General features: G+C 37.8%; 1 protein-coding gene and 1 non-coding gene across 7 annotated transcripts; both read left to right on the top strand.

The window, feature by feature from the left end:
• Positions 1 to 32,544: 32,544 nt before the first annotated feature.
• On the top strand, positions 32,545 to 876,027 carry Ask1 (apoptotic signal-regulating kinase 1). 6 transcript variants are annotated; one of them, XM_090379009.1, is made up of 37 exons: positions 32,545 to 32,563; positions 52,981 to 53,072; positions 73,809 to 73,980; positions 106,810 to 106,986; positions 135,888 to 135,998; positions 142,907 to 143,076; positions 156,360 to 156,435; positions 200,326 to 200,418; positions 221,625 to 221,731; positions 236,197 to 236,367; positions 254,611 to 254,883; positions 280,260 to 280,347; positions 284,936 to 285,007; positions 301,894 to 302,063; positions 323,804 to 323,987; positions 324,095 to 324,228; positions 361,581 to 361,708; positions 365,334 to 365,437; positions 391,054 to 391,192; positions 442,343 to 442,404; positions 481,635 to 481,700; positions 501,061 to 501,161; positions 526,340 to 526,408; positions 534,180 to 534,241; positions 543,126 to 543,198; positions 571,163 to 571,228; positions 619,876 to 620,047; positions 651,390 to 651,449; positions 663,223 to 663,301; positions 687,002 to 687,081; positions 729,386 to 729,491; positions 752,588 to 752,759; positions 788,689 to 788,787; positions 796,036 to 796,106; positions 818,861 to 818,946; positions 824,678 to 824,754; positions 875,788 to 876,027. In XM_090379009.1, exons 3-37 carry the CDS (start codon positions 73,897 to 73,899, stop codon positions 875,858 to 875,860), a joined length of 3,855 nt encoding a protein of 1,284 aa, XP_090235135.1. In that variant the 5' UTR covers positions 32,545 to 32,563; positions 52,981 to 53,072; positions 73,809 to 73,896; the 3' UTR covers positions 875,861 to 876,027. The 6 variants fall into 6 exon arrangements, with proteins under 6 accessions (XP_090235135.1, XP_090235137.1, XP_090235134.1 ...); XM_090379011.1 differs by lacking the exon at positions 32,545 to 32,563 and adding an exon at positions 32,907 to 33,112 and having other exon boundaries at positions 543,132 to 543,198; XM_090379008.1 differs by lacking the exon at positions 32,545 to 32,563 and adding an exon at positions 32,907 to 33,112.
• Positions 381,972 to 382,090, top strand: LOC150081959 (5S ribosomal RNA). Its single transcript, XR_016547342.1, has one exon. It is a non-coding gene; the product is annotated as a 5S ribosomal RNA (ribosomal RNA).
• Positions 876,028 to 891,675: the final 15,648 nt, after the last annotated feature.

Below are 891,675 nucleotides of genomic sequence, written 5' to 3'. Positions count from 1 at the left end.
TCTAGAGTTTACATAAGTAAAGAACTCTTTGCTGTATTTCTTTGCATCCTTCGCCAAAGATTTCTTGTAATCTGCCTTCGCCCGCCTAACCTCCTTTGTAACTTGGTTACAGATCAACTTATCTCTATCATAGACTTCTGTGTCACATGTTAATTATGTATCCCATGCATTTTTCTTCTCTGCCATATGTCTCATTAGTTCATCTGACATCCATTTAGGCCTGAACCTTGAACAATATTTCTTAGTTGGTATGTAAAGCCTAGTAGCTTCCAAGATAAGTTCTTTGAATGCTTTCCATTTTGAATTTGCTTTTGGTAACATCATCAGTTGGTCCCACTGTAAAGAATTTAAATACTGTCTCAGACCATCGTAGTCACCTTTATGAAAATAATAACCCTTCCCTTTACTCCTGATGGTAGTTACCTCTTTGAGTAAATCCCACTTCAGCACACTGTGATCACTGCCACCTAGTGGTTCCTCTATCTGCAGATTCTTAATGCATGAAGAATCACTACTGATAATCAAATCAAGAGTATTACTCCCTCTTGTTGCTTCCCAAACATGCTGATGTAGAAAACAATCATCCAGTAACTCCACAAAAACCTTGCTAGTGTGTGAGTGACCAACCCACAAATTCCAGTCAATATCTGGGAAATTAAAATCCCCCATTATAAGACTCTCTGATTTACTGGCCCACTCTATTGCCCTGTACAGTTTCTTATTATACTCATCAGAGTCATTAGGCCTATAGCACACTCCTACTCTCAATTTTGATTTCCCAATTCTTATGTCACACCAAATTGACTCGACACTGCACTGTCCAGCGATGTCGACTGGCTTCACTTACTTGGATTTTATGTGTTTCTTAACTAATAGCATAACCCCTCCTCCCTTCCTATCCTGTCTATCCTTTCTGTACAGTAGACATTGTAGTTCCCAAATTCCAGTTCTGCATTACTTATATCTGTGTGACACCATGTCTCTGATATCCCAACAATTTCCGCCTTTGATGCTTTGAGCAATACCTCAAATTCATCAAATTTATTTACCAAACTCCTAGCATTGGTATACATGCACCTGTTCTTTTTCTTAGCTACCCTAACACAACCCATGTGTTTACTGTACCCCAATGACTACCAGCAGTCTCTGAAATATCCTGCATCCTATTTTCCAAGCTGCTGCTCATTCCAATAGAAGCAGTGCAAGAATCACTTTCACCTTTGCCAGTGGCTACTGTTAGTCTATTAGTCTTTGTATCCTCAGTCTTTGCATCCTTTGCCATAGATTTCTCGTAATCTGCTTTTTTTATGCCTTACCTCCTTTGTGACTTGATTGCACACCAGCTTATATCTGCCATAGGCTTCTATGTCACCTGATAATTTATATGCATCCATGCATTTTTCTTCTCTGCCACAAGTCTCATTAGTTCATCTGGTATCCATTTAGGCCTAAACCTTGAACAGTATTTCTTAATGAGACAAAAAGCCTAGTAGCTTCCAAGATTACTTCCTTGAATGCTTCCCATTTAGAATTTATTGTTGGTAATATCATTAGTTGGTCACACTGTATACAATTTAAAAACTGTCTCAGACCACCACAGTCACCTTTACGAAAGCAAAAGCCCTTACCTTTATCCCTGATGGTAGTTACTTCTTTGATATAAATCCCACTTCAGCACACTGTGTTCACTGCCACCTAGTGGTTCCTTTATCAGCAGATTCTTAATGCATGAAGAATCACTACCGATAATCAGATCAAAAGTATTATCCATCTAGTTGCCTCCCGAACATACTGCTGCAGAAGACAATCATCCAATAAATCCACAAAAGCCTTGCTAGTGTATGAGTGACCAACCCACAAATTCCAGTCAATATCTGGGAACTTAAAATCCCTCATTATAAGACACTCTGATTTACTGGCCCATTCTATTTATCTTCACAATTGTTTGTTGTACTCATCAGAGCCATTAGGCCTAAAACACACATCTCCTCTCATTTTCCCTTTCCCAGTGTTTATTCACACTCAATTGACTCAGCATTGCACTGTGCACCCATATCAACTGAATGCACTTCCTTAAATTTTATGTGTTTCTTAACTAACAGCATAACTCCTCCTCCCTTCCTACCCTGTCTATCCTTTCGGAGCAATATGGCCTTAGTTGCTAATGCTCCTAAAAACCAAATAATAACAACAACAACAACTATACACATTGGACTCCTGAAATTCCAATTCTGCATTCCTCATATCTGTGTGATACCACATCTGATACCCCAACAATATCTGCCTTTGATGTTTTGACCAGCACCACAAATTCATCAAATTCATTTACTAAACTACTAGCATTGGTGTACACTAAAGTGAGCAGACATCCCTGATTATGCGGGACAGTCCCAGATTTAAGTTGTTGAAATTATTAAGAAAATTTCATTCTACTGAAAAATATATTTAATTTCTGTTGTTTTTATTGTTAAAAGAAGTATATATTTTTATTATTTCACAGTGAAATAAAACAAATATATGTGAAAAAAAAAAAAAATGTAAAATCGATGTCCCGCATTGGAAGACTAAGGATCTGGTCACATTAGTGTACACGCAAGTAGTCATGCACCTGTTCTAGCTACCCTAACACAGCCCATGGATTTACTTGTTCCGTGATGCCTCCCAGCAGTCTCTGAAATCCCCATTCCTCATTGAATAGTAATTGTTTGAATATATCTATAACCTTGTTATTTTATAATTTAATTATTTGACTATAAATTATTTCAGGTAAGATCTTGTGAATTACTTGAAAATACATTCACTGTCATGCATCAAAAGTGTAAAAATTACCCCAACTAACTCTGCCATGTGTGCAGTTCATACTCAGAAACTTTATCTGTTATACTTTAGCTGTCCTATATGTGACCAGAATAAAGCATAGGCACAAAAATGTTATTTGTACCACTTGTTCAAATGTATTCAACATGACTGGTTGAACAAAAGGTAAAAGTCAGTAATATGGAGGAGAATAACATTATTTATTGAACCTGAATTCAGTGATGAGACCAGTGTCTCATGATAAAAGTGTGATTATCAGAGACTTATCAATTTAAGTTGATCTCAGTACACACCCAACAAAGAAACATTGGGACTAGAGCTGTTTACCCAAGATAAGTTGAATGATCTCATTACAGATCTAGACCACTCTAAAGATAAAGTGGAACTTCTGCCTTGAGACTAAAGTATAAACATTTTATTAACAAGAACACGTCCAAGTGCCTCACTGCTTAAAAAGAAACGAAGTTTTGGCAATGTTCTTTAGAGTAAACAGTTTGCTGTGCTACTGCCATGATATCAATGAAGTTTCTATGGAATTGTCACACACACACACACACACACATACAGTATTCAAATGGTGGCTCTTCATCATCTCATAGCAAAGTTTGAAAGCTATTCTCCTGCATAATGGGAACTTAAAGACATTCATCCCCATTGACTATTCTGTTCATCAAAAGTAGTGTCAGCATACTATAACATGATGACACTACTCAAAGCAATCAAATGCAGCACTCGTGAATAGAATTTCTGCAGTGACCTCAGAGTCATTGATATGTTAGTGGGTATGCAAGATTTCACAAAACGTTTCCTATGCCAAACAGATCTACCACAGCTTATTATATCAGATATGTCTGGCCTCAAAGAAACACACCTGGAACAAGTAGCATACAGTATGTCTCATTACTGGATCCAATGAAGATTTTCCTTCCACCTCTCCACATTAAACTTGGCTCAATTAAGAGTTTTGTGAGAGCAATGGGTAAGATAAATTGAAGAAGGTTTCATTTCAGCCTAGTCTGTACTTGTTAACAGAAGGGACTGCTTCTACAGGGATGGGATACACTTAAATAGAAAGGGTGCAAGAATATTTGCTGATGCTATCGAGGCAGTGTTAGGAGGGTCGGAAAACTGCTAGCTTGGGGAGATACAAGGACTAATAGATTAACAGTAGCCACTGGCAGAGGTGAAAGTGATTCTTGCACTGCTTCTATTCGAATGAGCAGACGCCTAGAAAACAAGATGCAGGATATTTCAGAGACTGCTGGGAGTCATTGCGGTTCAAGTAAACACATGGGTTGTGTTAGGGTAGCTAAGAAAAAGAACAGGTGCATGTATACTTGCGTGTACACCAATGCCAGGAGTTTGGTAAATAAATTTGATGAATTTGAGGTATTGCTCAAAGCATCAAAGGTGGATATTGTTGGGATATCAGAGACATGGTGTCACACAGATATAAGGAATGCAGAACCGGAATTTGGGGAGTACAATGTCTACAGAAAGGATAAACAAGATAGGAAGTTAGGAGGGGTTATGCTCGACACTGCACTGTCCAGCAATGCCAGTCGAAATTGCTGGACAGTGCAGTGTCGAGTCGATTTGGTGTGACATAAGCATTGGGAGATCAAAATTGAGAGTAGGAGTGTGCTATAGGCCTAATGAGTATAATAAGAAACTGTACAGGGAAATAGAGTGGGCAGTAAATCAGACAGTCTTATAATGGGGGATTTTAAATTCCCAGATATTGACTGGAATTTGCGGTTTGGTCACTCACACTCTAGCAAGGTTTTTGTGGATTTATTGTATGATTGTTTTCTACATCAGCATGTTTGGGAAGCAACAATAGGGATTAATACTCTTGATTTGATTTTCAGTAGTGATTCTTCATGCATTAAGAATCTGCAGATAGAGAAACCACTAGGTGCCAGTGATCACAGTGTGCTGAAGTGGGATTTACTCAAAGAGGTAACTACCATCAGGAGTAAAGGGAAGGGTTATTATTTTCATAAAGGCTACTACGATGATCTGAGACAGTATTTAAATTCTATACAGTGGGACCAACTGATGATGTTACCAAAAGCAAATTCAAAATGGAAAGCATTCAAAGAACTTATCTTGGAAGCTACTAGGCTTTACATACCAACTAAGAAATATTGTTCAAGGTTCAGGCTTAAATGGATGTCAGATGAACTAATGAGACATATGGCAGAGAAGAAAAATGCATGGGATACATAATTAACACGTGACACAGAAGCCTATGATAGAGATAAGTTGATCTGTAACCAAGTTACAAAGGAGGTTAGGCGGCAAAGGCAGATTATGAGAAATCTTTGGCAGAGGATGCAAAGAAAAACAGCAAAGAGTTCTTTACTTATGTAAACTCTAGAAGGAAGAGGATGAATCAGATTGGTCCACTTGATATCGATGGTTCAACTGTTGATGATCCTGCTCAGGTAGCTAACAAACTAAATGAATATTTTGCATCGACATTCACACATGAGGAGTTATTCAGCGAGGAGAATGCCAGAGGTGTATTCAACTCTGGCAGTAAGCTAGATAATCTTGTAATAACTGAGAGTAAAGTGGAGGAGAAATTGTTGAAATAAACACAAGAAAGCCACCTGGGGTGGATGGGATCTATCCAGTTATATTAAAGGAGGCAGCAAAGGAAGTAAGCAAACCCTTAGCCATAATTATGAGAGCTTCCTTGGACTCAGGGGAGGTACCCATAGACTGGAGATGTGCATATGTGACCCCAATTCACAAAGGAGGATCAAAGGCTGACACAAGTAATTATAGACCTGTGAGTTTAACTTCAGTTCCAGGAAAATTAATGCAGGCACTGGTTACAGAAGCACTGCAGGATTATCTAGACAAGACTTGAGTTATAGCTCGGACACAGCATGGTTTTGTTAAGGGGAAGTCTAGCCTGACCAACTTGATTGGATACTATGATGCAGTCACAAAAGAACTGGATGCAGGGAATAACTTTGATATTATATACTTGGATCTTAGAAAGGCTCTTGATACTTTTGCACATGGAAGACTGCTGCACAAATTAGAGCAGTATGGCATTGGAGGCAAATTGGTGCTATGGATAAAGGGGTGGTTGAGGGGGAGAAGGCAGAGAGTGGTAATCAATGCACACTGCTCATCGTGGACTAATGTTATTAGTGGAGTCCCTCAGGGTTCAGTGTTGGGTCCATTATTGTTTTCTTTGTTTATAAATAATATTGATGATGGTATATCAAACTTAATGTCCAAGGTTGCAGACGATACAAAGATTGGCAGGGTTGTTAAGGACACTACTGACGCTACGCTGCTGCAACAGGATCTGGAAAGGTTGAGTAGATGGGCTGAGAGGTGGCAAATGAAGTTTAACATTGACAAATGTAAAGTACTACATATGGGAAACAGCAACCCGAGAGCAGCGTACCAACTCTGTGGTACTACACTGACAGTGGTAGAGAATGAAAAGGACCTGGGGGTAATTGTGCAGGCAGATACGAAGTTCTCGGAGCAGTGCAGATGGGCTGCAAAAGTAGCTCATGGTGTCTTGTCAATGATATACAGGAATTTTTCTAGCAGGGATAAGGAGGTGATTATTCCCTTGTATAAGGCAATGGTCAGTCCACACCTTGAGTACTGTATACAGGTCTGGAGGCCTCATTTCAAGAAGGTTATAGAGCTGCTGGAACGAGTACAGAGAAGGGCAACAAGATTAGTGAATGGAACGAAGGGTTGCCCTTACGAAGAAAGGCTTAAGTTTTGCAAATTACAGTGTATGGAGACTAGGCACCGGCGAGGTGATGTAATAGAGGTGTATAAAGCCTTGAATGGCTTGAGCATGCTCAATGCTTATGGGATTCTGCCTCTTGCTCAGAATAATGACCTGAGAGGGCATAAATTCAAATTGAGGAAATACAGATGTAGGATAGATGTGCGAAAATTTGCCTTTAGCCACCATGTAGTTGATTAGTGGAACAAGCTTCCATCTTTTGTTGTGGAAACTAATAGCCTAAATAAACTTAAGGCTGAGCTGGACTTGCATTTGGAACAAATGGGGAGTTTTTTTTTTGGCTGATGCTGCATAAGCTTGCTTTCTTGCATCGTATGCCTCTATTAATGGTAATGTAGAATATTGTTTCCTTTCCATCTTCATTTGGCATTCCAACCTGCAGTAGGGGGCCTGTAGTGTGATTTTTCTATTATTTAGAGAGCTCCAACCAAACAAATTATGATATTAGGATCCCTTATAAATAATTACATATATCCATATATTTATTTGTCTGTAAATTGCGTGTGTTCCATGGTCGATTTGTCTGTTTCGCTGGAAGAAAAAACCCAGTTTCTGGGGGAAAACCTTGCTATCTACACCTGAGACCAGCTAACTCAGCCACGCAATTAAAGAAGCCAATAAAAGTTCTTCGCATCATCAACGGGATTCGAACCAGAGCCTTTTCCACCCAGTATGGGGAGAATGGTGAGAATACCACCGTTCTAACTGCGCAGACTGCTATGTGTACCACGTGCTTTCACCTCACCACACCATAAACATCATGGTAGTGCTTCAACTTTTCCCTCATCAGTTTTCTCATGAAATCAACCTTGCCAACGTCTTCAGCACATCTGGAAACCTCAGGAAGTAGCCCTACCCCTCTAGGGCTATTTCTACTCTTGGCTGCACAGACTTGTTTAGTGTAGGTCAGCCCAAAACTTCAACAGGCTATAACTTGGTTTTAAATTCACCCACGAACTTATGATCAGTGTCTTTTACCATTTACCGATGTCTTCTACTCGCCCAGCAGCTACCATCCCGCTCGTCCGAATTTTCCCATTTATTCGGATCTGTGAAAACGGAAGACATCCTGGCTTGTACCGGGACGGAACGTGACCCAAATAGCAAGATGGAGAACCCTGGAGACCAGCAACCAGGACATACCACTAATAGGAAAAATAAGAAAGAAGAAGTCCCAAAATCAGACAGAGAAACCTGCAGCACCAGCCAGACTAAGGTAACAGATAGGCAATTCCGAACGATGGTAGATCCAAAATAAGTGGAAAAAGACACCTGTTCTTGATACCACCATCCGAGAGGGCACAGTGCCAGAACAATGCATGACTATTAGAGCAAAATTGGAGACCATACTGAGAGATAACAGCAGTACGATCTCATCAATGCCTCACGCAGAAATTATTCTCCAGTGGACAAAGCTAGAGACTATACTAGTGGATACACATGTACAACACCAGAGGGTCGTTGCGATCTTGGAAGCCATCCAGGCAGATGGCGGCAATCAAATGCCACAGCACACCCCATCTTATTCACAAGCGCTGAGGAATACTAATAACACCACAAAGGCCCCAATCACTGTTGCACCAAGGAAAACACTTTTATCAAAACCAAATATAGTGGTGCTGAAGCTAACAACCCTGAAGCACACAAATCAGGTAAAGAGGTACAGTCATAGACTCCCTTACTATATATATGTATATGTCTATTAAGGCACCTGGTCCATCTCCACAAGTGTCCTCTGTATGCAAGTAGAACATCTATGAATGAGCCTGCAGTGTAAGTGCAAGAGTTTGTGTAGTATGAATGTAAAAAAAACAAAAAAAAGGCCTTTTTGCCATCAGGAATCTGCTTCCTGGTGCCCTTCCCTGGCACGACAATCCAGGCCAGGGTCTACTTTACTTCAGTGCATTGAGCACAAAGCACTACATCCACCAGATGTAGAGCAATACCAGTGGATGCCAATTCTGCCTACTCCCAAGCTGCCCACACCTGGGAAACAAAAAAAAAATTAATAATAAAATAAATAAAATTTTTAAAAATAATAATAAATAAATAAATAAAAATAAAAAAATAATACAAAATAAATTTAAAAAATAATAATAAATAAATAAATAAAAATAAAAAATAATACAAAATAAATTTAAAAAATAATAATAAATAAATAAATAAAAATAAAAAAATAATACAAAATAAATTTAAAAAATAATAATAAATAAATAAATAAAAATAAAAAGAAAAGATCCAGTATACAACATATAAGTCCAAGGGCAAGCATCCAGACAACCTGGAGAGCATTATTATTATTATTGCTCTTATATTATTTCTCCCAGATTGGGGGTTCCACCTTATGACGGTTATTGCTACCAAGTACACAGAGTGGTGGTTGTTATTTCTGGTGTTACGGTTGGTCAAGAAACTCTGACTATCTTACAGGTGTTCAGGATTGTGACTTTCTGGAGTTCCTTGTGGTGTTTTTTTAGAGACCTATTGCTGCTATGTTGTTATGTAGGGTCTTTAGCACCATACCTTTGTTTGACATGATGATCGGGAGGGTCGTAATTGTTGCTTCTGCCACATTTCTTTGATCTCATGTCTTAGGTTTGTGTACTTCCTGATTTTATCCCCATGGGTTTTCTGTAGGTTGCCAGTGTTGATACCGCCAGGTAAATCAGATTGGTAGCCTTTTCCTTCTTGTCCACAAGCGTTATGTCCAGTCTGTTGTGTGGGATTGTCCTATCTGTTATTATGGCACACTCCCAGTAGAGCTTGTGAGTTGGGGTCTCTAGTACTGCCTGGGGTTCATACTTGTAGTACGGTACACTTTCTTCGATTAACTGGTATTTCCTACCTAGCTTCTGATGTATATCTGGTGTTGTCTATGAGTGTACTCAGTCTGGGTGATCACCTTGCTCCCCTCGGTGATGCGTTGGATCATTTCTGAGGACAGGTGGCATCGTCGACATGTGTCATCTGAAATTCCATGCTCCTTTGCAATGTATTTTCTATAGCTTCTGGTGTTAATAACCTGGTCGTGAATGGCCAGCATGAATCCTTCAGTCTTGGAGAAGAGCGTACTGCTTGTGAGCCATGCATTGGAAGCAATGTTATCGATGTGAACTTGATGGAGGTCATTGTATTGCCTGCCATGGAGTGTCTTCTTTGCCCATCTTTCTAACTTTGTTTCTTGTATCATCTAGGCAGGAGGGGGTTCCTCGCTTAGGTTCAGTGGGGTATGCCACTTATCTATCTTCCTTATGGCCTGGTGGAGTGGTGCAGTGTTGTTCTCGAAATAATCCTTCAGGTTAACTATCGCTGTTTTCTGTTGCTCTATCAGGTCTATCACTCTACTTCCTCCCTCTTTCCGAGCAATTGTTAGTCTCTCAACTGCTGACTTCGGGTGGTGTTGGTGGCCCTTGGTCTTCACTATCCTTGTCTTTCTCGTGATATACTCCAGCTCGGTGTTAGTCTAATCTATGATCCCGAAGGAGTATGTTAGCAGTGGTACTGCATAGGTGTTTATGGCTTTACCTGTGTTCCCTCCATTCAGCTTTACTTTCATCTGACTTCTGAGTCTATGATTATGTTTTTCGGTCAGGCACTTCCTGATTTCCTTGTGATCGAACTGCTGAGCCTGCATCCTTCCCAAGTATTTGTAGGTCTCCCCTTCTGTCATAGCTTCGATCTCTTTACCAGTCAGCAGCTGGTAGTTTTGGCCAACTAATTTTCCCTAGTGCAGTGCATGATTCTTGCATCTGTCTAGACCAAATTCCATCCTGATGTCCTTGCTGAATTCTTCGGTGATCCGGAGTAGTTGCTGGAGTTGCTTCTCGGTTGCCGCGAAACAGAGACGTAGCTAGGTTTCTGGCGCCCTTCACAAATTCGTGGCTATGCGCCTTTTTACGATAATTAGTAAAACTACAGTAAAAAGGCGCGTAAAAAAAATATAATAAATAATAATAAGTACAGTGTGACCTTTGTTTAACGAACTTCTTTATACGAGATTTTTCTGTTGAGTGATTTTTTTTGAATTCCTCTTCGCAATTACATTTAAAATAGTGTTTGTAGAACAAAGAAAATTTTCTATATGACATTACGTGGTTAGCATTAGTAGAGGCATATGAAAACAAGCTTATGCAGCATCAGACTGCATAAGCATCACAAAACAAGCTTATGCAGCATCAAACAAAAAAAAAAAAAAAAACCACTCCCATTTCACCCCTCCGTTCGTTCGAAATACCTGTCCAACTGAGTCTTAAATTTATTTAGGCTATCAACTTCCACAACAAGGGATGGAAGTCTGTCCCACCAACCAACTACACGCTGACTAAAGGCAAGTTTCCGCACATCTATCCTACATCTGTCTTTCCTCAATTTGAATTTATGCCCTCTCAGGTGATTATTCTGAGCAAGAGGAAGAATCCCATCGGCATTGAACTATAACAGCTATAAATGAACTCTTGTCTATTGAGCATACTCAAACCATTCAAGGCTTTATACACCTCTATCAGATCACCTCGCCGGTGCCTAGTCTCCAGACACTGTAATTTGCGAAATTTAAGACTTTCTTCATAAGAGCAACTCTTTGTTCCATTCAGTAATCTTGATGCCCTTCTCTGTACTCATTCCAACAGCTCTACATCCTTCGTGAAATGAGGCCTCCAGACCTCTTTACAGTACTCTAGGTCTGGCCTGACCATTTCCTTATGCAAGGGAATAATCACCTCCTTATCCCTGCTAGAAAAATTCCTGTATATCATTGACAATACACCATGAGCTACTCTTGAAGCCCATCTGCACTGTCAGAAAACTTCATATCTGCCTGCACAATTATCCCCAGGTGATTTTCATTCTTTACCACTGTCAGTGTAGTACCACAGATTTGATGCGTTGCTCTGGAGTTACTGTTTCCCATATGTAGTATATACATTTGTCAATATTAAACTTCATTTGCCATCTCTCAGCTCATCTGCTCAACCTTTACAGATCCTGTTGCAGCTCCATAGCATCAGTAGTGTCCTTAACAACCCTGTCAACCTTTGTATCGTCTGGAAACTTGGAGATTAAGCTTGATATACCATCATCAATATCATTTATAAATATAGAAAACAACAATGGACTCAACACTGAACCCTGAGGGACTCCACTAATAAAATTAGTCCACAATGAGCAGTGTCCATTGATTACCACTCTACGTCTTCTCCCCCTCAACCATCCCTTTATACATAGCAGCTATTTGCGTTCATTGCCACACTGCTCCAATTTGTGCAGTAGTTTTCTTTGTGCAACAGTATCAAAAGCCTTTCTAAGATCCAAATATAATATATCAAAGTTATTCCCTGCATCCAGTTCTTTTCTGACTGCATCATAGTATCCAATCAAATTGGTCAGGCAAGACTTTCCCTTAACAAAACCATGCTGTATCCGAGCTTTAATGAAGTCTTGTCCAGATGATCCTGGATTGCTTCTTTAACCAGTGCCTCCATTAATTTTCCTGGAACAGAAGTTAAACTCACAGATCTATAATTACTTGTGTCAGCCTTTGATCCTCCTTTGTGAATTAACTCACATTTGCATATCTCCAGACTATGGGTAACTCCCCCGAGTCCAAAGAAGCACTCATAATTATGGCTAAGTGTTTTCTTACTTCCTTTGCAGCCTCCTTTAATATTACTGGATAGATCCCATCCACCCCTGGTGCCTTTTTTATGTTTATCCTCAACAATTTCTCCTGCACTTTCCTCTCAGCTATTAAAAAATCATCTAGCTCACTGCCAGAGTATACTTCACCTCTGACATTCCCCTTCCTGAATAACTCCTCGTGTGAATGTTAATGCAAAAAGCTCGTTTAGTTTGTAAGCCACCTGAGCAGGATCCTTAACTGTTGAACCATCAATATCGAGTGGACCAATCTGATTCATCCCTTTCCTTCTAGAGTTTACATAGGTTAAGAACTCTTTTTTATATTTTTATTAGAATTCTTTGCCAAGAATTTCTCATAACCTGCGTTTGCCTGCCTAATCTCCTTTGTGACTTGGCTACAGACCAGCTTATATCTATCATAGGCTTCCATGTCACCCATTAATTTATATGTATCCCATGCATTTTTCTTCTGCCACATGTCTCATTAGTTCATCTGACATCCATTTAGGACTAAACCTTGAACAATATTTCTTAGTTGGTAAGTAAAGCCTAGTAGCTTCCCAGATAAGTTCTTTGAATGCTTTCCATTTTGAGTTTGCTGTTGGTAACATCATCAGTTGGTCCCACGGTATAGAATTTAAATACTGGGTCAGACCATCATAGTCGCCTCTACGAAAGCAAAAACTCTTCTCTTTACCCCTCATGGTAGTTACCTCTCTGAGTAAATTCCACTTCCTGCCACATAGTGGTTCCTTTATCTGCAGAATCAGTACTGATAATCAGATCAAGAGTATTACTCCCTCTAGTTGCCTCTCGAACATGCTGATGTAGAAAACAATCATCCAATAAATCCACAAAAGCCTTGCTAGTGTGTGAATGGTCAACCCATAAATTCCAATCATCAGAGAGTCATTATAAGACTCTCTGATTTACTGGCCCACTCTATTTCCCTGTACAGTTTCTTATTATACTCATCAGAGTCATTAGGCATAAAGCACACTGCTACTCTCAATTTAGATCTCCCAATGTTTATGTCACACCAAACTGACTCGACACTGCACTTGTCCAGCGATGTCGACTGGCTTCACTTCCTTGGATTTTATGTGTTTCTTAACTAATACCATAACCCCCTCCTCCCTTCCTAGCCAGTCTATCCTTTCTGTACACATTGTACTCCCCAAATTCCAGTTCTGCATTCCTTATATCTGTGTGACACCACGTCTCTGATCTCCCAACAATATCTGCTTTTGATGTTTTGAGCGATACCTCAAATTCATGAAATTTATTAACAATCTCCTAACATTGGTGTACACACAAGTATACATGCACCTGTTCCTATTCTTAGCTACCCTAACAAAGCCCATGTGTTTACTTGTACCGCAATGACTCCCAGCAGTCTCGAAATACCCTGCATCTTGTTTCCCCGGCTGGTGCTCATTTCAATAGAAGCAGTGCAAGAATCACTTTCACCTCTGCCAGTGGCTACTGTTATTCTATTAGTCCTTGTATCCCCCCCCCCAAGCTAACAGTTTTCCGACCCACCTAACACTGCCTCGATAGCCCCAGCAAATATTCTTGCACCCTTTCTAGTTAAGTGAATCCCATCCCTGTAGAAGCAGTCTCTCCTGTTAACAATTCTCTCCAGTCTCTCCTCTCTTGGTTAACGGATCACGAGAGACTTAACTGGGTACGCATTGTTCGCCCCTCTCGTCTTCAAGAAATTTAGGCAACAGTGCTGTTGCTAAGCACATTGGTAATTTCTTTGGCTTAAAAGATTCCCATCGGCAACTTAGTAGTACCCGTAAAACCTTGCAACTTCCTGGCTTACATTTGACTGGATACTATGATTTGGTCACAAAAGAGCTGGAGGCAAAAATAATTTTGATGTTATACACTTGTATCTCAAGAAAGATTTTGATACTGTTACATATGAACAAATTGGATCAGTATGGTATTAGCATTAGCATTAGCATTAGTAGAGGCATATGATGCAAGAAAGCAATCTTATTCAGCATCAGCCAAAAAAAAAAAAAAAAAAAAAACACACCACTCCCATTTCACCCCTCCGTTCGTTCGAAATACGTGTCCAGTTGAGCCTTAAATTTGTTTAGGCTATCAACTTCAACAACAAGTGATGGAAGTCGGTTCCACCAACCAACCACCCGCTGGCCAAAGGCAAATTTCCGCACATCTATCCGACATCCGTCCTTCCTCAATTTGAATTTATGCCCTCTGAGCTGATTATTCTGAGCAAGATGAAGAATCCCATTGGCATTGAGCATGCTCAAACCATTCCAAGCCTTATACACCTCTATCAAATCACCTCGCCGGTGCCTAGTCTCCAGAGTCTGTAATTTTCAAAACTTAAGCGTTTCTTCGTAAGAGCAACCCTTTGTTCCATTCACTAATCTTGTTGCCCTTCTCTGTACCCGTTCCAGCAGCTCTACATCCTTCTTGAAATGAGGCCTCCAGACCTGTATACAGTACTCAAGATGTGGCCTAACCATTGCCTTATACAAGGGAATAATCACCTCCTTGTCCCTGCTAGAAAAATTCCTGTATATCATTGACAAGACACCATGAGCTACTCTTGAGGCTCGTCTGCACTGCTCAGAGAACTTCATATCTGCCTGCACAATTACCCCCAGGTCCTTTTCATTCTCCACCACTGTCAGTGTGGTACGGCAGAGTTGATACGTTGCTCTGGGGTTACTGTTTCCCATATGTAGTACTTTACATTTGTCAAAGTTAAACTTCATTTCCCACCTCTCAGCCCATCTGTTCAACCTTTCCAGATCCTGTTGCAGCAGCATAGCGTCAGTAGTGTCCTTAACAACCCTGCCAACCTTTGTATCATCTGCAAACTTGGACATTAAACTTGATATCCCATCATCAATATCATTCATAAACACCGAAAACAACAACGGACCCAACACTGAACCCTGAGGAACACTACTAATAACATTAGTCCACGTTGAGCAGTGTCCATTGATTACCACTCTCTGTCTTCTGCCACTCAACCATCCCCTAATCCATAGCAGCAATTGGCCTCCATTGCCACACTGCTCCAATTTGTGCAGCAGTCTTCCATGTGCAACAATATCAAAAGCCTTTCTAAGATCCAAATATATAATATCAAAGTTATTCCCCGCATCCATTTCTTTTATGACTACATCATAGTATCCAATCAAATTGGTCAGGCAAGACCTGCCCTTAACAAAACCATGCTGCGTCTGAGCTATAACTGAATTCTTGTCTAGATGATCCTGCAGTGCTTCTTTAACTAGTGCTTCCATTTATTTACCTGGAACAGAAAAACTAACAGGTCTATAATTATTTGTGCAGCCTTTGATCCTCCTTTGTGAATTGGGGTTACATTTGCACATCTCCAGTCTATGGGTACCTGCCCTGAGTCCAAAGAAGCTCGTAATTATGGCTAGGGTTTTGCTTACTTCCTTTGCTGCCTCCTTTAATATAACTGGATAGATCCCATCCACCCCAGGTGCCTTTTGTATGTTTATCCTCAACAATCTCTCCTCCACTTTCCTCTCAGTTATTACAAAATCATCTAGCTCACTGCCAGTGTTTACTTTACCTACATCATTCTCCTTCCTGAATAACTCCTCATGCGTGAATGTAGATGCAAAATACTCGTTTAGATTGTTAGCCACCTGAGCAGGATCCTCAACTGTTGAACCATCAATATCCAGTGGACCAATCTGATTCATCCCTTTCCTTCTTGAGTTTAAATAGGTAAAGAACTCTTTTCTGTTTTTCTTTGCATCCTTTGCCAAGGATTTTTCGTAGACTGCCTTTGCCTGCCTAATCTCCTTTGTGACTTGGTTACAGACCAACTTATATCTATCATAGGTTTCCATGTCACCCATTAATTTGTATGTATCCCATGCATTTTTCTTCTCTGCCACATGTCTCATTAGTTCATCTGACAACCATTTAGGCCTAAACCTTGAACAATATTTCTTAGTTGGTATGTAAAGCCTGGTAGCCTCCAAGATTAGTTCCTTGAAATCTTCCCATTTTGAGTTTGCTGTTGGTAACATCATCAGTTGGTCCCACTGTATAGAATTTAAATACTGTCTCAGACCATCATAGTCGCCTTTACGAAAACAAAAACCCTTCCCTTTACCTCTGATGGTAGTTACCTCCTTGAGTAAGTCCCACTTCAACACACTGTGATCACTGCCACCTAGTGGTTCATTTATCTGCAGATTTTTAATGCATGAAGAAGGCATTGTAACAACATGCATGAATGCATGTTGTTACAATGGATAGAAGGGTGGTTGAGTAGGAGACGATAGAGAGTGGTAACCAATGGTGGTTGCTCTTTATGGAATAATATTATTAGTGGAATCCCCCAGGGTGCGGTATTTGGCGCAAAAGTGAAGGTATATCAAGCTTAAAGTGCAAGTATGCAGATAATTCAACGGATAGCAGAGTTGTTAATGACAGTAATAGCAGTGTGCTACTGCAACAGGATCTAGAAAATTTGGGCAAATGGGTTGAGATGTGGAAACTGAAGTTTAACATTGACAAATGCAAAGTATTGCATATGGGTAGAAAAGGAAACCCATACAACTGTGTGGTATGATACTTAGGCTGGTAGAAAACGAAAAAGACCTAGGAGTAAATGTGCAGTCAATTATAAAGTTTTCTGGACAGTGCAGACAGGCTGCCAGAGCAGGTCATGGGATCTTGTCAATGATATACAAGAATTTTGCGAGCAGGGATAAGGAGGTGATTATCCCCTTGTATAAGACTATGGTCAGGCCACACCTTGAGTACTGCGTACAGTCTGGAGAATCCAATTTAGGAAGGATGTACCGCTTTTTGGCAAGCGAGAGAGAAAGGCAACACGATTGGTGAGGGGAAAGAAGGGGTTCCCTCTCTTACCAAGAAAGGCTCAAGTTCTGCAAATTGCAATACTTGAGCCTTAGGCCCTGGAACAGAAGTTAAGTTCTGCAAATTGCAGCTTCTGGAGAGTAGGCACTTGCGAGTGGGTGATCTGATTGAGATGTATAAGTCCTTAAATGGGATGATCTGGCTTAATTCTGATGGGATTAAGATCTTCCTATTGTTCAGATTACGAGCCTCAGTGAGCATAAATTCAAATTTAAAAAGTTATGGAATAAATGTGCAGAATTTTGCCTTAACCAGCGGGTAGTTGATTGCTGGAACAGACTTCCATCTGTTGTTATAGAAATTGATAGTTTAAATAAATTCAAGGAGGAACTCGACAAACGTTTGGAGAGAATGGACGAGTGAAATTGTTTTTTTTTTTTTTTTTGGCTGATGCTGCATAAGCTTGCTTTCTTGTATCACATACCTCTATTACTACTACTACTTACCGAGAAGTCGAGCTGGTCAACTACTTTCTGTGTATCCATAGCCAGTGAGCAGATCAAGAGTATTCTACATTTGGACAGTAGGCTCTGGTCAATCTTCTACTGTAAGCACCCTGTTAGAGTTTTATGAGAGAGTGGTTTTCCTGTACCCCAACAAAGGGTGATCTGTTGTTTCGCTGAAATGAATATCTGAATCGTCTGCAAACTTAGACATTAAGACTGATATTCCTTCATCAACATCATTAATAAATACAGAAAACAACAAGGGAACCAACACTGAACCCTGGGGGACTCCACTAATAACATTAGTTCACAAAAAGCATTGTCCATTGATTGCCACTCTACCTTCTCCCACTCAACCATCGCTTTATCCATTCTAGCAACTTGCCTTTAATGCCACAATGCTCCAATTTGTACAGTAGTCTTCCCTGTGTAACAGAATCAAAAGTTTTCCTAAGATCCAAGTATATGATATCAAAATAATTTTTTGCATCCAATCGAATTGGTCAGACAAGACTTCCCCTTAACAAACTCGTGCTGTGACTGAATTTTAATTGAAGTCTTGTCTAGATGACCCTGCAGTGCTTCTTTAACCAGTGCCTGCATTAATTTCCCTGGAGCAGAAGTTAAACCAACTGGTCTGTAATTACTTGAGTCACCCTTTGGTCCTCCTTTGTGAACTGGGATCACTTTGCACATCCGCAGTCCATGGGTACCTCCCCTGAGTCCAAGGAACCTGCCATAATTATGGCTGAGGGTTTGCTTACTTCCTTTGCTGCCTCCTTCAATTCAACATAAATCTGATCCACCCTAAGTGCCTTACTTATGTTTATCTTCAACAATTTCTGCTCCATTTGGCTCTCATAATTAAATTTTCATTTATTAAGAAATCATTTAGCTCATTTCCAGGGTTTAATAAACCTCTAGCATTCCCCTCCCAGAATAACGCCTGACGTAGCCCAGTGGTCAGGAGCGAGAGTGCATAGCACGCGTTCCTTGAGTGGACGGGGGTTCAAGCCCGTGACTACTAAATACGATAAATATTTGTATTGACGATTTATTGTAAACTCTACGGACTTGGTTGTCGTGCCGGAGTATAAACAGAAAATTTATTTATTTGTACATGTAGCTGCAAAATATTGATTCAGTTTGTTAATTACCTAAGCAGGATCATCAACAATTTAATCCTCGACATGAAATGTACCAATCTTATTCATCCCCTTCCTTCTTAAGTTACTCTTTGCATCTTTTGCCAAAGATTTCTCGTGATATGCCTTTGCCTGCCTAACCTCCCTTTTGACTTGATTACAAACCAGCATATATCTACCATACGCTTCTGTATCACCTAAATTAAAAATCACAATATTCACGATCATCTGTTTATATAGCATAACAACAACTGTATATACACATTATTTATAACTTCAAACTTGTTCACTATCTCAGAACGTACACAGTTCTTGAATGGCGAAGTGCTGTGCATTAGAGCATGTACCGATGAAGCGGTCGCCTGATTGGTCACTTAAAAGTTGCGTTCTGGACGGCAAATAGATGTATGCTGCTATGCAGTATGTACTCAGATTTAAGGATCCATGCAGGCTTGAAACGTAGGCTCTGAAAACACGACATTTGGCGAATATTAATTTTCACCCCGCCCTCTGCTCTCATCCTGATGCGACATCTAGGGCCGCCATTTCGTCAGCTAACCTCGGTGACCAAATAGCTTTGTACGGAACTGATATGGTCTGTCAGTGGCGCCCCTCTGATACCAGCGCCCTTGGCATCTACCCAATGCCAAGGATTTCCTACGCCACTGCCGCGAAGAGCTTGATGTCATCCATGCACATCAGGTGGGTGAGTGTGTGCAAGTTCTTTCTTCCTTCTTTTAGGTTATATCCACACTTATTGCCGATATCCATGGTGGATAGCAGGTTGAGTGCTACACAGAACTATAGTGGGCCAGAACATCTCCCTGAAATATTCCTCTTCTAATGGAGATTGGCCTGGTTGTGATATTCTCGACCTTAATGTTGGTACTCCATTTCGCCATTGTTGCTCCTAGGAAGTTTGTCACTATCAGATTGACCTTGTAGATCTTCAGGGTCTCTATTAGCCAGCTGTGAGGTACGGAGTCGAAGGCCTTGCGGTAATCTATGTATGCCGTGTATAAGTTGCAGTGCTTCTTGTAGGCTTGCTCCATATCTGCGGCATCTATGATTAATTGCTCATTGCATCCTTTACTCTTCCGCTTGCATCCTTTCTGCTGTTCTGCCATTATGCTCTGACTCTTTAATTGGCCTGATATTTTCTTGGTTGTGAAGCTGGTCAGGATCTTGTACATCGTTGGGAGGCTGATGATTGGCCTGTATTTCGCCGGGTTTCTTTTCTCTTCGTCTTTAGGTTTCAGATTAGGTTTCAGATATGCGACTCCTTCGGTGAGAAACTTCATGATTGTCTCCGGGTGCCTTATCGTTCGAGTGAACTGCTCTGCTCAGTGCTTGTGTGTCCAAGTGAGCTTCTTGTACCAGTAGTTGTGGATGATATCAATTCCTTGGGTTCGCCAATTGTGGGTTTTCCTGATCGACTGTTTTACTTCTTCTTCTCGAATCTCCCCCTCTCTCATCTCTTGTATGTTCTTGGTTTTCTTCCGTTCTACTTCTATCCAGAGGGCTCTGCTGTTAGGTCTTACTTCCCTGCTCCATATATTTCCCCAGAACTCCTCAATCGTCTTCTCGTATCGTCCGTTCCCTTCTTTCCCGTTTCTCCGAGATTCCTGTAGAAGCCTCTTTGATCCTCATCGAAGATTCGGTAGTTTATATTCCTCTGGGAACTATCTTTGTATCGGTGTAGTCTCTTGCTCAGGGCAAGGAGGTTCTGCTCCAGTGGTTCCAAATACTCTTCCAAGCTGGCGGTTCCTTCTGTTTTCGGTTCTTCTGCTGCTGGTCTCTCGTTTCTTTTCCAGTAATCTTGGTGGCTGCTATGGAAGCACAGTATACCGCTGTGTGGTAGCCTCCAGCGTTGCACCATTGTTGTCAAGCTAATGTGGCATTCTTTGCCTATTGTGGTGGTCTGTTACTCCCCACAGGATTTTATTTGGCCTCTGATTAGGTATCACGTGGGTTCTTGTGGGTTACATTCCTTCGAATTCTGTTAGGGCCTTCTTCCACTTGTCTTCCATTCTGGATAGCATGACGTCGTCTCTTTCCACTTCAGCTACTCTGGATTGTATTTCTTCTTGCTGTTCCTCCTCTGGTTCCATATTGACCATATTCTTGGTGCTTTGTAGCAGATCGCTGACATTCTGCTTGATTTTTTCCAAGATGGCAGGAGCTATTAGGTTCTTCGTGACGATGGTTCTTCCTTGGTCTGCTAATCGCTGTTCGCTGACCTGAATATCCGGGTATCCTTCCAACCACTTGGTATGTAGTCGCGATCTGTACATTGTCATATCGGTCTCTATCCTGATTATTTCATAGTATGCTCGCATGATGTATATATTCATTTCAATGCTCCACTTTATGCGTTGGCGTTTTTTTTACTCATTTTTGTTTTAGTTTGTTTTTTTTTTAAGGAGCATTAGCAACTAAGGCCATATTGCTCCGGGATATACGGTGGTCATTCCCTGACCTTTCCGCATCCTCCGTATTTGGTGGTGACGGGCTCAAACCTAGATAACACATCAGACCACCATAGTACATTGTTTGCCCTATCTCTTATCTTTATTGCAGCAAAGCTCAAGGTATTATGCATAACTGATTCAAAAAAAAAATAAGCTAACTCAAGTGCAATTAATTTCAATTAACCTCAATTAATTTCCGCTCACCCATGTGGCAAAGCAAAACCTTAGAACACAGAGGCTCCACATTTGTCCAGGGCATGGACAGGTTTCTCACAAACAGCGGCATTGTAGTGTAAAGTATGTTCAAGTCACGCGGCAACAGGGGTTTCCCTCATTAGCATTAGCAAAGGCACATGATGCAAGAAAGCAAGCTTATATAGGCATCAGCCAAAAAAAAAAAAAAAAAAAAACCCTTATTTCACCCATCCACTCGCTCCAAATGTTTGTCAAGTTCTGCCTTGAATCTATTTAAGCTATCAAATTCTACAACGACAGATGAAAGTTTATTCCAGCAATCAACCACCCGCTGGCTAAAGGCAAACTTCGGCACGTCTATCCGACAACCGTCTTTCCTCAATTTGAATTTATGCTCTCTCAGGCGATTATTCTAAGCGAGAGGAAGAATCTCATCCGCATTGAGCATGCTCAAACCATTCAACGCTTTATACACCTCAATCAGATCACCTCGCAGGGGCCTAGTCTCCAGAGACTGTAATTTGCAAAACTTAAGCCTTTCTTCGTAAGAGCAACCCTTTATGCCATTCCCTAATCTTGTTGCCCTTCTCTGTACTCGTTCCAGCAGCTCTACATTCTTCTTGAAATGAGGCCTCCAGACCTGTATACAGTACTCAAGGTGTGGCCTGACCATTGCCTTATACAAGGGAATAATCACCTCCTTAATGCTGATAGAAAAATTCCTGTATATATCATTGCCAAGACACCATGAGCTACTCTTGCAGCCCGTCTGCACTGCTCAGAGAACTTCATATCTGCCTCCACAATTACCCCTAGGTCCGTTTCATTCTCTACCATTGCCAATGTGATACCACAGAGTTTATACGTTACTCTGGAATTACTGCTTCCAATATGTAGCAATTTACATTTGTCAATGTTAAACTTCATTTGCCACCTCTCAGCCCATCTGCTCAACTTTTATGGATCCTGTTACAGTGTACTGTCATTAGTGTCATTAACAACCCTGCCTGCCTTCATGTCGTCTGCGAACTTGGACATTAAGCCTGATATACCATCATCAATATCATTTATAAATACAGAAAAGAACAATTGACCCAACACTGAATCCTGAGGGACTCTACTGATAACATTAGTCCACGAAGAGCAGTGTCCATTAATTACCACTCTCTGTCTTCTCCCACTGAACAATCCCTTTATCCATAGCAGGAATTTGCCTCCAATGCCACACTGCTCCAAGATATCAAAGTTATTCTTTGCATCCAGTTCCTTTGTGACTACATCATAATATCCAAACAAATTAGTGATACAAGGCTTCCCCTTAACAAACACCTGCTGTGTCCGAGCCATAACTGAAGTCTATTCTAGATGATCCTGTAATGCTTCTTTAACCAGTGCCTCCATTAATTTCCCTGGAAGAGAAGATAAACTAACAGGTCTGTAATTACCTTTATCTCCCTTTGATCCTCCTTTGTGGATTGCCAATCCACAAAGGAGGATCAAAGGGAGTGATGTGCAAATGTTACCCCAGGATTGGGGTCACATTTGCACATCTCCAGTCCATGGGTACCTCCCCTGAATCCAGGGAAGCTCTCATAATTATGTCTAATGGTTTACTTACTTCCTTTGCCGCCTCCTTTATTATAACTGGATAGATTCCATCCACCCCAGGTGCCTTTCTTGTGTTTATCTTCAACAATTTCTCCACCACTTTATCTAAGTTATTACAAGGTTATTTAGCTTACTGCCAGAGGTGAATACACCCCCGGCATTTCCCTCCCTGAATAACTCGTCATGTATGAATGTCGATGCAAAATATTCATTTAATTTGTTAGCTACCTGAGCAGGATCATCAATAGTTGAACCATCGATATCTAGTGGATCAATCTGATTCATCGCTTTCCTTCTAGAATTTACGTAAGTAAAGACCTCTTTGCTGTTTTTCTTTGCATCCTTTGCCAAAGATTTCTCGTAATCTGTCTTCGCCTGCCTAACCTCCTTTGTAACTTGGTTACAGACCAGCTTATATCTATCATAGGCTTCTGTGTCACATGTTATATGTATCGGATACAATACATATAATATAAATTATGTGTATCGGATATATTTTATAATAAAATCATGTGTATACTTTGATGTACAGAGTTGTAAATATATGTAAATATATAAAATCCCGTATGTATATACTTTGATGTACAGAGCTGTAAACATATGAAAATATATAAAATCATGTATGTATATACTTTGATGTACATAATCTTGAAACTGTATATTTCGTGTAATTAATAAATGAAATGAAACGAATGTTCCCAATTCAAGGAGTCGCTGATTGCAGTGCTTGTGTTAGTTTACGCTAAGTTAGTTCCTGGATAATAATTGTAATTTTGTGTGTTTCCAGGCCATCACCTAAGTGATAAATATGTGAGTCAAGACGATGAACATTATGTGAATCTGCAGACAACTTCTTTGTAGTCAACAGTTGAGGGCTTGTTGAAATTAGAGCTTGAAGGACAGGGTGGATGCCCTCGAAGGATTAAAAGTGTGGGGCCCATCAAGCTCTCAGCTGGCCACACCAATCCCAGAGCTTGCATTTGGTCATCGCGCAACACAGCGGCAGCCCCCAAGGCAGAATGCGCTGGTCCCAAAGGGACTAGTAGTTGTTGGTGACTCTATTGTCAGGGAAACGGGAAACATGCTTTGTGAAAAGGATAGGTGGAACAGGACCAGGGTATGTCTGCCAGGGGCAAAGATTGATGACGTTGCAGAGCGGATATCATCTTTTAAGGGCACCTGGGCCTGGGCGAAGTCTACTCCCAGGCCTTCGCGGATGACTTAATCTTGACGGTCGCTGCAGACAGCAGGGCCCAACTGGAGTACAAGGCAACCAGGCCCTGAGGATACTTCAGGAGTGGACACAGACTCATCTACTGAAGATATCACCGACCAAAACTTCCTCGATTTTGCTCAAAGGAACATTAGACATACGCAGGCCACCACAAATCAAAGTGGAAAATAAGACTATCAAACTAGTGGACCAACTAAAACACCTCGGCCTTATACTTGACTCTAAACTGTCATTCCAGCACCATCTGACATACATCAGAGCAAAGATTAAGAAATACTCTGCACTTGTGGCCAGAATCACAAGACGAGATTGGGGGCTCAACAAACGCACCCTGTCTCTATATTATAAGACAACCTTCCTACCAGCAATAACCTACGCCTCTCCAGCCTGGTTTCAAAAAGCCGTAAATCGACGGACACTGGACGCCACTCAACGGACAGTACTGCTAACAATCACCCGTGCCTCTTGTACCACCAGCACTCCCGCCCTACAGGTATTAACGGGGGCCCTTCCTCTGGACTTAGAGGCTATTCGCTGCGGCATCACTCACAGCATTGCAAAAGGACAACCGTGCACCTTCCTTGGCTTTACAGTAAACACAGCTGCGAATCAGAAAGAAGAAAAAATCAGACAACAAAGGTACTTACAGCAGGTATGGCAGGATCGATGGACTGCCACAACCAAAGGCGAAATTACAAAGAAATTTCTGCCCACCATAGACAGGGTGTACCCCAAGCCCCCACCCTGGTTTCAACCCGGTCTCTTCTCAACCTATTTGCTGACAGGCCACGGAGCGTTCAACCCGAAATTAGCATCTTTCAGAATCCTAGAGGACCCACGTTGCTGTTGTGGGGAGCCAGAAACCTGGACACACATAATGTATGAATGTACCAACTACGAAGACCTACGCTGCAGACTTATGACAGCAACCACATACTTCCCAAGACATCTCGAGTCGCACCTACTAGATTCATGCGAAGAGTACAAGGCACTAGCCAAATTCGCGCAGGAGTTGTTCACCCGGCGCAAAAAACGAATTACTGTTCACAGGGAACCACAATAATAAGGAAAAACTTGTGCAGGAGCTGCTTACCCCTCCAGCGCAAAACACAACTTCTGAATATAAGAAACTTCAATAAGGAGGGACCTCGCGGACTCTTAGCACAACAACCTATCTGATAGAGACGCCGAAATATGAATGACGAGTGTGAGGATACCCGCTCATGCATGGCCTGCACAAAAATGGATATACAGTACAACTACTAGACAGGTCGGGACTGTCCCAGGAATGACAAACTTTCACGGCTTGGACACTTCAACTACTGGGACTACACGCAGCTTTGCTGCCGACGCCACAAGGCGATCCTACATCTGTGCTCACTTGCACAGGGCTTTTACTCCAATTCCTGGGCGGGGGAGAGAGAGGACGGCTCTGCTGTTCTTCTCTCTCCCTCGCCCACCCCTCTTTTCCTCCTGGTGGAGCATGGGCATGCCCCACTGATATTCTCTGTGGCCGTCTTCCCTATTGACCCCATATTTCTGACTTTTCCCCCAGCCTTCAGTCTCTCCCCACTCTGACTAAATATCATAGCGTATGCCCCACACTACCAAAATTTAATTGTTCAAATCAAGTCACGCATGCCCTTTTGGCCTCTAATAATCTCTTAGCGTCTTACCCTGAAAATCGCCGGGTGTTGCATTACAATTTTTTTTTTTTTTTTTTTGCATAGGCCCTAGCCACTGAAATCTCAAGAAACTAGGTGGCAGGGCCTGCCAGAGTAAACCTCCATACTACTGTGTACTTGGTCTGCCTCCACGGGGCCAAGTGTGGGCAACGTTGGGCCTCAGTAGGGGTCCAGCGGCTAAATGGCCAGATGAACAACGATACATAACATTACACTTATACAAAATCCATTCACATTTAAATCTCTGGCCTTCCCAGTGAACTGGTACACCTACAATGAAAGCAACGCGGAGATGGGGGAAACCCCTGGTGCCGTTAGACATCAATACACTTTACACTTTACTTTACACAGGATAGGAGGGAGTACATGATGAGAGCCCTGTCGATCAATTCGGCCCTGGAAGGATTGTGCAAAGGCTCAAGGGGTAGAATTTTTTTCAGCCTGGTCTGTACTTGTTAACAGGAGAGACTGCTTCTACAGGGATGGGATACACTTAAATAGAAAGGGTGCAAGAATGTTTGCTGATGCTATAAAGGCAGTGCTAGGTGGGTCGGAAAACTGCTAGATTGGGGGGGGGATACAAGGACTAATAGATTAACAGTAGCAACTGGCAGAGGTGAAAGTGATTCTTGCACTGCTTCTATTGGAATGAGCCGCAGCCTTGAAAATAAGATGCATGATATTTCAGAGACTGCTGAGAATCATTGGGGTACAAATAAAACAAATAAACACATAGGTTGTGTTAGGGTAGCTAAAAAAATGAACAGGTGCATGTATACTTGCGTGTACACCAATGCTAGGAGTTTAGTAAATAAATTTGATGAATTTGAGGTATTGCTCAAAACATCAAAGGCAGATATTGTTGGGATATCAGAGATGTGGTGTCACACCGATATAAGGAATGCAGAATAGGAATTTGGGGAGTACAATGTCTACAGAAAGGATAGACAGGATAGGAAGGGAGGAGGGGTTATGCTATTAGTTAAGAAATACATAAAATCCAAGGAAGTGAAGCCAGTCGACATTGCTGGACAGTGCAGTGTCGAGTCAGTTTGGTGTGACATGAGAATTGGGAAATCAAAATTGAGAGTAGGAGTGTGCTATAGGCCTAATGACTCTGATGAGTGTTATAAAAAACTGTACAGGGAAATAGAGTGGGCCAGTAAACCAGAGAGTCTTATAATGGGGGATTATAATTTCCCAGATATTGACTGGAATTTAGGGGCTGGTCACTCACACACTAGCAAGGCTTTTGTGGATTTATTGGATGATTGTTTTCAACCTCAGCATGTTCAGGAGGCAACTAGAGGTAGTAATACTCTTGATTTCATTATCAGTAGTGATTCTTCATGCATTACGAATCAGCAGGTAAATGAACCACTAGGTGGCAGTGATCACAATGTGCTGAAGTGGGATTTACTCAAAGAGGTAACTACCATTAGGGGTAAAGGGAAGGGTTATTGCTTTCGTAAAGTTGACTATGATGGTCTGAGATAGTATTTAAATTCTATACAGTGGGACCAACTGATGATGTTACCAACAGCAAATTCAAAATGGGAACCATTCAAAGAACTTATCTTGGAAGCTACTAAGCTTTACATACCAACTAAGAAATATTGTTCAAGGTTTAGGCCAAAGTGGATGTCAGATGAACTAATGAGACATATGGCAGAGAAGAAAAATGCATGGGACACATACAAATTAACAGATGACACAAAAGCCTATGATAGATACAAGTTGATCTGTAACCATGTTACAAAGGAGGTTAGGCAGGCGGAGGCAGATTACGAGAAATCTTTGGCAAGGGATGCAAAGAAAAACAGCAAAGAGATCTTTACTTATGTAAACTCTAGAAGGAAGGGGATGAATCAGATTGGTCCACTTGATATTCATAGGTCAACTGTTGATGATCCTGCTCAGGTAGCTAACAAACTGAATGAATATTTTGCATCTACATTCACACATGAGGAGTTATTCAGCGAGGGGAATGCCAGAGGTGTATTCAACTCTGGCAGTAAGCTGGAGAATCTTGTAATAACTGAGAGTAAAGTGGAGGTGAAATTGTTGAAGATAAATACAAGAAAGGCACCTGGAGTGGATGGGATCTGTCCAGTTATATTAAAGGAGGCAGCAAAGGAATTAAGCAAACCCTTAGCCATAATTATGAGAGCTTCCTTGGACTGAGGGGAAGTACCCATGGACTGGAGATGTCCAAATGTGACCTCAATTCACAAAGGAGGATCAAAGGGCGACACAAGTAATTATAGACCTGTTAGTTTAACTTCTGTTCCTGGAAAATTAATGGAGGCAATGGTTAAAGAAGCACTGCTGGATCATCTAGACAAGACTTCAGTTATAGCTCAGACACAGCATGGTTTTGTTAAGGGGATGTCTTGCCTGACCAATTTGATTGGATACTATGATGCAGTCACAAAAGAACTGGATGCAGGGAATAACTTTGATATTATATTCTTGGATCTTAGAAAGGCTTTTGATACTGTTGCACATGCAAGACTGCTGCACAAATTGGAGCAGTGTGGCATTGGAGGCAAATTGCTGCAATGGATAAAGGGGTGGTTGAGGGGGAGAAGACCGAGAGTGGTAATCAATGGACACTGCTCATTGTGGACTATGGTTATTAGTGGAGTCCCTCAGGGTTCAGTATTGGGTCCATTATTGTTTTCTGTATTTATAAATAATATTGATAATGGTATATCAATCTTAATGTCCAAGTTTGCAGACGATACGAAGGTTGGCAGGCTTGTCAAGAACACTACTGACACTACGCTACCAGCAGGATCTGGAAAGGTTGAGCAGATGGGCTGAGAGGTGGCAAATGAAGTTTAACATTGACAAATGTAAAGTACTACATATGGGAAACAGCAACCCCAGAGCAACATATCAACTCTGTGGTACTACACTGACAGTGGTAGGGAATGAAAGGGTCCTGGGGGTGGTTGTGCAGGCAGATATGAAGTTCTCTGAGCAGTGCAGACGGGTTGCAAGTGTAGCTCATTGTGTATTGTCAATGACATATAGGGACTTTTCCAGCAGGGATAAGGAGGTAATTATTCTCTTGTATAAGGCAATAGTCAGGCCACACCTAGAGTACTGCATACAGGTCTCTGGAGGCCTCATTTCAAGAAGGATGTAGAGATGCTGGAATGAGTACAGAGAAGGGCAACAAGATTGGTGAATGGAACAAAGGGGTGCGCTTACGAAGAAAGGCTTATGTTTTGCAAATTACAGTCTGGGGACTAGGCACCAGCGAGGTGATCTGATAGAGGTGTATAAAGCCCTGAATACTTTGAGCATGCTCAATGCTAATGGGATTCTTACTCTTGCTCAGAGTAATCACCTTAGAGGGCATAAAAATTGAAATTGAGGAAAGACAGATGTAGGATAAACGTGAGGAAATTTGCCTTTAGCCAGCGGGTGGTTGGTTGGTGGAACAGACTTCCATCCCTAGTCGTGGAGTTGATAGCCTAAATAAGTTTAAGGCTGAGCTGGACAGGTATTTCGAACGAACAGAGGGGTGAAGTGGAAGTCGTTATTTTTATTTATTTATTTATTTGTTTTTTTTTTTTTTCGCTGATGCTGTATAAGCTTGTTTTCTTGCATCAAATACCTCTACTAATGCTAATGCTAATGGTAAAGTATGGGACTGCACCTAAAGAAAGACATCGATCTTCTTGAAAGGGTGCAAAGGCTTGTAACTCGCCTGGTGAGATCGGCAAAAGGGCGTCGTTGTGAAGAAAGACTTCGAATTTGTGTGTTGAAGAGTTTGGAATCAAGACACCTGAGAAGAGATTTGATTGAGGTGTTTAAGACTCTGAGAGGTATCCGTAAAATGAATAAGTACGAAATTTTCAAGATTATAAATGATGCTGAAACTACGGGTCGTAAATTGATGTTACGGGGTGGAGATGTTTAGACTGGACTCTAGGAAGGTTTATTTTAGCCGGCGAGTTATAAATTACTGGAATAAGTTGCCTACATGGGTGAAAGAGGCTGACAGTTTGGGAAAATTCAAAGGTCGCATCTGAATATACCTTCGGGTGAGGGAAACGCATAGGATGATAGGTCTAATTTCCTTTTCTTTTATTAAAAGTTAGATTTTTTTTATCATAGTTTTATTCGGTTTTTTTTTTTGGCTGGTGCAGCATAATCCATAGGTTTCTTGCACAGTGCAGCCATTACTAATACTAATACAACCGCAAGTAATGGTTTAAGAAGCTCATCTGCACACACACAAACACTTAGTAGAATAGTATCCCGACGTTTTTCACCGAACGAGTCACATATCTGAAGCCTAAAGACGAAGATCCAAGGAACTCGGCGAAATACAGGCCAATCACCTGTCTCTCAACAGCAGAAATGATGCATGCAGAGAAGTAAAGGTTGCAAGGAGCAATTAACCATATATGCCGCAGTTATGGATCAAGTCTACAAGAAGAACCGCAACCTATACACGGCCTGAATCGATTACCGCAAGGCCTTCGAGCAACTTCCTAGGAGCAACAATGGCGAAATGGAGTACCACCCTTAAGGTCGAGAACATCACAACGAGGCCGATCTCCATTATAAGAGGAATCTTTCAGGGAGATGCTCTGAGCCCACTGTGGTTTTGTCTAGCCCTAAACTCACTATCCACCATACTTAACGGCAGCAAGTATGGATATAACCTCAAAGAAGGAAGAAAGAACCTGTACACCCTCACCTACGTGATGTTCATGGATGACATAAAGCTCTATGCGGCAACCGAGAAGCAATTCCAGCAACTACTCCGGATCACTGAAAAATTCCGCAAGGACCTCAGGATTGAATTTGGTCTAGACAAATGCAAGACCCACCCTGCACAAGGGAAAATTATTCGGCCAAAACAACCAGCTGCTCATTGGTAAAGAGATCGAAGCTATGACAGGAGAGACCTACAAATACTTGGGGATTATGCAGGCTCAGTAGTTCGAGCATAAGGAAATCAAGAAGTGCCTGACCGAAAAATATAATCAGAGAGTCAGTAGCCTGCTGAAAGCAAAAGAACACCGTTAAAGCCATATACATCTATGCAGCTCCAGTACTAACATACACCTTCGGGGTCATAGATTGGACTAACACCGAGCTAGAAGATATCATGCGAAAGACGAGGACATTGATGATCAAGTGCCGCCAACACCACCCAAAGTCAGCAGTGGAGAGACTAAAAATAGGTCGGAAAGAGGGAGGAAGGTGCCTGATAGACCTTATAAAGCAATAATAATCAGCGATAGTTAACCTAAAGGATTACTTCGAGAACAACGCAGTACCACTCCACCAGGCCATAAGGAAGATAGATAAGTGGTTTACCCCACTCAACGTAATCGAGGAACCCCCTCTCGTCCAGACGGCACAAGAAACGAAGTTAGAAAGATGGGCAAAGAAGACACACCATGGCACACACTACAATCACCTCCACCAAGATCACATCGATAATGTTCCTTCAATGCATGGCTCACAAGTGGGACGCTCTTCCGCGAGGCTGAAGGATTCATACTGGCCATCCAAGAGCAGCAAATCAACACCAGAAACTATAGAAAATAAATCCCAAAGGAGCGCGGATTGTCAGATGACACATGTCGACGATGGCACCTGGCCCCAGAAACGATCCAACACATCACTGGGTGTTAGGTGATCACCCAGACTGAGTACACTCATAGACTCGACCAGTTAGCTATGATAATGCATCAGAAGCTAGCGAGGAAATACCAGCTAAACAAAGAAAGTGTACCATACTACAAGTACGAACCCCATACAATACTAGAGACGTGATCCCACAAGCTGTACTGGGAACGAGACATAATAACGGATAATTCCATCCCGCACAACAGACCAGACATAACCCTTGTGAACAAGATGGAAAAGGCTGCCTACCTGATTGACATAGCGGTGCCTAAACTAGCAATGTCCAGAAAACCCATGAGGAAAAAATTAGGAAGTACACGAACTTAAGACATGAGTTCAAGAAGATGTGACCTACGCAAGAAGTATCGACCATCGTGATCATCGTGTCAACCATCGGTATGGTACCAAAGACTCTACTTAGCAGCCTAGCAGCACTACAAGGAACTTCAGAAAGTCGCAATCCTGCACACCTGTAGGATAGTCAGACAGTTCCTCCACCAACAGTAATACCAGACATTACAACTACTCTGTGTACTTGGTAGCTGTACCCGTCATAGAGTGGAATCCCACAATCAGGTAGAAAAAATATAAGAGGAACAACAACAACAATAATAATAATAATAATAATAATAATAATAATAATAATAATAATTTGTTTTTTGCTTATCTAACTGGTTTTTATCTTGATTATAAACTAGTTGTAATCAAGATACTGATTGATACGTACATTATGGTAGTATTTGTACATACGTACATTATGGTAGCATTAAGCATTTGTTTTTTGCTTATCTAACTGGTTTTTATCTTGATTATAGACTAGTTGTAATCAAGATACTGATTGATACGTACATTATGGTAGGAGCACTTTTGTATCAGATGAAAAAACCCAATGAATTTTCTTGTCTGCTTCAAATCTCATCCGGTCATTAGCTACCACGGTGGAAATTTGTGAGTTTGTAAATTGATATAAATCAGTTTATGAATGGGTCATGCACACTGCACTCATGGTGTGTTATTGCTATTTTGTGTTGTGTTTGATTTGTATCTAATGTAAGAACGGCTGTATCCTTTCATATTTGAATTAAAACAACATTCTTATATACGATGAATGTAAACTATGTTTAATTATTTTTAATTCTAAAAGTATATATATATTTTTTTACTTTTTGCAACCTTCCATGTTTTGCTTCTTTTTTTTTTTTTTTTTTTTTTTATCGTTATTTTGCAGTTTGTGAATCTGTTCAATTTATTCAATTTGATTGGAGGGAATAGTTACAATTCAACAGGGAATTGTGTCGTATTCTATCGACATTGGTATTTGTTTAAAAACAAATCTAGTGTTGTTTCATAAGATGTGGGCAGTTGTTATTTTCTCTTCGTTTAAAGTATAAATTTTGTACCTTTTGGGAACTACCTAGCCGTGTAGGGTGTTTTATTTCAGTGATATTCTGATGGTCGTCATCATGTTGGAAGTGTATTCTTTTTTTTTGTAATGAGGTGCGTTTTACATGTGCATTATATTTTAGTATATGTCAAATTCTAGGTAGTCGTAATATGCTTTTTGTGTGCTTCAGTACATTCTGATTATCCGAAATTATTATTGCAGACTAACCCCAGGGGCTCACATCTGGTGAGTATGTGCTTGGCACACACAGGGTCCCGACCTAGATATAATCATTCCATCTTTTTTTTTTTTTTTTTTTTTTTTTTGGTGATTCCCTCCTACCTCTCTCTCCCTCCCTCCCTCCCTCAGGGTACTCAAATTTAATTTGGCTGGTGCAGCTTAAGCCTCAGGCTTCCTTGCACCATATGGCTAATAATAATAATAATATCCTCAAATTTCTCTTTAGAGATATATTATAAATACTATTTGAGCAGAGGAATGTGTAACCTAGAATATGAGAGTAACAATGAAATATTAAATTTGTTTTTATGTTGTTTGAAGTTCAAGGCGCAATCGTCTCGGCGGGTACAATTTTAATAACACGAAATTTGACATTTCTTAGTTTAATATACAGTATATTGACATTTAGTAAGGTTGCAACCTGGCTGAGACCAGAGAAGAGTATTCCTCAGAGTAAATACTTTTTTGATAAAGCTATATTATTTGAATCGAATAACTCTACTGGATAATTACGTTCTTTTCCTTCTTTTTTTTTTTTTTCTAAAGCTTTACATTACATTACACGATTTTCCAGCTTTGGAAAATCGTGTAATGTATACTTGCATGTACAGTAATACTAGGATCATTGTAAATTTTCGTGAATTTAAAGTACTGATTAGCATTGGTAGCGGCATATCATGCAAGAAAGCAAGCTTATACAGCATGAGCAAAAAAAAAAAAAAAAAAACATTTTAATTTCTCTACCTTGAATTTATTTAAGCCATCAACATCTGCAACAACAGATGGAAGTTTGTTCCAGCAATCACCCACTTGCTGGCTAAAGGCAAATTTCCGCACATCTATTCTGCAACTGTCTTTGATAATTTTGAATTTGTGCCCTCTCAAGTGTGAAAAACTGAGGAAGAATCCCGTCAGCATTGAGCTTGCTCAAACCAATCAAAGCTTTTTCACCTCAATTAGATAATCTTGCAGGTGCTTAGTCTCCAGACACTACAATTTGCAGAATTTAGGCCTTTCTTGGCAAGAACGCCCCTTTGTTCCCCTCACCAATCTTGTTGCCCTTCTCTGTATTCATTCCTGCAGCTCTACATCCTTCCTAAAATTAGGTCTCCAGACCTTTATGCAGTATTCAAGGTGTGGCCTGAACATTGCCTTATACAAAGGAAAAATTATAACCTTGTTAACCCTGCTAGCAAAGTTCCTCAAATAGAGACATTGTAGAAATAGCAGAAACATAGTGTGACTGAGACATAAGTGATGCTGAATTTGAATATAGGGAGTACAATGTACGCAGGAAGGACAGCAGAGGTGGAGGGGTTATGCTCTTAGTTAATAAGCATATTAAATCTAAGGCAGTGCATCCAGTTGACATGGGTGAGGAGTGCAATGTTGAGTCAGTTTGGTGTGATATAAGCACTTGGAAAACAAAATTGAGATTAGGAGTGTGTTAGCATTAGTAGAGGCGTATGATGCAAGAAAGCAAGCTTATGCAACATCAGCCAAAAAAAAAAAAACCGCTATCATTTTACCCTTTCATTCGTTCCAAATACCTGTCCAGCTCAGCCTTAAATTTATTTAGGCTATCAACTTCCACAACAAAGGATGGAATCGTCTGTTCCACCAAAGAACTACCCGCTGGCTAAAGGCAAACTTCCGCACATCTATCCTACATCTGGTTTTATCAATTTGAATTTATGCCCTTTCAGGTGATTATTCTGTGCAAGAGGAAAAATCCCATCAGCATTGAGGATGCTCAAACCATTCAAGGCTTCATACACCTCAATCAGATCACCTCACAGGTGCCTAGTCTCCAGACACTGTAATTTGCAAAATTTAAGACTTTCTTCATAAGAGCAACCCTTTGTTCCATTCAATAATCTTGTTGCCCTTCTCTCTACTCGTTCCAAAAGCTCTACATTCTTATTAAAATGAGTCCTCCAGACCTGTATACAGTACTCAAGATGTGGTCTAATCATTGCCTTATACAAGGGAATAATCACCTCCTTATCCCTGCTAGAAAAATTCCTGTATATCATTGACAAGACACTATGAGCTACTCTTGCAGACCGTCTGCACTGCTCAGAAAACTTCATATCTGCCTGCACAATTACCCCTAGGACCTTTTCGTTCTCTACCTACTGTCAGAGTAGTACCACAGAGTTGATACGTCACTCTGGGGTTACTGCTTCCCATATGTAGTACTTTATATTTGTCAATGTTAAATTTCATTTGCCACCTCTCATCCCATCTTCTCAACTTTTCTAATCCTGTTACAGAGGCATACTGTCATTAGTTTCCTTAACAACCCTGCCAGCTTTCGTATTGTCTGCAACCTTGGACATTAAGCTTGATATACCATCATCAGTATCATTTTATAAAGACAGAAAACAACAATGGACCCAACACCGAACCCTGAGGTACTCCACTAATAACATTATTCCATGATTAGCAGTGTCCATTAATTACCACTCTCTGTCTTCTGCCACTCAACCATCCCTTTATCCATAGCAACAATTTGCCACCAATGCCACACTGCTCCAATTTGTGCAGCAGTCTTATAAGTGCAACAGTATCAAAAGCCTTTCTAAGATCCAAATATATAATATCAAAGTTATTCCCTGCATCCAATTATCCAATCAAATTGATCAGGCAAGACTTCCCCTTAACAAAACCATGCTGTTTCCGAGCTATAACTGAAGTCTTGTCTAGATGATCCTGCAGTGCTTCTTTAACCAGTGTCTCCATTAATTATCCTGGAACAGAAGTTCAACTCACAGTTCTATAATTGTGTGAGCCTTTGATCCTCCTTTGTGAATTGGGGTCACATTTGCACATCTCCACTCTATGGGTACCTCCCATTTGTCCCAGGAAGCTCTCATAATTATGGCTAAGGGTTTGCTTACTTCCTTTGCTGCCTCCTTTAATATAACTGGATAGATCCCATCCACCCCAGGTGCCTTTCTTGTGTTTATCTTCAACAACTCCTCCACTTGACTCTCAGTTATTACAATATTATATAGCTTACTCCCAGAGTTGAATACACCTCTGCCATTCCGCTCACTGAATAACTTCTAATGTGTGAATGTCTATTCAAAATATTCATTTAATTTGTTAGCTACCTGAGCAGGATCATCAACAGTTGAACCATCGATATCAAGTGGACCAATCTGATTCATCCCATTCCTTCTAGAGTTTACATAAGTAAAGAACTCTTTTTTTTTTTTTTTTTTTTGCATCCCTTGCCAAAAATTTCTCGTAATCTGCCATCACTTGCATAACCTCCTTTATTACTTGGTTACAGATCAACTTATATCTATCATAGGCTTATGTGTCACGTGTTAATTTATATGTATCCCATGCATTTTCTTCTCTGCCATATGTCTCATTAGTTCATCTGACATCCATTTAGGCCTGAACCTTGAACAATATTTCTTAGTTGGTATGTAAAGCCTAGTAGCTTCCAAGATAAGTTCTTTGAATGCTTCACATTTTGAATTTGATGTTGGTAACATCATCAGTTGGTCCCACTGTATAGAATTTAAATACTATCTCAGACCATCGTAGTCACCTTTACGAAAGCAATAACCCTTCCCTTTACCCCTGATGGTAGTTACTTCCTTGAGTAAATCCCACATCAACACACTGTGATCACTGCCACCTAGTGGTTCCTGTATCTGCAGATTCTTAAAGCATGAAGAATCACTACTGATAATCAAATCAAGAGTATTACTCCCTCTAGTTGCCTCCCGAACATGCTGATGTAGAAAACGATCATCAGCATGTTGATGTAGAAAACGATCATCCAAGAAATCCACAAAAGCCTTGCTAGTGTGTGAGTGACCAACCCACTAACTCCAGTCAATATCTGGGAAATTAAAATTCCCCATTATAGGACTCTCTGATTTACTGGCCCACTCTATTTCCCTGTACAGTTTCTTATTATACCCATCAGAGTCATTGGGCCTATAAAGGTAAAGTGCAGCCATTATCAACCCACTGCAGGATGGAAGCCTCCTCATCAATTCATGCTGAGGGAAATGGACCATAATCTGCCACTCTGGTCCAATGCGGGTTGGCAGATCGACCGTATTCAGCAGTCAGGGGCTTGAACCCCGGTCTACTCAATGAGCATGTGCTACTGCACTCCCGCTCCTGACCACTCGGCTACATTGCCTATAGCACACTGCTACTCTCAATTTTGATCTCACAATGCTTATGTCACACCAAACTGAGTCGCCACTGCACTGTCCAGCGATGTCGACTGGCTTCACTTCCTTGGATTTTATGTGTTTCTTAACTAATAGCATAACCCTTCCTCCCTTCCTATCCTGTCTATCCTTTCTGTAGACATACTCCCCAAATTCCAGTTCTGCATTCCTTATATACATGTGACACGACGTCTCTGATATCCCAACAATATCCACCTTTGATGCTTCGAGCAATACCTCAAATACATCAAATTTATTTACTAAACTCCTAGCATTGGTGTACACCCAAGTATACATGCACCTGTTCTTTTTCTTAGCTACCCTAACACAACCATGTGTTTACTTGTACCGCAATGACTCCCAGCAGTCTCTGAAATATCCTGCATCTTGTTTTTCAGGCTTCTGCTCATTCCAATAGAAGCAGTGCAATAATCACTTTCACCTCTGCTAGTGGCTACTGTTAATCTATTAGTCCTTTTATTCCCCGAAGCTAGCAGTTTTCCGACCCACCTAACAGTGCCTCGATAGCATCAGCAAATATTCTTGCACCCTTTCTATTTAAGTGTATCCCATCCCTGTAGAAGCAGTCCCTTTTGTTAACAAGTAGAGACCAGGCTGAAAAAAATTCTACCCCTTGAGCCTTGCACAATCTTTCCAGGGCCGAATTGATCGACAAGGCTCTCATCATATTCTCCCTCCTATCATGTCTGGGCAGAATTGCAGACACTTTTAAATTCAACCCTAATTCAAGGCTTTTTTTCAACAGTGACCTGTACTTCTTAAGTAAATCTGCCGGTCTCCTACTCTTAATATCATTAGTGTCAACATGTACAACTATATCAGCTTTTGTGCCCTTAAAAGATGATATCCTTTCTGCATCATCATCAATCTTTGCCCCTGGCAAACATACCCTGGGGGGTGCCTCCGTAGCCAGGTGGGTAGGAGCAGCAGTGCATAGCACATGCTTCTTGATTAGACTGTCATTTGAGCGCGTGACCACCAAATACGGAGGATGCGCAAAGGTCAGAGAATGACCACCCCATATCCCCAGAGCAATATGGCCTTAGTTGCTAATGCTCCTAAAAACCAAATAACAACAACAACAACAACATACCCTGGTCCTGTTCCACGTATCCTTTTTACAAAGCATGTTCCCCGTTTCCCTGACAAATATTCACCAACAACTATTAGTTCCTGTGGGACCAGCGCATTCTGCCTTGGGGGTTGCCGCTGTGTTGCGTGATGACTAAGTGCAAGCTCTGGTGTTGATTTGGGCAGCTGAGAGCTCGATGGGCCCCTTAATAAATAAATATAGTCTAACTTTTACTGCAGTGATTTCTGAAATTATATTTTTTTCATTTTTCATGCAGAAATTGTACGAGAACACCTTTACAACTACTTTGGTTTTTTCTTCAAGAGTGGCGTGAAACTATACGAACAAAAGGACAACACTTTTTAGTTTCGGATTACTTATTTTCCTTCTCCCACTAGTTCAATAAATACATCTTCTATTAGCCTCTGGGGTTGGGAATATTCATAATAATAACCCAACACACCAACCGATGTTACAGACAGTGTTATGCTCATCAAAACAATGCTGTAAATAAAATAAAATAAAATTCCAATAAAAACTGACTGTACAATATAATATGAATTCAAACTGCAAAGAACTATTTACAACAAAACAATGTATATGAAACACAGGATGACAAAAGCACTAAAACACCGCAGCCCTCAGAGGCACCCCCTCTCCAACAGTGAGGCTCACACACCGCACATCCCCAAATATCAGCAGGCTCACGGTCAGCATGTGGTTCCACAGGAGTATGCGCTGCCCATGCTCTTGTGGAACCATGCTCTGAGAACCGTGGGCCCGCTGACATTCAAGGATGTGCCGCCTGATAAGCCCCACTTCCGAAAAATGAGGCGGACGCCTCCGAAAGCCATGGCACTTCAGTGCCCCCATTATCCCGTGTCTCATCCACATTGCTCTACTGTAAACAACTCTTTGCAGTTCACATTCATATTGTATCGTACAGTCAGTCTTTATCAGTTTTTATTGGAATTTTATTTTATTTTATTTACAACACCATTCCAATAAACAACACCATCCAAAACATTGCCCGGTGCATTGTGCAATTATTATGAATATCAATATATACAATAAATATCTACCATCATACCTCAGTTTTCTTTGAAATATAGTTTTTATATAGTAAAAATGATAACACAAAACACCATATTCTCTCAAGATGATTGCTTCACTGTGGAAAGCGAGATATTATATGTAGTTTCACAAACTGCAAAGCATGCACCAAATTTGAAGAAAATTTGATAAAGTAACAATATTGAATATTTTATGAAAATCTAAACACAAAAACGGTATTAGACAGAAGATACCTGTTGAATTTCTGTAGATTAATTTTCAGAAAATTACATGTAGAGGAAGCTTTTTCCAGAAAGCTGCAGTTGAAGAATAAATGGGGAAGAAGAAAAGTTGCTGTGCGAGTTTGAAATTGGGAAGTAAATGGACGTTGACTGATTACGGCATAAGTTTGGAAAAGAGAGAGAAGGGGGGTTAAGAGGTATTACAGAAGCCAATTCAGAAGAACAGTGCTCGTGGAAGTATCTATAGCATGTTCGTGAGACAGACAGTGCAGCAACTTTGTAAGACGTGATATTAACTAAACTGAGTACCCTCTTTTGAATGGAGTTTAGAAGCCTGAAAGTTTAAGGCCTACCAGAGATCTGGGAACAATATTCCATGGTAGGGCAGATTAGAGATTTGTACAGAGTGAGTTGTTTCGAAAAATACTGCAGAGAATAAAAAAGAAAACTCATTTTATAAATGCAGACAAAACAATATTTATGACGTGCTTAAACCGAGGAAGATTGAAGTGAGGGTAATCCCTAATAGAGATGTGATCTTGTCTAAAAATCTGTGTCATCGGAGATAAGCATATATTAGTAGAATCATTTTGCATGATATGAAATAGAATTTAGTTTTAGAAGGATTGAAATTAACTAATTTATCTTTGCCCCACTGAAGAATTGCATAGATTGGCATTTAAAGAATTGTTGAATACTGTTTGTGCAGGGAAAGGTTTCTCAAATTGGAAGGTGGAATGCTGTGCACTACATCAGCAAAACTAGAATTTCTAGTAAGTGGAAAAGTTTTTAATATTCAAGAGGAAAACAGTGGGAAAAAGAATTGAACATTAGCATTAGTAGAATTGAACATTAGCATTAGCAAATGATACCAGAAAGAAAGCTTATACAGCATCAGCAAAAAAAAAAAAACCCACACACTTTCCATTGCACCTCTCCACTTGCTCCAAAAGTCTGTTCAGTTCTTCCTTGATAAGCTATCAACTTCCACAACGATAGAGGGAAGTTGGTTCCAACAATCAACCAACCACTGGTAAAGACAAACTTCCACACATCTATTCTGCAACAGTCTTTCCTCAATTTAAATTTATGCCCCCTCAAGTGTGTAATCTAAGCAAGAGAAAGAATCCCATGATCACTGAGCACTGAGCTTGCTCAACCCATTCAAATCCTTATACGCATCAATCAGATCACCCAGAAAGTGCCTAGTCTCTAGATGCTGCAATTTGCAGAACTAAAGCCTTTCTTGATAAGTGAAATCTTTTGTTCCTTCACCAATCTTGTTGCCCTTCTCTGTACTCATTCCAGCAGCTCTACATACTTCCTAAAATGAGGCCTCCTGACCTGTATGCAGTACTCAAGGTGTGGCCTGACTATCACCTTATACCAGCGATTTCCAAACTGGGAGGCGTGGACTAGTGCAAAAGGAGGTGCGAAAAGTTTAACAGAAATGTAATTTTCATAGCATAACATATATAAATAAAAAAATATATACATATAAACTTTCATAACATAACATTAAATTTTATAACCTATTTTTTAAAGCATTTACCGCCACCTATGATGAGAGTATATGATGAGAGCCTTGTCGATCAATTCGGCCCTGGAGGGATTGTGCAAGGCTCAAGGGGTAGAATTTTTTTCAGCCTGGACTGTACTTGTTAACAGGAGAGATTGCTTCTACAGGGATGGGATACACTTAAATAGAAAGGGTGCAAGAATTTTTGCTGATGCTGTCGAGGCAGTGTTAGGTGGGTCGGAAAACTGCTAGTTGGGGGGGATACAAGGACTAATAGATTAACAGTAGCCACTGGCAGAGGTGGAAGTGATTCTTGCACTGCTTCTATTGAAATGAGCAGAAGTCTGAAAAACAAGATGCAGGATATTTCAGAGACTGCTGGTAGTCATTGCGTTACAAGTAAACACATGGGTTGTGTTAGGGTAGCTAAGAATAGAAACAGGTGCATGTATACCTGCGTGTACACCAATGCTAGGAGTTTGGTAAATAAATTTGAGGAATTTGAGGTATTGCTCAAAACATCAAAAGCAGATATTGTTGGGATATCAGAGACGTGGTGTCACACAGATATAAGTAATGCGGAACTGGAATTTGGGGAATACAATGTGTATAGAAAGGATAGACAGGACAGGAGGGGAGGAGGGGTTATGCTATTAATTAAGAAACACATAAAGTCCAAGGAAGTGAAGCCAGTCGACATCGATGGACAGGGCAGTGCCGAATCAGTTTGGTGTGACATAAGCATAGGGAAATCAAAATTGAGAGTAGGAGTGTGCTATAGGCCTAATGACTCTGATGAGTATAATAAGATATTGTACAGGGAAATAGAGTGGGGCAGTAAATCAGAGAGTCTTATAATGGGAGATTTTAATTTCCCAGATATTGACTGGAATTTGTGGGTTGGTCACTCGCACACTAGCAAGGCTTTTGTGGATTTATTGGATGATTGTTTTCTACACCAGCATGTTCGTGAGGCAACAAGAGGGAGCAATACTCTTGATCTGATTATCAGTAGTGACTCTTCATGCATTAAGAACCTGCAGATAAATGAACCACTAGGTGGCAGTGATCACAGTGTGTTGAAGTGGGATTTACTCAAGGAGGTAACTACCATCAGAGGTAAAGGGAAGGGTTTTTGTTTTCGTAAAGGCGACTATGATGGTCTGAGACAGTATTTAAATTCTATACAGTGGGACCAACTGATGATGTTACCAACAGCAAACTCAAAATGGGAAGCATTCAAGGAACTAATCTTGGAGGCTACCAGGCTTTACATACCAACTAAGAAATATTGTTCAAGGTTTAGGCCTAAATGGTTGTCAGATGAACTAATGAGACATGTGGCAGAGAAGAAAAATGCATGGGATACATATAAATTAATGGGTGACATGGAAGCCTATGATAGATATAAGTTGGTCTGTAACCAAGTCACAAAGGAGATTAGGCAGGCAAAGGCAGACTACGAAAAATCCTTGGCAAAGGATGCAAAGAAAAACAGAAAAGAGTTCTTTACATACTTGAACTCGAGAAGGAAAGGGATGAATCAGATTGGTCTACTGGATATTGATGGTTCAACAGTTGAGGATCCTGCTCAGGTGGCTAACAATCTAAACGAGTATTTTGCATCTACATTCACGCATGAGGAGTTATTCAGGAAGGAGAATGATGTAGGTAAAGTAAACATTGGCAGTGAGCTGGATGATTTTGTAATAACTGAGAGGAAAGTGGAAGAGAGATTGTTGAGGATAAACATAAAAAAGGCACCTGGGGTGGATGGGATCTATCCAGTTATATTAAAGGAGGCAGCAAAGGAAGTATGCAAACCCCTAGCCATAATTATGAGAGCTTCTTTGGACTCAGGGGAGGTACCCATAGACTGGAGATGTGCAAATGTAACCCCAATTCACAAAGGAGGATCAAAGGCTGACACAAGTAATTATAGACCTGTTAGTTTAACTTCTGTTCCAGGTAAATTAATGGAGGCACTGGTTAAAGAAGCACTGCAGGATCATCTAGACAAGAATTCAGTTATAGCTCAGACGCAGCATGGTTTTGTTAAGGGCAGGTCTTGCCTGACCAATTTGATTGGATACTATGATGTAGTCACAAAAGAACTGGATGCAGGGAATAACTTTGATATTATATATTTGGATCTTAGAAAGGCTTTTGATACTGTTGCACATGGAAGACTGCTGCACAAATTGGAGCAGTGTGGCATTGGAGGCAAATTGCTGCTATGGATAAGGGGATGGTTGAGTGGCAGAAGACAGAGAGTGGTAATCAATGGACACTGCTCAACGTGGACTAATGTTATTAGTGGAGTTCCTCAAGGTTCAGTGTTGGGTCCGTTGTTGTTTTCGGTGTTTATGAATGATATTGATGATGGGATATCAAGTTTAATGTCCAAGTTTGCAGATGATACAAAGGTTGGCAGGGTCGTCAAGGACACTACTGACGCTATGCTGCTGCAACAGGATCTGGAAAGGTTGAACAGATGGGCTGAGAGGTGGCAAATGAAGTTTAACATTGACAAATGTAAAGTACTGCATATGGGAAACAGTAACCCCAGAGCAACGTATCAACTCTGCGGTACCACACTGACAGTGGTGGAGAATGAAAAGGACCTGGGGGTAATTGTGCAGGGAGATATGAAGTTCTCTGAGCAGTGCAGACGAGCTGCAAGAGTAGCTCATGGTGTCTTGTCAATGATATACAGGAATTTTTCTAGCAGGGATAAGGAGGTGATTATTCCCTTGTATAAGGCAATGGTTAGGCCACATCTTGAGTACTGTATACAGGTCTGGAGGCCTCATTTCAAGAAGGATGTAGAGCTGCTGGAACGGGTACAGAGAAGGGCAACAAGATTAGTAAATGGAACAAAGGGTTGCTCTTACGAAGAAAGGCTTAAGTTTTGCAAATTACAGAGTCTGGAGACTAGGCACCGGCGAGGTGATCTGATAGAGGTGTATAAGGCCTTGAATGGTTTGAGCATGCTCAATGCCAATGGGATTCTTCATCTTTCTCAGAATAATCACCTCAGAGGGCATAAATTCAAATTGAGGAAGGACGGATGTCAGATAGATGTGCGGAAATTTGCCTTTGGCCAGCGGGTGGTTGGTTGGTGGAACCGACTTCCATCACTTGTTGTTGAAGTTGATAGCCTAAACAAATTTAAAGCTCAACTGGACAGGTATTTCGAACGAACGGAGGGGTGAAATGGGAGAGGGTTTTTTTTTTTTTTTTTGGGCTGATGCTGAATAAGCTTGCTTTCTTGCATCGTATGCCTCTACTAATGCTAATGCTAATGCTAACCTATCTCACTCTAACTTCGATATAAACATGAGAAACATTTATTTGGAAAAAAAATATTATATTTGCTGAAATGGATTGATATGATGTAATGTAATATAATTTAGTGCATACTATGTATGACATATATAGGTAGATTGTTGGGCTTTATTAATATATTTTCTCTCAGACCTCATTATTGTACAGCAGCATTGTTCATATTGTTAGCTTATCATATAAAACTGCCACAGTAAGTTGGAGGATTATGCTATTGTAAAAAAAAAATTAAATTAACAAAAAAAAAAAAAAAAATAAAGATCGTACGTAACTGAGACTCCTGTAAAGTTAGTAGCGGTATATAAATGTTACCATTATAGTTTTTCATTGAGGAAACTAACATTGTAAAAGAAAATGAACTGAATCCATGTGGCTTGTTGAATGAGAATTAACCTTTGTTCACTAGTTCTCAATTTAAGAAAGGTGGACACATGGTATCTGTGTGATATCATTTTTTGCTTTAATTATTAAAAATAAATTTAACATTTTTACTGAATTGAAAACCAGTCTTTTAGTATGATTTTTCTAAACCCAATTAAAAAATATGAAACAAAAATAAATGAGAGAAACCAATAATAAATAAAGTTATCATATTTTTTAGAATTTAAGGTAACTGATCTTCCAGATTGAAATCTATGTGCTTTCGTGACATTTGGCTGATGCAACATGAATGTCTATTTTTACCAGTTATTTGCATTTAGTTGGTAAAATCAGAGACCACCAAGATTAGGCACGTTTTGCTGGTGTCTTCCAGATGCCATGTGGGATTGGGAATTGCCTAGAAGGAAGGTGATGATTCTTTTGGTTGTCTTGTATCTGTTTAGATTGCCACACAAGAATGTAATGTCTAATAATTCATAGTATATTGAAATGAAAACAGAAAATACTGGATAACCAGTTAGAGAATAATGGTGGAAAAAAGCACATGAGAAGATTTAATGATTTATAATAGAGAAATTTAAAAAACTGGTATCTGTTCGATGCCTTTCTAGCAGTGGATGGTGAAATTACAAGGCAGAATGTTCTGAAAGAAAACAATTCATTTATAAACTCAATTTAATGTGCAGCAAATGCTGATACTCCCACAAATTTTTCTGTATAAGAATGCCCTAAATTTATCACAATGCTAAATATTTTACGTGCTTATGGTGAAAACAATTTTCTGACATAGAAAAAGAAGAGGCGGTTTGGGAGAAGGACATGAAGAGATAACTGTATTTGAAGACTGTATAATTAGTCTTCAAAACAGATTTGAGGGAGATCATGAACTCACGTAGAAAAGCAACAAATGCAGCACTTTATAAATGAATACCTGATATCAGTTGCTTATATAAAGGGCCACCTTAAAACCACATATGAACCCCTGCTTAAAACCACCTAGTATTTCTAAATGTTTCACCCATTGCTCAAAGACAGTGTTGTGTTCAGGTAAGCTGTTTGGTTGGTGGTACCCTCAGAATTGTGAACTGAGCAAGTGCATGACTGACACTGCAGCCCACATAACGTGGTGGGTTATTATATGAGAATATAGAATACCCTTTGAGAATATTCTATATTCTCAAAGAATTAAATGTTCTAGAAATAAATACTGAATTTTTGCATTTTACATTCAGTGTTGGAGCTTCATATTATTATCATTCCTGAACATCTGCATCATTTAATTTGGCATTAGCATTGTTGAATGATGCAAGAAAACAAACTAATATACATCAACAAAAAAAAACAAAGGACCCCCCTCTCATTTCACCTATTCATTCCCTCCAATAGTTGGTCTAGTTCTTTCTTGAATTTATTTAATCTATCAATTTCCACAACAACAGATGGAAGTGCGTTCCATGAATCAACCACCTGCTGGCTAAAGGCAAACTTCCACACATCTATTCTGCAATCATCCGTCCTGAATTTTAATTTGTGCCCACTCGTGTATGGTCTCAGCAAGAGGAAGAATCCCATCAGCATTGAGCTTGCTCAATCCATTCAAAGGCCTAAGTACCTCACTCAGATCACCTTACTGGTGCCTAGTCTCCAGATGCTGCAATTAGCAGGACTGAAGCCTTTCTTGGTAATAGTAGTGGCATACTTGCATTTTATGGGGTTTATCAATGCACCTGATGCCAGTCTTTCCAATCTAGATTTAGTGTATTGTGTGACATACATACTCCCTGAAGGTATCTCCACTTTGTCGTAGTGGTGGGGCTTGTGTGGCAAACGATCCTGTGAGCTAAAATGGCAGTAGTCTTACTACCAGCAGGGTCTCCCATGCCGGACAGGTTAAAGTTTGACAGACTACCCTGTCCTTCAGATTGGGGGTTGGGCATGGTGCTAACAATCCCACTCCAGAAAACAAACAACGTTACGAAACCTCGAAGAAATAGCCGGACTGTCTCAGATGGAATTCGACCCAAGCATGCCAAAAGAATTAAAGAGATTTTTGTAGTTACGTGGAATGTCCAAAGTTTGTACCAACCAGGAACAAACAGGAAATTGGAGAAAGAATTGAAGAGATATAACATAAGTGTAGTAGCATTATAAGAGATAAGGTGGAGAAACAGAAATTATAGACCTATGAGACTACAGCCTAATAAATAGTGGAAGCAGAGACAAACATTCTGGGCCGACCGGGCTAGCTGGGTAGGTAAAGTGCCTGCCTGGCAACCCAAAGGTCGCTGGTTCGAATCCCGCCTCGGGCTTGGATCAGAGTAAATGCAAAAACCTTTGGGAGGTGCATTATTGGCCACAGAAGCTGATGCGCCAACAACTAACAAAAATTAAAAAAATTAATTACAACATTCTGGGGACAGGCTTTATGATTAAGAAGGACACTAAAGCACGAATGATGAGTTTACAGTGTAATCAATGAAAGAATATGTACGCTAAGGCTTGGGGGGGGGGGTGGTCTTTTTTAACACATTCATGATCAGTGTATGTGCTCCGACAGAAGATGCAGAGCATGAAGCAAAGGATGCCTTTTACAAAGCACTAGAGAGAACATTAGATGAGGCCCCAAGACACGATATTAAACTTATCCTTGGAAATTTCAATGCCAAAGTAGTGAGAGAGGAAGTGCACATACCAACTATAGGAAGAAATAGCTTATATGAAACAAGTAATGAAAATGGGGTAAGGCTAATAGACTTTGTAAGAGGGAAAGGCTTGAGTATTAGTAGCACAAATTTTCCATATAAGAATATCCACAAAGAAACTTGGATATCACCTGATGGTGTCACATTTTTTTTTTATGAAAACCCCAAACACGAAAGGTATCAAAACCTATAGTACTTTGTACCGTGCATGGGTTGAAGGAGAAGTATGGGGGGAGGGGGATGCCAGAAACTTTGCTCTAGAGACTAAACATGGGTTTCACCACTTCAAGCCTCCAATAAGCAAAGTAGTGGTATTTCACCGGTTGATGAAAGTCATCTACCACCTGAAGAACCATATGTAATCAAATCATCTACCACATGTAATCAAATAGATCACATCCTTATTAATACCCGTCATGTTACTGATGTGAGAAGTTACGGGGGGGGTGCCCCTCTGTAACTCCTCACATCAGTGGCATCAGTATTCGGACCATTTTATGGTATGGTGCTGTCTGCGAAATAGGCTCTCAAAGGTATATAGAGGGAAAGGAGAGACAACAAAAAAGATATCAACCAGATAAGCTTAAAGAAGATGAAGATACTAAAGAAAGATTTAGAATTAAAGTCGAGGAACAACTGGAGAAACACCAACACCAGGATGGTGAGCCCATCAATAAAAAAATGGGAAGATATTAAGGAAGCACTGAGTGTTGCAGCAGAAGAGGCACTTGGAGTGGAACAAAAAAGAGTGAGAAATGACTGGTTCGATCAGGACTGTGAGAAGATCCTGGAAGAACGAAACCAAACTAGGCAGAATGTTACAGAGAGGAACTAGAAAGAATACTGAGGATTACAGGGTCAAAAGAGCTGAAGCAAAGTCAGTATGTAGACAAAAGAAAAGAGAATGGGAAAAGAAAAGATTAGAAAAAATGCAAGAAGAATACGACAGAGGGCAGATGAGGAAATTCTATAAAGAAGTAGGAAACGTAACAAAAGGTTTCCAACCCTGTCTTAACCTGTGTAAGAATAAGAAAGGAGAAATAGTGGGGGGTAGTGGAGATCACAGAAGTTTGGAAGGAGCATTTTAATTCCTTAATAAAGAACAAGCACGCCCAGAAGAAATTGTATAAGAGAAAGAAAAAACAGATAATGTTGAAAGGTATCTTGGGCCCATACTCACATCTGATGAGTATGGGCTTGGCACACCCAGGGTCGTGAGCTGGATATCATCATTCTTCTCTTTCTTAAGAGGAAATCTTGTCTGACCAATATGGCTGGATAACTGCAATGTGGTCACACTAAGGAACTGGATGCAAAAAATAATTGTGATGTATACCTGGATTTCAGGAAAGATTTTGACACTGTTACACATAAGACTGCTGTACAAATTGGAGCAGTGTGGCTCACATCTGGTGAGTATGGGCTTGGCACACATTCTTTCAGGTCCTGAGCTGGATATCATCATTCTTCTCTTTTTTGGTGATTCCCTTCTACTTCTGATTTTCTCTCTATTTCTGTCAGGGTAATTCAGAAATAAGCCTCAGGCTTCCTTGCACCATATGATATAATAATATGCCTTTATCAATATTATTTATAAATAAAGAAAACAACAATGGGCTTAAAACCAAACCCTGGGGGACTCCACTAATAGCAGTAGTTGCCAAAGAGCAATGTTCCTTGAGTACTACTTTCTTCTCCCACTGAACCATCCCTTTATCCATAGCAGAAATTTGCCCTTAATGCCACACTGCTCCAATTTGTACAGCAGTCTTATGTGTAACAGTGTCAAAATCTTTCCTGAAATCCAGGTATATATCACAATTATTTTTTGCATCCAGTTCCTTAGTGTGACCACATCGTAGTATCCAGCCATATTGGTCAGACAAGATTTCCTCTTAAACCATGCTGTGTCTGAATTATTACTGCAGTCTTGTCTAGCTGATCCTGCAATGTTTCTTTAACCAGTGACTTTATTTTCCCTGGAACAGAAGTGAAACTAACTGGTCTGTAATTACTCGTGTCACCCTTTGTGACATTGGGGATACATTCGCACATCTCCAGTCCGTGTGGACCTCCCCTGAATCCAAGGATGCTCATGATTATGCTCCCTTCACTGCCTTCCTTAACATATTGGATAATTCCATCCATCCTAGGTGTGTTTGTTATGTTTAACTTCAACAATTTCTTTCTCCACAGTTTTTTTATTTTTTAAATTTGTTTTTAACAATTTCTTAATGATTGTTTATTTTTCAACAATTTCTCAGCAATTGTTATTTGATTAGATACTTTAGGTGGACTCATTGATAAACAAAGTCGTTCCATTGACGGCTACTGCATTCCCAGACAGCCACAACAGCAAAACATAATGTAGAGCAGTGTTATTTTCTAAAACTATTTCAATCAGCTGCAGTGAAAAAATATCCTGCTTCTTTATTAAATTGTCAGATGTCTTTTGCACCCTATTCAGAAGTTTTATATCTTTTGTTAGATAAAGCCGCAAACCTGATCATACCAGTGTAGTTGCACCAATATCTAACATAGAGGGATAATAACCTCTTTACCTCTTCTTTCAAAATTTCGATAAATCCATAGCAGCAATTTGCCTGTAATGCCACACTGCTTCAATTTGTACAGCAGTCTTTTATGTGTAACAGTGTCAAAATCTTTCCTGAAATCCAAGTATATATATCACAATTATTTTTTGCATCTGGTTCCTTAGTGTGATCACATTGTAGTATCCAGTAAAATTGGTAAGACAAGATTTCCTCTTGTGTGCCCTTCTTGTTGCCTGCTTACACTGCATATTGAACATCACATTTTTCAGTATTATAATCCAAGTCCTTTTCATCCTGAACATTCTTTGTTCAAAAAATACTTTGAAACTGCATTCATTCTTTTATTTCAATTAAGTGCTGGCTAAATGTAAATGAAGTTTTCCTTTCCTAAAGGATAATACACATTCATGAATATATTAGTAAATTAATAAGAGGAGTTTACCTCAATATAGTACGTGGAACACTTCCGTATGATACCCTCCAGAAATTAAAACGGAAAAAACGAAAAAATCGACAACTTACCGGTACATTAAAGTAAAATATAAATAATTAAAGTAAATTATAAATAATTAAATAATCAATTTAACACAATTCAAAATCAATTCAAAACAATTAAAATTCAAATTAACGCAATTAAAAGAATCTAACGAAAATATTCAAAACGATTTTCCTTCCTGAAGCTGACAATGCTTTTCGACCGACTGTCGTGATCACAGGAATGAAAATTATCGAATCAGGCTAAACCTGCAACTTAAATAGTGATTATGTGTCTTCGCGCATGCGCGTAAAGGTCCACGCATCGGAGATCAAATATGGCCGCCGAACATTAACAGAATTCTCGTGTAATTTAATTTCAACGGTTTCTGCAATTAATAGTCGCGTATAATTACGTTGAACGTTAAGTATTTTGGCCTCGTTAAATAAAAAAGTATGTTTTTCGTTAATGGCATGAAAGGCTAATTCTGACGCTGCTGAACGAGAAGCACGAACAGAGGCTTCGTGTTGATTTACACGGATATTAAGAGAAAACCGCGTGGAACCCTGATAAGACGAGTCGCAATCACCGCAAGAAATGTTGTATACTAGATCATTAATTTGTGTTGCGAACGCCGAAAGAACCGAGCGATTGTTCAGTATACTGTGTAACTTCCGTATAGGCCTAGCTATAATTTTAAATTCGGTATCTTTAAAGAATCTGTTAAGCTGTTTGTGCCACTGTTCAACATATGGGACAGAAATAAAGTATTTTTTGATATTACTATTGTTGATTGGTGCAGTATTTTGTATCCTATCCTTAGCTTGTACCCTAATTCGATTTATAGTGTTAATGGGATAACCCCTGTTCAAGAATCTGCTAGTTAATATTTGTATTTCTGAGTCTAAAGCAGAATCCGTCGTTGAATATTTATAGGCATTTAGAAATTGATTAAAGATAATCGATCTTTTGTAGGTGAACGGGTGGTAGCTATTATAATGTAGAAGCATACCGGTGTTTGTGGGTTTTCGATAGATGCTAAATTGTATTTTGTTCGAGTCCCGGGTAAGCGTGAAATTTAGAAAGTTTAATGACTTAGTATCCGTATCTTCCCTTTCCAATGTAAATTTGAGTCTAGAATGAATATTGTTAAACGAATGTAAAATATCTTGGATAGTACTACTATCGGTAATAACTAGAACATCGTCTAAATACCTCCCATAGTATGTGATACGGGGACGAAAAGGTGTCAAATGTATCTGCTCAATCGTTGAGAGATAGATCTCTGACATTAAGCCACTCAGGCTCAAACCCATTGGTAATCCAAAAATTTGTTTGTACACCTTGTCTCGAAAGGTGATGTAGTTAGCCTCAACTAATAGTTTAATTAAGTGAAAAATCTCCTTTATAGGCAGCTTCGTATAATTAATCGGTGTCGAGTTTTTATTTAACATATCCCAAATAATATCTAATGTGTATTCAACGTTTACATTCGTATATAATGATGTAACATCTAATGAGAATAAATTGTCATTGTCGCCGAGTCTACAGTCTTTAAGATTATTAAATAATGTATCGTAATTCTTAATCCCAAATTGTATAACCTGTCTAAAAGGTTTTATAATGTTATATACATGTGTGGCTAAGGCTGAAAATGCCGAGTTCCTGTAGGAAACAATAGGTCGAATCGGAAATCCAGGCTTGTGTAATTTTACCTGACCAAAAAGTGCAGGAATATTGTATGTTCTGGACTTCAATTCCTTCAACTGAACCATAGTAATGTAGTCGTTTTTACGATATGTGGTTAACGTTTTATTGTATTGATTTACCAAATTGGTAAACAGTGTCGGGTCCACTTCACAATAAGTGGAGCTATCAGATACAACTGAATCTAACTTATTAATATAATCATGAAATGTATAAATTAATATAATCTTATTAATTTACTAATATCATTATCAACGTAGAACATATTGAGTATTACAGCTCTGATTCATACTATCTAATTCATGAATATAGTAAAAACTTTACAAATTAAATCAAGATGAAACTAACGTGAGGGATGGTTGCAGTGTTATTTTACTTAAAATTATTGTACTTTTAAACAATAATTGCAACTTATGTATGCTGAAGTGTTTTTTTTTATTTTTTTATTTATGATTTGTTAGGAACCAGACCTTAACATAAGGACTTTGAAATTATTGAAAGAATTAGAAGACAGTGTGGAATACTGCCATGGATGATAGAACTGCAGGACAAGGTCAGGCCCATGGACTGTTAACTGGCCAATTCATTCTTATACTTTTTTAAAACTTTAAAAAGAACCATGGAGAGTACGAACATGGCTTTCTTTCTATTCTTGTTGTATTCTCCTTTGTTAAAGTTATGAATACTTCACTGTTAACTGATTTTCCCCATAGAAAAAAAAAAAATTAAGGAAGGATGAAACCAGAATTTTGAGCATCCACTTTCTAATATTACGTACAGACAGAAATTGTAAATGCAAACTACAATACAGTATTTAAAAAAAATAAACACTGGTCTTAACGAGGAAACACAACTGGTTATAGGTCTCTGATTTTAACTTCGGTATTTGAAAGAAGTATTTGATTTTTTGAATTGTTCTTCTCCAACACAAACATTTAGCCAATATTTATGAGAAATACTTTGAAATTAACAAGTTTCAATGAGAAAATAAATTGCTATTAATTCTATATATATATCTAAATATTCTATATATTTTTTTTCATTGAATAGCCTTCTTTGCATATTACCATCTGCATGTGTATTATTACTAAGAAACATCACTTGTAAATTGATGCTTGCTAAATTCATTTTGGAAGAAAAAAATCACTATGGACCAGTGTCTGTATAGTATTCTAGCTGATATCATATGTAGCATACACACAACTTGTACAAGTATCAACTCCCCTTCACAGAATTGTAAAATGTAAAATACAAGAGAATGAAAAAGCAATCTCTGGATTTTTTTCCTACCTTCTTTTGAAGCATCAGTTTTATCACCATGATGCACACCAGATGTCAGAATAACATTCTGGTCTTTTTGTAGTTTGTATGATACTGCTGTGAGACTTTACTGGAATTCAAATGTACTAGGGCTACATTTGCTGATTTACTGTTTTATGAGCTGACTCTAGGAGAATTTCTGGGTATTTTCCTTGATAATACATGTTAAAGGGCAAAAAACACGAATGGCTGTACAAATATTTTTTTCTTTAAATTATATAGTATTAATAGCTGTCACGAGTTCATAGCTGTCATGAATGATGTGCAGTGTAGAGTGGCAGAACAACTTGGACAAGACTAGATGAAAGTCATGCTCTTTGCAGATGATCTCTGTATATGGGAAGAGAGTAGGGAAGAAGTGCATTGGCAAGGTGATATGTGGACTAGTATAGCCAATGAATTTGGATTGGTTTTTCAGGAGAAGAGTGAAGTAGTAGTTCTGTTCTAAAGGGGAGTGGCAAGCCTGATGAATACATTACAATGGTAGGGAAAGAGCTAAAAATGGTAAACAAATTCCAAGTATCTAGGAAGCACCATCACAAAGATGAGTGATAGATGAAGAAATAAGTAGAATGATACAAGTGGGTGGGAATTTCTATAGACAGTTGAGATCTGATTTGGAACAGGAACATTACACTGAAGTGTGAGAAGGCTATATATCAGACCTATTACGTACCAGTTGTGGCGTATGCATCTAAAACTTGGACTAGGAGGAAAGCAGAATGCAGGAAGCAGAAATGAGATTTGAGGAGTATAGCTGGAAAGATAGGATGCTACAAAATCAGGAATGATGTGATTAGGGAGAGAATTCAGGTTGAAAAACAAGAATAGGGTTGAACATGTCAAGAGGATGAATGAGAGGCGTTTACCAAGAAGGTTTGATTTACATTAAGGAGATAAAAGACCAAGGGGAGACTAAGAATGAGGTGGCTGAACATGATAAAGATCGATTTCATTAAGAGAGGAGGAAACTGAAGTGAAATCAATGGAGAGATTAGTCACCACAATTAGATACAAGCATTCCAAAACTGGCAAATGTGCTACTGGCATCACAAGTCTCATTTTTTTTTTTTTTTTTTTTCTTTTTTTCCCACAGCAACCATAGTGAACACTATCAATAAACATTAGGTTAAAAATGAAAATTTTTTTACATTTGTCAGTCAGCTATTTCAGCTAGTATTGCTTTCAAAGGTGAAAGGTATAAATGGACTAATTGTTAACAGGAGAGATTGCTTCTTCAGGGACGGGATACACTTAATAGAAAAGGTGCAAGAATATTTGCTGATGCTATCGAGGAAATTTTAGGTGGCTTGGAAACTGCTAGCTTGGGTTGATTTAACACTAGCCACAGGCAGAGGTGGAAATGATTCTTGCACTGCTTCTGTTGGAATGAGCAGCAGCCTGGAAAGCAAGTTGCTGTGGATTTCAGAAAATAGTTAACTAAGAATAACTTAGAATAACTAAGATAAGAACAGGTGCATACATACTTGCACATACACCAATGCTAGGAGTATAGTAAACAAATTTAATGAATTTGAAGTGCTGCTTAAGACAGCCAAGGTGGATATTGTTGGGATATCAAAGACTTGGTGTCATTCAGATATAAGGTATGTAGAATTGGAATTTGAGAGAGTACATTGTGTACAGAAAGGATAGGAAGGGAGGAGGGTTTATGCTATTAGTTAAACAAAATCCAAAGAAGTGCATCCAGTTGACATAGATGGATATTGCAATGTTGAGTCAGTTTGGTGTTACATAGGCACTGGGAAAGCAAAAATGAGGGTAGGAGTTTGTTATAGGCCTAATGACTCTGATGTGTACAATGAGCAATTATACAGAGAAATAGTGGGCCAGTAAATCAGAGTGTCTTGTAATGGGAGATTTTAACTTCCCAGATATAGACTGGAAATTGTGGGTTGGTCACTCACATGCTAAGAAGGCTTTAGTGGATTTATTGGATGATTGTTTCTACAGCAGCATGTTTAGAGAGGCAACCACAGGGAGTAACACTCCTGATCTGATTAGCAGCAATTATACATGCATTAAGAATTTACAGATAAAGGAACCACTAGGTGGCAGTGATCAGTTTACTGATGTGGGATTTAATTAAAGATGTAACTACCATCAGGGGTAAAGGAAAGGATTTTTACTTTCGTAAAGGTGACTATAGTGGTCTCAGATTTTAAGTTGTATACAATGGGACCAACTGATGATGTTACCAACAGCAAATTCTAAATGGGAAGCATTCAAGGAAGTAATCTTGGAAGCTACTAGGCTTTTTGTTCCAACTAGGAAATACTGCTCTGGGTTCAGACCCCGATGGATGTCAGGTGAACTAATGAGACTCGTGGCAGAGGAGAAAAATGCATGGAATGCACATAAATTGTCAAGTGGTACAGACGCCTATGGTAGATATAAGCTAGACTGTAATCAAGTCACAAAGGAGGTTAGGCAAGTGAAGGCAGATTACGAAAAATCTTTGGCAAAGGATGCAAAGAAAAACAGCAAAGACTTCTTTACTTATATAATCTCTAAAAGGAAGGGGATGAATCAGATTGGTCCACTTGATATTAATTGTTTGACTGTAGATGATCATTCTCAGATAGCTGATGAACTAAACGAGTATTTTGCATCTACATTCGCACATGAGGAGTTATTCAGGGAGATGGACAGATGTTTATAAAACTGTAACAGGGAGTTAAATGATTTTGTAATAACTGCAAGCAAAGTGGAGGAGAAATTGTTGAAGTTAAACATAAGAAAGGCACCTGGGGTGGATGGGATCTATCCTCAATCATATCTGCAAAGCAATATGATTGAGGTATATAAGGTCTTGAATGGATTGAGCAGATTTAATGCTGATGTGATACTTCCTCTTGCTCAGGTTACAAACCTGAGAGGATATAAACTGAATTTGAGGAAAGACCGTTGTCAAATAGATGTGCAGAAATTTTCCTTTAGGCAGCAGGTAGTTGATTGCTGGAACAAACTTCCATCTGTTGTTGTGAAAGTTGATAGTTCAAATAAATTCAAGGCAGAACTAGACAAACATTTTGTAATGATTGCATGAGTGAAATAGAAATTTTTTTTTTTTTTGGCTGATGCTATGTATGCTTGCTTTCTTGCATCAAGTGCCTTTGCTAATGCTTAGTAAAAAAAACAGAAAAGGTAAAGTGCAGCCATTATCAACTCACTGCAGGATGGAAGCCTCCTCAACAATTCATGCTGAGGGAAATGCACCATAATCTGCCACGTCGGTCCAGTGCGGGTTGGTAGATCAACCGTATTCAGCAGTCGGGCTTGAACCCCGGTCTACTCAAAGAGCGTGTGCTACTGCACTTCTGCTCTTGACTACTCGGCTACGGAGGCGTATGGAGGCAATGCTGAGTACTAAATATTAAAAATGGTCAAACTGTCAGAAAATTGCTCCAATCTTCACATGATGGAATTTTATCCTTTGTCTAACTCCACAGCCATACAGATTTAATGCAGAAGCACTTTAACAGTATATAATAGACCCCAAGACTTTTTTCGCTTACCATAACTTGCTTTTTTTCTTTTTTAATGAAAATCCCAAACATGGGAGTTATCAAAACCAGTAGTAGTAGAGGAATGTGATGGAAGAAAGCAAGCTTATGTTGCATCAGAAAGAAAAAAAAAAAAAAAAAACACTTATTTCACACCTCTATACCCTCTAAACATTTGTCCAGTTCCTCCTTGAATTTATTTAAGCTATCAACTTCCACAAAGAAAGATGGAAATTTGTTCCAGCAATCAACTGCCTGCTGGCTAAAGGCAAATTTTCACACATCTGTTGTATATCTCTCTTTCCTCAGTTTGAATTTATGACCCATAAGGTTCGTAATCTGAGCAAATTGGTTGGTGGCACCAATCTTGTTGCCTTTCTGTGTACTTGCTCAAACAACTCTACATACTTCCTAAAATGAGGCCTCCAGACCTGTAAGCATTACTCAAGGCATTGCCTGACCTTTGTTGTATGCAAAGGGATAACCACCTCCTTTTCCTTACTAGCAAAATTCATGTATATCATTGACAATACCTTATTACTTGCTTTAGCAGCCTGTGTGCTCTGCTCAGAAAATTTAATATCTGACTACACATTTACTCCCAGGTCTTTCATTTTCTACCATCTTAAAGTAGTACCACACAGTTGGTACATTTCTCTGGGGTTACTTCTACCCATATGCAATACTTTGCATTTGTCAATGTTAAACTTTAGTTGCCAATTCTTACCCCATCTCTCCAACTTTTCTAGATTCTGTGGCAGTAACACTCTGCCATTACTGTCATTAACAACCCTGCCAACCTTTGTATCGTCTGCAAACTTGTATATTAAGCCTTATATACCTTCATCAATATCATTGATAAATATACAAAACAACAGTGGGCCCAATACCGAAACCTGGGGACTCCACTAATAACACTAGTCCACAAAGAGCAGCGTTCATTGATTACCACTCTGTCTTCTCCACTCACCCACACTTTTATCGATTGTAGCACCTTATCCTTAATATCATACTTGTCCAATTTGAACAGTAGTCTTCCATGCACAAGTGTCCTGAAATCCAAGTATGTGACATCAAAATTATTTTTTGTATCCATTTCATTTATTACCATATAGTATCTAATCCTATTTGTGAGACAAGACTTTTGCTTAACAAACCCATGCTGTGTCTGAATTATTACTGCAGTCTTGTCTAGATCCTGCAATACATCTTTAACCGGTGACTCCATTATTTTCGCTGGAATAGAAGTTAAACTAGCTGGTCTGTAATGTCGCCCTTAGATACCTAGGTGGTAGATAACTCTCATCAACAAGTGCAATACCACCACTTTGCCGGGCCTCTGTAGCCAGGTGGGCAAGAGCAGCAGTGCGTAGCACACGCTTCTTGATTAGACCGGGGTTCGAGCCCGTGACCACCAAATATGGAGAATGCGGAAAGGTCAGGGAATGACCACCGCATATCCCCGGAGCAATATGGTCTTAGTTGCTAATGCTCCTAAAAACCAAATAACAACAACACCACTTTGCTTATCGGAGGATTGAAGTGGTGGAACCCATTTTTAGTCTCCAGAGCTAAGTTCCTGTCAACCCTCCACCATCTCTTCCACCTTGGACTATGAGTGATGTCTTTTGAGATTATGATGAACACCATGGCGAGATCCAAACTTCCTTACATTTCGAGGGTGCAGCTCTAAAATAGCATTCGCAGGCTGGCTGCTAGTTAGTACAGTGGACTGAACCTATTGGTAACTCCCTAGGAGGCTTCCGGATCAGTGTATGCCTTTACTCTGCCGGATAGTGACTGGAGGGAGTCCGAGTAGTGTGTATGTGGTGGCTACATTGTCGAGGCCGCATTATGTCAAGGATCTCGGTATACTCTTACTACGTATATGCCATATCCAAAAATTCCATTACTTCATATAGCATGTCCCTCCACCCACATTTTCCTACTATTGAAAACACCATGAATAGTCAAACTAATAGAGCAAACTTATCTGCGAATAGATCTAAACCTCCCAAACACTTTCTAGTTCATTTCACAAGTATGAGGTCTCGGTTCTAACCTCAGTGATGTCCATTTCCATTTAACATTTGCAAAACACCATGTACTTTTTCTGACAGAATCTTAGTTATTGGTTGATTCAACCGCTGCTCATCTCAGTTTTCCCAAATTATTCACTGTATGATTCCTTTCACCTCAAAGATGGTTCTTGTGCATATGTTCATTTTGATATTCCCTGTCAGAGAATTGGTAATTTGGAATCTCCTCTTTTCGATCTTCTCTGGCTTAAAATCTCTCTACCCCATTCTGTCAAATTCATCTGTTGTCTCTACCGTTCTCCCAATTTCACTAATCACTTGAAACTCTTATTTTCTCACTTTGCAACTTGACTTTCTTAACAGTGAGGTAATTTTCCTTGGTGATTTTAATGTTCACACCTCCAGCTGGCTTCCATTTTCTAGTCACATAGATCCACCTGGTTGAGATGCTGAGGCTTTTGCAATTACTAATGACCTCGCACAGATTGTTGATTTACTTATCAGAATATAAGACAGTCCTAACCATACAGCCAACACGCTTGATCTTTTTCTCACAAACAACCCTTCCAAGTACATGGTCGAAATGCGTGGTCCTTTAGGCACCTCAGATCACAGCTTGGTGATTCTCTTCTCCAATGCAGTATTTATATCGTGACTATTCCCAACCACTTGTTGTTTGGCATTACAAGAATGCAAAATGGGATGATATGAGAGATTTCTTTTCTTCTTTTCCTTGGTCAGATTACTGTTTCAAAACTTCTGATGTCAAAATTTGCTCAGAAATTTTCAGTGAAATTATTCGTGTAGGAATGGAATCCTTTATTCTACATTCCACCTTAAAATCTTGTCCTTTATCTAAACCTTGTTTTTTCCAATAAATGTGCTAAGGCTGTTCAAGTGAAGATTGTTGCTTATTGCAATTGGCTTTTTTTCCAATTCTTCAGTTTCATTTTCTGCCTACACAAGAAAATTATAACAAAGTTATTTATCAGTAAAAAAAAATAGATTTTGAACAGACTAAGGGTAGAAAACTTGCTTCTTGCCCTAACGTTAGCCGAGCATTCTGGTCTCTTGCCAAAGTTATTGGCCACAACTTTTGCCCATCTCTGCTCCTACCTTTGTCCAAACCAGATGGTTCTGTTGTCACTTCAGCCAAGGATAAAGCTGACCTGCTAGCATCCCATTTTTCTTCCAACTCATGTATTAATGATCTTGGTAAAACACCTCCCAGCATGCCCCTTTCAATTCCTCCTGTGGTCTTCCATCAAAAGGATGTCAGAAGGATTTGATGAATCTCGATGCTAAGAAAGCTCCAGGTCCGGATGGCATTTTTCCACCTGTTCTGAAAACTTGTGCTCCTGAACTTACTCCTGTTCTTTGCCACCTTTTTTCACTTTCTTATTCCAATGGTGTTTTTTCTTCTGCTTGGAAATTTGCTCATATCCATCGAGTTCCTAAAAAGGGTGACAAATCCCTCCCATCCAATTATCGTCCCATTGCAATTAATTCTACTCTTTCTAAGTTAATGGAGAAATCAATTAACTGCCAAATCTTAAACTTTCTAGAAACCTTCCGTTTGATCAAAAGATCACAAGTATGGATTCTGTCAGTGTGGATCCACTGGTGATATTCTGGCTTATGTTATACATTTAGGGACAAATTCATTAGCATTAGTAGAGGCATTTGATGCAAGAAAGCAAGCTTATGCAGCATCAGCCAAAAAAAAAAAAAAAAACCCACTTCCACTTCACCCCTCTGTTCGTTCAAAATACCTGTCCAGCTGAGCCTTAAACTTATTTAGGCTATCAACCTCCACCACAAGGGATGGAAGTCTGTTCCACCAACCAACCACCCGCTGGCTAAAGGCAAATTTCCGCACGTCTATCCTACATCTGTCTTTCCTCAATTTGAATTTATGCCCTCTCAGGTGATTTTTCTGAGCTAGAGGAAGAATCTCATCAGCATTGAGCATGCTTAAACCATTCAAGGCTTTATACACCTCTATCAGATCACCTCGCTGGTGCCTAGTCTCCAGACACTAATTTGCAAAACTTAAGCCTTTCTTCGTAAGAGCACCCCTTTGTTCCATTCACTAATCTTGTTGCCCTTCTCTGTACTCGTTCCAGCAGCTCTACATCCTTCTTGAAATGAGGCCTCCAGACCTGTATACGGTACTCTAGGTGTGGCCTGACCATCGCCTTATACATTGGAATAATCACCTCCTTATCCCTGCTGGAAAAATTCCTGTATATCATTGACAATACTCCATGAGCTACTCTTGCAGCCCTTCTGCACTGCTCAGAGAACTTCATATCTGCCTGCACAACCACCCCCAAGTCCCTTTCATTCTCTACCACTGTCAGTGTAGTACCACAGAGTTGATACGTTGCTCTGGGGTTGCTGTTTCCCATGTGTAGTACTTTACATTTATCAATGTTAAACTTCATTTGCCACCTCTCAGCCCATCTGCTCAACCTTTCCAGATCCTGTTGCAGCTGCATAGTGTCAGTAGTGTCCTTGACAACCCTGCCAACCTTTGTATCGTCTGCAAACTTGGACATTAAGCCCGATATACCATCATCAATATCATTTATAAATACAGAAAACAATAATGGACCCAACACTGAGCCCTGAGGGACTCCACTAATAACATCAGTCCACGATGAGCAGTCTCCATTGATTACCACTCTCTGTCTTCTCCCCCTCAACCACCCCTTTATCCATAGCAGCAATTTGCCTCCAATGTCACACTGCTCCAATTTGTGTAGCAGTCTTCCATGTGCAACAGTATCAAAAGCCTTTCTAAGATCCAAGTATATAATATCAAAGTTATTCCCTGCATCCAGTTCTTTTGTGACTGCATCATAGTATCCAATCAAGTTGGTCAGGCAAGACTTCCCCTTAACAAAACCATGCTGTGTCTGAGCTATAACTGAAGTCTTGTCTAAATGATCCTGCAGTGCTTCTTTAACCAGTGCCTCCATTAATTTTCCTGGAACAGAAGTTAAGCTCACAGGTCTATAATTACTTGTGTCAGCCTTTGATCCTCCTTTGTGAATTGGGGTCACATTTGCACATTTCCAGTCTATGGGTACCTCCCCTGAGTCCAAGGAAGCTCTCATAATTATGGCTAAGGGTTTGCTTACTTCCTTTGCTGCCTCCTTTAATATAACTGGATAGATCCCATCCACCCCGGGTGCCTTTCTTGTGTTTATCTTCAACAGTTTCTCCTCCACTTTACTCCCAGTTATTTCAAGATTCTGTAGCTTACTGCTAGAGTTGAATACACCTCTGGCATTCCCCTTGCTGAATAACTCCTCATGTGTGAATGTCGATGCAAAATATTCATTTAGTTTGTTAGCTACCTGAGCAGGATCATCAACACTTGACCCATCAATATCAAGTGGACCAATCTGATTCACCCCCTTCCTTCTAGAGTTTACATAAGGAAAGAACTCTTTGCTGTTTTTCTTTGCATCCCTTGCCAAGGATTTCTCGTAATCTGCCTTCGCCTGCCTAACCTCCTTTGTAACTTGGTTGCATATCAACTTGTATCTATCATAGGCTTCTGTGTCATGTGTTAATTTGTATGTATCCCATGCATTTTTCTTCTCTGCCATATGCCTCATTAGTTCATCCGACATCCATTTTGGCCTAAACCTTGAACATATTTCTTAGTTGGTATGTAAAGCCTAGTAGCTTCCAAGATAAGTTCTTTGAATGCTTCCCATTTTGAATTTGCTGTTGGTAACATCATCAGTTGGTCCCACTGTATAGAATTTAAATACTGTCTCAGTCCATCGTAGTCGCCTTTACGGAAGCAATAACCCTTCCCTTTACCCCTAATGGTAGTTACCTCTTTGAGTAAATCCCACTTCAGCACACTGTGATCACTGCCACCTAGTGGTTCATTTATCTGCAGATTCTTAATGCATGAAGAATCACTGCTGATAATCAAATCAAGAGTATTACTCCCTCTAGTTGCCTCCCGAACATGCTGATGTAGAAAACAATCATCCAATAAATCCACAAAAGTCCTGCTAGTGTGTGAGTAACCAGCCCCCAAATTCCAGTCAATATCTGGGAAATTAAAATCTCCCATTATAAGACACTCTGATTTACTGGCCCACTCTATTTCCCTGTACAGTTCCTTATTATACTCATCAGAGTCATTAGGCCTATAGCACACTCCTACTCTCAATTTTGATCTCCCAATGTTTATGTCACACCAAACTGACTCCACACTGCACTGTCCAGCGATGTCGACTGGCTTCACTTCCTTGGTTTTTATGTGTTTCTTAACTAATAACATAACCCCTCCTCCCTTCCTATCCTGTCTATCCTTTCTGTAGACGTTGTACTCCCCAAATTGCAGTTCTGCATCCCTTATATCTGTGTGACACCACGTCTCTGATATCCCAACAATATCTGCCTTCGATGTTTTGAGCAATACCTCAAATTGGAAAAGTTCATTGGAAAAGTTTGGTGAAACCAAAGCATTTGCTCTTGACATCTCAAAGCCTTTCGATTGTGTTTGGCTTAAAGGTTTTCTAAACAAGCTTCCATCTTATGGTTTGCCAACTGTTTTTTGTAATTGGTTATCTAGTTTTCTCTCTGATTGCTCACTGAGGGTGATTGTAGATGCCTCTCTGTCTTCTAACTTTTCAACTAATGCTGGTGTCCCCCAAGGTTCAGTTCTTTCCTCCACTCTTTTCCTCTTGTATATTAATGACCTTCTTTCATTGACTGGAAATTCTATCCATAGTTTTGCCGATGAAAGTACATTGCATTCCAATTTTCATTTTGAGAAACCTTGTCCTGCTCAGTTAGCTTTAACTTCTTGAATATCTGCTACCAATTCCTTAAATGCCGATCTCCAGGTAATTCTCCAGTGAGGCATAGACAACTTGGTTGATTTCAATCCTTCTAAAACTCAGTCTTGTCTTATATCTCGCAAAAAGGATTCTTCTGCTGCTATGCTTATCTTTGGTGACACTCCGATTTCTAGGCCATTACAAATTTTGCTTCCTCCTCTGCATCTAAAAAACTTGGTTTTCTCTTTCGCTCTTGGCATTACTTTTATTTCAAACAGTTGTTCACTCTGTACGAATTGCAAATCTGCCCTACCATGGAATATTGTTCCCACATCTAGGGTGGTGCCCCCAAAATTTCTCTCAGGCTTCTAGATTCCATTGAGAAGAGGGTAGTTAGGTTAATTAATGACTCATTCCTAATAGATGTACTGTTTCTGCTGCTTCCATTTTCTACAGATATTTCCCTGGGCACTGTTCTCCTGAATTGGCTTCTATAATTCCTGCTCTCTCTTTCAAAACAGTCTGAACACATGCCGCCACCAGCCAACACCCATTTACTGACTAACTTCAAACTCACTGAACCAGTTTTTCATCTTCCTCATTTATTCATTGAACTGCCATTTTCTGGAACAACCTTCCTTCATACGTATTTCCTGAATATTACAGTCTGCAGAAGTTCCACTGTAATGTCAACAAATATCTTCTTTCATCTTCTGAACCTCCAACCCATGCAGGGTACTAAGTACTATAGGTTCTAATACCTCTCTTGTTTCCGGTTTTCATAAATAAAAAAAAAAAACAAAACCTCTGTTAAATGTGGATACATTTGCACAACTCCAGTTTGTGGGGACTTCCCCTGAGTCCAAGGATGCTCATGATTATGGCTATGCGTTTACTTACTTCCTTTGCCGCCTCCTTTAATAGAACTGGCTGGCCGTCCACGCTAAGTACCTTTCTTATGCTTAACGTCAACAATTTCTCCCTCACTTTGTTCTCAGTTATTACAAAATCATTAAGCATCCTCTTAAGGTACACAAGTTCCAGTCAATATCTGGGAAATTAAAATCCCCCATTATTAGACAATCTGATTTACTAGCCCACTCTGTTTTTCTGTACAGTTGTGCCTTGTACTCATCAGTTTCATTAGGCCTGTAACACACTCCAACTCTCATTTTTGCTTTCCCCGTACTTGCATCACACCAAACTGATGCAACATTGCACTGTGACCACCAATGTTAACTGGATACACTTCCTTAGATTTTGTTTCTTAACGAACAGCATAACCTCTCCTCCCTTCCTATCTTTTCTGTACACATTTTACTCCTCAAATTCCAATTCTGCACTGCTTATATCAGTGTGACACCATGTGTGTGATATCCATCATATCTACACTTGATGTCTTGACCAGCACTTCAAATTCATCAAATTTATTTATTACACTCCTGGCATTGGTATACATGCACCTGTTCTTATTCTTAGTTACCCCAACACAGCCCATGTATTTATTTGTTCTGTGATGACTCCCATCAGTCCCTGAAAACGCCAACACCCTGCCCTGTAGTGTAATAGAAGTATGTGGTACCATGTATGGGTTGAAGGAGAAGGGAGGTTGGGGGGGGGGGGGTGATGCAAACTTTGCTCTAGAAACTAAACATAGAGTTCACCACTTTAAGGCTCTATTAAGCAAAGTGGTGATATTGCACCCGTTGACGAGTATTTACAATTTAGTATTATATTATATTCTTACCAAGAACAAGTTTTATTATTAGTATTAGTAGCAGCAAAGATGCAAGAAAGGAAGCTTATACAGCATGAACCAAAAATAAAACTATTTCAGCTCATCTTTTCATCCTCTCTAATGATTAATCTAATTCTTCCTTAAATTTTCCTGGATTTACTGAAATTTACCCTAAGTTTTCTTGGTAAGCATATACTCCTTCTCTGTGTCACTGGTTATATATATTTGCAGTGTTCTATTCCAGTTAGTCATTTGATAAAAATTTGGTGTTTATTAAGAATAGTGTACAGTAAGAATTTGCTTAATACAGTGGAACCTTGATTATCTGGGGTGATGACAGAGCAGGATGGTAGTTAATTAAGAAACAGAGCTAATCACTGGGGATGTTCGTGAACCATTAATTGTGGTAAGCAAAGGGGGGTCCCAAAATCCATGATGCACTCATTATTATTATTTTTTCAGCTAAAGACAACGGTCTTTAGCTGAAATAATAATTTCAGTAATCTACAGGCCAGGTGATTGTGAAGATTATTATGGGAGCCTCTACATGCAAATGGAATGGGGTACCCTCTTGTTGCCAATTTATTGCATGATAGTATAGAAACTGTATGGTGTGAGATAGTTGGAAGCAAAGATATAATGAGAGTAATCTACAGGCCAGATGATTGTGAAGATTATGATAAGGGCCTCTACATGCAAATGAGATGGGCAAGTAAGCATCAGTGTCTTGTTATGGTTGATTTTAATTTGCCTCTAATTGATTGGAGCAAGTGGGAAGGAAACTCCACACGGGGGACAAAATTTTTAAATCAACTAGATTGTTATTTGTATCAACATGTCAAGGTAAAGTGCTATGGAAAAGAATATTCTAGACCTCATCACCCATGAATCAGATGACATAATAGAGCTGCAGTACAAGAACCAGTAGCAGGAAGTGATCACAGAGTTCTATGGTGGACGATGAAGAGAGAGGTAGCAGTAGTTAAAGGCAAAGGAAAGGGTTATAATTTCAGGAAAGGAAATTATGATACCTTAAGGATGTCTTCTATTTACTGGTTAGATATTGCACAGAGAGCGAATACAATTGAATTATGGTGTACGTATAAAACATCAATTACAGAAAACTTGAATGCTTATATACCCTTAAAAAAATACTCCACAAGAAATATTCCAAGTTGGATGAATAAGGAAGTTACCAAATTAGTTGAACAGAAAAAGACAGCATGGAAACGTTATAGAGCAATAAAAAGTACTGAAGCCTATAACAGCTACAAGTTGATCTGTATTAGTGCCACAGAAAAGGTTAGGCCGGCAAAGGCAGATTATGAGATTGCTGGCAGAGAGCAAATAGTGGGGATAAGGAATTCTTCACACACACACACACACACACACACACACACACACACACACACACACACACACACACACACGTATATATGCATGCAAAGAAGAGGACAAACCAGATCAGACCCTAATGTAATGGACGTGGGATAGTATTAGATACTCCAGCCTAAGTTGCAGATGATCTGTGCAGTTACTTTGCATCGATATTTACAGAAGAAAAACCCTTTGTGTCAGCGCCTCCGTAGCCAGGTGGGAAGGAGCAGCAGTGCGTAGCACACGCTTCTTGATTAGACCGGGGTTCGAGCCCGTCACCACCAAATACGGAGGATGTGGAAAGGTCATTCAGGGAATGACCACCGCATATCCCGGAGTAATATGGCCTTAGTTGCTAATGCTCCTAAAAAAAAAAAAAAAAAAAAACAAACCAAACCCTTTGTATCAATGAGAAATTATGGGAATGAAGTTGAAAAAAAATGTAATTAATGATGTTGAAATTTCACATGTTTATTTAATGAAAAAACTTTATAGTCTACAGGCCAGTTAAGGCTCCTGGGGTTGATGGCATATACCCTTAATTTTAAGGGAGGCAGCAAGTGAGTGCATTGAACCATTGAGGCTAATTATGAGAGCATCACTGGACTAGGGCGTAATTCCATTGGATTGGAAAAGTGCCAGCGTATCTCCCATACATAGGGCAGTTTTAAGAGTGAAGTGGGAAATTACGTGCTGGTCCATCTAACTTCAGTAGAAGGGAAAATCATGGAGACAATAATCAAGGGTTGAATTTAGGATCATTTAGATAGAAATGCAAGTCCGAAGGATACACATCATCCCTTTCCAAAGGGAAAATTATATGTAACAAATCTGGTTAGCTATTTTTACAGGGTCACTAATGAGCTACATATAGGGAATAATTTCAACATTGTTTATTTAGATTTCAGCAAAGCATTTGACTCGGTCCCACATGGGCGGTTACTTTATAAGCTGGAACAGGTTGTTATCACAGGGAAAATATTCCGATTTTCCCTGTGATGGTTTCAGAGCAGGAGGCAGATAAATGGTTATTCCTCAGATTGGGTTGATGTAAGAAGTGGGGTTCCCCAAGGGTCAGTATTAGGACCACTGTTTTTGATTTTCATAAATGACATTATTATTATTAGCCGTATGGTGCAAGGAAGTCTGAAGCTTATGCTGCACCAGCCAAAAAAATTCCCAAGTTACCCTGAGAGAGAGAGAGAGAGAGAGAGAGAGAGAGAGAGAGAGAGAGGAAGGAATCATCAAGAAAGAGTAGAATGATGATATTCAGTTCAGGACACTGGGTGTGCCAAGCCCATACTCACCAGATGTGAGCCCCTAGGGGATAGAGGGCGTGATGTCTAAATTTGCAGATGATGTAAAGATTGGCAGCATAGTTAATAATCACTGCCAAATAGAGCTTAATCTGAGTGACCTAGATATCCTTCAAGGATGGTCAGAAAAATAGCAGCTATGCTTTAATCCAGCAGGTATTACACCTGCGGACAGTAACCCCAAAATAACTTATACACTTGGTAGTGTTAAACTAAAGCCAGTAGTGGAGGAAAGTAGTGTTACGATACGGTCATACATTAATTTCACTGAGCATTGTAGACAGATTGCAAGGAAGGTCCATGGTGTCCTATCGATTTATCGAACAATTGCCATTAGAGATAAGGACATCATAATCCCATTTTATAAGGCTATTGTTAGACCACACTTGGTATACTGTTCAAGCTTGGAGACCACACCTAAAGAAAGACATTGTGCTTCTTGAAAGGGTCCAAAAATGGGTAACTTGCCTGATGAGTTACCTGTCAACATGTCAAGGTAAAGTGCTATGGAAAAGAATATTCTAGACCTCATCACCCATGAATCAGATGACATAATAGAGCTGCAGTACTCGCCTGGTGAGATCTGCAAAAGGGTGTCCATGTGAGGAAACACTTCAAATATTTGGGTTGCAGAGAAACTAGGCATCTTAGAGCAGACTTGATTGAAGTGTGTAAGGCCTTGAGAGGCATAAGTAAAATGAATGGGGAATCATTTATAACTGTGAAATTTTCACTGTTATAAATGATTATAGAAACTAGGGCCATAATTTGAAGTTACGGGGGGAGATGTTTAGACTTAATTGCATGAAGTTTCATTTTAGCCAGCGAGTTAATTATTGGATTTAATTACCTACATGGGTGGTAGAGGCTGATAGTTTGGGGAAATTCAAAGGTCAGCTGGATAATTATCTATGGGAGGAGGGAAATGCATAGGTTGTCTATTTCCTTTTCTCTTATTATTCCTTTTTTAAAATTTTTTTCTTTTTTAAAATGTTCGTATTTTATTATTTTTTTTGGCTGCTGCAGCATAAGTTATAGGCTTCCTTGCACCATGTGGCCATTGCTAATACTAAAAGTCTGATTACCTTTTCTGTGCATATAATTGCATTCCATCAGTGATCCTTGCAGGTAGCACGCATTTTGGAAAAGACCACATGTTCAGGTTTCATCGAGATGGGATCAATTTTCATTGTTTTTTCATATTGTGGCTATTTTGTTTGTTCTTGTTTGAGGATTGCACAGTCTCACCTTTTCTCTTATTAATTATTCCTTTTTTAAAATTTTTTTCTTTTTTAAAATGTTCGTATTTTATTATTTTTTTTTGGCTGCTGCAGCATAAGCTATAGGCTTCCTTGCACCATGTGGCCATTGCTAATACTAAAAGTCTGATTACCTTTTCTGTGCATATAATTGCATTCCATCAGTGATCCTTGCAGGTAGCACGCATTTTGGAAAAGACCACTTGTTCAGATTTCATCGAGATGGGATCAATTTTTATTGTTTTTTCATATTGTGGCTATTTTGTTTGTTCTTGTTTGAGGATTGCACAGTCTCACCTGCTACAGTTTCTTCTATCAAAATAAATGGAAATTTAATTTTTTCAAATATGTTTGCTGTTCAATGTTTGCCTTATTATTTGCTGTCAACCTTTTTTGAATGCTATTTAAAAGGAATAAAAAAAATTTTAAATGATTTAAATTTCTAATTTTTTAAAAATTAAAATCATTTTAAATTGTTTTCATTCCTTTTTAAAAAAAATTTAAATGATTTTATTAATCTAAGTAAACATATTTATTATAAACATAATAAATGTAGTATTAAAATTCTAATAATGCTCTCATTAATAAAATTTATTGATGCCACATTGAACAACAAATATACACTGAAGATGCTAATTACCACTGTGCTAGTAGCAGTGAGGAAGTGGATGATTAATTCCTTGAATGCATTTAGAATTTGTTGTTGGTAACATGGTCAGTTGGTCCCACTCTATAGAATTTAAGAAATGTCTCAGACCAGTGTAGTCTGCTTTACAAAAGCAAAAACCCTTCCTTTTACCCCTGATGGTAGTTACGTCTTAAAGGAAATCCCACTGTGATTACTGCTACTTAGTGGTTTTTTTTTTATCTGCAGATTCTTAATGGGAGAATCTGCTATAGTCACTGGATAATCACTGTGGATAATCACTGCTGTTAATCTGATCAAGAGTATCTCCCTCTAGTTGTCTCTCAAACATGCCGTAGAAAAAAGTCATCCAGTAAATCCACTAAAGTCTTGCTAGTGTGTGAATGAATCCACAAGTTCCTGTCAATATCTGGAGAGTTAATCTCCCATTATAACTCATTCTGATTTACTGGTCCACTCTATTTCTCGGTGCAGTTGTTTGTTATGTAGTAACACTGAAAGTGTAAACTCTCTCACTTGGCCATTTTGAAAATAAAGAAAAATTTATTTTGTTTACTCCATTCTCATGCTATATTGGACATATATACTTTTCTTTTGTCAGTGTTAAACCTCAAATGCTATTTTTAAACCCAACTGCTTAATTTTTCTAGATCTTGTTGCAGTAGCATATCATCATAACTGTCATTAACCACCCTGCCAACCTTCATATCATCTTCAAACTTAGATATTAAGCCCGATATACCTTCACCAATATCATTAATAAATACAGAAAACACCAATAGGCCCGGCACCAGGGCACTCCACCAATAACATGCCATAACAAATAGCCCATGAAGGGCAGTGTTCATTGATAACAACTGCCTTCTCCCACTCAACGCTTCTTTTATCCGTAGCAATGGTTTGCCTTTAATGCACACTGATCCAATTTGTACTGCAATCTATTATGTGCAACAGTATCAAAAGTTTTCCTGCATTCCAAGAGTATGATATCAAAATTAATTTTTGCATCCAGTTTCTTTGTGACTGCGTCATAGTATCCAATCAAATTGGTCAGTCAAGATTAACCCTTGAGTAACTCATGCTGTGACTTAAGTATAACTGCACTTCTGTCTGGATGGTCCTGCATTCTTCTTTAGCCAGGGTCTCTATTAATTTCCCTGGAAAGAAGTTAAGCTGACAGGTCTGTAATTACTCATGCCATTCTTTGATCTTCCTTTGCAAATTACAGATATATTTGCATATCTCCAGGCCATAAGGACTTTCCCTGAATCCCAAGATGCTCTCACAATTAAGGCTATGGGTCTGCTTACCTCCTTTGCTGCCTCCCTTAATATAACTGTATAGATCCCATCCACTCCAGGTCCCTTTCTTAAAGTTCACCTCAACAATTTCTCTTCCACTTTCCTCTCAGTTATTAAAAAATTTTTTTTATCTCACTGGTAGAGTTTGATGAACTTCTGGCATCCACTTCCCTAAAGAATTCCTTATGTGTGAATGTAGATGCAAAGTACATCTTCAGCTTATCAGCATCTAGAGCATGATCATCAATAGTTAAACCATCCACATCATCCTATGTTATTTGTTTCATGAGGTTTAGCTCCAAGTGTTGTAAACTTGCACAGCATAACTAAACATGTGTAAATAATGATAAAAATTTAAATAAATTTCAAAACTTATATTAGTGGTTTACAATCAGTGTATCCTAGCACTTTGCTTGCCATGACCCTTTTCAACTGTGCTTCAAGATTAGGAAAAGTCTATTGTGTTCAGCGGAACTCACTATTTAGATGTGTCCTGACCATCATCTTTTAATATCGAGTGTGGCTTGAGTGACTAAAAATTGGGAACCACCGACTTATATGACCCTTTGTGTGGCTTGCTAACTCCCAAGAACTGTTTGTGTAGCCAGCTGACACTTCTGAGTTTGATGCCCCTCTCTTACTTTGTCATATGAAAAGTGGTCACTTTTTTTTTCATATTTTTTTTTTATGGGGAAAAAAAAAAAAAAAAAAAAAATTTTCAATGCTGATATAATAATTTTGTTAGGAACTGACCAGAAGTGGTCACATTAGATGACTATCATACAATTTAATCTCTGAAATCTGATAGACTTGACTTGAACCCTTTTCAGATTTTTGGAATTTGCTGGATTTTGTTTTATAATATTAACAAAACCAAATAAACTGCATTTTTATGCTGCAGTTTATTGTGCATAGTACTGAATAACAAGCAAATAGTAGTAGTATACAGTATTCTTTTATGCTCCTTTCTTTGTGTTACTGTGCAAAGCTTTTAACACGTTCACTGCTTTCTGAAAACATATTCAGCTTATTTCAGTCCAATTGGAAGGAAAACTTTGTCTTTTTTCTTCTAATTTTACAGAAGAAAAACTGGATATTTTTTATAAGCAACCTTGACTGGAGGCTGATTAATTCAGTCATAGAGAGGAATGCTCAAAAATGTATCTGACATTTCCCATCCAAATTGACTCAATCCTGTGGATTTCATTCCCAGGTCAAAAAGGTTGTTGGAAAAGCCAGCAGCAAAAGCATTAAGCAAGTTTTACTTGCTCTTTTTCACATTGACAAACGACTACTAAAAGTTTCTCACAGTTGCCTCGCTAAAGTCTCATCAAAACTCTTTAGCAAAGCAACCATTTCCATAATAGATAATGAAATGTGTTTTCATTTTGGACCATCACAATCCTCTGGGCCACTTGTTTTTCTTTTAGGCAGCAGATTTAAGAAGAACTGCAGGATAAATATACTGGTAAAATGGATATAAACAAGGAATACGCTGATGTAAATAAAATGGAGATGCTGCTAGCCAGTTGGGAGTATTAGACAGAAGCCTCGATACTGGGTGAGTGGCCAGCTTGCTAACTAATTTGCTGATTCTTGAGTGTTTGCAGGATCATTCTCCAAGTAATAACCAGATGGATTTTCAGACTTAGGAATTTCAACTAGCACAGGTGATCACTTTGTGTACAGTTGGTTTTACTTTATATTTTTGCATTAATTTGAAATGTAGCAGACTACCTTTATTCCTAAATGCAGCATGTCCCTTCTTTTTTTTTTTTTTGTTATCTTGCTTTAGGATTAATGGAATTAATTCACTATTTGCAATTATTGATATCTCTAGTTATCATGAAGCTTACCATTCGAGGATCCATTTATCTTTAAAATATTTCCTGTGCTTTAATCTTTATGTAGTGTTATTTATTAATTACTTTTTCTTATTTTTTTTAAATAAGGCAGCTGAATTGGAGATGTTCTCTATCGTTATCTTAATGATAGAAGTTATTAATTAAAGAACTAAAAAAAAAAAAAAAACAAGCAGCTATGAGTGAAGTCGATGCACATTCTGTCTCCAGTGGGCATCTACCACCACGGTCCAAAATGCAGTTAGTTTGCATTATTGACCTTGTAAGTATATTTTCAAAAATGTCTTTAAGGAGTTTTAAAAGCAGTTTTATAATGAGTGTATAGAGGTTGCTTTGTTTTTTCATAAAAACACAATGGTAATATTAACTCAGGTATATAGTTATTTTATTGTTTTGTAATCTGTTTGAAGATTTTATTAGTCTGTTATGATACCATATGAACATGATGAAATTGATTATATCGCTTTCATGCCTATTTAGTGATCCTACATGAATATCTATCTATACCTTAAAGTTTTCCTCCTAGTGATATTTATTCGAGCCAATGGGAGAAGGCGAGGCAATTACGTCACTACAAATGCAATTATTGACAACTGCCTACATAATGTTCCCCAACTTCGCACGCATGATTCACTGTCTAACATTTGATGTTCCATTGTAACGTTTTTTTGTATATTAATGAATATTCTATACTGTAGTTTAGAATTTTGTAAATATTTTAAATATTTGTATAGTTTGTAATTATTTCAGATAAATATTTTAGTCCTGCTCTTTTGGATGCAACAATATTCCTCATGCATTATGGAACCCAAAGTAAAAGGCCTTTTCCTGAGTGACCTATGTAAATGCAGGTAAATAATTACACAGTGATATTTGCTGAAGTCCAGAATAGTATACATCATCAAGTACTTATATCAAAGTGAGAAAGACTGAAATAATCTGATTGTTTTGTGTCGTCGAGGAGGGGCTTAGCTTAGGTATTGTTTATCCCTCCATCCCGCTGTTTTAAAACGGGAAAAAGAGTTCCTGAGTTAAAAACAGCGGCAAATGTGGGGAAAAACACCCTAGGCATATCAACCTAGGACAGTGGGTGGGGAAAGCAATGGCATCTGCCAATCACTGCTTTGTTCCTGTCCGTTTGTCGAAATATGGGAATCACAACTTGTCAATCACTGCTTTCCCACTGTTTTGCTTGCTGTCATGTTGTAGGGTGTACTCTGTTCTGGAGCTTTACCATGATATTTATTCAACCTTGAGAATGCCACACACTACAAATGCACAGGTAAATAATTACATAGGTCATTTCCTGATTAGATATCAACCATAGCATTTCAACAGGTCTTTTACGTAGAAAAGATTTGACTTACTCTGTATACCTCTACATTTTACGTAGAAAAGCATGGGCGAGCAAAGCGCCCTAGTAATTATTATTTGTTTTTGTTATTTATACATTCATATTTATGTAATTTTTTTGAATATGTAATGACTATATCATAATTTAATTACTTGATTGCAAATTGTTTTGGATAAGATCTGATGAATAATTGAAAGACATTCATCTTCATGCCTCAAAAGTGTAAAAATCACTCCAACAAATTCTGCTGTGTGTGTGTGTGTATATGGCTCTTTCATAACTAAATCATGACACTTAACAATCACAGAATAATTTCTGGTTATATTTTCTGTTATCTGAGTGATCAAAATAAGGCATGGGCAGCATGTATTATTTTTACCTCTTGTTTGATTGGATTATGTGACTATTTGAAGTAAAAGAAAGACTTTATTTTTCACCATAGCTATGATATGGAGAGGGCCAAAAAGACCATGATGGTGATTGTTACTTTTGCAATGTGAATGTAACTTGATTCTAAGCGAGAAATAAGTATAACATTGTTTATTTGAACCTGGATGCAGCAATGAGACCAATCCCTTGTGATGACATCATGCCAATTCCAGTACCCACACAGCATTGACTAGATTCTTTAGATGATAGAATGGAATGCAATGAAGGTGAGACCTGAGAACTTCAGTTGATCCGGAGTACATACTCGGTGAAGAGACATTGGGACTTCAGCTGTTTATCCAAGATGAGTTTAATGATTTCATTAGAGATCTAATCCTGAGGCAGTTCAGCTTTATCTTCAGAAAGATCTAGAACTGCCTCAGGATTAATGCAGAAACATTTTGTTGAGAAGGATGTCAAAGTGCCTCACTATAGACAAAGAAACCAAGTTTTGGCACATTCTTTAGAGTAAATAGTTTGCCCTGCTGCCGCCTCCATGATAATTGATGGAGGTGGCACTACTAAATGGAACTTAGTGCCATTCATCCCCTTTGCCTACTCTGTTCATATAAAGGAGATGTACTATAACATGGAGACACTGTTTAAAACAATTCAGTACAGCACTCATGATGGCCTTGCCGCATTGTAGCCTTAGTTGCTAATGCGCCAAAAAATCCAAACAAACAAACAAACAGCACTCATGAAGAGAATATCTGTGGTAATCTCAAAGTAATTGGTATGGTCATATAAGAAGGGTTCACAAAATGTTGTTTGTTATTCCTCTGTGAGAGTTGTTCTACTGCAGACTATACTGTGATATTGAAGTTTTTCTTGTTAAGAATTCCCCTTTTTGTGCATCTGACTAATCTTGTTACTCTTCTTTGCAATTGTTCCAACAGATCCACATGTATTTTAAAATTAGCTTCCAGGCTTGTATGCAGGCTTTAGAGATGCAGCCTAACCATTGTCTTACACAATGGGATAATTATCTGTTTGTTTTTGCTGGCAGAATTCCTGTATATCATTGACAGAACTTGTGAGCTGCCCTACCAACATGTCTGCACTGCTCAGAAAACTTCATGTTGGACTGTACAATTATCCTTTGTTTATTTTTGTTCTCCACCACCTTGAGTGTGGTGCTACCCAATTGATATTTCATTCGGGGAATATTGCTACCAATATGCAGTATCTAGCATTTATCAATGTTAAACCTCAATTACCACTTTGTAGCCCATCTAATTTAAGGTCTTGCTGCAGTCATTGCCAAATGTGCAGTCAGGATTGAGACATTTAACAAGCAGGAGGCTGGCAACAGTCTAGGATTGGTTCCAACAAGGTTTCTGAAATATTACCTGATTGTATAGTGATTTAGTTAATAGCCAAATAAACTATCTTAATATTCATTTGTTATAAGAGTGGTCATTATAGAAGTCTACCTCAGACTCCCTTCATTAATATCCTGACTCCTGTTGTTCATCATCCTGCTAACCTTTATATCATATGCAAATTAGACATTAAGCATGATATGCTTTCATTGATATTGTTAATAAATAATAAACAGTAAGGCACCCTGCTGAACCTTGAAGGGCTTCACTAATTACATTAGTCCACAAAGAGTAGTGGCTACATTTATTTAGTTTTAAACCTCAAGCTGATATAGAAAACATGGTAGTTGCTATGATTACTTCCCTGAACACTTCCCATTTAGAGTTGTAGTTGTAAATATTATTTGGTTCTACTGAAAAGAATTTAAAAATTGTCCAAGACTGTATTAGTCGCCTTCACAATAGCAAAATCCCTTCCATTTACACACATTAGTTAAATTTTTTAAGTAAATTTCCACATCAGTACACTGATTGCTGCCATATAGTGGTTCCATTATTTGTAGATCCTTAATGTGTGACAAGTCACTGCTGATAATCATATTAAGTGTACTGCTTTCCCTTATTGCTTCTCCAACATGCTGGTGTAGAATGCAGTCATTCAGTAAATATAGACATTCTGCTAGAAATGTGTCCCCCACCCACAAGTTGCAGTCACTATTTGGGAAGTTAATTTTCTATTATAAAATATTCAGATTGATTGGCCTGCTTGTCTGTACAGTTGTTCCTCATACTCAGTCATTTGTTCTATAACATATAAACCATATAACATATAAACCATATGAACCAAACTGACTCAGTATTATATTGGAAACCTGTATCACTCGAATGCTTCTGCCTTAGATTCATTGTGCCTCTTAGCCAAGAGAATTACTCCCCCTCCTTCTGTCTGGCCCTTCTGTACTCTGTGACCTCACCATATTCAGATTCTTTATCCCATTTGTCTGAATGTCACATTCTGATTTCCCTGTAATGTCTATATTTGATATCTTAACCAGTATATCAGATTTGTTTTACTATACCTCTTCTAGCATTAATGTAGAAGCAAGTATGTGTGCACCTGGTTTTTTTTTTTTTTTTTTTTTTTTCCAGGAACCATAGAGTGGAAGAACAACTTCCACTCTATGGTTCCTATGTGAGAATTTTTTTATATATTTATATTTAAATTTTTTCTATATTTATATGTAAGAATTGTGACACCATTTGAACTATCCAGCATATTTTATTAGAATGTCTGATTTTTACTTGTGAACACAGTTTATCTTTTACTTCTTTTAGGCACCTGAATGAGCCCCTCTACACTTAGTCAGATTTTCTGACAGTGATCATGTGTCAGCAGTTTTTAACTATTTAAAATCCTTACACTTGTTTCACTTGTTTAAAATATATTTTTTATGCTTGTTTTACTGGTATTTTATCCTTATACCTTTTAACATAGTTGACACCTAATTTGCAGCCTTTCATATTTTTATCCTTTATATGAACTGGTTTTGGTGCATTATAGCCATTGTTGCTTAATGTGCCACTAAAACCTAACCAACTAACCTGTTTTTTTCTCTCCTAACATCCCTGATACATCTCAAGTAATTGCTTATCCCATAATTCTACTAGCAGCTCTTGTAATTTCCCACACCTTTTTTTCTTGGCTGCTGTGTATCAATCGAAGCAGTGTAAGAATATTTTTTTTTTTTTTTACTTTTAGCTGCTATTATCTATTTAATCTATTATTTCTCTCCCCGCACCTTTCCTGAGCCTAACAGTTTGCTGACCAGTCTAACATAACTTGGTAGCTTCGCAATATGCCTGCACCCCCTTCTATTTAAGTCTATTCCACCCCTGTAAAAAGTCTCTCTGGTTAACAAGCAGAGTCCATGCTGTTAAAAATTCCTATAAGCCTCACGAGGGCTGAATTAACTGACTAGGCTGTTATGTACTCCTATTGTGTCTGAGCAAAATCCTAGCAATTTTCAAATTTAATCCTAACTTGTGACTTTTTTCCCCCCTTAACATTGTATTATACCTGCTTAGTAAATCTCGAGATCATCTATTCGTAATATCTCGATCAACACATGAAACCCAAATATGTAGGATAAATTCTGAACCTGCTATCTGATTTCATCATAAATCTCATGCTGTGAATTTGCATCACTTGCAATCAGCAGAAACGTTGTTGGTCACTTTGGTAATTGATAATGATTACAGAACTGAAGTCTGTACGGTGCCATTCTTGCCATGCATGCTTAGCAAAAGCCAAACTTGGTTTCGATGTGTGTTTGTGTGGTTCCTCAAGTTGTACTTGTTACCTTTTTAGGCTTGTTGACAAAGCTTGCATCACATTGGTGTGCATACAAGTCAGGTAGAAATATAAATTCCCAAAATGAAGTTTAAAGTACGAATTCTGATTTGCCTTTCTGTTTAATTTATTAAAAATTGTGACACAGACCATTTAGTGATTGCTGATCTTCTTTCCCTAAACAAAACACAAACATAGAAGAGAGCAGTAATTTTTTGCAGAGAATAGTTGTAATAACGCAGTTTCTTGTAAATGACTGTGCCCTTAAATCTAATAATAAGATTCAATTTTTTTTTTTTTTTTTTTTTTTTTAAACTTTAAACATAAATGGCAGCTGCTGTAACTTGACTGGGCTGTGCTACCTACCAACACATGGCTGAAATTTTTAAGTTTCATCAAACACTTCCTAGTTCATTTCACAAATATACGTGGTCTCAATTCTAATCTCAACGGTGTCTATTTCCACTTGCAGTCTGACAAACCCAGTGTATTTTTTCTGACAGAATCTCAGTTATCTGTTGATTCAGCTACTGCTCATCTTAGTTGCCCAAATTATTTGCTGTACGATTCCTTTCGCCTCAAAGGTGGTAGTTGTGCATACATGTGTTCCAATATTCCCTGTCAGAGACTTGGTAATTTGGAATCTCCTCTTTTCGATCTTCTCTGGCTAAAAATCTCCTACCTCATTGTGTAAAATTCATCTGTTGTCTCTACCGTTCTCCAAACTCCACTAATCACTTAAAGCTTTTTGACTTTCGCCAGTCCAACTTTCCTAACAGTAAGGTAATTTTCCTTGGTGATTTTAACGTTCCCAACTCCAGCTGGCTTCTGTTTTCTAGTCACACCGAACCGACCCAGCTGGTTGAGATGCTGAGGCTTTTGCAATTACTAATGACCTGCACAGATTGTTCATTTACTACAAGAATACTGGACAGTCATAACCATACAGCCAACACGCTTGATCCTTTTCTCACAAACAACCCATCTAAGTACACATTCAAAGTGAGTGGTCCTTTAGGCACCTCAGATCACGACTTGGTGATTGTCTCTTCTCCAATGGAGCTTTTATCTCATGGCTATTCCCAATCTTGTATTGATTTGCATTACAAGAATGCAAAATGGGATGACCTGAGAGATTTCTTTTCTTTGGTTGGATTACTGTTTCAAAACTTCTGATGTCAAGGTTTGCTCAGATCGTGTCAGTGAAATTATTCTTGTAAGAATGGAATCCTTTATTCCACACTCCACTTTAAAATCTCGTCCTTTATCTAAACCTTGGTTTTCCAATAATAAATGTTAAGGCTGTTCAAGAGAAGATCGTGGCATATCGTAATTGGCTTATTTCTAATTCTCCAGTTTCATTTTCTGCCTACACCAAAGCTCGCAACAATTGTAAAGCAGTTATTAATCAGTCCAAACTAGATTTTGAGCAGGCTAAGAGTAAAAAACTTGCTTCTTGCCCTAATGGTAGCCGAGCATTCTGGTCTCTTGCCAAAGCTATTGGCTGCAACTTTTGCCCATCTCTGCTCTCACCTCTGTTAAAACCAGATGGTTCTGTTATCACTTTAGCCAAGGATAAAGCTGACCTGCTAGCATCCCATTTTTCTTCCAACTCGTGTATTAATGACCTTGATAAAACACCTCCCACCATTCCCAAAACACTCCATTTAATGCCTCTTGTGGTCTTCCGTCAAAAGGATGTCAGAAGGATTTTGACGAATCTTGATGCTAAGAAAGCTCCAGGTTCTGATGGTATTTCTTCACTTGTTCTCAAAACCTGTGCTTCTGAACTTACTCCTCCAAAGGTGTTTTTCCTTCTGCTTGGAAATTTGCTCATATCCAGTGAGTTCCTAAAAAGGGTGAAAAATCTCTCCCATCCAATTATTCTGTTCTTTCTAAAGTAATGGAGAAATCAATTAACCGCCAACTCTTAAACTACCTAGAAACCTTCCGTCTGATCAGCGATCGCCAGTATGGTTTCAGTCAGTGTCAATCCACTGGTGATACGTTACCCATTTATGGAAAAATTGAATGGAAAAGTTCGGTGAAACACAAGCAGTTGCCCTTGACATCTCGAAGGCTTTCGATCGTGTTTGGCATAAAGGTCTTCTAAACAAGCTTCCATCTTATGGTTTGCCAACTGTTTTTTGTAATTGGTTATCCAGTTATCTCTCTGATTGCTCACTGAGGGTGATGAGAGATGGCTCTTTGTCTACTAACTTCTCCACTAATGCTGGTGTTCCTCAAGGTTCAGTTCTTTCCCTCACTCTTTTCCTATTGTATATTAATGACCTTCTTCCATTGACTGGAAATTCTATCCATAGTTTTGCCGATGATAGCACATTGCATTCCACTTTCCATTTTGAGAAACCTTGCCCTGCTCAGTCAGCTTCAACTTCTTGAATATCTGCTACAATTCCTTAAATGTTGATCTCCAGGTAATTCTCCAGTGGGGCATAGACAACTTAGTTGATTTCAATCCTACTAAAACTCAGTCTTGTCTTACATCTCACAAAAAGGATTCTTCTGCTCCTATGCTTATCTTTGGTGACACTCTGATTTGTAGGCAAAACGATATGTCTTTTGGGGATTACCCTGACTTCTAGTCTCTCTTGGCACAAGCACATTACAAATATTGCTTCCTCTGCATCTAAAAAAACTTGTTTTTCTCTTTTGCTCCCGGCGTTAAGTTTCTTCCAAACAGCTGTTTAGCCTGTACAAATCGCAAATCTGCCTTACCATGGAATATTGTTCCCACAGAGTGGGTACAATATTCCATGGTACAGAGTAAACAGCTGTTTTAGTAGGATTGAAATCAACTAAGTTGTCTATGCCCCACTGGAGAATTACCTGGAGATCAACATTTAAGGAATTGGTAGCAGATATTCAAGAAGTTGAAGCTGACTGAGCAGGGCAAGGTTTCTCAAAATGGAAAGTGGAATGCAATGTGCTATCATCCTGGGCCGTGCCCACAAAACCTCTCTCAGGCTTCTAGATTCCATTCTGCCCTCTAACAGAGTCTCTCCGCTCGCTGTCTCATAGATGTACTGTTTCTGCTGCATGCCTTTTCTGCAGATACTTCCATGGGCACTGTTGTTCTGAATTGGCTTCTATAATTCCCACTCTCTCTTTCAAAACAGTCTGAACTCGTGCTGCCACCAGTCAACATCCACTAACTGTCCAACTTCAAACTCGCAGAACCAACTTTTCATCTTCCTTGTTTATTCATTGAACTGCCATTTTCTGGAACAACCTTCCTTCATACGTATTTACTGAAAATTACAATCCACAGAAGTTCAAGTCTAATGTCAACAAATATCTTCTTTCATCTTCACAAGCACCGTACTAAGTACTATAGTTTATAATACCTCTCGTGTTTGGGGCTTTCATAAAAAAAAAAAAAAAAAAGTGTTTTTGTGGTATTTAAAATATATTGAAGTAAGATGCATATTTGAATTATCTAAGATTCTTTAGTAACCATCACCAAAATAAATTTATAGTTGTCATTTAATTTGCACATTTAGAAAAATGAATTTGAGCCCTTTACTGTAATATTTAACATTTTAAAAACTTAATGATGGCCACTGTTATACTTCTAAGTTTTAAAGTGAACATTAACAGCAAAAACAAATAACATAATGTTTTAGTGATACACAAATTAATCTTTTATTTCATGTTTCATTAAAATGTGAACACTGCAGAGGATAAAAATTTGCCTTTTAATTCTCTAAACTTCAAAATGAATGTTCCTCACCTGTATAAAATGTTTAACTATCAGTTTGTTTTCTTTAATAATCCTAATGATTATATCACTTTTAACTTTTTGAATGCTGCACTCTTTTTGAAGTTCTTTGTCTTTCTATTCATTTTCTGGAACAACCTTCCTTCATACGTATTTACTGAAAATTACAATCCACAGAAGTTCATTTTAAAATTCCATTGTAAAAGAGCACCTGTAGCTTTATGTGCATTCAAAGTATTGTTACAATTAAAGGAATTTAAGCATTTGGATAATACTCAGGTTTATTTCCTTAATATATAGTTTAAGTTTAATGGTGAGAGCCATGAATTTTCTTCATAGTGTTCTATCCATTGAAATTTTTAGTTCCTGTCTTATTATTTGTATCAAAAAGGTATGAGATCAAATTTAAGCAAATTCTGTGAGAGGTAGGATCATAATAAGGCTTTGGAACTGTTATAGGATAATAACTGTCAGACAAAATTAATGAGTACAAAAACCAGTGATTACTTAGCTTAGATGGTTTTGAGAGGGCAAAATTGAGAACGCACAAAGTTGTATTGGAACTTGCATGCTACTGAGTATCAGAGAGGATCAGAGTGGAAGCAGAGGGTGCTAAGAATCTCTGGGTACGACCAGGCTGCCATGCACGGAAACTGAACTTGGCCTGTTATAACGTACGATCACTCATCGGTGAAGACAGGATATTAGAGCTGGAAAAGGAATTAGAAAATGTGAATTGGAATATCATCGGTTTGGCTGAAACAAGAAGAAGAAATGAATCACTTATAAGTTTATCAAGTGGAAATATGCTGAATACCAATGGAAACAGTGAAAGGAGCGAAGGTGGAGTTGGCTTTCTAGTCCATAAAGATATAAAAAACAACATTTTGGAATTTGGATGCCACTTTTTTCAAGAAAAGGGTGAACAGAAAGTGGACACGGAAGAGCCCAAATGGATACAAATGATAACAACAAATGAAATCGACTTCATCTTCACTAACAGAAGATATTTCGTGAATGATGTTAGTGTCCTGAACAAGGTAAATGTTGGAAGTGATCACAGAATGGTAAGTTGCACACTTGATATAGATGTAAGAAACGAAAGGAAAAAACTGACTCGAATAAATAATACAAAGGTTTTTAAGATAACAGAAGATGAGAAAAAGCAGTATGTACTGAAACTTAAGAACAAGTTTGAGCTTCTGCAGACGGTTCAGGACCAAGATATTGATAAGGAATATTACAACTTTCTGAAAGTGATAAAGCCCAAGAAACCTATAGGTAAAAAGAAATCCTAATAATACTTGTAATCTTTTTACCTAATAATAGGTAAAAAGAAAACTAATAATACTTGTAATCCCAACAAAAAAGGGCTAAATTTCTTTTATGGTATCACTTTCAGTAAATTTCGTAACTAACATGAATTGCTTTTGCTACTTGAGCCAATGATCAGCTTGATGTCACTTTAGAACATCTGAGAGTGGGGAAACAGAAAATGCCCAGTGCCTGAGTACAGGTGACCCTTAGCGGTGCAGCTTCACCGTGTGCCAATTTGCTTTTACGCAGTAGAAGTCTGTGCGACATGGATCTTGCCGAACATGGCCCAAGGTTTGCAGTAGTGTGTTGTATCTGACTCAGCCGTGTTACCTTATTACATAGTGTGTACTGTAGTTGCTTTAATGGGATGGAATTTCTAGATTTCATTCTAAGTGACTGTTATCAGAGACAGCTATTTTGTGGCACTTCGCAGTTTTGTGATCATTCAAAATTAGCCTCTGTACATTGTACCTACTTTTTTATTACAATACATTTTTCATTATGTATCTTTCAACTCAGCAGTTCTCAGAGCTTGACATACTTGAATGACCCCTTAGTCGTCTTGAGTCTTTGCTAGTGACAATGTCAGTGTGAGTTTCCGAGTTGAGTGAAAAGTGATTTCAGTGTGTGTGTATGTGTGTGTGTGTGTGTGTTGTCATTGAGCCAATTTATGTTTTAGTTCAATAGTAACCCTAACATTAATGGCTTCAAAGGGTGTCTCTACATCCGAAAGTGATTCCGGGAAGAAAAAATCCAGAAAAATTCTGTCACTGCATGAGAAAATTAATATTTTTGGGGAAAATAGAGCAAGGAAGAATGTATGCATCTTTAGCTAAAGAATATGAGTGCAATGAATCATCGATATAAACAAGTAAAAAATGTGAGGACAAAATGAAAGCAAACATTAGGTTGGCAACAAACTCTGCAAGTTAAAAATTCCCTTTTGTTAGTTGACGTGATATGCTTATTGAAAAAATGGAACAGTTATTGAATGTTTGGATCGAAGACCAAAGGAATAGAAATGTGCCTCAGTTCTAATATGATCAGGTGCAAGAGACTGTATTTATCATAAAGTCTCTTGCTGCTAGTGCAAATGGTGAATCAAGTTTCAGTGCATCCAAGGGATGGTGCGATAGATTTAAAAAAAAGAGCAGATCTGCACAATATTAAAGTTGTTGAGATTGCTTCTGCCAATGAGGTGGCAGCGGAAAATTTTTTACTGGAATTGAAAAATGTTAATTTTTCAATTCCAGTAAAATGCCTGACAGGACATTTAGAAGAATGAGTTGCACCTGGATTCAAAGTGTCAAAGGACAGAATCACTCTCCTATTTTGTAGTAATGCTTCTGGTGATTATAAATGCAAGCCTTTATCAGTGTATTGTTCAGAAAACCCAAGGGCTTTGAAAGGCAAAAATAAATCCTCTCCTCCTGTTTACTGGCAGTCATATAGAAAAGCATGGATGACTGGCTCACTATTTAGTGACTGGTAGAGCATTGTTTCATACCTGAAGTTGAAGGATATCTGAAAAATACGAATTTATCATTCAAGGTGCTTCTTATCTTAGACAGTGCTCCAAGTCACCCAGTGTCACTTCTCGATTGCAATCCAAATGTAAAATTTGTGTTTCTTCCTCCGAACACAACATCAGTTTTACAGCCCCTGGACCAAGGGATAATTTCGACTTTTAAATGTTATCTAAGGAGAAGCTGGGAAATCTTGATAAATTTTAAAATTTCTGGATAAAAATGTGTGCCAATGTTGGACTGATTTCACAATACTAACAGGTATTGAATGAAATAATCAAACAGTCATGGACTGAAACGAAGAAGTCAACTTTGAAGAACTGTTGGAAGAAGCTACTCCTTGAAACAGGAAGTGAATCACAGAACCTCAATATTATTCAGACAGAAGTTGAGAAAATTATTAAACTTGTAAACATTATTGGAGGTGAGGGATTTAGTGATATAGGGCAGGAAGAAATTTTAGAACATATTCATTCCCATCAGGAGGAAAATAAAAAGTGAGGAGCCAGAACTACTGGACTCCAATAAAGATGTTTGTGAAGAAGAAGAAAATGAACAGTAGAAGAAACCTAAACTAACAAACAGGGGTATGTATATCAGAGATTCTAAAAGCAGCCGAGTTCCTGAAGAAGAAGATTATGCAGGAAGATCTTGACTTTAATAGGAGTACAAAAATTAAGAGAAGCATTGATGATATTATGGTTTCTTATGTTGGCATGAGAAAGATCATGACAAAACAGTGACAGATAAAAATTACAGATTTTGTAAGTAAGTCAACTTCTAAAGCATGTTCACCTTCTGCTAGTTTCATCAATTGAACATTTCTTCATGTGTTGGTAAGTCATAGTCGATCAAAAGTTTTATTTCATTGTTCTGCTTATTTCAGCATACAGTTTTATTTTAAATTTAGGTAGGAATTCATTTCAATTCCATAATGGAAGCATATACCCGATTAAGTTTTTGTTGTTTTCATAATTTAGTTTTGATTTTTTTTCGGGTTTAGTTTTCTTTCATTGTGTTTTCTTTTAACATAATTGGCCTTTTACATTTATGTTAGGGACACTAACTCGCTGTCACTCAATTGGATTAATGGAATGAGAGGTAATTATGGAGGAAGTCAGGCTCGCTATTCATTTTTGAAGCCCCCTGTCAGTACATTTTAAATTATAAAGTGAAATTTTTAATTTCTTTTAAAAATAAATTGTACCATTTGTAACACAGATTGCAGTTTTAATTTCCTACATAAAAAGTTTCAGAAGCTGACTCCTGTTTTTCCATAACAGCAGTATCACACAGAACACGTAATTGCTGTGTGAGGATGTTGGCTGGAACGTAACCACTGTGCTCGGCGGGGTCACCTGTATATATAATCGAATACAGTTTTGTAATTCATTGTGTTATTAAATTTTTTTTTTTTTTTGCCCCCTTTTTTGTATGTGTAAATAAGTTTCTTTTTATGGAAAAGAATATGGAGGTTTTTATATCTTTCATCTTTTAAGGTTGAAAATGAAAAGTTTTTTTTTATATTTCAAATTTGTATTAAAAATGAGAGAGAGAGAGAGAGAGAGAGAGAGAGAGAGAGAGAGAGAGAGAGAGAGAGAGAGAGAGAGAGAGAGAAAAGCTACTGGAGCAGCTGTGTGATCAATTTCTTCTGTAAATATCCACTTAATTTATGTAATAAAAAAAATAAATTTAATTCTACACAACCAAGGTGGTTAGAAGAGAGACAAAGGCAGTTAAGAACCTGAGGGATTATGTCTAGGAAAACAATCTACCCAGCCACAAGGAAGATAGACAAATGGCATGCATTGCTCAACCTCATGGAGACTCCCCCCCCACTTACCCACTTACTCAGATGGAAGAAACAAAGTCAAGTCTCCACAGAATCCTTCGGTCTCTTCCCTGAGATTGAAGGATTCATGCTCACCATCTAAGACCAATTAATCAACACCAGGAACTACAGGAAATACATTGAGTGGACAGAAATCATGGTAATGGTTAGGCCCACCATTTGCCCAGATAAGGACAGTCACATGGCAAAACATTGAGTCCACTTTTTCACGAAAGTGCTCCATGAGTATTTCCATCCATGCTTGCTGCACTGCTGTTCATAATTCCATTGCATTCCTGGGTGGGTGGAGGATCCGAAGCTCGAATGGACCTTTCCACAGCATTCCAAAAATGCTCTACAGGGTTCATGTCTGGTGAATGGGGAGGCCATTCCATAGTGGTAAAATCAGTGGAATGGTCTTCGAATCATGTTCTAGTCACCATCGCTCTGTGGGGAGGTGCATTGTCCTGCTGGAAGAGTCCATTGCTATGTGGGTGCACGATGACCATGAAGGGTGTGGATGGTTTGCAAGGATGGACATGTAACTGTTCAGAGATGCATCTAAACTTACGAGAAGTCCCAATGTCTGCCATTTGAACACTCCACAGACCATTACTGACTCTCCACTTTCCTGAACAGTTTCTTGTTGACATGATGGGTGCTTGCTTCATGCGGTTTCTGCCAGATATGCACCTTCCTGTCTGTTCAGAATAACTGGAAATGGGACTCGTCAGACCAGGAGACCCATCTCCAATCATCAAAGGTCCAGTGCTGATGTTCTTTTGCCCAGTTGCGGCATAGTCCTGTGTCGTGGTGTTAGCAATGGGACTCTTGTGGATGGCGGCTCCAACCATGGCTAATGATGGCCTTAGTGGAGTTTCTGGCACTTACCTTGTTGAAGTCGGCAGCAATTTGTGCCTCTATCGCTCTCTGGTTGGCTGAAACAATGTGAAACAGACGTCGATGGCCACGTATATCCACCACCTTTCTCGCCCACGATGAGATATTGTTCCAGAAATGGTGTATTCCCGATATGCTCATGATACTGTCGAACGGGGATAGGGCAATTTCTGTACCACCTCCACGATAGTGACCCATGTTTCGGGCATCCACAATCATCCCTCTTTCAAAATCGGTTAACTCACGACTTTTATCCATACTGACATTGAATTACCATCTATGTGAATGCAGTGATGCAATATATCTGTATAACTGCCAAGCGGCGGGTTGTCCACTAGTGAGAGAGGTGACAGTGTCGCATTGCCCAGGAAGCAGGTATCCCACGAATTCTGTCCTTTTAGTGTACATTGCCAAGTATCCCCGAGTGACAGATGACATGTGTTGACAATGCCATCTTTTCCAAGAAACGATTGAGCACATCGCTGTGGGTTGCAGGGAGGCCACACAGAGTGCATCCTCAAACATTACTAGGTTGCCAGAATAATATATCAGAACTTAGTAAATAAATCCCAGTTGATCAAAGAAAATATACTGTATTACAATATGAACCTCAGGCTGTACTAGAAACCCCCACCCACAAGCTGGAATAGGACTGTGCCATAAGAACAGAAAAGATAATCCTGCACAACAGACTGGACATAACCCTCATTGGCAAGAAGGAAAATACTACTTACCTGATTAATATAGTGGTGCCCAACACCAGCAACCTCCAGAAAACCTGTATTGAAAAGATAAGGAAGTACACATCCCAGATAGAAAGTCAGAGATTTGGCATATGGAATGTGTAATGACCATCCCAATCACCGGCAAAGTGCCGAAGAGCCTCCATAAAAACCTAGCAGCAATAGGCCTCCCAGAGAACTTGTAAGGAACTCCAGAAAGTTGTGATCCTGAACACCTGTAGGACTCAGACTGTTCCTTGACCAATAATAATAGCCAAACATAACCCCATGCACCTGGTAGCATTACCAGGTTCATGGGCGTGGTACAGAAAAGCCCATATGAAGAAAGAATAAAATTAGAATAATAATAATAATAATAAAATAAACATTGGGAAAGTTCCTCAATGGGACCTACCTTCCTCCAAGGTAGATCGTGATGCCATCTGGTGTCACTGCCAAGAACTAGCACTACCACTGGACTTAAACCGAAGCTAAAGGTCCACCTCCATATCTGGATGATGTATGAAAAGATAATAATCATACTGCATTGAGTGTGGTGCAGGATAAAGTAACTTGTGTTCAGGGCTTAGGCAGAGGCGGTTGGTTCGAAAAGTCAGACTGTCTCCCGAGTGAGACAGTGGAGCAAGTGGCACTGTCCCCCATATGGCTACTGCAAGAGATGGTCAAGACCATTCAGCCCCACCAGCTGGAAGTGCTTCCTGCGCAGCTATGCTAGTGACCATCCAAGAATGAAGAAAACCCTAATGCCTGAAGCGGAGAATTGAAATGAATATGTATATCATGTGTGCATACTACGAAATAACCAAGCTGGAGACAAATATGACAATGTACAGGTCGAGACTATATACCAAGTGGTTGGAACAATTCCCTGATAATCAGGCCACTGAATAGCAAATAGCTATCAGGTTCTTCGTGACCATTGTCACAAAGAACCTGATAGCCCCTGAAATCTTGGAAAAAATCAAGCAGGATGTGAGAAATCAACTGCAAAAAACAATGAATATGGCCAACATGGAATCAGAGGAGGAAAAAGCAAGAAGAAATTCAACCCAGATCAGCTGAAGTAGAAAGAGATAAAGTCATGATATCCAGAATAGAAGATGAGTGGAAGAAGGTCTTAACAGAATTGTAAGGAATGGAATGGACCCAGAAAGACCCATGTGATACTGAAGCAGAGGCCCAATAGAATCCTGGAGAGTCAGACCACCTCAATTGGCAAATAATACATTACCTCGACAACAATTGTGCAACACTGGAGTCCGTCCACACAGCCATATACTGTGCTGTAATAGCAGCAATTAGGATCATTGGAAGAGAAAAAGCGACCAGCAGCAGCAGAACTGAAAAAAAAAAAAAAAATAATAAAAATAAGGAACTTCCAGCATGTGAAAGAAGGCTTCAGCAGAAGATAGAAGAATTAAGTCACAATAGGCCAATTGACCCAGTACCAACAGGGTAGGGTAATAGGAGTAAGAAATTGATTGGAAAAGTGAAGAGCATCCTCAAGAGAGACTGCATCCACAGCAAACGTGAGACCAAATTCAGAGAATAGGGTAATAAAGCAATACCCCGCATTGCACTGATAAGTGGTACCGAAACTGTTATGTGAAACCATGCTGATTGAGTCATAATTATATTAGGTATGTTCGGGGTCTGATGGCACCTGGGATTTCTCCCATCGCCGCGTATGTTCTCTGTATCGGACAAGCCAGAGATTTAAAAGTGTGTGGGATATGTACTGTGTAGTTTGTTGTGCCCATTGTTCATCCGGCCTGTTAGCCGCCGGGCCCCTAGTGAGACCCGACGTTACCAATACCCGCCACAGGGAGGCCGGCCGGGTGTTACCAATATTTGTACTCTGGCTGGTCTTGCCACTTACTTTCCTGGGATTTCAGTGGCTAGGACCAAAAAAAAAAAAAAATAAAATAAAAAATAAATAATAATAAATAAATAAATCGAGGTTGATATTAGTTATACTTAACAAGTTAGTATTAATAGTATGCGACGTGGGACTGTGCGGTGAAAGTGAGTTTTAAAAACCAAATAGGTTCGGGCAAGAATTTTGATGTTCTCTTTTAATTTTGAAATGTAGGGCTAAACGCTGTGCAAGACAAAAGTTTGAGGGAAGGATGAAGACTGGGGGGAAGAAATTGGAAATAAGGGGCAGACAGTAGATGGCACCTGCAGGTAGTGAGGCATGCCCATGCCCCACCAGAGTGAGAAAATTGGGGAGGCAAGGAGAGGCAAGCCTCTCCTCCCCAGGAATTTGGAAAGAAAGATCCGCTCAAGAGAGTGCGGATTTGGGTCGCCAATAGGCTGTTCCGGCGGGAGAGTGCCACCATATGTCGTCTCCATCAGTTTGCAGGCCCTAAAAAGCTGGCCGTTGAGTCTCATCTTGGTGGGACACTAATAGGGGATTAAATCTGGGATGTCATCCTTCCAGACTGCATGTGGTCTGGGTCCTATTTTCTGGTCATTATCTTGGGGTCATAATCAAGTCTACTGGCTGTCATTATGGGGTTTTATCCCTTCCGTGATGTTTGCTAGTCCTCACACTACCTTTTGTCATTATGTAGTGGGTCTATGCTGCAAGGTCTTCGGGCAGTGTCCCTTTGTTCTGATGTCACAACTATTTAAAGGTGTTTTTTTCGCTTCCATTGGCGGTAAACATGACTCTTGTGGTTAGACAATATATTGTCACTTGTCTTTTCCCAGTGCATTTTGTACTCAGTCCAAGGTCTGTATAGTCGGCTCCTCTGTGTCATCTCGCTGCTATTTGCAGGTTTGTTTTGTCTCATTCCTTTAAGGTCTTCTGTATATGGCGGTTAGTGTTTGGCGCCTGGTAAATAATCCTTTGGCAAAATCAGTTAAGGCTAAATATTCCTCTTGTGTATCTAGTAGATGTGACTCAAGATCCCTTGGTAGATAGTGAACTCTAATTATTAGTCTGCATCTAAGGTCTTCGTATTGGGCACACTCAAACATAATGTGCACCCAGCTTTCTTGTTCCCCGCAAGTACAACGCGGATCCTCCACTATTCCCAATGCTGTAAGCTTTGCATTGAAAGCCCCATGACCCGTAAGGAGGTAGGTCGTGTAAAGTCCGGGTTGCAGCCAGGTTGGAAGAATGGGGTATACTCTGTCTACGTCAGGGAAGAACTTTTGGTGATATTCCCTTTTGTTGTGTTTGTCCAGCGGTATTGCCAGGTTTCTTTTAGGTATTTCTGCAGCCTGTTCTTTTCAGCTTTGTGGGTTGCACTGTTATCCACTGTGTGTAGTCTAGGTGGGTGCAAGGCATTCCTTTGTTTATATAATAGGCTATTCCAGTACGTATGATGGTATTAGGTATGTTCGGGGTCTGACGGCACCTGGGATTTCTCCCATCTCCGCGTATGTTCTCTGTATCGGACAAGCCAGAGATTTAAAAGTGTGTGGGATATGTACTGTGTAGTTTGTTGTGCCCATTGTTCATCCGGCCTGTTAGCCGCCGGGCCCCTAGTGAGACCCGACGTTACCAATACCTGCCACAGGGAGGCCGACCGGGTGTTACCAATATTTGTACTCTGGCTGGTCTTGCCACGTATGATTATAATGGGTTTTAATTGAATGCATACCAGAGAAAGTCTATAAATAAATTATAATAAATCTATTTATATAATAAATTTGCACTTGATAGCCAATTAAAAGGATTTGAAATAAAAAATATTTCAAAAATATTTTAATGAAAAGGTAACATCATGAGAGATGAGAAAAAAAACTATTTTTTATTCAGGTATTTCAATAATGAAATCTGGTGAGGTCATCTCTTCTGTTTCTTGGTGTCAAATGTAGTCTTTGTAGTATCGAATCCCATCTTGTAAAATTTGTTGTATCTTGCTACATTCAACATTCAGATCTCCATTCATAATCGCCACAGGCCTTGTCAACCCCCCAAAAAACTTTCTCCAATTCTTCTGTTAAATTCTTTTGGTGCCACTTCAGTGTTATCCACTTCAGGATTGTTTTCCTCTTCCTCATATGCAGTTTGATCATCAATTTCAAGGTGATTTGCATGTGATTCAATGCAGTCATGTACATTGGCAGTGTCCAAAGTTTTGAAGCCCAAGTCTCTGCAATCTTCACAATGTCATTGGCAATTGTTTGAGCTTGCAATTCAAAACCAGTGAAATAAATTGCAAAATGGGGCAAAATATACTGCCAAGATGCAAATATATTTTAAATCGTATTTAAAGGGGTAAAAAATAAATTGTGAAATGAAAAGTTTGAAAAGCTATTACATCGTCTCTCAGGGTGGAATTAAGAATACTGAACACTGTTGCACGTTGCTGTCGAGTGCCTGAGGGGAGCTATTAGCACATGTGCACGGGAGACAATAGAGTTAGTGCTGCAGCATATATGTACGCGTAACTAGGGTATGACAATGCAGCATATATGTAGAATATGTGTCTAGGCTATTGAATGAGTTTTAATATGTACAGTAAATTTGACTTAATTAAAAACCATGTCATGTTATTGTGGAACCCAGGCTGTTTGAAGCCATGCTGAGTGAGGTATTGCTGAACTTAAAGGTGAGTACAGTGGTCTCCGATAGTTTTTAAATTCTGTACAGTGGGATAAACTGACAATGTTACCAACAGTAAATTCTAAGTGGGAAGCATTCAAGGAATTAATCGTGGAAGCTACTAAAAGTTTCATACCTATTAAGAAATATTGTTCAAGGTTTAGGCCTAAATGGTTATCTAATGAACTAATGAGACTCGTAATAGAGAAGAAAAATGCATGGGATGCATATAAATTATCAAGTGACTCAGAAGCCTATGGCAGATATAAGTTAATATAAGTGACAAAGGAGGTTAGGCAGGCGAAGGCAGATTACGAGAAATCCTTGGCAAAAGATGCTAAGAAAAATAGCAAGGATTTCTTTACTTATATAAACTCTAAAAGGAAGGGGGATGAATCTGATTGGTCCACTTGACATCGATGGTTCGACTGTTGATGATCCTGCTCAGATAGCAAACAAACTGAATGAGTATTTTGCATCTACATTCACACATGAGGAATTATTAAGGTTTAAAAATGGCAGAAGGTTATCAAATTGTAGCAGACTGCTTAATAATTTTGTAATAACTGAGAAATTGTGGAGAAATAACTGAGGAGAAATTGTTGAAGTTAAACATAAAAAAAGCACCTGGGGTGGATGGGATCTATCCAGTTATATTAAAGGAGGCGGCAAAGCAACTAAGCAAACCCTTAGCCATAATTATGAGAGCGTCCTTGGACTCAGGGGAGGTTCCCATGGACTAGAGATGTGCAACTGTATCCCCGATTCACAAAGGGCGATCAAACGGTGACACGAGTAATTACAGACCAGTTAGTTTAACTTCTGTCTGGGTAAAATAATGGAGTCACTGGTTAAAGATGCATTGCAGGATCATCTAGACAAGACTGCAGCAATAATTCAGACACAGCATGAGTTTGTTAAGGGAAAGTCTTGTCTGACAAATTTGATAGGATATTATGATGTGGTTACAAAGGAACTGGATGCAAAAAATAATTTTGATATCATATATTTGGATTTCAGGAAAGCTTTTGACACTGTTGCGCATGGAAGAAGACTATTGTACAAATTGGAGCAGAATGGTATTAAGGGTAAGTTGCTACAATGGATAAAAGGATGGTTAAGTGGGAGAAGACAGAGGGTGGTAATCAATGGGTGCTGTTCTTCTTGGACTAATGTTATTAGTGGAGTCCCACAGGGTTCGGTGTTAGGTCCACTGTTGTTTTGTATATTTATCAATGATATTGATGAAGGTCATCATCATCAGCCATTTTCAATCCACTGCAGGATGAAGGCCTCTCCAGCAACTTTCCAGTTCCTTCTGTTTTGAGCACTGGCCATCCATTTACTACTCAAAAACTCATGAATTTCATCTATCCATCTCCGCCTTTGTCTTCCAGGTTTTCTTCTAGCTCCTCTTGGGTACCATTCTGTTATTTTCTTAGTCCATCTGTCATCATGTCTTCGAGCTATGTGTCCTGCCCAAGACCATTTTAGTTCTTTAGTTTTGATAAGAATGTCCTTTACTTGAGTTTGCTGCCTAATCCATGTGTTTCTCTTCTTATCTAACAGTCTGATTCCCAATATAATTTGTTCCATTCTTCGCTGTGTATTTCTTAGCTTCTCTTCCATTCTTTTGGTGAGTGCCCAAGTTTCACTTCCATAAGTCATGGTGGGGAGTATACATTGATTCATTATTTTACGTTTCAGACAAACTGGGATATTGCTCTTCAGTATGTGACTATATTTCCTGAATGCTATCCATCCAAAATTTATTCTTCTCTTGACTTCCAGCCATTTATCATTATTACAGCCGAATCATTATTAATGTCAAAGTTTGCAGATGATACAAAGGTTGGCAGGGTTGTTAATGACAGTAATGGCAGTGTGCTACTGCAACAGGATCTAGATAATTTGGGCAGATGGGCTAAGAAGTGGCAACTGAAGTTTTAACCTTGACAAATGCAAAGTACTGCATATGGGTAGAAGTAACCCCAGAGAAACGTACCAACTGTGTGGTACTACACTTAAGGTGGTAGAAAATGAAAAAGACCTGGGAGTAATTGTGCAGTCAGATATGAAGTTTTCTGAGCAATGCAGACAGGCTGCCAGGGCAGGTCATGGGGTTTTGTCAATGATATATAGAAATTTTGCTAGCAGGGAAAAGGAGGTGATTATCCCTCTGTATAAGGCAATGGTCAAGCCACGCCTTGAGTACTGCGTACAGGTCTGGAGGCCGTATTTTAGGAAGGATGTAGATTTACATGAGCGTGTACAGAGAAGGGCAACAAGATTGGTGAGGGCAATGAAGGGATCCTCTTACCAAGAGAGGCTTAGGTTCTGCAAATTGCAGTGGCTGGAGACTAGGCACCTGCGCGGTGATCTGATTGAGGTATATAAGGCCTTGAATGGGTTGAGCACGCTGAATTCTGATGGGATCCTTCCACTTGTTCAGATTACGAACCTAAGGGGGCATAAATTCAAATTAAGAAAAGACAGATGTAGATTAGATGTACGGAAATTTGCCTTTAACCAGCGGGTGGTTAATTGCTGGAACAAACTTCCATCTGTCGTTGGGGAAGTTGATAGGTTGAATAAATTTAAGGAGGAACTGGACAGTCATTTGGAGGGAATGGTGTGATATATTTTTTTTTTTTTTTTTTGGCTGATGCTGCATAAGCTCATACACTTGCTTTCTTGCATCAAATGCCACTGCTACTATTACTACTACTTGGACACAACAAAGCAGAACCCCCTTGCACTCAGCAAGAGACTATGCCGATACAAAGAGAGCTCCCAGAGAGCTTCTCGCTCAAGGAAAATAAACAACTGAATCTTTGATGAGGATCAAAGGGCCTTCTACAGGAGTCTCGGAGAAGATGGGGGAGACTGAAATGTACCACTCTAGGAGAAGACGATCAAGGAGTTGTGGGGGCGCAACATATGGAGTAGTGAAGTAAGACAACAGCCGAGACCCCTGGATAGAACTAGAATGGAAGAAAACCAAAGGTGTACAAGTGATTTGGGAGGAAGAAGTAAAACCGTCGATCTGAACTCCCACAACTGGCAACCCCCGGAATAGATAATGTCCACACTTACTGGTACAAGAAGCTCACTTGCACACACATTCACCTAACAGAGCAGTTCACCTGCATGATAAGACACTCAGAGATAATCCCAAAGTTGCTTACTCAAGGAATCACTTTTCTGAAGCCTAAAGACCGAGATACAAGAAACCTAGTGAAATACAGGCCAATCAGCTGTCTCCCAGCGTTCAAGATTCTGACGAGCTGCATAACCAAAAAGATATCAGACCACTTGGAGAGCCAGAACATAATGGCCCATCAGCAAAAAAGGATGCAAAGGATTCAAGGAGCAATTAACCATTCAACCTGTACATGACAGGCGCCTCCGTAGCCATGTGGGCAAGAGCAGCAGTGCGTAGCACACGCTTCTTGATTAGACTGGGGGTTCCAGCCCGTAACAACCAAATACGGAGGATGCGGATAGGTTAGAGAATGACCACTGCACATCCCCAGAGCAATATGGCCTTAGTTGCTAATGCTCCTAAAAACCCAAGAACAACAACAACTGTACATGACCTACAGCCGACTGAGCTAGCTGGGTGGGTGAAGTGCCTGCCTGGCAACCCAACAGTTGCGGGATCGAATCACGCCTCGGGCTTGGATCAGAGTAGTGCAAAATCCTTGAGAGGTGCATTATGGCCACAGAAGCCGATGTGCCAACAACTAACAAAAAAAAAAAAAAAACATGATCTCTATCGATTACTGCAAGGCCTTCAACTCCGGGCCTTATAGCTGGCTAATAGAGATGCTGAAGATCTACAAAATCAACCTGACAGTGACAAACTTCCTAGAAGCAACAATGGCAAAATGGAGTACCACCATTAAGGTTGAGAACATCACAACCAGACAAATCCCCCATCAGGAGAGGAATCTTTCAAGGAGATGCCTCTAGCCCATCATTGTTCTATCTAGCACTCAACCTGCTATCCACAGCAGCAAGTATGGATATAACCTGAGAGAAGGAAGGAAAAACTTGTACACCCCTGCTCACCTGATGTACATGGATGTCATCAAGCTCTATGCAGCAACCAAGGAGCAACTACTCCGGATCACCAAAGAATTCAGCTATGATATCAGGATGGAATTTGGTGTAGGCCAGGGTTGGCCAACTTAATTTGTAATGCGATCTACTTTTTTAGTTCAAAATGTGCTATGAACTACCATCTTAAGAATTTAATTGCACATGGTTAAAAAAGTTAATGAATACATATTGAAAAATGTTGCTTATAAATTTTAAAATTAAATACAATTCAGCATTCTTATTTTAAATTCATACATAATTTGCGAAGTTTGTGTATGTAATCTGCCGAGCTTTCAAAATCAGGGATATACTGTGATAAGGCCAACCATAAAGAATCTTCTGTATGCAAGTCTGTAAGAATATAGCGATTCTTTGTTTGTTTCAAATACGAAACGGCCGATTCACGTAGATATGTGGAACCAAAAAACTTCTCCCATGATGCTTAGTGCATGTTTTCCACTTCAAATTTGCATTGCTGATAGTCTAGAAATAAGAGCCAAAACAGTGCCCTCCCATCAGTAAAGGCTTCCTTCCTTCCTTCCTTGTCAGTCGTAATTACAAAAGACTAATAGAGATAAGTACGGTCAGTACTCATATACATGTGTTTATACTACACGAATTCGATCATACACGATTTATAAATAGTGCAACGATATCGTATATAACACTAACCGAATTCGCTTATGCACAATTCGCCTGTGTTTACAACAAATGGCAGTCGAACACGGAATCACCCCAACTGAATGCAACACGATAGCAATGAAAAGAAGATTCTGAAAATTGCATTTGTGTTTTTTATATCAGTGAAGGGGAAACACATTCCACTATAATAATGTAAAAACCCACACAATTCCAGATATCGGTATTATCGCAAATACAGGCAATTCTCGCTTTACGAGCTTTTTCCCCCAAAGTATAAAGTATCAACAAAATTGAAAATGAGCATTAATTGCACAAAATGAATGTTAAACGTTCATAAATACCGCATTCCAAACCACGTGCATAGCTATACAATACTGTGTACTCCGCTTTATGATATTAATCAGTTCCAGAGACACCATTGTATCGTTAAAATATCGTAACGTGAACACATAGTTTTTTGGTAATTCGTTTCAAGATCTCGGAAGTTGAAATTTTTGCTGTATAACTAAGCTATTTATCTCTCTAAAATGTCATTTTTAAGATCACGAGCGTGATCTTAAGGCCATATAAAAGGTCTTGAGGGTGGTTTGTAAATTGTGTATTAGTTACCAATTCAAATCATTAAAATGCACTACACTTTCATCGTTATCATATGCTCCATTATAGGAACCAATTTTGAATGGCTTTGTGATATTTTTCTAAAGCACATTTCTGGAGGTCATGACCATAAAACAATAAAAACAATTTGTACTTTCCGGTTTATTGGGCTTTTCTGTTAGTGCAAGCAATTATAAATGGGTAGTAAATTTGATCTTCTTGTATTTGCGAAAATACCAATAGCTGGAATTGTGTGGTTTTTACGTTATTTTGATGAAATGTGTTTCCCCTTTACTGAAATCTTCAATCGTATAAAAAAACAAATCAATTTTCAGAACCTTCTCTTCATTCCCTTTTTTTAAACTTCGTAAACTTGTTACTCCACGCAAATCATGTTAGTTGCAATTTGTGTGTGCCGTTTAAAAAATGCTTATGCCTGCAATCATAAAAGAGATTATCTTGGAAACAAACGCCTTTTGAAATATTTCTGAAGAAGACGGACTCGTTGTACAACAAACCAAGTGCCGAGCCAATAATGAGTGATCAACGTGTGTGTATTTAGTTGATGATGAAGAATTAACATTTGTAAGTCGTTGAATAAAAAGTAAGTATTTTCCAAGTACAGTCAGTTCAGCCATAACACAAATATGCTCCAACGCAGCTGATAGATTACGGAACAATGTGAGTATAACATGATTTTCACATTGGCTCATGCGCAATTTCGTCTGCGAGTAATACTAGGTAAACACAAAACCCAGCACCAATCTGAATGTAGCTACCTGCACAGCAATACATACCAGTTTATGAAGCTTAAAAAATGTCAAATGTGAGAGAGCTAAATTTCCCATTTACTGTAGTTGTATTAGTCAGAGACACTTGTCATTCGCTGTATTCACAAGATAAGTGATATTTTAGGCCGACTCATGTTTTCAGGAGCTCACATTTTTCTGTTCGAACAGAAATTTCGTGAGGCATGAGCAGAGGAGCACATTTCCAGAGGTCACTACCATAAAACAATAAAAACAATTTGAGTTCCTGGTTTATTGGGCATTTTCAGTTAATGCAATCTAATTATAAACGGCTAGTAAACTTGATCTTACTGCATTTGCAATAATACTGATAGCTGGAATTCTGTGGACTTTTATGTTATTACAAAATGTGTTTCCTTTCCATGAAATCTTCACCATGAAATCTTGAATCATATATAAAACATAAATAAATTTTCAGCATCTTCTCTTCATTCCCATTTTTTAAGCTGCATCAGCTTGTCTCATTTGTGCAATTTGTGCATCCTGTGTTCATTGTTATTGATTGCTTATCTTTTTTACTGTTTTAAATTTTACAATAAAAAAAAAAAAAGAAAGTGTTAGTGAACAGAAATATCAGTCAAGCAAACTTCACATCTTGTCAAGGTAAAGTGCTGTATGTGCTGTATTTACTGTAATATTTTATTTATTAGAAATTTAAGATGTTTAAACCTGTGTTAGCAGTTTTATTGGGTTTCTAACTCTTTTAGTGTTTTACTTACCAGACTAAACTTTTTTTTTTTTTTTTTTTGAGTGCTCTGCCCCATCCCTATTATTCCCATAAGCCCCTCTTGTTTTCAATGTGCAAAATACCATAACGTGGAGATTTTTAGAAACATGTGTACCCCGTTATAGCAGAACTGACTGTAGTAAATATTAGCAGTATGTATTATCAGCAATAAGTATTTTCCTATGTATAAATATAGTGCAAATGCATCAGGAATACATAGCTATATCTGAATAAATCAGATTATTAATAAAACGGCATCGTTTTAAGTTATATCTCATATTGTGAATACCTTCACAACGAGTTGCCATGATATTGCACTACTTCGAATAAGTAACGCTTCACCTAAGGAGAAGACTAATGTTACTTATTCTCAGATGGATACCACCACCCAGACGGCACCGTTTCAGGCTATTTGGCCCTTCTTCGTGGTGGGTAGGTCCCGAGTGATGCAATGATAGCCAAAACGGAGATTTTAGAAACATGTACCCCGTATATGCAGAAGCTGACTGGTAGTAAAATATTAGACTCAGGTATGTATAAGCTCAGCAATGAAGGAGTTTTGCCTATGTATAAATATAGTGCAAATGCATCAGGAATACATAGCTATATCTGAATAAATCAGATTATTAATAAAACGGCATCGTTTTAAGTTATATCTCATATTGTGAATACCTTCACAACGAGTTGCCATGATATTGCACTACTTCGAATAAGTAACGCTTCACCTAAGGAGAAGACTAATGTTACTTATTCTCAGATGGATACCACCACCCAGACGGCACCGTTTCAGGGCTATTTGGCCCTTCTTCGGTGGGTGGGTAGGTACCCGAGTGATGCAATGATGGCAAAACAGTTATGAAGTATAACTCCACAATATGAGAGATGCCTGATGGTGTATCATGTATTTAGACTCAAGCGTTTAGGGCATAAGCCTCAAGCTATGAAGGAGTCTAGACTATGTATAAATATAGTGCAAATGCATCAGGAATACATAGCTATATCTGAATAAATCAGATTATTAATAAAACGGCATCGTTTTAAGTTATATCTCATATTGTGAATACCTTCACAACGAGTTGCCATGATATTGCACTACTTCGAATAAGTAACGCTTCACCTAAGGAGAAGACTAATGTTACTTATTCTCAGATGGATACCACCACCCAGACGGCACCGTTTCAGGGCTATTTGGCCCTTCTTCGGTGGGTGGGTAGGTACCCGAGTGATGCAATGATGGCAAAACAGTTATGAAGTATAACTCCACAATATGAGAGATGCCTGATGGTGTATCATGTATTTAGACTCAAGCGTTTAGGGCATAAGCCTCAAGCTATGAAGGAGTCTAGACTATGTATAAATATAGTGCAAATGCATCAGGAATACATAGCTATATCTGAATAAATCAGATTATTAATAAAACGGCATCGTTTTAAGTTATATCTCATATTGTGAATACCTTCACAACGAGTTGCCATGATATTGCACTACTTCGAATAAGTAACGCTTCACCTAAGGAGAAGACTAATGTTACTTATTCTCAGATGGATACCACCACCCAGACGGCACCGTTTCAGGGCTATTTGGCCCTTCTTCGGTGGGTGGGTAGGTACCCGAGTGATGCAATGATGGCAAAACAGTTATGAAGTATAACTCCACAATATGAGAGATGCCTGATGGTGTATCATGTATTTAGACTCAAGCGTTTAGGGCATAAGCCTCAAGCTATGAAGGAGTCTAGACTATGTATAAATATAGTGCAAATGCATCAGGAATACATAGCTATATCTGAATAAATCAGATTATTAATAAAACGGCATCGTTTTAAGTTATATCTCATATTGTGAATACCTTCACAACGAGTTGCCATGATATTGCACTACTTCGAATAAGTAACGCTTCACCTAAGGAGAAGACTAATGTTACTTATTCTCAGATGGATACCACCACCCAGACGGCACCGTTTCAGGGCTATTTGGCCCTTCTTCGGTGGGTGGGTAGGTACCCGAGTGATGCAATGATGGCAAAACAGTTATGAAGTATAACTCCACAATATGAGAGATGCCTGATGGTGTATCATGTATTTAGACTCAAGCGTTTAGGGCATAAGCCTCAAGCTATGAAGGAGTCTAGACTATGTATAAATATAGTGCAAATGCATCAGGAATACATAGCTATATCTGAATAAATCAGATTATTAATAAAACGGCATCGTTTTAAGTTATATCTCATATTGTGAATACCTTCACAACGAGTTGCCATGATATTGCACTACTTCGAATAAGTAACGCTTCACCTAAGGAGAAGACTAATGTTACTTATTCTCAGATGGATACCACCACCCAGACGGCACCGTTTCAGGGCTATTTGGCCCTTCTTCGGTGGGTGGGTAGGTACCCGAGTGATGCAATGATGGCAAAACAGTTATGAAGTATAACTCCACAATATGAGAGATGCCTGATGGTGTATCATGTATTTAGACTCAAGCGTTTAGGGCATAAGCCTCAAGCTATGAAGGAGTCTAGACTATGTATAAATATAGTGCAAATGCATCAGGAATACATAGCTATATCTGAATAAATCAGATTATTAATAAAACGGCATCGTTTTAAGTTATATCTCATATTGTGAATACCTTCACAACGAGTTGCCATGATATTGCACTACTTCGAATAAGTAACGCTTCACCTAAGGAGAAGACTAATGTTACTTATTCTCAGATGGATACCACCACCCAGACGGCACCGTTTCAGGGCTATTTGGCCCTTCTTCGGTGGGTGGGTAGGTACCCGAGTGATGCAATGATGGCAAAACAGTTATGAAGTATAACTCCACAATATGAGAGATGCCTGATGGTGTATCATGTATTTAGACTCAAGCGTTTAGGGCATAAGCCTCAAGCTATGAAGGAGTCTAGACTATGTATAAATATAGTGCAAATGCATCAGGAATACATAGCTATATCTGAATAAATCAGATTATTAATAAAACGGCATCGTTTTAAGTTATATCTCATATTGTGAATACCTTCACAACGAGTTGCCATGATATTGCACTACTTCGAATAAGTAACGCTTCACCTAAGGAGAAGACTAATGTTACTTATTCTCAGATGGATACCACCACCCAGACGGCACCGTTTCAGGGCTATTTGGCCCTTCTTCGGTGGGTGGGTAGGTACCCGAGTGATGCAATGATGGCAAAACAGTTATGAAGTATAACTCCACAATATGAGAGATGCCTGATGGTGTATCATGTATTTAGACTCAAGCGTTTAGGGCATAAGCCTCAAGCTATGAAGGAGTCTAGACTATGTATAAATATAGTGCAAATGCATCAGGAATACATAGCTATATCTGAATAAATCAGATTATTAATAAAACGGCATCGTTTTAAGTTATATCTCATATTGTGAATACCTTCACAACGAGTTGCCATGATATTGCACTACTTCGAATAAGTAACGCTTCACCTAAGGAGAAGACTAATGTTACTTATTCTCAGATGGATACCACCACCCAGACGGCACCGTTTCAGGGCTATTTGGCCCTTCTTCGGTGGGTGGGTAGGTACCCGAGTGATGCAATGATGGCAAAACAGTTATGAAGTATAACTCCACAATATGAGAGATGCCTGATGGTGTATCATGTATTTAGACTCAAGCGTTTAGGGCATAAGCCTCAAGCTATGAAGGAGTCTAGACTATGTATAAATATAGTGCAAATGCATCAGGAATACATAGCTATATCTGAATAAATCAGATTATTAATAAAACGGCATCGTTTTAAGTTATATCTCATATTGTGAATACCTTCACAACGAGTTGCCATGATATTGCACTACTTCGAATAAGTAACGCTTCACCTAAGGAGAAGACTAATGTTACTTATTCTCAGATGGATACCACCACCCAGACGGCACCGTTTCAGGGCTATTTGGCCCTTCTTCGGTGGGTGGGTAGGTACCCGAGTGATGCAATGATGGCAAAACAGTTATGAAGTATAACTCCACAATATGAGAGATGCCTGATGGTGTATCATGTATTTAGACTCAAGCGTTTAGGGCATAAGCCTCAAGCTATGAAGGAGTCTAGACTATGTATAAATATAGTGCAAATGCATCAGGAATACATAGCTATATCTGAATAAATCAGATTATTAATAAAACGGCATCGTTTTAAGTTATATCTCATATTGTGAATACCTTCACAACGAGTTGCCATGATATTGCACTACTTCGAATAAGTAACGCTTCACCTAAGGAGAAGACTAATGTTACTTATTCTCAGATGGATACCACCACCCAGACGGCACCGTTTCAGGGCTATTTGGCCCTTCTTCGGTGGGTGGGTAGGTACCCGAGTGATGCAATGATGGCAAAACAGTTATGAAGTATAACTCCACAATATGAGAGATGCCTGATGGTGTATCATGTATTTAGACTCAAGCGTTTAGGGCATAAGCCTCAAGCTATGAAGGAGTCTAGACTATGTATAAATATAGTGCAAATGCATCAGGAATACATAGCTATATCTGAATAAATCAGATTATTAATAAAACGGCATCGTTTTAAGTTATATCTCATATTGTGAATACCTTCACAACGAGTTGCCATGATATTGCACTACTTCGAATAAGTAACGCTTCACCTAAGGAGAAGACTAATGTTACTTATTCTCAGATGGATACCACCACCCAGACGGCACCGTTTCAGGGCTATTTGGCCCTTCTTCGGTGGGTGGGTAGGTACCCGAGTGATGCAATGATGGCAAAACAGTTATGAAGTATAACTCCACAATATGAGAGATGCCTGATGGTGTATCATGTATTTAGACTCAAGCGTTTAGGGCATAAGCCTCAAGCTATGAAGGAGTCTAGACTATGTATAAATATAGTGCAAATGCATCAGGAATACATAGCTATATCTGAATAAATCAGATTATTAATAAAACGGCATCGTTTTAAGTTATATCTCATATTGTGAATAATTGCATCACTCGGGTACCTACCCACCCACCGAAGAAGGGCCAAATAGCCCTGAAACGGTGCCGTCTGGGTGGTGGTATCCATCTGAGAATAAGTAACATTAGTCTTCTCCTTAGGTGAAGCGTTACTTATTCGAAGTAGTGCAATATCATGGCAACTCGTTGTGAAGGTATTCACAATATGAGATATAACTTAAAACGATGCCGTTTTATTAATAATCTGATTTATTCAGATATAGCTATGTATTCCTGATGCATTTGCACTATATTTATACATAGTCTAGACTCCTTCATAGCTTGAGGCTTATGCCCTAAACGCTTGAGTCTAAATACATGATACACCATCAGGCATCTCTCATATTGTGGAGTTATACTTCATAACTGTTTTGCCATCATTGCATCACTCGGGTACCTACCCACCCACCGAAGAAGGGCCAAATAGCCCTGAAACGGTGCCGTCTGGGTGGTGGTATCCATCTGAGAATAAGTAACATTAGTCTTCTCCTTAGGTGAAGCGTTACTTATTCGAAGTAGTGCAATATCATGGCAACTCGTTGTGAAGGTATTCACAATATGAGATATAACTTAAAACGATGCCGTTTTATTAATAATCTGATTTATTCAGATATAGCTATGTATTCCTGATGCATTTGCACTATATTTATACATAGTCTAGACTCCTTCATAGCTTGAGGCTTATGCCCTAAACGCTTGAGTCTAAATACATGATACACCATCAGGCATCTCTCATATTGTGGAGTTATACTTCATAACTGTTTTGCCATCATTGCATCACTCGGGTACCTACCCACCCACCGAAGAAGGGCCAAATAGCCCTGAAACGGTGCCGTCTGGGTGGTGGTATCCATCTGAGAATAAGTAACATTAGTCTTCTCCTTAGGTGAAGCGTTACTTATTCGAAGTAGTGCAATATCATGGCAACTCGTTGTGAAGGTATTCACAATATGAGATATAACTTAAAACGATGCCGTTTTATTAATAATCTGATTTATTCAGATATAGCTATGTATTCCTGATGCATTTGCACTATATTTATACATAGTCTAGACTCCTTCATAGCTTGAGGCTTATGCCCTAAACGCTTGAGTATTTTCCTATGTAATTAAACTTTTTTCTTCCCTCTCTTTTGCAGGAAAGGTCAGAGGCTTATGGCCAAAGGCAGAAAGCTTTTGAAGAAATACAGAAAGCCTGTTCTGCTGTTGGAGCAGTAATCCAACATATACAGTTTAAGAAACTTGATTTTGGAGAAGCCAATGTACTGCAAATATTTTATAATGCAGACGTTGCCATTGTGGACCTCTCTGTGTTGGTATGTACTTTTGTTAATTTTAAGTTTTTTTTTAAACAGTGATATTAAGTTAGGTAAAAATAGTCCAATCTTAGTTCTGTTTAGTATTTAACTTGATTATTTTTTTAATAATGATTACACTGAAAGCTGGAAAGGAAACCATGCTAGCTCATTAATTCTTCCAATAAGGAAGAGTGTCTGATAAGGAACTTGACCTCTAACTGAACATCAATGTAAGGAAAGAGTTTAGTCCTTTGTAAAGTATGTATTGACAGGACATACATTTGTGAAATGAACATGGTGAGTGATATATTTCTAGAAAAATGAAGCATTTGGCTTCTGTACATATCAGTTTATTTCTTCAGAAAATGTCAAATTGATAAAGTAAGATTTTTTTTTTTTTTTCACATTACAAATTCTGTTTTTTTATGAAAACCCCAAACACAAGTGGTATTAGAACCTATAGTACTTAGTACCATGCTTGGGTTGCAGGTTGAGAAGACGATAGAATATATTTGCTGACATTAGACTTGAACTTCTGTAGACTGTAATTTTCAGGAAATTTCATCTTCCTCGTTTCAATAAACGAGGAAGATGAAAAGTTGGTTCTGTGAATTTTAAGTTGCACAGTAAACGGATGTTGGCTGGTGGCGGCACGTGTTCTGACTGTTTTGAAAGAGAGAGTGGGAATTATAGAAGCCAATTCAGAAGAACATTGCCCATGGAAGTATCTGTAGAAAAGGCATGTAGCAGAAACAGTATGTCTGTGAGACAGTGAGTGCAGAGACTCGGTTAGAGACGAGTCATAAATTAACCTAACTGCTCTCTTCTGAATGGAATCTAGAAGCCTGAGAGAGGTTTTGGGGGCACTGCCCCAGATGTGGGAACAATATTACATGGTAAGGCAGATTTGCGATTTTTACAGAGTGAACAACTGCTTTGAAGAAAAGTAACGCTGAGAGCGAAAGAGAAAACCAAGTTATTTAGATGTAGAGGAAGCAATATTTGTAATGTGCTTGTGTCAAGAGAGAGATTAGAAGTCAGGGTAATCCCCAAAAGAGATGTATCATGTTGCCTAGAAATCAGTGTCACCAAAGATAAGTATAGGAGCAGAAGAATCCTTTTTGTGAGATATAAGACAAGACTGAGTTTTAGAAAGATTGAAATCAATTAAGTTATCTTTGTCCCACTGGAGAATTACCTGGATATCGGCATTTAAGGATTTGGTAGCGGATATTAGAGAAGTTGAAGCTGATCGAGCAGGGCAAGGTTTCTCAAAATGAAAAGTGGAGTGCAGTACGCTATCATTGGCAAAACTATAGATAGGATTACTAGTCAATGGAAGAAAGTCATTGATATACAAGAGGAAAAGAGTGGTGGAAAGAACTGATCCTTGGGGGTCACCAGCATTAGTGGAGAAATTAGAAAACAGAGTCATCTACCATCACCCTCAGTGAGCGATCAGAGAGAAAACTGGACAACCAATTACAAAAAACAGTTGGCAAACCATAAGATGGAAGCTTGTTTAGAAGACTGTTATGCCAAACAAGATCGAAGGCCTTTGAGATGCCAAGAGAAACTGCTTGTGTTTCACCGAACTTTTCCATTGAATTAGTCCATAAATGGGTAACATAAGCCAGAATATTACCAGTGGTTCGACACTGACAGAATCCATACTGGCGATCGTTGATCAGACAGAAGGTTTCTATATAGTTTAAGAGTTGGTGGTTAATTGATTTCTCCATTACTTTATAAAGAGTAGAAGTAATTGCAATGGAACGATAATTGGATGGGAGGGATTTGTCACCCCTTTTCCAATTCCAAGCAGAAGGAAAAACACCTTTGGAATAAGAAAGAGAAAAAAGGCTGCAAAGAACAGGAGTAGTTCAGGAGCACAGGCTTTGAGAATGAGTGGAGAAATACCATCAGGACCTGGAGCTTTCTTAGCATCAAGATTTGTCAAAATCCTTTTGATGGAAGACGACAGAAGGCATTGAATGGCACGTGTTGGGAATGGTGGGAGGTGTTTTACCAAGATCATTAATACATGAATTGGAAGAAAAATGGGATGCTAGCAGGTCTGCTTTATCCTTGGCTGAAGTGACAACAGAACTATCTGCTTTTGACAGAGGTGGGAGGAGAGATGGGCAAAAGTTGCAGCCAATAGCTTTTGGCAAGAGACCAGAATGCTCTGCTACCATTAGGGCATGAAGCAAGTTTTCTACTCTTAGCCTGTTCAAAATTTAGTTTGGACTGATTAATAACTGCTTTTCAATTGTTGCAAAGTTTGGTGTAGGCAGAAAATGAAACTGAAGAATTGGAAACAAGCCAATTACGATATGCAATGTTCTTCTCATGATCAGCCTTAGCACATTTATTGGAAAACCAAAGTTTAGATAAAGGGCGAGATTTTAAAGTGGAGTGTGGAATGAAGAATTCCATTCTTACAAGAATAATTTCACTGACACGATCTGAGCAAACGTTGAAATCAGAAGTTTTGAAACAGTAATTCGACCAAGGAAAAGAACAAAAGAAATCTTGCCGGTCATCCCATTTTGTATTCTTGTAATGCCAAACAATACGAGGTTTGGAAGAGCCATGAGATAAAGGCTCCATTGGAGAAGAGACTATCACGAAGTTGTGATCTGAGGTGCCTAACGGACCACTCACTTTGACTGTGTGCTTAGAAGGGTTGTTTGTGAGAAAAAGATCAAGTGTGTTCTCTGTATGGTTAGGATTGTCCGGTATTCTTGTAGGTAAATGAACAATCTGTGCAAGATCATTAGTAATTGCAAAAGCCTCAGCATCTCGACCAGCTGGGTCGATGTGACTAGAAAATAGAAGCCAGCTGGAGTTGTGAACATTAAAAACACCAAGAGAAATAACCTCACTATTAGGAAAGTTGGATTGGAGAAAGTCAGGTTGCAAAGAGAGGAAGTCAAAGAGCTCCAAGTGATCGGTAGAGACAACAGATGAATTTGACACAATTGAGGTAAAGAGATTTTAAGCCAGAGAAGATCGAAAAGAGGAGATTTCAAATTACCAAGTCCCTGACAGGGAATATCGGAACGGATAAATGCACAATTACCACCTTTTAGGTGAAAGGAATCAAATAGCGAATAATTTGGCCATCTGAGATGAGCAGTAGTTGAATCAACTGATAACTGCGATTCTATCAGAAACACAGACCGAGTTCTGAAACAAATCCTATTTTGACTTTCAATTAAATAACTATATAAGTTATGCAAAAAACTAATTAAATCGAATTATTTTATGTGCACCTGTTTAATCAATTTTTTAAAATATGTGCAAATGATCTTTACTGTTGAATATCAATATGGATTAGGGCAAAATCAGGAGCAATGCCTTTTGATAGTTGTTTCAGTATCATTAAGAGGGAATTGTAGAGTCACTTTGCTACAGTCTGTGTTGTAAATCCTACTAACTTGCTGAATAATTCCCGAACTGGATGTTTACTTTCAATTTATAGTAAGCAAGTTGATTATAGGTAATAGTTTTTGAAGGAAAAAAAATCACATCTTATATCCTGTAAAATATGATACTCGTACAAAGCTGTTGCTATGTTCAGTTATATGAATCGATTTTGAACACCATGATAATAAAAACAATTTGCACTTTCCGGTTTATTGGGCATTTTCTGTTAATGCAATGTAATTATAAACGGGTAGTAAACTTGATCTTATTGCATTTTCAATGATACCGGTAGTTGGAATTCTGTGGAATTTTGTTATAATGGTGAAATGTGGTTCACCTTCACTGAAATCTTCAATCCTGTAAAAAACAAATTTTCAGAATCTTCTCTTCATTCCTATTTTTTGAACTTCGTAAAGTTGTTACCGTGTATCGTGTTAGTTGCGATTTGTGCGTGCTGTGTTCTTTATTATTGATTGCTTATATTCTTACTGTTTTAAATTTTATCACCAGAAAAAAAAAAAAAAAAAAAAAAATGTCAGTGAACAGAAATATCGATTATTTAAACTATTAATTAAGCTAGTACTTAAGCATAAATGTATTGTTATTTTGCTAACCTGTGGGAAATGTTCTTCCGATTTTCACACATCATTTAATTTTGTTAATTGGAGGAAGTAAAGTGTAAATTTGTTTTATTTCTTTAATTTTATAGCCTATGGATAATATTTTTCCTATTTTCACTTATTAGAATAGCCATTAATAGAATTAAAATTCAGTTCGCAAATGTGATCACAATGACCAGCATTTACTACATATTGTATGGCGAATGGTATTTTATTTTGGAGAGTCCATCGTAAAGTGATTTGATCGTATATTAAATTAAATTATGTATCATTTTTTTTTTTTTAAATTAGTTTTGAATAAATGCTGTACTATATATACATTATTATTCATTGTATGTTTTTCAGCCTCATTTAATTCGGTTACAAATTGTAAAATGCTGTACATGAAGTTTGTCAGGGGTTTTAATCTCAGTGCGTTGTACTGTACTGTATATGTATTTTGTATCTACAAAACCGAAGTTGGACACGTACAAAACGGACTTACATACATGAAAAAAAACTGATTACATATGAAAGTCGAGGAGTGCCTGTACGTATGCTTTGTGACAGGATTTAAAGTTTATATTATCTGTGAGGGAGAAACCAATTCACAAAGTTTATAAACTTTTCAATGCATTAAGGACAACCTTTTTGAACATGTTTGTATGACACATACATTTTAAATAATTGAGACAGTATAAATATGAATTATAACAAAAAAAGTGGATTTTGTTGTTCTTTTTTCACTGTAACTTTGATAACTATCCAGTTAAAGGAGGCAGCAAAGGAAGTAAGCAAACCCTTAGCCATAATTATGAGAGCTTCCTTGGACTCAGGGGAGGTGCCCATGGACTGGAGATGTGCAAATGTGACCCCAATTCACAAAGGAGGATCAAAGGGTGATACAAGTAATTACAAGTAATTAGACCTGTTAGTTTAATTTCTGTTCCAGGGAAATTAATGGAGGCACTGGTTAAAGAAAGGATCATCTAACAAGACTTCAGCTATAGCTCAGACACAGCATGGGTTTGTTAAGGGGAAGTCTTGTCTGACCAGTTTGATTGGATACTATGATGTGGTCACAAATGAACTGGATGCAAAGAATAATTTTGATATCATATATTTGGATCTTAGAAAGGCTTTTGATACTGTTGCACATGAAAGACTGCTGCACAAATTGGAGCAGTGTGGCATTGGAGGCAAATTGCTGCTATGGATAAAAGGATGGTTGAGTGCGAGAAGACAGAGTGGTAATCAATGGACACTGCTCTTTGTGGACTCATGTTATTAGTGGAGTCCCCAAGGGTTCAGTGTTGGGTCCATTGTTGTTTTCTATATTTATTAATGATATTGATGATGATATATTAGGCTTAATGTCCAAGTTTGCAGATGATACGAAGATCAGCAGGGTTGTTAATGACACTAATGCCAGTATGCTGCTGCAACAGAATCTGGAAAGGCTGAGCAGAAGGGCTGAGAGGTGGCAACTGATGTTTAACGTTGACAAATGTAAAGTACTGCATATGGGAAGCAGTAACCCCAGAGTAATGTATCAATTGTATGTTACTACATTGACAGTGGTATAGAATGAAAAGGACCTGGGATAATTCTGCAGGCAGATATGAAGTTTTCTGAGCAGTGCAGATGGTCTGCAAGATTAGCTCATGGTGTCTTGTCAATGATATACAGGAATTTTTCTAGCAGGGAGAAGGAGGTGATTATCCCCTTGCATAAGGTAATGGTCTGGCCACACTTTGAGTACTGTATACAGATCTGGAAGCCTCATTTTAAGAAGGATGTAGAGCTGCTGGAATGAGTACAGAGAAGGGCAACAAGATTAGTGAATGGAACAAAGGGTTGCTCTTAAGAAGAAAGGCTTAAGTTTTGCAAATTACAGTGTCTGGAGACTAGGTATCTGTGAGGTGATCCAATTGAGGTGTATAAAGTCTTTGAGCTTGCTCGGTGCTGATGGAATTCTTCCTCTTGCTCAGAATAATCACCTGAGAGGGCATAAATTCAAATAGATGTGCAGAAGTTTGCCTTTAGCCAGCAGGTAGTTGATTGCTGGAACAAACTTCCATCTGTTGTAGAAGTTGATAGCTTATGTAGATTCAAGAAAGAACTAGACAAAAAATTTGGTGCGAGTGGATGGGTGACATGAGAAGGGGTTTTTTTTTTTTTTTTTTTGCTGATGTTATATAAGCTCTCTTTCTTGCATGATGTGCCTCTGCTAATGCTAACACTGGACAACACGTAAAATGTTGCAAAAACAAAAATACTCAATCTTGACTAATTTCATGCTGCTGAACATGAAAATCACATTGAAATTTTTCGTTTGGCGCTTGTTTTTGAATTACACTTGGTCTTATATTAGTGACTCTACATTATCAACTTCGCCTCTCGGCAAAAAATGCATGGCAACACCACAGTTTGACTACCACTACTCTCTTATGTGATCGGCAACTGTCACCTCGCTCTGCATCATGTGATAAGTTGTCGCCTCAAATGCATCTTCAAATCTGTTGCAGTAATCTTCGAATACAGCTAGGTACTGTGTGATTTGTTCTCAGTTATGGTTGTTCTTTGTGAGATTCCTATTTTTATGCAGTATTTGTGTCATGTAAGATTAATATCCCCCTTAATTGTGTGAATAGTCTGGACGGCTTCTGTTATATATGTGGAGAAGTCATGTTAGCTTCAAGAAAGCGTCCTTAACTCGAGCCACAAAAAAGGCTTAGTTCTTTTATTTTCGGTGTAAAGTATGCGACCAGGACACAAACTGGGCTCCATGCATGTGATGCACTACCTGTTCATCAAAACTCAACACGTGAGTGAATTGAAAGGGATGTTTTTTGCCTTTCACAGTGCCCATGATATGGAGGGAGCCAACAAATCACGTTGCAGACTGTTACTTTTGTGTGGTGCCTCCTATTAGAAAAAGGGGAGATAGTGAAGAAAAAGTGGACAGTGATGTACCCAAATATACTACCTGCAATTCATCCTCTCTCTCACGGTGAAGCAATACCTCTTCCTGAAACACCTGTCTGTTTTTCTGTACACTGACGAAGATGAAAACACTGAAGAACATCAACTTGATACTCATGAAGAAGTACAGCAGCAGCAGTCTATGTCAAAGGATCCACCTTTTTGTCTGAACCATATAAGATCAGAAAAAGTGAGCTTAATGACCTCATCAGGAATCTCGAACTCTGAAGAATTACGCAGAGATTTTGGCATTGAGGCTACAACAGAGGAATCTTCTAGATTATTCTGTGAAAGTGAAACTTTCACAGAAATTAATTCTGAATCTGTGAAATAAATTCTAATTTCACAGACCGTGAACTTTCATGGTCTGTAAGGATGTTGGTCTAATGGCAGCAATGAACATGAGGCACGTTCCTGAAGAATGGTGACTATTTATAATTTTATAGATGCTTCTAAGGTTAGCCTTAAGGCTGCGTTATTACATAATGGAAACATGTTGCATTCAATACCTGTTGTGTAAGCCATCCACAAAAAAGAAACATATGCAAACATGGAGAACATCCTCTTAGTTGTACATTTTCAGAAGTATGAGTAGGCAGATATGTGGTAATTTAAAGGTAATCACCATTTTATTAGGACTACATAAGGGTTGCACTAAGTATTGTTGCTTTCTCTGCGAGTGGGATAGTCTTGCTAAGGATATGGACTACGAGAAGAGGAGTTGGCCTCAAAAATTATTAACACCTGGAATGAAGAACGAAGCATTTGAACCTTGGTGGTAGATCGAAATGAAGTTTTGCTTGCACCACTCCACATCATACAGGGGGTTCATTTTCATTGGTCCACAAATAAGCAACTTTTCAAAGACGATTAGTTCGAATGTGTCCTTAGTGATAGCGAGAAATCAGCGTGGAAAGCCTTTCGAAATGTTTAGCTGGGCTTTTCATGGAAATGTTAAAGCCGGAAACTACAGGCATCTTGTGGAAGAACTCATTACTTCTTACGAAGGGTGGGATTTCGACTGTGCGGTCACATTTCTATGTGCTCTGGTTAAAAGTTATTATAGTGCTGATTAATCACGGATATACCGTTCACCAGCGATTTGAACTTGAAGAACTAAAGATACTGGATCACCAGGTGGCTTTACGTGAAATTCTGTGCAGATTTAGTGAATTTATGTGACGTTTTTTAATTCATATATATGTGATAGCATTGTGCTTGTATGTAGCGCATATGCTCAATGCCAACATGGCCGCCTTCACGTTCTGGCGCTTCCGTAGCCAGGTGGGCAGGAGCAGCAGTATGTAGCACACGCTTCTTGATTAGACTGGGGTTCGAGCCTGTGAACACCAAACACGGAGGATGCGGAAAGATTAGGGAATGACCACTGCATATCCCCGGAGCAAACACCAGACAGGTGTGGCACTAATAATGGTCAAAGCCTAGAAGATTTCCTTTCCAACAGCAGCCTCACTATCCTCAATAGACCAAATAATCTACCAACCTACTCGAGCACTCTGTGGGAGGTGACGATTGATGTGAACCTCCCAAGCCGCTCGATTGCAGGACACCTTTTTTTCCTGGACAACATCTGATCACAGGGGGCTCACCTTTCAATTGCATCGCTCTCTCAGTGTCCAACCAACAGCAAGACAGACTCTTCACAGATTCGCAGTTGACAAGGCTGATTGGAACCTCTTCCGGGAAATCCTGAGTAAGACCATCCAGAACTTGAATCCCTCAGACTTCAGTCCTGACCAACACCAACGTGCGATTGTTAAAATAATTACGGATTCTGCAAATGCTGCTATCAAGAGGAGAAAACTGACTCCTGAAGTAGTCCCTTGGTGGTCCCCACAGCTCCAACACTAAGGCATAAAGTCAACAACTGCCAAAAACTCTATCAGTGAGCTCGTGGCAAGAGGTAGAGATAGAGGACCTGAGGCAACTCAACAGGGAAAAAAGAAACGAATACACAGCTCAAATCAAATCCAGAAAGAAACTTTCCTGGGAACACTTGGTCTCAGCAGCCGGAAACACCGACCCCTGGGGGGGTGGTCTACAAAATAGCCACCAACAAACTTCCTAGGGGCGAGGTCATCCCTGCCACCAAACTCCTGCAAGGCAATTACACAAGAACATGGTGGGAGTCAATAAACAACATCCCGGATGCCACATTCCTACCACCTGTTATTCCAAGCGACGCTGACCAGATATGACTATGCGAAGAGAATACTGATTACAACCCCCTCACACGTTGAAGGAGCCTTCACTCGAGTAGATCTTAAAATTGCAGCAAACAAAATTCGAAACAGGAAATCACCTGGCGAAAACTTACTGGAACCTGAAATTGTCAAAAGGATGGTTGAATATATCCCAGACACAATCCTGAACTTATTTAACTACTGCCTCAAAGAGGGCTATTTCCCCACTGTTTGGAGGTCAGCAAGAGTGAGACTCATAATGAAGAACCCAAAAAGCAACAAGACCTTCCGGGTTCCTATAGGCCGATTGCACTGCTCTCGGTGCTCAGCAAGACTTTCGAACAACTGCTCTATCAAAAGATTGAAACCCATTACATTGGTGTTGGGCTCTCCTCTCCGAATCAATACAGTTTGGGGAGAGGGCGCTCTGCTCCTGATGCTCTGGCAAACATAATATAAAAAGCACATACCTGCACTAGCAAGTATTTCCTAATAATCTCAATAGATTTTGCCCGGGGCATTTGACTCACTATGGTGGCCAAGCATCCTCGGCAGGCTCCAGAAGGCAAACATTCCATCAACTTATACCAATGCATTGAGACCTACTTAGCAAAGAGAAAAGGCAACGTCAGTGCTCCATACTGCCAAGTATCATGACCAGTCTTCAGGGTTGCCCGCAGGGCTGTCCTGGGACTCCTTCTGTTGAATCTGGTCCTTGAGTTCTTAAATTTTGACCTGAACACAGTAAAAATGCAAGCCTACGTTGATGTGCCCTCCAAATACGAAGGATGCTGAAAGCTCAGGGAATGACCACCGCATATCCCTGGAGCAATATGGCCTTAGTTGCTAATGCTCCTAAAACCAAATAACAAACAAACCTACGTTGATGATTTGATAATGATGCTTGAGGCACACAGCAGAGCCCAAATGGAAGCAACGGCAAATCGAGCCGTCTCGACACTGCTGCACTGGACCCAAGAGAACCAGCTCAGAATTTTGCCGGGAAAAACGAGTTCAATCCTCTTGAGGGGTTCTCTGGATATTAGGAGGCCCTCACAGATAAAAATCCATGGAACAACCATAAAGCTAAAAACGGAACTAAAATATCTCGGGCTAGTCCTGAATAAGAACGTGATTCACTCCACATCTAAATTACCTACGTACCAAAATTAGCAATTACTCAGCTATGATTTCCAGTTACCAGAAGGGATTGGGGATTGAAGAAAAGGATGCTTTCCCTTTTCTACAAGGCTATTTTCATCCCGGCTCTGTCATATGCCGCAGGTATGTGGTACAACAAAGCAATCACTGCAGTAAATGGGAGAAAACTAGACACCATACAGGGCTCTATCCTCCTGACTATCTCCAGAGCGTGTTGTATGGTTAGCACCCACAAGCTCCAGGTCCTTGTTGGATCTCTTCCCCTGGACCTGGAAATTGTGGGCTGCTTTACCAACTGTCCAAAGGGAGAATGGCCACCTGCATTGGCTTCACCTCCGATCCAACAAACAACACAAGTGCTGAAAAGAGGCATCTAGGTGCCTCCATAGCCAGGTGGGAAGGAGCAGCAGTGCATAGCACACGCTTCTTGATTAGACTGGGGTTCGAGCCCATCACCACAAAATACGGAGGATGCGGAAAGGTCAGGGAATGACCACCGCATATTCCCGGAGCAATATGGCCTTAGTTGCTAATGCTCCTAAAAACCAAATAACAACAACAACAAGAGGCATCTAATGACACCCTTGTTGCAGACCTGGCAGGCCCGATGGTCTGACAACACATTCCAGTAGTACCTGAGACAAAATTCTTGAGTCTCACATTCGATAAGAAGTTGACATTTTTACCACATATCCGTCAACTGCGAACAAAGTGCACGAGGGGATTGAATCTCCTTTGTGCCATCTCAAATGAATGGGGGGACAGACCAATGCACTTTACTCCGCCTTTATTGTACGCTTGTTCATTCAAAATTAGACCATGGGTCCCAAGTGTACGCATCGGCTAGAAATAGCATACTACGGTGGCTAGACCCACTCCACCACCAATCCATCCGTACTGCTGCTGGAGCATTCAGAACATCTCCTGTCCAGAGTTTATATGTCGAAGCAGGTGAACGACCTGCTTCGACACTATTGCTCCACCACTATTGCTCCGATGAAAGCAATTGTTGCTAAAATATACCTTTAAACTAAAATCCCTGCTAGACAACCCAACATGGACTTACGTTTTTGAGCCACAATGGGAAACGCTTTATAAAACCCGTCAGACTGCTAACCAATCCTTTGGCATCCGTGTCCAAGAGCTGCTCAGAGAGTTCAATATCACGGTAGACAATGTTGGCCAGTCACCAAGGCATCTTCTTTCACCCTAGAGAAGAAGCATCTTCTTCTCATAAAGCTACCAACCAACCAACCAACCAACCAACTTGCTTACCATCATGTGACTTCTCCATTAAAAGTTGAGGTAAGGCCATAACTCCATCCTCTGTACCAACAACTCTATGCTGCCCACCAATCTGATTACTCTGATTTTTTGCACGTGTTCACTGATGGCTCGAAGTCAGAGTTGTCTGTAGGATCTGCTGCTGTCTTTCCAGATAGTACTATATCTGGGAAGATTCTCCATGAATGCAGCATATATACAGCTAGCCTTGGACCACATTAAAACCCGTAAGCACCAAAGATGTATGGTATACACTAACTCTTCAAGTACACTGCAGGCTTTATCGGGGATGAGGTATAATTCTCATCCGTTTGCGATCCGGATTCAGTAGACGTTACATTCCCTGTTTGAGTGCTCATTCGACATCCGTTTCTGCTGGATCCCAAGCCACATTGGGATCGGGGGAAATTAACTGGCAGATGCTGCGGCCAGATCACCAGAACTCCACAACACATATTGCCTGTTAGTTCCCTATACAGACTACAGGCAGCTAATACACACTAAATTACTGTCAACAATCTCGGTATGAGCAAGTCACAAACAAGCTCTATCAGATAAAGCCTGTAATCCGACATTAGCATTAGCAGAGGCATTTGATGCAAGAAAGCAAGCTTATGCAGCATCAGCCAAAAAAAAAAAAAAAAAAAACCCCACTTCCACTTCACCCCTCTGTTCGTTCAAAATACCTGTCCAGCTGAGCCTTAAACTTATTTAGGCTATCAACCTCCACTACAAGGGATGGAAGTCTGTTCCACCAACCAACCACCCGCTGGCTAAAGGCAAATTTCCACACGTCTATCCTACATCTGTCTTTCCTCAATTTGAATTTATGCCCTCTCAGGTGATTTTTCTGAGCTAGAGGAAGAATCCCATCAGCATTGAGCATGCTCAAACCCTTCAAGGCTTTGTACTCCTCTATCAGATCACCTCGCTGGTGCCTAGTCTCCAGACACTGTAATTTGCAAAACTTAAGCCTTTCTTCGTAAGAGCACCCCTTTGTTCCATTCACTAATCTTGTTGCCCTTCTCTGTACTCGTTCCAGCAGCTCTACATCCTTCTTGAAATGAGGCCTCCAGACCTGTATACAGTACTCTAGGTGTGGCCTGACCATTGCCTTATACAATGGAATAATCACCTCCTTATCCCTGCTGGAAAAATTCCTGTATATCATTGACAATACTCCATGAGCTACTCTTGCAGCCCATCTGCACTGCTCAGAGAACTTCATATCTGCCTGCAAAACCACCCCCAAGTCCCTTTCATTCTCTACCACTGTCAGTGTAGTACCACAGAGTTGATACGTTGCTCTGGGGTTGCTGTTTCCCATGTGTAGTACTTTACATTTGTCAATGTTAAACTTCATTTGCCACCTCTCAGCCCATCTGCTCAACCTTTCCAGATCCTGTTGCAGCAGCATAGTGTCAGTAGTGTCCTTTACAACCCTGCCAACCTTTGTATCATCTGCAAACTTGGACATTAAGCTTGATATACCATCATCAATATCATTTATAAATACAGAAAACAATAATGGACCCAACACTGAGCCCTGAGGGACTCCAATAATAACATTAGTCCACGATGAGCAGTATCCATTGATTACCACTCTCTGTCTTCTCCCCCTCAACCACCCCTTTATCCATAGCAGCACTTTGCCTCCAATGTCACACTGCTCCAATTTGTGTAGCAGTCTTCCATGTGCAACAGTATCAAAAGCCTTTCTAAGATCCAAGTATATAATATCAAAGTTATTCCCTGCATCCAGTTCTTTTGTGACTGCATCATAGTATCCAATCAAGTTGGTCAGGCAAGACTTCCCCTTAACAAAACCATGCTGTGTCTGAGCTATAACTGAAGTCTTGTCTAAATGATCCTGCAGTGCTTCTTTAACCAGTGCCTCCATTAATTTTCCTGGAACAGAAGTTAAGCTCACAGGTCTATAATTACTTGTGTCAGCCTTTGATCCTCCTTTGTGAATTGGGGTCACATTTGCACATTTCCAGTCTATGGGTACCTCCCCTGAGTAAAAGGAAGCTCTCATAATTATGGCTAAGGGTTTGCTTACTTCCTTTGCTGCCTCCTTTAATATAACTGGATAGATCCCATCCACCCCGGGTGCCTTTCTTATGTTTATCTTCAACAGTTTCTCCTCCACTTTACTCCCAGTTATTTCAAGATTCTGTAGCTTACTGCTAGAGTTGAATACACCTCTGGCATTCCCCTTGCTGAATAACTCCTCATGTGTGAATGTCGATGCAAAATATTCATTTAGTTTGTTAGCTACCTGAGCAGGATCATCAACAGTTGACCCATCAATATCAAGTGGACCAATCTGATTCATCCCCTTCCTTCTAGAGTTTACATAAGTAAAGAACTCTTTGCTGTTTTTCTTTGCATCCCTTGCCAAGGATTTCTCGTAATCTGCCTTCGCCTGCCTAACCTCCTTTGTAACTTGGTTGCATATCAACTTGTATCTATCATAGGCGTCTGTGTCATGTGTTAATTTGTAAGTATCCGATGCATTTTTCTTCTCTGCCGTATGCCTCATTAGTTCATCTGACATCCATTTTGGCCTAAACCTTGAACAATATTTCTTAGTTGATATGTAAAGCCTAGTAGCTTCCAAGATAAGTTCTTTGAATGCTTCCCATTTTGAATTTGCTGTTGGTAACATCATCAGTTGGTCCCAATGTATAGAATTTAAATACTGTCTCAGTCCATCGTAGTCGCCTTTACGGAAGCAATAACCCTTCCCTTTACCCCTAATGGTAGTTACCTCTTTGAGTAAATCCCACTTCAGCACACTGTGATCACTGCCACCTAGTGGTTCATTTATCTGCAGATTCTTAATGCATGAAGAATCACTGCTGATAATCAAATCAAGAGTATTACTACCTCTAGTTGCCTCCCGAACATGCTGATGTAGAAAACAATCATCCAATAAATCCACAAAAGCCCTGCTAGTGTGTGAGTAGCCAGCCCCCAAATTCCAGTCAGTATCTGGGAAATTAAAATCTCCCATTATAAGACTCTCTGATTAATGGTCCACTCTATTTCCCTGTACAGTTCCTTATTATACTCATCAGAGTCATTAGGCCTATAGCACACTCCTACTCTCAATTTTGATCTCCCAATGCTTATGTCACACCAAACTGACTCAACACTGCACTGTCCAGAGATGTCGACTGGCTTCACTTCCTTGGTTTCTATGTGTTTCTTAACTAATAGCATAACCCCTCCCCCCTTCCTATCCTGTCTATCCTTTCTGTAGACGTTGTACTCCCCAAATTGCAGTTCTGCATCCCTTATATCTGTGTGACATCACGTCTCTGATATCCCAACAATATCTGCCTTTGATGTTTTGAGCAATACCTCAAATTCATAAAATTTATTTACTAAACTCCTAGCATTGGTGTACACGCAAGTATACCTGCACCTGTTTCTATTCTTAGCTACCCTAACACAACCCATGTGTTTACTTGTACCGCAATGGCTCCCAGCAGTCTCTGAAATACAAATACCATGCATTTTGTTTTTCAGGCTTCTGCTCATTCTAATAGAAGCAGTGCAAGAATCTCTTTCACTTCTGCCAGTGGCTACTGTCAATCTATTGGTCTTTGTCTCCCCCCAAGCTAGCAGTTTTCCGACCCACCTAACACTGCCTCGATAGCATCAGCTAATATTCTTGCACCCTTTCTATTTAAGTGTGTCCCATCCCTGTAGAAGCAATCTCTCCTGTTAACAAGTACAGTCCAGGCTGAAAAAAATTCTACCCCTCGAGCCGTGCACAATCTTTCCAGGGCCGAATTGATCGACAAGGCTTTCATCATATACTCCCTCCTATCGTGTCTGGGCAGAATTGCAGACACTTTCAAATTCAACCCTAATTCTCGGCTTTTGTTCAACAGTGACCTGTACTTGTTAAGTAATTCTACCGGTCTCCTATTCTTAATATTATTAGTGCCAACGTGTACAACTATATTACCTTTTGTGCCCTTAAAAGCCCGACAATGACATTGGCAGTCTAGTCTGCGCAGGAACCACAAAGAGGAAGTTGTTCTAGCTCGTCTCAGCCATCTTACACATGCTTTTCTGCTGAGGGCAGATGACTGTCCTATGTGCGAGAACTGCAGCACCATTTTAACTATTCATCACATTTTAATGGTGTGTCCACGTTTTAGACACTGACGTGATTTATATTTTACCATTTTTAGTCATCTGTCTGAGCCTTATACACTCAGTCAGATTTTATCCGACAATGACCATGTGTCTGCTGTTTTTAGCTTTTTAAAATCAATAAACGTTTTTGCTCGTATATAAAATCTACATTTTATTGTGATTTTTTATTGATTTATCTTTTATACATGTGTTATTATATATTTTGACATGGTGACCTAACTGATTACGTCACTGAAAGTTTAAAATTTTTTATATATGACCTGGTCTTGGCACATTATAGCTTTATTTGCTAATGCGCCAATAAAACCACCAAATAAAACCATCAACCAACCAACCCGATTGTCCGACTCCCCCAAAGGAGCCATAACACGGAAATTCTTCCCAGATGTACATCGGATATACCCAAGCGAGCCTGCATGGTTCACTCCAGGCCTCCATACCACCTTTGTTCTCATGGGACATGGGTCCTTCAGGAAGAAACTCTATGACTTTGTTTTCTCAGATTCCTGGGACCACCTCGTACACGAATGTCCTACCTACGAAGACCTACGCTGCATTGGTGCCTCTGTAGCCAGGTGGGAAGGAGCAGCAGTGCGTAGCACATGCTTCTTGATTAGACCGGGGTTCGAGCCCGTCACCACCAAATATGGAGTATGGAGGATACGGAAAGGTCAGGAAATGACCACCGCATATCCCCGAGCAATATGGCCTTAGTTGCTAATGCTCCTAAAAACAAAACAACAACCTGCATGGTTTCTCAGCAAGTCTACAAGCCCACAGCGATCAGTCCAAATCCTCCAAATCCAGCGACTCTTAAGAGACAATACAATGTAAGAACCAGAGGAGAGAATAAGAAAAGAAATGGAAAATAAAGGAAAAGGGAAAGAATTAAAGTAGAAGGAAAGAAAGAAAAACATATTGACTGCGACAACCAAACCTGGACGGGATTTTGTCCAATGCCTTATCGTCTTGCCAGAGCTTAATTTGAGTGCAGAAATACCCCCCCCCCCTGCACTAGCTATCTGCGATTCCACAGCATCTTGCTTCCAACACGCCACCTGCCAATTACTGGTGTACCTGGTCTGCCTCCACGGGACAAAAGTGGGGCAACATTGGGCCAGCCGGGGTCCAGCGGCTAAATGGTACCCAACACGACACATGTACAATATCCATACACTTTTAAATCTCTGGCACTTCCAGCAAACTGGCACACCCATCACAAAGCAAGCAACACAGAGATGGGGGAAACTCCTGGTGCTGCTTGACACCAAACACACATTACACTTTACTTCTGCTATGACTCAGTACATTTCTTGCAGAGCAACCCTGTCGAAATTCCTGGATTTTGTTCCATTCTTTCTAACACCCTTTCCTCAACATCAGGTGTTATACTTCTGGGCCTACCTGCTCGTGCCCCATGTTCTCTAAGGCGTTGATTTACCCTGATGAATGTGCACCTGTTGGGCTGCCTTTGGCAGGGAAATGCTTCGTGGTACAAACATGCAGCCTCGAGTGCACTGCCACTGGCTTTACCATACATGAAGTGCATGTCTGCATACTCTTCGTTACTGTAATCTCTTTCCATGTTGACTATCTTTGACAAGTATTGGTATGCATGCTACGTCTCAGAGTATTGAGAGAGAGGAAAGGGAGAGAATGAGCATAACCTAACCTAAACAAACAAGTCAAGGATTCATCTTGTCAGTGGTGGATCCCAACTAGAAATGTGCAATATCTCGAAAACGAATCGCTTAAGGGCCCATGTTTACTAGGCTTTTTTTTGCATATTGTAGTCTGTACAGTTCACCTTTAAATTATTGACCATCACTTTTGAAACACCGTGTGTGTGCGTGTGCGCGCGCGGACGTGTGCTTGCTTGCATGTGTGTGTTGATAATGGTAACTACAATACAAATTGTAAAGAACCCATAGTAAAGTTTATCCTGCTATAATGCACGATCTTACAATATGTACTTCAAGTTATGTGCATCTTTATTTGAATAGCTTGTCTCTGCCATTACTTGCATGAAAATTCAAAGTTGTGTACACGAAACCGTAGTGTTGCTATATTACACTTTCTCACTATCATCATTTCAGTTTGTGGATAGCTTTGAGTGTGCCTTGAATAGTTTGTGTAAAACCCACCTAATCTGTCCATCCCCTGTAATAATATGTCTAATTCTTCCATTAATTTATTCAAACTACTTACTTCCACAACAGCATATGGTAGTTTGTTTCTACAGTGAATTGCTCTGTGGCTGAAAGCAGATTTTGCCACATCTGTCCTTTTTAAATTGAAGTTTGTGCACTTATGTGAGTTGCATGAGAAAGAGTACAAATACCATCATTAAGTTTACTTGAATCCATTTAAATACTTCAATACTTGAATCCATTTAAATACTTCAATACTTGAATCCTAAAATACTTCAATCAAGAATCCTTGCAAAAGCTGAGTTTGTGCTGCACTTGGGAGCAGTGTGTCATTTAGGGCAAGTTGCTGCTATGGATAAAGGTATGGTTAAGTGGGAAAAGACAGAGTTGTAACCAATGGACATTGCTCTTCGTGGAATAATGTTATTGCTAGAGTCCGCTAGGGTTCAGTATTGGGCCCATTGTTATTTTCTGTATTTATCAATGATATTGATGAAGGCATATAAGGCTTAACATCCAAGTTTGCATATGATATAAAGATTGGCAGTGTGGTTAATGACAGTAATGAAAGTATGTTACTCCAAAAGGAACTCCAGAAAAGTTAGACATATGAGCTGAGAAGTGGCAATTGAAGTTAAACATTTATTAATGAAAAATACAATGGGTTCCGCTATAACACGGTACATGTGTTCCTAAAAATCTGTGTTATGGTATTTCGCACATTAAAAACAACAGGCTTATGGGAAAATAGGGATGGGGCAAAGCACTCAAAAAAATGTTCAGTCTGGTTAGTAAAACACTAAAAGAAGTTTGAAACCCAATGAAATTGCTCACAGTGTCTTAACCTCTTAAATTTCTAATAAATAAATATTACAGTAAATATAGCACTTTGTCAAGGTACCTTGTATTGGTCGGAGACTATGTACGCTTATGTACATAGCTTAAGATTTGTGAAAAACAGAGCTACTAGGCTCAATAACTTCTATGTTGAAACAGTATATTTAAGAGTAAGAGATTACCTCAATCTTTTGCTTAGAATACTTCCAGTCATTGCTCTCCTCTTACTCTTTAAAAGAGTAAGAGATTACCTCAATATTTTGCGTAGAATGCTTCCAGTCAATGCTCTCCAAATTTAAGACGAATAAAATAAATGGATAAAATGATTTTAATGGATTCTTTCACTCAGAGATACAGCATCCGACGCACAACAGAATCGAAAGCTGAGATCCCCAACCCAACCCTGAAACACATCAAACCAACTCAGGAAAAACCTTGAGTGCGAGAAGATATTTTGTCAGAATAATTAAAATAGTTATCGGTCCTTGAGACTGTAGCAGACATTCTCTTAGATATGCCAGACAAGCTGTGTTTGCTACCTAGGAGTCTAAAATGCTAATGGAAACTGATATTCGGGTGACACTCAAGTCAAGTGACCCAATTTCGGCAAAGTCCAGACGGTCTGCCAAATTCTTTGCTTGCACTTTCAAGATGGTGGGACTGTTAGTAATCCTGGGTATAACCCCCATGTGCAAGCACACAGTGGGTGACCACCCAGGTGTGAACCAACATCGAGGTGTGGCACCCACACCACATGAAGGAATGCCACCCCTCTGTGTTACCAGGCAATACTAGGTGGTAGATGTCTCATCAACCAGTGCAATACCACCACTTTGCTTATTAGAGGCTTGAAGTGGTGGAACCCATGATGCAGTATGATTGATATCTTTTGTTTTTATTATCAACACCATGGCGAGAACCAAGCTTCCTTACATTTCGAGGATACAGCTCTAAAACGGTGTTTGCAGGCCATTTGCTAGATAGTACACCGGACTGAACCTATTGGTAACTCTCTAGGAGGCTTCCGGATCAGCTAGTGTATAAACTTGCTACCTCTATTCTGCCAGATAGTGATCAGAGAGTCCAAGTAGTGTGTATGTGGGGGGGGGGCATTGTCGAGGCCATATTATGTCAAGGATCTGGTTACGTTCTTACCATGTGTAAGCCATATCCAAATTATGTCAGTGAAATTATTCTTGTAGAAATGGAGTCCTTTATTCCACCTTAAAATCTTGTCTTCATAATATGGAATAAAATAGGAAAAATGAATGGGGGTATAAAAACCAACCATCACTAATATTACATTGGAATAGAGATAGCTAATATATTAGGAGAAACGTTTGCTAAAGTATCGTCAAAACAATCCTACACTACTGAATTTTTGACCTATAAGGAGAAAATAGAAAAAAACAGAATTAATTTTAATACTAAAAGGATTGAACCCTACAACCAACCAATTACAATACATGAATTATGTCAAGCAGTATCACAAACAAAACATGTGCAGTTGGACCAGACAATATACACTGATATGCTTAAACACCTAAAGCAGAAAGAGGTAGAAAACCTCCTTCAACTGTACAACTGCATATTTCTAGAAAACCAATATCCTGAAGCGTGGCATCATGCAATAGTATTAGCTTTCCAAAAACCCAATAAAGATCAGAAGGACCCAGATGACTATCATCCGATAGCCCTCACAAGCTGCTTAAGCAAAGTGCTAGAGAAGATAATCAACAAAAGATTAGTCTGGTTTTTTGAGACAACTAACTGGTTCACCAATATGCAGTGTGGGTTTAGACACAATCGATCCACATTAGATCACCTTGTACGAATAGAAGCAGATATAAGATGCATTTATAACTTCAAAGTATAATGGTTACTGTATTTTTTGATATAGAAAAGGCCTATGACACAGCATGGAGACATGGTATATTACAAGACAGCCACGATGCAGGACTCAGAGGACATTTACCACTATTCATTCAAAATTTCCTGAAAAATAGAACATTTCAAGTTAGAGTACAAAACACAATGTCAAAATCATATAAACAAGAAGGAGTTCCCCAAGGGTCTGTCCTGAGTGCCATACTATTCTCCATAAAAATAAATAGCATCACAAAAGAACTACCACCCACAGTGTCATATGCAATATATGTAGATGACTTCAGTATTTCATATCAAGCACAGAACATGGGAACAATAGAAAGACAAATACAGTGTGCAATTAACAACGTCAGTTATTGGGCCCAGAAAAACGGGTTTAGAATATCAAAACAAAAAAGTCTGTGTACATTTTGGTAGAAAACGAAATTTACACTCTGAACCTGAACTAATATTGCAAGGTAACACAATACCAGTTAAACAAAGTGTAAAATTTCTTGGACTTATTCTAGACAACAAGTTGACCTTTGTAGAACATATAAAAGAACTACGAATAAAATGTATGAAACAACTTAATATTCTTAAAGGCTTAACAACAACATCTTGGGGGGGCAGACCGTTATAACCTGCTCAACTTGTATAAAGCACTAGTAAGGTCAAAAATAGATTATGGAGCACCGGTTTATGCTTCAGCAAGAAAGAATGCCCTCAAATGGCTAGATCCGATTCACCATAGTGCAATACGAATAGCAACAGGAGCTTTCTGCACATCCCCTATATACAGTCTCTATACAGAGGCTAATGAATCACCACTGTTCCTGAGGAGACAACAGTTGTCACTGCTGTATGCTTATGGGATAAGACCCATAAGAGAACATCTGACTTGGACAACTTTATTCTCTCCAAAATGGGAAAACATATATAGGAACCTCAAAAGAGCAAATCAGCCTCTAGGCATCAGACTACAGGAGCTATTGATAACACATGATCTCAAAATAGATAACGTTGCAAACCAAGAAGGACATATAGATCCACCATGGATAAACCATACCACAGCTTATGAACTCTTCACACAAAACTGGAATAAAAATACTTTATCAGACAGCAACTTTCAACAACTGCACGCAGCACATAGAATGCAATATCCCAATCACATACCAATATATACAGACGGATCAAAATCAGAGGGCGGCTCTGTAGCCAGGTGGGAAGGAGCAGCAGTGCGTAGCACACGCTTTCTTGATTAGACTGGGGTTTGAGCCTGTCACCACCAAATACGGAGGTTGCGGAAAGGTCAGGGAATGACCACCGCATATTCCCGGAGCAATATGGCCTTAGTTGCTAATGCTCCTATAAACCAAATAACAACATAACAACAAAATCAGAGAACCATGTAGGAGCATCAGCAGTATTCCCAGATGTTACATTGTCACGCCAACTCCCAAAAGAATGTAGTGTCTACACTACAGAATTAGTAACAGTTCAGATAGCTCTGGAGCATTTCAGAACCACCTACCACTTGAGAACAGTAATATACTGTGATTCATTAAGTGTAATCCAAGCCATACAAACAGATACTAACAGGCTTCACAAATAAAAAACAAGAGATACTTTTCTGCTGGATACCAGGACACAAAGGGATAAAAGGAAATGAAGAAGCAGATTGAATTGCAAAATCAAGCACTAACCTTCAAGAACAATATTTTGCAGTTCCACATAAGGACTACAAACCAATTATTAAAAATCGCTGTCTAACCCAATGGCAAGAACTCTGGCAAAAACAAACATGGAATAAATTATATGAAATAAAACCAAAACGAGCATAAGGAAATCAAGGAGAGAAGAAGTTGTTCTGACTAGATTGTGGATAGGCCATACGCATTTCCCAAATGGTTATCTACTACGTGCAGAAGAACCCCCAAGATGCCAAGTATGCAATACTATCCAAACAGTTAAACATATACTTATAAAATGCCCAACATATGAAAATGATCGACACCGAATTTTTTCATCATTATATAAAGGAAACCAAAACATCACCCTTAAAGATCTTTTAGGTGACAAGGAACACGTGTCAGATATTTTTAGATTCTTACAAACAATCAACATATACCAGCTGCTGTAAATAATAATATAATATTTACAGAATAATTTAAATAATAAATAATATTTAAATAATAATATAATATTTAATTACTTAATGAACCACAGAAACAGTTAACCTTTTACATTCGAACAAGATTTATATAAAGAGAACATTGTATAACAAATGAACTGGTGCACTATGATCTCAATTGTCAATGCGCCAATAAACACAAAAACAACAACAACATCTGGAACAACCATCCTTCATACATATTTCTTGAAAATTACAGTGTACAGAAGTTCAAGTCTAATGTCAAGAAATATCTTCTTTAATCTTCTCAACCTCCAACCCATGCACAGTACTAAGTACTATAGGTTCTAATACCTCTCATATTTGGGGTTTTCATAAAAAAAGTTAAAATCTGGAAACCTTATGCTAGAATAAATAATTAAAATTGATTATAAAATATGTTTATAAAATTTGCCTAAACTATTATAAAATTTGGATAAACACACTTACATACAAATTAAACACTTGCAAGTATTGCTGCAATGTGTTACTGAGTTTTGATTTTTTTTGTTATTTTCAATTTTTTCAGGTAATATTTTGAAACAGTTGTTAATATGAAAAGTCCTAAAATGGACCATTGTAAAACGGGACCTACCTGTATATACCAAAATTCATGGTGAAAAGTTTTCATTTGCCAATGCAGAGGCTCATAATTTGAGAGAGAGAGAGAGAGAGAGAAAGAGATGAATAAGCATATCACAGTTAAAAAAAAATTCTTGATTTGTGAGAATCTTGTTACACGGACCGATATTTTATTTGGGGATAAGTAATTTAAAATTCAATGAAATACAAGAACTTTAAAAAATGGTCAGTCAGGAGGAAGAAAAAGAAGTCAACAACATGGTATTAAAACTAAGAGAAATTTCAAATCCCTCAATGTGAGGGACAAAATCTCTAGAAGAAATCATACAAGATGACAGAAATTATGTGGGCCATCATGTTCATGGGCTTCCATATGCCTGGACACGATTATTAGGGTTGCGGAAGGAAGTTCTTCAGATGTGTTGTTTAAAAAAAAAAATGTGATTTAGCTGTGAAAGAAATTGTCTTCCCTTTAAACAGCTAAAAATTTTTTAATGTAACTAAACATTTTTATCAGCAAATGTAATATTAAGAACAGACAGTGCTTTTTTTTTTTTGGGACGGTACGCAACGGTACGGTGTACCGGCAACTTTATTGACAGTGACATGTGACATTTGGATGCAGTGCACTCCGAAATTTGTAATATTTCGTAAATTTTTTTCACATGTTTACCTATTATTCAAATAAGCTTAAAATTATTTAACTAAATTTGTATTTTTCGCTAAAAAGATATTTTCTATATGAAACTGTATAACCCTTTTTATAATTCTAAATTACTCAGTTGGACCTCTGTTTAATGAAGTCCTTTTATAGCAAATCATTTTGAATTCCCCTTGGAAGTTATATTTCAAATACTTTCCGTTGAGCGAAGAAAATTTTCATATATCGAACGATTAGGAGAGAATTAACTCGGTACGCACTATTCGCATTTCTGGCCTTCAGGCAATTTAGGCAATTAATGCTGTTTAAGAGAGTGAATTCAGAGAGCTAAAGGGTTAGTGATACCTGGTAAAACCTATCTAACCACCTGTCCCACATATGGAAAAGTTGTGCAGGTCAGCAGTGAGCAGATTAAGGGGTATTCCCAATGGGCTCTGGTCCACCTTCTACTGCAGTGGTGTCCTAATTTTTCCTATACAGAATAATTTAAATTTAAATGTCTTTTGAATTTAAATGTCTTTTTTCCCCATACAGGGGCTATGCCCCTGTATGGGGAAAAAAGACAGTTTCAAAAAAAAAAAAAAAAAAAAAATTAAAATTTAAGCACTAGTAACAATATTGGTGATGAGAGAAGGAAAAAGAGGACATCATCATCATCATCATCAGCCATTTTCAATCCACTGCAGGATGAAGGCCTCTCCAGCAACTTTCCAGTTCCTTCTGTTTTGAGCACTGGTCATCCATTTACTACTCAAAAACTCATGAATTTCATCTATCCATCTCCGCCTTTGTCTTCCAGGTTTTCTTCTAGCTCCTCTTGGGTACCATTCTGTTATTTTCTTTGTCCATCTGTCATCATGTCTTCGAGCTATGTGTCCTGCCCAAGACCATTTTAGTTCTTTAGTTTTGATAAGAATGTCCTTTACTTGAGTTTGCTGCCTAATCCATGTGTTTCTCTTCTTATCTAACAGTCTGATTCCCAATATAATTCGTTCCATTCTTCGCTGTGTAGTTCTTAGCTTCTCTTCCATTCTTTTGGTGAGTGCCCAAGTTTCACTTCCATAAGTCATGGTGGGGAGTATACATTGATTCATTATTTTACGTTTCAGACAAACTGGGATATTGCTCTTCAGTATGTGACTATATTTCCTGAATGCTATCCATCCAAAATTTATTCTTCTCTTGACTTCCAGCCATTTATCATTATTACAGCTAATAACTTGTCCCAGATAAGTATATGACTCCACCTTTTCAATTACTGCTCCTTCAATCATTATTTCCCTTTCCGCGGCATACTTGTTCATCATTACTTTTGTTTTAGCCATATTCATCTTTAGTCCAAAATCCTTACTAACTGTGCATAACTGATTAAGATTTTCCTCTAATTCTTTGGGATCATGGCTTATGACCACAATGTCATCTGCAAATCGTAAATGGTTTAGGTACTCTCCGTTCACATTGACTCCTTTCTGCGACCAGTCTAATCTTCTGAAAGCTTCCTCAAGGGCAGCAGTAAACAGCTTCGGAGATATTGTGTCTCCTTGTCGAACTCCTTTCTCGATTTTAAATTTGCTACTGTCTTTGTCTAGTCTAATAAAGGATGTAGCACTCTCATATATTTTCTTCAAAATCATAATATATGGAGTATCTATGCCTTGTCTTTCCAGTGCCTGAAACATAGCCGACCGGGCTAGCCGAGTGGGTAAAGTACCTGCCCGGCAACCCAAAGGTCGCGGGTTCGATTCCCGCCTCGGGCTTGGATCAAAGTACTGCAAAAAAAACCTTGGGAGGTGCAATATGGCCACAGAAGCCGATGCGCCAACAACTACCAAATCAAATCAAATCAAAGCCTGAAACATTGCCTTATGCTGTATGGAGTCAAATGCCTTTTCATAATCCACAAATGCCAGGCATAATGGTGTTTTATATTCATTTGCTTTCTCCATTAGCTGTGATATTACGTGAAGGTGATCCATAGTTGAGAATCCTGTCCTAAAGCCAGCTTGCTCTTTCGGTTGATTCTCATCAAGTATTCTTTCTAATCTGTTAGTAATGACCCTTGTGAACAACTTGTAGATATGGGATAAGAAGCTAATTGGTCTATAATTTCCAATTTCTGATTTATCTCCTTTCTTATGCAGCAAAACTATGATTGCATTATTCCACTGCTTAGGCATCGCACCTTTTCTAATGCACTTTGTGAAGAGCCTTGCCAGTATTTGTGTTATGTCTCTTCCTCCCAATTTTAAAGAAGGCAAAAAGAGGACAACAAGGACAACAAAGAGGACAACAAAAAGAAGGCAAAAAGAGGACAACAAGGTATTAAATCTTCTAAACATGAATTGTTGGCATTTGGTTAAAATTAAGTTAGAAAATTATCAGTTAGGTTTCAGTTAAATGAAAGATACAATTCATGGATTTTGGGAATACCTAATTGAAAAGATGGTTTTTGAAGAATGGAAGCATTTGATGGACACTGAGTATGATACCAATTTCATCGAGTGAATGTGAACGAGGATTTTCACAAATGAATCTGATCGCCAGCCCAACCAGAGCTTCGTTAATGACAAAAATAGTTTCTTCCCTACTGTTTCTTAAAATTGTAGGCCCACCACTGACCCGCTTCGATCCAGCAAAATATGTCGATTCATGGCTGCTCCGGAAACATCATTGAGCAACACACAAAGAGGAAGAAAAGAAGTCGGAATCGGGTGTCGGATGAGAACTTAATAAAAATTTGGAATATTCTACAAAAATTTTATTACGAAATAATTTTTACTTATTATTTTTAGGGTCCATAGTCTAACGAAGGATCCTCTAGACAGCCGTCGTAGCAGAGTTAGCATTAGCATTAGCAGAGGCATATGATGCAAGAAAGCAAGCTTATTCAGCATCAGCCAAAAAAAACAAAAAAAAAAAAAAAAAACCCACTCCCATTTCACCCCTCCGTTCGTTCGAAATACCTGTCCAGTTGAGCTTTAAATTTGTTTAGGCTATCAACTTCAACAACCAGTGATGGAAGTCGGTTCCAACAACCAACCACCCGCTGGCCAAAGGCAAATTTCCGCACATCTATCCGACATCCGTCCTTCCTCAATTTGAATTTATGCCCTCTGAGGTGATTATTCTGAGAAAGATGAAGAATCCCATTGGCATTGAGCATGCTCAAACCATTCAAAGCCTTATACACCTCTATCAGATCACCTCGCCGGTGCCTAGTCTCCAGACTCTGTAATTTGCAAAACTTAAGCCTTTCTTCGTAAGAGCAACCCTTTGTTCCATTTACTAATCTTGTTGCCCTTCTCTGTCAATTGTGCAAGTGCATAAGTACACGTGCCTTGAGTGACCGGGGTTCAGGCCCGTGACCATTAAATATGGTGCTGTTTCTTGTATTCTGTCTGTCATGTGAACTCCTCTGACCATTTGGTCATCCTGGAGTATAAACAGAAAATTTATTTATTTATAATGTCACTTGGTTGTCTGTCTGTCACAACATTGTATCTCTGGAATCACTCAACCTACTGACTTGAAATTTTGCACGGGTTTGTACATCATGTGGGACAACATGACGCCATATTGATTGTTGTTGACAAAAATTTGTTTGAGAAATGGGGGGGGGGGCGGGGTAAATGTGTGTGAGGGGGCAAAACGTTTTCGACAACCTATAGCTTATTATACACCATTGGAAAGAGCTCAACGAGTAGGCTTAAAATATTTTTTAAATTAAAAATGGTGGCATCAGACAGGAAAATGTGAGTAATTTTCATGTCCCCCACCTATATTTCCATCGCTAATGGAGCTAAAAATTTAAAAATCACATTTGCAATGTTGTTATTCAATACTTTTCAAGAGAAAACTATTCCAGTTGAAATCTATCATTTTCTTTTTGTGTTAAATTAAAAAAAAAATTTTATTGGACTTCGATAGCATGCTTCTTTGTACTAAGTAACTCTCCTTTTGGTGACAAAAAGGAATTCTATAAAGGTCATTTATAAATTTTGCGACGAGAAGTATTTTTTAACAGTTTTCAAAGCTGGAGTTGTCCTGGCAAGGCGGTAGTCAGAAAGCCAGTGTTGAGGCGGCGATGGTGGGGAAGTGCCTGCACAGAGTCTTGCATGGCTCTCACCGGCCAGTCGCTTCTCCCCAAGACTTTAATCGCTTCTAATGGAAGAAGTCGGAGTCGCTTTTCCGACTTCTTCCATTCACAACAACTGGAAAGACTCAAATAGACATTTTTGTTAGTTCCACAGTTTTAGGCCAAGCCGGGATACTAGAAACTTTTTTTTTCAGTTACCATAAAAGCTCTCTATTTGAAATACTTCACTAATGATCATTCGTGACTACAGACCCTTCATCCTGAGTGCCCGGCACTCAGGATCAGTCAGTAGTTGACTGATTTATTTACTTACTTTACTCACATTTTACTTATTTACTTATTATTTATACTTGAATAATAAATTTATGCTTAATAAACTGTGTCAATATACTAAATTTGTTGTTCTTATTCCAAAAACATTACTATTAAAGTAACAACATCAGAAAAAATAAAATTTTAGAGTACTTTTCATATCCTTTTAATTTTCAATTTTTCCTGATAGCAAAGAATGAGTACTTCACATATTTTTTTTTTTACAAAAAAAAGCACCGAATACGATATATGCATTTTTCTGATTTAATAAAGTGTAGTTTATGCATTTTGATATTGTTTGATTAACTGAATCACCTTGGTTAATTTGGTGATGAACATATTATTGTAAGACCTTGTTGCTTTCATATGTGAAGTACTACATTATGAATATTTTCGTTTAGGATCAACAAAGTGCTCTCTTCTATCATCTTGGTGTAAGGGAAAGCTTTGGTATGAAGCAAAATATTTTATTGTACAACGATTTCAATTCAAGCTCAACTGTACCCTTAAAGGTAATTGAACATCCAATTTTCTAAGTATACCTTAGTATCTATTAATATGCTCTGAAGGTTGTAAGAACTTATTTTTGCAAAAAAATTTATAAATATATGCATGCTGTACATGGTTGTCATTCCTTCAGCAATAGTTTTATCACTATTAATCAGTTTTCCATTTTTTTTTTAATTTAAGGATTTAAATTATCATTGCATAATCCATTATCATGACATACATATTGTGATACCATGATTTTTGAATATTTTCTAAACTTTAGTTATGAATGAAAATTTGTTTCAAATTGGTTAGCTGTCAGTACTTTAGTTTTTCTATAATGACAACTTTTATACCACATGAATATTAAGATTTACTATTTAGCTACTAATTGAATCCCTATGCACTAAGATAATGATTCAAGAACCTTGCCAGAACCCATCCTCATATGTAGGCAGGTTTTTCTAAGGACAGAAAGAAAAAAAAAATAAACCAAATTACTATGATGTTAATATAAATATAACATACAAAACTTCTAGTTGATAATTACAATTTATACTTTGTTTAATATGTATTATATTATTACTTTTACCTGTTCTATATAATTTGAGTAATATAAGCAAGGATAAATAAAACCAAATAGATTAAATTGAAATTAAAGTTAACCAGAATTTCTTACATGTCAGCAGCCTCTTGCTTGCTGAATATCTCAATTCTGACTGCGTTCTAGCAAAAGGTTCTGTCAATCAACTGCTTATTTATAAAATGAGGTTTCTCATCAATAATCTAATAGCAGGATGCCAAGGAGTATATCCTGGATCTAGTGATGATGATTATTATTTTTTTTGAAGAATTGTAGCCTCGAGATGGATGGATTCGTACCTTGTCCTCAGATCCTCTGGGTTGTTGTGCTGGCTAGTTCGGGGGGGTGAGATTAAGCTGTTCTTCTGGTTTTTGAAGTCTTCTTTCTTGTTCTTCAGGTCTTCCCTTATTTTCGTTTTTAAAATGTTTAAGTATTGTTGTTTAAATTCAGTCTCTGTTTACAGAAGTGGCCTTAAACATTTTTATAAAGGATGCTTCAAAATGTTTTTAAAGAATTTAACCAACAATACTTTAACACATTTGTATCACAGCAAATTTAGACATAAGAGTTGAAATACCTGCATCAGTATTATTAATAAATATTAAAAGCAGTAAAGGGGGGTAACACCATCCCCTGTGAAACCCCACTCATCATATTAGCCCAAAAGAGCAGTGGCCATTTATAACCACTCTGTCTCCTACCACTTAACCATCCCTTTATCCATAGTAATAATTTTCCTCTAATGCCATATCATTCACGTACAGTACCTGAAAAATATACTGTAAGTATATATAATGTTGAAGTTTATTCTTTACATCCTTTTTTGCAGCTTTTAATTGGATAGATTCCATCAGCCCCAGATGTTTTTAGCTCTAGCAAGTTTCTCTTATACCTTCCTTTCTGTTTTGTTTTAAAATTGTTAAACTCCCAAGATGTATTATATAGAAGTCTGCTAATCTCTTCTCTAAAAACTGCTTCAAATATGGGGTGGATGTAAAATATTCATTCATTCAGTTTATCAGCAGTGTGTAGAGGATCATCAATAGCTATGCTATTCATATCCGATGGGCCAGTGTGATTGATCTATTTTTTTCTAGTGTTAATGTAAGAAAAAAATTCCTTTGCTTAGCCAAAGACTTATAATCTGCTTAACCATTTGATTTCCTTGACTGCATGCTAATTTGTAGGACTCTGTATCCCCTGCAATTTAGAATCATTCCATGCAATTTTCTTCTGTGCTACTAAGCTCATCAGTTCCTCTGACATCCATTTTAGTCTAAACCTTTGAACAATATCTCTTAGTGGGTATAAAATGCTTTTTATTCTCTCTGATTACTGTCAAATTTGGCATTTACACTTTTTAAAACATTAGTTGATTCCTCTGAAAAGTGTTTAAATAGTGTCAGGCCATTATAAACACCTTTGCAAAAACAAAGGCCCTTACATTTATTATTGAGAGTAGTTATTGCTTTGAATAAATCTCATGCTAGTAAACCATGAACACTGCCACCTAACAGTTCTTTAACTTGGAGATTGTTATTACATGATGAATCACTGCCAATAACTAGATCATGAATATTCTAGATCATGAATATTCTCTTGCCTTTCTCTCCGACTTGTGTTCTTTTCTTCTAACATGTTTGTGAAGAAGACAGTACCCAGCAGATTGAAAAATATTCTGTCACAGAGTGAGTTGCTGTGAAGTTACCCTACAGGGTAAAATATATGGGCATCTTTCGACCAGCTTAGAAGCTTGTGGAATTTTTTTAGACGACTGTCTAGTACTTAGTGCTGATAATGCCTTTGTTATGGTAGGCTTAAATACTGAAGTAGCAAGGGTATTGAAAGAGAAGATTGAACCCTTGGTAGTATTAGGTTCCTGTTATTAATTTGTATGCTTGAGAGTGGACTATGTGCCTTTCTCTGAAAGTGGATGAATGCTTGGCCTGATGTTTACTGCTATCTAGAAAGTGGTGCAAAAAGGAAAGGTAATGTGTGTACATGTTCGACTGTCTGAGTAAAAGTTTAGACTGGTAAAACAGTGGCAAATCTATCCTCCTCTGACAAGTCTATTTGAAAAAAAGGTTACAAGTAGTGGGAAAAGTCATGTAGGTATGCTACAAGAATACCTACAAGAAATCAATAGTGATTTCTTGTAGTGATTTCAAAATGCTACAAGAAATCAATAGTGAGCAGGGCTTGGAAGGGATGCCAGAATACAGGAGTGCTGTTCTGATTTATTAAAAGCATTGATAATACCATGTACATGCATTAGCTGTCCTTTGAATGTATAATCCTGATGAGCTTCCTGATTCATAAAATTTTTCATTTTGAGCCCTGCTAGTTGTGGGACTGATTCATGCCCAAATTTGGTTAATAATTCAAAAGGACGTTTGGAAAAAAGACAAGTAAATTAACTCCCATACAAGTTAGTGCAATTGCATCATTTCTGTATGTAGCAACCAATTTATAACTACTAAAGTAGTTATAAATAAAGTAGAATGGTATTAAGGGTAAGTCGCTACAATGGATAAAAGGATGGTTAAGTGGGAGAAGACAGAGGGTGATAATCAATGGGTGCTGCTCTTTGTGGACTAATGTTATTATTGGAGTCCCACAGGGTTCGGTGTTGGGTCCACTGTTGTTTTGTATATTTATCAATGATATTGATGAAGGTATATATCAGGCTTAATGTCGAAGTTTGCAGATGAGACAAAGGTTGGCAGGGTTGTTAATGACAGTAATGGCAATGTGCTACTGCAACAGGTTCTAGATAATTTGGGCAGATGGGCTGAGAAGTGGCAACTGAAGTTTAACCTTGACAAATGCAAAGTACTGCATATGGGTAGAAATAACCCCAGAGAAAAGTACCAACTGTGTGGTACTTAAGGTGGTAGAAAATGAAAAAGACCTGGGAGTAATTGTGCAGTCAGATATCCAGTTTTCTGAGCAATGCAGACAGGCTGCCAGGGCAGGTCATGGGGTTTTGTCAATGATATATAGGAATTTTGCTAGTAGGGAAAAGGAGGTGATTGTCCCTCTGTATAAGGCAATGGTCAGGCCATGCCTTGAGTACTGGTCTGGAGGCCTAATTTTAGGAAAGATGTAGATTTGCTTGAGCGTGTACAGAGAAGGGCAACAAGATTGGTGAGGGGAATGAAGGGATCCTCTTTCCAAGAGAGGCTTAAGTTCTACAAATTGCAGTGGCTGGAGACTAGGCACCTGCGCATGATCTGATTGAGGTGTATAATGGGTTGAGTGGGTTGAGCATGCTTAATACTGATGGGATCCTTCCACTTGTTCAGATTACGAACCTAAGGGGGAAAAAAATTCAAATTAAGAAAAGGCAGATGTAGAATAGATGTGCGGAAATTTGCCTTTGGCCAGTAGGTGGTTAATTTCTGGAACAAACTTCCATCTGTCGTTGTGGAAGTTGATAGGTTGAATAAATTTAAAGAGGAACTGGACAGGCATTTGGAGGGAATGGTGTGATATATATATATATATATATATATATATTTTTTTTTTTTTTTTTTGGCTGATGCTGCATAAGCTCATACACTTACTTTCTTGCATCACATGCCGCTACTACTACTATTTCTGCTATGAATTCTTTCATTGCTTATATACTGGTGATATAATGGCTTGCATTATTCATTTCTAGACAAGTTCCATGAAAAAGTCTGAGAAACGTTTAGCAGTTAGTCTGATGTTTGTGTTTGGTGTTTTCTAAACAAGTGTCTGTATTTTGACCTTCCCCCCCCCCCCCTATTTGGCAACCAGTTTCTTCTCTTACTCTTGACTTTGTCTTTTCTAACTTTTCACCCAATGTTGAAGTTTTCTGAAGTTCCAGTCTGTTATGAACTCTTTTTCCTTCTGTATATTAATGATCTCCCATTGGCTGGAAATCCTGTCTAATTTTGCTGATGATGATATGCTACATTACTCTCCAGTTTGACAATCTCATCTCCATGTAATCCTCCACTAGGAGAAACAAAACTTAAATCATTTTAAAGTTGAGTCCTGTCTTCTACCACCATACTTTTATTTAATTACTTGAATTTTGAGGCAGGAATAGCTATCTTTACTGGGGATAACCAAGACTGCTAACCTTTTGCAGTATAATCATAAAAAAACTTGCTTTGTCTTTTAGGTTTCAGCATTGCTTTTCTGCTAACTCTGCCAATTCTAGACTGTTGTTCTTATGCATGGTATGCCTCTAGAACCTCCAAACCTCCTCTTTGATTATATTCATAAGAGACTATCAGATTAATTGATAATGTTCTCTTACATGCTCTCTCCATTGCCTAATACAGAGACATCTGCTGTCTGCTGCTTATCTTTTCTACAGAAAAGGGCTCTGTTCTAAATTACCTGTAATCCTGTTTTCTTTCATTCCAGTCAGCATCCATTTACAATTTAGCTCACTCAGTTAATTTCCATCTTTATCCATTCTGCTTCTGTATTTTGAGAAACCCTTCTTCATATGGATTTCTTGAAATTCTTATAGGTCTGGTAACCTATTATGTATGGGGATTTCCATTTAAAAAAAAAATACAATTTTTTCCATCCTCCATCATTTGGAATGACTATTTTTTCCATTCTCCTTTGAGCTACTCTGTCTTTCTTCCATGTTTCTTAATTTGCCTTATTTCACTTCTGGTGTCATGATAGACTGAGTATGATTCATTACTATATATTTCAAGAATAGTGGTAGGTTATGTTTTGAAGACTATCCAATCTTAGCTAATTTCTTTTCATATTCTGCTTTTCATTATTATAGCCTGTTATTTGTCCAAGATAATTATACTTCAACTCTTCAGTGCACTTTCCTTTTGAATTTCTATCCTTTTTATAACTGAGTACTTGTAGTAAATAATATTGGCCATAATCATGTTCATGCTGACTACATTCAAATTCTGTATATGTTTCTGCTTCATTTGTGTATTGCTTATAGCAGTGGTCTCAAACTGGCGGCCCGCGAATACATTTCAATTATGTCTTTGTTGTAAATACAGTGCTTATATTCACTCTCATTTTGTTAAAAAAAAATTCCGGCCTGTCAGCTGCTTTCAGATCGCGCATTTGGCCCGCATGAAATTTGAGGTTGAGACCACTGGCTTATAGTACTGGCATTTGTAATTTTAGATGATTTAGCATTTCATTATCATTATAACAACTTTTCTTGAATCTTTGTTGAATATTTCTTGACAAAGAATCTTGTTAAACACTGCTTTCTATTTGGAACTTTTTACTATTTCTGTTTGGCCAGATGAAGAATGAAGATTGATGTAAATGCAACGTGGAACTCTAATGTAATCTTGATTACATGACTGAGTGGTCATTTGCCTGCAGAATTGTGCATACCATATGTATGAATCCATGTGATACCACAAAATATGCTAATTTTTTTGTAGTCCTTTGCTACCATTCATTGACTTTTTCAATTATTTTATTTGTGACATTGAAGATAGAACTGCAATATCATAAATCAGATTGCTGACAAAAGCAGTAAATGTTGTACAGGGGCCATTCCTGAATCCAGCTTGTTTTCCTGGTTGCTGTCTCCAATGATAGTACTATTCCTACTTGATGGAATATGTTGCATTACATATTTTTAATTATGTGGAATAATGGTATACATTTTTCTGCATTGATAAGATTTAAAATAAGACACTTATTTAAAGATTTAAAATAAGACCCTGTGAAGTATTTTGTTTCACTTAAGCCTTAAGCAGTCCCATCAACAAAATAAAATTGACTGCAATTCAGCTTTCAGTATTAAAATTCATTTTCAGGCCTAGGTTTTTTTGGTTTGGGAGGCATTCTAAAGCTTGACCATGGGTAATCAAACTGTATTACACTGAGGTACACTAGTGGTGGTATTTCTCAGTGTGACATAGTGTAATATAGAGAATTGTTCTCTATATACACTTACACAGCATCATACAGTACCTTAGTGTGATCTCTTCAGTGGTTCCCTTACAGTTAGTCTGGTTTCCTTAATCAAGTTTTAGCACTCTTCCCAAACTCAAACTCTTAAGCCTGAAGACTGATTTCAGTATTTTTCTCTGAAATATAGCCAATTTTATTTAGTTGTTGGGATCATTTGGGGTCTAATTGTATGAATTGTCCTTTCCATACTAATAAAATACTAATAATATAAGAAGTGTCTTATTTTAAATCTTACTTAGAAGTAAGATTTAAAAGAAAGATGAGCACACCACATAGAGGTGCTCTGTGTGATGTTCTTCTTGAGTTTAATTTTCTGCATTATGTTGAAATGTATATTTGTCACTTTAAACTGTGCAGAACATTATCTTACTTTATTGCTTCTGTTTGTTATAGCTATCTTGTCCAAGTTATACACTTGTAACTTACAAAGTAAACGACTCTGGAATCTGTGTGATTACAGAACCTGGGCTTAGGTTGGTTGGTGAAGATAGTGACATTCAGTCTAAAACTCTATTAAGTTGCCGCTTAAAAAAATTGTTACAAGAAGTAGAAATACAAGCCAAGTAAGTAACAAGTTTTGAAAACTATGGAAATTAAATATTTTTTAGTGTTATTGCAATCCATTGTGTTGTTGTGTTATGAAGTGAAACATTTTGATTCATAGAGGTTTTTTGTTTTAGGAGTAATATTTCTTTATTTTTCTTAATAGTAATCTTATTTCTAAAAGGGGAATTTACAGTACAAGGGAATAACTAAACTGTGGTTAGCAAGTTGCATGCAACTCTTAGAGAAATATGGGCTGGAACGGTTCATGCCTTAAAATATTGTTTTGTCACAGCTGTCAACTGTCTGGATTTGACTGATAATCTGGCTTTTTCTTTTTTCTTTTTTACACAGTTTTACCCATCTATGTCATAATCCATTGTAATATAGCTGATTACAAACAGTTTTCTCTGTCTTTTCTTTTTGAAAAAAAAAATAGTATAGATAAATTAAAATTGTAATTTTTTAAAAAAATATTCTTCAAAATTCTGCTTATTTTTGTGAACAGATTGGCCATCAGGTGTGCTAGAATACATTGCAAAAAGAAATGGGGATAATACTTGGAATGACTTTTTCTCTGTAATGGGTGACCATTTCATCATGCTTGTGTGGTGAAAAGCTAATTGACAATGTCTTTCAGTAAGATGCCAAAGAAAAACAATGGATCATTTCAGAAGACATATATAAGCTAGGTTTCCCCCTATTGTATGTTATATGTATATGTGATTTTTTTTTTTTTTTTTTTTTTAATTTTCAAGCAACAGCAATATAATCAATACACAAATCAGCAGCAATAAACGAATAGGCATAAGAACAGCATGTAGTAGTGCTTAGAAAAGAAATCCAAAAATAGATGTAGCATTTTGTAGTGACAGTGATGTCATACATGCCAAATGCTTATTGCATCTTCTGTCATAGAGTATAATAAATGTGTTCTAATAGCAAAAAAAAAAAAAGAAAAGAAAAAGTTGTTCAATTGAATTTATATTACAACTTAAAAACAATTAGTTTGCACTGTATCCTGTACAGCCAAACTGTAGTATTTTCTAGACCATAACATGCAGTCACATTTTGGAAGAATATCTTATTGTATATGTCTGAAACACAAATTCACAAGTGCTTACTAGATGAAATGCCAGGGTAGAATGAATTTACTCATGCCAGAATCCCAAAAATTCACTATATTCACACTCATCACTAGTGATGTCATGTTCTGAATTTCAATTTTTTCAAAGTTTACTTCTTCAGTGCCATCAGTAGTACTGCTCATTAAACATTTCTTGAAAGACTTGAAGTTTCTAGGAGGAACTAGTTTTATTGATAATTTTTCTTGGGAATAAAGGAAGAGTTCTAATGAGTTGTGTATGAATCTACTTGGATATGATAGGTAATGTGTGTGTTTTATCACTGCATGTATCTGCAGAAGATTGTTTCAGCAAGTGATGCCTATGCCTTTGTAGTTGGAGAGTCACTTCCAATGGTGTAGACTTGGATGCATGGAAGATTGTTGCAATAAGTGATGCCCATGCTTTTGTAGTTGGGAGAGTATTTTTGATAGTACAGGTAACCCTCGCTATTCGCGGGGGTTACGTTCATGAGAAATGCCACGAATACCGAAAACGCGAATACTGAGTTATGGCTCCCATAGTAATAAAGGGGTTCCGTTCCAAAGTATGAAATATATAAGAAAAACTAGTCTAAAATTTTGTCTATGTATGTATTATATGTACCTTCATAATATGACTATATACATAGACAGTACATAGTGAAATGCAAGCATATGGCATCGAAATGAAAATAAGAAACAATTTAATATTAAATGTAATATTTATTAGAAATTTCAAACAAATCTTTCAAACCAGCGTCTTTGCTAGCTAAAAAACCTATACCGCCAGTGCTATCACCAGTTTCGCTAAAGCGTTGATAAGGAGTTTTGCGTTTTCACGAATGATGAGTGAATTTAACGGAATTTTATTTTGAGTTCGTTCTTCTATCCACAGATTTAAAGCTTTTTCCATTTTTTCTAATTTAACATCACGAGTTACAGAGCAAATTTTTGAAGCAATTACCGCGTTTTCACGGACACTACGGCGGATTTTTTCTTCCGATTTCTTGATTGATCGTACCGTTGACTCGTTGATTTTATAATGTTTTGCCACTGAGGAATTAGAAATTTTATCTAATAACTCAATTTTATTCGCTAATGTCATCACCTTCTTTGATATTTTCACATTTCTCTTGTTATTCATAGTGATATTTTTGTAGGGGTTAGAAAGAACTTGTCCACAACAAAGTTACTTCTTCCGTTAACACACTCGGAAAAAGTCTGTTTTTCACCGCAAAACGGTAGATTTATCACTTTTGTAAGCATATCAATTTATAAATTGATAAATTTATTCAATTTATAAGCATATAAATTAAAAGCAAACGACGAAACCTTCCATAACAAGCGCATAACACATATTGAACAAGGATTAGCGAGAAACTTTCACCCTCGCGATTTTGTCACCCCTCTCCCCCCACCCACTGAGCGCTGTTTTGACCGGGAAAGATAATTTTAGCCACGCCCATGTTTTTTTATGGCGGAAAATATTCACGGCGCTTTAAAATTCACATTTTTTAGGTTTCATTTTATATTAAATCGGCGATCGCGAAACCGCGAATACAGATACCGCGAATAGCGGGGGTTTACTGTATTTGTGTAGTTTTTTTGCAAAAAAGATAATACCACTCCTCATTTGTGGGCACACTAGTTTGAAGTGAGTTCAGTTGCTTGTCATTGATTAGCCATATAAGACAGATAAATGTGAATTCAAGTAGCAAGAAATTCTGTAGCTGTTGTTGTTTGGTTTTTAGGAGAATTAGCAACTAAGGCCATATTGCTGCGGGGATATGCGGTGGTCATTCCCTGACCTTTCCGCATCCTCCGTATTTGGTGGTCACTCGCTCGGACCCTAGTCTAATCAAGAAGCATGCTACGCACTGCTGCTCCTGCCCACCTGGCTATGGAGGCACCAAATTCTGTAGCATGTACAATTTATTACCAGTGCTTTGGACATTTTGTGTGAAGTTGGTAGTGGCTCAGCAGATCTCAACACTTTACTTGCTGTGATCTGCTTCACTTGGCCTTATGATTCAAATTTTATTGAACATTACTTGCAGAGATCCTGACTTTTGCTGCGAGAAGCCAGATGCTTGGGCAGAGGAGGCTGTTGAGGTCCTGGTGATTACCTGTTATTAGGAAAGATGCATAGGTGCTGTATTTGGTTCTCATTTAATCAATGCCAACAATATTTCCAGTTTTATTCTTGATTAGGGTCTGTGGGGAGGATCACTTGGGGTGTTTAGTCTGGATAACAAAGTGTCCCGTTTCTTGGTGCTGCTTTTATACAAGATCCTGCATCACTTCCAATGTTATCACTTTATCAGTTCAAAACTGTTATTACTTTATTTCGCTCTGTTGATTTGTTTTCCTGGATAATGAATATTTTTTGGCAGGGAATTTCTGCCCTCAGTAGGTTGAAGGAGCTTGTTGCTCTTGTTGCATTAAGTACTTGGGATGCCTAATGGGGAATACGTCTTGCTCATCAGTAGTATTATCATACCATAGATGATATTTTTGTCTATTTCTCACAAGAGCAGTACAGGCAATCCTCATATAACATGATACTTCTACAACACTGTTTTGCTCTAACACGATTGATAAATTGTGTTAAGGGCTTTGATCCTGTAAACAAGCTTCCTAAATTAAAAGCACATTGTGTTGCCCTCTCAAAGCAGGTTGGCTTTGAGGAATTGGAGGAAGAAGGTTTAGAAGAGTTGCTTCAGTCTCATGAAGAAGAACTTTCAACTGAAGAACTGCAACAACTTGTTGCTGGAGGGCAAGTGGAAGGTGAGGAAGACAGCGAAGATGAATTCCTGAAAACCACCATAAAACAGCTTTCTACTTCATTCTATTTTCATTTGAGAAAAGTATGCAATGGCTAGAAGGTAATGATTACAATGCAGAAAGAAGCAGAAGAGCACTTCATACAATTCGATCTGCTATGGAGACATATAAGCAGCTGCTTTGTGAAAGAAGGAAGGTAGCAAAACAACAGAAACTATCTTTTTATGAAAACACCCAAGAAAGACAGAAAATGAGCCACGGTCTTGTAGTTGTGGTGTTGACCACATTTTGTTCAGAGCCCTCATCTGCATCTCCTCCACCTCCCAGTTCCGATAATGATGACAATCTGCTGCCACTTTCCACATAATTCCACTGCTTCAACCTTTTCTCTCATGCCCTTTCCCTCAAGCTGTCTTCATTTATTTATAAGGTAGGAATCTAAATTTAAATGACTAAATTATTAATTTTGCATTTTTCAATTGTGTAAGTGTTTTATTACAATTATTTATTGTTTGGACACACATTTGTACCAAAACATTACCAATCTTGGATGGTCGGCACCTAACCCTATTTTTCCCAAAAAGCCATGTTATTTATATTGCATGAGGGTTTCTAGGAACATAACTATTGTGTTATACAAGGGCTGGGTGTATATTTGCTCAGTTATTAAACATTTATTTCACTGACTGGAGCACTATAAGCACCTAAATTTTGTGTAAAAATTGACTAACAAAGGTGCAAAATTCCAACGTACTCTATGCCAAATATCAATATCTTGATATATTTTAAGAATGTTAAAAATGTATTTCCTGAATATACTGATCGTTGATATCCTTAGTCGCGTCTTGCTATGTTCGTGAGTGTTGTGCAATAACAATAGGATAACGTTTTTTGTATATTTTCTAAGGATCAGTTTTTTCTAAAGTCTGGTGTTCGGTCACAGAGCACAGTTTGGGAAATGCTGGCTATTTTTATGTAAATAAGAAAATGGTTTAGCAATTAAGAAACAGTACATAACAGTGCATATCAATAACATAATAAAAATATATATTGATATATATCAATATACAGGAACTCCATGACAGAGGCATTTTCTTATTAAGGGTTGCATTCCTCGGAATTTCCCCCATGTGTGTGCAGCACTCGCAACTGGACTCGCTGAATTGATTGAATCAAAAAAAATGTTTGACGAACATGTAAATAGAATTATTTATTGTATTTATTCCATTTATCTCATGCGCGGAAAAAATTAAAGTGTGCAATTTAAAAAAATTATAAAATTACAAAAAAGAGAGGAGACAGACATAACATCAGTAAGTTTTTCCTCTCGAGCATTGTTGCCAGAGTCGACGTCTTCAGCTGATAAGTACACCGCTGTGGAGGTTGAGGGCTGTGGAGATTTAGATGGGGTCGGCCGCTCAACCTTACGAAAGAACATATTAATGGATGACTGGACAATGGCTTTTTTCTTTTCATCATAGATTTCTTTGTAGCAAGCAAGCATATCATACCCCTCTGCTAACTTTTAAGAATCATTCGCTGTCAGGATCCATTTTCCCAAACCTCGCCATTGCCATCTCTTCAGTGGTGAAGTGTCCGGCTCTTCATTTGGTTCATCTTGAGCTTCGTCAACATTTTCTTCTTTCACTATTGCTGCCTGCAAGGTGTCTCCGTAGCCAGGTGGGAAGGAGCAGCAGTGCGTAGCACACGCTTCTTGATTAGACCAGGGTTCGAGCCAGTCACCACCAAATTCGGAGGATGTGGAAAGGTCAAGGGAATGACCACCGCATATTCCCGGAGCAATATGGCCTTAGTTGCTAATGCTCCTAAAAACCAAACAACAAACAAACAAACAGCTGCCTGCAAGTCTAAGTTCTTCGTTAGATAATTCCTTTTCTTCTAACTCCTCCACATCTTTGGCATTAACCTTCAACTGAAGTGGCTCTGCATCCTTTACAATCTTATTTGTAACCTCTTCATATGATTCATCTTTTTCAAAGATGAATCATATGAAAAGGTTACAGATTACCTTAGAGGTTACCTTCGACGCCTTTTATGTGCCGTGGCATATTTTCTTCCATGTGCCATTTAAACAACTTTTAATAATTTTCGCCTAGGCCTTATTAATGTTTAAGATGCCGTGGTAAATATTGTAAGATTTCCAAGTCTCTTAACGAAAAATTTTTCGTATGCTTTTAAATTCGAAATAACACCCTGATCCATAAGTTGGATGAGTGAAGTCGTGTTTGGCGGTAGAGATATGACTCTCACATTCGAATTGAAATCATCTAGATGTGTAGGATGTCCAGGAGCATTATCTAATAGAAGCAAAATTTTGAAAGGAACGTCATTGTCTTTACAATAATTTTCAACCTCGGGAATGAAGCATCATTTCAACCAATCTTCAAAGAGATTTTGTTATCTATGCGCTCTGGTTTGATCAGAAATGCACAGGTAGGATGGCTTTATTGATGCCCTTAAATGCACAAGGATTTCCAGAATGGTATACAAGCATTGGTTTTAATCTGTAATTCCCGCTGCATTAGCCCCAAGCAAGCTCGTGACCCTATCTTTTGATGCCTTAAAACCAGGCATTATATTTTTCCCTTTGGCAATGTATGTTCAATCCGGCATTTTTTTCAATACAGAGCTGTCAACGTTAAAAATTTTCTGTGCTGAATAGCTGCCTTCATCAATTTTTTCCAACATGTCACAAAATTTCTCTGCAGCTGCAGAATCGGCACTGGCGACTTCACTGCATACTTTAACATTGTGGAAACCAGCGCAATACTTGAACCTATTAAACCACCCGTTGCTTGCCACGAACGTGGGTTGGGATTCACCGTACTTATCCTTAATATCTTTATAAATACTTGTTGCTTTTGCTTGAATGGTCATTAGACTTAGGGTACACTCGCTTCTGAATCCGATTTTCCATCCATATTATTAACAGCTGTTCCATCTTCGATATAGCACCTGAATGTTGTTTTGTGATTACTGTTGATCTTAAATGTGTTGATCCTTTAACCTGTTCTTTTGTACGTGCACGGTCCTTTAAAATAGTATTCACTGTTGAAGCAGCGAGACCTAATTACCTTCTGCAATAGATGACAAACTTTGTCCTACTTCGTACTTCTTAATCATTTTCATCTTCATTTCTAAATCAATTTTGTTTCATTTCCTGGCACTGCCAGCACTTGCACTTTCCATTGGTTCCTTTCCCTTCATCATTGTAATATGTAAATAGGAATGAAGAGAAATTTCTGAAAATTTGTTTTTTATATGATTGAAGATTTCAGTGAAGGGAATACATTTCACCTTAATAGTGTAAAAACCCACACAATTGCAGTTATCGGTATTATTGTAAATGCAATAAGATAGTTTACTACCCGTTTATAATTATATGCACTAATAGAAAAGTGCAATAAACTGGAAAGTGCAAATTGTTTTTGTTTTTTGGTCGTGACCTCCAGAAATGTGCTTTAGAAAAATACTACAAAATGTTTAAAATTGATTCTTGTAAATACAGTGAAATTTTCAACTTCCAAGGACTTGGAACAAATTACAAAAAAAAAAAAAAAAAAAAGTGTTATTATGGTATTTTCACAATATCTCCATTTCTTCCTACGGGATACAAATTAAATTTCCACGATTTTTTTTAAGTTTGTGCTGACCAGCAAAAACTTACGTAAAGTCGAATTTTCGTAAGTTGAGTATTACGTAAGTCGGGGAGCTCTGTATATTAATTACACTTGTTTTACTTACTGTCAGTTAGTATTTAGAAGTATTAAATAGTAGTTAAAAAAAAAAAAAAGAAAAGAGATTACAGTACTCCCATTATATTGCTCTCAAAGGGATCAATCCCATTTCACAGGATTGAACATGGGACAGAAATTAAAAAAAAAGTGTTAAAAGTGGGATAGCACTATAAATAGGAGTATTGTAATGGGAGCTTACTATATATATTTTATAAAATGTATGAATGGACATGATTGATGTAGGAGAGTGTTAAAATGTATGTATTTTAACACTGATTTTGGGCTGCCTCTGGAGAAAAGGCACCTTTGCTTAGTGAGACTGCTTTTTCTTCTCTGTAGCTGATATTTGAAGGGTAGAAAATTTGTAAAATAAAACTAAGTGAAAGACCTAGAAGATTGCTATATTGACTCACTGAAAATCTCTCTCTCTCTCTCTCTCACACACACACACACACACACACACACACAGACACGGTGATTCAGAAATTTTTTTTTTGGCTGGTGCAGCAAAAGCCTCAGACTTCCTTGCACTGTTTGGCTAATAATAATAATAATATTAAAAATAAATCAAGAAACCATCTGAACAACGAGTCTTTCAGCATGTTTAAAGATGAAAATAAATTACAGCATACTCGCCTGATGTTGAGACTCGTTCAAGAAGTTCAGCAGCAAATGTCACATTAATTAATACCTAATTGGATGTTTGTTATGTTTTTTTTCAGTATTAATCAATAATATTTCAAAAAATATATTTTTTTAATAAAACAACTTCCCACTCTATTATTCCATTTCTTAAAAGACTCTCCCCTTTCCCTCAGCTTGGGGTATGGCTCTTTGGATTTTTTTTTTTTTTATTAGATCAAAAATGGCTCTTCACTCAAAAAAGGTTGCTGACCCCTGCCTTAGATGTTATAGGCATTGTGACATTTGCAGTGGTCGGTATTTGAATCCTTTTGGAAATTGGAGGAATTCTTAAAAATTTGTTCAGTTGGAACTGTAGTTGATGATCTCAGGTGGAAAAAATAAGGATTTCCCTGTGATTATTCCAGGTTTTACAGCCTGTATGTCATGAAAATTGATCCTCGAACATGTATGCTGGCAATGCACACAGTGCAGTATGGCCTTAGGTGTGCACTATGAATATCATAGTAATAATAACCTTAATGCTCTTGATGAGGTGTCTTTATATAATTATTATAATTTTTGAGAACTTTGGTTTGGCTGACATTTGATTTTGTTGCATTTAATTTCAGCTTTTGCATTGGTCAGGCTTAGAAAAGTGGCAAGACAGATGATGAATAAAAATTTGCTCACAGGTGCAAAACACATGAGCTGGTTCCACGCGGCTTTCGGGTGAGAATGCCTTTCAATGATGACCATCTGGGGAGAGTTACTAAACTCTATCAAAGAAAAGTTCTAAGTATTTGGATTTCTAAATTATATAATGATCTGAGAGGTATTAGAAGTCGTATTGAACTGATGTGGGAAAACATTAATACCAATTTAACCCCAGTGCATGGTGCGTTGGTCTTGAGAGTAGTGGCAGATAAAGCAACTAGGGTTGCTGAGGTTTACAAGCGCAGGCAAATCAACAAATTCAATAGAATTGTTAGAGGAAACAATTTACTAGAGAACAGGAGGAAGTATTGAGCCTGGGTCCAAAGTTTCTTTAGCTCCTGCCAGACCTCCCATTGCAGAGATAGCTATGGGAGTGGAAAAAGCCATCAACAAGCTACCTGTTACCCAAGCTGATGAGATACGGGTTAGGGTTGCGGCTATTCTGAGTCAGACCAGGACAGCACATTCTAATCTCAGTCATAAACATGAAAGAGCATTAAGACAACTTAGAAAAGATGAAGATATCATAATGTTACCTGCCGACAAAGGCAGATCCACAGTGGTACTGAATAAGGATGATTATTGTGCTAAAGCTCTGGATCTTTTACAGGATAGCAACATATATAAAGTTACCCATCGAAATCCGTTAGCTGGTTTGGAGAGACAAGTCAACATCATCATACAGGGATGGCATAAGGCTGGTAAAATAACCAAAGAAGTTTATTGGTCTCTTCATGCCTCAGGTTGTCGATTACCCCGGTTTTATGGCCTCCCAAAGACGCACAAGGTCGGCATTCTGTTGAGACCTATAGTATCATTTGTGGGTAGTCCCACTTATGCTTTATCTGGATTTTTAGCTGGAGTCATCTCTCCTATAGTGGGACGCTTTAGTTTAGTAATCAGGAACAGCAAGGAATTTGTGAACTTTATAAGAAGCCAATCTATAGGTGAAGACGAACTCATGATTTCGTTTGACGTGGTATCCTTGGTCACATGTATCCCCATTGAACATGGGGTGCATTGTGTAAGATCGGCCTTGGAACGGGATGATTGCTTTAGTGCTAGATCTTCACTAAGCATTGATGATATTTGTAAAGGTGTTGAATTTTGCCTCGCAAGCACTACCATGGTTTTTCAAAAAGTTATGTATAAGCAGGTCCATGGGTTCCCCCATCAGTGCCATTGTGGCCAATTTGGCAATGGAGGAACTGGAAACTAGGGTTTTTCATCAGTTGGATTTCCCCATGCGCGAGTGGAGATATGTGGACGATATATTCACTATTTTAAAAAAGGGAAAGGAAGATGAGGTGCTCAATTTACTCAACAGCTTTTCCACATTTATACAATTTACCTCAGACGTGGAAGAAGCTGGGTCCCTCCTGTTTCTGGATGTCTTGGTAAGCAGAGATGGATCTAGATTAAAAACAACGATCTATAGAAAGCCTATGTGCCGTGGCCAATTTGTTCATTATAGCTCAGCACAGGCTTATCATCATAAGAACAGTGTAGCCAGGGCATTGTTGAATAGGGTGGGGACCCACTGTGGTACCCCTGAAGAAAAGGAAATGGAAATTTGCAGAGTCACGGCAGACCTCAGGAAATGTGGATACCTTCAGAGGGTCTTGGACAAATATATTCATAGGGCTGAGTCCAATCGTAGGGAGTCGCCTGCCCCTGTAGCTACTGCATACATTCCTTACTATCCGGGCCTTTCAGAACGCATTGTACGGGCATTGCGGGAGTGCCAGACTCGCTGTGTGCAATTTCGGTGTCGGAGGTTGCGCACAGTGATATCCCAAGTTAAAGATCCCATAGCCCAGGACAATACTAGCAATGTGGTCTATGAGATTAAGTGCCCGGATTGTGAGGAGTGTTATGTGGAGGGAAACGGGGAGATGTTTAAAGGACCGTCTGGGGAACACACGACCGCTATCAAGACTGCTAACTATGCGAGGTCTGCTGTGGCAGAGCATTTCTGGGAAAAGCAGCATCGGATCTCCCCTGAAGACGCGGTCATTACTGACCGCGCCCATGGATTTTGGGAACGCAAGTGGCTCGAGAGCTTGCGAATCAGTTCATCCAGTCACAATACTATTAATAGGGACAGGGGGATCCGTTTACACCCCCTGTTTGAGGCAGTTGTCCTCAGAAGGGATGACCGTTTCTGTTTGACACGCTCCCGAGCCACTTCAGTTTCCGATACGCGCATGGAGAATGTAGATCATGTGTCTGATGACCACGTGCATGAGTGCCATGGACTTGCTACTTAAGGATGTGTCTTAGCACTAGTAGTATGCTGTTGAAGAAGGAGACGGCAGTCTCCGAAAGCTCCAGGTTTCATTGTTTTATCGCTTTTAACCCAGTTTATTTTAGATAATTTTATTGCTTTTAACTATATTTTAACCTATGTATAAATGTAGTGCAAATGCATCAGAAATACATAGCTATATCTGAATAAATCAGAATATTGGTAAAACGGCATCGTTTTAAGTTATATCTCATATTGTGAATACTTTCACAACGAGTTGCCATGATATTGCACTACTTTGAATAAGTAACGCTTCACCTATGGAGAAGACTAATGTTACTTATTCTCAGATGGATACTACCACCCAGACGGCACCGTTTCAGGGCTATTTGGCCCTTCTTCGGTGGGTGGGTAGGTACCCGAGTGATGCAATGATGGCAAAACAGTTATGAAGTAACTCCACAATATGAGAGATGCCTGATGGTGTATCATGTATTTAGACTCAAGCATTTAGGGCATAAGCCTCAAGCTATGAAGGAGTCTAGACTATGTATAAATATAGTGCAAATGCATCAGAAATACATAGCTATATCTGAATAATTCAGATATAGCTATGTATTTGGTAAAACGGCATCGTTTTAAGTTATATCTCATATTGTGATATACCTTCACGAGTTGCCATGATATTGCACTACTTTGAATAAGTAACGCTTCACCTATGGAGAAGACTAATGTTACTTATTCTCAGATGGATACCACCACCCAGACGGCACCGTTTCAGGGCTATTTGGCCCTTCTTCGGTGGGTGGGTAGGTACCCGAGTGATGCAATGATGGCAAAACAGTTATGAAGTAACTCCACAATATGAGATATAACTTAAAACGATGCCGTTTTACCAATATTCTGATTTATTCAGATATAGCTATGTATTTCTGATGCATTTGCATATATTTATACATAGTCTAGACTCCTTCATAGCTTGAGGCTTATGCCCTAAACGCTTGAGTCTAAATACATGATACACCATCAGGCATCTCTCATATTGTGGAGTTACTTCATAACTGTTTTGCCATCATTGCATCACTCGGGTACCTACCCACCCACCGAAGAAGGGCCAAATAGCCCTGAAACGGTGCCGTCTGGGTGGTAGTATCCATCTGAGAATAAGTAACATTAGTCTTCTCCATAGGTGAAGCGTTACTTATTCAAAGTAGTGCAATATCATGGCAACTCGTTGTGAAAGTATTCACAATATGAGATATAACTTAAAACGATGCCGTTTTACCAATATTCTGATTTATTCAGATATAGCTATGTATTTCTGATGCATTTGCACTATATTTATACATAGTCTAGACTCCTTCATAGCTTGAGGCTTATGCCCTAAACGCTTGAGTCTATATTTTAACCATATTGTAACTATAATTTAATCATTGTATTTTATTTTCATCACATTTCACTGTATGTTATTTTATTTATTTTATAGTAAATTTTCAGTTTAATTTTTTGGCTGGTGTTTATCATTAATTATTATAGTATAGATGATGAATGACTTTGGTGGATTGGTGGAACCTTCTGTTGGTGTTTTATTTTATTTTACTAATTTTTTAACCATTTGAACATTGTAGCCATAGTGGTGACAAGGTAGTTTTAGCAAGCATTATTGTTTTTTTTTCAGTGCTTTTCAAAATAGTGGTGTTAAAGTTGTGCTATTAAGTATTGTTAAGAAAAATAAGAATAAAAATACAGTTCCTGCTAGAGTTGACATGAGTGTAATCTATAAACTGAGCATGTAATTGGGTAGAAATCTACCTGATTAATGACTACAGTTAAAACCTTAACAAAAATTCTTAAACACACACTTAAAGCAGTAATGATTCTTTAATGTATTATTCCCATATATTAAATTAAGTAAACTTAAATGTCCATGTTAAATTAGGAATATTAAAAAAAAATGCTTTCCTTTGTTATAAAAGTAATAAACTTTTATTAAGAAGTGTTATCCTATATGATTCTGATAATTTGAAGGATAAGTCTGACTGTTTCTTTCTTTCTTTTTTTTTTTTCCAGAGCTCATATGAAGGAGAAATTTTTAGCAGATTTAAGGAAAGCTAGGGAAACCAGCACAGGAGAAGATTTAACTCAAGTATGATATGTTTTTATGTGATCTATTTTTGAACAACCCTTTAAAAGTTGTTCGAAAGAGGCATATGATAGAAGAAAGCAAGCTTATGCAGCATTAGCCAAAATAAAAAAAAAAAAAAAAAAAGCCTCCCATTTCACCCCTCCATTCGTTCTAAATGCCTGTCCAGCTCAGCCTTAAATTTATTTATTTGTCGCCTCTGTAGCCAGGTGGGCAGGAGCAGCAGTACGTAGCACACGCTTCTTGATGAGACCGGGGTTCAAGCCCTTGCCCACCAAATATGGAGGATGCAGAAAGGTCAGGGAATGACCGCCGTATATCCCCGGAGCAATATGGCCTTAGTTGCTAATGCTCCTAAAAATCAAATAACAACAAACAACTTAAATTTATTTAGGCTATCAACTTCCACAACAGAAGATGGAAGTCTGTTCCACCAATCATCTACCTGCTGCCTAAAGGCAAATTTCCGCACATCTATTCTACAACTGTCTTTCTCAGTTTGCATCTGTGCTCCCTCAGGTTCTTAATCTGAGCAAGAGGAAGAATCCCATCAGCAATTCAGCTTGCTCAACCCATTCAATGCCTTATACGCCTCAATCAGATCACCTCGCAGGTGCCTACTCTCCAGGTACTGCAATTTGCAGAACTTAAGCCATTCTTGGTAAGAACACCCCTTTGTTCTCCTCACCAATCTTGTTGCCCTCCTTTGTACTCATTCTAGCAACTCTACATCCTTCCTAAAAATGAGGCCTCTCATTAGACCACATCTTACATTAGGCCACATCTTATATACATAAGATGTGATCATAAAATAATAATACTTTAAATTACTTTAAAATTATAAAATTACTTTAAAACATTAACAAATGACTTTAAAATATAGTTTATTCCATATTATATATTACATATGATTTTCCTATCCTGCTATGAGATAATTGTTGCAAATTGGACAGTTCGTCTCTTCTTCTCTATTGATTGTTCCATCCCACAGGTGTTCATTTGAGCTGAGCTCTGATGACTGTGGAGGCCATTGCAGTAGGCTGAATTTACTGATGTTCCTGGAACCAGGAACTAATAATAGTGGATTATCTTATAAAATAATAGTGGATTGTCTTGTTGGAAGAACCCATTTGTAGATAGGTGCACTGTGCCTGTCTACATTGTGCCTGGTTAAAAACGATTTCCAGATAATCTGTGGCAACCAAATATTGCTCCACTGGTACAAAGGAGTTCAATATGCACCATAAAAAAAATTCCCAGCACACCATTACACCACCACCAGTCTGCATTGTTGGCACTTAGCAAAATGGGCTCTTGCACTGATGCTATTTTTGCCTTTTTTTTTTTATGAGAGGAGTGGTACCCAGTTTTCGTCACTGATTGTAAAGTGTGACAAGTTTGAAATGATGAGCGTTCTGAAATGCCTCTGTACTTACCACTGTTGTACTGGGTTGTTATTTTACTGATTACAAGTCTTGTCATTTTCTGTTGGTCTCGCATCATTGAGGTGTTTCCAACTACGGGACTGCTGATGGCTGGATGTTCTTTGGTTATTGGGCCAATCTTGATACACTCAAGACAGTCATACGTGAAAACCTGTCCTGGATTTTCACATATGGCTGGTTACTATGCTGGTATCTTGTGGACTGCTATGTCATAGCCAAAGTCACTCATCTCTTTTTGTCTTGTCCACTAATGCACTGAATTGTGCACACACAAAATATCCCTACATTTTATATTGGGCATTTCAAACATGTAATTCTGTTATTGAAAGAGTGTTCCATTTTCGTGAAATAGGTAAGTGTATATAATAAAATGAATATCAGATGTATTACCACTTTTTAACTTCTTTACACAATCAAAACTTACACCTTTGTTTGGTAGCCATAGCAAACTGCTATTAAAAAACAAAAAAAATTGAATACTACATGTTCTTATATATCAAAAAATTGGTGCACACTTATGAAATACATATAAAGCAATGATCCAAAACATTATGACCAGCGAGTTGTTATGCAAATCGAAGAACTGCAGGTGAACTACGGTGCTTGCACTGGTCGGGACACAGTATAAAAAAACATCTGTTACTGAGCTCTGTTAATCAGTGTTACTCTTGTTCTTCACATGGGGAAAGGCAGTGGACTTAAACGAGTTTGACAAAAGCCAAATTGTAATAGCCAGACAACTGGGTCAGAGCATATCTGAAATGGCATGGCTGGTGGGATGCTCGTGGTCAGCCGCGGTTAGTACCTAACGAAAGTGGTCCGAGGAGGGGGGAACCCACGAATCGCGGTGAGGTGTTGGACGACCATGGCTCGAGGTGAGTGAAGGCTCTCCTGGATGATATGAAGGGCAGCTGTGGCGCAACTTGCCGGTAATTGGGATGCTGGTGATGGGAGTAATGTGTCACAACACACAGTACATTGAATTCTGTGTGAAAATGGGACTGCGTAGCCGCAGGCTGCTCAGAGTATCCATGCTAACCACAGTTCACTGGTGACAGTGCCTACAATGGGCATGCGAGCATCGAAACTAGACTTGGAGTGATTGGAAGAAGGTCGTCTGGTCTGATAAATCATGTATCCTGTTGCATCATGTGGAAGACCGGGTATGTGTGCGTCGTTTACCTGAGGAAGTGATGGTGCCTGGATGCACCGTGGGATGAAAACAAGCCGGTGGCAGCAGTGTCATGCTTTGGGTGATGTTCTGCTGGGATACCTTGGGTCCAGTCATTCACGTGCCCAGCACTCTGATGTCTACCACCTGCTTAAACATCATTGCTGACCAGGTACACCCCTTCATGGCAATGGTCTTCCCCTCTGGCGGTGCTGTCTCTCAGCAGGATAATGCACCATATCACACTGCCCGGATTGTTCAAAACTGGTTCGCAGAACATGAGGAAGACTTCCAGGTATTGCCCTAACTTCCAAATTCCCCAGAAAGGTAGGCTATAATGTTTTGGCTAATTGGTGTAAATCTGTATATAAAAGAATATTTTGGAAAATAGTTTTCTCACGTGCACACTTTTTGCTTTCAGCAAGGCGAGGCTAATTGCTATTGCGTCATGCTAGAACAAAGTGATTGACAGGTCTGTCTCAAAGACCACGCCTAGGCACGTCACTCTTAAATTAAGCTGCATATACCACAGAAATGATTCATTACCTGATAGCATTCATTTGCATTATGACATCACACAATGTTGACAGTTCAGCCAATTGTGAGGTTTAATTTTAGAATTCTACATGTCTCAAGGCAACGATTCAATTTTTTCAAAAGTTTCTTCAGCTATTAGCAATGTTGTTAATAATGGCAGTAACAGAAAAGAGAAAGGTAGTATCAGAAATGCTGAGAAGAAAAGGAAAGATCTTGAAAAGATCTTTTCCTATGAAGCAGCACTTAAAAATCCTCATATTGAAGAAAACAAAGAAATTTTATTAAGTTAAAGGCTTCACATTTAAGAAAGGAAAGATATGAAAAGAGCAAAAAAAATGAATCGCAAATTGTTGATAGCTCTACTGAAACTCCAATTGTTAATAAAAAAAAAAAAAAAAAAAAAGAAAAAATTGTAAAAAATTACAAAGTGGTAAAAGACAAATGATCAAATAGATTCCTGAAAGTATTCACAGTTCAGGAATTTTAATACATAATATTTTTGGAAGTATTGAAACTCGTTTGGAAGAAAAGTTTCAGTTTAGCCACGACAAATAATATTGTTCTCTGAATGAAAAAATTTTTATCCAAAATTAAGATTCTAGGACAGTTAACACCTGAAACACTTTATTCTCTGAAAGGTAAACACAGTTGTTATGGTTTTAAAAAACTTAGATATAAAAAATGGAATTTGTAGTGGTACAAGACTATAGTGAAAATAAGGAAGAAATATTTGGTTTGTGAACATGTTACAGGTGACTGAGCTGGATCGAAAGCATATTCCACAGATTCATATATATTCAGAAGAAGGGAAATATAATTTCATTTTTCAACAAACAGTTTCCTGTGAAATTGGCTTTTTAGCATTAGCATTAGTAGAGGCATTTGATGCAAGAAAGCAAGCTTATGCAGCATCAGCCAAAAAAAAAAAAAAAAAAAAAACCACTTCCACTTCACCCCTCTGTTCGTTCAAAATACCTGTCCAGCTGAGCCTTAAACTTATTTAGGCTATCAACCTCCACCACAAGGGATGGAAGTCTGTTCCACCAACCAACCACCCGCTGGCTAAAGGCAAATTTCCGCACGTCTATCCTACATCTGTCTTTCCTCAATTTGAATTTATGCCCTCTCAGGTGATTTTTCTGAGCTAGAGGAAGAATCCCATCAGCATTGAGCATGCTTAAACCATTCAAGGCTTTATACACCTCTATCAGATCACCTCGCTGGTGCCTAGTCTCCAGACACTGTAATTTGCAAAACTTAAGCCTTTCTTCGTAAGAGCACCCCTTTGTTCCATTCACTAATCTTGTTGCCCTTCTCTGTACTCGTTCCAGCAGCTCTACATCCTTCTTGAAATGAGGCCTCCAGACCTGTATACAGTACTCTAGGTGTGGCCTGACCATCGCCTTATACAATGGAATAATCACCTCCTTATCCCTGCTGGAAAAATTCCTGTATATCATTGACAATACTCCATGAGCTACTCTTGCAGCCCGTCTGCACTGCTCAGAGAACTTCATATCTGCCTGCACAACCACCCCCAAGTCCCTTTCATTCTCTACCACTGTCAGTGTTGTACCACAGAGTTGATATGTTGCTCTGGGGTTGCTGTTTCCCATGTGTAGTACTTTACATTTGTCAATGTTAAACTTCATTTGCCACCTCTCAGCCCATCTGCTCAACCTTTCCAGATCCTGTTGCAGCAGCATAGTGTCAGTAGTGTCCTTGACAACCCTGCCAACCTTTGTATTGTCTGCAAACTTGGACATTTTAGTATGACAATAAACAGAAGTCGAGGTCAAACATTATCTAAGGTTGGTGTTAACTTAACATCACCATGTTTTTCGCATGGACAATTGTACATTGCATTTAGTAGAGTGAAGGCAGCTAAAAATCTTTATATTAACAGAAAACAAATCAAAAAACAATAAAAAAACAAAAAAATTGGACAAGGAATGTTGTTTATAATCAGATATATAAATGATGGTTTTGTTATTAATTTGATTTGATAATAAAATATAATATAATTTTTGTACATCTTTTGATAAAAGGGGATGTCGTGGGTCCCCCCACTAAAAAATTTAAAATATAAAAATGTATAATTCAGGTTCGTGTGACACACGTCAGAGGGGAACGAAGCGACCTTCTGACTTGTATTACAAAAAAAATAAAATCTTTAATTTCCAACAAATATTGACACTAGAGAAAAACCACTGTTGGATTTGGCACACAAAAATACATATAAGAAAGAGCTAATTATAAACTGACTTTTTTTTTTTTCCTTTGTAATGTACGTGTTCTGGCACTCTTCTGGTAAGTTTTGGCAGAAGGTGGATCTGTATTACAATTTGGCAGGTATAAAACTCTTAAGGCTGAACAAATTGGATATAGTGTGAAAAAAAAAAAATAATGAGAATGGAAGGTCTTATAGGAAGAACTGTGTGTGTGTGTGAGTGAGTGAGTGAACAATGGGTTTTCTGAAAAGAAAAAATTTTAAAGTCTTATGTTTAAAACAACAGCTCAACTTTATTCTTATTTTTACATAAATATATAATAATAACTTTATTTGTCCTCTATGATCAGTTTCTGAGTTTCCGTAAAACAGACCCTCTGGAACTGGTCGAAGGACCCCCAAGGGGTGCACAGATCTCAGTTTGGGAAACAACACTGGGTTACAACATTTCTCATGGCGCCTCCGTAGCCAGGTGGGCAGGAGCAGCAGTGTGTAGCACATGCTTCTTGATTAGACCGGGTTCGAGCCTCTGACCACCATATACGGAGGATGCAGAAAGATCACGGAATGACCACCGCCATATCCCCGGAGCAATATGGCCTTAGTTGCTGATGCTCCTAAAAAACCAAATAACAAATAACAAACTTTTCTCATTACCCATTAAGTCAATACCTGCAGTAATGTGATACCTTTTAGGGCACTAGTAAACCCTGGGATTGAGACTATAAAAGATAATCCCTTAGACTCTTGTCCATCGGATCACCTGGTAACAAGATTAAGTGAACTGCAATATATATATATATATATATGTTTCACCCATAAAAAAAAATCAAGTTCTAACTGAAGTGATCTTTTGATGGTGATTTGCAAAAACAGCTGGCAAGTGTTTACATATTTGTTATTATTATTTACTATATAAAATTAATCTTAAAACAAAACTTTTTGAATTAGATCTAAGTTTGATTTACTAAAACTTTTAATTCCACTAAAAAATTAAGAATACCGTAATAATAACACTTAGTTATTGTCTTTGCAGTTATGGAAGAAGTTGTAAAAAAATACCATGAATCATTTGATTCCATTATGTGCATATTTCCAATTCAGAAATAAACATAATATCAACATAGGTTTTGAATGCTTTATTATCTTTAAACAATAAGTTTACCTATTTAACTATGCATCATGTGTTCAAGGAATACTTTAGTCTCAAGAATATTTGTTGATGCTGTTGAAGCAGATTAAGTTTTTTTAACTGTTAGCTTGAAAGGCTGTGTTAATGGCAGTTAAAAGCTTAGATTGCATTCTTGCCCTAATTTGAACAGCCTTGTTGGGGTATATACTGACTTGGAAATTAGGAAGGAAATTACAGGATTTGTGTGTGTTTTTGTAGGTGTTATAACTAATGTAGGAGAATTGAGACTGAGAAGGAAAGAAAATTACTGAACATTCTTCTTGACTGCTGAAATTAACCTATCTAACTGAAAAATTTCTGAAGAAAGTACTTCTAAAGCAGCTGCATGGGAAGTATTAGTTACAATGAGCATAAAAAGATCATTCTCAAATGGTTGATATTAATGCTAGAAGTATAAGTAATAAATTTGCTGAATATGTAGTACTGATTAAATCAACAAATAGGCACAAGAGGAATATTGGAAATAGTGTCTTACTGATATAATGCTGATATACTGTGCGCAGAATTTGAATATGGTAATTATAACATCCACAGAACGAATAGAAATGAAAGAACGGGAGGAGGTATTATGCTAGTAGTAGTAGTGGTGGTGGCATGTGATGCAAGAAAGCACGTGTATGAGCTTATGCAGCATCAGCCAAAAAAAAAAAAAAAAAAAAAAAACACACCATTCCCTCCAAATGCCTGTCCAATTCCTCCTTAAATTTATTCAACCTATCAACTTCCACAACGACAGATGGAAGTTTGTTCTAGCAATTAACCGCCTGCTGGCTAAAGGCAAATTTCCGCCCATCTATTCTACCTCTGTCTTTTCTTAATTTGAATTTATGCCCCCTTAGGTTCGTAATCTGAACAAGTGGAAGGATCCGATCAGAATTCAGCGTGCTCAACCCATTCAAGGCCTTATATACCTCAATCAGATCACCACGCAGGTGCCTAGTCTCCAGCCACTGCAATTTGCAGAACTTAAGCCTCTCTTGGTAAGAGGATCCCTTTATTCCCCTCACCAATCTTGTTGCCCTTCTCTGTACACGCTCAAGTAAATCTACATCCTTCCTAAAATAAGGCCTCAAGACCTGTATGCAGTACTCAAGGCGTGGCCTGACCACTACCTTATACAGAGGGATAATCACCTCCTTTTCCCTGCTAGCAAAATTCATATATATCATTGACAAAACCCCATGACCTGCCCTGGCAGCCTGTCTGCATTGCTCAGAAAACTTCATATCTGCCTGCACAATTACTCCCAGATCTTTTTCATTTTCTACCACCTTAAGTGTAGTACCACATAGTTGGTCCGTTTCTCTGGGGTTACTTCTACCCATATGCAGTACTTTGCATTTGTCAAGATTAAACTTCAGTTGCCACTTCTTAGCCCATCTGCCCAAATTATCTAGATCCTGTTGCAGTAGCACACTGCCTTTACTGTCATTAACAACCCTGCCAACCTTTGTATCATCTGCAAACTTCGACATTAAGCCTGATATACCTTCATCAGTATCATTGATAAATATACAAAACAACAGTGGACCCAACACCGAACCCTGTGGGACTCCACTAATAACGTTAGTCCACGAAGACCCATTGATTACTACCCTCTGTCTTCTCCCACTCAACCATCCTTTTATCCATTGTAGCAACTTACCCTTAATACCATTCTCCAATTTGTACAATAGTCTTTCATGCTCAACAGTGTCAAAAGCTTTTCTGAAATCCAAATAGATGATATCAAAATTATTTTTTGCATCCGGTTTCTTTGTAACCACATCATAATATCCTATCAAATTTGTCAGACAAGACTTTCCCTTAACAAACTCATGCTGTGTCTGAATTATTGCTGCAGTCTTGTCTAGATGATCCTGCAATGCATCTTTAACCAGTGACTCCATTATTTTACCCGGAACAGAAGTTAAACTAACTGCTCTGTAATTACTCGTGTCACCCTTTGATCTCCCTTTGTGAATTGGTGATACATTTGCACATCTCCAGCCCGTGGGAACCTCCCCTGAGTCCAAGGATGCTCTCATAATTATGGCCAAGCGTTTGCTTAGTTGCTTTGCCACTTCCTTTAATATAACTGGATAGATCCCATCCACCCCAGGTGCTTTTCTTATGTTTAACTTCAACAATTTCTCCTTCACTTTGCTCTCAGTTATTACAAAATCATTAAGTATCCTGCTACAATTTGATAACCTTCTGCCATTTCTAAACCTTAATAACTCCTCGTGTGTGAATGTAGATGCAAAATACTCATTCAGTTTGTTTGCTATCTTGGCAGGATCATCAACAATCGATCCATCAATATCAAGTGGACCAATCAGATTCATCCCCTTCCTTTTATAGTTTATATAAGTAAAGAAATCCTTGCTGTTTTTCTTAACATCTTTTGCCAAGGATTTCTTGTAATCTGCCTTCGCCTGCCTAACCTCCTTTGTAACCTGATTACAGACTAGCTTATATCTGCCATAGGCTTCTGAGTCGCTTGATAATTTATATGCGTCCCATGCATTTTTCTTCTCTGTTACGAGTCTCATTAGTTCATTTGATACCATTTAGGCCTAAACCTTGAACAATATTTCTTAATAGGTATGAAACGTTTAGTAGTTTCCACGATTAATTCCTTGAATGCTTCCCACTTAAAATTTTCTGTTGGTAACATCATCAGTTTATCCCACTGTACAGAATTTAAAACTTTCTGAGACCGCTGTACTCACCTTTTACGGAAGCAAAAACCCTTTACTTTACCCCTGATGGTAATTATATCTTTAAGTAAATCCCACATCAGTACACTGTGATCACTGCCACCTAGTGGTTCCTTTATCTGCAAATTCTTAATATACGAGCGATCACTGCTGATATCCAGATCAAGAGTATTACTCTCTCTGGTTGCCTCTCGAACATGCTGCTGCAGAAAACAATCATCCAATAAATCCACAAAAGTCTGACTAGTGTGTGAGTGAACAACCCACAAGTTCCAGTCAATATCTGGGAAGTTAAAATTCCCCATTATAAGACATTCTGATTTACTGGCCCACTCTATTTCTTTGTGTAATTGTTCATTGTACTCATTTGAGTCATTTTTAAATCGAGGCATCTGGATTCAACACAAGGATACATGTAACTGTCAAGTCAATCTGGTGAGACATAAGTGTTAAAACAAAAATGGCAGTATGAGTGTTATAGACCAGATGGTGAGTAAAATGCATATCCTTACAGACAACTAGAGTAGACCAGCAAATCAGAATTATTTTAAGGGAAGGTGGCTTGAATTTTGTAGAGATTGTTTGAACTTCTGAGATTCTGAACCGTTTCTGTGGTTAAGCTGAATAAATATTTTGCATCTGCATTCGAGGAAGTTTCTAAATTTAGGATACTAGTGGCTTAATCAATAATAGTTGGGAATTACATAGCTTCCAGCCTGCTGGGTTATTTATCTTTTTGCAAAAACTTTTTCTCTGTCTCTTTCATTTTTTTTTTTTTTTTTTGAAAAATAAAACTGCAATAAAATCCAAATTAAAAAAATTCTGTGAATTTTTTTTCTTAATTTCTTTAATGAATACAGTTGTGATTGAACACACAAATAGTTTGTCATAAATGTTCAGTTAGCTATAAAAACAAAGAGCAAACTTTATTCTGTAGGTTTTAATTTTCAGTGCATTGCATACGATACAGTTCAGTGATGATATTCTCCCTCGATTTAAAAAGCAATAAAGATTAATAAAAACTTAGTTTATTAAAAAACTAATATAATTAAAGATTTATTTTCTTTGAAAGTAAATTACTCATTTTCAGTTTCTGACTTGCCTTGCTTATAGTCTAGAAATAAGAGGCAAAAGACTACCCCTTCCATCAATAATTTAAAGCCATTTTCCTTATCAATTTGCAGTTACAAAAGACCAATGAGTTATAAGTGTAGTGACAATATGTGCCGATAATCAAAACTGATTGATGCAATAAAACTTTAACTTTAATATAATAATGTTTCAAGAACCAATTTGTCATATGATAGTATTATTTGGAGAATATACTTTTTGATCCAAATTGAAATGGCTCAATTCGAAATAAATGCAGGGGAACCCACAATTTCTGTAATTTGCAATATCATTGAAGATAAATGATATTTTCCCAGATCAGTAATGTCAATGTTTTTTTTTTTTTTTTTTTTATGTGAAACTGGGCACTCGTATGAAAGAAGAATGAAGTTTACAAGTGCATGAAATATAACAAGCTATCCTAAGTAATTCTTGGTATTTTAATAATCCTTTAAAGCAGCTGCATACCAGAGAATATTCAACCAGGTGAAGAAAAACTGAATTCATATCTTCCTGGTGCAGTTTTGGAAATGATCCTGGCAACCAAATCTGAACAGAAATGTCATTGTTATTAACAAAACTTTGACTCATAATTTCTGAAGAAGTGCGAAGTCAACTGTAGTATCTTTCTTGAAGCAGTTGTCTAAAAGGACAACCCAAACTTAAAGCCACAAAAAGAAAAATTTTAGCAAAGCTAGTGTTTAAATGCTATTTTAATATAATTTAATATTTAATATAAATTTGTTTTTTAATATAAAATGTATATTTTTTCAGTGAAATTTAATTTGCTTTTTCCAAAAAAATTCCTGTTTTCCTTCCTGCTTTTTGGGAAGACCTCCTGCAATTTGGTCGAAGAAGCTGAAGGGATAAATGAGAAAAAAAAAAAAATTGTTCTGTGAGTTAAAAGGTTGAACAGTAAGTGGATGCTGACTGGTTGTGGCACTTATTTGGACTGGTTTGAAAGAAGAGGGGTAGAATTATAGATGTAAATTCAGAATAACCATCCCATGGAAGTATCTGTAGAAAAGGCATGCAGCAGAAACAAAACGTCTATGAGATAGAGAGTGGAGAGACTTTATTAGAGGTGGGTCACTAATTAACCTAACTGTCTGTTTTGGAATGGAATCTAAAAGTCTGAGAGGGAGGTTTCGAGGACACTACCCCATATGTGGAAATAATATTCCATGGCAGGATGGAGTTGAGATTTGTACAGAGTGAGTAGCTGTTTGAAAGAAAAGTAACACCAAGAGCCAAAGAGAAAACCCAGTTCTTGAGATGCAGCAGAAGCAATATTTGTGATGTGCTTATGCCAGGAGAGCGATTAGAAGTTAAGGCAATCCCTAATAGAAATGTATATGACACAGATAGAAATCTGAGTGTCATTCAATGATATTTTAGAAGGATTGAAATCATCTAAGTCAGTGGTTCCCAAACTGCTCCACTGATCCCAATGGATCCGTGAACAATTCCCAGGGAATCTGTGGATAATTTTTGTAATGGCTACTTTGAATTTTTTTTTTAAACAAAATCTAAATATCATTACAGACTGGATGTCAAACCTGACATCCTCTGTACTGGATACCTATTGTCAGTTTGTGAGTCGAAAAAGCAACACCATTCTTCACACACTAGTAGCTTATGAGGTACGATTGATTGTATACTGAAATAGGGACAGTTTATTATTTAGTTAATTTTTGTGTCAGTCTGAAAAAGGTAGATTGTAAGCATAATAAATCAGTTCTGGGGTATAAATTTTTAATTTTGGATACCTATTGTCTGGACACCCCATATTTTAGTGAGCTAGGATGTGTGATTATTTTTTGAAGCCAAATGAGCAAAAAAGTTTGGGAACCACTGATCTAGGTTATATTTGCTCCCAATGGAGAATTACCTGGAGATCAGCATTTAGGGAATTGGTAGTGGATATTTGAGAAGTTGAAACTGTTTGTGCAGGGCAGGATTCCAGTTAGAAAGTCAATAATATGTATATAAGAGGAAAAGAGTGGGAGAAGTAGTGATGTTAGAAAAACTGCTAGTGTTTCACCAGACTTTCCCATTGAATTTGTCCCAAGATTAATAACATAAGCTTAATATTATACTGAACAACAAAATGAAACACTTTTTTCCAATCAAAGATGTAAGGTTTACCAGTTTCGTGCACAGATTTCAACAATTTTTTTTTTCCCCCTAGTTTTTCCTAGCATGTGTAATTTCATAATATGATTACTGATAATATTAGAACAAATTAAGATGATTTCATTACATAATACATGAGACCAGATAAAATTACATACTAATTACTTTTACAATTTAAACCCAATACAATTCATCACATAGTTAAAATAATACGGTACTATTGTAAAAAAAAGATATGTCCAATTTAAAAATGTTGTGAGGATAATTTTGTTTGGTATGTTGTGGTACAACAAATAGCCATTTGCCAACAACCATTTGCTCCAGAAGCCCTGATAGCAATTTTCCAAGTAATTAACATTTTGATGAATTTAAAAAACTGGTTAAGTAATCAGGTGTGGGCATTGTAGGGTTATTGGAGACATGTCTCAGACATAGTGGTTACAGAATTTGAATGTGGGAGTACAGTGTACAGTCGAACTCATAACAAGCATGGTTATAATGAAAGTTCAGCAATTGTGAGAAAACAGAGAAGGGTTGATTCGAAATGATTATGAGCAGCATTTCACAGTTAAAGCAATCACAGTAGTTAAGAGCTCTATGGGTATAACAAGCAAATCATTTAAACCTTTACAATGAGCAGTGGTGAAACAGCAGTGTGATGAGGGACTAAGATATATTATTGCTTTGAGTGTTTAGGGAATTGTTTGAATTAGTTTAGGGATTGTCCCTCTGTATAAGGTAATGGTCAGGCCATGCCTTGAGTACTGCGTACAGGTCTGGAGGCGTCATTTTAGGAAGGATGTAGATTTGCTTGAGCATGTACAGAGAAGGGCAACAAGATTGGTGGGGGAATGAAGGGATCCTCTTACCAAGAGAGGCTTAAGTTCTGCAAATTGCAGTGGCTGGAGACTAGGCACCTGCGAGGTGATATGATTGAGGTGTATAAGGCCTTGAATGGGTTGAGCACGCTGAATTCTGATGGGATTCTTCCACTTGTTCAGATTACGAACCTAAGGGAGCATAAATTCAAATTGAGGAAAGACTGCTGTAGAATAGATGTGCAGAAATTTGCCTTTAGCCAGCGGATGGTTAATTGCTGGAACAAACTTCCATCTGTCGTTGTGGAAGTTGATAGGTTAAATAAATTTAAGGAAGAACTGGACAAACATTTGGAGGGAATGGTTGTGTGAATTTTTTTTTTTTGGTTGATGCTACATAAGCTCATACGCTTGCTTTCTTGCATCACTTGCCATGATTACTATTTTACTATATATCTGCTGATAGCAATTTACATAAACCCTTTTAATGATTCTCAGAATATTTTTAGTGCAATACACTACCACAAAGAGCATAGTCCTTGTTCCAGTGGTAGTGGAAATCCTTGAACACCCTGTGTGATGAAGGCCTATGGGGATTCTAAGGGTTACCCATCATGGAGGGATGGATAATTCCACTACACATTATCTTGTTTGAATAGAGCTGTGGGTGCATGTCAGCACTTCGCTTTTTGTTTTCTTTCCCCAATCTCTTAATCCTCTTTTGTACTGTCTCCTTTTTGTTGTTATGTATTCTCAGAAAACCTAGGGAGAGAGAAACTACCCAGAAAATTAACCAATGAAATTTTTCTGTATTGGTATCAAACATTCAGATTCAGTTGAAATTAAGATTACAGTGCAATTTCAAATCTTTGTGTGTGAATGTGTCTTTTTAAAACTTGGGAGAAACACTTGGAATTTTTAAAAACAATTTTACTTCTATAGTTCAGGTTTTGTTGCTGCATTAATTTTTTTTTTTTTTTTTTTTTTATCCTGGAAATGGCAGGGAAGAAAGAAAAATTCACAATCAGCAAGAAAGTGAAAATTATTTGTGATTTAGAGAATGGAAGAAACAACGCATCCATTTTCCTAAAGTTAAGACTGAACTTGTCAACCATTTGGAAAAATCGGGGAAGAATTACTAATGCTTTTGAAAAAAAAAACATCATTATGAAAAAGTTGTGTGTGATAAAAGTGATCTAGATAAGGCTCTTTTTGGTTGGTTTACATTGAAAAGAAAAGTGGCCTTTTTTGAAACTACAAGCTGAAAAATTGGCTCATCAACTTGGATATGCAGATTTTGTTTGCAATAATGGGAGTGTTGACGGATTCAATAAAAGAAATATTGTTTATGGTAAGATAAGTGGCAAAACTGGTGGTGTTGAACTAAGAAGTTAGTAATGACTGGATTGAAAATGTATGGCCAGCTATAAGAAAAGGTTTCTGTGAAAGTGGCATTTTAATGCTGATAAAGCCAGTGTGTTTTATATATTATCCCCCCCCCCCACATGACCCACAAGTTTATAGGTGAAAAGTGCGCAGGAATAAAATTATCCAGAGAGTAACTGATTGATTTGATTTGTTCAAAGATGAGTGGAACTGAAAAAAGAAAACTCTTAGTAATAGGCAAATCCAAAATGTTTTAAAAACATTAAAAATCATCTAGTAATATACTGAGCTAACAAGGTCTGGATGACATAATTCATTTTTGAAAAAGTGTAACTGAAACAGAGCTTAGAAAATAAGATAGGAAACTTTTGCTGGTATTATACAATTGCCCATGTCCCATATTTCTCAATCTAACCAACATAAAACTTGTATTTTTTTCCACTGAATACAATTTCTGTTCTCCAAGATTAGAAGCTTAAATCCCATTTTAGAAAACTTAATATCGGAAACTATGGAATCCATTGAAAGAAAGGAAAAATTTCAGTTCTTGATGCCATCTAATTCTTCAGCGAGGTGTGGGATAAGGTTACATCACAGACCATCAAAAACTTTTAATTTTTAATAAGGCAGGATTAAAGTCTATGGAAGTTGAAGACACTGAATAAAATGATGGCAATGCTCCATTAACAATGTGGTTGAATAAACATGGATACTGAATTGGCATGTGTAGATAATTATGAGATAATGAACAACCTCATGACTGCCGAGATGCCAGATGAGGACATTCTCAACACTGTTAGAGAAAAAGAGGCTTTCGCAGATAACAGCGAGGAAGAATACTGTTGTGAGTGTCCAGTTATAGTGTCAAGCACAGTAGCACAGACTTCTTTAAAAACTTTCTTTTTTTTATGAAACCAACGACATCGATCCCGAATTTAGATTTTATCTCAGTAAAATGAGACACATTCTCATAAATTTTGCCTTAAAAGAAATGGAAATAAATGACATTGGAAGACTTCTTTAAAAAATAAAAACAGTGTATTATATCAATATTATATTAATAAAGAAATTTTTCTTGTGAATTATTTATATAGTGCATAAATATATTGAATAAATTGTTAATCATGAACAATGGTTATTCGTTGTTGTTTTTATCCCATTTTTTTATAAGTCCTGTTTGAATATTGAATATATATATATATATATATATATATATATATATATATATGTGTCTGTTGTTTGTTATTTGGTTTTTAGGAGCATTAGCAACTAAGGCCATATTGCTCCGGGATATGCAGTGGTCATTCCCTGACCTTTCCACATCCTCCGTATTTGGTGATATGGGTCTGTCTGTGTGTATATTAGTAGTAGAGGCAAATGAGCAAGAAAGCAAGCTTATATAGCCTCAACCAAAAAAAAAAAAAAAAACACTACACACTTTGCCCATCCATATACTCCAAGAATTTTTCCAGTTCTTCCGTGAATTTATTCAAACCATCCACTTCGACAACAGATTGAAGCCTGTTCCAACATTCAACAATTAACCACTTGCTGAAGGCAAACTTCCACACATATCTATCCTACAACCATTCATTTCTCAACTTAAATTTGTATCCTCTTATGTATGTAGTCGCAGAAAGAGGAAGAATGCCATTCACATTTAGATACTCAATCCATTTAAGGCTTAAACACCTCAATCAGATTACCCCTGCAGGTGTCTAGTCTCCAGAAGCTGCAATTTGCAGAATTGAAGTCTTTCTCGGTAAGAGCACCCTTTTGTTCCCTTCATTAATCAGGTTACCCTTCTCTGCACCATTCCAGCAGATCAACATCGTTCCTAAAGTGAGGCCTCCAGACCTGTATACAATACTCAAGATGCAACCTAACCATGGTCTTGTACAAAGGGATAACCACCTCCTCATCCTTGCTAGCAAAGTTTTTGTATATCATTGACAAAACCTCATGAGCTGTTCTGGCAGCCTGTCTGCACTGCTCAGAGAATTTCATATGTGACTGCACATTACACCCAGATACTTTTCATTTCCAACTACCCTGCATTTAGTACCACACAGTTGATAAGTTACTCTGGGATTACTGCTAACCACATGCGGTACCTTGACTTTGTCAATGTTAAACTACAATTGCCATTTCTTAGCCTATTGACTGAAATTTTTTAGATCTTATTGCAGTAACTCACTCTAATTACTGTCGTTAATCACCCTTCCAAACTTTGTATTGTCTGCAAACTTTGACATTAAGCCTGATATATATCTTCATCAGTATCATTAATAAATATTGAAAACAACAATGGGCCCAGCACTGAACCCTTTAGAACTCCACAGATAATATTCGTCCATGAAGAGCAGTGCCCATTGATAACCACTCTTTCTCTTTCCACTTAACCATCCCATTATCAATAGCAGTAACTTGACCTTAGTTCCACATTGCTCAAGTTTATACAGTGTTTTAAGTACAACAATATCAAAAACATTTCAGAAATCCAAGTATATGATATCAAATTATTTTTTGCATCTAGTACCTTGGTCACTGCATCATAGTAATTTATCAGTTTGGTTAAGTAAGACCACCCCTTAACAAATCCATGCTGTGATTGCAGTATAATTCCGTTTCTGTCCAGATGGTACTGCATTACTTCTTTAACCAGGGACTGATTTTTTTTTTTTTTTCTTTCTTTACCATGGAACAGATGTTAAGTAATAGGCCAGTAATTACCCATGTCACCTTATGAATTAGGAATACATTTGCACATCTTCGGTCCATATGGACTTCCCCTACATCCAAGGATGCCCTCATAATTATGGCTAAAGGCTTGCTTACTCCTTTGCTGCCTTTTTTAATATGATTGGATAGTTCCCATCCACTCCAGGTGATTTTTATATGTTCAGCATTAGCAATTCCTCTTCCACTTTCCTTTCAGTTATCAAAAAGTAATTCAGCTCCCCATTGGAGTTTGAACTTCTGACACCCCTTTCTAAAGTATTCCTTATGTGTGAATCTAGATGAATAATACCTATTCACTTTCTCAACAACCTGAGCAGGGTCATCAACAGCTGTCCCACTGACATCAAGTGGCCCTATGTGATTCAGTCCCTATTTTCTACTATTAATATAAGCGTAGAAGTCTTTTTTGCTTTCCCCCCCCCCTCCTTTACCGGAGAATTATCATAATCTGCATTAGCTTCATTTATGATAATTAAAGACTGATTTATAACTACCATAGGTTTCTGAATCACCTGATAAATTATATGCATCCCTTGCAGTTTTCTTTTCTGTCATTTGTCTCATTAGTTCATCTGACATCCATTTAGGTGTAAGCTTTGAACAGTATTTCTTCATTGGTATGAAAAGCGTAGCAGCTTTTATGATTACTTCTTTGACCATTTCCTATTTAGAATTTGCAGTAGGACCAACTGATGTAACATCATCAGTTGGTCCTATTGCATAGAATTGAAAAGCTGTCTGAAATCACTGTAGTCACCCTTACGTAAGCAAAAGCTTTTTCCTTTACCCTTTACAGTAGTTTTCTTCAATTAAATCCCACATTAGTACACTGTGATATCTGCCACCTAGTGGGTCTTTTATCTGCAGATCCTTAATGCACGTAGAATCATTGCTGATAACCAGATCAAGAGTATTGCTTTCTTTTGTTGCTTCTCTAAGGTGCTGCTGTAGAAAAGTCATCTGAGAAATCTTGCTAGTGTGCGAGTGACCAAGCCACAAATTCCATTCAACATCTGGAAAGTTAAAATTCCCCATTATAGGACATTGAGTTTACAGGTCCATTCCATTTCTCTGTATAGCTGTTTGGTATACTCACCACAGTCATTAGGCCTATGCACACTCCTGCTCTCAATTTTGTTTTCCCAGTGCTTATATCACACCAAACTGACTCAGCATCACACTGGTCACCCATATCAACTGGATGCACTGCCTTAATTTATTACACTTTTTAACTAAAAGTGTAACCCCTCTGCCCTTCCTCTCCTGTCTGTCTTTCCTGTATATATCACACTCTCCATATTCAAATTCAGCATCTGAGTGACACCACATCTCTGCTATGCCAATAATTTCTGCATTTGATGTGACTTAATCAGTACTTCAATTTCATGAAGTTTATTTAAAATGCTCCTGGCTTTGATGTATATGCAATAATACACATGCACCTGTTCTTACTCTAAGTTATTCTTACACAGACGTTTATGTATTCACTTGTTCTATGATGACCCACAGCAGGGACTGAAATTGCTGATGCCTTTCTTTCCACGCTTCTGCATTTTCCCGTAATCCAGATATTTTCCAGATATCTGGTGTATCCTTCTAACCTGTGCACCTAATAGATTTCTGACCCATTTATCACTGCCATATAGTATCAGCAAATATTCTTGTACCCCTTCTATTTAAGTGTATCCCATCCTTATAACAATAGTCTTCTGTTAACAAGTACAGACCATGCCGAGAAAAATTCTACCCATGAACCTTGCACATTCTCACTCCTAAGCAGAATTGATTGACAAGCTCTTAACATGTACTCAATCCTATTGTGTCTGCACAGAATTGCAGACTCCTTGAAATTCAGTTAAAGCTTGTAACTTTTTCCCAAACTTTGCTCTGTACTTTTTAAGTGTGTGCGTGATAAATTTAGTGACTAACAGCAAAAGTAACTTATAGCTACAATAATGGATATAATGAGTAACGGTAATAATGAATAACGGTAAAGAGAAAAAGGAGCTTGGGAGACAGATGAGGAGGAAGAGAGGAACAGGTGAAGATAAAGAAGTTGAATGATTGGAAAACTTTCCACTTGGCAATAGGAAGTTAAAGGGATAGACGGGCACCCCCTGTGGAAAAAGCCCATCCTCCACAGGTGGGGGGACTATTCAGAACAAGAAAAGATTTGTGGTGGTAAAGTTCATGGGGGAAAAGACTGGGATGGGAGATGGGGGAAGGGAGATGGGTATTGTAGGGGTTAAAGTCATAGGGCCAGGGTGCCCTATGTGGGTACCTGGCCCTATGGACACTGTGGACATGCTACTAATCCCACATTGTCCAGGCCAGCTGAAGCCAGTGTCAGCAAATCCCTCTTCATACGTCAGAAGAGGGACATGTCAGCAGGGCAGGAGGGTTCTTTGTAGGTTGCAGGAGATCCCCCCCCCCAGGAGTCTAATTTGGAGGAGCATGTTAGAACAACACACACTTTATATACACTCAGCCCAGTTGTACACTTGTCATCCTTAAATTTACACAGTTATCTCCCGAGGCACGAGGTCATCCCCTCTATGGAAACATCAGAGAATAGAATGACCACCACATGGCAAGAATCCATAGACAATATCCTGGATACCACCTTCAAACAAGCAGTCCAACCCACTACCCCGGAGCAAATGCAGCTCTGCAGGGAGAATGACAATTACAGTCCTGATCACACTTCTCATCCCTTCACAGAAGTTATTCTCCTCCTTTGTATACACACATATATATGTATATATATATATATTATAATTAATAATGATAAGTTGTAGGGAAAAATCAGCGTCTAATAAAGAATGAAAAATTAATAATATATTGTGGTCTTTTATGGATCCGGAACACGCAGAAGTACCCAGCAACCATAATGAAATATAGACAAATATATTAGATAAGTTAATGAGTAGGGTTGCTGATCTGTCATGTGTAATTGCAATGGAAAAAATTATTAGAAAGTGCCTGAAAAATAAAAGCAGATTACATAAAATTAAATAAAATTAATGAAAATATACAAATAATACTTAATGCTATAGATCATAAGAGTTTAACTGTCATCAAAGGCTGGCAGCCAAAACCAAAGGAAATACAGCAAAAGGAAATGATATATATGCAGCAGACAAAAAGTGAGCAGCTGGCTTTTTATCATAGCCAACCCGGCAGAGACCAAAAAGAAAAGGAATAAAAAACCAAACAAATATAATTCTAAAGTAAATAAAAGTAAAATGCAAAATTAAGCTAAAATTAATACCAATTAATTCAGTTTAAAGAAAAATTGAATGAATAGCAAACAGCCCTACTTTAATTTTAACAACGAAAGTGTAATATAAAGACAAAAGGATATACCCAGAATATGACAACTTACTGAAACTTGGCTGATAGAAGCGAACACATTAAGGCTGTATTGGAGACCAAAGAAGTTAGCCGATAGTTCCCAGCAAACTTATAAACATTAAAGTAACTCCGTGTATGGGGAAGAAGGTGTAAGTGGGTTAAAGTAAACCTTACCCATGTGACAGGGAAGTCGGCAATTAAACAAATGAGGCAAAGGGGTGAAATCTATAACTAACAAAGTAGCGTTGAAAAGACAACTTTATTGTAGGAAAAAAAAACAGGAGCAATAGCAGAAAAATACTATCTCGAATATTGCTTTCAGCCAGCCTAATCATGCATGAGATATAAGATGTAGTGTTAAAGATGTAGTGGATATAGCAAATAGTAATTGGAAGAAAGTGAATATAGCAGTGCTCAAGCAGCCCGGGGTTGCATAACCCATACCAATAGTAGGTCCCTGGACATATGCCTCATGTGTTTAAGTCAGTAATGGTATTGTTTTTACAAATATGAGACTAAACAATGTCAGAAAAGAAAATAAAGGCGAAAAAACAGCTAACAAGACATAATGAACAAGATATAATACACCCATGGTTTGTTAGTTATGTCTTGTTAGCTGTTTTTTTAGTCTTTATTTTCTTTTTGGACATTTTCAAGAAGCTCTCTTTTTTTAGATGCGGTTTCCACACTTGAACCAAGTGTGGTCTAACAATAGCCTTATATATTGAGATTATGATGTCCTTATCTCTACTAGCAAATGTTCGATAAATCATCTATAGGACACTATGGGTCTTCCATGCAACATGTCTGCAATGCCAGGAGAACTTCATATCTGACCTTATTGTAACTCCCAAGTTCCTTTCCTTCAATACTGGCTTTAGTTCAACTCCACCAAGTGTATAATTTATTTTGGGATTACTGTTCCCCCAGGTGTAATACCTTACACTTTGCTGGATTAAAGCATAGCTGCCATTTTTCTCACCATTCCTGAAGTCCATCTAGGTTACTATGAAGAAGTTCTACTTGGCAGTAATCATTAACTATGCTACCAATCTTTATATCTGAAAATTTAGACATCATGCCCTCTATCCCTTCATCAGTGTCATTTAAGAAAATCAAAAACTGGTCCCAATACTAAAACTTGGGGAAACCCCACTTCTTACATTAACCCAATCTGAGGAATAATCATTTATCACAATCCTCTGCTTCTTGCCCTGAAGCCATCCTGTTATCCCTCTAAAAAGTTTCACTGTGATTCCAACCTGTTCCAGCTTATTAAGTAACCGCCCATGTGGGACCGAGTCAAATGCTTTGCTGAAATCTAAATAAACAGTGTTGAAATTATTCCCTTTATGTAGGCTCATGAGTAACCCTGTCAAAATAGTTAATCAGATTTGTTACACATGATTTTCCGGTGCCTCTGTAGCCAGGTGGGAAGGAGCAGCAGTGCGTAGCACACGCTTCTTGATTAGACCGGGGTTCGAGCCCGTCACCACCAAATACGGAGGATGCGGAAAGGTCAAGGAATGACCACCGCATATCCCGGAGCAATATGGCCTTAGTTGCTAATGCTCCTAAAAACCAAATAACAAACATGATTTTCCCTTTACAAAGCTATGCTGTGTATCCTTTAGACAGACTTCTATTTCTATCTAAAGGATCCTGAATTCCACCCTTGATCATTGGCTCAATGATTTTTCCTACTACTGCAGTTAGACTGACCGGCCTGTAATTTCCCACTTCTCTTAGAATGGTCCTTATGTATTGGAGATACATTGGCACTTTTCCAATCCAATGGAATCACTCCAGAGTCCAGTAATGCTCTCATAATTAGCCTCAATGGTTTCTTGCACTCACTTGCCCCCTCCCTTAAGATTATAGGGTATATGCCATCAACCCCAGGCGTCTTACTGTCCTGTAGGCTCAATGTTTTTCATTAACTCATTGTCTTGAACTCATTTTAACTGTGGCCTTTCAGAGTCCACAAGTGCTCTCCTTTTGAGAACAAGTTTTAGATGTATGGCTGAAGTTTATATATTTATAGCATTTTGGTATTTAAGAGTTCGTCCTGTACTGGTGACTACCCCAACCTATGTATATACTGCCCTGTTTGGTGATTATTTGCCAAACTCTGGGTGATAACCATCCAATTACAGGATTGGGCTGACCTTGACTTTGTATTGTATTTTAGGTTAAATTCAAACTTTAGTTGTTCTCTGGTGAAATGTTACTGGAAATTTTTGTCATAGACGTCAGTTAAGGTATCTTCCTTGTTTTTGTCTATGTCGAAGATTAGTATATTCAGTCCTCTGTGTGTTTTTTTTTTTGGTTTTTCTGATTTTAGTTCTAAATCAGTTACCATAGGATTTTTTTTTCTAATTTTGTCAGTGTCCTTAGTTGCTACTTCAATTACTACATCAGTGTTACTTATTTTCTTCAGTTCTTTTATTTTTACATTTATGAACGCTTGTTGTAGATTTTTGATAACAGCTATTTTGATTGCTTCGCTGTAGTCCAGTTTGTTGTCCTTTGAGAGTCTCAGTATAATTATGGTTTCCTTCTTCTTTGGTTAGTAGTCGTATTTTGATTTGTCACCAACTTCTCTAGTTGTTGGGTTGCTTTCTGTGCTTGTGCATAGGTGAGCCTTTTAGAATTTAGAATTAGCAGAGGCCTATGATGCAAGAAAGCAAGCTTATATAACATGAGTCAAAAAAAAAAAAAAAAAAAAAAAAACCTTATTTCACCCATCCCTTTGCTCCAAAAGTTTGTCCACTTCTTCCTTGAATTTATTTAAGCTATCAACTTTCACAACGACAGATGGAAGTTTGTTCCAGCAATCGACCACCAGCTGGCTAAAGGCAAATTTCAGCACATCTATTTTATAATTGTCTTTCCTCAAATTGAATTTATGCCCCCTCAGGTTCGTAATCTGAGCAAGGGGAAGAATTCCATCAGAATTCAGTCTGCTAAAATCATTCAAGGACTTATGCACCTCAAGCAGATCACTTCGCAGGTGCCATGTCTCGAGATGCAGCAATTTGCAGCTCTTTCTTCATAAGAGTCCCCCTTGTTCCCCAGTCTTGTTGCCCTTCTCTGTACTCGTTCTAGCAACTCTACATCCTTATGAAAATAAAGTCTCCAGACCTGTATGCAGTACTCAAGGTGTGGTCTGACTATTTCCTTATACAAGGGGATAATCATCTCCTTATCCCTGCTATCAAAATTCTTGTACATCGTTGACAAGACCCCCATGGGGTGCTCTGGTAGCCTGTCTGCACTGCTCAGAAAGCTTCATATCTGACTGCACAATTACCCCAAGTCTTTTTCATTCTCAACTACCCTGAGTTTAGTACCACACAGTCAGTACATTTCTCTGGGGTTACTGCTACTTTATATATATATTTTATATTTACAATACTTTATATTTAGCATTGTTAAACTTCAGTTGCCACTTCTCAGCCCATCTGCCCAACTACTTTAGATCTTGTTGCAGTAGCATACTGTCATTACTGTCATTAACAACCCTGCCAACATTTGTATCATCTGCAAACTTTGACATTAAGCTTGATATACCTTCATTAATATCATTGATAAATATACAAAACAACATTGGGCCCAACACTAAACCTTGGGTGACTCCACTTATATTATTAGTCCATGAAGAGCAGTGTCCATTGATTACCACTCTGTTTTCTCCCACTCAACCATCCTTTTATTGATTGTAGCAACTTGCCCTTAATGCCATACTGCTCCAATTTGTACAGTAGTCTTCCCTGTGCAACAGTATCAAAAGCTTTCCTGAAATCCAAGTATATGATATCAAAATTATATTTGCATTTAGTTCCTTTAACACATCATAGCATACAATCACATTGGTCAGGCATGAATTTCCCTTATCAAACCCATGCTGTGTCTGAATTATTACTGCAGTTTTGTCTAGATGATCTTGCAGTGCTTCTTTAACCAGTGTCTCCATTATTTTCCCTGGAACAGAAGTTAAACTAAGAGGTCTGTAATTACTCTTGTCACCCTTTGATTCCCCTTTCTGAATTGGAGATAGTTGAGAGTATCTTTGGATTCAGGGGGTGTACCCACTGCACTGGAAATGTGCAAATGTATCCCCAATTCACAAAGGGGGATCAAAAAGTTACATCAGTAATTACAGCCCTGTTGTAATTACCCTTTTAATATATATATATTAGTATCTCATTGCTGCCAGCTCTCAGGCTTTATGATGGAGAATCTCGCCTTTTGACTTGAAACAAAGAATAACATAGTTTTCTATTTGGCTTTTCAAAAAAAAAAACAATGTAAATATTGCATTAAAATCATCAAACTACATCAGTAATCTTCCATACCAGAAAGTGATGGACCCTGGAAGTAGTAACTGTGGGTGACTTTCATCATGGAAACAGGAATAAAATTTGATAAGAAAGGATAGCTTGAATAGGACTAGGGTATATCTGCTAGGAGTTAAAAGTTGATGTAGTGAAGTTATCTTTAAAGGGCACAGAAGGTGATATTGTTGTACGAGTTAGTAATGATTACATTAAGAATAGGAGATCTGAAGTGTTGGCCAACATTGAGAAAAAGTTGAGAGTTATGATTAAATTTGAAAGTGTTTGCTATTCTAATAAGGTAGAATTTTTCTCAGTATGGTCTGTGCTTCAGAACAGGAGCAATTGTTTTATTGTTTTTAAGGGGATGGGACACACTTAATTAGAAGGTTCACAAGAATATTTTCTGATTCAATTAAGGCTGTGTTAGGTGGGTTGGAAGAGTGTTAGTTTTGGGGGGGGGGTATAAAGACTAATAGCAGCAGCAGCAGCAGTCAGACAGAGATGAAAGTGATTCTTGCACTTCTTCTGTTAAGATGTGTAGCAGCCTAGAAAGTAAGGTGTCCTGCTAAGAGTAAGGCTTACTAAGAGCAAAATTAATAGTAAATCATATAATATAGTAAACATAATTTGCTAATAACTCTGATATTCCAACAATGGTTGCATTTGATAAATGTGGACATTGTTGAAATATCAGAGACATAGTGTCACTCAGACATGAAGGATGTGGAATCTGAATATGGTAACAGAACAGAAAAGATAGAACAACAGTGGGAGAGGAGTGTATCCTTGGTTAAAAAAACCCCCCACAGAATCGAAGGAAATGCTTCCAGTTGACGAGAGTGGCCAGTGCAATGCTGATTCAGTTTAGTGTGATATAAGCATTGAGAAAACAAAGATGAGTGTCTTAATAAGCCACATGACTGTGATGAATACAACTAACAGCTATTCAGATGTATAGAGTGGGCCAGAAAGTCAGTCTTTTAATGATGATTTCACTTTCCAGATATTGATTCAAACTTATAGGTTAATCATTCACGCAGTAGCAAGGATTGTCTGGATTTATTGAATGACCATTTACCTCACCTGCATGTTAGAGAGGTAATGAGAGACAGCAGTGCTCTTGATTTGGAATTGATTTGTGCATTAGGAATGTTCAAATAAAGGAATCACTAAGTGGCAGTGATCACAGTGTATTGATGTGTGACCTGCTTTAAGATGTAACTACTATAAAATGTACAAAGGGAGTGGAGGGATGATTTTATAAATATAACTACAGTGGTCTCAGAAATTTAAAGTTCTGTTCACTGAGACCACCTGATGAGGGTGACATCTGTAAATTCTAAAGGGGAAGCATTTAGGAAGTAATCATAGAAGCTACTAGACTTTTTATACCAACAAAGAGATATTGTTTAAGTGTTAGTCTTCAATGGATGCCAGATGAGCTAATGAGACTAGTGAAAGAGAAGAGAAATACACAGAATTCATATAAGTTATCAGGCTACACAGACACCTGTGATAGACTTGATTGTACACTAGCAAAGTTACGGCAGATTATGAGAAGTCTCTGGCAAAGAATGCAAAGAAAATTATAGCAAAAAGTGATGTGATTCATCCATTTCCCCTCCAGTGTCACTTACATTAACACTGGAAGGAAAAGTGATGAATCATATTGGTCCAGTAAATATAATAGTATCACTGTTGATGATTCTATTCAGGTTTCTGACAAACTGATTAGATATTTTCTATCTAGATTGACAGGTGAGCAATTTTTTAAGATGGGAATGCCAAAAGTATATTTAATTTTAACAAAGAGCTAAATGATTTTGTGATAACTGAGAGGAAAGTGGATGAGAAATTGTTAATGCTAAAAGTAAGGCACCTGGGATGGTTGAGATCGAACCAATTAATTAAGAGAACCGGCCAAAGAGGTAAGAAAACTTTTAACCATAATTATGGGAACATTCTTATAGTCAAGAGAGGTTCCTATGGATTGGAGATTTGCATATTTGTCCACAAATTGGGAAGGTGTGGGGGCAGATCAGTGGGTGTAAGTAATTACAGACCTGTAAGATTGTTTACTTTTTCCAAGGAAAATAATAGATTCATTGGTTAAAGTAGTAATACTAGACCATTTGGACATGAATGCAGTTATATGGCAGTCACTGCATGGATTTGTTAAGTGGCCATCTTGTCCGACCAACCTGATTGAATATTATGATGCAGTAACATAGGAACTGAAAGCAAAAAAGTAATAAGCATATTCTTAGATTTCAGAAAAGCTTTTGATATTGTTCTGCATGAAACATTGCTGCTGGAGCATTGTGGCATTAGGGACAAGTTTCTGTTATGGATAAATGGATGATTGAGTGAAAGAATACAGATTGGTTATTAATGATCTTCTTGGACTAAAGTTATTAGTGGAATTCCAGGACCCAGCTGAACCCAGGGTTTGTTGTTGTTGTTTTCAGTTTTTATTAATGAGAGCATATGAGGCTTAATAGTTTGCAGCTGATACAGATTGGCAGGGTGGTGGTGGTTAATGACAGTAATCAGGGTATGCTACTGCAACAACATCTAGAAAAATTAGGCAGAGAAATAATAATTAAAGTGTAACATTGAAATATACAAGGTTATCCTTAGCTATAAGTCCAGAACAATATACCAGCTGTGTAGTACCACCTTTGATGTAGTAAAAGAATGAAGAACGCTGGGGAGCAGTGGGAAATTTTGCAGTCAGTCATGAAGTTTTAGCGGTGTAGATGATTTACTGCGACAGCCCATGGAACTTTGTCAATAATATATAGGAATTTTGCCAGCAGGGATAAGGAAGTAATTATTCTGCTATAAGTCAATTGGTTGGGCTGCACATTAAACACTTCAGAGTTCTGGAAGCCTCATTTTAAGAAGGATATGGATCTCCTGGAACCAGTACAGAGAAGAGCAACCAGATTAGTCAGTGACATGAAAGATTCCATTTCTGCAAATTTCAGCCCTAGGAAACCAGCATCTGCAAAAAAAGACCTGATTTGAAGGGTTTAAGGCTTTGAATAGATTATGGATTGAGCAAGCTAAATATGGTTGGCATGTTCAGAAAACACATAATGGAACATAAATTTAAAATTAAGGATACTTGCACGATAGATATATAGAAATTTGCTTTCTAATGAAGGTTAGTTGATTGTTGGAACGAACTTCCATCTGGTGTTGTGGAAGTGGATGGATAGTTTGAGTAAATTTAAGTTCATTCTCTTATAATTTTAGATAAATTATGAGAGGAGGAGGTTTTTTTTCTTTTCTGTATACATTTGGTTCTATGCATCATTTGCCACTACTAATACTAATATGAAATTCTGAATTTTTTCAAACTTCTGCAAATTTTTTATTTTTGCTAAAGAAATTAAGTACAGTTATCTTGATTTCGTTGTGAAGGTATTCACAATATGAGATGTACTTTATGATGCCAATTTATAACTACTTAAGTAGTTGGCTATGTACAGAAAATATGCAATTGCACTAACTTGTATACCAGTTCAGTTACCTATTTAAAAAAAAAAAAAAAAAAAAAAAAAATTGTTCTAAAGGCATTTCCATTGAAATGCATATGATATGGCCCTGGTACGATATCCTCAAAATTAATAAAGCAATAAGGATTAATAAAAGAACTTAAAAGTTTATTAAAAACTGTAAAGATTTATTTTCAAAGAAAAATGTAAAAGAAGGCAATTCTACCCTTTCTTGCTATTGGCTTAGAAATGAGGTAAAACCCTCATTCTTCCCTGTTGGTAAATTAGTAAAAGCTGACTGCCTTGCTCACCATTATAAAATTCCAATAAGTGAAAACAGTTTGATGGATGATTAATTCTGTCAGTGCCATGTGCTGCATTAGTCATTGCAGGCTGTATCTCAATTTTTTTATGCCTATAATAAAAAAAGTGTTAATGCAGTTCTATCAGTATTGGGTTATTATTTTAATCAATTACACCAGTTGACAAACAAAAAAAAAAACCATATTTTTTTTGCTCCCTGTTAAAATTCGGGGTGATTCTTGTAGATTTGATATTGCTGAATTCAAATATGACAACAATATTGCTGTAACACCCATCGATTTTAAGGGAGAAGGGATTAAAGTCAAAAACTAAGTGTTTAATAAAAAAAAATATATATATATTTTTTAATGAAAACTCCAAACATGAGAGGTATTAGAATCTCTCGTGTTTGGAGTCTGAAATAAGACACCCAGCACACTGTGGGTGTGCTGGGTGTCATATTTCAGTACGTACTTGCACATGGAGGTTATACTCAGTTACTAAAGTCCCACCATTGTGAAGGTGCAAACTGAGGATTTGATTGTTACCAACTGACCTGACCTGACTTTGCTGAAATTAGCCCCACCTGACTTGAGTGTCACTCGAATATTAGTTCCATCAGCGTGTTAGACCTCCAGGTAGCAAACACAGTTTGGCATATCTGAGAGAATGTCAGTGACCCTCAAGGACCATATTTTTCCAAGATTTTATATATTTTAAGAAAATGTTAAGTACAGTTCTAAATATTGATTAATGGGTCTATTAATCTTATTCTATTTCCAACAATGTTTTTCTGTGATAATAAAACACTTATTTTGTTGATTTTTGCCTTTTATAATTATCCATTCGTGACTCCTGTACAGCAACATATTTGTACTCCATTTTTCCTGTGTTTTTATCATTTGAGAAATATCTTGAAGCCTTTCACTGTGTTCATTGGATACTGCCCCCCAACTTTTTTGGAAAAAAGTCTAAGTGGAATGTAGGAAATGAAGCTTTAACCACATGGTGCAGCCCAACTCTTTGTTTGCTAAAATTAGCTAATCCATAATTTCACTGTAATTTTGTGATTTCTCATTGCCTAAAAAGTTCTGGCAGATATTTTTGAATACCTTCCAGGCCCTTATTTCTGTAGCATTTAATTTTTTAGTGAATGTCTCATCTGGGAATAACAGTTTGATTTGAGGATCCACAAAAATTCCTTCTTTTATCTTGCCCTCACTGATTTGAGGAAACTTGCCTCAAACAGGAATATCCCTCTCTTTTTTGTTCATTGCTTTAAAAATATTTTTATCAAACCTAGCTTGATGTGCAATGGAGGTAAATAGATTTTTGACTTGTGAAGCACATCCACCAAGCACATTTGCAGTATCAAGGGTTGAAAGTCTGGATCTGTACTTGTTCTGGGTTCTGCATCTTATGTAGGCTCCTTTTTCCGATCCTGAATCAGAATCAAGTCCATAAGTTTCTGGTGACTGGCACTAGCATTGTATCATTGTGAGGAACCAGCTTTAAAGCAGAAGGTGTTGGGATACCCTGTGCTTTGATTTCCCAGAAAAACCAGAAATATTGGTCACGCAAAAGTAACAATAGTTTGTGGTCTCGAGGTTCCTGCTATATCTCTGGAACAGTAGAAGGCATCAATTTATGACTACGTCTAAGCCAGCCTGTTAATGTCCTTGAACACAAGCTACAGGAAATCTTTGGAGCCTGTACTTTATCTTTAACTCTGACCTTGCATCCAAAATAGGGTTCATAGGCTTTTTTAAATTGTGACAGTGCTTCTGCTGCAAATTTAATACCACTTCTCCGTAGCAAAAGCTATCAGGCTTATTTTAGCAAGATTGCGACATATTTCATGTAGGGTTGAGGTATGTGCACATAAGAACCAATTAAGAAATTATAGATTTTTATTTCTAATTTAAACACACTTACTGTATTACTACATTTTTACTGCTAATAAAAAAAAACTACTTCATTTAGTAGTATTTTTTTATTAGTCATAAAAGAAAAGTATTTTTTATTATTTATTATTTAGTTGTAAAGTATTTACATACTTTACACTACTACATTTTTACTACAATAATTACCATAAAAATACAAAAGCAATTGTAAAATTCAACAACTTTAAAACAGAGAAATTTGAAATAGAGAAAGGAGTTATGCAGGGATTTCCTTTATCCCCATATCTATTCAATATCTAACTTAGAGGAACTAATGAAATCAACTGAAGAAAAAGAGGCACAATAATAAATGGTAGAAATATAAACCACACAATATCAATAAAATAAGCAACAATTATGGAATAAATATCAATATAAATAAAACCGAAGTAATGCAAATTTGAAGAACCACAGAAGACATAAACATCCAAAATCAACAGATAGAAAAAGTACAAAATTTCACATACCTGGGCTCTTTAATAACTGGGAACCTAAGTAATATTGACCAAATTAATTCCGGACCGAACGTTGGACGGACAAAATGTGAACAGACTCAAAAACATATGGAGAGCAACAAAATCTGTCTAAAAACTAAACTGTATGAAATGGTCAACTTACAGATCAGACTGGAGAAAAAAAAAGGCAAAAGATAATGGCATTTGAAATGAAATGCCTAAGGAAAATTAATAAAACAAATTGGAGAGAACACAAAACTAATGAACAAGTAAGAAAAGATCTGAACTTTCAATGCTGCATAAAAGAACTAATCTACAAAAAACAACTTCTGTGGTTTGGATTAGATTGGATGAAACAACAAAGGTTGCCAAATATAGTATTTACAGGAATAATTGGAGATAAGAGACCACCAAGAAGACCCAAAAGAGATTGGCTCTTATGTCTAAAAGACAACACAGGCTTTCAGAGCTATCGACAAATAATGAGAGGTTCAAGAGACCGACAACAATGGAGGTCGATATCCAAATAGGGACTCAACCCCTGCTAAACAGAAGAGTAGATGAAATTTGATGAATTTAAACAGAGTTCATAATTGACACTTAGACACACAACACAAAAAGGATAGGTGGAACACGACTAGGTTATGTCTGCCAGGGGCAAAGGTTGATGACGTTGTAGAGTGGATATCATCTTTTAAGGGCACAAAAGGTGATATAGTTGTAGACGTTGGCACTAATGATATTAAGAGTAGGAGACCGGCAGAATTACTTAACAAGTACAGGTCACTGTTGAACAAAAGCCGAGAATTAGGGTTGAATTTGAAAGTGTCTGAAATTCTGCCCAGACACGATAGGAGGGAGTATATGATGGGAGCCTTGTCGATCAATTCGGCCCTGGAAAGATTGTGCAAGGCTCAAGGGATAGAATTTTTTTCAGCCTGGTCTGTACTTGTTAACAGGAGAGACTGCTTCTACAGGGATGGGATACACTTAAATAGAAAGGGTGCAAGAATATTTGCTGATGCTATCGAGGCAGTGTTAGGTGGGTCGGAAAACTGATAGCTTGGGGGGATACAAGGACTAATAGTTTAACAGTAGCCGTAGGCAGAGGTGAAGGTGATTCTTGCACAACTTCTATTAGAATAAGTAGTGACCTGGAGCGAGAAGTGTTGGGAGTTTCAGGGACGGATGGCAGTCATCCTGAAATAGGTGGGTATATGGGATGTGTTAGGGTAACTAGGAATAGGAATAGAAGCATGCATACCAATGCTAGAAGTATAGTAAATAAATTTGATGTGTTGGTCAAGACATCAAAGGTGGTTATTGTTGGGATAGCAGAGATGTTGTCACACAGATATAAGGAATGCAGAACTGGAATTTGGGGAGTACAATGTGTACAGAAAGGATAGAAAGGGAGGAGGTGTTATGCTGTTAATTAAGAAAAACATAAAATCAAAAGAAGTGCATCCAGTTGATATAGATGAACAGTGCACTGTTGAGTCAGTTTGGTGTGACATAAGCACTGCGAAAGCAAAAATAAGAGTAGGAGTGTGTTATAGGCCTAATGACTCGAATGAGTACAATGAACAATTGTACACAGAAATAGAGTGGGCCAGTAAATCAGAATGTCTTATAATGGGGGATTTTAACTTCCCAGATATTGACTGGAACTTGTGGGTTGGTCACTCACACACTAGTCAGATTTTGTGGATTTATTGGATGATTGTTTTCTGCAGCAGCATGTTCAAGAGGCAACAAGAGAGTAATACTCTTGATCTGGTTATCAGCAGTGATCATTCGTGTATTAAGAATTTGCAGATAAAGGAACCACTAGGTGGCAGTGATCACAGTGTACTGATGTGGGATTTACTTAAAAGATTTAATTACCATCAGGGGTAAAGGAAAGGGTTTTTGCTTCCGTAAAGGTAAGTACAGTGGTCTCAAAGTTTTTAAATCCTGAACAGTGGGATCAACTGATGATGTTACCAACTGTAAATTCTAAGTGGGAAGCATTCAAGGAATTAATCGTGGATGCTACTAAAAGAAGGCGCCTCCGTAGCCAGTTGGGAAGGAGCAGCAGTGCATAGCACACGCTTCTTGATTTAGACCGGGATTCGAGCCCGTCACCACCAAATACGGAGGATGTGGAAAGGTCAGGGAATGACCACCGCATATTCCAGAGCAATATGGCCTTAGTTGCTAATGCTCCTAAAAAAAAACCAAATAACAAATAAATAGCTACTAAAAGTTTCATACCTATTAAGAAATATTGTTCAAGGTTTAGGCCTAAATGGTTATGTAATGAACTAGGGAGACTCGTAACCGGGAAGAAAAATGCATGGGATGCATATAAATTACCAAGCAACTCAGAAGCCTGTATCAGATATAAGCTAGTCTGTAATCAGGTCACAAAGGAGGTTAGGCAGGCGAAGGCAGATTATGAGAAATCCTTGGCAAAAGAGGCTGTGAAAAACAACAAGGATTTCTTTACTTATATAAACTCTAAAAGGAAGGAGATGAATCTGATTGGTCCACTTGACATCGATGGTTCGACTGTTGATGATCCTGCTCAGATAGGAAACAAACTGAATGAGTATTTTGCATCTACATTCACATGGAGGAATTATTAAGGTTTGAAAATGGCAGAAGGTTATCAAATGGTAGCAGGATACTTAATGATTTTTTAATAACTGAGAGAAAAGTCGAGGAGAAATTGTTGAAGTTAAACATAAGAAAAGCACCTGGTGTAGATGGGATCTATCCAGTTATATTAAAGGAGGCGGCAAAGCAACTAAGCAAACCCTTTGCCATAATTATGAGAGCATCCTTGGACTCAGGGGGAGGTTCCCACGGACTGGAGATTGCAAATGTATCGCCAATTCACAAAGCGGGATCGAAGGGTGACACAAGTAATTACAGACCAGTTAGTTTAACTTCTGTTCCGGGTAAAATAACGGAGTCACTGGTTAAAGATGCATTGCAGGATCATCTAGACAAGACTGCAGCAATAATTCAGACACAGCATGGGTTTGTTAAGGGAAAGTCTTGTCTGACAAATTTGATAGGATATTATGATGTGGTTACAAAGGAACTGGATGCAAAAAATTATTTTGATATCATATATTTAGATTTCAGGAAAGCTTTTGTCACTGTTGCGCATGAAAGACTATTGTACAAATTCTAGCAGAATGGTATTAAGGGTAAGTTGCTACAATAGATAAACGGATGGTTAAGTGGTAGAAGACAGAGGGTGGTAATGAATGGGTGCTGCTCTTCGTGGTCTAATGTTATTAGTGGAGTCCCACAGGGTTCGGTGTTGGATCCACTGTTGTTTTGTATATTTATCAATGATATTGATGAAGGTATATCAGGCTTAATGTTGAAGTTTGCAGATGATACAAAGGTTGGCAGGGTTGTTAATGACAGTAATGGCAGTGTGCTACTGCAACAGCATCTAGATAATTTGGGCAGATGGGCTAAGAAGTGGCAACTGAAGTTTAACCTTGACAAATGCAAAGTGATGCATATGGGTAGAAGTAACCCCAGAGAAACGCATCAACTGTGTTGGTACTACACTTAAGGTGGCAGAAAATGAAAAAGACCTGGGAGTAATTGTGCAGGCAGATATGAAGTTTTCTAAGCAATGCAGATAGGCTGCCAAGGCAGGTCATGGGGTTGTGTCAATGATATTTAGGAATTTTGCTAGCAGGGAGAAGGAGGTGATTATTCCTCTGTATAAGGCAATGGTCAGGCCAAGCCTTGAGTACTGCATACAGGTCTGGAGGCCTCATTTTAGGAAGGATGTAGATTTACTTGAGCGTGTACAGAGAAGGGCAACAAGATTGGTGAGGGGAATGAAGGGATCCTGTTACCAAGAGAGGCTTAAGTTCTTCAAATTGCAGTGGCTGGAGACTAGGCACCTGCGCAGTGATCTCATTGAGATCACCGCGCAGGTGTATAAGGCCTTGAAAGGGTTGAGCACGCTGAATTCTGATGGGATCCTTCCACTTGTTCAGATTATGTACCTAAGTGGGCATAAATTCAAATTAAGAAATGACAGGTGTAGAATAGATGTGCGGAAATTTGTTTTTAGCCAGCGGGTGGTTAATTGCTGGAACAAACTTCCATCTGTCGTTGTGGAAGTTGATCAGTTGAATAAATTTAAGGAGGTACTGGATAGGCATTTGGAGGGAATGGTGTGATATTTTTTTTTTTTTGTGCATAAGCTCATACACTTGCTTTCTTGTATCACATGCCGCTACTACACTTGTTTACAAAAGCTAATTCTCTAAAACACTTGTTCACTACTCGCTCTCTGAAACACACACTTTTGAAATATGAAAAAGTTGCTTGGTGTGGAACCCACTTGTATATACAGGGTGATTCATATGAAATAGTAAATATTTTGGGAGGTTATAGTATCGATTATTCTGAGTAAAAAAGTTCATATAAACATGTGTCCAATTCTCAATGGATATGGAGATATAGCTGTTTGAAAATGGTGTGCACAGCTCTCTGAATCAGATGTGACCAAGAAGCAGCTATAACCTGATGGTGTTTGGTGTTAGAAGTGTTGTTAAGAATGTCGCACATCATTACACATGCTGAATATGCCGATATGGTGTTTGTCTACAGTTTCTGTGGTGGAAGTGCTACTGCTGCCTGTAGAGAATACCGTTGACAGTTTCCTAACTGCAGAATATTGGATTCAAGAGAATTCACTAGTGTTTAAACCAAACTGTGTTTGGTCTGAACACAGTTTAAACTGCTCATATTTCTTATGAATGGCAAAATGTGGATGAAATGGAACACATTCTTCAGTCGGTAGAATGTAGGTCTACTATTAGAATATGAAGAATTTCTAAACGTTTCAGTGTTCCATAGACAAGAGTATGGGGAACATTATGTGAGCATGGTTAGTATCCATTTCACAAACAGTGTATATAACACCTTCAACAAGAAGACGATGCTCAGTGATTGGAATTTTGTCAGTGTTTTCTTTTCTTTTTTTTTTAAAATGAAAACCCCCAAACACGAGACGTATCAGAATCTGTAGTACTTAGTACCGTGCATGGATTGGAGGTTGCGAAGATGAAAGAAGATGTTTGTTGACATTAGACTAGAACTTCTGTAGATTGTAATTTTTAGGAAATACTTATGAAAGAAGGTTGTTCCAGAAAACAGCAGTTGAATGAATAAATGAGGAAGATGGAAAGTTGGTTGTGTGAGTTTGAAGTTGGACAGTAAATAAATGTTGGCTGGTGGCGGCACATGTTTGGACTGTTTTGAAAGCTCGAGCAGGAATTATAGAGGCCAATTCCAAAGAACAGTGCCTATGGAAGTATCTGTTGAAATTTCATGCAGCAGAAACCGAACATCTATGAGACAGAGAGTAGAAAGACTGTTACAGATGAGTCATTAATTAACCTAACTGCCATTCTTCTGAATGGAATCTAGAAGCATGAAAGAGGTTTTGGGGGCGCCACCCCAGATGAGGGAACAATATTCCATGGTAAGGTGGATTTGTGATTTGTACAGAATGAACAGCTGTTTGGACGAAAAGTAATGCTGAGAGCGAAAGAAAAAACAAAGTTTTTTAGATGCAGAGGAAGCAATATTTGTAATGTGCTTGTGCCAAAGAGATTAGAAGTCAGGGTAATCCCCAGCATTAGTTAGAAGACAGAGAACCATCTACTCTTACAGAGTGTACTAATATAGCTGAAAGTAACAGTTGATGCAATATTATGTCATCACCAACGTGTGTTCATCTTATTTGATGAAATCTGTAAGAAATATTGCCTTATACTTATGTTATTTGGACGACAATTACAATTTTAAGAGGTGACGCACTTTCTTATAACACCAGTGTACAAGAGGAAAAGAGTAAGGGAAAGAACTGGACCTTGTCGAACACTAGCATTAGTGGTGAAGTTAGAAGACAGAGAGCCATCTACTATCACCCTCAGTGAGCAGTCAGAGAAAACTGGATAACTAATTACAAAAAACAGTTGGCAAGCCATAAGATAGAAGCTTGTGTAGAAGAACTTTATGCCAAACATGATCAAAACCCTATGAGATGTCAAGAGCAACTGCTTGTGTTTCACAGAACTTTTCCATTCAATTTGTCCATAAATGGGTAACATAAGCCAGAATACCACTGACGGAATCCATACTGGCGATTGTTGATCAGATGGAAGTTTTCTAGATAGTTAATTTCTAGATAGTAATGGAGAAATTAATTAATTTCTCCCTTACTTTAGAAAGCATTAGCATTAGTAGAGGCAAGCTTATGCAGCATCAGCCAGAAAAAAAAAAAAAAAAACAACCTTCCCCTTCACCCCTCTGTTTGTTCGAAATACCTGTCCAGCTGAGCCTTAAATTTATTTAGGCTATCAACTTCCACAACAAGGGATGGAAGTCTGTTCCACCAACCAATTACCTGCTGGCTAAAGTCAAATTTCCACACATCTATCCTACATATGTCTTTCCTCAATTTGAATTTATGCCTTCTCAGGTGATTATTCTGAGCAAGAGGCAGAATCCCATCAGCATTGAGCATGCTCAAACCATTCAAGGCTTTATACACCTCTATTGATCACCTCGCCAGTGCTAGTCTCCAGACGCTATAATTTGCAAAACTTAAGCCTTTCTTCGTAAGAGCAACATTTGATTCCATTCACTAACCTTGTTGCCCTACTGTGTACTCATTCCAGCAGCTCTACATCCTTCTTGAAATGAGGCCTCCAGACCTGTATACAGTACTCAAGGTGTGGCCTGACCATTGCCTTATACAAGGGAATAATCACCTCCTTATCCCTGCTAGAAAAATTCCTTTATATCATTGATAAGACACCATGAGCTACTCTTGCAGCCCATCTTCTGCTCAGAGAACTTCATATCTGCCTGCACAATTACCCCAGGTCCTTTTCATTCTCTAACACTGTCAGTGTAGTACCACAGAGTTGATACGTTGATCTGGGGTTACTGTTTCCCATATGTAGTACTTTACATTTGTCAATGTTAAACTTCATTTGCCACCTCTCAGCCCATCTGCTCAACCTTTCCAGATCCTGTTGCAGCAGCATAGCATCAGTAGTGTCCTTAACAATGCTGCCAACTTTTGTATCGTCTGCAAACTTGGACATTAAGCTTGATATACCATCATCAATATTATTTATAAATACAGAAAACAATAATGGACCCAACACTGAACCCTGAGGAACTCCACTAAAAACATTAGTCCCTGATGAGCAGTGTCCATTGATTACCACTCTCTGTCTTCTAAACCCTCAACCATCCCTTTATCCATAGCTGCAATTTGCCTCTAATGCCACACTGCTCTAATTTGTGCAGCAGTCTTCCACGTGCAACAGTATCAAAAGCCTTTCTTAGATCCAAGTATATAATATCAAAGTTATTCCCTGCATCCAGTTCTTTTGTAACTGCATCGTAGTATCCAGTCAGATTGGTCAGGCAAGACTTCCCCTTAACAAAACCATGCTGTGTTCGAGCTATAACTGAAGTCTTGTCTAGATGGATGATCCTGCAGTGCTTCTTTAACTAGTGCCTCCATTAATTTCCCTGGAACAGAAGTTAAACTAACAGGTCTGTAATTACCTGTGTCTCCCTTTGATCCTCCTTTGTGGATTGGGGTCACATTTGCACATCTCCAGTGTATAAGTACCTCCCCTGAGTCCAAAGACACTCTCATAATTATGGCTAAGGGTTTGCTTACTTCCTTTGCTGCTTCCTTTAATATAACTGGATAGATCCCGTCCACCCTGGGTGCCCTTTATATGTTTATCTTCAGCAATTTCTCCTTCACTTTACTCTCAGTTATTACAAAATCATCTAGCACACTGCCAGAGTTTAACTAACCTCTGGCATTCCCCTCCCTGAATAATTCCTCATGTGTGAATGTAGATGCAAAATATTCATTTAGTTTGTTAGCCACCTGAGCAGGATCATCAACAGTTGAACCATCAATATCCAATGGACCAATCTGATTCATCCCTTTCCTTCTTTGTTGTCTTTCTTTGCATCCCTTTCCAAAGATTTCTCATAATCTGCCTTTGCCTGCCTAATCTCCTTTGTGACTTGGTTACAGACCAGTTTATATCTATCATAGGCTTCCATATCACCCATTAATTTATATATATCCCATGCATTTTTCTTCTCTGCCATATGTTCTCATTTGTTCATCTGACATTCATTTAGGTCTAAACCTTGAACAGTATTACTTAGTTGGTATGTAAAGTCCAGTAGCTTCCAAGATAAGTTCTTTGAATGCTTCCCATTTTGAATTTGCTGTTGGTAACATCATCAGTTGGTCCCACTGTATAGAATTTAAATACTGTCTCAGACCATTGTAGTCGTCTTTACGAAAGCAATAACCCTTCCCTTTATCTCTGATGGTAGTTACCTCTTTGAGTAAATCCTACTTCAGCACACTGGTGAAGTAGGATTCTTTATCTGCAGATCCTTAATACATGAAGGATCACTACTGATAATCAGATCAAGAGTATTACTCCCTCTAGTTGCCTCCCGAACATGCTGATGTAGAAAACAATCATCCAATAAATCCACAAAAGCCTTGCTAGTGTGAGTGACCAACCCACAAATTCCAGTCAATATCTGGGAAATTAAAATTCCCCATTATAAGAATCTCTGATTTACTGGCCCACTCTATTTCCCTGTACAGTTTCTTATTATACTCATCAGAGTTATTAGGCCTATAACACACTCCTACTCTCAATTTTGATATCCCAATCCTTATGTCACACCAAACTGGCTTGACACTGCACTGTCCAGCGATGTCGACTGGCTTCACTTCCTTGGATTTTGTTTCTTAGCTAATAGCATAACCCATCCACCCTTCCTATTTTGTCTGTCCTTCCTATACACATTGTACTCCCCAAATTCCAGTTCTGCATTCCTTATATCTGTGTCACACCATTTCTCTGATATCCCAACAATATCTACCTTTGATGTTTGGAGCAATTCTACGTCTGTCTTTCTGCAGTTTGAATTTATGCCCCCTTAGGTTTGTAATCTGAGAAAGTCTAAGAATCCCATCAGAATTCAGTGTGCTCAACCCATCTAAGGCCTTATACACCTCAATCAGATTACCTGCAGCAGCATGTTCGAGAGGCAACCAGAGAAAGTAATACTCTTGATCTGGTTATCAGCAGTGATCATTCATGTATTAGGAATTTGCAGATAAAAGAACCACTAGGTGGCAGTGATCACGTGTACTGACTGGGATTTACTTAAAGATTTAATTACCATCAGGGGTAAAGGAAAGGGTTTTTGCTTCCGTAAAGGCGAGTACAGTGGTCTCAGACTGTTTTTAAATTCTGTACAGTGGGATCAACTGACGATGTAACCAACAGTAAATTCTAAGTGGGAAGCATTCAAGGAATTAATCGTGGAAGCTACTAAAAGTTTTTCATACCTATTAAGAAATATTGTTCAAGGTTTAGGCCTAAATGGTTGTCAAATGAACTAATGAGACTTGTAACAGAGAAGAAAAATGCATGGGATGCATATAAATTATCAAGTGACTCAGAAGCCTATGGCAGATATAAGTTAATCTATAATCAGGTCACAAAGGAGGTTCGGCAGGCGAAGGCAGATTACGAGAAATCCTTGGCAAAAGATGCTAAGAAAAACAGCAAGGATTTCTTTACTTATATAAATTCTAAAAGGAAGGGGATGAATCTGATTGGTCCACTTGACATCGATGTTTCGACTGTTGATGATCCTGCTCAGATAGCAAACAAACTGAATGAGTATTTTGCATCTACATTCACACGTGAGGAATTATTAAGGTTTGAAAATGGCAGAAGGTTATCAAATTGTAGCAAGATACTTAATGATTTTATAATGACTGAGAGCAAAGTGGAAGAGAAATTGTTGAAGTTAAACGTAAGAAAAGCACCTGGGGTGGATGGGATCTATCCAGTTATATTAAAGGAGGTGGCAAAGCAACTAAGCAAACCCTTAGCCATAATTATGAGAGCATCCTTGGACTCAGGGGAGGTTCCGACGTACTGGAGATGTGCAAATGTATCCCCAATTCACAAAAGGGGATCGAAGGGTGACACGAGTAATTACAGAACAGTTAGTTTAACTTCTGTTCCAGGTATAATAATGGAGTCACTGGTTAAAGATGCATTGTAGGATCATCTAGACAAGACTGCAGCAATAATTCAGACACAGCATGGGTTTGTTAAGGGAAAGTCTTGCCTGACAAATTTGATAGGATATTATGATGTGGTTACAAAGGAACTGGATTCGAAAAATAATTTTGATATCATATATTTGGATTTCAGGAAAACTTTTGACACTGTTGCGCATGGAAGACTATTGTACAAATTGGAGCAGAATGGTGTTAAGGGTAAGTTGCTACAATGGATAAAAGGATGGTTAAGTGCTAGAAGACAGAGGGTGGTAATAAATGGGTGCTGCTCTTCGTGGACTAATGTTATTAGTGGAGTCCCACAGGGTTCGGTGTTAGGTCCACTGTTGTTTTGTATATTTATCAATTATATTGATGAAGGTACATCAGGCTTAATGTCGAAGTTTGCAGATGACACAAAGGTTGGCAGGGTTGTTAATGACAGTAATGGCAGTGTGCTACTGCAACAGGATCTAGATAATTTGGGCAGATGGGCTAAGAAGTGGCAACTGAAGTTTAACCTTGACCAATGCAAAGTACTACATATGGGTAGAAGTAGCCCCAGAGAAACGTACCAACTGTGTGGTACTACACTTAAGGTAGTAGAAAATGAAAAAGACCTGGGAGTAATTGTGCAGGCAGATATGAAGTTTTCTGAGCAATGCAGACAGGCTGCCAGAGCAGGTCATGGGGAAAAGGAGGCGATTATCCCTCTGTATAAGGCAATGGTCAGCCCACGCCTTGAGTACTGTGTACAGGTCTGGAGGCCTCATTTTAGGAAGGATGTAGATTTACTTGAGCATGTACAGAGAAGGGCAACAAGATTGGTGAGGGGAATGAAGGGATCCTCTTACCAAGAGAGGCTTAAGTTCCAAAAATTGCAGTGGCTGGAGACTAGGCACCTGCGCGGTGATCTGATTGAGGTATAAAAGGCCTTGAATGGGTTGAGCACGCTGAATTCTGATGGGATCTTTCCACTTGTTCAGATTACGAACCTAAGGGGGCATAAATTCAAATTAAGAAAAGACAGATGTAGAATAGATGTGCGGAAATTTGTTTTTAGCCAGCGGGTGGTTAATTGCTGGAACAAACTTCCATCTGTCATTGTGGAAGTTGATAGGATGAATAAATTTAAGGAGGAACTGGACAGGCATTTGGAGGGAATGGTGTGATTTTTTTTTCCTTTTTTCTTTTTTGGCTGATGCTGCATAAGCTCATACATTTGCTTTCTTGCATCACATGCCACTACTACTACTACCTTGCAGGTGCCTAGTCTCTAGCCCCTGAAATTTGCAGAATTTTAGCCTCTCATGGTAAGAGGATCCCTACACTCCCCTCAGCAATCTTGTTGCCCTTCTCTGTACACCCTCAAGCAAATATTTCCTACTTTTTCTGATAAATGTCCCGTTTTCCCCTAGTGATTTTTGTAGAAATTTTCTGCTTTTTGCATCAATTTTTTTTTGTAAGTTAAAAAAACAAAAATGTTCCATGAGCAGCGCCTTGTAGATCTCATTCTGGCTTCCTCTAAGGTGCATGGTTGCCAAGCTCTCTAATCCTTTGTAAATCTTACCAAGCTGGTTGCCCATCTTTGGACCATTTCAAGAATTTTGATGTCTTAATCCCCTATTCTTGGATGCATTCTCCAAGTATAGTCTTACAGTTGCCTCTTCCAGTGGGATTATGACCCCCGTATACAAATTGAATCATTGATACAGCACCACAGGCCTTTCTTGCCACCCATTTACACTGCTCAGAGGATTTCTTTTGTTTGTATCAGAACTCCTAAGCCTTTATCTCTGGTACCATTTTTATTTCAACTCCAAGTGTAATTATTTTTGGGTTACTTTTGGGTTTAAGACCTTTAATTTTTTTGCAGTAAAACAACTGCTACTTTTTTAGACTATTCTTGAATCCCATCCAAGTCCTGGTGTGGAGGAGCACTGGGTCTAATCATTAAGAGCGTTTAGTAATTTCTTTTTAATTCAGTAATTTTTGATAAATTCAGTAACTTGTCAACACCAGCTGCTATTATTTTTTTTATTTAATAATTAATTTTTCAATTATCATTTGCAAGCTATTTTGCAAATGATAATCGGCTTTGGTTGCATAATTTTGATGACATTTGCATCAATATTAATAATTGATCATAATCATTGCAGCACACCTGCTGTTATTCTTAAACATTGTTTAGTAAATTGATCTTCAGGTTTTCCAGTGATCACTGTTTAATTTAATGGCTAATTTCATTAATAAAATCCTTATAGTGGATATATGTTTACTTCACCTTATTCGTTGAAATATTTTTGCTAAATAGTTTGCATCTGTTTGTGTGCTTTTAAAATGTAGGCTTTTTACAACATGAGGAAACGTTTGGATGATCCAAGTATTATATCTGGTGAAGTAATTCTCAATATGCTGCTTTCATTTCGCCATATACAGGTATGTTATATTTATATTACAGATAAGTATAGGAAATATATTTAGCTTTATGTATTTCTATACCATCTTGAAATATGTACAAGTTATAGCAGTATAATATTTATTAGCAGCTACCTTGGATTGATTCATGTAAATTATTACAACTTTTTTTTTTTTTTTTCCTTCCAGTTTTGTCTATCAACTTTATTCCATAATTTAAAAAGTTTAATTTAAATTTCCTACCCATTTAATTTACTTTAAACTCCAAGGAGGCTTAATGGGAGTCCACTCCAGAGGGGGGGGGGGTTGGGAAGAGAGAGAGAGAAAAGAGTAGAACTTAATTCTTAACACTTCCCTTCACTGAACTCTTATGCACTTTCTTCATACAGTATTTATACTCCACATTCTCCTTCATAATAAAAATTATTGGCTGTCTACTCAATTTTTACAATACACTGGACCTATCTAAAGCGATCCGTGTCAGCAGAAATTTTGTCCTTTTAAGCACATTTTTAGCGAAAAACAAAACACATTTAGATTAAAGGAAGTTTCAATAAGTTTAGTCTCTTGTCCAGGAGAAATATATGTATGTACAGCATAAGGCTGTACATGCATATATTTGTGTTTTACACTTGTGTGTGTGCTCTCTAGAGTACATAGATATATTTATATATGTGTTGCCAATGTTTTTTCAAATGATATGTCTGTTTATGCGCAAATTATCTTGACCTCATACATGCTGATATCTCTTAACTGTGTAGAAACAGTTTTAGCAGATAGCAACACTAAAATAGCTTCAAAATTTTTGAGATTATTATTAATCTCAGATATCTGATTTTGGTCCTAAATTTCTCTGGAATTATAATCCATAAGATAATACAATTGAATAAAATGACAAAATAGGTATAAATATTTTTGCATAAAAAACATAAAGCAATGAATGATAAGTTTTATTTTTTTTATTATTTTTTTGTTTCAGATATAATTTTTTATTATTATTTCAATCTGATGTTGGGCAATCTAATAAAACAAGAAAAAAATTAATATTTGAAAGCATTTATGTACAAAGTTTTTTTAATTTTTAAAAAATATTTAAATTTCATACACACAAATTTGGGTTGCTTTACTCTATTAAATGTACAGTCATGGGAGAATACTCTGTTCCCTCAAAAGACTGACACCAATAACTCTGCACTAAGGCTTGTTATGATGTCCAACTATGAGACAAATACTCCACAGTTTTGCCTAAGTTTCTAATAACTGTTTAAATTGTAAATTGTTTATTGTAGCATCACTTGAACAGGTGAATCCACAATGCATTTAAAAATCTGAGACATGGGCCAAGACAGCTGTCTTGAAACACGCGCATGTGGATGTGTTATTGTTAAGGGTGGCTCCTAGGACGTTAGTTCAAATTCACTTTGTATCATTGTCATTTTACAGACTATAAAAATGGGCCAGACATGTAGTAGTGTAAGGCAGCGATTTCCAAACTGGGAGGCGCGGACTAGTGCAAAAGGAGGCATGAAAAGTTTAACAGAAATGTAATTTTCATAACATAACATATATAAATAAAAAAATATATACATATAAATAAACTTTCATAACATAACATTAAATATTATAACCTATTTTTTAAAGCCTTTACTGCCACCTATCTCACTCTAACTAATTTAGTGCGTACTATGTATGACATATATAGGTAGATTGCAGAGTATAGCATTAGTTGCATGGTTGAAAATACGGTTTCAGCAGTGTGCGATTGTGTTTTTTATTGTTTTTGGCGTGATTACTTATTGATAATAATCTTTAGTAATTTAGAAGTTGTATTTTTTAAGAATATAAAGTTAATTATAATATTTTTAGACGAATGGATAAATTTTTGACTGGTTACAAGAGAAAATCCACTAATAATGAAGATACTGATGCTGATACAAGTAAAGGTAGTGGGAATACAAGCAACAGGGAACAAGGAGGTAGAACTCCCAAGACAAGAAAATATGATTCATCCTATATATCATTAGGATTCACAAGTGTTATTATAGATGGCTTGGAAAAACCAATGTGTTTGTTTTGTACAAAAGTTTTGGCTGCAGATAGTATGAGACCAGGCAAATTAAAACGGCACCTTAAAACTATGCATTCTGAATACGCTGGTAAGCCCATAGAATTTTTTCAAAGAAAAGTAGATGAGTTTAATGAACAAAAGCAAACGTTAAAAAAAATAGTTTCTGTTCCATCAAATGCAATTCTAGCATCGTACCAAGTTTCTTACAGAATCGCGAAATGTAAAAACCACACACAATAGGAGAAACTCTAGTTTTGCCAGCAGCTATTGATATGGTTAAAATAATGTTCGGCGAATCATATGCGAAACAGTTGTCACAAATACCGCTTGCTGATAATACAGTTGGCAGAAGAATCGATGATATCTCTGAAGATCTTTGCGATCAGTTAGTTTCTTGACTGCGTACTTCGAAATTCGCCATATAAGTAGATGAGGCAACTGATGAAGCTAAAGATGCTCATTTAATTGGATATGTTTGATATGTTGCAGAAACTAATATAATGGAAGATATATTATTTTGCAACCCCATTCCTGGAAAGGACATATTCAATGAAATTTTTAATATAATTGACACTTTTTTTTTGATGAGAACGACATAAAGTGTAATAACTGCATTGGACTCTGTACTGACGGAGCACAGTCAATGTAGTAGTAGTAGTAGTGGCATGTGATGCAAGAAAGCAAATGTATGAGCTTATGCAGCATCAGCCAAAAAAAAAAAATCACACCATTCCCTCCAAATGCCTGTCCAGTTCCTCCTTAAATTTATTCAACCTATCAACTTCCACAACGACAGATGGAAGGTTGTTCCAGCAATTAACCACCCGCTGGCTAAAGGCAAATTTCCGCACATCTATTCTACATCTGTCCTTTTTGTAATTTGAATTTATGCCCCCTTAGGTTCGTAATCTGAACAAGTGGAAGGATCCCATCAGAATTCAGTGTGCTGAACCCATTCAAGGCCTTATACACCTCAATCAGATCACCGCGCAGGTGCCTAGTCTCCAGCCACTGCAATTTGCAGAACTTAAGCCTCTCTTGATAAGAGGATCAATTCATTCCCCTCACCAATCTTGTTGCCCTTCTCTGTACACGCTCAAGCAAATCTACATCCTTCCTAAAATGAGGCCTCCAGACCTGTACGCAGTACTCAAGGCGTGGCCTGACCATTGCCTTATACAGAGGGATAATCACCTCCTTATCCCTGCTGCCAAAATTCCTATATATCATTGACAAAACCCCATGTCCTGCCCTGGCAGCCTGTCTGCATTGCTCAGAAAACTTCATATCTGCCTGCACAATTACTCCCAGCTCTTTTTTCATTTTCTACCACCTTAAGTGTAGTACCACACAGTTGGTACGGTTCTCTGGGGTTACTTCTATCCATATGCAGTACTTTGCATTTGTCAAGGTTAAACTTCAGTTGCCACTTCTTAGCCCATCTGCCCAAATTATCTAGATCCTGTTGCAGTAGCACACTGCCATTACTGTCATTAACAACCCTGCCAATCTTTGTATCATCTGCAAACTTCAACATTAAGCCTGATATACCTTCATCAATATCATTGATAAATATACAAAACAACAGTGGACCTAACACCGAACCCTGTGGGACTCCATCAATAACATTAGTCCACGAAGAGCAGCACCCATTGATTACCACCCTCTGTCTTCTACCACTTAACCATCCTTTTATCCATTGTAGCAACTTACCACGGAGCAATATGGCCTTAGTTGCTAATGCTCCTAAAAACCAAATAACAAACAACAAACAAACAGCAACTTACCCTTAATACCATTCTGCTCCAATTTGTGCAATAGTCTTCCATGCGCAACAGTGTCAAAAGTTTCCTGAAATCCAAATATATGATATCAAAATTATTTTTTGCATCCAGTTCCTTTGTAACCACATCATAATATCCTATCAAATTTGTCAGACAAGACTTTCCCTTAACAAACCCATGCCGTGTCTGAATTATTGCTGCAGTCCTGTCTAGATGATCCTGCAATGCATCTTTAACCAGCGACTCCATTATTTTACCCAGAACAGAAGTTAAACTAACTGGTCTGTAACTACTTGTCACCCTTCGATCCCCCTTTATGAATTGGGGATACATTTGCACATCTCCAGTCCGTGGGAACCTCCCCTGAGTCCAAGGATGCTCTCATAATTATGGCTAAGGGTTTGCTTAGTTGCTTTGCCGCCTCCTTTAATATAACTGGATAGATCCCATCCACCCCAGGTGCTTTTCTTACGTTTAACTTCAACAATTTCTCTTCCACTTTGCTCTCAGGACACAAGGCAGGTCTTCAAGTATTAGTTAAAAAGAAATTACCCGAAGTTATCTGGACGCACTGCATGCTTCACAGAGCAGCTCTTGTGTCAAAAAATATGAGTGAGGAACTTAACATTTTTACAAAAGTTACGAAAGTTATAAACTACATAAAAAACAGTCCTTTAAAAGTTAGGTTGTTTGCAAAGCTGTGTGAAGAAATGGAAGCTAATTATACCTCACTTCTATACTGTTGTGAAGTGCGCTGGCCATCTCGTGCAAAAGTGATTCAAAGGGTGTTTGAACTCAAAGAAGAGATTGCAGTTTTTCTCGATGAAAATCATAATGAAGAGGCAAATTTATTTAAGAATGATAACTTTATTGTTAAACTTGCCTATTTGAAATTTTTGGAAAATTGACTGTTTTGAATAAATCAATGCAAGGACCACAAGTGCAATCACTGATTCAAAAAGACAAAGTGAAAGCATTCATAAAAAAATTGGAGCTGTGGAAATCAAATTTACAAAAAAACAAGTTCGACATGTTTCCACTTTTAAATGATTTCTGCGCCAGAGTTAATATTGAAGCAAACAAAAATCTGTTTACTGAACATTTGGATGGTTTGCTAATGCACTTCTCACATTATTTTGAAGATTTTGATTTTACAAAGTTCGCGTGGATGCAGAATCCATTTGTCGATGAACAAGATGATGATTTTGGATTGACAACTATTGAAAAGGAAAAATTGATAGAATCATCATGCGATACTTCATTGAAATAAAAATTTCAGAGTGAAACCCCTGTTCAATTTTGGTTGAATCAAAGTGAAGAATATAATACTTTATCAAGCAAAGCAATGCAAGTATTGCTGCCATTCGTAACATCATATTTATGCGAAACGGGATTTTCTGCATTGGCTGCAATGAAATCCAAATATCGAGCCCGTTTAATAGTAGAAAAAGAGCTACGAGTAGCACTCTCCTCAGTGACACCTAGATTCGATAAACTTTGTGCTAATAAACAAGCACATCCATCGCATTAAAAACAAAATAATTTAAAAATGAATATATATATATATATATATATATATATATATATATATATATATATATATAGTAAAACCTTGTTATTATTCTGTCAATTACGTTTTTTTTTTTTTTTTTTTCATTTTTTGTATTAATAAATTTTTTGCCATTTAAAAATGTGTCTGTATTATTTTATGAAATAAAGGGGGGGGGTGCCAAGACTAGATTTTTTAAAAGGGGCGCATAGTAACATAAAGTTTGGAAACCAGTGGTGTAAGGTTTGTGTAGTTTGTGCTGGCTGCTTTGACTACCCAGGAGCAGTAATCACCTGAAAAACTGCTTTTGAGTACTTGTATGCACTATGGGGAGGTGGGCCAGTTCCAGTAGGTAGGATGTTTAGGGTCTCGGTTCGAGACAACAAAAAAGTTGTGGGGGGGGGGAAGAGTATAACTTAATTCTTAACACTTTGTTTCACTGAACTCTTATAGAGTATTTATGCTCTATATTCTCCTTCATAATAAAAGTTATTAGCTGTCTACTCAATTTTTACAACACACTGGATTTATCTAAAGCCATTCGTGTAGCAGAAATTTTCACCTTTTAAACACATTATTGGCAAAACATGAAGCACATTAAGATTAAAGGGAGTTTTAATAAGTTTAGTCTCTTGCCCAGGAGAAATTGTTCCCACAGTAGTTTCAAATTCTGTTCTGATGTCCTAATATTGTGGACAATCATACAAAATGTTATTAGTGGAGTCCCCCAGGGTTCGGTGTTAGGCCCATTGTTGTTTTCGGTATTTATCAATGATATTGATGAAGGTATATCAGAGCTAATGTCTAAGTTTGCAGTTGATACGAAGGTTGACAGGGTTGTTAATGACAGTAATGATAGTACGCTACTGCAACAGCATCTGGAAAAGTTGAGCAGATGGGCTGAGAGGTGGCAACTAAACTTAACATTGGCAAATGTAAAGTACTACATTGTGCAATCAGATATGAAGTTTTCTGAGCAGTGCAGACAGGCACAAGAGTAGCCTATGGTGTCTTGTGAATGATATACAGGAATTTTGCTAGCAGGGATAAGAGGGTGATTGTCCCCTTGTATAAGGCAATGGTCGGGCCATACCTTGAGTACTGCATACAGGTCTGGATGCCTCATTTTAGGAAAGATGTAGAGCTGCTGGAATGAGTACAGAGAAGGGCAACGAGATTGGTGAGTGGAACAAAGGGTTGGCATTACCAAGAAAGGCTTAAGTTCTGCAAATTACATTTTCTCCAGAAAATGCAATTTGCAGAACTAGATATCTGCGAAGTGATCTAATTGAGGTGTAAAAGGCCTTGAATGGTTTGAGCAAGTTCAATGCTAATGGGATTTTTCCTCTTGCTCAGATTTCTCACCTGAGGGGACATAAATTCAAATTGAGGAAATATAATTGTAGAATAGATGTGCCAAAATTTGCCTTTAGGCAGCGGGTGGTTGATAGTTGGAACAAACTGAATGAGTATTTTGCATCTACATTCACACGTGAGGAATTATTACAGTTTGAAAATGGAAGAAGGTTATCAAATTGTAGCAGTGTGCTTAATGATTTTGTAATAACTGAGAGCAAAGTGGAGGAGAAATTGTTGAAGTTAAACATAAGAAAGGCACCTGGGGTGGATGGGATCTATCCAGTTATTTTAAAGGAGGCGGCAAAGCAACTAAGCAAACCCTTAGCCATAATTATGAGAGCATCCTTGGACTCAGGGGAGGTTCCCACGGACTGGAAATGTGCAAATGTGTTCCCAATTCACAAAGGTGGATCGAAGGGTGACACGAGTAATTACAGACCAGTTAGTTTAACTTCTGTTCCGGGTAAAATAATGGAGTCACTGGTTAAAGATGCATTGCAGGATCATCTAGACAAGACTGCAGCAATAATTCAAACACAGCATGGGTTTGTTAAGGGAAAGTCTTGTCTGACAAACTTGATTGGTTATTATGATGTGGTCACAAAGGAACTGGATGCAAAAAATAATTTTGATATCATATACTTGGATTTCAGGAAAGCTTTTGACACTGTTGCGCATGGAAGACTACTGTACAAATTGGAGCAGAATGGTATTAAGGGTAAGTTGCTATGCTGCAATGGATAAAAGGATGGTTAAGTGGGAGAAGACAGAGGGTGGTAATCAAAGGGTGCTGCTCTTCGTGGACTAATGTTATTAGTGGAGTCCCACAGGGTTCGGTGTTGGGTCCACTGTTGTTTTGTGTATTTATCAATGATATTGATGAAGGTATATCAGGCTTAATGTCGAAGTTTGCAGATGACACAAAGGTTGGCAGGGTTGTTAATGACAGTAATGGCAGTGTGCTACTGCAACAGGATCTAGATAATTTGGGCAGATGGGCTGAGAAGTGGCAACTGAAGTTCAACCTTGACAAATGCAAAGTACTGCATATGGGTAGAAGTAACCCCAGAGAAACGTACCAACTGTGTGGTACTACACTTAAGGTGGTAGAAAATGAAAAAGACCTGGGAGTAATTGTGCAGTCAGATATGAAGTTTTCTGAGCAGTGCAGACGGGCTGCTAGGGCGGGTCATGGGGTTTTGTCAATGATATATAGGAATTTTGCTAGCAGGGAAAAGGAGGTGATTGTCCCTCTGTATAAGGCAATGGTCAGGCCACGCCTTGAGTACTGCGTACAGGTCTGGAGGCCTCATTTTAGGAAGGATGTAGATTTGCTTGAGCGTGTACAGAGAAGAGCAACACGATTGGTGAGGGGAATGAAGGGATTCTCTTACCAAGAGAGGCTTAAGTTCTGCAAATTGCAGTGGCTGAAGACTAGGCACCTGCGCGGTGATCTGATTGAGGTGTATAAGGCCTTGAATTGGTTGAGCACGCTGAATTCTGATGGGATCCTTCCACTTGTTCAGATTACGAACCTACGGGGACATAAGTTCAAATTAAGAAAGGACAGATGTAGAATAGATGTGCGGAAATTTGCCTTTAGCCAGCGGGTGGTTAATTGCTGGAACAAACTTCCATCTGTCGTTGTGGAAGTTGATAGGTTAAATAAATTTAAGGAGGAACTGGACAGGCATTTGGAGGGAATGGTGTGTTTTTTTTTTTTTTTTTTTTTGGCTGATGCTGCATAAGCTCCTACACTTGCTTTCTTGCATCATGTGCCACTACTACTACTACTACTACAAACTTCCATTTCTTGTAGTGGAGATCAACAACTTAAATAAGTTCAAGGCAGAACAAGACAAATATTTGGAGTGAATGGATGAGTGAAATGGGAAGGGTTTATTTTTATTTTTTGGCTGATGCTATAAAAGCATGCTTTCTTGCATCATATGCATCTACTGCTAATACATTGCTCCAACTCTTGGCCTCTCCACAAAAACAGAGAGGTGTATTTCTTAGGCTGAATTTATACAGTTTACCTTTTAACGAACCATGTCTTGTAAGAATATGAGAGCTGAACTTGCTCATAGAGAACCACTTATTTGTCTTTATGTCCGTTAAATAAGAAGCTGAAGGAAGAAATTTCTTAATCACTAATCCAGCTTCAAAAGTATCCCATCTGTCCTGCCATTTGTTCACCAATCCATTTCAACATCTTTGTTTCTCCCTCTCTCTCTCAGCATCTTATGTCAATCTCAATCCCCATAAATGTAGTTTGAATCTGTTTACAGATATGAAAACTTAGCCCTCTTACTAAGAAAAAGTCCAATAGTAACATTCTTGCTAATACCTGCAAAACAGCCATCGATACTGTTTGACAAACACATAGAATAGCCAACAGCATTGTCCTTTGCAATGACACGAGTTTTAGTTTAAATCTAACAATTGCTACCATATGGTACTGTGCACCAGCAGCATAGGTAACCATAGGGAGGAAGATTGCAGAATAGTATAACTTCAAAGTTTTTTTCTCGACAGCCCCCACTCTGTTCTTGATATCCTAAAAATAGCTGCAGTGGACTTCTTAACTTAACCAGATAAATAAGAAAGATGTGCAGAAAAATTTAGAAAGATCAGTTTAAAAATTTAGAAAAAATCAATTGTTACTCCTAAATATTTCACTTGGTTTACTAGCGGAAGTTGAATCTCGTTAATTTTAATTTGAGGAGGTTGTATCTAATTTAGTCTGAAAAATAATCATTTTAGGTTTAGAAGAACCAATGTTAAGCTTGTTTTGAAGAGTCCACACTAATAGAGATCCTTTAATACGTGGTTGGCAGAAGTCTCTAAAGCCCTTTGGGAATTACCTTGAATTAAAATAGTTAAATCATCGGCATATGCAATAAGTCTAGTCCTGCAAACTTTTGTGCTAACCATTCCTCTAATACCATATTCCACTTTAACTGTCCCAAAATCGAGCTTTGAGGAGATTCTCGGGTAAACTTCTGCTCTACACAGAAATTTTGACTTGACCAGTATTTTCCTTTGTGAAAAATAACTTTGTAATAAGTCATATAACTGCTGAGGGCAGTTAGCTTGATGTAGTCTTGCGAGGGAGCTCTCCCACCAAAGGGAGTCGAAAGTTCCCCTCGAAATCCATGAAAATAGCAAGTACTGATATTAGCCAACTAGAACTTTTCTAGAACTTTCCTTATTAGCCAACAAAGCAATTGGCCTATGAGACCTATAATTATTCCTTGGTTTTCCATTCTTAGGAATAAGTTTAAATAAAGCTGTTTTCTATCTAGTAGGAAATAACCCCTCACACCAACATTTATTATAAAGTACAAGCAAGATCCTTTGTCTCATCTTGTAAAACCTTAATGTAAAGATATTTTCTAAAAGATCCATACGAGGACATTTAAAAGTTTTAATTTTCTTAATTACTGAGTCGATCTCATCAATACTAAATAGCTCTGAGTTTTCATTGGTAAAGTAGTTATCATTAGCTGAATGGATAGATAAATGAACGTCTGTATCATCATCAATAGGAAAAAGCCCATCTAGTATTACATTAATTGTTCCATACCAATCTAAAGTTTCATTCCCACGTGCCTGTACTGTCCAAAAAATTTCTGGTGAATGTAACTGATCTCTCGTCAGCTTATATAGAAGTCCCCGAGAATTATTATGATCAGATGATTGAACTAATTTTATCCAATTATTGTGCCTGCTATTTATGATGGCTTTTGTATAAGTATTCTTAATATCAATATATGTTGTTTGTAACTGCTCAATATAGCAGAAGGCCAATGTTGATGGTATCGATATCTTTGCCGAGAGCTGCATTTACTTATTTTTTTAAATTAGACAACTCACTAGACCACCAAGAACAAGGTTTGCCTACAGTTCTTTTCTTGTTTGTTGACTTGTATGATGCTTTTATTAACGATTCCTGAATGTAATTTGCCAGTTCAGTGTAGCAGTTTTATTTTCAAATAAATTCGATGGATTGGGAAAATCCAGATTAACAGTCTTCAAAATTTGTCCAATTAATTTTTCTGAGACAATCCAATCAGTTCTGGAAGTGATTGAGAATGAAAATCATAGTAATATGTTGACTTAACAAAATGCACTATTAATATCGAATTACTGTTGCACAGAGAGAAATGGATACAGAATAAATTATGACAAGCTTAATGATAGGAAAATACATACATATATTAGATTAGATACATACAAAAAAGCTTTTGCTTGTTTTTGTCAACCTTCCTCAGTCAAACTGACAGTTGAGTGGAATATGAGGGCGTGTACTGCCAGTCATGTACATGAACTTGTGATTAATTGTTGAATGTTGAAGCCTGTGGCTGTGATACATGTGGAAGTTGCCAGCGTTTGTCATTAGTCAGAATTGTTTTTTTGATGATAGAGCGGACCCAACATCCACTGCTCCTGTTGACCGAGGTATTGGAGAATGTGATGTTCAACTACTCCAACCAGGCGTGTCGTCGATAGTGGCAGGACCTATCCACAATCACGACATTGCGGTGTGGGTCAGTGTCGTCGTGGGTTGCCCAAACATGTTCAGCAATAGCTGAGTGCTCTACATCCGGTCACCCGAATTTCTGGGGATAACCACGAACACATCATCCACGTAGCAACACCAAAAGGTAATGGGATCTGGTACATTCGTAAATGCACAACCCTCTAATTCCTTCATCGCGATATTTGCCGTGACTCTTAGACCATCTAAATTCTCTGTTGCCTTTAATAAAATTCCATCGAGTTAGAATCGGACAACACTATACCATACTTAGACACCCTTGTCCGACGCGAGAGCATGCGCTTGAAGACAACTGTCTGTCGTAAACCAATGTGTGCTGGCCAATTTACCAACTTCCGGTCAGCACACATGCATAGCCATCTTCCTGCCACTGCACGAACCTTGCTAACTCGTGCCTGGATCCACTCTAGTTCTGTAGATGAGAGGCACACTGAAATTGCTAAAGTCAAGGCGGATCTTATGAGGTGTGGCTATCCCATCAATACCCTCGACAGGTGTGACCTACAGACACATGGCCACGTAGCGACCAAAAGAAACATCCAAGGTAATGACTCAACCGCGAGCACCTTTATCCCATACTACCCAAACCTATCACAACAGGTTTCTAGGGTCCTAAAATCACATGGGATAAAATGCGATTTTAGGACCCTAGAAACTCCCAGGCAAAAAGTTACTATCCCTCATCTCTAAAGTGAAAACACCGGTCCCCACCTTACTACAAAGCAGTTTAGTCTACCGCATCTCTTGCTGTGACTGCATTAGCTGCTACATTTGAGGAAACTGGGAGACGACTCGAAAAACGTCTTTCCGAACATGAAGGAGCAATCCGCTTAGTGGATGTAGATCACTCAGCTATTCCCGAACACATTTGGCCAACCCACCATAACATTGACCCACATCGCGATGTCGTGATTGTGGATAGGTCCTGCCACTATCGACAACGTACCTGGTTGGAGTCGTTGAACATCACATGCTCCAATATCTCGGTCAACAGGAGCAGTGGATGTTGGGTCCACCCTATCATTGAAACAACAATTCTGACTAATGACAAACGCTGGCAACGTCCACATGCATCACAGCCGTTGGCTTCAACATCCAACAATTAATCATGGAGTTCATGTACATAATTGGTAGTACACGCCCTCATGTTCCACTCTTAACTGTTAGTTTGACTGAGTAAGGTTGACAAAAACAACCGAAAGCTTTTTTGTATGAATCTAATATATGTATGTATTTTCCTATTATTAAACTTGTCATAATTTATTTTGTATCTGTTTCGCTCTGTGCAACAGTAATTCGATATTAATAATGAATCCGGAGCGCACAAGCCTCTTTAATCATAAAATGAACTATTAGCATTAACACAGGCATATGATGCAAGAAAGCAAGCTTATGCAGCATCAGCCAAAAAGAAAAATGCTCCCATTTCACTCAAGTCACTCCAAATGCTTGTCCAGCTCAGCCTTAAATTTATTTAATCTATCAACTTCCACAACAAGAGTTGAAAGTGTGTTCCAGCAATCAACTACCAGCTGGCTAAAGGCAATTTCTGCACATCTATTCTACTACTCAGTTTGAATCTGTGCCCCCTCAGGTTCTTAATTTGAGCAAGAGGAAGAATCCCATCAGCTCGCTTAACCCGTTCAAGGCCTTGTACACCTCAATCAGATCACCTCGTATGTGCCTAGTCTCCAGGTGCTGCAATTTGCCTATCTTGGTAAGAGCACCCCTTTGTTCCCCTCACCAATCTTGTTGCTCTTCTTTGATGAGGCCTCCAGACCTGTACACAGTATTCAAGATGTAGTCTGACCATTACTTGTACAACAGGATAACCACCTTCTTGTCCCTGCTAGCAAAATTCTTATATTGACAAGACTCCATGATCTGCTCTGGCAGCCTGTCTGCACTGCTCAGTGAACTCAATATCTGACTGCGCAATTACTCCCCAGCTCTTTTTCATTCTCCACTACCCTGAATGTAGTACCACATAGTTGGTACGTTCCTTTGGTTACTGCTACCCATATGCAGTACATTGCATTTGTCAATCTTAAACTTCAGGTGTCACTTCTCAGCCCATTTGCCCAGATTATCTAGATCCAGTTGCAGTAGCATACTATCTTTACTGTCATTAACAACCCTGCCAACCTTTGTATCATCTGCAAACTTGGATATTAAGCCTGATATACCCTCATCAATATCGACTTCATCAATCAACAATCATTGCTGAATACACAAAACAACAATGGGCCCAGCACTGAACCCTCGGGTACTCCATTAATAACATTAGTCCATGAAGAGCAGTGTCCATTAATTACCTATCTCTGTCGTCTCCCACTCAGCCAGCCCTTTATCCATTATAGCAACTAGCCCTTAATGCTGTACAGCAGTCTTCCATGTGCAACAATATCAAAAGCTTTCCTGAAATTCAAGTTTATGATCTAAATTATTTTCTGCATCCATTTCCTTTGTGATCACATCATTGCATCCAATCAAATTGGTCAGACAAGACCTCCCCTTTAACAAACCCATGCTGTCTTAACTACTACTGCTGTCTTGTCTAGATGATCCTGCAATGCTTCTTTAACATGTACTCCATTATTTTTCCTGGAACACAAGTTAAACTAACAGGTCTATAGTTACTTATGTTACCTTTTGAATCCCCCTTTGTGAATTGGGGATACATTTGCATACTTCCAATCGGGGACCTCCCCTGATTCTAAGGAAGGTCTCATAATTAGGGTGAAAGGATTTGCTTACTTTCTTTGCTGCCTCCTTCAGTGTAACTGGATAGATCCCATCCATCCCATGTGCCTTCCTTATATTCAACTTCAATTTCTTCTCCACTATGCCCTCGGTTATTACAAAATCACTTAGCTTCCTCTTAGAGTTTGATAAGCTTGTGGCATTCCTCTCCTTGAATAACTCCTCATGTGTGAATGTAGGTGCAAAGTGCTCATTGTTTATGAGCTACCTTTATCATGATCATCAATAGTAACACCATCTATGTTAAGTGGACCAATCTGATTCATCCCTTTCCTTCTAGAGTTTACATTAGTAAAGAACTCTTGGCTGTTTTTCTTTACACCCTTTGCCAAAGATTTCTTGTAATCTGCGTTCACCTGCCTAACCTCATTTGTGACTTGTTTACAACTAGCTTGTATCTGCCACAGGCTTCTGTCGCATGATAATTTATATGCATCTCATGCATTTTTCTTCTCTGCCACGAGCCTCATTAATTCATCTGACATCCATTTAGACCTAAACCTTGAACAGTACTTTTTAGTTGGTATGAAAATCCTAGTAGTTTCCAAGATTTAATTCCTGAAGGCTTCCCATTTAGAATTCACTGTTGGTAGTATCATCAGTTAATCCCACTGTATTAATTTAGAAATTTCTGAGACCACTGTAAGACACCTTTACAAAAGCAAAAACCATTCCACCCTTGATGGTAGTTACATCTTTAAATGAATCCCACATTAGTACACTGTGATTACTGTCACCCAGTGGTTATCTGCAAATTCTTAATGCATTAATAATCAGTGCTGATAATCAGATCAAGAGTATTATTCCCTCTGGTTTCCTCTTGAACATGTTGCTGTAGAAAACAGTCATTTAATAAATCCACAAAGTCTTGCTAGCATGTGAGTGACCAATCAACAAGTTCCAGTCAGTATTGGGAAAGTTAAAAACCCCCATTATAAGACATTTTGATTTACTGACCCACTCTATTTCTCTGCACAACTGTTTATTATGCTCATCAGAGTCATTAGGCCTATAACACACACCTACTCTTTTTCCCTTTCCCAGTGTCACACTGCACTGACTCAACATTGCATTGTTCACCAATGTCAATCTAATGCACTTTCTTAGATTCTTAGATTTTGTTTCTTAACTACCAGCATAAGCCCTCCACCCTTTCTGTCCTGTCTATCCTTTTTGTACACATAGTATTCCCCAAATTCCAATTCTGCACAGCTTATATCTGTGTGACACCACATCTGATATCCCAACAATATCCACCTTTGATGTCTTGACCAGCACTTCAAACTTATCAAATTTATTAACTATACTTCTAGCATTGGTGCACATGCAAGCAAACATGCATCTGTTCCTACCCATAGTTACCTTAACACAGCCCATGTATTTACTTGTTTCACTACGACTCCCAGCAATCCTGGAAATCACCAGCAACATGCTTTCCAGGCTGCTGATCATTCCAATAGAAGCAGTGCAAGAATCACTTTTGCCTCTGCCTGCAGCCACTGTGAATCTTTTAGTCTGTGTATCCCCCGAAGCTAGCAGTTTTCCAACACACCTAACACTGCCTTGATAGCATCAGCAACTATTCTTGCACCCTTTATATTTAAGTGTACCCCATCCCCGTAGATGCAATCTCTCCAGTTAACAGGCATAGCCAAGCTGAAAAAATTCTACCTCATGAGCCTTGCACATTCTCTCCAGGGCCGAATTGATTGACAAGGCTCTCATCATATACTCCCTTCTATTGTGTCTGGGCAGAATTGCAGACTCTTTCAAATTCAACCTTAGCTCGCAACTTTTTTTCAACATTGATCTGTACTTGCTGAGTAAATCTGCAGATCTCTTATTCTTAATATGATTAGTGTCATTGTGTACAACAGTATAACTTTTTGTGCCCTTAAAAGATGATATATTGTTTACAATGTCATCAAGTTTTTTCTCTGACCGACGTAGTAATAGTAATAGAGGCATGTGATGCAAGAAAGCAAACGTATAAGCACAATTTCACACAACCATTTCCTCTAAAAATTTCTCAAGTTCCTCCTTGAATTTGAGCTATCGACTTCCACAACAACAGATAGTTTGTTTCAGCAATTAACTACCCACTGGCTAAAGGCAAATTTTTGCACATTTATTCTACAACTGTCTTTCCTCAAATTTATGCATTTGAATTTATGCACCCTCAAGTTCATAATCTGAGCAAACAGAAGAATCTTATCAGAATTCAGCATTCTCAACCCATGCAAGGGCTTATACGGTTCAATCAGATCACCTCGCAGGTGTCTAGTCTCCAGCCGCTTCAATTTGTAGGATTTACGAAGCCTTTCTTGGTAAGAGGACCCCGTCGTTCCCCCCTCACCAATCTTGTCACCCTTCTCTGTACGTGCTCAAGCAACTACATCCTTCCTAAAATGAGGCCTCCAGACCTGTATGCAGTACTCAAGGTGTGGCATGACCATTGCCTTATACAAAGGGATAATCACCTACTTTTTCCTACCAGCAAAATTCCTGTATATCATTGACAATACCCCATGACCTGCTCTGGCAGCCTGTCTGCATTGCTTAGAAAACTTCATATCTTACTGCACAATTACTCCCAAATCTTTTTCATTTTTTACCACTCTAAGTGTAGTACCACACAGTTGGTATGTTTCTCTGAGATTACTTCTACCCATATGCAGTACTTGGAATTTATGCCTAGTTGAATTTATGAGAGGTGATCTGATTGATCTGACCAGGACATACCGTGGTCCTGTTTCACTTATCCTTTTTGCATAATAATATATTTCCTACCTCCCTGACAATAGAATTGCCAACAATAACTAGTTCCTGTGTAACCAGATCATTCTGTGTTGCCTGCTGCCCAGCAGAGCTCTGGCATTGAGTTGGGCAGCTGAGAACTTGATGGGCCCCTCATATTAATTTCTTCCGTGGCATCTACCCTACTCCTCAAACTCTCATAGACACCCATCAGAACTCTGAGTTGGCACTCTAGGCACTTAGCATGCACAAAGACATCTTCTTTGGCTGGATCATGTCGTGTTCCCGAAATGTGCACATTTCACATCTTCGCACATTTTTTGACTGTGATGCGTTGGAAGATCACCCTCTTCGTTTCTAGCACGAGTCGCAGCACTCCTGCTACTCTGTAATCTTTGCTTCCAAATTATAGTCTGGGTCATGATTTCCTTTAAATTCAGTTTAATTAACAATGAAATTTAATAAGATTAATAAATTTTATTTAATAATTGATAATACTATACTATACTATACTAAGCTAACAGATTCCTACAGCGGTACATATTACGCTATCTAGTTTTATGTTATACCTTACTCTATCAGTTCGAGATGTACATTAAGCTATTGCATGGTGATCACTAAAATCCAATATGTAATGATTAACCATTCTGATATTAGATTTGTAAAAGAAGAGGAAACCAAAGTGACATCACATCTATATTTGACTCGCCTGTCGAGCTACTATAGGTTGTATACTGGCTAGATCTGTTAACCACAGTAAAATTGTGACTGATTAAAAAGTCTTCCAAAAGACAACCTCAAATCTGTGTTGTTATTTTACCATAAGCTCAATTAGTTACTTGTGTCACCTTTTGAACTCCCTTTGTGAATTGAGGATACATTTGCACACCTCCCGTCCATGGGGACCTCTCCTGAGTTCATGGAGGCTCTCTAATTAAGGGTTTGCTTACTTTCTTTGCTGCCTCCTTCAATATAACTGGATAGATCCCATCCACCATAGGTGCCTTCCTATGTTTAACTTCAATTTTCCCTCCACTTTGCTCTCAGTTATTACAAAATCACTTAGCTCTCTGTTTGAGTTTGATAAACTTCTGGCATTCCCTTCCTTGAATAACTCCTCATGTGTGAATGTAGATGCATAATACTCATTCAGTTTATCAGCTATCTGAGCAGGATCATCAGTAGTTGAACCATCTATGTTAAGTGGACCAATCTGATTCATCCCTTTCATTCTAGAGTTTACATGATATAAGCTAGTCTGTAAGCAAGTCACAAAAGAGGTTAGGCAGACGAAATCAGTTTGCAAAAAATGTTTGATAAAGGATGCAAGAAAAACAGCAAAGACTTTTTGCAAACTGATTTCGCCTGCCTAACCTCTTTTGTGACTTGCTTACAGACTAGCTTATATCTGCCATAGGCTTCTGTGTCGCCTGAAAATTTATATGCATCCCATGCATTTTTCTTCTCTGCCACAAGCCTCATTAATTCATCTGACATCCATTTAAGCCTAAATATTGAACAGTATTTTGTTAGTTGAATTGAAAAGCCTAGTAGGCTCCAAGATTTAGTCCCTGAAGGTTTCCCATTTAGAATTCACCGTTGGTAACATCATCAGTTGATCCCACTGTATAGAATTTAAAAACTATCTGAGACCAGTGTAGTTACCTTTATGAAAGCAAAAACCCTTCCCTTTACCGTTGATGGTAGTTACATATTTAAGTAAGCCCTTCATCAGTACACGGTGATCACTGTCATCCAGTGGTGACAGTGATCACCGTTAATGCACGAATAATCATTGCTGATAATCAGATCAAGAATATTATTCCCTCTGGTTGTCACTCGAACATGTTGCTGTTGAAAACAGTCATTCAATAAATCCACAAAATCTTGCTAGTGTGCGAGTGACCAATCAACAAGTTCCAGTCAATATCTGGAAAGTTAAATTCCCCCATTATAAGACATTCTGATTTACTGGCCCACTCTATTTCTCTGCACAATTGTTTATGATACTTGTCAGAGTCATTAGGCCTATAACACACACCTGCTCTCATTTTCCCTTTCCCAGTGCTTATGTCACACAATACTTACTTAAAATTGCATTGTTCACCAATGTCAGTTTAATGCACTTTCTTAGAGTTTGTTTCTTAACTTACAGCATAGCCCCTCCTCCCTTCCTGGCCTGTCTATACTTTCTGTACACATTGTACTCCCCAAATTCCAATCTACATTTTTAGATATACATCATGTATATCTAAAACAAATTTGTATTTTGTTGCTTCAGAAACTTTCAAATTATTTTATATTATTTTTGTTTTCTCTTCCCAAAATAGGATTATGATGCTATGGTCACTCTTGTTGATGACTTGTTGTTGGGATATGCAATGCTCTTGTCTGTTTTTATAACTGTTACCGTTATGGAACAAAAGTAGCAGTCATTAATGTTCCTTAGGATCCCTCCACATAGTGGGAAATGCAAATGTCATGGTTTTCTTTTTACCACATTTCTACAATCACTAGTCATGTATACTGTACACTTTATTGGGGCGGGGACATTTATCTTGGTCATCTAATTTAATTCCAAAATATGTGGCATATACATTTCTCACAAATGATCTTGTATCCTGCCTTTTTTTTTTTTTTTTTTTTGCTACAAAATAGTTACTGTTGAGTGTAAATAACAAAATATATTGGATCATTCACTCAATCCTAAGTTGCCATTGTTAAATACATAATATGAAAATCACATTAGAAGCAGATGGAAAAAACACTTTGCAGATTTATATAGCTATGTGACTTCCAGGTCTTTGAGTTTAAATACATCTGGGCATGTGTATACTGTCAATCACAAAGGGAGAGGTACACGTGACACATATACATGAAATGTGTATATAAGAAACCAGTTTTTCCTGTTTATATATATATATATATATATATATAAAAAAAAACGTACATGGTAGGTAAAAATGGTTTATAGTACACACAGAAATGCCGTTAATTTTTTTTTGTGTGTGGCTGTGGGACCATCAAAATCTATGCAAACGAGCGTTGTTGATAAACAAGGAGAGCACATGGAACGCTGACCGGACTAGCCAGGTGGGTAAAGTACCTGCCTGGCAACCCAAAGGTTGCAGGTTCGAATCCTGCCTGAGGCTTGGATCACAGTAAAATGCAAAAACTTTGGGAGGTGCATTATGGTTAGAGAAGCCGATGCGCCAACAACAACGAAAAAAAAAAAAAAAAAGCACATTGTTGTGGCAGAATTTTTAACTTCTATATGTCAAGTGTAATTTTTATTTCTAAACAATATTTAATGTTCTTCAACTGAATAAAATGGTATGATGAATAAGAAAAGAAACCACCTTGTACATTGAAGTATCTGCCAAACAAAAACAGCAGTTGTTAATGTACCTTATCCAAATTTAAAGAACAGTAAAACCTGTGTACTTCTGGATATAATCTGTGTGGGGTTGGGATTTGGAAGTGTTTGTGTAGCATACATAGAAATTGAGAAGTCAAAATTTGTAATTTTTTAAAAATTTGTGGCTGCAGAAAAATCAAAGTACATTTAAATTAAGAAAAATATGGTTACTCAATGAATTAGGGCAGTAATACAGGGTGTCCGTGCTAGAGGTATACAAAAATACACACATATATCTCAGCACCTATAAGGTGTATTAAAATAATTTTTTATTATTATACACATTAACTCACCAAGTTTTTATGGAAGTTAGTAAAGTTCAATATGGATGCCTTTTGTAGCTCAACAGATGTCAAAATGATACTCGAGTTCTTGGCAAGTGTTTTCCAGCATCTGAGGCATTATTAGAGCAACTGCTTCAACAATACGCTGTTTCAAATTGTCGAAATCCCAAAGTTTTCTCTTTTACACACACAGTCTTTAATAAAGCCCCATTTTTTTTTTTTTATAATCATATCTATGGAAAAAAATGGACCATTGAAGCCATTTTTGTGCACTCCTAACCAGACATTGACTTTTGGTGTGTTGCTTTCATTTTCAATCACTTGGTGAGGATTCTCTGTACACCCAATGTGGCAAGATGTGATGAAACAAATCTTGGAGAGATTTCCTATCGACTGTGCTATCGTTTGAGAAAATATAATGAGTAGTTCTTGCATTATAAGCTGTTATTTTTGGATACCTCTAGCCCGGACACCCTGTATTTTAAAGCACATTGTGTTGTGTTACTTTGAACCTTCTTGCTGTACATAACGAATGATCATTTTGAATTTATTTAATTCCATAATGTTACATCATGTATATTTAAAATGAATTTGTATTTTGTTGCTTCAGAAACTTACAACTCTAATTTTTTCCTTTATTTTTTATTATTTTTTTTATTTTTTACCCTCTTCCAAAAATAGGACTATGATGCTATGGTCACTCTTGTTGATGATTTGAAAACTGTTCCAAATATGCGGTTTACGTGCACATCAGCAATTCAGTATCACTATGCTTTTGCATTAAATAGGTCAGTAAAATTAACTAATTTTCTAGTTGAAAGAATCTTAATCATTATTTAACTAAGTGCATCAAATTATACAGTTACTTCTAAGTAATTGTAATATAGGCAAGTGATGCAAGGAAGCAAGCATATGTAGCATGGCGCTATCCGTAGCCAGGTGGGAAGGAGCAGCAGTGCGTAGCACACGCTTCTTGATTAGACCGGGGTTCGAGCCTGTCACCACCAAATACGGAGGATGCGGAAAGTTCAGGGAATGACCACCGCATATTCCGGAGCAATATGGCCTTAGATGCTAATGCTCCTAAAAATCAAACAACAGTAACAGTATGTAGCATCAGCCAAAAAAAAAAAAAAAAAATCGCACAATTCCCTCTAAATGTTTGTTCAGTTCCTCCTTGAATTTATTTAAGCTATCAACTTCCACAACGACAGATGGAAGTTTGTTCCAGCATTTAACCACCAGCTGGCTAAAGGAAAATTTCTGCACATCTAGTCTACAACTGTCTTTCCTCACTTTAAATTTGTTCCCTTAGGTTCGTAATCTGAGCAAGTGGAAGAATCCCATCAGAATTCAGCGTGCTCAACCCATTCAAAACCTTATACACCTCAACCAGATCACCTCGCAGGGCCTAGTCTGCAGCCGCTGCAATTTTCAGAACTTAAGCCTCTCTCTCATCATTCCCTTCACCAATCTTGTTGCCATTCTCTGTACACGATCAAGCAAATCAACATCCTTCCTAAAATGATGCCTCCAGACCTGTATGCAGTATTCAAAGCACGGCAGTACTCTAGCAAAATTCCTGTATATCATTGACAAAACCCCATGACCTTCTCTTGTAGCCTGTTTTTTTTTTTTTTTTTTTTTAATGTGAACCCCAAGCATGAGAGTTATTCGAACCTATAGTATTAGTACCGTGCTTGGGTTGGAGGTTGAGAAGATGAAAGAAGATATTTGTTGACATTGGACTTGAACTTCTGTAGATTGTAATTTTCAGGAAATATCTATGAAGGAAGGTTGTTCCAGAAAACGGCAGTTGAATGAATAAATAAGGAAGATGAAAAGTTGGTTGTGTGGGTTTGAAGTTGGACAGTAAATGGATGTTGGCTGGTGGCGGCATGTGTTCGGACTGTTTTGAAAGAGAGAGCGGGAATTATAGAAGCCAATTCAGAAGAATACTGCCCATGGAAGTATCTGTAGAAGAGGCATGCAGCAGAAACAGTACGTCTATGAGAAAGCGAGTGGAGAGACTGTTAGAGATGAATCATTAATTAACCTAACTGGCCTCTTCTGAATGGAATCAAGAAGCCTGAGAGAGGTTTTGGGGGCACCACCACAGATGTGGGAACAATATTCCATGGCACGGCAGATTTGCGTTTTATACAGAGTGAGCAGCAGTTTGGAAGAAAAGTAACGCTGAGAGCGAAAGAGAAAACCAAGTTTTTTAGTTGCAGAGGAAGCAATATTTGTAATGTGCTTGTGCCAAGAGAGATTAGAAGTCAGGGTAATCCCTAAAAGAGACATATCATTTTGCCTAGAAATCGGAGTGACACTAAAGATACGCATAGGAGCAGAAGAATCCTTTTTGCGAGATATAAGACAAAATTGAGTTTTAGAAGGGTCCATATGAGGATACATATGTACATCTCCAGTCCATTGGGACTTCTCCTGACTCTAAGGATGGTCTCATAATTATGGCTAAGGGTTTGCTTCCCTTGCTGCCTCCTTCATTATAATTGGATAGATTCCCTCTGCCCCAGGTGCCTTTTTTATATTTAACTTCAACAATTTCTCCTCCACTTTGCTCTTGTCTTGGCGCATTATGGCCTTAGCTGCCAATGCGCCATTAAAACCCAAACCAACCAACCAACCAACCAACCAACCAACCAACCAACCAACCAACCAACCAACCAACCACTTTGCTCTCAGTTATCACAGAATCACTTAGTTCCCTGTTAGACTTTGATAAAAATCTGACATTCCCCTCCTTGAATAACTCCTCATGTGTGAATGTAAATGCAAAATGCTCATTCAATTTATCAGCTGCTTGAGCAAGATCGTCAGTAGTCGACCGATCTATGTTAAGTGGTCCAATCTGATTCATCCCTTTCCTTCTAGAATTTAAAAAATAAAGAACTCTGCTGTTTTTCTTTGCATCATTTGCCAAAGATTTCTCATAATCTGCCTTCGCCTGCCTAACCTCCTTTGTGACTTGATTACAGACTAGGTTATATCTGTTGTAGGCTTCTGTGTCACCTGATAATTTATATGCATCACATGGATTTTTCTTCTCTGCCACAATCCTCATTAATTCATCCGACATCCATTTAGACCTTGAACCTTGAAAAGCATTTCTTACTTGGTATGGAAAGCCTAGTAGCCTCCAAGATTAAGTCCCTGAAGGCTTCCCATTTAGAATTCACCATTGTTAACATCATCAGTTGATCTTACTCTGTAGAGTTTAAAAACTATCTGAGGCCTCTGTAGTCACCTTTACAAAAGCAAAAACCATTCCACCCTTGATGGTAGTTACATCTTTAAGTAAATCCCACATCAGTACACTCTGATCGCTGTCACCTAGTGGTTCCTTTATGTGCAAATTCCTAATGCATGCATCATCACTGCTGATAATCAGATCAAGGGGTATTACTCCCTCTGGTTGTTCCTCGAACATGTTGCTGTATAAAACAGTCATCCAATAAATCCACAAAAGACTTGCTAGCATGCGAGTGACCAACCCACAAGTTCGAGCCAATATCTGAAAAGTTAATATGCCCATTGCAAGACATTCTGATTTACTGGGCTATTATATTTTTCTGCACAACTGTTCATTGCACTCATCAGTGTCATTAGGCCTATAACATATTCCTACTTTCATTTTCCCTTTCCCAGTGTTTGTCACATGAAACAGACTCAACATTGCACTGTCCACCCGTGTCAACTGGTTGCACTTCCTTAGATTTTGTTTCTAGCATTACCCATTCCTACCTGTCCGTTCTTTCTGTACACATTGTACTCCCCAAATTCCAATTCTGCACCGCTCATATCTGTGCGACTCCATGTACGTGATATCCCAACAATATCTGCCTTTGATGTCTTGATTATCACTTCAAATTCATCAATTTTATATACTATACTGCTAGTATTAGTGTACATGAGATGTTTTTATATATATATTTCATGAGATGTTTTTATATATTTCAGAGACTTCTGGGAGCCATTGCGGTACAAGTAAACACATGGGTTGTGTTAGGGTAGGTAAGAATAGAAACAGGTGCAGGTATACTTATGTGTACACCAATGCTAGGAGTTCAGTAAATAAATTTGATGAATTTGAGGTATTGCTCAAAACATCAAAGGCAGATATTGTTGGGATATCAGAGACGTGGTGTCACACAGATATAAGGGATGCAGAACTGCAATTTGGGCAGTACGTCTACAGAAAGGATAGACAGGATAGGAAGGGGGGAGGGGTTATGCTATTAGTTAAGAAACACATAGAAACCAAGGAAGTGAAGCCAGTCGACATCGCTGGACAGTGCAGTGTTGAGTCAGTTTGGTGTGACATAAGCATTGGGAGATCAAAATTGAGAGTAGGAGTGTGCTATAGGCCTAATGACTCTGATGAGTATAATAAGGAACTGTACAGGGAAATAGAGTGGACCAGTAAATCAGAGAGTCTTATAATGGGAGATTTTAATTTCCCAGATACTGACTGGAATTTGGGGGCTGGCTACTCACACACTAGCAGGGCTTTTGTGGATTTATTGGATGATTGTTTTCTACATCAGCATGTTCGGGAGGCAACTAGAGGGAGTAATACTCTTGATTTGATTATCAGCAGTGATTCTTCATGCATTAAGAATCTGCAGATAAATGAACCACTAGGTGGCAGTGATCACAGTGTGCTGAAGTGGGATTTACTCAAAGAGGTAACTACCATTAGGGGTAAAGGGAAGGGTTATTGCTTCCGTAAAGGCGACTACGATGGACTGAGACAGTATTTAAATTCTATACAGTGGGACCAACTGATGATGTTACCAACAGCAAATTCAAAATGGGAAGCATTCAAAGAACTTATCTTGGAAGCTACTAGGCTTTACATATCAACTAAGAAATATTGTTCAAGGTTTAGGCCAAAATGGATGTCAGATGAACTAATGAGGCATATGGCAGAGAAGAAAAATGCATGGGATACTTACAAATTAACACATGACACAGAAGCCTATGATAGATACAAGTTGATATGCAACCAAGTTACAAAGGAGGTTAGGCAGGCGAAGGCAGATTACGAGAAATCCTTGGCAAGGGATGCAAAGAAAAACAGCAAAGAGTTCTTTACTTATGTAAACTCTAGAAGGAAGGGGATGAATCAGATTGGTCCATGTGATATCGATGGGTCAACTTTGATGATCCTGCTCAGGTAGCTAACAAATTAAATGAATATTTTGCATCGACATTCACACATGAGGAGTTATTCAGCGAGGGGAATGCCAGAGGTCTATTCAACACTGGGAGTAAGCTAGAGAAACTTGTAATAACTGAGAGTAAAGTGGAGGAGAAATTTTTGAAGATAAACACAAACAAAGGTACCTGGGGTGGATGGAATCTATCCAGTTATATTAAAGGAGGCAGCAAAGGAAGTAAGCAAACTGTTAGCCATAATTATGAGAGCTTCCTTGGACTCAGGGGAGGTACCCACAGACTGGAGATGTGCAAATGTGATCCCAATTCACAGAGGAGGATCAAAGGCTGACACAAGTAATTATAGACCTGTGAGTTTAACTTCTGTTCCAGGAAAATTAATGGAGGAACTGGTTAAAGAAGCACTGCAGGATCATCTAGACAAGACTTCAGTTATAGCTCGGACACAGCATGGTTTTTGTTAAGGGGAAGTCTTGCCTGACCAATTTGATTGGATACTATGATGGAGTCACAAAAGAACTGGATGCAGAGAATAACTTTGATATTATATACTTGGATCTTAGAAAGGCTTTTGATACTGTTGCACATGGAAGACTGCTGCACAAATTGGAGTAGTGTGGCACTGGGGGCAAATTGCTTCTATGGATAAGGGGTGGTTGAGGGGGGAGAAGACAGAGTGGTAATCAGTGGATACTGCTCATCGTGGACTAATGTTATTAGTGGAGTCCCTCAGGGCTCAGTGTTGGGTCCATTATTGTTTTCTGTATTTATAAATGATATCGATGATGGTATATCAAGTTTAATGTCCAAGTTTGCAGACGATACAAAGGTTGGCAGGGTTGTTAAGGACACTACCGACACTATGCTGCTGCAACAGGATCAGGGAAGGTTGAACAGATGGGCTGAGAGGTGGCAAATGAAGTTTAACCTTGACAAATGTAAACCACTACATATGGGAAACAGCAACCCCAGAGCAACGTATCAACTCTGTGGTACTACACTGACAGTGGTGGAGAATGAAAAGGACCTGTGCATAATTGTGCAGGCAGATATGAAGTTCTCTGAGCAGTGCAGACGGGCGGCAAGAGTAGCTCATGGTGTCTTGTCAATGATATACAGGAATTTTTCTAGCATGGATAAGGAGGTGATTATTCTCTTGTATAAGGCAATGGTCAGGCCACACCTTGAGTACTGTATATAGGTCTGGAGGCCTCATTTCAAGAAGGATGTAGAGCTGCTGGAATGAGTACAGAGAAGGGCAACAAGATTAGTGAATGGAACAAATGGTTGCTCTTACGAAGAAAGGCTTATGTTTTGCAAATTACAGTTTCTGGACACTAGGCACCAGCGAAGTTATCTGTATAAAGCCTTGAATGGTTTGGGCATGCTCATTGCTGATGGGATTCTCCCCTCTTGCTCGGAATAATCATCTGAGAGGGCATAAATTCAAATCGAGGAAAGACAAATGTAGGATAGACATGCGGAAATTTGCCTTTAGACAGCTTGTAGATGGTTGGTGGAACAGACTTCCATCCCTTGTTGTGGAAGTTGATAGCCTAAATAAATTTACTGCTCAGCTGGACAGGTATTTCGAATGAACGGAGGGGTGAAGTGGAAGTGGTTTTTTTTTTTTTTTTTTTTTTGGCTCATGGTTTGCTTAGTTGATTTTTAGTATGCTTAGTTGCTTTGCCGCCTCCTGTAATAAACTAGATAGATCCCATCCACCCCAGGTGCTTTTCTTATGTTTAACATCAACAATTTCTCCTCCACTTTGCTCTCAATTACTACAAAATCATTAAGTATTGTGCTACAATTTGATAACCTTCTGCCATTTCCAAACCTTAATAACTCCTCGTGTGTGAATGTAAATGTCAAATACTCATTCAGTTTGTTTGCTATCTGGGCAGAATTAGCATTAGTAGAGGCATATGATGCAAGAAAGCAAGCTTATTCAGCATCAGCCAAAAAAAAAAAAAAAAGAAAAAAAAAAAAAAGCACAACCACTACTCCCATTTCTCCCCTCCGTTCGTTCGAAATACCTGTCCAGCTGAGCCTTAAATTTGTTTAGGCTATCAACTTCAACAACAAGTGATGGAAGTCTATTCCACAAACCAACTGCCCGCTGGCTAAAGGCAAATTTCCACACATCTATCCGACATCCGTCCTTCCTCAATTTGAATTTATGCCCTCTCAGGTGATTATTCTGAGCAAGAGGAAGAATCCCATCGGCATTGAGCATGCTCAAGCCATTCAAAGCCTTATACACCTCTATCAGATCACCTCGCCGATGCCTAGTCTCCAGACTCTGTAATTTGCAAAACTTAAGCCTTTCTTCATAAGAGCAACCCTTTGTTCCATTCACTAATCTTGTTGCCCTTCTCTGTACTCATTCCAGCAGCTCTACATCCTTCTTGAAATGAGGTCTCCAGACTTGTATACAGTACTCAAGGTGTGGCCTGACCAATGCCTTATACAAGGGAATAATCACATCCCTATCCCTGCTAGAAAAATTCCTGTATATCATTGACAAGACACAATGAGCTACTCTTGCAGCTCGTCTGCACTGCTCAGAGAACTTCATATCTGCCTGCACAATTACCCCCAGGTCCTTTTCATTCTCTACCACTGTCAGCGTAGTACCACAGAGTTGATACGTTGATCTGGGGTTACTGTTTCCCATATGTAGTACTTTACATTTGTCAATGTTAAACTTCATTTGCCACCTCTCAGCCCATCTGCTCAACCTTTCCAGATCCTGTTGCAGCAGCATAGCATCAGTAGTGTCCTTAACAACCCTGCCAACCTTTGTATCGTCTGCAAACTTGGACATTAAGCTTGATATGCCATCATCTATATCATTTATAAATACAGAAAACAACAATGGACCCAACACTGAACCCAGAGGAACTCCACTAATAACATTTGTCCACGTTGAGCAGTGTTCATTGATTACCACTCTGTCTTCTGCCATTCAACCATCCCTTTATCCGTAGCAGCAATTTGCCTCCAATGCCACACTGTTGCAATTTGTGCAGCAGTCTTCCATTCGCAACAGTATCAAAAGCCTTTCTAAGATTCAAATATATAACATCAAAGTTATTCCCTGCATCCAGTTCTTTTGTGACTACATCATAGTATCCAATCAAATTGGTCAGACAAGACCTGCCCTTAACAAAACCATGCTGTGTCTGAGCTATAACTGAATTCTTGTCCAGATGATCCTGCAGTGCTTCTTTAACCAGTGCCTCCATTAATTTTTCTGGAACCGAAGTTAAACTAACAGGTCTATAATTACTTGTGTCAGCCTTTGATCCTCCTTTGTGAATTGGGGTTACATTTGCACATCTCCAGTCTATGGATACCTCCCCTGAGTCCAAAGAAGCTCTCATAATTATGGCTAGGGGTTTGCTTTCTTCCTTTGCTGCCTCCTTTAATATAACTGGATAGATCCCATCCACCCCGGGTGCTTGTTTTATGTTTATCCTCAACAATTTCTCCTACACTTTCCTCTCAGTTATAAGAAAATCATTTAGCTCACTGCCAATGTTTACTTCACCTACGACATTCCCCTTCCTGAATAACTCCTCATGTGTGAATGTAGATGCAAAATACTTGTTTAGATTGTTAGCCACCTGAGCAGGATCCTCAACTGTTGAACCATCAACATCCAGTGGACCAATCTGATTCATCCCTTTCCTTCTTGAGTTTAAATAGGTAAAGAACTCTTTTCTGTTTTTCTTTGCATCCTTTGCCAAGGATTTCTCATAATCTGCCTTTGCCTGCCTAATCTCCTTTGTGACTTGGTTACAGACCAACTTATATCTATCATAGGCTTCCATGTCACCCATTAATTTGTATGTATCCCATGCATTTTTCTTCTCTGCCATATGTTTCATTAGTTCATCTGACAACCATTTAGGCCTGAACCTTGAACAACATTTCTTGGTTGGTATGTAAAGCCTGGTAGCTTCCAAGATTAGTTCCTTGAATGCTTCCAATTTTGAATTGGCTGTTGGTAACATCATCAGTTGGTCCCACTGTATAGAATTTAAATACTGTCTCAGCCCATCATAGTCGCCTTTACGAAAGCAAAAACCCTTCCCTTTATCTCTGATGGTAGTTACCTCCTTAAGTAAATCCCACTTCAGCACACTGTGATCACTGCCACCTAGTGGTTCCTTTATCTGCAGATTCTTAATGCATGAAGAATCACTACTGATAATCAGATTAAGAGTATTACTCCCTCTAGTTGCCTCCCGAACATGCTGGTGTAGAAAACAATCATTCAATAAATCCCCAAAAGCCTTGCTAGTGTGTGAGTGACCAACCCAGAAATTCGAGTCAATATCTGGGAAATTAAAATCCCCCATTATAAGACTCTCTGATTTACTGGCCTATTCTATTTCCCTGTACAGTATCTTATTATACTCATCAGAGTCATTAGGCCTATAGCACACTCTTCTGGATCATCATCAATCATCAACAGTCGATCCATCGATATGAAGTGGACCAATCAGATTCATCCCCTTCCTTTTAGAGTTTATATAAGTAAAGAAATCTTTGCTGTTTTTCTTAGCATCTTTTGTCAAGGATTTCTCATAATCTGCCTTCGCCCCCTAACCTCCTTTGTGACCTGATTACAGACTAGCTTATATCTACCATAGGCTTCTGAGTCGCTTGATAATTTATATGCATCCCATGCATTTTTCTTCTCCGTTACGAGTCTCATTACTTCATTTGATAACCATTTGGGCCTAAACCTTGAACAATATTTCTTAATAGGTATGAAACTTTTAGTAGCTTCCACGATTAATTCCTTGAATGCTTCCCACTTAGAATTTACTGTTGGTAACATCGTCAGTTTATTCCAATGTGGAATTAAAAACTTTCTGAGACCACTGTACTCACTTTATGGAAGCAAAAACCCTTTCCTTTACCCCTGATGGTAATTAAATCTTTAAGTAAATCCCACATCAGTACACTGTGATCACTGCCACCTAGTGGTTCCTTTATCTCCAAATTCTTAATACACGAATGATCACTGCTGATAACCAGATCAAGAGTATTACTCTCTCTCTGGTTGCCTCTCGAACATGCTGCTGCAGAAAACAAACATCCAATAAATCCACAAAATCTGACTAGTGTGTGAGTGACCAACCCACAAGTTCCAGTCAATATCTGGGAAGTTAAAATCCCCCATTATAAGACATTCTGATTTACTGGCCCACTCTATTTCTCTGTATAATTGTTCATTGTACTCATTTGAGTCATTAGGCCTATAACACACTCCTGCTCTTATTTTTGCTTTCGCAGTGCTTATGACACACCAAACTGACTCAACAGTGCACTGTTCATCTATATCAACTGGGTGCACTTCTTTGGATGTATGTGATGATCTGTCCATCTCATAACAAACCCATAATTTGAATGCTGCTGAAAGGCAGTTTCAGTTGGCAAGGTTGAAGTTGCATCCATTTCTTGAAATAGTGAGCTATATGCATGGATCCGCTATGTACTATACTAGATTCAATGTATAGTGGATCCATATATATATGTACACCTAAACAAAATTCCATTTGCAATGGTCAGAATTTTTTCCCTTTCTGCATCTGATACTGGAAATAAATTTTTAGGATCATATAACCAGAGGGTGCAGATAGAACAGACTGTTATACTTATATAATTCTCTTAGATTCTGATAGATTATAGTGTACCAATTTATGCTTTAGCCAGATATTTTAAGTTAGGACATGTACAGAACAGTGTTTTCATTCGGCATAGAGTGCTTCGCACAGTGTTAGGCACTTTCAGACCTCTCCAGTGTTCTGCTGCTTATATTTGGATGGTAGGAGGAGAAATACTTCTTTGGATCTAGGTGGGAAAAAAACAAAGTCTGCCTTCCCACCTGAACCAGGAAAATATTGTTTTATTTGCAGTGGGGGTATAAAATACAATTGTATGCTAAATTAAAACTGGCCAATAAGGAATCATACTGTGAATATATCTAGGAATTATATCAGGTCTATCTCTGCAGGAAATGTAACCTCTGAACCTCCTTGTATGCCATTTACCTTTAATATCGACCCCCCTCCTCTCTTGTGCAGTGGCATAAAGGACAATTTTCAGTGTTCAACTTGTAAAAATTATGTGGCTTTCATTGTGGTGAAAACGATAATAGATGTCAGGTATACACAGCTGGATCTAAGACGCTTAGTAACTGTGCCAGAAGTGTCCAATTATTACTAATATATTAACTGCTGAGTTTTATGCAATCAAAATGGCTGTGGATACCATAGAGGTGCATCCGCTTTTCCTTTTCTGTAATATATATTGATTCCATGTGTGCTGTAGTTTGCCATTACTGGAAACAACCTTATGTTTAATCCTCTGATAAATTATGCCATAAACAAAATCTTGGAATTATATATACTAATTCTGGATTTAATGATATCCTGGATCCCCAGTCATGAAGCAGTTGATTGAGCTGCTAAGAATCCTAGTGAAGAAGAAGAAATAGAGCACTTTTAGTTTATTCATTTTACAGATTTAAAACCAATCTTTAGAGAGGAAAAGGAAACATATCTGGGTTGATCTATGGAGATAACAAGCATATACTAATTCCATAGAATAAAATCTAATCTACATATATTGACTGGAGGATGTAGTACTGACAAGGTTGAGAATTGCGCATAGTTTCATCACATACAGATACTTGTTATTAGGAGATCCTCCATTATGGTTATATTATTCAAACTCAGCTGGTATGAGATTTCCTAATTCTACAATGTCCTAATTCTACATAGTTCTACAATGATATTTTGTTTACTAAGCACCTATTGCCTATATCTGAATTTGTGTTTCAAATATAGGCAATAAATATCTCACAAATATTCTTCAGAAATCTAGATATGCTTTATAGATCAGAAAATATGGTAATTAAAAAATTGCTAATTTTATTTAAACACTCTTGATCGATTTGTTATTACAAAATGCATATTTTAAAATTAATTTAGACATTTTTTAATTAAAAAAAGTTGCTATTTTATCTGAACAGTGACAAACTGTTCAGATAAAATCACAAAATAGGTTGTGAATTGCATAAAGTTAGCATTCTATCCACTTATCTAATTGTCATACATGACACTGGATACTCATGTTTGATTTTTATCCTGCCATGAAGGAAAGTTTCCAGAGGTATTTTTTTTTTTTTATTATCTAGTTCTGAGTTAATAGTTGGTTTTATGGTTGATTTGTTCCGGATTTTCTGATTTTATTTTCACCAACAAAAAGCAATTGCTGTATATGTAGCTGCCAATTTTCCAGATTTATAATGGAACATTAATCTTTTGATTTGATCATCTCATCTCTTAGTACAGCTGATACCATAAAGTATCTATTTTTTTTGCAAAAATTCCATTTTTTTCTCTTAAATTCTCATATTTTCTCATTTCACAAAAAATAATAAAATTGAAATTTTTTTGAAAATTCCATTTTCTTCCCTTAATTTTCTTATGAAAATGCTATAATTGTTCAGTTAGCTTTTAAAGAAAAAAAAAAAAAAGAAGGAAAAAAAAAAAAAGCAAACTTTTTATTCTGCACAAGGTTGCAACGTATATGGCCCGGAACACACACACACACAACAAAAAAGTGTTAGCGTCCAAGTTTTACATTTATTGTCGGGGTGAGTTTTATGCTGACACAGTCCAATTAATGTTACAACTTCAAGTATTTAATACACTCATAACAGAAACTATGATTCTTTGGTAATTGGGGGGCTTAGAAGGTTAGCTGGCCACCAAACTACATTGAATTTCTGAGACCAAAGCATGTTTCCTTATGGCAATCAAAAGCCTGCTTGCTCTGAATAGATCATCAGAGGCATTAGTTAAATATTTTTTGACTTTAACTTAAATGTAATCATATTTGGAGAAAAGTTTTTTTGAACAAATTGAAATAAATCTATTTCACAAAAAAAACCAAAAGTTTCCAGTATTTCTCAATATCATTGAAGGTATAGAAACAAATATGCAGTTAGAGTTCTGTCAGATTAAATGCAGGAACCTACCAGATGCTATTCGAAAGAAGAAAGAAAGAATTTATGTACAGTGGTCCTTGGTTGGGGAACTGACACTGGCACAAGTGAGCATGAAATCCATCAGGTTATCAGAGCAAGAAATTCCTAGTGTCAGAAAATATTCAACCAAATTTAAAAAAAAAAAAAAAAAAAAAAACCCTGAATTAGGAATTTCTCTTTTTGTTGTAGGTTTGGAGATGCTCTTTACAGCTAAGTCTGAATAGCAGTGCCATTGTTATAAACAAAACTCTGACTCACCATTTTTGAAGAGATGCAAAGTGTGCAACACTATCTTTCTTGAAGCTGTCATAATCAGTTAATATTTTAGACAATCCAAATGGAAATCCAACAGGCAGAAAAAAAATGCTAAGTAAGCTTAATGTTAAATTTAAAGCATACTGTACTGGCAAACAATCCTCAGGCTGTATTTTGAAACAAAATGTATATTTTATCTGTAAAATTTAATTTCTAGTGCAATGTGGGCTTTACAAAAACCTTGTGGTTTTTCTGAAAAATCTCCTGTTTTCCTCCTATTTGGTAACTAAATAATAAAGAATGGGGGTAAGCTTATTTATAGTTGTCTTCAGGTAGGAGATCTGGCAGAAAGCCTGAGCTCATAATTGAAAAACTCCAGATGGACCACTACCACTGGAAATGAATTATCACAAAGTACTGAATGTATACAGTGGCCACTTTATCAGGTACACCTGCCCTTTCAAGAAATGGAGCAGTCCTTGAATAATGGCATGTGTTTGTACCATGCGATATAAGATAAATACTTATGTGAGTATTTTGGAAACAAACTCTGCTAGGATTTTCGCATACAATTGTGTATCATTATTGGCCTAATAACCAAATAACATTTAGCTACTGGAAATCCTGTGGTTGGAAAGAGCTCATTGTGAGAAGCCAGGGAAGGTCAATGAGATTTGCACATTATAACAGAACAACTAATCAGTTAGTCAAATAGCAACCCAGTACAATATTGGAGATCACTTAACTTATCATATGTTACAGATGAAGTATCACAGCCGGAAAAAAAACTGGATTCTATTCCTGTTAGCAAGAAACAAGAAGGTATGATTACAATGGACTCAGAAACACCAGCATTTAACAGTGAAGAATTGGAAAAATGTTGCCTTATCTAACAATTCCACATTTCATTCTGATAGGGGAGGACTAGAATAAGGCAACAAACAGCTTGAGTCCATGGACTCATTCCTGCCTAATGTCAGCAGTGCAGGCTGGTTGTGGTACTGTAATGGTATGAGGAATACCAGTGGAACAACATTTGGATGCCACAAGTCGTCTGGAAATTGACCAGCTTCATGGGTGCAGTATATCCGTCTGTGAATTTGTTCTTACAACAGGATAATGCACCATATTACAAAGTAGAACTGGTTCTCATAACACGAGAGTGAGTTTAGTCTACTGCGGTGGCCTCTCTAGGTCTCAGTCCAATTTCTCAAGAACTGAAACCTGTGCTATGAGGTGAAATAAGCTCTTTGGATTGGAGATCTGCAACCATCTAATTTGCAGTGGCTGTGAGAAGCTGTTGTCATCATGACTCAGTCCAATTTCTCAAGAACTGAAACCTGTGCTATGAGGTGAAATAAGCTCTTTGGATTGGAGATCTGCAACCATCTAATTTGCAGTGACTGTGAGAAGCTGTTGTCATCGTGACCAGCATTCCTGTGATATATGCTAGCTACCACATTAAGTCTAGCCAGTGATAAACCTAGGCTATTCTGAGGGTCGGTTGAAGAGAGGGACCCACTTGCTATTAGATATGGTTAATAAAGTGGCCACTCAGTTGAGGATTGGGAGTAATATTTAAAATTTTTCAAAATTGCCCTTGGGAATCCTTTATTGATGCTTGCATTTTAAAATAATTTTTAAAAAAGATTCCATGGTGTTCTTAAACATGATTTAATTTAATAGTTTTTCTATTGTCTTATCTTCTGTGTGCTACAGGCGAAACCGTGAAGGTGATAGAGAAAAAGCATTGAAAGTAATGACTACTATTCTAGAAAAAGAGGAAAATCCTGTTCCAGATATGTTATGTCTTTGCGGCAGAATATATAAAGATAAATTTGTAGAATCAGATCACACAGATAAAGACAGTCTTAAAAGTGCTATATACTGGTAAGTAATTTATTATAATTATTAACAGTTAGTGTTATTTTTTTCAAAATTTAAATATTTCATCTATACATTATGAAATAGATTAATATTTTGGTCTGAGCCTAATAGAATTTTCTCTATTTCTTGTATACGGTTTGTCAAAAGACAGTCTTGATAAAGATTACTCCATGGGTCACATCTATTGCTTTATAATTAATAGCTAGTCATGATGTTTTGTTTTTAGTTATTTAATAAGATTTAAAAAGAAACAACAAAATCTAGAAACTGGAATTTAGTGAGGAAAAAAAAAAAAAAAATACTTATTCGTTTATTAATCCCAACATTAGTTGAAGTTTTTTTTTTTTTTTTTTAAACTAGCATTTGCCATTAACATAGTCCACTGTTCATTTGATTTGGATTATGTTGATAAAAGGCGAGAAAGTTCTTGATTGTAAACAAGAAGTTAGATCTTTCTTGGCTGTAAACAGTGAAACTAGATCTTCCCTGCCTGTAAACAATGAAGAAGTAGGCTGGATCTGTTGCATTATAGTAAAAAATAGCTATGATGTTATTTTTGGTAATCTGGTAGATGTCAAAAAAGGTGCCAAAAAATCTAGAAATAAAACATTGAAACTTAACAAAAATAAAATAGTATCTGATTGTCTAGTTTTTATTAAAGCCACAATGTTTGTCCAGAATATATTATTTTTTCATTTACTAATAATTGTCACTAAAAATGAATGGATAAGTGATAAAAGAATATCTTAGATAAGTGTACAAGAACTATTATTCAGTATTAACAGTCCAATATTTGATGTTGGCTAAGATAATAAAAAACAACATTTTGGAATTCAAAAGTACATCACCAAGGATGTCAAGACTAATACTCAAGATTTCTAAGAGGTACAAGCTAAAGGTTATAATTATTTATGCACCAACATCGAGCCATGATGATGATGAAGAGGTTGAAGAAATGTACACCGAAATTGAGAGTCTTCTAGATAAGCAGAATACCCACTACACTATTATTATGAGGGACTTCAATGCTAAGGTTGGAAAAAGAGAAAACAGAACAGAAAGGGGAACTATAGGAAATTTTGGAATTGGTGAAAGAAATGAAAGAGGCAAAAGACTTGTGGAATTTGCAGAATCTCAAGGATTGTCAGTAATGAACTTTTTTCAAGAAAAGGGTGAACAGAAAGTGGACATGAAAGAGTCCAAATGGATTAACAACTATAGTATGAAATCGACTTCATCCTCACTAACAGAAGATATATCATGAATGATGTTACCATCCCAAATAAGATAAATGTTGGAAGTGATCACAGAATGGTAAGATGCACACTTGATATAGATAAAGGAAAGGAAAAAAACTGACTCTAGTAAATAATATGAAGGTCTTTGAGATAACAGAAGAGGAGAAAGAGCACTATGTACTGGAACTTAAGAACAAGTTTGAGCTTCTAAAGACTGCTCAGGCTCCAGATATCGACGAGGAATACTGCAACTTTCTGAAAATAATAAAGCCCAAGAAACCTACAGGGAAAAAGAAATCCAAAGAAGAAAAAATTAGTCAAGAAACACTTGTTATGATGAACCGAAGGCGACAAATGAAGAGCAAGATAAACACTGACAAGGAGAAAATTGAGTATACTGAGTTATGCAAAGCCATTAGAAAGAGGCTCAGAGAGAACATAAGAAGATTTAACACAAGAAAAGTAGAACAAACATTAAGGGAAAACAAAGGACTTAAATCAGCAGCCATGAGCAGTAATACAGAAAGACAAATGATACTGAAACTGAAGAATAGCGATGGTGTACTTATAAATAGCAGAAAAAGCATAATTCAAATAGCTTGTATAATTCTCTATAGCAGAAGACTACTATAGAGAATTATACAAGGAGCGAGGGAATGATGCCAGCAGTGGGGAAGATGGATCGCAAATTAGCAACACATATAACATACCTGATATTCTTCCTGATGAGGTAGAACATGCATTGAAGAAAATGAAGAATCAGAAAGCACTGGGGGAAGACAAAGTTACTGTAGAGTTGTTAAAATTGGGAGGAAGAGACATAACACAGAAACTGGCAAGGCTCTTCACAAAATGCATTAGAAAAGGTGTTGATGCCTAAGCAGTGGAATAATCCAATCATAGTTTTCTGCATAAGAAAGGAGATAAATCAGAAATTGGAAATTATAGACCAATTAGCTTGTCCCACATCTACAAGTTGTTCACAAGGGTCATTACTAACAGATTAGAAAGAATACTTGATGAGAATCAGCTGAAAGAGCAAGCGGGCTTTAGGACAGGATTCTCAACTATGGATCACCTTCATGTAATATCACAGCTAATGGAGAAAGCAAATGAATATAAAACACCATTATGCTTGGCTTTTGTGGATTATGAAAAGGCATTTGAAGAGGAGCTAGAAGGCAATGCTTTGGGCACTGGAAAGACAAGGCATAGATACACCATATATTATGATTTTGAAGAAAATATATGAGAATGCTGCCTCCTTTATTAGACTGGACAAAGACAGTAGCAAATTTAAAATCGAGAAAGGAGTTCGACAAGGAGACACAATATCTCTGAAGTTATTTACTGCTGCCCTTGAAGAAGCTTTCAGAAGATTAGACTGGTCGCAGAAAGGAGTCAATGTGAATGGAGAGTACCTAAACCATTTATGATTTGCAGATGACATTGTGGCCATAAGCCACTATCCCAAAGAATTAGAGGAAAATCTTAATCAGTTATGCAGAGTTAATAAGGATTTCAGACTAAAGATGAATATGGCTAAAAGAAAAGTAGTGAAGAACAAGTATGCCATAGAAAGGGATATAATGGTTGAAGGAGCAGTAATTGAAAAGGTTGATTCATATTCTTATCTGGGACAAGTCATCAGCTGTAATAATGATAAATGGCTGGAAGTCAAGAGAAGAATAAATTTTGGATGGATAGCATTCAGGAAATATAGTCACATACTGAAGAGCAATATTCCAGTTTGTCTGAAATGCAAAATAAGGAACCAAAACATACTCCCCACCATGACTTATGGAAGTGAAACTTGGGCACTCACCAAAAGAATGGAAGAAAAGCTGAGAACTACACAGCGAAGAATGGACCGAATTATATTGGGAATCAGACTGTTAGATGAGAAGAGAAACAGATGGATTAGGCAGCAAACTCAAGTAAAGGACATTCTTATCAAAACTAAAGAACTAAAAATGGTCTTGGGCAAAACAGATAGCTCGAAGACATGATGACAGATGGTCTAAGAAAATAATAGAATGGTACCCAAGAGGAGCTAGAAGAAAACCTGGAAGACAATGGCGGAGATGGATAGATGAAATTCATGAGTTTGTGGGTAGTAAATGGATGGCCATTGCACAAAACAGAAGGAACTGTAAAGTTGCTGGAGAAGCCTTCATCCTGCAGCGGATTTAAAATGGCTGATGATGATGATGATGATGATGATGATGAAGATAATATGATAGAAAAAAAATAGGATTGAGCTCTTGGCGGCTGTTTTAACAAGGCAGCTTGGTATATAGTTCGTAGCTTATACGAGATGTGTCTAAAAAGTAATGAGACTGGTGCTATAAAATTTTTTATTAAAAACTGAACTACAAATCAACATTATCCAATTCAGAATAGTTCCCTTGGGAAGCCATACACCACCGGAGATGTTGCTCCCACTCCTGGTAGCAGTGCTGGAAGTTTTCAACTGAAAGTGCCTTCAGCTGGTCTGTCACAACCTTTTGCATGTTGTCCACAGTCCAAAATGACGACCTTTGAGGTGGAATTTGAGCTTGGGGAAAAGGAAAAATTCACACTGACTCAGATCAGGCAAGTATGGGGGCTGAAGAACCACTGGAATACCCTTTTTGGTCAAAAATTCAGTCACGGAAATGGCAGTGTGACAGGGAGTATTGTCATGAGGCCACAATCTCCAGCCAGGCACAATTAACCCTTTTTCTGAGTCGTTCAAGGACTGTTGATTAACTGTTTGTCCTTGAGGCACAAATTCCTTATTAACAACACCTTGACTGTCAAAAAAAAAAAAAAAAAAACAAATTAGCATGGATTTGATTTTTGATTTGCTCATTCTTGCTTTTTTCGGACGCAGTGAGTTGCTCGTGTGCCACTCTGAACTTTGTCGTTTGGTTTCAGGATCGTACTCGAAAATCCATACTTCACCTGTTATGACATGTTTGAAAAAATTTGTCATTTTTGATGTGTTCAAGAAGGTCGAGGCACACATTCCTTCGGGTTTTCCTTTTGTTCGTTGGTAATTTGAACATTTAACATAAGAAGTTATGTTAAATGTTCAAATTCAACTCACTACCGATCATTCTGACTGTCAAACATCAATCAGACCTCATGAGAGTCCTCACTCTTGTCACGTTTTTGACGTGCAAGGTCTTCCAGAACGAGGTTAGTCTTCCATGCTCTCACAGCCATCAAAAAATACTTTTTGCCACCTGAAAACCTGTGCCCTCCATAGAGCATGCTCTCCATAAACCCATTTTAATTTTTCGTAAGTTTCTGTTGCATTTTCGTTAAGTTTGATGCAAAATTTGATTGCACAACGCTGCTCGAGATTTCCTTTTTCCATTTCCGTAACGCAACACTACTACACACGCTTATACAACTCTCTGTAAAGTCAGATGTGTTAATGCTATCGAGTTGAAACTTGCAAGGAACATCAAGTAAGAATGTACATCTCGGTTGGTGTCAGAGGTGGGCTACAGTGTTGTCAGTTTTCGAGCCACACGTTCAGTCTCATTACTTTTTAGACATACCTCGTATGCATAGGCAGTTTTCATCTAGTTTCTATCTAGGGGTAGGAAACTGCATATAAATTGGATAAGAGGATGGTAACTATTACTGGAGCAAGTGTATGACAACTATAAAATATTTACTTAAATACAGGCTGAGTTAAAACTATGTGTAAATAGTTTTAACAGTTTCAAATACACTGGTAAAAACGATTAGTGGAAATTTCTGTATAGTCTGTTGGACAATTTACTGTATTGATATCCATTGTAGCTGCAATGCCAAAGCATTTTCACAGACCGATGTGCAAATGTAAAATCGCTAAGTTCTCCAAACAAATACAGCTGAGAAAATGCAAATTCAGATATGTGAACATTTTGGTAAATTCTTGACATGACACAGATGCACTTATTGTTGAAATACCAGGTGGTATTTTAAGAATGAAGTACCATCTGAAAATGTTATGTCTGTTAGATTTGTTCAAGAATATATTATTATTTACTACTAAGAGAGTCATTGGGAGGTGGGACATTCACAACACCAAGTTGTGGTATGGCTTGGGCTACCATACCAGGGCGCCTCCGTAGCCAGGTGGGAAGGAGCAGTAGTGTGTATCATATGCTTCTTGATTAGACCGGGGTTCAAGCCCGTCACCACCAAATACGGAAGATGCGGAAAGGTCAGGGAATGACCTCCGCATATCCCGGAGCAATATGGCTTTAGTTGCTAATGCTCCTAAAAACCAAAACAACAACAAAACAACAGCTACCATACCACAATCATTGCCACAAAGTGTCACTAGGAGGTTGTGGAATGGATTCGAAAAATCTCAGACCATTTGTTGATATCTGTATCAGGATTGTAGACCAACTACACTGAAGAAAGATTGCTATTTTTCTCCCTGCTGCTTATCTCAATTGACATTTGAATGCCTTTCAGCTACTTGGTTGCATTGCATTGCAGGGACATGACTGTCATCCCTGACCATCTGAAATCATTTTCATAGACTCTGCGAGACTAATGTATGGTGTATGATTTATTGAGTGCCTGAAATCTTAGGTCCAGAAGAATGTGAGCATTCAAACATTATATTGTATTGGGAGGAATGATGTTATGTGCTTTCCACAGATAAGTCCAGATATAGCATGAAAAAGGAATCCAAAACAACTCTTATACATACAGGAACATTGTCAGTTTAGTGGAAGCGGATTGCTTGTATGGAGTGGTGTTAGTTTGTGAAGTACTCTGACTGCATGCAGGTATAGAGATGAGATCATGTGACTTAAGATCCTTGTCTATGATGGATGACTGTCTTCAATCCCCATAGGGCATAAATGATCAACAATTTGAAGATGGGGGTATCATCTTCAAACCAATATAGGTATCCCAAATAGACAATACCCACATCTACAAATTGTTGACCGGTTGGGTGTTTGGCTGGAAAGCCAATCCTATGTGGGCATTGCCCACATGGATTGACCTTCCGACTACCCACTTGTATTCCATTGAGTGTGTCTACGATACCCTCAGAAGACATGTTGTGGCTTACTTTGGACTGTCCAGTGCCACTTAATCAGCTGGAAACAGCACTTACACAAGAGTAGTCACTCATTCTTCAACCACTCATCACTATCTTGTATTTTTCAGTGGATTACAGGATTGAAACATGTCTGGTGGTTTTGGCTGCAGACCATACAATACACTACACTAAAATTCTCTATGCATGTGCTGTCCACAATGGTGACAAAAACTGTTCCTACAAGCTTATAGTACTTTCCTTCTTATGAATCATGTTTCAATAAAGCCACCATTACTGGTCACTCTGATTTTGAGCATTTTGGAAATACACTGATTGGAACTTAGCTTCAGCTAAATCATGAGGTATGCCATCTTATTTCCACAAATATTATTCATGCCTGCGATTCCCCAATTACTTTGATGACAAATGGGATGATTACAGAAGTTATGTTAAATGTTCAAAATATGTCCACCACTAGTACATGTATATGATTAGCATAGTTTCTTAACATTCAAAGTCTGAACAACATATGGCGGTGCACATATGTGCTGTAATTTTGTCTTCCCCATATTGTATACTTATATATCCTTAAAGTAACTTATAAATCCTGCAGTGTTTGTAGTTCATGTGCTTACACTTTATCATTTAGGTAACCCTGTGCAAAAGAGTTTGAGACTGAGACTCTGGATATTGTGGGGGTTCAAAACATTTCCCTTGTGACCCATCTGTTATTCAGAAAATTCACCATCCACATACACATGGACAAAATGAAAATACAGGGGTGCACTATCCTGTTGAAAGTAAACCATGCATCCAGAAACATGTCTTATTGTGGGAATTGTATTAGTCATTAACAATTCAAGGTATCAGTAACCTGTAAGGCACAGTTATATATCCCATAGAGTCCAGTTTATTGGAATATTTAGATGAAAGGTTTTGAACTTTATATTCTAAGGTTCTCATAATAAAACAGACTAATAGATTAACAGCAACTGCAGAAATAGGTGAAAGTGATTCTTACACCACTTTTATTGGGTCAACAGCCTAGAAAACAAGATTTGGGGATTACAAGGACTGTTGGGGAAGGGGCGCTTCATGGAACAAGCAAATACTTATGCTTGTTCCATGAGGTATGCCATAGTTTCATAAATTCTGAATTATTTGCCTTACTAAAAGTAGAAACAGGTGCATGAATACTTGTTTGTACACTAATGCTAGGAGTATAGTAAACAAATTTTATGAATTTAAAGTTTTTGTTAAGTCATCAAATTCAGACATAGAATTATGATAAACATGATGCTGCTCAGACATAAGAGTTTTGGAATTTGATTGTGATGAGTATAATGTGTGCAAAAAGAGACAGAGATAGGTGTTGAAGTGGAGTTTTGCTCTTAGTTAAGAAACAGTTACAGTCGATTCCAGTTATTTAGGACCAGTGTGTTTTGGCCCGATTAAGCGGCTACCCCAATTATCCGAAATTTCACGGGGAAAAAAAAAAAAAAAAAAAGGTAATATACAGTATACCCCCCCCCCCTGCTTTCCAATTGGTTCACTGTACAATGAAATCACGTTACGATGGAGTCACCATAGTAAAGTACCGTTCACTATACGATGTGTAGTAAGTGCCAGTCATTGTGATCATGTTTGTGAAATGAATTTTAATTCTATTAAACAGCGATTCGAATTAGCGAAAATAGGAGGAATATTATCCACAGGCTATAAGAGTAAAGATATATTTAGCACCAATTTACACTTTATAACCTTACAAAATAAAAAATTAAATGATACGTGAAAATCAGAAGAATATACTGATAATCGGAATAATTAATACGTACTGTAATATGTACATACTACTAGTTGATGTTTCTTTTCACTGACATTTATGGGTAGGGGTTAAAATTTAAAACAGTAAAAAGATAAGCAATCAAAAAACAAAGAAAACAGCACACACAAATTGCAAGTAACGCAATATGTGCAAGTGAGAACGGAGTAACAAGTTACAAAGCTTTAAAAATAGGAATGAAGAGAAGATTCTGAAAATTTAATTTTTTTATATGATTGAAGATTTCATGGAAGTATAAACACATTTCACCATAACAACCCACAGAATTCCAGCTGTCTGTATTATCGCATATTCAATAAGATCGAGTTTACTATCCGTTTATGATAGATTGCACTAACTGAAAAGCCCAATAAACAGGTGACTGCTAATTGTTTTTATTGTTTTACGATTGTTACCTCAATAAATCTGACTGAACCATGTGGGACGGTCAGAGACAATCACAGGGTAATCTTCAGTGCTGCGGTCTCCTGCCCAATTAAACGGCATGTTGTTCCAATTAAGCGGAATAAACCCTGGCTATTTTCTCGATTGAGTTCTGTTTTTTAAGATTTGCCTCAAATATACAGCTGCCCAAATAACCAGAATCCACTGTATATTGATAAAGGGATGATTGAGTTGGAGAAGACAGAGTGATTACTATCAATATCAATAGAGCAGTGCTGATTATCAATCAGCACTGCTCTTCTTGGAATAATGTTAAGAGTATTTCAGGTTCAGTGCTGGACATATTGTTTTAAATATGTTTTTAACATTTCTTAATGCTACTGAAGAAGGCACAATATGCTTAATATCTCTTCAGAATGCAAAGGTTGGCAATGTGTTTAATGCAGTGATTTTCAACAGAACTCTGCATAAGTCAAATTTTACGTAATTCGGGATTTCCCTAAAGTCGTATGCAGCACTCGCAACTGTGCTTGCTGAATTTGATTGTTACAAATTCAGCAAGCATAGTGCAAAACATAAATGTTTGACAAACATATAAATAGAATTATTTATTCAATTTTTTTTTATCTCATGCTTAGGATAAGGGATAGGCTTTCAGCAATATTGTTAATAATTACTGTAAACAATAAGGGACCCAGCATTGAACCCTGAGACACTCCACCAATAACATTACTCTGAGAAAATTGGTGCCCGTTTGTAGCCACCCTCAGTCTTCTGACGCTCGGTCATCCCTTTATCCATAGCAACAGCTTGCCTCCAATACCACATTGCTTCAATTTGTATAGCAATCTTTTATGTGTCTTTCAGGTGGTACAGCTTCCAGGCACAAGCTGTACTTGCTGCCTGGAATACTAAAATGCTGATGGAACTGATATTTGGGTGACATTCAAGTCGTGGACCCAATTTCGGCAAAGTCCGGACGGTCTGTGACAACCAAATCCGCTGCTTGCACCCCCACGATGGTGGGACTGTTAATAACCCTGGGTATAACCTCCATGCACATGCACACTGTGAGTGACCACCCAGGTGTGAACCAACGTAAGCAGGGGGTCGAGGTGTGGCGCCCACACCACATGGAGGAATGCCACCCCTCTGTGGTACCAGGCAATACTAGGTGGTAGATGACTCTCATTAACCGGTGAAATACCACCACTTTGCTTATTTGGAAGCTTGAAGTGGGGGAACCCATGTTTAGTCTCCAGAGCTAAGTTCCGGTCAACCCTTCCCCATCTCTTCCATCATGCAGTATGACTGATGACTTTTGAGGGGTATGATGAACATCATGGCAAGATCCAATTTTCCATACATTTCGAGGATACAGCTCTAAAATGGTATTTGCAGGCCGGCCGCTAGTTAGTACACCGGACTGAACCTATTGGAAACTCTTTAGAAGGGTTCCAGATCAGCCAGTATAATCTTGCTACCTCTACTCTACTCTGCCAGATAGTGACTGGAGGGAGTCCGATTAGTGTGAATGTGGGGAGGCATTGTCGAGGTCACGTTATGTCAAGGATCTGGGTATATTCTTACCATGTGTATGCTATATCCAAAAATTTCATTACTTCATACAGCATTTCCCCCCACTTTTTCTTACTATTGAATACACCATGAATTGTCAAAGTAATAGTGTAAGCTTATCTGCGAAAAGATCTAAACCTCCTAAACACTTGCTAGTTCAATATACGTGGTCTCAATTCTAATCTCAATGATGTCCATTTCCACTTGCAGTCTGCCAAATCCCATGTACTTTTTCTGACAGAATCTCAGTTATCAGTTGAATCAACCACTGCTCATCTCATTGCCCAAATTATTCACTGTATGATTCCTTTCGCCTCAAAGGTGGTATTTGTGCATATATCCATTCTGATATTCCGTGTCAAAGACTTGGTAATTTGGGATCTCCTCGTTTTGATCTTCTCTGGCTGAAAATCTCTCTACCTAACTGTGTCAAATTCATCTGTTGTCTTTACTGTTCTTCAAGAGAAGAACCTTGCATATCTTAATTGGCTTGTTTCCAAATCTTCAGATTCATTTTCTGCCTACACCAAAGCTCGCAACAATTTAATCAGTCTAAAGCTATTGGCCGCAACTTTTGCCCATCTCTGCTCCCACCTCTGTCAAAACCAGATGGTTCTGTTGTCACTTCAGCCAAGGATAAAGCTGACCTGCTAGCATCCCATTTTTCTTCCAACTCCTGTATCAATGATCTTGGTAAAACACCTCCCAACATGCTCCATTTAATGCCTCCTGTGGTCTTCCTTCAAACGGATGTCAGAAGGATTTTGACGAATCTTGAAACACGTTGTGGCGAGATCCAATATTCCTTACATTTCGAGGGTACAGCTCTAAAATGGTGTTCGCAGGCCGGCCGTTAGTTAGTACACCGGACTGAACCTATTAGTAACTCTCTAGGAGGCTTTCGGATCAGCTTGTGTATAATCTTGCTACCTCTTCTCTGCCAGATAGTGACTGGAGGGAGTCCGAGTAGTGTGTCTGGGGAGCATTGTCGAGGCCACGTTATATCAAGGATCTGGGTATATTCTTACCACGTGTACACCATATCCAAAAATTTCATTACTTCATACAGCATGTCCCACTCACTTTTTCCTACCATTGAATACACCATGAATTGTCATACTAATAGAGCAAGCTTATCTGCAAAAAGATCTAAACCTCCCAAGCACTTCCTAAGTCATTTCACAAATATACGTGGTCTCAATTCTAATCTCAACGATGTCCATTTCCACTTGCAGTCTGCCAAACCCCATGTACTTTTTCTGACAGAATCTCAATTATCAGTTGATTCAACTGCTGCTCATCTCAGATGCCCAAATTATTCGCTGTATGATTCCTTTCGCCTCAAAGGTGGTACTTGTGCATATGTCTGTTCTGATATTCCCTGTCAGAGACTTGGCAATTTGGAATTTCCTCTCTTTGATCTTATCTGGCTTAAAATCTCTCTACCTCACTGTGTCAAATTCATCTGTTGTCGCTACCGTTCTCCCAACTCCACTAATCAATTGGAGCTCTTTGACTTCCTCTCTTTGCAACTTGACTTTCTCCAGTCCAACTTTCCTAACAGCGAGGTAAGTTTCCTTGGTTATTTTAATGTTCATAACTCCAGCTGGCTTCCATTTTCTAGTCACACCGACCCAGCAGGTCGAGATGCTGAGGCTTTTGCAATTACTAATGATCTAGCCAGATTATTCATCTACCTACAAGAATACTGGACAAACCTAATCATACAGCCAATACGCTTGATCTTTTTCTCACAAACAACCCTTCTAAGTACATGGTCGAAGTGAGAGGTCCTTTAGGCACTTCAGATCACAACCTGGTGATTGTCTCTTCTCCAATGGAACCTTTATCTCGTGGCTATTCCCAACCTCGTGTTGTTTGGCATTTCAAGAATGCAAAATGGGATGACCTGCGAGACTTCTTTTCTTCTTTTCCTTGGTCGGATCATTGTTTCAAAACTTCTGATGTCAACGTTTGCTCAGATCGTGTCGGTGTAATTATACTTGCAGGAATGGAATCCGTTATCCCACACTCCACTTTAAAATCTCATCCTTTATCTAAACCTTGGTTTTCCAATAAATGTGCTAAGGCTGTTCAAGATAAGAATGTTGCATATCGTAATTGGCTTGTTTCTAATTCTTCATTTTCTGTCTACTCCAAAGCTCGCAACAATTGTAAATCAGTTATTAATCAGTCCAACCTAGAGTTTGAACAGGCTAAGAGTAGAAAACTTGCTTCTTGCCCTAATGGTAGCCGAGCATTCTGGTCTTTTGCCAAAGCTATTGGCCGCAATTTTTGCCCATCTCTGCTCCCACCTCTGTCCAAACCAGATGGTCCTGTTATCACTTCAGTCAAGGATAAAGCTGAGCTGCTAGCATCCCATTTTTCTTCCAGCTCATGTATTAATGATCTTGGTAAAACACCTCCCACCATTCCCAACACCCTCCATTCAATGCCTCCTATGGTCTTCTGTCAAAAGGATATCAGAAGGATTTTGATGAATCTTGATGCTAAGAAAGCTCCAGGTCCTGATGCTATTTCTCCACTTGTTCTCAAACCTGCACTCCTGAACTTACTCCTATTGTTTGCTGCCTTTTTTCACTTTCTTATTCCAGAGGTGTTTTTCCTTCTGCTTGGAAATTTGCTCATATCCAGCCAGTTCCTAAAAAGGGTGACAAATCCCTCCCATCCAATTATCGTCCCATTGCAATTATTTCTACTCTTTCTAAAGTAATGGAGAAATCAATTAACCGCCAACTCTTAAACTACCTAGAAACCTTCCGTCTGATCAACAGTCACCAGTATGGATTCCGTCAGTGTCGATCCACTGGTGATATTCTGGCTTATGTTACCCATTTATGGACTAATTCAATGGAAAGGTTCGGTGAAACACATGTAGTTGCTCTTGACATCTCAAAGACTTTTGATCCTGTTTGGCATAAAGGTCTTCTAAACAAGCTTCCATCTTATGGTTTGCCAACTGTTTTTAGTAATTGGTTATCCAGTTTTCTCTCTGATCGCTCACTGAGGGTGATGGTAGATGGCTCTCTGTCTTCTAGCTTCTCCACTAATGCCAGTGTCCCCCAAGGTTCAGTTCTTTCCCCCACTCTTTTCCTCTTGTATGTTAATGACCTTGTTCCATTGACTTGAAATCCTATCCATAGTTTTGCCGATGATGGCACATTGCATTCCACTTTCCATTTTGAGAAACCCTGTCCTGCTCAGTCAGCTTCAACTGCTCAAATCTGCTACGAATTCCTTAAATGCCGATCTTCAGGTAATTCTCCAGTGGGGCAAAGACAACTTAGTTGATTTCAACCCTTCTAAAACTCAGTCTTGTCTTATATCTCGCAAAAAGGATTCTTCTGCTCCCATGCTTATCTTTAGTGACACTCCGATTTCTAGGCAAAATGATATATCTCTTTTGGGGATTACCCTGACTTCTGATCTCTCTTTGCACAAGCACATTACAAATATTGCTTCCTCTGCATCTAAAAAACTTGGTTTTTTCTTTCGCTCTCGCCATTACTTTTTTTTCCAAACAGCTGCTCACTCTGTATAAATCGCAAATCCGCCCTGCCATTTAATATTGTTTCCACATTTGGGGTGGTGCGCCCAAAACCTCTCTCAGGCTTCTTGATTCCATTCAGAAGAGGCCAGTTAGGTTAATTAATGATTCATCTCTAACAGTCTCTCCACTCGCTTTCTCATAGACGTACTGTTTCTGCTGCATGCCTCTTCTACAGATACTTCCATGGGCAGTATTCTTCTGAATTGGCTTCAATAATTCCCGCTCTCTCTTTCAAAACAGTCCAAACACATGCTGCCACCAGCCAACATTCATTTACTGTCCAACTTTAAACTCACAGAACCAACTTCATCTTCCTCGTTTATTTGTTAAACTGCCGTTTTCTGGAACAACCTTCCTTCGTATGTATTTCCTGAAAATTACAGTCTACTGAAGTTCAAGTCTAATGTCAACAAATATTTTCTCAACCTCCAACCGAAGCACGGTACTAAGTACTATAGGTTCTAATACCTCTTGTGTTTCGGGTTTTCATAAAAAAAAAAAAAAAAAGTGGCATAATGTTGTCAGAAATACCAATATATGATTTAAAAATTATTTTTTTTAAATTACATTCCTTTGTTACTACATTTTAGTAGATAATCAGATTGGTTAAATAGTATCACCTGTCAACAAAACCATTCTCTGATTTCTTGAATTCTATTCCTGTTAAGGTGATCCTACAATATTTCTTTAGCTACTGACTACTTTATTTTTCCTGCAACAGAAGTCAAGCTTATGGGTCTCTGATTGCTCATGTCACCCTTCGTAGTGTACGAAGGAGACACATTTGCACACCAGTAGTCTATAGAAAATTGTCCTGCATCCACAGATGGCCCAGAGTTTTCTTACCTCTTTTGCTGCTTCTTTTAATATACTGAAAATATTTCATCAACTCCAGAAGCCTTATTTCCTTCAGCAATTTCTCTTCCATTTAATTCTCTGTTACAGCAGGCCCTCGTTGTAATGCGGTTCACTTTACACTGATTCGCTATAATGCTGTTCTTATATTATAACACATATATGACTATAATGCTGTCACAAATCACTATAATGCTCTTTTACAGATGAATTGTATTTAATGAAATTGTTTCTTTTGATGGAGTCAATAGCTTGAAGATGAATACCAAAACAGCATTAAAACATTTCCCACGCAGACTTCCGAAATTTTCCCATGCTCAGTGACTTGTTACCTAGTTCAGAGATCAAAATTTTAAAAAATGATCAAGTATATTGCTTGTGTTATATGCACTTATCCGAAGTGTAGTCATCACTCAGTACAGTATTAGACATAGTGCGTTATGGACATTTAACTCGAACATTGAATCCTAATTAATGCAACCAACACAGTTACATTTTCGAAGAGTTAATAATGGCGGATAAGAATTAAAAAGCAACAAAGTCTGGACGCAGTACGAAGACTATATATGTAAGAAAAAGACTAAATTTGAAAATTGAATTAGACGTTTTGAAGCGAATCAATTCGGTCAACGACAAGTGGATATGTGCCATAATTGTTCTTAAGTGTAAGAACAATTGTAAAAAATAAAGAATTAATTTTAGCAGTGGGAAAGACAGCTGTTCCACTGCAAGCAACTAGGGCTAGGCCGGCTATTAGGATTGAAATGGAGACTTTAACTAATTTTATTGAAGGTAATATCCAATGTAGAATTCAGTCAAGTCAAATATTATATAAAAAAAAAGAATGAGAGATTAGCCTTTGCGATCTGAAGAAAATTAACCTAAAAAAAAAATGTGGAACCATTTAAAACTAGTAAGGGCTAGTTGTATAGATTTAAAATCCAGGGAGAAGCCGCAAGTGCAGATCAAGGAGCTGAAACTTTCAAAAAAGAACTTGCTAAAATTATTGAAGAGAGGTATTATGTGTTATACTTCTCAAGAAGTTTTTAACAGAGATGAAGTAGGACTTTTTTGGAAACGAATGCCTAAAAGAAGTTTCATATTGAAAGAAGAAAAAAACATGCCAGGTTTCAAAGTGGCAAAGGATCAGTTTACTTTATTGTTGGGTGGTAATGATGTGGGAGATTTAAAATTAAAACCCCTTTAAGTTTACCGTGAAGAGGGCCAAAGTACAATCCAAAATCAACATTTTTCATGATTAAATTCATCAATTAAATTAAATCAATTTAGATCAATCAAATTCATGATTTTAATTGGAATTTTAAGTTTAATTTTGATACATAAGTAGTTACCACATAATTATATAAGTATGTAATGCAGAATATTTTTTATGTGCAGATATTTGAATATTAAATATTTTGACCGCAATTTGTGCATCATTTCACTACTGTTTATTATTGATTAGGAAATATGCTATGGCACTGACCGCAAATCTCACAGATACATATGTTATCTTATGGGAATGTGGTGCTCACTTAGTGCGGATTCATTTAGTTCTATGTTTTTCTGGAACGAATTATCAGCATTAAGCGGGGGTCACCTGTATATCAAAATCGTTTAGCTCCCGTTTATAACTTGGTGTACTTCTGAGGTGTTCCCATCCCTAAAATAGTCTCCATGCATGATTGTAGGTGCAGAATATTTATATAGATTTGTCAGCAATCTGACATATCTAGTGAACCAATGTTTGTCACTTTCCTTCTAGTATTAATATAAGCAAAGAATTTTTTGCTACTTTTATTTGTAATCTTAGCTAAGGATTTCTCATAATCTGCCTTAGCTTGCCAAGCCCCTTTGGTTACTTGATTGCAGTCTAGTTTGGACATGTATGATTTGGACATGTCCCCTGCTAATTTATAATTATCCTATGCCTGTTTTGTCCTTCTGCCATTATTCTCATCAGTTTATCTGGCCTCCATTTAGATCTAAACCCTAAACTGTATCTCTTAGTTGGTATAAGAAGTTTAGTAGTTTCTATGATTACACTCACTGAATGTTCCCAGTTTGGAATTTGCTAACTGATGATGTTACAATCTGATGAAGTTGGTAACACCATCATCAGTTGGTCCCTCTTAAAGGAATTTAAAACCACTGTCTAAAACCACTCAACTTTATTCTTGAAAGTAATTATCATTAAGGGGATCCCATGGCAATATACAGTGGATTCCAGTTATTTGGGACACATCAGGATTGTGCGTTTTGGCCCGATTAAGTGGCTGTCCAATTATGCAAAGTTTCATGTAAATAGTTAAAAATACAGTGGACACCCACTTTACAATTGATTCTTTGTATGATCAAATCAAGTTATGAATAACTCACCGTAGTAAAGTACGTTCACTATACGATATGTAGTAAGCGCCGGTCATTGTGATTACATTTGTGAATTGAATTTTAATTCTATTAAACAGCAATTGTAATATGCGAAAATAGGAGAAATATTATCCACAGGCTATAAAAGTAAAGATATATTAAGCAAAAATTTACTTTATTACCTTACCAATTAAAAAATTAAATAATACTTGAAAATCGGAAGAATATTTTCCACAGGTTAGCAGAATAAAAATAAATTTATGCCTACGTGCATAGCTTAATTAATATGTACTGTAATATGTACATACTAACTAGTTTATTTCTGACTGACATTTTGAGGGGGTTTAAAATTTAAAACAGTAAAAAAGATATCAATAACAAAGAACATTGCATGCACAAATTGCAACCAACACGATACACGCAAGTGAGAATGGAGTAACAAGTTACAAGGCTTTTAAAATAGGAATGAAGAGAAGATTTAAAATTTATGTTTTTTTATATGATTGAAGATTTCATGGAAGGGGAAACACATTTCACCATAATAACGTAAAAACCCACAGAATTCCAGGTGTTGGTATTATCGCAAATTCAATAAGATAGAGTTTACTATCCACTTATAATAGATTGCACTAACAGAAAACCCCAATAAACCAGAAACTGCTAATTGGTTTTATTGTTTTATGGCTGTGATCTCCAGAAATCTGACCAGACCCCGTGGGTATGGTCAGAGACAATCGTAGGGTAATCTTGAGTGCTGCGGTCTCCTGCCATAGCATTCATATCTTCCTTTTGACTTTATACAGACATAATTTGTATGTACCATAAGCTTCTGTATCACCTGATAATTTATATGCATCCCATGAAGTTTTCTTCTCTGCCACTTGTCTCTATAGTTTATCCATTTAGGTCTGAGCTTTGCGCCGTATTTCTTCATTGCTATGAAAAGCATAGTAACTTCTATGATTACTTACCTGAATGCTTTCCATTTTGAATTTGTCATTAGTAACGTCATCTGCATAGAATTTAAAAACTGAGACTATAAACCCCTTATGAAAGCAAGTCCTTTCCTTTATCCATGACAGTAGTTATGTCTTTAATTAAATTCCACATTAATACACTGTGATCACTGCCACTCAGTGGACACTACCTGCACACATTCTTAATGGATGAAGAATCACTTCTAATAACCAGATCAAGAGTATTGTTTCCCCCTGTTGCCTCTCTAACATACTGCTGTGGAAAACAGTCATTTAATGATTGAACATTTTATTTTCTATTAGTGATAAGATTAATAACATGTATATAATATAAATAGAATATATTTATTATTATTATTATTTTAAATCTTTAACTTTTTATGTAGGTATAGAAAAGGATTTGAAGTCCAGCCAAATGAATATGCTGGTATTAATCTTGCCACTTTATTAGTAATAGAAGGATATGACTTCTCACAGTCTTCGGAGTTACAACATATTGGTAGAGTTCTTAACAACCTTATAGGTCGTAAAGGCAGCTTATCATCTTTACAGGATTATTGGGATGTTGCAACTTTCTTTGAAATAAGTGTCCTTGCTGAAGATTATGCCAAAGCTATACAAGCCTCTGAGTGTATGTTTAAATTGAAGCCACCAGATTGGTTTGTATATTTCTTTCAATAATATAATTCTTTGCGATATATATATGTAGGGACAATATAGCAAATTTGTGCTGCAGTTAATAGTGTATTTGGCAAGGCGCAATTGTGCTCTTATGTGGCAAATGACCTTAACACATTGACTGCCAAGCTAGTTTAAGAAAAAAATTCCCCGTGGCGAAAAATATTTAGTAAATAATTTGATTTGTAATTCTAAAATAAATATTGTAATGTCAGTGTTATGTCGTTTTTTTGCTTAAAATATCAAAAAAAGAGGGGTTCCCCCCTCACCTGTTGCATAAGTGTGGCTGCCATGGCCCAGTAGCTTACTTTATTTCTTGAGAAGCCATGTTGGCCACATATGCGTGATGCTATTACGAAAAACATGTGAAGGTCGTATATGATTAGTTTATTCACACGCAGCACGCACTGCTAAAAATTATTCGCAATAAAATAAACTCACAAACGTCGCAATAAGTTTGTCATTATTGTTAAAGATTTTGTCAAAACAAGTTTGTTAGTGCACAGTACTTTCCATTATATTGTGTTGTGTGTCCCTGTACAAGTGTATTGTTAAAAAAAAAAAAAACCTCTAAAAAGCAATGGTTAAACAAAAATTACTAAAATAAGAGGAACTGAGAGAAATAGTTGAAAATCTTAGTAGTAGTTCTGAAGATGAAAAAGAAGATTTCGACTCTGTTTATTTGTTAAAGATCCTGACTGGGATATTTCAAATATACTGAAAATATTGAAGAAGTGCTTCAAGACTGGATGGCAGAAGAAAACACTGATGGGCAATTTGAAAAGACTGAAGAACCTGAGATTGAAGCAACTGAAACAAATGAAGTTATCGAATGGACTTAATACGAAAGATGCGAAAAAAAAATGATTTCACAAGTAAATCGGGACTGCAAATAGACATAGACATGTCAAGAAATATTACTCATCTTGAGACGTTTTCATTATTTTTTGATGATGAAGTCATAAATCTTATTGTAACAGAAACAAACAGATATGCCGAACAGAAAATTCAGCGTACCTGAGCTTCGCGGCAGAGTCGTCTAAAAAAGTGGGTTCCAATGACTCTTGATGAGATAAGAAAGTTTTTCGGGCTTCTTATGTGGATGGGACTAGTAAGATTGGGCAGCATTACATCTTACTGGTCAACCAAACCTATCTATAAAAATAACTTGGTAACAAAAATTGTTGTGCAACAGATTTGAATTGTTGTTACTCCTCATTCACTTTTCAAACAATGAAACTGCCATTCCAGGGGACAGAATTGGTAAGTTACAACACCTGATAGATGTTTTGCTGCTCAAATATCAGAAAATATTTTCCCCTGGCCAAGATTACAACATTGACGAAACTCTTATTCCTTGGAGAGGCAGGCTGATATTCCGATATATACCAAATAAAGTGCACAGATATGGAATCAAGCTGTTCAAGTTATGTTCCACTGAAGGATATACCTGGTCAAGTAAAATTTATTCAGATAAATCTGAAAATTATAGAAAATCCATAGCTGCAAAGGTCTGCAAAGAATTATAGCAAGGACTTTTAAATGAATATCACACCTTGTATGTAGACAATTTTTATATGAGCTACCATCTGTTATCATTTCTTCATCAAAAAACTCACATTGTTGGTACATTATGAGCGAGTAAAAATTTATGCCAAAAGAAGTCATGTACTCAAAGCTAAATAAAGGAGAGATGATTGCTGAGGAAGAAAAAAATGGATTATTGTTCTAAAGTGGCAAGAGCTTGAGATGTGAGACTACTGACAACAAAGCATGCCCCAGAAATGGTTGATGGACCCTTCACCAGTAAAGGAAGATTAAAAGAAGCCAAACAAAAACTACTTCCTATTCTAGCATATAATAAATATAATAAAAAGAAAAGCAGGCATTGATCTGTAGGACCAAATGGGTTCATATGTCACAATGCTAAGAAAGGGGATAAAGTGGTAATTAGCAATAGAATATATACTTGGTATATCACTTGTCAATGCTCACGTGGTGTACAAGAGTGCCACATGAAAAAATATAAAGATAAGAAGCTTTCCAGAAGAGATAGTTACTGATTTACTAAATATAGAACGAAAAGAGAAACACGAAAAACCAAAATGTGGCAATACTCATATACTAACTACAAAATTTGAAGCAAATAACAAGAAAGTTAGAAGAATGAGTCTGAAGGAAGATTAGTTGCTAGCAGAAAGGGGAAGAGAGTTTCTATGTATTGCCCAGACTGTATTCGTCAGCTTTTCATGTGCTTAGTGTTTTGGTCACCATAAATGTACATAATTTTGTAATTGTAAACATCATATAATAAATAATTTTTAAATGATCAGCAATTACTCGCTTATTTTTTCTCATAGCACCATGTAAATTTCATCACACATATCACTGGAGGCCACGCTTTTCAAATATAATGTAAATTTCCAACAATCATCAGTGCTATACAGCCAATGCAGCTCCCACTGAAACAGCGTGCCCGCAATATGTCCGACTCGGCGCCTGAAAAACATAATGGCATCGGACATATATGGCCGACGCGGCAGTCAACATGTTAAAATTAAATAAGGTCCCCCCCCCCGTACATATCGGCAGAATCACACCTTGCCAAGTTCAACCTTAAGTGCAGCTGAAATTTGTGTTTGTTTCTTAGTGATTTCTTTTTCAAAAGTCTTAATTTTTTTTGTTTCTCAGTCAGTAATATCAGAGCTGTCCTTTAAATAATATATGCAATACGAGGTGCTACCCGAAATGTATTCATAAAATAAATTAGACTCACCCTGGGTCTTATTCACCGCCACCACCTTCGAAGTAGTCCCCTTGAGAGCATAAACACCGATCCCAGTGCTTCTCCCATGATTTGAATGCGCCCTGAAAGCCCTTCATCATAGTGTTCAGTACTGCCTGCGATTTGGTTTGGATATCCTCTATGCTGTCAAATCTTTGACCCTTCAGCTTGATTTCATTCTTGCAAAGAGGAAGTAGTCACAGGGGCCTAAGTCTGGCGAATAAGGTGGGTGGGGGACGATTGATAAAACTGCACCACAGCAAGAGATCTGTGGGCCAGTGTGTTGTCATGATGAAGGACCCAGTTCTTTGTGTGCCACTTCTCTGGACGTTTCTTCCTGACGGCTTCCCTTAACCATCACAGGACGTCACAGTAGAACATTTTTCGCTGACTTTTGTGAAATTTCTGGGGGTGGTGCTGGAGGATGGATTCCCAGAGCCGATCGTCTTCATAAACTGACATTCAACCATTTTTAAAATGGTTAAACCAGTAGTAGGTCTGCGTCTGGCCTAAAGCATTGTCACCAAAGCTCGTTTCAACTTCTTATGGGTTTCTGCTGCTGTATCGTTTAGAAGGAAACAACTTGATGCAAGCAAAGTTGCTATCTCACATCATCCTTCGCAACAATAGCAAACTACATGAAACACACCGCCAAAGAACTGCGCAGAAATATTGAATGACTCTATCCAGCCCGAAGACACATGGCACACTGATTCGCAAAGGATGCATGCTGTGTTAACTAGCATCACGAGTCTGTACTAGATGTAGTTCCCATGCAAAGTTCAAATTTTGGGAACATTTAGGTAGCACCTTGTACTTCGTAATATAGGCAATAAATAATATATGCAGTATTATTAAACTATTATAGATAGTCTTATAATTTGTTTGAATTCTTAACCAAATAATGAAATAATTATGATTGCATAGTTACTCAGAGAATCAACTTGAATGAATAATTTTCTTAACCTCTGATTTTGAGAAGATAAGAAATAACATTTTTCACATCACTTTAAATTCCTTCTGTGAAGTAATATTTATTATATACTAATCAAATCTTGAACTAACCTCACAGTTATCTTCTTCAGTAATAAACTTGTCTGGCAGAACTTCATTCAAAAACTTTAACTAAATCTACTTCATCTGTATGAACTATTTAGAATATTTATTTTTTATAGTCTAAATATCATTCATGATATTTAGACTATAAAGATGAATGATATTTAGACTTTATAGTCTAAATATCATTCATGATATTTAGACTATAAAGTCATGAATGATGTGCAATGTGGAGTGGTGGACAACTTGGACAGGACCAGATGAAAGTCATGCTCTTTGCAGATGACCTCTGCATATGGGGAGAGAGCAGGGAACAAGTGCAATGGCAAGTTGATATATGGGCTAGTGTGGCCAATGAATTTGGACTGGTTTTCTGTCAGGAGAAGAGTGAAGTAATGGTTCTAAAGAGGAGTGGCGAGCTTGACGGATACATTACAATGGAAGGGAAACAACTGAAAATGGTTAAAAACTTCAAGTATCTAGGAAGCACCATTACAAAGACTGGAGTAATAGACGAAGAAATAAGTAGAAGGATACAAATCAGGCCTGTTACGTACCAATTCTCACATATGCATCTGAAACTTGGACTATGAGGAAAAAGGATGAAAGCAGAATTCAGGGGGCAGAAATGAGATTTGTGAGGAGTATAGGCGGAAAGGCAAGACACGACAAAATCAGCAATGATGTGATTAGGGAGAGAATTCAGGTTGAAAAACTCCAGAATAGGATTGAAAGGTCCCGTTTGAAATGGTTTGGACATGTCAAGAGGATGAATGAGAGGTGTTTGCCAAGAAGAATGTTTGATTTACAATTAAGGGACAAAAGACCAAGGGGGAGAATGAGATGGCAGGACATGATAAAGGCCAATGTCATTAAGAGAGGAGGAAATTGGAATGAAATCAGCCACGGAGAGAAGTACACGGACAGGGCATGGTGGTGAGGCTTCATGCCCTGTCCATGAACAGGGCATGAAGTAGCGTTCTGCTATTCTATGGGTCGACCCATGGAATAGCAGAACGATGGTAGATAATGATGAATCTAAATGTCATATATTGTATGGCTTGTTTTTCCTCCATTTTGTTGCTGACTGTTTTATTACAGCAAAAGACTGAACTAACCTCTAATTTTGTTTTCATCTTCTGATGATAAGGTAGCCTACATTTTGCTGCATGTTGTTCTTCAGAGGTTGCAGAATTTTTTTATGGTTGCTATTATTAATTATTATTATTATTATTATTATTGCATTGTAACCTTTGTCTGCCTTTGTAAGTTGTATTTCTGTCCTCTTTTTTTTTTTTTTTTTAACCAATACTCTGAAATGTGGCACCACAGTAGTTCTAGCCTTTCCAAAATTTGGGAAGTACAAACAACTGTCAACCAACAACATACTGATAGTCCAAGAAAGAATGATAAATTGACTAGTATGGAACTTAAAGCAGACAACTGGTTTAGCATAGAGCAGTGTGTTATTCAAATGTAACAGGGCTGCCTTGGATCATTTCTTGCAGATTGAATCAAATATTAGAAATTTTGTCATATCAGAACATCTAGTATCACTATACTTTGATATTGAAAAGCATATGACTTGGTATGGATATATATGCATCATGCAGGACATGTGAAGTGCAGTGCACAAATAATCTGTTCTCCCCTGGTACCAGGTTTCTCATAAGAAGAAGATGCCTACCACCACTTACCTTGAAGTATTGCCAGCAGTGCGTAGCACATGCTTCTTGATTAGACCGAGGTTCGAGCCTGTCACCACCAAATACGGAGGATGCGGAAAAGGTCACCGCATATTCCTGGAGCAATATGGCCTTAGTTGCTAATGCTCCTAAAAATCAAAATAACAAACAAAACAAACGTATTGACTGTACTTTTGGCATTCTCTCTATGCCTTAAGTGTAGCAAAGTATATTTGAAGATTTTGGGACTGATCTGAGCTTGTGAATTTTTCGATGAAGACAAGTTAATTAAGCACTCGTTAAGTTTCTGGTCACAGACAAGAAGCCTGCATTGTCTGTTGTAAACAGTTTGTGGAGTTTCAGCATTTTCTGCTAGCACTGCTCCAGTGAGTTCATAAATTTAAAGGTGGTAGACAGTTCTTTTAGGAAGAACTACAACCTGTTAGGCCTCAGTCGTTGAAATCCCTGGAAACTTTGCTGGTGTGGAGAAATCTGCTGATTGAGGAAATCTGCTCAAAGGGAGATCATTCCCATACAGAAGCTTTCTGCATAATCCATGATTTGGGGATATCATTGGCATTGCATGCTGAGAAAAATTAGGCTTGATTGAATCTGTCAAACCCTGCTAACATGCTATGTGGTAGATCTAGATTCTTTTCTGAGCAAGTTAGTTGCTATGCACAAGTCCATCTTCCCTTTATACAACCCAAAGACAAAAGGGCAATCAAAAAAATGAAAATATGAGTTTTGATCACAAAAAATATTTTGGTTGATCAACTGAAAGGTTTTGTATGGAATCCAAAATTTAGAGGTAAGGAAGGGGTTGAACCTGCAGGGTGCCGTTCCATAGGATATCATGATAACTGGGCAGTATTATCAAGACCAGCTTTTGCTTGCAATTTGAGCAGGGCTTGTCCCCATCTGACACCATGCAATTTGATTTTCATAAAAACAGGTCACCATTGTCATGGATCCCCACAGAAGTCCCACTTCATTGGACTTCTGACTATTTAATAAACTGAAAGATGAATGAAATGTAACTTGGTATCTATCCAGAAATGTAGTGGGAACAGCAGCATATCACTCAACTCATCGAGAGGTGTCATTTCAGAGTGGGACCTACTCGAGGTTACCGAAGAGTAAATCTGCTCTGAACTAAAACCACGGGGAATGATTGCTGTTAAGAGAATTAATGCACATAGAGATGGGAAACTTTTTCCCACTATAAACATAATCCTGACTTTTAACTCGCCGTTGTCTCCAAATAAGATTAAAGCTGGCTACATCAGCTGTCCAGTGTGTCCGTATGTTCCAAATCCTTTTGGTGTGTTTTTTTTTTTTTTTAGGAGCATTAGCAACTAAGGCCATATTGCTACGGGAATATGCGGTGGTCATTCCCTGACCTTTCCGTATTTGGTGGTCACGGGCTCGAATCCCGGTCTAATCAAGAAGCATGTGCTATGCACTGCTGCTCCTGCTCACCTGGCTACAGAGGCACCACTCCAAATCCTTTATGGTGTTATTAGATACCAGAAATATTAAAATTCTCAAATGGTCAGGGCTTCTCTCCAGGTTGCAGTGTGGCTTCCGAAGGAATAAGTCCACTTTGGACCATATAATCGGGCTCGAAACAATCATTTGAGATGCCATTTTAAAATGAGAACACCTGGTGACAGTGTTCCTCGATATGGAAAAAGCGTATGACACAACTTGGAGATATGGAATTTTAAGACCTTTATAGCATCGGCCTTAGAGGTCATATTCCATCTTTAATTAAAAACTTTTTATCTCATTGTTCTTTCCAAATCCGCTAGAATCTGCGCTCTCTCTCTCTCTCTCTCTCTCTCTCTCTCTCTCTCTCTCTCTCTCTCTCTCTCTCTCTCTCTCTCTCTCTCTCTCTTGGTGCTTTAGCCAACAGGAGGGAGTACCTCAAGGATCAGTTCTAAGTGTTATGCTTTTTGCCATCAAAGTGAATTTCATCACAGAACAACTTCCTCCAACTGTAAACTGTGCCTTCTGTGTTGATGATTTTAGCATATTCTGTCACTCCTGCAATGTGAGGGTAATTGAGAGGCAACTGCAAAATGCCGTTGACCACCTGAACATGGACAACGAATAATGGCTTCAGGTTCTCTCTGCAAAAGACCATTTTCATGCATTTCTGCCTCAAAGCATAATCTGCATCCAAACCTGAACTGAAGCTTGGACAAAATACTATTCCAGTAGTACCTTAAACTAGATTTTTTGGGTTTGTATTTGATAGAAAGTTGATCTTTCTACAACCCATCTGCCAAATATGTGCAAAGTGCACAAGAGGCTTGTATCATACGTGCAACTCATTAATTTTTGGAGTGTTAACTGATGCACCTTGTTGCACCTCTATTGTGCACTTGTGAGATCTAAGTTTAGTTTATGGGTCTCAGGTATACGCATCTGCTAGTCTCAGCGTACTCTGATTGCTAGATCCCATCCACCATCAGGTGATTCATATTGCCACTGGAGCATTTTGAACATCTTCATTTCAGAGTCTATGTTGAAGCCAATGAGCTATCATTATCGCTTCGTAGGAAACAGTTGTCTCTATGGTATAAGGTGTAAGGTATGTTAGTGTCTAATGTCTCCTGGGATTTCTCCCATCTCCGCAGACATTGTGTCGGGCCAGAGATTTGAAGTATGTGGGGGTCATGTGCTGTATATTGTGTTGTGCCCTTTGTTCCTTCAGTCTATTTAGCCGCTGAGCCCCTAGTGGGACCCGACGTTACCACACCGTGCCACGGGGAGGCTGACCGGGTGCACCACTGAAGCTAGAGTACTCTGGCGGGTCCTGCCACCTACTTTCCTGGGATTTCAGTGGCTAGGACCAGATTTGAGAATGAGATGATCGCTGTTTCTTGAGCAATGGTTGTAATTTTAACAGAGCGTAGGGTTGTTCGCTGATAACTTGTTCTAGGGCCAAATAGGTCGGGCAATAATTTTGATGTATTTAGATTTAGACCTGTGGGGCACACACACACACACGCACGCGCGCACACACACACACACACACACACACACACATATATAAAAAAAAAAAAAAACACGTTGTGCAAGAGAAAAGTAAGGGAGGTAGGCAGAAGACTGGAGGGTAGGAAACAGAAGAAGGGGGCTGACAGGGAAGATGGCCCCTGATGACAGTGTGGCTTGCCCAGTGCCTCACCAGAGAGGAGGAGTAGGGTGGACAAAAAAAAAACCACCTCACCACAAAAAAAAAAAAAAAAACATTGTGTAAGAGAAAAATAAGGGGGGGGGGTGTAAAAAGAAAGATGGTAAGAAACAAGAAAGAAGCCAAAAAAAAAAAAAAAAAAAAAAAAAGAGAGAGAGAGAGAGAAAGAGAGATACCCCGCAAGTGCAGGGTAGATACAGCTAGCACGGCCAGTCAGTTCGAGCTGACACTTGGCGGAAATCCAGCAGTGTGAGTGCTGCTATGGTGGACGGGTCATGTTCAAGAAGGTCTAGTCCAGGTGTCGTCATTGGGACTCCATTTGGTGAGTCTGTGTCGCATCCAGACTGAAGGCTGGTCCAGTAGTCCATGATAACGAATAGTGGAGTGGTCAAAACCGGGAGTCCAAGATATGATGGTCAAGTCCAGGGATCGATGGTAGGTCTCTTCTTGATGAGATGTGTCACGTCTGGTTGGGAGAAGTTGGTCCAGGAAACAATGATGAGGAATTTGTCAAGGTATGTGTGGACCCTGTCTTTGATTGCACTGCTAGTATTGTCCCAACCAAGTGGGGAGACCAGTTGACTACTTGAGATGTGAGGGATCAAGTTGGGTTCTGTACTCCGGATGGTTTGTTGGTCAAGTCTTGCGTAAGTTGGTCCAAGGCGTTAGCATCCATGTCTCAATGATGCGCAGCAACAGTTGGCAGTCATGGTTATGACCTATTGATTTGTATGCTAAGGTGGTGGTAGCGCTTTCTGCCTGGTAAATAGGTCCATTGCAAATTGAGTCAGGGCTCTGTAAGTTTCTTCATTCTGTAGGGTGTTCTTGATTTTGGTAGTTGAAGCGTAGTCTCGTTATTAGGATCCTCCTGAAGTCCCCATAGATTTCACAGCTGTGGGCAAGGTGCTTCCACGTCTGATCCTCTCCACAGTGACAGCGGGGTGAGTCTGAAATTCTGAAGTCATGTAGTTTTTTCTGGAAAGAGCCATGTCCAGTGAGGAGGTAGGTAGCATAGAGTGCCGTTGAAAACCCGACAGGTGTGAGGGGATAGGAGGCCCTGACATCCGGAAGGAATCTTTTGGTGACAGCGCCTTTAGTTGAGGTCTGCCATCTTTCTTGCCAGGTGTCTGTTAGATGTTCATTAAGTCTCTTCTTTTCAGCGTTTCTATTATTTGCTGGGTCAGTGATGAAACCTGTGCAGGTAACTGCTCTTCCTTTGGCTATTTGATAGAGCAACCCATGACGAACAATCTCCAGGTCCAGTGGAAGAGATCCAGTGAGGACCTGGAGCGCATGTGTGCTGACAGTGCGACAGGCACGCGGGGACAGAAGGAGAAGAGAGCGCTGGATAGTTCCTAGGCGCGATCTGTTTACTACTGTACTGGCCTTCTTGTACCAGACTCCAGAGGCATAGGTGATAACCGGGATGAAAACTTCCTTATAGAAGAGGGACAGCATTCTCTTCTTTAAGCCCCAGTCCTTCTGGGCAACTCTTGAGACTTGGGCAGCATACTTCCTGATCTTAGTCCTGAGTTGATCTAGATGAGGAGTGAAGGAAAGGTTTTTTTCTAAGATCAAACCTAGATATTTAAGCTCTGTTTTTAGTTTTACTGTAACACCATTGACCTTGATTTGGGGTGGTCTTCTCAAATCATGGGTACCTTTTAGTAGGATCGAATTGGTTTTCTCTGGGGAGATCTTTAGGTCGTTATGCTCTGCCCAAGCTTGAAGGGTGGAGATGGCCTTGTTGGCAGTTGCTACTAGTTGGGCTCTGTTATTGGCAGAAAAGAGCATGACCAGGTCATCTGCATAGGCCTGGGTCTGTACATTGTTGAGTTTGGCGTTCAAGAAATCATCCAGCACCAGATTCCAGAGGAGAGGCCCCAGGACAGATCCCTGAGGGCATCCCCTTAAGACTGGTCTGGAGACACTGCAGTGGGGGAGTGGACACGACAACTCGCCGGTCCTGGAGATAGGTCTTGATGCATCTATATAAGTTTTCTGGGACTTGTGCCCTCTGGAGCCTGCCGAGGACGCTGGGCCACCAGAGGGAATCGAAGGCACCAGCAAAGTCGAAGGAGATTAGAAGAAAGCATTTGGAGTTGCAGTTGGTAGCAGCTTCAATGATTGTTTCCAGTGCATCTACCGTGGAGCGTCCTTTCCGGAAACCGTACTAGTTAGGTGAGGAGAAACCAGTGTCATTGTAGTGGGCTTCTATTCTACGGGAGATAATCTGTTCGAGAAGTTTGCTGAAGACTGGCAGCAGTGCAATGGGCCGGTAAGATTGTGGCAGATCATGTGGTTTCGTTGCATTCTTCAATATAAGTCTAACGGTTGCAGTCCTCCACTGTATGGGGAAGAATCCTTGGTGAAGACAGTGGTTTAACAGGTTGAGTATGGTAGTGGGAATAAGTTCAATGGCTTTCTGGACGATTTCTGGATCGAGCATGTCTCTGCCCAGAGCCTTCTTGTTTCTGATTCTAGATGCAGCTAAGTTGAGCTCGGATGGGGTGAAGGGTTCTTCAATTGCAATTGTGCGATATGTTTCATTTTCCGTGCAGAGCTCTGGCTGTTCCGTTGTGTGGGTCAGCAGGCTGCCGGAATGTAGCGTCTAGAATATTATTGATAGTGTCTTGCCACGATCTGGTGTAGCGTCCATTTGGTAATTTTGTGGTTGATACGACCTCGCCTCTGGGGAGCTTGTTAGTGGTCACTTTGTACACAACCCCCCCCAGGGATCGGCATTCCCTTCAGTGCTTACCAGGGCTTCCCATGAGCGCCTTTTGCGCTGTTTTATTGTTGTGGTATACTGGTTCCTGGTCACTCGATATTGCTGCAGTAAAGCCTCTTCTGGAGGCCATGTTCTTCTTGCACGTTGATAGCGTTTTCGTCGGTAAATGACTTCGCATCTAAGAGCCTTGAGTTCTGGTGACCACCAGGTGTGAATCTTTTCTTTTTGATAGCCTTGTTTGCAGCATTAGTGACGAGCTGTGTAATTGCGCATTGATGCTGGTCTGGGCTGAGGCTGCTAGGATTGAAGTGGCTAGCTGCACTCTATGGTATGCTTTTAAACTGAAATCCCTGCCAGACCATCACATGTGGACACCTGTTTTTGAGCCACTTTGGGGAAATCTGCACAATGCCTGCCAGATTTCCAATCATCCATTCGTTATTCATATCCAAAGGCTACTCAGAGATTTGGACAGTACATTAGACAACGTTGCCACAACACCAGGGAAACCTTCTTCACCCTGGCATGCTCTTGTCCCAAACTGCAGTTCTCGCTTAACAACTGGGAAAAGGACAGTGCTCCATCTGCTGTCTGCTTGCAGCTTTTTTCAGCACATCAATCTGAACATTGACTTCTTTCCAGTCTACACAGATGGCTCGAAGTCTGAAGTGTCTGTGGGATCTACAGCTATCTTTCCAAACACCACAATATCTGAGCAGATATCTCTTGAATGCAGAGTATTTACTGCAGAGCTGAACGCAGTAGAGCTAGTCTTGGTTCATATACAAACCACCCCCCCACAAAAAATGTATTTTCTGTATTGTGAGTATCTCAGTTCATTGCAGGCTTTATCATCGATGCAGTTCATTCCTCGTCCTGTCTTGTTCTGGATACAGCAGAAGCTGCACTTCCTTTTGTAGTCCACATTTGATATTTGTTTCTGTTGGATCCCTGGCCACATTGGGATCTTAGGCAATGATTTGGCAGACACTGCAGCCAAATCAGTGACCCATTTTATTTCTTGTCTGTTAGTTCTCTCTAAGACTATAGGCAATTAATACGAAAGAAACTGGTATCCCCATGGCAACGCTCATGGCATGGGCAGGCTGCAAATAAGTTATATAAGATAAAGCCTGTAAACGAACACTGGCAGTCTAGTCTGTGCAGGAACTGAGAAGAGGAAGTTATTCTATCTCGGCTTTGCATTGCATCACTTGACACATTACTAACTGCTGAGGGTAGACAATCGTCCTATGTGTAGGAATCTTGACACCATTTTATCAATCTGGCATATTTTAACCAAATGTCCGTGTTTTAGTAATGATCATTGTTTATGTTTTACCCATCTGTCAAGCCTTATTCACTCAGACACCATTTTATCAGACAATATGTCAGCTATATTTAACTTTGTGCAACACATTAATTTATATAATTTTATTTAGAAATGTTTATTGTTTTATGTTTTTAACTGATTTATTACGTATACTCTTTTAACAATAATATATTTATTATAATATATATTTACATTTTATAACTCTTTGATTTGGCACATTATAGCCAATGCTGCTGATGTGCCATAAAATTCTTAAGCAAACAAACAAACCATAATTATGAGAAAATCCTTGGACTCAGGGGAGGTCCCCATAGACTGGAATATGCAAATGTATCCCTAATTCACAAAAGGGGTTCAAACGATGACACGAGTAATTACAGACCTGTTAGTTTAACTTCTGTTCCAGGGAAAATAATGGAGCCAGTGGTTAAAGAAGCATTGCAGGATCATCTAGACAAGACTGCAATAATAATTTAGACACAGCAGGAGTTAAGGGGAAGTCTTGTCTGACCAAGTTGATTGAATACTATGATGTGGTCACAAAGTAATTGATGCAAAAAATAATTCTGATATGATATACAAGAAAACTTTTGATACTGTTGCACATGGAAGGCTACTGTACAAATTGTAGCAGTACGGTATTAAGGGAAGTTGCTACAATGGATAAAAGGATGGGAGAAGACATTGAGTGGTAATCAGTGGACACCACTCTTCATGGACCAATGTTATTTGTGGAGTCCCTCAGGGTTTGGTGTTGGGCCCATTGATGTTTTGTATACAGTAAACCCCTGCTATTCGCGGTTTCGCGTATTCGCGGTCACTGATTTAATATAAAATGAAACCTAAAAAAATGTGAATTTTGAAGCGCCATGAACATTTTCTGCCATAAAAAAACATGGGCGTGGCTAAAATTATCTTTCCCGGTCAAAACAGCGCTCAGTGGGTGGGGGGAGAAAGGTGACAAAATCCCGGCGTGGATGTTTCTTGCTAATCCTTGTTCAGTGTGTGTTATGCGCTTGTCATGGAAGGTTTCGTCGTTTGCTTTTAATTTATATGCTTATAAATTGAATAAATTTATCAATTTATAAATTGATATGCTTACAAAAGTGATAAATCTACTGTTTTACAGTGTAAAACAGACTTTTTCGAGTGTGTTAACGGAAGAAAGTGACATTTATTGTGGACAAGTTCTTTCTAACCCGTACAAAAATATGGCTACGAATAATGAGGGAAATGTGAAAAGATCAGAGAAGGTCTTTGATCTTTTCATATATTATTAGACAAAATTTCTAATGGTGAAAGTGTCTCCTCAGTGGCAAAACATTATAAAATCAATGAGTCAACGGTACGATCAATCAAGAAATCGGAAGAAAAATCCGCCTTAGAGTCCGTGAAAATGCGCTAATTGCTTCAAAAATTTGCTCTGTAACTCGTGATGTTAAATTAGAAAAAACAGAAAAGGCTTTAAATCTGTGGATAGAAGACCGAACTCAAAATAAAATTCCGTTAAGTTCACTCATTATCCGTGAAAAGGCAAAACTCCTTTATCAACACTTTAGCGACACTGGTGATAGCACTGGCGGGATAAGTGTTTTTGCTAGCAAAGGCACTGGTTTGAAAGATTTTTTTGAAATTTCTAATAAATATTACATTTAATATTAAATTGTTTCTTATTTTCATTTCGATGCCATATGCTTGCATTTCACTATGTGCTGTCTATGTACATAGTCATATTATGGAGGTACATATAATACATACATAGACAAAATTTTAGACTAGTTTTTCTTATATACTGTATTTCATACTTTGGAACGGAACCCCTTTATTACTATGGGAGCCATAACTCAGTATTCGCGTTTTCGGTATTCGTGGCATTTCTCAGGAACGTAACCCCCGCGAATAGCGGGGGCTTACTGTATTTATCAGTGATATTGATGAACGTATATCAGGCTTAATGCTGAAGTTTTCAGATGACACAAAGGTTGGCAGGGTTGTCAATGACAGTATGTTACTGCAACAGGTGCAAAGTACTGCATGTGAGTAGCAGTAACACTAGAGAAATATACCAACTGTGCAGTACTACACTCGGGGTAGTGGAGAATGAAAGACACCGGGGTTATTGTGCATTCAGATTTGAAGTTTTCTGAGCAGTGCAGACAGGCTGCCAGAGTAGGTCATGGGCTCTTGTGAATGATATACAGAAATTTAGCTAGCAGAGATAAGGAGGTGATTATTCCTTTGTATAAAGCAATGGTCAGGCCACACCTTGAGTACTGTGTACAGGTCTAGAGGCTTCATTTTAGGGTGGATGTAGAGTTTCTATAACAAGTACAGAGAAGGGCAACAAGAGGGGAACAAAGGGGTGCTCCTACCAAGAAAGGCTTAAGTTCTGTAAATTGCAGCATCTGGAGCCTAGGCACCTGCGAGGTGATCTGATTGAGATGTAATGAGGCCTTGAATGGTTAGAGCAGGCTCAGTGCTGATGAGATATTTCCTTTTGCTTAGATTATGAACCTGAGGGGGCATAAACTCAAATTGAGGAAAGACAGTTGGGGAATAGATGTGCAGAAATTTCCCTGTAGCCAGTGGGTAGTTGATTGCTGAAACAAACTTCCATCTGTTGTAGAAGTTGATTGATAGCTTAAATAAATTCAAGGAAAACTGGGCAAACGTTTGAAATGACTGGATGAGTGAAACAGGAAGTGTTTTTTTTTTTTTTTTTTGCTGATGCTGCATAAGCTGGCTTTTTTGCATCACAAGCCTCTGCTAATGCTTAATGGCTTTTGAGGTTAAGATGGACAACATAGCAAGATCCAATTTCCCTTTTATTTCAAAGGTACAGCTTTAAAGTGGTGTTCGCTGGCTAGCCACTAGATAGTGCACCACACTGAACTATTCGGTAACTCTCTACGAGGCATCTGAATCATCTGATGTATAATCTCATTGCTTCTAACTCTACCAGATAGTGATTTGAAGTATATATATAATGAAGTAATATAAGTAATGTTGTATGTGGGGGGCATTGTTGAGACCATCTTATGTCAAAGAACTGGGTATATTCTTTGTGTGTGTGTGTATCATATACAAAACTTTCATTGATTAGCCAGAAGATTGTCAGTTGGCATTAGGATTGGAAGAGGATTTACTAGACTGCTGTATATTCTTAAAGAAGTGTGATTTTTTTTTTTTTTTTTTTGCAAAGCCACCAACTCAATTTCATTTAGATATTTGTTACAGGCCAATAACAGAATATCGAGCTGCAGTTTGAAAAATTTCATTATGAAAATATTGTATAGCAGATCAAATCTAAAACACTTTTTTATTGATAATTTCAAAATTACTGTTTTTAATTCATCCATTGTGTGAAAGGTTCCATATTCTCATAAGAGATGTAAGACCAGTTAGCAGAACAAAATAGGGGAAGATTATCTGGAGTGAGTAATCTATCCAAAATTTTGATGATTGTACTATAAATATTGGGAACATGAATCTTGTTATTTATTTTGTATTGTAAATACCATAGGTCACTGTTTCTGACAGGTTGAACAAGATTATGCCAAGAATTTCTCCATTGTTGAGCAATGTCCAACTTTGTTCAGCTATGCATTTGTTCTCTTGCTGAGATGATGCAGTTGTCCTCCTTATAGTTCAAAAAACACAACCAGTGTTCTGTCACTTCCACTGTCTGTCCAAAGTGCAAAGGAAATCATCTGGCCTTCTTTAACACATGCAAATTATAAAAAAACAGAATCTATAAATACAAAGTCAAATATAATGTAGAATAACTTCAAGCAAGAGAACAAATGCATGCTAGCAAGCTTGTTATGCAGCTTGCAAGCACACTTAACAAAGGCTACACTTGCTAGCTAAACATCTGCCTTGCAGATTGCAGTAGATCTCTACTAGAGAAATTACTGGTCAGTGAATCTGGCAATAGATCTCTATTGTTAGCTGTTCTGACCAGCACTTTAAATCTTTAAAGTCTTGAATTTTTAAAATCTTTATCTTTAAATGACTGTCAGATATTCCAACACAGACCTCCAAATAATCAGTGCACGTAGTGGGTACTGTGTGAGAAAATGGCACTCTGCTATTATTTAAAAATCATTTGTTTTTTTATAATTTTGTTTCAAATTAATACAGTAATTATTTTCTGCTGATAATAAGTAAAATTTTTTTAACTTGGCCTCATTAGTTAAAAATGAGAGTTGAAATAGGAGGGAATATTGCTGCCATTGTGTTAATTATATTGATATATGCACAGTGTTAAACAACATTTAATATTTTTTATGTAATTCTGTAGAATGTAATTAATATTATAAGTTTATTTATTAAGTTGTTAGATTATGTAAATTTATAATAATATGAATGTAAGATAATACATAAATTTATAGGTTGGTGTGTACTACTGATCTGTAACCTAGGAATTCAGTTTAAATTAAAATTGTCTTGGACTAGAGCAGCAAAGAAGAATTCATAGTAATTGGAGTGCTGTGGCCAAATCTGAATGTGCTGTGTTGGAGTGCTGTGGCCAAATCTGAATGTGCTGTGTTGGAGTGCTGTGGCCAAATCTGAATGAACAGAATATTAGCAAAACGGCATCGTTTTAAGGAGTTAAAACGATGCCGCTTTGCTAATATTCTGTTCATTCAGATTTGGCTATGTATTATTGATGCTTTTGTACTATATTTATACATAGTCTAGACTTTTCCATAATTTGAGGCTTACGCCCTAAATTCTCTATAGGAGTTGAGGAGATTAAGAGAAATTCAGCATTGTGTGAATATGGAAGCTATTCACTGTCTCCTAATTCCATCAAAGCTGGGTACTTGCCCTCTCCAGTAAGGCCAAAAGTATGGACATTTACAAATGGGCTGTTGTTGTTACACTTACATTGTGCGACTTGGTACAAAGGACCATAAAATTTTAGCATGTTCAGCCCTAAAACTTGTGTACATTAATTGTCCTTGCATACTTGTGAGTATGCCAGTGGTGGAAGTTGGAAAAATACAGACTTGAGGCTCAGCTGAAGTACCCTGTTAGGAGGCAGGGAGAGCTTAACTGCTCTCCCTGCCTCCTAACAGGGTACATGGCAAGAAACCATCATATTCTAAGAAAGTTGCAGAGAAGCATTTCTCTGGGAACAGACTCACTGATTGTCTTTTATCCCAATTATAAGCCATTTATTGAGCTCTCAAAATCCCAACCAAAAAACAGCCAACTGCCACTCCCTTATCAGTACCTTCTGGTTCTTCCTCACTACCGAAACAAAGTTGGAAAGAAAAGTGGAAAAAATCTGAATAGCTATGAGGGATACAAGATAAAATATACCAAAATTTAAACGGTATTGGATGACTGTGTCCAGAACTCTTTGCAGAATAAGAAATGGGTACAGGTAACTTATTTATTCTTCCGAAAGAAGAATAAATCCATGCCTGAGAAAGCAAAAGTCTTGAGCCGTTTGGAAATATGCAGATGGATCTAGCAATAAAGATGTAAATGTTTACATTCAAATTCTTACAGTGGAATCTGTCAAAATAGGCAGAAACCTATGGATGAAGGCCATGATATCATCACATCATGGTCCTCATCGGGAAGCATGAACTGACTTGTTTTTCTTACTGAAGACATAGCTAATGGCAGATGAAAACCTGCCCATATATGTTGCTCAGTTGTGTGGAAGGACAGGGTTGGAGATGGACCTGCTCACAGAGGAGTCACAATCCTTTTAGGTAACCATACTTCTTTCAGCCTACTCCACTAATCACCAACATAGAGGTAGTAACAGTTTGCATTATGGTAGGGTTCTGCTTCACTATTTGTTTTGTTTTGTTTATTTGCTTCATGGGAAAGATCTCCCAGGCAGATTGTGATGATCTTATCAAGCTGCAAATATTAGTGGAAGGGGTGGAATTATCAAGTGTATGATGTTCGAAAGCACTGACCTTGCCATTGTAAATGTGGGCTCCAATACCATATTCTTACTTGTACATTTACTGCCATTGATCATTCTATATGCTCCCCTTCTCTATCGTCCCTATGGGTGGCTGAAAACAACTTTTATGATAGTAACTTTCTTGTGATATCCATCCTGAGCAATGGGAGACCATATCAACCATGGAAGATACCACAGTGAAAGATTAATCGGGGTGACTAGAATGCCTTCAAACATCTGTTATGCCATCAAACACTAAGGTGTTCACTCCAGCCTATGCCTACCTGCAATTCTGTGCATATGTCCATCGAGCTGAACACTCACACTTTATCCCCGATTTCATAGATGGCTCTAAATCTGTATCATCTCTGGAATCTTCCGTAAATATAATATTGTCTATCAGAATACAACATTATCAGATACAATATTATCTGAGAGAATAACAAAAAGGCTAGTGCAATTGCATCATGTTTTTCATAAGTGAATTATCTAATTGGTAAAATGGCATCATTTTTATCATATCTCATATTGTGAATCTCTTCATGAGTTGTCTGATGTTGCACCACCTTGAATAAGTAACGTTCACCAATGGAGAAGCCTATTGTTACTTATTCTTGGTGGATACCACGACAATAATAGGCCAAATAGCCTTGAAACAGCTGTCTGGGTGGTGGTATCCACCAAGAATAAGTTACAATAGTCTTCTCCATTGGTGGTTGACCTGGTTGCAATGTCTACCATTGCAGCCAAGTCAGCAAAACCACGGAACATTCACAGCTGTTAGTCCTTTATACATAATAGATTTTATTCCCAATGGCAACAGTTGTGGCCTGGGCAATTATATCAGATCAAGCCTGTAATTAAGATTTGGCAGTCTAGTCTGTGCACCTTAAAGTTCTTGTTTTTCTCTGCATACAATACGGTCATCTTACAAATTCATATCTGCTGAGGGCTGGTGATCCCCTCTGTGTGAGAACTGTGATACCATTTTAACCATTCGTCATATTTTATTGGAGTGCTCCTGATATAGGCATGAACGTCTTATGTTTTACTGCTTTTATTCATCCGACTAAGCCTTATATACTGAGATTTTACCTGTCTGCTGTTTTTAGTTAACTAAAATCCTTAAACCTGTTTAATTTTATTTAAAATATACTTTTAGTATTTATTTATATTAGTATCTATCTTTTATAACTATACAGGTAGCCTTCGATTTATGCCGGGGTTACGTTCCTGGGGGAACAGGCACAAATGGTTATATCATGGAGTCAATGGGAAATCACAGGGTTAGGTTCCGGGCACCAAAAGTTTTACCTACCCTTTTCAATACTGGTATATTCAAAGCAAAGAAATACTTTTTTAATTAAAAAAGTGTTTTATTTTTAACCTCCATAAATATAGTAAGTAAAATAAAAAATAAATTAATGCATACATAAAACATTTTGACAGTGAAATAATGTCAGAGTTTTAGTTGGCTCTTGAAGGTCCTGGTTGAGGATCTGCTGTTGACGGCCCTGATTGAGAAGATTACCTTTTTTGAAGAAAGGATCAAGTGTTGATTGCCTGGATTTCTTCCTCTTTTCTTTCAGTTCAAAATACAGGCTCAGGGTTGATATGACACTCCTTTTAACTGTGGCACTCCTCTCCCAGTTGTGATCAATGTCACAGAGCTCATTAGTGAGGGACTCTACACTTGCAAGGATCCATTGTAGATCACTGGTCTTCATAATTTTTAGAGGAGAGTCTTCTGTTTCTTCCTCCTGCTGCTGTTGGCTAAGTTCTGCAGCTAACTCTTCAAGGTCTTCATTTGAAAGAGTCTCTGCATGACTCTTCAAGAGCTTAGTTACATCTTCAACTGTAACTTCTAACCTTGCCTCTTGTGCCAGCCTGCTGATGTCTTCTACAACATTCTGTTGTGGCTTGAATCCTCCAAAGTCATGCATGAGATCTGGGAGAAGTCTATGCCACACTCCATTTAGACAATTGACAGTCATTTCTTGCCAGGCTGTGTTAATGTGATTGATGCCCTTTAAGACATCAAACAACCGCCAGTATTCTCTCATGGTAATGTTGAACACATCCAAAGCTTTTGCCATTTCTGTAAATGTTTGCCGCAGGTAAAGGCAGCTATTACCCCCTGGTCCATGAGTTGCAAAACTGATGTGGTATTAGGGGGCATGTCGACAACATTAACTTTAAGAGGCATTCTGATTTCACCCAGATTTGTAGGATGTTCAGGGGCATTGTCCAAAAGAAGAATAGTCTTGGTTGGTAAATTTTTGTTATTACAGAATTTGAGAACAGTAGGGCAAAAATAGTTGGTGTACCAATCCAAGAAGATGTCCTGTGTCACCCAATCCTTGTTTGACTTCCAGTACACAGGCAACATGGCTTTGTTTAAACCTTTCATAACATGTGGTGTTTCTGAATGGTACACCAACATTGGCTTCAATTTTAAATTGCCTAATACCATTTGCTCCCAACAAAAGTGTCAGCCTGTCTTTTGATGCTTTAAATCCAGGAGCCGACTTTTCTTCATGGGCAATGAAGGTTCTTGAGGGCAATTTTTTCCAATAAAGGCCCATTTCATCAACATTGAAGATGAGATTTGAAGGGTAATCACTCTCCTGTACTATGGCTTGAAACATTGCAGGGAATGCGGCAGCCGCCTCAACATCTGCACTTGCTGCCTTGCCAGTAATTTTCATACTTTTGCATTTGGTTCTTGCTTTAAATCTCATGAACCATCCCTTGCTAGCCAAAAATATTTCATTGTACTGACCTTCTTTCTTCTTTAACTCTTCAAAAATTGACTTAGCCTTTTCAGTTATTACAGCTTGGATCAAGGGAATGTTTCTTTTTTTTTCTTTTTCTTTTTTTGGTTCAAATTATCGACCCAAAGTGTCAGCAATTGCTCCATTTTGGAAAAAATTTTTCCAAAAGCTTATTTCTGCTGTAACTAACTTGTGTAGCACTTACTCTTGTAGCACTTTGAATCAATTGTTTTATTTTATCAGCATTCTTCATAATTGTAGTAACAGTCGAAGGAGGCATATTCATAGCCCTACACACATTAGGGCAGCTTTCACCAGCTTCCATCGTCTGAATAACCCCTATCTTATTTTTCAAGCTTTCATTTTCACTAGTATTCATTGAACTTCTTTTACCAGACATGACGTCTCTTTATTCTAATTAAATTAAAAACTTAATAACATGATTAGCAAAAACTGCACATAGCTATTATGATTAGCAAAAACTGCACATGGCTATCATGATTAGCAAAAGCTGCACACTGCTATCACTACTATTAATGATTATGTATTTAACTTATTAATAGTACAATTAGTAATAATAAATTTCCAACACGTGTACATGGCATAAACAACCAACTGAATGATTTACCTCCTGCTTCCACGAGTGGCTACTTTGAGGGCGGGAAGTTTTCTCATCTCTGATACGGATGCGCTAATTGCTGATTAGTTCAATTGTTCTTGATCACATGAACAGTGCATGATACATAGTACAGTACAATGCCCAAAAATTTTGTCCGAAAATATTAAACTTTCAATTTATAAAAAAAATTGCAAAAATAAATAAATAAAAATAAAAATAGCCTTGTGATTAGTGACTGGTGCTATTGCAAATTGGTGCAAATCGGACCAGCGCAAAACGAGGGCTACCTGTACATATATTTTTATCATTATATATACCATAAATTTTTTTAGACATAGTGACCTATAATGATATGTCTCTGAAACCTTGCCTTTTTATATTTATTTTGTTTTATATGACTGGTTTCAGTGCTTTATAACCTTAGTTGCTGATGGGCCAAGAAAACCCAATCAAAATGACATCATCAGTAGGTGAATCCGTTGCTCATTAAAAAACCAAAAACCGGTTACCATTGTGACCCATTTTGCAGCTGTTCGTTTCTGTTTTCAGACAGTAGTCACCTCACTTAGCGACCTTATGTTGAGTGGTGAATAAATGTGTCAGTTATAAATGAGCAGCAAAATTCTGTTCAGAAGAAAAATTTCATATTGAAATTGCAACCTTTGCATTTAAATTAAAACCCCTATTAGTAGGCCATGTCAGCCTGATGTAGCCTGCTTCTTTACTACTGCTTTGTTTCTTATTTAGATTCATTAAATCAAATCTAAATGAGCAACCAAGCAGTTGTTCACCACTATAATGCAGTTCAATCACTGTTTGTTTGTTTGTTATAGCACTCTGTATTTTTTTATGCTCCCGCTCAGAGTTATGCTCTGTTTCCTTAGTGCTATTTATTCCATATGCTTGGGAGGAGTTACCTATTAGGTGTTCAGACGGCTATGAGGCCCCATTGAAAAAATATTTTAATTAATGAATTGAATAAAAGAGCATTTAAATTACCTTTAGTTTAATTTTCCAATCAATGGCAGTTCATAATGCTTGCCTTCAAAGGTGTGGTCTTAGATTTAAATTGGCTTTTAACTTGAATTGTCGGCCAAACTGAAAATGCTGCAAAGCAATTCCAGTTTATGACAAGGAGAATTTTAGTAAGCTGCTTATTGATTGCCCAAAAAAAAAAGTTATGTCCATGGGTAATTTACATCTCTGTTTTAATTTTTAGCTGTTTCTACTGGCACAAATTTCCTGTGTTCATGACTGTAAAACACTGTTGCCATTCACTGTTATAGGTGATAAATATATTGAAGTGGGCACTGCACAATTTCATGCATATTACAAAAATGTACACTTTATACATCCTCCTACTGGTGGTGCTATGGGAAATGGAGCACTTGTGTTGGGGGGGGTTCTAATTAACTGAAGTTTCTTGAAGTGTTTATAAAAATTTTTTCGTAAATTTTTTGTAAATAAAAAAAAAATTTGTTTGCAGATGATAAAAAGGTTGGCAGGGTTGTCAAGGACACTACTGACACTATGCTGCTGCAACAGGATCTGGAAAGGTTGAGCAGATGGGCTGAGAGGTGGCAAATGAAGTTTAACATTGACAAATGTAAAGTACTACACATGGGAAACAGCAACCCCAGAGCAACGTATCAACTCTGTGGTACTACACTGACAGTGGTAGAGAATGAAAGGGACTTGGGGTGGTTGTGCAGGCAGATATGAAGTTCTCTGAGCAGTGCAGACAGGCTGCAAGAGTAGCTCATGGAGTATTGTCAATGATATACAGGAATTTTTCCAGCAGGGATAAGGAGATGATTATTCCATTGTATAAGGCAATGGTCAGGCCACACCTAGAGTACTGTATACAGGTCTGGAGGCCTCATTTCAAGAAGGATGTAGAGCTGCTGGAACGAGTACAGAGTAGGGCAACAAGATTAGTGAATGGAACAAAGGGGTGCTCTTACGAAGAAAGGCTTAAGTTTTGCAAATTACAGTGTCTGGAGACTAGGCACCAGTGAGGTGATCTGATAGAGGTGTATAAAGCCTTGAATGATTTAAGCATGCTCAATGCTGATGGGATTCTTCCTCTAGCTCAGAAAAATCACCTGAGAGGGCATAAATTCAAATTGAGGAAAGACAGATGTAGGATAGACCTGAGGAAATTTGCCTTTAGCCAGCGGGTGGTTGGTTGGTGGAACAGACTTCCAGCCCTTGTGGTGGAGGTTGATAGCCTAAATAAGTTTAAGGCTCAGCTGGACAGGTATTTGGAACGAACAGAGGGGTGAAGTGGAAGTGGGTTTTTTTTTTTTGGCTGATGCTGCATAAGCTTGCTTTCTTGCATCAAATGCCTCTACTAATGCTAATGCTAAAAAAATGCTAAAACTTCTGTTTAAGAACTGTTGTTTCCTGACAAGGAGTTGTTTTTAATTGCACAATTCACAATGGCATCACCCAGTAATTCTGTTTTCAGTTTACTTTTGGTTTCCAGTTCTGGTTTATACATTGAATATATGCAGCTTCAAAGAGATTTAGTGAGTAGCTAGTGCTAATAATGTAAAGATGGTGAAAAACGATTGGAAAACTTGTCACTGTAAACTGAATTGGACATTTTAAAAAGGCTGGATTCAGAAGAATGCTAAATTTTCTCTACCTTAGTGGTTTCCAGTGATGTGAAACTTGATAGTATCGCGTTGTTATTGTAAATAATGTAAGTACAGTATACATATAAAATTCCGTAATTTTCAAGTAAGTTTTTTTTTGTTAATTTTTGAATTAGCAAAATTATGCAAAAATCTATTTGCTTTTTTTGCATAATTTATGTATTTATATTCAAAGTTTATATTCAGATGTTTAAATGCTCCTGTTGTTATTTAATATTATTATATAGAGAGATAATGCCTTAATTAGCCAAAAACACTGGTAATTCCAGTGTGAAATTATTTACATTTTATCCAGTGAATTGTTCTTATGCATGCTCATACACAGTATCTGACTACCTGCTTTATATAGTGTACTGTGGACATGACATTGTTCTCTCTTGAAGTAGTCAGTTCCTTTGATGGGGAGTATAATAAACTGCCCACTCGGAATATAAGCATAGTTTAAGATTACTCCCTATTGCACTTGAAGTATATTGCTACATATTACCTGCTAGCAACAAAGTATTATTATTTATTATAATATTAATATCGTGGATTTTATATTCCCCATAATATTTTATACATATTTTATACTTAGGTATCTAAAATCAACAATTGGAAATATTACTCTTCTAAATCGCTTTCGAAAGAAAACAGATGAGGGTACAAAATCTGCCGAAGAGCAAGTAAGTTATATATTAGTGTTATTCTATTGCACATAGGCTGTTAAAATTCTGAGTTAACACTCTGCCTTAAAGTAAAATTCTTGGTGGGGATGAACTTGGCACCAAAATCTCTTTTCACAGCATTTTGTGTTCTTTCTGGATCTATAAAACTGATAGTTGCATTTTATTTAAAACTGGTTGTGAATTAGTTTTCCATTTAGACAGCTAAAATTTTATACCAACTAAAAGTTTGTTCAAGATTTAGGCTAAAATGGATGTCAAATTGAACTGATGAGCTTAGTGGCAGATAAGAAAAATGCATGGTATGATTATAAATTGTCAGGGAATACAGTCATACAGTAAGTACAAACTAGTATCTAACCAAGTTGCTTGGGGAACTAGGTAGGCTAGGGCAGATTATGAGAAGTCTTTGGCTAAGAATGCAAAGAAAAAAGGAATTAATTCTTTGCATATGTTAGCAGTAGAAGGTAAGAGATGAATAACATTGGTCTGTGGGATGTGAATGGTGTAACTATTGCTGATCCTGTACAGATTACTGATAAACTGAAGAAATATTTTGTATCTACATTCACACATGAAGTTTATAGAGATGCGGTTAGCAGGTCTATCTAATACTGATTAGGAATTAAGTGATTTTATAATAACAGAAAGAAGAGAAAGTGAAGAAAGTACTTGGGGCTGATGGAATGTATCCAATTATATTAAAAGAAGATGCAAAAGAGGTTAAATTTTTAGCCATCATAATAAGAGCATCCTTAGATTCAGAAGTTCCTGCAGATTGGAGATGTGCAAATGTATTTCCTATTCTCAAGATTGGTTCAAAAGGAGAAGTAGGTAACCACAGACATATTAATCTAACCTCTGTGTCAGGAAATCTAATAAAAGTGGAACCATAAGGCAATCACAGCATGGATTTTAATAAAGGGAAATTATTCCTCAGCCAGTCGACATTGCTGGACAGTGCAGTGCAGTGTCGAATCAGTTTGGTGTGACATAAGCATTGGGAGATCAAAATCGAGAGTAGGAGTGTGCTATAGGCCTAATGACTCCGATGAGTATAATAAGAAACTGTACAGGGAAATAGAGTGGGCCAGTGAATCAGAGAGTCTTATAATGGGGGATTTTAATTTCCCAGATATTGACTGGAATTTATGGGTTGGTCACTCACACACTAGCAAGGCTTTTGTGGATTTATTGGATGATTGTTTTCTGCATCAGCATGTTCTGGAGGCAACTAGAGGGAGTAATACTCTTGATTTGATTATCAGTAGTGATTCTTCATGCATTAAGAATCTGCAGATAAAGAAACCACTAGGTGGCAGTGATCACAGTGTGCTGAAGTGGGATTTACTCAAAGAGGTAACTACCATCAGGGGTAAAGGAAAGGGTTATTGCTTTCATAAATACGACTACGATGGTCTGAGACTGTATTTAAATTCTATACAGTGGGATCAACTGATGATGTTACCACCAGCAAATTCAAAATGGAAAGCATTCAAAGAACTTATCTTGGAAGCTATTTGGCTTTACATACCAACTAAGAAATATTGTTCAAGGTTTAGGTCTAAATGGATGTCAGATGAACTATTGAGACATATGGCAGAGAAGAAAAATGCATGGGATACATATAAATTAACATGTGACACAGAAGCCTATGATAGATATAAGTTGATCTGTAACCAAGTTACAAAGGAGGTTAGGCAGGCGAAGGCAGATTACGAGAAATCTTTGGCAAGATTTCTCGTAATCTGGGGATGCAAAGGAAAACAGCAAAGAGTTTTTTTACTTATGTAAACTCTAGAAGGAAGGGAATGAATCAGATTGGTCCACTTGATATCGATGGTTCTACTGTTGATGATCCTGCTCAGGTAGCTAACAAACTAAATGAATATTTTGCATCGACATGAGGAGTTATTCAGCGAGAGGAATGCCAGAGGTGTATTCAACTCTGGCAGTAAGCTAGAGAATCTTGTAATAACTGAGAGTAAAGTGGAGGAGAAATTATTGAAGATAAATACAAGAAAGGCACCTGGGGTGGATGGGATCTATCCAGTTATATTAAAGGAAGCAGCAAAGTAAGTAAGCAAACCCTTAGCCATAATTATGAGAGCTTCCTTGGACTCAGGGGAGGTACCCATAGACTGGAGATGTGCAAATGTGACCCCACTTCACAAAGGAGGATCAAAGGCTGACACAAGTAATTATAGACCTCTGAGTTTAACTTCTGTTCCAGGAAAATTAATGGAGACACTGGTTAAAGAAGCACTGCAGGATCATCTAGACAAGACTTCAGTTATAGCTCGGACACAGCATGGTTTTATTAAGGGGAAGTCTTGCCTGACCAATTTGATTGGATATTATGATGCAGTCACAAAAGAACTGGATGCATGGAATAAGCAGAAAAATGAAAAACGTTCAAGTTGATATGAAAGCACTGAATTTAGAAGTAGAATAAAGTGCGCACAACACACTTTCTATATATATTTACTGCTACTGCATATTTGCACCTCTGGCCTTTAGGCAATTTGATAATTTGTGCTTGTAGGATAGCAAGCATGAATTAAGAGCTAAAGGGATTAATTGAATAGTACTTCCCGGTACTACTCAGTTTCCGAGTTGTACTGAGAAGTATTAATATATATGCTGAGAAGTTGCACTAGTCAGCCGCTTTGTGTCCATGGTCAGTGAGCAAATTAAGGTGAATTCCAGAAGTAGGGTTCATTCGTATCTCAGACTTAGTTCCAGTAGTAAGATTTCTACCTGTACAGTATTGAAAAAGTAATTTTAACAACAGGTTTTTAGCTTCTATATGCACAAAAAAAAATAAATTTATTTAAAAATTTCTGCAACCCCTTTAATCTATCTGGCAACTCTTCTAGGGGTCGCATCCCACAGTTTGTGCGCACCACTTCCCTATGTCACTGGCCTTCTGTTTGTCGATTGCCTTCCCACTGTTCACAGAGGCTGCTTTTCCTTCCTCTCTCTTGGTAATGCACAACTGGAGCTTCTGCATCCACCTCAATCCAGCAGCCAGGTCATTTTCTCCAAGACTGCCACCAAGTATGTTACAAGTAGCCTTTGCTTCCTGTTCTGAAAATGCTGCTAATTCAAGATTATTATTAGTGATCTTATTTTTTCTAGTACTCCCTGCAGGTGTCTGGTCTCAAGACACTGCAATTTGTAGAAGAACGGAAGACTTTCTAAGTAAGAAAGTCTTCCTTTTCTTCCCTTTACCAATCTGGTTGTTTTTCTCTGCACCTGTTCCAGCAGATCTACATCACTTTCTAAAGTGAGGCCTCTAGACCTATATACAGTATTCGAGCCATGCCCTTATACAAGGGGATTGTCACCTCCTCCTCCCTGCTAGCAAAGGTTCTGTATGTCATTGGCAAAACTCCATGAGCTGGTTTGGCAGCATGTCTGCATTGCTCATAGAATTTCATATGACTACAATTATCCCCCAGGTGTTTTTCATTTTCCCCTACCTTTACTTTACCGCACAGTTGATAAGTTACTATGGAATTGCTGCTACCCATATGTCTTGTATACCTTGCACTTGTCAATGTCAAACTTCAACTGCCATTTCTCAGCCCATTTACCCAGTTTTATTAGATCTTGCTGCAGTAGCTCACCCTGATATGTGTACATCAATATCATTAATAAATATTGAAAACAACAATAGGCCCTGCACTGAACCCTGGGAACTTCACCAATAACATTAGTCCATGAAGATCAGTGCCCATCGATAACCCCTTTCCCCTTTGTGCCTAGCAATATCTTGCCCTTATTGCCACATTGCTCTGGTTTATACAGGGACTTTTTTATTTGTAACAGTATCAAAAGCCTTCCTGAAATCCAAGTATGTTATATCAAAATTATTTTTTGCATCCAGTTCCTCTGTCACTGCGTCATAGTAACCTATCAGATTGTGGTTAGACAGGGTGCTTAGCAAATCTGTGCTGTGACTGCAGTATGATTGCATTCCTGTCTAGATGGTCTTGCATTACTTCTTTAACCAGTGACTCCATTATTTTTCTTGGAAGAGATGTAAGCTAACAAGTCAGTAATTATCTATTACTTGGTTGTAATAATACTGATAAATTCTGAGGATGGTACAAAAAACGCAAAGCAATATAGAAAAATAGAATATTATTGAAAATGATTAGTTTCCAAAGTCAGTGTGAAATGCTTTTTTTAAACTAGGTGGATGCATAGCAAGCTGCACAATATGAAGAATGTTTCTATTTTGACAGTGGAGGTGAATGAGGCTGTTACAGGGCTGTTGTATTGGTTTCACCAGCAATCAGTGGCATTTTGTGCTGAGGGGGATAATTTGAAGTATCGATTAATCAGTATTTCAAACTTTTTGAAGTATTGATTGGCTGGTAATTAATTTTGTTTATACAATCTTCAAAGGGGAAGTGAACACGTGTTGATGAAGGCCATATATATAGCCCCGGCACGTTCCATTGCCTTATTTCAAAAGCGTGGGGTGGTGGTTTAAGTTATAATTTTTATTTTATATTTATATTTTTATTGAAGTTACAAATTGAAAGTTATAAGCAAACTTATCTTTATTTATTTTCAGGTGTTCAACTTCTGGCTTGATTTTTTCAATGATGCCACAGCTAAAGATGTAACTGATGTCATTAGATTTCCAGTAAGATTTTACTGTAATAAGAGTCACCATATTTTGAAAAGCATTGTTTAATTTTTCATACCATTGATGAATTCCTTGATTATAATGCTATGCATGGAATATTTTATCAGACATTAGGAAATAAAAAGTCACTCCTGTGAGTTTTCTGAAACAAGGTGTTTTTTCCTTGTAATAAAATACAGAATTATGCTTCATGTGCCGCCTTTAACTATAAAGACATCTGCAATATGTTATTTTCCTTTTTTATCTAATAATATATTATTATCTTTAGTTTTAATTTAATATTCATTGTAAACATTTCTTTTGATGACCTTATTAATGAAATTATGAAATTAGTGAAGGTTCAGTTTCTTAAATTTGTTAAAACTGGAACTATTTACTAACAAATTATATTCAAACCACTAAATAAGATATTTTCAGAAACAGAGATAAAAAATTTAATTGGTTGTGGTCTTCTTTGTAGAACAGCAACAAATAAAAGTCTAAGAATAGTGAATGAACAAACTGACAGGCTCTGTTATATTTTATTTTGTGGAGCCTCTACTTCAGACTGGAGTGCTTCCCATTTAAGGTTAAACCTGATAGATTCTGATTGCCTGAGCGCTATCCTCAAGAGATCTGAGGAGGAAGAGGAAGAATTAGAGTTACTTTTGTTGGTTTAAAAGTGTTTTATTTTTATATCTATTTTTGATTTAGGAAAGTATCATCTTGAATATGTGGACTTGGTTACTGGTAAGAAGTACTACAGTTTATAGGTGCGATCAAAAAGTTTAAGAACTGAACTAATATTTGGAAAATCTATTTGGATATATCTTCTTTGAATTAGTTTCCGTAATACATCAACTTCTGTACACTTTTCTGGTGAGAATTATTTTGGAATTACTAATTGTCCCTGTGGCACATTTTGGGTATCCTTGGTTTTTGGAAATCTGTGTCTTTAAGGGAGCTTTATGCTTTTTGGGGAGGGGTGTTGATTCAATGGGAGGTAAATCCTGTGAGTATGGCAGATGGATGGCTTCCTAAAAATAAAAAAAATTCTTAAATGGAAAGTGCCAAAATACTGTGGTGTTGTTAATGGTAAGTACTAATTCTCTGAAGCTCAGTTTTTTGGCCTTTTTCTCTGAACAGCATCACAGATTTTGTGATGCTGTTCTTTTTTTTTTTTTTTTTCATGAAAACCCCAAACACGAGAGGTATTAGAACCTATAGTACTTGGTACCATGCTTGGATTGGAGGTTGAGAAGATGAAAGAAGATATTTATTGACATTAGACTTCAACTTCTGTAGACTGTAATTTTCAGGAAAGACATATGAAAGAAGGTTGATCCAGAAAACAACAGTTGAACAAATAAACGAGGAAGATGAAAAGTTGGTTCTGTGAGTTTGAAGTTGGACAGTAAATAGATGTTGGCTGGTGGCGGCACGTGTTCGAACTGTTTTGAAAGAGATAGCGGGAATAATAAAGCCAATTCAGAAGAACAGTGCCATCTATAGAAAAGGCATGCAGCAGAAACAGTACGTCTGTGCGACAGCGAATGAAGAGACTGTTAGAGAGGAGTAATTAATTAACCCAATTGCCCTCTTCTGAATGGAATCTAGAAGCCTGAGAGAGGTTTTGGGGGCACCAACCCAGATATGGGAACAATATTCCATGGTAGGCCAATTTGCGATTTGTACAGAGTGAACAGCTGTTTGGAAGAAAAGTAACACCAAGAGCGAAAGGGAAAATCAAGTTTTTTTAGATGCAGAGGAAGCAATATTCATAACGTGCTTGTGCTAAGAGAGATTAGAAGTCAGGGTAATCCCCAAAAGAGATATATCAACTTGCCTAGAAATTGGAGTGTCATCAAAGATAAGCATAGGAGCAGAAGAATCCTTTTTGCGAGATATAAGACAAGACTGAGTTTTAGAAGGATTGAAATCAACTAAGTTTTCTTTACCCCACTAGAGATCGGCATTTAAGGAATTGGTAGCAGATATTTGAAAAGTTGAAGCTGATTGAGCAGGGCAAGGTTTCTCAAAATGGAAAGTGGAATGCAATTTGCTATCATCGGCAAAACTATGGATAGAATTTCCAGTCAATGGAAGAAGGTCATTAATATACAATAGGAAAAGAGTGAGGGAAAGAACTGAACCTTGGGGAACACCAGCATTAGCGGAGAAGTTAGTAGACAAAGAGCCATCTACCATCACCCTCAGTGAGCAATCAGAGAGATAACTGGATAACCAATTACAAAAAACAGTTGGCAAACCATAAGATGGAAGCTTCTTTAAAAGACCTTTATGCAAACACGATCAAAAGCCTTTGAGATGTCAAGAGCAACTGCTTGTGTTTCACCGAACTTTTCCATTGAATTTGTTCCATAAATGGGTAACATAAGCCAGAATATCACCAGTGAATTGACACTGACAGAATTCATACTGGCGATCGTTGATCAGACGGAAGGTTTCTAGGTAGTTTAAGAGTTGACGTTTGATTGATTGATTTCTCCATTACTTATCGAATAACATTTAGTAGCACAGTTTTTTTTTGTTTTTTTTTTTACAAAATGGGCCCACTTGGCTGACAAATTGCTGAAAGATGCTTTCAAAGCAATAAGAATATGTGAAATTATATATGGCAATAAAAATTCTAATCTATTGAGGTTCTTGGTTAAAATGAGGATAGATTGAATTGAATACAAATCAAGTCCAAGTTGATATCTCATACCAAACAGATCAATATGCTTACAATTCAGCATGGTGAATCAACTGACAATACAAACCATGCTTAGTTAATGGTTTTTGTGAGATATCAGTGTAATTTCCTAATTCATGAAGATATTCTATTCAGAGAATAAGCTTGAATGATCAAATGCATAGGTATATACACTCAGACAATATTGTAGTCCATGATTGGAGGGATTTCAGAATTAATGACCTAAGCAAGATAGGTTTGCCTGAATGCGAAATATATTCATTGCATCAAACATGAAGGATATTCAGCTTTTAAAAAATTAGTGAACTCAGTGAAGTGCTGATTGCAGTTCTGTCTATAGTGAATTGTGTGAAAAGCCATGCTGTGATTTCTGAATTTTTAGTATTTTACTTAGTGTTTGGGGTTTATCCATAAAATACTGTTACTGTATCATACCAAAACATGATAGCCTTCTCATGGAAAAGTTTTTAAAAGAGGTATAGAGTTTATTATTTATTAATTTTGTCTGTTTTGAATGTTAACACCGAATTTGCCTGTGAATTTTAACAATCAAAAATGGATGTGTTTTGCATCATATTTGGTAGATATTTTCAAGAAAATAGATTAATATTTTACCTTTTTCCATCTTCAGGGAAATATTTATACTCTGAACACTTTTGGGCCTTTTTTAATCTGAGCTGTTATCATGGTCAAAACGTTTTGAGTTGAGGATGTATTTCTATGTTCCCCACAAGTTGCCACTGAAAAATGTTCTTATAAGTGCTGAAGCAGCACAAATTTCATCAGTTGCAGTGCATCATTGGAAATGTTTTGTGGACACATTTCCAGTTGAAGATAAAGCAATGGAGGCTTTTGCAGTATTAGTTCTGTTAATTTCACTCTGAGAACCTACTTTAAACTTTACAAAAGAATTGATGTAATCTTTGAAGAACTGAGACAAGTGCAGAAGATAACATTGACATTGTATAAAAAACATTATGGGAATCCTGTTGTCTCGAAACTTTACTAGACATGTTGGACAAACAATTTTTGTGATCAAGTACCGCTAATGTTTGTAAAATCAGACAAATTCTAACTTATTGTGATTTTCTCTTGTAGAGAATCTGTATCCTCATTTTGAATTTAAACCAAATAAAAATAGAATTATAAATATAATATATAGGATATTAAGAAATATTAAAATTTAGAGATATTATATTTTACATCAGGAAATTTCTTACCTGAGATTTTTTTTGGGAATAACTGCATCCACGTAACATGTAATCAGAAGAATAGATGGAAATTATTTAAAAGACTTGCTTAAAGATGGAAGAACCTTGCAACAGGACAAAGGAATAAAAGCATGCTTTACCCAAAAATCCATGCATGGCGAATAATTGGTAATACAAATTACCCGAAGCTTGATGGGAGCTTTTCGTTTATATAATCTTCAAAGGGGAAGCGAACACGTGTTGAAGGCCATATATATAGTCCTGGCATGTTCCATCGCCTTATTTTGAAAGTGTGTGTGGGGGGTGGGTGTTTAAGTAGGCGAAAGGAAGAGGAGGAGGATAGAAGGAAATTCTTGCCCCCCTTGTATTTCACTAATAGTTTGGGAATTTGAAATCTAGGGATTTAGAACATCTTAATGGTCTTTTTAGAGGAAAGAATATGAAAGCTTCCACTTGGAAATCCAGGTGTGTGACTACCTGTCCCCTGTCGTGGTGGTCCTGAATGGGGGGGGGGGGACTTGTTATGTTTTGTTATTAAATTTCAACTTGTAGGATATTTGTTTTATATCCCACTCCTCTGAAATTATTATTAGCCTATATATGTTAATTGACTTGTTGGTTGAGCTTATTGCTAGGGTTTCACTGGTTTCTAACTTAAATTTTGTGTCTTGTTTGTCTAATATTATGGTGTTTTCAAAAGATGGGTAATGTCCCATTCTAAGTTCTAGGTGCATTTTAGCCACAATAGCTCTTCGCCAAGAATTCTTAAATCAATCAATCATCCAATCCTGCCATGTCTAAGTGGTGAGCTACCAACTTGGAACTAATTTTTTTCATCTGGTCTATTTTTCTTAATTATTTGAGGCTACTTTTAAACTGCTTTTGAATTTTTGGATTCTGCTATGTTCTCACGTTGCCTATATATACATATACACAGTCACAGTCTGTTGTGCAAGGAATTGCATAAACTATCTTTGTTTGTTTGTTGCTTATTCTGTTGTTTTTTGTTGAATTTTTAAGGTATGCCCATAGTTTTTGGAGCTGCCTTTGGCAGCCCAAGAAACTGGGCATACCTTCCACTCGGATTTCTGAGTGGAAGCTTTCATATTCTTTCCTCTAAAAAGACGACTTTTAAGCTGTTCTAAATTGCTAGATTTTCAAATTCCTAAAATTCCTCTGAAAAGACCTTTAAGCTGTTCTAAATCCCTAGATCTTTACCCCAGAATCTTTGAAATTTTTTTTTCGAAGGTTGTTGATAAGTTTCAACTTACAGGAGCCCTTATTTTTTTCATTTCTTCTCATTTTTGTTTTTCTTTCGGCAGTATTTAAGGTACTGTTTGAGCCATTTCAGGTAACTGCAGTTGGAGAATCTGTCCTTTAGTGATTCGATGTCCTGTTTACAATTGTCATCTATAATTGAATACTTGAACACATTGCTGAACTGGGTTATTAAGATTGATTTTTTGTGATAAAGGGGTCCATAGCTGTGAAAATGTAAATAATTTCCCTTATTTGTAGGTTTGTGATATATTTTAGTATTGATTTTAGTGGAATTTCTTTTTAATGTTAGATTTAAGAAGTTTATGGTGTTGTTTTCTTCATTTTCTATTGTGAATTGTAGCCTTTCATCTACATTGTTTTACTCATGAAAGATTTTATTTATGATATCTGGTTTGCCTATAAGCAGACAATCATTTATGTACCTTCCCTAAAATTTAAAGGATGGTGAAGAGTACTTGGGAATTATGTGATTGTCTATTTGCAGGAGGTATAATTCAGAGATATGTCCACATGGAACTGCCTTTGGTACCCCAAGCACTTGTTGTCAAAGGGTGAAATTATTGGCAGATAACAATGTTTAGTAAGTTTGTTATGTCAGTGATTTCTAATTTTCTTCTGTTTCCATAATGTGGGATCATTGCGTAACAAAACCTGAATAGCCTTCACTGCTTTTTGTGGATGATTTTATGTCGAAGGAATATAATTTTCCATTGGGTTCAGATTTTATATTGTTGACTGACGAAAATAGGTGTTCAGCCTTTGTGCGATGTTTGGAATAATTCATTAAAGGTTTTAGTAAGTCAACTACAAATTTTGCCAAGTTTGCTGGTGACATGTTTTTGTAACTGACTATGGGCCTTAATGGTTTGTCGGATTTGTGTAACTTAACGACACCAAAAATGTAGGGCGAACATGTTATGAGCTAAGAGATCTACGTGCAAATTGCTTGTAATCTTTTCTTTAATTTTTTGATTTTTGATTTCATGGTGGGAATAGGATTTTTACCTAGTTTCTGGTATGGATTTGTATCTTGTAAGAGGTTTGTCAGTTTGTTGTCATAATCGGATTTGTTTATTAATACTATTGAGTCGCCGTTATCAGCCTTTTGGATGATGATGTTTTTATTCGTGGCTAATTTTTTGATGCACTGAAACTCCTCCTTTGAAAGGTTAAGAGTAAGATTTTGTTTTATTTATTACATTATTTATTTGCTTAATTAGTTTTTTCTATTGCTGTGACTATGTAATCCTGTTTGGACTCATATCACATATTCATTATATGGGACATGTTTTGGGGTCACACTGTAATTAAGGCCTTTATGGAGGAGATTGTGTTCTTTTAAGTTATAGTTGGATTGGTTACGAATTCACTGTTTGCGGAACCTGTTTGGTGCATTCCTACAGATTTTAAAAGGGAGAACCATTTTTTCTCATGTCTTGCTGTAAGTATTTCAGTATAAAATTTTATTCTATCCTGTAGATCAGTGGTGTCCAACCTGCGGGCCGGATTCGGCCCATGAATAATTTTTATAAGGCCCCCGTGGAATGTGAACTAAAGCAGCATCGATCGCCACTGCTTGTACATGTTAAACATGTACATGTGGTTCAGTGCAGTCATATGTATGTTAAATACAGTAATGTATTTTGATCTAGCATGTTCTTTGCATTGAATTAATTATTAATTTGTATTGAATTAAAAAAAATCATTCTTAAAAATATTCCAAAAGGGGAAAATCTATTTGGAGTGTCATGTTTTTTATCCAAGGTGGACTGAAGACTATTTTTACATTGATTACAATGAAAAAGCAGTGTTTGGTGTGTCAGGAGACTGTGCGAATTTTTAAAGAATATAATTTAAAACGACACTGATTCCAATTATAAATCTTATGATCAATGTAAAGGAATGCTGTGAAAAGAAAAGTGAAAAGAATTAAAGTTACAAAATGAATTAACAAAACATACTGAAAACGTATTAGTCAAATTTATCCGCTGTATGTGCCAGTTATCAAGTTGCATATTTGATCAATTTTGAAAGTAAACCATTCAATGATGGTGAATTTGTTAAGTGTTGTTTGTTAAAAGTTGTGGAAGGAATTTGTCCAGAGAAATGAACAATGATACAACACATTAGTTTGACTCGACAAACAATTATGCAAAGAGTAGAAGACATTGGAAAGAATTTGTTCGAACAACTTTTGGAAAACATAAAACAAGTGAAATATTTTAGTGTGGCACAGGATGACAATACTAATGTAAATGACACCTCCCAACTCCTCATCTTCATATGTGGAATCAATGATAATTTTGTACCAGTTGAAGATCTACAGAGTATGCGCAGAACAACTACAGGTGAAAATCTTTTTGAAAATGTTTGCCAATCTATCGAAAAGTTAGGATTAATATTAAAAACCTGGTAGAAGTCACAACTGGTGGTGCAAAAAATATGATTGGTAAAAACATTGGGCTCATGGGTAGAATAAACAAAGAAAATGATAGATATCAGAGCTGAAACTTCGATTGGAATTCACTGCATTGTGCATCAAGAAGCTCTTTATGGGAAAGTATTGAATCTCAACACGTTATAAATTTGGTTATTTCAACTGTAAATTTTACAAGATCACATGGCCTTAATGTGGCTATTGAAACTTCACAATGTTTCAACGCAGAAAAAGGGAAACCAATAAAATAACCATAAAATATGGGTGGCTGTTTGATCTTGCAATTCATAAATACATTTCTAGTCATTTAGCGTTAGTAGATGCATATAAGATCACTTAGTAGAGGCATATAAGATCACTCATCGGTGAAGATAGGATATTAGAGCTGGAAAAGGAATTAGAAAATGTTATAGCTTATAGTAGTAGTGGCATGTGATGCAAGAAAGCAAATGTATGAACTTATGCAGCATCAGCCAAAAAAAAAAAAAAAAATCACAGCATTCCCTCCAAATGCCTGTCCAGTTCCTCCTGAAATTTATTCAACCTATCAACTTCCACGACAGATGGAAGTTTGTTCCAGCAATATAAGGCAATGGCCTGACCATTGCCTTATACAGAGGGATAATCACCTCCTTTTCCCTGCTAGCAAAATTCCTATATATCATTGACAAAACCCCATGACCTGCCCTGGCAACCTGTCTGCATTGCTCAGAAAACTTCATATCTGCCTGCACAATTACTCCCAGGTCTTTTTCATTTTCTACCACCTTAAGTGTAGTACCACACAGTTGGTACATTTCTCTGGGGTTACTTCTACCCATATGTAGTACTTTGCATTTGTCAAGGTTAAACTTCAGTTGCCACTTCTTAGCCCATCTGCCCAAATTATCTAGATCCTGTTGCAGTAGCACACTGCCATTACTGTCATTAACAACCCTGCCAACCTTTGTATCATCTGCAAACTTCGACATTAAGCCTGATATACCTTCATCAATATCATTGATAAATATACAAAACAACAGTGGACCTAACACCGAACCCTGTGGGACTCCACTAATAACATTAGTCCAAGAAGAGCAGCACCCATCGATTACCACCCTCTGTCTTCTAGCACTTAACCATCCTTTTATCCATTGTAGCAACTTACCCTTAATACCATTTTGCTCCAATTTGTACAATAGTCTTCCATGCGCAAAAGTGTCAAAAGCTTTCCTGAAATCCAAATATATGATATCAAAATTATTTTTTGCATCCAGTTCCTTTGTAACCACATCATAATATCCTATCAAATTTGTCAGACAAGACTTTCCCTTAACAAACCCATGCTGTGTCTGAATTATTGCTGCAATGTTAATTGGAATATCATTGGTTTGGCTGAAACAAGAAGAAGAAATGAATCACTTATAAGTTTATCAAGTGGAAATCTGCTGTACACCAATGGAAACAGTGAAAGGAGTGAAGGTGGAGTTGGGTTTCTGGTCCATAAAGATTTTAAAAACAACATTTTGTAATTCAAAAGTACATCACCAAGGGTGTCCAGACTAATACTCAAGATTTCTAAGAGGTACAAGCTAAAGATTATAATGATTTATGCACCAACATCGAGCCATGATGATGAAGAGGTGGAAATGTACACCGAAATTGAGTCTTCTAGATGAGCAGAAAACCCACTACACTATTATTATGGGAGACTTCAATGCTAAGGTTGGAAAAAGACAAAACAGCACAGAAAGGGAAACTATAGGAAATTTTGGAATTGGTGAAAGAAATGAAAGAGGTGAAAGACTTGTGGAATTTGCAGAATCTCAAGGACTGTCAGTAATGAACACTTTTTTCAAGAAACGAACACTTTTTTCAAAAGGGTGAACAGAAAGTGGACATGAAAAAGTCCGAATGGATTAACTACTAATGAAATCGACTTCATCCTCACTAACAGAAGATATATTGTGAATGATGTTACTGTCCTGAATAAGGTAAATGTTGGAAGTGATCACAGAATGGTAAGATGTACACTTGATATAGATGTAGGAAAGGAAAGGAGGAAAAAACTGATTCTAGTAAATAATACAAAGGTCTTTGAGATAACAGGAAGAGGAGAAAAAGCAGTATGTACTGGAACTTAAGAACAAGTTTGAGCTTCTGCAGACTGCTCAGGACCAAGATATCGATGAGGAAAATTACAACTTTTTCAAAGTGATAAAGCCCAAGAAACCTATAGGGAAAAAGAAATCCAAAGAAGAAAAAATTAGCCAAGAAACACTTGTCATGATGAACCGAAGACGACAAATGAAAAGCAAGAAAAACACTGACAGGAAGAAAATTGAGTATACTGAGTTATGCAAAGCCATTAGAAAGAGACTCAGTGATGACATAAGAAGATTTAACACAAGAAAAGTAGAACAAGCATTAAGGGAAAACAAAGGATTTAAATCAGCAGCCATGAGCAGTAATACAGAAAGACAAATGATACTGAAACTGAAGAATAGCGATGGTGTACTTATAAACAGCAGAGAAGGCATAATTCAAATAGCAGAAGACTACTATAGAGAATTATACAAGGAGCAGGGGAATGATGCCAGCAGTGGGGAAGATGGATTGCAAAGTAGCAACACATACGACATACCCGATATTCTTCCTGATGAGGTAGAACATGCATTGAAGAAAATGAAGAATCAGAAAGCGTCGGGGGGGAGTAAGATGAAATTACTGTTGAATTGTTAAAATTGGGAGGAAGAGACATAACACAAAAACTGGCAAGGCTCTTCACAAAGTGCATTAGAAAAGGTGTGATGCCTAAGCAGTGGAATAATGCAATCATAGTTTTGCTGCATAAGAAAGGAGATAAATCAGAAATTGGAAATTATAGACCAATTAGCTTGTTATCCCACATCTACAAGTTGTTCACAAGGGTCATTACTAACAGATTAGAAAGAATACTTGATGAGAATCAACCGAAAGAGCAAGCTGGCTTTAGGACAGGATTCTCAGCTATGGGTCACCTTCACGTAATATCACAGCTAATGGAGAAAGCAAATGAATATAAAACACCATTATGCCTGGCATTTGTGGATTATGAAAAGGCATTTGACTCCATACAGCATAAGGCAATGTTTCGGGCACTGGAAAGACAAGGCATTGATACCCCATATATTATGATTTTGAAGAAAATATACGAGAGTGCTACCTCCTTTATTAGACTAGACAAAGACAGTTGGAAATTTAAAATTGAGAAAGGAGTTCGACAAGGAGACACAATATCTCCTAAGCTGTTTACTGCTGCCCTTGAGGAAGCTTTCAGAAGATTAGACTGGTCGCAGAAAGGAGTCAATGTGAACGGAGAGTACCTAAACCATTTGCGATTTGCAGATGACATTGTGGTCATAAGCCATGATCCCAAAGAATTAGAGGAAAATCTTAATCAGTTATGCACAGTTAGTAAGGATTTTGGACTAAAGATGAATATGGCTAAAACAAAAGTAATGATGAACAAGTATGCCACAGAAAGAGACATAATGATTGAAGGAGCAGTAATTGAAAAGGTGGAGTCATATACTTATCTGGGACAAATTATTAGCTGTAATAACGATAAATGGCTGGAAGTCAAGAGAAGAATAAATTTTGGATGGATAGTATTCAGGAAATATAGTCACATACTGAAGAGCAATATCCCAGTTTGTCTGAAACGTAAAATAATGGACCAATGTATACTCCCCACCATGACTTATGGAAGTGAAACTTGGGCACTCACCAAAAGAATGGAAGAGAAGCTGAGAACCACACAGCGAAGAATGGAACGAATCATATTGGGAATAAGACTGTTAGATAAGAAGAGAAACACATGGATTAGGCAACGAACTCAAGTAAAGGACATTCTTATCAAAACTAAAGAACTAAAATGGTCTTGGGCAGGACACATAGCTCGAAGACATGATGACAGATGGACTAAGAAAATAACAGAATGGTATCCAAGAGGAGCTAGAAGAAAACCTGGAAGACAAAGGCGGAGATGGATAGATGAAATTCATGAGTTTGTGGGTAGTAAATGGATGTCCAGTGCTCAAAACAGAAGCAACTGGAAAATTGCTGGAGAGGCCTTCATCCTGCAGTGGATTGAAAATGGCTGATGATGATGATGATGATGATGATCCAAGAGGAGCTAGAAGAAAACCTGGAAGACAAAGGCAGAGATGGATAGATGAAATTCACGAGTTTGTGGGTAGTAAATGGATGGCCAGTGCTCAAAACAGAAGGAAGTGGAAAGTTGCTGGAGATGCCTTCATCCTGCAGTGGATTGAAAATGGCTGATGATGATGATGAGAGGCATATGATGTAAGAAAGCAAGCTTATGCAGCATCAGCAAAAAAAAAAAAAAAAAAAAAAAAACACTTCCATTTCATCCCTATGTTTGTTCGAAATACCTGTCCAGCTGAATTTAAATGCTCTTAATTTAAAACTACAAGGGAAAGGAAATTTGGTCTGATTTGTTTGGTGATATCAAATCATTTCAGAATGGGTTATTATTTAAATCCCAGTTGAGCAAGACAATTTATTTCATTTTGAATGTTGTACTGAGCTAAAGGAGAAACACATTTCCAAAGATTGTTGCCTTTCGTTATTATAATTACTTTTTGACAATCTTGTAAGTCGATATTCTGATATAAAATCCCATGAAAAAACAAGCTTTTGTTTGAGAACCCATTAACTTCTATGGCTGAAAACTACAATAACGAAATTATTGATCTTCAAGCCAAAATTTGATTCAAAAATAAGTATATAGACTGCAAAAATAAACTATTTGAATTCTACAATGCTTTCCCATCTGAAGATTTTCCACTAATAAAAGAAAATGCCACGAAAATGGCTACTTTGTTTGGATTCACGTATGTTTGCAAGCAGATTTTTTTCACTCGTAAAATCAAATAAATATTTAAAAAGAAACAGACAAGCATTTTTTTTTTTTATATGAAAACCCCAGATGCGAAAGGTATGTATTAGAACCTGTAGTACCGTGTATGGATTGGAGGTTGAGAAGACGAAAGAAGATATTTGTTAACATTATACTTGAACTTCTGTAGACTGTAGTTTTCAGGAAATATGTATGAAGGAAGATTGTTCCAGAAAACGGCAGTTGAATAAATAAACAAGGAATTTGAAAAGTTGGTTCTGTGAGTTTGAAGTTGGACAGTCAATGGATGTTGACTGGCTGCGGTGGCACGTGTTCGGACTGTTATGAAAGAGAGAGAGAGCTGGAGTTATAGAAGCAAATTCAGAACAGTGCCCATGGAAGTATCTGTAGAAAAGGCCTGCAGCAGAAACAGTACGTTTATGAGCCGGCGAGTAGAGAGACTCTGTTAGAGAGGAGTCATTAATTAACCTAACTGCCCTCTTCTGAATGGAATCTAGAAGCCTAAGAGAGGTTTTGGGGGCACCGCCCCATATATGGGAATAATATTCCATGGTAGGGCGGATTTTTGATTTGTACAGAGGCAGCTGTTTGGAAGAAAAGTAACGCTGAGAGCGAAAGAGAAAACCAAGTTTTTTAGATGCAGAGGAAGCAATATTTGTAATGTGCTTTTGCCAAGAGGGATTAGAAGTCAGGGTAATCCTCAAAAGAGATATATCATCTTGCCTAGAAATCGTAGTGTCACCAAAGATAAGCATAGGAGCAGAAGAATCCTTTTTGTGAGATGTAAGACAGGACTGAGTTTTAGAAGGATTGAAATCAACTAAGTTGTCTTTGCCCCACTGGAGAATTACCTAGAAATCCTAGAATTACCTAGAAATTGATTGTGGATATTCGAGAAGTTGAAGCTGATTGAGCAGGGCAAGGTTTCTCAAACTGGAAAGTGGAATGCAATGTGCTATCATCAGAAAAACTATGAATAGGATTTCTGATCAGTGAAAGAAAGTCATTAATATACAAGAAGAAAAGAATGAAGGGAAAGAACTGAACCTTGGGGGACACCAGCATTAGTGGAGAAGTTAAAGACAGAGAGCCATCTACCATCACCCTCTGTGAGCAGTCAGATGGAAAACTGGATAACCAATTTCAAAGAACCGTTGGCAAACCATAAGATGGTTTGTTTAGAAGACCTTTATGCCAAACATGATCGAAAGCTTTTGAGATGTCAAGAGCAACTGCTTGTGTTTCACTGAACTTTTCCATTGAATTTCTCCATGAATTGGTAACATAGGCCAGAATATCATCCATGGATCGGCACTGATGGAATCCATACTGGCAATCTTTAATCAGACGGAAGGTTTCTAGATAGTTTAAAAGTTGATGGTCAAGTGATTTCTCCATTACTTTAGAAAGAGTAGAAGTAATTGGATGGGAGGGATTTGTCACCCTTTTTAGGAACTGGCTGGATATGAGCAAATTTCCGAGCAGAAGGAAAAACACCTTTGGAATAAGAAAGTGAATAAAGGTGGCATAGAACAGGATTAAGTTCAGGAGCACAGGTTTTGAGAACAAGTGGAGAATACCATCAGGACATAATCTTCATTACATATTGAGATTGGCATCAGACATCTGCAACCAACTTTTGAACAATTATTTAAAAATATCCAGCCACAATCATCTCATGAAATGTTAAGTTTTGTCCAGTAAATGTTATTGATTGGACTTAATAAAATTTTCGAATATTTCAATTTTAGGTTTATCATTATATTCACCTTAATATTGAGAAGCAGTGATTCTTTTCAGGTTGTAAATTTTCTGAAATGAGCATTTAAAAGCAAAAGCAAAGTATTTTTATTTTAAACAAAAATGAAGTATTTCAAACAGAAACAAAAGTAAAGTATTTAAAAAAACAAACAAACAAAAGTAAGTCATTTTTATCATTTTAATAAAATCAGAAAAATAAATCACTGACATACATTTGTCGCACATAAAAGTACCGGGAATTTGCATTTTTTTAATAATATAGATTGAAAATAAAAAACTGTAACATGAAAATAAACTTCCTTTTACGAGTAACAAGATATAGTAAATGTGATAATTTTTTTTTCGAATCACTCTGTGTAGCCTGCGAAACAAATCTAACTTTCAATACGAACCCCGTACGGGAAAAGGTTGGACACCACTGCTGTAGATGGTGGAAGAAGGCATTCCATAAGTCCTTCTTCACCAGTAATTTTAGTTGATTTTTGACACTGCGAATATAGTGCAGAAGGTTTCCCTTTACGTGGATCCTTTGTTTTAGTGCACATTTTACTAGTGGTATGGCAGTTGTTTTGAACTTTCTTCTAAAATTTCGGCAGTTGCTTGTATTTTTATTTGCATGAATTTTGGAATAATTTGCAAATGGATGCATTTTTTAAAGAAAACTATGTGCATTTTTGGAAATACTTTGTTGAAGTTCACGTAACGGGGGTAGTTACTTCGTACTTATGTGAAGTGTTCACATAACGGGGGGGGAGTACGCATTTGAAATAGAACAATGGACTATTCACTGATGCCTTTGTCTGACACATTTTAGTGATAATGAAACATCAAATAGATATACTTATAGACATTGACATGATTAAGGCTATGATTCATTATAGAAAATAAAAAAAAAACAACTAAATCTAACATTAACAAGAAATGCCACCAAATCAATACTAAAATATCTCACAAACCTACAAATAAGGGAAATTATTTACATTTTGACAGCTACGGACTCCTTTCTCACAAAAAATCCATCTTAATAGCCCAGTTCAGCAATGCGTTCAAGTATTCAACTATAGATGATGATTGTAGACAAGAAATTGAATCACTTAAGGACAGATTCTCCAACCGCAGTTACCCAAATGGCTCATAAGCAGTGCCTTAAATACTTCCAAAAGAAACAGCAAAGAAGAACAAAAACGAGAACAGATGAAAAAACAATGGATAGGTCTCCCATATGTTGAAACTTATCAACAACCTTTGAAAAAAATTTTCAAAGGCCAATAGTTTTGGCAAGAGACAAGAATGCTCAGCTACCATTAGGGCAAGAAGCAAGTTTTATACTCTTAGCCTATTCAAACTCTAGTTTGGACTGATTAATAACTGCTTTACAATTGCCTATACATATATATATGTATAGGCAGCACGAGAACATTTTATTTAGCAGAATCCAAAAACACAAAAGCAGTTTAAAAGTAGGTCAAATAATAACGAAAAAATAGACTGCACAGAAAAAAAAAATTAGTTCTGAGTTGGTAGCTCACCATTTAGATATGGGATATTATCCATCCTTTGAAAACACCATAATATTAGATAAACAAGACACACAATTTAAGTTAGAAACCAGTGAAACCCTAGCAATAAGATCGACAAACAAGTCAATAAACATACATAGACCAATAATAATTTCAGAGGAATGGGATATAAAACAAGTATCCTAGTATCCTACAAACTCAAATTTAACAACAAAACATAACAACCTCCTCTACTAACGGGGACGGGTAGTCACACACCCAGATCACCCAGATTTCCAAGTGGAAATATTCAAGCATTTTATTATTATTATAATATGAGATTTGAGAAATTAATTAAGAGCTATGACCCAGTGTTGAGCAGTTTACAATTTCATTTTATTGTGGCTGATTAACAACACAACGGTTATCAGTGAGCAGTTCAGTTTTTGGGACAGCATACAGATTCACTCTCTTAATGTACATGCTGTGTCCAAATGTGTAATGCTGGGCTGCTAGCCCTAAATAAATTTCTATGTTTGCACAATCCCTGCTCCTATTACTCTAGAGGAGTTAATAACTTCATTACCCCCTCATGTTAAATATTGCACTCGTATATATATCAGTGCAATATTTCACAGTAAGCCATGTATTTTTTATATCAGCATATTTGTTTGATCTCATTACATATTCACCTGTTTCTATCCTTATTACCCTAGAACTGCAACTGCCTACATGAATTTTATTTTTTATCTGCATGTTATAAAAAAAGAAAAGGTATAGATTGCATTCCTAGCATCAGTATTTCATGTTCAGCCCACAGTGATTGAATTATCAAGTTCTAGTAATTTCAGAAATTATAAAAAAGTTGAACAGTTACACAAATATCAAACTTCTTTATATAGCATTAAAGGAATGATAATGAATTCAGCCTAGGTGTTGAAATATATATATGAATGGTAATTTATTTTGAATATCTGTTGGACTATAACAATCTGCCTCTTTTTGTACTCCTTTTGCATAAGTGTTATTGACTTTTTTTTTGTTGTTTACCTCATTTTACATTATTAACAGAATATTTCAACTTTTATGTTAGATTTTGGTGCTTGAACCAAGAAAACTTTATGTTCCTAGTTACGTTACAGTCAATTTGGGGGCAGAAAAAAAATCAATTCAGATCTCCAATATATGTTTGGAAACACTGAAAGGAAAATGTCACAAACTGCATGAATGGCTTTTTCATGCCTCTTCTATTAAGAGTGTCAGGTATGAATTATTTTGAAAAATTTATTTGCAAATAAATTTTTAGTACATTTTTGATGTTATTACCTTTTAAGTGATAGTTACATATTTAATGATGTTGCTTCTGACTAAACTTGAAGTTGCATTCCACTGTGCATAGTAATTGTAATTTTCGAAGTGATAAGAATAACTTTGTATACTTAAATTAGATCATATACACATGTAGTTTTGATCACAAGATTACAGCTTGGGAATTGCACTGAATTGCACTTATTAGCCTCAGACGTCCAGAAACTGAATATTTTAAGACATTATAATAAAAATTTCAGAAAATTACTGCTGTCCAAAAAAAAACTGTTAGTAATTGCTGCTGGCCAGAAAATGCAGGTGAGACTTGCAGAGAAGAATAGTCTAACGTTTAAGTAGACAATTCTTAGTTAATGCCTACAAATGCATCATACATTAATATGTGACACAAAAATACATTACACAGACTTGCATTCCATAGAATGCAAGTCTGTGTCATTAGAAATATATTTCTGTTTTCTTCTTTAATGAGAAAGAAGTTTCTGTCACAGATAAGTCAGCATCAGATAGTAAGTGGTTACATCAATGATAGTTTACACTAGGCAGCACCATACTGGATTAGAATTTTACAACCTTCTTAATACCACAGACTACCTAAACTTGAACAAAATTCTGCAAACCCACCTAGAAATTACATACACTATATAGCAGGGGTGGCCAACTTAATTTGTGATGCGATCTACTTTTTTCCTTCAAAATGTGCCGCCATCTACCATCTCAAAAATTTCATTGCACAAGGTTAAAAAAGTTAATCAACACATTGAAAAATGTTGTTTATAAATTTTAAAATTCAGTACAATTCAGAATTCTTATTTTAAATTCATACGTATTTAAAATTTTAATTTATGTGAACTTTGTGTCTTCATGTCATCTGCCAAGCTTTCAAAATTGGGGATATACTGTGATTAGGCCAACCGTAAAGAATCTTCTGTATGCAAGTCCGTAAGAGCATGTCGATTCTTTGTATTTTTTTGTTTCAAATACAAAAAGGCCAATTCACATAGATATGTGGAACCAAAACAGGAATTTAAAAAGTTCACTGCATTTTTTTACCTTTGGGTACTTTTCTTGGCAAACATATTTCTAAAAGTCTTCTTCTGATGTTCTAGCTTTTAGGAAGATATCGTTTGGCAATGTAATAATTTCACTTTCAAGTAATACTTTCTCCGTGTGAAAAATCTCAGTGATTTTTTCCTGCAATTTGTTTTGTATCTAAGTTGACATTAAATGGATAAGAAATAAATTGAACAATGTCTTCAATTGTTTTAAAATCACTGATTCGGGTTTCAAAATCATCCACAACATTCTTAATTTCAAAAACATGTTTCTCACTATTAAATTCAAAACATGATATTTTTGCATATGATCTTACATATTTGCAAAATGGTCGAATTTTTTTTCTTTGAGATCCTTAGCCATTGCCAAAAATTGATATTTATATGTAGAAATATTACTAATCATGTCACCCACATTTTTATTTTTTCCTTGTAATTCCAAATTCATATCATTTATTGGCAAAATCTGCCAAAAAAGCCAGATCACACAACCACTGTGTATCTTGTAGCTGTTGATAATCATCTCCCCTTTGATCAACAATTGTTTTAATTTCATTTGGCAAATTTTGAAGTCTCTGTAGAAACTTACTCCGACTCGGCCACCTCACATCTGTGTGTAATATCAGATCTGGTTCTTTTTCATCAAGTTGCATTTTGAAAAATCACCTTTGGAGAGATTATCCTCTGATGGAATTCATGATTTCGAAAGTGATGTCCATAACACTTTTAGTATTTAATCTTTTGCTGGATACCACTTGTTGGTGGATGATACAGTGGTAACTCAAATCTGAGAATTCATCATCCTTTTGGCACAATGCGATGAATCTGTTAAGATGCCCCGTCATTGCTTTAGCCCCATCTGTTGTTACTGATACAAGCTTAAATAGTGGTAATTTAATTTATATTTTTCAATAAAATGTTTGAATGAGTTAAAGATATCAAGACTTCTAGTTCTTTCTTTTAGCAAAACCACACCCAGAAGTTCTTTTCTGGTGGCAGAATCATCGATTCAAGCCATTCAACAAATGTGTTGCAGTTGTAAGCGTAATCATCTAATCGTCATCTAATTATATATTAGATGACAATTAACATGTAGATGGAGCCATCACGTACTAGATGACAATGTATTGTGCAAACATTAGATGATGATTGCCATGTAGATGGAGGCGTCACTTATTAGATGACGATGTGCTGTGCAAATGACACACATTAGATGACGATTAACATGTAGATGGAGGCATCACTTGTTAGATGACGTACTATGCAGGTGACACACAGATGAAGATTAACATGTAGATAGAGGCATCACTTAGTAGTTGACGATGTACTGTGCAGGTGACACACATATTAAATGACGATTAACATGTAAATGTGGGCGTCACTTATTAGATGACGATGTACTGTGCAGGTGACACATTAGATGACAATTAACATGTAGATGGAGGCGTCAGTCCAGAAATGACACAAATGATTAACACATATTAGATGGCGATTAACGTGCTTAACACCTCCACCTGCATGTTAAGTAGAGGCGTCACACTCTAGATGATGAAGATGTACTGTGCAGATGACTAGATGACGATTTAACTTGCACTTGACGATGCAGATGATGGCTTAGATGAAGATCTAACATGCAAACTAGGATCAATCTGAAATCTCAGTTTCAATGAAACAACCCTAGCTACTGAAATCAGTTCAGTGAATTCCACTCCTACTCAAACTACATTGTCAACCTACACTGTCAACGCAACTTCCAAAAGAACTGCATTCTTTTGGAAGTTGGGTTGACAGTGTAATGTCTGGGAAAACTGTTGATGCTCCTACATGGTTCTCTGATTTTGATCAGACTGTAGAATGTTGTGGAATATTGAGTTCTATTAAAGTTGATGACTGACAAAGTATTTTTATTCCAGATTTGCGTGGAAAGTTCAAAAGCTGTTTACCCATGATGGTATTACATGCTCTTCTGTAGTTGAATCATAAGAAGAAATCTTTATTGTAAAGTGTTACTTATTCGACGTAGTGCAATACCATGGCAACTCGTTGTGAAGGAAGAGCACAATATGAGACAGCAAATGATGCCTACTACAACAACTAGCATTGTAGTTTCTTAAGAGTTATCTATTGTGTATCTACACCGATATTATATAGATATTAAACTCTAAACATATTATGCCTTGTGCATTTAGTTATTTTCAAATATTACCATATAAACCTTTTGGCATCTCTCATATTGCGTGACTATCATCACAACTGGATTGTCATGTCTGCAATACCAGGGTACCTGCCCACCCACCGATGATAGGCCAATAGCTTTGAAATACAGATATAAGGAATGCAGAACTGGAATTTGGGGAGTACAATGTCTACAGAAAGGATAGACAGAATAGGAAGGGAGGAGGGGTTATGCTATTAGTTAAGAAATACATAAAATTCAAGCAAATGAAGCCAGTCGACATTGCTGGACAGTGCAGTGTCGAGTCAGTTTGGTGTGACATAAGCATTGGGAGATCAAAATTGAGAGTAGGAGTGTGCTATAGGCCTAATGACTCTGATGAGTATAATAAGAAATTGTACGAGGAAATAGAGTGGGCCAGTAAATCAGAGAGTCTTATAATGGGGGATTTTAATTTCCCAGATATTGACTGGAAGTTGGGGGCTGGTCACTCACACACTAGCAAGGCTTTTGTGGATTTATTGGATGATTGTTTTCTACATCAGCATGTTCAGGAGGCAACTAGAGGGAGTAATACTCTTGATTTGATTATCAGTAGTGATTCTTCATGCATTAAGAATCTGCAGGTAAATGAACCACTAGGTGGCAGTGATCACAGTGTGCTGAAGTGGTTACTCAAAGAGGTAACTACCATTAGGGGTAAAGGGAAGGGTTATTGCTTTCGTAAAGGCGACTACGATGGACTGAGACAGTATTTAAATTCTATACAGTGGGACCAACTGATGATGTTACCAACAGCAAATTCAAAATGGGAAGCATTCAAAGAACTTATCTTGGAAGCTACTAAGCTTTACATACCAACTAAGAAATATTGTTCAAGGTTTAGGCCTAAGTGGATGTCAGATGAACTAATGAGACATATGGCAGAGAAGAAAAATGCATGGGATACATACAAATTAACACGTGACACAGAAGCCTATGATAGATACAAGTTGATCTGTAACCAAGTTACAAAGGAGGTTAGGCAGGCGAAGGCAGATTATGAGAAATCTTTGGCAAGGGATGCAAAGAAAAACAGCAAAGAGTTCTTTATTTATGTAAACTCTAGAAGGAAGGGGATGAATCAGATTGGTCCACTTGATATCGATGGGTCAACTGTTGATGATCCAGCTCAGGTAGCTAACAAACTGAATGAATATTTTCCATCGACATTCACACATGAGGAGTTATTCAGTGAGGGGAATGCCAGAGGTGTATTCAACTCTGGCAGTAAGCTAGAGAATCTTGTAATAACTGAGAGTAAAGTGGAGGAGAAATTGTTGAAGATAAATACAAGAAAGGCACCTGGGGTGGATGGGATCTATCCAGTTATATTAAAGGAAGCAGCAAAGGAAGTAAGCAAACCCTTAGCCATAATTATGAGAGCTTCCTTGGACTCAGGGGAAGTACCCATGGACTGGAGATGTGCAAATGTGACCCCAATTCACAAAGGAGGATCGAAGGGTGGCACAAGTAATTATAGACCTCTGAGTTTAACTTCTGTTCCTGGAAAATTAATGGAGGCACTGGTTAAAGAAGCACTGCAGGATCATCTAGACAAGACTTCAGTTATAGCTCAGACACAGCATGGTTTTGTTAAGGGGAAGTCTTGCCTGACCAATTTGATTGGATACTATGATGCAGTCACAAAAGAACTGGATGCAGGGAATAACTTTGATATTATATACTTGGATCTTAGAAAGGCTTTTGATACTGTTGCAGATGGAAGACTGCTGCACAAATTGGAGCACTGTGGCATTGGAGGCAAATTGCTGCTATGGATAAAGGGGTGGTTGGGGGGGAGAAGACAGAGAGTGGTAATCAATGGACACTGCTCATCGTGGACTAATGTTATTAGTGGAGTCCCTCAGGGTTCAGTATTGGGTGGTCCATTATTGTTTTCTGTATTTATAAATGATATTGATGATGGTATATCAAGCTTAATGTCCAAGTTTGCAGACGATACGAAGGTTGCCAGGGTTGTCAAGGACACTACTGACACTATGCTACTGCAACAGGATCTGGAAAGGTTGAGCAGATGGGCCGAGAGGTGGCAAATGAAGTTTAACATTGACAAATGTAAAGTACTACGTATGGGAAACAGCAACTCCAGAGCAACGTATCAACTCTGTGGTACTACACTGACAGTGGTAGAGAATGAAAGGGATCTGGGGGTGGTTGTGCAGGCAGATATGAAGTTTTCTGACAGTGCAGACGGGCTGCAAGAGTAGCTCATGGTGTATTGTCGATGATATATAGGAATTTTTCTAGCAGGGATAAGGAGGTGATTATTCTCTTGTATAAGGCAATGGTCAGACCACACCTAGAGTACTGTATACAGGTTTGGAGGCCTCATTTCAAGAAGGATGTAGAGCTGCTGGAACGAGTACAGAGAAGGGCAACAAGATTAGTGAATGGAACAAAGGAGTGCTCTTACGAAGAAAGGCTTACGTTTTGCAAATTACAGTGTCTGGAGACCAGGCACCGGCGAGGTGATCTGATAGAGGTGTATAAAGCCTTGAACGGTTTGGGCATGCTCAATGCTGATGGGATTCTTCCTCTTGCTCAGAATAATCACCTGAGAGGGCATAAATTCAAATTGAAGAAAGACAGATGTAGGATAGACATAAGGAAATTTGCCTTTAGCCAGCGGGTGGTTGGTTGCTGGAATAGACTTCCATCCCTTGTAGTGGAAGTTGATAGCCTAAATAAGTTTAAGGCTCAGCTGGACAGGTATTTCGAACGAGCAGAGGGGTGAAGTGGAAGTGGTTATTTTTTATTTATTTATTTATTTATTTTTTTTTTTTGGCTGATGCTGCATAAGCTTGCTTTCTTGCATCAAATGCCTCTACTAATACTAATGCTAATGCTAAAATGGTGCGGTCGGGGAGCTTAATATTCACGGAGTTTCCGAGAATAGGTAACAACAATCTTCTCTAATGGGGAAGCATTGCCTATTTGACAAATTCATGAGCTTTTGAGTAGTGTGAGTTGAAGGAGTAACTGTCCATTTCTTCCTTCTATGGCCATTGCCTTCCTTTACCTCTCCTACTATCACCTTCCTACATCTTTTTCACTTTCCTAAGTCTAATAGGGATGGTATGAGGATAACTGAAATCTTTATCCCATACCATATTTCAAATGGTACCGTCTGGGTGGTGGTACTCACTGAGAATAATTAACAATAGTCTTCTCTATCAGTGATGCGTTACATATTCGAGGTAGTGCAATACCATGGCAACTCGTTGTGAAGGAAGAGCACAATATGAGACACACAGCAAATGATGCCTACTACAACAACTACCATCATAGTTTCTTAAGGGTTATCTATGGTGTTTCTACACTAACATTATATAGACAGTAAAGATACAATAATGTGTCCACCACAGCCAGGAGGCCAGGGGCAAGGTTATAGGGTAATATATAAAAACATGTACAGTATAACAAAAAGATTAAATTTGGTGTCACGAAGAAATGTTGTTGTGCGAATAATCTGGATTTAAGTTCTTTTAATTTATTTTTTCTAAGGTCGCTATTCGGCGAAAAATCCGATTGGTATTTATCACGGAGTGCTTTGAAGTGCCTTTCTAAATTTCCTTTTTTGGGTATAGCCACAGAAGCATTGCAAATCAAACAGCAACATTTTTCTTTCACCATTACAAAAAAGTATTCTAGTTCTCACTCTTGATGAAAATGATATGTTTTACTCTTTTCGTAAATATTCATTTTAAATCAAAAGATATTAAATTAACACAAGTACACCTGTGACACCTGTCCAGTTATTAAATCAGCAAAAGCAATGCTTACCGATTAAAACACTAAGCTGTGCGAACCGGAAAAATATTCTGTCTGAACAGCTAACATAGGATAATTGATGAAGAGGATTCCCAAATGAGGAAGTTGTTTCCAAAATAACCAGACAAACACACCACCGTTTATTGCTCTGTTTGGTTATATCCTTATAAGAATCGGTTTTGAATGCCTTTGTGATATTTCTCTAAAGCTATTTCTGGAGGTCACGACCATAAAACAATAAAAACAATTTACACTTTTCTGTTAGTGCAATATAATTATGAATGGGTAGTAAACTCAATCTTATTGCATTTACAATAATACCGACAGCTTTAATTCTGTGGTATTTTTCGTTATTATGGTGAAATGTGTTTTTGCTTCAATGAAATCTTCAATCATGCAAAAAAAAAAAAAAAATTTTCAAAATCTGCTCTTCTTTCTTATTTTTGAAGCTTCTTAAAAAAAAAAATAATAAAATAAAATAATATAAAATTTTGGTTGTATACCTGACTGCGCTAATCGAGGGATGACTGTATATTTAAAATTCATCGTGATCGACCAAAATTAAAGCCGCGATCGACTCGTTGTCCACCCTTGCTATATAGTATACCCTTCCACAAAAAAAGTAATGTTCATAATAAAACACGCCTGCGTGCTCTGGATTCATAATTTATTTATTTTTGTTACACAGAGCATTAAAACTATGATAAATGAATTAGCTTTCGGCTGGGTGGCAGCCTTCATCAGATTAAAATACTTTTGAATGGCAGTTAGAATAGAGATGCACTGCCAGGATGGTACGTGAGACACGTGGTTAATTGTTTGTTGATGTTTGTGGCTGTGACGTATGGTGGTGACGTGGCCAGCGTTTGTCTATGGACAGAATTACTGTTTCTGTGATGGGGTTAAGTTGACAACCACTGTTCCTGTTCAACGAGGTATCCGAGCATTTTATACTTAACGATTCCAACCAGGTGCGCCTTAGGTAATGGTGGGACTTGTCTACAACCACGACATCGCGGTGTGGGTCGATGTCGTGGTGGGTTGTCCAGACATGCTCGGCAATAGCTGAGTGTTCTACATCCGCCAAACGGATCGCCCTTTTATGTTCTGAGAGGCGTTTCTCGAGACGACGACCAGTCTCTCCAAAGTAGCAGCTCGTGCAGTCACGGCAAGAGATGCGATAGACCACACCACTCTGTAGAAGGGTGGGGACAGGTGTTTTTATGTTGGAAAGGAGAGAACGCAGTTTCTTGCCTGGGAGTTGGATGCACTTTACCCCATGCGATCTTAGGATTCTACCGATCTGCTGTGACAGGTTGGGGTAGTATGGGATGAATGCCCTCGTGGAAGACTCGTCACTGTTGGCGTTGCTGTTGGTCGTCACGTCGCGTGCTTGTAGATCACATCTGTTAAGGACATTGATGGGGTAGCCACACCTCGTAAGGTCTACTTTGACTCTGGTGATCTCTTTGCGCCTTTCATCTGCAGAGCTGGAGTGTGTCCAGGCACGAGTTAGCAAGGTTCGGGCGGTTGAGAGGAGGTGGCCCCGTGTGTGTGCTGACTGGAAGTTGGTAAATTGGCCAGCACACATAGGCTTACGATAAACTGTCGTCTTCAAGCATGTGTCTTCGTGCCGGACAAGTGTATCTAGGTATGGTATAGAGTTGTTCGACTCCAGCTCAACCGTGAATTTTATAAAGGGCGACAGTGAGTTGAGGTGGGTTAGGAGTCGCTGACTTGAGTCTCTAGGGATCACTACGAACACATCGTCTACGTAGCGACACCAAAAGGCGATGTGATCCGGTGCGTGTGTAAACGCACGTCCCTCTAACTCCTCCATCACGATGTTTGCTGTGACTGAGCTGACAGGGGAACCCATGGCTGTGCCATGTATCTGCTGGTAGATTGAACCATTAAACATGATTGCACCCCCTGTTAAGCACAGTCTGAGGGCGGCAGAAATGTCATCAGGTGTCAGCTTAGTTCTGTCGCTGAGGGTTCCATCATTGTCCAAGAGTTGTTTAGCGCAAGAGATGGCAAGTTCCACAGGGATGGAGGTAAAGAGTGATACGACATCGAACGATGCCATGACTTGATCTTGCGAGATGGATATAGTGCGGATCCTTTCTATGAACTCAACACTGTTGGAGACGGTGTAGGTGGTCTTGCCAACTAGAGGAGAAAGAAGTCTCGAGACAAAGTTAGACAGCTCGTAAGTCGGTGATCCACAGCAGGATACAATAGGTCTTAGTGGCGTGCCTTCTTTGTGCACTTTCGGCAGGCCTTAAAACCGTGGGATCTGACACCCGGAGGCACGGAGGTGATTACGGGTTGACTGTGTGATTTTCCCTTGCTTCAGCCAAGTGTTGGTGAGGATATTCACCTCTGACTCCCATCGTTCCAAAGCCTTGTTGGGGTCAATGGTTAGGGGTTTGTAGACGGTAGTGTCTCGTAAGAGCAGTAAGGCTTTCGCCATGTAATCAGTGTGGTTCATTACAACTGTACGACGGCCTCTGTCCGCCGGTAGAATGACGATGGACGAATCCCGTTTCAGTGCCTTGAGGGTAGAAATCTGTATACGGCTGAGGTTTGAAGAGACGGGGCGAGCATGGTGTAGAACTGCTGCAGTCTTTAAGCGGATTGCGTTGGCTACATCTTCTGGGAGGCGTGATAAGCTTGCTTCCACACCCAAGGCGATGTCGGTGATTGGTGGGTGCTTTGGAAGAACGGCAAATGTCATGCCAAGGGTCAACAAGTTTGTTTGTTCTGCAGATAACTGCTTGTTGCTTAGGTTCAATACGAAATCCGTGCAATTTGTGGGAGGGGCATTACGCTGGCGCCGAAATTGACGGGATTCATTAATCAAAGTATTGAACTTACGTTTCTGTCGGGCACAATAACGATCTGATTCTCTGACGGCCTGGCAACATAAAGTATTGATTACCTTGGTGTAAATAGGATCGGGAATCAGAGCCTTAAGGTCGGCAAGTAGGGCTGCTTTGCTCGCTGAAGCACGTTGTATGTCACGATGGAGGCAGCCGATCCATATGCGTAGAGTTCTGAAGCCGAAGTTCCGACAGGCACGTCCCATACGCTCACTAGGAAACGGTTGTTTGTAGCGAAACCCTTTCGGTATAATCCAGTTAGCTTTGCATCTATGTGCAAACTTCAGGTGTTGCCTGCTACGGGCTATGAAGATAAAATCTTTCTGGAGTCTCACGACCATATCATATGTTGGTTGGCCAAGAATAGTCCGTACATAATAAAACACGCCTGTGTGCTCTGGATTCATAATTTATTTATTTTTGTTACACAGAGCATTAAAACTATGATAAATGAATTAGCTTTCGGCTGGGTGGCAGCCTTCATCAGATTAAAATACTTTGAATGGCAGTTAGAATAGAGATGCACTGCCATTCAAAGTATTTTAATCTGATGAAGGCTGCCACCCAGCCGAAAGCTAATTCATTTATCATAGTTTTAATGCTCTGTGTAACAAAAATAAATAAATTAAAAAGTAATGTTATAAACATTATAAGATATGAAGAGCCAGTAAAGAATTATTGGTAGCCCAAGCTATTGTTTAGTTTCTGCAGCAGTATCTAGCTGTCTTGTACATGACTACTGATTACTGTGAAATTTAATCAACTTTATAATAATAGTATTTGAAATATTAGTACACTATTTCAGAAATAGTGTACTAATTTAAATAAAAGTAAATTTAAATTTAATATGGAAATTTTGAAATTTATATATTAAATTGCAAAAAGATGTGAGAAATATGTTTAAAAAATTGTTCTACATTATCAGGTGAGTATTACCATGATAAATATTTATTGCCATCTGATTGATAGCATGCACTTCATGTTCAACTAACACTTCTGCTGAGTATTTGTTATGTAGAGTATGTACAAGATGTGGCAATAAAGTTCTTGGACTGGTGCCATAAAAAGAAAACAAAGTGAAGAAACTCAAAAATAGCTTTACTTTTAGTCAAAATAATCAAGACCTGATCGAATGCACTTGTTACACTATTCTAAAAGTTTCTGAAGAGAGTTGGCAAAGGAGTTCAAAGAGATGATGTTCAATTCGGTGGTTATGTTTTTGATGTGAAAATGTCTATGGCAGTATTGGAGTAAAACCGATTGGTAACTAAATTTTATTATGGAAATGACACAAATGACTTCACTTCCTAAATGGTGCTAACGATGCTAACTCAGTCACTAATGTTGATTTGGTAGAGTAAGCAGCATGTAGTAATATTATGCAAGAATAAAAGCTTTGAAGCCACTGAAGAAGCCTCGTGTCGAAAAGGAAAAGGAACGGGTTCGAGAACGAAAAAAATGTAGACTTTAATAAAATCTGCTTCTCAAGATTTTGATCAGCATCAACCTTCTATGTTGACTTTTCATCAAGAAGCTGGACTGTTGACAACATGAAATTACATTCAAGAATGTCCTGAAGATTTTCAGTTGATTCCTGAACCAGATAGACAGAGTATACTGCACAACCAACTTCGATTGCATTATCCAAAAAGAAACAAAATCATATTTCAGCTCAGTTGCCTGCTGTAGATCCTCGACAGGTTTCAACAGTAATCAATCATGAAGTCATTTACAAGAACATCGAACATGACCAATTTGAACAACAATTTCTGAAAAATAAATTTGGAGCTGTTTGTGATATTTGCGATTGATTATGGTATGAAAATGATGTAAAATTGTGCACTCCAGGAAGTTACCCGTTACTTCTCCTAGAATTTCCAACTGCACACTTAACGACTATGAAGGCTTGTAATACTTGTCGAGCATCTCAAAAATGATTCCATTCCAGTTTTCGAAGAGCAACAGTTCCACTTATGCTGTTATTCCACCCCATCTGCCTCAATTGGATTTGAAGCCTAAGACATGGTTTCGGGCAATATGGAATTTTGGGCCAAATTATAAATGTTCCTGTAAATGTTAATTCGATGGCCAGTCATTTACCTCAGAGAATAGATGAAGATTATTGTGCTAACGTTCATATCAAATGTAAGAAAATTCACAAATTGTGTATTTAATGGGCTTGGTTTGTAAACAAGATGTTAAGGGTTTGATAAAATATTTTTGTATGACTCCTTTGTATTGTCTGTATGATATTGAGATTGATGAAGCATCCTTTGATGAAAACATGGAACATAGTGATGCTCCTACACGTGATGAAATGAGCAAGCTAATCTATTGAAGAAAGTTTAGTTGCTCAGTAAAAAGGCCTGTGTGTACCCTGTACTCACGAAAGATATTTTATGTGAAAACATCTTTGACGAAAATGTGAAATGGAAATTATGTAAATTACGTCACTTTCTAAATGACATCAATGTCATTAATAATTGAATTAGAGTAAATTAACATTGATTTGGTAGAGTAAGTTTAATTTAATTTACTTGAATCATTTAATTTACTCTACCGAATCATTTAATACAGGCTTTTTTGTTGAACGACTAAACTTTCTTCAATAGATAGAGCTTCACTCATTTCATCACATGTAGGAGCATCACTGTGTTCCATGTTTTCATCGAAGAATTCTTTGTGGGTCCCACAAACCACGTGTTTGGTTCATGGGAAAACAATTATTTTCAATAATCACTGGTAAGTGGTGAGTGTGAGCCCGCTACCGCTACTTACTGGTGGAAAGTCAAAGATGTTACGAATTGCGGCTCGTTTGAACCTGTTCCTTTTCTCATACTTATCAAATCAATTCTCATTCTAAAGGTCAGTAGAATCGTCACCCATGTTTTCTCGTTCCATTTTTTTCGTTTGGTTTTCTGTTACGCTGTCGCTCGATAGGTCACATGGTAGGCATATAGATTACAACCACCAAACTCTTGGATATTAGTTGACGTAGCAAATACCAAGCAGCCTCTTGACTAGTTATTTCGACAGAGTTGTTGTGCATATCCGTGCTTAAATTTTTTGTAATTTCAATAATGCCAAACTCAGGATACTTGTTCATAAATTCAATAATTTTACATTGTAAATTGCTAATTCCATGATGAATGGAATGCCTGGATTAGACTTTAAAATGTTAAACACAAAAGGATTAAAGGGGTTATACCATTTTTGATGAGGTTCTCGTTTCAGAAAGACTTGGCCCAGTAATACCAGCTCAAAGTAAATTGATATAATCAGGGATGGCTCCTTGGTAGGCACTGCAGAACTGCAGCACTGCCATATTTTTAAATATAAATATACAGTAAAAGGAGTTAAATGAAATTTTGTGAACAATGCAATGAATATTTTTATTAACAGGTCCTGCATATAGTATACTTATCCTCTATTTCAAATAATCAAAAATAAATTAAATAAATAAATAAAAATAAATAAATAATTGCTTTATTTAATACAAGTATTAAACAGAGCCTGGGCCATCCAGGCCCAACCATAACCTAAGATCTTTGGTTCATGGGAAAACAACTATTTCCAATAATCATTTCAATAATAAACGAATAAAAACAAAATTGTTTTCAACTTTGAAGTTTAACAGTAGGCGGAACTTTGTGCTAGACAGTTCCACATTTTGCTCCCCGTGGTTGAGTCGATGCCAGGTTGGTGGGTTGCCGATACACATTTTTTAGAGGTGACAAAACGGGTCAAAGGAACTGGAGTGAGCAGTGCCGATTTGATTGTTTACTGTGAAAAGTGTGTTGTCACAATTTGGTGTCCTTTTGTTATGCGCATTATTTGCCCGAATTCCCATTAAGTAAATTATATCAGTGTCAACAGTGCACCAAACTTGAATGAAAAAGTCTTTAATCTATTTCCAACAAATAAAAACTCAAGATTAGATTTTATTTTTAAATAAAATTTAAAAATTACCCAAGTCTGTTAATGGCAAGTGCCCTGTTAATGTTTTGTAGTATTTTTAAATTGCTTATTATTATTACACCCTATGTCTACCTGTATTATAACCAAGGCAATTTAATGTAACTTTAAGAAGCACCCCCATACATCAGAGTCACGAGCTGCCACTGGTAATATGATTCCAAATGAATGCGATTTTCTTTAAAGAAGCAATCGATTCTAGTATATTTGTTGTCCACTAGATTCTTCCACGATTTCTTGTATTCAGCATTATATTTGACTCATCGAGTGTCTGCTTTCGGCATGGGAATTAAAATCATTGTAGATCGTGATGGCATAAATGGAGCTACAAAACTCCATTTATGTTCCTTCCAAACTCAGAAACAAGTAAAAACCATGTGTATGAGTTTGAAGTATAATATTTCCAGAGGCTTTTGCAGTAGAAATGGACACGAGCTGATTTATCATAGCTATCTTTGCATTCATGCGTTTCTCATTGGTTCTTTAGGAACATTATTAAGCCATAAAAGAATGTGAATATGTGGACTTCATGATGTTGAAATTCGATCCGTTGACAATAACTGACAACGTAATATTGTCGAAATGGACTGAAACCTCTTAGACTGAAGTAAAGTTAAAATACAATCCACAAGTTTATTAAAATGAATTGCACATGTTATGGCACCTTCATTAACTAATGTCGCTTTTTTCATAAAATGAAGAGCTTCTGCTTACTCGTCAGGAATATCCCAACCATCGTGTTTTAATTTGTATAAAATTTTTACCAATTTAGCCCAACCGATTTCGTTTGCACTCAAAGTTAAGAAGAACGTAGGTTTACCCAATTGTCTGAGTATCACAAACATCTGTTTTTTACGTTGTGTCCAGCAATAAGCTGAATTAGGAATCGATTTCAAAAACACTAAATTCTTTTCATTGCAGTTATTGATGCATTCTCGAGATTGGATTTGTTCTTCGGTGAACTTAGTGTCTTTTCTGACATATTTAAAAGCAACTGTTAACGAATTTCAAGTTCTTAATTTCATCATTTTCATAGCCATATAAAGAAGATAAGGCGTCATTCCATGCTGATTTAAATGATGAAGTTCACTCAATGCAACCATGAACAGTGTAACTTTTAAATTATCTGTAAACCTTTGATACTGACCAAGGTAAATGGTAGGAAAGGACAATTCTTCGGCATGTTCGTCAAAAAGTAAACTTTGTGGAACATTTTGTTCACCAGGAGTTATTCGTAAATATTTGCCATTGCTGCACACAAGAGTTTGTTGTTGAGCAACTAAAGTTTCTTCAATAGGTATAGCCTCACTCATTTCATCGTGTGTAGGAGCATCATAGTGTTCCATGTCTTCATCGAAGAATGCTGCTCCTACATGTTAACGCAATAATTGTTGTATATTCTCAGAGGCAAATAATCGATCGTCAAATTAACATTTACAGGAATAGGTATAATTTGGCCCAAAATTCTGTATTGGTGAAACCATGTCTTAGTCTTGTAATTTGAAGGAATGGTATACAAGGAGAAATGAGTCACTTGGTTACTAAATCCACTCGAGGTGGATGAAGTGGAATATCAGGATAAATTAAACTATTGCTCTTTGCAAATGTTGGAATGGAATCATTTTTGAGAGATGTTCAACAAGTATTACAAGCCTTCATAGTCGCTACATCTGCGGTTGGAGATTCTAGAAGTAAAGGGCTCAAAATGTATTTTTCAGAGATTATTAAAATCTGCTTCGCAAAATATTGAGAAGCAGATTTTATTAAACTCTGCATTTTTTTTCACCCCTCTGTTTTTGAACTTTCTTTTGTTGACATTGGAGGATTCTTCAGTGGATTTGTAGCTTTTATTCTTGCATGCTTATCTCGATTTCACTCAGCTTGAGATTTAGCTATCTTCAAAATACTCTTATAGGTTGTTAACTGAAATGAGGTTTGGTATTTTTACAATTCAATAGTTAGTGAAATCCATTTGTATACTAGTATTTTGTCTTAACCAAAAATTACTGAAAGAAGTGATTGTTTTGTTTTTGCGTTCTTGAATCAAAACCGTTTAACTCTTTCAACAGTTTAATCAAAACTTACTCGTGTTACTTAGAAGGTTGATGTTGATCAAAATCGCGAGAAGCAGATTTTATTAAAGTCTGCATTTGTTTTTTTTTTGTTCTCTATGTCTTTGAACTCTTCTTTTCGACACGAGAGGCTTCTTCGGTAGCTTCAAAGCTTTATTCTTGCATAATATTACTACTTGCTGCTTAATCTACCGAATCAATGTTAGTGACTGAGATTGCGTCATTTTGGAAGTAACATTATATTCGTATCTTAGAACGATGCAATGCTTTATTCTTACACCCGTTATTTACTCTACCGAATCAATGTTAGTGACTGCAGTAGCATCATTAGTGTCATCTAGAAAGCAATGTCATTTAAAATCTAACAGCCATCTAAGGGAAGCAACATCATTTGCATTATTTCCATAAGAAAATTTCATTACCAATTGGTTTTATTCCAGTGCCAGCATGACATAGCTGAGTGGTCAGGAACAAGAGTGCATAGCACGCGTTCCTTGAGTGGACCGGGGTTCAAGCCCGTGACTACTAAATACTATAAATATTTGTATTGACGATTTATTGTAAACTCTACTGACTTGGTTGTCGTGCCGGAGTATAAACAGAAAATTTATTTATTTAGATGTTTTCGCATCAAAAACTCTTTTGTGGAACGATGACCAAATTAGGAATAGCTACTGGTGAACAAAATGTTCTACTTTTTGAAAAATTGTTCTTTCTTAGCATTTTTAAGTTCAGGTATGGAGATCACACCTAAAGAAAGACATTGCTTCTTGAAAGGTTTCAAAGACGTGTAACTTGCCTGATGAGATCGGCAAAAAAGGCATCCATATGAGGAAATATTTTGAATATGTGCGTTGCAGAGCTTGGGAACTAGGCACATTAGAGGAGACTTGATTGAGGTGTTTAAGGCTCTGAGAGGCATAAGCAAGATGAATGCGAATGAAATTTTCATGGTTATAAATGATTCTAGAACAAGGGGCTATAATTTAAAGTTATGGGGAGAGATATTTAGACTGGATTGCAGGAAGTTTTATTTTAGGCAGAGTTATAAGTTACTGGAATAAATTACCTACATGGGTGGTTAGAGGTTGACAGTTTAGGGAAATTCAAAGGTCAGGTGGATAATTACCTACGGGAGGAGGGAAATGCATAGGTTGTCTATTTCCTTTTCTCTTATTATTTTTGTATTCTTATTTTATTTATTTTTGTTACTTTATTTTATTTTAATTTTTATTTTATTATATTATTATTATTTTTGGCCGGTGCAACATAAGCCATAGGCTTTTTTGCACCACGTGGCCAATGCTAATATGTCGGAAAAGACATATTTAAAAGCAACTTTTACTTATTGCTAAACCATACTTGATAACCACTAATATTGATTGTCCGATGGTCTGACCAACGGAGCTTTAGGAAAATTGGCATGTATTGAATATGACAAAGAGACTAATTTCATTAAACATCTTTGGTTGAAATTTCCAGGATCACCTGCTGTGGGTCGACTTGCTAGAACGAAGCTCCAGTTTGCTATGGCTCGCGAAATTGATTTAGAATCCATACTAATCACAAGAAGTAAGAGTGCTTCCTGGAATAACAACAGGACAATCTCGGCTAAGTGAAATCATTTTCCAATTACCGGCTTATGCTATTACCATCCATAAATCTCAGGGAGGTACTTTTGATTCCATAGTTCATGAATACGAGAAATATCACGAACAATTAGTTTATGTTGCATTATCTCAAGTTACCAATCTCAATGATATTTACATTATTTCTGCAAATGGAAAAAAGAAATTTTATCATGGACCGAGAACGTAGATCCACTCTTGCACTTCAAGCTGAAATGATCAGATTGTTGAGTAATGCTCTACTTACCATGCAAGTTACTTTATACGAGTTCATCAGTAAACGACAAGCTCTATAGGCAAATTTCCTCACATCTATTCTGCAACTGTTTTTCCTCAAGTTGAATTTATGTCCCCTCAGGTTCATAATCTGAGCAAGTGGAAGAATCTCATTAGAATTCAGCATGCTCAACCCACTCAAGGCCTTATACACCTCATTCAGATCACTTCACAGGTGCCTAGTATCCAAAAGCTGCAATTTGCAGAACTTAAGCCTTTCTTGGTAATAGAACTCCTACGTTCCCCTCACTAATCTTGTTGCCCTTATCTGTATCAAGCAACTCTACTTCCTAAAATGAGGCCTCCATACCTGTATACAGTACTCAAGATGTGGCCTGACCATTGCCTTACATAAAGGGATAATCAACTCCTTTTCCCTACTAGCAAAATTCCTGTATATCATTGACAATACCCATGACCTGCTCTGGCAGTCTGCTGCTGCTGCTCAGAAAACTTCATATCTGACTGCACAATTACTTCCAGATCTTTTTCATTTTCTACCACCCTAAGTGTAAAACCACATTTTTAAAAAATGTACATTTTTTAAAAAAAACACATTTTTAACACAGTTGGTACATTTTTCTGGGGTTACTTCTACCCATATGCAGTACTTTTCATTTGTCAATGTTAAACTTCAGTTGCTATTTGTCAGCCCATCTTCCCACAATTTCTAGATCAGATCCTGTTGCAGTAGCACACTGTCATTAACAACCCTGCCAAAACCTTTGTATCATCTGCAAACTTCGACATTAAGCCGGATATACCTTCATCAATATCATTAATAAATATACGAAACAACATTGGTCCCAACACTGAACCCTGGAGCACTCCACTAAGAACATTAGTCCACGGGGAACAGCGCCCATTGATTACCACTCTGCTTCTCCCACTCAACCACCCTATTATCCATTGTAGCAACTTATCCTTAATACCACACTGCTCCAATTTGTAGAGTAGTCTTGCACGCACAACAGTTTCAAAAGCTTTCCTGAAATTCAGGTATACATGATATCAAAATTATATTTTGCACCCAGTTGCTTTGTACCCACATCATAGTATCCAATCAGATTTGTCAGACAAGGCTTTCCCTTAACAAACCCATGCTGTGTTTGAATTATTACTGCAGTCTTGTGTAGATAATCCTGCAATACATCTTTCACAAGTGACTCCATTATTTTCCCTGGAACAGAAGTTAAACTAACTGGTGTGTAATTACTCATATCACCCTTAGATCCTCCTTTGTGAATTGAGGATACATTTGCACATCTCAAGTCCGTGGGGACTTCCCCTGAGTCCATGGATGCTCTCATAATTATGGCTAAGTGTTTGCTTATTTCCTTTGCTGCCTCCTTTAATATAACTGGATAGATCCCATCCACCCTAGGTGCCTTTCTTATGTTTAACTTCAATTTCTCCTCCACTTTGCTCTCAGTTATTACAATCTTTAAGCGCCCTGTTACAGTTCGATGCCAAAGATTTCTCGTAATCTGCCTTTGCCTGCCTAACCTCCTTCGTGACTTGATTACAGCCTAGCTTGTATCTACCATAGGCTTCTGTATCACCTGTTAATTTATATGTATCTCAGCGCGCCTCCGTAGCCAGGTGGGAAGGAGCAGCAGTGCGTAGCACACGCTTCTTGATTAGTTCAACCCATGCACGGTACTAAGTACTATTGGTTTTGATACCTTTCGTGTTTGGGGTTTTCATAAAAAAAAAAAAAAAAAAAAAAAGACCGGGGTTCGAGCCTGTCACCACCAAATACGGAGGATGCGGAAAGGTCAGGGAATGACCACCGCATATTCCTGGAGCAATATGGCCTTAGTTGCTAATGCTCCTAAAAACCAAATAAACAAACAAACATATGTATCTCATGCATTTTTCTTCTCCGCCACGAGTCTCATTAGTTCATCTGACATGCATTAGGCCTAAACCTTGAACAATATTTCTTACTGAGTATGAAAAGCCTAGTAGCTTCCACGATTAGTTCCATGATCAGTAGTAAATGCTTCCCGCTTAGAATTTGCTGTTGGTGACATCATCGGTTGGTCCCACTGTACAGATTTTAAAAATTACGGAAGCAAAAACCCTTCCCTTTACCCCGAATGGTAATTATATCTTTAAGTAAATCCCACATCAATACACTGTGATCACTGCTACCTAGTGGTTCCTCTATCTGTAAATTCTTTATACATGAATAATCACTGCTGATAACCAGATCGAGAGTATTACCATCTCTGTTTCCCTCTTGAACCTGCTGCTGCAGAAAAACAATCATCCAATAAATCCACCAAAGATCTTGCTAGTGTGCGAGTGACAAATATACTAGTTCCAGTCAATAACTGGGAAGTTAAAATCCTCCATTATAAGACAGTCTGATATACTGGCCCGTTCTATTTCTCTGTACAATTGTTTGTTGTACTACTACTCTGATTTTTGATTTCCCAGTGCTTATGTTACACTAAACTGTCCATCTATGTCAACTGGATGCACTTCCTTATATTTTGTTGTTCTTAATTGACAGTATAATCCCTCCTTCCTTCCTTCCTATCCTTTCTGTACACACTATACTCCCCAAATTTCAATTTCACACTGCTTATATTTTTGTGACACCATGTCACTGATATCCCAACAATATCTGCCTTTATAATGTCTTGTCCAGAACTTCAAATTCATAAAATTTATTTACTATGTTTCTAGCATTGGTGTACAGGCAAGTATACATGCGCCTATTGTTATTCTTAGTTACCCTAAAAACAGCCCATGTATTTATTTGTTTCGTGATGACTCCCAGCAGTCCCTGAAATTCCCCCAGCATACCTCCAGGCCGCTGCTCATTCTAGGAGAGAAGAATCACTTTTGCTTCTGCCTGTGGTAACTAGTAACCTTTTAGTCTGTGAATCCCCCATGCTAGCAGTGTTCTGACTCGCCTAAAGCGCCTCCGTAGCCAGGTGGGAAGGAGCAGCAGCAGTGTGTAGCACATGCTTCTTGATTAGACCGGGGTTCGAGCCCATCACCACCAAATACGGAGGATGCGGAAAGGTCAGGGAATGACCATAGCATATCCCGGAGCAACATAGCCTTAGTTGCTAATGCTCCTAAAAAAACCATATAACAAATAACAGACCCGCCTAACGCTGCCTCGATAGTCAGCAAAAACTCTTGCACCCCTTCTATATAACTGTATCCCATCCCTCAGAAGCAGAGTCTCTTGTTAACAACTGCAACTGATTCTTGGGTGAAGATCAGGTCTAGAATATTCTTGTCCCTGTTACTTTCTCTGACATGTTGATGTAAATAATAATTATTTAGTTGATTTATTAAAACTGGAGTTTTTAAGTGTAGGCACAACAGCAATAATTATGTTAGAATAATATAAATCTACTTTTACTTGTTTTTCTTTTCATTTTCTTTCTTTTAAGCAGAATGACTAATGTTCACAAAAACTGTTTTTCCTGGCTCTCTGCAATTCTTTTTTTTCTCTGATTTTTTTTTAATGTCCTCTTTACCTCTTCAGTAAATGATAAGGCAGCATTTCTTTTACTGCTAGATAATGTTTTTTTTTTTTTTGTCGCTTGTAACATTTATTTTTAAATTCCAGTTTAGATCTTTATTTTTTAAAATCTTGTTATTGTGTGCTTTGGAAATATATTGCATAAGATGAACTTTCTTTTAAACCGAGCCTTGCTAATTAGAAAATGAATAATCACTAGGAAGTCATGATTTATAAAGTCATTTCATAGTGTTAAGTTTTTGGACTGTTCTTATTTCATTTTTAGCATCTACAAAAGGGATGAAAGATGTCTGTTTCTTTATGTCCATCAAAACTCAGATGACTTTCAAATGTTTTTTCCATCAGAACAGTTACGGAGGCAGTTTTATGGTCTTATTCTTGAATTAACAGCTGATCAAGAAGGTGTTGTGACAGATCTTAATACAGATATTAACACAGAACCATTGCAAGTAAGTATTTTAGTACGATTCCTAATGAGATTTTACTCAGATTGCATGTTAATTATAAAAGGATTAAATATAATTAATGAATTCTGATATTACTTTTGTTTTGATAGTATGAATATGAACTGAATGACTTGGGATCAAGAATCATGTTAGGAAAAGGAACATATGGTGTAGTTTATGCAGCACTGGACCTTGCTACTCAAGTACGAATTGCAATTAAAGAGATCCCAGAAAAAACTATAGGGTAAGCTAGTTGCACATTTTTTTGAATTAAAACGATTAGATCCAAAAGTGGAAAAAAAAAAAAAAAGAGTAATAAAAAAATTAGTGATTTTTATTATTACTGTTACTATTACTGTTTGGTCCACAAGTTTCCATTGTAAAAGCTGTTCTGATAAATGCCATGTGTGTGTGGGGGGGGTTGAGTTGGTGAGAGGGGGAGAGAGAGATTTTTGAGAGAGCCGGGGGGAACAATGAATAGAATGGATCGTTGGTTGACGGGTATGATAATAGTTAAGAAAAGTTAAATACAATCGCGGCAACCATTTTGTCGGGGGACATAATAAATAGCGTCTTCTATTACAAAAGGCTGTGACTGTTATAAAGACTGTCATTAAGTTGTATTTGCATGATTAAATTTTTCTCCTTAATCGGTAACCTCCCCCCAACATAGTTATCGCCTTATCTGTGTGCCTTGTGGATTTGTTTAGGACCGGGTTTCGTATACCCAAAATATAACAGGTGAGATTGGATGACCTATCTACCTCTTATATCGCAGTTTGAACCCGTTTTTTCGCGTTGTGTAACTAAGAAAGGATTTAATTAATAAATTTAATGAAATTACCTTCCTTAGCGCAATAATTTTTAATTGAACTTAATCAACCCCAGGTGATTACTAATGTGATCTGAAGTCAGCAACGAGGCAGTATTAGTAACAAAACAATCATTTATTACAATATATACAGGGTGTTTCAGTTAAACGTTTCAGAACTTCTAAGAGGGGTAGGGTACATCCTGACAACTCGAAATCATATAGCAATGTGGGGTCGAAAATGCTTTCCTGAAGCGGTGTTGTACACAGAAGCACCATAAAGAAAAGAGACCATAAGTGAGAAATCGTTTTAATAATACATGAAAAGAAGCAAAAGGTACATGGATTAAAGTAAGTGTTCGAAGTTTCTTCCACGGGCTACAATGCACGCCTCACATCTCCGACGCATGGACATCCGAACATTCTGGAATACTCCAGGCGAATTTCGAATTTCTTCGGCAGCTACTGCGATTCTTGCAACCAGCTCCTCAGCATTGTCAACAGGGGTGTCATAAACTAGCGATTTCATATGACCCCAGAAATAAAAATCAAGACATGATAGGTCGGGTGACCGAGCAGGCCAACGCACGGGACCACCACGTCCGATCCACTGTTGACCAAATGTGACATCCAGGTAGTTACGAACATCTCCGCTATAATGGGCAGGGGCTCCATCGTGTTGGAACCACATTGTCTGTTGCGTCGATGCAGAAATCTGTTCATCTCTCAAAAGTTGTGGCAATACTTGCTGCAGAAAGATCAAGTAGATAGGTCCGGTTAGACGACACGGTAACAGGTAAGGTCCGATGAGGTGATCTCCCATAATACCGGCCCATACATTGACCGAAAATCGAATCTGTGCTGCACGACGTCGTATTGCATGCGGGTTCTCGACCGCCCAGATATGGTCGTTATGCGTGTTGAAAATTCCTTCCCTTGTGAAGGATGCCTCATCGGAAAACAACACTTCAGCAGGAAAAAGGGGATTTGTAGCACATTTTCCAAGGTACTACTGTGCGAAAGCAATACGAGGTTGAAGAAACTTCGAACACTTACTTTAATCCATGTACCTTTTTGCTTCTTTTCATGTATTATTAAAACGATTTCTCACTTACGGTCTCTTTTCTTTATGGTGCTTCTGTGTACAACACCGCTTCAGGAAAGCATTTCCGACCCCACATTGCTATATGATTTCGAGTTGTCAGGATGTACCCTACCCCTCTTAGAAGTTCTGAAACGTTTAACTGAAACACCCTGTATAAACACATTACATAGGAAAATACACACATATAGCTCATTCTCACTCTTATAACATTCATCTTCTTATTAAAGATTAGGAAATTATCACCATTTGATTTAAACCATTTTAGTATTATACCATGATTCCTGATAATTATATTTCTCTTACAAGGGCCATACCATTACTACAACAATCTATACTATCCATAAACATATATATATATTTTCTATTTGCCCTTGTTGAATATCAACTGGGTACCATCGTCTTTTCACCTTTTTTTCCTCTGTTTAATATTTAAAACAGTTAATATTTCAGGCATTTAATATTTAAGACATTTAATATTTTAAGTACATACATTAGAATATCAGACCTTTATGTTAACCAGTTAATATTCATGGTACCTAACTGTTGTACCGCGACATGTAATACAATTCATGTGTAACATATTTAAAACATTTAAAGAAATCAACTTAGAAAGGAATCATCTTTTAAAACTGCGTCACCGTAACATTCCATTTAAACTATCTCTCGTTCTCATACATACATGATGAAACATTTCCGCTTACCGTTTTCCTGTATCTTTCCCTCGTTTCGATCGAGATTCCTCCTTCTCAGGATGCTTCCCTCTGCTTGATTCTGCTGCTGGAAAATTACTTGACTTCTTCAATATGATTTTCACTGGCACAATTCTTACTAGGTAAAGTTTACACTACAGACAAAAGTCGCGGCTATTTTAATCTTCCAAGTCGAACTATTTTCCAATTCTTCTTATTAATACTATACTATCTGTTTCTCACTTAACAACAACAACAACGCCAACCCTTTTTACTTCTTAATTCTTCCCAAATCTTTTCTCTTCACTCTCTAACTCTTCACTATTAACTCTTTTTCTCTCAATACACACACACCTCTATTTTTCTCTCCTTTGCTTTTATATTCAGGGTCAAATCTTTTGGGTATCTTTCCATCGCTTGTCTCATTGGATGTTCTCATTCCAAGGCCAAAATCTTAGGCGGTCCAAGTACCGGGTCATGGTTGAAAAATCTGTTGACTCCTCTTCTGGACCACTTAACGAGCAGCCAACCCTAAGTACGTCATGGCTACTGACACTGGTGTTACTTTTTTGACCATTTTTGGGCAAGCGAGATTGTTATTCAATATCACCATCATTCGGAAAGAGCTCAAGGTATTTTGTTGTTTATGTGGGGAAGGAACTGTTCTTCCCCTGCTATAGCATCTTCCCATACTTGCCGAACGCTCGTGTGTTTATAAGAGAAGACACTTTTCCCTTGACATTCGTGACCTCTCAGCGGAAATTCTTATAGCTGAAATGTACTGTATATAATTTTCTCCTAAGCAAGGTTACGAGTGGGCTGGGTCTTTAGAGGATATTTAATATTTTAGTTCTAATTTCGAATAATATTTATTTGATTTTACTGATTTCCGTCCTTGCTGATGGTATTACAATTTTATGGATTTCAACACATTCAAAATATACGTCAGCAACTAGGGAAATCAGACTAATAGTTAATTTATCCATTACTGAATATTTAATTTATCCGAAAAGAGAAAGGGGGGATACATACCACTCTTAACACATGATAGCAGAAATTTCATCCGTGAGCACTGCACTGTTTTAAGATTTGCAATTTTTTGTTTAAAAATTTGCGCTGCCTCTCAGTACCATTGATAATAAAGAGATAAATGATGAAGCAGTTAATGTTTTGCTGTATCAGTTCTGCCAGTTTGAGTGTTAACCTACCACAAGCTATTATAAAAGAAGAAAAATTATGTATAGTGGCTCTTGGCTGAGGAATTGAATTGAAAATTCAAAATTTGAATTGAAAATTCAAAAAGTAATCAGAAATTACAAATTATGTTAAAATCTGCAACATTTTATTCATTTTTCCTTTATACCGCCTCTCCTTTCGCTTCTCTTCCTGTATAGTGGTTTCACCACTTTTTACTCTCATTTGGAGAAGTCTAGGTTTGAGTCCTTTCATAGACTGGAAGAACGTCTTAAGGCTTCTTCAACCAGGGTTGTAGCGAGCTGTTCAGAGGTGGAGGAGGTTGAATTTTTCTTCCATGTTATTACAGCCTGCGCAGGTAGAAATTGGCCTGTGAAAATACACACCTGTATGAGTGTGCTCCTGAAATTCAGCAGCAGCAACAACTTTTTTTCCTCCTACGTGGTTTTTTTATTTTTTTTTTGTTAGTTGTTGGCGCATCGGTTTCTGTGGCCATAATGCACCTCCCAAAGTTTTTGCATTTTACTCTAATCCAAGCCCGAGGCGGGATTCAAACCCGTGACCTTTGGGTTGCCAGGCAGGCACTTTACTCACCTAGCTAGCCCAGTCAGCTCCTCCTCCTACATGTCTGAGGATACGTAATAGCATAGTCATCTATGCTTACCAGCCAGAAAATCATCAGCAACACAATTTAGAAGAATTGTGAAGTTAATGGCACAGCAAATTTGTTGACTACTATTCACAATCTGCCATTGACTGCTATTCACAATCTGCCATTAACCAAATAAAAAAATCTCACACAAATTGACTGGTGGATTATGGCCTAAGCTGCTGATGCACCATAGAAATCAAATAACCAACCAACCAGTCTAATACGAGAGCAAGAAATAGGCATTTTACAGTCTATCTGTGATGAATTGAGGAAGCCATCATTCAAGCACTGTTTAATGCATTTCATCATTATCGTTAGTTATATTACATTAAATTTCCATATTTTCTTACTGCTGATGAAGCTACGGACCCCAGTGTGTGGTTTAATATTGGTATTCTGTAATTTATCATTTAGTTCCTTTATCTTAAATTGATAAATGAGCATATTTCTCGGAAAGTGATGGTGTTTTCATTACTTGTATAATTTTTCTGTACATTTTATTTCTATCTGTTTTTGCTTCTGTTCTTTGCAGAGTAGTGTTATTATTACATTCAAGTTCATTAGCTTAGTGTATTATTCTCAATTATACTGAATTTAAACAGAAATCATGTGCCAGACTAGAAGCAGCAAAGCAACAGGTGTGCTGTGCTCATGGGAGAATACAAGGGGCAGTTCTCCTATGATCACACATTTTATCAGCCTGTTGACATGTGTGACGTGGTCAGTGTTTGCAGATCTTCTGAAACAGGACACAGACAGACAGCCAAGGGATGTCTGTCTGTGCTTGATGCATAGAGTGTGTGTGAAGAAATGTGGTAACAATAAGGTCACTAACAACTACTTCCTGTGGGACCAGTACATTCTGCCCTACGGTTGCTGCTGTATTTTTTGATGCTCAGTTATGAGCTGTGGCTGAGTTGGGCAGATAAGAATTGGATGTGCCCCCGATATTAATTCCTTCGAGGGCATCCACTTTACTCTTCAAGCTCTCATAAAATTTGGAAATATATTGTGCTAAAAAGATGGGTGAATAGGACTAGGGTATGTCTGTCAGGGACAAAACTTGAAGATGTAGAGCTTTTAAAGGCACTAAAGGTACACGTTACACTGATGGCATTTAGAGTAGGAGATCTGCTGACTTACTTATCAAATACAGGGCAACATTGGGAAAAAATTGCAAGTTAGGGTTAAATATGTTGGTCAGACAACTTGTATAGTCGAGACCTGCTAGTTTTCATAAAATCAGAGAAATGCTAACTTATTGTGGTTTTTCTCTTGTAGAGGAACTGTGTCTTCATTTTGAATTTTAACCAAATAAAAATAGTGATAAACAGAATGTATAGGCTATTAAGAAATATTATAGGAATATTAAATTTTCGAAATATTAGATTTTGGGTCAGAAATTCGCCTACCTAAGATTTTTTCAGGAAAGACTATCCGTGTAAGATAGAATTTCTATACAATTCTAATTAAATCTTAACCGGATGCAGTCTTTCCTGAAAAAATCTCAGGTAAGAGAATTTCTGACGTAAAATCTAATATTTCTAAAATTTAATATTCCTATAAAAGTATAATATTCCTATAATATTCCTTAATTCTGTTCACTCTTATTTTTATTTGGTTAAAATTCAAAATGAAGGCACAGATCCTCTACAAGAGAAAACCACAATAAGTTAGCATTTGTCTGATTTTACAAAAACTAGTGGGTCTCAACTACACAAGTTGTCTGTCCAACGTGTCTAATAAAGTTGAGACTATAGGATGCCCATAATGTTTTTTACACGATGTTAGGGTTAAATGTGATAGTGTCTGCAATTTTGTCCAAGCATGATAGGACAGATTTTTGATGAGAGCTTTGACGATCAATTCAGCTCTAGTCTGTGCTTGTTAACAGGAGAGACTGCTTCTACAGGGATGGACCACCCAGTGCTGTGCATTCCTGGCCTTTGGTCTTATCGTGAGTCTTATCCGTAGTTGTCTTTTTAGGTCTTCTTCTTCTGTAATGCTTGTTTTCCGAAATTTCTGTAATGCTTGTTTTCCAAAATTTCTGTAATGCTTGTTTTCCAAAGACATATCTTATATGAATTCCTCCTCTGTCAGGTCTTTGTTTATGTCAAAATGATAACAGTTGGATTTAATTTTTTCGGTGTCTACCTTTACCCCTGGGTCCTAGAACTTGTTCTTTATTACTTCCAGATCTGTACTTGTGGCTATTTTGAAAAGTATTCCCTTATCTTCTGAAGGATCTTGATTTGTAGTTGCTTCAATTCCATCTTCATTTGGTTTGTTACTTTGTCTTTTACCTCCTCACTGGTTTTTGGCTCAGCGCCAAAAACTTGTAATGTTTGTTGTTAATTTTTCTCTGATCTTGTTGTTATGGATTTCTGGCTGTGGCCAGCATAGTTGATTGGAGGTGTGCACTCTCTGCCTTGGTGTTTTTGGCCAGTTCTGATATTTTTACTTTCACTTTGGCATTTTTAATAGTCAAGTCCACCCGGAGCTTTTCCATTGAATTCCAGACCTTTGTAATCTTGATAATCATGGAGGAGATAATCTTACTATCATGTTCGAGGCAGTCCAATGTACTGGTCTTTAGGGCCTATGTATAATATATTGTACTTGAGTCCAATATGTAATCGGGATCATCTGTGGCCACCGTATCTGAGAGGGTGGTTTCTTCCTCTTTGGTTTGATGTTGGGGGGGCGCCTCCATAGCCATGTGGGCAGGAGCAGCAGTGCACAGCACATGCTCCTTGATTAGACCGGGGGTTCGAGTCCGTGACCACCAAATAAGGAGGATGCGGAAAGGTCAGGGAATGACCATCGCATATCCCCGGAGCAATATGGCCAATGCTAATGCGCCTAAAAACCAAATAACAATAACTTGATGTTGGGGGGGAATTCTTTCCTCGAAGTGTCCACAAGTTTAATGAGAGGTTCATGAGTGTGCTGTAGACTTGCACCTAACTTTCTGAGGCCATTGTTAAATTAATGGGCATTGATGGTGAAGAAAATGTCCTGCTCGGGAAAAGTCGTATCCATGGTGTCATAGCTCAGAGATAGTTGTTTGCAATGAAAGTTCTTAAAGTGATCAATGCTGGGAGCATTTTCTAGTTTGTTGTATGTGTGTGCACAAATATGTGAATAAAGAATGAGGTAGGAAAACAATATAGTGTATGTGATCCGCAGCAAAAACTGGGGGATGTAGAGAGGGGCAGCAACAAAGAGAGGGGGGGGTTAGGTGCCATCCAACAGGGGAGCCCACAACCCTGGTGGAGGGCTAAACATTATAAAATATACTGCACCCCTGCTTTACGATCGGTTCACTGTACGATCAAATCACTTTACGATGGACCGGTCACTGTTCGATACTTGGTAAGTGCCGATCATTGTGATCACATTTGGGAATTGAATTTTAATTCTATTAAATGGTGATTCTAATAAGTGAAATAGGAGGAATATTATCCACAGGCTATAAAAGTAAAGATATAAAGCACAAATTTACACTTTATTATCTTACGAATTAACAAAATTAAATTGTGCCCGAAAGTTGGAAGAATATTTCCATAGATTAACAAAATAAAAATAAATTTATGCTCACGTACATAGCTTAATTAATACGTACTGTAATATATATATATATACTAACTAGTTGATATTTCTGTTCACTGACATTTTTTCGGGTGGTGTTGTAAAATTTAAAACTAAAAAAGATAAGGAATCAATAAAAACGCACAAATTGCAACTAACATGATATGTGCAAGTGAGATGCAGAATAACGAGTTTACAAAGCTTAAAAAATAGGAATGAAGAGAAGATTCTGGAAATTTGTTTTTTTATATGATTTAAGATTTAATGGAAGGGAAAAGACATATCACCATAATAACTTAAAACCCACAGAATTCCAGCTATCGGTATTATCGCAAATGCAATAAGATAGTTTATTACCCGTTTATAATAGATTGCACTTACAGAAAAGCCCCATACCAGAAACTGCAAATTGTTTTATGGTTGTGACCTCTAGAAATGTGCTTTAGAAAAATATCACAAAGGGATTCAAAATTGATTCTTATAACCAAATATATGATAATAGTGAAAGTGAAGTCCATTTTAATGATTTGGTTTTTTCTTTTTAAATTTCATTCTATAAAGTGGCTGATTCTACTAACCAGTGACCATGTTAACTGGCATGTACTTATTTCACTTTACGATGATTGTTTCCAACTGCACCACATGGTCCTTCCTCTTAGCCAATAGAAGCTTTTGTAAACCAGTTAGCCACATGTTTTGTTTTTACATTCTTTAGTTAAAGTGATTTTTTATGTTGTGCTTACTTGACATAAATTTACTGTACTGTTCAATTTGTGTACTTGCAACATTGTAAAAACTGATAATTGGCATATAAAGAATGTAGTAAGAAGAAAATTTCAACTTCCAAGGTCTGGAATGGATTACCAAAAAACAGTGTTATTGGGTTCACATTGTGATATTTTCATGACACGATGGTGTCTTTGGAACAGATTAGCATTATCATTAGTAGAGGCATATGATGCAAGAAAGCAAACTTATTCAGCATCAACCAAAAAAAAAAAAAAAACACCACCTCCGATTTCACCCCTCCATTCATTCCAAATGCCAGTTGAGCTCAGCCTTAAATTTATTTAGGCTATCAAATTCCACAACAAAAGATGGAAATCAGTTCCACCAATCAACCACCCGCTGGCTAAAGATAAATTTCTGCACATCTGTTCTATAACTGTCTTTCTTCAATTTCAATCTATGCCCCTTCAGGTTCTTAATCTCAGCAAGAGGAAGAATCTCATCAGCATTCAGCTTGCTCAACCCATTGAAGGCCTTATAGACCTCAATCAGATGACCTCGCAGGTCTCTGCAAATTGCAGTGCCTGGAGAGTAGGCACTGCAAATTGCAGAACTTAAGCCTTTCTTGGTAAGAGTAAAAGCACCCCTTTGTTCTCCCTCACCAATCTTGTTGCCCTCCTTTGTACTCATTCTAGCAACTCTATATCCTTCTTAAAATGAGGCCGCTAGACCTGTTCACAGTACTCTAGGTGTGGCCTGACCATTGCCTTGTACAATGAGATAATCACCTCCCTGTGACTGCTCGCAAAATTCCTATATATCATTGACAAGACTGCATGACCTGGCTTGGCAGCACGTTTGCACTGCTCAGCAAACTTCATATTTGACTGCACAATTACCCCCAGGTCTTTTTCACTTTCCTCTTCCCTGAATGTAGTACCACACAGTTGATATGCTTCTCTTGGGTTATTGCTACCCATATGCAGTACTTTGCATTTGTCAATGTTAAACTTCTTGTAAAAATGTTTTTGTAAACTTGTAAACTTCTTGTAAACTTCAATGTTGCCACTTCTCAGCCCATATTCCCAACTTGTCTAGATCCAGTTGGAGTATCAAAGGAAATTTGCTACTCCAACTTGCTACTACGAATTTACAGTGAGGGTCCACTTTAAATAGTACTCAGATAATGCACCAACAATTATTTAATCTGCAACCACTTATCCATTAACTGCACTATTGCTACAAAATATGATGTTTTAACATTACTGGTTAACTAAAATGTGCATAAAATCTCATGTTGTTAGCTAACCATATGCAAGTTACTGATTTTTTTTTTTTTTTAGGAGCATTAGCAACTAAGGCCATATTGCAATATATTATACAGTTTGTACACATCAATATCATATATAGCTAAAACATTAGTAAATTAATAAGAGGAGTTTACCTCAATATAGTACGTGGAACACTTCCGTATGATACCCTCCAGAAATTAAAACGGAAAAAACGAAAAAATCGACAACTTACCGGTACATTAAAGTAAAATATAAATAATTAAAGTAAAATATAAATAATTAAATAATCAATTTAACACAATTCAAAATCAATTCAAAACAATTAAAATTCAAATTAACGCAATTAAAAGAATCTAACGAAAATATTCAAAACGATTTTCCTTCCTGAAGCTGACAATGCTTTTCGACCGACTGTCGTGATCACAGGAATGAAAATTACCGAATCAGGCTAAACCTGCAACTTAAATAGTGATTATGTGTCTTCGCGCATGCGCGTAAAGGTCCACGCATCGGAGATCAAATATGGCCGCCGAACATTAACAGAATTCTCGTGTAATTTAATTTCAACGGTTTCTGCTATTAATAGTCGCGTATAATTACATTGAACGTTAAGTATTTTGGCCTCGTTAAATAAAAAAGTATGTTTTTCGTTAATGGCATGAAAGGCTAATTCTGACGCTGCTGAACGAGAAGCACGAACTGAGGCTTCGTGTTGATTTACCCGGATATTAAGAGAAAACCGCGTCGAACCCTGATAAGACGAGTCGCAATCACCGCAAGAAATGTTGTATACTAGATCATTAATTTGTGTTGCGAACGCCGAAAGAACCGAGCGATTGTTCAGTATAGTGTGTAACTTCCGTATAGGCCTAGCTATAATTTTAAATTCGGTATCTTTAAAGAATCTGTTAAGCTGTTTGTGCCACTGTTCAACATATGGGACAGAAATAAAGTATTTTTTGATATTACTATTGTTGATTGGTGCAGTATTTTGTATCCTATCCTTAGCTTGTACCCTAATTCGATTTATTGTGTTAATGGGATAACCCCTGTTCAAGAATCTGCTAGTTAATATTTGTATTTCTGAGTCTAAAGCAGAATCCGTCGTTGAATATTTATAGGCATTTAGAAATTGATTAAAGATAATCGATCTTTTGTAGGTGAACGGGTGGTAGCTATTATAATGTAGAAGCATACCGGTGTTTGTGGGTTTTCGATAGATGCTAAATTGTATTTTGTTCGAGTCCCGGGTAAGCGTGAAATTTAGAAAGTTTAATGACTTAGTATCCGTATCTTCCCTTTCCAATGTAAATTTGAGTCTAGAATGAATATTATTAAACGAATGTAAAATATCTTGGATAGTATTACTATCGGTAATAACTAGAATATCGTCTAAATACCTCCCATAGTATGTGATACGGGGACGAAAAGGTGTCAAATGTATCTGCTCAATCGTTGAGAGATAGATCTCTGACATTAAGCCACTCAGGCTCAAACCCATTGGTAATCCAAAAATTTGTTTGTACACCTTGTCTCGAAAGGTGATGTAGTTAGCCTCAACTAATAGTTTAATTAAGTGCAAAAATCTCCTTTATAGGCAGCTTCGTATAATTAATCGGTGTCGAGTTTTTATTTAACATATCCCAAATAATATCTAATGTGTATTCAACGTTTACATTCGTATATAATGATGTAACATCTAATGAGAATAAATTGTCATTGTCGCCGAGTCTACAGTCTTTAAGATTATTAAATAATGTATCGTAATTCTTAATCCCAAATTGTATAACCTGTCTAAAAGGTTTTATAATGTTATATACATGTGTGGCTAAGGCTGAAAATGCCGAGTTCCTGTAGGAAACAATAGGTCGAATCGAAAATCCAGGCTTGTGTAATTTTACCTGACCAAAAAGTGCAGGAATATTGTATGTTCTGGACTTCAATTCCTTCAACTGAACCATAGTAATGTAGTCGTTTTTACGATATGTGGTTAACGTTTTATTGTATTGATTTACCAAATTGGTAAACAGTGTCGGGTCCACTTCACAATAAGTGGAGCTATCAGATACAACTGAATCTAACTTATTAATATAATCATGTTTATCTAGTATTACCACTGTATCTCCTTTATCTGCCCTCTGTATAATAATGTCCTTATTTTCTCGAAGTTCTCGTAAAGCTGAACTGTCATGTGTATTCAATTTAGGAAGTCGCGTTTCTTTTATGTTATTCACTACTTGGTTAACTTGTTGAATAAATACATCTTTTTGTGGAACACTACGAAGTCCAAATTCAATATCAATTACGCATTGTTTTTTTGGCAGCTTTCGAGGTGGTAAATTATAATTTAATCCTTTGGATAAAAGTGAAATCTGGTCCTGCGATAGTGTACACGAGGAAAGATTTGTAACCTGTTGATATGTCGGTTCGTTGGATACTGGGTGAGGGGGTGTTCGTGAACTAGCCGACATATTCTGTGGTAGTGCGTTATGTGTCTGTGGGGGGGATGTCACCCAACTCGTGTGAACTTGGTCGCAAGCTCGCGACAATGTGTTAGAATTCGCATGAACGTGTCTTGAACTATTCGATAATGTTTGCAACTTATTAACGTGTCTGTTTTTTATTTCTGAGGCTTGTGCTTCCCGTCGCAAATCTATGGAGGTCTTCAATACAGACCAATCGTTCGGATGTAGATAATTTTTTAATTTATCGCGAAGCTTCCTAACCTGGGAAAGGTATTTTTGTTTATCCGAATATCGAGATTTTAAGGCAAGCTTAACAATATTACGTGATGTCGCCAGTGATAGTTGTTTTATGCCTGAAATTTTTTGATTTAAATTCACCCTGGCAAACTTCGGAACGATGTTGTTTTGAAGGCAATATTTTAGGAAAGAAATATGGTAACTTATCAGTTTAATTTATCAGGGTTCGACGCGGTTTTCTCTTAATATCCGGGTAAATCAACACGAAGCCTCAGTTCGTGCTTCTCGTTCAGCAGCGTCAGAATTAGCCTTTCATGCCATTAACGAAAAACATACTTTTTTATTTAACGAGGCCAAAATACTTAACGTTCAACGTAATTATACGCGACTATTAATAGCAGAAACCGTTGAAATTAAATTACACGAGAATTCTGTTAATGTTCGGCGGCCATATTTGATCTCCGATGCGTGGACCTTTACGCGCATGCGCGAAGACACATAATCACTATTTAAGTTGCAGGTTTAGCCTGATTCGGTAATTTTCATTCCTGTGATCACGACAGTCGGTCGAAAAGCATTGTCAGCTTCAGGAAGGAAAATCGTTTTGAATATTTTCGTTAGATTCTTTTAATTGCGTTAATTTGAATTTTAATTGTTTTGAATTGATTTTGAATTGTGTTAAATTGATTATTTAATTATTTATATTTTACTTTAATGTACCGGTAAGTTGTCGATTTTTTCGTTTTTTCCGTTTTAATTTCTGGAGGGTATCATACGGAAGTGTTCCACGTACTATATTGAGGTAAACTCCTCTTAATAATTTACTAATATTATTATCAACGTAGAACATATTGAGTATTACAGCTCTGATTCATACTATATATAGCTAAAACATGAAATACAAGTAAATAATAGTCAATCAGTAACTTACAGGCGCCTCCGTAGCCAGGTGGGCAGGAGCAGTAGTGCATAGCACACGCTTCTTGATTAGACCGGGGTTTGAGCCTGTGACCACCAAATACGGAGGATGCGGAAAGGTCAGGGAAAGACCACTGCATATCCCCAGAGCAATATGGCCTTAGTTGCTAATGCTCCTAAAAAAAAAAAAAAAAATCAGTAACTTGCATATGGTTAGCTAACAACATGAGATTTTATGCACATTTTAGTTAACCAGTAATGTTAAAGCATCATATTTTGTAGCAATAGTGCAGTTAATGGATAAGTGGTTGCAGATTAAATAGAAGTAAATAGTATTACTTAACTAGTAGTTTGCATACGCATGGGATTTTAAGCATATGCTGGTTAACCAGTAATATCAAAACATTATATTTTGCAGAATAAATAGTTATAGACATATGTTGCAGCAGTAAAACATGTAGACTATAAATAGGTATGTTAGGGTAGCTAAAGTTAATAGGCTATGTTAGTAAAAGGTTTTTTTTTTTTATTTATTTTTTATACAGTCTGCAGAAACTGTAGTAGACAAGAACAATAGGATTGGAAATTTTAACAAAGCAAAACAAGGGACATTGGGATGGTGGCTCTCCATCCCATGAGACAGAAGCACCCCAATTTTTTTTTTTTTTTTTAATTTTAAATTAAAAAGTTGTGTGACGGAATATATAAAAAAAAATTACAATCCTTTGCTGCTAGAATTGGCACCTGGCCCCAAGGTTGGGATATTTTGCCATTGAAGAATAGTGGAGTCATAGTGTAACTAAAGTTAATAGGTGGCCATGTTAGTAAAAGGGGTTTTTTTTTTTATTTTTTTTTATTCAGTCTGCAGAAACTGTAAACAAGAACAATAGGATTGGACATTTTTACAAAGCAAACCGAGGGACATCGGTATGGTGGCTCTCCATCCCATGAGACTGAAGCACTCTAAATTTTTTTTTTTATTATTTTAAATTAAAAAGTTGTGTAAGGGAATATAAAAACAAATTTACAATCCTTTGCTGCTAGAATTGGCACCTTGCGCCAAGGTTGGGATATTTTGCCATTGAAGAATGTGACAAATCATAGTGGGCCGCAGCAGGGCTGCTCAAAAGTGTGGGGAATGTGTGATCAAAATGCAGGCAGCAAATACCATAAAAATTGAAACCCGCACTAGCCTTGATGAAAAAATTCATATCAATAGTAGCCGTAACTACTTTGTTTTTCATGTTGTTTATGATCGTGTCAATTGTTACATGTATAAGTGTGTGGAATTTGCATTAAATGATCTGCACAGTAAGTCGCAGACAGTGTAATTGTGTGTTTGTGCAGAGGAAGATTTTCTCAGAACTAAAATAAGAGACGCATAGACAAGACGAATATTATCATTTAGAAAAGCGTTTCTATCGCTAACTTTTTTATTAATTTAATAGTAGTAAAATTTTATGATTTTATTACTATTAAATATTTTTTTAATATTTAATAGTAGTAAATTAATAGATGCAAATAAAGGTGGTTTTAACTCATTAAATAAGTCAGTTAAAATAACTGAAGTATCTTAGAGTAAAATACGCTAAATATTAATTTTTAAAATCATTAAAAAAAGTTATTAGATTAATTACACAGGTATGATGTTTCAAAGGAAAAAATTAAGTGGAGAAAAAATTAAGTAATATAAAAAAGAACAGAAAAACAAGAAGGAAGTGTTGCAAAAGTACTACAACTATTTCACATGCTGAAAAGATATTGAATCGGAGCAAATTTCTGATGATGATAAAGCAATAGTACAACCTATAGTGGAGCAAGAAAATTATGCTTCTATTGGGGATGAAAAATTAGAAGCAGTGGATGAAAATAATTCCATAGAAGTCATCAAGGATCATGGTCGTTGGTCCAAAATTTTATCAAGAAAGTTGATATACATGTTGGTGGAAATTGGACCTGAACAATGAATAATGTTTAATTTCCTCCAAATGAAAAAGGACGATTTTCAAGTGTGTATTATAAAAGGACATTAGCAAACAATAAAAAGGTAAATCAAACTGGGCAATATGTTCACTTTCAACAAATAGTATATATTGTTTAGTTGTAAAATATTTGGAACTACAAATATTCAATTATGTTCAGCTGGATTTTCCGATTGGAAGCATGCTAGTATTAATTTGCAGTGACATGAGATATCTTCTACTCATATTTCTAATTACAATAAATATTTTATAATGACGTCAATGTTAAAGAAACAACTGTAGATAGCAAACAATTTCGTTTGTATGAACTAGAGAAAAATCAGTGGACTAAAATTTTGAAACAAATTTTTGCTGTTCAGTATTTAGTTGGCCAGTCTCTTGCATTTCATGGTTCCTCAAGTGAATTGTACTTTCCCAATAATCATAATTTTTTGAAAGCAATTGAAATTGTTAGCTAAATATTATCTGTATATAATGGATCACCTTTCCAATATTAAAAAATTATTGGCTATATGCTACATTATCTGGGAAGTAAATTTTAGAATGAAATTATTTCTTTAATTGCTGACAAAATAAGAAAAGAAATATTAAGTAAAGGCGGAAATAGCAAGTATTTCTCAATTATTCTAGATTGCACCCCCTGATAGTAACTATGTTGAACAATTAACATTTATTTATATGTTTTGTTGGATATTCTGGCAATGATGTAGAAATAAGGGAACATTTTTTGGGATTTCATGAAATTAATGACAGAACAGGTAAGGGGCTATGTAAAAAGGTAAACTACAGCCATTATCAATCCACTGCAGAATGGAAGCCTTCTCAGCAATTCATGTTGAGGGAAATGGACCATAATATGCCACACTGGTCCAGTGTGGGTTGGCAGATCTACTGTATTTTAGCAGTCAGGACTTGGGGTTATGTACAGGGTTGTTAAAATTAAAGTATCCCTATATAGAGGGCTCTGGAGTGAGTTCTAAGGCTCGTACTGACGAGAAATTTGGATAACAGGTACAATAAAGAATGTGTTTGCCATTTACTGGGAAAAAAATTAATTATGAAATTTGTCACTATATGGCACTGTGGCAATACAAATCACTTTAACAGCGCTACAATTGTTCAATGTATCCTCCATTTTGGTCAACAACAACAATTTACATTCAAAGAACAGCATTTTCTATAGCAGAACATAACATGTCAACTGGAATAGCCATCACATGACGTCTAATGCTGCCCTTCAGATCTGCCAAAGTTTGACATCCTTTCCGATACACCTGGTTCTTCAAAAAACCCTACAACCAGAAGTCACATGGGGTGAGGTCCGGTGATCGGGGTTGCCAACATGTCTGGAAACAACAGCTGCTGACCCGTTTGTCTGTAAAGTGTTGCCTTAGCAATCTTTGGACACAACCGATGGATGTGGGTGGTGCACCATCTTGCATGAATATGGTATCCTGAAGGCACCCACGTTGTTGGAGCTCTGCTATTGCAAAATTTGCCAACATTTCATAATATCGCTGTCCAGTGACGGAACAGGTGCAAAGTCCAGTCGGTGTTTCCTGTTCAAAAAAATATGGCCCAATCATGAATGTCGCCATAAATTCACATTCATGATTGTGGATTTATGGCCACTAGCCTTTGGAGAATGCAACAGAACCTTTTGGATAATTTGAGGGTTTTCTGTTGCCCAAATGCGACAGTTGTGTGTATTCACTTGTCCATTTAAGCTGAAGTGGGCTTCATCCCTCCAAAGGATGTTCCGTGGCCAAGTGATATCCACTGTAATTCGTGCCAGAAACTGAAGTGCGTATGTGAAACGAATATCTGCATCACCATGCTTTAGCTGATGTGGCATGTGCATCTTGTAAGGATAGTACTGCAACACATGACGCATTACTAGCCTTACAGTGGAATAAGGCACATCCACTTCACGAAAAACAGCTGGCACACTTGCTCTACCACATGGAGATTGACTTGATAAATCCAGGACAGCCATAGCCACATCTTCAACACGAGAGAAGTCCACTCGTTTTCGACCTATACCTGGTTGAACACCAAGATGTCCTGTTGCTTCAAATTTCACAATCATTTTGTGGACAGCACAAACAGTCATAGGCCCACGTGGGCCTTATGCGCTTCCGATGCTGGAATTCTCTGATAGCCGCATCTGCATTGTTGCTATTCTGATAGTACAGCTTCACTAATAGTGCCTTTTCCTGCAAGATTGTTGGCATTGCTGCTATAGTGCAGGCAAACATCTACTGTATGATTTTGAAGAGACTGCTTTGCTTTTATACGGTACAGTACAGTAGAACTGAGTAGTGGTGCTGTGGCAATAACTTATGTTGTTAGCATAATCGTAAATAAGATAGTTATGTGCCATACAGTGACAAATTTTGTAACTAATTTTTTTTTCCCAATAAATGGTGAGTGCATTCTTTATTGTACCTGTTGTCCAAATTTCTCTTTAGTACGAGCCTTAGAACGTGCTCCAGAGCCCTTTACAAAAGGATACTTTAATTTTAATAAACCTGTACATTTGTATTAAATGATTTATTCCCAAAATATAACTTAAAACTAAATAATCTGAGAGGTCTAGGTTACAACATTGGTTCCAATATGAGTAGAAAATATATTGGCCTTCAAAAACTTATCAAAGATGCAATGCAATGCAATGTTTGTACCATGTAATTCTCATACTTTAAATTTCGTAATTGGTGATGCAGCAAAATTCACTTTCGAAATTGTTCAATTTTTCAATATTGTGCAAGAGTTATACAGTCTTTTCTTCCTCCTCATACAGATGGAAAAAATTTCAAAGTTCTTATTAAAATCCGTCGCAATATGCATTAGGAAAGTAGAATAAAACCAGTTACACCCTTACGATTTCAACTTGCTGAAATTTATGACACATTATTACATTAATTGTAATAATGTGTCCTAAATTTCACTAGGTGGTAGATGACTCTCATCAACCGGTGCAATACCACTGCTTTGCTTATTGGAGGCTTGAAGTAGTGGAACCCATGTTTCTTCTCCAGAGCTAAGTTCCAGTCAACCCTTCCCCATCTCTTCCATCATGCAGTATGACTAATGACTTTTGAGTTTATGATGAACATCATGGTGAGATCCAATCTTCCTTACATTTCAAGGGTACAGCTCTAAAATAGTATTCGCAGGCCAGCTGCTAGTTAGTACACTGGACCGAACCTATTGGTAATTCTTTAGGAGGCTTCCGGATCAGCTAGTGTATAATCTTGCTACTTCTACTCTGCCAGATAGTGACTGGAGGGAGTCCGAGTAGTGAGTATGTGGGGGGTCATTGTCGAGGTCACGTTATGTCAATGATCTGGGTATATTCTTACCATGGCCTTGAGGTTGTCACAGACATTCTCTCAGATATGCCAGACAAGCTGCTTGCTACCTGTGAGTCTAAAACGCTGAGGGAACTGATATTCGGGTGACACTCAATTCAAGTGGACCCAATTTCGGCGAAGTCCGGACGGTCTGTGACAGCCAAATCCTCTGTTTCCACCTTCACGATGGTGGGACTGTTAGTAATCCTGGGTATAACCTCCATGCACAAGTACATGGTGGGTGACCACCCAGGTGTGAACCAACGTAAGCAGGGGTCGAGGTGTGGCGCCCACACCACATGGAGGAACGCCGCCCCTCTATGTTACCAGGGAGTACTAGGTGGTAGATGACTCTCATCAACTGGTGAAATACCACCACTTTGCTTATTGGAGGCTTGAAGTGGTGGAACCCATGTTTAGTCTCTAGAGCTAAGTTCCGGTCAACCCATCCCTATCTCTTCTATCATGCAGTATGATTGACGACTTTTGAGGTTATGATGAACGTCGTGGCGAGATCCAATATTCCTTACATTTCGAGGGTACGGCTCTAAAACGGTGTTCGCAGGCCGGCCGCTAGTTAGTATACCGGACTGAACCTATTGGTAACTCTCTAGGAAGCTTCCGGATCAGCTAGTGTATAATCTTGCTACCTCTACTCTGCCAGATAGTGACTGGAGGGAGTCCGAGTAGTGTGTATGCGGGGAGCATTGTCGAGGCCACGTTATGTCAAGGATCTGGGTATATTCTTACCACATGTATGCCATATCCAAAAATTTCATTACTTTATACAGCATGACCCACCTACGTTTTCTTACTATTGAATACACCACGAATTGTCAAACTAATAGAGCAAGCTTATTTGCGAAAGATCTAAACCTCCCAAGGACTTCTTAATTCATTTCATAAATATACATGGTCTCAATTATAATCTCAACGATGTTCATTTCCGCTTGCAGTCTGCCAAACCCCATGTACTTTTTCTGACAGAATCTCAGTTATCGGTTGGTTCATCTACTGCTCATCTGAGATGTCCAAATTATTTGCTGTATGATTCCTTTCGCCTCAAAGGTGGTACTTGTGCATATGTCCGTTCTGATATTCTCTGTCAGACACTTGGCAATGTGGAATCTCCTCTGGCTTAAAATCTCTCTACCTAATTGTGTCAAATTCATCTGTTGTCTCTACCGTTCTCCCAACTCCACCAATCACTTGGAGCTCTTTGACTTCCTCTCTTTGCAACTTGACTTGCTCCAGTCTAACTTTCCTAACAGTGAAGTAATTTTCCTTGGTGATTTTAATGTTCACAATTCCATCTGGCTTCCGTATTCTAGTCACACCGACCCAGCAGGTCGAGATGCTGAGGCTTTTGCAATTACTAATGACCTAGCACAGATTGTTCATTTAGTAGTAGTAGTAGTGGCATGTGATGCAATAAAGCAAATGTATGAGCTTATGCAGCATCAGCCAAAAAAAAAAAAAAAAAAATCACACCATTCCCTCCAAATGCCTGTCCAGTTCCTCCTTAAATTTATTCTACCTATCAAATATCCACAACGACAGATGGAAGTTTGTTCCAGCAATTAACCACCCGCTGGCTAAAGGCAAATTTCCGCACATCTATTCTACATCTGTCCTTTCTTAATTTGAATTTATGCCCCCTTAGGTTCGTAATCTGAACAAGTGGAAGGATCCCATCAGAATTCAGCGTGCTGAACCCATTCAAGGCCTTATACACCTCAACCAGATCACCGCGCAGGTGCTTAGTCTCCAGCCACTGCAATTTGCAGAACTTAAGCCTCTCTTGATAAGAGGATCCCTTCATTCCCCCTCACCAATCTTGTTGCCCTTCTCTGTACACGCTCAAGTAAATCTACATCCTTCCTAAAATGAGGCCTCCAGACCTGTACGCAGTACTCAAGGCGTGGCCTGACCATTGCCTTATACAGAGGGATAATCACCTCCTTTCCCTGCTAGCAAAATTCCTATATATCATTGACAAAACCCCATGACCTGCCCTGGCAGCTTGTCTGCATTGCTCAGAAAACTTCATATCTGCCTGCACAATTACTCCCAGGTCTTTCATTTTCTACCACCTTAAGTGTAGTACCACACATTTGGTATGTTTCTCTGGGGTTACTTCTACCCATATGCAGTACTTTGCATTTGTCAAGGTTAAACTTCAGTTGCCACTTCTTATCCCGTCTGCCGAAATTATCTAGATCCTGTTGCAGTAGCACACTGCCATTACTGTCATTAACAACCCTGCAAACCTTTGTATCATCTGCAAACTTCGACACTAAGCCTGATATATCTTCATCAATATCATTGATAAATATACAAAACAACAGTGGACCCAAAACCGAACCCTGTGGGACTCCACTAATAACATTAGTCCAAGAAGAGCAGCACCCATTGATTACCACCCTCTGTCTTCTCCCACTTAACCATCCTTTTATCCATTGTAGCAACTTACCCTTAATACCATTCTGCTCCAATTTGTACAATAGTCTTCTATGCGCAACAGTGTCAAAAGCTTTCCTGAAATCCAAATATACGATATCAAAATTATTTTTTGCATCCAGTTCCTTTGTAACCACATCATAATATCCTATCAAATTTGTCAGACAAGACTTTCCCTTAACAAACCCATGCTGTGTCCGAATTATTGTTGCAGTCTTGTCTAGATGATCCTGCAATGCATCTTTAACCAGTGACTCCATTATTTTACCCGGAACAAGTTAAACTAACTGGTCTGTAATTACTCGTGTCACCCTTCGATCCCCCATTGTGAATTGGAGATACATTTGCACATCTCCAGTCCGTGGGAACCTCCTCTGAGTCCAAGGATGTTCTCATAATTATGGCTAAGGGTTTGCTTAGTTGCTTTGCTGCCTCCTTTAATATAACTGGATAGATCCCATCCACCCCAGGTGCTTTTCTTACGTTTAACTTCAACAGTTTCTCTTCCACTTTGCTCTCAGTTATTACAAAATCATTAACTATCCTGCTACAATTTGGTATCCTTCTGCCATTTTCAAACATTAATAATTCCTCACGTGTGAATGTAGATGCAAAATACTCATTCAGTTTGTTTGCTATCTGAGCGGATCATCAACAGTCGAACCATCAATGTCAAGTGGACCAATCAGATTCATCCCCTTCCTTTTAGAGTTTATATAAGTAAAGAAATCCTTGCTGTTTTTCTTAGCATCTTTTGCCAAGGATATCTTGTAATCTGCCTTCGCCTGCCGAACCTCCTTTGTGACCTGATTACAGATTAACTTATATCTGCAATAGGCTTCTGAGTCGCTTGATAATTTATATGCATCTCATGCATTTTCTTCTCTGTTACGAGTCTCATTAGTTCATTTGACAACCATTTAGGCCTGAACCTTGAACAATATTTCTTAATAGGTATGAAACTTTTAGTAGCATCCACGATTAATTCCTCGAATGCTTCCCACTTAGAATTTACTGTTGGTAACATCATCAGTTTATCCCACTGTACAGAATTTAAAACTGTCTGAGACCACTGTACTCACCTTTACGGGAGCAAAAACCCTTTCCTTTACCCCTGATGGTAATTATATCTTTAAGTAAATCCCATGTCAGTACACTGTGATCACTGCCACCTAGTGATTCTTTTATCTGCAAATTCCTAATACATGAATGATCACTGCTGATAACCAGATCAAGAGTATTACTTTCTCTGGTTGCCTCTTGAACATGCTGCTGCAGAAAACAATCATCCAATAAATCCACAAAAGTCTGACTAGTGTGTGAGTGCCCAACCCACAAGTTCCAGTCAATATCTGGGAAGTTACAATCCCCCATTATAAGACATTCCGATTTACTAGCCCACTCTATTTCTCTGTACAATTGTTCATTGTACTCATTCGAGTCATTTGGCCTATAACACACTCCTATTCTTATTTTTGCTTTCGCAGTGCTTATGTCACACCAAACTGACTCAACAGTGCACTGTTCATCTATATCAACTGGATGCACTTCTTTTGATTTTATATTTTTCTTAATTAACAGCATAACACCTCCTCCCTTTCTATCCTGTCTATCCTTTCTGTACACATTGTACTCCCCAAATTCCAGTTCGGCATTCCTTATATCAGTGTGACACCATGTCTCTGATATCCCAACAATATCCACCTTTGATGTCTTGACCAACACTTCAAATTCATCAAATTTATTTACTATACTTCTAGCATTGGTATACATGCAAGTATACATGCCCCTATTTACCTACAAGAATACTGGACAATCCTAATCATACAGCTAATACGCTTGATCTTTTTCTCACAAACAACCCTTCTAACTACACGGTCGAAGTGAGAGGTCCTTTAGGCACTTCAGATCACAACCTGGTGATTGTCTCTTCTCCAATGGAACCTTTATCTCATGGCTATTCCCAACCTCGTGTTGTTTGGCATTACAAGAATGCAAAATGGGATGATCTGCGAGACTTCTTTTCTTCTTTTCCTTGGTCGGATTACTGTTTCAAAACTTCTGATGTCATTGTTTGCTCAGATCGTGTCAGTGAAATTATTCTTGCAGCAATGGAATCCCTTATTCCACACTCCACTTTAAAATCTCGTCCTTTATCTAAACCTTGGTTTTCCAATAAATGTGCTAAGGCTGTCCAAGAGAAGAATGTTGCATATCGTAATTAGCTTGTTTCTAATTCTTCAGTTTCATTTTCTGCCTACACCAAAGCTCGCAACAGTTGTAAAGCAGTTATTAATCAGTGCAAACTAGAGTTTGAACAGGCTAAGAGTAGAAAATTTGCTTCTTGCCCTAATGGTAGCCGAGCATTCTGGTCTCTTGCCAAAGCTATTGGCCGCAACTTTTTCCCATCTTTGCCCCCACCTCTGTCCAAACCAGATGGTTCTGTTGCCACTTCAGCCAAGGATAAAGCTGACCTGCTAGCATCCCATTTTTCTTCCAGCTCATGTATTAATGATCTTGGTAAAAGCCTCCTGTGGTCTTCCGTCAAAAGGATATCAGAAGGATTTTGATGAATCTTGATGTTAAGAAAGCTCCAGGTCCTGATGTTATTTCTCCACTTGTTCTCAAAACCTGTGCTCCTGAACGTACTCCTATTCTTTGCCGCCTTTTTTCACTTTCTTATTCCAAAGGTGTTTTTTCCTTCTGCTTGGAAATTTGTTCATATCCAGCCAGTTCCTAAAAAGGGTGACAAATCCCTCCCATCCAATTATCGTCCCATTGCAATTACTTCTACTCTTTCTAAAGTAATGGAGATATTGTGACTGAATCTCATTTATCAGTTGGTTCAAGTACTGGTCATCTCAGTTGCCTAAATTATTCTCTGTATGATTCCTTTCACCTCAAAGGTAGATATTCCCTGTCAGAGACTTGGTAATTTGGAATCTCCTCTTTTCGATCTTCTGTGGCTTAAAATCTCTCTACCTCATTGTGTCAAATTCATCTGTTGTCTCTACCATTCTCCCAACTCTGCTAATCACTTGGAGCTCTTTGACTTCCTCTCTTTGCAACTTGACTTTCTCTCTTTGCAACTTGACTTTCTCCTGTCCAACTTTCCTAACAGTGAGGTAATTTTCCTTGGTGATTTTAACGTTCACACCGACCCAGCTGGTCGAGATGCTGAGGCTTTTGCATTTACTAATGACTTTGCACAGATTGTTCATTTACCTACAAGAATACCGGATAATTCTAACCATGCAGCCAATACGCTTGATCTTTTTCTCACAAACAACCCTTCTAAGTACACGGTCGAAGTGAGTGGTCCTTTAGGCACCTCAGATCACAACTTGGTGATTGTCTCTTCTCCAATGGAGCCTTTATCTCATGCCTATTCCCAGCCTCGTGTTGTTTGGCATTACAACGATGCAAAATGTGATGACCTGCAAGATTTACCGTATTTCCTCATGTATAAGATGCACCTTAATTTTGGGGCCCAAAATTTGAAAAAAAATATATTAAAAAAAGTTATTGAACTCAAGTTTTATTCATTATAAAATTCATACTAAGTACTATAGGTTCTAATACCTCTCGTTTGGGGTTTACATAAAAAAAAAAAAAAAAAAAAAGTTAGTTTTCACCCCCTTGTTATCAACAGTTCTGTTACTTGGGACATCAAATTGAAGGGGGACATTGTCCATATTTGAAATCTCTTCCAACTCAAAGTGATGTGTCTTCCGACATTGAATGACAAAACGATGAAATTCAAGGACCTTCTTCTCATAGCTTTCAAGCATCTTTTGGGCAAGTCTGGTGCGAGTACGCATGCTTAGTCCATTCCGTTTCATGAACCTGAAGCACCAATTGTGTCCTCCTTTGAAATCAGTACCTTCTCTTTCATCAGCAATTCTTCTTGCTTCATGCTGAACCATCTTTGTGGACACAGGAATTCCAATTACTCATATCTTCATTCCAATTACCCATATCTAAATCAAGCCATTTTGCTAACTTGCCTCTAATGGTCTTCTTCTGCCGTGGCATTTTCAGTAGGGTTTCTTCTTCCCGTAGCCAGTCTCAGATTGTTTTCTCAATTGGAGGAGGACCTAACTTACATTCAGCAGCATGATTTCCATTCACTTTTGCAAACTGGATCACTTTTAACTTGAATTCAGCACTGTACGAAAATCTTTTCTGAGCCATTTCTGGGCAGAATGTGGCAAAACGTAACCTAATATACCGGTAACAAGATCGAAACAATGAGCGCAAAGACAAGCGGGAAATGCAAGTAAAAAAAAGCTACAACCACTGTATAAGACATACCCAGTTTTTAGACCCCAAATTTTCCGAAAAAAGGTGCGTCTTATACATGGGGAAATACGGTATTTTCTTCTTTTCCTTGGTCAGATTACTGTTTTGAAACTTGTGATGTCATTGTTTGCTCAGATCGTGTCAGTGAATTTATTCTTGTAGGAATGGGATCCTTTATTCCCTACTCCACTTTAAAATAACGTCCTTTATCTAAACCTTGTTTTTCCAATAAATGTGCTGTGGCTGTTGAGGAGAAGAACGTTTCTTATAGTATTTGGCTTGTTTCCAAATCTTCAGTTTCATTTTCTGCTTACACCAAAGCTTGCAACAATTGTAAAGCATTTATTAATCAGGCCAAACTAGATTTTGAAGAGGCTAAGTGTACAAAAATTGCTTCTTGCCCTAATGGTAGCCGACCATTCTGGTCTCTGGCCAAAGCTATTGGATGCAACTTTTGCCCATCTCTGCTCCCACCTCTGTCAAAACCAATTGGTTCTGTTGTCACTTCATGCCAGCATCTCATTTTTCTTCCAACTCCTGTGTTAATGATCTTGGTAAAACACCTCCTACCATTCCCAACACGCTCCATTCAATGCCTCCTATGGTCTTCCATCAATGATTTTGACGTATCTTGCTGCTAAGAAAGCTCCAGGTCCCGATGGTATTTCTCCACTTGTTCTCAAAACCTGTTCTCCTGAACTTACTCCTGTTCTTTGCCACCTTTTTTCACTTTCTTATTCCGAAAGTGTTATTCTTCTGCTTGGAAATTTTCTCATGTCCAGCCAGTTCCTAAAAAGGTTGACAAACCCCTCCCATCCAATTTTTGTTCCATTGCAATTACTTCTACTCTTTCTAAAGTAATGGAGAAATCAATTAGCCACCAAATCTTAAACTACCTAGAAACCTTGTGTCTGATAAATAATCGCCAGTATGGATTTTGTCAGTGTCGATCCACTGGTGATATTCTGGCTTATGTTACCCATTTATGGAGAAATTCAATGGAAATGTTCAGTGAAACACAAGCAGCTGCTCGTCATATCTCAAAGGCTTTCGATCGTGTTTGGCATAAAGGTCTTCTAAACAAGCTTCCATCTTATGGTTTGCCAACTGTTTTTAGTAATTGGTTATCCAGTTTTCTCTCTGATCGCTCACTGAGCTTGATGGTAGATGGCTCTCTTGTCTTCTAACTTCTCCACTAATGCTGGTCTCCCAAGGTTCAGTTCTTTCTCCCACTCTTTTCATCTTGTATATTAATGGCCTTCTTCCATTGACTGGAAAACCTATCCATAGTTTTGCCGATGACAGCACATCACATTCCACTTTTCAGTTTGGGAAACCTTGCCCTGCCCAATCAGCTTCAACTTCTTGAATATCTGCTACCAATTCCTTAAATGCTCATCTCCAGGTAATTCTCCAGTGGAACAAAAACAACTTAGTTGATTTCAATCCTGCTAAAACTCAGTTTTGTCTTATATCTCGCAAAAAGGATTCTTCTGCTCATATGCTTATATTTGGTGACACTCCGATTTCTAGGCAAAATGATATATCTCTTTTGGGGATTACCCTAACTTGTAATCTCTCTTGGCACAAGCACATTACAGATATTACTTTCTCTGCACCTAAAAAAACTTGGTTTTCTCTTTCGCTCTCGGTGTTACTTTTCTGCCAAACAGCTGTTCACTTTGTACAAATTGCAAATCTGCCCCAACATGGAATATTGTTCCCACATCTGGGGGTGCCCCCAAAACCTCTCTCAGGCTTCTAGATCCCATTCAGAAGAGGGCAGTTAGGTAAATTAATGACTCCTCTCTAACAGTTCCTCCACTCTCTCTATCTCATAGACGTACTGTTTCTGCTGCATGCCTTTTATACAGATACTTCCATGGGCACTGTTCTTCTGAATTGGTTTCTATAATTCCTGCTCTCTTTCAAAACAGTGCAAACAAGTGTTCAGACTGTTTTGAAAGAGAGCCAACTTCACCAGCCAACTTCAAACTCGCAGAACCAACTCTTCATCTTCCTTGTTTATTCATTCAGCTGCCGTTTTCTGGAACAACCTTCCTTCGTACGTATTTCCTGAAAATTACAGTCTACAGAAGTTCAAGTGTAATGTGAACAAATATTTTCTCTCATCTTCTTAACCTCCAACCCCAACCACGGTACTAAGTACCATAGGTTGTAATACCTCTCGTTTGGGGTTTTCATAAAAAAAAAAATTAATATCTGACCAAAGTGGAGACATAAATACTGAAAATCTTGCTCAAACCCTTGCCACAAAGATTTGTTCTTTTAAATTCATTATATCAATTCTAGCATCAATTCATATGGTATGATATTCTAAATAAAATTGTTTGTAAGTTGTTGCAAATTCCTCAAATGTTGCAGAATGTACACTCCTTTAACAATTTGATGAATTGTTAAAAGTCTGACGAATATTTTGAAAAGTATATTTCTGAGGTTTTCTTGTTATCGAATGGCTTTTATTTGGAAACCGCATTTCCTACAGTGGAAGCTTTGAAAAAAAGACATGCAAAAAATCAGTTTGACTGTGAGTCGCCAGACGACCCAATCACAAATTGAAAATTAAAATATAAGGTGAACTTTTATTTTACACTTTTAGGTACAGCAATAAATTCAATATGAACTAGATTTGACCTGTTAGCAGATATAAATGTGTGTGCAACTTCTTACTAAATTTTTCTGATTTTAAATGATGAAGACCTTAAAATGCATTGCAGTAATTTACATATAAAATTGACATATCCTTCATGTGAAAGTGATATAAACCAGTTGTCTCCAAAGTTGGGTGTGCGCACCTCTAGGGGTGCGTGAGATGATTCATGGGGTGCACGATATAATCTGCAATAAAACAATATTTATTAATTATGAAAACTTTAATTTTTCGAAATGTAATTGAAAATAAAAATTATAAATAAATGTGTATTTAATACTTAATTATATGGCTTTGTTTGATCACGCAGCTTATTTGATCCTGCAATCGATCATGCACGTTCAGTTACGTGCATTTTATACATACATTTCAATTTAATTTTTTTGTATTTTTTATATTTGTAATATTTTAAAATTATATGTGATTTTAGATATAATGCCTTTCATGTGAATGATTTATAAATAAAAAAAGATATATTAAACATATTTGTTTAATTTTTTTATTCCGGGGTGCGTGCTAGTCCTTTTAAGTAACATAAGGGTGCGCAAACAAAAGTTTGGAGACCACTGATATAAATGACCAAGAACTTTTTGAAGAGTTGAAATCATTAAGATTTCAGCTCTTCAAAAAAAAGAGTAAAGAGTTTCCTAAAATGATATGTAACAATAATATAATAAATGTAATTCCAAACATTGTTATACCACTGAGATTTTTTTTTTTTTTTTTTGACTCTTCCAGTTTCTCAACTGGTGAAAGATATTTTTCTAAATTAAAGATCATTAAAACATTATTTAAGATCTGCAATGTTTCAAGAAAGACTAAATGACCTTGCAATGATTGCTGTAGAAAATATTTCATAAATCATTGATATTGATGAATTAATCAAATTATTTGCTGCAATTAAAGCATGAAAATTTATGCAAAATTAAAAGTTGAGCTGAATGCATAAGTATTTTTTAATATTGTTTTATTCTTTTTTTTTGTAGTGTAGAGTCTTTTAGTTTTATATTTAAATTCTTAATTATACTGTATATGTGCACCCATTCAAAATGATTGAAATAGAAATAAAAAAATTCTAAGCTAAAATTGTGTATTGTTTACTACTTTAAAAAGCATTTTTTTAAAATTAAAATGTAGGTGCACATACCACTAGGCACCACAAAGAGTAAACAACATTCATTATATGAATTTTGATGATCTCTCTCTCTCAGAGTATATGAGCCTCTGGTTCCTTGCACCATATGGCTAATAATAATAGGTTAATACTAATAATAATTACCTTGACAACAATGGTGCAACAATGCTGGAGGTTATCCACACTGCCATATACTGTGCTGCCATAGCAGGTGCTAGGATTAATGCAAAAGAAACGAGACCAGCAGCAGAAGAACTGAAAACAGAAGGAACCACCAGCTTGGGAAAGAAGACTTCAGCAGAAGATAGAAGAATTAAGAGTCAAAATAGGTCAGTTGACCCAATACCAACAGTGTAATAGAAGTGAGAAATTGATATTGGAAAGGTGAAGAGCATCCTCAAGAGAGACAGTGTCCACAGCAAACATCAGACCAGAAATCAGAGAATAGGAGAATATTTGGACACACTGAAGCATAAACTCCTCGCACTTAGCAAGAGACTATGCCAATACAAAAATTACTACCAGAGGAAAATAAACAACCGAATCTTCGATGAAGACCAAAGAGCCTTCTACAGGCAACTGGGAGAAGGTGAGAATGTAGGAAACAAATCACCAGAGAAGAAGATAATTGAGGAGTTCTGGGGAAATATTTTGAGCAGTGAAGTAAGACACAACAGCCGAGCCCTCTGGATAGAAGTAGAGCGGTAGGGAAAAAAGGATGTACAAGAGATGAGAGACTGGGAGATTCGAGAAGAAGTAAAACAGTCGATCAGGAATACCCACAACTGGTGAACCCCAGGAATTGATAACATCCACAACAACTGGTACAAGAAGCTCACTTGCACACACAAGCACCTAGGAGAGTAGTTCACTCGAATGATAAGGGACCCGGAGACAATCCCGAAGTTTTTCACTGATGGAGGAGTCACATATCTGAAGCCTAAAGACGAAGATACAAGAAATCCGGTGAAATACAGGCCAATCACGTGCCTCCCAATGATGTACATGATCCTGACCAGCTGCATAACCTAGAAGATATCAGACCACTCAGAGAGTCAGAACATAATGGCCGAACAGCAGAAAGGATGTAAGAGGAGGAACAAAGGATGCAAGGAACAATTAACCAAAGATGCCACAGTTATCGAGCAAGCCTACAAGAAGCACCGCAACCTATACGTGGCCTACATTGATTACTGCAAGGCCTTCAACTCCGTACCTCATAGCTGGCTAATAGAGACCCTGAAGATCTACAAGGTCAATCCGATAGTCAAACTTCCTAGGAGCAACGATGACAATGGCGAAACGGAGTACCAACATTAAGGTTGAGAACATCACAACCAGACTAATCCCCATCAGAAGAGGAATCTTTCAGGGAGATGCTCTGAGCCCACTGTGGTTCTGTCTAGCATTCAACTCCCTATCCACCATGTTTAACAGCAGCAAGTATGGATATAACCTCAAAGAAGGAAGAAAGAACCTGTACACCCTCACCCACCTGGTGTACATGGATGGCATCAAGCTCTGTGCGGCAACCGAGAAGCAACTCCAGCAGCTACTCTGGATCACCAAAGAATTCAGCAAGGACATCACGATGGAATTTGGCTTAGACAAATGCAAGACTCATGCACTGCACCAGGGAAAATTAGTCGGCCAAAACTACCAGCTGCCAACTGGTAAAGAGATCGAAGCTACGACAAAAGGAGAGACCGACAAATACTTGGGGAGGACGCAGGCTCAGCAGTTACAACACAAGGAAATTAACGCCTGTCTGACCAAAAAATATCATCAGAGACTCGGAAGCCTGCTGAAAGCAAAATTGAATGGAGGGAACACAGTTAAAGCTATAAACACCTATGCAGCTCCAGTACTAACACACTCCTTTGGGGTCGTAGATTGGACTAACACCAAGCTAGAGGATATCATGTGAAAGACAAGGACAATGATGACCAAGAGCCGCCAACACCACTCAGAGTCAATAGCGGAGAGATAACAATAGCTCGGAAAGTGGGAGGAAGAGGACAGACCTGATAGAGTAACAGAAAACAACGATAGTTAACCTGAAGGATTACTTCGAGAACAACACAGCACCACTCCACCAGGCGATAAGGAAGATAATGTGGTATACCCCATTCAACCTATGCAAGGAGCCCCCCTCCCACCCAGACGCCACAAGAAACGAAACTAGGAAGATGGGCAAAGACACTCCATGGCAGACACTTCAGTGACCTCCATCAAGATCACATCAAAACATTGCTTCCAATGCATGGCTCACAAGCGGGACGCTCTTCCCCGAGATAGGATTCATGCTGGCCATCCAAGGCCAGGTAACCAACACCATAAACTATAGAAAATACATCACAAAGTAGCCCGAATGTCAGCTGACACATGTCGATGATGCCACCTGTCCCCAGAAACGATCCAAAGTATCACCATGGGGTGCAAGGTGATCACCCAGACAGGTAGCCATGATAATACATCAGAAACTAGCAAGGAAATACCAGTTGACCAAAGAAAGTGTACCATACTACAAGTATGAACCCCAGGCAGTACTAGAGACCCCAACCCACAAGCTGTACTGGGACTGCACCATAATAACGGATCAGACCATACCACATAAACCAGACATAACCCTTGTGGACAAGATGGAAAAGGCTCCCTACCTGATTGACATAGTTGTGCCCAACACTAGCAAAGTCCAGAAACCCATGAGGAAAAAATTAGGAAGTCCAAGAACCTGAGACATGAAGTCAAGGAGATGTGGCATATGCAAGAAGTAACGATCATCCTGATCATTGTGTCGACCACCGATATGGTGCCAAAGACCCTACATAGCAGCCTAGCAGCACTAGGTTTCCCAGAGAATACCTACAAGGAACTTCAGAAAGTCGCAATCCTGAACACCTGTAGGATAGTCAGAGAGTTCCTCGACCAACAGTAACACTAGACATTACAACCATCCTGTGTACTTGGTAGCAGTACCCATCACAGAGTGGAATCCCCCAATCAGGGAGAAATAATATGAGCAGCAATAATAATGATAACACAGTTTTGCTCTAACATGATTGATAAATTGTGGCAATTCTCACACAACACTCTTCTTATCTAACAAAGTTAGAGAATTGTGGTAACCTCGTGTAACACAGTATTTTTGGGCTTTTTTTGAGGGGAAAAACTCTGCTATTATGTTGGATATAATTTTTCAACATTTCCATTCTTTTTTGTGACCCCCACTTTTGGCTTGCTAATCATTATGCAAAAAAAAAAAAAAAAATTATTGGGAAATCCCAGTGTTATGTTTTGTGCCATTGAACTTGTGGAAAAATCTAGATTTCAAAGTTTTATTACTATTGGATAATATGCCAGGCCATTCAAAAGATTTAAGTCATCAAAACGTTGAAGTAACATTCCTGCCTCCTAGTACAACTTCTTTAATTAAATCAAGGCATTATACATACCTTTGAAACTCATTACATTAGAAAATCGTTACAATGAATTTTGGAAAAAATTGATTACGAATTGAATTGATGGAAAATTGAAGTGATGGAGGAATGGAAACAATTTTTCAATTGTGTACTGTATTGGAATCATAGTTTTATTGCTCAAAGAAGTAAAACTGTCAACATTAAATGCATGTTGGAAAAATGTTTGGCCAGAGTCAGTTCATTCAGGAAATATGGTTGAACCGGCAGAAAACGGAATCCATGCGATAGTAGAACTTGCTAAGTCAGTACATGGGGAAGTTTTATGATACAACTACTTGAAGCCCTCCTGGGTAGCCCAGTTGGTAGCATGTCCCCCCCTACCGGGTGGGGGAGCAATGAGTTCAAATCATGTCGATGACGGGAGGAATTTATGGATCTTTTTCACAACTTGGCTGAGTTAGTTGGTCTCAGACGAGGATAGAATGGTTTTTTTATCCTGGAAACTTCGGCTTTTTGTCCAGAAAAATAGAAAATAGACATCAGAACACATGCAATTTGAATACACAGAACAACGTAGCCTTAGTTGCCGATGCTAAAGAGAGAGAGAGAGAGAAAAAAAAAAAAAAGGGTATGATTACTGAAGATGTTCAAGAATTACTCGTAGAAAATGAGGCTGGCAAAACGGATTTGGTGGAAATGGCATCATAGGCAAATCAATTCAGAGTACGAAAGAGCAGATAAATTCTGAACCTCCAAATTTCATACTAAAAAGTATGAAATAAATTTAGCCGAGCAATTAGAATCTTATATTTTGAATTCAGATTCTTTCACTGAAAGGAGCCCAAAGTTCAAAAGGGAGCTTCAAATGTACTAAGTTCCATATGACGAAATTACAAAGATCTATCAAGCAAAAGCAAGCAAACCCAGATTAATGATTTTTTAAAGAGAGCAGAAGACACAAGAAATCTAGAATGGCGTATTTTTGTTAGCTCTTGGAACGTAACCCCCCTTTTTGTACTGGTTCTTAATCTTGTATAACACAGTTTTGCACTACACAAGATTTTATAGGAACATAACTACTGGGTTATACGAGGGTTACCTCTAGCAGGAAAATGTATTGAACTCTTGTCATTGTATTGAAAAATGTTGCAGCGAGAATAGAAACCTGAAGCTCCATAATCATTTTACTGCCGTTTAATTCCATACTTTAACTGTTAAATAAAGCCTAGAAAATCAAGAGCATATACGAAGTTCATCGCATGAAAATTAAAATTTTGTCAAATATCGTTTTAATCAAAATAAATTTTTGGAGGAATGACAAATGACCATTAAGCAGCATGAAAATGTATTATGTAATAATACCTTCATCTGATGATTTCTTAATACAGTATCTCATGATTCTCAGTCATAAATATGGATGAAATCTGTAAAAAAATTACAATTCTATATCCAAAAATGAATGAAAATGTTTCCTAAAATTTGATTATAATTGCATTTTTTGTAAGAGTCAGTACAAATGGCATTTCTTAATGATATTACTAAATAGATTTCTAACTATAAAAGTAATTCTAATCTGAATAAACATCTCAAAATTCAAAAAAAAAAAAAAAAAAAAAAAAAAGTATTCTATTACCAATCTGGAAGCCAATTTTTACAACCTTTTTCATAGGCAGTATAACAAAGATCTTGAATACACTTCAATATAATATTGGTCGACAAGGGACTGCTAACCCAAAATCTTATTTTTCAACTAACTTTCAACTTCTTTTGCGTAATGTGAAGGGATTGGAACTGAAACAAAAAATTTGATGACAAAAATAAAAATATTTATGGAATTTTGTTTAAAATGATGTATATAACATTGTGGTTAGTTAATAAGTAGTGAATTAATTCTGTAAAAGAAAATGATGCTGCAAGTTGAAAAATCGAATTTTAAGTTTATTTTGGAAGCACAATTTTTTTTTTTCTAGGGTCAAAAATGAGAATAGTTTTTGTGGGACCTCCTAGTGAGTAGAAACAAAGTTTACCGTATTTCTCTAAGACAAACAATTTTTAAAATAGGACAGACGGGCAGAAAGACACTTCAAGAATTATGTACAGGATAGAATTATTATTTAGTTTTGTGTATCAGTTTTAATAAAAATATATTTAAATTTGTGTCATTGTGTTCATACTACTAGTAAAAACTAAAAGTTTTTCGGAAAAGGGTTTTTATTTTTAAAAATATGATGTAAAGTGACACCAAATACCTGCTGCATGCAGGTGGCCAATGGGCCAGGAACGGCTCTGGACAGCAGCATGGCAGGGCACCAAGTTGCACAGTTGGTGGAGGTAACATTTATTAGACTATTGCAGATAATGGGATGGGGAATGGCTTAGAAGAAATGGGGTGGGGAGTAAGACAAGACAAATCTCTCTCTCTCTCTCTCTCTCTCTCTCTCTCTCTCTCTCTCTCTCTCTGTGTGTGTAAGAATATTAGGGGAGTTATTGGGCTGGACACCCTGCCATAGGAAAAACATGGGGGTATGGAAGGAAGTATTCTGGCCAATAGAGTAAAAGTAAGCCTTAGCAGAAGAGGGGATGTGGTTGATTTTGAATATAGCAAGGGCCCCTGAGGGGGGAATAGAAAAGGTGCTATGGCCAGAATAGTGTGCTTTTATGGCTGCATATGGCAGGGCATCAGAAGATAGTTAGGGAGAATAGCTTTTAATTAATCTATTGAAGATAATGGGATGGGGGGCAAGCCTATTCTGCTGATATACTTTGTGTCTAGCTTAATTTGGGGGGGGCAGTGTTACAGGTCTGGTTACCCTGCCGTGTGGAATTGTGGCCAAGTGGGAGGAGAGAGAGAGAGAGAGAGAGAGAGAGAGTCTTCTGGCCCATAGAATTTTAATGCAGCATGGCAGGGCACTAGGTGGCACAGTTGGTGGGGGTAACATTTAATAGACTATTGCAGAAAATGGGATGGGGAATGGCTTAGAAAAAATGGGGTAGGGGAGTAGAATGAATATGTTATTTGTAGTGTGTGTGTGTGTGTGTGTGTTGTTGGTGTTGTGTGGAGTTTGTGTAACACAAGCAATAAGATAGTGAAAATCGCATGTAAATCGCAACAATGCTACAATCACAAACGTGCGTCATGTGACTTGAGTGAAGCTGGATAATTGCACATAAAAACATGGTTAGAATTAATGAAAATGATATGTAGAAATAGTTTAAAGTGAGAGAGGACTATCAGTACACAACTTACACTCAGAAATAAGCAGTAGTTTTCATGAAATCGGGCTTTGAAAACCTAAACCGATGTTGAAAACAAGGTGATGACGCTATTGTTTCTGAACAACTGTGTACCTCACGATAGGTACAACGAAAGCTTATAGGTAATTATGCAATAATAAAACATAATTAATATATGAGACAAAAGTACTGGAATCAAGGAAAACGTTAGTATGATTGAAATAAGGAAATAAAGCAAGAACACTAAGAAATCAAGTGGCAAAAGTGACACTGTTATTTGTGAGGGGAAATTCACATTTCCTCTCACAAATAACATGTATTCAGCTATTTTAATCAACAAATTTATCCCAATTTTTGGAATTTTGAGGCATTTCAATGTCACAATTTGCATCAATATCATTGCTACCGCTGAAGTGTAACAATCATATGCACATAAACTGGTTCAAAAAACCAGCAGTAGCTAAAAAAAACTATAACTAACAAGCTAAACTGAATAATACTAGTTGTTTTCATTTGTACAAATCGAAGATCCATTGGTTTTGAAGCCGGAAAATCAAGAAATCCTCACAGACACTGTCAGTTGCTGTCCGTCGCTTACACAAAGCAGAGCTTCGTGCTGATGCATCCATTTAGATCAGCAACTGCAGTGCCCTCTACAGAGAAGGGCAGCGAGATTGGTGAGGTAAACAAAGGGGGGGCGCTCTTACAGAGAAAGTTTTATTTTAAGTTTTTGTTTTGTCAATAGTTGAAAGCTCTGTGTTAGTAATTTATAATTTAGTTAGCTTTCTTTAAATTCTATTCTGGGATTTTATAGTTGGAATTCTTTTTTTTTTTTTTTGCCATTAGTAGTACAATTGCATTTGGAAACATTTTAAAATCCAAATTGCATTTGGATTTTAAATGTTTGACCTTGCCAGTAAGCATAAAATGAAAAATGAATTAGCCAGTAAGAAATTATATTCCAGAAGCAATGATATTTTTGTTAAAAAAATTCTCTGAGTAAATAATTACGTAGGTGTATTCTTGCATTAGCTAAAGTAAACTGACAAAACATTGGAATTTTTTTTTGTTCGAATATTATCTGCAAATTAAAAATCTCGAATATAAAATCATGCTCAAGATTTTATAATAGAATATGATTTTTATACTGGAGTATGATTTTTATACTATGATAATAAAATCATAAAATTTAATGCTATGTAATATGTCCCTCCCCCAATTCCTAGTGTATAAAGGTAATACCCGACTACTCAGGATGCTCCCTCGTGTTATAAATTAATTTATGTCTCTAAAGAAAGAATTTTCTAATTTTATCACAGGTTTCATTTCAAAAATGGAATTATTTTTTTAGTGAAGTACAGCCACTACATGAAGAAATTAAACTTCATTCTCAACTTAGACATCGCAACATTGTGCAGTATCTGGGCTCTGTTAGTGAAAATGGGTACTTCAAGATTTTTATGGAGTGTGTTCCAGGAGGTAAGGAAAGAATTCTCATTTTGAAGCTGTGTAGAATAGATATTTAAAGCTTTAGGCCCAATTGTTTGTCTTTTGAATCTGTTTTTCTAGACACATATATGGTAACTATTCCTGCATAGCTGCAAATCTTTGGTTTAATAACAAATAAGTCACCTTTTTTTGCTTGGCTTGTTTCTTCTGTGTCTTCTTCTCTTCACAAAAAAAGAAAAAGAAAAAAAAACACATTATGTTAAAATTTGAATAGTTTTAAAAATTTTGCAAATTTCTGATTATTTTCATTAATCAATGGGTGATTGATTGGAGCAATCAACCACCCATTGGCTAAAGTCGAATTTACACACACATCTATTGTACAACTATCTTTTCTCAGTTTAAATTTATGTCTCCTCAGGTGCATAATCAGAGCAAAAAGGAAGAATCCCATCAGCATTGAGCTTGCTTAAACCCTTCACTCAACCATACTTTTATCCCTTGTGGCAACTTCCCCTTAATGGCATACTGCTCCAATTTATACAGTAGTCTTCTATTGTGCAAACAGTATCAAACGCTTTCCTGAAATTCAAATATATGATATCAGAATTATTTTTTGCATCCAGTTCTTTATGACCACATCATAGTATCCAATCAACTTGGTCAGACAAGACTTCCCCCACCAAACCCATTCTGTGTCTGAATTATTACTGCAGTCTTGTCTACATGATCCTGCAATGCTTCTTTAAACAGTGATTCCATTATTGATGTGAAAATATCGATGGCTGCATTTGAGTAAAACTGATTGGTAACGAAATTTTCTTACAAAAATGACTCAATTCAGTTGCCAACAAAATTTTCTTATGGAAATGACGCTATTCAATTGCAAACAAAATTTTCTTATGGAAATGACATCACTTCCTATTAGGATGCTTTTAGATTTTAAATGATAAAATGACGTCACTTCCTAAATGTGTGCACGCTGCGTGGGTGAATCTGGGCTTCTTTTTCTCCCTGAAACAGAAGTTAAACTAACAGGTCTTTTGTCACCCTTTGACCCCACTTTTTGAATTGGGAATACATTTGCACGTCTGCAGTCTGTGTGGATCTCCCCGGAGTCCAAAGATGCTCTCATAATCATGGCTAAGGGTTTGCTGCCTCCTTAATATAACTGGATAGATCCCCTCCATCCATTCCAGGTTCCTTTCTTATGTTTAATTTCAACAATTTCTCCTCCACTTAGCTCTGTTATTACAAAATCATTTAGCTCCCTACCAGAGTTTCATAAGCTTCTGGCCTCCACTTCCCTACAGACCTCCTCATGTAAATGTAGATGCAGAATACTCTTTCAGTTTGTCAGCTACCTCAGCAGGATCATCAACTATCGAACCATCGATATCAAGTGGACCAATCTGCTTGAACCCCTTCCTTCTAGAATTAACATAACTAAAGAAGTCTTTGCTGTTTTTCTTTGCAAATTTTGCCAAAAATTTCTCATCTGGCTTTGCTGGTCTTACCTCCTTTGTGATTTGATTACAGACTAGCTTATATCTATCATTGTCTTCTGTGCCACCTGATAATTTCTATATATATCCCATGCATTTTTATTCTCCTACAAGTCTCATTAGTTCATCCATTTAGGCCTAAATCTTGAACAGTATTTCTTATTTTTGGTATGAGAAGTCTAGTAGCTTCCAAAATTCTAAATAGAAAGCATTCCTTGACTGCTTTCCATTTAGAATTTGCTGTTGGTAACATCATCCCACTGTATATTATTTAGAAATTGTCTGAGACCACTGTATGGCTGCATTGGAGTCCCCTTTACAAAAGCAAAAACCCTGTCTTCCTATCATGTCTGGGCAGAATTGTAGACATTTTCAAATTTAACCCTAACTAGCGACTTTTTTTTTCAACATTGACCTGTACTTGTTAAGTAAGTCACCAGGTCTCCTACTCAATGTCATTAGTGCCAACATATACAACATTATCACCTTTTGTTACATTGAAGGATGATATCTGCTCTACAATGTCATCAACTTTTGCCCCTGTCAGAGATGCTCTGGTCCTGTTCCACCTGTCCTTTTTGTACAATATATTTCCCATCTCCCTGACAATAGAGTCACTGACAATAAGTAGATCCTGTGGGATCATGCATTCTGGTCCCACAGGATCTACTTGGAGTTTGCCGCTCTGTTGTGTGATGCACAGAAGTGAACTTTGGGATTGAGAGGTTGATGGGTCCCCCATTTTTATTCCTTCGAGGGCTTCTACATTACTCTTCAAACTCTCATAGATGCCCAACAGACCACTGAGGTGGTGCCTTATTTCTTGACACTCTGCACTTAGCACACACAAAGACATTCTACTTGGCTCATAAGGTTCGCAAATTTGCGGACCTTATGAGAAGTTGCACATTTTTTTTTTAGGATGTGATGTGTTGAGTTCTCCCCTGAGCTACAGCACTCCCACCACTTTGTATCCATTGATTTGCTGCTCTAGTCTGGCACATGATTTTCATTTAAATATTATTTAATTAATTGACAATTCTACACTAAGCTAATGCAGTGATACACATTATGCTATCCAGTTTTATGTTATATCTTATGCTATAAAGTTCAGTATTTCTTATGCTATAAAGTTCAGTATTTCTTATGCTATAAAGTTCAGTATATATGCCATCAACTTACACTATACCGTAACAATCACATATTAAATTAGTTATATCCTTAGCTAAATACAAAAGATATAAGCCAACAAGTGATTAAAACCTTCAAACTACTTATTTATCACAATTAAAACACTACTATTCTTCTGCACTACTGGTTATATGCTATGATATTTGCCTTTCCTTTTCCCAATGAGTAAGCACTTTTTACATGTGACTACCTGGTCAGTGCGTTATTTTCAAATTTTAAATATATTTTTGTGGGCACTTTTCCAGTGCCTTGTGTCATTAAAGCTAAAGAAATAACTGAAGCAGTAGATGTTATGTAACACCAGTTGTGTCATTTGCTCTGTGAGAACTTATCAGACACTATTATGAAAGACAAAATAAATGTACTCTGGTCTTTGGTTAGGTAATGGACTAGTGCACAAGGAAGCTTGAAATATAACAAATTATCCCAAGGTTATATGTATTTTGTAACTCCTGTTTTTGAGTTATGTATTATGCCATACCATTACATTTGTAAGATTTAAGTAATTATAATAGATAGTAAATTTAACTAATGCCAGCTACGTGATTGCCAGATGGATTGTCCAAGTGTACAATAGCACAGTTACTCCAGAATCACCAAAGTCTTGGGAGATCTCTGAATAACTCAGTGTGTCCAGAGACCTGATGAATTTATTTATGGGCCTCTAAAAATGTGTACCAGGAGTCACAGAAGTCCAGCACTGTTCCCTAGACCTTCACATATGATTTCTGGGAGACAGGAACAATAATTGTCAATTTTTTAATGAACTGCATCTATCTTAAAAAAAAAAAAAAAAATTCACAAATTATAAAATTTTTATAGATAAATATAAAATCACATCTAAAATCCATGGTAGACATCCTGTGGCTTGTTAGGGATTCCTCTACTAACAAAGTAGCATGCATATAACTTATTTTATTTTATTTTTTGACCCTTAAATACATTTTTGTTGATTTTAGGAAGTCTTTCACAGTTACTGAGAGCAAAATGGGGTCCTTTGAAAAACTCAGAACATACTATTTCATATTACACAAAGCAAATTTTGGAAGGATTGAAATATTTGGTATGTATCAATTTTTGTATTATATTTGTTTCTATTAATGATGTGATTTTTAAATGAAAGATAATTTGGTTGAATATCTGAAATTTTTTGTGCTGTAAAAAATGATATATAAAATAACTATTATATAGTTATTTTATATATACTCTGCAGCTTTAGGAAAAATACTCAGTCTTTTTGATCCTTTTCTCCTACTCGCTCTCTTGACACAGTTTTCATGGTATTTTTACTACAACAACAAAAAAAATAAAAATAAATAAATAAATAAATAAAACTAACACTTTGCATTAATATGAAATTTGGAATTTTTAAAAATTTTGAAACAATTCTGTCAATTTCTGCTTAATTTTGTTTTTTCTCTGTTTAAAGAATTGGCTGCCGATTGTGCAAGTGTAAAGTGGGCTTTGAAAATATGTGGAATGCCCGAAACATTGTTATATATAACAGATTCTCTTTTATTCTGTTAGATATGCGTCTAGTTTCTGATTATTTCCATGGTTGTAGCCTAGTGGTGTATTCTGGTGTCTGTTCGCTTACTCGTGCTGTTACTCGGGGTTGCGGCGCCTCCGTAGCCAGGTGGGCAGGAGCACCAGGGCATAGCACACGCTTCTTGATTAGACCGGGGTTCGAGCCCGTGCCCACCAAATACGGAGGATGCGGAAAGGTCGGGGAATGACCACCGCATATCCCCAGAGCAATATGGCCTTCGTTGCTAATGCTCCTAAAAACCAAATAACAACAACAACAACAACTCGGGGTTGCCCTCAGGGATCAGTCCTAGGACTGGTCTGCTGGAATGTGGTTCTTGATGGGTGGCTCGGGGTACAGCACAACAAAATTTTGAAGGCGGCATATACAGACGACTTGACAGTATTGGTTTTGGAGAGTCTTGTAGGGAACTTGAAGAATGTGCGACCGAAATCTTAGGAGACCTTGATGGTTGGTGTAGTGTGCACAAACTACGGATTTCTGTTGACAAAACTAAAATGCTTTTGAAAGGTTATTTGAACCTGAATAGACCCCCCCCCCCATGTAAAAATTAATAATCAATCCATTAAAATTGTAAGAATGTATAAATATCTTGGGATAACGATGGACGATAGATTTAGTTTTGTAGCTCACGCAAAAAATGTGCTGAACAAAATAAGTCTTAACTGGTAAAATCATTAAAATAACTAAAAATGTCTGGGGAATTAAACCCGCAACTTTAAAGTTATACTACGAGTGTATTTTTATACCACTAATTTGTTATGCTGCAGGTGCATGGAGTTATCGTGTTAATAACTGTTTAGTCTTGAAGTATTTGACTCAAGCACAACGTTTCTTTCTTCTTGCAATCACAAGAAATTGAGGCAAAGTGGTTGAGTCCTGTACAATGATTGGGCAAGTGTGTCTGGTTGCTGTGGCTTAATAGTAATACTTTTGAAATGGTGTTAATTAATGTAATGAAGTGTTATTTACAGTTTTGGTTTTCTGATTAGGTCCCCCAGGAGTAGTGATCATACTCACTTAGCTAATAGTAAACATTGTATATAGATACTTTTTTTTATTTTTTATTATATGTTATTTATTTATTTATTTTTATTATATATATATATATATATACACAGTCGATTCTGGTTATTTGGGACACAACGGGACTAGTGCATTTTGGCCCGGTTAAGCGGCTGCCCCAATTATGTGAAGTTTCACGTAAATAGTTAAAAATGCAGCTTTATTTTCTGTATGATCAAATCACTTTACGACGGACTCACCATCGTAAAGTCCCGTTTTCTATACGATATGTAGTAAGCTCTGGTCATTTATGAATTAAAGTTTAATTCTATTAAACAGCAATTCTAATTAGCGAAAATAGGAAGAATATTATCCACAGGCTATAAAATTAAAGATATACTGTATTAAGTACAAATTTACACTTTATTACATTACCAATTAAAAAATTAAACGATATGTGAAAATTGGAAGAATATTTTCCACAGGTTAGCAAAATAAAAATAAATTTACGCTTACGTGCATAGCTTAATTAATACCTACTGTAATATGTACATACTCACTAGTTGACATTTCTGTTCACTGACAATTGTGGGTGGGGGTTAAAATTTAAAACAGTAAAAAAGATAAGCAATCAATAACAAAGAACACGGCACACACAAATTGCAAGTAACACGATATGCGCAAATGAGAACGGAGTAACGAAGCTTAAAAAATAGGAATGAAGAGCAGATTCTGAAAATAAATTTTTTTATATGATTGAAGCACTAACAGAAAAGCCCAATAAACAGGGGACTGCTAATTGTTTTTATTGTTTTATGATTGTAATCTCCAGTGCTGTGGTCTCCTGCCCCAATTTAAATGGTAGATAGTCCCAATTAAGCGAAGTAAACCCTTATTTTCTCGATTGGGTTCTGTTCTTAAAGATTTGTTCCAAATAAGCGGCTGCCCCGATTAACCGGTGGCCCAAATAAGCGAAATCCACTGTATATATTATACTTATATATATATTTTTATTTATTTATTATTTATTTTTTTATTTCACTCTATACACTATTGTAAACTTTTCTCTTCTTTTTCATGGGAGGTCTCTCTCTCTTCCCCTTATCTTCTATCCAACCTCCCCATCCCTTCCAATCCCCATACTTCAGTTCTTATCCCCATTTCCTTTCCCTTGGAGCTCCCAGGCTTGCCTGATAGCCCCAGTAAGAGTCTCAGCTAGAAAGTGGACCCTGGCACGCCTCCTCATGGCCAAGGTTGGGAGTAAGGGGGACCAGGTGTCCCCTGGCTGCAAAGTTGCCAGTGCCGGCACTCAACATAATACACACCTACATACATACACTTGCCAGCCTTCAGATGCCTTTCAGATGCTACAGTGGCATATTGGGGAAACCCTGGAGACCGCAATTGAAACAAACACACCTTGACACCTTGTTAGATATGCTGTAATGTTAAACTGTTTTTTGTATGTGTAATGTGTATTGTAATTTTTATAGGTATTTTATAAGATGTGCTTTTTAAGAAAAGATTTTTTTTTTTGCTTATTGTAAAACCTGATAGTGGTAGCATGTTTACTCTATGTACATATGTAAATGCCACTTTTCAGTGTAAAATGGCAGTAAAATTTGATATTTTCAGACAAAAAAAACAAATGAGCATAAGAATGGTGTGCAGTATACAAGTGTGAAATGGAAGTAGCCAGTACTAGAGCTAGTTGTGGGAACAGATGCAGGGCTGGCATTCCAGTTTATATCCTGCATGTTATCCACATGCCTGGGGGCTGGATATATTGCATCTTATATACCTACTTAGAACTGTTCCTAAATGTACCATTTCAAAGCAAAGATGATAGAGTCCAGTGCTGTTTTTGTAAAAAAAAAAAATATATATATATATAATAAATAAAATTATAAAAACAAAAAAAAGTTAAGGAATGCACTGTCCCCTATCTCTCCTCTGTCTTATTTTTCTTTGTTTATCTTATAATTTAAAGTTGATACTCCTTATATTTCCACTGTGCCCATTTGACTGTTACATCTGCACTAAAAGGGGAGAGGGAGATTAAAAATGTCTATTCACATCTGCATTATAATTTTCTAAGATTACAATTCTTTGATAAAGAGAGAGAAGTGCAAAAGCAACCATGGGTTATGAATAAAAAAATAAATGTTTTTTTTTGATTTTAAAGTATTCGGTTTCTACATTTCTTATAATTCCATGAACTGGAGGAAACAAATTTAGTAAAAATCAACATTCATGGTAACATTATAATTTTCTAGAAATGCAGTTATGTTATAAAGAAAAGCTTCTGCTTAGGTTAAATAAATTTAAAAAGAAAGCTTAAAATTTGATTTTAGATTAAGATATTTTACTTTTATAATGTAATTAGTCAGGAAAAAAAATTAAATTCTGTTGGTATTTGCATTATAAACTAGTAAATTAGAATTCAGCTTTATTTATTAATTAGAATTCAGCTTTATTTATTAATTAGAATTTCAGTTTTATTTATTAAAACTGAAACTGTGGTTATGAATAAATTAATTACACTTAAGTGTTCTAGAACAAAAAAAAAGATAAAATATCTCATGAAAAATAAAAGTATCGATATAATATGATATAATGTTTTATTTTCATTAATTTTTGGGTTGAAAAGAGGGTTACCTATTTACCCTTAACCCGGCAGTAATGGCAGCTAACCTGCAGGTGACCCTCAAAAATAATGTTCCCATGTTAACTATATAGTCGGACTCTCACTGCAGTTGTTTCCCAAATGAATTTTTATGGTTTTCATAGAGAATTTGCATGTTAAAACCTGTCAGGTTAACTATCATTATTTTTGCAATTAGGGTTTTTGCTCGAAGAATAGCATGGTGTGGGACTGGTGCTTATTACTGTCTTTGTTTCAAGTTTCAGGCTACTTGTATTTCTTCTCCCACTAGTTGAATTAACAGCTACTTCCTTACCCTATTCATTTTTGAAAGATTTATTATTGGTTTTACAGATGATTATACAACACCCAGTATTTTCCTTTGGCCTCTATACTGCAGAAAACAAGATACATAGCTTCAGGTTTCACAAATTTGGATGTTTGATGAAATAAACCTTAAAAACCGAAGTAAAAAATAGTATCGAATATATGTAATAAGTATTTTAATAATATTTATATGCATAAATAAGCAGAAATATATTTGCATGTTTGAAAATTCATGCGCTTAATTGTCTTTGAAACTTGAAAATGGAAGAGAATAAGTGACTGCTGTTTTGGTGTCTAAAACGTTTATTTGCAAATTTCAGCAGAATTAATTTTTTTTTTTTTTGTTTTGTTTTTCAAAAATAAAAGGTATAAAATACCTATAGCATGTATTTTAAAAAAAGTTTTGTTAAAATTAAAAGTACATATAATAAATACTACAGTCCAAATTATGTTTTATATATATATATATATATATATATATAAAAATCATTGGGAAATCAAAGCAACCATATAATGTGATATGAAATGATAAGCCGTGTTTAAGTTTTTTTTTCTAATTATCTTTTCTTTTTCTGTTTTTTTTTTTTTTTTTCCCTTCTGATGCTGTATATATGACAGTAATGCCGAGTTGGGAGTAAAGCCAGTATCCACTTTTCAAAGTTATCAAATTTAAAAGAACAACTTAATGACACTGAATCATGTACAAATCTACTTCATTATCCAAAAGAAATCTTAAAAAAGACAATTCTGGTATTTGTCATCCTAAACAAGCCAAGCACTATGATAATTCTAGTTAGATTATCTGAAAATGTCTGGAAAAGCTGTTCATATTTCTCTCTGGTTAAATAAATAAAAAAAAAAAATAAATAAATAAAAAAAAACATTGGTTTCACTTGTCCAATATTTTTACCTTTCTGTGTCTATTTCATTCTCAGTCAAAGACAAAGCTAACTTACTAGGATCTTTATGATTTTGGTAAACCACCTCCTGTCATATCAAGTGCACTCCACTTGATATTTCTGTGGTCTTCTGATAGAAGGATGTTAAAAAAGAATTCTAAGCAATCTTGATGGCAATGAAGTTAAGTCCTGATGATATTTCTCCACTTATTCTCTCACTTATACTCGTAAGTTTTCTTTCGATCTGTGTCTCCTTTTTACATTTTCTTATTGGTATTTTTCCTTCTGCTTGGAAATTTGCTCATATCCAGCCAATTTTCTAAAAAGTGATAAATCCCTCCTTACAGTAATGCATAGTTGCACTACACTTTACAGCCTAATGGAGGAATTCATAATCTCCCAACTCTGAAACTATCCCAAAACCTTCTGTCTGATTAATGATCACCCATGTGTATTGCATCAGTATTGATCCTCTGGTGATATATTGTCTTATGTTAGTTATCTTTGGACAGATTTGCTGAAAAAAATTGGTTAAACTCAAGCAGTTGCTCTTGATATTTCTCAGTCTTTTGAAAGCCTTAGGAATGTCAGGAGCATAAATGCTCCTGACATAAATGTCTTCATGTTTTGCTTAAATGCTTCTAAACAAGCTCCCCTCTTATGGCCTGCTGATTGTATTTTCAGTTCGGTATCCAGTATTCTGTCTGACTGTTCATTACTGGTGATGACAGATGCACACTGCCTTTTTAATTCTCCACTAATGTTGTTCAAGTTCTCACATTCCTAATCCCCTAAATGCTGATCTGCAGGTAATTCTCCAGTGGGGCAAAGAAAACAGCCAATTTTATTGTGTCTGAAACTCAGTCCTATCTCATTTCTTGCAAAAAAAAGTGCCACTGCTTGAAAGTTGTGTTTATGATGACATAGATTGCAGACAAAATCAATATCTACAAGTATATTAGCAATTACCTTGTCTTTTAATTTCTGTTTTCATAAGGACATCACAAATATTACTCTTTCTGCATCAGAAAACTTTGGTTTTCTTTTTCACTCTTGGCGTTAATTTCTTCTAAACAAATGTGCAATATGTAAAAATTTAAAGTCTACCCTATCAAGAAATATTGTTTTTGTATCTGGTCTGGTGCTCCCAAAACCTCTCTCAAGCATCTTGACTTCATTCAATAGATTGCAGTCTAGTTAATGACCCATGTCTTACAAAGTCTCTCCACACTGTCTCAGAGGTATTCTTTTTCTCCTGCATACATTTTCATGGGTAGTGTTCTGAATTGGCATCTGTAATTTCCCCACTGTTTTGTCTGAAACCATACACTTGCTGCAATCTCTCAACATCCATCTCCAGACTTAAGAAATTAATTTTTGTCTTCCTCATTTATCTTCAGCTTTTGCTTTTTTTTTGCAAAAACCTTTCTTATCATGTATTTTATGAATATTACAATCTACAGAAATCTTCTGCCTTCACAGCCTTTAACCCATATGCAGTGCTAAGTACTATAGGTTCAAACACTGGGGTTTTCAGGAAAAAAAAAAAAAAAAAAAAAAAAAAAAAAATGAAGCTGTAATCATTGAATCCCAGGTATGTGGTAGATGACTTTCATCAACCGGTGAAATACCACCACTTTGCTTATTGGAGGTTTGAAGTGGTGAAACCCATGTTTAGTCTCTAGAGCAATGTTTCCGGCATCCCCCCCCCATACTTCTCCTTCAACCCATGCACGGTACTAAGTACTATAGGGTTTTGATACCTTTCGTGTTTGGGGTTTTCATAAAAAAAAAAAAAAAAAAAAAGTAATAGCCCTCCTCCTTCTCCCATGTGAGTTATTCTAAACTTTAAGTCCACATGGATCAGTTGCAGGGTTGCCAGGTTAGCCCTTTTCTCCTGCGTTTGGCTGTGAAAATTTAGGTTTGGCCTTTTTTTTCATATTTTGGCCAAAAATTTTTGATTAAATTTTAGTCAGTTTTCCATTCACTTTTGTATTTTGTTTCTGTTTTTGTGACAAGGTCGGACAAGACAAAATGTTTATGCCTGTACAAGATTACAAGCATTGCATTATTAAATAGCAATAGAATGTTTTACATATTGTGACCTGTGTTGTGTGTTCCTGTGCAGATATTGTAGAAATTACATCAGTTTTATTTCTAAAATTTGATAACTCTTTATTTAACTCCTAAGTGGAAACTGTGTTATGTGATAGTGGTAGGAAACACAATAAAGAGTAGGAAGAAAAGTTTACATGGTTACGAAAAGAAAGTGATGAAGCTGTCTATACAATTTGTCAATGCACTGTTACACCTGAATTGTACAGTTTTGCTCAACATGAACTTCTTCTAAGCATAAATCTGAAACTCTTGGTTTCAGTCAAAATACTTTATCATCATTTGTATGTAGGCCAGAACCACATGTACAAACTTGGGAAAACACTAAACAAGCTGAAATTCAGCTTGCTGTAGCAGTGACATGTCACTGGTGATAATGGCTATTGACCACTTCAGTGAAATAATGAAAAAACATGAAAGCAGTGTGCTTAGCAGCATTTTAATGCACTTGACTAATGTATTCAATCAATGAAAAATGTTCTGGTGTTGCATTACACTACATTTGTGCGTAGTAGTAAGATTTTTTTTGTGAGAACTTTTGTGAGGTGTTAAGAACACTATTTTTGGCATTAGTTCCAGTATTATCACCAGCAGTGCAGTCCATTTATGATACCTTGAAGATTGAATTGAGTAAATATGATATGAATTTAGAAAACTACATTGGATTTGCGAGCAATGGGACTGCTTCTATGGTTGGAAGCAAAAATTCTGTCTGGACCCAAATTAAAAAAAAAAAAAAAAAGTAGCACCAAAATGTCTGCAAATGAAGTGCACTTGCCACTCATTGGCACTGTGCATTCTACATGCCTTAGCAAAACTGCCATCCAGTATTGAATTCCTCATAATTGAGATTCCATTCTGGTTCAATTCTCCAATAGCACAAATCTATCTTTGAAGCACTTAATACAGAAAATGAATCTGAAAATAGTTATCAAGCACCCCTGCCATTTCAAAAGGCTTCTATGACTAGATGCCTTGTCAGAGGGAAAGTCATGCTTAATATTTTATATAACTGACATGAAATTAAAGCTTATTTTTCAGCATCAGAATACTTGTAGCTGCCCTGATCAAGAATACAAAGCCAGAATTTTTAAAGATATGCTGTATGATGATTTTTATTTTGTGTTTACTACAACATGATGATATGAATGAGCTGATGATGTGAACTATTTTCATTTTGTGTTTACTACACCAATTGTAAAAGAATTTGAAACTTTAAATGCAATGTTTCAAGCCACTAATATGAATTCTCATACTCTGAGTTTGTGTTACTCAAAAAAAAAAACACCTTGTTTAACAGACTACAATCTTAATCGAAGTGAAAAGGATTTACAAAAATTGATTATGGAGACAAATTTAATCAAAAAGCTGGAGCTTATCTAAATAAACTGAAAGATAGCCCATATGAATGTGAAGGAAACTAAAGTTGTTGAGGGAAAAAGAAGTTGCAGAATGTTAATTGTTGAAGCAATAAATCAAATAAATAAAAAATTGCGAGACTTGGCTGAAATGTTCAGAAAACTTTCATTGCTTCTTCCCCACATCATATTCAGTCAAACAACAAAGGTGATTTTAATAAACTACCTCTGTTGCATTTAGCTGCACATAATTTAGATGAAATTGAATAGCAGTGAAGGTAACTCTCAGTTTACGAATGCTCAATTTACAAACATTTGCTACAATGAATGTCACGATTCATTCAAAATTTCTTAAAGTCGCCAATAGATAGAGTTCCTTATAAAACAAAATGCCAAATGTATAGTGAACATAATTGTAAGATTTAAATAAATAAACATTTTAGAAAATGTATTTATTACAATAATTATCAGAAAATTATTATTTGATAATTATACTGAATTGTTCTTGGTTAATAAAACTAATCTAGCCAGTAAAAAAATCCGTTAGTTTACATGCCATGCCACGTAGAATGTTGAACTCTGATGAAGATATTGACGAGTAAAAGTTGAATACATATGTATGTACAGTACATATATTATGTTAGTACTCATTTTATTATAGTATAGTATGAAATACTAATCCAAAATACAATGAAACTAATCTGGAATTACATTCAAAATAGTAATCTACAACTTCATGATTTAAATTTGGTTGTGAAACATTTTTCAGGTTTTTTTTTTTTTTTTTTCCCTAGGGAGAAAACATCTTTTGAATCTAAACAATTGAGAGATATGTTTAAAGAAAATAAAAAATAAAGTTGCTTCATACAAAAATTATTACATTCCTTGTAGACATTATGTTCATCTATCCATAAAAATTGATATTTCATTGAAACCGTTGAACCTTTATGATTCTGGCTATATGAGAATAATAAAGATTACAGAATGTGTTTCTACCTAAATAACAAAAATGATTGCAAAATTTATTAAAACTTGAGAAAACAGGTATAATGAAAACTGAATTGCATGTAAAATTAAAATTTTTTTTGGCATCCTTCATATTCAGGTCATTCAATAACTTCATTTGTTTTGGTCGCTTCAATCTCAGGTTCTTCAGTCTTTTTCAATTTACTCATTGCTCCTTTCTTCTACCCAGTTTCAAAAAAAAAAAAAAAAAACTTTAAAAGGGAAAGAAATGGTTGGAACCTTCAGAATAGCCAGATGGATTTGTACAGTCTGATCACCTTCACTTCACTTGGTTGTGCAAGATTGTGGCTTTGCTACTAGTTTTGTCTCAGTTAATTGACCATTTTTTTTTTTTAATTATTCTGTTTGATTTAAATACCAGATTTTTGAGTAGTAATCATCTAGATGACTATGACTATCTGCATTTATCTGTTAATTATTTTAAACCTGATTATTCGAAAGTTGCTGGTTTTACTGTCAGATTTCCCATCAGTTTTACCCAACATTTAATTGTAAATTTTTCATTTTTATTATATTTTCCACAGTGGTTAATTTGAAAGAACATTTTATTAAAATATTAATTTTTTAAAGGAAAAATGTCTTATTATATATATAGCCAGAATATTTGTCCAGAGGTAGGAGGGGGCAGACAACTTCCCTGCATGTTAAAAGAAAGTAGAATGCAGCTTCCAACCTCATAGACATACTCATAATATGATGAGCATTTGTGGTGTAGACAAACAGTACAGGACTCCCCGGCTTGCGTAATACTCGACATAAGGAAATTTGACTTTATGTAAGTTTTTGCTGGCCAGTGCAAACATATTTTGCATCTTGTAGGAATAAATGGAGGTATCCGTATGCATCGTTATCATCAGATGAAAAAATATCACTGTCGAACTTGGTTATAATGAGCATTAAGGGATCGGCAAAATTTCCTCGTTATAACTTCTTTTTTTTTTTTAATGAAAAACACAAACACGAGAGGTATTACAACCTATAGTACTTAGTACCATGTTGGGTTAGAGGTTGAGAAGATGAAAGAAGATATTTGTTGACGTGACTTAAACTTCTGTAGACTGTAACTTTCAGGAAGTACGTACGAAGGAAAGTTGTTCCAGTAAACGGCAGCTGAATGAATAAACTAGGAAGCTGAAGAGTTGGTTCTGTGAGTTTGAAATTGCACAGTAAATGAATGTCGGCTGGTGGCAACACTTGTTCGGACTGTTTTGAAAGAAAGAGAGCAGGACTTATAGAAGCCAGTTCAGAAGAACAGTGCCCATGGAAGTATCGGTAAAAAAGGCATGCGGCAGAAACAGTACGTCTATGAGACTGCAAGTAGAGAGAGACTCTGTTAGAGAGGAGTCATTAATTAACCCAACTGCCCTCTTCTGAATGGAACCTAGAGGCCTGAGAGAGGTTTTGGGGACATCGCCCCAGATGTGGGAACAGTATTCCATGGTAGAGCAGATTTGCGATTTGTAAAGAGTGGCAGCTGTTTGGAAAAAAATTAACGCCGAGAGCCAAGATAAGCATATGAGCAGAAGAATCCTTTTTGCAAGATATAAGACACTGAGTTTTAGAAAGATTGAAACCATCTAAGATGTCTTTGCTTCGGTGAACAATTACATGGAGATCGGCATTTAAGGAATTGGTAGCAGATATTCGAGAAGTTGAAGCTGATTGAGCAGGGTAAGGTTTCTCGAACTGGAAAGTGGAATGCAATGTGCTATCATCAGCAAAACTATGGATAGGATTTCCAGTCAATGGAAGAAGGTCATGAATATACAAGAGGAAAAGAGTGAGGGAAAGAACTGAACTTTGAGGGAAACCAGCATTAGCGGAGAAGTTAGAAGACAGAGAGCCATCTACCATCACCCTCAGTGAGCGATCAGAGAAAAAACTGGATAACCAATTACAAAAAACAGTTGGCAAACCATAAGATGGAAGCTTGTTTAGAAGACCTTTATGCCAAACACGATCGAAAGCCTTTGAGATGTCAAGAGCAACTGCTTGAGGTTCATCGAACTTTTCCATTGAATTTGACTATAAATGGGTAAGAAAAGCCAGAATATCACCAGTGGATCGACACAGGCAGAATCCATACTGGCGATCGTTGATCAGACAGAAGGTTTCTAGGTAGTTTAAGAGTTCTTGATTAATTGATTTCTCCATTACTTTAGAAAGAGTAGAAGTAATTGCAATGGAACGATAAGTGAATGGGGGAGAGATTTGTCACCCTTTTTAGGAACTGGCTGGATATGAGCAAATTTCCAAGCAGAAGGAAAAACACCTTTGAAATAAGAAAGTGAAAAAAAGGTGGCAAAGAACTGGAGTAAGTTCAGGAGTACAGGTTTTGAGAACAAGTGGAGAAATACCATCAGGACCTGGAGCTTTCTTAGCATCGAGATTTGGCAAAATCCTTCTGACATCCTTTTGATGGAATACCATAGGAGGCATTGAATGGAGCATGTTGGGAATGGTTTGATGTGTTTTACCAAGATCATTAATATATGAGTTGGAAGAAAAATGGGAGCTAGCAGGTTAGCTTTATCTTTGGCTGAAGTGACAATAGAACAATCTGGTTTTGGCAGAGGTGGGAGCAGAGATGGGCAAAAGTTGCAGCCAATAGCTTTGGCAAGAGATCAGAATGCTCGGCATTAGGACAAGAAGCAATTTTTCTACTCTTAGCCTGTTCAAAATCTAGTTTGGACTGAATAATAACTGCTTTACAATTGTTGCGAGCTTTCGTGTAGGCAGAAAATGAAACTGAAGAATTGGAAACAAGCCAATTACAATTAGCAACGTTTTTCTTTTAAACAGCCTTCACATATATATGGGAAAACAAAGGTTTAAATAAAGGACAAGATTTTAAAGTGGAGTGTGGAATAAAGGATTCCATTCCTACAAGAATAATTTTGCTGACACGATTGTTCGACCCCATGACCACCAAATATGGAGGATACAGAAAGGTCAATGAATGGCCACCACCTATCCCCGGAACAATATGGCCTTAGTTGCTAATGCTACTAAAAACCAAATAACAACAACTGACACGATCTGAGCAAACATTGACATCAGAAGTTTTGAAAGAGTAATCCGAATGAGGAAAAGAAGAAAAAAAATCTCACAGGTCATCCCATTTTGAATTCTTGTAATATCAAACAATATTTTGTTTGGTATTTCAATTTTTTTGTTGTTGGGAATAGCCATGAGAAAAAGGCTCCATTGGAGAAGAGACAATCACCAAGTTGTGATCTGAGGTGCCTAAATGACCACTCACTTTGACCGTGTACTTAGAAGGGTTGTTTGTGAGAAAAAGATCAAGCGTGTTGGCTGTTAGGATTCAAGCTCATTAGTAATTGCGAAAGTCTCACATCTCGACCACTTGGGTCAGTGTGACTAGAAAATGGACGCCAGCTGGAGTTGTGAATATTAAAATCACCAAGGAAAATTACCTCACTGTTAGGAAAGTTGGACTGGAGAAAGTTAAGTTGCAAAGAGAGGAAGTCAAAGAGCTCCAAGTGATTAGTGGAGTTGGGAGAACAGTAGAGACAACAGATGAATTTGACACAGTGTGGTAGATAGATTTTAAGCCATAGAAGATCGAAAAGAGGAGATTCCAAATTACCAAGTCTCTGACAGGGAATATTGGAACGGACATATGCACAACTACTTTTGAGGCGAAAGGAATCATACAGCGAATAATTTGAGCAACTGAGATGAGCAGTAGTTGAATCAGCCAATAACTGAGATTCTGTCAGAGAAAAAGTTCATGGGGTTTGGCAGACTTCAAGTGTAAATGGACATCGTTCAGATTAGAACTAAGACCACGTATATTTGTGAAATTAACTAGGAAGTGTTTAGGAGGTTTAGATCTTTTCGCAGATACGCTTATTCTATTAGGTTGACAATTCATGGTGTATTCAATAGTAAAAAACAGTGGGGGTGTCATTCTGTATGAAGTAATGAAATTTTTGGATATGGCATACACATGGTAAGAATAACGTGGCCTTGACAATGCTCCCTTCATACAAACACTACTCGGACTCCCTCCAGTCACTATCTGGCAGAGTAGAGGTAGTAAGTTTATACACTAGCTGATCGGGAAGCCTCCTAAAGAGTTAACGATAGGTCCGGTCTGGTGTACTTACTAGCGACCGGCCAGCAAACACCGTTTTAGAGTAGTACCCTCGAAATGTAAGGAAGACTGGATCTCACCACGATGTTCATCATAACCTCAAAAGTCATCAATCATACAGCACGATGGAAGAGATTGGGAAGGGTTGACTGGAACTTAGCTCTGGAGTCTAAACATGGGTTTCACCACTTCAAGCCTCCAATAAGCAAAGTGGTGGTGGTATTGCACTGGTTGATCTGATTGCACTAAGAGTCATCTACCGTCTAGTATTGTCTGATAAGAGAGGTGGCATTTCTCCATGTGGTGTTGTGGGCCACAACTCGACCCCTGCTTATGTTGGTTCACACCTGGGTGGTCACCCACAGTGTGCTTGTGCATGGCGGGTATACCCAGGATTACTAACAGTCTCACCCTCGTGAAGGTGCAAACAGAGGATATGGCTGTCACAGACCATTTTGGTACACTTGACTTGAATGTCACCTGAATATCAGTTCCCTCAGTGTTTTAGACTCCCGGGTAGCAAGTACAGCTTGTCTGGCATATCTGAGAGAATGTTTTTGATAACCTCAAGAACCAGACTTGTTATAGCATTGATAGCAGAGATGGGGAAACCCCTGGGGCTGTTGAACAACAAATAAACACTGATACAAACAACTTTATATCAGTGATGAGTTAAATCTACCTCCTATTTTTTAAACTTCTCAACAACTTTATAAAAAGATAGATTCAAAAAACAAAAGAAATATTATTAGAGATAAAAAAATAATATAAATATATACCTACATATTTGTATTAATGTTTGTATAAACTACAATATACTTAATATTAAACAGAATTTGTCCATAATTTTAAAACTATACCCTTAATACTAAACACAATTTATTTCTCTGTAATTATAAACAATACTATTTAATAATAAACATGATTTTAATTAGTCTTTATTTATGAATCTTAAAATTGATATTTGTTTTAAAGATTTCATTTCGATATTTCTTTAAGTTTCCCCTTAAAACATTCGACATGTTAAAATTCTCATTAATTACCTCAGTTCCTTCAAAAAAAATTCTGTGTCCATTGCACCTTGAGCTTGTGAGAATGTCGGCACCGATTTTGATTCACTTTCAATTGTCATCACGTCGTCATCACAATCATCGCTGTTATCATCTTTGTTGAGCACAGCATCTAAAATGTCACTCTCTGTAGGAAGACCATTGTTAATAAATTGTCATCGACTTGTACAAGTTCATCGATGTTATCTGTATTAAAACCTATAATGATGTTACGTAGCAACCATTCAGATAATAGTAAGTTGTTTTCTTCATTTCCATCTTCATCTACAATTGAAATTTCATTTGAATTTAATATCTATTTGTTGAAGTAATTTGATATGGTTGTCGAATTAATGTTGTTCAATGCATCATTCAATAAATTCGTAGCATCCAATATCGATATAGACTCAGTAAGTTTCTGATCTCTTTGACTGATCAGATATAGAACTAGAAATCTTTTATAAAAGCCTTTCAAACTCTTGATTACACCTGTGTCCATTGGTTGTAATAAAGATGTCGCATTGGGAGTCAGAAACAGTAGCTTAATGTTGGACAAATTTTGAATCTGGGGATGTGCAGGATTGTTGTCAACTAACAATAAAATATTTTTCTTCTTTTTGAATAGCTCCTTATTCCAATCACATAAATGTATTTCTGAAAAATATCCGAAGTCATCCAAGACTTCATTTGCAGTGTAATCCACGGGAAGTTTCCTTACGTTTTTGAAACACTGAGGTTTTAACAATTTTCCGATAACAAAGTTTTTTTTATTAGTTCCTATCATATTTGTGCATACAACTACCGTCAAGCGACCTTGGTTTTTTTTCCACCAACACATTTAAATGTATTGTCAGATGTCAAATTATAAAAAAAAGTCATGTTTCGTTGGTGTTGTTGTAATAGTAGTAATATGGGGATATGATGCAAGAAAGCAAGCGTATGAGCTTATGTAGCATCAACCAAAATATAAAAAAAATTTCACACAACCATTCCCTCTAAAAGTTTGTCCAGTTCCTCCTTGAATTTATTTAAGCTATTAACTTCCATGACAGATGGAAGTTTGTTCCAGCAATTAACCACCTGCTGGCTAAAGGTAAATTTCCGCACATCTATTCTACAGCTGTCTTTCCCCAATTTCAATTTATCCCCCTGCAGGTTCATAATCTGAGCAAATGGAAGAATCCCATCAGAATTCAGCCTGCTCAACCCATTTAAGGCCTTATACACCTCAATCAGATCACCTCGCAGGTGCCTAGTCTCCAGCCACTGCAATTTGCAGAACTTAAGCCTTTCATGGTAAGAGAATTCCCTTCATTCCCCTCACCAATCTTGTTGCTCTTATTTGTACATGCTCAAGCAACTCTACAGTCTTCTGAAACGAGGCTTCCAGGCCTGTACACAGTACTCAAGGCCTGACCATTGCCTTATACATAGGGATGACTACCGCCTTTTCCCTGCTAGCAAAATTCCTGTATATCATTGACAAAAATTCCTGTATATCATTAGCCAACTATCATACTAGGCTGAATACACCGGTTCTCGTCCGATCACCGAAGTTAAGCAGCGTTAGGCCCGGTCAGTACTTGGGAGGGTGACCACCTGGGAATACCGGGTGTAGTTGGCTTTTGTTCTGAGGACGAGGTTGCCGGTGTGGACGTGCCTTTCTGCTGCTCTTCGAACAGAGAAGTTTTTTCTGATTTATTTTCTGCTTTATTAGTTTAAATTGACATATTAACTTATTTTCTAGAGTAGCTTTATATTCCTATTAGGGTACTTAAGTTTCAAGTAACTTAGATAGAGATTTTGTAGGTATTACTTAGTATCGGAAAGGGTATCAAATACACGTGTTTACCGTTCATAAATATCCGCCATTGTTACGGGAAAATTAATCAGTAAAATCTATTAATCTTGTCGAACTTCATTGGCAATTAAATTGTACTTTTAACTATACATATAACCACTTAGGTTACGTAACATAAATAATTAGTAAAAACAAATAATTAATACATAACTTGATACGAAAGTTATATAAAGGGATTTCGTAGATAACACTCGTTACTGAAACATAAATATTTCGTAGATAACACTCGTTACTGAAACGTAAATATTTCGTAGATAACACTCGTTACTGAAACGTAAATATTTCGTAGATAACACTCGTTACTGAAACGTAAATATTTCGTAGATAACATTCATTACTGAAACATAAATATTTCGTAGATAATACTCGTTACTGAAACATAAATATAGCGTTATAACTGTGCTTGGATACAAGTTTAGGATTTGTACAGAAATTGAAATTTTATTGAAAGTAAATCTAAATCATGACTCAAACCAGAGCAGCAAAGCAAAGGGCTCAAGCTAATGGGAATGCTGTGGCCCAGGGGAGAACTGAGGGGGCCAGTTGTCTCTGAATCACAGCCTTTTAAGATGCACTATTTGCTTGATGTTTGCGGAGCAGTCAAGTATGGGACATGATACTGCCATGGGGGATGTCTTTGTATGTGTGCGATGCAAGGAGTGTAAGGAGATAAGGCGACAACTCAGCGTTGTTATGGGCCTATATGAGAGCTTGAAGGACAGGGTGGATGCCCTCGAAGGATTACAAGTGAGGGGCCCATCAAGCTCTCAGCTGCCCACACCAATGCCAGAGCTTGCACTTGGTCATCGCGCAACACAGCAGCAACCCCCAAGGCAGAATGCGCTGGTCCCAAAGGAACTAGTAGTTGTTGGTGACTCTATTGTCAGGGAAACGGGAAACATGCTTTGTAAAAAGGATAGGTGGAACAGGACCAGGGTATGTCTGCCAGGGGCAAAAGTTGATGACGTTGTAGAGCGGATATCATCTTTTAAGGGCACAAAAGGTGATATAGTTGTACACGTTGGCACCAATGATATTAAGAGAAGGAGACCGGCGGAATTACTTGACAAGTACAGGTCACTGATGAAAAAAAGCTGTGAATTAGGGTTGAAATTGAAAGTGTCTGCAATTCTGCCCAGACACGATAGGAGGGAGTATATGATGAGAGCCCTGTCAATCAATTCGGCCCTGGAAAGATTGTGCAGGGCTCAAGGGGTAGAATTTTTTTCAGCCTGGTCTGTACTTGTTAACAGGAGAGACTGCTTCTACAGGGATGGGATACACTTAAATAGAAAGGGTGCAAGAATGTTTGCTGATGCTATCGAGGCAGTGTTAGGTGGGTCGGAAAACTGCTAGATTGGGGGGATACAAGGACTAATAGATTAACAGTAGCCACTGGCAGAGGTGAAAGTGATTCTTGCACTGCTTGTATTGGAATGAGCCGCAGCCTGGAAAATAAGATGCAGGATATTTCAGAGACTGCTGGGAATCATTAGGGTACAAGTAAACACATGGGTTGTGTTAGGGTAGCTAAGAAAAAGAACAGGTGCATGTATACTTGTGTGTACACCAATGCTAGGAGTTTAGTAAATAAATTTGATGAATTTGAGGTATTGCTCAAAACATCAAAGGCAGATATTGTGGGGATTTCAGAGACGTGGTGTCACACAGATATAAGGAATGCAGAACTGGAATTTGGGGAGTACAATGTCTACAGAAAGGATAGACAGGATAGGAAGGGAGGAGGGGTTATGCTATTAGTTAAAAAACACATAAAATCCAAGGAAGTGAAGCCAGTCGAAATCGCTGGACAGTGCAGTGTCGAGTCAGTTTGGTGTGACATAAGCATTGGGAGATCAAAATTGAGAGTAGGAGTGTGCTATAGGCCTAATGACTCTGATGAGTATAATAAGAAACTGTTCGGAGAAATAGAGTGGGGCAGTAAATCAGAGAGTCTTATAATGGGGGATTTTAATTTCCCAGATATTGACTGGAATTTGGGGGCTGGTCACTCACACAGTAGCAAGGCTTTTGTGGATTTATTGGATGATTGTTTTCTACATCAGTATGTTCGGGAGGCAACTAGAGGGAGTAATACTCTTGATTTGATTATCAGTAGTGATTCTTCATGCATTAAGAATCTGCAGATAAATGAACCGCTTGGTGGCAGTGACCACAGTGTGCTGAAGTGGGAGTTACTCAAAGAGGTAACTACCATTAGGGGTAAAGGGAAGGGGTATTGCTTTCGTAAAGGCGACTACAATGGACTGAGACAGTATTTAAATTCTATACAGTGGGATCAACTGATGATATTGCCAACAGCAAATTCAAAATGGGAAGCATTCAAAGAACTTATCTTGGAAGCTACTAGGCTTTACATACCAACTAAGAAATATTGTTCATTGTTTCGGCCTAAATGGATGTCAGATGAACTGATGAGGCATATGGCAGAAAAGAAAAATGCATGGGATACATACAAATTAACACGTGACACAGACGCCTATGATAGATACAAGTTGATCTGTAACCAAGTTACAAAGGAGGTTAGGCAGGCGAAGGCAGATTACGAGAGATCCTTGGCAAGGGATGCGAAGAAAAACAGCAAAGAGTTCTTTACTTATGTAAACTCTAGAAGGAAGGGGATGAATCAGATTGGTCCACTTGAGATTGATGGGTCAACTGTTGATGACCCTGCTCAGGTAGCTAACAAACTAAATGAATATTTTGCCTCAACATTCACACATGAGGAGTTATTCAGCGAGGGGAATGCCAGAGGTGTATTCAAATCTAGCAGTAAGCTAGAGAATCTTGTAATAACTGAGAGCAAAGTGGAGGAGAAATTGTTGAAGATAAACACAAGAAAGGCACCTGGGGTGGAGGGGATCTATCCTGTTATATTAAAGGAGGCAGCAAAGGAAGTAAGCAAACCCTTAGCCATAATTATGAGAGCTTCCTTGGACTCAGGGGAGGTACCCATGGACTGGAGATGTGCAAATGTGACCCCAATTCACAAAGGGGGATCAAAGGCTGACACAAGTAATTATAGACCTGTGAGTTTAACTTCTGTTCCTGGAAAATTAATGGAGGCACTGGTTAAAGAAGCACTGCAGGATCATCTAGACAAGACTTCAGTTATAGCTAGGACACAGCATGGTTTTGTTAAGGGTAAGTCTTGCCTGACCAATTTGATTGGATACTATGATGCAGTCACAAAAGAACTGGATGCAGGGAATAACTTTGATATTATATACTTGGATCTTAGAAAGGCTTTTGATACTGTTGCACATGGAAGACTGCTGCACAAATTGGAGCAGTGTGGCATTGGAGGCAAATTGCTGCTATGGATAAAGGGGTGGTTGAGGGGGAGAAGACAGAGAGTGGTAATCAATGGACACTGCTCATCGTGGACTAATGTTATTAGTGGAGTCCCAAAGGGTTCAGTATTGGGTCCTTTATTGTTTTCTGTATTTATAAATGATATTGATAATGGTATATCAGGCTTAATGTCCAAGTTTGCAGACGATACGAAGGTTGGCAGGGTTGTCAAGGACACTACTGACACTGTGCTGCTGCTGCAACAGGATTTGGAAAGGTTGAGCAGATGGGCTGAGAGGTGGCAAATGAAGTTTAACATTGACAAATGTAAAGTACTACATATGGGAAACAGCAACCCCAGAGCAACGTATCAACTCTGTGGTACTACACTGACAGTGGTAGAGAATGAAAGGGACCTGGGGGTGGTTGTGCAGGCAGATATGAAGTTCTCTGAGCAGTGCAGACGGGCTGCAAGAGTAGCTCATGGTGTATTGTCAATGATATATAGGAATTTTTCTAGCAGGGATAAGGAGGTGATTATTCCCTTGTATAAGGCAATGGTCAGGCCACACCTAGAGTACTGTATACAGGCCTGGAGGCCTCATTTCAAGAAGGATGTAGGGCTGCTGGAACGAGTACAGAGAAGGGCAACTAGATTGGTGAATGGGACAAAGGGGTGCTCTTACGAAGAAAGGCTTAAGTTTTGCGAATTACAATATCTGGAAACTAGGCACCAGCGAGGTGATCTGATAGAGGTGTACAAAGCCTTGAATGGTTTGAGCATGCTCAATGCTGATGGGATTCTTCCTCTTGCTCAGAATAATCACCTGAGAGGGCATAAATTCAAATTGAGGAAAGACAGATGTAGGATAGATGTGCGGAAATTTGCCTTTAGCCAGCGGGTGGTTGGTAGGTGGAACAGACTTCCATCCCTTGTCGTGGAAGTTGATAGCCTAAATAAGTTTAAGGCTCAGCTGGACAGGTATTTCGAACGATCAGAGGGGTGAAGTGGAAGTGGTTATTTTTATTTATTTATGTTACTTTTTTTTTGGCTGATGCTGCATAAGCTTGCTTTCTTGCATCAAATGCCTCTACTAATGCTAATGCTAAAACCCCATGACATGTTCTGGCAGCCTGTCTGCATTGCTCAGAAAACTTCATATCTGACTGCACAATTACTCCCAGGTCTTTTTCATTTTCTACCACCCTAAGTGTAGTACTACACAGATGGTACATTCCTCTGTGGTCACTTCTACCCATATGCATTACTTTGCATTTGTCAATGTTAAACTTCAGTTGCCACTTCTCAGCCCATTTGCCCAATTTTTTTAGATCCTGTTACAGTAGTGCAACTGTTGTAAATGTCTTCCTCATTGAAATCTTTCCTGATTTCTGCCTAAACACGGTCAATCCATTCATTTGTCATTAGTGGATCTGTACATTGAGATTCTTCACTAAGTTTTCAATAAATGATGTAATGTCAGTTTTTAAATTGATCCAGCCAACCGATGTTGTTACACACAAAATCATCACATCCCAATTGTTTAGCAAATTGTTCTTCTTGAGCTTTCAAGATCAGACCGTCTATTGAAAATCCAGCACTTCTTTGTGTGGGGGAACCATTCAAGCAATTCTTAATTGTTTGTAATTCCACTTTCTTAAATTTTATTTATTTTTTCCCGTTATGTTCTTTTCCAGTGCTGATATCTAAACATCTTTATTCTTCCACAATGTCGATACACTTCAACATTTTTTGCACCACGTTCTAACTCATGAATCATTTCGGCTTTTTCGCAAATCAAGGAACACTTTGTTGTGTTGGTAGACATGTTTCCGAAGGAAGAGTTCATTTCTAACTGATTTTACTTTAAAATGATAAAGTGATCTGCATATAACGTTCTTAGAAGTCCCGAAATGCATGCAAAGTACGAAATGCATGCAAAGAAGTCCCATTTCCAAAATTCTTAGAAGTCTCCAAATTTATGGTTCAGTGAATATAAGACAATCTGTAAATAAGGTAATGCAACATGTGGAATGCAAATAAACTATTTTATAGCCCTGTCTCCCAAAGGATAAGGTCATAAACCGGCCGCTAATCCAGTGCAGGTGGTCATAAAGCTAAGTCGCTTTTCCTTATCATCTATTCCAAGAATTGGGTATTTTTGACTACCTGAGCAATTAAGAATGTTTGCATAATTACCAAAATTTGTTCGGTATATCCATATAGTATGCTCGTTATAACAGTGAGTGATTGTTTTTGAATATGTGTAAATTAAAGTCATTATGGCTTTTTCTCGTTACACCCGTGATCTCATTATTTCCGTTCTTGTTATAACCAAGTTCGACTATACAGGGTGTTTCAGTTAAACGTTTCAGAACTTCTAAGAGGGGTAGGGTACATCCTGACAACTCGAAATCATGTAGCAATGTGGAGTCGGAAATGCTTTCCTGAAGCGGTGTTGTACACAGAAGCACCATAAAGAAAAGAGACCGTAAGTGAGAAATCGTTTTAATAATACATGAAAAGAAGCAAAAGGTACATGGATTAAAGTAAGTGTTCGAAGTTTCTTCCACGGGCTACAATGCACGCCTCACATCTCCGACGCATGGACATCCGAACATTCTGGAATACTCCAGGCGAATTTCGAATTTCTTCGGCAGCTACTGCGATTCTTGCAACCAGCTCCTCAGCATTGTCAACAGGGGTGTCATAAACTAGCGATTTCATATGACCCCGGAAATAAAAATCAAGACATGATAGGTCGGGTGACCGAGCAGGCCAACGCACAGGACCACCACGTCCGATCCACTGTTGACCAAATGTGACATCCAGGTAGTTACGAACATCTCCGCTATAATGGGCAGGGGCTCCATCGTGTTGGAACCACATTGTCTGTTGCGTCGATGCAGAAATCTGTTCATCTCTCAAAAGTTGTGGCAATACTTGCTGCAGAAAGATCAAGTAGATAGGTCCGGTTAGACGACACGGTAACAGGTAAGGTCCGATGAGGTGATTTCCCATAATACCGGCCCATACATTGACCGAAAATCGAATCTGTGCTGCACGACGTCGCACGACGACTTCTGTGTATAATACCGCTTCAGGAAAGCATTTCCGACCCCACATTGCTATATGATTTCGAGTTGTCAGGATGTACCCTACCCCTCTTAGAAGTTCTGAAACGTTTAACTGAAACACCCTGTATATAAATTTTGAACGCCTTTGTGGTATTTTTCTAAAAACACATTTCTGGAGGTCACTACCATAAAACAATAAAAACAATTTCAATTTGCACTTTCTGGTGTATTGGGGTTTTTTGTTAGCGCAATCTATTATAAACGGGAGAATAAAATCGATCTTATTGCATTTGTGATAATACCAATAACTGGAATTCTATGGGTTTTTACGTTATGGTACTATGGTGAAATGAGTTCCCCTGCACTGAAATCTTCAATCATATAAAAACAAATAAATTTTCAAAATCTTTTTTTTTTTTTCATTTCTATTTACTTGTTACTATGCTGAAGTGAAAGGGACTAACAGAAAGTGCAAGTGCTGGCAGTGCTAGGAAAGGAAACAAAATTGATTTAGAAATGAAGATGATTAATTAAGAAGTACAAAGCAGGAAAAGTTTGTCATCTATTGCCCGGAATTAGGTCTTGCTGCTTCAACAGTGAATGCTATTTCAAAGGACAGTACACGTATAAAAGAACATAGCATTAGTAGAGGCATTTGATGCAAGAAAGCAAGCTTATGCAGCATCAGCCATATTAACCTATTTAACAAACTTTAACATATTAAAGGATCGACGCATTTAAGATCAGCAGTGATCACAAAACAATGTTCAGGTGCTATATCGAAGATGGAAAAGTTATTAGTAATATGAATGGAAAATCAGATTCAGAAGTGAGTGCCCCTGAGTGCAATGGCCATTCAAGCAAAAGCAAGAAGTATTTATAAAGTTATTAATTATAAATATGGCGAACCCCAACCCAAGTTTTCGGCAAGCAGCAGGCGGGTAGTTTAATAGTTTCAAGCATTGTGGTGGTTTCCAAAACATTAATGTGTGTGGTTAAGTTGCCAGTGCCAATTCTGCAGCTGCAGAGAAATTTTGTGTGTTGGAAAAAACCCTGTTAAATCTGCACAGCCCTCAACTTCCACCACAGCGCCTTGCTTATCAGCTGGAGAGTTAATTCTGGCAACGATGCTTGAAAAGTAAAACTTGTCAGTAAAGCCTGTCTCCTCTCTCTTTTTGTAATTTTATAATTTTGAAATTTTTGTAGTTTTTCCTGCACATGATATAAAAAAAAAAATTGAATAAATAATTCTATTTAAATGTTCATTAAACATTTCTTTTTTGCTTCAATTAAATTCAGTGAGCATAGTGGTGAGTGCTGCATAAGCATTTAGGAAAATTCCGACGTATGTAAAATTGCTTAGAGTTCTACAGAATGAAACCCTTACGTAAGTCAGGGATTGGCTGTACCTTGAAAAAGGGTAATGAGTGCGATTTCCAGTATGTGAGCATTTTTTGAAGGAGGCAAAAAAATAAAATAAATAAATAAAGGCACAATTAATTTTGAACTACACTCATAACAAAAAAATTTCTTTCATGTGTTTGACTTAATTTTGCAGTATCTCTTACATCCTGTTTGTGCTGACAACTCTTAGCTCAATTGATTTTCCAAATTTAACATCTGTTAAGGTACTTTGACACTCAACAAATTTCATGAAATTTCAGCATAGCAGAAAGTTTATCCTTATTAAATGACTTTTTTTTTTCAGGTTTAGAAATTGATTTTTCATTGTATTTCCTATAAAATTTAATTTTTCATTTGTATTTTAAAAATAAATTGTAATTCACAATTTTTTTTTTTAATCAATCATCTCTAGCTACAACTCCATTGTAGTAGCTAGAGAAGACTGATTTACTGATAAAATCCTACATCAAAATCAGGAACTAAGTTTCATATTGTATGTTGCACTAGAGTAATTATTTAAATTTAGCTTTGAAAGTTTTAGCTAATATGTTCCCACTGTTTGATTCAGGAGTTTCTTATCACTGATAAAATTGAAAATTTTAAAAAAAAATTTTCTGGAAGGTGCATTTGATCATGCTTGCTTAGTTGACTTTCCCAGAGTTTGAACTTTGTAGTTTTATTATTTGTTTTAACTTTAATATAATTTCTCTATGAAATGTCTTTCATTCTCTGATGTCCACTAAAAAGACACATATGCAAAAGTTAGTTGAAAGATGATTTTCTACAAGCTTGTAAATTAAGTGGTTTTGTTGTTCTGTACTAAAATGTGTTTGAATGCTTCCTCTTCTTAACTCTCCATATTCTGAGTTGAATTTATAAAATGTTATTTTTAAAACTAGCCTTTCCTAAATTTTATTTTGTCTTTCCAGCATGACCAGAAAATAGTTCACCGAGACATTAAGGGTGATAATGTCCTTGTAAACACATATAGCGGTGTGGTAAAGATATCTGATTTTGGAACTTCAAAGCGACTTGGAGGAATTTACCTGAATGCAGAAACATTTGCTGGTTAGCTTTTTTTTTTTTTAAACTTGTATGTTTAATCTATTAAGTCTGCTTAAAAATTAAACTCTTTTATTAACAAATGTAAACATATATATTAATTTTTTTATTCTTCTATCCCATTAGACAATATTATCAAAGTATGACTTAATATGCTTTCAGCTGTATTATTAAAGGGGGGAAAAATTACATTTTTAAATCTGAGATGGTTCTTTTTAAAATTTCTGTTCTTACATAATAATTCTTCTATGCGGTGCTCTTACCAGTTTTTTATCATGAAACATAGCCTGTGGTTGGATAGCTTCTGTATGGCCAATTCGTATGCCAATTTCATAGTTTTCATAAATAGGAAAATTGAGGGCTGGCTGGTTTTAGAGCAAAATATACTGGTACAGATGCACATTGTATGAGATTGAGCCCACAATGCAACCAGAAAGAAATGCACAGCCTATTATTAACTGTTGGCCTGTATTTTGTCTACAGTAAAATAGTTGGATCCGTTATTATTTTTTTATTTTGAAATAAAAATATATTAAAATATATCCGAAAATTTTTTTTCTAGACATTTTTTAACTCTTTCTTATTGCTTTTAACTGATATGCTGTCGTACAAAAAGTCACAAGACCATTGTATTAGTATTAATCAAGCCAAGTGATACAAGGAGGTGAACTTATTGTACATTAACAATTTCTTTCAGTAAGATGCCAAAGAAATATGCTGTAAAATTTCAGAGGACATATACTCAAGTTTTCTGTATATTCTAAAATCTGAAAGTTATAACATGTTTGCTTTGCATACTGTATGTAGAATCCCAGTGGGCAGCACAGTGCATATGAGTGCTACCCTGGTTACATGAGGTGGAAAAGGCTCTGGTTTGAATTGTCAATGACACAAGCAATTTTTATGGGCTTTTTTTCGTAATGTGGCAGAGCTAGTTGTCTCAGGCAAGGGTTCCATGTTTTTTTTTGCTCCTGGGAACTCTTGTTTTGCTTTGAGCAAATAGGCAAATAAACTAGAAGAAAATATGCAGAATGCGTAAAGTTCGCAGACAGTACGAATGGTGCCATATGGTCTATGTCTTTGAGTGGTCTAAAATCCTACAACAACAACAACTGATGTAGCTGTAATTTTTAAATTTCAAGCAGGCAAGAAACAGTGTAATCAGGTGACATTCAAGTCAGGTTGGCCCAATTTTGATGAAGTCTGGACAGTCTGTGACAGCCAGATCCTTTGCTTGCACCCTCCCGATTGTGGGAATATTAGTAATCCTTGGTATAATCTCCATGCCCAAGCACACTGTGGGTGACCACCCAGGTGTGAACCAATGTAAGCAGGGGTTGAGGTGTGGCACCCACACCACACGGAGGAATGGTGCCCCCTCTGTGTTACCAGGCAAGACTAGGTGGTAAATGACTCTCATCAACTGGTGCAATACCACCGCTTTGCTTATTGAAGGCTTGAAGTGATGGAACCCATGTTTAGTCTCCAGAGCTAAGTTCCAGTCAACCCTTCCCCCATCTCTTCCATCACGCAGTATGACTGATGACTTTTAAGGTTATAATAGACATCATGATGAGATCAAATCTTCCTTACATTTCGAGGGTACAGCTCTAAAACGGTGTTTGCAGGCCAGGTGCTAGTTAGTACACTGGACCAAACATATTGGTTACTCTTTAGGAGGCCTCCAGATCAGGTAGTGTATAATCTTGCTACCTCTGCTCTGCCAGATAGTGACTGGAGGGAGTGAGTAGTGTGTATGCAGGGGACATTGTCTATGCTACGTTATGTCAAGGATCTGGGTATATTCTTAATATGTGTACGCCATATCCAAAAATTTCATTATTCACACATCATGCCCCCCACTTTTATTACTATTGAATACACCATAGATTGTCAAACTAAGAGTAAACATATCTGAGAAAAGATCTAAACCTCCCAAACACTTCTTAGTTCATTTCACAAATATACGTGGTCTTAATTTTGATCTCAACAATGTATATTTCCACTTGCAGTCTACCAAACCCTGTGTACTTTTTCTGACAGAATCTTAGTTATCAGTTGATTCAACTACTGCTCATCTCAGTTGCCCAAATTATTCTCTGTATGATTCCTTTCGTCTCAAAGGTAGTTGTGCATATGTCTGTTCCAATATTTCCTGTCAGAGACTTGGATATTTGGAATCTCCTCCTTTTGATCTTCTCTGGCTTAAAATCTCTCTCTACCTCATTGTGTCAAATTCATCTGTTGTCTCTACAGTTCCCCCAACTCCATTAATCACCTGGAGCTCTTTGACTTTCTCCTGTACAACTTTCCTAACAGTGAGGTAATTTTCCTTGGTGATTTTAATGTTCACAACTCCAGCTGGCTTCCGTTTTTTAGTCACACCAACCCAGCAAGTCGAGATGCTCAGCTTTTGCAATTACTAATGACCTCGCACAGATTTCTTCATTTACCTACAAGAATATCGGACAATCCTAACCATACAGCCAACACACTTGATCTTTTTCTCACAAACAACCCTTCTAAGTACACGGTCAAAGTGAGTGGCCCTATAGGCACCTCAGATCACAACTTGGTGATTGTCTCTTCTCCAATGGAGCCTTTATCTCATGGCTATTCCCAACCTGGTATTGTTTGGAATTACAAGAATGCAAAATGGGATGACCTGCAAGATTTCTTTCTTTTCTTCTTTTCCTTGGTCAGATTACTGTTTCAAATATTCTGATGTCAATGTTTGCTCAGATCGGGTCAATGAAATTATTCTTGTAGGAATGGAATACTTTATTCCACATTCCACTTTAAAATCTCGTCCTTTATCTAAACCTTGGTTTTCCAATAAATGTGCTAAAGCTGTTCAAGAGAAGAATGTTGCATATCATATTTGACTTGTTTCCAATTCTTCAGTTTCATTTTCTGCCTACATCAAAGCTCACAACAGTTGTAAAGCAGTTATTAATCAGTCTAAACTAGATTTTGAACAGGTTAAAAGTAGAAAACTTGCTTGTTGCCCTAATGGAAGCTGAGCATTCTGGTCTCTTGCCAAAGCTATTGGCTGCAACTTTTGCTCACCACTTCTCCCACCTCTGTCAAAACCAGATGTTCTGTTGTCACTTCAACCAAGGATAAAGCTGACCTGCTAGCATCCCATTTTCCTTCCAACTCATGTATTAATGATCTTGGTAAAACACCTCCCACCATTCCCAACACACTCCATTCAATACCTCCTGTGGTCTTCTGTCAAAATGATGTCAGAAGGATTTTGACGAATCTTGATGCTAAGAAAGCTCCAGATCCTGATGGTATTTCTCCACTTGTTCTCAAAACCTGTGCTCTTGAACCTACTCCTGTTCTTTTCCACCTTTTTTCTCTTTCTTATTCCAAAGGTGTTTTTCCTTCTGCTCATAATTTCCTTGGAAATTTGCTCATATCCAGCCAGTTCCTAAAAAGGGTGAGAAATCCCTCCCATTCAATTATCATCTCATTGGAATTACTTCTACTCTTTCTAAATTGAGGGAGAAATCAATTAACCGCCAACTCTTAAACTACCTAGAAATCTTCTGTCTGATCAAAGATCGCCAGTATGGATTCTGTTAGTGTTGATCCATTTATGGACAAATTGTGTGGAAAAGTTCGGTGAAACACAAGCAGTTGCTCTTGACATCTCAAAGACTTTTGATCGTGTTTGGCATAAAGGTCTTCTAAACAAGCTTCCATCTTATGGTTTGCCAACTGTTTTCTGTAATTGGTTATCTAGTTTTCTCTCTGACCTCTCACTGAAGGTGATAGTTTATGGCTCTCTAACTTCTCCCCTAATGCTGGTGTCCCCCAAGGTTCAGTTCTTTCCTTCACTCTTTTCCTCTTCCATATTAATGGCCTTCCATTGACTGGAAATCCTATCCATAGTTTTGCTGATGATAGCACATTGCATTTCACTTTCCATTTTGAGAAACCTTGCCCAGCTCAATCAGCTTCAACTTCTCGAATATCTGCTACCAATTCCTTAAATGCCGATTTTCAGGTAATTCTCCAGTGGGCAAAGACATCTTAGTTGATTTCAATCCTTCTAAAACTCAATCTTGTCTTATCTCACAAAAAGAGCTCCTGTGTTTATCTTTTGGGATTATCCTGACTTCTAATCTCTCTTGGCACAATCACATTACAAATATTGCTTTCTCTGCATCTAAAAAACTTGGTTTTCTCTTTTGCTCTTGGCATTACTTTTCTTCCAAACAGCTGTTCACTCTGTACAAATCGTAGATCCGCCCTACCATGGAATATTGTTCCCGCATCTGGGGCTTTGCCCCCAAAACCTCTCTCAGGCTTTGAGATTCCATTCAGAAGAGGGTAGTTAGGTTAATTAATGACTCCTCTCTAACAGAGTCTCTCCACTCGCTGTCTCATAGATGTACTGTTTCTGCTGCATGCGTTTTCTACAAGGTCAAGGTGTGTTTATTTCAATTGCGTTCTCCACAGTTTCCCCTATATGCCACTGTAGCATCTGAAAAGGTGAAGGCCGGCAAGTGTATGTATGTAGATGTGTAAATATGTGTTTTGTTATATTGAGTGTTGAGTGCCGGCACTGGCAACTTAGCAACCAGGGGACAGGGTACACCTGGTCCTCTGACCCCTGACTCCCAACCTTGGCAACGAGGAGGCACGTCAGGGTTCGCTTTCTAGCTGAGACTCTTACTGGGGCTACAGGCAACCCTGGGAGCCCCAAGGGAAAGGAAGTGGGGATAAGAATTGAAGTATGGGGATTGGAAGGGATGGGGAGGTTGGATAGAAGATAAGGGGAAGTGATAGACCTCCCATGAAATAGAAGAGAGAAGTTTACAATAGTGTATAGAGCGGGGGTGGGAATATATATTTATATTCGAAAAATTAGAAACAATTCTAATTGTTCGAATGTTTCCTATTATTGGTGGTTTTTACATGTAGGCATTAGTGTTCATACAATTCTGGTCATTAAGCTAGCATTATTTAGGTTATCTTAAATCCACATGGCTTGTACATATTAGGTTTAGAAGTTTAATGCTTAATGATAATGAATTTCCATGAGAAATTATTGATGAAAATTTTTTTATCTGTAGCAAAAGGTAATTACTAATTATTATTAACAGTATATTTCTATCTTATTACTATCATAATCTATAATACATATTTGCATTCCATCATGTGGCCGTGAATCCCCTAATTTGTCGGGGGCTTTGAGTGGATTGACAGCCCTTTTGATGTAATGTCTCATACTTACTCGTTTCTGTTTGTAAAATAAAAACATTTTCATCAGTAATTTATCATGAAAATTCATTATCATTAAGCATTAAACTTCTAAACCTAATATGTATAGGCCATGCGGATTTAAGATAACCTAAATAAGGCTAGCTTAATGTCCAGAATTGTATGAACACTAATGCCTATATGGAAAAACCACCAATAATAGGGAACATTCAAACAATTAGAAACGAATATGTACTGGCATGTATTATGTTCAATTGGCCAATATACGGCAAAAACAATGGCATTAACGATGCACAAAAGGATTAAAATACTAAAGAATACATACATCTAAACGTAATATTAATATATAAAACAGCATAATATATATATACAGTAAACCCCCGCTATTCGCGGTATCTGTATTCACGGATTCGCGATCGCCGATTTAATATAAAATGAAACCTAAAAAAATGTGAATTTTAAAGCACCGTGAATATTTTCCGCCATAAAAAACATGAGCGTGGCTAAAATTATCTTTCCCGGTCAAAACAGCGCTCAGTGGGTGGGGGGGGGGAGAAGGGTGACAAAATCGCGAGCGTGGATGTTTCTCGCTAATCCTTGTTCAGTATGTGTTATGCGTTTGTCATGGAAGGTTTTGTCGTTTGCTTTTAATTTATATGTTTATAAATTGAATAAATTTATCAATTTATAAATTGATATGCTTACAAAAATGATAAATCTACCGTTTTGCAGTGTAAAACAGACTTTTTCGAGTGTGTTAACGGAAGAAAGTGCCTTTATTGTGGACAAGTTCTTTCTAACCCCCTACAAAAATATGGCTACGAATAAAAAGAGAAATGTGAAAATATCAAAGAAGGTGATGACATTAGCGAATAAAATTGAATTATTAGACAAAATTTCTAATGGTGAAAGTGTCTCCTCAGTGGCAAAACATTATAAAATCAATGAGTCAACGGTACGATCAATCAAAAAATCGGAATAAAAAATCCGCTGTAGTGTCCGTGAAAACGCGCTAATTGTTTCAAAAATTTGCTCTGTAACTCGTGATGTTAAATTAGAAAAAATCAAAAAAGCTTTAAATCTGTGGATAGAACACCGAACTCAAAATAAGATTCCGTTGAGTTCACTCATCATTCGCAAAAAGGCAAAACTCCTTTATCAACACTTTAGCGAAACTGGTGATAGCACTGGCGGGATGTTTTTTTTGCTAGCAAGCAAAGGTGCTGGTTTGAAAGATTTGTTTGAAATTTCTAATAAATATTACATTTAATATTAAATTGTTTCTTATTTTCATTTTGATGCCATATTCTTGCATTTGACTATGTACTGTCTATGTACATAGTCATATTATGAAGGTACATATAATACATACATAGACAAAATTTTAGACTAGTTTTTCTTATATATTTCATACTTTGGAACGGAACCCCTTTATTACTATGGGAGCCATAACTCAGTATTCGCGTTTTCGGTATTCGCGACATTTCTCAGGAACGTTACATTATATTAAAAAAAATAATAATAATAAAATAAAATGCAACAATAAAAAAAAATAAATAAAAATAAATTAAAAAAAAAACCTATATACAATATTTACTATTAGCTAAGTGAGTACGATCACCACTCCTGGGGGACTTAATTAGAAAACCAAAACTATGAATAACACTTCATTACATTAATTAACACCATTTGAAAAGTATTAGGCCACAGCAACCAGACACACTTGTCCAGTCGTTGTACAGGACTCAACCACTTTACCTCAACTTTTTTTTTTTTTTTTTTTTTTTTTTTTTGTGGTGCTATGATTATCTGATCCGACACTACCAGATTTCACCATTAAACTCCGAAGGAAATGGCGAGGCGCTATCCATGATCAAACATAAGTAGCACCCTGTCAGAGTTTTACAATTCAATATCATATTTACAACATGCACAGCCAACTTTTCCTCTGTACACAAAATCGCTATTAATATCGTGATAGTCTTTACAAGTCACATTTTGACAGAAACCACACTGCTCAAGATCCACTAACATAACCAACAGATAACCTCTCTGTTAATTCTACTAAATCCAATTCCCCTCAACGTGGGCACCTGTACGTGGTGAGGGGACCTCCCAGTGACGCTGCTGGACTTCCAGACTAGCATCACTGGGATCCAACGCCCACAGCCCAGGTTCCAGGCTTACATCAATGGAATCCGGCGTGTTTGCCGTGCGATGCGACCCGTGGAAATTCGGAAAGGGGGATCCTGGTGGTTGAGGGGCCCAGCTTCAATACACCACTTTGGCCCCTGCTTCGACAAGACGGGTGGTCCTGGAAGGCCCGGCTAGGATCAATCGGCTAGTAGGCTCGCCTGCGAGGGTCAACCGTGTCAATGCCACGCCCCTACCCTCATGGTCCGAGGGACAGGATTCAGGCTGGCGGCGGTGCGGGTATAGTGTCTGGGTAGCCCTGGCGTTCCACTCCCGAGTGCATTTATTGCATGCCGGGTAGTGGGCGTCCCTTTGGGCTCCGTGGTGGGTGGGGAGCCCGGGCACTGAACCATATAAAAAACTCTATGAATCCTGATAAACTAACTTCTTCAGGGGCCCCAACCCGGTCCCTATCTGAAAACATAGACGGAGAGGCAGATAATATTATTGCGACAAAGAGGCAGCGAACTGAAACACCATCATCAGGGCCTGTCCCAAGATTTCTGATTATACATTCCACCAGTGAAAAACCGATTGGTAAAATGTCGCCCTTTTTTATTCAAAAAGGGTTAGATGGGTTAGTAGGTTCACCCAAATCGGTTAAGAGGCTCCGTTCTGGAGACCTTTTAATTGAATCTAAAAATGACAGGCAATCTGAACATCTACTCCGAGTAACATCAATCGGAGGAATCCCTATAACAGTGACACCACACAGAACACTCAATTCATCGAGAGGTGTCATTTCGGAGTGGGACCTTCTCGACGTTACCGAGGAGGAAATCTGCTCCGAATTAAAACCACAGGGAGTCATTGCCGTCAAGAGAATTACTGCGCGAAGGGATGGAAAAATTGTTAAAACCAGGAGCGTTATCCTGACTTTTAACTCTCTTAAACCTCCTGATGAGATTAAAGCTGTATACATCAACTGTTCAGTGCGTCCATACGTTCCGAACCCTTTACGGTGTTTTAAATGCCAGAAGTATGGACATTCTCAAATGGCCTGCTGTGGAGTCCTTGCATGCGCTCGATGCGGTGCAAAGGGCCACGAAACAACAGCATGTTCAGCCGTAAAACCCACCTGTATTAACTGTGAACACCCAGCCTATTCACGAGCATGCCAGAGGTGGAAAGAAGAAAAAGAAATTCAACGGCTGAAGGCAGAGCTAAATATATCATACCAGGAGGCAAGGAAATCGGTCAAACCCCTGAATATCAATAAACCTACCTACGCCCAGAACGTAGCAGGGAGATGTTCCGTCGGAACTCAGACGGACATGACCATTCCTCCAAAGGAGTCTTTCACTCCCATCGCGCGTTATCTCTTAAGTTCACAAAAACCTACACAGAAGGACCAATCAGCTGCCACTCCTATATCAGTACCTCCTAATGCTCCACAAGTTCCAAAGGTAACTATGAAAGAAAAGAATAAAAAAGGGGAAGTCCCCCATAGCACCCAAGATAAGATGGATGTCGAGCAGAAGGAGGTACCCGAAGATTCAGTCTTGGAACTCTTTGCGGAGGAAGAAATGGACACGGGACAGCGTCCATTCTTTCCCAAAAAAGATAAATCCAAGACTGATAAAAGTAAGCCCTCAGCACCTCGGAAGCCGCCTGATGGACCCATCAAGCCAAAATAATGGCTAAATTCCTACAATGAAATTGTCGTGGATTCCGGCGAAATATCGATGACATCAAGGCCCTCCTGCAAAAGCACGAGCCAGTTTGCTTTTGCTTGCAGGAGACATATCTAAAGGCAAATGATGATCCCACCATGCAGAACATCACAGTTTTTCGAAAGGATAGAATTGCGAATGGCTCTGTACATGGGGGAGTGGCTATCCTTGTGGGTAACCAGACCCCAGTGCAGCCCTTGCTAATTACAACCAGCATAGAGGCTGTCGCAATTCGCCTTTCAGTGGGATTTTTATTAACTGTGTGCTCCATTTATTTGCCGCCTGGAACTGACATCTCCCAGGTAGACCTTGATGATCTTCTAACGCAGCTGCCTCCCCCTTTCTTAATTCTCGGGGATTTTAACGGACATAACACCCTGTGGGGTAGTGCTAACATCAACGGAAGGGGACGAGTCATTGAGCGTATGCTCAATAACAATGACCTTCCCTTCTAAATAGTGGAAAAAACACCTTCTTCCACATGCCTACCCGTACTTTTTCTGCCATTGATCTCTCTATCTGCTCCCCTTCTCTATTCCCTTCACTCACTTGGGAAGTGGAGGAGAATCCATACGGAAGCGATCACTTCCCCGTGATAACCTTGTTACACAGTGGGAGGCCATGTCTTCCTTTTAGGTTACCACGGTGGAAGATTGATCAGGCTGACTGGACTGCCTTCCAACCTCAGGTAAATTTTGATCTTAGCACAGTCAGTCAAGAGCCTATCAATGATGCAGTTAAGTACATCACAGAAAATATTGCCCAAGCAGCTGCGAATGCTGTTCCAAAAACATCTGCCTGGTTTCCACCATTTCCTAAACCTTTGTGGAATTCACAATGCACAGCAGCAAAAAAGGCTCAAAATAAAGCATGGGGGATATTCCGCCGATATCCTACCACGACCAACCTTATATCCTTTAAACGTGCACGAGCCAAAGCACGATATATCCGCCGTCAGAGTCAAATGGAATCGTGGATCCGTTTTACATCATTGGTAGACTATTAACCAGTCTACCAACTCTAAGGTAGTCTGGGATAAAATCCGGAAAATGAAGGGAAAATATACATCCCACCCTTCTTCAATCCTAGATTATAATGGATGCGCTATTGCAGATCCAACTGCAATAGCTAATGCTCTTGGGGAAACATTCTCTAACACCTCTGCAACATCTTCGTATTCCCCAGAGTTCCTGGTCCTTAAACATAAACCGGAAAAGCAAGCACTTAATTTTAAGACCAAGGGCCTCTATCCCTACAACGGGGCATTCACTATAGAAGAACTGAAAAGAGCCCTCAATCTTTCCAAAGCAAGTGCTGTTGGACCAGATGGCATCCATTATGAAATGATTAAACATCTTTCACCAAAATCTATGGATTGTCTGCTCCTTCTGTATAACAGAATCTTTACTGAAGGGCAGTTTCCGGACTCCTGGCGAAAGGCAATCGTTCTTGCCTTTCCTAAGCCAGGAAGGGATCCAAAAGTCACCACCAATTATCGTCCTATTGCTCTGACTAGCTGTCTGTGCAAACTCCTGGAGAGAATGGTCAATTCTCGTTTAATATGGTATTTAGAATCAAATGACCTTCTTTACAGCATCCAGTGCGGCTTCCGAAGGAACCGGTCCACTTTGGACCATCTTATTAGATTGGAAGCATCCATCCGGGATGCTTTCCTAAAACGCGAACACTTGGTGTCGGTGTTCTTTGACATGGAGAAAGCGTATGACACAACTTGGAGATTTGGCATTTTAAAAGATTTACATAGCCTAGGCCTAAGAGGGCATCTTCCTGTGTTTATTCAAAATTTTTTAGCCAATCGATCGTTCCAAGTTCGTGTGGGATCCTCACTCTCTCGCTCCTTTAGCCAAGAGGAGGGAGTACCACAAGGATCAGTATTAAGTGTCACGCTTTTTGCCATCAAAATAAATTCCATCACAGAACAACTTCCTCCAACCGTAAACAGTGCCCTCTATGTTGATGATTGTAGCATTTTTTGCCAGTCGTGCAACATGAGGGTTATTGAAAAACAACTGCAGAAAGCCATTGATAGTCTGAATTCCTGGGCACTTGCTAATGGCTTCAGGTTCTCACCGGAGAAGACCGTTTGCATACACTTTTGTCGCAAGCGTAATCTTCATCCTGAACCTGAATTAAGGCTCGGACAAAATGCTATTCCAGTAGCAGCGAACACAAAATTCTTGGGACTCATATTCGATAAAAAATTGACCTTTTTGGATCATGTTCGTCAACTCCGCACAAAGTGCACAAGAGCCCTTAATATGCTCCGCTCGCTCTCCTCCTTATCTTGGGGTGCAGACCGATGCACCCTTCTATGGCTTTACCGTGCACTTGTGCGATCCAAATTAGATTATGGGTCCCAAGTATATTCTTCAGCCAGAGACAGTGTACTTCGATGGCTGGATCCTGTCCATCATCAGGCTATACGTATCGCTACTGGAGCATTTCGAACATCTCCTGTCCAGAGTTTATACGTCGAAGCAAACGAACCACCGTTATCGTTTCGACGTAAGCAGTTGTCTTTAAAGTACGCTTTAAAACTGAAATCCTTGCCAAACCATCCTACGTGGCCCTTCGTTTTTGAGTCACGATGGGAAAACCTGTACAATACTCGTAAGACTGCCAATCGTCCTTTTGGTATTCGATTCCAAGAGCTACTCAATGAACTTAATATCAAGGTAGACAAGGTTGCCCAAACATCAAAGCAACCCTTTCCACCCTGGCATGCTCGTGTCCTGGCATGCGACTTGTCGCTTAGAAACTGGTGGAAGTCGGACACTTGATCATGTGTCTACCTGCAGCTTCATTCAGCACACCGAACTGAATATTCCGACTTCGCGCCAGTCTACACAGACGGTTCGAAGTCGGAATCATATGTGGGATCTGCTGCTGTCTTTACAGACAGCACTATATCAGAGCAGATTCCCTCTGAATGCAGCATATTTACTGCAGAGCTGCACGCTGTAGAGTTAGCCTTGGATCATATTAGTAAATGCCAAAACCATCGGTTCATTTTATATTCCGACTCTCTTAGCATGTTACAGGCTTTAATATCTGTGAGATATAATCCTCAACTTCTATTAGAATAAGAAGCGACCTGGAGCGAGGGGTGTTGGGGGTTTCAGGGGCGGATGGCAGTCATCCTGGAATAGTTGGGTATATGGGATGTGTTAGGGTAACAAGGAATAGGCATAGGAGCATGTATGCTTGCATGTATACCAATGCTAGAAGTATAGTAAATAAATTTGATGAATTTGAAGTGTTGGTCAAGACATCAAAGGCGGATATTGTTGGGATAGCAGAGACGTGGTGTCACAAAGATATAAGGAATGCAGAACTGGAATTTGGGGAGTACAATGTGTACAGGAAGGATAGACAGGACAGAAAGGGAGGAGGTGTTATGCTGTTAATTAAGAAAAACATAAAATCAAAAGAAGTGCATCCAGTTGATATAGATGGACAGTGCACTGTTGAGTCAGTTTGGTGTGACATAAGCACTGCAAAAGCAAAGATAAGAGTAGGAGTGTGTTATAGGCCTAATGACTCGAATGAGTACAATGAACAATTGTACAGAGAAATAGAGTGGGCCAGTAAATCAGAATGTCTTATAATGGGGGATTTTAACTTCCCAGATATTGACTGGAACTTGTGGGTTGGTCACTCACACACTAGTCAGACTTTTGTGGATTTATTGGATGATTGTTTTCTGCAGCAGCATGTTCGAGAGGCAACCAGAGAAAGTAATACTCTTGATCTGGTTATCAGCAGTGATCATTCGTGTATTAGGAATTTGCAGATAAAGGAACCACTAGGTGGCAGTGATCACAGTGTGCTGAAGTGGGATTTACTCAAAGAGGTAACTACCGTCAGGGGTAAAGGAAAGGGTTTTTGCTTCCGTAAAGGGGAGTACAGTGGTCTCAGACAGTTTTTAAATTCTGTACAGTGGGATCGACTGACGATGTTACAAACAGTAAATTCTAAGTGGGAAGCATTCAAGGAATTAATCGTGGAAGCTACTAGACTTTTCATACCGATGAAGAAATATTGTTCAAGGTTTAGGCCTAAATGGTTATCAAATGAACTAATGAGACTCGTGACAGAGAAGAAAAATGCATGGGATGCATATAAATTATCAGGCGACGCAGAAGCCTGTAGCAGATATAAGCTAGTCTGTAATCAGGTCACAAAGGAGGTTCGGCAGGCAAAGGCAGATTACGAGAAATCTTTGGCAAAAGATGCTAAGAAAAACAGCAAGGATTTCTTTACTTATATAAACTCTAAAAGGAAGGGGCTGAATATGATTGGTCCACTTGACATCGATGGTTCGACTGTTGATGATCCTGCTCAGATAGCAAACAAACTGAATGAGTATTTTGCATCTACATTCACACATGAGGAATCATTACAGTTTGAAAATGGAAGAAGGTTATCAAATTGTAGCAGTGTGCTTAATGATTTTGTAATAACTGAGAGCAAAGTGGAGGAGAAATTGTTGAAGTTAAACATAAGAAAGGCACCTGGGGCGGATGGGATCAATCCAGTTATATTAAAGGAGGCGGCAAAGCAACTAAGCAAACCCTTAGCCATAATTATGAGAGCAACCTTGGATTCAGGGGAGGTTCCCACGGACTGGAGATGTGCAAATGTATCCCCAATTCACAAAGGAGGTTCGAAGGGTGACACGAATAATTACAGACCAGTTAGTTTAACTTCTGTTCCGTGTAAAATAATGGAGTCACTGGTTAAAGATGCATTGCAGGATCATCTAGACAAGACTGCAGCAATAATTCAGACACAGCATGGGTTTGTTAAGGGAAAGTCTTGTCTGACAAATTTGATTGGTTATTATGATGTGGTCACAAAGGAACTGGATGCAAAAAATAATTTTGATATCATATACTTGGATTTCAGGAAAGCTTTTGACACTGTTGCGCATGGAAGACTACTGTACAAATTGGAGCAGAATGGTATTAAGGGTAAGTTGCTACAATGGATAAAAGGATGGTTAAGTGGGAGAAGACAGAGGGTGGTAATCAATGGGTGCTGCTCTTCGTGGACTAATGTTATTAGTGGAGTCCCACAGGGTTCGGTGTTGGGTCCACTGTTGTTTTGTATATTTATCAATGATATTGATGAAGGTATATCAGGCTTAATGTCGAAGTTTGCAGATGACACGAAGGTTGGCAGGGTTGTTAATGACAGTAATGGCAGTGTGCTACTGCAACAGGATCTAGATAATTTGGGCAGATGGGCTAAGAAGTGGCAACTGAAGTTTAACCTTGACAAATGCAAAGTACTGCATATGGGTAGAAGTAACCCCAGAGAAACGTACCAACTGTGTGGTACTACACTTAAGGTGGTAGAAAATGAAAAAGACCTGGGAGTAATTGTGCAGTCAGATATGAAGTTTTCTGAGCAATGTAGACAGGCTGCTAGGGCAGGTCATGGGGTTTTGTCAATGATATATAGGAATTTTGCTAGCAGGGAAAAGGAGGTGATTGTCCCTCTGTATAAGGCAATGGTCAGGCCACGCCTTGAGTACTGCGTACAGGTCTGGAGGCCTCATTTTAGGAAGGATGTAGATTTGCTTGAGCGTGTACAGAGAAGAGCAACACGATTGGTGAGGGGAATGAAGGGATCCTCTTACCAAGAGAGGCTTAAGTTCTGCAAATTGCAGTGGCTGGAGACTAGGCACCTGCGCGGTGATCTGATTGAGGTCTATAAGGCCTTGAATGGGTTGAGCACGCTGAATTCTGATGGGATCCTCCCACTTGTTCAGAATACGAACCTACGGGGACATAAGTTCAAATTAAGAAAGGATAGATGTAGAATAGATGTGCGGAAATTTGCCTTTAGCCAGCGGGTGGTTAATTGCTGGAACAAACTTCCATCTGTCGTTGTGGAAGTTGATAGGTTAAATAAATTTAAGGAGGAACTGGACAGGCATTTGGAGGGTATGGTGTGATTTTTTTTTTTTTTTGGCTGATGCTGCATAAGCTCCTACACTTGCTTTCTTGCATCAAGTGCCACCACTACTACTACTACTACTCATCCAGTTCTGTCTAGCATTCAGCAGAAGATTCACGTTCTCCATGAACGCGAATATGACATCCGCTTCTGCTGGATTCCCCGCCACATTGGGATTAGGGGAAATGATTTGGCTGACGCCGCAGCCAAATCAGCAATCCCCAATAATAATCGCTGCCTGTCAGTCCCCTATACAGACTACAGGCAAACAATACAGCAGAAGATACATTCCCAATGGCAGGATTCGTGGAATAGACAGACTGGGAATAAACTATATTGTATAAAGCCTGTAATTGAACCGTGGCAGTCTAGTCTGCGCAGGAATCGTAAGGAGGAAGTTGTTCTTGCCCGGACCCGCATAGGTCATAGTCATTTGACTCATTTGTTTTTGCTGAGGGCTGATGACCCTCCTATGTGCGTGTTCTGTGGCACAACTTTAACTATCAGACACCTTTTAATTGACTGTCCAAATTTTAGCAATATCCGTATTACCGCTTTTAACCATCTGACTGAGCCGTATACACTCAGTCATATTTTATCTGACAATGGCAATGTGTCTGCTGTTTTTAGCTATTTTAAGTCAATAAAAGTTTTTAATTGTATTTAATTTTTGCTACTGTTACATTACTATATATCTGGACACGGTGGCCTTACTAATTAGGTCACCAAGAATTTAAACTTTTTAAATATTACATAGTCTTGGCGCATTATAGCCTTAGCTGCTAATGCGCCAAAAAAATCCAAACAAACAAACAAACTAAATCCAATTTTATATTTATGGCAAATAATCTACAAAACACAACATCATTACCATCGTAGAACCAACATATTTACTTAAGAAAAGAAAACTAAGGACTTATTTACAGAAAACATATTTAATGGGCAAAAAAGTATAGTAGTTCTTGTCCTTGAACACAAACTCTGGATTACTTGGCATCACTCTTTACAGATCAATTCCAATTAGTCTCTTCCTACGTGCAAACAATTTATCTGCAAAATTACAAAAAGCTAGGAAATTTTCTTTATCATTGAGAAAACATGGTAGGTCATCTTCGTTGTACACTTCTGTAAGAAGCTGTAGATTATTTCTTAAGTCTGTATAGAGATAGCAGTTAAATATTAAATGCTCCATGGTCTCAGGAGCACCACACTTACATAATGGAGAGGCAGCCAACCCCAGAGTGAAAAATTTGGACTTCAAGCTGCCATGCCCTGTTTGAAGAAAAGATACATTCAGACCTGGGCAAAACTAGGCCAACCGTTGCTTGGTAAATTCTAATATGTTAGGAAGGTATCTAAAAGTAACTCTACCAACTTCTGTATTGGATCAAGTTAATTGCCAGCTATTAACAAACTCTCTTCTAATTCTACAATTATCATCCTTGGTTGGTATGTCTAAATTAATTGAATAGTTGCTCACCCTTGCAGGCAGAGCTTTCCAACGATAATATTGTAAGTAGTGGTAAATAACTTCATATTGAATGGGATGTTTTCCACTCAATATTTGGAGTGCCATTGTTGACACTGTTCTGCAATTTCTTGTGATTGCAAGAAGAAAGAAACGTTGTGCTTGAGTCAAATACTTCAAGACTAAACAGTTATTAACACGATAACCCCATGCACCTGCAGTATAACAAATTATTGGTATAAAAATACATTCATAGTATAACTTTAAAGTTGCGGGTTTAATTCCCCAGACATTTTTAGTTATTTTAATGATTTTACCAGTTAAGACTTATTTTGTTCAGCACATTTTTTGCGTGTGCTACAAAACTAAATCTATCGTCCATCGTTATTCCAAGATATTTATAGGTTCTTACAATTTTAATAGATTGATTATTAATTTTTACATTGGGGGAGGGTCTATTCAGGGTCAAATAACATTTCAAAAGCATTTGTTTAGTTTTGTCAATAGAAATCTGTAGTTTGTACATACTACACCAACTATCAAGGTCTCCCAAGATTTCGTTCCCACGTTCTTCAAGTTCCCTACGAGACTCTCCAAAAACCAGTACTGTCAAGTCGTCTGCATATGCTGCCTTCGAAATTTTGTCGTGCTGTACCCCGAGGGCAACCCCGAGTAACAGCACGAGTAAGCGAACAGACACCAGAATACACCACTAGGCTATGACCATGGAAATAATCAGAAACTAGATGATAAAGGGGAGCAGACACCTAGGCCTCCCAAAACGTCGCCAAGACACTTTGCCACCATAAGGTGTCAAAGGCCCATTTGAAGTCCACAAAGAGGCCGAGGACATACTTGGAATCCGCATTTGAGACCAAATCCATTACAAACTTTATAGCATCAACATTTGAACAGCCTTTTGTAAAGCCAAATTGAGTGTTTACTTGTAGATTTTTATCCTTATAATATTTCATAAATCTAGTTACAATAACCTTTTCTAAAACCTTGCCTAGCACTGGTAGTAATACAGTAGGTGGAAGGAACATTTAGGGGTTTGTTAGGATTTTTAACCAGAATTTTTAAGATTGGCTTGCTTCCAGGGAGTTGGAAAATGCCCATCAGCCAAACAGGAATTAAGAAAACGTACTCTCCAGTACACAAATGTCTTGGCAAATAATGCCATCCAATATTGCATTCATCAACTCTGTCCAAGAAAGAGTCTCTTGCCCATCAGCCACGATAGACGAAACGATCTCACCAGGGTGCAATTTCTCCACTACAATTTTGTTAGCAAGTCCCCATGGTTCATCCTCTAGTGTCGATTTAACTGCTTGTTCCCAATCATTCTTTTTTTCTCTATAAATTTGATTAAAGTAGGTCCACCTGGCCAGCTTGTAAAGGTTGCCAGACGGTCCACCTCAACCCTTGCCCTATTATTTCTCTTGGCACGCTGGTGGTTATGCCGAGCACTTTTCATTTCGTTTCTCAGATTTGTGAGATCCTGAGACCACCAGGGCACATGATTCTGTTTTCTCTTTTTCTTTGTGAGAGAGGCATCACAGACCAACCTTATTAGGTCACTTATGGCTTACACCTGCTCCATTGCTGGCAGTTGCCCAATTATCTTGATGTTATCAGCCGTGGCTTCTACGCACCGCCTGTTCTCAAAAGTTTCCCAGTTTGCACCCTGAGTCCTGTACCCTGGAAAATCGTTTTAGTTCGTTCTTGCCATACAGCCTGAATCCATAACTTCAAATGTTATGGGGTTATGGTCACTTGCTGACCATGCAGTTCTAACTTGCCGGTTTCTTATGTTTTGTCCAAATATAGAGTTGGACACTGTGATTCTATGAATATCTATGAAGGATTGACCAGATGCTGAGACAAAAGTAGGGGGGGGTGCCCTACAGTGTTCCAAAGATGTAAGTTCTTAGTTAGGAGTAACTCCTCTAATAACTCGCCTTTTTGAGCTGTAAAGTGACTGTTCCATAATGTAGATGTGGCATTTGCATCCATACATATAATAACTCTTCTACCCGCCAATCTGTGGAGAATATCCTCTACATAATTTAAGTAAAGCTCAACCTGTTGATGTTGTTGAGAGCATTGAAAATACAATGAAACAAAATACACCTGCCCAAACATACCCTCCAGACAGGCACAAGCTTGTTATATTTGTGACAATTATGCCTGGATCAACTATAACCACGGCTGCCCAAACCCTGGCCACAGCGTTCCTGCCACTTCCGGTAGTTTCAGCATTAGATTGCACAATTTTTAATGATAATGGTAATACCTTTACAACTCCTTTATATGAATACACTTCCTAAAGGGTTAAGATTTGGATATCGTGGTCAGAGATTATTCTAGTTAAGTCATTAGAGACCGCGATCGACCTTTGACAGTTCAATTGTAAAACTTTAATTGGTTTGCTAGTGTTATGATTTATATTGCGATTAAATGTAATTAGTACCAGACTTGGTCACTTCTTGCACGCGTATATACTCAGGACAGCCGTTGTCACGATAGGAATGATCTGCTTTCTTCTTGCACATTTTACAGTTGGGACAAGTTGCAGGAGAAGCCTTGTCAGGACAAGACTCAATCTAGTGCCCCTGATTGCCACAGTGCCCACAAGTATATTCAGGTTGATGGCAATTACGTGCAGAGTGCCCGTAGCCGAGGCATTTAAAGCATCGTGATGCTATAATAAAATCCTTTACTCCATGTGATGCCCATCCAATGTATACACGATTACCAGTATTCAATAGAATTTTCCTAATGTTGGCAGGGGTTTCAATGACCCAGTGAAAGTTATTCTTAATTTTAGACTTAATTTTAAATCTAACCTTGACACATTTTTTGAATTCGTCACCAGTTATACTGTAATCGGCAAGGTTCTTATCGTATAAATCCTCAAGAAGATCATTATCAGTGATCTCTTTATTAACGTCATATATTATAAGAGTGGGATTCAATTTCTTAGGAAGGTCCACATTTAAATTGTGATCCTTCAACTTACTACACTTCTTTAGTTTCTCAAGATCATTGTTAGAGTCAGCCTCAATTACAATACCTCTATCTCTAACCTTTCTTATTGATTTTATCTTAATTCTCTTCAATTCTGATAAACTCCTTTGTCACCATTTGTTTTGAATTCACTTTTGTCATCAGCACACACTAATACTGCATGTCTGGTTTGTGTCCCGGAGGGGATCGCACTCACATTAACCTGTTTGCCTACACCATAAGCAGCTACACCAGCATAACTAGCTGCTGAAATTTGAGCAGGCAATCTTTTAATGCAATTTCAGTTTTTAGCTCTCCATTCTCAATGGTTAGTTCAAGTAACATGCGTTCCATGGAATTCCATACTTTGCCAACCTCAGCATGGAAGAGGTAACCTTAGTCTCATTCTTAAGAAAGTCAAGTAAACTATTCTTCAGAACAAAAACATAATCAAGAACAGCTGAGTCATCTAAATGGACTGTCTCATTATTCTGACCATTATCAGTTACTTTTGTCCTTTCTTGGACCAGTGCAAGTGGGGGAAAATGTTGCCCTAAAATATCAACAATATTGATAGAAGGGTCCTGGAAATCGGCCAGTCCAGCCTCCACCAGTTCCGGGGCAATGGTCAAATCCCCTGGCATGGAAAATGAGCAATTTTAATCAGACATAATTACTAAAGTTGTTGAGATGTACAATAATCATATATAAGTTAGACAACTCTTAATACATCTTCAATAGACAATAATACAGCTCATTCCAATTATATAACATTTTAAGGCATTTATGCTATAATTATTATATTTATGATGCCATCAGTTAGATCACAACAATATTGTATCTAATCGTTATTTGAGATTAGAGTTAGTAATAAAGTGGCTTACTACATCAAGGCTGGTGTCACCAACCAGAGACAGTCCGGTGGTCATGTGATCAATGATGGCAAACAAAGGCTTTTGTTTACTACCACGGGGGAGAAGCAATGGCTGCCCCCATAGGTACATAATTATAGGACACAAAATTTACAGCTACGCAGAAACTAGTTTGTAGTGAGCCAATCATCTAAATAATAATATGAATCACTATTACTATTGAGGAATAGTTCACTGCACCACTCAAGTTTTAAAATAAGCAATATCAAGGTAAACCACAACAGAAAATTGCAATGTTAACAATAGCCAAACCTATATGGCATTTCAGTGCTGTGTCCTAATGAAAGCAACGATGCACAGCCCGAAATTAAAATTACTCATATTTTTGAAATGCCTTAGAAGTTGGGCACAAATAAACCATAAACAGACTCACCAACACCTAAAGAACTCGATGGGAACAATTTTAATCCGAAGAGAAGACTTTGAACCACTTTGAAGACACAAAATATCAGAGCACCAAATTCATGGAACTTTTAAGGCATACATTGCGCACAGTCTGATATGCCTTTTCCACAGATACTTCCGTGGGCAATGTTCTTCTGATTTGACTTCTATAATTCTGGCTCTCTTTCAAACTATCCAAACACATGCCACCACCAGCCAACATCCATTTACTGTACAACTTCAAACTCACAGAATCAACTTTTCATCCTCCTCGTTTATTCATTTAACTGCCGTTTTTTGGAACAACCCTCTTTCACCTATTTTTCCTGAAAATTACCATCTACAGAAGTTCAAGTCTAATGTCAACAAATATCTTCCTTCCTCTTCTAACCCCCAATCCAAGCATGGTACTAAGTACTATAGGTTCTAATACCTTTTGTGTTTGGGGTTTTCATAAAAAAAAAAAAAAAAAAAAACAGATATTTGCAAACAGCTAAGCACAAGGACAGCATGCAATGCATAGAAAGAAATGCAAAATGACATGTAGTAATTTGTAGTGTCTTTAATATGATATGTGCCAAATTTTATTTGTATCATTTTTCATAGATAATCTTCCTCTGAGTAGTGCTGATCATGCATGCATGTTGTTCAGAAATGTTTCTTGATAGAGAAATAGGAAAAAATATATGGTTGTAACTAAAACAACAGGCATTGTTAGTAAAATTGCATGGTTAGGGCATGAAGAAGTAGTGATGACTGCAATGTGTTAGTTTTTGATTGCCACAGGCAGTAATCAAAGTGATTCCAGGCTATAACCCACTGTTGGGTTATAGGGAAATTTTGTAATAATGATAATAATAAAAAAATGTCAAATTGAAAGCAACTGTCTCTTGGCACCATCTTTACTTTGAAAGGTGACTCCATAGGATGCAATATTATATGTCTTTGACACTTATAGCAAATCTCATGATATAGACATGAACTTCTGTTTTCACATTTGATGAAATAAGTATAACAGAAAGTTCATCTTTATCAAATGACTATCTAAGTTACTTGCCTTAAAGGAATTGAAACAAACTGTGACATTCCGCTAGGTCCCAGAACATTCTGGAATCGCCGGCAATAAATCAACAGATCATGCAGCCAAAGAACCGGAATCCACTGTTTTGCAGACTTTTCAAGTTCCATATGTAGATTACAAACACATTATCCATAAAGCATATTATAATAGCTGGTCATTAATCTGGAAAGGTTATCCAGGAAACACTCTACCAAATAAAACCGGAACTAAAGCTGTGGCTCTCCAGCTTCCGAAAAAACAGGCGAGATGAAATAATTTTAGGAAGGCTAAGGATTGGGCATACTCACTTCACTCACCTGTATCTATTAACTAATGACAATGCTCCCCAATGTACATGTCAAGTACAACTGGCCATTCGCCATTTGTTAATGGACTGTCCCCACTTTCAAAATATCCGCTTAAACACCTTTAAATCAGTTACTAATACACAGTCATCAATAAATTTATTGCAGATTTTGGAAGATGATTCTAATGAAAATGAATTATTTACTTTCGTAAATCATATAGGAATATATCATAAAATATAGTTATTACAATGAAGCTAATATTTCATATTCACCTTTAGAAAGACAATATGGCCCTAGCAGCCTATGTGTCGTTAAACACAACAACAACATCAAATGACTATTTTTCCCTCCCAGGTTTACAGACTGATTTTTCGTTGTTTCCTATAAAATTTGATTTGATCATTTACCATTTAAAAATAAATTTGTTATAGAATGCCAAGGTGTTAAATGAGAACAGAACCCTTTGCTAATATTTCATTTATTAATTTTTTTTTTTTTTGTGCTGAAAAGAGAGTTTCATATCTTCTGTTTAAGTGAATGAATATTTGGTGGACATTTACACCTATCTAGAAAGAAGTAATTAAATTTTGGAAAGAGATATTAACAAATTAAACTGGATCATGTGACTGAAATGAAAAAGATTTTGAAGCCTCTGTTTATACATTTACAATCTTCAGTTAGACTGGTAGAAAACTTTCTACTTAGACAAGTCTGTTTAAAGAAAAGGTTAAAAGTGCCATGAAAAGCCATATGAGCACTTTTTTCAAATTTACTAAATTGAAAAGTACAATGTAACATCACTAGTGAATGACACTGACTCATATTCAAATCCACTTTATGATCCAAAAGTTTTGGCAGAAGAAGAAGACAAATTGATAAACATAAGAAAAGGAAATTCTGAATTACAAAGTTTTGGTAAAAGCAATCCAAAACCAAGCAACCTGATAATTCTAGACATGTATTCTTACTTTTTCAGAACAATTTGCGTGTTTCTTTTAAATGTTATGCTTGAAAATCCATACTTATCTCTTCAATCTGACATACCTCACATCCATGTATTGAGATCATTATCCCTTTATATGTTAAAGAATGTTATATGCAAATTTGTTATGACAACAGCTTTTAAATCTTCCATTTTAGAAGTTGATTATCATAGCATGTTAAGCCACAATGATAATTTGGACTTAGCATTGCCCCTCAACATGGGCATCTGTACATGGGGAGGGGACCTCCCAGTAATGCTGCTGGCCTTTCAGATTAGCACCACTGGGATCCAACTTGGTTCTAGAGTTAAATCATTGGAATATGGTGTGTGCAGCCGTATGCCGCAACCCTGGAAACTCGGAAAGGGGATCCTGGTGGGTGAGGGGACCAGCCCTAATACACCACTTTGGCCCCTGCTTCGACAAGATGGGAGGGCCCAACTGGGATAAATCATTTAGTGGGTGGTTCTTACTGCAAGGATCAGCTGTATTCGAATAAGTATCCCTCTCTTTGGTTCTGAGATAGTCAAGACTTACTGGAAAAGTGGGTATGATGCTCCCAAACGAACTTGTCATCCTATTCATGTATGCAGTACCTGTTTAGTTTCCGAGTGGGCATCCCCTAGGGCTCCGTGGTGGGTGAGGTACTTAGGTCATCTGAAAATTTTATATTACTCATATGAGTAATTTAAATATTTCTCTTTTTTCTGGGGACCCCTACCTAATTGCAATAAAAATACTGAAGCCAGAATTGAGGACACACCACCATCAGTGACACTGCTGTTCCTCATTCTCTATTCCAGTGGAGAGCAGTCAATCAGGAAGATGTCACCCTTCTTCATCCAAAAAGGATTAGAAGGGTTGGTAGGTCCACCTAAATTAGTAAAACGGCTGTGTTCTGGTAACCTTTTGGTCGAAGATTCAAGCACGAAACATGCACAAAAAATCCTGAAAGCTGCATCCATAGGGGGAATGCCTATCATCATTAGCCCCCACAAAACTCTGAACTCTTTGTGAGGTGTCATTTCAGAGTGCTAACTTCTTTATGTCTCTGAAGAAGAGGTCTGCTCTGAATTGAAAGACCAAGGAGTGACAGCTGTCAAGAGAATATTGATATGAAAGGATGGGAATCCTGTCCCTACTCAAGTTCGCATCCTAATATTCAACACCCCACAGCCTTGAAGTTCCATCAAGGCAGGCTACTTAAACTGCCCAGCGAGGATTTACATTCCAAACCCACTGAGGTGCTTTAATGTCAAAAATACGTCATTCACAAACAGCTTGTTGGTGCAATCCTACCTGTGCTGGATGTGGCGTGAGAGCAAGTAATGTTCAACTTCCAAACCGATCTTTGTAAATTGCCAAGGAGAACACCCTGCATACTCTAGAGCATGCCAGTGATGTAAGGATGAAAAACTAAAAACAGAGCTGAATATCTCCTACTAAGAGGCCAGAAAATGCATCCAACCAGTAAATAGTGGGAAGCTTTCATACGCAAAGATTTCTGCAAAATGCACTATGGATACACAAACTGAGATGACTATACTACCAAAAGAGTCATTCATTCAGATTGCACGCTATTTATTGCATTCACAAAAGCCTACCCAAAAAACAGTCAGCTCCCACTCCTATATTCATACCTCCTGGTGCTCCACCACTACTAAAACCAAGCGGTAAAGAAAAGCTGCAAAAATCAGAAGAGCCACCTGCAATACAAGAAACATGGATGTAGAGGATACCGGATGACTCAGGAAATCTGCTGGAAATCTTTACAGAAGAAGAAATGGACACAGGGCAACATCATTTTTTTTTTGAGAGAAAAATAAAGCCAAGACTGGGAAAAACCAAGTCCTCAGTCCTTTGGAAGTCACCAACGTGGACCCAACAAATCTAAATAATGGGTGCTTTCAATTTTCTATAATGGAACTATCCTGGATTCAGGAGGGCCATGATGACATCAAGGCCCTCTTGAGTAAGCACAAGCCAACTTGCTTTTTCTTACAGGAGATATATTTAAAGGCAAATGGGGACCCTTACTTGTATAACTTTTCAGCTATTCGAAAAGACAAGAGTTGGGGTTGGACCTGCCCACGGAGGAGTCATTGCCATCCTTGCGGGTAACCACACCCCCTTTCAGGCTACACCACTTACCACCCACTTAGAGGCTATAGCAGATCAACTTACGGTAGGGTTCCTCTTAACTGTTTGCTCCATCTATTTGCCACCTAATTGTCATGGAGAGATCTAAATACAAAAATTGAAGCAGAAAAAACATTTGCATGGTTGGGGAAACACAGATGGGGAAAAAAGAATGAATAGAGGCCGGAGGCTTATACAATTCCATAATGAGAACAAACAAACAATAGTGAATTCAGTGTTCCAGCATCCAGCCAGAAGACTATATATGGAAGAGTCCTGGAGACATTATTAGAAATCAAATAGATTACTTCATGATAGAAGCAAGGTTTAAAAATTCCATCAAGCAAGTAAAAACATACCCAGGAGCAGACATAGGATCAGATCATAATCTTATTGTAATAAAAGCAATAATAAAACTTAAAAATATAAGAAAACCACAAGTAAAAAAGAAAAAGGATGTTAAGATCTTAGAGATAGAAGAACACAGAATGAAATTATTATTATTATTAGCCATATGTTGCTAGGAAGCCTGAGGCTTATGCTGCACCAGCTAAAAAAAAAATTCCTGAGAGAGAGAGAGAGAGAGAGAGAGAGAGAGAGAGAGAGAGAGAGAGAGAGAGAATCAAAAGTAAAGGAGTCGCCAAGAAAGAGAAGAATGATGATATCCAGCTCAGGACCGTGTGCCAGGCCCATACTCACCAGATGTGAGCCCCCTGGAGTTTTTGCAAATGAAATATCAAAAAGTATAAGAAAAATTGAGCCACGAAAATAACTTCTACAGAAATGAAATGGATGTAAACAGGGAATGGGAAATACTTAAAAGCAGCATACAGGAAGCCACTGATCACACAATCCCACAGTCGGTCAGTGTTAAGAAAAAGCTCTGGATGACTGACAATATACTAAACTTAATGAAAGAAAGGAAAAAACTCAAATAAACCAAGTAAACCTGATGCTTTTACCTTGGGTAAAAGCATCAGGAAGGAGTGTAAAAAAGCAAAGGAAGATGAAAATGCAGAGAAATAAAAGAACTCGAAAGGATGCATAGGGGGTAGGGAGTTACACAGAGAAGTGAAATCGATGATGTATAAGAATAAGAAGGCTTGTAGACACAATTGCATAAAATCCCAAAATGGAGAAATGGTGTTTGACGAAAAAAATGGTCAGAATATGCAGAAAAGCTCTTTGCTGACAAAAGAAAAGGAAAACCATGTGACTCAATTTAGTGGGACCACCTATTCTGAAAGTGAGGTTACCAATGACATTAAGGGACTAAAAAAATTCACCTTCCTTTCCATCTTGGAAAGGATGATGAATGCTCTCTTATGTAGTATTTAGAACAAATGACTTTTCCAAAGTACAATGTGGTTTCTGAAGGAACAGATCAACACTCAACCATCTTATAAGACTGGAAACATCTATTCGAGATGCTTTCCTCAAACAAGCACCTGGTGTCAGTTTTCTTTGATATGGCTTGTAGAGTTGGAATTTTAAAGGATATCTATGTTCTGGATCTTAGGGGCCATCTGGGCCTTTTTATTAAAAATTTATTTAACCAGTCATTCCAAGTGTCAGTGCTAAGCATTGCTATCAGAGTTAATTTTGTTACTGAACAACTTCCTCCAACTGTAAACAGTGCCCTCTTTATTGATGACTTTACCATCTTCTTCCAGTCATATAATATGAGGGGTTTTCAAAAGACAATTGCAGCACACTGTTGCAATTTTCTTTTGAAACCTTGGGCTATGGCTAATAGTTTCAGGTTCTCACCTCAGAAGGCTGTCTGCATACACTCTTGTCGCAAACGGAACCTTCACCCTGAAACAGTACTCAAGCTCAGACAAAACATCATTCCTGTAGCACCCGAGACAAAATTCTTGGGGCTCGTATTCTTTAAGAAGTTGACATTTTTACCACATATCCGTCAACTGCGGAGAAAGTGCACAAGGGGATTGAATCTCCTACATGCCATCTCCTCCAATAAATGGGGAGCAGACCGCTGCATTTACTCCACCTTTATTGTGCGCTTGTCCATTCTAAATTAGACTATGGGTCCCAAGTGTATACATCGGCTAGAAATAGCGTACAATGGTGGCTAGACCCAGCTCACCACCAAGCCATCTGTATTGCTACTGGAGCATTCAGAGCATCCCCTGTCCAGAGTTTATATGTTGAAGCCGGTGAACCACCACTGTTGCTCCAACAAAAGCAGTTGTTGCTAAAATTACTTTTATATACTGAAATCCCTGCTGGACAACCTATATGGACTTCTGTCTTCGAGCCACAATTGGAAACCTTTATAACACCTGTCAGGTTGGCAGTCTGACAGGTGTTTTTGTATCTGTGTCTAAGAGCTGCTTAGAGAGCTCAACATAACAGTAGACAATGTTACCCAGTCACCAAGGCAACTTCTTCCATCCTGGCATGCTCATTTACCATCATGCGACTTCTCCATTAAATATTGCGGTAAGGCTATAACTCCGTTTTCTGTCTACCAACAATTCTAATCTGCCCACCAAAACGAATTCTCTGACTTCTTGCCTGTCTTCTCTGCTGGCCTGAAATTGGAGTTTTCTGTTTGATCTGCTGCTGTCTTTCCAGTTAGTACTATATCTGGAAGATTCTCCCTGAATGTAGCGCATATATATATATATATATATATATATATATATATATACACACACACACAGGTGAGTTGTATGCTATAGAGTTAGCCTTGGACCACATTAAAATCCACAAGTACCAAAGATGTATGGTGTATACTGACTCTAAGTATACCGCAGGCTTTATTGGGGATGTGGTATAATCCTCATCCATTCCTGTACTGGATCCAGCAGACTCCACATTGCATTCAACATTCGTTTCTGCTGGATTCCAAGCCACATTTGGGTCAAGGGAATGAAGTGGCAGATGCTTTGGCCAGATAATCAGAACCCCACAGCACTCATTGCCTGTTAGTTTCCTATACAGACTACACCTTACATTACTCTCCCGATGGCAACATCCTTGGCATGGGCAATTCACAACCAAGCTGTATCAGATAAAGCTTGTAACCAGACACTGGCAGTCTAGTCTGTGCAGGAACTGCAGAGAGGAAACTGTTCTAGCTCACCTCTGCATAGGACACGGTCATCTTATGTAAGTGTTTCTACTGAGGGAAGATGTATGAGAACTGTGGCACCTTTTTAACTATTCATCACATTTTAACTAAGTGTTCACATTTTAGATGTATTTTATATATTACTGATTTTAGTCATCTGGCTGAGCCTTATATGCTCAGTCAGATATTTTCTGACACTGACCATATGTCTGTTGTTTTTAGTTATTTAAAATCAATAAACTTTTTTACTCACATTTAAAGTTTGCCTTTCATTGATATATCTGTTCTGCTGCTTATTATATATCCCAACATGGTGACCTAATTTATTTGGTCATTGAAAGCTTAAATTTTTTACATATTACCTGGTTTTTGTGCATTTTAGCATTAGTCGTTAATACATCAATAAAATTCAAACCAACCTTGGCAGAAGGTCATGGAGTGTCTAAAATAAGAGAAGAGTCTGTTCTTTTGTTCTGTGTGATAGTGCACAAATTCCCATTGGAAAATGTTCTTATAGATGCCAAGGTAGAGCGCGCGCACACACACACACACACACACACACACACACACACACACACACACACACACACACACACACACACACACACACACTTCAATTGGTAGGGCATGATTTTCAAATTTTATTTTTTTATTTATTTATTAGTGCCATTATAGATAAAGAAATAGATGGAGCAATAGATATTTTGCTTCATCTGTTGCTTTGCAGCATCAGTTCTGTCCGTTTCATTGTGAGAACCTATCACATTCTATTATGAAAGAATTAAAAAAGAATTGGCATGCAGTGGTCCTTGGCCATGTTACTGATAAATGTACAAGGAAATATGATTTATGTTTTAATAATTATCATTTCTTAAGTAAATTACTATTACTGTTTTACTTTTACTGTTATACTATTTCACTAATTAACTGTTGTTCTTGACATTTTGCTAATTTTTCATAGGAATGCTGAGTGGCAGAAAATATTCAACCTGGTAAAAAAAAAAAAATACTGAATTCAGATCTCTTTCTCTCAGGGATTTTTAAATGTTCTTGACAATCTGATTCAAACAGTAAAGCTGGTTTTGTAAACAAAACATTGCACTTCTTCAGAAAAGTTGAGTCAAAGTGTACAACAGTATCTTTTTCAAAGCATTTGCAATCAGTTGATGTGTCACAGAAAATTCAAACAGAAATCCACTGGCTCAGTAAAATCCTATGTAAATTATGTTTCTAAGAATATGTGCTGTGCTAGTAAATAGTCAGTTGTTGTTTAATGTAAAATGTGAGTTTGCCAGTGAAATTTAATTTATATATTGTATGCATATATATACAGCAGTCCCTCATTATAACGCGGTTCACTTTACGCCGATTTGCTATAATGATGTTCTTATATTATAACCCATATCTCACTATAATGCTGTCACAAATCGCTATAAAATCCACTGGCTCAGTAAAATCCTATGTAAATTATGTTTCTAAGAATATGTGCTGTGCTAGTAAATAGTCAGTTGTTGTTTAATGTAAAATGTGAGTTTGCCAGTGAAATTTAATTTATATATTGTATGCATATGTATACAGCAGTCCCTCATTATAACGCGGTTCACTTTACGCCGATTTGCTATAATGATGTTCTTATATTATAACCCATATCTCACTATAATGCTGTCACAAATCGCTATAAAATCCACTGGATCAGTAAAATCCTATGTAAATTATGTTTCTAAGAATATGTGCTGTGCTAGTAAATAGTCAGGTTGTTTAATGTAAAATGTGAGTTTGCCAGTGAAATTTAATTTATATATTGTATGCATATGTATACAGCAGTCCCTCATTATAACGCGGTTCACTTTACGCCGATTTGCTATAATGATGTTCTTATATTATAACCCATATCTCACTATAATGCTGTCACAAATCGCTATAACTCTCTTTTACCAGCGTACAGGTTTCATTTTTTTCATGTTTAATTAAAACATTTCATCTGATGTAGTCGATAGCTTGAAAATGAATAGCAAACAGCATTAAAACATTTCTCACGTCGACTTGAGAAATTTTTTCATCTCGGTGAAATTTTCTCGCACACTAATTTAATTGCAGTACAGTGACATTACGCAGTTCTGAGATCATCATTTTAAAAAAATTATCAAGTGTATTGCTTGTAATATTTGCATTATATGCATTTATCCAAAGTCTAGTCATCACTCAGTACAGTATTAGACATCATCCGTAACGGACAGTTTACTCGAACATTGTATCATAATTAATGCGACCAATGCAGTTACATTTTCGAAGAGTTAATAATGGCGGGTAAGAATGAAAAAGCAATGTCTGGATGCAGTACAAATTAAATTAAATTAAATTAGACGTTTTGAAGCAAATTGATTCCGGTCAGTGACAAGTGGATGAGTGCAATAATTTAGGACTGGCAGGTTTAACTATAAGAGCAATTATAATAAATAAAGAATTAATTTTAGCAGTGGGAAAGTCAGCTGTTTCACTGCAAGCAACTTGGAAGAAGAAGAAACAAAGAGCAAAGCCTGATTCCAATTGCAGTTATGTACACTTTTAGAATACTTTGCATCGTAAATGACTATCGATTTCTAGATGTGACATCAAAATATCACATCCGAAAAAATGTAGTGATGCCCAAGAAAATTCAGAATATGAGAATCTATACTAGAGATTCTTATGATCTCTATACAGTAACAATAATATTTGTGAAATCACAGATTTGATAGTTTAATGTTTTTTTCCAATACAGATTAAAATAAATGCATAAATATTAAAATAAAAAACTTAATATATGTACATTTTTAATTTTAATAGAATAAAATTGCCTAAAATCATCTCATTTACTACCAATGATATTCATATCACACTTTGGGAAACACCGGTATAAGGTAATGGTTAGGCTGCATGTTGAGCACTCTATACAGATATAGAAGCTTCATTGTAAGAAAGATGTGGATCTCCTGGACTGGGTGCACAGAAGAGTTTCATTTGCCTTTACTGCTACTTTTACCAATAATAAGCCACATTTTCAAAATCCTTGCTTCTTTACATGAAGGATGTTCTGTTGGAAGATGTAAGGGCTGTTTCTCTGAAATTGCCATATTGCAAGTCACACAGAATCATCCAGTATGTCAGTACATATGATTTTAATAGCATTATCAGTTATGGAGATCTCTTCAGGGAGAGTACCAGGGATGGGTAAAGGAGTCCTTTCTTGAAAAGCATAACGTCATGCTGCTAAACACAGATGTCTGTTTTCCAGTAGGCTCAACCTCTGCTGTAGACCTGTTGAATCTGGCAAAAAATTAGATGACTTTTTGGAAAGTTCCCATCAATCTCTTCCCCAGTCATCATCTGTAATGGACAGGAGGTAACTCTTCTTGAGAATATAGCAAACATCTCTGTGGAATCTTTTGTTTGCCATTCTGCGTCAGCTGCATATGACTCATCTTTTCTAAAGACAAAGAAATAACTGAAAATTACAAAATAAATTTTTGTAAAAATTTTCATTCCTTATAACAAACCACTAATGATGTCTGAATTAGAAGAAGCTTTAAAGAAATCAGCCAACATTGCACCTGATCCAGATGGCATATGTTTTCCTGTCTCCTGGCATCATTCAATAATTCTCCCCATTCCAAAGCCAGAAAAAAGACTAATAAGATTTGTATAATTATAGAGCAATCTTACATTAACTGACCAGGTAATACTCTGGAGAATATAATACACAGTCAACACATGCAGTTCTGGGAGCAAAAACTATTATGAATAAAGACAGTTTGATTTTCGTAAAAATAGATCTACCCTAACCTTACAATAAAGGCCGAGACAGATGTGCAAAATGCATACATTAAAAAAAATGTACATTTGGTCATGGTGAGCCTAGATACAGAAAAAGTCTTTGACACCACATGGTAATTTGGCATCCTTTGTAACTTACATATTCTAGGACTTGAAAGGATATTTACCATTCTTGATTCAGAGATTTCTCCAAGATTGAACATTCCACATACATTATCAAAGTGTATTCTCTAGAATCTCTGTTCAGGAGAAAAGGATACCACTAGGATCAGTACTCAGTGTCTTGCCCTTCTCACTTAGAATACATACTCTGAGGACAAACCATCCCAAATTCTGTAGGAACTTATTTTTATGCACATGACCTCACCATATCCAGTCACTCTGAGAATATGTATTCTATTGAAAGAAAACTCCAATTGTCAATAAATAAAACAATTACTGACTGTTTCCACATAACATTGCTATACACTTTAGCAAGAAACACAGAATGCACCATTACCTAGAATTGCATTTGGGGAATCATTTTATACTATTAAATCAAACATCAGATTCCTAGGCTGAATATTAGATAGGAGACTAAACTTCCTAAAACACATACAGTATGTACAAACTATTTGTCTGAAGAAAATTAACTCCCTTCTTCACTTTACCAAACTGTAATCCAATACCAGCTAGACTACGGTGCACCTGTATAAGAAAATCAGCATTACATGGTTCTATCCCATTCAACACAGTGCCCTTAAATAGCTTTAAGTGCTTTCTGAAGATCACCATGGATATGTTCTGCACCAACACGTTAGAGATACAATACAGGAAGGTGATACTATTCATCTGATTATCAGCAGTGTAACTCTTTGTATATTATCAATCTCAAAATAATGTGTATATTATCAATCTCAAAATAATGGAACTACTACTAGACAAAGTGTACTGATGTGGGATCTACTTAGAGATATAAATACTGTCAAAGATAAAGGTGAGTGATTTTGCTTTCATAAAGGCCAGTACAATGGCCCCAGACAGTTTTGAAATTCTATTCAGTCGGACTAACCGATTATGTTACCAACTGCAAATTCGAATGGTAAACATTTAGGGAAGTAATCCTAGAAGCTACTAGGTTTTTTATACTAATAAGAGATGCTATTCAAGGTTTACAGCTAAATGGATGCCAGGTGAACTGATGACACTAATGGCAGCAAAGAAAAGTATATGGGATGTGTATACAGTAAATATAGTCTAGGTTGCAATTAAGTCATGAAAAGGTTAAGCCAAACTAAGGCAGCTTATGAGAGATCTCTAACAGAGGATGCAAAGAAAAGTAGCAGATGGCAATTTTTTTAGGAATGGTGATGTTAGAAGTATATCAAATTCTAACAGGTAGCTGAATAAGGAATTTTAATGGGCCTTTTTCACAACATGGATGAGTTAGTCAGTCTCAGGCAAGGGTAGCATGGTGTTTTCTCCCAGAACCTCAGGTTTTTTTGTCCAGCAGACAGAAAATTGACTATAGAACATGCAATTTACACACAGTAGACAATGAGCAGTTGCCCAGCAGACATTGAGCAGAGCCTTAGTTGCCCATTCTCATAAAACCTTAAAACAACAACAACAGCTAAATTATTTTGTTACAACCAAGAGGAAACTGGAGGAGAACAAGAAAAATGTGTAAATGGAAAAGAAAAAAGAGAATGTATAAGTGGTAGAGAATTTATATAACTAATTCATAAAGGGTGATCAAAAAGTGAATTTAATAAATACAGACCTATAAGCTGCTTCTGTTCCAGGTGATATAAAGGAGTCACTGGTTAAAGGAGTATTCATCTGGACAATAATGCAGTTATGTGGCAATCACAGCATGAATTGATTAAGAGGTGATCTTGAATGACCAATCTGATTGGATACTATGATGTAATAATGAAAAAAAAAATGGATGCAAAAATAAATTTTTACATTGTATACTTAGATTTCATACTATTTTGATACTGTTCCACATAAGGCCGCTGTACAAATTAGAGTACTGTGGCAATAAGAGCAAGTTACACTCTGGATAATGGGATAATTGGTTGACAGAAGACTGAACACCACCATAGATAAGTTCTGCATATCCATGAGGGCATTATCAATGGGCATTCCTCTCTGTGGACTAAGGGTAGTAGTGGAGTATCCCAGGATTCAGCTCTGATCCCATTGTTGTTTTCTGTATTTCTTAATTATACATATTTCTTCTCTGTTTTCTCATATGCTCGTATGTTTCTCTATGCTCACATAAAGGCGACTACAGTGGTCTCAGACAGTTTTTAAATTATATACAGAGGGATCAACTGATGATGATGATGATCATCATCAACTGATGATGCTAAAAACAGCGAATTAGAAATGAATTCAGGGAATTAATCTTGGAAGCTACTAGGTGTTTGTTAAGAAATACAGTTCAAGATTTAGATCTAAATGGATGTCAGATGAACTAATGAGGCTTGTGGCACAGAAGAAAAATGCATGGGATGCATATAAATTATCAGGTTACACAAAAGCCTATGGTAGATGTAAGCTAGTCTGTAATCAAGTCACAAACGAGGTTAGGCAGGCGAAGGCTGACTCCAAAAAAAATCTTTGGCAAAGGATGCAAAGAAAAACAGACTGCTTTTGTAAACTCTAGAAAGAAGGGGATGAATCAGATTGATCCACTTGATATCAATGGTTCGATTGTTGTTGATCCTGCTCAGATAGCTGACAAACAAAATGAGTATTTTTCAACTACATTCACACATGAGTAATTCTGTAAGGAAGGGGAGGACAGAAGTTTACTAAACTCTAACAGGGAGCTAAATGATTTTGTATTAATGGAGAGCAAATTAGAGGAGAAATTGTTTAAAGTTAAATGTAAAATAGCCACCTTCGGTGGATAGAATCTATCTAGTTATATTGAAGGCAGCAGTGAGAAAAGTAAGCAAACCCTTGGCCGTAATTATGAGAGCTTCCTTGGACTCAGGGGGAGGTCCCCATGGACTGGAGATGTGCAAATGTGTCCCCAATTCATAAAGGGAGTTCAAAGGGTGACACAAATAATTATGGACCTATTAGTTTAACTTCTGTTCTGTGGAAAATAATGGAGTCATTGGTTAAAGAAGCATTGCGGGATCAGCTAGATAAGACTGCAGTAATAGTTCTGATACAGCATGTGTTTGTTAATGGGAAGTCCTGTCTGACCAGTTTGATTGGATACTATGATGTGGTCACAAAGGACCTGGATGCAAAAATAATTTTGATATCATATACTTGGATTTCAGGAAAGCATTTGATACTGTTGCACATGGAAGACTACTGTGCAAATTGGAGCTGTATGGCATTAAGGGCAATTTGCTACAATGGATAAAGGGATGGGTGAGTGGGAGATGACAGAGAGTGGTAATCAATGGACACTGCTCTTCATGGACTAATATTATTAGTGGAGTCCTTCAGGGTTCAGTGCTCGGCCCAGTGTTGTTTTGTTAGTGTGAACCAGAGCTTCTTGTCTTATTCTTTAAAAAAAAAATGTTTTGTGTATTTATCAGTGATATCGATGAAGGTATATCAGGCTTAAGGGTCAAGTTTGCAGATGATACACAGGTTGGCAGGGTTGTTAATGACAGTAATAGCAGTGTGCTACTGCAACAGGGTCTAGAATGGTTAGGCAGATGGGCTGAGAAGTGGCAACTGAAATTTAACATTGACAAATGCAAAGTATTGCACATGGGTAGCAGTAACCTAAGAGAAACGTACTAACTGTTGTGTGGTACTACACTCAGGGACGTGGAGAATGAAAAGACCTGGGGGTAATTGCGCAGTCAGATATTAAGTTCTCTGAGTAGTCTGAGAGCAGGTGCTGCCAGAGCAGGTCATGGGGTCTTGTCAATGATATATCGACATTTTGCTAGTACAGACAAGGAGGTGATTATCCCTTTGTATAAGGCAATAGTGAGGCCACACCTTGAGTTCAGTATACAGGTCTCGAGGCCTCATTTTAGGAAGTATGTAGAGTTGTTGGAATGAGTACAAAGAAGGGAAACGATTGGTGAGAGGAACAAAGAAAGAGAAAACCCAATTTTTAGATGCAGAGGAAGCAATATTTTTAATGTGCTTGTGCCAAGAGATATTAATCCCCAAGATCTTGTCCAGAAATCGGAGTGTCATCGAAGCTAAGCATAGGAGCAGAAGAAGAATCCTTTTTGTGAAATATATAAGACAGGACTGAGTTTTAGAAGGATTGAAATTAAGTTTTCTTTGTCCTACTGGAGATCAGCATTTAAGGATTTGGCAGTGGATACTTGAGAAGTGAAAGTTGTTTGAGCAGGGCAGGGTTTCTCAAACTGGAAGGTGGAAAGCAATGTGCTATTGTTAGCAAAACTATGGATAGGATTTCCGGTCAATGGAAGAAGGCCATTAATATACAAGAGGAAAAGAGTGGGAGAAAGAACTGGACCTTGAGAAGACCAGAATTAGGTGGAGAAGTTAGAAGAGAGAGAGCTGTCTACCATCACCTGCAGTGAAAACTGGATACCCAATTACAAAGAACAGCTGGAAAACCATAGGAAGGAAGCTTATTTAGAAGACCTTTATGCCAAACGCGATCAAAAGCCTTTAAAATGTTAACTTTTCCATTCAATTAATTTGTCCATAGATGGGGTAACATAAGTCAGAATATCACCAGTGGAGCGACACTGGCGGAATCCATACTGGCAATCATTGACCAGATGAAAGATTTCCAGATAGTTTAAGAGTTGGCAGTTAATTGATTTCTCCATTACTTTGGAAAGAGTAGAAATAATTGCAAGGGACGATAATTGGATGGAAGGGATTCGTCACCCTTTTTAGGAACTGGCTGGATATGAGCAAATTTCCAAGCAGAAGCAAAAACAGTTTTGGAATAAAAAAGTGAAACAAGACGACACAAAACAGGAGTAAGTTCAGGGGCACAGGTTTTGAGAAGTGGAGAGATACCATCAGGACCTGGAATTTTCGTAGCATCAGATTCATCAAAATCCTTCTGATGCTAAAACCACAGGATTCATTGAATGGAGTGTCCTGGGAATGGTTTCAAGTGATTTTTCAAGAATATCAGTACATCAATTGGAAGAAAAATAGGATGCTAGCAGGTCAGCTTTATCTTTGGCTGATGTGGCAACAGAACTATCTGGTTTTGACATAAGTGGGAACATAGATGGGCAAAAATTGCGGCCAATAGCTTTGGAAAGAGACCAGAATGCTCAGCTACCATTTGGACAAGAAGCAAGTTTTCTACTCTTAGCCTGTTCGAAATCTAGTTTGGACTGATTAATAACTGCTTTACAAAGTATAAATAATATTTAATAATTTTTATTATTATGCAATGTCACTTATAAAAATGTAGTATTGGAAATATTTTATAATAAAAATTCAGTACTTTTATACGATTTCAGAGAATATAGGCTTAGGGGTTTGTGATAAAAATATTATATTGAAAAGGGTTATCTAATCTTTAGATATTATAATAAATATAATGAAACTTTCAAAATGAATCATCCAGAAAATGGTTAGAACTGTAGAGATCAGTCAGATGAGGTATTACATTTGGGGAAGAGAAACTCCAAAATATGCACTATACAAATTTCCACTACACAAAGTGTATAAATTATACACTTTGGTGAAGTTGAATTAAAAACAATAGAGGAAGAAAGGGATCTAGGAGTTACAATATAGCAGATATGAAGTTTTCTGAACAGTGTAAACAGGCAGCTGGGAGAGCCCATGGTGTCCTATTGATGATTTATCAAACATTATCCTATAGAGGTAGGTTTGTTTGGGAATTTTTTAGGTGCATCAGCATCTATGGTCGTAGTGTGCCAATAGAGATAGGGAGGTTATAATCTCACTGTATAAGGCACATTTGTAATACTTTTGTAAAATCGCATTTGGAATACTGTGCTCAGGTATGGAGACTTCATCTGAAAAAAAGACATTGAGCTTGAAAGGGTCCAAAGACGAGCAACTCAAATAGTGAGATTGGAAAAAGGACAACCATTTGAGGAAAGACTGATTATGTGGGCAAAGAACTTGGCAACCAGGCACCTCAGAGATGACCTGATTGAGGTTTACAAGGCACCGAGAGGGATTATTAAAATTAATGAAGGTGGAATTTTCACTGTTATAAAGAATTCCAGAACTAGGAGCCATAAATTCAAATTTCAGGAGTTGAGGTTTAGATTAGATTGTAGGAAGTTTTCTTTTTAGCCAGTGAGTTGTTGATAGCTGGAACAAGTTGACCTTGAGATAGTTGTATGAAGCATAATTTGTGTTTTCTTATCTACTTGATTGGTGTTTTTTTTTTTTTTGCCAGTGCAGGAAAAAATTTGTGGCACCCTTGCAGTATATTTCAAATACTATTACTATGATTCCTTTATTTGGCCTGAAAGATTTATTTTTGATTGTTGTACCAAAAAAAAAAACAGTAAAAATAAAATATTGGGACCAGAGATTCTAAACGTAGTGACAGACTAAATTTTATCACCTTACTCCATAATTACCCCAGACACAATAGGAGGGAGTATATGATGAGAGCCTTGTCGATCAATTCGGCCCTAGAAAGATTGTGCAAGGCTCAAGGGGTAGAATTTTTTTCAGCCTGGTCTGTATTTGTTAACAGGAGAGACTGCTTCTACAGGGATGGGATACACTTAAATAGAAAGGGTGCAAGAATGTTTGCTGATGCTATCGAGGCAGTGTTAGGTGGGTCGGAAAACTGCTAGATTGGAGGGATACAAGGACTAATAGATTAACAGTAGCCACTGGCAGAGGTGAAAGTGATTCTTGCACTGCTTCTAGTGGAATGAGCAGCAGGCTAGAAAACAAGGTGCAGGGAATTTCAGACACTGCTGGGAGTCATTGCAGAACAAGTAAATACATGGGCTGTGTTAGGGTAGCTAAGAATAAGGACAGGTGCATGTATACTTGCATGTACACCAATGCTAGGAGTTTGGTAAATAAATTTGATGAATTTGAGGTATTGCTCAAAACATCAAAGGCAGATATTGTGGGGATTTCAGAGACGTGGTGTCACACAGATATAAGGAATGCAGAACTGGAATTTGGGGAGTTCAATGTCTACAGAAAGGATAGAAAGAGAGGAGGCGTTATGCTATTAGTTAAGAAATACATAAAATCCAAGGAAGTGAAGCCAGTCGACATTGCTGGACAGTGCAGTGTCGAGTAAGTTTGGTGTGACATAAGCATTGGGAGATCAAAATTGAGAGTAGGAGTGTGCTATAGGCCTAATGACTCTGAGTATAATAAGAAACTGTACAGGGAAATAGAGTGGGCCAGTAAATCAGAGAGTCTTATAATGGGGGATTTTAATTTCCCAGATATTGACTGGAATTTGGGGGCTGGTCACTCACACACTAGCAAGGCTTTTGTGGATTTATTGGATGATTGTTTTCTACATCAGCATGTTCGGGAGGCAACTAGAGGGAGTAATACTCTTGATTTGATTATCAGTAGTGATTCTTCATGCATTAAGAATCTGCAGGTAAATGAACCACTACGTGGCAGTGATCACAGTGTGCTGAAGTAGGATTTACTCAAAGAGGTAACTACCATTAGGGGTAAAGGGAAGGGTTATTGCTTTCGTAAAGGCGACTATGATGGACTGAGACAGTATTTAAATTCTATACAGTGGGACCAACTGATGATGTTACCAACAGCAAATTCAAAATGGGAAGCATTCAAAGAACTTATCTTGGAAGCTACTAGGCTTTACATACCAACTAAGAAATATTGTTCAAGGTTTAGGCCTAAGTGGATGTCAGATGAACTAATGAGACATATGGCAGAGAACAAAAATGCATGGGATACATACAAATTAACACGTGACACAGAAGCCTATGATAGATACAAGTTGATCTGTAACCAAGTTACAAAGGTGGTTAGGCAGGCGAAGGCAGATTACGAGAAATCTTTGGCAAGGGATGCAAAGAAAAACAGCAAAGAGTTCTTTACTTATGTAAACTCTAGAAGGAAGGGGATGAATCAGATTGGTCCACTTGATATCGATGGGTCAACTGTTGATGATCCTGCTCAGGTAGCTAACAAACTGAATGAATATTTTGCATTGACATTCACACATGAGGAGTTATTCAGCGAGGAGAATGCCAGAGGTGTATCCAACTCTGGCAGTAAGCTAGAGAATCTTGAAATAACTGAGAGTAAAGTGGAGGAGAAATTGTTGAAGATAAATACAAGAAAGGCACCTGGGGTGGATGGGATCTATGCAGTTATATTAAATGAGGCAGCAAAGGAAGTAAGCAAACCCTTAGCCATAATTATGACAGCTTCCTTGGACTCAGGGGAAGTACCCATGGACTGGAGATGTGCAAATGTGACCCCAATTCACGAAGGAGGATCAAAGGGCGTCACAAGTAATTATAGACCTGTTAGTTTAACTTCTGTTCCTGGAAAATTAATGGAGGCACTGGTTAAAGAAGCACTGCAGGATCATCTAGACAAGACTTCAGTTATAGCTCAGACACAGCATGGTTTTGTTAAGGGGAAGTCTTGCCTGACCAATTTGATTGGATACTATGATGCAGTCACAAAAGAGCTGGATGCAGGGAATAACTTTGATATTATATACTTGGATCTTAGAAAGGCTTTTGATACTGTTGCACATGGAAGACTGCTGCACAAATTGGAGCAGTGTGGCATTGGAGGCAAATTGCTGCTATGGATAAAGGGGTGGTTGAGGGGGAGAAGACAGAGTGGTAATCAATGGACACTGCTCATCATGGACTAATGTTATTAGTGGAGTCCCTCAGGGTTCAGTATTGGGTCCATTATTGTTTTCTGTATTTATAAATGATATTGATGATGGTATATCAAGTTTAATGTCCAAGTTTGCAGACGATACGAAGGTTGGCAGGGTTGTCAAGGACACTACTGACACTATGCTACTGCAACAGGATCTGAAAAGGTTGAGCAGATGGGCTGAGAGGTGGCAAATGAAGTTTAACATTGACAAGTGTAAAGTACTACATATGGGAAACAGCAACTCCAGAGCAACGTATCAACTCTGTGGTACTACACTGACGGTGGTAGAGAATGAAAGGGACCTGGGGGGTGGTTGTGCAGGCAGATATGAAGTTTTCTGAGCAGTGCAGACGGGCTGCAAGAGTAGCTCATGGTGTATTGTCAATGATATATAGGAATTTTTCTAGCAGGGATAAGGAGGTGATTATTCCCTTCTATAAGGCAATGGTCAGACCACACCTAGAGTACTGTATATAGGTCTGGAGGCCTCATTTCAAGAAGGATGTAGAGTTGCTGGAACGAGTACAGAGAAGGGCAACAAGATCAGTGAATGGAACAAAGGGGTGCTCTTACAAAGAAAGACTTAAAGTTTTTGAAATTACAGTGTGTGGGGACTAGGCACCAGCGAGGTGATCTGATAGAGGTATAAGGCCTTGAATGGTTTGAGCAGGCTCAATGCTGATGGGATTCTTCCTCTTGCTCAGAATAATCACCTGAGAGGGCATAAATTCAAATTGAGAAAAGACAGATGTAGGATAGATGTGAGGAAATTTGCCTTTAGCCAGCGGGTGGTTGGTTGGTGGAATAGACTTCCATCCCTTGTCGTGGAAGTTGATAGCCTAAATAAGTTCAAGGCTCAGCTGGACAGGTATTTCGAACGAACAGAGGGGTGAAGTGGAAGTGGTTATTTATTTATTTTTTATTTTTTTATTTTTTGGCTAATGCTGCATAAGCTTGCTTTCTTGCATCAAATGCCTCTACTAATGCTAATGCTAAAGCGGTGCTCTTACCAAGAAAGGCATAAGTTCTGTAAGTTGCAGCTTGTGGAGAATAGACACCCACGAGGTGATCTGATTGAGGGTATAAGGCCTTGAATGGTTAGTGCAGGCTCAGTGCTGATGGTATTCTTCTGCATGCTCAGCTTGCATCACTTTTGTATGTAATAAAGTGCATATACAATGATCATCTACCAAGATAGATGAACTAGTATCATTTCAATTATATATCATATTGTTAATATCTTCACAATGATTTGCCATGGTATTTCACTACCTTGAATAAGTAAGGCTTCCCCAGTGAAGAAGACTATTCTTACTTATTTTTGGTGGATACCACCTTTCATATAGAACCAATGGAAAATAGCCTTCTACATTAGGGAAGTGTTACTTATTCAAGGTAGTGCAATATGATGGCAAATTGTTGTGAAGGTATTCACAATATGAGATATAATTAAACAATACTAGTTCACATACCTTGGTAGATGATCATGTATACTTAGTTTATTATGCATAAATATGATGCATGCAATTGCGCTAACCCATATGTCAGTAAACCTGTGCTGTCTAAGGCTCTAGCCAATAATATCATTTAGAATGGTTATTGGTAGTAATTGAGGTATGCTATTGCAAAAAAGATCTAGAAAAATTGAGTCAAATAGATTGGCAAGGTACTGCATATTGGTACAGTTATTCCATAATAATATACTTACTGTGCAGTTAGAACACCCAAAACACTGAAGAATGAGACTTGAGGTTAATTGTGCAGTCAGGAGTGATGTTTAGTGGGTTTTGTCAATGATGTACAAGAATTTTTCCAGCAGAAATGAGGTAATTATTTTGCTGTATAAGGCAGTGCTGTATATAGCACATAGGTCTTTTGGAATGGATGTGGAGAAGACGACACAAGATTAGTCAAGAACACAAAGGAGTATTCTTATCATAAAATACTTCAGTTCTACAAATTGCAATGTCTGGAAGCTTCAAGGAGATCTGATTATACGAGGAAGAAATTGAGTAGTCTTACCGAAAACGACTCCAGTTCTCCAAATTGCAGCTTCTGGAAGGACATCTTTGAATGGATTTAATAGGCTAAATGCTCATGCCTCCTTACTTTTGCTCAAGGCAACAATACACATAAGGGAACTTAAATTTAAATTGAAGAAGGATGGTTGCAGGATAGATAAGGAAACCTGCTTTCACCAAGAGGGTAGATTGTTTCAACGAACCATCTTGTGGTTTAGAATTGGGTAGTTAGAATAAATTATTAGGAATTTATTCAAATTATTAAATGGGAATGACAGCTAATGTTGGAAATTTTCTTTTGTCTTTCTTTTCTATTGCCTCGTTTTGGCTGATTCTGTATAAGCGTGCTTCCTTGCATTATTTAATACTAGTAACACCAGTACTTTACTTAGGCCATCTGGGTAACATGTTGATAATAAACACAATCCTCTCATATATTCTGAAAATTTTTTGATTCAGATCATTCAGTGATGCAGGCAAGTTTTGCTTGGGTGTTATCTCCTGTAAACCTTGGTTTTTCATCCTGCAAACCAGCCATAGAATACGCACAGTTTAAAAGCAATATATTGATGTCTCATAACATGATTTACTTTGTCTACACATATACACCTTACTACTTGTATAGTTAATTCAGAAATTTAGTTTTACCAGAAAAATGGGACAAAACAGCATCTCACAACTATCTGTTTTTTTTTTTTTTTTTTTCCCCCAACATCTTGTCATTATTTTCAAAATTGATACAATACTGGTAAAAATAATTAATACTATTCCTTTATTGAATTAAAAATTCTACAACTATATAATATCTGCATAACCATTAAAAAAATGTTTTGTGTATACAACACACACAACATGCAGTGGTTAAACTTATGATAGAATGACACATTGGCTACTTTCTTGAGATGAAAAATTACAGATGTTTATGTATAGGGGGGAAAAAAAGAAAGAAAGGAAAAAAAAAAAAAAAAGATTAATTAGCTTTTTGGAACTGTTGCTGATCTTTTGAAATATCTGCTTCTTTTTTTGCCACAGGAACAGTTGCTTGGTTTGATGGCAAAGAATTTGATTCTTTACCTTTGTTTTCTGGCACTGGCACAAATGGTCCTGTTTTAAGTGGTGTTTTTCCCCTTAGGAGTCTTTGTTGCTTAACCCAAAGGTCATCAGAAAAGTACCATCGCACAGGTGTTTCATTCTCTTCTTCAAAGTCACCATGCAGCAATATGGCGTCTAAATTTTGGAGTTTGAGTACCAATACTTCTTCTAAATTTAAAATTATTCCTTCGCCATTTTCTCCAAAATCTAGCTTTTTTTTCTGCAGGTGAACTTGCTCTTAGATGACCTCGAGAATAAGGACTGCTGTCAGGTTCACCCTTGTCTAGAGAATCATCAAACATAAATCTCATAGAATCATTTCTAATTCCAAACTCATCATCAAAATCAGAACGAAATGTCATGCTACCAATGCCAGACTCTCTTTCAAAACTACGTTTAGGAGAAAAGCTTCTTCTTTCATAAAGGACAGGTGATAAACTCCTATGATACACACCAGGAGATCCTCTACCACCTAATGGTGAAAGTCTTCCATGCAATGAAGACCACCGGTCATAATTTCGTATGGGTGAACATCTACTGTAAGTTCTAACTGGAGAACACCTTTCAAATGTTAACGGAGATCGTCTATCAAAAGGAGAACGTCTCTCATAAGTTCTCAATGGAGAACGTCGACTACTTCTAAGTGGAGAGAAACTTCTGCTATACAAAGGAGAAGAAGATCTGTTGAACGGTCCTGGAGAACCTCTATCACCAAATCTTGACAATCCTCTTCCTATAGAATCGCGTGATAATCCAAATCCTTGCAATTCAGAGCTCTGTTCATATCGTCCAAAGGCAGATGTGAAACCATAACCACTCCTCATCATGGTAATCTGTCTTATTTCCTATAATACTCTTAAAAAAGCAAATACTTGTTCAGAATATTCCACTACAAATCAACCAAGCTCAGCAGGATTGATACAAACCACAGAATGCACAAAATACCATCATACCCTGGGCACTAAATAAAAACATGATACTGAAATGGTAGATGAAGTAAGCATGTCATTGGGGTGGGGGACAGCATATGGCTTTATGAAATTTTGGAACATACACACAAGAATAAACCCAGCTGCTTGATATAATGCCTCAATAGTGCCTTATGCACGCATGCTGGCTCACAGAGTAGTCATTAAGACTACACACTAGCATGGTTTTCAACGGGAGTGCAGCAACAACATTCCAGGGATGCCACGTAATTTGGGTTTAACTTAAACCTTTTTTATTTAATTACATTCGTTATAAAGAGGTCAAGTAGTCAGGGGCTTGAACCCCGGTCTACTCAAAGAACGTGTGCTACTGCACTCCCGCTCCTGCCCACTCGGCTACAACCTTATAATTACTGTATATTATTATAGCGACTATCATATAACATTTTTTTTAATATTAAATATATATATAAAATATTTAAGAGAGAGGGTTAAAGAGTAAATACAGATTAGATATTTGAAGGTTAAATAAACAGGATAGGGTATGGCAAATGCACTGAAGCACACAAAGCAGCAGCAATGGATGTAAGTATATGCATATTATAAAAAATATGACAAATAAAAATAAAAATGATGGTAGTACGAAATGTCCGGAAAGCCACCTGCCGAAAAGGAAGATAGCCAAAAATGTAGTAACCTTTTTAAAAAAAAAAAAGTAGTAACCTTTAAAATTAAAAATAAAGTAACGACAGCCTACATCAGATAAAGGCGAGAAAAATTTTGCAAAAATACTTCAAAATGGGGAAGAAAAGCAAATATGCAATTAATAAAATTAAAATAAAATCTGATAATGGCAAAGTGAATATTGATACGTGATCAGGTATTTCATCAGGGGACCACACCTAACCATGTGGCCTTTAGTTGTTACTAGCATTGGCATTTATTATTATTATATATACATCTGCATTCTTTGCTGCTGCTTTGCACGCTTTGATGCATGTGATTTGCCGAAACGATTTTTATTTTTCTGTTATGTCTACTGGTTTTAATTCACTATTTATATCAATTTAAGTTTTAGCCATCTGCTGCTTTGCACGACGCTAAACTTAAACTACAGCCTTTTCTGTTTTATTTCTTTTTATATAGTCCTGTCTGTTGCACTTCTTGCCACATTCTTCTTACCTTTTTTGTCTGGACAAAATTCAGTTTATTTTTTGTGGTTTCTATAAACACTGTCTTAAATCTATTATCGACGTCACTAGTCCTCCATTTTTCATAGCTCTCTGTCACATTTGTTGCTGTATTATTTAACGGATTTGTCCCTATTTGTTACTGCTTGGTTTGCAACTATCAGTTTGGCCTCTTGTATTTTCTCATGCCATATTCAGGTATAATTGTTTAATCTTCCAGCTTTTTATTTTCATTTTACTAATTTTTACTTGTATCTTCATTCTTAAAAATTGCGGTGCTTCCGTAGCCAGGTGGGAAGGAGCAGCAGTGCGTAGCACACGCTTTTTGATTAGACCAGGGTTCGAGCCCGTCACCACCAAATACGGAGGATGCAGAAAGGTCAGGGAATGACCGCCGCATATCCCAGAGCAATATGGCTTTAGTTGCTAATGCTCCTAAACAGCAAACAAACAACCACCCAACCAACCTTAAAAATTGCATAGGGACTACCTTGTCCATACTATGTAAGAGATATCTTTCCATTTCGTTTACCCTTTTTAAATTTTCTCTTGCATAGCTGTTGGCAAATATGGAAATGCAGTTCTTTGATGCATGGTTAGATGTAGTCTCCCTGATGAAATACCTGATCATGTATCAATATTCACTTTGCTGTCATCAGATTTTATTTTAATTTTATTAATTGCATATTTGCTTTTCTTCTCTGTTTTGAAGTATTTTTGCAAAATTTTTCCTGCCTTTATCTGATGTAGACTGTCGTTACTTTATTTTTAATTTTAAAGGTTACTACAGTTTTTTTTTTTTTTTTTTTTTTTTAAATTTTAAAGGTTACTACATTTATGGCTATCTTCCTTTTTGGCCAGTGGCTTTCCAGACGTTTCGTACTACCATCATCTTTATTTTTATTTGTCATATTTTTATAATGTGTGTGCACGCACGCACAGTGAACAGAAATGTCAACTAGTTAGTATGTACATATTACAGTATGTATTAATTATTCCAATCGTCGCATATATTCTTCCGATTTTTACCTATCATTTTATTTTTTAATTGGTAAGGTGATAAAGGGTAAATTTGTGCCTAATTTGTCCTATTTTCGCTAATTAGAATCGCTGTTTAATCGAATTAAAATTCAATTCACATGTGATCACGATGACCGACACTTACTACACATCGTATAGTGAATGGTATTTTACTATGGTGAGTCCATCGTAACATGTGATTGTACAGTGAACCAATTGTAAAGCGGAGGTCCATTGTAATTTTAACCATTTACTTGAAACTTCAGATAATTGGGGCAGGTGCTTAATCAGGCCAAAATGCACTAGTCCCGATGTGTCCCAAATAACCGGAATCAACTGTATATATACAGTGAGAGAAAATCGGATCTAACATGCAGAAAATTTAGTAGGAGTGCCACAAAATAAAATAAATTACTTGAGGGTCCCATTATTAAAAAAAAAAAGGTTGAAAACCACTTAACTAGCTAATCTGGATGCCTCTTAGAGAGAGTTACCAATAGGTTTGCTCTGATGGAATATTGAATAACACCATTTATGCCTTTCATATTATCAGAAGAAATGACTTGTACTACATGATAAAACAGGTGGAAAGGTGCTGAAACTTTGTTGCTTTGGAGGCCAAAAATGACTTCCACCACTTTAGCCTCCAGTAGGCAAAGGTAGTATTGCACAAGGTGATGATGAATGATCTCATGAAACATTCCAAAGTTCACCATCTTGTGAACTTTTGAATGTTTCTGGAACAATGGTACTCACCAAAGTTTTCGTTTAGTGATATCCAAATAGCCTTACCCTCTGAAGCTTTATTAACATTGTTTTGGAATAGACATTAAGTTTATTCCAGGCTGACTAATGATCACTTTTATTGGCCAAAGTACAGTAGAATTCTGTTTGAAATATTGTTTTTTTTTTTTTTTTTTTTTTGTAATAACAATGATAGTAAATATAGCAATCCAGGTAACTCATTAAACATGGTAGTATTTGATGTGTGTGTTTAATCTGTTATGAAAGTAAGAGTGTTAAAATGTGTTTCAGATCAGATTAATGCCATCAATTATAGATTAATCATTACATCAGTCTTACAGATATTACAGTAGGAATGTAAATTGTACCCTTAAAGACAAAGATAGCCTGTGCTGGTTTACTTCACTATACCTTATAAATAAACATATAATTAGTAATAAAATAAAGAATATAAAATTATATAAAATAAATATTATGAGGCTAATTATTGATAAAAGGATACCTTGAATGGCACTTTTTTTAGGGCTAGCACCTTTCAATATATCCAATCAATAATTAGCAAGGCTATCTGTTTCAATTTGTTATCTGCCTGTAGCCTTACTAATTATTGATTGGATATATTATTAAATGGTGCTAGGCCTCAAAAAAGTGCCATTTTTTTCAAGGAATTGCCTGCATATTACTTTCATACTGAAGTTTAGTGATAACACACACACAAGGTAATGTATATTTATTTGTTTTTTTGATCCATTGTTACTGAACCAGAGCTATGAATACATTGAGAGGTGGTATGCTGGAGAAGATTGACGGCTGATCTATTTTAAAATTTCTTTCCTTGCAAGGGAAAGAAGCAAAACAAATCCACGAGGAGATGAAGCTGTATATGGCAAAGATTAACACTACCATAACACTACCACATTACTACCATATTACTACCATATGAAACTCGGCCGACTGGGCTAGCTGGGTGGGTAAAGTGCCTGCCTGGAAACCCAAAGGTCGCGGGTTCGATTCCCGCCTCGGGCTTGGATCAAAGTACTGCAAAAACCTTGGGAGGTGCATTATGGCCACAGAAGCCTATGCACCAACAACTATCAAAAAAAAAAAAAAAAAAAACCACATGAAACTCTGAAAAATTGAAAAGGTTTGGCCAGAGCAGTGTACACAATGAACGAAAACAAGGAAGACTCATCTCAGTTGCAGATCTTGCTATTTTGGCTAAAATGGAACAGCTAATTCTTGAAGACAGGTTTATTTATATATAGATTTAGATTTATTTATATAAATATTTATTTATATTTATTTTTATAGCTATAAATTTTTATAGCAAATGAAGTGAACATTAGTCATTGGTCTGTTTGCACCATAGTGCATTTATCAATGATATCGATGAAGGTATATCAGATTTAATGTCCAAATTTGCAGATGATACAAAGGTTGGCAGAGCTGTTAATGACAGTAATGGCAGTGTGCTACCATAAAAGGATCTAGAAAGTTAGACAGATGGGCTGAGAAGTGGCAACTGAAATTTAACATTGACAAATGCAAAGTACTGCATACGGGTAACAATAATCCAAGAGAAACATACCAACTGTGTGGTTCTACACGCAGGGAAGTGGAAAAGACCAGGGGGTAATTGTACAGTCAGATATGACGTTCTCTGAGTAGTGCAGATGTATATATATCATTGAAAAGACTCCCTATCATATATCATATATTCCTATATATTATTGACAAGACTCCATGACCTGCCAGAGCAGGTCATGGAGTCTTGTCAATGATATGTAGGAATTTTGTTAGCAGAGACAAGGAGGTGATTATCCCTTTGTTATAAGGCAATGGTCAGGCCACACCTTGACTACTGCGTTACAGGTCTGGGGGCCTCATTTTAGGAAGGATGTAGAGTTGCTAGAACTCAATTAAAGTTATTAAATTATTCTGTATGTATAAGTGGCAGTCCAATGGGTTCTGAGATTGTTGACACAATCAAAAGCTCCACAGGAAAGGGTGATCCACACAATTGCTGAAGCTTTGTAGCAGAATGTTAGATTTTTTTTTTTTTTTTGACTGAATTCAAATGCGTTGTGACTCGGAAACAAAACAGATGAGCAAAGAATGGGATTCACCTTCACCATCCTGAAAAAATCCAAGGTTCAGTTGTCTGCCAACAACAAGGTCATGTTACTAGTCTTCTGGGACTGTAATGGTATCCTTGCAGATTACCTCCCAAAATGCAACAGCATCACAACAAAAGCTTCTTGAAAAGTTAAGAGTGACTGTCAGTTTGAAGAGATGCAGGGAGCTATCCAAAGGTGTGTCTGCTTCCTTTTGTTTTAATTTGATTTTAATATTGATCTCTCACCTTCAAATTTTTTCCTGTTCTCTAAAATGAAGAAACCATTACAGAGCAGCAGATTTCAGAATGATCAGAGATCATTAAGCTTGGTTTTCTGCTAATAATGAGTTCTGTTAGAGATGAGTGATGATCATAATTGAAATAGATTGTGTATATAATTGATAATTGAAGAAAAACAAGAAAACTGAAGGAGAAGGGGGGGGGGAGAAAACAGTGGAAATATTTTAACCTGAAGTATGTTATGAAAACTAAAGTTAGAGATATTGTAATTATTTAGTTGTAACAGAAGTTTATCTTGTTTTGATAACCTTGAATTGAGTCCCTTTGCGTGCTCTCTCCCCCCCCCCATTTTTCAGTTTTCTTGTCAATTTCATAATTGACTGATTTGCATATAATTGATTAATTTCAATTATTGAAATAATTCAATTATTAATCATTAAATTATGCCCATTAAATTTAATGGGCCTGAAAGAGCCCATCTATAGATGGAGGAAAATGTGTAGCTCTAGAAGTGACTCCACATAGAAGATTGAAATTGCCAGCCAAATTTCAAATCCTTATTGGCTGCCAATTGTAGTAATTGGCATCCAATATTACATAATAGTACTATTTTGTCTTTTAATGTTTTGGAATTGTTTTGTTATTCAGGTGATTTCTGAAAATTTCAGTGTCACTAATTGAACTAAAATTAAATTTTTCTAGGGACTTTACAGTATATGGCTCCAGAAGTAATAGATAAAGGACAACGAGGATACAGTGCACCTGTAAGTTATTTAATACCTACGACATTTTATACATGTCTATATGTAGTTTTGCCTAGACACTTTTAGAAACTTGGTATTGCAAGCCTGTGCTGATTACATCTGTTTATTTTTACTTCCTCCCCCCCCCCCCCCCCCCCGCTCTTATTTAGTCCTTAAGCATCAGTTGAGTAGTGGAAGAAAAAAAATTTGTGATTAAATTTTTGTTAATGTCTCTGTTAAGAAAAAATTGGTGTTTAAATTTTTTTTAACCTGCTGGGAAAATGGAGCAAATTTTCCCACACAACTATCTGGAATATCAGTGGTTGGCAACCACATCACAAAGGTTAGACTTTCCAAAGGTGACACACAAGATGATTTTATTTAATTATTCCTATAAGGCAATGTCACCAGAGTTGGAATAGAAATGGAAGTGCATCTGTGGCTTAATTAAGTTTAGAGTGAAGCTTCTTAATTATGTTTTAAAATCTTTATCTACTTTGTGTGTCTTATTTTTGTAAAGTTTGGGTAAATAGGTTTTTTTTTTTTTTTTTTTATATAGGTAATGGCACATTGATTACCCAAACTAATTACGGATCACTTTGGATTTATGTAACTCATTTATGTATTTTCCTGAATCATTTTAAAAATTGATTGTCATTATTAATCCTTTCCTTAAAAAATAAGTTTTAAAAAAATGAAAACTTTGTACATAAATGCTTTTAAATATTCATTTGTTATTATTTTGACCTGAGTTCCTAGCATCAGAGTAAAGTATATTGTCACATATACTCTGCATCAATTTCTGTATTTCCTAATTTGATTTCATCAACTTCTAGTTCTGAATCCAGAAGAATTTTTTCAATTTCAGCTTTTGCAGGCAAAAATTGGACAATGTTGTCCAATCTGTATGATGTCCTTCTCTGATTTTTAAAGCTGTTTTCAGTTCATATATTAAAACTGTTTTTACAATTACGGTACAGTGTCAGTTATCCATAATAATTAATGTCAGACCTTTTCCAGATAGCAAAATTTTCCGGATAATCGAACATAAGATAAAATTAAATAAATTTTTTTATAATGTATTAAGGTAAAAGAAAGACTTTTTTTTTTTTAAATAGTGTGAAAAAAAAAAAAATTATTTAACTAAAATAATAATAATAATAACAACTTATACGAGGGTGTATCAAAAAGTTCATACTCTGACCTAGATAAAACATCAGTAGGAAGATGCTGTTTTTAATATAAGTTGTCTACATATTGAATAACTAACATGTGATATTTCATTCCTGTAGGTGATTGTAAACCAGAGGTGGAGCCAAGAATCTGAGGAAGGAAGCTATGGTTGACAAAGTGTGGTATCGAGCAGTGATTAAATTTCTGCATTTGCAGGGTATGAAAGCTCAGGAAATAGACGAAGAATTGAAAGCTGTGTATGGGCAGAATTGTCCATCCTATGACACTGAAAAAAAGTGGAAACGGGAGGTCGTAGAAGCATCTTTGAGGATCCAAGAGTCCAAGTGAATCCAAGTTTGAGGATCCAAGTGGTCCTTGAGGTTGTCACAGACATTCTCTCAGATATACCAAACAAGCTGTACTTGCTACCTGGGAGTTTAAACGCTGATGGAACTGATATTCGGGTGACACTCAAGTCAAAGTGGACCCAACTTCGGCGAAGTCCGGACGGTCTGTGACAGCTAAATGTGTATGGACAGAATTCTCCATCCTATGACACTGAAAAAAAAGTGGAAATGGGAGGTGCAGTGAGGTCGTAGAAGCGTCTTTGAGGATCCAAGAGTCCAAGTGGATCCAAGTTTGAGGATCCAAGTGGTCCTTGAGGTTGTCACAGACATTCTCTCAGATATGCCAAACAAGCTGTACTTGCTACCTGGGAGTTTAAACACTGATAGAACTGATATTCGGGTGACATTCAAGTCAAAGTGGACCCAATTTCGGCGAAGTCCGGACGGTCTGTGACAGCCAAATCCTCTGCTTGCACCTTCACGATGGTGGGACTGTTAGTAATCCTGGGTATAACCGCCATGCACAAATACATGGTGGGTGACCACCCAGGTGTGAACCAACGTAAGCAGGGTTCGAGGTGTGGCGCCCGCACTACATGGAGGAACGCCGACCCTCTGTTACCAGGCAGTACTAGGTGGTAGATGACTCTCATCAACCGGTGAAATACCACCACTTTGCTTATTGGAGGCTTGAAGTGGTGGAACCCATGTTTAGTCTCTAGAGCTAAGTTCCGGTCAACCCTTCCCTATCTCTTCCATCACGCAGTATAATTGATGACTTTTGAGGTTTTGATGAACGTCGTGGCGAGATCCAATATTCCTTACATTTCGAGGGTACAGCTCTAAAACGGTGTTCACAGGCTAGCCACTAGTTAGTACACTGGACCGAACCTATTGGTAACTCTCTAGGAGGCTTCTGGATCAGCTAGTGTATAATCTTGCTACCTCTACTCTGCCAGATAGTGACTTGAGGGAGTCCAAGTAGTGTTTATGCGGGGAGTATTGCCGAGGCCACGTTATGTCAAGGATCTGGGTATATTCTTACACGTGTACGCCATATCCAAAAATTTCATTACTTCATAGAGCATGTCCCACCTACGTTTTCTTACTATTGAATACACCACAAATTGTCAAACTAATAGAGCAAGCTTATTTGCGAAAAGATCTAAACCTCCCAAGGACTTCCTAATTCATTTCATAAATATACGTGGTCTCAATTCTAATCTCAACGATGTCCATTTCCGCATGCAGTCTGCCAAACCCCATGTACTTTTTCTGACAGAATCTCAGTTATCGGTTGATTCATCTACTGCTCATCTGAGATGCCCAAATTATTCGCTGTATGATTCCTTTCACCTCAAAGTTGGTACTTGTGCATATGTCCGTTCTGATATTCCCTGTCAGAGACTTGGCAATTTGGAATCTCCTCTATTTGATCTTCTCTGGCTTAAAATCTCTCTACCTCAATGTGTCAAATTCATCTGTTGTCTCTACCGTTCTCCCAACTCAGCTAATCACTTGGAGATCTTTGACTTCCTCTCTTTGCAACTTGACTTGCTCCAGTCCAACTTTCCTAACAGTGAAGTAATTTTCCTTGGTGATTTTAATGTTCCCAACTCCAGCTGGCTTCCATTTTCTAGTCACACTGACCCAGCAGGTCGAGATGCTGAGGCTTTTGCAATTACTTATGACCTAGCACAGACTGTTCATTTACCTACAAGAATACTGGACAATCCTAATCATACAGCCAATACGCTTGATCTTTTTCTCACAAACAACCCTTCTAAGTACACGATCGAAGTGAGAGGTCCTTTAGGCACTTCAGATCACAACTTGGTGATTGTCTCTTCTCCAATGGAACCTTTATCTCATGGCTATTCCCAACCTCGTGTTGTTTGGCATTACAAGAATGCAAAATGGGATGACCTGCGAGTCTTCTTTTCCATGGTCGGATTACTGTTTCAAAACTTCTGATGTCAAAGTTTGCTCAGATCGTGTCAGTGAAATTATTCTTGCAGGAATGGAATCCTTTATCCCACACTCAACTTTAAAATCTCGTCCTTTATCTAAACCTTGGTTTTCCAATAAATGTGCTAAGGCTGTTTAAGAAAAGAAATTGCATATCGTAATTGGCTTTTTTCTGATTCTTCAGTGTCATTTTTTGCCTACACCAAAGCTCGCAACAGTTGTAAAGCTGTTATTAATCAGTCCAAAATAGAGTTTGAACAGGCCAAGATTAGAAAACTTGCTTCTTGCCCTAATGGTAGCCAAGCATTCTGGTCTCTTGCCAAAGCTATTGGCCTCAACTTTTGCCCATCTCTGCTCCCACCTCTGTCCAAACCAGATGGTTCTGTTGTCACTTCAGCCAAGGATAAAGCTGACCTGCTACCATCCCATTTTTCTTCCAGCTCATGTATTAATGATCTTGGTAAAACACCTCCCACCATTCCCAACATGCTCCATTCAATGCCTCCTGTGGTCTTCCGTCAAAAGGATATCAGAAGGATTTTGATGAATCTTGATGCTAAGAAAGCTCCAGATCCATGATGGTATTTCTCCACTTGTTCTCAAAACCTGTGCTCCTGAACTTACTCCTATTCTTTGCCGCCTTTTTTGACTTTCTTATTCCAAAGGTGTTTTTTCTTCTGCTTGGAAATTTGCTCATATCCAGCCAGTTCTTAAAAAGGGTGACAAATCCCTCCCATCCAATTATCGTCCCATTGCAATTACTTCTACTCTTTCTAAAGTAATGGAGAAATCAATTAACCGCCAACTCTTAAACTACCTACAAACCTTCCGTCTGATCAACGATCACCAGTATGGATTCTGCCTGTGTCGATCCACTGGTGATATTCTGGCTTTTCTTACCCATTTATAGTCAAATTCAATGGAAAGGTTCGGTGAAACACAAGTAGTGCTCTTGACATCTCCAAGGCTTTTGATCGTGTTTGGCATAAAGGTCTTCTAAACAAGCTTCCATCTTATGGTTTGCCAACTGTTTTTAGTAATTGGTTATCCAGTTTTCTCTCTGATCGCTCACTGAGGGTGATGGTAGATGGCTCTCTGTCTTCTAACTTCTCCACTAATGCCGGTGTCCCCCAAGGTTCAGTTCTTTCCCCCACTCTTTTCCTCTTGTACATTAATGACCTTCTTCCATTGACTGGAAATCCTATCCATAGTTTTGCCGATGATAGCACATTGCATTCCACTTTCCATTTTGAGAAACCTTGTCCTGTTCAATCAGCTTCAACTTCTCGAAAATCTGCTACCAATTCCTTAAATGCCGATATTCAGATAATTCTCCAGTGGGGCAAAGACAACTTAGTTGATTTCAACCCTTCTAAAACTCAGTCTTGTCTTATATCTCGCAAAAAGGATTCTTCTGCTCCTATGCTTATCTTTAGTGACACTCCGATTTCTAGGCAAAATGATATATCTCTTTTAGGGATTACCCTGACTTCTAATGTCTCTTGGCACAAGCACATTACAAATATTGCTTCCTCTGCATCTAAAAAACTTGGTTTTCTCTTTCGCTCTCGGCGTTACTTTTCTTCCAAACAGCTGCTCACTCTGTATAAATCGCAAATCTGCCCTGCCATGGAATATTGTTCCCACATCTGGGGTGGTGCCCCCAAAACCTGTCTCAGGCTTCTTGATTCCATTCAGAACAGGGCAGTTAGGTTAGTAGTAGTAGTAGTAGTAGTAGGGGCATGTGATGCAAGAAAGCAAGTGTATGAACTTATGCAGCATCAGCCAAAAAAAAAAAATCACACCATTCCCTCCAAATGCCTGTCCAGTTCCTCCTTAAATTTATTCAACCTATCAACTTCCACAACGACAGATGGAAGTTTGTTCCAGCAATTAACCACCAGTTGGCTAAAGGCAAATTTCCGCACATCCATTCTACATCTGTCCTTTCTTAATTTGAATTTATGCCCCCTCAGGTTCGTAATCTGAACAAGTGGAAGGATCCCATCTGAATTCAGCGTGCTCAACCCATTCAAGGCCTTATACACCTCAATCAGATCACCGCGCAGGTGCCTAGTCTCCAGCCACTGCAATTTGCAGAAATTAAGCCTCTCGTGATAAGAGGATCCCTTCATTCCCCTCACCAATCTTGTTGCCCTTCTCTGTAAACGCTGAAGTAAATCTACATCCTTCCTAAAATGAGGCCTCCAGACCTGTACGCAGTACTCAAGGCGTGGCCTGACCATTGCCTCTGAGGCATAACACCTCATTTTCCCTGCTAGCAAAATTCCTATATATCATTGACAAAACCCCATGACCTGCCCTGGCAGCCTGTCTGCATTGCTAAGAAAACTTCATATCTGCCTGCCCAATTACTCCCAGGTCTTTTTCATTTTCTACCACCTTAAGTGTAGTACCACACAGTTGGTACGTTTCTCTGGGGTTACTTCTACCCATATGCAGTACTTTGCATTTGTCAAGGTTAAACTTCAGTTGCCACTTCTTAGCCCATCTGCCCAAATTGTCCAGATCCTGTTGCAGTAGCACACTGCCATTACTGTCATTAACAACCCTGCCAACCTTTGTATCATCTGCACACTTCGACATTAAGCCTGATATACCTTCATCAATATCATTGATAAATATACAAAACAACAGTGGACCTAACACCGAACCCTGTGGGACTCCACTAATAACATTAATCCAAGAAGAGCAGCACCCATTGATTACCACCCTGTGTCTTCTCCCACTTAACCATCCTTTTATCCATTGTAGCAACTTACCATTAATACCATTCTGCTCCAATTTGTACAATAGTCTTCCATGCGCAACAGTGTCAAAAGCTTTCCTGAAATCCAAATATATGATATCAAAATTATTAATTAATGATTCATCTCTAACAGTCTCTCCACTCACTTTCTCATAAACGTACTGTTTCTGCTGCATGCCTCTTCTACAGATACTTCCATGGGCACTGTTCTTCTGAATTGGCTTCTATAATTCCCGCTCTCTCTTTCAAAACAGTCCGAACACGTGCCGACACCAGCCAACATCCATTTACTGTCCAACTTCAAACCCACAGAACCAACTTTTCATCTTCCTCATTTATTCATTCAACTGCCGTTTTCTGGAACAACCTTCCTTCATACGTATTTCCTGAAAATTACAATCTACAGAAGTTCAAGTCCAACGTCAACAAATATCTTCTTTTGTCCTCTCAACCTCCCACCCAAGCACAGTACTAAGTACTATAGGTTCTAATATCTCTCGTGTTTTGGGTTCACATAAAAAAAAAAAAAAAAGAGAAGGAAGGCCATCACACCCACAGACAGTGAGATGGTTGCATAGGTTGAGCAGCTGGATTGAGCGACAGACGTGTGACAGTTCATTTCATTGCAAATGAGTGGGAATTAGTTATGGGTCTGGCCACAGCATTTTACATGACCATCTGCACGTGTCTAAGATCTCCGCCTGATGGGTTTCAAGATTGCTGATGCCTTTGCAAAAATAATGTCGAATGCAATGTTCTCGCCAACCGTTGGATTTGTGTAATGTGGATGTTGAGAACTTTTCTGATTGATTGGTGACAAATGACGATTGCTGGGTGTACCAATATGAACCTGAGACTAAAGACATGTCAAAGCAGTGGAAGCACACCTCCCAAAATGGCAAAGACCACTCCATCTGCGAAGAAGGTGATGTCGTCCGTGTTTTCGGACAGAAAAGGGTTATCCTGACAGATTACGTACCACGTGGTTCCACACTTACCAGACAATACTACAGAAACCTTTGAAAAAGGTACGCGATGCTTTGAAGGTGAAAAGGCGTGTAATATTAATGAAAGGTGTTCGTCTTCTCCCACTTGAGCCTTGCACAATCTCTCTCCAGGGCCGAATTGATTGAAAAGGCTCTCATCATATACTCCCTCTTATCGTGTCTGGGCAGAATTGCAGAAACTTTCACATTGAACCCTAACTCGCAACTTTTTTTCAACAGTGACCTGTACTTTTTGAGTAAATCTGCATATCTCTTACTTTTAATGTCATTAATTTCAACGTGTACAACAATATCATCTTTTGTGCCCTGAAAAGGTGATATCTGCTCTACGTCATCAACTTTTGCCCCTGGCAAACATACCCTTGTCCTGTTCCACCTATTCTACTTACATAGTATATTCCCCGTCTCCCAGACAATAGTCACCAACAATAACTAGTTCCTTTGGGACCACTGCATTCTGCCTTGGAGATTGCCTCTGTGTTGCCTGATGCACAGGAGTGAGCTCTGTCATTGAGTTGGGCAGCTGAAAGCCTGATGTGTCCCTCATATTAATTTTTTCGAGGGCATTTACCCTTCACCTCAAGCTCTCGTAGACGCCCATCAGAACTCTGAGTTGGTGCCTAATTTCTTGACACTCCAGACACCTAGCCCACACAAAGGCATCCTCCTTGGCTAGATCATGTTCTGCTTTAGAAATGTCGGCAAACATTTCACATTTTGCACATTTTTTGAGACTGATGCTTTGGAGAATCGCCACCTTTTTTCTCCCCCGAGCCACAGCACTCTCGCTAGTCTGTGATCTTTGCTTCGCAGCGCTTATCTGGGTCATGATTTCCGATTAAATACAATTTAATTAACAATTAAATTTAATTAGATTAATAATATTTTTGATTAATTGATAATACTATAATAAGCTAACAGATTCCTAATACAATGCTTCGTATCACGTTATCTAGTTTAATTTTATACCTTACGCTATCAGTTCGAGATATATATACTTTAAGCTATTTCTTATTGACTACAATATGGCGGCTAGTTCAACAATATTGGCGTCTACACAGAGAGTCGTAACTTCCAAAAATCGCTGATTAAATTCAAAATAAGAAGCTAACGAATGCTACTAAACCTATTGAGGTGGTTCTGACCAAGAATTGAAAGGCAACATGAATATAGTGCTCCTTGATGTTTTGTGATTTTTAGTAGTTCAAACTACTCAAATTGGATATAGTTTATGTTCATCAAGCTCTCCAGGTGATGGCGAGTCCACAGACACTTATTTTATGCCGAACTTCTAAGGCGTTCAATTGATATGGAAGTTTTCAAATACCAGTATCACAATGTTCGATCTAGCGGTCTGCACTATTTCAACACCATATAGGTTCAGCAGTGGTTTAATTAATTTTTGTTGTTGAACTACGTTGCTTGTAATTATTCCTACTAGTCTAAACATTGCCTAGAACATCAGTCCATTATTCCAATTCAAAAATATATATTTTTATGATGATTGAATTTTCCATTCCTGATTTATGGCTGATTGACAATTTGAGTAATTTTATGTCACATGGAGGCAGCCATTGCTTCTTCCTCGGGTGTTGACAACAAAGGCCTTGTTGTTGTTGTTAGGTCACGTGACCATAAGGCCCTGTTTTGATTGGCTGTAGCTGCAATACTGAAGAGAGCCAGTTTATTCCTGGCATGACTGGAGTACTCATATAATGATTATAATATTTCACATTAAAATATACTATTGACTTCTGTAATGCCAGTGCTCCTTGTTTCTTTCCCAGGGCTGAGATAGTGCCCCAACAATTTTGACGGAAAGTATTGCATCCATAGAGAAATACCAAGGAATTTGCATTTCTCTTCCCCCCCCGCTTCTGATTACAGACTTAGCATGGGTAAGGACCAACTTTTTTCCTGGACAGTCTACGTTGTTCATACTGCTGCCATCATTCTTGCCGCCCCCAAATCTCTCCGGACAAATTAGTTCAGAGTCTCTAGGACAACTCCTCTTTCACCTGGGAATCTCTCCCCAACGTGACTGCTGGGAATAGCCCAAAATTTTGCAGATGGATCGCTTTGGAACTACCGAACCCATGGACTTGTGGTGCATGTTAAACAGCGACATTTCCAAAGAATCACCATATTTTAATGAAAATCAGGAGTTTGCTATTGCAAATTGATCATCGTCAACAACTAGTGAAGTTTTGCTGAATTCCGGCACATTCAGGCATAAAAGGAAATGAATTGGCTGATATATCGTACATCGACACTTCAAAATCTGGCTAATCTTCAAGAACCGTTGACATTACATCATATCAGAGGAGAGGAGGCAAATATTAAGGAACTTTTTTTTGCTTTTTGAAACAAATTGGAGTGTATAATCTTTTATGAATAGGTTTCAGAACTGAAATGAATTTGAACTGCTACGTTCTTAATTATTTTCTAATATAACTACAAATAGTGCACTATAGCCATAGAAGCTAATGCACCAGTAAACAACCATACCCCCCAACACACACACACACACACACACACTCTACAAGATCAGCAGAAATTAAATCTGAACTATTCCGATTAATCTGTAAATCATGGACTCAACAGAAGAATGACAAGAAGAGACAGAAATCTTACTAACTGAGACCAGAGCCATATGAACTGCTAACCAGACTGAAGATATGGACGACCTTACACTAACTCCCATGACAAAGAAAAAGAATAAACTGGTGGTCCCAAAAAGTGATAGGAAAACCAGGAATAACTCCTCAGAGCAGAAGGAACAGGAAGAAGTAACAAACACTCAGGCTGACTTTGCGGTTCCGAAACAACAGGACTCTTACCCCCGCTGGACCCCACCCTGCCAGATGGCCCAGTTCTCACGCAGATGCTAACATTAAGAACACAACTGGAAGCGTGTTGTGTAATGGCAATGTCCAACAGCAGGATCACGACAGAACTGAGAAGCGAGATAATCATTATATGGAACAAAACGGAAATTATTCTGGTCAATTCGCAAAGTGAACAAGAGAAAGCCACAGCTAAATTGGAGGCCTACTTGGACGAGTGGGGCAAACAAATCCCCCTCATATGCAGATGCACTGAGGAACCCACAAAACAAGGATGCTAATGCAAAGGTGTCCCAGCAGAGGAAGCAACCCTTATTTAGAGCCCCCATCCTGGTGGTCCTCAGACCGACAGTAGACACTAACGGCGCCCAGACAAGTGAGGAACCAAAGACAACCATCATGACTCAACTAAAGGATGACCTGAAAACAATGAGAATAAAGAGCATATGAAAAACAAGGAATGTAGGAGTCCTAATAGAGACTGAAACCAGGCAAGACAGATAACATTATGACAAACACCAAAGTTGCTATGATGGGACTCGCGGCTGAACCTCCGAAAGGGCGGGACCCCTTGATCTTAGTCTTTGATGTGGATAAAGACATCACAGCTAAACAACTGGAAGATGATCACAAGGAATGTGCAAATACCTAATTTGGGAGAAGAACAGGGGTGACTTGTGCAGCCAAAATATTACCCAAAGTCAAGGGAAGGCTCGAATCACAACTGGATTGTGGAGCTAGCCCCGGCCTCCAGACAAGACTGTACGTTGACTGGAGCAGACAGATTTCGGGAGCACGTGGCTGTACCCAAGTGCTATAAATGCTGCAGGTTCAGTCATACCTCCCATACATGCACCCAGGCCACATCAACCTGTGGACACTGCTCTGCCAAGGGGCATGAGTATAAAAACTGCCCCAACAAAGAGCAACAACTAATTTGCACAAACTGAAGTCCCTGAAACTGGAGCACTCACATTCCATTAGAGATCCAAAATGCCCCACCTTCATAAAAAAAAACCAAAAAAAAAACCTTTTACCAGTCTAGAACCGACTATGGCTATACGAGCTAAAAGGTATAACACAACAAGGTTACTAATATTCCAACAGAACGCACAGCGCCCGGACAACTCAGAAGAAAGGCTGATGAAGAAAATGCCGATATCTTAATCATATCAGACTGGAGCAGACTCCAGTCATACAGGAGCCATACCCACACAAGACAGGTGAACGCATACCCCGGGATGTGCAAAATAGTGCAAACTGAGGAGACCGGTGGGTTGCAACACTAGTACGAAGTAGAGGAGATCACCCCTGCAGACACTGCTGAATACACTTCCCAACCAGAAGATCATCACTGGGGTAGACGTCAACTGTCGATCCCCAGCCTGGCACAGTCAAACACCAGATAGGAGAAGGACATAATGGAACACTCGAGGTGTTCCTGATAAATTCTTCTATGATAGTATTAAATCAACCATGCCACTTACCAACCTTCTGTAATACTATGTGGGAGGCCACAATAGATGTTTCCTTCGCAACCACCAATGTGGCCGAACGTGTTGTGGACTGGGCAGTCCAAGACTCCTGGACGACGTCACACCACAGAATGCTTACCTACCAAATCAACCGGACAGTTAGCAGAGCTCCAGTGGTCAAACACATGATGAACCATTTTGCAGTTAACAAGGCTGACTGGGAACTCTTTAGGAGGCTGCTGTGCCAGGCGGCGAGGCATTGGATGGAGGTAACCAATGACTTGACCCAAATGAGATCCAGAGGAGGGTCACAAAAATTATCACCAACGTTAGCGAAACAGGAATGAAGAGGAAGATTCCAACACCGGGCGCAGTCCCCTGGTGGACCCGAGAAATTGAAACATTAAGAAAGCAAGTCATAAAGGCAACAAAAGAGTTTCAAAGGGCAAGGCATATCTGGCCAGAGCCGGAAGTAAGACTTAAGAGAAAGATATACAATATTGTTAGAAACAGCTACACAGACCTGATATGCAAAAGCAAGTGGAAGACCTGGTCAACACAGCTGGAAATGCCGATTCCTGGGGGATAGTCTAAAAAGTTGTTGCTAGCAAACTCCCCAAAGGAGGAAATAATAAATGCAACTCGGAACCCCGCTGGGCACACTAGCCACCACTTGGGAACAGTCTATCAATAACATACTCATCCAGATATATCCTGAACCAGCTGTCTCAACCTTAATGGGACAGGTACAGATACAGATATGTAGAGAAAATGAAGCATACAAAACACAGCAAATAGAACAGCCCTTCACCATGGAGGAATTGCATACCGCTGCGGCCCTCATAAGGAATAGAAAATGTCCCGGCCCAGATCTTCTGGAGCCGGAAATTATAAAAAAAGGTAATAGACACCACCCTGGAACTGCTCCTTAGATTATACAACACATGCCTAAAAACAGGAACTTACCCAGCCGACTGGGAACTTGCAACCATGAAGCTCATACCCAAGAATCCTTCAAAGCCTCCAGAACAACCGGACTCTTATTGGCCAATTGCCCTGCTCCCAGTGGCAAGTAAGCTATTCGAAAGGCTGATAGGTAAAAGAATAACTCACCACTACGAAACAGCTGAACTAAGCATACCAACACAATACGGATTCAAGCAAGGAACTTGGACCATCGAAGCCCTCAGTGGCCTTTTGAGGGCGGCAGCAGGGTGTGAGACAAAAAATATTTCCTTGCCATCTCAGTTGATTTTGCTGGGGCGTTCGATGCCATTTGGTGGCTTAGCATCCTGGCTAGACTGAGAAGGGCAAACACACCTATGAATTAGTGAAAAGTTATGGAATCCTACTTAACCAACAGAGAAATCCAGGTAATAGCACCATATAATAAGTTGACCAGATCGCTCTGCAGGGGCTGCCCCCAGGGTTCAGTTCTAGGGCCACTGCTCTGGAATATGATCCTAGACGAATTCCTGGCGCTGGACCTGGGGGAAGTTAACTCCCAGGCCTTCGCAGACGATCTAATACTGACAGTAGCTGCTGAAAGCTGAGCACAAATGGAAGTCCAAGCAAACCAAGCACTTAAACTCCTTCAAGACTGGGCCACTGTCCACTTCTTAAAAATATCAACTACAAAAACTAAATCTATACTGTTGAAAGGCAGCCTAAACTTAAGAAGACCACCACAAATTAAAATTCATAGCCAGACAATCAAACTAGTCGCCGAACTGAAGCATCCAGGTATCATTCTAGACACCAACCTGTCTTTCCACCCTCATTTCAACTACTTGAGAGAAAAAATAAGAAGATATGCCGGATTAATAGCCAGAATAGCAAGAAAGGACTGGGGACTCAAAAAAACGCACGCTAACACTACTATAAAGCCTTCTTCAATCCGGCGATTACATACTCTTCCCCCATGTGGTTCTACCTGCAGCTTCATTCAGCACACCGAACTGAATATTCCGATTTCGCGCCAGTCTACACAGATGGTTCGAAGTCGGAATCATATGTGGGATCTGCTGCTGTCTTTACAGACAGCACTACATCGGAGCAGATTCCCTCTGAATGCAGTATATTTACTGCAGAGCTGCATGCTATAGAGTTAGCCTTGGATCACATTAGTGAATGCCAATACCAACGGTTCATTTTATATTCCGATTCTCTCAGCGTGTTACAGGCTTTAATATCTGTGAGATATAATTCTCATCCAGTTCTGTCTAGTATTCAGCAGAAGATTCACTTTCTCCTTGAATATGATATCTGCTTCTGCTGGATTTCCAGCCACATTGGGATTAGGGGAAATGATTTGGCTGACGCCGCAGCCAAATCAGCAATTACCAATAATAACCTGTCAGTCCCCTATACAGACTACAGGCAAATAATACACCAAATAATACACTCCCAATGGCAGGACTCGTGGAATAGACAGACTGGGAATAAACTATATTGTATAAAGCCAGTAATTGAACCGTGGCAGTCTAGTCTGTGCAGGAATCGTAAGGAGGAAGTTGTTCTTGCCCGGACCCGCATAGGACACAGTCATTTAACTCATTCATTTTTGCTGAGGGCTGATGACCCTCCTATGTGTGTGTCCTGTGGCACAATTTTAACTATCAGACACATTTTAATTGATTGTCCAGATTTTAGTCATATCCGTTTTACTGCTTTTAATCATCTGACTGAGCCATATACACTCAGTCAGATTTTATCCTACAATGACAATGTGTCTACTATTTTTAGATTTTTAAAATCAATAAATATTTTTGCTCGTTTATAAAACTTACCTTTTTCTTATACCTCTTGACATAAGTGTAAGTGTTTTCAGTGTCTAACGGCACCAGGGGTTTCCCCCATCTCCGCGTTGCTTTTATTGTGGGTGTACCAGTTCACTGGGAAGGCCAGAGATTTAAAAGTGTATGGATTATGGAAGAGTGGTGTTTTGTACCGTTGTTCCTCTGGCCATTTAGCCGCTGGACCTCTTCTGAGGCCCAACGTTGTCCCACTTACGCCCCGTGGAGGCAGACCAGGTACCCGATAGTCTTTAGTTCACTCTGGCAGGTCCTGCCACCTAATTTCCTGAGATTTCAGTGGCTAGGACCTTAAAAAAAAAAAAAAAAAAAAAAATTTTTTTTTTACACATATATGTGTGATATCTCTCGATTGCATAGGGTGATGTCGTTTGAATAAGGATAGACCGAAATATGGGCGTAAGTTAAGTTAATTTGGATTCATTGAATTTATGTGTGTGGGGGAATTCGCTTGTGTAAAGATAGAGAGGGGAGGGGGAGAATGAAGACCGGGGGGTTAAAGGAGGAAGGATAAGGCCAATAGAGTAGGAGGCCTCAATTTGGTGTCAGCAGGGCATGGGCATGCCCTGCTGACACCAAATTGACCGTCTCCACCCCCTTGCCGGGGTGGGATAGAAAGGGCCGGACAAGGGAGCCGGCACAGGTCGCCAATATGGTGTGTGTGCAGCCTGGCTGCAGAGTGGTTGCTAGGCCAGCAGGTTCAGGACAGCATCACATCACTGGCCCCACCAGGAGGTACATCCAGGGACAAGGTCTCTACCGACTTGTTCACAGATCGGTTGAATGCCGGCGTTGGTCACGGGATCAAGGTCTCATCCAGTTTGGTTGTGGTCATGGTCCTTCTATTTCCATTTTGGGTGGTCATTGTTGGTATGTGGTCACTTTCACTGTTTGTTCTGTTATCTGGGTGTCGATGCAGTGTTGTCACTCCTGCATATGGTGATTGTCATATTCTAGGGTAGTTCATTGGGTAAATTACATGCGCTGTCGGTCCAGTTGACAGGGTGTCCGTGTTTGATTGTGATGTTTGTGGGAGCAAAGTCCCATCCGATATCGTGGTACTTTGATCTTTCTGGTACAGTTGACAAAGTAATGGCACTCATGAGAGCAGAGTCCCGTCCGATGAGTTATAGTCAGGTCCTGCATCAAGCCTGGGGAGGTTGGGTCATTGCCCTTAGCCGGGTAAACAGCTCATGTGCAAAGCACGAGAGGGCATTGTAGTGCTCCTCCTCATGTAATATAAGGTGCTCCCGTTCCTTCGGATTAAAGCGTATCTTTGTGATGAAATGACATCTGATGTCCTCAGGAGGGGACAATCGTGCATTAGGTGTGACCATGTTTGGTATTCTCCGCAGTGGCATAATGGGGAATCCCTGATGCCGAAAGTTGACAGCTTGGCATTAAAAGAGCCATGCCCTGTTAGAAGAAAGGTGGTGTAGAGCCCCGGTGAGAACCAGTTTGGCTGTTCGGGATACACTTGGGTAATGTCCGGGATGAACTTCCAGGTTATCTCACCTTTAGTTGAGTCCGCCCATCGGGATTGCCAGATTTGTTGAAGATATTTGGTTAGTCGTTTCTTTTCTGCGTTGCTGTTGTTGGTCGGGTCTGTGGTGAAGCCAATGCAAGTTACACTGTTCCCTCTTGATAGTTGATATAGCATGCCACAGCGGACAATCTCCAGGTCCAAGGGTAGGAGCCCCACAAGGGCCTGCAGTGCATGTGAGCTGACCGTGCAGCATGCTCTGGAGACGGTGAGTAAGATGCTGCACTGTATCGTTTCTAGCTTTCTTTTATTGACTGCCGTGGTTGCTTTTTTAAACCAGATCCCTGCTGCATAGCTGATGGCTGGAATGAAGAAAGCCTTGTAAAAGAGGATCAGGGTTCTTTTCCTTAAGCCCCAATCCTTTCGCAAGACTCTTGCTATGAGGGCTGAATAGTTTTTGATCTTTTTTTGTAGATATACGAGGTGTGGGGTGAATGAAAGATTTTTGTCAAGGATGATTCCTAGGTATTTTAATTCCGTAGTCAGTTTTATGGTTTTTCCTTCTATTTTTATCTGAGGTGGCCTCCTGATTTCAAGGGAGCCTTTTAAAAGTATTGAGGATGTCTTATAAGGTGATATTCTTAAGTGATGATTTTTTGACCATTCTTGGAGGGTATCTATGGCCCTGTTTGCAATAGCCTCAAGTTGTGCACGATTGTCCGCCTCCAGCATCAGGACCAGGTCATCTGCGAAGGCTTGAGCATCTGCTCCGTTTAGATCCTGGTTGAGGAAGCCGTCCAAAACCAAGTTCCAGAGGAGAGGCCCCAGGACTGATCCCTGTGGGCATCCCCGGAACACCAGCAGGGTGAGTTGGCTATAGGGTGTAGATACTGAGATCCTTCTGTCCGAAAGATAGGTTTTGATGCATTGGTATAAGTTGCTGGGAATGTTTGCCTCCCGGAGTCTGCCGAGGACACTTGGCCACCAAAGTGAGTCAAATGCCCCGGCAAAGTCGATGGAGATAATAAGGAAGTATTTACTATTGCTGTGTGTAGCTGCATTTATTATACGTTCCGGGGCATCCACAGCCTCGTCGAAAGCCAAATTTTAACAACCTCGTCGAAAGCCAAATTGCTTGGGAGAGGGGAGGCCTGCTTCTTGGTAGTGAGCTTGTATCCTGCTGTGTAGTAGGTGTTCATACAATTTACTTAGTACTGGCAGTAGGGCTATGGGTCTGTATGACTCCGGGAGTTTCTGTGGTTTCTTCGGGTTCTTCAGTATTAGTCTAATTCGTGCTGCTCTCCAATCATGGGGAAAATATCCTGCAGATAGGTAGTGGTTATATAAGTTTAATATAGTTGTTGGGATACATTCCACGGCCTTTTTTGCTCCAGGTAGTTTTCTCCGGGTGTTCGCTTATTTTTTATTTTTGCTGTCGCCAGATGGAGGTCCTCAAGTGTGAACGGGTCCTCCCGATGTGCTGGGCAGTAATTAGTATTTTCCTCACAGAGCAGAAGTTGCTCAGGAGTGTGGTCTGAGGGGAGTTTCTGGAAGGTGGTATTCAGGATATTGTCTATAGATTGGTGCAAGGATGTGGTATAGTGGCCATCTGGTGTCTTTGTCGAAGATATTACTTCTCCTTTTGGTAATTTATTAGTTGCCACTTTGTATACAACCCCCCAGGGGTCCTTATTTCCTGTTGTTGAGACTAGTGTCTCCCATGAACATTTTTTCCGGGTTCTTATCAGGGCTGTGTATTTGTTTCTGACCTCACAGTATTGTTGCCTGAGGACTACTACCTCTGCCGCCGGCCAGGATCTTCTCGCTCGCTGGAAGCTTTTGCGGCGTGTATTTACTTCATTCCGCAGTCTCTGAAGCTCAGGGCACCACCATGGGACTGAACCTGTGGATGGTTTCTTTCTTTTTATAGATATGTTTGAAGCCTCTGTGATTAGACTTACTATAGCACGCTGGTGCTGGTCTGGGGTGAGGTTTGTGCTGTCAAATGCTTCAACAGAGTATGTCAGTGCTTCCCGAAATTGTTCCCAGTTTGCCTTGGCTATAGCAAATCTGTTGAGGATTGTTCTGGGTGTGGGTGGTCTGTCTATTGAGGGCACGGTGCATCTGGAAAGTTATTACTCTATGGTCAGAGGTTGTCCAGCCCTCTCTGACCTTCCATTAGCATTAGCAGAGGCATATGATGCAAGAAAGAAAGCTTATTCAGCATCAGCCAAAAAAAAAAAAAAAAAAAAAAAACCTCTCCCATTTCACCCCTCCGTTCGTTCGAAATACCTGTCCAGTTGAGCTTTAAATTTGTTTAGGCTATCAACTTCAACAACAAGTGATGGAAGTCGGTTCCACCAACCAACCACCCGCTGGCCAAAGGCAAATTTCCGCACATCTATCCGACATCCGTCCTTCCTCAATTTGAATTTATGCCCTCTGAGGTGATTATTCTGAGAAAGATGAAGAATCCCATTGGCATTGAGCATGCTCGAACCATTCAAAGCCTTATACACCGCTATCAGATCACCTCGCCGGTGCCTAGTCTCCAGACTCTGTAATTTGCAAAACTTAAGCCTTTCTTCGTAAGAGCAACCCTTTGTTCCATTTACTAATCTTGTTGCCCTTCTCTGTACCCGTTCCAGCAGCTCTACATCCTTCTTGAAATGAGGCCTCCAGACCTGTATACAGTACTCAAGATGTGGCCTAACCATTGCCTTATACAAGGGAATAATCACCTCCTTATCCCTGCTAGAAAAATTCCTGTATATCATTGACAAGACACCATGAGCTACTCTTGTAGCTCGTCTGCACTGCTCAGAGAACTTCATATCTGCCTGCACAATTACCCCCAGGTCCTTTTCATTCTCCACCACTGTCAGTGTATTACCGCAGAGTTGATACATTGCTCTGGGGTTACTGTTACCCATATGTAGTACTTTACATTTGTCAATGTTAAACTTCATTTGCCACCTCTCAGCCCATCTGTTCAACCTTTCCAGATCCTGTTGCAGCAGCATAGCGTCAGTAGTGTCCTTAACGACCCTGCCAACCTTTGTATCATCTGCAAACTTAGACATTAAACTTGATATCCCATCATCAATATCATTCATAAACACCGAAAACAACAATGGACCCAACACTGAACCTTGAGGAACTCCACTAATAACATTAGTCCACGTTGAGCAGTGTCCATTGATTACCACTCTCTGTCTTCTGCCACTCAACCATCCCCTTATCCATAGCAGCAATTTGCCTCCAATGCCACACTGCTCCAATTTGTGCAGCAGTCTTCCATGTGCAACAGTATCAAAAGCCTTTCTAAGATCCAAATATATAATATCAAAGTTATTCCCTGCATCCAGTTCTTTTGTGACTACGTCATAGTATCCAATCAAATTGGTCAGGCAAGACCTGCCCTTAACAAAACCATGCTGCGTCTGAGCTATAACTGAATTCTTGTCTAGATGATACTGCAGTGCTTCTTTAACCAGTGCCTCCATTAATTTACCTGGAACAGAAGTTAAACTAACAGGTCTATAATTACTTGTGTCAGCCTTTGATCCTCCTTTGTGAATTGGGGTTACATTTGCACATCTCCAATCTATGGGTACCTCCCCTGAGTCCAAAGAAGCTCTCATAATTATGGCTAGGGGTTTGCATACTTCCTTTGCTGCCTCCTTTAATATAACTGGATAGATCCCATCCACCCCAGGTGCCTTTTTTATGTTTATCCTCAACAATCTCTCCTCCACTTTCCTCTCAGTTATTACAAAATCATCCAGCTCACTGCCAATGTTTACTTTACCTACATCATTCTCCTTCCTGAATAACTCCTCATGCGTGAATGTAGATGCAAAATACTCGTTTAGATTGTTAGCCACCTGAGCAGGATCCTCAACTGTTGAACCATCAATATCCAGTGGACCAATCTGATTCATCCCTTTCCTTCTTGAGTTCAAGTATGTAAAGAACTCCTTTCTGTTTTTCTTTGCATCCTTTGCCAAGGATTTTTCGTAGTCTGCCTTTGCCTGCCTAATCTCCTTTGTGACTTGGTTACAGACCAACTTATATCTATCATAGGCTTCCGTGTCACCCATTAATTTGTATGTATCCCATGCATTTTTCTTCTCTGCCACATGTCTCATTAGTCCATCTGACAACCATTTAGGCCTAAACCTTGAACAATATTTCTTAGTTGGTATGTAAAGCCTGGTAGCCACCAAGATTAGTTCCTTGAATGCTTCCCATTTTGAGTTTGCTGTTGGTAACATCATCAGTTGGTCCCACTGTATAGAATTTAAATACTGTCTCAGACCATGATAGTCGCCTTTACGAAAACAAAAACCCTTCCCTTTCCTCTGATGGTAGTTACCTCCTTAAGTAAATCCCACTTCAACACACTCTGATCACTGCCACCTAGTGGTTCATTTATCTGCAGGTTCATTTATCTGCAGGTTCATGAAGAATCACTACTGATAATCAGATCAAGAGTATTGCTCCCTCTTGTTGCCTCACGAACATGCTGATGTAGAAAACAATCATCCAATAAATCCACAAAAGCCTTGCTAGTGTGCGAGTGACCAACCCACAAATTCCAGTCAATATCTGGGAAATTAAAATCCCCCATTATAAGACTCTCTGATTTACTGGCCCACTCTATTTCCCTGTACAATATATTATTATACTCATCAGAGTCATTAGGCCTATAGCACACTCCTACTCTCAATTTTGATTTCCCTATGCTTATGTCACACCAAACTGACTCGACACTGCCCTGTCCATCGATGTCAACTGGCTTCACTTCCTTTGACTTTGTGTTTCTTAATTAATAGCATAACCCCTCCTCCCCTCCTGTCCTGTCTATCCTTTCTATATACATTGTATTCCCCAAATTCCAGTTCCGCATTACTTATATCTGTGTGACACCACGTCTCTGATATCCCACCACGTCTCTGATATCCCAATTTTCTTTCCCAATTTTCTCTGATATCCCAATTTTCTTTCTTTTTATAGATATGTTTGAAGCCTCTGTGATTAGACTTACTATAGCACGCTGGTGCTGGTCTGGGGTGAGGTTTGTGCTGTCAAATGCTTCAACAGAGTATGTCAGTGCTTCCCGAAATTGTTCCCAGTTTGCCTTGGCTATAGCAAATCTGTTGAGGATTGTTCTGGGTGTGGGTGGTCTGTCTATTGAGGGCACGGTGCATCTGGAAAGTTATTACTCTATGGTCAGAGGTTGTCCAGCCCTCTCTGACCTTCCATGAGGATATGTATCCTGCTGTGGAGCGAGTGGCTAGGCTTATGTCTATTGTCGACTCCCAAAGAGTACTTGAGAAGGTTGGTAGATTATTTGGCTGATTCAATACTATGAAGCTGCTGTTGGTCAGGAATTCTTCCAGGCGCTGTCCATTGGCAGTTCCTCGTCGATCGGGAGTTGTACTGTGCCAGGCTGATGACCTGCAGTTTGCATCTGCACAGACGATTATTTTAGTATTAGGGAGCTCATGGAGGACATTTTGCAGGTATTGGGTTGCAGGGAGAATATCTTCGCTGGGTCGGCAGTATAGCGATATGGCATAAAATTCTCCAAATGGAGAGATGATCTGGGCACAGGCAGCCTATTCGACATATTAGTTATTAGGTATTAGGTATGTTCGGGGTCTGACGGCACCTGGGATTTCTCCCATCTCCGCGTATGTTCTCTGTATCGGACAAGCCAGAGATTTAAAAGTGTGTGGGATATGTACTGTGTAGTTTCTTGTGCCCATTGTTCATCCGGCCTGTTAGCTGCCGTGCCCCTAGTGAGACCCGACGTTACCAATACCTGCCCCAGGGAGGCCGGCCGGGTGTTACCAATATTTGTACTCTGGCTGGTCTTGCCACTTACTTTCCTGGGATTTCAGTGGCTAGGACCAAAAAATAAATAAATAAATAAAAAAAATAATAATTATAATAAATAAATAAATCGAGGTTGATATTAGTGATTACTTAGCGACCTAACTAATTAGGTCACTGAAACTTTAAATTTTTTATAAATGACATGGTCTTGGCTCATTATAGCCTTAGTAGCTAATGCGCCAATAAAAACAAAACAAAACAAAACAAACCCCATGTGGTTCCATAGAGCCACAAAGGTGGTTAACAAAAAGATCTTGGACACCATACAGTGCTCAATTCTCCTGGTCATCACCTGTGCCTGCCGTACTGTTAGTACGCATGCCCTCCAAGTCCTGACAGGGGTTCTGCCCCTCGACCTAGAAGTTATACACTGCAGAATGACACACCACCTAACCAAAGGATTACCCTAGGGGGAATACACCATCACTCTGGGGCAATACACCATCAACATAGCAGGAAAAAGAAAAGACCAGACTTGAGAATTGTGTGCAGCAGGCATGGCAGGAAAGGTGGTCTTCTTCAACAAAAGGGGAAATTACCAGGAAGTTCCTGCTTGTTCCTAGAGCTCCGTGTTGGTTCCACCCAGGTCTATTTGCAACTTTCTCCTGATGGGCCATGGTGCCTTCAACGCCAAGTTAACTTACTTTCAAGTAATGGAAGACCCCCCCCCCCTCTGCACATGTGGAGAGACAGAAACATAGTCCCACATGTATAGCTGTGACCATTATGAGGACCTCTGCTATACTGGGTGTGCTGTCGACTTATGACGGAACTCACATATCTACCAGCAGGACTGAAGCATCACCTTCTGGACTCGAGGGAGGAGTTCCTGGCCTTGACGAAGTTTGCGCAAGAGATATTTTCTAGGCGGAGGATACTTATTGCTATTCATCACAACTAAAGCCAGTAACTGAATGAAAGAACTCAACCTAATTGAACAGAAACATCCAAATGGAAAGATTGAGCAAACCAGACTAAGGACCTTTTGCAACAGGACCAGGACCGGACACGAAACTGACGCAGTCCACTGCTCACCTGTCTTGAGATCCCTCTGCAGCGGAAGACACCAGTGATCACCAAGTCAGACCTGACGCTGCACATCTCCTGAACCTGACACCAGCAGCTGTGACCTCTGAAACAAACTTACCGGACATGACTATTGCTGCAGCTTGCTGCTAAGGCCATTGACCTCCCCATATCAGTGCACTCTTGCACAGTACTTTTCTTCCTACTTACTGGGTGGGTGGGAGAAGTCAATTGTCTCCTCTCCTCCCCTCCCCACCCCATTTTCTTCCATCTGGTGGGGCATGGGCATCCCTCACTGACCATCTGGGATTGCCTTCTCTATTGACCACACCTCTGTCTTACCCCACCTTCTTTAACTTTGCAACCGCGTCTAATGAAACCAAAATTTTTCAAACCCACGCTCAAAAACTTAAGTCAACCATGCAATAACCCTATTACAGTTCGGCCTACCCCCTTTCAGCATAAAATATAGTAACTTTTTTTTTTTTTCTTAGGTCCTAGCCACTGAAATCTCAGGAAATTAGGTGGCAGTTCCTGCCAGAGTAAATAACTATACTGGGTGTACCTGGTCTGCCTCCACGAGGCCAAGTGTGGGCAATGGTGGTTCCTATTAAGAACCCAACAGCTAAAAGGACAGATGAACAAGGGTACAAAACATTATACATATACAAGATCCACACACTTTTAAATCTCTGGCCTTTACAGTGTACTGTATAACACTACAATGTATACTATGCGGAGAAACCCCTGGTGAATTGTTGAGGAGGCTTCCATCCTGCAGTGGGTTGATAATGGCTGCATTTTACTTTTTTTTTACTTTACCCTGGTGCCATCTAACCCAAAAACACTTTACTTTACTGAACCTATATAATATCTCCGAAAAACACAATGTACTAGACGTTTAAAAAAAAAAATTCAAAAAATTGTTTCGAGAAATGAAGAAACCATTGTATGGACACCACTTTGATTTGTCTCAGGAATTCATCGATGAAGTGGAGTCGTGGTTTCAGGCAAAAAGTGCGGACTTTTATGATTACGGCATTAAACAACTGATCCACAGATGGGAGAAATGTGTTACTATACATGGAGAGTACATATGCAGTAGACTCTCGATTTTCCAGATTAGATGGTAGGAAACAAATCCCCGGATAATTGATTTTCCGGTTAATCCTAAAATACAAAATTCCCCAGCATATGTAAGAGATAGGTTCCAGGACTTCTTACTTCGTCGAATTTTACGTAACTTGGGAATGACTGATAACATATTGCTACTATATTATTATTGACAAATCTGAATTCTGCACGATACTTGTTAATGTTTGGCCATTTTCATACATTCTTATTAGTTTAATTTTCTGATCCAAATCGATGGCTTTTCTTTTGTTGGTAGATTTACTAGTAGTGCTGTCACTTATTCTCTTAGTCGGCACCATGATAACTGTCAAAATGAAATTTTCTGAAAAGAACTTCACAGGATTAAGGGGGAAACACACTATTATCACCTCACGTAAACTCACATTTTACTAAAGCACATTTCTGGAGGTCACTGCCATTAAACAATTTGCATCTTCTGGGTTACTGGGCTTTTCTGTTCGTGCATCTAATTATAAATGGGTAGTAAACTTGATCTTATTGCATTTGCGATAATACCGATAGCTGGAATTGTGTGGGTTTTTATGTTATTATGGTGAAATGTGTCCCCCTTCACTGAAATCTTCAGTTATATAAAAAAAAAAAAATCATAAATAAATTGTATGAATCTTCTCTTCTTTCTTATTTTTTTTTGCTTGTTACTCCGTATCTCACTTGTGCAATTTGTGTAAGCCATGATCGTTGTTATTGATTGCTTATTTTATTTATTTATTATTTTTGTTTGTTTTAAATTTAACAATCCTAAAAAAAAAAAAACCTGAGTGAAAAAAATTTACGTAGATGCGTAATTTGGGGACTTACTGTATTGTAAAATGTTCAACAACCTACATAAAAAATATGGCGATAGATAAAAATATTACCACGCGCTACTTGCGTGTCCAGTACGATGTATCCCTTTATTTTTTGCGATGTCGATTTTAAGTCTAATAGCTTTCCTATATTTTTTTGTGATGTCGATTTTAAATCGAATAGCTTCCCTTTATTTTTTACAATGTTGTGTATGGTTTGGTCACCAACATTATAATGGTTCCTTAGAGATTTAACAGATGCACTGTTTTCAAACTTTTGAATAATTTCAAGTTTTTGTTTAACTGAAAACGCAACTCTTTTGCATTTACCCATCAATTTTGCGATTTTTGAAAAAAAATTTTTTTTTTTTTTTTTTTTTACTATAAAAAAATTTCTGACATCCCTGACATAAATAACGAAACAAAATTTGTCCTTTTGCGCTGCAACGGAACACAACAATCAACACGATGCACTAAAACAAACAAAATATTTGGTCTCTCTCTCTCTTTTTTTTTTCTTTCTTTTTTTTGAGCAGCGGGTGTGAGATTTGAGTGAGGATTGCAAGATAATAGGTACACTAATCTCCCAATGACGACTTTATAATGCCGCTTGTCGCTTATTTATGGTATTCTAGGTATTACTTGAATTTTTTGATTTCTGGTTGATATTTATTTTTTTTAATTTGGAGTCTTGAAGTGTCCCGGTTAATCCGATCCCGGTTAATCGAGAGTCTGCTGTAAAGGGATTAAAGTTCCTGTGAAGTTTCATCTTTCTAGGGCTATTATTTCTAGGTAAGGGTATGAACTTTTTGATACTCCCTCATACATAAAAATTCGCACATTTACATATGTATGTATATTCGGATAGGTATTCTACCGCAAATTTTATGTGGAAAAAATTTAAAATAATTTTTTAAAATGTTCGATCGTTTTTTGTGACCTATTTTTTTGCTGCTAGACCTCCCAAAATCCTTAATAAATTTGATTATATCACATTCTTCCTGAGTTTATGCCCTCAGTGCTGTTTCTTTTCATTGACATTTTACCATAAAAAAAGTGAGAAAAATAATAAATTGCACAGTTTCGGGCCGATATTATTCTTCTCGAATCTGGAGCTAAACAACATAATATGAAATGAATTGAATTGAACAAAATATCTCATGGAAAATTGGGTTCGTGAAAGCAAATGCCTAACCATAGTTATTTTGGAAACTCAGTTTCCGAGAAAACCTATCAATCCTAATCCAACACTTCACCAAGATTTATGACGTAAAAAAAAACATGTAGAAATACTCTCGTAGAATAATAAACATTTGTCTCAAATAATACCATTAAAAAAAAAAGAGAAAAATCTGCCCTTCAAATTATTCTGGATAATTGACATTCCTGATAATTGACTTCTGGATAACCAATGTTCTACTGTAGTTGGAAATAGATAACAGATGGCAGCATTTGTGAACAAATTTGAAGACAGTCCTTAAAAAAAAATCTGATGTGTTATTTGATATTGTTTTCAAAAGATGTTTTAGAATAAATAAGGCATTTTTAGTGCAGTTCAGCATATTAATCTATTCAACAATGTTAATCTACTTAACTGAGAGCTTTATAAGAAATGAAAGAATTCTAAGAAATGTGAATTTTAAGGGAGATTAATGAAACTTACTGATGGAAGCTAAACACAGACAAAATACACTTCAAACTTTCCAAATAAATGGAAACTAACTTACTTACTAACTTACTAACTACATAAATGCAGAAAAAAATGTATATTTGTAAAGAATATTCGAAGTCAAGTGAAATGAAATTAACTTGGTATGGGCATGTAGAAAGACTAGGAGAAAGGAGTTTAGTGAACAGGTTAACAAATATAAACCACCGGGTACAACATGTATGGCATTTGAACAGTAATATAATTGAGTGGAATTAGTGAAGGTTTCTTTGCAATACAATTAACTTGATAATTTTTAATATTAAATTATGCTTTTTTTTGCAAATTACTGTATATAGACAACTCACACAAGAAAATTAGTTAGCTAATGAATTTTAGTGATGAAGAAACAAGTTATAACTCGCATTCCCACTTAAACCAATGAAAGGGTGCCTATACACTGTCAATGTGAGAATGCAGAAATGTACAAGCTGTTTCGAATGAGATGTCAAAAGTTAAGTCTACTAAAATCATGAAATAGTTTAGTCCTATGCCAGGCAGGGATTGTGATCATCAACAAGCTAAAATTTGATATGAAGCAAAAAGACTTTAAACCTTGTCATGTTAGGAATGATTTTCGTGCATATTTTCATATGAGCAATGGTCAGATAGTAAATATGCATGTCTTACATTTATTGAATTGTGGTGTAATTTCCTTTCTAATTCAGAGATTAATATTTTATGACATTATGCTGTATGTCCATTATTTCAACATTAGCATTAGCAGAGGCATATGATGCAAGAAAAGCACGCTTATACAGCATCAGCCAAAAAAAAAAAAAAATAAATAAATAAAATAACACACACACACACACACACACACACGCATATACAGTAGACTCTCTATTTTCCGGGATAGATGGTAAAAAAAAAAAATTCCTGGTTAATCCAAAAATACAGTAAGTCCCCGACATTCATAAGAGACACATTCCAGGACTTCTTAGGTAACTCGGGAATGATTAATAAAATATTACTACTATATCCCTGATATGCCAAAATTACATAACATCCTCAGAAGAATGACGAAAAATAGTTTTATATTTTTAATTAGTTCAATTAAAAACTACTTTATCTGGGGACAATGGTGAAGTAGCCAGAGTGGCACATAAGAAAAGAAAACATAAAAGGAAGAAAAAACGCATGTTATTGTACTGTAAAAACTGATATGTATTTTGTATCCTTGGTTATTATAGTTGACCTCATTGGTGCCGATCGCTATTCTCCTATTCTGTCCTCCTCCTTTGTGTTCACTGTTGCCACTGACAAATCTGAATTCCGCGCAGTACTTGTTGAATTTTGCCAATTTTTATACATCCTTACTATTTTAATTTTCTGATCCAACTCAATTGCTTCCCTTTTCTTGATAGATTTCCAACTACATCTGTCACTTATTCTCTTAGTTGGCAAAATAAATTTTCTGAAAAAAACTTATTATTATTATTATTATAAGTTTCATAGGGTTAAGGCAAAAACTCACTATTATCTCCCCATGCGAGCTCGCATTTTTACTAAAGCTCATTTCTGGAGGTTGTTGTTATTTAGTTTTTAGGAGCATTAGCAACTAAGGCCATATTGCTCCGGAGATGTACGGTGGTCATTCCCTGACCTTTCTGCATCCTCCGTGTTTGGTGGCTCACGGGCTCGAGCCCCAGTCTAATCAAGAAGCGTGTGCTATGCACTGCTGCTCCTGCCCACCTGGCTACAGAGGCGCCTTTCCGGAGGTCACTGCCATAAAACAATAAAAACAGTTTGCACTTTCTGGGTTATTGGGCTTTTCTGTTAGTGCAATCTTTTCTAAACGGGTAGTAAACTCAATCCAGTTGCATTTGCGATAATATCGATAGCTGGAACTCTGTGGGTTTTTATGTTGTTATGGTGAAATGTGTGTCCCCTTCACTGAAATCTTCAGTCATATAAAAAAATATATAAATAATGTAACGTAAGTCGGGGACTTACTCTATTGAAAAATGTTCCACAACCTACGTAAAAAGTATAGTGATAGATAAAAAGGAAAAACTTACCATGCACTACCCGCATGTACAATACAATGCTTCCATTTATTTTTTACAATGTCAATTTTAATCGGTGTGAAAAGCCTAGTAGCATTCCACGAATGCTTGTTTGTTAGTTATTTGGTTTTTAGGAGCATTAGCAACTAAGGCCATATTGCTCCGGGATATGCGGTGGTCATTTCCTGACCTTTCCGCATTTGGTGGTGATGGGCTCGAACCCGGATCTAATCAAGAAGCGTGTGCTACGCACTGCTGCTCCTTCCCACCTGGCTACGGAGGCACGTCCACGAATGCATTAGCATTAGTACAGGCATATGATGCAAGAAAGCAAGCTTATGTAGCATCAGCCAAAAAAAAAAAAAAAGAAAAGAAACGCTCCCATTTTGTCCTCTACGTTCATTCCAAATACCTGTCCAGCTCAACCTTAAATTTCTTTAGGCTATCAACTTCCACAACAAAGTTGTAAGTCTCTTTCACCAACTAACTACCTGCTCGCTAAAGGAAACGTTTGCACATCTATCCTACATCCTCAATTTGAATTTATGTCCTCTGAGGTTGATTATTCTAAGCAAGAGGAAGAATCCCATCAGCATTGAGCATGCTCAAACCATTCAAGGCTTTATACACCTCAATCAGATCACTTCGCAAGTGCCTAGTCTCCAGACACTAATTTGCAAAACTTAAGCCTTTCTTCGTAAGAGCAACCTTTCGTTCCATTCACTAATCTTGTTGCCCTTCTCTGTACTCGTTCCAACAGCTCTACATCCTTCTTAAAATGAGGCCTCCAGACCTGTATACAGTACTCAAGATGTGACCATTGCCTTATAGAAGGGGATAATCACCTCCTTATCCCGGCTAGAAAAATTTCTGTATATCATTGACAATACACCATGAGTTGAGCCCATCTGCTGAACTCTTGCAGACTGTTTGCACTGCTCATCATCAATATTATTTATAAATACAGAAAATAACAATGGACACTGAACCCTGAGGGACTCCACTAATAACATTAATCCACGATGAGCAGTGTCCATTGATTACCACTCTCTCAGTACAAACCAGATCGGAACTTTATGTAAGGGAAAGAGGCTAGTATTAAATACACCAGCTGCCGTTGCAGATGAACTCAACAGTTATTTTGCATCGATATTTACAAATGAAAAACCTTTTGTGGCAATGGGAAATTGTGGAAGCGAAGTTAAAAAATATGTAATTAATGATATTGAAATTTCGCAAGATTATTTAATGAAAAAACTTTCAAGCCTACAGACCAGTAAGGCACCTCGAGTTGTTGGAATATACCCTATAATCTTAAGGGAGGCGGCAAGCGAGTGCATTGAACCATTGAGGCTAATGATGCGAGCATCACTAGACTCTGGGGAGATTCCCTTGGATTGGAAAAGTGCAAATGTATCTCCCATACATAAGGGTGGCTCTAAAAGTGAAGTTGGAAATTATCGACCTGTCAGTCTGACTTCAGTAGTAGGGAAAATCATGGAAGCAATGATCAAGGGTGGAATTCAGGATCATTTGGATCGAATTGAAATTAACTAAATATTGAAATTAACTAAATAACTAAAATTGAAAATAACTAAATAATAATAATTAATAAATAAAAAAAAATAAAATAAAAAATAAATAAAAAGGAAATTAAACCTATCATCCTATGCGCTTCCCTTACCCGAAAGTACTATCCAGATGACCTTTAAATTTCCCCAAACTGTCGGCTTCTACCACCCATGAAGTCAACTTATTCCAGTAATTTATAACTCGCTGGCTAAAATAAAACTTCCTGCAGTCCAATCTAAACATTTCCCCCCGTAACTTGAATTTATGTCCCCCCGTAACTTGAATAATAAAGTAAAACCCCACAGAATTCCAGCTGTTGGTATTATTGCAAATGCAATAAGATCGAGTTTACTACCCATTTAAAATTAGATTGTATTAACAGAAAAGCCCAATAAACAGGAAAGTGCAAATTGTTTTTATTGTTTTATGGTCATGACCTCTAGAAATGTGCTTTAGAAAAATATCACAAAGACATTCAAAATTGATTCTTATAACCAAGCATAGCAATAAATGGTGGTGTGTCGGGTTATTTTTAAGCATTGCTTTTGCTGATTTAATATTTCTTGCTATATAAAGTGTGTGTTTAATTAGTGCCTAAAATGAAGAAAGCTACAAAAAAAAAAATTTAAATTTAGAGGAAAAATTAAAAATTGTTAAGGTCTTAGAAAATGGCAAAAAGATTGACATTGGCCAAGAAATACAGCATAAATCAATCTAACTTCGATGAATTAGGGAAAATGCTGAGAAAATTAAAGTTCAGTTATCTGTTCCACATCATTGGTTGCAAAAAGCACTAATAAAGTGAGAAATCCGTTAATAGAGAAAACTGAAAAATTACTATTCTTTCTGAATAGAAGATCATAATCAAAAGAGAATGCCTCTTAGTTCGGATATTGTTTGCACCAAAGCTCTGCAAATTTTTAATTGCTTAGAAGAAGAAGAAGCCATCCATCCAGCCAGTCCATCCAATACAGATGTCTTTCAGGCCAGTAAGAGTTTGTTTGAAAATTTTAAAAAATGTCAGTCTGCCCAATCTAAAATTAATGGGCAAAGCTGCCAGTGTAGATATGGAAGCTGCTTCTTTGTATCCGAAAACTTTAAAGGATGTTACTGTGACTGAACGCTATCTAGGAAATCAAGTGTTTAACGCTCATGAGACTGGCTTATTTTGGAAGCGTATGCTAAGCCGAAAGTTCATTTCAAAAGAAGAGAAAACTGCCCCAGGTTTTAAAGCTGCAAGAGATGGGTTAACGCTTTTGTTATGTGGCCATGCAGAAGGTGAGTTTAAAAGTGTAAATCGCTTCTAATTTATACATCAGAAAATCCTTGTGCTTTTAAAGGAATATCAAAAAACTCCTTGCCAGTTCATTGGAAATCAAGCAAAAAAGCGGATGACAGTAAAAATCTTCAAAGATTGGTTTTTAAATTGCTTTTGCGTCAAAACAAAAGGATATTGCTTGAATAAGAACATAGCATTCAGAATCTTGCTCATTCTTGACAATGTACTCAGTCATCCTGCACATTTGTCTGATCTTCACCCAAATGTGAAAGTTCCCTTTCTTCCAGAGAATACAAGCTCATTAATTCAGCCTATGGACCAAACTTTATTACCCAAAAAGATCTTTTTTTACAATTGGCAGAAGCTACTGATGGAATAGACAGTCTCTCAGTTTGAGATTATTGGCAGAATTGCAACATTCTTGATGCTATAAAAAATATTCAATTTGCATGGGGTGAAGTTAAAAACTCGGCAGTGAATGCAGTGTGGAAAAAGCTGTGGCCACAAAGCTGCACTAAAAAAAGCCATGTTCGAAATGCCAGAGGTAGTTGAGATAGTGAGAATTGGCAAAATTATTAGCGGAGATCTATTTGAAGAACTGGAACCAGCAGTTATCATAGAGGTCCTTGAATCTCATAGAGAACAATTATCAGTGGACGATATTTTTTCGCATTGTTGAAGAAGATAACAAAAATTATAAAAACGAAGAAGATGCACACAAAAATTTGACCGCGAAGAGACTAGCTGTGTTTTTAAGACTTGCATATCAGCTTAGCCAAGAAGCTCTGGATATGGATCCTAATTTGGAGAGGAGTTTAAATTTTTGCAGAACTTTATCATTAGTTTTAGTTCCTTATGAAAAAATTTATAGAGAAAAACAGCAGAAAAACTAAGCAAACAGTTTCAACTAAGTTTTTTCAAAAAGTGTTGGATACTATTGCAAGTTTATCACAGGAAAGCAGTGACGAAGAAGCAATGAATTTAGATTAAAAATCTAGAGATAAGTACTAACAAGATTAATTTTATGGACATGTTTCTAATTTTTTTTTTTTTTTTCTTACCGAACGAAGACAATTTTTTTCAATTTAATTATTTTTGCCTTTTTTTTTTTCTCGTGTTCAGGTACAGAATCCTTATGTTCTTTAAACTACGTTTTGCATTGTGCAGATTTGGACTGTGCGGCCCTGGAATGCAACCCCATGCAAATTGAGGGAGGACTGTAATTGGAAAGCAGCTGGAAATGGTTGCTTCCAGCTGGAGCTACATTGTAGCTTAGCATGCAGAATTCCATGAAATCTGTTATGCAGTGATAGATGTATATGGTTGATTTATTGAGAGAGAGAGAGAGAGAGAGAGAGAGAGAGAGAGAGAGAGAGAGAGAGAGCGCACTTGTTTTTCTTTTTAGTAAATAATCAAGCCATTTCTTTCTGCAGCCAATCTTCTTGAGACTGCTTGTAAAGCCTGTTTATATTGATGTCACACCACTTCATGTATAGGGTTAGATCACTTCATGGTATACTTTTATTCATTAAAAGCGAATAAACTGTACATAAGCAAAATACAGAAAACATTGGAAAGTACAAACGTTTCTTGAACTACACAATGAATGCAAGTAAAAGGTATTTGCATTGCGTGAATGACTACCTGACAGTATGATCTGCCCAATGGTGTTTTAGCGATATTCCCAAATGGTTGGTAAATACTATTGAAAGTAATGGACAAGTGATAAGAATAGAATAGTGCAAAACTTGGTGTGGGAGTTTGGAGAGGAGAGGACAGTGAAGAGTAAGAAGGGTAAGAAGAAAGAAGTGAGAATCCTCCACAAATGCGTAATTCTATATATGAGGCTAGTCAAGTAGCTGTCTTCAAAATTTCCTTCAGATGTTGAAATATTTAATATCACTGAAATAAATGTCATTGCGAAAATAGTGAAAAATGATGTTAAGCTGTTGGCTATCCCCCCCCCCCCGCTAAACATAATCTGTTGTTATATTTGAAACCATTTTTCTTGTTTTTGTCCCACATTTAAGAAAATAAAGAAAAGCTAATATATTCTTTGTGCAGCTTAGTTTTTCTAACTGCAGTTCTCTCTCTCTCATTGTTGTGACCATATTTGTTCTTTTAAGGCATTTGCTTATAACAAAATTGCTAGACAGTTATTAATGCCATTGAATCTTTGGTACTTAAGAAATAAGTATGCACTCCATTTTGCATTTTTAATGATTACACTGAAACACTGGTCAAAAACTAAAATGTTTCAGTAATAAAATTAGTCAATTTCAACTAATATTAATGTGCTAAATACAAATATGACAGTTAAAATGCATTATTAACTCGTTTTGATGATACTATACACGTCACTTTCAGGATTTTTGGGGGAATTTGGCTTTGAGGTATAGTTTATGTGGCTACACTGTAGCCGCTCGTGCTGAGTCACACTATTTCCTGTCTAGATGCATCAGTAAATCTGAGACAGGCTTCTGTCTGTGCTACTTGTTGTTTTCGACTGAGCAGAAACAAAAATTTAGCATGCCACATAAGTGTTTAAAAATAGCATGTATAATTTTTGTTATGTTTGTGATGAAGTGACATTTGCATCACAGAAGTGTGCCATTACTCCAATAATTATAACAATAAAAAGGCATACGACTATTATTTTGACTGCAAAGTTGGGGACCAAGACAAAAATCTGGGTGCCTCATATTTGCTTCTAATCTTCACAGCTGATTAAATCACAAAAGCTGTTCAACATCTATGATATGCAGAGAGCCTTCAGATCATCTAATGGACTGTTATTTTTGTATGGTACCACCTCTTCAGCAGGTGATTTCCAAGAATAAAAAGTAGACCTCAATTAAATCACCCGAATATATCATCTGCTAATTCCCCACGGAAAAGGGCTTCATTTTGTGAGCTGCCAGCTGAATATTATTATTGTTATTAGCTATATGGTGCAAGGAAGCCTGAGGCTTATGCTGCACCAGCCAAAAAATAGTCCTGAGTTACCCTGAGAGAGAGAGAGAGAGAGAGAGAGAGAGAGTCAAAAGTAGAAGGGAACCTTCAAGAAAGAGAGGAATGATGATATCCAGCTCAGGACCCTGGGTTAATAGGTTTTAGATCTGCTGAAGAGTTAGATGATGGCTGAGGTAATTCACATGAACCCTCCACATCCATAGAGCCTGCTTTTATTTCAAATTTCCTATCTGCAGAGCTACACAAAATTAAGCAAAATGGATTAAATAATCTTATGAGAGATCTTGATTTACCACAAAATAAGGTTAGAACTTTTTAGCTTCAAAACTGCAGCAGTGGAATGTGGAATCCCTTTCAAGATAATATTAGTGTCTGTATTACAGGTGCCACCAAAACAATTTAACCCAGTTTTTTAATAATGGAAAATAGCACTGACATCAGTGGCTTAATGGACTCAATTAATATTGACCACAACCCTCAAGCCTGGAGACTCTTCATAGATTCTTCCAAATTAAGTTTAAAAGCAATGCTGCTACATAACTAACAAAGATACTATCGATTGCTGATACTATTGAGGCAGTGTTAGGTGGGTCGGAAAACTGCTAGTTTGGGGGGATACAAAGACTAATAGTTTAACAGTAACCGCAGGCAGAGGTGAAGGTGATTCTTGCACAACTTCTATTAGAATAAGAAGCGACCTGGAGCGAGGGGTGTTGGGGGTTTCAGGGACGGATGGTAGTCATCATGGAATAGTTGGGTATATGGGATGTGTTAGGGTAACAAGGAATAGGCATAGGAGCATGTATGCTTGCATGTATACCAATGCTAGAAGTATAGTAAATAAATTTGATGAATTTGAAGTGTTGGTCAAGACATCAAAGGCGGATATTGTTGGGATAGCAGAGACGTGGTGTCACAAAGATATAAGGAATGCAGAACTGGAATTTGGGGAGTACAATGTGTACAGAAAGGACAGACAGGACAGAAAGGGAGGGGGTGTTATGCTGTTAATTAAGAAAAACATAAAATCAGAGGAAGTGCACCCAGTTAATATAGATGAACAGTGCTCTGTTGAGTCAGTTTGGTGTGAGATAAGCACTGCGAAAGGAAAAATAAGGGTAGGAGTGTGTTATAGGCCTAATGACTTGAATGAGTACAATGAACAATTGTACAGAGAAATAGAGTGGGCCAGTAAATCTGAATGTCTTATAATGGGGGATATTAACTTCCCAGATATTGACTGGAACTTGTGGATTGGTCACTCACACACTAGTCAGACTTTTGTGGATTTATTGGATGATTGTTTTCTGCAGCAGCATGTTCGAGAGGCAACCAGAGAAAGTAACACTCTTGATCTGGTTATCAGCAGTGATCATTCGTGTATTAAGAATTTGCAGATAAAGGAACCACTAGATGGCAGTGATCACAGTGTGCTGAAATGGGATTTACTCAAAGAGGTAACTACCGTCAGGGGTAAAGGAAAGGGTTTTTGCTTCCGTAAAGGGGAGTACAGTGGTCTCAGACAGTTTTTAAATTCTGTACAGTGGGATCAACTGACGATGTTACCAACAGTAAATTCTAAGTGGGAAGCATTCAAGGAATTAATCGTGGAAGCTACTAGACTTTATATACCGATTAAGAAATATCGTTCAAGGTTTAGGCCTAAATGGTTATCAAATGAACTAATGAGACTCGTGACAGAGAAGAAAAATGCATGGGATGCATATAAATTATCAGGTGACGCAGAAGCCTGTGGCAGATATAAGCTAGTCTGTAATCAGGTCACAAAGGAGGTTCGGCAGGTGAAGGCGGATTACGAGAAATCTTTGGCAAAAGATGCTAAGAAAAACAGCAAGCATTTCTTTACTTATATAAACTCTAAAAGGAAGGGGATGAATATGATTGGTCCACTTGACATCGATGGTTCGACTGTTGATGATCCTGCTCAGATAGCAAACAAACTGAATGAGTATTTTGCATCTACATTCACACGTGAGGAATTATTACAGTTTGAAAATGGAAGGTTATCAAATTGTAGCAGTGTGCTTAATGATTTTGTAATAACTGAGAGCAAAGTGGAGGAGAAATTGTTGAAGTTAAACATAAGAAAGGCACCTGGGGTGGATGGGATCTATCCAGTTATTTTAAAGGAGGCGGCAAAGCAACTAAGCAAACCCTTAGCCATAATTATGAGAGCATCCTTGGACTCAGGGGAGGTTCCCACGGACTGGAGATGTGCAAATGTGTCCCCAATTCACAAAGGTGGATCGAAGGGTGACACGAGTAATTACAGACCAGTTAGTTTAACTTCTGTTCCGGGTAAAATAATGGAGTCACTGGTTAAAGATGCATTGCAGGATCATCTAGACAAGACTGCAGCAATAATTCAAACACAGCATGGGTTTGTTAAGGGAAAGTCTTGTCTGACAAATTTGATTGGTTATTATGATGTGGTCACAAAGGAACTGGATGCAAAAAATAATTTTGATATCATATACTTGGATTTCAGGAAAGCTTTTGACACTGTTGCGCATGGAAGACTACTGTACAAATTGGAGCAGAATGGTATTAAGGGTAAGTTGCTACAATGGATAAAAGGATGGTTAAGTGGGAGAAGACAGAGGGTGGTAATCAATGGGTGCTGCTCTTCGTGGACTAATGTTATTAGTGGAATCCCACAGGGTTCGGTGTTGGGTCCACTGTTGTTTTGTATATTTATCAATGATATTGATGAGGGTATATCAGGCTTAATGTCGAAGTTTGCAGATGACACAAAGGTTGGCATTGTTGTTAATGACAGTAATGGCAGTCTGCTACTGCAACAGGATCTAGATAATTTGGGCAGATGGGCTAAGAAGTGGCAACTGAACAAATGCCACTTGACAAAGTGGCATTTGTTCAGTTGCATAGTACTGCATAGTACAAATGCATAGTACTGCATATGGGTAGAAGTAACCCCAGAGAAACGTACCAACTGTGTGGTACTACACTTAAGGTGGTAGAAAATGAAAAAGACCTGGGAGTAATTGTGCAGTCAGATATGAAGTTTTCTGAGCAGTGCAGACAGGCTGCTAGGGCGGGTCATGGGTTTTTGTCAATGATATATAGGAATTTTGCTAGCAGGGAATAGGAGGTGATTGTCCCTCTGTATAAGGCAATGGTCAGGCCACGCCTTGAGTACTGCGTACAGGTCTGGAGGCCTCATTTTAGGAAGGATGTAGATTTGCTTGAGCGTGTACAGAGAAGAGCAACACGATTGGTGAGGGGAATGAAGGGATTCTCTTACCAAGAGAGGCTTAAGTTCTGCAAATTGCAGTGGCTGGAGACTAGGCACCTGCGCGGTGATCTGATTGAGGTCTATAAGGCCTTGAATGGGTTGAGCACGCTGAATTCTGATGGGATCCTTCCACTTGTTCAGATTACGAACCTACGGGGACATAAGTTCAAATTAAGAAAGGACAGATGTAGAATAGATGTGCGGAAATTTGCCTTTAGCCAGCGGGTGGTTAATTGCTGGAACAAACTTCCATCTGTCGTTGTGGAAGTTGATAGGTTAAATAAATTTAAGGAGGAACTGGACAGGCATTTGGAGGGAATGGTGTGAATTTTTTTTTTGGCTGATGCTGCTTAAGCTCCTACACTTGCTTTCTTGCATCATGTGCCACTACTACTACTATAATGGCAAAGTACCATCATCCAATAGGCTGAGTTCGTATGAAAGAATCATATGATAACATGAAACTTATTATTGAATCCACGAACTATAAGGAGTATCAATGACAGATTTGTGATGACTTAAAAAAGTTATTGCCATCTTGTTGGGAATGCAGCAGGAAAACAATTTTTCTGTTTTCTTTGCGAATGGCATAGTATTATCATTACCCAAGAAAAGACTGGCTTTCAAGATAATCACTTGATTCCGGGGTAAAATATGTCCATTACAGTCTGTTAGTTGAGCCAAGCAAAATCCTGTTACCTCCCCTACACATAAAATTGGGACTTATGAAACAATTTTTTATGGTCATGGATCAAGATGGACCAGCTTTTAAATATCTCAAGGAAAATTTTCCAAGACTTAGTGAGGTCAAAATAAAGGAAGACGTTCATTGGCCTACAGTTACGGAACCTTCTCAAGGATGAACACTTTGACTAGATCCTCCATGGAAAATAGGAAACAACAAAGCAGATAACAATAAACAGCTGTAAGAAACCTTCTGTCATTGTACCATAAATCAGGCTGCTACATATCATTAAAAATACAATTTCTTCCCTGCCATTTGGATTTTTTCCCCCCCAGACAACTGTGGGGAAACTTAATTGATGAGCATGGTGAGAAATTCTATCAGTATACATTGGTGATAGAGAAGAGATACTGAGGTAAATGGAATGCTGCAATTTTAGCTGAGTTCTGCTGGACTGTGGCAAGAGATGCCCCAGATGTGAGGTATAAGTGTAAAATGTGAAGCAAGTGGTTTTATGTATTTTGCTGATCAATGCGATTTAATTTTTTTTTTTTTTTCTCAATAACTTAGTGTGTCAATGCTTATTATTTTAAAGCGTATTGTAAAGATTTTTATAATATAACATTTTTCAGTATGAGATATATTAAAACAGTATGTTGGATGTTTATTTCATTTTATAGAATGTAAGACCTAGCAGATATTTTCAAAACTTGAGCAAAATAATTTTTTTATGCTGATTTCTCAACCCTGCAAGTGCAAAACAATACAGAAAAAATACTTTCATCAAAAAAAAAAGAAAAAGAAAATTTGTTGGCCAGTGTAATTATCTAAGTGAAAAAGATTATAGTCTCTTTGTAAAGGATTGGTAAAGTGAAATTTGCTTTGTTAGTGTAAATAGTTTACAATAGTTTTAAATATTACATTTAAAAATAGTTTTAAATATTATGCCAGTTAATTTTCATATTATTGATTTCTGTTCCTCTTCTTTACTTGTAGGCTGATATTTGGTCACTTGGTTGCACAATTGTTGAAATGGCTACTGGTAAGCCCCCATTTGTAGAAGTAAGTGGCATTTTAACTGAAAACTTTTAACTTTTTGTTTAAAACAAAATTACAATCATTCTCATATGTAACTTATTCCATTAAAAATGATTAGGTTAACATAATAATTTCCCTTAATTATATGCTGATTCCCTTCACTTCAAAGGTGATATCTGTGTAAAGAAAGGAAATTTGGAAATTGTGTTCCAAATTTGGAAATTGTGTTCCTTTCTTTGAAATTCAGTTTCCTCTGGTTTCCATTTTTTAAGAGTGAAGTAATTTTCTTTGGTGATTTTAATGTTTGTAAAACTTCAACTACAGTTTTCAAGTTGTACAAACCTAGCTGATAGAGGTTCTGAGGCTTAAGTGATTACTAGTAACCTTACGCAGCTTGTTTATTTACCTATTAGAATAACTTAAAATAACTGACAATCCTAACCACACACCCAGCACTCATGATCTTTTCCTCATCAACAACCATTTAATCTTAGTGGTCCTCTATATATTTTAGATCAGAAGGGTGGTCTCTTCTCCATGTAGAACCTGTCTTCCATGGCCATTTTAGGCTTGTGTCATTTGGCATTGCAAAAATAAGAAATGGGATGATCCATGTGATTTCTATTACTGTTTTAATTCTTAGATCTTAATGTTTGCTCAGACAGTGAGTGAAATTATTCTTGTGGGGATGAAATCCTTTATTCCTCACCCCACTCTGAAATCTTGTTCTTTATCTAAATCTTGTTTTCCAACTAATGTGTTCAAGGCCACTCAAGATAAGAACATGGTGTGTTACAGAACATGGTGTATAAAAAATCTCCAACTTCATTTTCAACACTAAACTAAAGCTTGCAACAGGTGCATAAAAAGTTATTAATCAAACTGGATATTGAACAGACTAAGAGTCGTAAACTTGATTTTTTTTTTTTTTTTTTTTTGTCTAATGGCCAAAACCTTTGCCCATCAATACGTCTACCTCTGTTAAAACCTAATGGTTCTGTTGTTTTGTTTGTTATTTGGTTTTTAGGAGCATTAGCAACTAAGGCCATATTGCTCCGGATATGCGGTGGTCATTCCCTGACCTTTCCGCATCCTCCGTATTTGGTGGTCACAAGCTCGAACCCCGGTCTAATCAAGAAGCATCTGATATGCACTTCTGCTCCTGCCCACCTGGCTATGGAGGTGCCATGGTTCTGTTGCATTCTCAGCTAAATATAAAGCAGACTTTCAAACATCATACATTTCTCACTTCTTGTACTGATGATTTTAATAAACATCAATGCCTCTCATAATCTTTCAGCAGAAGGATGTTAGAAAAATTCTAAACAATCTTAATACCAAAAAAGCTCCAGGTTGTGATGTTATTACTCCCTGTTCCCAAAACCTGTACCCCTGAAATTGAACCCTTTACACTTTCTTATTGTGCTGGTGATTTTCCTTTTTTGAAAAACACCAATGCAAATTTGCTGAACACAAGCAAATCATGGAATTTTGCTTACATTTTAAGTTAAAAAATGGGTGTCACATCCTTACCTTCCAGTTATTGGCCTATTGCACTTTCTGCTACTCTTTCCATAACAATCCTGCTTTGGAAAGAATAGTGCTTACACTGTCTCCTTGAATCTTCTATCTGATGAGTCATTACCAATTTGGAGGCCCCGAGTGCCAAGTGATAGTGTCCGAGCGATTTTCTCGAGCGATAAAGTGATTTTCTGAGTGATGATTCTGTTTTATTTCCAGTGCTTTTCTTATCCTCAGTTTTTTTGAAGAGGTTTTGTACTTAACAGATTGAGTAAGAACCCAGCAAGGAAAATCACCTTTCTTTTCTTAGTGTATTAATTAATTTTCTCACTAACAAACTAACCTCTCCAGGTGCTTGGTCACTAGGTGGCACTGCTCCTGCCTCCCCGTGGCAGGGCTGGACACCTGAAAGGAAAATAATCCTTTCGGGCAGTGGTGGGATTCAAATAATTTAACAACCGGTTCGCTGCCCTAATGACTGTTCTAAATACAAAAAAACTATATACCGAAAGGTAGTTTATTATTTCATGCAGTTAATACTAAAAAAAAGAACAATAAAAGAGGTCCACAAAACTAGATTGTGTTATAAGAAAGAGTTTTAAAATATTAATGAAAAAATATTAAATAATACCTGACAACAAACAATAAAACTGTTATTTACGATATTTCTATATTACTTCTTGATTGGCGTCCTCACTTGCAATTTTTTTCGCTTTTATTCGAGCATCATCGGCTGAGTGATTTATCCTTAATCATCTTTTCACTGCAGGAGTAGGATCCCATTCCTTTAGAGGTAGCCCTCATGTTTAACATATTGTAAATGGTTTATGCCATATTTTTGTGTATAATATATTAACTAGATATGCTATTTTATATTTTATTACCCTAGACTTGGCGCACGATAGCCTTAGTTGCTGATGCGCCATTAAACTTCCAATAACCAACCAACCAGAGGTAGAGCCGATTAGATTAATAGTCATTGTGTTTGATATATTAGAAACAGTTAGGCTACTTCTCTTCTCTGAACATATTATGTTCATCTTTGAAAAACCCCTTTCCGCTTCTGCTGAACTTACAGCAATTGTTCTGACAATATTTTTTGCTCTTTGAACACTTTTGGGAATTGCATAATTTTGGGAATTTTTTAAAACATATTCCACGAAATCTCAATAATCATTAATATCAATTTGGTAATTAAAAATTTCATTAAATACGAGCAATTGTTCTTCAGCTGCTTTCCATGAAACTAGTACTTCTTCAATATTCCGGTAATCTGGCTCAAAAAAATTGAGAAATTGTAATTTATTCCTATCTTGAAATTGGCTACAACTTGCTTTTAAATGTTCACAATCCATTAGTCTTTTTTTCAAATTCGTTACGATGTTTTCTAAAAGTCTTCCCCGAGGAATCCCGACAAATCAATGATTTTCTACAAATTTTATATTTTTGAAGGTTTCTGAAGTAATTAATTCATCAACTTTTTTTCGTATGGACCCTTTTCCTTTCCAAGCATTTGAAATGATTTAATAGATCTTATCACGAGTTTTCAGCCTTTATTATGTCTATATTTCTTGCTTGCAGTGCATTTGAAAGAAGAGAAATTTCGTTTAAAATATCAATCATCAATGTCAAATCAGTTATAAAATATACATTTTCAAGACGGGTAGCCATACCTAAGTACTTTTTTTTAAAATAAAAATAGTGATGTAGTGCTGGATAAGCACGCCAAACAGCTAGGGTTGACCTTAAACTACAGGCAGTCCATCTTGGGCCCAAAACTCTACCAATCTTTATAATTTCAATTCCAAGTTGTTCGGATATTTTGGAAAGTTCAATTTGGTTCTTATTGGATTGATGAAAAATAGTATATATCTTATCAATAAATATTTTAAAATGATTTACTTGCTTTATATCCCCAGGGACTCACATCTGGTGAGTATGGGCTTGGCACAGCCAGGGTCCTGAGCTGGATATCATCATTCTTCTCTTTCTTGGTGATTCTTTTCTACTCTCTCTCTCTCTCTCTCTCTCTCTCTCTCTCTCTCTCTCTCTCTCTCTCTCTCTCTCTCTCTCTCTCTCTCTCTCTCAGGGTAATAGGGAATTTTTTTTTTTTTTTTTTTTTTGCCTGGTGCAGCATAAGCCTCAGGCTTCCTTGCACCATATGGCTAATAATAATAATAACAATAATTTCCTTTATCGAATCATCTAAAACAAGATGGAGGCGATGATTTAAACAGTGCCATATTATCATGTTTGAAAACTGTTTTGCAATCCTAGTGCTCACTCCACATTTTCTCCAAAGAATAAAGCTGGCACCATCGGAGCAAAATCCTATTAAATTTTTTTCTAGGTAGTTTTTTCTTAGTAAGCCCAACATTATTTAAACTTTCCATAACTGAAGAACATATTGTCTCTGCATCTTGTTTTTCCAATTCAACTAGTTCAACGAAAATTGTTGATGTAACTGAATCCAAGGCCAATTCTAATACAACAAATTCTGATTTTGGTTTCTTATTGAAAAAATCTGTCAAACTCTGTTGCCTTTTCATCCTTTTAAGGGCTACTGAAAAAAATTTTAAAAATGTTTTATTTTAATATATTATAGAGCAGGAGCAGATATGTGCCTATATATTGGAATATTTTTACTGGTTCTTTCCACGTGTGGTCATAGCATAAACTTTTATAAACAAAGCACTATGCTTATACCATTGATAAACATCAGTCAGAATATACATTTTCTTCATTTAATCGATACTAAACAAAAATTTCTTGCTGAATTAATAAATGGTATAGGCTATGCAGATTAAATACCAGGCACCCACCTTAGAGAGAACCCTGATCACAAGTGTCATTTTAACAACCCCCAAACTCAACAAAAAATTAGGTATTGGTTCTGCCGAACCGGTGCGAACCGGCTGAATCCCACCACTGCTTTCGGGGCAAAAGGGAGCAAAAATGGACTTTACAAACCAGGTCTCATTGGACCAAACTGAACACAATTGGCAGCAACATGATCCAAACCTATCTACTGCCAAGAGACAAAAGAAAGATGTGATCCAGACCACCTCTCCACTCTTTCTAATTTTACATTCCTTATTAGACCAGCCAGTTAGTAAACTTTCTCCCTTTGTAATACAAGGTGTCTAGAACATGTAGTTGGTCCACCGAAAATGGTTCGTCGCTTGAAATCAGATGACTTGCTTATAGAACCGACAAAACAACAACAACATTTGGTAGAATTCCCATCAGTCAATCCACATGCCACTTTAAATACATCAAAAGGGGTTATCATGGAATGGGACCTCCTAAACAGCTCTGAAGAAGAAATCGTACAAGAGATAGAAAACCAGAATGTCATACATGCCAAAAGAATCCTTATTAAAAAGGATGGAAACCTGATACCAACCCGCACTGTCATACTTACTTTCAGTACTCCAACTCTACCATCATCAGTCAAAGTAGGATACCTGAATTGCCAGATAAAGCCATGGCAAACCAATAGAGCAAAAAATAGATTGATATTAAAGGCATAAATGCAAATAGTGGATAGGGGGAAAGGAAGCAAGACAAAGTATTGTAGATGTTACACTCCAAATAATTTATTGGCCTCTTGGTCCTCCGACAAGATGGGGCATAATGGTCAGTCTATTTTTGTTTATTTAGATTCATTTTGTATTGTAGTTGGTTTCTGACTCTGTTAATAGCGATATTTCATGCAATTTGAACCTGTGCTGCTGTGAGCGCCATTAAATTTCGTTTAATTTGATTTTTTATTCTAAATTATTTGGATGAAAACCCGTCTTAACTTAACTTCTCCCATTAACTTCTACCATTGTTTTCCATTTTACTACTTCCCCCCCCTCCCCCCACTGTTTGCATTTACGCTTTTAATTTCAACCTAAATGACACATTTTTCACTCTATTGTTTTGCCATACTGCTGGCTTAAGTTTTATTATTACTATTATTTTTCCTGTTTTTTATATATATATATACAGTGAAACTTCCCTTTAACGGACAGCCATGGGGAACGAATATGTGTTCGTTAGAGAGAAGTGTCCGCTAACAAGAAGTCTGAGGGAGAAAAAAAAAAAAAAGAAAGAAAGAAAAATCGTTAAACGTAAAATTAAATTAAAATATATACAGATTTTGAACAATATTTTTGTAAATAATATACAATTACATACACAAGAGATAAAGTAAAATCGTTAAACGTTTAATGTAAAATTAAATTAAATTATATACAGATTTTGCACAATATTTTTGTAAATAATATACATACAATTGTGCTATGCATATTATGACTTTATCTTAAGAAAAATACATTCAGTAATCACTTATTTTCTTCTGCACCTTCTTCCGGCTGATAATTTTGTTTTTAACATTTGTTTGGAGTGACGAAACCATCGAAAGTCCTTCATTATCTTCTTCAGTGGCGAAAAACATTTTTAAACGATTGATTTGTATGAGTGCTTCTTCTATTTTCATCGGTGGTTCGTCGTTAATATGTTCTTCGACAGAATGACCTCCTTCCGTTTCTTCATCCTCATGAGGAACTTCTAGAAAAATATCGATGATAATGTCATTGAAATCTAGAGCACCATCTTCTGTAGTGAGGTTCGAGTCTATATCTTTGTAGCCAGGGTCACTTGTAGCTGAAGTATCGTACATTATCAATAGATATTGAAGTTCTGGTTCTTCTTGGTGCTCCACATTGCTGTTCACAACTTCAATTTTTGCGTTTGAGAAGCCAGACTTTACAAAACAGTTCACGACAGTTTGTTTTCTAATTGCGTTTACTGAAGAGGAAATCCATTGAATTGCATCTAGGATGCTGATTTTCTGTGCAAGGTCACTCGCACATATTACATCGTTCATGTTTGCAATGAGATGTCTTAAAACACGTTTTCTGTAGTGAAGTTTAAATTTTTTTATTATCCCTTGATCAAGGGCTGACACTCTGCAGATGTGTTTGGTGGCAGAAAAACGATTTGAATGTTGGACAATTCAATGTGCGGGTGAGATGCAGCATTATCCATGATTTTTCTGTTTTGACGAATCAAGTTTTGGTTAAAGTGACTTATCCATTCGCTCATGATATCTCGTGTCATCCACGCTTTTTTATTAGAGTTCCAGTCAATTTTCAAAAAGCCGACCGGGCTAGCCGAGTGGGTAAAGTACCTGCCCGGCAACCCAAAGGTCGCGGGTTCGACTCCCGCCTCGGGCTTGGATAAAAGTACTGCAAAAACCTTGGGAGGTGCAATATGGCCACAGAAGCCGATGCGCCAACAACTACCAAATCAAAAAAAAAAAAAAAAAAAAAAACTTTCAAAAGATTCAACTTTATGCCCTTGAAACAACGAAGATTTTGTGGTTTTCCTATAACAAGAGGTTGTTCAAAGTCTCCCAGCATATTTGTACACAATAGTACAGTCAAGCGTTCCTTAGAAATTTTTCCGTCCTGGCACTTTTCGTTTTTTAGACTCATTGTTTTTTCAGGAAGAGCTTTAAAAAACAACCCTGTTTCGTCACAGTTGTAAATATCCTTATCTTCAAAATCACGACATAAATCTTCCAATTTGACGGTCCACTATGTTACAACCTCAGTATCAACAGATCCACCTCACCACTTACGGTTTTCCAAGAAAGTTTATGCCAAGTTTTGAACTTGTCTAGCCATCCCACAGAAGCTTTGAACTCATTTACTCCCATAGATTTCGCAACCTCCAAAGCATTTTCCCTAATAATAGGCCCATTAATGGGAATTTTTTTTAGCACATTCGCGACAAAACCACTCATACGTAACATTGTCAATTTGAAGTCCAACAGTTTTCGGGAATGATTTTTGAACCTGATCATTTCCGTGTTGCCAAAATTGTTTGAGCAGTTCATTTTTTTTCTTTAGGATGTCGCTTACCTGCGTCTTTCCGATTTTGAATTTTGCAGCGAGATTGCGAACACTATTTTTTTACCGATCATACGCATTAATGAGTTCGACTTTGTCTTTTAAAGTTAAATGTTTACGAGAAGACATTGTGCACTTCACACGACACTGAACAAAACTGAAAACTGAAACTCAAAATACGAAAGGCCGACAAAATGCCCCCCCCCCCGCGCACACACCGAATTCATCAGAAGTATTACACGTGCCTTAAAATTCTTGAAAAAGGGTTTAGAACCGCGACGTAAACATTTATAAAATTTAGAGAATCGGAAATAGAAAATAAACACACGATTGAGGCAATACGTGGAAGAAACGTTCCTAGAAAAAGGGGCGTCAGCTCACCCGCTGTCCGTTATGGGGAGATCAAATGAAATGCTAATCTAAACGAAACAGTGCAGATTGCCTGTCCGCGTCCGTTACAGAGAATGTCCGCTAGACAGAAGCTGCAAACACGTTAAAACCAATGGAGGCGAGTTGGGGAATTTGGAAATGTCCGTTGTAGAGAGATGTCCGTTAATGAGAGGTGTCCATTAGGAGAAGTTTCACTGTATATATATATATATATATATATAATTGAAACAAATCTTGAACCAGCAGTTCAAGAAATGGAGCAAAGGTATATAAATGAAGAATGATTGTATGTAAAATAATTTGAATTTAACAGAAACTGATTAAGGTCATTGAATAAACAATTAAATTTTACATCAGACTGTGATATCTGAGGATATAGAATACGGAGTATTATAAATATATATGAAAAAAAAAAAAAATATATATATATATATATATATATATATATATATGCAAATTAGAAATAAAAGTGGAAAACAGGTTATCTATTACTGGAAGGAGAAAGGTATGTATACTCTAAGCTATAAATAAAAGAGAAGCGACAAAAAAAATTATAATAATGAAATAACAAATATTACTAAAATTGTTATTATTACTAATTATCATATAAGAATACATTGAATGGTATCACCATTCAGTATATCTGAACAAAAGATTTTGGGTTATATCTTGTTGCGCATGAAAGCAAGTTTACTTTATAGATGTTGGGATGCAAAACACAGAAATAGTGCTTAAAGTGGCCAATTGGCTCTTGTTTTTGAAAAAAGTAGTTTTTATATTTATATAAGGTATTTTTTATTTATATGGCAGTAAGATGTAGCTATGAACTTAACTGTATCAAACACGGGACTTTTTGTCGTTTGTATTCAGTTTTGGGAGCATCCAATGGTGAGCTGTGAATATTTTAACAATGGGATCACAGTTTTGCCGACTTTTTGATATGAAACATCCTTGGGGGTTCCTGCTGAGTAAATCTAATCGGTCACGGAAGTGAAGTCATCTGTAGCTTTCGCTAGAGGTGCTTCCCTTGTTCACACTACTAGGCTGTGCCAAGCACTCACCAGTAGTGTGATTAGAGTGCATGACACATTTTTCATGACCAGTATCTCGTGTCAGTCTGGTCATCATAACCCCCCACCCCCTTTACGATGATAACTGGATACAATAGTGTCTCGAGTTCTAACTTTTTAGAATTTTTGAATAGTAAGACATCACAATCATACTTTTTATTATTATTATTATTATTATTATTATAATTAGCCATATGGTGCAAGGAAGCCTTGAGGCTTTTACTGCACCAGCCAAAAAAAAAAAAAAAAAGTTACCCTGCGTCAGAAGTAGAAGGGAATCACCAATAAAGAGAAAAATGATGATGATATCCAGCTAAGGACCCTGGGTGTGCCAAGCCCATACTTACCAGATGTGAGCCCCTGGGGATAACTTCCTGAAGTAAGTATGATTGCAACAATACGGCATATAACTGCAACAACACAAATATTTGTTAACAATTTATTTTTTCGTCTCGCATTTTCATAACATTCCATTGTTAAGTGGCGCTCTGTAGCCAGGTGGGAAGGAGCAGCAGTGTGTAGCACACGCTTCTTGATTAGACTGGGGTTCGAGCCTGTCACCACCAAATATGGATGATGAGGAAAGGTCAGGGAATGACCACCCCATATCCTGGAGCAATATGGCCTTAGTTGCTAATGCTCCTAAAATAAACCAAAAAAAAAAAAAAAAAACATTGTTAAGTGCCCCTGATAGCCTCAAATCGCTAGTCGGGTACTTATGTGTGTCTTTGTAAGTATTAAATAAGGATCCAAGTTTATTGTAAGCTGAAAAAATGAGGGAGATATCTGTGCCTATAAATACTTGGCGGAACTGTCCTGCACATTCGCTATGTTAAGGGAGGATGATGCGTGTATTTGCCTTAGTAGTGGGTTTGGGTGGGTTGTTAATTTTACTTTTGGTGGCAGAAATGGTATGTTGGGTTGGGTAGTTCCTAGCTATACTTAATACTTACAAAGACACACATAAGTACCCGACTAGCGATTTGAACAATATAATTTATCTGATCAAATGTCAACCAAACTGTGATGCCTGCTGTATTGGTAGTACTACAACAAAGTTTGGTTCTACCAAAACCTGTAATACTCGCGCATACTACCACTACACTCCCCTAATCGATTCCGCTATCACTATTATTAAACTTAAAACCAGCCACAAAACTCTTCAATATGAAGCTCTCATTATTGAATGGTTCCGACACCATTCTAATCTCCATGTTATAAATGCGAAACTCCCCTTTAATCTTTCCCCGGCTTGGAATCTCTCACATTTGAGATTCTCACATGTTCCAAAGAGCATCACGAGAGTATAGATAATTCTTTAAATACAGCACTCATTTACTCTCCACTTAACTTCGCCAACTGAAGACATTATAACTTAACGAAAGTCCATCGTTATGACTATTAGCATTATAAATTTTTTTCACTTAAGTTCTAGATTAACTACTTTCTACCTTATGACAACCAGGGACAGAGTGGTGCACTTCAGCTTCCTTGCACTTATCTTTAATTCCGCTAAATTAACTAATTTTTTATTTCCCTTAAAGTTAGCCATCAGTCTCTTCATAAAACTATTGCAGATTACATTCAAGGTGAGTACTGTACATTAAGCATTTGCTATTTAATACTTAGTCTATTATCATGATATTATAAGAATTCTATAACTTTTATATCTGCAATATGTTTAATTGTCACAATATTATTCATTACACTGAAAGCTCACTCAGCTTCAGCACTGCTAATCACAATGGTTTCAAAGATATTTCTGACTTTCTTAATTGAAAAGGGAATTTCACTCAATTCTAAAGATATTTTGTCTTCGACAAAATCTCTAAAATCATTAATTTTTATTTCATATTTTATCATAAAACTTAAATTTCTTATTTGTTTTTCACCATCTTACCATGGAGATGAAAGTTCTTTCATATTCCACGATTCTGGGTAGCATATGTTTGAAATTTCTTTCAATTCCTCATCATCAATAGTATCATTATATATTCTTTATTGAATTTAAATTACTCTTGTTGCATTAATAACTTGTCACAAGGTAATTTTTTAAATGTGTTCTTACTTTCGATTTTGATTCCTTTAAATTCTTTCACCTTCTCAATTTTAGCTTCATAATTTCCTTCAGAATTTTTCAAATTAGCGATAGCATTAATAGAATAATTAATTTATCTGCTTTTACTATAACTTTGGGGATTGGTGATATAGTGATGCTGCGATCATAAGTGCTAAAGCTTTAAGAAATTCCAGATTGAAAAGTCGGTTTGATAATCCAGAATATTTAACTTTCTGATTGAAAATGTTTGCACAAAACAGGACAATTCTTCCAACCCTCCGCAAGCCACAAGCTGCCCATCATGACCCGAGCGCACAACCGATCTTTATAGTTTCCACATCAAGTTCTTTAGCAATAAGCATTGATTTTTTGGGGATTGGTGATATAATGTATGCAGTTTTTTTTTAGTTTTTTTTTATTATTATTGCCTGTATGCCATTATATTTTGGAACGTTTTATTCACAGTGAATGTCTCGACGCAGTTTCCAAATATGCCTACATTTCACATCAGAAATTTTACTTAATATCTTAGTTGCCTCTTCCCCCCCCCCTTCGACATCACTACCGTCACTAGTTCTTTGAATACTGCACAAAATATCAGAATCATTTGGATATTCTGCTGCTGTAACCATGTAAACATAGACAGCAGAAATTTACTGGAAGGCGTGGATCAGTTACTTCTCCGAAAAACATAACTTCTTGTTGGAGTAGAGGGAAACCATAACACAGGTTGATGAGAGGCTATTACCCATGTTGGGAGTCTTCTTTATCCTCTGACTGGATATGGAAAGCATATTAACTAGCGCAACTTCTTGGAATGTGGCTGCATAGCTTTTATGGCCACAACTAAAACAGTAATTCTAGAACAGTAATCCCTTTCACACGCTTTCGAATTACCTAAATTGCCTAGAGGCCAGAGTTGAGAATGCATATAAAGTTCTCTCGTAATCCGTAAGTTCTACGGAAACTGTTTTAAATCTAATTACCAATGAGAATTCAAAAAAAATTCCTCTTGGTAATTAGATTTAAAACAATTTCCGTGCTTAGTACCGTGCTTGGATTTGAGGTTGAGAAGATATTTTTTGACATTAGACTTGAACTTCTGTAGACTGTAATTTTCAGGAAAGAAATATGAAGGAAGGTTGTTCCAGAAAATGGCAGTTGAATGAATAAACGAGGAAGATGAAAAGTTGGTTCTGTGAGTTTGATATTGGACAGTAAATAGATGTTGGCACTTGTTCGGACTGTTTTGAAAGAGAGAGCAGGAATTATAGAAGCCAATTCAGAAGAACAGTGCCCATGAAAGTATCTGTAGAAAAGGCATGCAGCAGAAACAGTACATCTATGAGACAGCAAGTGGAGAGACTCTATTAGAGAGGAGTCATTAATTAACCTAACTGCCCTCTTCTGAATGGAATCTAGAAGCCTGGGAGAGGTTTTGGGGGCACCGCCCCAGATGTGGGAACAATATTCCCTGGTAGGGCGGATTTGCGATTTGTACAGAGTGAACAGCTGTTTGAAAGAAAAGTAACACTGAGAGCGAAAGAAAAAACCAAGTTTTTTAGATGCAGAGGAGGGAATATTTGTAATGTGCTTGTGCCAAGAGAGATTAGAAGTGAGGATAATCTCCAAAAGAGATATATCATCTTGCCTAGAAATCGGAGTGTCACCAAAGATAAGCATAGAAGCAGAAGAATCCTTTTTGTGAGATATAAGACAAGACTGAGTTTTAGAAGGATTGAACTCGACTAAGTTATCTTTGCACCACTAGAGATCGACCTGGAGATCGGCATTTAAGGAATTGGTAGCAGATATTCAAGAAGTTTAAGCTGATTGAGCAGGGCAAGATTTTTCAAACTGGAAAGTGGAATGCAATGTGCTGTCATCAGCAAAACTATGGATAGAATTTGCAGTCAATGGAAGAAGGTCATTAATATACAAGAGGGAAAAGAGTGGGTGAAAGAACTGAACTTTGGGGGACACCAGCATTAGTGGAGAAGTTAGAAGACAGAGAGCCATCTACCATCACCCTCAGTGAACGATCAGAGAGAAAACTGGATAGCGAATTACAAAAAAAAGTTGGCAAACCATAAGATGGACGCTTGTTTAGAAAACCTTTATGCCAAACACAATTGTAAGCCTTTGAGATGTCAAGAGCAGCTGCTTGTGTTTCACTGAACTTTTCCATTGAATGGGTAACCATAAATGGGTAACGTAAGCTAGAATGGGTAACGTAAGCTAGCTTGACCATAAATGGGTAACGTAAGCTAGAATATCACCAGTGGATTGACACTGACGGAATCCATACTGGCGATGGTTGATCATACGGAAGGTTTCTAGGTAGTATAAAGAGTTGGCGGTTAATTGATTACTCCATTAATTTAGAAAGAGTAGAAGTAATTGCAATGGGACGATAATTGAATGGAACGGATTTGTCACCCTTTTTAGAAACTCGCTGGATATGCGCAAATTTCTAAGCAGAAGGAAAAACACCTTTAGAATAAGAAAGTGAAAAAAAGGCGGCAAAGAACAGAAGTAAGTTCAGGAGCACAGGTTTTGAGAACAAGTGGAGAAATACCATCAGGATCTGGAGCTTTCTTAGCATCAAGTTTCGTCAAAATCCTTCTGACATCCTTTTTATGTAAGACCACAGGAGGCATTGAATGGAGCGTGCTGGGAATGTGGGAGATGTTTTACCAAGATCATTAATAGATGAGTTGGAAGAAAAATGGGATGCTGCCAGGTCAGCTTTATCCTTGGCCAAGTGACAACAGAACCATCTGGTTTTGACAGAGGTGTGAGCAGAGATGGGCTAAAGTTGTGTCCAATAACTTTGGCAAGAGGCCAGAATGCTCGGCTACCATTAGGGCAAGAAGCAAGTTTTCTACTCAGCCTGTTCAAAATCTAGTTTGGACTGATTAGTAACTGCTTTACAATTGTTTCGAGCTTTGGTGTAGGCAGAAAATGAAACTGAAGAATTGGAAACAAGCCAATTATGATATGCAACTTCCTTCTTTTGAACAGCCTTTATACATTTATTGGAAAACCAAGATTTAGATAAAGGACGAGATTTTAAAGTGGAGTGGAATAAAGGATTCCATTCCTACAAGAATAATTTCACTGACGCTATCTGAGCAAACATTGACATCAGGAGTTTTGAAACAGTAATCTGACCAAGAAAAAGAAGAAAAGAAACCTTGCAGGTCATCCCATTTTGCATTCTTGTAATACCAAACAACACGAGGTTGCGAATAGCCATGAGATAAAGGCTCCATTGGAGAAGAGGCAATCATCAACTTGTGATCTGAGGTGCCTAAAGGACCACTCACTTCAACTGTGTACTTAGAAGCATTGTTTGTGAACAAATGATCAAGCGTGTTGGCTGTATGGTTAGGATTGTGCAGTATTCTGGTAGGTAAATGAACAATCTGTGCGAGGTCATTAGTAATTGCAAAAGCCTCAGCATCTCGACCAGTTGGGTCTGTGACTAGAAAACAGAAGCCAGCTGGAGTTGTGAACATTAAAATCACCAAATAAATTTACCTCAGGAAAGTTGGACTGGAAAAAGTCAAGTTACAAAGAGAGGAATCAAAGAGCTCCAAGTGATTAGTGGAGTTGAGAGAACAATAGAGACAACAGATGAACAGCCAGAGAAGATCAAAAAGAGGAGATTCCAAATTAACAAGTCTCTGACCGGGAGTGTCGAAATGGGCAAAAGAAACAAGTTCCACCTTTGAGGCAAAAAAAATCATACAGCGAATAATTTGGGCAGCAGAGATGAGCAGTAGTTTCTGGAAGTGGAAATGTACATCGTTGAGATTAGAACTGAGACCACGTATTTATTATTATTATTAATATTATTATTAGCTATATGGTGCAAGGAAGTCTGAGGTTTGTGCTGCACCAGTCAAAAAGTAAAAATAAAAAAATATAATTTCTGAATTACCCTGAGAGAGAGAGAGAGAGAGAGAGAGAGAGAGAGAGAGAGAGAGAGAGAGAGAGAGAGAGAGAGAGAGAACAAGGGTCAGAAGTAGGAAGGAATCATCAAGAAAGAGAAGAATGATGATATCTAGCTCAGGACCCTGGGTGTGCCAAGCTAGTACTTACCCGGGGTTAAGTATATTTGTGAAATGAACTAGGAAGTGTTTGGGAGGTTTAGATCTTTTTGCAGGTAAGCTTACTCTATTAGTTTCACAATTCATGGTTTATGCAATAGTAAGAAAAAGTACTGCTGTATCAAGTAATGAAATTTTTGGATGTGGCATTCACATGGTAAAAATATACCCAGATACTTGACATAACATGGCCTCGACAGTGCCCCCCCCTTCATACACACTACTCGGACTCCCTCCAGTCACTATCTGGCAGAGTAGAGGTAGCGAGATTATACACTAGCTGATCCGGAAGCCTCCTAGAGAGTTACCAATAGGTTCTGTTCAGTGTACTAACTAGAGGTTGGCCTGCAAACACCGTTTTAGATCTGTACACTTGAAATGTAAGGAAGATTGTATCTCGCCATGATGTCCATCAGAGAAAGCAACAATACTTAGTGTAGCCCTTTTGTAGTTCTAATAAAATGGGGATTACCTTTAAATCACTGCATATCTGCCACTCATACTTCTAATATTGTACATCAAAGAGAATAATCTCCATGTTTATGTATGTTTCTCTGTGGACAGCATGTACAAAAAGTATTGAAGGCAGCATATTTCCATTATGTAATAACACAGCCTTAAGGCTAACGTTATAAGCATCTATAAATAATCTCCATTCTTTGGGATCGTGCCTCATGTTCGTTACTGCCAGTAGACCAGCAGCATTCTTACAAACAGCGAGTCACCTTCTGTTTGATAGAATTTATCATAGTCTTTATTTCGAGTATGAAATGTTGTCACTTTCGCAGAATGATCTAGCAGATTCCACCTTGGATTTCGAGATCCCCGATGAGGTCATTAAGCTCACTTTCTGTGATGTTATGTGGTTTATAAGGATAAAAGTTTGGACAAAATGGTGAATCCTTTGATGTAGATGGCTGCTGTGCTTCATTGTGTATATCAAGTTGATGTTCATCAGTGTCTTCACCTTCATCAGGGTGTACAGAAAAATGGTCAGGTGGTTCCGGAATAGGTAGTACTTCACCTTAGCACAGAACAAATTGCAAATGGTATATATTTGGGTATATCACTATCCACTTTTTCTTCACTGCCACACCTTTTCTAATAGGAGTCACCATCAGAAGTAACAGTCTGTTATATGATTTGTTGGCTCCCTCCATATCATGGGCACTGTGAAAGGCATAAAATGTCACTTTTGATTCACCCACGCTTTGAATTTTGATGAACAGGTAGTGCAGCATATGTGTGGAACACAGTTCTTGTCTTGATCACCTACTTTATACCCAAAGTAATTTTTTATACATGATCTGGATTTGGCACATTATAGCCTTAGTTGCTAATGCGCTAATAAACCCCAAATCAAATCAAATATACCCAAAGTACAAGAAATAGGCCTTTCTATGTGGCTCAAGTTGAGGGATGCTTTCTTGAAGCTGTTGTGACTTCTCTACACATGTAACAGATGGCATCCTGACTGTTCACACAATTACGGGGCATATTAATCTTATACGACACAAATAATGTGCAAAAAGTAGGACTCTCAAGAGAACAACCGTTAACTGAGAACAGATCACCCAGCACCTAGCCAATTCGTGGATAATTGCAACAGAGTTGAAGATGTATTTGAGGTGACAACAACTTATCATGTGATGTTGAGCAAGGCGACAGTTGTTGATCATGTGATAAGAGCATGGTGGTACTGAAACTGCGAGGTTGCGATGTGTTTTTCCCTCAGCCGTAGTTGATAATGTAGAGTAACTTGCTAATGTGAGACCCCAATTGTAATTCGAAAACAAGAGCCAGTCGACAAATTAAAAAAAAATAAATAATAATACTAATTTATCAAAATTTAGGAGCATACTGATGAAATAACAGCTCGTCCAACAAATAGTATACTGAACAAATATATATAAAAATTATATACATAAAATTAGGGGAAGGGAGTCAACAGAGGGTAAAAAATAAGCCACGGTAAAGTGAGAGAATAAATAAGTCAGAAATGAGGATTGGGTACTATTTTAAAATGCACAAACGCACAAGCCTTTGAGATCTTCTTACCATCTTACATTTAGGGCCCATCCCCTCAACAATGATAGGTATGTATACTCCTGTTGTGTGCTTCATGGAGATAGTATGACTTCTTGATGCCATAATTTATTTTATACAATAGAGAATACAACTCTGATTTATTTTAAAATATACATTTTGATATTAAAACCTTATATGTAGTTTTTTTTGTTTTTTTTTTTTATACTAGACACCCATTGGCATACTTTTTGCATAAGTACCTCCTCTCACGTAACAGGCCTACTGAAATTTGCTCATGAAGAGGCAAGATGTCATTCGTAATTCTTGCAGATCTTCCCCCCCCCCCCCCATTTCAAATAAAATATGAGCAGCACACAAATAGACAATCCTCTTGACTGGTTCATAAAACTGCAGCGTGTTTGCAAGTTATTTATCTGATGCCATTTGAATAGGAGTGACTGCCCTCATATCAAGTATATCAAAATAGAATTCAGCCTGTTACTTTTTTTTATGGTCAAACTATTTCAATTCCAATACAGTTAATGTTACAGATTGAAAGGAAACACAAAATTGAGGAATAATGAAACTGATATTAATGTCATTGTTAGTTACATAATTTGGAATACTTTTTACAAGTACATATCTACATTTGCCAAATTTGCATCATAAGAGAGAGTGGAGCATAAAAAGACTATTCTAGAATAGGCTTTTTAGTATGTGATGTTCAATTTGATTTGTTCAGTTTGTTCACTGACAGATTGTTAGTCACTCACTGTCATTGAACAGATTGTCAGAAAGATAGCACCATTTTTTATTCAAATACTAGATAGAATAACTGAATTATCACTTTATTTAGGAGGCTTTGATCATGAGATATTTAATCATCCGACTAGAATATCTTAGAATGACTTGTCCGAAACATTCACAGACACAACTGAAAATAACCACTTTTGGAGGACTGCCATTTACAGTCACTTCTCATAGAACATGGTGTAGTCGAACAACTCAGATGAAATAATGACTCAATGCCATCTTTGATGTTGAGTGAGAATGTGTGTGGAACACACTTGGCTCACTTTCTTCATGTCCAAATGGACTAAACCAAACCAGACCAAATGTGAAAAAGATATTTCTGCCATTTCTCGAATTGTCATCCAGGTCAAATGTTTCATAATTTAGCTTTTTAATGCTTAATTGATGTTTATACTATTTTGGGATGTTAAAAGGCAACTGTCTTTTTTCATTTTCAGTCAAAAAAAGTTCTCTTTAAACTGCCATGGAAGCACGTGAACCCTGTTTCAATGGCTAACTTTCCAATGAAAATAAAATTTAATATTTGCGTATTTCCTCAAGGTAGCTTTTTCCTAGATTGCTGTGTAACAACAAATTAAAACTTGTTGCCCTTACTTAAAAGATGCCATTTTAAGTCCTTCTTGCAATATTTTAACTACTTCTGTGCATTCAAGAATATAAGATCATTCACAGAACTTTTTAATTAATCCTTGTATAAGGTCCGAATCGGGATTATGGATGAGTGTAAATTATTCCTGCCGATATGGGAAACAAGAATCATTGCGAAGTTTGTCTAAGCCACCTAGCAATTTACCAGTGTAATAAATTATCTACCAGGTGTGGTGAAGTTTGAAAGCTTGGGTTAGTTCAAGAAGGGATTGAATGTACATTCGTATTAGCATTGGGTACCATGCGATAAGAAAAGGAAAATTTCTGCAGATGCAGCAGAAGCCTGACTTCCTTGCTTCATTTAACTTTTTGTGTTACTACTAAACTGACCTTTTTTTTATTTATATATCCTCTCCCCTTTTGTTCTCCTAGGGAAAAGCCTTTCTTCGTCTGTATTTCCTGGATGTATTTCTACAGTTTAATTGTGTCAACATAATTAAACTGTAGAAATATGTATTTCCTAGACATAATTAAACTATAGAAGTGTTTGTGGGAAATAAACTATAGAATTTCTTGTTGACTGTCAAGTTTCTTCTGGATTCTCAATAGTTACTGTTGTAAATTATAGTAGTTTCCATAACCATTCTAGTTCGAGATCAGCATAAAAGAAAAAGAAAATTAAAAATAAGGTTGAAATTTGGAAATATAATGAATAGAAGGTACTTCTTTCAGTATAAAGAGTCTTAGATCAGAATGGGAGATAAATTCACTTGTTTATTAAAATCATAAACTTCAGTGTATTGCACTGAAGTTTTAAAGAATAGTAGTAGTCAGTAGGAAATGGTTAATTTTTTTTAGTGATGCTAATTTTTATGTATGTTGTTTCTTTTCATTTAGCTTGGTTCACCAGAAGCAGCAATGTTTAAAGTTGGATTTTTCAAAATGCACCCAGAAATTCCAGACTTAATGTCTGAAAAAGCAAAACAATTCATTTTAAGGTATATTTTAATTTAAAAAAAAAAAAAAATTATCTATTATTGAATGTAATCCTTATTTGCAGGGTCTGATTTTTCGACGTTATCAGTTATGCATTCTTATGCTCTTTGTTTATCTTCTAAAACTGATTTGGTCACTGTTTTAAGGTCAATACTAAAACTCTTATTAGGCTGATTACATACATTTTAAGTAATCAGTGTTTTTATTATTCTGTTTAATTAAGAATAAAACATAGTTTAATTAAAAACAGAACTTTGGTTGAAAGCTACAGTAAAATAGTTACCGTTGATTAATTCCAAGGTCTGCTGTGCATTTCAGGAGCTTTCCTCACTTAAGCCTCCTGAAGTAATTCTTGGAATAAATCACATGTGACTAATTATTCTGCTGTTTGATTAAGAATAATAATCAAGAAAAATGTAGAGTTAGGAAGTAGTTGTATTCTTTGAGCATTGGAAAAATCTTTTAATAATACACACACACATCATAAACATACTACTTCAGATATCCATGTTATTTTTCTTACATTAGATCAAGGAATGCCCTGTAGTCTGAGAGGTATTCCTTAGTCTAAGGTCCTGAGTGTTAAGTTAGTGACAAGTACTCTGGCTCATAAATCAGTCATTTATGAAGTGTATTCAAGTTTATTTAATTGTAAAGTGATTTCATTTTTTTTTTCTTAGTAAGGAATTACCTTACACACACACACACACACACACACACACACACACACACACACACACACACACACACACACACACACACACACACACACACACACACACACAACTAATTTGCTAACCTCTCCCCTTATCACTTGAATTCTGAGCTAAAATGGGCAAAGATGAGTAACCGAAATCCAGACATTGCTTTTTCCTCAGGACATTTAGAAAAAACCCTAACTAATGGCATAGCAGGTGATCCATAAACTAACTCAGTTAAAAGACATGCCAAAAAGCACAACCTTAGCTTCTTTTTATAAACCCCACTGGAGCATAGACAGTTCTAAGAATTTCTTCATTTGAGGAAGGGCTGGATAGACTGTCAGGCCAGAGTCAATGAGAAAAAAAATCCTAATAGAGACAGTGACTTACAAACATTCAGAACACCCATTCTGAGCAACTATAGTTTATAGTGTACATTACAGAAGAAGTAATCTGGAAAGAGGTAAAGGATCAAGGAGTAACAAATGACAAAAGAATAGTAATCTGAAAAGATAAAAGCATTGTTCCTATGAGAAATCTGATTCTCAATTTTTGAAATTGGCCAACAACCATAAAAAGATACAAGAACTGCTCAATGAGGCTGTACGTTCTAAATTCCCTGCTATTGTTTCAAATCCAAGCAAATGGACAGTCGAAGCTTGCAGGAGTCTACCAAAAGACCATTATAGTTAAAAAAAAAATGCAACAACATATATAAACTGTTAAGAGAGGACCATCCTGCCTATTTGAAAAATGGGCTTTCTGGAAACTAGAGGAGGGGGGGAGAGAGAGAGAGAAAGATTCAAAAGTATAATACTGAACATAGTCTCACATATACAAAAGCTACAAAATGAGAATCAGCCAAGCCTAACGAATAAACCTTCCTATATTCAAAAATAGTGTATTTCTGTATAGAAGTACTTCATTCATAACGCAAACCAACTTTTATTGTCTCTCCATAATTTGAGTCATTTTCACTCTGAATCGTGGACATCTACCGAGCATCTCTTGATAACAAAAATAAGAAGTAAAGGTGAGCATCACAATACCCACTTTTGTATAAAACAGAAATCATGACATCTCCTCTTCAGTAAATGATGGATATAGAAGTGAAAGAAAAAACACAGTTCAATCATATATTTTTTTTATTATGTTTATTATTATTATTATTATTAAAAAAAATTGTTCCTGCTTTATGGGATTTTTTGATGCCCCATGATGGGTACTGACACTAGGTGCATAGTGTGGTTGGTTGAGGAACTCTCTTACTATCCTATGGGTGTTCAGGATCATGGCTTTCTGGTGCTCCATGTAAGTGTTCTGTGGTAGGTCTATTGTTGCTAGATTCTTATGGAGGCTGTTTGGCACCATGCTGGTGATTGACACAGTGATCAGGATGATCATTACTTGTCCATATGCCACATATCTTTGACTTCTATTATTATAACTACTAATAGTAGTGGAGTGGAAAATGATGCAAGGAAGTAATGCAAATAAATTGCAATTGCAAAAAAAAAAAAAATATATATATATATATATATATACAACTAATCTCCTGTCTGCTATAATAATATCTTAATTCTTCATTAAATTTATTCAAACAAATGGTTCCACAATACGAATAGTAGTTTGATCCAAAAATCAACTACTCGGGCTTAAAGCAAATTTTTCTATGCAGCCATTCATTTTCAATTTAATTTTATGTCTGCCCTTGTGTGTGGACATAAACTTGTGCGTTGTATGAGAAAGAGTAAAAAAACCCATCACTGAGTTTATGCAATTGATTCAAAGCTTTAAATGTTTCAGTTAAGTGATCTCTCTCTCTCTCTCAAGTGCCTAGTTTCCATGTATTGCAATTTGCAGTACCAAAGCCTTTTGTGGTACTACTCGTTTGTGTTCCTGACTAATCTGGTTGGTCTTCTCTGCACCTGTTGTCCACTGAGATCATCTTTCTTAAAATGAGGCTTCCAGGCCTGTATTAGAAGTGGCACATGATTTAAAAAAAAAAAGCTTCCCATATCACCTGTATTTTCCCCTAATATATTCTCTAGTTCATTCTTAAATTTATTTAAACTACTCACATTTACACCAGGTAGAAGTTTGTTCTTCCAATCATCAGCTATCCACTGGCTGAAGGCAAACTTTTGCACCATCCATCCTTAATTTGAATTTATGCCCCCCTCATGTGTGTAATCTGAGTAAGAAGAATGATTCCATCAGCACTGAGCCTACACAATCCATTCAAAGCCTTAAACACCTGAATCACATTTCCTCACAGGCACCTAGTCTCCAGATATTACAGTTTGCAGAACTGAAGCTTTCCTAGTAAGAGCACCCTTTTTCTCTCATTAATCTTGTTGTTCTTCTCTGCACCTGTTCTAATAGATCCACATCCTTCCTAACACGAGGCTTCCAGACCTGTATGCCTACTCAAGATATGGTCTAACCTTGTCTTATACAATGAGATAATCACTTGTTTATCCCTGCTAGCAAAATTACTGTATATCATTGAGAAAACTTTTTTTTTTTTTTTTTTATGAAAACCCCAAACATGAAAGGTATCAAAACCTATAGTACTTAGTACCATGCATGGGTTGAAGGAGAAGTATGGGGAGAGGGGGATGCCGGAAACTTTGCTCTAGAGACTAAACATGGGTTTCGCCACTTCAAGCCTCCAATAAGCAAAGTGGTGGTATTTCACCGGTTGATGAAAGTCATCTACCACTTTTTGCACCTTGATTACTGTCATTAACTCCTGAAGCTGTGTATCATCTGCAAACTTAGACATTAAGCATGATATGCCTTTGATGTAGCCGAGTGGTCAGGAAGGTGAGTGCAGTGGCATGCACTCTTTGCGTGGTCCGGGGTTCAAACCTGTGACTGCTAAATATGATTAACATTTATATTGATGATTTATTGTAAACTCCACTGACATGGTGGTTGTGATAGATTATAAACAAGAACATTTTTTTTCCCTTTAAATATGGAAACAAACAATAGGCCCTGCACTGAACCATGGGGACCCTCTACTAATAATGTTAGTAGAGGTCCCCATGGTTCATTTATAATCACTCTGTCTTCTCCCACACAATTATCACCTTATCCATAGCAGTTCCATGACCTTACATCCAAACTACTCCAATTAGTACACCTCGCTCTTTAATGTGCAACATTATCAAAAGTTTTTCTGAAATCTTTGTGTGTGTGTGTGTGTGTGTGTGTGTGTGTGTGTGTGTGTGTGTGTGTGTGTGTGTGTGTGTGTGTGTGTGTGTGTGTGTGTGTGTGTGTGTTATGGGGGTTTAACGGTGCATAAGCTGCTGTGGCTATAATGCGCCTAAGTATATGATGTGAAAATTATTCTTTGCATCCAGTTCCTGCATCATAGTATTCAGTCAGATTGGTCAGACAAGATTGCCCATTAAGAAATCCATGCTTCGAGCAGTATAATTACATACCTTCATATGCAGTTATATTACATTGCCATTTCTTCTTTTATCAGCAACTCCAATATTTCTTTGGAACACAAGTCAAGCTTATAGGTCTAAATTACTAATGCAGCCCTTGAACTTCCTCTGTGAAATGGTAATGCATTTTCACATCTACAGTCCACAGGGTCCTCCCTTAAATCCAAGAAGGATCTCATAATTATGGCTTTAGGTTTGCTTACCTACTTTGCTGCCTCCCTCAGTATAATTCCCCATATAAGACCACAGGCACTTTTAATTTTACTGTTATTTAGCTGTCTGTTAGAATTTGATAAATGTCTGGTTGCCCACCCCAAAAACATTCCTTGTTTGAAGGTACGAGTATTTGTAGATGCAAAATACTTATTAAGTTTGTTAGCCACCTGAGCAGGATTGTCATCATCTAAACCAATCATATCTATTGGCCCAATGTGATTCATTCCTCTCCTAGCTTTTGCAATTACTAATGATCTAGCACAGATTGTTCATCTACCTACAAGAATACTGGACAATCCTAATCATACAGCCAATACGCTTGATCTTTTTCTCACAAACAACCCTTCTAAGTACACGGTCGAAGTGAGAGCTCCTTTACGCACTTCAGATCACAACTTGGTGATTGTCTCTTCTCCAATAGAACCTTTATCTCATGGCTATTCCCAACCTCGTGTTGTTTGGCATTACAAGAATGCAAAATGGGATTACCTGCGAGACTTCTTTTCTTCTTTTCCTTGGTCGGATTACTGTTTCAAAACTTCTGATGTCAACGTTTGCTCAGATCGTGTCAGTGAAATTATTCTTGCAGGAATGGAATCCTTTATCCCACACTCCACTTTAAAATCTCGTTCTTTATCTAAACCTTGGTTTTCCAATAAATGTGCTAAGGCTGTTCAAGAGGAGAATGTTGCATATCGTAATTGGCTTGTTTCTAATTATTCAGTTTCATTTTCTGCCTACACCAAAGCTTGCAACAATTGTAAAGCAGTTATTAATCAGTCCAAACTAGAGTTTGAACAAGCTAAGAGTAGAAAACTTGCTTCTTGCCCTAATGGTAGCCAAGCATTCTGGTCTCTTACGCTCCATTCAATGCCTCCTGTGGTCTTCTGTTAAAAGGATGTCAGAAGGATTTTGACGAATCTTGATGCTAAGAAAGCTCCAGGTCCTGATGGCATTTCACCACTTGTTCTCAAAACCTGTGCTCCTGAACTTAGTCTTATTCTTTGCCTTCTTTTTTCACTTTCTTATTCCAAAGGTGTTTTTCCTTCTGCTTGGAAATTTGCTCATATCCAGCCAATTCATAAAAAGGGTGACAAATCCCTCCCATCAAATTATCATCCCATTGCAATTACTTCTACTCTTTCTAAAATAATGGAGAAATCAATTAACCACCAACTCTTAAACTACCTAGAAACCTTCCTTCTGATCAACGATCGCCAGTATGGATTCCGTCAGTGTGGATCCACTGGTGATATTCTTGCTAATGTTACCCATTAATGGACTAATTCAATGGCAAGGTTCGGGGAAACACAAGTAGTTGCTCTTGCCATCTCAAAGGCTTTCGATCGTGTTTGGCATAAAGGTCTTCTAAACAAGCTTCCATCTTATCGTTTGGCAACTGTTTTTAGTAATTGGTTATTCAGTTTTCTCTCTGATCGCTCACTGAGGGTGATGGTAGATGGCTCTCTGTCTTCTAACTTCTCCACTAATGCCGGTGTCCCCCAAGGTTCAGTTCTTCCCTCACTCTTTTCCTCTTGTATATTAATGACCTTCTTCCATTGACTGGAAATCCTATCCATAGTTTTGCCGATGATAGCACATTGCATTCCACTTTCCATTTTGAGAAACCTTGTCCTGCTCAATCATCTTCAACTTCTCGAAAATCTGCTACCAATTCCTTAAATGCCGATCTTCAGGTAATTGTCCAGTGGGGCAAAGACAACTTAGTTGATTTCAACCCTTCTAAAAATCAGTCTTATCTTATATCTCCCAAAAAGAATTCTTCTGCTCCTATGCTTATCTTTAGTGACACTCCGATTTCTAGGCAAAATCATATATCTCTTTTGGGGATTACCCTTACTTCTAATCGCTCTTGGCACAACACATTACAAATATTGCTTCTTCTGCCTCTAAAAAACTTGGTTTTCTCTTTCGCTCTTGACATTACTTTTCTTCCAAACAGCTGCTCACTCTGTATAAATTGCCCATCCGCCCTGCTATGGAATATTGTTCCCACATTTGGGGTGGTGCCCCCAAAACCTCTCTCAGGCTTCTAGATTCCATTCAGAAGAGGGTAGTTAGGTTAATTAATGATTCATCTCTAACAGAGTCTCTCCACTCGCTGTCTCATAGACGTACTGTTTCTGCTGCATGCCTCTGCTACAGATACTTCCATGGGCACTGTTCTTCTGAATTGGCTTCTATAATTCCCGCTCTCTCTTTAAAAACAGTCCGAACACATGCCGCCACCAGCCAACATCCATTTACTGTCCAACTTCAAACTCAAAGAACCAACTTTTCATGTTCCTCGTTTATTCATTCAACTGTCGTTTTTTTGGAACAACGTCCCTTCATACGTATTTCCTGAAAATTACAGTCTACAGAAGTTCAAGTCCAATGTCAACAAATATCTTCTTTCGTCTTCTCAATCTCCTTTTAGTAATTATAGACCTGTGAGTTTAACTTCTGTTCCAGGAAAATTAATGGAGGCACTGGTTAAAGAAGCACTGCAGGATCATTTAGACAAGACTTCAGTTATAGCTCGGACACAGCATGGTTTTGTTAAGGGGAAGTCTTGCCTGACCAATTTGATTGGATACTATGCTGCAGTCACAAAGGAACTGGATGCAGGGAATAACTTTGATATTATATACTTGGATCTTAGAAAGGCTTTTGATACTGTTGCACATGGAAGACTGCTGCACAAATTGGAGCAGTGTGACATTGGAGGCAAATTGCTGCTGTGCATAAAGGGGTGGCTGAGGGGGAGAAGACAGAGAGTGGTAATCAATGGACACTGCTCGTTGTGGACTAATGTTATTAGTGGAGTCCCTCAGGGCTCAGTGTTGGGTCCATTGTTGTTTTCTGTATTTATAAATGATATTGATGATGGTATATCAAGCTTAATGTCGAAGTTTGCAGACAATACAAAGGTAGGCAGGGTTGTCAAGGACACTACTGACACTATGCTGCTGCAACAGGATCTGGAAAGGTTGAGCAGATGGGCTGAGAGGTGGCAAATGAAGTTTAACATTGACAAATGTAAAGTACTACACATGGGAAACAGCAACCCCAGAGCAACGTATCAACTCCGTGGTACTACACTGACAGTGGTAGAGAATGAAAGGGATCTGAGGGTGGTTGTGCAGGCAGATATGAAGTTCTCTGAGCAGTTCAGATGGGCTGCAGAAGTAGCTCATGGTGTATTGTCAATGATATATAGGAATTTTTCTAGCAGGGATAAGGAGGTGATTATTCCCTTATATAAGGCAATGGTCAGGCCACACCTAGAGTACTGTATACAGGTCTGGAGGCCTCATTTCAAGAAGGTTGTAGAGCTGCTGGAACGAGTACAGAGAAGGCAACAAGATTAGTGAATGGAACAAAGGGGTGCTTTTACGAAGAAAGGCTTAAGCTTTGTAAATTACAGTGTCTGGAGACTAGGCACCAGCAAGGTGATCTTATAGAGGTATATAAAGCCTTGAATGGTTTGAGCATGCTCAATGCTGATGGGATTCTTCCTCTCGCTCAGAATAATCACCTGAGAGGGCATAAATTCAAATTGAGGAAAGACAGATGTAAGATGGACGTGCGGAAATTTGCCTTTAGCCAGCGGGTGGTTGGTGGTGGAACAGACTTCCATCCCTTGTCGTGGAAGTTGATAGCCTACATAAGTTTAAGGCTCAGCTGGACAGGTATTTCGAACGAACAGAGGGGTAAAGTGGAAGTGGGGTTTTTTTTTTTTTTTTTGGCTCATTCTGCATAAGCTTGCTTTCTTGCATCAAATGCCTCTACTAATGCTATTACTGAACTATGCAACCATCATTCAAAGCCAGTCGACCCATCCTAATTGGTTAATATTTAATGATCCGCAACTCATGACCTTTTATAGAAACAAACCCAAGTAACTATGCCTGCAGGTATTAGGTTAATGGAACTAGCAGAAAACTGGAAAATTACAACTTTGAGTTGTATATTCCACAAAGACCATGACAGACCATGGAGAGATCACGTTTCTCCATGGTCTGTCATGCCATGTTGTGACAATTATTTCCATCAATGGGGAAAACACTCTTTGATGGGTATTAACATCCAGGAGCTGCACATTGCACATTTACAATGTTATCCTGACTTCGCTAAAATATATACTGATGGATTGAAGTCCAAGAGTGGATCAGGTACAGCAGTGGATTCCATGACACTGGAATATCATTTCTGTATCACTTCTGACAGAATGCAGTAGTTACACCACTGAATTATATGCCATAAAGCTTGCTGTGGAAAACATTTTCCATCTCTCAAGCGAAAAAAGCATAATCTACACAAACTCGCAAAGTGCCCTATTAGCAATGCAAAAGATTTCCTCACCTGCTCATCCATTACTACAGCTCATCAGATTAGAGTTGATTTGTCTCCGAGATCATCAGCAAAAGGTTTTCTGCTGGATCCCAGGCCATACTGGAATACGAGGAAATGAAATTGCAGATGATGCTACCGAGCATCCATCCAGCACATTGCCAATCAATTTTCTGGTCGCGTTCAATTATTACAAAATGCATATATGAAATATATGTAAGGAACGATGGACACTACAGTGGCAAACGCATATTCATAACAAACTCCTTGAAATTAAACCTGTACCGCAATTATATGCCTCTAGTTTCCGTACAAACGGACAAGAAGAGTTTGTCCTGGCCAGAGCCTGAATAGGCCACACTCATATGACCCATCTATTCCTGTTATCCTCCACAGTGTTCACATTGCCACAGACCACTCACAATAAAACCCATACTCCTGGAATGCACCTAGTATAACAATTCTAAATTCATTCACTTCTCTCTCTCAAACTTACAGGAATTGTCACTTAGCCATATCATAGGTGAAAATTCAAACCTTACAGAATGTTTCTTCTTTCTGAAACGAATAGGTTTATATAACAGTTTCTAACTGCTTCCATAGAAGCCAATAAAATTAGTATTAGCTACTATGATAGGTGCAATATGGCCTAAGTAGCCTATGCACCAGAAAAATTCAAGCACAACAACAACATCTACTCTTAGCCTGTTCAAAATCTAGTTTGGACTGATTAATAACTGCTTTACAATTGTTGCGAGCTTTGGTGTAGGCAGAAAATGAAACAGAAAAATTGGAAACAAGCCAATTACAATATGCAACATATTCTTCTCTTGAGCAGCCTTAGCACATTTATTGGAAAACCAAGTGGAGTGTGGGAAAAAAGGATTCCATTCCTACAAGAATAATTTCACTGACACAATCTGAGCAAACGTTTACATCAGAAGTTTTGAAACAGTAAACTGACCAAAGAAAAGAAATTGTACAGGTCATCCCATTTTGCATTCTTGCAATTACAAACAACACGAAGTTGGGAATAGCGATGAGATAAAGGCTCCATGCTCCAGTTGCTTTAAGCATTAGATGTGGGGCATTCTTCGAAAACTGACATTTGTAAAAAGTTCGGAATCGCTAACTCTACATAGTCGGCAATCATAAAGAATAGAGACCGACTTACTGTAATGTTTTAGCTGGATAGGAAACAGATGAGAACGACCAAATACGAAGATTTGGAGGCTGCATTTGCCTGTTTGTTTCAAACAAGCTAGTCTCAGAATGCTCTAATATCGGGGGCCTCTATTAATGGAAAAAGCAGATGTGTTTGCAATTCAAATGGGGATTGAATTCACTGCGAATCCAGGCTGGATGGAACGTTTCAAGAAAAGAAACGGCATCATTTTTAAATATGTTTATGGTGAAGCAAATCAAATTTCACTGAGTATGACATCGGATTTGCTACAATCTACTTTGCCCACAGTGCTTGAAGAATATAGTGCGAGAGATGTCTTTAACCCTGACGAAACAAGGTTGTTCTATCTCTGCTTACCTGCCTATTATATGCGTCTAATTTCCCAATAAAACAATCTAACTTGCCAATAAATAAAAATCATTTAAGGGACAGCAGTGTTCTGACAGCAAAAAAGTCCCAAGAGAGGATAACGGTAATGGTGGCTTGCAATTCGGATGGATCTGAAAAGTTGCCCTTATTCGTTATCGGGAAGAACACGAATCCACGCTGTTTTAAAAATGAAAAAAAAAATCCCAGTTGAGCACATGGCAAACAAGAAGCCGTGGATGACCACAACAACATTTACTGATTGACTTTTGAATTTAGATAAGTGTTTTTTATGCGAAAAGTTGCCATGATTGTTGATAATTATGCAGCTCATTCTGAAGTGAGATTAAAAGCTATAAAGTTTATATTTATGCCCCCAAACACCACGAGCATTTTACAGCCTTGTGATCAAAGTATAATACAGAATTTAAAATTTTATTATCAAAAACAATTGCTAAGAAAATATTTGGCCACAATTGAATCAAAAGAAGATTTCTCTGCCAACTTATTGCATATGTTGCTCACTGCTTGGAATCTTGTAATACCAAAGAGTATCAAATTGTTTTCGTCATGCGGGATTTTCCAAAATGATGAATTTGATACCTACTTGAGAGTCGCATGACAATCAAGAAGCTGAACCAACATTCAGTGAAATGTTTTGGCATGTTTCATCTCTTTTAGAAAGTTTGGTATTTTTGGATGAATTTGTCGCAGTTGATGATGCTAATTTGTGTACAGCACCGAATTTTACAGATAATTATATTTTTGACATCGTACGGCCTACGGAAGTGGATCCTGTGGGTGAAGATAGTGATGATAATATAGACAATGACATCGATTTGTATTTGTTAGTTCCTGTTCCTATAACATCAGAAATGCGAAAATTGATAAAAATATGCACAGATATTTAGATGTACATACGAGTGGTGAAATGAATGGACGATATTGAACAATTTGTAGATAAAAAGATGATAAATAACATGGTGCAAAAAAAAAAGTATTAGATTTTTTTTACAAAAAATAATTAACTTTTCTTTTAATTTTTACATATTGTATGTGTTTTTTTATCTGATGAAGTCAATGAAAATGTTAAGTGTTAATAAATTGTGTTTGTAAAATGCCCCTCGTGTAGTGTTATATAGTGCACAAAATGTTAACTTATTTAGACTTTCTATCTTAACTCTTTTGATTATTACATCATCAAAAACTTTTTTTTTTTTTTTTTTTGTTTACTTCTTTTAACGTGAAATTATTTTAACACGAAAAAATATTTCTGTCCCCATGGTTTCATGTTAAACGATTTCCACTGTATATTCAGAATGGCATTTGAAAGATACTTATTATTATTATTATTTTATTATTATTATTAGCCATATGGTGCAAGAAAGCCTGAGGCTTATGCTGCACCAGCCAAAAAAAATTCCCAAGTACCCAAGTCCCAAATTCCCAAGAGAGAGAGAGAGAGAGAGAGAGAGAGAGAGAGAGAGAGAGAGAGAGAGAGAGAGAGTCAGAATTAATTAGAAAGGAATCACCAAGAAAGAGAAGAATGATGATATCCAGCTCAGGACCCTGGTTGTGCCAAGCCCATACTCACCAGATGTACTTGAAATGATCATGAAGTGTATACATATTTTTTCTCTTTTGACCCCCCCAATAAAAAATGTATATGTAAATATGCACTTCAAAAAGAGGATAAAATTTATTTCCCATTACTGCTTGTACAGGCAACTCTCGTTTTATAGATGAGTTCTTTTAAGATGTTGTTCTTTTTATGCTTTGTTTGTTATATGTATCTTGCATTATTGAGCTTTTACAATATATATCATATATGTTAACAGCCATTTTAAAGCATTAAAACCATATACTAAACATTGAATGGTCTATACAATATGTTTTATAATAATGTATATATGGGTTATAGTTTATCGTATACAATATGTAACATAAAATAAAATAAGAAAAGAATGAAAAAACAAGATATACTTTTTAATTTTAATTAAAAACAAAGAGTTACAAAATAGAAATAAAGAAAATGAGTATTAACATAATATATGTACTGTACATACATATGTATTCAAATTTTACTCGTTAATATCTTCATCAGAGTTCAATGTTTTCCACATAAGTGACACAGATGTGTGTTCGCAGTGCTGCTGTTATCCATTTCAAGTATCTTTGCGACTGGAAGAGAAAGGGATGATGAAGCTTCCATTTTCCCAGACCCTAAGTGAACCAATGGTTGACTGTCTGAGATAACCTAGGCAAAGCAAGCGATGATCATATTATATTATAATAAGGGGGAAATCACCGATTTCTTTCCCACAAGAAAACATTCTAACACAGCGTGACATGTAAACTAACATTTTTTTTACTGGCTAGATTTGTTTTTATTAACCAAGAACAGTTCAGTATAATTATCATATAATAATTTTCTGATAATTATTGCAATAAATAATTTTTTAAAAGTTTATTTATTTAAATCTTACAATTATGTTTACTATACATTTGGCATTTCATTTTATAAGTATCTATTGGCGACTTTAAGAAAGTTTGAACGAATTGTGACATTGGTTATAGCGAATGTTCGTAAACCGAGAGTTGCCTATAATCTTATTTTTGTCAGGTTTTGTTGAAACTCATTATTAACAAAAAAAAAAAAAAAAAAATTATAAAACACAATACATTGGCTCAAACAATCCATAAATTATCAATTATTCTTCTTCAATAAAGAATGAGCCAATATATTGTGTTTTATTCAACAAAATAGATTTCAACAAAAGGGTACACAGAAACCTGGGAAGTTTATCTATAATGGGAGGTAATGTTTGTAACTCTGTTAAAGATAGTACTGTATCTGTACTCAGACCAATTTGACTTAAAAAATCTAACTTGACGGTTTCATTTTTAACTTTCTCAAAGAAATAGTGGACAGTCAAATTAAAGTATTTTATATTGCTTAATTTTAATGTTTTCTTACACTTCCATCTTTTTATATACATATTTCTGCTTTGCATCAATAAACAGTATTGAACAGCTGCATTCTTGTTCCTTCGGTTGTTGTTGGTACTTAAGTTGGGTCCCAAAGCAATCAAAATAAGTAGCGTGCACTCTTTATGGTTGTTTGTTTTTTCTTTTCTCTTTTTTGAAGACCATCATCATCATCAGCCATTTTCAATCCACTGCAGGATGAAGGCCTCTCCAGCAACTTTCCAGTTCCTTCTGTTTTGAGCACTGGCCATCCATTTACTACCCAAAAACTCTTGAATTTCATATATCTATCTCTGCCTTTGTCTTCCAGGTTTTCTTCTAGCTCCTCTTGGTTACCATTCTGTTATTTTCTTAGTCCATCTGTCATCATGTCTTCGAGCTATGTGTCCTTCCCAAGACCATTTTAGTTCTTTAGTTTTGATAAGAATGTCCTTTACTTGAGTTTGCTGCCTAATCCATGTGTTTCTCTTCTTATCTAACAGTCTGATTCCCAATATAATTTGTTCCATTCTTCGCTGTGTAGTTCTCAGCTTTTCTTCCATTCTTTTGGTGAGTGCCCAAGTTTCACTTCCATAAGTCGTGGTGGGGAGTATACATTGATTCATTATTTTACGTTTCAGACAAACTGGGATATTGCTCTTCAGTATGCGACTATATTTCCTGAATGCTATCCATCCAAAATTTATTCTTCTCTTGACTTCCAGCCATTTATCATTATTACTGATAATAACTTGTCCCAGATAAGTATATGACTCCACCTTTTCAATTACTGCTCCTTCAATCATTATTTCCCTTTCCGTGGCATACTTGTTCATCATTACTTTTGTTTTAGCCATATTCATCTTTAGTCCAAAATCCTTACTAACTGTGATTAACTGATTAAGATTTTCCTCTAATTCTTTGGATCGTGGCTTATGACCACAATGTCATCTGCAAATCGTAAATGGTTTAGGTACTCTCCGTTCACATTGACTCCTTTCTGTGACCAGTCTAATCTTCTGAAAGCTTCATCAAGGGCAGCAGTAAACAGCTTCGGAGATATTGTGTCTCCTTGTCGAACTCCTTTCTCGATTTTAAATTTGCTACTGTCTTTGTCTAGTCTAATAAAGGAGGTAGCACTCTCATATATTTTCTTCAAAATCGTAATATATGGGGTATCTATGCCTTGTCTTTCCAGTGCCCGAAACATTGCCTTATGCTGTATGGAGTCAAATGCCTTTTCATAATCCACAAATGCCAGGCATAATGGTGTTTTATATTCATTTGCTTTCTCCATTAGCTGTGATATTACATGAAGGTGATCCATAGTAGAGAATCCTGTCCTAAAGCCAGCTTGCTCTTTCGGTTGATTCTCATCAAGTATTCTTTCTAATCTGTTAGTAATGACCCTTGTGAACAATTTGTAGATGTGGGATAACAAGCTAATTGGTCTATAATTTCCAATTTCTGATTTATCTCCTTTCTTATGCAGCAAAACTATGATTGCATTATTCCACTGTTTAGGCATCACATCTTTTCTAATGCACTTTGTGAAGAGCCTTGCCAGTTTTTGTGTTATGTCTTTTCCTCCCAATTTTAACAACTGTACAGTAACTTCATCTTCCCCCGGGGCTTTCTGATTCTTCATTTTCTTCAATGCATGTTCTACCTCATCAGGAAGAATATCGGGTATGTCGTATGTATTGCTACTTTGCAATCCATCTTCCCCACTGCTGGCATCATTCCCCTGCTCCTTGTATAATTCTCTATAGTAGTCTTCTGCTATTTGAATTATGCCTTCTCTGCTGTTTATAAGTACACCATCGCTATTCTTCAGTTTCAGTATCATTTGTCTTTCTGTATTACCTCATGGCTGCTGATTTAAATCCTTTGTTTTCCCTTAATGCTTGTTCTACTTTTCTTGTGTTAAATCTTCTTATGTCCTCTTTGAGTCTCTTTCTAATGGCTTTGCATAACTCAGTATACTCAATTTTCTCCCTGTCAGTGTTTTTCTTGCTCTTCATTTGTCGTCTTCGGTTCATCATGACAAGTGTTTCTTGACTAATTTTTTCTTCTTTGGATTTCTGTTTCCCTATAGGTTTCTTGGGCTTTATCACTTTCAGAAAGTTGTAATATTCCTCGTCGATATCTTGGTCCTGAGCAGTCTGCAGAAGCTCAAACTTGTTCTTAAGTTCCAGTACATACTGCTTTTTCTCCCTCTCTGTTATCTCAAAGTCCTTTGTATTATTTACTCGAGTCAGTTTTTTCCTTTCCTTTCCTACATCTATATCAAGTGTACATCTTACCATTCTGTGATCACTTCCAACATTTACCTTATTCAGGACGGTAACATCATTCACAATATATCTTCTGTTAGTGAGGATGAAGTCGATTTCATTAGTTGTTAATCCATTTGGACTCTTCCATGTCCACTTTCTGTTCACCCTTTTCTTGAAAAAAGTGTTCATTACTGACAGTCCTTGAGATTCTGCAAATTCCACAAGTCTTTCACCTCTTTTATTTCTTTCACCAATTCCAAAATTTCCTATAGTTCCTCTATCTGCGCTGTTTTGCCTTTTTCCAACCTTAGCATTGAAGTCCCCCATAATAATAGTGTAGTGGGTTTTCTGCTCATCTAGAAGACTCTCAATTTCGGTGTACATTTCTTCAACCTCTTCATCATCATGGCTCGATGTTGGTGCATAAATCATTATAATCTTTAGCTTGTACCTCTTAGAAATCTTGAGTATTAGTCTGGACACCCTTGGTGATGTACTTTTGAATTCCAAAATGTTGTTTTTAAAATCTTTATGGACCAGAAACCCAACTCCACCTTCACTCCTTTCACTGTTTCCATTGGTGTACAGCAGATTTCCACTTGATAAACTTATAAATGATTCATTTCTTCTTCTTGTTTCAGCCAAACTGATGATATTCCAATTCACATTTTCTAATTCCTTTTCCAGCTCTAATATCCTGTCTTCACTGATGAGTGATCGTACGTTATAACAGGCCAAGTTCAGTTTCCGTGCATGGCAGCCTGGTCGTTTGAAGACCAACCTATCCTAAATTCAGTTTCTTGTTATGTTTGCATGACTTTTCTGCAATTTTGCATAGCACCAATGTTTGATTCTGGCATCCTCTGTCTTTGACCTAAAACCTTAACTGTTCTTCTCAAAGTTGCATTCAAAACCAATGTTTAACACCCTCACCCCTTCTCTTTAATAATACTTACTTAGATTTTAACATGTTCTTTGCTTCTGGTGCATATAAACATCAAATAGCACTACAAATAATGTTCCTTATGCATATATAAGCATTCAAAAAGCACCAACATGCTATTAAAATACATGATTCTGTTGGAACGCTCAACTCTGGGCTATTGGTAGCAACACTTGGCTTTTGTTCATAGCTCACTGCCTGTTTTATTTCAGTTGTTTTCCTCTTGTTTTTAGGTTAGTTTATGTGAAAGTAGTAGTAGAGTCATGAGGTGTAAGAAAGCCAGCTTATTTTAGCATCAGCCAAAAAAAAAAAAAAAAAAAATTCAAGACATCCATTCCCTCTAAACATTTGTCCAGTTCCTCCTTCAATTTATTTAAGCTATCAATTTCCAAAAGGACATATGGAAGTTCGTTCCAGCAATCAACCACCTGCTGACTGCAGGCAAATTTCCTCACATCTAGTTTACAATTCTCTTTCCTCAATTTAAATTTATACTCACTCAGGTTGGTTCAGAATCTGAGCAAGCAAATTCTGATGGCGTGCTCAACTCTTGAATGGGTTGAGCACGCCATCAGAATTCAGCGTGCTTAACCCATTCAAGGCCTTATGTACCTCAATTAGATCACCTTGCAAGTGCCTAGTCTCCAGCTGCTGCAATTTGCAGAACTGAAGCCTTTTGTGGTAAGAGGATCCCTTCTTTCCCCTCACCAATCTTGTTGCCCTTCTTCGTACACACTCAAGCAACACTGCATCTTTCCTAAAATCAGGCCTCCAGACCTGTATGCAGTACTCAAGGCGTGGCCTGACCATTGCCTTATACAAAGGGATAATCACCTCCTTTTCTCTACTAGTAAAATTCCTGTTTATCATGACAATACCACATGACCTGCTCCGGAATTTGTCTGCATTGCTCAGAAAACTTCATATCTGACTGCACAATTACTCCCAGGTCTTTTTTGTTTTCTACCACCCTAAGTGTAGTACCGCACAGTTGATACATTTTTCTGGGTTACATCTACCCATATGCAGTACTTTGCACTTGTCGATATTAAATTTCAGTTGCTACTTCTCAGCCCATTGGCCCAACATTTCTAAATCCTGTTGCAGTTGCAATTACTCTCATTAACAACCCTTCCAACCTTAGTATCATCTGCATACTTAAGCCTGATATGCCTTCATCAATATCATTATTAAATATACAAAACAACAGCGGGCCCTACACCTTACCCATGGGGACTCCACTATTAACATTAGTCCACGAAGAGCAGTGTCCATTGATTACCACTTTCTGTTGTCTCACACTCAACCACCCTTTTATCCATTGTAGCAACTTTCCCTTAATATCATTAGCATTAGCATTAGCATTAGTAGAGGCATTTGATGCAAGAAAGCAAGCTTATGCAGCATCAGCCAAAAAAAAAAAAAAAAAAAAAAAAAAAAAAGTAACATAAATAAATAAAAATAACCACTTCCACTTCACCCCTCTGTTCATTCGAAATACCTGTCCAGCTGAGCCTTAAACTTATTTAGGCTATCAACTTCCACGACAAGGGATGGAAGTCTGTTCCACCCACCAACCACCCGCTGGCTAAAGGCAAATTTCCGCACATCTATCCTACATCTGTCTTTCCTCAATTTGAATTTATGCCCTCTCAGGTGATTTTACTGAGCTAGAGGAAGAATCCCATCAGCATTGAGCATGCTCAAACCATTCAAGGCTTTGTACACCTCTATCAGATCACCCCGCTGGTGCCTAGTTTCCAGACACTGTAATTTGCAAAACTTAAGCCTTTCTTCGTAAGAGAACCCCTTTGTCCCATTCACCAATCTAGTTGCCCTTCTCTGTACTCGTTCCAGCAGCTCTACATCCTTCCTGAAATGAGGCCTCCAGGCCTGTATACAGTACTCTAGGTGTGGCCTGACCATTGCCTTATACAAGGGAATAATCACCTCCTTATCCGTGCTAGAAAAATTCCTATATATCATTGACAATACACCATGAGCTACTCTTGCAGCTCGTCTGCACTGCTCAGAGAACTTCATATCTGCCTGCACCACCACCCCCAGGTCCCTTTCATTCTCTACCACTGTCAGTGTAGTACCACAGAGTTGATACGTTGCTCTGGGGTTGCTGTTTCCCATATGTAGTACTTTACATTTGTCAATGTTAAACTTCATTTGCCACCTCGAAGCCCATCTGCTCAACCTTTCCAAATCCTGTTGCAGCAGCGTAGTGTCCTTGACAACCCTGCCAACCTTCGTATCGTCTGCAAACTTGGACATTAAGCCTGATATACCATCATCAATATCATTTATAAATACAGAAAACAATAAAGGCCCCAATACTGAACCCTGAGGGACTCCACTAATAACATTAGTCCACGATGAGCAGTGTCCATTGATTACCACTCTCTGTCTTCTCCCCCTCAACCACCCCTTTATCCATAGCAGCAACTTGCCTCCAATGCCACACTGCTCCAATTTGTGCAGCAGTCTTCCATGTGCAACAGTATCAAAAGCCTTTCTAAGATCCAAGTATATAATATCAAAGTTATTCCCTGCATCCAGTTCTTTTGTGACTGCATCATAGTATCCAATCAAATTGGTCAGGCAAGACTTCCCCTTAACAAAACCATGCTGTGTCCTAGCTATAACTGAAGTCTTGTCTAGATGATCCTGCAGTGCTTCTTTCACCAGTGCCTCCATTAATTTTCCGGGAACAGAAGTTAAACTCACAGGTCTATAATTACTTGTGTCAGCCTTTGATCCCCCTTTGTGAATTGGGGTCACATTTGCACATCTCCAGTCAATGGGTACCTCCCCTGAGTCCAAGGAAGCTCTCATAATTATGGCTAAGGGTTTGCTTACCTCCTTTGCTGCCTCCTTTAATATAACTGGATAGATCCCATCCACCCCAGGTGCCTTTCTTGTGTTTATCTTCAACAATTTCTCCTCCACTTTGCTCTCAGTTATTACAAGATTCTCTAGCTTACTGCTAGAGTTGAATACACCTCTGGCATTCCCCTCGCTGAATAACTCCTCATGTGTGAATGTCGATGCAAAATATTCATTTAGTTTGTTAGCTACCCGAGCAGGGTCATCAACAGTTGACCCATCCATCTCAAGTGGACCAATCTGATTCATCCCCTTCCTTCTAGAGTTTACATAAGTAAAGAACTCTTTGCTGTTTTTCTTCGCATCCCTTGCCAAGGATCTCTCGTAATCTGCCTTCGCCTGCCTAACCTCCTTTGTAACTTGGTTACAGATCAACTTGTATCTATCATAGGCGTCCGTGTCACGTGTTAATTTGTATGTATCCCATGCATTTTTCTTCTCTGCCATATGCCTCATTAGTTCATCTGACAACCATTTAGGCCTAAACCTTGAACAATATTTCTTAGTTGGTATGTAAAGCCTAGTAGCTTCCACGATAAGTTCTTTGAATGCTTCCCATTTTGAATTTGCTGTTGGCAATATCATCAGTTGATCCCACTGTATAGAATTTAAATACTGTCTCAGTCCATTGTAGTCGCCTTTACGAAAGCAATACCCCTTCCCTTTACCCCTAATGGTAGTTACTTCTTTGAGTAACTCCCACTTCAGCACACTGTGATCACTGCCACCAAGTGGTTCATTTATCTGCAGATTCTTAATGCATGAAGAATCACTACTGATAATCAAATCAAGAGTATTACTCCCTCTAGTTGCCTCCCGAACATGCTGATGTAGAAAACAATCATCCAATAAATCCACAAAAGCCTTGCTTCTGTGTGAGTGACCAGCCCCCAAATTCCAGTCAATATCTGGGAAATTAAAATCCCCCATTATAAGACTCTCTGATTTACTGGCCCACTCTATTTCTCCGAACAGTTTCTTATTATACTCATCAGAGTCATTAGGCCTATAGCACACTCCTACTCTCAATTTTGATCTCCCAATGCTTATGTCACACCAAACTGACTCGACACTGCACTGTCCAGCGATGTCGACTGGCTTCACTTCCTTGGATTTTATGTGTTTTTTAACTAATAGCATAACCCCTCCTCCCTTCCTATCCTGTCTATCCTTTCTGTAGATCTGTCTATCATACTGCTCCAATGAGTATAGTTCCTTCCATGCACAACAATATCAAAAGATTTACTGAAATCCAAGAATATAATATTAGAATTATTTTTTGCATCCATTTCCTTTAACCATATGATAGTATCCAATCAAATTTGTCAGACAAGACTTTTCCTTAAACACATGCTGTCTAAATTATTACTGCAGTCTTGTCTAGATGATTCTGCAATGATTGTTTAACCAGTGACCCCACTATTTCACCCAGAACAGAAGTTAAACTAATAGGTCTGTAATTACTCATGTCACCTTTTGATCGAGGATACATTTGGGAGCTGATCAGGCTAGCCAGGTGGGTCAAGTGCCTGCCTGGCAACCCAAAGGTCGTTGGTTTGAATCCTGCCTTGGGCTTGGATCAGAGTAAAATGCAAAAACTTTGGGAGGTGCATTATGGCCACAGAAGCTGATGCACCAACAACTAACAATTTTCCATTCCACAAGTATGAATGTGGATGCAAAATACTAATTAAGTTTGACAGCTATCTGAGCAGGATCATCAACAGTCAAACCATTGATATCAAGTGTGCCAATGTGATTCATCCCCTTCCTTGTAGAGTTTATATAACTAAAGAAGTCCTTGATGTTTTTCGTTGCATCCTTTGCCAAAGATTTCTCATAATCTGCCTTCGCTTGCCTAATTTCCTTTGTCGCTTGGTTACAGACAGCTTATATCTGCCATAGGCTTCTGTGTTGCCTGATAATTTGTATGCATCCCATGCATTTTTATTCTCTGCCACGAATCATTAGTTAATCTGACATCCATTTAAGCCTAAAGCTTGAATGGTATTTTTTAATTGGTATGAAAAGACTTGTAATTTCCACTATTAAATCCTTGAATGTTTCCCATTTAGAATTTACTGTTGGTAACATCATCAGTTGGTTCCACTGTATTTAAAAACAGTGTGAGACCACTGTATTCAATGCACATTGAATAAATTTTTGATTAAATTTTGAGGGTTTTTTTCCTGATTTACAGGCGAGTCCAAAAGTTGATGTTCATATTTAGTCATGAATTCCATATTTTTACTTTTCAGCCTTTATTTAATAATTTTAAAATGTTGAGGATTTTGCATTGTTATTTCTGAACATTCCAAATATTATGGCACAAAGAATGTATTCTCTGAAATATAAGTGAATGTGACATATTAACTAAGGAGTGAAATTTTTCTGTAATTTCTTCATTCACATTTTCATTTTTTGTATGTTGATGTAATTAATGATATGCTTCTGCCTTCTGGAACTTATTTTTCCTAAAGTGACCTCAGAATAAAGTGATGTAACAGTGAAGCTATTTTCTTTTCACTTTTACATTTAAAATCTAATTTCACTTATGCCTAGTTCTTTTCCAGAACCTTTGTTTTAGTAAAAAATAATAACTACAGTTTCCTATATTTCAGTCTTTTTCGCTTCTTCAGTGATGGTTTAAGCTCTTTTGTTTATTAGTTCATCAAAGTATTTACTTCATACTCTGCCATTGTGGTGATTTTTAAATAAATGCTTCAGTTTTCTGACTTCCATTGGTTTCCATATCCTTCCTGAAATACACCAAAAATTTTTCTGTAGCTGTTTTCACATTTATGTTTTGTTTTCTCTCTTTGTTTAGCAACTTTGGCCCACCAACATTCTGAATTTGTCTTTACAGAGATTTTAGATGAAGTGTGTTCTTCTAAAGTCTTGATATCATCAGGAATGTAATTTAACTTTTAAGCAAAATGGTTTCTGTGTGTGTGTAATGATTTTTGGCCAATCTGACTATGTTTTGTGTTTTCTCAAATGGTTTAAAAATAGTAAATCCAGCACATTTACAGGAGGGAAAAACTGAACTCCCAATGCAGGACCTAAAATACTGCTGAATTGTATTTACAAGTTATTATAAAGGAATTGTTTTAACACTTTATTTTATACCTCTTATATATATTCTGTTTTAATTTTCTTAACACAAGATGATGGTTACTTCTATCCTCAAATCCTCAGATGATATACCAACTCACATCATATATTAATTTTATATACCAGTAATGTTATATTCATTGGTCAATTTGCATTTATTATACAGTGGATTCCGGTTAATTGGACCACCGGTTAATCGGGGCAGCTGTTTATTTGGGGAAAATCTTAAAAAACAGAAACGAATCAAGAAAATAGCCAGGGTTTACTTTGCTTAATTGGGACAGCATGCCGTTTAATCGGGGCAGCACTGGAGATTACCCTACGATCTGACGGTACCATGTGGTTCAGTCGAAAATTCTGGAGGTCACAACCATAAAACAATAAAAACAATTAGCAGTCACCTGTTTATTGGGCTTTTCTGTTAGTGAAATCTATCATAAACGGACAGTAAACTCGATCTTACTGAATTTGCAATAACACCGACAGCTGGAATTCTGTGAGTTATTATGGTGAAATGTGTTTACACTTCCATGAAATCTTCAATCATAAAAAAAATTAATTTTCAGATCTTCTCTTCATTCCTATTTTTAAAGCTTTGTAACTCGTTACTCTGTTTTCATTTGCGCGTATTGTGTTACTTGCAATTTGTGTGTGCCGTGTTCTTTGTTATCTTTTTACTGTTTTAAATTTTAGTTCCTACCCACAAATATCAGTGAACAGAAATGTCAACTAGTTCATATGAACATATTTCAGTATGTATTAATTATTCTGATTATCACGTATATTCTTCCGATTTTCACGTATCATTTAATTTTTTAATTGGTAAATTTTTTAATTTACCCTTTATTGGTAATAAAGGGTAAATTTGTGTTTAATATACAGTAATACCCCGAAGTTACGCGATAGGTGGGTCCGACGAAAATCGCGTAAGTCGAATTCGCGTAAGTCGGGGTACAACTTTGCATATAAATACATATAAATTTTGCTTAATTGGGACCAAGGACTAAAAAAACACTAGTTTAGAAGAAAAATATTAATAAAATTGCAGTTTTTTATACATATTAATACAAAATATGTATTAAAAAAACAAATGACTTACGTTAAAAAGTTATTTCGATGTCGATGGCTTCATAAAATCTAACAAATTCGCCTGACGACACAGCGCCTTCTTTTTTTCACGCAGAATTTCTTCGTAGCAAGCTAATAATTTTTTTATTCCTTGCTTTGTAGCTATAACGCGTTCTTCGTTGGAGTCTATGTTTTCTAAAATTTTTAAGCCCTTTACAATTGAGCCCTTTTCAATTTTCAACCTGTCAAGTTTGCAATTGTCATGTGCTTTTCGCCGTTGCTTCATTTAGGCCTGTAGCACGTGCAATATCACATGGTCTTTCATTTCGCTCAAAGCGTTTCACAATTTCATATTTTTTTTCTATCGACAGAGGTGGACTGGCCATAAGCCTTACCGGGGCCAGTGTAACCCCGGTGGGCCAGTGTGATTTTGGCCATAAACCATAGTATGAGGCCACTATAAATTTTCCAGGGTAAGAATTTTTGACCCAGTCCGCCTCTGTTTATCGATAATTGCTTTTCTTTTTCTCTCTGAATCTGCAGTGTCTTCACCAGGACGCCTTTTCACACCTTTTAATTAAGTATTTTACTCATTTTTAGGGAATAAAGCGCAATTACAAAACGAGGAGGCACGCTTGATACGCATAAACAAAGCTGCGCGCATGTAGCAACTGAATAAACAACACCATAAAGGCAGAGATACACTATTAACACCCCACATTTCTAGGGGTTACTACCATAAAACAATAAAAATCCAGTTGCGTTTCTGCTAGTGAAATCTGTTATAAACTGGTAGTAAACTCGATCTAATTGCATTTGCGATTATACCGATAGCTGGAATTGTGTTGGTTTTTACGTTATTATGGTGAAATGTGTTTCCCCTTCACTGATATAAAAAACATAAAAGCAGCAAAGTTGAATTTTGTTCATCTTTCGCTCTCATTCTCCGCCGTCGCACCGTATATCGATAACATATGAAAAACGACCTTGAAGATAGTGGGCGGCAGCGTTGCCAAACGAAAAAACCAAGAACCGCGTAACTCCGAGTTCGCGTAAGTCGGGGTAGCGTAAGTCGGGGCATTACTGTATCTTTACTTTTATAGCCTGTGGATAACATTCCTCCTATTATGACCGGCACTTACTGCACATCGTATAGTGAACGGTACTTTACTATTGTGTCTCCATTGTAACGTGATTTGATTGTACAGTGAACCAGTTATAAAGGGGGGGGGGTTCATTGTATTTTTAACTATTTACATGAAACTTCGGATAATTGGGGCAGCCGCTTAATCGGGCCAAAATGCACTAGTCCCGATGTGTCCCAAATAACCGGAATGGATTGTATTTTTGTTGTGTGCTTAAAAACCGGGTTTAATTAATGGCTAACTTTACTCCCTCTACTTGAGAGCAGCCAGTTACAGACCTTATTGAAGATGCTTTTAAGAATTCCTGCAAATTCCATTGGGATCTCTTCAGTTGAGTGAGAGGTGGTAAACTGCTGCATTCTCACAGGAAATAAATGTAATAGAAGCAGATGTAAATGTGCCATGTTTATTAGCTTTAAAGCTTTGTTGATATTCATATAAATGTATAATAATCATTAATAGACAAACTTATATTTTCAGGTGCTTTGAAGCAGATCCAGATAAAAGAGCAACTGCAGCTGAGTTACTTGAGGATCCCTTTCTAGCAGAGTAATGGCCAAATGATTTTTTATTTATTCATTTTATTTATTATTATATTATTATTATTTTTTTTTTTTTAAAGAGAAGTATACAGTTTAAATTATATCAGGAAGATAGAGAGATCAGAATAGCCAAAGTTTTTTCCCTCTGTTTTTTTTTAACAGTGTATATGCTTTAGAGTTCAAATCCTTTGGTGTTTTTCTCATGCTTCAAGTATTCAGTTTTGTGCAATTCAAAATTATATATTTTTCTTAATTTATCATATTACAGCAAAACTTTTTTTTTTAATGGTTATTACATACTTGAAAACCAAATATAATCTATACAAAATTATATAGTTTTGCGGATGACAGGTGAAAAAAGCACAGTGTTTACCATGTACGCCCAAAACATGTTTTAATTGATGCGAAAACGTCCTTGGCTTGGATGAGTTTAAAGGATTTTAGGAATGAAAAGAATCCGAACATGTTCAACACATTTTAAAGCATTTATTTTTTTCAACAGTTTCATCAATTTGAGGTTTCAGTACATGTTCAATAGGTAATTTACAATGCGTTTGAGAGCTAAAATATGATACGTACACGTGAGATTATAAAGAGTGGGGATTGGAGTTTGATATTACCAGAGGGTTTTGCAGTAGAAACAGACAGAAGCTGATCTATCATAACTATCATTGCATTCATACCATTTCCCATTCTTTAGGAACATTATTGAGCCACAAAAGAATGTGAGCATGTGGACTGCCATAATGTTCAAATTCAGTCCGTTTAAAATAGTTGACGACATAATATTGTCGAAATGGACCAAAATGTTTAGACTGAAGTAAAGTTCAAATAATCCAGAAGTTTATTAAAATGAATCACACATGTTACAACAGTATCTTCATTAACTAATGTTGCCTTTTTGATAAAATGAAGAGTTCCTGCTTGCTCGTCAGGGATATCCAAGCAGTCATGTTTAATTTGTTAAATTTAAACTTAAATTTAAGTTTAAAGTTAAACTTTTTTATTAATTTTAGCCAACCGATTTCATTTGCACTGAAAATTTAGAAGAACGTAAATTTACCGAATTGTCTGATCATTGCAAACCGATCACTATTATGTTGTGTTCAGTAATAAGTTGAATTTGGAATCAATTTTAAAAACACGATATTCTTTTTAATGCAGTTAGTAATAGCAGTAGTAATACATGTATGTGATGCAAAAAAGCATGCATATGGGCTTATGTAGCATCAGCCAAAAAAAAAAAAACAATTGCACACATCCATTTCCTCTAAACGTTTGTCCAGTTTCTCCTTGAATTTATTTAAAATATCAACTTCCACAATGACAGATGTTCCAGCAATTAACCAGCCGCTGACTAAATGCAAATTTCCACACATGTATTCTACAATTGTCTTTCCTCAATTTGAATTTATGTCCCCTCAGGTTTATAATCTGAGCAAGCGAAAGAATCCCATCAGAATCCAGCATGCTCAACCCATTTAAGGCCTTATATATACACCTCAATCAGATCACCTTGCAAGTACCTAGTTTCCAGCTCCTGAAATTTACAGAACTTAAGCATTTCTTAGTAAGAGGATCCCTTCGCTCCTCTCACCAATTTTGTTTCCCTTCTCTGTACATGCTCAAGCAACACTACATCCTTCCTAAAATGAAGCTTCCAGACCTGTATGCAATACTCAAGGCGTGGCCTAACCATTGCCTTATAAAAACAGATAACCACCGCCTTTTCCCTGCTAAGAAACTTCCTGTATATCATTGACAATACCCTCTGACCTGCTCTGGCAGCCTGTCTGTATTGCTCAGAAAGCTGTGCCTGAATTACTACTGCAGTCTTGTCTAGGTAATCCTGCAGTGCTTCTTTAACCAGTGACTCCATTATTTTCTGCGGAATAGAAATTAAATTACCAGGTCTATAATTATTTGTCACCCGTTGCTTTTTCTTGGCGCAGTATAATCATAGTGATTTCTGCACCAATAAAATCAAAATCAATCCATCACCCATTGCGCACCCCCCCTTTGTGAATTGAGAATACATCTCCAGTCCATGAGGATGTCTCCTGACTCTAAGGATGCTCTCATAATTATGGCTAAGGGTTTACTTACTTCCTTACTTACTTCAATGTAACTGGATAGATTCCATCCACCCCAGGTGTCTTTCTTATGTTTATCTTCAACAATTTCTCCTCCACTTTACTTTGTTATTACAAGATTATCTAGCTTACTGCCAGAGTTTAATATACCTCTGGCATTCCCCTCCCTGAATAACTGTTCGTGTTAATGTAGATGCAAAATATTCATTTAGTTTGTTATCTACCTGATCTGATTCATCCCCTTCCTTCTAGAGTTTAATAAGTAAAGAACTCTTTGCTATTTTTCTTTGCTTCCTTTGCCAAAGAGATCTCGTTATCTGCCTTTGCCTGTCCAACATCCTTTGTAATGTGATTACAGACCAGATTATATCTACCCTGGACTTCGTTGTTTCCTGTTAATTTATATGTATCCCATGCATTTTTCCCCCTCTGCCACATGTCTCATTAGTCCATTTAAACCTAATCCTTGACAATATTTCTTAGTTGGTATGAAAAGCCTGGTAGCTTCCAAGATTAATTCTTTGAATGCTTCCCATTTAGAATTTTCTGTTGGTAACATCATCAGTTGATACCACTGTATAGAATTTAAATACTGTGTCAGACCACCGCAGTCGCCTTTACGAAAGCAGACTCTTCCCTTTACCCCTGATGGTAGTTACCTCTTTGAGTAAAGCATTCACATCAGCACTGTGATCACTGCCACCTAGTGGTTACTTAATGCAGTTCGCATGCCTTTTATGCTATTCACCACTTCATTAACTTGTTGAATAAATAAATCTTTTTGTGGAATATTATGAAGTCCAAATGCAATATGTATTACTTACTATTTTTTAGGAAGCTTGTGAGGTGGTTAATTATAATCCAATCCTTTGAATAAAAGTGAAATCTGCTCCTGCGATAGCATATACAAGGAAAGATTTGTAACCTGTTCATATGTGAGTACGTTGCACGTGGGATGAGGGAGTTTTCGATAACTATCTGAAGCATTCTGATTGTGTGTAAGTGCATTATACCCGTGTGGAGGGGGTTGTAAACAAACTCGTATGCACTTGTCCAAATCCTCACAACAGTGTGTTTGAATTGTCTGTAGGCACATTGCACATATATAAAGGGGTTATGGAAACAGTCATATGAACCTGGTTTGTTACCTGCGATAATGTATTCAGTTTATTAGTGTGTCTGTTTTTTTTTATTTTTGTGTAGTGTGCTTCACGATGTAACTCTATGGAGGTCTTCAATATAGACAAATCATTTGGATGTAAACAATTTTTTAATTTGTCGCGAAGTTTCCTAACCTGGGTGAGGTATTTTTGTTTATTAGAATACCGAAATTTTAATATGAGTTTAACTATATTACGAGAAGTGGCAACTGCTGGTTGCCTTTTGCCCGAATTTCGGAACAATGTCGTTTTGAAGTCAGTATTTTAGGAAAAATTATGGTAAATTTAATCAGAGTATCTTAATGTTAATCTAATGTATTTTTTACAAAGATGTTCAAGAAATCTGTCATAATTGTGTGCATTGATAGTTTATGCCTGGAGAGGAAGGAAGGGAATGAAATAGCGAAAAAGACTTTAAAATATGAATTTGATTGTATAAAACAAAGCTATGACGCTCAATACATTCTATGTTGTATTTCAATAATTGTGAAAGTATAAGAGAAATTTACCTCAATATGTATGTTGAACACCTCCATGTGACACTCTCTAGAAATTATAACAAATATATTATTAAATGCAAATTGATTGCAGTAATAAAATCAATTAAAAATGAATTAAAAAACAAAAATTAATTTAAAAAATTAAAAAGTTTTGCAAAAACTACATTCCTTCCTGAAGCTGACAGAGCTTTACGACCGTATGTCATCATCACAAGAATCTAAATTACGGAGTATATATGAGCCTGAATCATAAATAGAGATTATGGGTAAAATGTGGGTAAAAGTGGGTAAAAGGAAACAAATCAGGGATTAGATATGGACAGCAAATGTTAACAGAATTCTCTTGTAATTTAATTTCAGTGATTTCTGCAATTAGTCTAGTATAATTACATTGGACAGTGGCATATTCAGTAGTATCATCGTAAGGGGGAGGGCATGGCATCTAGGTGTTTGAATGCTGTTTTTTTTTTTTTTTTAAGATAGACCTAGGAACACTTATACACGCACATACATTTTTTTTTTTTTATCTTCATTTCAATATCAGAAAAGCTTGTGAATAATAATACGTATTAATCACAATAAATTTCAATAATGTATTATTTCCAAATATTTGACACGTGGAACAAGCAAGTTTATGAAATACTGTATATAAGAAAATTATAAAAGGAAAGAATAATAGAAGTAGAGTAGAGCTTCAGTTATCCGGAATAATTAATGACCTCTTCCAGATATCAAAATTTTATGGAAAATCGAATGTAAGGAAAAATTAAATAAATTCTGTTATAATATATTACGGTAAAAGAAAGACTTTAAATACTGTGAAAAAAAAAAAAAAAAAAACCCAAATTTTTTAATTAAAAATAATAACTTATACATAAAAATTTGCACATTTACATATGTATGTATATTTGGATAGGTATTTTACTGCAAATTATGTGGAAAAAAATTTAAAGTAATTTTTTAAAATAATGTTCGATTATTTGTTGTGACTTTTTTTTCTTTCTGCAAAATCTCTCAAGTTCCTTAATAATATCAATTTGATTATATCTCATTCTTCTTTTTTTTTTTTTTTTTGTCCATTTCTGTGTTTTCTTTTCGTTGACATTTTACCTTAAAAGAACTGAAAAAAATAATAAATCACACAGTTTCAGGCTGGTATTATTTTTATCAAATTTGGAGCCAAACTTAGCATGTGTGGAACACTATTTTGGTGGGCTTTTGCATAGAGAAGTATGCATAGAGGTAATGACATCTACAAAAAAGTAGCAACGTATTGATCTAATATGCCATTTGTATGCAATTTAATCTGGAGTACATGGTTTTGAAGGAGAGGGGGAGCGAACCAATATCATAACTAAACTCACTTCCTTGTTTAAATTTTTTTTGATAATTATCAGTATTTCGAAATATTATTAAAACAAATGACCATGGATTTGTGGTTGAAAAAAGGAACTTTAAAACGAGAAGCAAGTACTTCTTGTAGTCGATGACACAATATTCCCTTCAAAGTGAGGATGAACAATCTCAGCCTTTTATTCCCCAAAAATCTGAAGTGAAAAAAGAGGAACCAACTAATAAAAGACCAAAACAAAAGTATGATGACAGTTATTTGAATTTCGGCTTTATCTGTGTTGGAAATAAAGATGCACCTGATGCACAGTTCATCATATGTAATAAAATATTAGCAAACATTTCTTTGGCACCTGTTGAATTAGTGTTTCGTAAGTGTTCCATAAATATATTGTGAGATGAAGAGTGTTCCGTGACTAAAAAAGTTTGGTTAGCGCTGCAGTAGAGCGTCAGTTATCCCAAATAATTGATGTCAAACCTCTTCTGGATAGCCAATTTTTTTTGGATAATCAAACCGTAAAATTTTCGGGATTACTTTTCTGATAAGATTAAATAAATTTAGTCTAACTATTTAATTAGATTAAATTTGTCTCTGGTTAGCATAGTAATAACTCATTTGTAGAGTCCTTGTAGTGTTTCGTTTCAGATAAACAAAAAGGAAAGGGAAAAAAAAAACATCTAAGGCACTAAATTGACAACACTGGCTATAGCAGTACTGTTATGTGACAAATTTATGTATTGTAAAATAAAACATATTGCCCTTCAACAACAATCAGTGTACCCATACACACAAAAAATGTAAAATAAATTCAGCACTAGAATAAAATTAATGTGACGTGTGTCTATATTTGGCACTGGTTTTCTGAATATTTCATGACTAGCTTTCATTTGCTACTATTTCTGTAAGCGTGGCACAGTCAACACAAAACAACGGCCAGTCGTTTTGCTGATAAGAATGTGTTGCATTTAATTTTTAAAAAATGCTCGTTTATTAATGAAATTCGTTAATTGTTTAGAAAAATGATCCTGTCTTCCAAATTTCAGTCCCCCTTTCAAGATTAGGGCCCAAATGCAGCCACATTGGCATAGTTATGCCAGTGTGGATGCATTTGGATGAAATCATTGGGTTTTCTGGAGATTTTCTTTCAGTTAGCTCTTCGTACACAGAAAACCCTTTGAGAGAATGGAGAAGAAGCAAAATGCCTCCTGCATTCTTTTTGTTTAATTTTGAATTTTTGGTTAAGGGAGAACATATGCCCCCCAAATTCGCCCCTGACATTGGACACTAAGTATTTTCGTAGCCGAGTGGTCAGGAGCTGGAGTGCAGTAGCACATGCTCCTTGAGTAGACCGGAGTTCAAGCCCCTGACTGCTAAATACGGTTGATCTGCCAACCCGCACTGGACCAGCATGGCAGATTATGGTCCATTTCCCTCAACATGAATTGTTGAGGAGGCTTCCATCCTGCAGTAGGTTGATAATGGCTGCAATTTTTTTACCAGTTTTATTTTGGCTTTGTTGAATAAAAATATGTGGTTTCTTTAACGGCATGAAAGACTAATTCTGATGCTGCTGAATTAGGATCACAAACTGGGGGCATGTGCTGTTTTTCTCACACATTGAGTGGGATATCGAGTTGATTCTTGGAAAGATGAGTTGCAATCACTGCAAGAAATGTTGTATACCAGGTCATTGATTTGTGTTACAAAAGAGGAAAGCACTGAGCAATTGTTCAGTATAGCGTATAATTTCCGTCTACTGGTCTGGCCACAATCTTAAATTCTGTATCTTTAAAGAATCTGTTAAACTGTTTGTGCCACTGTTCAATGTATGGGACAGAAATAAAGTATTTTTTGATGTTACTATTGTTGGTTGGTTGTAGTTTTTTTTTGTATCATGTTCTCAGCTTGTACCCTAATTTGGTTTATTGTAGCGGGGGGTGGGGGGGTGTTGCTCAATCCTTTCCTCTTTAGTAACACAAATCAATGACCTGGTATACATTTCTTGCAGTGATTGCAACTAGTCTTTTCAAAGGATCGACTCAATTCCCACTTAATGTGCAAGTAAAACAGCATGTGTTCTCATTCAGCAGTGTCAGAATTAGCCTTTCATGCTGTTAACAAAAACTATACATTTTCAACAAGGTCGAAATACTTTGTGTCCAGCGTAATTATACTAGACTATTAATTGCAGAAACCATCGAAATTAAGTTGCATGAGAATTCTATTAACATTTGGTATACATATCTAATCTCCGATTCATGGTCTTTTAGGTGCATGTACAAAGACAAATAATCTCTATTTAAGGTATTCAGGTTCACACATACCCCATAATTTCCATTCCTGTGATCATGACATACTGTGAAAGAGGTCTGTCAGCTTCAGGAGAGAAAGTTGTTTTTGCAAAATTTGCATTGCTTTTTAATTTTTTAAATTATGTTTTTGATTGTTTTCATTAATTTTTATTGTTTTTTAATTGATTTTATTACTGTAATAATATTGTGTTAATTTTATATTCATTTTAATTTCTGGAGAGTGTCACACAGAAGTGTTCTACTTATCATATTGAAGTAAATTTCACTTATTCTTCTACAAATGTTAAATGTTATATATATATACTTTAATGGATTATTTTTATTTCATTGCTATGAATTGTGAAATTTTTATTGCTTTATAGTAACGTTCGTAAAAAGAAATCTCAAAGGCCCATAGTTCCCGATTTTAATAGAAGTATTTCAGGTATGTTAGCTGAAGATTTATCTTAATTAATAATTAGGGGTTGTCTCTTTCTTTCTCAGTTATTTGTGTTTTCCAGTAATTTGATTGACATTTGTTTCTTCATTGTTGACAAAACACTGACTTCTTTAAATACATTTTAAAAAAATGTTGATAAGAATATTGCAACTATTGACCTGAATGTTAATCAAAATACATGGTGATTAAAATAACTAAAAAGAAATTAATTATGAGTATGAAAGATATAAAAAGAAATAAAATTGTGCAGTGTAGGAATTAAAAGTGATAAAATATATGCGAAAAGCAAATAAATGATAAAATAAACATACAAGAATCTTTTGAGGCTTAAGGAACTATTTTTCAACTTAGAATGAAGGAACAACAATAGCCTTCCTTATACCCTGAAGATATACCAGATATACAACACTATGTGCATCAAGCCTGGTGGAGAAGAAAAAAGAAAGAGAGAGAGAGAGAGAAGCGGCTAACGTAATTTAACCACCTTCAGTACAGGGTGATTACCTTCTCTATTATTTACCTTCCATCTCTCATCATTGTTAAAAAGAACAGTCTCCATCATAGCATATATGCATGCCCCAGACTCCCAATTAATAATGGGACCTGAAACAGCTATATATGCCGATCGGCCTAGCCGGGTGGGTAAAGTTCCTGCCTGGAAACCCAAAGGTTGCGGGTTCGAATCCCTCCTCGGGCTTGGATCAAAGTACTGCAAAAACCTTGGGAGTTGCATTTTGGCCACAGAAGCCGATTCGCCAATAACTAACAAAAAAAAAAAAAGAAAGCAGCTATATGGATGGTCTCTAACCATGAGAGGTGGTGTGCATTACGAGTCACATTCAATATTTAAATGTTTGTCTGGGAGTTTAAGATTACAGTGCTGCTCAACTCAGTAATGTTCCAACCACAGAACTGCTAAAATCAGCATGACAAAAAGCATCTCTTGCTCAAAAATATGATCAAGTAGCCTACGCTCAGATTTTCCAGTGTAGCATACCCCACAAGCATACACTGACTTAAGCCTTTCATGGTAAGAGGACCCTTTTGTTCTCCTCACCAAACTTGTTGCCCTTCTCTGTACTTGCTCAAGCAACTCTATGTCATTCCTAAAATGAGGCCTCCAGACCTGTACACAATGCTCAAGGCTTGGCCTGACCATTGCTTATACAAAGTGATAATCACCTACTTATCCCTGCTAGCAAAATTCCTGTATATCATATTGACAAGAGGCCATGATCTGCTCTGGCAGTCTGTCTACACTGCTCAGAAAACTTCATACACTGGTGTGCAAAACTTAACACTATTTCTAAAGGTTACAACCACAAAATCTTTACTTAAGGTACTCTTTACTGATGAGATTGGATTCTGTCTCAGCAACAATTCTGGATGTCAGCTAATCTGCCGAGAGGTTGGCACACGGTATTACCCCACAAACATCACTGAAAGGGATCAATATGGCAGTCGAGGTGTTCTCGTCTGGGGGGGAGGCATTATCTTGGATGGACATACACAACTCCAGATACTGAAAAGCAGTACTGTAACCGGTGCACACTACTGTACTGAGGTAATCCTTCCCCGTGTGCATCTGTTCCGAGGTGCCATTGGCCCCAAGTTCGTGTTTATGGATGATAACGCCACAACCCATCACACTGCAGCTGTGATATGCTTTTGGAAAGTAAGGACATTGTTCGTATGGATTGGCCTGCCTGTTCCCCCACCCCCGAACTAAATCCCATCGAACACATATGGGAAGCTCTGGGGAGACGCCTATCAGCACGTCCACACCCACCAGAAAATGTTCATTCACCAAATGAAGATGGTGCTGACAGAGGAATGGACAATGTTACCGCAAGAACTTATAAACAACATTGTTCTAAGTATGGACAGGTAGTAAAAAGCCTGCAACAACATTAGGGGTGGCCATGTCTCCTACTGAGGACCACCTCTTCCCTTTTTTTTCCATCTTTGACAGTGATGCATCTGTATCATGGCAGCCAGTGCTATGTTGCCATTTTTGAATAAAGTCCCTCTGTACCATTTTGTTTCCGTTGTTGTGTCGATGTTGTTTCCTTCATCATTTCTGTACTCACGAGGTTCCTTTGGTTTGCTTTACTATATCCAGGCCACGCCTCTGAGAAGCTACAGGTGAAAATCTGACTGGTCATTAAATTTTGCACACAAGTGTATCTGACTGCACACTGGAGTGTGGTACCACACAGTTGGTACATTTCTCTGGGATTACTTCTACCCATATTCAGTACTTCGCATTTGTCAATGTTAAACTTCAGTTGCCACTTCTTGGTCCATCTGCCCAACTTTTCTAGATCCTCTTGCAGGAATACTGCAATTACTGTCATTAACAACCCTGCCAAATTTTGTATCATATGCATACTTGGACATTAAGCCTGATATACCTTCATCAATATCATTGATAAATAAAAAACAACAGCGGGCCCAACACTGCACCTCGGGGGGACTCCACAAAGAGCAGCACCCATTGATTACCACTCTGTCTTCTCCACTTAACCACCCTTTTATCCATTGTGGCAACTTGCTCTTAATACCGTATGGATCCAATTTGTACAGTAGTTTTCCAAGCGCAACAGTATCAAAGACTTTCCTGAAATACAAGTATATGATATCAAAATTATTTTTTCATCCAATTCTTTTTTAACTATATCATAGTATCCAATCATATTTGTCAGACAAGACTTTCCCTTAACAAACCCATGCTGTGTCTGAATTATTACTGCAGTCTTGTCTAGATGATCCTGCAATGCTTCTTTAATCAGACTTCACTATTTTCCCCAGAACAGAAGGTAAACTAACAGGTCTCTATTACTCACTGTAAAGGGAGCATCAAAAGGTGACAAAGGGGACATCAAAGGATTGTCCCCTTTACAGCAAGTAAAGCCCTCAATTCACAAGGGGGTATCAAAGGGTTGTCACCTTTTGTGAATTGGGGTTGGTTGATTGATTGGGGATTTATTTGGTGCATCAGCATCTATGGCCATAGTGCGCCATACATATGGTAAGTACGGATGTTATTTCTTGCAGGTAGGGATTATTTCCTAACTATGGCTCAAAATTATTATTATTATTATTTTTTATTAGCAAAAGGATGTGATATATATTAATCCTTTTGAGAAAAGTGATGATGTTTGAGACATTTATTTTGTTGCCCAAGATTGAAGCAAGTGTAAGAGAGTCTTTCGTTGTGTCAGTAGTGAGAAGGTTCTGGCGTTTTCTTGCATGTTTGTGCATTCGATAAAGATATGTTTCACGGAAAGTGTAATGTTACAGTGATGACACTGAGGGGGAGTCTCTCCTCTTCAGAGATAACCATGAGTAATGTAAGTATGTCCAATTCTCAAGCGAGCTAATATTACCTCCTGCTGTCAAATTGAACTGAAGCTTGAAGGCCATCGCTCAAGATTGGTTTAATGCTTCGAAGTTTATTGTTAAGCTGTTGCTGCCATGATAACTGCCACTGGTACATGCATTTTTCCTCAATTATTGGTGTATAGTCTTCATGAGGGATTTTCCACTTGCTTTCGGGTGGTAAGTTAGCCGATTTGGCCTTTGAGGTTGTCACAGACATTCTCTCAGATATGCCAGACAATCTGTACTTGCTACCTGGGAGTCTAAAACGCTGATGGAACTGATATTCGGGTGACACTCAAGTCAAGTGGACCCAATTTCGGCGAAGTTCGGAAGGTCTGTGACAGCCAAATCCTCTGCTTGCACCTTCACGATGTGGGACTTGTTAGTAATCCTGGGTATAACCTCCATGCACAAGTACATGGTGGGTGACCACCCAGGTGTGAACCAACGTAAGCAGGGGTCAAGGTGTGGCGCCCACACCACATGGAGGAACGCCACCCCTCTATGTTACCAGGCAGTACTAGGTGGTAGATGACTCTCATCAACCGGTGAAATACCACCACTTTGCTTATTGGAGGCTTGAAGTGGTGGAACCCATGTTTAGTCTCTAGAGCTAAGTTCCGGTCAACCCTTCCCTATCTCTTACATCATGCAGTATGATTGATGACTTTTGAGGTTATGATGAACGTCGTGATGAGATCCAATATTCCTTACATTTCGAGGGTACAGCTCTAAAACGGTGTTCGCAGGCCGGCCGCTAGTTAGTACACCGGACGGAACCTATTGGTAACTCTCTCTAGGAGGCTTCCGGATCAGCTAGTGTATAATCTTGCTAACTCTACTCTGCCAGATAGTGACTGGAGGGAGTCCGAGTAGTGTGCATGCGGAGAGCATTGCCGAGGCCACGTTATGTCAAGGATCTGGGTATATTCTTACACGTGTACGCCATATCCAAAAATTTCATTACTTCATACAGCAGGTCCCACCCACTTTTTCTTACTATTAAATACACCATGAATTGTCAAACTAATAGAGCAAGCTTATCTGCGAAAGGATCTAAACCTCCCAAGCACTTCCTAATTCATTTCACAAATATATGTGGTCTCAATTCTAATCTCAACAATGTCCATTTCCACTTGCAGTCTGCCAAACCACATGTACTTTTTCTGACAGAATCTCAGTTATCGGTTGATTCAACTACTGCTCATCTCAGATGCCCAAATTATTCGCTGTATGATTCCTTTCGCCTCAAAGGTGGTACATGTGCATATGTCCGTTCTGATATTCCCTGTCAGAGACTTGGCAATTTGGAATCTCCTCTCTTTGGTCTTCTCTGGCTTAAAATCTCTCTACTTCATTGTGTCAAATTCATCTGTTGTCTCTACCGTTCTCCCAACTCCACTAATCACTTGGAGCTCTTTGACTTCCTCTCTTTGCAACTTGACTTTCTCCAGTCCAAATTTCCTAACACTGAGGTAATTTTCCTTGGTATTTTAATGGTGGATTTTAATGTTCACAACTCCAGCTGGCTTCTGTTTTCTAGTCACACCGACCCAGCTGGTCGAGATGCTGAGGCTTTTGCAATTACTAATGACCTAGCACAGATTGTTCATCTACCTACAAGAATACTGGACAATCCTAATCATACAGCCATTACACTTGATCTTTTTCTCACAAACAACCCTTCTAAGTACACGGTCGAAGTGAGAGGTCCTTTAGGCACTTCAGATCACAACTTGGTGATTGTCTCTTCTCCAATGGAACTTTTATCTCATGGCTATTCACAACCTCTTGCTGTTTGGCATTTCAAGAATGCAAAATGGGATGACCTGCGAGACTTCTTTTCTTTGGTCAGATTACGGTTTCAAAACTTCTGATGTCAACGTTTGCTCAGATCGTGTCAGTGAAATTATTCTTGCAGGAATGGAATCCTTTATCCCACACTCCAGTTTAAAATCTCTTCCTTTACCTAAACCTTGGATTTCCAATAAATGTGCTAAGGCTGTTCAAGAGAAGAATGTTGCATATCGTAATTGGCTTGTTTCTAATTGTTCAGTTTCATATTCTGCGTACACCAAAGCTTGCAACAATTTTAAAGCAGTTATTAATCAGTCCAAACTAGAGTTTACCTGCCCGGCAACCCAAAGGTCGCGGGTTCGATTCCCGCCTCGGGCTTGGATCAGAGTACTGCAAAAACCTTGGGAGGTGCAATATGGCCACAGAAGCCGATGCGCCAACAACTATCAAATCAAAAAAAAAAAAAAAAAAAAACTAGAGTTTGAACAGGCTAAGAGTAGAAAACTTTCTTCTTGCCCTAATGGTAACTGAGCATTCTGGTCTCTTGCCAAAGCTATTGGCCTCAACTTTTGCCCATCTCTGCTCCCACCTCTGTCCAAACCAGATGGTTCTGTTGTCACTTCAGCCAAGGATAAAGCTGACCTGCTAGCATCCCATTTTTCTTCCAGCTCATGTATTAATGATCTTGGTAAAACACCTCCCACCATTCCCAACACGCTCCATTCAATGCCTCCTGTGGTCTTCCGTCAAAAGGATATCAGCAGGATTTTGATGAATCTTGATGTTAAGAAAGCTCCAGGTCCTGATGGTATTTCTCCACTTGTTCTCAAAACCTGTGCTCCTGAACTTACTCCTATTCTTTGCCACCTTTTTTCACTTTCTGATTCCAAAGGTGTTTTTTCTTCTGCTTGGAAATTTGCTCATATCCAGCCAGTTCCTAAAAAGGGTGACAAATCCCTCCCATCCAATTATCGTCTCATTGCAATTACTTCTACTCTTTCTAAAGTAATGGAGTAATCTATTAACCGCCAACTCTTAAACTACCTAGAAACCTTCTGTCTGATCAACGATTGCCAGCATGGATTCCATCAGTGTCGATCCACTGGTGATATTCTGGCTTATGTTACCCATTTATGGACTAATTCAATGGAAAGCTTTGGTGAAACACAAGTAGTTGCTCTTGACATCTCAAAGGCTTTTGTTCGTGTTTGGCATAAAGGTCTTCTAAACAAGCTTCCATCTTATGGTTTGCCAACTGTTTTTAGTAATTCGTTATCCAGTTTTCTCTCTGATCGCTCACTGAGGGTGATGGTAGATGGCTCTCTGTCTTCTAACTTCTCCACTGATGCCGGTGTCCCCCAAGGTTCAGTTCATTCCCCCACTCTTTTCCTCTTGTATATTAATGACCTTCTTCCATTGACTGGAAATCCTATCCATAGTTTTGCCGATGAATAGCACATTGCATTCCACTTTCCATTTTGAGAAACCTTGTCCAGCTCAATCAGCTTCAAGTTCTCGAAAATCTGCTGCCAATTCCTTAAATGCCGATCTTCAGGTAATTCTCCAGTGGGACAAAGACAACTTAGTTGATTTCAACCCTTCTAAAACTCAATCTTGTCTTATATCTCGCAAAAAGGATTCTTCTGCTCCTATGCTTATCTTTAGTGACACTCCAATTTCTAGGCAAAATGATATATCTCTTTTGGGGATTACTCTGACTTCTAATCTCTCTTGGCACAAGCACATTACAAATATTGCTTCCTCTGCATCTAAAAAACTTGGTTTTCTCTTTTGCTCTCGGCATTACTTTTCTTCCAAACAGCTGCTCACTCTGTATAAATCGCAAATCTGCCCTGCCATGGAATATTGTTCCCACATCTGGGGTGGTGCCCCCCCCCCAAAACCTCTCTCAGGCTTCTTGATTCCATTCAGAAGAGGGCAGTTAGGTTAATTAATGATTCATCTCTAACAGAGTCTCTCCACTCGCTTTCTCATAGACATACTGTTTCTGCTGCATGCCTCTTCTACAGATACTTCCATGGGCATTGTTCTTCTGAATTGGATTCTATAATTCCCGCTCTCCCTTTCAAAATTGTCCGAACATGTACCACCACCAGCCAACATCCATTTACTGTCCAACTTCAAACTCACAGAACCAACTTTTCATCTTCCTCATTTATTCATTCAACTGCCGTTTTTTTGCCGTTTTTTAGTGCTTAAAGTGCACTTAAAGAATCTAAGAAAATCATGCTGTTTTTAATATCAGAGGACTCAATGTAATTCAACGCAACCTGAATTGCTATTAGTTTGGCTGAGGATATACTGAACTCACATGACAACTGATATTCTAATGTGATGTTTAGGAAAACTGTGGCGATTCCAGCGTGGGCATTGTTCTTTGATCCATCAGTATGTACTATGACAAAGTTGGGAAACCGGTCTACTGCTGCATGGTACAGTTGCAAGAAATTTTTTCTATTTAAAGTAGATTTATTCCATTCCGTTTAGGTGCAGTGATGTTCCAAGGAGCAAGAGAGAATGGGAGGGTACGTGCCACATTCTCTAAGGTTAAATTTAGTTCTTCTTAGAAGTGTTTTATTCTCATACCCAAAGGACGATTTGCAGTAGGGCAGTTTTGGTATTACCTGCTATGCTGTGATAAGTATCTGCCAGTTTGTGTGGTCAGGCAAAGATCTAATTTTATATGCATAGCATAGTATCAGCTGTTGACTTCTGATGGAGAGGGGGTTCATGCGCTTCGGCATGTAAACTATGTATTGGAGACACGTGCAATGCGTATTGCACTATGATGGATACATTTGCACAGCTCCAGTACGTGGGACTTCCCGTGAGTCCAAGGATGCTCTCATAATTATGGCTAAGAGATTGCTTACTCCCTTTGCCACACCTTTAATATAATTGGATAGACCCCAGGTGCCTTTTTTATGTTTATCTTCAACGATTTCTCCTCCACTTTGCTCTCAGTTATTACAAAATCACTTAGCTTCCTGTTAGAGTTTGATAAACTTCTGGCATTCCCCTCATTGAATAATTCCTCATGTGTGAATGTAGAAACAAAATACTCATTAATGTCATGTTATCCAATAGTAATAAAACTTTGAAGTCTAGATTTTTCCAAACGTTCAATAGCACAGAACCTATTGAACATAACATGGGGATTTCCCAACAAAATAAAATACAGGGATTTCTCAATGATATTTTTATTTTGTTTTTTTTTGCATAACGACTACCGAGTCAACAGTGGGATTCACAAAAAAGAATGGAAATGTTGAAAAATTATATCTAACATAATAGCAGGGTTTCCCTTCACAAATGCTCAAAAATACCATGTTATATGAGGTTTTCCGCAATCCTCTAACCGTGTTAGAGCGAAAGCATCTTGCAGAAGTACTGTGTTATACGGGGGTTGTCTGTGTCTTAACTGTTTTTTTTTACAAGCTGCCTTTTTTCTTTAATTCAGTCTTTAATTCAACCATATTTCATGCTAATAATCTCTTACTGTAGTCTTTAGTGACCATAACAAAAATTTTATGATAATATTTTTGAAATTTAACTATTGAATTTACTTGCCATGTAAAGTTATTTTTTGCACTGATCTGGACAGCTTTATTTTACAGTAAGGTGTTATGCAAAAACTTTAGTTTCTATATATAAATTTTTCTGTCAGTTCCAGCAGACAGAGTAAGCAAATTGGAGAAGCCTGAAAGGTATGAAAGATTTGCTAGCACAGGAGATGATGGGTAAGATTTATCAATGTACATTAATAATATTGTATAAGGAATCTCAGTTATACATTGATAAAATAATAATGAATCTTGAATGTGCTTATGCATAATCTATACAGATTTTCATATAAGCATGACTCCAGGTCACGCTTTCATATTTTATTTCATATGAAACATCTGTAAAATCAGAGATTTTACTGAAGATGTTTACATATACAATTGTTAAAAGGCAGTTAAGCTTCTAGGTCAAAAGAATCTCCCAAATTGACTAAAGTGATTTGCAAAAAAAGATGTTGTGGGTGATAGTTGATCTTTATAGCAATCTGTTTTTTCATGTTGAAATGTTTGTGAATATATTATAATCCACATAATCTTCTGTATGCTGGTGTTCTGTATGTGGTCACTACTGCCATATTTTACACAACCAAATTTGTACATCAGCACAAAAAATGTGCAACTCATTGTTTAACTGGATATTAGTATTTTGATATCATTAATACATAATTTTGGGAGAAATTTTAAAAAAACCTTAGGTTTAATGAATTACTGCCAAGCACGAATTTAACCTTATTTCTTTCATGATTAGTATTTCTAGCTATATCATATTTTCTGTTTTTATTAATCATTTCTTATTTAATCTCTGAGAAAGACTGAGAGGTTGGAGCCTTAACAAATCCTGATCTGCTGATAATAAAAATCAGTATGGAAGAGGGGCAACAAATTAAGATTATGGCACACTTTTGCACCACAATGTGCGGGCAGTTCAGTTCGGTTTGCATCCATATGCACTTACAACATCACCAAATTATCACTATATCATTGCTTAAGGGGTGGTGTCATCTGCAATTTTAAATTTTTTTTATTTTTAATTTTTTGAAAGTAAACATCATAATGATTGAGATGTCTGGGCCTGCTGTCACTGGATAATGTTGCTCAGAGACTTCAATGCTAATCATTTGCTGTGGGGATTTCCAACAATCGACAAAAGAGGTAAACTAATAGAAACTCTTCTTGATGTTTGTCAACTTACTCCTTTGAACACTGGTGAGCCTACCTATATTCATTTTTCTACAGGATCCATGAGTGCAATAGACCTTCAAATCTGCTCACCCTCCATATGTACTAAAATGGAGTGGTCTGTTCTTGAAAATCCACTAAATAATGATCATCTACCAATTCTCTGCAAGCTTAAAACACGAGTAAACTTCCCATTGCCTGGTCACTCCAATTGGAAATTTTGTAGGGAACACTGGAATGAATATGCTTCAAATGGGATAGGATACATTTAAATAGAAAGGGTGCAAGAATATTTGCTGATGCTATCGAGGCAGTGTTAGGTGGGTCGGAAAACTGCTAGCTTGGGGGGAGACAAAGACGAATAGATTAACAGTAGCCACTGGCAGAGGTGAAAGAGATTCTTGCACTGCTTCTATTGGAATGAGCAGAAGCCTGAAAAACAAGATGCAGGATATTTCAGAGACTGCTGGAAGTCATTGCGATACAAGTAAACACGTGGGTTGTGTTAGGGTAGCTAAGAATAGAAAGAGGTGCATGTATACTTGCGTGTACACCAATGCTAGGAGTTTAGTAAATAAATTTGATGAATTTGAGGTATTGCTCAAAACATCAAAGGCAGATATTGTTGGGATATCAGAGACGTGGTGTGTGCAGATATAAGGAATGCAGAACTGGAATTTGGGGAGTACAACGTCTACAGAAAGGATAGACAGGATAGGAATGGAGGAGGGGTTATGCTATTAGTTAAAAAACACATGAAATCCAAGGAAGTGAAGCCAGTCGACATCGATGGACAGGACAGTGTCGAGTCAGTTTGGTGTGACATAAGCATAGGTAAATCAAAATTGAGAGTAGGAGTGTGCTATAGGCCTAACGACTCTGATGAGTATAATAAGATACTGTACAGGGAAATAGAATGGGCCAGTAAATCAGTGAGTCTTATAATGGGGGATTTTAATTTCCCAGATATTGACTGGAATTTGTGGGTTGGTCACTCACACACTAGCAAGGCTTTTGTGGATTTATTGGATGATTGTTTTCTACACCAGCATGTTCGGGAGGCAACTAGAGGGAGTAATACTCTTGATTTGATTATCAGTAGTGATTCTTCATGCATTAAGAATCTGCAGATAAAGGAACCACTAGGTGGCAGTGATCACAGTGTGCTGAAGTGGGATTTACTCAAGGAGGTAACTACCATCAGAGGTAAAGGGAAGGGTTTTTGCTTTCGTAAAGGCGACTATGTTGGTCTGAGACAGTATTTAAATTCTATACAGTGGGACCAACTGATGAACTTACCAACAGTAAATTCAAAATGGGAAGCATTCAAGGAACTAATCTTGGAAGCTACCAGGCTTTACATACCAACCAAGAAATATTGTTCAAGGTTCAGGCCTAAATGGTTGTCAGATGAACTAATGAGACATATGGCAGAGAAGAAAAATGCATGGGATACATACAAATTAATGGGTGACATGGAAGCCTATGATAGATATAAGTTGGTCTGTAACCAAATCACAAAGGAGATTAGGCAGGCAAAGGCAGATTATGAGAAATCCTTGTGGCAAAGGATGCAAAGAAAAACAGAAAAGAGTTCTTTACCTATTTAAACTCAAGAAGGAAAGGGATGAATCAGATTGGTCCACTGAATGTTGATGGTTCAACAGTTGAGGATCCTGCTCAGGTGGCTAACAATCTAAACGAGTATTTTGCATCTACATTCACACATGAGGAGTTATTCAGGAAGGGGAATGTCGTAGGTGAAGTAAACATTGGCAGTGAGCTAGATGATTTTCTAATAACTGAGAGGAAAGTGGAGGAGAAATTGTTGAGGATAAACATAAAAAAGGCACCCGGGTTGGATGGGATCTATCCAGTTATATTAAAGGAGGCAGCAAAGGAAGTAAGCAAACCCCTAGCCATAATTATGAGAGTTTCTTTGGACTCAGGGGAGGTACCCATAGACTGGAGATGTGCAAATGTAACCCCAATTCACAAAGGAGGATCAAAGGCTGACACAAGTAATTATAGAACTGTTAGTTTAACTTCGGTTCCAGGAAAATTAATGGAGGCACTGGTTAAAGAAGCACTACAGGATCATCTGGACAAGAATTCAGTTATAACTCAGACACAGCATGGTTTTGTCAAGGGCAGGTCTTGTCTGACCAATTTGATTGGATACTATGATGTAGTCACAAAAGAACTGGATGCAGGGAATAACTTTGATGTTATATATTTGGATCTTAGAAAGGCTTTTGATACTGTTGCGCATGGAAGACTGCTGCACAAATTGGAGCAGTGGCATTGGAGGCAAATTGCTGCTATGGATAAAGGGATGGTTGAGTGGCAGAAGACAGAGAGTAGTAATCAATGGACACTGCTGAACGTGGACTAATGTTATTAGTGGAGTTCCTCAGGGTTCAGTGTTGGGTCTATTGTTGTTTTCTGTATTTATAAATGATATTGATGATGGTATATCAAGCTTAATGTTCAAGTTTGCAGACAATACAAAGGTTGGCAGGGTTGTTAAGGACACTACTGATGCTATGCTGCTGCAACAGTATCTGGAAAGGTTGAGCAGATGGGCTGAGAGGTGGCAAATGAAGTTTAACATTGACAAATGTAAAGTACTACATATGGGAAACAGTAACCCCAGATCAACGTATCAACTCTGTGGTACTACGCTGACAGTGGTAGAGAATGAAAAGGACCTGTGGGTAATTGTGCAGGCAGATATGAAGTTCTCTGAGCAGTGCAGACGAGCTGCAAGAGTAGCTCATGGTGTATTGTCAATGATATACAGGAATTTTTCTAGCAGGGACAGGGATGTGATTATTCCCTTGTATAAGGCATTGGTCAGGCCACACCTTGAGTACTGTATACAGGTCTGGAGGCCTCATTTCAAGAAGGATGTAGAGCTGCTGGAACGAGTACAGAAAAGGGCAACAAGATTAGTGAATGGAACAAAGGGTTGCTCTTACGAAGAAAGGCTTAAGTTTTGCAAATTACAGTGTCTAGAGACTAGGCATCGGCGAGGTGATCTGATAGAGGTGTATAAGGCTTTGAATGGCTTGAGCATGCTCAATGCCGATGGGATTCTTCCTCTTGCTCAGAATAATCACCTGAGAGGGCATAAATTCAAAATGAGGAAGGACGGATGTCGGATAGATGTGCGGAAATTTGCCTTTAGCCAGTGGGCAGTTGGTTTGTGGAATAGACTTCCATCACTTGTTGAAGTTGATAGCCTAAACAAATTTAAGGCTCATCTGGACAGGTATTTCGAACGAACGGAGGGGTGAAATGGGAGTAGTGGTTGTGTTTTTTTTTTTTTTTTTGGCTGATGCTGAATAAGCTTGCTTTCTTGCATCATATGCCTCTACTAATGCTAATGCTTATGCTAAATGTTTAGATAGAAGATGAAATAATCCAATCTCAACCCATAGATTATGTCACACAACATATAGCTAATCAAATATTACATGCTGCCAACTCTAGAATACCAAAATCTTTGCCTGGGAAACGCAGACACAGTAATTATTGGTGAAATCCGGATTGTACATATGGTAAATCGGCGCCTCAGTAGCCAGGTGGGAAGGAACAGCAGTGCGTAGCACACACACTTCTTGATTAGACCAGGGTTCAAGCCCGTGACCACCAAATACAGAGGATGCAGAAAGGTCAGGGAATGACCACCGCATATCTCCGGAGCAATATGGCCTTAGTTGCTAATGCTCCTAAAAAACCAAATAACAACAACAAAAAGAGATTCTAAACAGGAAAAAAAATAGGGCTTGGAATTTGTTTCACTAATTCCCGACACCCAGTAACCTAATTATTTTTAAAAGAATGAAAGCCAAGTTCTGCCAAATAAGAAGGAAAGCAAGAAAAGATGCATGGATTAGCTTTTCCTTTAGTATAAATAAGGACACAGATATCAGACTCATCTGGAAGAAAATACAAATAATTAATGGCAAATATGTGCAGTCCCTGGCTTCAATATTAAACTGGAAAGGGAAAGAGTTGTCCTCTCCGGTAGAAATTACAAATGCCTTAGCTAAATCATTTGCCAGTACATCGGCCATATCCACCTACAACCCAATCTTTTAGCAAATTAAAAATTCTTTAGAGCATTATAAGATCAATTTCCATACTAGAGTTTCACACCCATACAACGAGCCATTCACATTAACAGAACTTTTAGGGACACTCAATAAAACATCCAGTAGTGCTGCTGGTCCAGATGGGATCTACTATGTCATGATAAGCCAACTAAACAACAGAGCAAAAAGAACATTGTTAAAATATTACAATTGAATATTTTTAGAAAATACTTATCCAAACTCCTGGCTTCACGCAATTGTACTAGCCTTCCCAAAGCCAGAAAAGGATCACACCTTTCCGCATAATTACAGACCGATTTCACTGACCAGCTGTTTAGGCAAAGTTCTGGAAAAAATGGTTCACAGGCGGCTAACATGATTGCTATTTAACAACTTGCTAAATAGCAATCAGTGCGGGTTTCGAAAAAACCGTTCCACGGTAGATGTAATGATAAAAGCAGAAGCAAACATCCGAAATGCCTTCATAAGGGAATAACATCTGGTCATGATCAATCTCAATATTGAGAACGCCTTTGATACCACCTGGCTTATTGTGTACTTCAAGGTCTTCATTCTTTTGGCTTGAGAGGTCGTTTAGCCCACTTTATACAAAACTTCCTATGCCACAGAACATTTCAGGTTAGATACATAAACAATTTATCCAAATAATTTGAACAAGAGGAGGGTGTACTGCAGGGGTCCATTCTTAGTTAGGCGCCTCCGTGGCCAGGTGGGAAGGAGCAACAGTGCGTAGCACACTCTTCTTGATTAGACTGGAGTTCGAGCCCATCACCACCAAATACGGAGGATGCGGAAAGGTCAGAGAATGACCACCGCATATCCCGGAGCAATATGGCCTTAGTTGCTAATGCTCCTAAAAACCAAATAACAAACAAACAAACAAACATTCTTAGTCCGACATTATTTGCAGTAAAAATTACAAACATGACACGAGATGTACCGAATACAGTAGAATAGTACATGTTCGCTGATGACCTCATTATTTCTTGTCAATCCCAAACTATGAACACCATTGAAAGACAACTTCAAATTTCCATCGCTAAAATCTAGTATGATTCATTTTGGCAAAAAACGCAGCAAACTCCACCTGGATCCAGAAATATTTTTAAAAAACAGCCTGATTCCTATCACTAACAATTTTTATCTGTTGGGGTTAAATTTAGATAATAAACTCAATTTTCCTTCCCATATAGCTTACCTTCGGAATACATGTCGTAAAAAACTGAACATCCTAAGGGCAGTGCTGATAGAAGCTCTTTCCTTCATCTCTATAGAGCTTTAATAAGATTATATTTAAAAGATTATGGATCACTTGTCTATGACTCTGCTAGGAAAAGTTCACTATTACGTCTGAACACCATACAGCATAATGCCCTTAGGATAGCTGTGGGAGGCTTCAGAAAATCTCCAGTACACAGCCTGTATATTGAGACAAATGAACTCCCTTTGCATCTCAGGAGAAAATCCTTATTGTGTAATTAGGCAGCAAAGATTAAAAGTATTCCATCCCACCCTAGCTTGCAGTACCTGTTTGACCCTCAGCATGCCATACTATATCACAATAAACTTAATGAAAACTTCCCTGCAAGGCTTCGACTGGAAGAGCTTATGCTCAGTTGGGACATCAACTTTCATAACATATTCCAAGACTTGGATATACCTGAATTCTGATTGATATTGAGTGACTTCTCTAAGACAATTTCTTTTTAAGATGAGGAAAATCCTCCCTCTCAAACAACTTTCAGTAGCTACATAAAGCACATTGCTTGGAAAAATTCAGAGAAAGTACAAATATATATTGATGGATCCAAAACAGATGCAGCTGTAGATGCTGAAGCAGTTTCTTCCACCTTTTCAGTAGCTGTATCACTTCATACTGAATATAGTGTCTATACCGCAGAATTATTTTCAATAAAACTAGCTCTAGATAACATAAACAACCACCATATCAAGCAATGTTTATTATATACCAACTCTCTAAGTACAATCACTGCCAATTTATCTTTTCCATTTCTAATCCCATTCTTAAATAGATCCAATCCAAATTATTTTACTGTCAAACAGCCAACCAGAAGGTTACATTCTGCTGGGTCCCTGGTCATGTTGGCATCCCAGGTAATGAACGTGCAGATGACGCTGCTAAACATCCCAACTCTGGATCCTCCAGTCAACTAAAAGTGCCCTACACTGACTACAAATCCATCATTAAAACAGCATGCAGGAAACAGTGGTCTCACCTTTGGAAAACTCAAAGCAATAATAAACTGCTGCAGATAAAAAAAAAAAAAAAAAAAAAAAAAAAAGCTAGAACTGTGCACATCTAGTTCCAGGAGACAAAAACTGATTCTGGCAAGGCTCCGCATCAGTCATTCGCATCCAACTCACCTGCATTTGCTTATGGGAGAGAACCCTCCTCAGTGTTTCTTTTGTCTGTCGCAGCTAACAATAAAACATATTCTCATCGAATGTCCCCAACATTCAACAATCAGAAAATCAAGTTTTAGCCCCCTATCCAACTCACAGTAATCATTAACCTTGCTACATATTCTTGACAATGAAGCAAATTTCGAGGAACTGTTTAATTATTTGAAATACATAAATCTGTATAATAGATTGTGATCATAGTGACAAGCAAATCATAAACAGATACAATATGGCCCAAGAGGCCCTTGTGCCAAAAAAACCCAAATACAACAACAACACTGGATAATGTTAGGTGAAAATATTAGCATTAGTAGAGGAATACAAGAAAGCAAGCTTCTGCAGCATCAGCCAAAAAAAACCCTCCCATTTCACCCATCCATTCGTTCCAAATGCCTGTCAAGCTCAGCCTTAAATTTATTTTGGCTATCAACTTTCACAACAAAAGATGTAAATCTGTTCCACCAATCAATTACCTGCCGGTTAAAGGCAAATTTCTGCACATCTATTCTATAACTGTCTTTCCTCAATTTGAATCTGTGCCACCTCAGGTTCTTAATCTGAGCAACAGGAAGAATCCCATCAGCATTCAGCTTGCTCCACCCATTCAAGGCCTTATACACCTCAATCAGATCACCTTGCAGGTGATTACTCTCCAGGTGCTGCAATTTGCAGAACTTAAGCCTTTCTTGGTAAGAACACCTCTTTGTACTCGTTCTAGCAACTGTACATCCTTCTTAAAATCAGGCCTCCAGACCTGTGCACAGTACTCTAGGTGTGGCCTGACCATTGCATTGTATAACGGGATAATCACCTCCATGTCACTGCTAGTAAAATTCCTATATATCGTTGACAAGACTCCATGACCTGCCCTGGCAGCCCCTCTGTACTGCTCAGCAAACTTCATATTTGACTGCACAATTACCCCCAGGTCTTTTTCACTTTCCACTTCCCTGAGTGTATTACCACACAGTTGGTACGTTTCTCTTTGGTTATTGCCACCCATATGCAGTACTTTGCATTTGTCAATGTTAAATTTCAGTTCCCATTTTCAGCCCAATTGCCCAACTTATCTAGATCCAGTTGGAGTATTGTACTGTCTTTACTGTTGTTAACAACCCTGCCAACCTTTGTATCATCTGCCAACTTGGACATTAAACCTGATATATGTCTTCATCAATATCATTGATAAATATACAAAACAGCAATGGGCCCAACACCGAACCCTGGGAAAATCCACTAATAACATTTGTCCGCAAAGAGCAGTGTCCATTGAATACCATTCTCTGTCCTCTCCCACTCAACCATCCTTTTATCCATTGTAGCAACTTACTCTTAATGCCATACCTCCCCAATATCTACAACAGTCTTCCATGTGCATCAGTATCAAAAGCTTTCCTGAAATCTAAGTATATGATATCAAAATTATTTTTGGCATTCAGTTCCTTTGTGACCACATCATAGTATCCAATCAGATTGGTCAGACAAGACCTACATTTAACAAACCCATGCTGTGTCTTGTCTAGATGATCCTGCAATGCTTCTTTAACCAGTGATTCCGTTATTTTCCCCTGAACACAAGTTAAACTAACAGGTCTATAGTTACCTGTGTCACCTTTTGAACCCCCTTTGTGAATTGGTGATACATTTGCACACCTCAGTCCATGGTGACCTCCCCTGAATCCAAGGAAGCTCTCATAATTATGGTTAGGGGTTTGTTTACTTCCTTTGCTGCCTCCTTTAATTTAACTGGATAGATCCCATCCACCCCAGGTGCCTTTTTTATGTTTAACTTCAACAATTTCTCTTCCACTCTGCTCTCAGTTATTACAAAATCACTTAGCTCCCTGTTAGAGTTTGATAAACGTCTGGCACTCCCCTCATTGAATAACTCCTCGTGTGAATGTAGATGCAAAATACTCATTCAGTTTATCAGCTACCCGAGCATGATCATCAATAGTCAACCCATCTATGTTAAGTGGTTGATCTGATTAATGACTTTCCTTCCAGGGTTTACATAAGGAAAGAACTCTTTGCATCCTTTGCCAAGGATTTCTCGTAATGTGCCTTCGCCTGCCTAACCTCCTTTGTGACTTGATTACATACCAGTTTATATCTGCCATAGGCTTCTGTGTCACTTGATACTTTATATGCATTCCATACATTTTTCTTCTTTTCCACGAGCCTCGTTAGTTCATCTGACATCCATTTAGGCCTAAACCTTGAACAATATTTCTTAGTTGGAATGAAAATGCTAGTAGCCTCCAAAATTGAGTCCCTGAAGGCTTCTCATTTAGAATTCAGTGTTGGTAACATCATCAGTTGATCCCACTGTACAGAATTTAAAAACTGTCTGAGACCCCTGTAGTCACCTTTACGAAAACAAATGCCCTTCCCTTTAGTCTTGATGGTAGTTACATCCTTAAGTAATTCCACATCAGTACATTGTGATCACTGTCACCCAGTGGTTCCTTTATCTTCAAATTCTAAATGCATGAATAATCACTGCTGATAATCAGATCAAGAGTATTACTCCCTCTGATTGCCTCTCGAACATGTTGCTGTAGGAAACAGTCATCCAATAAATCCAAAAATGTCTTGCTAGTGTGCGAATGATCAATCCACAAGTTCCAGTCATTATCTGGAAAGTTAAAATCCCCATTATAAGGCATTCTGATTTACTGTCCCACTCTAGATCTCTCTGCACAATTGCTCATTATACTCATTAGATTCATTAGGCCTATAACCCACACCTACTCATTTTTTTTTCTCAGTGCTTATGTCCCACCAAACAGACTCAACATTGCATTGTCCACCAACATCAATTGGATGCACTTCCTTAGATTTTGTGTTTCTTAACAACCTTGACTAGCAAATACATAATTTTATATATACGTACTACTATATGCAAAACTACTATATTGCTAAACGTTTGTGTATTTTTTTCATATTTTTTCTTTATTATTTAATTATTTCTTTAATTGTTTAACAATTTTTCCTTAAAAATGATAAAAGTAAAACTGTGTTCAAGTGAAGATACCATAAAGAAACAGAAAATAGAATGATATATAGAAAATTGAAGCTAATTTACAATGTTAAAGCAATTACTTGAACAGGTAATGCCAAACGGATGTCAGTTTAGCCACATTCATTCAACAAAAATTAAAAAAATCAAACTGCTGTGTAAAATAAATAAATGAATTAAAAAAATACAGCATAGACACAGTAACCTTCACATCCCCAGGCAAGTATGGACCGCTGCTTTTAAAAATGGCTCAATTGCTGCTGGAAACAAGCAAGGACAGTTTCCCCAAAGCATCTAACCCAGTGGGTGAATAATTTCCTTTTCCATCTTTTGACTTCATGTTTGTTTTTTAAAATTTTCACTTGTTGAAAGAGGCACAGGTTTGATGCCTCTTTCAACAAGTGGTAAATGTGATTTCCACAGTCACACTTGTCTTTTTCTACTTAAATGGGTATCTGTAATGGTCAGTTAGGTCACTCAAGGAGTAAGGCAAGCTAAGCAGGTTATGGGTAGTTACTGGCTAAGAATTCAAAGAAAGTAAGGCAAGCTAAGCAGGTTATGGGTAGTTACTGGCTAAGAATTCAAAGAAAAGTAGCAATGAAATCTTTATGTATGTTAAAGATTTCATTGCAGAAAAGGGTTGAATTATATTGTTTCATTGATGTAAATTGCATAACTAACTGTATTGATGATCCTGTCCATATTTCTGATGAACTGAATTTGTTTGTCCTCTACATTCGCATGTGAAGTTTTTAGAGACAGTGTTACCAGGAGTCTGTATAGTAATTTATCCAATTACAGTCGATTCCGGTTATTTGGGACACATCGGGACTAGTGCATTTTGGCCGAATTAAGCCCCAATTATCCGAAGTGTCACGTAAATAGTTAAAATTACAATGTACTTCCCCCTTTACAATTAGTTCACTGTACAATCAAATCCAGTTACGACGAACTCACCATAATAAAGTACCATTCACTATATGATGTTTAGTAAGTGCATTCATTATGATCATGTTTGTGAATTGAATATTAATTCTATTAAACAGCGATTCTAATTAGCGAAAATAGGAAGAATATTATCCACAGGCTATAAAAGTAAAGATATATTAAGCACAGATTTACCCTTTATTACCTTACCAATTAAAAAATTAAATGATACATGAAATTCGGAAGAATATTCGTGATAATCGGAATAATTAATACGTACTGTAATATGTACATACTAACTAAACTAGTTGACATTTCTGTTCACTGACATTTGTGGGTGGGGGTTAAAATTTAAAACAGTAAAAAGATAAGCAATCAATAAAAATAACACGGCACACTCAAATTGCAAGTAACACAATATGTGCAAGTGAGAACGAAGTAACGAGTTACAAAGCTTTAAAAATAGGAATGAAGAGAAGATCTGAAAGTTAATTTTTTTATATGATTGAAGATTCCATGGAAGTGTAAACACATTTTACCATAATAACCCACAGAATTTCAGCTGTCAGTATTATCGCAAATTCAATAAGATTGAGTTTATTATCCGTTTAGGATGGATTGCTCTAACAGAAGAGCCCAATAAACAGGTGACTGCTAATTGTTTTATGGTTGTGACCTCCAGAAATCCGACCGAACTACGTGGTGCAGTCAGAGACAATCGTAGGGTAATCTCCAGTGCTGTGGTCTCCTGCCCCGATTAAACAGCATTTTGTCCCAATTAAGTGAAGTAAACCCTGGCTATTTTCTCAATTGGGTTCTGGTTTTTAAGATTTGTCCCAAATAAATGGCTGCCCTGATTAACTGGTGGGCCAACTAACCAGACTCCACTGTATATTAAAATAAGCTGCAAAAAACTTATTTAAATCTTTGGCCATCCTTAGATTAAGAAATCTCTTGAGATTGAAAATGTGCAATTGTATATCCTTTTCACAAGAGTGGTTCTGTGGGTGAAGTTGTCCACTTCACCCATTGAAATAGATCTGAAACTTTGACCTCTATGCCAGAGAAAATAATGGAGTCAATAATTAAAGAGGAAATGCAAGGTCACCTTGATAGGAGTGGTCCAATAACACAATCACAGCATTGATTTGTTAAAGGTAGATTTTGCCTGATCAATGTGATTAGGCACAATTATGGAGTTGTCACAAAGGAACTGGATGCAAAAAATAATTTCAGTGCCATATGCTTAAATTTTAGTTAAGTCTTTGATGCACATGTAAGATTTTGAATTAATTGGATAACTTAACAGAATAACATAATAATAACTTGCATGTAATGTACCATTACATGCACGTTATTATTATGGATATAGGGATCATTATGTGGTAGCAGACAAAGAATAGTTATAAATGACTGCTGCTCTTCATGGACTAATGTGATTAGTGGAGATCTACACGGTTCACTGTTGGGCCCCTATACTGTTTTTAATATTTAAAAGTGGTATTGATGTAGAGAATTCAAGTTTGATGTCTAAGTTTGCTGATGGTATGAAAGTAGGTACAGTGGTTAATGATAGTAATTAGAGAGAACCACTTCAAGAACATCTAGATAAATTAAGCAGATGCACTGAAAAGTGTCATTAATAAATGCAAGACTGCATTTGGGTTGCAGCACTCACAGATGTAGTGTTTGGATAGTACCAAAATCAAGGAAGTTAAGGAGGGAGTCCCAGGAATAATTGTACTGTCTAATATGAAATCTTTTGAGTAGTGCAACCAAGCTGCCATCAGTGTTATACAGAAAAATTGTATGAAGATGTGATTATCCTATTCTGTTAGTTAGCCCATAAAGCCTATTCTCAGCTAATTCAGTGACAAATTACATTAGCTACATAAACTAATGTCTGAATTCCATCAGTTAAATCCATAATAGATTGGGCCAACATCACACATTAAGTATTAACCCCACCCTTTCACCAAAAACGAAACATAAGAAATCAAACAAAACAGTTAGTAATCCCAATTACTTCAGTTTACAATGTATTTACATCACTTTAGTCTACAATTCACTGGCTGAGCACCAGCTGTACATCAACAATTCAGATCACATGGAAAAACAAAACACTCTTAGCTGCTCTGATATATTTTTTGATATATTCTCTGAGAAAGAAATGAACACTGAAAAACCTTCTTTCCTTGAAAAATCAAATCAAAAAGGCAATAAACATCAGCCTCTTGTAACTCCTGCTGAGGCAACCTCAAATCCAGATGACATTAGAGAATTTATCTCTAATTGAAACCAGTTGATCTATGCTTTTAAGTAACCAGTGTAGTGCTTAACTTAGAAATTTACTGATCCATAGACTACAACCTATCGTAACTGCTGCTAATGCTGCTCAAATAGAGAGATAGCCATAATGATTATCTGTAAGAATCAGATCACTTTTCCTGCATAAGCAAATAGTACTACAGATCTATCTGGATGCAATTGCTGCCCATATCTGCATTAGCAGTTGCTAGAAAGTAAGCTTATATGGCATTAGCCAAAAAAAAACAACACTGCCTCATCTCATTTGTATATCCCCTCTAACAGTTTGTCTGATCCTTCCTTAAATTTATTCAAACTACCTACTTTCACAAGAAGGAAGTTAGTTTAAAAAAAAACACACACTGGCTGAAAAATTTTTGCAATTGTCCTTCAGCCATCATTTTTTAGTTTAAATTGATATCCCCTTTATGTATGTGATCCGAAAGGAGTAAGGATGCCATTGGCATTTAGTTTAATTATTGCCTTTTAAGATCTAAATGTTTTGGACAGGTCTCCTCATAGTTACCAGATGTTGAAATTTTGAACTACATTCTTTTTTGCTAAATGTACCTTTTGTGTCCCTGACTAATCCTTTTTTTTTTTTTTGCATATGTTCCAGTGGATCCACAAGTTACCTAAAATGAGGCTTCTAGACCTGATAGAAGCCTCCATCACCCCTAGTTGCCAGTAACTCACCATAACTCTTAACCCCCCCCCCCAGAGTACACAAAAGACGTATTCAAGGTGCATCCTGTCTATCCTAGTAGCTGGTCTCCACTGCTCAGAGAGCTATGTCAGACTATAATTATCTGTGAGACTTTTTCAAGTTATCAACACCTTGCATTGTTGAACTTCAATTATCAGTTCTGTAGGTTAAGCATTGCAGTATACTAGTGTCTTTCAAGCGATTACAGATTTTGAACAAATACAATGAAATACACTTGGAATTATACAGGGTTGTTAAAATTAAAGTATCCCTATGTAGAGGGCTCTGGAGTGAGTTCTAAGGCTCATACTGAAGAGAAATTTGGACAACAGGTACAATAAAGAATACGCTCGCCATTTATTGGAAAAAAAAAAATTAGTTACAAAATTTGTCACTGTGGATAACTATCTTATTTATGATTGTGCGAATCGTAAGTTATTATCACAGCGCCACTACTCAGCTCTACTGTACTGTATAAAAGCAAAACACTCTCTTCAAAATCATACCGTAGATGTTTGCCTGCACTATAGCAGCATGCCAACAGTGTTGCAGGAAAAGGCACTATTAGTGAAGCTGTACTATCAGAACAGCAACAAATGCATCTGTGGCTATCAGAGAATTCCAGCATCAGAAGCGCATAATGCCCACATGGGCCTATGACTGTTTGTGCTGTCCGCAAAATGATTGAGATTTGAAGCAACAGGACACCTTGGTGTTCAACCAGGTAGAGGTCGAAAATGAGTGGACTCCTCTTGTGTTGAAGATGTGGCTATGGCTGTCGTGGATTTATCAAGTCAATCTCCATGTGGTAGCACAAGTGTGCCAGCTGTTTTTCATGAAGTGGACGTGCCGTATTCCACTGTAAGGCTAGTAATGTGTCAGGTGTTGCAGTACCATCTTACAAGATGCACATGCTAAAGCATGGTGATGCAGATATTCGTTTCACATACGCACTGCAGTTTCTGGCGCAATGACAGTGGATATCACTTGGCCATGGAACATCCTTTGGAGTGATGAAGCCCACTTCTGCTTAAATGGACAAGTGAATATGCACAACTGTCGCATTTGGGCAACAGAAAATCCTCAAGTTATCCAAAGGTCCCGTTGCATTCTCCAGAAGTGACAATGTGGTGTAGATATATGGCCACATTCATGATTGGGCCATATTGTTTTTTGAACAGGTAACACGGACTGGACCTTGCACCTGTTCCATTACTGGACAGCGATATTATGAAATGTTGGCAAATTTCACAATACCAGAGCTGCAACAACGTGGGTGCCTTCAGAATACCAACTTCATGCAAGACAGTGGGCCGCCTCACATCCACTGTTGTGTCCAAAGATTGCTAAAGTAACATTTTACAGATGAATGGGTCATCAGCCGTTGTTTCCAGACATTTTTTGAAGAACCAGGTGTATTGGGAAGAATGTCAAACTCTGGCAGATCTGAAGGACAGCATTAGACGTCATGTGCTGGCTATTCCAGTTGACATGTTATGTTCTGCTGTAGAAAATGCTGTTCTTCGAATGGAAAGGGTTACACATTGAACAATCAATTGTAACCCTGTTCAAATGAATTGTATTGCCACAGCACCATATAGTGACATTTTGTAACTAATATTTTTTTCCAATAAATGGCAACCGCATTCGTTTTTGTACCTGTAGTCCAAATTTCTCTTCTGTAAGAGCCTTAGAACTCTCTCCAGGGTCCTCTACATCGGGATACTTTAATTTTAACAACCCTGTACATGATCAGTTAAAACTCAATTCTGAAAATACATCATAGATTTTGAACAAATGTAATGTAGATACACTAGAGAATCAATGTGATTGATTAAAAGCTTAATTTTGAAAATATATTATAGATTTTGAACAAATGCAATGCAGTACACTTGACAATCCATGTCAAGTAGTCTTTTTGCCATATAAGTATATGGTTCAAAACTGGAGGTGGTCTTTAAGTAGTTATTATTCTGCCACTAATTGGTCAAGAAATCTAGTTTTGTGCAGTTGCATTTTTTATATTATAGTTAACTTTTATGCCAAATTTCACAAAATTCTATGATTCTTAGGTGGAAGTTCTAGTATAATTGACTTGGATCCTGTGTCTCAGAGGCCAACTTTTCCAGCTGATAGTTGGATTTGAAATTTTTTCAGAGTCAGAGATCCCTTGTGCTTCCGCTGCATGCATACTTTATAATTTAGATTCAAGATCATAAAAATGTAGCCAAGTTTTGTCACCATTCACCAAATGGGATAAAAATAATCTATCTGGATTAGTATGAATTAATTTTAAATTCTCTTTTGATGACTCTGCCCTTTTGCATGGACGTTGGTCATTCCCAAAGGCTCATGTATTATTAAAATGCTACTTTGGTAAATAGTAAGTACTTTTTCAAGTTCTGGTGCTTTAATTCTTCTGTTTTTTTGAAATTTTTTCTTCATTGTCAATTCTGAAACAATGGCAGTTGTTTCAGAATTGACTGCTTCAAATGGCCAACCAGCCCTCTTTTATATGAACACCTTATAACAGTAGTTGAAACTTACTTGTATCATTAGTTGATAGTTCCCCAAACACTAGTCCCTTTGGTCAAAAATTTACTTACCACCTAAGAAGATAAAAATTATATTTGAGAAACTACATAAGATATTGACATGCAATGTTTTTATGTTATTTTATAAAACTGTAAGCTATCAAACTAATCTGATCTGTAATTTATTAATACATTTTACATATAACCTTTTCTCAGTATGTTTTAACCATCCCCTCATACAATTTTAACTTACAACAATGTGCTTATGTTTTTTCTTCTTTACGAATGATGAACTTATGCCAGTTTATATGACTACTTTTAGCAAGAAATCCACATTCTTCCTTTTAAGAAGTATGCTGATCTCTTGGAATGAGTGCTGAGAAAAGCAATCAGATTAATCAAGAAAAAAAAAAAAGGATAATCCTTACCATAAAAGACTGCAGTTTCCACAGTTGCAGCACTCTTAAAAATTAGGCACCTATAATTGAATTGTTTAAGGTGCCTGATTGACATGTTTAAATATTTAAATGGATCTATTAAACTAAAAGCTGTGGTCTTTCTTGGACAACTCACATAAGAAAATTTGCTTTCATTCAGAGAATAATCAATTGTAGCCAATAAATTTAAGAAAGAATTATACATTTTATAGGTGATGGATAGATGAGTTGGGTAGGGTTTTTTTTTTTTTTGCTTATGATTTATAAACTTAAAGAGATAAATACTGTATAATCCAGTGAAAAAGTTTTAATAACAAATGGCATGAAGCTTTCAGGGTTAAGTGAGCCCCTTCATCAGCAAATTTTAATGGGATAAAGACATTGGAGACAATATTTAGCAGATACAGAGTTGTGTGCACAATGCGTGCATGGCCACAAGATTAAACATTCAACTACTAGATTGCTGCTCATTGCATGGTGTTGCACAGATGTGTGTGGATTTGCTGCCAGCATTTATCCAGTTTCAAGATAGTTGCCTCCAAGATAGGGTGTAGCCTCGTGCCCTTGCAGCGATTCATGGTTCTTGAATCGCATGATATGTTGAGCAACTCTAGCCAGAGGCGGGTGGCGAAAGTGTCAATGTCGAGATTGGTCAATCACTTCGTAATTGCACTTGGGGTTAAGGTCATGGTGGGTCCACCAGAAGTGTTCTGCGATTGCAGATTGGTCAGTCTCACCAAGGCGAATTGACCTGTCCTGCTCTGCAAAGCAGTCTTGAAGGCGTCTCGCTGTGGCAGCTGCTACAATCTTGCAAAGATTGTAGCAGCTGTTACAATCTTTGCAAGTTACGTGGTATGCCACACCGCTGCACAAAAGAGGGGCGACTGGAGTCTTCACGTTAGAAACCTGAAAACGCAAGCTCCTACCAAGTAGTTTCACGCATTTTATGCGGTGTTCCCATAGGATTTTTGAAATCTGGCCTGACATGCCCGGATAGTAAGGAATGTAGGTGGTAAGCATATTGTTATGCATTGATGATGGTCTCAGGTGGTTCATGAGTTATTGCACTTGCAATAAGCAGTTGTCTAGTGTGTGGGTTGGATAGCCACAATTGACCACATCCATTCTCACTCTAGAAATCTCGGTGTGCCTAGCTTCATCTGAGCTGGAATGGCTCCGAGCACGGGAGAATATGGTGCGGGCAGTGCTGTTGAGATGGCTAGGGCCGTGGCCCGATCTGTAGTTGGTAAACTGTTCGCACCACTTTGGCTTACGGTATACCAAGGTTTCTAGGTGTGGACCCACACATTTTACCAGGACATCTAAGAATGGAAGGGACCCGTCCACTTCTAACTCTAAAGTGAACTGGATGAACACTGACAATGAATTGAGATGCTCCAGAACCATGTGGGATGATGCTTCACAATAACAGGGGAATGATGGAAAAGATGTATCTGCAGCATCATTGTAATAGGCATAGGCGGGTCCGGGAATATCTGTTATTCCAGTTCCTCCATGGCGATGATGGCCGTGGTGGAGCCAACAGGGAGTGCCCATGGCAGTACCGTGCACCTGCTTATATAAGGAATCCCAAAGGTAATGACACTGCCTGATAAGCATAGGTTGAGGACGGTACAGATGTCCTCTGTGGATAATGATGTTCTGCTCGGTAGATTTGAGTCATTCTCCAGAATTCTCTTGGTGCAGTTTACAGCCTGTTGGACTAGAATTGATGTAGACAGGGACACTACATCAAATGACGTCATGATCTCGCTGTCAGAGATTGAGAGCTCTATAAGAACTTGTATTTCCCACAAGGGGTGTAAGGAGCCATGAGCTATCTAAGTATATTGCATGACTCCTTACACCCCTTGTGGGACATACTGCCCACACTGTCACTAACAGCAGTGAGTTCATTCACCTTATTAAAGAGCTCTCAATCTCTGACCGAGATCAAGGCATCATTCGATGTGTAATATGTAGGTTGCATTTGCAGCAAGACACAGTGGGCCGGAGGAGAATACCTGGCTTATGAATCTTGGCTAGGCCATAAAACTGAGGCATATTTTCATTTATAAACTTGTTACCTTGCATCGTTTGCCTATGAATATTAATATTGTACCAATTTTGAAAGATGCTGTAAGGCCAAGATAAATAGTTTTCAATAGTTGCTGTTACCCACAAAAGCAAGCTTTATTCAGTGCGTTTTCAATTAAAGTTCAACACATATGATGAGGGATATTGTTTTCTCTTAATTCAGAAAGCAATAAAGATTAATAAAAAAAAGTAGTAAAGTTTATAAAAATCTAATATAATTTATTATGGGAAAATTGGAGGAAAAAAAAAAAAGAAAAAAGACAGGTGATGAAACAAACATTTCGACTACTGTTTATATACTAATTGGCATAATCTACACATTGTCATGGAGGATAGATTTACGAAACAAAACCCCCCACTCCAAAAAAAGTAATATATCAAGCAGTACATTTTTGCTATGTAATTAAAATATTCAAATGAAGATAAAGTCAAAATTGATATTAGTGACAAGTATAAACTTAATACTAGTATTAATAAAGAAAAACTCAATTTTTTTTTTCAACATAAAAAAAAACAATAATGAAGGCCAAAACAGTCTCTAAACCTAACTAGTAATAATCCACTGGACGAAATTCCAAAACTGTAATATAACAATGCTTGTCAGACAAATGACTATTGACTTTTATTGCATATCTGCTAACTCTCCAAATTTTTGATGGAGAATCCATCATTTTGACTTCTGTCTCAACGTCATACCAGGGTTAGTATCATAATTCTATATCTTTTTTTCAAAAACATGCATATTAATTTTGTTAACGAATATGGTGCTGTGATAAACACCTGAGAATAGTTCGCCATCATTTTAATTTCTCAGTTAGCCATAAAAAAAAAAAAACTTTTATTTAGCAGTTTTTCATTTCAAATGCAATACATATGATATGGCTTAGGAGTGAGGCCCTATCTCAAGTTAGAAAACAGTAAAGATTAATAAAAGAATTTATTAAAAACTAATATAATTAAAAATTAAAGTTTTAAGAGAAAATAACTCACATATTTTCAACTCTTAACTCACTTTCCTGATAGTTTAGAAATGTAAGCCAAAACACTGCTCTCCTCTTTCAGTAAATTAAAAGAGGCTGCCTTCCTTCTTAATCACAGTTACAAGAGACCAGTGAGTGACAATGCATGTTGAACAGTAAAACTACTATAAAGGTGATAGTGCAGTTTTAATACCTAAGTAAAAAGGCAAAAGCATTATGTTGCATGTTGTACTATAAATCAAGATGATTTATATGTGATGCAGTGAAGTGTAACAACTTGAAATAGTTAATGCCATCATAGAAGATGCTGCATATGACTTTATGAATAAATTTAGTGAATTGTCTGGCAGCCAGTGACTTTGTGTACAGAATTCAGAGATATCAAGTTGCCCTGCTGGCTTATTGGAAGTGTCAAATTAAATAATATTTAAGTTTAATCAAAATTATAGTAATGTTTTATGAATCAGTTCATAAAACAGTTTTAGCTAAATTGAGACAAATTGATTTGAGAGAGGTGAAACGCGCGCACACACACACACACACACACTTGATTATTATTAGCCATATGGTGTAAGGAAGCCTGAGGCTTATGCTACACCAGCCAAAAAAAAATTCTGAGTTACCCTGAGAGAGAGAGAGAGAGAGAGAGAGAGAGAGAGAGAGAGAGAGAGAGAGAGAGAGAGAGAGAAGGAAATCACCAAAAAAGGAGTAGAATGATGATATCCAGCTCAGGACCCTGGATGTGCCAAGCCCATACTCACCAGATGTGAGCCCCTGGGGTTGTTCTTAATATCAACCAGTGGTGCTTGATTAGGGAGCTAAAAAGTGCACAAGGAATCATGAAATATAACAAGCTATTCTTGGTATTTTAATAATTCCTCACAGTAATGTTGTGAATGTCAATGAATATTCAACCATGTTGGGGATGGACTGAATTCAGGTCTCTTTCGGTTGCTATGGAAATGCCCTTGGCAGCCATGTGTGAATAGCAGTTATAAACAAAACTTTGAATCAGTATATCTGAAGATGAGCAGAGTCTGCTACACTTGTCTTTCATGAAGCAATTATAATCAGTTGATATCTCAAATACCATGCAAACAGAAATCTACAGATAAAAAAATCTTATGTAAACTAATGTTTAAAGGTATACTGTACTGGTAAACAATTGCATGGCTGTATTTAAATAATAATGTTTATTTTTCAGTTAAATTTAATTCCTAAGTGCTGTGTGATTTCAAAATAAAATCCTCCTATTTTGCTTCTACCTACAAATATCCAATCTTCAGCTTTTCAAGATTGAAGTTGGCAGCTACTGAGTTGTTAGTTGAAACCTCCATAAATGTAATAGGAGTACTGTATATTCATGTTTAGAAACCAAAGAGGAAAATAATTATCACTCTTCTCATTATAATTACTTATACTGATTATGATTGGTATGAGGATAGTTGACCTTAAAATCATGCCATTTTAAACTTCAGTACTAAATCCAAGCAGAGTCGGAAGACTAGAAGTAGTAGATTATGACTAGATAGGCAATGCATAAGTAAAGAACAGAATCACAAACAACAAAATATTGCATTAGTGTCGATTTGTGGTTCACAAAAATATATCACATTTAAATATCCATATAACTTTCTAAGTATTTGCATTTTCTTTCTCATAACTGACTCTCATAACTTGAGAAAATGAAGGAACTTTACAATCTAAGACAATACCTAAATATTTTGTTTCATAAGCAAAATATTTAGGTATTGTCTCCAGGAAGCAAAGTGAATTCTTTAAACAGAGCTCAAGAAAAACGTGATTGCTACAAAGAGAAAAAAAATGGTACGTTTTGATTTCTTAAGTTACAGTGTAAATTAATTTTGTAGTATTAATTAACCAAATCAATTAATTCATCATGAATAGACTTGAATACAAATGGTTAAAAGTACTGATGACTGACAGCATTAGGTATTTTAAATTATGGAACACATCATTTGCAAATGAAAAGTTTTTATGGCTGGTGGAGGGGGCGTTGGAATAAACATCACTGAATAGAAGTGCAGATATGATCTGCACTTCTATTCACTGATGTGCAGATATGATCTGGTTTTGGAATAGTAGAATTGAACAACACATTGAGAAGTATTATCATCCATAAAAACTATGGCTTTGCTGGTAATAAATTTGTTAATAAATCCCAGTAAAGGGTTACAAATAAAATAATAAGCCCCAAGGATAATAATTAAGTTTTCTCTTGAGTTGAGTTGAACATAGGAGTTCAGTCAAGAAGAAATATATGCTGACTACTTATGACCCCATGTACTAAAAGTTTCTGAGATTGAGTCAAACAAAACAGGATATAGTTGATCCTTTCATTAAAGCAAAATGAATGGTCTCTGAGTGGTCAACAAGAATTTGAAAAGTAAGTACTAATAATGACTTCTTAAAGACTTTCAACAAAGCAGAACTAATTGCAACAATAGGCTTTCGCATCAGTTTCAAAATCAGTCTTTGGGACTTGAGAATTTTTATAGATGTTGCAAGGATGAATGTTTGGGGTTAGTTAAATGTTGATTAAAACTGCAGCATTGAATAGAATAAAATGAGATCTATGATGACAGATTTCACTCTTTGTTGCACAGTTGGGTACCGCATCAGACTTTTGATTAATCTTTTTAAGTTTTCATTATATATTGAAAATGAGGTACCTCTACCAAATAGCAAGTACGTTCCCCTTAATGCCCAGAATAGTTTGCATTCATCATGGCAGGGACAGTTGAATCTACCTTGACTCAGTTGCATCATACACAGTTGTTGCCAGTTGTATTATTGAATAGTATTCAACTCTGAAGCACTCATTCCACTTCATCCCACAATTTCTCATTTGGATTAAGATCTGGTGACTGGGGAGGCCAACTGTATTATGCTGAATTCACTTCGTGTTCTTGGAACTGTTCCGTACAAGCCTTGCCTTGGTATGTGTGCATTATCATGTTGCAAGAATCCATTCACAGATGATAGATACTTTGCAGCCACGAAGGGATGAACCTGGTTGGAGACCATGTTCATCCCTTCGTGGCTGCAAAGGTTGGATTCATCCTGGTTGGATGAATCTATGGCATAAAAAAGTTGTTCCACCAGTATCAAAGGACCAAATGCATAATGCAGAAACACTCTCCACACCATTACATTGTTACCACCTGGCTTGATTTACTACTTTCACCGTGTTTTGCTCTTCCCATCGGTGTGAAATAGTAGTAATGAGGATTCACGAGAATAGGCAGCATTTTTTGCAATTATCTACTGTTCGGTGTTTGAGCCCATTAAAACCATATCTTGTTTTTTGCCAACAAGAATGGAACCTGGTTCAGTAATCAGCTGCAGTACTCCATCCTTGACAAGATATGAGTTGCACATTGGGAAATACCCTTTGGTTACTGCCCTTGTACGTGGTTGTTATTTGACTGACTGTAGCCTTTCTATTACCCTACACATTATAATTTGAATGACTATATCGTTTACAAAGATTATAGATTACAAATCCCCCCCCCCACAATAGATCTAATCAGAATAATTCTAAACATAAAGGTAAGGCAAACTGCAGCCATTATCAACCCACTGCAGGATGGAAGCCTCCTCAATGATTCATGTTGAAGGAAATGGACCATAATCTGCCATGCTATTCCAGTGCTTTTTGGCAGATCAACCCTATTTAGCAGTTGGTCCTGCTCCTGACCACTTGGCTACGAAGGCCTCCTCTAAACATAAGTGCCTATTTAAATACTGTAAAGAGACCCTCAGATGAGAAATCCAAGCCACATGTCCTGATTATTAAAAAAGTTGAGACAATAAGTTGATCAAAAAGGAAGAGGGGAATATATTCCAAAATTAAAAATTCTAGAAATGTGGAACTCTGAATCAAAGATGAAGAAACCAAATTGCGGTCCATAGAAGCAAATTTTTTTTTTCTGTTTTATGGTTTTACTTTGCATCAAGATTGACTCTCAATTAATAATAAATTACCATTAAATAAAATTATTTAAGTTATTCAATGTCAACGTTAGTGTTATATCGCTCACTGGCTGCAATAACTCAAAAATCGTAATTCTGAGAAAATCGATGAGAAAAATTTTGATTTAAAAATTAGTTTCTTTAGAATTGAAGAAATTATGTGATTGTTGACATATATTGTGATTCATCTCATCATACCCAATGGTACCCAAAACTAGACAGGCTTGATCAACATTCCCTTATGGGTAACCAGAATTTCAAAAATTTACCCCCCCCCTTTTGAATTGTGCCACTATTGCACAAGCAAACATTCAAAATTTGTGACTTGATTCTCCTAAAGATCAAAGGTAATTAAGATGGGGAAAAAAAAAAAAAAACCATTAAACAAGAACTTTATTTATATTCATAAACTCAGGAACATGTATGAACTACATTTTAATCTTAGAACATAATTGTGGTAAAGCATTAATAAGAACAAGAAGTTAGTATGAAATTATTGGTGTACAAACAAGCAAAAATTTGGAAGAATTTAGTCATTCTTAGAAAAATTTTAATCGTTCCGTAAATTAGCTTTTAGACTGTTATAAAAATCGGCATGGTATTTGAGAATTGTGTTATTGTTCAACAAACATTGGAGGTTACTGTGCTTCTTTTTCGAAATCGGATTGGAACTCCTGTAGAATTTTTCAATTCAAAATCTACTAATGACTCCAAAGGTTTCTTGTTTTACTAGCTTTAACATTTAACTGATTTATAATTGTCCTGTTTTTATGATGTTTTATAAAAGAAAGAGTCTAAATGCTGCTTTTCTACTTTAAAGATAACAGTGTCATTGAAGTTGAACTTCACTACATCGGTATTTTCACTAAATTTAATAGAAGTTCGTCGGGCCAAATCTTTCAGGTTGTAAAAATTGCAATGTCTCATCTCTGTCACCTTGAAATGGTTTCTTGTCCTGGCAGTTCTAGTTAATGTATCGTATTGTGATCGAACGAATACAGGACCAGACTTTAGCATAATGTCGGCTGATATTATAAACAAGAAGGTTGCATTACACTCCAATACTGCACAACTCAAAAAGGGTCACTATTACATACTGACTGTACTCCATTCACTTCTAGGGTTGGGAGTGCACTGAAGAAGTGCCACTGTTGACGCTTCTCGCTGCAGTAAAAACTCAAATGGTATAACAACACTTGTGCTAGCTAGCGAAGAAATGTTGAACCAACTTTTTACTGTTATTGTGTAAATGTAGTGTTCACTATCCCAACCTCATTAGTTGTATTAACTCAAAAATTAAGGATTTTGAGTTGTGCCACTATTGCAGCCAGTGAACGTTATGTTTAACATTAAATAAAGTTATCTACCCTTTAACTGAGTACCTGGTGTGGGAAAATATGCATAGTATGACTAATTGAGGACTGCGCATATTTTGCGTTGTCTGCTGAGTCTTTGAAACTTCAAAGAATAAATAAAAGACCAATTTTACAAAACTGTAGTTAAATGGACTGTGAAAATATAGATGCCACCACCATGTTATCTTATCCAAAAAGAAAAAGGGAAAAAAAAAAAAAAAGAAAAAAAAAGAGAGATGCAGAATTGAACGCAGCCAGATTCAGAAAAGGTAAAAAATCTAAAATCATGAAAAAGATATTAATAAAATGCTGTATTTTATTTCTCCAACTATATACACTAATAAATAAAATCATCAAAGGATAAAATTTAATTATTGGAACATACATAATTTGATTAAGTACTTTCTGAGCATAAGTTAAATCATTTTTCTCCCATTTATCTCTTTTAAATCTATAAATTTGTTAAAATTTTGCAAATTTAATAAAAGCTGAGTATAGACCTACCTGATGAGACCTTAGCTACAGCAGTTGAGACTGCAATGTGCATGGTTATAGAAAACAAAGAAAAATGAAACTGAACACCAAAAATATATTGAAGTACACAGGGGGAATTCATCCTAGCACTTTCAAAAGTTGAAATACACTGTCCAGTCAAAACAATATGCCCCCCCCCCATTTTAGTAGTCATTTCTTCCCACTTGGCAGCATATGTATCACAGTGAGAACCATTAAATGTGGTACTGCAGGCTCGTGTCATGTAATCCATGCAAATTACCCGATCAACATGGACGTGATCTGATGGGCTTCAAAAAAGGGATGATTGTCAGGTATTGGTTGAAGGTACAGTGTTAAGGAAACTGCTAATCTTGTGGGCTGTTCACTGGCTGTTGTAGTTATAGAAGGTGTTCCAAGCATGGACAGCTAGTGAAAATAGTAGTAGTTTCTGGGTCTGTAGAGGCACCAACTCCTCAGTGATGGTGGTGAACAGCGGCTATTCCAATTTGTGCAAGCCAATAGATGGAAAATAGTGGAATGGCTGACCATGGACTTTAACCAGGGAATGACCAGCAGTGTTTTAAAGACCACAAAACCCTCCTCCTTATAGGCCTTCAAAATAGACTCTCAGAATGTACCCATGCTTATGGCCACCAGTCATCAATGACAGCTAAATTTTGCATCTGAATGACATCATTGATGACTGAATTTTTGGGATCCCTCATACCTCTAGATTGCAAGGACTACCTAAAAACTCCCTATCCATTGTGGCTGATCAGGTTAACCCCCTTCATGTTGACTGTCTTCCTGGATAGCACAGGTATTTTCCAGCAGGATAATGCACCCTGCCATGTTGCTGATATTGTTTGAGTGTGGTTCACTGAACATGAAAGTGACTTCCAAGTGCTAACTTTGGCTGCTGAATTGCCAGGTATGAATGCCATAGACCATCTCTGGGATTATGTGGATCAGCAGATTCATAATTTGGATCCTCTACCATGGACTATTGCAGGTCTATGGCATGCAATTCCGGTGATGGGGAACAATGTTTAAAGGCCTTATAGACTCCATACCTTGGCGTGTAGTAATGGTACTAGCACCAAGAGTAGGACATGGTGACTGTTAGGTAGGTGGTTATAAAGTTTTTACTGGGCAGTGTAAGTGTGTGTGTATATAGCTAAGGCAAGGAAAAAGCAAGCATGAGGAAGTCACATGCGTGCCTTTGTAGAATGTATTTCTTGTATTTGCAGAATAGAGAATGCAGATGAAACTTGAATGACACTCATTCTCGATAGCATGCTTTCCTACTGTATCTGGACTTTAAGTGACTTTTTTAATTTGCTGTTGCTAATGTTTGTATTAACTGATTTTTTTTTTTCCCTGTTTGCAAATAATTGTGCATGTTTATTTTATTTTATTTTTTTTTTAAATTTGACTATTGTTTGTGTGTGTAACTGTCTGTCTGTAATAAATGCGAAATTCAGCGATTGCATCTGTTTCATGTATGTACTTTTTTTTTTTTTTTTCTCTCTCTCTTTTCTCCGTTTATTTTTATACGAAGATCATTCTTCTGTAAGACAAGTCCTTCGGATTCTATTCCTCGTTCTCCAACATCATTTTCCTTCAGGTAGGAATACACTATTAGGTAAAACTGAAAGATTTCCCTTAATAAAATATTTTTTATTGCAGGGAGTGTGATTTTAATTAATTTAAACATTTTTATAGTTATATACAGTAGAAGCTCTCTTATGTGACGTGATCAGTCCTGATAATTAGTCATGTAATCGAAAAATCAGCTGCTACGGGAAATCATAAAAAGCATACATATGAATATTATGAAATTTATTTTCATTTAAATTTAAATTCATATAGATTAATTTACATAAAATCAGCAATTTTATATGTTTAGATGATGAAATGTGACATTTTGCAGTATAGTCCCTCCACATTTTTATAAACATCAGATTGTTGACTGTTGAATTAGGCTGTTCGATATAATGTAAATCTGTATGTAGGGCCTTTTTGGCACTGGATTTGATTAAATTTCTTTTTGTTTATATTTAGATCAATCTGTTTCTGTTATGGTGTGCATAATTTTTACATTATCCATAATTTCATTTTCCACTAAATGGGTACAATTTGTTGAAAAACTTGTCAAATCCATTGTTTTTTCCATTTTTGAATTCAATATATGTCTTCTGCTGTAAATCTTTATAACCTTTAACCTTCAATTTGCCTGAAGTCATTTAATGAACCATGTTCTTAATTCTTCAAACAGGCCTCTGAGGTTGGGTATATTCATATTGTAGTTTTATTTATTTGTTCTGCGGTGCGTCTTTAAATACCAGCAGGTTCACGGTACTCATCACGTGTTTCATTCCCACGTGTTCCATTCTCTTGTGTTATGGAATCGGAAGTGGCTCAAATTATGTTCTTAATTATCTTCTTGTAGCTCAGAATTTTCATTAGCATTCGTCAGGACTTGCATCAGGTGATTAGCTTTGTCAAACTCAGGTCAAATTTTTCTCCAAGATTTAATAAATGTTGAACTTGGAATTGCTAGCATTCCATGCTAGTGGTATATTGTAAAACACTATCTTTGATGTTGATGACTTAAAGATTTATAAGATCTGTATCCATGTCTTCTATTTTTTTCCTAAATTCATCCCAAAAATTGTTTCTCTTTTTTCGAATAAACCCATTCAAAATATATGGCCTACTATCTCTAATTTTGATTTCTGTGAAGTGGAGCAAGAACTCAATGACCCTTATGAAACAGACTGAGTGCAAAAGCCTATAGGCAATATTAAAATTTTTTTCCATTCTCTTACAGTTGTTTTGTTCACATCTAATTCAACTATGTTTTTAGAGACTCACCTTTAAATTGAGTCTTTTAGAAGTATCCAACATAGTTGTCATAGAAACAAAAATGGTGTTTTCCTACCCATATTTCATTAATTTATATAACATTTAATCAAATTATATATTGTAATTCAAATAAATAATTTTTTCTGGAAAAGAGAACTCAACAGATGGGCATGATGTTACTACATTAGCTACAAGGACACAGGACCTTTGCAGTCCATTGGTCCAAATTAGACAGTATGATTTAAATAGGAAAGGGGGGGGGGATATGCTTCAGTTAATCTGGTGAGTTAGTTAGCAGGGCTTCTACTGTATATATATGTTAAAAAAAACAAAAAAACTTGACAATAATGATATACAGAATAATGCCAAATACTGTATATTCCAGCATATAAGTTGACCTTTGTAGGACTAAAAAATGGTCTAATCTAAGTATAAAATCCTAAATTCGAATTAAAGTACCTACTTAGGGTTAGAAAGATGTGAATTAATAACAGTATATTTCCATTTTTTTTTGTATATATATATATTATACAATATATATATAACCGATAATTAATATAAAAATAAAACATAAGCCAGTAGTATGGCAAAAACTGTAGAGCGAAAGTTAACAAAAAAAATAAATCAACAGGGAGGGGGAAGCAAAGGTAACAAGACAGAAACCATAGCCGTAAGTCCCCAGTAATAATATAGAGCTTTAAATCCAATTTATAATAATAATAATTCCAATTTAAATTTAAAATAATTGCCAATTATTTAATAATTTAGCGGTACCCCCCCCTTGTAAGGTACCAGTTCTGATACCTTACCGGGTACCAGAACTGGTAGATTCCAGAAGGTCAAGGACCAATTATAATTTTTTCTATTGATTATAATATTCGATTAATGCATTTCCATTTTGCGCGATTTGCTTGTGGGACGAATTAATCGTGTTAATCGAGGCCAGCCTGTATATATATATTTACACAAATATACATTGTTGCTCACTTTTAATACACAAGAATTTTCATCATAAGTCATGCTTTCAGGTTTACTTTCCAAGTTCTCAAAAGGTAAACTTTCAAGGTTGTCAGTTTTTTATAGTTTCTTCCATGCATAGATGCTGTTTATGGAGAAACCAATTCTCAGTAAGGTATTAAACAGACAATAAGGAATTTCTTGGTTACATAATCAAAGCCTCCCATTTACACATATACCATCAATAAGAGTAATGTCCCATCACCTATGCCCCTAAGTTTTGGTATTTTGACCCGCATAAGGGAGTAATGGTGCTGTATATGCTGACTGCATGCTTTACAGTTCACCATGCAGTTTAATTGAATATCACAGTGTAAACTATGGCAAAAGAAAGATCCAAAATAATTGAATTAACACTTTTGCTGCCTCAATGCATAAAGTGATACTAGGAATGATTTGCTACAATGCACAACTGCATTCAAAATGCACCCAGGCAGTGTACCATAAACTTAAAGGCACATGAAATTAACAACAGCTCACTATTGGCACACTGATTTGAATGCTTTGTAGTAATGCTTGGCATTTGTTTTTTTGCTTATGTTGATGTTAGTTTATGGATATAAATACTTTTTTAATAAAATTTTAAGGTTCGTTCTGATTTACACCTCAGCACAAAAGTAAGTGTTCACTTTTAGCAATTCCACTCCTTTAATTTTCAACCAATAAATATGAATTTTCAGATTGCTGGGAGCATCAGAATGTTGATTTTTTTTTTTCTTTTTTTTTTTTCCCAACATTCCAAAAATTAATGGCATGTTGAATGAGTTGTCTCACATTTAGGTGGCAGAGAATGTGTTCAAAAGTAAATAAAGGTTTTTAATGCAGATTTTACTGTAATATATCACTATGCAAGATGCAAAAGATGACTGTAAGGGAGGAGGGTAATGACTGTGCTGTGAATATATGATTAAGAATGAATTTTTGAAGCAAAAAATTAAAGTTGAATTTATGTGCAAAATTGACTTATGCACTGGAATATACAGTATCCACTTAGACGATGCTTGTAAAGATGATTGTCATTTTTATTTAAATTGTATACAGGGCCGAATTAAGGATGAAATAGGCCCCCGGCCATGTTTAAATTTGAGGCCCCTTTAATATATATATATGTGTGTGTGTGTGTGTGTGTGTGTGTGTGTGTGTGTGTGTGTGTGTGTGTGTGTGTGTGTGTGTGTGTGTGTGTGTGTGTGTGTGTAAGATTAGGTAATTAATGTGGCTAGTAGTGAGTAGGTAGTATAATAAAACCATAAGTAAAAATCATGGAATAAGACCAGAAGTCAAATTTAAGCACATTATGGCCATAGCAGCTTATGTGCCATTAAACCTCTCCAGAACAACAACTACAGGAAGTCAAATTATAAGTCAATTCGTACCTGCAGTTCTTACCTGCCCAGCCATTATGGTTATCTTTTATCTTTGGCTTTTAGTAATTTTTCACCACTTATATAATTTTTTACTATTTATCATTTCTCCGCCCCTGTCAGGTCAACCATTAAATATATGCCAGCATTCCGTACTCCATCCACTACGATTAACCCAACATCTTTGCTTATATATTAACTTGGTTTATTTATACATGCTACGTATATTTCATGTTAGAAACAGAGGCCTTACTTCTTGCTGCATTTTCCTTGGTTTTGACGGCTGACCCTTGAGAAAAACATTAGAATTTGCAACATTTAAGTACTTTTAATATATTGTTTTTGATTTTTTTTTTTTTTTTTGATATTTATGACTTCTATTTGTTGTCTAATTCCATAATTTCGACTTACGGTTTTGTTATACTACCTACTCACCACTAGCCACGTTAATTACCTAACCCTGTACAATTATTTATTCGTTTATGGTCATTGGGTGTTTTCTACTCTTCACAGTAGTAATCCAGGTCTATAATCATTCAAATATTCCTCTTATAATTACTCCAATGTCTATTACTATATATATATATATATATTGTGTTTTTTTATTATTAAAGCCTATGTGATTATTTCTTCTTTATCACTTGCTACATTAATGCTATTGTCATGTGGCAATTTGACATTATACATGCTTGATATATTACTGGTTAATTTAATAAATTGCTTTGATTTGGTCGATTTAATCTATTTTCTGGTATTTATTTATTATCTATATAGGTATTTAGGTGTATAGGGAACAGGAAAACCAGTTATCATGTGTAGTCTAACTTCTTCCTGGGGGGTCTGTACATGTAATAGTATTAATAATAATAATAAATGAAGTTAATATTATATATATTTCAAACAAACATTAAATAAACATCAAATCAATGTCAACTAACATTATTTTACCTGGTCATCTACCCGCTACTTCATCTGGGGCTTTGAGCGGATCGATAGCCAGATTAAACGAATGTCTCATACCTACCTGTTTCTGTTATCCCTTTATCAGTTTTGCCTTTATAGTGATATTTTTGTACTTAATTAATTAATTTATTTATTTATTAATTGATTATAGATAAACTCTAATTCAATTTATCGTTTTCTTTTTCAGTTTAATTTTAATTTTTAGAAATATTTTTAATCTTAGAATCGGAATCAGCAAACTGGTATAGGTGACACAAAACCCCATGGGTAAGTATCTGAATAAGCGAGAAGGTGTTTACCTACAGTCATTTGTCCTGTGGTGGAAAAGTGGGTTAGTCCCGCTCTCTGTTTGTTTTATTGACCGATTGGTTTTTAGTGCTCAGACGCGTCTATTGTTTGTTATGGTGTGATGTCGATATTGCTGTAGGGCGATATATTTGCAAGTCATGAGAGGGTTGATTTTTACGTTTGCCGGGGGTGGGGGCTGAGGTTGGGGGGAATTTTTCCAAGTTGAAATGATGTGTTTTATGTATATACAAGCCTGATGTTTCAGAAATATTATTGATGACGATGTTTTGATGAAAAGGATGGTTTTGTGATAGAAGGATGCTGTTCATTTACATTATTTTCATGAATTTGCTATTGCTATTTACAAAACAATATCGACACTAAACATTATGACAAAAGAGACTACTTCCCAGCCATAAAGCTCATCCACTGGGATAGCAACATTGCTAAGCACATACAAGGAAACACAATTAGGAACCAAACAACCAGATTAATAAACATACACAATAATACAGAAAATACAATGGAAGCAATTAAAAAACTACTAAAAACCCTCACCAAAAACAATATACCCAACAATTACAGCAAACACCACATTACAGCGGCCATACATATGAACATCAAAAATCAACCGAACATCTGCCCATATAAAATTATTGAAAACACCATAAAACAGCTATAAACCATCAGTAGCCAAAAGTCTAAATTAAAAATGCAGGATAAATACTACCTAAGTTGATGCCTGGATTTATTGCGCTCAGAAGAGGCTCGTCTTTTGACTGCACTGTAATCCGTCATCCTATACTAACCCACCCATCTAAAAATTAGAAAACTATAAAACTTAGTAAAGCCAAAATGGAAATATAGCATCATACAAAGAACATATTTAAGCTAAACAGCACAAGAAGACACAAGGTAAACATTCACTTAGTAGGAGGCTGTATATATGTAAATAGCTATCCCCTCCGTTCAATATGGGCCGTTATGCCTTAGAAAAGCTATACTGGCCCAGTCCAAGGGATAGCAATAGCAAATTCATGTAAATAACAAATTCATGAAAATAATGTAAATGAACAACATCCTTCCATCATAAAATCATCGTTTTCATCAAAACATCATCATCAATAATATTCACCACATAATTTTCTGAAACATCGGGCTTGTATATACATAAAACACATCATTTCAACTTGGAAGAATTCCCCCCAACCTCAGCCCCCCACCCCCGGCAAACGTAAAAATCAACCCTCTCATGACTTGCAAATGTATCGCGCTACAGCAATATCGACATCACACCATAACAAACAATAGGCGCGTCTGAGCACTAAAAACCGATCGGTCAATAAAACAGAGAGCGGGACTAACCCCCTTTTCCGACAGACCACCACAGGACAAATGACTAAGTAAAAACCTTCTCGCTTATTCAGATACTTACCCGTTGGGCTTTGTATCACCTATACCAGTTTGCTGATTCCGATTCTAAGATTAAAAATATTTCTAAAAATTAAAATTAAACTGAAAAAGAAAACAATAAATTGAATTAGAGTTTATCTAAAATCAATTAATAAATAAATTAATTAATTAAGTACAAAATATCGCTATAAAGGCAAAACTGATAAAGGGATAACAGAAACAGGTAGGTACGAGACATTCGTTTAATCTGGCTATCGATCTGCTCAAAGCCCCAGATGAAGTAGCGGGTAGATGACCAGGTAAAAGAATGTTAGTTGACGTTGATTTGATGTTTATTTAATGTTTGTTTGAAATATATATAATATTAACTTCATTTATTATTATTATTATTATTACCATTACATGTACAGACCCCCAGGAAGAAGTTAGACTGGTTTTCCTGTTCCCTATACACCTAAATACCTATATAGATAATAAATAAATACCAGAATCAATCAAATCGAAGCAATTTATTCAATTAACTAGTATATATATATATATATATATATATATATATATATATGTAGTATATATGAGTAAGAGATGCAAGAAAAAAAGGAAAGAGAGAGAGAGAGAGAGAGAGAGAGAGAGAGAGAGAGAGAGAGAGAGAGAAAGAAAACAGGAATCGCATCTGAATGCGCAAAGCTGCAAAGACAGGATACAAAAGATATAATGATAAAATTAGCAGTAATTAACAAAAAGATGGAGAAGTAAATAACACAAGGTGCTGAGCCTAATTAATAGGGAGAGAAGAGAATGAGAAATTAAAAGAATATTAAGAACCTAAAAAAAAAAAAAAAAAAAAAAAAAATTACGAAGTTATATAGAATTAAAGGCTGAATTAATAAGCCAATCATATGTACATGAGCTGAAAGGGAAAGAAGAAAGTAATCAATGTTAAATGATAGAGAGCATCAAAATTGAGGGTGATAGGAAAGGTGAATAGGAAAAAAAACAACAACTTTTGATGCAAACTACAGCAGGCCCCCGTTATAACGCGGTTCACTTTACGCTGATTCGCTATAACGCTGTTCTTATATTATAACCCGTATCTGGCTATAACGCTGTCAAAACTCACTATAACGCTATTTTACTAGCATACAGATTGAATTTTTGGCAAATCCGTCTTCGGTCCAGTCTGTTTTGAGCCTTTTTTTTTGGCAAAAGGAGAAAATAGCCACCATGAAATTAACTACAGTAATTATTTTTATAATTTCTACTCTATGTACAAAATTGAAACTTTCAATATTTTCTTGGTGTGGATAGTTTCAAGGGAGAAATTCTTTTTTAGTACACAAGATGAAAACATTTACCATCCAGTGTCATATGCTGTTATGAAGTCTGCATTTTCTGTTCTGACCTGTAATAGAAAGATACTAAAAATAGATTTACTCCCTATCTCTTCTTTTGTTTTACTGTGGGAACTATAACTTGCGAAATGTTTTTCACACAATCAATCCCATGAGTGTTTCTTGTACAGTACAGTATTCTCTTGTCTTCCGAACTCCTCTGACCTTGTGGTAACCCGAAGTACATAAAATTTGTTTGTTTTACTGTTTTGGAAATTCCATAAACATTCTCCATGACTCACACCATAATTTATTACAGTATTTTCATGCAATAAACAACCATTTGATTTTACTGCACGGTAAAATCAAACTTTTCAGATAAATAAAACATTTGTCACCATCTTCAGCTCACTTGCCAGAGGAATTCTAGATTTAATTTAATATCACAATCAGTGCAACGCAGTTACATTTGCAGAGAGTTATGGCGGATAAGAATGAAAAAGCAACAATGTCTGGAAGCGGTGCAAAGATTGGAAAGGTAAGAAAAACATTGAGTTTGAAAATTAAATTAGACGTTTTGAAGAGAATTGATCCGGTCAAAGACAAGTGGATGTGTGCAATAATTTAGGACTGGCAGGTTCAACTGTAAGAACAATCATAAAGAATAAATTTTAGCGGCTGGAAAAACAGCTGTTCCCCTGCAGGCAACTAAATTGACCAGGGCTAGGCCGGCTATTATGATTGAAATGGAGAAACGTCTACATAATTTTATTGAAGACAACATTCAACGTAGAATTCCGTTAAGTTCAATTATTATTAAAGAAAAAGCGAAGAGCCTATATGAAGATTTAAAAGAAGCTCAGCCCGAAAAAAATGTGGAACCATTTAACGCTAGTAAGGGCTGGTTTGATAGATTTAGAAAGCGCTATAACCTGCACAACGTAGCAATACAGGGAGAAGCTGCAAGTGCAGATCAAAAAGGAGCCGAAACTTTCAAAAAATAATTTGTTAAAATTATTGAAGAGGGATGTTATACTGCTCAACAAGTTTTTAACATAGATGAAACAGGTCTTTTTTGGAAACGAATGCCTAAAAGAAGTTTCATATCGAAAGAAGAAAAAACATGCCAGGCTTCAAAGTGGCGAAGGATCGGTTAACTTTGTTGTTGGGTGGTAACGCTGCGGGGGATTTTAAATTAAAACCCCTTTAGTTCACCATTCCGAAAATCCAAGGGCTCTTAAAGGTTTAGCTAAATCAAACCTACCTGTCATCTGGAAGGCTAATAAAAAAGCTTGGGTAACCAGACCACTTTTCATTGATTGGTATGCTGAGTTCTTCTGTCCTGCAGTGGAAAAATATTTTGCAAAAATAACATTGGTTATAAAGCTATTCTAATCATGGACAATGCGCCAGGACACCCAAGCAAAGAGAGCTTAGAAGACTTGAACAATCACATAAAAGTTTTTTACATGCATCCAAACACTACGTCTCTGATCCAACCAATGGACCAAGGAGTAATTGCCACATTTAAAGCGTACTACATAAGGAACACCTTTTCCCAAGCTATTAAAGCCATCAACACTGAAAATGTACCGAGTTTAAAGGAGTTTTGGAAATCCTATAACATTAAAACCGCCATCTACAACATTTCAAGTGCCTGGGATGAAGTGACTCAGAAAACCATGAATGGAGTGTGGAGGAAAGTTTGGAAAAATTGCATAAAGCATTCCCAGGAACCTGATCATTCCGTTGAAAATGTTAAAACACAAATTGTTGAGCTCGGAAAAGAAGCAGGATTACACGAAATTAAGGAAGACATCGTACAAGAGATGATGGACAACGACCGGGATGGCCTCTCTAATGAAGAACTAATGGAAATTATAAAAGAACAAGAGCTTGCTATTGAGGGAGATGATGATGATCAAGATACTATAGATGAAGAACCGATGAAGTCGCTGACTGCAAAAGGACTTAGTGAAGCTTTTGAACACTTCGAAAAAATGTGTGATTATTTCCGGGAGAACGACCCTGACATGGAACGAAGTGCCAAGGTAATAAGAAATTTGAAGAAAGAAATGAATCCCTACATGTTGTTGTACAATGAGAGGAAGAGGGACAAAGCACAACCCAAAATCGACACATTTTTCAGTCGAAAGATACGAAAACTCGAGAGCACAGGGCCATCGAATTAATAAATTCATGATTTTTGTTAGTTAATTACCTCATAATTATATGTGTATATAATGTAGAATATTTTATATGTACAAAATTTTGAATATTAAATATTTTTAATCGACATTGGTGCATATTTTCACAACCATTTATTATTGATTAGAAAATATCCTATGGAATAGACCGCAACTCACAAATACATATGTTACCTTATGGGAATATGGCGCTCGCTTAGCGCGGATTCACTTAGCGCTCTGTTTTCCCGGAACGAACTATCAGCGTTAAGCGGGGGTCACCTGTAAATGAAATTGATACATAGATCAGATATTTCATCAGGGGACTACACCTGATTATGTACCAAAGCACTGCATTTCTATGCAAACTTATTTTGGAGGAAAGATTAAAATATAACAACAAAAAAAGGAGGGGGAGATGAGTGAAAGATAAAACCTCCAAAAACATAAGCAAGGTAGCCCCAATGCAGTGTATGTAATTAAATTAAAGTGTAAAAGCCATAGTTTCATGTACATGTCTTAAAAGTATGAAATGTAATGTAAATTCTGAATAGTCTAAGGACTTAAAGTTTTTGAGAAAATTATTTGAAAAGTGTTTTGAAAAGACGAAAAAGGTGATTTTATGTATTATGATAAAAGTGACAGGCAGTGGTATAGAAATGGGAAATAATGCAGGGTAAGGGAGGGAAAAAGATAATAAAAATAAGGGAGGCGAAAATAGCAAGAATGAGAAAAGTAGATGTCCGAATCGCCCTCGTATTGCACTAATAGTTCAGCGGGTGGAAGAAAGAAGAATAGAAAGTAAAAAGATGAAAAGAAAAGGAAAAGAGTTTAAAGGATACTTGGCAAGTTAGGTGTGTAAATACCCAACCTCTTAGAGAGGGCCTTGGCTGTGAGAGTTAGTAGAAGTCGAAACTAATACCACGGCCTGTGTTATTTTGTAGAATGCCAAAAATACAATGCCAAAAAAGCCGAAAAGTAAATACAAATAGTGCATAGGAGAAAACGATTAAATACCTGTTAAGCTATGTAACATCAAAGTTGGCCAAAAAGTATAACATTAGAAAGACAATAATTCATCAAGATGAGTACATAAATAAATGTGAAATATAAACAGAAGGAAATCCATGACGACTATGAAGTTGCTCAGTAGAGAAATACGCGCAAAGAACTAGAAGCCCTCTATAATTGAGATAATACAAAAAAAAAGGTGAACTGGGGAAAAATTCTGAAAGAAATGAGCAACACGTCATAGACGATAGCAGAGAAAATGGAAAATAAACTTAGAGAATGAAAAGGAATGAATATTGTTCAGAAAGAAGTCATTTAGTTTTTTTTTTTTTGTTGTTGTTGTTGTTATATTTTAATCTTTCCTCCATCAACATAAGTTTGCATAGAAATGCAGTGCTTTGGTATGTGATCACCTGATCAGGTGTAGTCCCATGATGAAATACCTGATCTGTGTACCAATTTCATTTAGTTTGCATCAAAAGTTTTTTGTTTTCCCCCATTTACCTTTCCTACCACCCTAATTTTGATGCTCTCTATTATTTAACATTGATTAATTTCTTCTTTCCCTTTCAGCTCATGTACATGATTGACTTATTAATTTAGCCTTTAATTCTATATAATTTCATTAATTTTTTTTTTTTTTTGGTTCTTAACGTTCTTTTTCTTTTAATTTCTCATTGTCTTCTCTTTTCCTCGTATTAGGCTCAGCACCTTGTGTTATTTACTTCTCCATCTTTTTGTATTTTTTATTTTTTATTAATTACTGCTAATTTTAATTACTGCTATCATTATATATAAGTCTGATATAAGTACAGATGGAGGTGAAAAGTACACAAAGTGCCAAGGACTAGGAGGGTAAGGATAGTAGGGAAAAAAGTATTGCAGGTTTGTAAAAAGTGAAAGAATGTTAATATCCTAAAAGTTATGATGAATTAAGACAATTATGGGCTGAATTTCAAAGCCAATTAGAGATTAGGGAACTGTAAAGTAAAATAATTAATATCAAATGATTAAACAAATAAAATAAAATAAATAAAAAAATAAAAGGTGGTAAAGCTATTATCATCAAATATCGGTGAGCAAATTTAGTTATAGGTCAAAAACAGGGATAGCAGAAATGCAAAATCTGATGTCAGCTAAAGTAAATACTGATACATCGCCAGGTATTTAATCAGAGGACTACACCTGATTATGTATAAGGAACTTCATTTCTATACTTGTCCATAGCAGTGGAAGAGAGGTGAAAAACAGCCAAAAAGAATAAAATTAGCACATTCTCTTACAGTACGGACAAAGTAGTCCCAACGCAGAGTCAATGATATAAAAAAATTTTAAGTGTTTTCAGAATGAGAAAAAGGTTTTTGAATTATATGTAGATTTTAAATAAATTTGGAAAAATATATTAGTGTTGGAATTCTAGAAATTAGAAGAATTAAAATTATTTAGAACAAGCATATCCCTTCCCCATCCTCTGTTTAATACCTCACCCTATACCATATGCTTTTTCTAAATAATTTTAATTATTAATTAATGAAGATGTTTACATAAAGCAGGGCTCTTTGTAAACATCTTCATTTTTTTACCCAGTGAGTTGTTGATAGCTGGAACAAGTTGCCCCTGCAGGTAGTTGAGGCTGACACTTTGAATAAATTCAAATATGGGTGGGCAAATTCTACTACGTACTTACCTGTGTGAGTAGAGAAGCATACAATTTGTGTTTTCTTATCTACTTGGTTGGGTTTTTTTTTTTTTTTTTTTTTTGCTATTGCAGCAAAAGCCTGTGGCTTCCTTGCACTATATGGTGAATACTGTTACAGTATTACTCTCTTAGTCATATAATGTGCCATGCATTTTTTAACATCCATGGTACTCACATTTAAAATGTCCCATCACTTTTTTTTTTTTAATTTTTTAATTTTGTTTTTCAAGCAAACAAGGAATAAATCTGGATATTACCATCCTCTTGGGGTTTGTTTTGGGAAACAGATGATAGAGACTGAAATATAGAAATCATTTATGATAGTTTGTTTACCTTACAAAAATCATGCCCAGTAATATGTAACTCAATGTTTTTAAGGAGGATAAGCTGCTTTACAATTGTGGATCCCATTTATCAGTGCATTTACTATCTCTCTCAATAGTATTGTTTGTACATTTTTCTCGCTGATACAACAATCACTGTATTTTATGTGTGCATGTGCGTGTGTTCAACATGGCATTTATTAATTTCATTAATAAACAATATTATTATTTTAATATTACATTTATTACATTTATTTATACAGAGTAATACCCAAGATATGTTTAGTTTAATTTAATAAAATCCTTTAAAAATTTTTCATCCTTTTTAATATCATAAAAAGAAAGGTTGAAGCTATAAGAAAGCAAAGTGCAGTATGTTCATTGTGCAGTGCTTTGTTAAACGTGCACAAAAACTGGAAAAAAAAACCAATTTTATTAGTACAGTAATACTGAAGGTATGTAGTTTAATTTAATAATCTTTTCGAAAATTTTCGTTCTTTCTAACAACATACGAAAGAAGATTGAAGGTGCCAAAAATAAACAAGTGTAGTGCATTCAGGTTTTTGACTTACACAGTAAACAGTGCTTTGTAAACACTTCAAGAAAATTTAAAAATAAATGTTATCTCTTTTAGCTAGCAGCATTAACAGTATTATCACTATTGCAGGACATACACAAGTGAAGAGAGATTCATTTCAGTCATAATGGTACCTCAGATTTATAGTGTCCTAGTAGCACAAGTGTAATTTACTGTGATTGGGGAACAAGTTGCATTGAACTACGCTCATCAACTTGTATGTCATTTTTCCGAGTGCAGAAAACTACAAAAGTGAATTAACTGCTATTAGGCTCCTTCATACACTTCTTTTATAAATCATAGTCTGTTGCTGAAACAATGCATTCATTTTAAAGTCTGAAACAGTTCCTCTGTTTATGGTTAAGCCTTGCTATATATGTAGGAATGTATACATACTATTGAGAGGTATTTGAGAAGTTTTATGGTTTGAGTAGGAAGAGTTTACTTGAGGAGTGTGGTAACTATTACTTTTCAGCCCCCTTTGGAGCAATATACTTTTGCTACTGATGCTGCAATGCATCCACTGCAACAGTGACATTACTGTTGGTGGGAAAATGAATGCTAGCCAAGTATTTTTTTTCGAAATAGGTGAAGGTCCAATGATGCTAGATATGGTTGATTTGGGGGATGCTGTGATTTCAAAGATGTACTCGTGCAGTGCCGCCATGGCAGTGACTGACTTGTGAGCCGGCACATTGTCCTGGTGGCACAAGGCTGCTTTGCTGAGTTTTCCTCGGTGTTTACCTTTGAGTTGCCATGCAAATGCCTCATAAGGTCTGTATAATATGCCCATATGACTGCCTGGCCTATCCGAAGTTAAACCACTACCAACACTTCATCAGTCTCCCAAAAAACTAATGCAGAAGGAATCAACTTGATTTTTTCTGGAGTGAGAGAAGATCTGTGTTCCCGCTGTTTGGACTGCTCCATTGTCACTGACTGGAAGTTATGCCCCCCTGACTCATCCACAGTCACAAACCTTCAAGGAAATTTGTTGGATATGCTTGAAAACAATGCAAATGTTCACTGGACTAGCCAACTTTCCTGTGTTTTTGATATGCTATTAACAACTTTTGGGAATCATAATGTTACCGCCTTTTTCATAGCAAGAACTTCTGTTTTTTATGTGGTACACACACATTTATAGATGAGATTCCCAATTCATCTAATCTGGATTGTTGTTACTTGTTGATCATTCATCACTAGAGCATGCATACTGTCAACAAATTTCTAGAGTGGTAGACTTAGATCTTCCACAGTGTATGTTATTTTACTGTCTTTCCCTCCCTCGTTTAAATTCTGCTGCCCACCTCTTAATAATGGAATAGGAAGGGGTATCTTCCCCCTAAGTTGTAACCATATCCTCATGAATTTCCTTTGCCATTAATCCCTTTTTTCTCAAATATTGGATGACTCCACAGTGATTTTGCATCTTTCCTCATGCACACAACTTTGTTGGCTTCAATGCCTGTGATTAAAAGCAGACGTTATTGAAAATGCATGAAAACTTGGTGGGTTACTATTCAGATTTTTAACACTGTATCTGTAATCTTTCACACTCAGGTCATGAAATTTTGCTTTGGTGGTGGTGAGCCATAGTGTTTCTGTTACGTGGATTCCTGTTAACCCTCCTCCAATTATTTGTGGAGAATAATTAATACCAACCTATCAGAAATGTTATATTCTGTGGAAATCATATTTTAATACCTTTAGCCTGCATAATCAGGTCTTTGATTTTTTTGGCACATTTCTGGAGCTTTCGTTTCCATTTATCATCCCAAACAGGGATCATATTCTATAGATTCTCAATCCCATTTCGAGCACTTAGACCGAAATTTAAAAAAAACTTTTTTTTTTTCCTTTCTTTTTTTTTATCAGAAATTTCATGATGGGTCTGTTTTTTCCTTTCAGCTGGCTACTTTCCCTTCTTTTCTTTAGTACTTCACAGCATTGAGCTGAATCTGCTCAAATAAAGTGGACATTGATGAGAATATGATAAAACTATGTTTTTTATACATTAAACATTTATAGAGAAGGCAGATAATTTATTCACTGTCCCTCACATACCCAAACATACAGATCAACTGCCCTTTTTTCAGTTTATCATTAGTAACTCACTGTTTCATTTCATACAATTATCTATAAATAAAAGAGAGAGCGAACAAGCCATCTCTTGGATGGAAGATAAACAATTACAGTTATTTCCTCCAACGAACTATTTGGATTCTTTTCCATAATTCCTCCCACATTCAAGAATATCCACTGACTAAGCATCATTATTTGAACCTCGCTAATTAGTCATTTTATTACTTAAAAATATTAGTTTTGTTTTGTATTTTTTATTTAAAATTAGTTGTGCACTAGTTATTTGTGTTAATTTGATAAAGTAGGTAAAACTTTTCTTACTTTTGCTCCAAACTAGGAGGGAATTCTGCTATTATTTTTAGATGCCACTATCATGCTGAGATTTCATATTCCTTTTCATATTTCTATTTCACGTTCTCCTTTGTGGGTTCGTAAGAGGGCAGTTATTATTAAAGGTGTTTTTGTTAACCTTACAAATCAAACTGTATAGAGTAACATAATAACTTAAAGTTGATAGCAAAATGTATATTTTGTCAGGTGCACGTTATTGTTTCGGTCGGGTGATTTACACGCTCCGCTAATTTCAATTGTTTTAGGTTATTAAACCAGTGTAACCATCTCAATTCTCATTGAGTGACTTAGATTAATATTCACAGTTTGTGATGCAGATTTATTAAAGTGGTTCTCACTGCTAATTCATTCACTAATTTCGGAAGTTCCTGGCAGTATTGCTATTCGTAAACCAGACCTTGTAGTTTGCCATTGTGAGCATGGTGTTAGACCACAGCCACACTCTTCTACTAGTTGAAGCCCACCTACTGTATTAAGTACATGGTCAGCCTCTAGCCACCTGACTTAATCCTATTCTGAAGGTCAATAAGTGCTCTTTTATTTTTACTTTTCCCACAACTTGCCAGACTTCTACCACTGTTGTGTAGTGCAGTTTTGATACAATGCCGTCGAAAAATATACAATCCTGGTCGAGCTGCGAAAACTTTCCAACTGCCTGATTAAATGTACAACATCGTGCCAGCTTCTTTTTTGCAATTTTTGTAGTGGCATAAGAGATTTAAAACGGGCTCCACAAATTAGAAAATCAAAATGGAAATGTGCGCTTTGCCACAAGCAAAAAAGGGGTTCGTCAGATATATTGTCTAATTTCCCTCCCTCCCCCACAACCTCTCCCTCTGGAATGCTGAAAAAGGTTATTGACTTCAACCAACACACATAACGAATTCCACTCTCAGTGAACTGCCTACAAACAGCAAGGTTTTGCCTCGGGTTACTGATAACTGCTCTCAAACAGAATCACAAGCTCCAGTCACCTACTCTTTTTGCAGTTGTAACTCCAAGAAACTGGAAACCATTGAAGGCATTCTAAGAAAGCTGTACTCAGAAAATAGCTCTCTAAGAGAACATCTGAGCCAGCTTGAAGACTACCAACAAAAATCCTGGAGCCGCCAACTACAAGGTCTCTTGCCCTTGAACATCAGCCCCCCGGTCATGTCTCACGAGAACGTCATTCCACCACACCTCAGTCATCTCTAACCCCAGAATCGCAACCAGTGGCATCCTCTTTAGACAACACCTGTAGCGACAGGCTGAAATCGGCGAAACGGGAATCTAAAACTACTGGCATGAATGAAGTCCAACCAGGCCAGACTCCAGGACCTGTTCTGATGCAAGCATCCTCATGCCAACTGCATTACAGAAACAGCAAAACCACCTTGATTGGCATGAGAGTGGTTAACACTAGCCTCAGAATAAGAAATTACCAATTGCCAAAAAGCCAAGTGTCAAGCAATACTCACTTGAATATTTTCATTAGCAGGCTGGATCTGTTGACAAAAGTTGAGGCACTATTGAAGGAACTAGACATACCTGGTTAGCCTTTTAAAATCAATACCAAGCATTCCTCTTATGCCTTCTTCAGGATTCAAATGAATGTACCCAATTAACAACAATATCTCAATGCAGATTACTGACCCAAAGGCCTGTTGGTGATGCCATACTATGGAAGACTAAAGGCTCAGAACACAGCAAGCCCGAACCCCATTCCACAACAATGCACAATTACAACAGCATAGCTACCTGACTTCTCTAGCAGACTCTCTCAAAGTATATCTGGGATTGGATCCAATTTATAGACTTCTCACAGGGTGATGACGATCGAACATCAGACTAGTCTAATCCAACCAGAATATCCAGCAACAGGGCCCATCGAACGCGACACCACCCAGATGAGACTTTGGTTATTATAAGACCAGCAGATACTGTTCGGATAGAAATCTCATTCTGGTACAATCCTCTGCAGAGGTAAATATCAGATTCTTCCTACAAAACATCAGGAGTGTCAAAAAAAAAAAAACTAGGTGGCCTACTCAATTTACTTTCCTGCGCGCAGTATGACTTCATAATTCTGATCAAAACCTGGCTCAGAGATGAGATGGAAATTGCTACCTTCACCTCAAACCTTGGTTATCACACTCTGGCTGCTAACAGAATAGAGAGATGAGGTAGCAATCTGTCAAAGGAGCACACTCCCTCTAATTAATGCATGCACTTACCCAGGAAAAGACGTAAAAGGAGTTCTGGGAATCTGCAATTTCTGGAATTTCAATCTCGGTGTGTGCCATTTATTTCCTTCCACTGGTTTCTGAGGATTATGTCCTCAATCTGAAGGCATGCCTGTCATCCACAATCAATCATCATCAAAAGCTCATCATCATCGGAGACTTTAACCTACTACTGCCAGCCGCAAAGGAGCTCCTAGATACACTGTCTTTGAACATGTCAGAAATGGGCATTGGTCTTATTGATGTTCCTCCCTCACATGGTGATGCTACCCTTCAGTGCAACTTCCCAAACTGTTCTGTAAAAGAAACCCTGATAACTTCCTCACATCTGATCACGATCCGATCGCTGCCAGAATATCACTGCAGGCACCTAAAGAGAAACGTTCGCCAGTACAAGCTACAGACACTATCAGTAGAATGTACAATCCTAAATACATCAACATTGAAAAAGTTACCACCCTTTTCCAACTGTACCCATGGAACATACTGGCAGAGCTTATCATCAATGAGGCTGCCTACTGGCTTTCGAGATGGATGGAATTCATTACGAGGTCTGCAGTGTCCAAAACTTGCATCCTTAGTCCCCACTCGAAGCCATGATGGAATGACCTCCTGACTAAAGCCTTCAAGGAAAAACAGGCAGCCCATGCCTCCTACAAGAAGTTGCCTTCAGAAAAATCATATGCCAAATTCTCCAAAGCAAGGATGGATATCCAGAATATCAAGCAATCAGGTATTGACACTTTCATGAACAGCTGGCTGTCCAGAGGCAAACGTGTGTGGTCAACAAGCCGTACCTTCATCCCCATAGCTTTGAATGTCCAGGAATTTGGTGTGACCACTTGCTGCATTTTAAAAGAGATCACAGTGTGTCTGAAGTATATCCTATATCCTTGGAATGAAGTGCTAATTGTTTCTTCAACTACCAGCAACATCGAAATTTCCGAAGAACAGCTAATGAAAATAATAAACGCACCACCTGATAAGTCCACCATAGGAGCTGATGCAATACCTCTTTTTAGTCTCAAATTTGCTTCCTGTTTCATCAGCAGAGAGCTCACCCACCTCTACAACAAATTATTCAAACAGGGATAGGCCCTGCAAGCTGTTTGACTTAGTCATGGCAGTTCCAAAAAAGCCTCATGCAAAAACACCTGTGGACTTCAGGCCAATATCAATTGCATCTCCCTTCCTGAAATGCCTTCAGAAGTACATCTATAATGACATTGCACTTGCTATCTTTGCGCATAGGCCAGATCATACCCATTATGCCATTCCGAATAGATCTACTAGAACCTGTTTACAGTCCTTATCGCAGAAAATACTTCATGCCTGGAATGACAATGAGGACCTACACACCATTTTTCTGGACATGAAATCTGCATTCGACTCAGTACAAATCACACCCCTCCTTGCATTACTTAATAGTTTCTACGGGATATCTGGCAATACACTCGGGCTCCTCAAAAGTCTTTTACTTAGGAGAATGCATCACTTCACATGTAATAACAGCACAGTCTGTAAAAGTGCAGAAGTAGGAATCCCACAAGGTGATTCTCTCTCTCAGCTCTGATATTCACTGCAATATTCATTCCACTTATGGATCAAGTTCCAGCATTCTTATTGTATGCTGATGATATTGTGTGTTACTTGCCATGCAAACGCCAGGTTGTTGATCCACAAGAAAGACAAACCTTCCCAGAAACTTTAAACAACTACCTTAATACTTTCTGTCAATATGCCAAATTTTTTGGTCTTTCGGTTAATTGCCAGAATTCAAGCTATCTCATCTTTTCTCCAAGTCATATGACATCCACTGAGACCTTACTTCCTGAATTAGCAGGAAAGGTTCGGATTTCTACAGACAGTGCCAAGGTCCTAGGGGGTAACTCTGGATGTGAATCCCACTTTTAAAGAACAAATCCAAGCCCAGAATTCCAAAACCTTGCGAGCCTTCTGGGGAATGAAAATAGATTTATGCAGAACTCACAATAAACAAATAATCAGGAAATACCTTGAAACGTACTTCAGTAGCATGATCTCCTATGCCGTGAAAGTTTGGTCGGCCGCACCTCCCACCAGTCTGAAGAAACTATGGGGTCCAGAATTCTGGGTGCTGAAGTGGGCCAACAGGTAGTCACACCAGGTCTACATGACATCCAAATCTGTACTATGCTCCAACCTGCAATACACACCCACAGTCCACAGAGCCCATGTGCAGAAAATAAAGGCATTCCTTCGTCTGTGTTCATCTAAGCATCATCATATGAACATCTGGAACCCGGTTGGTTGGCATTTGCCAGGAAGACACCTCTGCAGTACTCCCTCTTTGTGCTCAAGGCTCCAGAGGCTACAGAGTTTCAATAAATGCTTCCAAATGTGACTTTGGACACTCAACTCGCTCAACATCAAATTGGACCTATGGCCAATTGAGATGTCATATTGAGATGACATCTTGGGCTATCTTACTCTATGTAGAGGACAGGTATGCAAATGCCGGTCCTAGTGTGCCGATGTTATTTTATATTATGCTTAATTTGTAGTCTTGTTTTTTATTAAGATTACTTCCCTGTTCAGATATTTTGTATTTAATGGTTACTTTGTAGCTGAACTTTGTATTTTTGTGATTGGTCACTTGTATAGTGAATATTTTCTAAGATTCCTGTGGTTATCTGTGCAGGGAATCAAAAATGTATACCAGTTAATTTATTAAAGAATTTTATTATTATTATATTATTAGTTTACTTTTAGTGTACAAGTTAGTGCAATTTCATCCTTTCTGTACATAGCCAACTACTGAAGTAGTTATAAATTGGCATCATTAAGTATATCTCATATTGTGAATACCTTCACAATGAGTTGCCATGATATTGCTCTACATCAAATAAGTAAAAATTCACCATAGGAGAAGACTATTGTTACTTATTCTCAGTGGATACCATCACCCATATGGCACCGTTTCGGAGCCTATTGGCTCCTCATGAGTGTGTTAGCAGGTATTGCATGATGACAACTCAGTTGCGAAGTATAACTGCACAATATGAGAAATTACAGAATAGTTTAGCACTGAAGCCTCAGGTTATGTAGGGAGTTCATGATGGGTACAAGTTAGTACAGTTGCATCATTTCTGTACATAGCCACCTACTTAAGTAGTTATAAATTGGCATCATTAAGTATATCTCATATTGTGAATACCTTCACGAGTTGTCATGATATTGCACTACCTCAATTAAGTAACACTTCACCATAGGAGGACTATTGTTACTTATTCTCACCAGATATCGTTTGTTTGTTGTGTGATCCAGACTTCTCATTTTCTTGCTGCTTCAGCTCGGCTGCTATGACTTCTCTAAATGTTTGTCAGTTGGGTTTCTTTAAATTATACATTTTGATATCTATGAGGGGTTGCTGAGTCTCTCAAAGAGCTGTTTGTAACTGACCATTTAGGATAAAGGTAATTTCTATATGATCTGATGTTGTCAAGCCTGCTGGACATAGTTAATTTGTATGCTATAGGGTTTGTAGGCAGAGTGATGTCAGTATCACTCTCCCACAATGTACTACTTTAGGTTGGAAGATTATGAGGTTAATTTATTACTTGAAAGGGGGCAGTTACTATAAATTCTGTTAACATTTGTGCAATGTGGGTTCCAGTTCTTTCTTCTGCATGGCTATGCCACAGGGTTGGTCGGCAGTTGACATCTGCACATATTATATTTGCATTTGGTAGTAGTGAAATAACTGTTTGATTTTTTTTTTTTTATGTGAACCCCAAACATCAGAGGTATTAGAACCTATAGTACTTAATACCGTGCTTGGGTTGGAGGTTGAGAAGACGAAAGAAGATATTTGTTGACATTGGACTTGAACTTCTGTAGACTGTAATTTTCAGGAAATACGTATGAAGGAAGGTTGTTCCAGAAAATGGCAGTTGAATGAATAAATGAGGAAGGTGAAAAGTTGGTTCTGTGGGTTTGAAATTGGACGGTAAATGGATGTTGGCTGGTGGTGGCACGTGTTCGGACTGTTTTGAAAGAGAGAGCGGGAATTATAGAAGCCAATTCAGAAGAACAGTGCTCATGGAAGTATCTGTAGAAGAGACATGCAGCAGAAACAGTATGCCTATGAGAAAGTGAGTGGAGAGACTGTTAGAGATGAATCATTAATTAACCTAACTGCCCTCTTCTGAATGGAATCAAGAAGCCTGAGAGAGGTTTTGGGAACACCACCCCAGATGTGAGAACGATATTCCATGGTAGGGCAGATTTGCGATTTATACAGAGTGAGCAGCTGTTTGGAAGAAAAGTAACGCCGAGAGCGAAAGAGAAAAACCAAGTTTTTTAGATGCAGAGGAAGCAATGTTTGTAACGTGCTTGTGCCAAGAGAGATTAGAAGTCAGGGTAATCCCCAAAAGAGATATATCATTTTGCCTAGAAATCGGAGTGTCACTAAAGATAAGCATAGGAGCAGAAGACTCCTTTTTGCGAGATATAAGACAAGACTGAGTTTTAGAAGGGTTGAAATCAACTAAGCTGTCTTTGCCCCACTGGAGAATTACCTGAAGATCGGCATTTAAGGAATCGGTAGCAGATTTTCGAGAAGTTGAAGCTGATTGAGCAGGACAAGGTTTCTCAAAATGGAAAGTGGAATGCAATGTGCTATCATCGGCAAAACTGTGGATAGGATTTCCAATCAATGGAAGAAGGTCATTAATATACAAGAGGAAAAGAGTGGGGGAAAGAACTGAACCTTGGGGGACACCGGCATTAGTGAAGAAGTTAGAAGACAGAGAGCCATCTACCATCACCCTCAGTGAGGAATTTGTCACCCTTTTTAGGAACTGGCTGGATATGAGCAAATTTCCAAGCAGAAGGAAAAACACCTTTGGAATAAGAAAGTGAAAAAAGGCGGCAAAGAATAGGAGTAAGTTCAGGAGCACAGGTTTTGAGAACAAGTGGAGAAATACCATCAGGACCTGGAGCTTTCTTAACATCAAGATTCATCAAAATCCTTCTGATATCCTTTTGACGGAAGACCACAGGAGGCATTGAATGGAGCGTGTTGGGAATGGTGGGAGGTGTTTTACCAAGATCATTAATACATGAGCTGGAAGAAAAATGGGATGCTAGCAGGTCAGCTTTATCCTTGGCTGAAGTGACAACAAAATCATCTGGTTTGGACAGAGGTGGGAGCAGAGATGGGCAAAAGTTGCGACCGTTAGCTTTGGCAAGAGACCAGAATGCTCGGCTACCATTAGGGCAAGAAGAAAGTTTTCTACTCTTAGTCTGTTCAAACTCTATTTTGGACTGATTAATAAGTGCTTTACAATTGTTGCGAGCTTTGGTGTAGACAGAAAATGAAACTGAACAATTAGAAACAAGCCAATTACAATATGCAACATTCTTCTCTTGAACAGTCTTAGCACATTTATTGGAAAACCAAGGTTTAGATAAAGGATGAGATTTTAAAGTGGAGTGTGGGATAAAGGATTCCATTCCTGCAAGAATAATTTCATTGACACAATCTGAGCAAACGTAGACATCAGAAGTTTTGAAACAGTAATCCGACCATTGAAAAGAAGAAAAGAAGTCTCGCAGGTCTTCCCATTTTGCATTCTTGTAATGCCAAACAACACAAGGTTGGGAATAGCCATGAGATAAAGGTTCCATTGGAGAAGAGACAATCACCAAGTTGTGATCTGAAGTGCCTAAAAGACCTCTGACTTTGACCGTGTACTTAGAAGGGTTGTTTGTGAGAAAAAGATCAAGCGTAATGGCTGTATGATTAGGATTGTCCGTATTCTTGTAGGTAAATGAACAATCTGTGCTAGGCCATTAGTAATTGCAAAAGGCCTCAGCATCTCGACCTGCTGGGTCGGTGTGACTAGAAAACAGAAGCCAGCTGGGGTTGTGAACATTAAAATCACCAAGGAAAATTACCTCACTGTTAGGAAAGTTGGACTGGAGAAAGTCAAGTTGCAAAGAGAGGAAGTCAAAGAGCTCCAAGTGATTAGTGGAGTTGGGAGAACGGTAGAGACAACAGATGAATTTGACACAACGAGGTAGAGAGATTTTAAACCAGAGAAGATCAAAGAGAGGAGATTCCAGATTGCCAAGTCTCTGACAGGGAATATCAGAATGGACATATGCACAAATACCATCTTTGAGGCGAAAGGAATGATACAGCGAATAATTTGGGCATCTGAGATGAGCAGTAGTTGAATCAACCGATAACTGAGATTCTGTCAGAAAAAGTACATGTGGTTTGGCAGACTGCAAGTGGAAATGGACATTGTTGAGATTAGAATTGAGACCACATATATTTGTGAAATGAATTAGGAAGTGCTTGGGAGGTTTAGATCTTTTTGCAGATAAGCTTGCTCTATTAGTTTGACAATTCATGGTGTATTCAATAGTAAGAAAAAGTGGGTGGGACATGCTGTATGAAGTAATGAAATTTTTGGATATGGCGTACACATGGTAAGAATATACCCAGATCCTTGACATAACGTGGCCTCGGCAATGCTCCCCGCATCACACTACTCGGAGTCCCTCCAGTCACTATCTGGCAGAGTAGAGGTAGCAAGATTATACACTAGCTGATCCGGAAGCCTCCTAGAGAGTTACCAATAGGTTCGGTCCTGTGTATTAACTAGCGGCTGGCCTGCGAACACCATTTTAGAGTTGTACCCTCGAAATGTAAGGAATATTGGATCTCGCCACGACGTTCATCATAACCTCAAAAGTCATCAATCATACTGCATGATGGAAGAGATAGGGAAGGGTTGACCGGAATTTAGCTCTAGAGACTAAACATGGGTTCCACCACTTCAAGCCTCCAATAAGCAAAGTGGTAGTATTTCACCGGTTGATGAGAGTTATCTACCACCTAGAATGTACTGTATACTGAGGTTTACGTCTTCCTATGGTCTGCAATAAAGGGATATTATGTAAAACTGACCCACTGCACTAGTGATGTATGTACACTGCTATGGGGAAGCAGAGGTGCCTCACTTTTGTGACAGTCAGATCAGTATTTCTCATAATTATTGCTGCTAAAGGGAGACCTGTGGTGTGCTCATCTAAAATATGTTCTCTTGTGTATCCTTGAACCCACTTTGCATGAGTGTAGCGTTCTTGGAGTGCCAAGATATCTATATTGTGTTCTTTCCAGTTTGAGCCTAATCTGATTCACAACTGTGCATGCTCTCTGAGCCTTCATTTGGATGAATTTAGAGCCACATTTCATGATATTGGTTTAACAGGGGCTCACATCTAGTGCATATGGGCTCTCTCTCTCGGGGTAATTCAGAAAATTTATTTTTTTAGATGGTGCATCATAAGCCTCAGGTTTCCTTGCACCATATGGCTCTTAGGCTACCTTGCACCATATGGCTAATAATAATATGCACCATTTTCAGGTAGCAGGGGCATTTTGTGTCCCTGATGCTATGGTGATAATCAGTAATTCTTGCAGCTCTACAGGTGGCACACTTGGGCTGCTAATTTTTATTACTACATTGTTTGTATTCGTGGCCTGTTACTGCACAGTAGCCACAGACAGTGATTAGTGAGGTTGTTTTTGGCTAGAATCTCTGCAGTATGGCCATATTTATGACAATTGTAGCATTTGTTGACAGGGAAGTGTCCTTTAAATCTGGAGCTGCCAGCCAGCATAGATCCCCTGTCGTTGCTTTTGATTATTCCAGATTCTTGGTGATATTTCAGCTGTTGTATTTAATTGCCCATTTTTCCTAGATTGGTTCCTCTTTTCAACTGGAACTCCTGTGCCATCTCATCCACTGTCATGTAAGCCTGTAAATTTTTTTGGTAAATGTCAAACATCAGTTCTCTTTCAGGTGTTGACTCAGTAATGTCAAAAATTATGATAGCAGGGTTTCTGTCCTCAGGTTTCCCACATTCTAGACCCAGCTTTTTCGCCTATGGATGGTACTGTATTTTTTCTATATCTTGTTTGGTTGACACTTAAATCACGACTCCATTGTTTCTAATCTTTCTCAAGCTGTTTACCTTAATTTCTTTTAAGTGTTTGTTACTACTGTATCTTTTACTGTTTTACTACTTTTTAGTGTGGAGTCAGTTTTAGCCTTCAATATGATTATGTTGGTTTCCTTAGACATTGTATTTTGCTTTGGCTTAGCAGTCCCTTGCTTAGTTTGATTTGTCTCACTTTTATTATTAGCAGCCTTTGGTGCCTGGGCATATGTTAGGGGTTCAGTCTTATAATTCTCCTTTTCTTCAGTAACTGTTCCAATTTTGATCTTAATACTTCGTTCTCTGTATTTAATTCTTTTAACCTTTCCTCTAGGATTGCCCAACAGTTAACTATTTGAAATCTGATGGCAGCAGTAATCCTGTTTGTCTGTGTGAACATGTATTCTTCAAGGAAAAGTTTTGTCTCCTTGGCTTGCTTTACTGGGTCTGATATTTTTGCTACAGTTTCCAGTGTGCTCTCTTCCTCTGACTTTTGTGTCTATTTCTGTTGTTTCTATTAGTGTTTTCCCTTTTCTGGCCCTTTTTTACACTTAAGGGCCACCTGGCAGACAGCTTTCCAGTTCCTCTGTTGGAGTTTTCTTCTGAGTACTTTGTTAATCTTTGCCTCAGGGAAATCATCCACGTTGGTTCTTTAGTTTCTGGTATTATGTTGAGGTACTTTCTGTCAATTTCAATATGAGGCTTAGATGAATTGATTGGTATATTATTTTCCACTTTATCGCTATTAATGTCCAACCCAAGTAATTGAGATTTGAAGTTTGGGAGGGGTCAATTTTTGTCCGTTTGAATATTAAATACAAATTTACAAATACAAATAAGAATATTAAATACAAAGAAATGTGAACAAAATAGTAAAGATAACCTTAAACCAAGCTTACCACTATTTTACCCATTTCTGGCCCTTTTTTACACTTAAGGGCCACCTGGCAGACAGCTTTCCAGTTCCTCTGTTGGAGTTTTCTTCTGAGTACTTTGTTAATCTTTGCCTCAGGGAAATCATCCACGTTGGTTCTTTAGTTTCTGGTATTATGTTGAGGTACTTTCTGTCAATTTCAATATGAGGCTTAGATGAATCGATTGGTATATTATTTTCCACTTTATCGCTATTAATGTCCAACCCAAGTAATTGAGATTTGAAGTTTGGGAGGGGTCAATTTTTGTCCGTTTGAATATTAAATACAAATTTACAAATACAAATAAGAATATTAAATACAAAGAAATGTGAACAAAATAGTAAAGATAACCTTAAACCAAGCTTACCACTATTTTACCCATATCTAAAAACATAATTGCAAGTATTTTCAGTGCTGTTAATAAAAATGTTTTCATTTTGTGCAGTTTTAAAATCGCTGGTTATTATTATACTCTTGCTACCACTGATGCTGTAGCAACTGTATTGAAATAGAACTCATTCAAAAACCAAAATTATGCTACACTGATTAACAAAAACACACTTACTTGATTTCATTTGTTGTACCATCTATTCACACCTTTATACTGCAAAGATCTATGTTCTTAATGTCCAAAATGATTCAGAATTCCAATAGCAATAATCACTCCTCTGTCCTCCATTTACTATCAAGCAAACCCCCATCTTCTGTATGATCGCTTATGTCACTACCCACTGGTAGTGACATAAGCGATCAAATGCACTGGTTAAACAGAAATGAGAATGGGAGTGTGTGTTCTAAGCCCAGTGACTCTGATTATAATGAACAGCTATAAAGACAAAGTGCGCCCAGTAAATCAAAATGCCATATAATGGGTTAAACTATATCGTATAAAGCCTGTAATTGAACTGTGGCAGTCTAGTCTGCGCAGGAATCGTAAGGAGGAAGTTGTTCTTGCCCGGACCCGCATAGGACATAGTCATTTGACTCATTCTTTTTTGCTGAGGGCTGATGACCCTCCTATGTGTGAGTCCTGTGGCACAATTTTATCAATTAGACACATTTTAATTGAATGTCCAGATTTTACCAATATCCGTTTTACAGCTTTTAACCATCTGACTGAGCCGTATACACTCAGTCAGATTTTATCTGACAATGACAATGTGTCTGCTGTTTTTAGCTTTTTAAAAACAATAAATATTTTTACTCGTATATAAAATTTTTACATTTTTTTCTTATATATTTGTTATACCTTTTGACATAGTGACCTAACTAATTAGGTCACTGAAAATTTAAAAATTTTTATAAATGACCTGGTCTTGGCGCATTATAGCCTTAGTAGCTAATGCGCCAATAAAACCAAAACCAAACCAAACCAAACCTTATAATGGGAGATTTTAAATTTACAGATATTAACTGGAACTTTTAAGTTGGTTAGTCACACTAAGTAGCCAACTCATAACTTTTGTGGATTTATTGGATGGCTGTTTTCATCATCATGTTAGAGAGATTCTCTCAATCTGAATGGACTGGTCAACACATAAAACGTTACGAAAACGAAAATACCCAATCTTAACTAATTTCATGCTGCTGAATGAAAATCACATTAAATTTGTTGATTGGCTCTTGTTTTCGAATTACAGTTGGGACCCAGTACTTCCCGGAATTCATACTTGTAATGTGGTACACTTTCTTTGATCAACTGGTATTTCCTCGCTAGCTACTGATATATTATCCTAGCTACTTGGTCATGTCTGAGAGTTCACTCTTGTCTGGGTGATCACCTTGCATCCTACAGTGATGTGTTGGATCATTTCTGAGGCCAGGTGGAATCATTGACATGTGTTCTCTGACACGTGTCAACGACGTCACCTCACTAATTAGCCCATACAGATTGGCTCCTTTCTGATGTATTTACTGTAATTTTTGGTGTTGATTACCTAGTCTTGGATGACAAACACAAATCCTTCAGTCTCGGGGAGGAGCGTCCCTCTCATGAGCCATGCATTGGAAGTCATTTTATGTATGTGATCTTGATGGAGGTCAATGTCTACCCTGGAGTGTCTTCTATGTCCATCTTTCTAGATTCGTTTGTGCTATGTGGGTGGGTGGGGTACTTGCTTAGCTTGATTGGGTATGCTGCTCTGTCTTCATTATGGCCTGTCAGAGTGCTGCTATATTTCTCTAGAAGTGATTTATCAGGTTAGCTACCACTGTTTTCTGTTGCTCAATGAGGTCTATTAGGCCCCTTCCTCTCTCTATCCGAGCTGTTATCAGTCTCTTCATGGCTGACTTTGGGTGGTGGGGGTAGTTCTTGGTCAACATTGTCCTTGTCTTTCACATGATACCTTCCAGCTCGGTGTTAGTCCAATGTATGATCCCAAAGAAGGATGTTAACCCTGAGACTGTCTATGTGTTGATGGCATTAACTGTGTTCCTTCCATTCAGCTTTGCTGCGAGCAGGCTTCTGAGTCTTTGATGGTATTTTTCAGTTAGGCAGGCCTTGATTTCCTTGTGCTCTAATTTCTGTGCCTGCATGATCCCCAGGTATTTGTAGGTCTCTACTCCTGTCATGGCTTCAATCTTTATGAATCCACAGCTGATAGTTTTGGCCGACTAATTTCCCCTGATGCATCCTTTGGGTCTTGCATTTGTCTAGACTAAATTCCATCCTTATATCATTGCTGAATCCTTCGGTGACCAGGAGTAGTTGCTGGAGTTGCTTCTTGATTGCCGCGTAGAGCTTGATGTCATCCACATACATCAGTTGGGAGAGGGTGTACAGGGTTTATTTTTTATACCTTCTTTGAAGTTATACTGTACTTGCTGTTGGTGAGTCATGGGTTGAGGGCTAGACAGAACCAGAGTAGGCTCAAAGTATCTCCCTGAAAGATTCCACTTCTAATGGGGATCAGCCTGGTTGCAATGTTCTTGACCTTGGTGTTACCCCATTTCACCATGGAACGTGTCAGTGAAATTATTCTTGTAAAGATGGAATCTTTTATTTCTTTATTTAAACCTTTGTTTTGCTACAATATTTCCACATATCTCTTCCCACCTCTGTCAAAACCGAATGGTTCTATTTACTTCAGCCAAAGAAAGAGTCGACCTGCTACCATCCTATTTTTCTTCCAATTTGTGTATTGATGACCTTGGTAAATTGCCTCCCACCATTCCCAGTACGTTCCATTTATTGCCTCCTGTGGTCTTCCATCAAAAGAATGTCAGAAGGAATTTGACAAAACCACTGAAAATTCTAGAAATTAAGTATTGCATTTATGAATTTTGTACAGTTATCATTAGGGAAAATTCATGAATTAAATTTTATCTAATTACAAGCACATGTTGATTGTTATGTATCAATTTCATTTATTGATGGCGATTTGTCTTTACTCCCATGTGATTTCCTTTAATTGGTAACACTCTAGCTTTGGGGCATTAGCAAGGGCATATGATGCAAGAAAGCAGCTAATGTAGCATCAGCCAAAAAAAAAAAAAAAAAAAAAAACCTTATTTCACCCATCCAACTCTCTCCAAATGTTTGTATAATTCTGCCTTGAATCTATTTAAGCTACCAACTTCTAAAACGACTTGTCTTGGCGCATTATAGCCTTAGTAGCTAATGTGCCAAAAAAACCCAAACAAACATCTAAAACGACAGATGGAAGTTTGTTCCTGCAATCAACAAATAAAGACAAACGTCCGCACATCCATCATACAACTGTCCTTCCTCAATTTGAATTGATGCCCTCTCAGTCAGTTATTCTGAGCAAGAGGAAGAATCCCATCAGCATTGGGCATGCTTAAACCATTCAAGGCTTTATACACCTCGATCAGATCACCTCGCAGGTACCTAGTCTCCAGACACTAATTTGCAAAACTTAAACCTTTCTTCGTAAGAGCAACCGTTTATTGCCCTTCTCTGTACTTATTGCAACAGCTCTACATCCTTCTTAAAATGAGGCCTCCAGACCTGTATGCAGTACTCAAGGTGTGGCCTGACCATTGCCTTATACAAGAGTATAATTACCTCTTTATTCCTGCTAGAAAAATTCCTGTATATCACTGACAAGACACCGTGAGCTACTCTTGCAGACCATCTGCACTGCTCAGAAACTTCACATCTGCCTACACAATTACCCCCAGGTCCTTTTCACTCTCTATCACTGTCAGTTTAGGACCACAGAGTTGATACGTTACTCTGGGGTTACTGCTTCCCATATGCAGTACTTTACATTTGTAAATGTTAAATTTCACTTGCCACCTCTCAGCCCATCTACTCAACTTTTCTAGATCCTGTTGCAGCAGCGTACTGTCATTAACAACCCTGCCGACCTTCGTTTCGTCTGCAGACTTGGACCTGATATACCATCATTCAATATCATTAATGAATACAGAAAACAACAATGGATCCAACACTGAACCCGGGGGGACTCCACTAATAACATTAGTCCACAAAGAGCAGTGTCCATTGATTACCACTCTGTCTTCTCCCACTTAACCATCCCTTTATCCATAGCAGCAATTTGCCTCCAATGCCACACTGCTCCAATTTGTGCACTAGTCTTCCATGTGCAACAGTATCAAAAGCCTTTCTAAGATCCAAATAGATGATATCAAAATTATTCTTTGCATCCAGTTCCTTTGTGACTACATCACAGTATTCAATCAAATTGGTCAGAAAAGACTTCCCCTTAACAAAATTTCCCTGGAACAGAAGTTAAACTAACAGGTCTGTAATTACCTATGTCTCCCTTTGATCCTCCTCCTCCTTTCTGGATTGGGGTCACATATGCACATCTCCAGTCCATGAGTACCTCCCCTGAGTCCAAGGAAGCTCTCAAATGGCTAAGGGTTTTCTTACTTTCAGTGCTGCCTTCTTTAATATAACTGGATAGATTCCAACCACCCCATTTGCCTTTCTTATGTTTACCTTCAATAATTTCTCATCATCAATAGTTCAACCATTGATATCAAGTGGACCAATCTGATTGAACTTTTTTTTTTTTTTTTTTTTTAATGAAAACCCCAAACAAGAAAGGTATCAGACCTATAGTACATAGTATTGTGCATGGGTTGAAGAAGTATGGGGGGGGGATGCCGAAAACTTTGCTCTAGAGACTAAACATGGGTTTCACTACTTCAAGCCTCCAATAAGCAAAGTGTTGGTATTTCACCGGTTGATGAAAGTCATCTACCACCTCCAATGGATATCGAATGTCAAAGCTTTACAGAGACTGAGGGTTACACCCAGAAGTATGGAGTGCCAAATTTTGAACATAACCGAGAGAGAGAGAGAGAGAGAGAGAGAGAGAGAGAGAGAGAGAGAGAGAGAGATCGAAAAACATACATGGATTCACCAACAAACCAAGGTCTGTGATGTAACTGAAAGAACGAAGCACTTAAAATTGAATAGAGGGGTCACATATCAAGAACTGATGACAAACAGCCAAAAATTTTGGAATGGATACTGCTTGACTTTAAATGTTAAAGAAAAAGACCAAAGATGAGGTGGATTTTTTTTTTTATGTAAACCCGAAACACTAGAGGTATAAGAACCTATAGTACTTAGTACCATGCTTGGGTTGGAGGTTGAAAAGATGAAAGAAGATATTTGTTGACATAGGACTTGAACTTCTGTAGACTGTAATTTCCGGGAAATATGTATGAAGGAATGTTGTTCCAGAAAACGGCAGTTGAATGAATAAATGAGGAAGATGAAAAGTTGGTTCTGTGAGTTTGAAGTTGGACAGTAAATGGATGTTGGCTGGTGGTGCAATTGTTTGGACTGTTTTGAAAGAGAGAGTGGGAACTATAGTAGCCAATTCAGAAGAACAGTGCCCATGGAAGTAGAAGAGGCATGCCGCAGAAACAGTATGTCTATGAGAGAGCGAGTGGAGAGATTCTGTTAGAGATGAATCATTAATTAATCTAACTGCCCTTTTCTGAATGGAATCAAGAAGCCTGAGAGAGGTTTTGGAGGCACCACCCCAGATGTGGGAACAATATTCCATGGTAGGGCGGATTTGTGATTTATACAGAGTGAGCAGCTGTTTGGAAGAAAAGTAAAGGTGAGAGCGAAAGAGAAAACCAAGTTTTTTAAATGCGGAGGAAGCAATATTTGTTATGTGCTTGTTCCATGAGAGATTAGAAGTCAGGTTAATCCCCAAAAGAGATATATCGTTTTTCCTAGAAATCGGAATGTCACTAAAGATAAGCATAGGAGCAGAAGAATCCTTTTTGCGAGATATAAGACAAGACTGAATTTTAGAATGGTTTGAAATTAACCAAGTTGTCTTTGCCCTACTGGAGAATTACCTGAAGATCGGCATTTAAGGAATCGGTAGCAGATTTTCGAGAAGTTGAAGCTGATTGAGCAGGACAAGGTTTCTCAAAATGGAAAGTGGAATGCAATGTGCTATCATCGGCAAAACTATGGATAGGATTTCGAGTCAATGGAAGAAGGTCATTAATATACAAGAGGAAAAGAGTGGGGAAAAGAACTGAACCTTTGGGGACACCGGCATTAGTGAAGAAGTTAGAAGACAGAGAGCCATCTACCATCACCCTCGGTGAGTGATCAGAGAGAAAACTGGATAACCAATTACTAAAAACAGTTGGCAAACCATAAGATGTAAGCTTGTTTAGAAGACCTTTATGCCAAACACGATCAAAAGCCTTTGAGATGTCAAGAGCAACTACTTGTGTTTCGCCGAACCTTTCCATTGAATTAGTCCATAAATGGGTAACATAAGCAAGAATATCACCAGTGGATTGACACTGATGGAATCCATACTGGCGATCGTTGATCAGACGGAAGGTTTCTAGGTAGTTTAATAGTTGGCGGGTAATTGATTTCTCCATTACTTTAGAAAGAGTAGAAGTAATTACAATGGGACGATAATTGGATGGGAGGAATTTATCACCCTTTTTAGGAACTGGCTGGATATGAGCAAATTTCCAAGCAGAAGGAAAAACACCTTTGGAATAAGAAAGTGAAAAAAGGCGGCAAAGAATAGGAGTAATTTCAGGAGCACAGGTTTTGAGAACAAGTGGAGAAATACCCTCAGGACCTGGAGCTTTCTTAGCATCAAGATTCGTCAAAATCCTTCTGAAATCCATTTGAAGGAAGACCACAGGAGGCATTGAATGGAGCGTGTTGGGGATGGTGGGAGGTGTTTTACCAAGATCATTAATACATGAGTTGGAAGAAAAATGGGATGCTAGCAGGTCAGCTTTATCCTTATCTGAAGTGGCAACAGAACCATCTGGTTTGGACAGAGGTGGGAGCAGAGATGGGCAAAAGTTGCGGCCAATAGCTTTGGCAAGAGACCAGAATGCTCAGCTACCATTAGGGCAAGAAGAAAGTTTTCTACTGTTAGCCTGTTTGCGCTGATTAATAACTGCTTTACAATTGTTGCGAGCTTTGGTGTAGGCAGAAAATGAAACTGAAGAATTCGAAACAAGCCAATTTCGATATGCAACTTTCTTCTCTTGAACAGCCTTAGCACATTTATTTTAAAACCAAGGAGATAAAGGACACGATTTTAAAGTGGAGTGTGGGATAAAGGATTCCATTCCTGCAAGAATAATTTCACTGACACGATCGGAGCAAACGTTGACATCAGAAGTTTTGATACAGTAATCCGACCAAGGAAAAGAAGAAAATAAGTCTCGCAGGTCATCGCATTTTGCATTCTTGTAATGCCAAACAACACAAGGTTGGGAATAGCCATGAGATAAAGGTTCCATTGGAGAAGAGACAATCACCAAGTTGTGATCTGAAGTACCTAAAGGACCTCTCACTTTGACCGTGTACTTAGAAGGGTTGTTTGTGAGAAAAAGATCAAGAGTATTGGCTGTGTGATTAGGATTGTCCGGTATTCTTGTAGGTAAACGAACAATCTGTGCTAGGTCATTAGTAATTGCAAAAGCCTCAGCATCCCGACCAGCTGGGTCGGTGTGACTAGAAAACGGAAGCCAGCTGGATTTGTGAACATTAAAATCACCAAGGAAAATTACCTCACTGTTAGGAAAGTTGGACTGGAGAAAGTCAAGTTGCAAAGAGAGGAAGTCAAAGAGCTCCAAGTGATTAGTGGAGTTGGGAGCACGGTAGAGACAACAGATGAATTTGGCACAATGAGGTAAAGAGATTTTAAGCCAGAGAAGATCAAAGATAGGAGATTTCAAATTGCCAAGTCTCTGACAGGGAATATCAGAACGGACATATGCACATGTACCACCTTTGAGGCGAAAGGAATCATACAACGAATAATTTGGACATCTGAGATGAGCAGTAGTTGAATCAACTGATAACTGAGATTCTGTCAGAAAAAGTACATGTGGTTTGGCAGACTGCAAGTGGAAATGGACATCGTTGAGATTAGAATTGAGACCATGTATATTTGTGAAATGAATATTGATGAAATTTGTGAAAGCATTGATGAAATTGATGGGAAAAAAATAAATAAATATACATATATATATATAAATATATATATATATTTTTTTTTTATTTATTTAAATAGATAAAATGTTTACAGATTATTGCACATTTTCTCATCAACTATATGCTTGCAGAAACGATTTTGAAAAGTTCCTTGTTCATGTTTGCCATATCTCCCACTGTTTCTGCCTCACTGAAATATTAGCATCTCTTTTAACAGTTTCTGTTAGTTTGGAAAAAAACATAAAAATCACATTGGCATAAGGAGGAGATAAAAGCTCCAGAGTGGCAGGGTATTCAAAAATAACTGTTACATGATTAGCAGAGAATAGTCATGGAATAATTTCTGTAACTGTTTTTTTTTTTTTTTATGTAAACCCCAAACATGAGAGGTATTAGAACCTATAGTACTTAGTACCGTGCTTGGGATAAAATTGTTTCTTGTCCACAGACATTTCTTCTCCTCCTGGACAGCATTTCTCAAACACTTAATGATTTGAAAGTATACGGTCTTATTAACAGTATGACCTAATACTAGGTATTACCCAAATGATCTCGAAATTTGAATATTACGAGGGGAACTTTGTCTAGTACAGACTTGTGGCACTAGGTAACACTGCATGGATCCTTTGTGAGTCAGTGTGCCATGTGACACCGTGCTGGTTAAGGCATCATCCAACTCAAACTGTTGACAAGCACATTTCATGCAGTGAGTGTTCCTGTTAGTGACAGACTGCCATCCAATTGCAGGCAGCTGTTGAAGCATTTATTTTTAAATTTGCATTTTGTTCACCGATAGGTCCAAAGGGAGTTTTAATTTCAAAAATTAATTAAAAATATATGCTTTTGATATAAAGAATGGAATTTTCACAGTTGTGTTCAGAAAAAGTTGAAAATAAAATTGTCAAAGAAGTGAACAGTTTTGAATTATTTTTTAATGATTAGCACATGGGTTCTTAGTGACCTTCCACAATTAGACAAAGAACAGTCCTTTTCATGCCTGTGGGCAGGTTAATAAATAAATAAATAAATAAATAAATTTTCTGTTTATACTCTGGGACGACCAAACAGTCAGAGGAGTTTAACAAGATAGTTAACAAGATAAACAGCACTGTATTCAGCAGTCACGGGCTTGAATCCCGGTCACTCAAGGCACGTGTACTTATGCACCCATGCACCTGACCATTAGGCTACGGGTAACTGATTGGCACACTGCCAATAATAAACTGAGCCATGCTGCTATTTTCTTTCTTACAAAGCTTTTTGATGAAGGGAGAGAAGAAGCAAAAGTTTTTAAATTGAGTGTTTAAAAATTTTAATTAAAAACATATTGAAATTACATAAATTGGAGACTGCCTGTTCAATTAAAATTAGATAAATAATAAAAATAAAAAGTAATTATGGGTGCCAGAATTTGATGCACAATGCAGGAAGGCGATTTTGAAGGCACAAAAATGTCAAATAAAGCGTAGTATGGGATATTAGTATGCTAAGGTATATGGTTTCAGGGGGTAGGAAATGGCTGTATGTAGGTGGGAAAATAAAAAGTGTTAATTAACAAAATTCCAATTCCACACAACGTCTAGAACCGGTCTGTCCATTAGGTTAACCTTGTGGGTGCAAAGGTCCTAGGGGCACATTCCAACAAAATGTAATTTTTTTTAGTGGTTAAAAAAATAATTATTTAAATTAAATAAGGTAATAATTATAGTAAGCAGATAAATATTATAGATTAATAGATAGACAGGTGAATGGGTGGGAATAGGTAAGCTGGTTGGTAGGTGGAATAGGTAAGCTGGTTGGTAGGTGGGAATAGGTAAGCTGGTTGGGTGATGGATGGATATTTTTTTTTTTTTTTTTTTTTTTTGTTATTAAAACGTGAACAGTAGATACGTTTTCAACAACTATTTACATTCTATGGACAAAAGCAAAAAAAGGAAAGATGAAGAAAACTTTTTAGAATGAAATACAAACGTTTCAACATTTCAATTTCAGGAATTAAGAAAACAGTTTCTTGGCGTTGGATCATTCTCATATTAAGTGTCACACGTTGAAGGTGATGGACTGTTCAGTGATGGAGAAGAGGTGACCGCCACTGTTCCATTCGCTGTTAAGATGATCCACAGCTTCTGGTCTTTTGCTGTGGAATTCAAGTAGAAATCTGGTCTGCAACTTCCTCCGTAGGCTCCACTTCAGATGTTGCACCAATGTGTTGACAGGAGGCACATCGTCACTGCTTCTTGTGTGCTTCAAGTATAAGTTGTAAATGACGGTCTTGGCCACAATGAATAGGAAGTTGCAGGTAGTGTGTGCTGTCTGCTCAGAGTGAAGCAGGTACCAGTAGTCCTCTCCTCCGAAGTGTGGGCGTGATTGCAGGCAAGCTTTGCTGCATCCAAAGCGTATTTGATGAGTTCCTTGTTCACAGGGCATGCCAGGTATGTGTTCCAGGGTACCTGGAGTGGCGCAGAAGTGGCAGTAGTTTGAGGTGCGTAACCCGAAAATTTGTAGCTTGACTGGGGTGGTTGTGCCACAGTCTCCACTGGATGTCTGCATCCGATTTGGAACATTTTGTCCTGTATGGAAGGTTCCACTGAAAGTTTGATGGTGGCTTGTGGCGAGTGGAGAGGGGTGCAGGGACAGCTTGGCAGGTGGATGATGAGGAAAATCTTGGTTGTATGGCGAGACATGATTAGCTGATAGACTTTTTTGGAGGGTCCAGGAGACGGAGGTACCGTGTCTTCTGGTGATGTGATGACGAAGGTTGGTGTAGGCGAGGATCCAGTGACATTTCCAATCCCTTTAGTTGTAGTGATGTCTGGAAGAGCTTGTGTGATCGCTGATTTGAGATGTATGTGTTGCTGCTTTGCATTTATGGTTTTAATGGACAAATCTTCTGATCCTTTCCATTCAAGGCTTGGTGTCAAGAGGTCGCCTATGGTTCTTATTCCTGCCCAGTTCCACGTAGGGAAGAAGAGAATGTCATCATTTGCAGGATCTATTATTCCTTTTATTGTAAGTATTCTTTTTTATTGTATGGGTCTGAAAGTATTCCTGGAAGGGATGTTCTCTCAAGATTATGGTGAAGGATAACTTTTTCCAGCGGTATAGTGCGTCTTTATAAAACGGCAGTAGTTTGAGTGGTGCTTGTGCCATATCCATTCTCAATATTATTGAAAGAAATAGTCCTCTAGTGGCTGTTGCTAGTAGTTTATCCATAGTGTCGGAATGTGGGTATTTTGTTTGCACTGGCTTAAGAAGAAAGGTGATCCGGAATGCTGTGATTTTGTCGTCAAGAGAGACCAACCCTTGACCCCCATGAGTAAGTAGCTGGCTAAGTTTGGAGCAGGACATCCAGTTGGTTTTGTTCCAAAGGAAGCTTCGGACAGATGCCTGGATTTGGTGGAGGAAGTCAACAGGTGGAGTGAGAATTTTGAAGGTGTGCCAGAGAACGCTTGCCGCCATATGATTGACCACAAGCACTCTCCCTCTCAGCGAAGATGTGGTGCACACGCATCTCCATTTCCCGAGTACTTTGTTGAAACGACTCAGCAATTCGGGCCACTTCTTCTGGGAGAAAAGGACGGTATTGCCGAGGTACACGCCTAGGTATTCTGTCCCTCGCTGGACTATGTGCCATGGATGGGGGAGAGTCAGTTCTAGTTTTCCAATTGCCAGCCCACAGGCCGCTGGACTTACAGTGGTTGAGTTTTGCGCCTGATGCTTGAGCATAGAGATCATGAGCCTTTTGAATGACTTCAAATTCGCTCTCGTGGCGTATTGCAATTGTGACGTCATCTGCGTATGCTGAGTAGGTTATATTTAGGTGGGGTTCTGGTAGCAGCGTTCATCGGGATTGTATACTGGTGGCAATTTTATTAAGGAATGGTTCTATGGCAATTGCGTAGAGTTGTCCAGAGAGTGGGTAGCCTTGTTTTATCCCTCTGGAAAACGGAAAGTGGCAGGTGAGCTGGTTGTTGAGTTTCAGGCAGAATTTGGCTTCCTTGTATAGCAGACGGATTGTTCCGATGATGTAAGGTCCATATCCAAAGGCTTTCAAGGTTTGAAATAGGTAGCTGTGTTCAATGCTGTCGAATGCCTTTTTCTGGTCAAGGCTAATTAGTGCTAGGAATTCTCTTTGGCTGTTTGCAGTGGAGAGGAGGTCTCGGATCAGATGTAGATTGTCATGAATCGATCTTCCAGGTACAGAGTATGTTTGTTGGTGATCAGTGTAAGTGTGTTTAGGGTCAAGCGGCACCAGGGGTTCCCCCCCATCTCCGCGTAGTTTACACTGTGGTGTGTTACAGTATGCTGTAAATGCCAGAGATTTAGTAGTGTGTGGGTCTTGGATCATTTAATGTCATGTACCATTGTTCTTCTGGTCGCTTAGCCGCTAAACCCCAATTGGGGCCCAACGTTGCCCCACTTACGCCCCGTGGAGGCAGACCAGGAATCCAGTAGCTTATATGCACTCTGGCAGGTCCTGCCACCTAATTTCCTGAGATTTCGGTGGCTAGGACCTTAAAAAAAAAAAAAAAAAAAAAACGGGGTTCATTTAAGTTTAGAAAAGCCAGAAGAGGTTGATATGGTTCAGTTTTCAGTTTAGAAATCGTTAATTTTGATTAGTTATGTGGGTTTTACGCTGGCGTATTAGTCAGAGTAGGGGGAAGAGACTGAAGACTGGGAGAGAAAGACAGAAGTATGGGGTCGATAGGGAAGGCAACCCCAGATGGTCAATAAGGCATGCCATGCCTCACCAGGCGAAATATATGGGGGTGGTAGGGGAGGGAGGAAGCAGGAAGACCATCTCCTCCTCCCCCCTGCAAGGGATAGGAAAAAAAGGTACCAGACAAAGGAGCTGGTAGAGATCGCCATTTGGCTACATGGCAGTGAGCCTGCATCAGTCATAGTGTGGTCATAAGTCCAGTAGTAGAGTCACTCGTGGGATAGTGTCCCGTCCAAGTTGAATGTCTTTGTTTTTGGTTCTCTATCTTCATTCAGTATATTTGTCAGTTTCACTTAGGTCTCATATTTGTTGGTACATAGGCAGGGTTTCTTGGTAGACAGCTAGTAGCTTCCACATAATTTTCATTCTGGGGTGTGTCCTAAAGGATGTTTTAATTTGTTATCTGGCTGGTCGTCTTTCACTCCTGGTGTATTGCATATAGTGTTCTCCTTCTTGAAAAGAGTTCTTGAGCGAAGTTGGTCAGGGCTCTGTATTCCTCCTCTGAATCCAGTAGGTGAAACTCTTGCACTCTGGGGTATCTTATATCTTATACTCGTGATTAGAATGCACCTGAGATCCTCGTATTGCGGACAGTCGTACATGAGGTGTTCCCAGGTTTCAATCTCTCCACATGTACAGCATGGGTCCTCTACAAGGGCGAAGTCCATTAACTTTGCATTAAAGGGGCCGTGTTCAGTTAGCAAATATGTTGTTTGCAACCCCGGAAAGAACCAAGTAGGCGATTTTGGATAGATTTTTTCAAGTTGCGGTAAGAACTTGTGGGTGATTGCTCCTTTGGTTGTTTCTGCCCACCTGTCCTGCCACACCTGCAGCAGGTGAGACTGAAGTCGGATCTTTTCTGCCTTATGGTTATTTGTTGGGTCTATTGTAAATTCCAAGAAAGTGGTGGTTATTCCCTTAGATAAGTAGTAGAGGAGTCCTGTTCTTGCGATTTCAAGATCAAGTGGAAGTACTACTGCTATCACCTGAAGTGCTGGGTTACTCACCGTTCTGTAGGCATGGGTGGTAGTGAGGAGGATGGTGTGTTGAATTGCATCGAGGGTTCTCTTATTTACGACCAAGGCAGTGTTGTCATACCAGATTGCTGAAGCATATGTAATTATTGGGAGGAAGGTTATCTTGTAGTATAAGGCTAGGGTGCGCTTTTTGAGACCCCAGTCTCGCCTTGTGACCCTAGCTACCATGGCAGAGTAGTTTCTGATCTTTTGTCTTAGGAATTTGAGATGTGGTTGTAAGGATAAGTTATTGTCTAGTATGACACCCAGGTGTTTTAGTTGACTAGCAAACTTGATAGTTGTCCCATCAATCTTAATCTGGGGTGGTTGTCTCAGTTGCAGGGTTTCTTTGAGCACCGCCGACAATGTCTTTGTTGGTGAAATTGTTAAATTCTTCTTGGCCCACTGTTGGAATATCTGCAGGGCTTGATTAGCTAGGATTTCCAATTGAGCTCTGGAGTTTGCTTGCACTGTCAAAATCAGCTCATCTGCAAAGGCCTGCACCCCCACTGCACCTAGGTCCATTCTCAAGAACTCATCAAATACCAAGTTCCAGAGGAGTGGGCCCAATACAGACCCCTGTGGGCATCCTCCGTGTACTGTTCTTGCAATCTTTTTGTATGGAGTGTTTATCTCAATTTTTCTTTGTGAGAGATAGGTTTCTATGACTTTATAGAGGTTAATGGGTACTTTAGCTTTCCTGAGTCTGCCCAAGACGCTCGGCCACCAGAGTGAGTCGAACGCCCCGGCAAATTCAATCACTATTATGAGGAAATATTTGTTGTTACATTCTTTGACCTTGTTAGTTAGGTTTCTGAATGCTTCTGTTGTGGAGGATCCCGGTTTAAATCCAAACTGATTCCCAGCTAGGAGGCCAGCTGCTTTGTAGTGATGGAGGATTCGTTTGTGCAGTAGCCTTTCAAATAATTTGCTAACTACTGAAAGAAGTGCGATGGGCCTGTAGGATTTCGGGCACTCTGATTTCTTAGTCGGACTCTTGATGATAAGTTTGTTGGCCATTTTCCATTTTGTTGGGAATTTCCCTACCTCTAGACATCTGTTGAACAGGGTCAATAGAAGTTGTGTGGTGTATATTCTATTACTTTTTTAAGTATTTCGGGTTCTATCATATCTAGGCCGGGACATTTTCTCTTTCTTATCCGGCCAGCAGCAGCAGTACTGAGCTCCTCCCTGGTGAAGGGGGGCTCCATGATTTGTGTATTGTAGTTCAGGTTTTCTTGACAGAGATGATTTTGTTCCTGTAGAGTTGGGACTGCCAGTTCCTTGAATATGGCATTCAAGATGTTGTCTACCGATTGTTCCCAAGTTGTTGTCATTTGACTTTGTGTGGTTCGTGTGGTAGTCACTACCTCCCCCCTAGGGAGTTTGTTGGTAATAACCCTGTAGACTGTTCCCCAAGGGTCATCATTTCCAGTTGTTGTCACTAAGCATTCCCAAGTTCGTTCCTTAATTTTCCAGATGCCGTCCATGTATCGGTTTCTGGCTTCCCTATAATGTTGCCCGAGGGCTTCTACTTCGGCTTCTGGCCATGTCCTGCGCGCTCGTTGAAACTCCTTTCTTTTTTTGGTTACCACTTTGCGGAGGGCACTGATTTCCAGAGTCCACCAGGGGTTGGCTCCGGGTTTCGGGTTCTTCTTTTTGATAGCTTCGTTGCTTGTATCTGTGATTATTTTAGTTGTCTTATCTTGCAGTACGTCCGGGTCGGCTTGCGGGTCTAAACTTCCTGGATTGTGTTCCACCGCTTCATTCACTGGTGATCTGTTTGTCATCTGCTTGGCTAGTGATGTTCTTGTTAGGACTCTTGTTATCTTGTAGGTTATGACCCGGTGGTCCGAAGTGGTCCACGAATCTTCAACCCTCCAGTCAGTCACGAACCCAGCAAGATTTCTTGTTGCCAGAGATATGTCGATCGTGGCCTCCCACAGGGTATTACAATAGGTTGGCAGATGATGTGGCTGGTTTAGAACAGTAAATTGGGAGCCCATGAGAAAGTCCTCCAGAAGTTGGCCGTTTCTGGTGCCTCTTCTGTCTGGTGTAGTACTATGCCATGCTGGCGAACGACAGTTGACATCCGCGCCGATGATAATTTTTTGGTTAGGCAGTGTATCCAAAAGTCGTTGTAAGTAGTTTATTGCGAAGGTTATTTCTTCTCTTGGTCAGCAGTATAGTGCTACCACGTAGAAGCTGCCCAGGGCTGTGATAAGGTGTGCGCATGCGGCCCAGGTCGTGCAGAACTGCGTGATCCTGGTGGCTGTGATGTTCTGATTTTTGATCAATATGGCCGCCCACGGGGTATCTTCATCTGTCTGAATAATTTTGAAGTGCAGTGGATAGCCCCTGACCAGCTTTTTATGTACATATGGCTCTGCTTTTACTCTGACCTGGTCGGCCACTGCTCTGGCCCGTTGTGAATTTGTCTGGAAGATCTTTATCATTGCAGAATTAAAGTTTTTAATTCGTGTCCCCATAGTTAATTCTTCCTTGGTAGAGAGACTCTTGGCTTTCAGATAGATCGGGCATTTCGGGTCTCTGATGGAGTCGGGGAGAGTGGCTTTTAATCTATTGCCGATGGCTTTGGAAATGATTTTACAGTCCGTATTCATTAAGGAAATTGGGCGCCAGTTTTGTAAATTGGTGCGATCCCCTTTCTTGGGAATCAGTCGAGCGACAGAGGTGGTGACCGAAGCCAGTAGTCCACGGGACGGAGCTTCTTCAAGCATTCGAAAGAGTAGCACTCCGAGTTGATGCCAAAACGTTTGGAAGAATTCAGAAGTCAGTCCGTCCAGACCTGGTGATTTATTTTTGGAAAGGGCTTTGCATGCTGCTGTTAGTTCTTATAGGGTGATTTGTTTCTCCATACTGCACTGGGCTGTATGGGAGATTTTTTAAGTCCTGAAAGGATTTCCTCTGTTGCCTTTGTAGAGGTTTCTTGAGAACTGTAAATTTCTCTATAAAATCTTGTTACTTCAGAGAAGATTTCCTCTGGGACTTCAGTATGTTTCCGTTTTGCAGTTGAATGGTAGTGATGGTGGTTGATTTCTGATGTCTGCTTTCTAATGAGAAAAAGTATTTTGTCGGGGCATCAGATAGATTTATGTGGGTGTATCTCAATCTGAGCAGGGCGCATTTTGCAGAGTGTTCTAAGTGGGTTTGTATGACTTGTAGTGTTGACTGATAGGTCTGACTATCAGATGGGAGATTTTTCAGCCTTTGCTCAAGTTGATAGAGGTTATTACACTTTTGTTGACTTTTCTGATGGCTGTAGGTTTGCAAGAATGATTTCAGTTTACTTTTAAATCTAGGCCACCATGGCTTCATGGGCTCCAATCTGTCTTTGAATTGGGCAAGGTTCGATATCAGGTCTTGCAGTTTAGAGATGTATTCCTTGTCTTGAAGAAGGCTATTGTTGAACATCCAATAAGCACCTCCACTTTTGTAGTGATTGGGTGAGCTGTAATTTGATAAAGGAGTGATCTGAGATATAAGATGGCAAATGTGTGATGCTTCTGACCAGGGGGATGGTGTGTTTTGGGATGTAGTATCTGTCCAGTCAGGCTTGGTAAGGTAGTCTTTCAGATGCTGTATTTGCTGATCTCCAGGTGTAGGACTTTTCTTCTGGGTGCTGGTGTTTAAATATGTTGACCAGTTCATTTTTGTTTATCAAGGCCTGCAGGTTGTTGATTAATGTTGTGCGGTGCTCAGTGCATCGTGCTCCGTCCATTTCTGGGTCAAGAGTGCAGTTGAAGTCGCCAGCAAGAATGATATGTGCTCGATCTATAGTAGAGAGGTGGCTTTGTATGAAGTTGGTTATTTTAATAGCAAGTCTGTCCTGCTGTGGCATGTAGATGTTAAAAAGGTGCAGGGTTTCCTTCTGGGGTGTATCCAGGCGTGCGTAAATTGCGTAGCCAGCGATCTCTGCTATCACATTGAGCTTGCAGGCGGACTTCTAATGAAGGCCGACACTCACTCCTGCTCCATGATGTTGTTGTTGTGTTGGAGAATGATGGAATACATATGGCCAATCTGTCCATTTCAAGGATGGCCTTGTGTCTGTTTTAATATTTGTTTCTTGTAGGAAGAGTAGGTCGGCATGATGTCGTTGGACCTGGTGAAGGATCAGCTTATTGCACAATGCAGAGGCGCATCCTCTTACATTAAGTGATAGCATGCTAAGAGTCAGCATTATCTGCAGGAATAAAGGTAAGGGTTTTGCAAGTTTTGGGGCGGTTAACATCCTGATTGATGATATTGCTGTTCGAGCCCGTTAATCAGGTAGTACAGGCACTTGGATCTATTCACATCTGCCCTGTCCTTCTTTCCTTTTAATTTGGAACACAGATCTGTAAGTTGTGAGATCAGCTCGGGTATGTTAGAGGTGAACTTCAGAGCTGTCACCAGTTTCTGTGGGGAGCCGCATACTTCCCGTAGAAAGGAGCGTAGTTTTTCCACAGTTAAATGACCTTTAGTGTAGGGAAAATCGCTTTCCTCGTCCTCTGAAGCACTTGAATCATGAGAATCACAGTTGGTCTCTTCTTCAGTGCCCAGAAATTCGGGTTCTTCTTCTTCATTTGGATCTTGATTGGTTTGTAGCTGTTTATTTATTTCCATACTTGGTGGTATGATGGACTTATTTGAGATCTGACCGTTTCTTTTCTGTGGTGTTCTGTATTTATTTTCGTCGCCCCTGTTGTGTTTGTTAGCGGTTTGCTCTTTTCCTGTTGCCGTGTGCATTGTCTTCTTCTGTTTTGTGACTTTGGACGTGATCTGCCTTGGGGGTTGATTCCGAGATAGGACTCTTGTTTCGGTTGGTCGGTCTCCTGAAGAGATTGCATCCTGATCTTCTGTGGTCTTTGAATTTTCTTTTTCTGAAGAATTTGTTGTGGGAAGCATCTCAGAATGTTTGACAGTTTCTTCAGCATCCCCATTATCTCCAACAGTCAGCTCGCTTTGTGCATCTGGCCCGACCCAGGTTGGTGCCGCCTGAATTTTGGTATTACTTTCAGAAGAGTTAGAGATATGCGGGCAGTTTTTCCTGATGTGACCCTCCCCGTGGCAGAAGAAACATTGTGAGGAAATGGAGGTATAGAAGGTGTAAATTATTCCTTTTAGATCGGCATTGATAAGTTTTGGGATGTTTGCTGCGTCATTGTTGGCGAAGTGCATAAGTGCTTGCCTGCAGAAACGTTTTATATGCGGAAATTCCGGTTTCGTGGTTGCTGCAGAGTGTGCGCGTATTTTCCCAGTAACTGATCCGTATTTGGATAAAATTTCTCTCAGAAATTGATGAGGGATTTCAGGTGAGACGTTTGAAATTGTAACTTTTGTTGGCTAAGGCAATTGGCGCCACTTTTAGGTGATGAAGACCGACGTCTATTCCTTTTTGCAGGATAGTTTGTGCCCATGAGGGGTGGCTGAAATACACCTGCACAGTTCCCGCCACACAGGATTCGTGGGTAATATTTTTTGGTGGTACTTTCTCTGCGATCGCTGTAAGGTACTGCTCTAAGGGGGTGTTTTCCTTGGTAGCAAAAATTACTATTCCATTTTCCCGGGAAGTAATAGCGGTTGCTTCATTTGTAAGAGCGTTTGTTTGACTGCGTGTATACTATTGTTGGTCATGAGAGAGAGGTTTTTGCTGGCGTCAAGCAAAATCCATTAGATACGGCATTAGCATAAGTATTAACAGTTACTGACCTTTTGGACCTTGAGGTATTCACCTGTTGTCACCTGTAGGTTGCAGAATTTGGAAACTAGACACTTTAGAGGAGATTTGATTGAGGTGTTTAAGGCTCTGAGAGGCATCAGTAAAATGAATGAGGACGAAATATTCACGATTATAAATGATGCTAGAACTAGGGGACATAAATTCAAGTTACGGGGGGGGGGTTTAGATTGGACTGCAGGATGTTTTATTTCAGCTAGCGAGTTATAAATAACTGGAATAAGTTGCCTACATGGGTGGTAGATGCTGACAGTTTGGGGAAATTCAAAGGTCATCTGGATAGTACCTTCAGGTGAGGGAAATGCATAGGATGATAGGTTTAATTTCCTTTTCTTTTATTAATTATTAGTTTTTGTTTTGTTTGTTTGTTTTTTTTTATCATTGTTTTATTCGGGGTTTTTTTTTTTTTTTTTGCTGGTGAAGCATAAGCCATAGGCTTTCTTGCACCATGCGGCCATTACTAATACTAATACTATTGCATGAAAATAGAAATAAATTGCTTTAGATAAGATCATTTATTTCTATTTTTGAAAAGAAATATTAGAATATAATGGGGAAAAATAAAAATACTCTATGTATTTTTATTTACCTACATAGGTAGTAGTTATACTGCAGTGTAACTACTATCTATATATAAGTTAATAGTTATTTGAGATAAAATATACACACCAAAGCTATAGCTACCAAAAGCCATAGTTGTGGTGTATGCAATTGGATACAAACAATAAAATGGTTTAATTAGAAATTCAGAACTTTAACTTGAATTTACAGAATAAGTTTAGTGTGCCCTCCATATTATATTGTGAATTTTCAAGAAGCTAATAAAAAATTAATTTCTTTGGAGAATGACATGGGAATCACTAATTCTAATAACAGATTAAAAAACAAACACTGAATTCCATATAAATATAAGCAAAATTCACAAAGTTTATTGAAACTTGACAAAAAAACATTCTAAATAACCACTTAAAAACAAATTTTTGACTACATTTCAAAATCCTTCTGGATTTCTTTGTCAAGTCTAAAGTGCAGAGCCTACCATCCATGTGGTATCATGGAAACTAGTGAAAGAAAATAGAAAAGGATTTAGAAACATCGTAAAAATTGGTGTTTAAATTGTTGGATTATTGGAATGTTTTTTGTCAAGTTTTTTTTCCATCCTGTTCCGATAAGCCCAATAATTTTATCTCTTAAAATGAATGTTAAAATGTATAATGTCAGATTATGGATAAATCCCAAATATAAAGATGAAAATTATAATGTAACATAAAAATAAATAAATACAATGACATTCTTAATCTAGAACATCAATTGAGGTTATCAAAGCCATACAATGAATGGCCTGTTCTCAAGTGGAACTGCCACAAACTGTCTTGTCCATAAATAGCATTTATGGACAAGAAAATAAAAACAATTCACCATTTTTCAAATTTTACAACTGTTTATTTTGTACAGTTGTACAAAAGTGCATTAGCTCAACTCAACACTTCACCAATTAATTTGAATTTTAAATTTGAATATGTTATATATAGAATAGGTTACTTCCGTTGAATTTAATGAAACTGAGAGGAAAATTAGTTTCATATAATTTACCTAGAGTGTACAGCACTTTGTCGAAACATATTTCATTACTCCAGATTTTTGCAAGTCTGATGCCTTTATATGCCTGTATTGTAAAATGAATATGAAATAATAAATGCAATTTGGATATTCCTCCATTTACTTTCCCATTGCTGCTTTTGTAGCTCTGATGGTCAGGACAGCTCATCAGTTATGAGAAGATCAAGCTCTGGGCTCCTCAGTCCTCCAATTGATAGTCCCCAAACAGAAGAAGGACAAGGTGGATTTTATTTATTGAAAAAAGATTCCCAGAGAAGAATTACAATGTGTAAAGTACTTAGTGACGATGCAGAGAGTGTAAGTATTTACTTAATGAAACTGTTACATTTCATCATGATATACTTTCCCCGAGTACAGTTTTTTTTCCTCTCTCTAAATAAATTGTAAATACAGTCTATTCCGGTTATTTGGGACACATCGGGACTAGTGCATTTTAACCCATTTAAGCGGCTGCCCCAATTATCCGTAGTTTCACATAAATAGTTAAAAATACAATGTACACCCCCCCCCCTCCCCTTACAATTGATTCACTATACAATCAAATCACATTATGACGAACTCACCATAGTAAAGTACCGTTCGTTATACGATATGTAGTAAGTGCCGGTCATTGTGATCACGTTTGTGAATTGAATTTTAATTCTATTAAACAGCGATTCTAATTAGCGAAAATAGGAGGAATATTATCCACAGGCTATAAATGCAAAGATATATTAAGCACAAATTTACCCTTTATTACCTTACCAATTAAAAAATTAAATGATACGTGAAAATCGGAAGAATATACGTGATATCGGAATAATTAATACGTACTGTAATACAAAGTATGTACATACGAACTAGTTGATATTTCTGTTCACTGACATTTGTGGGTGGGGGTTAAAATTTAAAACAGTAAAAAGATAAGCAATCAATAACAAAGAACACGGCACACACAAATTGCAAGTAACACAATACACGCAAGTAAGAATGGAGTAACGAGTTAGAATGCTTTAAAAATAGGAATGAAGAGAAGATCTGAAAATTAATTTTTTTATATGATTGAAGATTTCATGGAAGTGTAAACACATTTCACCATAATAACCAACAGAATTCCAGCTGTCGGTATTATCGCAAATTCAGTAAGATAGAGTTTACTGTCCGTTTATGATAGATTTCACTAACAGAAAAGCCCAATAAACAGGTGACTGTTAATTGTTTTATGGTTGTGACCTCCAGAATTTCGACTGAACCACGTGGTACCGTCGGAGACAATCATAGGGTAATCTCCAGTGCTGCGGTCTCCTGCCCCAATTAAAAGGCATGCTGTCCCAATTAAGCGAAGTAAAACCTGGCTATTTTCTCCATTGGTTTCTGTTTTTTTAAGATTTGCCCCAAATAAATGGCTGCCCCAATTAACCGGTGGCCCAATAACTGGAATCCACTGTATTGATTTATGTGAATAGCATGCAAATCCATGTTAACATGCCCTTTTTCTGCATGTTTATATCTGTATATGTTTGATGAAATAATGAATCATTTATTATATCAGTAAAGAAGTACCTTCTTTTGCTGGAATGTAGATTACCCGGTGAAGGTGGTTTCAGGAATTCTGTCATACTTCTCTGTAACCTGAAAGTTTTCTGGGATGACTAGAAATCAATAATTTGTTTATTTAGATGCCTTGTTTTCTTGACAGTGTACGTAGCACTTTTCTGTTTGTAACTTTAAAAAAAAATAATAAGAAGAAACAAGTTTTATTTGTGGCTCACTTAAGTTTTGCCCTTTGTTTACTTTGCTGCCTCCATCTAATTTTCAGAATTTTCACATCATTCCAGTGGATATTTTGCTGAAGTATTCCATTTTCAGAGTGGAACTGTATGGCAATGTTTATCTTAAAATGCCGCAACAGTGTTTTTAATGGTAGAAAGGAGATAGTGGGAAAACATTCAGTGTCCGATAAGAGTCCATGAGATAACACCCTTGACAGAAGCACAGTTGGACACCCAACAGGGTGTCAAACTGTGCTTCTGTCAAGGGTGTTCAGTCAAGTTCAGTTCAGTCATGTGAGTGCATCAGTATGTTACTGAAATGAAGTGTGAGAATCTGAAGAGAGAATGTCTACTGATGTGGAATGCTAATCCTTGTGTCCAAGTAGCATTTATGGATAAGATAGTAAAAACATTTACACCAGTTTTCACATTTAATTAATAAATCCTGAATGAGAAAAAAATTTGACTAAAACTTTGAAATTGCATTTGAGAAAAAAAAAATAATAAATAAATAAGTGCAAGGAGTGCAGTAGGTTATAATGTTCCTCTTATGTTAACACTATTTATATTGTTACAGAAGAAATCCAGGAAGGATACATTCTGTATTGAAGCAATGAAGTACAGTCAGTTCTGCTGTAATGCGGTACATATGTTTCTAAAAATCTCCGCATTATAGTATTTCATGCGTTAAAAACAACAGGGCTTATGTGAAAAATTGCAATAGGGGCAGGGCACTCAAAAAAACGTTCAGTCTAGTAAGTAAAACACACAAAAAGTTAGAAACCCAATAAAATTGATAACACAAATTTAAATATCTTCATTTCTAATAAATAAATAAATAATACAGTAAATATAGCACTTTACCTTGACAAGATGTGAAGTTTGCTTGACAGATATTTCTGTTCACTGGCATTTTCTTGTTTTTTTTTGGATTGTAAAATTTAAAACATTGAAAAAGATAAGCAATCAATAATGATGTACACGGGACGCACAAATTGCACAAGTGAGACAAGTTTACGAAGCTAAAAAATAGGAATGAAGAAATTATTTTGAAAATTTGTGTGTTTTATATGATTAAAGATTTCATGGAATGGGAAACAACTTTTTCCATAATAATATAAAAACCTACAGAATTTCAGCTATCGTTACAATCGCAAATGCAGTAAGGTCGAGTTTACTACCAGTTTATAATTAGATTGCACTAACACAAAAGCCTAATAAACCAGGAACTGCAAATTGTTTTTAATGTTTTATTATAGTGACTTCCAGAAATGTGCTCCTCTGCTCATGCTATCATCATCATCATCAGCCATTTTCAGTCCACTGCAGAATGAAGGCCTTTCCAGTTCCTTCCGTTTTGTACAGTGGCCAATCATTTACTACCCACAAACTCATGAATTTCATCGATCCATCTCTGTTGTTGTCGTCTAGGTTTTCTTTAACACCTCTTGAGTACCACTCTGTTATTTTCTTAGTCCATCTGTCATCATGTCTTCGAGTTATGTGTCCTGCCCAAGACCATTTCTGTCACGTATCATGAAATTTCTGTTTGAAAACGAAAAGTGGGTGGCCTGAAAACATGAATCGGCCTACAGTATCACCTGTTATCTTGTGAATACAGCGAATGGTAACGGTATCTCCGACCAATACAACTACAGTAAATGGGAAATATAGCTCTCACACATTTGCCAATTTTTAAGTTTCATAAACTTGTATGTATTGCTCCACAGGTAGAAGTAGTAGTGCCGGCATGTGATGCAAGAAAGCAAGTGTATAAGCTTATGCAGCATCAGCCAAAAAAAAAAAAAAAAAAATCACACCATTCCCTCCAAATGCCTGTCCAGTTTCTCCTTAAATTTATTCAACCTGTCAACTTCCACAACGACAGATGGAAGTTTGTTCCAGCAATTAACCACCCGCTGGCTAAAGGCAAATTTCCGCACATCTATTCTACATCTGTCTTTTCTTAATTTGAATTTATGCCCCCTTAGGTTCGTAATCTGAACAAGTGGAAGGATCCCATCAGAATTCAGCGTGCTGAACCCATTCAAGGCCTTATACACCTCAATCAGATCACTGCACAGGTGCCTAGTCTCCAGCCACTGCAATTTGCAGAACTTAAGCCTCTCTTGGTAAGAGGATCCCTTCATTCCCCTCACCAATCTTGTTGTCCTTCTCTGTACACGCTCAAGTAAATCTACATCCTTCCTAAAATGAGGCCTCCAGACCTGTACGAAGAACTCAAGGCGTGGCCTGACCATTGCCTTATACAGAGGGACAATCACCTCCTTCTCCCTGCTAGCAAAATTCCTATATATCATTGACAAAACCCCATGACCTGCCCTGGCAGCCTGTCTGCATTGCTCAGAAAACTTCATATCTGACTGCACAATTACTCCCAGGTCTTTTTCATTTTCTACCACCTTAAGTGTAGTACCACACAGTTGGTACGTTTCTCTGGGGTTACTTCTACCCATATGCAGTACTTTGCATTTGTCAAGGTTAAACTTCAGTTGCCACTTCTTAGCCCATCTACCCAAATTATCTAGATCCTGTTGCAGTAGCACACTGCCATTACTGTCATTAACAACCCTGCCAACCTTTGTATCATCTGCAAACTTTGACATTAAGCCTGATATACCTTCATCAATATCATTGATAAATATACAAAACAACAGTGGACCTAACGAACCCTGTGGGACTCCACTAATAACATTATTCCACGAAGAGCAGCACCCATTGATTACCACCCTCTGTCTTCTCCCACTTAACCATCCTTTTATCCATTGTAGCAACTTACCCTTAATACCATTCTGCTCCAATTTGTACAATAGTCTTTCATGCGCAACAGTGTCAAAAGCTTTCCTGAAATCCGAATATATGATATCAAAATTATTTTTTACATCCAGTTCCTTTGTAAACCATATCATAATATCCTATCAAATTTGTCAGACAAGACTTTCCCTTAACAAACCCATGCTGTGTTTGAATTATTGCTGCAGTCTTGTCTAGATGATCCTGCTATCATGTTTGCTATCTGAGCAGGATCATCAACAGTCGAACCATCGATGTCAAGTGGACCAATCAGATTCATCCCCTTCCTTTTAGAGTTTATATGAGTAAAGAAATCCTTGCTGTTTTTCTTAGCATCTTTTGCCAAGGATTTCTCTTAACCTGCCTTTGCCTGCCTAACCTCCTTTGTGACCTGATTACAGACTAGCTTATATCTGCCATAGGCTTCTGAGGCACTTGATAATTTATATGCATCACATGCATTTTTCTTCTCTGTTACGAGTCTCATTAGTTCATTAGATAACCATTTAGGCCTAAACCTTGAACAGTATTTCTTAATAGGTATGAAACTTTTAGTAGCATCCAGGATTAATTCCTTGAATGCTTCCCACTTAGAATTTACTGTTGGTAACATCGTCAGTTGATCTCACTGTACAGAATTTAAAAACTGTCGGAGACCACTGTACTCACCTTTATGGAAGCAAAAACCCTTTCCTTTACGCCTGATGGTAATTAAATCTTTAAGTAAATCCCACATCAGTACACTGTGATCACTGCCACCTAGTGGTTCCTTTATCTGCAACTTCTTAATACCCGAATGATCACTGCTGATAACCAGATCAAGAGTATTTCTTTCTCTGGTTGCCTCTCGAACATGCTGCTGCAGAAAACCATCATCCAATAAATCCACAAAAGTCTGACTAGTGTTTGAGTGACCAACCCACAAGTTCCAGTCAATATCTGGGAAGTTAAAATCCCCCATTATAAGACATTCCGATTTACTAGGTCACTCTATTTCTCTGTACAATTGTTTATTGTACTCATTCGAGTCATTAGGCCTATAACACACTCTTACTCTTATTTTTGCTTTCGCAGTGCTTATGTCACACCAAACTGACTGAACAGTGCACTGTTCGTCTATAACAACTGGATGCACTTCTTTTGATTTTATGTTTTTCTTAATTAACAGCATAACACCTCCTCCCTTTCTATCCTGTCTATCCTTTCTGTACACATTGTACTCCCCAAATTCCAGTTCAGCATTCCTTATATCTATGTGACACCATGTCTCTGCTATCCCAACAATATCCGCCTTTGATGTCTTGACCAACTCTTCAAATTCATCAAATTTATTTACTATACTTCTAGCATTGGTATACATGCAAACATACATACTCCTATTCCTAGTTACCCTAACACATCCCATATACCCACCTATTTCAGGATGACTGCCATCCGTCCCTGAAACCCCCAATACCCCACGCTCCTGGTCATTACTTGTTCTAATAGAAGTTGTGCAATGCAACCATCACCTTCACCTCTGCCTACGGCTACTGTTAAACTATTAGTCCTTGTATCCCCCCAAGCTATCAGTTTTCCGACCCACCTAACACTGCTTCGATAGCATCAGCAAATATTCTTGCAACCTTTCTGCTTAAGTGCATCCCATCCCTATAGAAGCAGTCTCTCCTGTTAACAAGTACAGTCCAGGCTGAAAAAAAATTCTACCCCTTGAGCCTTGCACATTCTTTCCAGGGCCGAATTGATCGACAAGGCTCTCATCATATACTCCCTTCTATCGTGCAGAATTGCAGACACTTTCAAATTCAACCCTAATTTTCGGCTTTTGTACTTGTTAAGTAATTCTGCCGGTCTCCTACTCCTAATATCATTAGTACCAACGTGTACAACTATATCACCTTTTGTGCCCTTAAAAGATGATATCCGCTCTACAACGTCATTAACCTTTGCTCCTGGCAGACATACCCTGGTCCTGTTCCACCTTTCTTTTTTACAAAGCATGTTTCCTGTTTCCCTGACAATAGAGTCACCAACAACTACTAGTTCCTGTGGGACCAGCACATTCTGCTTTGGGGGTTGCCGCTGTGTTGCGTGATGACCAAGTGCAAGCTCTGGTGTTGATGTGAGCAGCTGAGAGCTTGATGGGCCCCTCAATTTAGATCTTTCGAGGGCATCCACCCTGTCCTTCAAACTCTCATATAAGCCCATAACAACGCTGAGTTGTTACCTGATTTCCTTACACTCCTTACATCGCGCACACACAAAGACATCCCCCGTGGCAATATCATGTTCCGTTCCAGAGAGTTCGGCAAACATTTCATAAGTCGCACATTTTTTTAGGCTCTGATGCGTTGGAGAATCGCACCCCTCAGTTCTCTCCCGAGTCACAACACCCCTGCCACTTTGTGCCCGTTGCTTTGCTGCTCTAGTTTGGGGCATGATACTTTAAATTAATAAAATCAATAAATTAAATTAATTAAATGTCGATACTACGCTATCTAATAGAAACAGTGAAGCATATTACTCTATAAATTATGTTAGAGCTACCTAACTACCTCAATTAAAAATTTGAATTCCCTACCATTATATACAAAAACAATGGCTGCAAGATTCGAACAAAATAACGGTTTTACGTATATTAAGTATTATGTATATCTACAAAAACTGTTTATCTAAATCAAAATAAAAATAACCAGCGTAACTATAACTATAAGACTACGTATTAAGTACAATATAAAATAACAATTATGTAAATAAAAGGCAAACACTTATTGTTTTTTCGGAGCCTACAACTCACAGCTGTAATTTTTAAAAAGCAAAAGGTTGGTACATTCAGCTTGATGCTGGGTTTTGCATGAGCCAATGCGAAAATCGTGTTATACTCGCATTGTTCCCCAGTATATCAGTCGCGTTGGAGCAAATTCGCATAGCAAAAATGCACTTTATAGCAGAACTGACTGTAATAAGTATAACATGTCATGCATTTATTACCTTTTTTTCCCCCTTTCTAAATCTCCAGTTTATTTTGACTATTGTGCAATGTTTTATCTTCTGTTGCTCATTAAGCTAAATCATTATTCAAGATCTACTTTTGAATTAAGTAGACGCACACTCAAAGGGCTAGTAAATTTTGAAAAAAATTAAAACCCTTTGACTTCATAAAGGAATTTGACTTCAAATTCTTCATGAAACTGAAGAATAGCGATGGTGTACTTATAAACAGCAGTGAAGGCATAATTCAAATAGCAGAAGACTACTATAGAGAATTATACAAGGAGCGAGGGAATGATACGAGCAGTGGGGAAGATGGATTGCAAAGTAGAAACACATACAACATACCCGATATTCTTCCTGATGAGGTAGAACATGCATTGAAGAAAATGAAGAATTGGAAAGCCCCAGGGGAAGATGAAGTTACTGTAGAGTTGTTAAAATTGGGAGGAAGAGACAACACGAAAACTGGCAAGGCTCTTCACAAAGTGCATTAGAAAAGGTGTGACGCCTAAGCAGTGGAATAATGCAATCATAATTTTGCTGCATAAGAAAGGAGATAGATCAGAAATTGGAAATTATAGACCAATTAGCTTGTTATCCCACATCTACAAGTTGTTCACAAGGGTCATTACTAACAGATTAGAAAGAATACTTGATGAGAATCAACCGAAAGAGCAAGCTGGCTTTAGGACAGGATTCTCAACTATGGATCACCTTCACGTTATATCACAGCTAACGGAGAAAGCAAATGAATATAAAACACCATTATGCCTGGCATTTGTGGATTATGAAAAGGCATTTGACTCCATACAGCATAAGGCAATGTTTCGGGCACTGGAAAGACAAGGCATAGATACCCCATATATTATGATTTTGAAGAAAATATATGAGAGTGCTACCTCCTTTATTAGACTAGACAAAGACAGTAGCAAATTTAAAATCGAGAAAGGAGTTCGACAAGGAGACACAATATCTCCGAAGCTGTTTACTGCTGCCCTTGAGGAAGCTTTCAGAAGATTAGACTGGTCGCAGAAAGGAGTCAATGTGAACAGAGAGTACCTAAACCATTTACGATTTGCAGATGACATTGTAGTCGTAAGCCACGATCCCAAAGAATTAGAGGAAAATCTTAATCAGTTATGCACGGCTAGTAAGGATTTTGGACTGAAGTTGAATATGGCTAAAACAAAAGTAATGATGAACAAGTATGCCACGGAAAGGGAAATAATGATTGAAGGACCAGTAATTGAAAATGTGGAGTCATATACTTATCTGGGACAAGTTATTATCTGTAATAATGATAAATGGCTGGAAGTCAAGAGAAGAATAAATTTTGGATGGATAGCATTCAGGAAATATAGTCACATACTGAAGAGCAATATCCCAGTTTGTCTGAAACGTAAAATAATGAATCAATGTATACTCCCCACCATGACTTATGGAAGTGAAACTTGGGCACTCACCAAAAGAATGGAAGAGAAGCTAAGAACTACACAGCGAAGAATGGAACGAATTATATTGGGAATCAGACTGTTAGATAAGAAGAGAAACACATGGATTAGGCAGCAAACTCAAGTAAAGGACATTCTTATCAAAACTAAAGAACTAAAATGGTCTTGGGCAGGACACATAGCTCGAAGACATGATGACAAATTGACTAAGAAAATAATAGAATTGTACCCAAGAGGAGCTAGAAGAAAACCTGGAAGACAAAGGCGGAGAAGGATAGATAAAACTCATGTGTTTTTGGGTAGTAAATGGATGGCCAGTGCTCAAAACAGAAGGAACTGGAAAGTTGCTGGAGAGGCCTTCATCCTGCAGTGGATTGAAAATGGCTGATGACAATGATGACTTCATAAATATAAATTCATATAGCATAGTGAGTGGAATGGTTCCAATCTTTTTTTTTACACACCAAGAAAAGATGGAACTTACATTGTTATGGTTTCATTTTTGTCATGAGGACCGAACTTTTGATTATTGATTTACCATTTAATATAATGTTTTCGAATTAAAATTTTTCTCCAAAATTTCTTTCTTCCTAGAAAGCAAAAGTTTGTAAATCAAGAGTGGTTTCCTTATAGTTGTAATGGTATAAAAGGAGGATTTGTTTTAAAAAATTAAAACATTCACTCCTAAAATTCCATGTAAACCGCAATAACTATGTACAGTTGTGCCCCTGTATCCGCTGATTCGTTACTTGCAGTTTACCACGGAAAAAAACAGAAAAACTGAACCCATTCTAATCGCGTAAAATTGACATCGCAAAAAATAAAGGGAAGCCTTGTATTGATGCTTCCCTTTATTTTTTATGATGTGAATTTTAAATTGAATAGCTTCCTTTTATTTTTTACAGTGTCGCATATAGTGTGGTCACGAACGTTATAATGGCTCTTTAGAGATTTAATGGATGCACTGTTTTCAAACTTTTGAATAATTTCAAAAAAAAAGTTTTTGTTTAATTTGAAAGCACAACTCTCGCGTTTTCCCATCATTTTTGTGATTTCTAAAAAAAAAATAAAAATAAAAAATAGCTACTGTAAAAAAAAAAAAAAAAAAAAAATTCAACATCTCTGACACAAATAATGAAACAAAATTTGTTCTTTTGCGGTGCAACAGAACACAACAATCAACAATGCATTAAATCAAACTAAACATTTGGTCCTTTTTTTTTTTTTTTTTGAGCGGTAGGTGTAAAGACAGCGGGTGTTGCAAGATAATAGGTACACTAATTTCCCAGTGACGACTTATAATGCCGGTTCTTGTTGCTTATTTACGACTTGCAAAATATCTGTTTATACCTATTCTAGTTATTACTTGAATTTTATGATTTCTGGTTGGTTTTTTTATTTTTTTTTTTATTTATTTAGAGTCTTGAAGTGCCCCGATAAATTGAGTCTGCTGTACTTTATTATTACCGTATTATGTTGGTAATATCTTACTGTGTGTTCAATTTATCAATTAAACTTTATTATATGTGTGTATGTACAAGAAAATCACATTATATATGGAGTCAGCAGGTGTTCGCTAATATCTGCTGTTTCAGCCATCCACAGTAGGTCTTGGAATGTGTCCCCCCATGGATACAGGGGGCTTACTGTAATATTTATTTAAGATATATGTCCTAATAACAAAATTTTAAGCTAGTTTAATAATAAGGTTTTAAAATAATAATCCAGTGGCTTTCACTCACCTCTCTTATGGCAGCGATAGTATCTGAGTGGAAACAGAAGGTGCTAAGAATCTCTGGGTAGGACCGGGCTGCCATGCATGGAATCTGATATAAGATTGCTCATCAGTGGAGATAGGATTAGCATTAACATTAATAGAGGTATATGATGCAAGAGAGCAAGCTTATACAGCATCAGCAAAAAAAAAAAAAAAAACCCTCCCATCCATTCGCTTCAAATGTTTGTCTAGTTCTGCCTTGAAATTATTTAATCTGTCAACTTCTACAATGACAGATGGAAGTTTGTTCCAGCAATCAACCACCTGCTGGCTAAAGGCAAACTTCTACACATTTATTCTATAACTGTCTTTCCTCAATTTGAATTTATGAATAGTTAATCTAGGCAAGAGGAAGAATCACATCAGCATTGTTTTGGCGCATTATAGCCATAGTTGCTAATGTGCCAATAAAATCCAACCAAATCAAACATCAGCATTGAATGGTTTGAGCAAGCTCAAACCATTCAAGCTTATACACCTCGCAGGTGCCAAGTCTCCAGACACTGTAACTTGCAAAACCTAAGCCTTTCTTCATAAGAGCAACCCTTTGTTCCATTCACTAATCTTGTTGCCCTTCTCTGTAACCAGCAGCTCTACATCCTTCTTAAAATCAGGCCTCCAGACCTGTATACAGTACTCAAGGTTGGTCTTACCATCCTTGCTAGCAAAATTCCTCTATATCATTGACAAGACACCATGAGCTACTCTTGCAGTCTGTCTGCACTGCTCAGAAAATTTCATATCTGACTGCACAGTTCTCCCCAGGTCCTTTTCATTCTCTACCACCCTGAGTGTAGTACCATACAGTTGATACATTACTCTGGGGTTACTGTTACCCATATGTTGTACTTTACATTTGTTAATGTTAAACTTCAGTTGCCACCTCTCAGCCCATCTGCTCAACTTTTCTAGATCCTGTTGCAGCAGCGTACTGTCATTAGTGCGTACTGTCCATAAATTTTTATTTATAATCCAATTGAAGATAATTTAATGGTGCCCCCAGAATGGCATTCTTTTTTGAATTATGTGAAATATCACTTAAAAATGAAACGAAAACCAACTACGATACTGGACCAAATGAAATCATTAACAAAATGAAAGACTGACCATTATGCCCCATCTTGACAGAGGGCCACAAGACCAATAATGGTCAGGGAATCACTTCATTTCGAACATTAGTCAAATCCAAGCATACATGAACCAACACATTGATTGATCTGATATGCTATGGATTTGAATAATGGTGGCCCTTATGCAGTGAGAAATTATAACAGAAACAGAAAAATGGCATTCGCAAGGCAACACAATACAACTGACACCTAACTGTTGAACCAAAATATATAACAGAAATTGGGATTAAGAAGGCTGTATAAACATGCATTAACTAACTGACTCACTATTACCTTGTGATATAAATTGATTATTTGTGATGTTAAAAATATTAAGAAAATTAAATTAGATGTGTTGCAGAATATCTTAAAATACCGTTATGATTGGACTAAATTCAATAGCAAAGCTTAATTTAGACAGTACTCACCTTATATAATCTGCAGTTGTTATTTGAAGTAGGATGGATAGATAATTTTTGGGTTTGAAAAGTTTAAATAATTTAGAGTTTAAATGAGTTAATTAGTAAGGATACAGGATTAAAATTAAAACGGAATTAAAATATGCTCAGGGAAGTAGAAGTGCACAACTCCGTTGCCGACCGGGCTAGCCGAGTGGGTAAAGTACCTGCCTGGCAACCCAAAGGTCGCGGGTTCGATTCCCGCCTCAGGCTTGGATCAAAGTACTGCAAAAACCTTGGGAGGTGCAATATGGCCACAGAAGCCGATGCGCCAACAACTACCAAAAAAAAAAAAAAAAAAAACAACTCCGTCCTTGGTTGTCATTGAAGAATTAATTTATTAAAAACTATAAATTAATTATTCTGAGCAAGATGAAGGATCCCATCAGCATTGAGCATGCTCAAACCACTCAAGGCTTTTTACACCTCAATCAGATCAGCTCGCATGTGCCTAGTCTCCAGACACTGTAATTTGCAAAATTTAAGCCTTTCTTCGTAAGAGCAACCCTTTGTTCCATTCACTAATCTCATTGCCCTTCTCTGTACTCGTTCCTACAGCTCTACATCCTTCTTAAAACGAGGCCTCCAGACCTGTATACAGTATTCAAGGTGTGGCCTGACCATTGCCTTATACAAGGGGATAATCACCTCCTAATCCCTGCTAGAAAAATTCCTGTATATCATTGAAAAGACACTATGAGCTACTCTTGCAGACTGTCTGCACTGTTCAGAAAACTTCATATCTGCCTGCACAATTACCCCCAGGTCCTTTTCATTCTCTACCACTGTCAATGTAGTACCACAGAGTTGATACGTCACTCTGTGGTTACTGCTTCCCATGTGTAGTAGTTTACATTTGTAAATGTTAAACTTCATTTGCCACCACTCAGTCCATCCGCTCAACTTTTCTAGATTCTGTTGCAGCAGCGGACTACCATTAGTGTCCTTAACAACCCTGCCAACCTTTGTATCATCTGAAAACTTGGGCATTAAGCTTGATATACCATAATCAATATCATTTATAAATACAGAAAACAACAATGGACCCAACACTAAACCCTGAGGGACTTCACTAATAACATTAGTCCATGAAAAGCAGTGTCCATTGATTACCACTCTGTCTTCTGCCACTCAACCATCACTTTATCCGTAGCAGCAATTTGACTCCAATGCCACACTGCTCCAATTTGTGCAGCAGTCTTCCATGTACAACAGTATCAAAAGCCTTTCTAAGATCCAAATACAGTGGATTCCGGTTATTTGGGCGACCGGTTAATTGGGGCAGTCATTTATTTGGAGCAAATCTTAAAAAAACAGAAACCAATTGAGAAAATAGCCAGGGTTTACTTCGCTTAATTGGGGCAGGAGACTGCAGTACTGGAGATTACTCTACGATTGTCTCCGACGGTACCATGTGGTTTGGTTGAAATTCTGGACGTCACAACCATAAAACAATTAGCAGTTACCTGTTTATTGGGCTTTTCTGATTAGTGAAATCTATCATAAACGGACAGTAAACTCTATCTTACTGAATTTGCGATAATACCGACAGCTGGAATTCTGTGGGTTATTATGGTGAAATGTGTTTACACTTCCATGAAATCTTCTCTTCATTCCTATTTTTAAAGCTTTGTAACTCGTTACTCCGTTCTCACTTGTGTGTATTGTGTTACTTGCAATTTCTGTAAAGTGTTCTTTGTTATTGATTGCTTATCTTTTTACTGTTTTAAATTTTAATCACCACCCACAAATGTCAGTGAACAGAAATGTCAACTAGTTCGTATGAGCCGACCGGGCTAGCCGGGTAGGTAAAGTGCCTGCCTGGCAACTCAAAGGTCGCGGGTTCGAATCCTGCCTCGGGCTTGGATCAAAGTACTGCAAAAACCTTGGGAGGTGCATTATGGCCACAGAAGCCGATGCGCCAACAACTACCAAAATAAAAAAAAATAAAAAAAAATAGTTCGTATGTACGTATTAATTATTCCGATTATCACGTATATTTTTCCGATTTTCACGTATCATTTAATTTTTTAATTGATAAGGTAATAAAGGGTAAATTTGTGCTTAATATATCTTTGCTTTTATAGCCTGTGGATAATATTCCTCCTGTTTTCGCTAATTAGAATCGCTGTTTAATAGAATTAAAATTCAATTCACAAACATGATCACAATTTCCGGCGCTTACTATACATTGCATAGTGAACGGTACTTTACTATGTTGAGTTCATCATAACGGGATTTGATTGTACAGTGAACCAATTGTGAATGGGAGGGGTACATTGTATTTTTAACTATTTACGTGAAACTTCAGATAATTGGGGCAGCCGCTTAATCGGGCCAAAGGCCAAATTATAATGGCCACATGACTGGGTCAGAGCATATCTGGCACGGCTGGTGGGGTTCTCACTGTCAGCCATGGTTAGTAACTACGAAAAGTGGTCAAAGGAGGGAAAACCCATGAACCGCTGGCAAGATATTGGACAACCATGGCACATCGATGCTTGAAGTGAGTTGAAGGCTATCCCGGATGGTACGTGGTGACAGAATGGCGACTGTGGTGCAATTCGCCGGTAATTGGAATTCTGATGACGGGAGTAATGTGGCACAAGACAGTACATCTAACCCTGCTGAAAATGGGGCTGCATAGCTGCAGGCCACTCAGAGTGCCCGTACTAACCACGGTCACCAGCAACAGTGCCTACAATGGGCACTCGAGCATCAAAACTGGACCTTGAGTGATTGGAAGGTCGTCTGGTCTGATAAATCTCGTTTCCTGTTGCACCATTTGGACAGATGGATACGCGTGTGTCGTTTACCTGGTTAAGTGATGGTGGTGTGGAGTCATGCTTTGGGCAATGTTCTGCTGAGATACCTTTGGTCCAATCATCCATGTGCTGGGCAATCTGATATCTACAACCTACCTAAACATCATTGCTGACCAGATACACCCTTTCATGGCAATGTTCTTCCCCTCTAGTGGTGGTGCCGTCTTTCAGCAGGATAATGCACCATGCCACACGAGCCGGATTGTTCAAGACTGGTTCACGGAACATGAGGAAGACTTCCAGGTATTGCCATGTCCTCCAAATTCCCCACACGTCAATCCCATCAGGCATCTGTGGTTTGTTTTGGAACAGCAATTCTGATCTGCAGTGTCTCGACCATGAACTTTACAGGAAAAGGATCTTCTGGTTATGCGTTGGTACCAGATACTGCAAGACACATTTAGAAATCTTGTAGCATCAGTACGCACCGGGTATGAGCTGTTTTGGCTGCATTTGGAAGACCAACATAATATAGATAGGTGGTCATAATGTTTTGGATGATTGGTGTGCATATATATATATATATAACTTTTTTTATGAAAATCCCAAACATGAGAGGTATTAGAACCTATAGTACATAGTACTGTTGGGTTGGAAATGGAGAAGACAAGAGAAGATATTTGTTGACATTAGACTTGAACTTCTGTAGACTGTAATTTTCAGGAAATACATATACAGCAAGGTTGTTCCATCAAACAGCAGTTGAATGAATAAACGAGGAAGATGAAATGTTTGTTCTGTGAGTTTGAAGTTAGCATTAGCATTAGTAGAGGCATATGATGCAAGAAAGCAAGCTTTTGCAGCATCAGCCAAAAAAACCCACTTCCACTTCACCCCTCCATTCTTTCAAAATACCTGTCCAGCTGAGCCTTAAATTTATTTAGGCTATCAACTTCCATGACAAGGGATGGAAGTCTGTTCCACCAACCAAGGCCCCGAGTGCCAAGCGATATTAGTGACCACAGCGCCTTTCCAGAGTGATTATCTAGTACGCTTAATTGTAAATACGTTATACCTGAGTTTCGAAAGTCCGATAACTCCTGAATATTATAATTAAATAGATATATTCAAATACTATAACCTAGAAAGGACAACCACCTTTCTTTAATCCCTCTTTTTATTTTTAGTTATTACTAACCCTTTTCTTCGCTTGGGTCACTAGGCGGCACCGCTCTTGCCTCCACGTGGCGGGGCTGGTAACCTGGGAGAAAAAGACAATCTCCCGGGGCCAAAAAGAGCATATCATGAGTAAATCAAACTCAGACTTATCTGGGCTGCCAGACGCAACCCAGATATCAAAAAAGAAAGACAGTTCCACAGCAGGAACGGCAAAGCGCCAAAAAACTGAGCCAGAGACATATCCAATTCCAACCTATCTGATCATCCATTCAACTGGTGAGAATGCAGTTGGCAAACTTTCTCCCTTTAGAATTCAAAAGGAATTGGAAAGTAAAGCAGGATCTCCGAAATCCGTAAAAAGACTCAGATCAGGAGATCTTCTCATAGAGACGTCTAATACCAAACATTCTGAGCGACTTCTGAAAACAAATTACTTTGCAGGTCTCCCAGTAACTGTAACACCCCACAGATCACTAAACACCTCTAAAGGAGTGATCTCAAACTGGGACTTACTAGATGTAACTGAAGAAGAAATGCTAGAAGAACTGAAAGAACAAGGAGTTACTCATGTCAAGAGAATCTCCACGAGAAAAGATGGTAATCTGATCCCTACCCGCAATCTGATCTTGACCTTTAACACACCGAATCGTCCATCATCCATTAAGGCCGGATATCTGGTATGTAATGTCAGACCGTATGTCCCAAACCCGCTACGGTGTTTCCGATGCCAGAAGTATGGACATTCCCAAACAGCTTGCCGGGGAACCCCTACTTGCGCAAAGTGTGGTTCAATCGAACATGATTGCGAAAACTGTAATGCTCCTCAATCAGTATGTCCAAATTGCAAGAAAGATCATCCCGCTTATGCCAGAATATGCGAGCGCTGGAAAAGTGAGAAACTTATCCAGAAATATAAAACTGAGCATAATGTTTCTTACCAAGAAGCAAAAAGAATCATCTCACCACCAACTCATGCAGACAGACCTACGTATGCCCAAGCCATCAAAAAATTCCAATCAACCGGATCGCAAACTGAACTAACAGTATCCCCAAAACAGTCTTTCTCAAATTACGTAAAATCTTTGTACAGTGCAACTCAAACCCAAGCAGTAAATACACCAATTACCATACCACAAGAAAATGTCCAGAGTCCGGATCAAGGACCCAAAGAAAAACATATCCTAACTTCTAGTCACCAACAACAAATGGACACTGAAGAAAAATCAGCAGATGACCCTGTTCTTCAAATTTTTGTTGAAGAAGACATGGACACCGAAAGGCCTTCCTTCCCAAAAAAAGATAAAAGCAAAAATGAAAAACAGAAAACTTCAGCAACCCGAAAACGCTCAGAAAGCCTAATAAGAGATAAATAATGCACAGAATAATACAGTGGAATTGTCGTGGATTCCGTGCCAATATCGATGACCTATACGATCTTTCTTGTAAGTACTCACCAATATGTCTCTGCCTTCAAGAGACGTATTTAAAACCCCAAAATACACCAAAACTGTCTCGTTACAACATTATTAGAAAAGACAGAACCAATGGGAATATTGCACATGGTGTAGCCATTTTAACAAACCAACATATTGCTACCAAACAGGTCTCACTGAACTCTCCCCTCGAGGCAGTAGCAGTCCGTGTGGCAGTTGACATCCATATGACAATCTGCTCCTTATACATCCCACCAAGCTATACCTTCCAACAAAATGATCTCAACAATCTTATAGCTCAACTCCCAACACCTTTCCTCATTTTGGGAGACTTAAATGGTCATCACACTCTATGGGGTAACAACAACATCGACCAAAGAGGAAAACTAATTGAACAGTGTCTAGACTATAACAACCTCCTTCTTCTAAATGACGGTTCACCAACATACGTTCACCTTCCTTCAGGAACAAGCACTGCAATAGACTTGTCTATCTGTTCAGCAACCTTATATCCTATTCTAAAGTGGACGATAAACAACGATCCGCTACATAGCGATCATTTCCCCATAATAATTGAATTACTTAATAAGCCCTCTCATTATCCTACTAAAATTCCACATTGGCTCACTGAAAAAGCTGATTGGCAGTCCTATAAAAAATTAACTAAGCTTGATTCCGAAATAATCCAAAATTCCACAACTGATGAAGCAGTTGACTATGTCACAAAATCGATATTACATGCAGCAGAACAAACTATCCCGAAATCCTCATCTAAATTACCGATTCATCCAAAAACCTGGTGGAGTGATGAATGCCTTGTGGCTAAAAAAGAGCAAAGCAAAGCTTGGAATTCTTTTCGCCGGAGTCCAACTACAACCAATCTCATTCAATATAAGCGCGCTAGAGCAAGAGAGAGATATGTCAGACGCTGCAATAAAAAGGCTGCTTGGATCCGATTCACTTCAACTATTAATCAAACAACGCCTACACATAAAATTTGGAAAGCAATCAGAAAAATGAGTGGCAAATATAAAACGATACCTCTACCCATCATGGAATGGAGAGGGCAGTATGTAAATGATCCTGCTGAAATTGCCAATATACTGGGCGAAACCTTTGCAAAAACATCAGCAATAGAAAGTTATACACCGACTTTCAGAAGATTAAAAACAAGTTTAGAAAAACAAAAGTTAAACTTCTCTTCAAAAGGAGATGAACAATACAACTTACCTTTTACCATTCACGAATTACACAGAGCCTTGTCAACATCTAGACGCAGTGCTGTAGGACCAGATAATATTCACTATTCCATGATTCAGAAACTTAGTACCGAATCATTACAGTTACTTCTTCATCTATTCAATAGACTCTTCCTGGAAGATAAATTCCCTAATCAATGGCATCGTGCCACAGTCCTTGCCTTCCCTAAACCAGGTAAAGACCCTACAAATCCCACTCATTATAGACCAATTGCCTTGACCAGCTGCATTTGCAAAACTCTCGAAAAGATGGTGAACCGCCGACTGATCTGGTACCTTGAAAATCTCAATCTTCTACATTCTGCACAATACGGTGTCAGACAAAACAGATCTACACTAGATATACTAGTCAGACTAGAAAATTCCATCCGAAATGCATTCCTCAGATCGGAACACCATGTGTTAGTCTGCTTTGACATCAGTAAGGCCTATGATTCCACGTGGAAGTATGGAATACTCCGTGAATTACATCGTCATGGACTTCGGGGTCACCTCCCGATTTTCATACAGAATTTTCTATGCAAGCGTACATTCCAGGTTCGATTCAAAACCTCACTGTCCCAAGTATTTTCCCAAGAAGAAGGAGTTCCTCAAGGCTCTGTACTCAGTGCTTCACTTTTTATAATTGCAATAAACACCATTGCCGGACAAATTCCAAACACTATTGATAAAGCACTGTTTGTAGACGACCTGAGTATTTGGTGTCATGCAAAAAACATGAATACTATTGAGAGACAGTTGCAAGGGGCAATAAATAAGATCTGTTCATGGGCTCAGACTAATGGATTTCAACTTTGTCCGGAAAAAACATTTTGCATCCATTTTTGCCACCAACGAAAACTCCATCCCAATCCAGAGCTAGAACTGAATCGCCAACCAATAGCAGTTCAACCGAGCATACGGTTCTTAGGAATCACTTTAGACCAGAAACTCACCTTTGTTGAGCATATCAAAAGACTAAGAAACTCATGTCAACAAAAATTAAATATCATCCGGGTTCTCTCTGCAACTAATTGGGGAGCTGATCGCCTTACTTTATTACGGCTATATAGAGCATTAATAAGATCAAAGCTTGACTACGGAGCACAAGTCTATAGTTCAGCAAGACCTAGTGCCCTTCGCTGGCTTCACCCTATCCATCATAGTGGCATACGGATTGCATTAGGAGCATATCGCACGTCTCCAATACATAGCTTATATGCTGAAGCACACGAACCTCCTCTTTCGATCAGGCGACAACAACTGATACTACGTTACGCCTATAAAATTAGATCTATGCCAGAACACCCAAATTGGCAGATACTTTTTTCATCACAGCACACCAGGTTATACCAAAACCGCCCTAATGTTAATCGTCCTTTGGGCATGAGAATAAAACACCTCTTAGAAGAACTAAATCTGACCTTAGACAATGTGGCAAATAGCCTCCCATCCTCTCTTGCTCCTTGGAATATCATTCCGCCCTCATGTGACTTACATCTACATGAATGGAATAAATCTACATTGCATAGAGAAAACTTCTTGCAGCTATACCATGCAGTAGTGAACCAGTTTCCTAGCTTTTCCATAGTACATACTGATGGATCAAAGAATGATGTCCACGTTGGAATCGCCGCAGTTTTCCCAAACATCACATTAGCTTATCAGTTATCACGTGAGTTCAGTATATTTTCCGCAGAACTAATAGCAATTCAGGTTGCACTGAATCATATCGAGTCTTCCGATATTAACAACAGCATTATTTTCACAGATTCCTTAAGTGCCCTTCAAGCACTAAAAAACACAATGAACATGACCCACCCAGTCGTGGAAAGAATAGTCAACTCTCTGCATACCTTATCAGTACTTGGAAAAAACATACACTTCTGCTGGGTCCCAGGACATATGGCAATTCCTGGAAATGAACTAGCGGACAATGCTGCCAAATTAGCTCACCTTTCATCTGAGAACAAGTGGAAAGTGCCTCATCAAGACTATCGACCAATAATCCATGAAAAATGCACGCGCCAATGGCAGTTATTATGGGAAAATCAGCCAAACAATAAACTTTGAAGTATCAAGCCAAACCTTGAGCGATGGCCTTCCAGCTTCAGTTCAATCCGACACCAGGAGGTAATATTGGCTCGTCTGCAAATAGGACATACAAATGTAACTCATGGTTATCTTTTAAGAGGAGAGATACCCCCTCAATGTCATCACTGTAATACAATGCTCACAGTGAAACACATTCTGGTCGAATGCACAAAATATACAAGAGAACGCCAGATGCTTTGCACTTCAGCCACAACAAAAGATCCTACACTCACCTCAATTTTAAACAATGAGACAAATGTCTCAAGCATTTATAATTTTCTCAAGATAATTAAAGTATATCACCTCCTTTAGTTAGAAAAACCTTTTGGTCCCTTCTTTCCATTTTCTCTATTTGAAAAGAAATTACATGCATAGTTACCATATGCATGGCGCACTATGGCCATAGTTGCCGATGCGCCCGATAAATTCCGAAACAAACAAACAAACAAATCCACCAACCAACTACCCGCTGGCTAAAGGCAAATTTCCGCATGTCTATCCTACATCTGTCTTTCCTCAATTTGAATTTATGCCCTCTCAGGTGATTATTCTGAGCAAGAGGAAGAATCCCATCAGCTTTGAGCATGCTCAAACCATTCCAGGCTTTATACACCTCAATCAGATCACCTCGTTGATAGGTGCCTCCGTAGCCAGGTGGGAAGGAGCAGCAGTGCATAGCACACACTTCTTGATTAGACCGGGGTTCGAGCCCGTCACCACTAAATACAGAGGATGCGGAAAGGTCAGGGAATGACCACCGCATATCCTGGAGCAATATGGCGTTAGTTGCTAATGCTCCTAAAAACCAAATAACTAACTAACTAACTAACCTCGCTGGTGCTTAGTCTCCTGACACTGTAATTTGCAAAACTTAAGCCTTTCTTCTTAAGAGTACCCCTTTGTTCCATTCACTAATCTTGTTTCCCTTCTCTGTACTCGTTGCAGCAGCTCTGCATCCTTCTTAAAATCGACCTCCACTGGATGCAGAGAATAACTTTGATATTATATATTTGGATCTTAGAAAGGCTTTTGATACTGTTGCACATGAAAGACTGCTGCACAAATTGGAGCATTGTGGCATTGGTGGCAAATTGCTGCTATGGATAAAGGGATGGTTGAGTGGGAGAAGACTGAGTGGTAATCAATGGATGCTGCTCATCATGGACTAATATTATTATTGGAGTCCCTCAGGGTTCAGTGTTGGGTCCATTATTGTTTTCTGTATTTATAAATGATATTGATGATGTTATATCAAGCTAATGTCCAAGTTTGCAGACGATATAAAGGTTGGAAGGGTTGTTAAGGACACTACTGACGCTTGTTATTTTTGCTTGTTATTTTGCTTTTTTTTAGGAGCATTAGCAACTAAGGCCATATTGCTCCGGGATATGCGGTGGTCATTCCCTGACCTTTCCGCATCCTCCGTATTTGGTGGTGACGGGCTCGAACCCCGGTCTAATCAAGAAGCTTGTGCTATGCACTGCTGCTCCTTCCCACCTGGCTACGGAGGCGCCACTACTGACGCTATGCTGCTGCAACAGCATCTGGGAAGGTTGAGCAGATGGGCTGAGAGGTGGCAAATGAAGTTTAACATTGACAAATGTAAAGTACTATATATGGGAGAGCAATGTATCAACCCCAGAGCAACGTATCAACTCTGTGGTACTACACTGATGACAGTGGTAGAGAATGAAAAGGACTGGGGGTAATTGTGCAGGCAGATATGAAGTTCTCTGAGCAGTGCAGACGGGCTGCAAGAGTAGCTCATAGTGTCTTGTCAATGACATACAGGAATTTTTCTAGCAGGAATAAGGAGGTGATTATTCCCTTGTATAAGGCAATGGTCAGGCCACACCTTGAGTACTGTATACAGGTCTGGAGGTCTCATTTCAAGAAGGATGTAGAGCTGCTGGAATGAGTACAGAGAAGGGCAACAAGATTAGTGAATGGAACAAAGGGTTGCTCTTACGAAGGAAGGCTTAAGTTTTGCAAATTAGAGTGTCTGGAGACTAGGCACCTGCGAGATGATCTGATAGAGGTGTATAAAGCCTTGAATGGTTTGAGCTTGCTCAATGCTGATGGGATTCTTCCTCTTGCTCAGAATTTATGCTCTCTCACCTGAGAGGGCATAAATTCAGATTGAGGAAAGAGAGGTGTAGGATAGATGTACGGAAATTTGCCTTTATCCAGCTGGTAGTTGGTTGGTGGAACAGACTTCCATCCCTTGTTGTCAATCATTCTATTGCTATTCAAACTGACCCTCCAAACATTTCTTTTGCAGATTGGGCCAGGTCTGTGCTTAATGCTAAGACACAACCTGCCAAACACAAGCAACTGGAACAAGGAATTAATACTCCAATTTCAGTTCCGCCTAACATGCCAGAAACTACAAAAAAAGCAGAAAAAACAGTACCTACAGATCATGCTCAGACCAAGAAACAATTCCCTATACATATGGATGTTGACAAGAAAACTGACCAAGAAGAAACTATATTAGAACTTCATGCAGAAGAACACATGGATACAGAGAGACCAGTTTTCCCCAAAAAAGACAGAAATAAATCAGATCGTTACAAACAAACTGCTTCAAAAAAAACAGACAGATCAAAACATAACTCCTAAAAGCAAGTAATGCAGCACATACTCCAATGGAATTGCAGAGGCATCCGAGCCAATATTGATGATATATATGACCTGATTAATAAGTACAATCCAGTGAGTGTTTGTCTGCAAGAAACAAATTTAACACCACAAGTAACTCTCTCAATTAGAAACTTCACAATGTACAGAAAAGACAGGAATACTGCAAAATCCGCACATGGAGGAGTAGCAATACTAGTTAACTCTAAAATCCCAGTTTGACATATCTCTCTACAGACTGACTTGGAAGCTGTTGCTGTGCGTATTGCGCTTGGAATAACACTAACTCTTGTTTCAATATACCTCCCACCAAACAGACTTTTCATGCTTAAAGAACTAGAAGATCTTATAGCACAATTGCCAGAACCTTTCTGCCTTTTTGGAGATTTCAATGGGCATCACCCGTTGTGGGGATCTTCAAGCATGGATGATGGAGATATTACTGAATCAACAGCAGTTAAACTTGCTAAATACTGGCCATCACACTTATGTCCATCTACCCACAGGCTCCACTTCAGCAATTGATCTGTCAATCTGTTCTCCCATACTGTTCCCCAGTATGGAGTGGTCAACCTTATATGATCCACACAGCAGCGATCATTTTCCAATTATATGTAAAATACAAACAAAACAATCCCACTCTCCAGATTACAGAGTAAAATGGAAATTCACAAAAGCGAACTGGACAAAATATTCATTCTGTGTTTATTTTGATGATCAATTTATTAAAACACAACCAATAGATAAAGTCACAGAGCACATCACAGCACAAATTTTGGCAGCAGCTTCTGAGGCAATTCCTCAATCCTCTGCAAACCAAAAAAGACATGCAAAACACTTGTGCAAAACAAGAAAAAAATAAACCTTGGAACCTATTTCGTAAGTTTCCTACAACAGCCAGCCTCATTTTATATAAAAAAACAAAAGGCAAGGGCACGACAAATCAGGAAACAAGCCAAAAAATAAGCGTGCATAACATTTGCCAGTACCATCACGGACACCAGCAGTCGGCTAATATGGAAGAAAATACAACAACATTCCGTTTTCTGCTCCAATCTTGATTAAGAATGGATGAGAAGTCTCCTCCCCAAAGGAAATAGGCGATTTCCTTGGAGAGACCTTCAGTCAGATATCATCAGCTTCTGCGTACGACAATCCTTTCCTGAAAATCAAAACCTCTGCAGAAAAATATAAATTAAATTTCAACACCACCCAATCCCTTCCTTATAATCAACTATTCATCCTAGCTGAACTCCAAGAAGCTCTGAACAGATCAGCAGGACCGGACGGAATCTACTATATAATGCTTAAACACCTAAATAATACAGCTTTAAGATTATTACTAGTATTCAACAACCGGATATTTCTTGAATGTGTTTATCCTTCCTCATGGCATCATTCTGTAATTCTTGCCTTTCCAAAACCAGGAAAGGATCAATCGCTTCCACAAAACTACCGACCAATTTCCCTAACCAGCTGTTTGAGTAAAACACTAGAAAAAATGATAAATAGGAGATTAAAATGGATACTAGAAAGCAAAATGCTACTAAATATCAACCTATATGGTTTCCGACAAAACAGATCCTGCTTGGACCCTATGGTAAGAGCTGAAACTAACATTCGGAATGTTAAAAATGAACATCTGGTAATGGTGAGTCTAGATATTGAAAAGGCATTCGATACCACTTGGAGGTATGGCATTCTTCGAGAGCTGTATTATACCCTAGGGTTGAGAGGACACATACCTCAATTCATCCAGAACTTTCTCAAGTGCAGAACTTTTCAAGTTCGTCACCAGAATGTACTTTCATAATATTTTATTCAAGAAGAAGGGGTGCCTCAAGGATCCATACGTAGTCCTACCCTCTTCGCAATTAGACTAAATACCATGACGCAGAATATTCCCAAAACCGTAGAAATATATATGTATGCCGACGATCTTGCTATATCATGCCATTCACCAACAATAAACAGCATAGAGAGACAGTTACAACTTTCCATAAATAAGTTAGAGACATGGACTGTAAAAAATGGTTATCGCCTGTCAAAACAAAAGACAATTGCAGTTCATTTTTGTAAAAAGCACAGATTACATCCAGAGCCTGAACTTAAATTAAAAAACCAACCAATCCCTCTTGCCAGCAATATCCGCTTTTTAGGTTTAATATTAGATACTAAACTTAATTTTGCCATGCACATAACTTATCTCAGAACTCTCTGCTTGAAAAAACTCAATATACTCAGAGCCATCTCTGCCATGGCATGGGGTGCAGATAGATGAACTCTCCTGCATTTGTATCGTTCGCTCATCAGGTCCTGTCTAGATTATGGTTCGATAGTACACGACTCAGCTAGGAAAACTGTACTTACAAGACTGAATACAATACAGCACAGTGCTCTTCGCACTGCTCTTGGAGCTTTTCGAACATCTCCTGTCCAAAGTCTCTATATAGAGGCAAACGAACCACCACTCCACCTCAGAAGGAAAATGTTACTCCTCACCTATGCAGCCAGGATTAAAAGCTTTCCAGATCATCTGAATCAACTGCTACTTTTCAGTCCTGAAAGGGTAATATTCTATAACAATAAACCCACTGAAAATAGACCAACTGGTATTAGACTACAAGATTTGATGCATTGCTGGAATGTTCATTTTGAAAACACACTCAAAGAAACCAAAATATCTGATCTGTCTTGGTCCTCAAACCCACCTTACTGTGATACCTATTTCCAACAATGGGGAAAAAAGTCCATGGAAAGCTGTTACATCAAGCAACTGCACGAAGGACATGCTGATAGCAATGGGCAGAGCTGCTTAATATATACTGATGGCTCAAAATCAGATGATGCCGTAGGTGCTGCAGCAGTCTTTCCCACATTTACAGTATCTGTATCTCTCCCGACTGAATGTAGCAGTTATACTGCAGAACTTTATGCAATCCACCTAGTTATATACAATATCAATATCTGTCTCAACACTAATAGTTTAACATATACAGACTCCATGAGTGCACTTTCCGCAATAAGTAACAATTTCTCAACCCCACATCCCATAGTAAAAGAAATCCGGTCTCGTCTAAATCATTTGAGGAATCTGAATCGTACCGTAAGTTTCTGTTGGATTCCAGGGCATGCTGGAATCACAGGTAACGAAACAGCAGACCAGGCAGCCAAGCACCCAAAGAGCAACGCACCTCCGTCTTACCAAGTACCCTATATAGATTTACTAAAACATATCCGACGTATCTGTAGGGACCAATGGTTAAACATTTGGAAGACACAGACAAACAATAAATTATTTGAAATTAAACAAGAACCACAAATATGGAGCTCGAGCTTGAGGAAAAACAGGCATGAAGAAGTAATACTGGCAAGATTGCGCATAGGGCACACACACACACCTGACCCACTTGTTCCTGCTCATGGGCGATGACCCTCCTGTATGCATGCATTGTTCATCACAACTTACAGTTTGACATATTAGATTGTTCATATTATTCCCATATCAGAAATACTACCTTCCTTTCTCTGACACAAATGCAAAAACCTTTATCACTAACCCACCTATTGGGAAACAATGCCAATCTGGATGAGCTTTTCGCTTATCTCAAACAAATTAGACTTTATGAATATATCTAATAACAAATAAGGCAAACTCCGGTACCATTCCAAATATTTGAATAGGCACATTTTGGCCTCAGTTGCCCTTGTGCCGAAAAACCTGTGCACCAACAACAACAACCATCCCTTGTTGTGGAAGTTGATAGCCTAAATAAATTTAAGGCTCAGCTGGACAGGTATTTCGAACAAACAGAGGGGTGAAATGGAAGTGTGTGTGTTTTTTTTTTTTTTGGCTTCTGCTGCATAAGCTCGCTTTCTTTTATCATATGCCTCTACTAATGCTAAAAGTAAAATTATTGCTATAATCCAATCCATTGGCAAAACTAACCAATGTGATTCTCTTGGAAAAGATGAAATGGCAGAAATATAAGTGAAAATTAAATTTAATGAGAACCGATTAATTGGTGCATCCCTAATTCACTGCCATATTCCTGAAACCAGTTCGAAACTTTTTCTAGGCCTTGTGGCATGGTGCTTTGTCCTATTGCTAGATGTTGCAGTTGTCTAGATATGCTGTCATTATGTAGGAGTGTACGTGGTTGATGACAATAAAAAATTAGGTATTTGGCCAACCTTTGGGCATTTCTTAATGTATGATTTTTAATTATGAATTTGATTAATTATTTTTTTTATAAATTACTATTAAACCAGTAATATATTTCCAAAAGCATATAAATGCACATCGGTATATCCCTGAAAAATATCTTTTAAGCATATATGCTAAAAATAGATTTTTAAAATAGTCTTAAGTTTTTCATTATACACTTTACTTTTAAAAATTTAAAGAATTTGAGAGCTAGATTTGCCTCTGCCACTTTCCCATGCTTAATTGAATTTCTGTAATCAGAAGCATAATATAATTAAATCTAATTATAAAGGTTTATTATTATTATTGTTCTTGTTTTTTTTTTTTATTAGTGTTGTTGACAGTGACAGCAGCCGGATGTAGAGTTGAAGTGCAATGCATTCAGAAATTTCATGTCATATCAACAGCTCATTGATGACTGCTGTATTTTGGGTGCTAAGCTGTGCTGGCTGGACACTAGTACTAAAAACCTGGCAGAAAGACTTACAGAAATTAAAATAAGAATTTCACTTACTCTTTCAGTTGCATAGAGTGCAATGTCCATTAACAAAAATTGAAACAACTTTTTGACTGAACAACATCAATCAATAACTTGTAATGTGAATTACATCATCCACTAGAAAATTATAATCCAACTAACACACTTAAAATGGAAACAGTAACATAAGATATGAAATCAGAAACTAAATTATTCTATGTCCCTCTAGAAGTAATTTTTCCGAAATGTTTATTTTTATTACAAACTCGTTGCATTCTCAACAAATGCTTAAGCCTATTGTTACATGAACTTCTTCACATGTATATGCAGAATGCCTAATGCTCAGATCTAATATTTTATCAACATGTGTCCTAAATTTCAACAAAATCGGGGATGATGATCAAAAATTAAAAATATACTGAAGGAATATTAATATTCATGTGTATATCACTGTGATGGCTAGTTTAATTTAACAGTTATTTTTATTTATTTTATTTGGCACACACCATTGGTGTTGCAGCCATCATCGTGTTAAACTTGTAATATGTATATATATATTTAAAATTTAGGAATTATATTACTTATTTGCATTCTTATATATGTAGTTTAGTTTATAGTTATAGTTGCATAGCTTCCTTTATCACAAAAATAGGCAGTTTAAAATGATTTAATTAGGAAACTGATTTAATTCATGTTTCAAGCTTAAAGTACCGCCATGTTTGTTTGGAGCGATTTTCTGGGAAACACAACTGTTGATATGGTTTGAAGTATTACACTTAATGAAAAACCACAGTTGGTATTGTATGCAGCTTGTATGTGCATTTATTTATAGTGATGTGTAAAGAAGAATAACATAAAATTATTTAGTAAAGTGAAGAAAAAATATATTGTTTACAGTGATGGATGAACAGAACTACTTTAGCATTATTCTTTCTCTCTTTCAGTTTTAATTTAAGAGCATTTAAATGACTAGAAATGCCTGTTAGATTTGCAAAATAAAACAGCCACTCCATATTTGATAGTTGTGTGATATTTAGTGGTGTCTAGCCTGCGGGCCATAGGTTGGAAACCACCGTCCTAGAGAATTGTTCATGTTTGAATGTAGATGCAAAATACTCATTCAGTTTGTCAGCTACCTGAGCAGGACCATCAACAAAAAATGACAACCATAGTAGGTGGTCACTAGGAAGAACCTGGAAAATCAGAAAGAAGTTGTTAGGTATATGTTCTCATGTGGTTTGTTAAACTAATACCTTCAAAAAGTATTAACATAACTAATGCTATTTGGCTTAGTTGATTTTTTTTCCAAAAAAAAAAAAAAAAAAAAAAAACCACTGGATCCTAAATGATATCTGCAATTTATGCAGGCCTTTGTCTGTGTATAATGGTATTATCTGATGTAAAGTGTAAGGCAGGGCCTTAATGGGTAGAAAGGGAAGTGCCTTTGATGGAGCAGTGGTACTGTTGATGGCATTTGATCAAAGCATCCTAAAAAAAAAACAGAAATTGAAATAAATTCGTAAAGCGTATTCGTAAAATAAATTCCCGCTTTACGAACGCATTCGCAAGCGTTCGTAAAGTGGGAATTTATTTCCCCTAGACATAATGTTAAAAATAGGAGTTACATTATCAACAATGAAATTAGTTAGCTAATTAGTTTGTTTAAACAATGATTGATTTATCCAAAAGAATGAAAACATAGCCTGTAAAATCAAGCAAATTATAATAATAGAAAAATTATTTTTGAATTACAAATGTTAAATAATGTTTATTCTTTATCGTCATCATCAACTAAATGCACACTCGTTGATCACTCATTATTGGCTCAGCACTCGTTGGTTTGTTGCACAAGGAGTCGTCTTCTTCAGAATTGCTTCAAGAGGTGTTAATTTCCAAGATAGTCTTCTCTTTTCTTTATAAATTTCAATAGCATGCATAAGCATTTTTTAATGGAACGCACGAATTGCAACTAACACGATTTGCACAGAGTTTACAAGTTTACGAAGCTTTAAAAAAAAGGAATGAAGAGAAGATTCTGAAAATTTATTTGTTTTTTATACGATTGAAGATTTCAGTAAAGGGCAAACACATTTCACCGTAATAATGTAAAATCCCACACAATTCCAGCTATCAGTATTTTCGCAATTGCAATAACATTGAGTTTACTACCCGTTTATAATTGCTTGCAGTAATAGAAAAGCCCAATAAACCGCAAAGTGCAAATTCTTTTTATTGTTTTATGGTTGTGACCTCCTGAAATGTGCTTTAGAAAAATATCACAAAGGCATTCAGAATTGGTTCTTATAACATATGATAATGATGAAAGTGTAGTGCGTTTAATGATTTGAATTGGTAACTAATACAATTACACTATAAAAACGACCTTTTAGGGAGTTATATAGCAAAAATTTGAACTTCCAAGGTCGTGGAATGAATTACCAAAAAACAATGTGTTATTGGGTTCACATTACTATATTTTTGCGATACGATGGTAACGGATTAATATCGTAAAGTGGGATACTCTGTATTGTATAGCTGTGCCCGTGGTTTGAAATGTGGTATTTATGAATGTTTAAGATTCATTTTTTGCAATTAATGTTCATATTTTTGGTTTTGTTGATACTTGATACTTTAAAAAAAAAAAAAAAAACTCGTAAAGTGAGAACTGACTGTACTTTAAAGCTTGTATTGAAATATAAACCCACAACTGTACTATTGTGCTGTATATTGTTTGTGAGTCTCCCTAACCCTGAGTGTCCCTTAGGGTTAAACTGTACACTTAACTTTTGTCCTATGTTTAATTTAAAGTTTTTCTTGTATATACCATTTGGTTTTAGGGTAAATGCCAAAATCAGGTTTCGGCGATACTATTTAAATGTATAAAATGATACTTTCAATTAAAGTTCACATGTAGATAATGGTATTATCTCTAATTTGTGATGGACAAGTCTCTAAAGTCTGGTGCCACTGTTGCTGGAGGAGACCAAAGCTTTGGTCAAGTTGGAAATTGAATGCATGGAAGCATACAATTTTCATATTTAAACATTTTAGTATGAAGTTATCTGAATTGTTGATATTTAGAGAAATTTAGTTATTTTGTATTTGAATTTTCGTTCATAATTTTGTTTCAATTTTTAGTTATAATTACATTACACTTTCTGTGTTTTTTAGATTGGTGTGCTTTGAAATTGCTTTTTTGTGTAATGTGCATCTCATAAAGCCTTTATTTTATTTTATTTTTTTCCCCATAGATATGTGAAAACTGGATGAGATATCTGCAGCAAGAAATTCCTGGATTAGTTTTAACTCAGGTAAGAAAGATTACTTCAGATATTGTCAGTGATGTATTGATAAAAAAAAAAAAAAAAAATTCTGGTGATTCTGATAAACACAGTGAGTGATCCACTTGTTTTGGTAATTATTTCCTTTAGGAATCTCCTACTAACATTTATATAATAATTTGTAGCAGCAACATCCTACCAGTAAAAGAAATCTTTTTCCTTTTTTTATAGGATAAATAGTCAGACAAGGTATTAGCAATAATAATATTGCTAATAGGTATCTGATAGGAGCAGTCCCCAGGTATGAAGTAAAAGGGCTGTAGCCCCCCCCCCCATGATCAAAATAATGTGGATTTTTTTACTGTTACATGATGATTAAGCTTAATGATTCTCCAGAACATTGTTTTAGTCTCTGCATCAGAAATTCTTTGAACTGTCCGTGGTGTCTAAAGTAACGTTTCTATTGGGAAAAATATGATTCAGAAATTGCATCAGAGTAAATTCCATCCCAAGCAAAAATGCCCAGAGTGGTTAATTCCTTTTCAGTGGCTGATACAGTTCTCATGGCCGATTTTGAAAATTTCTTTCTGAAGATATAGTGATTCATGGGAAAATTTTACATTATTTTCACACAAATATTTACAATGATCCAGACAGATCTATCAGGATCATCCTTATTAAGTGCATAATGCATTTTTTTTTTTTTTTTTTTAATTTCAATCTTGTATCCTGAATCTTTTAAAATTCTTCTGTTTGAAATTTACGATATACAGGAACTCTCTGACTTACGTAATACTCGACTTATGCAATTCGACTTCATATAAGTTTTTGCCGGGCAGTGCAAACTGAAAAAAATATGTAAACGTATTTTGCATTTGTAGGGATAAATGGGAGGTATTGTAAACATTCGTAATGTGAACCCAATAACATGGTTTTTTTTTTTTTTCTGTAATTCATTCCAAGTCCTTGGAAGTTGAAACTTTTGCAATATTACTAAGCTATTTATCTCACTAAAAGGTTATTTTTATAATGGAAATTGCACAACACTTTCATCGTTATCATATGTTCCCATTATAAGAATCAATTTTGAATGCCTTTGTGATATTTTTCTAAATCATGTTTCTGGAGATCACAACCAAAAAAAAGCAATAAAAACAATTTGCACTTTCCGGTTTATTGAGCTTTTCTGTTAGTGCAATCTATTGTAAATGGGTAGTAAACTCAATCTTATTGCATTTGCGATAATACTGATTACTGGAATTCTGTGGGTTTTTACATTACGGTATTATGATGAAATGAGTTCCCTATCACTGAAATCTTCAATCATATAAAAAACAAATTTTTAGAAATTTCTCTTCATTCCTATTTACATATTACAATGATGAAGGGAAAGGGACCAACGGAAGGTGAAAGTGCTAGCAATGCCAGGAAATGAAACAAAATTGATTTAAAAATGAAAATGATTAAGAAGTATGAAGCAGGACAAAGTTTTCATCTATTGCAAGGGAATTAGGTCTCAGCTCGCTGCTTCAACAGTGAATGCCATTTAATAGGACAGTGCACATATAAAAGAACATGTCAAAGGATCAACACACTTAAGATCAACAGTGATCACAAAACAGCGTTAAGGTGATATATCGAAGATGGAAAAGCTATTAATAATATGGATGGAAAATCAGATTCAGAAGCAAGTGCCCCTGAGTCCAATGGTCATTCAAGCAAAAGCAAGAAGTATTTAGGAAGATATTAAGTATGACGAACCCCAAGCCAAGTTCGTGGAAGCAATTGGTGGTTTAATAGATACAGATACATCATGCTGGTTTCCAAAACATTAAAGTATGTGGTGAAGTCGCCAGTGCTGATTCTGCAGCTGCAGAGAAATTTTGTGATGTGTTTGAAAATATTAATGAAAGCGGCTATTGAACGCAGCAAATTTTTAACATTGATGAGACTGCTCTGTATTGGAAAAAAATGCCGATCGAACAAACATTGCCAAAGAGGAAAAGACAATGCCAGGTTTCAAGGCTTCGAAAGACAGGACCATACTCTTGCTTGGGGCTAATGCAGCAGGAGATTACAGATTAATACCACTGCTTGTGTACCATTCTGAAAATCCTCGTGCATTTAAGGGCATCAATGAAGCCACCCTACCCATTCATTTCCGATCGAAACAGTGAACATGAATAACAATATCTCTCTCTCTTTGAGCATTGGTTTAAATGCTGCTTCATTCCCGAGGATGAAATATATTGTAAAAACAGCGACATTTCTTTCAAGATTTTGCATTCTATTAGATAATTCTCCTGGACATCCTACGCCTCTAGATGATTTCAATTTGAACATGAATTGAAATCATCTAGAGGTATTTCTACCACCAAACACGACTTCACTCATCCAACCTATGGATCAGGATGTTATTTTGAATTTAAAAGCATGGTATTTACGCACATTTTCTCAGGCATTGTCCGCTATAGATGGTGAGAAAAATTTTACATTAAGAGACTTTTGGAAATCTTACAATATTTACCATGCCACCTTAAACATTAATAAGGCCTAGGCAGAAATTACTAAAAGTTGTTTAAATGGCACATGGAAGAAAATATGCCCACGGCACGTAAAAGGCTTCGAAGGGTTTGAAAAAGATGAATCATATGAAGGGGTTACAGATAAGATTGTAAAGATTGCAGAGCTACTGCAATTGGAGGTTGTTACCAAAGACACAGAGGAATTAATAGAGGAAGAAGAGAAGGAATTATCTAAAGAAGAACTTTATTGACTTGCAGGCAGTGAATAGTGAAAGAAGAAAATGCTGGCAAAGCTCAAGATGAACCAAATGAGGAGCCCAGATGCTTTGTCACAGGAGGAATGGCAATGGCATTTCGTGAAATTGAATTGGCAATGATGAGGTTTGAGAAGATGGATCCTGACAGCGAATGATTCTTAAAAGTTAACAGAGAGGTGAATGATATGCTTGCTTGCTACAAAGAAATCTATGATGAAAAGAAAAAAGCCACCGTCCAGTGAAATTGAATTGGCAATGATGAGGTTTGAGAAGATGGATCCTGACAGCGAATGATTCTTAAAAGTTAACAGAGAGGTGAATGATATGCTTGCTTGCTACAAAGAAATCTATGATGAAAAGAAAAAAGCCACCGTCCAGTCATCCATTAATATGTTCTTTCTTAAAGTTGAGCAGCCAACCCCTTCTAAATCTCCACAGCCCTCAACCTCCTCAGCGGCATACTTATCAGCTGAAGAAGTTGAATCTGGCAACAATACTCGAGAGGTAAAACTTACTGAAGTTATGCCTGTCTCCTCTCATTTTTTGAATTTTGTAAATTTGAAATTTTTTAAACTGCACACTTTTGTAATTTTTTCTGTGTATAAGATAAAAAATTGAATAAATACAATAAATAATTCTATTCACATGTTCGTCGCCCATTTCTTTTTTGATTCAATCAATTCAGCGAGCACAGTTGCGAGTGTTGCACAAGCATGGGGGAAATTCCTACTTACATAAAATCTGACTTACGCAGAGTTCCACAGAATGCATCCCTTGCATTAATCGGGGAGTGTCTGTATTTTAGCTAAATGAGAAGGAGTCCTCTGTGGATTTTTAGGGGGTCTACTCTAAACCTTGCATAACAGATGTATTACTTTTTATTTTAGCTGAACATGGTCTTCTGCTTCTAGGGCAGGGGTGGGCAACTTTTTTCGTCAGCGGGCCGAATGAAATTTTCGCATCATGATGCGGGCCGGAATAGATTGAACGATTTAATAAAAAAAATCAGAACGTAAAAAATGTTATTACTTGAATTACCAAATTATTAATGTATTTTTAAAAAAAATATCTGAATGTCCAATTATCATTGAAAATGTGGCATTCGGCATCAATTTTTCTTTTTTTTTTAATTGGCTCATTTTATGGCCTATAAATTATATTAAATTAAAAATTGTAATAATTAGAAAAGGCATAAAACAAAATATCTAGCACCAATATTATTTTTTTCAATAAGAAGTCAAACCCAAAGGAACTTTGTTCGATCGATGCTACAATAATAATTAGGAAATAACTCTTTGACGCTGCGTAGAATCACTTGGTTACTGTCGTACTGGCCGCGATTCCCGATTGAACCAAATTAAGCCGAATGTTTACGGCGAGTGTAGTCAGGTATGGATTTTCTATATTTATGCATTTACCGAGGGGGCCGGATTCAACATTGCCGCGGACCGGATGTGGCCCGCGGGCCGGCTGTTGCCCACCCCTGTTCTAGGGGATTAGTAGTTATTTCTGTCTTCTCAAACAATTATTAATAATTATTTCTGTCTTCTCAAACAATTATTAATTTGATAGATCGCATGTTTTTGTGGAAGTGAAGGTTCTGAATGCTTAGACTGTTATTAGTATTAAGAAGGAAGAAAGCTTATATAGCATTAGCCAAAAAAAAAAAAAAAGTTTCCACTTTACCTATCCTCCAATAGTTTTACTATTTCTTCCTTGAATTTATTCAGACTATCCACTTTCTCAACAATGGATGGAAACTTATTCTGTCAAACAACCACCCATTGACTGAAGGCAAACTTCAGTATATATATATGTTCTGCAACCATCCTTCCTTCAATTTGAATTTGTGCCCCTTCATGTTCATAGTGTCAGAAATATTCCCATCAGCATTTAGACACTATGAACTTCATTTTCATAGTCTCTGAATGCTGATGGGAAGAATCGCATCAGCATTCAGTTTTCTCAAGCCATTCAAAGCCTTAAACACGTTACTCATGTCACCTAGCAGGTATCTAGTCTCCAGATGCTGCAATTTGCAGAACAGAGCCTTTTATGGTAAGAGCACCCGCTATTCCCATCACCAATCTTATTGCTCTTTTCTATACTCATTATAGCCGGTCTACATTCGTATTACATTGAGACCTCCAGACTGTTGTTGTTGTTATTTGGTTTTTAGGAGCATTAGCAACTAAGGCCATATTTCTCCGGGATATGCGGTGGGCATTCCCTGACCTTTCCGCATCCTCCGTATTTGGTGGTGACGGGCTTGAACCCCAGTCTAATCAAGAAGCGTATGCTATGCACTGCTGCTCCACTTGGCTACGGAGGCACCTACCTGTAGGCAGTACTCAAGAAGTGGACTAACCATTGCCTTATACAATGGGATAATACTTCCTTATCCCTGCTATTAAAATTCCGGTATTAGCATTAATAGAGGCATATGATGCAAGAAAGCAAGCTTATACAGCACCAGTTTAACGTGTGTGGCACATGTTTGGACTGGTTTGGAAGAGAGAGTGAGAATTATAAAAAGCCAATTCAAAAGAGCAGTGCCCAAGTATCTAGAAAATGCATGCAGATGAAACAGAACATCCATGAGAAAGAATGGAGAGACTTTGTTAGAGATGGGTCATTAATTAACCTAACTGTCCTGTTTTGAATGGAGTCTAGAAACCTAAGAGAGATTTTTGGTGGGGGAACTGCCTGATATGGGGAAGAGCTACTCACTCTGCACAAATCACAAATCTGCTCTACCACATTCTGTGGTAGAGCAGATTTGTGAATAGCTACTGATGTGAATAGCCAAATAGCTACTCACTCTGCACAAATCACAAATCTGCTCTACCACATTCTGTGGTAGAGCAGATTTGTGATTTGTGCAGAGTGAGTAGCTATTTGGAGAAAAAGTAATGCCAAGAGCAAAAGAGAAAACCTTTTTTAGATGTGGAGGAAACAGTGTTTATGACAAAAGAGATTAGAACTCAGGGTAATCCCTAATGCAGATATGTGATCTTGTCAAGAAATTTGAGTGTTGACAAAAATGAGCATAGCCTAGAACTGAACCTTGTGGAACATCTGCATTAGTGAAGAAGTTAGAAGACACAAAGCCATCTACCATGACCTACAGCACTGATGACGAACCTATGACATGCTTGTCAACATTGACACGTCACGAAGTTTTGGGTTCCATGCCAGCGTTCACCAATACCTGACAACATTTCCTTTGTTTGAATGAGTAGAGGTGCTTGTTGCAGTGCATATGCCTTCGTGAAAATTTGAAGAGGTGTTCACAGGTCTTGGTAAATCGGACAGGTGAAGGTAAAGTGGTAGGCCATCTCCAGCATTCCACAAGTGTGGGCAGGGATTTGTGCCAGGCCTAACATATGAAGTTTCATGTTGAGGCTTCTGTCCAGTTAGTAGAAAAGTTGTGTGTAAACTTGGTATGAACCGTTTGTTGAGGTGTTTGGAGTACTCCTGCACTGTTGACATATAACTATGGGCGTTTCTTCCAATTGGGTTGGTGGCCCAGGAATTCTGCAAGATGGAGATCAGTTCACGTGTAATTCTTTTCTTCTTTTCTTGGGTGGTGTTGTTCAGGCCCAATACTATGTTGTTGTTGCTGCTGCATGGGAAGTTCTGTCTCTTATGGTATATTAGTTAATGGTATGCCACCTTGAGATGAAGAGGTAATTGCTTGATAGGACCTGCAGCGTGGAAGTAGAAACTGTTCTGCAGACCCTAGATGTCATCAAGAGGACGATCCAATGCACTTGGTCTAGTTGTTGTTTTACTACAGTGTAGTCGGCTCTATGGCCCCACCGCTGGCCCCGTAGGTGGCTATTGGGAGAAAGGTACTTTCATAGAAGAGCTTTAAGGTTCACCCCCCCCTTCAGACCCCAGTTCTTCCTGGTTACCCTCAGGAACTTGCCAGCATATTTTTTGATCTTCTCCTTGATGTAGTTGGTGTGTTCTATGAAAGATAGCTTCCATCCCTCCTGGCTCGTTGAAATTATTTCCTGGCTGTTCTTGCTGCATTCTTCAAGTTAGTGAGTTGTGTGGTCCACCACTGTGCACACTCCACAGTATGCAGTGTGCCACCAAAGGGTGTCAAAAGCTCCTTTGAAATCCACAGAGTCCAAGGGCATATTTCCTCTCGGTGTTGCTGGCTAGCATCATGGCCAAAATGACATCTTCAGTGCATTTTCCTTTTGTGAAGCCATATTGTTGTTCGGAGTGGAGCCCTTTGAATGATAGACTGCAAGGAATCTTCTAGCTATGATCTTTTCCAGTAATTTACCTATAATGGATAAAAGAGCAATCGGCCTATATGAGTCAGGTTGGAGGGCAGCCTTTCAGGGTTTTTGATTATTAACTTGAGAAGGGCCTTTTTCACTGGGCTGGAAAGACTTCATCCTTGATGCAAGCATTCAGCAGGTTTACTATGACCTGTGGTGTCACAGCCCATATTCTTTTTATGACTTCAGCTTCGAGCATGTCGAGGCCTGGGCATTTTCCGGATTTGGTGCATCGTATGGCCTCCCCAGTTTCATTGTTGGTGATGGGTTCCTCATGCAGTATTCCTGTTTATGGAAGTTGGTAAAGTCTAAGGTGGTCTGGAAAGTGTTCTCTTGTGCATGGGTGTCTTGATGGTCTATAGCATCAAGGACCGCTTATACTGATTCAGCCCAGTAATGCCGAGAGCAAAAGAGAAAACCTTTTTTTAGATGTGGAGGAAACAGTATTTGTTGAAACAGAGGTTGTTGGCTCTGTCTGATTTGGATGCCTGGTGGAGTAGTTTATATCTCCCAGAATAACTTTGTCCATCACAAGTTTGTAGATCAAATCCCGTGGGTCTTCATTTCCAGTTTGTTTCTACAGGGCTTTCCCATGATTTCTGTTTCTCATGATAGATTTCTGTATGGAACATTCTTCTGACTTCTCATTATGCTTTCTGTAGTCTTTCCAAGTTTCCAGCCGGTCTTCTAACCCTCCTGCCTCATTGAAATTGTCTCCTGGCTGTTCTTGTTGCATTCCTGAGGTTGCTGAGTTTTGTGGGGTATGCAGTGTGCTCTTCTCTTACATCGAGGCATTGAAGGCCGATATTGCCATGCAGTGGAAGGCAGTGGCTTGGAAGGCTTTCCAGATTGTTACAAAGGTGTGCCAGTCTGTTTTCCTCGTGTTGAATCTACTAGCTTTGTATTGCGGCTGTCTGTTGTTACTTGTTGAAAGTGATGGAATTATGATTGCTGGTTGTCCTGGAGGTTTATAGCTGCCAATTATGTGTTGAGTTGCAGAGTTTATCATTAGTGAGTGTTACATCAATATAGGAGCTGCCAAGAGGGGTTGTGCAGGTGGGAGGGTGGCTGGGAATGTCGTGAATGTGCAGATCATTCAAAAAGATGGCTTCTTCAAGGAGTTCTCCTTTACAGTCAGTGAAGGGGCTGTTCTATAGTTGGGATTTATTGTTTGCATCTGCCCCATTTGGGATATTATGTTGTCGCAGGTTATTGATTACATTGTCCAGGTAGTGCATGAATGGGTTCGTCGGCTATGTTTGCTGGGAACACTGCATGTGTATAGAGGCAGCATGGAGCCCTCCAAAAAGACCCTTTATTTAGGCAGTGACAGCGTTGAGGGGTGCATATCCCTGTTAGTTTGTGGTCGAAGACTGCAATTGTGGGCCAGCAGGATGCCGCTGTGTTGCCTCCCTGGCCAGTTGATGTCAGAACCCTGACAGATCCTTTATACATGTATAGTTCTTGTAGGAGTAGAATTTGTATTTTCTTTTCTTCCACAATCCTAGTGACCTGATTCATAACTGTGAACGATCTTTGGCAGTTTAGTTGCATGACTCTTAGATAGTTACTACGCTGTATCAGTTGCTTCTGTTGTCATCGTTATCCATAAGTGGTTTTGGATTTCACTGACTCTTTGGCTCTCAGGAACTCTGGACAGTTGGGGTCTTTAAATGAGTGATTGCAGTTCATTTTGCTTGCAGAAGGGGCACTGAGAGAGGCTAGCTTTGTTCTGGCAATCTGTGTATACATGTCCTGTGGTGGCATAGTTCCCACGCGTGTTGGCTTTCTGTTGGTAGGTCTTTGCTGAGTGGCCGTAACTAAGACATTTAAAGAATCTAGATGCCACCATAAAGTTTTGATTTTATGCACCGACCATTGGACAAAGGTTCTGTTGTTTTGGTCTATGATTCTCTTTCTTATGGCCCCAGTTACTTCAATCACCCATTCACCAGGCCTTTGTTCCTTGACTTGGTCAGAAATCTGAATTTTGTGGCATTGTGTGCCATTGTGTGCCCCCTTCAGGGTCATATCAAGCTTCCACAGCATTTTGTTATGTCTCATCTGTGATGTTTTCCTTGGTTAGAATCTGAATTTTATGGCATTCTGTGCCTCCTTCAGGGTCATATCAAGCTTCCATAGCTTTCTGTTATATGTCTCATCTGTGATGTCGTCCTTGGTCAGGTCTTTAGAGATGTCGTAAATCATCATGGTGGGTCTTAGTCCTTTGGGGACTCCCACCTTCAGGTTCAGATCTTTCAACTTTCATGGCAACTTTATCTTTTCTGCTTCAGAGGAGGAGGCTGTTTCTATAAGTATCCGTTTTCTCTGATGCGTCTTATACTTTTAATTCTTATTTCCATTAGATCTTCCATCAACTCTGTCATTATGCTGTTCTTCACCTCCTCTCTTGTTTTCCTGGGTTTTTCTTTCATCTTTGAGCTTCCTCCAATGCCAGGTCTTTGGTTGCCTTGGGCATTTAGGTAACTTGGGCAAAGGTTGCCAGAGCAACCTGTGCTGTCTTCTTTCTTTTTCTTGCAATGTTGCCTTCAGGGAGGCATGCTCTTTTTTTGCCCAGTTGTTATCAACGTCAGGCACCATTTTCCCTGCCACTTTCTGACCTCCCTTCAGTGTGTCTAAGAGGGGCAGTCCAGTGTGTAAAGATGTGATCTTTGTCTGCATCAGCTGGTTGGGAGTCCTGATGTGTGTTATTACTAACCTCTCAGTTGCAGATCTGAGTAGGTGGGAAGGAGGTTAAAGGATCCTATGCACTGAGCTGTCCTTGTGTGCAACTTCTCCAGGACCACTGTATGGTTGGAGAGTCCATGTGAGTTGTGGTAGAGGAAGCACCTTGGTTCTGGAATGTTCGGGTTTCTTGTGTGCCAGCATAATAACAGTTACTGTTTGTTTTTAGTGTATAGGTGTAGTTCTGGTCAGGTCCAAAAGTTCTTGGACTAAAGGCACAATTCAAAATAATGGAATAATATATGTTATAAGCATATAGCAGGATTCATGTTAGGCATATAGGAATTGGGGTGATTTTGGACATTACTTACAAGAGAACAAATAACAGAGGCCAAAATTTATGTATGATAGAAATAGAGGGTCCTCTATCCAAGGATAGCTTAGATTTTTTCCACGTTAAGAATTTGGCGAGAAATGGGGGGTTGGATTCTTCCTATATGCAGACATCGGCAGGCCACGTGCCCATTAGCCAAGACATAATTACTAACATGAATACAAGGCAAAAATAATAAAATTATATGTATGGAATAGAGAAAGGTCCCCTCTATTCGATGGTATATCCGATATGTTTTTTATGTTTTGTTCCCTCAAAACAGGGGAATGAAAATCGCATAGAAATCTCTATATATACAATGCTGTACAAAGTTACAATGGTCACGTGATGCGATTGGGAACATGAAATTCTGCTGAAAAATATATAAATCTTAAAAAATAACGTGCCTCTGATAAAAGATAAATGAACATACATGTGGTGAAAAAAAAGGAACTTTAATATTTATATGCAGTATATCAAAAGAAATCAGTCCTCATAAACATGAAGCGATTGCCAGCCAAGGTGGTGTTGTAGTTTGTTTACTGAACGTAGCGAGTGCTCACAACGTGTTCAAAGAAGGAAAACACAAATATTACTAGGTAGTAAATATGAAAATATATGAAACACATACAAAAATAATCATGGATTGTTTGACATAATTATTTCAACAGATAGCTCATGGAATTAATGTAATTAAGGCCATAATAAAATCCTGTACCATCACTATGATAACTTAAGCTCGGATGCCATAGGGATACATATACAAGCACATGCAAGAAATCTCAAACACCAATATTTCTGCAAAAACTGTCTCAAAAGTTACAAAAAGTCACCTGTGAGATACAAATCTAAAATTCTTTCAGATGAAACCATCGCGATCCAAAATTCCATGTTTATCCAATAATTCAGACTTAAATACTAGGAGCATAACAAGACACAACCCACCATGCAGCTGCACTTCTCAATCCATCCTGCAATATGTGCAGAAAAAAAACTTTGCAAGATTAACATTCTACAACAGTTAAACCCATGATGTTGATGATGACAGTACTTAAGACATTGTATTTCTAGCTGTAAGGTTGATGAAAAATCTGTTGAAACATATTGTTACATTAGAACATTTAAATGCATCCTTATGGTCATTTGGTGAAAGCTGCATATTGCATTACAGGTTTTAAAGCCTCATTTTAGGGAAAATATAGATCTGTTGGAATGGGTACAGAGAAAAGTAACAAGGTTAGTGAGAGGCACAAAAGGGTATTCTTATTGAGAGAGACTGACTTGATTTCTGTAAATTCTGGATACCAGTAAACTATGCATCAAGTCAAAAGAAATTATCGCATTATTTCTCTGAATGCTATTTTATTGGAATATGCCGATTAATTTCAAGAATTAGTACTATGGTCATGGCAGGCTATGATTACTACAGCTGAGCAATTATGACTGTTAGAGTACTGAAAGCTTATGGTTACTTTTAATATGTCCTTTCTTTAGGCACTTTGATAAACTTGTTGGTTATCAACAAGTTTATCAAAAAAAATGGAATTTATTTTACAATTACATTTCTTTTAATCATGATAACTTTGTTATTAGGAAGGTGGTTTTTTTTTTTTTTTTTGCAAATTTACTTGTTCTGATGATCCTGTCTTGTAATTTAATTTGCAGAATCACTTACACACACTTCTTCAAGGACTAAGAGAGAATATACTTGAACAAAACAGAGCACCAGTACAACAAGCAATAAGTGAGTATTTTTTTTTTCTAATTGCATATTAAGTATTTACTTTATCACTGATTTACTGGAAAAAAAAAATTGCAAAAATATACAGTATTTTATTTTTTGGATAAGGGATTGTCTTCATCGTGGAGTCAATAAGTTAAGCAAATTTCCAAAACTCTTCATAATAGTTTATTCTAGGAAATAATTATTTTTCAGTGTCATCAGATTCTATAAGCAACTAGCAGGTATTTTGATTTCATCAGAGAAGAAAATGTTTGATAAAGAGAGCAGTAAATAATTGTGTGCCATATATTAAACTTATACATTACAGTATATCTTTGTGAAATAGGACTGTGACAGATGTATTATGGTCTAAACTTCCAACTCTGATATGTATTGTTCTAGCAATACTGGGGGGGGGTTGAAAATCATGTCTCTCCCCTGAATCCAAGGGCACTTTCATAATTATGGCTGAAGGTTTTTTTTTACCTCCTTTGCTGTTTCTTTTAATATAATTGGATAGCTTCCATTAGCCAAGATGCCTGGCTTACTTTTGACTTCATCAGTTTGTCTTTCACTTATTTTTCAGTTATTACAAAATCATTTAGCTGCCAACAATAAATAATGTCATACACTAACAGACAACAATTATAATGATTGGTGGACAAGAGATTGCTTTCTTGCAAAAAGGAACAAATAAAGCATGGAACTTTCTTTGGTGAAATGCTACAATGAAGAATCTTAACCGCGAATGACTCAAAATGACTCAATGCTGAAGGGTGACAATTTCATATCAAAGTAACAGGATGTTTGGATTAGATTCACTTCTACCCATATGCAGAAACATTGACCCCAGAATAATCTATAGAAAGATCTGCATTTTCAGTGGAATGTAGTAGTAGTGGCATGTGATGCAAGAAAGCAAGCATATGAGCTTATGCACATCAGCCAAAAAAAAAAAAAAAAAAATTACAAAACAATCCCCTTTAAATATTTGTCCAGTTCCTCCATAAATTTATTTAACCTATCAACTTCCACAACGACAGATGGAAGTTTGTTCCAGCAATTAATCACCCTCTAACTAGAGGCAAATTTCCGCACATCTTTTCTACAGCTGTCCTTCCTCAATTTCAAATTATGCCCCCTTAAGTTCGAAATCTGAACAATTGGAAGAATCCCGTCAAAATTCAGCATGCTCAACCCATTCAAGGCCTTTTACACCTCAATCATATCACCTTGCAGGTGCTTAGTCTCCAGCTGCTGCAATTTGCAGAACTTAAGCCTCTCCTGATAAGAGGATCCCTTCATTCCCATTACCAATCTTGTTGCCCTTCTCTGTACACGCTCAAGCAAATCTACATCCTTCCTAAAACGAGGCCTCCAGACCTGCACGCAGTGCTCAAGGCACAGCCTGACCAGTGCCTTATACAGAGGGACAGTCACCTCCCTTTCCCTGCTAAAAAAATTCCTGTATATTATTGACAACACCCCATGACCTGCCCTGGCAGCCTGCCTGCATTTCTTAGAAAACTTCATATCTGACTGCACAATTACTCACAGGTATTTTTCATTTTCTACCTCCTTAAGTGTAGTACCACACAGTTGGTACGTTTCTCTGCGGTTACTTCTACCCACATGCAGTACTTTGCATTTTTCAATGTTAAACTTCAGTTGCCACTTCTGCCCAAATTTTCTAGATCCTGTTGCAGTAGCACACTGCCATTACTGTCATTAACAACCCTGCCAACCTTTGTATCATCTGCAAACTTTGATACTAAGCTTGATATACCTTCATCAATATCATTGATAAATGTACAAAACAAGAGTGGACCCAACACCGAACCCTGTGGGACTCCACTAATAACATCAGTCCACAAAGAGCAGCACCCATTGATTACCACCCTCTGTCTTCTCCCACTCAACCATCCTTTTATCGATTGTAACAACTTACCCTTAATACCATTCTGCTCCAATTTGTACAGTAGTCTTCCATGTGCAACAGTGTCAAAAGCTTTCCTGAAATCCAAGTATATGATATCAAAATTATTTTTTGCATCCAGTTCCTTTGTAACCACATCATAATAACCAATCAAATTTGTCAGACAAGACTTTCCTTTACAAACCCATGCTGTGTCTGAATTATTGCTGCAGTCTTGTCTAGATGATCCTGCAATGCATCTTTAACCAGTGACTCCATTATTTTACCCGGAACAGAAGTTAAAAACTAACTGGTCTGTAATTACTCATGTTACCCTTCGATTCCCCCTTTATGAATTGGGGACACATTTGGACATCTCCAGTCTGTTGGGATCTCCCCTGATTCCACGGATGCTCTCATAATTATGGCTAAGGGTTTTCTTAGTTGCTTTGCTGCCTCCTTTAATATAACTGGATAGATCCCATTCACCCTAGGTGCCTTTCTTATGTTTAACTTCAACAATTTCTCCCCCACTTTGTTCTCAGTTATTACAAAATCATTAAGCACCCTGTTACAATTTGATAACCTTGTGGCATTTTCAGACCTCAACTCTTCATGTGTGAATGTAGATGCAAAATACTCATTCAGTTTGTTTGCTATCTGAGCAGGATCATCAACAGTTGAACCATTGATATCAAGTGGACCAATCAGATTCATCCCCTTCCTTTTAGAGTTTATATAAGTAAAGAAATCCTTGCTGTTTTTCTTAGCATCCTTTGCCAAAGATGTCTCGTAATCTGCCTTCGCCTGCCTAACCTCCTTTATGACTTGATTACAGACTAGCTTATATATATCATAGGCTTCTGTGTCGCCTGATAATTTATATGCATCCCATGCATTTTTCTTCTCTGCCACGTGTCTCATTAGTTCATTTGACAACCATTTGCCTAAACCTTGAACAATATTTTCCTGTATAGGTATGAAACGTTAAGGAGCTTCCACTATTAATTCCTTGAATGCTTCCCACTTAGAATTTGCTGTTGGTAACATCATCAGTTGCTCCCACTGTTCATAATTTAAAAACTGTCTGAGACCACTATAGTCACATTTACGGAAGCAAAAAATCCTTCCTTTAGCCCTCGTGGTAATTATATCTTTAAGTAAATCCCACGTCAGTACACTGTAATCACTGCCACCTAATGGTTCCTTTATCTGCAAATTCTTAATACACAAATGATCACTGCTGATAACCAGATCAAGAGTATTACTTTCTCTGGTTGCCTCTCGAACATGCTGCTGCAGAAAACAATCATCCAATAAATCCACAAAAGTCTTACTAGTGTTGCGAGTGACCAACCCACAAGTTCCAGTCTATGTCTGGGAAGTTAAAATCCCCCATTATAAGACATTCTGATTTACTCGCCCACTCTATTTCTCTGTACAATTGTTCGTTGTACTCATTCGAGTTATTAGGCCTATAACACACTCTTATTTTTGTTTCGCAGTGCTTATGTCACGCCAAACTGACTCAACAGTGCACTGTTCATCTATATCAGCTGGATGCACTTCTTTTGATTTTATGTTTTTCTTAATTAACAGCATAACACCTTATCCCTTCCTATCCTGTCTATCCTTTCTGTACACATTGTACTCTGCAAATTCCAGTCCTGCATTCCTTATATCTGTGTGACACCACGTCTCTGCTATCCCAACAATATGTTTGATGTCTTGACCAACAACATTCAAATTCCTCAGATTTATTTACTATACTTCTAGCATTGGTATACATGTACTTACCTATTTTTATTATTAGGTACCCTAACACATTCCATATACCCACCTGTTTCACAATGACTGCCATCAGTCCCTGAAACCCCCAACACCCCCTCGCTCCATGCCGTTGCTTATTCTAATAGAAGTAGAACAAGAATCACCTTCACCTCTGCCTGCAGTTACTTTTAACCTTTTAGTCTGTGAATCCTCCCCCAAGCTAACAGTTTTCCGACCCACCTAACACTGCCTCGATAGCATCAGCAAATATTCTTTCACCCTTTCTATTTAAGTGTATCCCATCCCTGTAGAAGCAGTCTCTCCTGTTAACAAGCACAGACCAGGCTGAAAAAAATTCTACCCCTTGAGCCTTGCACATTTCCTCCAGGGCTGGATTGATTGATTGACAAGGCTCTCATCATGTACTCCCTCCTATTGTGTCTGGGCAGAATTGCAGACACTTTTAAATTTAACCCATTTAATGACTTTTTTTCAACATTGACCTATACTTGTTAAGTAAATCTGCAGATCTCCTACGTTAATGTAATTGGTGCCAACGTGTACAACAATATCGTCTTTTGTGCCCTTAAAAGATGATATATGCTTTACATCGCCAACTTTTGCCCCTGGTAGACATACCCTTGTCCTATTCCATCTATCCATTTTACACAATATATTCCTCGTCTCTCTGATAATAGAGTCACAGATGATAACTAATTCCTGTGGGACCAGCGCATTCTGCCTTGGAGGTTGCCGCTGTGTTGCCTGATGCCCAGGAGTGAGCTCTGGCATTGAGTTGGGCAGCTGAGAGCTTGACGGGCCCCTCATATTAATTTTCGAGGGCATCTACCCTACACCTCGAGCTCTAATAGATGCCCATCAGCACGCTGAGCTGACGCCTAATTTCTAGACACTCTCTGCACCTGGAACACAAAGACATCCTCCTTGGCTAGATCATGTTCCGTTCCAGAGAGTTCGGCAAACATTTCACCACAAGTTGCACATTTTTTTAGGCTGTGATGCGTTGGAGAATCGCCCCCTCAGTTCTCCCCCTGAGTCCCAGCACTACTGCCACTTTGCTTTTCTGCTCTAGTCTAGGGCATGATATTTTAAATTAATAAGATCAATAAATTTAATTAATTAATTGTCAATACTACACTATCTAATAGAATACTAAATGCAGGGATGCGAATTACACTATATAATTTTGCATTAGAGCTACCTAGTTACAACAATTAAAAATTTGAATTCCTTACCACTGTATACAAAAACAATGGCTACAAGATTTGAACGAAACAACGGTTTTACGTATATTAATTAGTAATCTACAAAAATTCTCATCTAAATTAAAAATAAAAATAACCAGCGTATCTCGAACTGTATGGCTACTTATAAAGTTCAATATAAAATAACAATTAGGTAAATAAAATGGCAAACACTTATCGCTTTTTCGGAGCCTGTAATTCCCAGCTGTAATTTTTAAAGAGAGTCAGCACCCTCTATGTGTCAGCAAATGTTTTCCTCTGCTCTGTCTTGGGTAAGGAAAGGATATTTCTTCTGCAATCGACATTGCAGAGGCATTAGCTGAAATATTTACTGCCACCTCATCATCTGCTTCTTATGAATGTCGTCTAGTTGCAAAGAAGTATGTGGAACAGTATTAAATTAACCTTGGTACAGATCATATTCCTTTAACCTACCATTCACTATTACTGAACTCAACAAAACTATTCAAAATTCCTGAAATAGTTTATTTCATGATGGTTCACCACCTTGACTTCAGTTCCATATCCACAGTATTGAAATTTTACAAGTACCTTGATATAAGGCATTAGTAAGTCAGTAAAGGTAGGTCTAGCAAAACTGGAGAAAGATGTTTCTTCCCCCAGCAGTTATAATTCTATATATCTCTGACCAGTTGTTTAAGAAAAGTCCTATAGAAGATAGTTCACAAAAGAACTCTGAAAGACCAAGTGCTCTAATATGCCATCAGTTTGGTTTCCGTTGTAACAGATCTACAATGGATATCCATATTAAAGTTATAGCACACACTCAGTGCTCTAAAAAATATATATATATATATATATGTGGCAAAGGCAACTTTTAATATTAAAAAAGTATTTGGCACCACCAGGAGATAGGGAATTCTCCAAGTCCTTAGAGTCAGAGATATGCTCTGGCCACGATTCACATGCAAGGAGAGAGAGAGAGAGAGAGAGAGAGAGAGAGAGAGAGAGAGAGAGAGAGAGAGAGAGAGAGAGAGAGACTACCTCACGAATCAATCAATTTAAACGAGCCTCTTCAAATTAGACATATTATTGGGGACAACTCCAATTTATCTGAGTTTTTCCACTATCTAAAACAGATTAATATATTTATGCTCATATAAACTCTTTTTATTAATCCATACAGTTCTCTCCACAGGAACAGGTGCAATATGGCCAAAGTAGCTCTTGCACAAAAAAAAAAAAAAAATCCAACAACAACAACAACCCTAAGAATCAATTCTAAGATCAACTCTTTATGTTACTTAACAGTGACATAACTTGAGGCATTCCAGCTGTGCTGAAAAATTACATGTATATACCAGCTTCTGCTACTGCAGGTGCAAATGGAATTCCCCCAGTTTAATATCAAATTTCTTAACCCATATATTTTGGATCTCCTTTTAATTATTTTTAATGCTGTTCTTTCAAGACATTTCTTTCCCCAGCAGTCGAACATCTACCTTGCAATGCCAATACCCAAAATTCAATCTCTACACTCATTAAGAAATTACCAATTTCTTAATGAGAGTAATGACAACTTCCAATTTATCAAGTTTTCCAAGAATGCTTAAGAAGGCACTCCTCCCCCTTCTAACTAAACAGCCTTTACATCAACCTCCTCAAATTCATACTCCCTTCCTTATAGATCCACTGTAGCTAATCTGCTAGCCACCATCAGCTCTATCCTCTCAATGTTTGAATCTAGTGAGCTTGCAGTCAACTATTTTGATTTCAAAGCAGCTTTCAACTCAATAAATGCACCTGCAATGCTACAGTTACTTCCATACTGTTATCAGATTAAGCGACACATTCTGCAGCTCCTCACATCACTCCTTCAAAATAAAATAATCCAGCTTACTGTCCATGGGCAATGTATCTCTGGGAGAGATAGCATTTTATCCGGGCTCTTGTTCACAGCACTTACTTCCACACTTGTTCAGTCCAGTCATGATATGAAGTCCAGTCATGATATGAAGCTCCTCACAGAGTGCTCCATGAATTTATATTCTCCTTAAAGAAAATGCTTTCTGTATTCAGTCAACATGATGTAATGTTCCTGTCCCCATCATTGGAATTGCCAGACATATGGATCTTGGTATTGTGTTTGATCCTAAATTGTGCTTCAGTAATCACTTGAATAAGCTGCTCACCTGGGCAGCATGACTTCAGTGGATTGGATTGCCAAACAGTATTTCGTGTATATTTCAGATGTCACAGCTACCAGAAACTAGTATTCTCTACACATTTTATATAAATGTAGGGTTGTAAGCTTCTTCCACATTTAAGGGCAGCTGCAGAGGTCAGTTTGCTACAAATTCAAAGACTCCACCCACTCGTTGGGGTGAACTGCCTTACCAAGATGGTTAAAATGAATGGCAAGATTTCTGTACCATCATTCTGGGACTTGTGCTCTTGGAGAGGCCTTCGGCCTTCTTACAGAGTAAGCACGACTTTTTGCTTGCACTTCAACTGTCTCTTCTTTGTCTAATAGGTTTCAGCCCTTTCAGATTCTCTCACATGCCCAGACAATGGATGCTGATCTTAATTGGTTTGCTTGTGACTAGGAGTACAGACTGCATTGTTGAGTCTTAGATCTCTGTCCTTGATCGTCCTCCTCCTTGAAGTTAGTGTTCAAAAACTACCATTCCTGAGCAGCATGGTGTGTAGGTAAACTGTGTTATTTGAGGATATTAAAGCACTCAAACCTTTGTTGGATTCTTTATGTTAATTTCCGATTTGGAAATATTTTTAGGTTTCCAATTTCAAATCAATTTCCAATTATCCAATTTGGAAATTGATTACCATAGCCGATGGTAATCAATGATTACCCGAAGAATGATTCCTACTTAGTCATAGGCATTTCTATTGTTAAGATCCGGAGTGTCTCAAACAAGAGGAGAAGATCTATTCTTTTGCCCTGTGAAGAAGAAATTTATGGCTGCATATGACTACTACATGGTGCACAATTTCATTAACTGGCATGTATATAATTTTTCAAATTTGAAATTTCTTGTGGAAAAGTTTGCAGTACTCCTTAGTATCATTAAAGATAACAAAATAAATGAAGCAATACGTTTTCTATCATGTAAGAACCTAACACAGGGCTGTTATGAAAGAAGAAAGAATTAATGTATAGAGGTTCTTGGTTGAGGGACTAAACAGGTACACAAGAAAGCTTAAAATATATCAAATTATCCCTAGTTATGCTTGGCATTTTTGGAAATTTTTGTAACAGTAGTGAGTGTGAGAGAATATTCTGCCGGGTTAGAAAAAGAGAAACTGAGTCCAGATCGCTTTCTGGTGAATCTTTGGAAATGCTAGTGACAACCAAGTCTAGATAGTGGGGCCGTTGTTAAAAACAAAACTTTGACTCATTATTATTATTAGTGCAGCATAAGCCTGAGGCTTATGCTGCACTAGCCAAAAAAAAAATTCCCGAGTTACCCTCGAGAGAGAGAGTCAAAATTAGAATGGAACCACCGTGAAAGAGAAGAATGATGATATCCAGCTCAGGACCCTGGGTGTGCCAAGTCCATACTCACCAGATGTGAGCACCCTGGGGTTATTTTTGAAGAGAGCAAAGCCTGCAAAGTATTTTTCTTGAAGTAATCAAATTCAATTGATGTCTTATAGAATGTCAAATATATATAACGCTACAGACAGAAAATGTTAGGTAAGATAATATTTATGAGCATACTGTACTGGTAAACAATCTTCTGCCTGTGTTTTAATATAAAATGTATATTTTAGCAATGAAATTTAATTTCTGGTGCAGTGTGGACTTTAAAAAACCTGTTCTTTCCAATAAATCTGTTTTCCTCCTATTATGCAAGGATCAACATTCTATTTGCAGTTCTTAACTGAATTACTAGAACCCCCATCTTATGGGTTAGGTAGTTCCTGTTATTCCAATTACTGTTACCAGTGATTGTCTCTTGTCCCACATGAGTTTATATTTCTGTGTTTATTTTCTCTACCTGATGATCTGTTAGAGTTCTCAAGGGAGATCTTGATTCTATATCTATCCTGTTTTGTCTACTTTTTTCATCTAACATTGTGAACATTAGTTGAAATAATTTGAACATTAATTTTGACATTAACACTCAAAATTATTATTTTTGTTTTCAGTGATAATGTTAAAAATTAAGTGTTAATTTGTTAATATTAACCCATCCTTCTCACTTTATAAATAGATTTTTGTTGGCTCTAATTTATACAGAATGGTTATAATTAAAGTCTCCTTTGGCTGGCTGTGGAATCACCAGCAGGGTCAGTTGGCATTGTGGTATTGTGGATGAAATAATAGATATGAATATTAAGAATATGGCCAGTATGGTGACCATTTGTGTACACTGGAAGCATGGTCAACCATTGCCCAAAGCATATCAGAGGGGAATGCTAGCAATATGTTTGATGCCATCTTTCAAATCACTTAGAGATTGTATGTCTTTCATATGCCTTTATACACCTATTCTTTAGTTATCCCCATAACCATAGTTACAAGGATTGAGATCCAGAGATTGAATTGGCAAAATTTTTCTCAAGTTGCAAGAAGGGATATGGTTATTATAAAATGTTATGAAGCATCTGGGTTGCTGAATGACCTATGCAGAAAACAGTTAGTATTAGCATTAGTAATCATGCAAGAAAGCATGCTTATACAGCATCAGCCAAAAAAAAAAAAGAAACAAAACTTTACATTTCAAACAATTTGTCTACTTTTTCCTTGAACTTATTTAAGCTGTCAGCTTCCACAACAACGGATGGGAGTTTGTTCCAGAAATCAACCAATTAATAGCTAAAGGCAAACTTCTGCACGTGTTCTGCAATTGCCCTTCTTCAATTTGAATTTATGCCCCCTCATGTACAGTCTGAGTAAGAGGAAGAATCCAGCATCGTGCCTGCTAAATCCATTCAAAGCCTTAAACACTTCAGGATCTCTTCAGTTCTGCTAACCCTGAAGTTAGCAGAACTGAAGCCTTTCTTGGTAAGAGCATCCCATTGTTCCCCTTTCCCAGTCTTGTTGCCCTTTTCTGTACTTGTTCGAGCAGCTTTAGATGCTTTGTGAAATATAGCCTCCAGACCTGTATTCAGTACGCAAGATGTGGCAATTCCTATATATGATTGACAAAATCCCATGAGCTGCACTGGCAGCATGTCTGTGCTGCTCAGAGAACTTCATATCTGACTGCACAATTACCCCAAGGTCTTTTTCATTTTCCACATTCCTGAGTGTAATGCCACACAGTTTGTACGTTACTGCTCAATGTTAAACTTCAGTTGCTATTTTTTTAGCCCATATGCCTAACTTTTTTAGATCCTCTTGCAGTAGAATACTGTTATTACCATCATCAGCCACCCTGCCAACCCCTATATCATCTGCAAACTTTGACATTAAGCTTGGTATGCTTTCATCAGTATCATGGATAAATATAGAGTACAACAATGGGCCCAACACAATTTCTGGCTTCCACTTCTGTAAAGAATTCCTTGTGTATGAATGTAGATGAAAAAATACTCATTTAGTTTGTCAGCAATCTGAGCATGATTAAATCGTCAACAGTTGAACCATCGATATCAAGTGGACCAATTTGATTCATCCCCTTCCTTTTAGTGTTTACATAAAGAAAGAAGCCTTTGCTGTTTTTCTTTGCATCCTTGGCCAAAGATTTCTCATAATCTGCCTTCTCTTGCCTAACCTCCTTTGTGACTTCATTATGGCCTAGTTTACATCTACCATAGGTTTCTGGGTTGCTGGATAATTTATATGCATCCCATGCATTTTCTACTCTTCTGACAGTCTCATTAGTTCAACTAAAATCCATTTAGGCCTAATTCTTGAAGAGTATTTCATAGTTGGTATGAATAGCCTAGTAACGTCTGTGATTAATTCTTTGAATGCTCCCCATTAAAATTGGTTGATGTTAACATTATCAGTTGGACCCAATAAAATGGAATTTAAAAACTGTCTAAGATCACTTTAGTCAGCTTAACAAAAGCAAAAACCCTTTCCTTTATTCTTGATGGTAGTTATATCTTTAAGTAAATCTCACATCAGTATATTGTGATCACTGCCACCTAGTGGTTCTTTTATATGCAGATTCTTAATACACGAATAATCACTGCTGATAATCAGATCAATTGTATTACTTCCTCTTCTTACATGCTACTGAAAATACAGGTCAACTGATGTGGCCACTGTTAATCCGGTTCCTAAACACTGGCAAGCCATTCCCACTTGTTTTTCTGCATTTATTATTATAACCTGCTCACATTTAGTCCTAGCCATGGTTCCAATGCATAAAGGAAGTGCCTCTCGTGGTGTAAAGTGCAAACACCGTACGTTGTTCATAACAGATAAAGTTGAACTTCTGAAAAATCTTGACAGCAGTGTGTCTGTGAGGTTTAACTCTGCTTAATTGTAAATTCCAGCAATTTCTCTCAGTTCCTCTTTTCTTAGTAATTTTCTTTTAGCCATTCCTTTTTATATATATATATATATATATATATATTTTTTTTTTTACACTTATACAAACTTGCGGAAAAACACAACACAGTATGATGGATAATACAGCGTGCTAACGAACTTGTTTCCACAAAATCTCTAACAATACTGACAAACTTATTGTGATGTTTGAGAGTCTATTTTATCGTAATTAGTTTTATTGCAGCGTTCGCAGTAAACTATCACAAGCGACCTTCATATGTATGGCATCACGCGTATGTAGCTGACACGGCTTCTGGTTGGCCACATATATGCGACATAAAAAATACTTTTTTTTTTTTTTTTTTTTTTATATGTATATATATTAAGCGAAAAAAACGACAACACTGACATTACAATATTTATTTTAGAATTACTAATCAAATTATTTCCTAAATATTTTTTGGCCCTTGGGAAATTTTTTTCTTAAACTAGCTTGGCAGTCAATGTGTTAAAAGTAGAAGGAGGTGGTTAGCTGTTTGGTAAAATGTATGTGCTAAAATGTCGCCTCCGTAGCCAGGTGGGCAGGAGCAGCAGTGCGTAGCACACGCTTCTTGATTAGACCGGGGTTAGAGCCCGTGACCACCAAATACGGAGGATGCAGAAAGGCCAGGGAATGACCATCACATATCCCTGGAACAATATGGCCTTAGTTGCTAACGTTCCTAAAAAAAAAAACAAATAACAAACGTGCTAAAATAACCACCGGTGATCCGACAAACACTAATCCGGCACCCCACAGGTCGCTGTAATAGTATTATTTCCTCTCTAACATGCTGCTGTAGAGACCAGTCATCCAATGAATCCACAAAAGTTTTACTTAGGTGCGAGTGACTAATCTACAAATTTCAGTCAATATCTGGAGTGTAAAATCTTCCATTATAAGATTTACTGACCTACAGTTGCTCATTGAACTCATTCGACCTAGACCACACTCCTACTCCAATAGGTGCCTCCGTAGCCAGGTGGGAAGAAGCAGCAGTGCGTAGCACACGCTTCTAGATTAAACCGGGGTTCAAGCCCGTCACCACCAAATATGGAGGATGCGGAACGGTCAGGGAATGACCACCGCATATCCCGGAGCAATATGGCCTAAGTTGCTAATGCTCCTAAAAACCAAACGACAACAACAACCTACTCCAATTTTTTTCCCCAGTTTTTCTTTGTCACGCCAAACTGACTGAACATTACATTGGCCACCCATGTCAACTGCATGCGAATAGCCTTAGATTTTATATGCTTCTTAACTAAAGGAATAACCCCCTCCTCCTATCCTGACTGTCCTTTTTGTACACATTCTACTCCCTATATTTAAATTCTGCATCTCTTATATCTGAGTGACACCAACTCTGATATCCCAACAATGTCTGCATATGATGTCTTCACCAGCATTTCAGATTCATTGAATTTATTTACTATTGTTCTAATTTTACAAGCCAGCAATATTCTTGCACTCTTTCTATTTGGAACTTTTGTCCCTGACTGACATAGCCTGGTCCTATTCCACCTATCCTTTTTGCACAATATATTTCCCATTTTCCTGACAAGTAGATTCACCGACAACAACTAGCTTCCTCTGGGACCAGCATATTCTGCCTTGGGATTGTGCTCTGTTGCGTGATGGTCAGTTGAAAGTTCTTGGTTTTTGTTGTCACCTGTGAACTTGATATGCCCCCCTGTTTTTTTTAAATCCTTTGAGGGCATACAACCTGTTCTTAAAGCTCTCATAAAGCCCCATAGACAATGCTGAGTGGCACCTAATATCCTTACATGTTTTATATCAAGCACATACAAATACATACCCCTTGACAATGTCATGTCATGTCCCATTCCATATAGATCTGCAAACATCAACCAACCAAGCAATACATTTCATGAAGCAGAGATATTTCCAAATGTCCTCTCTGCCCTGTGAAGCTGGAGTCTTGTAATAATGGAGAAAACTGCAATAATTCTTGGGTCTTGCAGTCATAGTATGGATCATGGGCTTGAATCACCTCAAATAAAACTGGTCCACTTACAAAATTTGCTGAAATCCACACCAAACATAATACATGGCTGATAGAGAAGAACTTCATTGACAACACCTGGAGGTGATGATTTCCAGACCCTAAAAATTTCGGTATTCATACTGGCACTTAGATGGAAATAAACCTCATTCGTTGGTGTTAGAATAATCTACGAGGGTGGTTCAATAAAGAATGGCCCTGACCTAGCTGCAGAGGTGCTAGCCTGTTGATTCTTGGCACAGGTTTTAGTCCTTCTCTACATAGCCGCCATGCAGATTTACACATTTTTCTCATTGATGTATGAGGCTGACTGCAGATACCATTTTTGTGAAGTGGTGAGTTCGGTCTTTGTACCATGACTCTGTTGCAGATATGAATGTCTCGTCGTCAGGAAAGTGGGTCCCCCGAAGAAAGGATTTGAGGGAAGGAAACAAGAACAAGTCTGATGGTGCAAGATCTGGTGAGTAGGCTGGATGAGGCAGTATTTCATATCCAGAAGTGGCCACTTGTGTTGTTGCAATTTCAGAAGCGTAAACTGGGGTCTTGAAGCATTCTCACACCTTTGGACAGCATGTCACGCCTACATGTTTTGATTTTCTTCCATAATTTTGTGAGTAAGTTAGCATAATAGGCACCTGTAATTGTTGTTGTTGTTCTACCTTTCGGCAGGTAATCAGTCATTATTACGCCTTTCTCATCCCAAAACACTGTTAGACAGACCTTTCCTGCTGATGCTTGGACCCTTGCCTTTGGGGGGGGGGGGGGGGGAACCATGATGTTGCCATTCCATGGACTGCTTTTTATTTTCAGGGTTGAAAAAGTCTTCCTCATTTTTTTTTGGCACAGGGCTAACATCTCTTGTGATTTCTGTTGTTGATCAGCCTTCTGGAAACCAGTCAGTAATCGGGGAATCCATCTTGCACCCAATTTCCGTAAATGGAGTTGGTCATGAAGGACTGTTTCAACAGAGCCCACACTAATCTTCACCTCCTGGGACAATTCACACACAGATATCTGGCAATCTTCCATGATTAACATCTCCACTTTTCTGATTGTGCTGTCATCAATAGCTGAATGGGGACGACCAGGAATGGGCTCAGATTCTGTCGATGTCCAACCACACCTAAACTGTCAGGTGCCTCCGTAGCCAGGTGGGCAGGAGCAGCAGTGCGTAGCACACGCTTCTTGATTAGACCGGGGTTCGAGCCCGTGACCACCAAATACGGAGGATGTGGAAAGGTCAAAGAATGACCACCGCATATCCCCGGAGCAATATGGCCTTAGTTGCTAATGCTCCTAAAAACCAAATAACTAACTAACTAACCTAAACTGTCTATGCCAGTGCTTCACAATTCTGTAGGATGGGGCTTCATCCTTATTTACAGCAGTCATCTTCTCATGGATTTCTTTAGGAGATATTCCCTTCAAGAACAGATACCAGATTACAGCTCGGTCTTCAGCTCTATCCATGATACTACTTCGTCACATGTTCAGCTCTGTAAGAGAAAAACGAATTAAGACACAGGGCTGCAATTTTACACCTTTAGTACAGAGATATGTATGATTCTACACACAAAATATCATGACTCTGCGATATATGGAAGTAGGTGAGGCTGATTATTTATTGAACCACCCTCATATGTTACAGACCAGTATCTGTCAGTAATTTTCAATGCTCTTTATGTTGATTATTTCTGTATCTTTCATCAGGCATACAACTTGAGAACAGGCGCCTCCGTAGCCAGGTGGGAAGGAGCAGCAGTGCGTAGCACACGCTTCTTGATTAGACCGGGGTTCGAGCCCGTCACCACCAAATACGGAGGATGCGGAAAGGTCAGGGATTGACCACCGCATATCCCGGAGCAATATGGCCTTAGTTGCTAATGCTCCTAAAAACCAAATAACTAACTAACTAACAACTTGAGAACAATTAAAAGACAGCTGCAGCAAGCTATTAAAAACCTCAGTAACTTCACATTAGTTAGATTGAAAAGTCATTTCATATAGATCAGAAATTGAATGCTTGAGGATAACATCAGACAGAAATCTAACATCTCAATCAAATTCATCAATTACAAACAAAATGCACAAGAAGTATTAATATACTCTATTTTCTGTCTGCTATTACCTGACTGGAAGACTGCTGCAATCAACTTCATTTGTACCATACACTTGGTCAGAGTAAAATCAATTATTGCGCCTAGGAATACCCCCTCGGCCAGATAAAGTACCGTTTGATGGCTTGATGTGGTTCATCGTCTTGGAATCTGTAGCCAATTTTGTACGTTGGAATAAAACACTTTAGAATAACTATAAAAACACTAGAATAAAACTAAATCTTGACAAAAACCACCCTATATGTCCATTAGTCTTTGAACCATCCTAGAAAAATCTTTCTGACACTAAACAGCATGACAGAAGACCTTATTGCACAACACCCTGCCCATTTAGTATTTCTTCTACAGTTTGTGTCGTAAATCCATAGCTGCCAGCTCTGAATTTACAACACAGAATCCATCTTTCCGACTCATTTTAACCCTTCTCAGTCTTGCTATAATACTAGAGTTGGTACAATGCAATTTTTTTATCTTTTCCCAAAAAATTGCAAAATTGTATCAAAATTGGAATTTTTAAAAATTCTGTGAATTTTTTCTTTAACTTTATAAAAGAATACGGCAATGGTAAACACCTGAGAGTAGTTCGCCATAATTGTTCAGTTAGCCATATACATTAGACTCTCGATTTTCCGGGATAGGTGGTAAAAAACAAATCCCGGATAACCGATTTCCCAGTTAATCCAAAAATACAGAAGTCCCCGACATACGTAAGAGATACGTTACAGGACTTCTTACTTCGTTGAGTTTTACGTAACTTGGAAATGACTAATAACATATTGCTACTATATTATAATTGACAAATCTGAATTCAGCGCGATACGTGTTAATGTTTGGCCATTTTCATACATCCTTATTGTTTTAATTTTCTGATCCAACTCGATCGATTTCCTTTTCTTGGTAGATTTACTAGCACCACTGTCGGCACCATAATAATGGTCAAAATTAAATTTTCTGTAAAGAACTTCAAAGGATTAATGTGAAAACTCACTATTATCACCACGTGCAAGCTCACATTTTACTAAAGCACATTTCTGGAGGTCACTACCATAAAACAAAATCAATTTGCAGTTCCCGGTTTATTGGGCTTTTCTGTTAGTGCATCTAATTATAAACGGGTAGTAAACTCTATCTTATTGCATTTGTGATAACACCGATAGCTGGAATTCTGTGGGCTTTTACGTTATTATGGTGAAGTGTGTCCCCCTTTCACTGAAATCTTCAGTCATATAAAAAAAACCATAAATAAATTGTAAGAATCTTCTCTTCTTTCCTATTTTTTTGCTTGTTACTCCGTATCTCACTTGTGCAATTTGTGCGTGCCATGATCGTCGATATTGATTGCTTATTATTATTATTTTTTTTTTTGTTTTAAATTTTACAATCCTAAAAAAAAAATTGAGTGAAAAAAAAATTTAAGTAAATCCGTTGTTGCCGTAAGTCGAGGACTTACTGTATCAAAAATGTTCAGCAACCTACATAAAAAAAATATGGCAACAGATAGAAAAAACTTACCACGTACTACTCGTGTGGCCAATACGATGCTTCCCTTTATTTTTTGCCATGTTGATTTTAAATCTAATAGCTCCCCTTTATTTTTAATTATGTTGCACATGGTTTGGTCTCCAACATTATAATGGTTCTTTAAAGATTTAATGAATACACCGTTTTCAAACTTTTGAATAATTTCAAGGTTTTGTTTAAACTGAAAGTGCAGTTCTTTTGCATTTACTCATCGTTTTTGCGATTTCTAAACAAAAATATATATATATTTACTATAAAAAAATTTCGACATCTCTGACATAAATAATGAAACAAAATTTGTCTTTTTATGGTTCAACGGAACCCAACAATCGACACGATGCACTAAAACAAACTAAACATTTAGGGGTTTTTTTGAGCAGCGGGTGTGAAGACAGTGGGGGTTGCAAGATAATAGGTACATTATCTCCCAGTGACGACTTATAACATCACTTATTTATGACTTGCAAAAGATCTGTTTATATCTATTCTAGTTAGTACTTGAATTTTATGATTTCTGGTTGTTTTTTTGTTTTTTTTTTTATTTGGATTTTTGAAGTGTCCCAGTTAATCAGATCCCGGTAAATCGAGAGTCTGGTGTGTGTATATGTATATATATATAGGGAGATTCAGATAAAATGCACAAGGATCTATATTGCTTATTTTTAGGTTTAGTGTACAACAATACCTCGCATAGCACTGACAATTGTTACCGATACTGTTCCATGTTATGTGAAACCATGCTGACTGAGGTATAGTTATAATTGGTTTTAATTGAATGCATACCAGAGACACAGTCTATTAACAAATTATAATAAATCTATAAACAATTTGCACTTGATAGCCAATTAAAAGGATTTGAATTAAAAAAATATGTCAAAAAATTTTATTAATGAAAAGGTAACATCACGAGAGATGAGAGAAGAGCTTTATTGTTTATTTAGGTATTTCAATAATGAAGTCTGGTGAAGTCGTCTCTTCTTTTTGTCGGTGCAAATCTTTGTAGCATCAAATCCCATCTTGTAAAATTTGCCATATCCTGATGCTACGTTCAACATTTGGATCTCCATTCATAATTGCCTTGCAGACCATGTCAACCCCCCCCCCCCCCTTGAAAAACTTTCTCCAGATTTTCTGTTGCAAATTCTTTTGGTGCCACTTCAGTGTTATCCACTTCAGAATTGTTTCCTCTTCTTCGTGAGTCAGTGCAGTCAAGTACATTGGGAGTGTCCAAAGCTTCGAATCCCAAATCTTTTCCGATCTTCACAATGTCTTCGGCAGTTGTCTGAACTTGCGATTCAAAACCAGTGAAATCAATTGCAAAATGTGGGAAAACAACTTGCCAAACAGAATGCATGTCATTGGCAGAGATTTCTAGCCCAGATGCAGATATATTTTCTATCGCATTCCTGATGTTATAATTTTTCCAAATTGTGTGTGAAGATGATGATCCCACTCCTGTTGAAGCTTCAATTACTTGAGAAAATGTTTGCTGCAGATAATAAACCTTGAATGTGGCAATTATGCCTTCACCCATGGGTTGTAAGAGAGAGAGAGGTTGTGTTAGGTGCACGAAAGCATATTTTTACATTTTCATTGAGATCAAAGGTGGATGGCTTGGTACATTGTTTAAAATAAACAAAATTTTGAACTCCATCCCTTCATCTTTGCAGTAATGTTCAACTGTTCTCAGACAGTTTTTAAATTCTATACAGTGGGACCATCTAATGATATCGTCAGCAGCAAATGCTAAATGGAAAACATTCAGGGAAGTAATCATAAAAGCTGCTAGACTTTCACCAGTCAAGAAATACCATTCCAAGCTTAGACCTAAGTGGAGGTCAGATGAACTGTTGAGACAAGTGGCAGAGAAGAAAAATGCATGGGATGCATATAAATTATCAGATTACACAGAGGCTTAATGTAGATTATAAAGTAGTCTGCAGTCAAATCACAATAGAGGTTAGGCAATCTAAGGCAGATGACAAGAAGTCTCTGGCAAAGAATGCAGAGAAATGCAGTGGACTTCTTTAGTAGAAAGACTGGGTTGAATCACATTGGTCCACTTGACGATGATGGGTTAACTGTTGATGATCCTGCTCAGGTAGCTGAAAAACTGAATGAGAATTTTCATCTACATTCACGCGTGAGCAGTTATTTAGGGAGAGGAATGCCAAACGTTTATCAAATTCTAAGAAGGAGCTAAAGGATTTTGTAATAACTGAGAGCAAAGTGGAGAAATTGTTTAAATTACACACAAAAAAGGCACCTGGGGTGGATGGGATCTATCTATTTATATTAAAGGAGGCAGCAAAGGAAGTAAGCAAACCCTTAGTCATAATTATGAGAGCATTCTTGGATTCAGGGGAGATCCCCACAGACTAGGGTTGTCCAAATGTATCCCCTGTTCACAGAGGGGGTTCGAAGGAAGACATGAATAATATCAGATCTGTTAGTTTACCTTCTATTCCAGGGAAAATTATGGAGTCACTAATTAAAGAAGCATTGCAGGATCATCTACACGAGACTGCGGTTATAGTTCAGACACAGCATGGGTTTGTTGAGGGGAAGTCTTGTCTAGCCAGTTTGATGATTGAATGATGTGTTCACAAAGGAACTAGCTGCAAAAAATAATTTTGATATCATATACTTAGATTTCAGGAAAGCTTTTGATACTGTTGCACAGGGAAGCCTGCTGTACAAATTGGACAGTATGCCATTAAGGTAGGTTGCTGCTACAGATAAAGGGATGGTTGAGTGGGAGAAGACAGTGATAATCAGTGGACACTGCTATTCATGGACTAACATTATTAATAGAGTCCCCAGGTTTTGGTGTTGGGCCCATTGTTGTTTTCTATATTTATCAGTGACATTGATGAACTTATATTAGGCTTAATGTCCAAGTTTGCAGATAATACGAAGGTTGGCAGGGTTGTTAACAACAGACACAATTGAACAGGATCTAGAAAAGTTGGACAGATAACTGAAATTTAACATTGACAAATGCAAAGTACAGTAAACCCCCGCTATTCGCGGTATCTGTATTCGCGGTTTCGCGTATTCGCGATCGCCGATTTAATATAAAATGAAACCTAAAAAATGGGAATTTTAAAGCACCATGAATATTTTCCGCCATAAAAAAACATGAGCGTGGCTAAAATTATCTTTCCCGGTCAAAACAGCGCTCAGTGGGTGGGGGGGGAGAAGGGTGACAAAATCGCGAGCGTGGATGTTTCTCGCTAATCCTTGTTCAGTATGTGTTATGCGTTTGTCATGGAAGGTTTTGTCGTTTGCTTTTAATTTATATGTTTATAAATTGAATAAATTTATCAATTTATAAATTGATATGCTTACAAAAATGATAAATCTACCGTTTTGCAGTGTAAAACAGACTTTTTCGAGTGTGTTAACGGAAGAAAGTGCCTTTATTGTGGACAAGTTCTTTCTAACCCCTACAAAAATATGACTACGAATAACAAGAGAAATGTGAAAATATCAAAGAAGGTGATGACATTAGTGAATAAAATTGAGTTATTAGATAAAATTTCTAATGATGAAAGTGTCTCCTCAGTGGCAAAACATTATAAAATCAATGAGTCAACGGTACGATCAATCAAGAAATCGGAAGAAAAAATCCGCCGTAGTGTCCGTGAAAACGCGCTAATTGCTTCAAAAATTTGCTCTGTAACTCGTGATGTTAAATTAGAAAAAATGGAAAAGGCTTTAAATCTGTGGATAGAAGACCGAACTCAAAATAAAATTCCGTTAAATTCACTCATCATTCGTGAAAACGCAAAACTCCTTATCAACGCTTTAGCGAAACTGGTGATAGCACTGGCGGGATAGGTTTTTTAGCTAGCAAATACGCTGGTTTGAAAGATTTGTTTGAAATTTCTAATAAATATTACGTTTAATATTAAATTGTTTCTTATTTTCATTTCTATGCCTTATGCTTGCATTTCACAATACATAGTCATATTATGAAGGTACATATAATACATAAATAGACAAAATTTTAGACTAGTTTTTCTTATATATTTCATACTTTGGAACGGAACCCCTTTATTACTATGGGAGCCATAACTCAGTATTCGCGTTTTCGGTATTCGCGGCATTTCTCAGGAACGTAACCCCCGCGAATAGCGGGGGTTTACTGTACTGCATATGAGAAGCAGTAACCCCAGAGTAACTTACCAACTGTATGATACTACAATCAGGGTAGTAGAGAATGAAAAGGACCTGGGGGTAATTGCGCAGTCAGATGTGAAATTTCCTGCAGACATGCTACCAGGACAGCTCACTGATATACAGAAACTTTCCAGCAGGGATAAGGAGGTGATTACCCCTTTGTATAAGGCCATAGTTATGCCACATCTTGAATACTGTATACAGTTCTGATGGCCTCACTTTAGGAAAGATGTAGAGCTACTGGAATAGGTGCAGAGAAGGGCAACCATATTGGTGAATGAACAAAAGGGTTTTCTTATCTAGAAAGGCTTCAGTTCTGCAAATTGCAGCTTTTCTTGAGACTAGCCACCTGTGGGGAGATCTGATTAAGGTGCTTAAAGCTTTGACTGCTTTGAGTAAGTTAAATATTAATGGTATTGTTCCACTTGCTGGGACCACACACACACACACACACACACACACACACACACACACACACACACACACACACACACACACACATGAGAAGTCAAATTTAAGTTGAGGGTGGGTGGTTGATTACTGGAACAGGGTGGCTTCCATCTGTTATTGTGGAAGTGGATGGGTTGAATAATTCAAGGGAGAACTAGCAAATTCTTGACAGGTACAGATGGGTGGAACTTCTTCTTCTTTTTTTTTTTTTTTTTTTTTTGTGTGTGCTGATGGTGATGCTATATAAGCTTGCTTTCATACATCATTTGCGATTACTACTACTAATGTTATCATCCTCCTGTGATATCATAAATGTAATTCCATATTAGCCTTGTTTTGCTTGCCATTCTGTTCTTGGTGACTCTCTTGGTGGTCCTCTTGACATAAATGCCGTTTATTTATTTATTTTTTTCATTGCTATTCACAATTTCCTTTGTGAATTTATATTTTGAGAAAGTAATGCTACTGTGGTATGTTTCTGTCATTACCACTGGTGTAATGCTATCAGCCTTCCAGTAAGGGTGACTATCATTTATCCACGTTTGTTGTTGTTATTTGGTTTTTAGGAACATTAGCAACTAAGGCCATATTGCTCTGTGAATATGCGGTGGTCATTCCTGACCTTTCCGCATCCTCCTTATTTGGTGGTAACGGGTTCAATTATCCACATGTAGCCCACAGGGTTACTAATGTCATTTTTAATTGAGCATTACCAAGGTGAAAAATTCAAAGGCACCAGTATCAACAGTTTTGGAGCCATTTTGTTCCATTATCATATAACAGATAGCTCCATTTGACAACCTTATGCCAAATGGTGAATCAGTGAATTTAACCTAAACAAGCAAAGCCAAGCAGTGTGCAGAAGAAACACTTTTTATTGAAAGCTGAACTATCATATATATGTGTGATGTGACCCCTATTATTGTGCTGCATTGCTCAGTGTAGTATTTAGTAAAGAAGTGCTGGTACTATTTCAACACAGGCATTGCGTATTCCCTGAAAATAAAGATGGATAAACATAATGCAGAGTAGAGTTATTTTTTCAAACTATTTCATTATTTGCATTGAGAATAACACCCCACTTCTTTACTAAATTGATAGTCACTTTTTTGGTTCAGTTGTTTGGAGACTATGTAGTGTGGGGGGGATTACCAAATGGCTTCACATAATCTACTAAAATCAATTTAAAAAAAAAAACAATTAAAAAAGGCAAATTATATTTGGATGTAGAGTTTATTAAGAAAAAACTGACTGTTGCTCCCATTTGAGGATCAGCAGTTCAAATGGGAGTAGCAGCAATATAATGCACTTTTCCAAGAATCTTTTCTTTTTTTTTTGATAAATTTTATTATTAAACAACAAACATAAAGACTATAATGTTTTTGTGTGTTTAAGATTCTGGGATCTGGTATTTACTGAATGAACTGGCTCTGAATGTATTCTATGTGCTATGTTGCTGATGAGCTTTTATCCTTATTTCTCATCTTCCCTCACTAAACTTGGGAAAGTCACAATGAAACTTAGATCTGGATAGTTTAGGAAAATAGGGATAAGTTAATAAAGTTTTTATTTCTAATTTGCACCTGTAAGAAGACAATGTGTTCATATTCTCTTCTTTTTTACAGTAAAAAAAAAAAAATGCTGGATTGTGCCATCAACCCATAGTACCATATTTTCACATAACCCTCAAAAATCCCCCTGTATATTGTTGTTTGGAGTTGCAGTGAAGCAATATACTGGAGATATGTAATCATGATATGATGTATTGTGGTGAACAAGTCTTACTATAATGAAAACTGGTTAGGATTTATGTTGGCTTCCAAATGTGCTCAAACTATCATTAGATAGTGCCAGCTGCTTTAGATCATTTCAAGAATTCTAATCGGCTATGTCATATGTATTAAGTAGTTCACTGTGTAAAGATGATATCCCACTTTGTCTTCACTCTTTAGATATTAATGTATGAAATAATTACTTTTTGTTACTTCTTATTTCCAAATAGGTTCACTCAAAGAGGAATTAGATTTTGATGGGATAGCAAAAAATCATCTTCAGTTAGCTCTGTATGTTTTCCAAAAAGCTGTGAGTAATGTTTTCAGAATTTCTCTCAATAGTACATTAGTGTATCCTTGTTAACTAAGTATCAGATTATTCCAAGTGCAATGTATTTTGGAGTCACTATTCCCTGGCTAATGATATAGAGCTTTGTATGCATTGTAGTATGGATGATTCAAAATATATTTGCATTGAAATTATAGCCAGGATTGTGGCCCGTAGCTTGTGAATAGTTTTTCTAATTCAAAAAGTCTGCCAAAACCAAATACAAACAAATGTCATTATAACAAAACTGAATAGAGCAATGATGAAAATTTGCTGCTGTGTAGTACAGGTGAACCCCCACAGTTGCTTAGGTTCCGGGCCTTTGTCATAAAGTGGATCGCTACCTTTTTTCACTTGCAGATGCATGTAATGCTCAAATTAACAAAATTAAGTATAGCACTTTCTGTTAACACTGCAATTAAATATTAATGCAACAACTTACAAATTTGTGAAAGAAAGTCCCTCCAGTCTGAATTTACATAAAGGCTTGTGACCTGCAAGCATAAAATGTAAACACTGTTTGGCAGCATTAAAGAGATGTAAAAATTAGTAAGAGTAAGATAGGAAAATTTTAAATGTAGGAGGTTGCCAACATGATTCAAGTCGATTGATCATTTTAAAACCTTACTTTTGACAAAATAAATGATAAAAACCTGCTTCTGCATGATATCAATGCATGATATCACTTTGTCTGTACCCTACTAGGAGTACAGTACAAATTTATTAAAGCAAATCTGAAGGGGATGGCACAAATTCTACATCATCTGGATCTTCTTCATCTACAGCTAAATGCTTCCATCGTATGATTTGGATGGATTTTTTGTAGGCCTAACTGATGTTGAAGGCTGTTTTTAGATTTGAGAGGATGCTGGTCTGTAGATGTCTCTATAACAGGCATATTGATCTAAAATGCCGGCATTTACTTTGAAACTTCTTTCAAAATTGGGATCCACCTTTTCAACAATGGACATAGCTGCTTCTAAAAGCCTGCATGCTTTTGAAGAAAGTTTCTTGCAAGTTAAAAGATTCAGCGGGATTCAATACATCCTCAAGACGAGAATCCTCTTCCTTTGTCCTATGCTCTTCAAGTTCTGGAAGGTCTTCCTTACTTGGGAGCTGTGAATGTGACCCAAGCAGTTCAGTAACATCTTCAGACTCCATTTCTAGCTCTAACTGCCTTGCCATGTCCACAATATTTGTAAGTAGCCTCTTCAACATGATCTTCAAAATCATCAATAGTAAACTGGGGGCACAGCTTCTTCCAAATGCCTTTAGGTATTGACTGTTTCACTTCATCCCATGCATCCATCCCGGGTAGGCTTGATGCCATCCAAGATCGTGAAGCCTTTCCAGAATTCTTCTACTACATTTGCTCTAGGTGTACTTTCAGATTCACTGTCTATTGCAGCTGCAGCCTTAGCAAATGTTCTCCTTAGGTAATATGATTTAAATGCAACAATAACACCTTAGTCCATTGGTTGAAGCAATGAAATAGTATTTGAAGGGAGGAAAATTACTTGAACGTTTGGGTTAAGGTCATCTAATGATTTAAGGTGGCCAGGTATGTTATCGAGAGGAAGTAAAATTTTGAAGTGAGTTTTCTTTTCTGTACACTATTCCTTAAGTGCAGGAACAAAGTAATTTGAAAAACACTGTTCAAAAAGTGATACAATAACCCATGCTTTTCAAATTGATTTCCAGTAAACAGGCAGACTGGGTTTTGCATAATTCTTTAAAGCTCTTGGGTTTTCTGAATGATAAACTAGCATAGGCTTCAATTTGAAATCACTGTTTGATACACTATCATCATTCAATTTAATAATTTTACTCTTGGTATCTAATGTGAGAGAGTGGCGGCTCTTTTTCATCTTTTCACATTTACTGTTATCTGCCATTATCAATGTATAATTATTATAATATGTAAATATATACATACAGTATTATAATATATAAAAGTTTTATAATCAACACCAAAACACAGAGATAAACAGCATGCAATGATGCCAGATGTAAACTGTCTGCCACATGGAGTGCGCATTGGTTGATTTCTTGTTGGCTTCATGTCATTAGTGTGGATTAGGTGTCTCAGGAATGGAGCATATGGTATAGTTAAAAAGTGCCATAAATACGGATCATCTTATAGCGGGGTACACCTACATAGTATCACTGTGTAATGCATTATTCATACAGTGAATGTTGGTTAGTGTTATTACTGGTTATTCTTATCAGCCACTTATTATAGTCAAAAATTTTAATCTAAAACCATTTATATTATAATGTATGCAAATTCTGCCACTTTATAAGACCATACTGCCATTTATTGTTATAATTTTTCGTTTCAATTAGAAGAAATGCAGAACAACTAAAATTGTGTATATATATCGGTGGTTCTCAAACTTTTTTTAATGTGAAGGCACCCTAAATCCATTATGAAAAATTCCCAGCACCGGATGCAATGGGCGCTGGCAGAATATTTTGTAAGGTGGTGCTGTTTCGAATACAGTGTACGAGACGGGTGGCTTGGCTCAGCTATTCTGTATATGTACATAAACACTGCGATGTGCTCAAATTATTTCACGACGACTTCTAATTTACACAGTTGCATGAAAATCAATTACTTTTTGTAGCGATGGTGACGATGTAAGCTGATACTAAATTTGACGTCATGGCACCCCTATAAAGAGTAAGTGGCACCCACTTTGAGAACCACTGATATATATATATATATATATATATATATATATATAATAATGTGTGGTTTGTAGAATAAATAAAATAAAGTGTCTGTGAAAATGGAAATGAAAAGTACACAAGGTGCCAGAACTAAGAGAAGTTTAAGGGATAGTAGAAAGTGGAAGTGAAGTAGTGGTAAAACACGTGAAAGAATTAGAAAAACCTAGTGTAAAAATGAACTGGGACTGAGGGAGGAAAAAAAAGGAATATATAAGTAAATAAATAAATAACACTGTATTCAGATATGGCAATTTTAGCAAGAGGTCGAATCAGGGGATGGCAAATATGCAGAATCTGAATATAGTAGATGAAAATATGATATATAGCCAGGAAATTCATCACTACTCACTAATATATTCCTTAAACAACAGCTCCTCACTAATATATTCCTACTATTTATTTAAGTTTGAACCTTCTGCTGCTTTGTGAATTGCTACTCTTAAACAACAGCTCCTCACTAATATATTCCTACTATATATATATATACATATATATATATATACAGGTGACCCCCGCATAACGCTGATCATTCGTTCCGGAAAAACAGAGCGCTAAGTGAATCCGCGCTAAGCGAGCGCCGCTTTCCCATAAGGTAACATGTATTTATGAGCTGCGGTCAGTGCCATAGGATATTTCCTAATGAATAATAAACAGTAATGAAAAGATGCACAAATGTTGGTCAAAATATTTAATATTCAAATATTTGCACATATAAAATATTCTGCATTGCATACGTATAATTATGTGGTAACTACTTGCGTATCAAAAGTAAATTTAAAATTCCAATTAAAATAATGAATTTAATTTAATTGATGAATTTAATCATGAAAAATGTGTGGATTTTGAGTTGAACTTTGGCCCTCTTCCAAATAAACTAAAAGGGGTATTAATTTTAATCCCCCGCAGCGTTAAAACCAACAATAAAGTCAACCGATCCTTCACCGCTTTGAAACCTGGCATGTTTTTTCTTCTTTCAATATGAAACTTCTTTTAGGCATTCGTTTCCACAAAAGTCCTGCTTCATCTATGTTAAAAACTTATTGAGAAGTATAACACATAACACCCCTCTTCAGTAATTTTAACAAAAGTTCTTTTTTGAAAGTTTCGGCTCCTTGATCTGCACTTGCGGCTTCTCCCTGGATTTTAAATCTATTCAACCAGCCCTTACCAGTTTTAAATGGTTCCACATTTTTTTTTTTTAGGCGAGTTTTCTTCAGATCATCATATTGGCTAATCTCTTTCTCTCTCTTTTTAATATGTAACTTAACTGAATTGTGCATTGGAATATTATCTTCAATAAAATTAGTCTTTCCATTTCAATCCTAATAGCCGGCCTAGTCCTAGTTGCTTGCAGTGGAACAGCTATCTTTCCCGCTGCAAAAATTAATTCTTTATTTTTTTATAATTGTTCTTACAGTTAAAGTTGCAAGTCCTAAATTATGGCCCACATCCGTTTGTCGTTGACCGGAATCGATTCGCTTCAAAACGTCTAATTTACTTTTCGAATTCAGTCTTTTTCTTACATTTATAGTCTTCGTACTGCGCCCAGACGTTGTTGCTTTTTCATTCCTATCAGTCATTATTAGCTTTTCGAAAATGTAACTGCGTTGGTTGAATTAATTACGATACAATGTTCAAGTAAACTTTCCGTTACGCACGATGTCTAATACTCTACTGAGTGATGACTAGACTTCGGATAAATGCATATAACGCAAATATTACAAGCAATATACTTGATCATTTTTTAAAATGTTGATCGCGGAACTACGTTACAAGTCACTGTACTGAAACTAAATTAGCGTGCGAGAAAATTTTACTGAGCGTGGGAAAATTTCTCAAGTCGGCGTGGGAAACGTGTTAATACTGTTTTGCTATTCATTTTCAAGCTATCGACTCCATCAAATGAAACAATTTCGTTAATATGTCAAAATTGTAATCTGTAAAAGAGCGTTATAGTGATCTGTGACAGCGTTATAGTCAAATACGGGTTATAATATAAGAACAGCGTTATAGCGAATCAGCGTAAAGCGAACCGCATTATAACGGGGGCCTGCTGTATATATATATCAGAAATTTGTTCATTATTTACAACCCTGACTATGCTAAATAGTGTTTACTGTCTTGTCCTTTGTCACATGAAAGCAGTATCCCTTGATTTCTAATCCACCACATGTCGGTAGCCTTCAGGAAAAGCATCGGTGTGCCTATAAACAAAAGCAACTGAAGAATCAAGAAAATGATGCTTTTGCTATTGGGCTATATTGGGGAAAGGAGCAATCTAACCCCACTGTTGTAAAGTTTTGCAACTATGTATGACAGTTATTGGTGTTTAATTACACTGTCCAAACATTTGAAGTTTCCCCACAAGTGATCACATGATTCACCGTATATATGTGCAGTACAGTACTGTATCCACTGTCTCCTTTCAATAAATGGACTTGATTTTAGTTTGCAATTGAGATGTGTATTCAGAATTAAAGCGGTTCTTTTTATCCTTTTTTTTTTTTTTTTTTTTTTTTTTATTTATTAGAATCAAAATGTTGTAGAAATGTAACGATTTAAGTGCTTGTGATGCCTAAGTGCATTCAGAGGGAAGTTGTATTAAAAACTCAATGTTTCACAGCCTCTTTTATGTAAAATTTTATAGAAAGAAAATTACATGAATTAGGAGTGACTGAGAACAGTATTTTAGCTTCTTGTTAGAGTTTGATAAACTTCTGGCATCCAATTCCCTAAAGAATTCCTTACATGCAAAATATTCAGTTTGTCAGCAATCTGAGCAGGATCATCAACAGTTAAACCATCGATATCAAGTAGATCAATATGATTCATCGCCTTCCGTCTAGTGTTTACATAAGTAAAGTCTTTGCTGGTTTTCATTGCATTCTTTGTCAAAGATTTTTCATAATCTGACTTCACTTGCCTAACCTCTTTTTTGATGATTGCAGACTAGTTTATATCCACCATAGGCTTCTGTATCATCTGATTATTTATATGCATCCTGGGATCACATGGATTTCATGACTTCATTTGACATTGATTTAGTCCTAATCCTTGAACAGTATTTCTTATTTGGTATGAAAATTCTAGTAGTGTCTGTGATTATTTCCCTGAATGCTTCCCACTTAGAATTTGTTGTCTGTATTAGTTGGTCCCACTGTATAGAATTTAAAAATCTCAGGAATGCATTTATCCTTCCCTTTATCATTGATGGTAGTTACACCTTTAAGTAAATCCCACATCAGTGAACTGTGTTCACTGCCACCTAGTGCTTCTTTTATCTGCAGATTCTTTTAATATATGAAGAATCACTGCTGATAATTAGATCAAGAGTATTGCTCTCTCTTGTTGCCTCTCTAACATTCTGCTATAGAAAACAGTTATCCAATGAGTCTGGCCGACCGGGATAGCCGAGTGGGTAAAGTACCTGCCCGGCAACCCAAAGGTCGCAGGTTCGATTCCCGCCTCGGGAATCGAAACCGCAGTACTTTGCAGTACTTTGATTCCCACCTCGGGAATCAAAGTACTGCAAAAACCTTGGGAGGTGCAATATGGCCGCAGAAGCCGATGCGCCAACAACTACCAAATCAAAAAAAAAATCCAATGAGTCCACAAAAGTTTTGTTGGCATGTGAGTGACGAACCCAAAAGTTTAAGTCAATATCTGGAAAGTTAAAATTCGCCATTATAAGGCTTCTGATTTACTGGCCACTTTGTTTCTCTGTACAGTTGTACTCATCACATTCATTCGTCCTATAACACACTGTTACTCTTATTTTTGTTTTCTCAGTGCTTATGTCACACCAAACTAAGTCAACATTGCACTAGCTACCCATGTTAACATAACCTCCCCCCCCACACACTTCCTGTCCTTCCCATGTATATATTGTACTTCCCGTATTCAAATTCTGCATCTCTTATATCTGAGAGACATCATGTCTCTGTTATCCCCACAATGTCTACATTTGATGACTCAACGAGCACTTCAAATTCATCAAATTCATTTACTATGCTCCTAGCATTGGTGTACTATGCTCCTAGCATTGGTGTACCATGTACATTGGTGTACATGCACCTGTTTTTACTCTTAGTTACCCTATCACAGCCCATCTATCTCCTTGTTGTTGTATTCCACTTGTTGCATTCCATCAGCATTCAAATTTTTTGTGTTGCTGATGGAGTGTTGCCATTAGATTACCTTCAGAAAGGCCAGATAGTTGCAGGGGCATATTACACAGAACCTATGAGGTGCTTGTTTGAAAACATTGAAAGACAAGAAAAAAACTCACTAGATGAGTCTTGGTCTACAATGATAACGTGCTTGCAAGTCTGTTATTTCTATGGCTGCACTGCATGGGTGCAGCTTTGAATGCTTTGAATGTCATAGTCATTGTATCTGGCACCATCAGATTTTTCAGCTATTTCCTAATTTGAAAAAATACTTCACTGGCATCCATTATTGAGATTCATAATACTATATTTACAAAATAAATAAAAATGTCAGACTTTTAAATGCCTATTAAGTCTTGCTCACCTTAACATAACACAATGGTTTTCAACCTTTTTTTTTTTTAATAACAGCACCTGTAAGTAATTTATTTTATTTTGTGGCACCCCTACTCAATTTTCTGCCTGTTAGATCCGATTCTCTCTCAGTATATATATATATATATATATATATATAATATTTTAAAAAAATGTTATATGATAGTTTATTACGATAATATAACTATAAACAAAATTACAATTCATTATGTATAAAAATTATGTATATATAATAATTTTATTCTTTATGTAGTAGTACTAAATAAACATCAATTATAGATCACCACAAAATTAAGAAGATACCGTACATATTTTTATAATGAAATAAATATATCAATTTTAAAAAAAATAAGTTTAAGTAACTTATTACGATATGATAGTTTATTACGATAATATAACTATAAACAAAATTACAATTCATTATGTATAAAAATTATGTATAGATAATAATTTTATTCTTTATGTAGTAGTACTAAATAAACATCAATTATAGATCACCACAAAATTAAGAAGATACCGTACATATTTTTATAATGAAATAAATATATCAATTTTAAAAAAAATAAGTTTAAGTAACTTAAACCCAAATTACGTTGCACCTCTGGAATGTTGTTGCGGCACCCTGTTGCATTTACACTATTGTACAGTACAACAGTGTAAATGCATAAATAAATACTAGTCAGAATTTTTTAGGTAAGAAAACTGGATGCATTGACGAACTTACACAACACTAATGACTGATTTTAAATTCAAAGATCAAACCCATGTATATGGCTTTGATCTTTGTAGTGCAGTGCTATTACAGTATTAATTATTGTAATAACATTGCACTGTAATTTGGTTATATCAATAATGCCTCAACTGAAGTTCTGCATGTTTACTTCTGTTTTCTGTAAATTCCTTTTAAAAATTAATAATTTATTTTTAATGCATGCAGTATCGCCATTTATATTTTTGTTTTATGGCATCATGATTTGCTATGATAAAAAAGGGAAACTGTTAACCTATTTAGTTGACTGACTATCTTCACACCGACCGACAGACTAAATAGAAAAACAAATTTAAAAAAAATAATTTTCTGACTGTAAAAATTCTTGCTTAATACAGTCTGATATGCTTTGGGGACTGAGTATGCCATTTAGGTTAGACGGTGGTGTTTAATAAAGGGTGTTAATGCAGGTTTCACTGTATATATATTTTTTGTTTCAAAAATGTATTTGTGCATATATCTCTATATTTGATTATTGACCTTAAAATCTGACAGTTTATCATACCCCAGAAAGGCTGACTCATATTCCTGGATCACTCCAGGTTAAGACCACAGTTATAGTGTATTATTATTTTTTTTATTTATTTTTTTATCCTCCTCATATGTCTGGCTTAGTTACTTGTACATGAAATCAAATGTACAGTTGATCTTGTAGACCCATTCTCTGAAGGGGATGGAAATCTTTATGGGGAAATATTAGAGCTTTCTTATCTTATGTCCAAGAAAAAAGTTCTGATCTGGTTTTTCTTCGTTAGCCTGGATATTATCCCAGGGGGTTTACATCTGGTGAGTATGGGCTTGGCACACCCAGAGACCTGAGCTGGATATCATCATTCTTCTCTTTCTTGGTGATTCTACTTCTAGCTCTTGTTTTCTCTCTCTCTCTCTCTCTCTCTCTCTCTCTCTCTCTCAGGAGGGTAACTCAGAAAAATTTTTTTTGACGGGTGCATCAAAAGCCTCAGGCTTCTTTGCATCATATGACTAATAATAATAACAATCTGAACAGGAAAATTAAAACATGTCAAAAGAATGAACTTGTGGAAGAAGTGCTTCTGAGATCATTCACAAATGCAAGATTATAAAATGCACCTATCAGTAGACATAGCAAATGAACCTGGTGTACATGATTTTAAGCATACAGATGATCACTGAACAGGTGGAAACAGTGATGCAACGTAGTATACAAAAAACTTTGTGGAAAATAATCGGAAGTGGATATGGGTTCAGTGCAAAAATGGGTGGAAAATGCCTTACCTGATTTATTGGAAGAATTTAACCCTGACTGTATTTTTAACACTGAAACTGCCATTTATTTTATGTGAATGTTATTATTCAGAAATTACCATTCAACAGCTGGTTAAAAGCAGAAATAAACAGTAACTGTACTTATGTGCAATAAGACAGTCACAATATTAAAAAAAAAAAAAAAAGAAAAAAAAGCAGCTCCTTGTAATTAGTAAGAATCTACTCTTCTTCAGAGGAGCAAAAGAAAACCTACCAGTTGAATATATGAGCAACACAAATACATAAATGACATCGCAAACAGAATTATTGCAAGTTAGTAAAAAAATTGTGCTTACCTTAGATAACTGTACAACTCATCTGAATGTGAAGTTGAGCAACACAAGACTCCTATTTCTTCCATTGAATAAAACATACATAGTGCAACCTTTGGATCAGGGAATGATAAAGGTTTTCAAAACATTGTATAGGAGTGCGATGAAACAAAATAATTATTGCAGGAATTTGAAGAAAGCAATGATGCCCAAGCTAAGGACATAGCAAAAATAATTAACTTATTAGCTACAATGAATATCATTTCTAGTGCTTGGGATTTAATTTCTGAACAAACAGTCAAAAACTGTTTTTGTAAAGCCAGGTGTTGTGATAAATATTGAAGAAAGTAGTGTAGTAACCAACGGAGTATACCAGTAATTCATTTAATATTACAGAAAATTTCGATGAGTGGATAAAAATTGATGAAAATCTTCTGACAACAGGTGATCTGACAGTGAAGGATATACTCAATGGAATTATACCAATGAGTCAAAACATTATGACCAGCGAGTCGTTATGCAAATTGAAGCAACTGCAGGTGAACTATGACGTGTGTGCGGGTCAAACTGACACAGGACTTGACATGAACTGAATACAAATTATTCTCACTGAACCACTAGCTGGACGACTAAACCAAATGACCAGTGCACAAACTAAGAAAATGATATCACCAGGACCCAAGGCTGCATCCTCATAACATGCACACTAAGCAACCTGAACACATTACATGACCAACCATAGGACGAGGCTGCTTCGTGTATGACCTTGCAACTGGATTTTACTCCTTCATTGAAAATGATCACCAAATAAGATTCGGTTCAGGTCGCTTGGACTCTTCACGTGCTCTCAACTGCCAGTGCCTGATGGCAATCTGTACCGGGCTCCCTTGCCTGGTACCTTTACTCCCTTTCCCCTGGCGGGGAGGAGGAGACAGTCTTGTCTCCTCTCCTTCCCTGCCAATCCTTATTCTTCTCCTGGTAGGGTACGGGCCTGCCTCACTGAACATCCTGGGGTCGCCTTCTCTATCATCTCCATACTTCTGTCTTTTCCCCCAGCCTTCAGTCTCCCCCCCCTACTCTGCCTAATATGCCAGTGTATAACCCTACACAAACTTCAGGTACTTAACTTTGTCCAAATTAAACCGCATAAACCTCAGCTGGCTTTTCTAATTCCAGCGATCACCCCTACCGAGTTTTTTTTTTTTTTTTCCTTAGGCCATAGTCACTGAAATCTCAGGAAACTAGGTGGCAGGGCTTGCCAGAGTAAAATTTCATTCTGTGTACCTGGTCTGCCTCCACGAGGTCAAGTGTGGGCAATGTTGGGCCTCAGTGGAGGTCCAGCGGCTAAACGGCCAGATGAACAACGATACACATATACAAAATCCACACACTTTTAAATCTCTGGCCTTCCCAGTGAACTGGTACACCTACAATGAAAGCAATGCGGAGATGAGGGAAACCCCTGGTGCCGTTAGACATCAATACACTTTACATAATGAACTGATTACAAGAGACAACTGGGAATGCATTGTTCACCCCTCTGGCCTTCAGGCAATTGAGAATTAGTGCTGCAAGCACGAATTAAGAGTCAAAGGGTTTACCATCCTGCAACTCGTGGTACTCATAAAACCTATCCAACCGCCTGTCCCACATACCCAGGAGTCGCGTTCCTGGGTATGTGGGACAGGCGGTTGAGCTGTTTTGGCTGCATGTTTTTTGGCTATGAGGACCAACATCATATTAGGTAGGTGGTCAATGAAGTTTTGGCTCATTGGTGTATAACAGATAAACCTGACTCCAAGGAAAATGAACATTCTGATAACAAAGATATCGAGGTCCTTTTCTGATAATGAAGATAAGTCAATGACCAGAGAAATTAATATTAGGATTAATAGTGGCAAAATATGCAAAAAAGCAAGCTTTATACAGTCAGCCAAAAAAAAAAAAAAAAAAAACCATTTCACTTCCTTGAATTTATTCAAACTATCAACTTACACAACAATGGATAGAAGCCTGTTCTGCCAATCAACCACCCATTGACTGAAAGCAAACTAATGCAATATAATTTTGCAACAAACCTTCCTTGGTTTGAATTTATGCCCCACATGTCCATAGTCTGAGCAACAGGAAGAATCCCATCAGCACTGAGTTGGCTCAAGCTGTTCGAAACCTTAAACACCTCACTCAGAGCCGACCGGGCTAGCCGAGTGGGTAAAGTACCTGCCCGGCAACCCAAAGGTCGCGGGTTCGATTCCCGCCTCGGGCTTGGATCAAAGTACTGCAAAAACCTTAGGAGGTGCAATATGGCCACAGAAGCCGATGCGCCAACAACTACCAAATCAAAAAAAAAAAAAAAACCTCACTCAGATCACCTAGCAGGTGTTTAGTCTCCAGTGCCAATGCCTGATGGCACTGGAGACTAAACCAGTGTTTCACACTTTCTACAATTTGCAGAAATTAAGCCTTTCTTGATAAGAGTTCCCCTCACCAAACCCCAACATTCCCCCTCACCAAACTCATTACCCTTCTTTGTACCATTCCATCAGTACCATTACATCCTTCCTAAAATGGGGCCTCCAGACCACTATGCAGTACTCAAGATGTGGTCTGAGCATTTTCTTATACAATGGAATATCAACTCCTTATCGCTGCTAGCAAAATTCCTATATATCATTGACAAAATTTGATGAGCTGTCTTGGCAGCCTGTCTGCACTGCACTATTCCTTTTTACCAGAGAAGTGCCATCATATTACCTTTGCATAATGACAGTTCTAAGTGTAATCTTGGTAACTACAGCCCAGTCAAGGGCATTTAGTTAGATACGGCATTCTGAAGGACACAACATGATTTTGCTAAAGGAAAATCATGCTGAACTAACTTTTAGTATTACCATTAGTAGAGGCATATGATGCAAGAAAGCAAGCTTTATACATCAACAACTACAAAAAAAAAAAAAAAAAAACCTTCCCGATTCACTCCAAATGTTTGTCTAGTTCTGCTTTGAATTTATTTAAGCTATCAATTTCCACGACAGATGGAAGTTTTTTCCAGCAATCAACCACACCCTGGCTAAAGGCAAATTTCCGCACATTTATTCTACAACTGTCTTTCCTCAGTTTGAATATATGTCCCCTCAGGTGATTAATCTGGGCAAGAAGGATCCCATCATCATTGAGCTTGCTCAAACCATTCCAGGCCTTATACACCTGAATCTAGGCTATTTTGACACAGTTACTCCTGAGCTGGTCATTAGGGAATGATTTCAACATGGTTTATTTGGATTTTAGCAAAGCATTTGACTCAGTCCCTCATGAGGTTACTATATAAGCTTCAATAGATTGGGATTACTAGTAAGATTCTAATATGCATTGTTGAATGGCTGCAGGGGCTAAAGGCAGAGGGTTGTGTGTGATTACCAGATGCTCTTCAAATTGGTATAACGTCAGGAGTGAGAACCCCCAAAGGATTGGTTCCTGGACTACTGTTTTTTTCTGATATTCATAAATGACATCTACAATTGGATAGAAGGCCTGATGTCAAAATTTGCAGACAATGTAAAGATTAGTAGGGTCGTTAATGATCAGTGCCAAACAGCACTGCTTCAAGATGACTTGTGCAGTCTCCAAAAATGGTCTGAAAAGTGGCAGATATGTTTTAATGCTGCAAAAAACAAGATCTCACACGTGGGGAAATAACAACCCTGAAATAACTTATACACTTGGTGGGATGGAATTAAAAACAGTAGCAAAAGAAAGGTTACTGAGAGTTGTGATACAGGCAGATATGAAGTTTTCTGAGCAGCATAAACAAGCAGCCAGGAAAGCACATTGTGTCTTATCAAAGATTTACCAAACATTATCCTGTGGAACTAGGCAGTTCATAATTGCACTGTATATGACGATTGTAAGATCACGTTAGAAATACAGCAGACTCTCGATTTACCGGGATCGGATTAACCAGGACGCTTCATTCCAAATTGGAAAAAAAAAAAAAAAAAAAAAAAAAAAACAATCAACCAGAAATCATATAATTCAAGTAATAAATGGAAAGGTATAAAAACAGATGTTTTGCAAGTCATAAATAAGCGACAAGCAGCATTATAAGTCATCATTGGGAGATTAGTGTACCTATTTTCTTGCAACCCCTGCTGTCTTCACACCCACCAATCAAAAAAAAAAAATGTTTAGTTTGTTTTAGTGCGTTGCGTCGATTGTTGTGTTCCGTTGCACCGCAAAACGACAAATTTTGTTTCATTATTTATGTCAGGAATCTCTTTCTTTTTTTTTTTTTTTTTTTTTGTTCGCTTTTAGTTAAACAAAAACTTGAAATTAATCAAAAGTTTGAAAATGGTGCATCCGTTAAATCTCTAATGAACCATTATAATGTTGGGAACCAAACCATATGCAACATCGTAAAAAATATACAAAGGGTATTAGACTTAAGATCAACATCGCAAAAAATAATGGGAAGCATCGTATTTGGACATGCGAGTAGTGCATGGTAAGTTTTTTTTCGTTTTTTATCTATTGCCATAATTTTTTACGTAGTTTGCTGAACATTTTTCAATACAGTAAGTCCCCGACTTACACAACAACGGATTTACGTAAATTTTTATTTTTATTTTTTTTTTTAGTATTGTAAAATTTAAAACAAACAAAAATAATAAATAAATAAAATAAGCAATCAATAACGATGATCATGGCACACACAAATTGCACAAATGAGACAGAGTAACAAGCAAAAAAATAGGAAAGAAGAGAAGATTCTTGCAATTTATTTATGGTTTTTTTTATATATGACTGAAGACATATATATAAAAAAAAATTTCACCATAATAACATAAAAACCCACAGAATTCCAGCTATTGGTATTTTTGTAAATGCAATAAGGTCGAGTTTATTACCCGGTTATAATTAGATGCACAAACAGAAAAGCCCAATAACACGAAAAGTGCAAATTGTTTTTATTGCTTTATGGTAGTGACCTCCAGAAATGTGCTTTAGCAAAATGTGAGCTTGTGCAGGGTGATAATAGTGGGTTTTTGGCTTAACCCTGTGAAGTTCTTTACAGAAAATTTCATTTTGACCGTTATCATGGCTGACTAAGAGAATAAGTGACGGCGCTTACTAATAAATCTACCAAGAAAAGGAAAGTGATAGATTTGGATCAGAAAATTAAACTAATAAGGATGTATGAAAACAGTCAAACATTAACAAACATCGCACTGAATTCCGATTTGTGAATAATAATATAGTAGCAATATGTTATTAGGCATTCCCGAGTTACGTAAAACTCAACAAAGTAAGAATTCCTGGAACGTATCTCTTACGTATGTCGGGGACTTCTGTATTTTTGGATTAACCGGGAAATCGATTATCCGGGATTTGTTTTTTACCATCTATCCTAGAAAATTGAGAGTCTACTGTATTGTTTTCAAATATGGACGTCATGTGAAAAAAAGACATCCAGCTTCTGGGAATGATCCAAAGTGAGGTAACTTATGTGGTGAGATTGGCATAAGTGTAACCTTATGAGGAAAGACTGGTTATGTAGACTACAGAGCTTGGCAACCATACACCTCTAAGTTGAGGTGCATTATAAACCTCAAGAGAGGTTTATAATGCTCTAAGAGAGATTAGTAGAATGAATGAATGTAGAATTTTCACTGTTCTAAAGAATTCCAGAACTTGGGGATTCCAGAACTTGTCATTCATTCAAATTACAAGGGAAGAGATTTGTACACTAGATTGTAGGAAGTTTTCTTTTAGCCAGTGAGTTGTTGGTTATTGAAACAAGTTCCATTCGCAAGTAATCAAAGCTGACAGTTTGAATAAATTCAAAGGATGGTTACCTATGTGAGGAGAGAATCACATATTTTTTTTTTTTTTTTTTGCCATTGAAGCAAAAGCATGTTTAGTCTCCAGAGCAAAGTTTCAGTCAACCCTCCCCCATCTCTTCCATCGCGCAGTACGATTGATGTCCTTTGACGTTATGACAAGATCCAAACTTCCTTACATTTCGAGGGTACAGCTCTAAAATGGGTTTCACAGGCCGGCTGTTAGTACACTAGACTGAACCTATTGGTAACTCTCTAGGAGGCTTCCAGATCAGCTAGTGTATAATCTTGCTGTCTCTACTCTGTCAGATGGCCGTGGGCGCCAAGCGTTCCGTGACTAACTGATTTCTGTGAGTTCCTCAAAGCGTTATCTCCACAGGGTCTTCAAGTGATAGATTATATTTTGTTTCAACAACCGTTTTCTTTTTTTATTAATTAGTGTAGCTCTTCCACACTACAAGAAGTAGGCAAAGGCCCAGAAAGGAAAGTTATCTTTCTGTTTTTTATTCTAATAGTACTAACTAACTAACTTAGCCTCTTGGTCACCTTGTAGCACTGCTCCTGCCTCCCCGTGGCGGGGCTGGAAACCTGGGTGGTAAAACAACCCCCAGGGCCAAAAGGAGCAAAACATGGACTGTGACAATTTTTCACCTATTAGGACTGCAAATCCAAATTCATTGGATTTGCACATACCCAATGACTCATCCAATCCAAAGAGACTGAGGACGGATGCTCCCCGAATGGAAAACCCAAGTTTTCTCATTCTGCATTCTCTAACTAACCAGTCCTTAGGTAGTTTATCACCATTCCTCATTCAAAAATGTCTTGAGAGTGTAGCTGGCTTCCCAAAAATGGTACGACGACTGAAATCTGGCGACCTGTTTGTTGAGACCGCCATCTCCAAACACTCTGAGTCTCTACTCAGACTACCTCATTTGGTGGAGTTCCAGTTAAGGTGTCCCCACATGCCACACTTAATTCATCCAAAGATGTTATTTCTGCATGGGACCTAATGAATGTCTCAGAAGAATAAATTGTTCAGTAACTGCAGGATTAGAAAGTCACACAGGCAAAACGAATTATGATGAAAAAAGATGGCGAACTACTTCCAACTCGCATCATAATTTTGACATTCAGCTTACCCAATTTACCTTCAGTAAAAGGAGGGTATTTGCATTGTCGCATTCGCCCATATATTCCGAACCCAATAAGATGTTACAAGTGTCAGAAATTTGGAAAAGGTTTCATTCAGTATTTAAAGGTTTCAAATATCTCTATTTCGGAATGGGCTTGTATCAGCTCTGTACCTCAACCTTCAAAGCAACAGATTTCTAGCAGAGCTAACAGCACACCAGTCATGATACCACCTTCTGCCGATGCAGCTCCCACAGATTCTAATCGAAAACAGACATTTGACTCCTCCCTTATGGATACTAATGAAATTTCCAGTCAAGATGATACCGAAACCATTCTGGAGATCTATCCAGAGGATGAAATAGAAACAAGACCTGTTTTCTCAAAAAGAGATGATTAAAATTGACTGTGTCAAACAGACTTCCAAAAAGCAGTCAGATTCAGTTCCTTCATCTAAATTGAAACAATGAACAACGTTGTCCAATGGAATTGTAGAGGCTTTAGGAGCAATATTGATGACATATACAACATAATTAAGCAGCATAATCCAGTAGGCATCTGCTTACAGGAGACATATCTGATGCCTCGGGTATCTCCCTTGATAAAAAAAATTATACTCTTTTCAGACAAGATAGACCTGTTGCAAATAATGCTCATGGTGGAGTAGCCATTCTCATAGATTCATGAATCCCATGCAGACACATTTCTTTACAAACCTCTATAGAAGCTGTTGCTAACCGAATAGCAATTGGCATCACTCTGTTTCGATTTATCTACCACCTAATCTACCACCACTCTGACTCTTGTTTCGATTTATCTACCACCTAATCATCCTTGTACTATTCACGAACTTGAAGATGTTATCCTGCAGTTGTCAACCCCTTTCTGTTTATTGGGCAACTTTAATGGACACCATACATTGTGGGGTTCTCCCAATGCAGATGGACGAGGACAACTCATTGAAATGCTCATGGACAGACAAAACTTAATCATCCTAAATACTGGTTCACCAACTTACATCCATCCCAACAGGAACAGTGTCTGCATTAGATCTATCTGTGCTCTCCAATCCTCTTTCCTAATATTGAGTGGACAGCTCTAGATGATCCACTAAAACTAAAAAGTGACCACTACCCATTAATCTGTAAAATTCAATCTTCACACTCTTCAAATGCAAAAAAACCATATAAAATGGAAATTTTCAAAGGCAGATGGGGCCAAGTATACCTCATGTTTCATTTGATAAACAGATCATCGGATCTTTCCCAATTGACACAGTCACTGATCATATCACCAAACAAATTTTAGCAGCTGCATCTATTTGCCATCCCACAATCAGTCAGACATCTGTAGACCCATAACTATTGGTCAAATGAGGATTGTAAGAATGCCAAAAAATAAAAAAACCTGAGCGTGGAATATATTCCGCAAATACCCTACCACCAATAATATTATAAATTATAAGAAACTCAGAGCCAAGGCCCGACACGTCAGAAAGAAAGCTAAAAGAAACTCTTGAATCCGATTTGCAACTTCAATCAATAAAAATACTGATGTAAGAATAATATGGAAAAAAATAAAACAACTAAATGGCAAATTTCCTCCATTATCCTCGATGGACAGGAGCTCTCTACTCCTGTAGAGATTGTGAATACTCTAGGGACCTTATTCTCCCAGTTGTCTTCCTCAACCTCATACAATCCGTTATTTCAGAAAATCAAAGCGCCAGCCAAAAAATCAAAATTTAACTTCAAAACTACCACTTCTCTACCATACAATCAGATACTTACTATGATTGAACCTCAATAAGCTATTTATTCCTCAAAGAACTGTGCTGCTGGTCCCAACGGAGTCTTATTATATAATGCTTCAACACTTAGATAATAAATCGTTATCCTTGCTGCTGACCTTTTACAACCGTATATTTATTGAACGTTCATTCCCCACTCGCTGGCATCACTCATATGTACTGGCGATTCCCAAACCAGATCATTCTATCCCTCACAACTATAGACCCATTTCTCTTACCAGTTGCTTGAGTAAAACTTTAGAAAAAATTATACACCGCCGATTAACATGGTATCTGGATTCAAAACATCTAATCTTTGATACCAAGTTTTCTTCAGAAAAAATCAGTCATCCCTGGATCTTATGGTCAAAGCTGAAACAAGTATCAAGAATGCATTTATCCGAAATGAACATCTTGTCATGGTCTGCCTTTGACACCACCTGGCATTTTGTTATCTTGAAAGATCTTCATTCCCTTGATCTGAGAGGCCACTTACCATGCTACATACAAAACTTCCTTCAGTATAGATCTTTTCAAGTTCACTATCGGCAAGTCTTCTCACAAATCTGTATACAAGAGGAAGGAGTCCCATAGGTACTCCTTCCACAGTTCTCAGTGCTACCTTATTTGCATATGAGAGCTTCTTTGGACTCGGGAAGTACCCGTGGACGGAAGATGTGCAAATGTGACCCCAATTCACAAAGGAGGATCAAAGGGCAATACAAATAAATATAGACCTGTTAGTTTAACTTCTGTTCCAGGAAAACTAATGGAGGCACTGGTTAAAGAAGCACAGCAGGATTATCTAAACAAGACTTCAGTTATAGCTCAGACACATGGTTTTGTTAAGGGAAAGTCTTTCCTGACCAATTTGATTGAATACTATGGTGTGGTCACAAAGGAACTGGATGCAGGGAATAACTTTGATATCATATATTTGGATCTTAGAAAGGCTTGATAACTGTTGCACATGGAAGAATGTTGCACAAATTTGAGAAGTGTGGCATTGGAGACAAATTGCTGCTATGGATAAAGGGATGGTTGAGTGGGAGAAGACAGAGTGGTAATCAATGGACACTGCTCATTGTGGACTAATGTTATTAGTGGAGTCCCTCAGGGTTCAGTATTGGGTTCATTGTTGTTTTCTGTATTTATAAACGATATTGATGATGGTATGTCAAGCTTAATGTCCAAGTTTGCAGATAATACGAAGGTTGGCAGGGTTTTTAAGGGCACTAATGACAGTACGCTGCTGCAACAGGATCTAGAAAAGTTGAGCAGATGGGATGAGAGGTGGCAAATGAAGTTTAACATTGACAAATGTAAAATACTAGATAAGGGAAGCAATAACCTCAGAGTGATGTATCAACTCTGTGGTACTACACTGACAGTGGTAGAGAACAAAAAAGATCTGGGGATAATTGTGCAGGCAGATATGAAGTTTTCTGAGCCGTGCAGATGGTCTGCAAGACTAGCTCATAGTGTCTTGTCAATGATATACAGAAATTTTTCTAGTAGGGATAAGGCGGTGATCATTCCCTTGTATAAGGCAATGGTCAGGCCACACCTCAAGTACTGTATACAGGTCTGGAGGCCTCATTTTAAGAAGGATGTAGAGCTGTTGGAACAAGTAAAGAGAAGGGCAACAAGATTAGTGAATGGAACAAAGGGTTGCTCTTATGAAGAAAGGCTTAAATTTTGCAAATTACAGTGTCTGCAGACTAGGCACCTGCGATGTGATCTGATTGAGGTGTATAAAGCCTTGAATGGTTTGAGCATGCTCAATGCTGATGGGATTCTTCCTCTTCCTCAGAATAATCACCTGAGAGGGCATATATTCAAATTGAGGAAAGACAGATATGTGGAAGTTTGCCTTTAGCCAGTGGGTAGTTGGTTGGTGGAACAGGCTTCCGTCCTTTGTTGTGGAAGTTGATAGCCTAAATAAATTTAAGGCTGAGCTGGACAGGTATTTGGAAAGAACAGAGGGGTGAAATGGGAGCGGTTTTTTTTTTTTTTTTCTTTTGGCTGATGCTGCATAAGATTGCTTTCTTGCATCATATGCCTCTACTAATGCTAATGCTAACAACAATGCATTGAGAATAAATCATATTATCAAAATATACACAGATGGATCAAAGACTGATAGTGGAGTAGGTGCTGCAGCAGTTTTCCCTTTTAACACTGTCGCTATATCTCTGCCTATTGAATGCAGCAGTTTTTCCTTTTAACACTATCTCTGTATCTCTGCCTACTGAATGCAGCAGTTATACAGCTGAGTTATTTGCCATCAAGCTCGCCTTAGAAAATATTCTCCATCTCTCCATTAAAAAATGTATAATATATAAGGACTCGCAGAGTACACTAGTAGCCTTACAAAATACCTCCTCGCCAACCAGTCCTTTAATAAAAACCATAAGAAGTAAAATGATTCTTATTCAACACTGTAAACTCATACCTCTATGCCAATAATCTGACTGTTTCCTGCGGTTTGCTGAATATGAACTTCATTGAAAGGCAATTACAAATCTCAGTAAATAAAATTGAACTGTGGATGACACAGAATGGTTACTGACTACCTCATCAAAAATCTAGTGCCATTCACTTTTGTAACAAACGAGGGATGCATCCTGACCCAGAGCTACACTTGACAAATCATCTTATCTCAGTTATGAGTAGGATTCGCCTCTTCTGTCTAATTTTTGATAACAAACTTAATTTTTTAGAACATATCAAATATCTACGGACACCCTGCCAGAAAAAAATGAACATTCTCAGGGTTCTTTCTTCTACAACGTGGGGTGCAGACCGCTACACCTTACTTCACCTGTATAGAACTCTAATTAGATCTCATATTGATTATGGAGCCCCAGTGTATGACTCTGCTAGGGAGAGTGTGCTAGTACGGCTCACTCCTGTTCAACATTTTGTCCTCAGGATTGCTACAAGTGCTTATAGAACATCGCCAGTACAAAGTTTCTACACTGAAGCCCATGAAGTTCCACTCTGCCTCAGAAGAAAGGTGTTACTTCTGAATTATGCTGCTAAAATTCAAAGCATGCCTACCCATCCCATTTGGCCTATACTTAGTGATCCACAGTTTAAAATGTTCTACAGAAATAAACCCAGAGCAGTTCAACCTACTGGCATCAGATTGCAGGCTCTATCAGAAAGTTGGGATGTATACCTTGAAAAAGTCCTCCAAGATCCAAACACTTCAGTTTCCCCATGGTCCTGTATTAATCCATCCTGTGACAATTACTTCCTAAACACTTGGGAAAGATTCCCTTGCAAATATTAACATGCGACAACTTCATACTGCTCACACACAAAATTATCCGCATTTTAATGAAAATATACTCGGATGAATCAAAGTCTGATAGTGGAGTAGGTACTGCAGCAGTTTTCCCTTTTAAAACTATCTCTGCCTGCTGAATGCAGCAGTTATACAGCTGAGTTATTCGCCATCAAGCTTGCCTTAGAAAATATTCTCCATCTCTCCATTAAAAAAAGTATAATATATAAGGACTCGCAGAGTACACTAGTAGCCTTACAAAATACTTCCTCACCAACCAATCCTTTAATAAAAACCATAAGAAGTAAGATGATTCTTATTCAGGAATGCCAGCAAGTAGTCATCTTCTGCTGGATCCCAGGCCACACTGGGATACCAGGAAATGAATGTGCAGACTATGCCACAAAACATCCATCTAACGCAGCATCTTCAGGTTTTTGCTTTCCATATGTTGATTACAGACCTATGGACACTTCTATAGTAAGCCCAAACGGATAATAAGTTATTGCATATAAAACCAGAGCCACAGTTATGGACCTCTAGTTTACGTGCTAACAGAAAGGAAGAAGTAATCTTAGCCAGAGCACGAATCGGTCACAGCCAGTTTACTCACCTATTTCTCCTCACAGGAAATGATCCTCCACAGTGTTTTCAATGCAACTGTCCGCTCACAATGAAGCACATACTCGTTGAATGCACGCTGTACAAACATGCTCGGCAATGCTCATTCAACTTCCTTCCAAATCCAAAAGAACCTTTAAAACTCTCTCGTATCATAGGCAATGATGCTAATCCCTTAGAGTTATTCTACTTTCTTAAATGAATAAAATTATATGATCGTCTCTGACTCTTTCCATAACAGTTACCATTGATAACTTTCATATCACTGATAGGTGCAATATGGCCTAAGCAGCCCTTGTGCAAAAAATAATAACAACAACTCTACCAGATAGTGACTGGAGGGAGTCCGAGTAATGTATATGCAGGTGGCATTGTCGAGGCCATGTTATGTCAATACACCATGAATTGTCAAACTAATAGAGCAAACTTATCTGCAAAAAGATCTAAACCTCCTAAACACTTCCTTGTTCATTTCACAAATATATCTCAGTTCTAATCTGAAGATGACCATTTCCACTTACAGTCTGCCAAACCCCATATACTTTTTCTGACAGAATCTCAGTTATCGGTTGATTCAACCACCTCTCATCTCAGTTGCTGAAATTATTATTCACCTCAAAGGTGATACTTGTGCATATATCCGTTCCGATATTCCCTGTCAGAGATTTGGTGATTTGGAATCTCCTCTTTTCAATCTTCTCTTGCTTAAAATCTCTCTACCTCATTCTGTCAAATTCATCTGTTGTCTCTACCGTTCTGCCAACTCCACTAATCACTTGGAACTCTTTGACTTCCTCCATTTGCAACTTGACTTTTTCCAGTCCAACTTTCCTAACAGTGAGGTAATTTTCCTTAGTGATTTTAATGTTCACAACTCCAGCTGGCTTCTGTTTTCTAATCACACAGACCCAGCTGGTCAAGATGCTGAGGCTTTTGCCATTACTAATGACCTCGCACAGATTGTTTATTTACCTACCAGAATATCAGACAATCCTAACCATACAGCCAACATGCTTTATCGTCTGTTCACAAACAACCCTTCTAAGTACACAGTCGAAGTGAGTGGTCTTTAGGCACCTCATCTCACAACTTGGTGATTGTCTCTTTTCTAATGGAGCCTTTATCTCGTGGCTATTCCCAACCTCGCGTTGTTTGGCATTAGAAAATGAAAAATGGGATTAACCTTCGAGATTTCTTTTCTTCTTTTTCTTGGTCGGATTACTGTTTCAAAACTCCCGATGTCAATATTTGCTCAGATCGTGTCAATGAAATTATTCTTGTAGGAATGGAATCCTTTATTCCATGCTCCACCTTATAATTTTATCCTTTATCTAAACCTTGGTTTTCCAGTAAATGTGCTAAGGCTGTTCAAGAAAAGAATGTTAAACATCGTCATTGGCTTGTTTCCCAATTCTTCAGTTTCAGTTTCTGCCTACACCAGAGCTCGCAACAATTGTAAAGCAGTTATCAATCAGTCCAAACTAGATTTTTAACAGGCTAAGAGTAGAAAACTTGTTTCTTGCCCTAATGGCAGCTCAGTATTCTGGTGTCTTGCCAAAGATATTGGCAGCAACTTTTGCCCATCTCTGCTCCCACCTCTGTCAAAACCAGATGGTTCTGTTGTCACTTCGGCCAAGGATACAGCTGACCTGCAGCATCCCATTTTTCTTCCAACTCATCTACCAATGATCTTGGTAAAACACCTTCCACATCCCCAGTACGCTTCATTCAATGCCTCCAGTGGTTTTCCGTCAAAAGGATGTCAGACAGATTTTGACAAATCTTGATTCAAAGAAAGCCCTAGGTCCTGATGGTATTTCTACACTTGTTCTCAAAACCTGCACTACTGAACTTACTCCTGTTCTTTTCCCCCTTTTTCCCACTTTCGTATTCTAAAGGTGTTTTTCCTTCTGCTTGGAAATTTGCTCATATCCAGCCAGTTCCAAAAAAGGGTGACAAATCCCTATCGCCCACTTATCGTCCCATTGCAGTTACTTCTACTTTTTCTAAAGTAATGGAGAAATCAATTAACCACCAACTCTTAAATTATCTAGAAACCTTCTGTCTGCACAACAATTGCCAGTATGGATTCCATCAGTGTCGATCCACTGGTGATATTCTAGCTTATGTTACGCATTTATGGACAAATCCAATGGAAAAGTTCAGTGAAACACGAGCAGTTGCTCTTGACATCCCAAAGGTTTTCGATCGTGTTTGGCATAAAGGTCTTCTAAACAAGCTTCCATCTTATGGTTTGCCAACTTTTTTTTTGTAATTGGTTATCCAGTTTGCTTTCTGACCACTCACTGAAGGGTGATGGCAGATGGCTCTCTATTTTCTAACTTTTCCACTAATGCTGATGTTCCCCATGGTTCAGTTCTTTCCCCCACTCTTTTCCTCTTGTTTATTAATGACCTTCTTCCATTGACTGGATATCCTATCCATACTTTTGCTGATGATAGCACATTGCATTCCACTTTTCAGTTTGAGAAACCTTGCCCTGCTCAATCAGCTTCAACTTCTCGAATAACCGCTACCAATTCCTTAATTCCCGATCTCTAAGTAATTCTCCAGTGAGGCAAAGACAACTTTGTTGACTTCAATCCTTCTAAAATTCAGTCCTGTCTTATATGTCGCAATAAAGATTTTTCTCCTCCTATGCTTATCTTTGGTGACACTCCGTTTTCTAGGCTGGATGATATATCTCTTTAGGGATTACCCTGACTTCTAATCTCTCTTGGCACAAGCACATTACAAATATTGTTTCCTATGCATTTAAAAAATTTGGTTTTCACTTTTGCTCACAGCATTACTTTTCTTCCAAACAGCTGTTCGCTCTGTACAAATCGCAAATCCACCCTATCATGGAATATTGTTCCCACATCTGGGGCAGTGCTGCCAAAATCTCTCTCAGGCTTCTAGATTCCATTCATAAGAGAGCAGTTAGGTTAGTTAATGAATCATCTCTAACAATGTATCTCCACTCTGTCTCATAGATGTTCTTTCTGCTGCATGCTTTTTTTATAGATACTTCCACAGGCACTGGTCTTCTGAATTGGCTTCTATAATTCCTGCTCTCTCTCTCTTTCTTTGAAAACAGTCCGAGCACTTGCCGCCACCAGCCAACATCCATTTACTGTCCAACTTCAAACTCACAGAACCAATTTTTCATCTTCCTTGTTTGTTCATTCAACTGCCATTTTCTTGAACAACATCTCTTCATATGTATTTCCTGAAAATTAAAATCTACAGATGTTCAAGTCTAATGTCAACAAATATATTCTTTCATCTTCTCAACCTCCAACCCATCAAGGTACTAAGTACTATAAGTTCTAATATCTCTCGTGTTTGGGTTTTCATTAAAAAAAAAAAAAAAAAAGTAGCTTCCTTGCGTTTCTACTATTATTACTATTATTATGTCACATCAAACTGACTCAGCATTGCACTGGGTGCAGTACTTTAGATACCTGAGAGTATGAACCCACATCCTGCCACTTTCTGCCCTTTCTGTATTAATTGTACTTCCCATGTTCGTATGGTGCCTCCGTAACCAGGTGGACAGGAGCAGCAGTGGGTAGCACACGCTTTTTGATTAGACTGGGGTTTGAGCCCGTGACCACCAAATACGGAGGATGCGGAAAGGTCAGGGAATAACCACCGCATATCCCTGGAGCAATATGCGGCTAATGCTCCTAAAAACCAAATAACAAACAAACCATGTTCGTATTCATAATTGTACTATCTGAGCGACACCACATCTCTGATATCCTCACAATGTTTTAGTATACATGGAAGTACACTAAAGCTATGAGCATAAGTGTACATGGAAGTATACATGCACCTTTTCTTTCTTTTATTCACGCTAACACAGTGCATGTATTTGCTTGTTTCATGGTGACCCACAGCTAGGTCATCCCCAAAACCATGCTTTCCAGCCTGCTGCATGTTCCTGTAGAAGCAGTGCAAGAATCAAGTTCCTTTGCTTGTGGCTGTAATTAATGCATTAGTCTGTGTATTCCCTGACGCTATCAGTTTTCCAACCTACCTAGCACTGCCTCGATAGCATCAGGAAATATTCTTACACCCTTTCTATTTAAGTGTATTCCATCCTTTTAAGAAGCACTCTTTCCTTTTAAGAAGCACAGACCATAGTGAGAAAAATTCTACCCCATGAGCCTTGAACAGTCTCTTCAGGGATGAATTTATTGACATGGTTCTCATGATGTCCTCCCTCCTATCATGCATGGACAGAATTGCAGTCACCTCCAAATTTAATCCTAACTCGTGACTTTTTTTCACCATGTACTTAAGTATATATGACGAAGCCTGAGAAAGGTTTTGGGGGCACCACCCCAGATGTGGGAACAATATTCCATGGCAGGGCGGATTTGGTCCTTGAGGTTGTCACAGACATTCTCTCAGATATGCCAGACAAGCTGTACTTGCTACCGGGGAGTCTAAAATGCTGATGGAACTGATATTCAGGTGACAGTCAAGTCAAGTGGACCCAATTTTGGCAAAGTCCGGACGGTCTGTGACAGCCAAATCCTCTGCTTGCACCTTCACGATGGTGGGACTGTTAGTAATCCTGGATATAACCTCCATGCGTAAGTACATGGTGGGTGAACACCCAGGTGTGAACCAACGTAAGCAGGGGTCGAGGTGTGGTGCCCACACCACATGGAGGAACGCCGCCCTTCTGTTACCAGGCAGTACTAGGTGGTAGATGACTGTCATCAACCAGTGAAATACCACCACTTTGCTTATTGGAGGCTTGAAGTGGTGAAACCCATGTTTAGTCTCTAGAGCAAAGTTTCTGGCATCTCCCCCCCCCCCCCCCATACTTCTCCTTCAACCCATGCATGTAAGTACTATAAGTTTTGATACGTTTCATGTTTGGGGTTTTTCATTAAAAAAAAAAAAAAAAAAAAAAAAAAAACAATATCCCTAATTTTTTTGCCCTGAAACATGATATCTGCTCTAAAACATCAACTTTTGCCCCTTGCAGACATACCTTGGTTCTTTTCCATCTATCCTGTTTGCCAGTATATTTCCTGTTTCCTCTACGGTTGAGTCAGACACTTGCTACCTCCTGTTGTTCCATTGCATTCTGCCTTGTGGGTTGCCACTGTTTAGCCTCATACGCAAGTGCGAACTCTGTTGTTGAGGTGTGCAGCTGAGAGCTTGATTGGCCATCAACTTAATTACTTTGAGGGTACTCATCCTGTTCTTAATGCTCTCATAAATGCCCATCAAAACACTGAGTTGATGCCTAATATCCTTACACTCTTTACATCAAACCTACAGAAGAGACATCCCTTCACGGATCTATGGTGGAACGGGACACGATACAGCCAAGGGATGTCTCTGTTTGTTTGATGTAAAGAGGACAAGGATATTAGGCATCAACACTGAGTTAATGCCTAATATCCTTGCACTCTTTACATCAAACATACAGAGACATCCCTTGGCTGTATCGTGTCCCGTTCCAGATAGCTCCGCAAAAGAAACAAATGGTACATTTCATGAGGGCACAATTCAGGGGTCATATCCCTCCTAGACAATTTGCTCCGTGCAACAGCACTTTCTCTACTTTGAGACCTATGCTTTACTGCTCTGGTCTGAGGCATGATTTCCATTTGGAATCAATTTAATTGAAAATACTAAATACAGTAATAATACTATGCACTGGTTATGGAGTAACACTACATATCCCACTCTCAAGTTTACATTATTAAATGTGTATAACCCTTACTGAATATTATCCTTGCATTCAGGGGAGGTCCCTGCGGACTGGAGATGTGCAAATGTGTCCCCAATTCACAAAGAAGGATCAAAGAGTGGCAGTGAGTAAATATAGGTTAGTTTAACTTATGGTCCAGAAAAAATAGTGGAGTCACTGGTAAAACAAGTAATACATGATCATCTAGACAAGGACACAATTATACTTTGGACACTGCATGGGTTTAAAGGGGAAATCTTGTTTAACCAATGTGATAGGATACTATGATGTGATCACAAAACAACTAGATACAAAAAATAATCTTGAAATCATATACTTGGATTTCAGGAAAGTTTTTTGTACTGTTGCGCAAAAGTCTGCTATACAAATTGGAGCAGTGTGGCTTTAAGGGCAAGTTGCTGCTATGGATAAATGAATTGTTGAGTGGGAGAATACAGAGAGTGGTAATCAATGGACATTGCTCTTCGTCAGCTCATGTATTAGTGGATTCTCCCAGGGTTTGGTGTTTGACCTATTGTTGTTTACTATATTTATCAGTGATACTGATGAAGGCATATCAGGCTTTAATTTCAAGATGATACAAAGGTTGGCAGGGTGGTTAATAATGGTAATGACACTATGCTACTGCAACATGATCTAGAAAAGTTGGGCAGATGGGCTGAGAAGTGGGAATTGAAGTAAATGCAAAGTTATGTATGTGGATAGCAGTAACCCCAGAGTAACATCAAATGTGGTACTACATTCAGGGTAGGGTAGTGGAAAATGAAAATGACCTGGGAGTGTTTATACATTCAGATATGAAGTTCTCTGAGCAATGCAGACAAGCTGCCAGGACAACTCATCGGATTTTTCAAAGTCATACAGGAATTTTTGTAAGAGGGTTAAGGAGATATTTATCCCATTCTGTAAGGCAATAGTTGGGCCACGTCTTGAGTACTGCATACAGATCTGGAGTCCTCATTTTAGGAAGGATGTAGAGCTGCTGGTACAGAGAATGGCAACGAGATTGGTGAATAAAGGGGTGCTCTTTTCAAAAAGGCTTCAGCTTCTGCAAATTGCAGGATCTAGAGACTAGGCACCTGCAAGGTAATCTGATTGATGTGTTAGGCTTTGAATAGATTGAGTGCGCATGCGCGCACACACACACGCGTGCATGCACACACGAGAGAACACAGATTCAAATTGAGCAAGGATTGTTGTAGAATAGGTGTGTGGAAATTTGCTTTTAGCCATCAGGTGATTGATTTCTGGAGCAAACTTCCATCTGTTGTTATGATAGTTGACAGTTTTAAATAAATTCAAGGCAGAACTAGACAAATTATTGGAGGGAATGTGTAGGTGAAATGAGAGGCATTGGTGGGGGTTTTTTTGCTGATGCTGTGTAAGCTTTCTTGCCTCATTTGCCACTTCTATTGCTAATGCTATTACAATATCGAGTTTACTTTATACGTATTATGTTATTGAGCTTACTCTATACTTCTACACATGTAAAGCTGTGATTTAATTATATAGCTAGTAAAATTATCTGTTAATGCCATCCTAAGTGATTCAAACTTTTAAGATATTCATTTACCAGTTTACAGCACTAGAATCCCTACTGCATTATATCCTACTACTACATATTACAAAGTTACAATGAATGAAATTCACGTTAAATCACCGATACAAAGGTTATATGTTTATTACATAGTAACTTAGAAAATCTCCAATGAAATTTTAAGAACTAACGATCGTGACTAGGACTATAAAGCTATTTATAGAATGATTTATTATGCTAATTAGGTCAATAAAATGGCAAAATATTTCAAAAAATTATCCTTTCCCAGAAGCTTAAAATTCTTTACTAGTACTCTCAAAGCAATGTCACCAATTACGAAATCTTTTGAAGTGTTATGAAGTATTAAGGAGGCAGAAGTGAAGATTGGAGAAGATTTTGATCTGAAAACATCTTATGTGGCACCTACTAAATTTTGGACTGAAGTAAAACAAGTTTTTCATGAAAATGCAAAGCGCAAATTACATCACTTCCTAAATGATGCTAACTCAGTCACGAACATCGATTGAGGTGCGGAAATGATGCAATTTATGTCACTTCTTAAATGAAATCTACTACTAGGTCTTTGTGGCATAGACATTTTGAATTGAGTTAGCTGCTAATTTTTTTCTATGTGGTTTGGATTTTGTAAAGAATAAGTTATTTGAGCGTGTTTTTTGCATTGATAGTCAGATTGAGTTCTTTCAGATATTTGATGATTCTTTACATCTGTAAATTTGCATTGTGGCTAACTTTGCAAATATCATCACAGACTTTGGAAATAATAAATAACTTTAAATCATTGGCATATTGACAGCGGATTTGGATTTGCTTGCCAGAATGATTGTAGAAATTCTGAAAATATAGTACTGGAGAGTATACCTCCTTGAGCAATGTCTGTTGTGATTGTGATGAGAATATAATCGGTACTAGTGTAGTGGAGGAGATATCTGTGGTTAGGCTGTACTGTAGAGAGGAGATTACCACTGTGTCAATGAGAAAATGTTTTTGATGTGAAAACATCGTTGGTGGCACCTACTAAATTTTGGACTGAAATCTGTTGCTATCATGAACAGAGACACGCGTAAATTCTCTCTGAACATTCTGAATTGTCCAAGATAAATGCTCGGAAAGTCTAGTTCCTCTGCATGCTTATCATGTGTAATGCGTTACACAGCTTACTGTTTGATAGTAAGCTGTGTAATGCGTTAGTTTCTCCTGGGGGGGGGGGATGCTAAGATATTTGTCATCACTCCATAACATCTACTGTTGGACAATGAGACTTTCCTTGATCAGAACCACTTCACTTATGTTATCTTTAGCCAAATTAATTTCCATGTGGCTGTCATCAAAGAATGACTGATCTATCATTATTTGATATAATCGATAGCGAGGCATGTTGAATTAAAGCCATGCTTTAACCACTTGCTTTCTTACTAATCTGATCAAATAGCTGGACTTGTGTAATTTCTCATGCGTTTTATGTGCACATTTATACAATGATCATCGTAAAATATCCATTGGCAAGTGATGGGCATCGTGTTGACTGAAACAGACACATTGATCACTTAGCCCAGAATGCCGTATCGTCCATATGCATGTCTCAGGTTCCTTAACTGCATGAACGGTAAGCGAGGAGAAATAAGCCTCTCTCTCTCTCTCTCTGTCACTAAGTCCAACTTCAGTAAATGTGATGGAATTTCTGGGTAGACAGAGCTGTTCAACTTAGATAGCACTAGAATGGTATTGTTCTTAAGTGATCCTCTACAGCTTTTACACACAAGGATTCCGTCAAATTCAACATCGCGAAATGTAGTGCATATCAATGGTGTATCTTTAGCAGCTGGTTTCTTTGTCATTTTCGAACCATAGATGATTTAAAATGTAGCATACAGAACAGAAATCATTTTTCATCAATATTGGTTCAAACTCTCAATGAGCATTCTTATGTAAATAGTAGTTGGTGTAAGGAAACGGAGCTTGATCATTTAAACTTATCTGCTTCGCAATTGGAGAAATGTTCTGTTGTACATAATTAATGCTCACTTCAGGTACATCATTGTTGGAGCAGTATTACTGGTAGATGGCACTGCTAAATCCAATGCTTGATTTTCTCTTTGTCTTTTATGCAATCTGGATAGTCTTTATCATTCTCGTGCACTCATTACTACCTCCATCTTTATTTTCTTAGGTCGGCTTGCTCGATACTCTCGACAAAACACTGTATTTGACTTTGCCATCAATGAACACTCATCTATAGCAGTGTGACATTCAGTTCCTTTTGCTAATCAGAAAATTATTGATGTGAAAACATCTCTAGTGGCACCTAACAATTGAATGTAATGAAAATGCTGATTGCAACAATACAAATACTTGTATTGTTGCATTCGTACTATTCAACAAATGGCTATGATCAAATGGGTAATTAGGCTATTGGCTTGGATTTTGCTAACCTTTTCCAAACATTGATTTGATAGAGTAAGTAGCAGCCATGAGCATAAAACGTTACATAGTTCATATAAAATGGATCCGATTTTCGTCAAAGATGTTTTCACATAAAACATCTTTCATGTGTACAGGGTACACACCCAGTTTTTTTTTATATAGATCCAACATTGGAAAAAATTTTATATAGTGCAGTATGTTTGTATGTTTTGTATTAATTTTTTTTTTTAAAATCGAAATCATTTATGTGTTTATATTTTTAGTTATGAGTACTATATATGCTGTGCTGGATAATAAATAAAAATTGGTAAAATAAGCAGCATTTTGTATTTCAGTAAAAAAAAAAAATCCCTCTGCTTAATGTTAATAATTATCTTAAACCAAATGCGATCAACAATAAGCAGGAACCACTGCATGTCATTTAAATTATTCATTTCTCACCATTGTCCCCAGAATTGCTTGAATGACAGTGAATTCATGTACCTCTAACTAGTGCAAATATAATCCATTTTGACATGCACTGCAGTCATTAATGATACAAAATGCATAATTTCCCAGTCCAAGGTCTATACATCTTTCGCAGTGCAAGTACTATGCATCTTTGTCACGTAATATGGCAGACAGTGGCAATGAATTGGGCTTCTAAGTAAAATTTCTTCACATCAGAGGATAGAAACTATAACTGTTCTTTTGCAGAAATTTAAGTGAGGTATGTTTATGCTTTCTCAGTTTCATGCATGCAATACCACAGATCACTGACTTTAATTTTTTGCTACCATTATTAACAATCATGCTTCAACATGATTAATAATGCTGGCAAAAAATTAAACAACAGTCATGCTTAAATATGAGCTGTACATTAAAACAAGCACTGTTTGTTTGTTATATATACATAACTGCTAAAGAAAGAATATCCATATTTTTGAAATCATTTAATACTTGTAACCTATCTAAAAACGAGTGTCTTGTTTTTTTTTGTTCTGTTGCTTGTGCAGTAGACTTCATAACTAAGTATTAGTATTATTGTCAGTAGTGACAAATGATGAAGGACAGCGACCTTATACAGCATCAGAAGAGCAGGGAGCTTCCTATTATTCTCTACAACACCAGATTGATGTGTGTTCCTGGAGTCAACTATGTGCTGGCTGGAGACTGATTTCTTCATATCTATTCTGCAACCATCCTTCCTCAATTTTAATTTATTCCCCTTCAAGTTTTGTAGTCTGTGAAAGAGGCAGCATTATATCAGTGTTGAGCTTGCTCCATCCATTCGAAGCCTTAAACACCTCACTCAGATCTTCTTGCAGGTGCTTAGCTTCCAGTTTGCAGAATTGAAGCTTTCCTGATAGTAACATTGTTTTGTAATCCTCCCCCTCCTCACATGCACACTAATCTCATCACTCTTCTCTGCATCTGTTCCAACAGATCTACATCTTTCCTAAAATGAGGATTTCAGACCTATATGAATGCAATATTCAAGGCGTAGCCTAATCATTTCCTTATACAATAGGATAATCACCGCCGTAGATCCAGTAGCAGTTCACCTTATGGAAGAGTTTTTATTAACAGTCTGCTTGATTTATCTTCCAACTGATACTAACATCCCCCAAACAGACCTCGATTATCTCATTTTGCAACTGCATACCCATTTTATTCCTTGGCAGTTTCATTAATGGAAAAAGATGTGTCATAGAACATATGCCCACTGACAATCTCTCTCCCTTCTAAATATGGAAACTGACACGTTTTATCACATGTTGGAGAATCGCACCCTGAGGGGGGGGGGGGGCAATTCTCCAATGCATCACAGCATAAAAAAATGCAACTTGTGAAATGTTTGAAGAACTCTGTGTAACAGGACTCCTCCTTGATCTAGCCAAGGAGGATGTCTTTATGTGTGCTAGGTGCAGAGAGTGTCAAAAATTAGGCACCAACTCAGGGTTCTGATGGGCACTTATTAGAGTTAGTAGTAGTAGTAGTGGCATGTGATGCAAGAAAGCAAATGTATCAGCTTATGCAGCATCAGCCAAAAAAAAAAAATCACACCATTCCCTCCAAATGCCTGTAAAGTTCCTCCTTAAATTTATTTAACCTATCAACTTCCACAATGACAGATGGAAGTTTGTTCCAGCAATTAACCACCCGCTGGCTAAAGGCAAATTTCCGCACATCTAATCTACATCTGTCTTTTCTTAATTTGAATTTATGCCCCCTTAGGTTAGTAATCTGAACAAGTGGAAGGATCCCATCAGAATTCAGCGTGCTGAACCCATTCAAGGCCTTATACACCTCAATCAGATCACCGCGCAGGTGCCTAGTCTCCAGCCACTGCAATTTGCAGGACTTAAGCCTCTCTTGATAAGAGGATCCCTTCATTCCCCTCACCAATCTTGTTGCCCTTCTCTGTACACGCTCAAGTAAATCTACATCCTTCCTAAAATGAGGTCTCCAGACCTGTACGCAGTACTCAAGGCGTGGCCTGACCATTGCCTTATACAGAGGGACAATCACCTCCTTCTCCCTGCTAGCAAAATTCCTATATATCATTGACAAAACCCCATGACCTGCCCTGGCAGCCTGTCTGCATTGCTCAGAAAACTTCATATCTGCCTGCACAATTACTCCCAGGTCTTTTTCATTTTTTACCACCTTAAGTGTAGTACCACACAGTTGGTATGTTTCTCTGGGGTTACTTCTACCCATATGCAGTACTTTGCATTTGTCAAGGTTAAACTTCAGTTGCCACTTCTTAGCCCATCTGCCCAAATTATCTAGATCCTGTTGCAGTAGCACACTGCCATTACTGTCATTAACAACCCTGCCAGCCTTTGTATCATCTGCAAACTTCGACACTAAGCCTGATATACCTTCATCAATATCATTGATAAATATACAAAACAACAGAGTACCTACCCGGCAACCCAAAGGTCGCGGGTTCGATTCCCGCCTCGGGCTTGGATCAAAGTACTGCAAAAACCTTGGGAGGTGCAATATGGCCACAGAAGCCGATGCGCCAACAACTACCAAATCAAAAAAAAAAAAAAAAAAAAAAACAACAGTGGACCCAACACCGAACCCTGTGGGACTCCACTAATAACATTAGTCCAAGAAGAGCAGCACCCATTGATTACCACCCTCTGTCTTCTCCCACTTAACCATCCTTTTATCCATTGTAGCAACTTACCATTAATACCATTCTGCTCCAATTTGTACAATAGTCTTCCATGCGCAACAGTGTCAAAAGCTTTCCTGAAATCCAAATATATGATATCAAAATTATTTTTTGCATCCAGTTCCTTTGTAACCACATCATAAAGCTGATGGGATTATTCCTCTCGCTCAGAATAATCACCTGAGAGGGCATAAATTCAAATTGAGGAAAGACAGATGTAGGATAGACGTGCGGAAATTTGCCTTTAGCCAGACGTGCGGAAATTTGCCTTTAGCCTTGCTGTTTTGGTGGAACAGACTTCCATCCCTTGTCCTGGAAGTTGGTAGCCTAAATAAGTTTAAGGCTCAGCTGGACAGATATTTTGAACGAACAGAGGGGTGAAGTGGTTTTTTTTTTTTTTTTTTTTTTTGGCTGATGCTGCATAAGCTTGCTTTCTTGCATCAAATGCCTCTACTAATGCTAATAATATCCTATCAAATATGTCAGACAAGACTTTCCCTTAACAAACCCATGCTGTGTCTGAATTATTGCTGCAGTCTTGTCTAGATGATCCTGCAATGCATCTTTAACCAGCGACTCCATTATTTTACCCGGAACAGAAGTTAAACTAACTGGTCTGTAATTACCTGTGTCACCCTTCGATCCCCCTTTGTGAATTGGGGATACATTTGCACATCTCCAATCTGTGGGAACCTCCCCTGAGTCCAAGGATGCTCTCATAATTATGGCTAAGGGTTTGCTTAGTTGCTTTGCCGCCTCCTTTAATATAACTGGATAGATCCCATCCACCCCAGGTGCTTTTCTTACGTTTAACTTCAACAGTTTCTCTTCCACTTTGCTCTCAGTTATTACAAAATCATTAAGTATCCTGCTACAATTTGATAACCTTCTGCCATTTTCAAACCTTAATAATTCCTCACGTGTGAATGTAGATGCAAAATACTCATTCAGTTTGTTTGCTATCTGAGCAGGATCATCAACAGTCGAACCATCGATGTCAAGTGGACCAATCAGATTCATCCCCTTCCTTTTAGAGTTTATATAAGTAAAGAAATCCTTGCTGTTTTTCTTAGCATCTTTTGCCAAGGATTTCTCGTAATCTGCCTTCGCCTGCTTAACCTCCTTTGTAACTTGGTTACAGATCAACTTGTAGCTATCATAGGCTTCTGTGTTACGTGTTAATTTGTATGCATCCCATGCATTTTTCTTCTCTGTTACGAGTCTCATTAGTTCATTTGACAACCATTTAGGCCTAAACCTTGAACAATATTTCTTAATAGGTATGAAACTTTTAGTAGCATCCAGGATTAATTCCTTGAATGCTTCCCACTTAGAATTTACTGTCGGTAACATCATCAGTTGATTCCACTGTACAGAATTTAAAAACTGTCGGAGACCACCGTACTCGCCTTTACGGAAGCAAAAACCCTTTCCTGTACCCCTGATGGTAATTAAATCTTTAAGTAAATCCCACGTCAGTACACTGTGATCACTGCCACCTAGTGGTTCTTTTATCTGCAAATTCCTAATACATGAATGATCACTGCTGATAACCAGACCAAGAGTATTACTTTCTCTGGTTGCCTCTCTAACATGCCGCTGCAGAAAACAATCATCCAATAAATCCACAAATGTCTGACTAGTGTGTGAGTGCCCAACCCACAAGTTCCAGTCAATATCTGTGAAGTTGAAATCCCCCATTATAAGACATTCCGATTTACTAGCCCACTCTATTTCTCTGTACAATTGTTCATTGTACTCATTCGAGTCATTAGGCCTATAACACACTCCTACTCTTATTTTTGCTTTTGCAGTGCTTATGTCACACCAAACTGACTCAGCAGTGCACTGTTCATCTATATCAACTGGATGCACTTCTTTTGATTTTGTTTTTCTTAATTAACAGCATAACACCTCCTCCCTTCCTCTCCTTTCTGTACACATTGTACTCCCCAAATTCCAGTTCTGCATTCCTTATATCAGTGTGACACCATGTCTCTGATATCCCAACAATATCCGCTTTTGATGTCTTGACCAACACTTCAAATTCATCAAATTTATTTACTATACTTCTAGCATTGGTATACATACAAGCATACATGCTCCTACTCCTATTCTTTGTTACCCTAACACATTCCATATACCCACCCGTTCCACGATGACTGCCACCCGTCCCTGAAACCCCCAACACCCCACGCTCCAGGTCGCTACTTATTCTAATAGAAGTTGTGCAAGAATCACCTTCACCTCTGCCTATGACTACTGTTAAACTATTAGTCCTTGTATCCCCCCAAGCTATCAGTTTTCCGACCCACCCAACACTGCCTCGATAGCATCAGCAAATATTCTTGCACCCTTTCTATTTAAGTGTATCCCATCCCTGTAGAAGCAGTCTCTCCTGTTAACAAGTACAGTCCAGGCTGAAAAAAATTCTATCCCTTGAGCCTTGCACAATCTTTCCAGGGCCGAATTGATCGACAAGGCTCTCATCATATGCTCCCTCCTATCGTGTCTGGGCAGAATTGCAGACACTTTCAAATTCAACCCTAATTCATGGCTTTTTTTCATCAGTGACCTGTACTTGTTAAGTAATTCTGCCGGTCTCCTACTCTTAATATCATTAGTGCCAACGTGTACAACTATATCACCTTTTGTGCCCTTAAAAGATGATATCTGCTCTACAACGTCATCACCCTTTGTCCCTGGCAGAAATACCCTGGTCCTGTTCCACCTATCCTTTTTACACAGGATGTTTCCCGTTTCCCTGACAATAGAGTCACCAACAACTACTAGTTCCTGTGGAACCAGCGCATTCTGCCTTGGGGGTTTGCTGCTGTGTTGCGTGATGACCAAGTGCAAGCTCTGGCGTTGATGTGGGCAGCTGAGAGCCTGATGGGCCCCTCAATTTAGATCTTTCGAGGGCATCCACCCTGTCCTTCAAACTCTCATATAGGCCCATAACAACTCTGAGTTGTCGCCTGATTTCCTTACACTCCTTACATCGCGCACACACAAAGACATCCTCCCTGGCAATATCATGTTCCGTTCTAGAGAGTTCGGCATACATTTCACAAGTTACACATTTTTTTAGGCTGTGATGCGTTGGAGAATCGCCCCCCTCAGTTCTCCCACGAGTCACAGCACTCCTGCCACTTTGTGCCCGTTGCTTTGCTGCTCTAGTTTGTGGCATGATATTTTAAATTAATAAGATCAATAAATTAAATTAATTAAATGTCAATACTATGCTATCTAATAGAAACAGTGAAACGTATTACTGTTTCTATCATTATACGTTAGATCTACCTAACTACCTCAATTAAAAATTTGAATTCCCTATCACTATATACAAAAACAATGCCTGCAATATTCGAACGAAATAACGGTTTTATAAAGTATTACGTATATCTACAAAAACTGTTTATATAAATTAAAATAAAAATAACCAGCGTAATTAAAACTATAAGACTACGTATTAAGTACAATATAAAATAACAATTATGTAAATAGAGTTTGAGGAGTCAGGTAGATGCCTTTGAAGGTATTAAAATGGGGGGACCCATCAAGCTCTCAGCTGCCCAACTCAATGCCAGAGCTCACTCTTGTGCATCAGGCAACACAGTAGCAATCTCCAAAGCAGAATGCGCTGGTCCCACAGGAGTTAGTTATTGTTGGTGACTCTTGGTGAATATTTCCTGATGCTATTGAGGCAGTGTTAAGGTGTCAGAAAACTGCTAGCCTAAAGGGAAATAGATTACAGCAGCTGCAGGCAGGAGTTAAAAGTGATTCTTGGACTGCTTCTATAAAAATATGTAGCAACCTTTAAATTAAAGTGTCAGAGATTTCGAGACAAGCTGGAGCCCTCATGGAACAAGCAGAATACATCGGCTGTGTTGGTTATTAAGAGTAAAAACAGTTGCATGTACACTAATGCTAGGAGCATAGTAAATAAATTTCTTTGAATTTGAATTTGCACTACTGCTTAAGTCATCAGTCATTTTTGTGGATATCAGACAACAAGGTCTTTAAAAAATTTGAATATGGGGAGTACAATTGTACAGATACACCAGACAGAATGGGGGGGGGGTACTCTTGGTTAAGAAGCACATAAAATCTAAGTCATCCCATCATGGGTGGTCAGTTTGGTATTACATAAGCACTGAGAAAACAGAAATTAGAGTAGGAGTGTGTATTAATGATTTGGTGCCTCCGTAGCCAGGTGGGCAGGAGCAGCAGTGCGTAGCACATGCTTCTTGGTTAGACCGTGGTTCGAGCCCATGCCTACCAGAAATACAGAAATGCCGAGGATGCAGAAAGGTCAGAAAATGACCACTGCATATCCCCAGAGCAATATGGCCTTAGTTGCTAATGTTCCTAAAAACCAAATAACAAACAAACAAACTCTAATGATTGTGAAGAGTATAGCAGACAACTCTACAGACAAAGTGAACCAGTAAATCAGAATGTCTTATGATGAGCCTTTAACTCTCCAGATATTGAGTGGATCCTGTAGGTTAGTTACTGGATGGTTTTTGATGTTTTGGATGGTTGTTTTCTACACTAGCATGTTTGAGAGGCAGGAGGAGAAAGCTATACTTTTATCTGATTATCAGTAGCAACTGTATGCATTAATAACCTATACATAAAATGCCCACTAGCATGCCATGATCATGCTGTATTGATATGGGATTTACTTAAAGAGATTCACTTTTGTAAAAGTGACTACAATAATCTCAATCAATCTTTAAATTCTATGCTGTGTGACCAACTGATGAAGTTACCACTAGCAGATTCTAAATGCAAAGCATTTAGGAGTGCAATCATAGAAGCTACTAGGGTTTTTGATGTGTGAACATCTTTGGTGGCACCTACTAAATTTCGGACGGTAGTAAAATCAGTTTGTCATGATTTTGTGATGCGGAAATGACATCATTTCCAGTTCATATAACAAAGAAAAATGAAGTCGGAGAGGAGATCGCACAAGAATCATTGGGGGTGATCTTGGATTTGCTCAGAGTTGGCAGAAACCACCTGGTTTCGGAAAAACGTTTATGATTCTGGGCACACCACTTAGGTGGCTTTGGGCTAACCAGTGCCATCCGTGGCAGAAACCCTTTGGTAACCGGAGAAATGGATATTTTGCAAAATTTAAAGTAAAGCAAAGGATCATGAGAGGTGATCTTGGATGTGCACAGAGCTGTCATGAACCAGCTGATTGCAGAAAAAACGTGGGAAAGACAAAAAGAACATAGTCGGGAGAGGAAATCGTGCAAAGAATCATGGGGGTTATATTGGATGTGCTCACAGCTGGCATAAACCAGCTGGTTGCAGAAAAATGCTTATGATTCTGGACATACGACTTGGGTGGCTTTGGGCTAATCATTGGCTGAAACCTTTTGGTAACCAGAGAAATGGATATCTTTAGGGCAGTGATCTTGGACGTGCTCAGAGCTGGCATAAACCAGCTCTGAGCACGTCCAAGATCATTACATGCGCTTCAGCCTTACCAGTTGAAGTGCATATAATGTAGGCATTACAGTACCCGTCTGTATTACTGAAGCGGTTGTATATTTTCATCAAGAGGCAAATCATAAATGTTTTTCTGCAACCAGTTGGGCGGGTGAAGAATATTTGAATCGGTTCGCGATTGGGAGATAACAGACTCCAAATTACATGTATGAGTAGAATCTTTAGCTTGTCATTGGCCATTCTCATTAAATTGCAGAAGGCTACAATCAAATGGGTAATTAGGCTATTGGCCTAACCTCTTCCAAACATTGATTCGGTAGAGTAAGCAGTGGGTATGTGTATCCTATTTACACATAAAACATATTTTCATGCATACAGGGTACAGATGCAATTTTTTTTATACCAACTAAGAGATATTGCTCATGGTTCATACCTAAGAGTAAAATGTGAAAATAATAACGATGTCAGATGAAACAATGAAGAAGAAAAATGCATGGGATGCATATAAATTATGAGGTGATGTAGATGCCTACAGTAGATATAAAGTAATCTGCAATCAGATCTCAAAGGAGGTTAGATGAGGTAAGGCAGTTTGCAAGAATTCTCTGGCAAAGAATGGAAATGGGTAAAATCACATTGGTCCATTAGATATGAATGCTTAACTGTTGTTGATTGTGTGCTCAGGTTGCTGAAAAATGTGTTTTGCCTCTACATTCACATGTGAGGAATATTTTGGAAAAGGAATGCCAGAAGTGTGTCAAATTGCAACAGAGCTGAACGATTTTATGATGACTGTCAGGAACATGGAAGAGAAACTTAAATTTTTGAAAGTAAACATAAGAAAGATGGGTGGGGTCTGTCCACTTATATTAATGGAGGTAGCAAAAGAGTTAAGTAAATCTTTAGCAATTATTATGAGCGAATAGTGGTTAAAGATGATTCTGTTCTTTTGTTCAGTGCAGGAGTTCTCAATTGCTGCCCATGCCACCCGCAATATAATGTAGAAGTTTCCACTGAAAACTAATGATCCACAGTGCTTCTTGTACAAAATTGAAATTTTCTGTGGTCTAGTTTCTATTACTACTCAGTATCATTGAAGTTAAAGAAATAGATATAGCTATAGACATTAGAAGTAGCAGCTCTGTAAATTTCAGTGTGAGAATCTACCATATTAAATTAATCATAGCAGAGTTGAATGTAAGAGAATATTCAACCAGGTGGAGGGAAAAAATTTCACTTCACAGTTCTGACATCCAAGTCTTATTAGTAGGACTTGGATGTCAGATTTGTTAATCATTGTTATTAACAAAACTTTGATTAATGTTTTTGAAGAGAGTATAGTCTGCAACAGTACCTTCTTGAAGCATTCATAATCACTTGATGTCTATGAAACCAATATATACTATATTGGTAAAAAATCTTGTGCATGTATTTTAATATTAAATATATAATAGTAGAAAGTTGGCAGTTGTAAAATTATATTGATAAAAGGAATAATTTAGAAGTAAAATAAGCAAATAATGAAAATATGAGCTGTAACCATATAACTGATCTATAAAACAAGTACAAATACTTTTCTTTTTATTGTAACATTTAAATTAAAAATTGTATGCAAAAAAGTGCATCCCTTAAAGTTTTTATTTTTTTGCAGGTAAATGATGTTTTACGAAATCAAAATATTAAGCCACACTGGGTTTTTGCTTTAGACAGTTTAGTGCGTAATGCAGTGCAAACTGCTATAAGCATTTTATCTCCTGGTAAGTATGATTTCTTAATTATAAACTGTATTGCTTGTTATTCTGTTAGTCATAATGTCAGGGCTGATTCTCAGTAGATAGGAAAGGTGCATCACCAGCCTCTCATTCAGACTGATTCTATATTCATAATGTCAAGCTGACATAGATTTAAAAAAACTTAAACTTAAAACATATGGACACCTTGTCCATTACTCATTTTCTGTTGATCGTAATTATACTTGTCTTCTGAGTTTTAGATTTCCCACATAGAAATGAAACAACTTGGTTAAAGAAGCACTGCAGGATCATCTAGACCAGGGGTCCCCAAACTTTTAGAGAAGCGGGCCACATAAGAATTTTTGGAATATTTGGTTGGCCGCAGAAAATTCCTAATTACTGAAAACTACATTTTCTACAAAACTTTAATGTCATGCAGAGAAACAAAATTTATATCTACAGATTCAAAAATAAATCAATGGATATGTAATAAAATATAACAGTTTGTTTATATCAAATTTTAATTATTACTTATTTATTATACTAATCACAAAAATACAGTTAGTAATACAACAAAATTATGATTAGCTGTGGTTGTATTTTTGATTTTACATATTTCATTTTTGAAAAGATCTGCTCACATATACATGTACTTCCAAAAATTGATGTAACCTTTCTTGCAAAATTATTGTGTGTTGCTATTTCCCAAGTGTAAGACTTTGCATTTAGCAGCATTAAAACATAGCTGCCACTTCTCTGACTGTCATTGAAGCCTGTTCAAGTCATCCTGTAGGAGTCCTGCTTGGCACTGATCATTAATGACTCTTCCAATCTCTACGTCATCTGCAAACTTTGACATCACGCCTTCTATCTATTCATTTATGTCATTTTTCAAAATGAGAAATAACAGTGGTCCAAGAAAAGAACCTTGAGGTACCCACTACTGACAACCATTCTAAAGAATATCCATTAATCACAACCCTCTGGCTTCTGCCCTGTAGCTACCCAGCTATCCATCTTAGAATCTTACCAGTAATCCCAGCCTGTTCAAGCTTATATAGTAACTTCTCATGAGGTTACTGTACTGAGTCAAATGCTTTGCTAGAATCCAAATAAACTGTTGAAATTATTCCCTAAATCCAGCTCATGACTATGTGAAAGCAGCCTACTAAGTGAGTTAAGCATGATGTATCCTTAACACTTTGTGTGTACTTCAGAATGCCATATCTATCTAAACTGTGAATTGCACTCTGAATCATTGCCTCTAAGATTTTTCCTACTACTGAAGTCAGACGAACCAGTCTGTAGTTACCAACTGTACTCTTAGAACTGCTTTTATATACAGTGGGGCCCAACATCTGATGGTAATTCGTTCCAAAAACCCATTGTATGTTAAAAATATTGTAAGTTAAAACCAATAATACATTGATTTCCTGTAATTCGTTCCTCAACAACACAGAAAATAGGTATTTCTTACACGTTATACTTCTTTTTTTACATTAAAAATTTATTTTATAAAGATTATTTAATAAATAGTCATAAAACATCTTAAAATAAAAAACAAACAAATTAGCATTTGCCTTAGACTTGAAGTGCAGAGCTGATGAAATCAATGGTGGCGTTGTGGTGGTGGGACTATATCAAGCGTCGGGTTCGGGTGTCTTTTCAGTCTTTTGTTGCTACTGGCAAAGAAACTGTCCAAAGTGGACTCTTCCTCTCCAGTGTCACTGTCTGTAATTTTCTCCAACTCTTTTAGCTCCTCTGTTGTTAGCTTATGCCCATGAGCGTCAATAAGGTCCTACACATCCTCTTCGCTAACCTCCAGACCCATTGATTTACCAAGGGTGACAATATCATTTGTCAAAGCACCATCATCAAATCCATCAACGTTATGGATAATTAAAGGCCAGATGTTTTTCAAGACTGAATTTAAGCCCCTGGCAGAAACATCATTCGAATAACTTACAATCAGTCTCACACAATCCAGCATGTTGAACTTTGACATCCAAAAATCTTTGAGGGGTGACAGCATTTTCACCAAAAATACGCTGCAAAGCAACTTGTGAACATTTTCGTGGTGCAGAATTTTTTGAAGTTTGCAATCACTTGTTGGTCCATTGGTTGAAGAAGAGTGGTGTTGGGTGGCAAAAATTTGACTTGAACAAAGTCAAATTCTGCCTCGAGGGATTGAACAAGGTTGGGATCGTGGCCTAGCACATTATCCAGCAGGAACAGTGCCTTCACAGGAAGCTTATATTTCTCACTTCACTGAAGGAGGAGAAAATTTCAAGCTCCCATTCGTTGAAGACATATCCTATAACCCAGGCCTTCTTGTTACTGTGCCAAAACACTCCCAGCATGCCTTTGTTGACCTTTTGTTGTTTAAATAATCTGGGGGTGATAGTGATACCCAAGAAACGGCTTCAGCTTAAAATCTCAAGAGCATTAGCAACCAACAGAAGAGTGAGCCTATCTTTCATAGGCTTAGACCCAGGTAAACTAGCCTCATCTTTAGTGATTTACATTCTCCTGGGCATTCACTTCCAGAAGAGACTGGTTTTGTCAATGTTAAAAATCTGCTTGGGAAAATAACCTTCCTGATCAATAAACTCTTGGAATTCAATTTTAAAATTCTCAGCTGCTTTTTTATCAGCACTGGATGCCTCCCCATGCCTTTCAGCACTTTTGATATTCGCCCTTTTTTTTTTGAAGTGCTCGAACCAGTCTCTGCTGGCTCTAAAGTCTTCAAGGTGCACAGCACTGCCACTGGTTGATGGAGCTTTAAGTTTCAGATAGTCATAGATCTGAAACAATCGTGTGAGTGATGTTCCGTGCACCACGCGTTGAACAATAAAAAAAGACATTGGTTGAGAATAATCGTACGACTGATGTTCCGTGCACCATGCATCTCAAAATTTCCACCCATGTATCTTTCCAGCTATATTGGAAAGCCATCGGTACCTGCAAATATCATCGTTCCTTAAAATAAATGATCATATGGAAGGTATATCGGTTCCTGAGAATATCGGTTGCCGATGTAATCCTAAGTAGAGGCCCCCACCGTACTAGCGATACATTGACACTTCTCCAATCCAAAGGAATCTCTTCTGAGTCCAAATATGCCCTCATAATTAACTTCAATGGTTCAATACTTTCCCTGGGGTGCTCTCTCAAAATACAGGGTATATACCATCAACTCCGGGAGCCTTACTTGCCTTTATTCTTTCTAGTTTTTAAAGTAAACGATCATCTGTAATTATGACATCACTTGCTTCATATGGCTCCACCTCACTCACACAGCCTCTTCTCAGCATGAAGGGTCTTTCCTCAGTAGAGATAGAGATGCAAAGTATATCTTGGATTGATCCACAACGTCAGCTGGGTTATCTTAGACTTTCCCACTCCCAGTGCATGAGAGTCCAATCTGATTTGCTGTTTTATTTCCTTTTATTCACATACATGAAAAATTCCTTGTTCTCATTCTTTGGATGACTCTTAACCAATTCTTTCTCATACACAGATTTTCCTCTCTGACCTTATTTGTAGCTATTACAGATCAAATTGTACCTTTATTGGCTTCAACTCTCTAACTGTCCCATGCTATCTTTTTCTGCTCTATTTGACCAGCCAACTCTCTCTGCAGTATTTTCTTAAAAGTATCTGTGTGTTCGTGGCTTCTGTGATTCCATCTTTAAAACTATTCCTTAATTGAAATGTATTCGCAATCTGCCAAGTTCACTGATACCGTATAGTGCCTTATACTGTCAAAGTCCCCTCTTCTGAAGTTAAAACTCATGCCTTTACCTTTAACTACTGCAACATCTTTCTTCATCTTCTGACTGACAATTTCATGATCACTTTCTGGCAATGGTTCCTGTACTTTAAGCCCTCTAATTTTGGTACCACAAACACCTGAAGCATATCTAAGTATGTATCACCGGTCTTTGGTAACCTCTCCATTTTCTCTTGTGGGATCATCATAATTCTATTTTTGCTATGTTTGCTAGCAGGAATAAGGAGGTGATTATCCCCTTGTATAAGGCAATGGTCAGGCCACACCCTGAGTACTGCATACAGGTCTGGAGGCTTTATTTTAGGAAGGATGTAGAGCTGCTGGCATGAGTACAGAGAATGGCAATGAGATTGTTGAGGGGAACAAAGGGTTGCTCTTACCAAAAAAGGCTTAAGTGTTTCAAATTGCCATGTCTGGAGACTAGGCACCTGCGAGGTGATCTGATTGAGGTGTATAAGGCCTTGAATGGTTTGAGCATGCTCAATGGGATTCTTCCTCTTGCAAAGATTATACACATGAGGGGGCATAGATTCAAGTTGAGGATAGACAGTTGTAATTAGGTTGTGCAGAAATTTGCCATTAGCCAGTGAGTGGTGATTGCTAGATCAAACTTCTATCTGTCATTGTGAAAGTTAATTGATTGCTTAAATAAATTGAAGGCAGAACTCATTATATGAAATAAATATAATATATACACGTATCATTGTAAACATTATATATAAAAAGTTTCATTTTATGTATACATCCTGTATATTAAAAGGTTTGTATTTATTTATTTATTTTTTGGAAAATATAATATTTGAGTTTATAAATATACTTAAAGTGCTTCTTCCCTTAGTGACTAAATGATCTGTAGTTTTTTGGGTTTTTTTTATATAGAATGCCCTTTTAGTAATAGTCACTCCTAATATAGATTTATTTGGACCTTGTAATTTAAATTGCAAGACATGTAGTTAATCATATGCCTTTTAATATTTTCATTGTTGCATAGTAAAATATTCTTAATTATATAGTCAGTCCTCGTATAGCACGATAGTTGTGTTCCTAGAAACCCTCGTGCAATGCAAAATCGTGCAATATAAACAACAGGCCTTATGGGAAAAATAGGGTTAGGTGCCGACCACCCAAGATTGAACACACATTTGTAACCAAAACATTGCCAAACACAATAAATAATCGTAATAAAATACTTACGTATTTTATTACAACTATTACGTAATAAAATATTGCTAATGCTTTTGCTTCTATCATAAGCAAACTTATTTTTTTATTTGATTTTCGATCCAAACAGATGACAGCCGTTCCATCTCTTCCAATTCTTTGTGTCTTAATCTAATGGATTTTAATTACACTTTGAGTTGTTCCTACTATGAAAGTTTTTTTTTATTTTCTCTGCATTCTTTGTAATTCCCGGCGTTACCTCATTTAGGTCTGTAGCACATGCAATATCACATGGTCTTTCATTTCGCTCAAAGCGTTTCACAATTTCATATTTTTCTCTATCGACAGAGGCGGACTGGCCATAAGCCTTACCGGGAAAACCACGGCGGGCCGGAGGCCAGTGTGATTTTGGCCATAAGCCATAGTATGAGGCCACTACAAATTTTTCCGGGGTAAGAATTTTTGACCCAGTCTGCCTCTGTTTATCGATATTGCTTTTCTTTTTCGCTCTGAATCTGCAGTGTCGTCACCAGGACGCTTCCTTTTCACACCTTTTAGTTATTTCACTTATTTTTAGGGAATAAAGTACAATTACAAAACAAGGAGGCACGCTTGATACACATAAACAAAGCTGCGCACGTGTAGCAACTGAATAAACAATACCGTAAAGGCAGAGATACACTATTAACACCTCACATTTTACTAAAGCACATTTCTAGGGGTTACTACCATAAAACAATAAAAACAATTTCCACTTGCGTTTCTGCTAGTGGAATCTGTTATAAACTGGTAGTAAACTCGATCTAATTGCATTTGTGATTATACCGATAGCTGGAATTGTGTTGGTTTTTACGTTATTATGGTGAAATGTGTTTCTCCTTCACTGATATAAAAAACATAAATACATTTTCAGAATCTTCTCTTCATTCCTATCGTGTTGCGTTCGACTGCCATTTCTTGTAAACACAAAGGCGAATCGTGCATAAGCGAATTCGGTTCGTGTTATATAAGATATTGTTCCCCTATTTATAAATCGTGTATGATCGAATTCGTGTAATGTAAACACGTGTTATACAAGGACTGACTGTACTGAAAAATGGGATACACTAAGAATATAGTAGCAGAAGAAAGTCAAGACTGTGGCTCCACCCCAGTTAGTTACTGCAATAGCAATTTAGCATTTCTTATACAAGTTAATTAATAAGTAAAGATTATTAATAAATTTCATATAAAATTTTCAGTATATGGATATTATCAACAAACTGCTTGTCAGTAATGTTTTCTACATCACTTTGTTATATTTCCATATATTGGTGCATCATTACCAATTCTCGTTATTAATCTTACCTTTTTTTTTTCTTCCCCCCCCTTGTTTTTGTCTTCTCTTCTTTCTATCTTACCAGTTTTTCCTGATTATTTTCACACAAAAAAAGTCTGTGTGTGTGTGTGTGTGTGTGTGTGTGTGTGTGTGTGTGTGTGTGTGTGTGTGTGTGTGTGTGTGTGTGTGTGTGTGTGTGTGTGTGTGTGTGTGTGTTTTAGCACTAGCAAAGAATAGGAAATAACTGATAGACATAATTAGTTAAATTTAAGAAACACAGATAGGTAAATTGATATTAGATTGTTAAATTTAACTATATATATCTATGAATTATTAGCTATTCTTTGCCAATATACATATAATCTAGCATAAGATACTCTTAGGGTACATATTGCTACTGCAATGGCACTAGCCCATAAAGCTTAGTGCCATTGCAGTGTCATGTCTTCTGTTTTTAGTTATTTAAAGTCAGTTAACCTTTATACTTTTATCTAAAATTTATCATTCTATTGCTATATATTTATTGTTTTATTTTATAGATTTTTATGCCTTTATTATAATATATATACTGTGACATCATGACCTAATTCTTTAGGTCACTGAAATTTTAATTGTGTGTGTGTTTATAACCTGATTTTGGCACATTATAGCCTCATTAGCTAATGCCCCAATAAAATCCAAACCAAACCAAAGCCATTGCAGTAGCAATAACTAATAATAACTAATACAATACCGTATCTAAGTACAGCTATAGATACAATTTGTATCTATAGCTGTACTTATCTTGTATACTATATACACACACACACACACACAGGGTGTCTCAAAAATATTGGTACAAATGTTTAGGGGAGGTAGGTAACATCTAAAGGAATGTGAATCGCATAGGAACCCATAACCGGAAACGTCACGGGAAAGTAGTAGAAGAGGCACAAGAAACAGAAATGACACAAGACAGTAATTAGTGGCAAACGTTTATTTGACATAATATTAACAATGGAGTACGAGATGGATGCATTTCATGATGTTACAACAGATGCTCGGAGGTTCCACCATGAGATGCGATTCATGCGTGACACCAACGCAGCATGGATTGGCGGACACGGTCAAACACACCTGGAGTTTCTGACAGTAGCAGCAGCGCAGACAAGTCTCGCCACGAAATCCATTTCCATCTCCACAGGCAATTCATACATGATAGATTTGAGGGGCCCCCCCCACAGAAAGAAATCAAGGCTCGATAAATCGGGTGAGCGTGGGGGTCAGGCAACGGGTCTATCATGGCCAATCCATCAACGCCCAAAACGCCTGTTCAAATGGTCACAAACACACCTTCCATAACGGGCAGGCACCTCGCCATGTTGAAACCAAATGTTGCATCTCACATTTGCTGGAACATCGTCAAGTAACCGTGGTAGAACTTGTTCAAGAAAGATGCGATATTTAGAGGAGTTCATGTGGGATGGTAACAGGTATGGGCTGACTAAGCAGTTACTGACCGTACCTGCCCACACATTTATTGCGTAGCGATGTTGTGCCGCATGGGGGCACACACCGTGTGGGTTATCGTGAGCCCACACATGAGCATTGTACTGATAGAATAAGCCTTCCCGAGTGAAATAAGTCTCATCCGTGAACAAAACATAGACAAAACATGAAAAATTCAAGTCTTGAACACTTTCTTGGAGAAACCACTGCACAAAAGCAAAGCACACGTGCAGGATGATCTTGGGGGAGCAGTAACTGAACCCTTTGGAGATGAAAGGTGTGTAAGGAATCGTCGTGCCAGACACACTGTACACTTCAACGAGACACTCCTACGGCAGGGGCAATGGCACATGTGCTGGTAGTAGGATTATTCTGGACGGCATTCAACACACTTTCTTCTATGGTGGGAGTTCGCATCGAACGTGGTCTGTCCGCACTACTCCTCTAAATGACTCATAATCGCACAAATTTTGATGCACATGCGCAAACAAACAGTGGTCCGGTACATGTCTTTCTGGGAAGCGTTCTCCATAAATTCGTTGAGCGGCTCGTCCATTGCTCTCTGCTAATCCATACACTAGGTGCATGTCTGCCAGCTCACAGTTTGTATATTGATGCATGCTCTTCGTGCAGCGACTACTGCTTGAATGAGTAAACCAGAAATTTTCCCTCTCGCGAACTGATGAACAGTGCCATCTACCGGCTTATGGTGATGTTTCTGGTTATGGGTTCCTATGCGATTCACATTCCTTTAGATGTTACCTACCTCCCCTAAACGTTTGTACCAATATTTTTGAGACACCCTGTATATATATAATATATAATAAAGTATGCATATAAATGAATATATATATATATATATATATAAATAAATGAATATTAAATGTAGCCCCTTAAAGGAAATGTCTAAAAAGTTACATAGGATAAAGATGTATTCAGTTGATCAAATGGTTTCAGTGAATGAAAGATTAATAAATCAGGTATGACAGATGCATGAGTATATATAAGTTTGTATTAATATATTGAATAAAGTATGCATAAATGAATGTGAAAATTACATAAAAAAGGTAAAGTGCAGCCATTATCAACCCACTGCAGGATGGAAGCCTCCTCAACAATTCATGCTGAGGGAAATGGACTATAATCTGCCACGCTGGTCCAGTGCAGGTTGGCAGATCGACCGTATTCAGCAGTCAGGGGCTTGAACCCCGGTCTACTCAAAGAGCGTGTGTTACTGCCCTCCCGCTCCTGACCACTCGGCTACGGAAAGGCATCCTAAAGTTACATAAAGTGCCAGTAACTGGAAGGGTAAAGGTGAATTAAGAAAATTATGGGCTGAATTACCAAGCCAATAGCCCATAATTTTCTTAATTCATCATAACCTTTAGGATATTAACATTCTTTCACCTTTCACAAATCTACTACTACAGTTCTTTTTCTACTTTCCTCACCCTTCCAGTTACTGGCACTTTGTTTAACTTGCACATCCATTTATGCATACTTTATTCAATATATTAATACAAACTTATATATATGTATAACTGTGGGTTTCCCGACTGAATTTCAAATTTTCAAAATATTTTCTGGATTTCTGTGTGTCACTTTTGTATCCCATCTCTCTCTAACTAATGAATTAATTGTCAGATGTCAAGTAAATGTTGCACCATATATCTGGAATGTGAATTCAGATATTAAACATACTATAAATTTAAATCGTGTTTTCTATATGTGTGTAATGCAAAGCTATGTTTGACCTAACATCATCCTTCAAATAAGATGCCAAAATTTGTAAAGAAGAATTTTTGTAAAATGTAAAAGATGTAAAGCGGGTATTTATTTCCCATAGACAATGTTAAAAACAGGGGTACGTTCTAAACAATGAAATTTGACCATGGTAATTAGGGCTTACAATACGGATCAAAATCTTAATACCGGTATTTCGGTACTTTTAATTTATGAAACCAGGATACGGGTATTAATACCGGTATTCCAAAAACAAATGTTTTTCTCAATAAATTTTGATGACAGTTGGGTGCAATAAAGTGAGCTTCTGCAGACTGCTCAGGACAAAAATATTGACGAGGAATATTACAACTTTCTGAAAGTGATAAAGTCCAAGAAACCTATAGGGAAAAAGAAATCCAAAGAAAAAAAAATTAATCAAGAAACGCTTGTCATGATGAGCCAAAGGTGACAAATGAAGAACAAGTTAAACACTGACAAGGAGAAAATTGAGTATACTGAGTTATGCCAAGCCATTAGAAAGAGACTCAGAGAGGACATAAGAAGATTTAACACAAGAAAAGTAGAACAAGCATTAAGGGAAAACAAAGGATTTAAATCAGCAGCCATAAGCAGTAATACAGAGAGACAAATGATACTGAAACTGAAGAATAGCGATTGTCTACTTATAAATAGCAAAAAAGGCATAATTCAAATAGCAGCAGACTACTATAGAGAATTATACAAGGAGCGAGGGAATGATGCCAGCAGTGGGGAAGATGGATTACAAATTAGCAACACATACGGTACCTGATATTCTTTCTGATGAGATAGAACATGCATTGAAGAAAATGAAGAATCAGAAAGCCCCGGGGGAAGATGAAGTTACTGTAGAGTTGTTAAAATTGTGAGGAAGAGACATAACACAAAAACTGGCAAGGCTTTTCACAAAGTGCATTAGAAAAGGTGTGACGCCTAAGCAGTGGAATAATGCAATCATAGTTTTGCTGCATAAATCAGAAATTGGAAATTATAGACCAATCAGCTTGTTATCCCATATTTACAAGTTGTTCACAAGTAAGTAAAGTAACGTGCAGCCATTATCAACCCACTGCAGGATGGAAGCCTCCTCAACAATTCATGCTGAGGGAAATGGACCATAATCTGCCACGCTGGTCCAGTGCGGGTTGGCAGATTGACCGTATCCAGCAGTCAGGGGCTTGAACGCCCGTCTACTCAAAGAGCGTGTGCTACTGCACTCCCGCTCCTACCCACTCGGCTACGGAGGCCGGTTACTCACAAGGGTTGTTACTAACAGATTAGAACCAATACTTGATGAGAATGAACTGAAAGCGCAAGCTGGCTTTAGGACAGGATCCTCAACTATGGATCACCTTTACGTAATATCACAGCTAATGGGGAAAGCAAATTAATATAAAACACCATTATGCCTAGCATTTGTGAATTATGAAAAGGCATTTTACTAAATACAGCATAAGGCAATGTTTCGGGCACTGGAAAGACAAGGCATAGATACCCCCATATATTATGATTTTGAAGAAAATATATGAGAACGCTACCTCCTTTATTAGACTAGAAAAGACAGTAGCAAATTTAAAATCGAGAAAGGAGTTTGACAAGGAGACACAATATCTCCGAAGCTGTTTACTGCTGCCCTTGAGGAAGCTTTCAGAAGATTAGATTGGTCGCAGAAAGGTTGGAGAGTACCTAAACCATTTGCGATTTGCAGATGACTTTGTGGTCATAAGCCATGATCCCAAAGAATTAGAGGAAAATTTTAATCAGTTATGCACAGTTAGTAAGGATTTTGGACTAAAGATGAATATGGCTAAATCAAAAGTAAAGATGAACAAGTATGCCACAGAAAGGGACATAATGATTGAAGGAGCAGTAATTGAAAAGGTGGAGTCATACTTTTCTGGGACAAATTATTAGCTGTAATAATGATAAATGGCTGGAAGTAAAAAGAAGAATAAATTTTGGATGGATAGCATTCAGGAAATATAGTCACATACTGAAGAGCAATATCCCAATTTGTTTGAAAAGTAAAGTAATGAACCAATGTATACTCCCCACCATGACTTATGGAAGTGAAACTTGGGCACTCACCAAAAGAATGGAAGAGAAGTTGAGAACTACGCAGCGAAGAATGGAACGAATTATATTGGGAATCAGACTGTTAGATAAGAAGAGAGAAACACATGGATTAGGCAGCAAACTCAAGTAAAGGACATTCTTATCAAAACTAAAGAACTAAAATGGTCTTGGGAAGGACACATAGCTCGAAGACATGATGACAGATGGACTAAGAAAATAACAGAATGGTACCAAGAAGAGCTAGAAAACAACGGTGGAGATGGATAGATGAAATTCGTCAGTTGTGGGTAGTAAATGGAAGGCCATTGCACAAAACAGAAGGAACTGGAAAGTTTCTGGAGAGGCCTTCATCCCCTGCAGTGGATTGAAAATGGCTGATGATGATGATGAAAGTAAGGAAAAAAATAAGTACTGTAATTACTTGAATTAAAGTTCTAAATAAACATTTATTGCAATAATAAATATTCTGAAAAAAATCATTAAAAATACAGTTATTCTAAAAACAAAAAAATACATATTGTTAATGCAAAGTTTAATTATGTTTAAGTATCCACACTACCTGTCCGAATAAAGTGAGCTCTTAAGAAACATAAGCAATCAATAATACGATCGTTTAAAATGGATCTAATTTTGGTACATATTTGATTATTGACAGAATACACCCTTTCAAATTCTGTTCTGGAACTAAGATAATCGTAGACAATCTCAATACATATTTTCTAGGCTTTGAACTATTTTAGCAAAAATAGTTAAAAAGTATTTCAGAAATTTCCAACTCAAGTTCATCTTTTAAAATCTCATTGGAGTCAGGCAATTTCTTATTTTGGAAAGAATTTACAGAACACCGATGTTCTGTTCCATGGTTGAATTATGTTCATCATTTTCTGAAGGAGAAAGACGTTTTATTCAGCGAAGTATAATTTTTCACTATAGTATCTTTGCTGAGTCTGGGAGAGAGCAAAGGGTGGGGATAAAGAATAGAGAGAGCAAGGATTGCAGTTAAGGAATTCTTCACATATATAAATGCAAAGAAGAGGAGTACAAATCAGTGGGATAGTATTAGATACCCCAACTGATGTTGCAGATGAACTCGACAGTTACTTTGCATCGATATTTACAGAAGAAAAACCCTTCACGTCAATGAGAAATTATGGGAGTGAAGTTGAAAAAAATGTAATTAATGATGTTGAACTTTCACATGTTGATTTAATGAGAAAACTTTCGTGCCTGCAGGCGAGTAAGGCTCCTGTGGTTGATGGCATATACCTATAATCTTAAAGGAGGCGACAAGTGAGTGCATTGAACCATTAAGGCTAGTTATGAGAGCATCTGGACTCAGGAGAGATTCCATTGGATTGGTGTAAATTGGAACATAAAGGTGGTTCTAGGAGTGTAACGGGAAATTACCAACTGGCCAGTCTAACTTCAGTAGTATGGAAAATCATGGAGGCAATGATCAAGGGTGGAATTCAGGATAGCTTAGATGGAAATGGAATTCTGTAGGATACACAGCATGGTTTTGTAAAGGGAAAATAATGTTTAACAAATCTGGTTAGCCATTTTTACAGGTCACTCGTGAGCTGGATTTAGAGAATAATTTCGACAAATGTTTATTTAGATATCAGCAAAGCATTTGACTCAGTCCCACATAAGCAGTTACTTTATAAGTTGGAGCAGGCTGGAATCATAGGGAAAATCCTTAGATGGATAGCACGATGGCTTGAGGGCACCAGGCAGTGGGTTGTGATAAATGATTATTCCTCAGATTGGGTTAATGTAAGAAGTGTGGCTCCCCAAGGATCAGTATTGGGACCACTGTTGTTTTTGATTATCTTAAATGACATCTATGAAGGGATATAGGGTGTGATGTCTAAACTTGCAGATGATGTAAATATCAGTAGAGTAGTTAATGATTGCCGCCAAGCAGAGCTTCTTCAGAGTGACCTAGATAGACTTCCAGGATGGTCAGAAAAGCTATATGCTTAATTCAGCAAAATGCAAGTCTTACACCTGGGGAACAGCAACCCCAAAATAACTTATACACTTAGTGTAGTTGAACTAAAGTTAGTAATGGAGGAACAGGACTTGGGAGTTACGATACGGTCAGACATGAAATTGTCAGAGAATTGTTGACAGGTTGCAATGTTGCGTGGTGTCCTATCGATGATTTATCGAACATTTGCTAGTAGAGATTAGGACATCATAATCACATAAAGGTGATTTTATAACCTTTATGTTATTAAATTATAAACTTTTTTTTTTTTTTTTTTTTTAATTAGTACCAAAAAAACGGTATTTTTGTATCAATACCGGAAAAAAATGACGGATCTCGGTATTGTAAGCCCTAATAGTAATGTTAAATAAAGGTCAACAAAACAATAGTTTATGCTTAAGCAATCATTTATTTATACAAAGAAATGAAAACATAGCCTTTAAAATCAAGCAAATTATAATAATAAAGAAATTATTTGTCTTACAAATGTTAAAGAATGTTTATTCTTCATCATCATCAACTAAATGCACATTCATTGGTTCGCACCTGTTGATGGTTCATCACTGATTGTTGGCTTGGCACTCATTGGAAGCAGAAGGGGTCGTCTTCTTTGGAAATGCTTCAAGCGTCATTTGTGTCCAAGTCAGTCTTCTCTTTTCTTTATAAATTTCACAGTAGCATGCATAAGCATTTTTTTAAATCTGCAGCAACTTTTCTAGTGCACTCGAAATTTGAATCTTGTGACTCGAAAATCTCAGTTGTTTTTTCTGTGTTGAAATGCTTAGTCAAGCCCCTTGAGAGTGAAGGAACGGACAGGAGTTTCAGCTGTTAAACCTTCTTCCTCAGCTTCTTCACATTTTACCATTTCGATGAGGTCTTCATTTGTGAGCTCTCCATTGTGTACTTAAAGCAGATCAGTTATGTCAGTTACAGAAACCTCAAGCTGCAATTGGTTAGCAACATTTATGACCTCTTCTGTTTCATTTTGTATAGTTTCTGCCGGTTCTTGAAATCCTTCAAAGTTAGCAACATTTATGACCTCTTCTGTTTCATTTTGTATAGTTTCTGCTGGTCTTTGAAATCCTTCAAAGTTATCAATAAACTGATGACAGGTTTTATTTCAAACACTCTTCATGTTCTTCTCTGTAATTTTGTCCTGCTCACTTTGTTATTTTGATTGCATCTAAAATATAGAATTCTTTCTAAAATTCTTAAAGAGTTGAACCTCCCTCCTTATTCTCTGCCTGAAACAACCAGACGATGCACAGTAGTACTGTATTATATAACTACTCACGTGGTTTGAAATGCCATATTTATGAATGTTTAGCATTTGTTTATTGAAATTAATGTTCATATTTTCGATTTTGTTTCCACTTGAAAAAAAAGAACTCATAAAGCAGGAACTGCCCATACTTGTGATTTTTCATGTACTGTGTGTACATTATAGCAAAAAAAAAAAAAAAAAATTACCTATTTTTTCCCAGTTTTTTAACATAAATACACTTTACTTAATAAATAAATACTTTATTTACTATTTTTTTTTTTTTTGAGAATACATATGGTATTAAAAGTTATATCATTCTCTTTACATTCTACTAATGCAGAATGCTGATATAGACTTAAATTTTATGCATCCATTCCGAAATAGTCGCATAATTTAGTTTGCTAGAACTGATGACAGTGTTTTTTCAGTATGTAATTCTTAATAGTGGTCAGATGGAGTAAATGAAGATGTTCACTATCACCCTGATGTTAAAACCGTGCCATCACCTCATTAATGTTCCCTAGCACTTTGTTAATTGTTAGTTAAAGCCATTCGCTCCCTATGCTACTAACTTTTTATTTGTTGATTGTCTTCCCACTATTCACAGAGGCTAGGATTTCTTCCCTGCTAAGGTATCCCAAGACTCCCACCTAGTAAAGGAACCAGTAGGTGGCAGTGATCACAGTGTGCTGAAGTGGGATTTACTCAAAGAGGTAACTACCATCAGGGGTAAAGGGAAGGGTTATTGCTTTCGTAAAGGCGACTACGATGGTCTGAGACAGTATTTAAATTTATACAGTGGGACCAACTGATGATGTTACCAAAAACAAATTCAAAATGGGAAGAATTCAAAGAACTTATCTTGGAAGCTACTAGGCTTTACATACCAACTAAGAAATATTGTTCAAGGTTTAGGCTTAAATGGATGTCAGATGAACTAATGAGACATATGGCAAAGAAGAAAAATGCATGGGATACATATAAATTAACACGTGACACAGAAGCCTATGATAGATATAAGCTGATCTGTAACCAAGTTACAAAGGAGGTTAGGCAGGTGAAGGCAGATTACGAGAAATCTTTGGCAAGGGATACAAAGAAAAAACAGAAAAGAGTTCTTTAATTATCTAAACTCTAGAAGCAAGGGGATGAATCGGATTGGTCCACTTGATATTGATGGTTCAACTGTTGATGATCCTGCTCAGGTAGCTAACAAACTAAATGAATATTTTGCATCTATATTCACTCATGAGGAGTTAGTTATTCAGGGAAGGGAATGCCAGAGGTGAGTTAAACTCTAGCAGTGAGCTGGATAATTTTGTAATAACAGAGTAAATTGGAGGAGAAATTGTTCAAGATAAACACAAGAAAGGCACCTGGGGTGGATGAGATCTATCCAGTTATATTAAAGGAGGCAGCACAGGAAGTAAGCAAACCCTTAGCCATAATTATGAGAGCTTCCTTGGACTGAGGAGAGGTACCCATAGACTGGACATGTGCAAATGTGACAACCAATTCACAAAGGAGGATCAAAGGCTGACACAAGTAATTATAGACCTGTGAGTTTAACTTCTGTTCCAGGAAAATTAATGGAGGCACTGATTAAAGAAGCAATGCAGGATCATCTAGACAAGACTTCAGTTATAGCTCGGACACAGCACGGTTTTGTTAAGGGGAAGTCTTTCCTGACAAATTTGATTGGATACTATGATGTAGCCACAAAAGAACAGGATGCAGGGAATAACTTTGATATTATATACTTGGATCTTAGAAAGGCTCTTGATACTGTTCCACATGGAAGACTGCTGCACAGATTGGAGCAATGTGGCATTGGAGGAAAATTGCTGCTATGGATAAAGGGATGGTTGAGGGGGAGAAGAGACAGTGGTAATGAAAAGTGGACACTGCTCATTGTGGACTAATGTTATTAGTGGAGCCCCTCAGAGTTCAGTGTTCGGTCTATTATTGTTTTCTGTATTTATAAATAATACTGATGATGGTATATCATGCTTAATGTCCAAGTTTGCAGATGATAATACAAAGGTTGGCAGGGTTGTTAAGTCACTACTGACGCTATGCTGCAGCAACAGGATCTGGAAAGGTTGAGCAGATCGGCTGAGAGGTGGAAAATGAAGTTTAACATTGACAAATGTAAAGTACTACATATGGGACACAGCAACCCCAGAGCAACGTATCAAATCTGTGGTACTACACTGACAGTGGTAGAGAATGAAAAGGACCTGGGGGTAATTGTGCAGGCAGATATGAAGTTCTTGGAGCAGTGCAGACGGGCTGCAAGAGTAGCTCATGGTGTCTTGTCAGTGATATACAGGAATTTTTCTAGCAGGGATAAGGAGATGATTATTCCCCTGTATAAGGCAATGGTCAGGCCACACCTTGAGTAGAAGAAGGATGTAGGGCTGCTGGAATGAGTACACAGAAGGGAAACAAGATTAGTGAATGGAACAAAGGGTTGCTCTTACAAAGAAAGGCTTAGGTTTTGCAAATTACACTGTCTGGAGACTTGGCATCGGCGAGGTGATCTGATAGAGGTGTATAAAGGATAGATGTGCAGAAATTTGCCTTTAGCCAGCAGGTATTTGGTTGGTGGAACAGACTTCTATCCCATGTTGTGGACGTTGATAGCCTAAATAAATTTAAGGCTCAGCTGGACAGATATTTCGAACGAACGGAGGTTTGAAGTGGAAGTTTTTTTGTTTTTTTTTGGCTGATGCTGCATAAGCTTGCTTTCTTGCATCAAGGGATGGAAGAAAGTTGGTGGAACAGACTTCCATCCCTTGTTGTTTCCACAACCAGGGATTGAAGTCTGTTCCACCAACCAACTACCCGCTAGCTAAAAGCAAATTTTCACACATCTATCCTACATCTGTCTTTCCTCAATTTGAATTTGTTCCCTCTCAGGCGATTATTCTGAGCAAGAGGAAGAATCCCATCGACATTGAGCATGCTCAAACCATTCAAGGCCTCTCATTCATTTAATTTGCAAAACTTAAGCCTTTCTTCATAAGGCAACCCTTTGTTCCATTCACTAATCTTGTTGCCCTTCTCTGTACTCGTTCCAGCAGCTCTACATCCTTCTTGAAATGAGGCCTACAGACCTGTATACAGTACTCAAGGTGCGGCCTGACCATCACCTTATACAAGGGTATAATCACCTCCTTATCCCTGCTAGAAAAATTCCTGTATATCATTGACAAGACACCATGAGCTACTCTTGCAGCCCATCTGCACTCCTCAGAAAACTTCATATCTGCCTGCACAATTACCCCCAGGTCCTTTTCATTCTCTGCCACTGTCAGTATAGTACCACAGAGTTGATACGTTTCTCTGGGGTTACTGTTTCCCATATGTAGTACTTTACATTTGTGAATGTTAAACTTCATTTGCCACCTCTCAGCCCATCTGTTCAACTTTGACATTAAGCTTGATATACCATTATCAGTATCATTTATAAATACAGAAAACAATAATGGACCCAACACTGAACCCTGAGGGACTCCACTAATAAGATCAGTCCATGATGAGCAGTGTTCATTGATTACCACTCTCTGTCTTCTCCCTAGTCTTGGCGCATTATAGCCATAGTTGCTAATGCGCCAAAAAACCCAAACAAACAAACAAAAAATCTGTCTTCTCCCCCTCAACCATCCCTTTATCCATAGCAGCAATTTGCCTCCAATGCCACACTGCTCCAATTTGTGCAGCAATCTTCCATGTGCAACAGTATCAAAAGCCTGCATCATAGTATCCAATCAAATTGGTCAGGCAAGACTTTCCTGTAACAAAATCATGCTGTGTCTGAGCTATAACTAAAGTCTTGTCTAGATGATTCTGCAGTGTTTCTTTCACCAGTGCCTCCATTAATTTTCCTGGAACAGAAGTTAAACTCACAGGTCTATAATTACTTGTGTCAGCCTTTGATCCTCCTTTGTGAATTGGGGTCATATTTGCATATCTCCAGTTTATCGGTAGCTCCCCTGAGTCCAAAATCAGCTCTCATGATTATAGCTAAGGGTTTGCTGCCTTTTTTTATGTGTATCCTCAAAAATTTCTCCTCCTCTTTCCTCTCAGTTAGTACAAAATCATCTAGCTCACCGCCAGAGTTTATTTCACCTCTGGCATTCCCCTCCCTGAATAACTCCTCATGTGTGAATGTAGATGAAAATACTCGTTTAGTTTGTTAGCTACCTGAGAAAGATCCTCAACTGTTGAACCATCAATATCCAGTGGACCAATCTGATTCATCCCTTTCCTTCTAGAGTTTACATAGGTAAAGAACTCTTTTCTGTTTTTCTTTGCATCCTTTGCCAAGGATTTCTCATAATCTGCCTTTGCCTACCTAATCTCCTTTGTGACTTGGTTACAGACCAGCTTATATCTATCATAGGCTTCCATGTCAGCCATTAATTTAAATGTGTGCCATGCATTTTTCTTCTCTGGCATACTGTCTCATTAGTTCATCTTACATCCATTTAGGCCTAAACCTTGAATTTCTTAGTTGGTATGTAAAGCTTAGTAGCTTCCAAGATAAGTACTTTGAATGCTTCCCATTTTGAATTTGCTGTTGGTAACATCATCAGTTGGTCCCACCGTATAGAATTTAAATACTGTCTCAGACCATCGTAATTGCCTTTACGAAATCACAAACCCTTCCCTTTACCTCTGATGGTAGTTACCTCCTTGAGTAAATCCTACTTCAGCACACTGTGATCACTGCCTCCTAGTGGTTTCTTTATTTACTGATTCTTAATGCATGAAGAATCACTACTGATAATCAGATCAAGAGTATTACTCCCTCTAGTTGCCTCCCGAACATGCTGATGTAGAAAACAATCATCCAATAAATCCACAAAAGCTCTGCTAGTGTGTGAGTGACCAGCCCCCAAATTCCAGTCAATATCTGGGAAATTAAAATCTCCCATTATAAGACTCTCTGATTTACTGGCCCACTCTATTTCCCCATACAGTTTCTTATTATAATCATCAGAGTCATTAGGCCTATAGCACACTCCTACTCTCAGTTTTGATCTCCCAATGTTTATGTCACACCAAACTAACTCGACACTGCACTGTCCAGCGATGTCGACTGGCTTCCCTTCCTTGGAATTTGTGTTTCATAACTAATACCATAAACCCCTCCTCCTTTCCTATCATGTCTATTCTTTCTATACACATTGTACTCCCCAAATTCCAGTTCTGCATTCCTTATATCTGTGTGACACCATGTCTCTGATATCCCAACAATATCTGCCTCTGATGTTTTGAGCAATATCTCAAATTCATCAAATTTATTTACCAAACTCCTAGCATTGGTGTTGACGCAAGTATACATGCACCTGTTCCACTCTTAGCTACCCTAACACAACCCATGTGTTTACTTGTACCACAATGACTCCCAGCAGTCTGTGAAATACCCTGCATCTTGTTTTCCAGGCTGCTCCTCATTCCAATAGAAGCAATGCAAGTATCACTTTCACTGCCAGTGGCTATTGTTATCTATTAGTACTTGTATTCCCCCAAGCTAGCAGTTTTCCGACCCACCTAACACTGCCTCGATAGCATCAGCAAATATTCTTGCACCCTTTCTATTTAAGTGTATCCCATCCCTGTAGAAGCAGTCTCTCCTGTTAACAAGTACAGACCTGGCTGAAAAAAATTCTACTCCTTGAGCCTTGCACAATCTTTCCCGGGCTGAATTGATCTGCAAGGCTCTCATCATATACTCCCTCCTATCGTGTCTGACCAGAATTGCAGACACTTTAAAATTCAACCCTTATTCACGTTTTTTTTTTTCAACAGTGACCTGTACTTGTTAAGTAATTCTGCCAGTCTCCTACTCTTAATATCATTAGTGCAAATGTGTACAACTATATCACCTTTTGTGCCCTTAAAAGATGATATCCGCTCTACAATGTCATGAACCTTTGCCCCTGGCAGACATACCCTGGTCCTGTTCCACCTATCCTTTTTACAAACCATGTTCCCCGTTTCCCTGACAATAGAGTCACCAACAGCTACTAGTTTCTATGGGACTAGCACATTCTGCCTTGGGGGTTGCCGCTGTGTTGCGTGATGACCAAGTACAAGCTCTGGTGTTGATGTGGGCAGCTGAGAGCTTGATAGGCCCCTCAATTTAGATCCTTCTAGGGCATCCACCCTGCCCTTCAAGCTCTCATATACCCATAACAACGCTGAGTTGTCGGCTGATTTCCTTAAACTCCTTACATCGCGCACACTCAAAGACATCCCCCATGGCAATATCATGTCCCGTATCCAATTGTTCCACAAACATCAAGCAAGCAATGCATTTTAAAAGGCTGTGATTCAGAGGGCAACTGCCCCCTCTCAGTTCTGCCCTGAGCCACAGCACTCCCATTTGCTTGAGCCTTTTGCTTTGCTGCTCTTGTCTGAGTCATGATTTCGATTTAATTTCAATTTCAGTACAAAATTATTACCCTAAACTTGTATTCCAACAGAGTTATAACGCTATATATATTTTTCAGTATCAAGTATTATCTAAGAGTTCCATTTATATAACTTCCATATCAAGTTATGTATTAATTATGTATTGTTATTGGAGACATGGTATTCCTCGGATATAAAGAATACAAATTTCAATTCTTGTGGTATGATTGTGTACAGAAAACAGGCATGAGAGGAGAGAGGACTGGTTATGTTATCTTAGTTAAAAAAAAGCACATAAAATCAAAACTGTGCATCATTTGTATTTGCAAAGTTGTGTCACTCTAGTATGATTTAACCACTGGAAAAACAAAAATGAGAGTAGAAATGTGTTATCTGCCTAATGATATGATGAGTAGAACAAGAAACTGAAGAGGCAAGTGGGCTGCAAATCTGGAAAAAAAAAAAAAAAAAAAAGATCTAAATGCTTCCAAACACTTAACTCATTCATTTCACAAATATACATTGTCTCAATTCCGTTATCAGTGATGTTCATTTCCACTTACAATCTGCCATTTCCAGCTTTTGGCACCACATGGAAATTTGGCATTCTTCAAGACCTTCATACTGCTGGACTCCGTTTTAAATGATATATAAATACCTCTGATACAAGGGGTTTTTTTTATTATATAGAACCTTTCAGGTTCATTATCAGAATGCATTGGCTTGATTGTTTGTGCAAGAAGAAAATGTTCCGCAGTGCCCCAGTATTTAGTGCGATACTGTTCTCAATAATAAATAATATGGTGCACAATATACCAAATACTAAATAGGCATCTGTATGCACACAATGTTCTACATGGTTCTAAACCATGTAATAAATAATAAGGTACAGGATATAACAAATACCATAAAACATATCTGTGAGCAATGATCTTGCTATCTTATACAATTTGCAGAACATGGTAACCATTCAGAGATCACTTCATGCTGCAATTAATATATTTTAGATAATCATAATAGTTATTGTTTATCAGAACAGTAATTCACATTTGTAAAAAAAAAAAAAAAAACTTAGTTTGGATACCCACATCATTCTGGCCATCAGTAGTACTTCTTAGGATTAATTCTAGGCAGCAAACTTATATTTCTTGCACATTTGCATATTTATGAACTGTTTGTATGAGAAAATTAAACATCCTTATCTCTCTCTCTCTCTCTCTTTGTGTGTGTGTGGGGGGGGGGGATGTGGTGCTGATCAGTACACCCTATTACATTTATATCATCTCTTAGATCCTACTTAAATTACAGTTTGTCAATTTATGACTTTGCCAGAAAAACATTCTTCTAAAATTGAATACTATACAACACAATTCTCTGCTAATTATCTTGGGAGCTTTCAGAACAGTTCAAAACCTATGCTGATGAACCCCACTTCATCTTATGAGGAAAACACTACTACTGAACTATATGACAAAAGTCTGCAATATGTCTTCCCATCCTGATTTAAAATATCTCTTAACACAATGAAAACGAGCTAGCTAGAATCTTATCATTTATCATTTTCATATTGTGTTATATCATTTTCTAACACTGTATATGTCTTTGTACTTATACGGTGTTATATACTTTAATATATATTTAATACCCTAATATTTGACTGGTCTGCACTCCCTATTATTTATTTATTTATTAACTACACATTGCTTTGAAATTGTGTTAAAAATATTCTTTTCTTAAATTTTCCTGTGCCCAGTCCTCACCATGACATCTTTATATTTTTATCTATATACTGCTTATTTGTAATTTTATTTTTAAATATATATTCGTTTTCCTTCAGAATTGGCAGATAGTTTCCCTGTTCATGAAGAAGAAGAAGAACTGGAAGAAGGATCTACATCTGGAGTATCTACAATTAACTCAGTTAAATCCCATTGTGATCCTAAACCTAGAAATGTTCATTTGGATCATTTTCAGCAAGAAATAGATTCACTTAGAGAGCAAAATTCAAGGTAGCCATTAGTTTTTCTGAGTAGTAGCAGCAGTGGTAATAGTAGTAGTAGTAGTAGTGGTGGTGGTGGCAGCAAATGATGCAACAAACCAAGCTTATATAGCATCACAAAAAAAACTTCTCATTTCACCTGTAACAGTATATTAGTTCAGGACCATGCAAAGGTACTTGGGGCCAGATGCAAAAGGGGGTTAAGGGGTCTCATTTATGTATGTTGAGACTTTGATGGCTCCCTCGATTGGGGGCTGTGGTATGGCACACCCAATGTACCACCAAATTGCATGGTCCTCTACTAGTTCTTTAAATTTATTCAAACTACCATTCTCTACAACATCAGATGAAAAACTGGACCTACCTCTGTTCTAAGAAAAACCATTGTAGGGAGAGGTATATTAGTATTAGATAATTCTGTTACTTGGTCACTTAATCCTTGTGAATAGTACAGTTGTTATAATCAATGTCATCTCCCACACTGGGGGGTGGGAGATGACATTGATTATAACAACTTGAGTTTGAATCCTGTGAATGACTCAAGGAAATTATGGGTCTTTGTCAGACATGGCTGAGTTAGTTGGTCTCTGGGAGGGTGTCATGGTTTTTTTCTCATGGAAACCCAGATTTTTCACTCAGCAAGAGTTATCTTAATCTGTTTCCATAGAGTGACTTCTCTACAAATCCGACTTCTATTACGCTCGTTTAAAATGATTAAAATTATATGTACTTTGTTAAAATATCTGAATGTGTTCAATCCTCGAAGCTCATGACTGACCAGAAACCCCCAGGGATCATAGCTGAAAGCCCCCCACCCGACCGTAGACTTATCCAATCCACCATGAAACCTTGAGTGACTGAAGACATTGTGTCAAAGTTTAAAATAAACGCCGCTAAAATCACGGAATCTACTAAAATATGATGATGAATAATTTCATTAAAACAATGATGAATAATTTTCTAAAACTTTCCTACCTTAAGGGACAAAAGTTTTCAACATACTGTCGTGATCACAGGTAGGAAACAAACTGCTTGATGCTAACCCCCTCCCCCCATTTATATACCAGAGATTATTTCTTAACACACATGTACACAAAGGTCCACAAATCCGAGATGAGAAATGGTCATCGTACGTTTATTGTATTATTTTGTACCCTAATTTCTATAGTTTCTGCAATTAAAAGTTTTGTGTAATTATGCTGTACGTTTAAAATTTTAGCCTCAAAACCGGAAAACATGATCCTCGTTTATCAAATGGATGGCTAATTCAGATGCCATGGCCAGCCCTAGCCGACACTAGCTGCTTAAGACACATTTCCAAAAGACACTTTGTTAATCCCGCATATGAAGTTACAGTTTCCACATGGAATGTTATATACTACGTCATGTAATTCGATAACTGAAAACGTGTCAGAACGTTTTTTAAATATTGAATGCAGTTTCTGAGTGGGTTTTGCTATTACTCTAAATTCAGTGTCTTTAAAAAGAATATTAAGCTGTTTGTACCATTGCTGGATATACGGAATTGTAATAAAATGTTTTTTTCCCAATGCTATTGTTATTTTCTGTGTTATCTACTCTTTCTTTGGCTTGTAACCTAAATTTGTTTATGGTACAAAGCGAATACACCCTGTTTAAAAATCTATATATAAGTTCATTTATTTCATAATCTAATGCAGTTTGAGTCATCGTATTCTTATATGCATTTGTGAATTGACTTAAAATAATGGAACATTTATAAGTGAAAGGATGATAACTCGAATAATGCAGGAACATATTTGTGGTTTTTCGCTATATTTTAAATTTCAGTTTATCGCTCTCCCTTGTTAATGTAAAGTTTAAAAACTAACCAAGGCAATAAAATTTTTAAACTTTACATTAACAAGAAAGAGAGTGATAAATTGCAATTTAAAATATACCGAAAACCAATAAATACAGGGTTGTTTCTGCATTATTTGAGTCATGAGCTTGAGGATTGAACACATTCAGATATTTTAACGAAGTATATATGATTTTAATCATTTTAAACCGAGCATAATAGAGAGTTTTGAAGAAAAGCCACTCTATGGAAATAGATTGAGGTAACTCTGTTGTAAAATTATAAATTCATAGTTTAAATATTTTTAGCATTTGTCATCTGATATATTAGATTGGTCAGTGTGGAAGTTCAGTAGCTCATGTCAAATAATTGTGGTTTGCACATATGTGACTGCTAAATAAGATTGATAATATATTTATCATCAGAATTATTAGTTGTGAATACAGGTTTTCTTTCTCTCTTCTTTTTTTTTTTTTTTTTTTTTCGCCCTCCTCCACAGGGATAAAAAGAATTCATAAGGACTTACAAAATCCCCCACTGCTTGAGCCAGCTCAAATCCTGACTGGAAAATCTCTCGTTACAGAGGAACGAGAAAAGACCTAAACTAACAATACTGCCTCTCCTTCCTCATAATTCACCCAATTTCAAATCAGCCTGTGGGCATAGTTTCTCCACTCCCAGTATATAAAAATTACTTTCAACCCACCCACTCAATGTACTCAAATGGTTATGATCTGGGTGCCTTATTCTGGAACTAAATAAGCAACAATGAGAATCATTACTTACACATTTTATATTTGCTAGATTCCTGTCTGAAAGATTCGTACAAACATACAGGATTGTTATAATTAAAGTATCCTTATTTGAAAGCTATCTGGAGCTGACCATCAACTAATGGTCATGGTCAGTTTGAAGTGAAATGTGTTTTTACATAATATAGGAAGAGAATGGGAAAAAAATAAAATAAATAATCACATATCCTCCACCCGGAGGACAGATGGGTTTAAAGGGTGTGCATGAGTCATAAGAATAGAAAGCAACATGACTCTCTCACTTTAAATCATCATATGCTCCCACTGAGCTGTTTTTTTTTTTTTTTTTTGTGAATACTTATAGCAGTGCAGCAGTGGCACTTCAAAATTTCAACATCTGAAAGACATTTGGGAGATCTTTTAACGGCACGTGTCATTTGATATATGATAAAAAAATTTGGTGCAACTAAGAATCTCAGCATAGTATGGACAAGGGTGGGAAATTATTGTTGAAACTCCATGGATGACTTAACATAGTAACACTCACAGGGCATTGATATTAGCTCTATTGAACAGCAGTTGGATGTCTGCTTAAATGTGTGGCAATAAGGTTTCTGGACTGATGCAATAAAAAGAATAGAGTGAAAGGGCTCAAAAAGGATTTTATTTTTATTAAACGTAATCACTGCCTGATTGAATGCACTTATCACACAGTTCGAAAAGTTTCTGAAAAGAGTCATCAAAGGCATCCAAAGAAATGAAGTTCGGTTCATTGGTTAGGTTTTTTTTTTTTTTTTTTTTTATGTCCCAAATATCCCAAGATCTCTTTCCTTTGAGGGCAGTTTTCACCTTTGGAAAGAGGAAGAAGTCTGCTGGTCCTAGATTGGGAGAATAGAGTGGATGGTTGATCTGTGCAATGCCATGTTTCCTCAGAAGTTTTAAGGAGTGCAGAATGAGCAAGGACATTGTCTTTCAACAATAACTAGCTGCCGTTCTCTTGATATTGTGGCCTCACTTGGGAAATATGCTTCAATAGTTCTTTGAAGCACCTGTACTTAGGATGCAACATTGAGTCTCTCTGCTTCAGGTACAAATTCTTTGTGAATCACACCCGGTTCATCAAAAAAAATAACAGCATCATCTTGATCCTGGACTTTTGCAAATGAAATGTTTTGGCTTTTGTGATGATTTTGAAGTCCATTCTATGCTCTGACACTTCATCTCTGGGTCAGTGTCACCCAACACTCATCTTCAGTGACATTACAGTCAAGGAAATTAGAGTTGTAGAAAAATGTGAATGAAGTCTTTGCATGATAATGATACCCTTTGGTGCTTCTGCTTATCCATGAGGCTGTGCAGAACAAATTTTGCACAGTACTTGCTTTCCCTAAATCTTCATGCAAAATTTGACAAATCATCTCCTTATTCATATCCAACTCATCAGTCATCATTCTGAGGTTCAAATGATGATCTCTTTCCACAATTTCCTGAACATTTGCAACTCTGTCCTCATTTCGCCCACTTCTTGGGTCTATCTTTGAACCACTTATACCATTGAAACACAGTGGTATTGATATTGCTTAGCACTTCATCACCATAAACAATTTTAACATTTCATACATTGCTCCATTGCAAAATCATGACATGGAACATTAATGCTGCTAATGAAACAGGTTGTTACTTGCCCTCTCTCAGCCTACTGGACAAAATCTGTACCACCATCTATTTGGAGGAAGTTTGAACTACAATATACCACTTCTTTTATTTTCAAACTCATTGAACTTGACCGCAACAGCACCAGTCATCTGAGAACTTTATTGACACACCTCACATACAAAAGATACCACAAAAGAGCTTTGGTATTGTCTGTACAATATGCACATATTGCAAAAGCTTAAACCAGGGAACAATGGTAATTGTCTTTGTTGCTGCTGCATCAGAGAACCTAAAGACATTCATCCCGATTCCCTAGTTATCCTTTGCAATATGTAAATTTATATGCAATGTGTTGCTAAATCAAATGTTTTTAGCCTTTCATAAAGGTGATGTTTTTTAATATGAGCTTAAAACTGCAAACTAGATGTTATTGCTGTGCTCTTGTACATTGTTTAACTAGCTCAACAAATGAAAAAGATATTATATTTAATATTAAATCGTAAATAATAAGAAAATAGAATATTAAACTACTCAACCTTGTATTAAAACCATTTATGTGAATTTTATACTTGTCATTTAAGAGAGGTTGGCATAGTTTGGATTGTTGTCTCTCTCTCTCTTGCACACTTGAAGCAGACTGCTCCATCCAAGTTTACATATGTAAAATCACTGATTTTTTTTTCCTCCCAGTGAGAGAAAAATGTACACACATGCACTAGTATTGTGCCCAGCATTAGCAAGAATTTAGCCTCCAGTGATGAGTGATGGCAAAGGAATCCAACACTGGCCACAAGGAGCTTTATTCCTCCTCTCAAGAGAAGACACTAACATGTAGTTAGATTTGAAAGATGTGTTCTTCTCACAAACAGATGTTTGTGGTAAAGTAAATTGCTATGGAAATAGTAAAATTTAGATAAACAACCCTTACAAAAGCAAGGATTGCATAATAGCGATGTTAAAAAAAAATCAAGCACAAAGCAAAAAATATTTTTGAACAGATATCTGTGGGAACTAACACGTCTTAATTACTTGATAGTGCATCAAACCAGTTTATTTCCAGAGCAATGCTAGTCATGTAAGTGTTTTCTTCTTTGAGAAAGACTATCGAAAGGTAGAGGAGACCACATAGAGAAAAAACTGAAGTGACATCACAGCTGTGTAGTAGGATACTACTGAGTAGCTGGAGTAACACCACAGTTCCTAGAACCTGAATCCAATGCTGGTGCACCATGAACTCCATCAGTATGAATTATCCACATAGGTGACATCCCATAGAGAACAATTTGCCAGTGTCTGCATTTGATCCTACTTGCTAGAGTGTTCAGAATTTGCAGCAATGCCTCCTAAGGGAGATAAATCCCACAGTGGGGTGTATGAATCCCTGGTGTCAGCAGTTTATTCACTTAATTTTACTAGTAGTAGGGGTGGTTGAGAAATAAGATTACTTTACTTGAATATTCTGAGAGGAATATATCTCTGGGTATAATGAAATTGAGCTATAGGGTTGTACATTTAAGAAAGAAAACAGCTTGGGCAAACTTGTTTAAAAGTTTCTGAGTCCACTAAATAGAGATGTTTTTTGTCATTTGGAAGGATCCTTAGCGTGGTCTGAAGAATGTCCTTGTGGTGATGACTGTACATAAGCCTAATCTCCTTTGTCATTTGGTTACAGACCAGATAGGAGCTGGTCTGTAAACAAGTCACAAAGGAGATTAGGCAGGCAAAGGCAGATTATGAGAAATCCTTGTCAAAGGATGCAAAGAAAAACAAAGAGTTCTTTACCTATGTAAACTAGAAGGAAAGGGATGAATCAGATTGGTCCACTGGATATTGATGGTTCAACCGTTGATGATCCTGCTCAGGTGGCTAACAAACTAAATGGGTATTTTGCATCTACATTCACCCATGAGGAGTTATTCAGGGAGGGGAATGCCAGAGGTGAGTTAAACTCTGGCAGTGAGCTGGATGATTTTGTAATAACTGAGACGAAAGTGAAGGAGAAATTGTTGAAGATAAACATAAAAAAAGGCACCTGGGGTGAATGGGATCTATCCAGTTATATTAAAGGAGGCAGCAGTGGAAGTAAGCAAACCCTTAGCCATAATTATGAGAGCTTCTTTGGACTCAGGGGAGGTACCCATGGACTGGAGATGTGCAAATGTGACTCCCAATTCACAAAGGAGGATCAAAGGGCAACAACACAAGTAATTATAGACCTGTTAGTTTAACTTCTGTTCCAGGAAAACTAATGGAGGCACTGGTTAAAGAAGCACTGGAGGATCATCTAGACAAGACTTCAGTTATAGCTCAGACACATGGTTTTGTTAAGGGAAAGTCTTTCCTGACCAATTTGATTGAATACTATGATGTGGTCACAAAGGAACTGGATGCAGGGAATAACTTTGATATATTTGGATCTTAGAAAGGCTTGATACTGTTGCACATGGAAGAATGTTGCACAAATTTGAGAAGTGTGGCATTGGAGGCAAATTGCTGCTATGGATAAAGGGATGGTTGAGTGGGAGAAGACAGTGGTAATCAATGGACACTGCTCATCGTGGAGTCCCTCAGGGTTCAGTATTGGGTCCATTGTTGTTTTCTGTATTTATAAATGATATTGATTATGGTATATCAAGCTTAATGTCCAAGTTTGCAGACGATACGAAGGGTGGCAGGGTTGTTAAGAACACTAATGACAGTACACTGCTGCAGCAGGATCTAGAAAAGTTGGGCAGATGGGATGAGAGGTGGCAAATGAAGTTTAACATTGACAAATGTAAAATACTATATATGGGAAGCAGCAACCCCAAAGTAACGTATCAACTCTGTGGTACTACACTGACAGTGGTAGAGAATGGAAAGGACCTGCGGTAATTGTGCAGGCAGATATGAAGTTTTCTGAGCAGTGCAGATGGTCTGCAAGAGTAGCTCATAGTGTGTTGTCAATGATATACAGGAATTTTTCTAGCAGGGATAAGGAGGTGATTATCCCCTTATATAAGGCAATGGTCAGGCCATGCCTTGAGTACTGTATACCTTAAAATGAGGCCTCCAGATCCATAGGTCTGGAGGCCTCATTTTAAGAAGGATGTAGAGCTGTTGGAACGAGTACATAGAAGGGCAACAAGATTAGTGAATGGAACAAAGGGTTGCTCTTAGGAAAGGCTTTATTTTTGCAAATTATAGTGTCTGAAGACTAGGCACTTGCAAGGTGATCTGGTTGAGATGTATAAAGCCTTGAATGATTTGAGCTTGCTCAATGCTAATGGAATACTTCCTCTTGCTCAGAATAATTATTTGAGAGGGCAAAATTCAAATTGAGGAAAGACAGATGTGGGATAGATGTGCGGAAGTTTGCCTTTAGCCAGCGGGTGGTTGGTTGGTGGAACAGACTTCCATCCTTTGTTGTGGAAGTTGATAGCCTAAATAAATTTAAGGCTGAGCTGGACAGGTACTTGGAACAAATGGAGGGGGTGAAATGGGAGTGTGTGTGTGTGTGTTGTGTTTTTTTTTTTTTTGGCTGATGCTGCATAAGTTTGCTTTCTTGCATCATATGCCTCTACTAATGCTAATCTTCTTTGTCTCCATATAAGCAGCAAGGGTCATCAAATAGGCTAGATAGGAAATAACAATGAGAACCAGGAGGGATTGCTTTTTTTTAGGTTTGTGGTGGTCTCTTGGTCAACTGGGATAAATTTTCCTGTATCTTCTAGCACTGTGGTTTTCAATCTTTTTTTTTTTTTTGAATAACTGCACTCCTAAGTAATTTATTTTATTTTTTGGCACCCCTACTCAATTTTCTGCCTGTTAGATCCGATTTTCTCTCTCTCTCTCTCTCTCTCTCTCTCTCTCTCTCTCTCTCTCTCTCTCTCTCTCTCTCACTCACTCTCGACACACACACACACACTGTATATAGTTGTAATATGTAACAGTTAAGAAGCAAAATAAGCAGAAAAAGAAATATATCAAAAGTTATAGTATGTCTAATGCTCCAAAATGCGCAGTGCAGCAGTAGAGGAAGCAAAAGAATATAAATAATGTGTGGTTTGTAGAATAAATAAAGTGTCTGTGAAAATGGAAATGAAAATTACACAAGGTGCCAGACCTAAGAGAAGTTTAAGGGATAGTAGAAAATGAAAGGGAAGTAGTGGTTAAACAGGTGAAAGAATTTGAAAAACCTAGTGCAAAAATGAACTGTAATTTGGCTATCATATGATAGCCAAATTCCACATACAACCGGTAGGTTTCAGATCCATAACTAGTTCCAAAAATAGTGGATGCTACCTACCCTGCAAGCAGTTCTTCAGACAGCTAAAAACCATCTTCAGCAATTTTACTACTACCTGGATTATTAATAATAACCAATCTGTTTTAAACATTTTTAGATTCAATCTCTCTATTACTAGTATTGAAACTTTTGATTTAACCAACTTGTTCACTTCCATCCCACTCAACCTACTGGTGTTTGTGCTAAAACAATTGTTCAATAAATACCATGAGAAACTTAATATCCACGAGAGTACTTGGGACAACCTCGTCAATCTTTGCATACTCAATAACTTTATTTTCGATGGCAAGCTTGCATGCAAACATCCTTGTCTCTAACTTGTTTTTACACTACTATGAGGAATTATTTTTTACCAGCAATCCCAATCATAAATTTTTATCCTTCCAGTATGTTGATGACATCTTAGTTTTAAATTCCAACTTTGAACACTTAGCTGCAGATATTTACCCCTCTGAACTTAAACTCAATAAAGAAAATGTTGATAGTTGCACAGCCAACTTCCTTGATCTGAAAATTACACTCTGCAATGATGCAGTTCCTCATCTTATTGACATTTATGACAAAAGAAGCTATTTTAATTTAGGTCATTTACCTCACAAATTGGCAATCTAATATTTCCAAAAAAATTCACAAAAATACCATTTGTATTCAAGCCATCAGATTAGCCAACATATGCAGTAACCATATCCTTTACAGCAAAGCAATAAAGGTTTTTATAACAAGCTTTTAAATAATAATATACCTCCCTTTTTCATCAAATACTGTTTCAATATAATTTCTTCTATAATTAAAAATAAAATCTATTTCGATTTACTTGGCACTTATCTGTGTTAAAGGTATTGTACAGTTTTATATTATTTGGAGGGATTTCCACTACTTAGTAATCACTGTTCATGACTTCTGTTTAAGGTTTCTTTTCGGAATGCGATTACTGTTGCTTTATTCTCTAAGTTTTTTCACACATTTAGGTTGAATTCATCCTCTCTTCTTTTTGGAATCCTGGACATATGGCTTTTTATTCCTGGACTTATTAAGTGTGTCTCTTCCCTGATTACAACCACTAGGTTTGGCATTTTGCTTCTCTGACACCGGTCTCAGATCTACTGTCTGTATGGTAGCCCTGCATCATTTAACCAGGCTATCCAATGAATAAATTTTTTCATTGGATACGAAAATTCTTCTTCAAAGTTTTTAATTCTGTTTCCATCAAAAGTTTTTCGCTTGCTGATTTTTTGTCACGCTCTTCAATGGATTCACTAAACCTCCAATCAACCACAGATGTGCCTAATTGTGCTTTCTCTTTCTACCGCGATTTGTCGTCTTGGAAGTTTGGAGGTGTAATCTATAAACCCTGTTATCTGATCATCTAAATTTTACCGGACTTTTATCTCCTGTAGTTCAGAATTATTCTTGTTCTATTTTCTGTTTTGCACGTTCCTTCACATTTTGGTATGTCCGCAGCCTTCTGCCTGACGTTTCATGTTTTTAGGCCATCTTTCCCAAATTTTTTCAACGATAGAGATCATCGCTATCTGTTTCTCTAAATCTATAAAAACTCTGTGACTTGTCATTGTTTCTCCCTTTCACATCTTGGCTGTGTACGTTGCTCCTCCACTCTACTTAATGACTCTAGGTAACTTTTGGTTTTGGTTTCAATTTCCCTTCTTCTCTACAAGCATATGGTATTAACACCCATTTTTACTAACGCTTGCTTATACCAGAACCCTTTCTTTAAGGTTGGGCCTTACACACCCAGTAAGTTCAGTATTTTTAATGACTTATTCTACACTTTTTTTCTTTATAGTGTCTTTTTCTATTTTTTTTTCCCCGTTCATAAAACTATTAGTGCAATAGGAGGGTGATACGAATTCTCCGTCTATCCGCGATCCTATCGCTATTTTCGCCTTCTTTTGAACATCTTTTCTCCCCTTCCCCTCCCTTAGAATTTCCCATTCCCTATACCATTTGTTTGCCTATATTTTATCATTCACTTCACATACATATGTATTATATTCCACATTACACTTGTGGAATGTTTTGTAAATCTGTATATATTTGTATTTATTTTAATTTACATTTTTTACAAGAGCAACCCTTTGTTCCATTCACTAATCTTGTTGCCCTTCTCTGTACTCGTTCCAGCAGCTCTACATCCTTCTTGAAATGCGGCCTCCAGACCTGTTTACAGTAGTCAAGGTGTTCCCTGACCATTGCCTTATAAAAGGGAATAATCACCTCCTTATCCCTGCTAGAAAAATTCCTGTATATCATTGACAAGACACCATGAGCTACTCTTGCAGCCCATCTGCACTGCTCAGACAACTTAATATCTGCCTGCACAACCACCCCCAGGCCCCTTTCATTCTCTACCCCTGTCAGTGTAGTAGCCACAGAGTTGATACGTTGCTCTGGGGTTGCTGTTTCCCATGTGTAGTACTTTACATTTGTCAATGTTAAACTTCATTTTCCACCTCTCAGCCCATCTGCTCAACCTTTCCAGATCCTATTGCAGCAGCATAGTGTCAGTAGTGTCCTTAACAACCCTGCCAACCTTTATCTGCAAACTTGGACATTAAGCTTCATATACCATCATCAATATCATTTATAAATACAGAAAACAATAATGGACCCAACACTGAACCCTGAGGGACTCCACTAATAACATTAGTCCACGATGAGCAGTGTCCATTGATTGCCACTCTGTCTTCTCCCACTCAACCATCCCTTTATCCATAGCAGCAATTTGCCTCCAATGCCACACTGCTCCAATTTGTGCAGCAGTCTTTCATGTGCAACAGTATCAAAAGCCTTTCTAAGAATCAAATATATAATATCAGTGTTTTCCCTGCATCCAGTTCTCTTGTGACTGCATCATAGTATCCAGTCAAATTGGTCAGGCAAGACTTTCCCTTAAAACCATGCTGTGTCCGAGCTATAACTGAAGTCTTGTCTAGATGATCCTCCAGTGCTTCTTTAACCAGTGCCTCCATTAATTATCCTGAAGTTAAACTAACAAGTCTATAATTACTTGTATTGCCTTTTGATCCTCCTTTGTGAATTGGGGTCACATTTGCACATCTCCAGTCTATGGGTACCTCCCCTGAGTCCATGGAAGCTCTCATAATTATGGCTAAGGGTTTGCTTACTTCCTTTGTTGCCTCCTTTAATATAACTGGATAGATCCCATCCACCCCAGGTGCCTTTCTTGTGTTTACCTTCAACAATTTCTCCTCCACTTTACTCTCAGTTATTACAAGATTATTTAGCATACTGCCAGAATTGAATACACCTCTGGCATTCCCCTCACTGAATAACTCCTCATGTGTGAATGTCAATGCAAAATATTCATTTAGTTTGTTAGCTACCTGAGCAGGATCATCAACGGTTGAACCATCGATATCCAGTGCACCAATCTGATTCATCCCCTTCCTTCTAGTGTTTACATAAGTAAAGAACTCTTTGCTGTTTTTCTTTGCATCCTTTGCCAAAGATTTCTCGTAATCTGCCTTCATGCCTAACCTTTGTAACTTGGTTACAGATCAGCTTATATCTATCATAGGCTTCTGTGTTACGTGTTAATTTATATGTATCCCATGTATTTTTCTTCTCTGCCATATGTCTCAGTAGTTCATCTGACATCCATTTAGGCCTAAACCTTGAACAATATTTCTTAGTTGATATATAACGCCTAGTAGCTTCCAAGATATGTTCTTTGAATGCTTCCAATTTTGAATTTGCCGTTGGTAACATCATCAGTTGGTCCCACTGTATAGAATTTAAATACTGTCTCAGACCATCGTAATGAGGCCTCCAGACCTGTTTACAGTACTCAAGGTGTTCCCTGACCACTGCCTTATACAAGGGAATAATCAATGCCTTTATGAAAGCAAAAACCCTCCCCTTTACCCCTGATGGTAGTTACCTCTTTGAGTAAATCCCACTTCAACACACTGTGATCACTGCCACCTAATGGTTCCTTTATCTGCAGATTCTTAATGCATGAAGAATCACTACTGATAATCAGATTATGAGTATTACTCCCTCTAGTTGCCTCCCGAACATGCTGATGTAGAAAACAATCATCCAATAAATCGACAAAAGCCTTGCTAGTGTGTGAGTGACCAACCCACAAATTCCAGTCAATATATGAGAAATTATAAACCCCCATTATAAGACTCTGATTTACTGGCCCACTCTAGGCGCCTCCGTAGCCAGGTGGGAAGGAGCAGCAGTGCGTAGCACACGCTTCTTGATTAGACCGGAGTTCGAGCCCGTCACCACCAAATACGGAGGGTGCGGAAAGGTCAGGGAATAACCACCGCATTTCCCGGAGCAATATGGCCTTAGTTGCTAATGCTCCTAAAAACCAAAAAACAAACAAACAAACTGGCCCACTCTATATCCCTGTACAGTTTCTTATTATAATTATCAGAGTCATTATGCCTATAGCACACTCTTACTCTCAATTTTGATCTCCCAATGTTTATGTCACACCAAAATGACTCGACACTGCACTGTCCAGCGATGTCAACTGGCTTCACTTCCTTGGATTTTGTGTTTCTTAACTAATAGCATAACCCCTCCTCCCTTCCTATCCTGTCTATCCTTTCTGTACACATTGTACTCCCCAAATTCCAGTTCTGCATTCCTTATAACGGTGTGACACCACATCTCTGATATCCCAACAATATCTGCCTTTGATGTTTTGAGAAATACCTCAAATTCATCAAATTTATTTATCAATCTCCTAGCATTTGTGCAGACACAAGTATACATGCACCTGATCCTATTCTTAGCTACCCTAACACAACCCATGTGTTTACTTGTACCGCAATGACTCCCAGCAGTCTCTGAAATATCCTGCATTTTGTTTTCCAGTCTGCTCCTCATTCCAATAGAAGCAGTGCAAGAATCACTTTCACCTCTGCCAGTGGCTACTGTTAATCTATTAGTCCTTGTATCCCCCCCCCAAACTAGCAGTTTTCTGCCCCACCTAACACTGCCTCAATAGCATCAGCAAATATTCTTGCACCATTTCTATTTAAGTGTATCCCATCCCTGTAGAAGCAGTCTCTCCTGTTAACAAGTACAGACCAGGCTGAAAAAAAATTCTACCCCCTTGAGGGGTAGAATTGTCAATCGAAAAGGCTCTCTTCATATACTCCCTCCTACCGTGTCTGGGCAGAATTGCAGACACTTTCAAATTCAACCCTAAATTCACGGCTTTTTTTCAACTGTGACCTGTACTTGTTAAGTAATTCTGCCAGTCTCCTACTCTTAATATCATTAGTGCCAACATGTACAACTATATCACCTTAAAAGATGATATACTCTCTACAATGTCATCAATCTTTGCCCCTGGGAGACATACCCTGGTCCTGTTCCACCTATCCTTTTTACAAAGCATGTTTCCCATTTCCCTGACAATAGAGTCAGCAGCAACTATTAGTTCTGTGGGACCAGCACATTCTGCCTTGTGGGTTGCCGCTGTGTTGCGTGATGACCAAGTGCAAGCTCTGGCGTTGATGTGGGCAGCTGAGAGCTTGATGGTCCCCTCAATTTAGATCCTTCGAGGGCATCCCCCCTGTCCTTCAAGCTCTCATAGAGACCCATAACAACAGAGTTGTCGCCTGATTTCATTACACTCCTTGCATCGCGCACACACAGATACCCCCCCCCCCCATTGCAATATCATATCCCGTACCCGATTGCTCCACAAACATCATGCAAGCAGTGCATTTTAAAAGGCTGTGATTCAGAGGGCAACTGCCCACCTCAGTTCTGCCCTGAACCACATCACTCCCATTAGCTTGAGCCTTTTGCTTTGCTGCTCTGGTCTGAGTCATGATTTCGATTTAATTTCAATAAAATTTCAATTTCAGTACAAAATTATAACCCTAAACTTGTATCCCAAAACAGTTATAACGCTATATATATTTTTCAATATCGGGTATTATCTACGAGTTCCGTTTATATAACTTCTGTATCAAGTTATGTGTTAATTAATTATGTTACTATACTAAGCTTACACTATCTAGTTCGGGATATAATAGTGTTGTGTCGTATAACAATGGCGGCAAGTTACGTACGGTAAATCTATGGACACTTAAGTATTAATTAACTTCCAAATCTCGCTGTCTCAATTCAGAATAAACTAAGGATCCTCACTAGGTCTATAAGCTACTTATAGAAAATAATTTGATGTATCAGTTGGTCAATAAAGCGATTAAATATGGCTAGAAAACTTCTCATTCAGCGGAGCTGCAACTTGTAACACGTGGATTTGATACCCTTACCAATACTTTTATGCAATTACAAGGCCGAGTAAAGAATAAATACAAAAGATTAATCAAAAAATCACAAAATAATGCTATACTACTAAATTTAAATCAAAAGTTTTAGGAAAACAATAATTTCAAATCAATCAATAAGAAAATCCACTTAGCAGCTTTGAACACTTCTTACTCTCAGTAGCCTCGTCAGCAGACCCCTGATTCAACCTCTTGCTAAAATTGCCCTCTCATATCTGAATATAGTGTTATTTTTTTATTTACTTATATATTCCTTTTTTTTTTCCTCAGTCCCAGTTCATTTTTGCACTAGGTTTTTCAGATTCTTTCACATGTTTCACCACTATTTCACTCCCACTTTCTACTATCCCTTAAACTTCTCTTAGTTCTGGCAACTTGTGTACTTTCCATTTCCATTTTCACAGACACTTTCCAATAAATCTGCTAAGGCCATTCAGGAGAAGAATGTTGCATTTTATAATTGGCTTTTTTCCAACTCTTCAGTTTCATTTTCTGCTACACCAAAGCTCGCAACAATTGTAAAGCAGTTATTAATCAGTCCAAACTAGATTTTGAACAGGCTGAGAGTAGAAAACTTGCTTCCTGGCTTAATGGTAGCCGAGCATTCTGGTCTCTTGCCAAAGCTATTGTCCACAACTTTTGCTCATCTCTGCTCCCACCTCTGTCAAAACCAGATGCTTCTGTTGTCCCTTCGGCCAAGGATAAAGCTGACTTGCTAGCATCCTATTTTTCTTCCAACTCATGTATTAATTATCTTGGTAAAACACCTCCCACCATTCCCAACACACTCCATTCAATGCCTCCTGTGGTCTTCCCTCAAAAGGATGTCAGAAGGATTTTGATGAATCTCTATTCAAAAAAGCTCCAGGTCCTGGTGATATATCTCCTCTTGTTCTCAAAATTTGTGCTCCTGAACTTACTCGTGTTCTTTGCCGCCTTTTTTCGCTTCCTTATTCCAAACGTGTTTTTCCTTCTGCTTGGAAATTTGCACATATCCAGCCAGTTCCTAAAAAGAGAGACAAATCTATGCCATCCAGTTATCATCCCATTGCAATTATTTCTACTCTTTCTAAAGTAATGGAGAAATCAATTAACTGCCAACTCTTAAACTATCTAGAAACCTTCCATCTGATCAACAATCGCCAGTATAGATTCCATCAGTGTCGATCCACTGGTGATATTCTTGCTTATGGTACCCATTTATAGAGAAACCGAATGGAAAAGTTCGGTGAAACTCAAGCAGTTGCTCTTGACATCTCAACGGCTTTCGATCATGTTTGGCATAAAGGTCTTCTAAACACGCTTCCATCTTATTGTGGCCCTGAGTGCCAAGCAATAGTGTCCAAGTGATTTTCCTAAGTGATATATAGTGCTTTTTCTCAGTGATTTTGTTATATTTTCTTTCCAGTGCTTTTCTCATCCTCATTTCTTGTAAGTGGTACTGTATTTAACAGATCCTAAGTAAGAACCCAGAAAGGAAAATTACCTTTCTTTTCCTAGTATATCTATTAATTTTTGCACTAACAAACTAACCTCTCCAACCGCTTGGCCACTAGGTGGCACCGCTCCTGCCTCCACGTGGCGGAGCCCGAAATCTGGGAGGAAAAGCTCTCACTCCAAGGGCTAAAAGGAGCAACAATAGACTGTGATGCATGTCCACCAGTAGAGCCAACAGGCTCTCAACATACTGAGACTTGCAGAATGGAAGACGATCCCAATCTTCCAAAAAGAATGAAAAAGGACTCTAACAAATCAGAACCACCAACTTTTCTGATTATACATCCTTTATCGACTCAGCCGCTAAGCAGACACTCCCCCTTTGTCATCCAGAGATGTCTGGAGAATGCAGCAGGTACACCAAAAATGGTGAAAAGGCTCCAATCAGGAGATCTTTTAATTGAGACCACTCAAGCAAGGCATTCAGAATTTTTACTAAAAATGTCATCTATAAGCGGAATCCCAATCAAAGTTTCACCGCATAGCACCTTGAACTCCTCAAAAGGAGTAACAAGTGAGTGGGATTTGTTGAACGTAACCGAAGAGGAGATAGTCATGGAATTACTAGAACAGAAAGTAACTCAGGCAAGAAGAATTATGATAAAGAAGGATGACAAACTTGTTCCCACATGTAATATTATATTGACTTTTAGTACACCGAATTTGCCGACCTCAGTTAAAGTAGGTTACCTAAACTGCTGTATCCGCCCATACATTCCAGACCCTTTAAGATGTTTCAAGTGCCAAAGTTTGGTCACTCCCAGACAACATGCAGAGGCGAAACTACTTGTCCTAACTGCTGGTCAAAAAACCATTCACAAACAGAGTGTACTGCAAAGGCTCCGGAATGTCCAAATTGCAAGAATGACCATCCAGCATACTCAAAATCATGCGAACTCTGGAAAATTGAAAAAAAGAATACAAAAGCACAAGATCGACAATAAGGTCACATATCAAGAAACAAGAAAGCAAATAAAGTCAACTATCCCAAAAACCACATATGCTTCCATTACACTAAAGTGCCAAGCTGTTTCAACCTAAACTGAAGTATCAATTCCGCCCAATACATCCATTGCAGAATGGGCATGATCTGTGCTATCAACATCTCAACCTACCACCAATCCTGTTCTAGTTGATGAAATAAGTAATACCCCTATCACAGTTCCGCCTAAAATAAAATTGTGATAAAATGTCAAATAAATCACGAAGGCAACAAGCCACTGAATTACAAAAGACAAACTCAAATAGAATGGACTCTGAAAATATAGCTACACACGATGAAACAGTCCTTGATCTTCATGCAGAAGATGATATGGAGACTAGATTTTAATCAGGTCAAACTGATGATGTAGAAGAGAGTACAGATCCCGGACGTCCCAACTTTCCTAGAAAAGATAAAATGAAATATGACCGTCAAAAGCAAACCACTCACAAGAAACAGGCAGACTCGCCTTCCCTCCTCAAACCCCGATAATGCCGAACATTGTTCAGTGGAATTGTAGAGGTTTACGCAGCAATACCGATGACATCTATGATTTAATCTCTCGATATGGTCCTATAGCCGTTTGCATACAAGAGACTAATCTAACTCCACAAGTAACTCCATCAATCAGAAATTTTACAGAAAAGATAGAAACTCCTCATTATCCGCACGTGGAGACGTCGTGGTTTTAGTTGACTGTGAAATACCTTCTAGAAACATTCCGCTTCAAACCCACTTAGAAGCTATTGCTGTACGTGTATCAGTTGGGCAAATTCTAACTCTAGAATCTCTGTACCTTCCACCTAACAAGATGTGCACTTTTAAAGAACTAGAAGACCTCATAAGACAAATACCACCACCCTTTTGTATCCTTGGTGATTTCAATGCGCATCATCCATTGTGGGGATCAGACCACATGGACAATAGAGGACACTTGATCGAGACGATACTAGACCAACTTAATCTAACATTACTGAATACTGGTGAAAATACTTATATTCACCTTCCCACTGGATCTATGTTAGCAATTGATTTAACTCTCTGTTCCCCCATATTATATCCCAGTATAGAATGGACAGTATTAAACGATCCACACAATAGTGATCACTTTCCAATCATATGCAGAATCCAAACGCTTCAGACATCATACCCTGATAATCGCTCAAAATGGAAATTCTCCAGAGCAGATTGGGAAAAGTTTTCAACCCGTCTTTCTTTGATAGCCAATTGATCAGACTACAACCCATTGATGATGTCACAGAGCATATTACCAGGCAAATACTGACCATTGCCTCCGAAACAATACCTCAAGCCTCCACATGTGCAGGAGCAGCAGTGCGTAGCACACGCTTCTTGATTAGACCGGGGTTCGAGCCCGTGACCACCAAATACGGAGGATGCAGAAAGGACAGGGAATGACCACCGCATATCCCCGGAGCAATATGGCCTTAGTTGCTAATGCTCCTAAAATTCAAATAACAAACAACAAACCTTCACATGTAAGCACAAAAACTTTAAACACTGATGGAATGAAGCTTGTACCAATGCCAAAAAGGAAAAAAATAAAGCTTGGAACCTGTTCCGGAAGTTCCCAACAACCTAATTCAATATAAAAGGCTCAAGTCAAAAGCTAAACAAATTAGAAGAAAACCAAAAAGGAATCATGGATACAGTTTGCCTCCACTATTACAAAGGATACTAGCAATCTTCTCATCTGGAAAAAGATTCGGCAAGTAAATGGGAAATAGCTACCTCTTCCTTCTCCCATCTTAATCAAAAATGGATAGGAAATTTCTTCTGAAGATAAATAGCTAACGCCCTTGCAGAGAATTTCTACCAAACATCTGCCATGTCAGCATATGGCAACTCTTTTCTTAAAATCAAAGCTTCGGCTGAACGGTACAAAATAAAATTCCACACTACCCAATATATTGCCTATAATCAACCATTTAACCTATTTGAACTGCAAACAGCATTAAACAGATCACCCAACAGTGCAGCTGGACCTGATGGTATATATTATGTAATGCTGAAACATATAAACAGTATGGCCTTGAATTTACTATTAATGTTCTATAACTGGATTTTTCTTGAAGATACATATCCATCTTCCTGGCATCATTCCATCATTTTAGCCTTTCCTAAACCAGGAAAAGATCATTCACTTCCAGAAAATTACCAAACTATTTCTCTAACCAGCTGCCTAAGTTAAATCCTAGAAAGAATGATACACAAATGGCTTACCTGGGTTCTTGAAACTAAAGCACTGATGAACAACAATCAGTTTGGTTTCCGACAAAACAGAACCACTTTGTATCTAATGGTGAAAGCCGAGACTAACATCCGCAGTGCTTATATCAAAAATGAACATCTTGTAATGGTTAGTCTCGATATAGAAAAAGCTTTCGACACTACCTGGAGGTGTGGCATATTGAGAGAACTTCATTCCATAGGATTACGAGGGCACTTACCAGAATTCATTAGAAATTTTCTTCAAACACAGAACCTTTCAGGTCCGCTATCAATCTGTACTTTCTCAGTCCTACGCTCAAGAAGAAGGTGTCCCACGAGGATCAGTACTGAGCTCTACCCTTTTTTTCACTTAGACTGGACACCATAACACACAACATCCCAAATACTGTAGAACTATATATGTATGCTGATGATCTTACTTTATCTTGCTGTTCACAAGATATTCACACCATTGAAAGACAGCTGCAACTCTCCATAAATAAGTTGGAGACATGGGCAATGCAGAATGGATATCGTTTATCAGAACAAAAAACAATTGCAGTTCACTTTTGCAAAAAACGTAAGCTATACCCAGAACTGGAACTCAGGTTAAAAAACCATTTGATCCCTCTCACCAGTAATCTTTGTTTCCTAGGCTTCATATTGGACACCAAGCTGAACTTTGTTTCATGTATCGCATACCTCCGAACTGTTTGTCTAAAGAAACTTAATATACTTAGGTCCATTTATGCTATGACATGGGGAGCTGATAGATACACTCTATTACATTTGTATCGTGCTATTATCAGATCTCGTTTAGACTACGGTGCTATTGTATATGATTCAGCTAGGAAAATTGCATTAATCAGACTTAATACCATCCAACACAGTGCCCTTCGTACTGCTCTGAGTGCATTTAGAACATCACCTGCTCAGAGTCTGTATGTAGAGACACACGAACCTCCACTTCACCTTCGAAGCAAAATGTTGCTTCTAAATTATGCAGCTAAAATTTAAAGCCTTCCAGACCATCCCGTTCGACCGTTGCTTTCCAACTCTGAGTGGACAGCATTCTATAACAGTAAACCGACTGAAAATAGACCAACTGGCATTAGACTAAAAGATTTGCTTCACGCCTGGAATATTGATTTTGATAACATACTTCAAGAGAGCAATATTCCTGATCCACCTTGGTCTATAAATCTACCTCACTGTGGTACCCATTTTCAGCAATGGGAAAAGCAATCCCTGGCAGATGAAAATATCAAACTACTACATAAAGAACATGCCCTTAACAATATACAAAGCTGCCGAATATATACAGATGGCTCAAAAACAAGTTCTGCCGTTGGTGCCGCAGCTGTCTTTCCGTCTTTTACAGTCTCCATATCACTACCAGTTGAATGTAGCAGTTATACTGCTGAGTTATATGCAGTCAAACTAGCCTTACAGAATATTAACACTCTCCACAATGCTTGCAGTACAATATACACTGATTCATTGGGCGCCTCCGTAGCCAGGTGGGAAGGAGCAGCAGTGCGTAGCACACGCTTCTTGATTAGACCAGGGTTCGAGCCCGTCACCACCAAATACGGAAGATGCGGAAAGGTCAGGGAATGACCACCGCATATCCCGGAGCAATATGGCCTTAGTTGCTAATGCTCCTAAAACACCAAATAACAACAACAACAACAACAACAACAACAACTGATTCATTGAGTGCAGTGTCTGCTTTGGGCAATCAATTTTCAGTATCACAGCCAATCAAAAAACAAATCATTTGCTGTTTAAACCATCTACGAAGTAGGAATCATTCAGTGAAATTCTGCTGGATCCCAGGGCATTCTGGTATCTTAGGCAATGAGAGAGCAGATCAGGCAGCCAAAAAACCAAACAGTACAACACCAGCAAATTCCAAGTACCATATAGAGATTATTTGAATATATACAGATGGCTCAAAAACAAGTTCTGCCGTTGGTGCCGCAGCTGTCTTTCCGTCTTTTACAGTCTCCATATCACTACCAGTTGAATGTAGCAGTTATACTGCTGAGTTATATGCAGTCAAACTAGCCTTACAGAATATTAACACTCTCCACAATGCTTGCAGTACAATATACACTGATTCATTGGGCGCCTCCGTAGCCAGGTGGGAAGGAGCAGCAGTGCGTAGCACACGCTTCTTGATTAGACCAGGGTTCGAGCCCGTCACCACCAAATACGGAAGATGCGGAAAGGTCAGGGAATGACCACCGCATATCCCGGAGCAATATGGCCTTAGTTGCTAATGCTCCTAAAACACCAAATAACAACAACAACAACAACAACAACAACTGATTCATTGAGTGCAGTGTCTGCTTTGGGCAATCAATTTTCAGTATCACAGCCAATCAAAAAACAAATCATTTGCTGTTTAAACCATCTACGAAGTAGGAATCATTCAGTGAAATTCTGCTGGATCCCAGGGCATTCTGGTATCTTAGGCAATGAGAGAGCAGATCAGGCAGCCAAAAAACCAAACAGTACAACACCAGCAAATTCCAAGTACCATATAGAGATTATTTGAAGCATATAAAAAAAGTCTGTATGTTTCAGTGGTCAGAAATATGGAATGCATAAAGTAATAACAAGTTGCTCCAAATCAAAGAAGAACCAGCATTATGGATTTCCAGCTTCAGACAAAATAGACAGGAAGAAGTTGTACTAGCAAGACTAAGGATTGGACATACGCACCTAACCCATATATTTCTACTCATGATGGCCCACCTCGATGCACGCATTGTACACTACCGCTTGCAGTCAAGCATATACTTTTAGATTGTCCTCACTATTCCCCTTTCAGAAGTACTTTCCACTCTCAATCACAACTGCAAGAACCGTTACCGCTTAACCACATGATTGGAAATAGTGCTAACCCAGCTACACTATACCTTTCTGAAGCAAATACATATATATGAATTCCTCTGATGCCAAAATGGAACACATTATACTACTTTAGGATAATAATATAGGACCTGGCACATTTTGGCCTTAGCTGCCCTTGTGCCCTTAAACACCAATACCAATACAATACCATCTTATGGTTATCCAGTTTTCTCTGATCTGATCGCTCACTGAGGGTGATGTTAGATGGCTCTCTGTCTTCTAACTTCTCCACTAATGTCCTCCAAGGTTAATTTTTTCCCCCCACTCTTTTCCTCTTGTGTATTAATGACCTTCTTCCGTTGACTGGAAATCCTATCCATAGTTTTGCCGATCATAGCGCATTGCCTTCCACTTTCCATTTTGAGAAACCTTGCCCTACTCAATCAGCTTCAACTTTTTGAATATCTACTACCAATTCCTTAAATGCCGACTTCCAGGTAATTCTCCATTGGGGCAAAGACAACCTAGTTGATTTCAATCCTTTTAAAACTCAGTCTTGTCTTATATCTTGCAAAAAGGATTCTTCTGCTCCTATGCTTATCTTTGGTGACACTCTGATTTCTAGGCAGTTTGATATATCTTCTAACTTCTAATCTCTCTTGGCACAAGCACATTACAAATATTGCTTCCTCTGCATCTAAAAAAACTTGGTTTTCTCTTTCACTCTCAGCATTACTTTTCTTCCAAACAGATGTTCATTCTATACAAACAAATCCACCCTACCATGAAATATTGCTCTCAAATCTGGGGCAGTGCCCCCAAAACCTCTCTCAGCCTTCTAGATTCCATTCAGAAGAGGGCAGTTAGGTTAATTAATGACTCATGTCTAATAGAGTCTCTCCACTTGCTGTCTCATAGACGTACTGTTTCTGCTGCATGCCTTTTCTACAGATACTTTCATTGGCACTGTTCTCCTGAATTGGCTTCTATAATTCCTGCTGTCTCTTTCAAAACAGTCTGAACACTTTCTGCCACTAGCCAACATCCATTTATTGTCCAACTTCAAACTCACAGAACCAAATTTTCATCTTCCTCATTTATTCATTCAACAAAACCTCTCTCAGGCTTCTAGATTCCATTCAGAAGAGGGCAGTTAGGTTAATTAATGTATCTCCACTCTCTGTCTCATAGATGTTCTTTCTGCTGCATGCCCTTTTTACAGATACTTCCACAGGCACTGGTCTTCTGAATTGGCTTCTATAATTCCTGCTCTCTCTTTCTTTGAAAACAGTCTGAACACTTGCCGCCAGCAGCCAACATCCATTTACTGTCCAACTTCAAACTCACAGAACCAAGTTTTCATCCTCCTCGTTTTTTCTGGAACAACCTTCCTTCATACATATTTCCTGAAAATTACAGTCTACAGAAATTCAAGTCTAATGTCAACAAATATCTTCTCTCGTCTTCTCAACTCCCAAGCACAGTACTTAGTACTATAGGTTCTAATACCTCTCATGTTTGGGGTTTTCATTAAAAAAATATATATATAAAATAGGAAAACGACAGTTGAATGCCACACACTACAAATGCACAAGTAAGTAATTACATAGGTCATTTCCTGATTAGATATCGACTAGTACATTTCAACAGGTGTGGCTTTTATAGAAAAGATTTGACTTACTCCGTATACCTCCACATTTTATGTAGAAAAGCGTGCGCGGGCAAGCAAAGCGAATAAAATAACTATAAACAAAAGTACAGTTCATAATACAAGTTTTAAATATACAGTATATAATAATTTTATTCTTTATGTAGAGGTACTAAATAAACATGAATTATAGATCACAAAATTAAAAAGATACCGTATACCTTTTTATAATGAAATAGATTTAGGGAAAAAAAATAAGTTCAAGTAACTTAAACCCAAATTACGTGGCACCCCTGGAATGTTGCTGCGGCATCCCGGTTGAAAACCACTGTTCCAGTATCTTCTCTCTCTCTGTGTCATCTTTTTCTCCTGCTGCATCTCATGCACTTTAACAGAAATGGCTTCCTCCCTCTAGTGTTATTTGCAAGATCAAATGTGATTTCTGCAGTCTGAGCAGAAATACCTTTGTGTAAGCAGTTTGTATCACCTTGTGTGATGATAAAATCAGTCGCTTTCTGTAGATATTGGATTCAGAGCTGAAAATGTTCTTGATATGATATCAGTTAAGTATATTATGTACAGAGATCCAAAACAACATCAGTTCTATATGTACTGCACAGGAGCTGCATAGCACATCAATCTTAGAGATGTCAAGACCACAGTTCCAGACTATTATAGCAGTCTAGTCTGTATGGTTTCTCAGCTTTCACTATGCAATAGATGTGTAGGTGTCCTGAACCCTCCCTTTTGCACTTAAATCTCCTGTATTATGGTTATGGCTGCGTGTTTTGGCTGGTTTGCAGTTAGTGCACTAGATTTTTTGATCCTTATATGTATAAGCAGCCCCAAAATATATACCCTTTCTATGCACAATGTTCAGAGGTTGATTCCTTATGTGGGCAGCTGGTCAAGAAATGATCAAATATCAGGCATTTATAAAATTTTGGTACTGTTATGTACTCTTTGAATTTATGACTCATTCAACCCAGGTAGTGTGGTCTTGTGAGTGAATGGGTAGCGGATCCAAATCCTTGATGAAACCTTAGCTATACAGTTAACATTGCTAGTTTATCTGGTCTTAATTAAAAACTTCACTGTGAGCTCTAAAAAACAATTGTTTGTTCATGTGGTCCTTGAGATTTTTTTGTCCAGCAAGTTATTCATTATTTCTTCCTTCATGGTACCCTTGTACATAGATATCATAATACCCTTGTACCATGTCATAGATATAGAAGGCCATGCCCCTTGGGTATTTCTGCCTTTGGGCCTAGATTTGCTAAAGGCAAAAAATCATTGAGAATTTCAGTAATATTGTCCTTAGTAGCTACCCCTCGTGTAATGCCATTGTTTCTGTCTTGCACATGGTTTTGATTTTAATTGTTTTCAGCTGTGGTTTAACTCCTTGGTGATTTTATTCATTCACAGCCTCACCACTCATAAATCTTGAAGTAAATAAGCACTGATGTGTCTTAAAATTTTATGAAATATTTTAACATAAAGGTTATAATTATATTTATATCACTCTTATATCACATAAAATTAATAATATAGTTTATTAGGCTATTTGCCTAATAAACTACATTATTATAATATAAAACTTATAGTTTTATATTTTGAAATATAAAATTTTATATTATAAAATTTTAATATAAATTGTAATATAAAATTTTATATTATATTTTGTAATATAAAACTTATAGTTTTACATTTTGTGTATCTTACCGATACCCATCATCAGACCATGCTGTGGGCAGAACAGAAAGGGCTACAAATTTGAATATTTTAGGATATTACAATTACCAATATTACAATTTGCAAATTACAATTCTAAAGTATTAAGTTTTGAATTGCTGTAACAATAGAAAACAGGAAATCGAAGGTAATACAAAGAGATTAAATTCATACCTGCCGACAGCCTCCTCGCTGATGCTACCAGAAACTTTGTGTATACAGGCTGCCAGCAGTTAATTTATGGCAGAGAGATTAATTCCATTAACTAATACGATAGTGTCATGTTTTTATCCTGGATCCAGGGGTAACCTTTGCTCCCATACTCTGAACATAGGTTTATGTGCAGGCTGGTTCAGGATCTTACCAATTTCTCACCAGGAAACTGTTTTCTTTTCATGGAGGTTTCTGTGGTTTTCCTGTTTGTCTGTGTTAATTTTACAACATGCTCATTGAGATTGAGATTATTATTATCCAGTTGAGGCGTTACCAGAAGTATGGAGTTTAGAGTTATTCTATATTTGTTCCAATTGGCCTTTTTTATATTGAATGTGATTATATCATAGATTGGGAACCAAATCCAGTTGGTGAGCCAGCCAAAAGATGATGGCACAGTGGTTGGACAAAGGCCTCCTGCACTTTTCAGTTTATTAATTTTTGAGCAATGGTTTGGGTGGCCAATGTAACATCAATTTCACTCTTGTGTAGTGTACTATACATTGCAAGATTGTGTGGCTATTTAATAACTAAGCCGGAGTATAAACAAGAACTATATTAAAAATAAATCAAGAAACCATCTGAACAATACGAGTCTCTCAGCATGCTTAAAGATGAAAATTACATAATTCCCTGATGTTGAGGGACTCGCTCAAGAAGTTCAGCTGCAAAAGTCACATTAATTAGAAATATTATTAATAAATAATATTCCAAAATGTATATATTTTTTAAATAAAACACCTTCCCAATCTATTCCATTTCTTAAACCCCCCCCCCCCCCAGCTTTTTTTTTTTTTTTTTTAATTTTCAATTAGATCAAAAATGGCTCTTCACTCAAGAAGGTTGCCAACCTAGAGTATCCCCGAACCCTACCCTCATTGGTGTAAGGCTGCTGGATACAAGGAGTGTCAATCTGTTTTTCTTCCATTATTACTTTTAATTGGTTCGACGATAGTACGAGCACTCTGGGCATTTAATTGTAGAAACTTCAAAGTATGGTGATTATGGGAATTATGCAAATTGTCCATGATCTGTCTTCTGTTCGTGCTCTTTCACTGCCTTCAAGTAGTTCAGGAACTTTGGGTCTGAATTACTTGAAGGCAGTGAAAGGCTTTAATTGCAAGTCTTGCACTTTGACTGTTTTGCTTCTTGAGACTTTTTGCAACTGTTATGGTCATGCCCTCTGACTATGCAATGGCCACAGGTGCTCTCCTTTCCTTTCGAGTGCACATGTGGGAAGTGTGCCCAAATTTCATACATTTGTAGCATGTAGGTATAGGGAAGTGTGCTACCTCTACTGGTGACTACCCCGTCCTGTGTATATATGGTCCCATTTGATGGTTATTTGCCAAACCCTGGGTGATAGTGAATTATCCATCACAGATTTGAGCAGACCTTGACTTGCTAGTATATCTTAGATTAAATTCTGATTTAAGTTGCTCTCTATTAAAGTCCTGAAAAATTTTGTCATAGACTTCAGTTAAGATATCTTCTTTCATTTTGGTTTTTTCTCTGTCAAAGATTAATATGTTCAGTCCTCTGGTTTTAGATTTTTCAGCCCCCATTCCTAAATTTGTGACTTCAGTACTGTTCCTAATCTTATCAGCATCTTTAGTTGCTTCTCCTTATGGTTCTTATTTTCCTTGGTCCCTTTATCTTAATTTTTTTAAATTGAAGTTCCTGATTCTTAGTAAAGACCTATTTTATGGCTTCACTTGGAGTCCAGTTTGCTAGATTCTGTCAGTCTAATGATTTTCCTCTCTCTTATGTAGTTTAGTCTTACTTGGAAGTGTAGTTGTCTTTTGATCATAATGTAGGCCCATTAATGCCTATGTTATTGAGTGTTGTTTTTGTGTTTAACACTGCTTCTTTGGATTCTAATTACTGGGACTCTAATTCTACCAGTCTGCAGTACTATTAATTTCTCAAGATTGAGCCAGACTTCGATAACTTTATCCAGGCCAGAGCCGGCTGCCTAGAACGAGGATTCTTTGTCTTCCGTTATAGTCTCTCTTTCCTTTCCAATAGTCTCAGTATTTTCTTTTTTCTCTGGAGATTGTTTTGGATCTTGTCTTTATTCTTGTAGTCTTGCTTGAGGCAGGGTGTGAACTGCTCTCTTCTTCATCTGTTGTTTCTTCATCGTTAACTTGCTTTGGACTTACTACTTGATTCAGATCCTGAGTGTCTCAGAATCTGAGGTCACATTTTTGTATCTTCTGTTTTTTTTTTTATCTTTACATGTATGATTTACCAACTTTTAGGACTTAATTTGTCTAATGATTCTTTAAAACATTCGTGCACAAAATAATGCTCTGCTGTTGGCTACAAAGAATAAGTTCACCTGTGGGAGAGTGGATAGAAATCCCGCCAATTTACTCTCATACATTTCAAGGTTAAATACAAAAATGATTCAAATTTAAACTCACTACACCAATTACAAGACATATTATTTTCAACTAAGCCCTACTTCTGCACTAAAGTCAATCTTCAATGAGATGTGGGCATGGCCTGTTATAAGAAACAAACCACCCCTATGCTGAAGGGTGCTGAGAACAATGCACCATTGCCACAGCATAGCAATTTAGTTTGCCTGGATCTTATTAAATACTGAATGAAAATAAAAATAACAGTGCTTACCTTCTTACATCAGGTGGGTACTGCAGGATCCATAATTAATAACAAAATAAATGCTGGAAAATCACTATAACTTCCGACAACGATCCTCCATCTATATCACATTTCCTTTGTTCTCCGTGGAATTTGGCTGTCCTCGGTCTACCATCAAGTGGAGCAATCGAGTGCATGTCTAATGTTGTCAGAGTCCAGAAGCAAACTGCCATACAGAAAGGACAGATAGGATAGGAGGGGTTATGCTCTTAGTTAAGAAGCACATAAAATCTAAGGCAGTGCATCCAGTTGACATGGATGGCCAGTGCAATGTTCAGTCAGTTTGGTGTGAAGCACTGGAAAATCAAAAATGAAAGTGTGTGTTATAGGCCTAACGACTCTAATGAGTACAGCGAACAACTGTACAGAGACATAGAATGGGCCAATAAACAAGAATGTCTATAATGGGGGATTTTAATTATTCAAGTATTGATTGGGCCTGTTGAATTGATCACACATTACATGACTTTTGTGGATTTATTGGATGACTGTTTTCTACAGCAGCATGTTAGAGAGGTGACAAGAGAGAGAAAAATACTCTTGATTTGATCATCAGCAGTGATTAAGAATCTGCAGATAAAAGAACCATCTAGTGGCAGTGATCGTAGTGTATTAATGTGGGATTTATTTAAAGGTGTAACTGCCATCAAGGGTAAAGGGATGGGTTTTTGCATTCCTAAAGGTGACTGCAGTGGTCTCAGACAGTTCTTAAATTCTATTCGGTAGAACCAACAACAATTTCTAGATGGAAAGCATTCAGGGAAATAATCATAGAAACTATTAGGCTTTTCATACCAACTAGGAAATTCTATTTCAGGCTTAGACCTAAATCGACATCAGATGAACTGATGACTCTTCTTCTAGAGAAGAAAAATGCATATAAATTATCAGATCATACAGATGCCTGTGGTAGATATAAAATAGTCTGTAATCCAGTCACTGAGAAGGTTAAGCAAGCTAAGGCAGATTACGAGAAGTCTCTGACAATGAATACCAAGAAAAGCAGCAAAGATTTCTTTACTTATATTAACAGTAGAAGGAAGGGTTGAATCACATCGGTCAGCATAATGTCGATGGTTTTACCATTGTTGAACCTGCTCAGGATGCTGACAAATTGAATAGGTATTTTGCATCTACATTCATCCATGTTGAGTTCTTTAGGGAGGGTAATGCAAGTTCATCAAAATGTCACAGGTAGCTGAATGATTTTATAATAACTGAGAGGAAAGCAGCAGAGAAATCATTGAAGTTAAACATAAAAAAGGCACCTGGGGTGGATGAGATCTATCCAGTTATATTAAAAAGAGGCAGTAAAAGAAGTAAGCAAACCCTTCGCCATAATTATGAGAGCATCTTTGGATTCAGGAGAGGTCCCTATGGACTAGAGATATGCAAATGTATCCACACTTCACAAAAGAGGATCAAAGAGTACCATGAGTAATTTCGGACCTGGCTTAACTCCTGTTCAGAGATAATATTGTACTCACTTGGTTAAAAAAGTAATGCAGAACCATCTAGACCAGGGGTGGGCAACAGCCGGCCCGCGTCGATGTTGAATCCGGCCCCTCGGTAAATGCATAAATATAGAAAATCCATACCTGACTACACTCGCCGTAAACGCTCGGCTTAATTCAGTTCAATCGGGAATCGCGGCCAGTACAACAGTAACCAAGTGATTCTACGCAGCGTCAAAGAGTTATTTCCTAATTATTATTGTAGCATTGATCGAACGAAGTTCTTTTGGGTTTGACTTCTTATTGAAAAAAAATAATATTGGTGCGAGATATTTTATGTTTTATGCCTTTTCTAATTATTACAATTTTTAATTTAATATAATTTATAGCCCATAAAATGAGCCAATTAAAAAAAAAAAAGAAAAATTGATGCCGAATGCCGCGTTTTCAATGATAATTGGACATTCAGATATTTTTTTTAAAAATACATTAATAATTTGGTAATTCAAGTAATATAACATTTTTTAGGTACTGATTTTTTTTATTAAATCGTTCAATATATTCCGGCCCGCATAATGATGCGAAAATTTCATTCGGCCCACATAATGATACGAAAATTTCATTCGGCCCGCTGACGAAAAAAGTTGCCCACCCCTGATCTAGACACTAGTGCGGTTATACTTCGGTCACAAAATGGTTTTGTCAAGAGGCAATCTTGTCTGACCAATTCAATTGGATACTATTATGCAAGCACAAAGGAACTGTATGCAAAAAATAATTTTGATGTCATATACTTGAATTTCAGGAAAGTTTTTGATACTATTGCACATAATAGACTGCTGTACAAATTGTAGCAGTGTGCCATTAAGGGAAAGTTACTGAAGAATGCATAAAGGGATAGTTGATTGGGAGAAGTCCAAGAGTTGCTATCAGTGGTAGCAGCTCTTGGTAGCAAATAGTCATGGTAGCTTAAATAAATTCAAGGAAGAGCTAGACAAACTGTTAGTTAAGGTGAATAAGTGAAATATTTTTTTTTTTTTTTTTTTCCTTTTTGCTCATGTGGTGTAAGCTTGCTTTCTTGCATCATTTGCCAATACTAATACTGATTATTTATGCAACATCTGACCTAACTCTCTGCCAAATAGATATCAGAACTTACTAATTCCCACCAAATGAATTAGTATTTCCTAAAGGAAAGACATCTCGGAACATCATTATATAATGCATCAAAACCTGGTGCTTTTCTCCAGCTTGGACCAAGCCACCATGGTGCTGTTTTCATCTTTTTGGGAGCTTTTCATACATCTCCAATTCATAACTATATGCAGAAGCACATGAACCTCCACTCTCAATCAGTCAACAACAATATGCATCCAAAATATGATCTCTGCCAATATCCAAATTAGTCAATATTATTCATGCCATACTGAGAAACTCTGATCAAAACCATCCTTTGGTCTTTAAGAATACAAATAGAGAAAATTCTAGTCAACTTATAGTTGACACTAGACAACCACACCCAAGCTCATTCATCCACCAGTTAGCTGAACACCACTATGCAAGCTTACACGCCATAAGTGGAACAAAGATATGCTTCCTGATGACTATGTCTTGCAACTACATGGCACCATCGATGACCTGTTCGTCACCTTCATTCTATTATTTTGCTCTTTTGCCCATCTACTATACAGATGGGCAAAAGAGCAAAATGCTAGTAGGAGTAGCTGCAGTTTTTCCAGATATAACCTTATCAAAAGAACTACCAACAGAATGCAGTATATATACTGTTGAATTAACATAAATTAAGCTGTGGAACATGTAAAACCAACAGATATCCTAAAAAGTATAATATACCTTGGTTCCACATTTTCATTGCTGAGAAACCCTTTTGAGGCTTCTTACCCTGCCCTCTGACAAATTTTACAATCCATCTACAGTAACAGACAAAAAAACTGCATCACCTTAAAAAAAAAGTAACATTTGTAGTGAAACTTATAAGATATTGTTTGATTATAGTCATTTTGTTTGTCGCAAAGCAAATGTGTTGTGTCGGATAATGCTTCTGTTGTATCAGATAGTAATTGCAAGGTATTGCATTAGCCATTTCTATAAATATGGTGTTGGAAGGGTATACATGCTCATTAGTATCCTATTTTGCAGAGGTGTAAGCATGGCTCCATATGTTCAGTTAACACCAAGAAGAAGAACAACGTGTAGCTGTTGCTCTGTCTCAGGAAGGGCTTTCTACGCGTGCTATGGCTCATAAAATAAGCCGCCACCAGTCAGTATCCTGGGTGCTGAAATTAAAGCGTGACACTGGTGATGTGAAGAGAAGGCCTGGATCACGCTGTAAGAGAGTGACTATGCCTTCCCAAGATCAATATTTGAGGTGGCTTTTGGTGTTTGAAACAAGTGCACGAACTATTCAAAGACAGCTTTCCGAATGTGGTCTGCATGCCTATCGGCCAAAGAAGAAGCCTTTGTTGACCCAACAAATGAGGAAGAAGCAACTTGCTTTGACTAAAATGCATGTTTTTTATGGATAAAAGAGCAGTGTAAAGTGTATTAGTTGTCTGGCACCGGGGGTTCCCACATCTCCGCATTGTATTCTTTGTAAGTGACACAGAACTCTGTGGAGGCCAGAGCTTAAAGTGTATGGGGAGTGATTTGTTGTGTAGTGTTATGTTCTGTTGTTTCTCTGACCATTTAGCCATTGGGACCCACTGTTGCCCATACTTTGCCACGAGGAGGTAGTTGGGACAAAAGAGTATGGAACACCATCTTTTCTGATGAATTGAAATTCAACCTGCATGGCTCTGATGGGAAGCAATATGTCAGAAGATGAAAATCAGAGGTATACCATCCTGACTGCATAACACCAACTGTAAAGTTCTTTGCTGGTCAGATGATCTGGGGATGCATAACAAGCAATGGGATGGGGCAAATTAATTAAGTTTATTAACGGAATGGTGAATGCAGAAACCTACACTGCTATCTTGGAGCAGTGCCCGAAACCCGTTAGGGATCACCACACAGACGCCCAAAACTGCATTTTTCAACAGGACTCAGCACATTGCCGCACATAAGTTTTATGCTATTTAGATTTAATGACGAATTTGTCCTTTTGTCTCAAAAAGGACAAATTCATCATTAAATCTAAAAGGCTTAAAACATACACCAATGTTTTCCCTCGTTTTTCTCCCTTAAGGTGCAGTCATACCTCAGAAATGCTGGCATTATAGTGTTGGACTGGCCCAGCAACAAAGGCTTAAATATCCAGATTTGAACCATATTGAAAATTGCTGGTACATAATGTCATCTAAAATTGTTCAGAAGAAGAAGAAGAAGGCCAACAAGTAAGATTTAGCTGTAGGAGAGCATTCTAAGGGTGTAGTTCCACGAAATTGTGCAACCATATATCCAGAAGTTAATTAACTCTAGGCCAGATCATTGTAAGGCTGTAATTGCAGCTCAAGAAGGAACAACAAAATATTGAGGACTTATTTTGCTGATTTACAGTACATAATACTATGATGTTAACTTGTCATTTCAGTTTGTATACGTATATGCAATAAAACGTATGTTTGGTTGTCATGATTGCCATATGCATGAGGCGCCTCCGTAGCCAGGTGGGAAGGAGCAGCAGTGCATAGCACACGCGTCTTGATTAGACCGGGGTTCGAGCCCATCACCACCAAATACGGACGATGCGGAAAGGTCATGAAATGATCACCGCATATTCCCGGAGCAATATGGCCTTAGTTGCTAATGCTCCTAAAAATCAAATAACAACAGCCGTATGCATGATTTCTCATATTTCCATTAATTATGCATTTTACCCTTTGGGAAGATATTTATGGCAATTAGGTATATCAGATGGAGTTGGATTTCATTGGATTTAATTGGATTTCATTCACAGAGAGATATATCCCATCTAACGAATGGATTTCGAACATTTCTGCAATTCACAAGTGATGCAGTTTTTTTGTCTGCCACTGTATACTTGGCAAAAGGTTAAAGAGGTATTTCTGTTGGGTACTGAGACATGTCTGAATCCTAGGTAACGAAGTAGCTGACAGTGTTGCCAAGTTAGCCTTAACACTACCTAACCATGAAAAGAAAATACCATATGAAGACTTTATGCAGATAAACTGAAGCAGCTGAAAACACCAGTAGCATTTCAGCTGGCAAAGCTAAATATACAAACTATAGCATATAAATCTATTTCTTCAATCCTATTCACAGAGTGAACTCTCAAAAATAAAATCACATTATGAATAGAACACACACACTTTTTTCTTTTTTTTTTTTTTTTTTTTTTAGCAGAAGAAACCCTGTGTGCCCCACATGTATCCATTCTTATGGACTGCTTAGCTTATGAACAGAATTTTCCACATGTATATCACAGGAATCTCACCATTTTATCACTTCTAGGAAATAGAAGCAGAATTTTCCACATCTACGTCACAGGAATCTCACCATTTTATCACTTCTAGAAAATAATGTTCAAGTAGAAAAAGTTTTTGTATATACAACTATCTGTAGATTGTATCCAGTTGACAGCACTTCTTGCCAGACATCTGAATGATGCTGTTAAGCATGGCACACTATAACCATAGTTCCTATGTGCCTGAAGGCTCACAAACTAAAGTTGGGTTGGCACCTCCATAGCCAGGTAGCAAGGAGCAGCAGTGTGTAGCACATGCTTCTTGATTAGACCGGGGTTCGAGCCCTTCATCACCAAATACGGAGGATGTGGAAAGGTCAGGGAATGACCACCGCATATCCTGGAGCAATATGGCCTTAGTTGCTAATGCTCCTAAAAACCAAAAAATAACAATAATAATAACTAAAGTTGGGGGGGAGGGAATGGATGTGACACTTTTGCTGCATTGGCCGTGGGTTGGGGGAAACCCATATATACAACTGTACTTATCTAGTTTCTCCTTAAATTTGACCAGACTTGTCAATGTTGATCACCCTTAGAACAAGTTCCTGATAACCCATGCTTTTTGGTTACCAGAGCTTTCAGCCTTCAACATGCAATTTATTTCAATGGCAATGCTGCACTGGCCAATTTTAAATTGATTTCCACTGATTTTTCGTAGTTTACATTTATGTCCTCTAGTTTTTTGTGTCCCATTTCAGTTTGAAAATTTCATGCATTCATTTTGTTCCTCTTTCTTCCCCCCCTTTCCATCACCCACTTCTTTAATTACATCTAGATCCTTTCTCTATCACTTACATTTCTGTTTGTAGTATCTCCTTGTATGGACATCCCTTTGCTATTCTCATGTAACAGATTAGCCATATTTGGAACTCTCAACACAACATGCCAGATTGGTGAGTTTAAAATCTTTCTTAAGATGTGGTTTCACCAGTCTTTAATTTAAATTTATTAAACCAACTTCCAGTAAATTTTATTTGCAGGGTTTTTTTTTTTTTTTTTTTTTTGGTCCACTGTGAAGTATTTTGAAAATACTCTTAGAATATATAATGGTATGTGAAGGTTGTAGTGTGAAGTAAAATGGGGGGGGGGATAACATTGGTTAAGTGAGCCAATAATCGGGTGGTTTGTGAAATCAGTACCACTATAATATACACTATATTGTTGTTATCTTGCCACAGTTTATCATTATATAAAAATTAAATGTGACAAGTAAGTTCAAAGGAATAAACACTTTGTAGTTAATGTGTACAGATATTTAATTGGCTTTGTTATATTAAGAAAATGTATATAGAAAATGCTTAGATATGCATGAATAATGAATTATTATAATTAAATTTAAAATAGTGTCCAGTAAGATATGTTTTTTTTTTCCCCCAGGCTAATGGAGGAGCTAGTATCAGTTCAGAAAAATTATCAAGAATTATTGATGCAGATGCTTGCAGATAAAAGATTCCATATACATATATTCCAGTCAGGGTTGGTAGATTCCATTTTTTTTACAATATACATATATAACAAAGGATAATATGATGACTTAGTTTAAGGTAAAGACAACAGTAGAGATGAAGTGTTACATTGTTCCTTTAATGATTTCTAATCCCATTAAATAATTGAACATTACTTTTTACATGATTGCTGCATATTAATTGGTATAATTAAATCTATTATGCAGTTAAAATTATGAGTTAGATAATACTTTTAATATACCTTTATGGGTTTTTTAGCTTATATCTATGTAGTTCTTAAACATACACATCTTACTCCTTTCATAAGTATGGACATATCAAATAATAATAATAATATACTGCATCAGTATTGCAAGATAACAAGTTGCCTTTACCATGCACACTGCGATAAATAATGGATAAGGCCCTTCTGCATGATGCATTCAGCCCATCTATATCTAGGCTAGCTACAAATGTAGAAGATACACCTAACAAGAAATTTATAGTTATATATTAATGATTTCAGTAAACACATAAATCAGCAACACAAAATGCAATTTCACACATGCAAGAATAAAAACTGCAAAATCTGCCCTTACATGCATCCCGAGCATAGAACCAACAAAATGGATGAGAATAACATGTACTGAATGCAGGCAAGATACATAGCTCAAACTGGAAGCGAACAGCACATAAGAATGAACCTGCACAGATCACAAATTAAATTATTCAAAGGAAAATCTAAAAATAAAAATTCTAAATTTATTAATGAATTAGAGCTACAAACTATTAATGAATAGTTTGTAGCTATTAATGAATTAGAGAAAAATGTTAGCAAAAGAAACATAATTGAAGATCTGTTTATCATAACCAAAAATTTGTTATACCCATATGATTCAAATAACAAATTTAATGGTCCTTGTTACACCCATAACACATATGAAAAATGCATATACACTTTATTCCATATGATTTCTAATATGATGAAAAAACTGATGAATAACAATAATATGACAGCTGCTTATAATCAATTAAGACAGAAAGGCAATAGACCATGACCTGAGTGACTAAATTATTGTTAAGCAGATGAGATTCACCAATAATTGAAATTAAGAAATATACAGACTTAAACACAGTAAGCTGAAAGCATTGAGTAAATTTAGTAGAGGTTACAATTTCAAAAAACATGCATTTAAATCACCTGCTCAGCAATATCCTTAAGTTTAAATTAGGAATAATACTTTTACAAACAATAATGTAGAATATCTTATAATTAAATTCCAAAATCTGTGATTTAATAATATGCCATGGCATAAGATAATTAGTAACCTACATTATACATTCTGGCACCTCCGTAGCCAGGTGAGAAGGAGCAGCAGTGCATAGCACACACTTCTTGATTAGACCGGGGTTCGAGCCTGTCACCACCAAATACGGAGGATGCGGAAAGGTCAGGGAATGACCACCGCATATCCCGGAGCGATATGGCCTTGGTTGCTAATGCTCCTAAAAACCAAATAATAACAAGAACATTCCTAAAAACCAAATAATAACAACGACATTATACATTGCAGGTAAAACATATGGAAATTAAAATCTGACATAGCTATAATAAATCCTTTGGACTTCGTTAATAGGATTGGTTACCTCAAACACGAGGTAACCAATCTTATAATGAAGATAATACCAGCTGCATCTGTTCTAACCCAGGTTATAAGAACTGCATAGACCCTCACCATAAACATAATCACAGGTAACCTGGATATTATCAAGTTCCAGGAATTAAAGGAAGTTGGATTCAAGTTATTGCCACCACTAAGCTAAATGTTAATCAAGTATATTCATACTTGCTCCAGTTCTGCCTGAAATTATCATACAAATATGAAATACCTATAGAGGTCTTTAATACGTGGATCACATTTGTATATAACGATATTAAAATATACTTTGACTGACTTAATTTTTTTCAATAATTCGGCAATTAAAACTTTCAATTACCAAAAATTAAAAAAACAACTAAAACAATTACATAATGCACTGAGTGATCACTAAATTATGACCACCTATCTAATACTTCGTAGGTCCTCCTTTTGCCCTCACTACAGCAGCTGTCCAACAGCATTGATTCAACATGTAAATGCAATAAAATATATGTTTGGTTTTCATGATTGCCATTTGCATGATTTCTCATATTTCCATTAATTATGCATTTTACTCTTTGGGAAGATATTTATGGCAATTAGGTATATCAGGTGGAGTCTTTTTATTGGATTTCATTCACAGAGATATATATCCCATCTAACAAATGCATTTCGAACATTTTGTAACCTACAATGCAGCACAAAACACATTACACCTAAACCTCTTTTAATGCGAATTTTTTTTTTACGGGAATTCGTAGTTACGCAAATTGGGATATCAAAAATAATTTTTTTTTTTTTTACGCGATTTTTATTCACTTTTATGTGACCAACCTAAAGTCTAAGTTAGGAGAAAATCTGTAATGCAAGAAAATTCTGAGAATTTTGTAGAATTGCATTCTCGTTTCAATTAAGAAAATTATAATTTCCTCGAATTACATAACTGACTCCACATAAACAAAAAAAAACAGCAGTTGTTTGCAGTTTGAATTTGGTTTCTCATATCAACTTAAAAAAACCTTATGAATTTCATTTATTGGAAATTCCCCAAATTACATAACTGACTGCACATAAAAAAGCAGTTCTTAGCAGTTTGAATTTGGTGTTTGAGTAGACAACACAGTTACCGCATTTTTTGCATTTGCATTTTTAAGTGAAATCAAAATAAAAATCGCATTATAAAATTAATAATTTTGCCAAGAAATAATAAATGGTAAGCTACATTGTATGTAATTTTCAAACTTTCATTTCATTAACCGAAGATTTTAGGCCAGCCCTCACATGATGTTGCTGATAACCAAAAAAATAAGGAAAGCCATTTCCTTGGATATAAAAATTCAAATTTTAGATCGTCTTCAAACTGGGTAAGGTGCGACGGCTGTGGGTAAGCATTTTGGAGTCCATGAATCAACTATTAGTTCTATAAAGAAAAATGAAGAGGCTATTAGAAAAGCGGTATGTTCTAGTACAAAATCGAGTACGAAATGATCATCATACACAAGAGATGTTCTAGAAAAGGCCGAAAAAGCTTTAGTGATGTGGATAGAAGATAATGTACAAAAAGGAATGCCAGTTGACGGAAATTCCATCAAGCAATCAGCATTGAGATTTTATGAACGGATTAAAAAACTGCAGACAGATACTTCATCTCAGTCGAGGAAAAAATATGAATTTCATGCAAGCAATGATTGGCTGGCTAAGTTTATTAAAAGACATGTTCTTCATAATATAAAAATTAAAGGTGAAATGGCGCTTCTGCTGATGAAACAGCTGCTAAAGCATTTCCACAAAAACTTGCTAAAATAATTGAAGATGGAGGATACACTCGTGAACAAGTTTGGACTATGGATGAAACTGGCATTTTCTGGAAAAAAATGCCAAGCAGAACTTACATATCAAAAATGCAAAAAACTGTTGGTAGGTTCAAAGCAGCAAAGGATCATATAACACTCCTATTTTGTTTGAACGCTTTAGGAGATCGGATGTTAAAACCACTACTCATAAATTGATCATTAAGACCACGGCCAGTGAAAGGCGTAGATTTTCAAAAATTGCCAGGTCAACAAAATGGATGGCCAACAAAAAAGCTTGGGTGACCATTCATATTTTCACTGAGTGGTTCCACAAACATTTTGTGCCAGACGTTAGACGCTATTTGAATGACAAGTGTCTCGAATTTAGTGCTTTTGATTCTTGATTAAAGAATTAAAGTGCTTTTGATTCTCGATAATGCACCCGGTCATCCTGCCATAGAACACCCAAATGTGCAATTTTGTTTTCTGCTGCCCAATACCACATCATTGCTAAAACCTCTAGATCAGGGTATAATTGCGACTTTTAAAACATATGTCAAACGAACATTTCGGTTCGGTTTGAACAAGCTAAATGATGATGAAACACTGTCAGTTATTGATGTATGGAAAAAATTTTCAATTATGGATTGTATTGATCAGGTTCTATTTTCGTTATCTGAATTGAGACCAGAAACTATGAATGTATGCTGGAATGCTATTTGGCCCGCATGTGTTAAAGAGAATACTCCTGTTCCCTTCAATCATACTGCAGAATTCCCCAATATAATAAGTTTGGCATGTGAAATTGGCGGAGAAGGATTCGATGATCTTACGTCGGCAGATATCGAAGAATTGTTAATTGATAAACCTCTTGGTGAAGACGAAATAGTGGAGATTGTTTCTGAGTCTCCTGAAAGCGAAGAAGTTAATGATAATGATCAAGATAATCCTACTTTTACTGCTGATATAATTAAAGAAGGTCTTAAACTTGTCAGTAATTTAGGCAATTATTTTGCCCGACATGATCCAAATGAAGAACGTGCTGGGAAGTTTTCACGTGAGCTTAAGTTGTTATGTCTTCATACAGAGAATTATATCACGACTTATCTAAAGCATCAACACAGCGATTAATAACTGAGTTCATGCCTAAAACTACTGAAACAACCAGTGGTACTTTTGTTCAAAACATGACAAGAAGAATTCCACAAGTTGAGGCGGAAGTCGATGACAATAATACCATATCTAGTAGTTCTAGTGGCATTACAGTCTCACAGAAATGAAAGCTTTTGCATTTATTGTCAGAAACTGATAGTGAATAACATAATTTTTTTATAGAATTCTTAGCAAACAACTGAAATGGATGTTTTTTTTTTAAAGTTATTAAAATTCATTATATATATTTTCTTTTTTCTTTTTTTTTACGAAAACTCCAAACACGAAAGGTATCAAAACCTATAGTACTTAGTACCATGCATGGGTTGAAGGAGAAGTATGGGGGGAGAGGGATGCCAGAAACTTTGCTCTAGAGACTAAACATGGGTTTCACCACTTCAAGCCTCCAATAAGCAAAGTGGTGGTATTTCACCAGTTGATGAAAGTCATCTACCACCTGAAAAATGTGTGTTCGCCATGAAATGTAAATAAAAATCTTAAGATCCTAATGAATTTAATGTTTGTTTTTTTCATTATTTTGCTTATATTTCAAGTTTGGAACCAATCTTCACTTTTTCTATGGAGCCAGTAGTTCTTTTTACGCGAATTCTTTGTACACATAATTTTTAGGAACGTATCTATCGCGTAAAAAGAGGTTTAGATGTATTTGCAAAATTTACAAGTGATGCAGTTTTTTTTGTCTGCCACTGTACATGTTCAAAACTGTTTGCATATTTATCAGATTTCATAAAAGAAACTAGAAATAGTTTCAATGAATTTCAACAAAATGCAAAAGAAAAATTACCAGATAACATAGACTATAAGAGTGCAAAAAAAAGATCTAGAAAAGTACAGATTAATGATGGAAATGCATCTGATATTGACGATCTTTCTGCAAGAGATAAATTTAAGATAAAATCTTTCATTCCTGTCATGAATTCTTTAGAAAGTAATTTACAAAGAAGAGCTAAAGTATATAAGAATATTTCTCAAAAATTTTCATTTTTATTAAGTTTTGACCAGACAGATGAAGAGCTCAGAGAAAATATAAAAAAGTTTAGTAAATAATTACCCCGAAGATAACTTATACGAAGGTATAAAACATTTTTCATCTGTATATAAAGAAAAATTATTCTCAAACAAATGAGTTTAATTATCAAAATTTATACAATATAATAATTCAAGACAAAATGCAGTCAGTTTCTCCAAATGTTGAAACTATATTTTGAATTTTTCTTACCTTGATAACTAATTTCTCTGGTGAAAGATCATTTAGCAGGCTTAAGAGGGTAAAAATGAATGTTGTACAAACATGCTTCAAAACAAACTCTCTTCCTTGAGCATCTTATGTATAGCAAGTGACAAACTTAGAAGCTTATCATTTGAAGGCATTGTTTCACATTTCACCATAATGAAATCACAGAAGCAAATATTTTAAATAATTTGAATCAATAATTTTTTGTTGTTAATAAAATTATTTATTAATCATTAAATAAAAAATTATTTTATTTATCTGTTACAAGCAAAAAATTGTTTCATTTGATTTTTTTTAACAAAAATGAATGAAAATAATGTCTTTTGTTTTATTATGTTATTAATTTAATTGATATTATTGTTATTGTTACCAATGTCAAAAATATGTTATTTTTTTAAAAGTAATTAAAAATGTATGCAGTACAATGTATGTAGTATTTTGCGCACCCTTTTGATGAGCATGAAACGCTATTAAACCTAAAATTTACTCAGTGGGGGGGGGGGAACTCTTAAAAGTTATAGCTTACGGACCAACAAACTTAAATCCAGCCCTGCCTGGGTTGTAATGCAAGCCGTAGCTTATCATAATTGAACAAACATCTGTGTAAATGTGGCCATTACTGATTACAAGTTAGAGCTTATTTGTGGTTAGTCATGTCATCCCAACCAAATGTCGTAAACAATGACAGGCTTTTTTTGCCATTCCATTTTTTTTAGCATTTCAACTTTCTGAAAATTTTCAACTTCAGGCTGCAAATGTGACCATGATTAACTTAACTTCCCAATATCAGTTATTCAAATAGTGATATGAGTGGTTCACTGATAATGAAACTTACTAGAAAACCTAGAAGGCAACACTAGAAATAGCTTCATTAACTAACTTCTTTGGGAATGCATTTCTCAGTTGCAGCTTGCATATCTATTCACTTTAGGATATGTTTCCACGTATTACATTCTAAGCCTTTATGTCTGGAAAACACTGCTCACTTTTTCAAATTTATATGATGTAGAGTTTCAGCTTTATATGATGTGCAGCTAGGATGATGAGGTCATTGCTCATAGTTAGATTGCTCCTGAATAAGATATACATAATTCAGTTTATCAAAGAATCATTCATGTCACACTCTGAGTTTGCTTAAAACATTGGCACAATTAAGATAGAATTTTTTGTGGTCATATATAATTTATGGTTATCGCTATGGCACATTTTTGTTTTATTTTATTTTTAAATAAAGCCTTAGAATGTGACATTTTTGTGGAAAATTCTAAGTGACAGCTTAATATTGTAGAGAACTGGTCAACTTAAACTTCAGATATGTTTCCATTGCTAAATCTTAGCATTGCCAGATTTTTAAAGTTCTGCAGTATATCAAATTAGCAAAAATCAAAAATTATACTAGCTTTTTATTTTATTTTATGCTCATTTTCAAAATATTTTAGTTTAGCACAAGCTGGTGCTGGAGATAGACTCCTTTCAAGTTTCCCTGGTGATTATGGCCTCTCTCCTCCAGGTAAAAATAAAAGCTTGCATTATTTGATATAATTAATATAATTTTTAATTTAAAATAATTTAATTAAATCCATTTATTCTATACAGTATAGCAATAGTCTCCAAACTTCTTTGATTGCGCACCCTTATTTTACTTAAAAGGACTAGCGTGCACCCTGGAATAAAAAAATTAAATATATAAATTTAATATATTTTTTTTATTTATAAATCATTTACACGGAAGGCATTATATCTAAAATCACATATAATTTTAAAAGATCACAAATAAAAAACTACAAAACAAAATTTTAAATTGAAGTTCAAGCACAAAATGATAGGAAATCATTAATGTAACAAGTATAGTAAATGTAATGTAATGCTATTTGTTTTATATATAAATAATTTACATAGTATGCAATATATCTAGAATACTGCATAGGTATGTTGATCCAGATGGAAGGATTGCATTGCTCGCTCTGCTTACCAAATCACCCCAGGGATCATCTGTGCACCATAGGAGTGCACGCACCACACCACACTGGAGACCACTGCAGTATAGTATATGAGATCATATACACTATCACTACGAGTCTCAAGCACCTATGGTATACTAGGCAGAACCCCTGATATTAGCCTCTAACAGAGAATATGTTATCCAGCATATGCTGAGTTAAAGATTAATATAAAGATATTATTAATTCCAGATTTTGTGCTTAACTAAGTAAATGATAAACACAATTCGCCATATAATGCAAGGAAGCCAGAAAAAAACCAGAAGATTTATTTTTTGTGTCTAGCACAGGCTTTTCCTGTGCTAGCCACAAAAAATAAATAATATAAAAATGAAAATAAGCAACTTATTTGTTTTTCCTCCTCACAGATAAGTATCTAGCTGACTGTTGAATTTTGCCTTTGCTGTCAGACAGACAGACAGACAGACAGACAGACAGAGAGAGAGAGAGAGAGAGAGAGAGAGAGAGAGAGAGAGAGAGGAACTTATTTTATCAATTAACATCTTACTGGCCAAAAGAAAATCCCGAATTCCAGTCTAAACCAATTCCCCCCATTTGAATTTATGGCCCATAGTTTTTGAATCATACATAACAATGAAAATTTTGCCTTTTTCTGTTTACTGTCTCCTTACAAAACATTATAGACTTCAATTAGCCCCCCTCCAAAGGTGCCTGCTTGCTAAGCTCTGTTGCTCACATTTTCAAAGTCTCTTCTTCTACATGTGTTTTTGTGCCGATCTTTCCAAACAGATTGCCTATTTTTTGGACCACTGAAGCTTATCACTTTTTTAGGCATGGTTTCCTTACTCTGGCACAGTATTCCAAGTTATAATTGTTATACAAAATGAGTTTATGACCTCCCTATCTCTACATGCAAATGTTCACTAAGTCATTAATGGGACACCATGAGCTCTCCTTACCACCTGTCTGCTCTGCTCAGGGAACTTTGTATGCTGATATTGTTACTCATATCCTTTTCCTCCTGTTTTTAATTCAAGTGGGTAAATTATTTTGGGGATACTATTTCCTTGCATTTTGCTACATTAAAACATAGATGGTACTTTTCTGACCATCCTTGAAACACAAAATAAAATATAGGTGCTACTTTTCTGACCATCCTTAACACAAAACAAAACATAGCTGCTACTTTTCTGACCATCAACGTCCTTGTAAAGGAATGCTGCTGTGCATTAGTCATGAATTACTCTCCTAACTTAACATCTCCAAATATTTATGTTAAACTCTCTCGCTTCATAGATTTCATTTATGAAAATCATAAACCACTGTTTACAAAAGATATTAATCTTCAGTGATTTAAATTCAAATAGAGTACTTTTTCAGTTGAATACACTTTATCTTTCAGCAGTCAGGTTTAACTTTTCTTCTGAAATAAATACTGTTTGATTTATACTACTTGTACTGCATTTCAGTTCCAATTTCAGATACTTTGGTCAGTATGGTTAGACTTCAGTAATAATCATCATCATCCTGATGAAGGCCTCCAGCAACTTTCCAGTTTCTTCTGTTTTGTGCAATGGCCATCCATTTACTACCCACAAACTCAAGAATTTCATCTCTCTCTATCTACGTTTTTGTCTTCCAGATTTTCTTTTGTGTTCCATTCTGTTATTTTCTTAGTCCATTTCAGTTCTTTAGTTTTGATAAGAATGTCCTTTACTTGTGTTTGCTGCCTAATCCATGAGTTTTGCTTCTTATCCAGTAGTCTAATAGTCTAATATAATTCATTCCATTCTTTACTGTGTAGTTTTCAGCTTCTCTTCCAATCTTTTGGTGAGTGCCCAAGTTTCACTTCCATAAGTCATGGTGGGGAGTATACATTAGTTCATTATTTTACATTTCAGACAAATTGGGATTATTGCTCCTCAATATGTGACTGTATTTCCTGAATGCTATCCATCTGAAATTTATCCTTCTAATGACTTGTTGTGTGTGTGTGTGTGTGTGTGTGTGTCATGGTGGCTCCAAGGCAATAGCCCATCTCCACCTTTGTTCTCGGTCTACTATCCTATATGCACAAAATCCCACACCCACTGGAGGTAGTGCAATACCGGTGGGTGCCAGCAATCCTGCTCCCAGGTTGTCCAGACTTGAGAGCCAGCAGAAAAAAAAAAAAAAAAAAAAAAACCATTAGTGGCATAGTTATCCATAGTAGTACCGCTACCTATTTTTAGGTAATCATGGCACTCAATGCTTAAGTTATACCAATTTAACATTTATCACTACTTAAGTTACACCAATTTAAAATTTATCGCTACTTAAGTTTATTCATAATAGTGCCGAGTCCAAACAAGGCCAAGAATAGCACCAAAATGAGTAAAGCTTTTAACATTACATTATATACACTATTTACAATATAAACATTTGGTTGTTGCCAAGGCCCGACTTGGGGCAAACACAATGGCAACTATCATAGCATCTTACGTTTTATGTCTTCTACCAAACTGAAGGATTCTTTACAAGTCCTAACCTCCGAGCCGTTACTTACACAAAATCATAGTTGTGGTTTAATTGTAATTAGTACATGCTTTCTTCAAAGCAGGTCAAATGTGTCCAATAGATAATATTCAACACAGAAAAAGCTGAAAGTTCGTTTGTCTCCAGTTTTGTCCAGAACAGCAATGTTGATAGTATACAGTTGTCGAATGCATTTTGCCTGAAGTCACACCAGATCTAGAAATTACACCCGTTATTTTATACTGTGGTTCTAGGTTAGGTGACTTATCACAATATGGCAACTATGGCCCAAAGCCGATTTCCATCTATTACTTTTGATTTTCAAAATCTATTAAGTAAATTGCCTAGCAGTTTGAGCTCTCAGCTCAGTTCTCTTCTTGAAAGCCAAGGTGGAGAAAATATGTTAATGCCTTGAAATTAGTTTTATTTTTCACAAGTATGTTTACATTAGCCTCCGTGAGATCTGTAACTGCAGTTTGCTGGTCCAGATCTCACATCTCCAAGCCTCCGCAGGTTCAATAAGGATTGGATTCCAGTCCTCTTTCAAAGAGCATAGAACAGAGGGATCCGTGATCTGTGAGTAAATAAGATGTGGTCATAGAGGGTTTAAACCACGGGAAAACTTTAATCTCTGGTATGAAATCAGCTTTAGGAACAAATTTCCTAGTGACTAATCTGTGCTCACTTTCATCCCAATGGATTTGCCACACCTTTACAAGCTGCCCCCAAATTTTGGTCTTTTCTGTCTTTAAGTTGTGTGGATCTGAGGAAATCCCCAATATTTCCATAACAAGGCCCTTCAATAAATGATGAGTCATTCTCTGTATATAATAAACAGGTCAAGGGACATCATTCCACCTAACACCTGTAAAGCATTATTAGATACTGTTCTATGAGCACAATTGATAGCCAAAAGAATGGGGAAAGAAGTGTTCTCAAAGAGTGTATAGTCGGACTCGCTGACCCATCTTTCTTAGGCGGCCGTTATCAGTGGCCATAAACCATAAACGGTGCATATGATGGAAAAATAACACCGCATGACGACTGTATATCTGTACATCTAGTGCGAAAACTTTGACCTGCCGGACTCCTGGAATTTCTGTTTCGAGGAAAGACTGATTTCAGAGTGCACCTTATCCTCCTCTGGGCGGTTGACCAATTTGCATATAGGCGATAAACAGGCGTGGGAAGAAAACACTTCTCTTACCTGAAAACATACAGTGTGGGTAAAGATAAAGGGGGTATTGGTGAATCGATCGGTAAAATGTACGCATTTTACAGCTATTACATATTTCGAAGTTGAATTTCGAATGTAATCTGTTAGGGAGATAATGGCATCTTTGGTCGAATATCCTTTTTTGAAGCCAAATGGACAATTAGATGCAAGCTGTTTTTTCCTCTAGAAGATTCTGAATTCTCGCTGCGAGAAGCCTCTCGAACAATTTTCCCATATTTGCTAACAAACATATTAGCCGGTATGCTCGTGGATCAGATTTAGATTTCCCTGGTTTATGAAGAATTTTTAATAAAGCCACCTTTCATTGTTTGGGGAAAAAAAAACCTTCTAGTAAGCACTTGTTCATAAGAATCAATAAAATATGAGGAAAAGGTTCAAAAAACTTGACCAAGACTATATTTTCTAACGAGTCCAAACCGGGGCATTTTTTAGCATTTAATTTTGCAATAGCCAATCCTAGATCAACAAGTGTAAACGGCACTATATCCGACCACCCAACAAGGGGTAGAATTTTTTTCAGCCTGGACTGTACTTGTTAACAGGAGAGATTGCTTCTACAGGGATGGGATACACTTAAATAGAAAGGGTGCAAGAATATTTGCTGATGCTATCAAGGCAGTGTTAGGTGGGTCGGAAAACTGCTAGCTTGGGGGGAGACAAAGACTAATAGATTAACAGTAGCCACTGGCAGAGGTGAAAGAGATTCTTGCACTGCTTCTATTGGAATGAGCAGAAGCCTGAAAAACAATATGCAGGATATTTCAGAGACTGCTGGAAGTCATTGCGCTACAAGTAAACACATGGGTTGTGTTAGGGTAGCTAAGAATAGAAACAGGTGCACGTATACTTGCGTGTACACCAATGCTAGGAGTTTAGTAAATAAATTTGATGAATTTGAGGTTTTGCTCAAAACATCAAAGGCAGATATTGTTGGGATATCAGAGACGTGGTGTCACACAGATATAAGGAATGCAGAACTGGAATTTGGGGAGTACAACGTCTACAGAAAGGATGGACAGGATAGGAAGGGAGGAGGGGTTATGCTATTAGTTAAAAAACACATAAAATCCAAGGAAGTGAAGCCAGTCGACATCGATGGACAGGGCAGTGTCAAGTCAGTTTGGTGTGACATAAGCATGGGTAAATCAAAATTGAGAGTAGGAGTGTGCTATAGGCCTAATGACTCTGATGAGTATAATAAGATACTGTACAGGGAAATAGAATGGGCCAGTAAATCAGAGAGTCTTATAATGGGGGATTTTAATTTCCCAGATATTGACTGGAATTTGTGGGTTGGTCACTCACACACACTAGCAAGGCTTTTGTGGATTTATTGGATGATTGTTTTCTACACCAGCATGTTCAGGAGGCAACTAGAGGGAGTAATACTCTTGATCTGATTATCAGTAGTGATTCTTCATGCATTAAGAATCTGCAGATAAAGGAACCACTAGGTGGCAGTGAGCACAGTGTGCTGAAGTGGGATTTACTTAAGGAGGTAACTACCATTAGGGGTAGGGTTATAAAGGGAAGGGTTATTTCTTTCGTAATGGCGACTACGATGGACTGAGACAGTATTTAAATTCTATACAGTGGGACCAACTGATGATGTTACCAACAGCAAATTCAAAATGGGAAGCATTCAAGGAACTAATCTTGGAAGCTACCAGGCTTTACATACCAACCAAGAAATATTGTTCAAGGTTCAGGCCTAAATGGTTGTCAGATGAACTAATGAGACATATGGCAGAGAAGAAAAATGCATGGGATACATACAAATTAATGGGTGACATGGAAGCCCATGATAGATATAAGTTGGTCTGTAACCAAGTCACAAAGGAGATTAGGCAGGCAAATGCAGATTATGAGAAATCATTGGCAAAGAATGCAAAGAAAAACAGAAAAGAGTTCTTTACCTATTTAAACTCAAGAAGGAAAGGGATGAATCAGATTGGTCCACTGGATGTTGATGGTTCAACAGTTGAGGATCCTGCTCAGGTGGCTAACAATCTAAACAAGTATTTTGCATCTACATTCACACATTATTATTATTATTATTAGCCATATGGTACAAGGAAGCCTGAGGCTTATGCTGCACCAGGCAAAAAAAAAAAAAAAAATTTCTGAATTTACCCAGAGAGAGAGAGAGAGAGAGAGAGAGAGAGAGAGAGAGAGAGAGAGAAGTAGAAGGGAATCACCAAGAAAGATAAGAATGGTGATATCCAGCTCAGGACCCTGGGTGTGCCAAGCCCATACTCACATCTGGTGAGTATGTGCCAAGCCCATACTCACCAGATGTGAGCCCCCGGGGGTAATTATGAGGAGTTATTCAGGAAGGGGAATGATGTAGGTGAAGTAAACATTGGCAGTGAGCTAGATGATTTTCTAATAACTGAGAGGAAAGTGGAGGAGAAATTGTTGAGGATAAACATAAAAAAGGCACCCGGGGTGGATGGGATCTATCCAGTTATATTAAAGGAGGCAGCAAAGGAAGTAAGCAAACCCCTAGCCATAATTATGAGAGCTTCTTTGGACTCAGGGGAGGTACCCATAGACTGGAGATGTGCAAATGTAACCCCAATTCACAAAGGAGGATCAAAGGCTGACACAAGTAATTATAGACCTGTTAGTTTAACTTCGGTTCCAGGAAAATTAATGGAGTCACTGGTTAAAGAAGCACTGCAGGATCATCTGGACAAGAATTCAGTTATAGCTCAGACACAGCATGGTTTTGTTAAGGGCAGGTCTTGTCTGACCAATTTGACTGGATACTATGATGTAGTCAGAAAAGAACTGAATGCAGGGAATAACTTTGATATTATATATTTGGATCTTAGAAAGGCTTTTGATACTGTTGCGCATGGAAGACTGCTGCACAAATTGGAGCAGTGTGGCATTGGAGGCAAATTGCTGCTATGGATAAAGGGATGGTTGAGTGGCAGAAGACAGAGAGTGGTAATCAATGGACACTGCTCAACGTGGACTAATGTTATTAGTGGAGTTCCTCAGGGTTCAGTGTTGGGTCCATTGTTGTTTTCTGTATTTATAAATGATATAGATGATGGTATATCAAGCTTAATGTCCGGCGCATTATAGCCTTAGTAGCTAATGCACCTATAAAACCAAAACCCAAACCCAAAAACCCGCTTAATGTCCAAGTTTGCAGATGATACAAAGGTTGGCAGGGTTGTTAAGGACACTACTGATGCTATGCTGCTGCAACAGGATCTGGAAAGGTTGAGCAGATGGGCTGAGAGGTGCCAAATGAAGTTTAACATTGACAAATGTAAAGTAGTACATATGGGAAACAGTAACCCCAGATCAACGTATCAACTCTGTGGTACTACGCTGACAGTGGTAGAGAATGAAAAGGACCTGGGGGTAATTGTGCAGGCAGATATGAAGTTCTCTGAGCAGTGCAGACGAGCTGCAAGAGTATCTCATGGTGTCTTGTCAATGATATACAGGAATTTTTCTAGCAGGGATAGGGATGTGGTTATTCCCTTGTATAAGGCATTGGTCAGGCCACACCTTGAGTACTGTATACAGGTCTGGCGGCCTCATTTCAAGAAGGATGTAGAGCTGCTGGAACGAGTACAGAGAAGGGCAACAAGATTAGTGAATGGAACAAAGGGTTGCTCTTACGAAGAAAGGCTTAAGTTTTGCAAATTACAGAGTCTGGAGACTAGGCATCGGCGAGGTGATCTGATAGAGGTGTATAAGGCTTTGAATGGCTTGAGCATGCTCAATGCATATGGGATTCTTCCTCTTGCTCAGAATAATCACCTGAGATGGCATAAATTCAAATTGACGAAGGACGGATGTCGGATAGATGTGCGGAAATTTGCCTTTAGCCAGCGGGCAGTTGGTTTGTGGAATAGACTTCCATCACTTGTTGTTGAAGTTGATAGCCTAAACAAATTTAAGGCTCAGCTGGACAGGTATTTCGAACGAACGGAGGGGTGAAATGGGAGTAGTGGTTCTGCTTTTTTTTTTTTTTTGGCTGATGCTGAATAAGCTTGCTTCTTGCACCATATGCCTCTACTGTTGCTAATATCTGGGCTCACATCTGGTGAGTATGGGCTTGGCACACCCACGGTCCTGAGCTGGATATCATCATTCTTCTCTTTCTTGGTGATTCCTTTCTACTTCTCTCTCTCTCTCTCTCTCTCTCTCTCTCTCTCTCTCTCTCAGGGTAATAGGGATTTTTTTTTTTTTTTTTTTTTTTGGCCAGTGCAGCATAAGCCTCGGGCTTCCTTGCACCATATGGCTAATAATAATATAAGGCATTATCAGGCAGATTTGTTCTTGTTCAAAGGAGTCACTTTCAGGAGAATCCCTGGGGAAAAGTTTAGAAACAATGGTCTCAACTGTCAACATCCAATCCTGTGTTTCTTGTTCACCAACCATCACGGTATTGTATATCTCCGCATCACCTGTAAACAAGACCCCATGGATAAGAATTACCAGTATCACAAACAAAACTTTGCCAACAGGAATTCTTCGCTTCCACAATTTGTTTGTGAAATCGTTTACGCAAATCCTGGTATGCAGTTTTGTAGATAATAACATCAGCCTCAGATAAGAGTCTGTGTTGCTGAAACTATTTTCTAGCCTGTTGGACCTGAGATCTAAGATTAGAAAGGCCTGCATTCCACCAGGAACCTGCTGTGCATTTGATCTGCTTTCTCTTTGCAGAATATTCCATTGCCTGAAACAGGCAAAATTCTCTAGCAAAATGTTTGAACAAAGTTTACATATTCTGGTGCCGTAAAGGAATTAATTTGAGTGCCAATGTCTTGAGTGATAACTGTGTCTGGATATACTTTAAATTTCTTCCAGTTAATTCCAGTTGTAGAAAACCATCTGAGATCATTAATTTGGAAATCAGTTTGTTGACTTTTAGATCTAATTCCAAAAACTGTCTCCGTGATCGCTGTTTACAAGGTTAGGAGCCACATCCCAATCAGAGATATATTTATCCATTTTGCTTGTTATTGTTACATCTATATTTGATTCGCCATTCATGGTGGAGAAAGTGAATGGCTTATTAGGTAGATTTTGTACATTTAGATTATATGAAAGGAGTGAATCTTCAAGTAGACAACCTCTGGAATCTATATATCCACTGTGCCATAAAAATGACTCTGCATTAAAATCTGCTGAGATAATTAAATTTCTATTTCCAAATTTTGAACAAATCCTGTCTAAATAGAGTAGAAGCTAATGAATGGAGCAGAAATCGACAGACAGGTAACAGTGTCATTGCATTTCTCTAGTTATGGTTGTAATCACCAATACTTTGTCTAATATACAACTATGGCTGATTTTGGGGAGCTTATCCTGAGAATGGATTACCCAAGCAGTAGTAGGAAAACCCATAACTTTAAAAGCTCCACCCTCAACCTGGGAGGAATGATATGGCTCTTGTATACATATTAGGTTGAATTTTAGTTCCTCATTTCGGATTTCATCCATCGCCAACTGAGACCTTTGTCCATTTATTTGGATAACCTTTATCCCTCAAAGCTGTGTGGATTCTCTAGCAAAATGTTTGAAAAGGTTGTATTATTCATTATTTGTTCTCTTATTTTCTATATTTACTGCTCTTATATATTCAGAGCAGTAGATATTTCATCATTCCATTAGAGACAGTGGACAACCACTGTCTCTAATGGAATGATGAAAATCTTTGTTCTTTCTTGTGCAATTCCGGAGCAATCAGAAAATATATGTCCACCACTGACACACTGGCCACAAGACATGGTTTTCTTGTACAAGTTTGAGCCATGTGACCACTGTGGAGCGGTAGGACTTGTGCGATGTAAAGCCAAGGTAAATATGCTCATTTTCCATCAGGCATTTAAAAAACTTGGGTGAGAATCGTATAACCCAATTTAACCACCTTATTTCCTGAACCAGAACTAAAATGAAAAGTTGTCCCCTGAGTAACTTTGTTCTGTTCAAAACTGTGGTCTTTCAAGTTTTTGAAACACAAGTCATCCATAATTTTCTCCTTTGAATAATCCTTAGGGATTCTGTATATAAGAATTGTGGGTCTTGCAATTTGGGCTTTCCCATAGAAAGCCTGGCAACAGTTCAAGGTTGTAGAGTTACTAATTTTCCTTGCAGCTGTAGGGTTTGTAGTTTCCACAAGTAGCCCGTTGTTCCTCAATAATCGTATGTTCTTTATTTTTATATCCCGATTCTCTTTTTTTAAAAGTTTCCATCAGTGTAGTCCTTATTTCTTGACTTGATGCAATTATGGAGTCAGGCAATGGTCTTGTCTGTTTCCATTCCCACAACAGATTTCCTCTTACTAAACTTATAAGTGATTTATATCTTCTTCTTGTTTCAGCCATAATCTGGTAATGTATTGAAGCAATACATAGCCAGATTTTAGGCCCTTTGGGTGGCAATATGAAATTAGTAGGGTTTTTTTTTTGGAATAGTTGTAGTATAGAATTTAGGAAAACATATCACATAAGTTATTTTGAGGACAGCGTTCTTAGTTTCTATGTCAGAGAGAAATAAATACCAGTGCAGGTTGCAATCTGGTTGACAAATAAAGATTATTGGTTCCTATCTCAACCAGGTATTTCAGAACAGCTTCTTGAAATATGTTTAGTCCGTTGGTAACTGCAATGTCTTGTTAGGGGTATTTTGTCTACCTTTTCCAACACCTGTTTTTCTAAACTGCAGTGCCATGTTGTTAAGAATCTGTTGTTGCAAGGCTTGCAATACCCTCTGAGTGGATATTACAAGCACTAGACAAAAAATTTGTTAATTGAGTCATTAACAAATGAATTATCTTTTGGCTGTTTTTTTTTTTTTTTTACTGCACTGAAATTAGAGTTAAAGTTATTCTGTTTTTTTTGTAGTTACAGGTATACCAGATGCAATGGTTTCTGCCATAAAAGAAGGGACACAGAAGAGATGTTAGTAGTTGGCACATTGGAGTGATGATAACATTTGACATATCTAAAGCACATCCTGTTAAAGGAGTAGTGCTAAATTTGCTGCTGTTTTAGAAAGATGGTTATAAGTATTTTTAAGAAATGGTATGGTTCGAAATTACCTGAAATCAACAGTAGAATTGTGGTTGAAAGAGTGTTAAGTGATCTTGATCAGTGACAAATATCATGTCTAACAAATGAAACATGATTTCAAAATAAGACAAGAAGTGCTGTACACAGTTCATCAGACCTTATCAGCCAGTTTCTGTGAAGGGAATCGCATAACATGGATGTTGGAGTTGGGGGGGGGGGGGCAGAAAAAGATTAGTACATATTAATAATTGTGCATATAAAACCCAGCTGATAAAAGGGCTATAACTTTCCTCATGATACTCCCATTTTATGACATAGTCACCATCTGCTATTGACTCCTTGACCCCCCCCCTGAAGTATCACGCGATCTCACTTAATATATTGGTGGTCCAAAATTTACAGTCTATAGAGGCATTAATATTTGTTTTCTCATTTAAGTTCCCCCCCCCAAAAAAGGGCTGTGTTAAGGTGAATAAGAATAGGAGAAACTATACTTGGATGTGCACCAATGCTAGAAGTTTGATAAACAATTATCTGCAAAACCTGAAAGAATCTGTAGGCTTTTCATACCGATTAAGAAATATTGTTTAAGGTTTAGGCGTAAATGGATGTCAGAGGAACTAATGAGACTTGTGACAGAGAAGAAAAATGCATGGGATGCATATAAATTATCAGGCGACACAGAAGCCTATGGCAGATATAAGCTAGTCTGTAATCAAGTCACAAAGGAGATTAGGAAAGCAAAGGCAGATTACGAGAAATCTTTGGCAAAGGAACTGAGAGCAAAGTAGAGGAGAAATTGTTGAAGTTAAACATAAGAAAGGCACCTGGAGGGTGATGTGATCTATCCAGTTACATTAAAGGAGGTACCAAAGGAAATAAGCAAACCCTTAGCCATAATTATGAGAGTATCCTTGAACTCAGGTGAAGTCCCCACGGACTGCAGATATGCAAATATATCCCCAATTCATAAAGGTGATCTAATGCTGACACAAGTAATTACAGACCAGTTAGTTTAACTTCTGTTCCAGGTAAAATAATGGAGTCACTGGTTAAAGATGCATTGCAGGATCATCTAGACAAGACTGCAGCAATAATTCAGACACAGCATTGGTTTGCATTAGCATTAGTAGAGGCATATGATGCAAGAAAGCAAGCTTATTCAGCATCAGCCAAAAAAAAAAAAAAAAACACAACCACTACTCCCATTTCACCCCTCCGTTCTTTCGAAATACCTGTCCAGCTGAGCCTTAAATTTGTTTAGGCTATCAACTTCAACAACAAGTGATGGAAGTCTATTCCACAAACCAACTGCCCGCTGGCTAAAGGCAAATTTCCGCACATCTATCCGACATCCGTCCTTCGTCAATTTGAATTTATGCCCTTTCAGGTGATTATTCTGAGCAAGAGGAAGAATCCCATCGGCATTGAGCATGCTCAAGCCATTCAAAGCCTTATACACCTCTATCAGATCACCTCGCCGATGCCTAGTCTCCAGACTCTGTAATTTGCAAAACTTAAGCCTTTTTCGTAAGAGCAACCCTTTGTTCCATTCACTAATCTTATTGCCCTTCTTTGTACTCGTTCCAGCAGCTCTGCATCCTTCTTGAAATGAGGCCTCCACACCTGTATACAGTACTCAAGGTGTGGCCTGACCAATGCCTTATACAAGGGAATAATCACATCCCTATCCCTGCTAGAAAAATTCCTGTATATCATTGACAAGACACCATGAGCTACTCTTGCAGCTCGTCTGCACTGCTCAGAGAACTTCATATCTGCCTGCACAATTACCCCCAGGTCATTTTCATTCTCTACCACTGTCGGCGTAGTACCACAGAGTTGATACGTTGATCTGGAGTTACTGTTTTCCATATGTAGTACTTTACATTTGTCAATGTTAAACTTCATTTGCCACCTCTCAGCCGATCTGTTCAACCTTTCCAGATCCTGTTGCAGCAGCATAGCATCAGTAGTGTCCTAAACAACCCTGCCAACCTTTGTATCGTCTGCAAACTTTGACATTAAGCTTGATATACCATCATCAATATCATTTATAAATACAGAAAACAACAATGGACCCAACACTGAACCCTGAGGAACTTCACTAATAACATTAGTCCACGTTGAGCAGTGTCCATTGATTACCACTCTCTGTCTTCTGCCACTCAACCATCCCTTTATCCGTAGCAGCAATTTGCCTCCAATGCCACACTGCTCCAATTTGTGCAGCAGTCTTCCATGCGCAACAGTATCAAAAGCCTTTCTAAGATCCAAATATATAATATCAAAGTTATTCCCTGCATCCAGTTCTTTTGTGACTACATCATAGTATCCAATCAAATTGGTCAGACAAGACCTGCCCTTAACAAAACCATGCTGTGTCTGAGCTATAACTGAATTCTTGTCCAGATGATCCTGCAGTGCTTCTTTAACCAGTGCCTCCATTAATTTTCCTGGAACCGAAGTTAAACTAACAGGTCTATAATTACTTGTGTCAGCCTTTGATCCTCCTTTGTGAATTGGGGTTACATTTGCACATCTCCAGTCTATGGGTACCTCCCTTGAGTCCAAAGAAGCTCTCATAATTATGGATAGGTGTTTGCTTACTTCCTTTGCTGCCTCCTTTAATATAACTGGATAGATCCCATCCACCCCGGGTGCCTTTTTTATGTTTATCCTCAACAATTTCTCCTCCACTTTCCTCTCAGTTATTAGAAAATCATCTAGCTCACTGCCAATGTTTACTTCACCTAGGACATTCCCCTTCCTGAATAACTCCTCATGTGTGAATGTAGATGCAAAATACTTGTTTAGATTGTTAGCCACCTGAGCAGGATCCTCAACTGTTGAACCATCAACATCCAGTGGACCAATCTGATTCATCCCTTTCCTTCTTGAGTTTAAATAAGTAAAGAACTCTTTTCTGTTTTTCTTTACATCCTTTGCCAAGGATTTCTCATAATCTGCCTTTGCCTGCCTAATCTCCTTTGTGACTTGGTTACAGACCAACTTATATTTATCATAGGCTTCCATGTCACCCATTAATTTGTATGTATCCCATGCATTTTTCTTCTCTGCCATATGTCTCATTAGTTCATCTGACAACCATTTAGGCCTGAACCTTGAACAATATTTCTTGGTTGGTATGTAAAGCCTGGTAGCTTCCAAGATTAGTTCCTTGAATGCTTCCCATTTTGAATTTGCTGTTGGTAACATCATCAGTTGGTCCCACTGTATAGAATTTAAATACTGTCTCAGTCCATCGTAGTCGCCATTACGAAAGAAATAACCCTTCCCTTTATAACCCTACCCCTAATGGTAGTTACCTCTTTGAGTAAATCCCACTTCAGCACACTGTGATCACTGCCACCTAGTGGTTCATTTACCTGCAGATTCTTAATGCATGAAGAATCACTACTGATAATCAAATCAAGAGTATTACTCCCTCTAGTTGCCTCCTGAACATGCTAATGTAGAAAACAATCATCCAATAAATCCACAAAAGCCTTGCTAGTGTGTGAGTGACCAGCCCCCAAATTCCAGTCGATATCTGGGAAATTAAAATCCCCCAATATAAGACTCTCTGATTTACAGGCCCACTCTATTTCCCTGTACAATATCTTATTATACCCATCAGAGTCATTAGGCCTATAGCACACTCCTACTCGCAATTTTGATCTCCCAATGCTTATGTCACACCAAACTGACTCGACACTGCCCTGTCCATCGATGTCGACTGGCTTCACTTCCTTGGATTTTATGTGTTTTTTAACTAATAGCATAACCCCTCCTCCCTTCCTATCCTGTCTATCTTTCTGTGGACGTTGTACTCCCCAAATTCCAGTTCTGCATTCCTTATATCTGTGTGACACCTCGTCTCTGATATCCCAACAATATCTGCCTTTGATGTTTTGAGCAATACCTCAAATTCATCAAATTTATTTACTAAACTCCTAGCATTGGTGTACACGCAAGTATACATGCACCTGTTTCTATTCTTAGCTACCCTAACACAACCCATGTGTTTACTTGTAGCGCAATGACTTCCAGCAGTCTCTGAAATATCCTGCATATTGTTTTTCAGGCTTCTGCTCATTCCAATAGAAGCAGTGCAAGAATCTCTTTCACCTCTGCCAGTGGCTACTGTTAATCTATTAGTCTTTGTCTCCCCCCAAGCTAGCAGTTTTCCGACCCACCTAACACTGCCTCGATAGCATCAGCAAATATTCTTGCACCCTTTCTATTTAAGTGTATCCCATCCCTGTAGAAGCAATCTCTCCTGTTAACAAGTACAGTCCAGGCTGAAAAAAATTCTACCCCTTGAGCCTTGCACAATCTTTCCAGGGCCGAATTGATCGACAAGGCTCTCATCATATACTCCCTCCTATCGTGTCTGGGCAAAATTGCAGACACTTTCAAATTCAACCCTACTTTTTTACGTTTGTTAAGGAAAAGTCTTGTCTGAAAAATTTGATTGGATACTATGATGTGGTTACTAAGGAACTAGAAGCAAAAAATAATTTTGATATCATATACTTGGATTTCAGGAAAGCTTTTGACACTGTTCTGTTGTACTTAGAAGATTACTGTACAGATTGGAGCAATGTGGTATTAAGGGTAGGTTGCTACAATTGATAAAAGGGTAGTTGAGTAGGAGAAGGCAATTGTAGATCAGACAGGTTTCTAGGTTGTTTAAGAGTTGGCGGTTAATTGATTTCTCCATTACTTTAAAAAGAGTAGAAGTAATTGCAATGAGACAATAATTGGATGGGATGGATTTGTCACCCTTTTTAGGAACTGACTGGATATGAGCAAATTTCCAAGCAGAAGGAAAAACATCTTTGGAATAAGAAAGTGAAAAAAGGTGGCAAAGAATAGGAGTAAGTTCAGGAGCACAGGTTTTGAGAACAAGTGGAGAAATACCATCAGGACCTGGAGCTTTCTTAGCATCAAGATTCATCAAAATCCTTCTGATATCCTTTTGATGGAAGACCACTGGAGGCATTGAATGGAGCGTGTTGGGAATGGTGGGAGGTGTTTTACCAAGATTATTAATACATGAGCTGGAAGAAAAATGTGATGCTAGCAGGTCAGCTTTATCCTTGGCTGAAGTGGCTACAGAACCATCTGGTTTGGCCAGAGGTGGGAGCAGAGATGGGCAAAAGTTGCGGCCAAAAGCTTTGGCAAGAGACCAGAATGCTCGGCTACCATTAGGGCAAGAAGCAAGTTTTCTACTCTTAGCCTGTTCAAATTCTAGTTTGGACTGATTAATACCTGCTTTACAATTGTTGCGAGCTTTGGTGTAGGCAGAAAATGAAACTGAAGAATTAGAAACAAGCCAATTACGATATGCAACATTCTTCTCTTCAACAGCCTTAGCACATTTATTGAAAAACCAAGGTTTAGATAAAGGATGAGATTTTAAAGTGGAGTGTGGGATAAAGGATTCCATTCCTGCAAGAATAATTTCACTGATACGATCTGAGCAAACGTTGACATCAGAAGTTTTGAAACAGTAATCCAACCAAAGAAAAGAAGAAAAGAAGTCACGCAGGTCATCCCATTTTGCATTCTTGTAATGCCAAACAACACAAGGTTGGGAATAGCCGTGAGATAAAGGTTCCATTGGAGAAGAGACAATCACCAAGTTGTGATCTGAAGTGCCTAAAGGACCTCTCACTTCGATCATGTACTTAGAAAGGTTGTTTGTGAGAAAAAGATCAAGAGTATTGGCTGTATGATTAGGATTGTCCAGTATTCTTGTAGTTAAATGAACAATCTGTGCTAGGTCATTAGTAATTGCAAAAGCCTCAGCATCTCGACCTGCTGGGTCGGTGTGACTAGAAAACAGAAGCCAGCTGGAGTTGTGAACATTAAAATCTCCAAGGAAAATTACCTCACTGTTAGGAAAGTTGGACTGGAGAAAGTCAAGTTGCAAAGAGAGAGGAAGTCAAAGAGCTCCAAGTGATTAGTGGAGTTGGGAGAACGGTAGAGACAACAGATGAATTTGACACAATGAGGTAGAGAGATTTTAAGCCAGAGAAGATCAAAGAGAGGAGATTCCAGATTGCCAAGTCTCTTACAGGGAATATCAGAATGGACATATGCACAAGTACCATCTTTGAGGTGAAACGAATCATACAGTGAATAATATGGGCATCTGAGATGAGCAGTAGTTGAATTAACCGATAAATGAGATTCTGTCAGAAAAAGTACATGGGGTTTGGCAGACTGCAAGTGGAAATGGACATCGTTGAGATTAGAATTGAGACCACGTATATTTGTGAAATGAATTAGGAAGTGCTTAGGAGGTTTAGATCTTTTCACAGATAAGGTTGCTCTATTAGTTTGACAATTCATGGTGTATTCAATAGTAAGAAAAAGTGGGTGGGACATGCTGTATGAAGTAATGAAATTTTTGGATATGGCGTACACGTGGTAAGAATATACCCGGATCCCTGACATAACGTGGCCTCAACAATGCTCCCCGCATACACACTACTCGGACTCCCTCCAGTCACTATCTGGCAGAGTAGAGGTAGCAAGATTATACACTAGCTGATCCGGAAGCCTCCTGGAGAGTTACCAATAGGTTCGGTCCGGTGTACTAACTAGCGGCCGGCCTGCGAACACCGTTTTATTGCTGTACCCTCGAAATGTAAGGAATATTGGATCTCGTCACGACGTTCATCATAACCTCAAAAGTCATCAATCATACTGCATGATGGAAGAGATAGGGAAGGGTTGACCGGAACTTAGCTCTAGAGACTAAACATGGGTTCCACCACTTCCAGCCTCCAATAAGCAAAGTGGTGGTATTTCTCTGGTTGATGACAGTCATCTACCACCTAGTACTGCCTGGTAACATAGAGGGGCGGCGTTCCTCCATGTGGTGTGGGCACCACCCCTCGACCCCTGCTTACGTTGGTTCACACCTGGGTGTTCAACCACCATGTACTTGTGCATGGAGGTTATACCCAGGATTACTAAGAGTCCCACCATCGTGAGGGTATAAGCAGAGGATTTGGCTGTCACAGACCGTCCGGACTTTGCCGAAATTGGGTCCACTTGACTTGAGTGTCACCCGAATATCAGTTCCATCAGCGTTTTAAACCCCCGGCAGCAAGTACAGCTTGTCTGGCATATCTGAGAGAATGTCTGTGACAACCTCAAGGACCAAATCCGCCCTGCCATGGAATATTGTTCCCACATCTGGGGTGGTGCCCCAAAAACCTTTCTCAGGCTTCTTGATTCCATTCAGAAGAGGGCAGTTATGTTAATTAATGATTCATCTCTAACAGAGTCTCTCCACTCGCTTTCTAATAGACGTACTGTTTCTGCCGCATGCCTCTTCTACAGATACTTTCAAGTCCAATATCAACAAATATCTTCTTTCGTCTTCTCAACCTTCAACCCAAGCACGGTACTAAGTACTATAGGTTCTAATACCTGTCGTGTTTGGGGTTCACATAAAAAAAAAAAAAAAAAAAAAATGGATGCTGCTCTTGGTGGATTAATGTTATTAGTGGAGTCCCACAGGGTTTGGTATTGGGCCCACTGTGGTTTTGTATATTTATAAATGATATTGGTGATGGTATATCAGGCTTAGGTCGAAGTTTGCAAATGATACAAATGTTGGCAGGGTTGTTAATGACAGTGTGCTACTGCAACAGGATCTAGAAAATTTGGGCAAATGGGCGAGAAATGGCAACTGAAGTTTAACATTGACAACTGCAAAGTACTGCATATGGGTAGAAGTAACCCCAGATGAATGTACCAACTGTGTGGTATTACACTTAGGGTGGTAGAAAATGAAAAAGACTTGGGAATGATTGTGCAGTCAGATATGAAGTTTTCTGAGCAATGCATACAGGCTGCCAGAGCAGGTCATAAGATATTGTCAATAATATACAGGAATTTTGCTAGCAGGGAAAAATAGGTGATTATCCCTTTGTATAAGGCAATGGTCAGTCCACACCTTGAGTACTGCATACAGGTCTGGAGTCCTCATTTTAGGAAAGATGTAGAGTTGCATGAGTGTACAGAGAAGCGCAACAAGATTGGCGAAGGAGAACGTAGGGGTCCTCTTACCAAGAAAGGCTTAAGTATTAGCATTAGCATTAGTAGAGGCATATGATGCAAGAAAGCGAGCTTATGCAGCATCAGCCAAAAAAAAAACACTTCCATTTCTCCGTGTTACGTTATGACTTTCTTATCTCCTGTCAACTTATATGTATTAATTTATGATGTTGTAAAAACTAGGTCGCTATATTTATTTAGTTAAAGTACAATTCAATTGACAATGAAATTTACTAAGATTAATAAATTTTACTGATTAATTGATACTACTATACTTGCTATCTAGTTTTCCATTAACCTTACACTATCTAGTTCAGTGCACACGTATCGTATAACAATGGCAGCAAGTTACAAACGATTAATCTGCGGAAAAGAGGTATTATTTACTATCCAAATCGCGCTATCTAAATTCAGAATAAACCACGGAACTTGACTAGGTCTATAAGCTACTTATAGAATTAATTTAATCTAAAAATTAAGTCAAAGTGGCTAAGTATAATTAAAAACTTTGCGTTCACGGGAGCTGCAAAACTTCAACACGTGGAAATCACGTGTACTCTTGCACCCAGGGTTGCGAGAGTACACGTGATTTCATTATCATGTTGATAATGAAGAGGACTGAAGGCATCATTCAGTATCTCTTATTATATACCGTTGGTGAGTAGATTATAATACCAGCAATTAAAGAAGTGATTGAAACAATTATGATGGATTGCTATCCTGTTCTAAAATGCCTGTTATTAAGTACGAATACGGAGCAACAATGCTAATGAAATGGCTGATGATGTGGAGAAAACCTTGGTGTCTGAGCTTCAAAATTGCAAATTCTCCATCTAACTTGATGAGTCAACTTTCAGGAGTTCAAATATTCTAATGGCCTATTTATTCAAAGCCAAAAATGTATTGTTGACAAGTTTTTATTTGCCAAATATATGAAAGTTGGTGGAAAAGGTGGTCTGACAATTTTACGATGTTTGGAAAAATACTTTAAGACAAACAAATGTTTCCCTCAGCAATATAACTGCAGTGGCTACCAATAGTGCACCAGCAATGGTTGGCCGTTACAGAGGATTTGATGCCCTTCTCAAAGAAAAGGTTCTGGAAGTACGCACTGTTCACTGTGTGTTATCCAGACACCATCTTGTAGCAAAGAAACATTCTCTAAAAGTGTGTATCAGATCAATTAATAAAATCAAAGCACATCCATTTAATTCACATCTGTTTGCCATGTTATGTGAAAAAAATTATAAAACATTCAACCAATTACTTTTGCATACCGAAATAAAGTGGCTGTCAAGAGGTGATAGTTTGCAAAGACTGGTTGATTTGTATGACTCAAGTGTGGAACTTCTTACAAGCATAGATCCATCACTGTGTGACTAGTTGAAAAAGTATAGTAACCATTTGTTCTGTTTGGGAAACCTGAATTCAAAATTTAATGAAGTACAGAACCAACTCCAATCTCCAAGATAATTTTGAATGTTACCATCATTCAAGGCCACACAATTCTATTAGGTTCCAATCATGACAGGCCTATATAGACCTTCATTGGCACACAGAGATTTTCAGTATTTTTCAAACTTAAAACAATTAGAAAGAGGAAGTTAACTTTCAGATGATCATTTGGCGATATACATAGAGCATCTTGAAAAATTAAGGGAAGACTTTTTAAAATACATTTCAAGGACTTGGAGGAAATGAATGTACCTGATGTGATCATTATGCCATTTGATATAAATAACGAAAATGGAGTTGAATCAGGTTACTTAAACAATGAATTAATTGATTTGTACATTGATGTAGAAGCTAAATCTTTATTTAATAATAAAAGTATTAGTGATTATTGGAAAAATATAAACATTACAACAAAATATCCTAAACTTTCCTCAGCCTTTGAGCCATTTTTACTTGATTTCTGAGCACTTAATGGTCGAAAACAGTTTTAGTCACATAAATGATATTTTAACAAAAGAGAGGGAACCGACTGAACTTGGAAGAGTGCGGTGAGTTAAGGTTAAAACTCACAAACCTTAAACCTATTATTACAGAGCTTATTAAAACCCATCAACCACATCCTTCGGAGGGCGCCTCCGTGGGAAGGAGCAGCAGTGCGTAGCACATGCTTCTTGATTAGACCGGGGTTCGAACCCGTCACCACCAAATACAGAGGATGCAGAAAGGTCAGGGAATGACCACCGCATATCCCCGGAGCAACATGGTCTTAGTTGCTAATGCTCCTAAAAACCAAATAACAACCACATCCTTCGCATTAATTATGTTCAATAAATATAATATTTAATATGATATATAAAATTCAATAAAGAATATGTTAATTTATTTTTAATGTTTTATTTTTACTTAAATTTATTTTTACTTAAATTTTAATTAAATTTTTAAATTAAAATAAGTAAAAAATATTTGAAATATTTTAACTTTAAATGATATATATATCAAATCAGGCCACATTTAGAGCTTCATTAAATGTTTCCCATATTTTTCAATATAAATTAAGAAACATGCTGTTATTTTATTATTTCTTTATTAAATGGTTGGGATCGATGAAGTATAAAAGATTTCATTAAGGAGTCACAACTCAAAAGTTTGGGGACCCCTGCATTAAACAAATCCAACTGTATAGCCAATGATCACTTTCTGATTGTTACACCTTCATACAATAATTAAGTGCTTACTCTTTCCACAGCAATAATTTGCTTTAGGAGCAACCTCACCTGCATTGATAGGGTACTATGTGGCCTCTAAATACCCCTTTCCCCAGAAACTCTCATAACAAGAGCTCACGTCTGGTGAGTATGGGCTTGGCACACCTAGGGTCCTGAGCTGGATATCATCATTTTTATCTTTCTTGGTGACTCCTTTAGCTTCTGACACACACACACACACACACTTCTCTCTCTCTCTCTCTCTCTCTCTCTCTCTCTCTCTCTCTCTCTCTCTCTCTCTCTCTCAGGGTAACTCAGAAAATCTTTTTTGGCTGGTGCAGCATAAACCTCAGGCTTCCTTGCACCAAAAGGCTGATAATAATAATAACTCACCAGATGTTGATCACCACATAATGCACAGTGTGCTGAAGTTCACAAGCAGCTCACAAGAAGTCACTTAAAAATTCCCTCCAGAAATGATCCTCAGAACTTTGAGTTCTTGAAAGTGTAGGTCTATTAAAATAAAATTTTCACATCATTTCAACTGTCATTTGTAATAAACTCGGTGGTAGTGATATGCAGAAGAGGAGACAGGAAGTTTATGCACAGGTTGTGAAGTCTGGCACAGTTACAAAATGTAGTGGCATTAATTATTTTTTTTTAATTTTGCTTTGCAATTCTGCCTCTCTTGTCATAACAGTTTGGTTTGTGAAAATTTTATCTTAAATATTAGTACTGTACTTTTTTTTTAACATTTGCAGTGATCAGAGTAGAAAGTCCACCTCAAGATCCACAGTTGATAGAATGGCTACAAAATATATCAGTTGATGAGGAAAGTATACAAAAAGTGAGTAAATACATTAAGTTAAATATTACTTGTTTTCTCAAATAAAATTTTCATCAATTTTTTTTCATATTACCATAGTAGTTATGAAATTGATAGTTCAATGTTAAAAATGGAGTATAATCTTCACTGTATTACTTCATTATTTATTAGAATGATATTAAAGGGTGTGTTTCAAGTCTAAAAAGAGTTCATAATATTATACTGCACAGTGTCATTTGTCAGAAAGGTTAATTATTTAACTAATCTAAATAGGTTTTTTTTAGAATTACTTTTCAGTTACTTTTGACCTATGATTATATTAATGTTGTATGTTTGATTGTTGGTGTGTTTATTTTATTAAATTGAACAAGCATTTAAAAGTTGAGTGTAATTGAAATTCCAAATTAGTAATAAGGATTGTTTAAATAACTAAAATCACTTTTTAAGTGATTTTTATTTTAGAAAATTCTAATAAATGATTGGGAAAATGTACTCTGTATTAAATCAAATGACTGTTAGAGACTTAAAAGGTATTTCTAAATTCTACAAATTTAAATAGATGAGATTTAATTAATTTTATAATGCAAAAAACAGAGTTAGATAGAAACGATAGAGTTCAGTATATTCTTGAAAATAAAAGTATTGTTGAATTGAAAAAATATTGTGATGAAAATCAAATTTGTGGCTATAAAAGAATAAGAAATAGAGAAGCTTTGATTGAATTTATAATGAATGAAATTGGAAAACAAAAATGAGAAAAACATGATAGACAAATATTTGGTATACTTGATGCTAATGAATTATTTACTAAAAGAAAAATAAAACAAAGTTTTACTCAACAAACCTTCAGTTAATAATTTTATTGAAATTCAAGAAATATAATCAATTTATGAGGGTAGATTAAAAACTTATCTTATTAGAAATACATTAAGTGAATGAATCCTATGATGTTCTTAGAAAATAAAAAAGATATTATTATTAAAAAAATAAAAGCAATTTAACAGCAAATGGGTTTTACAGTTAATATAAACTTAACAGTTGAAATTTGCAAACAAGGCTAACGTTATGTATATTCATTTCAAAGTAGAAGTTTAGAATTCTACCAAGAATACTTAGACGACTATTATACTTTACTTTTGAATGAAATTCAAAAGAAAATGATCAAGAAACATTTTGTGATTCTGATTGGGTTATATGCGATGTCGAATATTTATATCATGATGTTAATGTATGTAATCATTTCTGAAGAAATTCTTACATTGATTTACTCCAAAAATTAATGAGTAAAAAAAGGCTATTGCTAATGTGAAAAGTGAAAATAATCATTGTTTCAAATGGTCTGTTTTAGCTGCTATACATCAAGTAAAAACTCATCCTGAAAGAATTTCACTAGATGATATTCTTAAGTTTGAAAAGCACAAGAATATTTCTATTGATGTTTATCACTATGAAAAAAGTTCAGTTTGCCCTTTACTGTTAACTGAAAATGAATTAGATAAGCATGTGAATCTATTCTATATGAAGAAACTGTTGAAACTGAAAATACTGTTAAAGAGCACTACTGTTGGATAAAAACCATATTAAGATTAGTATATGTTCACAGGTGAATAATCACATTGAAAAAATATATGTATGTGATATGCGTTTAACATATTTTTATTCAGAAGGAAAATTAAATCATGTAATTGACTGTGAAGAGCACAAGATTGTTCTTCACAAACCTGTAAAAGTTAAGATGCCTGAAATTGATTTAGTGTTTCTCAAAAATTTTTAATTGCTCATTAAAAATTCCATATGTTATTTATGCAGATTTTGAATGTAACACTGAAAAAAATACATGCTGATAGACTAAATCCTAATGATTACAACGAATCCCTTACAAAGAATTATCAAAAACATAAACGTCTGAGTTTTTGTTATTATAAAAAATACATTAATGAATATGAATATAAAGCACCTAGATTATACACAGGTAGATTCTCCTAAAATATTTATAGAATGATTAGTTGAAGATATAAAAACAATATTTAGAATCTATAGTATTAAAGAGGATATGATACCCCTTTCACATGAAGAAAAGTTAAACTATGATAGTGGAAAAATATGTCATGTTTGTCAAACAAAAATTCCAAGTGAATTTAAAAACAAAGAACAAAGAAGGTTACTATAAAAAGTTACCAATCAAGATCATTTAATCGAAAAATTTAGAGGTGCAGCTCATAATTGTAATTTGAAGTATAAAAATCCAGATTTTATTCCACTAATTATACATTATTACGATTCACTTATTTATTAAGGAATTAAAGAATCCCATCAGCATTGAGCATTCTGAAACCATTCAAGGCTTTATACACCTCTATCAAATCACCTTGCTGGTGCCTGGTCTCCAGACACTGTAATTTGCAAAACTAAAGCCTTTCTTCATAAGAGCACCCCTTTGTTCCATTCACTAATCTTGTTGCCCTTCTTGAAATGAGGCCTCCAGACCTGTATACAGTACTCTAGGTGTGGCCTGACCATTGCCTTATACAAGGGAATAATCACCTTCTTATCCCTGCTAGAAAAGTTCCTATATATCATTGACAATACACCATGAGCTACTCTTGCAGCCCTTCTGCACTGCTCAGAGAACTTCATATCTGCCTGCACAACCACCCCCCCAGGTCCCTTTCAGTCTCTACCACTGTTGGTGTAGTACCACAGAGTTGATACGTTGCTCTGGGGTTGCTGTTTCCCATATGTAGTACTTTACATTTGTCAATGTTAAACTTCATTTGCCACCTCTCAGCCCATCTGCTCAACCTTTCCAGATCCTGTTGCAGCAGCATAGTGTCAGTAGTGTCCTTGACAACCCTGCCAACCTTCATATCGTCTGCAAACTTGGACATTAAGCTTGATATACCATCATCAATATCATTTATAAATACAGAAAACAATAATGGACCCAACACTGAACCCTGAAGGACTCCACTAATAACATTAGTCCACGATGAGCAGTGTACATTGATTACCACTCTCTGTCTTCTCCCCCTCAACCACCCCTTTATCCATAGCAGCAATTTGCCTCCAATGCTACATTGCTCCAATTTGTGCAGCAGTCTTCCATGTGCAACAGTATCAAAAGCCTTTCTAAGATCCAAATATATAATATCAAAGTTATTCCCTGCATCCAGTTCTTTTGTGACTGCATCATAGTATCCAGTCAAATTGGTCAGGCAAGACTTCCCCATAACAAAACCATGCTGTGCCCGAGCTATAACTGAAGTCTTGTCTAGATGATCCTGCAGTGCTTCTTTAACCAGTGCCTCCATTAATTTTCCGGGAACAGAAGTTAAACTCACAGGTCTATAATTACTTGTGTCAGCCTTTGATCCTCCTTTGTGAATTGGGGTCACATTTGCACATCTCCAGTCTGTGGGTACCTCCCCTGAGTCCAAGGAAGCTCTCATAATTATGGCTAAGGGTTTGCTTACTTCCTTTGCTGCCTCTTTTAATATAACTGGATAGATCCCATTCACCCCAGGTGCCTTTCTTGTGTTTATCTTCAACAATTTCTCCTCCACTTTACTCTCAGTTATTACAAGATTCTCTAGCTTACTGCCAGAGTTGAATACACCTCTGGCATTCCCCTCGCTGAATAACTTCTCATGTGTGAATGTCGATTCAAAATATTCATTTAATTTGTTAGCTACCTGAGCAGGATCATCAACAGTTGAACCATCGATAGCAAGTGGACCAATCTGATTCATTCCATTCCTTCTAGAGTTTACATAAGTAAAGAACTCTTTGCTGTTTTTCTTTGCATCCCTTGCCAAAGATTTCTCGTAATCTGCCTTCACTTGCCTAACCTCCTATGTTACTTGGTTACAGATCAACTTATATCTATCATAGGCTTCTGTGTCACGTGTTAATTTATATGTATCCCATGCATTTTTCTTCTCTGCCATATGTCTCATTAGTTCATCTGACATCCACTTAGGCCTAAACCTTGAACAATATTTCTTAGTTGGTATGTAAAGCCTAGTAGCTTCCAAGATAAGTTCTTTGAATGCTTCCCATTTTGAATTTGCTGTTGGTAACATCATCAGTTGGTCCCACTGTATAGAATTTAAATACTGTCTTAGTCCATCGTAGTCGCCTTTACGAAAGCAATAACCCTTCCCTTTACCCCTAATGGTAGTTACCTCTTTGAGTAAATCCCACTTCAACACACTGTGATAACTACCACCTAGTGGTTCATTTAGCTGCAGATTCTTAATGCATGAAGAATCACTACTGATAATCAAATCAAGAGTATTACTCCCTCTAGTTGCCTCCTGAACATGCTGATGTAGAAAACAATCATCCAATAAATACACAAAAGCCTTGCTGGTGTGTGAGTGATCAGCCCCCAAATTCCAGTCAATATCTGGGAAATTAAAATCCCCAATAATAAGACTCTCTGATTTACTGGCCCACTGTATTTCCCTGTACAGTTTCTTATTATACTTCTCAGAGTCATTGGGCCTATAACACCCTCCTACTCCCAATTTTGATTTCCCAGTGCTTATGTCACACCAAACTGACTCAACACTGCACTGTCCTGTGATGTCGACTGGCTACTCTTCCTTGGATTTTATGTGTTTCTTAACTAATAGCATAACTCCCCCTCCTCCCTTCCTATCCTGTCTATACTTCCTGTGCATATTGTACTCCCCAAATTCAAGTTCTGCATTCCTTATATCTGTGTGACACCACATCTCTGATATCCCAACAATATCTGCCTTTGATGTTTTGACCAACACCTTAAATTCATTAAATTAACAGTGTGTTTTTACCAACACCTTAAATTCATTAAAGTAACAGTGTGTAACACCTTAAATTAACAGTGTGCTTCTAATACCAGACATGTGTTTCTGGTTAATAGAAACTAGTAGTAAATCACTACTAGTACACACAAATTATAATCTGTATTTCAGTATGTAGTCAGTTAAATATAAGAGCTTCCTATTACATTTCTGGTGGGGGATTACTGTGATCCTTGTCAAAAAGGAGAAAGGATAGTGATCAACACATTACTGACAGGAAGCAGAAAATAGATTTAGAGAGAAGGGTTGATAAATTACAATTCGTGAGGACAATAAGGATGGAGATAATCCGATCAGAAATGTTATATAATGTGCTGTCTTGTTCTCAACATATTGAAATATTTATCTATAAATATATTTTGTCTTCCAGCTCTCTTCAGCTACTGGTATATTCTTCTCACACTTGCTGCAATACATGCAGTATTTTAGCAAAAAAGTTTCCATTTCTTGAAGCATATTTATAATTAAATAATTTTTAGATGTCATAATTCTTTCAATATAGCTTTAATCATTACTGTCAACCTCATCTACTCTCCTTCCTTTAACCTGATGTATACTTTTAAACACTCAGCTGTAATATCCAGGGTTCAGGTGCCTGTTTGGGCTACAGACTCTTTTTGCCCCAGGGGCTCACATCTGGTGAGTATGGGCTTGGCACAACCGGGGTCCTGAGCTGGATATCATCATTCTTCTCTTTCTTGGTGATTCCTTTCTACTTCTCTCTCAGGGTAACTTGGAAATTTTTTTTGGCTGGTGCAGCATAAGCCTCAGGCTTCCTTGCACCATATGGCTAATAATAATATCTACAGTATTTCAAAGTTAGGTCATTAAATTCAGTTTGTGTTCTCCTAATGATTACTATCTATGTTATCTACATAATATTTTATTTTACTTTTATAATTTAGTTTGTGGAACAACAGTATACTAAAGAAGATGTTCTAAGTATGATGACTAGGGAGGATCTTAGAAGATTACAGCTGAGGTGAGTGATTATGTGCCAATATTTTTAAAATTTTGCTTTTTAAAATTTTAAAATTTCTGATTTTTAGTCAGTTATGCATAATTCAAAACATTTATACAAATCCAAATACAAGATAAACTTTTTTATGTGTAAACTGATTCTGCTGTTATTATGTACATTTCAGTAATTTAAGAAACTGGTTTCTCTAAATTCTCCATGAATATACTATCCTCCAAAAAGTATCTAGAGTTGTTTTGATGTTATTGCCACTCACTTCAGTAGTGTTTTGGTTCCCTTTAGCCACTAACACACTCCACCCTCCTGGGTAAGCTTTCCACCAATGACTAATAAACTGAGTGGAAAAAATTCATGCCTTCAGAACAATAGTCACTTGAGTACCCAATGTGAAATGTATTGGTATGCCCCTCGCCTGGTGTTTCAGTACATCTCATAAGGTTCAAATCAGGACTACTCTGCACCAGGCATTCCAAGGCTCCGAGTGCCAAGCGATAGTTTCCAAGCAATTTTTCATAAGTGATATATAGAGATCTTTCTAAGTGATTTAGTTCTGTTTTCTTTCCAGTGCTTTTCTCATCCTTACTTGTTTGTAAGTGGTTCTATACTTAACAGACCTTGAGTAAGAACCTAGAAAGGAAAATCACCTTTCTTTTCCTAGTATATTTATTAATTTTTACACTAAAAAACTAACTTTTCCAGCCGTTTGGGCACTAGGTGGCACCGCTCCTGACTCCCCGTGGCAGGGCCATAAGTCTGGGAGGAAAAGCTCTCACTCCCAGGGTTAAAAGGAGTAACAGTGGACTGCAATTCATGTCCACTACTGCAGCCAACAGGCTCTCAACATACTGAGACCCGCAGAATGGAAGACGATCTCAGTCTTCCAAAAAGAATGAAAAAGGACTTTAACAAATCAGAACACCAGCTTTTCTGATAATGCATTCTCTATCGACTCAGCCGGTACGCAAACTCTTTGTCATCCAGAGATGTCTCAAGAATGCAGCAGGCACACCAAAAATGGTAAAAAGGCTCCAGTCAGGAGATCTTTTAATTGAGACCATGCAAGCACGCCATTCTGCATTATTATTAAAAATGTCCTTTATAAGCGGAATCCCAATCAAAGTCACACCATATAACACACTGAACTCCTCAAAAGGAGTGATAAGTGAATGGAATTTATTGAATGTCACTGAAGAGGAGATAGTGGTGGAACTACTAGAACAGAAAGTAACCCAAGCAAAACAAATTATGGTATGGAAGGACGATAAGCTTGTCCCAACACGTAATATTATATTGACCTTTAGTACACCACATTTGCCGACATCAGTTAAAGCAGGCTACCCACACTGCTGTATCTGGTCATACACTTCAAACCCTTTAAGATGTTTCAAGTGCCAAATGTTTGGTCACTCCCAGACAACATGCAGAGGCGAAACTACTTGTCCTAACTGTGGGTAAAAAAAATTATTCACAAACAGATTGTACTGCAAAGGCTCCAGAATGTCCAAATTGCAAGAGCAACCATCCAGCATATTCAAAATCATACGACCTCTGGAAAATTGAAAAAAGAATACAAAAGTATAAGATCAAGAATAAGTCACATATCAAGAAGCAAGAAAGCAAATAAAGCCAACAATCCCGATATGCATGTACACATCCACTACACTAAAGTGCCACACTGTTTCAACTCAAACTGAGGTATCAATTCTGCCCAATATATCCATTGCAGAATGGGCATGATCTATACTATCAGCACATCAACCCACAAAACCTGTTCTAGTTGATGAAATAAGTAATACCCCTATCTCAGTTCTGCCTAAAATCCCATCATGTGATAAAATGTCCAATAACTCACGAAGACAACAAAACACTGAATTGCAAAAGCCAAACTCAGATCGAATGGACTCTGAAAATAAAACTATACACGAAGAAACAGTCCTTGATCTTCATGCGGAAGATGATATGGAGACTGGATTTTCACCTAATCAAACTGATGACGTAGAAGAGAGTACAGATTCCGGATATCCCAATTTTTGTAGAAAAGATAAAACGAAATATAACATCAAAAGCAAACCACTCACAAGAAACAGAGATAATGCAGAATGTTGTACAATGGAATTGTAGAGGTTTACATAGCAATACCGATGACATCTATGATTTAATCTCCCAATATGGTCCTGTAGCCGTTTGCATACAAGATACTAATCTAACTCCACAAGTAACTCCATCAATCAAAAATTTTACATTTTACAGAAAAGATAAATTCTTCATTATCCGCATGTGGAGGCGTCGCGATTCTAGTTGACTGTAAAATAGCTGTACACGTTCAAAGAACTAGAAGACATAACACGAATACCACCACCTTTTTGTATCCTTGGTGATTTCAATATGCATCATCCATTGTGGCGATCAGACCACATGGACAACAGAGGACACTTGATAGAGACGATATTAGACCAACTCCATCTAACATTACTGAACAGTGGTGAAAATACTTATACTCATATTCCCACTGGATCTATGTCAGCAATTGATTTAACTCTCTGCCCCCCCCCCATATTGTATCCCAGTATAGAATGGACAGTTTTAAACGACCCACACAATAGTGATCACTTCCCCATCATATACAGAATTCAAACGCTTCAAACACCATACCCTGATAATCACTTAAAATGTAAATTCTCCAAAGCAGATTGGGGAAAGTTTTCAACCCGCCTTTCTTTTGATAGCCAGTTGATCAGACTACAACCCATTTATGATGTCACAGAGCATATTACCAGGCAAATACTGACCATAGCCTTCAAAGCAATACCTCAAGCCTCCACATGTAAACACAAAAACCTTAAACACTGGTGGAATGAAGCTTGTACCAATGCCAAAAAGGAAAAAAATAAAGCTTGGATCCTGTTCTAGAAGTTCCCAACAGCCTAGTTCAATATAAAATGCTCAAGTCAAAAGCTAGACAAATTAGAAGAAAGGCCAAAAGGGAATCATGGATACAGTTTGCCTCCACTATTACAAAGGATACTAGCAGTTGTCTCATCTGGAAAAAGATTTGGCAATTAAATGGGAAATATTCACATTTATGAATATTTCCCATCTTAATCAAAAATGGACAGGAAATATCTTCTTCTGAAGAAATAGCCAACGTCCTTGCAGAGACTTTCTACCAAACATCTGCCACTTCAGCGTATGGCAACTCCTTTCTTAAAATCAAGGCTTCGGCTGAAAGGTAAAAAATAAAATTCCATACTACCCAATATATTGCCTATAATCAACCATTTAACCTATTTGAACTGCAAACAGCATTAAATAGATCACTTCCCCATCATATGCAGAAACAGTGCAGCTGGACCTGATGGAATATATTATGTAATGCTGAAACATATAAACAGTACGGCATTGAATTTACTATTAATGTTCTATAATCGAATTTTTCTTGAAGGTACATATCCATCTTCCTGGCATCACTCCATCATTTTAGCCTTTCCTAAACCAGGAAAAGATCACTCACTTCCAGAAAATTACCGACCTATCTCTCTAACCTGCTGCGTAAGTAAAAGCCTAGAAAGAATGATACACAGACAGCTTACCTGGGTTCTTGAAACTAAAGCACTGATGAACAACAATCAGTTTGAATTCTGACAAAACGGAACCACTTTGGATCTAATGAAAGCCGAGAGTAACATCCGTAATGCTTACGTCAAAAATGAACATCTTGTAATGGTAAGTGTCTTGATATAGAAAAGGATTTCGACACTACCTGGAGGTGGCATATTGAGGGAATTTCATTCTATAGGATTGTGAGGGCACTTAACAGAATTCATTAAACCTCTCAGGTTCGCTGTCAGTCTGTACTTTCTCGGTCCTATGCTCAAGAAGAAGAAGGTGTCCCACAAGGATCAGTACTGAGCTCTACCCTTTTTTCACTTAGACTGAACACCATAACACACAACATCCCCAATACTGTAGAATTATATATGTATGCTGACGATCTTACTATATCTTGCCATTCATACCATTGAAAGACAGCTGAAACTTTCCATAAATCAGTTGGAGACATGGGCACTGCAAAATGGATATCATTTATCAGAACAAAAAACAATTGCAGTTCACTTCTTCAAAAAATGTAAGCTACACCCAGAACTAGAATTCAGATTTAAAAACACCATTTGATCCCTCTCACCAGTAATCTTCCTTTCCTAAGTTTAATATTGGACACCAACCTTAACTTTGTTTCACATATCACATACCGCCGAACTGTTTGTCTAAAGAAACTTAATGTACTTAAATCCATTTCTGCTATTATCAGGTCTCCTTTAGACTGTCGTGCTATTGTATATGATTCAGCTAGGAAAAGTGCATTAATCAGACTTAATACCATCCAACACAGTGCCCTTCGTACTGCTCTGGGCGCATTTAGAAAATTCCCTGTTCAGAGTCTGTATGTAGAGGCACACGAACCTCCACTTCCCCTTAGAAGGAAAATGCTGCTTCTAAATTATGCTGCTAAAATTCAAAGCCTTCCAGTCCACCATGTTCGACCATTGCTTTCCAACCCTGAATGGACAGCATTCTATAACAGTAAACCTACTGAAAATAGACCAAATGGCATTAGACTAAAAGATTTGCTTCACACCTGGAATATTGATTTTGATAACATACTTCAAGAGAGCGACGTTCCTGATACACCCTACTGTAAATCTCCCACACTGTTGATACCCACTTTCAGCAATGGGGAAAGAAATCCCTAGCAGATGAAAATATCAAACAGCTATATAAAGAACATGCCCTCAACACTCCTAACTTACTGTATTCTTAATATTGGCGTATGCATGCATTTGTTCTTACCCTTAGTTACCCTAACACAGCCAATGTATTTACTTGCTCCAGCAGTTCTTGAAATCTCCAGTATCTTGCTTTTCAAACTGCATTTAGAGGAAGTTTATCAAATATATTGATCCACATCTGACACTTGCAATTACTGATAACGTAAAGTGATTAACTACCCAGAATTAAGAAATATAGTATTCAATTTTAAATTCAGGTTAGTGTGTCTTACATGGCTAAGAGAACTCTACAACGAAATAGAAGTGGTATCAGTTCAACTTATAGTAGAGATTTTACTAACAACCTGTTTGGTTTATTTGCCACCTGAAGCTGACATCTCCCAAAAAGACCTTAATGAACTCATTGTGCAGCTGCCTACTTCTGTCTTACTCCTGGGCGATTTCAATGGACATAACACCCTGTGGGGTAGTGCTGATGTTAATGGAAGGAGACGTGTCACAGAGAATATGCCCGCTGACAATGAGCTTTCCCTTTTAAATGTGGGAAATAAAACCTTTTTCCACATGCCTAACTTTACATTCTCTGCTATTGATGTCTCTCTATATGCTTCCCGTCTCTCCTTCACTCACTTGGGTGGTAGAGGAGAACCTCTACAGAAGTGATAACTTCCCCCTGATAACCAGCCTACTTAACAGGAGGCTATGCCCACCTTTTAGGTTACCGCAATGGAAGATTGATCAGGCTGACTGGAATGTCTTTCAACATCTGGCAAACTTTAACATCAGTGCAGTCAGTAGTCTATCAATGATTCAGTGGCGTACATCATAGAAAAGATTGTCCATGCAACTGCAATTACAATTCAGAAAACTCTACCCAATTTCTGCCAATTGCAAAAACCTTGGTGGAATGCTGAATGCACAGCAGCGAAAAAGGCGCAAAACAAAGCTTGGAATATTCCGACGATATCCTGTTACAGCCATTGTCTTGACCTTCAAATGTGCACATACCAAAGCACAACATATTCATCGACAGAGCCAAAAGGAATTGTGGATCCGCTGTACATCCATTATTACCTAGTTGACCCACACTAAAGCTTTCTGGGACAAAATCTGGAAATTGAAGAGGAAATATATATTGTACCCTTCTTCGGTCCTGGAATATAATGGATGCATTATTGCAGACCTACCTGCAATGCCCTTAAGGATACATTTTGTAACATCTCATCAACATCTTCGTACTCCCAAGAATTTCTAGTCCTGAAAGACAAACTCGAAAAGCAGCCAATTAAATCTAAAAACTCTCATCTTTATAATAGGCTCTTCACCATGGAAGAATCAGAAACAGCTCTAACTCTTACCAAGGCAAGTGACTGGATCAGATCTTATCCATTATGATATGATCAAACGTCTGTCAGCAAAATCCATGGACCAACTGCTCTTTCTACATAACAGAATCTTTCTAGAAGAGCAGTTTCTGGAATCCTGGCATAAGGCAATTATGCTTGCCTTTCCTAAGCCACAAAAGGATCCCAAAATCCCAACAAACTACTGTCCTCTCACTCTGACTAGCTGTCTGTGCAAAATCCTGGAGAGAATAGTCAACACCTGCCTTATATGGTATTTGGACATAAATGGGCCCCTCTTCAGAGTGCAATGTGGCTACCAAAGGAATAGATCCACTTTGGACCATTTAATCACGCTTGAAACTTCCATTCGAGATGCCCTTTTAAAACGAGAACACCTGGTGTCTGTGTTCTTTGATATGGAAAAGTATATGACACAACTTGGAGATTTGGAATCGAAGAGACTTTTATAGTATTGGCCTTAGAGGTCATGTCCCAGATTTTATCAAGAGCTTTTTATCCCATCGTTATTTCCAAGTTCGTGTAGGATCTACACTCTCTCGGCCTTTCAGCCAAGAGGAGAGGGTACCTCATGGGTCAGTTTTAAATGTTTCGCTTTTTGCCATCAAAGTGAATTCCAACACAGAACTTCCTCTAACTGTAAACTGTTCCCTCTATGTTGACGATTTTAACATATTCTCTCAATTCTGCAACAAGAGGTTAATTGAGAGGCAACTGTAACATGCCATTGACCACCTGAACTTATGAACAGCAAATAATGGATTCAAGTTCTCCCCGCAAAAGACTATTTACGTGCATTTTTTCCGCAAGTGCAATCTTCACCCTGAACCTGAACGGCTTGGACAAAATGCTATTCCAGTAGTACCTGAGACTAGATTTTTGGAGCTCATATTTAACAGAAAGTTGACCTTTCTACATCACATCCACCAACTACATAAGAAGTGCACGAGTGGTTTGAATATCCTATGTGCAATTTTTCATCTAATTCTTGGGACACAGACTGATGCACCTTGCTGTGCCTGTATCATGCACTCGTGTGATCTAAATAGATTACCGGTCCCCCAAGTATACACATCTTCTGGACTCTGAATGCTGGATCCAGTCCACCATCAGGGGATTCCTATTGCCACTGGAGCATTTCAAGTGTCTCCTGTCCAAATCCTCTGTCATCGCGAATGAGCCATTGTTATCGCTTCGTAAGAAACAGTTGTCTCTACAGTATGCTTCAAAACTGAAATCCCTGCCAGATCACCCCACGTGGACACCCATTTTTGAGCCACATTGGGAAAATCTACACAACACTCGTCAGACTGCCAATCGTTTATTCGGTATTCATATCCAAAGGCTACATAAAGATTTGGAAATAACATTAGACAATGTTGCACCATCACCAGGGCAACCTTTTCCACCCTGGCATGCTTGTGTCCCAGCCTGAAATTTTTCTCTTAATAACTGGGCAAAGGACAGCACTCCATCTTTTGTCTACCTGCAGCTGTCTTCCCAGACACAATGATATCTGAACAGATATCAAATCTGCTCAGATGTCGTGGTGTATCAGATATCTGCTCCAACAAATGCAGTGTATTCACTGCAGAGCTGCATGTTGTTGAGCTAGCCTTGTAGAAACTTGTAGGATCATGTAGAAACTATCCACCACCAAAAATGTGTTATTTATAGTGATACTCACAGTTAATTGCAGGCCTTATCATCAATGAGGTTCAACCCTCATCCAGTCCTGTCCCAGATACAGCAGAAACTGCACCTCCTTTCTCAATCTGAATTTGATATTCGTTTCTGCTGAATCCCCAGTCACATTGGGATCTTAGGAAATGATTTGGCAGACACTGCAGCCAAATCAGTGACCCTTTCTAACTCTTGCCTGTTAGTCCTTTATACAGACTACAGGCAATTAATACAAAAGAAATTGGTCTCCCAGTAGCAACACTCGTGGCATGGGCTGGCTGCAAACAAGTTATATGAAATTAAGCCTGTAATTTAACATTGGCAGTCTAGTCTGCACAGGAACCATAAAGAGGAAGTTGTTCTATCTCGGCTCCACGTAGGACATTGTCACTTGATGCATTGCAACCTACTGAGGACAGACAATCGTCCTATTTATAGAAATTGTGACACTGTTTTAATAATGATCGTCGTTTGTCTTTTACCCATCGTCTGAGCCTTATGCACTCAGACAGATTTTATTGGATGATGACAACGTGTCAGATATATTTAAGTTTTTACAACATATTAATTTATACAATTTTATCTAGAATGTTTTATTGTTTTATGCTCAATAACTGTTTTATATTATATACTTTTTTATATTTTTTACCTCTTTGACTTGGCACATTACAGCCTCTGGTGCTGATATGCCATAAAATCCTGAAACAAACAAACATGCATGGCTAAGAAATAAGACTCTGGCCTGAATATCTTATACCTATCTAGTTTATTAGGACCGTGAAAGTTTGGGTAATAGCAGCAATCTGTATAAAAATGCATAAATCAAAGAGGCTACATGGTGTGTGTGTGTGTGTGTGTGTGTGTGTGTGTGTGTGTGTGTGTGTGTGTGTGTGTGTGTGTGTGTGTGTGTGTGTGTGTGAAGGAAAACATAAAACTGTGTGACCCAACTAGTGCTCAAATGCATTCACTTTACTGAGGAACAGACAGGATCTCGCAGGCTTCCACAGAGGTATGATTTTTGAGTGGACTTTAGCATGTTAAGCAGAGAGAAAGCTGCACTTTTAATGTCCAGAGACAAGTTTCTTGAAAGTCTTTACTGAATAGAAAAATGCCCAAGAAACATCTATGAACAATACAACTGCAGCTGAAAATGTAAAGTAACAGAGCAATGTGTTCAACATCATGAGTGGATTGTCATGTACAATCATCAATATATAGAATAATTAACTTCTGTATTTAACAAACATCACAAGGCGTCGGTAGCCATATCATGTGAAGGATCCTTCAAATATTGCACTATGGGCATAGGAGACCTTCGGAGAAGCTTCTGAACTTTTGACAATGAACCGGTGTGTTCGATACACCATCGGGAGAAGACGTGTTCGAAGCTCCTCGAAGCTCTTGGAACAGAGAAGTTTTTCCTGATTTATTAGCTTAAATTGTCATATTAACTTATTTTCTAGAGTAGCTTTATATTCCTAGTTACGATACTTAGTTTAAAGTTTAACTTAGACAGAGATTTTGTAGGTATTACTTAGTATCGGTAACGGTATCAAATCCACGTGTTACAAATTGAACGAGAAGTCTTTTTTTTAACCAAATTTAGTCGATTTATTAACCAATTGTTATATCAAATTATCTTCTATAAGTAGATTATAGACCTAGTGAGGATCCTTAGTTTATTCTAAATTGAGATAGCGAGATTTGGAAGCTAATCAATACTTACGAGTCCGTAGAAGTACCGTTCGAGAATTCCCGCCATTTTTACACGATAGCATAAGCTTAGTGTAGTATAGTGCCAATATCATACAATTAAATTGACAATATAATATAATATTGTCAATTAATCAGTAAATCTATTAATCTTGATAAACTTTATTGTCGATTAAATTGTATTTTTAACTCTATATATTTATAACGACTTAATCGTAACAAATAATTAATACATAACTATAGTGGTACACGTGATACGGAAGTTGTATAAAGGGAACTCGTAGAAAACACTAGATACCGAAAAAAAAAATAAAAAATAAAAAATAACATAACTGTTTTTGGATATAACTTAAGGATTTAATTTTTGTTTTGAAATTTTATTGAATTAAATCGGAATCATGACTCTGACCAGAGCAGCAAAGCAAAAGGCTCAAGCTAATGGGAGTGCTGTGGTTCAGGGGAGAACTGAGGGGGGCAGTTGCCCTCTGAATCACAGTCTTTTAAAATGCACTGTTTGCTTGATGTTTGCGGAGCAGTCGGGTACGGGACATGATGCTGCCAAGGGGGATGTCTTTGTGTGTGCACGATGTAAGGAGTGCAAGGAAATCAGGCGACAACTCAGCGTTGTTATGGGCCTTTATGAGAGCTTGAAGGACAGGGTGGATGCCCTCGAAGGAAATAAATTGAGGGGCCCATCAGGCTCTCAGCTGCCCACATCAATGCCAGAGCTTGCACTTGGTCATCAGGCAACACAGAGGCAGCCCCCTAGGCAGAATGCGCTGGTCCCACAGGAACTAGTAGTTGTTGGTGACTCTATTGTCAGGGAAACGGAGAACATGCTTTGTAAAAAGGATAGGTGGAATAGGACCAGGGTATGTCTGCCAGGGGCAAAGATTGATGACGTTGTAGAGCAGATATCATCTTTTAAGGGCACAAAAGGTGATATAGTTGTACACGTTGGCACTAATGACATTAAGAGTAGGAGACCGGCGGAATTACTTAGCAAGTACAGGTCACTGTTGAAAAAAAGCCGTGAATTAGGGTTGAATTTGAAAGTGTCTGCAATTCTGCCCAGACACGATAGGAGAGAGTATATGAGAGCCTTGTCGATCAATTCGGCCCTGGAGGGATTGTGCAAGGCTCAAGGGGTAGAATTTTTTTTCAGCCTGGACTGTACTTGTTAACAGGAGAGATTGCTTCTACAGGGATGGGATACACTTAAATAGAAAGGGTGCAAGAATTTTTGCTGATGCTGTCGAGGCAGTGTTAGGTGGGTCGGAAAACTGCTAGTTGGGGGGGATACAAGGACTAATAGATTAACAGTAGCCACTGGCAGAGGTGGAAGTGATTCTTGCACTGCTTCTATTGAAATGAGCAGAAGCCTGAAAAACAAGATTCAGGATATTTCAGAGACTGCTGGGAGTCATTGCGGTACAAGTAAACACATTGGTTTTGTTAGGGTAGCTAAGAATAGAAACAGGTGCATGTATACCTGCGTGTACACCAATGCTAGGAGTTTGGTAAATAAATTTGATGAATTTGAGGTATTGCTCAAAACATCAAGGCAGATATTGTTGGGATATCAGAGACGTGGTGTCACACAGATATAAGTAATGCGGAACTGGAATTTGGGAAATACAATGTGTATAGAAAGGATAGACAGGACAGGAGGGGAGGAGGGGTTATGCTATTAGTTAAGAAACACATAAAGTCCAAGGAAGAGAAGCCAGTCGACATCGATGGACAGGGCAGTGTCGAGTCAGTTTGGTGTGACATAAGCATAGGGGAATCAAAATTGCGAGTAGGAGTGTGCTATAGGCCTAATGACTCTGATGGGTATAATAAGATATTGTACAGGGAAATAGAGTGGGCCAGTAAATCAGAGAGTCTTATAATGGGGGATTTTAATTTCCCAGATATTGACTGGAATTTGTGGGTTGGTCACTCGCGCACTAGCAAGGCTTTTGTGGATTTATTGGATGATTGTTTTCTACATCAGTATGTTCGTGAGGCAACAAGAGTTAGCAATACTCTTGATCTGATTATCAGTAGTGATTCTTCATGCATTAAGAATCTGCAGATAAATGAACCACTAGGTGGCAGTGATCACAGTGTGTTGAAGTGGGATTTACTCAAGGAGGTAACTACCATCAGAGGTAAAGGGAAGGGTTTTTGTTTTCGTAAAGGCGACTATGATGGTCTGAGACAGTATTTAAATTCTATACAGTGGGACCAACTGATGATGTTACCAACAGCAAACTCAAAATGGGAAGCATTCAAGGAACTAATCTTGGAAGCTACCAGGCTTTACATACCAACTAAGAAATATTGTTCAAGGTTTAGGCCTAAATGGTTGTCAGATGAACTAATGAGACAGGTGGCAGAGAAGAAAAATGCATGGGATACATACAAATTAATGGGTGACATGGAAGCCTATGATAGATATAAGTTGGTCTGTAACCAAGTCACAAAGGAGATTAGGCAGGCAAAGGCAGACTACGAAAAATCCTTGGCAAAGGATGCAAAGAAAAAACAGAAAAGAGTTCTTTACATATTTAAACTCAAGAAGGAAAGGGATGAATCAGATTGGTCCACTGGATATTGATGGTTCAACAGTTGAGGATCCTGCTCAGGTGGCTAACAATCTAAACGAGTATTTTGCATCTACATTCACGCATGAGGAGTTATTCAGGAAGGAGAATGATGTAGGTAAAGTAAACATTGGCAGTGAGCTGGATGATTTTGTAATAACTGAGAAGAAAGTGGAGGAGAGATTGTTGAGGATAAACATAAAAAAGGCACCTGGGGTGGATGGGATCTATCCAGTTATATTAAAGGAGGCAGCAAAGGAAGTAAGCAAAACCCTAGCCATAATTATGAGAGCTTCTTTGGACTCAGGGGAGGTACCCATAGACTGGAGATGTGCAAATGTAACCCCAATTCACAAAGGAGGATCAAAGGCTGACACAAGTAATTATAGACCTGTTAGTTTAACTTCTGTTCCAGGTAAATTAATGGAGGCACTGGTTAAAGAAGCACTGCAGGATCATCTAGACAAGAATTCAGTTATAGCTCAGACGCAGCATGGTTTTGTTAAGGGCAGGTCTTGCCTGACCAATTTGATTGGATACTATGATGTAGTCACAAAAGAACTGGATGCAGGGAATAACTTTGATATTATATATTTGGATCTTAGAAAGGCTTTTGATACTGTTGCACATGGAAGACTGCTGCACAAATTGGAGCAGTGTGGCATTGGAGGCAAATTGCTGCTATGGATAAGGGGATGGTTGAGTGGCAGAAGACAGAGAGTGGTAATCAATGGACACTGCTCAACGTGGACTAATGTTATTAGTGGAGTTCCTCAGGGTTCAGTGTTGGGTCCGTTGTTGTTTTCGGTGTTTATGAATGATATTGATGATGGGATATCAAGTTTAATGTCCAAGTTTGCAGATGATACAAAGGTTGGCAGGGTTGTTAAGGACACTACTGACGCTATGCTGCTGCAACAGGATCTGGAAAGGTTGAACAGATCGGCTGAGAGGTGGCAAATGAAGTTTAACATTGACAAATGTAAAGTACTACATATGGGAAACAGTAACCCCAGAGCAACGTAACAACTCTGCGGTACTACACTGACAGTGGTGGAGAGTGAAAAGGACCTGGGGGTAATTGTGCAGGCAGATATGAAGTTCTCTGAGCAGTGCAGACGGGCTGCAAGAGTAGCTCATGGTGTCTTGTCAATGATATACAGGAATTTTTCTAGCAGGGATAAGGAGGTGATTATTCCCTTGTATAAGGCAATGGTTAGGCCACATCTTGAGTACAGTATACAGGTCTGGAGGCCTCATTTCAAGAAGGATGTAGAGCTGCTGGAACGGGTACAGAGAAGGGCAACAAGATTAGTGAATGGAACAAAGGGTTGCTCTTACGAAGAAAGGCTTAAGTTTTGCAAATTACAGAGTCTGGAGACTAGGCACCGGCGAGGTGATCTGATAGAGGTGTATAAGGCTTTGAATGGTTTGAGCATGCTCAATGCCAATGGGATTCTTCATCTTGCTTCAGAATAATCACCTCAGAGGGCATAAATTCAAATTGAGGAAGGACGGATGTCGGATAGATGTGCGGAAATTTGCCTTTTGCCAGCGGGTGGTTGGTTGGTGGAACCGACTTCCATCACTTGTTGTTGAAGTTGATAGCCTAAACAAATTTAAAGCTCAACTGGACAGGTATTTCGAACGAACGGAGGGGTGAAATGGGAGTGGTGTGTGTTTTTTTTTTTTTTTTTTTTTTTTTTTTTTTTGTTGGCTGATGCTGAATAAGCTTGCTTTCTTGCATCATATGCCTCTACTATTGCTAATGCTAATGCTAACTTGAACACTAGCCAGAAAATATGATGGCACTGGAGCCAAGAGCACAAAGGATGGACATAGGACCTAAAGTCATGTAGCCAGTGGATCTTATATGCTTATCAGGACTGATGGAAGGGTGCACTTGTGGAGGAAAGCATTGAAGGCACTGAAACCATCCTGTTGTGTTCCATTAGTACAGGATATTGGAGGAACCTGTTCGGTGATAATTTAATGTTGTGGATCATGTTTTCTTGGTATATCAGTTGTCAAACTATCCTTGATCCTAGTGGGGAAGGTGGGGGGGGGGATGCCATGAATGCCAGAGCATATCTGAACCTAGTTGTGTATCAGGTGCACCCTGCAATGTTGAATGTTTATTCTTGTGGACAGAAATAATTTCAGAATCACAGTACAGCTGTCCACCATGCTAAACATGTGCAAAAAAGGTATTTGAGGAACATGAGAAAGATTTCAACTATCTTTTCTGGCCAATCCAATCTCAATCTAAGTTCTATTAAGCATATATGAAAACTGAAAAGGCTTGTTCATCAGTGCAGTCCTCTGCCCACATCACTCCAAGAATTGAGTACAGTTTTGTTAAAAGAATGATCCAATATTCCTCATGTCACTTTTCAGTTCCTTGTTGATTCCATGCCTTGCTGTGTCAAAATAGTCATTCAGACCAATAGTGGTCTTAAATGCTATTAGCTTATGGTGCTAATAAAGTGGTTAGGCAGTGTATACTAAATTCGTATTGGTTTATTTCAATAGAATAAACAATATTACTTTGTTTCTAATTTTGCCTCATATTGGACATGACTATTACTAATCTTCCATAGTTAAGGTATTTCCCCTCGACGTGGGCACCTGTACGTGGTGAGGGGACCTCCCTGTGATGCTGCTGGACTTCCAGACTAGCATCTCTGGGATCTAACGCCCATACCTTGGTTCCAGGGTTACATCTTTTGGAATCCGGCATGTGCAGCCATGCGCCGCGACCCGTGGATTTCGGAAAGGGGGATCCTGGTGGTTGAGGGGCCCAGCCTTAATACACCACTTTGGCCCCTGCTTTGACAAGACGGGAGGTCCCGAAATGGCCCGACTGGGATAAATCGGCGGGTGGTTTTTTACTGCTAGGGTCAACTGCGTTCCAATGAGTCTCCCTCCCTTTGGTCCTGGGACGGGATAAAGACTTATTGGTAACGTGGGTATGGTGCTCCTAAGCGAACTCGGCGTTCCATTTGTGTACACAGTACCTGCTAGTTCATGAGTGGGCGTCCCCTCGTAGGGCTCCATGGTGGGTGAGATACTTAGGCATCAGACACTTTTTCTTTACTCTTATGAGTAACTTAAATTCTATTTCTTCTGGGGCCCCAACAAGGCCCCTACCTAACCGATCAGATGAGAATGACACCAATTCTGCCAAAAGAGCCAGAACTGAGGATAAATCACCATTTATAACACCGCTTTTCCTCATTCTCCATTCCACCGGAGAGCAGTCAATTGGGAAGATGTCACTCTTCTTCATCCAGAAAGGATTAGAAGGGTTGGCAGGATCACCAAAATCTGTAAAGCGGCTGCGTTCTGGCGATCTTTTACTCGAAGCTTTAAATACAAAGCAAGCAGAAAGAATATTAAACGCGACATCCATAGGGGGAATACCAATCAATGTAACACCCCACAAAACTTTGAACTCTTCACATGGTGTCATTTCACAGTGGAATCTTCTTCATGTCTCTGAAGAAGAGATCTGCTCTGAACTAAAAGACCAAGGAGTGACAGCTGTCAAGAGAATATCAATGCGGAAGGAAGGGAATCTCGTCCCTACCCGAGTTCTCATCCTAACATTTAACACTCCACGGCCTCCTAGTTCCATCAAGGCAGGGTATTTAAACTGCCCAGTGAGGATCTATATTCCAAACCCACTGAGGTGTTTTAAATGCCAAAAATACGGCCACTCACAAACAGCTTGTCGTGGTAACCCTGCCTGTGTTCGATGTGGTGCAAAAGACCACGAGAGCAAGGAATGTTCAGCTTCTAAACCGATCTCTGTAAATTGCCAACAAGATCATCCTGCCTACTCCAGAGCATGCCAGCGGTGGAAGGATGAAAAAGATCCAAAAATTGAAAACTGAGCTGAATATCTCCTACCCAGAGGCTAGAAAACGCATTCAACCAATAAATAGTGGGAAGCCTTCATATGCCCAGAAGGTTTCTGCAAAGTGCACTATCAGTACACAAACTGAGAGTCATTCACACCGATTGCCCGCTATTTATTGAGTTCACAAAAGCCCACCAAAAAAATGCAGTCAGCTGCCACTCCTATATCCGTACCTCCTAATGCTCCACCACTACCAAAACCAAGTGGTAAAGAGCCAACAGTAATAACAGAAACAATGGATGTCCAGGACAAGGAGGTACCGGATGAATCAATCTTGGAACTCTTTGCGGAGGAAGAAATGGACACGGGACAGCGTCCATTCTTCCCCAAAAAAGATAAATCCAAGAGTGACAAAAGTAAGCCCTCAGCACCTCGGAAGCCGCCTGATGGACCCACCAAGCCAAAATAATGGCTAAATTCCTACAATGGAATTGTTGTGGATTCCGGCGAAATATTGATGACATCAAGGTCCTCCTGCAAAAGCACGAGCCAGTTTGCTTTTGCTTGCAGGAGACTTATCTAAAGGCAAACGATGATCCCACAATTCATAACATCACAATTTTTCGTAAGGATAGAATTGCGGATGGTCCTGCTCATGGAGGAGTGGCTATCCTTGTGGGCAACCAGACCCCAGTTCAGCCCTTGCTAATTACAACTAGCATAGAAGCTGTTGCAATTCGCCTCACAGTGGGGTTTTTTATTAACGGTCTGCTCTATTTATTTGCCACCTGGGACTGACATCTCCCAGGAAGACCTTGATGATCTTGTAACGCAGTTGCCTCCCCCTTAGGCGCCTCCGTAGCCAGGTGGGAAGGAGCAGCAGCGCGTAGCACACGCTTCTTGATTAGACCGGGGTTCGAGCCCGTCACCACCAAATACGGAGGATGCGGAAAGGTCAGGGAATGACCACCGCATATCCCGGAGCAATATGGCCTTAGTTGCTAATGCTCCTAAAAAAAAAAATCCAAAAAAAAAACCAAACCTCCCCCTTTCTTACTTCTCGGGGATTTTAATGGACATAACACCCTGTGAGGTAGTGCTAACATCAATGGAAGGGGACGAGTCATAGAGCATATGCTAAATGACAATGACCTTTCCCTTCTAAATATTGGAACAAACACCTTCTTCCACATGCCTACCCGTACTTTTTCTGCCATTGATCTCTCTATCTGCTCCCCTTCTCTACTCCCTTCGCTCACTTGGAAAGTGGAGGAGAATCCTTACGGAAGTGATCACTTCCCTGTGATAACCTCGTTATACAGTGGGAGACCGTGTCTTCCTTCCAGGTTACCACGGTGGAAGATTGATCAGGCTGACTGGTCTGCCTTCCAACATCAGGCAAATTTTGATCTCAGCACCATCAGTCAAGAGCCTATCAATGATGCAGTAACGTACATCACAGAAATTATCGTCCAAGCAGCTGCGAATGCTGTTCCAAAAACATCTGCCCGGTTTCCACCCTTTCCCAAACCTTGGTGGAATTCACAATGCACAGCAGCAAAAAAGGCTCAAAACAAAGTGTGGGGGATATTCCGCCGATATCCTACCACGATCAACCTTATAGCCTTTAAACGCTTACGAGCCAAAGCACGCTATATCCGCCGTCAGAGTCAAAAGGAATCATGGATCCGTTTTACATCATCCATTAACCAGTCAACCAACTCTAAGGTAGTCTGGGATAAAATCTAGAAAATGAAGGGAAAATATACATCCCACCCTTCTTCAGTTCTAGATTATAATGGATGCACTATTGCAGTTCCAACTGCAATAGCCAATTCCCTTGGGGAAACATTCTCTAACATCTCTGCAACATCATCGTATTCCCCAGAGTTCCTGGTCCTGAAACATAAACTCGAAAAACAGCCACTTAATTTTAAGTCTAAGAGCGCCTATTCCTACAACGGGGCATTCACTATGCAGGAACTGAAAAGAGCCCTTACTCTTTCCAAAGTGCTGTTGGACCAGATGGCATCCATTATGAAATGATTAAACATCTTTCACTAAAATCTATGGATTATCTGCTCTTTCTATATAACAGAATCTTTATTGAAGGGCAGTTTCCGGATTCCTGGCGCAAGGCAATCGTTCTTGCCTTTGTTAAGCCAGGAAAGGATCCAAACGTCACTACCAATTATCGTCCTATTGCTCTGACTAGCTATCTGTGCAAAATCCTGGAGAGAATGGTTAATTCTCGTTTAATATGGTACTTAGAATCAAATGACCTTCTCTCCAACATCCAGTGCAGCTTCCGAAGGAACCGGTCCACTTTGGACCATCTTATTAGACCGGAACCATCCATCCGGAATGCTTTCCTAACACGCGAACACTTGGTGTTAGTGTTCTTTGACATGGAGAAAGCGTATGACACAACTTGGAGATTTGGCATCTTAAAAGATCTGTATAGTCTTGGTCTTAGAGGGCAACTCCCCATTTTTATTAAAAACTTTTTAGCCAATCGATCTTTCCAAGTTCGTGTGGGATCCTCACTCTCTCGTTCCTTCAGCCAAGAGGAGGGAGTACCACAAGGATCAGTATTAAGTGTCACGCTTTTTGCCATCAAAGTAAATTCCATCACAGAACAACTTCCTCCAACTGTAAACAGTGCCCTCTATGTTGATGACTTTAGCATATTTTTTCAGTCATGCAACATGAGGGTTATTGAAAGACAACTGCAGAAAGCCATTGATCGCCTCAACTCCTGGGCACTTGCTAATGGCTTCAGGTTCTCGCCGGAGAAGACCGTTTGCGTACACTTTTGTCGTAAGCGTAATCTTCATCCTGAACCTGAATTAGGGCTCAGACAAAATGCTATTCCAGTAGCAGCGGACACAAAATTCTTGGGACTCGTATTCGATAAAAAGCTGACCTTTCTGGATCACATCCGTCAAATCCGCACAAAGTGCACAAGAGGGCTGAATATTCTGCGCTCTCTTTCCTCAACATCTTGGGGTGCGGATTGATGCACTCTACTATGCATCTATTGTGCTCTTGTACGATCCAGACTAGATTACGGGTCCCTGGTATACAATTCGGCCAGAGACAGTGTACTTTGATGGCTGGATCCTGTCCATCATCAGGCTCTCCGTATCGCTACTGGAGCATTTCGAACATCTCCTGTCCAGAGCTTATACGTTGAAGCAAACGAACCACCGTTATCACTTCGACGTAAGCAGTTGTCTCTAAAGTACCCCTTAAAACTGAAATCCCTGCCAGACCATCCTACATGGCCATTCGTTTTTGAGCCACGATGGGAAAATTTGTACAACACCCGTAAGACTGCCAATCGTCCTTTTGGTTTTCGTCTCCAAGAGCTACTCAAAGCAACCCCTTCCACCCTGGCATGCTCATGTTCCAAAATGTGACTTCTCCCTTAGAAATTGGGGAAAGTCGGACACTCCATCATCTGTCTACCTGCAGCTTTATTCAGCACACCGAGCTGAACATTCTGACTTCGCGCCAGTTTACACAGACGGTTCGAAGTCGGAATCATATGTGGGATCTGCTGCTGTCTTTACAGACAGCACTACATCAGAGCAGATTCCCTCTGATTGCAGCATATTTACTGTAGAGCTGCACGCTACAGAGTTAGCCTTGGATCACATTAGTAAATGCCAATACCAACGGTTCATTTTATATTCTGATTCTCTCAGCATTTTACAGGCTTTAATAACTGTGAGATATAATTCTCATCCAGTTCTGTCTAGCATTCAGCAGAAGATTCACTTCCTCCGTGAACGTGAATATGATATCCGCTTCTGCTGGATTCCTAGCCACGTTGGGTAGTGGAAATGATTTGGCTGACACCGCAGCCAAATCAGCAACTCCCAATAATAATCGCTGCCTGTTAGTCCCCTATACAGACTACAGGCAAATAATACACATGAAGATACATTCCCAATGGCAGGATTCGTGGAATAGACAGACTGCGAATAAATTATATCGTATAAAGCCTGTAATTGAACCGTGGCAGTCTAGTCTGCGCAGGAATCGTAAGGAGGAAGTTGTTCTTGCCCGGACCCACATAGGACATAGTCATTTGACTCATTCGTTTTTGCTGAGGGCTGATGGACCCTCCTATGTGTGAGTCCTGTGGCACAGTTTTATCCATGAGACACATTTTAATTGATTGTCCAGATTTTAGCAATATCCGTTTTACTGCTTTTAATCATCTGACTGAGCTGTATACACTCAGTCAGATTTTATCCTACAATGACAATGTGTCTGCTATTTTTAGCTTTTTGAAATCAATAAAAGTTTTTAATCGTATTTAAAATTTATATGTTATTGTTATTTCTTTTATTGATTTATCTTTTTTATATATTTGTTATTATATATCTGGACATGGTGGCCTAATTAATTAGGTCACTGAGATGTTAAATTTTTATATATTACCTGGTCTTGCCGCATTATAGCCTTAGTTGCTAATGCGCCAATAAAATCCAGATCAAATCAAAATCAAATCAGTTAAGTTATTTACATTGTAATACTTAATAAAAATCCAGGACAAATGCTTCAGACTGAAGGAAAATTTATAGACATATAAGTTAGTGCAAACTATACAGAGTAAATTAACTGAAGTTATACACTACTTTACATTGCTTAACTACAGATTTGCAGACACAATAATATGTATAACGTGCAATTTAGTCACCTCAACGTGGGCATCTGTACATAGTGATTGGACTTCCCAGTGATACTGTTGGCTTTCCACATTAGCAACATTGGAATCTAACACCAAGGTTACATCATTGGCATCTAGTATGTGCAACCATGCACCATGACCCATAAAAACTCAGAAAGGAGAATCCTGGTGGGTGAGGGGCCCAACCCAATTAAACCGCTTCGTCCCTGCTTTGACAAAAAAAGTTTTGGACTGGCACAACCAGGATCAATCGGCAAATTGTTTTTACTGCTAGTTCAACTATATTTTGATTGGTTCTCCATCATTTTGATTCTAGAAGTCTTGAGCGACTTATTGGAAATATGGGAATGATACTCAGTGGTTCCCAAACAGTGTTCCTTGGCACATTGGTGTGCTGCAACCCTTTTCAAATATATCATGAGATTAGGAAAAATTCCATTGAGTTCGATGGAAATCACTATTTCGGTGTGCCATTAATGTTCATCTTTTACCTTAAAGTGTGACTGGAGTGACAACAGATTGGAACCACTGCTCTAGGTGAACTTGGCATCCCATACCCATTACTTGCTATTTTGTGAGTGGGTATTGCCTCATAGGACTCTACTGTGGATGAAGTTCTTATGGCATCTGAAACTTCATTTTTTTACTCTTTTGAGTAATTCAAACTCTTCTTTAGGACCCCTACCTAACTGCCAAGATGATACCAGTAACACTGTGACAAAGAAACCCAGATCTCAGGACACACCATCAGTAACAACACTTTGTTATCTCAACAGGCAGTTGGGAAAGTGTGAACCTTTTTCCTTCAGAATATATTGGAATAGTTGGCTACCCAAATCGGTACAAATATTGGTTCTGGAGATCCTTTAGTAGAAGCATCATGCTTCAAGCATGCCTCAAAGCCATTTGAATAGGGGAAGTACCCATCACTCTTATTCCCCCCCCCCCCCCCCCCGAAACACTTAATTCATTAAGTATAATAGTGGAATTGGATCTTCTTTGTGTTTCTGAGGAAGAGCTGTACTAGAATAAAACATCAAGGCTTGATGGCTGTAAAACAAACATCAATGTGTAAGGATGAGAATTTTGTTCTTGCCTGAGTTCTCATCCTTATTCAACACCTAACAGGGTCCAAGTTCCATCAAGGCAGGCTACTTAAAATGCTCAATAAGGATTTATTTTCCAAATCAACTGAGGTGTTTTAAGTGCCACTCTCAGACAGCCTGTCTTAGCTCCTGTACATGTGCCCAATGCATTACCAAAGACCACAAGAGAGTGAAATGTTCAGCTCTGAAGGCAATTTGTACAAATTGCCAAGAACACCTTGCATACACTTGAGCATGCCAGTGGTGGAAGGAAGAGAAATTCAGAAACAGAAAATGGAACTGAACATTTCCTGTCAACAGGCAAGTAAATGTGTTCAACTAAATAATGGCATGCCTTCATATGACCAGAAATCTTCTGGGAAGTGATACCATCAGGACACACACAGAAATGACCATACCCATCGGACTCATTTACACTAATTTGGTATAACCAACTCAAAAGAATCAGTCAGATGCCACACCTATATCAATACCACTTGCTGCCTCATTTGCCAAAATTGAATCACAAGAAAAGGTTACAAAAATTGCCCCTTCTGAATCGCAAGAACAAATGGACATAGAGGTCGAGGGAACAGAAGACTTAGTATGGGACTTTTTTTTTTTTCAAAGGAACAAATGGACGTCCATAATTCCCAAAAATTCAAGTCTGAGAAAAGCAAGCTATTAGCCCTTTGGAAGTCCACAAATGGATCTAACTAATCTAAATAATGGCCATATTTAGGTTAGTTGGATCTAATCTAAATATGGCCATTATTTAGATTAGATCCATTGAAATGGTGATGAAATCAAGGCCCTCCTGCATAAGTATGAACCAACTTGCTTTTTCTTTTTCTGGAACAGTATCAAAAGATTTTCTAAAATCTTAACGTACGATGTCAAAATTACTCTGCATCCAGTCTTTGTTACTGCATTATAGTATCTGATTAGATTTGTCAGACCAGGTCATCCCTTAAAAAATCCATGTTGTGACTGAATTTCTCCTCTTCCATTTTCCTCTCATTTATCACAAAATCATTCAGCTCACTGTTAGAGTTTGATAAACTTCTGGCATCCCCAGGGGTTTGTTTGTTTGTTTTGTTTTAGGAGCATTAGCAACTAAGGCCATATTGCTCCGGGAATATGCGGTGGTCATTCCCTGACCTTTCCACATCCTCCGTATTTGGTGGTGACGAGTTCGAACCCCGGTCTAATCAAGAAGCGTGTGCTATGCACTGTTGCTCCTTCCCACCTGGCTACGGAGGCGCCGTGGTCCCCAGGGGTGGGCCATCTCGAGGGTGTAAGGGGTGCACTGCACCCAGGCGCCAACATTCAAGGGGTGCCAAATTACAATTGGCATTTGGGCACCATGTACCCTAGGAATGCCCCTGGGCATCCATTTCCCTAAAGAATCCTCATGTGTTAGTAGGTGCAAAATATCTATTCAGCCAATCAGAAATCTGAGCTCATCAACAGCTAAACCAGCGATATCAAGTAGACCAATGAGATTCAACCCCTTCTTTCTACTGTTAATATAAGTAAAGAAGTCTTTGCTGCATTTCTTGGCTTTCTTTGCCAGACTTCTCGTTATCTACCTTCACTTGCCTAACCTCCTTTGTGATTTGGTTGTAGACTACTTTATATCATCCGATAATTAATATCCGTCTCATATACTTTTCTTCTCTGCTACGTGTCTCAACAGTTCATCTGACATCCATATCTGTTCAAGGCTTAGACCTAAGTATAAGCCTTAAACGGTATTTCTTAGATGTATGAGAAGCCTAGCTTCTATGGTTATTTCCATGAATGCTTCCCATTTAAAATTTGTTGTTGGTAACATCATTAGTTGGTCCCACTGTACAGAATTTAAAAACTGGCTGAGACCTCTGTAGTCCCCTTTATGAAAGGAAAAATCCTTCCTATTTACCCTTGATGGTAGTTAGATCTTTAAGTAAATCCCACATTAATACATTGTGATCACTGCCATCTAGTGGTTCTTTTAATAAACAGATCAAGATTATTGATTTCTCTTGTTGTCTCTCTAACATGCTGATGTAGAAAACAGTCATCCAATAAATCCACATAAATATTGCTAGTGTGAGAGTGACCAACCCACAAGTTCCAGTCAGTATCTGAGAAGTTAAATCTGCCCCCCCCCATTATAAGACATGCTTGCTTGTGGCAAAGGATGATGATGTTTTAGAGCAATTATCATTGTTTAAGGCAAAAATGGTGATAGTGTTGCACATGTTGGCATTAATAATATTAGGAGCGTGAGATCTGAGCATTTGCTTAACAAGTATAGGGAAATGCTAAAAAAAAAAAACAAAAAAACTTGAGTTAGGATTAAATTTAAAAGCGTTTGCAATTTTATCTAGAAACAATAGAGTTCATGATGATATTTCAAATGTCATTCAATTTGGCACAGGCGAGACTGTGTAAGGCGCATAGGGTAGAATTTTTCTCATTGGTCTGTACTTGTTACCAGGAGAGAGTTGCTGAAAAACCGAGTAGAGGCACATGATGCAAGAAAGCAAGCTTATATAGCATCAGCCAAAAAAACCTCATTTCACCCATCCACTTGCTCCAAATGTTTGTCTAGTTCTGCCTGGAATCTATTTAAGCTATCAACTTCTACAATAGATGGAAGTTTTTTTTCCAACAATCAACCACCCACTGGCTAAAGGCAAACTTCTGCAAATCTATCCTACATCTCTTTCCTCAATTTGAATTTATGCCCTCTCAGGCGATTATTCTGAGCAAGAGGAAGAATCCCATCAGCATTGAGCATGCTCAAGCCATTCAAGGCTTTATACACCTTAAGTTGCAAAACTTAAGCCTTTCTTCGTAAGAGCAACCCTTTGTTCCATTCACTAATCTTGTTGTCCTTCTCTATACTCTTTCCAGCAGCTCTAAATCCTTCTTAAAATGAGGCCTCCAGGCCTGTATACATTACTCAAGGTGTGGCCTGACCATTGCATTATACAAAGGGATAATCACCTCCTTATCCCTACTAGAAAAATTCCTGTATGTCATTGACAAGACACCATGAGCTATTCTTGCAGACCTTTTGCACTGCTCAGAAAACTTCATATCTGCCTGCACAATTACCCCCAGGTCCTTTTCATTCTCTACCACTATCAGTGTAGTACCACAGAGTTGATACGTTACTCTGGAGTTACTGTTTCCCATATGCAGTACTTTACATTTGTTAATGTTAAACTTCAGTTGCCACCTCTCAGCCCATCTGCTCAACTTTTCTAGATCTTGTTGCAGCAGCATACTGTCATTAGAGTTATTAACAACCCTGCTGACCTTCATATTGTCTGCAAACTTGGACATTAAGCCTGATATACCATCATCAATATCATTAATAAATACAGAAAACAACAATGGACCCAACACTGCACCCTGGGGAACTCCACTAATAACAAACTTTAGTCCACAAAGAACAGTGTCTATTGATTAACACTCTCTGTGGTAATCAATGGACTGTATTGAAGACAGCAAAAAAATAGGCAAGCAAACTTTTAACCATAATTATGAGAGCATCTTTGGGTTCAGGGAAGGTCCCTATGGACTGGAGATGTGCACATGTATTCCCAATTCACCAAGGAGGATCAAAGAGTGACCTGATTAATTAGAGACCTGTTAGCTAACTTTTATTCCAGTGAAAATTATAGAGTCACTGATTAAAGAAATAACGCAGGACTATCTAGATAGGAGTGCAGGTATACTTCAGTCACAGCATGGGATTGTTAAAGGGAGTTCTTATCTGGCCAATTTGATTAAATACTATGATGCAGTGACAAAGGAACTGGATGCAAAAAATTAATATCATATACAGGCAACCCTCATATTAACATGGTAGTTAGGTTCCTCTAAAATCTTTTGTAGTGCAAAACCGTGTTATATGGGACTAAGAACCAGTACAAAAAAGGGGGGTTTACTTTCCAAGACCTAACAAAAATGCACCATTCTAGATTTCTTGTATCTTTTTCTCTCTTTAAAAAATCAGTAATTTGGGTTTGTTTGCTTTTGCTTAATAGATCTTGGTAATTTCATCATATGGAACTAAGCATTTTTGAAGCTCCCTTTTGAACATTGGGTTCCTTTCAGTCAACGAATTTGAATTCAAAAAATAGATGCTAATTGCTCAGCTAACTTTATGCCTTTCCACATACTTTTTAGTGTACAATTTGTAAGTTCAGAATTTTAATTTTTGCTATCATCCTCTGAATTGGTTTGATTTGCCTCCGATGCCATTTCAACCAAATCTATTTCGTGAGCCTCGTTTTCTACCAGTAATTCTTGAACATCTTCAATAATCATATCGTTTTTTTTTTTTTTTTTTTTAAGAGTATCGGCGACTGAGGCTATATTGCTCTGTATGTTCGAATTGTGTGTTCTGAGGTTGATTTTCTATTTTTCAGACAAAACCCAAGTTTCAGGGGGGAAAAATCATGGTACCCTCGCTTGAGACTGACCAACTCAGCCATGTTTTACCCTCGCTTGAGACTCACCAACTCAGCCATGTTGTGAAAAAGACCCATAAAAATTCCTCCTGTCATCAACGGGATTCAAACTTAGGTCTTTTCCACCCGATGTGGGAATGACGACAATTCTACTAACTGCACTACCCACGAGGGCTTCAGTAGTCATATCATCAAAACCTCCTCCTCCTCCTATGAACTTAGCAAGTTCTACTATCGCACAGATTCTGTTTTCTGTTGATTGGACCATATTTCATGACTCAGGCCATGCATTTTCCCAACTTGCTCTTAATTTTGACAGTTTTACTTCTTTGAGCAATAAAGCTATGATTTCGATACAGTCCACAATTGAAAATTATTTCCATGCCTCCATCGCTTCAATTTTCCATCAGTTCGGAATCAATTTTTTCCAAAACCATTGTAACAGTTTTCTGGTGTAATGAGTTTCAAAGGTAGATATAATGCCTTGATCTAATTAAAGTTGTACTAGGTGTAGGAACATTAGTTGTACTAGCGGTATGAGTAGTGAGTCATACTCATACCGCTAGTACAACTTACAAAATCACTAGCCAAATCCAAAAAAATAAGCCAACGAATGCTACTAATCCGATTTAATATATTTGCGAAACACAAATTAATATGTCAATCAAAAGTACAATAAAATTCCTAAGAAAAACTTGGCGTTAGCTGGAGCTCAAGAAGGCTGCGTCTTCACATGTATAGTCTCGTCCCAGGCTCCCTAGCATTTGTGTATGTACCATACACCCGTTCTTACTCTTAGTTACCCTAACATAGCCCATATATTTATTTGTTTCATGGTGACTCCCAGCCATTCTTGAAATCCCGAGCAACTTGCTTTCTAGGCTACTGCTTGTTCCAATGGAAGCAGTGTGAGAATCACTTCCACCTCTGCCTGTGGCTACTGTTAATCTATTAGTTTGAATCCCTCTCCCAGCTACCAGTTTTCCAACCCACCTAGCACTGCCTTGATAGCATCAGCAAATATTCTTGCACCCTTTCTATTTAAGTGTATCCCATCCCTGTAAAGCAGTGTCTCCTGTTAACAAGCACAAACCATGCTGAAAAAAAAATTCTATCCCCATTAGCCTTGCACAGTCTCTCCAGGGCCAAATTGATTGACAAGGCCGTCATCATATACTTCCTCCTATCATGTCTGGGCAGAATTGCAGATACTCAAATTTAATCTGAACTCACGACTTTTTTTTTAACATTGACCTGTACTTGTTAAGTAATTCCACAGATCTCCTACTCTTAATGTCATTAGTGCCAACGTGTACAACAATATCACGTTTTGTGCCCTTAAAAGATATCTGCTCTACAATGTCATCAACTCTTGCCCCTGGTCTTGTTCCACCTATCCTTTTTTCACAAAATATTTCCCAGTTTCCCTGACAATTCATCGAAAACTAGTTCCTGTGGGACTAGCGCATAGTGCCTTGGGGATTGCCGCTGTGTTGCCTGATGATCAGTTGTAAGCTCTGGCATTGATGTGGGCAGCTGAGAGCTTGATGGGCCCCCAATTTAAATACTTCAAGGGTATCTTCCTGTTCTTCTCGTGAAGGCCCATAACAACCAGCACCTAACTTCCTCACACACCTTACATTGAGCACACACACACACACACAGACATCTCCCTTGGCAATATCATATCCTGTTCCTTATAGCTCCACAAACATCAAACAAGCAGTAAATTTCAAAAGGCTGTGATTTAGAGGACAACCCCCCCCCCTCTCAGTTCTCCCTCAAGCCATAGCACTCCCACTACCTTGAGCCTTTTGCTTTGCTGCCCTGGCCTTAGGCATGATTTCGATTCAATTTCAATACAGTTAGAAATACTACACTAAACTTATATCTCAATTCGGTAATAACACTATATATATATATATATTTCGGTATCAAGCTTATATGTTTGCTTTACCCTATATCAAGTTTAAGTTATATACATTAAGTTAGAATGTTACATTTGTAAATTCTAAGTAGTTATAATAGATAATAAATTTAACTATCTATTGCCAATCTACATGATTCAAACTATTACATGAGCTATTTGCAATATACTCTATCTATGCCAAATCGCCGATTCTAAAAGCTCTACGAATATTAATGTCATATGTTACAGACTGTGATAAAGTTAAATTACTAAAACACATAAGTAGTGCTATAAGTTATAGTTTATAATCCTCTTCTGATATTGATTACACTGTTACAAGACACGTAGGACCTTCCAGTATCTGCTATATCAATACGAAAAACAATGGCGGAAAAATTCGAACCCCTATCGATATAATACCGGCAGAAGTCTACTACAAAGGCCAAGTAAAGAATAAATACACCAAAATAATCAGAAAATCACAAAAATATACTACACTACTAAATAAACATCAAAAGTTAGAGAAAAACAATTTCAAATCAATAAATAAAATTCCACTTAGCAGCTTGTGAAACACATGTGGCTTCCATGGCCTCAAATTTGTTAGAGATGGGTCATTAATTAACCTAACTGCCATCTTTGAATGAAATGTAGAAGCCTGGGAGAGGTTTTAGGGAAAACGTCCCAGATGTGAGAACAATATTCCATGGTAGAGCTGATTTGTGAATTGTACAGAGTGAGCAGCTGTTTGGAAGTAAAGTAATGCTGACAGCAAAAGAGTAAACTCAGTTTTTTAGATGCAGAGGAAGCAATATCTGTACTAGACTGTTAAACTTTGTAGTATGCACTAGAAAATTTAATGATAAAACTAGGGATGCCATCACTGCTATCAAGGCATAGTTGGTTTATTATCTAGTGCACTGTATTCTTATTTACAAGCTGGTTAATCAGCACGTCTTGATTAAGAGGTACTTCGTGTTGCACTCAATTGGCTTGTAAGAAATGAATTCTTGTCTGTGCTGCATATCTTCAGCACAGATGACAGAATCACTTCTTTCCATATTGAACTTTATCCATTCTAAAACCTGATCATGCTGTAAGGTAGTTGTTGCTTTTGTAGGACGTGTCCTTTTATTGTTTTTTCAGCCTGAATATTAAATAATTTCTGTACAATTGGTTTGTTTAAATTGAAATAATGCTCTGCTCATTTTATATTTAATGTGTTCTGGAGAAGTTCCATATTTTGGCCACTGCTTGCGGTATTTTTGTTTACTTTTCAAGTTACTTTTAGGTGGGATTTCAACCAAGGTTTGGAATGAGAAGATAGTATTACAAGTTTGGATAGCCACTGTTTTGTTAGTTGATTGATCAATTTTATTAGAAGAATGGTGGCATCCTGTATGAGAGAATCCAGTGGGCAATATTTTAAGAGCTGCAAAAACTTTTCTTTCTGAAGGAAAGAAAAGTTTCGTAAGAATATTGATGATATTCTTTTAGTGATTTCTGAAGTGGGGTGAGACTGTAATAAACTGCTGCTTGCAGCTATATGCTTCTGTGAAAATGTTTAAATGCAAATGTGGAATATAAATATTATAAATTTGTAGCACTGTATCTTTAAATTGGATTAGCATTAGTAGAGGCATTTGATGCAAGAAAGCAAACTTATGCAGCATCAGCCAAAAAAATAAAAAAATAAATAAATAAAAAATAACCACTTCCACTTCACCCCTCTGTTCATTCAAAATACCTGTCCAGCTGAGCCTTAAACTTATTTAGGCTATCAACTTCCACAACAAGGGATGGAAGTCTATTCCAGCAACCAACCACCCGCTGGCTAAAGGCAAATTTCCTCATGTCTATCCTACATCTTTCTTTCCTCAATTTGAATTTATGCCCTCTCAGGTGATTATTCTGAGCAAGAGAAAGAATCCCATCAGAATTGAGCATGCTCAAACCATTCAAAGCTTTATACACCTCTATCAGATCACCTCGCCGGTGCCTAGTCTCCAGACACTGTAATTTGCAAAACGTAAGCCTTTCTTCGTAAGAGCATCCCTTTGTTCCATTCACTAATCTTGTTGCCCTTCTCTGTACTCGTTCCAGCATCTCTACATCCTTCTTGAAATGAGGCCTCCAGACCTGTATACAATACTCTAGGTGCAGTCTGACCATTGCCTTATACAAGGGAATAATCACCTCCTTATCCCTGCTAGAAAAATTCCTATATATCATTGGCAATACACCACGAGCTACTCTTGCAGCCCGTCTGCACTGCTCAGAAAACTTCATATCTGCCTGCACAACCACCCCCAGGTCCCTTTCATTCTCTACCACTGTCAGTGTAGTACCACAGAGTTGATACGTTGTTCTGGGGTTGCTGTTTCCCATATGTAGTACTTTACATTTATCAATGTTAGACTTCATTTGCCACCTCTCAGCCCATCTGCTCAATCTTTCCAGATCCTGTTGCAGTAGCATAGTGTCAGTAGTGTCCTTGGCAACCCTGCCAACCTTCGTATCATCTGCAAACTTGGACATTAAGCTTTATATACCATCACCAATATCATTTATAAATACAGAAAACAATAATGGACCCAATACTGAACCCTGAGGGACTCCACTAATAGAATTAGTCCACGATGAGCAGTGTCCATTGATTACCACTCTCTGTCTTCTCCCCCTCGTCCACCCCTTTATCCACAGCAGCAATTTGCCTCCAATGCCACACTGCTCCAATTTGTGCAGCAGTCTTCCACGTGCAACAGTATCAAAAGCCTTTCTAAGATCCAAGTATATAATATCAAAGATATTCCCTGCATCCAGTTCCTTTGTGACTGCATCATAGTATCCAATCAAATTGGTCAGGCAAGACTTCTCCTTAACAAAACCATGCTGTGTCTGAACTATAACTGGTCTTGTCTAGATGATCCTGCAGTGCTTCTTTAACCAGTGCCTCCATTAATTTTCCAGGAACAGAAGTTAAACTAACAGGGTTCAGTATTGGGTCCATTATTGTTTTCTGTATTTATAAATGATATTGATGATGGTATATAAAGCTTAATGTCCAAGTTTGCAGATGATACGAAGGTATCATCTGCAAACTTGGGTCACAAACTTGTGAGGTCACATTTGCATATCTCCAGTCCATGGGTACTTCCCCTGAGTCCAAGGAAGCTCTCATAATTATGGCTAAGGGTTTGCTTGCTTCCTTTGCTGCTTCCTTTAATATAACTGGATAGATCCCATCCACCCCAGGTGCCTTTCTTGTATTTATCTTCAACAATTTCTCCTCCACTTTACTCTCAGTTATTACAAGATTCTCTAGCTTATTGCCAGAGTTGAATACACCTCTGGCATTCCCCTCGCTGAATAACTCCTCATGTGTGAATGTCGATGCAAAATATTCATTCAGTTTGTTAGCTACCTGAGCAGGATCATCAACAGTTGACCCATCGATATCAAGTGGACCAATCTGATTCATCCCCTTCCTTCTAGAGTTTACATAAGTAAAGAACTCTTTGCTGTTTTTCTTTGCATCCCTTGCCAAAGATTTCTCGTAATCTGCCTTCGCCTGCCTAACCTCCTTTGTAACTTGGTTACAGATCAACTTGTATCTATCATAGGCTTCTGTGTCACATGTTAATTTGTATGTATCTCATGCATTTTTCTTCTCTGCCATATGTCTCATTAGTTCATCTGACATCCACTTAGGCCTAAACCTTGAACAATATGTCTTAGTTGGTATGTAAAGCCGAGTAGCTTCCAAGATAAGTTCTTTGAATGCTTCCCATTTTGAATTTACTGTTGGTAACATCATCAGTTGGTCCCACTGTATAGAATTTAAATACTGTCTCAGTCCATCGTAGTCGCCATTACGAAAGAAATAACAATTCCCTTTATAACCCTACCCCTAATGGTAGTTACCTCTTTGAGTAAATCCCACTTCAGCACACTGTGATCACTGCTACCTAGTGGTTCATTTACCTGCAGATTCTTAATGCATGAAGAATCACTACTGATAATCAAATCAAGAGTATTACTCCCTCTAGTTGCCTCCTGAACATGCTAATGTAGAAAACAATCATCCAATAAATCCACAAAAGCCCTGCTAGTGTGTGTGAGTGACCAGCCCCCAAATTCCAGTCGATATCTGGGAAATTAAAATCCCCCATTATAAGACTCTCTGACTTACTGGCCCACTCTATTTCCCCGTACAGTTTCTTATTATACTCATCAGAGTCATTAGGCCTATAGCACACTCCTACTCTCAATTTTGATCTCCCAGTGCTTATGTCACACCAAACTGACTCGACACTGCACTGTCCAGCAATGTCGACTGGCTTCACTTCCTTGAATTTTATGTATTTCTTAACTAATAGCATAACCCCTCCTCCCTTCCTATCCTGTCTATCTTTTCTGTAGACATTGTACTCCCCAAATTCCAGTTCTGCATTCCTTATATCTGTGTGACACCACGTCTCTGAAATCCCCACAATACCTTTGATGTTTTGAGCAATACCTCAAATTCATCAGATTTATTTACTAAACTCCTAGCATTGGTGTACACGCAAGTATACATGCACCTGTTCCTATTCTTAGCTACCCTAACACAACCCATGTGTTTATTTGTACCCCAATGATTCCCAGCAGTCTCTGAAATATCCTGCATCATATTTTCCAGGCTGCGGCTCATTCCAATAGAAGCAGTGCAAGAATCTCTTTCACCTCTGCCAGTGGCTACTGTTAATCTATTACTCCTTGTATCCCCCCAATCTAGCAGTTTTCCGACCCACCTAACACTGCCTCGATAGCATCAGCAAACACTCTTGCACCCTTTCTATTTAAGTGTATCCCATCCCTGTAGAAGCAGTCTCTCCTGTTAACAAGTACAGACTAGGCTGAAAAAAATTCTACCCCTTGAGCCTTGCACAATCCTTCCAGGGCCGAATTGATTGACAGGGCTCTCATCATATACTCCCTCCTATCGATTAGCAGGGAAATTCCTTCAAAGCTATTGCCCCTCGAACTCTTAGATTAATACTTGATGTTACATAATTTAAGGTATGTAGTTGATTTTTTAGCAGTAGAAAAACTTCCTTTGGAGGTTCCTTCATCCATGTTTCAACTAAACATATGTTTCCGTCAGATTCTTATATTAATAATGTAATCAACACAGTTTATTTTTTATGCTGCTTACATTTTGAAAAAAAAATGCTAGAATGCACACGTCAGAAAAGTGTTTTCAAACAGGTGCAATAAGTTGTACATTGGATGATGGACAATGACAGAAACCAAATAAGATATTCTCTAGCTTCTATGCAAATAGATTCAACAGATTGAGAATTAGATGGTAGATTTTTAGTATCTTCAACTATAGGCTTGTACTTTCAACAGTTCCATAATTAGGCCATCTGTTCTGAAGGATGCATATGTGAGATGTTTGGTTTTTATTTTGAAAGCTCTACTGGGAGGTAGTATTTGGATATAACCTGCTAACAAAGATATTATTCCTCAAACTATTTTGATTTCTTATTGTAACACAAGGTTGCATATTCCTGGTCCTTAGAATGTTAACATCTTTGTCGGGGGAAACTTGGAGTATTTATAGGCAAGCTGCTATGGGTAGGCACTTTAGGATTGAGATCAGAAAGATCATTTTGAAAGTGCATATAAAAACCATCAGGTTTCTGTTGATTATTCATAGTATTGGGATTCAGTTGTATGTTTGGGCCAACAGCCTAGTGTGTGTGTGTGTGTGTGTGTGTGTGTGTGTGTGTGTGTGTGTGTGTGTGTGTGTGAGAGAGAGAGAGAGAGAGAGAGAGAGAGAGAGAGAGGGAGAGAGAGATTTTGAAGATGGGGTGTGGGGGTGTTTTTGCATTTTTTTTTTGCTGGAACTGCAGCAACCTGATCACTACTATTCATAAGCCTCAAAATGGCATAATTATAATGGGTGGAGCAACCTGATGTACAGAAGGAGCTTGAGGTAATAGAGAGCAGTCTTGGCAATTGTTTAGATCAAGAAGTAGGTAAAAGAACTTACACTGCCAGCCTTCTGTCCAAAATAGATGTTACTTAATATCATCATTTTCACTAAATTGTTTCCTCAACATATTTTAGTATTAAATCAGCCTCACACCAACCATAAGAATAAGCATTTACTGTAACTAGAATATTTATTTACATATTAAAATAAAATAAATATTTACAAAAAAACTGCTATTATATTAAATATACATGTAAAAACATTAAAACTGTGATAAAATCCTTGAGATAAAATACACTAAAATAAACCGGATTAAAAGCGATAAAAACGATAAAAATCTCTGGAGCTTTCGGAAGCTTGCGCTCCCTTCCTCAGCAGTAACTGCTGAGGAAGGGAGCGCAAGCTTCCGAAAGCTCCAGAGATTTTTATCGTTTTTATCGCTTTTAATCCGGTTTATTTTAGTGTATTTTATCTCAAGGATTTTATCACAGTTTTAATGTTTTTTACATGTATATTTAATATAATAGCAGTTTTTTTGTAAATATTTATTTTATTTTAATATGTAAATAAATATTCTAGTTACAGTAAATGCTTATTCTTATGGTTGGTGTGAGCTGATTTAATACTAAAATATGAATTTTCCCAACCTCAGAGGCCTTTTTGTTTCCTCAACGTTTGTTTCAAAATAGCAAATGAGCTATCAATCTTTAGATATTGTGAGTGGGAGTAAGAAGTGTCGTCCATTTGGGTGGAGGTATCATTAGTTAACTTCATTGAATAATGTGCGGGTTAAAGAGACTAGCAAATTGACAGAAGAGGGAGATGATGGTAATCAGAGTTGCATGGGCAATCAGTATTTGTAGAGTATCTTTCCCAAATATGGTACAGAAATTGCACTCTCCCTGTTTGACAGTATCAAGAGTGTATTGGGAATATGTGATTTCCAGAATAACATCTCATTGTGGACAGCGCTGGAGGTGGAGAAAGGTGGTGGGTGAATGTGGCTGTCAATGTCTGTCTCACATTGTTTCAGCCAACTGGAGAACAGTGGCACGAATCACTGCCAACTTCAACGAGGGAGGTGTCAGAAAAGTCTCCACCAAAACTGTCAGGCAATCATTAGCCACAATAGGCTGTGGGAGCCGATGACCCACCAGAGTCCCATTGCTAATGCCACAACACAGGACTCTACACATCACCTGATTGGAGACTGGTCTCCTGGTATGATGAGTCCCATTTCCAGTTATTTCAAGCGGACGGGAGGGTGCATATCTGGTGGAAGCTGCACATAGCTATGCACCCGTCATGTCAACAAGGAACTGTTCAGACAGGTGGGTGGTCGGTAATGGTATGGGGCTACGATTAAAGAGGCCTGTGCACTCTGGATTCATTATTATCAAAACTAAAATTACTGTAACACAGAGCGAAAATGGATACAAAAATAGATTGTTACAAGTTTAGTAATAGGAAATATACATATATTAGATACATACAAACAAAAATCTTTCAGTTGTTTTGTCAACCTTCCTCAGTTAAACTGACAGTTAAGAATGGAGCATGAGAGCATGTACTGCCAATCTTGTACGTGAAGTGCGTGATTAATTGTTGGATGTTGAAGCCTGTGGCTGTGATGCGTGCGGACGTTGCCAGCATTTGTCAATAGTCAGGATTGCTGTTTCGATGATAGGGTGGACTTGACATCCACTGTTCCTGTCGACCGAGGTATTGGAGCATTTGCTGTTCAACGACTCCAACCTGGCGCGTTGTTGATAGTGGCGGGACTTATCCACAATCACAACATCACGGTGTGAGTCAGTGTCGTGGTGGGTTGCCCAAACATTTTCGGCAATACCCGAGTCCTCCACATCCGCTAAGCGGATTGCTCTTTTGTGTTCAGAAAGGCGTTTTTCGAGCCGTCTCCCAGTTTTCCCGATGTAGCAGCTAGTGCAGTCATGGCAGGAAATGCGGTAGACCATCCGCTTTAGTAAGGTGGGGACCGGTATTTTTACTTTAGAGATGAGGGATCATAATTTTCTGCCTGGGAGTTGTACGCATTTTATCCCATGTGATTTTAAGACTACAAACCTGTTGTGATATGTTTGGGTAGTATGGGATAAAGGCACTCGCGGCTGAGTCATTACCTTGGATGTTTCTGTTGGTCGCTATGTGGCCATGTGTCTGTAGGTCACACCTGTCAAGGGTATTGATGGGATAGCCACACCTCGTAAGATCCGCCTTGACTTTAGCAATTTCTGTGCGCCTCTCATTTACAGAGCTAGGGTGTGTCCAGGCACGAGTTAGCAAGGTTCGTGCAGTGGCAATAAGATGGCTACGCACGTGTGCTGATCAGAGGTTGGTAAATTGGCCAGCACACATTGGTTTACGATGAACAGTTGTCTTCAAACACGTGCCCTCGCGCCAGACAAGGGTGTCTAAGTATGGTATGGTGTTGTCTGACTCTAACTCGGTGAATTTTATGAAAGGCGACAGAGAATTGAGGTGGTCTAAGATTCGGTCATCTGAATTTCTGGGGGTAACCACGAACACATCGTCCACATAGCGACACCAAAAGGTAATGGGATCTGGTACATTTGTAAATGCACAACCCTCTAATTCCTCCATCGCGATGTTTGCCGTGACCGAACTAAACGGGAACCCATGGCTGTGCCGTGTACTTGTTGGTAAATGGAGTCATTGAACATGATTGCACCGCCTGTTAAGCAGTCTGAGGGCAGTGGAGATATCGTCTTGTGTTAGTTTGGTTCTGCTGCCAAGGGTTTGGTCGTTATCTAAGAGTTGCTTTGCACATGTGATGGCAAGTTCTACTGGGATGGAGGTGAAAAGTGAAACTACATCAAATGGTGCCATGATCTGATCTTGTGAGATGGATATGGTTCGGATCCATTCTATGAATTCACTACTGTTGGAGACAGTGTTAGTAGTCTTATTACTAGGGGAGAAAGGAGCCCTGAGACAAACTTAGCTAATTCATAACTCGGTGAGCCACAACAGGAGACAATGCGTCTTAACAGTGTACCTTCTTTGTGAACTTTTGGTAGTCCATAGAATTGTGGAATCTAGCAGCCGGAGGCACATAGGTGATTACGTGTTGATTCTGTTATTTTCTTCTGTTTAAGCAACTGTTGACGAGGATGTTCACTTTCAACTCCCATCATTCCAAAGCTTTTATGGGAGGAACGGTTAAGGGTTGGTAAACAGAGGTGTCCTGCAAAAATAGCAAGGCTTTTGTCTCGTAATCTGTGCAATTCATTACGACTATTCGACGTCTTTTATCTGCCGGTAGGATGACGATGGATGAGTCTTGTTTCAGTGTCTTAAGGGCAGAAATTTGTTTGTGATTGAGATTGGAAGAAGCATGGTGCAAAATTGCTGCAGTTTTTAGGTGAATTGTGTTTGCCATATCTTCAGGGAAACATGTTAAATGCACTTCTACGTCTAAGGCAATATCAGTGATTGATGGGTTTCTTGGGAGAACAGCAAATTTCATACCCAGAGTCAACAGGTCTACTTGTTCTGTAAATAACTGTTTGTTGCTCAAGTTCAATACAAAACCTGTGCAACTTGTGGAAGGGGTATTATGCTGATGACAAAATTGACGGGATTCACCAATTAAAGCATCGAACTTACGTTTTTGATGTGTACAGTAGCATTCAGATTCTCTGACGGCTTGGCAGCACAAGGTATGGATTATATCGGTGTAAACTGGATTGGGAACTAGACTTCTAAGTTCGATCACCAGGGCTGATCGAACAGTGGATGTCAAGTCCACCCTGTCTTCGAAACAGCAATCCTATTGACAAATGCTGGCAATGTCCACATGCATCACAGCCACAGGCTTCAACATCCAACAATTAATCACGCACTTCACGTACAAGATTGGCAGTATACGCCCTCATGCTCCATTCTTAACTGTCAGTTTAACTGAGGAAGGTTGACAAAACAACCAAAAGCTTTTTTGTTTGTATGTATCTAATCTAATATATGTATATTTCCTATTATTAAACTTGTCACAATCTATTTTTGTATCTGTTTTCACTGTGTTACAGTATGGAGCTTACTCAACTGGCACACATTGTGGCCTCTGTTACGTCTAGACACATCTGTGAACACATGCACGGTGTTATAGCAGAATTGACTGTACTTATAAATTACTATAAAGCAGGAGTTAAATCACAAGTGTCTTCTACCTAGCCACCAAGCAGCACAAGTGTGATATAACTACTGTTAAGGGAGCCTTGGTGACTAGAACACGGATCGAAGAGCATTCCACAGATTTTACCACCATGGAATGGTCTTCCCCGTTCACTGGACATGAACCCTGTGGAGCATCTTTGGGATGCTGTAGAAAGGTCCGTGGTGGGTTGCCCAAACTTTAAGACTACAAACCTGTTGTGATATGTTTGGGTAGTATGGGATAAAGGCACTCGCGTTGCAATCAGGAATGCAACGGAATTATGGACAGCGGTGCAGCAAGCATGGATGGAAATACCTGTGGAACACTTTCGTGAACTAGTGGACTCAATGCCTTGCTGTGTGACTGCCTTTATCCTGGTGCAAGGTGGCCCTACCTGTTACTAGGTTAAGTATCCTGTAATTTCTGTCTGCCTAGTGTATAGTAACAATGAGTCAATGCTTGTGGGGTAACAAGACAACAGTTTGGCTGTAGGTGTGGCTAACTGGGTTAATACTGCAGGACTTTACCCAAAGCAGTAACAAATGCAAGTTTGCATACAGTCTTATTCTTATGACAGTGAAGTTACTTCTAGTCAAATGTCAACCAGTGTTCCTGTTTGGATCTCTGCAAAACAGTGGCTCAGAGTAGCACTATAGACACCTAAGTATAAATAAGTAGTACTTATCTTTATGATGACTTCATAAAATCCATCAAATCTATTTTACAATCATCAAAAGAACTTGATATTACACAAATATACAATTTAAGAACCACAGTCAGTTCTAGTATTACATGCACTTTTGCAACGCAAATTTGCACTGATATATTAGGGAAAAATGCAAGTATAATGCGATTTTCACGTTGCTTCATGCACGATTTCATCTGCAAATAACACCAGGTGAATGCAAACCTAGCACTAAGCTGAACTTAGTAACTTATGCAGCAACATATACATGAAGCTTAAAAAATGTCAAACGTCAAATGTGTGAGAGCCATTTCCCATTTGCTGTATTCGCAAGATAACAGGTGATACTGTAGGCCAGGGGTGGCCAACTTAATTTGTGATGTGATCTAATTTTTTCCTTCAAAATGTGCCGCGATCTACCATCTCAAAAATTTCATTGCACAAGGTTAAAAAAGTTAATCAACACATATTGAAAAATATTGTTTATAAATTTTAAAATTCAATACAATTCAGAATTCTTATTTTAAATTCATACGTATTTAAAATTTTAATTTATGCGAAGTTTGTGTCTTCATGTCATCTGCCAAGCTTTCAAAATCAGGGATATACTGTGATAAGTCCAACTGTAAAGAATCTTCTGTATGCAAGTCCGTAAGAGCACAGTGATTCTTTGTTTGTTTCAAATACGAAAAGGCCGATTCACATAGATATGCGGAACCAAAACAGGAATTTAAAAGTTGACAGCATTTTTTTACATTTGGGTACTTTTCTCGGCAAACATATTTCCAAAAGTCTTTTTCTGATGGTCTGGCTTTTAGGAAGATATTGTTTCGCAATGTAATAATTTCATTTTCAAGTAATATTTTCTCCATGTGAAAAATCACAGCGATTTTTTTTCTGCAATTTGTTTCGTATCTAAGTCGGCATTAAATGGATAAGAAATATATTGAACAATGTCTTCAATTGTTTTAAAATCACTGAATCTGGTTTCAGAATCGTCCACAACATTCTCAATTTCAGAAACCTATTTCTCACTATTAAATTCAAAAACAGGATATTTTTGCAAATGATCTTGCATATTTGCAAAATGGTCAAATTTTTTTTCTTTGAGATCCTTAGTCATTGCCAAAAATTGATATTTATATGCAGAAATACTACTACTTAATCATGTCACCCACATTTTTATTTTTTACTTGTAATTCCAAATTCAGATCACTTAATTTACTGGTAAATTCTGCCAAAAAAGCCAGATCGCACAACCACTCCATATCTTGTAGCTGCTGATAATCAATCTCCCCTTTGATCAACAAATTTTTTAATTTCATTCAGCGAATTTCGAAATCTCTGTAGAAACGTACTCTGACTCAGCCACCTCACATAAGTGTGTAATGTCAGATCTGGTTCTTTTTCAAGTTGCATTTTGAAGTCTCCTTTGAAGAGATTGTCCTCTGATGGAATTCACGATTTTGACAGCTATGTCCATAACACTTTTAGTATTTAATCTCTTGCTGGCTAACACTTTTTGGTGGATGATACAGTGGTAACTCAAAAAATCTGGGAATTCGTCATCCTTTTGGCACAATGCTATGATCCATTAAGATGCCCTGTCGTTGCTTCAGCTCCATCTGTTGTTATGATACAAGCTTAAATAGTGGTAATTTATTTATTTATTATTATTATTATTTATTTTTTTTTTTTTCAATATTAATTTTGAATGCGATAAATATATCAGGACCTCTAGTTCTTTCTTTTAACGAAATGATACCCAGCAGTTCTTCTCTAATGGCAGAATGAACGAAAACCATACGAATAAAAATGAGCAATAAAGCTGTATCACTGACGTTTGTAGATTCATCCAGTTTTAAAGAAAGGGACACACAGTTAGTAATATGAGCATGCAATTGTTCACTCACATTTTTGCTCATTTTTTTGATGCATCACATCACAGTATTTTGAGATAATTGCAGATCTTGAAGAGCACTTTTAATTTCATTTTGTTGTGTGAATTTGGATTGAATTTAATCTGGAATTTAAGTTCTTTTAATGTATTTTTTTCTTAGGCAGAAAATCCGATTGGTATGTATTCAGGGAGTGCATTGAAGTGCCTTTCTAAATTTCCTTTTTTGGGTATAGCCACAAAAGTATTGCAAATCAAACAACATTTTGCTCTTTTTCGTAGTATTTATTTTAAATCAAAGGGTATTAAATTAATGTATAAGTACTGTCCAGTTATTAATATGAAGTAAGCTAAGTAACATACAGCAGGCCCCCATTATAACGCGGTTCGCTTTACGCTGATTCGCTATAACGCTGTTTTTATATTATAACCCGTATCTGACTATAACGCTCTTTTACAGATTACATTTTTGACATATTAACGAAATCGTTTCATTTGATGGAGTCGATAGCTTGAAAATGAATAGCAAAACAGCATTAAAACATTTCCCATGCCGACTTGAGAAATTTTCCCACGCTCAGTGAAATTTTCTCGCATGCTAATTTAGTTTCAGTACAGTGACTTGTTACGTAGTTCCGAGATCAACATTTTAAAAAATGATCAAGTGTATTGCTTGTAATATTTGCGTTATATGCATTTATCCGAAGTCTAGTCATCACTCAGTAGAGTATTAGACATCGTGCGTAACGGAAAGTTTACTTGAACATTGTATCATAATTAATTCAACCAACGTAGTTACATTTTCGAAGAGCTAATAATGACTGATAGGAATGAAAAAGCAACAACGTTTGGGCGCAGTACGAAGACTATAAATGTAAGAAAAAGACTGAATTTGAAAATTAAATTAGACATTTTGAAGCGAATCGATTCCGGTCAATGACAAACGGATGTGTGCCATAATTTAGGACTTGCAACTTTAACTGTAAGAACAATTATAAAAAAATAAAGAATTAATTTTTGCAGCGGGAAAGATAGCTGTTCCACTGCAAGCAACTAGGACTAGGCCGGCTATTAGGATTGAAATGGAAAGACTAATTTTATTGAAGATAATATTCCAATGCAGAATTCAGTTAAGTTAAATATTTAAAAAAAAGAGAGAAAGAGATTAGCCAATATGATGATCTGAAGAAAACTCGCCTAAAAAAAAAAAAAAAAAAAATGTGGAACCATTTAAAACTGGTAAGGGCTGGTCGAATAGATTTAAAATCCAGGGAGAAGCCGCAAGTGCAGATCAAGGAGCCGAAACTTTCAAAAAAGAACTTGTTAAAATTATTGAAGAGGGGTATTATGTGTTACACTTCTCAACAAGTTTTTAGCATAGCTGAAGCAGGACTTTTGTGGAAACGAATGCCTAAAAGAAGTTTCATATTGAAAGAAGAAAAAAAAACATGCCAGGTTTCAAAGCGGCGAAGGATCGGTTGACTTTGTTGGTTGTAACGCTGCGGGGGATTTAAAATTAATACCCCTTTTAGTTTATTTGGAAGAGGGCCAAAGTTCAACTCAAAATCCACACATTTTTCATGATTAAATTCATCAATTAAATTAAATTCATTATTTTAATTGGAATTTTAAATTTACTTTTGATACGCAAGTAGTTACCACATAATTATATGTATGCAATGCAGAATATTTTATATGTGCAAATATTTGAATATTAAATATTTTGACCGACATTTGTGCATCTTTTCATTACTGTTTATTATTCATTAGGAAATATCCTATGGCACCGACCGCAGCTCATAAATACATATGTTACCTTATGGGAAAGCGGCGCTCGCTTAGCGCGGATTCACTTAGCGTTCTGTTTTTCCGGAACGGATGATCAGCGTTAAGCGGGGGTCACCTGTACACATGCTCTCCACAATGTAACTCCATTAATTTTCACTAGACAAGCCTAGTGGCTGCACGGCAACAAGAGTGGTCATGTGGTTCAACGGATTTGTAATAAACGTATGCAGTGGGGCACATAATAATAATATTTAAATTAAAATTTTGACTAATCTATTTTTTATATATATTTAAAATCCGTCGTGATTGACTGGTAGATTGCGATCCACCCCTGCTGTAGGCCAACTCATATTTTCAGGAGCTCACATTTTTCTGTTCAAACAGAAATTTCGTGAGGCATGTTAGCACAAACAGAGCACATTTATGGAGGTCACTACCATAAAACAATTTGCAGTTCCTGGTTTGTTGGGCTTTTCTGTTAGTTCAATATAATTATAAACAGGTAGTAAACTCGATCTTAGTGCATTTGCGATAATACCGATGGAATTCTGTGGGTTTTTACATTATTATGGTGAAATGTGAAATCTTCGATCATATAAAAAATAAATAAATTTTCAAACTTTTCATTCCTATTTTTTAAGCTTTGTAAACTTGTCTCACTTGTGCATCCTGTGTTCGTTATTATTGATTGCTTATCTTTTTTTGCTGTTTTCAATTTTATGATCCAAAAAAAAAAAAAATGTCTGTGAACAGAAATCTTAATCAAGCAAACTTCATATGTTGTCAAGGTAAAGTGCTATAGTTATTGTAATATTTATTTATTTATTAGAAATTTAAAATGTTTAAACCTGTGTTAGCAGTTTTATTGGGTTTCTAACTTTTTTAGTGTTTTACTTACCAGACTGAACATTTTTTTTTTGAGTTCTCTCTCCCTATCCCTATTTTTCCCATAAGTTTAAGTTTTTAACACTGAGATTTTTAGGAACACATGCACTGTGTTATAGCAGAACTGACTATACTTATAAATTACTATAAAGCAGGAGTTAAATCACAAGCGTCTTCTACCTAGGCCACCAAGTAGTACAAGTGTGATATGTCAAGGGAAAAGAGAAAGATTACTAAATGGAAGGTGGCAGTGGTCATCATATACTGATGTGGGATCTACTTAAATATATAACTACTGTCAAGGGTAAACAGAAGGGATTAGATTTTGTAGATGGCCGCATGGTCTTATACAGTTTTTAAATTCCTTTCAGTGGGCCAACTTAAAGATATAACTACTGTCAAGGGTAAACAGAAAGAATTTGCTTTTGTAGATATGATACATATAAGGCTACATGGTCTTATACAGTTTCTAAAATTCCTTTTAGTGGGCTAACTGATAAATGTTTCCAACTGCAAATTTTAAATGCAGTAACAAAGTACATTTAAATGCAGAAAAGTAACAAAGTATTCGGGGAAGTAATCAGTGGAGCTACTATGCTTTTTGTATAAAATATGTTATTAAAGGTTTAGACCAAAATGGATATCATATGAACTGATGCAAATAGTGAAGAAAAATGCATAGAGCGATTATAAGTTGGAAACAGTGGACATAGAAGTCCACTGTTTCCCACTTATAACCTACAATAATAGTCTGCAGTCGTCACTAGGGGGGGGGACATGCAAAGAAAAGTAACAAAGAAATCTCTGCATATGCCATATTGGCCCACTAAATATAATACATATAGCATAACTATTGATAATTCAGTTTATCAGGTCATTGATAAACTGAATTATTCACGCGTAAAGCAATTTTTACCAGAAATAAACCAAGTTGTAACTGGGAGCTGAATGATTTTGTGGTAACTGAGAAGCAAGTGGAAGAGAAATTTTTGAAGCTAAAAGTAAACAAGATGCCTGTGAATTATGGTATCTATCCAATTATATTAAAAGAATCAGTAAAAGAACTAAGCAAACCTTTAGCCATGATTAAGCATCCTTGGATTCAGAAGTGCCTATAAATTGGAGATGTGAAACTGTCTCTCATATCATAGGGGAATCAAAGGACAATGTGAATAATTTCAGCCCTGTAAGCTTGCCTTCTGTTCCAGAGAAATTAATGGAAACAGGGTTCATTCTTGGGCCCCTTAAAGGAGTATTCCAGAATCATATTGATAAGGAATGCAATTGTGTGGAAATCACAGAATGGATTTGTTAAGGAGGAGATGTTGTGCGACCAATATGATTAGCTGTGATGATACAGGAACTGGATGCAGAAAGTAGTTTTGACATCATATACTTTGATTTAAGTAAAGCTTTTGACAGTGTTCCACATAAAAGACTGCTGTACAAATTACAGCAGTGTGACATTAGAGGCAAGTTACTGCTATGGATAAAGCGATGGTTCAGTGGCAGAAAGTTATAAATAGAGATTTTTGGGCCCAGCAATGAATCCTCGGGGATTCATTGCTGGGCCCCTTACTGTTTTGATATTTATCAGTACCAATGAAGACGCTTCAAGCTTTAAATTTGCTAATAATACAAGGTTAGGCTTTGTTAATGATAAGAATCAAGGATTACTACTGCAACAAGATGTAAAGAAATTAAGCACATGGGCTGAGATTACTGCCACCTAGGGGCAGCAGTAATTCCAGAATAAGGCGGGACTATCCTCGAGGTTGTGAACAAGAGATCTCAGGGTAATTGTACAGTCCAACATGGTTTTCTGGGCAGTATATACAAGCTGCTAGAACAGCTCATAGGATTTTGTTAATGATATACAGGAATTTTGCCAGTAGGAACAAAAAATAATTTACAAGGAGGTGATTATCTCATTGTATAAGGCCACATCTTGTCTGGAAGTCTCATTTTAAGAAGAGTGTGGATTTCTTGGAATGAGTGCCATGAAGCACAACTAGATTAGTCAAGGACACAAAACGGTGTTCTTACCATGAAGAACTTCAGTTCAGCAAATTGCATTGCTTGAATTACTAGATACTAGGGATTGTCTTTTTCCCGGATTTCGGTAATCCCGGGATCCCAGGATTATTGTAGGTGGAATTAAAACTGAAAATTTCACAGCATTTTATTTATTCACATATATATATATAATTATATTTTATATAATATAAATATCACATATATATTTTATATACAAAAGGACCTTTCAGCTTCTACACTTGTTGGTGGTATGGATTCGAGAGCATCCATTAATTTTAATACATTTGTTGTTTTTTCACCAGTTGCCTGAAAGATTTCAAACTCCTTGGATATATTCTTTGTAAGTGATTGACCTTCAGCTTCATGTTGTGAGGGTCTTTAGAAACACATTCAGTTTGTTTTTTGATTTGACGCGCCAATTTCTCACAAAACATCTGCTGTCTTTCGCTCTCACTGTCACACTCTTTCTCGGAGTCGGAATGTGACGAATCAGTTTGCCACGATTCAGAAGAGGAAAACCCAAGACGAGTTATTTTGCTGTAACAAACAAGGCTGACTTGCTTGGAAATGGTTGCAAATTGGTTTCTACTATTTTTCTATTTCTTTTGTAATATGTTTTTCCAGTTTTTATATACTTCAATAATCCAACCAAAGCTTTTTGCCTTCTCTCATTTTCCTTAAAATTAGTGCTTCCTGAACTTTTCTTGAAAAGATAGAATTTTGCTCAGAAAGTTCTTGTATGATGAAAGAAAAAACTCCCTCTGCAGTAAGAAGTATTGCATCACAACTGCAAAGGTTTTGCCATCTGATTTCGACGGGTTTCAACGCATGCACAAGGTCATTAAGAGCTGTATACTCTGCTTCACATATTGGATTTTTCATGTTATATTCAATCATTGTTTTTTTTTTTTCAATTTGTGCTTTTAACTGTAAGAATCGAGTACTAGGCTTAAATTTTCTTGCTTGAATGAAGATTTAACATAATTCTGAAAAGCATCATTTTTCGAGGGAGACTTTCACACAATCGTTCTAACTTTATTAATGATATTAGCTATGTTTAATGCACCGGAGAATAGGTCATCTCTGAAATCACTTTTTTGTTCTCTGGATTGTTTTCGAAGCTTAGATTTGAATCATAATTTTCCGTTTCATCCTCTTCTAAATCTTTCTCGCTGTCTTCAGTTGTTTCTACCTCAATTACACCTTCCGAATCATTCCGTCTCTTGTATAGAATGTCACATATTGCAAGGTGTATACCATGGGCATAGCAAAGCTGATGTTCACAATCTACCAACTGTCCGAATTTCACCATAACACTCACCCCATCCATTAACTATACGCACGCAACTATTGATAATTTAAACGTCAATAACTTCTATTTTACTTCTTCAACCATTTTTTTTGGCATTTATTCTACCATTAATAGCAATCATTCCTAGATTCCAAAATTTGTCTTTATGAACATTGATATTTAAATAACGTTTGTTTTTAAGCAACGAATATTCGTCTAGAGAAAGGCTGAATCTCTTACCATTTTTTAATGATTGTTCAATTTTGTTTATTATATTTTCTTTTATAATATTATACTGTTTATACACTAATTGCATAAAATGATTGGGATTTTTAGGAAGTAGGAAATCCATCTACAGCTACAAGCTTTGTAATGATTTCTTCTTTTGTGGCTTTCTTTAAAAAACTAAAAATGTTGGCTGAGAATGAACACTTTTTAAACATTTCGAAGAGCTTTCTACAGATTCGTCCCCTGCAGAAAGTTTGAGGTTACGATCATTTGCCGACGTAGGTTTCTCAATAGAATGTTTAGTTTTTAAATGCCGAAGCAAGCCACTTATAGAAAAACCTCTACATTTGAGTATTGCACCACAATGACTATACTTTGCTTCTTCATTATTATTATATTTAATGAAGTACTGCCAGACGAATGTTTTTGATCCCTCCATCATCACAAAATATTAAAACAAAATATATATAAAGTGGCTTAACTGCAAGAGGATCTTTCTAGGACAAATGACATGTATAATCGTGAACGTGTACGAGAGCTCGAGTTGACTCAGTCGAGACTCGAGAAATGACGATGATTACATTACAGAGATATGTAAGAAAGTGCTGGCCTTTCCCTTTATACAAAGGGTACTAGGAAAGTTTTGCAATACAGCTTTGTTTATTTAATTTTTTCAAAGTAATTTCCTCTACATTCAATACACCTCTCCATCCTCCGAAACCAATCTTTAAACCAGTTCTGCCAAGTTTCACTAGGGAGTAAAGCACACTCATTGTCCCAAGCCCGTAGAAGGTCCTCATCACTGGAAAACCGCCTCCCTTTTAGCTTCATTTTCACATGCGGGAACAGTGCAAAGTCGCAGGGAGCAAGGTCTGGACTGCAGGGAGGGTGCTCGAGAAGTTTCAGTCCTGTCGTGGTCAAATATTCGGTGCAGGCTTTGGCGCGGTGAGCTGGAGCATTTTCGTGATGGAGGTACCAGGTGTCCATTCTTGACTTTGGCCGCAGGTTCTTCATAGATCCAATGACTTTAGGCAGGCATTGTTCAGTATACCACTTAGCTGTGACTGTCTTCTGCGTGTCCAAAACGACACGTTCCACAATTCCACTCGATTTGAAAAATACAGCTATCATTTTCTTCTTTACAGATCGGGATTTTCTGACAATTACGGGTGTGTCGTCATCATCAAAGACCCAAACTTTGTTTTGAGCCTTGGTCGGCAGATCGTAATAGTACAGCCAAGTCTCGTCACCTGTCACGATGTTGTTCACATACCGAGATTGTCCCTTATCAAACTTTTTTAAAATCTCCCGGCACCAAGTCACACGTCGTGTCATCTGCTCTTCATTAAGTTGATGCGGCACCCAGAGAGAACAAATTTCTTCACGTGCAAATGATCTTGCAGAATCGAACGAATTGCTGGTGCATTTAGGCCCAAAGTATCCTCTATCTGTTGGTAGGTCACTCGCCTGTTTTCGTCAAGCATTTTCCTCACAGCAGTAACGTTTTCCTCCGTAACTGACGTTCGTGGCCTTCCCGGCCTCTCAGAATCCTCCAGAGTGAAATTTCCCCTTTGGAATTCTCTATACCACCTGAATATCGTTGTACGATGTGGACAATCATCATCTAGTGCAAGAGTCATTTCTTCTAAGCACTGGTCTATGGTTAAACCACGCACGAAATTATACCGCAAAACTGTCCTTATCTCATTTCGTGACCACGATGCCATCGCAAGCACTTTACACTCTCACTACTAATGAATAACTGAGCCCATCGACTTGGCGCAGCGGCTACTATGCACGTATGAACATGTCTCAACATGCAGCAACAAGCAGCTTCCTGTGATTCATTGTTGTATCATATTGCAAAACTTTCCTAGTACCCTTTGTATATATGTTGCAAATGTAATGTATGAAAATAAATACAGTATTTTTCTAAATTAAAATAATACACATCTTTATTGCTGAAGATATCTCAAATTATGAAGAAACTATTTATCTTGCCAGTGCACGATGATTGCATATATATATATATATATATATATATGCAATCAATATATATTTATAATGTTTTATATATATAAAATTGTAAGACTGTAAGTATTGATTATTAAAGTTAGTAATTCAGACCGGGAAATCCCACCGCAAAATTCAACCAGGATCTGAAATCCCAGTATCCCAGGAAACAATCCCTACTAGATATCCATTAGGAGAACAGATTGAAGTGTTTAAGACTTTAAATGGATTGAGTTAATAAGTGCTTATGGCATTTTTCTCTCTTGGAAGACACATAAGGGGACATAAATTGAAAATAGGATGGCTATATGTTAGATGAAAAACATCTGCTGCCAGCCACAGTAATTGATTGCTAGAACAAACTACCATCTGGAATTGTGAAAGTGGGTAGTTTGAATAAATTTAAAGAGGAATGAGGCAAGTTAGTAGAGGGGATGGACCAATGAGTTGTATAAGCTTGCTTCCTTGCCTCGTTTGCTACTATTACTATTTCCCATATAATTGCATCTCCTATGGTACTGTTATAGATGTCCAGCTATGGTCAACACCGTAACTGTGCACAGTACAGTTGCAAAATACAGCCAGCATGACCATTTACTAATAGGAGAATAAGTCAATAGCCCCCAGAACTCCAAAATATCTTTCTTGCTGTAGTCCAAGGCAAAAAAAGCAAAACTGCACACACTACTACATCTCAATACTGTATTATTACATTATTTGTAGTCAGTAACATACAGCTTTAATATATACAGGAAACTAAAATCATTATACATTTTGTAAAAACATCATTTTAGAATCTATAAACGTTAAGAAAGAAAAGTTGACATTTCTCTCTTTTAATGCCATCACTACTATTTCATAAGTTAACACAAATTGTTCGCACCATGTAGTGTTTTCATGAGCCAGTGACCAGTTTGACGTGTGCACTTAGAGCTACTAAGAGTGAAGAGAGATAGAAAACTGCTGTGGGTACAACTAGAAAAATGTATGTTAAATGAGTCATGCTCTAGTGCAGTTAAAATAGTAATTTAAGTTTGGAATTTGTATTTTCTTATTTATTTCTCCATGATTTGTTTATTTACATGCATTTCTCTAGGTTGTAATTGCAAAGTATAGAGCAATTCTTCAAAGTTTGTTAAACTGAGCCTTCAGTTAGCTGATTTCAAGTAGTGTTTTTACAGTGAAGTTTTACCTACTGCATAGTTGAGGTGCAGTAGGTAGTATGGTTTTTCCAGGTCCCCAAGGAGAATTTCCTTCATAATATGTCACAGGTGAGTAGGAGAAATTAGGAGAAATTACTGTTGGTCCAGGATCCTTTTGACCTTATTTTTAGGGTCTTTAAAAATGTGCATGATGTCCTCCAATTTCCTAAATCTGGCATTGACTATAGTGCCCTTTACTGATCACATTTCTTGTATAAAATTTTGAAACATGAATGATAGGAAGTTGACTCACTTTTTCTTTTTTTAAGCCTTTCATTTCACATCAGTTAATTAAGTTTACAGATGCCTAATTTCTGTTAGTGCAATGGAATTTCAAATTTGTGCAAATATAATGTGTGTGCACCAGTATCACACATTTATTTTTAGAGTAATTCTTTTCCCATATCTTCTGTTCACCAATTTACTAAAGTTTTTAAAAATTTCTGAAGATTTGTATGTTAGTTTACTAGAAATAAATATTTATTATTTTCCTACATGTAATGTTAAAAAAGGGTCTCCAGGACTGTGTAAGCATTTGTTTTTCATTACTGTTAAAATGATAAAAGAAAGTTATTGTAATTCTTGTTTTTGTGTATATGTATAATTATATATACATACACACAAATTTGTTCCTTTTTTTTTTTTCTTTTTCATCTGTGTGCAGAGGAGGTACAGAGCTTCGAATATGGCGAGCTATCCAGGAATATCGACATCATTTGCCACAGTTCCAGTGCTAACTATTAAAACAAAAGTAAATTACTACCAGACATTGGATGACATCAGATCAGTGTACTAAACCATAAGTGCCTTGTATAGAATTTCACTAAGTGACCTGCAGCTAACAATTCTGTAATAATGTAAATTCTGTACATCATTGTATTTTTGTTCTCTCCTCATACCTTTCAGCGAGAATTAAGTAATAAATAACTTAATTAAAAAAAGTCTGTCTCTATTAAATATTTTTATGCTTATTAAAGAAAAAGTAACAAGAGTTCATCCTATCTCTTCCAGTTCATAATGCAGCTGCAAATAATTTCTCAGAAATATTTTTTCCCTATGAAATACACATGGATAAAACAGATAAAAGTGCATTAACTTTTTTCCCATTGTTTATGATAGAAATATACTATCCAATAATTTGAGATCATGTATAACTGGGCCATCTGTCACTTTTTTTTTTCCCAACCTTCTTTAAGGTAGAATTCAGACTAGACTATTCAAGAATTGAATGAAATCTTAAAGTATTCTTTGAGTGACATGATGTGCAAGCAGTAGAGATGAAAAAAGTTAAATTAATTAAAAGCCCTTCTTTCTGTATATAACTATATCTCTTATTTCAAATAAATATGTACACATTGTCAAATTAAGTAAAGGACGACAGAGAAGACTTATCCTTAACCCAATGAGCAATATTCTTAATGGAAAAAAAAGCCATTGTTGAATCAGGTATTTCATAATAAGAGTTCTACCACTTTTTCAGTGATTGCTGTCTTCATTACAAAGCAAAGACAGTAGTCACCAAGGAAGTGGTACTTAATCACGAAATGTGATTCTACTTTATACAAATCTATCTTTATTTCAAAGAAATCAAGACAGATTTACTGATATGGAGGAATAAGGGCTTTCATTTCATACAAGTGAAAGCTTTCTCTGGAAAGTTTCTGCATGATTTTTATACTGCTGAAGTAAAATTTATATTATATATATATATATAAATAAACTATTACAACAGCATGTTGTAAGATAAGTATAAAGTACAGTACTATAAAATATCAGTGTAGAAATGAAATAAAGCGCAATACTGTACAATAAAAGCATTCCAAGAGAGCCCTAAGACCAAAAATTGAATAAGAGTGAATAAGTGAATTTAGCATAATAAAAGCATTCAAAGTCCTAAATCCTTAGGCTAAATTCTTATTTTACATCTTATTTATTGCCTTAACATGGAATGCTTTTATTATGTTTACACATACTATTGTAATTATTTTACAGACTGATTTAATGTTTAATCAATAATTTGATGGCATTAATCTGATCTGGGACACTTTTTCTACCTTTCCATTCAAGAATTTTACCTTTATTATTACTTATTTCAGAAAAGATTAAATAGATATCTGAAGTACAAAAAAAATTTTAGACGCTATACAAATATCATTTAACTATTAATCCCCATATTGGGCAGTATCATTGTAATGCATATAAAACAATTTTATTTTACTGTCACTCAAAATTTCATAATGCTACTAAAGAGTAGACAGTCTCACTAGTACACAAAATTTTAGCATACGAAAATTGATGCTTGTGGTAACTTTTTATCCCACACCTACAAAAAGATTAACTGGACTTTTTTATACTACCAGATATGAAGCATATAATTACAGAGGCGTTTGCCTTCAAGGTCAAATTTAATTTTGGCAGAAACGTAATATAATTAATTATATTTAACATAATTATAATTAATTAATAAATTAATAGAATCATGACTCAGACCAAAGCAAAAGGCTCAAGCTAATGGAAGTGCTGTGGCTCAGAGCAGAACTGAGGGGGGGGGCAGTTGTCCTCTGACTCACAGCCTTATAAAATGCACTGTTTGCTTGATGTTTGCAGGGCAATCGGGTATGGAACATGATACTGCCATGGGGGATGTCTTTGTGTTTGCGCGATGCAAGGAGTGTATCGATATCAGGCAACAACTCAGCATTCTTGTAGGCTATATGAGAGCTTGAAGGACAGGGTGGATGCCCTTGAAGAAACTAAATTGAGGGGCCCATCAAGCTCTCAACATTCACATCTCACATCAACACCTCACATCAACGCCAGAGCTTGCACTTGGGCATCACGTGACACAGAGGCAACCCCCAAGGCAGAATGCGCTGGTCCCGAAGGAGCTAGTAGTTGTTGGTGACTCTATTGTCAGGGAAACGGGGAACATGCTTTATAAAAAGGATAGGTGGAACAGGACCAGGGTATGTCTGCCAGGGGCAAAGGTTGATGACGTAGAGCGAATATCATCTTTTAAGGGCACAAAAGGTGATATAGTTGTACAGGTTGGCACTAATGATATTAAGAGTAGGAGACCGGCAGAATTACTTAACAAGTACAGGTCACTGTTGAACAAAAGCCGAGAATTAGGGTTGAATTTGAAAGTGTCTGCGATTCTGCCCAGACACGATAGGAGGGAGTATATGATGAGAGCCTTGTCGATCAATTCGGCCCTGAAAAGACTGTGCAAGACTCAAGGGGTAGAATTTTTTTCAGCCTGGACTGTACTTGTTAACAGGAGAGATTGCTTCTACAGGGATGGGATACACTTAAATAGAAAGGGTGCAAGAATATTTGCTGATGCTATTGAGGCAGTGTTAGGTGGATCGGAAAACTGCTAGCTTGGGGAGAGACAAAGACCAATAGATTGACAGTAGCCACTGGCAGAGGTGAAAGAGATTCTTGCACTGCTTCTATTAGAATGAGCAGAAGCCTGAAAAACAAGATGCGTGATATTTCAGAGACTGCTGGGAGCCATTGCGGTACAAGTAAACACATGGGTTGTGTTAGGGTAGCTAAGAATAGAAACAGGTGCAGGTATACTTGCGTGTACACCAATGCTAGGAGTTTAGTAAATAAATTTGATGAATTTGAGGTATTGCTCAAAACATCAAAGGCAGATGTTGGGATATCAGAGACGTGGTGTCACACAGATATAAGGGATGCAGAACTGGAATTTGGGGAGTACAATGTCTACAGAAAGGATAGGAAGGGGGGAGGGGTTATGCTATTAGTTAAGAAACACAAAAACCAAGGAAGTGAAGTCAGTCGACATCGCTGGACAGTGCAGTGTTGAGTCAGTTTGGTGTGACACAAGCATTGGGAGATCAAAATTGAGAGTAGGAGTGTGCTATAGGCCTAATGACTCTGATGAGTATAATAAGAAACTGTACAGGGAAATAGAGTGGGCCAGTAAATCAGAGAGAGTCTTATAATGGGAGATTTTAATTTCCCAGATATTGACTGGAATTTGGGGGCTGGTCACTCACACACACTAGCAGGGCTTTTGTGGATTTATTGGATGATTGTTTTCTACATCAGCATGTTCGGGAGGCAACTAGAGGGAGTAATACTCTTGATTTGATTATCAGCAGTGATTCTTCATGCATTAAGAATCTGCAGATAAATGAACCACTAGGTGGCAGTGATCACAGTGTGCTGAAGTGGGATTTACTCAAAGAGGTAATTACCATTAGGGGTAAAGGGAAGGGTTATTGCTTCCGTAAAGGCGACTACGATGGACTGAGACAGTATTTAAATTCTATACAGTGGGACCAACTGATGATGTTACCAACAGCAAATTCAAAATGGGAAGCATTCAGAGAACTTATCTTGGAAGCTACTAGGCTTTACATACCAACTAAGAAATATTGTTCAAGGTTTAGGCCAAAATGGATGTCAGATGAACTAATGAGGCATATGGCAGAGAAGAAAAATGCATGGAATACTTACAGATTAACACATGACACAGAAGCCTATGATAGATACAAGTTGATATGCAACCGAGTTACAAAGGAGGTTAGGCAGGGGAAGGCAGATTACGAGAAATCCTTGGCAAGGGATGCAAATAAAAACAGCAAAGAGTTCTTTACTTATGTAAACTCTAGAAGGAAGGGGATGAATCAGATTGGTCCACTTGATATTGATGGGTCAACTGTTGATGATCCTGCTCAGGTAGCTAACAAACTAAATGAATATTTTGCATCGACATTCACACATGAGGAGTTATTCAGCGAGGGGAATGCCAGAGGTGTATTCAACTCTAGCAGTAAGCTACAGAATCTTGAAATAACTGGGAGTAAAGTGGAGGAGAAACTTTTGAAGATAAACACAAGAAAGGCACCCGGGGTGGATGGGATCTATCCAGTTATATTAAAGGAGGCAGCAAAGGAAGTAAGCAAACCCTTAGCCATAATTATGAGAGCTTCCTTGGACTCAGGGGAGGTACCCATAGACTGGAAATGTGCAAATGTGACCCCAATTCACAAAGGAGTATCAAAGGCTGACACAAGTAATTATAGTCCTGTGAGCTTAACGTCTGTTCCAGGAAAATTAATGGAGGCACTGGTTAAAGAAGCACTGCAGGATCATTTAGACAAGACTTCAGTTATAGCTCGGACACAGCATGGTTTTGTTAAGGGGAAGTCTTGCCTGACCAATTTGATTGGATACTATGATGCAGTCACAAAAGAACTGGATGCAGGGAATAGCTTTGATATTATATACTTGGATCTTAGAAAGGCTTTTGATACTGTTGCACATGGAAGACTGCTACACAAATTGGAGCAGTGACATTGGAGACAAATTGCTGCTATGGATAAAGGGGTGATTGAGGGGGAGAAGACAGAGAGTGGTAATCAATGGACACTGCTCATCGTGGACTAATGTTATTAGTGGAGTCCCTCAGGGCTCAGTGTTGGGTCCATTATTGTTTTCTGTATTTATAAATGATATTGATGATGGTATATCAAGCTTAATGTCCAAGTTTGCAGACGATACAAAGGTTGGCAGGGTTGTCAAGGACACTACTGACACTATGCTGCTGCAACAGGATCTGGAAAGGTTGAGCAGATGGGCTGAGAGATGGCAAATGAAGTTTAACATTGACAAATGTAAAGTACTACACATGGGAAACAGCAACCCCAAAGCAACGTATCAACTCTGTGGTACTACACTGACAGTGGTAGAGAATGAAAGGGACTTGGGGGTGGTTGTGGAGGCAGATATGAAGTTCTCTGAGCAGTGCAGACGGGCTGCAAGAGTAGCTCATGGAGTATTGTCAATGATATAAAGGAATTTTTCCAGCAGGGATAAGGAGGTGATTATTCCCTTGTATAAGGCAATGGTCAGGCCACACCTAGAGTACTGTATAGGTCTGGAGGCCTCATTTCAAGAAGGATGTAGAGCTGCTGGAACGAGTACAGAGAAGGGCAACAAGATTAGTGAATGGAACAAAGGGGTGCTCTTACGAAGAAAGGCTTAAGTTTTGCAAATTACAGTGTCTGGAGACTAGGCACCAGCAAGGTGATCTGATAGAGGTGTATAAAGCCTTGAATGGTTTGAGCATGCTCAATGCTGATGGGATTCTTCCCCTAGCTCAGAATAATCACCTGAGAGGGCATAAATTCAAATTGAGGAAAGACAGATGTAGGATAGACGTGCGGAAATTTGCCTTTAGCCAGCGGGTGGTTGGTTGGTGGAACAGACTTCCATCCCTTGTTGTGGAGGTTGATAGCCTAAATAAGTTTAAGGCTCAGCTGCACAGGGTCATTGAAAAAGGTGTCCATGATTTCCCTTTTAATTATCTTTGGAAATATTTGATCAATTGCTGTGATCATAGCAGGAAACAGTGTGGTAACTCATTAAGTTTTATTTGAGACCTCAGCTGCACCATGTGTGCACAGAATGACTCCTACATGCGCTGCCTCATTCAGTGTCAGAAGATGGCCATGCAACAGAAAGCACTGCATTGTGTTAGACTGAATTTCAATACCAACATATGTCTGTATTGACATTGCACTGTTAGAACAGATTTAAATTCAGCATACCACAACACACACACTGCTTTCTGTTGCAAGACCATCTAAATTCACTGGCTCAGTCTCTTTGAGAAGGGATGAAATCCTCCTCAAAGAGACTCGGTCAAAATGAAAAATATAAAACAAGTAATTTTCATCAGGTACAAGCATGGGTTCTTATCCTCAGAAAAATCTTATCTCCCTCCAAAGAAAATTCTTGGCATTGTTTTATTTATATTTCATATTGTGAAAATCTTCAGAGTTGCCGATGATATTGAACTACCTCAAATAACTAACGCTTCACCAATGGAGAGGACTATTATTACTTATTCTCAGCAGATACCACCACCCATGCAGCACCATTTCAAGACTTTTTGGTGGGTGGATGGGCAGGTACCCTGGTGTTGCATTTGTGACAACTCAGTTATGAAGTCTAACTCCACGACATGAGAGATGCCTGAAGTGGGCATGTAGAAACTTAGACATGCTTTCATGACTTTCTTTAAGTCCAACTGAATGAAACACAGGAAAGTGATGGAAATTCATTGCCATTATGAAGCAAAACTGCTTTTAATTTTGAGGAATGAATAAACACCATTCATCTGACTTATGCACAACCCCTAGTTCTTTCAGAAGTCCAATAATGTCTTTGCAAAAACACACTGTCCTCCACAGCAAAATACTTGGAAAACTTTGGCAAAGCCTACAAAAATCCTCACCAAAAATGCTGTGCTCTTTTCAAATTGTTGCATCAGAATTTGAACTTAAGAACAATAGGTAGAATATGTTTATCACAAGAGACCATTCAATTCCTAAAATTAAGAGAATTAGCTTATATCCCTTAAAATCTAGCCAGCAATATGTCATACCTTGCTGGCTAGATTATGCAAAATTTGCATATTTTTATGAAATGTAACTCCCTCTATATTTAATAACTGTGATATGAAACTATCATTGGTTAAAACAGCATTTAAGTTCTCAGAGGTAAAAGTCATATTGGCTAGTGTAATTATTATATAATAGTAGAAGAGCCACTATCTGTCATTCCTTGTGTCCTATGATCAACAGCTATACTAGCTGTTGATCATAAAAACAAAAAAGGCAACAAAATGAACCTTAAAAAACTAATTAGTGAATTTACAACAATGGCAAGGAAATTTAAATTTTTAATAAGAACCTAATGTAATTAGGTTCTTATTAAAATTTAATTTTCCTTGCCATTCTGTAAAATTAATAAATACTGTGGATTCTGGATATACGGTTGATTTTGGTTATTTGGGCCACCGGTTAATCAGGGCAAATCTTAAAAAACAGAACCCAATTGAGAAAATAGCCAGGGTTTACTTCACTTAATTTGGACGAGCCGTTAATAACTGTCTTATCGAATTCATTCCTATTTTTAAAGCTTCGTAACTTGTTACTCCATTCTCACTTGCACGTATCATGTTACTTGCAATTTGTGTGTGCCCTGTGTTCTTAGTTATTGTTTATCTTTTTACTGTTTTAAATTTTAACCCACAAATGTCAACTAGTTAGTATGTACATATTACAGTATGATTAATTATTCCGATTTTCACATATTTTTTAATTGTAATAAAGGGTAAATTTGTGCTTAATATATCTTTACTTTTATAGCCTGTGGATATTCCTCCTATTTTTGCTAATTAGAATTGCAGTTTAATAGAATTAGAATTCAATTCACAAATGTGATCACAATGACTGGCACTTACTACACATTGTATATTGAACAGACCCAGGGCTCACATCTGGTGAGTATGGGCTTGGCACACCCAGTGTCCTGAGCTGGATATCATCATTCTTCTCTTCATTGGCGATTTTCCCTTTTATTTTCTCTCTCTCTCTCTCTCTCTCTCTCTCTGGGTAGTTAAAATTTTTTTTTGGCTGGTGCGCATAAGCCTCAGGCTTCCTTTCACCCAATGGCTAATAATAATAACTTTACTACGGTGAGTCCATCGTAAAGTGATTTGATTGTAGAGTGAACCAACTGTAAAGCTTGGGTCCATTTTTTTTTTTTTTACTATTTACGTGAAACTTCGAATAATTGGGGCAGCCGCTTAATCAGGCCAAAATGCACTAGTCCCGATGTGTCCCAAATAACCGGAATCAACTGTATCGGTTAAACTTTTTCATAGGAGCCCAAAAAATATAGCTACACCACTGCTTTTCTGTAACCTTTATTTCTCTCTGCCTTCTATTTAGACTGAAATATGTCATTTATTTTTTTTTCGGCCAAGAGAAGTTGATTTCCATTCATTCAGAATGTAATTTAGTTGTTACAGTTTTGTTCAACTAATGTAATTCTTTATTTTCTGAGAAACTCAAAACTTAATTTTATGCAATGTTTTTGCCCTAAAGTTTTTACTTTTCAGGTTAGTCTTAAAGTTTATCTGTTTCTAAAGTTTATTTTTCTAGTTTTAAAATTATTTGCTCCTCTTCATTTATTTCTTTTAAAACTTAACTTTAGTCTCCTGTGCATATTAACAATATACATAAGTTTACTTTTTTTTTTCCCTGAACAGGCATGTTGAGGTTTCATTGCAGTTGTCTTCCTAACTATCATGTAATTTTTTTGTTTGCAAAGTTTCCTTTCCACTACTGTAAAAGCAAACTCATTTTGTTCATCTGCTATTAATTGTTAAGATACAAAATTTGTGACTCCTGGCCACCCAAAAATCATAATTCTTTATCATCATATATGGTTTATTTTCAGGAATTAATTTTACTCTTTCACAACTTAAAATCAACACAGTCCTGAGGACAATCTAAAATTCTTGTTAGCATGCTTTAAAAAAAAATTGTTCCTATGAGGAAGCTTTTAGTTCAATTAGCAATGAATGGACATGCTGAAATGTATTCTAATGTAAGATAAACATTGAATAACATGAATTAATCTTGCCAAGCATTCTGAGAGAATACATCGCTTATAGGGCTAAGTTTTCTCAGGTGACTTAAGCAGCAATCAGGATTGTAGACATCTTTTCCATCCATTGTGTAAGTCAGTTTAAATCAAAGCACAAATAACAATTACACACTGGTGGTTGGAAAATTTGTTTCAGCCTTTACTACCAAGGATTCATCTTTGATTGGCTGGTTTTTGCTTCCCCATTGGTTTAAATTTTCTCCCAGAGATTTTCTATAAATGCCCGATTTCCCTGTCTTTGCTCATGCACCATGTAGAGAAGCACAATTAGATTTTTTAGAGGTTCATAGGTCTTTTACAGCATATTACAGATGTGTATCCCATAATTGTGCCCACTTCTAGTTGTGAACCTTTCCATTGTTATTCAAGGAAGTACTGAACTTTGAGTTCAGTCTCTAAACACGCACTACTCTTGGAGCAAACACCAATGTTCTTATCATATGAGACTGACAAACTATATATAAAAAAAAAAAACCATGACAGAGTAGAAAACATAATTCAGACGTGTAAATTATGCTTAGAGGGAAACTGTTAAGCAAACAGTCCCCATCACTTGCAGTTCTGAGTGCCGAGTTCTGTCAACTTACCACATTCACTAAAATTTCTGTTGCCTTGAAATATTGGTTCATCAATTTCCATTACTATATTTGGTTTTGAAGAGCAGTTTTCTGCCAAAGTGAGAGAGAGAGACAAACCTAAGAAGTGCTCAAGTAACATCTTTATTGGCCTTGATCCATTAAACTAGTGATTTTTTTGTGAAGTAATTTTTCATTTTCAATTGGTATCAGCAGCACTCAGGGGTTTGGCTCATACTGTAATTATGACACTAATTGAAGGGACTTCACAAACAAGGGCCAAACACCACTGCTGAAAGCCTGTCATTCAGTTCTCATCTTAAAAATTCCTATACTGCAGTTGATAAATTAAGGAACAATCTGAACAATCTCAAATATTGATGTATTTGAGATGATACTGATGAAAATGTGAAGTCAAACTTCATAATTATACATGGTTGCAACTTTCTATACATATAATTAGGTCTTATATATTAAAAAAGATTTTGTAACAATGTTGTTGTCAAAGTTTAACTATTCCAGAGTCAACCTCTAATCACAGTACTGAAAAATGAAATTTATGAAAGGACTTTAGGTAATAAAATTTTGCTTATGGCTTATCATTTTGACTGCGTTTATGAATTAGATAAAAATAGCATCTAGACATGGAATAGGCAGAAAAGTCTCAAACCTTTATTGCAAAAACTTCCTAGTCTTGAAAAATATCTTTTTAAGTGAAACGATTTTTTTAGAAGACAACACTAAAATTATGCACTGATTATAGGCTGATGTAAGTTGCCAAATTTATAAATACACCTAAAACCATTCTTAAACTCATTTCATAGAGAAAATTCCTGATATTACTATTTCTATCAGGAAATCAAATAAATCCTCCTTTCTCTTACCAGTGATTAACTTGAGGATTGGATCCAATACGGAAAAGCAATATACTTTATAATTAATGCACAAATACTAATAAATAAAGAAAAACATTAACACTAATGCTTGTTATCATGGAGTGGGGTGGGGGGGGGAGACAGGCACAGCACTGGACTATATAAACAGAGTAGCTTAGAAACCACAATTTCTTAAAACTAAGAAAATTTCATTAAAGTTAGGAATCATGAAATTTTTATTGTATTTATTTTATAACCGAATAGCCAGCTATCCAAACTTAAAGAAGCATCTATGAATTCTATGAGGTTTGTCTCGCAACTCAGGCAACTTTCTCAAATTCGTTTCCATAGTTCTCCTTACTGATTGTTTTCCACATTTCTCTTTACTGATTGTTAAAATAGGTTTATGAATTTATTGAATCCATCAAAAAATATACAAAGGGTACTAGGAAAGTTTTGCAATATGATGCAACAATGAATCACAGGAAGCTGCTTGTTGCTGCATGTTGAGACATGTTCATACGTGCATAGTAGCCACCGCGCCGAGTCGATGGGCTCAGTTATTCATTAGTAGTGAGAGTGTAAAGTGCTTGCGATGGCATCGTGGTCACGAAATGAGATAAGGACAGTTTTGCGGTATAATTTTGTGCTTGGTTTAACCATAGACCAGTGCTTAGAAGAAATGACTCTTGCACTAGATGATGATTGTCCATATCGTACTCAGGTGGTATAGAGAATTCCAAAGGGGAAATTTCACTCTGGAGGATTCTGAGAGGCCGGGAAGGCCACGAACGTCAGTTACGGAGGAAAACGTTACTGCTGTGAGGAAAATGCTTGACGAAAACAGGCGAGTGACCTACCAACAGATAGAGGATACTTTGGGCCTAAATGCACCAACAATTCGTTCGATTCTGCAAGATCATTTGCACGTGAAGAAACTTTGTTCTCTCTGGGTGCCGCATCAACTGACTGAAGAGCAGATGACACGACGTGTGACTTGGTGCCGGGAGATGTTAAAAAAGTTTGATAAGGGACAATCTCGGTATGTGAACAACATCGTGACAGGTGACGAGACTTAGCTGTACTATTACGATCTGCCGACCAAGGCTCAAAACAAAGTTTGGGTCTTTGATGATGACGACACACCCGTAATTGTCAGAAAATCCCGATCTGTAAAGAAGAAAATGATAGCTGTATTTTTCAAATCGAGTGGAATTGTGGAACGTGTCGTTTTGGACACACAGAAGACAGTCACAGCTAAGTGGTATACTGAACAATGCCTGCCTAAAGTCACTGGATCTATGAAGAACCTGCGGCCAAAGTCAAGAATGGACACCTGGTACCTCCATCACGATAATGCTCCAGCTTACCGCGCCAAAGCCTGCATCGAATATTTGACCACGACAGGACTGAAACTTCTCGAGCACCCTCCCTACAGTCCAGACCTTGCTCCCTGCGACTTTGCACTGTTCCCGCATGTGAAAATGAAGCTAAAAGGGAGGCGGTTTTCCAGTGATGAGGACCTTCTACGGGCTTGGGACAATGGGTGTGCTTTACTCCCTAGTGAAACTTGGCAGAACTGGTTTAAAGATTGGTTTCGGAGGATGGAGAGGTGTATTGAATGTAGAGGAAATTACTTTGAAAAAATTAAATAAACAAAGCTGTATTGCAAAACTTTCCTAGTACCCTTTGTATATATCTACAAAACATACACTGCAGTCTAGGATGCTGTGGCACCCGATTTGTAAACTGCTGATCTATAAGGATAAATAAATTGGCAATTGCTTTTGTAAAATTTGACAAGATTTGCCTCCTTTAACCACAAAGTTTGATGCATTTGGAAAATAATTTAAAAGGGGCATTGAAAAGAGTATTAAAAGAAAATCACTTCTTCCAAATGCATCAAACTTTGCAGTTAAGAGGTAAGTTTCAGTAAATGATATTAAAGCAATTGCTGATTCGCCTACTAGATAATTTCATCCAATATGTAAAGTTTTGGCTATTGAAATATATAAATACATTACAGAAATAATATAATGCCACTTAAGGTTTTACTCCCATGTGGTGGATGCACAATACAAAGCAGAAACTCAGTTTATTCAGTGCTACATATGAAATAAGGCTATGCCCTACTTGTGGCAAAGGCTTTTGCCATAAATCCTTTACCTCATACAGAAGTAATACTATGGACAGTTGCAATTTGTTTTTGTTGAAAAACTAGCACACTTTTAAAAGGAAAAAATGCATTTTGGAATTTTAAATTCATAAATTATAAATATATTTTTAATATTCTTTTTTAGCTATAAGCATTGCATATATACACACACACACACACAAAAAAATATTTTATGTAAATTATTATGGGTGCATTTTAGTCATCAGCCATTTTCAATCCACTGCAGGATTAAGGCCTCTCCAGCAACTTTCCAGTTCTTTGTTTTCTGTAATGGCCATACATTTACTACCCACCAACTCTTGAATTTCATCTGTCCATCTCCATTGTCTTCCAGGTTTTATTTTAGCTCCTCTTGGGTACCATTCTGTTATTTTCTTAGTCCATCTGTTATCATGTCTTTTCATATATATATGTACCCAATGAGCTATGTGTCCTGACCAAGTTCATTTCAGTTTAGTTTTGATAAGAATATCCTTTATCAAGTGTTTCCTGCCTAATCCATGTGTTTCTCTTCTTATCTAACAGTCTTATTCCTAATATAATTCGTTCCCTTCTTCGCTGTGTAGTTTTCAGCTTCTGAAAGTCATGGTGGGGAGTATACATTGGTTCATTATTTTATGTTTCAGACAAATTGGGATATTGCTCCTCAGTATGCGATTATTTCCTGAATGAAATCCATCCAAAATTTATTTTGGATGCATTTAAAAATTTATCCAGGTTGTGTCCATCCTTTCATGGTCATCGTGCACCCACAGGGCAATGGACTCCAGCAGGTCAATGTGCCTCTACACAGAGCCATGGTGACTAGAACATGGCTCGAAGAGCATTCCGCAGATTTTACCAGCATGGAATGGCCTCCCTGTTCAATGGACATGAACCCTGTGACACATCTTTGGGATGCTGTGGAAATGTCACTTTGAACTTTGGACCCTCTACCCAGGAATGCAATGGAATTATGAACAGCAGTGCTGCAAGCACGGATAGAAATACCTGTGGAATGCTTTCGTGAACTAGTGGACTCAATGCCTCGCCATGTGACTGCCCTTATCCTGGTGAAAGGTGGGCCTACCAGTTACTAGGTAGGTAGTAGTCAGTCCTCCTATAACACGTGTTAACACTACACAAATTTGATCATACACCATTTATAAATAGGGGAACGATATTGTATATAACAAGAACCGAATTCGCGTATGCACGATTTGCCTTTGTGTTTACAAGAAATGGCAGTCAAACGCGGAATCACCCCAACTGAATGCAACACAATAGGAATGAAGAGAAAATTCTGAAAATGTATTTATGTTTTTTTTTTTTATATCAGTGAAGGGGAAACACATTTCACCATAATTCCGGCTATCGGTATTATTACAAATGCAATTAGATCAAGTTTACTACCAGTTTATAACAGATTCCACTAGCAGAAACGCAACTGGAAATTGTTTTTGTTTTATGGTAGTAACCTCCAGAAACGTGCTTTAGTAAAATGTGAGGTGTTAATAGTGTATCTCTGCCTTTACGGTGTTGTTTATTCAATTGCTACACGCGCACATTTGTGTATGTGTATCAAGCATGCCTCCTTAATGTTGTAATTGTGCTTGATTCCCTAAAAATGAGTAAAATACTTAAAAGGTGTGAAAAGCAATATCGATAAACAGAGGCGGACTGGGTCAAAAATTCTTACCCGGGAAAATTTGTAGTGGCCTCATACTATGGTTTATAGCCAAAATCACACCAGCCTCCGGCCCACTGGGGTTTCCCCGGTAAGGCTCATGGCCAGTCCGCCTCTGTCGATAGAGAAAAAATATGAAATTGTGAAACGCTTTGAGTGAAATGAAAGACCATATGATATTGCACGTGCTACAGGCCTAAATGAGGCAACACCGAGAATTAGAAAGAATGCAGAGAAAAAAACTTTCATAGCAGGAACAACTCAAAGCGTAATTAAAATCCATTAGATCAAGACACAAAGAACTGGAAGAGATGGAATGGCTGTCATCTGTTTGGATAGAAAATCAAACAAAAAACAAGTTTGCTTATGATAGAAGCAAAAGAATTAGCAATATTTTATTATGTAATAGTCATAATAAAATACGTATTTTTTTTATGATAATTTATTGTGTTTGGTAATGTTTTGGTTACAAATGTGTGTTCAATCTTGGGTGGTCAGCACCTAACCCTATTTTTCCCATAGGGCCTGTTTATATTGCACGATTTTGCATTGCACAAGAGTTTCTAGGAACACAACTATTGTGCTATATGAGGACTGACTGTACAAATATTTCAACATTTTATACGTACTATAGTCAGAATTCTCACTAGCTTCTGGGAGCGAAAAGGTTTTAAGAAACTAGAACTTAGAAAGGCAGTTAGCATTTTGTTTGAAAATGACCATTGTAAAATCATAACTCTTCTGCTTAATTACAGCTTGCAAGATTTGTTATTCACTTAGAATATTACATATGCAGATTTTTTTACACTTTAATTTTTAATTTGTTAATTTTTAGAATTAGTGATTTATTATGCTATTATAGACCTTGGCTTCAAAAATTTGATTTTTTCCACCAAACAATCTTTAACTGCAAATGATAATTAGGGAAGTGTTGGGTTTGACAAACTGTAGTGATCACCAGAGGGGTCCCGCTATGCACATTGCCTTGACTCCGCAAACTAAGGCCAAGCCTGGTAGTAAGCACCATACCGTCTGCATGCAAGAGAAACACCATAACAAATTGCAATCAATATTACCATAACAGTTACAAAACCATAAAGTCACTAAATGAGCAGAAACAAATATAAACTTTCTACACAAAAGATTATAAACATTTTTGCAGGAAAAGGCTCATTCTGATCTGCAATTAAAACTCAAAGGACAAATTATTCCAGTTGTCTGTTTTATGGGACTTATCTTAAGAAATTTACTTTTATGGAGCATATCAGCCACATAAAAACCAAGTATTTGATGAAAATGAATATCCTAAAAGAATTATCAGTGATAGATTGGCAAATATGCTCCCATTGTACTGCATACTAATAGAGACTAAGTTGGACTAAGATGCCATCACATATATCAGCAAAACCTAGCAACCACAGATTGGCTCTACCTGGTTACATCATTGTGGTCTCTGAACAGCCTTAGAAGCATTTCTCACTTCACCTGTGCAGGGTCTATGCCAGTGTTCATTAATCTCCCATACAGACCAGAAGACAAAATCTATTACTCTCTTCTGCCCAGTGCAGCCTAGTTTTCACTGCAGAAGATGGAATCTGCCATCCACACTGGTCCCAGATATTTGGAGCCAAGGCAAACCTTGCTGGCATTTTAACTACAATAATTATTCTAATGTTTTCCATTTTTTGGGAGTCTAGGTATTTCAAGGATTGCTGCCATGCTGAAATGATGTCACAGGTTTAGCATTGGTGCCTGGCTA

Source organism: Mastigoproctus giganteus, chromosome 8 (genome assembly GCF_048544385.1).
Source record: "Mastigoproctus giganteus isolate SK-2022 chromosome 8, ASM4854438v1, whole genome shotgun sequence".
NCBI classification, from domain to species: Eukaryota; Metazoa; Arthropoda; class Arachnida; order Uropygi; family Thelyphonidae; genus Mastigoproctus; species Mastigoproctus giganteus.
Note: the sequence above shows the minus strand (reverse complement) of the source record. Positions and strands in the feature narration are given on the sequence as shown.

What these genes read in the sequence shown, in the direction of transcription:
- Ask1 (XM_090379009.1), top strand. Translation starts at nt 73,897, where the DNA reads ATGAGTGAAGTCGATGCACATTCTGTCTCCAGTGGGCATCTACCACCA. An exon ending in GCTCAACTGTACCCTTAAAG is followed by an intron (nt 135,999 to 142,906) that starts GTAATTGAACAT and finishes TGTTTGTTATAG; the next exon opens with CTATCTTGTCCAAGTTATAC. An exon ending in CAAAATCTGCCGAAGAGCAA is followed by an intron (nt 280,348 to 284,935) that starts GTAAGTTATATA and finishes ATTTATTTTCAG; the next exon opens with GTGTTCAACTTCTGGCTTGA.